The sequence below is a fragment of the Lissotriton vulgaris genome, chromosome 7 (assembly GCF_964263255.1).
Source record: "Lissotriton vulgaris chromosome 7, aLisVul1.2, whole genome shotgun sequence".
Classification (NCBI taxonomy): Eukaryota; Metazoa; Chordata; class Amphibia; order Caudata; family Salamandridae; genus Lissotriton; species Lissotriton vulgaris.
Genome location: NC_141695.1, coordinates 414,419,066 through 415,241,720, shown reverse-complemented (window position 1 = coordinate 415,241,720; position 822,655 = coordinate 414,419,066). Strand labels below are relative to the sequence as shown.

At 45.2% G+C, this 822,655-nt stretch overlaps 2 protein-coding genes across 4 annotated transcripts; one reads left to right on the top strand and one right to left on the bottom strand.

Moving 5' to 3' along the window:
* Nucleotides 1-166,427: 166,427 nt before the first annotated feature.
* On the top strand, nucleotides 166,428-747,171 carry LOC147701764 (sulfotransferase 2A1-like). Of its 3 annotated transcripts, XM_086930381.1 has the most exons (8): nucleotides 166,428-166,984; nucleotides 312,164-312,340; nucleotides 375,459-375,601; nucleotides 417,186-417,397; nucleotides 473,545-473,671; nucleotides 587,222-587,316; nucleotides 643,647-643,824; nucleotides 746,106-747,171. In XM_086930381.1, exons 3-8 carry the CDS (start codon nucleotides 375,466-375,468, stop codon nucleotides 746,222-746,224), a joined length of 867 nt encoding a protein of 288 aa, XP_086786507.1. In that variant the 5' UTR covers nucleotides 166,428-166,984; nucleotides 312,164-312,340; nucleotides 375,459-375,465; the 3' UTR covers nucleotides 746,225-747,171. The 3 variants fall into 3 exon arrangements, with proteins under 3 accessions (XP_086786507.1, XP_086786508.1, XP_086786509.1); XM_086930382.1 differs by lacking the exon at nucleotides 312,164-312,340 and having other exon boundaries at nucleotides 166,834-166,984; XM_086930383.1 differs by lacking the exons at nucleotides 166,428-166,984; nucleotides 312,164-312,340 and adding an exon at nucleotides 315,518-315,619.
* LOC147701765 (uncharacterized) lies at nucleotides 407,841-413,545 on the bottom strand. The gene is made up of 2 exons (XM_086928697.1): nucleotides 411,991-413,545; nucleotides 407,841-408,463 (listed from the first exon to the last, which is right to left on the bottom strand). Exons 1-2 carry the CDS (start codon nucleotides 413,543-413,545, stop codon nucleotides 407,841-407,843), a joined length of 2,178 nt encoding a protein of 725 aa, XP_086784823.1.
* Nucleotides 747,172-822,655: the final 75,484 nt, after the last annotated feature.

Genomic DNA, 822,655 nt, shown 5'->3' with positions numbered 1-822,655 from the left:
ACTGGGAGGGTTTAAGGTATTCCAGAATTGGACAGGCGCGCAACCAAGTAACCGCAGAGTATTGTAATGTTATGAGGTATCAGATTCCAGGCAAAAGGGCGGGCGGTAATCCCTCTTAACCGCTCAAAGGTGGATCACAAAATCCACACAAATTGCACAAAAACAACAAAACCCCTGCACTGGGAAATTAACAATAATGTCTGAGTGATTTCTAGTTATAGTGACATAAGTAAAATGTGCACATCGACAGTGTTTCAAAGTCAATAGATTGCAAGGTGCCGATAAAGGAATTTCAATGAAGTAGAATTCTTGGTATAAAACACCGGTTTATTGTTCCTCTTGTACTGGCCAACACGTGTTTCATCGCAGGGAAACAGACTGCGAATCTTCAGGGCCTCTTGAAAGAAAGAACCGGAAGTGGTGATGTGGCCAACGCCCGAGAGGGCGAAATATGGGTGATGAACTTCACTCGCGTAGTTTGATGGTTCCTTAGTGTGGTCGTAAGGAGGCCATAACCGGGAGGAGAAGAGATTAAAGCTGTAGCGCTCAAAATAGGGTAGACAGGCGGATACACCTGACTGGATTTGTTCCCCCTCCTGTGGTTCCCGGCGCCGTTTTTCAAAGTCTTAGAGCAGAAGAAGCTCAGAGCCAGCACAATGCAGTTCAGACAATGTAACAGAGTAACACAAGCTTCAAAATTGGCAAATGCTTCCAAAGTTCTAAATGGGCCCTTAAATGAATAGCTTGTGCCGCTCTTAGGCTGGGACTTTGTGGATTTTGACTTCTTTCATCATTCTCGCACCAGCGGAACAGGCATAAGGACTTTAGAGCGCCAGAGGGGCAAAGCGCTCTCAATTTATCAGCCGGGTCGGGACTGCGAGGTCCAGCGGGCCATTCGCTGACATCATTGGCCGCAGCTGGGGCCTCTTCCTGCACCCTCCCTCAATTGCATATAACGCCTCGCGGCCCCCGCTTCGCGGAGGCCACTCGTAGGTTGGGACTTTGTGGATTTTGACTTCTTTCATCATTCTCGCGCCAGCGGAACAGGCGTAAAGACTTTAGAGCGCCAGAGGGGCAAAGCTCTCTCAATTTATCAGCCAGGTCGGGACTGCGAGGTCCAGCGGGCCTTTGGCTGACATCATTGCCGCAGCTGGGGCCTCTTCCTGTGCCCCTCCTATAATCTATTTAAGGCACGCCCGGCAACGCGCTAGCGGGACGCATGCTGGACGAAGACCAGGGCAAAGCCAGGGCAAAGGGCGGGCCCTTTTTAGCTTGTTCGAGCCCCATTGAGACCAGACCGGACCACCCCCCTTGGCTTTTTGCACCGGGACATCCATTAAACTAGCTACAGGGGCAAAACTCAAAGCTCCCCTTACTTGTACAGGTACTGAAAACTTTTGGTAAAACATGGTGAGCAGAGAAACCAGGAGTAAAGCTGCAAATTCTGTTGCCCATGCAGTCGGTGCTATGGATAATTCACTCCTCACACATGAAATCGCAACTTTGGAACGCAGACTCTCACAGGGAATCGAGAATGCTAAGCGATCTTCCCTTGGCCATATAGCAAAACCCCTGACTCCAACCAGACAGCCAGTTCCTGTGGAAACATATGTGGTAATTAGTACTCCGTCAAATCTGGGAAGTACTGATGCACTACTAAGGGACCCTTTGCTGAATGGTTCTGTCATCCAGGACTCAGTTCCAATCTTGAGTATTACAGCAGTTCCATCAGTAACTGAGAATAACAGGCCACAAAATCGATCGACTCAAGGACTCAAGGAAGGAGCAATCCCCAAAAGGAAGCGTGGCCCACATGCATCAGGGGGTAAAAAGGCGAAGGTCGCTAAACACCGTAACCTTATGGAGGATAACAGGGGGAGGAAGGAAGCAGAACAAGCACCTATAGACACTAGTGTCCAACATAGTACTCAGGCAGACTATCAGCGTGCTGACTTGGTCAGCTTACTATCTGTTAGTGGTTCCCGGGGGGTGGGTGAAGCTGCAGCAGATCACAACAATCTGGCTAGTTTGTTGGAGTCTTTAATCCATCTGCTAGAAGCTAGATTTCTTAAACCTAAATAGAAGAGGCAACAGGGGCTACTATAGACTATCTCAAGTCAGCAAACTTACAACAGGGGTATACAGGTAATAACTTTGTGTCTGCTAAAAAAGCGGGGCAGAATATCACACTCCCACCCACTCAGCCCCCGCCTCCTGTTGTTTCCCCCATTAAATCTGCACCCACTCAGCCCCCTCCTGCTGTCATTCCTCCTACTAAATCTGGCACTGACATAAATAGGGCTACGGAGACAGAGGGGAGTAATGCTTGGGAGGAAAAATCCCATTACAATAAGCGAGCAATAAACCTCCCCCCTGAAGCAGCCCAGTTTTTGGTCGTCCTAAGCGGGGTTCCAGAGCTTGCTGGTTCTGTGAATGAAACTTTTCAATCTTTAAAAAACAATGTTTTAAGCTGGCTAAATAAATATAGACCCCTCCCCCCTGGTATCACTAGTGAAATCATTGTAGTCAGACGAGTACCATGGGTGGGCCCAACAAGGAAAAGTACCACTGGTGACTGTGTCCTAATAAACTTTAGGGACCCGAGGACGGTGGCCCACATTTGCAATTGGCCTTTAGCTACCCCAGATACTTCTATCCAGGCCTTGCCACTCTCCGCCTCTACCCTGATAAACCTGAGCGGTTTGGGGGAGAGGTGGATGAGGGATGGCCCTGGGTAATACCTAGAAAACCACGCAGAGAGAATTGGTCTAGGCCGCCACCTAGAGTCTATGGGAGGGGCGAACAGAATATCCCCTATCATTGTGGTCTGTACAATCAATTTTCACACCTCAATAGATTCAGCTGTTTGGATATGGTTGACTGACATCACACTAGGGCTGAGGAACATTAGTGGCGGTCTACTATTCCAGCTGTGCCTAGTAGAAGTGTACACATAAGGGCACCCACTCGTGATAACACGAGTAATGGCAAACCCCAAGAGGTTATTAGTGAATCGCTTACTCCATAGGGGTAAGTGAACGATCACTTGTCAGGTCTAAAGACGGGAGTACCCACTCACATGGTCTGAACTGTTCCAAAGCACACAAGGTTTTACAAGATTTGGAAGTGGCTAGACCAATTGCCTGTACCATGAGAGATAGGGGGGATCTGGGCTCAATTACCATTGTTTCCTGGAATTTGGCTGGGCTATCAAACAAACTTGAGTCCCCGGAGTGGGGGGCATTTATAGATATGCAAGATGTTTGCCTCTTTCCGGAAACATGGGCCAGGGAAGATTACAGGCGTACTGGATTTGCCACTTTTTCGATCCCAGCGAAATGGGCGGGGAAGGGTCGACCATCTGGTGGACTCCACATTTGGGAAGGCAGCCATTTAGGGTGTAAGGCAAGATCCCTTGTGACAAACTCTATGGACGTGCAATGTGTATTACTGGAGTGGCCAAATGCCCTCAAATTGGCACTGGTCAATGTATACTCCAGACTAGTGGGGGTAACTAATATGTCAGCTCTTATTGAGGATCTAGCTGAGTTTTTGAGTACTATCCCGCAAGGCACCTCCTACGTCGTAGGGGGTGACTTCAATTGCCAATTTGAGCCGTTACCACTGTAAGTGGAGGGTGCAACCATGGAGGAAGATGACCAATGGGCAATTCCTCCGTTGGCGGGCCCCCCAGAGAAGTCTTGGACACCACTAGCTACCCAAATTTTGTCCTTGACCCTTACTAATGCTTTAAGGGCCTGTAATGGGCGGGTTACCGGAGACATTCCTCCAAAGCCTACCTTTAATAGACTAGGGCATAAATCTTGGTTGGACTACATTTTGGTGGAAATGCGTGACTGGGCTAGAGTCATGGGCTTTGATGTAATCAGTAGAGATGGAAGCGACCATAATGCGCTGATCCTAAAATTTTTGGTGCCAGGTGCTACTGTTGATTTTCAGGGGGTTGATGACCTTCCAGACCCTAGAGTGATTTTATCTAGTGAGAGACGAAGAGTCAGGTGGTCAAATATTATAGGGAACCCCAAAGATATTCAACGACTTTATGCCAAAACAGTCCCATCCCTACAAAAAGTTGAAATTCTTATAACACAAACTCGCACGGAGGAGTATTTCACTAAATTGGGGGATATATATTTGGAACTATCTGGCGCCCAGGCGGAGGTACTTAAACCAGTAATTCAGGAAAAGAAAGGCAAAGGGTTAAGGGCCTCATGGTATAATGCCGCCTGTAGGAAGGCCAAAATAGACCTTCTTGTAGCCATGAAGCAAAAGGACAACATTGCACTGGTTAGGTCTAAGAGGAAGGAGTATAAAGTCCTAATCCAAAATGCCAAGATTGAATGGGATAATGACAACTGGACCGATATGATGGGTGCTCTAAAATTCAAAGATGTCCGTAAATTCTGGCAGATTGTTAAAACCGGTTCTGCCGACCCGACCCCAGCAGTTGAAGCTAATATCGCATCATCTGTGTGGGAGGCCCATTTTCGATCCCTGTTTGACCAAGCACCTATAGATCAGGTTGGGGAGCTAAGTATTTTAGTAGTAGACCCTCCCTCTATTCCATCTATGGAGTGGGATGAATTTACAGCGGCTGAGGTTGAGGCAGCTATCTCCAGACTCTCAGCAGAAAAAGCCCCAGGTCTGGATAGACTACCAGGGGACTTGTTTAAGCATGAACCCATGGTTTGGGCCCCATATTTTCAGGTGGTATTTAATGCAATTCTGGGAGGGATGCCGGTGCCTAGTACTTGGCTGGGAGCAGAGATTGTTCCCATCTTCAAGAAGGGCTCTCCTCTGCTCCCAGCCAACTACAGGCCTATTAGCCTTATCGATGGCCCACAAAAAATCTTTGCAAGGCTGATTCTGGATCGCCTATCAACATGGATGCTTGATCACTCCGTCCTGAGCCGATACCAAGCTGGGTTCAGGAACAGAGTCTCAACTATCGATCAACTTTTCCGCCTGGCCCTTATATTTTGGAAAACGGTTAAGATAGAGGGTGGCAGCCTCAACACCGTTTTCGTGGATTCACGAGCGGCCTTCGACCTTGCACCTTGTAAAAAACTTTGATCTGTTCTCTGAAACTAAATATAGTTATCCGCCTACACACAGATAACTTTGCACAAGTCAGATGTGGCAGGGGGGAGCCTTATCTAACAGATTCCCCGTTGGCAGGGGGGTAAGACAGGGTTGTGTGCTTGCACCGACCCTGTTTCGCCTATATGTCAACGGGGTCATAGCCCATCTGAATGGGGTGGAAAACAGCGATGCTTCTAAGCTGGCAGGCAGCAGGGTGCCGGCGATTATGTTCGTGGACGACACCCTGCTGCTGTCCAAATCGCCTATGGGAATCCAAAGAGTGCTAGACGGTTTTGAGGCGTTCTGTGGAGAACATGGCCTCGAGATTAATGCACTAAAAAAATAATTTATGGGTTTTAATCGACCATCAAAATCTCGCCCCAACCCACATATTGGTGCAAACAGGTTAGATAGGGTTAAAACCTTTGAGTACTTGGGGGTTACCCTAAATGAGAAAATTACCTGGGGGGACCATCAAATAAAATCACAACTCAAACTGGCCCAATTGGCGGGTGGAATTAACAGCCTTTTGGCGCAGGATATGGACTACACCTGAGTTAATCAATTATAGGTCTGAGCTCCAGGAAATCCTGACCCTTCCAAATGTGGTGAAAATACCCTGGTTCAATTATATAAGGAATGAACTAGGGCGACTGGGATTAGCCTCCTTATGGTCTGACCCCCTGTCCTCTTGCACCAGGGTATCATAGAAACATTTGGTTACATTGTACCGCAAAAGCAAACTTAACGCACATATACTTACCACAGATCCAGGAACCCTGACTGAATCATTTCTGAAGGCTAAGGACATGTATAAATTTGAACCAGTCCTAGACATCATATTTCCAACAGCCACCAGGAAATTGTACCTTCAATGGAGGTACGGCACTTTGCCTGTTCGAGCGTACACTAGTAAATGGTCTGAGTCCTCCATGAGTCACTGTCCCGCATGCAAATTAGAGCAAGAAACTGAGCTGCACATATTGTTTTTTTGCAATGCTTATGCACAAGCTAGGAGGTGTTGGATTGTCCCGGCCTGCAAAAACTTGGGGTTCTCTCGCTGTTTGTAGGCGTATAGGGTTTTTAAAACTGATTTATCTGACATGATTGTTTTTGCAGTCGCAAAATTTTTAGAAAGTATATGGCACAAGAGAAAACATCTATTAAATGGGGACGCTGTACAATTGTCAACACTGGTTCACATATTGATTTTATAAATGCCTTTCTGCTCTTGTTTGTTTGTTTGTAATGAATACCTTTTAAAATCTATTTCTTGGTTTTATAATATCTTGTAGACGCTTGTTCTTAATGTACTACTTACTATTTTATTGTGCTGTTTTGTATCTTTTATGACAACCTTTGTCGAAATGAAGATTGCTATGATGATGATGATGAATAGCAATGTTTCTGCTAAAACAGGTTATTTTGTAATGCATTCGTAAAGTTTTAGACCATGAAGTATCACAAACATTTAAACAGCAGAGAGCAAAACAAGCTCAATGTCAGTTCCAGTTTTATTAGCCCATACAATGGACAGTCACAGTAGCTCAGAGTTCAAGTGGACTGATATACAGACAGCAGAGATCTAATTACAGGATAGTGATAGTGCCTTTTTGCAGCCCATTCCAGGATGTTATAGAGAAGGGACTGCACAAGTATTTATAGCCCCTGCGGAGAAGCTTGTGTGGCAACTCTTGCGAAATGTTACATGCTCAAGCAAAGTATGTACTAGCACAAACCCGAAGATTCGTTTCTTCATTTGTACAGGTGAGTGACAACAGAAAGTTATAGAAATCCTTTGTAATTATCCCTGTATTGTGTTACAGAAACAGGGACAATGGGAAATAAACCATCAGAGGCCATACTTCACATTGTACCCAGGGGCGCAACAGGAGTGTGCTTTGGTGTTTTGCACGTCAGAGGCACTATCTAACTATAGGGATCACAAACCAGACCGTTCTGTAATACTGATCGCGCCATCAAATACCTAGTGCCATTCCTATCCTCACAGGGTGCTGCCTCACATGGATGGGCCGTGGACCCATGCAAATGAGGAAATCACTTTGCCCTTGTGCCCACACCATATTACTGATGCAGGCACAGAGGCAAACATGCCCTTAGGAGTTGCTCTAATAGTGCTCCAAAAAAGGTGGCACATTTTCAGTGTTTCCCTAGCAGGCAGCTCCCTCAAGGAGTGAAAGGGGTTCTCAAGGACCCGCCCAGGCAGGCAGGTGAAGTCATTCACTGAAAAGTAGGCTTACCGTGGCCTGGCCCATTCTGTCTAGGACTTCCTGGCAATGACAGGCCACCATCAGGAATGACCAGGCCATTGTGGAAGAAGGAAGCCTCTGGCAACCGGCACCTAGGACAGTTCACCGTCATAGCTTCATAGCTAGGTATATTTCACTTAGGGTAATAGTTGTAAGTAACCCTGGGCAAAGCACTACTCTACGATTGCATAGTTTGCGAAGTTTGCGCTACTTCGAACTACGCAAACTGCACGTAGCACAGTGCAAACACGCGTAGCTCATGGTTCTCAACTTTGAGTTGGTGGCCGTGAGAAAAGCAAAATTACATCCTAGCAAGACTTTTTCCTCGTTCGCCATCAGCAACATCAAGTTGCCAATCGCAAGCGTGGAAAATAAACCTCCCAGTGAGATTCTCAACGTGGGGAGGTCAGGTTTCTCATTATAGTGGTCTCCTATGCTCGTGACCGCTCGTGATGGGAAACTACCATTCCGCGTTGAGAAAGCTGCCGCTCGAGTAAAAATCTACTCGAGCGGCAGTAAAAAACAGCTCGCACTCTGCAAGACACCGTTTTCAATGATTGCACAGTGCGGACAAGCTCTGTGCAATCATCGCGAATAGGGTACTATGCAATTCGCATAGTGCTACGCTTAGCTCGTATAGTGTGAAGTGCACTTTGTGTAACTACACGTAGAGCTACTTCGCGAAATCAGCCCTGGGTTAGTCATAAGGTAAGTGCGATGCAGGAAATGGAAATATAACAATTTAAAGCAAGAGTTACGTGAGACCCCTTCCACTAGTTTACATGCCATTTGCCACTGTTTATCTGACTTGTTCACCTAACTGCTACTCCCATGCTACTCTCCCCCTCACAGGGCCTTGTTTTTTATCACAGTGCAGTCCTTGTACAAGTGGGCTAGCAGATGTTTGCTCGAGCCAAACAGCAGAATAATTCCCTGTACGATGAAGCATGCCTATTGGAAACTCGTCCACATTTCCATAGCCATCTGCAAAAGATTGGTATAGTGCAGGCAGTGTACAAACACAAGTAGACCTGACCAACTCTGAACAACTGAATATATTCTAAAGACAACTGAGGAGTTGGTAGGATTTTCCAAACTTCCTCCAAGTTGTCTTTACCAATAGCCTAGTGTCCAATTGTTCAGTTTCAAAAGAAAAATGTAAATACACCACATCTCATATGAAAGAAAGATTTTTGTGCCCGCACAAACTTTGCGAAACAATGTGGGAAAAGGAAGAGCGTACCTCACAGTAGTCACACTAAGGGGGAGCTTGCTGGTTGGAACTCACTAGCTCACCCACTTATCATCATCGGTAACTTTCTTACCCAAAAAGAAAAGAGTGTGCTGCTTCATAGAGTTCTCAGAGGTGAGGAAAGGGGAAGAAACAGTGAAAAACGTGTGTAAATGCACGGTCAGTGCTTGTGTCACTAAAGTGCCCGCTGGTCCCCGTGAGAAAAGAAATGCAATTCTCAAATTTAAAATGAGGTACCACTCACTTACTAAATGTCATTTTATTTGGTGCCGTGAGCGTCCTCATTTTAAAAAATGGTTTAATTTAAGCCATTTTCACAAGCCAAAAGCCGACATGTTTTGTTGCCACCTATTCATGCAACTTCATCAGGGCTGCCAGGGTAACCAGTATTCACCTCACTTGTGACTCACACCGCACCTGTGGTTGTATGACATTAAAAAGAAAAACGTGCCAAATGTAAAAACCACCATACTGCCACCTGCACTTCAGGATTATATCACAACTGCTCAACAATGTGCATAATTGCTGAGTGGTTGCTGTCATCCCTCGTACTTGCAACCCACTCTTCAGGGGATCACGCACCAAACGGTCACGTGTCCCGTGACAACTGCGATCATCAGTATCACCCAAAAGTACACAGAGTATCAGATATAACAAATATTACAAAGATCAAATGCACTAATTATTCGAACCCTGTATAAAGTCCTCACAAGTCTATTGCCAGAATTTTTCATTCGCTGTTTTTCACTCTTACAAAGTAACAAAAAAAACCTGTGACATGACTACTATGCCCCATTGTGAGCCTGTGTGCCTCACCCGCAACTTACAACACCCATTGTCGAGCCCAATCTTACAAGCAAATGGTTGTTTGACACTACAACGCAAGCTAATACCATGTGTGCCATTACAAGGCTGTTTTTACAACGCAAGTCGTTACGAATTTGCGCTGTAAGCGCTGGATAGTGGAATAGTTTAATTTTCTATTCCAACTCCAGCCCACGTTACAGTAGGGAAGGTGTTGGAATAGAAAGTTAAACTATTCCCTATCCAACAGCGCCCTCCAGCGCAAGTCGTTGTAACGACTTGCGTTGTAAAAGCAGCATAGTAATGGCAGCGCGTGGTAATGCTCGCGTTGTAAAGGCTGCTCACCCAAGCAAATGGACTTGTGAGCGTTTGAACAGAGAAAACTTTACTGTCCTCTTCCCTGCTCTGAAGACCCGCACCTGTTCTTAGCCCCTTATCACTACCGCATATAGCTGGCCACTTAATGCTCCATCCCGAAGATCTCCTATGGACGCAGATATTTAGAATTTAAACACCGCCCTCACCCTCAGGTCCACGTGTCCTGGAAATCACCTCACTGGTTTCCTCGTTACCATATGGGAGTGAAGTTAAGTTGCCCACTCACAATAGTGATTCCTACTTTGTTCCAAACCATTGATATCAAACCACTTATTTTTAGCCTATTTAGTTCATCTAGGGGTATAATCATGACACATTTAAAAAATAAAATGTATAACGTGCTCCTTTATTCTATTAAAAAAAAATAGTGAATATATTAAAATTATGAAATCCTTTTTAATATTTCAATATTCGTATACTAGAGTTGAATTAAAGCAAAAGAAGGGAACAGATATTAATTATACACTACATTTTATTTTGACCACTATTGATTGTTTTTCAAATATGTAATTATTTTCAGTACTTCTATTTCACATAATCATGTGCTCGTGTGGGCTTGGTACTGGGGGGGGGAACAGATGTAAATTCTACCCTACATGAAGGTATTAGAAACTCTACCGCAAACGCCTGATCACATAGGTGAATGATCCTTGTAGATAGTTATTGTTAATTTCACAAATCAAGGTTACAGACAAAAAACGGTAATTTCATTGGCTAATCTCTCCGGGGTATCTAAATCCCTCAGTGACCCAGGACATGCCCATGACTGCATCAGGGCTTTATTGTCTGCCAATTTTATTCCATTCAATGGAATCATTCAGACCTAAGCGGTCCGCTTTCTCAGAAAAAATCCACCTTGCCTCCGTTCTGGCTAGAATTCTGTCAGTGTTATGAGTTTCTCCCGTAACCCTCTCGAGCACAGTCCACTTCAGATCCCTGAAATTATGTTTCTTTTCCTGAAAATGCTGGACAAGGCGGGTTGTCAATTTCCCCATTTCTTAGCTGCATACACCTTCTCTGTGACTCCTCTGCGGTCCACTTGCATCTGATTGACCTCTATTGAGATGGATTCTATTTTTACCCCAGTGCTTTCCTGGTGCCCTGATTTGCGGCCAATAATTCCATTCTGTGGGTTCCTCTGGTGGGACCAGGGTTGGCTCTCCTGATGAGTCCCTGCATGTTGGGTGGTCCATTGAGAAGGAGTCTGTACAGTATAATGTTGTTGCAGGATGAGGACTTGGGCACATTTTCTTTGCCAATCTGAAAGTCTACGTGCATTTCTGTGCTCCTGTATTTCTTCACCCCACTCGACCATACTTCCTTGGCTGTGAGCAGAGACAAAGACGCGCCACAGTGTTCAGAGCATGCAGTCCCTCTCCCAGGAATAATGTTAGTTGCGCATCTCCGTGACCACCAGGTTTGAGCTGGTTGCTCCGACCTCACGAATCTGAAATTTGTGGAGGTCCGGCAATGTACACTCTCCAGACCTCAACTGGACAAGACCGAAGCAGAAATCCAGCCACCTTATGGGTCGGTCATCAGCTGTGGACTCTCCGGTCCTACAACAGCTCTCCAATAACAGCACTAGTGTCAATGCCGAGCTCCCACCCGCTCAGTCCCAAAACATCACAGGCCAAGGATAAGCAGGTCTTCATCTATGGCCGACAGGGAGATGGTAGGGTATCAAAGCGGAACGGGCTCAGCACAGCTGACTCCTATTCCACACTTGGCACTCTACCATGCCGCTCAACTTCACCGGATCTTCAGCCAGCCGGCTGCACAACCATGATCCCACAACCTTGTAGGTGCACAGCGGGTCCAGAGCAATCTCCTCCACTGCGCTCCCCTGAGTGCTATCCGATTAGGCTGCGCCATTCCCCAAGTAGTGTGCAGTGCAGCTGCCATACTAGGAAAACTGCCAAGTCATTGGAATACCAGTTGTCCTGGTAAGTTTCTTTTTGCCACGGGGGTCGAAGGGCCTGTTGGATGATGCAGGGTCATGGCACAGGGATTGGGATGCGGCTCAGAGGCCCTCATATCTGCCCTCTTGTTTGGGCACTCTCCCACGCCCCTCCCCATTGGTGATCTTTTGTAACTGAATGTTGCAGATTGGTTCTACCTTAGCACTGTCATTTCTGTTGTTCAAGGTGAGAACGTTCCTAGGTCTTTTGTCTGCCCCTCTTTACTTCTCTTTACAGGCTTGCCATGCTGCTCAACTGCTGTGGCCTAAGTCTCTAGTAAGGCCTGTGGTCTTGTGTCAGTGAGGCCACTACTGACAGCGCTGGCCAGAAGACCAACCAGCAGCACTGCATGACCACTGTAATGTGAGTAGCTAACAGAGTCTCACACATGAGAGATTAAACTGTATGCACAGTCTATGTTGTGCAGCAGAGACTCTGACTGTAACATAAACATTGCAAATAAAATAAGATGATGGACGGAGCGCTGAAACGTTTCAGACACTCACCCCCACTCAGAAGTAGATCTGGTTTAAATCAATCATCATCCCTCTGCTCAGTTTGCCACCCCTGTTCAGACCCAGCCATATAAAAAAAAGTTTTGACCCTGTTGCTCATGGAAACCGTCCAGCCTGAACTGCCAGGCCAGGTCTTCCCTGAACCAGAAACAAGCATCCTGGGACCAGTTTTGGGGTAACACCCCCCAGCAGCCTTGCTAGTTTGAATCCTGTGGCAAGGTTAGCAAGGGACCCATGTCTGGCCATACCCTGCCAACTTAGGGCAAACAAAGCAAACACAATAAGATGATGGGCGGAGCGCTGAAACTTTGCAGACACTCACCCCTGAGTCACTATTGATGAAGTAGTGTGGCTCACTGGTTAGAGGCGGCAGACCCGAGAGCAGAGGACGGCCCGGGACCAGGGTTCGATTCCCGGCGCGGCAGGTTTCTGGACCAGGGTGAGCGGACTCGATAATTCTCTCGCCTCGGTGCCCACTCTGATCAGCGATCACACTCGGCAACTCTGGGCATTAGCTTGCCTCATCTTCACTAATGGCCCCACCAGACCGCCGGGGATGCCTGGTCTCACCCTGGAGATACCCATTAAGGGACCATCTCTCAGGGAAGCCAGGAAGGGTTTCGCAGCGGTCGAAGCGCCTTGGGACCCTACGGGTAAGTAGTGCGCTATATAAATGCCAATACATACATACATTACATTACATACTATTAGATCTGGGTTAAATCCAACATCGTTCTTCTGCTCACCTCGACACCCCAGTTGAGCCCCGGCCATAAGCTAATCAGTCTTGACCCTGTTCCTTATGGGAACAGTCCAGCCCGAATTGTTAGCCCAGGTCTTCCCTGGACTGGAAACAAGTATCCTAGGACTGGTTTGGGGGTATGGACTGTTGAACTGTACTACAAAATATTCTGCAAAAATAAAGTCCTAGTCAAGTTCACCTATGCCTAATCAAATGCCTATCTTCGGGGTAGAAGTCCTTTTGACACTACAGCAGCTCCTAGAAATGGAACAAGCTGACATATAAGGTGAAAACAGTTACCTAGGAATTATAGTTGGAATCACAATCCCAGGAATGAGTCCCATTAGAATGTGTGGTATTACATATTTGTTCTGTGTTATTTAAGTACTTTCTTTTTACTAACAAAAGCACTGGGCTGGGCAATGCTTTATTATATCTACAGTTTGTGGAGATCTCAGCTCCTATTCCCTCCACACTTTCTCCCTGAGAAGCATATTACTGCTTGTGCTCACTACCCTATGAGTCAAGTGTGTAAATGGTGCACTTGGCCAAGATTATGCAAACATCCTCGTCCACATTTTGGGCCCAGTACTCTGGCAGCTACAAGGTTGGTGGCAATAGAATGTGACTTGCTGTTCTTAGATCAGGTGAAGAATCTGCATTTTGAGAGAGGGTGGAGGACTCCAAGTAACAAAAATAGGAGAATCCGACAAGTATTGTTAATAACCCGTTTGAGAACATAGTCGGTAGGGAAGAAACTGTGAAGAATTCTACGGGGTAGACTGTGATACGAACTCAGGGAAGAAGTGTTGTAATGTCAATCTCTTTTCACTCGTTAGCACAGGTGTTACCCAGACAAGCTGTCACCAACTGGAGAAGTAATTCCCTTTGGTGTGATAAGTCTGAATGAAAAGAAAGCTAAGGCAGAAGAGGCGAGGACGAATTTGAATCCGCTCCGTGAGAGGAAAAGAGGTAGAAGAGGTGGGTGGAATGGACTTAGATAGAACAAAGTAGAGAGATAGTTGAGAGGTAATAAGAAGGAGTGACCCAAAAAAAGCATTATTAATCTTGCAATAACAGCATGTGCTAGAGTGCACTATATTTAGATTGACAAATGATTGCCAGAAAATGCACTAATTTATGCATCAACATATGTAGTTGCATAGTTGTACTATTGGTTGCTTTGTGCCATATTAGCTTATTCCACATGCATTTTGGTGCATCAGACTGGTCTTCTACCTGGGTATGCAATTGCGCATCTGGACCAGGCTAAGTCTGGAGGGTCTGCTTTGTGTCACCAAAAAGGTGAAGGTATCTTAGTGCTAATTATTCAACCCATAGGCGTAGGTGCCAATTTTAGTTAGTTTCATTTGAACAGCAGAATCCATTTTTTAACTCCCTGAGTGATTTCGAGTCTTACAGAGGGGTTACGAGTCTTACAGAGGGGTTACGAGTCTTGCAGAGGGGTTACGAGTCTTACAGAGGGTTTATGAGCCTTACAGAGGGGTTACGAGTCTCACAGAGGGTTTACAAGCCTTACAGAGCAGTTACGAGCCTTATTGTGGGGTTACGAGTCTTACCGAGGGGTTACGAGTCCTGCAGAGGGGTTACGAGTCTTGCAGAGGGTTTACAAGCCTTACAGAGGGGGTACGAGCCGTACAGAGGGGTTACAAGCCTTACAGAGGGTTTACGAGCCTTGCAGAAGGGTTACGAGTCTTACAGAGGGGTTACAAGCCTTACAGAGGGGTTACGAGTCTTACAGAGTGTTTACGAGCCTTACAGAGGGGTTACGATTCTTACAGAGGGGTTACGAGTCTTACAGAGGAGTTACGTGTCTTACAGAGGGGTTACGAGTCTTACAGAGGAGTTACGTATCTTACAGAGGGGTTACGAGTATGCTTGTTGAGCAATAAGGTGCAATTCTATCATGATTACACATATATAATAAATATGTTAAGGAGATAAGCCTATGAATTATTTCAGCAGCACAACCCCCAAATAGATTCAATTTGCCAGTGTTATTCTGGACAATCTGTGGTAACATGTAATAGCTTGTTTTAGGATTCCCGAATATTACTCTAAGATAACACCTGGATCAGTAGGGTACTGGGCAGAGAAATGAGACACCCCACGCCAGCTGGGGATTTCAAAGGGTGGACTGACAGACACTGGTGGAGTGGACTGGACATATGGCATGATAGCTGCTGGAATGAGCCGGGTATCTGTCTAGAGCCCCACTGGAAATTTATATATCCTGGACTTTGCATGTACAAGTTATCGCTTGCCATGGAAATCACATGCGGAGCAACCATAGGTTGCCTTTAAAGACAGGTAGATCTAGAAGGGCAGCATCCCCAGGGTTGTTGTGAATGGGCCAGCATGCAGCTTTCCTCGGAGGGAGTGGGGTACCGCTGAGGTAATATAAAACTTCAGATGACCACAGGAGCCAAGAACGGTGGGTACTGTTAAAAACCTGAGGGGGAGGAATTTGAAAGGATCTCAGACGATCCAAAAGGTATGGCACAGGCAATAGAGATGTGACCTTTAGGAAAATAGATATGATGAAGGGGGAGGAGCACTAGTAAAGTGGAATAGAGCCACAGTGGGAAATGGAGCTATAATGGCATGTGAAGGCAGCCTGGTGCTGGGATCAAGTGATAAAAGCATGACAGACACTAAGACCTCAGAGATCCTCGGACATAGGGAGTGCAATACATGGCAGAAGGAGCGCTGGGGTTGACCAGGGAACACATACAGGTTTTAAGTTGGAACATCAAAATGGAATGCAGTAATCAAACCATACACAAAAAAAGATGGAATGCAGCAGGGCACCGGGAGTGTCAGATACTACACTTCATCGAGTGAATTAGACACGTCAAGTGCAGAAGAGCTATACTAAGCTTCAGCCCTAAGAGGGAAGACGGGCAACTGTTCTGTGTTAGAGATTATCCAGCTGTCACTCGGCTAAAGGGATGGGACGGATACAATGAGTGACAAGTACACTTGGTGTGTGAGAAAGTCAAGACAAAAGTGGCGCAACAGAAAGTAAGTTCAATGAGCTTGGAGGGTCATGTGGGGAAGGGACCCAGAAATGGTGCAAACAGGAAAGGGATCAAAAAGACACAGCCTAGGTGATAGGGATACCAAGAAAAGAAAAACTCCATCAGAGAGTGCCATGAAGTTCCCATTTATGCTTGAGCATAAATGGGAACAAAGGTCTGAATGTACAAATCTGGAATAACCATAGTGGGTGGTGGGAAACCACAACACAAGAGGGCAAACATGGGAGAAAGGCACAAGGTAGCTTACAGTAGCAAGACCGGGGCAGTGATGCCAATAATGTGTTAGAGCAGGTGGCGTTAAGGGAACAAGTGACATAGTAGATTTGGCGAAAGGGAAGATGAAAGGAGAAGGGAAGTGATGGAGTGAGGATGAAAACATACATTTTTGTATACCACTCGTGAAGTCTCTTTCCCATAACAGTAATATGTATTAATTGTGTGGTTTTAATATTAACCAACGTAGAATAGAAATCACACACACAAATACACGTGGGATACTAATTCGCTTGTGTCGCAAATCATAATATACTAATTGAGTGAAATAATCATACTAACATAGTACGCAAATGTCCTAATCTAATGAAAACCTGTGCATGTATGCTTCCTAAATGTATTATTGTGGCAGAAATTAGGGAGAATGGTAAGAAAACAATGCTTAATCCTTGCTTGTAAAGCTAGGTAACCACTGATAGGTGAATATAGAATGGTGGGAGGTAAACAGAAGGGCTATATTTCGAAATCTAACGTTTCATTGTGTTTGTTTCTATAATAGTTCCCGTTATGGCCCATGCGGCCTAAAATAAAATGGAGGTTTGCGAGACTCCGGGAGAGTGATTCTAAAACGCATGCGCGACTATGCTTGAGAGATGTGCAAGCAGACTGTGACTGTGCAGCGTGGTTCAAGGTCAGCGTGGCCTGAAAAGCAGAATGGTGCCAAGATTGAGACGTTCGAGTCCTGAACCTGAGAACTTTTGTTGAAGTGACAAGTAATAATAAACAATTGGAACCTTATTGAGATCGGAACTGTGACTTGGCGGAAATATGGACAATCAGGAGATGAGGTGATTCTCATCCACCCCTTGTGCGAACCGCTGGAAATCGAGTGTGGGCCCTAAAGGTTTCAAATTTTAGTCAGATAGTTAGGGAAAAAGGGTATAAAAAGAGGTTGTTTGGAAGAGAGAAGGGAGCTTGCTGTTGAATTATTTTCCGCACCACGACATGCTGTCGGACTGATAAATCTTTCCATGGTGCAAGACTTTGAAATTTTACCTGACTTTAACTTTTGATGGGGACGGAGTCTTGATGGGAGGTGAACATCTGGAAAGAATAGAGAGGCTGTATTTGGGAACTATTCTTCGCTAATGCTGAATTCCATTGCAGATAACATTGGTAATGTGGTTTTAACTTATTTTCTGAACTATTCTGCTAATAAATGTAAACTGTTTGTATTTAACTTTCTTTTTCTTTAAGTGAATTAAAATGTTTTAATAGTGAAATAGGTCATGCTAGAAGATTAAAATCTTTAAATAAAAATTAAATAAATGGAGAATTAAGCTGGCCTTGTTGTCCATTAGTTAACTTTAACTAGCTGATCTATTGACCAAATAGTGGAGTGTTTAATGTTTCTTGAGAGTAAAACCATGGTAGGACTTATTAACTGCAGATGTATATAGTGTATAAAGTTTAGATTAAATGGATGAAGTAAGAGTCCAGCGTCACCTCCTCTGGTTTTTCACTGATCCTGGGAGCAGGGTGATTTGTGTGATTGAATGACTTGTGGTGTTATGGGCCCCACCAACGAGTAAAGTGTGATAGCTCCTAGGATTTATAGTGATGGTTTGAATGTTTGGTTTGGAGCAAGGCTGGATCAGTTTTTCTTGGTAGCAGGAGTCTGGTTGCTATAGGTTAACTTGGATAGGTAATGATTAGAATTAATAGGGCAATTTATATAGAGTTTTGATGTACAGAAATTATGACTAACACTATAGGTTGAGTCTGTATTACGTTATGTATAGTCGGAATTTTGAGGCTTCTGGGAAGTAGGAAGCTGGTTACTCTGCCTAGGAAGAGGAAAGTGTGGCATGTAAGTCACACATCAGTTAGTCTGTTTCAAAGTGCTAACATCGTTGTGGTTACAAGTTAGGGACATTTTACGTGTAAATGTGGTGAATGTTTAGCAAAGGACACCTGTAAAATCTTGGTTCTAAGCATAGGAGTCAAATGCACTCTGCATAAAACGTAGCCCTAAAAGAGTAACAGAGTTATCGGAGCTTGAGAGAAGGGTAAGGTAGATGGAAGTGCTACTTTATCCGCAAAAATAAAATTTTTGTCTACTGGAAATACAGAATACTTGTGAGTTTGAGGAAACTATCACTTTGGTTTTAGCGAAACAGACAAATGTAGATGTTTTATGTGGTTACTAACTGGTTTTAGTTGTATAAAGGTGTAAATACAGTGTGTTGATTATTTTGTAAAGGAGGGGTCAGCCGAAGCAGCAGAAGCCGGAGCAGGGCCAATGTAAGAAGTGTGGCCCTGGGATTGGTCCTCTGTCAGTGACTCCAAATGCTCCGCCAATGGAGACCAGATTTACTGGTACCCCAAGACGATTTTCTGAAGTAAAAGACAGTATTGAGAGAGAGGAATTAAGATATGATTCTAATGCCCCATTATTGGAAACCCGACTTACTGGTACTCCCAGACAAAATCGTGAAATTAGAGTTAGCGTGGATACAGCAGAGAGGAGATTTGAGGAAAACCCAAGTACGTCCAAATATGTACGGTCTACTAATTAATTGACTGAAAAGATACAGGAACTTACTAAAAATATAGAAGCTGTGACTGTCCCCGTAACAATAGGTCCTATGAGTCCAGTGTTCGAAAAACAGAAAATAAAAGAACCATTGTTAACTATCCCTTCGAATCAAAGCTTGCAAAAAGTAAGAGAAAAGGTTTATCCAGATTTATCTGAAGTTAGGCGTATTAGTCAGATGACTCCTCCTTATTTGACCTTTAATCAAAGTCTCCCATATAAGTTTCCAACGGGTGTGGAATCAGGTTCTGCGACACCCAACAGAAGTATAGAGAAATTTGATTTGGCAGAACCTCTGTAAGACCAACAGAACAGGAACTAAGCGATTGGCTTAAAACACTAAATGTAAAAGATCAAGAACCTAAAGCATTAGATGTGGTCAGATTGAAAATTGATATGGAAGAATTAATAATTGGAACAGATAGGTTATAAGCATACCAAGATGATGAATTACTGTTTATGTGTAAAAGCATTACATGGAGAGCTAAAAATCTGCATGATTGACTAGAAGGGTTGGCAAATGAACACAATAAAGATTTTGCAAAAACTAAAATATTACTAAAACCTTACAGAGTAGATTTTACTGAAAACGGTATTGACAATATGAATACTGCTGGAAGATTAACCTAGATAAAAGAATTGATTATGTTGCTGAGGAAATGGGGAGATGTAGAACGGTGGAGGACTAAATGGACAAAGAAAAGGGAAGAAAGCAATGATAAAACATCATTAGCGTTTCCAGTTAGAGAAAAGGAACCTGAAGCGAATTAATTCCGTATGAGATAAATACCAGGAGGAGGGTATGTTCAAGTTCCCTGGACTAGACAGGATATATTATCATTTACAAATGATTTCCCCAGATTGCGAGAGACACCAGTGAAATGGTACCGACAGGTGGATCGATTTGTAAAAGTCTCAAAAGTATTATGGGAAGATTTAGATGGATTGTTTGACATAGTAGTACCAGCAGACCAATGGACTGAATGTAAAATTACAGTGGATTGGCCAAAAACGGAATATCCAAGAGATACTAAAACAGGTGCTCCTTGACCTGAGGTAATGTGAAAGTATGAACAGGTAATGTTATTCTTGAAGAATAAAATCCCTCCAAAAGAAACAGATTGGGTAAAGATTGACAGTACATTACAAGAACCTAAAGAATCAGTACATTAATTTTAGGAGAGATTGCTGCTAGTGTTTAAACAATACAGTGGGTATGAGGAATTGAGTGAAAAGGATAGGCGTCATTTTGTGTACCGTTTTGTCTTTGGATTGAGACCAGAGATGGGAGATATGATCAAACATAACTTGATGGGTTGGCAGTAATTTTCTGTCGACGAAGTGTTGAGGCATGCAAAATATTGCAGCGATGAAATTGAGGTTAAGCAAAGAAAACTTAAAGAGAAAGTAATGTTGGCACAGGTAAAAGTGGCTGAACATCAAGTATCCCAATGAGAGAATAAAGGTCCTGAAGGAGGTAAGGTAAAAAGGGAAATTTAAATAAAGGGAAAGGAATGGGTAATTTGGACGAGGAAAAGAAAAGGTTTCCGTGTCACAATTACGGCAGGTTAGGGCATTGGAAGAACGAGTGTAAGTTGCCACAAAGAGTTAATCCCGAAAATACATCCTTGAACCCGCAGGTGCCGAATGAGGTAATTCAGCAGTCATCGCCACAGCAACAGGTAGTTACCCTACAGAGTCAGGTGCCACAACCACCTTTTCCACACAGTGTAAATCTACAGAAATGCAGTGCAGAGACAGGATTCTTCGGAGGAGAACAGGTAACAAGATCACCTAGAGTGAATGTGAGTTCACAGTATTGGTTGAAGGAGGATGGGAGTGAGTCTGATGATAGTTACTGACGGTGCCTAGGAGAGGGAGAAGAGTGCGTACTTGGTGCAACTCTAGAGGTAGATCAATCTGGTCCTTTTGCGAATGGAAAGGTGAATGATGTAAATGTGACTTTCCTAGTGGACACAGGTGCTACCCGTTCAGTAGAAGTTCAAAACCATCCTCTCTCTTGGAGACAGCATCCAAGTAGTAGGTGTAGCAAATAGACAGATCAAACCATCCCTGACAGAACTAGTTGAAGTTGAAATTGGACATTTTAAAGATATGCATTGGTTTGTAGTGAGTGACAGTAGTCCTGTTAACCTTCTTGGAAGGGACATACTGTGTAAAATCAACTGTGCCATTTATTGTTCACCTGATGGCATTGAACTCCAAACTCCAGACTAAGGGCCCGATTAGGATCGCGGTGAATCCGCATCCTCTGTGCCAGCTGAAGACACCGCCGGCCCGGAGGATGCGGATTCACCGCTGCGGACACAGAAAAGACCCCCGCCAGATTAGGATGGCTGGGTGGGTCATGTTTCCGTCCGCCGCTTTCCGCCGCAGTCGCCTTCCGACCGCAACGGAAAAGCTCTAATATGGCGGCAGTGTCTATCAGACACCACCAGCCATATTAGGATGCCGGCGGAGACATGCTTTTCCACGGCGGGATTTCCGTCGTAGAAAAGCATGTAGTCTTTTCTGTTTGAGGGCCTGTTGCCGTCCCCCAGGGTGTCAGGGGGTGGGGGGTGCACATTGGGGGTACCTATGGTACCCCCCTGCATTTGCTTGCACATAGCAGCAGGCACCACGCGGTGCCTGCCGCTTCGTGCATGCAAATGCACTGCATGTATTTTTAGCATTGCGGCGGGTGCTGCTTCAAGCAGCACCCGCCGCAATGTTAAAAATACAGGATGTGACCGCCAGGGTGGCGGTCACATCCTAATTCGCATGGAGGGACCGCCGCTGCCCCTGCGGACAGTCTCTCCACCTCTGGGGTGGCGGACAGACGCACGTCCGTCCCCCATCATAATGACCTCCTAAGATAGATTGTATAAAATGACAATGTCACTGATAGACTCAGAATGAAATAGCATGTTCCCTGTATTTGACAAAGAAAAGATACCTAGTGAATTGAAAGAGTCAGTCAAAGAAAAAGTGTGGGATTTCACAGGAGAAGATATTGGATTGATGAAGGGTGTGGATCCTGTGAAAGTTTCTGTAAAAGAAGGAGTGAGTTACCCAAACATTCCCCAATATAAATTGACAGCAGAAATAATCAAAGGAATAACTCCAGTGATAAACAAAATGATTGAACAGGGAATATTGAGAGAAATAATAAGCAGTCAATGTAATTCACCTATAATGGGATTGAAGAAGCCTAATGGAACATTTAGGATAGTGCAGGATTTACGAAGGATTAATAAAATGTTTATCCCATGCTGTCCTGTTGTGCCAAATCCAGCAGTGATCCTGTACCAAATTCCACATGATGCAGAATGGTATACAGTCATTGATCTATGTAATGCGTTCTTCACAGTTCCATTACACCCAGATAGCCAACCAGTATTTGCTTTCTGGTTTGAAGACCGTATTTTGGCATGGTGCTGAATTCCTCGGGGTATACTGAGAGTCCCTCCATCTTTAATCAGCTGCTAAAGAAAACATTGGAGAGCTTAAACATGCCTGGAAATTCAGTACTGGTTCAATATATTGATGACGTGTTAGTGGCATCAAGAACAAAGGATGCATGTGTTTCAGATACCATTGCATTACTGAATCATTTAGCAGAAGGAGGACATAAGGTGTCACCATCAAAGTTGCAGTTTTGTCAGAAAGAGGTGTAGTATTTAGGTCACAAGATTGCCCAAGGAATCAGACAAGTTACTATAGAGAGAATCAGAATGATACAGGGAATGAGACCTCCTAAAACTCAGAAACAGGTGAGAATGTTCCTAGGAATGTTATGTTATGTTATTATGAGCTTGTAGAGCGCTGTATCACCCAGGGGTATCTAAGTGCTATCAGCGGACACACAACATCAGTAGGCACAAAGTGCCAAACCACAGAAGCCCCCACGCCTCCCCAAAAAGCACAGTCTTCAGCTTCTTTCTAAACAACAACAGGTTAGTTTCCTTCCTAAGTTCTATGGGCAGGTGATTCCATGCCAGGGGGACAGTGCTAGAAAAAGCTCTGCCACCCTTGGATGTAAGATTATACCGAGGGCAAAGCAGGTTACATGCCTCAGCAGACCGGAGGGTCCTACTAGGCATGTACCTGAAGAGCCGATCCTTGATGTATTTGGGGGCTGAGCCGTAGATTGCCTTGTGCGCGATGCAGATACTTTTAAATTTTATTCTTTGAGCAATTGGCATCCAAAGTAAGCTGCAAAGTAGAGGCGTAGCTTGGGTGTGCCTGGGTTTGTTAAAGATAAGCCTGGCCGCATCGTTCATTACAACCTGAAGTCGGGCCAGAAGGTTGTTTGGGAGGCCATGGTATAAGGAGTTACCATAGTCCAGCCGTGCCAGAATCAAGGCGGAGACCGCCAGCCTCATCGTGGAGAAGGACAGCAGTGAGGACCGCAACTGGCGTATCAAGTTCACACAAATGCCCACCACAGATTATACCTGCTGTGTCATAGATAGTAGGGCATCAATTTTGATGCAGAGGCTTTTTACTGCTGGTGCTGGTTCTGGAAGTGGCCCTAATTTAGCTGGCCAAAACTGATCACTCCATGGATTAGCAGCAGTTGTAATTGCCAGGACTTCAGTTTTGTCTGGGTTTATTTTTAGAGAGTTATCCGACATCCTGCTGATTGTAAATTTGAGTATGTTTTGCATTCTCAAGTGAGCCTGAGCTGTGTCGTCAATTTGAATCAGCATCTGTTTGTCGTCAGCGTAGTTATAGACTCTACAGTCCATCCTGTTCAATGCCGCAATCAGAGGCTGAAGATAATTATAAAAAAGCAGTGGTGACAGGGCCGAGCCTTGGGGCACACCGCAAGTCAACTTCGCTGGTCTAGACACAAGGTCTGTAAGTTGAACTCGCTGCGACCGATCTTCAAGGAAGGATGTCAACCAGGCTAGGACTGTGCCCTGAATCCCCAGGTCCTTTTTCCCTGATAAAAGTTGGCAATGATTAACAGTATCAAATGCCGCGGATAAGTCCAAGACGATCAGGGCACAGGGGTTTTTTTTATCAGCCTTGAGTCTCAGGTCATCCAGCACGGACAGCATTACCAGTTCCGTGCTGTGGTGAGCTCTGAAACCCGCCTGATTGGGCTCAAGAAGGTGATTACTTTCCAAGAAGTGGGTGAGAGATTGCAGCACATGCTGCTCTAGAATTTTTGTGAGAAAGTGAAGCTGGGAAATTGGCCTAAAATTCTTTAGGTTTTTTGGGTCGGCACCTGGTTTGTTAATTAACGGAACCACCCTTGCCTCTTTAAAATTGGAGGGCACATGTCCCGTCTCCAAGGAGTGATTTAGCAGCATGAGGACTTTATCCTCCAATCCGAGCCATCCCAACTTGAAAATCTGAGGTGGGCAGGGGCCAGCTTGGGAGCCGGATTTCACCCGGTTCAGTATGGTCGCTAAGCACTCCTTGTTTAGGGCTGGTAAAACCGATAGGTTTTGCAAGGTTGGTCTGACGGGGAATGGGAGGGGTTCAATAGAACATGGAAGGTTTGGGATCTGACTGATTTGTGTTACCAATTTCTTAATTTTATTCATAAAGAAGTCTTGAAAGTCTTGGCAGTCTTTTGAGTCAAAGGAGGGCTTTGGCTCTTTGACTGGAAATGGTATGTTATTGTCGACAATGGATTAGTGGATTTTCTCTGATAGCAAAACCATTGCAGAGACTGACAAGAGCAGATGTAAGAGACCCCATTGTGCTGAACCAAACAGAAATGGAGGCTTTTGAACGACTAAAAACCAGTTTGTGTGAAGTACCAGCATTGGGAATGCCTGATTATGAGAAAGAGTTTGAACTGTATTGCAGTGAGCGAGAGGGTTGTGCATTATCATTTCTAATTTAAAGAGGTGGAAAACTAAGAAAGCCAATTGCATATTTCTAAACTGTTCTGGATCCACTTGCTAAAGCATTGCCAAAATGCTTGAAAGCAGTAGCTGCTAAAAGTATGAGTTTAGAACAAAGTGAAGATATGGTGATGGGATATCCGTTGAGGGTATATGTACCTCATTCAGTTGAGATTCTCCTCACTAGGTCCAAAACACAGTTCGTTACCAATAACAGGATGACAAAGTCTGAAAAAGTAATTTTAGGTGCAGATAATATAACAATTGCACGATGTGTTAATGTAAATCCATCTACTTTGTTACCTGATGCCATGGATGTGGAGGTGAGAACTGAAGTTGATAATACGTTTTTGGATGTTCTTGAATATTGCACCAAACCAAGACCTGATATTAAAGATGAGCCATCACCCGAATCTGATTATGTAATGTTTGTAGATGGTTTATGCTTGGGAACAGATGAGGGTGCTTTGAGTGCTGCATATGCTGTATGTACAGTGGCAGACGGTCTGGAAGCATCTTGTCTGATAGGAATTTGTTCTGCTCAAATAGCGGAATTGATTGCTTTGATTTGAGCATGTGAACTGGGAAAAGAAATAAGGGTCACCATACTGACTGACAGTCAGTATGGTTTTGGGATTTTCCATAATTATGGTTAACTGTGGTCCCAAAGAGGGGATTTAACTTCTGCAGGATTCTCCATCAGAAATGCTGAGTTTGTGAAAATGCTGATTGATGCAATCCAATTACCAGAGAAAATTGCTGTTGTAAAATGTGCAGCTCACAAGAAAGGAGATGATTATGTCACCAGAGGCAACTGCTTTGTTGACTCTATTGCTAAGTACTGTGCTAAAAAATTTGCATCTATATATCGGGACAGAAAAGCTGAACATGTTTCAAGTCCTTTAATGCTAACCACAGTAGGCGAGACTTGGCAGGAAGTAAAACAGATGCAGGAGGAGGCAAAGGAGGAAGAGAAGGACATCTGGTTAAAATCAGGATGTAGACAAAGAGAAGAGGATGACATTTGGGTTTATAAAGATGAAAGACCAGTAATTCCTGATAACATGATTTCTAATATGGCCCAAATGTATCATGGTCAAGCCCATATTGGGAGGGATGCCATGATTAGGATGTTTTGGCAGACATGGTATAATCCCATGTTCAGAATGATCGCTGAGAGCCTTTGTCAGGGATGTCTTGTTTGTCAGCAGTTGAATCCAAGAAGAAAAACAGTTGTGAGTTTGGGAACCATAGGACGGGAGGGAGGTCCATTCAGATAAATGCAATTGGATTTTATCGAGTTGCCACCTTGTAACCGGCTTCGATATGTACTTTGCCTATTTTCCCGGTGGGTGGAGGCCTTCCCTACCAGACAGAATGATTTATTTTTTTATTTAGTGTATTTTATATAGCGCACAGCTACCTCAACGGGGTGTCCCAGCGCTCCTGCACAAATGCTGAATGTTGTCCAATGGAGTTTTGGAGAAATGAAAAGTTTTCAGCGCTTTTCGAAAAGGCAACTCCTCCTGAATCATCCTGATGGAGATGGGAAGTCTATTCCATTATGAAGAAGCACACACCTGGAAAGTTTTTCCCCCCGATCAGGCTTTTTTGAATCGAGGGGTGGTCAGCAGGCATTTCGAGTTGGATCGAAGATGTCTGGCGTTGCTGTATGGACGGAGGCAGGAGGATAGATAAGCAGATCCCTTTCCCTTGGTTGCACGATGGGCTAGGGTGAGTGCTTTAAACTCTGCTCTCTTGTGAACTGGTAACCAATGTTACCTTCGGCGATGTGGTGAAATGTGCTCTCGAAGAGAAATACCACAGACCTGCCGGACTGCCGCATTTTGGACTATCTGTTGCCTCTGACAGAGGCCAGAAGCAAGTCCAAGATAAAGACTGTTTGCGTAATCTAGATGAGATGCTATTAATGCCTGGACAATGACTTTCCTGGTGTTGCTGGGAAGAAAGTTGATACATTTTTTAATCGTCCTGATTTTAGAGAAACAGGCAGCTGAGACGGTCTGAACTTGATTATGGAAGGGGAGACTGGAATCCCATCTAACCCCCAGGTTTCTTACTGATTCTTTGGGTGAGGGGGCCGCACTCAGATCTAGTGGCCACCAGAGGTTCGAGTCCAAGGGAGAAGCTTGGTGGGAAAAAAGGACCTCAGTTTTTCCTGCATTCAATCTAAGAAAATTATTGTCCATCCAGCTGGCGATGTAACGGAGGCAGTCTTTCAGTGGGTCAAAGGTGGACTGGGTAGAGGCATCATAGGAAAACAAGAGCTGAATGCCGTCAGCATACGAGGTAACCTTAATTCCTGTCTAAGAAATTACCTCAGCCAGGGGGAAAAATAAACATTAAACAGATGGGGGCTCAATGAGGAGCCCTGGGGGACTCCCCACTTGAGCGGACGACCCTCCGAGGTGTAAGGAGGAGTAAACATAGCCTGAGTCCGATTTGATAAGAAAGAGGACAGCCAGTCTAAGACCCTACTTTGAATGCCTATGGATTGAAGACGATCCAGCAGGACGGGGTGAGAGACGGTGTCAAATGCCGCGGAAAGATCCAGCAGCACCAACACAGCTTTTGAGCCCCCGCCCAACTTCCATCGTACGGAGTCAGCCATCTCTATCAAGTCTGACTCGGTGCTGTAACCTGGTCTAAATCCATGTTGAGAGTCATGGGCTAAACCATGGGTTTCTATAAAGCCTGCTAGTTGCTGATGCACCTGCTTTTCGAGAATCTTGGATGGGGCAGGCAGTAAAGAGATGAGCCTGTAGTTGGCCGGGTCGTCAGGGTCTGCGTCAGCTTTTTTAAGAATGGGAATTAGTTGGGCATGTTTCCAGAGTCTGGGTATATGCCAGTCCTGAGGGAATCATTCCAGATGCCGTTAAGAATGGGGTTGAGAAGGGGGGCCAGCACTTTATATGTTTGGCCGGCCAAGGGTCGATTGGTGATCCTGACCTACATTTTAAAAGTTCAGCAAGGGAGCGGTCTAATGTGATCTCCTCAAATTCTGAAAAAACTGGGGCTGACGCGGGGTGATCCACTGATTTATCACTCTGATTTATCACCCGTGCCTTGACTGTTACTGCACGGAAAGGAATCATAGATGGATGCAATTTTCAAAGTAGTCAGAAAGACGAGTGCAGAGGGACTGTGACACCGGGGAATGACATTTGAGGGCCCCGGGATCCATGAAGGTTCTTACATTATTGAAAATTTCCCTGGTGGAGCCTTGAGCTCTATTGATTTTCTCCTCCAGGTAACTTCTTTTATGATCAATAATCTTTTTCCCGTATTCTTTAAGAGCTGTTTGATATTTATATTTGCTATCTGGGGAGTATGAACATCTCCAACATCACTCTAAAAATTCACAAGCAGATTTACACTTGCGGAGCTCATCGGAATACCAGGGTGAGGAAGGCGCAGAACGACAAGTTATAATAGGCCTAAGGGAAGCAATTGAATCAATGGCCGAAGAGATCCAGTTGTTAAAATTGGCAAGGCGAGAGTCAAGTTCTAACGCGTCCAGAGGGGCCGCGGAAGGAAGACGTTCGGCTAGACTATCTGGAGAGATCTTGCTCCAGTTTCGGCTGACCTCCTTGGCCGGTAACCTAGGTCTGTCTTGATGAGACAGAAGAATGGTAAACGGAATGAAGTAGTGATCAGACTAGATCACCTGGCTGGGCTTACTGATAGTAATTTCCATTAGATTGGAGCAGATAATAATGTATGCCCGGCCTTATGGGTGGGAAAGGAGGCCCGCTGGTTTAATCCACCGTCAGTCATGGTGGATACAAAGTTACAGCTGGTAAGATCGGAAGTGTCTTCCACATGGAGATTAAAGTCGCCAAGCAGGGAAAAATTTACATAGCGGGAGCTAGCCTGAAGCACAAAATCTAAAAGAGCGGGGAGGCAGGATGGACTGGACTTTGGGGGACGATAAACAAGTAGACCTGAGCAAGTAATATTTGGGGCCAGTTTTATACAAAAAGGAAGTGCTTCTATGGATTCGATTTGACCATAGGGAAAAGATGAGATGGTCCATTGTGACCTATAAATTATGGCTACGCCTCCACCATGGTTGTGACTTTGCCTATTGGCACACAAGATGTTATAATCAGGGGGAATAGCCAGACACAAAGCTGGGTTAGTATCATCTCCCAACCACGTTTCAGTGAGAAAAAGAAGGTCCCACCTATTATCCATTAAAGTCTGGGCAATGTCTAAGGAGTGGATGGAGTGACAAAACTGTTGTTGAGAGAAATCATTCCGCGTTTTGGTTTCCCAGTAACAATTGAGACTGACCGTGGAACACATTTCCACAATGAGTTAATACAAATGATTTGTGAAGCATTGGATATTTGTCAGAAATTGCATTGTGCTTACAGACCAGAGGCTTCTGGGGTAGTTGAGCAAGTAAATGGAACCATAAAGAACAGAATTGCCAAAATGTGTTTTGCCACTGGACTGAAATGGCCTCATGCTGTACCACTTGTTCTCATGACGCTCAGGAGCATACCTGATAAAAAGACAGGATTAAGTCCACATGAGATTCTGATGGGAAGAGTGATGAGACAAGCATTTGTGCCAGTTGATAAACTATTGACTATTAATGATGATATCAAAATGGATTACTGCAAAAATCTGTCTGACGTTGTAACTTCTGTGTTCCATCAGGTGGGAACTGAGGCAAACTCGAAAGAAAAGCATCCAGCTCATGATCTAGTCCCTGCAGATTGGGTTCGGATAAAGGTACACAGGAGAAGAAACTGCCAAGTTCGTCGTTGGTAGAAGCCCAGACAAGTCATTCTGGTTAGCACGACTGCAGTTAAATGTACTGGTGTGAAGAGATGGGTGCATGCCAGTCATACTATCCGTGTGCCTGAGCCTGAAAAACCACAAGACAAGGCAGAGAGCACACCTGACTCAGATTCTGAAGGTGAACCAGATGAAAATCCAGATACTGAAGCTCGACCTGTTCGTCGACATCCGGGAATATCAGATGCAAGCTCTGCATCTGAAGGAGAGAGTGAAATCAACAAAATACAAATTCTGAAGAACGGCCTGAAAGGCGAGATTTGGTAATGTCTGATACCAGTGTGAACACTGATCAAAGTAAAGAAAAAACTGGTAGTCAGATAAGTACTGAAAGACAGTCTGAAAGCAGGAACAGAAATTTTGAAACTAGTGAAAAGGAAATAACTCACGAGATTCCAAGTACCAGCTATGAAGAAGTTCTTAATAGAGTGAAAGAACTGACCAAAAAGAAAATAGATTCTGTAAAGAAAACAGACATTAAAAAGTTCACCATAATTGAAACTAAAAAAAAATCTGAAACTGAGTCTGATGACCGTGAGGAGGAAACTCAATTGAGGAGAACTCAAGAAAGAGAGCTTGGAGAGTGGAAAGTAACACTGTCGGACCTGAAACCAAGAAACCACGTAAATGACATAATTGGCCTAAGGAAAATGGTGGTCTAAGATTAAAACTGGTTAATAAAGCAAAAACTCAAGAAGATCAGGTAAATGGAATAACCAATCAAAAGGAGTTGTTGGGGGAAAGGATAGAAATTGTGCAAAGGCCAAAAAGAATAAGAAGACTAAATCAAAAATACAAATCACCTGAATGGACATACATTGTGTTGCCTCCAATAAAGGAAGTGTAGAGCAGTCAAGAAAATTTTAATTGTCAAATTGGAGAAAAAGAAAGTGAGTGAATTGAAACTCAAAAGAAAGAAAAAAAAGAGTACCTAGACTGGGAAACCAAAAGAGGGAAAGGTGAAGGAAAAAGGTTGTTGAATTTATTAGTGGTAAGGACACTATTAAGTGCAAAAGAAATTTAAAAGAGACAATATAAAGACAGAAAAGATTGTGGAAAGAGCTGTTTGAATATATATATCTGTGAGCAAGGGCGGATGCCCGAAACGCATCAGATTTTGGAAACTCTTACCTGAATAAACTGTGTGCCTAAAGAAACGTTGGACTTGCGTGGTTTTCTCTGTCGTGGAAATCGGCGTGTTGAGAGACTGCAGCTCTTGGATATATATATATATAAAACACAGGACTTCCAGTCCCAGCAGGCACTGTAACATTTGGACTGCCCATCCAGGGGCGTGCCATGGTCATATGGAGGGCTGGAACCTGCATTCCGGTGATTGTTCGCCTTTCCTCTGAAGAAGAAGGCGGGAGCCTTCGAAACGCGTCAGGATCCAAACGGCGAACCGAATTTAATTGACTTTTCCTGAGCCTCTTTGCTATTCAAGCACGCTGTGCAATAAAGGCGTTTGAAACAACCTCCCCGTGAGTTTGGTCGTGTCCTGCACGTGAGCGTACATTTTCTGAATGGATCCATCACCATTCTATCCACACCCGCCAGAAGAGTGCAGCAGCGTCCTGATGGATTTGAGCGTAGCGGTAACCCTGCATGTAACGCTGAGCACCGCCACGCAGCCTCGCGGAAGGAGCCGTCAAGGGCAAGCATCTAGCCTGCTAGCGATACGGATATTCATCCGTCCCCTACTCCACCACCGTGACATCGCCTGGCAGGCGAGGGGAGACTGTCCAAGCGCCTTCAATCACAGGAGGGGCGCCTTGAAAACACAGGACTTCCAGTCCCAGCAGGCACTGTAACATTTGGACTGCCCATCCAGGGGCGTGCCATGGTCATATGGAGGGCTGGAACCTGCATTCCGGTGATTGTTCGCCTTTCCTCTGAAGAAGAAGGCGGGAGCCTTCGAAACGCGTCAGGATCCAAACGGCGAACCGGATTTAATTGACTTTTCCTGAGCCTCTTTGCTATTCAAGCACACTGTGCAATAAAGGCGTTTGAAACAACCTCCCCGTGAGTTTGGTCGTGTCCTGCACGTGAGCGTACATTTTCTGAATGGATCCATCACCATTCTAACCACACCCGCCAGAAGAGTGCAGCAGCGTCCTGATGGATTTGAGCGTAGCGGTAACCCTGCATGTAACGCTGAGCACCGCCACGCAGCCTCACGGAAGGAGCCGTCAAGGGCAAGCATCTAGCCTGCTAGCGATACGAATATTCATCCGTCCCCTACTCCACCACCGTGACATCGCCTGGCAGGCGAGGGGAGACTGTCCAAGCGCCTTCAATCACAGGAGGGGCGCCTTGAAAACACAGGACTTCCAGTCCCAGCAGGCACTGTAACATTTGGACTGCCCATCCAGGGGCGTGCCATGGTCATATGGAGGGCTGGAACCTGCATTCCGGTGATTGTTCGCCTTTCCTCTGCAGAAGAAGGCGGGAGCCTTCGAAACGCGTCAGGATCCAAACGGCGAACCGGATTTAATTGACTTTTCCTGAGCCTCTTTGCTATTCAAGCACGCTGTGCAATAAAGGCGTTTGAAACAACCTCCCCGTGATTTTGGTCGTGTCCTGCACGTGAGCGTACATTTTCTGAATGGATCCATCACCATTCTAACCACACCCGCCAGAAGAGTGCAGCAGCGTCCTGATGGATTTGAGCGTAGCGGTAACCCTGCATGTAACGCTGAGCACCGCCACGCAGCCTCACGGAAGGAGCCGTCAAGGGCAAGCATCTAGCCTGCTAGCGATACGGATATTCATCCGTCCCCTACTCCACCACCGTGACATCGCCTGGCAGGCGAGGGGAGACTGTCCAAGCGCCTTCAATCACAGGAGGGGCGCCTTGAAAACACAGGACTTCCAGTCCCAGCAGGCACTGTAACATTTGGACTGCCCATCCAGGGGCGTGCCATGGTCATATGGAGGGCTGGAACCTGCATTCCGGTGATTGTTCGCCTTTCCTCTGAAGAAGAAGGCGGGAGCCTTCGAAACGCGTCAGGATCCAAACGGCGAACCGGATTTAATTGACTTTTCCTGAGCCTCTTTGCTATTCAAGCACGCTGTGCAATAAAGGCGTTTGAAACAACCTCCCCGTGAGTTTGGTCGTGTCCTGCACGTGAGCGTACATATATATATATATATATATATATATATATATAGCTACTAATGATGTAAAAAGATCAAAATGTACTATTTTTAGAAAATGGTGTAGAATGTGGTTAATATGTACAAGATTATTGATGTTGGTATGGGTAATATTAGCTATTATAATTCCTTTTAGACCAAATTTTGAAAAAGCAAAGGCAAATGAGAGTATGAAAGAAAAGGCCTGAGTCGAATGGTGAAATAATGCATATGTATAGACCTGAAGTACATCAAGACAATTCAATTAGTGACCATTCGAAGAATGTATTTTCAAAATTATTATATGAATATGTGAAAAATATGGACACTAGGGATTGCTACGTCTTTGTGAAATCTCCAGCATCTGTATCAGAGGGTGTGACATATCACCACCTTCCATTAACATATGGGGTTACATGTAGTATTTTAGCTAGTTTGTTATACAGAACAGGTGAATTAGAGTATTATTATTCCAATTCTGATGATGGTTTTGCAAAATTGAAAATTGTGGCTGAATTGAATCACATTAAACCTGCAAAAGTTTTTGGAGAGTATTTTTTGGAAACACAAGAATTGACCCATGATTATGCGTTCAAACTTAATTTGACTTGTAAAATGAGAAATGAGGAGAAAGCCTTTTTGGATATGGTAGAGAAAAGAAGGAACCAATACAAGAGAAAGGAAAAAGGCAAGAAATCTACATCTACAATGTGGATATTTGAGCGTGATAATATAGAAGGATATAATGTAAATATGGCTATAAATATAGATACACCATTATTAGGGAAATTATGTATTCGAAGAGACAACGCTGTGTATGATAATTATTTGGTGGGAGCAAGTCAATGTGAAGATACATGTATTATAAAAGGGGGTTGGGGATTTAAAGGAGGTGATGATCCAGTTTTCCCTGGCATATATTTTTTGTGTGGGAACAAAGCTTATTATAGATTGCCTTATCATTGGTACGGTCATGCAATATAGGTCTGGTCTTTCCTAAAATTTTCCATGTAGATAGAGGAACTAATGGAATTCATGAAATAGGTAAACCTTTAATTCGTAGGAGAATGGAAAGTGTAATAGAAATTATAGGTGATGCTTTTGGAGCATTGATACCAGCAGTGGGTATATCCTTTAATGCAAACAGGATTCGGAAATTGTCAACAATAGTAGATCGTTTGTCAACAGATACTGCAGAGGGATTTTTAATGGTAAACACAGAAATGGTGGCTATGAGAGCTATGGTGATTCAAAATCAACTTGCTCTTGATATAATTTTGGCAAAAGAGGGAGGAGTCTGTGGAATTTTGAAGGTACAGCACTGCTGTACCTACATTCCTGACAAAAGTCAGAACATTGAAAGATATATTACAAATCTTACGGAATTGCATAAAGAAATTATACCACTGGACTGGAGGTTGACGGTGTTCTTGAGAAAATTGGTAGAAGTTTTTCAGCTGTTAAGGAATGATTTTATGAAATAGGTAGATCCATAATAGGGAAAATATTAATTGCAGCAACACTAATAATAGTGATATTTTTAGTCTTAAGATTTGGCTGTAAACTTAGAGAAAGAAGAAATCTCAAAAAGTCTATAAAAAAGGAATTTGAAGAGAGACAAGAAAGAGAACGTGAAAAGGGGGGCATTAAAATGGAAGAGTTTAAGGAGAAACTTTATCAAGACAGAAAGAGTATAACTCATACTAATTAAGAGAATTTGAAACATGTTATAAAGAATGTATGACATTTTTGGGGGTTATTTGGTGATAAATCACCAAAGGGGGAGTTGATGGAGTGTGGAACATCCACGGGGTTGTTGTGAATGGACCAGCATGCAGCTTCCCTCAGACGGAGGGGGTAGCGCTGAGGTGAGGTAAAATGTCAGATGACCGCAGGAGCCAAGAACGGTGGGTACTTTTAAGAGCCTGAGGAGAGGAATTTGAAAGGATCTCAGACGATCAAAAGGGTATGGTAGAGGCAATAGACAGGTAGCCTTTAGGAAACTAGATATGATGACGTGGAAGGAGCACCAGTAAAGTGGAATAGGACCACAGTGGGAAATGGAGCTGTAAGGGCATGTGAAGGCAGCCTGGTTCTGGGATCAAGTGATAAAGAATGCAGACTCTAAGAAAGCATAGGTCCTCGGGCATAGTGAGGGATAAAATCGATTTTCTCCATTTATCTTAATCTTTTGTGTTAGAATGATGTATCTATATTCACATGTATATCATAATTTAGACTAATTAGTTATGTCAATGCAGGAACTCCTTTCCCGCTCTTGCATTATATTTCTTTGCACGCTGACTGAGAACCAAATAGACTCAATTTTGCCTGAACATGTATTAGACTCGAACGGTGGTCACGTGCCACCCTCCAGCAGCTGAGTAAGCCCGGTTAGTTGAGTTATATAGACAGCTGAATTCATACTATTCTTTCTTGTTCTGAGACCCAAGGTCGCATCTGGTTTCAGAGGTGATAAGCACATTCCGGGAGGCGCCGTACCCGTGCTCCCAGGAACCAAGACGAAAGGGAGTCACCCCTCCTGACCCTCCCCAATATTACCAGAAGCAGACTTCTGAATGAGCTTTGTGTGCCATATATGGACTTTCCTTTAAGCTACTGTGCCTACCAGTATTTTTCCATGTACGATGAGCTCATGTAACGCAATGAAAGTATACATGCCATGACTTGAGTGTGAATAGGCAGTCTTCTCCCCGCACTAGCTGGGTGGCATCGGAGAGGCTCATCTATAGAGTATTTTGCTTGTCTAATAATCGATTGACTTTTCTTCACTGCCAACTGACTGATTATTTGGTAAGAGGATAATTGGGGCTATCGGTAGGTATAGCTCCATAGATTATTTTAGTAATATCTCAGTTGGCGACTCTGGTGGGACTCCGCGTTTGTGGTCGTCCTCCTGTAAATGGGGCAAGAAGGGCAAGGAAAGGGAGGCTCTGGTCTAGGGGGTGGACTGACAAACGATTCTGGCTGAACTCCGCTCTCGCGATTAGAGAGCCCCAGCTGCTAGTGACCCCTCGCCGGAGTCCTACGGGCGTAACCCAGGTGCTGACCGTGTTGGTCTTCAGAAGTGGGCAGTGGAGAACACGCAATCATACCTGAGTGCACCAAGTAAGTGTATTGGTTTGGTGTCTTTGGATTACGCTGTTGAGCGGCATTTTGGAAACAGTTAACTGTATTTGGCTGGTGGTCGGTGTATCACTGAGAACTTTGGAGGTCTAACGGGGTAGCATAGAGGCTGCACGGGGATATGCTCTACGGACTTGTTTGGTGAATAATAGAGGATTTTGATCGGATGCCTTGGTGAGGCACGTGTGGTGCTCACCCGGCCGGACTGTTCTCGTAAAGGCCTGTGGTTGCACCTGGGTAGCTTTTAGGACACATCTGAAGCGGAGCTAAGGCAGCGGGCTCAGTCAGAATAGTCCTGAAGGTGAACCAGAGAGTCTACAGGATGGTCTGTTGGCCGGTCTGTGTTAAATTCCTATCTGATGGCCTCTTGGGAGTCTCCGGACTGCCTGTTTCTGGTATCTGTTGGTTGGAAATCTACGAGTTCTCCACGAACGGGAGTCGACGGGCTCCGTTCTTTGGTTGTTTCGTTCTAGAAAAGACATGTCAATGTAAAATATTATTTGTTTTGTGCGTCCTTTTTATGTGACAGACCCTGTTTGAGGAGAGATTGAGCATGAGTGAACATGGCCATGTTTGAGAGTTTGTCAGTGGGTGTATTGTTGATAAACAAAATTTTGTGTTTTAGTAAAATATGTTTTGGATGTTGTTGCCGCCGTAAGAGCGGACGATTGGATGAAAGTCAGCCTGCTCCGCCAGAGGGCTGCCCAAATTTTGATATGTATGTAAAACATGGCCTTACGCCTATTTTGTTTAATGATTTATGGCACAAATATACAAAGGATAATGTAGAGTTGCAATGGCCCTTAACAGGATTGTTCGTTGAGAAAAAGATACAGTATTTACAGGATCGATTGTTCGCCAAAAGAAGCCGGCAGGCAATGTTCGATTCTTTAAAGCTGTGTCAGAAAGAGGCAAAACGCCGTCGCATAAGGGAAGAAAAATTGTTCAAAGTTAAAAATGCCAGACCATAACTCAGAAGGTTGTACTATATGATAGAGAACAAACTGAGAAAATGTTGAATGTATAGACAGGCAGTTTAGGTTACAGGCGGATAAAAGTTACACAGCTCAAACAGAGCCGGAAGATGAAATTGAGGACCTATTAGATGTACGTCCTCTGCCTCCTTATTCCCCGCAACGAGTATACCCCACAATACCACTAGTAATGGCCTCCACCTCATCCGCCCCACAAGCTACGGACCCGGCTGTTACTACGGCCTCAACCCCTACGGGTCCAACTTTCACTCCTGTTTCCCAAGTACCAGCCATGGCTACATTATTGACTGGCGGCCTGTCACCTCCCTCTATATCCTCTGTAACATTAGCTTCACCGGCTTGGGCTTGGCCTTCTTTGTCGGCCACGTCGATGCCCACAATGATTGATTCAACCCCCTCCCATGCATCCGGGACTCTGGGCGCCCGACGGTTGTATACCCGCGCTACAGTAGGCTCCAGGGAGAAACAGATGGTAATAGATAAAGCATCCCAATGGGTGCGGAACGCCATCTATACAATTACAGATATATGGGGGACCATGAAGGATTACAAACCAGTTATACAGCAATATGCTTTAGAAACCATGGCCAATCGTTTAATTTCCCTATGGGAACAATTTTTCGCAGATGGGAGAGCCCCAGAGGTCCTATATGACATTGTGGACCGGGCACATAAATTTGAATTAGGAGTAGAAGATGTATATGGGAATCTGGTGACTATAATGAAGTATCTGCAAAGGCTGTTCACTAAATGCCCAAATTGGGACTCTCAGAATCCTATGCGGGAAGTTCATCCCATTTTCCATCCCGAAATCCCTGAGGTCAGGGACAATGGTAATCAAATCATTCAAGCTCTCATTGAAGCCCGGTGCCAAGAGCAATGGGTTTATACCCCTTGGAAAAGAAGTGAGGTTCTTTCCCTGAAGTCCCAGTTACATGACCCTCGGAAAAATCCCACTGCTTATTATAAGGAACTCACTGAGGCCGCTTCATCGGCCGTGATGACCTGAGCTGATATAGAATTACTTTTTGGGTTACTGGTCCCTGTCGATGTATGGCGACAGGTGCACGATCATCCTCACGTTAACGATTTAGGAGGAACTTGGGATCAAATTAACAACTGGGACAAGGATCGGAAATCCGGAGATAAACCTAAACTGGAAATTTTAGCTTTGCCGGGTCGGATCATTACATATATGCATTCATTAATCCCACCCTGTAAGGTGGATTGGGAAAAATTAACCGTCTGCAAACAGAAGAAGGATGAGAGTGTGTCTGATTTCTTTACTCGATTTGAGGGGGTATTCATTGATTTTAGTGGGCAAGATTTGTCAGTGGAAGGTGGGATAAGATTATTCGTTAATCGTTTTGTGACTAACCTGTTGCCCGAAATATAACAGAAGGAGTAGAAGTGGTCCAAGTACTTTCTGCGGCTCCAGGCAGCAGAAAGTATTTGGACCACTTCTACTCCGTCTGTTATTTTGAGTATGGTCCAATATTATGAACATAGGGAAAACGAGAGTAAAGATAAGTCTGACAAAAAGACGAAGGATATTAAGACTCGAGTGTTATTACAGCAAGTAGCCAGAGGACGGGTTAGAGACGCAGTGGGAAGAGGATTTGTTCCAAGAGGGGTGGGAATGGGACGGGGAGCAGGTCCAGCTGTTACTTTGGGAGCAAACCATTGTGCTTACTGTAAATAGGAAGGGCATTGGCGAGCTCAGTGTCCTTTCCTCTTAGTGCAAAAAGGAGCCGTAAGAGGCAGAGGAAGAGGACGAGGAGGAATTGATCGCAGTGACATGAGAAGAGAAGAGATGATACGAGGTGAGGCAGGGGAAAATTGTTTTGATAAGATGAAAGGGAGACAGTACTATAATGAAGATTATTGAACTGAAGGGCCAGATGGGTATTACTATGTGTAGGACTGCCACGGACAGAGCAGGGGCCAAGTGGCAGTACCCGTCAATCAGAGAGGGCCTTATGTTAAAGGACTATTAATGGGGATTGTTGAGGATTTTCTAGTAGACACGGGGGCAATGAATTGTTCGATTGCTTGTTCACTGGTCCCAGGGGCTGCTCTGTCCGGGAAAAATAATGTTTCAGTTGGGTTTTCTGGAATCCCGGTAGTAATCCCCATTTCTAAGCCCCTCCCACTTACCATAGGTCCAGTCACGGTAGATTCCCCATTTTTGTTGACGTCACATTGTGGGGAAAAATTATTGGGATTGGACCTGCTGAAGAAATTGCATGCAAAGATTTTTTGTTCTCCTGATGGAGTGTATTTAACTATTCAATCGCCCGATCAGCACACTCGGCAGAGTTTTGCGAAAAATGAACCCCTCCCTCCTGAGTTTGCTGTCATTCCATCTACATTGTGGGCGACTGGTGATACGGATGTTGGCCTTTTAAAAATTCTGCCAGTCTCTATCACTTTAAAATCAAATGCTTGTCTGCCCAGTATTCTGCAGTACAAGATCTTACCGGCTGGTGAGAAGGCATTATTGACAATCATACAGGATTTAATCGACAAAGGTGTAGTAGAAGAAACGGTTTCTAATACCTGTAATAGCCCTATATTACCGATTTTGAAAAAGGCCCCTACAGGGAGTGGCCCGGATTATGCTGATACTTATCGTTTTGTAATCGACCTGCGTGAAATTAATAAAGTAGTAGTACCTCAATATACCGTGGTGTCAGATTTCACAACTATTCTTACTATGATTCCCCCAACAGCTAAGTTTTTCTCCGTTATAGACCTGAAGAATGCTTTCTTTAGCATTCCAACACACCCTGATAGCCGTCATATTTTCGGCTTCTCGTTATATGGGCGCAGCTTTAGATTTTGTCGCGCTCCTCAGGGCTATCCAGAGAGTCCTAGTATTTACAGTCAAGCTTTGAAAGTACGTTTAGACAAATTGACTTTGCCCCCAGGGAACGTCCTCCTGCAATATGTGGATGATTCATTAGTTTCATCAGACACTGAGGAAGGCTGAAAGGAAGCAATGGTTAAATTATTGTCGCATTTAGCAGCCAACGGTAATAAAGTGTCTCTTTCTAAGTTTCAATATTGTCGACAGGAGGTGACCTATCTCGGTCATCTACTGTCAAAAGAGGGGAGGAAACTAACTCCTGAACGCGTGTTTACTATTTTTAACATGCCTGTTCCTTGTACTCAACGTGATGTTCGTGCATTTCTTGGCATAACCTCTTACTGTCGCCAGTGGATTCCTAACTTTTCTCTTCTTACTAAACCTCTTTTGTATCTAACCACTAAGGATGTGCATTAACCTCTACCCTAGACTGATGAATGCCCGAAGGCATTTGACTCTTTAAAAACTGCTCTTTGTTCTGCACCTGTCCTTGGAACTCCTGACTACCGAAAGCCTTTTGTGCTTTATGTACACGAGGTGGACGGTTGTTCGCTTTCTGTTTTAACACAAGGACCTGGTGGTAAGCAAAGGCCTTGTGCTTATTTTTCGGCAGTATTGGATTATGTTGGCAGAGCACTTCCTAGCTGTTTGAGGGCTACTGCTGCGGTGGCGGTGGCCATCCGACAGTCGGAAGGACTTGTTTTAAATTCTGACCTCACAGTGATGGTACCGCACGCTGTGGATACACGCTTGAATAAAACTAAGACTCAGCACCTTACGAGTGCACGTCTTACTGGATATGAATTGACTTTATTTGCCCCCCATATCACTATCAAAAGGTGTGCCCCTCTGAATCCAGCCACGTTACTACCCCTCCCTTCGGACGAGCCAAACAATGACATACATGATTGTATATTTTGGACTGAGGAAGAAACGAAGGGACGGGTGGACCTCACAGACACACCCCTATCTGACCCCCAAGTGGAGTTGTATGCGGATGGCTCCTGTTTCAAGTTACCAGATGGTACAACGACAGCTGCTTATGCAATCACCACTCTTCGCACCGTAGTTGAGGCTTCTCGAGCTCCCAATCATTCCGCGCAAGCAGCTGAGTTAATAGCACTATTGAGAGCCTGCGAGTTAAGTGAGGGATTGAGGTTGAACATTTACACTGATAACCAGTACGCCTTTGGCGTAGCTCATAGTTTCGGAAAATTGTGGGCAGAAAGGGGGTTTCTCACCTCACATGGCCAACGAATACATGGCCCTTTGATCTTAAGGTTGTTAACTGCTTTGACACTGCCCCGAAAGGTAGCATTGTGGAATGTAGTGCACACAAGGCAACTGTGGGAGAAAGGAATGCTTTTGCTGATCAAATAGCTAAGGAAACGGCTAGATCTACAGTGTCTCCCATGTATGTATGTTCGGCTAGATGGGTTGAGGAGTCTGAAATGTTTGATAACACCATGGAAAGCGTTTGAGAAATACAGAAAGAAGCTACCCCTGCTGAACTGCTTCGTTGGGAAAATGAGGTGAGGAGGTTGGATGACAATGGTTGTTGGATTGACTTAAGCGAGAAACAAAGGTGTATGCTTCCCAATGCATTTGTTAATGCAGTCGTAATTATGGCTCATAGAACAGCGCATGTTGGAGCAAAGGGCATTTGTGCTTTGTAAGACCCAGTTTGAAATACCCCTAATATTGCCAAAACTGCAACTCATTTAGTTCAGCATTGCATGGTTTCCTTACAACATAATCAGGGAGGGTGGGAAGCTGTTCTTGGTGGAAATTTTGCACCCGCGCCCTTACCTTTTGAAGTACTTCAGATGGATTATATTCAGTTTGAAAGAGTGAATAATTTGAAATACGTTTTGGTGGTGGTTTGCGCTTTCAGCAAATGGGTAGAAGCCTACCCCACCGAAGAAAACACCGCTCTAGCGACAGCCAAAGCCCTGATTAAGGAGTTTTTCCCTAGATACGGATTACCTAGAGTGATTTGGTCAGATAACGGGGGGCACTTTAATGCAGAGCTTATCAAGCATATCTGTAATGGATTACGCATAAGACAGAAATTTCATGCTGCTCTGCATCCTCAGTCTGCAGGGTTGGTTGAAAAATATAATGGAAGTTTGAAATTGAAGATGCCCAAAATTCAGGAAAGCACCGGGTTAAAGTGGCCTGACGCCTTGCCTTTAGCTTTAATGTCCCTGTGTGTTACCCCCATTCCCGATCAGGACTGTCACCATATGAGGTTATTTTTAGACAGCCAGCTAATGTGTGGGGTGTTCCACAACCAAGAAATTTTCGAGAGATTGATTACTCAATGATGACAGATTATCTGCATGCTTTGACTAAAAACCTTTGTTCTATCCATCAACAGGTGTCAGATATGCTGAAACCCCTGCCGGTGGGTCCCGGACATCGTTTGGAACCCAGCTGATGGGTGATGGTGAGAAATTATCAGCGGAAATCTAGTCTGGAGCCCATTGGACCGAACCTGTCCAAATTCTACTGGCTACTCGGACAGCAGTGAAGGTGAATGGTCGGAAACATTGGATCCATGTTTCCCATCTGAAGAAAGTACATTTCCCACTTCGTTTTGAACAAACAAATCTGAAAGGAATTTTGACCCAGGAGAGTGAGAGGGCTCCTTGTGTTGTTCCTTTTTCTGACACCCAGGAAATTGAGAAAAGGCAAGAGGAAGGAGCATCGGGCACGAGAGGGGTCTCATCATCTACAGTGAAAGTGGCCCCAGAATTTGTTGCCCCTATTGTTGCACAAGAAGTTCATATTAAGTCGGGCATCACAAATGCCACTTCATCTGTTTTGTTTGCCGACCAGGAGTTACATGGTAATGTTCGCTACAACCTGCGGCCCAGAAAACAACACGGTACCCCCGACGAACATGGCAGGAGATAGGCAGAGACTTGAGTACTAGAGTTTTGCTAGATTAGTTCGGGGGTACTGAGCGAGACATTGGACTGAACACGTTGAGAGCTGGAATATTGTATTGCTCTGTTCAGAAAGAAAGACTAAGAAGCTGAAGAGGGGCCCAGGTTGCAACTGTATATAAAATCATAGCAAGGATCTGTTTTCTTTTTGATGAACGATAGGAGCCTGCCTGTGAGACTCTAGATGGACACAGGAAAGAAGTACCCTCTGGCAGGTTGGACTGCGTCCCTTATTGTAGTTTGGACTTTTAGTTAAAATGTGTTCCTTTGGTCATTTTGTTCCTGAAGAGGAATGCCCCCTTGCTCCTTGATACATGCCTACTTATGTACCCATGTTTTCTTCTTGGACAACACGTGTGAAAGTCGCTTTTGTGATTACCATTGCAGCACTTTTTATCATAATAATGAGTGTATTTTTATATTTAGAATTTCATCATCCTATGCATACTGTGTTAGGAACGTCCACTCCACCGACTGAGCATTACCATTGCAGCAATTTTTATCATAATAATGAGTGTATTTTTCTATTTAGAATTTCATCATCCTATGCATACTGTGTTAGGAACGTCCACTCCACCGACTGAGCATTACTTTCTTACTTTGGCCCCTCATGAAGAAAGGCATTGCCAGTGAGGTTCCGTGACAATTGTAAGTGATGTTTTCGACTCGCACGAATATGGTCGAGTCTGGTATCTACGGACCGCAAATGACGAGTTTAGTGGGTGTGAGCAGTTTCGCTGTGCTAACCTAAACCGTTCGTTTGTTACGTGGGTTTTTCATCTGTACCCACGGGTTCCATCTTAGATACGGCATCCATTTTGTTTCTTGCCCTCAAGTAGCCAGCGAACGGACGTTGTCCGTTTCGCGACCCTGGGATTCCCAAGACATCCGCGGAAGACACATGTCCTTTGAAAGTGTCTTTATGACGAGGGGGATGATACTGTAAGGCAGATGGCCCCGCTCGAGGCTCATCTTGCCGTGCCGGTCTATTGTCTCAGCCGTGCATCTCATTAGGCACGTCCCTTTGATGCCTGTAGCTCGTGTTTCCCGATACCTCCCCTTTTACACCCTTTTCGATCTCCCCACTGTTTCCATCTTCCTCTGCACCTGTCCTTGTTCCTTCTTCGATCTGTTTTACTGCCGATTGGAATGTACTAATGGTGGGAAGATGGGTTTTTACAGTTGGGAACCACCAAATGTTTCCGCACTTATGCCTCGGACCTTGAATGTATCAAAGTGACCAAAGTGACCCCTCTCGGGGATAATTATGGGAACCGAGTTGTAAACCTTTGTGTACCATGTAACCCTATGGGAGAAATCTGCATAAAAGGAGCGATCCACAGTAGCAATTTGAAGCAGTCTCCTCGAACCTACACTCGTTGTACTTCCTGTGACTTCTGTGTTCCCTGCAGTAAAGAAACCTCGAATCTTTGACGCCGAAGGAAGTGTCCCGTGTCTCTGTCATTCGTACGCCGGAGCAGGTTACCCACGAAGGTTTCAGGTGTTGTCCCCTGGCACCGCTGGGTCTTAAATAACCCAGTCCTTCAGTTGGCGCCCAACGTCGGGCTGCATCAGTGGTACCGGTCCAAGCCCGACGATCGTGAGGAACTTCGTGTGAAATCTCCGAGGGAAGGTGCACTCCGCTTCATCGATCCTGTTGTCGAAATAAGTGGCCCGAAGACTTTTCCCGCGAAGATTCCCGCCTCCTGACGGCTGCGACGGATTGCTGCCCTGACTGTAGACCTGTTTTGGCGCCTGGCGTAGACCTTGGTATAGCGAGACGATTGACGGGCCTTCCTGGTGACGCCATCGATCTTTGAGTTAAGTATTTGTGGGTCGCTCCCAGAGTTCTTGGTTGTGGTTGCTTAGTTGTTGCATGGTTCCATTGCATTTGTGGTTCTTGGTACTTTGTTGTGATATTTGACGACTGCAGCCGCCAAAGACCGAGGGTTTTTGCTCTTTGCAGGGACTTGGTAAATCCCGTAACCCTTGACGTTTGTGGAACTCGGCTAGTGTGCAAGATGCCTGGTCGCAGTACTCTGTTTAGTTGTTTCAGACGTTGTGGTACGGATTCCCGACTGGAGGACTCTTGTCCGATACCTCCGGTTGGAACTCCCACTTATGAGCTCTACAGTAAGCATGGGCTAGGCCCGATTACTTTTAATGAATACTGGATTCGTTACACTAAAAAAGATGGTGCCCTTAGTTGGCCACCTCATGGTAGTTTTGAGACCCCGATCTTAGATAATCTTGAGGCTAAATTGTTTGAGAAAAAGTCAAGGCCGGCCATGTTTGATGCCTTTCGGTTGTGGCATAAAGAAGCCCGACAGAAAGAGATCAGACAGACTAAACGCAATCAGAGAGATGGTGTTGCTGCCATTGTAAAGAAAGCAGAGCAGTTTCAGCGTGATAAGGAGGATAAGCAAAAGGAAGTGTTTGATAGGCTACAGCGTATGTCCATAGATAAATGCTATCCTGCTTTGCCTACGGAGTCGGATAACAAGGAAGAATTAGTTGAGGATCCTTTAATGTCCTATCTTATGAAGTCGCCACCTCCGTATGTACAGGGTACCGCGCCTCCTGTGGTTCCCCCTGTACCTGCTCCTCAACCTGTTCCTCAACCTGTTCCTCAAACTGTACCCGTTCTTCCAGCTGTTCCCGCTCCTTTGCCTACTGCTGTTCCTACTGCTCCTCCGCTTCCACATACTCCTGCTCCCGCTACTGCTCCTACTCTACTTACTCCTGTTGCTTCTTCTGCTTCTACCTTTTCTCTTGTTAATCCCTTATGCTATACTTCTCCATCCACTCGATGTCGTACCTCTCCGGTTGCGGCTAGCTTCTTCAATTCTCTTGGCCCTGTTCTTGGGTCCGCTGGTTCGGACGGTCCTCAAAGACGCAGTCAGCTTCCCGGTAACAGGGAACGTGCTGCGTTATATAACATGGCAATGGGTTGGATGACGTACCCTCTTAGAAATCCTCCACGTGCTGTACTTGATACGTTCTGTCAATTTAATGTACCGACGCAGAGGTACGTGTTCGAAGAAATGTGCAAGGTTCTGCGCGACCAGATATCGGCCGATGCATCTGACGATGTGTTGACCGCTTTGTCTGATCTACAGCTTCAGTTCTCGAGCGGAATGATAGTGGATACCAACGTTCGACGCGCTGTTGAGCGGTTGTTATCTTTCCGTCCCTCTCCGATACCTCAAGCATTGTTTGTTGAGGACGTTGAGAGACAGTTAGATCCGTCTGGTCAGTTTCCCATGCGTGAAGTTCCACCTGTATGGATGCCAGCTAATCCTCAGGCTCAACCTCCGGTAGTGGCACACTTCCAGAGAGTGTGGATACATCTCCCATGGAAACGATCGGAAGTGTTGCAGGTGAAACAATCTTTGCCTGACCCTCGCAAAAATCCTGCAGGGTACTATAAAGAATTGTCGCAGCTCGTAGACGCTACGATAATGAATCTTGCCGATATCGATATGCTGTTCGGCAATGTCGTACCTCAACCGGTATGGGCAAAGATTCGTCAGGAAAATCATCCAAACAAACTAGGTGGTGATTGGGCTGCCCTTGTAGCGGCGGATGGGTTGCAAACTGGTGGTGCTAAACCCGAGCAGTTGATTGCTGATCTCCCTCAAAGAATAATTACACTAATGAAGACACTTATGCCAGCTATGAGGGTGAATTGGGACAAATTGTCAGCCTGTAAACAGAAGAAGGACGAGAGTGTCTCTGATTTCTTTACGAGATTTGAGGAGGCATTCATCGACCATAGTGGTCAGGATATGGCCACTGAGGGTGGTCAACGGTTGTTTGTGGATAAATTTGTCTCTAACTTATTGCCCGACTTGAGCAATAAATTAAAAAATTCTGAGAGTGCGTGGGCCGTCTCTACATCTGCTCAAATATTGGCTACGGCACAGTATTACGAAAACAGAGAAAAAGAAGAGAACGACCGCGCTGATAAAAAGACGAAAGAACTTAAAACCAAAGTGTTGTTGCAGCAGGCCTATCCTCCGCGTTCGAATCAGAATGCTCCTCAGCAAAACAGATCGCAGTCGCAATCGAATAGATCGCAACCTCGAAATGACTCCTCTTCCCAAAGATCTTCGTTAGGGTACAATCAGTGTGCCTATTGTAGACAGGAGGGTCATTTAAAATTCAACTGTCCTGTTCTAAACGATCGTAACAGTGGTAACTCATCTAGAGGAGGTCGTGGTGGTTCTCAGCAGACATCACGTGGTAGGGGTCGTGGTGTTCAAAATGATCGTTCAGATAACTCATCAAATTCCAATAACTGTTTTGACCACCGTGGATCATCGCAAGGGTGATCTGCGCAGTACAATGTAGATGATTATTACGTCGATCAGGGAACTGACGACAGTAATTACTAGGACAGCCATAGACAAGGAGAGGGAGTGTTATCAGTTCCGGTTGATCAGAGAGGGCCTTACGTCGCAGTTGCTACATCGGGCGTCGTTGAGCCTTTTCTGTTGGACACTGGTGCAGCGAAAAGTTCCATAATGCATTCGAAACTCCCTGGCGCATCTTTGTCTGGCTTAACAAATGTTTCCGTTGGATTCTCTGGCGCCCCCGTTAGCAATCCAGTTTCGCGCCCTTTGCCCCTTACAATTGGGCCTCGTGAGCTTCAAGCTCCGTTGATTTTAACTACTGGTTGTGGTGAAAATCTTTTGGGCCTGGATTTGCTAAAACGTTTGTATGCAACTTTGTATTGTTCTCCTGCGGGTGTAAAGCTTACGTTAGGTGAGAGGGTTGTCTCTCCTATGTACTTGTCTCTCGATAAGCTCCCACTGGAATTGAGTTCTCTTCCTGCATCTTTGTGGGCCACAGGTCCCAATGATGTGGGCCTGCTTGACATCTCCCCTTATGTTGTTCAGCTGAAATCTAATGTACGATTGCCACGTATTCCCCAGTATCGAATCTCTCTTGATGGTGAGCGAGCACTGTTAGCGATCATTTATGATCTGATCAAGAAAGATGTTATTGAAGAAACGCGGGGAAACGTGTGCAACAGCCCTGTACTGCCCATTCTAAAACGTACTGATCCTTCAAAACCGCCTGTTTATCGTTTTGTTATCGATTTACGGGAAGTAAATAAAATTGTGATTCCTCAGTTCCCTGTTGTGCCTGACATCACGGCGCTACTGACTCTGATTCCAGCTTCTGCATCTTGGTTTTCAGTAATCGATCTGAAGAATGCGTTCTTCAGTATTCCGATTGCTGAAGAAAGCAGAGACCTTTTCGGTTTCTCTCTTGGTGGTCGCAGCTTCCGGTTTAAACGTGCTCCTCAGGGCTACTGTGAGAGTCCATCGATTTATAGCCAAGCCTTGAAGGGTCAACTGGATGCGTTTTCGTTGCCGGCTGGTGCGGCCTTAATCCAATATGTCGATGAATTATTGGTGGCTGCAGATACTCAGGACATTTGCAAAATTGCTACGGTGTCATTGCTGCAACATCTCTGTGACTTACATCACAAGGTGTCGCCTTCTAAACTTCAATATTGTTGTCAAGAAGTAACCTATCTAGGTCACTTATTGTCAAAGGAGGGAAGGCGGCTGACCCCAGAGAGAATTGCAGCAATTGCGCGAATGACTGTGCCAAGAACCCAAAGAGATGTGCGTGCCTTTCTAGGTATCACGTCGTATTGCAGGCAATGGATTCCAAATTTTTCATTGCTAGCGAAACCATTGGTGGCTCTTACGTGCAAGGATGTTTTAACTCCTTTACCTTGGACGGAAGAATGTCAGAAGAGTTTTTCTGAATTGCGTGACGCATTGTGTTCGGCTCCTGTGTTAGGTACTCCTGACTATAGCAAGCCGTTTACACTATACGTTCATGAGAGGGAAGGTTGTGCGTTGAGTGTTTTAACACAACCTTTTGGTGGTAAGCAACGTCCATGTGCATATTTTTCCTCGACCTTGGACCCGGTAGCTTTAGCATTGCCGAGTTGCTTGAGAGCAACAGCGGCAGCTGCGGTGTCCATCCGACAATCAGCAGGATTGGTCATGGATAATATGCTTACGGTGATGGTTCCGCATGTGGTCGACACTCTTTTGAATCGTACGAAAACTCAGCACTTGACGAGTGCGAGGTTGTCTGGGTACGAGTTGACGCTGTTGGCAAGTCATATTCAGATAAAACGATGTAACGTCCTGAACCCGGCGACTTTGTTGCCAATTAGTACAGAGTCAGATGAAATAGCAGCCCATGACTGCTATTTGAGGACTGAGGAGGAAACAAAAGGTCGAGTGGACCTTAAAAACACTCCTTTGGAAAATCCAGATGGAACTTTGTATGTGGATGGTTCATGTTTTAAATTGCCGAATGGTGATGTGACTACTGCGTATGCTGTTGTAACTTTGAATACTGTTGTGGAAGCTGCGAGATTGAATCAGAACTCTGCCCAGGCTGCAGAACTGATTGCTCTCACTAGAGCGTGTGTGTTAGCGAAAGGGAAACGTGTGAATGTGTTTACCGACAGCCAATATGCATTTGGCGTCGCCCATAGCTTTGGACGGTTGTGGAGAGAGAGAGGTTTTATGACGTCGCATGGTACGAAGATTCAGCATGGACAGCTTGTGAATGATCTTTTGGATGCACTTACGTTGCCTAAGCAGGTAGCGATTGTTAAATGTAGTGCACATCGTAAGGTGACCGATGATGTTGGTCGTGGTAATGCATTTGCGGATGAGATTGCTAAGGAGACTGCCCGGAACCTTAGCACTAGAATGTATGTGACGAGTTTGGTTAGGTGGCCTACAGAGACTAGTATGTGTGAGGACACTATCGAGAGTGTGAAAGCGATTCAAGATGAGGCCACCGAGACTGAAAAGACGAAGTGGAAAGAAAGTACGGGAAAGTTGGATGCGAATGGTTGTTGGGTTGATTTGTCGGGACATAAGAGATGGATGTTGCCGGATGCATATGTGTTGGCTGTTGTGACAATGGCACACGGGTTAGCACATATTAGTGCGAAAGGTATTTGTAAGTTGTTGTCTCCTGTGTGGAAGAATGATGGTATTACGAAGTGTGCTGAGAGATTGGTGAAGAATTGTATGGTATGTATGTTGTACAATCCTGGTAAGGGAACCCCAACACCTCCTGGCCATTTTACTCCCCCTTCATGTCCTTTTGAGGTGATTCAATTAGACTTCATCCATATGGAGCGATGCAACAACCTGAAATATGTTTTAGTTGTGGTTTGCGCGTTCTCCCGATGGATTGAAGCCTACCCTCTCAAAGACAATACTGCCCTGTCGACTGCGAAAATCCTACTGAAGGAATACTTTCCTCGGTATGGAATGCCTCGGATTGTATGGTCTGATAACGGAAGTGAGTTTGTGGGGAGTGTGATGAAGAGTGTGTGTAAGGGCCTTGGAATTAATCAAAAACTCCATAGCGCCAATCATCCCCAGTCACTTGGTTTGGTTGAAGGGTATAACGGCACCCTTAAACTAAAACTAGCAAAGATTCAGGCTACGACTGGTCTTTCGTGGCCTGACGCTTTACCCTTAGCTTTACTGTCAACTAGGGCAACCGTACACTCCCGAGTAGGGCTTAGTCCCTATGAAATAGTGTTCGGTCGTCCTGCGAATGTCTGGGGGGGTCCCTAGACCGGGTGTGTTCTCTAGTCTTGAGTATCCAATGTTGATTGACTATCTTCATGATCTGACTGCTAAACTGAGGTTAATTCACCAACAGGTTTACGAAGCATTGCCGACGCAGACGGAGGGTCCAGGCCACCAGCTCCAGCCCGGAGACTGGGTGGTAACGCGCAACTTTGCCCGTAAGAAGAATTTGGAACCCCGCTTCACTGGACCCTACCAGGTCCTCCTTGCCACGAGAACTGCCGTCCGTTTAGAAGGCCGAAAAAATTGGGTGCATGCCACCAATACGAAGAAAGTTCCTATACCCTTACCGGCAGACTCGTGGGTGAGGAGGGGCATCGCTTCAGCTGAATCCGAAGGATTGCCGGCTTTTGTACCTTTTAGCGACGCACAACCTGTCGGAGAATCCTCAGTCCAGCAGAAAGACATTGTCGAACATTTGCCACCAAAAGACTCAAGACCGGAACATTCGACTGATCAGCAGGACTCTGTTCCCTCATGGGATCCTTTGTTTGATGAACATACACGTCCTGGGAAAACTCGATACTTTTTGCGATCCAGCACTAAGGACAAATAAAAAGATTTTGTTTTGTACCTTGACAATTGCATTTCCCGCTTTCCACGATCAGTCTGAACACCCGTATCATTGTAATTATTTTTGTATATATTGAGTTTCGTTCCATATGTATTTTTGCTTCCACAGCTGGGAGACATTTTGCATATACATTGTGAATAAAGGCCGTAGGGCCGCGCGTGTACTTCCTTCTGGTTAGTAGGTCTTGACGCTAGGTTAAAGACCGTCGGTTCCTGGGAACTCCTAGGGATTGACTACTGCTACACAGAACGAAGTGCGTCAAGAAACGTTGCGGACGGTCATAGGGGATGGCGTTTTCAAAGCTGATGGACTTGGAAGGAGCTCAGGCGCAAAGATTCAAACTGCAACAACTTATTCGTACCAAATGTTTTATGTTTCAAATGTTCGTATTGCTTTTGACTGTTTCTGCACTATTGGCGGGTGAGGTGTATTATATGATGTCGTACTTCTTACCTTCTGCCATACCTACTCCTACTTCTGACCCTAAACTTACCTCCACTGTATCCCCTCATTCTTTCCATATCCTACCCGAACATGAGCAGGCTAGACGTGCAGAATTCCGAAATAATTCCTTTATTCAGCTCCTTCATCAGCACCAGTTAGTGGTTAATACTACTAATTGTTGGGTGTGTGGGCTGATGCCACATACCACGGAAAAGGGAATTCCATATCTGGTCTTACCGTGTAGTTCCCAGGGTTCAGCTCGAGCATTCCAAACAATGTTTCGAAGCGCACTAGATTCTTACCCCAGTCGAGAGCCACGTTCTCCCTACTCTGGTCCTGGCTCGTATCATAAGCCTTTGTCTATAGCGATAGAAGATTTAGATGGAGATATCTATGAGCCATCGCTCATCCCAGAGGAAGAGGTACAAGCCTATAGGGTCCTGAGTAAGGTCGAGTATAGTGCGCTCACGAGTGAAAAACAGCTTAAAAGCTCGCCTCCGATATGGGTCGTACCCCACATTGGTAATTTTTGTCTAATGGGTCGTGGCCGAAGATCGAAAGCTCGACTTGGAGAGAGTGCTTGCACTGAGAATTACATTCTGCCGATGGTCTCGTCCCCTGTGTTTCTGGCTGCCAAGGGTACATACTTTGTCTGCCATGATCGTGCGTATGCATGGTTGCCCTCCGACTTTGTGGGCTCATGTTTTATCGCAAACCTGTTGCCTCCGACGTTCACTGTAGCCGCAGATTATCACAAGACTAGAGTTGTGAGAGGCGTAATTAGCGAAGAGGACACTGCCGGTCAAGAGGCAGGAGAATTTTTCAAGGGTTTCCTCCCGTTTTGGGGGCCTATGGTTAACAGTAGAAACCTGAGACAGTTGACTCGAGTGGTGGAATCGACAGCTAATATTACTGCCAGTGCCCTTGGTAATATCACCACAGAACTTCAGGCGGATAGGCTTATGACGTTGCAAAACCGTATGGTTTTAGACGTGATCTTAGCAGATCGAGGTGGGGTATGTAAGGTGATCCATTCGAGCTGCTGTATTTTCATTCCAGATAACGCTCCGACCGTTTATCAAGCCATCTCAAAGTTGCATAAAATCTCTGAATCCATACACGTGGATGTAGGGGATTGGACGCTACTTGGGTGGTTTTGGGGCCTGATGTCGACTTGGGGTTGGAAGATTCTGATGATTATCGGAGTTGTTGTGGCATTCCTGTTCACGTGTTGCCTTTGTGTACAGTGTGGTCCTGCCTTATGTGGCCTCTGTGCTACAACGTGTATAAGACAACCACCTGTTACCAAGGGGACTCGGTTGGACAGAGCTATGTTACAGCAACATCTAGAGGGTCTGATGAATATCAAGTATGATTCCGACTAGTGCTTGCCTACATGAGGGCAAAAGGAGCGTCTGAGGTTCCGTGACAATTGTAAGTGATGTTTTCGACTCGCACGAATATTGTCGAGTCTGGTATCTACGAACCGCAAATGACGAGTTTAGTGGGTGTGAGCAGTTTCGCTGTGCTAACCTAAACCGTTCGTTTGTTACGTGGGTTTTTCATCTGTACCCACGGGTTCCATCTTAGATACGGCATCCATTTTGTTTCTTGCCCTCAAGTAGCCAGCGAACGGACGTTGTCCGTTTCGCGACCCTGGGATTCCCAAGACATCCGCGGAAGACACATGTCCTTTGAAAGTGTCTTTATGACGAGGGGGATGATACTGTAAGGCAGATGGCCCCGCTCGAGGCTCATCTTGCCGTGCCGGTCTATTGTCTCAACCGTGCATCTCATTAGGCACGTCCTTTTGATGCCTGTAGCTCGTGTTTCCCGATACCTCCCCTTTTACACCCTTTTCGATCTCCCCACTGTTTTCATCTTCCTCTGCACCTGTCCTTGTTCCTTCTTCAATCTGTTTTACTGCCGATTGGAATGTACTAATGGTGGGAAGATGGGTTTTTACAGTTGGGAACCACCAAATGTTTCCGCACTTATGCCTCGGACCTTGAATGTATCAAAGTGACCAAAGTGACCCCTCTCGGGGATAATTATGGGAACCGAGTTGTAAACCTTTGTGTACCATGTAACCCTATGGGAGAAATCTGCATAAAAGGAGCGATCCACAGTAGCAATTTGAAGCAGTCTCCTCGAACCTACACTCGTTGTACTTCCTGTGACTTCTGTGTTCCCTGCAGTAAATAAACCTCGAATCTTTGACGCCGAAGGAAGTGTCCTGTGTCTCTGTCATTCGTACGCCGGAGCAGGTTACCCACGAAGGTTTCAGGTGTTGTCCCCTGGCACCGCTGGGTCTTAAATAACCCAGTCCTTCACCAGACTTATGTTAAAAATGTATTTGTAGAAATGTTGCATCAAATGCATAGTGCTACTAATACAACAAATTGTTGCGTTTGTGGTTTGTTACCCTCAGTGATGCATAGACATGATCTTTATTTCGTTGCCTTTATCTTATTTGGGAAGTTGTGAGGCCTGGTTTAAATTGCTGTCGATGATGTTACCTGCATTATACGGTATATTCCTCTCGATACTCTGAACGTGATTATGAAAAGATCCTGGCCTACATAGAGGTGCACCAGGGATTTGACCCACAGGGTAATAACTGGGAAGATCGCTTGACCCGAATGCCTGCATGGATTTATATACAGAATATGAAAATGTTACATGGTTAAAAAGAGAAATGCTTGACTTTGCAGAATTTAATTTTACTCAGTATTTTCAGCAATTTCAGGATCGAAATGTTACTGATGACAAAGCTATTTTATATAGTACCTCTGCATTCTGTGTACAGGGAACTGGGCACATTTCAGTCGGAGACAGGCGTTGTAATTATACTCATCGACTACGTACTTTTAGTAGCCCTCCGTTGTTAACACCTCCAAATGTTTATTTTGTGTGTGGCGAGAATGCCTACACATGGCTTCCCCAGGGATGGACAGGTTGTTGTTATTTGTCCTTTCTGTATCCACCTGTCTATATAGCACCCTTCAATTATCATAAAGATCATCGGTTAGATGGACAAAGTTTGCCTGTAATACGAGATAAACTGGAATTGGATACATCAGACTGATACTCCTGAACAGCACTTTATCCACATTGTCAAGGGAGTATTTCCTATTTGTGATTTGGACAAGGATCCAGAGCACACTATACGTATCTAAATGATATTCTTATATTCAAGTATTCATTCCTTTGGGATAGATCAACCAAACGTAGGTTTTCAAAAAGTTTTTATTATCAACAGTGTTCACCCTTTGGGAATCACTGTGCCTGTCACTTGAGCCTACACGTGTTTCATCACAGCATGTGGCTGTGACTCTTCAGAGCTATAAGAGACATAATAAAAATCAAAATGATATCATGAACATACAAGGTACGTGTAAAAAGAAAAAGGACACCAGTGAAGTGGAAACCAACACAGGGAGGACTGGAGTAGAACAAAACGTGACTAATAGCACCGAAATTGAAAATGAATTGTATTTGTTTTTAATAAATCCAAACTTAGTGCGATAGAGTAATGTGTCGTGACATACGGCGCATTTAAGAATAGCTTAGCCTCTAGTAAATTCATATCTTGACTCAACAGATAGGTGTGCTGTGACGTGACTTACTCATATTGACTGTTACACTTCAACAATTAACCTAAACAACATTGCATCTCGAACGGTATTTGGGGTGAAAATAACCCGGTGTACACCTTATTAGTAGTGTACTTTATGGTGGTTCATTGAAAAGCTCAAAGTAGCAAACTCGAATTATTACAAGAGCAAACAAACATGCCTCAGTTATAATTTCAACACCAATGGTTCATCGTTAATTGCAAGGTAACTAAAATTGTTAAGTACTTGGTAAGCAGTAATCCATACTTCTAAATTGACTCAGTCTCACAATACATAGACAGTAATTTTCGAAGATAAAACATAACCAACCATTGATTAGAGCGGGTTATAATTAATTGAATAACAAATTCCTGTGTTATCACACATATCATGTTTAGGTGATTACATGGGTGGCCCTCGAATAATAGTGTAACTACTGACAATAGCACCAAGTAATTGCCGTTCCAAGCCTTAACAACGTTCTCAATATCTCCCTTCGTTAGTAAGTTAAAGGAGTACCATTTTATCTGGGCATACGGTAAATATGAAACAATGAGCCGTGTCACTGAAATAAAACCATGTCGGTGACTAAGGTCTAACAGGCCCGCTAAATTCAGGTCAACTCTTAGTCTAAAAGAAAGGTAAAACAGTAAGTAGCTGCGAACGGAAAGGGAAAGGTTGGAGTCATTACCTGATCTTAATGATCGAGGCGCGTGGTCTGAAAACAGGGAAAAAGGAAAAAGAGGGAATTGTTGGTGCATTCAAGAATAACGCTACCATGCGTAAATAATAATCATGACTCACTGATTAACCAAACTCACCGGGGAACCGGTGATAATTCCAACCCGGTCCTTATCGGGTGGTTTATTTATTTGAAGGGTAACGGCACCAGTCGGTATGTCCGGTTGCCGTCAGCAAATTGCTTGTCTGCGAGGTTCACAGCGGAAAGTTTTTCATTAATCGGTATTCAGGCTGGAAGTTTAGAAATAATAATAAGGGTATCAATAATAGGGTTCCTCCAATGTGAATGTGTTCACAAGGAGAAGTGGTCTATGCTTAGAGCGAAAGGAATCTTACCCGTGTTCAGCCCGTGATACAGCCTTCTACAGCTTCGGTATCGGTCTCCAAGTGCGGGAACAACGATAGCAGTTGTTCCCGCCCCTTTTCAACGCGCAAGTCGCGAGAAAAGCTAGACTGCTCCAGGTTGAAATCCCTGGCAGAAAATGGAAGAGTTACTTTCACTAGGACCTGTAACGGAATCTTATGCATTACATGGCCTACAGGATTCGGGTTTAGCGACTCTCATCGGTATAAGAGATGAGAAAAGTTGCTGGGCTAATATCTTCGGATTATTTAATTTTTATTTTATACCGTAGTGAAGTCAGATTAGTTTATTTTAATTTTAACTTATACCGTGGCGAAGTTAGATTAGTTGAATCTCAGGGTGTATCACAGTAGGATATAATAAGAGGGATAATGTAAGGGGAATCTCTAAATCAGTAATCTGACACAATTGATGTTAATAGTGTGAGAATCAAGTGAAAAGGTTATGTGAATAATATGAATCGTTCGCAGCTGCTAACAAGTATAGTAGTTGGATGGTGCCAACTTAGATAAAACCAGTTCACTCTATGGGTCCAGTTGAGCTGTTTTAGACTCTATTCAAAGTCAATATAACACCATATATATATATCGACAGAAATTGAAAACAAAACTCCCTTGAAAAATTGGGAGGAAAAGATTATAGGCTCCTCAGATCTATGATGTTCAATTCTTTTGGAACGATAAATATGCATAATTTGTGTAGTCATGCCCTTAACAATGGTCTACGAGTGTAACCCAGACTAGCAATTGAAAATAAACATATTTTTGGAGTTAAAAACATTGATAAATATATATCATCTCTCTTCGAAGATTCAGTTGTGTACATGCTACATATGATACAGATACTTTGGATGGAATGTCTGATGGGGGATCAACCTAGCTGTCTGATCCCAAGAAGAAATGCAGCTCATCATCAGTGTTCTGGCCGGTTCTAGTCGTATCTAGACGCATGATCCATAGCGCCTCTTGTCTTCTAAGGTGTAGTTCCCTGTTTCCTCCTCTCACTGTAGCTTGTACAACGTCAATACCATAGAAGGTGAAGGATTTGATGTTACCTTGCGAAGGACATGAGGCCATATGTATAGCCATAGGGTATCTCGGGTCCTTAGTGGCATATGCTCTAGCATGCTCTCTTATGCGTTCTCTGAGTGCTCTAATCGTGCTCCCCACATATCTGCTTTTACAGGCACATTCAATAATGTACACCGTGAATTTTGTGTCACAGTTAATGTTTGTTTTGATAGGGTATAGTTTAGATCTATGATCCAAAAATGTCTTAGTTCCATGTTTTGCCCATCTGCACATTGAGAACATTCCGCATTTAAAGAAACCTTTTGATTTCTGGGTCAGCCAATCACAAGTCCTTGTGTCTTTGGGCACAGTTGGGCTTAGTCTGTTCTTTAAATTTCCTATTTGTGGGCCCATCATCACTAGTAAAGAAGTAAGGCGACTATCTAGTGTAGTTGAGAGAGTTATAAATTCCACAGCTGGTATATTAACTAATCTGACTGTAGAGCTTCACACTACGAGACTTGTTTCTCTTCAAAATCGTATGGGGCTAGACGTTATCTTAGCAGATCGAGGCGGAGCTTGCCGCGTGATCGGCAGCTCCTGATGCGTGTATATCCCTGACTCTGCCCCCTCTGTCCATTGGCTATTCAAAAACTGCATCGTTTAGCTTCAGAAATACATGCAGACACTGGTAACTGGTCCCTTTCTGGATGGTTTTGGGGTGTATTGTCTACCTGGGGTTAGAAGATTCTGATGGTATTACCTGGAATAGCAGGTGTCATCTTTGCCTGTTGTCTCTGCATACACTGTCGACCTGCTTGTTGTTCTTACTGTGCATCAAAATTAATTTCCTGTGTGACAGAGCCATTCCCAACTAAAGTCAAAGCCCGAATGGTCCAACAAGAAATACAAGAGATGATGCAGATTGACAAGGGTATTTTTGAGGACTGACTTTTTTTGATTAGCTACATCATGCTAAAAGGGTGGTTCTGAGGGATAAAATCGATTTTCTCCATTTATCTTAATCTTTTGTGTTAGCATGATGTATCTATATTCACATGTATATCATAATTTAGATTAATTAGTTATGTCAATGCAGGAACTACTTTCACGCTCTTGCATTATATTTCTTTGCACGCAAACTGAGAACCAAACAGACTCAATTTTGCCTGTACATGTATTAGACTCGAACGGTGGTCACGTGCCACCCTCCAGCAGCCGAGTAAGCCCGGTTAGTTGAGTTATATAGACAGCTGAATTCCTACTATTCTTTCTTGTTCTGAGACCCAAGGTTGCATCTGGTTTCAGAGGTGATAAGCACATTCCGGGAGGCGCCATACCCGTGCTCCCAGGCACCGAGACGAAAGGGAGTCACCCCTCCTGACCCTCCCCAATAATAGCAGAAGCAGACTTCTAAATGAGCTTTGTGTGCCATATATGGTCTTTCCTTTATTCTACTGTGCCTACCAGTATTTTTCCATGTACGGTGATCTCATGTAGCGCAATGAAATTATATATGCCATGACTTGAGTGTGAATAGGCAGTCTTCTCCACGCACTGGCTGGGCGGCGTCGGAGAGGCTCCTCTATAGAGTATTGGTTGCCTAATAAACAATTGACTTTACTTCACTGCCAACTGACTGATTATTTGGTAAGAGGATAATTGGGGCTATTGGTAGGTATAGCTCCATAGATTATTTTAGTAATACGTCAATAGGGGGTGCAATACATGGCAGAAGGAGCGCTGGGGTTGACCAGGTAGCAAATACAGGTTCTAAGTTGGAACATCAAGATGGAATGCAGTAATAAAAACATACACAAAAAAGATGGAATGCAGCATGGCACCAGGAGTGTCAGATACTATACTGCTTCGAGTGAATTAGACAAGTCAAGTGCAGAAGAGGTACACTAAGCTTCAGCCCTAAGAGGGGAGAAGGGCAACTGTTCTGTGTCAGAGATTATCCAGCTGTCACTCAGCTAAGGGATGGAAAGGATACAATGAGTGACAAGTACACTTGGTATGTGAGAAAGTCAAGACGAAAGTGACGCAACAGAAAGTGAGTTCAATGAGCTTGGAGGGTCATGTGGAGAAGGGACCCAGAAATGGTGCAAAGAGGAAAGGGATAAAAAAAGACACAGCCCAGGTGATGGGTAAACCAAGAAAAGAAAGATTCCATCAGAGAGTGCCAGGAAGCTGGGGGACAAATGACTAGAGCATAAATGGGAATAAAGGTCTGAATGTACAAATCCGGAATAACCATAGTGGGTGGTGGAAAACCACAGAGAAACACAAGAGGGAAGACATAGGAGAAAGGCACAAGGTTGCTTCCAGTAGCAAGAATGGGGCAGAAATGCCAAATAATGTGTTAGAGCAGGTGGCATCACGGGAACAAGTGACATAGTAGATTTGGCGAAAGGAAGATGACAGGATAAGGGAAGTGATGGAGCGAGGATGAAAACAAAAATGTTTGCATACCCCTCGTGGAGTCTCTTTCCCATAACAGTCATATGTATTAATTGTGTGGTTTTAAAATTAACCAACGTAGAATAGAAAGCACACACACAAATACACGTGGGATGCTAATTTCCTTGTGTCGCGAATAACATACTAATTGAGTGAAATCATCATATTAATATAGTACGCAAATGTCATAATCTAATGAAAACCTGTGCATTTATGCTTCCTAAATGTATTATTGTGGCATAAATCATGGAGAATGGTAAAAAAACAATGCTTAATCATTGCTTGTAAATCTAGGTAACGACTAATAGGGTGAATATAGAATGGTGGGAGGTAAACAGAAGGGTTATATTTCGAAATCTAACATTTAATTGTGTTTGTTTCTATATCAGTTCCCGTTATGGCCCATGCGGCCTAAAATAAAATGGAGGGTTTGCGAGACTCCGAGAGGGTGATTATAAAACGCATGCGTGACTATGCTCGAGAGATTTGTAAGCAGTCTGTGCCTGTGCAGCATGGGTCAAGGTCAGCGTGGCCTGAAAAGTAGAATGGTACCATGATTGAGATATCCGAGTCATGAGCCTGAGAACTTTTGTTGAAGTGACAAGCTAAAGGACACGAATGAAAAAATTTAATAATAAACAATTGGAACCTTTTTGAGATTGGAACTATGACTTGGCGGAAATATGGACAATGAGGAGATGACGTGATTCTCCTCCACCCCTTGTGTGAACCAATGGAAATCGAGTGTGGACCCTGAAAGTTTCAAATTTTTGTGAGATAGCTAGGGAAAAAGGGTATAAAAGAAGTCGTTTGGAAGAGAGAAGGGAGCTTGCTTTTGAATTATTTTCCGCACCACTACATGCTGTCGGACGGATTATTTTTTCCATGGTGCAAGACTTTGAAATTTTTCCTGACTTTAACTTTTGATGAGGACAGTGTCTTGATGGGAGGTGAACATCGAGAAAGAATAAAGAGGCTGTATTTGGGAACTATTCTTCGCTAATGCTGAATTCCATTGCGGATAACATTGGAAATATGGTTTTGACTTATTTTCTGAACTATTCTGCTAATAAATGTAAACTGTTTGAATGTAACTTTCTTTTTCTTTAAGTGAATTAAAATGTTTTAATGGTGTTCGAATTAAGGTTAAATGAAATAAGTCATGCTAGAATATTAATATATTTAAATACAAATTAAATAAATGGAGAATTAGGCTGGCCTTGTTGTCCATTTGTTAACTTTTACTAGCTGATCCATTGACCAAATAGTGGAGTGTTTAATGTTTCTTGAGAGTAAAACCATGGTAAGACTTAATAACTGCAGATGTATATAGTGTATAAAATTTAGATTAAATAGATGAAGTAAGACACTCTGCTGAAAGTCCAGCGTCACATCCTCTGGTTTTTCAATGATCCTGGGAGCAGGGAGATTTGTGTGATTGACTGACTCGTGGTGTTATGGGACCTACCGACGAGTAAAGTGTGATAGCTCCTAGGATTTTTAGTGATAGTTTGGAGGGTTGGTTTGGAGCAGCGCTGGATCAGAAGAAAACAGAAAGGAGCAATAAGTTACCTCACAAAGGTATTAGGATGCCACTGGCAGCACCCTTGCACAGAGCATGAAAGACAAGAGGAGGGTGATGATTCCATAGACGATTTAAAACTCTTACAACCGGAAATAAGGCACAGAGAAGGGTATAGTGGGGGCACTGGCAGCTGCCAGAATGCCACGGACGCCCATGAACACTGGAACAAGCTTTCTTTATATTTGCAATCGTTTGTTGGGACAGTTTTTTTCAGAACATGGTGTTGCAGTTGTTAAGTACACAAATTTGGTTAGAATGCACATATGAATGAGGGAATGAGCTACAGTAAGCTTCTGGCTCAGCGAGTTTCAGACAACACATTGGTGTGGTGTGAGGGTCTACACTGACGTATGACAGCAGTTTTCACGGGACTCAACCCAGAGAAGGTACATGGTTCAGCAAGATGGGCAGTTAGATGAGCATGCTGGGCTTTTATAAAAGTGCCTGCGGCATGTCACCAATTCATCAAATTCCGTAATCCCTACTCTGCTCCATAGAGGGGTTGTATAGGGGCAGATGGGGCGAGATGAAGCGGGCTACTGGGAATAGTTCAGCACTCCTGTTATACTGAGTGAAATAGAGGCGTGGTAGGCATACTACATGAATGGGGACCGCAGAAGATTGAAGAGAGGTGTCAATGGGGTTTCAATATACCATACCAACGGTCTAGGACATGGAGATATGCAAAAATGTAAAGTCAAGGAAAGAACACGTCGAGAGGCTACAGGAAAAAACACTAAGAAGTTCGGGAAGGGATAACAGAGACTACTTTGGGTTACACAGTGCAGGGAAATGATCACCCTACCTTTGGCCCACAAACAGACACAATTCAACACAACAAGACTCGTTTTAGGCTGAGCAAGCTTGAGTGGCATCAGAATCGATAAGGGACACCCTGAAGGAAGGAGGTGACAGGCTGCGCACAGGACCACCCTGAAGGAAGGAGGTGGCAGCGTTGAGCACAGGACCACCATTGATCACCATTCAGCAACCTAGCCCTACCATGGACAGAAGCACCATTAATTGAGGACTGAGCGATTTATTCAAAGACACTAAAGAGATTAACATTGTACGTTTTTTGCTGTTACACTCTACTGGTGAGGAAATATTCCACCTGCTCCAATGCCCTCACCACAAAAGGATAAGAGGGCTACAACTGAGCAGTAGAAGCATGAGAGCCTCATTTCAAAACACAACTGGATCCAAACTATTAAAGATTTAATCTTAGACAAGGTTGGAGCCAGAACATAAATCCTCCGCTTTTCTACGCTGGTTTACGTATTATCCTCCTCACAGGCTCACATGCACAGAAGAGAACGCAGGGAAGGAATCCTTCAACCAACTTATTCAAGGGTGCAATTTTGCAGTGTTGAGACACATGAAGTTACAGCAACTATGGAAGGCATCAGAGATGATATGGACGAGCTGAAAAAAGAGGCGTCAAACTGAGACCACTGAGGGAGGGGCTAGAAGGCGCACGGCTAGATGGCGCGCATTAGTGCAGCTCGGCCGGACGATCCAGCTATCCGTCCTATATCCTGTGCACAGAGTCAGACGTGTCAAATAGCCTAATCTAATGATGGGACGTGGTAGTATCAGGCACAGGGAAGACTGGTGCTGCCTGTGGCATTATAAACGATGTGGTGAGCCATCATATTAGGAGCGGAGAGGCCAAAAATAAACAGCATGGCAGCTGCGGTCCGCTGCTAAGACCCATATCTGACTCTGCTGGCCGCTGGCCCTTGCGCTGACTATCCGGAGATGGAATGCTGGGACGCCGGAGAAGCTAAGACCGGAGGGCGGAGCCATTTACTGCCTGGAGGCCTCCCGGACCCCACTGCTGCCGCAAGACTGGAGAGGCGCTGGGCCTGTATGTGAGCCCTTGATCTAACATGCGGGGCCGAGGAGAGCTGTCCAGATGCGGCAGAGCTGGCCTGCTTGAGCCGCGGAACATTTGAAGTGAGTTCTCGGCGGCGGCACAATAGAGGCTAGGCCAGGTCACCTCTACTGTGTGGTCTGGAGAGGGGTGCCCACCTGAAGGTCTGATCCCTAGGCCCTAGCACTGTAGTCGTGCTCTATCCCCTCGTTACTTCAGTCACAAGATATGCCAACTTCTGGGGCTGAAGGATCCGCTGCTATAGACTAGGCAGTGATCCCCTGGAGAACTCTCTTTGTTTTACTGGACCTGCGCGGGAGGGTCGGTGGTCGCTTGCCTGGCGCCAGTGCACTGGACATTTCTGGCTGCTTTGGAAAAATAGATTAGTGACCTTGTAAACTGCAAAGAAGAATTAGAGGCATTTGCTGAGAAACTCCCAACTGCTTCTAAGCCTGAAGATTTTTGGGTGCCTTTTACCATGTACCTGCTGGAACATCTGGACATCTCGAGTGCCTTTGAATAATCTGGCTACAAGGACTGTTTGCAAATGATCAGGCTGTTCATTCTACACTGCTCTCAATTGTATTGTAAATGTATTGTTGTACTCTGTATGGTCTGCTGTTTGTTTCCTGGGGACAGGGGTGGAGGCAGGGGCTAGATGGGGTACATAAAACACTGCACATTACTGGTCTTACTATTGTTTTGCAGCGTAGACACATTGGCACAATGCTGGTGTTAGGTTTGAAATTCCTTTTCATAAGATGCATTTATATCTATTATATAAGTTAGCATTAGGTGGCTATATAGACGCCATTTGTATTAGCATTATGAAACCCACTGAGTTCCGAGCTTCATTGGCTTGTGTGCCTCCTTGTTGCAATGTGTGACTGCTAGAAATCTGTCTAGGCGGCAGCCACACTAGGCCTCATTTGCTTTTCGCTTGCTTCAGCGGAATTGTAAATCTGTGCAATGTTATTATTCTTTCTCTGCTCCCCAAGGTTGAAGTTGTATCTGCTAATGAATAGATGTTGTTTTCGTACATTCCTTTCTGTATGTGTAGTTCTGCTCCCACGTAAGGAGACGTTGAAGCCCGACACATTTGCCTTGGAGCACTGATAATGCACCTGTCTGACAGATATTAGCTCATCTGTCTGTGCCCTCTTTGCTCATGCCCGGCCGGTATTTTTCCATAGTGGGCGTCGCTTAGGTCTCCAGAAAGCTTTATCATATGTTAGCATGCTTTGGGCAGTAAGTCCCCCTAGGTTTCATCTTAGGGTGCGGGTCTGACTGGGGCTCTCTCTGCAGAGAACTACTAATAATGTAAGTTTGTATTCTCTACTGACTGACCGACTCTTCACTTGGAAAGGCATAGAGGTGTTTGTGGAAATAACCTATGGGGCCCTTAGAGGGCCACGTCCTTCACTGGCTGTAACTTGCAGTACAATAAATAAAGTTAAAAAAAAACTGAGACCACTGAAACCATCAGAGAACTTTCCAGAGATAACTATGGCACAGACAAATATGCATATATAAGGAGTCCAAAACATTTTCGGGGTTCATTTAGATAGGAAACACTTATAACGTGGCCATTTTATTAAATACAATCTAACGGTGTTATATTATAGAGAGGAGTTTCCAACATTTAATAAAGCTGACTGTCTTTCTATAATTGACTATACGATATTGTCAGATAAACTTTCAGAACAAGTTCAAAGTTATGAGATTGTGCCAAGGATGGAGAGCGACCATAATCCGCAAGTTATTGCGATCAATTTATCCTTCGAGTATTTACCAGAGACTAAAATATTGGGAACGGCCCCGGTCGCTTTTAATTTAAAAAGGTTAATTTGGAATGAGAAAACAGAGAAAGATATCATTGACTTTCTCTCTCTTCTAATCCTTGATGCGCAGGTCAAATACTCTGACAGAACTCCAATGATTGCCCTATGGCCCACCTTATGCGGCTCCCTATTGAATACATTTCCCAATAGGGAACCATCTGGGGGTGTAATTTTGAATCCTAGGAACCCAGGCTGGTTTTCCCACCCCTTATTATATTTGAAATGGTCTCTTAACAAAACAATAAGATTAGTGTACAAAAAAGCAAAGGGATCTTCCTACTTTTTAACGTCGATTAAAATTAGAAATCTAAAGAGGGGTTATAAGAATGAAATTTGGAGAGATAAACAATTGTATTATGAAGCGACCTGGGCCAAACTCCATTTCGCATGTAAGTCTAAGAATCTAAGAATGTTTTGGAGTATAATTAATAACTTAGAAAATGGTAATTTTAGAAATACAAGCGCCAATATAGATGAATTAAGTTGGATACATTTTTTAAATAATAAATTAAATTCCTGAAGCCAAATGATAAAGGAGCTTGAATGTTCTGACACCAAGTGTGAATCGGAGCCAGGTGAAGAGTGCGACCCTCTAGGCACAAGGGTTACACCAGGCTCTAAGATTACTAAGTTATGGTCGGTAGACAAAGTTAAAAAAGTCTTATTTAAAATTAGATCAAATGGAGCACCTGGTCCTAATGGAATGCCGAACGCTATTTTTAAAGCTAAAATTGAGCATTGGCCAGAGATATTAATGGCCCTCTTTAAGGAAATTCTTAAAACTGGCTGTATCCCGGATTCATGGAGGGGAAGTATAATACAGCCGATCTACAAAAGTGTGCCCCAGGAGAACCCTGCAAATTATCGATTAATTACCCTAACAGACGTAGATGCTAAAATATTCGCAAGTTGTCTGTTAGAGGAGTTGGAGTCTTGGGCGGAAAAAGAGAAGAATTGATCCCAATCTTTCAAACAGGATTTAGGAAAGGAGAATCGACTCTTCCCAATTTGATTTTATTGTCTTTATTAGGAGAAAGAGCCATATGTAGGAAACAAAAATTGTACATCTGTTTTATTGATTTAAAAGCCACATTTGATTCTGTACCCAGAAATATTCTTTGGAAATAGCTAATGAATTGGGGTATATCAGAAACCCTAATAAAAATGATTAAATTATTGTACTCAAATACTTGGGTGCAGGTCAAATTGGCAATGGTAGACATACTACCCGCCGCCTTAAAACAAATCTGGGCTTAAAATAAGGATGTGTGCTCGCTCCTTGTCTTTTTAATTTATTTATGTCTGATCTCCCAATCCATTTTAATGATGTAAATTCACATTCCCCTTCTGTAATGGGTAAAGAAATCAAATACTTACAGTATGCAGATGATACTATTTTACTTAGCCAAACTATGATAGTACTAAAAAGATTAATACATTCTTTTAATATATATGTAACCCAAAATGGTTTAACAATTAATATTAAAAAACATAAATAATGTTAATAGGGAAAGGCAAACTTGGAGTAAAGGAATTGAATATTAATGGTTTGTCTGTGGACTGTGTAAAAACGTATAAATATTTCGGAATTACATTTGATGATCGACTATCATTTAGACAGCATTTTAATAACTTGGAGGCTAAAGGAATCTCACTTGCTTTCGCATTTCGTAAATTAAGAGATACATTAGTATGCCCCAATTATGACCACCTACTTAAAGTCATGAAAGCAAAACTTATCCCTTCCCTGGACTAGGGATACATTATTTTGAAGGGTAGAGACGTGAAAGTATTGGAGGCCATAGTTGCAAGGACATATAAATCAGTATTTAGGATTCCTAGGCAGATTTCTCGTGCCAATTTAAGATTGGAATTTGGCTTACGGCAACAGCTCTTGGTACGTAAAGCTGCATTTGTTTAAACACTATTGGCATTATCTCGAGCCGAGGAGGGCACGTTGGCCAATATGTGTTGGATCGAGATTTCAACAAGCGAATATTCTAGAAGCTGACAGGATTATTTAGCTGAGTGTCTCCTAAAATTCAAATACCCCAAACTGGGAGACGAAACAAGGAGTAAAATGGTTTATAAAAAATTTATTAATTCAACCGTTGCCTTGCTGTCAGAAGTGTTGGATAAATATGAGTTGGGGAAAAAAAAACACTTTTGGACCATTGCCAATTGCTTCGACAAAATGTTGGTCCAACCGTATTTATTTTTTTATCAAAAACCCTTAATTAAGAATACATTCATGTTATTAAGGTTTGGAATTTATCCAATCAAAGATGGAACCCCCAAATGGAAGTCCAAATGGGCATCAAATATTTGTCGGCTATGTGGGCAATACGATGAAACCTTGCTGCATATGGTAACACTATGCCCAAAAATAATGAAGGAACGGAAAACAATTTAAAAACCTATTTTTATAGAAATGGGAATTAGGACATGTAGATCGGCATTAATATTTTGCTTAAGTGGTGTCAACGTCCATATAATACACCAATTTGTAAAATTTATGCTTACAGTGGAAATGAAATTAGGTAAGGTTGACACCAAAAGTATATGTTAAATTTGTTACGGCTGTAAAATGAGGTGGTTGCTATTTCTTTAGGTTATGGTGAATTATTTCTATGGCTCTTTTTAATGTATTAATTGTTTGCTTTTAGAGTACTACTTTTAGATAATGTTCTATTTATTATGGTAATTATTTTTATTGAACGATATACGTGCACTTTATCCCTGAAAAATGCCAAGCCCTATAGTCTATTTTAAAAATGAAATAATAATTTTAAATTATCTCGATCTGGAAAAAGTTAATTGATTGTGGTCAACATTATGCATTGTATCCTGGAATATTTAATCAGGTAATGTGTCGTCTTTGTATTTATTTCTGTGCTTTGTTGTAATGGTTTTAATTAATCAACAAATAATAAAATCAATCAATTATATCGTGGCCATGTTCAACATACTGAACGGAGAAAGAGGATGAGGCTATTTTAACCTTTCCACCCATCATCTTGTGCTGTTTTAATGGGAGTGGAAAAGATCTAGATTTTCACAATTAGGCAATTCATAGCTAGTGTGCGAACCAAAACTGGGTTTGAATTTAAATTACGTGACTGTGCCACACAGGGTGTACCTGCAACGCGATTCCTAAGATGTAGTCAGAAACGCAGCTGCTTTTCTCATGAGTCCCTCATAGCACACATCTTGTTGTTCTTCTAAACTAGGCAATGTTAAGACTAGGTTCACTTATCATGAGGTCATTATTTAATATCAATTAGGACACGGTGGGTGTTCAATCTTGGGGCATTTACTCCAGGAGAGCGCAGAGATTATGAATATTGAAAAAGGCTGCTGCGAGGGGTTTGATTGCCCAGCAGTTTATTTCTAGTGTGGCCGAGGGTGATCCCAGATACTCTCATAAGGGATCAGGAGTGAAGAGGTGGGCATTCACACCAGATGAGTACAATCACAGGCTGGGGGTTGAAGAGAGGACATAAAATATGCAGGTTTTAGTGAGTAGTAAGACAGGGCACGGGAAGCTGCCAGTGTTAGCCTAAGGAAGGCCTATCAAGCCCTAAAGCAGGAAGATGTACATTATTAAGTAGGACATATAGTATTATATGGCCTGCCACTAAAAACCCTAAGCTGTTGTTTTATACTTTGGGTAACCCAGTGGCCGCATTGGCTAGTACAGAGGTATGCACTGATCCTTCATCTGTGCTAATGTCTGAATGGGACCCCCAAAATAGGAACTTCAAGATATCAAATTAATCGTGTCATTACACCTGACTTGATGCCCATGTCAAATCTAATGTCAGCTTTAAAGAAAGTCAACTTTTCGAAATTTGCTACTCTGTTGCCCAGTTATTCTGGTGGCTAACTACAATTGATGGCCGCCAGACAGCCTTTTGCCCTCTGGGAAGATGTGTACATGACTCCACAGCACTAGGACAACAGATGCCTGCCACTGATGTTGGTGTTACCTCCCCCTTGCAGGAAGCTACAGAAGATGTTGGACCAAAAGCAGGCAATTTGGTGGGCAAATGGCAACCACACTTGACAGGGGCTGCCCCTTTGTACAGGTAGGTGGGCTGTTGGCAGGAAAAGAGAGGAAACCAGTAGCCAAACCAGTGTTTCCATAGGTGTGTAGCCCAGAGTAAGCCACACCTCTAAGGTGGACCATCAAGCTCCTCTCAACCGAGGAAAGTTTCAGAAATAGTGATTGTCTAGAGAATGGTGCACTCTGGGATTGCTAGAATTCACACATAGCCAGAACTTGTCATATGCAGGAAGTGGCCTGTAGCCCTTGGCTAGTAACCCCATAACCCCCATAGGGGACTTTTTGAAAATAAATAGGGCACCCCTGGCACCATGAATCTCAGACCATTACATTAATGGAGAAAGGACTGAAGAAGGACTGCCTTGCTGATCCCTCGACATAGCAAGAGAGGATGCACCAACCACTGAACTGCACTTGCTGCTGTTCGGGGTAGCAAAGTGAGGATTGTGCCTGTACATACTGGTTCCTGGAAAAGTTACAAAAGAAACAATTGATGGACGGAAGCTGGACAATGCAAACATTCACCCCCAGCCACAAGACCTGGGTTAAATCCATCAATCTTTTGCTCACCACACCACTTCAGTTTGGACCCAGCCGTATGCAAATCAGTCTTGACCCTGTTCCTTGTGGGTACAGTCCAGCCCTAATAGCCAAGCCAGGTCCACCCTGGACCGGAAACAAGCACCCTGGGACAGGTTTCAGGGCATCACCCATCATCAGCCAGGCTAGCTTGAATCCAGTGGTGTAGTGAGCATCGGACCCAGGTCTGGGCATACCCTTTCCACTTATGGCGACATATGCAAAAGAAAATATTGATGGACGGAACGCTGGACAATGCAAATATTCACCCCCAGTCACAAGGATCTGGGTTAAATCCATCATTCTTTTGCTCACCACACCACCCCAGTATGGACCCAGCCATATGCAAATCAATCTTGACCCTGTTCCTTGTGGGAACATTCCAGCCTGAACGGCCAAGCCAGGTCCTCCCTGGACCGGAAACAAGAAACTTGGGACCGGTTTCAGGGCATCACCCTTCATCAGCCAGGTTATCTTGAATCCAGTGGTGTAGTGAGCACAGGACCCACGTCTGGGCATACCCTTCCCACTTAGGGAGACATATGCAAAAGAACCAATTGATGGAAGGAATGCTGGACAAAGCAAACATTCACCCCAAGTCCCAAGGATCGGGGTTATATCCATCATTCTTTTGCTCACCATACCACCCCAGTTTGGACCCAGCCATATTTAAATCAGTCTTGACCCTGTATCCTTGTGGGAATAGTCCAGCCATAACTGCCAGGCCAGGTCCTCCCTGGACCCGCGACAGTGGTCTATAAGGCAACATTAAAGGTTTTGAAAAAGTAGAGCTGGTGAGCAAGAAGTGGCAATTGTGGGTATCTGGTTGAGATGGACCGGATCTAAGTGCCAAGTTCAGGACGATCAAAAGGGAGTGTAGGCCAGATACAGAAGCCCTCTACGACCTGGGACCCAAATACCTCAACACGCGCCTGACCTTTTACACCCCCACCCACCAATTACGATCATCCAATCAAGCCCTCGCCGCGATTCCACGCATCCGAAGAACCACCATGGGAGGAAGATCATTCTCCTACTTAGCGGCCAAAACCTGGAACTCCCTCCCCACCCACCTCCGCCTTACACAGAACCACCTCTCCTTCAGAAAACAGAGAGTGTATACTGAATTTAAAAGTGTATGAGGATCGTCGGAGTGATTGTACAAGTACATATGTTATCTCAGCCTAACTCTGACAACGACCTTGTCTCTAATTGGCTGCCCTCCATGTGCCAAAAACTGAAACTTCAGCTTTCCTTGGCCCTGTATTGCTATAGCTGTAACACTCCACTGAATGTGCAATAAACTTTCATATCTATAAATATATCTCATGTCCACCATCTTTCTTGTGTGGAACTATGGATGAATATAGGGTCAGTAATTCCCCGTACCTTCCATGTTGGCCATATTGTGGAACTTGGCTCATAGAGTGACACTTTGGCTTTTGCAACCTGGGTGTTGGTAGCACTCCAACACGACACCAGCATCCAGTGTTGTCAGATTTTTTCATCTTTCTATAGCCCAAAGCCAACTAAAAAGTAGCCCAAACTAGCCCAATATTGCTACTTTAGGGAAGAAGGTGCAGGGACAGTGTCAAGTAGGTGGTGCATGCATTGGAAATAATGTTGCACCAGTATGCCAAGTAAATATTTGTCTAATAAAGTGCTTTAACATACTACTTTGCTGGAGCGTTGTATATATATTCATAATCTGGCAACTAGCACAAACCAACATTTTACCACACAACCGGAAAAATATAGCCCAATTGTGTGTGATCTAGCCCAATCTAGTAACACTGATGCCACAGCCACTCCCTCACGGCTGGTATACACCCACACCATAACCATCCAGCACAGGCGTCACAGGACACGTGACCCTACTAATATAAAAAACACAGGCGCACATGCTCTACGCCATTTGAAAGTTTAGAGTGCGTGACCCCACTTCTCACTGAGTTAGTAGCACCGCAACCACTGAGCGGGTGTACAACCTATGATGATGATAGGTGCACTAGAATGTCCTCTGCCATGGCAATACCAAGACTCAGTTCCAAATGTGAGACCTGTAACCTTGCAGAACGGAGCTACATGATGTGGAGGGTGCCGTGACCATGAAAAGGTGAGCAGTGAGGCCTGGGTGCATAATGATGGGCAGATACTTCTGGGTGGCAGGAGTGGATGGGGTGCAGCAGCCTGGATGCAGAAAGACAGCAGAGCGATTTAGGCACTCGCATATACTCTGCCACTGCGTTGTATTGGTAACGCGAGCACTGGTGCAATGCCCAAGGGGCCGGTGCTGAGTTCCAACTGTGGGCTACTTTTTGGAACAGTCTGAGGTGCAGATTTGGGCAGTGTCTCTGTTGTTTGGATACAGCCAGTGGGTGTCTGAATGGCCTTTCTAGAGGCAGATGGGCATCATTACCTCACGTTTAACAATAGGCTGAAGTATCACTTTCTTTCTCTCACAGGGCCACCCATTTACTAATGCATACCTAGCAGGGCAGGGGGCCATAGCAGAAGTGTCCTCACTTGTTTTTACGTCACCAGTGTAAACGAACCATGCATTTTTTTGTATCTGCCCCGACCCCCTTTTTTTAATTAAAATTTCGCCAAAGCAGTGTTTTGAGCAAACACAATATGCAAATGTGGGCCACATTTTTTTTAGTGTTCCCGGGCCGATTTTGAATCCTAATCCAATCCTGCTCTTGCATTACTAATTCTATACTATCTTTCAGATGTGGGAGCTTGAGAGTTCCACTACTTTGCGGCACATGGTTGGAGACAGAGTGGTGGTGTAAAGGTTAGCTGTGATGGTTTTGTCAACAGTGTGAGCACTCAGTGTCCTTCCTCATTTCTTCCTTTCTCTCCCTCACTCTCTTTCTATCTCCCTCTTCCTCTTACACTTTTTGTCTCTTTCTCTCTCTCTCTCTTCCTCTCTCTCTGTTTCTCTCTCTCACTCTTCCTCTCTATTACTCTTTAACTCTCTCTCTTTCTCTCTCACACTGTTTCTCTCTCTTTGCTCTCTCTCTTCATCTTTCTCACTCTTTCTCTCTCACTTTTTTCTTTTTCTATCTCTCTTTCTCTCACTCTCACTGTTTCCCTCTGTCTTCTGCTCTCTCTTCCTCTCTCCTTCGATGGACGCATGACAAGCAATCTTATCTTGCTTTTTATCTAACAGGCTGTGAATCTCAAATTGACGTTCCCCCCGCCCCCCAAACACCACCAAAGCTGCACGGGCGAAAAATCTGCGATGATGCATGGCTATCCTGAACGCATGACAAAGTTGCTTCGGCACATGGTGGACACTCTTACACACACGTCGGTGGCACAATAGGAGCAGAGACACTTGTTTCCGCAGCAGCGAGCAGTCACCTCTGGGTGTTGGGAGTGGATATTGTGAAGCAGTCTGGATGCACAAGAGTGCACAGACACCTCCGAACAGTAGGAGTGGATGGGGTACACCAGCCTCATTGAGCATTAGCGAAACAGAGATTACGTCTGTGCAGTTTTATGTACTCTGCAATTACTAATTCTATACTATCTTTCAGATCACTAAACTTGAGGGTTGCACTATCTCCCGGCACGTGGTTAGAGACACACCGGTGGCACAAAGGTAAGCTGTGAAGATTTTCTCAGGTGTCAACACTCCCTCTCCATCTCTTCCTTTCTCTCTCTCTCACGCTTTCTCTTTTTCTCTGTCTCATTCTTTCTTTCTCTCTTCCTCTCTATTACTCTTTATCTCTCTCTCTTTCTCTCTCACACTGTTTCTCTCTCTTTCTCTCTTCCGGTCTCTCACACATTTTCTCTCGTTGTCTTCCTCTCCATCTCACTCTTTCCCTCTTTGGCTGGCTTCCGCTCTCTCACTCTTTCTCTCTTCCTCTCTCACTCTTCCTCTCTCTCTCTTCCTCTCTATCACGCTTTCTCTCTGTCTTCCTCTCTCTAACTTGTTCTCCCTCTCTTCCTCTCTCTCACACTGATTCTCTCTTTCTCTCTTCCTTGTAGCTCACTCTCTCACTTCCTCTCTCTCACTCTTTCTCTCTCTGTCTTCCACTCTCTCACACTGTTTCTCTTTATTGTATCTTACTCTTTCTCTCTTTATCTCTCTCACTCTTTCTCTCTTTCTCTGTCTTCCTCTCTCTCTCACCCACTCTCTCTCTCTTCCTCTCCCTCTCTCTCAGTCTTTCTCACTTTCTCTATCTCCTTTGCTAAACGCATGACGCACCATCTTATCTTTCTTTTTGTCTTGCATGTTGTGAATCACAAATGGACCAGCGATGACACGCAACGGCTGTATACAGTTTTATTTGTTGTTGTTTTGTTTAAATAAAATGTTTTATATGTACATTTATACATGACTAAGATTCGTATTTGTCCAACGGCACAGGGACACTTCTGGGTCCAAGAAGGTTGTTGGGGGTATGCTGGTGATGTGGGAAGAGGGTGTGTTACCTGCTAATGTGAGGAGATGCAGCGTGAAAGGGGTATCTCTCAGAGAAAGGACTCCGGTATGTTTTCAGAAATGTCTCAGACAGATGCCAGCTGATGGACTGAATCACAAAATGGCTTTTTAATACTACTGTAGTGTGACTTATGAACAGTACGCACCAAGGCTCACAGAGGGACAGCTGCCGCCCGTGGGCTCGACTCACAGCGGGAGAAATACGGGCCGTCTGCTCCCAAAGGAACAGCAGCGTAGTGGCTCGCAGAGGTAGAGGCACAGCAGAGTAGTAGCTCACAAAGATAGAGGGCTGCGAGCCAACCCACTTGCTTCTAAAGGCATGGCTGCGAAGTGGTGATGTTGGGCAGAGGGAGAGTGAAAGGGTTCTCACAGAGAGAGACCTGCAGTATATTTCCAGTATTGACTTCACAGATACAACCGCAGCACCGGGAAGTTCCACCGGAACAGCTGCGAGCCCACCACTAGTTCGCAGAGGCAGACTTGCGGGCCCAATAAGGTTGTTGAGGGTATGCTGGTAATATGGGACAGGGTGCTTTACCTACCGATGTGGGGAGACAGAGCTCCGGTATGTTTTCAGAGTTGCCTCTGACAGATGCAAGCTGATGGACTCATCACAAAATGGCTTTTTAATGTTCATATAGTGTGACTTATCAACAGTTCACACCCAGTATTGCAAAGAGACACCTGTACCCCACAGCAACGTACTGGCTTGCAAACGTAGAGAGGTGGGAGCCGACGAACGGGCTTCTAAAGCCATAGCCACGACCTAGTGATATGAGGAGAGGCAGCGTGAAATGACAATTTCACATAGATGCCAATGTTGCCTCGCAGAGGTAAAACTGCGGACCCGAGGGCTTCTACATGGAGACAGTTGAGCTAACGGAGTAAATCACAAAATGGCTGGCAACACTTCCTGGTTTCACAGTTTCACAGTTCACAGCCAATAAGCTGCACGCTTGTGCTTGTAACCCCCCAGCCAATATTGATATCTTTAAAATTTGATATTTCTTAAAAACTACTGAATAGATTTACACCATTGAAACAAAAGCGTGCTTTCTGGACCATTACCCTGCCAAATATGCTGTGATTCCATTCAGTACTTTCACCTGTAGTCTTCTGTAAAGTTTCGTACCGAAATTGCATGGAGAAAACACAATTTAGGACCCCCCTTTTTTCTCAGCCCCTCCTACACAATTCACCCCCGAACCTATAAAATATAGGACCTAATCAAAAAAAGAGAAACTTTTTGGATAATTTCATAAAGATTTGTCAAACAATGCCAAAGTTATAAGCACATACAGGCCCTCCAGGACGGGGGCAGCGCAACCCCTCTCCCAACATGAGTGAAGCTGCGCAGACCTCAGCGGGCCACAGTCAGCAACCCCTGTGTGCCCCCGCTATAATTTTTTAAGAAATGCCCCCGGAATCTAGCCAACCCAAGGACCTAATTAAATTAAAACGAGTGACCCAAGTGCGAATTCCACAGATTTTTTTATTAAAAAATATACTTTTTTTGGACCCTAGGGGTCCTTCTAGGACCCCCGGAGCAGGCGAGGGGGTCAGGGTGTTTCTACCCTGTCTCCTTCCCTTGTTTTATACCTTTGTTTTTTCATTTTTTGGGTGACTCACTTCTACCGAGCCAAGTGATGGCTGCCAACACTTCCTGGTTTGGACTACTAGCAGCCAATCACAGTGAAGCTCACGCACGTGACTTAGGCTCCGCCCAAATATCGAAACTTTTATTTTTCTAATTTCTCAGCAACTACTGACTGGATTTACACCATAAAAAAAGTCGCTTTCTGACCCACGCACTACCTTTGTGCTAAATTTTGGGTAATTCCGTTCAGTAGTTTCGGCTGTAGCCTTGCACAAAGTTTCCTATGGCAAAATGATTTCTTTACTCTTATTTTATATATATTCAAGACCGAGAAAACTATGAATTATTTGTACAGTCCCCTGTTTGTTTCTTTGAACCCTTAAAAACATTGTTTATACAAGTGGGTGGTTACATTTCGTCCACCTTTTGTGTCATTGATGCTGTACATAAATTCCCTTGTGGCTTTGCGATCACATCATGTGATCAAGACAGTGGATACTGTCGAAACGCATAATGGCGGGCATGCTGAGCAAAATTGAGCTGAAATAAACACGCACTTTGTTTGGCACCATCTCTGGGTTCCTCTCTTCGTCTTTTCAAATCTGCGTGCTAATGTGGCAGTGCTGGAGTTCCTTGGACGAGTTTTACTTCTATGTGTTGCACCTGGAGGCTTCCGTTGGTGCGAGAGGAACCCCTCCCCCTTGGTTGTGGTTTGGCGGGAGGAAGCGGAGAGTTTCGTTTGCGGAGCTGCCATTGCAAAACTTCGGCTGGAAGTTAGCCGCCCAGAGCCCCCGGACACTGAAGAATCTTGCCTCGGTGTTGGAATCGCAGCCTTCGGTTTCGAGAGAGCTGACGGCATAGCAGCAATCCTACGAGGTAGGCGTAACAAGACTGTCCGGTGGGGAGTGTGCCGGGAACTGTGTTCACAAATTAGCAAGAACGTAATTTGCTTTTTGAGATCGCGGTTTTTCGTTAAGACAAAGTGCAGCTCTAAATTGAAAGTTACAGCACCAGCATGTCCGCGGATGTATTGCGGAGCAGAGAAGAGGCTGCCGGCCTCGTATTCGTACAACCCCCTGCTGGGGGATCTGACTTAACACGGCTAACAACTACTGGAAATGCAAACCCAACAATTAGGGAATTATATAGAAAGTTGGAAAAACTAAAAATCAAAGAACCATCCAAATGGTGGGAAAACAAATCGCTGAACATGTATCTGCAGGAGGGACGGGTACCTAGAGGGTTACGCATTAGCCTTGCCCCTAGTTGTGAAACACCTGATCCGGATATGCTCACCGAGTGGGCAGAGGCTAATTTGGAGTCATCAGCCAAACTTATGAAAATATTGGTCAAATATGCAGAATCTGATCGTTGTAAACTGCAAACACAAATTGAGGAATTGGAAGAGGAAATAATAGGTATGGGCACAAGTGAGGCAATAGATAAAATGCGGGCAGAAATGAATATCAGGCTAAATAAGGAGGAAAAGATAATAAAAAAACGAAAGGCCTTCAAATTCGAGCGGGATCGCTTGGACTATTTACATGGCCAAATATCCACTTATGCGAAACGCTATGAAAACATAAAAGCGAGAGCCAGAAAGACCCACGTTAATGCATCAAGCAATGCTCCTATCATCCCTTCCTCATCTGATGCGAGTTCAATAGGCAGTGAATCTGGGAACGAGGGGGCTAGAAGTATGCCGTTGGGGTTTACTGCACTCTCCAAGGCCCAGGAAATGAGTTGTATGTGTCAGGACCGTCAAGACACATTGAGGTCCAGAGGACAGACTGGCGGTCAAAACGCCAAAGGGCCATCAGGAAACGAGGCGAAAGGAGAAAGTGCAACAAAAACAAAAACAAACAACAGCCAAAAGAAAAATCGGTGGAACAAAAAAGCAACAAAAACACAGGCAGTAGCCCCTGCTCAGTAATGAACCTCACCTCAACAATATTAACAGATAAAGAGTCAAAAATCTTATGTTTGGGTCTTTCCTACTGCCCTCCATGTAACTTCAACTATGCAGATACAAGAATGGATGCTTTCCGTTTTGTGAGGAAACTCAAGCTTAAAAAATATTTCAAAATACAACCTACAAAAAAGAAAAAATTAGGAGCAACTGAAATCGACCCGCTCTCCTTGGAAGCTGGAGACCGAGCTGACTTTGATGAGATATGGGGATTACAAGAGGAAACTAATCCATCTACAATGGTTCCTTTGATGAGATCAAAAATCGATCAGGCGGCTTGTGTCACTCCATTCAAGCCAAAATCTGTGTTTCTTCCCATAATGCCTCATGATAATATTGACGTTTACCAAGACCTGATTACCAAAGATTTAAAACAACTATATATCACTACTAACAAAACACACAGAGTGATAAGTAATCTTAATCAGAGCTACAACACCCTCATAAAAAAACTTGAATCGGACAACAACATTCTGATCCGCCAAGCGGACAAGGGTGGAAATATAGTATTATGGCCTCGTCAAATGTACATACAAGAAGCGGAAAAACAATTACAAGACCACTCCTGTTACAAAAAGAGCAATTTGGGAGCAGGAAGGGTGGCATGGGAAGATCAAAATGCCAAGCTTGTTGCAAGGAAGAGCAGAAATCTGATTACAAAGGAGGAATTTGGATTTCTAAAAAAAGAATTCCCAGTTATACCTTCATTTTATTTGCTTCCTAAAGTCCATAGGAACACAGAGATTCCTCCCGGGAGACCCATAATTTCAACGATTAACAGTTCCACTGGACATATGTCAACATATATTGATTCTTTTTTGCAGGACAGTGTAAAGAATCTGGATTCTTATGTGCAGGATTCATCTGATTTTGTCAGAAAGTTGAGTGACTTTAATTGGAATGCGGACTGTATACTTATGAGTTTGGATGTTGCGTCTTTATACACGTCTATACGACATATGGACGGTATTAGAGCGGTTAACTACTTTTTGAATAGAAGGGCAATACATTTTTCTGCTCATAACTCTATGCTTACTGCCATGATTAAGATCTGTTTAGAACAGAATTATTTTCTGTTCAACAACCAAGTCTATCAACAGACCAGAGGGGTAGCTATGGGGGCCTGCTTTTCTCCCAGCCTGGCGTGCTTGCACATGGGCTGGTGGGAGGAGCAGGTCCTCATGGTGCAGCATCAGGCCATCATGAGAAGTCATGTCCCCGTCTATTTGAGATATATAGATGACCTCTTTTTTATATGGCAGGGTACCATGCAGGAAGCACATGAATTTGTTGAAAAACTGAATTGCAATGACCTTAACCTGGAATTTACATCCACCATAAGCACATCACAGCTATGCTTCCTAGACATAGAGGTATACATTGAAGCAGGGAATCTGGCTACGAGGTTATACAGAAAGCCGACTGCAGGCAACACTATCCTGCAGGCGGCTAGTCAACATCCCCACCACTTGATACAAAGCATCCCCTTTGGGGAGATGCTTCGTATCAAAAGAATATGTAGTGATGAAAAAGAGTGTGTTAAAGCCATGGAAGAAAGCAAATTGCGCTTACTGGCGCGTGGATATTCTGCGAAAACAATCGCCGGGGCAATGGAGCGCTCTAGTGTTATATCAAGAGCACAGATATTGGCACCTAAACCCAAGCCTGATACTATCCATTCTGACACTCCTTCACAATCCTCAAGGGTGGTGGTCTCATATAACCAACAACACAAGGAGATCCGGCGGATCTTCAGCCGTAATTGGAACCTGGTGACAGGGGATCCTGTCATCGGAGGTTCAGTAAGTAAAAGGCCAGAATTTTCCTTCAGAAAATCAACCTCCATGTCAAACAGGCTGGTTAAAAATCATTTGGAACAACCTATATCAAAAACTTTTATGAATTTAAGAAAAGGTTTTTTGAAGTGTTCCGTTTGTAAGGCCTGTAAGAATGGGTGTAATAAAACACGATATCATACACCATTCAAAGATGATCCTGTACTTATCACAAAACAGCTGTCCTGCAAAACGGAGTTTGCTGTATATGTGCTGCAGTGCCCCTGTGACCTCCGGTATGTAGGGAGCACCCGGCTTCCGGTTCGCAGGAGAATACTGCAGCACATAAGAGCAATCTCCAATAATGACCAATCCTATCCGGTGGCGCGCCATTTTCAAAATGTTCATGAGAGTGATCCAAAACATCTCACCTACTATGTCATTGATTGTATCCTGCCCCTCAAAAGAGGTGGTAATAGGGATGGATTACTGAGGGTCCTAGAGACTCGCTATATCTTGGAACTAAACAGTCGTACTCCTGGAGGTCTCAACGCCAGTGAGGATCTTTACACTTGTTTATGATTCTTGAATTATTATCTTTTGCTAATTCGCCCTATTAGAAATATATGACATATCTTATAACAAATGTCAGCCACTTTACATCAAGTTAAGGGATTCCAATATAATTTTGCATTACGGTTTAGAGCTGTGTATTAACATCAGTCAGTGATCTGATTTTGAAAGGGAGGGGCTCCTCCTTTTACAAATTCAGAAATAACAATTCACTTGCACTTAGCACTTTTACTATTCAATTTGCACTTTGCTATGATGGCTGCTCTTTGCCACAGAAAAGGAATTAACAGCTAGAATTGTTTATGTTTACAACATTTATTGTTTACATATAGCACTAGACACTTTAATGGAAACTCCCACTAGGGATGAATTCTCATTATGTTTTTTAAGGGTCATGAAACACTGTCTTTGAAAGATGAAATCAACACTATGTTTTTATGACTTATATATTTATATGTATATATTAATGAATTTATTTATATATATGTTTATTTATTTGCCTCTATATTGCACAATGTACATACTTCATTCATTTACCCACTGTGTATTATATTCAAGACCGGGAAAACTATGAATTATTTGTATAGTCCCCTGTTTGTTTCTTTGAACCCTTAAAAACATTGTTTATACAAGTGGGTGGTTACATTTAGTCCACCTTTTGTGCCATTGATGCTGTACATAAATTCCCTTGTGGCTTTGCGACCACATCATGTGATCAAGACAGTGGATACTGTCGAAACGCGTAATGGCGGGCATGCTGAGCAAAATTGAGCTGAAATAAACACGCACTTTGTTTGGCACTATCTCTGGGTTCCTCTCTTTGTCTTTTCAAATCTGCGTGCTATTGTGGCAGTGCTGGAGTTCCTTGGACGAGTTTTACTTATATATATATATATATATATATATATATTCACTGAAAAAAACATAGGTTTCACACCAGTTATAGTTAGCTGGAAATTTTATTGACATAAAACCATTGAAATTCCCACGTTATAGTTAGTTGGACTCACTATAACTTGCGCGCCTGCAATGCACTGCTGATGACGTCACATATTATATCACTCATGACATGGTCAGTGACATCACTCGCTTACGCTACGCGCCCCGGGGCCCTAGGCGCGTCCCGGGGCGCGTAGCGTAAGCATGTCGGGTCATGTGACCTAAAAATAACACTTTTATTGGTTCAGACAGTATTGGTTTCCAAATGATGAAAGGCCCGACCTTTTTTTTAATTCTCACTTTGTACTTTGAGTGAGGAAGACCTGTTTCCAGAGCTATTACTAATTTGTACTCAGAAATGGCTTCAGTAGCAGCAGCAGCAGGAGCATCTCAGCCACCACCACCACCACCAAGAGGACCACCACAACACCACAGTCTTGGAGATGAAGAGAAGGTGGAGGAGAGGAGGAGGTTCCTGCCAGAAGATAATACCCCATATAGGCCAAAGCAGCACATTATCTGGGAGTTTTTTTCAATCCCAAAGGACCTCAAAAAAGTAAATGCGCCAAGGGTTATTTGCCTAATCTGTGGCACTGAACTTTCAAGGGGGAACCCTAACAAAAAATACTCTTTTGGCAATGATATGAGACTACCATATAGTAATTCTTTACCGGTAGATCAACATTATCTTTTTCATTGTTGCAGTAGTGTACATTTATAGGTCCTGAAGAAAGCCTTGCCAGGCTGAAACATGTTGACCATTTATTATCTATAATTGATAGTAGTATTTTTTTGACACACTATCATCACTCTGCTTTTAAATTTGCCGTTATGCTGACCCCCCCTAACAAAGTCGTACTTTGGCATCATAACAGGCAATTTTAAATATCACACTTTTTCTCACCATTGTACACTTTCTTGAGCACTACAACTCTTTTCTCCTTCAGCCTACCAATATATCCTGCTGGCTGTATCTCTCACTGGTGGATCTAATACTAGCATTCCTCGACACAGGCCTAATGAGGTACCTAGTAGATACCAGTTTCCAATAAAAACCCAGATGATGAGACTCCGCCAATGGGTGGGCTGATGAGTATCTTTTCATATCTTTTCATTCTATATCTCATTTTTCACATTGCTGTCCTATTCTCTCCTTACAGTGGCTACTTCTTCACACTACATCCGAGTGTTTAGCATCTTGTAGTCTTTTTCCAGACCCCTAGCATCCCCTGTGTGTTGTTACTTGTCAGTTTGGGGGACAGGATGCAAGCTGGTCTTTAAAAATCTCTTTCCCCTTAGACCCTCCCTTACATTTTTGTTTTTCGTTTACTTGAATTTGATAGCCGTTGACCTAATGGTTTGAATAATATAGAAGAAATGTACCATTTTTGTAGGGGCCTAAGTTACTGGTAGATTTTTCTCAGTGATTCTTAAGTCTTCTCCACCACAGTCTACACACTCCCTTTCAGTTAGGTTCCCTATTGAAGGTTGAGTTGGTGAGTGGCAATGATGATTCCATCATGCACTTTGTCCATAATCAAGTTATTCTGTCCCTAGTGACTGTAACTGTATCTCTCTATTTATACCTGTTCAACATACATATTTATTGTGATGATTATTGAGTTATTCCTTGATGTAAATACTTGTAATAATATATTCCCGCGTAGTATGTATTTTCTGACTACCTCTTTACACTATTTATATAATATTGCATTGATATTTTGTATTGCATTGTATTTTGTATACATATTTATTACTTATTTATATTTATAGGTTGTGGGTTTTAACTTTTTGATACCGACTGTTTTAAGAGGTAAATGAAAGTCATTGGAATTATAAAATTATTATATCTCAGGGATCTGAGATGTTCTTAATATGAAAATGACATTATCTCTTGATGTCATCAGTTTTGCACTTTATTCTGCTTGCTTTGCACATATGTTTGTACAATTTAATTGAACTTTTCCATCTATTGCTGCTTTGCTGAAATTTGCACATGGAATTTATAGTTATTGACAAGTTTTTTGCATACAGCATACGTCCAGAAGACTCCTTCAATTTAGGGTCTTCAAGTGAGTCATAATTATGTATTTATAAAGTTATCAAAAATCAATTTGCCAAATGTATGAAAAAATATCTAGACATAGTTTTAACTTATTTATTTTAAAACATATGTTATCATTCATCTTTGACTGTAATTGCGATTCTTGTCACTTTGGGATTTATCCTGCGAGTTTAAATGTGTAGAAACCATGCTGCTAAAACTACAACTGGTAGTATTTCTTCACTTTTTATGTATGTATCATGTGATAGGTGATGTCACTAAGAGTGGGTGTACACATAGTTGAGCAAATATAAAATAAGCATTTCATGTGTTGTAATGTTGCAGTGTGAACAAGGGTGAGTTAGCCTGAAACGCGTAGCTGTTCTCTGTGTGGTTGCAACAATAAACCATCTATGCTGATTCCTGTGGTCCGTCTCCCTCGTTTGCCGGCATTCGCTGCTGCCTGAAATGCTGCCAAATCCGAGGAGGAGCATGTATTATATATATATACCTGGTCCTGCTGTTTTCTTGAGGTAGCGTGGCTGGATGTTGCTTCGAGTGCCTTGCTGAGAACCCGTATGGATTTCACAGCCGGTTGAGTGCTTCTCCGGCGTAACAGGACCCTCCTTCATCTGTTGGCTTGGCGGCAGGAAGCCACGACCTCCGGTGACCCGGAGGCACTGTTTTCTCTCATTGGGGAGTGACTGCTAAGCCCCGGAATACCCAGTAACGGCGCTGGTCCAGAAAGCGGGTTCCGACTCGGTGTGCCGACGGCGGTCGCATGTCCGGGTTGTTGAGCTCATTTGAGGAATCTGGCGTCGATTGGACAGTTTCCGTGAAGGAGGTATTCCAGGATTGTCGGCAGGCTGCATTTGTCTCGGGACCGACAAACCAGTGAGTGACGCGAGCGCGTAGATACAATATTCTTTCCATTTGCAACATGGCAGCTGGTGTTAGAAGAGGGAGGGAGGTGGCGGCCCTCGATGTGTTTGACGACTCCCCGGCTGGGGGTCGGCTGCGGCAGGTCCCACTGGGGAAGTTAACGACGGTGCCTTGAACTTACGTGGCCTATATAAAAAATTGGAGAAATTAATAAAACGCGAACAAGCCAAGTGGTGGGAGCACCGCTCCCTGAGCAGATACCTAGAGGTCAATCGTATACCGAGGGGGCTACGAGTACTGTTGGCTCCGAGCTACGATCAACCAGACCCGGAGATGCTCAGAGAGTGGGCAGAATGTAACTTGGAATCCTCAAGGAGACTAGTACAAATACTAGTAAGCTATGCTGAGTCGGACCGCATGAAAATTCAAACTCAAATTGATGCAATGAACCTCGAGATAGAGGAGCTGAGTACCGACAAAGCGGCGGAAAGCATGAAACTCCGAGAGGAGATGATGGTCAGGGTTCAGAAGGAGGAGGACATCATCATAAAAAGAAAGCAGTACAAGTTTCAGCGGGACAAAACAGACTACCTAGAAGGGCGCATATTCACGTTTGCGCGTAAATATGACGCCAGGAAATTGTCCCAACCACCCAAGAACCAAGCGGCCCCTAAAGAACGAGGAGCCCAACGTGCAACATCGTCAGCCAGTTCGTCAAATGCGGATCTGAGTTCAAATATAGACAGTGGTTCGGAATATGAAGGAGGTAGAACCCGTTCGGGTTTGGGGTTTACCCGGTTCACGATGGCGCAGGAGTTGGAACTAGTGAACCAGGACAACAGGGATATACTGCGCCCCAGAGTCGATCGCCAAAAGGCTTCAAAAACCCCAGCACCAAACGAAGACAGCGCCGAAAAGCCAGAGCAAGACGATGCTCCAAAACGCAAACCTTACAAGAAGAAGTGGAGCAAAAAGAAGAAGCAACCATAGAGCAATCAGGTGTGTCTAATTTTTCTATTATTAACCTAACCTCCATGCAATTCTCAGATTCCGAACTGAAAACATTATCCATGGGCTTATCTTTTTGTCCGCCTCGCAATCTGAATTATGCGCACACTCGTATTGATTTATTCAAATTCACAAGAAAATTAAAACTTAAGAAACATTTTGTGAATAGTAAGTCCCGGAGTCAGGAGGTTAGAATGGACACCAACATTTCTAATAGTCCGACACTCATTGGTCATGACTTGCCACTAGTTCAAGACTTGGAGAGTTTGAGACATGAACAATTTATGACACAACAAACTGATGAAGACATCGCTTCTCAATCTGGCAACATAACGGTCAACCTCACGAAATTCAAACCGAAATCCACGTATACCCCTCAGATGCTGCATGACAATATCGATATCTTCCAAGAGGCCACGGTTAAAGATATCAAGGCACTTTATTCACAGACATTGAGGAACAACAAATACCAAAATAATTGTAACAAAAAATACACTGATCTAGTGGCTAAGATCCAAAAGGCTGGCAATGTGATTGTCCGCCAATCGGACAAGGGGGGCAACATTGTTTTATGGTCAAGAGAGTTGTACTTAGAAGAGGCGACTGCCCAGCTAAATGATACTACCTGCTACAGACATTGTGATCTGGCGGTCATTAAAAAAGCCCAAAGTACTTTTTATTCTATGCTAATGGGTTGGAGGTCTTCAGGACTCATCAGCATGGATGAACTCAAATATCTTAAAAATGACTTTCCCATAATGCCTGTCCTCTATCTGATCCCCAAAATTCACAAGAACTCGGAGAGGCCTCCCGGCAGACCTATAATCTCTGCATGTGGGGGTCTACTAGAAAAAACTACAATCTATGTGGATTCGTTTTTGCAGGAATACGTAGTGGGATTACCCTCGTACGTCCAAGATTCAAGTGACTTTTTAAGAAAGCTAAGCACTGTTGATTGGGATCCATCGTACCTGCTGGTCACACTTGATGTTTCAGCCCTATATACCAGCATCATCCATGTGGATGGACTCAGGGCAGTGGCTCATTATTTGGGGTATCGTCTGATTGCACTGAATGAACACAACAAAATGCTGTTATCGATGATAAATTTCTGTTTAAATAACAACTATTTTATGTTTAACAAACAGTATTTCCAGCAGATCAGAGGGGTAGCCATGGGGGCCTGTTTTTCTCCCAGTTACGCCTGCCTCCACATGGGGTACTGGGAGAGACAGGTCCTCAGTGGCGAGTACTCTGTTATCTGCAGGAACCACATTGTTCGGTGGTTCAGATACATCGATGATGTTTGCATGATCTGGAAGGGAACCACCGAACAGGCTACAGATTTTATCGCTAGGTTAAATGTCAATAATTATAATTTGTTATTCACCTCAGATATCAGCAATTCACATGCCACCTTTTTGGATGTTGCCATTGACATCAACAATGGAGAAATTCAAACGTCTCTGTTCAGAAAACCCACGGCAGGCAATACTGTGCTGCATGCCCAGAGCCACCACCCTCCTCATCTAATCCGTAGCATCCCCTACGGGGAAATGCTGCGGATTAGAAGAGCTTGCAGCACTGAAGCACAAAACCAAATAGCACAGGAAGCTTGTAAACGGCGATTCCTGGCTCGGGGTTACGATGAGAAGGTAGTCTTGGCTGCCATCAGGAAAGCCAACGCCATACCCCGATCTGAAGCCTTAGCACATAGGGGGACACTTAATTCCACCAAGACCCCAACACAACAACCAGTCAGGCTTATTTGGTCCTTTAACAAACAGCATGGTGCTTTACGCAAGATTGTTAATAAGCATTGGGGCCTAGTCAAATGCGATCCTGCCATAGGCAATGATATGCCCGCGAAACCGGCAATCACATACAGAAAAGCTTTCTCATTGCAGGACGCATTAGTCAAATCGAGCCCTGAATTGTCAATCAGACAAGATTGGCTAGCTGGAAGTAGAGGCTTCAGGAAATGTGCTTCGTGCAAAGCCTGCATTCAGGGGGTAAATAAGACTGAGTACTGCATTCCCTTCTCAGATGCCCCATTTAAGATCAAGAAAAAACTCACTTGTAAAAGTGAATTCTCGGTGTATGTTTTGGAATGCCCATGTGGCCTAAGATACGTGGGCAGCTCCAAATTACAGGTGCATAAAAGGGTCCTTCAACACCTACGGGCCATAAAGACCAATGACCCAGCATACCCCGTGGCTAGGCACTTCAGGGAAAAACACAACAGCAACAGTGCGCTTCTGAAGTACTATGCCATAGACTCTGTTGCACCTTTGAGAAGGGGCGGGAATAGAGAAGCTGCACTGAGGAAGTTAGAAACACGATATATCCTCATGCTAGACAGCAAGTCCCCTAACGGGTTGAATGCATCGGAAGACTTCTATACCTGTCTGTAGATCGCTTTTCTGATCAGTCTATCTCCATGGTTTGTTCCTTCATGGCAATATATCAGGTCTATCTTTAGAGACTCCACAGTATGGTTATGTTATGTATTTCCAGCTTGGCCAGTGGTTTGTCTAGACTTAGGCGTTGCCCACATGTCTGTAAAATATACCCAGTGATCCTATCGCTTTGTCCGACAGACTTGATTATAATTAATTTAAGATCATGATCATGTTTATAATCAAGAAGCAGTGTCTGTCTGGTGTTTTTAATTATATTCACTTCGCACTTTATGCTCACAACATGGTAATCCAACCATCGTATTTTTCAGTTCGTCTTTTACAAACAAATCCAAATGTATTGTATGATTGTGTTCCTCGGGTATAGTAATGTATTAATTTTGTTTAACGGTCCAGATGGGTACTTGAGTTTATCTATTGACAATGTCATATAATATCAAGACGGATTTATCCATATACTGGCAGTAGTTTGGATACTCGGACCATCAGGTTGCACTCATGGATAGTGGAACAATTCATTGGATTGTTTCACTTACTCGGGGGAACTTTATTTCATTAACGGATTTATCCGGATATTGCTTGGATTATGCATATACATATATTGTTTTGTACATACATACACGCACAGTGGGGTTTGTTGGGGATTTATCCCAATACCGGCGAACTTATAACATCGACGAAAATGTCAAGTGCATATTACAGGTTGATAATGTTTGTACGTAGTATTTTTACTATGTTTATTGCACTATGCACTTTACGCTATTCTGGTTGGTTACCGCCTTTGCACTCGCACTTTAAAATCTGCCATTCTATTGTGTAACACCATGTGATCAAGGCCTGTGAGAGGCCGAAACGTTATGCTGTCGTTTGTTGCAGAATAAAAATCAACGACTCACGGAATACCTGGTCCTGCTGTTTTCTTGAGGTAGCGTGGCTGGATGTTGCTTCGAGTGCCTTGCTGAGAACCCGTATGGATATATATATATATATATATATATATATATATATATATATATATATATATATATATATATACACACACTGTCCCACTTCATCTATACCCATGACATGGAGGGTAATTCTGAACAATTCTCAACATCTCTGCCTCCTTCTCCCTTTCCCTTAGGTTGTTTCTTTTGTATGATTTGCTTAGCACATTCACCCTTCTTGTACACTCCCACCTTATTATTTGTACAACACATCAGGGTGAACAGTTTAAAGTGAAGACCCCGATACTTACGTTTTTGGGGTTCATTATTGCAGTAGTCGGATTTCACTGTTAGCAACAGCCATCTGAGACAGGTACCTTTTATTGAATACATAGTAATCAGGGGGTATCATAATTGTGATGTTTATCAATTTGTTACCGTTTTTTGAAATACACACTTAATTGTGGTCCATACATTGGAGCAAGGTTTTTTCTTTTTCATTTGTGATTTATATACAATATGCACTTTTCTATGCATTTGTGCAGTCTTATAATGGTTTGGCAAATAAGAGACAACGTAGTTACTTATTAACGAGACGGATGAATGTGTCTTCAATATTTGTATATATTGTTCATCTGTATATATTGTACATAAGTATATATTCACATCATACATTTTTACCATAATTCTGTTCCAATGTAGATCATTTCATTGTATGACTTATTGCGAAACGGATGTCGGACTAGGCAATTAATTTTGAGACCAGAAGTAAAGTCTTCATTTTTTCCCCCCTCCCCCTTTTTCGTGCTATCTATTAATATGGTGATTCACGAGTATCTGTTATTAATTAATTTGTTCAAGTTAATTCTGCTAAATGTTTTGTAATTAGGACCCTGTGTATGTAGGTAATGTGCATTCAGTAACACAAGTGCAGGTGACAACGGCGAGTCTTTCACTAGTAGTTTTTTACTCATATAGTATTTCTTTTGTGTTCCTCCGTATGGTAGTTTCCTAGTCACATGATTATTTCACTTATGTATTTAAACCGGATAACTGAGCGACGCTGTTATTTGAGCAATGCCACCTTGCTGGCCGAAACGTGTCATTTGATTTGATTTGATTTGATTTATCAACTTATAAAGCGCGCGATTGCCCGGAGGCGTCTTGGCGCTATGACAGACCATCGACTATGGAGACCGGTAGCTAGAGCTGTGCAGAGAACAGATAGGTTTTAACTGCCTTTCTGAAGGATCCTAAAGATGGGCTGTTTTTTATAGCAAGGGGTAGCGGATTCCAGGTTCATGCTGCATGCACCAGGAAGCTTCTTCTGCCCCAGCTGGCTCGTCTAAATTTTGGAACACTGATGAGTTTCAGTTGGCTGGATCTAAGAAGTCTGGTTGGTTCGTATTGTTTTAGATGTGACTTCAGGAATTGCGATCCTGTTCCCTGAAGTGCCTTGTAGGCCAGGATTAGTTTATGGCTGATCGGCTCAAACTTAGGTATGCCGAGTACCAGCCTGGCTGCTGCGTTCTGCAGGCATGGTAGTTTGGCTAGGATATTTGTTCTGGCTCCAGCATATAGGCCTTTCCCGTAGTCTAATCTTGACAAGGCTAAAGCTGTCACCACTGTCTTACGCGAGTCCTCTGGTAGATAAGGCAATATCTTCTTTATAATTTTTAAGATGAACCAGATTGTTGATGCCAGCTTGCTGGCTTGGGCATCAAAAGAAAGATTGGTGTCTAGAGAAATGCCCAGATTCTTCAATTTTTCTGAAGAATCTGGACATCTACCCAGAAGAATATTTGGCCACCATGCGGGGGACCAGATATTTGTGTCACGCCCAATATCATCACCTCGCTCTTGTCCCCGTTAAGCTTTAGGCAGTTGTTTTTCATCCATTTGCTGACCTGTACCATACATAGTTGAAATTTATCTGCCGTCTCCTTCACATCCTTGCTGATAGACACCACGATTTGGGTATCGTCAGCGTAGGATATTGGGGTGAAGCCACAGTTCCTTATAATTTCTGCAAGCGGGGCCACATATAAGTTAAAAAGGGTGGGGCTCAGCGAGGACCCCTGCGGGACCCCGCATGGTGAGCTAAATGGTTTAGATTTAGCGCCTCCTAATTCCACCAAGAAGGTTCTATTATCTAGGTAGGAGGCGAAGAGGGTACATGCTGAATCGTGAACTTTTGCAGCTCTCAAACGAGTTAGGAGAATCTCATGGCTGACCGTGTCGAAGGCCGCCGATAGGTCTAATAGCACCAAGGCGGCCTTTGCTCCATTGTCCAACACCTTCCTAAGTTCTTCCACTGCTGTGAGTAGAGCGGTTTCTGTTCTGTGTCCCTCACGGAAACCAAACTGAGAATGGTCCAGCCAATTACCGTCCGTCAGGTAGCGAGATAACTGTTTGTTTAAAAGTTTCTCGAGAATTTTTGTGGCGAAAGGTATCCTGGCTATTGGTCTATAATTGCCTGGTTCCTCACAATCTAGATTTGATTTTTTCAATAAAGGCATAATCAATATGGTTTTCCAGTCATCTAGAAAAGTGTTAGTTCTTAGGATTTGAGCAAATAATTTTTCTAATAACAGACTCAGCTGTTCTGGGCAGATTTGCATTACTTTGGGTGGGCACTGGTCCATAGGGCTGCCTGAATAAGTGGTGAGTATCTCTTTCTGAATTTGATCTGCTGTGGGAGGAAAGAAATGGAAAAGCATGGGTTGGGCTAATTGTTCCACTAGATTTATTGGGTGTGAGGGGACCTGGACTGCAGTATCTGTGTGGTGGCTTTTAAAAGAGTCATAAACTAAGGATACTTTGTTGACAAAGAATTCACCTAGTGTATTACAGAAATCTGACGACATTTCTTCTACACTGCTGTTTTCAATTTTTTTACAGTAGCAAAGAGAGCCTTACTAGAGTTTTTTGACTGGGTGTCATAATTGGTTCTCCACTTTTTCTCTGCTCTTCTACACATCTGTTTTTGTGCCTTCAATGCTTCTGAGAACCATGGCTGTGAGGGGGTTTTTCTTTTAAAAGTCACTCTCCTTTGTGGGACAGTGAGTTGAACTGTGGCATCTAACCACTCATTGAATTGTTTACATGCTATATTACTGTCCGCATCAAGAACTGGGTATGATCAGCGGAGTGTGTCAGTAAGAGCCTGAGGGTTGACTTTTGACCAGTCGGGATATGTAGTACTCTTAAGAGTTTCAGCGGGCCTCCCCGTATCTTCTTTAATTTCTAAATAGGAGACCAACATGTGGTCTGACCATGGGACCAGAACAGTGTCAATTTTATTTAGGCTTTGACATGAGGTAAAGATACCATCTAAGGAATGGCCGGCACATTGAGTGTCTAGGTTTACCTTTTGGTCCAAGTCAAAGTTTGCCATTGCACCCTTAAATGAAGCTACCTTGGGATCAGAAGTTTTCTCTAAGTGCAAATTAAACTCTCCTAGAATTGTGTAGTCAGGGCCTGTCACACTTGATTCTAAGAACGGACTTAGTAGCTCAACTAGAGGTGTTTTGGCACTAGGTGGGATGTAGATTTATAGGCCATTGAACGTATAGGTATTTGTGATCTTAATCTGAAAGGTCATGGTTTCACAGTCCGGGTTACTTCCTCTTTCTGAACTCTTTATCCTGAGTTCCTCTTTTGCTATAATTGCTAAACCTCCCCCGCGTTTCATTTTTCTATCGGCTCTAATAAAAGAGAAGCCCTCGGGGATGGCAAGGGGCAGTTCGGCATCGAGGCTTTGTCTGACCAGGTTTCCGTGGCAAATAGTATGTCAATATTTTGGCTTTCAATTAGTTCTGCTGTATGAAAGTTATGTTTAACCAGGGATCTGACATTGATTAAGCCAGCCTTGATAATAATGTTTCTAAAGTTTGGTATCTTGGGTTGTTTTGGGCATATTAGGGTCACTAATAGGTGAAAATGTAAAAACACACAAGCAGAATGGACATTTTTTGCTTTCCTTATGTAGCTCGATCGGGGGACATGTGGCACTGGGTCTTAGTGATAAGAGCTCCTGGCTGGAGTAATTCCGCTGTCCTCTATCAGGAAGGTTTTGGGCAAGGGGTTTGGCCCGGTCCTGGCGCGGACGGGCGCAGACGGGCTTGCCTTAGGTGCGGCCGAGTGTATGATGTCATTTTATGCTGTCCGGGAGGTGGGATCGTCCGGCCAAATGCAGCGTTGCCCAGCACCTTCCCTAAGATGGCGGCCAAACTAGTAATCAGTTTCCCCTCCCAGCGCCTGATCGGTAAGGGTACGTGGGATGTGCAAAATAAGCAAAGTGAGCAATATTATGACAACAATTTTAAAATTATTAAAAACGATCTTTGCGCTGCTCCCGGCTTCCGCCTCAGGAGACGAGCGATCTGTCGATTAAATTGCACTTTATGGATCAATAAAAGGGTACTGCAGCCGGCAATGATTTGAATCAATCCAAGAGTCCGCTTCTCTGTTTGGTGGTTCTACGCAACTGAGTGGTAATTGGATATATACATATATATATATATATACCGCTGCAAAGTTCCTAGGATATGCCTACCCAGTGAAGAACGACAGCACTCGCGGGTAGAGTCCTTAAGTAGGTTTTATTTAATACTCGGACTCTTTGACACGCAGACGCGTTTCGGCGCTAAGCCTTCATCAATGTGTGAACAGAGCGCCATTACCGCCATCATGTATTTAAATATTTCAAAGCATTTTGCTCCCCGATCATGTGATCGCAACGCAACCAATAAAAATCATGCATAACTTAAGGTTAAAGACACCGCCATCTTTGAATGTATATACATATCGATGTTTCATACCTATAAACGCTGATTATTCACCGTTGAAAGTACACACAAATGCATGTAAGTTTGTAACATAAGACAATGCCATGCAGCACCTGTAGTTAAAGATGCTAAGTGGCATTACTACTTACAATTGAAACACATCTGGCCCAAAGATGGGCTATCGACATATGAGTTTGTCATTAATCCACAATACTGCCATGGATGGGCAAAAAGCACTAATCGGGAGCAGATGTATAATGCATACAAGTTTTTCACTAGGAGTTTCGGTGAAATAAAACCAGCACAAATTCTCACAATATACATGTTAATACGATTCACTTTTCAAAAAACGGATAAACCGTTTCATTTGAATTCATCTGAACATAATTTCAAATCTCTATAGACACCTGTGATAGTCTCAGCCCAGGTGTACTGCGAGTTCCTCACTACTGTTGAGGCCTAAAGGAGTCTTACTCTGAAGGTCTATGATATACCTGGATTCAAGACGCCTTAGTCTTTAAATCCTGTCTCCTCCTCCGGGATTGCTTGGAACATGGTCAAGGCAAAAGTACAGAAGAAGATCTCTGTTCCGATTGTGTACTTTATTGAAATGCCTTGCCATGGGGTAGGCCTCATCATTGTTGGTGATCACCCTCATATGTTCCAGTATTCTCATCTTTACCGGGTTGATCGTGCTTCCAATATATCTCAAGCCGCACTGACATACCAGGCAATAAACTACATAGGGGGTAGTACATGTGAGGAACTTCCCTATCTTCCTAGGTTTATTCAATCCTGCAATGTTATAAGAGACAACGCCCTTACTGGCTTTGCAGGCTTTACGTTTACAACACAGAAAGAATCCATGTAGCTCTTTAAACATGGCTTTTTTTGGGTCAACTTCATGGTAGCTGTGTACTAAATCATCTCTCAGGGACCTGGCCTTTTTGAAAGTTACTAATGGAATAGATGTAAGATCCTCTCCAATGATGTTATCAGCCAATAAAATATGTCAATTCTTATGCATCACTCTTTTAAGCCGATTGGCATTACTTGAGAAAGCGGTGATCATCCTAAAAGAAACATTTTCCTTCTTGTTGCTCTCCTTTCTGTCAGTTGGTAGGGTTTTATGATTAATTTTTTCTACTCTTGACAGGGTCTGTGACAGGACTCTCTCACGATAACCTCTCACTTTGAAGCGCTCTATATTAGATTTCCCCTTGAATACTGGGGGTCCCTGGGGGCCAAGTAGCCCACCAAGAACCTCCAGTATGCGCCAGGGGGTTGCCTTGCAGAGAGGTGTAAAAAGGGGCGTGGCAAAGCAGAAGGTTCCTACCCCCTAGGCCTGCTCAGGGGGGCCCAGTATACGCGTATGGTACGCGCACCCTGCCGATCCCAAAAAAGCATTAAGGCACCACTCTGCAAACGCGCCCCCTGGCGCGTTTGCAGAGGGGGAAATAATTCCCCTTAATATAGGTTTGTTACATTTAGAAATATATAAATGTTTTAAAAAAAATTGATTATTGCTTGCTCTCATATACACTTTAAAGTTATTTACATATACTTTTGAGACATAAAAAAATGAGGGAATGGCGTACCTAGCGCAACACCATACGTCTATGACATAAGACAGGGGCTGGCAGTGTGCACTCATCGCATATGCATCGCGCTGCGGATGTGACCCCATACGTACATGACGTATTATTTAAAGTGTATATGAGAGCAAGTAATAATATAAAATATGTTAAACATTTATATATTTCTAACTGTAATAAACCTATATTATAGTAAAGATATTGTCTCAAAATCGCGTCGGGTGCGGTCTCCTTGTGCGCTGAGTGCGCATTTGCCATGTGACCTTTAAAATAAGCATTTAATTAGTTCATATTATTTCCCATTGTAGCAGTTGCAAAATGCCACCCATTTTAGTCATTCTCTCTACAGCATTTGATGAGACACACCTCTTCTGCTTAGTGAGCTTTTTTGAAACTTTTTGCTATGTACACATATCTTACACTACACACAACATGCAACCATCATCTTCATCAATATTTGTCATCTGTAAAGTAGTATTCCACCTATGATAGCCATACACCTAAAAGTTACATAACCAAAGTTTTCTCCACTACTAGAGGTAACATGGTTGCATACACTGTCCACAGCACAATGTAATGTGGTACGGCCCAGGGGCAGTATCAGGCAAAGATAATGAACACAATGACACAGATAGATAGTGGAAGTGGGTACGGAAATGTGCGCTCACCACCTTTTTATAACCAGGGTCACATATTCAGTGACGTCTGTGGTTGATGCGTGTGGAGTGAGTGTAAGCCAGACCTCAGGAAATGGTTGCTACTATCATCAACTACAACCGTAAACATTGGATCACACACAGACATTCAGTAATAAAATAATCAATAGTTTGTGCTGCAGTAAGGGAGGGAAAATAGATGTGAAATAATACAGAAAAATATTTTATTGTAAAAGAACCATAACTTGTGGTATACTGTGACACAATCAATAGATCTGCAATAATACTGAAATAGATTGCATCATGAAGGGTCCATCAGTTCTAGTGCACTTAAATGGCCACATCAAAGGCATTCAGCATGTGCACAGCCATCGATGATGCGTGCTGCGGACTGGACGTACTAGGAGTAATATCTGTTGCCATCAACACAGAATCATCTGCAATAGCGACTCGATTAGAATTGTGAACACTAGTGTCTGCAGTGTAGGCCAGAGAGAGTGGTCAGCAAGGGCCCACAGCTACGTAACGCTGCCCAGTTTGTCATACTGGGCAGCTAACTACTGCACCCAACAGATGCCTCACCACTGCTGGAGCAAAATCACTGAAGACCAGCTAACCACCACTCTCGCCCAGAGCATAACCTACCCCACCGACCCGGGCACCGCTGCCCGCAATCCCAGACAATGGATCAACAACTGCGCCAACTCCCTCGCCCCGATCAAGAAACCCTCCAACAGTCACACCAACAAGAAAGCCAGCTGGTTCACTAAAGACCTCCGGGCCTCCAAGCAAACCTGCCAAAAGCTGGGGAAGATCTGGCTCTGTGAACGAACACCAGACAGCCACGCAGCCCACAAGAACGCCACCCGCAGACACAATCACCTCATCAGAACCGCAAAAAGGACCTCCTTCAAAGACTGCCTAGACAACAACGCGCACAACAGCAAAGAGCTCTTCAACATCGTGAAGGAACTCTCCACCCCCAGCTCCAACACCAACGACGCCCACCCTCGAAAGACCTGGCGACTCGCTGGCCACCTTCTTCAACCGCAAGATCGCAAGACATACACAACAGCTTCAACGCCATGACCACACCGACAACCACTGAGACCTCCGCCCCCAGGACCCCCATCCCCACCTACCGCCTGCTCTCCTGGATCTCCGTCAGACCCATGCCCACACCACATCTTCAACAAAGCCAGCACAGACATCGCACCCCATCTCTGGAAAATCATCAATACCTCCTTCGAGACAGCAACCTTCCCGGAGAGCTGGAAGCACACCGAGATCAGCGCCTTATTCAAGAAACCCAAGGCGGACCCCAAGGACCTCACAAACTACCGGCCCATTTCCCTGCTCCAGTTCCCAGCAAAGGTCATCGAAAAGACCATCACCGAACAACTGACCAGCTATCTCGAGGAGAACAATATCCTGGACCCTTCCCAGTCCGGGTTCCGCAGCAACCACAGCACCGAGACTGCCCTCATCGCTGTCACCGATGACATCAAGTCCCTGCTGGACAAAGGAGAAATTGCGGCCCTCATCCTCCTGAACCTGTCAGCCGCCTTCAACACGGTTGGCGACCACACACTACGAACACGCCTCCACAATGCCGGGATCCAAGAGAAGGCCCTGGACTGGACCACCTCCTTCCTCTCCGGCAGAACACAGAGCTTCCGCCTTCCCCCCTTCTGCTCCGAAGCACGGGGATCATCTGCGGCATACCCCAGGGCTCATTCCTCAGCCCTACTCTGTTTAACATCTACATTGCACTGCTCGCCCATGCCGCCCGTCGGCACGACCTTAACATCATCTCCTACGCCGATGACACCGAGCTGATCTTCTCCCTCACCAAGGACCCCAACACCGCCAAAACCATCCATCACGAAGGAATGAAGGACGTCACTGAATGGATGAGGAACAGCTGACTGAAGCTGAACTCAGACAAGATGGAGGTCCTCATCCTCGGATCCACCCCTTCGGCCTGGGATGACTCCTGGTGGCCTACTGCATGGGAAACCGCCCCAACACCCACCGACCACACACGCAACCTAGGGGTCATCCTTGACTCCACCCTCTCCATGACTAAACAGGTCAATGCCATCTCCTCCTCCTTCTTCTATTTCTATTTCTATTTCTATGCGGAATTTATTAAGCGCACGGACACCCAGGGGTTTCATGGCGCTAGAGAAAGCAGAAGAGAGGGATCAGAAGGTGTAGAGTTCTAGCAGTACGCTTGTTTAAATAGCCAGGTCTTCAATGCACGTCTGAACTCAATCAGCTTGGAGCAGCTCCGGATGGACAAGGGCAGAGAGTTCCAGATCTTTGGGGCGAGGTGTGCGAAGCTGGATCCGCCGAGTCGTTTCTTTTTGAAGGTCGGCGCCTTGAGAAGGGATAGGTGGGCAGACCGAAGCTCACGGGGCGGGATGTGTTTGACAATGAGTTGGTTGATGAACCTAGGGCTTTTTCCGTGAAGAGCCTTGAAAATTATGCAGCCTGTCTTAAAGGTGATCCGGTGGGTGATGGGGAGCCAATGGAGGGAGGCTAACAGGGGCTTGGCTGATTTCCTGCGATTGCTTTTGAAGATTAATCTGGCTGCTTGATTTTGCACAATCTGCAGGCGTTTGGAGATGGTGAGGGGAAGGCCGAGGTAGGTCGAGTTAGAGAAATCTAATCGCGAGAGGACTAGTGCGAGTACTGCCTGGATGAGGGCAGAGTGAGACAGCAGATGAGCGATTTTTTTGATTTTTCTCAGTTGAAAGAAGCAGGAGGAGATCACTGTTCCGACCTGGGTTTTCAGAGAGAGATCGGCGCTAAGAGTGACCCCGAGGCTTTTAGCTGTCTGGGATGGTGATGGGGGTGTGCCCATGGAAGGAGGCCAGAAGTGGGGCCCCCAGCTGAGTGCGCTGTCACAGGGGAGTACTAACTCAGTCTTTCCTGGGTTTAGCTTAAGGTGGTTCCGATCCATCCAGCTCTGGATATGCAGCATGGTCTTTTGGAATTCCTCGGCGGAATCCGGGGAGTTAAGGGGGAAAATCAGCTGCAAATCGTCAGCGTAGTTAAAAATGATTACTTTTCTGTTTTCCAAGGAGTGCAGGAGGGGTTTAAGATAAAGATTAAAAAGCAGGGGAGACAGTGAGGAACCCTGTGGGACACCACAAGTGGTTGGGAGAGTGGGGGCTGTGAAGTTCTCCAGCTTTACCGCCTGATGTCTGTCCGTCAGGAAGGATTTAACCCAAGAGAGGGCCGAGCCACTGAGGCCGGCTTGTTCGACACGGTGTAGTAGGATAGTGTGGTCCACCGTGTCGAACGCGGCCGATAGGTCGAGTAGTACGAGCGCCTGATGGATTCCGTTATCGGCATTGGTCCTTAGGGTGTTCTGTACGGCGAGGATCACCGCCTCGGTGGAATGTGCCTGGCGGAATCCAGCTTGGTTAGGTTCGAGTTAGTCAGATATTTCGATGAAGTTCGATAAGTGGCTGGTTACATAGGCTTCCAGTAGTTTTGCGCAGTAGGGGAGAAGGGAGATGGGGCTATAGTTAGCGAGGTTGGAGGGATCAGCGCCAGGTTTTTTTATGAGAGGGACCAGGGTGGCGTTTTTAAAGGAGTCGGGTACTGTTCCTTCAACAGACTCCGCAAACTCCGCAGGATCTACAAGTGGATCCCAACTGAAACGAGAAGAACGGTCACCCAGGCCCTCGTCAGCAGCAGGTTGGACTATGGAAACATCCTCCACGCAGGAGCCTCGGCCAAATGCCTGAGACGGCTCCAACGCATCCAGAATGCTTCTGCACGCCTAATCCTCAACATCTCTCGGTGCAGCCACATCACACCCCACCTGAGAGACCTGCACTGGCTCCAGGTCAACAAGAGGATAACCTTCAAGCTCCTCATGCGCACACACACAAGGCACTCCACAACACCGGACCAACGTACCTCAACAAAAGACTCAGCTTCTACACCCCCACCCGCCAGCTCTGCTCCACCGACCTCACCCTCGCCACAGTCCCCAGCTTCCGAAGAGTGACCTCGGGCGGCAGTTCGATCTCCTACGGCAGACCCAAGACCTGCTGACCTTGAGAAAACTCCTCAAGACCTGGCTTTTCGAGCAGTAGCAGCATTCCCAATCTCAGCGCCTTGAGACCCTCAGGGGTGAGTAGTGCGCTTTACAAATGATATGATTTGATTGATAAACAAAGAAACAAAAACCATGTGCAGAGCCTGCGATGATGCGTATGCATGGTGCAGACAGAGCGCACTGCAGCAATGTCTTTTCCTACAGGACTACCGCACCTACAATACCAACTCGATCTGAATTGTGAACACTGCTGTCTGCAGTGCTAATTGAAGGCAGTACTCACACAGACATACATGAATACTAAATCTCTCTTCCTCTTCACAAAATACAACAACATAAATTACACGTAACTGTGCAATTAATAAATCAAAACAATTAGAATTGTGATTTCTGCTGTCCACAGAGTAGACTATTCAGTGTTCCTTTGCACTTGCAAGATAAATGTGTTCATTGTAGTAAATCTATAAGTCATCTAAAAAAACTTCTTCAAGCAAGTATACTAAAAGGATATTCTATATATTTCAATAGATGTTGTAATTACTTGAATACAGGATTCTGTAATTAAACAATCACCACTCAATCTGAATTGTGAACACTTCTGTCTGCAGTGTAGGCCAGAGAGAGTGGTCAGCAAGGGCCCACAGCTATGTAACGTGGACTTGAGATGCCCAGTTTGTCATAAGCGAAGCAAAAAAAAGCATGTGCGGAGCCTGTAATGATACGTATGCATGGTGCAGACAGTGCGCCCTGGAGCAATCTTTTTTCCTAAAGGACTGCGTCATCTACAATAGTGACTCAATCTGAATTGTGAACACTGCTGTCTCCAGCATTAATTGAAGGCAGTACTCACACAGACAACCATGAATACTTTTTCTCTCTTCCTCTTCACAAAATACAACAACATAAATTACAGAAAAGTCTGCAATAAATAAATCAAAAGAATTCAAATTGCGATTTCTGCTGTCCACAGTATAGACTATTCAGTGTTCCTTTGGACTTGCAAGATGAATTTGGTCATTGTAGTAAACATATACGTCATCTAAAAAAAAATCTTTGATCAAGTATACTAAAAGGATATTGCGTATATTTCAATAGATGTTGTAGTTACTTGACTACTGGTTTCTATAATTAAAAAATCACCACTCAATCTGAATTGTGAGCCCTGCTGACCGCAGTGTAGGCCAGAGGCAGTATTAACACCTCACAGCCACGTACCGTTGAATTCAAAAGCATGGAGTTGGTTGCACCAGATCTGAGTGGGTACACAGAAATAATCACAGACTTTAACTTTTGACATCCTCAATCATAGATTCAAGACCCCGTTACACTGTTCAGACCTGCTGTACCACGGTGTACTCCACCAACTGGTGTCAACCAAGCACAATAATCATGTGCAACAGTTAGCTACGCAAGCACAGAATCTGATGCACCTCAACGGAAGGAGTTCTATGAAAACCAAGCAGCAAGTCATATCGTCATCTTCCATTGTGGAATCAAGACACTGTTCCACTGTTGGGACCTAGAGTTGGTTGCACCTGATCGGAGGTGGTGCACAGAAATAATCAAAGACTTTAATTTCTGACATCCTCAATCATAGAATCAAGACCCCTTTTCACTGTTTGGACCTGTTGTCCTGAGGTGTACTCCACCGATTGGTGTCAACTAAGCACAATAATCATGTGCAACAGTTAGATATGATAAAAATACATATACCTGATATGTAGGCTAGAAATTGGTGCAGCTGTTGGGAGACTATGTAAATGTTGTGTGGCACTCTGTGTCATGGAGTGGAATTATGTGGAGTGGAATTATGTGGCTTGGTGTTGAATTATGTGGCATGTTGTGGAATTCTGTGGTGTGGATTGGATGTATGTAGTGTGTAGTGCAATTATGTGTCCTGGAGTAAAATAATCTGCTTTGGAATTGAATTATGTAGTGTGGAGTGGAATTGCATGAAGTTGAACTTTGTGGTGTGTAATTGTGTGTTGTTCAGTGGAATTATGTTGATTAGAAATATGTGCATAGTGTGGAGTGTTGCTATGTGAAGAGTTGCTATGCAGGGTGGAGTGGATTAATGTGGAGTTGAATTATGTGCTGTGGAGTGGTATTATGTGAAATGTAATTATGTTTAGTGGTGTGGAATTGTGAAGCCTTGTGTGGAATTATGTGGCGTAGTGTGGATTGGAATTATGTGAATTGGAATTTCTATAATCACAAAATAAAGGGGCATCAGAAATGCTCCTGTGCATCCCTCTGGCACAAAACTAGTGTATCACAAGGTGTGGCGCTTATAAGATAAACCAAAGTATCAAAAGGAAGAAAGTTTCCTAGATTTCAGGAAAGTGCTTCACATTTATACCCAGTTAAACATAGTAGAATTCTGATTAGGTGGGAAAGCCATTCTTTATGGAAGAGGATGCCACACAATTAATAGTGTGATACTTCATCATCGGCATCCTCTCCCCACCCTTGTAAGATGATACCACCAGGGAGGACTCAACCTCCTCAAAGACTTGGCGGTAGGAGGGAGTCCCTGAATAAAAATACTGGACAAAACGGGATACAGATAATCCAAAAACACCTTGGAGTCTCTTGGTTATCACCTGTATTAGTTAGGAATCTAGATGTGTCTAAAACACTATAACAGATAGGTAAGAAGAGAAAAATGACTAAAATCCATCTTATAACAGCCAAAGTTTCTGAATAGGCAGCTATGGAGTAAATGCACTTTTATACAGAGGAATGATACCACACACGGACACGGGGATCAGAAACTGTTTATAAAGAAAAAGAACTGTTTTTCAATGGTAGCTGTTAAAAAAGGATGCTTCCATGCATAAGTGGATAGAAAGCACTTCAGAAAACAATTGTGTAGAGAGAACAGTGTAGTCCTGCTTTTTCACAGGGGGACAGACAGTCTATTTGAATACAGTGGTAGATAGATAATGTTTGTAGAGACAAGATAATAGAACCTGCTTCAAGAATAGAAGTAGAGAAGTAGAGACCTTCTAGATAGCCCTTGCTTCTGTGCCCAAGCGTAGTGAGGAAAAGAGAGAAATAGGGAGAGAGAGAAGCTGCATCTAAAGAAAGCAGGAGAGAGATGGCCCAGGTTATCAGAGATTGCTTCCACTTTGGGCATATAGTTAGACATGGGACATGGAGGAGTGCTTTTAGAAACAGTAGTAAAGACAGTCCTTCTAAAGATAGGAAAGGGAGAGAATGCTTATAAAGACAGGACAAATAGAACTGGCTTCTTGAAATTGGGTAAAGAGACTGCTTCTAGAAACGGGATGGATAATCATTTGCTCCTTACCACAGCACTGCTGCAGCAAGACTGCATTGAGAAACAAGGGAGGGAGAGTGTTCTAAAGTAAGGTAGATAGGGGGCATGGCTTGGCTGTAAAGGGGAATGGCCGCACTTTAGAGCGGTTCCGCCAGCCAGGTAATGAATCCGTAATTAATCCGCTATACAGGCGATACTTCATGACCCCAGAAGTGCGGAACAGTCTACGGTGGTGCCAGGTGGCCAAAAACGACCCGTGGAAGGAAGCTGCGAACCGCGGCGCTGCAGCAGAAGATCCGGACCTACCCGGAGCCTGCGGCCTGGACCTCCGAACCGTGCTGGGGCCTCAATTTCTGGTGTCCCCCCGGGGGCCTCCTAGTGGACGCAGCGGGATTGGGGCAAGGCCGGTCGGCTGTGGCCGGACGACTCACACATGTGATAGAGGGAGCCCCGAAGTCCGTAAAAGTTAGCGGGAGCTGTCGAGAGTATACCCAGAGCCCGGTGGACGCGGAGCACACACTAGACGAAGAAGATGGATGCAGCCAGCATATGAAGAGCGGATGTACGCAAGGCCAACTATTCCTGCAGAGAAACGGGTGCTGTAGGGCGTGGAGAGAGAAAAGTGGCTACCTGTGCCGGCTGAGACAAAAGTTGATGAGCGGGGATAGAGACGTCCCGGCGTGAGGTTGGGGCCCCATTAAGGCCTTAAGAGAAGTGGAGCCGCCATTTTGGTTGCACGGCAGGCGGACTGCTTGAAGTGCATTGTGCTCATCGCACCAGTCGACTGCATTACAGCTGGACAATGGCTATGTGCTGAATTATTACAGAACTCGACTCCCACACACAGGTGCAGGATAGATGGGGGAGATGGCGCACTCACTCAGACCAGCTGTCGGAGGGAGTGGTGGAAGATATCCACAGGACGACTCCCGCAGAAAGGCGCAACTCGTGGATTGCCCTGGGCTGTGCATGCCTTACCATAACGATATGGACACGAACAAAGGCCACCACCACAAGATGAGGTTAGGCCCTGACAGAGGAGAAACTTCCCAACTACAGCGGGACATGCACCAGTGGTGTGGTGGTTTACTCAGTCATAGCACTGCATGATCAACAGCAGCGGATCGAGACGGCGCATAGCTTACACAAGAGTGGTGGAGGCACATGAGACTGCTGGGGCGCGGGCTGGGTTTAGAGTCACAGTATGGTAGGGATGTATATGTCTGGTCTGGCGAAGTGCACTGGATAATTGTCACGGGGTAATACAACACACGCGGCAAAGATTAGCCGTCGCATCGGAAGACGCGGTAGTGACACGTGCACCTTCTGCGTGCCTGATAGTGAACGTCGCTAAAGATGGGGAAGCCTGACACTAGGCAGCCACGGCTAAATTTTGACAAAAAACCAGGGTCCTGAAACGGACACTGGCTCGCAGAGCCAATCGGAAGATCCCACAACGTCTCAGCCGCCACCTGAGGATATTCGTAAAATGTTTAAAGATTTGAAATCCAGTCTACAAGCCATAGACGCCAAGATGGACACCCTGGCCATGAGAATGGACGGGATAACGCGGAGAATGGACAAGCAGGAAGACCGAGTGAGCGTCCTCGAAACCAGAGTAACTGAAACGGAGGAAGGGCAGACGGAGATGGACAAGAAGCTAAGGAGCATGGACAGGATCCTCTATGCTATACAGCAGAAGAACGAGGATTTGGAAGCTAGGTCGCGATGCAACAACATACGCATCACCGGAATTGCGGAAAATACGAACATTCCAAATATGGAGAAGTACATAGAAAAATCAAGCAACGGGGCTCGCATTTGCGAGAGTTTGAGCTATTGGCATTGTAAAGGAGAATGCCTTTTATTTATGAATTGAAAACCTGCAAGCTGTGCCTAAACAAACACTTTTTACTTATAGTCCTTGCTTATGAGAAGCAAGGCTGCCAGTCTCCTATACAGCAAGCCTTGCTTCTCGTAAGCAAGGACTATACATACGTGCGTGTTTATGCGCCGCTTGTAGGTTTTCTAAACAAATGAATAAAAGGCATTGTCATTTACGATGCCAATAGCTCCAACTCTCGCAAATGCGAGACCTATTGCATTGCAAAGGCTTGTTAAATTCAGCCATGTCTGAGACCCTGCAGGACCCGCTTCACTTAACTCCCAAGTAGTAGTCAAGGGTCCACAAGGGGCAGCAACTGGCCAGGAAACTGCTGCTTCCTGGAGATGCAAGCGAGAAAGAAGTAACCGGCCGGCTCCACTCATGACAGGTATTGCAAACAACAGAGACTCCAAGTTGCCCCATTTTAGGCGCTAGATATACAGTCATTTGCTAATGCCTGTGCTTGTCTGACTTGTCCTTTTGCACATGCAGAACTATAAAGTGCCAAAATGGCAAATTGAGCAAAAAAGGCCAAGACTGGCTTCATGTCTCGAACATGGCAATGGGCAATTTAGAGTCTCTGAAAATAAGCCAGATTACAAGATAATGAGGCAGGATGGACAGATGAAAGAATGAATAAATGGATGAATGAATAAATGAATGAATGAATGAATGAATGAATGAATGAATGAATGAATGAATGAATGAATCGTAACACTGTTAGAGTGCAGCACTACACAGGCGTGTGCGGACACTGGAGTTATAATAGCCTGCAGAGGGAGAAGGAAGGAGCCGAAGATGATTAGTGGTTGAACATCAAAGGGACAAAGAGAGAACATATAGGAATTCATGTTGATTCTGTAATCACCAGGCTTTCGAGTATGCTTTGAAATGTGCTGGTCAAAGTGTTTTTCCCAAGTGCCTCTGGATCGTGAGTCCAGGTCTAATTTTACTGCACTTGAGACATCCCTGTGAGTAGTTCCTCCAGCACAGTGGTGCCCATAGCCGTCTTGGCCCTTTGACAGGTAAAATACTCCTGTAGAGGCTATTGCATGTTTGTCACACTTCAGTAAATACCAGTGCGATGACAGGTTCTAACCACCTGGGCTGGAACAATTCTCAAAGTCGGGGGACTGATCATTGACATCACCCATCCTAAGTGTATGGCTATACCCATGGCTTTAAGTGGGATGAAAAAACTGGGGGAGGGGGGTCTCTCAAAGGGGCGTGGCCAATGTAATTGAGGGCGTGGCTTAAAAACATGCAAGCTACAAATCTGTGCTTAGCATAGTGTGCCTCCCAACTTGTATTTTGCTGTTTCTGTCACTTCTATCATATATCTGGTTGCAATAACATCATACCTACAAGTCAGGGTGGTTGGCTATGTCAATGATTGTTAGTTGCATAAGTTAAATAAGCAGCAACTATTACATGTATATAATATTGAAAAAGCGTCCACTTAAAGCCCTGGTGACACGACAATGTTGCTGCGCCTAAGTTTCAAAAAGAAAAGGGAAATCCAGAGAGAAAATTTCTCTCTTTAAAGAATTTCCCTTCCCCCTACAGAGCTCACCTGCCATGACCTCATGCGTAAATTATCCACTAATGAGAAATGAGCAGTGTGAGCACGCGCAGATCAACATCTCTGCAGTCCAGAAACAAATGGACCGCCTGTGCCGGGGCACAAAACAGAGCCCAATACTTGAGACCCGTTTTGAGGCCCCCTTTTAAAAAACTGCCGGTGCTCAGCATCAGTGAGACCCGGCCCACTTAAAGCCCTGGCTGTACCTGCCACACTGCTGGTATATTTTGAGCTAAAGCCGGCACATGTCTGTGACTGTGTAACAAAACCTCTGGGATACTCGCCGTCCCCTTTTAGCTGTACCATAGCAAGGGTGTCATCCCTTAAAACGACAAATTGTCTTAAACATGCAATCATACAAAATGTTGTAAGAGAATCAGTAACACTGAACGGGACTTCCTATCATGACACGTTTGGACTAAAATACTCAGTAAATGATTTAAGTCTAATATTAATAGAGGCCTCTTTATTCTTAATTCTGATCTAAACTCCTTAAAAGATATAAGTCAGTGTCACCCCCACTCACACCCATACCACCAGCGGTACTGACAACCTGGAGCAGGTAGACCTGAGAGCCTGCCTGTTCCCTCTCTTGTGCCAGTATGTTCTCGAGGAAATTGAGTGAATTTCTCATCTACCTTACGAGTTCTTATTCTTTCTCAAGCCCCACATGCTCGCGCCCACCCTAGGCTCTAGGGCATAATGCATGCTGCGGTGCATTGCTAATCCCATTCGGCTCCGCCTTCTCGAAGTGGCTGGTCCATTATCTCAACGCGGGCTCCTTTGTCAACACAGAGATCTAGTATCGTAAACTGACATCAGCAAAGTGTCTTGTGCCTAAGGAATGCTAATCACCGGCTCCGGCGCTGCCCCGCTCACTCGCTCAAGGCTGAAAGGATGTTATCTCCATCTTGATTCATGTCCGAGGGGAGCTTGCGCTGCCCGTTCTCTGAGCAGAAGGAATCTCTGGTTGCCTGCCTGCCTGCCCGGTCACAGTGCCTGCTCTCTTTGTGAGGGAGTTTTCAGTGTTTATACTGCGCCTTTTCGGTGTGAGGGAAGGAAGCTCGCGCTGTACGGCCTGATCTCTGGATACGGTAAGGTCATAGCGCCTGCTGTCCCGTCCCTCTGTGCTGGCATAACAATCACAATAAGTGCCTCCTTCAGACAAGGACAGAAAACAACAGTAAAATAAAACGAGCAGTGGTCATTTCCATCATCAGAACAAGCACTGGGGGAAGAGAGCAGGGGAAGTAGAAGGGAGGCATGGCCTGCGGCCGTGAATAAGTGACGGCGGGGGGTGGGGCAGCAAAGCCTTTGATGTGCCAAATGCTGCTGGCAGGGGGAAGGATCGGGCAAGCTCGTCCACGAGCTCGTGAACTGTTGGGAATCCTCCTTGTGGACAGCCAATCAGCTGCCTGAAGGGAGCCTTTTGGGAAAGAAGCAGATCAGCGACATAAGGGCTCCCCCTGTTCTATTTCTGCGAAATAGAAAAGGGACGAGCCCTAATGATGTTGGACCTTTTTGGGCAACAATTGTCAGTCATGTTCCTGGTTGAAAGAGTGCATCGCACATTGGGACCGAGGCCGCGGCCAGGAGCGCCGGCACACCCGGTACCTGCGCGTATCCTTAATTACAGAGACCGCGACACTATATTGCAACTGGCAAAGGAAAGAGGTGACATTCAGTATGATGGAAACCACTTAGCATTGTATCCGGACTTTATGCTCCAGGTCAAATCTGCACGTAGAGAATTCATTCCTGCCCCAAAAAAATGTCAGCAGATCAGCGCCAAATACTCCTTGATATACCCAGCCAAGCTGAGAGTGCAAGGACCCGGGAAACATATTTTCTTCACTGATGCAAAAGGGTCGCTCACGTACGCCAAACAAATGGCCAAAGACCACAAAAAACAGGAAGAGACTGAGAACTGGAGCGCCAACAACAATCTTAGTGACAACGACTGACCGGGGGAGCCAGATATCTGTGAGCACAAATAAGTACTGCATATTGGAATAGTGCCTTACTCGGGCTGTCACTGGGATGAAGGTTAGCTTGTGGTTGTTAAAGACTGCCGGAACTGTGTATCTAAAGATTAAGTAGTGAAGTAGACAGTAGAACATTGTTACATTTATGCAGATGTTCATTTGGGAGTCTGGATGAGGGCGCCGTAATCCTGGCCACCCTTCCACAAGCGCAGGGGTGTCTGGCCGGCTGACCCATGTTCCCCACTGGGATGCTTCCCGCAAGTTCATTACTGTGAACCTTTTGTTTACAGTTAGGAGGGGAATGGGTGGGTGCATCACAACCTGATTGGGGGGTTGGTGTGGGAGGTTGGGGAGGGGTGATATTGTTTTTCCTATTCATGATTGTTCTGCCTCATACTGCATTGATATACCTACCACTGGTGGGAATGAACATGACTGGGGGGACCACGTGTCCCCATGGCCCCGATGGATGGTCTTGTGGACATGGCGCAGCAGACTGAAACTTGGGTACTCATTCACAGCATTCTAGAATAAATTCACTCAAATGCTAGTCCTGGAATATGAGGGGTCTCAGTGACCGCAGGAAGGTGAGACTGGTCCAATCCTATCTGCTGAGATATGGGGTAGATATTTGCCTACTCCAAGAAACACATCTACCCACGACGGCGACTTGCACTCTCAAAAATAACAGATGGGGTGAGATTCTGGTGTCAGCTATTTGACATACTCTAGAGGAGTGGCCATTCTTAGAGAATACGTAGAGGGCTACAGTGGAAAACGCATCAGACGATAGTGGACCGCGAAGGTAGATTTGTTATCCTACAGGGCACGCTATACAGCACTTCTACATTGATAGCTAATGTATATGGCCCAAACACGGACAGCGCTGAATTCTTTCAGATACTTAATCAAAGGATTCTGGCATAAAGACAGATGGCAATCCTGTGGATTTTAATGTAGCTTTATCCCACACATTAGATCGAGAGGGAGTGACTCGAGATCATCACCCTAGAGCCACACAGACACTATCCGACAATATACAAGACCTTCACTTGGTAGATTCCCGGAGGGTGTTGCATCCCACAGTTAGGGAGGGCACATGCGTCACCCACCATAGGAGCTCGTGGTCAAGAATAGACTACTGGCTAGTATCGAAAGATATTCACACTTGGGTGACATATGTAACACATTATCCTCATACCTTGTCGGATCACGCACCCACTGCACTGACACTGCGCATCCCGGAGCAATATATGCAGCCCTTTGCCTGGCGGTTCCCGTCAAATGCACTGTTAGATCAGGTCTTTAGAGAAAGTTTGAGAGAAAAGATAGAAGAATACAATACACCAAATGAAGGTTCAGTAGACTCACCTGGGATGCTCTGGGAAGCTTTTAAAGTGGTTATTAAGGGATATCAGGCACACGCTAGTAAGACTGGAGAAAGATATTGGAGACCAGGAGAGAGACTTTCAGACTAGCCCTGCCCCGCCCACCACTGCGAAAATTAGGACAAATTTGTCAGAATTTCAAGAGGAGGCAGAAAGAGAAACAAACTATTTACATACATATGCGCAGGCCCGACGTAATGGAGAGGGGGATAGGGCAGGAAAGATGCTAGAGGGTCTGCTGCGTACACCTAGATGTGCTGAATACATAACGAAATTGCAGTCAGATGACGGAGAGGTGGCTAGGGCACCACTGGATATCTTGGCTACCATGTCTAGGTATCATCAGTCCTTATACACGTCCAACACATGCCCATCGGAGACAGACATAACAGACTACTTAGACATGGTGGCACTAGCGTGGTTTAACTATGGGGCCCACGTATATATAAACATGCCGATCACAGTTGAGGATGTGCGGCAGGTAATCAGCAGTATGCCGTCTGGCAAAGCCTCTGGGGCAGATGGCCTGATGGCTGCTTTTTACAAGGAATACACTGTCATATTGGCCCCTCAATTATTGCGGGTGTACTAGGAAGCAATGGACACAGGCGAGCTACCCCCTACCCTAAGAGAAGCGCTGATCATAACTCTGCTAAAACCAGACAAGGATCCTACCTCTCCTGACTCCTACATGCCCCTATCACTAATCAATCTAGACACCAAGAAATATGCAAAGTTACTGGTGAATAGGCTGCAACCAATGCTCCCACAAATAGCACTTCCGCACCAGTTTGGTTTCATACCAGGGAGGTCGACGTCACATAATCTGCGCACATTGTTTGGAGTCTTGCATTACGTAGCTCCTCATGCACAGGGGGTGGAGACGCTACTAGTTGCAACCAAAGCCTTTGATGCACTGGAATGGAAATTTCTATTCAAGTTGTTGGCTCGTATGGGTCTTAGCCCGGCTTTTATTAAGAAGATTCAAATCTTGTATTCTAACCCGGTGGCAAGGGTGCGCGTAAACAGACAGGTGTCGGACCTTTTTAATATTACCTGTGGCACGAGACAGGGATGCCCTCTTTCGCCATTGCTTTTCGCCATTGCGACTGAGCCTCTGGCGGCAAGGCTTCACCAGCACCACACGCACAGAAGCATAGGCTTTACATCAAGGGGTCTCTTAATCTCCATGTATGCATATGACATGACTATTTATATGATTAACCCCAAGGTTGACGTTATAATGAGGGAATCGATCAGATACGGGGTCTCACTGGGATCCAAATTAACTGGACAACATCTACAATACTAACACTCACAGAAGAGACAGACCCTTTCACAACAGAATATTCTATAAAATGGGTGGAATCGGAGACGCGATATCTAGGAATAATTAGAAGTAGATCCACGCAGGACTTGTGGTTGGCTAATTATGGGAGAGTTATAGACTGGATTGACACTAAGGTTCAAAGATGGAAAAAACTCCCCCTTTCACTGCTAGGACGCATACCAATCACAAAAATGGTCCTGCTTCCCAAATTGTTATATTTATTTGTTAACATACCAATGCCGCTTACTGTACAGTTTTTCCGGTGACTAAGGACGGCCGTGCTCGAGTTGGTGTGGCCAGGTAGACAGCTGCGTGTTGCCTGCCCTTTGTACAGAGGGGACTAGCTGCCCCCGATTTCGAACTCCATGCGTACAGCGCTCAGGCGCAGTTTCTACACATTTGGCAGCACCCAACAACGTTCCAACCACGTGTAGCGATAGAGATAGATAGAGCCGCACCAATCCCACTGAATGCGGCAGTGTAACAGACCTATAAGCGACCACAGCAAGAAATTGATAACGTAGAAGTGAGAAGATGGGCCTGGCGTAGCATAGCGAAATGAGCAGGAATAAAGGAACTATACGCTCCACCCATGCCATTGGGAGGAAACCCACTGTTGACTCCGCTGGTAGATAAGGCCACTACTCGGTGGGCGGAAGCGCGCGGGCTGGTGGCGGGCGGGGATCAATCAATCAATCAATCATAGCACTTGTATAGCGCACTACTCTCCCGGGAGGGTCTCAAGGCGCTTGGGGGAAGGGGTATGCTACTGCTCGAACAGCCAGGTCTTGAGTTGTCTCCTGAAGGCGAGATGATCCTGGGTCAGCCGAAGGTGGATGGGGAGGGAGTTCCATGTCTTGGCAGCCAGGTAGGAGAAGGATCTTCCTCCGGCGGTGGCTCTTCGGATGCATGGTACGGTGGCGAGGGCAAGGCTGGTGGACCGTAGCTGGCGGGTGGGCGTGTAGAAGGTCAGACGGTCGTTGAGGTACTTGGGGCCCAGGTCGTGGAGAGACTTGTGTGTGTGGGTGAGGAGCCGGAACGTGATCCTCTTGTTGACAGGGAGCCAGTGCAGGTCTTTCAGATGGCCGGAGATGTGGCTGCGTCGGGGGATGTCCAGGATGAGTCGTGCGGAGGCGTTCTGGATGCGTTGGAGTTTTTTCTGTAGCTTGGCTGTGGTTCCGGCGTGGAAGGTGTTTCCGTAGTCTAGTCGGCTGGTGACGAGTGCTTGGGTGACCGTCTTCCTGGTTTCGGTCGGGATCCATCGGAAGATCTTTCGGAGCATACGTAGGGTGTTGAAGCACGATGAGGAGACGGCGTTGACTTGAGGAGTTCAGGATGAAGCCCAGGTTGCGTGCGTGGTAGGTTGGCTTGGGTGCGGTGCCCAGGGCGGGGGGCCACCAGGAGTCATCCCAGGTGGAGAGCGATGGTCCCAGGATGAGGACTTCCGTCTTGTCTGAGTTCAGTTTCAGGCGGCTGTTCTACATCCACTCGGCGACGTCTTTCATTCCTTCGTGTAGGCAGGTTCTGGCGGTGTCGGGGTCTCTGGTGAGGGAGAGGATCAGCTGGGTGTCGTCGGCGTACGAGATGATGTTGAGGTTGTGTTGGCGTGCGATGGCTGCAAGAGGTCTCATGTAGACGTTGAAGAGGGTGGGGCTGAGTGAAGATCCTTGCGGAACGCCGCAGATGACTTCGGTAGCCTCGGATCGAAACGGGGGGAGGCGGACTCTCTGTGTTCTTCCGTCGAGGAACGAGGTGATCCACTCCAGTGCCTTCTCTTGGATGCCGATGTTGCTGAGGCGTTGAACTAGGGTGCGGTGGCAGACAGTGTCAAACGCTGCACAGAGGTCCAGGAGGATGAGTGCCGCTGTTTCCCCGTTGTCGAGCAGGGCTCGGATGTCGTCGGTGGCTGCGATGAGGGCAGTCTCGGTGCTGTGGTTGGCTCTGAAACCGGACTGCGAGGGGTCGAGGGATCCGTTCGTCTGGAGGAAGGCGGCAAGCTGTCTGTTGACGATCTTCTCGATGACTTTAGCCTGGAAAAGGGAGGAGCGAGATGGAGCGGAAGTTTATGAGGTCGGTGGGGTCCGCTGTAGGTTTCTTCAGAAGGGAGCTGAGCTCGGCGTGCTTCCAGCTCTCCGGGAAGGTGGCAGTGTTGAAGGAGGTGTTGATGATGTTCCGGAGTTGGGGTACGATGGTGGAGTCGGCCCTGTTGAAGACGTGGTGTGGGCAGGGGTCGGTCGGTGAACCGGAGTGGATGGTGTTCATCGTGCAGGCTGTGTCATCGGTGGTCACCGTGGTCCAGGTGCGGAGGGTGGTGGTGGGGGGCGTTGGTTCGGCGGTGGGGTGCGTGGGTGGTGCGCTGAAGCTGTTGTGGATGTCGGTGATCTTGCAGTGGAAGAACGAGGCGAGGGAGTCGCAGAGGTCTTGTGATGGAGTGATGTCGTTGTTGCCGGTGCTGGGGTTGGAGAACTCCTTGACGATGCTGAAGAGTTCTTTGCTGTTGTGGGCGTTGTTGTCTAGGCGTTCCTTCAGGGATTTCTTCTTGGTGGTGCAGATCAGCTGGTGGTGCTTGCGGGTGGCGTGTTTGAGGGCGGTCATGTTGTCGGTGGTCTGGTCGAGGAGCCAGGCTTTCTCGAGGGTGCAGCAGGCCTTCTTGGAGTCCTTGAGTTCGTTGGTGAACCAGGATGCCTTCTTGCTTCTGGGTTTGCTGGGGGGATTCTTCAGTGGTGCGAGGTCGTCGGCGCAGGCGGTCAGCCACTCCGTGAAGTTGCGGGCTTCTTCGTTGGGGTCCGTAGCATTGGCGGGTGGGTTCTGGCTGAGGGAGGTGGTGAGCTGGTTGGTGGTGATCTTGTTCCAGCTTCTGTGGGGAACCTGAGGCGGGTGGTGGCGGGCCGTGGTTCTTCTGAAGCTGAAGTGGACGCAGCTGTGGTCGGTCCAGTGGAGTCCGGTGGAGTGGCTGAAGGTGATGTGCTTGCTGGATGAGAAGACGGGGTCAAGCGTGTGGCTGGCGTAGTGGGTGGGGGTGTTGACCAGTTGCTTGAGTCCGAGGTTGGCGAGGTTGTCCAGCAGGGCGGCGGTATTGCAGTCCTTGTTGTTCTCCAGGTGGAAGTTGAGGTCTCCAAGGAGGATGTAGTCAGCGGAGGGGAGGGCGTGCGGGCTGATGAAGTCTGTGATGTCTTCGCTCAATTGTGTGCGGGGTCCCGGGGGTCTGTACACGAGGGTGCCTCTAAGGGTCGTCTTAGGGTCGGTGTGAATCTGGAAGTGGAGATGCTCTGCTGCGGCGAAGGTGTCGTTGGAGTCGGTCGTGATGCGGATGGTATTCCGGTGGATGATGGCGATGCCTCCTCCGGTCTGGTTGACGCAGTCCTTCCTGATGATCTTGTACCCGTCCGGGATGGCGATGGCGATTTCGGGGGCTGAGGAGACGTTCATCCAGGTTTCCGTGAGGAAGGCGACGTCTGGTGATGATGCATCGAGGAGGTTCCAGAGTTCTACGGCGTGTCTGTGGACGGAGCGGGTGTTGAGTAGGATACACTTCAGGTGGTTGCTGCTGGTGCTTGGCTTGGCGGGTGCGGTGCAGGTTCGGAGGCAGGTGAATTTGCAGGCTTTGCAGGTGAAGGGTCCGTGGATGCGTCTCGGGGTGGCTCGGCAGCAGGCGGGGTTCCGGCCGGCATTGAGTGCGTTGAGGGTGGTGGCGTCGTAGGTCCGTCGGGTAGTCTTGCGTCGGTGGGGGCCAGGGGTCCTGGCACTGAGCGCGGTCCAGGTGCGGACGGGCGCAGACGGGCTTACCTTTGGCGTGCCTTCGGCGCATAATCGGCACCCCCGCTGCGCGTCAACGCTGCGCATGCGTGGGGGCGTCATAAGAAGGGAGCCGGGAGGGAGGGTCAGCTGGGTGGCGGGAGCGTGGGATCCCATTGGCTGTCGGGGGGGGCGGGGCCGCAGGGAGGCAGCGGCGGGAAAATCGAGTGCGGGCTGGTGGCGGCTCAGCGGCGGCTGGGGCGTCTGAAGGAGATGCGGTCAGCGTGGAGAAGCGTCAACCAGGTAGCAGGGGCAAAAGGAGCGTGGGGCGCCACATTCTTGACACTTTAAGATATGTGCAAAGAGCAGACACCTACAGCATCAGACGCATTTTTATTTTATTAGATTAGGGCAGCCTGCAAGGCGCGATACGCCGACTACCCCCGGGAACAACAGACTCTCCCAGCGCTGGAGAATATCCTATCTAATCCCTCTCCCAAGAAACTGATCACTCGCATATACTATAACACGCAAAAGACATCCCCCATAGCATCATACACCTCGAGGGCAGACTGGGAAAATTACATTGAAACACCAATCATGGAGCAGCAGTGGATATATTGCTGCACTCAGCTAGAGTGCCTATCGCCGATTTACAGGCTTCGGCTAGTACATTTTAACTTTTTACATAGATTGTACCGAGAGCCTGTACAGTTGCATTGCATGGGCCTTTCGGCAGACAAGAAATTCTGGAGATGTGGATATCAGGGAGCTACATGTTTACACCTGGCATGGTCCTGTAGTCCGATAGCCCAATTTTGGGTAGAGGTGGCCAGGCACATAAGTGACATTACAGCTGCCTAGATAACGCTTACACCGCTAGTTGTACTATTGGGTTATGCCCAAGAGATCCCGAGTGAAACTCGTAAGTTGTTGTCAATGCTACCACTATTGGTCAAGCGTCAGGTGGCGGTATACTGGAAAAGAGCTAGACCGCCTGCAGTTAATGGCTGGTTGCACTCAGTCACTTATTGCAAGGATCAACTGACACGATACTGGGAACAGATGCCCACTCGTTCCCGTCCAGTGGATATTTGAGGGCCATATATAGCTTGGTTGGAGGTGGGGGGTGTGGATCATTGTCTAGCTGCAACTGACTGAACTATGTACTCTTGTGGAGGACATGCTGTGCAGGTTGTCTTAGAACTTTGCAACCACAAGACTATAAAGTATCCGTTGGATTCAGAGAGTGCAGAATGTTGTACAGGATAAATATACTTGCTATCCTTGGGACAGCACCAGATAAACAGATGTAGAACCATATGTTACACTTTGGGTAGATGAAGGCAGACGAAGGATAGGGGGGATGGTGTTTGGGAAAAAGTTGAATTATGGATAGGATGATACTAGAATGACGTATTTGATCATCTCTGTGTTTGTACCCTGCATATCATTGTTATAGTACTTTTATAAAGACCTATTGTCCAATTAAGTTTGCTGCCGGACCCCCGGGATGTCGGCAATTAAGCTGTGTGTTAGATAGCGATTGTTATCTTTTCCTCTGTCGGCCCCCGTGTTGTAGGCACATCACAGCCGCATATCATCGTACAAATGCAATAAAATCTTTTTTAAACTAAATTTTTTTTTAAAAGTAAGGTAGATAGACAGAGCTTTGCATGCATTAATAGGGTACTTCTAAAGACATCGCTGCACAGGAGTTGGTCCTAGAGACGGGAGAACAGAGAGAGAACTTTTAAACACAGTGATATGGGAACAACCTAGAGACAAAAGGGTAGGAGGAGACAGTTCTCAACCTAAGCAGAGTGGGGATAGCCCTGGATGTGTGGTAGACAGACTGTTACTAGGGGAAGTTAGTAAGAGGGCGCTTATGGGAGAATACTATCCCAGTTATTCCATGCACTCAGGCTGTTACAGAATGCTTCAACAGCAGGGAGTTTCAATTGTTTCCTTAAATATCCACAAGTAACATGGAGAAGCAGGAGACAGCGCCTCAATACTTGGAGCAAGTGAGGTGTATGTAATCAGAGTACTCTTGGTTCTGATGTTTAAACCACACAGCCAGTAATCCTTCAAAGGGAAGAGGTCACATCCGTAGGGTGAAGATACCCGATGGGTACAGGGCTCCTCCTGTGTGCAGGCGCAGAAATGTCACAGATCTTCTAGACAACTGTCTCTTCACGAAAGCAAGTGAATCAGTGACATCTCCTCATGGAATAGAGACAGGCAGCTGTTTTGGGAGAAAATAGCAAGCGAAAAGTAAATGAGTGTTGCCAGCATTGAATGAACCTATAATTAAATTTCTTTATGTTGCGCAACATTAAGTACACTGTCTACATTTAGTAAGTTAACCAGAGCAAGAAACCATAAAGAACCAAAAAATATAAAGAAATGCATCCGTGAACATTAAGAAATCATATGTAAGTACTATTGATTAACATATGTTCAATTGGCGCCAACAGCAAATTACTGACTGAAAGTTTGAAAAGACAGTGGTATATGTTTGAAGAAGATTTTGTGTTAAATCTGTATAGCACATATGCAGTAAAATGTGATAAATCTGATGAGCTAAGTGATGAAATGAAAAACTGGATCTGTAGTCATTTGTGCTCTAAAAAACGTTCTCAATGCTTGCTGAGAAGATAAAACATTAAGTGGTCTGGGAACATCAACAAAATGTTGTAAAAAAACATGCTACTCCCCCGAATATATTTCCACATTTTTTTAAATAAATAACGCTTACATTAACTCTTAAATTATTTAAAATGACTCAGTTAACCCCAAAAATCAATAAATCAGAAAGGTCTGAAAAACATTCAAAATGCATGCTCAGGGGAAAAATGTGCAGCTCTCAGTAGACACAAAATATTGTAACAAACTATGCTTCTTCCTCAAATGTATTTCATAAAATGTGTTAAAGAAATAAAGATGTATTACTTAACGCCTTAACAGCGGCGGTTTTTCCGCTGCGGTGCGGGCGTTCTATTGAGTGGACAGGGCTCCGTCGGCCTTTGGCCGACGGCAGCTTTACAGACGACGGGAGCATGGAAGGGTTTCAAACGAGTCAGCGCACCCAAACAATAATTCTTGCATCTCTGAAAAACATTGGCAATGAAAGCTGAAAAGATAAAATATGCAGTCATCAGAAAAAGTAAAACGTCGGATAAAACGTGCAGTCTTCTGAGAAAGTAAACAAAATAACATAACGAACCACGCTTCTCCCCTACTTTAAATACATGCAGTTGGCCAACAATCAAAGAAACTACTGTTAAAAAGGATGCTTTAAATGCATTTAGCCAGGGAAAGATAAAGAAAGCTAAACAATAAAAGCTATGCAACAATCGAATTAAAGATGTTTCACCCATCAAAGTGACAAGGGATGGTTGTGGATGAGTACTTGGGCCTCAGGAAACTGATAAGAGAAAAACACACATGTGACACATGAAAAGAAGGCTAAAACCAATAAAAAGAAGGAAAAGAAAAAATTACAAGCACATGGAGCAATAAGAAGGGAAAGGCAAGGCTGGATGTAAGTCTCTTTTAAGATATATTTCAGAGAATAGATTTCTCAAGCACAGTGCAAGGGCCGTGTAGACGAAACCTAAAAAGGGCCAAGTTCACCTTTTGGTGCGCCAGGGGCAACACTACATCCAATAATAAAATATACAGTACAGAGACACAGTGACAGTAAACAGGCATAGTGCATACCATAATCACTAGAACTGTCCAATATAGTAAAGAATCATCAGTGAGCAACCTCTGAAACGGGACAAATTAAGATGATGCACAATAAACAGCAGTGAAACACTGTGATGAAGGAGGAGAGGAAGATAACAGAACAAATTGATCAGATTAATGCAAATTGAAAGATATGGTTGATGACCTGGCCCACTCGATGGGAAAATTAAGGGCAAGGAAGCAGCTTCACATCAATCACGCCACATGTGTCTCTAACAGCATTACAACATATTCAACAAAATTTGAAGACCCAGTGGTGGCCGCTCCCAGATGGAAGATATGGCTGGGAAGATTAAAGAATACATCGGCGGGACAAGAGAACCAACTCATAAATTTAAGAAGTCATTGTTACTACGCTTTAAAATCTGTCAGACACAGGGATTGATGATAACTATGCAGCAGTCGTTACCATCCTAAATGCACATTTTGATCTCCAAATCCATCCTGATTAAGAATGCTATAATAAACTGACCCATGTCTGACAGTGGAAAGGCAAGCCATGGACTGTTTCTATGCACAACTGTGTGAACTGGCTAGAACATGCCCTACAGATGATCCGGGTGAGAGGAAAAGCCCAAATTATTTAGGGCAGTCAGTCATCGCTGCTGGGAAGGAAAATGCTGAGGGAGCTGGGAATGACACTTTAAAACATGCTTGTCTTTGCAGAGTCTCACAAACTTTACAAATTCCTGATAGCAGCAAAAATGGAAGCAGGGTTGGCCTTCATGGACATAAAAAAAACAGGAATAAAAGACAAAGCTATCAAAGCCATGGGACAAACTGCACTAGTTAAAAGTGATTGGAAAAAACCAGAACAATGTGGTGGGCAATTTGAGAACTGTGCACTGGTTACCCACCCCCAAAGAAGCTGCCAGTGTTTTGTAAGAATTTCGGCAAGTACAAAAAGGCCAATAACTTTGCCATGGGCCGAAAAACCCATCAGAACCATGGTTTTCCAATAAGCTAAGAGCTCAAAAACAGGGCTGAAACGCAAATGGAGAGAAATCTATGATCCCATAGAAAAAACTAAGTATACCCAATCTTTGGCAGATTATAAGAAACTGATTTTAGAAGAACAAATTAAATACTTTTCTTCAAAAATCCTTCAGGCAAGGAATTCTAACAAGGAACTCTTCTCAACAGTAAACGAAATTAGCCAAACTACCAGATACATCTAGGACAAAAAGCAGTGTAGAATTTTGCAACATTCTGAGGCAGTCATTCAAGGATAAAGTTGAGAATGTGTATAAATCCTTTAAAGACAGTGCTGACCCCTTTCCTAAGAACACTACGGCATTTACAGGTACAATTTATGCCAATTCGTCCTTCAACTTTTCTCCCCCACCATTAGTACAGATCATTCAGGTGGTAAAAACACCTAAATCTGGGTCCTCAGCAGACCCCCGTCCTCCTAAAGTTCTGCACCTGATTCCAGAAATACTAAGTGAACAATTAGGGGTAGTTTTCACTGGTATAAATCAGTCAGGCATTTCCCAAACTCCTGGAAATAAGCATCAATCCTTCCGCTCTTAAAAAAACTGAATCTTGACCCCAAGGATTCCAGTAGTTGCCGACCCATCTCCAAACTACCATTTCCGGGTAAGGTACTGGAGAAAATACTAAATACCCCGCTTACTGTATTTATTACCTCCAGCAACCTCCTAGATCCCACCAGTATGGTTTCCGGGAGGGGCATGGAATGGAGACAGCTCTGGTTATGGCTGCAGAGGAACTAAGAGCAATACTAGACAAGGGGTTAAGGCCTCCTTGATTTTGTTAGATCTACCATCGCCTTCTACACTGTGAACTATGAAATATTAGCCAGTAGGCTATCTGAGTTGGGGATCAGAGGCACCGCCCTCACACTACTGTTAATCTTTTCTTGCCAATAGGACTTTTTCATTGGAAGCTGGAGCCTGCCCTTTTCTTCTGAGCCTTTCAAACTTCCCTGTGGTGGGCCACAGGGCTCGTCATTGAGCCCAACACTTTTCAATGTGTCACTGATCTCCCTGCATTGCACTCCCTGCTCCCAGTACTTCCGGTCCTCACCTCCGGGCTAATCCCGGTCTAGTTGTTCCTTAGACAGCCGCTGCACAGCAGGGCTGATTGGTGGGTGGTAGGAGCTACGGGTTGAAAGGCAAGGCTGGAGCAAGCACGTAGCGCACGCGCGCAGCGGGCACGCCGAGGGAGCGCCGTAGGCAAGCCCGTCTGCGCCCGTCCGCGTCCGGCCGGGTCCAGGGGCCAGGAACCCTGGCTCTAGCACCCAATACTCCAGGCAAACACTCCTGTCACTAAATTGGGACACCGTGAAGCTAATTCCCTAAAACTACGGAGGCGCTACGACATGAGGGACTGTTAAAATCCCAGGGGAACACTACTAAAGGAAAGGGCACCTCAAGGGAAATTAAGAAAGCAGGGTTACTACAAAGTTGCATTCTGGCACTTCTTAACACGCGTTTGCTGCAAAAACATAACCTCAAAGACTTTTCATTACTTCAGGAGGGTAGCATGGAAATCCTGGGGGTTACGGAAACTTGGTTAGAAGAGTCCTCCATCCCTGATCTAGTTGCATCACTTCCACCCAACTTCATGGCCATTCACAAAAATAGAGGTGGAAATGTGAAGGGAGGAGGGGTAGCCTTCCTCTACAATAGTTCCTTCAAAACTTAAATCATCTGCTCAGAAAGCATGGAGGGCGCAGATGCGCTTGGGGTTAAGTTCTGTTCTGCCACTGACTGTGTGGTCATACTCCTAGTCTACCGCCCCCCACGCACCCCACCTGGTTTCATAAAAGCCCTATTGGAATTAGTCCACAAACTCCGTCCACGTTACGAAGGATTGGTGATAATGGGAGATTTTAACTTCCACTGGGAGAAAACCCCCAAGGATTGCCAGGCAAAGCAGCTAGAAGAGGCCATGATAGCACTTGAACTCAATCAAAAGGGGGTGGGTGCGACACACCAGCAAGGTCATACACTGGACCTGATTTGGTTCACACTTCCAATGCCTAGCCCAATTACGATTTCCCCCTGCTCATGGTCAGCTCATCACCTATTGCAGGGACAATTGACACTCCCAGGGCAATTGGTAAATCCACCACCTGGTTGGAAATCACTAAGAAGCTGGGACAAAATCAGAGTGGATGATTTAGTATCCACGCTAAAGCTACTCACTCACGTACTCGCCACAAAGGCGACTTAGAGCCTGTGAGTCTAAATCTATCACAAAAGCTTACAAGAGCCTTTGATGTAGTCGCACCCATACGTAGGATGAAAATAGTGGATTGGGGAAAACGGGCCCCATGGTTTAATGAGGCCATGAGATCACTAAAACGGTCTCTGCGCCAGAGCGAGAGAGCCTGGCTCAAGGAGTATGACTCCAGCACACGTGCCACATACGTAAGGGCGTTTGCTGCCTACAAACAAGCTATTATACTCAGGAATGCCGAATTCTATGAGGACCGTATTGCCACAGCCCATAACCCCGAGAAAGAAATCTTTAAGGTCCTGACGGAGCTTAGAAAAACTAAAGAACAGATCCCTTCCTTTACCCAAGAAGACTGTAACAAATTCCAATTCTTCTTCACAAACAAAATATCGGATCTCCTGATGGAAATCGATCACACTCCCAGTCTCAGTGGTCCCAGCAACTCTCCACCACTGCAACCACGGGTTGTTCATCCGTTAACAACATTAATACCGCTCACCAGGGAGTCTCTGACAGTACTGATGGGCCGAGTGAAGTCTGGATCACCAGCGGACCCCTGTCCACCTAGGATCTTCAAAGTTAGCCTTGCCAGCGATAGAGGAGGATTTACACTCCCTCCTTAATAGGTCACTTGAAATAGGACAGGTCCTGTATGATGTTAAGGAGGCCGGCTTGATCCCGCTGTTAAAGAAACCTGGGGCTGATGTCAAGGTCCTGAAAAATTTCAGGCCTACCTCACAACAGCCATTCTTGGCTAAGATAATCGAACAACATGTCCTACCCCAACTCTCGAGCCACTTCGAAAATAATCATCTCCTAGAACCCAAACAGGCCGGTTTCAGGGCCCATCACAGCACACAATTGGTCATGCTGTCTGTGCTGGATGACCTGAGACTTAGGTCAGATAAAAAAAAATCCATGTGCCCTGGTGCTGCTAGACCTCTTCACGGCATTTGACACGGTCAATCATGACTGACTATTGTCGTGGCTGAGGGGCTTTGGCATCCGGGGCACTGCCCATGCCTGGCTGGCTTCTTTTCTGAACAATCGCTCGCAGAGAGTTCAATTGATGGACTTGGTGTCCACACCAGCAGGTCTTACCTGCAGAGTACCCCAGGGCTCGGCACTCTCACCTCTCTTGTTTAATGCCTACCTGCAGCCCTTAATCGCTGCGCTTAACTCGATGGAGTGCCGGCTCTACAACTACGCTGACGATACTCAGATCGTCATACAAATTGACAACTCACCCACAGCTCATTTAAGACTTCAAAATATATTAAAATGTAGAATAAACTGGATGACAGACAATTCGCTTAAGATAAACCCGGATGAAACAGAGGTACTGGCTATTACCACAGCAGCCAGCCCCTGGAAAGATCTCTTGTGGACAATAGAACTGGGTCCTGCCCCGGAACCAGCGGTGGCGGTAAAAAGTTTGGGCATATATATTGATGCCAAACTTTCTATGTCGAAACAAGTCTCGTCAGTGGTTGGCACTTGTACGGGCCTATTAAGACAACTGCAGAAAATTTCCCCACTTTTAACCTCGGCCACACTCAGATGGACAGTTTCTGCTATGATTCTGGCGCGTCTGGACTATGGCAATTCATTATATGCTGGCCTCCCCCAACAACAGCTGGCCAGACTTCAAATAGTCATGAATGATGCAGCCAGACTCATTCTAAAACAACCAAGAAGGACGCATGCCACGCCACTACTACGGGAGCTTCATTGGCTCCCAATTAAGCAGAGAGTTAAGTTCAAAGGCCTCTGCATCACACATAAAGCTCTATATGGACAAGCCCCTATGTACATCAGCTAGCGACTGATCCCCTATGTTCCAAACAGGACACTGCGATCAGTAGAGGCCGCCCTCTTGGTATGTCCACGCTTTAAGCTATCCTAATTAGGTGGGCGAGCCTTCTCTATTGCAATACCAGCGGATTGGAACAGCTTGCCGATTAGCCTGCGCAGGGAAACGCACCTGCTGCCATTCAGGAGAATGCTAAAAACTGTGCTTTTCTCTGAGACATGGAGTATGGTCTAGTGGTCCTGCGATCGCTCTCTCCTCATTGTCAAATGTGTACCCTCTGAAAAGGGCTTAGAGACCCCTGGGTTATAAGGCCCTTTATAAATTAAATAAATAATACTAAATTATAATAATATGCCCCCTCTGTCCGCAATCATCAGGGAGTTTCGGTTCTCAGTTGGTGGTGTCAGTCTCAAGACACTTGGATGAGACAGCAGACCATTTCAACAGCTGCATAACACAGGTTAACTGAGATATTGCTACTGGGCTCTAATTCTTCGTTTTGGTCACCTAGATGATGGCCTGCCAGTCTTGGCCACCGCCCAGGCCCAGTGCTTAAGGTAAAAAATCTCGGATTTATCTTTGATGATGAACTGACATTCAATAGTCAGATCAATACACTCTCCTCAACCATTTTAATCCTAAAAGCGATCAGGAAAATTCCTCCATTCATCCCACCTTATTCCCTTAAAACTCTGGTTACAGTACTATCCTTGTCTAGGTTGGACTAAGGCAATGCCCTGTACATGGGGGTCCAATCTCAGTGTCCACAAATGTTCCAGCACCTGCAAAATGCAGCAGCCAGATTAGTATTTGATACCTCCAGTTTTGGGCCAGTCTCCCATGGTTTTAGAGCCCTACACTGGCTCCCGGTGGACAAGAGGATTACGTTTAAAACCCAATGCCTTGCCTATAAAGCACTACATGGCGCCTGGCCTCAATTCCTAAGTACTCATCTGAAATGGTATGCGCTGTCTAGAAGTCTAAGATCCGCACACAGCATACTTCTGCAAACACCCAGGTTTAAGAAAGGACGCTGGGGGGAAGAAGCTTCCAGCTAGGGACAATCAAGACATGGAACTTACTCCCAGTCATCATAAAGAGTAGCCCCATACTTATATCTTTCGGAAAGGCACTGAAAACCTTGCTCTTTTCCAATTATCAGGATCTGCACCTCATTCTGGAAACCTTACATGATCCACCTGTCTGTAGCGCCAAGACACCCCTGGGTAATCGTGCGCCTTATAAATGTACCGATCAAATCAAATCAATCAAGTCATGGTGCGCCACACTTGTGAAAGAAGGCAGAATGTATGGGAAACAACTACAGGTAAGCCCACTGTTGGGTACATCACTATGACATCAGAGGACATGCAAGACCACATGCAGGGGATAGAAGAAGATGGTGAAGAGTGTAATAAAGTTTTCACCATATTGTACACCACAGAAAAAGGGAAGCTTTATGCCCACAGCCATTCTGCCAGGTGAAAATTCTAGGGAAGATTGTGATGGTTCTCATTGACTCAGGGGCATGAGTGAATGTGATGGGCCTCAACCAAGTTACAATGCTCATGCCCACTCGAAACATACAGGTGACCAGATTCTGGATTTTTGGCTTGTGAGAGTGAGACACCAATCCCTCAAGTGGGAGCATTTAATAGAATATTTAATACATTAATTACACATAGCAGCCAGAAGAGTATGAGCAAGGTGTATGTGGCCAAGGAAGGAGCAAGGATTCTAATCAGCTGCAACTCGGCACAAGACCTAGACCTTTTATATTATACCAGACAAGCAGGAAATTGCTGGCTGGAAAACATGTTAGCGTAGTTTGAACACCTATTTCAGAAACTGGGGTGCCTAAAAGCAAAAATAATCAAGCTACACATGTATAAATAAGTAACATCTGTAGCGCTGCAGCATCCACAGAGCACCTTTTCACCTTAGGATGTTAGAAGAGAAAGAATTACAAAAATTGAAAGATATGGGCGTCACTCAGAAGGTTTTGGGGCACACGCTGTTGGCTTTTCACAATTATGGTAGCAGCAGCACTCATGCAGCCAGGGGCAGTGAGAATATTTATTGGCATGAGGGTTCCCAACTTAGTAATAGGTTAAGTAAGACACATCACACTAATATCCAATGATATAATTGCAGATCTCAATGGCTCCAAGTTGTTCACTAAGGTGGATCTCAACAGTGGGCATCCTCATCATCTCCTCAGCCCTGAAAGCCACTACATAATAACATATTCAATGCATGTTGGGCTTTTTCAGTGCAAGTGACTGAGCTTTAGAATCTCCTCTGAGGCAGATGTTTTTCAAGATGCCTTTAGGGAAGCACTATCACGATTTGAGAAAGACAAAGAAAAAATACAATCAAAGGATATGAGCTACTCTACAAAGACTCTCTGAAAAAGGTCTGATCCTGCATCAAAAGAAATGTGAATAGTTCAAAGAAAGTATACGATTTTTAGGTTTCGCCTGGCGTCCGCTGCGCAGCAGCGTTCGCGCAGGCGAAAACTTTTGTGAATAGTATGGTGCCTTTGTCACGCCTCTCACTTCCATTGGCTAGCTCCATAAATGGAGGCTTGCCACTCGAAGTGAGATCTGTCTGTCATGGTTCGAGGTGATTCGTGGGCGTTCTGGCGATGTTTTTCTCTACCTGCCCCTTTTATTACGTCAGTGCGGCGGTGGGCGGGGTTTATTTTTTTTAAATGAGCAATGCGAGCCGTCTAAAAATCGCAAAACATACAACAGCCAACCTTGAAAGAACAGAGGGTGGTTCGGAGTGTGTCCTCATTCAATCCCTGGCCTCTTTGCTGAGACTACCTGAAGGGGCTAGCCCAGTGGTATCTGGCACATTTATTTATTTATTTATGATATTTGTAGAGCGCATACAATGGCCCAAGGGCGTCTCGGCGCTAAGTGTCTGAGTGTTTACCCTGGAGAATGAATGATTTATTGACTAAAGAGCCAGGTCTTAAGTTGTTTCCGAAAGGACCATAAAGATGAACTGGCTTTAATCGTTGGTGGCAGAGTGTTCCATAGCTTGGGGGCTGAAACCAGGAATCTTCTATCGCCCCATGAGACCGTTTTTGTCCGGGGTATAACAAGATCTCCTGAGCAGGATGACCGTAGTGTTCTGAGCGGGCGATAAGGGGTCAGATTACAGACAAGATGTGCTGGTCCTTGGTTGTGCAACGCCTTGTACACAATACACAGGGTCTTGAACTTTATCCTGTTTCTGATGGATAACCAATGCAGCTCTTTGATGGTCTTAGAGGCAGAGTGATGTTTAGGGATATTTCCCAAAAGCCTCGCTGCAGATTTTTGTATGGATTGTAGTTTATTCAAGACTCCTTCCTGTGCACTGAGAAACAGAGCGTTGCAGTAGTCCAAGGTGGACAGCACAAGGGATGTGACAAGAGTTTTTCCGGCTTTATCAGGGAGAAAAGGGAGGATTTTTTTGATTAGCTTCAGCTTATAAAAAGCTGAGGAAGTAATCTGGTTGGCATGTGGATGGAACGTGAGTCGGTCATCAAAAATGACTCCCAGATTCCTTACTTTGCTAACAGGCTCAGGGGGGGGGCCTAAAGAGGAAGGCCACCAATTAGATGACCACTCTGGTGTTAATTGTCCAAAGATAACTACCTCTGTTTTATCTGAGTTTAACTTCAAACAATTGGAGGCCATCCAGTTTCCTATTGCCGTCATACCAGCCCTAAGGTCACCTGCCACTTTATGGCCATTGTTCTTAATGGCTAGAACCAGCTGGGTATCATCAGCATAGGACGTGAGGCTCATCCCATAAGCCCGAATGACATTGGCTAAGCCCGACACATAGATGTTAAAAAGTGTCGGGCTTAGGGATGAGCCTTGAGGTACTCCACATGGTAGTGACATAGTGGACGATTGAAATGGTCCCGTTGTAACCACCTGAGTTCTGTCAGCTAGAAAGGAGGCCAGAAGTTTACTGGCCATCCCTTGTACACCCAGGCCCTCGACACGGTCAATCAGGGTGGTATGATCGACCGTGTCGAAGGCTGCAGACAGATCAAGTAATATCAGAACTGCTGTACCCCCAGTGTCACGGATGAGTCTGATGTCATCAGCTGCTTTAATTAGAGCTGTCTCAGTCCCATGACATTGGCGGAACCCAAACTGAGTTTCGTCAAGTAGCTGGTGTTGTTCTAGAAACGCAGATAGTTGTTTATTCATAGCTTTTTCAGCTATTTTGGCCAGGACCGGTAGGTTGGCTATAGGTCGGTAGCTTTTGGGTTCAGCCTTGTCCAAATATGATTTCTTTAGCAGAGGTTTTATGATGGTTCTTTTTAAACTTTTGGGGTAGATACCCGTTTTAAACATGGCGTTACAAATGGAGGTTATGGCCGGAGTAATTTCCTCTAAGACTGGCATTAGAACTTTAACAGGACAGGGATCAAGTGCTGAACCTGATCTGATTGTGATAATTATGTCCCTTGCCTGAGCTTCTGAAATTTCGACAAATTGAGTGAGCATGGGACCAGCCTGTGTTTTGAGAGTGCTTTCAGAAGAGTTTTTGGTTTTGGTGGCAAATGCAACATATATGTCATTAACTTTACTAAAGAAAAACTTGGCCAGTGTGTCACAAAGGAGTTGCGATGGAGGTGGGGTCAAGTTAGGAGATTGACCGGCTAGTTGTTTTGCAGTCTCATACAAGATTTTATGTGAATTTTTTGCGGTTTCAATTTTATGACTAAAAAATGATTTCTTGGCTTCGTCAATCATTTGTTTGTATTTAGCCACCGTTATCTTATATTTGGTTTTGGCATCTTTGGCATAATCTTTCCGCCAGAGCCTTTCGTTTTGTCTACATTGTTGTTTCTGCTGTCTTAAGGCAGCTGAGTACCAGGGAGCTGAGGGAGTAGATCTGTTCCGGGATATTTGCTTAGTGGGAACCAGCGAGGATGCAGCTGTATCAACCCAATCATAAAATTGAGAGGTAGCTGTATTTGGGTCCTGTGACAGGGAAGGCATGGAGGCTACTAAAGAGGTTTTAAAGTTAAGGCTATCTATATCGTTCCATGCCTTAAAAGTTTGATCAGTGTTGATGAGTTTCGCGGGGACAGCTGATTGATACGGGTTGAGTGAAGCCATGATGACATAATGGTCTGACCAAGTGACCGGAAAGGTTTGGGTTATAGAGAGGTCATTGGAATTGGAAAATATGCCATCCAGAGTATGGCCCCTATCATGCGTGGGAGATTTAACCATAAGGGATAGACCAAACATAGTCATATCCCCAAGGAACATGGCAGTATCCTTGTCATCTGGGTTATCAAAATTAAAATTAAAATCTCCAAGGACAGTAAAGGAGCTGTCAAGAGCATATGATTCCAGAATGGATCTTAGCTCAGTAATCAATCCTGTTCTTAATCACGGAGGACGATACAAAAGGATCCCTTTAAAGTTGTCAGATGGAGTCAATTTGACAGAGAATTGCAGAGCTTCGCAGGATGGCAAGGGGATGGTGCTGGTTGCAACCGTGAAGGAGTCACGCACAACAAAAGCTATTCCCCCACCTCTCCCTCGTGGCCTATCCAATCTGTGGATAGAGAATCCCTTTGGGACCGCGATAGCAATATCTGGGTCAGATGAATTGTCCATCCATGTTTCTGTCATGAACAGCATATCTAGGTTGTTATCTTCCATTAGATCGAATATGTCCTGGCGATGTTTGCCCAGCGAACGGACATTTATGAGTGCCAATTGAAAAGGTTTGGAGGGCCGAGTCTTAGGTTTGTTAGGGTGGGGTATTTGAGGACTAAGTATCTCCATTTGGCAACATGGACAAGTTAGGGGTGAGGCCGCATCAAGATGTGTCGGATCTAGGATAATACAAGACTGCTGTATTGAAGGCCGTAGACCCTTAAGCGTACTTGGCGTGTATGGACCTGGGCGGACAGAATCATGCAGGTCCAAAGGTCCAGGGGGACAGGCCCTAGGCCCGGGCCAGGCGCGGACGGGCGCAGACGGGCCCGCCTTTGGCGCGCCTTTGGCGCGCCGCTGGCGCGCCCGCTGCGCCCGCCCGCTGCGCGGACGGTGGAGCCTCTTGTTTATATCCGCCATTTAGAATGGGAGGAGAGAGGGCGGTACCAGCGAGCAGCTAGACCGCCACCTTCCCCATTCCAAGATGGCGCCTGAAATGCGGCTGGAATCGGCGTGGCGATGTCCACAAGGCGATGGTAAAGGAGCCTTGGGCGACGCTAGTCTCGCGCCAAGGTGGGGGCCAATGTTAGGTAATTTAGCTTTTAAAAAAGCTGAAATATAAAAATATCGCTATTTTTAAAAGTAATAACGAAATGCTCGGCAAAGTGAATAAAAAGCGCGCAGGTAGCGCAGAGAACCCCCGGCTTCCGCCTCAAGGGTGAAAATACTATCAACAAACAGTGTTTTATTCTCTTACTTGATGGTTGCAGTCACACCTGAAACAGAGGTGTCACGACTCACCGATTTAATAGGGGTGAGGTTGCTAGAGGTGACTGGTTCTGCGACCCTGCGTCAATGTGAGGCGTAATCTAGCATTCAGGGACTACATTTAAATGGCAAACTATTAAGGACAGGCCGAGGAGTGAAAGATGGACAGGCACGGGCCTGCATTTATTCTTTGCCTGCACTGAGGGACCAAGATTCATAACGGTTTTGCTGTGAGTTGGAGTGACTGTACTCCTGACTTACTCCTGAATGTCAGGAGTAAGCCGGAGTTCTCCAAGAGTACAATTACAGCAAAGGCTTTGTGAATCGGGCCCTTTTGGTTTAAGGCATTAGTCTTTGGAATTTGTAGCGCTCTGTCTACAACCCGTGACCATACCCGCCCCTTCGGGTAATCCGAGCTCGCGATTTTCCCGTTCTCCTTTAACAGCCTCCGACTCCCATTGAGATCTTGGGGCAGGTAAAGATTTCAACATGCCTTCTAATCCAGATGTTTACGTTGCCATTCTAAGTGTGTGAATCTAAGTGACAAAAAACGTGGTTACTCGAATTTCCCACAGGCAGTGGACGTGTGCTAGATTGAGGGTGGAGGGGTAGTGGGAAGAGAAGGACTCTCTGAGGAAGGATTTCCTATTATGGTGGTGATTCTGAACGAGTGAGCTGACATTCTATTTCAGTGGTTTGACCCGAGGGTCACCCAAGCCCCTTTCTCTATTGCGCCTCAGATCCTAGAATGCCACTGGGAAGCGCCTCTATTAGAGACATCCATGCTTACGGCTCCTGTCTTGGATGATACCACATGGTGGACCCCAGGACAGGCCCTGTCTCCATAAGAAGCCTCAAGGGTGGATTCCTCCAGTTCTTTTCAGGACCAGGTCTCTGAAGATGCAGAGTGCAAGGGAGTGCAGAGTGCAAGGGAGTGCGAGGGAGTGCAGAGTGACTAGGGAGTGCAGAGTGACTAGTGAGTGCAGAGTGACTAGGGAGTGCAGAGTGCTAGGGAGTGCAGAGTGACTAGGGAGGGCTAGGGAGTGCAGAGTGACTAGGGAGTGCTAGGGAGTGCTAGGGAGTGCAGAGTGACTAGGGAGTGCTAGGGACTGCAGAGTGACTGCAGAGATTAAGCTAATGGCAATGTAAATGACAATGCCATTTATTTATCTGTTTTCAAAACCAACACATAAATACAAATTTTGTCATTTACAATGCCAATAGCTCTAATTTTTCCAAAGGCGAAACCATTGCATTGTAAATGCTTGTTTGAGTATGTAGTCTCAAAAGATGGTATAAATATTAATCCCAAAAAGTCTGAGGTCATTAAGAATGCACAAGCAACAACCGTAGCCAGGGATGGGAGAAGTTTCCCGGAAATGGCCAATTACTGCGGGAGGTTTATCCTAGGGTTAGCCACATTAACTCCCCCTATGATGGAACTCACAACATCACATGCACCGTGATAGTAGACTGCGACACAAGAACAGTCATTTCTGAAAGTGAAGGTTGCTCTACTGAATTAAATGACGATAAAATATTTCACACCAATAAACTCACGTTACTAATTGTGGATGCAAGTTAACTACGATTGGGAGCTGGGTTGCTACAAGAAGTGATTCAAGCAATGCCCCAACTGATACTGATTTAGAAAAGGGGGTGGTGATGAACAGAGTGTCTGAGTTAAACAGACCACTCTTACCCAGTCCAAAGATCAGGGCTTGATCCATCACCGTTATTTATCTCACTGCCCCATCCCAGCTCAGAACCTGGCTATATGCAAATCAGTCTGTCCCTGGCCCAGTGCATCATGGGAACAGGGCAGACTAAACTACCAAGCCAATTCTTCACCAGAAAGGAGACAAGCTACCGGGGACCGGTTTCTGGCATTTCAGCCTTCTTCGGCCCGGCTTGCTTGAATCCTGATGGAGCAGTGAGAAAGGGACTCATGTCTGAGTATACCCTGCCCCACCTATAGTGGCCAAAAACGATTTAGAAAAGGGGGTGGTGATGAACAGAGTGTCTGAGTTAAACAGACCACTCTTACCCAGTCCAAAGATCAGGGCTTGATCCATCACCGTTATTTATCTCACTGCCCCATCCCAGCTCAGAACCTGGCTATATGTGTCAGGATAGTCAAGCTGCGCCACCCAATATAGGAACTACATCTCCCAGAACTCTAGTGTGGAGGCGGGGCATTATATAAGCAGGGCGGCCCCTCTGCATGGTGTTCGTGATTTTGTCTTTCAACATAGTTGGGAGAGACTGAGAGGAGTGCGAGCTTGGTATCCTTGAGAAGGAGGATTTTGGTTCTGGATTAGACTTTAGCGCGTTAGCTAGGATTAGCTAAGCGCTTGTGAACTGAAGTCTATTGTTATCCCCGTAGCGCGAGGACGGCGCTTCCTGATTACTTTCCCCGCAGCGCGAGGTCAGCGCTGCATGGAGTATACAATTCCTCGCAGGAGTGACGAGGTTGCTAGTGTTTGCAGGCTAGAAAACGAGAAGCCTGGACAACGCGGAAACCGGGTTTAAGGCTGCTACAGTATCGTGAGTAATCCCCCAAATAGACGTGTGAGGTTTAACGCGTGGTTTGTCTAACTCTGAGGATTAAAAGCGCACAGGCTGCCTGGATTCAGGGCCAAGGAAAACAAGACGCCTGAATTGTTATATGAGAAAGGGAAGGATTTTGATATACTGTTTTGGTGAGAACGGAGTACTGCGGATCATTCGAATCAGCGTACTTCCGTTACGAAGAAAGTCACTAGTGATTACCTCGGCAAGTGCCAAAGCGGAAGGTAGTGGGGGGAGATCCTACACCTTACCGTATTTGGAGTGGGTACACGAAAAGAACGCTGAGTGTGATTAGAGAGCGGGAGACAGTAGTTGGAGGCTACGTCTCGCCGTGTCCTTCCGGAATCATTTTTGGAACTGTATATATTTGTGAATAGACCTATCTGGAGAAGAGTATTGTGCTGATATCACAGAGGTGTATTGGGGTCTTTTGTTGGATTTTGATTTGAACTTTTTTCACTACAAGGCAGGGTAGGTATACTCTGAATACAGTATCATATATATTAGTTCTGGTAAAAGGGCTAGTAATTAACTGTGATTGTGTTCCTTAGGGACTAGGGTGAAGTACATCAACATTTCGCACAAACACAGGGAGGAGGAGGAGCAATCTTCTTTTCATGAAGGTGAAACATCACTCTTATTTAGTGAGCCTATAATGAGTGTAGGGTTTCAAGGTGAATCCGAATAACCTGTGTGACTGTTTTCTTGTCTTCCAGCTGTCCCTTCCCTGCAGTCCCCTTCCGTCCCTTCCTTGTTTTGTTTCCTGTTTTCCCTCGCCCTATCACTCGAACACGCTGTGTTGCTCTTTCTAGCGTGTTGGTGAGATCGGGAGGTGGAGTCATATGTGCATCAAACGGATTCGGCAGCGTGGAGCCTGACAGAATCAGGAACCCACGAATTACATTCTGCCGGGTCGGTTTGGAGTACATATGGCCACCTTGGATGATGTGTTGAGGGCCTTGGTTTTGGTTCAGCAGGAACTGGCTGCATCAAAGGCAGAGGCTGTTCTGCTTAAGGATAGGGCAGAGCAATTGTCCAAGAACCCTTTTTCTACGGGTCCTGCGCAGATACAGGTTACGGTTCCCCCTCCTATCCCGTTAGCCACCCCTGAGAGGTATGGGGGGGATCCTAGCAAAACGCAGGCCTTTATGACGCAAATAATGCTCCATTTTTCTTGTAAACCTGCCTCGTTTCCCAAAACCCATTCTAGGGCAGCGTTTGCCATATCATATTTGGTGGGAGATGCTGCAAACTGGGCAGTACCAATAATAAAACGAGATGATGCCATGCTGTCCAATTGGACAGCTTTCAGAGAAGAATTTGAAAAGGTCTTTGACAGGAGGGCCACCAATTTCAGTGCGGATAAGGAGTTATTGTCCCTACGGCAGGGTAGGAGTGATTTGATAACTTACTTAACTACGTTTAATCGTTTGGTTGCCGAAACTGAATGGCCGGAGGGCAAAAGAATGACTCTGTTTTATCAGGGTTTGAGGGAGGAATTGAAGGACGCTGTGGCCCATGTAGATCCTCAACCCACGACATGTGTAGATATGGTGAATTTGGTCATGAGGTTGGATGGTAGGCTGACTGAGAGAAGCGGGGATCGAAGAAAATGGGACAGGGGATATACCCGAATGTGAGTTTTCCTACTAGAGCCTTGGGTTCAGCAGAAGCAGGAATAGAGCCCATGGAGATAGGAGCTATTCGACCCCCTTTGTCCAAAACAGAAAGAGAGAGTAGGAGGGTAAAAGGCCTCTGCATGTATTGTGGGAAGAAGAGTCACTATGTAAGAGAGTGCCCTTCCAAACCAAAAACTTCGAACACATGGAACAAGAATCAAAGAGTGGCTGTTTCAAATACTGCCAGAGAGGGCGATGAGGGTTCTGTGCCTTTGCCAACCAAAGAGGAGAACCCTGATTGGAAGCTTACGTCATTGTCCTCCTCGGGCATAGGGGAAACTGAATCCCATCTGGTACTGGTCATGACTCTGGAGTGCGAAAACAAATCACATCAAGTCATGGTCATGCTGGACTCCGGTGCTACCGGAAATTTTGTTGACAATGGGTTGGTGTCTCGTTTAATGATTCCTAGAGTACCAAGAGGCAACCCAGAGGAGGTCTTAGCTGTAGATGGTCAACCAATTAAATCAGGTTTGATAACGGAAAAAACGGCTGAGGTAGAGTTGTCTATTGAGGTGTCTGAGGGAAGGCATGTGGAAAAGGTGGAGTTGAACATCATAGAGGCTCCTCAATATGAAATAATTCTAGGGATGCCATGGTTTACATTTCACAACCCTACCATTGATTGGAAATCTCGCACGGTGCATTTTTCTTCTGGGTTTTGTAAAGAACATCTAGTACCCTATGTGTCTTCCCCGGTAGAGGTGTTGGCTTTGAAGTTTATGGTGGCTACAGCCGCTGAGAAGGAGGTGAACCTCCCGAAACAATATGAAGCGTTCCGGGACGTATTCAGTGAAAGCCGAGCTGAGGAGTTGCCACCCCATAGACCTTATGATTGCCGGATAGATCTGATTGATGGGGCAGTGATTCCTACGTGCCGTGTGTATGCCTTATCTGTTCCGGAAACGGTGCACTTAAAGGAATACATTGACCATTACGAAAGTATAGGTTTTATAAGACCGTCCCGTTCCCCTGCGGCTTCTCCACTTTTCTTTATAGCTAAAGCGAATGGTGATCTGAGGGCATGTGTGGACTACCGCGTCTTGAATAAAAATACCATACGGAACCGATACCCTCTCCCCCTCATTACTGTACTGATTGATCAAGTGAGGGAGGCAGTGATCTATACTCGCTTGGATTTGCGAGGAGCCTATCACTTGGTCAGGGTGCGTGAGGGGGATGAGTGGAAGACGGCTTTCAAGACGCGGTATGGCCTGTATGAATATCTGGTCATGCCCTTTGGGCTGTGTAATGCCCCCGCGGCATTTCAGTTTCTGATCAACGATGTCTTGAAGGAGTTCATTGACTTATTCGTTGTGGTATACATCGACGACATTCTGGTGTACTCTATGGATGAGGGTGGTCATGTAGAACATGTCAGTAAGGTACTGATGAAACTGAGAGAACATCGTCTCTTCGTTAAACCCAGTAAATGTGAGTTTGGGGTGTACACAGACCATAGGAATTTACAGTTTATGTCTTCTGCTAGGCACTTGACAGCAAGACAGATGAGATGGACGCTCTTTTTTGCAGAGTTTAATTTTGTGGTCACTTTCCGCCCGGGGTCTGAGAATAGGAAGGCAGATGCCTTATCTAGACAAACGATGCCAGTGGAGTGTGTGGACGAGAAACAGGCAATTATTCCATCAGGGAAGGTTTTGTATGTGGTGAGGGCTGAATCCTTTCTGGACGAGGTGAGGAAACATCAGTATCCGGGTGGATGGGGGTCATGGGTGCATGACAGACTGGATTGCAAATTGAGAGACGGGTTACCATTCTTTCAGGGCAAGTTGTATTTGCCCACTATTCCGTTGCAACAGAGAGCTATTGGCTGGTGTCATGAAGGGGAACTGTTAGGACACCCTGGTATACGGAAAACTCTCGATACAGTCAAAAGGCACTTCTGGTGGGCAACCCTGAGCAAGGATGTTACTGAGTGGGTGGCCCGTTGTGAGGTGTGTGCTAGAGCCAAGGGTATGACTACCAAAAAAGCAGGGAAACTGATGCCCATGCCTACACCCTGTCAACCATGGCAGCATATCAGTTTGGATTTTGTGTCAGGTCTACCAATGGATAAGGGCTCATCAGCCGTGTTGGTAGTGATAGATAGCCTCACCAAGATGGGACACTTTATCCCTTGTAAGGCCCTCCCTAATGCCAGCCAAACGGCTCAGTTGCTAGCTAGTAATGTGGTCAGGTTACACGGAATACCTAGGGTGATCGTGTCTGACAGAGGGCCACAGTTTATTGCACGTTTTTGGCGCATGTGGTGTAGGGCCCTGAAAATAGAGTCCAATTTATCTACCAGTTTCCACCCACAGACCGATGGGCAGACTGAGCGTTTGAATCAAACGTTAAAGAAATATCTGAGATGCTATTCTAAGGAAGCTCATGAGTCTTGGGTGGACCTGTTATGGATGGCGGAGCTTGCCTATAATAACGCATGGCATAGCTCAACGGGAATGTCACCTTTCAAGGCCAATTACGGTTTTGATGCTAACACATTGCCAGTTGACATCCCCTCAGATCTTAGTGACCAGCCAGCGGTGAAAGAAAGGATAATGATGCTGAGAAGGGTCCATAAGGGGGTGCAGGTACATTTGAACAAAGCGAAGGAGGTGTATAAGAAGTGGGAAGACCGTCACAGGATAGAGAGTCGCCAATATGTGGTGGGGGATAAGGTATGGCTGTCCACAAAGAACATCAGGTTTAAATTGCGCAGCGTGTTCCACCCAAGATACATAGGCCCGTACACCATAGTGCGACAGGTGAACCCCGTGACCTATAAGTTGAAGTTGCCGGGGTCGATGCGCATACACCCAGTGTTCCATGTGCAGTTGTTGAAACCTGCCCTTACTTCACGCAGAGTAGCCCCTCCGCCAGGGGCATGTGATGGTGGTATGGAGTATGAAGTGAGGAGTATCAAAGATGCCAAGTGGTGCAGGGGAGGGCTGAAATATCTGGTGTCCTGGAAGGGGTATTCTGCTGAGGATGATTCCTGGGAACTGAGCTCAGATGTGCACGCCCCTGCTGCGGTGCGTTCATTCCACAGGAGATTTCCAAATAAGCCGGGCCCTAGAAGGCGCTAGGAAGGGGGGCATTCTGTCAGGATAGTCAAGCTGCGCCACCCAATATAGGAACTACATCTCCCAGAACTCTAGTGTGGAGGCGGGGCATTATATAAGCAGGGCGGCCCCTCTGCACGGTGTTCGTGATTTTGTCTTTCAACATAGTTGGGAGAGACTGAGAGGAGTGCGAGCTTGGTATCCTTGAGAAGGAGGATTTTGGTTCTGGATTAGACTTTAGCGCGTTAGCTAGGATTAGCTAAGCGCTTGTGAACTGAAGTCTATTGTTATCCCCGTAGCGCGAGGACGGCGCTTCCTGATTACTTTCCCCGCAGCGCGAGGTCAGCGCTGCATGGAGTATACAATTCCTCGCAGGAGTGACGAGGTTGCTAGTGTTTGCAGGCGGGAAAACAAGAAGCCTGGACAACGCGGAAACCGGGTTTAAGGCTGCTACAGTATCGTGAGTAATCCCCCAAATAGACGCGTGAGGTTTAACGCGTGGTTTGTCTAACTCTGAGGATTAAAAGCGCACAGGCTGCCTGGATTCAGGGCCAAGGAAAACAAGACGCCTGAATTGTTATATGAGAAAGGGAAGGATTTTGATATACTGTTTTGGTGAGAACGGAGTACTGCGGATCATTCGAATCAGCGTACTTCCGTTACGAAGAAAGTCACTAGTGATTACCTCGGCAAGTGCCAAAGCGGAAGGTAGTGGGGGGAGATCCTACACCTTACCGTATTTGGAGTGGGTACACGAAAAGAACGCTGAGTGTGATTAGAGAGCGGGAGACAGTAGTTGGAGGCTACGTCTCGCCGTGTCCTTCCGGAATCATTTTTGGAACTGTATATATTTGTGAATAGACCTATCTGGAGAAGAGTATTGTGCTGATATCACAGAGGTGTATTGGGGTCTTTTGTTGGATTTTGATTTGAACTTTTTTCACTACAAGGCAGGGTAGGTATACTCTGAATACAGTATCATATATATTAGTTCTGGTAAAAGGGCTAGTCATTAACTGTGATTGTGTTCCTTAGGGACTAGGGTGAAGTACATCAACATTTCGCACAAACACAGGGAGGAGGAGGAGCAATCTTCTTTTCATGAAGGTGAAACATCACTCTTATTTAGTGAGCCTATAATGAGTGTAGGGTTTCAAGGTGAATCCGAATAACCTGTGTGACTGTTTTCTTGTCTTCCAGCTGTCCCTTCCCTGCAGTCCCCTTCCGTCCCTTCCTTGTTTTGTTTCCTGTTTTCCCTCGCCCTATCACTCGAACACGCTGTGTTGCTCTTTCTAGCGTGTTGGTGAGATCGGGAGGTGGAGTCATATGTGCATCAAACGGATTCGGCAGCGTGGAGCCTGACAATATGCAAATCAGTCTGTCCCTGGCCCAGTGCATCATGGGAACAGGGCAGACTAAACTACCAAGCCAATTCTTCACCAGAAAGGAGACAAGCTACCGGGGACTGGTTTCTGGCATTTCAGCCTTCTTCGGCCCGGCTTGCTTGAATCCTGATGGAGCAGTGAGAAAGGGACTCATGTCTGAGTATACCCTGCCACACCTATAGTGGCCAAAAAACTCTTTAGAAAAGGGGGTGGTGATGAACAGAGTGTCTGAGTTAAACAGACCACTCTTACCCAGTCCAAAGATCAGGGCTTGATCCATCACCGTTATTTATCTCACTGCACCATCCCAGTTCAGAACCTGGCTATATGCAAATCAGTCTGTCCCTGGCCCAGTGCATCATGGGAACAGGGCAGACTAAACTACCAAGCCAATTCTTCACCAGAAAGGAGACAAGCTACCGGGGACCGGTTTCTGGCATTTCAGCCGTCTTCGGCCCGGCTTGCTAGAATCCTGATGGTGCAGTGAGAAAGGGACTCATGTCTGAGTATACCCTGCCACACCTATAGTGGCCAAAAACGATTCAGAAAAGGGGGTGGTGATGAACAGAGTGTCTGAATTAAGCAGACCACTCTTACCCAGTCCAAAGATCAAGGCTTGATCCATCACCGTTATTTATCTCACTGCACCATCCCAGTTCAGAACCTGGCTATATGCAAATCAGTCATTTTGTATCAATCATGATACAAAATGGCGCCCTTACACAAAATGGTGTTGTGAATGCTAGCTTAAGTAAAACAATGCTAAGGCATATTTTTCAATTCTAACAGACCCTCCTTTTAGCATGAGCTAAACATGTTTGTATAATAACAGAAAGACATATAATTGAATAGATCATGAATAAACTATTTTTGGAGCTTTAGGAAGGGTAGCAGTAAGGAGGGAAGAAGTCTCAAAAAGACCCTCATCTATTTGCATGAGATCTTTTACTTCTTTCTGAATCATAATTATTGCAGTAATATTATGAATTGATATTCTCTTAGGAATGTAATTAAATATAATTAAAATAATGGAAAAAAGCTTAAAATGTAAAAATAATAAATGAAATGTAAAAAATGTTTTCATATAAATGTACCTAATAATATTTTTAAATAATTATTAATCTTAAGTAAAAAATATTTAGAACATTAATAAAAATATATTGACATAAATAAATAAACATATTATATAAATATAAACATAAATTCAATATAAATAAACACATTAAAATAAAAAAAATGGTAATTAATAATGAGTGCAACAGTAGTGAAAATGTTGGACATCGTAGGGGTAAAAATGACTATTCCCACTCCAGAGAGTGCAACAGTAGTGAAAGCGTTGGATAGCCTAGGGGTAAAAATTACTATTCCCACTCCAAAGAGTGCAACAGTAGGGAACGCATTGAATAGCGGGACGGTAAAAATCACTTCTCAAACTACAGAGATTGCAACAGTAGGGAAAACGTTGGATAGCGTAGGGGTAAATATTACTATTCCCACTCCAGAGAGTACAACAGTAGGGAAAGCGTTGGATAGCGGGAGAGTAAAAATTACTATTTCCACTCCAGTGAGTGCAACAGTAGGGAAAGCGTTGGATAGCGTAGGGGTAAAAATTACTATTCCCACTCCAGAGAGTGCCACAGTAGGGAAAGTGTTGTATAGCGTAGCGGTAAAAATTACTATTCCCACTCCAGAGAGTGCAACAGGAGGGAAAGACATGATTTAATATTAAAATAAGATTAAATTTATTATCAATACCAATAAAACATTCATAAAAATAATGACCAAGTAATAACAAATAATTACCAATGAAAAAAATTATTACCGAATAATAAATTAATTACCAACAAATAATTATCAATTAATTATCAATACATATAAATAAAAATAAATATTGACTTTATTACAATTAAATTACTTCCCACCCAATTCCCCTATAAACCCACAACCCGCTCCTAATAATAAAAAATACAATTAGCAGAATTATCCATTAATCAATTAATAAAAATTAATTCGCAATTTATAAAATTGAATTACCAATTAATATATCAATCAATTAATTATCAATACATATAAATACAAATTAATATTTAATTTAATATAATTAAATTACTTCCCACCTTATTCCCCTATAAACTCACAACCCGCTACGGAATTAAATTACGCAAATAATTAATTACATAACATTCATTACTTAAAAAAAAATAAACATACATTAGAAAAATGATACATAATTTTAACACATATACTACCATACATAACACTAAAACAAATTCGATATTTTGGGAATCTATATTATAAAATTCGATATTGTGGGAATCTATATCAGTCAATGTTCTTTTTACCCATCTAACACTGGGCTTACTATACTTACAGGGTACACCTAGGGGGAGCACCATTCCTAAAGCAACATCATCTGTACCATCATGAACCTTTGAGTAAGTGCCATTGGATAGAAAATGTAATCCTGGGTGTGCATAAAGTGGGCTTTGACAACCTACAGGAGCATATATGGTATTCATTCAGAAGGTACTCGGATCTTTCCTTTTTACTAGAGACATTGTATTCTTGAACAGTATTACTCGAGAACAATTCACTTACAAAAATTCATCAGTACTATTATTTATCGGACAACATGCGGGGATATATCCAGCTTTTCGAGTAACCGTTAAATCTGGATAATGCCAGCCCACTAAGGTAATGTTCTGCTCCCTCAAGTACAAGTTATCACAGTATGTATTATTATCACACCCCATGGCCTTCTGTAATACAAACAAGGCCAAGATACCCCATACCAAACTCACTCCTTACTTCTATGAAGTGGGCTGGGTGAGTATTAGTGTAATTGACAAGTGACAACGGGTTAGCAGACCATAAACTTGTAACAGATTTCGCGGGATAACAAGCTGTACATGCTCCAAAAATTATTTTATGTGTGTCTAGAAATACATTACTCAGGTTGCACTTTTTGTGCGGGTTTGGGAAACAATCTTTGTCAGGTTTCGCGGTCATGTGCGCCTACCTGACGATTGAAACTACAACTCCCATGACCCTTTGCTGTAGGGAGGTACTTCATGGGTATCCGCGCTGAGGCGGATGCGCGTAATTCTGAATTCCTTTTTGAGGTCTCCTGCGTTCCTGGATTGCTTTGCCTCGCTGTCTTCCTGTTTGCCTGTCGGCGGCTATTTGCGAGGAGTCCTGTTTCCAGCCCATTACCTTCGGAGTGGTGAGTTCATTTTTAGCGCGGCTGCGCTTGATGATGAACGGAACGCTGTGTGTCAGCCGACCACGCGTTACCGTTCCGAACTTTACCCCGTATATTTGTAGATGCTGTAGAGCATAGTAGTTATCTGCTACGTGTTACCATGGCGGGATTGGTTTGCTTTTGGATATCAGAGGAGCGCAGTGTGTGATCTGCCACGCGCTACAGTTTACCAGCGCGTGTCTCCTTACGTTTTAGGACGCGGAGCTAAGTGCGTCTGGTTTGCCACTAGCTACCGTGTTCTTTTCCCTGGCTCACTTCCTGTGTGTTTATACAGCGGAGTTCAGTAGTGTCGCTACAGACTACTGTGTGTATAGAAAGACATTTGACCGTTGTATGGATTTACTTACCATGACTCTAAAAGGATTATGATGATACAATACTCCTGGAGCAATCAGAGTCCTGTGATGTATAGGATGTAAAGAAGCCGTTGTTTACTCTATATACTCCTCTTGATGGTACTGGGTGTTCATACCCAGTAGAGAAAGCCTTGTTCTCCCATTCCGTGATTTGAGGCTTATGCCAGATTGTTTTATGATTCTATTCTTATGAACTGCATTTACCTATTGGCCGTTTCTGAAAGAAGGTGTGCTTCTGGTTACTTTCAGGTATTCCAACATCCTAGTGAGACCATATGAGAGTAGCAGTTTAAGTTGTATGCGGTGTATAACTGTGTTTCATACTTATGTCTTTCAGACATCCTGGCGCTTGTGCAGGAAGTGGGCGGTGGGTTCAGCAGGGCTCGCTGGGAGTTGTGGTCCGCTCCGCTCCGCTCCGCTCCGCTCCGCGGCCGTGCGATGGCGCTGCACAGCGGCGGGGGCGACCACAACGTTAGGGACCCAGTGGCGCTGTGCGGTAAGGATGGTGGAAGCGACCCCTCCTGGAGCCGTTAAGTTCTTGTTTTGTCCCCCGCTCCTCTCCGGGAGCTGTCGCCTTTTGTAGCGCCTCCTGGCGCTTGTGCAGGAAGTGGGCGGTGGGTTCAGCAGGGCTCGCTGGGAGTTGTGGTCCGCTCCGCTCCGCGGCCGTGCGATGGCGCTGCACAGCGGCGGGGGCGACCACAACGTTAGGGACTCAGTGGCGCTGCGCGGTAAGGATGGTGGAAGCGACCCCTCCTGGAGCCGGTAAGTTCTTGTTTTGTCCCCCGCTCCTCTCCGGGAGCTGTCGCCTTTAGTAGCGCCTCCTGGCGCTTGTGCAGGAAGTGGGCGGTGGGTTCAGCAGGGCTCGCTGGGAGTTCTGGTCCGCTCTGCTCCGCGGCCGTGCAATGGCGCTGCACAGCGGCGGGGGCGACCACAACGTTAGGGACCCAGTGGCGCTGCGCGGTAAGGATGGTGGAAGCGACCCCTCCTGGAGCCGGTAAGTTCTTGTTTTGTCCCCCGCTCCTCTCCGGGAGCTGTCGCCTTTTGTAGCGCCTCCTGGCGCTTGTGCAGGAAGTGGGCGGTGGGTTCAGCAGGGCTCGCTGGGAGTTGTGGTCCGCTCCGCTCCACGGCCGTGCGATGGCGCTGCACAGCGGCGGGGGCGACCACAACGTTAGGGACCCAGTGGCGCTGAGCGGTAAGGATGGTGGAAGCGACCCCTCCTGGAGCCGGTAAGTTCTTGTTTTGTCCCCCGCTCCTCTCCGGGAGCTGTCGCCTTTTGTAGCGCCTCCTGGCGCTTGTGCAGGAAGTGGGCGGTGGGTTCAGCAGGGCTCGCTGGGAGTTGTGGTCCGCTCCGCTCCGCGGCCGTGCGATGGCGCTGCACAGTGGCGGGGGCGACCACAACGTTAGGGACCCAGTGGCGCTGCGCGGTAAGGATGGTGGAAGCGACCCCTCCTGGAGCCGGTAAGTTCTTGTTTTGTCCCCCGCTCCTCTCCGGGAGCTGTCGCCTTTTGTAGCGCCTCCTGGCGCTTGTGCAGGAAGTGGGCGGTGGGTTCAGCAGGGCTCGCTGGGAGTTGTGGTCCGCTCCGCTCCGCGGCCGTGCGATGGCGCTGCACAGCGGCGGGGGCGACCACAACGTTAGGGACCCAGTGGCGCTGCGCGGTAAGGATGGTGGAAGCGACCCCTCCTGGAGCCGGTAAGTTCTTGTTTTGTCCCCTGCTCCTCTCCGGGAGCTGTCGCCTTTTGTAGCGCCTCCTGGCGCTTGTGCAGGAAGTGGGCGGTGGGTTCAGCAGGGCTCGCTGGGAGTTGTGGTCCGCTCCGCTCCGCGGCCGTGCGATGGCGCTGCACAGCGGCGGGGGCGACCACAACGTTAGGGACCCAGTGGCGCTGCGCGGTAAGGATGGTGGAAGCGACCCCTCCTGGAGCCGGTAAGTTCTTGTTTTGTCCCCCGCTCCTCTCCGGGAGCTGTCGCATTTTGTAGCGCCTCCTGGCGCTTGTGCAGGAAGTGGGCGGTGGGTTCAGCAGGGCTCGCTGGGAGTTGTTGTCCGCTCCGCTCCGCGGCCGTGCGATGGCGCTGCACAGCGGCGGGGGCGACCACAACGTTAGGGACCCAGTGGCGCTGCGCGGTAAGGATGGTGGAAGCGACCCCTCCTGGAGCCGGTAAGTTCTTGTTTTGTCCCCTGCTCCTCTCCGGGAGCTGTCGCCTTTTGTAGCGCCTCCTGGCGCTTGTGCAGGAAGTGGGCGGTGGGTTCAGCAGGGCTCACTGGGAGTTGTGGTCCGCTCCGCTCCGCGGCCGTGCGATGGCGCTGCACAGCGGCGGGGGCGACCACAACGTTAGGGACCCAGTGGCGCTGCGCGGTAAGGATGGTGGAAGCGACCCCTCCTGGAGCCGGTAAGTTCTTGTTTTGTCCCCCGCTCCTCTCCGGGAGCTGTCGCCTTTTGTAGCGCCTCCTGGCGCTTGTGCAGGAAGTGGGCGGTGGGTTCAGCAGGGCTCGCTGGGAGTTGTGGTCCGCTCCGCTCCGCGGCCGTGTGATGGCGCTGCACAGCGGCGGGGGCGACCACAACGTTAGGGACCCAGTGGCGCTGCGCGGTAAGGATGGTGGAAGCGACCCCCCCTGGAGCCGGTAAGTTCTTGTTTTGTCCCCCGCTCCTCTCCGGGAGCTGTCGCCTTTTGTAGCGCCTCCTGGCGCTTGTGCAGGAAGTGGGCGGTGGGTTCAGCAGGGCTCGCTGGGAGTTGTGGTCCGCTCCGCTCCGCGCGATGGCGCTGCACAGCGGCGGGGGCGACCACAACGTTAGGGACCCAGTGGCGCTGCGCGGTAAGGATGGTGGAAGCGACCCCTCCTGGAGCCGGTAAGTTCTTGTTTTGTCCCCCGCTCCTCTCCGGGAGCTGTCGCCTTTTGTAGCGCCTCCTGGCGCTTGTGCAGGAAGTGGGCGGTGGGTTCAGCAGGGCTCGCTGGGAGTTGTGGTCCGCTCCGCTCCGCCGCCGTGCGATGGCGCTGCACAGCGGCGGGGGCGACCACAACGTTAGGGACCCAGTGGCGCTGCGCGGTAAGGATGGTGGAAGCGACCCCTCCTGGAGCCGGTAAGTTCTTGTTTTGTCCCCCGCTCCTCTCCGGGAGCTGTCGCCTTTTGTAGCGCCTCCTGGCGCTTGTGCAGGAAGTGGGCGGTGGGTTCAGCAGGGCTCGCTGGGAGTTGTGGTCTGCTCCGCTCCGCGGCCGTGCGATGGCGCTGCACAGCGGCGGGGGCGACCACAACGTTAGGGACCCAGTGGCGCTGCGCGGTAAGGATGGTGGAAGCGACCCCCCCTGGAGCCGGTAAGTTCTTGTTTTGTCCCCCCGAGAGACTATCTAAAGTTATTAAAACTGTCATTCACCCCGACCAAAGAGGTTTTATTCCAGGACGACAATTGAACGAATTGACCTTTCAGGTCATCAGTGCAATTGACTATGCCGAAGTAAAGGGAGTGCCACTTACCATCGTGGCAATAAATGCCGCGAAGGCTTTTGATCAAGTTAACTGGGTGTTTTTGTGGGACACCCTAACAAGGTTTGGCTTTCCGCTACCCTTTATTCAGACGGTTAAAAATGTATATGGACATCCACGAGCTAAGGTGTTAATTAATGGGGCCCTGTCAGAATGGTTTGGGATATCAAGAGGGGCGAGGCAGGGTTGCCCTCTGTCTCCTCTCCTTTTTGATCTATATATTTAGCCTTTTGTGACAGTGATACGATCTGACCCAATAATTTCTCCATATAATATGGGCTGGCTGGAGTTAAAGACCGTACTGTATGCTGATGATTTGTTGCTATACACTACTAACCCTTTAGATGCTATCCCGAAGCTATTTAATTTAGCAGAGGAATTTGGAGTAGTCTCAGGTTATGGCATTAACAAAAACAAAACAACCAATAGAGCAGAGCAGGTCTGGAAATGGTGTGTAACTAAACCAGTGACTATGAAACAATAGGATGCATACGCGCATAATCTCTATGACAATTACTGTGCAAATATGACAATCCCCCATGGGGTTGAGTGACGTTCCACTACAGAGTGACTCTTGATAGTGCACACGCTCATCAGACTATTACTGACCTTATTTTGGAATATAGCCCCAGTTATATCTTGTACTCCCCTCTCCATAAGTATTTCTATGTGGATGGAAAGCCCTTTGCAGATATACATCTAGAGAAAAAATATATTTTTACTAGACTCAGAGTGGATATTTCCACGATGAGAGTGAACAGCACATTTATGTTGTAAAAAGATCACTTGTTCTATGGGTCATTGGTGGCACACCAATCCGAAAATATACACAAGATATTGCTGTTTACATAGATTTTCAATACATTACAATCCTAGTAGAGTGCTATCCGCCGGGCGCACGCCCAAGGGATCAGCGTCCCCGGTTGCGGACATGCATGCGAGTCTAGAGGTAGACACCAGATCGAATGAAAGCACTATTCTAATAGAAGGCATGCAACGCTTTACTTACATCAGTGATTAAGCATGTAAACATCTTTAACAAACGACGTATTGTGTTTAAATTATTACCGGCATGATTGCCTCTCCGTTTAACTAATTGCGCACGCGCGATGGAGTAATGTCTCCCTTCGCGTTTGTTCCGATAGTTCTGTAGAGTGAACGCCCCTTATCCACCGATCGGTGGTTACTTAAGGGTGAAGGGCGGCTTCACAATCACCTCCACTTCCGCTTGGCTCATGAACAGGGGCACCGACGGACAGGTGAGTGTCCAATTGGACTCTCCTCTTCTCAGTAGTTTCTGCAGATAAGGGAACATCAGTCAGCTTTTGCTGACAACACAAGACCAGAAGTAGCCTGGTTTGTTCGACACGGCTGTGTTGCAAAAGGGGACTTTGTTGTTCAGTATTCTTTGACATTTAACTATTCCACCCACCAATGCCCCTTTTTCGACTGGGTTGTATAGTAGCCCAGAGTTTATATAACTGAATGAAAAATGTACATAAGATTATTTAGAGGCACTCTTAAGTGTCTGCACTCTTAAGCGTCTAGACTATGTCGTGTGAGGTTAGATATAAAACATGCATTTTCTAATGTGCCATACAGGATGGTGTGTGTGGTCTTTGGCTTGGCAGATGGGTTCCTATCACACGTTCTTTGGGTTATGTGTGTAGAGCAATTGGCTTGGACATAGTAGAGTTACTCACTGTGTCCTTTTTTCTACACCGCAGAGCGGGGCCTCATACTCCCGAGCGGTTGCCGGGTGAGGTGAGGTCTTCACCCACACAAGGCTGGGTGAGTATCACCGTGAGGAAATGCCTCTGAGTGATTAAGCTATTATGCTTTTTTCTATATATGCAGAATGTCAATTATTCATGCAGGTGTGTTCTTTCTTTACGGTCTCTCTGTATTCAAATGGTTGTGTATGTGTAAATTAGTGTTGTTGTACAATTATTTTTGTTTGTTGATAGGAAGAAGACATGCTTCTCTCCCGCCAGTGGACGTTCAAGCATTGAAGTTCCTGGTAGATATGTATCTATCTATTAATAAACTTATTGTCATTTTTTCACTTAACATATCACTTATAGTTATAGTTGCAGTAGCTATTCTATATCTAAGGTCCTGAAGAAACCTGGGGTAATGCCCCGCAAGCTGAAACATGTCGACCATCCTGCACAGCGCCAAGAGGTAGTCTTACTACCGGGCGTGTTTTTAATCCTTGACACACAGATGTCTGTATATACGTTCTTTCAGTATCTGTGTAGCCAATTTTATCCATCACCACCACTTAAGCACTGCACATAATTAAGTCCACTTCATGGAAAACATCATGGCTAGATTTCTGACATCCATTTTCACACCGGCACTATATGGCTGGATGTGGTATGGATTGATCAGCAATTCCCACGTGACGTAACCTCCACCGGAAGGGTGGGCTGATGGGTTTTGTACTAGCCTTTTGTCTCCAATAACTTTCAACAGCATTGGTTCACATATGCATCCTATTGTTTCATAGTCACTGGTTTAGTTACACACCATTTCCAGACCTGCTCTGCTCTATTGGTTGTTTTGTATTCTGACAGTAGGGGAGCGAGCAGACAGGTCGTTAAATATATTCCCCCTGACCCTCCACACGTTTGTTTTTGTATTTAGAGCAACTTTTCAGTTGCGGGTCTATTTAATATGGTTGCGAACAATAATTATTTGCACCTTTATAGCTCACCCAATTTAATTGTGTGTGTCGCCCGTCTGTCTGCCTAGTCACAACCACTATCCCTCTTTTATGACACTTGATGACAATAACATCCATTGTACTTCGCATACGCGCATAATCTCTATGACAATTACTGTGCAAATATGACAATCCCCCATGAGGTTGAGTGACGTTCCACTACAGAGTGACTCTTGATAGTGCACACGCTCATCGGACTATTACTGACCTTATTTTGGAATATAGCCCCAGTTATATCTTGTACTCCCCTTTCCATAAGTATTTCTATGTGGATGGAAAGCCCTTTGCAGATATACATCTAGAGAAAAAATATATTTTTACTAGACTCAGAGTGGATATTTCCACGATGAGAGTGAACAGCACATTTATGTTGTAAAAAGATCACTTGTTCTATGGGTCATTGGTGGCACACCAATCCGAAAATATACGCAAGATATTGTTGTTTACATAGATTTTCAATACATTACAAGCCTAGTAGAGTGGTATCCGCCGGGCGCACACCCAAGGGATCAGCGTCTCCGGTTGCGGACATGCGTGCGAGTCTAGAGGTAGACACCAGATCGAATGAAAGCACTATTCTAATAGAAGGCATGCAACGCTTTACTTACATCAGCGATTAAGCATGTAAACATCTTTAACAAACGACGTATTGTGTTTAAATCATTACCGGCATGATTGCCTCTCTGTTTAACTAATTGCACACGCGCGATGGAGTAATGTCTCCCTTCGCGTTTGTTCCGATAGTTCTGTAGAGTGAACGCCCCTTATCCACCGATCGGTGGTTACTTAAGGGTGAAGGGCGGCTTCACAATCACCTCCACTTCCGCTTGGCTCATGAACAGGGGCACCGACGGACAGGTGAGTGTCCAATTGGACTCTCCTCTTCTCAGTAGTTTCTGCAGATAAGGGAACATCAGTCAGCTTTTGCTGACAACACAAGACCAGAAGTAGCCTGGTTTGTTCGACACGGCTGTGTTGCAAAAGGGGACTTTGTTGTTCAGTATTCATTGACATTTAACTATTCCACCCACCAATGCCCCTTTTTCGACTGGGTTGTATAGTAGCCCAGAGTTTATATAACTGAATGAAAAATTTACATAAGATTATTTAGAGGCACTCTTAAGTGTCTGCACTCTTAAGTGTCTAGACTATGTCGTGTGAGGTTAGATATAAAACATGCATTTTCTAATGTACCATACAGGATGGTGTGTGTGGTCTTTGGCTTGGCAGATGGGTTCCTATCACACGTTCTTTGGGTTATGTGTGTAGATCAATTGGCTTGGACATTGTAAAGTTACTCACTGTGTCCTTTTTTCTACACCGCAGAGCGGGGCCTCATACTCCCGAGCGGTTGCCGGGTGAGGTGAGGTCTTCACCCACACAAGGCTGGGTGAGTATCACCGTGAGGAAATGCCTCTGAGTGATTAAGCTATTATGCTTTTTTCTATATATGCAGAATGTCAATTATTCATGCAGGTGTGTTCTTTCTTTACGGTCTCTCTGTATTCAAATGGTTGTGTATGTGTAAATTAGTGTTGTTGTACAATTATTTTTGTTTGTTGATAGGAAGAAGACATGCTTCTCTCCCGCCAGTGGACGTTCAAGCATTGAAGTTCCTGGTAGATATGTATCTATCTATTAGTAAACTTATTGTCATTTTTTCACTTAACATATCACTTATAGTTATAGTTGCAGTAGCTATTCTATATCTAAGGTCCTGAAGAAAGCTGGGGTAATGCCCCGCAAGCTGAAACATGTCGACCATCCTGCACAGCGCCAAGAGGTAGTCTTACTACCGGGCGTGTTTTTAATCCTTGACACACAGATTTCTGTATATACGTTCTTTCAGTATCTGTGTAGCCAATTTTATCCATCACCACCACTTAAGCACTGCACATAATTAAGTCCACTTCATGGAAAACATCATGGCTAGATTTCTGACATCCATTTTCACACCGGCACTATATGGCTGGATGTGGTATGGATTGATCAGCAATTCCCACGTGACGTAAACTCCACCGGAAGGGTGGGCTGATGTGTTTTGTACTAGCCTGTTGTCTCCAATAACTTTCAACAGCATTGGTTCACATATGCATCCTATTGTTTCATAGTCACTGGTTTAGTTACACACCATTTCCAGACCTGCTCTGCTCTATTGGTTGTTTTGTATTCTGACAGTAGGGGAGCGAGCAGACAGGTCGTTAAATATATTCCCCCTGACCCTCCACACGTTTGTTTTTGTATTAACAAAAACAAAACAGACATTATGAGCTGGAATAGTCCTGTTCCCATACCAGATACAAAAACAAAGATTAGATACCTAGGTATACACATTACTCAAAAACTACAAGATACACCTAAAGTATCCTGGCAGATCGTGGTAAAAGAGATAACTAAACTCCTTCAAAGATGGTCCAATCTTCCTCTCAGTATATACGGAAGAGTTAACTTAATTAAAATGGTAGTATTACCCTAAGTGACTCTCTTATTCAATAGTATCCCATTGACATTTCATAATAAAGATATCTCAAACCTTCAGGGAAAAATTTGCTCGTTTATTTGGGCATCTAAGTCACCAAGAATTGCGTGGAAGAAGCTAAGGAGGGGGCTAAAAATAGGAGGAGTAGCTCTCCCAGATTTACTCTTCTACTGTTACGCATTCCAGTTGAAAAATGTTAGACTCCTGGCCAATAAGGTAGACTCATCGTCACATGGTCGTTTGTTTCAAGCTCTGCTATCTGACCTCCCTAAGGGTCTTGAGTTTTTTTTGTTTAAATTTGGCGCCCAAAAATTTTACAAAAAAGTCCGCCTTAAAATTTTACTAACCGCCTGAAAACTATGGCAAACAGTCTGCAAAATCTGGAATATCCCCTACTACAACCTTTTGGCACCAATTTGGGACTCCCCCGGAACACCGGAATGTTTACTAGATCGACTCTCCCTCCCCTTGAGAGAGGCCGGTTTAAAACGATGGGGAGATGTCCAGGTTAATCAAAAATTATTAGATTGGACATCTATCTCTAATTTGACAGGAGGCTCCCTCGCGAGGTTTAAATACTATCAACTATTATCATGGTGGGGAAGTCAAAATTGGTTGTCAGAAACAGAGGGCTGTGAATTCTTAGATCTAGAAGGGTGGAAGGGCGAGGTATCAGCATGGTATAACATACTAGTTGGGGCAAAGGACAGGCAGGTGTAAGAGATCTCGAAACTCTGGGGAGATACAATAGGAGTTGACCCGGAGAAACAAGCGACGGTTTGGTTAGACTCATTTGTAATATCCCAAAAAAGAGTAAAACCTACCAACCTTAGAAGAAACCATCTTTACACGGCACAAAGGGTCTATTGGACTCCCTCTAAGCTCTCAAAAATATCGGGAACACCGCACCTCTGCCCTAGATGCAAAAGTACAGAGGCAGATGATTTACATATTTTTCCAATTTGCATTTAGATTAAAAATTACTGGTTATCGGTCTGCAACCTTTTAGAGGAGGCATTGTCTAGACCAGTCACGTGTAGCACCAGACTGATCTTTATGGGTTTGCTAGAGGAATACGATATTAGAGACAGTATCACCCAGTTTATATTTTATGTGATTGTTATTGCCAGAAGGGAGATCTGCAAAGAATGGTAATCTTCAACCTCCCCTAGGTTTGCAGACTGCCTAAAAAACATCATGGCTATTAGTAAAATAGACCTTTTGTGTGGAGGAGAGGAGGCGGCAACGATTGGGCTCCGTTGATAAAATGGTCGGATAGTTAGACAACAAACGTCCAATGATTATGCCAGGGGTTTGCAGTCTGGTCCTCCCCAAGACAAGGTATAGAGACATCGATCAGAGGAGTCGGACTAGTAAAAAACCTACCTCTGGGAGATCTCACGAAAGCCACATATAAAATAAAAAATATTCCAGGGCGCACAGTTAGGCATTATGTTGGCAGAATTGAGAGTTTCCATCTAGAGTCATTACAACTGGTGGCAAATATCAGGACAAAAAAAGTAAAAAAAAAAAAAACACCTTATATAATAAGCCTCCGGTTTGCGATATGTTGCATATTGATATTTTTCTAGATATGTGTGGTTTGCCCAAGATTAATGAGTCAGTTCAAGACAAGTTAGATCTGCCAAATACATGAAAAGAAGTGCATTCAGCAATTACATTTCTAAAGGTGCTTAATCCCCCCTGTTTAGATGGTATTCCTGCTGAATGATATAAATAATTTTCTCTTCACCTTTAACCTCATTTACTCAAATTGTTTACTCAGTTGGGTAATACCGGTTTGACCTCTGGAACCTTTACAGAGGCCCTAATATTAACTCACTTTGGTAATACAAGTTTGACCTCTGGGACCTTTACAGAGGCCCTAATAATAGTTCTCCCAAAACCTAACAAGGATCCTGTCAATGTCAAAAATGTATATCCCTAATTAATCATGATTTTACACTTTATGCAAAGATGTTATCAATCAGATTGGCCTCTGTGCTTGATACTATTGTTCATATTGATCGATAAGGTTTCATGAAAAATAGACATTTGGTACACAATGTAAGGCTACTTCCCCATGCTATTGAAAATTGTCCCTTGTTAATGATGCTTTCTGGTGTTTTAGCAGTAGATGCGGAAAAGGCATTTGATAAGATTCATTGGCAATATCCTTTCTGTACCTTATCTGCTTTTAATTTTGGTATTTTTTTTATTAATAGGTGTTCTGCTCTTTACTCTGGTCCTCCCGCCAGGCTTATCATTAATGGTCATATTTCTAATACATTTTTCCTTTTCAGAGGTATGAGACAAAGTTGTCCCCTATCTCCTTTACTTTTTCTTCTTGCTGTTAAACCTTTTCTAAATGCCATTTGGAAATCTGTGGAGACTGAGGGTATCCTCATAAATAATGTTCCTATTAAAACTTCTGCATATGCAGATGGTGCACTTTTGTACATTGCAATTCCTGAATTTTCCATTCAACCACTCTTAACTCTCATTAATAAGTACACTCAAATTTCAGGATGTACTCTAAATACAAATAAAACTGGGTTTTTTTCCCTTTGAATATTTGTTGTGTCCCGGATATGCTTCCTAACAAAGAAATATTATGGCAAAATTATAAACTTAAATACTTAGCATTCTGCTCTCTCACAACATTAAACATTTGATTGCATTGAATTGTAAATATATTGTTAACCATATCAAAAAAACATTTAATAAATGGTCTGCCTTATATTTATGTTGGTGGGACCAGATTGATTCTAATGAAATGGTCATTGTCCTAAAGAAATATCTTCTTTTTATGGTACCTATTCAACTTCATCTTCTTTTTTATAGAAATATAGATCAACTTATTTCAATGTTTATATGGAATAATAAACATCCTTGTAGAAATTATAATAAATTAAAAACTTCTAAGATCAATGGGAACTTTGGGTTATTAGATTTCTTTACTTATTATAAAGCGAATATTTTAAAACAAAGTTCCATTTAGTTTCAATTTCCACAGCCTTTTAATTTGCCTTTATATTGTAAATCATGAATGTTCCATTCCACCAGTCTTAACTCTCATGAATAAGTACTCTCAAATTTCAGGATATAATCTAAATACAAATAAAACACGATTTATTTTCCTTTTAATGTTTGTTGTGTCCCAGATATGCTTCCTAACAAAGAAATAGTATTGGAAAAATTATAAACTTAAATAATTAGTAGTCTGTTTCCTCACACCATTAAACATTTGATTGCATTGAATTTTGAATATATTGTTAACCATATAAAAAAAACATTTCAAGAATGGTCTGCCTTGCATTTATTTTGGTGGCGCAAGATTGATTCTAGTAAAATGGTTATGGCCCTAAATATAATGTGTCTCCTTTCTTATGGTACCTATTCAACTTCCGCTTTATTCTTATAAAAATGTATATCAACTTATTTCTAAGATTATTTGGAATAATAAACTTTCTAGAAAAAGGTATAATAAATTAAAAATGACTAAGATCAATGGGGACTTTTGGTTACCAGATTTCCTTACTATTTATAAAGCGATTATTTTAAAACAAAGTTCCTTTTAGTTTCAATTTCCACAGCCTTTTGATTCGCATTCATGGCTTCTGGTGAAACAAAGTTTGACTTCACCGTTTCCTCTACCGGCTCCTATTACTATGGCTAATTCATCTGCCTTCTTAGAAAGAGCTGTAACATTAAAATCTACTAAACTGAAATTCCATGATTTGGATATAATTTTCCAATCTTCGATTTCACATCGTTATTGAAATGGTATAATCCTTTCATAAAGCTGGTTAAACACCCTACATTTTGTAAATCTTGGTTTAAGGCTGGTATTTTTTATTTTAAAGATATTTATCAAAATATTACGACTTTTGATGAATTATGATAAAATAATTCTTTGTTACCTTCAGATATTTCTAAATATGAGATCTTATGTAATTCAATACTTGTTTCACTTCTGAACAAATTTTCCTCTACAGGTCACTTTTGATTTGGACATTTTTATTTGCATAGTTGTTTCATCATCACATGCAGTGGCTTTACAAAAAATGATTAATACAAAATGAGAGACAATAACAACTTTTGTCATTATTTTGGAATGATGAATTAAATGTATCAATTCCTCAGGACACTTGAAAGAAAATGTGGATGTATAGTGTCTCTGGATGGTTACCTGTCTCTCTTTATCAAACTGATTCCATTATTTTAATTAATTGTCTATGTCACACTTAAGATTATTTAATGCAACACTTTTAGACTCTGCTAACTGTTGGTATGGTTATATGAATATAGGCTCTCTGCGCCATATGCTTTATGAATGCAGTAGTGTTCAAAAATTTGGGGATGAGATTTGGAGCATCATTACAAAAATATTTCCGATCACAGATAAATTATCATTTGACATAGTGATAAGTAAATCATTCTTACTTTTAATGAAGATGTATTTTATTCATAGTAAACTGTTTTAATTTTTAATGTCTGCAGCATTAAAATAATTTTTTACTAATTGGAAAATTATTGCATTATTATCTGTACATGCATGGTGGCCCTGGATAACATTTACCAGAAAAGGAGCTCAATTGACTTTGTTGGGTGTCCTTCATACTATTCCTAATTATCATTTATTTTGGGAGCCTATAGCTAATTATATAGAGTTACATTTTTGGTTGTTTTTTACTATTCAAGTATAGCACAGTTTCATATTTGCATTGAATGGTTCACTTTAGTAGCTCTATTTTGTTATAGTTGAACTGTTTTTCTAATAATTTCCCCTTTTTTCAGTTTCCCTTTTTCTTTTAATTAATTTTTCCCATTTGAGAATGTGTAGGTATAATATTGGCTTCATGTTCTCTTAAACTACATTTGATATTGTTATTAGCTTTGTTATTCTATGCTGTGTAATTCTGTGTACCTTTATTTGGTGCTCTTCTTTGTACGGCTTTGTGTTTCCTACTAAAACTCCCAAAAATATTTTGAACTGATAGAAAGAATCAACCTACTGTCTCAATTTGTACTCACGTTGGAGATGAAACGTTCTTCATAACATAAAGAGCGTGAGAAAGGGATCCAGGGGAGATAATCTTAAAGACTTGTGAGAAGGGGCTCCCCTTTCACTCTAATCACAACTAGGCCGCAAAACGGAAGTATTTTCTTGTTTGCTCTTTATAAATGTTTTCTCGCGCAAAGTGGTAGCAACTTACCGGGTCCCTGCGTTCTCCGACGAGTTGGTAGCCGGTCGCACTATCCCGCGCGAGTTTACGATTGCGAACACGTCATTCGACCTGGAGCAGGAAATAAGCATCGCAAGCAAGATGGCTGCGCCCATTAGTGACCGCATTGGCAAGTTGGAGATACATTTTCCCACGAGAATGCAAAAACACATCGCAAACAGGCGTGAAAGCAATCTCCGTCTTCGCGAAAGTTTTGCATGCTCACTCAGATTTTGAGAAATTTTGCGATACTTTGCGAGTCAATTTTGCAAATTCACCAACCCCTAATCACAACACAAAAACTACTTGGGTCTATGTGAGCATGAAACCAGTTTAGAAAGAAAGAAAGAGTAAATCAGTGTCTCACAACATAGACCCAAAAGGGAAGCAATCTCTTTCAGGACGAATGCCCTCACCGACCATAGGTGGCAATCTTCATCAAATGGCCTTCTCCTCCCAATGGGAAAACCTAGTCCCACTGAGGGCTGCAACTCCCTAAATGTGAGGTAGGAGCTCTGGGATGTTTTGTTTTTAGACTATTATATACTGTTAAGGATGCTAAAATCCCACATGTGAGTGACAGATGCCGTGAGGACGCAGCGCAAAATGTGAGTAAGATTGAAAAAGTGAGATTAAAACTACCTAGTGGGGCAAAAAACTCTTTATTCACTTGCCCGAACTGGTAGGGTTGAAAAGCAGTGATAAGCAGTGTAGATTCAAACTGCTTGGATGTAAAAGACTGTCGACATGTTTCAACCTAATTAGTCCATATTTGTATCTAGGCTTTCATCAGGATCAGAACTAGTAAACAAAGCTGCTGCTAATAGTGTGAAAGAAATAGAATAATACAAAACTAGTAATCTTATGTTAAGTTCGGTATTACTAGAGCGTATCCATAAATGTAGGATAAGTAACCCCACCTCAACCTGGTAACAACTCAGGGAAGGGGGCCCGCCCTCTCCGTCGGTACCCCGTTGTGGTACATGCTGTGTATTGAGTGCCTGTTTTTCCAGCCACAAGCTTGCCATGTAGTTGAAAACCAAACGCATCAATGCTGTGCAACAGAAGAATCGACGTGGTGCCTGCCATGCAGCCTGCAGATAGCGCAGCCTGAGTCCTGAGCACTGTGTCTCCCACGTCTGAGGCACCCGCTCTGACTCAGACACATGCCCTGCTGGGCAGCTGAAATTTTGACGCATCCCCTACATCGTGGCTGGGAAATCAACACAGTGCCTGTTTTGCCACCACCACATTGACCCAGCGCAACCAGATTTTCCACAAATCGCACCTGTGCGACAAGTCTTCATTGATGTTGTCCAGCAGTAAAGAACCAAGGCTGCATGTCTGAAACTTAACGCACCAGCTCCCCTTCGCCAAAGGGAATCAACGCATCACCTGCCCTGACAGCAAGGAAACAACGCATCACCTTCTTTGCACCACAGCAAAGAATCGACGCATCACCTACTCTGGCAGTAAGGAATTGACGTATCACCTCCCCTGAGAGTAAGGAATCAACGCATCACTTTGCTTTTGGCACCACATCTCCCCTCTGCCTGTTTTTGTCCTTGATTTTTACACCTTCCCTGGTACTTAGTGCTAAAAAGTGACACATCCATGGTTTTCCGTGTACTGAAATATTTGAACCTTTCAAAAGTGATACCTTTGCTTTTGTATGATGGGTTTTTACCATTTTGGTCTAGTCTTATTCAGATAAAGTTTAGTTATTTTCAGTGTTGGGGGGTGAGTTGGGAGGGATGAAATAAAATAAAATAAAAAATCACTTATTTGTGTGCCACCGTCTCTATGTCCACTTCGCTCACTTCCAGGACCGCAGGAAGCAGGTAGCATCCACTCTTCCAGACTCGACTAGCCAATCTCAACGCTGCTGATAGAAGCGTTGTGATTGGTCTGAGTGCCGTGGTTTAGTGCTCAGACAATGACTGGGAGCCTGGGTATGTTCTCCATCCAAAAGGGAAGCAATCCCTTTCAGGACGAATGCCCTCACCGACCATAGGTGGCAATCATCATCATATGGCCTTCTCCTCCCAATGGGAAAACCTAGTCCCACTGAGGGCTGCAACTCCCTAAATGTGAGGTAGGAGCTGTGGGATGTTTTGTTTTTAAATTATCCTATACTGTTAAGGATGCTAAAATCCCACATGTGAGTGACAGGTGACGTGAGGATGCAGCGCAAAATGTGAGTAAGACTGAAAAATGTGATATTAAATTTACCTAGTGGGGCAAACAACTCTTTTTTCACTTGCCCGAACTGGTAGAGTTGAAAAGCAGTGCAAAGCAATGTAGATTCAAACTGCTTGGATGTAAAAGACGGTTGACATGTTTCAGCCTAATTGATCCATATTAGTATCTAGGCTTTCATCAGGATCAGAACTAGAAAACAAAGCTGCTGCTAATAGTGTGAAAGAAATAGAATGTTACAAAACTAGTAATCTTATGTTAAGTACGGTATTACTGGAGCTTATCCATAAATGTAGGATAAGTAACCCCACCTTAACCTGATAACAACTCAGGGAAGGGGGCCCGCCCTCTCCGTCGGTACCCCATTGTGTTACATGCTGTGTCTTGAGTGCCTGTTTTTCCAGCCACAAGCTTGCCATGTAGTAGAAAACCAAACGCATCACTGCTGTGCAACAGAAGAATTGACGTGGTGCCTGCCATGCAGCCTGCAGATAGCGCAGCCTGAGTCCTGAGCACTGTGTCTCCCATGTCTGAGGCACCCGCTCTGACTCAGACACATGCCCTGCTGGGCAGCTGAAATTTTGACGCATCCCCTACATCGTGGCTGGGAAATCAACACAGTCCCTGTTTTGCCACCACCACATTGACCCAGCGCAACCAGATTTTCCACAAATCGCACCTGTGCGACAAGTCTTCATTGATGTTGTCCAACAGTAAAGAACCAAGGCTGCATGTCCGAAACTTAACACACCAGCTTCCCTCGCCAAGGGGAATCAAGGCATCACCTGCCCTGATAGCAAGGAAACAGCGCATCACCTTCTTTGCACCACAGCAAAGAATCGACGCATCACCTACTCTGGCAGTAAGGAATTGACGCATCACCTCCCCTGAGAGTAAGGAATCAACGCATCACTTTGCTTTTGGCACCACATCTCCCCTCTGCCTGTTTTTGTCCTTGATTTTGACACCTTCCCTGGTACTTAGTGCTAAAAAGTGACACATCCATGGTTTTCTATGAACTGAAATATTTGAACCTTTCAAAAGTGATACCTTTGCTTTTGTATGATGGATTTTTGCCATTTTGGTCTAGTCTTATTCAGATAAAGTTTAGTTATTTTCAGTAGTGGCTGTTACTTAACTGCAGTGTTGGGGGGTGAGCTGGGAGGGATGAAATAAAATAAAATAAAAAATCACTTATTTGTGTGCCACTGTCTCTATGTCCACTTCGCTCACTTCCAGTACCGCAGGAAGCAGGTAGCACCCAGTCTTCCAGACTTGACTAGCCAATCACAACGCTGCTGATAGAAGCGTTGTGATTGGTCTGAGTGCCGTGGTTCAGGGCTCAGAGAATGACTGGGAGCCTGGGCATGTTCTCCAACCGGGATGTGCAACACAGCCCAGTGGAGAACATGCTAACATGCTAAGTGCCCATGACTGTTTGGCCAGCTCAAGGCAGCAGGTCAAACTGTCATGGGCACTTACAGAGTGCCACCACGCCTCCCCCTGCTCCGCTAACACAGACCAGCCCTCCCCCACTCCTAACCAGCTGTGCAAGGACAGAAAAGAAATTATAATAACAATGCATTATTACCATTTTATTTTTCCCTTTTCAGCTCACAGAGTAGTGAGGCAATGATCCACCACATTAGCGGAGGAGCCACCCCTGGATCTAGGTCTACATTGGTGTGGTATTCAATTGTCGTGATTTCACTGTGTTACTATGCTCTTATGTACAAATGTTTTACACATTGCCTATGAGGTAAGCCTGACTGTTCATGCCTAGCTACCAAGGGGGTGAGCAGGGGTTATGTTGAGTGTTTAACTCCCTTACCCCGACTAGAATAAGAATACCTACTTGTGCAGGGTGAAAGCCACTGCCAACTAGAGACCCCCAATTTCTAACAGTTTAATTAAATGAATTGGGGGAAATGACTTTGAGATCTTATATTGCTGTGTATATTATTGGACTAACTTGGAAATCTGATATATCATCACTCATCGAGCTGACCTGTTTAATCTATGAACTAAAGTATTGACTGCAGAACAGAATTATATATGAAAGTTTCCCCAAATATATTTTTACTCGACGGGTGATGATTTGTGGAATTAGAAGGTGGTGTTTTATAGTGCTCAACAGCTGGGATACTGTGATTTTACTTTGCCAATATATCTGATGGTCTAAGGATAACTAGCAAGGAAGATGCTAGTATTTAATTAGACTAAGATGGCGGATGTGATAGACTTAACTTTTACACAGTACCTGACTGTTTTTACTTACGTTTATCATATGTATGTTTTAATGTTTCATATAATAGAATTTTCATGAAATGTGACAAAACAATTTTAAAGATGTTTTATTTCACTTAAATGGCTTACATTTGAAAGCCAAATCAATAAATCTTGACTTAACTTGACCTGAGGACATCACAGAAATGGGCATTTCTCTCCTGTTATTTGTCTTCCGTCAGTTGTTGACAAATCCAGTCAGTCAGTATCACAAACCCTTTCTAGACTGCAACCTCATTCTTGTAGCAAGCTACCTTTTGGGGCATTTAAAAACATAATAACAAACAAACGTATGGAGGGTCAAATGGGGATATAATTTAATGACCTGTCAACTTATGCCCCAATGATTAATGCAAAACACAGAAAGGAGACCAGGTCAATTGATGGTGTGCTGTCCTAGATGGAGGGCAGGAATCACCAGGACACCCGTGTGAGTAGATATGTTAGGTCACAGTGGGCTGAAAAAGTCCCATCAGACCACCCTCTTGGCGGCATATCATCATCTGGGAAAGGCAGTAATTCCATTACCCGCCTACGTGATAGTGCGGGTAATGGAATTACTGCCTATCACGTAGGCGGGTAATGGAATTACTGCCTTTCCCAGATGATGATATGGTCTGATGGGACTTTTTCAGCCCACTGTGACCTAACATATCTACTCACACGGGTGTCCTGGTGATTCCTGCCCTCCATCTAGGACAGCACACCATCAATTGACCTGGTCTCCTTTCTGTGTTTTGCATTTAAAAACATCCCAGCACTTTTGGAGATAGCTCCCAAACGAACTGTGAGGTCACACAAATCTGCTGGGACAATTGGACTAACTGGTGCATGGAGAGAAATATGAATCCTGTTTTGGCTGTTGTCATAGCAATTCCTAATGTCTCAGCACCCATGGCATCCTAGCTAATGTCATATCAATATTGCAATTGGTTGCAAGTCTGATACGTTAGCTGCCAATGAGAGGATAAATATGATACATATGTGAGAGCACCCTTTAATATGTAGGCTATTGAAGGGGGATCAAGAACTCAATTTCTCCAAAACTACATTATAATTCTCTCTGGGATGTAGATGTGGTACTCTATTTATTCCAGATTTGGAGGAATAATGAAGAGCTTTCACTGAGAAAGTCGTTTTGAAATGTAGTTATAAAAACTATGGATATTGCTGTGTTTGGTGTCATTTAAGAGCGTTTGACATCAGGTCACTGGAGTTTAACCAATGCATGTGTTAGAAATTGGAGTCTCTAATTCACTGAGGTATGCACCTTTGTCCAAGTAGGGGGCCTTGCTTCTATTCAGGGTAAGGGAGTTACACTCCCCATTGGTAGCTTGGCACAAGCAGACAGGCTTATCCCAAAGGCAATATGTAAAGTATTTGTACTAAAAACTCACAGCAACACAGTGAAAACACCATAAATGGACACCACACCAGTTTAGATAAATAAAGTTTCGTTATATAAACCAAACAATACCAAAGTGACAAAAATCCAACAAGATATCACCTTAAAAATGATTATAGCAAGAATAGAACTTGTACAAAACAAATAGATTGGCGCCGACCGCGAGGTGCACGGCATAAGGCATGGAGTCACATAGACCCCCAAACAACAGTACCTTGGAAACAAACGCCATGAACGATGCACAGCGTCGTGGAGATGAGGCGTTGGTGCCGAGGTTGAGGCCGGTTCCCTGGCTGCCACAGGAAGGCAGGGTGAGGAGTTGTGTCCACGAGGAGGTGACATATTGAGTCCAGCACAGGGGAAGTAAGGTTGCATCAGCGATGAGGTGTTGGTTCCAGTGAGGTGATGTGAAGTCAAAGAGTTTGTGGAGTCACCCTCATCTGTTATCGGCTCTGCAATAACGGGATGCAGGTGCCTGCGGTGTCAGTTCGAGCACTGACTTCAGGAAGGCCGATAACTGTTGGCATTGAAGGGCGTCACAGCTACGGTGCAGGTGGGGCGGTGCATCACCCACTTCATGAGCGGTGCCCCTGGCATTGTTGCGGGTCTTAGAGTTATCGCTGATGGGATCACAGATGGTTTTCATGCTTTGCAGCTCCAACCACACAATTCCCAGGGCCCAGGAACTGGAATTGGCAGCCTTTTGAATACAGGAATCCACAGAGGAGTCTATGTGCTGATCTGTGGGATGCAGGTGAAGTATTATTGTCTCTGAGACTTCAGAACAGGAGGCCAGCACACACAAGCCCTTGGAGATTCTTCTTCAAGCAGGTTCACAGCCATATTCCAGTCTATGTCTTCTCCTTGGCAGTAGCAGTAACTGCAGGCCAACCCAGCAAAGCACACACAGCAAAGCAGCAGAGGTTCCTCCTGAGTCCAGAAGTGATCTAATTCTCTGGGTTTAAGGTCCAATAGTTATACCCCATTTCCTCTTTGTTTCTCTTTGTTCTATTTGTGGCAAGGGTCTCTGAGCCCTGTCTAAACCAGTTCTGCCCTCTCTAGCCCAGCTTCACTACAGGAGGTAGAGACAGCATTGCGCAGAGGAGACACTGCCTATTCAGGTGTTAGTGAAAACTCCTCCCACCACTCTAAATGCAGACAAGGTCTGTTGAGCCCAGCTATGAGTCACCTAGGAAAGCCAGGACACACAACAATCCCCCCCCCCTTTGCGGCTGTCTACAGTAAATGCACATCCCCAGTCCCTGTCACTCCAAAGCCAGACAGTTAATACACAAACAGCAGAGGCACACAGAATGATTAAATAAGAAAATGCCTACTTTCTAAAAGTATTTACAACAAGGGGTGGTGAGGGACAGAGTCTCTGAATTAAACAGAATACTCTCACCCAGTCAAGAGATCAGGGCTAGATCCAACACCGTTTTTTAGCTCACTGCACCATCCCAGTTTCAGAACCTGGCTGTATGCAAATTAGTCTGTTCCTGTCCCAGTGCATGATGGGAACAGGGCAAACCAAACTACAAAAGCCAATTCTTACACTGGGAAGGAAACAAGCTACCGGGGACCGGTTTCTGGCATTTCAGCCTCTTCGGCCCGGCTTGCTTGAATCCTGATGGTGCAATGAGCAAGGGACTCACATCTGAGCATACCCTTCCACGCTTAGGGTGGACAAAAATATTTACAACAAGGGGTGGTGAGGGACAGAGTCTCTGAATTAAACAGAGATCTTTGGACTGGGTAAGAGTGGTCTGCTTAATTCAGACACTCTGTTCATCACCACCCCCTTTTCTGTATCGTTTTTGGCCACTATAGGTGTGGCAGGGTATACTCAGACATGAGTCCCTTTCTCACTGCTCCATCAGGATTCAAGCAAGCCGGGCCGAAGAGGCTGAAATGCCAGAAACCGGTCCCCGGTAGCTTGTCTCCTTTCTGGTAAAGAATTGGCTTGGTAGTTTAGTCTGCCCTGTTCCCATGATGCACTGGGCCAGGGACAGACTGATTTGCATATAGCCATGTTCTGACCTGGGATGGGGCAGTGAGATAAATAACGGTGATGGATCAAGCCCTGATCTTTGGACTGGGTAAGAGTGGTCTGCTCAATTCAGACACTCTGTTCATCACCACCCCCTTTTGTAAATCGATTTTGGCCACTATAGGTGTGGCAGGGTATACTCAGACATGAGTCCCTTTCTCACTGCTCCATCAGGATTCAAGCAAGCCGGGCCGAAGAGGCTGAAATGCCAGAAACCGGTCCCCGGTAGCTTGTCTCCTTTCTGGTAAAGAATTGGCTTGGTAGTTTAGTCTGCCCTGTTCCCATGATGCACTGGGCCAGGGACAGACTGATTTGCATATAGCCATGTTCTGAGCTGGGATGGGGCAGTGAGATAAATAACGGTGATGGATCAAGCCCTGATCTTTGGACTGGGTAAGAGTGGTCTGCTCAATTCAGACACTCTGTTCATCACCACCCCCTTTTGTAAAATTACTTTCTAAAAGTGGCATTTTCAAATACACAATTTAAAAACCATCTCCCTAAAAAGATGTGTTATTAAATTCGGAGTTCAGAGAGCCTAAATAACATTTCTCGATCTTGTTCCAACGGAAATGCATACGTGTAAGAAGATGATACTAAGCAACTCCCATGTTAGCATATGGAATAGTTAGCTTTTCAATGGTGAAACATGAAATACACAGTATTTCATTATCAGGATGTCACACACACCAGTACATGTCCTAGCTTTCACATACACTGCACCCTGCCCATGGGTGTAACTTGGGCCTACCTAAGGGGTGCCTTATATGTAAGAAAAGGGAAGGTTAGGGCATGGCAAGTTGGTGCACTTGCCAGGTCGACATGGCAGTTTAAAACTGTGTGAGCATACACTGCTGTGGCAGGTATAAGTTACCTTTGCATGGCTACTTCTGTGGGTGGCACAATCAGTGCTACAGGCCCACTAGTATCATTTGATTTACAGACCCTGAGCCTTACCAGTAAACCAAATATGCCATTCATTGATAACCAATCATAATAATTTACACAGGGAGTATATGCACTTTAGCCCTGATTAGCAGTGGTAAAGTGCCCAGAGTCCTAAAGACAACACAAACAGGTCAGGAAAAATTGGAGGAAGAAGCAAAATCTTTGGAGATGACCCTGCAAAAAGGGCCATTTCCAACAGCATGGGAGATACACTAAGATTGCATCTACTACCATAGAGTTTCCTCTTTCCCTTTGCACTCAAAAATATGTGTTGTCATGTTCATGTCACAGAGAACCCAGTAAACTACTAATTCTTTTTGCAAACCATATGCACTAGTTTTCTCCATTAGTGGGTTAGGGAGCATGTCCTTGGTTGGGGTGAATACAAGTTTATATGGGAATGACTCCAGAGGAGCTATGGCCTCCAAAGCATTTTGGGCTAGGGCTTCACTGGAAGACATTCTCGGGTTTGCTGACCACCCAAACCTACTTAATTTTAAAAAAATTATTGAAAAGTGATACAGAATGCGGCTTTGTTGTTTTACAAAATTATTTAAACATGCATAACAGAGACTGAAGTCTTGCCACAAAAATTGTAAATTCTCCTAGCTATTAGTGAATGGAAATATTATCCCAACTATTTATAACCTCTCCCCTAATTGCGACCTCAAACATATTTTCTATCTAGTGCCAGTCGTGTCTGCCCTAGAGACACCCTAGGATACCGATGATGGACACAGCTTCTAGGAAGGAATATTAGTGGCACCGAGATGAGGATGAGGATTTTCTTCTAACAAAAGATGACGAAACAAGAACTCTTGTGGTTGTTATTGGGATTTGTCTTATTCTTTATGGGGTTTTTTTCCCCTATGTAATTTGACGGCAGGCATCAATAAAAATGTCAATGGGTAAAAGTAGTCCATATTTATTGGTTATATTAGTCTACTTATTGTGTTTTCAGCTCCTGCCCAGGTGAGCAGATTATGCATGTTGTCGTTTTACTTTGGAAGCATGTGCTACTAAAACTAAAATAGCAACAAAAGAGATTGCATAATATTCGCCTCTGTCTTTAATTAAAACATCAAACATTCAAGTAGTTTGTGTACTTTATCATGTATGTATATATTCCTACATAAGCTATTAGAAGATGCTCATTAGCTCAACCACTTCTGTGAATATTAGTCTTAAATATATGTGAAGACACAGCAACATGTATGAGATCTGAAGCAAAACATGAGTGGATGAAACACTCTGCCCAGTCTACACACATCAATTACATGAACAGAACCTAAAAACACCATAGTAGTTGAACGTCTATATGCCAAGTAGATGACTTCAGCCAGGCTGTTTTTTTCAGCAAATAAAAAGAGTATGCTGGGACTTGTAGGCTAAAGTCTTAAATAGGAAAACCACAATTCCTAGCTTCCCAAGGATACATCCTGACTCCATGGTAATGTAAACGTCAAATTTACAATCCACTTTTTAATTATACAAATCATTTTAATTTAATCTACTAGTTCGATTGATGAGGACCAGGATGACACCTCACCTCGTGCGTTTGGTTGTAAAATTAAAGACCGATAAAGGAATAGGGTGTCCCGGGTAACGCTTAATGCTGTGGAGTAAAAAAAAAAAAAAACAGGACTGGATATCAGGGGCGTTACATTTACAGGGTTGGATAGGGATGGAAAAATCAAAGAAAGTGGCCCACATTTGTGTATTGTTCCTTTTCGCAAATTACTGCTTCATTTTTCAAAGTATAATAGAAAGAAGCAGGGGGAGGGTTGCCTAAAAGAGGAATGTTTACTTAACTTCACTGAGATTGAAAAAAGCAAACCTACCAGGACACCTTGTGCACGCGGGGTTATCTGAACAGTTTAGACACTGGGCTGCCAGGAAATGCGGCTCAGAGCTGGAAATCAGACCAATGCGACCCTGGGGGCTAACAAAGGGCCCCGCAACCCCCACGTTTCGGGATAGAAGCCGCCTCACGAGATGACATCAGTGCGATTCGAATGATTTTTTACAGCTGAAGTGTGACGACACGACGCACTCAGGTCTTAGACTGCTCTAAAATCAATTCGTAGTAAAAATAAAAATAACAAACTGTTGCTACTTTAACTTTGTGGATACCGCGTGACCTGCTTTCTTTCTGATGTCAATTCAACCCTTGAAAAGAAGATTCTGCGGTAGTCATTTCCTGACCACCCGTTTGCCATCGTCGACAGTAAAAGCAGGTAGGTTATTGCACAACTACTGTTTAATGCGTTTCCCCCGTACCTATGTGTGTTTAAGTCATCTCGCGCAAAATTACATTTTTGCGTCAAAAACTATACGTTTTCTGTAGGCATGGAACTCAAAATGCAGTTACAATGCAAAAGAAAAGTGAGTTTAAAAACGAACCGTTACATTGATTGTGTGCAATGTGTTTTTAAAGCTAAATGAATCTTGAGTATTCACAATGCTACAGCAACCCCAAAAAGTTATGTTTGCATTTTTTTAAATCTTGTTTTAGACAGAAACGGTTCCGAGTGAAAGGGTAAACAAAACTTGTTTTGAGTCTTTGAGGCTATTAAGAGAAATGTTCCCCACACTCACTGCGCAGTCGTTTGCTGCTCAAGTAGATTTTTAGACACGTCTTGCGGCCCAATATATCAGTCCTGGATTTTTACTGATTAACCCTGAGGTATTCTCCATTATGGTTTGCAAAGCCCACAAAAAATGCGCTTGCAGTGGATTGTCACTGGAATGGGGGAAGCTGTCACATGTGCTCCTCATCAAAGAGAACTGACAAATCAATTATACCAACACTTTGTGCGACTACGCTGGAAATAATGCAGTTACAAAACTCAGTATACAATGTGCGATATAAGTCGGCCTCCGAGCACTCGTGTTTCCCAGGACCATGGTTGAGTCGAAGTATTTTTTCTATTAAATCTGGGACTTGTGATTTAAAAATGGTATTCAGCAGAACTATTGGTCCCACAATGCAAAGGAAACAACTTGCCGGGACTACTCGGGCACAGATACGTATATAACCTGAGCATTCCAGGCCTATCAGATGTGTGCATGTTGGGTTTGGCCTTGATAGATTGTGTTTTTGAACAGTGAAGCAGTTGTTTTCTCATCAGCTTCCCTGCCGGTTGGACTTTTCAGTGCTTCAGTACGTAACGTTGCCAGTCCTGAAAAGTTCCTATTTGCATGGTCAACTATAAACTAAGCAGGCATTGGTAAACGCATTCGGTTTCTTCGCCTATGTGTTATGTGTATTAATAAGGTGTTTTGTTGTTGTTTTTTTTTCATTTTTAGCTATAGCAGTTGAGCTATATAAACTAGAACAAGTATTGGCATAGCCAATAGGTCTCGCCTTTGAGACCTTATAAGTGTTTAGCCATGCAACAGTTGATGTTGTTGCACCAAAGATATTGTGCTGATAACTAATCACTTATAAGGTTCCAAAGGCTAGACCTATTGGTTATGCCAATGCTTGTTTGTTGTTTTTAGGGAACCTTCACAAAGGTCAGTATAACACTTTTCAGCTTTGTGTACTTTGTTAACCTGCTTTGCTTCAGGATCTCCATGTACATAAATATTAGTTTTACTATAATGCAGGTCCCATGCGTCCTTGTTGAACACGTAAAAGATTTACTTTGCAGAAAACAGAAAGAATGCATGTAATTTCCAGCCTATTAAATAATTATTGCTAAAAAGCATTAAGTGTGAATCACACCGCGTGTTTGGGTCGGGTGGGCGCTGGTAGCATGAAAATGATCCACTGTTAGGAGAAAAAGCATTCAGATGGTGAAGTGAACCAGGGGAAATCTCGAAGTAAGTTAAGTGTGAAAACTAGGAGTTTTTCAAAAGTTTGTGGCCGAAATGTTCCTTTGTACATCCGTCATTATAATTCTATTTCAGGACAGGAGGCTCCGATTATGCTAGTCTCATTTCTTTATTTAGAAATGCCCAGCAGCCATGTAAAAACTACATTACCCAGAAACACTTGGGTCATAACCATAGAGTCTGTACTATAAATAAGCATGTAGACAATCCAACTTCCTCTTTCTTTGCTGCTCCGCAGCCAGATAAGTGCTTTCCTTTTATTGACATTTCTAATTGATTATAATTGTGCTATTTTGCTTAGCGCTTTGCTCGCGCTTGTTGCCGCGTTACTTTTGCGCTTGGTTCGCGCTTTGTTTCGCTTCTGCGGTTTTCGTTGCTAATTGCCGCTTGGTTTCCGGATCTTGCGGCGCTCGCGGCAGGGAGCTTGAGTTCACTTCCCGGGGTGGGCGCGTGTCGCCTGGGTCCCCGCTTCTTGTGGAGTGGAGCTAGGGGTCAGAGCAGCCTCGCGCGCATCTTGCGCAAGCTGCTCCTTGTCTGTGGGGCTTGCCGGCTGCCGCGCATGCGCGGTGCACATTTTCTTCGTTCCTCGCATTCCTCAGGGAACGGAGCCGGCTGCCAGTTCGTCTTTGAAACAAACACGCCCACGGCCTCACAGCTGTCCCCGTTTGACACCGGAGCTTCAGATAGAGCCCCGGTTGGATAATTTGCATAGGCCTTGCCGAGAGTGAGCATTTTTTGTTGTCAGCAAGCCTCCCTCCACTCTTTACAAGTTTGTTACACGCAGTTTTTCTGCATTCTCTTGCTTGCTGCGAGGTTTTTTCCCTCCCTCAGACTTTGCCACTGGCATACAGGATTTTTAAGTCACCTAGTTGGCAATTTGAATACACACTACCAGTGTGCCATGAGTGATTCCTATTATTATGAGGAGGAAGGTGACTATGAAGAAGAGGGGACGGAGTTCTTTGAACAGGACCTGGTTGAAGCCCTGGACAAAGGGGTTCAACATTCCATGAATAAGGCGCTTGTACGCGCCATTATGCCCCTTAAGCGCCATTTAACAAAATATGCGCAGCAACAAGGTTGGATGCCTTCTAAGAAGTCCTCTTCATCTCCTGGCAATCCCCATACCTCTGGCTGGCGCAGACCTTATCCTCTTCCAAGTCTAAAGCTGTTCCGGTGGAAGTTGACAGTGATGACCAACACTCTTCCTCGTCCTCCTCTGAGGTGCTTCCTCCACCGCCAAAGAAACGAAAATGTAAAGAACATTTTGTTGGTGCTCCTAGTCACCCTCCCGTTTTGACTTACGAGCCTGCAGACATAGTGCATCCTCATTCCACTGCGTGGCTCCCCTCTCCGGCTGTGGCGGAGTATGTTCAGCAACATATCCGCCAGCCATTTGATAAGGACGTGCGTGCGCGTCTCCGCTCAGAGTGTCCGCGGCCTGATTTGGCGGATAACCTAGTGGACACGCCTGAGGTCGACCCTACCATGCTGACCTACTTACGAAACTTCGCTAAGGACCCCAAGAAGGGTCTGGATCGGCCCTGGCGGGCTTGTCAGGACAAGGTCTTAGATCTCCTGGGACCTCTTACTAAGATCTTGGATCTAGGTTTCATGGCTAAGGAAGGCTCCTCCACTGTTGATCCTGATGAGTTAATTGAATGGGCGCAGCAAGCAATTTGTCAGCTGGGAAACGCCAACTGTGCGCTTTCTAGTGAGCGTCGGCAGTCCATTCTCCTCAAGTTGGACCCAAAATTGGCCGAACCTTCGGCTTCCAAGGCAGGGGCTGCGGCTCAGGGCCTCCTTTTCGGCCAACCATTTTTGAAGGAGCTCACTCACTTTGTCAGTACTTTCAGAAGCATTGACAAAGCCCAGGCATCTTTGAAGCGGGCCATGCGTCCGGTTTTCAACAGGGCCGGACGATACAGGGGACGCTCGTCCGGCCGAGGTCAGCACCCACCCAACCAGAGAGGGTATCAGTCCCATAGAGGAGGACACCAGGATTCGGGCTACGCCCAACGTTCCAATTTCTACCCTTCCAGAAAAGGACGTGGCCACTATAAGAAGGGAGGTTCCGTTGGCGTTTCCAGAGGATATCCGGATTCCGCCACTTCAAGGGAGACTTCTTCCTGCATGCAGTGTTGTTCTGGGGGCAGGATTTGCCTTTTTCTAGACAATTGGCGCTCAATCTCCAGCGATGCATGGGTGCTGGAGACGGTTCAGGGATTCAAAATCGAGTTCTATCAACCCTTGAGTCAGTCCCATCCTCCTTTTCCCCTTCATTTCTCAAAGCAAAGTCAAGAGTTCATCACAGAGGAACTCAAGTCTCTGGAATTGAAAGGGGCGATTGTGCCGACTGTGCGCCACTCTCAGGGATTTGCCAGCTCAGTCTTCCTGGTGGAGAAGAAGGGAGGGGGTTCGAGGTTAGTTCTCAATCTGAAGGAGTTCAATGCAGGGGTAGTTTACCGTCACTTCACGATGGAGGGCATCCATCTGCTGAGGGATCTCCTGCGGGAACGGGATTGGATGGTTCGTCTGGACCTCAAAGATGCTTACCTCTCTGTTCCGATCTTCCCTCCTCATTGCCGCTTTCTGCAGTTTCAGTGGATGGGGATTTGGGACCAGTATCAGGTTCTCCCCTTCGGCCTTTCGTCAGCACCTTGGTGCTTCACGAAGCTGTTACGTCCGGTTGTGGAGTCTCTCCGCAGTCGCCGGGTTCGCTTGATCATCTATTTGGACAACATCCTCCTTCTGGCGGACTGTCCTGTCAAACTGATGGCTCATCTGGAGTGGACTATCGACCTTCTTCAGTCCCTCAGGTTTTTGGTGAATGTTCCCAAGTCTGTGCTACATCCTACTCAAGTGATAGATTTTTTGGGGTTCAGGGTCAACTCTCTCACTTGTCAACTTCTGTTGCCTCATCAGAAGATTCGATACATCAAACGGGAATTGACTTCCGTTATCTTGAGTCAGACTGTGTCATTGAGATCGTTAGCACGAGTTGTCGGTCTCTTAGCGTCTTCCCTGCAGGCGATCTTCCCGGCTCCGCTGCACTACCATGCGTTGCAGCGTCTGAAGATTCAGCATCTTCAACGAGGCCTTCGTTATTCCGATCAGATTCCTCTCTCGGAGGAGGCGAAGTCGGAAATGCAGTGGTGGCTGGATCATATGGAGGCCTGGAACGGCCGGGCTCTTTTCAGATCCTCTCCGGAGATTGTGATCGAGTCGGATGCCAGTCGTTGGGAGTGGGGGGCCCGTTGCGGCCCGATCTCAACAGGGGGACGGTGGTCTCCGCAGGAACTTTCACTCCACATAAATTGTTTGGAATAGCTGGCGGGGTCGTTCGCGATCAAGTGCCTGTCACCTCTTCAGTCCCACTGCTGCATACTTCTCCGGATGGACAATGTATCAGCAGTACGATACATCAACAAACTGGGAGGGACTCGAGCGAGGTTGTTGGCAGAGATTGCCAAGGAGTTTTGGCACTATTGCCTTCAGCACAAGATCACAGTTATTACGGAGTACCTTCCTGGTTGTCGCAATCTTGTGGCGGATTGGAACTCAAGGTATCTGAAGGACTTCAGCGACTGGAGACTCCACCCTCGTGTGTTTCGCCAGCTCGTTCGGGCTTGGGGCCCTTGTCTGATCGACCTCTTTGCGTCCCGTCTCAACACCCAACTGCCCCAGTTCTTCAGTTGGAGACCGGATCCGGAGGCTCTGGCCACGGATGCTTTCCTTCAACCGTGGCCGTCATCCCTATGTTATGCGTTTCCCCCATTCCTGATGATCCCCAGGGTTCTGGCTTATGCGACACGCTTCCGGGCGGAGTTGATTCTGATTGCTCCTCTGTGGAGGGCTCAGCCGTGGTTCCCTGTTCTCCTGGAAATGGCATGCACATTGCCATTTCTTCTTCCTCAGAAGTGGAATCTCCTGTTAGATCCGCTTCAGAATCCGCATCCCTTGGTTCACTCAGGCTCTCTCCTTCTCCTGGCGTGGCGGATTTCGGGGAACGATGGGTGGTGTCAGGCCTTTCTGCGGACGCTACCAGATTTCTCAGCAACGCCTGGGCCACAGGTACTCACAAATGCTACAGAGGTTCATGGAAACGTTGGAGGGATTGGTGTGCTCAACGGCAAGTTGATCCGACATTAGCTGTTGTCTCTTTGATTGTCAATTTTTTGGCCTCTCTTCTTCCTCTGGTTTGGCGTACCGCACAGTAAACAATTTCAGTTCCGCTATTTCGGCGGGCCATCTTCCTGTGGATGAGAAACCTGTGGGAGAACATCCTCTTGTCTCTAAGGTTCTTAAAGGTATTTGTCTGGCTACTCCTCCACGTCCCAAATATGTGGGACGTTTCGGTTGTCTTACGCTTATTGGAAGCCTGGCCGGTCAATTCTTTGTTAACTCGAAAACAACTTTCGGCCAAACTTACTATGTTGTTGTGTTTGCTTTCCTGCAAACGGATATCGGATGTCCGCGCTTTGGATCTTGCTGGGCTAGCTTCACACCGGAGGGTGTTGTATTTCGCCTCTCCAGGCGCACTAAAACCAACACTGAGGTCATTTCTTACCCTTCGTTTCCTGCTCGTCCTAACCTTTGTGTTGTCCAATGCCTTAAAGATTATGAGGTGAGTACTTCTCTTCTTCGCTCTGATATGCAAGGTCAATTGTTGATTGCATTGCAGAAACCCTTTCGCTCCGTTACTCCGGCCACGTTGGCTCGCTGGGTACGGTGGCTTATGGGGGAAGCGGGCATTGATGTTTCTGTGTTTGGTGCTCATTCTGCCCGTGGGGCCATGGCCTCTAAGGCCTTCTCTTTGGGAGTCACCTTGTGGGACATTATGAAAGCTGCTGACTGGTCATCGGATTCTGTTTTGAAGACCTTTTACTTTAAGCCTATTGCTACTGTTGCTTCGGTTGTGGTGGATGAGCTTTGAACAAGCATAATCGGAGCCTCCTGTCCTGAAATAGAATTCAAAATTTGCAAACATTCGTGACAAGAATTTTCAATTCTATTAAGGACTAGGAGGCGAGGATTATCCCACCCATTGTTTGTACATTGTATTTACTGAAGAATGTTCACGACTTACTCTGTGTTCAATTGTTACTATTGACTTGTTTTCTTTCCCCACCCTTCTTTAACATGTTCCTTTATATGATGGACGTGTATTACGGCTTTATATCTCTTTTCAGGATCTGATCCCAAATGACGTGCCTGCAGAGCGGCGTGGATGTTCCTGCCTTCTTTTTTGAAGATTGTTTCCTGTTTTGCCCTTCGGCAGTGGCTGTATTGAACTTTCCTACGTTGCCCTGGACTGAGGTTTGCTTTTTGCATTGACTTTCATGTACTGTTTCTGCTCTCCTGGAATTCCTTCTCACCAAAGAAAGAGGAAGTGGGATTGTCTACATGCTTATTTATAGTACAGACTCTATGGTTATGACCCAAGTGTTTCTGGGTAATGTAGTTTTTACATGGCTGCTGGGCATTTCTAAATAAAGAAATGAGACTAGCATAATCCTCGCCTCCTAGTCCTTAATAGAATTGAAAATTCTTGTCACGAATGTTTGCAAATTTTGAATTTTGCACCACCCTTCTGAAAAGCACCAAGTAAAAAGAGAGGCGGGCCTGGCGGTCCTCTAAGTGTTAATTTTCGCTCACTGAGCTGTCTCAGTGCCCGCTCCACTGTCACCAGGGATCCGAAACTGTTGAGAGGAAACGAAAGCACTACACAAAACAAGAACAAGCAACAAAAAGCCGAGCAGCCCCGAGAGGCTCTCTGTTGTGGGGGAGGGGAAGGAGTGTTAAAGCGCAAGATGGAGAGGTGGAGCGAGGCGCGCACGTAACCGCAAGCTCTAGGCCGCCACAAGCAAAAGCTTGTGGTATTATTTTCTGATGCCCACATACTAAGTTTCACCAGAGCAGCGCATGCGTTGGCTCAGGGGAGACCTAAAAAGTGTGGGTGAGGGGGTTTATAAACACCGGATAACAGGAAGTGGGAGGGAGGAGGACAGGTGGGTTGAAAACGATGGCGGAGATGAATGAAAGAGACTGCAGGGACAGGCACTTCCTAGGAGTGCAAGGTTGAAATAACAAGTATTGAAAATGCAATAGGTCTCGCCTTTGATTAAGTTAAAGCCATTTGCTTTGCTAATGGTATTGAATAGCAAAGCAAATGGCTTTACCTTAATGAAAGGTGAGACCTATTGCATTTTTAATGCTTAGTGCCTCTGTCCACAGCTCCCTGGGGTATATTGCTGCCGGCACAAAGAGAAAGCGCGGAAAAGACACAGGAAGAGAGAAAACAAGGCAGGAACAGAGAGAGAGATAGGAATAGAGGAGAGCGAAAGACATGAACATAGAGAGAAAGACAGGAACATAGAGAGAAAGACAGGAACATAGAGAGAAAGACAGGAACATAGAGAGAAAGACGGGAACAGAGAGAGAGACAGGAACAGAGTGAAAAATGCAGGACTAGAGAGAAAAATGCAGGACTAGAGAGAAAAATGCAGGACTAGAGAGAAAAATGCAGGACTAGAGAGAGAAAAATACAGGAACAGAGAGAACAAGCATTGGCATAGCCAATAATTCTAGCCTTTGGGACCTTATAAGTGTTTAGTCACAGCTATTGACTTTGCCAGTGTCTTTAAGCTACGCTGTAGAGAAGTGTGGCTACTGGCTGCTGTGTAGCATGCTGAATAGTTATAATAAAACAAGTGTCAAAAGCATTTTGTTAGCTTGTGTATGACCAAGGAAGGGTCTTGACCTGAGTATTTTTAAGCAGCAAAAAATTAATATTCATACCTAAATATGAATATAACCACTGGTATTTATTTCATGTAATCCCTCTTTTGATTGTAGCTGGAAATGTCTGTAAATGAAAAGATTCTGCCGTCTTCGGATCAGACAGAAAGAGCATTAGGGGGCCTCCCTGTGGCAGGTTGCTGCTGACACACTACTCTGGGCCTGACACTGGTGCATTGTGGATGAAAGCTAGGGTAGGGTTGTCTTTATCTATTTACTCCCTAGTTGTTTTTTTTAGGGAATCTGCCTGATTTCCTTGAGTAAAACAGGTGAGTTCCTGTATATCTGCTTGGCTAAATCCACGGAGTTTCCTTTTTCCAGACATCCTGACAAACTAATGAAGAGCGCAGTTAAAATATTCTTTTTGATTCACTTTAAAAATACATTCTCACAAATCTGTATCCTCATCATTCAATCTATTAGATCATAAAAGAGTACAGCAATTTAAAACAATTTAAAACAGTATCAAATATACGAAGATGTAAAAGCAATGCAATTAGTCTGTTTTAAAATCAATTACAGTACAATACATTTAGAAGTCATGAAAACAATTCATTTATCTGTAACTAACTTGATGCAGCGGTTACGGGTATTCCACATTGCTGTTAAAAAGGTTGCCACTGCAAACACAATTGGGAGGGATAATTCTGTCTTTAATATACTATAAACTGGGAGGTAATGCCTAAAACCAAGGTTTTTGAGGAGTGGGACAAGCCAGTACTTTCTTGGTCTTTGGTAGGCTTTGCCGAAAAATATAATATGCAGGTCATTTTCTCGGGGACATGGGCTTGCTGGGCACTGTGTTGAGGGCTGGGACCGTGAAAGCCCTGAGAGGAAGAGTGCCATATCGCCACTGCATAAATAATTTCCTGGTAATAACGGGACTGATGCCATCAAGGACAAGTTCTAGTATGAGTCTTTAGATTTGGTAAACAGATTTGTTAAAGACCCCTCGCATGTGCTCTCGATTGAGACAAGTAACTTGTGCTCGTAGAAACCCCTCGAAAGATGTTTGCGTTGGATCCTACAGCATGCATTTCCTGGATCAAGCCATAGTTCAGGTCTTCCAAATGTCTCACAAGTTTGTTTGATATATCTCCACCATGGGATATGTGCAGCATATGCAGGCGTAGAATCTCTTCGAGTTCGGCCCTATAATTCGATAATTCTGGCGTGCTCCAGATTTTACGCCAAAAAGTTATAGGTTTTAGACCCAGCTCTTCTGTAATGGGTCTGAGACCCAAATCTAATCTCAGCGGGAGCAGAGGGGTACTAGGTGGAAGGGCTGCCAGCTGTCTAATGAAGTTGTTCTCACTAATCTGCAAGTTCTGGGCAGTTGTGTGACCCCATAGTTCTCCACCATAGCTGACTGCCCCTCTTGCCTGCATTTTGTAGATTTGGAGGAGGGGACCAAAAGGCTTGTAAGTCGACCTGCCTGCCATCCTACAGATACCACCCGTTAGCTGAACCAGTTTCATATTGGCCTTGGTTCGATGTGAGTCCCATGTCATATTCTGGTTGATGGTTACCCCCAGATATTCGAAAGTGAGGACCCTCTCTAGTCTTAAGACTAGAGAGGGTCCTCAAGACTATGGTGGGATTCGGGCGAGGTGAGGAAGGCGGGTTGAAGATCATGTATTTGGTTTTCAGGGCATTGATCTCCAACCCACGCTCCACACAAAAAGTCGAGAACCTGTCCAGAACCCGTTGTATACCCATGGGGGACTTTGACAGCAGCAGGGTGTCGTCCGCAAATATAATAGCGGGCCCCCTGCTGCCGTTGAGCTTAGGAGCGTCAATGTCGCTCAACCTATTCAGATGGTCGATTACCCCATTGACAAAGAGGCAGAATAGGGTCGGTGCAAGCACACAGCTCTGTCTTACCCCTTTGTCAACGGGGAATTTACCCGGGAGTGCCCCATCTCTGCCACACCTGACCCGGGCGAAGTTCCCATGGTGTAATCTTATCAGAATTGACAAAATATCAGCCAGAATCCCTAACTCCGCTAAGACGGTCCATAGTTTGTCTCTTGGCACTAAATGGAAGGCTGCTCGCAAGTCCACGAATACCGTGTACAATCTGCCGCCCTCGATTGTCGCAGTCTTCCAGAACAAAGGGTTCAGATGGAAGATCTGGTCCAGAGTTGAGACCCCCCTTCTAAACCCCGCCTGGTAGAGACTCAAGATGGCGAATTCCTCAATCCAACTTTGGAGGCGATCGAGTATTAGCCTACCAAATATTTTCTGAGAAACATTGATGAGACTGATGGGCCTGTAGTTGTCTGGGAGCAGAGGCGAACCCTTCTTGTAAATAGGAACTATCTCTGCGCCCAGCCAAGTACCGGGCACCTCCATACCCCTCAGGACTGCGTTAAATATAGTCACTAGGTAGGCTGCCCAAACATCAGGCTCCTGTCGAAATAAGTCGCCCGGTAAACCATCCAAAGCAGGCGCCTTGCCTGGTGTCAGCCCTGCAATGGCTACTCATACCTCCGTTTCAGTGAAGGGATCCCCTTCTGGTAGGACGCTGGCGGTCATTGAGGAGTTAATTGGAGCCCCATCGTCAACCCTATACAGGGACTGGAAGTGATCTTGCCATGCCTTGGCTGAGATGTTAGATTCTATTGCCGAGGCTAGCTCCTCGGACCCTGTATTGACAATACGCCAGAATTTGCAAGAGTCCCTACAAGCTAGAGAAATAGTGAGGTTTTCCCATTTCTCCTGTTCCCATTCACTCTTGGCGTGGGCAATCATGCCCTTGTAAACCCTTCTCCTGGCCCTAATCACAACTCTGTCTTTACCTTTCTTGATCAAAGTCAACAGGTCGGATTTAGCCTTACGGCAGGCAGCGTTATACCAGGAGGGGCAGATGTGACGAGCACTACCACTCTTTCCTGTCGAGAAGAGAATTTCGGACACAGACTTAATTAGGTCCTTGTGCAGCAACCACAGCTGTTTGTTTGTGCCCTGAGTACTGGGTTGCTCCGTTATTGCACAAACCTTTTCGAGTATGGGGATAACCCGGGCGTATAGCCCGGAGACCTTCTCTGGATTGGAGGCTAGCTTCTCCCACCTTATTCTCCGTCTATTGTTTGTGAATGCAAGCCCTTGGGTGGGCGCGTCTGCCACCGCCCACCTATCGACTAGGCCAGGATGGGCATATTCCAATTCCAGTGCGTTGTGGTCGCTGCCCTCCCTAGGTGTCACCCGGAAGTCGCTGATATGTGACAACAGGCAAGTGGTACCAGAAGATAGTCAAGTCTTGACTTCCTACCCACTCTGTTGTATGTACATTTGGGAGGGATGTCAGAATTTGTGCGTCCGTTACAGGCCCGCACGCCATGTTTCAGGGTTATGGATGTGATTTGGACCACCAGGGGAGTCCAGGCTCTAGGAGCGGGTGCTTCCGATGGAAGTACGGCCCATACTGCGTCCTCCTCCTGAGATAGTCCATCCAGCAAACCTGAAAGTGGCTCATAGTGACAATTCAGGTCGCCTCCTATCAGGAAGGGAGTGCCCTCGGGAATATCGCTTAAAGCAACTGAGAGTTCCTCAATGATGCGTGATTCTTGTGTAATGCCTGCTGGTCTGGAGTAAACATTTACCACCACGAGTCTACTCAAGTTTGGCCACTCCAACAAAACACCAAGAATGTCCTCTGTGGCTATGGGGAGTACGGTGGCCAAGCATCCCAGGTCGGCTGCCACCCAGGTTGCAAGACCTCCTGAGGGACGCCCCCTGCCCCCCCACTTTGCGGGAATGGAAAATGCTGCAAAACCTGTACGAGAGAGATCCTCTCTCACCCAAGTTTCTTGAAACAGGCAAATATCTTTACCATCGATGAATGAACTCCAATCCGGGCAGTTCAGTTTGTTCCCCAAACCTGCCACATTCCAAGATAGTATCTTTAGGAATGGAGGTCTGGAACTTGGGATTGGAGGGGAAGAAGGGCCCGTGTTGAGTTGAATCATCAGTGGTGTGTTGCTGGGAGAACTTTCCCCTTGTACAACTGTGGCCTCGTTCATGCTGAGTGGGGACCCGACAGTAGTTTTGTTTGCCACTGTGGCCTCGTTCAAGCTGAGTGGGGACCCGACAGTAGTTTTGTTTGCCTCTCTGGTGATGTGTTGCTCCTCGCAGAGCACCTTCCCCCTTAAATTAGCAGTACAGTGTGTAGGTGGAGGAACTTTTCTTTTCTTGGAGCCCCTATATCGACTTGCGGCCTCCCCCCTCCTACTCCCACTCTGTCAGCCTACCATGTCCAAGGTGCTAAACCTATTATAGGTTGGAAAGTAGGCAGACTGCTGAGATCTAGGATGGAAGGAGACTCCTCTCTCTCTGTCGCCCCAGCTTCCCTTCCTCCTGTGGACTGTTTCCCATCCCTCCTCTTCTCGCGCGTGTGTCATTAATGGGTAGAAAAGGGATAGAGGTAAGGGCTGGATAGAAGTCCCCTGATCAGGATATGACCATCTGCATATGTGTGAGACGTTCATGGGATCCCTAAAATTAATTAGGACACAATCCACTTTGATTGATTTCCTGGTGTTGCCTAACCATGGGACTCTCCTCACCATGAGGACCTCGCTCGATATTCCTTGGGGAAGGAGCCTATTAATGAAAAGCCAATTGACCACCTTGTTTTTCAGAGCAGCAACTGGTTCGTTGGAGAATGATTTTAGCTCTGGGACACCCGCTAGAATAACTGTATATGGGCTCGCCTCCGGCGGCAAGTTGACTGGCCTATGTTTTTTAGTGTTGCCCTATGTACCCTGTGGTGCTACTGCTGACCTCTCAGGAAGGCTTGAAGTTGCCGCACAATCAGTCACCTGGGGGTTTGGAGTGTGAGGTGTGGGCTGTTGGTTTTGTATTTTCTTGGGGGCAGGACTCGCTTCCTTTGATGGTAGTACTGATGTGGCCTTCTTGTGCCTAAACTCCGCCCCTCCTCTAGCAGCATTGTTATCTTTTTTAAGAGTGTCTGCTAGATGCACAGTTGCTTTTTCAATGATCACTAAACTGGCTTCGATCTTAGATAGGCGTGCTTCGAGAGGCTTTAGCATTGTCCTCTGTTCTAGTGTCTGTGAAGGGGGATTCACAGAGGGTAGTGCTGTATTTGTTTTTGGAGGAGTTGGTCCCTTGGTACTTGATCCCTATTTGTTACCCTCCACCGTGGGGTTGTGCTTGGCAACCTTAGCCTTTCGCCCCCCAGGATTTTGTGCCCCTCTTTTCCTTTTTGGGATAGCTTCTTCCATTTCCCCCTGAGTTGGATGGCTAGCTCTATCAGTATTATCTACTGTGTTAGCCAAAATTAGAGTAACAGTGGGTGGTGGAGGAGGGGGCTGGGGTAGGGGTAATAGGCTTAACTCTTCGGGGGCACTGATATCGATGTCATTATTATGGAAAGTAGAATTGGTTAGGTCAGGCAAATCTGGCGTACCACTGGCCCTCTTAGCCCCATTATCTAACATTATACAATCCGATCTCTTTTCTGGGGTAATTGCATGCGCTATGGGACCCATAGAGGATCTCTTTACCCATTCTATTTCTTGGGATATACGCCTTTCAAGGATGGGGATTTCATCTATGAGAAGTGATCCCGCTTTGGCAAAGTAAGTGTCCAAAGTACCTTTTGCTGTCCCGGCAGCTAGCGTGCTCTTACTCCTTGTCTCTCTTGTGGCCATCGTTCAAAAGTTTGAGGAGATGACAGGAAAATTATAAATAGAGTCAGAGAATCAAGGGGGATAGTCCGGCTCCCGTCTCTGCCGTTCTCGAACGGCTAAAAACGGCCCACCCTTTGTCCGGGCTTCGCCCTGCGCACGTCCCACTGCACGTTGTAATCAGTCACGATTGTTATAGTGGTGAGGGAGGGCGGGAAGAGGACCAGCTGCGGCTGATTGGCGCCGCATAGCACGCTAGTCCACGCAGTCCCGCTTCAGACTGTGGGGATGTTGTCAGCAATCCGGCTCCTCAAGTCTCCCCGTGGCAATGTGGCAACGTCTGCACTCCCTTTCTAATCAGGGTGCGAGCGGCTCCCGCGAAGCAGGGGCCGCGAGATGTGGCGTGTGGTCCGGTAAAAGAAAAGAAAGGCGCCGCCTCTGAAGCAGCAACAGTAGTCCCTCCAGTAGTTGCTGTGATATGTATCAGAAGTGAGACCTGGAGGCAAACTGTGATGACTGGTAGGCTAGGAGCATTTCTGAAAGGTCAGTGTCCCTGAAAAGCCAGTACTCTGGGGCGGAGTCAGTCATATGCAGACACCCCCTGTCTAGGGCAGATGGAGAGGGTGGGGTGAGTTACGCAGGGAGGGCCCTCTGACAGGGCACAAGGGCTGGCGCACGTACTGGCAGGGGCACGGCTGACACAAGGGTCACAGTAGTCAAATGCCAGGTGTACCCATGAAAGGTCAGTATGTCTACAGACCCCTCAGCCATGCGTCCGGCATGTCTATGAAAGGCCACTAAAGCTCTTAGAAAGTTAGTAATGCCATTGGAAGGTTAGTAGGGCTGGGATGGAGTAACGCACAGCGTTAGTAGGCAACAGGAAGAGGCACTCACCACTAAGTCGGTCCTAAGAGAGGTTGAAAGGGTACGGAGAAAGTCAGTCAAATTTCATTTGCAGCATATTCTGGCCATAGAACTGTGGCAATTTTATGTGAGGGAGCTCAGAAAGATAATCAGGTTTTTGCAGAATCTTTTACGCGTGAGGCACATCTTTGAAAGATCAGAAGGGCCAGGGCATAACCAGTCACATGCCAGGCGCCCCTGTCTGAAACAGAAGGATGGGGTCGATTTTGTGAGTCACACATGGGAGGGCCCGCTGATCGGGCAGTGGGGCTGGGGCACAGTTAGTAGCACGCCAGTGGTATATCTTACAGGCCTGTGGGCCTTTATATAATGTATTTTTTTTTAAAATGTTTTTTATTATACAAATGTTCACACACATTATACATTCCACAATTTGTTTACTCCACAAACAGAACTTCATTATATTAATACAGCACACGCAATTTACAGAAAGAAAAAGGGATATGAAAACAGAAAATTATAACCACACCATTATACTTTTCATTATTTGTAAATCTCAAAATGTTTAAACCGAAATCAGAATTTAAACAAAGTCTTAATCATATTCCTATTACCCTATCCCTTCCCGCCAGCGAGCTAAAGGCTCCCAAATTCTTACTCCTCGGGCTCTCCCTATCTTACCCTTCCTAGCATAAATAGGTTTCTCCAAATTATATGCAGCTATTACATTAGCCAACCAAATTTGCGGGGGGATCCTGTCAAGCCAAGCCCTTGCTAACGTTAATCTATAGACTGCCATAACTTAGAACAAAAAGTCAGCCTGTGCATAATTACTTCCTTCTGATCCAATTCCCAGCAGGATCCAATTGGGGGTTAAGGTTATCTGTAACCCTAATGACCTGTCCAAAAACCGCTCTATGTCTTTAATTAGAGTATGAAGTTGTGGACAGGTAGCGAACATATGAACAATATCTGCATCAGAGGAATTATACCTGGGGCAAGTCATCCCCTCAGAGCCCCCCCATTTAGCAATCCTAGCTGGCGTATAGTAAAGTAAATATAAGGTCTTATAATGCTGGGATTGCAGGGGTGCTGAACACAGGATAGTACGGCCCAGATCCAATGACTCCTTAAAGGCTTCAGGCTCGGCCCCTATTTTCTCTATCCACTTACTGCTGTATTTAACCATATTATCCGGCTTGCCACTTAATAAAAACGCAGACGCTGACCTAATCATGGACTCGCCACCACTCATTATATTGTCCAGAAAATCGTTACAATTATACCCTGCCGGACCCCCCTGTTTATTGCTCAAAAAACTCCTAACCTGTAGATACTTAAAAAAATCTCTTCTATCTACACCATACTTACTTACAAGGTCCCCAAACTGCATTATTCCCTCATGGTTCCTTAATTCGCCTATCTGTCTAATTCCTTTAACCTCCCAAGTAGCCATTACTGAATCAGAAAAAATTTCTGGAGGAAAGGATTTATTATTATATAATTTAATATACCTGTTGTGTCTCCCCAGACCCAACTTTTTTCAGAGAGGCGTTCCATATTTTAAGGGCAGCACTAATAGTCTTCGATTGATTCCTTCTAAAGTAACCTAACTCAGTATAATATAAGAAACAATTTTCTGCCTCTTGTCCTAGCACTACTGCATACATTTCTGTGGACATACTTGTAATCTTCTGTAGTTGACAACCCCCTCCAATCAATCCCTGCATATATTGCAGTGCAGCCGCTAGATAATACAGCCTAAAGTCCGGCGCGCCCCAGCCCCCTCTTTCTCTTGGTAGAGACATAAAACTATATGCCCTCCGAGTTCTTCCGTGAGCCTATAAAAACCTATTCAAGGTGCCTTCAAGGATATTAAACCATTTGGCCTCAAAAAAAGGGGAATTGTTCTGAATAAATAAAGAAACCTAGGTAAAATCATCATTTTCAAAACATTAGTACACCCCACCAAAGACAGATGCAAATTATTCATCCTTACTAAATCTTTTTTAACTTTAGCCAGTAACGGAGCCATATTGATCTCAACCACAGTATCCAAGTTTGCAGAGATTAAAATCCCCAGATATGTTGCTGAACTAACCACCCTGTTGTCAAAACTCCTAGTGAAATGGTTCCTGACAATTTGTGTCTTGGATTTATTTAAGCTATAACCTGAGACTTGACCAAACAGATGGGCTTCTATTTCCACCCCCCTGATAGCTGTGTCTGGGACCGGAGTTAGTATAGCCACATCGTCAGCGTAAGCTAAAGATTTGACTGTGTAGCCATTCAGTTTGATTGGTGGAATACCTTCATTTCTTTCTAGTCTTCTTTGCGGTTGGATCATTATACAGGGCTTGAATAGCTGTTATAAAACCTTCACCAATACTACTCCACCTCAGAACTGCCCAGAGGAATTCCCAGGCGACCCTATCAAAGGCCTTTTCGGCGTCTAAAAAGAGTGCCGCAATAGGGTCGCCCAAGCCCCCTGCAGCATCGAACATAGTGACAACCATTCTAACATGCTGGGTCATGCCCTTCCCAGGTATGAAGCCGTGTTGTACTGAGCTTACCAGCTGTTCAATACTCCATGCGAGCCTTTTTGCCATCATTTTGGAATATATTTTGACGTCTGAGTTCATCAGAGTAATAGGTCTGTATGAACCAGGAAGTGTTGCAGGTTTTCCTTTTTTTGCGATGACAATAATATCCGCACCGCCCCAGGTCTCTGGAGGTAACCCACCCCGTTCTGTATGTAACATAATATCAAACATGTCAACCAATAAAGCATTTTGAAACACTTTATAAAATTCAACCGGGATTTGGTCAGGGCCAGCTGCTTTCCCTGAGGGGAAGCTTCCCAGAGCTTCAGTAAGCTCCTCCAAACGCAGTGGGGATATAATATCTCCTTCTCCTCAGAAGACAAAGAAGGGGCAGGATTATCGCTAATATATCTATCTATCTCGTTCTGACTCGTTACGTCACCCAAAGAGTATAAATCATCATAAAATTTCCTAAAAACTTCCCTTATCGAATCTGGGTCTGTGGCAGAAACCCCCTGTGAATCTAGAATCTCCTTTATATCGGTTGCAGCTGTGCGCTGCCTGGTTCGCACCGCCAGGATGTGACCAACTCTCTCACTCAGTTCGTACGCATCCTGCTTTTTAACCAAATAATTCTCAGCTGCTTTCCTACTGAAACCTTCTATAGCGTCCCCTTTGAGGGCTATAATTTTAAGCAAGAAAGGCTCCAATGAGATATTCTGTCTTATAGCTGTGGCTAGATTTTCTTCCTCTACAGTTAGCCTTTGTCGAATTTCTTAAATTTTATTTCTTTCCCTTTTTCGCCTTGCCCACACATAACTCATCATCTCCCCTCTTATACCAGCTTTAAAGCAGTCCCAAACCGCCCTTGGAGATGCTGAGCCTCTATTTATATCCCAGAAAAGCTTTATCCAAGCTTCCATATGTCTCTGATAAGCCCCATGTTTTAATAGAACACGTTCAAAAGTCCACTGTGTGTTTCTACTCTGAACCCTAGGCATATTGAATGTTAATACCAGGGGGCTATGATCTGAGATGATCCTAGGTTGTTTTTCCACTTGCACACCCGGAATTAAAGAATTAGAAACTAAAAAATTATCCAATCTAACCAAGATTTTATGCGGGCGGAAAAAAAAGTACTACCATCCAGAAAAGGATGTTGCTTCACCCAAGGGTCAGCTAAAGAGTTGTTCTGGGCCATATTGGCTAATGCACTGTATGTCTTTTTCTTTATCCCTACATATCTCCCGCCCGGTTGTGTTAAAGTGTAAAAGAGCTATCTGGATCATGAATATTGAAATCCCCATAGCATACAATGGGATCTGGCGACTGGGCAAGTTCTGTATCCATAAACTGCCAAACATCAGGATCGTCATCGGTGGAACCATATATTTTGACTAAAGTAAACCTCACCCCCTTAAAGCATATTTCCACTATAACCCACCTACCCCATTGATCCTCCTTCTTCCTATGGACCACAGCATCTCTATGCCTCCCCAAAATTGCCAACCCTCTAGTCCTAGTTCCTTGTTTGCTAGCTGCTAGTACCGCAAACCCCCACTGTTACAAAAGATATACCTGTGCTGCCTCAATATGAGTCTCCTGGAGACATACCAGATCTAAATGGAGAGCTCTCAACAATCCCGCAACTTTCAATCTCTTATTAGAATCATTAAGACCACATATATTAATTAAAGCATTCTTACAAGACATTAAGAAATTTCAAACATGTCTCTGCTCATAAACCTTCGTACAACAGAAAAAATATAGAACATATGAAAACAACAATCTGCATTCTTTATGCGTTGCTTGTGCTGCATATAGTATAACCGACACTCAGTGAAGATGTGTGTTCTTACACAAAAAAAACACCAATTTTAAAACCCCTACCCCCCTCCCTTGCCTTGCCCTCCCCTTCTGTGCCCCCCCGCTACAGGCAAATAGGTCAGAGATGACCTATATGTGACTGTTTCTGGGTTGCGTCAGTCGCCCCCTCCCCCATCATCACTTGCCATCTAATAGCCTCCCTAAAAAAAAGACAGAAAGAGAAAAAAAAACAATAAAGGAGAGAGAAATAAAATAAAGGGGAAATTTCCCCTTCCTCAACCGTTGACCCTACAAGGCCCCAAAGTGTCTTAATGCTGCTACTTCACTACCCCATCAGCAATCCTCCTATTTTTTCAAATCTTCCAAATATTGTTGTGCTATAACCTCTGATAAGAACATTCTGGCTCTCCCTTTCATAACTACTTTGAGTTTGGCAGGAAACAGTAGATAGGCCTCTGATCCCAGAGCCTGAAACTGCGAAATCATCTGCCTCAACCTCCACCTTCTCTCAACTGTCACATGGCAAAAATCTGGCCTGGCAAAGAATGTGGTACCCTCGAAAGATCTCTTCCTATCAGGTCTTGCCTTGTCAATAATTTCTTGTCGTAACAAAAAGTTTCCTACATATACTAGAATAGCTCTAGGAAAGGATGCCTGGCCCACTCCTGCGCCGTGCACTTTCTTCTGCGTAAAAGGGAACCTATGTGCCCTCTGAATCTCCCTATCCCACTGCCACTGGGACTCCGGGAACGCACCCTCAAGTAGGTTTATCACAAAACGCCTGATGTCTTGCCCTTCCAGCCCCTCTGCCACACTCAAAAGTCTGACATTATTTTGCCTTTGACGATTTTCAAAATCCTCCATCTTCCACTGCAGATCTTTCGACATCTTTTCCTGCGTCGTTTTTGCCAGTTCCCACGATCATCTTCAAGCCTGCTCGTTCTCTCTTCCACCTCTGTGACTCTCTCCACGAGGTCATCATAAAGCTTATTCGTTTTCTTCAGAGTCAATTGAATTTTTTTAGATTCTTGTCTTGCTTTCCGACGGACTGATCTGGCCTCCGCCTGCATTTGCTTCAACATGTTAAACAGGAGATCAAAGGGGGTGCTGTGCTTTGAAGAACCAGCTGAGTCCTCTTCCTGGTATGTCTGGGAGGTTGCTAAATAATCCCACAAGAACCGCTTCTCTGTGCCCCCCGGGGAGCCTGCCAACCGTCTACTCGGTTTAACATGTCTTTTCTTTTGGGTAGTATCATTACCCATATCAGTGCCTGAAGAGCTAGAACCCGATAATAGATCCTCATCAGCGTCATCTTCTTCCTCAGAGGTCTCTTCACTAGGCTGCACTGAGTCGGAATCTTCATTTAATGAGTAAAAGTGCTCCCCTTCCACTGAGCCAACATCACCTTTTCTCACTATTTCCTGAACTCTCAACAGTTCTCTGTTTGCGAGACTGACTGAACTCCCCCATGTAGCCTTGGTGTTTTTTGAAGCACGCAGCTCCTCCTCAAGCGACATACTAGCACTTATCATATCCAAACTCCCAATCTCACCTCTGAATACACTCCCCTCCAGCGCCGGCATCACGTCCCCTGAAACCACAACAGAAGCTAACACCGTCTGTTTCTGGGTCCGTTCTGCATCTTGGGACACTGAATCGTCGATTTCTCTCCTCGCTGCGCTCTGACTGGGCTGTTGCTTAGCAACCACCGGGGAAGCGTTCAGTGCGTCTGCAGCGTCCACGAGGACGCCTCCTCCATCAGCCAGAGCTCCAGGATTGCTGCCGCCGAGCTGACTTGGAGTCCCGTCGCTTTTCCCAGCTGAGAGAGCGGTAAACACCTCCGTCAAGGTAGGCTGTCTGATGGTGTGTCTTTCGATTTCTTTCCTTCCGTCTTATCGGAAGATTTTCCTGGCAACACGGAGTTCGTTTCGGCAGGGCTATTCAAATCAGCGCTGGAGGTCGCGCTGGGTTTCCCCCGCTGCTCAATCTTCTTTTTCTGTTGTGGGGCCACTGTCTTCCTAATCGCCTCTGGGTTCTTAGCAGGAAGGGTGGCCTCCTCATCCGGGACATTCTTTCCTGCGTCCGGTTGTTCTTTTGCCTTATCCTTCCCTTTGTCTACCTTAGCGGGACGTAAAGGCATTTTAGTCGGCTGCTGGTGCAAGGTTCTTCTAGAGCCAAGGGAGCTAATCAGATCACTCAGTTTTCCCTTCAGCCAGGAATACTCCGCTAGGAATCGAAATTTTAATGCTGCACCAAAGGAAGATATGACTCAAGGTTGCCACCACCATTCAGGAGCCATCGGGGGTCATTATTCAGCTCTTCTAACGGTTAACATCGGAGATGATGGGAGAGAGGTCTTGGTGCGACCTTTCAGCACAACCCGTCCGCGGCCATCTTGCCTCCCTCTATATAATTTATTGCCGTCGTACTGAGAAGTGCTGTTCCGTTTACATTCAGAGGAGTGTTGCCAAAATGAACAAGCATTGGCAAAGACAATAGGTTTTGACATATTGACCTGTTAATTTCACCATTGCTTTTTGCCAATGTTGTAGAGTATCAGCAAGAGGAAAAGTTGAAAAAAAAGATGTGATGACACAACCGGGGCAAGAGCTAATATGCGTCTTGTGGAAGCGTCATTCACTTGAAAATGCTCCCTTTGAGGCAGTGTGAGTAAGATGTCGGATCCAATAATTACAGAACAGCCCCTGTGCCCAGGTAATAACCGAGAGGGGCCATGGTGCGCAGTTAGCCCCTGTGAGGCAGGGACACTGGATTCATTGCTACTGCAAAGGACTGTTTTCCTTTACCGGGATGGAGTACCTGCTTAACACGTGATTCAGAAATATGAGCGGCTCCAGAGCAACAGACATCAACATAATAGACGTTTGTGCGTGTAACGTCAATATATTGTTATTCACATATAATCCCTTGTATTCTTGTATTAATTACACATGGCAAACACTGTTCATCCAAAAGGTTGTGATTCAAAGAAATTAACAATCCTTTACTCCACAGGCTCTTTCTCAAGTCTTGTGCAGGGAATTTGCTAACTGTTGTGTGTTTGTACAACACAGCTCTTTCCTATTACAGAAACTGTCCTTTATAAGGGCATGCAAAAAAGAATTGTTCTTAATTTATCCTGGGTGTAAAGGAAGAAAGGGCATGTTTTCAATGATCCCACAAAATGGGACTTTGAAAATTATGATTGATACACGGTCCGTGCACCACAATTTTAAATTGCTCATGCATACATTGCAGTTTCCAGTGTGCAGTTCTGACCGGTCCGTTTCATACGGTGCTGCTCTTTGTGTCGTTCGAACTCCAAAAGCAGGTGGCTCTGTTGTTCATGTAACACGAAACCAGGTCGAGCCAAGAATGTGCTTGGAAGGTTGGCTTTATAACCTGGCAGTTTTGTTTCTGAAAGACAGCAGCCGATGATCAATACCGTCATGAGAGCTCAAGCCTCACTTCACAAGGGTTCTTTGATGCATTTTCAATACAGCGTCAATGCAGAAATTAGGTTTTAAAACATAGAGCGCCATCAGGGCAATGCGCACTGCCTGTTGGAATGTTTTGTTTTATAATGCGGTTCACACTGAAAACCACGGGAACATCATCAACGTTTTAATGGGCGTTCCCCAGCGTTATTTTTTTCTTCCAAAATAATGATAGGAGCCGAAGCAAATAAAAAATAGTTCTAAGGCGGCCGTGAAAGCGATCGTGGGGACGCGGTCTGTGGTGTGGAGGAATGGAGTGAAGCGCAAGCCAGATGGCAGCTGTGCATGTCTCGCACGCGATTGTGCTTGTAATAGCAAGCTGGTGGCCGGTCTGGGTAGCACTTTTAAATCAGCTACTAAATTTCTTGCCAGACAGCTCATGCGCTGGCTCTAGCGAGACCTAAAAAGGCAGGACAGGAACAGAGACGACCGGTGCCTCTGTCCACAGCTCACCGGGGCTTTTGCAAGCCGGCAAAAAAAGAAAGCACGCAAAAAAAAAAGCGACAAGAGAAAAAGACAGGAAGAGAGAGAAAGACAGGAACAGAGGGAGAAAAAGACAGGAATAGAAAAAAGACAGGAATAGAAAGAGAGAAAGGCAGGAACAGAGAGAGAAAGGCAGGAACAGAGAGAGAAAGGCAGGAACAGAGAGAGAAATGCAGGAACAGAGAGAGAAATGCAGGAACAGAGAGAGAAATGCAGGAACAGAGAGAGAAATGCAGGAACAGAGAGAGAAATGCAGGAACAGAGAGAGAAAGCCAGGAACAGAGAGAGAAAGCCAGGAACACAGAGAGAGGGGCAGGAACAGAGAGAGAGAGGCAGGAACAGAGAGAGAGAGGCAGGACAGGAACAGAGACGACCGGTGCCTCTGTCCACAGCTCATTGGGTATATGGCAGCCGGCAAAAAGCGAACAAGCGGAAAAGACACAGGAAGAGCAAAAAAGAGACAGGAATAGAGTGAGAAAGATGGTAATAGAGTGAGAAAGATGGTAATAGAGTGAGAAAGATGGTAATAGAGTGAGAAAGATGGTAATAGAGTGAGAAAGACGGGAATAGAGTGAGAAAACAGGAATAGATTGAGAGACAGGAATAAAGAGAAAGGCAGGAACAGAGGGAGAAAGGTAGGACACGAACAGAGAGAAAGGTAGGACAGAAACATAGAGAGAAAGGCAGGACAGGAACAGAGAGAGAAAGACAAATGGAAGTTTGTGCTTGCATTGGGAACATCGCATACAAAGTCATAGGGAATCCTATCCCAGTCTATGCCTGGCAGCCCCAGCTGAGAGCACTTCACCGTCCAGAGTGAAACATTGCACACTATCCATAATATCACCCTAGTGGTATATGGGAATATTCATACAGTTAAAGATCAAACCTTGACAGGGCCAAACCAATCTCCCATCCTTCCGAGGTTGGTAAATTGGAGAAAGATAAAACCTTTATTTACTAGAGCCTAGACACGTAGAAGTGCACTATGAAATTCTACATAAAAACAAATTATTTCCAATAATACAGAAAAGGCTGTACTGTCACGCTATAATGCTATATTCCATGGAAGAAAGCATGCCTTTACTTGATCTTGTATATGCCTGGAACGCTGTACTTGTCACAGCTAAGACGTAAGCACTGTGAAATAGGTTTCAAGTAACTTCTTTACAGATTTAGTCTATTTATACCCTTCCTCCCTAAAGTGCACTAAAGCAGCAATCTGTGATGAGGAACACACTGCCTTGATATTGTCGTGAGTGTGCTGAGAATGTTAATTTGCGCATTTTGTTGCAGCTTCTGTAAATGTTCTGTCATCACAGTACATACTACGAAGAGAACACTGATGTTGTGTTGTAGAAATCTCCTCTTTACTTTGTCCCCTCCTGGTTCCCTTCCCCCCCTCGCACGTCCCCTGCCCTCGCGATCACCCTGGGACATCAACTGGCATTCTAGAATGCCAGCTGATAGCGTATTTGACAGTTGACGGTTGACTTGTGAGAACCCAGACCGGCAGCTGGGTATTCCGCTCTGGCCGGTGTGTTGTACTTGGTACTTAATAAAGAAAGTATGAAAACATACCCCGCATACGATCTTCATTACAATGGTGACGAGGTGAAGCAGCAGCACACTGCCGGGCCCCGGGGGAAGCACAGTCGCAGACAAGTCTTCCCTCTGGGTCATTCGCGCAGGATCGGCCAGGTAGGGGAAGGGGAGGAGTTAGGGGGTGGGTATATAGGCGCAGGGGAAGAAGGGAACTTCCTCTTCCTGCGCCTGGCACCATCGGGAGGGTTCAAGAAAGGGATAGTGTGTTAAGGTCAGGGTCAGTGCAGAGTAGGCTGAGGGTGAATTTCGGGAGTTGCACATTGTCGCGTGGCTGTCCAACGGCAGCAGGTTTAGCTCTTCTCACGCCGTTCACGTGAGGAAGCAGGATGTCAGGAGGTTCGGCGGAACAGGTAAGGGAGGCCCTGTTGTTGCTTGCGCGGGCCGGGCGGATCTCATCCAGCCGGGAGTGTTGGAGCAGGAGTGGGTGGGGGCCACCAGGGGCACACGCGCTGCCTCGGCGGGGGTGAAGGCTGCGGTCGTGGCCTGTCAGGAGGACGAACCTGACGCGCGAGGGCCTGGTGGCAAGCGGAGCGCCCAAGGACCCGGGGAGGGGCAGGAAGCGCAGGAGCCTGCCCCCGCCTTCCCTCCGCTCGAGTTTTTGCCTGGGGCCTTGGGGGGCTGCTGTGGGGGCCGCGCCTCCCGCGCCTCAGCTCCTAGGGCCTGAGCATGTGCCGGCCGGTGCTGTGCAGGGTGAGGAGCAGGCAGACAGCCTCACAGGGCATGCTCTGGGATCGGAGGGGGCCTCAGGTGGACCTGTGATCCCGGATTTAGATGGGCAGGCTGACCCCTCCTCCCTTGGGATTGACTTGACGGGGGACACTTGGAGGGAGGATGTGGGGCAGAATGTTGAGGCCCCCATCGACCTGTCCACCAGCTCCAGGGCAGGCACCCCTGCCCCGGCAAGACAGGTGGCAGTGGGGGACCTGGGGTGCCGGGGCGAGATGGTGAGAAGGTGGTCGGTAAGTCAGTGACTTTGGGGGTGCAGACGGACAAAAGTGAAGGGAAGGAGGAGAAGAGAGTGAAGGTGCCTAAAAAACTGCCATATATGGGGCTGGCTATGCCATTGGGTATCGGAGAAACTCAAGGACCGGATCTGGAAGCATGAATTTGTGGATGTTTTTAAGTTGCTACACAGAGAAGTGCAGGCGAAGGAGGGGTCCAAGGAGGAGGAAAGGGAGCTGACGAGGCGCCCCAGGGTGCCGGTGACTATGGAGAACTGGACGTCAGCGTTCCTTATTTATGCTAGTGTTTACTGCCAGAAGTATTTGGACAGGGCGATAGCGCTTCTCAAATACATGGACATCATTTGTAAGGCCCAGATGCAGTTCGGGGGTTTTGCCTGGCTGAGCTATGATGAGGAGTTTAGAGCCAGGGTCAGCGCGAATCCAGAAAAGTGTTGGGGGGAATTTGATCAGGAACTGTGGGTTCAGTAGATGGCGTCTACGCACTCCACTGCGTCCACGCACACGGCCAGTGGGCTGCCGGTTGTGTATCGTTCTTTTCCGCCACGTCCCGCCCAAAGCGGGACGGGGGTGGAACAGTGCCCAACTCCATCGTCTCGGGGCAGCAGTCCAAGCCAGGGGGATATGCCACAGGGGCCTGTTGGAGCTACAACAAGGGGTATTGTTCCCGGTATCCCTGTAAGTTCAAGCACGAGTGCTCGAAATGCGGCGGAAAGCATGCCCTTACTCAGTGCCTCACCCTCACCACGCCCTCGGAGCAGTGGAGGAATGCTAGAGGGCGGGGCAACCCTGGACCGAAGGGTGCCTACACCGGTTAGGGTGGAGGCGATGGCCCCGTGGCTCTCGTGCTACCCGGACCAAGAGGCGGCGGCGCGTCTTTTTTGGGGTTTCACGGAGGGCTTTCGAGTGGGCCATCAAGGTCCCAGGGAGCGCCGTTGGGCCGACAACTTGAGATCTGCTAAGGATTTGCCGAGTGTAGTGTCTGCTAAGTTGAAAAAGGAGGTTGAGGAAGGAAGGGTGGCTGGCCCGTTTACTGACTGGCCTTTGGAGGATTTGATCGTCTCTCCGTTGTGGGTGGTGCCGAAGAAGGAGGAAGGGGAGTTCAGGATGATACACCATCTATCATGGCCGGAGGGCCAGTCGGTAAACAACTTTATTGCAGAAGAAGATTCTAGAGTGCTCTATGCGTCGGTGGACGATGCAATCCGTCTGGTGAGGGTGTGTGGGACGGGGGCTGAATTGGCGAAATGCGACATCAAGTCAGCTTTCCGTTTACTGCCTATCCACCCGGCGGATTTCTCGCTCTTGGGCATGCAGTTTGGGGGGGCCATCTACGTGGACAAGGTTTTGCCCATGGGGTGCGCCATCTCCTGTGCTCTTTTCGAACTCTTCAGCACTTTCCTGCAGTGGGTCATGGTGTGAGTCAGTGGGTGTCGTGAGGTTACTCACTACTTGGATGATTTCCTCTTCCTGGGGAGGGCTGGTTCCGGGGATTGCGGCAGGGCCCTGTCGCGATTCCAGGAGATGGCCCTCCAGTTTGGGGTGCCTCTGGCGCAGGAGAAAATGGCTGGCCCCAGCTGTTGCCTCACGTTCCTGGGGATCGAACTGGACTCGGTGCAGTGGCTGGCACGTCTTCCTGTGGCCAAAGTGGTGGAGATACTGGCTTGTCTGGACTGGGCAGTTGGGGAGAAACGGATTCCTTTGTGCGCGGTTCAGAAACTTCTAGGTTTCCTTAACTTTGCATGTAGGGTAGTGCGCGCAGGGCGGACGTTCTGCAGGCGACTCGGCATGGCCATGTCGGGGGCAGTGCTTCCACATCACAGGGTCAGGATTTCCATGGGAGTGAGGGCAGACTTGAGGACATGGATTACATTCTTGCAAGACTTTAACGGTGTGTCACTGGACTTTGATGAAGAGAGGGCAGTCTGGCAATGCCAAATTTACTCTGATGCAGCTGGATCAGCGGGGTTTGGTGTTTTCTGGGACGGAAGGTGGTGTGCGGAGAGCTGGCCGGCTCCGTGGCTCAAGCAAGGGAGGAGCATTGCTTTCCTGGAATTCTTCCCTTTACTGGTGGCTCTGGAGGTGTGGGCGGAGGAATTTCGAAACAGGTCGGTGCTCTTCCATGTGGACAACATGACGGTGGTGGAGCTGGTGAATCATCAGAGGGCAAGGGACCTGAGAGTGCTGCGGCTGTTGCGGAGGTTCATGTTGGCTTGTTTGCGGTTGAATGTGGTGTTTCGGGCGAAGCATGTCCCTGGAGCGAATAATGACATTGCGCATGCTTTGTCTCGTTCGCAGTGGCAGCGTTTCCGGCACCTGGCACCGGGAGCGCACACATGCAAGACCGAGCTGCCGGCCGGCATCTGGGCCTTGGGAGAGTGAGGATGATTGGACTGGTGGAAGGTTCACTTGCAGAGACCACAAGGAGGATATATCGTTTGGCATGGTCTGAATTTAGTGCTTTCATGGGCTGGAATCTGGATAGTGTAGTGGGTGCTGAGTCTGATGTGGGACAAGGGCTGAGAGGTTTTGTGTTGGTTTGTATTGACAAGGGTTTGACTGCGGCTACAATTTCTGGTAAATTGGCAGGGATATCCTTTTACTGTGTCCTGTTTCTGGGGTTTGATCCGACCAAAGATGTGATCGTGAGCAGGATGTTGCGGGGTTGGGGCAGGGAGCAAGGGAGTGGGGGGGGGGGCAGGCTGCGGGAGGCAGTGACTTTTGAGCTCTTGGTCCGGCTAGTTGGGGTGTTGCCGGAATGTTGTTACGACCTGGTTGAGGTTGGCCTTTTCCGTTTGTGTATGGTGTGGATGTTTTTCGGGGCGATCCGGGTGTCTGAGTTGTTGGGTACAAGGAGACTGGCTGGCAGGTTGTTTGAAGAGATTCGGATGGATGGAGGTCGCCTGGGTATTTGGTTGCGGTGCTCGAAGACTGATCAGTTAGGTAGGGGTAAGTGGGTATGGCTGAATGAGACGGAGGGCGGTGCTGTATGCCCGGTGGTTGAATGGCAAACTTTCCTGGGGACTGTGAGTGTGGCGCGTGGGGAGATTTTTTGTCATGCATCTGGCACGAGAATGACGGCAGGACAGCTATTGGCGGTGTTGCGCAAGGCTTTGCGAAGATTGGGCCTGGATGCATCTGGTTTCGGGACTCACTCTTTCAGAATTGGGGCTGCGACAGCTGCGGCCAGGTTGGGGTGGTCCTGGGACAGGATTAGGAGGATTGGGCGGTGGAAGTCACGCTGTTGCGAGAGGTATGTGAGGAAGTGAGGTGGTCCCAGGCAGGGTGTTGGTTGATTCTGGTTGTTGTTCCCGTTTTCTAACATCTTTTTCTTCGTAGGTTGCGTGGGTGGACCGGGCAGTAAGACAGTGACATGGATTGTTGGGCACTCCTTCGTGCATTGGGCATCCAAATATGCGGAGCAACAGGTTTGCGGCCGTAAACTGGGACTGAAAGGACACTTGCACGAGGTACAATGGTGGGGCAAAGGTGGCATGCAGTGGGGGGCACTACTGCCCTGGCTCGCGAAGATGATCCCACAGAGGGGATGCCCTGATTTGTTGATAATACATCTGGGGGAAAATGACCTGGTGCAGCTGTCCGGATTGGCACTTTTGCAACTCATGCAAATGGGACCTGGATGTGTTGAAAGGCAGGCTTGCAGGGACCTGCATTGCCTGGACAGAGTTGGTCCCCAGAAAAGTGTGGAGAGGGGCAATGAAGCATGGGGCGATCGAAAAGGCACGAAGGAAGCTCAACAGGGCTATGAGACTTTACTGTGGTGACAAGGACATTAAAGTGATTGCATATGGAGGGATTCGACTTGAGGAACCGTTAGTTTTTAGAGACGACGGGGTGCACTTATCCCAGCTGGACAATGCCTATTACATGATGGAGATGAGAGATGTGGTGAGCAAGCTGTGGAATGAGGCTATCTGGTGTCGCAGGGAATGAATGCTGGCATGTGTGGTGTGGACTGGAGGCCCTTTGAGGGGGGGGTGGGGGCAGTGAACCGCCCTACAGGGGGTTCACTGGTTGGCGGTACTTGAAGGGACAGGGGGGTCAAGAGCGGGCACACCCATCCCTTGGGGGGGGGAGTTCGTATGGTGGATAGAAGCATGAATGGCAGGACCCAAGGATTGGGCTGGATGACAAGTGATTGAGGGGCAGGAAGAAAGCATGGTATGGAGCTTCTAGGGCTTTGTGATGAGGTGGAACGAGTGAAACGAGTGAGAGGGGAGTGTGAGTGGGCGTTTGATGTTATTACCTGTTATGTTTACTGTTATGTACAGATTAAGCAGTTCTGGTCTAATAAAATGGCCTTTTACGCTGACACTGCGTGGTCTGTTTATTGCGCGATGCCGGGCCCCGGGGGAAGCACAGTCGCAGACAAGTCTTCCCCCGGGGTCATTCGCGCAGGATAGGCCAGGTAGGGGAAGGGGAAGGGGAAGAGTTAGGGGGTGGGTATATAGGCGCAGGGGAGGAAGGGAACTTCCTCTTCCTGCGCCTGGCACCATCGGGAGGGTTCAAGAAAGGCCACCCACCCGGCAGTTAGAGGTGTGGTTTTGGGTCGGTCTGTAGCGTTGCCAGTTTAGGCCAGAGCTGCTTTAGGCGGTACTTGAAGGGACAGGGGGGTCAAGAGCGGGCACACCCATCCCTTGGGGGGGGGGGAGTTCGTATGGTGGATAGAAGCATGAATGGCAGGACCCAAGGAGTGGGCTGGATGACAAGTGATTGAGGGGCAGGAAGAAAGCATGGTATGGAGCTACTAGGGCTTTGTGATGAGGTGGAACGAGTGAAACAAGTGAGAGGGGAGTGTGAGTGGGGGTTTGATGTTATTACCTGTTATGTTTACTGTTATGTACAGATTACGCAGTTCTGGTCTAATAAAATGGCCTTTTACGCTGACACTGCGTGGTCTGTCTATTGCGCGACTGAACACCCACGCGTGAGCAAAAAATGAATGGAATCTGAAAACTGCGAAGAAAAAAAAGGAATAACAGTTGGGCGGAAGGGAAGTTGATTGATGACAGCGGGAATTATAGTAAGTGTGTGCTGAGTGAAAGCAAGGGAAGAGGACTGAGCAACTGAATGCTTAAATGCAATGTATATGCAAATGTGACTGGGACGAGCATTGGCACTCATTGTGAAGGTGGCAAGATCAGATGACTGGCTTAAATTGCGCAATGCGGGGAAAGAGCATTGAGCAGACCCTCCAGCATTTTGCGATTTCGCGATTTGCAAAATAATCGCGAAATCAGCTGAAGAGTGCGATGGCCGCGATATTTAACATTTTTGCCGCGAAAATGTACTCCGGCTGGCAGCAAAAAAAATAGTGACACCTTATTGGCTGTACGCGCACACGTCACTACGTGGCGCTGTACAGCTGCAATAGGCTCAGAGAAAGCCGTGTTTGAATTTCGGCTTGAGAAAGTGCTCTTTCCATTTATATAAATAAAGCCACATTTCGGAATGATTAGGGAGAGCGCAGGGCTTGTTAAGTGTAGATTTACAACTCTTCCGCCCCCAGGAAGCTGAGTACTTTAAAGTTGTGCGAAGGGGGCTTCTACCCACCCACCACCCAGCTCCCTCAGACACTTTGCTCTCCCCTCGTCCAAGCTTGCTGAAGTAAAACCGTGACTTCAGCAAGCAGTTCTTGCCTTCCCTTAACTTTAATTCATTCGTTCCCACATTTATGAATGAAAAATAGGAAAGGAACATTTTTTGGGGAAGGGCATCTGTCTCGGGCATTTTCTGTTCCGTCGGCAGGTTCAGGAAGGAGGAGGGGAGGGGGGGGGGGGGGGGAGGTTTGTTGGTCAGTGGTGCGTGGAGCCCTATGTCCTCCCCCATCCAAGCTTGCTGAAGGAAAATCGTGACTTCAGCAAGCGGTTCTTACCTCTCCTTCATTCGTTGCCTTGTGAAATGGATCCAAAAAAGAAAGAAACATTTTGTTGAAATGCTGTCTTTCTCTGCAATATTCTATTCGAGCTGCAGCCTCGGGACGGCAGGGGTAAATAAATACAATACAAAGAATGGAAAATAACTGCATGCAACTAGACATAGTGTTTGCAAAGTGACCAGTGTTTTCTGTCACATGCAAAGACAATTAGCGCCACTTTACAGAGTGGGCCAGTTAATAGCGCTCTCATTTTAAACTCTTTCCTGTAACAGCATAGTTGTCGGAAGAGAGGGTGAGGACATAATGTCTCCATGGTCCGGGGTGTCCCTGACGTCTTCATGGTCAGTGGGGTCTCTGACGTCTCCATGGTCAGGGGCGTCTCTGGGGTCTTCCTGTGCTTGACTGAGCCTATGCTCCTGGAATGTTACCGCAAAGGAGAATATAGCAAATAAACTCTAATACAGTTAGTAATGCCTATCGCATAGTTAAATGCTCTGCTAAATCAGTTTGCATAGATTTAAGGCTGAAAAGGAATGATTAAAAGTAAAATAGTGCCGCAATAATGCCGCAAAATTTTCATTTTGTGCCGCTAAATTTCCATTTGTGTGCCGCTAAATTTGCAAATCTATGCCGCTATATCCTGGGGGGTCTGATTGAGTAAATGATGGATCTGCTAAATGTCGATGTAAGCGCTAATTGAGAAACAGGACTTGGAGTAACTCAGCGCTATCGGCTCTGTGTCAGTGCTGTCAAGAAACTATAAAAAAAAACTGGCCATAAATTTAGAACAGCAAGGAAATATCCTGAGGAGAACCTTGAGCCTCTGTGTGGAAAATATGGACAGCGCGATGTGCTGACGTGAGAGACAATTTAAACTTCAATTGCAGAAAGTATATGTGGCTAAGGAAGAAACTGTCCCTAATGGTTTAGACGAGGATTTAGAACTATCAATCAATCATTCAATCAATCAATCAATCAAAGGAATTTGTATAGCGCACTACTCACCCGTGAGGGTCTCAAGGCGCTGAGGGGGTGTCGCTACTGCTCGAACAGCCAGGTCTTGAGTGGTTTCCTGAAGTAGAGATGATCCAGGGTCAGTCGTAGGTGAGTGGGGAGGGAGTTCCATGTCTTAGCTGCCAGGTAGGAGAAGGACCTTCCTCCGACGGTGGATTTCCGAAATCGTGGGACGGAGGCGAGGGCGAGGCTGGTGGATCGGAGCTGGCGGGTGGGTGTGTAGAATGTGAGGCGGCTGTTGAGGTACTTCGGGCCCATGTTGTGGAGAGCCTTGTGTGTGCGTGGGTGAGGAGTCTGAACGTGATCCTCTTGTTGACAGGGAGCCAGTGCAGGTTTTACAGGTGGGCAGAGATGTGGCTGCGGCAAGGGATGTCCAGGATGAGTCTTGCTGAGGCGTTCTGAATGCGCTGGAGTCTTTTCTGGAGTTTGGCTGTGGTTCAAGCGTAGAGGGTGTTCCCGTAGTGCAGTTGGCTGGTGACGAGGGCCTGGGTGACCGTCTTCCTGGTTTCGGTGGGGATCCATTGGAAGATCTTTCGGAGCATGCGCAGGGTGTTGAAGCAGGATGATGAGACAGCGTTCACTTGCTTGGTCATCGCGAGGGAGGAGTCAAGGATGAAGCCCAGGTTGCATGCGTGGTCCGTTGGTTTGGGTGCGATGCCCAGGGTGGGGGGCCTCCAGGAGTCGTCCCAGGCGGAGGGAGATGGTCCGAGGATGAGGACTTACGTCTTGTCTGTTCGGTTTCAGACGGCTGATCTTCATCCATTCTGCGACATCTCTCATTCCTTCCTGGAGGTTGGAGGTTGGCTTTGGCTGTGGTGGGGTCGTTGGTGAGGGCCAACAGCTGGAGGGCCGTGCGGCCTGGGGTGTCCTGGGGTCAGGACACTATAAGAAATACTTGGCAGACCATCTTATGATCAAAATTCCATTGTGAACAATGTGGTCCCGACGGCGCCTCCCCAGTTACCTCAGGTAGCTCAAATGTATCCTCCATTGCCTGCTGCCTTTGCTGCAACTTCTGTACTTGATAGGATTGTAGTTTGTACACCTGAGACTCCTAGATGACGTCATAGATCTATCATTTCGGAAGATGACAAAGTGGTGTTATTAGTTAGGCCTGTGAATGGGTCAGAGATGACGATATACAATTAGACGAGGTTCTCAGGACTTTGACCCAATGCCCACAAATGACTAGGCAATATGTTGTAGGGGAGATGGCTAATGCACTAAAAGAGGACTGGAGGACTAATATGAATTAGGAGGCCCCTTGTGAATTGATTAGGATATGTAAAAGGGCAATGAAGGAGCGCTGACTTCTACTCCCTTAAAATTAGCGGTAGAAGATATATTCACTCAAAAAAGAAAACTTAGAGGCTCATGTCCGCCTCGACTAAAGTTTTCCCTATGCGGGAAGTTACCCCCATGTTTCAAGCAGCAGTAGGCGACGGTCAGGGTGTTAAAACGACTGGGTTCCGGTTCCAGTGGATTTATTCCCCTTGGAAGCGATCGGACGTATTGGCCCTTAAAAATTCTTTGCCTGACCCTAGGAAAACCTCAAGTGCATTTTATGATGAACTGAACGCTGCCGTAATGTCTTGTTATGACTTTGGTAGATATTGATATGTTTTTTGGATTGATATTACCCCCTGACTTTTGGCATATGGTCCTTAAAGAGGACCATGTGGCTTTTGGCGGGACGTGGGCGCAATAACAAGGGGCGTATATTGATAGGAAAGCAGGGGAGAAACCAACACAGCTTATATTAGATTTACCGGGTCACATCATTACTTATTTGAAAGAAATAGTGCCACCAAAGAAAATATCATGGGCATAATTGGTAGCTTGCAAACAAAGTAACAATGAGTCGGTCCCTGACTTTTTCACAAGGTTTGAAATGACATTTCATGATTACAGTGGTCAAGACAGAACTTCTGATACAGGTCAACCTTTATTTTGTGGACATGTTCGCAGCTAACTTGTAACCTGAGATTTCACAAAAAATACGAGTAGCTGAAAGAAACGCCAAAGATTTTGGACAAGGCTAAGTATTATGCGAATCAAGTAAATGATGGGAGAGGTAAGAAAGAGGGCACAAATAAGGAATTAATAACTAAGATGTTGCAACAGCTGTATGGGCCAGAGAGAGGTAGAGGTTGAGGAATATTTAGCGCTGACATCCGAGGAATAATCAAGACTCTCGGATGTTCAGTTCGTCGGGGCGAAACCAATGTGCGTTTTGTAAACTAGACGGACATTGGCGACCCGAATGCCCATTACTCCACGAACAAGGTAGAGATTTGGGACGGAGAATGAGAAGGGACCCGCAACAGCTTCCTGGTTTAGGTAATAGACAGAATCATTTTCACAATCCAGCCCCGACGAAAGCCTATTATGCAGACGACTTCAGTGCATCCCATGCCACGGGCATGCAGTTTAACTAGGACAGCGTAGCATGAGAGGAGGGATCGGTCTCCATACCGATAGATCAGGCAGAGCCATATGTTACTGTTGAAATATTAGGGACTTTCCAGAAATTTCTGGTGGATACTGGGGCTACACGTAGTGCACTTTCTCAAAAACTGATCCCTGGGACTCCCTCGTCTGGCCATATTAACCCAAAAAAGTGTCTAGGTTATCTGCGCGGACCTGTAGTTTGACTTCTGAGAGCAGAAGTTTATTATGAGAGTGCAAATATTCATGAACTAATGCAGTGTGCTCAAGGGCAAGCTGGTATTAGTGTTCCCTGACAGGGAATAACCCTACATCAAAACATAAATAAGTGTGAGATAACCATATATTAAGGGCACACTGAAGTCAATATTGCTGTAAGTACAGCGGGGGTGCTCTAGAAGCCAGTGCCGCTCACTACCAAGAAGTGGTAATAGCAGATCGAGACGAACTGCTGTTGCAAATATCCAAAAGAGAAGGTCAGCAAAGTACACCCCAATTACAATTGTGTGAAGTCTTGGCAATCTCAAGAATGTGAAATCAAAATAAACCTATGTTACACATATACAAAATATAGTCAATGACCTAAACTGATCCCAAATTTCATTTGGACAAGATGACGAAATCACGATGTTTAGATGTGTAATTGTCTTTATTCCTTGCTCATATTCAGACATGAAATGCAGCCAACACGTGTTTCGTCTGTACACAATTAGTACTCAGACTTTCTCAAGGCTATAGACACAGACAATATAAACCTAAATCAAACAAATAATGACATTTAATCAACAATAAGAGCTTGCTGATCAAAAAACACAATCAAGTACCAAGTTAAGATAGGAACAGAGAAATCGTACTGAAGAAGATTTAATGTAATAAAAAGGCTCCAAAAAGGGGAGAAATGGTAGTTGTGCCTTTTGAAAAGATGATATCTACCAGACAAAGAATAGTCACCATCCACCAAGAATCTCGTAAAAGTATCCACAGAGGTCACACGTATCTCCTAGGATAATATGTTGAGCATAAAGAAAAAGTGGTACCACGAAACGTATAGGCCAACTTAAAACCCGCAATCACCTGCACACTGACAGGATATATCAAATAATAAGTGAAAATAGGGAGACATGCTACAAAAGTGAAGCATGTGCGGCATGCAGCTAGTGAATATTTAACTCAATAAAACCCACGAAAAAAGGCGGTCATGAATAGCGTCAACCGGTCACATCGCAGTTAAATCTTGAAGATAAATTTATTCGGAACCAAATTATACGGAAGTTAATCTAGAGCTGGAACACACAGGCCCTAAGATTTAAAATCCGGTATGAGAACAAGTGTAACAAGGGTATATTAAGATACAAACAATAACCTACTGTGATGGATAATACCTAACACTATTAAGAAATAAAGGAACATCCAAACCAGTATTAGCTGTCTGCATTGTAGCACATATAGCTTGATGCATGCTTGGGTGAACACCATAGAAGAGGCATAGTGTAACCAAATAAGTAAATTACTACTGGACCTCTAATAAGTGGGGTTCTGTAGAATTAGGTAAAGATTGTCCCACAGAACATGTTGTATACTGTTTAGAAAAAAAGGTCCCCAAATTTATAGTGCAGCGAATATAGTACATAAGTAGGCATCTGTATAGTCATGGTGAGCATAAAGCTTCTGGTTTCAGTCAACAATCTATTAAAAGCATAAATAGGCATCAACAAACGTTGAACAATCATTAATGTAACCTCTAAGACGCTAAAACAAAAAAAATATATATAGCGTCAAATTAGTATTAAATAGGTCACCACATAATCCCTGAGGCTGAAGGAAGTAGAAACGTCACCCCAAATATATCATACTGTATATGTGATGCCCACCACAAGTAGATGCAGGAAGGGGATATAAGCTCCTCTGATATGTGGAGCCTCCTCTAGTGTGATAGTCCCCTCTGGGCTCGAAGTGCAGATGCTCCTAGGTGAACCTGAAGATATGTAATGGACAGGGTAATGTACCCATAAAAAATAAATAAATAAGCATGTACTAAATGTAGCAATGAGTAAGGCAAGAGCTCATCTTTATATAACCTAGCACGTGGTCATGCACAATCCGTTGTTGTATGGCCCCAAAGAGAAACAAACTAATGTGTAACTCGAGTAAAGAATAAAGAGAATAAAGGTGGCAGTTATTCAGCTACCAACACTGGTATGAAGTTCTCCTAGCCACTTAGCTATATAGCACCGAAATTGACTCATCTGGGTATTGAAAATAAATGCATTCAGGTGAGATTACGACCCTCAATCCGTCGTATTCTAAAAAATATATATAAGTGAATATTAGCGTCCCAAATGCACTCGCTGGATGTGTGATCATGTTAAAAAGAATCCATAATCATAGTGGCCCTGATATCAGCTCACCTCGAAGTACGGGTCCCACATGCTTGATAACGCGGCTCGCGTAGTTCGAGGCTGGCGGCCATCTTAAAATAGGCATCACGCACCGTACCGGGTCACGTGGTGAGTTAGGCCACATGTCCCCCAACCAAAAGTGAGAAAGGCCAACAGGCAATATGTGAATTACGGTCGCCATATTGGACCGGTGTATCAACACTTCCTCGAGGAAATTGAAAAAGAAGCAGCTCAGGAAAAGATGGCGGGCAAACTACCATACCGAAGATGTAATTAAAAAGACGAAATAAGAAATTCTTGTTTAGTCATGAGATACCCACAAAGTGGTCAATCTACAATAAATCATATGCTAAAAACGATCAGAAATAACACAAGAGGGACATTAGTTATAAAACCTTGTAGCCAGCGTGAAAGGTAGCATGTTCTTAATAGACAAAAAAAGAACAGGATAGTAAAGTAATAGACAATATAAAGGATCAGAGCAAAGCCAAACATCACCATTTAGAACACTATCCAAAGCATAATATGATCATTTCGTAATCAACATTCCAATAATAATTGGGAACATTAGTTGAGAATTCATTACTAGATACATTACAGTTAGAACCTAGTCCATATTTCATAGCATCAGTAAAATAGCCAAACGAACTGGACCAATATGAAAAAATAACAGAACAGTTTTACTACATAAGAGCATCCCAAGCATTAGAATTTGCAGCATATTATTCAAAGTCATGCCTATGTATATACAGACATAGCCTAGATTAATACAATGGTCAAACGACCTGAACAAATGTAGGAAAGTGACAGTACACTGTTTATTGCATAGGGGCCTGCTAAGCATTAGTATTGACAGCACATCAATCAGTCATGTCTATGCATACTGGGACAATGAGGTAGATATAACAGTCTACATGAGCTCTTTGGAAATTGGGTTTAGTCTCATAGGAAGACATGCATTTCTCTGTCTGTATTCAGTCCTTGATCCACTGATCGCAATTTGATGAGTCACTGTGCATCTAGTTTCTTAATGTAATGTAAAAAATTCTTGTAGAGCGCTTTTACACCCAGCGGTTTCATGGCGCTATAAGCAGTGAAGAGGCAGAGAGAAACAGGTGAGGGCAGAAGATAGAGGAATTAATTGTGCGCCTTACGGAACAGATGTGTTTTCAAGAGGGACCTAAAATGAGGGTAAGAGGTGGTGAACGTAAACTCCAAGGGGAGTGCGTTCCAAAGGAAGGGGCAAGAGACGAGAATTTGAGCCCTCCATGTCTCTTGCCTTTGAAGGTGGAAGTTTTGAGTAGCACAAGATGGGAGGACCTGAGATTCCGGGGGGGGGGAATATGGTGTTGTAAAAGGGAAGAGATGAAGGCTGGGCCAAGGCCAGCCAGTGCTTTAAAAATCGTGCATCCCAATTTAAAATTGCACCTTTCAGCAACAGGGAGCCAATGAAGAGTCTTCAATAGTGGACTAACGTGCTGATGCCTAGGCTGATTGAAAATTAATTGTGCCGCCTGATTCTGAACCAGCTGTAATCGGTTTAGTTGGTAGGCAGGGATGCCAACATAGAGAGAGTTGGCATAATCAAGCCTGGAGATAACCAGGGCAAGTAAGGCCAGGGTGAGGGCCTCTGTGGTTAGGAATGGGGATATCTTACAGATTTTACGTAAGGGAAAGAAGCCAGAAGAGACCACCGCGTTAATTTGGGGTTTCATCGATAGGTCCTTACAGATGACCACCCCTAGGCTTTTGACAGAGTCAGCAGGGCGAGGGGGAAGGCCTAGGTCAGTAGGCCAGAAGTTGGAATTCCATGGATTGGATGTACCCCCGATAAGAACCAGTTTGGTCTTATCGGGGTTAAGTTTAAGGTGGTTTGCTCCCATCCAGTCACTAATGTGACACAGAGTGGACTGGAAATTGTGGATAGATTGATCCGAGGAATCGATGTCGAGGATCAGTTGAATGTCATCTGCATTAGTAAATGCAGTGACATTTCTGCCTCGTAAAGAGCGAATGAGAGGGGCAAGGTACAAATTAAAAAGAAGGGGGGAAAGAGAGGAGCCCTGCAGGACACCACATGTTAACTTAACCTTGTCAGCGGAGAACTGGGATAGACGGACAGCCTGATGACGATCGCTCACAAACCAGCGAACCCAGTCAAGGGCTGAACCCCTGATGCCGGCCTCCTCGACACAGCCGACCAGAATATCATGGTCGACCGTCTCGAAGGCGGCAGACAAATCGAGGAGTACCAAGGCCTGGCTGGTGTTGCCGTCCGCCCCTCTCCGCAGCTCCTCCATCACTGCGAGAATGACTAACTCAGTTGAGTGGGCAGGACAAAACCCGGCCTGTTGGGAGTCAAGGAACTGTGAGTGTTCAATTATTGAACTCAAACAGTGAGTAACATGGGCCTCGAGGACTTTGCTGCGGTAAGGGAGTAGGGAGATGGGGCGAAAATTATTCATAAGGGAGGGGTCAGCATTGGGTTTCTTGAGGATAGGCACCACAACCACGGTTTTAAAGGAACTAGGGACTGAGCCTGTCTTGAGTGAGTTATTGAGGAGAGTCAGGGGGGGATAGGGCAGGCCGAGAAAGCATCAAGCAAAACGTGGGGGGGGCAGCAGTCAATAGGGGAGCCGGAGCTCACCTTATTTAACAGAGTTCGAAACTCTTGCCTTAAGGCAATGGTCTTGTCGCCCTCCCCCCGTGGATCCTCTTTTAATACAGCAATGCCATGAAAATTCAAGCATAATACTTCAGACAACTTGTGTTCAGTGTTATAATGAGCAGCTAGCAGATAGTTCACATTATTGTTGCTTATAGCTCTAACATGCTCTTGAATGCCCTCTTTGAGAGGTCTTATTGTGCTACCAACATAACTGCATTTGCATTGACACACTATACAATAAACTGCATATTTGGTATTGCAGTTTATGAACTGTTGTATGTGATGTACCTGATTGGTGTTGTAGCAGAAGCTAGTTGTTTTATTCAATGCAAACTGGCACACATTGCACATTGCAGACTTGAAAAAACCTTTCAGTTTTGCAGGTAGCCCAATTTGTGATGATCCCATCACAGGGGCATTGAGTGTAGTGGAGCTGAGGATGTTCCTTAAAGTGCGTCCCCTCCTGCATGTAAACTGTGGTTTGTCCCTGATGTATGGATCCAAATCAGGATCCAACTTGAGTAAATGCCAGTGTTTGTGTAGGGTACGGTGGACCTAATTGCTATGTGAATGGTATTAAATTATCACAGCTATATGATTGTTAGTTTGTCTACTCTTTTTCCTGTCAATTGTTTTAGGAGATCAGTATATTTGATTGTCTTTATTCTAGTGTGTGCTTTTGTCAACTTCTCTGCTTTATAACTCCGCACTGTAAAGCGTTAAGTAAGACTGGCAATCTCAAAATTGAAGTCTTGTTCAGTGCTACAATTTCTCCTTACATGGGTCAACTCGCCAAAGGGGATTAGCCGGATCTGTGTAACAGGGTGTGCACTGGTATTATGCAGCACTGTATTACAGGCTGTACTTTTGCGAAAGAGTTTGGTTTCTATCACTCCATTGTGAACAAACAAAGTGACATCCAAGAAGTCATTCTTAAGTTTGTCAAAATTGTAGGTAAGACTGAGATTGTATTCATTATTGTCCAGGTGACAGATTAAATCCACTAGTGATGTGTTATCACCACTCCATATGAGCAGGATGTAGTCTATAAAACCACCCTTATACATGATATGATTGGTTAACTCTGGAGGACAGGCTTTCCAGATATGCTGTTGCTCATAGAAGCCCATATATATGTTAGCAAAGGATGGAGAAAACTTTGCACCCATTGCCACTATTGAGTGTTGTCTATACCAGGTCTTAAGATGTTGGAAGTAGTTGTTTTCCAAAGTTAGTTTAGTTAGTTCAATTATCGTTCTGGTATTATCATATAAAGTCGCGTCACGTTTGGACGAAAATAATGTCAATGCTTCCATTCCTTTGTCCAATAGAATGCTGGTGTATAGTGCATTCACATCAAGAGCCACGAATGTAAAGTCATTAGTCCAAACAAAGTATTCAAGTTTGTTTAAAAGATCTTTCGTATCCTCTATGAATGCTGGTAACTGTCTTACAATTGGTTTCAGAAAAATGTCAATATATTCCGATATGCGTTCCGTTGGTCCCCCTATACCGGAAATAATAGGCCTCCCTGGAGGTGTTACTGCATTTTTATGGATTTTGGGAAGTATGTATATATATGCCGCCCTCGGTCTGGGGTTGAACAAGTACTTGAACTAGACATCAGACAGGAGCCCTGCATTAAGCCAAAACCTAAGGGTCTTCTCAAGTAAGGTTTTGTTTGCTTGAGTTGGATTGCGGGAGATCCTAGTGTATGCAGTACTGTCAGATAACTGTCTCCCTATTTCTCCAAAATAGAAGCCATAGTCTATCAGGACAATGTTGCCTCCCTTGTCCGCCTCTTTGATCGTCTTCCTATTTTCACCTATTATTTGATATCCTGTCAGTGTGCAGGTGATTGCGGGCTTTAAGTTGGCCTATACGTTTTGTCGTACCACTTTTTCTTTATGCTCAACATTTAATCCTAGGAGATACGTGTGACCATCGTGGATACTTTTGCGAGATTCTTGGTGGATGGTGACTATTCTTTCTTCTAGATATCATCTTTTCCATATGCACTACTACCATCTCTCCCCATTTTGGAGCCTTTTTATCGCATTAAATCTTCTTCTTCAGCACGATTTCTCGGTGTTCCTATTTTAACTTGGTACTTGATTGTTTTTTTTTAATCAGCAAGCTCTTATTGTTGGTTAACTGTCATTATTTGTTTTACTTAGGTTTATATTGTCTGTGTCTACAGCCTTGAGAAATTCTGAGAACCTATTGTGTGCAGACGAAACACATGTTGGCTGTATTTCACGTCTGAATATGAACAAGGGATAAAGAACATTACACATCCAAACATCGTGATTTGGTCATCTTGTCCTGATGAAATTTGGGATACGTTTGTCATTGACTATATTTTGTATATGTGTAACATAGGTTTATTTTGATTTCACATTTTTGAGATTGCCAAGACTTTACACAATTGTAATTGGGGTGTGCTTCGCTGACCTTCTCTTTTGGATAATGCAGTGTGCTGGCAGCATGTAATTTAGGGCATACTAAGTTCTATTGCAAAGCAGCTTTACTCGTGAAATGTCATCCAACACTGATGTTCTCTTAACTTTACCGCAGAAAATGTTGACAGTTTGTTTGCCGGATATGGCCTACAGTGTTATTATTAATGAATCTTGTTCAAGTCCAGAACAACTGTGATTGGTATGATTCAGCATTTTGTTTGTTCTATATTGTTGTACAGAACATACAAAGCTGACAGGAGGACCTAGTGTTCCTAAATCAGGCACAATGCACTGTTCAGGAGTTCAGGAGTTTGAATACCTGGCTATATATAAGCAAGCATTGGTAAAGCATTTAGATATTGCTATTTTAGAAATGGAATGCCTTCAGTGATTTCAAGTTGATATGTTCTTTGTGTGGATGTGTGTGAGGGCGAATATGAAAACATGCAACCAACTGAACAGATAAATATGTGCCTGGATGGATGAAATCTCTTGTGACTGAATGGGTGAATTGTTGAGTATATGGATGAATAGGTGAATTAATGGATGAACAAGTTGGTACATACAGAGAGATTACACTATTAATATTACAGGCAGGCACCTCAGTTAATGTTAGTTAACAAAAAGACAAGAATGTCTAATAATATGCAGGAGAAACAATGAAACATGCCTGGGAACTATCATGCCAAGAGGCCTACAATATGTCAAGTATTTCAGGCATTATGCCAGTGAAAGTAAGTAGGTACCATTGTGTGAGAGTGCTCACAATATGTTAAGTACTGCGATTATGCATTCTGCTAGACTTTAAATATTTCTCAGTAGTGTTGAAGGCTTGTTCAGATTTACACCATTACTACTTTATTTTGAGGGTATTTTCTCATTTATGCTCATAAATAGTGAGTCCCGACTCAGGTTGTCACCTTCAATTAGAAGTCCAAATTTATTATTCACCATTACTCAGCACTCGTAATGTGGGTTCCGATCAGAACCATCACTCTGTAATAATCAGTCAGTTATATTTTCACAAACACGTATTGAACCAGTGTCTAGATTTGCACCATCATTCTAGAGGAGATCAGCATTGGATTGGTTCTGAAAAGCACTGCAGTTACACACGGACACGCACAAGACCAGCAGGGCTGCAGTCACTGAGTATGCTCAGAAATGTTGCAGCCTCGAGGCTAGGAGGTAGGGGATTTTACAGAGTAAGCTGCAGCATTCACAGAAAATTCTACTGTACAGAGACGATGAATGGCCAAGGAAGCAAGTCTTTTGAGAAGGAATAAGTGACTTTGAGTGAGCTTTTTTGTGTTACTGGTCTCTGATAATCACCGATTCAAGCTGTTTTTCTAGGACCCTTGCATTACAGGACTTGACAGCATTTAAAAACATCAGGTCTATCAAGTGGCCTCTGGCGTTGAGACAAGGGGAAAATGACCGGAAAGCAGGGCTAATCTGGTGGTTGGAGACTCTAGATGCTTGGAATGAGCATTTTTTGAGTCGATGACCGATTTTGTGGTAGTCAGATACAAGCAGTTGAGTGGGGTGCTATATGTTTAGACCAAGAAACTGGAGAGAGATAGATAGAATTTGGAAGAGAAGGAGGAGAATATTAATTCATTGAAGTGACAGCAGATCTATTTACATTTTTCAGTTTCAAGAGTCTTTTACAATAGAGATCAATATTACTGAGAATGGACAATAATATAGAAGTGATTTATGTAAACAGATTAGGTAGGTTAAATCACATTTCAAAAGAGTTAGGGGAGTTTTGTCTAGAGAACAGGATACTTCACAGCTCAGCCTTTACCAGGGAAGGAGAATATAGTGGCAGGTTATAGTCCATGCAAGTTGAAAGATTGCAGTGAGTTTAAATTGAGAAGGGACTTTTTTCAGAAGATAGAGTGGACTATGGGTCCAATAGAAGGGGATTTGTTGCTTCTGGTTTGACTTTTTAAAAGGACAAGTCTTTCAGTTGGCGTCCATATCAGGAGCAATAGGAGTTGATGCGTTCACTCAGCGTTTTGCTGGGTCTGAAAGTTTATGCTTTCCTTCCTTTTGCAATACTTCCGAGAATATTGGTCCAGGTGAGGGGACTGAGGTAAAAAATAGTTTTAGTGACATATTTTAAGTAACTCAGATTTGGTTTCCATATGTGATGGAATTGGTTGTGGAAATACCTTTTTAAGTCCAGTCTTGCAAAGGGGAGTTGATATGTGTAGAAGGAGATGAGCGTCCTCTGGTATAGTCGAGTACGTTCAGACTTCAGGTTTGGAAGATTTCAGGAAGAATTGTTGGTTTTTCAGTGGAGGATATAGAGTTTCTCAATGAATCCTGGGCACCAGGAACTATGGATGCATACCCTGGCGACCCTTGACCCCACCAGGTAGGTCGCTCCCCCTCCGCACAGCACCACATGTGCCTCCCTGCCACAGCTGCCGCTGCTGAGGACGTTTGAGTCCCTCCACCACCCGCAGGCAGCCACCTGCGCCTCATCCCTGGTGCCCAGTGGTAGGCCGTAGGTAGGTTTGTTCATCCTCCGCTTTATTGCTTTTATTGTATTGCCTGTATTTTCATTGTTGTGTCTGTGACTGCTGTAGTCTGTCTTCCCCCGCTGCCTGTACATGGTCTGTGCCCCTTTGTCTTCCCTCTGTTCCTCTCGCTGTCCCCGTGCGCTCTCTGCCCGGTCTTTCCTTCTGTACCCCTCGCTGCCCCTGTATGTCAGCCTGCTTTTCTCTTCTGTTCCCCTTGCTGCCCTGTGCCTCTCTGCCCATTCTGCTCTCTGTTTCACTCGTTTTTACCTCGTTTTTTGGGCCTCTCTGCCCTCTGTTCCACTTCTTTTCCCACATTTTTGGTGCCTTTCTGCCCTCTGTGCCACTCGTTTTCCCTCGTTTCTGTGCCCCTTTTGCCTTCTGTTCCACTGTTTTTTTGTGCCCTTTTGCCTTCTGTGCCACTCGTTTTATCCTCAAATTTGTGCCCCTTTTTCCTTCTGTTACCTTTGTTGTCCCTCACCGCCCGGTTTTCCCTTCTGTTCCCCTCGCTGCCCCATGCCTTTCTGCCCTCTGTTCCACTCATTTTTCCCTAGTTTTTGTGTCCTTGTGCCTTCTGTTATACTCATTTTTTGGTGACCTTTTGCCCTCTCTGCCACTCCTTTTCCCCTCGTTTGTTTGTGCCTTTCTGCCCTCTGTTCCACTCGTTTTTCCCTCGTTTTTTGTGCCTTTCCGCCCTCTGTTCCACTCATTTTTCCCTCGTTTTTTGTACCTTTCTGCCCTCTGTTCCACTAGTTTTCCTCTTGTGTTTTGTGCTCTTCTGCCCTCTGTGCCACTCGTTTTCCCTTGTTTCTGTGCCCCTTTTGCCATCTGTTCCACTCGTTTTTTGTGCCCTTTTGCCTTTTGTGCCCTTGTTTTACCCTCGATTTTGTGCCCCTTTTTCCTCCTGTTACCTTCGTTGTCCCTCACCGCCCTCGCCGCTGCGTCCCCTGCAGCCCGCCCCCCTGACTGCTCACTGCCCATTTGCTCCTCCCACCTCCCAGCTGCTCCTCCCTCCCACCTCCCCATATATGCCAGCCGCTGCGCGGCCGTGCGGCTGGCGAGCCTAAGGCGAGCCCGTCTGTGCCCGTCCGCGCCTGGACCGCAACCAGCACCAGAACCACTGGCCCCTGCCATGACGACCGCCGCCACTACGATGCCAGCACTCTGCACGCTCTGATCCTGTGTCCAGTGTCATCACTACACGGAGCCACACCTGCTTCAAGGCCACCCCGAAAAGCACACACGGCCCCTTCACCTGATGAAACAGCAGCTACACCATCCTCAGAGCTGACGAACCACCCACCAGGAAAGAACCCAACCACCTCTGATGCATACTACTGAACACCTGTTCTGCACGCAAGCATGCTGTCGAGCTCTGGGACCTACTCGACACAGCATCCCCGGACGTTGCCTTCCTGACAGAGACCTGGTTTAATGACTCCCCCGCACCCGACATCGCCATTGCCATCCCAGACTGCTTCAAGATCACCCACAGAGACCGCAACAGCGGAGTCAGAGAAGGAATCGCCATCCTCCACAAGAACAGTATCAGGGTCTCGACTAGCACAATGCATTCAATTACAACGCAGTCTATAAAATGACATCGCTGTTACAACGCAAACCATTACATTGCAATTCATTTAAACAACTTGTTGTATTTGGCCCCCTGGATTTAGGAATAGTATAAATGACTATTCTTACTCCAGTTCGTGCAACAGCAGGGAAGGTGTTGGATTCTAAATCCAACACCAGTGCGCCCACTAAGGCAAGGCGTTGACATGACCGCATTGTAATGGAATGCGTTGTAGTACATTCAATGTAAAGAATCTCTCCTGTGCTGTTGATCCGGAGATGGCAAAAGTATTCTTATGATTTGATGTGAGAAGTCTAATGGGGTTGTTTGGGCGATGATTGAACGCCACTCAGATCCACTCCAAAGCACTAATCACACACTGGCAGTGCATTACACTGCCCCATATTTACAAGGACCGGAAAAGCCACCCAGCCTGGCTTTCCCTGTAAATACAGCCTCTTTACACTCAGCATTTGGTGTGAAAGGGGCGCTCCATGGGTGTTGCTGTGGGTGTTCCCACCCAACATCCATGGAGCCAGACACATTTCCAGGTTTATGAGGATTCATAAACCTGGAAATGCGTTCGAATGCTATGCCACCCTAGGGTTGGCATAGCGGGGCGCAACAAGGAGAAATGTTTTCGTTTTGCCTCCGTTTTTTCCTCTTTCAATGCATGCTGCATTCTACAGCATGCATTGAAAAAGGGAAAATGCCTGTAGTGATGGTTTTTGTGCAGGAAGGGGCCCCTTTCTGCACAAAAACAATCTCACCATGACACAGGCATCCTTGCACCATGGTACAAGAGTGCCTGCGCCAGCGCATGGAAGCTGTTTGTGCTCCAGCACAGGGGAGAGACCAGGAATGCAACATATCATTGTAAATATGTTGCATTCCTCTGCTCTGGAAGTGACGCAGCATGGTGCAGCCAAAGGGCTTGCGGTGCCAACCTGTGGCACCTTCTTGTAAATCTGCCCCTCTAATTTCATCTACTAAATACGACAAACACTGCAAGACAGGGGAACTCTGCTGTATTTTCAGACCAGATCCGTAAAGAAGAAATATATACATCTCAACAACTATCTTACCCAGTAAGCTATATTTGAATTAAAACTTAGTTGTCAATAAACTTGTAGAACAGCAAATATTTAACAAAGCACTTTCCAATTTCTATCTCTTTATATGTACTTCCTAAAAAAACACTACAACTTCGAAAGTGATAAGCTGCCAGAAAAAATCAACTTTTACAAACCAGCAAAAAGATATAACAAGTATATATGAATTATTAAAAAATATAAGCTCTTCCCAATAGCGAGTACGAATAAACCTTACTATCGCAATCTCTACCAATACAATAAAAAACATTTAAAGTGAAATTGAAAGTTTTATTTCTTCTACCAAAAAAGAAAGCACATGCTCCAAGTTGAAACAGTCCAGATGGGAAGATGCAAAACAATGTGAAACATCTAAAAGGAGCATCCAGGTAAGTATTCAAAATAAAAATAACTGTATAATTTTAAATGTAAATAACAAATATATGAACTTTAACATGGTGTACATATTTAAACTATTGCACTCCTTACAATGACTGAGAGAGCTAAATATATAACATCCCAGAAAGAAAAGCAGATAATATGTCACATGGGCTACACCTACAACCAAGAAAGTGCATTGACGAAAATTTTAAATTAGAAATGTACCAAATATTATTCTAACATACGATATAAGAAGGCCACTACAAATGAAGATGTAATTCATGCAGGAGAATACAACAACCACCCCAATTGTGCTAGAAATAGAAGGGAGGTATTACAGGATATAAGAAAGGCAAGTATTTGTTCCCAGGAACCCACAAGCAAAATGCTGTAAGTTCCGGGACACATCACAAATCAACTACCACCAATTGCCACTTTAAAATGTTTAATTGCCAAAATTACAAACCTATATATTCATATTTAAACATTTGCTTGTAAAAGCCTATTTTGATCAATATTAATATATTTTAAAAAAAGTACTATCACTCCTAAACTTTGAACCATAAAATAAACTCTCAATCCAAAAATTAACCATCATAAAATAAAAAAAGTGTAAAACAAAATGTTTAAATAAAGAATGAAAAACATATTAAAATACATTTTATGTACTTTAATTGTTTTCATAAATTAAATATTGTATTAAATATTTAAAATAAGTATTTTTTTATTTCATATAAGTATGTATTTTATTTAAATACACATTATTTATAAGAATTAATATTGCGACCAAAATAAATTTTAAAGTTGTACAATAATAATTTGGGTATTACTCAGTTCATTGACATTACATTTACTATCCACTTTTAAAAATCCCCTCACCCTTCTACCTTAAAAGCCCAGTATCCCACTGTTCAACAAAAATAAGAAATCCATTATTTTTTATACACTAATACAAATAATGTAAATTTCAACTATTTCATAATTAATACATTGTTCCTAAAAAACAAATAATAGATAATAAATATAGAATCAAACACGCTGTAATAATTACATACTAATCAACACGTAAAACAATATTGCATACAGCAATATTTTCTAAGTCTGTATTTTTTACAATATTAAATACACTTTAAACAATACTTTGACCCTTGAAATTCCTGTTAAAACTTTTGACATCCCGATACTTTTGACACAATATTTCATATCGCAATATTTGTTTCTCTATATATTGTCCTAACACTGCTTATGGTTCACTGTATTATTTTGAATTCCTTTCACATCCCGTGTACCCTCTGCTTCCCCGAGTTCCCTTGGCCATCCATGCTTTCTCCATATTCCCTTTCTCTCTTCCATTTTACCTCATGACAATTTGTTTTATTTGAGTATTTTTGCTTTTGGTATGTGAGGCATAGGAATCCTATTTAGTTTGTTGGTTACTATCAGCATGCCATTGTTCGTCTTGGCTTTGTAACACTAAATACAATTATTTAAACATAACTTGTGTGAAATCATGAATAATCGAACACAAAAAGTTAGTTTTGTATTGTTACTTAATGAGTCCACAAACCACTGGTGTGCCCTGAAAGTCTAGCAGAGGTGTGTACTTGTAGAGTAACTTATGTGGAAAGTGATGATTGTGTGTAAGGCAAGAAGTGTTGCTCTCATCATCTTGATAAAGACTTGATTTTGCACTATGGCATGCTATTGATTCTGAAGGGCTCTGGCATGACAGTTCCGTAAAGACACAAAACAGTCTCTCTAATCATATCATGAGCACGCCAACTGCTCAAACTGGAATCAATTTAGTCCTTATTCAGACTTTGGTGGTCCAGGAAAGGACAGTCTATTTCATAATCTCAAATTGATAGTAGTAAGAAATAGTGACATATTCCGATAGGAATGAAGCACATAGCTCAATATTTTAAGGAGTTTATATAAAGATTTAATTGAAATGCATGAAATATATCATAAGCATGGTTAGCAGTAAAGGAGACGCTTGTCTGGGCCAGTGTAGGCCTCTATTTACTTACTGCTGCTTGGCTCATATCGCTGCTCCCTGCATCATTCTCGCTAGGGTGGGGCTCTGTCCCCCAGCACAACGCCGACTCCGGAAAGTGGTGAGGCCAAGCATCTGAAGCACCATCAATCAATCACTCAATCAATCAGGTGAATTGTAAGTGCGCTACTCACCCGTGGGCGTCTCAAGGCGCTGGGGGCATGGGGGTCAGCAGCTCTCTTCAGTTGAAGAGCCATGTCTTGAGTGCCTTCCTCAGAATGTTCAGGGAGGGGGCACGTCTAATGTCGATAGGGAGCTTGTTCAAGGTCTTGATCTAGCTTTGCGGATTTGTGGGGTTTCGGTGAGGTCAACAAATCAGAGGTTTCTCTTAGGTACATGGAAGGAGATTCTCTTGTTGAGGTATTGGGATCCGGTGTTGTGATGGCCTTTGTAGGAGTGGGTGAGTATCTTGAAAGTGACTCTTCTCGACGGGAAGTCTGGAGTTTGTGGAGCAGTGACTAGTTGATTCCGGAATAGAGGGTATTTCCGTAGTTGGAGGGGGTGGGTGTCCATTTGAAGGTCTTTTCAGGATGTGGAGAGTGTTGAAACAGCTAGAGGCAACAGTGTTGACCTGTCGGGTCATGGAGAGGGAGGAGTCTAGCATGATGCTGAGGTCTCAGGTGTGGTCAGTCGGGGTTTGCTGAGGGCCATGGGCCACCAGGTGTTCTCCCATGCGGCAGGAGAGGGTCTGAGGACGAGTACCTCAGTCTTCTCTGAGTTGAGCCTCAGGCAGCTGCTGCTCATCCAGGATGCGACATCCTTCAATCCTTCCTGGAAGTTGAGTCTGGTGGTGATGAGGTCCTTGGAGGGAGAGGATGAGCTGGGTGTCCTCTGCATAGGGTATTATTCTGAGTCTGTGGTGTCTGACAATGTCGGTGAGGGGGGCCATGTAGATGTTGAAGAGCGTGGGGCTGAGAGACGATCCTTGGGGTACTCTGCGGTTGGTTTCCGAGGATTCGGAAAGGAAGGGTGGCAGTCTGATTCTTTGGCTACTACCGGTGAGGAAGTATGGGACCCAGTTGAGACGGGTCCCTGAATGTCAGCGTTGTGGCGGTGAGTGTGCGGTGGAAGACCATGTTAAATGCTACAGAGAGGTCGAGCAGGATCAGGGCTGAGGTGTGTCCTTGATCGAGTAGGGTGCGGATGTCGTCTGTGGCGGTGAGTAGGGCGCTCTCAGTGCTGTGGTTGCAGTGGAAACCGGATTGGGAGGGGTGGAGGATGGAGTTTTCTCCGATGAATTTTGTTAGCTGGGCATTGACGATCTCGGTGACTTTGCCCATGAAGGGGAGGAGGGAGATGGGTCGGTAGTTCCTGTGGTCCGTGGGTTCTGCTGTGGGCTTCTTTAGCAGGGGTCTGACTTCTGCACATTTCCAGTCATTGGAGGAGGTACCCGTCCTGAAGGTAGTGTTGATGGAACATCTCAGTTCTGGGGCAATGGTGGTGGTGGCTCTGTGTTAGATGTGCAGTAGGCAGGGGTCTTTGGGGGCCCGAGTGGATGCCTTTCATGATTGCAGTGGTGTCTTCGGTGGTGATTGGGGTCCAGGAGAAGATGGTGGGCTGGCTGGCTTTGCTGAGGAGGATGATGGTTCTGGTGCCTGGTGTCTGGTTGTTGAAGTGGTCATAGAGGTCCTTGGTTTTCAGGTGGAAATAGGATACAAGCTTGGCGCAGAGGTCCTGGGAGGGGGTAATGTCCGTGGTTTTGCTGGAGAGCTCAGAGAATTCCTTGATCATATTGAAGAGTTCTTTGGAGTTGGCTAAGATCTTGTTTTGGATCAAGGTCCTTTTGGTGGATCTGATGTATTGGTGGTATTCCGTCATGGCGTTCTTGTAGGTGCTGCGGTCACCTTGTGTTTTGCTGTTTTCTCTAGTTCTTCTCAAGGCATCTGCAGGTGTTTCTGGATTCTTGTAGGTCGGTAGTAAACCAGGTGGCTTTCCTGGGGGACTGTCTGTCAGAGTTGCGTAGGGGTGCGAGTTTGTCTGCGCAGTTGGAGATTCATCTGTGGAGTTCTTCGGCTGCGCTGTTTGGTCAGTCAAGATGGTCGGGGTGTGGTGGAGGGTGGAGTTGAGCTGCTCCTCCGTGATTTTGCTCCAGTTCTTTCGTGGGGTTTGCTGTGCTGGTTTGGGAGTGGTGGTTTGTCGACATTGAAGTGTACACAGTGGTGAGGGGTTGCATGGTGTGGCTGAAGTGGATGCTGTTGCCTCCTGTGAAGATGGGGTCAAGGGTGTGTCCTGCCTTGTGGGTGGGCGTGGGGACCATGAAGGTGCCGGAACTTTCCCGCAGTGCGGGATGCTTGTCTAGGCCAGTGGAGGCCCCTACTTACTCACTGCTGCGTTGCTCACATCGCTGCTGCCTGCATCATTCTCGCTGGGGTGGGACTCTGTCCTCCAGCACAACGCCGACTCCAGAAGGTGGCGAGGCAAAGCATTGGCGCGCCATGAAGGTGACGGAACTCTCATGCTGTGTGGGTGCGCCGAGCTGTCTGTGCCAGTGAGAGCCTGGAGGAGGCTATCTGGGCCAACCCCCAAACATCATGTTCCCTTGGAATATAAGGTTACTAATATTGTTAAATTTCCAATCTGTGTATATGTTACCTAGTTGGAAGTGTATAAAAGCAGGGAAGGCACAATAACTCCAAGATTCAGTAACTGTCACTGTGGTAGTGTGACAAGGTTAGGTCACTATCATTTGCAATAGCTCTATTTACTGCTCCTTTAGTTCAATGGCCAAAAGGAAGGTGACAGAGGATGGAGCGGACCAAGTGCAGTGAAACCGAAGAAAGCGAAGAAATTAGCTAAACATGCTGGAAGCATTTGCGTTCTTGACCGCATTGATACCCTACAAGTTGAGTATGGGGATATTTTAGATACAAATGGGGTGGGAGAGGCAGATCCAATTGATTGGTATGACTCCTTTAATACCGCTAATCATGGCACAAATCAAACTATACCTAAGATGTTTTCAATGTCTAAGAATAAAAAAGGACCTTGTACTCGTTACCAAACCATTAAATATACATGTAGAGGCAGCAGCCTTAACTTCCTGTGGGAAGCATTCTGAAATAAATTTAATAGTAGAGCAGTTCTGCCAATTGTATGCAGTAATCGCTTTGCACCCTTACTGAGTGCTATTGTAAACCGGAATATCTACACCGAGACGTTTAGCTTATTTTTTATTTTTCTATTTATTTATATTTTAACAGAGTTTTAGATAGCGCAAACTTGACCCAAAGGTATCTGGTATCAGAGTGCTTTACACCAGCACCAGTTGCGTTACACAATGACATATTCATTTTTGTTAGGCACAGGAAGATTAAGTGATTTGCCCAAAATCACAGGATGTTGCACGTCCTTGCCAAAACTCAAACCAGGTTTCTGAGATTTGATGCCGACTGCCCTTGTCATTAGGCCAACTCCTCTCCCCAACTCAATATCATTCCATACATCCTACACATAAACCCCAGCGCTCATGATATTGTTAGTGATCTAAAAACTGAGATTATCCATGATAGGTGACCTTATGGGGTTGTTGAGAGAAATATTGGCTTCCAACAAATTCGTACCTCCATGTCATGGGGTACAAGCTAACTGATGTGTTGCTAGGGAAATTCATCCAGCACAAGTTTGTAATGGGCAGTCTATCTCGCACTCTGTGCCAGTTCAAGTTGCCGTACTAGTGGAACCTGGCACACCATGCAGGTCAGGGACAGAGACCTGTACGTATAATACAACCAATTTGGGGGGACAGGTTACAGGACCAGAATACTCTTAGACACTCTCCTAGATCTCTGAAGGCTGGGGCACCTAGTAGTGGATGTATGGAGTCAAGACACCTTTCCCATTGGTGCCCAACTACCAATAACTCTTGCAAAGTATTTATGACTAATGTACAGAAGCTTGTCCCACAGACAGCCTTTGAGAATGAAGATTCCCTGAGAAATAAAGTAACACGCTGAAAAGTGTCAAGACATATTGCAAGAGACCCCGACACTATTATTTGCCACCTTGGAAATTGTAGTGCCCTTAGGTGCAGCTAGATGTCCTGTGGGCTTAATAACTAGGGAGGCACCCTTGGATCTACCAAGAATCACTCTAGAGACCTCACACCTAAACAAACTAGTTAGCGGTCCGACCCTGTAGGCCGTATAAATCATAACTGTGTGATGATTATCCTAAGTACATAAACAAGTGAAGAAGCACTCTTACTGTTTTTGATGGTCTCATGGAATGTGGCGGGTATGAAGAATAAGCTGTTGCTCCCACATTAGACTGACTTCATGGATAACTTTGATGTATACCTATTCCAAGAGACCTAGAGCATTGCCTCTGTATGAAAGTTAGGATATACTAGCTCCTTGGTACCAGCAATCAGGAATAAAATGGGCAATCCTGCAGTGGGTCTTTTAGTGTGGGTAAGGCTGGGCATTTGTAGGAACATTTCACAGCTATCTGTGAATAACTCCAATATCATAGGAATTCGCCTTCAGGGATCTACAAACACCACCATTGACATCTTTAATGTTTATGTGAGCGGCACCAGAGGGAGTAGACTCTAGTTCATTATCACAACACTGGATGATTACCAGAGTCTGAGAAGTCCCCTCACCCCCCCAAATAGCATGGGATTTTATAATAACTCTTGAATGTCTAGACCGGAACGAGATGCAGGAAGCATTGGAAGAAGAAAAGAAGTGACGGGTCACATCAGTGAAATTGAAGCCTGTCAAAAAGTGCAGCCAAATAGTTTTGCAAGTGAAAGCTATGACTTTGGGCAGCTAATGGCAGGACCAAATCAGATAGGCTTGGGGCCAACCTTTTACAGACTAAAGAGAAAATGCTGTATTGATTACATCCTGCTGGATTTGAGGTTGTGGCACTTGGTAGATGATATAGTGGTTGGTGATACAATTGACAGACATAGCCCCCTTTGCCTTAAAATGCAACCCTTTTGAGGCACTCCAGTAGTCCTACCAAAGTTCCAGGAGCTGGTTACAAAAGAAGCTTGCCCTACTGATTATAGGCGCCGCCTTAAGTGGCATAGTTTAGTTACTGATCGGGACAATCTAGTGATTGCCACAGTCATGGCTGCGGCATTAGAGGCAACAGAGGAAGAGAGGCTTGTAGCCAAGAGGCTTCACAGCCGCTTTTTCACCCAGTGACCCTCTATTTTACAGCTAACAACCACACCAAACAGATGCGGTCTAACAAGAACAGATTACAGACTAGATACAAGGCTTGTAGGTACTCTAGATCATTATTATTATTATTATTGTAGCTTGTAGTGCGCATGGGTACCTCCAACGCAGGTGTCCCGTCGCTAGCAGCGTATGACCGGAAGAAAGGCATGTCATCTAGTGCTAAGGGAGGCCAAAAAGCCAGGTCTTCATATTCTTCTTAAATTCAATTTCTGACTTGATTTTTCCGAATGTGCTCGGGCATGGAGTTCCAGAGAGAAGTAGTTCTGACAGAGAACTAGCGGCCACCAAGCCTAGCTTTTGCAAAGCGTGGGGTAACTAAGAATTTCAATTATTTGACCTTAAAACCCTCGTCTGATGGTATTTTTGGAGTCTCTTCCTGAGATATAGAGGGCCAGTGTCCCTAACTGCTCTATAGGTGAGAGTCAGTGCCTTAAATTCTATCCTCCTTTTGACAGACAGCCAGTGCAGGCTGCAGAGGTGGGGGGAAATGTGGTGGTGGAATGGCACATTTCTGATGAGCCTGGCTGCCGCACTCAGAATAGTTTGTAATTTTCTTATCAGGTAGGCTGGGAGACCCAAATACAGGCTGTTAGCATAGTCCAGCTGGGACGTGATCAATGCATGAACCACCGTCTTCCTGCAGTCCATATGTAGGAAATTAAGGAATCTTCACAGGGACTTCATTTTCCATAAACAAGATGGAGAGACTTGACTTATCTGGGCCTTTCATGAGACGGTAGAGTCAAATTTGAATTCAAGATTCCTAGCCAAGGAAACTGGAAGTGCAGGAAGATTGAGTTCAGTTGGCCACCAGAGTTCGGCTTGAGGGTGGGATGGCTGATTAAAAACATGACCTCCATTTTATCCGTGTTCAGCCTCAGGCAATTGTCAGTCATCCATGAAGAAATGTCAACCAGACATTGTTTAAAGTTGGTCAATTCTGTCTCGGAGTGATCCCCAAAAGCTGAGCATCATTGGAATATGAAACGGCACTTACCCCATACTGCTCAACTCGTGGGGCAAGGGGAGAGAGGTAAACATTAAAAAGAGCCGGGCTCAGGGCCGTGCCCTGTGGAACTTCACAAACGAGAGGGCAGGGGGAGGAGGTATGGGGTGGGGAAGTATTTTCTGGGACCGGCCTTAAAGAAAGGAACGGGACCAGGCTAATGTGGTTCCCGTCACTCACAGATAGGTGAGCCTTTCTGAAAGGATCTGATGTGATACTTTGTCAAATGCTGCGGATAAATCCAGCAGCACTAGCATTTCACAGCTGCCCTTATCCAGGTTGTCCCTTATCGTTTCGGATACTTCAAGCAGAGCTGTCTCGGTGCCGTAGCCTGGCCTAAAACCAGACTGAGAGTCATATAGCAGTTTGTTAGACTCTAGGAACTCTGTTACTTGTTTCTGCACTTCCTTGCCAAGAGTTTTGGCCGGTGCTGGCAGGAGGGGGATTGGCCTAAAGTGTTTCTGTTCTGTATGGTCTGCGTCCTCTTTCTTGAGGATTGGCTGGACCAGTGCTGTTTTCCATATTGAAGGGTTGGTGCCTGATACCAGAGATGAGTTCCACAGCAAGTTTAGAGGGGGATTGAGTAGTGGGGCCAGCAGTTTAAAAAACCTAGCCGGGCAGGGGTCAATTTGGTTTTAATCAGTTCAATAAGGAACGATTCAGGACTGAATGGTCAGAATTCAGACCATACACCTGGATGGCGGGGGTAGAGGCGGATAGCCCAGTTGAGGGAAATGAAGAGTAGCGTTCTTCACATAAGGTAGGAGAAGGAGCTATGGTGATTTTCAAAGTTCAAGTTCAAGCCCTGATCAATCCTAAAAACTTCTTTAGTTGAGTTGTCAGAGGATTTAATTTGGTTAGCAACATAATCCATGATGGTGTCACGCTTTAGCCTATGGAATTTTTTCAGTGCTACTCTGTATGCACTCTTGGGCTCTGTGTTATATGATTTCCGCCAAACCTACTCAAGCTTCTTGCAGAGGCTTTTCTCCAAATGGAGGTCCATAGTGAGCCAGGGGGCAGAGGGTTTGTTTCTAGACAGATTTATGGATTTGATAGGGGCTAATCTGTCAAGAGCAGACGTAACCCATTGTTTAAAATTGATAGCGTCACAAGTAGGTTCTCCAGTGAGCTGCAAAGTGGGGTTTAATTGTGCTGGGCCCAAAGATTCCAGGGATATTGTCCTCCAATTTCTGCTGTCTTCTTATTTTGGTCTCACAGAACTCTTACAAGTGGTAGTGATCAAGTTAAAAGGAATAAGGCTGTGATCCAACCATGTAAATGGGACAGGGTCATCAGTTTTTAGGGTATGAATATTGGTAAAAATGAGATCTAACATATGACCGGCCACATGGGTAGGCATAGAAACTATTTGATTGAGGTTTAACTCCTTCGGGGTGTCGGCCAGCTGGGAGGCCAGGGGGCAGCGTTAGTTGTCCATAAGGACATTGAAGTCGCCCAGGACTATAAGGTTAGCATGCCTCAGTGAGAGATCTGTGATCAAATTGCACAACACTAGCAGCTCAGTAGATATTGAGTCAGGGGGTCTATATACCAGTATCCCAGCAATAGAGCAGGTGGGGGAGATTTTAATTTTGAAGGACATGGCTTCAATCCTTCCAGAATGTTCAGTCCTTTTATGTGATATCTGCCAGCTGTTTCTCATAATCACAGCAAGCCCACCCCATGTCTGTTGTCAGCCTGTTTCACCGTGATTATTTTATAGCCCTCTGGAATGGCCAGCATTATGTTGGGATTCGGGCTAACTCTTAACCACGTTTCAGTAAGACATATGAGATCCCAAGAGTTTGATGCCAGTGTAAGCCAGACATCATCTGGGCCTTCTTCTCTATGGAAGACATTTTGTCAATTAGCATTTTAGTTCCATCCAAACCTCCAGGTCCGGATGGTATACCGGGGGATCTTTTCCTTTGGGAAACCCTCAATTAGACATAATACATGTACATATTATTTAAGGCCATTGCTGAAGGCGTGCCCATCCCAGGCTCTTGGAAAGTCGCTGAAGTTGTACCACCATTCAATAAAAGCAATATGTAATCTCCCAGTAATTACAGGTCAATCAGCCTTATTGTCGCAATGCAGAAGGTCTTTAGTAAAGTGCTCTTGAATAAAATCCAGCTTTGGGCAAATGATAAGAACATCTTGTCCCCATACCAAGCAGGGTTTATAGAGAAAACCGGGACTGTAGACCAAGTGTTCCGAATTCTCCTTCTCTGCTGGAAAAACAGTGTTAATAGAGAAAGAGAGTCTATATGTTGCATTCATAGATCTTAAGACTGCGTTTGATCTCGTGCCAAGGCAGGGCCTGTGGAAAACCCTCAGAGACCTAGGTTTGTTGGAGGAAATTATAGTCTTACTCATCTGTCTGCGTGAAGGAAATTCTTCCGGGGTGTGATGGGTCTTGGAAGGTCAACTCACAGACTCACTCTCTGTTACTAAGGGCATCCACCAAGGCTGAATGTTGGCCCTAACAGTTTGCTCATTGTTCATAAACAGTGTGGTACAATTTCTGACCACAAAACCAGCACCTGCTCCTATGCTAGGAAGGGGAAACGGTAGTCCCTCTTATTTTTGCAGATGATACCCTGCTGTTATCCCAAACACCTGGAGGGCTTCAACAGTTGCTAGATATGTTCCAGGAAATCTGTGATACTAAAGGCTTAATAATCAATACAGCACAAAACTAATTTATGGCCCTCAACCCTCCCATATCTTACTGGGGCTTTCTGAGGCTTGGAGGCATTCAGCTCGAAAGAGTTAGTGCTTTCAACTACTTGGGTTTAAAGATTGCAATCGTACATTAGTAAGAGGATTCTGAAGCACAAACGGCTATCGGCGGTTTTAGGGAGTGAGCATTATTTGTCTCTTCGCAAATCTCATTGGCACTGCAGTCCAAGTACATGATGCTCAAGTGGTCAGCTCTGTGACATACTGTGAAGAACTACGGGACCTGGATGGTGTAGAGAAGCCAAGTAGCCTTGTTTTTAATTAATTAAGAGGCTTGGGGATGCTACCCCAGAACACCCACCTCCTTCCCCTTATGCTAGACTTGGGCAGCCATTCTTTGGCCTCCAAAGTAAGATTACACCCCCTGTTATTTTGGTTTAAGATCTAGACAAACCCAGACTTATTGCCAGATGCTCGTGCCTTAGAGGATGTAAAATGTAGGGATAAAGCCAACAAAAATAGCTGGCTGAGAGGGGTCAAGAATCTGCTTATAGCTGTTGGGATGGGGGAGGCATGGGAAATCAACGACCCCACCTTGCTGCCCAGAAAATGTGACGCGAAGAGCGCATCCTGGGAGTAGGTGTTACAGGATGAATTAAACAAGGGGAAGCTTACCTTGGACATATGGCCCACAAGTTATATCATTCCCTGGAGAGTTATGTTGATTTTATAGAACACCCGTGGATAGGAAACTCTATACTCCGTTCAGGTTTGGTACACTGCCCCTGAATGTCTTTACTAGAAACTGGAACTGTAGGAATGAAGCTACCCTTAGCTGCCTGGGTTGTTAAATATATCTAGAAACCCTACCCCACTTAATGTTCACTTGTCCATTGTACACAATGCCTAGGAAAATTTGGCTTAACCCAATTTGTAAGATAATAGGAGCAGATAACTATTGGATTGAATTGAGAATCCTGAAGTAAGATGCTAAGCCACTATTTGCTTGTGCAGTGGCACAATTCTTGGGTCTAATGTGGGGCACTGTGGGTAGGGCCCAGAGGACAATGAACAAGTGTTTTTTTTTTGTATTTTGCACAGTGTTATTTTGATGTTACTACTATGGATCCGTTATTGCTGTATTGTATCTGGTTAGTTTTATATTCTTATATACATTTTTTACTATGGCCATGTTTTTAAAGTCTTTATTAGGTCAGTTTTTACATAGTTCACTATTGATCGTCATTGGAACAAAGGACTTGATGTGAATATTTATTGTTTGTGTAATAACATTACCAACTACATCCAACTGTAATTACTCTATTTTATGATATGTATTTGTAGTAATGATATTAACTTAATATTGCTGCTATCCATATTCCCATGTGCTACAAGGTTGATGTATAAAAAAGTTTTTGGCCTGTATGACTGCTAGGAGATAATCCACCAATGACCGCACCACTTCATCAATGGTGCACGTGTACGTCCTAACTAGGCCTGATTTAAGATCTGCACCTTATTGTACCAGTGTAATACCATTTCTGTACTGTAAGCATACTTTTATGACTTGAAGTCGAAATAAAGTATATACATTGAAGTAAAGAATACAGCTCAAATTACAAAGACCCCAGTAAAGTTTTAAGAGCATAGATTTTCCTTACAAAGTGGTAATGAGGATCCTGGTTATAGAGAAACACTTGTTCCTTTTATAGAACTTTAGACTAAGGACTTCATACATTACTAAGCAAGTACTTGGTTCTCAGGATATATAATAAGGCGCAACCAAGAAGAAACAGTTTACTACAGAATATATTTGAGGATTCTCTCATAATGCTATTGACTTGAATTCAGTTGTTCTCACAATTTATTCAAGCAAAACAATTGTCAAATTGTATAAATGATGGTTTAGGAGAGTTGGGATGCACTTGCTAAGGAAGTGTGGTGAGATCCCTCTGGGATCACTCACTGTCTTTTAGTGCAATGCTTACAATTTTTTTATTTACCTGTGAAATAACAGCAATAATCATGTAATATGCTGCAACATCAGTTCAAGATGGTGGAAAACATAAGCTTGGTTCATGTTAACACAAGTCCAGTTTCTAGCACATTTAAACACTCTGCCTCCCTTCGCTACAAGTAAATCTAATTGAAGGCTCCTCTGCATAATGATAGCTCTCATAGCAAGCAATCCTTAGTAATTACTGTTAATGCTCCTGCTTGATTAATAGTCCTTCTATTACGGTTTATGGCTTTCTTATCTCGACATAATTTTAATGCAACTCCTATAAAAGGTATGTGTCGCAAAAATATCACTAAGGATCAGCTCAAAGCTATGCCTACTTCATTTAATATAGCAATCAAGGGGTTAATCTAGCTCATTAGTATAATAGATTCTGGGGAAGAATAAAGCTGCACAACGACTACCTACTTAGTTATGTGGTAACTCGAAATAAGCAGATTTGCAGCATGCATACTGGACGCTTTGGATACTTACCTCTAATTCTGCAAAAGCTCTGCCTTTGACCAAATAACTATTGTCACATTCACTACATCCTAATAACTCAACAGATTTGTTTGCCTCCTGCTCCTTTACCATACATACCGTTTCCCTCCTAGCGATATCAATGCTCATTCTTGGGAGTGGTTACTTGAAAATCTCTATTTTCTTCTCAAATGCACAATTCTTGAGGTGGTGAAACAACGCCGAGACATGGATCCCAATAAACAGAGATTACAAGCAGAGTTTTTTTGGATAAAGAAACTTCATTCCCTCCAACCGGTGGGGATGAATGACAGGATTGAATACACTTGCTTCTTATAATGATTGATCGTATATGACATTGGCTTACGGACTGTTCTTCACCTTGGATCCTTTTTGCACACACATCACTAAAACATTGATCCTTTATGGAATCCAATTGTTCGAAAAATGTGTAATGTATCTGCAGATATTTTTGTCCTTAATTACTAGCAATTGTGATGAAATTTTTTTTATTTCCGAAAACTGTTTCCAATTAACTTTCCGTTTTGCTGATGCAGCGCTTATCATATTAACATCATAACCATGACACAGTTATTATAGAATGCAATCATTCGGGTGCTTGTAGTCAAGAGAATCGTATTCCCGTATAACTTCCTGTTTTGAAGCTGATACCCTCGTATCACGTGACCAGCGTCACATGATGAGGCCTTGGTTTACGATTGGTTAAAAGTTCATAGGAGCCTTTGAACATGGCTCCTCAGTCGTTCACGGAGACGCTTTGTTCCCGGTCTTTAAGTAAGTGAGAGAAGGAATGTTAACGGTCAAATGTTTTGTTAACGCATTTGGTTTCGAATGGGAGAGGCGCGCGTGTGATTAACCTGTGACGTATTCTATCAAGAAATTGTTGACTCCACGATAATCTTTTAGTCCTGTTTTCTGCTAGCCCGCCATCAGTTTTAGTGTCAGTTTCTTGAGTCCATGTACGAGGGATGAAATGAGTTTGGCTTTTCCAGCATTAAATGTGTCACACTAAGAATTCTATACTAATGTGTCCGTTTAGATTTTCGTCACCTTTTTTTTCACTGTGATTTATTACGAAGTATAACATATGTGGGTAATTAACTTGGTCCTGTATGTTTCCTTTACAGACCCCTGAAGAAGGGTCCTTTAATTTTGACCCAAAATGTATTGGGTTTATGAAAGATTGGGAAAAAGAATAAATGATGAAAAAATCATAAAATCATAAGATGAACATTATGAACATGTGAATAATGAAAATAAACACTTGAATCATCGGAAAAGTGGAGTATCAGTTTGTTGATTACTATTAATATTGAAGGAACAAGAGGTTCCTCATGCTACAGAGCGCACATTTTTGTGAGGAGTGGTCCTTCTCACTCTACGTTGATGCAATCAAAGTCCACACAGTATTACCAAGTTCAAAAATGATGAAATAATGAAGTAATACTATCACAAAATGTGCCACATTATGCCACAAAATTTGGCCCTCTCCTGTCGCATAATTCCAGTGGCCCTGATTATATCCCTACTCACTTTTTCATAGCTTCTCATAATAAATGGTTTAGGCCTATTGATTACAGTCAAACTGATTTGAATCATTTTAAATAGCTAGCAGGCAAGCTAAAGTCTTTTGAAAAAATTACAGCCTATGTGCCTCAGCCTATCACTTTCCTGAGACTTGCCTGGGACTGCGGCGGGCTGGACAGCGCTCAAAGTCCGCGAATCAACTGACTGTAGTGACTGAGTAATTATGGTAATTTATTATCAGGCATCTGAGATTATCAGCGCTGGGGCCTCTCACATCCTGTTGGGACAGTTGGGGCCCACAGTGCTCTTCTGTTTGTGGTGCTTTGCAGCAGTTTTAAGATCCTCTTAGAGTTTCTTGTTGCTCAAAAGGATGTTATTTCTGATATTTATATGTTTCCCACGTCTTCATTGCTTGATTTTGCTCGCGAGAAAGTGTCACTCATAGCCTTTGAATGTCACTCATAATTACACTAATATTATGAAAATGTCACACATAAGAAATCTGAAACCTTGGCAGCTATGCACTTACACACAAGGAAACTGTTTATGAATCCCTTTATGAGTGCAAAAATGACTTGAATAGGAAACATATTTTTACACTTGTAAAAAAGCTATTTACATTAAATGTATGCAAAAAGGGTTGGGGAATCAAACTCTGTATCGGTGTACAGAGCATTTTTCCACATATTGCTTCTCAATCACATTATATAGACTTCCCTGTGTTTTGGACTGCTAACGTGATGTTTTGTCATCTGTTGTAGTAGAATGTATTTTTACCTTTTTGCACATATTTTGAAATGGGGATGCAAGTATAGGCTCTTCTGAATCTTGAATCTTTATATCATGTTTTTTATTTGATTCATCTTTAGCCAGATGACCTAATTAAGAACTGGAGTGGTATGAGCAAATTTAGAGCTCCTAGTGGTATTCAGAATGATTTGGATACAATTTTTTTGGCAAGCCATGTAAAGACTGTTTTCATGATTTATCATTTGCCAAATTATTACCCTCAGAAGTTTGGCTTCCGCTATCTTTATTCTAAAGCTTGCAGTTTCCAGTGGAGATGGTTTATGGTTGTGTTGGGTACACTGTTGTATTATGCTTCCTCTTGTTTGGCTTCTTTTTGGTAAGGACTTTGAGAGTTCCCATGGCGTATCGGGACCACAATTGGTGCTGCTGTGTAAGGTTATGTGGGACTACACTTTTGTGAGTTTTGTAAGGGTGGTCTGGTAACTATGTTAGTCACCACTGAGGCTATACCAATCGGCACCTATTAAATGTTTGGGGATCAAAAAATCACCATTAAGAGTGTCTGATTCTTTTGTCGGGTCTCCTATTATTTAGAGAGTGAGATGTGCATTGTCAGTATAAGTGTGGAACCCAATATTGTGATTTAAAAGTAGATTCAATTGAGGCTCTGTGTATATTTTAAATTATATTTTTGGGGGTGCTGACCCCTTGGGTGGTTTAGGTTGTTATTGTCTTGCTTGTGCTGAACTCACCCATGAACATGTATTCAGTTCAGACATCCATTGAAGGGGAGAACTAAAGGAAAACGTTCATATATTGCCAACAGGCACAAACCAAACTTCTCTTATTCTGACAAAGGTCAAGCCAGACATATTTAGGCAAACTGTTGATTCCGATAAATGGAGTAACCTATTTCCAGACATTCGCACTCGACACAAATAGACTGACCAGGCAGAAAGGAAACACTATCTAAGATGTAAGGACTACCATGACTTATTGCTGGTCAGATTCACAATATCCAGTGCTCCAAATCCTGACAAATTCCTTTTACCCTTTTTGGTTGGAGACAATGCAGAAACCTATCAACATATATATGTGGCCGGGCCTGAGCTCGAGTCGGCTCTGTGCACGGGCAGCAGGTCCCTGGTTTGAGAGCTCCTGACTGGGTCTGGACCGTGGAGGGCCCCCTATATATATTCTGCAGGGGGGCCCCCTCAAGTTTCGTTATGCCACTGCTACACATCCCTGCATGCTCAGTTCTATTGGCTGAAAGAACAAGCATTTGCAATGGATCAGGTCTCACATTTGCACGAGTTTGAGCTATTGGCATTGTAAATGACAATGCCTTTTATGTATTGGTATTTGAAACCTAAATAAAACGCTTTGTCATTTACAATGCCAATAGCTGAAACTCGGCAGACCTATTTAATTGCAAATGCTTATTCTTTGTTAATCCTACAGGTTACATCATGCATGCCTTGATTAGTGGTGCTCATGCTAGTTACAGAAAAAATAGTTTCACAGTTTTACTAGCCAGGTGATGCGTGCCAGATAGAAAGAGATCACCCATAGTTATGTCTGTTATTGAGGTTATCAGGGCCTTTAACTCAAGTGCCTCCACTTTGAGATCCCCCTACGGACTTAATCAAGGAGTGGGCCAATCTTATCAGGAAGTCAACATGGTTTTCTTTCAGGCTTAAATCTGTCATGACAGGCAGCTTGGTGGCATCAACTGGTCCCAAACTTGTCAGGGGGTCATATCAATTGCTGCATATAATGTTAGGACTGACAGTGAAATCTAGCAAAGAAGGATCTAGGACCAGGATTCTTTTGGGGCCACAGGGTATAGTCGCAGTCGGAGAAGTTGTACAATTAGCAACAGAAAAAGGATTGAGGGGTTAGAGGTGCAACAATATTTCAACTTCCTCAATTAAATGGTCTGTCGCTGCTATGGTGTTGTGACTCTCAAAGAGGACATTTTCTTAGATGTTGATACCCTAATTGAAGTCTCTAAAAGTTTCCCTATCCCCATAAAAGTTAAGCAGCAATGACTAGGGGTAGGATTAAGCCCACGGTATCACAGAAGATTACCACCTCTCATCTCAATTCTAATGTGTTAGAGATATTGTACCTGTAGGAGTTCTGATGTTAGAGGTGTGGCCAGCCTAGCTTCCTCCGGGCTATGACCGGTGCAGATGGACCTGCTACTGGCCTGTGTAAGGCCCTGTGTATCCTGCACTGCGGGATAGCTTAGAGCGCTTTTAGCATGTCAATGAGGGTGGCTGCTACTGCAGATGCAGTGTCTCTGGGTGGTGGGTATTGGGGGATGAGTCCCCCAGAGAATGTGGCAAATAATCTATGCGGGGTTACAGACCCTCCTTCTTGCCTCAATGAGCGGAAAGAAATTCATGATATACTCACACTAATCTCTTGATTTGAAAGCTTTGGTGTAACAGTAAACATGTTTAGTAGCCTACAAATACATATTTTCATCTGCCACAATTGGTACATTTTCTAAAGGCTAGTCATGAGCAGAATATAAAAAATTTAATTTCCCTTTGGAAATGCTATAGAATTATACAGCCACAGATATTCAACACAATCACCCACACTCTACCACACTGTATTTGGTTAATACTCCACCCGGAATCCTTAAGGCACTTATAAATGTATTTAATGGATAATCATACAAAGAACCAATAAAAACATACAGAATAGAAACTTTGTTTTAAAACATTACATATCGGGAATCTAAAATGTCATAAAATTTTCCACTTCTTGGAAAAGAATACCATCAGACAGGTACATTTGTCTTGCAGTTGTTAAGTTGAATTCATAGACAGCACCCTGCAGGGGAATCAATTTCCTATCTTTGTCTTATTACTGTCTTTAACAAATTTAACACAACCTTCAGCATATAACTTCAACTTCACCTTCTTCAAGATTTTTTTTTAATCCTCTCCTTTCCGTTATCCTAATCCACAATTATTTTTGATTATAAGTAAGGGTTGGCGGTCAGCTACGCACCGTGCACAGAGTGCCCGTAGTGCGGTCTCCTACGCATTTTGCGCGCTCCGCAGACGGTGCGTAGCCGGCCGCCACCCGCCTCCCTCCCGCCCTCCCTAAATACTTAAATAAAAGGATAGAAAGCTTTTAAAAACACTTACCTTGTCCGCCGCATCCCCGGGGCTCCCTCTCGCCATCTCTGGATTCGCGCCGCCATTTCGGATACTAATGCGCATGCGCGGGCGCCCCCGCATACGCATTAGTATCTGAATCGGTGGCCGCGCGAATCGTGGGACGGCGAGAGGGAGCCCCGGGGACGCACGGACAAGGTAAGTCTTTTTAAAAGCTTTCTATCCTTTTATTTAAGTATTTAGGGAGGCGGGCGGCGCGTAGTGGGGCTACGCGGAGTGCGCGGGTAGGCGTAGTTTTGTGCCCACTTCGCGTGGCTCGGCGTAGCCCCACTCCGCACACTACGCCCAGGGTTAATTATAAGCACCTACTATAAAAGAAATTATATATATATATATATATATATATATATATATATATATATATATAGAGCAAAATTCTGTTTCCAGTTTTGACCACAGAAGAGATGGACCACCACACGATTCAGCAGAGTGTCACAGCGAACTTTTATTATCCATTTTCAACAGCAGTTCAGGTAGGCATGACGCGTTTCGGGCAGGCAGGTATGTATATTACCTACTGCCAGTAGCTAGTTATAGTTAGGACCAAGTTTCCATAGGAAGATCATTTTTTGTTTTGCTTATTACTTTGGCGTTGTTTGATCAATCTTAATTAAATTTTCCAAACTAATTCTTTGTTCGTATGAGCTCCTATGGTGAAAGATTGGGGGTGATTCAACAAGGGGGCTGAGGAAAAAAGGGGGATCCCAAAACGTGTTTTCTCCATGTTAATTTTAATAGGAAACTTGAGACAAGGCTACAGGTCAAACGGGTGAACGGAATTACCCTAAATTTGGCAAGGAGAAGGATCTTGATCTAGAAAGCACGCTTTTGTTTAGTGTAAATCCGTTCAGTAGTTTTGGAAAAATGTCAAAATTTACAGATGTAGATATTTGGGAATTCTGCTATCTGATTGGCTGAGGCGTTACAAGCCCGGAGCTTCCTGCTTATTGGCTGCGAGCTGTTGCAACTAGGAAGTGTTGGCAGCCATTTTTTGATTCCTTTGAAACAAGTAAGGGGAAAAAAGGAGGAAAAGAGTAGGAAACAGGAGGATAGGAGCACTGTGACCTCTGTGGGGGAGTGCGAAGCAATGTAGTCACTCCTACCGGTCTGAAAGTGCGGTGTTGCTCAGAGTGACATGATGCTGAGATGAGATGTTGCTACACTCTGGTATGAAATCGAGAACCTAAACCGTGAGCTCATTGCTGTAAAGTGATGTGTTCTGGTCTTTGTAGCATACGTGTGCAGGTAGTGTTAGTAGGCGTCTATACCATACAGGGAGTGGGAAGCGAATTACTGACCCATACTATGCGTTTGTACTAAGTATGGGCAAATTTTGCGAATTCGCGGTTCGCGAATTCACGCGAATTTGCAAAACAATCTGCGGATTTCCCTGCGAAATCGCAGATTTTTGGGCAATTGCACTATACTCAACTGGAGTACTTTCTACTGGCTAATCAGTAAGTGCTACCTCGTTGGGTAAATGTATCGTGCTTTTACTACACTACAGCTGCGTAAAGGCCCAGAAGAGTTGTCTCCTGTGGCCCCCTGTGTCTGCAACTTTGCTACCGCGCCCATAGGCGCCACGGTCCCTCGAGTGAGTTGTCCATCACTATGGGGAAAGGGCGGGAAGAAGTTGCATAGCCTAGTGTGTGTGGGGCCGGGCTTCTGTGCGAGTTCACATGCCTCTTGTTTATAAAGGTCAGAGAATGATCAGAGCAGCAGATGAGGAGAAAGCAGTAAGTGCTACCTCGTTGGGTAAATGTATCGTGCTTTTCCTACACTACAGCTGCGTAAAGGCCCAGAAGAGTTGTCTCCAGTGACCCCGTGTGTCTGTAACTTTGCCACCGCGCCCATAGGCGCCAAGGTCCCTCGAGTGAGCTATCCATCACAGTGGCGGGAAGAGGTTGCATACACTGTGCTGGAGAAGACGGTTGACTTGCTGTCTGCGCCTGTTGGTGGTTGTTTAAGCTGTCTTGCTTTCCTGCAATACATCTACTTATTGGATCCACTGCTGTCTGCCTCTTCACTACATAAATTTGTCGACGTGGGGCCGGGCTTCTGTGTGAGTTCACATGCCTCTTGTTCATAAAGGTCAGAAACCGATCAGCGCAGCAGATGAGGAGAAAGCAGCCTCCTGGTCACTGGAAGTACAGTCGGATTGCGCTCGAGAAACTCGTGGATGCCTAGACCTCCATCACGGGTTATAGCTATTTGTAGACGGTTGATTTGGGGAGAAAGCACACCTGCCTAGCATCGACCGTGCTCACTAGATTCTTTGGCTTATTGATAATGCGATACTGAATTTGAGCTTCAACTCGGGCACCTGCTTTATTTATATCTGTAAGTGCTTCCTGCTGAGGTTTAATTTTTGTGACAGGAGCCTCGTTGCCTAATAGTAACTATTCTCTGACCCTGCTTCAAGGGTCAGAGCAGGGTCAGAGAATAGTTGCAAGTAGGCAAGGAGGCGCCGCTCAGGAAGCACTTACAAGGTTACAGCAGGTGCCCAAGTTGGAGTTAATTTCTTTGTAACCCTTTTGTAAATGGTTACAAAGAAATTAGCTTCAACTTGGGCACCTGCTGTAACCCTGTAAGTGGTTCCTGAACAAAATTCGTCCCGCTCGCAGATTCGCAGACTTTGCCGCGATTTCGCAAGATTCGCAGATTGCGAAATTGCGGAAAATCTGCAAATTCCGGAAGCGGAACAAATTTTCGGCCCATACTTAGTTTGTACTATACCAGAAGTGGGAAGCGAAGTGCTCACTCCTACCGGTGTGAAGACTCTGGGATGAAACCAAGCTGATTCCTGTAAAGCGAAAGGGCTCTGGGCGGTGTAGCATACGGGCTGTTGTAGTATAACTGAGTAAGTATTGTTAGTATGTGTTTATACTATAGAGGGAGTGGGAAGCAAACTACTTACCCCTACTGGTCAGAAGACTCAATGATTAAACCGTGAGCCTAAACCGTGAGCTCATTGCTGTAAATTGATGTGCTCTGGGCGCTGTAGCATACCTGTGGAAGTAGTGTTAGTTTGTGTTTATACAATACAGGGAGTGGGAAGCGAATAAGCATGGGCGGAAAATCCGTTCTGCTCGCAGATTTTGCGGATTTTCGGTAAATTCGCAATCCGCGAACTCTTGCAAATTTATCGAAAATTCGCACGCAGCAGATTTTTTTGCTTGGTGATACAATATTGCGGCGTGCGGTGTTCACTTACCGTCATTCAGCGTTTGCGAGTTGTTTTTCTCGATATTTTGCGAGTGCTGCGCCATTTTGGATCTTGCTGCGGTATCCCGCGGGAGTTTGGTGTCGCATCGCGACAGTTCGCAATTGCACTCGAAAAATTACAAAATTTGCAATTCTGCACAGGAAATCCACCAGCAAGCAGCATAAACCTTCTGAAAATGATGATTTTTATCAGAATAACTCCTCAGGTTGACATTTGCCTGCACTTTTCTTTGCAAGGAGTCCATTTTGGGGGTAGGGAGGAAGGAACTGCCCCACAGAAAAACAAGTTTTGCAAAACTGAAAGCACTCGGCAGGTGCAAAAGTTCAAACTCATCATTAGTAACCATTCCCTGTAGTGCTTCCTGAGGGGCCCCTCCAGAGTTCAGTTGCCTACTTGCAACTATTCTATGACTCTGCTCTGACCCTCACAGCAGGCTCATAGAATAGCTACAAGTAGGCCACAAAGGTCCTGGGAAAAAAAATTGCACTGCAACAGAAAGCAAACTGCAGATAAGGAAGCAGGTGCCAGACAGGAAGTTTAAATTCAGTGACACATTAATCAACCCCAAATTAATTCATGTCAGTTGAAGCAGGGCAGGTGTGCTTGCTTTTCCCCCCCATAATCTACAGTGATGAACCAGAAATTAATTCATGACAGTTGAAGCAGGGCAGGTGTGCTTGCTTTCCCCCCCCATAATCTACAGTGAAGAACCAGAAATTAATTCATGACAGTTGAAGCAGGGCAGGTGTGCTTTCTTTTCCCCCCCATAATCTACAGTGATGAATCAGAGGGTGGCAGTGATGTACCAGAAGGTGGCATAGGTGAACCAGAGGATGGCAGTGGTGAAACAGAGGGTGCTGTGAACCTGTGATGATGAACGAGACGTAGAAACAACAAAGTCGCGACCGTTGCGAGCCGACAAGTAAGTTCGCAATTGCGAACTGGTACAAAACCCTCGCGAACTGGCAGAAACCCTTGCGAACACACAAAAAAAAATCCGCAAATTCGTGAGAGTTCGCAGATTTTGCGGATTGCGAATTCGCAAATACGCAAATTCGCGAATGCCAGATTCGCAAAATTCGCCCATGCTTAGAAGCGAACTGCTCACCCCTAATGGTCTCAAGACTCATGGATGAAACCATGAGCTCATTGCTGTAAAGTCATGTTCTCTGTGTAGTATTCCAATGTAAGTCACAATAGAATGTTAGTATGTAATGCTACTAGAATGTAAGTATGTAATGTTAGAATGTAGGGCTGTCATTAGCGGAACCTTGGGGTGTTAGTACACGGTGCTGGAGAAGACGGTTGACTTGCTGTCTGCGCCTGTTTGTGCCTGTTTTAGCTGACTTGCTTTCCTGCAATAAATCTACTTATCGGATCCACTGCTGTCTGCCTCTTCACTAAATAAATTTATCGACGAGAGGGAGAAGGTAAAAAGAAGGCAGCACTCACCAATATTTTTAGCTTCCTTGCTTTCTGCTGAAGACTAGTTTTCTTCGTGAAGCTGTTTCTACTAATCCCAGGGTCGTCGGCTCATCAAACTATGTCATCCGACCTCTGGTAGGATTTATATTTTGGCATTTTGGGCTTCCTCTGTCTCTTCACTACACTCTGGTCACTGTACTACACGTGTGCAAGAAGTGTTAGCATGCGTTTATACTAATTCTGTAGTTATGCTGTAACCAATGCATCAGGGCCCTATGGAGCACCACCACCCACGCGCAGCTTATACAATGTCCCGGGGTGTGCATCCGCGGGACATTTATGTTTGCTATTACAGGGGGGGAGCATGGCTTCCACCCTGTGATAGCAAATACTTGTTTGACTCGTTGAAGCAAGAGGAGGAAAACCTCATATCGATTCAACAAAGCAGATCCGGATGGTAAAAATGGAAGAAAAAAATGAAGCAGGGTCTCACCCGTTATTTTAAAATTCGCCCCGTGGTGGGTAATGTTCCGGGGCCAATCCACTTGTTATATTGCGGGGTCTCTGCAGCACTCGGGACCTTAATCTCACATGTAAATTAGGCGTAGGAGAGCACAGAGACGTTTCACAGCCTAGGGGATCTCCGCGCCCTCTGGTATTGTTTACTAATTGTTCATGGGGCTTCGAGGCCAACTCAAGTCCGGGAATCACCACCCTCCGGGGCTTTATTTAAATATGCATGATGGGCCTCGCCAGTCTCTGAAGCCTAGGTGGCCCTAGGCAGTGCCTTATTGGTTCTGTACTCACACGGGCAGTACTCATGGTGTTATAAAGCGATACACTCATGGAACCCTTGCATTTGTAGAATTACCCAGGCTTCATTTATGTGATAGTCTGTTGGTTTATATTTGGTATGTGCATGGCAAAATTGCAAATGTTTTCCCTCATAACCTTCTATCAACCGCCGATTTTCACAATAAACTACAGACAAGTGTTGTCAGACAAAGAAGACCCATACACTCACTTATTTATTGGTAAAAAAAAAGAATCTTTAATAAAAAAACACAAATGAATGGAAACACAACTTTATTCGAACAAACAGTCTAACATGAAATAAGTGGGTGGGACTCCTCCAGAAGCAGCGCACAAAACCTGCAAGATAAAAAAGAAACATAAGTATTTGTGCCATGTACAAGAGAAAAAGAAAGGTAGTCAGAATGAAAGGAAGAATGTGGGAATGGGACAGAGAGCAACGATCATCTTGATCAATATTCATGGTCTGTACAGTAGCCTTCCACTTGTGATGGCCATGCATCTGAAACGTTACATTAAAAACAAGTGCCCCTAGTGTTTGTGTGTGCGCGCACATTATTGTGCTGCCTTTCGGCCTGGCTATTGGTGGCTCGAAGGGGTATCATCAGCCACGGGCAGAGTGCACATCCTAGATCACATGTGACAAACAGTAAAGAGTAATGTGTAGATTTCTGTTGCAGTATGCTCTGTTGTCAGGCTTTACTAGTATAGTAGTGTGTCATATGTAAGAATTTCAGACTCACATTTGACATGCTTTGCTTGACTGTAATGAGCGTCATCACTGTGTATGACGTAGCCTCACTCCTGATCCAACCTCCATCCGAGCACATTCACATGTGTGCGCTTCGTGATAGCTAAATTTTCAATAATACCGGAAACGATTGACATGCATGTCTGCGCATATCCACAAGCTTGACGACATGTGATATTGGCCATTCAATGTTTTCGTACAGCATCTCATTAGCGATAGTTGCCACCCTCCTGGTACATGCTACATTAAATGTAAATTGCGGATTGTGCAAGGTCAAAACTGCAACAGGGACACACACTTAAGTACACTTACTGGCCAGGCAGGAACTGAAAAACGCCCAGGTCCCCGGAATAATTATTCACACCCCTGCTCTGGCCTGGCGTATGCAAGCCCAGCACACTTTGTGTACGCATAAATAGGATAACTACGACGCCAAATGTCCTAGATTTTCCACACTGCCTCAGGTGATATGGCCACATCCACCTCGCATATCACAATGCGGAATAAAAAAAAGTATCCATGAGGTGTACACCGTCCTAGCAATCAAAACTCTATTCTGCTGGCCGTCGTGTTTGGACACACAACAATGACAGAAGGTGAACAGTGGGGCCTGGGTGCACAGAGGCTACAATTGAGCGTGGTGCAGCAGGAGGGGTGGGGTTGATCAGCCTGGGTGCGCAGGAGCGAACAAGCGATGTTGCCGTGCGTAATGATGTGACCTCTGACCTCATTCAGTCACATCTCTCGCTCATTTTAAGGACCTGCTGGACCGTACTGTAGGCCTGAACAAGCGGGCACCGTTGCCCTACAGACATGTGGCATTGGCTTTTGGGGCACTGTAGTGAGCTGATTTCTAAGTGTACATGCACACAGGCTTGCACCACTGCATTACACAAGCACATTATGCTTCTAGGATGAGCTCTGTTCCTCTGTATGTGAACGTTGGCATAACATATTATTATTTAACCTGGTGTATTCTCGTGCAATCCAACTCCTTTGGATTCATGTCAGTTGAAGCAGGGCAGGTGTGCTTGCTTTTCCCCCCCATAATCTACAGTGATGAACCAGAAATTAATTCATGACAGTTGAAGCAGGGCAGGTGTGCTTGCTTCCCCCCCCCCATAATCTACAGTGAAGAACCAGAAATTAATTCATGACAGTTGAAGCAGGGCAGGTGTGCTTGCTTTTCCCCCCCATAATCTACAGTGATGAATCAGAGGGTGGCAGTGATGTACCAGAAGGTGGCATGGGTGAACCGGAGGATGGCAGTGGTGAAACAGAGGGTGCTGTGAACCTGTGATGATGAACGAGACGTAGAAACAACAAAGTCGCGACCGTTGCGAGCCGACAAGTAAGTTCGCAATTGCGAACAGGTACAAAACCCTCGCAAACTGGCAGAAACCCTTGCGAACACACAAAAAAAAAATCCGCAAAATCGCGAGAGTTCGCGGATTTTGTGGATTGCGATTTCGCAAATACGCAAATTTGCGAATGCCAGATTCGCAAAATTCGCCCATGCTTAGAAGCGAACTGCTCACCCCTAATGGTCTCAAGACTCGTGGATGAAACCATGAGCTCATTGCTGTAAAGTCATGTTCTCTGTGTAGTATTCCAATGTAAGTCACAATAGAATGTTAGTATGTAATGCTACTAGAATGTAAGTATGTAATGTTAGAATGTAGGGCTGTCATGAGCGGAATCTTGGGGTGTTAGTACACAGTGCTGGAGAAGACGGTTGACTTGCTGTCTGCGCCTGTTTGTGGCTGTTTTAGCTGACTTGCTTTCCTGCAATAAATCTACTTATCGGATCCACTGCTGTCTGCCTCTTCACTAAATAAATTTGTCGACGAGAGGGAGAAGGTAAAAAGAAGGCAGCACTCACCAATATTTTTAGCTTCCTTGCTTTCTGCTGAAGACTAGTTTTCTTCGTGAAGCTGTTTCTACTTATCCCAGGGTCGTCGGCTCATCAAACTATGTCATCCGACCTCTGGTAGGATTTATATTTTGGGATTTTGGGCTTCCTCTGTCTCTTCACTACACTCTGGTCGCTGTACTACACGTGTGCAAGTAGTGTTAGCATGCGTTTATACTAATTCTGTAGTTATGCTGTAACCAATGCATCATGGCCCTATGGAGCACCACCACCCACGCGCAGCTTATACAATGTCCCGGGGTGTGCATCCGCGGGACATTTATGTTTGCTATTACAGGGGGGGGAGCATGGCTTCCACCCTGTGATAGCAAATACTTGTTTGACTCGTTGAAGCAAGAGGAGGAAAACCTCATATCGATTCAACAAAGTGGATCCGGATGATAAAAATAGAAGAAAAAAATGAAGCAGGGTCTCACCCGTTATTTTAAAATGAGCCCCCTGGTAGTTAATGTTCCGGGGCCAATCCTCTTGTTATATTGCGGGGTCTCTGCAGCACTCGGGACCTTAATCTCACATGTAAATTAGGCGTAGGAGAGCACAGAGACGTTTCACAGCCTAGGGGATCTCTGCGTCCTCTGGTATTGTTTACTAATTGTTCATGGGGCTTCGAGGCCAACTCAAGTCAGGGAATCACCACCCTCCGGGCCTTTATTTAAATATGCATGATGCGCCTCGCCAGTCTCTGAAGCCTAGGTGGCCCTAGGCAGTGCCTTATTGGTTCTGTAATCACACGGGCAGTACTCATGGTGTTATAAAGCGATACACTCATGGAACCCTTGCATTTGTAGAATTACCCAGGCTTCATTTATGTGATAGTCTGTTGGTTTATATTTGGTATGTGCATGGCAAAATTGCAAATGTTTTCCCTCATAACCTTCTATCAACCGCCGATTTTCACAATAAACTACAGACAAGTGTTGTCAGACAAAGAAGACCCATACACTCACTTATTTATTGGTAAAAAAAAGAATCTTTAATAAAAAAACACAAATGAATGGAAACACAACTTTATTCGAACAAACAACAGTCTAACATGAAATAAGTGGGTGGGACTCCTCCAGAAGCAGCGCACAAAACCTGCAAGATAAAAAAGAAACATAAGTATGTGTGCCATGTACAAGAGAAAAAGAAAGGTAGTCAGAATGAAAGGAAGAATGTGGGAATGGGACAGAGAGCGAGTGGATGGAAGGGAGAAGGGGAGGTAGAGTCAAAAGAACAGAGGGAGGAGGAGACAGAGCATCGGCCTACTGCACCCAGCCCTCACTGTTCACCTCCCGTCACCCGTGTGTCAGGAACGCTGGGATCCGCGAGAAAGAGTGCGGTCCAGAAAGTCCTTAAAATGACACAGAGATATGAATGAGGCTGGAGATTACATTTTTATCTTTGGCATCATCACTTGCCTGCACCTGTGCACCCCAGCCCTTACCCCCGCACTGTGCTCAATTGCAGCTCCTGCCACTGAGGCTTCACTGCTCTCCTGCCACCACTGGTGTGTCTAACGACGTAAGGGTGCGAGCTTCGACTCCGGGTTGCCTCTCTCAGGGTGGCACAGCAGATCTCCGGTTGGGGATGGTGCCTTGCTACCACGATGGAAGGTGTCAGAATGACCAGGGCATAATCACAGGCTGAGCACCCGTTCCGCCCATTTTCGCGCAAACAACTCCGTGTCTGAAAAGGGAGAAATAATATAATGCTGGAAACGTCTTGAAGTAAATGAAGGTTTATTTCAAGCTTAATAGAGAACACTAGTTGAGTGCATCCTTCCTTCTTGAAGTACAATCTACCAACTGTTGGTGGCAATCGTGGTTCAAAGAGGAGTTGGATTGCACGAGAATACACCAGGTTAAATAATAATATGTTATGCCAACGTTCACATACAGAGGAACAGAGCTCATCCTAGAAGCATAATGTGCTTGTGTAATGCAGTGGTGCAAGCCTGTGTGCATGTACACTTAGAAATCAGCTCACTACAGTGCCCCAAAAGCCAATGCCACATGTCTGTAGGGCAACGCTGCCCGCTTGTTCAGGCCTACAGTACGGTCCAGCAGGTCCTTAAAATGAGCGAGAGATGTGACTGAATGAGGTCAGAGGTCACATCATTATGCACGGCAACATCGCTTGTTCGCTCCTGCGCACCCAGGCTGATCAACCCCACCCCTCCTGCTGCACCACGCTCAATTGTAGCCTCTGTGCACCCAGGCCCCACTGTTCACCTTCTGTCGTTGTGTGTCCAAACATGACGGCCAGCAGAATAGAGTTTTGATTGCTAGGACGGTGTACACCTCATGGATACTTTTTTTTATTCCGCATTGTGATATGCGTGGTGGATGTGGCCATATCACCTGAGGCAGTGTGGAAAATCTAGGACATTTGGCGTCGTAGTTATCCTATTTATTCGTACACAAAGTGTGCTGGGCTTGCATACGCAAGGCCAGAGCAGGGGTGTGAATAATTATTCCGGGGACCTGGGCGTTGTTCAGTTCCTGTCTGGCCAGGAAGTGTACTTAAGTGTGTGTCCCTGTTGCAGTTTTGACATTGCACAATCCGCAATTTACATTTAATGTAGCATGTACCAGGAGGGTGGCAACTATCGCTAATGAGATGCTGTACGAAAACATTGAATGGCCAATATCACATGTCGTCAAGCTTGTGGATATGCGCAGACATGCATGTCAATCGTTTCCGGTATTATTGAAAGTTTAGCTATCACGAAGCACACACATGTGAATGTGCTGGGATGGAGGTTGGATCAGGAGTGAGGCTACGTCATACACAGTGATGAAGCTCATTACAGTCAAGCAAAGCATGTCAAATGTGAGTCTGAAATTCTTACATATGACACACTACTATACTAGTAAAGCCTGACAACAGAGCATACTGCAACAGAAATCTACACATTACTCTTTACTGTTTGTCACATGTGATCTAGGATGTGCACTCTGCCCGTGGCTGATGATACCCCTTCGAGCCACCAATAGCCAGGCCGAAAGGCAGCACAATAATGCGCGCGCACACACAAACACTAGGGGCACTTGTTTTTGATGTAACGTTTCAGATGCATGGCCATCACAAGTGGAAGGCTACTGTACAGACCATGAATATTGATCAAGATGATCGTTGCATGTTGTGTGTAGTATAAGATATGTGTACACACATTAAAAAACTTTTCAAAAAAGCTCTCTAAGCACAAGAGGTGTCTCTCATCAAACGCTGTAGGGAGAATGACTAAAATGGGAGGGGACCTCCAACTGTTAAAATAGGAAATGTTATGAACCAATGGAATGCTTTTTTTTAAGGTCACTTGGCAATCGTGCACCGAGCGCGCAAGGAGCCCGCACCCGACACGATTTTGAGAAAATATATCTACCATAATATAAGTTTATTACAGTTAGAAATATATAAATGTTTACAATATTTTAGATTATCGCTTGCTCTCAGATACACTTTAAACCTATTTAGGTATAGTTTTGAGACATAAAAAACCAAGCATTAAAAATGCAATAGGTCTCTCCTTTTATTAAGTTAAAGCCATTTGCTTTGCTATACAATACCCTGTACCACTCTACTCTGCTCCACTGCACTTTATGCCACTGCTCTCTATGCCACTGCCCTCTACACCACTACCATCAGTGCTGCACCACTCTAGTTTGCACCACTCTACCCTATACCACTGTGCTCTACTTTGCACCACTCCACTCGGAAACCATTTACTCTGAACCACTGCACTGTACCCCAATGCACTTTACACCACTTTACTCAAAACCAGTGCACCCAATGCCACTGCATCCACACCAACTACTTTGCACCACTGCACTTTAAGCCACTGTACTCTACAACATTCTACTCTGTGCCTCTGCGGCACTGCATGCTATGTCACTCTACATGATTGCACATTGGCATTGCACTTTACTCCACTCCACTCCATTCTACTCTACACCACTCTGCAACCCTGCACTCTGACACTCTACTCTGCATAACTGCCCATCCATGCCACTGCATTCTACTCTGCACAACTCTACGACGCTGGACTCTACCCTGTACTACTCCACTCTATGCTACTTCATTCTGCACCTCTATGCTCTGCAACACTCCACTTTACGTCATTCCACTCTGTGCCACTGCAATCCACTCTGCACTGCTCTACTCTATGCCATTGTACTGTATGCCAATCTACGTCACTGCACTCTACACCACTTTACTCACAACTACTGCACTCTACGCCATTGCATTCTACGTCAATCTACTCTGCACCATGTACATTATGCTACTTCATTCTAGGTCACTCTACTCATATTTACTCCACTCCACGATACTCTACTCCATATAACTCTGCTCCACTGACACTCTACTCCATTCTATGCTACTACTCCACTCTACGACTTTTATGTAACTTCTTCAATGCCACTCCATTGTTATTATTATTAATATTAAACATTTATAGAGCGCATGGCTACCCTCTGGCATCCCAGCGCTAAACAACTGAGTAGAAAAACAGATATGTTTAAACAGCTATTTGTTGGAATAGCCATGTTTTTAAAAGCTTCCGGAATGGTAATTGTGCATTTAAGGTGCAATGGAAGCATGTTCCACAGTTTTGCCACATTATAGGTAAAGGATCTTCCTCCGCTTCTTGTCCGCCTGATTTTGGGAACAACTACGCGATTAAAGTTAAGCGATCGCAGATTCCTCTTAGGGCTTCATGCCACTTAACTCCACTCTGACAATCTACTCCGCTCTATGCCACTCTACTCCACGCAACACCCTCTCCTCCACTCTACACCACTCCACAACACTCTACTCAACTCTGGCACTTTACTCCATTCAACACTACTTAAGTCTACGTACTTCCACTCTACGACAGTCCACGCCAATCTACAGTACGCCACTTCATAACACTCCCTTCTACTTCACTCTACGACACTCCACGCCACGCCACTCCCACTCACCCCACTAACATCAGCCACTTCAGTGTCTTGATGCAGTCTGGGCTAATGCGCTCTAGAAATGCTGCAATTAAAACATTGGCAAAGCCAATAGCTCTTGCATAGGCGGAAACTATTGCCTTTGTCAATGTTTGTTTCAAACATTCCTTAAGTGATTTTTCTAATGCATATATCAAAGGAGGCTCCACAGTAGGCTTCATGTAAGTGTGTATTATTGTTACTTGATGAAACTACTATCCTCAACGGAGGCACCATCGTGGTACTGGTATTTTGCCCAAAATTATTGATTATTTACAGAACGTAATGCCTAGAGGTCATAGGGGTCATCAGAGCACAAGTAACGAACTTCTGGTTTATAGTGCTTAATGGCTGCATCTCTTATTTGGGTCCACGTTCGCTGCGTTTTGAGGTGAACATAATATTATGTTTTTGTAAAATAATAATTGGCTGTCTCAATGTTGAAATAACCAGAAAGGTGTTGAATGATTTAGGGGTACTAATTTTGACAACATCCGAAGGATGAAAGGCCTTTACCCTTAATCTGCAGCAACGTTTCCCGAAATACAGTTTATGTTGCTGCTTCGTGGTGTTTGAGGGCAGCTGTGATGTCATGGTAGGTGAAGTGAATTGGCGACTTCGCCCCCACATTACCTCCTGACACATTAAAAAATACCATTATCAAAGCCAAGCAGGTTATTGCATTTCAGAAGCGCCGGCCTGCAACAGGAAATTAATTTTAAAGAGTTTATTAGTCTAATGGCCCATACATACCTCCGCACTGTAGTGCGTGCGTGCCTTCAGCCGCATTGCGAGGAGCTGATTAGACCTGAGTGGGAAGTTGTAGCGTCGGCTGTCAGGGAATTAATATTTCATGCCGCCTGAGTATTAAGCCCGGCCACAGGTGAGGGGGGCAGTCAGAGAGGAGAGGTGTTGATGGGGGTGATGGGTGATGTCTGGGGGCACTGCGGGCTCTAGGACCTTGAGTGAGCCCTCCCCCGCCTTCCGAAGTTCACTTCTTTTCAGAAAGGACAATGTGTAAGAAAATGTTAAATAATTGTATGTACGCATGCCATGGCAGCGAAAGTAGAAATATCCCCTAAACACTTTATTTAGACACCTCCTGCTAGGAAAGTGCGCGTACGCTTTGATAACTACAGAGCAATGTTATTGCCACAATACGGTGAACGGCATGGTTCACTGCCTCATATATTACATATCGTAGTGACTTTACATAGTCGTGTCGACCAGAGTTGCTGACTTTGAAACTGGGAAACCAGGTGGGAGTCTCAGCGTCTTTTCGACATCCTGTGATTCTGGGCAAATCACCCCACCTCCTCGTGCCTTTCAAAAAAGGAACGTGCCCTTGTGTAATGTAACTAGAGCTCACGTAAATCGCCCCAATACTGTTGCGTCGAGCTCGCGCTATATAAAAGTCCAAAACAACTATCAGTCGGTCCTCTTCAATTTGATTTTTTTACTTAAACACATTCTCAGCAGTGCAATAAACTACCGGCACTTATGATTAAAAAAATGACTACTTTCTCCAAGCGTCTCATTTAAAGCCAGCATACGAAACAAAGTTGTCCTTTTGGCCGTTAATTGTTTTTTACGAAATGCTTACTTTTTTCTGCCAACTTATTTAGAACAATGGGGCTTTTCAATGTACATGTATTCACTAGTACAGCGCAAAGGTGAAATTTCAGGTTGTTACAAGAGTCCCGCCTAATTAATGTGAGAAAACAATGCTTACTGCCTTATGCAGGTTGAAGTGATCGAACAGAGAACAAGTTCTCGCCAGACAGCCACGGTTCACCTTTGCATCTCGCTGTGAAAGTGAGATGCAAAAATAAACACCCGGTGAAGCTTGTCTTTATGGGGCCATGTGTTTGAAACACATGGCCCCATAAAGATAATAAACCTTTTGCGATGGGAGTAAGTCAGACGAGCCCATCCAAGTGGGCCGTCTGACAAACAGAAAAGTGTACATCACACTAACCTCTTTCCCAATGGCTGGCTACTGTTTAGCATAAACATTGACTCCGGCTGCTGAAAAAGCAGTGCGTAAAAAGAAAAAGTAGTAAGTGTGTGAATAAAGTGAGGATTTTACTGCTTTGAATAAAAAAAAGTGAGTAAAAATGTTTTTACTTTACGTGATATTCAAGTAACCAGGACGTCCCTTGATAGGTACTGGTCGTCCTTCATACTAAAGAGAGGTGTAAAATCAGACACAGACATCACTTTTTTTGATTCAAAGTAGTAGCGAGATGTGGTCCTAAAGAAAGCAGCAGGACACCTGGTTGGGTCCATAGACTGCAGAAACATGTCGACCGTTAAGATCTAAATAGTAGTTATTTGTTCTAATCTACTATGTTCCCGCACTGATTTTTAAACATTGTAAACATAGGAGGTACCTAATAAACTCTTTTCCTCCTAGTTCTCCAATTTTATATTCCTCACTTTATTCACACACTTACTACTTTTTCTTTTAACGCATTGCTTTTTCAGTTATCATTTCACGGTTACCTGCCGTACACCTTCAACACACTGGGGCATCCACTTTACAACTTTCAAGTGGTTGCAAGAATGGTCTCCTTGGTGTGAGGAGGCCCAGATGGCGTACCCGGCGAGACACCATACTTCTATGACGTAACACAGGGCCTGGCAGCGTGCACTTGTCGCATACGCAACACGCGCAAACCCATACATACAGGATGTAACGCACGGCTTGGTACTGCGTACCAGTCGCATACCAAAGTAGCAGCTGGTGCTACCTTATACGTATATATTATTATGTGGGACGCGGTACCACGAACCCGTCGGATACAAAATGCACATCCTTTACGAGTTTAACAATATGGCGGATAGGATTTGCGTGCTGATGGAGCTTGGTACACTACCAGGAAGGGACTCCAGTTTTCTAACAAAAAAAAAATAAAAAAAATACATATATTTATTAGAAGATATAAAACCTTACATCATTTTTAAAGTTAAAAAAAAGGATAATAGAGTTCCAAAATGTTGTAGAAAAAATAGAAAATATATAGGTTTTATAAATATTAAAATATGAAATTACAATTTAAAAAACTTTCGAAATTCACTGAAAAAACCTTAGGTTTTACAGACATTATAGTTGGGAATTAGCATTTAAAAAACCTTTGAAATTCACTAAAAAACCATAGGTTTCAGTAACGTTATAGTTATTTAGACATTTCACTCATATAAAACCAGAGAAATTCGCACGTTCTAGTTAGTTGAGCTAACTATAACTCGCACGCCCGCATTGCACTGCTGATGATGTCACATATTACATCTCTCATGACATGGTCAGTGACATCACTGATGACATTTCAAATGACATCACTGATGACATCATCCACATGATAATCTGATGCACATCCTGATGCCCTAATGTAAACTTTGATACACCCACTCTAAAATACAAATTACTATTTTTGAAACCATAGACACAAGAATGCCAGATACTACATACCACCCACTATTTCCTCAGGCTACACACACATCCAGTCACGTATACATGCAGTTACTCATCAATACAGCACTATAATATGCACTCACACACCAATACATACAGTCACACTCCGCCACTCATCCATAGAGTTACTCACACACCTAGTCACCTACTCACAAAAACCCAGTTTGGATCCCATGATACCGGAAAACTATAGACCTATTTCTCTCCTCCCCTGGGCAGCAAAGGTCGCGGAGCCCATGTTAATACCACACTCACCAACTACTTGCATTCTAATAACATTCTAGACACAACGCAACATGGCTTCCGCGCAGGCCACAGCACTGAGACTGCTCTTCTGGCCATGACGGAATACCTCAGAACGACTCTTGACCATGGGCAAACGGCGGTACTGATCCTGTTGGATCTCAGTGCCGCCTTTGACACTGTCTCTCATTAGATTCTGCTTCACCGGCTTGAGGAGGTAGGGATCAGGGGCGTTGCTCTTAAGTGGTTCAGATCCTTCTTGACAGAAAGGACCTTTCGCATCTCTACGCCTCCGTTTACATCCAAGGCGCACACGATTGAGCAAAGGGTCCCCCAGGGCTCAGCACTGAGCCCCACCTTGTTCAACCTTTATGTTCTGCCACTGGCTGCGGTCGCCAGCAATGGGACCTCACTATAGTCTCATATGCGGATGACACGGAGCTAGTGGTGGCACTAAAGGAGGGAGCAACTCCAAGTGTCTCCAGGTTTGAAAGCGGCCTTACAGCCTTGGCCGACTGGATGACATCTAACTGTTTGCAATTAAACGCAAACAAAACTGAAATACTGTTGGTCGGCAAGAAGACTAACCTTTGGGGAATTCACTGGTGGCCCGAGGCCCTGGGTAAAGCCCCGGAGCCTAAGAGTGAAGTCAAGAACCTAGGGGTCTGGTTGGACTCCTCTCTTAGCTTCTGTCTCCACACAAAAAAAGTAGCAGCCACATGTTTTGGTATCCTTCGGGGTCTTAAACCTATCTTGAAGTTCTTTGATGCACCCACTAGACTGCTAATAGTCCAGTCCACTGTTTTGTCAAGACTGGACTATGCTAGCTCTTTGCTTCTGGGTGCCAATCAAGCCGAGATCATGCGGATGCAGCGCATTCAAAATGCGGCTGCGAGAGCCTTGGTTGGCCTTCCACGGTTCCGTTCCGCCACTGACACCATCCGCAGGCTGCATTGGCTCCTGATGGCCCAGCGAATTAAATTCAAAGGACTATGTCTTTCTTTTAAGATTCTAAAACTTTCAACTCCCAAACTACTCTGTAACCTTTTGACCCCATATGTTCCTACCCGTGCATTACGCTCATCGGAACAAGACTTGGTCAGTATACCTCGGATCAAACGCTGCCGAGCGGGAGGACGTTCCTTCCGCTTTATGGCAGCAAAACTGTGGAACTCACTACCTCCACACATACGAGAATTGGAAGATCTGCTGGCCTATAGGAAAGCAATCAAGACCCATCTCTTTCTCCTACACTAAGCCTTTCGGATGTTGTCTTGCGGAGCTCCATCATTGTCAGTTGTTCATGTGCTGCCAGAAGTGCCGGGACGCCTCTTTGCTGGGGCAGCTGAGCGCTATATAAGTCAATATAACATAACATAACATAGTCAGTCATGCAAAGAATCAATCACATACCCATTTACTCATGTATACAGTTATACACACCAACTCAGTTATGTATATACACACCACATCACTTATTTATGCAGATACTAACACATAATTCCGGTCGTATACAATCACTGATAAAAGCAGACCCTCCTTTATACACCCACTCTTCAAATAACTTACTCTCACGTGTAGACATTTATATACTCCAACGCTCACATGTACTGCCTTAAAACGAATGTAGTTAGTCACACATATACCACTGAGACATTGTCATTCACCAACACACCCATACACACTTTAACTCACCCATACAGCCCTTACCAGATACACTATTGAATCCATACAACCAGTGAATCCCCCACTCAGACATCTATTTACAGAGTCAAAATACGCAGACACTCAGGCACCCATACTTATACTCAGACAACAAATCAATAACCCATATAGACACTCATGTAGCTACTCACCAACCCATGCAGCCGGTTACACACCAAATAAGAGACTAATACAGACTTTCACACAGTTTAGTCACTAACCCATGCATTCAGTAAGGCATGTTCAATCACTCACTTATACAGTCAGTCATGCACCTACTAAATAAGCCCTTCAGGCACTTGTAAACCCACTCATTCTTCAATACACCTTGGCATAGATATATATGAAAAATATTTAAACTTTACCGAAACAAGCATTCATTGGATGATGTCATCATTGATGTCACTGACCATGTTATGAGTGATTTAATATGACATCATCAGCCGTGCATTGCGGACGCGAGTTCTAGTTAGCTCAACTAACTATAACGGGTGAATTTCTCTGGTTTTATATGAGTCAAATGTCCAACTCACTATAACGTCCCTGAAACCTATGGTTTTTAGTGAATTTCGAAGGTTTTTTAAATGCTAATTCCTAACTATAACATCTGTAAAGCCTATGTTTTTTTCAGTGAATATATACATGTATCATTACGTCCCTCTATAACATATCTTTCTTAACCATTTATTTTGCTTCAATCATTTCACAGTTGCCAATATTAAAAAACATGGGCGGGTTTCCTATTCTTTTCCTCACACCCCAACAGGTTATCAATAAGTGCACCAAACCTCCCCACTGGAGTATATCACATAGCTTATTAAACTATCACTCAAATTCATCCTATCTTTCACTATGCACCATTTATATTCCCCAATGCACTTCATTCAACTAACATGCCCACATGCATAATTTATAGAGGCAACTTACCGGTGCTGCAGCACTTGGTAAAAAATTAGTTCATCAATGTTGATGAATCATGAACTGGTTTCTTTGTTATCTAAAGATAAAGAACCAACATGTTCTCATCATTTTTCATTATAAGGCCTCAGGTTAAGGTGTACTATTATTTTCTAAGTCTATCATTCATTTACATATATAAAAAAAGAGAAAACTCTGCAAAAGACAGGATTGTATTTGTGAGTCAATTCTCAAATGTAGTCAATAAGATTAAAAATATTGTTCAATCAAAGTGGAACATTCTTAATGAAAACAAAGAGGTTAAACTATCCAAACCATTAATTGTGTTCAAACGCAATGACAATATACGTAAACATTTGGTTCATACCTACTGAGACGCTCGACCCATGGTACTGGACACACTCCAAAAAGAGAAAACCCTTGATAATAACAAATGGGGTAATTGCTCAATATGTGACCACTGTTTAGTTACCAAAACATTGGTACATAATGCATACACTTGATCATCCAAAAGTTTAACACCTTAGCTGCGTCGAACGTTCAGCACCCAGTGCTGAACGTTCGAATAACAAGCGCTGGCCCATCGGCCAATGGTCGTTCGCAGCACTGTGGAGGTAGCGTTGCCGTCGGCCGTTGGCCGAAGGCAGCGCTTAAGGGGTTAAACAACTGTAGGAGTTCAAATGTGGTTTACCTATTATGCTGCCCATGTGGGTTGCCCTATGTAGGAGAAACAGGGAGAGAGTTGACACTAAGACTGTTAGAATACCGATCAGCCCTTAAAACAAGTAATCCGAATGCACCATTCGTTGACAACTATAATTCTTTTAACCACAAACATACTGAGTTTGGGTGGTTTATTATTGAAAAGATTACTGGCATTAAAAGGGGTGGCAATCTAAAGACAAAAAGAAAAAATAGGGAACAATGGTACATTTCCATATTAAACACCATACAAAAAGGACTTAACACAAGGGAGGACTGTATGAAACTAATAACATAACACCGATAAGGCGTAAATAATGTTGTATACAATGAATAAGGTTTGCATATAGCTGGGTCTGAACTGGGGTGGCAAAGTGAGCTAAAGAACGATGATGATTCAACTCAGATCTGTGACCAGGGATGAGTGTTTGAAAAGTTTCAGCTCTCTGTCCATCATCTCCTTGTGTTTGCTTTGTTTGCCCTAAGTTGGCAGGGTATACCCAGACATGGGTCCCTTTATCACTTTACCACTGGATTCAAGCTAGCCTGGCTGATGAGGGGTATTACCCCGAAACCTGTCCCAGGATGCTTGTGTCTGGTCCAGGGAAGACCTGGCTTGGCAGATCGGACTGGACTGTTCCCATGAGGCACAGGGTCAAGATTGATTTGCATACAGCTAGGTATGAACTAGGGTCGTGAAGTGAGCTAAAGAACTATTCAACTCAGATCAATGACTGGGGGTGAGTGTTTGAAAGGTTTCTGCGCTCCTGCCATCATCTCCTTGTGTTTGCTCCATAGGTGGCAGTTTGTGCTGATTTTATTGACAAGCAGAAAATGTTTTATAAAAATGTCAATCCTGCCCAAGTTATTATCTCTTCGAGTATTTGCCTATACCTATAACCTAAACCTTCTTATGTGACTGCAAAAAAGCATTTCTCAAATTATTCAGTGAAGGAATACCTTTTTGAATCTCTTCTAAAATGATGAGCTGGCCCACTGCTGAAGGCGGTTTGGCCCTACCGGATCTTGAACTGTACAGACACGCAGTGACGGTGAGGGTTATCTCAGAATAGCGCTTGCAAGAGTCTGAGAAGCTATGGCTCCATATTCATACGGCAGTGGTGGGCCCATTGTTATGGTACGTTATGTGGAAATCAACAAAAGAGCACCCAGAGAATGTCTCTTTAAGATCTTCCCAGCTAGAACAATCTCAGCTTGGGATTTGGTCACTGGTAAGCTGCTGATGATTTTGTTTCAGTCTCCACATACCCCCATACATTTGAATCCTACATTTACCCCAGCATTATCCCCAGGGCCTTTCTTGGAAGGTGACAGGGTGAATGTCTGATGATTATCACTCTATTTAGCAAAGGGGAGATTAAAACCTTTGATGACTGTAAGAAGGAATTCGAAGTGTCAGTCTGAGAGATTTCAAAACATTCATTTGCAATATTGGTTAGGCACCCTGAGATGAGCAAGTTATCTATAGAGATTCGACCCCTTCAAAGAGTTTGTGAAATGGGCCATGGGCTAAAGGCCCATAATCTCACTGATCTATAGTCTTATGGAAGCACGTTTGGATGGAGATGGTCTCTGGCTGGAGTGATGTGAGGGCATAGCAGGGGTCACTTCAACTAACAAACAGTGCATACAGGTCTGGACTGACCTTCACCAAAATGTGTTTAGCATCTTCGTGAAAGGGAAGCTCATTATGCCTCTAAGAGGATTGGTATTGCTACCCTGTTCAAATACACACACAAGTTACTCTTAAATGTTAGATAATTTCACTGCCATTGGAGGCATGAAACACATGTGCTGGGACTGCCAGCAAATCACTCAGATTTGGAAAGACCGTTCAGATTTGCAGCTGCAAGGCAATCCATTTTCTCTAGTTATCCTCACTATCTTGCTGGGGGTAAGGCCATCAATACTGCACCATCAGTCTACAGCAGATAGGATAATCCTATAGAACTTCTTAGGTGCTGCAAAAACTACAGTAGCTTCCTGTTGAAAGAAAGGAACCCCCCCTCCATTTGCAATGTGGTGCACATTCTCATGAAACCTTATCAGTGTGGAGAAATTGTTATTTAGCAGGGGAAATGGGGAATTCTGCTGCTTTTTGGGTCCAGTTGACTACCTTTTTGTCAAGGGATTTTTTGCTGCTGCTCTCTCGCGGAGGCTAAGATATGTGAATTTAACTGCATGATACCATGCATGTAGATATGTGAGACGAGTGTGTGATGGCCTTATAAAGCTGTTTGGTGATGGTGATGGCTTAAATTACTAATCCCTTGGCCTATAGTGGGTGTTATGGTGGATTCCTTATGAATCCTCAAAAGCCCCCAAAAGAACAGGAAGGGTGCTTTCCAACCAGTTCCTGTAAAGCACTGGGGCACACAGAGCAAGGAGGCAGGCAGAATGCCAGCACAAAAGGCAGGGTGCAAGGTGGCAGTCCCTCCTGACGCCCTGCAGTTAGCAGGCCCACACACCAAAGCGGAGAGTCCCAGTGGTGGTTCCTACTGACAGCACGGCAGTCCTCTGGCAATGTGTAGCATGCAGAGCCAACATAGCCTGGTTACAAGTCCACTCAGTGTCTAGAAATATGGGGTCAGAGCCCCTGTACTTGTACTCAAAAAATGACTTTAATCAAGGGGTGACATCAAAGGAGCGCTTGAAGTGGGCAACAATCCCTTTAAATTCATCCCTAGCTCCAGGTGTCATTAGGAGTTAAATTAACCCTTTACAAATGAAAAGTGTGAATAACCTCTCCCAGCCCAGGAAGACTATCAGTATGCAGAATAATGCAGATGTATCTCCTGTCACACTGAGCCCTTCCTGCTAACATAACACTGTAGTGCTAGAGGCACTCCTATGTTTTGAAACAGTGTTATGACCTTCGACTACCATTGTTTTAATTGACTTTTGGTGTTTTACTTTATCCTAGCTTGCATGTACAACATCTGTCCTCTGGCAATGTGTAGCATGGAGAGCCAGCATGGTCTGGTTATAAGTCCATTCAGTGTCTAGAAAAATGAGGTCAGAGCCCCTGTACTTATACTCAAAAATTACTTTGATCAAGGGGTGACTTCAAAGGAGCGCTTGAATTGTGCAGCAATCCCTTCCCTGGCTCCCGGTGTCATTAGTGGGTAAATTAACCCTTTGTGTGAGGGCAGGACACCACCTTCACAAATGTAAATTGTGAACGACCTCTCCCAGCCCAGGAAGACTATCAGTATGCAGATGAATGCAGATGTGTCTCCTGTCACACTCAGCCCTTCCGGCTTACATAGCATTCTAGTGCTAGAGACACTCTTATGTTTTGAAACCACGGTATGACCTTTGACTACCATTGTTTTATTTGACTTTTGGTGTTTTACTTTATCCTAGCTTGCATGTATGACATCATTTTTCCTGCATGTACCTTTATCTTTGAAGGTGCATTTTCTGTAATCAGGTAGTTTTTAAAGTGGGAGAGCTTTCACAGAGTAGAACAGCCTTGCCAGGAACAGACCATGTGGGATGTGCATTTGAAAGCATGATAAGTGTACATATTATACATTTATGCCTATGGTTCAGAACTCCGGACTCAATTTCCAAATTGGCTTGGATTGCAAGTGTAAGAGGATCAACACAATGTCTCTTTCTCTCGCCTCCTATTTCTGTAGAACAAAGTCTTTGAGAAGTTTCTTGAGGTCTTGAAAAACTTTTGGTCAGTCTCTGGCACAGCATTTACACAGCCTGAAAGACTTCCCTATCCCTCTTTCTTCTTAATAATAATAATAATAATAATACCAAGTTTATAAAGCGCCTGGCTACACTAAAAAAAGTGTGTCCCCGCGCTGTGTAGACTAGAGGGTCAGGCACAGACCCAAACAGTTCCGGTAGTGCCAAGAGTTGCGGGAAACTCCAGCCTAAGTCGGAAAAAGATGCATTTTTAGTTTCAGCCTGAATCTCAACTCAGACGGTTCCATCCGGAGTTCTAATGGAAGCGCATTCCAGTGCTTACTGGCCAGGTACCTGAAAGAGCGGCCACCCATCCTAGCTCGATGGATAGGGGGCACCTGGAAAAGCATACTTCCCAAGGATCTTAACTGTCGATTGGGCCAGTACAGGGATAGTAAGCTTTGAAGATGAACCGGACCCTTACCCTGAGCAATGCGGTGGGCCAGACACAATGTCTTGAACTTAAAGCGCTCACGGACCGGAAGCCAGTGCAGTTTAGTCAGCGCGCGGCTCCCTGAAGACTTTCTTGAGAGATTCAATGCCAGACTGGCAGCCGCATTCGGCACACATTGCAGTTGGTGAACTCCTTTTTTACTTAGGCCCACATACAATGAGTTGCCGTAGTCAAGGTGAGGCGTGACCAGAGTGTGAATCAGGATTTTCCTACTGGTTGCGGGGAGTTGATCCAGAGTCTTGAGCATGCATTTTAAAATGCCGTAGCATTTGCCTGCTACCCCTCTGGTGTGATGTTCGAAGGACAGATTAGTATCTAATCTGAACCCCAAGTTCTTCACCTGTTCCAAGGGGCAAGGGGAAGGCCCTGATTCGGGAGGCCACCATGCAGAGGACCAAATGGAGGGAGCTTTCCCTACAACGAGGAGCTCCGTTTTACTTGCTTCAGGCGTAAGCAATTGTTGTTCATCCATTCCGCTAATCTTCCCAAACACATCGGAAAATTCACGCCCGCCTCTTTGGGGGGCTATGACAGTGTCACCACTAGTTGTGTGTCATCAGCGTAGGACACTATCTCCACCCCAAAAGCTTCCACTAGCTTTGCCAAGGGTTCCATGTGCAAATTGAATAGGGTAGGGCTCAAAATAGAGCCCTGAGGAACCCCTTGTCTTAGTGCCCGTACCTCCGATTTATAGGGGGGGGGCACCAGACCTGACATTTTCTGTCAGTGAGGAACGCCTTCACCCTTTCATAGGCTGAACCCTCAATCCCTGCTTCCCTGAATCGGGCGAGCAGCATCGGGTGCGAGACGGTGTTGAATGCCGCGCTAAGATCTAATAGCAGCAGCGTGGCCATCCGCCCCTCATCCACTCTCCCGCGCAACAGTTCGGTCGAGTAAAGCAAAGCTGATTCAGTTGAGTGTTTGGCTCTGATGCCCGATTGAGAGGGGTGCATTAGTTGGCACTCTTCCATGTGTTTCACCAATTGTGCATTTACGATTTTCTCCACTACTTTCGCACAGAAGGGGAGAAGAGAAATGGGGCGAAAATTGTCCAAGTGGGCTATGCCAAGATTAGCTTTTTTTTGTAATGGGGATGACCTGCGCTGTTTTCCAATCTTGTTGCACAAAGCAGGCCTTAAAAGACAGCTCTGCCATATGACTAATATGGTTTATGAGAAGTTTAGCCTGATTCCTAAAAATCTTTGGTTGAGCCGCATCTTTCGGAGAGCCAGACTTAATACTCTGGACTATCTTCAACAGCTCTTCTATGGAAAAGTCCTTATTTTTGTTCTTCTTTCACTCAGGCCTAGGTTATCTTCTTTAAGCTAGGGTTTTTATGTATAGTTCAATGTTCAGTTTATATCCCTTATGAGGTCAGAGCCAATTTCGTATATGAGATGTTTTAACAGTTCAATTCAGAATGCTGCAATCTCCTGATTGGCTGAAACTCGGGAATACGAGGTCTTCCACGATCGAACTCCGTAGAGTCCATAACAAAACATCATTAGATTCTAACTCTCAACTCGATCTCAATTATCAGTGTGGATGTCTCAGACCTCACTCTCCCCGGCATTTGTAGATAGGAAAGTCTGGGTAGGGCAAGAGTGTCATGCCAGAGATATGCATCTTCTGAGTGATCTCCTCATGCTCCCCTGAGATTGTTCTGGCTCACTTTAATCAGATTCAGATGATTCAGTGATTGGAGCAAGATCCTTCCCAAATGAAACACTCATGTTTTGCCTTCTCTGGCTCACTGGTCATGATTCATTTGCAACCTCTCTCCTCCTTTGCAGCACACAACTACTTTACTCACCAGTTTCCTCTGCTGAGTCAGACTCTACACCACTCACACCTTACCATCTCCCTCGGAGTCTATACCTGGGTCTTGTGTAGCTTGACCCCCCTATATTCAATTTGGTGGGTATCCAGCCCCTTAAGGAACCCCTACAGCTTGGCTTGTCCTCTCTGGTGATCTACTTGTAACCACAGCTGGAGTTCTATCTGGGAGAGGAGCTGTTTCTACCTAGGGTCTTGAGACTCGATGGGTGTGAGAATCATGAATCTAGTTTAGCAGACCTCCACACTTCACTGCAATGTTTGTCACTAAGATCACCTGGTATGGACCACGCCACTGTGACTCAAAACAGTTCTTCCTTGCATGCTTTCATACCAGGGCCCAATTTCACAGGCCTAGGTCGTACCAGAGGTCTTTGGAGGCTGGTGCAGTTGCAGTTTCAACCTGGTGGGACACAGAATGAACCACATCAGCCAATCTTTTGCAGTATTCAAGGGCCATTCATTGGTGATGTTAATTCATGCTGTGGATGGCACTGCAGGTAAGATCACCACTCTCCCCATGTGGAGATAAACCAGTCCTACTCTAGAGACCATTTCAAGGATGTCGAGGCTCTCTACTTTGCTATGGTTGCCTTTAAAGTTCCATTAATCTGTTGCACCATTCCTGATGCTTATGGCCTGTAACTACAATACAGTTTCTGAGCAACGTTTAAAGTGGTAAACAGCAGCTTTATGATCTCACTTTGGAAGTGAGTTCCTCTATCCAACTCCAATGTAGTTGGACACCCGAAGCTCCCTCAACAATAACCTTTCTACTGTGAGGCTATCAAACCTTCTAGTCTCATAAACTTCCACCCATCGGTAGAAAATGCACACAACATCCAAGATGTATCTTAATCCATTACACACAGTCATTTCAACAAAGTTCAATGTCATTCGGTTAAGAGGACCTTCTGATGTGACTCAAGGCAACCACAGTTTTCTTTGCATCATTCATTTGTTGGTGCAGGACGCACCAATGACATACTGCATCAGCAATCACACAAAATATAGGGTTGAACCAAGTTTGCCTAAACAATCTTACCATTACATTACTCCCTATGTGAGCTGCTACATGAATCTGTCTCACAATTGGATTCAACAAGCAATCCAGTAACACTGCTCTACTATCAGTAGAAATCCAAATATCACCTTCCCCTTTTTCACATCCTGCTCTGAACCAACAAGCTTTTTCCTGATCTGTCACTTCCCCGTTGTAGACGCCGGACCTCATCCCACATATAATAATAATGATAATAATAATAATAATAATAATAATAATAATAATGCCATTAAAAAGCACCAGGCTACACAGGCTCGTCTCTCCCCGCGCTATAGAAGCAGTTACATGCGAGAGTCAAACAGGGAGACAAGGCTTATGAATGGTAGAGCCAGGTTTTTAGGCATCTACGAAACCAGATAGCCAAATGAGCGTGCTCCGATCCTTGCCCTTTTGATTTTTGGTACTTTGCATCTGCAATAGCTAGCATCCTGCTGAGTTTGGTCTTCTCTCTGCTCTCACCTGCGTATACCCAATTAAGGATGCATGCATGCGTGGCACAAAAGCGGGCGACTTTGCAGAACGGTTACCCCCTGTCACAAAATCCTCCTCCTTACCATGAGTGGCACATTTCACAACAGGCACTTCTTTTGGTAATTGCAATGATTCCCACAGTTGTCTCACATATTCCCTGTTTCTGATAGGAGATTCTGATCACGGTAGGAAACCTCTCTGTGACCATAGCTGTCCAAAGTCATGAACTACGCTGAAACCATTCTGGCTATTGGTATAAATGGTGACTCTTATGTGCTCCGAGACCAGGCATGCACAGGTCAAGGCAATGATATTGGCTGCTTGTGCAGAATATACTCCTTGTAGACAAGCAGCTTCCTCAACTCCAGAAATGGTGCAGACAGCAAATGCAGCTTTCAGATAACCTTCATTGTACTTTAGACATTAACCATCAATAAAAAGGACTTGGTCAGGATCAGACAATGGTTCATCGTCGGGTCTTGGAATGGTACAAAGTTCAGTACCATCCAGACAATCATGGTCCTCACAATGTTCCCCATCAGCATTTGGGACAGGTAAAAATGTAGCAGGATTTAACACACTACATTGATTGTAGGGAACATTCTCTGCTGCCAACAAAATTTGTTTGTGCCTTGTCAACCAGTTTTTTGTCCAATGCTGTGTTTTCGTTCACACCATTAGAAGCTCAACTGAGTGTGGAATGTATACAGTTAGTGGATGACCCATCTCGATGCTTCCACACATTTCAATGCTGACACCTGTTGCAGCAACATATTTGAGATACCCGGGCAATGCTGAAGCTACAGGATGTAATGTCGCTTAGAAATAGGCCACTGGTCTACGGACTGGTCTGGGTCAGTACAGATAGAGCACACCCCTTCCGTTCGCATCAAAACAGTGAAAAAGCTTTGTTGTAATCGAGCATACCTAAAGCTGAAGTGCAGCAAAGGCACTCTCTCGGGCTCAAGAAGGCAATCAAACAATCGTTATCTCATGGTACCGGATAACTCATATCCTTTTGAGTCAGCATATTTAAGGGTTTCGCCTTCAAGGAGTAATTTGGGATCCATTGTCAGCAGTAGCCAACTATTCCCAAAAGCACCCTTACTTCCTTTTGTGTGGTAAGTGGATTCGTTTTCATGATTACCTCTATTTGTTCCGGTGACGCTTTCCTCTTGCCTTTCTCAATGCGATGACCCAAGTACTGAACTTTAGTTAGGCAGTACGACAGTTTGTTCAGCGATGCCTTGTGTCAATTTTCAGCCAAATCCTTCAGTAATGCAATGGTATCGTCCCTGCAAGTCTTTCATGTCTCCGATATAATTTGGAGATCATCAATATACTTGACAAGCACTGAGTTCTGAGGCAAAATCAAGCTCTCAAGGTACTTTTTCAAAACATGATTAAAGATAGATGAACTTTCAGTATAACTTTGAGGGATATGACACCACGTTAAGACACGGTTCTCCTGATGAAAAGCAAATGAAAATCGGCTTTCCTCATGCAATGGGATGGAGAAGACTGCTTGGCACAAATCAATCATGGTAAACCAAACAGCTTTGCAAGGGAAATGAAATAAGATCACAGATGGATTTGGTAGAATGGGACATATACTGACTCTTTGGGCTCCTGTGTTCAGTCTACTTTAACACAATCGATGTCTTGTTCCGTTATTTCGGACTGCAGCTATGTAATCACTTGTTAGTACTTTTTCATGACCAAGGGATGAGGACCATGTGTTACAGGATCCCTCTCTGTCGACAGGCCTAGCAATTTTGCAAGCAGACCATAAATCTCTAGGACTGACTTGCTTGTATAATTCGTTAGGCTACTGCCTCAATCTAGAAAAATCATTTGTGACTGAAGCTAAATCACCCCATCTCTATGGAACATCACATACCAGCCACTAGGAACCTCTCGCAATAGATAAGCCTCAACTCCCAATGTTCCCCCTCCTGGAGGTTGGACTTCTCCCATAACCTTTATAACACTCTTCTTCCTAAACCACATTTCCTCCCATTTGTAAAGCCTACTCCAAACACGTATCCCTATGATCCACTCTTAAATGTGTGTTTTCAGCCATGGTACTCCCTTCTATTCTAATTCCGGGTCATTGTAGTTCAACCTATGGTTTCCCTGAAACATCTTCATTCTAGACCGGTCTACGTCATATTTCTGAGCCAATTCCAACAATTTCTTGCCCGCTCGTCTCGCCTTGCTGGTGACATAGTTTGCTACAACTATAACTCGCCTGGCTAATAAGTGTTTATTCTCTCCAAAGGCAAGTTCCCACTAATTACTTTTTCCACCTTAGCCTTTAACCTTACCACATCCATCAGCTTTGCCTTGACAGCAGCCATGATCATGCCCTGCCTCGAGGTGCAGTTTTGTCCTTCCCTATTGTTATTATGGTCCCGCCGCCAACATTCTAAATCTCTAGTATTTAGGACATCCTGTTGGTTTCAGGCGGTTCCCTGACATGCACTTGCTTCTAATGTCACACCCGTTGGTCCCCTCACTGGAGCGTCCCACATCCTCAAATCTGAGTTCCAATTTAAAAAGGGATCGGATCATAGGGTACTAGAACCAAAAAGTATTCTCAAAGGATCCACAGTCCACGGCAAAGGGGTACTAGACACTGAGGACGGACTGTTTCCGTTGATGGTCCTGCTCCTCCTAAACTGATTCTCTCCTCCAACCCTGACTGTTGCTGACTAGGGCTTCCCACTGATTTCCGGTTGTACACAGACACAACAGCTCCAATTTTGACTGATACCGTAAGGGCTTCCAGAACAGTGAAGCAGTGTTTACTCCACTTGATTCTGAAACTCCCAAAATGATATTTCTGTCCCTCATGCTCCTGTTGAAATCCTTCCCACTATACCTGCACTAGAGCCTATCCGAGATGTTCGCCCTCTTTCCATGTTCCCTCTGTACACCAGTTCTCACCTTCCCTCCTCCAAATGTGAGTTGTAAGGTGAAGGACGCTCCAATAATCTATCCAGTGAGCTGGTGTCTGTAACGCTACCATCATTTAAATTTTCTCCTCCATTTCTTTCCTTAGAATTTCCCCTCTCTCGCCAGCATTGGATACAACTTCTCTCCCTCAATGTTATCTACCCTCCATTTTGTAAGTTGTGCGTCCCATCCTGCCTCCTGATAGGCCCCTATTGCCATCTTCATCTTTCCTTGGAATCACTCCCTATTCTTCGCATGTGCAACTCCTATCCATGCTTCTAATGCCTCAAACTATGCTGGTCTAGGAACATGCCACATCGCATACTTCACCCCTCTCAGCTGATACTTCACCTCCAATCGAAATTAACCATATCATGGAAATTCCAAATCCCCTTTTCAGTGATCTTATGTCAATTTTAAAGTCAAATAATAGTATGGAGTCCTACTTTTGTCGCCATATAATGTGCTCGAGTATCCTTGGATGGTGCTTCTCCACCTGCTTGAGTAACAATTCCCTGATCTCCACTGAACATATTTTGGAACACCTTAAAACACTGCATGATTAAATCAAAGTTTTCCCTTGACGGACAAGATTTTCCTTAATCACAATTTCCTGATGACTACCAGCCAATCGCAGCCCAGCGTTACACTAACCAAACTATTGCAGCGCGGCATGTTCTGTTTACTCCTTGCAGAGGATTACACTCCTTCACAATTTCTCTGTCTATGTTCACTCACACAATCACAACTCCATAATAGTCGTCCTTCTACAAGATTGATAGAATTCAATCATCCAAGAACATTCTCACACGGCTACCCTCGATCTGCGCTGGTCACCCAAATCGAAGTAGTCCACCACTGTCCACAGGTTTACCATATGATTCCCATACATCCCATTCATGCAAAGTTGCCTGTCTTAGGCGGAACTGCTGATGTCTCACCACAACTCCTCAAATCTGCAGTCAAAAAATCACAATAACTCTGTGTCTTCTACAACATTTAATGTATCACAGGATCATAGGCCACTTTGGGACCTGAAACATAAATCTCAGTCCTTGGACCACGTTTGGCCTGAAACCACATTCACTCAACTCCCACACAACTCCGCCAGACATTACACAATCACATCACTCCCACAATCTACCCCACAACACATCCCTATTGATACTCACTCCTCTGTTCACTGGTGTTCTCGCCGCACGCTTCTCGCCCGCACAGTCAAAGTCCATTGGTCTCTGCCAAAGTCTGTTGCTCTCTGCTGTTGATCATTGGACTCTATTTCGGGGCTCTAGGGTTCTAGGTCCCTTTTCAAGATTGCTAATACATGGCAGATGGCGGAACCTTCATAGAAATGCACCTGATCAAAAATTACCACTATTATAATTTTCCCCTCTTATTTAGACAGGGATTATGTGCACACCGATAAGGCACCCGCCATCACAATGACAATACTAACCAGAACTTTAACATGTAATGAAAAAAAGCACAGGTGCACCATATTTTAAAAGTGTGCAAAAACAACACAATTATCGCAAAAACACAAATAGTGTTGTCCAGAGGTCTGGTTTGTTTGATTGATTTATTTGTCAACAGAAGAAAAACGAACAGCCGATGCGCTTCGACCAGGATGGGACTTCTTTTCAAGATTGACAGGATTCTCCCCCCACTTTGTGAGAACCATCCTACTCTGCTACCAACTGATGGAGTCGGATAGGATAGTAAGTTGAAACAGTCTCCCCTGTGCACATTCTGGCAGAAGGCTCCTCATAGAGAAGATGGACCCACCACAGCCATCCCTCTCCCAACTACATCCTACCCCTAACCGCCCACAAAAAGTCCCAATGGAGGGTGTCAAATGCTTTTTTGAAGTCAATTGCCACCACCACTGCATCCGGATAGTCGCATGGGTCCCAGTGAAACATGACGTGGTACAACAGCCTGAGGTTATTGGACATGGAGCAGGAGGGAATAAAACCATTTTGGTCAGCATGGACCAGGCAACGCATATGTGGGAGAAGTCTCAGGGCCAATACCTTGCTCAGTATTTTAAAATCCATGTTCAACATCGAGAGAGGACGAAACTCAGTCAACGGAGCGTGCTCAGTCTTCGTCTTGGGCAAGGGGATAACGAGCGCCTCACGTAGCGTGGGTGGTAATTGCTTAGCCTGGAAGGCAGAGGCATAAACGTGTTCAAGATGCGGAGTCAGTATGTCAATATAGGTACTATAGAATTAACCTGATAAGCCATCAGGCCCAGGTGTATTACCGCTGGCCATATCCCGGACTGCTGCTTGAATCTCGCCTGCACGAATTGGGAGGGCTAGCAGGTCACTAGCGGCCTTATCCAGTCAAGCCACGGATTGAGCAGTGAGATATAAATGCAAGGCTTCCTCCTGGGGGGCCCCAGGGAGTCATAGAGCCGTTCATAATACTCTTTAAATGCGTAGTTGATCGCCCTCAGGGAGGAGAGCGTGTGACCATGAAGATCTGTAACGCTCAGGATTAGCACACCTCGACTTTTGGATTTAATTAACCAAGCCAAGAGCCTCCCAGCCCTGCCTCTCTCTACGTGCTGAGGGGCCCGATACGGATTGAAATCTACTAACTGTAACCTATCCCAGGTGGCACTATACAGGCTCTTAACTTCAGCTAGCTGCCCATGGACTAAGCATGGGTGGAAAATCCGTTCCGCTCGCGGATTTTGCGGATTTCCGGTAAATTCGCGATCCGCGAACGCTTGAGAATTTACCGAAAATCCGCAAATTCGCACGCAGCGGATTTTTTTTTCTTGGTGATACAATTTTGCGGCGTGCGGCGTAAGTTCGCAATTGCGAACATGTAGGTGCGGCGGGCAGCAACAATCTCGCACTCGCGAAATTACAAAATTTGCAATTCTGCACAAGAAATCCACTAGCAAGCAGCATAGACCTTCTGAAAATGATGATTTTTATCAGAATTACTCCTCAGGTTGACATTTGCCTGCCCTTTTTTGGAATTGAGGCCTTTTGACTTTCTTTGGATCACTTTTGGATTAGAAATCAACTTTCACAAGTAAGTTTGTTTGGGGCATGACATTTGCTGTTCTGCAGAAAAACGAGTTTTGCTAAACTGAAAGCACTCAGCAGGTGCAAAAGTTCAAATTCATCATTAGTAACCTTTCCCTGTAGTGCTTGATGACTGGGGCCCCTCCAGAGTTCAGTTGCTAGTTGCAACAATTGTATGACCCTGCTCTGACCCTCACAGCCCATAGAATAGCTACAAGTAGGCCACAAAGGTCCTGGAAAAAAAATTGCACTGCAACAGAAAGCAAATGACAGATAAGGAAGCAGGTGCCAGACTGGAATTTTAAAACAGTGACACATTAATAAATCAACCCCAAATTAATTCATGTCAGTTGAAGCAGGGCAGGTGTGCTTGCTTTTCCCCCCCATAATCTACAGTGATGATGATGAACCAGAGGGTGGCATTGATGTACCAGAGGGTGGCATGGGTGAAACAGAGGGTGGCAGTGTTGAAACAGAGGGTGCTGTGAACCTTTGATGATGAACCAGACATAGAAATAACATAGTCGCGACCGTTGCGTGCCGACAAGTAAGTTCGCAATTGCGAACTGGTACAAAATCCTCGCGAACTGGCAGAAACCCTTGCGAACACTATAAAAACAAAAAAATCTGCAAATTCGCGAGAATTCGCCAATTTTGCGGATTGCGAGTTCGCAAATACGCAAATTTGCGAATGCCAGATTCGCAAAATTCGCCCATGCTTACCGTGGACCCAAACCCCCCGGCAAGCTCCCTCTCCAGGGCCAGAATTCAGGATTCCAACTCCTCCATCTCTTGGGTTACCAAACAGGTGCCCACAGTCTGACCCATACAGAGTCCCCTAGTGACCACCTTAAACGCCTCCCACTCCACTAGCGGAGAACTAGTGGTGCCCTGGTTAGTCAGAAAATAGTCACCAACCGCCCCTGAAAGCACCTGACGGAACCCATCATCCTCCAACAAAGAAGTGTTCAGTCTCCACCGCGGTATCTGGGTTCTTTCAGGGAGCGGGGTAAAAGCAACGAGTAGAGGGCTGTGGTCAGAAAGAGCCCTGCCAAGATATTCAGCTCCAGAAAAAGAGGGGGACAAAGTGGGGGAACAGAACATGTCAAGACGTGTGTAGGTCGTATAGAGAAGAATAATAAGAATATTCCCTTCCGGCAGCATGTTGGAAGCGCCAGATATCATGGATATCCCAACCAAAGTCCCAGCCGCGGAGTCCCCTAGCTATGAAGGCAGCTGCAGCACCTTGTAGCAGAGGTGTAGATCTATCCCACTACACATTATACACACACACAATTAAAGTCGCCTCCTAAAATCTAATTCTCATGGGGAAAGCTCGCCAGGACACCGGAGAGCTGATTCAAAAAGGATAACTGGTCTCTTTTCGGGGCATAAACCCTACCTATGGTGACCTCCCTCACCTTCAAAACACCATTAACCACATGACTGCTAAGCTGATTCCTCTCCTGGAATTTGTTATATTCCATGGTTCATGATGAGCTCAGCTCGTCATGAGCACATGACCAGTGTACTGCACGACGAGCTGAGCTCATCATGAGCAGCGAAGGGGTTAATGAGCATATACCGCCCCTCCCTATCAATCAACTTCCTGGTGAGCTGGAAGGATACCCCAGATCTGACCCACACCAAGGCCCCCCGAGAGTAGGCCGAGTACTGGGTTGCATATAAGTGACCGATAAATCTGCGCCTCAAGCGAGCAACCTCCACCACAGTAAGGGGTGTTTCTTGCAGCAGAACCACATGTGCCCCTCGGTGTCTGTACGCACAAGCCCCTCACAACATGAAACTCAAGCAACAGCATCCTCCACAGCGCAGCCCAGAGGAGGTAAGATAATGGAGCATAATAACAATGAGGGTAGAGGAGAGGGAGGAGAAGAAAAGCGGGTCCAAGGTCCCCCCCAGAAGAACTTTTAGTCCACAATGTCATCTGCGGTCTATGGGGTCACCTGAGGCAGTCAGTCAACTTCCTCTTCCCCATACTTGGCTCCTGAGTCCTTCTCCGAAGAGGAACCCCTGCCCCGCAGCATGTGTGCCACAGCTGCCAACGCATCCGCCCTCTCCATCTCTGTCTGAGACAGACTCAGCCGTTTGGACGCCCTCGAGCCCTCCGGCGTCTCGGTCTTTTCTCCGAGCTGGCCGATCTGGACATATTTCACTCAGAAATCGACTTGGGGGCACCTTCTGATCTGTAGGACTCAATCCAGTCCCAGGCGTGCTGCGGGTCCTCACAAATGAACGTTTTACCGTCTAACATGATCTTAAGCCAGGCTGGAAACAGCAAAGAATACTGGATGCCTTCCTCGCGCAGGGTCCTCTTAACTTCCAAATATGAAGAGCAACGACGCTGCACTTCCTGCGTATAGTCAGGAAAGAGGGAGACTTTATTGTTCTCCATGGCAAAGGGAACATTGGAGCGAGCTTTCCTTAACAAGTCGTCTCGGCTCGAAAATGAAGCAGCCTCGCCACCACAGCACCGGGCGACCAAGCGCCAGAGGGCGGGCAGGCACTTGGTGGGCCCTCTCCGAGGTGTAAAATGGAGAGGCCCTGAGGCGCCACATCATCTCTCAGCCAGGACTCCAGGTAGGTGACCATATCCTGCCCCTCCACGCCCTCCACTGATTACGCCCTTCCGCGTCTTTGGCTCTCTTTTCCAGGGTGGAAATCTTAACCGCTAGCTCACTAACTTGGCCCAATAGCTTGTGGTTCGTGGGGGCCAACACCGCCAGGCCCACCTTCGACTACTTCACCCTGTCTGCCAGCTTGGTATGCTCCGCGCACATCAGGCCCAGGCCCTCCGCCACAGTGCTAATGTCCTGGTGCAGCGTCACCTTGGTTTCTGCAATGGCCTCCAGGATTTTGGCCAGTTGCTGCTAGACCAGGACCTCTACAGGATTGTCCCCCATCTCTCTCTCAGCCATCGCCGGTGGAAGAGACTCCGAGCCCTGATGGGGTCCGGCCTGCCTCCCCTTAGGCTTACCCATGACTAGGGGCCCAGAGTCCGCTGCCCTTGACCGAGTTCTCCTCTCTCTGGGGGGGGGGGGGAGCTCGACGCGGCTGCGATCGTTGCCGTCGCCCACCACTCCAGGGTCCGACAGGCCTCCACTGGCTCGGCAGAATCTCCACAGAAGCACCCCAACACCAATCAAACCCAGCGCACACTCAGGAGTGCTCGGCCGCGGATGGTATCCAAGGCCGCTCTCATGGGCTGCTCACCATCACTCCTTAGTGCCAGGGGAGAACCGGAATGCTCTGGACCCCTCTCCTCGGCCCCCAGGCGTTATGGCGCTATGCACCCAGTCCTCATGGGAGGCACCCGTCTCAGGACCCAGTCGGCCAACCGGATCACCAGGCAGCGTGATGGGCGAGCTCCAGTACCCGCAACCACTGTGTATTCCACCGCCCACCAGGCGCTGCAGCCGCTCCTTGGCAAGGTCGCACTCAAGCTGCCCTCCGAACCGCCATACAGGTGGACCACCGTCACTACACAGCAGGCTCCACCAGCACAAGTCGGTAACACTCATCCAGTACTCACTCCCGCTGGGGCCAGCGCAGTTTCCGCTCAGCTAACAGAACCCCACCGACTGTTAGGCACTGCAACCGCCACTCGACCATGGCTCACTCGGGCTGCCTCCCTTACCATTTTGTGAGCAGGCCGCCAATATGCCCAAGCAGCCGGCTCCGACAGCCCAATCCGGCAGTTCCCATCGAGCACTTCTTCACACTTGCCACAGCGCCGTCTCTGCTCTGGTCGGGAATTGGTTGCATGGCCGCCCGCCAAGGAGCAGCCGCCGCAACTCCTAGGCCACCAATGTCTCCACATGGTAGGCCATGACAGCACGATACGACGGCGCCCATCCAGCGTTTTCCTTCACTTGTCTCTGCACCGTCTCTGCTCCGGCTGGGAATGGGCCGCAGAGCCGCCCGCCGAAGAGCAGCTGCTGCATCCCCGCGGGCACCACCACAGAGTAACGCTCCCAATCCGGCTGCCATCTTGAGACCGGCACGCCCAGTCTGCCAAAGCCTCTGATCCGGCAAGCGTGCAAGGCGAGATGGGGGGGGGGGACTGAGCCCCCAGCGTGCACAAGGGCCAGCCCCTCACAGTGGCACCAGGGTTTAGGCCGGATCTCCGGTGTACAGGCGGAGAAATAGCGAGGCTGGCGCGTAGCTCCGGGCTCACGCCTCCAACATCGGTGGCTCCCAAGCCACGCCCCCCCCAGCATGACATCCCTAGTTAAGCGTATTGTGTGGCAGGATCAGTTGAGATGTCAGCATGTAGAGTCTCCTCAGAAGTCTCCCCACATTAGTTGGATCAAGCAGCATAAAACTACTAAGACAGAGCTCGTTCTAAGACTCTCTCTTGGGGCCTCTTTCCCTTGATATAATACAGCAATATTACAAGTGACTTCCCAAGATCCTGTTCAGGTCACTCCATCTGGTCAGGCCTTGTCTTCGTAGGTAGTTTTCCACTGGACATCGATGCTCCAAAGTGGTGGCGAAATGACATTGATTCCCAGGCTCTCTCCAGGGTTTTAGGAGTTAGGCAAGGAGAAAAAGGGATACATTGAACGTTGATACGGATATGGGGAGCTGTTGAACTTTCACAAAGACATTATTCTAGCTAACAAGAATGCTGGTTCCATTAGCAACATAAGCGTGAAAAAGAATAAAACCCAACGTGCATATGAAATTAAATTGTTTATTCTAATGCGAGAACTCTCAGTGAAAATGCATTTCAGCACTACAAAATTCAGCTAACATAAGAAATGGAACATGAACCGTACAAAGTTATATAGACATTAAGTCATATACAGTTAATAATTTCACATACATATAAAATGACATGATTAGTCGGCACATTTAAAAGTGAAATGATTGTTGTGCAACACAAGCGTTTTAGTTGAAATGTTCTGCTAGTTACATTCATTTTCCACGTTACTTCTTCATGTTGTCTATATTTTGGCCTAGACACATCACGTTCATGTTATCAGGTTACCCGATCCTAACACTTCGGTTAACACAACAAAAGATTATATGTGAATGCAGTCTACACATGTGATTATAATGCACCTCTACAATGAAAAATTGATTTTGCGCTACATAACACTTTAAACTAAGTATACTCAGCTTAGTCGTAGTATCTAGACCACTATGAATGCTCGGCTGGATCGGTCTGGAGTATCTCTATCAGATGGAGACATATTGCAACCTGAGACAGTGCTGCGCCGAGACAAGCAAAATGCAAAAAGAACAATTGATGGACAGAATGCAGAACAATGTCATATTTCACTCCAGTACAGAGACCTGGGCCTAAATCCATCATTTTTTGCTCACCATGCCATTCCAATATGGACTCAACCATATGCAAATCAGTCTTGACCCTGTGCCCAATGGGAACAGTCTAGCGGAACTGCAAGACCAGGTCCTCCCTGGACTGGAAACAAGCATCCTAGGACCGGTTTCGGGGTTTCATCCCTCATGAGCCAGGATAGCTGGACTCCAGTGGAATGGAAGGCACGGGACCCACGTCTGGGCATACCTGTCCCACTCTGGGTGACAAATGCAAAAAGAACAATTGATGGACTGAATGCAGAACAATGTCATAATTCACCCCAGTACAGATATCGGGCCTGTTAAGAGCAGGCAGTATTAGACGTATAGCTATATTATAAACTCAAAGAAACCTGCTGCACAGGAAACATTAAAATTCCAGCCCCGCAACTGATATTTCACATTGTAGACCGCATCCTCATAATATCCCCTTCCAAAAAACTAGCTTCAACTATACACAATGAAATGCAAGTTAGAGCCCCAGCCATCCTACCTGTATCCAAAAGGAAATGGGAAGTCAAAACTACAGGCACTGGCTACGGAAGCCCGAAAGCACATACTGCTTAGACAGAAGAACTGTCTCTTAACTAGAAGTACCATCTAATTCATCATACATTTTTACACAGGTTATATTATTCACCCCAGAAATCACCCAAAATAGACCAACGGCCAGCTATGAGAAATACAGGGAGCCCACAACAAGCTTCCTGCCTAATGCCTGGCAATGCCCTACGATACATTCCTACTAGAGCGAGAACTGGACACGATGTTAGATATCAGAATGGCACAACCTAAACTGACTCCGTTCTTGCCGCTCCTTGCACTGCTGGGATGCCAGCTTGCCACTTAGGACATCACTGCTTCTGGTGGTAGCCAATGAACTATAAGATGGGGTACCAAAAGCCGTGGAATGGCTACAGTATATTTCAGTGAACAATTTGAGATGTACCAGGAGTTAACACTCCGGAAAGCAGACCTAAAGATATATTGGCTCCAGTGCACTAATACCTATAAGGCGAGGAACAAATACCAGTGACACAACTATTGTATATTTGTAAATTTGATTGTAAATCTGTACAGCTTGCAGGTTTTCTGTAATTATTAGTACACGCATACCAGCAAAATATTTTAGAATGTACTATCGAGGGTGAACTGTTTGTATGTTGTTCGAAAACCAATCCAAATGGGTATATTTAAAGTTTGCACTCAGTGTGATGGGGTGCTGACGTTAAGACATAAGTCAAGGCCAGTTTGTTCACAATATCTCTGGGATCTGTGGCTAAGTGCAGAACTTCGACTCCGCTCAACCACAAGGCCACTGTTAATGCAGAATCCTTTTTTGAAAGAAGAGCTGGAGGGAGTACTAAAAGATCTTCCATTGGGGAAAGCCTGTGGCCCCGATGGCTTTCCGGCTGAATTTTTTAAGGTCTTTTTTAGGTTTTTTGCAGATTTATTTCTGCTTCTGTTAAATTCTCTACTTGAGGGTGGACAAGTACCCTCATCTTTTCATGAGGGCTCGTGGTTAGTTTTCCAAAGAAGGGCAAGGACCCCAAAGACCCGAATTTATATAGGCCGATTACATTACTCAATACAGATTATAATATGGTCACAAAATTATTATCATTTCGCTTTAATAATATAGTATCTGGCTTGATTCATCCGGATCAAAATTGGTTTGTATTGGGTCGTCAACTATTTACTAACACTTATTTTCTTACGGAGGCCCTTGATTATTTTGATTCTCGTTTAATTCCTGCGTTGGTATTATTATTTGATGCGGAAAAGGCCTTTGATTTAGTTGTTTGGGATACTTTATTTTTTATTTTAAAACACTTCGGCATTCAACGAGCAATTATACAGTTGATTCAGAACTTATATATAGGGGCAGTGGCGAACATAATTATTAATAAAACTGTGGCTGGTTCAATTATAGTTCAACAGGGAACTAGGCAGGGGTGCCCCCTGTCCCCTATATTATTTGCTTTTTTTATGAAGCCTCTAGCAATAGCCATCCGAAATAGTGCCCAGATTTCTCCGCCACTTGACGCAATGTCTAAAATTAAACTATATGCAGATGATATTTTAGTACTTATCAAACCGGATAGACTCTCACAATTACTTCTGTTCTCGATTTTTGAGGAATTTGAAGTTCTTGGGGGCTATCGGATTAATAAAAGGAAGACAGAGATTCTGGTGTGTGACGGGTCAAATCCTGTATGGCTGAGATACCCGCCACCCCCTCTCAACACTATCCCCAAGGATGGGAAACCGGAAACAGTTCTGAAGTCTTTGGAAGACGGGAGGGAGTAACCCCCCCGGCCGTATTTATTAAAATATGAAACAAAATTAAAACATTAAAATAAACAGTTTCATATTATGTACAATTTCATTACCACATTGCGATGTTTGGCTAACCTTAACAGATTCTCTAATACAAAGGTTCTCCTAGCCGAACTAACATCCTGCAAAACATTTACTTGAAATTTAGAAATTGTACATCCTAACGTTTAAGGGCCAACGGCAAGGTCGTAACCGGTGTCAAGATCCCTAACCCAGAAATATCGCCCTCACTTGTGAGGGGCGGCCCAGAGGCGTACCTCAAGTGCAATTACCAATTTCCCTTGACTTGACGGGGGAACCAATAAAACTCGACGCCACTTAGAGGTCGTACGAGGACTCGTGTGAGGTATCTAGAAGGTCGCGTAGACCCCCCCCCAAACCCCACACAACTTACCATATCTGCCGTCGCAGACATCCTGGCCCCGGGAAATTCCCCAGGAGGGGGCTGTAACCCCTCCTACCCAGGAAGGGGCCTTGACCGCCTTTCCTCTGCTTTCGGCGACCCATCCTTAGAAGGGACCGCCTCCCCGTTGAGGGGCCAATGGCCACCTCCCCCAAGCGCTCCCATCCGTGCTGGGTGACGCCCACTCATAGGGATCTTCCAATTAGTGCTCACCGATCATGACCTTACCGCCACAGGCCGGATAGTTGACCGGCTATCCGGACCCCCCACACACTCCTACCTAAAGGTCATGGTGTAACGTTTTTAGCCATGCTAAGAAGTCTCCTATGAGTAACTCATTCCCCACTCGAGACAAATGCACTCCATCCCCCAAATACATACTGTCATCATTAATACACCCATGTGAAATAGCATGCAGTGTCTTGGAACGGAACAACCTACTCACTTTGTTATTAAGCTTCCTAACAGAATGATTTAAAGCAGGAACCGAAATAGCCCCCCGCCACACTTTTCGTGGGATCATATGGGACCACGCAATTGTGCACCCTGGAACTCTCCTCGCTAACCAACTTACAGTGGAAAGCATCGCCTCAAGAAGAAGTCGTCTACCAGTGGTGACCAAATCATTACCCCCAAGATGTACTATCACTACAGACGGCGGTGACCTCGTCCGCCCTAGCAAACCCTCAAAAAATGATTGAAACTGGTCAATACAGAGACCGCCCCTTCCGTAGAAGGACACACTGTACCCGTATTCCCCAGCTACGTGAATCATATCACCTGCCTTGAATACGTCTGCGGCACGTCTCACGTATGAGTGGCCCACAACCCACACCTCCTTTTTCACAGCCGGTGATGTCTGACCGCTGGCCTGGTGTAGGGTCGACTGCAAAGTCCGGCCCGCCTCGTAGGCTTGCGCAACTGAAAACCAAACAAAAACAAGAAGCGTGAGTACATTGCTACAGCTTCACAACATGTGCAACCGCACATACCTTTTATAACAATTGGAGGACCAACGCCCCACCCGTTTAACTTGTTCAACATCCAGACCCCTGGCTGTAGCTTCTGTAGCAGCCCCTATCCGAAAGGAATGGGTCCCAAACTCGCCCGGGTTCAAGCCCGCAGCGGCAATCGACATCGCAAGCACCCGCTGAAACTGAAACTTTGTCAGTGGGGTGGCGTCAGCGTGTCTCAACAAGGTCCCCCCCCATGATGCCACCCTTCGTGCTAAATAATCTTCTAGACACCTTACCGGGCACATGGAGGACCCAGGAATCCTGCGTATGATTACGCAGTCACCCATCCCACTTTGATCGGTCTTGGACCTGACAAATGAGACCGTTATCGTCTCCCCTCTGATCTGGACGTGCTCCTGGCACAATCCTCCAGTCACATCCTGCTTGTTCCTTGCCACTAACTCGCTTACCCGCATAGCCCCATGGAATGCCAGCGTAAAAGCGGCTCGGAATAACACTGTCTCAAACTGAGATGAACACGTAGCAGGGAGTCTGGATAATAACTGGGCCAGCCTATCCAAACCTATCGGGCGCCTCTCATCTACTCTGCGACCCTCAAGGCGTTGCCACCCCCGTAGCGCTTTCTGTACAACGAAAGACGCTGTCGGGTCATGGATCCCGTGAGCCCTAGCAACAAAGGAAGTGGCAGCCCGATGCCTCTGAGCCGTGGCCACCGATTTCCCGACCCGATGTAAGGACATCAGAAAATACACCACCCACTCTTCCTGGACCCAAAGCTCCTCCCTATCAGTCCCCAAAAAGGCCAAATAGGACCGGAACGCCCCTTCATATGCCTTCCTCGTCCTGGGTGCTAAACTCTCTCCCACGAGGTTACGAAGTTCGGGGCACCGAGAGACCAGAGAGCTTCGGGAAAGGGTGCCGGCTCCGGGTCCGCTGTGGGAAGGAAACCCCAGAAAGCCTGCATACGAAAACGAGACAGTGCATCAGCCGCCTGGTTCATTACCCCTGGGACATGTCTTGCTCTGAATAGCACATTCAATTGCATACAAAGTAAAACAATTTCCTTGAGCAGTCTCAAAATCCATTTGCATCGTGCTGCCTGACTATTGATACACTCGACCACGGTCATATTGTCAGACCAAAATACCACAGAGTGATCTTTGAACCCTTCGGGCCAAGTTCTCAGGGCCACTAAAATGGGGAAAAGTTCCAGGAAAGCAATGTTACTTGTCAGTCCGCTATCATGCCACCATGTCGGCCACTTTTGTGCAGACCATCTCGTGCCGAATATGGCACCGAAACCTATGCTCCCTGCCGAATCTGTCCACAGCCCCAGCTCCTCAGAGGACACGGCTGGTTTGTTCCAGACGACTCGACCATTGAAATCCGCCAGAAATGCCAACCATATGCGCATGTCCTGGCGGACTTCTGCCGAGAGCCTTGTGCGATGATGGCACTCCTTCAGGCCGACCATGGCTTGAGCGATCGAACGGGAAAAGGGGCGGGCCATTGGTATGACCCTCAGGGCAAAATTCAACTGGCCAACTAACTGCTGTAATTGATGCAGCTTAACCTTAGGTCCCCTTATACACATCTGCAGGGATGTCCTGAACTTTGACACTTTGTCAGCTGGTAAACGAAAACAACCTTCTGCGGAGTCTAACTCAATCCCCAAAAACTCGAGGCAAGTGGAAGGCCCCACAGTCTTACCTGGTGCCAATGGCACGCCAAATTGATTCATCAAGACACAAAACTGTGCCAAAGCCTGCCCACATTCCGGGTCCCCGGCTGCCCCCAGGAACAAAAAATCATCAAGGTAATGCATCACATTTTGGAAACCCGTCTTCCTTGTGAAGACCCATTGTAGAAAACTACTGAATTTTTCGAAATAGGCACAAGATATAGAGCACCCCATCGGCATACACCTATCCATGTAATAATGACCCTGAAACATGAAACCTAAGAGACGCTGATCGTCTGGATGTACCGGGAGCAACCGGAACGCTGACTCGATATCAGATTTTGCCATCAGCGCCCCGGGCCCCAGGCGATTCAAAATGGCTACGGCCTCATCGAAGGATGCGTACCGCACCGAACACACTTCCGGGTCAATCGCTCCGTTTACGGAAAGACCACGTGGGGCTGATAAATTATGTATCAACCGAAACTCACCCGGGTCCTTCTTTGGGACCACACCTAAAGGGGAACAAACAAAATTATGAACCGGTGGTACATTAAACGGACCCGCGACTCGACCTCGAGTAACCTCCTTCCTGATCTTATCCTGTACCACCGTCGTATGCTGAAAGACCGATAGCTGATTTTTACATTTCGTTGCACCTTGAAAGTCCCCCACTGGGATGCGGAAACCATAAGAAAACCCGTTCCGCAACACCCCAGCAGAAGCACGATCCGGGTATTCACTGAGCCAAGGAATCATAGCCAAGGTATCAATCGGGGTAGGTAAAGGCGCCCCTCGGACTATGTTAGACCTGTTTGGCGCCTCCTCTACCCCCGTTATCACCTGTTTTGGCTCTGCACGTGGACTCAGGATGGGATGATTGCCCACACCCACTACATTCGTGTCTAAATTTGCACGATCCCTGGGGCCTAGTACATTTACCCCTGTTGAAGTTCCAACAAACCCCCCTTTTTCCTGTGTTACCGGCAGGCTTCGAGTAATTGTCTGTACCCGCACCTGACCGAAAGGGCGTCCCCGCATACTGGCGGGAAGATTCGCCAACGATACTCCCTACTAATGGCAATTTTAACATACCAGTCTCCTTCATTTTGGACCATGACACAGAATCATAACAATCCCATGTTAAGTTTTTATCATGTTCTTTAGCTTTTCTAAACAGGTTATCATAGCAGAACCAATGATTACCCTCGTGTGATACCGAGTACCCCATGATTCGTGACTGATAAATCGGCAATTCGGGTAACAGATCGGGCCTTCGCTCCCTCAAGATCGATGTAAAAACCCCCCACGCTTGGCCCCAATTGCCAATGTTTTCATTTACCTTAAAGGCGGCCATTTTTGCGCGCCAAACACTCGGATGCATGAGCTCCTTCTGGCCCTTGACATGCTCCATCTCATAGTGATCAGTAAGCAACGAGAATATGTTTACGTATTCCCCTGCCCATATCTTTTCCTTAATAGCCAAAGGAACATGCTGACCCAATTTTTCCCTACGAGAGGGTGCCGACTCATCCCTCGCAATCGGCAATGGCCGCTTACCTGCACCGGACGTTGTCTCTGCTACTGAACCCGTCCCCTGTGGCTTCTCTACTGCTGCAGCCGGCGTGGACACCTTCGCTGCTTCCCGTGACTCACGCAGTTGCTTCATTAGCTCCTGCGCGTCGACAGCCGTGGCGCCCTCGCTACCTTTTCCCAACCACGCTGCCAATTGTGCTGCCAGCTCGGGCGGCATATCTTCCTCGGACACGGGGGTGACCACAACGGGAATCGGATTCCCTTCCTTCGGCACGGGAGTTGGTGCCTCGAGCGGGGCACTGGGGCCCGGGATGTCTTCTCCCGCTGCTCCCCTCCTGGGCCTCTTGTTTTTCCCTCCCGGGGCTGATCCCGCCAAAGGACGTTTCGGTCCCCCTTCCTCGTTCTTATCCATTCGCCTCTTTAGTTCGGTCATCTCCTTCATGAGAACGCGCAGCATCTGTTCAGTAGTCATGCGCTTTCCCGCCTTCTTCGGCATTCTCCAACAGAGTATCTGCAAAAACAAACAAGAACGATTACAACGCTCAAAATTGGCTCTTCGTTCCGTCTCGAGCTCACGTGCAGCGAGGAGGTGCAGCTTCAGAGCACAGGAACAAGAGGATGCCTTCGGATCTTGCTTCTCCTTTTATCCGTCTTCAGGGCGGGCGTAAACCCGCTCCTGCCTGCCCCTAGGGCGTGGCCAGCCGCGTCAGTGTCTAGGCCAACCCACTCTAGGGCGGGAAAAGGCGCGCCCCGGCTACGCCGCTTCGGGCATACCAGCCGAGACTCGCCTCCCGCCCAAGATGGCTTCCCGGGGGGATCGTGGTACTCTGCCATACGTTCGGGGGGACCGAGTGGTCGCCCCTTTCCATTCTTCATCCGGATCTAGTTGGCTGTATCAATTTTAAAGCAAAACGGTACTTAGGGTTTTTTTTTCCCCTAAAGTACAGGATCTATATGATCTGAACTATCTTCCGTTGATTAAAAAAGTACAGGCTATGTTCGCCAGGTGGGATCCACTGCCACTATCTATTTGGGCCGGGTGGCGTTGATCAAAATGTCGATACTTCCCCTATTTAATTTTTTATTCTCCACTATTCCAATTTTTTTATCAGGTACCTTTTTCTTAAAAATTGAGTCGATGTTTTCCGCCTTTGTTTGGGCGAAGAAAACCCCTAGAATATCCATTTCTACGTTGTATGTTGACAAAGAGTTAGGTGGCCTAGCATTACCTAATATTAAAGACTACTTTAACGCTTACTTTGCTCAATATTTGGATAGATTTAAAGTTATGCCCAGAGACAATGGTTTATTTTTAAATGTCTTTTTTAATTTATTTTGTTTAGAATTCCAGATTCCCTCTCCTCTTTTCTTTCCAAAATCCCCTAAATTTGTTAGATATAAGATTTTGAATTGGTTTTTTAGGCGTCGCGATGCAATGAATAAAAGATACTGTCTTCCGATTCTTGATGCAACCACCCCCCTTGTGGGCGTTTTTACTTGTTTAGGGCTTACAATTGAGTATGTTACGGTGAGAAACTGGGGACGGGCAGGATTTAAATGCTTGGCAAATTTTATGAGGGGTGGGGTGTGGGTTTCAGGTCAGGATATGAGTCGGTTAATACCAGGTAACTTTCTTTTACTAGGCACTTATAAAAAGATTTACGACTCACTGATTCAAGTCAATATACCTCCTCCCTACCACTCTATGAGGCTTTATTTGTAAATTCCGCCACCAGAAAACCAGGAGAATGCAAACGTTTGTTGGTTCAAAGAAGGGATGAGGATCTGTTTACTAAAGTTAGTCGTAGATGGTCTGTAAATGAGAATCTCGTGTTAACTAATACTATTTGGAAAACCATCAATTACTTTAATTTTAACTCGCTTCGTGGGGCCGACTGGTGAAGGATGACGATTTTTAGTAAGTGGCTGTTATACCGCACACCTTCAGTAATTGCTAAAATGTATTCGAATGTATCCGCCACCTGCTTTAGATGTTTACAATATGACCCCGCTAATTGGTCCCATATTATTGCGCATTGTCAGAAAGTTAATGTATATAGGGCTGATATTTTTGAGTTTCTTAAAAACTATTGTGTTGCTATAATGGTTTTCATTTCAATGACTGTGGCCAGATCTTTACTGTTACAGAACTGGCACTCTACATGTATTCCTGTGTTTCAAGAGTGGTTTGATAAGATGCGGAGGGTCAGGAAATCGGAAGAAATGTATGCAAAACGGAGTGGGGGCACAAAAAAGTTTGTCAAAATATGGGGATTATATTTTGATTAATTCTGGTATATAGGCCATCTATGTATAAACATTTATTATTTGATATATGTATAGTTTTTGCATTATGCTGCAATTAAACCTCAATAAAAAAAAATTTAAAAAAAAACTAAAAAACGCATACCAGCAAAATGTTTTAGAATGTACTATCGAGGGTGAACTGTTTGTATGTTGTTCGAAAACCAATTGAATTTTGGGCATATTTAAAGTTTGCACGCCGTGTGTTGTGTGTGATGGGGTGCTGACGTTAAGACATAAGTCAAAGGCCTTATGGCTCTTCACAATATCTCTGGGATCTGTGGCTAAGTGCAGAACTTAGACTCCACTCAACCACAAGGCCAAAATGTGCTGCACATTGCAAAATGTTTAGCCAAGTGACCAGAGGAGATGGTGATGAGCAGGCCATGTGGCTAGAGCTCAAAGTCAAATCCCACAACACTGCTCATAATTTACAAATGCAAGGACCATCTCATGGCAGCTGTTATGGTGTATGGTGGGACTTCATTGAAAGTCCCATCAATTAAAAGCTTTACTGAAGTTAACAAGGGTAAGGTTCACATATGTCTTTATTTTATAATTCATAATTGTACCAATAAACTATATTTGCCTACTGTAATCCAATCACCTTCACACAAAATGTATTGCAAATCACTTAATAATTAGAATTTTATTTATTTGAGTTTTTTATAGCGCTATCAAGACCTGAGGGCATCAGTTTGCTGAGAAGCCCACACACTCCGTTTACACAGAATCAAAGTAAAGTGAGGACAGTTGATTTGAGTTCAATCAAGGCATTGGCTCAGCACGGAAGGAAAGGTGAAGCTATGGCAAAGTATAAAGAGAGCAGTGGGTAAAGAGCCTGTCCACTTTGGGTAATTGCTGACCCCCTAATTGAGATGCCTGTTGAGAAGGAAATCCTTTAGCTGTCTCTTAAAGTTCAAGAATGAGGGGTTTGTCCTGATGTTTGTTTTATGTCACTTTGAACATAGTTTGCCTTGCCTGAGCAGTATTTGGAGAGGTCTCCATCCAGGCTGTGCTATATGAGTGCTGAGATGTGAAATGGAGAGGAAGTTGTTTTGGAAGTATTTTTTCAATTGAATGGGAAGAAAACCATCACAGTGACGGTCAGGGCTGCACTACTTGCCCCAGTAAAATGCTGTGCTTTTTTTATTTCTGACATCTACATCCCACCAGAATTTGAGGAAATCTTTGAATTTTTTGAACACCTTCCGCTATAGGACCATGTGCAACCTGCAAAGCCTCTCTGTAAAATATGACAATTTCTGGTAGCTGTGCTACTTTGAACAAAATTGCTTATTTCATCAGGACCGGCTCCTCAGACTTCAGTCCATATTTTACAGTTACAAGGTCCAAATTAAATGTCTAGTTACAATGGTCCACTGGAATTCTTTAAGGGATGGAAATGCTTCTTCTAACTCAGGATTTTCTGCAGCTTCTAACTCAAGAGGGTGGTAAGAGCTATATCAGGACCCCTTGCACCGTATATATAACCACACGGAACACCAACTACAGCATCAGGTGAAGCCCACTCATGATCATCAATCCCCAGAAAGTTTTTAAGTCTCAAGGTAAAAGCCTTTTTTAGGGCCAGAGGCCAACTACTAAACAACAGCTTTGACTTGCGTTTTAGCCACAAAGGGTGCTATTCTGAGAGTGTTTCCAAAAGCTTTCCCATTGGGTAGGTATTTTTATGTAACTTATTCCCACATCCAGTTTTCTTAATTTGTGTCACTTTTCTTCAATGAAAATATGTATCTTTCGAACAAACTTGGTTTGAGCCTTTTAAATTATTTATTTTGGAATGCATTATTGCATGGTTAGCTGTTACACATACACATCATGCAAGGAATGCCTTGCTACTTGAGACAAATAGCCAGGAGGATATTGGGGTAAAACACAGAAACCAGTTTCACTTTCTCAGTAAAATTGCTAGGGTTTTATCAGAGCCCAAGCCGTTATTGTATTGTACTGAAATTCCCTTCACAATTTAAATTATTAATCAATCTTGCTTTAAATAGATAATATTCTCCTTCGTCACCATTTTATCATTCTGAGCTACAGAACTATGTTTCTAGTGAGATTTGTTTTGGTTTAAAAAATAGCCTTCTTTTTTTAACCCCATTAGTTTGTTATTTGTTTGCTTTTTGATTTTTAAAGGAGATATGCTAATACTTTATGGTTTAGTGTCACAAAATAGTTTATCCCTAAATTGTGATATTTCTTTCTAGTATAAAGCTAGAAGTCTCGTGAATGAAGGCTTTGCATCTTAATGTGAAGCAGATCAGATTAAAGATATGCTATTTTAAAACATTTTCTAGTGGTAGGAATAGTTAAATTTCCCTGTGGTCTCAATACAATTGCAATAGGTGTTTCTTGTATAATATTGTATCTGACGTGTTCCCAAACAATATAACCTAGTTAGATGTCATCCCTCTGAAATTTGGTATTATAGGATATTTAGAAATAGCTTATGACTATGCGGGTCTAGTTTAAGTACACCCTTATTCAAATCCACTAAAATTATAAGTGTAATACAGATCTTATTGAGTTTTGTTATTGCATCTGCTAAGGTATAACTGAAAGAAGTATATCATGTGGGACACTGTGTAAACCACAGAGGTTATCTGTTTGTTATGTTGCTGGCTTACATATCTGATTTAAGTATTCAGTTTCCTTTTCTCAGTCTACGTTTCTTTAAGAGGGCTATTTCCTTTCAGTCCCAGTAATCACACATCATCCACTTGTTTTTACAGATTGCCAAAGTGCATTTGATGCATTCTGAGGCCATTTAATTTGGGAAACATCCGTTACTGGGTGGACATTTCTTCGCATACCGTTACTACGCAAGCGTTAGTACGCATGCGATGTAACAACGCATCACCTTTAGTACGCATGTTGTTACATGCGTACTTACAATGCATGCGTAGTGGACGGACGCTGTTTTTGGAGGTCGTTGCGGCGGCCATTTGCTCCCTACGTCTGCTGCGGAGGAGGAGGACGTAGGAAGCCGGAGGAAGCAGGAAGGGGGAGAAGATTGGAACCACATGTGGAAAGAGGTAAATGGGGCTGTGTAGGGTCGTGTAGGGGCTATGTAGGGGAGTGCAGAGTTGTGTACTTGTGTAGGGTTGTACTGTTTTAGGGTGGTGTCGTGCAGGGTAGTGTTTGGGAGTAAGAACTGTTGTGTAGGTGTAGTGTAGAGCAGTGTATTTGGGTGTAGGGTAGTGTAGAAGGTAGTGTTTAGGTAGTGTAAGGTTCGTGTTTAGGGTAGTGTTATAGGGTTTAAGGTAGTGTTGTAGGGTTAGTGTAGTGCAGGGTAGTGTATTTGGGTGTAGTGTATTGTAGAGGGTAGTGATTAGGTAGTGTAAGGTTAGGGTTTAGGGTAGTGTTGTGGGGTTAGTGTAGTGTAGGGTAGTGTAATTGGGTGTAGGGTAGTGTTGAGAAGAGATGTTACTCACCCACTATTCTTCAAAAGGCCAAGAATAGAATTAAAAAAGTCAAAAGAACAGATACACTTAAAACTAAATCTACATCTAATGACAAGAGAGAGACAACTCGTGTAGTCGCTGACTTTAATGAACTCAGTAATGTTCTGAAGAAAAGTCTCAAAAAACATTGGGGGATCCTGACAGCTGATAAAACACTCACCCCACACATCACTAGTCACCCTCATATCACTTTCAGGAGATGGAGGACCCTGCGGAATAGACTGAGCCCCAGGGTACCAAGAATTAAGGGAACTGAATCTTGGTTGAGTTCCCCACACAAAGGTTTTTTTAAATGTGGATTTTGTGGAGTGTGCCGTTGGGCTAAGCATAAGACCAAGAATTTCAAGGGATGCGACAATAAAAATTACGAGATTCGAACTAACATCAACTGTGTAACTAAATTCGTAATCTACATTATTGAATGTAAATGTGGACTTCAGTACATAGGCAGTACGATCAGAAGTTTGAAAGACAGAATTGGAGAACATATCAGAGCCCTTTTACAACAGGACACCAGATATCCTTTAGCTATTCATGCTAGCTTATGTCAGGCTCAAGGACCCAAGAAAGAGTATGTTTTCTTTGGGATAGAACATATGCCTTTAAACATCAGAGGTGGCAATAGGGAATTACGCTTGAGACGAGCTGAGGCGCTCTGGATCATGAGGTTACATACATTTGGGCGGGGGCTCAACTGTGATTCAGAGATGCAGGTCTTTTTAGGCGATTAGGATCATGAACTATAACCTGGTCTTGCTTTTTTGAGACTATTTATCATCACGTTCAGATGCATGATGCATTGGATTGAAATGCTTATTGTAAATTTCTGCATGAATAAACTAACTCAGTGAACCCAGGCATGTACAAAGATACTGTAACAATCAATGGCAACTATGAGAGTAAATGTTGTGAACTCTCATGTGTAATTTAACTTGGGGAACTGTTGTTATAACATATAAGTTCTCTTGTATACATGGCAACAGTCAATTATTATTATCAGGCTACTGCACTTATATACATTTTGCAGTCCTTTTTTAACTTGAATATAACTTTTCTGTCCTTCATTAACCTTTTTCTCACAGGCTTCTTGGCCTTTTGAGATCTCGCCCTTTTTTCTGTCCTGAAATATTTAATTGGTGTCCACTCAAGTGTGGGTCCTTTATGGTATTGGAACCCATAAATTCTTATTCACGGTCTAGCTTTGAGCTGATGGCAACACATTGAAAAGTGGTCCACTTAAGTATGGGTCCTTTATGACATTGCAACTTAAGAAACCTTTGACTTCTCATGTATACTGTTTGGTATATTCGATTACCGTTAAATTGGTTCAACACAAGTGTGCAATAAGCAGCACTAAGCATTTAGTTTACCTGGCTATTGGGCATGACAAACTGTACACGTTAATATTTCGGACTAATCATCCGTATCCATAGACAACCTCACTTGCCGGATTTATTATGCCGTTTACGCCTCTTCTTAGGAGAAGGTTCTGTCAGGGGAGCAATAACAGTTCCATAATTCTGAGCACATCTTCTATAGTACCCAGTCAAACCATGGAATGCCCTGACGTGTCGGTGTAGTAGGAGCTGTCTAATCCAAAATGGTTTCAATTTCGGTCTGAAAAGGTTGTATATGGCATCCACCTACCAGGGGACCCAGGTACACCCCAGACCTCTACCTTATGTGGCACTTTCTGGCTTTAATAGTCAGACCTGAACGCCTTTCAGATGGCTTATGCAGACCTGCTTGCTGCATGACCTGAAATACCTCGCTCAGGTGGTTTTGGTGATCTTCCCAGGAACTGTACACAGCTATTGCAAGATAAGCTACACTGAACTTCTCCAGGTGCATTCTTTAAACCAAACCAGAGGGAATTACTTTCAACTGGTAATATCCCTCTGATGTGGAGAAAGCTGACCACTTTATTGCTCTTTTTGTGAGTCCAATCTGCCAGTAGCCTGAAGTCAAATCAAATGTACCTAGATACTTGGCAGCCCTTAACCTATCAATGAGTTTGTTAGAAATGTCATTTCTGGTTGGCTAAGGCTTGCGCCAAAGCCAGGCAGAGACCACTCTAGTCAGGGCTTGGGAGTTACACGCCAAAGATAACCCCTGCTCAACCCCTTGGTAGCTTGGCACGAGCAGTCAGGTTTATCCCGGAGGCCATGTGTAAAGCATTTGCGCACGCACACAACAGCAACAACATCCCAGGCACACTCCACACAAGGTTATATCAAAAATAGCCTTTGTATTCTCAAAATACATTAGAATAGTAAATACATACCATACACTGTGCCAACTGGCACGGGCAATATTCACATGGGTTTATATACACATGACAGGGCCACATGGACCACTGTCAAAACCATCACAAAGCAATCTTAGTAAAAGTAACACAGATCATAAACGCACAACTAGTAAACACTGGTAATCACTGTACCGAGCATCAGTCTGTGACATAAACTACATTATGCACAGTATCACACAAGTCTAAATACATTAGACCAAACCTCCTAAGTATAACTCACATTAGGGGCATAAATCACTGAGTGAAAACATAAACCATGATATGCAGAACAACCTCATAATCAATTCAATTCAATAATCCTTTATTCGATATTTAAAAAATACCATAAAAGTACATTTTACATAGTTAAAATCGATTAAATACAGTTCATTACAAGTGATTGGAGACAGTTAACCGAAAAGTTAATTCAACACCACCCTCTTGAATTCCTTAGCCTTAATGCAACCTTAATGAAATTCATGATACAAAACAGTGTATGAGGATCATTAGCCGACTGAACCCTTCACTCATAAAGGCTATTATGTATATGAAATCCCTGCAATACCTACCAAACGAGGTCACACTAAAGGTGGTCTGGCTATATTACTGAGGGAAGAATATTCGTGGGAGCAGGAAATAGTAGATACTAAATTAGAAAATTTACAGTGCATCAAAATCTCCGTAAAAATACACAGCACAGCTCCCCTAAAGGCAATCCTCCTCTTCAACGTATATGCCCCACCAGGCAAAAAACTGGATACTATATTCTTAGATATCATGGAAAATATCAGGAAGATAACAGAAGACCATCTTTATTTGTCCTTTTTAATTGTGGGAGATTTTAATAGCAAAATCTCCAACACTGAAATCAATAAATGGGCAAAACTATTCTTAGAAGAATCCATGGAAACTACAATTCCACACTTTCCTGAGGGTATACTATCTGACAAAAGAGGTAAATTGCTAATACCAGCGTTGACGAATCTAAATGGGGTAATATTGAACGGCAATACGGAAGGGGATATCCCGACAAATGACACTAGGTGGGGCAACGGGTCCCTATCCATTATAGACTACATCATTAGCAGTATGGATCTGCTGGATACAATTACACATTTGCTCACCCAGTTTAGTCAAGAGAGTGATCATGCATTAATGCATTTAACCACAGATTGGATACCCAAATCCTCTCCAGCCTGTCACATCATATATCATAAAAGCACTATTATGATAAAAAGTGAACAGAGACGCATCTTCTGGAACTCTTCGACTCTGGATAAAATCTCAACATTGATTGATCATTCACAATTTTTAGCAAAAACATACTCGGAAAATCCTATAGAAAATTTTGAATCTATTATCAAGGATATTAAAAACTTCATTTTAAATATGGTAATAGAGGGTACAGTAGGTAATAGCAAGAAGAAAGACAAAAACAAGCGCACTTTCAAGAACTCTGAATTAAAGAAAAAGTTAAATAAACTTATACGTGCCCAATATATGAATTCCTCGCCCTCCACGAAGAAGGAAATAAATAAACTAAAAAATCAATTGAGACGCGAGAAACAAAGTAATATTAAAGCCTTACAAGATCGCAACTGGGTCGACATTCAGATAGCAGCGAAAAAATATAATCAGCGCAAATATTGGTTTCTAATCGCAAAAATAACTGGAGCAAAAAAGAAACTGCAAACTATACCGGTCCCCCCGAACGACTGGGAAATTTATTTGACAGATCTCTACAAAGCAAATTATTAAAACCATATGAAAATAGCGAGGTTAATATCATAGAAAAAGATAAACGTTCAATACCTAAAACCACAGCTATATCTGTTGAACTGAATATTCGTAAAGCAATAAGCACTGGCGCCTCTGGCCCGGACCAGATCCCGATCAAGGTGTTGCAAGCCGACCCAAAGGAATGGAGCCAGTTGTTATACTCCCTCTTTAATTACATTTTTGATACTGGACAAGTACCTAAATCGTGGCAGGGGAGCATTATCATCCCCATTCACAAAAAGGGAAGCAGAATTCAAGCAGGGAACTACCGCCAAATAGCACTCATGGACGCCGTAGGAAAAGTATTTGCAGCAGAAGTACTAGATCGCCTAAAAGAATGGGCTTTCTCGTTAGGTCTGATACCCATGTTCCAAGCAGGTTTTAGACCTGAACACTCCATAACAGACAATATCGCAGTTATTTAGGTCATTCTAGATAAATATGTAACCCGAAAAACCCAGGTAGTCTACGCAGCATTCATAGACTATTCCACGGCGTTCGATCGGGTAGATCGACCAACATTATGGAGAAAATTAAGGAGGCTTGGAATTCATGAACAACTGCTACAAACCATAGTAAACTTACATACCAATACTTGGTGTCAAGTCCGAATGGGGGGAGAAAAAGGAATAACAAAAAGAATCAAAACTGAGAATGGACTAAAACAAGGGTGCCTTCTAGCCCCGATTCTATTCTCCCTTTATTTAAGTGACTTGCCATATCACCTGCAACTAGGCTCCAGTTTACCTCCTAAAATCGCTAAGCAAAACATACATGCATTGCTCTACGCTGATGACATTGTGTTGTTAGACCTTACTCCTTTCTGATAACAAAGCTCATTGGATATTTTGCATAATTATTCCAAAGAAAACTACTTAGTACCAAACATAAAGAAAACAAAAGTGGTAGCCTTCTCGGGGAGGAAACAAAGCGCCAAATACAGCTGGAGGATAGGAGGAGAAAAGATTGAAGAGGTTAACGAATATCCCTACCTCGGCAGGATCCTTTCGAAGAATTTAACAAACATAACACAGATAAAAAATCTACAAAGGAAATCCGAAATGCACGCCGCAGCACTCCAGAGACTCTACAGTGCCACAGGGAATAGGCATTTTTCCTCAATGATAAAAATTTACAGAGTAAAAATACCACCTGTATTATCCTATGCGACGGAGTACATCCCCATAAAGCAATGGGCCTTTATGGATCGCAGAGAAGGAAAAATCCTAAGAAGGATTATGAAAGTCTCAGACGCCGTACCTGTTCAAGCACTGAGATTAGAACTATCAATCACAAGCTCTTATGCTACAGCAATTGCCAACGTAATTAGGTGGGCCTATAATCTACTACATGCAAAAGAGAATACCTTAAGATCGTTGCTGAATAAAGAGACTTTTGGGTCGGACGACAAAAAGCAAACCTTTCTAGAGAACATGACTGTTGCATTTCGTATGGCAAGTATAAGCCCAGACATATTGCTCATTTGGTCATCAGCGCAAGTAAAACTGTTCTTAAAATGTTTCACCCCAAAATTGAGCTATGTGCTGGACTCCCAACATTGTAACAAACTAGCTATTTACAAACCCTTCGTTGACTTACTGGAATACAAACAAAGCCAGTCTTATATCGGGTTCACCTTGACGCACGGCGCAAGGAGGGCCATCACCATGCTTCGATTGGGCATCCTACCTGTATCAGCATATACTTCAAAATGGCTCCCGGGAGGATCTCCAATATGTACATTGTGTGAAGGGGGTGTTCAGAATCTTGAGCATGTACTATTCGTATGTCCAAATCATAAAGTAACTACAGCTCGTGAAAGATACCTGGACCCTATTTACCGGTCTTGTAGAATCACAATGGTGAGAGAACTTATATTTTTGTGTAAGCAACCTCCGAACGAATTCGTTTGTTATAATCTTTACAAATTTTTAAAATCCTTTCTACCCTTATTTTAAAAAATTGAATTTCTTTTAATGTGTGTAAAATGTATAATTTTGTGGTCCTCTGTCGAGTACCAACACAAAATAAAACTTTTTGACTTTTGACTTTTTGAGGATCATTAGCCCTTTTGCAAGAATAATAAGGCAACCTTGGCATGTTTAAACTTTGCCTGTTTTAAAATTCCTTCTAAAAATCTACGCCTGGGTAGAGCATATAAAGGGCATAACAATACAAAATGAAGGGTATACTGCGGGGACCTATTGTCGCAGCCGCAGGAACCCTTCTGCTCAACTGTTGAAGTAAAACCTGGTGGATTAGCCAGTAAATGATGTAAAAGGTTGAGCCTAAAACAGGTAGTTAAAAATCTATCCTGGGCATTATACATAAGAGCAAGGTAAGATTCCATTCCTTTCACAGTTTTCACCATTCTATGAGCACAGACTGAGGTTTTACTTTCTTCCTAAGCCGCTCTATGTGAGGCTACCAGATCCAGAAAGATTTTTTAACTCTCTGAATGTCCTGGGCAATAGTTTCTGATGGATTGGTAAAAAGATCTTTACAACCAATTCCCTCAAGTGTGGTCTTAACATATTTTAGCCACGGGATACTCATTCCTTTGTCCCTTTCTGTACAGTCTCTGATGATCTGTCTGCTCAGATTTGCCTCTGTATTTTACCAGATCTTTGGCCAGGCCATTAGGGGTCTGACCTTTATCAGGTCCTCAATATATACTTTTCCTAGTTCTTCATGGATGATTTAAGCGGGAGTACTTTGAGGAGTTTTTAGAATTTTTCTCAGGTATTTATTCTCCTCTGTCTGTGTTTGCTTGGTGCTGACGAAGCCCCAAACTTCGGACCCATATACCACTTTAGAGCAACAGATTGAGCTGTACAAATACATGTCTTGTTCTGGCGACCACCGACCCAGCCTGCGTCCATAGTTCATGATATCGCCAGTCGAGGCTACTAATTTGGAACACCGCTCTTCAATTAACCCCTTGCATGCTGGTGACGGCTCCCGTCTGTCATGGCACACAGTGCTCCTGTGCTGTTGACGGCCGGGAGCCATCATGACCACGCCTGCGATTGGAATGTGCCGCACAGGAGCGGAATTCCGACCGCAGGCAAGGGGTTAAAAGTTTAAAATTTACAAACCCATCAAATAACAAGCCAAGGTAAGGGAAGGTCTGTACCTGCCATGGCGAAAATGGGTGTGGACCTAGAACCGCCAATGGACTTCAAACTCTACTAGATTCCTTCTTTACTTTTATGAAATCCACAGATTTAAGCATTAATAATTCTAAATCCTACATAATGAAGGTTGGCCAGGGAAACAAAAAGCTAAATCGCTCAAATGTAAACGGAGTACAAATCCCTGGAACAAATACATTCTCTTACCTTGGGGTCCTATTCGACAGTCAACTAAATTGGGGACCCGTGATTCAAAAAAAGAAGGGAGAGATAATCAGGGCAAATGCGGCTATATTAGACTTTTCCAGAAAAATGGGATATAGTCCAGTTGCTGCATTACTCCAACGTTACCAGGCCAAGAGTGTTACTACGGCATGCTATGGTAGTGAGATATGGGGATATGTCCCTCTGGGAGCCCTAGAGATAGTTGAAAATAATTTTTTAAATCAGTTACTAAGGGTTCCCAGGGGTACGGCAAATTTCTCTGTGCACGAGGAATTGGGGGTTCCTTTCTTATGTGACAAAATGGCAGTAAATCCCCTATTATGCTGGCTGAACTGCTGGTTAAATGATAATATACCACTTACCCAGCTTATACTGAGAGAAGCACTTACATGGGATAATAGGATGAAGGTTCCTTGGATAAAGTACTTGTATATGTGTTTTACTGATTTAGGTCGACCTGAACTTTTCTTATTTCCTGATTCCATTACTAAACTGGATGTTATTGCGGTTAAGAAGGCTTTTATTTCTTCTAGATATCAAGACAGGGAGTCATGTGAATTAAGAAAAGACATTGTACGAAACCATGTACTAATAAAAAGTACACTGCTCTTGGAACCGTACCTAACATGGCAAATCTCTAGTTATGACCGTTTTTTATTGACAAGGTTCAGGTTTAACCTATTTCATTTACTGTTGGCTGTACCCAAGGGATCTCACCGTGGACAAGTGTTGCCGACTTGCGGCTGCGACGACAAGTCTCCGCAAGGCCTGGCACACTTTTTGGTTTTTTGTCCCTATTATGTTATACCGAGGAAGTTATATTTAAAACCCTGCCTGAAAAAACTGAACTTTTCTCAATATAAACCAGCACTTCATTTCCTTCAGCTGCTAAGAAGTGAATATACCTTGTACATATGTAGTTTTTTAAAACTGGCTATGAAATTCAGAAATAGTATGGAAGGATAATAGTATTGATAAATGAAATGCTACTTTTTTTTAGGTCTCTATTTATTAACCAGAATTTCTAATGTATATTTTTGTCTTGTCCATGTTACTATTTTTAATTGGTTCCTTTTTTTTAATGAAAACATGTGTTAATATATGTAAAATGTAAATGCTTTTATGGTTGTCAATAAGAACAACCGAATAAAGTTTCTTGACTTGACTTGACTTGACTTGTACCTGTCCTAAGTTGTATGTGCCTATTTTGTATAAGAACTTCTTACAAGGTTTAGTTCCCGCTAGCATAAATGTAAATGTATGTAAATGTATTGTGACTTATATAGCACACGTATCAACCGAAGGCATCAAGGCGCTTGCCTTGGGAACCAGTCCTGGCTTTTCCCTGTGAGATAACCCCTACTGGGCATCCCCAAGGTGAAAGCCAGGCATCCGGCAGCGGGTGGGCCGCCGTAGTTGAGATTAAGCAAGCTATTGCCCAGAGTTGCAGCGTGGGACCCCATGATTAGAGTAGGCACTGAGGCGAGAATTATCGAGTCCGTGGACATTTTTGGGCTAAGGACCCTGCCGCGTCGGGAATTGAACCCTGGTCTCGGGCCAGACCTCTGCATCAGGGTCTGCCGCTCTAATCAGTGAGCCACACTCCCCCCCCATAACATAGGACTTAGGTTTGCCGACAGGTCGAAGGTATCCATAAAACTAACAAACCCATCAATCAGGCACTGCAGTCCCTTGGGGGTGCGGGCTAAGAGAACCGCATCATCTGCATACAACACAGGGACCGGGAGGGAACCTATTCGGGGGGGGGGGGGGGGGGGGGGGAGTCTGCTTTTAATTTGCCTAATGCCTGGTCTAAAATATTATTATATAAAAAAAACAAGAACGGGGCCAGAATACATCCCTGTCTGACCCCACTGTTGCATGCAAAAGGTGCCGTAGTGCCCCCTTCCAGATTAAAACGCACTTTGGCAGTAGTATTGCAATGCAATGATCTCAAGATGTTAACCAGGCCCTGGTCAACCCCCAACCTAAACATCAAGGCCCACAGCTTTTCTCTATTGACGTGGTCAAAAGCTGCAGTGAGGACAATAAACCCAAGGTATACCGCCTCATTGTTAGCTATAGTGTATTTTGCGACCAATAGGTAGAGGTTCAGGCTTTGGTCCGTTGTTGATCTCCCCACCCTGAACCCGTACTGAGTGTCTGTGATAATTTGGTGTTCATCAGCCCAATTCATAAGACGGTTGAGTACCACTCGACCCAATACTTTGGCCGTCATATCAATCGAAGATTTGGGGCTGTAGCACTGGGGGTTATCCCTGTTCCCTTTTTTAAAGATGGGAACTATTATTGCAGATGACCATGAGAGCCGGAGGCCAGTTGCGACTGTTGCGTTTAACACTCTAGTGAGGATTGGAGCCCACAGATCCACATTACTCAAGTAGAGGTCTGGTGGGATACCGTCTGGCCCTGGCGCTTTATTTTTCGATAAGCCCTGGATGCCCACTACCACTTCCCCTAAAGAAAATTCAATTGTGGTGGCCCACCGGGGTCCCTTCCCGTCATCCTTACTGACCTCCACTGTATGATTTTACAAACTTTTAAAGTGATCATACCATTGTTCTGGCAGGATGGTAGTGCCAATTTCTGGGGCGTTGGAATCCTGAAAGCATGGGTTTTTAATTATTTTCCAAAACGCAGTCAGGTCCCTTCTGTCTGCGGCGGCCCTTAAATCTTTCCAGGCTTGAGATTGAAGGGAGTGTTTCCTGCACTTGATAGCCTTGTTGGATATGATCCTACACTGCGCAATATGCGACTTATCCCGAGGCACAGCTTTCAGGCTGGATTTTAGCTCTTTCTGTGCCCTGGAGCAGTCGCTGTTGAACCATCTGGGGGTGGTGTTTACTCTCCCTTGCTTGGTGGTCTTTAAGAGACCATCTATTACATGCGCCACTTCCCCAAATGCTTTGACAACGGCGTATCCCTCTGCCGAAAAGATCAAGGCACACCCCAATCATTTCATTCCCTATCTCCATTAGAGATTTGTTAAAAACATCCCCATCTACTTTTGTCCATCTGAGTCACCTCCCCTGGTCAATTACTCTCTCCATACAGGTTGCCCCTACACCTCTCCTAACCCTTCTGGGGGACAGATCTTCTATCACCAGCACTAGGGGGTTGTGATCTCTGAATATACTCCATTCGATCTCTGCCCCTCTAATCCGGCGCTTAAATATCCTGGACACCACCAAGTAATCTAGAAAGGAGCGACACCCTCTGCCCTTGAAAGTTGGGTTGACCTCCCCTCCACTTCATATTGCCACAAGGTCAATAGTGTGTGCTAGGGTATGACTTTTCAGAATCTTGTCCAATTCTATCCCCTCACTGGAGTGTTGGAAATGCGTGCCATGCTCCAGCCTGCAACGGGACCAGTCCTCGGTAACAGGAATCAGGTTTGAGCACAGGTGGCAATTAAAGTCACCCGCTAAGACCACCACTGGTGCCACCGCTCCCTTCCTCGAGGATGTCTCCACACTTAATCGATTATCTAATTCACTTATTGTGGATCCCCTTCCCTTGACTACCCTTGCATTATACAAACTGGTCAAAATCATGTTTAACCCATTTGTGTGAAACCCAAGGGCCTGCATATTATTTGTGGGCCAAATTAGGTTGGTCCAAACTCCTTCCAACTGCAGGTCTACATATATAGAAAGTCCTCCCATAGCTCGTCCCGAAGTTGACTTCTGTGCAGGCACAGAGAAACACTAATACCCCACTAGATGAAAGGGGTTCCAATCTATCGCCCAGGTTTCCTGTAAACAAATCACCTGAAACCTTGTGATATACTTCCTCCATTCCTGGTTGTCAAACTTTGCTGATAACCCAGCTATATTCCAGGATACTAATCTTATCCCCTCCTGCATTTGTGACTGTATTGGGTCTGATGTAGCAACATTATTATCCACTCTCCTTTCACCGATAGTATCCTCATTAAGCTCGGGCAAGTTAAAAGTATTCCCTGCTCTCTGAGGGTGCGGGGAGAAATACTCCATCCCTGATACTTCCTCACTCCCTGCTGATCTAGCCAATAGTCCAAGCGCGTTTCCTGAAGTAGAAGACTGCATAACACCGTCCATAAGAGTCCCACCCGGGGAGTCCACCACATAGCTGGTGAATACACACAATGCAGGGTAGTGCGGTAACAATGCAGTCTGGGAGATATTGGGGAAGCAACCCTTTTCACAGTCTATTCCCAATGAGGGTTCTATTGCTCTCCAGTCAATCCTGTTGATTCAAAGACATAAGGAGGGTCGAATCTATTCCTAAGGCTAAGAAATCTCTGGTTTCTATGGGGGGCATATGTCATTGGATGGCAGAAACTCTTCCCACCCGAGAGACTATCACTTCTACTTCGCCATCCATGGACTAGACCAGAACACAGGGTTCCCCTTCGATTAAAAAAAGCTCAGGGGCAAGAATCTGATGGTGCTTAATTGACTGTCCGGTCCCCAGCTTAGTATTTGATCGACTACGCGGTGGTTCCTAAAGTTAACCACCACGCAGTCGCCAATGGCATTCTTAGGCCTATGGTGAAAACAGCAAGGCTTCCTGTTAGCGCGTCCCGTGCTGCGTGGGGATCAAAGGTTTTTTATGCACCTCCTGGCGCACATCTGTGACTCGTTGCGCCGCTGGGGATTCTCGGTGTTGTTGTTCCCCACCGCAGCGATACCGGCGTTGAAGGTGCTGGCGTGGCAAAATGCAGCGAGGCGCCCCGTGCAACAGGCGACAGAGGCCGTGTGCAGATTCAAAGCAGGACCCACAGGTAATATGGTGACAACAGCAAGGCTTCCTGTTAGTGCGTCACCTCATAATCATAAACCACAGTTTAGTGGTATCAAACAGGGTGCGTAAAACATACTACACACATTACATTTCCTAGCACCACATCACATCAGGGCCTGGCGCCCTACAATCTAACCATCCCCCTGGCCAACTGGCAATCTCAAAAAGGGGCTCAAATGCCCTATGTCCCAAAAGTCAGGGTGTGCTGCCAAAGCAGCGAAAGTCAAGGGTGCGCAATCTGCGCAGGCCTAAACGTTGCAGCTGCCCACTACTTGCTGGGCAGCTGTGAAACTTAAATGTGGGCATGGGCACTCACTGCCCTCTGGATGGATCCCCACTGGGACTCTCTAAGAGAAATCTGCGCAGAACGTTGCAGCTGCCTGGGCTCTCGCAGGCAGCTGGGATCAGCACAATAACACGGGCACCACTGTGCCTCTGGACCCCCCAGGGGCCCTGAAAATAAGTTATGCCCAACGTTACAGCTGCAGGTCTCTGCTGCGCAGCTGTGGATACAACAAACTGCTCTGGCATGACTTCGCCCTCTGGGCCCCACTGGGCCCTCCTCTAAATCAACTGGCCCCCATCAGTGCAGCAGCCCTCTGTCAGACGGGCAAGCTGCAGATATTCTGTCAACTGGAAGGGGCATGGGCATTACTGTCCCTCGGGACCCCCACTGGGGCCCTGACACAACTGTGCCCTCTGTAACAAAGCATGCCCAACTTTGGAGCGGCCCTCTCTCCTGCTGGACTGCTCAGGAAAGCATGGGCACTGGCACCAACTGTTGTATGCTCTGAGGGATCGGGTGGTGCATCTCACCCCGTCCTGCGTCCGTAACTCCAAGCCCCACTCACCAGGCTCTTCTCCCACCAAGAATGACTGGGTAGGCAGTCCCCACTCACCAGGGTTTGCTGGGCGGGCACTCCTCTCCGTACTGGTTCTCCGACTTCACACAGTCTCCTCTCTGGCTGCAGCAACTTGCGGGACTGGCACCACTTCTCCCGGTCTCCTCTGTGGCTGCAGCTGCTGGCGGGGGATTGCTCAGCTCACGGGGGCCCCGCCTGCTTCCAACACACACCTCACTTCACCCGGGTTCCTCTGTGGGCGCGGGGACGGGCTTCCCTTGCCGAGACGGAAGTCCCACTCTGCATCAGGCACCACATTGCCTGACTTCCGGATCCGACTTGGCCGGTGGCGGTGATCTCCTCCTTGAAGCAGGGTGGGCACCCGCTAATAAAATAACTCCAGAATGGGGCAATGCTGCGGCGTAGGCACCCACTAAAGCACAAACACAAACAGCGGGGTGGGCTCCCGCTCCTTTTTGGCAATGTGGGGAATCCCTCATCATTAAAAATATGACAGCAGGGTGGGCTCCTGCTAATTCATAAGCAAAAGGTGGGGTGGGCACCCGCTCAGCAAAACACGGGGGAATCCCTATGATGGGGATTCCCTAATGCACTATGCAGCGGCGCGCTGCAGAGTTCCAGTGCTCCTTCAGGGGCCCCATTTCAGCGCTCCCAGGGCGCAAGAATGCTGCACAAGGTCCTGCAGTTCCTGGATTGCAAAAAGAGGAGGGAAAGGGTCCCACCAAGTCTTTTAGGGATCAAGGGGCAAGACAGGGCCCAGGGAGGCAAGCCCTCATGGCAGCCCCCCCTGGGCCCCAGCAGCAGCCCGCCCCGCAGGAATACCACACACCAAGAACTGCACAAATTCATGGGGGTCACAGCCCGTCCTTTTATACACCATTTTCCTTTGTTTAAAGGTGCAGGCAATGTGAGAACCAGATGCAACTGGTTCAGGGGAGCTGTTGAGCACTTTGTTTTGCCCAGCTCCTCTCTCCCTTTCACAGGACAGGTCAGGGACATCAGATGCACCACAGGAGGTGGAGCCAGCATTGAGGATGGAAGGCTCAGCCCTATTCAGGTCCCAGGTGCAACTCCTCCCTCCCATCTACATGCAGATCTCCCTATCCACCACCGGGCAGACCCATCCTGGCTCCTGGAGCCACCCACACCATCCACCACCTGTCACTCACAAGCAAGACAGGCAATTCACATCACACAGCACACAGAAATGCCAACTTCTAAAAGTGGCACTTCTCCACCAGTCACAATAAATCTGCGCACACCATTGCGCAGCATTTATTCTCACGAGTTCGCACATACCAACTCGCCCCTGGACTCCTCTCATATCCGTAATTACCATGGACACACATCTTCCCCTTGCATTCCTATGGGAGGGCAGGCCAGCCTCACCACACATACACAGAGAGCACGCACTTTACACTGGACCACATAATTAAAGTGCGCAGGGGCCTAAAATCGCCAACACTAGGTTAAAGAAAAAGGCTAGGAGAATGCAAATTTTTTTTGAGGTGACCCTGCCAAAAGGGCCAAGTCCAACAGAGTTCATCAGCTCTAGGTATAGGGTGATCAACTACCTTAATGGCTGCACCAGTCCTCTGTAGTCCACACAGAACTTTAACTCCCACTTTACCCCTGGGGATTAGAGTAGAGCACCAACATCACTGGGCTAAGTTACCCCCATTTCCAGCGTCTTAGCTACCTGAGCCCTGATGTTGTTTCTGACATGGTCAGACAACCTGTACAGTTTATATTTGACTGCTGGGCTGTCACCAGTGTCATGTGGCCCACACACCAATCAATGACACTTGGCGTTAACATGAACAGACCTGCAAACTGCCCCAGCACCTGCCTGCAGTCTCTGTGCTACTGAACTGTCACTTTGGGGAAGAGCACAGCTCCCTTTACTGACTTATCTTGCACCTTGTTGGAGAGGTGGCCGGGCACTATCTTGGTCTCCTCCTCTACCCCCTCATCTGTGATCAACAACATGGTCATGTCTTCCCTGTCAAAGTAGGATTTCAATCTGTTGAAAGGCAGTACTATTTGAGGGTTCCTGTGGGAGTTGAGGATACCAGGTAGGTAACCGGACTCACTTAGCTGATGAGGGCATTCGCTACTATAGTAAATTATTTTAGGTGATCACCTTTGTCATTTCATTATGACTAGAGGCATTATGACTAGCCTGCAATAAGGAAATTATACAGAGATAGCAGACTAAAATGAATTATAAGATCCTACATTTTGCTGCAAGGACCCTTTATTATCTTTGTTCAGATACACTTCATCCATTCATTATCACCACCAAAGTAGTTGCGTTTCTTAGCATTGAATTCCCACTTCCCTCAAACTACCTCTCTGAAATCCAGAGTAGATACATTGTGCCTTATAACTTACTCTCAGAATAAAAACATCCAGTCAGTCACACCCAAACCTCCCTATGCAGCACTGGCATTTCTATTGAGTTTTTGATTCCACTATCCTGGAGCTTTCTTCCTTCTGAAGTACTCTCTAGCATGTCACTCACATCAACAGTTTCTTAAGAAATGGCTCTTCTTACAGGAATCATTGTAATGAAACTAATTTCAGATTATATCTGCCGATATATATATATTTTTTCCTGGCCCTCCACCGCAGCCTCTGCAAGTCATGGTATGACTTGAAACAGCAAACTTGTCCCAAAAGCGGAGACGCTTTCATCAAGAACGGCACCTTGAGAGACTGTTTGATAAAGAACTGAGGTTGGTGGACGAAAGTATGGGGCATGAAGATTTCTTTAATTAATTACTTCGACTATCCCACCCCACTGCACGGAATCATTACTTCGCGGCATTATGGGACTGGTAGTCCCCTGCTATTCGTGAGGAATGACCAGGAGCAGTGAGCCAACCACCACTAGGCAAGGCGGAGCTAACATGTGATTTAAGTGGGAGAAGTGATGTCGGGACTGAAAAGCATTTGAAAAAGGCGTTCAGCCGCCGAAACCGTTCAAGCGAACCCGTTTTAATAAATTGTTGAAAAACGAAGCCCCGCTGTGTCCTGCTTCATTGAATCCGATGGAGGAGATGTCTGACCGGATATATATATATATATATATATATATATATATATATATATATATATATATATATATATATATATACCGCGATGTTCACTCGTCCTTCAACCATCCCACCTACCTGATTGGGCACGAGACGACATTGATCTCTACTCCTCCACACCGGCTACCCAACATTGCCAGAACTGTTGCATGTTGGGATTTGGAGTCCGCGACAATCAAAACGGACTGTGATTGGCTGTGCAGACTGCATGGGGGAGGGAACACAGTGCCTTTGAACATTTATCAGGAGGAGACCGGGAAGGAAGTTGTTTAGGGGTAAGGCGCTGAAGAAGGCACGATTGCCGAAATGCATCCGCCGTTCCAGGACCCTTGAAATAAACGGCTGTTTTTTCTGTGTTCCCCGCGTGGCCTCTCATCTTTTCAGTGGGAAAGGATTTTCGGACATATATATATATATATATCACTTTCACTTCCTCCATATAGACCGGGACTCTAAGCCGGCGGTGCGAGTCGGGTTTGGAGGATCCCGAAATTATGCCAGTCTCATGTACAGAAGGTACCACGCACTCCACACAGGCAAATTAGGACAAATGTTCCGTCTGTTTGGTCAAATCCTGGGTTTATTCATAAGAACCACAAGCCATAAACAAACCCTAAGCGTTTCGGCGGACAACCGCCTTGCTCACGGGTAAAGTGTTGTTGTTCAACCATTGGTTAAATAAAGTGCATGTGACACATCTAAGCAAACAACATCAAAAGGGGACAAACAAACTTATTGGAGTCGGCCATCTTCCAATGGGTTAACTATAATGCGTGAAACATCATTGCATGTACATTTGAGCCAGAGATTAATCACTGTGCAAACATAAATAAAAGCAATAACATGTTAACAGCACATTAATACCGAATTAATACATCCGATTTCATAGTCCGAATTGTATTAAATAAAAATCATTTAAATGAAACATGCGTTGCGCCACCATGGTAACCGGGAGATTTTAAGAATATTAAATCTTACGTGTGGTACACAGGGGGGCTGATTACTTTTGTGAGCACAAGACATTTACTCAACATATCTCTATGCCTGAATAATCATAACACCAGGTTAAAGGGACGTGATCATGATACTCCCACGTGTGTTGAGCTGGGGAAAAGTAGGACGAACCTTCACAACAGGATAAATGCCAAGTGGCATCTAACATACTAGGAAGATTGATATATACAAATAGATGATCAAAGTGGAGTTATACTTGTCACACCCACATGTACCCGGAATGGTCAGAAAATGGTAACAAGATTACCCCAATCATCAGACCCCAAAGAAGGTTTACTAATGTTCTTGCCAAGTGGCATGTCCAAATGCGAGGGGGTAAACATACATATGTAAGTAAGACCTGGTACATATTCCAATCCCAGTGGATCTTTTACTCTACCCAATATAAACACTATAAACAAAAATCAAACCCAAGTGGGTTAAATCATAATATAATACTACCAATTTTCTTGTTTCTCAACCCAGGCAATTAATTATATAATACGTTATTAATATTTTCATTCTTCCATTTTCATATTTGTGAAGGTAGGCTCCTTGATCAATAAGTGTCCAATCCATATGATAACTGGAGTCCCAATCTGCAAAAGAAACGCCCCTGGCTAATTAGACATGCAGAACAGTTTCATCTACAACCCAAAGTATGGACATTGCTCCTATTCTTAGTTACATTAAAAACAAGTGAAAGTTAGTGAATGTTAAAAACAAAGCGGAAGACACTTGACTCAGTATATATACAACAGCATAACAGAGCGATTGTGAACAGGTCAGATAGGTTGGTCATTCGAGCATATCCCTACAGTGGTACCCACACCTAGAGAACATGAACTGGAATAGTTTCTGAGTCAAGTGTCTTCCGCTTTGTTTTTAACATTCACTAACTTTCACTTGTTTTTAATGTAACTAAGAATAGGAGCAGTGTGGTTTTTTCAGTGAATTTAATTGTTTTTTTAAATGCTGATTCCTAACTATAACTGGTGTGAAACCTCTGTTTTTTCAGTGAATTTTATAGGTTTTTTAAATGCTAATTCCTAACTATATATAGGGCCTCAAACATATGAAATTTAATATTTTTTATAATGAATCCTATATTGTACATTTATATAATACTTTTTTTCTTTTTTTCTTTTTTTGCCCTGGTGCGCTCCCGGTGCTCGCCCCGGTGTGCGCACCGAAAAGCGCACTTTTCCGGCGCGCCCCGGGGCGCGCACCGGTGAGCGTCCCGTTAGCGCTATTGCCGCGAACGAAAACATCATCGTGACGTAGTGCGTAGCCGTGTCCGCGTGATACGCACGGCGTAAGGGCACCCGGAAGCACTCGAGCGAATACAATCGCGCAATGTAAGCATCCGACGCGCTTACGTGATGCGCCCCTGGGCGCGTTGCATAAGCGCGTCGGGTCATGTGACCTAAAAATAACACTTTTTATTGGTACAGGGCAGTTTTGGTTTCCAAATGATGAAAGCCCTTGTCATGTGACCTTAAAATAACTCTTTTCATTGGTTATCAGTTTTTTTTTACAACTAATGAAAACCCCACCCATTTCCTTCATTTCTTCTTTCACTTTGGAGAAAGCAAGACCTGTTTTTTTCTGTCCTACCATTTTGTGGAAAGAATGGCAGCTAGACCATCCAGCAGTAGTGAGGACTCAGATGGCTTCATTCAGGAAGAGCCTCCTCAGCCCAAGATCAAGGAGCATTTTATTTGGAAATTTTTTTCAATACCTGAAGGATTAAAAAAGGTGAATGCTCCCAAAGTAGAATGCAAAATCTGCCAAATGTTCTTTCCCGAGGAGACCCAAAAAGGAAGTACAGTTTTGGCAATTCAACAATGATTCACCACGTCCAACGCAGGCACCCCCCGAACTATGCCCGGGAGAGTGTCCGAGACCTGGCACGTAATCCCCCAAGGGATGGTGCCTCTGCATCTACAGGAGGAGCCACAACATCAGGGAGAGGACGTGCAGCGGAATTGGAGATGATTCCGAACATTCAACCTGTTTTTAGTGACATTACTATTAAGTGCAAGCAATGCGATGAACTGCTTTGCCATGGTGAGCAGAGCATCAAGCTCATTGCACGCAAGAGGCAAGAACACCGCTGCCTTCCCCAGCCCTAAGTTGTCCCCTTTTTTTTGCTCCTGTTGAGCAGTTTTGCATTCCCTGTTTTTGTTTTTGTTCTGAAAATGAAAAAAACATAAAAAAAGAAGAAAAAAACAGTTCTTTTTAGAACTACCTCCAGTTCTCAAAAAAGAGCTATGTTCTTATCAAATTCAAAATGAGTAACTGAAGTGGAGTGCAGTGAGAGATGAGAGGAAATGAAAATGAGTGAGAAAGCAAAGAAAGGGACGAGAAGGGAAGGAAAGTGAAGTAGGGGGACTGAAAGAAGGTAAGTGTGGGGAACGAGAGTGAGGAGAAGTAGAGTGAACATGGGGAATGTGGAGAAGTGAAGAAAATGTAGTAAAAGAATGGTGGTGTGGAAGGGTAAGAAAAGACTGAAGCAAGCCCTTTCACATTATACCTGCGCCAGGTGTAATGTATGCAAAGGGGGCGTATTGACGCAAGAAAGGGTCGTAGAAGTGACGCAGTGAAATCTATCAGATTTCACTGCGTCACTTTTAGGACACCATTGCCTCAAAATCTTGCGCCTGCCTCACAGCAGGCGTAGGACTGACGCAGGCCCTTTCACATGGGGCTGGCCCCATGTGAAAGGATGCATTGCTGGAGTTACATCACTTTTGTGACACACTCCAGCAATGCATCACTTCCTCTAAGCACTTTAAATTATTATTTTACTGTTTCACTGGGTTTTTAACATGGTACGCTCCCCGGTCCGCTCCCCGGTGCGCGTACCGGGCGCTCCCCCCGCACAAATAGAAAAAAAAATTATTTGTTTTGCCCCGCGGGGCCCTTTTATGGCCCCCACATCAAACCTAGGGGATCAGGGAGGGGGTCCTCTCTGCCCCCTTATGGTCATTTCCCCCTTTGTTTTTGCCTCCTCTTGTGTCTCGATCTTACCCAGACACAAGATGGCGGCCGCTCCGGACTGTTTCGAATGTTTACCGACAACTGAGAGCCAATCAGCTTTCCGCGCGCAAGTCGCGAGCGCGCCCGGAGTGCTCCTCGGTGCACGTACCGGGGCGCGGCCTTAGATATATATATTTTTTTTTAACCTAAATTACTCAAAATCCACTGGAGCACTTATCTTGAGACATAGCAAAGGCACATCGGGCTACCAGTCCCTACAATTTTGCCAAGTTTGGTGGAAATCCATTCAGCCGTTCGGGCTAAAAGTGAGGTTGACCGCCCTATGGAAATTAACATGGGGAAAACACGTTTTGGGACCCCCCTTTTATCTTGGCCCCCGCATGACGAATCCCCCCCCAAACTTTCAGGGAAGGACCGAAGCTATTCCCAATAGAATGTTGAGATTTTGCATGCAAAAAAATCCTAACTATAACTACCTACTGGCGACCGCCAGTAGTTAATATATATATGCTACATCTTCATAATATCATGTTATTGCTTTACAGCCATTCTCTTTGGATCCACACAAAACTGCTAATATCATGTGTTGCTATGTACCTCTTTCCATGCTAAGCTTTCTATCTATGAATACAAATAAATCAACAATGTGTCTGTTGACAGAAAATATTTGGAAATGTCTACCTTCAATTTTATTATCGGGAAAACGTAAGTAGGCTTCAACTAAATGTAAATTACACTGGCACAATTTGCGTAATTTCTGGAATATCGCATTACACTTGTTATGTGAAAATCTCAAACTTGCGCTATAGTGCCATCTACTTTAATTAATTGCCGTTGGCTGTAAAGATTCTTTGTCAATTTGTAGGGTGTATTTCTTGCTAAATAGAGTTCTAAATGATGGATTTGTATTTTGCATAATTATAATTTCATGCAAATTTGCTTACATTTTGTGCAATTTCCCAAACGCAAACTGCGCTAATTCGCACAGCCCTAGACTTAATATACTTATATCTATCATTGCCCGATAAAAGAAACATTATTGTTGTAAAAAGGATTTATAGATGCAATACTACATTCCTGAAGCTTTGATTGAGTCATCCAAAATAATGTGAAGCAACATGTTCCACTATTCACATCATAGCCCATATTACGATTCCCTCCATTTGGCCTTGGCATATGCAAATACCGCTCTGTTGTAAACATTTCGCCAAATTTAAAAAACAACCAAAACTAGGGAGAGCAATGTTCTGACCACCAGGTGAGGGGCCTCACACTTTTTGGCACTTGGTATCCCCACTGGAATCTGAGAATTAATTTCAAACAAGCATTGTCAATGCAAATAAGTCCGGCTTTAAAGCAATATTGTATAGTAATGTGAAGCATTACAAGAAGATAGCATGGGAATGGTTCTGTATTTGTGTGGAAGCTAAGAACTGTAGCATAATATTGGTGTAGGATAAATGGTCAGGGTACAGGTGCACTGTCAAGTCACCCCTGCAAATATATGTAGGTTAATGACCAAGTTACTTGAAAGCACTCACTGTTTCACATCTTTCAGGAACAGCACTCCCGGGCTGGTAGCACTGGAACCTTCAACCAGTCGTAGAGTAATAATTTCTAAGGGCAATACAGTGGAGCATTGAGCACACCAAATGATCACAAGATACTCTACCAGTGGAGCCACCGAAGAGAAAGAACAGGCCTATGGGCTCCGTAGCTCTGTGTACTAATGTTTGACCCAGGAGGGAGGGCGTGTGTGCCGCAAACATATTCTGCTCCATTAGTTTTCTACCCTCCTTGTTGTTGATCCTGTACTACTGCTATCCCTACTAACCGCTGACATGATTCGAACTGCTAAACATTTCTTTATTAGGTGGAGCAGATTTTCAAATATGCCGGAGTAGTTGGAGTGATTTCGGAAATTCTGTGTTACTTTTTGACGTGGAATTACCGATAACGTAATTAAGGGAACATTTGAGGGAAAATACTACCGCAAGAGGACATTTAGCAAGTGGCAGCTTGCTATTTGTGTTCTGCTGCATTTAGAGTTATTCCTTTGTGCAAAACGCATCATCTGGTCCAATTTGGATGCAATTGTGCATTTTGCACTAAGTGGTGGGAGTAACTAGGGGAACTCCTACCACAAGAGCATATCCAGCTAGAGCAAGCGGCTACTTGCACTTTTTGTTCTGATGCTTTTAGCACATTTCTGCGCTGCACTTACTCCCCTTCTTCACCACTCGGCCCTGCAGGAGATTAAAGTCCTGCCGGGACTCACAGTTGGCCGTCATCTTGGGGGAGGAGGCTCACTAGGCGAGCGGTCTAGCGCTCTGAGCCTCACACCATCTGCCCTATAAAATGGCGCCCCCTTACAGGGAGCGCAGCGGACGGGCGCAGCGGGCACGCCGTCAGCGCGCCAAAGTCACGCCAAAGTCCAGCCCGCCTGCGCCCGTCCGCGGCCAGATGGGCCCAGGGCCCCGGGGCGCTGCCCTTCCTATTACTTACTCTTCCATCACACTCCGGGGCCTGCAGCATTCCCCTTGCGCCCTCCAGTCTACAATCTGGGACCGCCTTGTTACTCTGGGTATCTCGGCGGATATACCTACCCCCAGACTTATCTATAAACCCCTGGTGGTCTCTACTCCGCCTGAAACCTCTATTCGTATACTCTATCTTAATACTCGCTCACTTCCCCAACACCACGCTGATATTTTTCTCCTGTTGACAACTGAAAATCCTGATGTTTTACTGCTCACTGAGACCTGTCTTTCTGACTTTTCCCTTCCTGATATCTTGGCCGCTCTGCCCCCTAACTACTATATGCCGAATGCCAACCAGCCTGCAGCCCGCCGCGGCGGGGGGGTAGCGGCAATTATACGGAAGGACTTGACATTCATCGCGTCTTCTTCTCTGTCTTTCTGAGGTTGACAACTTAGTCATCAGCTTGGCAACGGAAGCGGGCGCTCTGACTCTCATTGTCCTATATCGTCCTCCTACCTCCATGCCCCTGTTCCCTGCTGTCCTCAGTGAACAGCTCGCCGCCTTGATGACCTCCTCTGCTCGTCTCGCCATGTTTGGCGATTTTAATTATTGGTTTAACCATGTTGATGCAGGCCCCCACGCTACTGAATTGTTCGAGGCACTCTCCAGCTTAAACTTGATCCAGCATGTCGCCACCCCCACCCACACTGGCGGCCACATCCTCGACCACATCTGGACGCAGGGGGTATCGCTCACCGGGCTGAATACTTCATGATCGACTCGTCCATCTCTGTAGAGGGTCTGGTCAAGCCACCACTGCGGGAGGGCAGGATGGCTCGGAAGTGGAATGCACTTGATTCCTCTGCTTTTTTCTCCTTTCTTGCAGAAACTCAGCCCCCTCCTAGCAATAATTCAGGCGTCAATGCTTTGGACGCCAACATTGCCCATTGGCCTACCACCGCTAGTGACAAGTTCGCTCCCCTATCCTGCTTCCCCCGCTCACGCCACAGTATATCTCACAAATGGTTTAACCCAATGCTAAACTCACAACACCTTGAGCTGCGCCAATTGGAGCGTAGATGGAGGCGTAATTATCTCAGCTCTGACAGGGAAGTGTATGTGCTCGCACAGAGGGCATACAAAAAAGCCATTATTACAACCAAGGCTGCCTATTTTTCAGACAGAATATCTACAGCTCCCAACCAATCCAAAGAGATATTCAAGGTCCTTAGCGAACTAACATCGGACACCAGGACACTTTCGACCCTGCCCCCTTCTGCTGAGTCTTGTAGTGCCTTAAACACCTTCTTCATTGATAAGATCCTGGCAATTAAAAACTCCATTCCTCACTCCTCTCCTTCAGTAGTAGCTGCAGTCCCGTCCATCAACACCTCCACTTTGGCCTGTTTTCCTATCCTTGACCCCGTCTCCTTAGCTAAGCTAGCCACTCGGGTGAAATCGGGTTCCCCCAAGGACTGCTGCCCCCCCTCTGTGTTTCGCGACGTCTGTCACACTCTCCCGCATTGCATCTTACCTTTACTTAACACTTCCCTTATCTCCGGCACAGTTCCTAAATCCTTTAAGGAGGCTGTACTGGTGCCTCTGTTAAAAAAACCTGGCGCAGACCCAGCTGTCCTCGCTAACTATCGGCCCATCTCTCTCCTGCCCTACCTATCTAAAATCTTGGAGGCACACGTGACCACCTGCCTCTCGCAATTCATCGAGGACTCTAACTTCTTAGAACCGAACCAAGCCGGCTTTAGACCAGCCCATTCCACCGAGGCTGTGCTCCTTGCCGTGCTGGACAACCTCAGATGTAATGCTGACAGTGGCCACCCCCAGGCACTGGTCCTACTGGATTTGTCAGCGGCATTCGACACGGTGGACCATAACATCTTACTCCACCGTGTCGAGTCCGCCGGAGTCCGTGGGCCTGCTTTTTCCTGGGTTAAATACTTTCTGGAGGGCAGATCCCAAGCAGTCAGTCTGGGCCCCTTTAGCGCCACCAGTGCACCTTCTCCTTGTGGGGTTCCTCAGGGTTCTTCCCTTTCCCCTCTCCTTTTTAATTTGTACCTTCAGCCTCTTATCCACTCCCTTGGTAGCTGGGATGTCACCGTATTTAATTATGCGGATGATTTACAAATTATTTTTCCCCTTTCTTCTCCTGACGCCATCACCAACTTTAAGGCGGTCATGTTACACATCCAGCAGTGGATGAACCAAAATCAGCTAAAGCTCAACCCTGGGAAAACTGAGATCCTCCTTCCTGGGAGAAGCGCTCCCCATTGGGGCCCGCAATTTTGGCCATCTGAGCTTGGTTCATCCCCTTCCCCTGGCAGCTGTGTATCTCGCGTCATAATTGACTCTGAGCTCACTCTCAAGGCTCAAGTGAGCGCCGTAACATCTTCCTGCATGTTCCAACTGCACAGGATTCGGAAAGCCGCCCACCTACTGACCCCTGTAGCCCTACTACAAGTTTTAATAGCATTGGTGCTGTCCCGTCTGGATTTTTCTAATTCTTTGTACCTCGGTCTCTCTAAATCCCTGCTGTCTAGGCTACAGATTATTCAAAACCAGGCTGCCAGACTGGCGTTTAAAATCCCCAGATGGCAGTCGGCCAAACCTTTACTGCATCAATTACACTGGCTCCCAGTCAACGAAAGAATTGCCTTTAAGGTTGGCTGCCTGGTCTTCAAAGCCTTGACTGGTCCTTCTCCCGCTTTCTTGAAGTCCCTGGTTACTCCCTACTGCCCTTCCCGAACTCTGAGGTCTACTCATCTACAGCTCTTAGTCACTCCCCGGTTCAAACTCACTAAATTGGGAGGCCGTAGCTTTTCCCATCTGGCCCCCAAATTATGGAATTCCCTTCCGCTCTCACTCAAATCCTCACATTCTCTTATATCATTTAGGAAGCCCCTAAAAACTCTGTTGTTTTCACCCCCCCATTAAAATCCCTCTGTTCAGTTTCAGTGTTCCTACCAGCGCCAGGAAACTCATGGTGACAGTGCGCTTTTACAAATACTCATTAACATAACATAACATTTCTTAGGACAAAATTAATTTGTGCACTAATAAATAGCTCTAAACATAGAATTACTCTTCTTGCGTAATTATGCGTATTCTCAAGAAACTGTTTGGTAATTCCACTACACTGAATTGCGCAAATTACACCCGCCCCTACACTTGATCTGTCATACCCACCAACCAGTTAATGCACCATGACCTACCTTTTATGCTATTGTAAAGTTATCCTCGGAAATCCTCGAGCACTGAAGTAGCTAATTTAATGCACCTTTATCAACATTTGTCCTGAATTCCTCTGTAAATCCCCAACTTGCCACGTTTCTTTTTCTCCTTGTACCTCCGTCCTGTTGCCCGCTGCATTTGAGTGCCATTGAAGGGGCAAACGGCAATGTTCAGCTTTGTTTGTAGAACTTGACAAACATGTATAGCAGGCACATTCTCAGAAATACCTTGGTGTTTTATTTTCGTTTGTCTGACCTGCTAGTGGGAGGTGCTGCGCTGCAGATGGGCGTGTTCAATGGTTCAGATTCCTGGAAGTCCACAGACGCTCAGGGGTGTCTCCGAAGCATCAGTGCAGGGCAGTCCGTACCTTCAGAGGAACACTGACTGAGCACGACTCCAGAAACTGAGGTTTCGAATCACAGCTTGAAGAGTGAAACTGGTTGGTACTCAATGTACTATTTAACGCGATTACCTAAAAATGCATGTGTTACTCATGTAATCTTTTTTCTCTCCCCGCTCCCCATCCGATTTCAAGGTGTTATTTGTGGGAGCGAAGAACAGAGCTAGTTAATTGTTAAAGATAAGTTGAGCATAACTTGAAAAGCTGAGAGCATTTAAGTGCTTTTATTCTGGGAAGTCTTTAATAGGATTGTTAGAAGTGGGAGCATGGTAAGTTTTTTATTGTGCAAATGTAATATCATTGAATTTGGAATACAAACTTTGAAAACATGTCTTTCAGATACATTGCATGGACCTGATTGCTTAGCGTAAAACGATTGTCAGGGCTTGTAGGGAGATGCAGACTAGCAGGGGAATGAAAGTGGAGATAGAAATCGGTGGCCGTCAATCGATGGGCATGTGTGGGTCGACTTCTCTGGTTGCAGCTTGTTCGAAGAGCCTCCTTCGGTACATATGGACACCAGGAGCCAGGTGGCTGGAATACTGAACGCTTGATAGAAATTGCGGTTCGAACAGTTTTTTGTGCACAAATCCTGCCAAAGCTATCATGAATGCTGGGTGGTTGGTGGTGGTGGGCCTGGACCTGGACCTGGGATCAGGGAGCGGAGGCAGGTGGCTGGAATGCTGAACGCTTGATAGAAATTGCGGTTCGAACAGTTTTTTGTACACAAATCCAGCCAAAGCTATCATGAATGCTGGGTGGTTGGTGGTGGTGGGCCTGGACCTGGGATCAGGGAGCGGAGGCAGGTGGCTGGAATGCTGAACGCTTGATAGAAATTGCGGTTCGAACAGTTTTTTGTACACAAATCCAGCCAAAGCTATCATGAATGCTGGGTGGGTGGTTGGTGGTGGTGGGCCTGGACCTGGGATCAGGGAGCGGAGGCAGGTGGCTGATGCTGGAAGCCCATAGCATAGCATGTATGCATCAAGTGTCTTTCTTGAGACTGCCTATGACACGTCTTGAGCTTCTTCAGTTTCTACGTATGTTGGGTGGATTGAAAGAAGAGTGTCACTGCAGAGTTGAATTTTCAGTGAGAAGGGTGGGAGTGCTGGGTGTATGTGACACAGATGAAACACAGCAACAGGTTTTGTCACTACAATCTATTTGGACCACATGCAGCAGGAAACCGGATATGCACTAGAGAAAGTCATTAAAATAGTTCAAAGCGCTCCTCAACACCTCTATGACGCAAGAAGGATTTCTAACTGAGGGGCATTTCACATTAGTTCAGTGCCTATGTTCTCAATAAAGATGATCCAGAATTTTTTTGGCAATGTGATCTTAGTTTGCGTGAGTAATGACCCTCCCGTCATATTTTGGAGAGGCAATTTTAATATCAAGGTGGTAACATGACAAGGCCATGGATGGGTCGACCCAGACACTGAGGCACACCTGGGAGCTACTCGTGTCCTGAATTCCAATATTTATCAAAATGCTCTGTTGAACATATGGCAGCATTGACACTCTGGATACAAAGAGGCTGCATTTTACTCATAAGTCTAGGGCACAGTGACAGGCTTAGACTATTGGCTCCTTAATGGAGACATGGATTACAAAGGATAGATATATTGACTTGTCCACTCTGATCATTCCCCAGTGCTTTTGACAGTGACCCTGCCTGGGATGGGCAGTGACTGGGGGAGTTGAGTTGCGATTTCTGTTCATGAAACTTTTAGATCAGGTGTTTAAGGTGAACGTACGCTAGGCTATAGTGGAGTTCTTTCAATTGAATGGGGCTTCAGTGCCAAGCCCTGGTACTCTGTGAGAGGCTATAATTGGAGTAAGAAATCATTGAAATGAAATGACAAGAGTTGCTGTGGGGTATACATGAGAAATTGTTGGAATTCGGGCATACAGCATGAATAAGTATACTACGCCAGGCAGTACGAGAGGGCGATAGACCAGATAGGATGTTGGTATATCTGTTTTGTGTCACCTACAGTGGTCTCTGGTGATGTCATCGATACTGAAGACAGGGAAGGAGGTATTCAGAGGGTCTCCATAAATGACATTGGGTTGTATTGGAGGTATTATGTGGATTTATGTGTGTCCCAGGGAAGTGCCAATTGAGATGAAGCTATTCAAAAGAATCAGGCTGGCTTGGCTGGTGGAGGCGGAGAGGGAGTGCCTGATGCAACCTAATACAACCAACTAAATTCTAGAGAAAATCAAACCCATATCCCACTGGATGGCCCTGGGCTTTCATTAGTATGTTATAAGAAGTATGGGGCATGGTTAGCGCCCCGCCTACTGGTTGTTCTATGAGATGTGGGAAATAGCACCCTACCATTGTCTTTACTTCAAGCCTGTCCTTATCACTGCCTTCAAAACCTGCATGCCGGCCACAAAATACATCTCTGATAGCCAGATATCATTAAAACAGATACTAAGACACGTGTGAAAGTAATTGTGGCCAGACTCCTTTAGTTGGTGTCAGTATTATTCTTCCGAGGCCAGTTTTGTGCCGGATCAATCAATGGCTCATACCTTATGTACTGTTTGTCCTACTGCACCAGATGCAACCAAATCTCAGTGCATTTGCTGTGTTTTTCAATTCTCAAAAAGCATTCCCTGAAATTCTTTTGTTGGTGCTCAGTAGGCATAGGGTTTCCGAGGGCATTATGAGATGGATTCACAGCTGTGTTCTGATCCCAGGGCTAGCTGAGGGTGACTGGCAAACTCTCATAGCAGTTTACAGCTAGTTTTCGGGACAAATGGCTTCATGTTGCCATTACTATTTGTGATTGCGATTGAGGCGTTGCCCCGTGTCCTAGGAAACAGTTCTCTACATAATCAATGTCAGGCAGGGTTGCACTCTTTGCAATGTTTTCCTAAAATTACTTTATCTTATCTCTGCACCTTTATGCAAGTTATTTTTGGCAAGCAGTTGGCCTACACACTGTTGACCCGGCTGTTGTGGGTGGGAAACAGTTAAGTTTATGTTGGGAAGTGTTGACACTGCCTACAAGCTAGCTAGCACCATTCACAGATATTGATTACTCTGCTGTCCAAGCAGTTTTCTTATTACTGGTTTTATCCTGTGGCGCTTTGTCGCACTTTGGAATTGAAAAGAATATAGAGGTTTCATGCCCCTTGGCTATTGTATTGGCAAAGCTATCCCAAGGCCTACACCGCCCCCCCACCCCCATCTCTTGCATTAGGGATCTCTAGTTCTCGCCATATCCTACCTAGAGAAGTTGGAGGATGAGGCAGAAAGCTCAGAGACTGAGGACTCAGGATTGGGTAGTACACAGTTTGGTAAGTACATGTATTTTCTGGTATGAGTAGTCGGCATTGTAGAATTGTTGTTGGTTTAAAGGTCGTTCTTGGCTCAAGGTTCCCACACAAATAGCACAGTAGTACCACTGAATATTACATGTAGACGTATTGGACTATCTTGCCGTGTTAAGCACTGAAATATCACGCATTGTCGCTGGATCTTTATGCATACTAATATATATCTCAACATTGCTAACTAATTGAAATGAAAAAGTGAAAAAATCAAATTCGATAATATTTTACTATAGAATGAGACCTCAACAATGACCCCATTTTGCACACATGTAGCCACGGAAAGTAAAATGTTTAGATATAGAGCATTTGAAAGGGCAGAATTGTTTTGTTAAATGTGCTACTTTTTGGATTTACAATAATAGTGTTGACAGGAACGGAAAGTTAATATGAAGCAGGGGGAGTCCATAGTAAACCTCAATTTTTGAAACCGCTGTACAAATAGCAAGTCCCTCCAGTTTCACCTTACTATAAGTATGTATAAAAATACAACATATGTTGCCATATACAAATATGTGAACTGCAATCAAAGTAAGCTGCAATTTCGTTCATTTTGAAATGTTGGTTTAATAGTATGGACACGGCATTCTGCTATTAACGTAGCAAATGTTTGGGTCATCTTATGTGTATTGGTGCATACCTAAAGTTCACTAGTTTTTTTTTTAGTGTATATAGCGTGAAAGGGCCCATCTTGGAAATAACCTGAAAGTTGGTCCTACTAGCAGAAGTTTTGCTCTTAAAATGTTTCTAGATTTGAAGATGCAAACTTTGACTGAGACAAACACCCAACACAATTCTCAATGCTTCAACTTGGGACTGGCCTTGCTTGTAGCCAAATTCCTGACTGAACCTTTATGACGAAAACTTAGGGAATATTCAGTTTTCAACAGTAAGATGCTTTACCTAGTAACACGTGCAGTAACCAAACGCCTTTCATTATGTAAATTGTAAGTAATACTGCACTGCTGTATTCAGAATGTGGCATTACTGCACAACAATATGAGGCAATCATGTCCTTGTGCCACTGCCAAAAATGTGCCAGTAACTCAATGCCCGTTAAAGTCAACTTAACTTTAGAATTCATTCTTTCCACATGTTAATCATTTCAGCTGGGTAATTTTTCTTTTGTTGGGAAATTTTAACCCACAAATACATATTCTTTGTATGATATTTTTCTCATTAAATTTGCCCTACCATTAAATGTAGATTGAACATTTATGTTCTATAATGGAATTATTATATTTTTAGCTTGTTAAACACAACACCACACCCTTTTCTCTGGCAGTTAATTTGTTGCTACCGACGTGTGAGGATTTGGGTATCTATTATAGTATGGTTGTGTGACATTACCGTGTAATAAACTTGCAAAACCTGTACTGGGTCCAGTCAGGCTCATTTGCAAAACCCGTAGCTCAACCGTGGGTGGCTGTGGCTATCGAGTAAGCCTTAAAGGAGGAACTAGTGTAAAGCATTTAGAAATAAATTCAACACCAGTTTATAAAAATTGATTAATTTTTTTATGAATTTTTAGAGACCAAGATGACCAAAATCTGAAGTGTTTCGTAGATATCGTTTTTTAAACAAACCATCATCTCAGTTCAACTGCAAAAAAAATTGGTAACCATAAAATGTGTAAACTTTTAAAAAGTATGAGAGTTGTGTTTGAATAATCTAACCTAACAGGGGTGGAAATCTGACATAAAGATGGTCAGGGGGCCGCTAAAGCGCATCAGAGCAGTTACCTGATCACCGAGGTGTTCTCCATTACAGTTCTGAACTGTACATCACAGCGGCCCTAGATTTCAATGGAGCATTCTTGATGCGCTTGCTGCTGTGTGGTCGACAGGGATGTCCTTGCAGTTACTCCTCGGACCACTAGTCAGGTGGGGCAACTTTGGCCATTGAGGTCTGGGTCCCTTGAAGTCCTCTTTGAGCCAGTAGAAACCCAGCTGCTGCTGGACTACTGGTCTCTGTCCACACCTGTCCCAGTCGTACCCTTTGGTTGAGGCTGGTATACCGTTTAGGCAATTCAATTGCACTCGGTTTACACTCCCAGTCTGGCAGGCTATTGGCTGTTGGGATCTTTTTTGGGGGTGCCTGGTAGCAGTCAGTAGTTATTCCTCAGGAATGGCTACTGACCGTTGAGTAGGATTACTTCATCTTTGATGGTCCTGGTGCTGGTTTCAGGAGGTCAACCGACTGACCCTTGGAGTCACTATTTTGATCTGAGGCTTGGGAAAGACTTTTCCTCGAGCCAGTAGCCACAGGCACAGTCCTCTTGTCGCTAGCCCAAGGTGCAGCAGGTGCAGTCCAGCAGACATCGCAGTCTCTTTGCCAACTCCAGGGGTCAGCTGGGCAGTCCTCCTTTGGCCCTAAAAGTGTAGTGGGGGGATGATGCAGTCACTAGCCAATAGTTTACCAGGGTCCCTCTCGCCCTGTGAGGACTTACAGATGTGTGTGGCATCTAGCAAAGCTGAATGCACTACTCTGCCCACTCTCAAAATGTCTGAACCCTTCTTCGGATGTTTGGTGCATAATAGACCACACTGGAGGTGTGTTTATCTGTTAGATACATGTCAATGGGAAAACCATAATGGACACTGTTCTTTCCTCTGTTCCCACTATTAGCCTATCTACCTGATCAATGTGAAAATCCTTCGGAAGTGTGATGAACATTTGCCAACCAAAGGTGGCTTCACCTTTAATGGTTGCCTTTTGGACCAACTCCCTGAGTGATTTCCTGCAAGGGAGACGTACTACCTCTCTCTGTAGCAGGCTGCTATTGTTCCTGAGCCTTGGAGTCAATTCACACTATTCCCCAGGAGGGCATAAATACATCTGGTGGCCAGAGACCATGTGAAGCCTGAGAGCTGGAAACACGCCGAACTCAGCGCTCTACTCAAGAAACCAACAGCGGACCCCACCGATCTCAAGAATTACCGCCCCATCTCGCTCCTCCCGTTTCCAGCCAAAGTCATCGAGAAGACCGTCAACAAGCAGATGGCCGCTTTCCTCGAGACGAACGGATCCCTCGACCCCTCACAGTCCGGCTTCCGAGCCAACCACAGCACCGAGACCGCCCTCATCGCCGCCACCGATGACATCCGAGCCCTGATGGACAACGGAGAAACAGCGGCCCTCATCCTCCTAGACCTCTCCGCGGCATTCGACACGGTCTGCCACCGCACCCTAGTACGGCGCCTCAGCAGCGTCGGAATCCAGGACAAGGCGCTGGAATGGATCATCTCCTTCCTCGACGGAAGAACACAGAGAGTCCGCCTACCACCGTACAAGTCAGAGGCCACCGAAGTCATCTGCGGCGTCCCCCAAGGATCATCTCTGAGCCCCACCCTCTTCAACGTCTACATGAGCCCCCTCGCGGCCATCGTACGCAAACACAACCTCAGCATAATCTCCTACGCCGACGACACCCAGCTGATCCTCTCCCTTACCAACGACCCCGCCGCCGCCAGAGCCAACCTGCACGAAGGGATGAAAGAGGTAGCCGAGTGGATGTCAACCAGCCGCCTGAAACTGAACTCGGACAAGACGGAAGTCCTCATCCTGGGCTCCTCTCCCTCCGCCTGGGACGACTCCTGGTGGCCTCCCGCCCTGGGCACCGCACCCAAACCGACAGACCATGCACGCAACCTGGGCTTCATCCTGGACTCCTCCCTCTCCATGACCAGGCAAGTCAACAACGTCTCCTCGGCATGCTTCAACATCCTACGCATGCTACGGAAGATCTTCTGGTGGATCCCCACCGAGACCAGGAAGACCGTCACCCAGGCCCTCGTCACCAGCCGACTGGACTACGGCAACGCCCTCTACGCCGGTACCACCGCCAAGCTCCAGAAGAGACTCCAGCGGATCCAGAACGCCTCAGCCAGACTCATCCTCGACATCCCACGAACCAGCCACATCTCCGGACATCTGAGAGACCTTCACTGGCTCCCCGTCAACAAAAGAATCACCTTCCGCCTCCTCACCCACGCACACAAAGCCCTACACGACCAAGGCCCGAGCTACCTCAACAGCCGAGTCAACTTCTACGCTCCCAAACGCCACCTCCGATCAGGCAACCACGCCCTCGCCGCCGTCCCCCGCATCCGAAGAGCGACTACAGGAGGAAGGTCCTTCTCCTACCTGGCCGCCAAGACCTGGAACTCCCTCCCGACCGACCTGCGCCTGACCCAAGACCACCTCTCCTTCAGGAAGAAGCTGAAGACCTGGCTGTTCGAGCAGTAGCGGCTCCCCCCCTCCCCCCCCCCCCCCAGCGCCTTGAGACCCTACGGGTATGTAGCGCGCTTTATAAGTGTCACTGATTGATTGATTGATTGATTGAAGCCACTGGACAAACCGGGTGCCATAGTGGCAACTTTCTAACAGTTGTGTTTCAATAAAAGGGACATCAAATTTGACTTGGGCAACTAGTTGGGTTTAATGCCACAATTAATTTGATACCTTGAAGTAACTATTTTAGTTGCCCCGTACAGAAGTTAGCAGTACTCAGCGGTCAGCCGGTAACTCTGTGTTAGCCAAGGATGCAACTAACTCTTCCACAGCAAACATGACAATTGGGAAGCCTTGCTGTTGGGACATGTTAGAAATTGGGTTTCTGGTTGACCGAAATATGCATTTTGTCCAAGCAGGAACAACAATCTTAGTCAGGATAACTGTAATACACACTAGAGGTTTACCTGTGCTTACCCTCTGGTATCTTGGCACAGAGCAATAGGCCTAAAGTAAGGAGGCAGTGTGTAATGTATTTGTGCATGCACACACCCAGTAACACAGTGAAAACACCACAGAAGCACTCCACATCAGGTTAGAAAAATAGTGAATATTTATCTTAGTAAAAAAAAGAGACCAAAACAAGAAATATCCAACATACACAAGTCAAAATATGAATTTTGCAAGATTAAATCTAAATGCAGTACTTAGAAAGCATTAGCTCCAATTGGGTCTACCTAGTCGCGCTTGACAGGGGCAAATTCAACAGTTCAGTCTGACCACGATGGAGCGCGGTCTGGATCCAGGAATCATGCAGACCTGTTGCCAGTACATTGGATGCGTCAAGGCTCCGGGACGATGCTTTGAAATACGGAGGTGATGCGTCGCAGGCGATTCCGAAGTCGGGGAAAGCCATTGATGCATTGATACCAAAAGCACTCTGTCAGTTCCGGGGTGTCAATATCAAACCGTCTGGGACGGAGAATAGTAGAAGTCAGCGTTGTGTTTTCCGAGACTCGTGCAATAGCGGTGATGCAGAGGCACTGCTTCTGCAAAGTCAGGGTTGCATTGTAAATCGAGGTGGTTGCATCAAGCAGTAGGAGAATGGCATCCACAGCTTTGATTGAGGGAGCGGCAAAGCAGCAATTCTGCAGGGAATGCTCTGTTTCCAAATGACGCTTTGGTGTCCATGCATTGTTTTCTTGGGTAGCAGCATCAAACACTCACTTTAAAGAGCCAAGGGCTGGATTTGGCACCGTTTGGCAGGTCAGGACTCACAGTAGAGGACCCCAGGTGCTGGTAATAAGATGCAAGAGAAGTATTTGATATTCTGAGACTTCAGTAACAGGAGGCAAGCCCTTGGAGAACTCTTAGAGTGTAGGATGTAGAAAGTAAAGTCCAGTTTTCTCACTCCCAGGCATGAAGCAGCAGACAAGGCAAGCTGCAAAGTGTCAGACCCTCTTGATCTTCCTAGCAGAATGTCCCCAGTCCGGAAATTTCTAAAGTCACAGGGCCAGAATCCCTGAACTTGTACTCAAAATTGCCTGATGAAGGGATTACTTCAAAAGAGCCTTTAGAAGTGTGCAACAATCCCTTTCCACCCAACCCTGGCTCCAGATGATAGCCTAGGAAGACTGTCAGTATGCAGATGAATGTAGATGTACCCATGTCACACCCATCCCTTCCTGTTTTGTGGCTTCCCAGAAAGTATTCACAAAGTGTATCTGTAACCCAGCCGTAGATGTTTATTGGAGTTAGGCTGCAAAGAACACAGTCTTAAGTACAGAGAAATGCCCACTTTCTAGAAGTGGTATTTCTAAAATAGTAATGAAAAAATCAACTACGCCAGTAAGAAGGATGTATCACCACTATTCTAAACATTCCAAGCATGGCACCGCCACTCCTTTCTGATACAGAATGACCATTTAAACATACATAAGGGTATTCCCAATGCTAGCCTATGAGAGTAGTAGACTTCACAGCATTGAGAAACAAAATAGGCTGTTTGTCACTACCAGGGCATGCCACACATAAAGGCACATGCCCTACCTTTTACTCACACAGCACCCTTAGAGGTGACCTGTGTGTCATTAAAGGGCAGTATAAGGCTTGGCAAGAGGTTTTAATTGCCAAGTGGAAGCACCAATAAACTGCTTGCACTGGCTCTGCGGTGTTAGGCTGAGGCATGTTTGAAAGGCTATTTCTGTGGGAGGATGGGTAGCACAAGCAGTGCTGCAGTCCCAATAGTTGCATTTAAGCATTTAATGTACAGGCCCTGAATATATGGTATACCACTTTACAAAGGACTTACAAGTAAATTAAATATGCCAAACCGGTGTAAACCAATCATACCATGTTTAAAGAGGAGAGCACATGCCCTTTAGCACTAGATAACAGTAGTAAAATTCCCATAGTCCTAAAGTAAAAAAAAAGAGGGTCAGACAAATAGGCAGAGTAAGGCATGATGTTTTGGGATAACCCTGCAGAATATGCCAGGTCCAACAAAACGCCCTTCCAGCTTCTAGCCAGGGTAGACTAATGAATACCTTGATGGGCTTCCCTGCTTAGGATGATAGAACATGGACCCTGGCCTGCTACTGCAAGAGCTCATTCCAGTTCTACGCCTCTCTGAACCCAGTTGAATCTCTGTCTGTACTCTCAGGGCCCACTAAGCTAACCCATTGGGAATCCTTCTCCTCATCTGTGGACCCCATCTGTGAATTGCCTAACTTTAAGTTGATGCATTCCAGTATGCAGACAGTACCACCATGTCTAACAAAGTGATGTGGCCCATTCCACCATTTGGGTCTAACTTCTGTCCCCAACCCAAAGAAAACTCTCTCCACAGGGACATCAACCTACAGATGTCACTGACAGCTCCAGGCCTTCTAGTGGTCTCTGTCCTCTGTGGTTTCTCAGAGTGAGAGTCAGTACACCCCGTGCATTGTATTTTTTCTCCACTCCACCGTCGACCAGTTCAATGGTGGTATTCTAAGACTGGTCCTCCAGCCCAGGGTCTATACCCTTAGGCTGGACAGGAGTCAGGGGCTAGTCCTTCCTCCCCTGCCCCACCTTTTGAGTTCTGTACACTCCTTTAGGGGGTGGTACTCTCAGAATCCAGAACTGTCACGGTGCTTGTGGCAGCCGTCCTGCACAATTCCTCCCCTAGTTCAGGATTTCTATCCTGCAATTGGTCTTCCAACCCAGGGTCTATAGCCTTAGGCTGAACTGGGCTCAGGGGTGAGTCCTTCCTCCGCCTACCTGCCATCTAGGAGTGCTAGCCTCACAAACACAACTGTAGGGATACTTGCTGCAGACACGCCTCGCCCCAGGTCAGGGGTGATACCCTGAACTTGGTTCTCCAAACCAGGGTCTGTAACCTTTGGCTGAACAAGAGTTATGGGAAAATCCTTCCTCCACCTCACACTGCGTTATTTTGGCCTCTGCATCCTCCTCTGTGGAGTGGTACTATCGGACATCAAAACTGGTTGGACTCTGGTATCAGTCACCTCACCAAGTTCTCCCGACACTATGGGTTCCCCCTCAGTGGATGGTCTCCCGGTACAGACTAGATTCCCCTCCTGTACACCCTTGGGGAACTTTCCTAGAGCTGGAACTAAACATAGGGCCCCCTGTGACTTTGCCCACCCCTACCTCTCCTCCTACTCTGAGATGGAACATGGGACTTTTTATCCACCTAACTAAATTAGAAACTCACTGGGCTACTATGAAACTCCCCTGCTCTCGGCTGGGGGGAACCTGAGCCACTCCCTTCAGGATTACACCTCAATATGTTTTCAGACCCTCTGGTACTCGCTAACCCTGGGGCAAACTAGCAGAGTTTTACTCCGCGGAACTCCGCAAAGTGCCAGAAAAACTCCTCAGCGAATTCCGCTAGTGCAGCTTGTAATCATTTTTAGTGCAGGGAGTCTGCCAGGCGCTGTAAAATCAGACATTCTACTACAGCGGCAGCTTCCCCAACGTGATTAGCTGATTTCTAAACGCAAGGCATCGCAACCTGCTGCAACAGCCCACACCGGGAGGAGGTTTAAGGTGTCATTTTTTTTCCCCCGAGCGCTCACCACTGACCGTTCAAAAAAACTCTGCTACCCATCTCTTCACTGAGTTTTTTATAACTCTGCATTCTGCGCGGAGTGGGCAAAACTCAGCAAAGTCCTCCAGTGGAGTAGAATTCTTTTCCCGCCCCTTGTACTCACCCAGAAGTTTGCCTCCTTTGCAAGTTCTCTGGGATTAGAGAACTTAGACTCCAACAGGAATTGACGTAGAACTGGAAAGCAACAGAACGTGTGCTCTGGAACAATCAGATTCTAAAGCCCTTCAAAATTGTTTACAGTGCTACCCTTCACCCATCCATTCAGTGCTTTGCAAATTTCCTCCACAAATGAGTCCCAAGAATGATGGGACAGCTTCCTGTTGCTGCTGAACATGACCCTACACTCTTCATGGGTGAATCCAGACGTTCTTATCAGGCTTTCTTTCCTAGGGGTGTACTTCTGCCTGTCACTCCCTTCTAGAGCCAGTAGGGCCTCCCATCCTCGGGAATATAACTTTCTAGGTCAGGTCCTCAATCCTCCTCAGGGATATTTTGTGCTGCCAGAGCTTTCTCATTCTCCTGCAACCACTGATGTCAGTCACCCCTCTCCTTGAAGCTAGGCACCAAATATTGGGTTTTGTGAATAGCAACATTTACTCTAGACTATTTCTGCTTGCACTAGACTGAATCTGCAGCACTGGTACGTCCAGAACTCATGAACTATGCTCATGGGTTAATTTCCTTTACTCAAGAGCACTTTTTCTCTGGCAAAGGCCCTTTCAGCCGCCACTATCCTCCCCTCATCTAAGGCTCTTTAAGCCGCTGCCATTCTCTCTTCCAGAGCTAGCTGTATCCTTAGGTCCCTCACAGCCTTTCTATCTTTGAGTGCATCAGGGGACAGGGTGTGGGAGGTGACACTGCTTGTGGCACTAGCCCCAGTAAGGGACTCCCTTTTTATGAAGTCCTCTCTCTCTCTCTATTGGCATCCCTGCCCAATCATTCTCTTTACTCCCCAAACTCTTCAGGGCCACTGCCATAAAGGGGTGCGGGCCAAGAACCTTTGCACTCAGTCCTTCTAATTTTGGGGTCCTTCTCAGGGTCTTTCCTAAAACCACTACCCTCCTAGTTCTCCATTGGTGTTTTTTCACTGTCCCTTTCAAAATTGTACAGGGATTTCTGAAGGTTCCTCTCAGTGGGTACCCCACTCACAGGTATTACCTCCTATCTGCAGTAAACCTTTAACTCTGCCACATTGTAATACAACAGGTCATCTATGTCAAAGATTAACTCTAATTTTGGCAAGGTTAAAAATTACTAGAACAACAACAAGATTCCCAGGGGTAAGAGATGAAGTAGGAGTAAGCGATAAAAATGACCAAAGAGCGAGAACTGGAGAAAAAGCATATAATGGTCTAAGTGTAGAGTTGTAGTGCAACAGTGAGTTACTCTGGCATCACGCAAATGCAAATCCTATTCTCACCTCTCATCACCAATGATAGAAATTAGGTTGCTTGTTGGCAGAGGTATGCACTCTGTCCAAGCAGCAACCACATATCTAGTCAGGGTAAGTGTAATACACACTAAAGGTTTACCTGTGCTCAAACTTTAATAGCCTGGCAAAGAGCAGTCAGGTTGAGGTAATGCTTGAAGTATTTGTGTGCACACACACACACACACACACACACCCAGTAACGCATTGAAAACCACAAAAGTACTCCACATGAGTTTAGAAAAATAGCCAATATTTTAGTATAAAAAGACAAAAATTATAAAAATCCAATACACATTATCAAGAAATGAATGTTGCAAGATTAAATAAAAATGCAGTGCTTAGAAATCAATAGTTCCAACTGGGGCTATATGGTCGCGCTTGACCCGGGCAAATCCAAAAGTTCTGTCCGACCGCAATGGAGCACAGGTTGGACACAGGAGCAATGCAGACATGCTGAGAGTACCTTTGATGCATCGAGGTTCGGGACATTGGGTTGAAATATGAAGGTGATCTGTTGCTTTCACAGATGATGCATCATTCCAAAGTTGGGTGTAGTTATTGATGCATTGATGTCAAGAACGCTGTGCATTGGTCCCTTGGCATTGATTTCAAACCACTGGAATGAATGTAATGCGTTGCTTAGAAGCCACAGCAGGCCGAGAATGCATCTGAGTCTAGAACGGAGCATTGCAGATATTGGTGATGCATTGTCTGAGACTTCAGCAGCAGCGGTGATTCGGAAGATGCACCATCACCAAAGTCAGGCTGCGTTGAAAGTCAAGGTTATTGCAGTGCGCACTCAGCAAGTGGTGTCCACAGCTTTGGTGCACGCATTCAAAATGCCTCAATTTTGCAGGGAATACACCTGTTCCAAATGGCACTTCAGTGTTGATGTGTTCATTTCTTAGGTTACAGCAATGAACACTTACTTCCAAAGGCCCAGGATTGGATTTGTCACCACTTGGCAGAACAGGACTCACAGCAGGGGCGTCCAGGTCCTGGTGGCAGGATGCAGATTAAGTCTTTGATATCCCTGGGTCTTAAGTACTAGGAGGCAGGCCCAAACAATCCCCTGGAGAACCTTTAGAGATACAGGCTGTAGAGAGTAAATTCCAGTACTCATACTCCTTGGCATGAAGCAGCAGGCCAACACACCAAAGCAAGCAGCAAAGTGGCAATACCTCCTGTCAGCACAACAGCTCTTCTTCCCGGTAGGATGTCTTCAGTCAAGAAGTGTTCTAAAATCATGGGGTCATAAGCCCTGCATTTATATTCAAATTGTCTTTGATGATGGGGTGACTCAAAAAGGACCTTTAAAAGTGTCTTTCCACCCACCAACCTAGTAGGTGGCATGCTTCATCATCTGAACCACCTGGTGACACAGAGTGCTTCTCTGGTGTGCTGCAACGCTTGTGTTACAGCGGAGCTGGTATACTTGCTGAGTATGCAGTGTAGGTGACGTGAGATTAAAAGCTGTCCAGTGGTCCTATTTACCCAGAATGGATTAACTTTCATCTTTGGGCATCTGGCAGCAGTAAAAACAAGGCAGCAGATGTAGGTGGAGAGGTGATTAGAGAACTCCTGCATCCAGTGGGTGGTCTACATGTTTCAGCCAGTCCTCTAATATAAACTGGCTTTCTTCAGGACCTAGAAACTTGAAAAAGTGCGATTATACTTTGTATTGTATTTGGATCGTGGTATGTGTGGCACACGGTAAGGTGCCCTATGTGTGAGAAGCGGTATAAAAGGGGGTGGTAATGGACGGAGCATCTGAACCAATCAAACACTCGCACCCAGTCAACAGATCTGGGTTTAATTCATCCCCCTTCTTTAGCCCACTCTGCCACCCCAGTTCAGACATGGCCATATGCAAATCATTCTGACCCTATGCCTCATGGGAACAGTCCAGCCCGAACTGCCAAACCATGCCTTTCCTGGACCGGAAACAAGCTTCCTATAAGGGAAAAAGTTCTTACCCTGTTCGTGGAGGGAGAGCTGTGCCTCGTCGTCCACTTACTACTTGAATGTCCAGGACCTGTGGGAAGAACTATGTTGCTGCTTCGGATCTCCTTGGATTCTGGACCTGCGAGATCTCGCTGTTGAAGTACACACAAGACTGCTCAGCTGTGTCTCATCATCGGTTCCATGTGAGTAGCGTCTATGGGAAGAGAAGACAGAGAACAAACTGTGTGTGCTGGGTGACGTGCATGTGGTCAGTTGTCATGGAGACCGAGACGCCTGGAGTGAATGTTCCCTCATGATAACAGAGATGTGGAGGATGATGAGTGAAGCAGAGTATGCATATAAGGATTAAAGTTATTAATACGAGTAAGTGTGGGGAGAGAAAAGCCTTGTGCTCCATGTGGGGAGTGGGCTGTATTGTGTTTGTGATCCCCAATGATGTTATCTGAATCGGAGTGTGTGAGAGGCTAAAGCGGTCCACCCTGGGATAAAAAGTAACAAAAGGCAACAGGGTGGGTGTGACTCAGCGCATGGTGACGCGGGGGTTCAAAGAGGTCAAAAGGAGGGTCCCTATAAGAAAACGGGCACTAGGTTGTGTAAGTGTTTTACGCCAGATGATGCGGGGCTCTAACTCCACAGAGTACTGTGTTCAAGTGACTGATTTTACCGTCTTTACCAAGATCACCAAGGTAATCTGTGATGTGAATTAACCAATGTGCCTATAACGTATCTGTGTGTTTGTCTTTTTTATGTTTGTGTGTACAGGAATGCTTTTGGAAGGAACTACCTTCTCACGCATAGGGCCCCTTAGCATGTGCCAAACATACCACGATCCATACACAATACAGAGTATAATCGCACTTTTTCACGTTTCTAGGTCCTGAAGAAAGCCAGTTTATACGAAAAGGCCTGGCTGAAACATGTAGACCACCCACTGGATGCAGGAGTTCTCTAATCACCACTCCACCTACATCCGCTGCCTTGTATTTACTGATGCCATGGGTCCAAAGATTAAAGTTAATCCCTTCTGGGTAATTGGGACCACTGGACAGCTTTTAATCTCACTCACATCCCCTACACTGCATACTCAGCAAGTATACCAGCTCCGCTGTAACACAGGCATTGTAGCACACCAGGGACACACACTGTGTCACCAGGTGGGCCCAATGATGAAGCATGCCACCAACTAGGTTGATGGGTGAGGTCTTCATAAGAAAGAAGAACTTTCTTTCCTTTTTCGGCAAACAACACACCACCTAAAGTTTCTTATCACATCTTGACAGACTAGTTCTTATTGATTCAATATATAACCCAGGGGATATGTACTAGTTCTCATAATCCTGGCTCTCCCATTGATACCCTTATGTCAAAGGCCTTTTGACATTGGTCAGTCCAGATGACCTTCCTGGGCTGCTTTTTGCAGGTTAGCTCTGTCAAAGATGCCACTATGGTACTTTATATTTTGACAAATCTTGGGTTTGTGTCTAAGGAGCTTACCAGGCCAGAATTGTTTGGGTTTGGAGCAGAAGAGATTACATAAGGTCCCCACCTATTTGGTGGCCCAAGTACAGAACAGACACTTACCCTATCTGGCACTTGCTTGCCTTGTTAGCCCTGCCTGTTGAAGTTCTTGAAATACTTCCCTAAAGAGGACCAGGTGACCTCCATGGTAGAGTTAAACACAGCAATATCATCCAGATATGCCGCGCAAAAGTCTTCAAAACCTGAGAATACAGTATTCACCAAACTCTGGAAAGTGACAGGTGCATTTTTCACCCCAAAGAAAAAGCCAACTTCTCCTTGGCTCCTGGTGTGAGTGCTATCTGCCATTAACCTTAAGTTAGGTCAAAAGTGCTCGGATATTTTGCATCCCCCAAATTATCAATGACCTTATGTGCTTTTGGATTGAAGTGGGCATCAGTCTTGTTGCCTGCATTCGAGCCTCTGTAGTACACACAGAGCCTCATTTATGGGTTTCCTTTCTTGGAGCTTGGCCTAGGCACCAGAACCACTGGGCTAGCTCATGGACCACTAGAGAGCTCAACCATCCCCATCTCTAGAATCTTTGTAACTTCAGTTTTGATGCTAGCTTTTCTTTGGTCTGACAATCTGTATATCTTCCTTTTGACAGGCAAGTTCTCACCGATGTCCATGTTATGGGTATACCATGTTGCAAGCCTTGGGCCAATGAAAGAAGATCGGCAAACTGACTCTGCAGTAGGCATGGGCGGAAAATCCGTTCCGCTCGCGGATTTTGCGGATTTTCGGGAAATCCGCAATCCGCGAGATTTGCGAATTTCCTGCAAAATCCGCAAATCCGCGAGCAGCGGATTTTGCTCGCACTGCTCGCACTGTTCGCGTGAGTTCGCGCCCCGCGAATAAGTGCGAAATTGCAGAAATACGTTCTAAGCAAAACTGAAAGTAACTACTTACCAGGTTCAAAAGTTCAGGCACATCATTAGTAGCCATTTCCTGTAGTGCTTCCTGAGGGGCCCCTCCAGAGTTCAGTTGCCAGTTGAAACTATTATGTGACCCTGCTCTGAACCTCAGAATAGTTACACATATGCCACAAAGGTCATGAATTACAGCTAAGGGAGACAAGCAGGAGCCAGGCTGGAAGTTAAAATCCATTAATCAGCCCCTAATTCATTATTGTCAGTTGGGGCAGGGCAGGTGTTGTAACTAATTTTGCAACAATGAAAGCACTTAGCAAGTGCAAAAGATCACTAATCAGGGCGCACTAAGGAAGCAGGTGCCAGCTAAAAAAATATTCTGTGACACATTAATCAGCCCCAAATTAATTCAGGTCACTTGAGGCAGGGAAGGTGTGCTTTGCTTTGCCGAAAATAATGTACACTGGACAACCAGAGGGTGTGGTGATGAAACAGAGGGTGGCATGGGTGGGCCAGAGGGTGGCATGAGTAGTCAGAGAGTGGCAGTGGTGACAGAGAGTGGCAGTGATGAAGAAGAGTGTCCCAAACAGGTTGGACACGTAGAAACAACAAGTTCGCAAAACTTGCGACCCGACAGGTAAGTTCGCAAATTGCGAAATTGTAAAAACCCTCGCGAACTGGCAGAAACACGGGCGAACACAAAAAAAAAAAAATCCGCAAATTCGCGGGAATTCGCGGATTTTGCGGATTGCGAGTTCGCAAATCCGCAAATTCGCGGATTGCCAATCCGCAAAATCCGCTCATGCCTACTCTGCAGGTGGTAACTGCCATTTTGACAGAACACCATAGAAAATGTCTAAGAGGACTACTCCTTACATTGATCCATCCTAAACCTTGGTAGACAGTAGATCAGGGAGAGGTTCACTCTCTTCCTCTTCATCCCGATCTGTCGCCATGAGCAATGTGATATTTGCTCTGTTATGATGGAGCTTGAGCCTATTCACATGTTTCACCCTATGTGGGTGGTTGGGGGTCCCCTAGTCCACAACATATGTGACTTCACCCTTCTTTTCTAAGATAGGGTAAGGCCCAGTCTGCTTGTCCTGAGGGCCACTGGCTCTAGGACCCACACCAGTTGTCCAGGCTGGTATTCAACCAGGAAGGACTTGTTCATACAAGTGCTTGACAACCACCTGTCTGGTCTCCAGGTTTCTGTTTGCTTTCTTTGTGTACTCACCCATTCTGGAGTGAAGGCTAAACACATAGTTCTGTCTTGTTTGATTTGCTTGAGAGGCCTCTCTCAACCTTCTCTCACCAAACTCAAAAACCTCTTTCAATGTGTCCAAAGACTAATTCAAATGGACTAAAGCCCAATCCTTTCTGAGGGACTTTGCCTCTATGTAAACAGCAGGCATGGTAGGAGAACATCTCATCTCCTTCGTAGTTTTTCAGGCAAACCCATAATCATGCCTCTCAGAGTTCTATTGAACCTCTCCAAAAGACCATTCCCTTGAGAAGGGGAATGGAAACGTATAATTCATTCCTATATGTATTTCATATAGGCAGAAATTAAATGTGTCCCTCTATCTGAAATGATCTCCTTAGGTCTGTTGAAGATGCTAAGAAGTGCACTATCTACTGCAGCAGCAGCAAGCCTCCTAAAGGGAATGGCTCCAGGGTATCTGGTGGCATGGCCCAATACCACCAAGATAACCTATTGCCACAGGATGTTGGGGCAGTCTACGGTACCAACTATATCAATTCCCACCCTCTCAAAGGGGGGTGCAGCCACAACTAAAGGTATGAGGGAAGACTTTGGCTTGGCACCTGCTTTGCCACTAGCTTTACAGATGACACAGGAGCTATAAAACTCCTTCACATTTTCTGAAATTTGTGGCCAGTAGAAATAATTGACCATCCTTTTTAAGTTGTAGATCTCCCCTAGATATCCAGCATAGGCCATGTCTTGGGCAAGGTTAAGGAGGAACTCTCTGTATTATTGGGGGACCACCATGCACCTGTTTTCCCCTGGTTTGGGGTCTATCTCTCTTTCCAGTAAACCTTATAGGTTCCAGCTGTCTCAGGCATTCAAGAGTGGGGCATGTGTTTTGCCCCTGACTCAAGTCTCCTCTAGAGGGTCCACCTGATCCTTGGAGTTCTGCCAGGTCAGGCAAATCTCTCAAGGAAGTTTCCCCCTGTTCAGACAGCAAGCCTTTCCACTCTGAGGTTAGGCTCCTTCTGAGTCTGTGGACTTTGGTAAGTGGCCTTGCCAGACGTCCTACCCTTCCTCTTTGTACTAGGGTCTTGGGCCATTTTTCTAGGCTCTTAAGTCCCTTGACTTTCCCTTAAGGCTTTTTGTGCTCTAGTGGAGAGATGCACCCTCTCAGGGAGAACCAGCATTGCTGCACACCTCTTTCCAGGCAGACGTTTCCAGGTTGTTGCCCAGCAGACACTCCACTGGAATAGCAGGGGAACAGCTAGGGCCAGTAGCCTATCCACATTCAAAGTCTAACACAGGTATGGTATGCGACTTAGTAACATTGTCAGAGTTTACTATCTGGGGCACCTCAGCAGGTATGATCTACCCTGGGGAAACTAGCTTTGCCATAGCCCTGGTGATGCTGGCACCAGTATCCCTCAAGCCTGGCCTTCAGGCCCATTGATAATTACCACTGCATGTAATTTACTATGCTGGCATGCCAGTGAGCTAGGGGTTCAACTTCATCCCTACCCATGGAGACTACAATGGCTTAAGTGTATCCCTTGCAATTTCCAGGGCTAACTTCTACTCTCAATCCTGTACTGGCAATGCCCTTGGGATGGTCACCAGTGGGTGGCTTGGCGCATGCAGGATCTCCACTCTACCATAGTATGTATTGCTCCACATGGTGCATGTGGGAAGGTTGGGTGTGGAAATTGGAGCTCAATGCTGTATGTGGAAACAAAGGAACAATGGGAGGACCTAACAGTGCGCTTAGACAGATAGTTGGTGGCAGCTTCTTGACAATTCATAAAGTGTTTTGTAAGAAGCCTTCTACCAAAGTCACAGTACACCAGAGAATGGGCTACAGGGGATCTGTTTCATTGGTGGGTAGGATTTTAGGTATTTCACCTTACTGTTTTTTTGCTTGTCTTTGGTATCGCGCTACATTTATTTCACTGTTGTGTGTTTAGAAAAACAGATTTAGTCGCATGAGTCTTGAAAGGTTGATTTCGGAAAATCAGATCCCTCCGTGACTGAGGTGAGAAAGCAGCCCTGATCCTCCGCAATTTCTCAGCTGCCTTCAACACTGTATCCCACCACACCCTCATTACAAGACTCCACCACATCAGTATCTGGGAAAAGCCCTCTAGTGGATCACCTCCTTCTTCATAGGACTCGTGCAGAGAATCTGCCTACCGCCCTTCACCTCCTAGCCCAAGAGCATTATCTGCAGCATTCCCCAAGTCTCCTCACTGAGCCCCAACCTTTTCAACACCTGTATGACTCCGCTGTCTGACATTGTCTGCCCCCCACGGACTCAAAATCATCTCATATGCCGATGACACACAACTCGTGCTCTCCCTCACTGAATGTCATTAGCTCATGGTTGTTTGTTCACACACTTCGTGTTTGTGCAATCATGCACAGTTGGCTGCAATCATGCACAGTTGGCTGCATAAATATTGCAAGTTTTAACTCTGAAGACATTCATAAACAGGTATAATTATCAAGAACTGCCATGTTTATTTATATGAGGATGCACATGGGTTAGAAAAGCAGTTAGTCACAAAGACTGCCATGTGTATTTAAATGAAGATTTAACCATTAAACACACACTCCCTCCAGCATAGGTATTCTAATTGGGTACCTCCTTATCAAGTGATTGCAGCCATCAAGCACCGGCTGGTGTTTAAGCAAATGAGTCTCCAGCATATGTCCCTCAACCTATTTAAGCTCAAGCAAAGAACCGAACATTGCTTTGCTTTCTTTCCAAAAGAAGTTTAAACTTACCTTAAGTCTCCGGCCCTGCGATGCAGAAACATCTTGCTTCCTGCTCTGATTTCTGACTTCAGAGGCGTTTCCCTTGGCCTTCGGCTCTCAGCGATATCTCAGACTCACCGCATCTCTTTCCAGAGGCGTTTCTTCTTCTCAGCCGCTGTCACTGGCCAGACACCTGCAGAAAAGAAAAAGAGGACAATGTTTACGGCAAAGGCAATAAATAAACAAAAATAATCCACTAAGGAAGGGTTTCCCTACTCAGGTTGGGAGCACCCTGTGTTGTAAAATACCCCTCACACACCAAAAGGACCCTTGGTGTTGTGCTTCATCATTGGGGTCTTCGCACCCCTCTACGGGATGCGGCGTGCTTCAAACAACGACTACGCGGGAGCACTTTCAGCTGGTGACTATGTGTGGTGTGTGTGAAGGTATTTTATGTGCCTGAGTGGTGAAGTTATACGTCGAGTGATGTTTAAAAAGAGCCTGGCTCGTGGGGTAAAAAAACAATTTTAATCTGCCCCCGGGCTGGCGCTATTAAAAACGAGCAGAGTATGAAGGTGTATTATGCCAGACTATGTGCATTACCTCCCATGTGTCTGTGTCAACATGTTTCAGCGACTTTGCTCCTTCTTCAGGACAGGGTACACAAATCCCCACCTTACTCACGTTTCTCTAGTTAAAAGATGTAGTTTTTAACAAAAGTGAAATCTAGTGCAGGTCGTGATATGTACCTACAAGATAAGTCAATAGTCGCAGATTGTCGACTGTTATGAATCAATTCCAATGCCTCATGAGCCTCTGGAATGTTGGGGTATACGTGCAGATTCGCTACGAAAGTCTAGGAGACACTGCTACCTGACTGCCCCATACACGGCTCCGCTGAGAGTGGCAGTGTATTTTGATGAGGCAATATTTAGCTGAACCAAGCTGCCGACAAACTATTACTGTGTGAGAACTGTTTGGAAACTTAAAGTTACTGAGACAAAGCGCTTTAAAAAATTTGAAAAGCGACAAAGCGCTTGGAAATATTTGAAAACTTACATTTTTAGACAATTCTGTGACATTCAGTGAACCATTCTGAGATCAAGAAAATAGAGTAAGAGACGCTGCAGAGATAAATCGTTTTGGAAATATTTGATAACTTCCTTCAGTGGTTTAACGTCATTCTATTATTGAATGGTATATTATTTCTTTCCTTTATTAAAATAGTGTAAAAGTTACAAGTGAAAGGACATCACATCTAATTAATATTTATTCACTCACCGATCTCTTGTTAATTGAACATTGTTCACAGATTTCTACCCAGCTAATTGCAGCAAAACTCATGTATACCTATGTTGATTCCTGGATGTTGAGGTAATTGTTAGACTCTCAGTTGCATGCATGTATTTTATACAACAGCACACAATAGTTGAGGCTCATGGTTTTTAATGAGGTTTATTTTATTCAGCAAAGCTGAGCAAAAGGTACTATAAAATATTTGGTGACACTTCAGAAGTTAGTAGTTGAATAATCATGAACCCCACTAACAGCCAGTTTGAGTTTCCAGAAGATTCCAGCTACTATCCTGAAACAGCTGGCAGCCTTGTTTTATTTCTCTTGTTTTGTTTCTTCATACATATCCCCCTTCACCCTCGGAGATCGGAACAGTGTGATGCATAATGAAATCATCATTCTTTGCATACTTTCAGAGGGATTTGGGAACAGTCTTTGCCCAAGTGGATCTGCCTGAATTTCAGGTGAGTGGCTATCTTGACACTGAAGACCCAGTCACCACCATACCCAATTTCCGGAAAACCATCGACATCATCACAGATTGGAAGAGGTCTACCTTCTTGAAGCTGAGCACAGACAAGACGTGAGTGCTCATATTCGGGTAGAACACCTCACCATGGAATGATATGTATTGGTCCACCGCACTCAGACCCCCACCAGTATACTCCTCTTGCTTCCACACCCTAATCCATGCTTTGAAAGATCTTCAATCGATCCCCGCCAACATCAGGAAAACAGTCACTCAAGTTCTTGTCAGTAGCTGACTTGACTACGGAAATTCACTCTACACCGGAACCACCACCCAACTCCTCAAACAACTACAGACTATATAGAACATTACAGCCAGACTACTACTTAACCTCCCCAAATGGATAAGCATCACCCCACCACCAAGAAATCTCCACTGGCTCACCCATCCAGAAGAGATGCCAGTTCAAGATTCTAACCCATGCCTACAAAGCCCTCCACAACATCAGAACCACCTACGTCAGCCACTGCTTGACTTTCCGCCAACCACCAGACAACTCCACTCTGACTCTCTCTTCCTCACACACGTCCCCCGCATCTGCCGGAGCCACAGTGGAAGTTGTTCCTTCTCCTATCTATTTGGCAAGTTCTGGAACAACCTCTACATTTGAACCTTAACTCACTGACTTCAGGAAGGTCCTTGACCTGGCTCTTCAACTAAGGCCCGCGGGACCTCAGAGCCTGGATCCCTTCAGGGGTGATAGTCCATGTTATTTAAGTACGGTTTTATTAATTTCTAGCTGAGCTGTGGGAGAAAGGGGTTTGAATATTGATGTGAGGTGAAGCAGACCTCTGACAAAGCCAAAACAATGCAAATGCTATGTAGATTACCGATTTCTATGAGTATGCCCTCAAATGAGAAATTCTCAAATAAGTTTAGTTAAATAGAATGAAGCGTTGAACTGATGCCAAATTGATGATTATATGTACGGATCAGAGGATGCTATGAAAAACAACATATATTCCTAGGAGGTCATTGGAACTTGAAAAACAATGAAAGTCAATGAAGTGTGTTTGGCATGGTCACCACCTGGGCCAACAAGCAGCCAAACTCATTCAGATACAAGTACTTGGTTAACCCTTATTCAAATTTAAAAGAAAATCACAAATCAAGATTTTCTTTTTGAAAATATAAAGAGCAATGGCCGCCTTGCCATGATGGGAGCATCCTTCAATGGTGTGGGGTCATTTAAAAGTTTTCACTGCTCCTTAATGACAAGTCGTTAATGGCAGCAGCAGGTAGTGAAAACTGGCCATTTGTCAACCCAATCTGAATAAGTCAGTCAGACACATGGCCAAAGCTCTGACTACCCTTACTCCTTCTGGCCGTTGGTGTGTATAGGCGGTGGAGGCAGAGTAGTCTCCATTTTCTATACACTAAAGGTCCACCTGACTCTAACTGAGGTGGATGGATCTTCAGGTTGACAGAAAGGGTACTCCATCACCATTGCAATGGAGAGCTCTTCCATCAACAAATAAATCAGACCCTAAATGCCCAGTCGCAACTGGTTTGCCAGTACTCTTTCAAACAGTTATCCGCTTACTCAGTCTCCAGGTCTTACCTCTCCCACTTGAGGAGAGAAGTAGAAACAGCCAAACAGTCTCCTCTGGACAGAGCGACACAATGTGGATCCTGTTGTGTTTACAGAACAATTCTTCTCCAAAGTTCTTTGTCAGGCTGATGGGAACTATTCTAGAAATCGGTCCTACTCAGAGAAGACTTAGAGCAGTTTTTAAAAGGTGAACTCCAATGTGATTGGTGGCTATTCCTAATTGTACTTAATTTCTTGTGGTTTCCCTACCCACATTTCACCACAGTGCATTTCGGTTTCTCTTTTAAGAAAGGTGTATCCATTTAAAATCTATCCAAGAGATCTATGTTCAAGAGGAAATATAGAAAGCAACCCTATGATTAGCAAAAATTGGTATCCACATTTACAAATACCCCATCTATGACCAGTCAACTGCTGCCTCTGCAATTAATGAATGGACAGTCAATTTCTTTGTGAGCTCTGATGTCGGAAGTGTAGGCAGGTTAACAAAATCTGAGGACCTAAAGTACAATTGTCTCTGCATTAAATAAAGCAAGGCTGAATTCCATGCTCTCCGTCGTGTAGATCGAAAGCTGAATTCAAGTTGTGAACCCTGCTGTCCGCAGTGTAGATCGAAGTCAGTAGTCTGCACAGACATCGGGAAATGATTTTTGTCACATCCTTTAACATAATCTGAGGACATAGATTACAATTGTCTCTGCATTAAGTAAAGCCAGGCCAAATTCAATGTTGTCCGTAGTGTAGATCCAAATCTGAATTCAAGTTGTGAACCTAGCTGTCCACAGTTTACATCCAAGGTAGTAGTCGTATAAACACATAAGTCTGTGGTGCTGTACGGTGGGTTCGCAGGGGACCTGTTTCGAGGAGACCTGTGGTCATGGCGGCAGATACGTGGCAGGGTGAAGACCATCGCTCTGGCAGACTCTTTTGTCTTCGCACAAGTGAACCACGCCCAGGGCGTTGCCTATGTATTTACACTCTTACGCTGGAGTTGCGTACGTTGGACCAGCCTACTCCGCTTCTGCTTCAAGGGGGGGGGACAACACAGCTACATCACCGAGATATTCCCCAGTGTCCGAGATAATATGGTTGTGTCCACTGTGCAGTACACTACACGCATCAATACTATATCTCCACATGGAAAGGTTTGTTGTTTGTATATTGAGTAGTGTACAGCAAATCACCGGTACATTTGGGATTGTGTAAAATATTGTTGTGTGAGTTCCCTCTCTCATACATAGTTGGTTGCCACTTCACTGAACATTCAGCTATTTTGCAGTTGATGGGATATGGTATTTTGGGAAGTTCTTTTGTTCTATTTTGCGCTGCCTCTGAGGTAGTATGGGGGGAGTGGTCTGAAGGGGGATTGTTGTGGTGGCGCTGGTTGTTGTGATTATGTTGGGTGTCGGAGCTGCATGATTAGTACCTCTATCACATATTCATTTTTAGATATGGGTGTGAGTTGGGTATAATTCACACAGTGAATAGTCGACCTCCTTACACCGGTTAAATGTTGACGTTAAGTTGTTGCTAGTAAGTGGGGCTATTTTCAGTTTTTAGGTAGCATTGCAGATTTGGCTGGTTGTTGAAAATATTGTGAAGTGGTGTTTTCGTGTTTTTTTTCAACGGGAACGGCTAGTTTGTATGTCAGCGTTAATTGTGGTTCTGGTTTGTGGCAATTATGTTGGTGAAGGGAATCAATGGAAGAGTGGTGATATTTGCAGTTTTTACTAGGTTGAGAATGGGATGATAATTAAAAAAGACAGAAAAAACAGATATGCTTAATGAACATTATCATTAGAAATAGCATTTAAAAAAACCTTTGAAATTCACTAAAAAAACATAGGTTTCAGGGGTGTTATAGTTAGCTGGACATTTCACTCGTACAAAACCATTGAAATTCCTCCGTTATAGTTAGTTGTACTAAATATATCTCGTGCACCCGCAATCCACTGCTGATGATGTCACATATTACATCATTCATGACATGGAAAGCAGTGATTTAGAACCAGAAGTATTTGAAAATTAAGTAGGTATGCCATTCACAAACATTTTTGTGCTTTGAAAAATTTCAAAATGTTGTGTTCCATTTTAGAAACCTACTGATACATGTGCACACTCAGTAGCAAAGCAATGTATGTTTCTAGAGGGCTATGTGTTCAATTATGTATCAAATGTGATACCTAGATTTTACTTAAATATAGCTCAGAAGAAATGCATGTATACTGTAAAACAGGTAGTTTGATACTGACAGAAGGAGATAACCACTGCTTCAGAGCTATAGTGACAATTGTTATGTATCCAACAGGAATGAAGGCACTTTCTCAGCCAGTCAGGCAGTATTCAGGCTCTCATGGAATCACCCAGCCATTACTCAGGCAGTCTTCAAATCATTGATTCATGATCCATGGAGTTATTCTATTATACCGAAACTATACATTTACTCTTGCAATCAGGCTGGCAGAAGTTATGTAGTTATTGAAGTATGCAGGCACTACATATACATTAATCGAATCACCCCGGTACTAAGCATGGGCGGAAAATCCGTTTCGCTCGCGGATTTTGCGGATTTTCGGTAAATTCGCAATCCGCGAGATCCGCGAATCTCCCGCAAAATCCGCAAATCCGCGAGCAGCAGATTTTATGGCTTGCTCGCACTGTTCGCGTGAGTTCGCGGCTTGCCAGTACAACTTCGCACCCCGCGAGTAAGTGCTAAATTGCAGAAATACGATCTTAGCAAAACTGAAACTACTTACCAGGTTCAAAAGTTCAGGCTCATCATTAGTAGCCATTTCCTGTAGTGCTTCCTGAGGGGCCCCTCCAGAGTTCAGTTGCCAGTTGCAACTATTATGTGACCCTGCTCTGAACCTCAGAATAGTTACACATATGCCACAAAGGTCCTGAATTACAGCTAAGGGAGACAAGCAGGAGCCAGGCTGGAAGTTAAAATCCATTAATCAGCCCCTAATTCATTATTGTCAGTTGGGGCAGGGCAGGTGTTGTAACTAATTTTGCAACAATGAAAGCACTTAGCAAGTGCAAAAGATCACTAATCAGGAAGCACTAAGGAAGCAGGTGCCAGCTAAAAAAATATTCTGTGACACATTAATCAGCCCCAAATTAATTCAGGTCACTTGAGGCAGGGAAGGTGTGCTTTGCTTTGCCGAAAATAATGTACACTGGACAACCAGAGGGTGTGGTGATGAAACAGAGGGTGGCATGGGTGGGCCAGAGGGTGGCATGAGTAGTCAGAGAGTGGCAGTGGTGACAGAGAGTGGCAGTGATGAAGAAGAGTGTCCCAAACAGGCTGGACACGTAGAAACAACAAGTTCGCAAAACTTGCGACCCGACAGGTAAGTTCGCAAATTGCGAAATTGTAAAAACCCTCGCGAACTGGCAGAAACACGCGCGAACACAAAACAAAAAAAAATCCGCAAATTCGCGGGAATTCGCGGATTTTGCGGATTGCGAGTTCGCAAATCCTCAAAATTCGCGAACGCGAGATTCGCAAAATTCGCCCATGCTTACCCGGTACTATATATTGACATGCAATTAGCAAGGCTGTAACTCTGCAAGCTTTATAACATTTGTGCAAAACCTATACAGCCATCTAAACACCCACCTACAACCCATTCAGTCATTGAAATAGTGAGGCACATGCATGCACTGATAAAACACTAAAGCTCTACTCATTCACTCATGTATTTACGTAGAGGATACCATTGTAGTAACCCTATCACCAATATAGTCTAAAGACTACATATTAGTCAGTAAAACTTGTAAATACATGGGATTGTTTCATTACTGCATGCCTGTACCTCAGTATTTCAATTACTGCGAGGGGGTTTATTTTGTTGCATAGTTACTGCACAAATGGTTTAATGATTGCATAGTTGCATCCTTGTAAATTAACTGTTAAATTTAGAAGAGTAAAGGAGAGATGCAGTGAAACAGAAAGAACAAGCTGAGATAGTGATTGATAAGGCCTTTGCACACATCACGTCAGGCCCCGTCCCTTCCCTTCACCACTGTGTAAACGCGCCCTGTCACCGTTTTAAGTTGAGAGATTAAGGCCCCTTCAATCCTAAGAATCCCTAGGGTCAAACTAGCCCACTAGGTACCTTCAGTAAGCACCACAGAGCTGTATTGTAGAGAGGTGTAAAAAGGGGCGTGGCCTCTGAACACCTGTCTGCAACACAGCTCCCTGGCGCATACTAGAGATACCAGTTGGGCTATTTGGCCCTCCGGGACCCTCAGTATTGAAAGAGATTTAATTCTCCAACTTAAAACACACCACGGGCGCGTTTGCACACTGATGAAGGAAGGGGGCGTGGCCTGAGGTGACATGTCTACAAACACGCCCGTCGGCGTGTTTTAAGTTAGAGAATTAATTCCTCCTCAATCCTGTGTGTCCCTGGGGGCCAACTAGCCCACCAGATACCTCCAATATGCCCCAGGGGGCTGCGTTGCAGAGAGGTGTTCAAAGGCCACGCCCCTTCTTACAACACTCTGGAATGCAGCTCCGTGGCGGTTACTGAAGGTACCTGGTGGGCTAATTGGCCCCCAGGGACCCTCAGGATTGACAAGGAAATAATTCCTCAACTTAAACCGCGCCACAGGGCGTGTTTGCACACAGCTGAACTCAGGCCCCACCCCCTTCCTTCACCAATATGCAAATGCGCTCTGTGGCGTGTTTTAAGTTTGGGGATTAACTCCCCTTGAATCCTGAGGGTGCCTGAGGCGCAACTAGCCCACCAGCTACCTCTAGTAAGCGCCACAGAACTGTATTGCAGAGGTGTAAAAAGGGGCATGGCCTCACAACACCACTCTGTAACGCAGCCCCCTGGCGCATACTGAAGGTTGCTGGTGGGCTAGTTGGCCCCCAGGGACCCCCAGTATTCAAGAGGAATTCGTTCCCCCTCTGCAAACGCTGAGTGCTGATGAAGGGGGCGTGGCCTCCGGCGCGATGCAGGTGTTTTTCTTTTTCTATATTTTTTTGCCTTGGGGACCCCATCCTCCAGGGCTTTCCCCCTAATTTGTATTCTTCATGGAAAGTAGCACTTCCGGGGGAAACGCTCAAACACTGCGTTTCCCGCCAGGTCAGTGCTTCGGATTCCTTTCCGGAACCCGTTTAAAGTCCCGAGACGCTGCGGGCTGCTTGCCTGCCTTCGCACTCCGCCTACCAGAAGTGCTGCTTTGATCTTTATCTTTTGTGCGCGAACCGCGCAGGAGTGCTGATTACCTAGAAACCATCCTTGTGGTATAAACGCTTGCATTTTGCTTTGACTTTTGTTCGAACCGTGCAGGAGCGCTGTGTTTCCTTTGGCTGCTTGTGGTCTCCACACAGGAGATCTGTTCCTGACCGTAGCCGGCAGCCTTGGAGAGCCTGCCTAGTACGTTTCCATAACTGGCCATTTTGCACAGGAGTGCTTCATTTCTGTTTTGGGCTTCGCCATTATGAGTTGCGCAGGAGCGCTGTTTGTTTGACTGTTCATCATAGCGCAGGAGCGCTTGGTTCTTGGTGGTTATTCTTTGGTTGTAACATACCGCAGGAGCGTGGTGTTTTTTGACTGTTCAACATAGCACAGGAGCGCTTTCCCATGGTTGTTTCCACAGCGCATGGGCACTTGTAGTGGTCCTTTCATTGGTTCCAGAGCACGCATATGTCCTGGTGAGTGCAGTGGAATACGAAGCTCCATATTACATGTGTTTGGTGGTCTGCCCTGAAGTGGGAATAGAGGTCTGTACTAATTGGGGCTTTGTTGTTTCTCCTGTCTCTCCAGGGTCCTACCCTACTCCACGACACAACCCTACCCTACCTACACCAAGACCTCTTCATTTATTCTTGGCTCCCATCCCTGGTCCCATCTCATCCCTGCTGGTGTCACTCTCCACACGGGTCAGGTGGGTACAGGGGCGGTGGCCCTTGTTGTCTCTGCGGAATAGCTTCACAAGCAAAGTTGAGTCTTGTGGGGCATCCGACACTGCCTCCTATTTTTCTTTTTTAATCTAAATTTTCTTTTTATTTTTGGGAAGGGGGCCGCATGGCCAGAAAAAAGCAGGTTTCCTTCTATCTCTTCCACAAACCAAAGCAGCTTGCTATGTTAGGGCGGGACCCGCGAGGCTCCCGCCCTACCATAGCACACTACAGTGTCCCGGGGGTAGACACCCCGGGACACTGCAGGAGCCGGCCCTGGGGGTGGCGGTCCCCAGGCTCACCACAAGGCTCCAGGAGGGGGGGCGTGGGGCCCCCTCCCAACATTTAAAAGCCCGAGGGTGGTGGTCCCAAGGGCTGAGGGGCCGATCTCAGACCCCCCCAATTTAAAAATGTAGTGTCCTTCGGTGACGTGGTAGTCCCCGGGGCGTGTGGGGGGGCTTGAGCCCCCACCCAGGCTTTTTTTCTTCTCATTTATGAAAAAAAAGAAGCCCGGGGGGTGGCGGTCCCAGGGGCTGCGTGGGCCCCCCGCAATTTCTATTTAGCAGAGCCCCAGGGGGGTGGCGGTCCCCAGATTATACGTTTAATCCCCGATGGTGGCGGTCCCCAGGGCTGCGGGGGGTGGTGTGCCCCCGCTATAACACATACTTTGCCCTGGGGTGGTGGTCCCTGGGGCAGTGTGGGGGGGGATTGGGCCCCCCACACTTTATTTTTACATTGGCCCCGGGGGTTAATTAGCTTTAAAGCAGGCTTCAGTTTTTCTTTTCTTTTTTTTCACAGGATACGTATCGTATGCGCATCTCGCCCCCCTGAGCAAGCCTAGGGGGTCAGGGTGTTTCTACAATGCCCCCTTTGCATCTTTTGCGCACTTCTTTTTCAGTTTTCTTGTGCCTCGGTTCTACCAAGACACAAGATGGCTGCCAATAAAAACTGGTTTGGAGTGTTGACAGACAGTTGACAGCCAAATAGCATGCAGCTCGTGCTCGTAAGGGTACGCGTATGATCCTCGGAGGATACGCGTACCCTACTTCGTCCATAGATATATCTTTGAGATATATATATATATATTAGAGCTGGGGACAGAAGATCAATAAACCACCTTTAATTTGAGAAAATAAGCGCAGTTTTGTGGTCTGTACCTACGTCTGTGGAGTCGGTGTCCATTGCCGATTAGTAGGAGTTGGAACGGATATATATATATATATATATATATATATATATATATATATATATATATATATATATATATATATATATATATATATATGAACCAAACAATCCACCTCCCACGGCAACACCACGAAGGAAGCACGGACACAAGTTGTTAAGGATTCGGCATCACTTTATTTAGTTGTTGTCGCCCTCAATCCCGAGCACCAGGAGAGACGCGCTTCAGCCTTCAAGAGGCCTTTGTCAATCTAATTTAGCATGCTCTAATGCTTCTTTTATAAAGCCCTTCCCACCTGGCGAATGCATGAACATAAACAACATACTATAGTGTATGTGATTCACTAACAGCCTAAATGCGTCATGTAAATGCTGTCCACAGCCGAAATCGGCACTAATACAGGTAAGGCATAACAATGAAACTAAATATTGCACACAATGCTTGCATGTTAGTTTGCTCAAAATGCTGAAGAATGCAGACAGCATGAATTAATTAGTCATGAGAATCGCCTAGAACATTCGCCACGATGGGATTAATGCGGGCATTTAAAGTACATTACCAAACTCATAATCCTGTGTTGTCATTTAGAATATGATAAAAGAGTAATTGTAAAATAAAGGAAAACTGTTCAGCTGTCACGATTCGTGTCTCCTAATCACTGCCGATGCCATGTAAAGTTCACCAAAGTAGTTGACCTCTATATATATATATATATTACCTACCTACTGGCGGTCGCCAGTAGGTAGTTATAGTTAGGACCTAGTTTCCATAGGAAATCCACAGCATTCTATTTGGGATAACTTTGGCGCCGGTGGACGAATCTTCGTGAATTTCTCCAAGAAAATGGCCTGCTCGGTTGAGCTCCTTCCCTGATAGTTTGGGGGTGATTCATCAAGCGGGGGCCGAGAAAAAAGGGAAGTCCCAAAACATGTATTCCCCATGCAATTTTCCCTAGCGACCTTTAGCCAGGGCTACAGCCCAAACGGCTGAAGGAAATTACACAAAATTTGTTAGAGAGGTAGAGTTCTGTTCGCAGACTGTGCTTTTTGTGGAATGGCGTAAATCCGTTCCGTAGTTTCTGAGAAAATTGCAAGTAAAATCATAACGATATCTAGAGACTGAGTTCAGCACACTTACTGAAATCTGTTCAATTACGAGCTCGAGCTGCATGCTGATTGGCTGTGAACTGTCTGTCAACACTCGAAACCAGGAAGTGTTGGCGGACATCTTGTGCCTTGCTAGAACTGAGTCACAAGAAAACAGCAAAACAAAGTTGTGAAATAAGGGAAGGGGGTAGGCTAGAGACATTCCGATAGGCTTGCTCAGGGGGTCATACATGGATGTTTACTCTCTATTTTTTAATTTTATTATTGAAAGAAAAATCGCGGCGTACGTGTATGGAAATACGTACAATTACGAGCAGGAGCTGCATGCTGATTGGCTGTAAATACTCCAAACCACGAAGTGTTGGCTGCCATGTTGTTTGCATGGAGACTAGAGTCACAAGACAACAGTAAAACAAAGTTGAGAAATAAGGAAACGGGGCAGGGTGGAAAGATTCCGAGGCTATAGTCTTGGTCAGGGGGTGGTACATGGATCTTTAGGCTCAATTTTTATTTAAAAAAAAATAAAAAATGGCGGGGTACTCGCAGTGCTTAATTTGTAATAAAAGAAGTGCAGGTGCTGAAAATGTTGCCAAGGAGGCCACCGCTCACGTCTTCCTCCGGTGAGCCCCACTTTCAACACTCTCACTGACGCAGTCTCTATCTTCTAACATTGATCTGTTGTCTGTCCCCTAAGTCTTTGCTCTAAGAGTCTATCCTCTCACCGATCTAATTGTTTTCTATCAGCTTTGTCACATCCTGTATTTCTGATTTGCACTCTATTCATTTTAGCCCTGCCCTTTTCTCGTTTTTACTTTTATCCATGCTCTGCTCGCTCTCCCCTCGATCTTGGCTCTTTACTATCACTCTCTAGCAGTGATAAGCTGTGTCTCCATTTTTTTTCTATTTGTCTGCTTTCTTTCCTCTGTCCTGACCTCCACATTCTTTCACTCTATCTCCTCTCTTCTTAATGCTCTCTTCTTCACATCATGGCTGCTTTCTCTTTGTATCTGATTTGCTCTCCTCCTTTTCTTCTACTTTGCTCTGTTTTATCTCTCTCCTCTGTACTCTTGCTGTCTCTCATCTCTAACACTGATGCTGCCTGCGACCCCTGTCGTCAGCCTGTACATGTGCCTGCAATTTTTAAATCTGTGTTTTCTTGTTGCCATTCCTAAAGAAGCGGAAGATGACGTGTTTTACTTTCTTACCTACACTGAGTGCAAAAACAAAATGTACACCAAATGAAAATGCTTTTTTGCATATATTAATCAGTGTGGTATGAATAGGTTTATTGCGGAACAGGCGGCTGCCTGAGCACAGCAGGTCATGTCACTCCTAGTGCTGCTTGTAATTAGTAGGTCCAGGGATGGCGACGGCATCGACATCCACTGATCCTGCCTGCTGTAGCACAGGCATTGACCCCAGCAGTAATGCTGCAAATGCCGGTAAGTATGGCTGTGGTGCCTACTGGACTCACTCACGCTCAGCAATTACCATGCTGGGGTGCAGCGCACAGATTCTACTGGTGACGCCATGGTGCACAAAAGTGGTGTTGGGCCACAGCCGTATCAAGCACATTGAGGATAGCAGCAATGCAGGACTGCCGGATATGATACTTTGGATATGCAACAAGTGGAAAGTCCACACTTACTTTCATTTATTCTTCCTCAAGAGCCCTCACTCCCAAGTTCCAAATGCTTTCTTGCAGATTCCTTGCCTCAACTCTGTCATGAGCCAGCCCCCAGCTACAATTATCCAATGGGAGTTTAAGGCTCAGGCAGTGGCAGGGTGCAGCAGACTAGGGGAATAGAATGCAGCCATAGTTTGTCGATGACTTCTTGGATTTGTGATCAGCATGATGGCATAATTACTAACGTTGTGATATACAATCATGCCTGCCTGGACAGGCATATGCCGGCCTGCCTATGAACATTTACCAGCCAGTCACCATGCAATGTATGTTATTTTTATTTTGAATTGAACAATTAATATTGAGACTACCACCTGCAGGTTCAGAAATTGCACCCCTGGCCCTGTGAAAGAAGTGCAGGTGCTGAGCACCTGAAAGCACCTGCTCAAATTAAGCACTGGGTACTCGTGCAGTACTTGTACGCGGCTGGAACAGGGTGAAAAAAAAGTAGAAGTCAGTTTTATTCATTAGGTCCCGGGGTGGCAAATTACGGGGGCAATTTTCTGCATAATGGGGTCATGTAAGGTGCCCCGAGCACTGGGGAACGGCACTCTTCTGGTTTTATTTTGAAGTATGCGCGGGGAGGTTACGGTCCTACTCCCCGCAGTCTCCGTGAGCGGTACCCCTCGGGTCTTTTTTTATGAAAAATATGTTTTGAGCTCTCTCTTTCTCTCTCCCTGTACACATCGCGGGGAACGCCCCATTTCTGGGGCAGTGATATGTAAAATGACCTTCCAGCTCCGGGTACCTGCATTGTCTGAAGTTTTTTATTAATGTTGGGAGGGTGGGCTTGATAATACGTCCTTGTAAATTTCCATAGAAGCCTATGTTCTGGTGTTAACATGGGCTTCTATGGGAAATCACAAGGCCGTATTATGAAGCTCATTATCGCCGTTTTATCGGCAGTTTCCTGCCAATAAAATGGCGATAATTTTAACATTGGTCCTTGATAATATGCACCTAAGTTTACTGGTCATAAAAAAGAGCAATGGGCCATATTGTCAACAAAAGGCGATACATTATCGTCGCTTTTATTGGCAGGAAACTGCAGATAAAGCTGCCATAATGGGCTTGATAATATGCCCTTGTGAATAACCATAGCAGCCTAGGTTAACATCAGAACTTGGGCTGCTATGGGAATTTACAAGGGCCTATGGTTTTATATTAATGTTGGGATGGTGGGCTTGATATTACGTCCCTATTAATTGCCATAGAAGCCTATGTTCTGGTGTTAACATGGGCTTCTATGGGAAATAACAAGGCTGTATTATCATGGTCAATATACCCGTTTTATCGGCCGTTTCTTGCCAATAAAACGGCGATAATTGTAACACCGGTCTTATTGAACTCTCTCTCTCTCTCTCTCTCTCCCCGTACACGTCGTGGGGAACGCCACATTTCTGGGGCAGTGATATGTAAAATGACCTTCCAGCTCCGCGTACCTGCATTGTCTAAAGTTTTTTATTAATGTTGGGAGGGTGGGCTTGATAATACGTCCTTGTAAATTCCCATAGAAGCCTATATTCTGGTGTTAACATGGGCTTCTATGGTAAATACGAAGGCCGTATTTTGATGCTCATTATCGCCGTTTTATCTGCAGTTTCCTGCCAATAAAACAGCGATAATTTTAACACCGGTCCTTGATAATATGCACATAAGTTTACTGGTAAAAAAAAGAGCAATTGGCCATATTATCAACAAAAGGCGATACATTATTGACGTTTTTATCGGCAGGAAACTGCAGATAAAGCGGCGATAATGGGCTTGATAATATGCCCATGTGAATAACCATAGAAGCCCAGGTTAACATCAGAACATGGGCTGCTATGGGAATTTAGAAGGGCCAATGGTTTTTTATTAATGCTGTGAGGGTGGGCTTGATATTACGTCCTTGTTAATTGCCATAGAAGCCTATGTTCTGGTGTTAACATGGGCTTCTATGGGAAATAAGGCCGTATTATGATGGTAATTATCACCGTTTTATCAGCAGTTTCTTGCCAATAAAACAGTGATAATTGTAACACCGGTCTTTGATAATATGCACCTTAAGTTTACTGGTCAAAAAAAGAGCAATGAGTCATATTATCCACAAAAGGCGATACATTATCTTCGTTTTTATCAGCAGTAAACTGCCGATAAAGCTGCGATAATGGGCTCCATAATATGCCCTTGTGAATAACCATAGGAGCCCAGGTTAATACCAGAACCTGGCCTGCTATGGGAAGTTACAAGGGCCTATTATCAAGCCTATTATCGCCGCTTTATCAGCAGTTTCCTGTCGATAAAAGCGGCGATAATGTATCGCCTTTTGTTGATGATATGCTCCTTCATTTCTATGATAGTATGCAAAGCTTTCCTTTTTTTTTGGTGTAGCAGTTGTACTCTCTTCGCATGCTCAGCGTCGTTTCGAAGCTCACGGTTTCTTTTTCTTCAAGTTCAACAAGCAAATCTTTCTTTGTATCAGTTAGTAAATCTGTCGCTTTCTTTTCCCGGTTCGTGTGTCATCCGCTGCTGTACTTTTGTACAGTATTAATAGTCATATTTTTCATATATTTATTTGAAAGGTAGTGCCGAGGCGCCAAATGTTGATTACATACTCCATCCATCGCCATTTTCGCAGTTTCTCACTGTCTGTTAGTTAGAACTCAGTAGTTTTCAATCCTAGTCTTGAATATCTTACTATAGTATTTCAACATTATTTTTATTGTGGGCCGTCATACCCCTCCCCCACAAAATAAAAGAAGTATGTAGTTTTTTAAAATTAACTTTTATCAAACAATAAATATAACGCACATAGCAGGGCACACCCTGGATCTCCTCTTCACGAACATCGAGTCGACCACCCTCAAGGAAATCCTCCCCCTGTCATGGTCCGACCATTTCATGCTCTCATTCTCACTCGAACTTCCCGGCAAACCCGTTAAGACCAGATCCACCCCCCTCACCTCCAATAGAGCCTGGAGACTAATCAAAGACTCCAATTTCCAAACCATTTTCACGAAATAGACGTCTCCCTACCAGACGATGTATCTATCGGTAACAATGTCATCCGGCTAGAAACCGGAATCCACCAAACATTGGACAAAATAGCACCCTTACGAGAAGTCAGGAAAAAAACAACCACTAACGAAAAATGGTACACCCCCACCCTCGAAAGCCTTAAAAGGGAATGCCAAAAAACAGAACACCAATGGAGACAAGCGAAAGACCCTGAAACCAGAGCCAACTATACTGCCAAAAGGAAACAATACATCCTTGCCATTCGAGAGGCAAAAAAGGCATTTTTTATGCAACGAATTCACGAAAATCACAACTCCGCAAAAGAGTTGTTCAAAATCGTGAAAGAGCTCAGCAACCCATCCAGCACTTCGCAAACCCTCACCCCTTCAACAGAAGCATGCGAACGGATTAGCACTTTCTTCTCCGAAAAAATTAACAAAATTTATTCAACCTTCACCCCCTCCCATCCCACCACCCCTCATGACAACTCTGACGTATGTCCATCTACATCTGACAACGACAACGATCACCTAGACGTAGGCAACTCCCCACGTCTATCCAACTTCCAACCACTCTCCGAAGAAGAAGTGTTAACAGTTCTTAGAGCAATAAAATCCGGCTCTCCTGCAGACCCCTGCCCGCACTTTGTGTTCTCTGAAATTGCACCGACTCTGTGCCCACTCATTACCAAACTTTTCAACCAGTCCCTCGCCTCCGTGTCCTTTCCAGACTGCTGGAAACACGCATCTGTAACCCCCCTCCTGAAGAAAGCTGGTTCCGATATCCTCAACCCTGAGAACTATAGACCAATCTCACAGCTCCCCTACCTCTCCAAGGCATTGGAGAAAATGGTCAACTTACAATTATCCAAATACTTGGAGGACAACTCGCTTCTGGACCCCACCCAAACCGGATTCAGATACAACAACAGCACCGAGGCTACGTTGCTGGCAGTGTCGGACAGTGTCAGATGCATCACTGACCAAGGGGGTTCGGTGGCTCTGATACTGTTAGACCTGTCGGCAGCGTTCGATACGGTGTCGCACGAATGCCTATTAAACATCCTCCGGAGCAAAGGAATACAAGACACAGCGTTACAATGGATTGAATCCTTCTTGAGCAACCGCACCCAAGCAGTGTACATGGGCCAATTCCATTCAAAACCCCGTCCCATTGGCTGTGGAGTCCCACAAGGGGCTTCTCTAAGCCCCACTCTCTTTAATGTCTACGTATCATCTCTGGCCGACATTGGAAGAAAGTGGGGCATCGGCATTTGTTCATATGCCGACGATACATAGCTGATGGTGACCATGGACGAAAGATCAGAAAGATCAGAAACAACCAAAAACAAACTCCACAGCTGCCTCTTCGAAATGGTGGATTGGATGCGCAACCACTGCCTTAAGCTCAATGCCGGAAAATCCGAAATAGTATTGTTCGGAGGAGCCAAACTATCGTGGAACGATACATGGTGGCCACCGTCACTGGGAACAGCCCCCACCCCGAAACAATACGCCAGAAACCTTGGCATTATGATGGATGACGTACTATCCATGAAAGATCATGTACGCATACTTTGGGGTAAAGGATTTGCAATCCTGAAACTCCTCGCCAAAATCTTCACCTGGATCCCACTCGACTGTCGACGTACGATTACCCAGGCCCTCTTAGTCAGCCGCCTGGATTATGGCAATGCTCTGTTCGAAGGAATGAACGAGCAACTGTTCTCCCGCCTACAGGTTCTGCAAAACCAGGCAGCCAAACTGGTATGCAACAAAGGCAAACGAGATTCGGCATCAGCATGCCTAAAACAACTCCATTGGCTGCCAATGCGCCAACGTTCCACATTCAAACTACTTTGTCACACGCACAAAGCCCTCCACAAAACAGGCCCTACAATCCTGCAAGGGAAAATTGAGTTCTATATTCCAAACAGGAACTTAAGATCCACTAACTCAGCCCTAGCAAAACCTAAGCGTATCTACAAAACAAGGACAGGTGGACGAGCCTTTTCTCACCTGGCGGCCAAACGATGGAATGAATTACCTGTGGATCTGAGACATACTGCAAACCTTCTCCAATTCCGGCAAAAACTCAAAACCCACCTTTTCCCCAAAAACTAACCCCTCCCGCCTAATCTCAGCAGTCCCTATTTCTTCTAGCGCCTTGATATCCCTTGGGATGAATGTCGCGCTCTACAAATACCAGAAATAAATAAATAAATAAATAAATAAAACGAAACTCAATTATAACTATATTAGACCTGGAAAATAACTTAAACAATGCAATAAACAAATTGTGAAATGGATTCCAAAAGGTGTCCGATTGGTAATCTGCAAAAGAAAAATGAAAATTAGAGTTTAGAATTATGTAGATGTGAGTAAACGGGCTGAAGCATTACGGGGCATATTATCAAGAAGGTCGATAACATTATCGCCATTTCAGCGGCAGGAAACTGCCGCTAAAGCGGCGATTATGGGCTTGATAATATGCTGTTGTGAATTCCCACAGCAGTCCAGGTTCAGTCCTTGGACATCTCCTGTAAACAGTTGAGTAAAAGCGTTTGATACAGTAGTGATTTTTAAGGAATATTATTGTATTTTAAAAGTTGACACTTAGAAACTTTTTCACATAGATTCAACAATGTTATCCTATGGTAGGAAATTCACTAAGTTGGTAAGTAGTGTTAACGTTACTTTTTCTTACTCAGTGGTGGTTACTGGATCCAGCACGGGTGCATCTCCTGTAAACTGTTGAAAGAATGTGTTTATGTCATACAGGCGATTTTTAGGTAATATTTTTAGTTTGTGAAAATAGACACTTGGAAACTTTTCTTGTGAAAACCAGACAATGGATTCTTTTGGAAGGAAATACAAGTTACTGGAAAGTACAGTTAGAATTACTTTTCAGGATCAGTACTGGGCTCAAAGAAGCAGCACTGAGGTCACTCCTGATACAGGTGAGTAAATCGGAATTCGTAGTTCTGCTGATTTTATAGGAATTTTATAAAGTTCAAAAACTCCACACTTAGACGAATTTCCAAGTGAAACCAGTCAATGATAGCCTATGGAAGGAAATTCAAGTTACTGGTAAGTATGGTTAGAATTACTTTTCAGGGTCAGTGCTAGGCTCAGAAATGCAGCACTGAGGTCTCTCCCGATAACAGATGAGTAAATCGGAATTCGTTGTTCGGCTGATTTTAGTTAATATTTTAAATTTCTAAAACTCCACACTTAGAAGAATTTGCAAGTGAAACCACTCAATGTTACCCTACGGAAGGAAATTCACTTAGCAGGTAATTAGTGTTATCGGTACTTTTTCTTACTCAGTGGTGTATCCTGGACCCATCACTGGTGCATCTCCTGTAAACAGTTGAAATAATGTGCTTAAGTCATACAGGCGATTTTTTAGGAATATTTGTAGTTTATGAAAATAGACACTTAGACACTTTTCTGGTGAAAATCAGACAGTGGATTCCTAAGGAAGGAAATACAAGTTACTGTAAGTACGCTTAGAATTACGTTTCAGGGTCAGTGCTGGGCTAAAAGATGCCGCACTGGATTCTCTCCTGATAACAGGTGAGTAAATCGGAATTCGTAGTTCGGCTGATTTTAGAGGAATATTTGTACAATGGTGAAGGAAGGTGGCGGGGCCTGCATGACATGTGTGCAAACACGCCCTGTGGCGCATTTTAAGTTGTGGGTGTAAGTGCCCTTGAATCCTGAGGTCCCCTGGGGGCAAACTAGCCCACCAGGTACCTGAAGTATGCACCACGCCCCTTTTTACAACACTCTGCAATGCAGCCCCATGGCAATTACTGGAGGTAGATGGTGGGCTAGTTGGCCCCCAGGGACCCTGGGGGATTTCCTAATGTGGAACTGTGCAATGCATTGTTATATGCAATCTCTGCTATCCACAACCAATCCACCCGAGCTTCCGTGTTAGTGTCAACATAACATCGTAGGAATTGCTTGAGGGTTTGGTTCAACCGTTACATCTGGACATCCATCTGCGGATGAAAACTGGTGGACAGAGCGGAAGATATGTTCAACCTAGCACACCAAACCTTCCAGAATTGTGCTGTTAACTGAGATCCCTTGTACGACACTATGGTACGGGGAAGCCCATGTAGCCTAACTACATGGACAAATAAAAGACTTGCTAACTGTCCTGCAGTAGGAAGTTGTTTGGAGGCAATAAAATGTCCCATTTTCGTCAGATAGTCCACTACCACAAGTATGACCGTATGCCCCTGATCTTTAGGTAACACAAAAATGAAGTCAACTGACCACTGCTCCCAAGGGTTGTCTGGAGTGGACATAGGTTGCAACAGGCCTAGAGTTTTCCTATTATCTATCTTCATTTGAGCACAAACATTACACCCCTGTACCCAAAGAAGGATATCCCCACAAAGAGATGGCCACCAGAACTGCCTGAGAGTGTTTTCTATGGTTTTTTGGACCCCAACATGACCCGCACAGGGAAGTGTATGACACATATAAAAGGCTTGTTGTCTATCCTCTTTGGTAGGTAACAGTATTTTCTTTCCTTTCATAGGCACACCAAGGACCATCTTCCATTCAGGAGGATATTTGAGCCAGACTCTCCAATAGAAGGTATGGATCCCCCTCCTAACTTTGTGAAGAAAATCGTTGATTTGTGTTACACAAACCACTTGATCTGGTGAAATGATTGCTCAAGCTGGATTTGAGATTTCTTCCATCTGGGTGTCTTGTCTGGTTTAGGCGTCTGCTTTCCTGTTGTCTCTTCCTGGCCTGAAGGTGATGACGAAATTATATTTGGAGAAAAACATCATCCATCTGAGTTGCCGAGGAGTAAGTTGCCTAGTTGATTTCATGAATTGCAGGTTGCGGTGATCGGTGAACACTGTTACAAGGTTTTTTGTCCCTTGAATCCAATGTCTCCATTCAGCAAAAGCAATCTTGTTTGCAACAGCTCCTTTTCTGTGATTGTGTAGATCTTCTCAGCACTATTGAATTTTCAAGACTTAAAAGCTGCAGGGTGCATCTGTCCGGTAGTGTGATGTCTTTGTGATAATACCGCTCTTACTGCTCCATCCGATGTGTCAGCTTCTGTAATGAAGGGCAATTCAGGATCTGCATGAGCCAAAACTGGTGCGAAAGAGAACGCTGTTTTCAACGCATCAAAGGCAACCTGGGGTTCTTCATCCCACTTGAAAGTAAAAAATGTTTGCAGTAGACGTGTGATTGGTGCCACCAAAGCCAAAAAATGATATATAAATAGCCGGTAAACATTGGTGAATCCCAAAAAGCATTGTATGTCCTGCACTGTTTTGGGACTGGGCCAATCCGAAATGGCGGTGACTTTACGTTCTGCCATAATCTGGCCAGCTGGAGTAAGTATTACCCCCAAAAATTCCACGGTGGTAACGTGGAATTCGCTTTTGCTTATTTTGCAAAAAAGGTGGTTCATCTGCAAGGCTCGTAGCACAATCCGTACATGATCCTGACGTTCTTTCGTGTTTGCAGAAAAGACAAGGATGTCGTCTATATACACGACCAGAAAGCGATCTAAGTACTCTTGGAGAACATTGTTAAAGAACAACTGGAAGGCAGCAGGGGCGTTGCAAAGGCCGAAAGGCATCACAAGGTATTCATAAAGCCCAATCTGGTCTTGAAGGCGGTCTTCCACTCATCTCCTTCACGCATGCGAACTAAGTGATAGGCCCCACGAAGATCGAGCTTTGTATATATCGCGGCCCCTCTTACTTGTTCCTGTAAAACCGAGACAAGGGGAAGAGGGTATTGGTTCTTCACCGTGATGGCATTCAGAGCTCTAAAGTCAATACAGGTTCAAAGTTCCCCATTAGCCTTTGGGATAAAGAAAAGAGGGGAAGCCGCGGGTGAACTGGAGGGACGGATGAACCCTAAAGAAAGATTTTTATCGAGATACTGCCTCAAATGTTGATTCTCAGGTTCTGTTAAGGCATAAACCCTGCTGCAAGGAACTACAGCCTGTGGTATAAGATCGATCTGGCAGTCGTACATCCTATGAGGGGGTAATTCTTCCGCCATGCAATTACTGAACATAGGAGCATGTTCTCAATAAAACTCTGGTAAGGTCACGTCTTTCTCTGGGGCTTTGGCGATGTGATGACGCCAGGATAAAGCCTTGAATGGTACAATGGGGGGATAGGTGCAGTGGGTGGAACAATATTCTGAATCCCTCTTCATAGTCAATGTAAGTAAGTAAGTAAGTAAGTGAAAAAAGTTTATTGTTTCTGATTAATTAAAAGCATTACAAAAATAAATACATTTGGATGCACATCTCATCAATAAAAAAAATTTAAAGAAGGAAAAAAAATCTTAATTGTTAAAACTGCAGTATTTATAAAAAAATTGAAATTTGAGCAATGTCCGTAATTCCTTATTTGTCTAAACCGCCAACATCTTTGTTGGCTTGTTTGAGCACCACTGATTTAAATTTTTTTACAAACATTTATATATATATTTAAGTTGGATTTAATTTTATTTATTGTATTCATAACATTTCATGTGTTGGGTAAACACACACTTTTAAGTACTGGGACATTAACCATGCTGTCCAGTTTTAACAGTGATTGTAAAGACATGTTATTGCATTTTTTGGGATATTTGTAACGATTTTAATTATTCATACAATACAAAATTTAGATTTTTTGATTGATATTTTGTCTGAATACTAGCCATCCTATCAGCGCAAGTGAAGGCATAGCTGATACTTGAGATGTGGTTAATCCAACCAAATTGAACTTTATAATTAGGTTTATTGATTGATAGTTCCATATGGAAGAGAGAGATGGATGGGCCAAAAACACAGTGGCTAAAAACAGTCATTGAGGTCTGTCATTGTTATAGGAGCAGCAAAATATCCAAGGGTTTGGAGATGAATTAGCTGTATACTGCATGATGCAGACTTGCTAATTGAAATTTGGTTTTCTCAAAAGCTCGATAAATATAGAATTGCAAAAAACAACAACTCTTCAGCCTTCCATTTTTATTGATGTTGGAAAGTAGTGGTAGATCCTGTAACTTCTGTGAGTGAACAGAATTGTGTAACAAGACTGAGGTCATGATAGGATAGTGTAGTGGGACTGAGCCTTGCATTCATACAGTGTTAAGTTAGCATGAGCTTATTAGAGGTTTCAATGCCATTTTACGTTTTGCTTTCTTTTGCACACGGCACACACATTAGATATTGTTTCACATTAGTCTGAGTGTTTTGCTTCACATGAGAATAACTTGTTTTTCTACATTGCTAGACTTGCTTCGTAAGCTTAGTCTGAACAGTGAGTGCAGAGGCCTTCAAGGTTATATTAACACTGTTGCTCGAACTGAGCAGCGCACGTTCTAGACATAACGTATATGCAGCTGTGGACAGTTCAGATAATGATGCCTTTAATTATACACTGTGTAGGCATGATTGAACTCGCTTGGAGAGCATTCGTATGCTGAGACCTTGTGTTGAACTCAATGTGATTCACTCCTGCTAATCTCTGAGGTATGGGGTTGCCTATGCAAGCCTAAGAGACCTTCTTTAGTTATAAAATAACCTACTAGCAAGGGAGGGTGAAATACAGGTATATATTTACCCTGTTTCCATTAGGCATTATAACATGCTTTCTCCCTTTGTATTTTATGGAATAGTACCTATGCTGACAATCTTATTTCTTTTCATATGTCTGCTTGTATTAGCTAAGATGCTGCACCTGCGATCACGGCGTTAAAATAAACATTTTAAACTTGCTCGTGTCTCCCTTTACTCCTTGTTCTGGACTGGTATGAGAGTATAACGAAAGAGTGCTCATGTTTCCCACCTTACCGGAGGTATCCTTAGTCGCATGTTCTTTGTTGTGTAATCATTGGTTACTTTGCTATAGGACGAAGAGATAATGAGACACTGATGCTAGTCTGGTAGGGGATTTTGGGTACTAAGGTGAGTTTTTGGTACTTGTAGTAATCTTGCAGCAAATACATATTGTAGAGATGAAAAAGTATAGTTGCAGTATTCTTTTGAAATAAAAAGAAGCAGGAACGAAGGAAACATGCAGCTCAAGTGGGGCTCACTAAAGAATGAATCATAACATTCTTAAACAGCCTACAGAGTTACAATGATTACATGTGCAAGATTCTACACATACTAAGTTCTATACTTACATAGACAGTATTCTTACTCCACATTCCATAAAGGAATATGCCATTACTACACATCCCCCTTCTTAATGCATTAAATTGAACTAAATATATAAAAAAAAACAAAAAGAGAATGAAACAAACATAACCTTAGAAACTGACAAAATCCTCAAATTTCTTTGGAGTGACTACTCGTTTTCCACCCCTAGTGGACCTGTTCAGAACACCACCTTCTGGAACAACCATACTATCCCTCGATGTAGACTCTTCTCCTGGTAGCTGACCATAAGATTAAACAAGATGAAATTCACTCCTACTATGGTTGTCACCCCCTTTATCACTAGAGGAAGAATCCACAGAACCATCACACAGTAAAGAATGAGGAGCTACTGGACCCTCCAAAGAAACTAGATCTTGCCTTTGGAGCTCAACTGAAACTCCAGACTCATCCCCTTTCTCCAAATTTGGTAAAACTTCCAACCACCAGTATTTTTTTTCCTTAACAGGAGCACTTTTCTTTGCAAGACCAGAATCACCAGCTAAAGCAATACAACTCATGTGATGGATAGTGCCATCATCTAATTCAACCGTATTCCTCATAACTTTTGTAACAACTCTGGGATCAGAAAACTTAGACTGTAATTTTTCAGACTTCCTACTAGACTCAACCCTAACACGCTGTCCTGATTTGACATTCACCTCTTTGGTACCATGCTTAGTGTCATAATACAATTTATTCTTACATTGAGACTTAATGATGGACTGTTTCACTTGATCAGAATCCCATTCATACTTTTTACTTCTTCCAATCCATCCTGAATTTAACTTACAGTGAGGAAATCTTCCCCTCATCAAACCAAACAGGCTTTCTCCAACTGTATCATGTAACCTTTTCTGACCACGTTTGTCTGCTGCCTGCTTTGCAGTTTTTCTGAGCCACAAACCCTCTGCTGCCTAATAGAATCTAATAGAATCTACTGCGGACCCGCCCGCCTGTCTCCCGCCACCCGACTGCTCACCTGTCATCTGGAGCGGGGGCCACCGAGAGGAGACGGGCGAGGGGCGGACTTCAACATCCAGCAGCCCTTGCGGTGCTCCGCGTCACCGGGAAGCGCCAGGCAGCGCCTAAATTCGGCATCAGACCCATCGAGTGGGGGAACCTTTTCTGACCACGTTTGTCTGCTGCCTGCTTTGCAGTTTTTCTGAGCCACAAACCCTCTGCTGCCTGATAGAATCTACTGAGGACCCGCCCGCCTGTCTCCCGCCGCCCGACTGCTCACCTGTCATCTGGAGCGGGGGCCGCCGAGAGGAGACGGGCGAGGGCGGACTTCAACATCCAGAAGCCCTTGCGATGCTCCGCGTCACCGGGAAGCGGCGCTTAAATTCGGCATCAGACCCGTCTCGCGGGACGCCGGGCGAAGCCCGGGCCAAGGGCGGGCCCATTTAATCCCGTTCAAGACCGGGCAAGACTGGACTGGGCCCCCCATCTAACAACTTGCTCCCGTGACCCATCTAATTCTACCACTTAAACGCTAAACTGTGCTCTTACATCTTCAAACATGAGCACAAGGTCATAGATCAATTCATCACCAGGGCAAATGAAGCGATCGATCAGGGGATTATTCTACTAGAAAGAAGAGTTTCACAGGATCTGGCCATAGCCCGAAGGTCGTCAATGGGCCTATTGGCCTTAGCTACAACTCCTATACAGCCAGGAGCCAGTGCCCCACTATTGGGTGAAGTCCCCGTCGACATTCATACTATCCCAAGCAATGTCGATCTCTCCACTTCACAACTGTCCCTGGAGGCAGATACTATGGAAGAACTTGAGAAAACCCCGATTCTGCTCATAAGTCCCACCCAAATTGTGCCCCCAACCTCAGTAGAACCTTTGAATATGCATGAAAAGGGGAAGAGGGAGGGAGCCATCCCCAAACAAAATGGCGCTAGGACTAAAAAGAATTATAAACGTCAATATGTCAAAAATTCTAAAAAGACTAGTAAAGCTAGACAAGTCCCTCCCAGTACCAATGCTGTAAACTCATCATCTGCACATATAGACGATCTCTCTTTAACAGCTTTAGTTTTAGATGATACAGAAAGGGGGGAGGGTGCGAGTATATACACCAATTTAGAATTAAATAAACAACTGTTGGCTACCATCGGGGAACTAATCAAGACGCATCTACTCCCAATTGAACGAACACTAACGAGCATTGAGAAACAAATAGCTAAGCTCACCAATCATATAAATAATTCAACCAGACAAAACACACTAGCTGTTCCTAAGGCGAGTGGCATTAAGGATAACATTACACAGAAACCCCCAGGCCCACCTATACCATCTAAAAATCCTATAATTGCACCTAATTTGCAAGTAAAAGAAAAGGAGACCAAGGGTCCGACACAGTTAACTCAGGATAAGCCTGGAGCATCTACGGAAATAGATAAAACAAAGCCATCACTACCTAAGACCCCAGCTACACAATATGAAGTAGATAATAACAAAAAGGGAGGAAAATTTAAGAGGCCGATTCATCTCCCCCCAGAGGCAAGCCCTTTTACAGTGGTTCTCACGGGGGTTCCAGAACTACCAGAAAACTGAAGAGAATCCACCTGGTCCCTAACAAATAAAGTACAGCAATGGCTTATCCTAAACAGACCCCTCCCCCCTAATTGTAACAGTAGATTCTCTATGGTACGCAGGGTCTCCTGGATTGGGGAAACAAGGAAGAAAACACAGGGGGACTGTGTTATTATAAATTTTGACGATCCGGGCACGGTTAGGTATATATGCTCGTGGTCTGCACTGGAGAAGAAGGGAAGTATTGACGCTAATCGTCTGTCCTTCTTTTATCCTCCAATGCATAACTATGACCAAGAAGGTCTCTTTAATTGGAACCAACGCCCTGATTGGCATTGATCTCAATTGGATACACGAAATAGGAGAAGGGACTGGGAGCCATGGACCCTATATGGAAGGATGGAGGGGGATACCAACCAGTAACCGTTACTCTGCCTTAGAAATGGTAGATTGACCACCATCTACCCATAGATCTTTGGAGTATGAACTGACACATCCCTCTCCATCCATAGCTCTTAGGGAACCCCAACCCCAAATAAAAGACACAACTTATCAATGGGTCAAACAAAATATAGGGGAAATTAAGGAAACTTTGTATAATCAAGAAATACCCCTTAGTTTGTATTCAACAATAGATGACTCCCACGAAGGCACCAATTACAAACCCAGCACCAGGGTAGTTGACTAACCTATTTTGAAAGGTATTCAAGATAAGTTCATAGACCAGTGTGCCAGCGAAGTAAGAGAAGTGAACCCAATAATACCCCGAAAATTAGTGCCAGAAACAACTAAGGCAAATCGATGCAACATTGGACAAAATGTGTCTATTGTTACATGGAATATTGCCGGACTTTCTAAAAAAGTGACAGACCCAACTTTCTTGAATCTGATTAACAAATATGATATAATTTCCCTACAAGAATGCTGGGATCTTGAACCAACTAATATAGACGGATTCAGCACTAACTTCACCCCAGCTATCAAGAATGGTAAGGGCAGATGCTCAGGCGGGCTCTGTCTATATGCCTCAAACAGGGCCAATATAGTACTAGAGAGAATAGATCTACCTCAAGATAGTTCTAAGAACATAAACATTGGACATTCTCTGCAGGCATTCCTAGTGAAGGGCACAGAGGCAGCCAGTTTCCTTATAATTAATTTATGTAACAACATAGTCAGGGACGAGCAACCAGAATTCATAGAGCAACTGCTAAAACTTCTGAGGAGGAGAACGGGAGGGGACAAACTAGAAAGACGCATTATAATAATGGGAGACTTCAATTGTCATTTATGCCCATACAGTGGAACACGTGTTTGTGATATAAGAAGTCTTAAAGGCGACTTTACCACCCACTTTGAGCATACACCTACTGGAAACTTAATGAATAAATTGTTACACGAATGGGACTTGGGGTTTTTTAATGAATTAACTGAACCAATGACCGACTTCCAACCAACATTTCATGGAAGGGGTTTATTCTCGACAATAGATTTTATATTGATGTCAAATAGCCATCATTGTGATGCTCTGGAATTTAAAAGAGAAGACATAGTGATGAGCGATCACTTTCCGATTAGTGCTAAATTCTGTATTGCCCCTAGTATCAATCAGTCTGTGGGTATAACGGAAAGTCTTTACTGTTATTCCATATCCTTGGCACGTATAAATGGCTACGCTATAAAATGGTCCAAAGTAAACACAGAAACTTTTTTTAAAAATGTGATCATGAATGACCCTGGACTTTTTGCGATATGTCTTGAATATCCTCCAAATCCATCAGCAATAAAAATTGCCTTTGAAAATATAGCAATCACAATTAGGAAAAACCTAACTAGAAAACAAAAAGAAAGCTCCAGGACCAAGACATCTGGCTGGTTCAATTCAGAATGCTCAAAAGTGCATAATAAACATAAAGACATACTAAAAGCATCACCAAAAAATCAAATAGAAATGAGAACTGCTCGACTAGCCTATAAACAGTCAATCAAGAAAAGAAAAAGGGAACTCAAAGATGCAGCCTGGGAGGCACTAATAAAAGCGAGTACCCTAAGGGATAACACGGCTTTCTGGAGGGAAGTGAACGCACCTTTCTTTAGGGACAGGACGTCCGACCTCATAGAAATTGCCATTACGGAGGATGTGTGGATTGACTATTTTACAGAGCTATATAAATTAGATGAGCTGATTGAACCATATAACCCCGAAGTAAAGAGCCCACAGGAGAATGAGAATGATCTCCAAAAAACTCATACAGGGTCATTTCCACTTCATACTCATTTTACTCATTTAGAAATAGAACAGGCTGTCTTGGAAAGCGCAAACTCAAAATCCCCAGGACCAGACAGAATTCCAATTGACATATTCAAAGACAATATACATCTATGGGCCCCCATTCTTACCAATGTCCTAAATTCTTATGCGTCGGAGGGTTTCCCTACAACATGGCAAGAAGCCATAATAATACCAATTTTTAAAAAGGGAGACAGAATGGATCCGAAATGCTACAGACCAATTTCTCTGCTGGACTCCATGATGAAGGTAGCCGGAAGAGTACTACTAAATCAACTACAAACCTGGGCCGTGGAAAATGATGTCCTCTCCAAATTTCAATATGGATTTGTCTCTGGCCTTGGCACGGTGGAACAATGCCTCAACTTAGCCCTGATCACAGATAAATATTTAATGGCTAAGAAAAGCAACTTATATATGACCTTTGTTGATTTAAGTTCAGCATTTGACTGCCTTAATCATAGTATACTTTGGTCCACCCTTATAGATCTAGGAGTTGACATAAACATACTTGCTTTTATCAAGGAACTATACCGAGGAGCAGGGGCTAAGGTCCGCTATGAAAAGAATGGAAACTGCACTAAAAAGTTCCCCATGAAAAAAGGCATTAGGCAGGGATGTATTCTTGCCCCGTTCTTGTTTAACCTTTATATAAATAGTGTTGTAAACAACCTGGCTAAGTTAGACGTGGATTATCCTCAAATTAATGGCATGGCAGTCCCAATCTTACTATATGCGGACGACGCTGTCATCATGTCCAGGACACAGTTAGGTCTCCAGAAAGCACTATCAGGTTTTTCCGTATTTATGGGTATGAGAGGACTCAAGATAAATGTGGGTAAAACCTTTACTATGTGCTCTAGTACAAAAAAGAACATAGCCTGCAACACTTTCTTAAATTCAACAAAGATAAGCTCAACAAAAACTTTTAGTTATTTGGGCGTTCTTTTTAACAATAAGGGAACGTGGAATACAGCCATTAACACATGCAATATGGCTTTTACTAGACAAATTGGTGCCCTAAAAAAGTTTGCTTAAAAATTAGGTGGAAAGCCGGTTCAGATACTACTCAACATTTATGCAGCAAAATGCGTCTCCACAGCGACGTATGGCGCAGGAATCTGGGGTATCGCGGACTGCCATGAGATACAAACCAGTGAGAACGCCTTCCTCAGATACCTGCTAGCAGTACCGGGATCCATCTCTACCACTATCTGTCATAATGAGCTCGCCTGGGCCCATATTTCTGACATAATTAAGACAAGTCCAATTTTGCTGTGGCATAAAATATGGACTTCGAATAAAACAGTCTTCAGCAAAGATGGGATCACAGACTGCATGACCCTAGCTGCTTCACGGAAAATACCCTGGATTTCATACGTCAAAAAACTTTTAAACTCCTTGGGGCTTTCTGACTTGTATGAAAATCCAACTTCATGATCTTCAATTTCGAAAAAGGCACTCAAGGCATGTTGCCTAGGTCTCCTTTAAGACAGATGCTCTTACTTAGAGGGCAATAAACCAACAATTGTGTATCATCATCTTTTGTTGTATGGTACAGGTATTCCGTTCTATCTGTCCCCCACATACTCTGTCTACATAAGATTTCTGCTAACCAGGATGAGGACTGACTGTCTTTTCCGTTTGTTGACATTTCCTAACATAAATGACTGGTCTGCCAACCTGATGAATTGTCCCTGTGATAACATCTCCAAACAATCTAACATTCATGTTATATTATTTTGTAAATATTATGAATGGGGAAGAAAGAGACACCTACTCCCACTGTTAAAATTATGGGGTTTGAGACAATGCAGACCAGCCTTACTGAAACTATACATGCTACAGGATGAAATTACAGTGACTGCTGTAGCTAGGTTCTTGAAATATGCAGTTAACTGTAGAGCGTCCATGAATTGACTGATGATACAAGTCTAATGTAAATATTACTGTAATAGTTTCCCTTTTTTAAACAATCAAAACTGTGCTTTTTATCTTTCTTAATATTATGTGTAATGAAATGTGCTTTTATGGTTTTTTACTGTCAAAAATCGAATAAAGCTATCTTTGAATTGAATTGAATATCATGTAACGTGACTCTATATGACCAAATCAATTTGTTGAGTTCATCATCCCAATTCTTGTTCCCTCTCTTTGCCAATTGCAAAACACCTTTCAAAACTCTGTTCATTCTCTCCACCACCGAATTTCCTCTAGGGTGATATAGAGCTGTAAATCTTTGTTCAATGCCAGTATTACCTATAAATTTCTTCATTAAGTCAGACTTAAACTGCACACCATTATCGGTTAAAATGGAAGCTGGAAAGCCTTCCCTCAGAAAACATTTATCCAAAAAATGTATCACAACCAGTGTATCCACACTTGTGACCACTTCTACCTCAATCCACCTTGAAAACAAATCAACAAGAACTAAAATGTACTTAGAAATGCCATCTCGCCAAATTACTGGACCCATTATATCCAAAGCAATGTGTTCCCATGGTAAACTTGTACAACCCAATGATGACATCGGTGGATTAAGAGTTTTTTGTGACTTGTCTCCACTCTCACAATGGATACAATCACGGACATGTCTCTCAATATACAGGTCCTCCCTAGGCCACCAATATAACATTTTAATATTTCTCTTGGTGCGAGAAACACCCGGGTGTCCTTCATGACCTAAAGTCACAATATTACCTCTCATGCCAAATGGAGGTATCATTTTCCCAGCTCTACATACAAACTCACCATCAACACTTAACTCATCCCGAACCTCCCAAAAAGGCCTCAATTTTGGATCCAGTTTAGAATCTTTATTCTAGCCCTGAATGATCCTGTCTCACAATCTGCAACACCTCATCCTTTTTGTGCTCCTCACCCCAAATATCCTTAGACAAACCTTGGGTGTCAGTAAACACTGCAGCAACGCAAACATCATTCCAAGGATCAGGTTCAACCTCTTAAAGGGGCAAAGGAAGTCTACTGAGGAAATCTCTGAGGACATTCTTAGCCCCAGGAACATATTGCACCTCATAAACAAAATCTTGAATCCGCATTGACATCCTTGCAATTCTCGCAGAAGCTCTGGACAGACCCTCTGTAGTGAGTAATTATGGTTTATGGTCAGACCTCAATAAAAATTTCTTTCCCCATATGAATTTTCTAAAGTGTTCCATAGCCCATACACACGCTAAGGTCTCTCGCTCTATAACTGAATACTTCACTCAATAGGCGAAAGTGAGCCGGATGCAAAAGCAATGACCACTTCATTACCTTTTTCTGTGATCTGAGACAACACACCACCTAAACCTGTACCACTGGCGTCAGTTGTAACAATATTATCAAATCCTTGCATAGCAGGTGCATTAGCAATGGCTTCCTTAATACAATCAAATGACTTCTGACAACCATCACTCCACACAAAAGGAACTTTGTTCTTCATTAATAAACGCATCTCATATGTCTTTTGTGAAAAATTATAGGCAAATTTTGCATAGAATTCTGCCAAACCCAAGAACGAACGCAATTCCTCCTTTGACTTGGGAAGGGAACTCTTGGGTTTAATACCACTGCCTCCAATTTCATGGCCTAAATACGTGACCGACCTTTCAGAAAATGTTCATTTGGTACTTTCAGCTACCAAACCATTGTTCTTGAGAATGGACAAAACTTCTCTTAATAGAGCATCATGTTGGGCATTGTCCTTCCCCATTATCAAAATATCATCTTTGAAAAATGCGACCTCCTTAATATGGCCAAATAGGTTTGACATGAGCCTCTGAAGCATGGCAGCGGCCGATGCCAATCCAAAAGGCATACGTTGGAACCTGTAACACCCAAAGGGTGTACAAAGCAAAGTAAATTGCCTGCTATTTTTGTCCAAAACCACCTGATGATAAGCTGCTGAAAGGTCCAGAGTGGAGAACCATTTTGCACCACGTGTCTAGGCAAGCAATTTATCAATCCTGGGAAGAGGAAACTGGATGACCAGGATGTTGTTGTTAAGATACCTAAGGTCCACACATAAACGGGCCTTGATATTGGACTTCAGGGCAACGACCAAGCGGGAAACCCATTCAGCCGCTTCTATTGGCTCAATTACTTTGTTAGCAAGCATTTTGTCTAACTCTCCTTTGACTTCCTCCCTGATAATGAACGGAATATTCCTTGCCTTATGAACTTTAGGACATGCTCCCTCCTTCAAGCGAATCTGATGTGTGAAGCCTTTTAATTTCCCCATGCGATTCTCAAATACTTCTCGAAATTCTTGTAACACCCACTTCTTAGTGTCTACACTTTCGCAAGAGACCAACACTTGCTCTTTGCTATTCGGGTTGAGGATTATGTCTAACATCTTCTGGTCCTTCCATCCCAAAACTGATGGCCCTTCCTCAGCTATATACAGTTTACCTGTACATTGCCTTTCCTTAAAGCGGAAAATCAAGGTTCTAAATCCTAACATGTCTATACTTTGGCCATTGTAACTTTCAGCAGCAATGCCACTTGGTTCTAACCATTCTCCTATGTTGTTGACAAATTTACTTTTCCAAACATCTTGTGAAACAATAGTAAAAGGCGAACCCGAATCAGCCGCCAATTGAATTGTAACTCCCCCCAACGAAATATGACACAAAGGTTTAGAGGAAGAGTCACCCGTGATATTAAGTACTACTTTCTTCTTTTGTACCAAGTTTACTTGAGTATCAGTGTCACTTGAGGACGAAGAGGATGTGTCCTGGAAATAAGCAATGTTCCCTTTTAAGCTTTTCTTGCTCTTGCGATTACACACTCTAGAAAAATGACCTACCAAACCACATTCCATGCATTTTTCAGACTTAGCAGGGTACCTTTCATACGTAGCAGAATGTGAATAGCTGCCACACCTGTAACATATTACAGTGCTAAACTTTTTCTGTGCTTCATTACCCTCACTTTTTTTTCCATTCTGGAAAACTTGTTTTCTTTTTATCAAATTTAGCATTCTTGTGGTTTTTATACCCAACTTTCTTTTCAACAACTTTCCCAACAATTTCTTCTGTACCTTTTTTGTCTTGGGAAAGGGTGACCTTAGCGCACCTCTCAGAAAGTTCAGCTTTCATTACCATGGCAATTATGTCCTTAGGACATTTATCACCCTCCACCCATAACTTGGCCTGTAAACTCTTATTTCTATTATACATGACTACTTGGTCCTGAATAAGTTCGTCCTGCAATTGAACGAACCTACACTTGGTGGCCAACTTCTTCAATGCAGACACATACTCTTCAACGGATTCTTGTTTCTCTTGTTTTCTATGAAAGAAAGAATGCCTAGTGACTCCTATACATACCGAGGGAGAAAAATGATCATCAAGGTTTAACAAGGCTACCTTAAAAACATCTAAATCCCCTCCAGACCTTTCTTGTGTATGTAAATCATTAAAAATGCGTAAACCTTCAGGACCAAAGGAATACAAAAGCATTCTTTTCTTTCTTTCTGGAGTAAATGTACCATTAACATCCTCTAAGTTCGCTATGTAATTTAGAAAATATTCTTTCCAGTCTAACCATGCAACTATTGTTCGCCTGGAACAGATAAAAACTCATTTGGTGAGTTAATTTGAAGCTTTGGTACACTACTGTCCCCCGAAATATTTGATCTTGACGAACTAGCCTCCATCGTCCTGTTTCTGTATTATATATATATGTGTCCCACTGTCTAGTTGTAAGATGAATGTGTAGACAAAGTTAGCCAAAAGTGACCAAGTTCCCACCAGAATGAAGATTCAAGAAAGCTTTTCCACTTCGAGAAGAAAAGAGAGAAAAAAACACAACCTCAAGAAACTGATGCTGCATGCATATCCTTCGTAACAATGTCAGAAAATACCTTTTCAATCAAAAGCATCTGTGTGCAAAGCTGACCAACTCCGCGTTATCAGCTTAATACGCCTCACAGTGCTTACACGATAAAACTTCTTCGTAGTTATGAAAACACGAAGCTCCCAAAATGGCCGCCGTGCGTGACCTTTGAACACGGTGATGTTTCGTGCGCTCTGACGTATATCCTGCTGAGTGACCTCCGTGCGCGGTGAGCGCTGGTGAACGCTGAAAGCTGGTGCAACGTCAGATACAAACTCCTACTTGAGCTCACGCCACATGCTTTCGAGCACCAGATTCAAAGGTAAGCAAATCCAACGTTCGCTCACCAACCGCAGTGCCAATTGTCACAAAACAACCCTTAAAGTGTAACTTTGGCGTAAAGCAAAATCCAACGATGCGATCTTCAGTGCTCCGACACAGTCAGCTCTTAAATTGTTTTTCTATTACACTTGTACTTCAGTAATAGCGTGCCACGATCTCACATCCGATGTAATACACAGTCTTTCGGTGAAAAACACTTGGAATTCACGCGTTACATACTGCACTAAAGTACTCACAAAGTCGATGTTAAAGGAATTAAAGTTCATATCGAAACAACTTCCGTAGTTTCTGTTGTTGTTAGTTCCAACTTCAAGAAATCTCTTGTGGGTATCCTCATTGCCAAAAATTGTAGTAATCTTACAGCGAATAAATATTGTAGAGATGAATAGGTATAGTTGCAGTGTTCTTTTTATTGAAATAAAAAGAAGCAGGAACGAAGGAAACATGCAGCTCAAGGGGAGCTCACTGAAGAATGAATCATAACATTCTTAAACAGCCTAGAGAGTTACAATGATTACATGTACAATATTCTACACATACTAAGTTCTATACTTACATAGACAGTATTCCTACCCCACATTCCATAAAGGAATATGCCATTACTACAGTACACCCTAATTCACTGAGGTCCTGAGTGTCTGTGCACAGTTCTGCGACTGAGCAGAATTCCTGCAACATTAAGATCCATTTTTTTAAAGCGCTCTAAGGCTGAGGCGTCTTGGCGCTGAGAGGTGAGATAGAGGGACTGACCACCTATATTAGACCTTAGACCGCAGGTAACAGCCAAGCTTTTAACAATTTCCTTTAAAAGCTGCCTATTCGGTAGTAGTCTCATGGTGATAGGCAGCTGGTTCCACAGCTTGGCTGCACAGTGTGATAGACTCCTGCCTCTCCATCTGAATCTGCGAATTTTGGAGATACAGATGAGACCTATGTTTGTGAATCTAAGGTTTCTCTTGGGAGTATACCAAGAGAATAATTTCTGGAAATCAGCTGTCCTTCCACAATATAATGCCTTATGGACCAAGCATAAGGCTTTGAATTCTATACATTGCTGAATCGGGAGCCAGTGTAGTGACCTGATGGCAGCAGAGGTAGCATGTCCTTTAGGAATGTTTAATAATAAACAAGCAGCAGCATTTTGTATTGATTGTAATTTTGCCCTCTGCGCTTTATCAATGCCTATAAAAAGTGCACTGCAATAATCTAACCTCGAAAGAATAAGGGCCACTACCACCGTTTTCCTTAGTTCCTGAGGAATGAAGGGGAAAATCTTCTGAAGAAGCTTCAATAAAAAGAAGCAGTAAGAGGTTACACGGTTGATCTGATCTGCAAAATTAAGACTGTCATTGAAGATGACCCCCAGATTCTTGGCTTTGTCGGATAGAGCAGGACATTCAACAACCTCTGTCGGCCACCAGGTTTGATTCCACAGGGATAGGCCATTGCCGAACTACATCACCTCCGTTTTATCTGTATTAATTTTAAGATAATTATGACTCATCCAGCTTATGATGTGAGTCAGATAAGCATGGAATCTAGTGGCAGTAGACTGTTTAGATACAGAGATGACAATCTGTGAGTCGTCCACGTATGAGACCAGAGAGAAGCCATCTCTCTGATGCTTCTGGCAAGTGGAGTGACAAATATATTAAACAGAGTTGGCAACATTGCAGATCCCTGTGGCACTCCACACGGGAGAAGAAATGTTTCGGATTGCAGATTTTCCCAGTGTATGGTCTGTTTCCCGGAAGCCAGGAACGAGTAGAGAAGGGACAGAGCTGTGTCCCCAATTCCCCACTACCTTCAGCTGCCCAACTAACACAGTATGAATCACGATGTCAAATGCTGCTGATGCTGCTGATAGATCTAAGAGGATAAGGATGGCTCCCCCCCCAGTCTGCGAACCTCCTCAGTTGCCTTGATCAGCGCAGTCTTAGTTGAATGACAAAACCGGAAGCCATGATGACTTGAGTCAAGCAGATTATTGGAGTCTAAAAATTGAGTTAGCTCCTCGTTTACCAACCTTTCGAGGATTTTAGCTGTAATTGGCAGACACAAAATAGGTCGGTAATTCTTGACCTCCATAGGATCTAGAGTTGTTTTTTTCAAAATTGGTCTGATGCAAGCTTTTTTCCAGACCGACGGGTAGGTCCCAGACTCAACTACTTGATTTAAGAGGGGGTTAGATGTAAACTAATCATCCCGGAAACCTGGTGCATGATGGTCGGTGGACATGGATACTTAGGGGATCTAGCGTAAGAGAACTGAAGCTAGTTAGTTGGCAATGCTATGTCTTCTCCTCCAATGCTGAGTCATGACCGTTCTCAACAATCTGCAAATTATTAAGGAGGTCGTCATAAATTAGTTGAACAGTCTGAAAGGAATTTGTCATCTTATTGCAGAAGGTTTGATCTGGCCTAAATAGACTGATCTGTTGCGGTTTGGATAAAACTTCAATGGATTTAAAGAGCTCCTTAGAGGAGTTTTAGCCGCCTCAATTTTTGAAGTAAGGTAGGTGATTTTTGCTTTTATAATAGTCTCTTTGTATTGAGTGCTATATTGTATGCAGACTTATGCTCCCTCGTATAATCAGATCTCCGTATGCGCTTGACTGTCCTACAAGTGGCTTTCAACTTTTAAGCTCAGGCCCATACCATGGCGATGTCGCCTGGGACTTCTTACTCTAATTATTTTTTCCGGCACCACCTGGTGAACTGTGGTAGCTATTCATTTCTCAAACTGGATAGCTGCATCATTGTTATCCAAGGCCCATAAGGGAGAACAAATGTTTAGGGCCTGCTCTAATTCTGTCCCTTGTACTTTGTTCCATCGTCTAATTTTTAAAGTGGCAGATTTGTTTGCGACAGGAACATTTGGTTGAGTGATCTTAATATTGAAATATATTGCCTTATGGTCAGTCCAAGGAAGAGGAGAAGTTTTAATCAACATGACGTCAGTATTATTAGTAACTATGCCGTGAAGTTTATGACCGGCAGAATGGGTAGGTCCCAATACTATTTGAAGTAGGCCATAGCCTGCTAAATTATCAATTAGCCTACTGGTGTCAGAGTTCCAGCTGATAATTAAAATCACCAAAGATGATGAGTGATTTGGATTCTAAACATTATTCAAGTAAAGTCTGTAGGGCTTGAGGGATGGAGGCTCTTGGACCATACTGTGTGGTCTACTTGGAACTTTCCTATTGGCAGGAAATCTGGGTTAATGGTTATTTATCTGGACTCTGGAGTAGATATGACCACTGTGACCTCAATAGGAACTTTGGCCTGCTGTGCAATGATAACCTGGTTATAGATGTCCTCTCTGCCCTTTTAAAATAAGGCAATCTGGATATTTGCCCATTTCTGGTGGGTGTCTGTCATTTAAATAACCCCTTCAGTCAATGAGTATGCTGTGGCCTTTTTGAACCTTTTTCTTGTTACAAGAAACCTGACCTAGGCAAGCAATGATTGGCTACTATCACAGTGTAGCATTAAGTGATGTCACCTCCCTGCAAGCAATGGTTTATGTTGTAATTGAGGAGCATGGGTCCACTCAAATGCATGGTGTACACTTGGTATATGATGAACAGCTGAACAAATGTAAAAGCTGCCCACTGTCCCAAGCAACCTTTAAAACAGTGCATCTGTATTGCAGTGCATGGTCACTTGACCATACGTGCTCTGCATTGGAGGTACTCTCTATGTAGACTAACACATTTAAGCCAGGAGTTTGATGCTGAGAATAAACTTTCTTTCTGCTATGATCCAAACTATGATTGACACTTTATTCATGCACTGGTTGAATGACTGACCAAAGCACAGCAATATTTTATGGGGGCCCAACCAAAGCCGCACTTTGTGTATGATTTTTTCACTTTGTTGACCTGAGCTAAGGCAACACCTGAAGCTCTCTGTAGCCATCACCACAAATTAGACTGCTTTTGTTTTGACTACCAGTGCTGTGTACTCAGAAAATTTTAACTCTGATGCCCTTCTCTTTAGCAGAGAGTATAGATGTTATGTTATGTTATATTTTATTTCTATAGTGCATGGCTACTCAGTAAGAGTGTCCCGGCGCTTTATTTAGGCAGCTGAGTGTGAAAAACATAACACCATAAAACAGAGACAGACAGGGGAAAGAAAGACATCCTAAAGGTTAAAAAGCCAGGTCTTGAGGCTCTTCCTAAACAGGAGCAGATTAGGTGTGCGCCGCAAGGCCAGAGGCAAGGTGTTCCACAACTTAGGGGCCCTTAAACCAAAGGAGCGACCCCCGGTACTGGCCTTCCTCACTCGGGGGACCAAGACCAAAAACAGAGATTCCGACCACAGAGATCGATCTGGGCGATAAAAGACGAGCCTGCGCTGTAAGTACCTTGCTCCCGAGCCAAAAAGCGCTTTGTGAGCCAGGGTCAACGCTTTAAACATAATCCGCTTCCGGATGGGCAGCCAGTGAAGCGACTGCACCAACCCGGATGCTCTCGCTCGCCTATGGAGGCCGAAGATGGCGCGAGCCGCAGAGTTCTGCACAACCTGCAGCCGCTGAACAAGATAGTCCGGAAGACCTAAATATAGGACGTTGGCATAGTCCAGTCTGGAGCCAATTAAGGCTTGCACAGTAATCTATCTATGCTCTTCTGTAAGCAAAGGTAAGAACTTCCGGAGCATCTTCAGAATGCCAAAGCAAGTGCCCGTCAAACCAAGAATATGTGATCTCAGCATCAGATTATTATCAATCTTAACTCCCAGATTTTTTGCCACCTGGGATGCCTGAGCAGGGGGACACATATCCGTTGGCCACCAGGCCCGCCAGTCAGGGTCCGAGGAACAGCCTAAGAACAGTACCTCCGATTTGTTGGAATTAGCTTTGAGGCTGTTCCGCTGAAACCAGTTGAAGACCATCCCTAAGCAGCCCCGAATGCTCTCTCCATCAAAAGCCTGATCTTTCCTACACGTGAAGAGCAGTTGAGTGTCATCAGCGTAGGACACGATCTGGGCCCCAAAGGACTCCACCAGTGCCGCCAGAGGGGTCATAAAGTTGTTAAAAAGAGTTGGGCTCAACACAGAACGCTGCGAAACTCCGACTCCCAAAGGCGGCATCTCAGCGGAGCTCGGGGAGGCCCAGACCATTTGTCGGCGGCTCTCAAGAAAAGATGTAAACTATTTGAACACCGTCCCCCTCAGACCGATGTCATAGAGTCTGGCGAGAAGCGCCTCATGGGGAGCGGTGTCAAAGGCCGCCGACAGATCAAGCATGACAAGCATGGCCTTGCCTCCTGACTCCAGTGTCTCCCTAATAACCTCTGACACCTCCAGGAGTGCCGTCTCCGTACTTAAATTAGGACGGAAACCGGATTGCGAAGGGTGCAGTAGGTCATTCAATTCTAGGAAACTAGAAATTTTTTTGCATGGGGCGGAGTTCCTTCGATGATTAGCAGACCATCCTCCCCGAAGAAAGGGAGCCCTGTGAAGCCAGGCCCTCCCGCCGCTCCACCGCCTCCGGGACGCTGACGGGCGCAGACGGGCTGGACCCCGGCGGTGATCCGGCGTTCCTGCTGCGCGTTACTGCTGTGCGTAGGCATGACTTCCTTTAAGAGGAGGTCGATTGCCAGAAACGCTAGAGCGTGCACCCCAGTGCCTGAAACCTACCCTCACCCAAAATGGCGGCTGCAAAAACGGAGCTGCCGGTAACACCCACCCACAGGAGCCGGGACCCGCCAAGCGCGGTGCAGCAACAATTATAGTGCAGGTAGGTGGAAAGTGCCCATTAAAAACAGGGGAAAGAAAATAAAATACAAAACGAGGAAGTTAAGAACAGCGCTATGAATTCACAGCCAAGCGCCATAGCTGAGCGCTAAGCAGTGAGGCGCCCAGCGAGGTCTCGTGTCCGCTAGTCTGCAGGACAACAGGTGGCAAGCTACAAAAAGATCTGCTACAAAACGTTGTTGGCTACCTAATCTTTTGACTTTGTGTGAAATAAAAGATGTACTAATGGCCAAGAATAGTCTACCATTTGGAGAAATTACCAGTTGCCTCTCCTTTTTACCGTTCCATCAAAATCTATTGATTTTGTATGATTTTGGTATTATTTCGTAATTATTCTGTGCTTTGTGCAAACGCATGCCATGTATTTGCATACTAGAATATATACTGCCAATGTGCTACAATAATTATCCATTAAAACGATAATAATTTTCCTTGCGTACTCTTGTTTTCTTAATTTGTGTAGCTACATCATGTCTGATGATTATATTTCCTACAAAGGCATCTTGTTTCACCCCTTGGCAAGCTCAGCAACACATCTCAGCTTCATAGAAAATGAGTTCCAGGTATTGGATGATGATATCTTCAATATAACATACCCTAAAACAGGTAAGGAGGTAGTAGAGTTATACCCTTTTGAAATGCCTTTTCTGCTTATGTCACTTTTCAATTTGTGGTATTTGTGTTGGCCATGAAAAAAACTGAACAAACTACTCTGCATGATCTCTAAATACAAGCAATTTCATTGAGACAGTAGGTTCTAGACAAGAGGTACAGATGCCACTTTTCTTGAGTCATAGTATGAAAGATTTCTAGAAGAATTATCTTAAGAGTGAAGATTTAAGAAGAGTTTGTTCCAAGTGCATCTTTGGCTAATTCACATAGGAGGACGGTTTGTTTAACTGGCTTTTACTGATTCAAATGCATGTGGTCACCATTTATGTTCTGATGGGACTTTCCTAGGTAGATGGTGGTGAACTATGCTTCATTTCATAAATAGCGAAGAGCACAGCATTCCAAGTCGATTTCCAGAAAAAAAGTACCAGGATCTCATCATTCTAATACTGTAAAGGCAATTAGAACATACATAAGAAGCAATTTTTTAAACCCAGAAGCTTGCCTGTTAATTAAATTGCTTTCCTGAAACAACTGCTAACTATCCCTGCTTTGTAAAACATAAAAAAATCACCTCTCGCTGCTTTAAGTCAACCCTCTCTAAAAACCGAGACAGGCGCTAAATTTCCTGAAATCTCACGGGACAGCTGGTGAAAATCCGGGAACGTCCGAGCAAATCCAGGACACCTGGTCATCCTAGTCAATGGGTTTATTCAAGAAAAAGGTTGTAAATATAGATGACAGCAGAATTGGGCAAGTGTTTGGGTAGTAGAAAGTGGCTGGCTAAGCAGAGAGAATTAGAGAAGTGCACAGACACTAATATTTCAATGTATCCCCAGTATGCACAACCATCTCTCTCCTACACTGTGGAAGTTGGGTAACCTATGTCACCCTGAGGGACAGAGATGAACTGATCAAGCAGTCCCTTTACTCTGCAATTGGAAGCCAAATCACAACAGAGATCCTCAGAATAGTATCTGGAAGAGGATGATTACGCTAAATTTAGTCCTTGCTTTCCCTTCCAAATTTAGCACTCATGGTCTTTTTTTTGCCTGCTGAAAGTGATTGAGGGGAGTAAACACTTCATGATTATACTTACAATGTAGTTATGTTTAAAAGACCACAAACTCTGGATTCCAGTTTATCGATTTTATTATAAGGCCAAAAATAATTGGATGTAAACACATCTAAGGATTAGGGAATATAGGTACATAAAAATCAATACAGAGCCGAACCTACGCATAAAATTAATCTGGCATAGAAGGCACAATGTGATAAACTCCAGAATCAAAATACAACCCAAGATGGAGGCGGAATCTAATTCCTTTTTCATTAGGTAGGCAAACATAAACTATCTTTCTCTACACTACTCTCATTGATGTTCCTGGCTGTTTCCCCTATCTCATTTCCCAAAGGTGTCAGCACGTGTAGACTTCCTAAGAAGTACTCACGTCATTTGGGTCAAAATAGCTTAAGGCTAGGAGCTCGCTCTTGAGATGCTCCTTCTCCTCCGAAAATGTAGAAGTCTGATCTTCTGTCCCTGCGCATAATACAAAAATACAAAACTCAGCCCCCCAAATGTATCACATAACTAATTATTTCACTCACAAAGTTACCTAGTTGTTTTCCGTTACTTCTTTAATTAACTTCTTCTTGTCTTCCAGTGACCTTGAGGTTCAGATAGGCCAGACACAGTAGGTATCCTCCCTTCCTACTTTTCAGACTCTTCAAAGACATTCCGGTTATCTCCATTAACCAATAATAACGAAGTTGGATTCTTGTACCTGCAGTGGGATGAGAGCATACTGTTCTGACACACACAAGAAATTCATTTAATTATTTCTTTAGCAACCACGGATTTTCAAACTGTCAACAACTTGCAGCTCTGGGCCCACCATTCAGGCAACTTAAACAACACACAGTTACATTGATTGATATGAATATAATGTCATCCTGCACGTTATGCATACAGGAATGATAGTGTCTCTGATACATGTAAATCCTACTTAAAGGTTCACATCACAATTCTATGCTTGAGATGTTGAATACATGCATTTGATCAACATAATACACTACAAACAATACCAATATAGGTGAGTGTGTTTGAACCATGAGCAAAATGCACCCATACAATTTAGAGTGCTGTAAGCGCTCTATCTATGTGGAGGTTTCCAAACATGTACCGTCTAACCATTTCAGATGTCGTTAGCCCACGTTGAAAACAATTGTGTTAAATCAGCATTAAACTGACATCCTTTTAGAGAGCAGTTGTTGCCTTATTCTTTCTGGTCCTTTTTTTCAGGTTTGGTTGGCGGTCACCACTCTGTCGAGAGCTTCAATTCATGGGGATAGGTGGAGGGAAAAAGATTTTCTGAAATGAGCAACTGTGAATTTCACTAGGACTCTTTGACATATGATTTTTAAGATGTTATGGACTTAGATCACAGGCATTTTTTAACACTGCGCCATTAAAGCATGCCCTTTACCCCTGTACCTTGGTGACACATTGCAAACACCAGTTAGCACATTTGCGTTTTTGATAAATCCATGGTAAACACTGTGCAAAGCGTGCAGGAGTTTCATGAATCTGAAATGTCCAATGCTGGATACTGTCGTGTAGTGTGTTGCACGAACAGCAAGAACCACACAGGACGCCAGATAGCCTATGGAGGTACTTCTTTATTTTGTTGTCTTGTTCGTCCGTCGGGTCACGTCCGTCCTCGTCCTCGTCCTGCTACCTAATCCCCCTTCCTGTCCGTCCACAGGAAGTAGTGTCCGGTGACCTGGTCACCGCCCTGTGACCCACAGGGTCCTAGTGTCCTGCGTCCGTCGTGGTCATCACATCTCCCCCCTGTCGCAACAAAGTCTTTTCCACATGCACAAAATCTTGGTATACTGTCCACACTGTGAAGAAATTATGGATGACGTAGTGATAGAGAGAGAGAGAGAGAGAGAGAGAGAGAGAGAGAGAGAGAGAGAGAGAGAGTCTCTCTACATTTCTTCTATCAGTCTCTTTGTCTTTTTGCACTCTCTTCTTGGTCTTTGTTCTCCGCTCTGTTCTTGTCCTCCGCCTTCTTTTTTTTGTGTTGTCATTTCTCTGCTTGTTCCTTGCTCTCTTTCTTCCACTTCTGGTGTTGTTGTCGCTCTTTCTCCTTCTTCCATCTTGAACTCCTTGAAATGTGAGCTGTTTCTTGTTATTTTCCGATGTTCTGAGACTGCAGTCACCATTGACCTTTTCACTCCAGTCACTACCAGCAGATCTTTTGAAAATGGGCTGTCAGATTTCCTTTGCTGTGATTGTTTCACTATTACTAGATCTCCTTCGTTTAGCTGGTGTTCAGCTGCATTTCTCCTTTTGTCAGCATATTCTTTCATTTTCTTTTTTGCTTGGTTGTCTCTTTCTGCAATCTCTCTTCTGTTGATGTCTGCTGTGGCCTCTGTTTGTGGTAGCCTTGTCTCTCAATTGCTCTTCCTAACACCAGTTCCGCTGGACACCTGCCAGTGGTGCTGTGAGGGGTGTTCCTATAGTCTCGTAGCACTTGACAAAGTGCTTGTCCAATTGAGATCTGTGTCAATTTTGCTCGCTGGATGGCTCTCTTGATGGTCCCCATGAATCGTTCTGCCATTCCGTTTGCTTGTGGCCACAGAGGAGTTATTTTCCTGTGCTTGATCCCCAGGTATTCCATGAACCTGCGGAATTCTTCTCCCGAGAATGGAGGGCCATTGTCGGTTTTCAGTGTTTGTGGTGAGCCCCAGGCGGCAAATATGTCGTCTAACACCGGTAAGGTAGCGCTAGCCGATGTCGATGACACTTCTCTCACTATTGGAAATCTCGAAAATTCGTCGATCACTACTAGCAAGTACTTTCCAGTCTCCAGTGGCCCATAGAAGTCTGCTGCTAGTTCGGTCCATACTGCCAATGGCAGTTCCGACATCTTCAATGGTGTGGGCTTACTAGATGATCCTGTTACCTGACAGGTGTGACATTGTGACACTTCTTCCTCCACCATGCTGTCCAGTCCTGGGAACCACACTCTTTCTCTCAACATCTTCTTTGTCGCTTCGATTCCTCTGTAACTCATGAGCTAGCTTAACTGTTCTCTTCCTTAGTCGATGTGGTATTACAATCCTTGAGCCTCTCATCAGGACTCCGTTCTCTGTCTCAGACAGCTCTTCGCCTACCTTTTTGAATGCCAGCAGTTCTTCTTTGTTAACCCCTTCTTCTGTGACGGTGTTGCTATTGATATGTCTCCAACTCTGTAGCCTCACTATCGTTCCTATTGCCTTCATTGTCTGGTCTCTTTTTGTCTCTCGCTCCAGTTCTTCACTTGGTATCGATGCTGGAGTGTTTTGTCTCACGATGAAGTTCAGATATTCTTCTGCCATCGTGGTACCACCTTTCCGATGTGGGAGCGGGTGTCGCGACATGTAGTCGGCTGGGTTTTGGTCTTTGCCTGGTTTGTGTACTATTTTGAAATTATAGTCCATCAGCCTGATCCCCCACCTTTCAATTCTTGGTGGTATTTTAGCATTTGGGTTTCCATAGATAGTCACTAGTGCTTGGTGATCCGTCACTATTGTGAACGGTTTTCCATATATGAACATGTGATAGTGCTGGCATGCCCATACTACTGCCAAACTCTCCTTTTCCGGTTGAGAGTATGCTCTCTCAACATCCGACAGACTCTTGCTTCCGTATGCTACTATCTGTCGAGGTGAATCTTTTCCAGGTTTGTGTTGTGCTAGTATTGCGCCAAGACCTACCGGGCTGGCGTCTACTGTTAGTTCAGTGCATAAGTTCGGGTCGAAGTACGCTAGGTGGTCTACTGCCGTCACTGACGCTCTTATTTCTTCAAACGCCTTTTGACACTCTGTGGTCCATTCGAATGTGTGGCCCTGTTTTGTTAGTTCTCTCAATGGCGTGCTCACTGTCGTGAAGTCTTTTATGTATCTCGCGCAGTAGCTGGCAAGGCCAAGAAAGGAGCGCACGTCAGCGACGTCTTTTGGTTCAATTGTTTTTTCAAGCGTGTCTATCTTGCTCCGGTCTGGCCTCATTCCTTTCCGTGAAAATATGTGTCCGAAGAACACTAGTTCTTCTCTTCCCAGTTCACATTTCTTCTCATTTACTGTCAGGCCCACCTATACTAACCGTGAGCACACATCTCTCAGTGCCTTGTCGTGTTCTCCATCTGACTTCCCAAAGACCAGAATATCATCGCTGTAGTTTAGACTGTTCTTTATTGGTCTTATTATCTGCCTAATCGTTTCTTGAAATATTTCTGCTGCTGACGATATTCCAAAACTCAGTCTTTTGTAGCGAAATAATCCTAGGTGCGTTGAGAATGTCGTTATGTATCTGGACTGCTCGTCCAGCTCCAATTGATGGTATCCCTTGCACAGGTCGAGTTTGGAAAATTTTCTCATTCCTGTCAGGCAGCTTATCATGTCATCCAGATGTGGCCCTGGATGTCATTCTCTTTCGATGGCTGTGTTTGGTATTCTCATGTCCACACAGATTCTTATCTGTGTGGTGTCCTTTTTTGGTACAGCCACTATTGGGGACACCCATGGTGTTGGCCCTTCTGCTGGCTCAATGATGTCCTGTGCTAGTAGGGCCTTTATTTCTTCCTCCACTTGAGGTTGTAGATGTATTGGTACCCTTCGGTGATGTTGGGCGACTGGTCTGACAGCTTCATTTATGTGCAGCGTTATTTGTCTTCCTTTCAGCTTTCCTAGTCCTTCCGTTAGTTTTGGGAATTCCTGTAGTATGCTCTCCTTTTCCGACATGTGGTACGTCATTTTGAGTAGGCCCGTTATTTTTTCTGTTACATTACTTAGTAGACACGGTGCGGGGATGTCTCCTCGTAACACATGTATTTCTTCTGTGACAGTCTTGCCCTTGTGCGTCATGGTGTCTGTGAACTTTCCCATGTTCGTTACAGGATTTTGTGCACCCCACGTAAATACTCTAACGTTTGATGGTTGTAGCGGTGGCTTCTTCTCCATCTTATCATATTCCGTAGCGCACATGATGTTGCACGTGGCTCCGCTGTCCAGTACAAATTCTGTTTGATGGGGCCCTACTTCAATGGTCACCCAGTCCGTCTTCTTTATTGACTTCCTGTCTATTAGCCTGATGTGCTCCTCTTCATGCCCTTCGTCTGTGGTCATGAGGTATAGGCGTTCTACTTTTCTTGTTGTTTCTTCCTCTTCCTCTTCTCCTCCTGATTCCCCAGACGAGCTCCTCTCAGTCGCTTCCATGTGCCGTACATGTCTTGTTGTTGCTGTTCTTGGCCTCCCGGGCCTGCCTCGTTCATTTTTGAATTGCCCACCTTGGCACATGGTGGCAAAATGGTTGCTTCTGTTGCATTTCCTGCATGTTTGACCGAATGCTGGGCATGGTCCTCTGTGAGGGAATTCCAGACCGCACCTGTAGCATTGGGAGCCTTGTTTTTTCGCCGCTTGTTCCTTGTGTCCTCCCTTCCAGTTTCCTTTCTTGCCTGCGTCTGACATTCTGTGTATTTGCTCTCCCTTTCGGTCCATCTGTCTCGCTTGTATCATTGCTCTTGCTTCTGCCCTCGCTAGGTCTAGAATCTTTTCTAGGGTGATAGGTTCTTTTAGTAGTCTTGTGCGAAATTCTGTGTCTCGGCAGCCTTCTATCAGTTTTAGGCGAAGGGCCTGTTTATTGTCGTATTTTTCAAATTCGCAGTGTGCTACTAGCTTTCTCAGCTTTCTCAGCCTTGTTGCAAAGTCATCCATTGATTCCTCTGGCTGCTGATATGCCATGCCATGCCATGTTAAAAGAATATCTCTCAAAGTCGACGTTTCTTTGGGGGTCGAACTTGGCCGTTAGACATTTTATCAATTTCTCGTAAGTTTCTGTTTCACTCTGTGGCAGTGTTATGAGGAGGTCATCCACCTCGTCCCCCACTAGGTTTAGGAATAGCCCTAGTTTTTTGTCGTCCACCACGTCGGTCGCCTTCATGTATCGTTCAAACTTTATGATCCATTTTTCCCACCGGATGCCCACTTGTGGCTCCGATACATTGAAAGGCACCGGTCTGCGGTATTGTGCACTTTGCTTTGTTTCTGGCATTTCTCTCTTTTTTTTTTTTTCTCTTTGCACCTTTGTCTACTTTTTCTCAAGCTCTTTTATTCTTCTTCTTGTTTGTATTTTCTATTTCTTATGAGCTCTTTTATTCTTCTGCTTGTTTGTATTTTCTATTTCTTATGTCTTTCCTCTTTATTTCTCTTTTGATACTTCTGTCCTATGGTGACAGTGTTACTCCTTTTTCTGTCTCTGTTGTGCTTTCCTTCGTGTTTTGCCTGCCCTTCTAATGGCTGCCCTTTGTTTCTAATGCACTTTTTCACTTTGTCTTCTATAAAATGTCCGCCTTTTTACTCGCGAGATTTCGCGATTGAAATCTCGCTTTCGCCTGACCTTAAAATGGCCAACTCGCTGTGACCGTGTTTCTATTGGCCCCCTCTGCCTGTTCTCAACATGGCCGCCGAGATGTGCCTGCTCTCGCGATACTACGCGCTTTATTTTCGAGCGCGATCTTCCTTTCACAGGCGCTGCCGCTCTGCTCCCGGGGGCTCCTCTTACCGCACGTTGCTTCTTTCGTGGGACGCTTATCGGGGTGGGCTCCCGTGTAGCTCCTTGCGTCTTCTTTGCTGATCCGATCCCGTGCACTTCGTCGAACGCGGTGGTATCACTTTTTCCAACCACCTTCGTCGCCAGATGTCGTGTAGTGTGTTACACGAACAGCAAGAACCACACAGGACGCCAGATAGCCTATGGAGGTACTTCTTTATTTTGTTGTCTTGTCCGTCCGTCGGGGCACGTCCGTCCTCGTCCTCGTCCTGCTAACTAATCCCCCTTCCTGTTCGTCCACAGGAAGTAGTGTCCGGTGACCTGGTCACCGCCCTGTGACCCACAGGGTCCTAGTGTCCTGCGTCCGTCGTGGTCATCACAGATACAGTGTGACTTTACCCCACTGTGGTAAATAAATTTACTGTACTATTTCTCCATATAATTATCAATACAAGACAGCTCATTCAAATGAGAGGCAGAGTCCGTGGTATCTGAGTCATACGGGCTTTAATGGACAATGATCCTCGAGGATGGATATCATGTTCCGTCACCACTAAGGTTCGGGAAGGGACATTCAACGTTTTATTAGCATTACACATTATATATAGTAAAGTAGCACAATTGAATCCAATACAGTAGGCGTAACAGGTGAAAAGAGAGAGATAAGAACACATGTGCGTAATAGGAGGCGTGTAAAAAGGCGTACACATGGGCGTGCACTGTACATGTCAGAGAAACGTAACAAGAAACGTCACACGTGGGTGGATGCATAGAGGAAGTTGCAGGATCAGCAGAAACCTCTGACCTGTATGCGCGCGCAACTAGCATGACGTGTAACTGGGGGCTTTTGACTTTAGCACTAGTGGAGGAGACTGGTGTCTGGAGTGTCAGGGCAACCTGTACCTATAGCATATCTGGTATCTCATGTTTGGAGGATATAGTGTCTGAAGTAAAAGGTCTCTCGGGCAGAGGCCGTACAATACTGAATACTGGTGCGTGCATACGTGTCTTGGTGCAACGTGCGGAGCCAAGGGCCTACCATGGTAACGGATTCAGTAAATCACTTGCAAGGAGGACAGGAAGGCCGGGCCCTTTGCTCTGCAGCCGGGAATATGTTTACCTATTTCACTAGACTGGAATGTGTTTTCGAGGAGGCTGAGCAGATAACTGTAGGCAAAACATGAATTTGGCAGGTAGTCCAGGCCGAGCCGGGCACCGCTGCGCTGGCAGGAAGTAAGGCAGGGGTCAGGGATGCGTACAGCTTTCAGAGACAGGAGAGATGAGGCAAAGAGGCCTCGTGTAAGGGCCTAGCTCGACTGGGCCAGGAAACATGGAGAAAACGTGTGCGGAATTCAGAAGTGCACCATGTAAAGACGTTGGCACCGTATGCCTAGAAGTCTAATTAACAGGATTTCTTTGCATGACTGGATAGTTAACATGGGTGCATGGATAGGGTGCGAGTGGGGGACACATTAGCTACCTGAAAATTTCTATTACCTCACCACCCATGTGTGATATTTTTCTCCCTTGGCAGATAGGCTGACAAGCACACCTGTGGCACTGATGGCAAAATTGAAGTGTTATCATATCAGGCTAAAAACCGTTAATTGAGATTTTAAGCCTTCTCTACCATTCAGTAAGACATGCATAGCGTGACTTACTGCCCCCCAGGCCCAGCAGACAGTGTTCAGAAGTGAACATACAAGCGATTCAAAAAATGCATATATTTGTTTTTATATATTCAAGATGCACAACATATACCAAGCAAGTAAGTTTAGTTCCTGGGTGCAGTAAGGCCCGATTATGTCTGGGGAAACCGAAAGTGTTAGAATGGATTAAGATGTTTTTTTCTAAATGAATGAGCTGAAAAAAACAAAGGTTTACATCCTAAAAGCCAAGGGAGATCCAAGTTCGGCAAGAAATGCAATTTTCAAGGAATATGACAGTGTACATAGAATGAGGAGGTCATAGGGATCCAGAACAATGTTATTCTTTAATTATGTTTTCAACTTAGATTAGAAGATCTTGAGGAATAAGGCATATATGAAAAACAGGAGGGAGAAAGTTCCATTGTTCACTGCCCAATTTGGAGAATTGTTGCCTTCTGTGGCTGTTCCTTCTCTGTTTGGCGGTGGAGAAACTAAAGTATTGCAGGTTTATGTTCAGTCAGTCAGTCAAATACACTTTATTCGAACTGTTAAAAATCATAAAAGGCATAAAACATTTATATACAGAAGTGAAAAGACACATATTTCATAGATTTACAAACTCCATGCAAGGGCAGTTAAGCAAAAAGCGATACAAAGAGCCAGTTTATATACAGTGTGGATGTTTATGTTCGCTTTTCTTTTTTTATTTGGGGGTTAAAGGGTCCTTGATATATTTGGGGGCGCTCAGATGTGTAACTTTTTAAATAATGCAAATGTAATTTAGTTTGATTTGTTCACCAATTGAAAGGCATTTGATTTGTTTTGGCAGGGTCAAATATGTTTGTTTTTTCCAGGCCAAAATGTTTTTTCTTGCATTTGCCAAGATATTCATTGGAGTCAGGATCTTTGGTGGGGTGTTGAGGAAGAGGAATGGGCTTTGGAGTAATCGGATAAAAAAAGTTTTTCTGTCATAAGGATAGCTTGTGGTAATCCTAGCATGGAGCAGATTTTGTACATGTTGTAAAGAAGAAAATATATGCATTTCTAATAATTTCTTGGACATCGAGGAAAATGAGGCCAGAGTGTAATACAACCCCCCAAATTATGTTCTGTTTTTGCTAAGACCATGAGGAGGTGTCTGGTCTGATGGCCAATTGAAAGGAAAGTCCACCGGATCTTTCATCCAAAATGTTAGTATTGCAGCTCTTTGTTTAGCCAGATGAGTTTATTCATTCAGTGTTTAGTTGCCAAATGCCTGAGGGATTCACCAAGGGTTTAGTGGCCAAAAGCTCAGGAATTCCTCCAGTGTTGAGCAGGGGTGAATGTGGATGGGATCTAAACTGTTGTGATTAAGGAGGTCAACCTGATTCTGGGTCTCTTTGGCATACATTTGGATACTGTTAGATCTGGGGGTCTCTAGATGGCAATGGTATTCACCTTTGTCTAATAGGGACCCTTACTTCTAAGTCAGGATAAGGGGATTACACTCCTTAATAACCACTGCTCACCCCCTTGGTAGCTTGGCACGGGCAGACAGGCTTATCTCATAGGCAGTGTGTTAAGCATTTGTGAATATACACAGTAATACAGATGTACACAACACAGGTTTTATAAAAATAAGTATTCTTTATATAGACTTAAACACAAGACCACAAATGACAAAAATCCACAATACTACACTTAAGATTGCTTAAAGATGATGAAACGTTGCTTAGTTTAAGTTGATGGTAAATGCAACATAGTTCTCAGCAAAGTACCTGGATACGTAACGCAAAGTAAACAAAAGGCTCGCAAAAGAGGAGATACGTCGGTTCCGTGATCCGGGGGAAGATGATGCGTCGTGCCTCAATGCTTGCGCAGAGTAGGGGATGCGTCGTGATCCTTACCGGTGCCGAGGTGATGTGTAGATTCTCCGCCTGCGGGCCCGTTGCGGTGCGCAAGATGGCGCCTTGATGCGATGCGATGATCCGGTTGTGATGCGAGAAGATGGCGCCCTTGATGCGGCGATGCCATGACGATGCAATGATGCCCTGGCAGCCTTGCGACGACTCTGTAGTTTGGAGCCCGACAGGCCCTGTGACAGGCTTCTCCGGTGATGCGATGGTGACTCTCACGATGGCGTCACGCTTCTCCGGTGATGCGACAGCAGGCCGCTTCGATGAATACACGCTTCCAGGGAGATGCGGTGAAGGCTCGCTTCTCCGGCGATGCGACAATTTCAGCTGCGGAGGCAACACGCTTCCACTCGATGCGTCGCGCTTCCAGCTCCCAGCGGCATGCACGTTTCTGGAGTCAGAATTCCCAGCAAGGAAATTTAGTGGGGAGCAGTAGGTGAAGTCTTTCGTCCCTGAGACTTCAGCAGGAGGCAAGCAGAGTTCAAGCCCTTGGAGAATATTCTGTAGATGAGTCCTTACAAAGTTTCTTCTCCTTTCCCTTGGCAATGAAGCAGCCACTGCAGGCCAACCCAGCAAACAGCACACTGGCAGAGGGGCAGTACAACTCCTGCAGCTTTCTTAGTTCTTTGGCAGAAAGGTTTCTTGTCCAGAAGTGATCTAATTTCTTAGGATCAGGGTCCCAATATTTATACCCCCAAATCCTTTGTTCTCTGAATGCATAGAGTCCTCTGCCTAGTCCAAACCAGTTCCTAAGCACTTTGTTTACATGAATCTCTTCTTCCTTTCACTGTGCAGGGCAGAGTCATCAGCCGCCCTACAGGAGGTGGAGGCAGCACAGGGGAGAGAAGATACAGCTCTGGAGAACTTTGTTGACATGGTTCCTCCTCTCCTTTCACAGTGCAGGTCAGAGACGTCAGACAAGCCACAGGAGGTGGAGCCAGCATTGTAGAGGGAAGGCCCAGCCCTATTCAGGTCCCAGGTACAACTCCTCCGTCCCATCTAGAAGCAGATCTCTCTATTCACCACCAGGATGTCTCACCCTGTCTCCTAGAATCCCCCAGCCCTGTCACTCGCAAACCCAGACAAGGAATACACAACCCAGCAGAGGCAGGCCTGGACAGTTAGGAAAGAAAAGACCTACTTTCCAAAAGTGGTATTTTCAAACACAGAATATTAAAACCAACTTAACTAAAATATGTATCTTAATATTCGGAGTTCAGGCATACTAAATTCGAATTCCTACCATGGTCCCTGAGTCAGTTATAATTATACGTATGTAATATTCTAACTGCCCATTCTGGCCTATGGCAAACAGGTAGCCTTCAATAGTGAAAAACTAAAATGGCTGTAATTCACTATTAGGACATGCTACACACACCAGAGCAGGTCCTACCTTATACTTACAATGCACCCTGCCCTTAGGCCTTCCATAGGGGTGTCTATCATGAAGCAATGGGAAGGTTTAGGGACTGGCAAGTGGGTGCACTTTGCCAAGTCGACATGGTAGTGCTAGACTGCACACATGCCTTGCAATGGCAGGCCTGAGACACACTTTACAAGCTGCTTTTATGGGTCGCAAAACCAGTGCTGCAAGGCCCAGCAGCATTTGATTTGCAAGCCCTGGGCACACATGGTGCACTGTACAAGGGGCTAACGGATAAATCAAATAACCCAATCATGGAATAACTAATGAGTACATCAACTTAACATAGGGAGCACTTGCATGGTGGCACTGATTAGCAGTGGCACAGTGCCCAAAGCATAACACAAGCAAAAACATATCAAAACAGAGGAGGCAATCCGTCAAAAATGGAAGGGAGACTCACGCCAATGATGCCAGGTCTAACGGATACTTAGAAAGTGAATATTACACCTGCTGGAAGCCTTGTGTACGTGTTGAATAGTATAGATGAAAGGGGCAAGACTTGTGCGATTCATGTTAGATTAAAGTGTTTTTGGAAGTTAGTTGATCTAGTTTGAATCATTGTTCCTTGTTCAGTAGAAAGGATCGTATCCAAGCTTGGACTTTTTCATGAATGCCAACATCCGTGTCCAGACATGCTAATGGTATTTCATGATCAGCTATCTAAAAAAAGGTTGCAAAAACGTCCAGAAAATGAAGCTCCGGTAATGTGTCATTAGTAAAAGACTTACCGCAGAGAATGATGGTAGCTTTCTGTTGCCAAAACTGCCACATTTTTCTACTACTCTTAATCCTTTGGAGAGGGAGAGAGAGAGAGAGATTAGATATCTTGTAACGACTCAGATATGACTTCTGAAAAGTTGCCCATTTATGTGGCATCCGTGAATTTACAGGCCAGTTAAAAAGCTTGCAAACCTTCCGCAGTGCATTTAGTTAGCCTTCTGCCGAACACAGGCCTCTTGATTTGAGTCATTGCCATAAAAATGGGCTGTGCTGAAAGGAGAACAGTTCTGTTGGGAGAGAAGGAGAAGAGGGCAGTGGGCATCCATCACCCAAAGACTTGTAGGCCTGACTTGGCACCCCTTTTACATTCCAAAAAGCAGAGCCAGTGACATAGGCCTTTTCCTAGGTACCTCAGTGCCCAGGTAGGTGCAGTGAAGTGGGGACGAAGGCAATTGATATTAAAGGACTGGTCAAAAGGAAGACTTTGTACACCTTGAGAGTTAGGAACACTGAAGTTCCCCTGAAACATGTTTAGGTCTTGCCTTCACAGCGCGCATGCGCTGCAAAGGTAAATGATCTTTTGCCGTCTCTTTGGCTTTTCAGCCAAGCACGTGCACACGTTCCATTGCCTTCAATGGCAACGCGTACACGTCAGGAGATTCACTTGTGGGAGCACGCAGCCAATCTGGCTGCAATTATCACTCTAGCGAGTGACTTGCGCCCGCACCCCCTCCTCTCCCCCCTCACCACGCGAGCCGCTCATGTTTGTTGATTGTTTTATATGCGCGCATTGCATCATGGCCAGCACCAGTGCTAGAGCTCAGTGGGGGTGAACTAGACCGTCACCCCGCACTGAGAACATACACACCCCTCCAGTCCCGGCCTCGTCTCCTTGTGGTGACGTATGCTCCTCAAAGACAGATGGGTGAAGGCCAGGCATTGTAATGAATGCTGCACTGCGCCCAGCACTTCCCATCACCTGCACCAAGCTTTCTTTTCAAGCAGTGCCTCTACCGCCCTCCAAGCCCCCCCTTTTAGTCATAGATCCCCCCTTCTCCATAGTCATCTCCCCCCTCCAGTCCTGCCTGTACCTCCTGATCCCTTCTTGACGGCCTCAGTTGCCCACTCACCCCTGGGCTTCTTCAAAGGAAACATTCACGCCGCATGGGGATGCGACTCACATGGGTGTTGAGTGCAGATGAAATGCACCTCCGGAGCCGAAGGGGTTTACCCTCGCAGCGGGAGGGACTCTCGCGCACATGCATGTGTGTAGGCATGTTAAAATAGGACTTTCTCTCAGCCCTAACCCCCCGCCAGGACGCGCCTCTCCCTGAGCCCCTACCCCTGCACTGACCTATCATTCACTCTCTCCATCTATAGTGGGCCCACCCTCACCCCCAAACACTCTCAGCCTGTCGATCTTCCACATGCAGCGCCCTCTCGCTCTCCATTCCCATTAAAGCTATAGTGCTTTCCCCGTCTATCTGCACCCTCTCTAGTGGGCTTACCCTCAACCCCCATAAGCAAACTCACCATGTCTCTATTTCACATATTATAGCGCCCTCTCACTCTGCATTTCCATAAAAGCTATAGCGCTTTACTCAATTACACTATCTCTCTAGTGAGCCTCCCCTCACTCCTCAATACCCGCTCATAGGTGTCTCACCCCCTCACACTGCACTGTCAGCCCTCCTCTGTCTCATTCCTGCCCTCTGCCTCCTGCTCCCCCGTGCCCTCTCCACGCCGCTGCGCTCCGGTCTCTTCCCTGCCATTGGCACTGCCCCCCCTGTGCCCCCTCCTCCCGTCTGCCCCTTCTTTATCCAGACCCATATGGCTTCTGCAGGCTGCGCATCAGCTGGCGAGACACTGATACCCCCTTGGAGGGTGGCCTCTGCCCTGCCTGGCATGTGCCCTCCTGCGGGAACCAACAGCGCCTACTGCTGCCTCCCTTGGCAGAGATCAGAGACCGCTGAACAGGGAGCAGTCCATGCGGAACTGTGCCAGCCTGCCCCGAGGGATGCGCCACCTCCCCCACCACCGAAAAGAGAAACTAGGCGCTTTAACAATGCTTATATAGTGCTATCACGAATAGTTGATATTATAGCACTGTGCAGCACGAAACTAACGATGACAATAGAATCAGACAAGAAGCACTGCAGGATACAAGATTGTTTAGTTCTATATGATGTGGGTTATATCCGATGCTTCTGTTATGCTACCTTTGCTATATGCTTTTGTTGTGTTGTGCTGCTTATGTTATATGCTTTTGTAAGGCTTTCCTGTTCTGTACTTCTGTTCTGTCACCGCTAGAAACACCACTGTGACTGGTGAACCTCACAGTGCACCTGTGAACACACTTACATACAAATACATCTGCTCAGACATGGTTAAGTCCTAGACAACCACACACCAGTCAAGTCCTGGACCACCACAAGTATAAATACAAACACACACACAAATGAACACAAACAAATAGGCATACATTCAAACACGAAGACATACATGCACATGCATAATAAAGACAAAGTACATACACACAGTAATGACTAAGATTCAAATATTCAACATATGCGCCACCCGTATTATAAAATAGTGTTTCAGACAATGCTGTCACGTGGCATGCCATACCATAGCAAAGCACAACGTAGTATACCACGGGCTGCTATTACTTGTCATGCCATACCCTAACATATTAGAACAAGCCATAAGGTAACTTAGTATATAATACTAACTACATAGTGTTATAGCGCACATTCTAATGTAATTTTTTGCATCACTTCTGATACCAATAAAACATTGACTTCATTATTTGAGTCATTTTGATGCTTTGTTTTTAACTAAATTGGAGTGATAATTGTAGAATTCTAATATTCCATATTTAAGCTTATAGTTGCTGTTGCTGTTCGTTGCCTAGGTATGTTATTCTGAGGGAAGCCAAATACTTAGGGCATATTTACTAGGGGCAAAACCTGCTTTTGCTTTTTTATGTTTTACTGTTCAGGTAATGGGTTGAGAATCCAGATTCTTACAGTTAATCACTGCGTCTGTGACACTTAATGGGTGAACTGACAGGAAATAGTCCCAGTCACCAAAATAAAAGTAGCCCCCGTTAGTAAGTCGGGTAGATAAAAAGAGGGCCACATTTACATATTGGGCTCTGTTTAGCTTGTAAAGACACTCTGTATAGATGTTCTACAAAATAGACTGCATGCATGTGTGCTTGCTTCACACAATGTTTGTGGTAGTAATGGGGAAATGAACAATTAAAAGCGGTCCACCAGACCATAAAACAGTCCCATAAGTAGACCAAAATACGCTCCCACAGACTGATCAGTCTGACTAGCCCATCGACTAGCTATCTGATTGCCCTATAAGCCAGTCCGGCCCAGAGAGTAAGGCCCAATCACAACACTCTCATCCTCATTTAAGGATGGCCACTGTACTGCACATCTAAGAAACATTACATACATGTAGTGATCACTATTCCACAGGAGGTGGGAATGTGTGACAGCAATAACCAGTTTTATTGTGGTTCCTACAAAAAAATCCTAAAGATGGACTTCTATGATGAGCGCTGGAGACAGAAGGCATGTCCTGTCACACATGGACATCATTTAGGGATAGCTAAGGGTTGCAGTAGCGACCCCTGGCACTGTATTTGAGACCCCTGGCCTCCAAAGTGAAAAAACCCTTTTCAGGAACACAGGAGCAACTCCATATCAGCGGCGGTTGGTTGGCCATTTTGCTTGGTTTCTGACAATTTGTTTATAACACTAACACTAATAGTAAATAATACTTTAGTAAATAATGTATTATTCACTTTTAGTATAATAAAAATGAAAGGGGCTTATGAGCCCTTGCGTCACTGTCACTCTGCCAGTGCTTCACTTTTGCACCGGTGGCATAAAAATTGCACCTTATTGCGCCCTATTTACAGAATGACACATCTAAGTAGATGCGTCACTTTGCAAACCCCTTCGTCACATTAAACCTGCACCAGGTATAATGTATTCACGGTGTGCGTTCCACCATAACAAAGCCTTGTAGAAGTGGCGCAGTGAAATCTATCAGATTTCACTGCGCCACTTCTAAGACGCTACTATGTCAATATCTTACGCCTGCCTCACAGCAGGTGTAAGACTAACGCAGGCCCCAGGTCAAAGGGCACATTGCTGGCGTTGCATCTGTTTTCAGACACACCCCGGCAATGCGTCACTTTTGCGACGACAGATACGTCATCTGTAATTCCTTGCAACATAATGCCTCATAAAGTAAATATGATTCATCCATCGTGTCGCAAGGAGGGCGCACTGAGAAGTGTTGCATCGCTGTTTTCATTCAGCAAGGTAACACACCACATTAATAAGGCCCTTAGTGCTCTTATCTGACCCTTTCTGGCAGTTGAGATTCGAAAAATGCTTTTAAATGTATGTTGTGTGCATGCTGCTGGGTTAGAGTGTGTTTGTTAGCGACAGTGTATGTATATTTGATTGTGTGGGTGTATATTAAGGGTGTGAGTGAGGTGTGTAATGTCACTTCCAAGACCTTTGCAATGTTGGTCCATTGACGTTCATGCTGTAAAATCTCTTGCTTTCCAACCTGCTGCACACAAGGGAAAAATTTAATCTTCACTTCCCTTTCTTTGCTTGTCCCACCATTATGAAAACTCCCTTTTTTGTGAGAGGTCGAAATTTTTTAGGAAACGAAAGAACATATCATTTGGAGGATTATCAATAACAACTTTCACCTCCAAATTACAAATTGAAAGTTTACGTGATTGAAATCTAGGTATGGAAACTGCAACGGGCTAATGAAGGCTCTTGGTGCATCATCCTGAAAGGCAATATTTGTTTTTTTCCTTCCACTGTGCATTGTTGTTCGTGCTCCCCTCTGCTGACTGTGGCCCTCTAGTGCCCGCTCCTTGTATCTCAGACCCATCTGATAGCTTCCCTTCCTCTGGCAGCCTGAGCTGTGCTGCTGCACTGCACATGAACAAACAACCTTGGAGGTCTCTTTTCCTTTGAAGTAGTACATTGACCATTATTTTAGAGGTCGTACACAATTATCACTCACAATCTATCTTTAAATAATGCTGTCAGGTATGTCATTTGCAGTCAGATATGTCTTAAATACTATATCACAGTCCTATTCAAACTAGCTAACTTTGAGGCTTAGAAATATGGCCCGACTGTTACTATACAAACCATAGCATGCCCAGACAGAAAACAGTTTTTTTAGGTCGAGCCTAGGCAGTGCGCATGTCTTCTGAAATGTTGTATCTCCTCTCTGGGCTTTGGCACGCCCTACAATTTCTATTCATTATTTTCTGTGCCATTCTGAAATGCGGACATTTCATTGGTTGTATTTGTCCCACTTTTGTGTGCTTGGTTTCCTCCCATGCCGACTGGTCCTGGTACATGTACTGTGAATTCTTGTTGATTTATGCTTGTTGCAGCATTATTTTTATTTCACCTCTCACTGTCTTGTAAAAAGGTGGTGGTTTGGCAAGTAAAACTAGGGAACTAGGTGAGCATAGACATTTAAGTGATTTTGTAGCCCAAACAGCCTTTGTTGCATCTGCATGTGCAATTCAAGTTTATTACGATCAGCATTTTTTTTTGTGGAGAATTGAAGCTGAGACTGGAACCCAGTTCCCTAGTTCAAAAGTCAACAACTCTGTATGTTACGTCACATTAATGAAGCCTGTTAATTCTGCTCCCTCCATGTCCCATATATGCATATTCATCATCATAATACAAATGATGAAAATAACCTAAACCAATTCTAATGTAGACAGAAGAGATAAACACACCTGTCAACATTGCCCTTGTCAACTTTTTTTTTTTTAGAGTACAGCCAATGCCGAGATTTGAACTCGCTTCACCGGTACCAAAGTTGGCTGCTACATTACTGAATTAGTCTATTGTTCTCCCTTTGTCCCAAAATACTAGGCATACACGTCATAATAATGAAAATAAACTAAACCAATTCTAATGTAGATGGAAGAAATAAAGACTTCTGTCAATACCTCCTTTAGTGTCATAATAACGTTGTTTTTGGGATGGGCGTGTTTTGGGTTTCTTTTCCTGGGCTGGCTTATTGTGGACTTGGTTTTACAAACTCTAGTGCTTGTTCTGTCTTCCACTTTGTGGAGCAACAGAATTCCGCTACGCTTTCCCTTCCTTCACTGCCCATCACTCTGTTTTGGAACGTTCTCGCAGTCCCTACTGCTAATTCCTGTTTGACTGATGCTTCTGGTAGATCATCAATTAGCAGGCCCACTATTCATAGTCGTATGCACAGAGCGCCTGTACTAATGAACAAAGGCTACTGTTTGAGTTCAGAGCTTTACAGGACTAGAAGCTTTGATATGAATAGCAGCTACCAGTGTTGCAACATTTGAGATCCGCTATCATGTTGACGATGGTTCATTTAAGGTCTAGTATAGTTCTGATTGCAGTTCAAATTGTTAATATTGTGAGGATGTACGAAGGTGACCAAAGTATCTAAATTAGGTGATTTGAGTTATTTCTATTGTGGTTGATGTATGCAATCTCCAGTTGGGAGCACTAGGTTTCCTGCTGGTGTCTCTAAAATGACCTGTTATAAGAGTTTGGAGTTCACCACAAGACAAACATGGTTGTTCTTTTAACAGTATTTGAAGTAAGATTCTTTGCTCCTTTCATGTACCCATAGATCAGCTTGTGCCAGTGTATAATGGCATTGCGACCTGCTTTTAGTTAAAACTCTTGTCTTGCCCACTATCTTTACTTTGATCCCCAATGCTCGAGATGGGATGCAGTCCTGTGTAGTTTACAACAAGGGGTGGTGAGGGACAGAGTCTCTGAATCAAGCAGAAAGCTCTCACCCAGTCAAGAGATCAGGGCTGGATCCAACACCGTTTTTTAGCTCACTGCACCATCCCAGTTTCAGAACCTGGCTGAATGCAAATTAGTCTGTTCCTGTCCCAGTGCATGATGGGAACAGGGCAAACCAAACTACAAAAGCCAATTCTTACACTTAGAAGGAAACAAGCTCCCGGGGACCGGTTTCTGGCATTACAGCCGTCTTCGGCCCGGTTTGCTTGAATCCTGATGGTGCAATGAGCAAGGGTCTCACATCTGAGAATACCCTTCCACGCCTAGGGTGGACAAAAATATTTACAACAAGGGGTGGTGAGGGACAGAGTCTCTGAATCAAGCAGAAAGCTCTCACCCAGTCAAGAGATCAGGGCTGGATCCAACACCGTTTTTTAGCTCACTGCACCATCCCAGTTTCAGAACCTGGCTGAATGCAAATTAGTCTGTTCCTGTCCCAGTGCATGATGGGAACACTATAGGTGTGGCAGGGTATACTCAGACATGAGTCCCTTTCTCACTGCTCCATCAGGATTCAAGCAAGCCGGGCCGAAGACGGCTGAAATGCCAGAAACCGGTCCCCGGTAGCTTTTCTCCTTTCTGGTGAAGAATTGGCTTGGTAGTTTAGTCTGCCCTGTTCCCATGATGCACTGGGCCAGGGACAGACTGATTTGCATATAGCCAGGTTCTGAGCTGGGATGGGGCAGTGAGATAAATAACGGTGATGGATCAAGCCCTGATCTTTGGACTGGGTAAGAGTGGTCTGCTTAATTCAGACACTCTGTTCATCACCACCCCCTTTTCTAAATCGTTTTTGGCCACTATAGGTGTGGCAGGGTATACTCAGACATGAGTCCCTTTCTCACTGCTCCATCAGGATTCAAGCAAGCCGGGCCGAAGACGGCTGAAATGCCAGAAACCGGTCCCCGGTAGCTTTTCTCCTTTCTGGTGAAGAATTGGCTTGGTAGTTTAGTCTGCCCTGTTCCCATGATGCACTGGGCCAGGGACAGACTGATTTGCATATAGCCAGGTTCTGAGCTGGGATGGGGCAGTGAGATAAATAACGGTGATGGATCAAGCCCTGATCTTTGGACTGGGTAAGAGTGGTCTGCTTAATTCAGACACTCTGTTCATCACCACCCCCTTTTCTAAATCGTTTTTGGCCACTATAGGTGTGGCAGGGTATACTCAGACATGAGTCCCTTTCTCACTGCTCCATCAGGATTCAAGCAAGCCGGGCCGAAGACGGCTGAAATGCCAGAAACCGGTCCCCGGTAGCTTTTCTCCTTTCTGGTGAAGAATTGGCTTGGTAGTTTAGTCTGCCCTGTTCCCATGATGCACTGGGCCAGGGACAGACTGATTTGCATATAGCCAGGTTCTGAGCTGGGATGGGGCAGTGAGATAAATAACGGTGATGGATCAAGCCCTGATCTTTGGACTGGGTAAGAGTGGTCTGCTTAATTCAGACACTCTGTTCATCACCACCCCCTTTTCTAAATCGTTTTTGGCCACTATAGGTGTGGCAGGGTATACTCAGACATGAGTCCCTTTCTCACTGCTCCATCAGGATTCAAGCAAGCCGGGCCGAAGACGGCTGAAATGCCAGAAACCGGTCCCCGGTAGCTTTTCTCCTTTCTGGTGAAGAATTGGCTTGGTAGTTTAGTCTGCCCTGTTCCCATGATGCACTGGGCCAGGGACAGACTGATTTGCATATAGCCAGGTTCTGAGCTGGGATGGGGCAGTGAGATAAATAACGGTGATGGATCAAGCCCTGATCTTTGGACTGGGTAAGAGTGGTCTGCTTAATTCAGACACTCTGTTCATCACCACCCCCTTTTCTAAATCGTTTTTGGCCACTATAGGTGTGGCAGGGTATACTCAGACATGAGTCCCTTTCTCACTGCTCCATCAGGATTCAAGCAAGCCGGGCCGAAGACGGCTGAAATGCCAGAAACCGGTCCCCGGTAGCTTTTCTCCTTTCTGGTGAAGAATTGGCTTGGTAGTTTAGTCTGCCCTGTTCCCATGATGCACTGGGCCAGGGACAGACTGATTTGCATATAGCCAGGTTCTGAGCTGGGATGGGGCAGTGAGATAAATAACGGTGATGGATCAAGCCCTGATCTTTGGACTGGGTAAGAGTGGTCTGCTTAATTCAGACACTCTGTTCATCACCACCCCCTTTTCTAAATCGTTTTTGGCCACTATAGGTGTGGCAGGTTATACTCAGACATGAGCCCCTTTCTCACTGCTCCATCAGGATTCAAGCAAGCCGGGCCAAAGACGGCTGAAATGCCAGAAACCGGTCCCCGGTAGCTTTTCTCCTTTCTGGTGAAGAATTGGCTTGGTAGTTTAGTCTGCCCTGTTCCCATGATGCACTGGGCCAGGGACACACTGATTTGCATATAGCCAGGTTCTGAGCTGGGATGGGGCAGTGAGATAAATAACGGTGATGGATCAAGCCCTGATCTTTGGACTGGGTAAGAGTGGTCTGCTTAATTCAGACACTCTGTTCATCACCACCCCCTTTTCTAAATCGTTTTTGGCCACTATAGGTGTGGCAGGGTATACTCAGACATGAGTCCCTTTCTCACTGCTCCATCAGGATTCAAGCAAGCCGGGCCGAAGACGGCTGAAATGCCAGAAACCGGTCCCCGGTAGCTTTTCTCCTTTCTGGTGAAGAATTGGCTTGGTAGTTTAGTCTGCCCTGTTCCCATGATGCACTGGGCCAGGGACAGACTGATTTGCATATAGCCAGGTTCTGAGCTGGGATGGGGCAGTGAGATAAATAACGGTGATGGATCAAGCCCTGATCTTTGGACTGGGTAAGAGTGGTCTGCTTAATTCAGACACTCTGTTCATCACCACCCCCTTTTCTAAATCGTTTTTGGCCACTATAGGTGTGGCAGGGTATACTCAGACATGAGTCCCTTTCTCACTGCTCCATCAGGATTCAAGCAAGCCGGGCCGAAGACGGCTGAAATGCCAGAAACCGGTCCCCGGTAGCTTTTCTCCTTTCTGGTGAAGAATTGGCTTGGTAGTTTAGTCTGCCCTGTTCCCATGATGCACTGGGCCAGGGACAGACTGATTTGCATATAGCCAGGTTCTGAGCTGGGATGGGGCAGTGAGATAAATAACGGTGATGGATCAAGCCCTGATCTTTGGACTGGGTAAGAGTGGTCTGCTTAATTCAGACACTCTGTTCATCACCACCCCCTTTTCTAAACTGTGTAGTTTAGTTCGAAATTGAAAACGTTTTTTTGCCATAGTTTGGGATTGATTTATGCAACCTAGAGTGCTATTTTAGGTAAAAAAGCTTATTCTGTGGTTCATAGTCAACTGCTCACATTACTAATAAGGGACCAATTTTGATGACAGTCGGAAAGGCTCCGAACAGCATTCGGTTTGTCCGAATCGGATTCAGAACCTGCTTTTCCAACCGACTCAGAAACCCATCCGACCGACTGATTACGATAGTCTGAAACCATTTGGTCGTTCCTACTCGGGTTCCCATCGCCATTCGGAGAAACCGAGTCGGTTGTAGCCAAATCGTACAGCTCAATTACTTGAATTTTTGGTGAAATGTTTTACCAAAGTTGGTGCAGGTTAGTGCTGGTAATCTCGAGACACATGTGTTTCTGCATATTTAGCTTTATCAGTAGAGATAAAAACGAAATTCATCTGGGGTTGCTGAGAAAGCTGCCACAATCCTCTCAGGTCTCTGTAACTCTCCCTGGCGCACAGTGTGCATCTCTAAGAGTTTGTCAGCTCAGAGGCCAAGGGAGCCTTTTTAAACAAAGGGGGTTGGAAGCACACAGCTTCACCTCCAAGCACATTTCGACCCTCTGCATCCTGGTAAATGCAGTTCAGTTTACATGCTTACTTGAATTTTTGTTGAAGTGTTTCACCAAAGTTGGTGCAGGTTATTGTTGTGAATCTCTAGACATGTGTTCTGGATGTTATCCTTCATCGGTGGAGATAAAAACGAAATTCAGCTGGCGTTGCTGAGAAAGCTGCCATAATCCTTTCAGGTCTCTGTACCTCTCCCTGGTGCACAGGTGCATCTCCAAGAGCTTGTCAATCCAGAGTCCAAATAATGAATTCTGAAACATTTTGAATATAATAAATGTTTTCTTCTTGCAACATTAACGGAGAGTGCCAGTAAAATATGTTTTGGTTACGAATTTCTTTCCTTCTCAAATGACAACAGTGGTCTACGGGAGCTGTCCAGGTGTTTTTTCATCCACATTCGTTACCATGTTACATTAGCAACTGTTGTCCAGTTTTAGCCACTCCTTTCACATAAATACTATTAAGATTTGCTGAAATGGCACAGTGATTTGACATCCCCTACAAAAGTCTAGAAACTTGCTTATCTTCCTGAAAGAAAAAAACAAGATATTTTTAATAACGGGTGAGAAAATAATATATAATTTATCTGATTATAATGTATGATAGTTCGGATTACTTGGTTCAGAGTTAGAGAACCTCTCACAGAAATGCAGAGTTTGGCATGCAGTATTATGAAATCTCCTTGGTCTGTATCAATCAACCAGCAATCATTTGTGGAGTGCACTACTCACTCGTGAGGGTCTCAAGGTGCTAAGGGGGCGGGGGGTGCTGCTACTGCTTGAACAGCCAGTTCTTGAGAAGTCTTCTGAAGATCAACAAGTCCTGGGTCTTTCGCAGGTGGATAGGAAGGGTGTTCCATGTCTTGGCAGCGATGTGGGAGAAAGATCTGCCGCCGGTGGTCGTTCGGTGGATGCATGGAACGGTGGTGAGGGCGAGGTCAGCTGAGCGGAGTTGTCGGTTCGGGGTGTACTAGGTGGCACGTTTGTTGAGGTATGCTGGTCCGACGTTGTGGAGTGCTTTGTGAGCATGGGTGAGGAGTTTGAAGGTCATCTTCTTGTTGATGGGAGCCAGTGCAGGTCTCTCAGTGGGCAGTGATGTGGCTGTGGCAGGGTATGTCGAGGATGAGGCGTGCGGAGGCGTTCTGTACGCGTTGAAGTCTTTTCTGGAGTTTGGTCACGGTTCCCGTGTAGATGGCATTGCCGTAGTCCACCCTGCTGTTGATTTGGCCTTGGGTCACCGCCCTTCTTGTTGTGGTGGGGATCCATCTGTAGATCTTGCGGAGCATGCAGAGGGTGTTGAAGCAGGAGGAGGAGACGGCGTTGACTTGCAAGGTCATTGAGAGTGAAGAGTTCAGGATGACCCCTACGTTGCGTGCGTGGCTGGTACGGGTTAAGTCAAGACAGCACCTTACTGGGATATGTCTCAGATCTGCATCTGCTCCCTTATAATCCACCTGGAAATACCTTTTTCACATACAGAAACTGCTACATAAAATTACTCCTGCATGTTTTCACTCGAAACCACAAACATTATTTTGTAAAACTTGCATAGAATTGTTAACTGTCTGTCACAAGCCTCGCTCAGGTTTGTCAAGGTTGACCGCTTTTGTAGCTGAACCTGCAGACTGGGAAATGCCCAACAAAGTGCTTTTATACAACTGAAACACTGTCAGTCGTACAATAAATCAATTTCAACTTTAGAATTACTGCGAAATAACAGGTTGATCATTGCCTTCCAATTTCTTCTTGGAAAAACTCTGTTGGCCTAATTTGTGAGTTTCATACAGCAAAGGGAACATTATACAGTTTAAGAAAACCAGCAGATCTGAGTGTTAAACTCATATTTCATTTGGAGCTGGGGCTCACAACATCCTAAACCGCAAAATAAATTGGTAAATTAACTCAGTGGTCTGAGTTCTTGCTGTGGGATCAGGGTGACTGCGACTTTGGAAAGAAATGCATTCAACAATGAAGCACCTAGAGGCAGCACGGTTTGTGATCTCATGTACATAAAACTGTATCTATAATCCAAAAGGCGTGTTTTCATAAAAACTGACCTTATCCTCCTCACTGGTATATTTCCGCCTTTCACCATTAATGATTAGGAGTCTCTGTGCAACCTCCAGTAAATGAACTACAATCTCTGAGGATTTGGCGAAAACCTGTTCACATTTTGTTCCTCATTCAGTTTTCACTTTATCCCCTTCACTCCTTTTCTTTTTCTGCCTGGTTTCCATGTGTTTTGCTCTCATTTCCCCTTTCCTGTATATTAATTTCTCTCCTTTTCGCACCTCCTCTGTCACCTTTTCTCTTCTTCCTCTTTCTCTCCTCTGTTTATCTCTTGCTAATCTTCCTCCCACCATTTCCCTCTCCTCTTTTTCTTTCCTCTCTGCTGCTCTTTTTTCTCTCTGTCTCCTGCCTTCTCTCTTTGTGTCTCTGACCATCATCGAGGCACTTGTCTGTTTCTTTTAATCTCTTCTGTGGTCACTTTCATTCTGACACTATCTGTTTCTCCTCTCTCATTTTCACTAATTCTCTCTGTGTCTCTTTCTCTTTCTCTCTCTCTCTCTCTGACACACACTCACTCACACTCTCTTTCTTGCTCTTTCTCTCGCTCCTGTTTCTTTCTCTATCTATCACCCTTTGTCTTTCCTGTGTTTATCATTCTTTCTGATCTATGGTGCTCCTCCTATACTAATTCAGTCTGACTTTCTCACATGTTTATTTCTTCCTCCTACACATACCATCTACCTCAATGTGTCATTCCCTATCTCTGGCCTCAATGCTTCTATATATATTATACTGATTTCAGACTTTGTCTGCAGTATTTCTAATGTGCCCCATTGTAGAAGTGCAGTCGCAGAATCTGGCATCCATTGATTCTCCCCTAGTGTATATCTGCTGCTCGTTTTATAATGAAGGCACGTTTTTGACATGTGGACTCGACCCAAAGGTTAAATGAGCCCTAATCGGGAGGCGCGTGCTCTTTCCCATTATTAATGCATGGCTGGCTGGATATTTGGCATGGACCACCTTTGCGAGCCCCCGCCACTTTATTTATGCACATCAACAGAAAGGCATTCCCCGGCATCACATACCGCTTATCGAATTTCCTTTTGTTCTCTCTGACATTCTCGTTAAGGACAGGTGAATGACTCTATCCGTTCGCCATTGTAGATGTGTTTAAGGGGCTGTGAATTACACATACTTGTTCCCTCCTCCACCTCCCATACCCCACACTGCTTCTTTCGTTTGCCCATCTTAGAGGCATCCAGATCAACACCTACTCCGCACACAAACACGCCGTTGAACTCTGGACCCTACTCAACACCGCATCACCGGATGTCGCCTTCCTGACCGAGACCTGGATGAACTAATCCTCCTCACCAGACATCGCCATAGCCATCCCCGACGGGTACAAGATCACCCGCAGAGACCGCACCAACAGGGCTGGAGGAGGAATCGCCATCGTCCACAAAAACACCATCAGGGTCTCAACAAATACCAACGACACCCTCAGCACCCCTGAACACATGCACTTCCAGATCCACATGGACCAGAAGACCACCCTAAGAGGCACCCTCGTCTACAGATCGCCAGGACCCCGGCCTCAATCTGCAACTCCATCGCCAACCTCATCAGCACGCATGCGCTGACCTCCACCGACTATATCCTCCTCGGAGACCTGAACTATCATCTTGAGAACAACAACGACAACAACTCCTCCACCCTGATCGACAACCTCGCCAACCTCGTACTGAAACAACTCATCACAACACCGACCCACATCGCCGGTCACACGCTTGATGCCATCTTCTCCTCAAGCCCCCACGTCACCTTCAGCCATGCCTCCGAACTCACCTGGACAGACCACCACTGCATCCACTTCTCCTTTTGAAAACCCCTCACACACTACTGCACCCTTCAGACACCCCGCCGCTGCTGGGGCAAAGTCACTGAAGAACAACTACAGACAAGCCTCGCACTCAACCCCCCAACCAACCCCACCAACCCCGATGATGGTGCACTCACCCTCGAACGCTGGATGAACGACTCTGCCAACACCATAGCACCGCTGAAAAAACCCACCAACAGAGACACCAGCAAAAGAGTCAGCTTGTTCACCCCGGAACTCCTTGACTCAAAGTGCACCTGCCGGAAATTGGAGAACATATGGCGCAACGACAAGACGCCGGACAGCTGCGCCGCCCACAAAGACGCCCTCCGCAGCCACCACCACCTCATCAGGGCTGCCAAAAAGGACCTCCTTCACAGCCTGCCTCGACAACAACGCACAAAACAGCAAGGAACTCTTCACCATCGTGAAGGAACTCTCCAACCCCAGCTCCAGCGCCAACGATATCCCACCATCGCAAACCCTGTGTCACTCCCTCGCCACCTTCTTTCACTGGAAAATCACCCACATCCATGACAGCTTCAAACCCCGGACGACCCCTGCAGACCTCGCCGCAACGGACCCACCACACCCTACCGCCCACGACACCCTGACAACCTGGGCAAACGTGAGCATAAAGGACACAATTACGACCATGGGCACAATCCACTCCGGATCCCCGTCCGACCCTCTCCCACACCACATCTTTAACAAAGCTGGCAGGTCCATCGCACCCCACCTGCGCAACATAATCAACCTCTCCTTCCAGACTGCTACCTTCCCTGAGAACTGGAAGCACGCTGAGATCAACGCCCTACTGAAGAAACCCAAGGCAGATCCGAGTGACCTCCACAACTTCCGACCCATCTCCCTTCTCCCGTTCCCAGCAAAGGTCATTGAGAAGATAGTTAACACCCAGCTCACCCGTCACCTCGAAGACAACAACATCCTAGATCCCTCCCAATCAGGATTCCGCAGCAACCACAGCACCGAGACCGCCCTCATCGCCGCCACAGACGACATCAGGATCCTTCTTGACAATGGCGAGACAGCGGCCCTCATCCTCCTGGATCTCTCCGCCACCTTCGACACCGTCTGCCACCGCACACTACGCACGTGACTCCAATACGCACAATACGCAGGGATCCGGGAGAAGGCCCTGGACTGGACCACCTCCTTCCTCTCCGGCTGAACTCAGAGAGTCCGCCTCCGGCCGCTCCGGCCCAAGGCCTCCGAGATCATCTGCGGCGTCCCGCAAGGATCTTCCCTCAGCCCGACGCTGTTCAACGTCTACATGGCACCTCCAGCACGCATCGTCCGACAACACGACCTCAACATAATCTCCTACGCTGACGACACTCAGCCTCTCACCGCCAAATCCAACCTCCACCAGGGAATTAAGGCAGTCTCCATCTGCTACAACACCCTCCGCATGCTCCCCAAGATCTAAAGATGGATCCCGACAAACACAAAGAAAACAGTCACCCAGGCCCTAGTCAGCAGCAGACTCGACTACAGGAACGCCCTCTACGCTGGAGCATCATCCAAGCTCATCAACAGACTGCAAAGAATCCAGATCGCCTCTGCACGCCTGATCCTCAATGTCCTGCGCCGCGACCACATCAACCCCCCACCTGAGGAACCTGCACTGGCTCCTGATACACGCACACAAAGCACTCCACAAGACCGGACCAGCCTATCTCAACAGTCGACTCTCCTTCTACGTACCCAACAGGAAACTGCTCTGCTGACAACTCCCTGGCCACGGTCGCGCGCATCCGTAGAACCACTTCCGGAGGCAGGCCCTTCTCCCACCCCGTCGCCAAGACCTGGAACACCCCCCCCCCCTCTACCTACGACAAACCGAAGACCTGCTGACCTTCAGGAGACAACTCAAGACCTGGCTCTTCAACCAGTAGCAGCAGCACCCCTCCACCCCAGTGCCTTGAAACCCTCAAGGGAAAGTAGTGCGCTTTACAAATTTAATGGTTGATTGACTGTTTTTTCTTGGCATTTCTGGTTAATGCTGCCTATTTTGCATGTCGGATACAGAATCACTTGGAAGCTGTTGTGATTGTGCGCAGCCTACACCAGATTGAGATATCTTTGCTGTTCTAGAACTTCCCATCTCCTCCTCTCTTCTTTGTAAGCTGCTGTCACTTGTTTTGTTTTTTGGTAGGATCGCTTTTGATAATTTAATTATAAAGTGTGCCTTTTTGTCACAGCATACTTTGTAAGCAATGCACATGGTGATCATGCCTCTGTGAGGTGGAGTGTTTCATCTAAAGTAGGGTTTCAACACTGCATGTCTGTTTTAAAAGAAGGAATGGGCTCGTTCTTTTGAACATTTAATTAATTATCCACTTAACTGTGCTTTTATTTCTTTATATAATTTTACATTAAAGTTGTGTTATCTCCTGTTTAAGAAATAGCCTTGTTATGGGACCAGATAACGTTTTCCAGTGGGAGCGAGGATTGGACGAACTGCATTATCGCCACCTTTATTGACCATACCTATGGTGCACTTTACTCTGCTATTGAGTATTACAGAAATCATTCCTGTCGAACAGTTAGTGCTTTGTTTTAAAAGATGTGCAGTTAATAACTTCACCCCAACACATTTCGCTGTCCCATTTTTATTGCGTCAAAGTAGAACACCATTTATGCATACTGTCATGCGTTTACAAGCTCAAGGTGTGACAAAGACTAGTCTGAGGTTTTCGACTTCTCCTCTTAGTGTTTAGCAGACAGCCTGCGGATGAGCAGCCTGGTGGACTTCACAATGTATTGTACAAGATAGACTTATAGTTTATTTTTTCTTTAAAAATGATGTCCCCCTACCAATGTACCTCAGAGTGTTAAAAGTACACACTTTCCCTGTAGATACTTCTAACTCTAGATTCCTCATCTTGCGATTCTGCCCTGGCACCAGTCTTAATCTGGAATTTGTAGCAGTAGTTCTTTCATGTTGGCAGGTGGTGCCATTCGCCTCTTTCATAAACCTGACTTACCTCTAACAAGCATATGCAATAGGTCTCGCAATTGTGAGATTTTGAACTATTGGCTTTGCAAATGACAATGCAATTTATTTGCCTGTTTGAAAAACACCTGCAATAATAAAAGGCATAGTTGTTAACAATACCTTGCCATACTCTTCTGCTATCTCCATACACATAAATATTGTCACCCCACATATCACCTCGAACATTTATAACACTCTATTACGGTGCTTCTCCATTCACATAACCCCTTTGGAAATATGAGGTCTGTTTTAACAGTTGCTTACAATAAGGATGATTCACCACTCAAAGATGGCTCCACACATACGCACCATAATGAAGGAACTTGCCCATGAATTCAGACCACTCGCTTTGTTATAGCAGAAAAGGCCACTTTATTCAGGATATAAATAATCATAAATTTCCCAACAGATCATCAATCATGTAACTTTGGCATTTGAACGCAAACCATTTATCTATTTATTTATTTATCTCATTTCATTCAAAATTTGGACTTTATACCGAAACCATCAACTAATCATCAATAACTTCCCCAACATTTTCCTTCCATTTTTCCCCTCCATTGTTGTGTCTAATTCCCCCTATCTAACTAATAACTAGAGGAGCCCGCTCTAGGCTTCTCTTCCCTGGGGATTTTATGCCGCAGCCATCTGTTTGGGAAACGCATCCTGAAGTGGCAACTAAGATTAGAAATCTTAACTCATGAATGTACCAGCCTTCCAACAAGTACATCATGCGTTTTTTTTTTTTTTTTTGTTTTTTTTTAAAGGGTGGGTGGGTGGGATTCTAATTTTACTGACAAACGCCCTCTCTATCTACCTACGCCTGCTCTCCTCACTAAAAAACGCCGTCTAATCTGCCCTAAACGCTCTCCCTGCCTCGCGCTCCTGGACCCTACCATCTGTGCAAAAATCCGCAGGGGGAGACGTCTCGCGCCGCTCCCCCTGCGGAGCCATTGCCCATGAATTCAGACCACTCGCTTTGTTATAGCAGAAAAGGCCACTTTATTCAGGATATAAATAATCATAAATTTCCCAACAGATCATCAATCATGTAACTTTGGCATTTGAACGCAAACCATTTATCTATTTATTTATTTATCTCATTTCATTCAAAATTTGGACTTTATACCGAAACCATCAACTAATCATCAATAACTTCCCCAACATTTTCCTTCCATTTTTCCCCTCCATTGTTGTGTCTAATTCCCCCTATCTAACTAATAACTAGAGGAGCCCGCTCTAGGCTTCTCTTCCCTGGGGATTTTATGCCACCCAGGAAAACCAACGAGATTTCCTGTCCCCACCTAAAATAGCACAAACATCTTGTTCATAACTTGGAATTGCACCAAACGTTGACCTGTAGTTCTTGTGCAAGCATGTCTCTTATTTCCACTAAATAGTAGGCCATGCCTATCTGGGACAGATGGACCCCGTCATCCCGGAAAAGGTGGCTCTCGCTACCCGAGATGCTCTCATGTCGCAAAACCCCAATCCTCATAACCTTACAAAAAACTTTCATGGCTTTATTTAGTTTTCTCCTGGCCTTTTCGACTGCTCCATGGGACCTGGCCTGCCGCCACGATTGTCTGTAAACGAACTCAGTCCAAAACACACGAGTGGTCGGCCAATTTATCCTTAAAACTGTTAAGTCAAGTTGCATTTGCTTGATGAGCGTGAGTCCTGACATTTTAACCAAGTCATTCTCACCCAGATGTATTACCAGTTGATCCGGGCATCCTCGTACGTGGAACATTTGCGATAGAGTAGGAAACAAATCAACCCACTTCATTCCTCCTTTACCCTTCCATACTACCTCGTGCGTCGCGCTAGGGATACCCAATGACCGTCCGTAAATCTGCTTCTCCGCAAACAGGGCTGCCCACTTTATAAACGAATGTCCCACCATCCAGGTCTGTTTCTTAAACTTCGAATTTGCCCCCCGCACTGTACCTGGAATGAAATGAAAATTAGACCCACACAACCTATCAGTTTTATAAAACAACAGCAAAATCATTTTCTAACATAACGTTTGTAGCTGCTAGATTTCCATCTGCCTATGCGTTTTAGCACATCCACACCTAAACCCAACCTGCCAGCCTCTGTAGCCGCCCCTATCCGAAAAGAGTGTGTGGCAAAAAACTGCGGGTTTTCCCCCATACAGGTCAACGCTTTTCTTAACACTGCTAAGAATTGAGAACTTGTAATCTTCCTCCCAGATTCATGTATGAAAATTGGTCCCTTCTGAAACTTGTCCCCAGAAGCAAAATGAACCCATTCTTGCACCGGGCAACAGTCTGCTACCCCACTCTTGTTCAGAAAGACCCACGTCCCTCTGCCTAGCTGATCTGTTTTCGACCTCCTCACCCAAATTCCTAATCTGTGTTCTCTTACCGAAATCTCAGCACTGGATAAACCTGTGTCCTCTCCCACCCCCAAAACTTCCGACACCCTGAAAGCCCCAAAGAACATCCAAATCATAGCCAACCTAAAACGCCCCACCTCCCAAAGATCATAACAAATTAAACCCAACTGATCTAACAACTTCTGCAATAAGTCAAAAGTGATGGGAGCTCGCGGCTGCTGAACAACACTTGACCCCCTCTGTACACCTTTCAACATTCTTCTAACTAATTGATCCTCAACCGGGTCAAAACCCCAGAACAACTGACCGTAAAATGATAAACCTGACAGTTTTCCTGCTATGGTTGTATGTGACAAACCTTTATCTATGAGAGTCAAAACAAAATCACAGATACTACCTTTGACCTTCCCCACTGACTCAGATCTGCCCAAACTCTGTGAGTACTGTACAAACTCTTGCCACGCCTGCACATAGCTTCTTCTAGTCGAAGGGGCAATGGACTGTTCGACTATCTGACGTATCCTCACTCCCCTAGGGCCCATATGTTGTGTGGCACTGTCGTTTTGTGGAAATCTGCCCCAGGCGCCAGCTCGCGGAACTTCTGCCACTGAAATCGGGAAAGAGCATCAGCGATGGAGTTATTAACCCCTGGGACGTGTTTAGCCTTAAACATCATGTTGAAACTCAGACTTAAAAGCATAAACATCCTCAGTAGTTGCAACACTCTAACATCCTTAGCCTTTTGGTTATTTATCAAGTTCACCACTGCCATGTTGTCAACATGAAATAACACTGACCTGTTCTGAAATTCTTTGCCCCACACTAGCAATGCTACAATCAGTGGAAAAAGCTCCAAAAAGGCTATGCTCCTGCCTTGACTCTTCCAATGTACTGGCCAACCCTCTGCACACCACCTGCCTTCCCAGAAGATACCGAAACCAATGGATCCCGCTGCATCTGAGTATATTTGAACTTGCCAAATGAAGTTGTCATCCACAAACTGTAAAGGTACACCATTAAAATTGTCCAGGAAGCACAGCCACACTCGCAAATCTTCCTTGATATGTTTCGTCACTCGCACTCTGTGGTGTGGGAGATACGCTCCCGATAAAGCCATGCCTAGACGTCGACAAAACGTCCTCCCTGCCCTCACCACCCGGCAAGCAAAGTTCAGATAACCCAACAAACGCTGCACTTGCCTCACTTCAATCTTAGAGGTATCCATAATCATGAGGAGAAAAGCCTTAATTTCACAGATTTTACTCCGTGGGAGGCGCGCATACATCTGTTTGGTATCCAACTCTATGCCCAAAAAGGTTATGACTGTATCCGGTCCCTCGGTCTTGTCTGGTGCTAACGGGACCCCCAAAACTTCAGCCCATCTCTGAAAATGCGTCAATGCCTGTTTACATTGCCCAGTGTTTGCTTTTCCTATGAACAGAAAGTCATCTAAGTAGTGACAACTGACACTTTCAGGACACGTCTGGGAAAAAATCCATTGTATGAATGTGCTGAACATTTCAAAAATCGCACAAGAGGCCGCACAGCCCATTGGCAATACCTTGTCGACAAAATAATGTCCTTCAAAGAACATTCCTAATAGTTCAAAGTCAGTAGGGTGAATTGGCATTAAACGAAAAGCAGATTGAACATCACATTTGGCCATTTCAGCTCCCTTGCCCATTTTCGTCACAAGCTCCATTGCCTGATCGACTGTTGTGTAGGATACTGATGTGTCGACTTCTGATATAAAATCATTGACAGATCCCCCCTCTGGCCAGGATAAATGCTGTATCATCCTATATTCTCCAGCAGCTTTCTTGGGAATAACTCCAAGAGGGGAGACCATCAGATTCGGCAAAGGGCAATGCCGGAAGGGGCCCGCTATTCTACCAACTTCGATTTCCGTTGCAAGCTTCTTACGGACCACCTCCGGCAGTTCCTTCGCCGAACGTAAATTGTCCGCCCACCTCTGGTGCCTGGGTCCCTGGTATCCCAGTTTAAAACCTTCTTGAAACCCCCAGAACAATCGAGCTGCTGAATCAGTATCAGGATATCTATTCAACCAGGGCACTAAGTTTGTCAATTTAATTGGAGTAGGCGCCTTTCGGAAAAGTATGGAAAGGGGCACCTCTGCCTCTTGTTGCCCAGCCCCCTTGCTCTGGGAACCGCTGCTGGTCACCGCCTCTGTACCCACCGAAATTCCCTGCCGGTGCATTACATTGTGTAAGCGGATGCCGTCCCCCACAATGGGAACAGTCGTGTTTGAAACGGCATAATGGCCTGTTGCACATGCCCCTGTTGTAATTCCAGCAGGCTCCTGTACCTGAAGAGAAACCTCTTCCCCCTGTACCCGCTCCAAATTGAGCGGGACGCCATAGAAAGGGCCGGTATGGGACTGGCAAGCCACTCGCTGTATGCGTCGTAGCTGACGGATGAGACGTGGACATCCATTGAAGCCACAACTCTGAATCCACATCACCCCAAGGCTTTTCTACACAGATGCTAATACGAGCTCTAAATTCCTCGTCATAATTCAGCCAAGAGTATCCACCAAAATGTGAATGTGCCTTCCTGACTATGTCCATATATTTGTACAAGGCCACAGATCTTTCAGGATACCTTTCACAGTAGATGCTCGCATAAATCAAGAAAGCTGAGGTCCAGTTCTCAATCGTGCGAGGCACCCTGGGACGTCGCGCCAACTCCCATTCTTCCTCTTTTGACCCCTCTTTGGCCTGTAGATCTCGGTGAAGCAACCTGAATATATCTACAAACTCGTGATTCCAAATTCGCTGTTTAGTTTTTTCTGATAAGTGGGAACCCAAAGGCATTGCCAGACCCATATAGGGAAGCTTCTGCCTAACATTAACAGTTACTCTTTGATCGGACGCCGCCTCCTTTGTATTCCCTCCCACCACGACCGGTAACTCCTGGGGTAAATCTAACGTGCCTGTTGCTGTACTGGACGGCAGCTTACCTGGAACTGCCACGGCACGTGGTACCACAATCTTTCTGCCCTCTCCTCCCCCCACAAACTCCACCACAGGTAGTTCCCTGACATTCACTCTGTCGCTCCTTCCCTCATCCCACACTGCCCACCATTGATGCTTACCGCATGGTAGCTGTCCTGCCCGCCGCTGTAATTCATTCGGAGCCATCCGCTCTTGATAGTCCCGTGGTGTCACATTTTGAACCGAAGAGTCCGCACTTGACCTCTGGAACAACAAAGAAGAATTCGTTGCCCCCCCCCCAATCCTGACCTCTTTCCCCACATTGCCCCCAACACTTTGTTTTGAATTTACACTCTTTTTGCTTTTCTTGAAATTCCCAGCCTGACTCCTGGATGCCTGACTAAACTCACCACTCCCTTGAAAACCAGCACTAGTCCCTGGGCAAGCCCCGTCTCCCACCCCCCCATCAAACTGTGACCAAATCAGACTTGAACTCCGCTCTTGAGGCCTATCTGATCGCACAAAATCCGCTCTGGATTCGCTAGAGTAAACTTGATCAAGCTCCCCAGTATACCTTGACACTATAGGGGCAGCCGCATTAACAAATGGCCCATTCAAAGAATTCACCATTTGCGCTTCAACCATGTCGCGCTGTGCTCTCGAGTTAGCCACCTCTCTGGAAACATGGCGCACATTTTGTTTGTCAGTGAACATTGGGCGCTCCACCCAAAGCAACTGACCGTCTCCGCTCTCGCCCTGCGCGCTCTTCCTGTGTGGAATATCATATGGTGAAGGGCGTGCACATGGAAAAACATATTGAGTGTCCCATTGCCCGGCGTCTTGATCCCTAGACACAAGTCCATGTCCTTGGTCCTGCTCGCACTCTACTTCTGAGTCAGTCTCTTCATAATATTCTTCTTCTACCTCAGAATCACTCACATCCTGATTCCCCTGACCTGAGCCCTCTCGCTGACCTGTCTGATGCCCCACCGCCGAAACCAATGGGGGCTTCCTCGCTCCAGTCTCCACCACTCTTGTCAGCCTGGCACTATTCTGAGGTATAGGGATAGGAATCAGCTGAATGAGTGGGGCACTGGTGGGTTGCGTGTCATAAACTATTTCTTCTTCTTCGCTGTCGCTTGAATATGCCACTAAAGAACCCGACCCCCCTCTCATGATGAAGTTCTGACTGGCGGAACTCTGCATATAGTCCTTGCCCGTCGCATCCCGCACGGGAAGACAGCTAAAGGTGTGGGAAGGTAATGCCAACCCCTGTTCACCTATTCTGTCTTGCGTAAGGGCCACCTTCTTAATCGCTTTTTCTTTCCCTTTTCTCTTCAGGGCTACCTGTGTACCCTTCTTAGCCGCTCCTGAAGGTACCCCCGCCACCTGCACATTTACCTCAGCTCCAAAATCACTTGCTGCCTTCTGCCGTGTGAGGGAAGACGCTCTACGCTCCTCTGTACCCCTTTCCATCTCCACAGGTCTTAAAGCTGCTTCCGCACCTGCGCTCAAGGAACGAGCTCTCACCTTCTTCTTCTTGACAGAAGCCGGTTGACAGGCTTCAATGGCAATTTGAACCCCTTTTGCCGCTTGTCTCCGTGGTGGGCGCTTCGGGGGGAGCATTTGCTCAAGTGCTGCTTGTGTCAGCATGTCCTCCCTACCTTCCTGCTGTATTACCCTTAAGGCAGCTATTAAAGTTTCACTCATATCCATTTCTCCCCTTCCACAAAACCCTCCTTTTCTCTCACTAAATATACTATTTTCTACTGTAATATCGATATAAACACTATCTACGCTCACTATTCTAATTTTACTGACAAACGCCCTCTCTATCTACCTACGCCTGCTCTCCTCACTAAAAAACGCCGTCTAATCTGCCCTAAACGCTCTCCCTGCCTCGCGCTCCTGGACCCTACCATCTGTGCAAAAATCCGCAGGGGGAGACGTCTCGCGCCGCTCCCCCTGCGGAGCCAATGTCCACCGGAAGGCAGACAACCGGAGTTCAGGCAACCCGCTATTTCATGGAGTCTGCTACACACGCAAACCAATATGCAGGCATGCGTGTAAGGATAGGTGTTGGAGCACAGTGTACCCGACGACAACTGTGAGTATAATATCTCTGGTCTTCTTTTGACCGCTATCGAGTGTGTCATTACGGCCATTACAACAACAGCCTCCTGCTTAGCCATGCCTATACCATCTGTCTTTTCTCTCCCTACTGATAACCACAGCCTGTAACGGTGCAGACGAACATCCAATAGAGTATTGAGCGTTCACTAATTTATAAATAGGTAAGATTGCATGAAATATCTGTTTTGACCGTACTATAATCTACTGCTATTGGGGTAATTGTCTTTTGCCTGATGTTTACTAATGCGAGTTCTAAACATGCACTATATGCATGTACATTGATGCCCCTATTCCACAGCCTACATAGGTGCCAATAGTACCTTTCTCCTTTCTTGGTATGAGAGAAAAAAAATTGGGTTCTGATGCCATCACTCATGACAATGTAAATAAATGTGAACTCCGCTCTTGAGTCCTAAATGAACGCTATATGTATGTTATTGGTGCCTCCTTTTCATACCCTACCAAGGTACCTAAAGAACCTCTCTCCTGCCTGGCAAGACAGCACATAACTGGGTTGAGATGCCATCAATCATCTTACCACTAAGAGCCATATAATAATTTTGTCTCCATGTTTGCTTGTGTATCGTCTGTGATTTATTTATTTCCCTATCTAGGTCGCAACAAGAGCAGTCACCATTTAAGCCCACGCCACCTGGTAGTTTTCACAAGGTGGACCGCTCATCTTTCTACATTCGGGTTCTTCACTTAATCACATTCACACTTTTTTACAATCAATTTTATTGGTCCCGAGAAAGGACCAGGGATCGTTATATCCACTGAAGGGTGCAAAACATGTCAACCGAAGAGTTACTGATGCACATTATTGCCTAACCAGTAAAAAACAACCTACGGGGTTTTTAACCTGTCAGGGGAACCCACATATTAAAAACAAAAAACGTTTTCAGTATCCCCTAGCAAGTTTGTCATGTATTTACTCACTCACTCTCTCTCACAAACCCTCTTTCTCACTGAAAATCTCACACCCTCACTCATCATACGGCGTTACTAAAAGATCTCCGCCAAAGGAACCCTTCGGTAACTCGTAGGGCATTGTAGCTCCGGCCAGTAGGAGCAACGCCCTATGATGAAGCATGACATCCCTTGTGATGAGTGAGGGCAACAAGAGACAAGAACTGCGAGTGTCTCTATCTTGTGAGGTTTGGACCTAGTCTCTTCCCTCTCTCTTTCTGTGGACAACAAAAGTGTCTTATAGGAATAGTGACCCACCAGTTTGGTTCTATATCACTACATGGAGCACAGGTACAGGCCCCCCAACTAGCTCCTAGTCTCCCCCTCTATTTTGATTTATATATGGAAGACTTTAAGCACCTTCAGATTACCATAAATCATATGAAGAAGGGCTCTGTGGACAAACATGCTGTTAAATTCTTTCAGCTGATAGCAAATTGAAGCACAGACAGAATGTGGTCATTTGTAATTCCGATAAAGGAGGGAGCATTATCCATCCAGTAACAGTGGTATACCCTCTCTGCGTGCATCCAGTGCTGGCTTTAGAGTGGTGCGACTGGTGCTGTCACACCGAGCGCTAGGGATGACAGACTGAACTGAGATAAGTACAGCATGCAGAGATCTTTGTGTGTTGGATTTTTGTGGGGATATTCCAACATCCGGATAACTCTGGCAGTTAGTGCACAGAAAAGATCTGTTATTTGTCTAGTCAGTTTTGACTCATGGTAGAGTGGCATAGTGGTTGGGTAAATGTTCCTACTGCAAAGCACATCCGGTTAACATGCAGATCACAGATACATATTTTAAGTTAATAGATCAATGGCTTATTGCGTTTGTAATTTGTTCATGCAACAATCCTTCTAATATAGCACTTTGAACTATGAACTGGCATCAAGTGCTGCATGCAGATTGAAAGGCATGGGTCTAGAAGTTTGTTTATCTCCTCAATATTTTGTTAGTCTAAGGTTGCTAAAAATGGTTCTTTTTGGTAACAATACAATGGTATTAGTATGAAACCTCAATCATTGTGTTACATTTTTTAGACAGATTTGCTAATCTCTTTTAGACTGATTCGGATCACAACAGTGATGCAAACCTGGTGCAAAGTTTTGTATTAAAGCTTAATTTCCAGCACAGATCCTGAATTGCTCGGGACAGTAGCCCTAAAGTAACACAAAATAGCACTATGCACTACTTTATTTCAAGGAGGCATTCCATAGGTGGTATATGGATATTCCCATGCACTCAACCATGGATTTTGATTATGCTAATCCTTAGCTACTGACTTTAGATTGGCATGCCTCCTCGAGGCAGGTGTAAAGTTGCAGAAAAGATTTATTTTCTCCAATCTTTCCAACTGTGTATGTAGCATCGTTCAGCAACACATACAAAGTAGTAAGGTGGTAAACTTTGTCAAAACATAGACTTTTCTGCTAGAAGGGGGGAAAACATAAGTTTGACTTCACATAAATACCCTTGCACTATTGTGAAGGTATGTGTGCATTGGCATAGGACAGCCTAAGGTGTGCCAGCAGTAGATGAGAGAGAAACAGTACCATATTTAAGTAGGCATGGTGGCATTGTGCTCTCTACACTTCATGCAAACCAGCACAGGAACTTTGATAATTCTGAACCTCCTTTCTCCAGACCTACATGGTCTTTTAACTAGCCGTGTTCTTCCATTGGTCTGTTATTGTGTCAATCACATATTATTTCTAAACCCACTACAGCATATATTTTGGGCAGTCTGTCAGCCGGCTTCATCCACTGGCTTACTTCACTGTGAATGACTGCCCTTTCAAAATGGTCACATCCAGACACAATGGTATTCCCTTAAGTGCGATGATCTACGCTGAAAATCTGTATTTCGAGAATAAACAAATATTTTTACATGTATCTGTTTTGTGACAGCTTCCCCAACAATACTGTTTTGCAAAAGCTATAACAAAACAAACATGGATATAGCAAAAAAAAGTTGGTGGCAATAGCCAGACCTATTGGCTTAATCAATGCTTTCTAAAATTGGTTATCCAAACGCCTACCAAATCACAAGAAGTCTTCTACACAACGCCCTTTCTGCCATCCTTATTTCCTTGTCCATACTGTTGCAACACTGGTTTTAAAACGAGACTGCTTGGCACACAAGACCTTTGTTTAAGGTTTTTTAAGGTATTTAGCATTTCAGTCGCAGACAAGGTGATGTTTTTGCACATCTGGATTGCGAATAATTTTGCATTTCTTTTTTCTTTAAAAGGAACAACGTGGATGATAGAGCTTTTAAGTCTCATCCGTTCTAAAGGGGACCCAACCTGGATACAGACTGTTCCAAATTGGGATCGGGCCCCATGGTTAGAGAGCGATCACACGCCAGAGAGGCTCGTTTCCATGTCCCTAAAACCTCGGCACATCACCAGTCATTTGGCCAAGAAGATCTTCTGTCAATCCTTCTTCACCTCAAAAGCAAAGGTAGTAATGTAACTTGGACACAAAGTTTAGTGATCCATATAATAAACTGATGTGGAATGAGGGCATGTTCTGTCTTCTTTCCTTCTCTAAACATCTAAAATGTCTTGTTCATTCACAACGTTCTACTTTGCTTTCTTCACATTGTTGTCATATTTTTACAATCTATGTTGGCACGGATCTTTCTACAAGGACAGCCGCTTCTCTATCACTAACCATCTCAACACTTCCCACTCTATCAGAACAATTCTTTGTAACCGATTTGCTGCATCGACACACTGGAACTAGTTATATTCCTTTGAGCACTCTTCCCTTTCATGGGATGTTTTCCTTTTTAATAAACTGATTTTTTTTCAATTCATACTGTTGGTTTTTGAAGAGTCAAAAAGCACATTAAAGAAGCAAAGCGTATTATTTGGAGCAGTGTGTTATTTTGCATGAGTTAGTTACGAAAGTGTTCTGGTTTGTGAGCTTAAAGACAAAGTTAAAAAAGAGCGATTAATAGAAGGGTCAAACAGTTTGCACAAAATTATATTCAGCAAATTCAAACATAAACTAAATAGTAAAGAAGCATTGAAATAGTGTCAGCCTCAGTGTAGTCTTCCCTCAAAATGTTTTCCTGCTTACCTCTTCTGTTTGTTGAATCATTTTGCTTGTCTTAGGACTCTAAGCACTTTACCACTGCTGAGCAGTGCTAAAATGCATGCGCTTCTCCCCTAAACCATGAGTTTATAGACAATTGAGATATTTCCTTTTCTTGTAAGTACTTTTAAAGTGGTATACTATATACCAAGGGCCTGTAAAAGAAATGCATTAGTGGTCCTGCAGCACTGATTATGCCACCTAAAATAGACTAGAATTGAATAACGTCTTGTGAAGAATAAGGCATGTGGCAGAATCACTTACGTGATGTTTGCTTTTTTGAAGATATGGGTCCAACTTGTTCCCGAGTGATCTATCATTTGACCAGTTTTAGATGTTTTCTGTGCTTCATGTTGACAACCTCTTGGTAGACATTCATTCAGACAGAATAGTGTTTATGCTCATTGTCCGAGTGGTTGAAATGGAGTAAATTTACTTGCGCTGAAGATAGTAAATGGCTATCATCAAAAATACCCTGTGTGTCTGTAACAATATGATTATCATATTTTTTTTCTAAACGAGCTTGTTTTCTGTCTAACAACATCTCATCCTCTTTTTCCTTCTTCCGTTATGTCCACCAGCACCCAGTCCTGCATCAATGACTCTTTCTCTAGTTATACATAACTTTATCCGAAAAGCTATGTCTTCCTTTGACCTAGCCTATCACGTCCACAGAGGACCCAAAAATGAATATTTATACTTTGACATCTTAATCCCAATTTGCCTTCACTACCTCTACCCGCACCCCAAGTACAAAACACACGATTTATCTTTTTTACTACTGCAATCTACCACTCTTTTCTGCTTTATGTAACTTAAGTCTTCTTTCTCAATTCTGCTACAAACAGATTTTTGCACGTGAATCAACATTGAAGGAGAGCACGAATTAATGCAAGAAAAAACATATATATTCGCAGATCCACTATATTGAGTGGGGAAAACCTGCCGGTTTTGGAAAAAAACCTTTCTACTCTTCCCGCACCATATGCAACATCCTGCAATTTAATTTTAAAGTTTGGCTCATCAAATGCCATCAGATTATTTACTTGTCGCACCATCCCAGCCTTCCAGGTTCTGCCACCCTCCCCAAATGTTCCAAGCTTTGATCGTTGCTTCTTTTGCTCGATATTTCAGGGTTGCTCCACCACAGAGGATGTTCTGGTTCTCTGATTGCTCATCACCCGCTGAGTTTGCCATAACTCCTGCCCCGTACCCGTTTCACAGTCATCTGTATGTCAGCCCACTAATTTGTGCAACATGTAGGCCCAGCATCACACCTCTTCTGCCAGCCCCTATTCCAGGATGTTGTGTTTCCATTGTCAATCGTGGGGCCATGTACTGTCTACCAATGTATTGTAATCTGGCAGTTGGCCAGCAGCAGGCTGAGTGCAGCAAATCTGAGCTGCATTTTACCATTCATGGCTGTTGATAGTAAGTCCAAGAGGCACTGTTGTGGTGTTGGGTTAGTCTTCAGCTTCACGTCACCACTTCCATTCATTGCAATGCCATCATTTGTCATTTGTTAAGTGCACTACATACCCACGAGGGTCTCAAGGCACTGGGGGAGGGAGGTGGGGGCCGCTACTGATCGAACAGCAAGGTCTTTAGTGTCCTCCTGAAGGTCAGCAGGTCTTGGGTCTGTCGTAGGCTCAGTGGGAGGGTGTTCCATGTCTTGGCGGGCGAGGTGGGAGAAGGATCTCCCGCCGGGGGTTGTTCTTCGGATGCCCGGGACGGTGGCGAGTGAGAGGTTGGCAGAGCGTAGCTGGCGGTTGGGGGTGTAGAAGGAGAGCCGTCTGTTGAGGTAGGCTGGGCCGGTCTTGTGGAGTGCCTTGTGTTCATGGATGAGGAGCTTGAAGGTAATCCTCTTGTTGGCGGGGAGTCAGGGCAGGTTTCTCAGGTGGGGGGTGATGTGACTGTGTCGTTGTACATCAAGGATCAGTCGTGCCGAGGCGTTTTGGATGCGTTGTAGTCGATTGATGACCTTGGTAGGGACTCCCGCGTAGAGGGCGTTTCCGTAGTCGAGTCTGCTGCTGACGAGGGCCTAGGTCACTGTCTTTCTTGTATCTGTCAGGATCCATCTGTAGATCTTGCGGAGCATGCTAAAGCAGGAGGAGGAGACGGCGTTGACTTGCTTGGTCATTGAGACTGTTGAGTCGAGGATGATTCCCAGGTTGCGTGCGTGGTCGGTGGGGGCCGGGGCTGCCCCCAGTGCCGTTGGCTACCAGGAGTCGTCCCAGGCTGACAGGTTTGGGCTGAGGATGAGGACGTCCGTCTTGTCCGAGTTCAGCTTCAGACGGCTGATCTTCATCCAGTCGGCGACGGCCTTCTTTCCTTCATGGAGGTTGGCTTTGGTGGTGATGGGGTCCTTGGTGAGGGTCGGATCAGTTGAGTGTCGTCAGCGTAGGAGATTATGTTGCGGTCGTGCTGTCGGGCGACGTGTGCAATGTAAATGTTAAACCGTGTCGGGCTGAGAGAGGATCCTTGGGGTATGCCGCAGATGAGCTAGGAGGCTTCGGAATGGAATAGGGGGAGGCGGACGCTCTGGGTTCTGCCGGAGAGGAAGGAGGTGGTCCATTCCAGAGCCTTGTCTGGGATCCCTGCCGCATGGAGGCGTGCGCGTAGTGTGCGCTGGCAGACAGTGTCGAAGGCGGCGGAGAGGTCTAGGAGGATGAGTGCCGCAGTCTCCTCGTTGTCTAGCAGGGTCCTGATGTCGTCGGTGGCAGCAATGAGGGTGGTCTCTGTGCTGTGGTTGCTGCGAAACCCTGACTGGGAAGGGTCCACGATTCTATTCTCTTTGAGGTATCGGGTTAGCTGTCTGTTAACGATTTTCTCAATGACCTTGGCCAGGAAGGGGAGCAGAGAGATGGGTCGGATGTTCTTGAGGTCTCTAATAATAATAATAATAATAAAGGGGCTTGTAAAGCGCATGGTGACGCCATCCCGGCGTGTCCCCGCGCTGTGGAGAAAGGTCAGGGCCAGGAGAGGAAATTATAGGGAAAACAGATGGGTTTTCAAACGTTTTCTGAACATGGTCTCTGTATCCGCTAGTCTGATGCTCATGGGGAGAGAGTTCCATTCTTTGGCAGCCATTACACAAAAAGAGCAACCACCCATTCTGGCTTTCTTGATGCGGGGAATTTTAAGCAATCCAGTTCCCCCAGAGCAGAGAGTTCTGTTAGGCTCGTAGGGGATAGCCAGATCGGTCATGTAGGGGGGAGCTTTGTGTGAGACGATCCTGTAGCACATGAGAAGTGCTTTAAATAGGACTCTCTTTTTTATGGGAAGCCAATGCAGAGTGGCTAGGGCAGGTTTAGAGGCTGCTCTTTTTGGGAGTCTAAGGACTAGGCGTGCTGCCGTATTTTGGAGTACTTGGAGTCTCCTGATGTTTTTTTGCGTTGTTCCGAGGAGAAGCACATTGCCATAGTCTATCCTCGAGGTCACTAGAGCTTGGGTCATAGTGCGCCTGGCTTCAAGAGGGAGGAGATCTAGGGTACGGTTCAGGGTCTTCATAACCCCGAAGCATTTCTCTACCACTTTGTGCACATGGCTGTCATAAGAGAGTCTGGGATCAACCCAGATCCCCAGGTTCTTGGCTGCTTTGCAGGGAGTGGGTAACGGCCCCAGACATGATGGCCACCACTCCTTGGTCCAGCTCGTATCCCTGCCTCCAATTACCAGAACCTCCGTTTTTGAACCATTTAGCTTCAGGCAGTGTTGGGTCATCCATCCTGCAAGAGCCTGCATGCAGGTTTTAAAGTTGTCCGCAGCAATGGAGGGGGCTTGGGACAGGGAGATGAGAAGTTGGGTATCGTCGGCATATGAAACTAATTCAATGCCGAACGATTGAACCACTTCAGCCAGGGGGGCCATGTAAAGATTGAACAGGGTGGGGCTCAGGGCAGAGCCCTGAGGTACCCCCTGTTCTAAGGCTATGCTATCAGAGAGGTACATGCCTCTCTGAACCTGGAAGCAGCGGTTGGTAAGGAAAGCTTTCAACCAGCCCAGTGCTTCCTGGGTGACCCCGGCTTTGTCCAGACACTGCAGCAAGATGGAATGTGCCACAGTGTCGAACGCGGCACTAAGGTCAAGCATAATCAATGCCATAGTCTGGCCCTCATCAGCGCCTGCCCGTAAGGTTTCGGTCGCTCTCAGAAGGGCGGTCTCAGTGGAGTATCCTGACCTAAACCCTGATTGAGAACTGTGGAAGGCATTATTTGACTCAAGATGGGCCATGAGTTGGCTGTTAGCTATTTTTTCAGCCACCTTCGCCAGATAAGGCAGCAACGAGATGGGCCGCAGGTTTTCTAGGATGTCCTGACTTATGTTCGGTTTTTTCTTTATCGGAAGTACAATGGCTTTCTTCCACTCCGCAGGGAGGGTGGCCGTAGAAAAGGAGAGTTGGAGAATGTGTCTAAAGTATGGTACTAAGACTTTAAGGCTAGCTGCTAGTATCTTGGGAGGGGCAGGATCCCGAGGGTCTGCCTTGGGTTTTTGGAGTAGTGCGTTGATCTGGGTGTGTTTTCAGCTCTCTGGGAAGGTCGCGGTCTCAAGAGAGAGAGATTGATGGCGTTGCGTAGGTGGGGTGCGATGGAGCTGCTTGCTTTGTTGAAGACGTGGTGCGGGAATGGGTCTGACGGAGAGCCGGAGTGGATTGTGCTCATGGTCTTGATGGTGTCATCAACACTCACGCTGGTCCAGGCTAGCAAGGGGACGTGTTCGATGGTGTGTGGAGGGTCTGTTGTGTTGCTGTCTGTTGGGGCTGTATGAGTGTTGCCGCTGTTGTGGATGTATGCTATCTTGCGGTGGAAGACGGTGGTGAGGGAGTCGCACAGGGGTTGCGACGGCGGGATGTCGCTGGTGTTGGAGCTGGGGTTGGAGAGTTCCTTCTTGATGTTGAAGAGGTCCTTGCTGTTTTGTGCATTGTTGTCGAGGCGGTCTTTAAAGGAGGTCTTCTTGGCAGCCCTGATGAGATGGTGGTGGTTGCGGACGGGGTCCTTCTGTGCTTCGTGGCTCTCCGGAGTTTGTTCACTGTGTCATTTCTTCTCTGGTTTCCGGCAGGCTTGCTTGGAATTTAGGAGTTCTGTGGTGAACCAGCTGGCCCTCTTGCAGGTGTCTTTGTGGGGGGGTTTCTTCAGTAGGGCGAGGGTGTTGGCGCAGTCCTCGATCCAGCGTCTGAGGTTGTGGGCAGCGACGTCGGTGTTGGAGGGTTTGGTGGGTGGTCTGAAAGTAAGGGTTGTGTGTAGTTGGTCTTCAGTGATTTTGCTCCAGCGGTGGCGGGGGATCTGTTGGGTGCCGTGGTGTGTGGTGGGTTTCTGGAAGGTGAAGTGGAAGCAGTGGTGGTCAGTCCAGAGGAGTTCGGTGGTGTGGCTGACGGAGACGTGCGTGCTTGAGGAAAAGACTGGGTCGAGCGTGTGGCCGGCGGAGTGGGTGGGCGTTGTGACGAGTTGTCTCAGTCCGAGGTTGTCGAGGGTATCAATCAGGGTTGTGGAGTTGTCGTCTTAGTTGTACTCAAGGTGAAAGTTCAGGTCTCCGAGCAGGATGTAGTCGGTGGAGGTCAAGGCGTGCGTGTTGATGAAGTCGGCGATGGAGTCGCTGAACTGGAGACAGGGTCCGGGGGGTCGGTAGACGGGGGTGCCTCTCAGGGTGGAGTTGGGGTCTGTGTGGATCTGGAAATGCATGTGTTTGGCGGTGCTCAGCGCGTCATCGGTGCTAGTCGAGACCCTGATGCTGTTCTTGTTGACGATGGGGATTCCTCCTCCGACTCCGTTGGTGCGGTCTCTGCAGGTGATCTTGTAGCCGTTTGGGATGGCTATGGCAATGTCGGTGCGGGTGTTCAGTAGTGTGCATCGGAGGTGGTTGAGGTCTTTCTTGGCGGGTGGTTCGTCGGCGCTGTGGCTGGTGTAGTTGCAGTTCCGGCAGGTGAAGGGACAGTGTGTGCATTTCGGGGCGGCCTTGAAGCAGTTGTCGGTCCGTCCGGGGTTGAGAGCGTGCTGGCGTCGTAATGGCAGCGGTCATCATGGAGGGTGCGGGGGCCAGGGGTTCTGGCGTGGGCGCGGACGGGCTTGCCAGGGGCGCAGTAGCCAGCATGTATGGGGAGGTGGGAGTGAGGAGCAGCTGGGAGGCGGGAGGCGGGGGCAGCGAATAGGCAGTCAGGGGGGCGGAGCCGCAGGGGACGCAGCAGCGGGGGCGGTGAGGGGCGATGAAGGACACAGAAGGCAAAAGGGACCAACAATTGAGGGGGAAATGAGTGGCACAGAGGGCACAGAGGGCAAAAAGGTCACAACAAAAGGGCAGAAAGGTCACAAAAAACGGGGGGAGACGAGTGGCACAGAAGGCAGAAAGGTCACAGAAATGCAGGGGCAGCTAAGCAACAGAAGGCAAAAACGGGCAGAGAGGCACAGTGGCCGAGGGGGAGCAGAATAAAAAATCGGGCAGAGATACACAGGGGCAGCGAGAGCAGAAGGGAAACCGGGCAGAGAGACACGGGGCAGCGTGGGGAACAGAGGGAGAGAACGGGCACAGACCACGTACAGAAGGCGGGGGAGACAGACAACAGCAGTCACAGACACAACAATGAAAAAGCCGTCACTACAATGGGAGCAGTAAAAGAAAATACAGACAATACAATGGAGGATGAGCAAACCTACGGCCTACCACTGGCCACCAGGGGTGAGGCGCAGGTGGTAGCCTGCGGGTGGAGAAAGGCCTCGAACTTCCTCAGCAGCGGCAGCTGAGGCAGGGACACACAGGCGGTGCTGTGCGGAGGGGGAGCGACCTACCTGGAAGGGTCAAGGGTCGCTCTCCTCACCTCGCAGCGGCCGGCCTATATGGGGGGGTGGGGGGGAGGAGCAGCTGGGAGGCGGGAGGTGGGGGCAGCGAATGGGCAGTCCTGTGATGTGTTTTCTTTTAAATTTAGACGCCAGGTGCGCGTGCTGCCACTGCTTGTCATGCTGTGTTTCATCCAAGGTGACGCTCGACAACTCTTCCTGAAATATCGGCATGTTTATCGATTTAAATAAATGTGTCTTTATTCATATCCTCCTTTCCACACATCACAGGAACCTGCCGCAGCAGGGGCCCCAAGACTGTAACTGCGTCTCGCTGGCAGTGAGTAGCTTAAGAAACCCTTAAGGACTTGTCTGCTCTTGTTGTTACTGTGCAGGGACACTTGTGGTAGTCCTCTTAAAGAACGGCGCGTGAGCGACACGTTTATGGAAAGAGTGGAAAAGAGCGAGCCTTGGTAATGAGAGCGGAGGCTGCTCTTTTCAGTCCCATGACAGATTTCTATGCAGCCCTTGTTATTAATGTTAGTGTATTTTTCAGCACCCTGAAGCTTTCCATAAGTCTCTGAAGACTTAGTGTGCAAGATGTAACTGATATTATTCTCGTGATGCAGTAATGCACTACGGACCAGAATGAAAGTTGGTGAAATGCTCTCGAGCCTGTTGCCCTGTTCTACAAACCTCTATCAGACCTCCCAAGAAACGCCAGCTACATCTCCATACACAACTGTTGTACTGGGCAGGAGGTATCTATATGTATTCAGACTCACACACAGAATTTCAGGGCTTGTTTTTATTTTTCTTACTTTGAGGCGCGCGTGCAGCCAATGCTTGTTGTCTGTATGCAGGTTGTTTTACAACACCGCATAATCCCCATAAATACACAAAACAATTACGAGTACAGATCCACACAGTTGTCACCTGATGTTTACAGAGCGGTGCTTGGGTTTAGGAGGAACAAACACACATGCACTCTCTCATACACAAACTCTAACACTATCCCCCATACACACTCTCTCCCACGGGCTTGGCAGCTGCTGACAATTGCACCACCTGTTTCACTTCACATAGCTACAATAAAATGGCCTAGGTGATGGTGGCGCTCTATAGTGAGTGTAATAACAAGAGAGAGTGACCCTTTTTTTTTTTTTTTTGGTAGACCTTTATTGCACATAATACATATACACAGCAGTGTGCCTACAACCCACTGGTAGGGCCGGCCGCAACCAGTATATCAGCTAATGTTACTGAACCCATAAGCAATAATCTTCAGCAAGAGTATATAACATGGAGAAGTCTACGAAGTCATTAAGAGTCAGCGTTCTGGGTTCATTGTAATACTGCAGCCGTAACACCCTTATGGAATCTCGGTCTTATTTCGGATTTTATTTACAAATTCAAATAACATTAACCCCCAACTCCCACCCGGTCTTTCCTGGTTCCTGGTCACAGTGAGTACACAGTGTCTTTAAGGTAGAATGGTAAAGATATACTCAACCCTTTGAGTTGCAAGAAAGCGAGTAAACCGGCCATACAGTCCTTGCTATCCATTCCCATCATCTTTCAAGAAACATCAGCTTTACAAATGGAATGTCTACTGTGAAAAATATTCAAGGCCCATGAGACCTTCCATATCCAGACGTAAGGGCCGCTCATACCAAGCATTTCACATGACAGTTACTTTTGTGTTAAGCAATCACTCAGATCCTCCCCCTCCTTCCAATGATCTTCCACTCCCATTCCCAGTGCTGTCGTCATCAGCTAGGGAAAGCATATACTTCGTATATGGGGCCCATATATCTCGTGGTCTGGCCTTCGCCGGCAGTCCCTCATAGTAACAATTCAGTTGGTCTCTGCAATAAGCCATATCAGTCAGCCACAGTTGGACATCAGGTGCTCTCCTTCCCCCCCACACCATAGCAACTCTCCGTTTAGCTAATTGTAACGCCAACACAATTAAACGTCTCATTTTCGCTGGTATTCCAGAGGCTATTCCCAGGAGGCACAGGCGTACATCCAACACAACCTCAGTCGACGTCATGGCAGTTAGTGCCTCAGATACAGCCGTCCAGAAGGCATACACATGTGGACATCCCCAGGCCAGGTGTACAAAGTCAGCATCGTCCTCACCACACCGGACACACTGGGCATTCGCACGGAACCCATACCGAACCAGCTGAACCGGTGTGTAGTACCACTGATGCACAAACTTATAATGAAGAAGATGAAAATTGCCGTTGGCCACATATCCCCCAGTCATAGAGCAGCATTCGGTCCATTCATCATCACTTAGTGGTTCTGGAAGACACCTGTCCCATCTAGCCCTGGCTAGTACCGCGCCTCCCCCCTCATCCTCTTGTGCAGCTCGGTATAGTTTAGAAAGCAGCTTAGCCCTGTCCGTAGTAGTATAAAGCAATTGCAAGGCGCCGAGTGCTAACGGCTCCTCCGGATACGTAGGGTATAGGACATGAATGGCAGCCCGAAGTCTGGCATATATAAATGTAGACATAACTGTATTAGCAGAGCGGTCCGTCATAGTCTGTAAGGAGAGGAACGAGGCCCCGGGAAACAGATCCCCCATAGTATGTAGCCCAGCCCCTTGTAGGACCTGCAAGCCTCCAATTTCGCCCGACACCGAGATTTCCGAGTGATAGAGAAGCGGCTTAGCAGGTGCATACAATGGCAACCTGGCTGCTCGCCTGCCCAGTTCCCGCCAGGCGTTCGCTGTGGATTGCACCGTGTCCACCTCCCCCTTGTCAAACACTGAATGGTCGTTGACTATCATGGCCCTCAGCGGATTCGGCAGAACAACACTGGCCTCAAGCGCCACATGCAGGGTATATGGAGGAGCAGAGAGCCAGTAGGCTGCAAAATGTGCTTGTGCACACAAATAATATAGTTTTATATCTGGTATAGCAAAACCCCCCAACTCGTATGGCTTAGTCAACACTTCCCAGGTCACACGCGACTTCTTACCAGCCCAGGTTAAAGTAATCAGCAGGGATCGTAGCCTGGCAAAAAAGTGTGACTTCAGCGGGAGAGGAATGTTGACAAAGAGATAGAGGAATTTCGGCAATACTACCATTTTAATTAGAGACACTCGATTTGCCAAAGTAAGAGGGAGTTGAGTCCAACGTGCCACCTGATCCTCTAACTTAGAGATAGCCACTCCATAATTAGCCTTTATAATTTCTTGGCTGTCTCGATGCATCCAGATGCCCAGATACAGAACTGAATCCGTCACCCATTCCAACAGAAATTCCAAGGGAAATGGATGAGTAGCATCCGTGAGGGGTAGCATAATAGATTTGTCCCAGTTGATGGTCAGACCGGAGTGACGACCAAATCTGATAAACTCTCGGAGTATAGCCTCAAGATATAGAGCAGGTTCACGTACATAGAGGACCATGTCATCAGCATACATGGACACCGCCAATGACCTGAGAGGGAACTTCAAAGCCGCCTCCGCATACCTCTGCCTCAAGATACAGGCCAGTGGTTCCATCACAATAGCAAATAGCAAAGGCGAGAGAGGGCAGCCCTGTCTCGTTCCCCTCTGAACCGGAAATGGGCTTGAGACATGACCATTGACCCTTACTCTCGCTATGGGATTGGTATACAGAAGAGTTATCAGGGATGTAAAAAAGAAAGGCACCCCCATCCGGTGCAGTATGGCTATCATATACCGCCACGCCATCGAGTCAAAGGCCTTAGCAGCGTCAAGCATGACAGCTACCGCAGCCAACTCCGGCTTAAGTAGATGTAATACCGCAAATAGAGCCCGCAGATTGTGGGTGGTAGACCGGAGAGGAATGAATCCTGATTGGTCTGGCAACACCATGACTGGGAGGAGTAACCGCAGTCTAGTAGCCAAAACCTTAGCTATTATTTTGACATCAGTATTCATGAGGGAGAGAGGGCGGTATGATTCACATTTATTTGGCGGCTTACCCGGCTTAGGCAACGCCACTAGTAGTGCCTCCCTCATTATAGTCGGTAACTGACCTCGGTCCACCGCTTCCTCCAGGACCATCGCCAAGTGTGGAAGCAACAGATCAGTATATTCTTTATAAAATTCAGAGGGCAAACCGTCTGTGCCAGCTGCTTTGCCATTTGGGAGAGCAGCTATTGCATCTCTAAACTCCTCCTCCGTGATATGATGCATAAGGAATTCCTGTTGCCCCCTCGATAGCCATACCAAAGCTATGTCCTCGAAGTACCGAGCTATTTCCTCCTCATCTGCTGTTTCTCTGTGCTCATACATCTGTGTGTAGTATTTTGTAAAGCAAGTCAGAATACCAGTCGTGCTAGTCACGACGTCCTCCCCGTCTTCTATTTCCTGCACAGTGCAGTGTCGTGCCCAGGGGTCCCTTACACGGTCCGCCAGTCCTTTCCCTGGCCTGCCCCCTTCACCATAATACCGTGCTCTAGTGTGTTTGGACAGGAACTTCACCTCTTGATCCGCCAGCTCGTTATATTCGGTAACTTTCGATCTAATTTCTACCAATAACGTTTCCTCCGAACATTCTTCCAACTGTCGTTCCAGCACTAACAATTCTCTCTCCAACCTGGACATGGAATCTCTCAATGACGTAAGCACTCCCGATTGGAGGCCAATACATGCCCCTCGTATAGTCACCTTAAATGCCTCCCACACTGTGCTCATATTGTCAACAGATCCCACATTTTTTTCAAAGAACTCCACAATGATCTGTCGCAGTCGCTCACGCAGTACCTGATCAGACAACGTGCCCGGCGATAGTCGCCAAGTGAAAGGAGCTGGCGCATGTGGCGGCAGTTGTACCACCAGGCGAACCGGCGCATGATCAGAGATCGTGCGAGGCAGATGTTCTACATCCAGTACCCATCCACTCACATCACGAGTCACCAGCCAATAATCTAATCTCGACCACGTGTCATTTGCCGACGTGTAGCATGTTCCCTCCCGCCCACCAGGGTGTCTCAATCGCCAAGCATTCACCAACCCTAGTCCATGCATACCCTCACAAACCGCGTCAGCAGCTCTCTTTCGCACACAAGGCCTATCTTGTTTTTTGTCCAACTCTATATCCAGTGTGACATTCAAATCTCCCCCACAGAGTACAGCTGATGGGGGGAGCATGTAAATTTTGTTCCAAAGTTTAACATAGAAGTCGGGGTCATCCACATAATTTACCATGTACAATGATATACCGACCATCCTGGTCGATCTCTTCATGGAGCACTTCAAAAGGTACATTTCTTTTAATTAAGATCATAACTCCACGTGCATAAGAGGAATAGGCCATCGCCAGCCTGACACTCGCCCACTGCTTACCCACAATTTCCGCCGCCCTCCCCCGAAGGTGCGTTTCCTGAAGGAAAACCACTTGTGCCCCATGCCTATTCAGGAACGCCAACATCTGTCTAGTCTTCTGCGGTCGATTCAATCCCCTAACATTCCAAGTAATGCAAGAAAGTTTACCCCCCCTATCCATACTTCCAGGTATACAATATACCCCACAGCCAGCAGTCACATCCCAAACACCTCCCAATGACCTGGTACCCACCAAACAGCAATCGAATATCGCCAAAAACTGCCTTGCAAGTCAAGCAGTACATTAACCAACAATGATCCAAATGCCCTTCAGACCACCCGAACCCCCCACTGCAGACCAGGAAACACAGCAACCCCGTCCCAAAAGTCAAAGAATCCACAACCATCCCGCCACCCACTTCAGCAACCCCAACCTGCCAAAGCCGTCCCCTTCCCCCCTCCCCTACAAAACCCAACATTGCATACAAATGTGTGTGGGGATCTCCCATATGAGGGGGCGCAGCGGCGCACAACTCCCGTCAGTGAACTCACGAGAGTGCAGACCATGCTCACCATTGAACAATCCCATCCCACCCACCCCAGCTACATGGCCATAGGAAAATTAGCCAGCAATCAATTATCGATATACTGCCATAGGGGCTCCAATCCACCCATTTGTGCTTCAGCAGAGCTGCCATTATGTTTAGACCATGTCACAGTCAGGCAATGCAGTATGCGAACATATCCCCCTTCGCCCGCAACAACCATGTAAGGCCTCAAGAATTCCTGTAGCACATGAGGCCCACTCAATAGTACCCGCTGCTGTTAAACGTCATTGGCGTGGGCCATAAAATATAGTAGGTGTCAACATTTCCAGGCACGTCTATCCTCAATCTCGGGGTTGTCTTGCCTAAGGTATGGGTAGCATTAACAAGTAGCAAGTTTAAACAACGTGTGATAAGTCAGGAAACCATGTCTGTGTTGTAGGATCAGCGGCGATTCTGCAACATCCTAAGCCACCTCTTCCTGCCTGTCTTCCTCCCCATCTTGTTGTCCATTCGAGTCCCTTTTACATTTTTTCTGTTTTTTTGCATAGTCCATGGCCGCCTTAGGAGAGGCGAAGATTTTGTTGTCTGACGGGGGCCCTATCCTAAGACGTGCAGGATACAACATGGCGTACGGGATGTTTTCGGCGCGCAATAGCTGCTTCACTGTGGCAAATTCTTTGCAAGCCGTTTGCACCGCCACGGTGAAATCAGGATAGAATTCCAGTTTGCTACCCTGGTACTGAATAGTGCCCTTTTCCCTTGCAAGGCGTAGTATGACATCCCGGTCTCTGTAGTTCAGGATGCGAGCTATAATAGGACGTGGCTGTGCTCCAGGCACTGGGTGTTGCGCCAGAGAGCGGTGGGCACGCTCCACGATGAAGACACAAGACAACTGGTCCGCGCCAAAAATATCCACTAGCATGAGCTCCATGAAGTCCTCCATCCGGCCAACATTCGTGGATTCTGGCAGGCCCGTAACGCGTATATTATTCCTTCTGGACCTCCCTTCTAACTCCTCATTCTTCGCCTGTATTACCGCCAGCACCCTCTCCATATTAAACACCTTAGTCGTGACCGTGGCAAGCCCATCCTCCGTGGCAGACACTCTCTGTTCCATTTCTCCCATCCGCTCATTTTGCCGGTCAAATTGAGTCGCCATGTGGTCGAGGCGATGATTGACCGCCTCCATGGTGCCTTTTATGGACTGCAGTGTTTTTTGAATTGCCACCAATGTAGCCTCTAGATTCGGGGTGCCCCCAACTGCCCCCACATTCTCTGTGTCATGTGGCGTCTGCGAAGAAGATAGCGCCATTTTCTTGGTTTCAAATGTTATCTTTGGTTGATTCCGTTCCGGCCTGCCCATGGCGCCTATCCGAGCAGTGCCCTCCCCCAGTCGCAGTAGTTTTGTAGGAGTAGCAGAGTCAAAAATGCCCCCAGTATGTCTTAGGAAACTGAGAAATGTCCATGCACCAAGGTATTTCCCGGTGGCTCCGCAGCTAGTCCCAGCCAGGGGCAGAGTCAGCAATGGCGCCTGGCAGAGATATCGCGCCAAAATATCACTTCACTTAACTGCCAAGTGCACTTTAAGGATTTACACCCCGCGGTCTCGCCGCTGTTGGCGCCACCTCAGCTTCACCACTCCACCGTGGTTTAGGTCCCCCGTGTCCCCACCGGCCCCAGCTCGCGCGGCCCAGAGCGGCCCAGCGCCACCTCCGCAGCCCCGGGCTCGCCTAGTTCCCCGCCCCACTCACCGCAACCAGCAGAGCCGGTCCAGGCCGTTCGACGCTCGGACGCTGCACGGCTTGTCTCGGCCGGTCGCCGCCGTCCTCAGCGTGGGGCACCGCTCTCTCTGGTCTCTCCCCGCAGGCAGGGGAGGAGGCCTCCCGTCGTTGGAGCCACGGGGCAGGCGCAGGGTGCAGGGCCGGTTCTCTCCAGGTGCGGTCACAGCGCAGGACGGCGCGTCTCCGGAGGCGGCTCTTTCAGCTTTCCGGCAAGTAAAAAGCTCCACACTGGATGCCCAGGCACTTCGGACGCTGTTTGCCACACAGCTGGGGTTCAGGCTGGGCGGGATATGCAGGATAAATGAGCAAATATTGGATGGTCTCGGCAGAGCCTCACATACGTGCGGCCATCTTGCTCGGCGCCCTCTAGCGCCTCCCCAGAGAGTGACCCTTTAACCAAAAAAAAGAACTTTGTAAGTCACAATATTTAAACACAAAGTGTTCCCCTGGTAAGTATCTAATTATTTGAAATAATTATCTGTTTTGCTACTATCACTCATTCATTCCAAAGTCTCTTATTCAGACGTCAAACCAACCATACTTAAACCCTTTAAGAATAAGTAGAACCACAAATGCACTCTTGCCCCCTTTAAAAGAGTCAGCCTAACAATTGACAATTAGTACATTATCTTCAGTTTTTATTAAAACATTTAAAAACACCTATCTTTAATAATCAATGTATACATATATTCCCTAACTAATAATAGTTTGACAGATCTCTGTATTCATAGAACACATTTGCTCAACTAATCACAGTTTACAATACACAATCATCATATTCAACATTTCATTAAAAACATATACATGAATACATTTTAATAAAACCACAAAGGTTATTGTCAGCGCGTTTCGGTGGATCTTGCTTTCGCACCACCTTCCTCAGGTCAGTTAAAAACACAATAATCCGTGAAGAAATTATTTAAAATCAAATGTCACTAATGTTCATTGGCAAACGTGCTAAAGCATAATATGATACATTATTTGCATAAATATTTTCTTTAGCAAAACCTAATAATTCATTGTTACAGAGGCCTAATTCTTTCAACATCTCAAAATGTGTTATTTGTAATCTCACTTAGACTAAAGAGCGAAACACATCAGACAAATATCCCTTTTATTACATATTATACTGAGTCCTTCAAAACCCTTGTTGGGTTTCACATCCCAACTAGACTTATTCCATCCATAATTCTTGCCACCTAGATCTCATATATTAAACACTTGTATGCATACCTTTATACACTGCTCCAGGTTCCCTGATTTTCCATTCAAGGGAACTGCAGACAACTTTACCTGTAAAGTTTTTAATGGGAACTGCGGAAACAGATATTTATATATATTGTTTTCTTCTCTTTAAACATCCTGACTCAATATATATGTTTTCCTGATTCAGGTCAACTATGAGGTATTGGGTTTTTAATCATATATCATTCCCCAGTCTTCTTTTCCTTCTAATCACATAGCTTACTGCATGAGCTATTTTACACAAGTAATTCACCGAATGTAAAATCAATATTTAGAAGGGCCAATTTCGAATTCAATGCTCTAATAGCTAAATTAAGAACATATATTCAACATATTTTACTAAAAAGCTCACCCGTTAATTCGTGGTGTTTCCCTCCACTGTCTGAGTTAATGTTTAAAATTCAACACAAGCTTGAGGCACGCCTCTCTTTTTTGTATGGTGGGATTATTCAATTATCCCTGGGTTGCACTCTACAATGGAAAACTCAGCGTTAATTAATGTATTCCCTATTACGTATTTTACACTAACTGTTTAGTCTCTCACCCTATAACCAGCTCATAGTTCTATCGTTCTGCCTTGCTGTCGCTATGGACATATGTTAAAATGTGTCCCTTCTTATGGGCTTATTCCCAGTTTCATTCTTAAAAATATCCAGCTTATATACCTCACTTTTTTTATTTAACAGGTGAGTGTTCAACGGTGTTATCTCAGTCATTACTCAATACATTGGTGACCTACAAAACACACTAATCGTACAGGTAATAATATATGATTTAACCCCGTCATTCTGGCGTTTAGTATTATGGCCTTCATTACTTATTTATAGCATAGCGATACTTGCGTTATATCATAACGTACTTGTACGGGTAATAATATGCAATTTAACCCCGTAACTGTGGCGTTTGTTAATATGGCCTTCATTACTTATTTATAACATGGCGATATGTGCATTATATCATGACTTACTCTCCATTCACAGCTACCCCTCTATTTATTCAGGGTCCTAACGGTACAAACCTAAGTTTCATCTAATTTCTTACAAAACGCATTTTAGTCTAACATTTTAGATATTACACCAGCTACTCACCATTCTTTACTCGTGGCAGCACTTCCGCTTCAACCTGGATTCACGTGGTAAACGAACAAGCCGCCACCGGGCTGGCATTTACATTTCTTTTCCTAATCACGTGGTATCGGGTTCCGGTTTACTCGTTGCCCGCTCACCCCGACTAATAGTGAAAAAATGGACGCCATCTTGGCCTGGTTTGTTTTAAAAGAGTAGTTACTACAAGTTTTTTTCACAATGAGAATACTTTTGTGGGTTACCATCCCCGAAATTATAATATTTCTATTTTATCTTTTATAAATATTAGCCCTGTGTTGCAGGTCTAGTTGTTTACGGTTTACCCTTAGGCTATTGGCCACATGGCTCGCGCAGCTGTGCGCTGTCACATTGTATATAAGTGACGTCAGCGCCACAGCCGGCACTGACAGCTGTATCCTTCTTCCCTGTCGGTCACCTGTTCCCTCCCCGCAAGCTCTGTTCGTAAAATAAACACTTCATGTTTAACGGCAGTTCGCGTGTGTACTTGTGTTCATCACTACAATTTGGCGACGAGGTACGGGACGATTGTCGGAGCTTGCAGAGGAGAAGTTGCGGAGGACGTTCTTTTCACTCGAGGCAAGTTATTGATACTCTTTATTTCACAAGAGTTATCATAATTCTTAATACATTTTCCATTATTCCTGAGATTGATGTTGAGAAGCCCGTGAAGACTTCAGTCAGCTGAGCAGAAGGTTCGGGACGCGAAGCGAAGCAACGGGAGTAGAGCAACTTAGAAGCAGCCGACTGGAGCAAGCTTTCAGGCAAGTTCGGATGTTTGCGTGAGGCTGTGGAAACGTACGGAATGTAATACAGAATTTCCTGTATTTCAGTGGGGATAAATGTCGATTATCCGCCTGTGAGGAAACGGTCGACAGAACCAACTGTCAACTGTCATCGGCAAGCTGACGTCAGCGCGTCACTCGCAGCTGTGTTGTTAACTGCATCGGCTGAGAGCGGTGAAGCAGCGTGAGCGCGTCATCGTGCACAATCGAGTGCGTGCCGCCATTTTGTCGAAGTTTTGTTTTCCTCTCAAGGTTGTTCGGCGCTTCCTCATCACTGAAGAGTAACTGAAACGAAAACAGAGAAGTAGTGAATTACAGGTACTCTAAAATTTATGTTTTTTGTAGCGAGTTGTAGGAAACGTGAATTCTTCTAGTCAAAGTATATTTCTTCACCAGAATAGCGTGGTTTATTAAAAAAGAGACCTTTGAGGAGGATAAAGTTCAAATGGCTAATGAAAGCAATTTTTGTGCTCCAGTACATTTTCTTGAGACACCAGGCAAACCTGTCATGACATGGAAAAATTGGTACAGTGCATTTGACAATTATCTGGTACCTATAAATGGCATAAGATTTGAACCAGAACGGAAAAAAGCTATTCTTTATGGGTTATTGGGTGTTGCTGGTCAAGAAATGTTTTATAGTTTACCAGAATATGAACCCGCACCTGGACAATTTATTCCTCTCGACGAATTCCAAGAAGCTATTAAGAGACTGGAAAGACAGTTTGATGGGGAGGAAATAATGGTGGGCAGACATCGATTTGCTATGAGAAAGCAATCGGAGTCCGAGAATATAGAGGAATATTTAGGTAGTCTAAGTGTTTTGGCTGCCAAATGTGGGTTTGGTGACAGGGTAGATGAATATTTACGTGATCAATTTGTGTTCCATTGCCATAAAGTCAAGATTCAAGAGCTTTTGTTAGCATGTAAGAATCCCTCCTTATCGGAAGTTATAGATATTGCAAAGGGAATTGAACGTTCATTGGAGGGCAGAAGAGAGTTAGCCAGGTCAAGTGTCTCAACCAGTAAGGAGGAGTTACGTTTGCAGCTGGAAAAACTGGTAAAAGAAAAAGTTATTGAGCCTGCAGATTCAGCAGAGTGGATTTTGGGGATAGTTTTGATAAAGAAGAAAACTGTGAGTATCGCCTGTGTGCCGATTTAAGATCATTGAACAAGAACATATTAGTAGATTGTTTCCCATTACACAGGATTCAAAAGATTTTAGCCAACACCTCTGGATCCAAATATTTTTCCTTAATAGATCTTAAATAGGCATACCACCAGGTTAAGCTGGATGAAAAATCAAAGACGTTAACCACCTTCATCACTCCCTTGGGAGCGTTCAGATATGTTCATCTACCTTTTGGGTTGGCATCTTCTGCCAGTGTTTTTCAGAAGCTAATGGAGAACATGTTCGGCGGGATTGAGGGAGTGCAGAAGTTCCAGGATGACATACTGGTTCACGCAGATTCAGAAAGCAAGCACAACGAGATCTTGGATACAGTATTAAACAAACTACAAGAGAAAGGTATGACAGCCTCGAGAGATAAATGTACATTTTTTAAAACTGAGATTGAGTATTTAGGTCATGTACTCAGTGCGGATGGCATCAAACCAAAGCTTAATCTCGTGCAAGCAATAACAGATGCACCCAATCCTGATGGTAAGGACGCACTCAGGTCGTTCCTAGGCCTTAGCAAGTACTACTCCAGGTTCATCGAGGGTTATGCTAGGATGCTGGAACCATTAAGGGCACTGTTGCGCGAAGGGCAAAGTTTTAATTGGGAGGAGCAGCATGATGTGGCATTCAAAGAGGTAAAAGAAGCAATTGTTAAAGCACCCACATTGAAACCTTTTGATTCACATGGTTATAATGTCATTAGAGTTGACTCAAGTTCAGTGGGCATTTGTGCAGTATTCTCCCAAAAAGTAGGGAAGCATACCCACACAGTTGCTTTCATTTCTCGAAGATTAAATGATACCGAGAAGAATTACAGTACCATAGAAAGAGAGGCGCTAGCCTGTGTTTGGGCCGTTGAGAAGCTAAAGATGTACATTTGGGGCAAGGAATTTGAGTTAATCGCAGATGACAAACCCCTCATATATCTGTTCGATGGGTACGGTAGGGGTAACGGAAGAGCATCCTCTAGGTTGGTGAGATTGTTGGCCAGACTACAGGAATATAATTTTTCTATTAAACATATTTCAGGCAGGTGCAACATCAGAGCGGACTTTCTTTCCCGTTTGCCTACAGAATGTCAAGATAATCAAATAATTGAGGAAACAGAGTGTGTGGTGTCTAATGTAGATGTTGTACAGCAATGCAATATGACCATTTCGAACGAAGAGTGGGCTGAGGCCATGGTTAAGGATTTAGTTATGTCTAAGGTCAAGAAATATATGTCTACTTCATGGCCTCCCATACGTAATCTTTCATCTGACCTTAGAACATTTGTGCAAGTGGCCAATGAATTGAGTATAGTGAAAGGGTTTATCAGAAGAGGGGATTTGCTTGTTCCCCCCACCAGTGTTAGGAACAGGATAATAGACATGGCGCACAAAACGCATTTGGGAGCCACCATGACTAAAAGACGCCTCAAAGAACATTACTGGTGGCCCGGCATGGACCTTGATGTGAACTTATTTGTGGAAAAGTGTGCTGCCTGCACAAAATCGGACAAACATTGGAAATTAAGAACTAATGAGATGCAATTAGTTTCCATCCAGAATTCAGCGTGGTTTAAGATTGCTATTGACATGGCAGGAACGTTCCAACGGCTTGGACAGGACGCTAAATTCATAATTGCAGCCAGTGACTACTACTCGAAGTGGATATACCACAAATTTGTTAGCACTATAGATTCTGACACAGTCATTGATTTTCTACGCATGTGCTTTGACATAGAAGGTAGTCCACGTATTATTGTTTCAGACAATGGCAAACAACTTACGTCAAGCAAAATTACAGATTTTTTCAAATCACATGGGATTACCCAGGAGAAAACTCCCTTGTATTCTCCAAAATCTAATGGACAAATTGAACGAGTCAAATGGTTCCTCAAGGAAGGTATTCAACTTGCCCTGGCATCAAACCTACCAGTGAAAGACTTTATAAGAGAAAGGGTGTTTACTTATAATATAAATAAGGGCTGCACTCTCAACACTGAGAGATGTCCTCTAGGATCCAGAAATGTCCTTGAATCAAGGTTTCACAAAGAGATTATGACTCTACTCCAAGAGTTGTAGTCTGAATATTTTATTCACATATGTTCATGGCTTGTTATGTTCACAAGCGTTTGTTATTGTTCCTGTTCCATTAACATTTTGCACTCATACCATCCCAATGCATTTCGGCATTTCCATTATGCCTTCATCTGGGGATATATTTCGCGAAAGTACAAATGCGCGTCTGTGACGGTAAAGGCTGTAGCTGGGTTCCTTTACCGTCACAGACGCGCATTTGTACTTTCGCGAAATATATCCCCAGATGAAGGCATAATGGAAATGCCGAAATGCATTGGGATGGTATGAGTGCAAAATGTTAATGGAACAGGAACAATAACAAACGCTTGTGAACATAACAAGCCATGAACATATGTGAATAAAATATTCAGACTACAACTCTTGGAGTAGAGTCATAATCTCTTTGTGAAACCTTGATTCAAGGACATTTCTGGATCCTAGAGGACATCTCTCAGTGTTGAGAGTGCAGCCCTTATTTTCAGTACACTACGCCTCCAGGCAGAAGGCGATACTCTGGAGATCCATACAAACTTAAAAACTTATTTTTAAAAAAACGCTGTGCGCCCGGCAAAAAATCCTTCTTTACTTATAATATAACACACAACTCTGTCACAGGTTTTCACCGTTCTTTTTGTTGAGGGGAAGGAGATGTGACCACGACATCACTCCCAAGTTTCTGTTGTCAGGGAATGAATTGCCTCCCTCCATCATTATAGATGATGATCAATTGCATGTTAAGATAAGAATAACTGAGTGTCAATTGAAAAGTAAACAATATCATGACAAGGTGCATAGGGCTATTAACAAGGAATTCCTTAAAGGAGATTGGGCGTTAGCCACCAAGCCAGGTCATCAGGTCAAGGGCGAGTCCAGGTACTTTGCCCCTGAAGAAGTGGCGGAAGTCTCGGAAAGTGCTGTTCGCCTTAAATATTCAGGGTGGCGCAATAGAAGTGATGTAATCAGAATTAACAAACAGCAGGCTGATGTGTGGCATAGTAATCAGGTTGGTGAAAGAGGCTACAATGAGGAGTACTCATGGTTAAATAAGTTAAATGGTAATGAAGAATGTATACCTATCACCCATGCAGTCAGTTCTAGTTCTAAGGGGGACTGTCAGGGTGGTGGTGAAAGCAGAACGGGGTACAGTTACAATGATATGTGTGATGTTAATAATGAACCAGTGAGTGAAGAAGAAGACATTGACCAAGTTGATGCCAGTGACAATGTATGCAGTTATGTTCCTTCCTCTAGGACCGCAGTATCTTCTGATGAAGGCTGCATACACGGAGGGTGGCAGCGAACATGTACCAGGTCGGGCAGGATTGCAAAGTTGCCCAGTATGTACAAAGAGTATGATGTGAGTTAATGCTTCCTTTAGAAAGGGAGATGTTGTAGGTCTAGTTGTTTACGGTTTGCCCTTAGGCTATTGGCCAGATGGCTCGTGCAGCTGTGCGCTGTCACATTGTATATAAGTGACGTCAGCGCCAAAGCCGGCACTGACAGCTGTATCCTTCTTCCCTGTCGGTCATCTGTTCCCTCCCCGCAAGCTCCGTTTGTATAATAAACACTTCATGTTTAACGGCAGTTTGCGTGTCTACTTATGTTCATCACTACACCCTGTTATAATCTGCACTCTTTCTCTTACTTTATCAACATTTATAAAACCGGGCAAGATTTTCTTATCAAGGGCCATCTTTAATCGAGAAATTCCTCAGGTGATTAATGGGGCATTATTTTGCACTTCTATATATATTCTACTCTCTTTCCTTAAAATCAAGAAACCCACCCCTCTAATTATATGGGTTGCCTTCGCTGTTTCGTAGCCATTTTAAAGTATCCATCACCACATATTTTGTGGTGTGGGCACTTAGAGGTCTACACTATAAGGGTGTTAATAACGGACTGACCACCTTCAAAAATTGTAATATTTACATTAATTTATTCTTAATCTTCGCACTGTTGTAGTACGCACTCTTCCTATTTTTTCTCATGATTTGTAAACCAGAGCGAGTTTAACTTCCAACCTAATTTTTAATCAAGAAATTCACTGCGTGATTCTTAGGGAAATTATACGCCCTATGTATATGCTCATCTGTCTCGCCTGAGCTCATAGAACCTCATTATTATGGTTTCGGAGGCCTTAGCTATTTCACAGCCATTTTGGAGTCTTCCATTATTACTTATTACAATCACAGATGCTCAACTCAACATAATATTGTAAATGGATAATCTGTTTAATTTTTTTTTATACATAGTGATACCTATGGACTCTCCTGAAAATTCAATGTTAGGGGGGGGGGAATATTACTGCATCATTATCTATATAGCCTTTCCCACTCTTCGTGGCTATTAAGGCCATGTGTAAACGTTTTAAATTTACACATACAAAACTGTTCCCTCAACTTTCATTTTCTGTCTACATTTCCTCCTCTCTTTGATGTTTCCGTTCTCTCCAGAACACACCAGCGTAGTTCTTCCACTTTGTTTCCGCTGGCTCCAGTGTGCAGTGAGTGGGGCATTAGACTTATTTGTTCTAATAGCATATCTGTGTTCATTCAGGCGAACACGAATTTCTCTCATCGTCTTGCCTACGTATCGCTTTCCACAGGGACACATAATTAAATAGATTACGTTCTTTGATCTGCAATTGAACATCTCTTTGAATGTATACTCTATATCATTCAACACAATGTTCTGCCCTGTTATCACTGATTTACAGTTGGATCATGAGTCACAAGGAAAAGTACCAATTATTTTGCTATTTGTATCAATACTTCTCTGTTGTGCTCTACTTTTCTCTCTGTAGGTTTTCAGTAGTGTATTCCTAATGGTTCTGTTCCTCCTATAGGAGAACATAGGTTTTTCAATTTGCACTAAATTCCTGTCCTGTAAGAGACTCCAGTTTCTGTTAATTATACTTTTTAATTTTATTGTTGATTGTGGAGAAATTGGTACAAAGGTTATTTTATTCTTTGATTTTTCTCTCCTAATATCCTCAAACAACGAATCGCGATTATAATATTTTGCTCTTTTATAAGCCTGTTTAATGATTCTATTAGGGTAGCCTCTCAATGATACTTTCTTTTTAAGGTTCTCTGCATGTTTTTCAAATGCTTATCAGAATAGTTTCTGCGTAAACGCAGAAACTGGCCAAAAGGAATATTATCCTTTTGAGACTTTGGAATGAATGACGAGTGATATTAGCCAAACAGATCATTATTTCGAATACTTAGATACTTACCAAGGAAACACTTTGTGTTTAAATAATGCTCTATAGTAAGTAACATAACTCGTGACTTGATTCCTCACTATACTTATCTCCTGTGCCTTAATGTTCATAAAACAGGCAGTGGCAAGAAAATGTTCAGTTCGTGGTTGGCCCTTTAATCTCAAAAATATGGGTGATTTCTTGTAGAAAATAAGCTTGACGGCAAACACCTTTCTCCTTACAAACCAGCTACAAATACGCGCCCTGGTCCTTTCCCATTGTGGAATTCATGCACGTTTGCAGGAAGAGTCACTTCACATTCTTTTGCCTTTCTACGACCCCTGCCCCCACCCTTCCCTAAGGGACATCTTACAGGATTATGGGAGCCCAATGTAAGCGTATTTTCGGGGCCCCTGTTCAGGGGAGTTTTGAATTTATGATCCAATTTCAGCCCTTTCATGCCTACTTTGGCCAGGTCAATTTTGGTGCGCAATGCAGTAGGTCTCACATTTGCAACAATTTGAGCTCTTGGCATTGTAAATGACAATGCCTTTTATTTATGTGTTGGTTTTTAAAACATAAAGAAAAGGCATTATTATTTACAATGCCAATAGCTTAAACTCTCACAAATGCAAGACATATTGCATTGCAAATGCTTGTTTGAGTTTGGGCTGCCGGGGGAGAACTTTTTCTTTTGTTTGTTAAGGGAAATAAGGATCAGTGTGCATGTCGTGCTGATGTTCTTTCACTGAAAGTGAAATGAGCAGATCGGCTCATTTTATGTTGACTGGCTCAGTGCTCAGTCTTGCATGGACGAGGTATAATTGAAAAGTGGAGGATCAATCTAGGGCCAAGGGGAGTCCTCACAATGGACTCCCATTAACCCTGGTTTGATCTATCCTGTCATGGACGCTTGGCCCAGCCTCACAAGTGGGTTAGCACTTTTATTGGTGGAGTACTGGGTGTTAGGAATTTTGTGGAGCCCTACAGATTTCCAAAGTTTGTTTTTCAGAAATTCAAGGAACATGTTTGATTTTGGGCAAAGTTTAAGGTTCGCTGGCATTTTGGGTAAGAAACAATTGTGGGATTTGTATGAGGTACACCGCCCTGTATTCCCTCGGTACCTAGTTTACAGAAAGGGTTGGGTTTAATAGGCTTCCCTGGGTGGCTGCTAATCCTAGGCCCAAACATTACAGCTAACAGCTATCATGACCAAATTGTGTCATTTCCTGACATGAAATATTGATGTTTCCAAACTGAAATTTGGGCTCTTTCTTGTCGCAAGTGGTAGGCCTACCCACACAAGTGAGGTACAATTTTTATTGGGAGACTTGTGGGAATGCTGGATGGCAGGGAATATGTAGCCCACTGCAGATTCTGGAACTTTCCGCCCCAGAAGTGTGAGTAAATGTGTATTTGTAAACAAAGTATAATGTTTGCAAGCACTTCTGAGTAAAAGAACCTGGTCAGAGTGCCACTACTCATGCTACCCTGGATTCCCCCATGTATCTAGATGTCAGAAATGTACAGGTTAGCAGACTTCCCTGGGTGCCAGCTGAGCTAGGCCCCAAATTCCACAGCCGCAAACATTGCATAAAAGGTTAGTTTCCGATAGGAAAATATGATCTGTTTATGTTACGTTTTGAGCTTTTCCTTTTGCTGACACAATGCCCAACCACAGAAGTGAGGTACCATTTGTATTTGAAGTCTCAGAGGAACACTGAGTGATAGTAAATTTGTGGATCTCCACAGATTTCAGACCTCACAGACATATGAGGTGTGTGTTTTTAGGCACTGTTCAAGGTTTATCAGGGCTCTGAGTAAAATACCTCACTAGACCCACACATCAGACCACCCTGGATACACTCTTGTTTTTAGAAATGTCTTGGTATGGTGGTTTTCCTGGGTGGCAGCTGAGCTAGGGGACAAAATCCACAGCTACCTGCATTGTAAAGAAGCATGGATTTTTCTGGGTACCACATGATGTCTCCAGGTCGAGTTGTGGGGTGTAGTATGTCGCAGGTGCTAGGCCTAGAGACACAAAGGGGATAAAAATTGTATTGAGAGATATATCGAAACTCAAAATAGTAAAACATTTGTTGTTACCAATTTGATTTCCCTGCATTTGTGCCTCTCAAATGTAAGCCAGTGTGATAGAAAGTCATTTTGCACAATGCTCTCTGAATTGCATGTTAGTATGAGTACCCATAAATTCGGAGATGCAGAAAGAACCACTGCTCCTAAACTCAGTATCTGGTCTGTCATTCAGAAGTACATAGGTTTCCTACATCCCCATATTTCCCTCTTTATTTTACCATGTGAATTGCTCTATACTCGGTACACTTATGCTTCTCCTTACTTGAAAACCGGCTAGACTTTGCCGGCTCCCAGGTTCATCCTGAACTCTTTGCACAACCTTTAAGACCGATCCCCAGTACCTTACATTAAACTTCATTCTCATCCTATGCTACACTTCTCCTTTGCACTCTATCATATATCTTAAAGCCTACTACTGCTGTGTCTTATTCCACACCTATAGTTGATCCTCACGCCTCCGAGTGGCTACTAAGCCATGATCTGCCTTTGATCTCCCGAGAGCAGGAGTTCTTAAATGTGCTACTTCTCCCAAGTAAGACGTCCAGTCTGAGAACCCGATCCCACTCCTTTTTATTCTCCTACACTTGACCCACCCACCACCTCGGCTACTTCCTTTGTCTCATATGGATCCACAAAGTTCTACCAAAATCACTTTCTGTAAACAGCTAAAAACGTTTCTTTTCTCCACTTAAATGTTTCTCAAAGCAATGACCTCATAAGGCACTATCCTCTCTTCTCAGCGCCTGCACGCCTTAGGGCAGCAGCTGCGCTTTACAAAACCCCTTTTCATTTCATTTAATTTCAACCTTTGGGTCAATTTGCTCATTAATTCATTTACCCCCGGAATCTAACAAAAAATCTTCCAACACCCTAAAACACTGACTCCTCAAATCCCACCCTTAAACACTGGTATCTGACCCCTATTATTTGCCACCAGAGGAACGATAATCAGTGATCTCATTTTCTTTAGAAATAGGTGCAAGCAATAAAGGAAAGCCCTGCTGTCAATACTCTTGATCTCTGCAACTAGGAAAATCCAGCATGGACTCAAACTATCGGTAGCCCATTCCTCGGAGTGCAAAGCAGCTGTCACCATAACCATCTACAACAACAGCGTAATGCTCATCAAGGCTCAGATGGCCACCGTAAACTTTTTGAAGAATTATTTTCATTCATTAAGAACACCTTCAACACTAATCCCACCATAGATCTGGTAACTACTGCCCACCACTCTTGCTCACTGACTCTTTCTACACAGAGAGTAACCACTTTGGATCAACATAATGAAAGATTCTTCTCCAGCTCTACCTCTCTTCCTCCCTCCCTCAATATCTCTGCTACATACTAACCTCAATCTCTCCACAAATGCTGCTCCTCCTATACCTCGATCTCCCCTGAATTCTGCTTCTCCTACAACACCAAATGACACTCCAGTAGCTTGCCCCAGCACCCATCCTGCAAGCACTCTTTGACCTATTTCTAACTGTAACACAACCTACCCTTTCTCGTGCCCTCTCCCACAACGCATCTTCAGCCCAGCCCCACAGTAATTCCCTCTTATCCATTACCTCAAGACCCGTCAACCAGCCCCCAATCCTCAATGGCTTCCAAACTGGACGAGATTACAAAAACCCTACAAGATCTCAAAGCGAACCTACACAAGCTCATCCACTTCACAACAATGACAACAGCTATCTGGAGCCTAATAAGAGCCTCACGATACATACCCCCACACAGGACCTAACACCCTTTCTTAACCTGAACGCATCACCCCACCAACCAGACCTCTCCCTCCACTTGGCCCCCGCTTTGATCTCTGAGAAAAAAACCCTATCCCAACGTACCTTCATGACCAACTAGATGTAAAGCTCCCTTATCACACAGTGATCTCTAAACCCTACTATTAACGTACAATTTTTTTCACCCTCAGAACTCCTATAGTCAGTTAACTATCCAGGTCATCACACTAGCCATCCAAGCTCCTAGACTCAACCACAGAGCTGTTAACAAACATAACCTCAGAAAAATTAACCTCACACACTCTAACCCAGATCCCCACAAAACCCAACTGAAATCCAAGCTAATCAACTGCAGATCTGCCTCAAAACAAGCAGGAGATATTTCTGACCTGCTATCTGCACACAAACTTGACCTCCTTATCCTAATCAAAAGCTGGCTAAATGACATCACTGCACCTGTCAGGGACATTCTAGTCCCCCCTAACCATGGTATTACCAGACTAGATCAACCCCACTGACGAGGTGGCTGCATCACCGGCATACACAGCCTCAACCTATCAGTCATACAGGCACAATCTCCTATCTTACGCACCTGTGAGTACCTTTGCCTTAATACCTCAAGCAACAACTGATCCTTTTGCAAGATACACATGATATACCACCCTACAGGTGACAACCTAGGGGCTCATTTATGAGTCCCTGCGTCACTTTTGTTCCTACCAGAACGTCACTTTTTGTGACGCACCAGTGGTGTAAAACATTCGTCATATTGCACAATATTTACGAAGTGACACGTCTAGGAAGATGCGTCACTTCGTAAATCCCTGCGATACATTATATCTGCGCCAGGTATAATGTATGAAGGGTGAGCGTACCCCCGCAATAAAGGGTCGTAGGAGTGGTGCAGCGAAATCTATGAGATTTTGCTGCTCCACTTCTAGGACGCTAATGCGTCAAAATCTTACACCTTCCTCAAGGCAGGCATAAGGGTGACACATGCCCTTGGGGCTTTCCCCATGTGAAAGGAACATTGCTGGAGTTGCATCAGGCTTCTGACACAACTCCAGCAATGCGCCACTTTTTGCACTGACAGAGACGTCAGTTATACTGACGTATCTGTCCTTCCTTGCGACAAGATGTGTCATATTGTAAATATGATGCATCATTGATGTCGCAAGGAGGGTGCACTGAAAAGTGGCGCATCGCTGTTTTCACGCAGCGATGCACCACTTCTCGTAAATGAGGCCCCTAGATTGTATTGAACAAATCATAGAAACCATTGGAACAAATGCAGGTCAACATTGCCCTCAAATATTCATCAAAAATTTCAATCTACATTGGAGTTACCTGAATGATCCAGCAATGAGTTGAATTGGCAGTAGTAACTGGTGCTTGGAATTGGCACCAGCGACATGTTCTAGGAAAACTAGCACCCCTGTGAGGCATAACACGTGGAAAAGTGGGCAGAGTCTAGTAGGGGTTTGACTGGTAACTTGTTCAAGTATACAAGCGGACGCTGTGTGTTAACTTGCCTGTTGCCCATGAGGAACCAGAAGGGTCAGTGTGTCCTCACACACTCAAGAAGTGTGTTGTTATTCCCTGCAAAGACTTTGCCACCCTGCTGTTTGAAAGACATTTCCTGTGTATTCGTTTTTTCCCACTGATTTAGGGTGAACCCTCTTCACTCGGTGTGGAGAATTGGCTGCTCCCAATTGATGTTATCTGGTAGCGAGTGTGTCTCTGGAGGAGAAAAATAGATATGCAGGCGTAATCATTTCTGGTAAAGACCGACACTCCTGGGAGCCGTTATGCTGATTTTAAGAGGCAGATAATGCCTCTAAACCTGCTGCCTACTAAAGCTGGAGGTGCTCTGGGATTCGGGTGTTGGGTGACTTCGAGCGGATTTTGTGTGCCACCATTGGGCAGGTACTGTGTTTTAGATCTTGACTTTTGGCGTTTATCACATATTCTTTTACCCGCGCTACAGTGGACAGTTCAACTGACATGTTGTTTTTAAAAGAGTGTGCGAGCCAGGTAATGCGCTCAATGCTTACCTGATTACCTGATTGCTTCGATGGTCGCGAGGGGTATGTCCATGGCCATTCTGACATATGAAGGAGCTTAGCTGCTGCTACTGCGCTCACTGCACTACCATGCTGAGAGCCACCCGATGCAGCGTATGCTGCATGCCACCATTTTAGGATTGGTGTTCTACTTGCATATATTTCACTTGCGTTGCGGATGCTGAAGTCCCCATCTCCAGTATTCGGCCAGTAAGAGACCGACTCACCAGCCAACGGAAGTTGGAGAGCAGTGCTTCTGTGGTAGAGTCCAATGAAGCTCATCAGACGTTTGCAAGTGCCATAGCCATTTCTTCTCTTTTAAGTAAGACAAGGGAACCCAAGGCGCAGTAAACTAAGGACCATGGGTAGAGACTTATTTTCAAAAGACAGGGGTCCTTAGAAAGAAGTAGAATTGCAACAATAAATATAGACTCAATGGACCTATATTTGTTAGAAATGTCCAGCCGGACAATTTAATTTCTTAATAAATTTGGTATCAAACGGAGGGATAATGCACACAGTGCGGTGGAAGTGGGACACCAGCCGATGTCCAACCAGCACACTCGCGGAACAGACACACAAGGGGGATATTCAGGCAACAACAGGTTATCAAAAAATGGAATTTACAGAAATGATAATCCACATTGTACACATATGCATGCTCAAATGATTTTTAACTCTGCACTTAGTGTACTGATTGTCGACGACGTTTCGAACCACACATATTAACGGTTCATCCTCAGGACAAGAAATAATTGCCTAAAGTGTTAGTAATTCAACTTGAGACCCTGAACATACATAAATTGTTATACAGTAAAACAAAACATATATATTACAGATTGAAGAAAACGAAGGGGGAGACAAAAAGGTTAGAACATGTCAGTACGTAGTTCTCTTGTCAGCAATGCATAATTTACTGCCACACTAACTACATGCCAGAGTGTTCACGGCAAGACGGTGCGATGCATGCCAATGGCTCATAGTGACTTTTCGAAGTGATCAAGAATTGCTTATGTTATAATTAGCGGTAGTGAAGTCCGGTGTACGCGGAGTAATTGGGGTGCGTCAGATCACGGTCTGCACATATCAATAGTGACACATTTGTGACAAGGCCGAGGGTCATAATAGTGAACATACCATGCGTCAATTCAAGGTCTTCACATATCAATAGTGACACATTTGTGACATGGCCGAGGGTCATAGTAGTGAGCACACCATGCAGCCTGGTGAGAAAGGAGAGACAGCTATGAGTGAGCAGCTTACCAAACAGGTTATACTGTGGGTTGCTATTATAAGGACGGTTAATTTTCCTCGTGGCTCTCTGAAAGGGGGGGAGTGGGGGGAAAAAAAGGATTATTATTAAGGTTGGCTCGGTTCATAGGCGTGCGTGACCATGCTGTCGCCCGTTGCATTGTGTACACTTACCTAGGGAAATAGGTATTAAGGAGTCAAAGGGGAACGATGCCCTGGTCCAAGAATCTGTGGGGTAGAGAAGGATAATTACGTGCCATTAATTTCGGCGCTCACGGTTGCCGACCTAGTTTTAAACCGGGGGCCAGCTTCCCTAGTCATAAATGGTTAATAGAGCCGTTTGGATTCAGGCTGCTGCTCAAGATCTATTGCCATGCTGGTGCCCTGGGGCGCCAACAATGTGGGGCTCTTACCTGGGTACCGGAGGCTGCAGGTCCTCAATGGGGGTCCTTGCAGAGCGAGCGAGTGCGTTCACAGCCGGTCCGCGTTCCCACCCGGTAATGTGGTCACGAGTGCGGTCACGTGAGGTAGGTAGCCAATCGACGCGCGACTCGGGGTGGCGGCCATTTTGGGAAGGGCAGCCACTGGTGTGGGTGAGCAAAGAGGAAGGACTAGATGCAGGTCCTTCGGTTGCCAGGGTTACGAACCGACACAATCAGAAGCTAGGGATTGACAAGGAATTATTGCCGAATATTTTACCGGCTCTTGGAGGGGGTATTGAAGGGAGATGGGAGGGGTGACTGAAGAATTGGTGAGTGTAGTTTAGATAACAAATCACACATTTCAGTTTAGTTTAGTAGTGAATGAAAATGGATAACCATTGCAATCACACCATGCAGTCTTTTATCTTGACTCACAGGTCCAATGGCAGATTAGCATCCAAGTCAGCTTCCTGTCTTAAAGAGGTCAGAGTTATACCCAACATACAACCCAAACTGTAGTTTATATGCACTTAGGTTAAGGAAGTCCAATCTTCCGGGCGGTTAAGCCCAGTGTGTAGGCTTCGGGTCTTCAGAATCCAACGAAGTTCTTGCTTGTTGAGTAGCTGCTGTAAGTTGCCTCCTCGGTTCGGGAGTTTAATCACATCAATGATAGTCCATTTAAAATCCATTTCAGAATGTGCCAGTTCCGTGAAATGGTCAACCAGGGGTGCATTCATAGTTTTGCAACGTATTCTACTCCTGTGTTGACAGAGTCTTGTCCGCACCTTCTGTGTTGTTTGCCCTATATAAATCATGGAGCATGGGCACACAATAGCATAAATTACATTAGTGCTGTTACAGTTTGTAAAATCTCTACGTGTGTGCTTAATGTCATTGTGTGTAAACTCTTTACCTTCCACAGTACTATCACACATGGAACAGTTTCCACATTTAGCATGCCCTGTTAGCCGTGGGAGGCCCCAGAGATTGTCAATGGTTGTTGCTGGTGGAGGGGATGGTAGTTCAGCACGCACCAAGTGGTCTTTTAGGTTTTTAGATTTTTTAAAAGCAAACATTGGTTTGTCCAGTTGAAGCAGACCAGCATTAACCACTGGCCAGTGTTTTTTAATACTTTTGGTCAGTGCATTAGATGCTGGAGAAAAAGTTGTAACACAGACCAGCCGGTCCTGTGTTTTTTTACCTTTTGGTTCTAGCAGTACTTCTCTGGGGCAATACCAGGCTCTTTTTAAAGAGGATTTTATAAGTTTGTGTGGGTAGCCCCTGGCACTCAGTTTAGTGCTAAGTACAGTGGCTTCTTTGAAATAATCGTCTTTGAGGAAGCAATTTCTTCTTAGCCTCAAAAATTGTGAGTAGGGCAGGGAATCACGGAGTGCTCTTGGATGATTGCTCGTGTAGCTCAACAAAGTATTTCGCTCAGTTGGCTTCCTGTATAGGCTAGTGATCAGGACTCCCTCTCTGTCCTGTATCATGAGGTCAAGGAAGGGAATGCTGCAATGGCTGGTGGTTAAGGTGTAAGTGAGACCACTGCAATTACAGTTGAGCCAGTGTAAGAATTGGGGTAATGATTCTTCAGATTCACTCCAGATCATGAAGATGTCGTCAATATACCGCTTCCATAGGGCAATGCCACTATGGAAGGGGTTTGACGTGTTCAAAATGCGTCCAGACTCAAGGCTATCCATATACAATACTGCTAAATTGGGGGCAAAAACAGCCCCCATAGAAGTACCTTTGATCTGGCCATAGTACTGGCCATCAAACAGGAAATAATTCTTGGATAGACAGATCTCTAGAAGTTGTAAGATGAATGTCGTGGGCATGCGGTGTGGTCTAGGGCGTGTGTTCAGGATGTCTTGAATAACCAGCATAGAATCGTTCTGTGGTATGTTGGTATACAGTGACTCGACGTCCAGAGTGCAAAGCACACTGGACGTGGAGTCAAAGGGGCGTTCCTCTATTAGATTGATCATATGCATGCTATCCCGTATATAGCATTGGGTAGTGGGTACAAATTCCCTGATAAAATAGTCCACAAACCGACCTAGAGGTTCCAAGACTGAACCGCAGCCGGACACAATGGGTCGGCCTGGGGGATGTTCTGAGTTCTTATGCACCTTGGGGAGTGTGTATATCACTGGGGTGCGTGGTGATTGTGCATTCAGGAAAAGATATTCTTTTTTATTGATGAACCCAAGGTCAAGCCCTTCCTTGGTGACTAGTTGTATCAAGTTTTTTATCTCACTGATAGGGTTTCTAGGGAGTTTCACATAGTGAGCAGGATTGTTTAATTGTCGGAGGATTTCTGTTTTATATGTATCAAGATTTTGTAGGACAATACCTCCGCCTTTGTCTGCGGCCTTAATAACAAGTGCAGAATTGGATTTCAGATTATTGATTGCTCTTTTTTCCTCCAATGAAATATTGTAGGGGATAAACGAGTGGCGCTTCTCAATGATCGAGAGATCGTTCAGAACCAGTTTCTCAAAAGTAGAGATTTCTGGAGGTACCATACTAATGGTAGGTGAAAAAATGGAGGGTGGTCTGAAAGGAGTATTGGTTATAGGTGCAGGTTTTGGGTGGAGTAGGAAGAAGGCATGTAGTCTCAGTTTTCTAAAAAATCGTAGTAGTTCTGTTTGCGTGTCCAAATAGTTTGGACGTACAGTTGGCACAAATGAAAGACCTTTACTGAGTAATGACAATTCACTGCTGGAAAGAGAGTATTGTGTTAGATTGAAGATAGGCAAAGAATGAGAAACTGTTAGGTCACTGGTAATGGACATTTCAGTCTCTATTGAGGGAAACTGAGAATTTACCACTTGGAGCTGTGCGTCTACCATTGGTAGTGCTGGCGCCTGGTACTTCGTTCGCCCGTTGGATACGGCCAACGCTGTGTTGGTCTGGTTTTCCCTCTCTTTGGGGGGTCGGCCTGGCCTCGCGGTAAAAAAGGCGGTCTATTAGATGGGCCAGGTGCTTCTCCTTGGTCAGAGTTATCGGAAGACTCGGCCGAAGTATCAGAGAAATTGACCAATGTCTGTCGATTATTATATCGACCCCACGGTCTTTGATTGTAGTTTTGGGGGCCACTATAAGCTCTGTTAGTATAGAAATCTTTGACCAAGTAGGGATATGCTCTCTCTGGCGAAAAGTTTTTTATATCCTTTTTTACTTTATTTGTTTTTTTATTCAACTCTATTCTGTGAAACTCACCTACAGTTTTGGCTACCTCATCCAATAGTTTCTGGCAGTCTGATACAGTGCACTTGTCTTTGATTTGTTTTTCAATATCCAAAATTTCAAGTTCCAATTTCTTAAGTTCTTCAGTGGCGATGTCAATGCCTAATGCCATCCACTGTCTAGAGCAGTTAGTGCTGATATAACTAAACCCTGTGGTGTATTTTGGGTTATCTGTAAATACCCCCGGTATATTGCGGACTTGTAACCCCAGTGGAATAATTTTAGCCTTGAGATATTGGGTGAGAAGAAGAATCATCAGTTCCAATCTTACTACTTTTTTCTTAGTTTTTTCTAGTTGGTCACCAAGGGGGACATTGAGTGTACTAGGACTGTCGGGGGTATCTGTGAGTAGGGACGGACCTTCTAGGAGTTTCTTGAAATGCTCCTCGTCATATAGAGGCGTGTGGTCTGACATGCCAGCAAGGTTACAAAGAAGGGCAGAGAAGTTAGGGGGGGGGGTTCACAAGGGTGTGAGTGAGAGGATAAACAAGGGAGGGTAACCCACTTCAAGAGAGGGGGTCAGGGTGCGAACCCTTGCAACCAAGAGGTTGCGCTACATACTCTTTTAAGTAAGACAAGGGAACCCAAGGCGCAGTAAACTAAGGACCATGGGTAGAGACTTATTTTCAAAAGACAGTGGTCCTTAGAAAGAAGTAGAATTGCAGCAATAAATATAGACTCAATGGACCTATATTTGTTAGAAATGTCCAGCCGGACAATTTAATTTCTTAATAAATTTGGTATCAAACGGAGGGATAATGCACACAGTGCGGTGGAAGTGGGACACCAGCCGATGTCCAACCAGCACACTCGCGGAACAGACACACAAGGGGGATATTCAGGCAACAACAGGTTATCAAAAAATGGAATTTACAGAAATGATAATCCACATTGTACACATATGCATGCTCAAATGATTTTTAACTCTGCACTTAGTGTACTGATTGTCGACGACGTTTCGAACCACACATATTAACGGTTCATCCTCAGGACAAGAAATAATTGCCTAAAGTGTTAGTAATTCAACTTGAGACCCTGAACATACATAAATTGTTATACAGTAAAACAAAACATATATATTACAGATTGAAGAAAACGAAGGGGGAGACAAAAAGGTTAGAACATGTCAGTACGTAGTTCTCTTGTCAGCAATGCATAATTTACTGCCACACTAACTACATGCCAGAGTGTTCACGGCAAGACGGTGCGATGCATGCCAATGGCTCATAGTGACTTTGTATGTTGGGTATAACTCTGACCTCTTTAAGACAGGAAGCTGACTTGGATGCTAATCTGCCATTGGACCTGTGAGTCAAGATAAAACACTGCATGGTGTGATTGCAATGGTTATCCATTTTCATTCACTACTAAACTAAACTGAAATGTGTGATTTGTTATCTAAACTACACTCACCAATTCTTCAGTCACCCCTCCCATCTCCCTTCAATACCCCCTCCAAGAGCCGGTAAAATATTCGGCAATAATTCCTTGTCAATCCCTAGCTTCTGATTGTGTCGGTTCGTAACCCTGGCAACCGAAGGACCTGCATCTAGTCCTTCCTCTTTGCTCACCCACACCAGTGGCTGCCCTTCCCAAAATGGCCGCCACCCCGAGTCGCGCGACGATTGGCTACCTGCCTCACGTGACCGCACTCGTGACCACATTACCGGGTGGGAACGCGGACCGGCTGTGAACGCACTCGCTCGCTCTGCAAGGACCCCCATTGAGGACCTGCAGCCTCCGGTACCCAGGTAAGAGCCCCACATTGTTGGCGCCCCAGGGCACCAGCATGGCAATAGATCTTGAGCAGCAGCCTGAATCCAAACGGCTCTATTAACCATTTATGACTAGGGAAGCTGGCCCCCGGTTTAAAACTAGGTCGGCAACCGTGAGCGCCGAAATTAATGGCACGTAATTATCCTTCTCTACCCCACAGATTCTTGGACCAGGGCATCGTTCCCCTTTGACTCCTTAATACCTATTTCCCTAGGTAAGTGTACACAATGCAACGGGCGACAGCATGGTCACACACGCCTATGAACCGAGCCAACCTTAATAATAATCCTTTTTTTCCCCCCACTCCCCCCCTTTCAGAGAGCCACGAGGAAAATTAACCGTCCTTATAATAGCAACCCACAGTATAACCTGTTTGGTAAGCTGCTCACTCATAGCTGTCTCTCCTTTCTCACCAGGCTGCATGGTGTGCTCACTACTATGACCCTCGGCCATGTCACAAATGTGTCACTATTGATATGTGAAGACCTTGAATTGACGCATGGTATGTTCACTATTATGACCCTCGGCCTTGTCACAAATGTGTCACTATTGATATGTGCAGACCGTGATCTGACGCACCCCAATTACTCCGCGTACACCGGACTTCACTACCGCTAATTATAACATAAGCAATTCTTGATCACTTCGAAAAGTCACTATGAGCCATTGGCATGCATCGCACCGTCTTGCCGTGAACACTCTGGCATGTAGTTAGTGTGGCAGTAAATTATGCATTGCTGACAAGAGAACTACGTACTGACATGTTCTAACCTTTTTGTCTCCCCCTTCGTTTTCTTCAATCTGTAATATATATGTTTTGTTTTACTGTATAACAATTTATGTATGTTCAGGGTCTCAAGTTGAATTACTAACACTTTAGGCAATTATTTCTTGTCCTGAGGATGAACCGTTAATATGTGTGGTTCGAAATGTCGTCGACAATCAGTACACTAAGTGCAGAGTTAAAAATCATTTGAGCATGCATATGTGTACAATGTGGATTATCATTTCTGTAAATTCCATTTTTTGATAACCTGTTGTTGCCTGAATATCCCCCTTGTGTGTCTGTTCCGCGAGTGTGCTGGTTGGACATCGGCTGGTGTCCCACTTCCACCGCACTGTGTGCATTATCCCTCCGTTTGATACCAAATTTATTAAGAAATTAAATTGTCCGGCTGGACATTTCTAACAAATATAGGTCCATTGAGTCTATATTTATTGTTGCAATTCTACTTCTTTCTAAGGACCCCTGTCTTTTGAAAATAAGTCTCTACCCATGGTCCTTAGTTTACTGCGCCTTGGGTTCCCTTGTCTTACTTAAAAGAGTATGTAGCGCAACCTCTTGGTTGCAAGGGTTCGCACCCTGACCCCCTCTCTTGAAGTGGGTTACCCTCCCTTGTTTATCCTCTCACTCACACCCTTGTGAACCCCCCCCCTAACTTCTCTGCCCTTCTTTGTAACCTTGCTGGCATGTCAGACCACACGCCTCTATATGACGAGGAGCATTTCAAGAAACTCCTAGAAGGTCCGTCCCTACTCACAGATACCCCCGACAGTCCTAGTACACTCAATGTCCCCCTTGGTGACCAACTAGAAAAAACTAAGAAAAAAGTAGTAAGATTGGAACTGATGATTCTTCTTCTCACCCAATATCTCAAGGCTAAAATTATTCCACTGGGGTTACAAGTCCGCAATATACCGGGGGTATTTACAGATAACCCAAAATACACCACAGGGTTTAGTTATATCAGCACTAACTGCTCTAGACAGTGGATGGCATTAGGCATTGACATCGCCACTGAAGAACTTAAGAAATTGGAACTTGAAATTTTGGATATTGAAAAACAAATCAAAGACAAGTGCACTGTATCAGACTGCCAGAAACTATTGGATGAGGTAGCCAAAACTGTAGGTGAGTTTCACAGAATAGAGTTGAATAAAAAAACAAATAAAGTAAAAAAGGATATAAAAAACTTTTCGCCAGAGAGAGCATATCCCTACTTGGTCAAAGATTTCTATACTAACAGAGCTTATAGTGGCCCCCAAAACTACAATCAAAGACCGTGGGGTCGATATAATAATCGACAGACATTGGTCAATTTCTCTGATACTTCGGCCGAGTCTTCCGATAACTCTGACCAAGGAGAAGCACCTGGCCCATCTAATAGACCGCCTTTTTTACCGCGAGGCCAGGCCGACCCCCCAAAGAGAGGGAAAACCAGACCAACACAGCGTTGGCCGTATCCACCGGGCGAACGAAGTACCAGGCGCCAGCACTACCAATGGTAGACGCACAGCTCCAAGTGGTAAATTCTCAGTTTCCCTCAATAGAGACTGAAATGTCCATTACCAGTGACCTAACAGTTTCTCATTCTTTGCCTATCTTCAATCTAACACAATACTCTCTTTCCAGCAGTGAATTGTCATTACTCAGTAAAGGTCTTTCATTTGTGCCAACTGTACGTCCAAACTATTTGGACACGCAAACAGAACTACTACGATTTTTTAGAAAACTGAGACTACATGCCTTCTTCCTACTCCACCCAAAACCTGCACCTATAACCAATACTCCTTTCAGACCACCCTCCATTTTTTCACCTACCATTAGTATGGTACCTCCAGAAATCTCTACTTTTGAGAAACTGGTTCTGAACGATCTCTCGATCATTGAGAAGCGCCACTCGTTTATCCCCTACAATATTTCATTGGAGGAAAAAAGAGCAATCAATAATCTGAAATCCAATTCTGCACTTGTTATTAAGGCCGCAGACAAAGGCGGAGGTATTGTCCTACAAAATCTTGATACATATAAAACAGAAATCCTCCGACAATTAAACAATCCTGCTCACTATGTGAAACTCCCTAGAAACCCTATCAGTGAGATAAAAAACTTGATACAACTAGTCACCAAGGAAGGGCTTGACCTTGGGTTCATCAATAAAAAAGAATATCTTTTCCTGAATGCACAATCACCACGCACCCCAGTGATATACACACTCCCCAAGGTGCATAAGAACTCAGAACATCCCCCAGGCCGACCCATTGTGTCCGGCTGCGGTTCAGTCTTGGAACCTCTAGGTCGGTTTGTGGACTATTTTATCAGGGAATTTGTACCCACTACCCAATGCTATATACGGGATAGCATGCATATGATCAATCTAATAGAGGAACGCCCCTTTGACTCCACGTCCAGTGTGCTTTGCACTCTGGACGTCGAGTCACTGTATACCAACATACCACAGAACGATTCTATGCTGGTTATTCAAGACATCCTGAACACACGCCCTAGACCACACCGCATGCCCACGACATTCATCTTACAACTTCTAGAGATCTGTCTATCCAAGAATTATTTCCTGTTTGATGGCCAGTACTATGGCCAGATCAAAGGTACTTCTATGGGGGCTGTTTTTGCCCCCAATTTAGCAGTATTGTATATGGATAGCCTTGAGTCTGGACGCATTTTGAACACGTCAAACCCCTTCCATAGTGGCATTGCCCTATGGAAGCGGTATATTGACGACATCTTCATGATCTGGAGTGAATCTGAAGAATCATTACCCCAATTCTTACACTGGCTCAACTGTAATTGCAGTGGTCTCACTTACACCTTAACCACCAGCCATTGCAGCATTCCCTTCCTTGACCTCATGATACAGGACAGAGAGGGAGTCCTGATCACTAGCCTATACAGGAAGCCAACTGAGCGAAATACTTTGTTGAGCTACACGAGCAATCATCCAAGAGCACTCCGTGATTCCCTGCCCTACTCACAATTTTTGAGGCTAAGAAGAAATTGCTTCCTCAAAGACGATTATTTCAAAGAAGCCACTGTACTTAGCACTAAACTGAGTGCCAGGGGCTACCCACACAAACTTATAAAATCCTCTTTAAAAAGAGCCTGGTATTGCCCCAGAGAAGTACTGCTAGAACCAAAAGGTAAAAAAACACAGGACCGGCTGGTCTGTGTTACAACTTTTTCTCCAGCATCTAATGCACTGACCAAAAGTATTAAAAAACACTGGCCAGTGGTTAATGCTGGTCTGCTTCAACTGGACAAACCAATGTTTGCTTTTAAAAAATCTAAAAACCTAAAAGACCACTTGGTGCGTGCTGAACTACCATCCCCTCCACCAGCAACAACCATTGACAATCTCTGGGGCCTCCCACGGCTAACAGGGCATGCTAAATGTGGAAACTGTTCCATGTGTGATAGTACTGTGGAAGGTAAAGAGTTTACACACAATGACATTAAGCACACACGTAGAGATTTTACAAACTGTAACAGCACTAATGTAATTTATGCTATTGTGTGCCCATGCTCCATGATTTATATAGGGCAAACAACACAGAAGGTGCGGACAAGACTCTGTCAACACAGGAGTAGAATACGTTGCAAAACTATGAATGCACCCCTGGTTGACCATTTCACGGAACTGGCACATTCTGAAATGGATTTTAAATGGACTATCATTGATGTGATTAAACTCCCGAACCGAGGAGGCAACTTACAGCAGCTACTCAACAAGCAAGAACTTCGTTGGATTCTGAAGACCCGAAGCCTACACACTGGGCTTAACCGCCCGGAAGATTGGACTTCCTTAACCTAAGTGCATATAAACTACAGTTTGGGTTGTATGTTGGGTATAACTCTGACCTCTTTAAGACAGGAAGCTGACTTGGATGCTAATCTGCCATTGGACCTGTGAGTCAAGATAAAAGACTGCATGGTGTGATTGCAATGGTTATCCATTTTCATTCACTACTAAACTAAACTGAAATGTGTGATTTGTTATCTAAACTACACTCACCAATTCTTCAGTCACCCCTCCCATCTCCCTTCAATACCCCCTCCAAGAGCCGGTAAAATATTCGGCAATAATTCCTTGTCAATCCCTAGCTTCTGATTGTGTCGGTTCGTAACCCTGGCAACCGAAGGACCTGCATCTAGTCCTTCCTCTTTGCTCACCCACACCAGTGGCTGCCCTTCCCAAAATGGCCGCCACCCCGAGTCGCGCGTCGATTGGCTACCTACCTCACGTGACCGCACTCGTGACCACATTACCGGGTGGGAACGCGGACCGGCTGTGAACGCACTCGCTCGCTCTGCAAGGACCCCCATTGAGGACCTGCAGCCTCCGGTACCCAGGTAAGAGCCCCACATTGTTGGCGCCCCAGGGCACCAGCATGGCAATAGATCTTGAGCAGCAGCCTGAATCCAAACGGCTCTATTAACCATTTATGACTAGGGAAGCTGGCCCCCGGTTTAAAACTAGGTCGGCAACCGTGAGCGCCGAAATTAATGGCACGTAATTATCCTTCTCTACCCCACAGATTCTTGGACCAGGGCATCGTTCCCCTTTGACTCCTTAATACCTATTTCCCTAGGTAAGTGTACACAATGCAACGGGCGACAGCATGGTCACGCACGCCTATGAACCGAGCCAACCTTAATAATAATCCTTTTTTTCCCCCCACTCCCCCCCTTTCAGAGAGCCACGAGGAAAATTAACCGTCCTTATAATAGCAACCCACAGTATAACCTGTTTGGTAAGCTGCTCACTCATAGCTGTCTCTCCTTTCTCACCAGGCTGCATGGTGTGCTCACTACTATGACCCTCGGCCATGTCACAAATGTGTCACTATTGATATGTGAAGACCTTGAATTGACGCATGGTATGTTCACTATTATGACCCTCGGCCTTGTCACAAATGTGTCACTATTGATATGTGCAGACCGTGATCTGACGCACCCCAATTACTCCGCGTACACCGGACTTCACTACCGCTAATTATAACATAAGCAATTCTTGATCACTTCGAAAAGTCACTATGAGCCATTGGCATGCATCGCACCGTCTTGCCGTGAACACTCTGGCATGTAGTTAGTGTGGCAGTAAATTATGCATTGCTGACAAGAGAACTACGTACTGACATGTTCTAACCTTTTTGTCTCCCCCTTCGTTTTCTTCAATCTGTAATATATATGTTTTGTTTTACTGTATAACAATTTATGTATGTTCAGGGTCTCAAGTTGAATTACTAACACTTTAGGCAATTATTTCTTGTCCTGAGGATGAACCGTTAATATGTGTGGTTCGAAACGTCGTCGACAATCAGTACACTAAGTGCAGAGTTAAAAATCATTTGAGCATGCATATGTGTACAATGTGGATTATCATTTCTGTAAATTCCATTTTTTGATAACCTGTTGTTGCCTGAATATCCCCCTTGTGTGTCTGTTCCGCGAGTGTGCTGGTTGGACATCGGCTGGTGTCCCACTTCCACCGCACTGTGTGCATTATCCCTCCGTTTGATACCAAATTTATTAAGAAATTAAATTGTCCGGCTGGACATTTCTAACAAATATAGGTCCATTGAGTCTATATTTATTGTTGCAATTCTACTTCTTTCTAAGGACCCCTGTCTTTTGAAAATATAGCCATTTCTTCAGCCATGTTCTTTGGACGGGAGTCTGATGCTGAGTATGAAACAAAGTCACGCTTTCAGCACCTGTCTGGTGATCCCTTGGCAGGCATGTGTTTCCTGCTCTGTAACACGTGGAAGACACTGGACTTTGGACACTTTTCCACTTTGTGTCCGCATTTCGGGTGAGAGATCTCTCACCGCAGTAAGAGACTTTCTTTGTGTTCATTTTTTTTTACTGTTATACTGTTTTGTGGGGATGGTTGCAGCATGGTGCGTTTTGTTGTTAGGGAGGTGTGTCCCTATTGGTGCCCATTTTAGTTCTTGGGGTGGTGTGTAAAGTTGTTGGAGCTAAGTGCCCAGTTATGGCTTCATTGAAAGGTGTGTTCTCTTTTGTGGGGAGGTTGTGGAGCGGTGTAACTGAGTGCCCCCGTTGTGTTCCCCCAGTTTATTTTTGGGGTGGTGTGTGCATCTGTTCAAGGGTGTTGTATACACTTTTAAGGTGAGGTTGGGGCACGGGTTGTGTTCCTATTCTGTTCTCGTGCTTGGTAAGTACCCATTACTTTTGTGAGGTTGTGTAGCTGTGTGCCACAGTTCAATTGTGAGAGGTTTTGGGAGCTAGGTGCCCCAGTTATGGATCATAGGGTGGTGCGTGTTTCCCTGTTGAGTGGACATTGTGGGAGCAAGGTGCCCCAGTACTGGATCGTAGGGTGATGTAGTCCCATGATGTGGAGGTTGTGGGAGCAGTGCGCCCCAATTCAATTTTAAGAGGTTTTGGAACCTAAGTGTTCCAGTGCTGGATCATAGGGACATGTGTTTCCTTTTACATGGAGGTTGTCGGAGCAGAGTGCCCCATTTCTGGATGGTTACCAGATTTTTAAGTTTTTAATTTAATTTTCCCCAAGGGAGGGGGTGGGGATAATTTCAATGTCTTTATATTTGAGAATGTAATGTAAATACTTTCCTTTGCCATGTAACTGTGTTTCTTTCAGAATGCATTGTATATATTGATGTTTATGTTTCCTTCCTTAACTTCTACTTTGTTGTTTTCCTAAGGAAGGGGGATATGTTATAATTGACGTGTGGCTTTCCTTGCTCTGGCTGTGTCTTCCCTATTGCTCAGCTTGTATGAGTGTTAGAATGCCTAATGATGATATGATATATTGCTTATTAAGTGCCCGAATGCCGAGGCGTCTTGACGCTGGTGTGTGTATACAAGGTACTGAGAAACGCTGAACTACTTCGGTATAAACAGCCGCGTTTTGAAGGCTTTCCTGAAAAGCAACAAATTAGATTGCATTCTCAGGGCCACGGGCAGTTTATTACACAGTTTTGCTGCACAATATGACAAAGACCTACCACCCCATCTGGCTCTTCGAAACTTAGGAATACAAGCCAAGATTAGTGGATCGTAGGTTTTGCACAGGGGTTTAGAGCCTAAATATTTCCTGGCTGTCATCTGAGCCGCCTCCATAACGTGCCTTATGCACCAAACAGAGCGCCTTGAATTCTATTCTCTGCTGAATAGGAAGCCAGTGTAATTTTTTTATTCCCTGAGAGTAGTCGTGCCACAGCATTCTGTAGAGATTGCAGTTTTTTTATCTGGGTTTTATCCACACCCAAGAATAACGCATTACAATATTCCAGTTTGGACAAAAAAAGGGCCGCCATTACTGTCTTCTGTAAATTAAGAGGGATAAAGGTAAAGATTTTACAAAGAGTCTTTAACGGAAAAAAACTGGACGACGTTAGACTATTAACCTGCACTGACATATTAAGCTTGTCGTCAAAAATGACTCCAAGATTCCTGACCTTCCCGACGGGGCAGGGACACTCACCCGCCTCAGGCTGCCACTAGGAATTGTTCCACAGAGACATTCCCTTACCAAACTCAATCACCTCCATCTTTTCTGTGTTTATTTTCAAAAAGCTTAAGCTCAATCCAGTTCATAATGTCCTTTAGAAAGCCATGAAAACTGGCCGCTGTGCTCTCCAGGTTGTCTGATAGGGATATCATCAATTGTGAATCATCTGCATAAGACACAAATGTGAAGCCATGCTTCTTGACGAGTCTGGCCAGTGGTGTCACATAGACATTAAACAATGGTACAAAAAGAACAAACGACAGACCAGGGTCCAGCTCAACCAATCAACATGTACAGTCTGTAATGAGATGGTGCAACACACTTCCTACACCCGTCGTTCAAAAGTGTAAATCACAGAGTCAATGTTCAAGGAAAATGGAAGGTGCACTCGTAGAAAGTAGACATGCAAGCAGTGATTCCAAAAAGTACTTCTTTTTATTCTGTTAATCTTTAAAAACTGGCACACAGCCAATGTGTTCCGTTCCCAGTTGTGCCAAAAGGGAACTTCGCCAGGGCTCTTAGGTAATTCGTCAATAGGTGTAGTGAATTAGTATGGTAAGACAAATGGTGTCTAGAGGGATACAATGCTCATGGACCACTGTTGATGAAGATCTCTTTATATCTTAACCAATCGGCATTGAAAATTGATGTTAAAAAACAAACGGCGTCCTGGAATACAGACTGCGCCTGGACCCAGGCCGCAGGGTAAATCCCAGATGCCTGAACCTGGTTGATCAGGGGGGTAGTATCTCACTGATCTTCCCAGAGGCTAGGTGCATAATAGCGGGGGGCAGGGGTCATTGGGTGAGCCTGATTTTATTGACTGCATAAGATTGGTTACTTCCTCTGCCAGAAGTGGTTTAAACCCTGTTAGCCTAGATTGCACCGTCTACATCCCTGAGGAAGATGGGTTATTATCTGCCATGAGGTTTGACGAATTGGCCAGATCATTGTATTTCACCTGCACCGTATTCTGAAAAAAGGTGGCAAGTTGAATACATAAATCCTGGTCAGGTTTCAACGTATTTACCTGCTGTTGTTGGGCTAGTAAAGTAACAGATTTAAAAAGTTCTCTGGTCGAATTTCCTGATTCTTGGATCTTTTCCATAAAATAGGCCAGTTTTACATCAAGAATGGCCCCCTTATACAGTGTCAAGGCCCGTTGGATGCCTGTTTGCTCAGGTTGCTATAATCTATTCTCCAAAGGCGCTCAAACATTCTACACTCCATTTTTAGTCCTTTAAGTTTAGGGCCATACCAGGGCGTTGCCAGCGGGTGCCTTTTGGCCATTCCTGCTTGTTCTGGTGCAACACAGTCGGCTACTCTCTGAATCCACTCATTAAACTGTGAGGTTGCTACCTTATTATCACTGTCTAGAGTTGGAGGGGAGTGATTAAGAGTGTCTTCTAGATCCCTGCCCTTTACCTTGTTCCAACGTCAGAACCTGACCCTAGTTGTTTTGACCGGGGGCGGTGTTTAGGAAACCTCACCATGGCTTAAAAATAATCTGCCTTGTGATCAGTCCAAGGGAGTGACTCCACCCTGGCCCGTATGAGGTCAGGGTTGTTAGAAAAAAGCCCATCTAAAGTGTGTCCCGCCTGAAGAGTGGGCTCTCACACTATCTTGCTAAGGCCATATGCTGCCATATTGTCTACGAGTTTGGCTGTCTCAGAGTTTGTGCTGAGCTCCAGATGATAAATAAAATCTCCAAGTATTGAAAAAAATTCAGTGTCAATGCATGATTCCATATAGGATAAAAGGGCCTGTGACAAGGCAGCTCTGGGGCCTGGCGGCCTGTACACCTGTAGACCATGAAACTTGATAAAGTCATTAAGCCTAATGCAGAAACGTGTGGCTGCAGCCTGAAGGCCCACTGCAACTTTACCCAGGACCTTCAAATAGTCTTTGTACAAGATTGCTATGCCCCCTCCTTGTTCTCTTGCCTGTCATGGTTAAAAATAATGCATAGCCAGGTGGCAGCACAATGTTCCAATTAGGACTGAAGTTTCATCAGTCCTAATTTCTCTGTCAAGAAGGCTATGTCCGGATTGTGGGCCTGCAATAGCATTTCTAGTTCGTTTTTTTTACGACAGAGCATGTATAAAGAGGTATGCAGTGGAGACTATGATCCTCTGCAACCACAGAGCTTCTCAATGACTCTTTGTTCCTGGTATTGGGTGATGTTTGATCCCCAAACTGAGATACCAGCCCCCTAACTCCCCCTTTTGTCCAGCTACCCCTTGCCTCTGCAGAATTCTCTTGTCGATTTCCTCATTTAGGCGGTAGGAGCAGTTCGTGCAGAGGGGCTTTCCTCTGCTCCCTCCTAGCGTAAAAAAAATCAGTTATCGTGTCTAACTACTCTTTCAGTAGGAATTCTCTGGAATAGGCTAGGGTTCCCAAACGGCCAGGGGTCCTGGCACTGCGCCCGCACTGGGCACCAACGTACCTTCGGCACGCCATCAGTGCGCCCTCTGTGTATTCGTGCCGGTGTGACTTTTATAGAGAAATATGCGGAATGATAGAACGCTGACCCAGAACAGGTGAGCCCACTTTTACAGGCGGAGCACCGCAGGGCCAAAGTGAGGTGGCACTAATAATGTGAAATAAGTAGTGCAATAAACAAATTTTAAAACAGTAGTCTAAAATCCCAACAATACAGTTTTTAAAAACGCTTGTCAGTGTACTAGCAGCAAAGGAGACCCAGGTAATTCAAATGTTCACCGGCCCCTCCTAACACACGATGCGCGTTCGCGCCAGCGTAACTTTTATAGAAAAATATGCGGAAGACTAGAACGATAACCCAGAACAGGCGGGCCCGCTCTTACAGGCAGAGCACCGCAGGGTCAGTGTGAGGTGGCACTAATAATGTGAAATACGCAGTGCAATAAACACATTTTAAAACAGCAGTCTAAAATCACAATAAAATTTAAAAAAACGCTTGTCAGTGTACTAGCAGCAAAGGAGACCCAGTTAATTCAAACGTTCACCCGCCCCTCCTCATGGAATGTTTGGGTGCCTGGCTTGAGTGTAGAGTGTCAGTTGATGGCAGGCAGGCTGAGCGGCAGGGAGGCTGCTCCTGGTGGGGTTGCATTTCTATCTACCTATCTTCTTCTAATGAACTTAACCTGTAACTAAGCTTTAATAAATCCAACCTATTTTATATACCTGGCTCCAAGGACTTTGAAATACCACAGAACTCATACACGCAATTCTCCTAATCTCGACCAGCACTGTTAATGCCTCCCTCCTTTAAGGCTCCATCCCTGACTGCATAAAGTCCAGTCAAGTTACCCCCATTCTGAAAAAAACAAAAGTAGATTAAACTGGCCTTAACAACTACCAACCTATTTCTTATATTGCTACCCTGGTGAAACTCCTGGTTCACATTCAACTCTGCAACCACGTTGATCATTTCCATCTATTGGACCAATTTTAGTCTGGCTTCCGTGCTGGTCACAGCACCTAAATTGCTATGACACACATGGTAGATGATTCTCTAAAAATGGTGGACCAGAATCAAGCCTGTCTTTTAGTCCTCCTTGACCTATCATCAGCATTTGATACGGTTAAACACCAAATATCCTAGACCTTCTGGCACACCGTATGGGCCTTACATGTCTAATCCTTAAATGGTTCTCCTATTACTTCCTTAACAGATCTCAAAGAGTCAAGCTTAATCTCTCTCTATCTCAGTCCACGCCGATCACATTTGGGATCCGACAGGGATCATCTCTTTTGCCCACTCTCTTCAACCTATTCATGGAGCCCCAAACAGAAATTCTGAGCTCATCTAACATCCGATACCACATATACGCTGTCTCCTCCCCAGATGACATCAGTTTCCTCAATACAACACTAATAGGAACTCAAAATTGCCTAAGAGCTAATCACCTCAAACTAAATACTCAAAAACTGAACTCCTTCTAACGGTCATCAAAGAATGACAGAAACAGCTTATAGCCATTAACTGCACTCCACAAATCATTGACTCCACAGTCACTGGGCTTTACGCTTGACAAGAATCTCAAAATGCAGTAACACATCAGTGCCTCCACCAAAGCAGAAAATCACCAAATGAGTATTTTAAGAAAATTAAAACTTCCCCCCACTCAATGATTTCAAACATGCTATACAAGCCTTAGTGATTCCCAGGATGGATTATGGTAGTACAGCCCTATCTGGATTGCCCAGATCTAGACTTACTTCTCTTAGAGTTCGCTCAACTCTTCCGCTAGATTCATCACTGGCTCAAAAAGATACAAACAGGTCACCCCGGATCTCAAATCCCTCAATATTTGCTTAATTCATCTTTTTTTTCTTGTGAAACTGATTGGTTTTCTTAAAGCTGTTTATTAATTGAATAAATGCACAGTCAGATTTTCAATAAATAATGTTTAACACAAGGGAACAGTGCCCATCATTTGAGTCTGAAACTCTGGGGTTTCACTATTGGCAATGCTGAGACCTGCTAAATTCCTTCACTAGCATGTGTTAGGCGAAGTGAGAAAGGGCTTGAGGTCGACATTACAACAGCATGGAGGGGCCAAATTTGGATACTGGGAAAAGTGAAGAAAAGGGAGGAATGCCTTTAGTTGAAGAATGCAGCTCTGTAAGGCACAGTGTTTCACAGGAAGAGTGAAGATATCAGGAAAGGAGGTAGCTAACACTTGAGGGATGGTAGGTCATTTAATTGCAATTTGAGGGAACGGTGAATAATAGTGAAAAAAGAAAATAGCATTGATAAAAGCTCTGAAGCAGGATAAGTTGTAGAAGGAGCTTTATTGGTACAACCATCAACAAGAGATCACAGCAACTGACTCTTCAGGAGAAAACATAACATTCTCATAATGATGTCAAGAAGGCAGAGCTGGTAAAGTTCCATTAAAGGGACAGTAACCACAACACATCCCCTTTCCAATTAATAAAAACAGAAAAGAAAATGCAAAACACTTCATAAGATCAAAAACAGGACAAAGATAAAGCTTAAGACATTACATAATCATTGAATTTCCGAGGAAGGTCTGAAGTCCTCCCAGAAACAGTTCTTTATTAACAAGGAGAAGGAGTAGCACTAGGATTGCAGGAGGAATTGGAACTGCTATTGGAATAGAACTTAACAGCATCGCACTTGGCCAATTTAGACATATTCCAAGTGCAACCATTGTCTAAAGTGACAACATTTTTCCTGATGGAAACAATGGTGAAAGGACCAGTGAAGTTTGAAACACCTTTATGACCACACTTGGATTTTTTCACCAGAACACCATCACCCACATTCCACTTCCTAAGTTTGACATGCATCTTAGCATCATAACGTTGTTTATATTTCTGCTGATAATTTGTCAACGCTTCCCTCCTTCTCACCTCTCTTCAACACAGTCATCACGACCCTTCTCAGGATGCCAGGTAGGATTGAGTTTAGAACAAGCTAACCTACCCCTCAAGGCCTCAAAAGGAGATCTCTGCATGACAGCATTGGGAGTCGTGCGATGTGCCCACCACGTCTCCCTCAAGACACTGCTAAAAGAAACTTTGGATTCCAAAGCCCTTTGTGCACAACTCTTCACAACTCTATTCATCCTTTCCGTGAGACCATTAGCTTGTGGAGAGTAAAGAGCTGTTTTCTGATGAATAATGCCAAGGTTTTTCAAGAAATCATCCATCTCTCTGGAGGTGAATTGCACCCCATTGTCAGTGAGCAGAAATTTAGGAACACCCTCTGACACAAATACCTCCTTCAAAAACTCAATCACAGTTCTAGAATTAACAACACTCATACATTTGGAAACAACCCATTTAGAAGTAAAATCAACTAACAATACAACAAATCTTTCATGCGCAGGCATAAGCTCAAACGGACCTGCAATGTCCAGACCCAATTTAGTCCACACAGCAACAGGAACTTCAACCGGTGACAAAGGAGATTGACTAGTGGTGCGTGATTTGTCATTGACAGCACACAAATGACAATCCTTGACAACAGTCTCCACCATGCTATCCATACCGGGCCACCAGTACCTCTCTCTAATACGAGCCTTCGTGAGATTCCTACCTAAATGCCCTTCATGAGCTAGGTTAATGACTCTCTCCCTCAAATCGCCTGGAGGTACAACTCTGTCACCTCTCATCAAATTGTCCTGAATGAAAGTTAAATCATCCCTTACTGTCCAAAAAGGCTTCAAGACACCCTCAAGAGCATCATAGTTAGGCCAACCATCTCTAATTACACCTTTAAGCAGTTGAAAACTAACGTCATCAGCAACACTCCGTGACCATTCCTCCTTGGAAATGCTAGACTCCAAAACCCAATTTACACAAACACCTTCTGTGACACAATCCCTTACAATAGGAAGGCGAGAAAGACAATCAGCAGGTTTATTGTTCGACCCAGGAATGTACTGTACTTTAAAGTTGAATTCTTGCTGCCCTTCACTCCATCTTTTCAACCTAGGCGTCATATGATCACTTTGATGACATGAAAAGATTTGTACCAGGGGACGATGATCAGATTTTACAACAAAGGGAATCCCCCACAAATAAAATTTAAAGTGAAGCACTGACCAAAATACTGCCAACGCTTCTCTCTCAATACAAGAATAATTAATTTCAGCTTCTCTTAAGGCCCTAGAAGCAAAAGCAACAACAACCTCTTCACCATTCACAACTTGAGAAAGTACAGCACCTAAACCCTTAAGGCTGGCGTCAGTTGTGAGAATAGTTTTGAGTTTCGAGTCAAAATGACCCAGAGTAGGCATTTTACCAATCTCCTTTTTTAGCAACTCAAAAGCCCTTTCACAGTCAACAGACCAAGAAAAATGTACACCCTTCTTTAAGAGAGACCTAATGGGTTCGACAAGACTGGCAAAAACTTTGACAAACCTGGAATAAAATTCCGCCATGCCTAAAAATGACTTGACCTGATACTTATCCACAGGAGTCGGTGCTCCTACAATGCTCTCAGCTAACTCCAATTTGGGCTGAATTCCATTCCCAGAAATAACATGTCCCAAATATGTAACCAATTTTAAACCAATGCGACACTTTTCTTCCTTTACAGTAAGTCCACTCTCATCTAACTTGCTCAAAACAGATCTTAGTACCTTGTCATGTTCACCCTCATCCACTCCATATATCAAAATATCGTCCTGAAAGAACATGACATTTGAAAGACAACCCAAGACCATCTTCATTACTCTTTGAAAACACGCAGCAGCCGAAGCTAAGCCAAATGGCATTCGTAAAAATTGATAAGCACCCAATGGCGTGACAAAAGATGTTAAATGTCTGCAATCTTTATGTAATACAATTTGATGGTAAGCTGAAGAGAGATCGAGTACACTAAACACCTTCGCACCTTTCAAGGTACTAATGCTCTCAGCTATGTTTGACAATGGCTGTCGATCTACCCAGATCCATTCATTTAATCCGCGCAAGTCCACACACATCCTAATTGATTTTCCACCATCCTTGGGTGCTAGAACTACTGGACTCAACCATTCAGATGATTCGATCTCTTCAATCACCCCTAAATTCAGCTATCTTTCAATTTCACACTTAAGTGGCTCAAGCATCATGTTAGGTACCTTTCTCACCTTGTGCACACATGGTTTGGCAGATTTCTTGAGGCTAATTCTGTGCTCAAAACCCTTTAGACACCCCAAGGTATCTGCGAAAACTTTTGGGTAATCCGCAAAATATTTCTCAGAACCAGACACAAAATCTACTTGAGAAGAAGTAGAAACAGGAAAGACGCAGCAAGAAAATCTTCCTTTAACATAACTTGGTCTTTTGGGTCTTCAGCTCCTGGATTAAGGATAATCCCCAAGTCATGCTGATGTCGCCATCCAAGAAGATTGTCACCACTGACAGCAACATAAACCGTACCAGAAATACATCTACCTCTGAAAGAAATGTTAGCTACAGTATAACCTAGTATCTCTATCTTTGATTTGGTATAACTCAAAGGAGAGATATCAGAAGGTAGGAGTTTAACATTCTCTAAACCAACCACCTCATCTCATATTTTGTTCCCAATTAAGGTAAAAGGAGATCCAGAGTCAGCCATAAGTTTGAATACAAACTTGTCAATCCCAATATCACAAAATGGCATGAAAATGTGTTCTACGTCAACTATACCTTCACTAACACTGGAAACAACAACTGTACGTATAATATCAGAAACAGGTTCATTGGTTTCTCTCTTTTTACCAGACCTGCACACACGTGCATAATGCCCTTTGATACCACAATTATTACAAATGCTGTCCTTAGCAAAACATTGAGGAAAATTGGACGAATGAAAAACTCCCACATCTAAAACAACGCATTTTTTGATTGGTGAAAGAACGTTGTTGACGTGAATCACGTTCTTTGGAAATAGTGGATTCTCTGGAGGAAGAAGGACGAGTTTCAAAAGAACTTTTTTGGAAAGATGGATTCTTTTGAGAAGGTTTACCCTTAGGTCCAACACTAACTTTAGCCACTTCCTCATGACATTCAGTGAATTCATCTTCTTCTAGCATATGTACAGAGTCAGGAGTTTTCTTTTTATTATCGCTAACAGTTTGACTCTCATCTTCTTTATTCTTTCTTATTTCTTTGACCCATGTAGAGGTGTTCTCCATACCCTCTACAATGGCTAATGCCTCTTTCAACGAAGGATTTTTTGACAGTAATTTTTCTTGCACCCTAGAACTGTTCGTGCATCGAACAAGTTGATCTCTAACAAGAGATTCAGAAAGATCATCAAAATCACATGTGCGTGAGAGAGTTTTCAAAGTAGCGAAATATGTTCCAACACGTTCACGAGAGCCTTGAACACGAGTAAAAAATCTATGTCGTTCTAAAACAACATTTATCCTTGGACCAAAATACTGTTCTAACATAGTCATAGACATTTTAGAAAATATCTGCAGGTTCACCATCAGCTCCACCCACAGGTATAGTGTCCATACTATCCTACGTATGTCTGCCTTCCACACCCAAATTGTGTAATAAAATAGCTTGTTTTCTGACTGCTGAAAATTTCTCTCCCCCAATAGCAACCAAATACGAATCAAACAAGTTCCTCCATCTCTTCCAAGGAAGAATGGGTTCACCCTCCTCTGAAAGAAAAGGAGGTGGCTGTGACATGCTAGAAGTAGTAGCCATTATGAAAATAGACCAAAATACAGGAAGTCTTTGTAAAATAACAGTGAAAAGTATTATGGCTTAGATGAGGAAAGAAAAAGAAAAATAATATGATGAAATATGTAAGAACAAATATTTAAGTTATGAAAAGTGAATACAATACCTAAGTGCAGAATGATGAGTAGTTCAAACTTAACACTTCACAGCTGCTAACTGCATAATAATGCAAAGAATGTGCTGTTGTGCACATCAATAATGAAAATAGGCAAAAACGAAGTTTTACTACGGTGTATCAGGCTGCTGTGCGCATCAGCGTGGTAATTTGATGATTAATAGTTAAAATGCGCTGCCGTGCGCATCGGCGTAGTCAAATCCGTTATGAATGTAAACATTATGCGCTGCCGTGCGCATCGGCGTGGTTGCCAAGGAACTCCAAAATGGCCGCTGCGTGATGACGTCACGCGTAGGACGTCAGTCGTCAGACGTCAGGAAGTCAAGGTCCAAACGAAGCTGCCGGAGCGTAGAAGAGAGGCGGCACTCGCGCAATGGCACACGCTTACTTCAAGGTGCCGGAGCGAGGAAGAGAACGAGGCACACGCTCACATGAGGCTGCTGGAGCGGGGAAGAGAACGAGGCACTCGCGCAATGACAGACGCGAAGCTGGCACACGCGATGACACACGCGATGGCAATTCAAACAACAACAGGTAACGGTAAGCCTCAAGAAAAAGGCATTACTAGTGACAGTACCTGTTTTGAGAAATTCAGTACGTTTTCCGTTGACCAAAATCAGCAAGAAGGCACTGCAAAGCCTGTCAATGTAGAATAAAGGCAGTATGGTTTCAAGTGTAGTCCAAAAAAAAGGAAGAGATAGATAGTCAAGCAGTTCAGTGTACAGGGTCTCTGAAAATGGAAAATCCAATCCAAGAAAGGCAATAAAGTCTGTAGATTAATGATCCAGATGATAGAAACCAAGTCCAAAACAAGTATATTGTGTCCAATGTAATCCAAGAGGCAGAAAAACGAAAATTTGGAAAAATCCAAGTTCAAAACGAAATTCCAAAGGTAGGGGAGTTGATGGTTGTAGGTGCTTCTCCCCAATCAAGCCTTGACCCTCGTCGCCAGTGATAAAAGCTCTGAAGCAGGATAAGTTGTAGAAGGAGCTTTATTGGTACAACCATCAACAAGAGATCACAGCAACTGACTCTTCAGGAGAAAACATAACATTCTCATAATGATGTCAAGAAGACAGAGCTGGTAAAGTTCCATTAAAGGGACAGTAACCACAACAAGCATTCTTCACGCTGTGGGATGTTGGAGCCCAGGGCGTGTCACTGCAAAGAAAAGAACTACTGTTAAACCATATTTCATAACATGCAAAAGTGTAATGTACTGTACTTCTAATGGGAAAGTGTGACATGTAAATTTCTATACGTTGATTTTAGTGGTGTTCCTCCTTTCCTCATATACTCTCTTATTGTGTCTTTTTTTTTAGATTATTTACACAGTGCGGGACCCAAAAGATGTCCTTGTCTCTCTTTACTACTTTGCCAAAATGACCATCTTCTACAAAGACCCTGGGACCTTTGAGCAGTTCTTTGAGCTATTTCTCAAAGGGGATGGTAAGCATCTGATGCATGTTTATAAGCAGCCTTTATTTTCAGGCTTGCTTTTTGCAGCTGTTTCAGAGAAAATGCACAGTACAACATCCTGACACCTAAGATGGTGCCTGCAGGGAGGATAGAGGTTACCTGTATGTAGCAAACATCCCAACATGCTGGGCAAGGGAAGGAGGTGGTAGAGGTTTGCCTTTCCTAAATTGGCCACACACTAAAGTATTCAAAATAGTGATGGATGGAATGCTAGAATTAATCTCACGTGAGTCCCTTGAACACTGTGTCACTAGAACCAAGATATTATTTGGCTGGTGAACGCTAATTAGGGCGAGAGTGGTAGTGGTTGCTTGTGTTCGGGTGCAGGTGGAATCGGTCCTGGCAGTTTGGTCTGCACTGTTCCCAATAGAGCTGGGTCAAAACTGATTTGCACATGGCAGGGTCCCAGCTGAGGTGGCATGGGATGCAAAATAACAATGGACTGGGATGCAGTAATTATCAGTGGCTGAGATTAATTCAGGCTACCCATCCATTACTTTTTTGTATACGTTAGTGTTACCTAAATTGGCAGCAAAATTATCTCAACCAGATCCCTCCGCATTAGAATTGCTGATTATTTTTCTGTTCAGTACGGTATATTTTCATTGAGACTCCACTTTCTAAAGGGTCTTTTAACCCTCTGCATGCTGCGGACAGCCCCCGGACGTCCGACGTCATGGTGGGCTTGTGCCGAGGACGTCCGAGGCCGTCCGAACCCCGCCCACTCTTTATTTCGTCTGCAAAGCACGAAATTTCATGCAGCGCGCAAGGGGATAAAGTTTATTTTAGTTAAAGATTATTGTATTCATCACAAATGATTACAATAAATACACATAAGATAACAATTACTCAAAGACAACAAACTAAAGATTGTATAAAGGTACCAGTTTAGACTTGGAAAGAGCCAGACAGGCCTAGGTTTAAAGGACTAAAAATCAAGTTTAACATCTCAATAATACGATTGTAAGTGGAGAGATCTGATTAGTGAAAGAAAATTCAACTGCTTTAGTAGTCCTAATGCTTCATTCATCAAAAATAATTCGAAGATACTGTCCACACATTTTCAGTTTAGGACACAAAATATGATCTATAGATTTAAATTTGCAACCACACAGACGAGAAGAACTGTTGTTCCTGAGATTAGGATTCCGAGATTTCTCAAACTGAGCCAAAGGGATGTAAAGTTGCTTCAATGCCTCGAATTTTCTTTTCGTTGCAGCTTCAAAGATGGAATCAGGATAGGGTTGCTTGAAGCTGAAGAAGCACTTATACTACGTTTCTGTGCTTGTAGCTCAGTGAGCACGTCAGGTCCTTGGTACGGTAATTCAACTTCAAGGGTTTTTTCGACCAGGCTCTGCAGTTCTATTCAGGGCATGGGTGACAGCATTTACTTTCCAAATCCATAACATTATGATTTTTAATTACTTTGAATTACTTTACTAACGTCATCCAAATTGAGGACAAATTTTTATATCTGACTAGCAGCCTGTCCTGACGTTGTCCGGGTATGAATTGCTGCCGGCCAGTAGTATATTGTTTTGTAGGATTTCGTTTTGATAGCGTTTCTTATCTGTGACAGGCCTGTGAAACGCTCCGATTCACAGTGCACTGCTGATGCACTTAAGAGTGCACGTTCAGTAGTGTGTGAATTTGAGTTTCCCTACTTTATTTTTCCTTGCAATATTATATAGCGCGAACTCGACAACATGGCATGAGCAAAATTTACATTACAGAAGAACACATTCATTTGTGGTAGGCACGGGGAGACAAAGCGATTTTCCAGGAATCACAGGATGTTGAGCTGATGCAGAGATTTGAACGTAGCTCCCCAGCTCTAAAGTTCGCAATTCTAGAACTTGTGGCGGGGGTGTGTCTAAAAGTGTATGTCGGTGCTGGCCATCAATGAGAGAGACCTGTGCATTTTTCAAATGGGTGGTGAAAAAATATGAGTATGTTGCTGGAGATGTGGACCGCCGTGCCACCAATGTACTTACCGGGGAAGGGTAAACACCCATTATTCCGCAACTTTCTTTCCGCATACCATCACTCCGCATACTTTCATTACGAAAGTACCATGACTCCGCAATGCCATGATAACGCATGGCATTACATTTTATATGCTTTTACCACACATACATTTACAACGAAATTCGTTGTAAATGCATGAATGGTAAAAGCATGTTTTTGTTTAATGTTTGGATAAGGTAAGTATGGGTATAGGGGTATATGTTTTGGGGTACTGAGGTATATATTTTGGGGTGTTTGGGTATTTTAAGGTTTCGGATATAGTTTTGGGTTATGGGGTACAGAGGTAGTTTTAGGGTTCAGGTCTAGGTTTGGGGTATAGGGGTATTTTTAGGGTTCAGGGGTAGGTTTGGGTTTTGGGGTACAGGGGTATTTTAGGGTTCAGGGGTAGGTTTGGGGGTACAGGGTTATTTTTAGGGTTCAGGGGTAGGTTTGGGGGTACAGGGTTATTTTAGGGTTCAGGGGTAGGTTTGGGTTTTGGGGTACAGGGATATTTTAGGGTTCAGGGGTAGGTTTGGGTTTTGGGGTACAGGGGTATTTTAGGGTTCAGGGGTAGGTTTGGGTTTTGGGGTACAGGGGTATTTTTAGGGTTCAGGGGTAGGTTTGGGTTTTGGGGTATAGGGGTATTTTTAGGGTTCAGTGGTAGGTTTGGGTTTTGAGGTACAGGGGTTTTTATAGGCTTCAGGGCTAGGTTTGGGTTTTGGGGTACAGTGTATATTTATAGGGTTAAGATCGGTTAGTGTTTAAGGGTGTTGGGGTAATTTAAGGAGTAAGGGTGGGTTATGATTATGGGGTGCAGGGGTATTAAAGGAAGCAGTGTGGGATTAGTTTTTAGGGTGTAAAGGGTAATACAATGAAGTAATAAATACAAATAATATAAATAATGCAATTTAAAAGAACAAATGTTTTAATGAAATAAAAAAAAATTGTATATATATATGGCTGGCGAAACACTTGCGCAATAAATCACTGAAGAATCAGCACAAATCCTGGGCTTACTCGCGTTATTCTTCTGGAAGGATGATGGTTATGAATAACGGTTTCGTTATATAAATGTACCAAGGAGCGTTTGTGGTACGAGTAAGAAGCCCCTCTCCGACCTTTGGGCTTGGTGCAGCAGGAAGCTGGGATACCGTAAACCGGAATCGGAAACTGTACTCCGGTAGGAGGAAGCTGCCAGAGCCCCTGTGAGGTGAACACACGTACCTATCGGGACGAAAGGAGTCCGAGCCGACCCAACATTTGCGGGAAAGCTGCCGACAGCCGAGTTCAGGTAGGACAGTGAATGCAAGTCACAGAGGAGAGAGTGCCTAGCAGCGAGCGCCGTGCAATTCAAAAGTGCGCAAACTGCTTGTTTCTTCGGTGCGTGCTGAAAATTATTGCCATTGAGAGCCAATATGTCCGCTGACGTGCTGAAGCACAGAGAGGGAGTTGCGGACCACATGTTTGTGGAAAATCCGTAGGGGGCGAGTCTTGTACCCGTCTCGGAGCATGATGCGGGAGGCGCTAGTAGCCCCAACGTGAGGGAAATATTTTGTAAGCTAGAAAAGCTTATGAAACGCGAACAGTCAAAGTGGTGGGAACATAAATCCCTGACTCAGTATTTAATGGTCAAATGCGTCCCACGAGGTCTCAGGAGTACACTTGCTCCGAGCTATGAGAACCCGGACCCAGCTATGTTGGCAGAATAGGCCGAGACAAATTTGGAGTATTCTGCACGTTTAATGGCCATCCTAGCAAAATATGCTGATAGTGACAGGGTGAAACTGCAGATCGAAATTGAAGCTGTGGAAGCAGAGTTGGCTACAATAGGCATCACAGACCAAACAACTAAAATGAGAGACAAAATGATGGCAAGACTTGCAAAGGAGGAAGACCTAATTAAAAAGAGAAAAGCTTTTAAGTTTGAGCGGGACAGACTCGATTACCTTCACGGCCAAATATTCACTTTTGCGCGCCGTTATGACAACATCAAGGCGCAGGTAGGCAAAGGCGGTCAAAGAATAAGGCAAGGCACTACTGCATCTGCTTCTTCTACGGATCTGAGTTCAGCAGCAGAAAGCCACTCAGACAACGACCAAAGGAGAAAAAACTTGCAGGAGGGGTTTACCAAACTGTCTCTGGCGCAAGAGGTAAATTGCCTCTGCGAAAGCCGTCGAGACACATTGAGATCAAAATCGAAAGTAGACCCCAAACAAAACGGCAAAGGGCCAATAACAAGCGCCTCCAACGCCGCAAGTGCCACCAGAGGAAATATGGCTGGAGGGAAGAGGGGCAATCGAGGAAACAGAGGCAAATGGAACAGATTTCAAAATCCAGTCAAGCCCAAGCTTCAACCTCAACCCAACAGCAATCATAAATCTGACCGATGTTGTTTTGACTACAAAGGAGAAACAGATTTTGGGTCTGGAGTTGTCATACTGTCCCCCGAGCAACATGAATTATGCGAATCTAAGAATGGACGCTTTCAGATTTATCAGGAAACTTAAATTAAGTAAGTACCATCATTTGCATTCATACAGGAAACAAAGGAATTTGGATGCATCGAGTCCCACGCTGCTCGCAACTGGAGCAGACGTAACCCTAAATGAAATATGGGACTTGCAACAGGAGGGTCTTCAATATTATCTAATTGACACGGTACTACCATTAAAACGGGGAGGAGATTGAGAGGGCAGGTTATGCCTCTTGGAGACTAGGTATATCTTAGAAATGAATAGCAAGAGTCCGGCGGAACTCAATGACCGGGAAGACTTATACACTTGTCTAAAGGAACTATGAAGTTCACTCAAAATAATGTGTTTACTTGCCAGCACAATCAATATCAGATTAGCTAATATACATTTTTTATTAATTTGTTTCCCCCCGTTGTGTGTAGGCAGTTGCCCTTGATCATGTTCTGATTATGGATGCCAAGCATACCCCTGCTGACGCTTTAAAATCCTCTTAGCACAGCTATTAAATAACTGTATGAATCTTCAATGCTCTGGTGTAGTGTAGTTCCTATTTTCCCAATAGGCCCTGCGCATTGGAATAACATAAACAGTAGTATCGACGTAGAAGTGCGGATCTTCCAGGCCTCCACTGACTATGCTAAACTTAATTGGGTATGTTACCAACTAGCTCAGAGGTCACTGGAAACTTTCTTCTCTGAATAGGAAGTGATCAGCTTCCCTGGTACAGACAAGAAGGGATTCAGTTTTCCAACAACCGTTCAACATGACAACTTTGCTCCTCAGATAAGAGTCAATCTCTAGGGTCGTGTGAAACAATAGACAGGTATTTTACTCAGTCAGTGGTTGTGCAGTTTACTTTCACAATATGTAGAGAATCGATAGACGGGCGTTTTCAATAAAGGGTAACATTTATTGAACAGTCTTTCTTCTCGTACAAGAGAAATGAATTGCCACAATTGCAAGACTTGTTATTATAAAAAGTACGTACAGTAAGATGAGTATTATGAAATAATACTGTAAAAGCATTGATATGGTTTCTTAGCCATACAATGGTTTAAAATGAATAAAACATGTATACATTCATATATACATTAGGCTAAAATACTCAACTGGTGCTTCTAACTACGCCTACCCCAGTGTACCTGACCTAAGCCTAATACTTGGGAGGGGAGTATGTAGGTAGTTTTAAGTTAAGTTGGTTTTGCCAAGGTTTGCTTCAAGAATTCTCTCTAAGGGTTTAGTCAACACCATACCTCTGGAATAGAATGATGGAGGTCTGGTATCTCCTTCAGGGGGTCGATATCCCAGTCACCCGCAAGGGTAGGCCGGAAACGCCGGAGCTAGATTTCTCTGCAGGAGAAAAGACAGCGTCTCTCTCAGCGCGTCGAGGAGGAGGAGGAGGGGCAGCGTCCGCGGGCAGCTTGCATCTGCTGGGCTCTTGCAGGGGACGGCTGTTCAGCTCCTAAGTTCACCACACCATCGTTCGCTAGTTAGCAGCGATAGCAGTAGCGATAGCAGCTATGGTATTATCAGCATAACAGCAGCTTCGTCAGCAGCGATGGCATTGAGGCAGCTAGCAGCAACGAGACAGCGTTTGCTTAAGGCAACGTTGGTAATATTTATACCTGAAAGGTGCCTTCTTTGACGTAAGTTTTTGGACAAAAGACGTCAATAAAGATGTCACTAGGAAGTGATCGTCTATCAGTGCTCATTAGAGTTCTCTTACTAATCAAAACATAGCAAGCGGGGATTTCCAGGTTGCTGAGTTTTTATCTTGTTGAAGAACTCGGAGAGTTAATCTAGGAATCTTAGATAGTAACTTCTGCTATGTCATTGCACTAATTGGTTGCAAAGGAAGTGGCAGAGAAAGCGATTCTGAAATGTGGCTCTGTTCGTGTGAGGCCAGAGACGAGATTCTGAATATTGCACTTGAACGGTTATGCCAATATAGGGAATAAATGAATTTATAGCCCAATAGGGGCATAAGGTCACAGTATCGATCAGGGTCCTATATTAGAACGCTACACCCACTCCATGAATTCATGTCCATCAAATTACTAAAACTAGAGCAATAAGATGCATGTGTAACATTGCCCACCCCAAAATACATATATGCATTTGAAATAGGCGTATTTGTAATACGTGAAAATTTAGGTACTGTACGTTTTTGAAGCATAGAAATCATTCAAAAATTATAGCATATGAAATCAATGAACGATTATGCAAAAAAAGAATTACACATGAAATATCTCTGAATACAGAAGAAGGGTGAGATAATTTCATTACATATAAATGCATTGCAGTAAAATGTGCTAGAGGCTGGTGTAAAGTTGCTATGTCTCTAGATGTATTTATAAATAGAAGTATAAGCTTCTGTTCTCTATGAATAGTTCTACCTTAAGCAAAGAATTTTTTGTGCCAAAAAGGTTGAATATTAAAAAAGTGTTCAATTCAAAAGAATTCTTGCTGAACGGGGAAAATAGAGTTCCAACGCTTTTAGCAGTTTTTGTTGTTCAAAACTGAAGGCCGAATTCAGAGTTCATGGGAACGCTATGTGTCGGAATGCTTCTCTAAAGTTATTGTTTCTGTTCGGGTGAGAACATCATATCAGACAGGCTCTCAAAGAATTAGTCTACAAAATCAGGTGACAGTTCGACCAAATTCGATAGTGCTGTAACTTGGCAGGTGTGAGAATGATTGCTGTCATCAAAGGCTGGATCAGCAATGCTCACAGAAGGTCGTACCTGGGTGATGTTGCTTTTGTTACTCGCTCCTCTGTTACCACCTAGTCGTAGCACAGGAGTCTCAACGAATGCTGTCATCAGGATTGGTAGCCGCTGGGGACAACACAATGCGTGAGCCGTTATCGGACTGAGCAAATTATCGATATCCATTGGTACTGCTGATGGAAGTGCAAGACAGGTGTCCAACACGCATTCATCTCCACATAGCATACATCGAAGTACAGGTAAGATGCAGTTTTGCCAAATCGGTCTGAATGAAAGGAACCAGGTCATGTTTAGATCTCTCAGCCTGGCCAATCTAAGGACTCTAGTTATTCTATCCCGGTAGCGCACTGCTAGGATTGTTTCTTCCATTCCCATAGGAGTCATGTCTGAGCTGTGGCTTGCCATAACGAAGCAGGAGGGTCAAAAATAAAATCCCTGCTACAAGTCCCAAAAAAAGGGGTATGCCGCCAAAAACAGAGTGGACAAAATTTGGAACGATTCCCAGAATTGCTTGAAATGGTGTTAGCAGTCCCGTAAAAATCGTCTTAAATATGCCTGGGATGCCTGTGGCACTAGACATGTTAAGGAGTTGGCTCAACATTTCTAAGAAATGCACGGGGCAATTTGTTGATAAAAGGTCATGAACCTCCGTAGCTGTCCTTGCAACTAGGAGATCATACGTCTCTTTTGATGACATTATGGGCACTGTTGTCTGCAAAAGCACAGACTTCATTTTGCTTAAAGTATCAATTCGTATAGAAGAGAAATGCAGACGAGGCCAGATGGGAGTCTCTATGTCTCCAGGCCCGCTCGGGAACAATGCTTGCTTACAGCATTTGACCATGGAAGTTACGCTTACAAGATAGGCTTTTCCTGGCACAAGGCCACAACATCTGTGATCCGTTCTTAGAAGAAGGGCTCTATCTGCGTTGCAGGTGTGACAAGCTGGTGGCATGAAAGGTTGTTAGAATTACCTTCACAGGCTCCATGTAAATTAATACCCTGGCACAAAAGTATACCGCTTAGTGAACGTTTACAGTTTTCACCACTAAGAAATACATTTTTGTCGCTGTCACTATAGCATGAATGTGTGTATGGTAATTTCCATGCTGACTTAACATATCCTTTACCTAATCATTCATACTGGCCAGTAGGTATGTATTCAAGGCACTTTTTAAATCGGAAAGTTGTTATCGGAATAGTGATAATTCCGTGTATTATCCATTCAATGACAGGACTTTCTGACATTGTCAATGGCAATCTCTCGATTTTCGATGCTCAGGATTGTATAGTCTGCTCCTTTCTGTGCCAAGCTGATTTGTTTATCAGTAAGGTTAAAAATGGAAAAAAATGACGTTGTGTTGATTAAACGCCAAGGCACATAGCCTGAACAAAGATTTTGCAGCGTCCAGCCTAATTGTACAATAGAACGTAATTGTGACTGGCCATGCTGTAACATTAGCAAGTCTCTGTCTATTATATCAAAGGCAGAGGATACAATATTGTCCAACGAATATATTCTGGAGGACAGAGTCATTAACCCATTGTCCACTACAGAAAGTGATTTTTCCAAATTAATACGATCAATTTCTCGTATTTTTTCTGCTGTTTCAATTTGTGTGACTTTCCAAGCCTCGTTGTACGCAGCAGCATAGATGCTGGCCGCTATGAAACGCTGTTTGCGTGGTCCAAGAATGAAATCGCACAAATCAGCACCCTCTTTAAGTAAAGACAAGTGTTGCTTAATTTCAGCCAGTGTGGATGATCCTAGCCATTCGAGGCAGAGTTTCCCTACACTGTATGTTGTTACTATCCCTGGATGTTGTCTCTGGGAGTATCTGGGTCTTGTCTGGTCATTTTTAACCCCTGTGTTTTATTCAGGAATCTATCTTGACAGTTGTTTGTGTCAGTAGGCCAGATTAACCACTTTTTCCAATCAGGATGTGTTCTGTTAAAATGTAAAATTTCAGTTACGTCTATCTCAATATCTGTTGTTGCATTTTCAGGAATTGGCTTTGGAATAGACAGTTTGTTTAGGTCTTTGATCTTAGCAAGGCCAAGACAGGATGTTTGGTGAATTGTGTCATTTAAAAACATCATTTGTTCTGGTATCATGCAGGTTCTGAATAGTGCTTCTAGGCCTTGTACCTGCCAATCTTTCGTACCCCAAATTGTTTTGGTTTCAATGTTATTTTTCCAATAATCAAAACCAAAGGTCATCATTTTTTCATAAAATGCTTTTGAATATATTAATTTAGTGTTTGTCAGCATTGTTTTCATTCCTGTTTTATCTAACAGTTTGTAATAAAACGTTTCTGCATCACTGGTGTTAAACCCTGAGAAGTACTTGAATTTCTCAAAGAATGTTTTAGAACTGCTTTTAGGTGGTGTAGCACAATGTTCCCATTGGTTATACTTAAAAACATTTCTAGGCTGTGCAGATTTATGCAAATAATGATCGCCATAATGTGTATAACAGAACAACTGTTCATAACTAGACGAACCTTGTAAATAATCATGTTCTGTGAATCTAGCTGACATTACTAAATCAGACATCATGTCATTAATACTGTTAAAGTCCCAATCATCAGAGAATGTACTAGGTTTTACAAAGTCACTTAAGGAAACCTTCAGTTGATGAGGATACTCAGGATCTCGACTGGACCATAGATCTCATAGTCAGTTTTCTCCCATACTACCCTACCGGGTATTGGAATGGCTGTGACATTTACTGTTGATAGTTCTCTTTTCTTCACGTGGGATGATCTGTGTGGTTTGAGGACTAGGTTGATGTTCTGACTTGCTGTGTCCATTGTACTATATTTTACCTCAATGAATTTTCCCAAACAAAGTACCATGATGAGCCAAAGCAGGAGGAAAAATACACCTAGACCGAACCAGAACTCTAACCATGGGGAAATAAGGTAGATTTCCTTTAGTTGATGAAAGAGTTCAGTTGCTTTTTCTTTAAAAGTCATTTTTGTTTCTGGCATCACTTCGGGGTTGCTTTGATCCTCGGAAAAGTTGTCGAAGTCGATGAAATAACCAGAGGCAGTTATAATTGTTGGGATTGTTCTTTCAATCTGTCTTTCGGTAGCACTTTCTGATGCCACATTATTGTAGACTGGTGTTTCTTGATGAACCGTCTCAATCTGTGTCTCAAGAGGCACGAGTTCCATGGCATTATTGCATAGTCCTTCTCTGTGCACTGCAGGCTGATCGAATGTGATTAGTCTTTCAGTTTGGACCTCTTGGATTGTTGCAAGTTTGGGTATTCTGTTGTTTCTCGGGAGTCCACTGGGCCTACTGTTGATTATAGGCCACATGCTTGTGGTTTTACCAGGTCGAGAGATACAACTCTGTTCTCCTTTTTACCAGCAAGGGGCGGTAGTACTACTGATCTTGTTCCGGTGACTGCCACGACAGGCACTGCTTTTCTGTAAGAAGGCCCAAATTCCTTCTTCACCGCTATTTTTTCTCTGACTAGATCCCCAATCTTTGGAATCCAGACAGGCCTTGCTGGGGCTTTTGCTTGTGGTGCCTCGTCAGTGGTATCTGGCTGTTGCTTTAACTTTATGTTGCTTAAGGATTTTCTTGTTTCATTCAAGTCCTGTAAAACAGCCAAACGATCTTTGATGTCAAAGTCTGTTTCTTATCTTGTACCACTGATACTTGACTACCTAAATCCTGAATTCTCATTCTAATTCCGAACAATAGTTTGTATGGGCTGAAACCTTTTAGAGAATTTCTTGGCAAGGTATTAAGACTGGTTTGGACACTTATTAAATGTTTGAGCCACCCAGCGCCTGAACCTAATACCTTCGCTGTTATGGATCGCTTTATGTCCCAGTTTTTTTCTCTACCACACTATTCCCTTCGGGGTGTGACGGACAAGAATACCGCAACCCAATTCCCATGCTGGCCATGGCCTCCTTATAAGCTCGAGAGCTAAAAGCAGGACCCTGGTCAGAATGGAACATGGCAATTGCGTATGTGCCGATAAAGACTCGCAGATCTTTTATAACCGTTCTAGCGTCAGCCGAGCGCTGGAGGCCACATTTTTTTTAAGTGTGTTTAGCCTTAAGGATTAATAGGACGCAGGATGGGATTTAGACAGCGTTACGCTGTTTCTGATTGGTAGCCGGTAGCGTAGTTCACTACTACGGTCCCTGTTACAGTTTTCACAGTTGTTTGCATATATTTGGTGTTGTACACTCATTCCCGGCCACCAGTATACCAATTGTAATTCAGTCAGGGATTCCTTGATCATTCTGTGCCTAGGACCCAAACCCATGTGTGCGTCTGCTATTAAAAATATTCTCCTGTTCATGTTTGGAATTACCCTATCCCCCACTCCAGGGATTCCAGCAAAAGGAACGGAGTTTGCATCGATTACGTATGCATAATTGAGTGGATAGTTCACGGGTAGTGCTGCACAGTCACCTTTTACGGTCGTTTTTACCTCCAGCATGGTTTCCCCGTCTATGTATTTTTCTGTACTCTTTTTTGTGGCTACGGAAGCCGGTTTAGTTGCTTCCGCTATGGCTGTATTAGCCAATGAATTCCCTGCAACGTGAACGCCATCACGTTGAAGACTCTGTGCGTGTATCACGTGAGTCTTTTGTAGTTCTTTCTGTAAAAGAGCTACCTGTTTCCAGAGCAATTTATGCTTTATTGTGGCACCTGTGTCATCTTTGTAATCGTTTTCAATCCAGCTCTGCAGTTTATTATTGTAAGAGTTGACGCATAAATGAGAATCGGACACGATAAGTGTCGGGAATTCACGTTCTGCATTTTCAAGCGCCATCTTTAAAGATCTGATTTCAGCTCTCTGAGCCGAACAGTACTTTACTGATTCAGTTTTTGTTACTTTCGGTCTGAATTTACCGCTCAGCCAGCGAACTTTAACAATCGGATAGGCTGCATCGTAGGATTTGCTCTCTACGTTGAAATGCTGTACAAATTTATCTGTATAGATTATACAGGCGTACTGTGGGAGAGGCAGAAGTTCGATTGGCAGAGGATATTCTTCTTCATATTCTAAATCATTCAGTTCTTCGAATTGCGGGGCGAAATAGTATTTCACTTCTTCCGCTCCTAGAGAATCTACGTACTGTATCCATTTCGGATCCAGTGACACTGTAGGCAGGTTTACTGGGCTGAATAGCGCCTCGAAGGCGGATTCCGCCGTGAGGATATTAATCCGTTTACCATGTGCTAATTCTCGTTCATTTGCTAATGCAATTTGCACTGCTTTCACAGTTCTTTCTGTGGGACTGAATGTTTTTTCTACTTGTGTGTACAAGTGAGATTTAATTGAAATTGGTACCTTTTCTCCCTCATTAGAGGTCAGGTACGTGAATCCGCATCTTCCTGGGATGACTCGGATTACAAGATCGCGTGTGTTGTCACGTGTATCTAATTTTGTTTTTGCTAACATGTCTGTTTGCAGTGATCTCAAAATTTCTGTGTGTTTTTGAGTCCAGGTGATTTGTTTAAAATCAGGTTTTATTAGTTCGTAGAGAGGTTTAACCCTCTCTGCGTAATTTAGGATGTAAGTTCTTCCGAAATTCAGAAAACCTAGTATGGATTGTAAATTCTTCAGCGTTTTTGGAGCTTGGAGTACAGCGCACTTCTCTAAGAAGTTGTCCGCTAGGCTTTTTCCTTCACTTGATAATTCGTATCCTAAGAATAGTACTGTCAGATGGGCAATTCGAGACTTTTTAAAGTTGAATTTGTAACCCTCTGCTGCGAACCCCAGTATAATGGTGTTCACTCTTTTAAAGTGAGTATCCAAGTCGTCGTCTGTGAGATAGATATCATCTACGTAAGATAATGCCTCATCATCATATATTCGTAGTAACTCTGTTACTCTAGCTGAGAATATTCCTGGGCTGTTCTTGAACCCCTGTGGGAGCCTACAGAAATTTTTCTGAGACCCCATTACGAAGAAAGCGGTCAAATACCTGCTTTCTGGTGCAATGTTTTGACAAAAGAAACCATTCGATATGTCTAATGTCGTTTTATATTTTTTCCTAACTATGTTGTTCATTAGTGCAGCACTATGCGAGTTTTGTACTGCAAAAGTTTTGCAACATGCATTAAGGTGTCTGTAGTCCAAAACTAGACTATATGAATTGTCTGGCTTGGAGACAGGAAACAAAGGATTGTTCATTTGAGAGGTGCATGTTTCAATCACCCCCTGGTATTCAAGTTGATCTAAGATCTCCCTGACTTGTTTTTTAGCTTCTTGCTTAATGGGATACTGCCGTTGGGCAGTTGGTTCACTTTTTAACTAGGTTTTGTGAGGAGGTGAGTCCTCATCCCATCCTACATGATTTTTATATAATGCCGGTGCCTGGGCTACTGCCCATTTCCTTGCATAAGTATATTTTTTGTGAATCGGAATGTGATTCGAGAAGGCAGGCATAATCATTTCTTCGCCACGAGGGCACTCCCTGACAAACTCTGGGGGCCAATCTTTTTCAGCTAACAGAATATCATAGCCTTTTGAGAGTTTATCCCAAAATAGACCCTTTATTTTCTTAGTCTTATCACCCTCTATACGCAATGTTATTTCATATATCTTATGGGGCTCGCTAAGTCTGGTGTCGGCAGTTTCAACCTGAATGTATTCATTCGTGTCCACTGTCTCCAGATGACTCATCAAGATCTTGCGGGCTATACTGATTTCTGCTGCACTGTCTAACATTGTCTGTGCCCACTCCCCGTTTTTCAACTGTGTCCTCAGTATTCTCGGCATGGTTGATTACTCTAATACTGGCTACCTTCTTTTTCGGAAATTTAGATTTTTTACTCTGAGCAGGTTCCTTGTCTTTGGACTTGGTGTGCTCTCCTGGGTCTGACCGTCCTCTTCTTTCCGATTTCTGCAAAAAAGATCGAGAGGGATGTGTATCAATACTTTGATATCTATCAGGTTTTTTCAAATTATCACTATTTCTAAGGTTATATCTTTTCTCAGAGGGCTCCCTCTGGGGAGACTGGTGTTCTCGAGTCGGAGTTCTTTCCCTCCGTCGAGGAGACCTTCCTCTGGACTGGAAAACTTTTTCCTTGGAAGTGGATTGTTTATTTCCATCCCAGCTCTTTTTAGGAGTGTTTGAATTATTTTTAATAAATAATTTTTCAGGATTTTCGAGAAGTTGGGGCTTTACTGGTTTCCCACCCAAGCTGTCTCTACCTAATTTTTCATAGCATTTTTCTATGATTCTGGCAAGCTCAACTGGCTGATCTGTTATATCTGTTTCCTTCAACTTCTGGCGAATCGCCACAGATGCTGCTTCTCCTTTTATGTTGGCTAATAATATAGCCGAGACCTGCTTGAAGTCTTTCAGTAATTTCATACCAAGAGTTAAAGCAGGTTCTGGAACGTATTCATTTTGAATCTGTTTTAGTACATCTGGTATTACCCCCATAGACGGAACACCATGTGTTTTTGTGTAAATGGAAGCAAAGACTGTACCCCAAGTGTCGCAGTCCTCTATGTGTGGTGCGACCCCCATAGGAAGGCAGATGGTCAAGATTCTGTGTTTCTCTATAGGGGTAGTATCCGGAAATACTGCCTCTATTTGAGTGATTTTCTGCGCTAACCAGAAAGGAATTTGTTCCCGTTTTATGGGTGTTTTACCAAGACATGATTGTATGTTCTGTGGTGTGATTTTATTAGTGTTCCCCTGATGAGGGGTCAGCTGTGGTACATTAACAGCTGGTTGGATTGTTGCAGTCCGCATTACATTTTGCACTAATTGCCTATGTATTTTAATAAGTGTTTTTAGCTGTACTAACAGCTCTTCCTTTGACATTTTTTCAATGTCCGGATGTGGGGTGTAGCTGGCTAGAACCGGCCACGTTGCTCCTGGTCTACCTAGTGGACCGAGCCTGGTAATATGATCATTATGTTTTAGGGCGCCATTAAACCAGAGCAGGTGCTCTTGGTATTTTAGTGGGATTTCAGTCTCCTCGAAAGGAGCGTACTCATCCGGTGGTTTCTCTATTTTGTAATAGTGAAACTCTTTTGTTCTAGCGTTTGCCGCTGGAAAGTTTATCCATGAATAGAATACCTCTGTCTGCCGATATTCGTGTGCCTCTATCACGAAGACTACTGTACCACCTTGTGGTGTCAGTCCATTTTCTATAAGTTTTAAAGTTATAGACTTTCTTAAATGTACCGGGATGATTATTGCATCCGGTTCAGTCTGTAGGAGACTCGTGTCTTCCTCTATTAGTAGGGTTGCCAGTCTAGCTGCTTCCCTTTCTTCTTCACTGTCTGACATTTTATAAATGCAGGTTTTGCAGAGTAGGTCTCCAAGGAGACCAAGATTAGGTGCACAATATTTTGGAACACTGTATCCTTCAACGTTGAATAATCCAGAGCTGTACACAGGAATCTCTTCCTACTGAGTTCGGGCGGATTTTAACCTTTCACCCACTCCAGACGTCTATTGGAGTATTTACGGGAGAAAGGGGTCTGTGTGAAATATGCACGACTGAGTTACTCTAACGTCTTGCGGCGCCATGTAGTGTAGTTCCTATTTTCCAATAGGCCCTGCGCATTGGAATAACATAAACAGTAGTATCGACGTAGAAGTGCGGATCTTCCAGGCCTCCACTGACTATGCTAAACTTAATTGGGTATGTTACCAACTAGCTCAGAGGTCACTGGAAACTTTCTTTTCTGAATAGGAAGTGATCAGCTTCCCTGGTACAGACAAGAAGAGATTCAGTTTTCCAACAACCGTTCAACATGACAACTTTGCTCCTCAGATAAGAGTCAATCTCTAGGGTCGTGTGAAACAATAGACAGTTATTTTACTCAGTCAGTGGTTGTGCAGTTTACTTTCACAATATGTAGAGAATAGATAGACGGGCGTTTTCAATAAAGGGTAACATTTATTGAACAGTCTTTCTTCTCGTACAAGAGAAATGAATTGCCACAATTGCAAGACTTGTTATTATAAAAAGTACGTACAGTAAGATGAGTATTACGAAATAATACTGTAAAAGCATTGATATGGTTTCTTAGCCATACAATGGTTTAAAATGAATAAAACATATATACATTCATATATACATTAGGCTAAAATACTCAACTGGTGCTTCTAACTACGCCTACCCCAGTGTACCTGACCTAAGCCTAATACTTGGGAGGGGAGTATGTAAGTAGTTTTAAGTTAAGTTGGTTTTGCCAAGGTTTGCTTCAAGAATTCTCTCTAAGGGTTTAGTCAACACCATACCTCTGGAATAGAATGATGGAGGTCTGGTATCTCCTTCAGGGGGTCGATATCCCAGTCACCCGCAAGGGTAGGCCGGAAACGCCGGAGCTGGATTTCTCTGCAGGAGAAAAGACAGTGTCTCTCTCAGCGCGTCGAAGAGGAGGAGGAGGGGCAGCGTCTGCGGGCAGCTTGCATCTGCTGGGTTCTTGCAGTGGACGGCTGTTTAGCTCCTAAGTTCACCACACCATCGTTCGCTAGTTAGCAGCGATAGCAGTAGCGATAGCAGCTATGGTATCATCAGCATAACAGCAGCTTCGTCAGCAGCGATGGCATTGAGGCAGCTAGCAGCAACGAGACAGCGTTTGCTTAAGGCAACGTTGGTAATATTTATACCTGAAAGGTCTCTTGTTTGACGTAAGTTTTTGGACATAAGACGTCAATAAAGATGTTACTAGGAAGTGATCGTCTATCAGTGCTCATTAGAGTTCTCTTACTAATCAAAACATAGCAAGCGGGGATTTCCAGGTTGCTGAGTTGTTATCTTGTTGAAGAACTCGGAGTGTTAATCTAGGAATCTTAAATATTAACTTCTGCTATGTCATTGCACTAATTGGTTGCAAAGGAAGTGGCAGAGAAAGCGATTCTGAAATGTGGCTCTGTTCGTGTGAGGCCAGAGACGAGATTCTGAATATTGCACTTGAACGGTTATGCCAATATAGGGAATAAATGGATTTATAGCCGAATAGGGGCATAAGGTCGCAGTATCGATCAGGGTCCTAGATTAGAACGCTACACTGGTATCCACAACTTCCATCTTTTCTGTGAAATGATTTTAAAATGATATTGTTATTATTGGAAATTTTCTATTTTATTTGTGGCACGGGCACTTTACTTTAAACACTTTAGGTATATTTCACAGCTGCTTTTGTGGGGTTTTGTATTAAATAATATAAGGTAGGCGAGGGCGGCATATCTGTGGCTTGGATAAGTTACTTATTTGTGCTTATCCAATAATTATTCTACACAAGCATAGATTAATATGTGCAGACTTATCAATTTGAACGATTTGATATTTTTCTCCCACAGGATATGTATACATGACTAATTTTTAATGTGTATACATTTATATGATATTTTTTTATATATATAGATCAACATATTTTTGATATTTATATATATATATTTATGTGTTTTTTATAATAGATTGTATATAGATATATTTTTGATAACTTTGACATTTTAGTTATCTATATTCAAGTATAATCAATTGTGTACATAGAATGAGGATGAATTGAAATTCTATGTATTTGATTTTGCATGTTAAATTTATGTGGGATTGAAGTCATTGGGCACTATGCCCTCAATTTGATTTCAGATTGACAAAAGTTTGAAAAAAGAAAAATGCACATGCACTGGTCACTTTTCATGTAGTCCAATATGCCACGCCCCCATTTGGGATTATTTAAACCCCTTGTTTGTTTCATTGCACGTCATGTGATCAAGCCTCGTTTGGGAGGTGAAACGCGTCATGGTGGATGGCTGGCGAAACACTTGCACAATAAATCACTGAAGAATCAGCACAAATCCAGGGTTTACTCGCATTATTCTTCTGAAAGGATGATGGTTCTGAATAACGGTTTAGTTATATGTATATATATATATCAGCACGCTTCACCCGCGTCCTCCTTCTGCCGGTTTCGGAAAGAACGACACAGGAGCCGTGGCCTCAATCAATAGTGCAGTTTATTGCTGATACACCGTCCGACGCGTTTCGGAGTAAGCCTACTCCTTCATCACGGGCAAACTTTGTGTATTACAATGTTAATAATAAAGTAAAAAAACATGTCACGTGATAAAAAACATAAACAAAATACTTTGCCTTTGTACAATTTTCAAATGGTGTTTGTACTGTTATTTCAATGACTGTAAATTGCATTAAGTATACTCGGCTGTTTACCCATTTCTAAAAATATATAGATGCACCTTGTCAAAATTTAAACGCATGATTTCGCGTTCATCCACGGCCTCGTGTAAAAGTTAAACCACGAGTCTAAGACACTGATAAACGTGAATGCTGGTAAAGCAAATCAGTTTAGAACCATGTAGCGCATATTAGTTCAATACATAAAGTAATGTAACCCAATGTCAAAATATTATCAACATAAACATAATACATGCACAACCTTTGGTGCGGGTAGAATCGAACCCATGCCATTACATCGGGAGAAAAATAATAAGCAGTTGCTCAAACCCTTAGGCTACGCGGGTAACCACCTACCGAGGCTGATTTTAGGTGCTATCAGAACACTGCTAGTAGAGCTGGTGAAGCAAAGCTATAACCGCGTGTTGCCTTAGTGGGCTACCAAATAAGTGTCAACAGGACAAACCAAGATAAAGCCCAAGTGAGCTAGATCCAAATTAATTATAGATCATGCCTGACATACAATCAAGATAGGTGTCGGATCTGAAGATCAATCAAATGAAAAAAAGTCTCTGTTTGAAGCCCCAGTGGGCTGGTGAACTGTAGGATGCCAAGGTTGAATTCTCATCAGTCAATGTTGAATGAGTACTTGCAACACCTAAGACAATGATAAAGGCAAAGTCCAATTAAAATCCTCATAATGAAGGAAACTTCACTTTTTTTAGAAAACACACAAAATTTCTTAAACATCAAGCAGAAGTTATTAAGGCAGAAAAACAGCATGATAAATAGTTCAACATTAATGTAGGTGTACTGACAATTCCTCGTCCATGTTCAACCCTTGGGGTACCATGGTGTTGAAACGTATTATAAACTTGGACTCTAGCTTTCTAAGTTCCAGAAGCCTATTACCTCCTCTTTGGTTTTGGGGGACACAATCAATAACGACAAATTTCAAGAGATTGGCATTACTTTTGTGATGCTCTTGGAAATGCCGCGCTACAGGATAGGTTTTATCATTTTTTCCAATTGCTCTTAAGTGTTCCAGTACTCGCTTTTTGCTCTTATGGATGGTACTGCCAATGTAGTACTTAAGACATGGACATTTCAAAGCATAGACGGCATATTCAGTGTTGCAGTTCAAATGTTTTTGTATGACCCATGGATTGTTGTTACTGTTAAATTTGATGACCTTTGTGCTACTGCTGAATTTACAGGCCTTACACTGATTACATGTGAAAAAACCTCTGACAGCATTGTCTTTTTTGGAGGTGGGTAACATGTTGCTACACAAATGATCTCGCAGTGCCCTTGGTTTGCGAAATGTAAGGGATGGGTGCTCTCCTATGTAGTCTTTAAGGTCATTGTCAGTTTTGAGAACTTCCCAAAATTTACCCAAACTTCTCTTGACTTCCCACGCATGAGTACTATATGTGGTGATGAATCTCACTGTCTGTTCAAGTTTGGGTTCAACAGGTTTGGGAAACAACAGGTCTTGTCAATTGAGTGTTTCCACTCTGGTGATGGCTTTATCGACAACCTTGAGGCTGTAGCCTCGTGACAAAAATCTTTCTTTCATGATAGTTTTTTCTTTTTCAAAACTATCTGTTGTACTACAATTTCTACGGGCTCTGAGTAGCTCACTAAACGGTATGCTGTCAATGAGGTTGCGAGGATAGCAACTGCCAGCATGCAGCAAGCTGTTGCCAGCCGTGGTTTTCCTAAACAGCGAGCTCACGATGGCACTGCCGTTTACATCCAATTTAAGATCCAAAAACTCCATGGTCACTTTACTGATCTGATGTGTGAATTGGAGATTCAATTGGTTATTATTGAGACTTTGCACAAATTCAGTTGCTTGTGCTTCAGTGCCACTCCACACACAAAAGAGGTCGTCGATGTAACGTAACCAGAGGACGGCGTGGTCTTTAAAGAGCCCGATGTTCTGGACTACCTGCTCCTCCCACCAGCCCAGGTAAATACCTGCAAAGCTGGGGGCGAAGCAGGTCCCCATCGCCGTCCCCTGTGTCTGCCTAAAGATGGTGTTGTCAAAGAGGAAGAAATTGTTACTCAAGCACATCTCAATCATCTTGAGTAACATCTCAGTATGTTGGAGAAAACATAATTGCTTGTTGTTGAAGGACTGTCTACAAGCATCTAGACCAAGATGTTGCGGAATGCTAGTGTACAGACTGCACACATCTAGGCCTAGCATAAGATAGTTAGGGGACCATTCAATGTCATTGATTTGTCTTAGGAAATCGCTTGTGTCACGAACAAATGATGGGAGTGCTTGTACCAAAGGTTGTAGAAAATAATCTACGTATTTCGACGTATTTTCTAACGCACTTCCACAGGATGACACTATAGGCCTTCCTGGAGGCTTTTCTGCATTTTTGTGAAGCTTTGGCAACAAGTACATTACAGGGAGTTTGGGATATTTACACGCCAAGTATGAAAATTCGTCAAGACTTAATATGCCACAATCCCTCCATTCAGTAATTTGGTTAGCTACACAGTGCATTGCTTGTTCGTATTCGCTTCTGGTGGTTTTACAATATCTGTTAGTATCAGATAGCTGTGAGTGTCCTTCTAATTTGTACATTTCTATCGGCCAAATAACAACATTACCCCCTTTGTCGCTTTGTTTGATAACAAATTCATGATTAGATTCTAATGCCATGAGTGCTTTACGTTGTTGACTAGTTAAATTGTTTCTGATCAATTTCTTCTTTGATTTAAGTCTTTTAAGCTCATTGATCATGCCTTTTTCAAAACAATTTATTGCTTCACAGTTCACTTGGGGTAGAAAAACCGATTTGGGTTTAAATGGGGTAGGAACCATCAAATCAGTGTTGACCAAATTGTCAATTGGGTCCTCATCCGGCCCACACACTTCAGCTAGTTCAAAAACCGTGTGTAGTGTCTCAATGTCGCCTATTTGAAGGCCTACATGTTCACTGACTTGTTCACCAATTGTTTTATCCCTTTTATGAGAGAACCACTTTTTGAGTTTCAACTTTCGTATATAGTGGAACAAGTCAATTCTTGATTCAGTGTAGTTAAAATAGGAAGTCGGGCAAAAGGATAGTCCTAGCATTAATACTTCCAATTCATTTTCATTAAGAATATAATTAGAGAGATTTACCACTGTTTTGGTCCTCATGTTTTCTTGGCGAATTTGCCCCTTGTTCTCGTTCCCACTGGGCTGTCTATTGGCATGGAGTAGTTTGGCTTTCTTCCTCCTCTTCCTCCTCTTCCACGCCCTCTTGCCGGGCTGGCGCTGGTGGCTGCTGTAATTGACCTCTCTTTTGTCAGCAGCTCGTACTCCCTTAAAAAACGTGCTTTTAGTACATCCGGCTCGTTTGCATCAGCTTGCTGTACAGCATCGTTATCGCATTGTAATATTTGTTCAGTCAAAGAAGATATTCCAGTTGTAGAGGGTGCAGATTCATCAACCTCTATGTTGCTTGCTGGCGTTCCTTCATTGGACCTCATTTGAGTAGTTTGTTCCATTCGCAATTTTTCGAATTTCTTGCCGAAAGTTAGAATTTGGCCATTTCTATAATCTTTTTCATCTCTTTCAAATTTGGTTAATTTTTTCATTTTAATTTCTTCTTCCAGTTTCTCCAAGCGTTTGTTCATTTTCTCCATTTCTGTGTTAAAGTCTTCCTCACCCAATAATTCTTTCAATTGCGCCATCAGTTCCTCGCTTTCTTTTGTAAGTTTGGAACTTTCTTTTCCGGCAGCCTTTATTAATAGTTTAAGCATGTTTAATGAACAGATGTGGTTGTTCTCCATCCATTCTGATATTAGTTCTGGGTCAGGTTGTTGAAGCGTGGGGGTTATAAAAATGCGTAAAACCCGCGGTATTCTATTGCATTCAACGTACTGCTGGAGCGCGGTGGCTTCCCACCATTTGGACTGTTCTTTTTTTAATAATCTCCATAGCGTGTCCCAAAGTTTTTTCTTATCTTTTACACTGTCGCCGGCGGTTTTGGTAATGCTCCCGCCTACCTCACTTCGAACTGTTTTATCAAACAATTTTGATGCCGCTTCTTTCCGCCTGGTGTTTCTTGTATCAGCCATGTTAACTCGTACGATCCCTGTGCAAATCGTACTTCCCTGAACAATACAGGGCTGCATATGTGTACAGCGTTATTGATTGTCACAGTCTACAACGCTGTAAATCTGATTTCCACGATCCAGCTCACCATAAGCATGAAACTCCCGTAGCGTTGCAGTCCGTGTTCGCCGGCAAGCACTAAAAGGATGAATGCAGCTCCCTGCTCCTCCTCCTCTCGACTTCAACCGGCGTCCTGGATCCACGCTGTTCCTTTCGTTGCTTGAATGGCGTCTTCGTGTGGGCGAGGGTTTTTGGAACAAATAGGCACAAAATTGTGGCTGAACCCTTGCCTCGGTTTCGGCGGGCTCACGGCAGGGGTAGCCACCCCCTTCAAATCCGCACGCTTCACCCGCGTCCTCCTTCTGCCGGTTTCGGAAAGAACGACACAGGAGCCGTGGCCTCAATCAATAGTGGAGTTTATTGCTGATACACCGTCCGACGCGTTTCGGAGTAAGCCTACTCCTTCATCACGGGCAAACTTTGTGTATTACAATGTTAATAATAAAGTAAAAAAACATGTCACGTGATAAAAAACATAAACAAAATACTTTGCCTTTGTACAATTTTCAAATGGTGTTTGTACTGTTATTTCAATGACTGTAAATTGCATTAAGTATACTTGGCTGTTTACCCATTTCTAAAAATATATAGATGCACCTTGTCAAAATTTAAACGCATGATTTTGCGTTCATCCACGGCCTCGTGTAAAAGTTAAACCACGAGTCTAAGACACTGATAAACGTGAATGCTGGTAAAGCAAATCAGTTTAGAACCATGTAGCGCATATTAGTTCAATACATAAAGTAATGTAACCCAATGTCAAAATATTATCAACATAAACATAATACATGCACAACCTTTGGTGCGGGTAGAATCGAACCCATGCCATTACATCGGGAGAAAAATAATAAGCAGTTGCTCAAACCCTCAGGCTACGCGGGTAACCACCTACCGAGGCTGATTTTAGGTGCTATCAGAACACTGCTAGTAGAGCTGGTGAAGCAAAGCTATAACCGCGTGTTGCCTTAGTGTTGCCTTAGTGGGCTACCAAATAAGTATCTTGGTTTGTCCTGTTGACACTTATTTGGTAGCCCACTAAGGCAACACGCGGTTATAGCTTTGCTTCACCAGCTCTACTAGCAGTGTTCTGATAGCACCTAAAATCAGCCTCGGTAGGTGGTTACCCGCGTAACCTGAGGGTTTGAGCAACTGCTTATTATTTTTCTCCCGATGTAATGGCATGGGTTCGATTCTACCCGCACCAAAGGTTGTGCATGTATTATGTTTATGTTGATAATATTTTGACATTGGGTTACATTACTTTATGTATTGAACTAATATGCGCTACATGGTTCTAAACTGATTTGCTTTACCAGCATTCACGTTTATCAGTGTCTTAGACTCGTGGTTTAACTTTTACACGAGGCCATGGATGAACGCGAAATCATGCGTTTAAATTTTGACAAGGTGCATCTATATATTTTTAGAAATGGGTAAACAGCCGAGTATACTTAATGCAATTTACAGTCATTGAAATAACAGTACAAACACCATTTGAAAATTGTACAAAGGCAAAGTATTTTGTTTATGTTTTTTATCACGTGACATGTTTTTTTACTTTATTATTAACATTGTAATACACAAAGTTTGCCCGTGATGAAGGAGTAGGCTTACTCCGAAACGCGTCGGACGGTGTATCAGCAATAAACTGCACTATTGATTGAGGCCACGGCTCCTGTGTCGTTCTTTCCGAAACCGGCAGAAGGAGGACGCGGGTGAAGCGTGCTGATTTGAAGGGGGTGGCTACCCCTGCCGTGAGCCCGCCGAAACCGAGGCAAGGGTTCAGCCACAATTTTGTGCCTATATATACATATATATATATATATATATGTATGTTCACTTAAAAAACAATCGGTTTCAGGCCTTCTATAGTTAGGAATTAGCATTTAAAAAACCTTGCAAATTCACTTAAAAAACCATAGGTTTCTGGCCTTTATATAGTTAGGAATTAGCATTTAAAAAACCATTCAAATTGCTCCTATATAGTTAGTTGTACTAACTATATTTTGCGCACCCGCAATCCACTGTTGATGATGTCACATATTACATCATTCATGAAATGGTCAGTGACATCACAGATGACATCACTGATGACATCACTGATGACATCTCAAATGACATCTCAAATGACATCACTGATGACATCTCATTTGACATCACTGATCACATCACTGATGATATATTTCATGTGATAATACGATGCACCTCCTCACACTCTAATATAACCTTTGATACACCCAGTGTTAAATACAGACTACCATTCTTGAAACCATTGACACACCAATACCAGTTACTACATATGCACATCTCTCTTAATCCTGGGTACTGTCACCAGGAGAGAGAATGACGATCTAAGCTGTCTGGTCGGGTTGTAGGGAGTGATCAACGAGTGGTTGATGACAGCACCAGTTTTCCAATATGCTCGATGAGTAATGCAAAGGGTCTTAAATTCAATTCTTTCTCTGACAGGGAGCCAATAAAGGCTCTTCAAACCTGATTTCACAGAGAGTTGGCGGGGAATTTGAAGTAGTGTTTGTGCCGCACAATTTTGTATGATCTGGAGCTTGTTCAGAGTGGTTTGGGGGGCCCCCCAAATACAAGGCATTCCCAAAATCCAACCGGGATAGAACAGGCCCTTGAACCATAATCTGCCTGGCTTGAAAAGGCAGTAGGGGAAGAATCTTCTGCAAAAGCCTAAGTTAGCCAAAGCAGGTAGCTGACAATTTGGCTGCTTGGGAATTGAAGTTGAGAGATTTATCCAGCCACATTCCCAGGCTCTTGATACTGTCCTTTGGTATGGGGGAAGTGCAATTACAGGTGGGCCACAGTGGCTTGATCGTGAGCGAAGGTGAATTACCTAGGAGCATACGCTCAGTTTTTTCGCCGTTGAGTTTGAGGCATGACAGAGTTATCCATTTGGTGACCTCCTCCAGGCAGTCCCTAAGACCGTTGAGCGCCATGTCTGACTGATTGAGAGCCACCACTAGCTGGGTGTCGTTAGCGGTGGTAATGATTTGTATTCCAAACGGATGCACTATCTCAGCTAGGGTGCTCTTATATAGATATTAAACAACATAGGGCACAAAAAAGAGCCCTGCAGCACACCACAGTCGAGAGGCGTACTTGGAGAAGTGATGTCGCCCTCAAACACTTGAAAAGAGCGATCAGAGAGAAAGGATCCACACCAAGCAATGGCTTTACCTGAAACTCCTAAGCTGGAGAGCCGCTGAAGTAGAATATTGTCATTTACAGTGTCGAAGGCGGCACTAAGATCAAGGAGGATTATAGCGGCTGATCCTCCCTGGTCTAAGATCTTCCTTGCCTCCTCCGTCACTGCCACCAACGCAGTTTCGGTCCCATGCGTGGAACTTAATCCTGTCTGAGACAGGTCAAGCAGGTGGTTAGTCTCAAGCAGCTCTACTAATACCATGTAAGGATATTTTTCTAAGACCTTGCTCAACCAGGGGAGATGGGAAATTGGGCGATAATTGCTGGGATTTCCCTGATCTAGATTAGGTTTTTTGAGGAGGGCCTTACCATTTCGTGCTTCCAGGGGGGCGGGACAGAGCTTGTAGAAAGCGAAGCATTAAGAAAGTTGAGTCTAATTGGAAGGACATTATGGGTAGCTGAAAGCAGAGTACGCAGAGGGGCTGGATCATTAGGGGAGCCTGATTTCACCTGGCGCAAGATAGGTTCTAATGTAGTAGGGTTGAGAGCAGGAATTTACTCGAGGATAGCCCGAGATTGTATATCTAATACAGAGGGTACAGTCAGCAGAGAATCAGTTGGAATGGGGGGGAAAGCGGTGTAGATATTTTGAATCTTTTGAAAAAAGAACTAGGCCAGATTGTTACAGCGGGCCTGTATATTAGTGGGGTCAGATGGCTTTTCTGGAAGCTTGAAGAGGGTTCTCACAATGCGATAAATCTCTTTTGGTTTAGAAGCTGCTGCGTTGATTTTTCCCTTTAAAAAAAAAAGTTGATTGTGGCAGTTTAATTTCGTTTTTATACGTTCTGAGCATTTCTCTATAGGCAATTGTCCTGGAGGGGGAGTAATCCAATCTCCATCTCCTTTCTAATCCTTTACATTTACGTTTCAATTCTCGTAATCCAGAGGAGTACCACGGGGCAGTCTTTGCGCTGCGCTTAGATTCAATACATTTCATGGGGAGTACTGAGTCTAAAGAATTTGAAATCCAACTGTTATACTCCTCGTTAGCTGAGATGGGGTCTGGATTATTAGGCGGTCTAGATGTATCTAAGGCTGTTAGCCAGTCATCAAAGGGGAGTTTCGCCCAGTTTCTTTGCTTGAGTTTTGTAAGATTACGGAGGGGTTGCCAGTCAGAAGTGACCCAAAGGAGGGGGATCAAAAAATGGTTCCCACTGTAGAATCTGTACAATTACTGAAAACAGGGTCAAGTAGATGGCATTTAATGTGTCGGGCCAAGTACTAGTTGGGTCATTTGCAGGGCGGAAAGCCTTGTTATCATATCTAGGGCAGTGTGGTCAGAGATGTTGTCAAAGTGAATGTTGAGGTCTCCTAACAGTGTAAAATTCGCTGGAGAGCAAGCTAGGCTGGCTATAATGGAAGGGACGAAGTTAGGAAATTGTCCTAAGGTTCCAGGGGGAAGGTATATGAGTATCCCTGAAAAGGTATTGGTGGGAGAGAAGTCTATAGCGAAAGAGAGACTTTCACACTCCGGTATCAGATTGGAAGATTGGAAGAGCAGCGGCACTTATAGCAGTCTATGATAAATGCTCGCTATACCACCCCCTTTCCCCACTTTACGATCCTGGCATAGTATTTGATACCCTTGGGAGGTAGCCTTAACCAGATCCGGTTCTGACTCTGCATTTAGCCAGGTCTCTGTTAGATATAAGACATCTGAGTAAAGTTCCTCTAAAAGTAGGTTTATTTCAAAGGAGTGTTTCGGGAGTAACCTACAATTTAAAAGAGACTTATTTTGCAGATTTGTAATGTTTTTTATTGGGGTTGCACAGTTGAACTGAAAGCCACAATGTAGACAGGCTGTGTGTGTGTCTGCTAGGTTCCAGGAATGAAAGAAAGGTGCTGGAGTTATTCCTTCTTGTTCATGAAGTGTATTCAGGCTATAGCACCTTGAAGCAGAAAAAAAAGGAGCAGGGATTGTGGCCCCTGGCCCCGGTCGGCCGCAGACAGGCGCAGACTGACTTGCCTTTGGCGCGCTCCTTGCACTCGTGCACTACGCGCTACGCTCTGCATATTCTCAAATGAGGATGGAGCATAAAGAGCCAATCCCCATACTAACCGGAAACAGCTTCCCTCCACGCAATCGGTATAAGGACCCGCGGTGGACCGGGGAAGTAGCCGGGAGTATGCCTTGAGCGGAATCCTTGTCAGTCAGGTCTTCCTTTCAGTTTTTAAAACAAGTCTTTCGTTATAGAACGGTGTTTCCTATTGTTATTTAAAAAAGGTTCAGTGCACAATGGTAAAGGGTGACAGTTAAGAGAGATTCTAAAAATTAGCAGCCAGGCAGCATCAAGCGTCAACAGGTAGTACAGGGTAGAATAATGAGTAAACAATGCCCCCACCTCACAGGCATCCGTTGTGCGCTCCGCTCTGCATGCTCTTATATTCTCAAATGAAGTTGGAGCCTAGAGCGCCAATCCCCAGATTACCCGGAAATAGCTTCCCTCCACGCAATCGGGATAAGGACCCGCGGTGGACCGGGGAAGTAGCTGGGAGTATGCCTTGAGCGGAATCCTTGTCAGTCAAGTATTCCTTTCAGTTTTTGAAACAAGTCTTTCGTTATAGAACGGTGTTTCCTATTGTTATTTAAAAAAGGTTCAGTGCACAATGGTGAAGGGTGACAGTTAAGAGAGATTCTAAAAATTGCAGCAAGGCATCATCAAGCGTCAACCGCTAGCGCAGGGTAGAATGAGGAGTAAACAATGCCCCCACCTCACACGCGTCCGTAACAGATCTGGGGGAAGATTATTCAAGTGGCATTCTGGGCCCTAAGCAAGTACGGCCATCTTGGGTATCGGCAAGCCACGCCCCCCAAGAATAGTAGTTTCAATGCTATGCCCAGACCTGAACCTTGCTACACTAAGTTAAAACTCCACAAGACTCATTGGTCAACAACTAGGGGAGGCTAACATCTCCTAATGATAACTTTCTCTAAGCAGTCTTTGTCTAAAATTATATAACTCCCTAGAAAGTAAGAAGAAAACTACAATGACACATTTTGTAACTACATAGCAATAGTTTCATTCTAAATGGTCATCTAGACAGGAAAGAGCCATACTATTCTTTGATCTTTCAGGATGTGAATGTAATTCTTTACAAGAACATCAGGAAACGACATGAAGAGAAAGAAAGGAGCACGGATGCACATCCTCTAACCAATACATTTGCTTAGGCCTGCATGTTTTAGTAAGGAAAAACAGCGAGAACACAGATCATTTTACATTTCTAGGGCTGCACTACTTTCACAAAGAACAAAATAGCTTTTTAATGTTTGTGCTTGAATATTCCTGCAGTTCAGGAAACATAAGAACATTATTATTAGACACACACATTTATAATTTCTTCTCATTCTATTATTATATATAATCCTATAAAGAAATCTTCCACTCTACATGTGTTATTCTTTCTCTTAAAAATACGTACAGCTTCATAGTCTTCGTTTTAGTAATTCAGGTTTTTACACACGTTAGTAATTTATTAAAACACAAACATGGGTGGATTTTCCAAAGCAGATTTTATTAGCAAATATCATGCTCCATCACCAGCCTATTAGTAGGTTAGGTAAGTGTTTAGCAAGCAGTTTCCCCTTCACAATCTACAAGGCTATTAGACAATAACATTGTTGATCAGACTTCTGTCCTTTTAAATAAAAATGGCTTGAGTAATAGAACCTTGCCAAGAGCTGAGAGTAGTCCCACCAGCAAGCACTTGACATAATAAATTGAATAACATAGACTCCAAAAGATGGGATGCATTCCTTTCATCCATTGATAGTCCATTTGGGCATGCAGCTCTGTAGTGATCTGACTTTAGAATCACTTGATCCCCCACTCTGAGTAAATAGATTGGTTTGCGCACTTAACTAGTAGGAGAATGTTGGTGGAAAGCCTTTCGGCAAGTGGGTAACATCGCATGCAGCGTTGACAGCCACCATAATGTCTCAATCTAGCCTCGTACTCGAACGAATAATTGCAGCAGTTTGTATTGTTGCTTTTGCGGCTTCGTCAGCAACGTGTATTCCTACACACTCGCGACTCAAGGTGTGCATCACATGAGTCTGTAGCCAGCATTCTTTCAGTTTAGCCACTTATCACCAAAACAACTTGTGCTTTATTATGTACCCTTTGAAATCTGTCAATCCATTTTGATGCCAATAGTGTAAGTACTCATTAAAAGACTTGGCACAATAATGAGAATCGCACACTGAATATGGGGAATCCAGGATCCGTATTCTCAGTGCAAGAATTAGAGCCCTCAGTTCTGCCAGCTGCGCTGTGCAATCACTTAGTGATTAGGTCTATTTTTTCACGGTGCTCAATATTGGTGCTTTGTTGCCAAGGTAGGCTGGACAAAACCATCAGTAAAGATAGTGTAAACATACAGATCAAGAGGCATAACTTCATTAGGCAGAAGATATTCATTTTTGTATTGCAGGTATGCCTATATTTCTAGTGTAGAGTCAAATCTCTAGTCTACAAATGTTGCAGTGAGAGTTAGCTCACTGTACCTATCATGAATGCTTGCCTTCATGACTGCCTCAAAAGCTGGAACCAACTTCATCACAATAATGTTTTTCCCTGAGCCAATGATCTTTCCTTCACTACAACAATTTGTACCGCTGTCAGAATCTTTTCTGTTGGTACAAAATGCATCTCTTCATTGGTGTATAACTGCAATTTATATGTAATTGGTACAGTGTCCCCTTCTTTGAATGTAACATAGATATATCCTGATGCACAGACAATAATACAGATTGTGCTGTTTACACATGTGTATGTAGGGGTTTTGAAGTTAGCATTTCAGAACTTAGGAGCTGTGAGTGTTCAGTTGTTCAATTTGTGCTTCAAAAGTCTGGATGAATTAAGTCATAGAATGGTTGAACCCTTCTGGATAATCTGAATATAAATTATGTGAAAATTTCAGAATCCCAAAATAGACTGTAGTTTGGCAATGAAATGAAATAGGGTATTTGGATTAGATGCCCAGCTACTCAAGCTAGTGCGTCCTGGCGCTGTGTTCCGCAGGAGGATGAAGACAAAAAGCCCCCAGCCTAATGATTGAACAACCAAGTTTAACATTTTTCGTGAAGGAGAGTAGGTCGGAGTTAAGCCTCAATGACGCCGGAAGGCTATTCCAGTTTTACGCCTAGGAAGCTGATGGATCTTTCCCCTGTGCGGGTCAGACGCATCCTGGGCATGCTGGCCAGGATGGTCTTGGATGAACGAAGCAGCCTCAAATTTGAGTATTTATTGACCTTCTTCTTTAAAGACCTCTGGCAGATCGAGCAATATCAGAACGGCCTTTCCTTCCTGGTCAAGTGTACCCCTGATGAAGTCTGTCACCTCCAATAGGGCGGAATCCGTGCTGAAATTAGCCCTGAATCCAGATTGGGATTCATGGGGAATACCCCCTCTTCGATATGGCTTTGCAAGGCTTTGTTTACTTGCTTTTTCAATGAGAAAGCTGGAAGCAGAGTGATTGGCCTATAATTTGCTGGATCTGTTACGTTCTATCAACAAAAGGGAAACCCACTTTTCCCCAAGGGACTGAGTATAATCAATAACATAGAAAATTAAGCTTGAGGAATTATTCCAAACAATACTTATTATTTACCAATAATAATAATAATCCACATTTGTAAAGCGCACACTCACCCGTAAGGGTCTCTAGGCGCTGGGGGCCGTCGGGAAGATTAAGCAAGCTATTGCCCAGAGTCACATAGTGCTGGGCTAATCTGCCGCCGGTGCCGGGGATCGAACCGTGATCCCCAGATTCCGGAGTCAGTCGCCCTAATTGACACAAACGTGAACACATACATTATCTGGACGCAAAACAGTTATTGTTTATCAAAATATTTCATTCTTTTATATATATCTTATCATAAGTCCAGTTCAGTATATTCACATCAAATTAATTTCTGAAAAACATATACATCAATAAGGCAACACAAAATACTACTGTTAGAGTTCTTTCAGTTTTACAGTAGTGTCTTACACCCTTTGTTGAAGAGAATGGACAATAAATTTAATTAGCCATACAACAATAGTTCATAATCTTCTGAATAATTCTGTTTCCTATAGTGACATCATGAAAACACAAATGGTGTAGCTGTGTCGACGTTTCGGTCTCTTCTAGTTATTTCACCGAGACCATCCTCAGGACGATTGTTGTTGCACCCACAATCTAACATCAAAACATACAATAACAATAATGTTATCCATATTCCTTCTAAAACGTGTTCGCGTAACAAGATCATCTGCTCACATTGCAACCAAAAAGAATTATCTAAAACACAATCTAACAACCTAGGAAAACACCCAGTGTACCACAATTCCCTCAAATTTCAACCAAAGTCACCAAATTGTGAACAATCCCTATTCATACTCACTTAGAGCACTATGTACATCTATGTTGCTTCCAATCCTATAAAAAATGACAAACAACATCATTAAAAATAAAGATTACAAAAACACCAAATCTGTAATTCCTTATATCCCATACTCTACTCAGCGGTCTTACCTCAGACACTTCAAAACAGACTCCACGTTTTACTCGTAACACTCTTCAGCGTATCTCGTCTATTCTAAGGAATCAAAACGATGTAAGCTATTAGGAACTAATCAACTATATACAGTACCTGTTCTCCCGGTGCAAGAAAAGTTGCCGTTAACCAAGGAAACTTACTTGAATACGGCAGAACTCGACTCAATCTCTACTCCGAATCACACGATTCCGGCGTCTGCAAAACCATTCCCGTGTTGTGTGACCTTTAACCTTATGCCCATGCGCAAACAAGACCTAATCGGTATCCAAGAAACATGTCGGCCATATTATAATGGTACAGAATGTTATGGTATATTGGTATTTATAGCGCGCACAACTACTCTCGAGTATCCTGGCCGGACAGGTATAGAAATCTGGAAAAAATGGCACTAGCTTGTCAATTTATATCACAAAGGACTTCATTATATATCCAATACCATGCGTAATTGAGTCTCTCAAAAATAGAAAATGATTATTTTTTTTAAAATAATTTTATTAAAAGTTTATTTTTTCCTCCAGCATTTAACTTAAATCATTAGCACAGCTTGATATAAACAACCAAGAAAAAATGTAAATTCACATACAATAATAAATTATATACAATACAATACAATACAGTGGGCTAATTACTTTATATTATAAGGAAGAGTCGGAGGAGGAAAAAAAAATGGCAAGTAAACAAACATTATTGTTATTGCCCAAGCCCTCTTTCCATCTCTGTACAGGGTCCAAAATTCTCAGCCCTAACTGCCTCGTACTCCTACCCTTCCGTGCATAGATTCCTTTTACTAGGTTATAAGCAGCCAGAAGACTTGCCACCCATTGTTGTAATGACGGTGGTATTTTCTCCAGCCAAGACCTAGCTATAGCAAGTCTATAAACTGCCATAGCAACATAGATAAACTCTCCGTGAATGATATTGGGGTCTGGACTTACCCCCAATAGTATCAGGGACAGTCTAAGTACAACTTGAATTCCTATCGACCTGGCTAAAAATAACTATATTTCTGATAAGCGTGTAGAGTTGGGGACAGGTTGCGAAAATATGTACCATGTCTGCTTCCGGTACGTTACAACGCAGGCAATTAATACCTGAGGTACCTCCCCATTGTGCTATTCTGGCAGGGGTGAAATAGAGGGAATATATCGTTTTGTAGTGCTGTGCCTGGAGGGGGGCTGAGCAGATGACCGTGCAACCTAAATCTAGTGATTCCTGGAACCAGTTTGTCTCGATGTTCAGTTTCTCAGCGCATTTTGTACCGTATTTGCATAAATCATCTAATTTCCCTGCTGCCAAGCATATGTAAAAACTGAGAATCGTACAGTCACCTCCTTTCTCTATTTTGTCCAATATTTCATTATTGCCGAAGCCTGCAGCCCCACCCTGCTTATTATTCAGGAAACTTCTGACTTGTAGATATTTAAAAAAAGTTTGGGTATCGATACATATTTAGTCATTAATGCCCACATGCATCAAAGTCAATTGCATTCGCAAACGATGCGAATCGCAATTTTCGGGCGTTTGCAATTGACTAATTTGGAATTCATCATGCATTTCGCAATTTTAGGAATCGCAACCATGTTGCGATTTCTAAAATTGCGATTGCATTTAAGAAATCGCAATTTCAGATTTCTTAAATGCAATGCATGATTATTTTTAAATTGCGAATTCGCAATTTGGAAGGGGTAAATTAGCATGAAGTTGAACTTCATGCTAATTTACCGAAAACTTTCAAACATGCACTAGTTGCATATTTGAAAGTTTTAATTTACACACACACATGTCCTTGGTTCATGTGTGTGTGTAAATTGCACTTAAAGTTAAATTTCAGGGGTGCAGGAAGGGGTTCTTTGGACACCCCCCTGCACCCTTGAAATTGCATTCATATTTTGCGATTCGCAAAATGAAATTCGCAAAATGTGAATGCCTTCCCATTCATTCCTATGGGCCTTTTGGCCCATAGGAATCAATGAGAAGGGTTTTCCTTAATTGCGATTTGCAAATTGTGAATCGCAATTAAGGAAAAATACCGAATCGCCAAAATAAATGCGAAATTTTCATGCATTGCCGTTTGCGATTTCTAAATTGCGATTCCTTAATTTTCGCAATTTAGGAATCGCAAGCGGCAACAATGATGCATGTGGCCGTTAAACCATAAACTGTACAATACCTCCTGCTTCCATAGTGTCCCCAATCTTGAGAATCCCCTTATGAGCCCAGTCTGACATTGCTGAGTCCGCAAAAATCGTCCCTGGAAAGTATCTATTTTTATACAGCCGAGTATACCTATTAAATCTGCCCATTCCAGATTTTTTCAAGAAGGCAGTCCAGATCTTGGCGGCTGCACTCACTGTCTTGAACATGGTCCTTTTATAATATGCAAAATTAGTGCATTTTAAAATACAATTCTCTGCCTCTGTACCCAAAACTACTGCATATACATCAGTGGACATTGTAGTAATTCTTGGATCCCCTCGACTACCTCCGATCATCCCCTGCATGTATTGTAGGACCGCCAACCAATAATATAACCTAAAATCCGGTGCTGCCCATCCTCCCCTATCTCTTGGTAAAGTAATAAACCTATAAGCCCTCCTTGTTTTACCATGTGCCCAAGTAAACCTATTCAAAATTAACTCGAGTGCCTGAAACCATCTGGCCTCAAAGTATAACGGGATCGCTCTAAAAAAGTAAAGAAATTTGGGCAAAAGTAACATATTAATAATATTAGTGCAACCAACTAAAGATAAATGAAGATTTTTCAATCTCCCTAGATCTGTTCTCACTCTCCTCATTAAAGGGGCCATATTCTGCTCTGCCACCTTATCTAAATCTGCAGAGATCTCAACCCCTAAATATATTGCTGAGCTAAAGACCCGACTATCATTACAGAGTGTATATGGGTTTTTTACTATCTGGGTCTTAGCCCGATTAAGCCTATAGCCTGAGACCTGGCCAAATTGACGGGCTACCGATTCCACTTCGCTAATAGCTTAAGTAGGGTTGGATGTTAAAATCGCCACGTCATCGGCATATGCCAATGTTTTGAATTCCTTATCGATCACAATCAATGGGTGTATATTAGTGTTAGCCTCCAGACTACGCAACAAAGGGTCCATGTATAGTGCGAACAACAGTGTGGAGGAAGGGCAGCCTTGCCTTGTCCCTCTATTAATTTTAACTAAAGCAGAATATCCTCTGTTAACTCTGATACTGGCTGTTGGTTTTCTATAGAGAGACTGAATAGCTTTAATATAGCCCTCCCCTATTCCATACCTCCTCATTACTCTCCACAAGTAGTCCCAGGAGACCCTATTGAACGCCTTTTCTGCGTCTAAAAATAAGGCTGCCATAGGGTCTCCCGTGACTGCCATTGCATCGAACAATGTGACTATATATCTGATATGCTGGGTGGTACCTTTACCTGGGGTAAAACCGTGTTGCGAGGGGCTTACCCAGGTCTCAATGATTCTAGCTAGTCTTTAAACCAGTATTTTGGAAAAAATCTTGGCATCGGAATTCATTAGGGTAATTGGTCTATATGACCCAGGTACCAGCGGGGATTCCCCTTTCTTCAAGATTATTATGATGTCTGCCCCACCCCATGACATAGCGATTGACTCTCCTTGTTGTGCCTGTATCAGAGTATTAAAAATATCAGGAATCAGTATATCTTGAAATACCTTGTAGAATTCTACAGGGATCTGATCCAGCCCCGCGGCTTTTCCAGAGGGGAGGCTACCCATGGCTGCCGTAACTTCCTCCAGTTGAATTGGCAAATCTAGAGCTAGTTTCTCTTCCTCCGGGAGGATTGGGGATGGGATGTTCCTCAGATACCCTGAGATATCTGCAGGTTTGTTTCCCTCGTCTAAACCATAAAGAACCGTATAGAACTGCTTAAAGACTTCCCTGACACCTGCGGGTTCCGATACACTATAGCCCAGCTCATCAATAAATTCCTTAATATCGGACGCTGCTAGTTTGTCTAGTACGAATAGCTAATATATGTCCCACTCTCTCACTCAACTCGTATATATTCTCTTTCTTAAATAATTGACTGCAGCCTTGCTGGCGATATGTTCTACAGTTTCTGCCCTGATCGCGATTATTTTAAGTAACTACCGCTCGAGTGAAACCTGCTGTAAAATGCCTAATTTGAACTCTTCCTCTGCCTTGAGCAGGTTGTTAACTAGTTCGTCCACCCTCACCCTCTCCCCTTCTGCTTATGAAATGTATAGCTCAGCGTCCCACCCCTGATTCTAGTTTTGAAAGCGTCCCACACTATCCCTGTGGCCGCAGTCCCCCTATTTACTTCCCAAAAATTCCTAACCCAGGTGTTCATATGCTTTATATAGACCTCGTCTTTAAGCAATGCTCTCTCAAAAGTCCACTGCTTCTCATATATGTGTGCCTGACCTATTTTAACAGTTAAAATCAATGGATTATGATCTGAAATAATTTGGGGATGTTTTTCAATCTGGGAACCCTCACTAATGGAGCTGGATATCAAAAAATAATCCAGTCTCACCAAAACCCTATGTGGAGCAGAATAAAATGTGCTACCATCTTTTTGTGGGTGTGTCTTGCCCCAAGAATCTATTAGAGAATTATGCTGTACCATAGCACCCAGCGCTTTGTAGGTTTTCTTTTTCTTTCCTTTATTACACCCCCCTGTTTGTGTGAACGACCCAGATGGATCGTGGATGTTAAAATCTCCCCAACAGATAATGGGTTCGGGCCACTGAGCTAACTCTGCATCTAGAAATTGGAAAATGTCAGGATCAACCTCAGTAGGTCCATATATTGTGACCAATGTAAACTTTCTCTCCCCTGTAGATTATTTCCAATAACACCCATCTGCTCCATTGGTCTTCTTTCTTTCTGTTAACAATCGGATGTCTACATTTGTCAAGTACAGCAACCCCTCTGGTCTTTGACCCTTGCTTAGTATTTGCTAACAGTGAAAACCCCAGCTGCTCCAGTAGATACTCCTTTGCTCCTTCTACATGCGTTTCTTGCAAGCAAACCAAATCAAGATGCATCGTTTTCAACAATGCGGCTAATCTCAATATTTTATTGGAATCATTAAGCTCACAAATATTTATCGATGCTATTCCACAAGTCATTAAAATACCACAAAAGTATGCCCTGCAATTGCCAACGACTGTTCAAGCGAGTTAAAAAAAAGGAAAAATTCTGCTATACTGTATGTGCTGTAAGTGCTGTGCACCCAGTGTGTGCTCCCTCACCCTCTCCTTCCCACCACCCCTCTCCTGCCCCCTCCCCCCTCCTACCCCTCCCAACACCGCTACCCCCCTATGGGCAAATAGGTCACTCATAACCTATGTGTGGCAGCTGTTGAGTGCAGTAGTCGCAGCCCACCCTCCTCCAGTACAACTTCATTCTCCTGACCTCACTAAAAAGAATATAGCGGCATAGATACTATACATCTGAACCACACACTGGTGAACTACCCCTCTTCTTGCTCAGCTCATTAATGTAATGTTGTGCCGCCAACTCGGAGGTAAACATCCTGACATGCCCCTTCACAATGGTTTTGAGCCTTGCTGGATAGAGTAAATCTTTGTAAGGGTGAAATCAGCTGTCTAAGCCTCCACCCCCTCTCCACTGTGGCATGACAAAAATCTGGACGCCCAAAGAAGGTAACCCCTTCAAATGTACGTCTTGCCTCTGGTCTTGCCTTGTCCATGATGCCCTGCCTAGCCAAAAAGTTGCCAATATATACAAGGATTGCTCAGGTTTTGAGTCTCGCGCTGCCCTAAATTTCTGCCTCTGAACCAGCAGAAAACAGTGTGCCCCGCTCTCCCAGATCCAAGTTGTAACGTCCGGAAATGACCCCTTCAGTAATTTAATTACAAATGCCCTCATGTCCTGATCTTCCAGTCCCTTCGCCACCCCCTAGAGCCTTATATTGTTTCGCCGCTGGCGATTTCCAAAATCTTCAAGTTTCCATTGTATATCAGCGGACATCTTCTCTTGCGCTTCTTTAAATTCCTGCCACCGGGTAACATCTTCTTCTAGCCTACCAGTCCAATCTTCCACATGGGAAACCCTGTCTGCCATCTCTTTGTATAGCTTGTTCATTTTTCTCATGGAGCTCTACATTTTTTTAGCAGTCAGTTTAGCTCGACGACTCTCTGATCGAGCCTCAGATTGCATCTGCTTCAGGGTCATGTATACAAGGTCCAGTGAGGTGGTTTGAGGCGGGCTCCCTCCTTTCTTATTCTCGGTTTGCGGGCCCCCGTCGGCTTCCTCGTGATATAGAAGAGAGGTTGCCGAATAGTCCCAGCATAATTTAGTTTTTGAGGTTTGTATTGAGGGGTTATTTGAGGGGTTTGATTTAGGTTTAGACTTTTTGGGGGGTTTTGGAAGTTCTTATGACTTGGTGGGGCTTTCTGGACAGATGACTTTGCTGCAGATTCAGAGTCCGTACTTATAGACAGGCTCTCATCTCTCTCCTCACTTGAGAGATAAGAGTCAGAGTCTTCATTTAGTGAAAAAAAGCAGTCACAGTCAGGGGTTCCTGGCACCCCCCTTCTGTCATAAGCTGGGACATTTCTGCCATCCCCCTCTTCCAAAGCCGTCTCGCCAGTCGCCCCTTTTTTCGACTGGTCACTACCCTCTGATGAGTGTGGTTCTTTTAAGGGATCTCCATTTACCCCCTCAGAGTGGGTCGGCTTACTTGCATTTTGCTGATCGAAGCCATGAGGGTTTTCAGCCACCACTGTCTCGCACTTTTCCTCCATCGGAGCCTCGGATGTTTGAGCTGGCGTCCCGACAGTGTGCTTGTTCTGCCCCTGCTCCTGCTGAGGCTGTTGCCTGGCAACCGCTTTCCCGGCGTCTCCAGCCGGAGATGCCTCGCGTCCTGACAGAGCCTCAGGGGGTTTCAAAGAGAAAGACTCTTTCAGGATTGGTTGGTGCAGTACTAGATCTCTCGGGTCCTTGGATATACTTGTCGTCTATTTTGTTGAGGCACTAGCGTTAGAGCTGTCCTTACCGGAATCCCCGATCTTTTCTTTCGTGGTACACTGCTCGCCAGCGCTGCCTCCACCGCCATTGCCACGAGACTCCGGTTGCCTTCCAAGATTTTTCCGCTGCTGGGCAGAAGTCCACGAGGCTACGGCTGCTGAAACATCCTTGTCTCCGCTCGCTGGTGGTGGGCGCTTCGGAGGATCTGCATCTTTATGCTGCCTAACGCCCTTCGGTGCCATCGGACTGCTGCCCCTGGGTTGACGGAGCCTCCAAAGAAAAGGATGCTGAAACCGTTTCCTGACTGCTACGTTGATTTTGCGCAGCCAGTGAAGTGGACCTGACTCATGGACGAGGTAAGAGAGCACAATTACCCCAATCATTCCGGTATTACAGCATCTCAGAGGACAGGTTTCTCTTTTGGGAGGAGAGTGAGCTTGGTGCGACTATCCGCTGCAATCAGTCAGCGGCCATCTTGCCCCAAAAAAATAGAAAATTATTAGCGACATGTAAACATTTGTTAGTGTAGGGTACGTAATATAGTCTCACAGCCAGAACTACTGCATCACGGAGGGACCAGAAGTGGAGTACACTATCCAGATTCCATAGGACGGTAATCAATATATATACACGCATTAGGAGTCAATAATAAATGTGTATAAATAGTATCATCTGATAAGAACCAAGGTACTGAGACACCTATAATTCAATCCGTCTCACTATAGACACTCATTCACTCTACATTCAAGAAATTTGAAAAAGCTACTCAAGGAATTTATTATAAATTAGGTAAAGTTTGCCATTCCACATACAAATTTAATCCTTTTCCCACTGTTTTGGCTGACCAAATCCACTTATTTTCTTTAAATGTGAGCAGACGATCCACATTCTGTGTATGTCTTGAGCTTTTCACAACCTGTAGAACAAACCATTTCATGTCTTTGGGACCATGTGATTTTTCTAGATGGTGTTCTACAAGAGGTGCAGTTGAAATTCTACAAACGATATGCGACTGATGCTGCATAATCCATTTCTTCACTTCCTAGGTTGTTTTTCCTATATAATACAGGGAACACGGACACTGTATACAGTAGATAACATTTTGAGTCAGACAATTCGAGTGATGCTGAAAAACCCATTCTCTTTCATTTGAAATACATGATTTCATCATTGAAGTGGTTCCACACGCTGCACATTGTCTGAAAGGATAGTGGCCTAACACAGGTGACAAACCCCATAGATTTTGTAACGTAGTGGGTACCGGTTCATTGTATGCTCTCACAAGGTAGTCCCTCAAATGTCTAGCTCTTTTAAAAGCAAAACGTGGAGATTTTAGCTGCGGTTCTACTTTCTGTATCAAATGCCAATTTTTTTCTATGATCTTTTTTATCAGATTGGACTCAGTACCAAACGTGGTTACAAAGGTAATTGAGTCAGTATCACTATTCTTATGTTCTTTTGTCTCTAACAATGTCACTCAGTCATTGTACCAGGCTCGTTTTAACGCCCACTTAACCATTCTGTATGGGTAATTTCTTAACACTAATTTAGATTGTAAAATCTTGGCCTCTCTGAAATAATCCTCCCTTTTGGTACAATTATGTTTGATACACAAAAATTGACCAAATGGGAGGTTATCACGTAAAGTGCATGGATGGTGACTGGTGTGTTTTAAGCGGGTTTTTCAAGCTGTCAGCTTGGTATATAGACTTCCTGCCAATACCCCTTCATCATTCCAAATAGTCAGATCCAAAAAACGAATGGAATGGTTTCATGTTCCATTGTGAACTGGAGATTACTGTCTTTTTCATTAAGCCATCGATGGAACTCAAGTAGTGTAGTGGTAGAACCTTCCCATTCTAGACAGACATCCTCTAAGTACAGTAGGTATTTCTTTATGTAGAACTCAAATGGATTGTTGTTAAAAATAACTTTGTTTTCAAATGCTGCAACAAAAAGGTTGGCTATATCTGGAGCAAAAATTGCCCCCTTGGCTACCCCTTTTATTTGGCCTTGAAAGTCACCATTAAAAATGAAATAATTCTGTTCAAGCGCAATTTTAGCACAATTGACAATGAAGTTACTTGGGACCCAATGAGGGAAGGGTCATTGTTCTAGGACCTCTTCAATGGTTGAGAGAGCTTCAGTTTGAGGTATGCTTGTAAATAAGCTCTCTATATCCATTGTAACAAGGATGTTATTTTGTGCATCAAATGGTTCTCCCTCCAAGGTTCTAATAACACTGGTACTGTCCTACGTGTATGATTTAGTTAAAGGAACAAAAGGTTTAATAAAGAAATAGACATATTCAGCCAATGATTGTAAAACTTACTAAATTCGAACTAAAGCCTCAATTTTGGATGAAAGCCAAGAGTCAATTAAGGAGGCATCCACAGCTGGGATGTTTGACAACTCAGGTCTGGAGCGGTTAAGGGCACCAACCAGCTTAGGGATAAGAATTTTATGAAAGGCTTTATAGCAGGGGGCTTTTGGCCCTGCACTCCCCCGAGAAATAGAGACTGTGTGAGGAATCTTAAACTTGAGAAGAAAGTGGTCAGACAAAGTGTTAGGCAGAGGAGGCATGACTGATAAGGCAATGTTATGAAAGATTTGGTCAAGGATGTGATCTTTCTTATGGGTGGCTGAAACGATAGATGTGGACATCTTAAAGATCTACATCGATTCCAGCAAAGAAGTGAGCTGGGGTCATTCCTATTTGTGTAATTTGAAATCTCCCAGAATAAGACAGTCGTTATATTTTAGGGTGAGAAAGGACATAGTAGAGGTTAAAGATGTATTTAATTTTTAATAGGACCCTGAGGCCTGTAAATTACTGCACCTGCAATGCTTTTTTGAGGTATTAAAATTCAACGGGAGGCCAGGTGTTCTGTGTTCTCAATGATTTCAGGCAGGATGAGGGGCCAGACTAGGGTATGCTTATAGATTATAGCAACCCCATGACCTTCTACTGGCACGGTCCTTTCTAAGGATATGGTAGCCCGTGGGAATAGCCTCGGCAATTGTGGGGTTTGAGGCATCCGATAGCCCTGCTTCAGTAAGAAATAGAAGATCGGGCTGTTCATCCAGTAGTAGATCCTGGATGAAAGGGACATGCTTCTTCATAGAATGGCAATTGACAAGAATGGCCTTAATGTCTTGAGTCTTCTTCCTATCATAACCCTGATTTTCACCATTGGGGGTCCTGGGAGCTGAACCCTCTGCCGAAGTAACCTGCACAATGCAGTTATTGCATCGGATTTCAGTCTCAGCGCTTAGGTCAGCTATATTACATGAATGTCGGCGAGGGAGCCTGAGAAGCAGCAAGTCCTCTTGCTAAAACATATTGGAAGAGGCTCACCGTCCGCACCATGGGCATCGAGGCCAGCACCGGATGCCCCACGGGATGCTGACGGGCGCAGACGGGCTTGCCTTTGGCCCGCCCGCTGCATCTATTTATATAGTCCGGGCTGACTAAGCTGCGAGCGTTTAGGAGTGTGGTAAATAAAATTACCGAACTATTTTTCCATACATTAAATATCAATAAGGATAGCTCAATCAAATGAGAGGCAGAGTCCGTGGTATCTGAGTCATACGGGCTTTAATTATGCTCCTCGAGGAACAGGACATCATGTTCCATCACCACTAAGGTTCAGGAAGGGATATTCAACATTTTATTAACATCACACATTATATATAGTAAAACAGTATAATTGAAATGAATGCAGTAGGCGTAACAGGTGAAAAGAGAGAGATAAGAACATATGTGCGTAACAGGAGGCGTGTAAGAAGGCTTACACGTGGGCGTGCACTTAACATGTCAGAGAAACGTCACAAGAAACGTCACAAGAAACGTCACAAATGGTGGATGCATAGAGAAAGTTTGCAGGATCAGCAGAAACTTTTGGCCTAGATGCGCACGCAACTGAGCATGGCGCGTAACTGGGGAGAACTGGGGGCTTTGACTTTAGCACTAGTAGAGGAGACTGGTGTCTGGGATGTCAGAACGACCTGTACCTATAGCATATCTGGTATCTCATGTTTGGAGGATGTAGTGTCTGAAGTAAAAGGTTTCTCGGACAGAGGCCGTTCAATACTGAATGCTAGTGCGTGCATACGTGTCTTGGTGTAATGCGCGGGGCCATGGGCCTACCATGGTAACGGGTTCTGTAAATCACTTGCAAGGAGGACAGCAAGGCCGGGCCCTTTGCTCTGCAGCCGGGAATATGTTTACCTATTTCACTAGACTGGAATGTGTTTTCGAGGAGGCTGAGCTGATAACTATAGGAAAAATTCGATCTTGGCAGGCAGGCCAGGTTGAGCCGGGCACCGCTTCGATGGGCAGGAAAAAAGGCAGAGGTCAGGGATGCATACAGCTTTCGGAGACAGAAGAGACTCGGAGCCTCAATTAAGGGCCTAGCTCGACGGAGCCAGGAAACATGGAGAAAACGTATGCGAGATTCAAAAGTGTACCATGTAAAGACGGCACCATAGGCCTAGAAGCCTAATTAACGTGATTTTCTTGGAGAACTATATGACTGACATGTTAACGTTGGACGCAAATGCATATGCGTCTCTCTAGCATGTACGGGAAGGAAGTTACATGACATACAAGGAACATGGGTGCATAGATGGGGTGCGAGTGGGGGACACATTGGCTACCTGAAAATTTCTAATACCTCATTCCCTCCTTGGCCCCTACTACACCCTTTAGGATATATCTATGTTCATGAGACCATCTATCTGTTCATATAGCATCATTTGTTCTTCTTTCTTTATTCGGGAACGGGAACGTGTACTTGGACGGGGAATACAAGCTGTGGCGCACAAGCCGCAAATCGCTGGCCCACATTGCAGACAGAGACAACAACTGAATACTATGAGCAGTATTATTCCTAGGAATGATAACAATTTCCATCCCAGGCGGATATCACACTCCAGAGCCAACCGGACCAAGTCCAGGTGTCTGGATTCTGGTGCATCTGATGAGCTATGTTATGGAGCCTGGCTATTGCCTTATACACGGATGGTGCGTTATTAGGAATAAACACGCAACAACTGGATCCGATGACTCTACAAGCCCCGCCCCTATCGGCCAGGATGACGTCAAGGACAAGGCGATTTTGAAGGACAACAAGTCTCATAACAGACTGCTCCTCGGTCAGGTTACCTAAAGCAAAAGTAGTCTCGTTCACTACTGCTTCCAGAGTGGTGGTCAATCTTCGTATTATCTTACTATTTTGGACAGGACCTATGAACCAGAAGTACCCTTTGATATAATCCTTATACTGATCCCATGCTGTTTCAGTCTGGTCGACAATCGGGGTCTTGATCTCCCTTCTATGTCTTACATGCACAAGATGTGGATTTCGATGATAATCAGGCGGGGCTAGGAAAACAGGTGGCAATAGGAACGCAATATAACACGTTCCATCCCAATCTAATGGCAGACGTACATAAGCTGTCTGACCACATATAAAATAAGAATGGCGGGAGGCTTTGAAAGTAGACTTTCCTTTATCACTGAATTCGACCACAGTATTACAATCACTGTGTCCTAGATGTACTGAACCATTCTTTCTGATGCATAATTCGCCTTTCACTGGCAAAACTGTAATAAACGGCAAGTCCGAATTAGTCTCAGACTGCACATTCAGAATCATGAGGTTAAGTGTAAAATTTTCTAATCCATACACTTCATTTTCTAGATCGGTCCCTGTCCGTTGGGGAAGACCTTCCTTGTCTGGGAAACATATTTTATTCATAACTGTATTCAGGTTCCCCCATATCCAATCGCCTTGGGAAACTGTGGACTTACTATCTAAGGAGGACATTAAAGTAAACCATGCACCACACGAACCATTATGTGTAAACGGATAAGGAAAAAAGGGCAGAGGTCCCTTGTATTTCTGATAGGGAGGGAGTCGGCCACATACCCAGCAATTGGTGGCATTGCTGGTCTGGTGAGAATGGTGTAACATACGGATGAATGTATTGTTGCGCATTGCTAATCGATAGGACAGTTCGTGGGGGGGCAGGTCGCTGAAAGTGTGCTCTACAGTGTCATTAAAGGAAGTATGTACATGAGAATCAAGAGGAAAGAAAACATGTAGCATTAAACTTATGCATATCATCGTAAGACTCAGAAGAAACATGAAAATTAATGTGATAACGCAACGACTGTGCAGATTTTTGCAATATTTCTCTCTCTTTTCGATTCGCCTATCTCTGACTACTTGGGTCTATCTTATACATATCAGAAACCTGTCTAACCGCTTCACCCGAGGGGGACTTAAACAATTAAACGCTGTCTGACTTACTAGACCTCAAATTGGCTCGGTACTCCTGCTGAGGAGTTTTCTCTAACAGGGGGAGTTTAGAGTCAGTGTCCGAAAGGGGGCAGTCCTTTATTATAGTCTCTGGACACAATCCATGAAATCGCTTGATATCACTGGAGTGCAACCACCCCTTCCGGCCTTCTATCTTCACTGCGGTCCTCGTCGTCAACAACACCAATTTGGGCTCCTTCCACCTGGGCTCTAGAGGGCTCGATCGGTTGAAATTTCTGACCAAAACCAGGTCTCCTGGAACGATTTCATGCGGTTTCACCTGGGTATTGTCCGGAAAGGCAGCCGCGACCTGTGAACGACAAGATAGTAGTGCAGACATCAAGGAAGCTAGGTAATCTGTCAGCATAGTACTGTCAACATCAGTTATTTTTCGGGGCATAGGCGTACCCCACATGTTTGGGGGACGTCCAAAAACTATCTCATACGGGGACAATCCAGTTCTAGAATGGGCTACCATTCGCATGTAAAAGAGGGCAACTTGCAGGGCTACTATCCAGTCTATACCTTTTTCTGCACAGACCTTCGCTAACCGTGTTTTCAGGGTTTGATTATGTCTCTCAACGAGACCAGCGGCTTCGGGGTGTCGTACGCAGTGGAATTTCCACTGGTAACCTAACAGGAGTGATACCTGTTTCATGAGCTCGGACGAGAATGGCTGACCATTATCAGAGTACACGACACGGGGCAAGCCGTATCGCGGGAAAAATTCACAGACCAGTTGTTTGGCAGTTGTTACAGCAGTGTAATCGGGGACTGGATATGCTTCTGTCCATCGGGAAAGGGCACATACGACTACAAGGACATACTTGAATCCTCGGCATCTGTCCATCTGGATATAATCCATCTGGAGGACTTCAAAAGGATGGTCAGGAGGATGAAATCCACCTTGTTCCACGGGGATACCTTTGCCTGGATTGAACTGACAACAGATCATGCAGGTACGCACTTTCTGTTTCGCTGCTGCACGTAAATGCTTGTTGAACCAAAGATTCTGTATGCTTTCTAACATGGCTTTCTCTCCTAAGTGTGCTGGACTATGTGCTGTGTTTATGATAACTTGAACCATAGAGTCGGGGAGGAACCATGTGGCTCTTCCCTTCGTCATCCATCCCTGATCTGTCTGGATCCCTCCTTGTTCAGTCCATTTCTTGATTTCATCTGGGGTCGCATGTGTCTGTATGTCGAGTACATCTAGTGTGGGATCCTTAACTGTCATGCAATGTGTCAGTGAAGTTACTTCAGTCTTTGTCGGATCAGTCGGAATGTCTGTCTGAGTCTGAGCTGTGAGTTTGGCTGTTCGATCTGCCAGGTCGTTGCCCTGGGAAATAGTGTCGGTGACTTTAGTATGTGCTTTGCACTTCATGATGGCTATGGCTGTAGGCAAATGTATTGCTTCCAATAGGGCTTGAATGAGGGGACCGTGTTGTATCTTGGCACCGTGAGAAGTTAAAAAACCTCTTTCTTCCCAGAGAACACCGAAGTCGTGGACGACTCCGAATGCATACTGTGAATCTGTGTATATGTTTACTTTCTTGTTCTTGGCTAGTATACAGGCTTGGGTCAGAGCGATGAGCTCTGCTGCTTGGGCAGATAATGTGTCAATACGATGTGTTTCTATGACTTCAGTTTCAGTGGTCACTGCATATGCGGCTACTAACTCTCCTGTGCTTGTTCTCATACATGAACCGTCCACATAAAGTGTCAGGTCTGGGTCGGGCAATGCAATGTCTGTCAAGTCTTGTCGGGGTTTTGTCACTGTATTAATGACTTCTACGCAGTCATGTGGTGCCGGATCATCTGTAATGGAGGGTAACAATGTGGCAGGGTTGAGTATGTTGCAACGTCTGATTTCTATGTGTGGTTGAAACCGTGTCAATTCATATCCTGTCAGTCGTGCTATGGTCAAGTGTTGAGTCTGGGTTCGGTTCAGGAGAACTTCCACGGAATGTGGAACTTGTACTGTCAAGGGATGTCCTAACACTATTGAGTCGCTTTGTCTGATTGCTAGAGCTGTTGCTGCAACTGATTTTAAGCACGCAGGCAAAGCCTGGGCCACTGGATCCAATGTACTAGAAAAATAAGCACAAGGCTTGTGGTGTCCTGCTTGATCTTGTGTGAGAACAGATAATGCTGTGCCATCGCGTTCTGTGACAAAAAGTGTAAAAGGTTTGCAGTAACATGGTGTCGCTAAAACAGGTGCTTGACATAAAGCTTTCTTCAAGTCATTAAAAGCTTGTGTATGTTCCCGAGTCCAAGGGAGGACAGTCGAAGTCGCTGCCTCCTGTGTTGTCAACTGTATGAGTGGCTTGGCTAGATATGCATACTGGGGAATCCATTGTCTGCAGTAAGAAGTGAGGCCAATAAAGGCCCGTACTTCCTTTTGTGTCTTGGGTTGTGGCAGATGTGCAATTAACTGGATACGATCTGGTGTCAACTGTCTACCCCTCTTGGACAGCAAGTGTCCAAGGTATACCACTTGCTGGGCACAGAATTGTAGCTTCGAAGGGGACACTTTATGCCCCTTTTCGGCCAGAAAATACAAGACAGTTAGTGATGCGCGTTCGCAATCACGTTCGGTCCGTGCTGTAATTAACAAGTCATCAACATATTGCAGCAGTGCAGTGTCAGTAGGCATGTGAATACTGTCTAGTTGTCGTTTCAGTGCTTGGCTGTAAATACTAGGACTTTCTGTGAACCCTTGAGGTGCACGTGCAAATTTGAAGCTTCGGCCATTTAAACAAAAACCGAAAAGGTACTGGCTTTCCGGATGAATGGGGACACTAAAGAAGGCGTTTTTTAGATCTATTACGGTGAAAAACGCAGCTTCGGAATCAATGGCAGTCAATAGTGAAGTGATATCTGGGACTACTGGGTACTGTGGTATTATGCATTTATTAAGTTCGCGAAGGTCGATCACCAGTCTGTAGACTGGAGGTGCATTTGGGTCAGTTCGTTTAAGAATCGGAATGATTGGAGAATTACACACATTAGAGTCAGTTTCTACAACTACTCCTTGGGAAATGAGCTCGTCAATAATTTTCAGTAAGGCTGTTACAGCCTCAGGTGGCAATTTGTATTGTCGGATTCGGGGCAGTACAACAACTTGCTTAAGTGTGACACGATAGGGAGTAATGTGCATGCAACCTACATCAGTTGGACCTTGCGCCCATAAATGCTGTGGTACATTTTGCAATCTTGGATCAAAATCTCTCAACACATCATGACCTTTGACGTCACGTAAAAACAATCTCACTCCTTCCGGAGAACAACATATCACTGCTCCTAGTGCTTTCAACGTCTTAATACCAAGCAAGTTTTCAGGACATGATTTCGTAAGTAACAAATCTGTAGTACGAGACAATGGACCAACTGCAAGGGGAACTGGCTTTGACACTTCGTTAACAATAGGCTTTCCTGAAAATCCAAGGGAAACATTCTGTGAGCCTGAGAGGGGTGCCCCTGGAACCTCGTCATGACTAATGGTAGTTCTGCTCGCCCCTGTGTCAATCAAAAATTTTCTGTCTTTCCCTAATACCTGACTATGTACATAGGGACCCTCTTGATCTACAGGAACCTCGATAAGGGGCAAGCCAACCTCCCTCTCTAGGCTGTTTCATGTGTACTGCTGATAATCGGGGTAATCTGACTGTGCATACTAGTACATTTGCTGTGTGACATGTTGCGTGGCAGCAATGGGTTGGGGCTGGGGTACAGCTACTGTCTGTTGTTGTGCATTCTGTGGAGGTTGCGTGTTCTGTGGAATATTCTGTGGAACGTGTTCTGGTCTAGGTGGACGCGGTCTTTCTTTCGTCCTGCCTGTAGCAATATTGTGTTTCAGAACCAGACATTCGTTTATATAGTGACCTGGCTGTTTACAGTAGTTGAGATTCCCTTTAACAGGAGCTGCAGGGTTACTAGTCTGTGTCGTACCCCTCTTCTGACCATCTGCTGGGACGGACTGGGCAACTAGTACTTTAATTTTTGTATCTTTCATACGTCTCTGTTCATGTTCGTGTTCTTCTCTAATTCTGTTCTGGTGGTACTGTAACATTTGTAACATTTGGGAAGGGGTATTAGCTTGCCAGGTACTCTCGACTTTCAATACTCTGTTTTTAACCTGTGGTAAGGAATTCTCGACTAATTTGGTCACAAAAAGATGTGGATATGATTCACTACTCGTTTTCAGGCCGCTATTAATAATATAACATTTCTCGAATCTGGAATAAAAATCACTAGTATCTTCGTCTTGTTTCTGTTTGCAGGCTGAGATTGCATCCCAGTCTTCCTTTTTAATTGTCAATAACCTAGGCAAAACTTGTACTAATAATCCTGGTAATGCTTTGGCTTTGTCCCCAAGACCTATACCTGGGACTCGCCCATTTTCTTCGTCTTCTAATTCCGTCCAAACAATCTTTTTATCCCCCACCTCCCATTCTTTTTCTTTAAGTTTTTCGTAAATGCCGGCAGGCAACAATACCTTTAGCATTTTAAGAATGCCGGGATACGTATAATCCCCCATGAGTAACATGTCTTTTAATTCACGGTGGAATCCTGCTGGATCTTTATCAAGACAGGGCACTAATTTCTTCATTTCCAATAATTCCATTTTAGTCAGGGGGGTGTATACGAATACTCGCTGGAGCGCACCCCCTGTGGTCTGGACGGGATGAACTTCTCGTAAGGGATTCTGTCTGTCTATGTAAAATGGTTGTCTTACTGGGGGTGGAACAGGAACGAAATGTGGAGTCAGGAAAGTTCTGTATTTTTGGCGTTGTTCTAGAATGATATTAATTAAATCGGTACCTAGGCCTCTCCATCTTTTTAGGAGTAATTCTTCCAGTACATTATATAGGGGACCTGGATCAGAATGCTGACTTTCATATAGTGTAATGAGATGTTGGATCATGTACATACCAACTAATCGCTGTTCGTCTGGGGTAAGACTCAAAAATGTTTGCGCTACTGAATCATCTTTATATAAACTAGTATTTCCAGCCCATTGTACTGCTGACCGTGCTAATTCCTGATCACGCATTGTACTAAGTTCACTGTAACCTATTCTTTCTTTCAGTATTTTATCGGTGGCTTGGAATACATGTTCAAGAGAACATTGTTCTGGTATGGGAGAAAGAAAACGTTGCTTGTTTTCTAGACGAATGGGTCTGTCAAAAGGATTCTGTTTAGGAAGTCTCGCTCTTCCTATGTACGCTATTCTGCCTCGTGTTCCGTCTTGTGTTCCTGTGTCTATATCTTCATTCTCTGAAACGTCACTGTCTGCTTTCTCATCTTCTCTCGCTGCTTTGTCCCTTTCGTGTATGTCTAGAATTTCTTTACGAATCTTTCTGTACATGGCTTCTATACAACTTTGTTTATCATGTCTACCATCAGCTATATTGTTACTCCTATTTATCAGGGCATTCATCTCTTCTTTGCTTGTACTTGGCCGATCTTGTTCCCTTATCAAACAATTTATCAAAAACTGTAAGATCATTTTTTGTGTCTCAACCTTGTGATGTGCCATGGCCTCGTGAATACATTCTGGTTTTTCCCCTGTTCTAATAAAATGATATATGTTGTCTAAATGGTCAATCATTTCTGGTAAAAGAACCAAATAGTTTGTAACACGTCGTAAACGTAATGAATATATCATCATCTCGTCTACGCCTGGTACTGGATCATATCTACAATCTGTAATGTACTGTCTAAGGGATGCGAATGTCGCAGCTCTGGGTGTACGTTGTAATGCTACTTCTCCAAGCGTCATTCGTTTTACTTGAGGCGGGGTGACAGGATGACCTCCTACGGCGCCTCCTGTAGCGGAAGCGTAACCATCAACTAGCTGTGACGTTGCTGCTGGTGTCATAACTTGAAAAGTAGGTGCAGGTAATGTAGGCAGACTCTGGGTTGTCGGTGTAGCGAAAGGATTGTAAGGACCGACAGTAGGAGGGACAGTAGTAGTAGTGACAGGAATAGTTGTGACAGGGACAGTTATGACAGGATGGGAAATTACAACGGATGGGGTGTCAGTGGCGCCGCCTCAGGAGTCCAGGTTTCTTCCGTCTTGTAGTTGACTAGTCCCAATACCTCCAAGGACCAGCAAATGTGACAAGGATTGCAACACTTGGCACAATCTGCTGACCCCTAGAGGGACAGGGAAGTGGGGGGCGGGAAGGGTCGTGGATGGAGGAGAGGAAAGTGAAAGAGAGAAACAAACAACACTGGATCTCTTCTTTGAGATGACAGTCTCTCTCTTTGATCGAAACACTCTGGACTTTCTCTTGCAGTCGTTATTCTTAGATTGCAGTACTGCGTTAAAAAAGTTTACACCAATCACTGCTGATTCCTTATTGCTCTGCTGCTTTCTACAATATGTACCGTAAGGAGTATTTGTACATACCAACTTTTAGAAAGCCCAGTCCTGTGCTTCTTATGCTAGTACATGAACATCATCAAGCCAATTCCAAACTGCTTTAGAAATCATAGTACTTTCAAAACATAAATACAGCGAGTAAACAAATGCTTGCTTAACTACTTTTCAAACAACTCAGTGAACTGGTTAGTTGAACCGTAAACCTCACTCAACATGCAACCTTGTCTTACCTTACACTGTAGCATGTGCATCAGTAATTGGGGTTCTGTGGAAAAGAAATGAAGAAAGAAAAGAAATACAAGCCCCCTAATAACTATTGTAGTGAACCATTGCTTTGGTTACCAGCTTACAATCAGTTTTTAAACAGTTAAGTCACTGTTGTACCACAAGGTGAATATACAGTTCTGTCACCATTAAAAGTTATCCAAAAGTCGCTCTAGCAATAGGCAAATAAACAATTACAATGTTCATCAAGGGAAAAAGTCTACATTTGCATTAGCCAAGGTTCATTCAACTTTGCTTTGCATTAGCCAAGGTTCGCTTTTTAATGCATTAGCCAAGGTTTGTTTTATCAGGCTCTAACACGGAATAGTCTTACTTCTGTGTTTGGCCGGAAGTTAGAAGCCTGCGTCCGGAAGGGTTGAGCGGGTCCTGCTTGAAACGAGCTCCGACTCGAGAAACCGGAAGTATCCTGGTCGGCGTCCTACGGAGCTTGAAAGATAGCCAGGTCGCTCCGAGGGTCGGGAACTCCTTCAGGGTTGCTCCTGTTCTGAAGGAAGCAGGCGAGTCAGGCGAGTCGCGCTGCGATCTGGAGAGAGGGCGGGGCCGGGTGCTGGGAGACGGGTCCTGGAGGTTCCTGTGCGGCGCTTGAGCTGAGAAGCGAAGCGTTTTGCCTAGGAACCGACGAGTCTTTTATAGTCTTTCCAACACGGGGGGAAAAGCGCCGGTTGAGCGCACCTGCTTAACGTGCTTGCCTCATGAATATGCATAAGCACCTAATCTGATGGAAAAAACATTGCGCTGTACCAATACAATGTCCCAGGAAAAATAACAAACAAGCATTGCTACCTCTAAGCGAAGGTCTGCTGCATAAACATGATTAACTCTGCTGTATTACAATGTCCTTTCCTGAAAACCATGATTCATGCTTAAGTTTTCCTGACAGTTCCCCCCCCCAAAGGCCTCCTCAGAGGTCGCGGTTTGCTGGGGTTTAATGCGTGAAAAGAGCGGATCAAACGGGGGGCGTGAACATTACTCTCAGGTTCCCAGGATCTTTCTGCATAATCGTAGCCCTTCCAGTCGACTAAGTAGTACAAACGCCCCCTAATTCTTTTTGAACCTAATATTTTCCTGACCTCATACTCAACGTGATCTCCTACAATAAGAGGAGGGGGAGGAGCATCGGGACGGGTGTTAGGCTGTACGGGTTTAATCAGGGACACATGGAATACTGGATGAATCTTATAGTCCTGAGGAAGGATCAATTTTACAGAAACTGGATTTATTATCTTGTCTATGGGAAATGGACCAATGAATCTTGGTTTTAATTTTTTAGGCCCCTCAATCTGTATATTCTTGGTCGACAACCAAACCTGATCCCCAGGATGATAAATGGGGGCAGGTGTTCTATGTTGGTCAGCATATTGTTTCATCCTTTCTTTTTGTTTAGTTTAAGTTAGTTTTACACTCTCCTGAAACTTACGTAAACTATCTAGTCTCTCTGTAACCGCTGGCATACTGTTTGGTTTTTTAGGGAAAATAACAGGCAAGGTTCTAGGATGTTGACCAGTAAGAAAATAAAACGGGGAACAACCCAAGGCTGAGTGCATAGTGTTATTATAAGTGAACTCAGCTAAAGGTAGAGCATCTACCCATTCTGTGGTCAAAGTGGTGGTTAGACAACGTAAACTCTGTTCCAAATATTGATTCACTTTCTCAGTTTGCCCATCAGTCTGAGGGTGGAAAGCTGATGACAAAGCTAAGTCAATCCCTAGATGACTGCTCAATTGTTTCCAAAAGTTGGACAGGAATTGTGGCCCTCTGTCAGAAATAACTTTTTGTGGAAGGCCATGTAATTTCACAATGTTAGCTATAAACACCTCACTGAATTCAACTGAAGAGGGAAGTTTAGGTAGTGGAATAAAATGACCCATTTTAGATAGCAAATCCACTACTACTAAAATAGTAGTCATCCCTGAAGATTTTGGTAAATCCGTTACAAAATCTAAGCTAATAGTATGCCAGGGTGTTGGTGGTATCTCCATTGGTTGCAACAAGCCAACCGGAAATGAGTGTGAAGGTTTTTGTCGGGCACACACCGGACAAGTCTGGACATACTGCTGAATATCTGATTTCATACCTTTCCACCAAAAGTGTCTTTGGCACAATCCCGTAGTCTTGTTAATTCCAGGATGAGCGGCCATTGCCAAGTCATGGTCCCACTTAATCACTTGTTTTCTTAAATCGTCTTTTGGAAGGAATATTTTATTTTTAAGATAGAATATACCTTCTGATACTGAAGTCTGCTTTAGTTCAAGCCAATCTTTTGGATTCAAATCTTTAAGTTGATCCCTGAGTAAAGACAGGAAGTCTAGTTGTGTGATTTCTGCACAAATCTTTTCTACTGGTATTATACTCTGCTCTCCTACTTTAGTTTTCTTGTCTTTTTCGCAAACCAAACGTGAAAGAGTATCTGATAACAATTGTTTGGTCCCAGGCCTATAAGTGATTATGAAATCGAATTCACTAAAGAATTGCAACCATCTCATCTGACGTGGTGTGAATGCTTTCACAGTTGAGTAAAACTGTAAATTCTTGTGATCAGAGAATATGGTTATAGTGTGCTTGGCCCCTAGAAGGTGATGTCTCCATTCCTGGAAAACAGCCTTGATCGCCAAAAGCTCCCGTTCAGCGATCGTGTAATTCTGCTCTGCTGGCAACAACTTTCTGGAATAAAAAGCTATAGGAAGGAAGCTTCCTGAATCAGTATCTTTCTGAAGCAGAACCCCCCCAATTGCTGTTGAAGAAGCATCTGCTTCAACAAAGAAAGGTCTGTCCAGATCTGGGTGTGTTAGGATTGGGGCAGACGTGAAGGCCTTTTTCAAGAGATCAAAGGCTTGTTCAGCTTTGTCATTCCACTGGAATTTCTTTCCTTTCTGTAGAAGGCTGGTTATTGGTACCACGATTTCCGAAAACTTCGAGATAAATCTCCTATAGAAATTTGCAAACCCCAGAATTCTTTGTACCTCTTTTACAGAAGTAGGAGTTGGCCAATCCAAAATTGCTTTTACCTTTTTGGGGTCCATGACTATACCTTCAGGGGACAACCAGTAACCTAGGAATTCCACTTTTGTTGTGTTAAAAACACATTTCTCAAGCTTGACAAACAATGAGTTATCTCGTAGTTTTTGTAAAACCGATTTAACATGTAAAACATGCTCCTCTGGAGTTTTGGAAAAGATTAGAATATCGTCGATATATACAATGACGCAAACGTCCAACAGTTCATGCAGCACCATATTAATGAAATACTGGAAGGCTGCCGGAGCGTTGCAGAGACCAAAAGGCATCACTGTATATTCGAACAGGCCAAATTTAGTACGGAAGGCAGTCTTCCATTCATCGCCTTCTTTCACTCTGATTAAATGGTATGCCCCACGAAGATCCAATTTGGTGTAGATTGTTGACCCTTTCACCTGATTTAACAATACTGGAATCAACGGGAGTGGATATCGGTTTTTTATAGTGGCTTTATTGATTGCACGATAGTCGATGCAAGCCCTCAAATCACCTGTGTTTTTAGCAACGAAAAATAGAGGAGACGAGACTGGCGAGGTTGAGTGTCGAATAAAGCCTAATTCCAACAACTCATCTAGGTAGGGACGTAGATATTGGTTTTCCGGTTCAGTGAGGGCATAGACTCGACTACAGGGTAGCACTGCTCCTGGGATCTAATCGATTCTGCAGTCATAAACCCTGTGAGGGGGCAACTTAGTTGCTTTTACAGGATCAAATACATCCGAAAAGTCTTGAAATTCGATTGGTAATGCCACCGAGTCTGGTTGCGTAGCAGCACAGACAAGAGGTAGGTTGGGGTCTCTATTCTCCTGATAACAATGTGTTTTACAATGCATGGAGTCCAAAGTTACAGTACGCTTCACCCAATCAATTTTTGGGTTGTGAAGCTCCAACCATGGGATGCCTAAGATAACTCCAAAAGCGGGAGTGTCAATCAGGTCAAAAACTGTCACTTCTGTATGCCCATTGTCTGATAGAAGAAGTAATGGAGGAGTGTGAAATCTAATCAAACCTGACGAAAGGGCTGAACCATCAACTGGCCTCACGGGTTCTGGTTCCTTTTTTGGGATTTTGGTTAGATTTAACTTTTTAGCGAATCCTAAATCAAAAAAGTTTCCTGTGGCACCAGAATCAATCAAGACAGGAATACTATGTCTCTGTTGATTCGCCAAAACCAAAACCACCCTTATTGTGAAATGACGGGGAATGTGATGGGCTATGCTAGTAATATATCTTGAGACCTCCAAAGTCTTATTTCCCGAGGGATCGGTCTCTCCTTCCCTCGAGAAAACTAGTTTTCCGATTCCGAAAGGGGATCCTGAATGGTAGCCAGGAGCTTCTTTTTAGTTGGGCGAACCGGACACTCTTTAGCGAAATGACCAGACTTCCCACAACAAAGGCATAGGTTTCCCTTCCTTCTCCTATCTTTCTCCTCTTGTGATAAAGGTCCTTTAATTCCCCCTATCTGCATTGGTTCAACCTGAGCATTCTTATCTTCCGCATTCTTTCTTTCAGGCTTAAAGTGTAAGGCTCTAAAATCTGACTTAGGTCTTTCTGTTCTCCTCTCACCCAGTCTGTGATCTAACTTAACTACAAGATCTTGGAATTCTGTGAAGTCATCAGGGAGGTCTACAATATGAGCCAAAGAGTCTTTCAATTCCTCCCTAAGACCTCGATAAAACAAGGATATTCTTTTATCTTCTGGCCACTGGGTTTCTGCTAGCAAACGATTAAAAGTGGTCACATAAGAAATCAGGTCTCGGGAGCCCTGACGTAGATTCAATAACTCATTGTCAGAAGCTTGTAGAAAGACATGTTTTGCAAATAACCTAGACATGGCTGTTCTGAAATGCGTTAGATTATGTAATAAAGGGTCATTCTTGTCCACTAAAGGCATGGCCCAGTTTGCCGCTACACCTCCTAAATAAGAAATAATAAAAGCTACCTTGGAGGTGTCTGAAGTGAACACTTGAGGTTTGCATAAAAAATGCAACTGACACTGACTCATAAAAGTTGTAAAGTGAGAACTATCGCCAGAAAAGCGCTCAGGATTAGCTAAAGGAACAGGCTGTGGAGAGACTACTGTGATTTGCGCAGGTTGACCTTGACCTATTCCTGTGCTAAGTGTAGGATTCTGGAAAGGGACCCCGAATTTAGGAGGTGATAAAACTGGTTTTTTAGACTCCCCTTTCTCTCTCCAAGAAGTGAAACCTTCTCTAGTGTGATCTAATTCTTGTCTAAGGGATTGATTCTCTAACCTTAAGTCCTGTATCTCGTCATTCATTTTTCGAACTAAATCTACCAGTTGGGTAACATCCATGTCTTCCATGAGAATAGTCAATTACAAGAAGGAATATGGACAGTTGTGGCTTCACTTTCTGTCAGTGGCGCCGCCTCAGGAGTCCAGGTTTCTTCCGTCTTGTAGTTGACTAGTCCCAATACCTCCAAGGACCAGCAAATGTGACAAGGATTGCAACACTTGGCACAATCTGCTGACCCCTAGAGGGACAGGGAAGTGGGGGACGGGAAGGGTCGTGGATGGGGGAGAGGAAAGTGAAAGAGAGAAACAAAGAACACTGGATCTCTTCTTTGAGATGACAGTCTCTCTCTTTGATCAAAACACTCTGGACTTTCTCTTGCAGTCGTGATTCTTAGATTGCAGTACTGCGTTAAAAAAGTTTACACCAATCACTGCTGATTCCTTATTGCTCTGCTGCTTTCTACAATATATACCGTAAGGAGTATTTGTACATACCAACTTTTAGAAAGCCCAGTCCTGTGCTTCTTATGCTAGTACATGAACATCATCAAGCCAATTCCAAACTGCTTTAGAAATCATAGTACCTTCAAAACATAAATACAGCGAGTAAACAAATGCTTGCTTAACTACTTTTCAAACAACTCAGTGAACTGGTTAGTTGAACCGTAAACCTCACTCAACATGCAACCTTGTCTTACCTTACACTGTAGCATGTGCATCAGTAATTGGGGTTCTGTGGAAAAGAAATGAAGAAAGAAAAGAAATACAAGCCCCCTAATAACTATTGTAGTGAACCATTGCTTTGGTTACCAGCTTACAATCAGTTTTTAAACAGTTAAGTCACTGTTGTACCACAAGGTGAATATACAGTTCTGTCACCATTAAAAGTTATCCAAAAGTCGCTCTAGCAATAGGCAAATAAACAATTACAATGTTCATCAAGGGAAAAAGTCTACATTTGCATTAGCCAAGGTTCATTCAACTTTGCTTTGCATTAGCCAAGGTTCGCTTTTTAATGCATTAGCCAAGGTTTGTTTTATCAGGCTCTAACACGGAATAGTCTTACTTCTGTGTTTGGCCGGAAGTTAGAAGCCTGCGTCCGGAAGGGTTGAGCGGGTCCTGCTTGAAACGAGCTCCGACTCGAGAAACCGGAAGTATCCTGGTCGGCGTCCTACGGAGCTTGACAGATAGCCAGGTCGCTCCGAGGGTCGGGAAATCCTTCAGGGTTGCTCCTGTTCTGAAGGAAGCAGGCGAGTCAGGCGAGTCGCGCTGCGATCTGGAGAGCGGGCGGGGCCGGGTGCTGGGAGACGGGTCCTGGAGGTTCCTGTGCGGCGCTTGAGCTGAGAAGCGAAGCGTTTTGCCTAGGAACCGACGAGTCTTTTATAGTCTTTCCAACACGTGGGGAAAAGAGCCGGTTGAGCGCACCTGCTTAACGTGCTTGCCTCATGAATATGCATAAGCACCTAATCTGATGGAAAAAACATTGCGCTGTACCAATACAATGTCCCAGGAAAAATAACAAACAAGCATTGCTACCTCTAAGCGAAAGTCTGCTGCATAAACATGATTAACTCTGCTGTATTACAATGTCCTTTCCTGAAAACCATGATTCATGCTTAAGTTTTCCTGACATGGGGAAGTCGAATCTTGAGGGAGTATTGGTAACGCGTCTTGAATAGACTGAGTAGGCTGCTGTATGTTTTGAACAGGCTGAATAGGCTGTTGTACATTATTAGCAGGTGGTACGCGTACATTGGTATATGCTGGAGCTACATCATCTAAATAGGAAGAAAGGAAAATGTCTGCTGCGGTCTGTTTGTGACGAAGTTTAGTCGGGACCAATGGTGGTGGCAAGTTACGGGGTACTTCCGGGGTCGCCTTGGGCAGGCCTTCGGCAAGAACAGGATACATGCCTGTAATAAGGGCATTTCTTTGTCGGTCTAATTGTTCTATTCTGACTCATTCTCCTTCTTCTAGTAACTCTCTTTCTCTGGCTTTTTCAGATTCTTCTCTACTTTTCTCTGCTTTCCTGATTTCTTTCTCTGTTCTTCTATGCGCTTCTTTACGCCACAATTCTATGGCATCTTTCTGTGATTGTCTGGCTTTCTTCTTCCATAATGCTTCTTCTACTCTCATGATGCAATCAGCATCCCATGTCCCTGAGACAGGCCATCTATACTTTTCTTCCAGATCTTTAGTATATTCCACCCACAAATCTAGGTACAATATGGCATCTAAGCCGTGCTTGTGGTACATAAAATGTCCAGGAGTGTCCCTAGGCGGGACGGGAACTGCTTCTTCGAGTATCCCTTTCGTAGTTCCTATCTGACGTAATTTTGAGAACAGTGGCATTTTTGGACTGACTTGAACGTGAGCACAGTAAACACAGTAATGACTAGCAAACAATCATTCATACCACGACATCAAAACACATTGAAACATGTCAGCCTGATATTACCTGGTACATAGAAAACACGAATCCTGAAAATCTCGAGAAACAATACTAAAATACTGGATTACTAGATGCACTGCTAAAACAGTACAGACAATACCGGTCCCATAAAGAGACACGTCATACCGCGTTCACCTAAGTGAACACGTCTGGACCAGGTCTCTGTACCCAGACCTGTCTTGACCGGGCACAAATTAATGAACCCGTCTAGATGCGTTCCCAACAACGGTACTCACCGGGAAGCAGAAACTGAAGGCCTCGGAAACTGGACTGGACTGGACTGCTACGTCGTCTGGCTGCTACTACGCTACCACGCATGCGCTTCGGAACAGGTGGGCCTCGGGATACCTTGGACCTTGCTCTCTCGACTCGGGGCTCTGGTCGGGATCCTCCGCATTCCTCACCGCCTCGTCTGGATGCCGGACCGCAGTCTCCGTCTCCTCCATGGGCCTGAGGGAGATAGCAGGAAAACCCGCAGGTGTGCACTGGTTCCCTCACGGCTGTAGAAGGGGTCAAGGCCTGCGTAACATCGCCGGCGAGTGGGGAAGGGGGGGTCCCTGTTCGGGCACCAGAATTATGTGGTAAATAAAATTACCGAACTATTTTTCCATACATTAAATATCAATAAGGATAGCTCAATCAAATGAGAGGCAGAGTCCGTGGTATCTGAGTCATACAGGCTTTAATTATGCTCCTCGAGGAACAGGACATCATGTTCCATCACCACTAAGGTTCAGGAAGGGATATTCAACATTTTATTAACATCACACATTATATATAGTAAAACAGTATAATTGAAATGAATGCATTAGGTGTAACAGGTGAAAAGAGAGAGATAAGAACATATGTGCGTAACAGGAGGCGTGTAAGAAGGCGTACACGTGGGCGTGCACTTAACATGTCAGAGAAACGTCACAAGAAACGTCACAAGAAACGTCACAAATGGGTGGATGCATAGAGAAAGTTTGCAGGATCAGCAGAAACTTTTGGCCTAGATGCGCGCGCAACTGAGCATGGCGCGTAACTGGGGAGAACTGGGGGCTTTGACTTTAGCACTAGTAGAGGAGACTGGTGTCTGGGATGTCAGAACAACCTGTACCTATAGCATATCTGGTATCTCATGTTTGGAGGATGTAGTGTCTGAAGTAAAAGGTTTCTCGGACAGAGGCCGTTCAATACTGAATGCTAGTGCGTGCATACGTGTCTTGGTGTAATGCGCGGGGCCATGGGCCTACCATGGTAACGGGTTCTGTAAATCACTTGCAAGGAGGACAGGAAGGCCGGGCCCTTTGCTCTGCAGCCGGGAATATGTTTACCTATTTCACTAGACTGGAATGTGTTTTCGAGGAGGCTGAGCTGATAACTATAGGAAAAATACGATCTTGGCAGGCAGGCCAGGCTGAGCCGGGCACCGCTTCGCTGGGCAGGAAATAAGGCAGAGGTCAGGGATGCATACAGCTTTCGGAGACAGAAGAGACTCGGAGCCTCAATTAAGGGCCTAGCTCGACGGAGCCAGGAAACATGGAGAAAACGTATGCGAGATTCAAAAGTGTACCATGTAAAGACGTTGGCACCATAGGCCTAGAAGCCTAATTAACGTGATTTTCTTGGAGAACTATATGACTGACATGTTAACGTTGGACGCAAATGCATATGCGTCTCTCTAGCATGTACGGGAAGGAAGTTACATGACATACAAGGAACATGGGTGCATAGATGGGGTGCGAGTGGGGGACACATTGGCTACCTGAAAATTTCTATTCCCTCAGGAGGAAGCAGAAACCCAGTAGGGAGGAAAGAAGATGCCTGATAGCGAAAAGGCAAGCCCTCTGCACAATCAGCAATCCACCGCGGCAGACTGGGCCGGTGAGGAGAATACAGAAAGGTAGAGAGGCAGCAATCCAGTGAAGAATAAAGTGCAAATGCAGGTACGGCGTCAAATGGACACAATTAGCTATTTCAAAAACCTGTGACCGAGGTCGATCAAAACATACAATAAAACAACTTATTTAAAATTCGCTAGGAAAGTTATTTACTCCATCCTACCACTAACGCTGCGTGCTTCGGTTAGCTTCTGTTTACATAGGCTAGGTGGACTAAACTACACATGATGAGGAGCAAGAAGAAACCCAGCAGGCCGGAAAGAAGATGCCTGATAGCGACGAGGCCAGCCATCTGCACTATCGGCAATCAGCCGCGGCAGACTGGGGCCAGTGAGGAGAATACAGAACAGTAGAGAGGCAGCGACCCAGTAAAGAATAAAGTGCAAATGTAGGTACGGCGTCAAATGGACACAACTAGCTGTGGTAGCGCTCTAGTTGTTCCGCAGCCGGAACAGGAAGGGGAGCGGGAGGAAGCGGAAGGCGGCCATGTTAATTAGAGGCGCCGACCGCTAGGAGAGGTCGCTATTCCCGGCGCTCCGGCACTAAAGGAGTTTACCAAATTTACACGAAGTCTTGGTGCAATTATTTCAATTCTACAATGGCGACGAGGTGTTGTTGATGAACCCCGCGCTTCACCTACTTCATAGGGCAGCGCCACCATCAGGGGAAACGCCGGAGCGTGGCAGAGGTCCCGACCTGACCCAGCAAAAGGGCGCGAATCGGCGCCAGCCCTCCAGAAGGTGCCACGAGGCCTGCAAGTAAGCGGAACCGGGCTCTGCATCCAAAGGAAGGTCTGGGGGGTGCAAAATACGTTGTTGGTGCACAGAAACGCAGGACACACCACTGAGCCCTGAGAACTGGTGCAACTCAACCGGGCATACAGCAACTGCATTGAGGCTGCTGGCTTAGGCGGGGGCAGCATAGAGGAGCACGACAGGAACACCTGACCCTATCTGTTGGAGAGCACCACCCCAGGCCACGTAGTGCTACACCCGGCAAGCTGGCGGAGCAGCGGTCAGGCACGGAAGCACCTGGCACTTCAGACCCAGACGGGAGGAGTGGCGTACAGGCTTCACCTGGCCCCACAGAAAGGGAGAGAGAGGCAGATAGCGATGGCGATCGCAGCGAGGGGGACGCAGCTGAGCAATCTACGCCAGGAAGTCCACCCAGTCGGGCGATCCCTGTTACTGCAGTCCAGAGAGGTGCTCCCAAAATGGCGGTCCAGTCCTCCTCCCTCACCCAACTGGTGCCTTTCCTAACGAACATCGGGGAGCCAGAACGACAATGGGAAAACTGGAAGAGGTATTTTTTGAACTACCTGGATGCCCTCGAAGAGGAAGGCGGTGCCCAGTTTTGCAAGCAAGAGGAGGAAGAAAATTCTGTTACACAACTTGGGCCCGGAAGGTATCAGAGTATACGACACCATAGTAAAAGAAGTGAGGGACGCCAACGACACGGACATATTCAGCCACGCCATTGCTGACCTCGACGCACATTACCGGCCGGTGGTGTGTGTCGCCATTGACAGACAAAACTTCTTTCAAAGGAAGCAAAAGAGCGGTGAGTCAGTGGACGAGTATGTGGTAGCCCTCCAGAAGTTGGCCCTATCGTGTAAATTTGGCACCCTACATGACGAACTAATCAGAGACCAAATCCTCATGCACACTTCAAGCACTCACGTCCAAGAGAAACTGTGGGTAAATGGGGATGCACCCCTCAAAGAAATCTGGGCGATGGTGAAGAAGGCCGAATTATCCAAACAATGTGCACAAGCAGCCAAGAAAGAAACTGGAGGATCGCCAACCGTGTGCAAGATAATGACACCGGGGAAGAGCGAGCGGCCGAAGCCGAGAGACCAACAGAAAAATCAAGAGGGGCGACGCCCGGACCCAACCAATCAAGCGGACCAGAGGACGAATAAAGGAGGGCAATTGAGCTGCTACAGGTGTGGGAGCACTGCACATTTAGGGAACGACAAAACATGTCCGGCGTTCAGAACTAGATGCTCTTTCTGCAACGTGTTCGGACACTACGAGAAAGTGTGCCGCTGGAAGCCCAAGGGAGCCATGGTCAGGTACGTCGACAAAGAGCAACAGGAGAATGTAGACATCCAAGACGAGGAGGAGGACCTAGAAGAGGTTCTCTACATTGACGTGCAGGTGTTGGAAATGGATGGCTCGGAGTCAGACAAACCCCGGCTGGACATGCACATAGATGGGATTCCCATAGAAATGATTGCAGACAGCGGAGCCCCCATCTCCATCATACAGAGGCGTGTGTGGGAAGAAAAATTTGTCTCCCACATTGAGGAAGATTTGCGCCCGATGGACCTGAGGCCGGTCACCTACATGGGACAGAAGATCCCCATGTTGGGATACTGCCCCCTCATGTTCGAATTCAGGGGTCGTCACGCCCAGTGCAAGCTATACATCGCAGAGAAGGGACCCTCAGTATTGAGCTGGAAGGACCAGGGAGCTTTAGGGATACAGCTCAACCCAGGAGGCATCGAGAAAATCCTGCTAATGGATTGGGAAGAGAAAGATGATGCGGAATCATGGCACAGAGCATACCCCAAGGTCTTCAATGGACAAATCGGAGAACTATCGAAGTACAAACACCTAATAAAACTCAAGGAAGGGGCCAAACCCATAGTTCACAAGGTGAGAAACATCCCGTTCCGTTGTAGGGAAGCGGTACAGATGGAACTGGACAGGCTAGAAAAGGAAGGAGTTATCAGAGCCATAGAGAGCGCAGAATGGCTTTCACCACTGGTGGTAGCCCAAAAACCCAACGGTAAAGTGCGGCTGTGTGTCGACCTCAGGGAGTTGAACAAGAACATTGTAATCGACAAATTCCCTCTGCCCCGCATAAATGAGATGTTGGCAAAGACAAATAACATCAAGTGGTTTTCCACAGTGGATTTATTGTCGGCCTACCACCAAGTGAAACTGCACGCTTCATGTTGTCATCTCACGTCCTTCATCACGCCTTTCGGCTGCTACGAGTTTGTGAGAATGCCCTTTGGCCTAGTCTCAGCAGCGGCTGTATTTCAGAAGATGATGCACAGAATCCTAAGGAACGTTGAAGATGTACAGTTTTTTCAAGACGACATCTTAGTCATGGGTAGAACGAAACAGGACCACAATGAGAAGCTTCACAAAGTGCTGCGCACGTTACAAGACAATGGACTGACTGCGGAATGGACCAAATGCAAGTTCGGAGTGAAATCTGTCACCTACCTGGGCCACGAGGTGAGCGAAAGGGGGGTTGAACCAAAGAAAGCCAACATGGACGCAATCCTACACGCGCCCACCCCGAGCAAGAAAGAAGACGTTCGGTCATTCCTGGGAATGGCCGAATACTACAGCAAGTTCATTCCGCACTTTGCAACGAAAACTCATCTCCTGCGGCAATTACTGAAGGAAAAGAACAAGTTTGTATGGAGTCGGGAAGAGCAGACCGAATTTGACACCCTCAAAAGAGAAATGGGAGCCGCCATTCCACTCAAAGGTTTTGACCCAACTGCAGCGTCTATCCTCACGACAGACGCCAGTGACCGAGGTTTGGGAGCGGTGCTGATGCAGAAATTCGACACCGGAGACATGTCCACAGTCAGCTTTGCCTCAAGATCACTTGCGCCCAACGAAGAAAAGTTTAGCGTGGTGGAAAAGGAAATGCTGGCCGTTGTTTGGGCCATGGAAAGATTCAGACAGTACTTGTGGGGCGCAAAATTCCTGGTAAAAACAGATCATAAACCCTTGGTCAAGGTGCTGACCTCCAGTGGCCATGCCCATGCGACGTCTAGAATTGCGAAAATGACACTCAGACTTTTGGACTATGTGTATGACGTAGAGCACATCCCAGGGCCCCAAAACAAGGTGGCAGATTTCCTTAGTAGAGCAGCGGCCATGGAAGAGGCGAAAGACCTGTAGCAACATAAGTGGGAAGGATTTGTGGTGGCCACCATACAAGAGGCAGAGAACGTAATCAGCGCTCAGAAATGGGAAGAAGCCTACAAAGAGGACGACGACTTGGAAGCCATCAAAGGATATGTAATCCATGGGTGGCCGGAAAAAAGGCACCTCAGGGAGGATCTCCGGAAATTCTGGGAAGTGAGGGAAGAACTGTCGTTGGCAGATAACCCGATATTCCTATTGCGAGGCGACAAAGTGGTTCCACCCCGAGGCATTCTTAATCATCTGATGGCCTTAATGCATGAAGGACACCAGGGAATCACAAAGACTAAAGCCCTTGCTAGACAAGCATACTGGTGGCCGGCCATCGATGCTCAACTGGAACGATATGTGCGACAGTGCGAATCTTGTGCCAAGGCGGACAAATCACAGAGCATGCTGCGACCACCCTTGGGAAAGTTCCCAGTCCCTGATGGTCCTTTGGAAATGTTGTCGGTGGACATTATGGGCCCCATCCTCGATAGTGCAGGTACACAGAAGTATGTCATAGTCCTCATTGATAGATTTTCCAAGTGGCCAGAGGTGGAGGTGACGGAGAACGTGGACACGGAAGCAGTAGTGAATTTCTTGCGCTCCACGTTTGTCAGGGAAGGAATTCCGAAGGTAATCACGAGCGACAATGGACCGCAATTCACCTCAGCCAAATGGGAAGCCTGTACCACCAGGAATGGGATTGAGGTCAAACGCACACCCATCTACCACCCGGCCGGTAATGGCCAAGTAGAGCGGTTCAATCGGGTGATCATGGGCACCATTCAAGCGGCGATCAATGATGGATGGGACTGGGAGAAGGAACTGGAGAAAATGGGCTGGGCCTATCGAATCACCCCAGGGAGCACGGGCTACAGCCCGTTTAAAGTTCTAAGAGGAAGAGAAGCAATCACTAGAGACAACGTAGCATGGAGGAAACTAGTGGTGCAGAGCAAATGGTCACCTGCAGTGGTCAGAAGAAATTTGGAGAAGGCTCAAGAAACGTACACTACACACTTCAACAAGAGGCGCAACGTACAGAGTGCAGTGTTGGAGAAGGGCGATTGGGTACGGGTAAAACTAGCCGTTCTCAAGAAGAAGGGAGAGAGCAAATTCTCACCGCCCTTGCAGGTACTGGAACCCTACGGATGTTCGGCCTTGCTCAGTGACGGGAAAGTGTGGTCACAGGACAGAATGGCAAGGTGCAGCAAGATCATCAAATGGAATGACGAAGAAGGAGAAGGCGCAGAGTATGTAGGAGAAGAGGATGAAGAAGGATGTGACAGAAGGCGAAAGGAGGAAGTCGAAGAAGGAATGATGCAAGTGAAAGATAGAGAAGGTGAAGGAGGAACGAGAGAGGGAACGAGGAGCTGGTGCAAGGTAGAAAGCAGCGAGGAAGTAAACAAAAGAGAAGGAGAAAGTGATGGAGGAAGTCCGAACAGGAAGGAACCGGGAGAAGGTGGTATTGAAGGGGTGAGAACCAGAGCGGGAAGGACTGTAAAGGTACCGGAGAAGTTCAAGGACTTTGATATGAACTGGAAGTAAGGACTTCACGTTACATGGTTTGTGTTGGTTAAAAGGGGGGAGATATGTGGTAGCGCTCTAGTTGTTCCGCAGCCGGAACAGGAAGGGGAGCGGGAGGAAGCGGAAGGCGGCCATGTTAATTAGAGGCGTCGACCGCTAGGAGAGGTCGCTATTCCCGGCGCTCCGGCATTAAAGGAGTTTACCAAATTTACACGAAGTCTTGGTGCAATTATTTCAATTCTACACTAGCTATTTTAAAAACCTGTGACCAAGGTCAATAAAAACATACAGTAAAACAACTTATTTAAAATGCGCTAGGAAATGTATTCACTCAGTCATACCACTAGTGGTTTTAAGAGCACACATTTCTTCAGGAAATGTGTTGCAAGGCTTTTTTCTTCACTTGATGGCTCATATACCAAAAGCAGGACATTTAGGTGGGCAATGTTGGATATTTTTCTTTTTTTTTTAATTAAATTTGTTTCTGATGTGAGCAAATCCCAGAACTATGAGATATATTCTTGTCAAGTGTGTAGAAAGGTCACCATCCATCAAATAAATGTCATCCACATAGAACAGTGCCTGTTCAACAACATTTTGTAGACATTTGGTAGCCTGTGCTGAAAACAGCCCGGGGCTATTCTTATACTCTTGAGGTAAAAGAGAGAACTGAGCGTGCTAACATCCAGTCCAATACCTGCTTTCAGGTGCTGTATTTTGGCAGAAAAATCCATTCAAGATGTCTAGCATTGTTTTGTATTTCATTTACACTATGTTATTCATACGTGCTGTGCTGTGTGCGTTTTGTACTGCACATTTACGTGTGGCAGTGTTCAATTGTCTGTAGTCAAAAACTAGACAATATGAATGGTTTGGCGTCATTGTAAGAAACAAGGTATTGTTCATAGGGTTAGTACAACTTTCTATTGCACCCTGGTGTTCACGTTGTGTGAGAATTTCTCGAACTTCTTTTTCAACCTCATTTTCAAGGGGGTTTTGTCTTTGAGGTTGTGGGGTCGACCTCAATGGTATAACGTGCTAAGGGGCACCATCATCCCACCCCACATGGCAGCAGTATAACGTAGCAGGTAGCGCTAAAGCCCACTCCTTCACGTAAGAAGGCTTCACTGTCCCTTTAGTTAGGTCAGAAAAAGCAGGTAAAATTACCATTTCTCCCTCTGGGCAATCCATCACAAATTCAGTTGGCCAAACTTTTTCGGCCAAGAGTATATCATAGCTGAATGACAAATTCTACCAAAAGAGAACATTACTGTATGTTGTTATGTCCCCCTCAAATTGGAGTTGCATCTCATATAATTGATGCGGTATATCATCTGTCATTTCTGGTGTTTCCACCTGGACATAGTTACTCTATGCTACTGCCTCCAGACAATCCATCAGGTTCTGCCTAACTATCATGACTTCTGCTGCGCTGTCCAGCATGATCAGAGCCCCTCCACACTCAGAAGCAGTGTCCACAATATCTGTTATATGATTAACTCCTATGCCGGCCACTTTCTTCTTTTTGAATTACGGTTTAGACTGTTCAGGTTTATCTTCCTTGTTTTATTATTTAGCCAGAAGAGCACTGCAAGTTCTTCTTTGTTTTCGCGTATTCTTCTGATCTACTCTCTGAGCGTCCTCCTTACTCTGAGCATTTTTCGGATCACTCCTGGAAGGGACATGATGAACGTGTAACAGTATCCTGATACCTGTCAGGCGTTTTAAAATTATCACTGTTATACAAATTATAGCACTTTTTGGTGCCCTCCTGTTTGAGGATGTCCGCCTCATGATTTAGTCATTCTTTATGTTTCTTATTATCACATTTCTTCTAAGAAGATTCGGGCACTTCCAATGAGTTACGCGTTTCAGAATTACTCGGAGGTTTGCTAGGTCTCGCTCACAAATTATCTCGACCTATTGTTGCATTGGTTTCATCAATAATTTTAGGTAACTTGTGCTCCTGTTCTTTCTAAGTCAAGTTAGTGAGTCGATGGTGTACAGCCAATGCTGCTGCTTCCCCCATAATGTTACTCATCATTATAGCGGATACTGCAGAAAAGTTGCCCATCAATTTCATCTCCAAATCCAGGGCAGGGGTTGCCCCATACTCGCAATAATTAAGCACCTCTGGCAAAACAGCTAGGAGGGTTTACCATCTGTTCTAGTATATACTGTAGCAAAGACTGTACCCCAAGTGGTGCAGTCTTCTATCGTGCGAGCCATCCCCATTTGAAAGCATATTGTAAGGATCCAGGATTTCTCTGGAGGTCCTGTATGGGGAAATACTGCTTCAAGCTGGTTTATTTTTTGTGCAATCCAGAATAGAATCTCCTCCCTTCTGATGTGTATTTTACCAACAACTGCACTGATCGTGGACTAATTCCAGGAGTAGCCAATTGTGGTGGTGCAGCTTGAGCAGCAGCCCTTGCAATATTCATCGTTATTGTTCCCATGACTATCTGTGCCAAACATCTATATATTCTGACTAGGCCGGCCTACAGTGACATTAATTGTGGTGCTGTCAGATGTGCTGTGTTTGGATGTGGTGTGTAACAGCTTAAGAATGGCCATGGTGCTCCCTCATTGCTAACGGGACCTAGTCTGACTTTGTGGTGCATCGATTCTGCTCCGGAACAGAACTATGCTTGGGATCATAGAACTTCAGTATGGAGGGGACTAAGTCACTATACCACATCAGCATCTGAGCCCTAGTCTGACTAGCTATAGTCCCTCACATGCCCTCCTAAAATTTCCAGAGAGACAAGTGATTTGGCACCCCAGAACACCATACTCTTGATCCTCTCAGAGATCTTGGTAACAGGGCACATGCTTATGCTCTCTCACTCTCCCATATCCACAATAACAAGAGAGACACAAAGGAAGTTTACTTTGCTTATTTAAACAATTGTGCTCTAAGATGCAATAATTGTGCTTCAATTAGAAAGCAAAAATATTAATAATTTCAGCAGAGTTAATAAACCATTTTCCAATCTTTATTTCGGCCATTTGGCCATAAAAGAAAAACAATACACATATACAATCACAAATAAGTCAATACATTAAAACATTGGAAGTGCATGTGTTAAAAATGCTATACAAACTATGCATCTAAAATTTTAAGAGGGACCCAACACCTTTAAAATACGGTTGCGCATATGCCAGACATTGGTAAGAAATTTTGATGATGCGAGGACAGTTGCGCCAGAGAGATCAGATTTTAAAATCCTATACATTGGGGCATATTCCCTGCAGCCCATATTCCTAATCAATGGGAGGAGCCAGTATTTCCTTGCTGCCCTGTAGGCTGGACAGAAGAAGGCCACATGTAAATCGGTTTCCTCCATAGCATCACAGGCCGGACACTGCTTCGTGGTGGGAGGCGATGACCAGGTACTTGTAAAGGACCGAAAGGGCAATGAGCCGTATCTCCATTGGAGAAACAGCTTTCTAGCAAGTACGGGAAAAATAGGATCCAATATCCTCTCAAACCTATAAAGGTCCTTGCTTTGCAAAAACACAGAGGATAGAGACCCTTCTGCCTGGGCAGCTTGGGCCCTAGCTAATTTGTGTTCATGGTATACATTATTCAGGGACCTTTTAGAGATGTTCAGTGCGGCATTCACAGGGTCAGTCCATAAATCAGGGAGCCCTAATTCCATACAGGTGGATTGGATGTTTTTAACCCAAGGGATACGGAGCGCTTTTGGGTGGTTCAATAGTTCAACCAGTTCCGCCCTGTATGCTGCAAGATCATTACTGCTCCACAGCCTACGCCAGAAGGCTATGGGTCTCAGGCTTATTTCGTCAGATAATGGTCGTAGACCCAGGTCCAGCCTCAAGGGGAGGAGCGGGGTGCTGGGCGGAAGCGCGGCTATCTGTCTTATAAACTTGTTTTCCGTTAGTGACAGGCTCCGGCAAGGTGTGTGTCCCCACAATTCCGCCCCGTACATAATCGCTTCCCTGGCCTGGGCCTTGTATATCTGGATTAGGGCCCCCAACGGGCGATATGGGATCCCCAAGACATGGTTTCGTTAAGAGTCACACCTAGGTATTCGAAGGTGGCAACCCTCTCGAGCCGTACTACTCCCAATTGCGGATTCGGCCGCAATTTTTGGCTCGGATTCAAGACCATGAACTTAGTTTTGGCTGCATTGATTTCTAGCCCCCTGTCGGTACAGAAGGCTACAAATGAATCTAGGATCCTCTGTATCCCCATAGGGGTTTTAGATAGCAGCAGGGTGTCATCCGCAAACATGATTGCGGGCACCCTGCTGCCATTTAATTTGGGGGCGTCAGTATAATCGGTGGCATTCAGGTGGGCGATTACCCCGTTGACGAAGAGGCAAAACAGGGTCGGTGCCAACACACAACCCTGCCTTACCCCTCGGTCAACGGGGAATCTATCGGTCAGTTCCCTCGACCTCCCACACCTCACTCGGGCATAATTATTATGGTGGAGCCTCTGTAAGATTGATAGGATGTCCGGGGGGACGCCCATCTCTGCCAAGACGCTCCAGAGTTTCCCCCTGGGCACCAGGTCAAAGTCGGCCCGTAAGTCCACAAAGATTGTGTACAGACTACCGCCCTCGAATATTGCTGCCCTCCAGTAAATAAGGTTCAACCTGAAAACCTGGTCCACTGTAGATACCCCCTTCCTAAATCCCGCCTGATAGGGACTAAGGGCGCCCACCTCTTCCATCCAATCCTGGAGGCGATTCAGCAAAACCCTGCCAAACAGCTTCTGTGCTACATCAATTAAGCTGATGGGTCTGTAGTTGGCCGGGAGGAGAGGCGAGCCCTTTTTGAAGATAGGGACCACCTCTGCCCCCAGCCAAGTACTAGGGATTTCCATGCTGCTAAGAACTCCATTGAAAAGGGCTGTAAGGTAGGGGGCCCATACAATGGGCTCCTGTTTAAACATATCCCCAGGTAAGCCATCCAGTCCTGGCGCCTTTCCAGAAGCAAGACCTGAGATGGCAGCGGTGACCTCACCCAGCGTTATCAGCTCCCCTTCATAGCCTGGCCAACCAACCTCGGTGACAGTAGGAGGTTCTCCCGGCTCAGAACTGTAAAGAGACTGGAAATGAGCCTGCCACACCCTTGGGGCAATGTTGGGCTCTATTGCCGATTGAAGATTCCCCGACCCCCCACTCACTATCCTCCAAAACAGACGATGGTTTTGGATCGCTAGGGCCTTGCTAAGTTCTTCCCACTGATTTTCCTCCCACTCGGCCTTAGCGTGGGCAACGAGTTTCTTGTAAGCCCACCTGCTTTGTCTTAGGCTATCCCCCCAGACCCTCCTTAATAAGTCTGAGGAGTTCTGCTTTTGCCCTTCTGCATGCCGGATTGTACCATGTTGTTTTGCCTTGCCGCCCCTCTCTAGGTTTTCGTGAGCTACTAGAGAGATGAGGGGCCGCAGCTTTTATAAGGTCCTCATGAGCCTTGTACAATTTAGCCTGGGAATCATTATTGCTTGCCTCATTGTCCAAACTCCCCACAGTTTCCAAGAAGGGAGTTATCCCATCATAGAGCATGGGGAGTTTGTTCTTGCTTGTAACCAAGTGCTCCCACCTGATTCTTCTCCTACTATTTTCCAGGAGAAGCGCTGGTTTGTTCCCTTCTACATTGGTCACAGGAGCTTGAGGACCAGGATGGACAAGGTCAAGCTCGAGTGCATTATGGTCGCTATCGGTAAGCATGGGCGGAAAATCCGTTTCGCTCGCGGATTTTGCGGATTTTCGGTAAATTCGCAATCCGCGAGATTCGCGAATCTCCCGCAAAATCCGCAAATCCGCGAGCAGCGGATTTTGCTTGCACTGCTCGCACTGTTCGCGTGAGTTCGCGGCTTCCCAGTACAACTTCGCGCCCCGCGAATAAGTGCAAAATTGCAGAAATACGATCTTAGCAAAACTGAAACTACTTACCAGGTTCAAAAGTTCAGGCTCATCATTAGTAGCCATTTCCTGTAGTGCTTCCTGAGGGGCCCCTCCAGAGTTCAGTTGCCAGTTGCAACTATTATGTGACCCTGCTCTGAACCTCAGAATAGTTACACATATGCCACAAAGGTCCTGAATTACAGCTAAGGGAGACAAGCAGGAGCCAGGCTGGAAGTTCAAATCCATTAATCAGCCCCTAATTCATTATTGTCAGTTGGGGCAGGGCAGGTGTTGTAACTAATTTTGCAACAATGAAAGCACTTAGCAAGTGCAAAAGATCACTAATCAGGAAGCACTAAGGAAGCAGGTGCCAGCTAAAAAAATATTCTGTGACACATTAATCAGCCCCAAATTAATTCAGGTCACTTGAGGCAGGGAAGGTGTGCTTGCGTTGCCACAATAATGTACACTGACTGGACAACCAGAGGGTGCTGTGATGAAACAGAGGGTGGCATGGGTGGGCCAGAGGGTGGCATGAGTAGTCAGAGAGTGGCAGTGGTGACAGAGAGTGGCAGTGATGAAGAAGAGTGTCCCAAACAGGCTGGACACGTAGAAACAACAAGTTCGCGAAACTTGCGACCCGACAGGTAAGTTCGCAATTTGCGAAATTGTACAAAACCCTCGCGAACTGGCAGAAACCCGCGCAAACACAAAAAAAAAAAAATCCGAAAATTCGCGAGAATTCGCGGATTTTGCGGATTGCGAGTTCGCAAATCCGCAAAATTCGCGAACGCGAGATTCGCAAAATTCGCCCGAAAATCCTGGATTGTCGGCCACTTCACTATTTGGGCCAGGACATAATACAGGCGAGACTCTCTTCCCAGTCTGTTATAGGTGGTTTTACTGGGTATGTCTGATTTCATTCGCCCATTACAGGCTCTGATTCCGAACTTTAGGGTTAGAGCTGTGATTTGTAGTGCTAGTGGGGTCCAAGCCTTCGGGGGGGGAGCTTCCACTGGGGGCACTGCCCATCTGGCCTCTTCTTCCGATGAGAACCCCTCCAAAAGACCAGGGAGTGGCTCAAAATGAGAATTAAAATCCCCTCCCACCACATAGAATGAATCACTCGGTAGTTCAGATATATAATTCGTGAGTTCATCTATGGTCGGTTATTCCTTTGCAATTCCCACTGGCCTAGAATAGATATTAATTAACACAAGTTTAGCTTGGTTAGGCCAGGATAATGAAACCACAAGAATGTCTTCTGAGTTAGCCGGCAACCGTGTTGCCACGCAGCCTAGATGAGATGCAACCCAGGTCGTGAGCCCCCCTGGCGGGCGGCCCTTGCCTTCCCACCTAGCTGGGTTGAAAAAGGACATGTAGCCTTGATGACCATAATCCTCTCTAGCCCAGGTTTCCTGGAACATACAAACATCTCCAGTCTCGATGTAATTTGCCCAGTCCGGGTCACCCAATTTGTTGGCCAGTCCAGCAACATTCCAGCAAATTAGCCTTAAGTGTTCAGGAGTGTCAGTTGCCGTGCCAGAAGGGTTGGAGGGGATGGTTACAGGTACTGCTTCATTCGGTAGTTCTGGCACATTGCCAACGGTGGAGGCAGATGGCTCAGGGAGTCTACAGCAGCCATTATCCAGGAACACTGGCTCATTTAATAGTTCAGGGGCATTGCCAACACTGCGGGCGAGTGGATCAGGGAGTCTGCAGGAGCCATTATCCAGAGTCACCGTGTCATTCAATAGTCCAGGAATTTTACCAGCAGTCGGGGAAGATGGCTCAAGAAATCCGCCGGAGCCATTATCCAGGATCACTGGGCTGTGAGCGGAAAGTCAGTCAACCCCATCCAAGCCGTTCAAGCAATTAAAACGGTTGAAGTGGGAATAGGGTGTGTCAGGCAACTGGAAGTTTGGGCGCTGTGCATAAACCTTGTGTCTGCGTCTACGTTCCACCCTTATCCATTCATCATGCGGGGGAGCATAGTGCATGCGAATAGGAGGGAAGAAGAAGGATACTGGGAGGGTCTGAATAGTGGAATCCAGTGAGCGATTTACTCCTTCACAGATATGCAAAACGGTGCCCGGATCTTTAAAAGTTACCAGAATACAGTCCCCTATTATTGTTTTTCTGGTCTTCCCTAACCATGGGACCCTTCTAACCATAATAATCTCGTTATTAAAATGTGATGGTAGGGGTCGGTTCCAATTTAGCCACTTGATTACCTTTTTCTTTAGAGATTGGTAATCTTCATTTTCGCCTGTTCTTAGTTGGTGGGCACCTGCTAACACCACCGTTAGACTATTAGCTTCTGGCGGCAGATCTGGTCTCCGTGGTCTTGGGACTGGCCGTCCCGAAGCGAGAAGGAGAGTGCTGCCAGCTTCGGGGAGGCCATCATTAGTCCCTGTCTGAGAGCTTTGGGGGGCAGAGTCTGTTGGTTGTGAAGGCCTATAGGTTGGATTATTACGCGGTGCCTGGACTGGAATAGCCATTAGTGGCTGCAGGGGGGGAGCAGTAGGAACGCCCTGGGGGGGGACTATATTGGCACCCTGTGAGGCTCCTGTTTTAGGGGGGTTTCCTACAGGGGGATGAGGTCCCACATTCTTGAATTGCTTACTAACTAAGGTGTTCAAGGTAGTAAGAGATGTCTCTAGTATAGTCAGCCTGATCTCAACTTTTTTCAGGCTATCACTAATGGGCTGCAAAAGGGAACGAAATAAGAATTCTATACTCCCTATAGATGTGAGAGGGGGGTTTGTATTAGATGTGTTGGCCACTGGATCGCTGTTAATAACAGCTATGCTGGGACTTGGATCTTTGGAGGGGGCAGCGATAGGCGCAGTCTCATTATCCTTCCCAGATTGGAGTGCCTTTTTATATTTTTTGCCAAAATCTAGATGGGATAGTTTGGTTTTCCCCCGCCCCCCCATTGACTTCCTACTGCGTTTGCTAGGTGGAGGCCTGTGCAACTCCACCACAACACTTTGCTTTGGCTTGCTCTTCTTATTTATATTCAAGGGGGAGATTGGGTAACCAGGTTAACTGGGGTATCAGATGACAAGGATGGAGTTGTGTCTGTAATCTTTTCAGGCAACATACCAGGGGTGCTTGGGATTTCCCGAAGTAAGAGGGGAAAGTCCTCAAGAGTCGGCGGATTTAAGCTATTGGGGGGAGTACCCTCCTCTTGAGAAATAGGATACGGGATAATTTCTGTCAGGGGTCTACTCTTCTTTGATTCAATGGAGCGCCGACGGTCCGCCCTACGTCTCTCCATGGAGTTTCCTTTGCCCCCATCTCCTTTGGCAGATTTGAAGTAATTGTCCAGCGTCCCTGTATTGCTACCCCCCTCCCTTGATGGAGTTTCACGTGGTGCCGGTGAGGGCATCACCTTATGCAGGATCAAAGTTCAACCAAAGTTTGGGTGAAAAGGGTAAGGGGTATGGCCCAGCCCGGCCTCCTTTGGCCCCTGACGGCCACAGACGGTCCCGCCCTTGTCCCGGGCTTCTCCCGGCGAGCTCCCGCGCGCTCCCGCGCAGCGGTACTCACGCGTTGATTTATGGCTGTGGTGGTGATGGGCGGGTTGTTGGGGGCGGGGCGGGGAGGGAGAGCAGCCCAGGTGGAGCGGGCGCGGGTTCCTGGGACTCCTGGGAAATGGAGTCCCAGCCCTCTTGCTCGCAGCCCTCGGCCCCTGTTTTACCCCAGCAGCAGCTTCAGCCCGGGAAGGAAAGCGCCCCTCTGCGAAGCGGGGCCCGCACAGCGGGTACCGCGAGGCGTGGAGAAAGTGCGCAGAGTGTCCTCAGGAAATCCAAGACGGCAATGGCAGGTTTGCTAGGAGGTCCCACGGAGTGCAGGGCAAGCCGGTATTTGTTCACCCGGTCGTTCGTTGTGGGCGGGGCGGGGAGGGAGAGCAGCCCAGGTGGAGCGGGTGCTGGTTCCTGGGACTCCGGGGAAATGGAGTCCCAGCCCTCTTGCTCGCAGCCCTCGGCCCCTGTTTTACCCCAGCAGCAGCTTCAGCCCGGGAAGGAAAGCGCCCCTCTGCGAAGCGGGACCTGCGCAGCGAGTACCGCGAGGCGTGGAGAAAGTGCGCAGAGTGTCCTCAGGAAATCCAAGACGGCAATGGCAGGTTTGCTAGGAGGTCCCCATATATCATGAAAAGCCCTGTCATATCACCAGACAAACTTGCCTTTCCCCTCCCGTACTACTGAAGCAAATTGGTTATATACTATAGATAGTGGCAGACCCAGTAACTTAGCATGCATTTGTGGATGTTTTAAGTCCCAGCTAATTTTGGAAAAGGTGATGGACAGAGTTTCTGAATGATGCAGAATACTCCTACCCAGTCAAGAGATCAGGGCTTGATCCATCACCGTTTTTTAGCTCACTGCACCATCCCAGCTTCAGAACCTGGCTATATGCAAATTAGTCTGTTCCTGTCCCAGTGCATGATGGGAACAGGGCAAACCAAACTACCAAGCCAATTCTTATACTGGGAAGGAGACAAGCTACCGGGGACCGGTTTCTGGCATTTTATCCCAGTATAAGAATTGGCTTGGTAGTTTGGTTTGCCCTGTTCCCATCATGCACTGGGACAGGAACAGACTAATTTGCATATAGCCAGGTTCTGAAGCTGGGATAGTGCAGTGAGCTAAAAAACGGTATGGATCTAGCCCTGATCTCTTGACTGGGTAGGAGTATTCTGCATCATTCAGAAACTCTGTCCATCACCTTTTCCAAAATTAAGTCCCAGCTAATGCTGCACTCTCGTTTCAGGACTTTCACTCTGAGTGTGTTTTCCAGAACTCCTATTCTCAGATCTATGACAAGATATGTGTATTCAAAAACAGCAGCTGCATTCCTTGATTGTTCAGGTGCTGGTGTCTGACCAGAGAGAATAACAAGGGATAATGTTGTTTGCCCTTGCCTGGGCTGCTCAGACTAAATCCCAAGAAAATAATAAAATACAAAAACATTTGCTGTTTCCATGTGAAAATATAATGTGGCACAAAGGCAAACATGAAATGTAGTAATGTGTGCAAAACCAAAGAGGCTTACAATGCGCATAGTTAGGCTAATATAGGGAAAATTACAATGGGCACAACACTGAGGTTTTAGGATCTGTAAGTAACAATATCCCACCACACTCGCAGCACACTTTAGGGTGTGTGCTGATATTCACACCAAAGTGACCCCTTTTCTTTGGTCACACACTTTCAGCTGGTCCTGGCGAAAGCCTCATGAACACATCCGATTAATTCTTAAAGGGATACAGAGGTTCATTTTAAAACCTCATGTGTATCCCGACAATGTTTTTTATCCATGTCCTGGGACCCTTCCTTTGAAACTTTTAAAAGGGTACTCTCTAGAGATATTTTTTTTAGCACATAATTTCACTTCACATAGTACTTTGCAATTTTCACACGACAACCCGCTCCGCTGTAGTTCAAGCGATGAAGCACAGCTGGATTACACTCGGTAATCCAGATGGGCCCCGATGATGAAGCATGCCAACTACAAGGTAGGTGGGTGAGGGGTTTCCTTAAACAATGATCTGTTGTTTGCGCTCCTTTTTTGAAGGTACAGGCCAAGAACTACGACCTTAATACCTACTAACGACTTTTCCACTTTATTTAAATACTACCCCGGGAAAAGGACAAGAAGCCTTTCTATTTTTCCTTACTCTCTAGTTCTTCTGATGTACTGGCTACAATAACCACTAGTTAGGACCTGAAAGTGTGGAATTGAATGTACCATTCTGCTCCATGCCATTGAGTTGTTCTGTAGTGTAGTTTGTCAAACTTTGCCAATTATCAATGCGGTCCATGGAAGGAATTGATGGAGCATTCATTGCTTTAATTTGTGCCAAGCCTAAACATGTAATCTGATGGACTGTGTAAATAAAAATAAAAAAAATGTGTGAGAACTAAGCATACTCAAAATAGGGTTTCCGTTCCCTGAACCTGCTATGCTTTTGTTCCCAAAATTGATTTTAAATCAATTGCATTTTTACAGGAATCATAACCTTTAAGAGCTAACCGGTAAGAAATGAAGTTGTTTATTTGAGCTTGGTCTGAGTAAGCATACATTTTTTTGGGTAGGGTAGGGACTAATTTAAAATAATGACTTGGGGTCTCAGGTGGCATATCCTGTGAAATACATGAATTTGTCTTTATGCGTTTTAGAACTCCCTTGTTGGGGTGTCAGACAGTGTTCCCATTTTGAATAATTAAAATGTGGATATTGACTATTGACTACTGGCTCAGTGTAGGAAGTGATGCCCTTAATGGTGATAAAAGATCAGCATAGTTAGCAGAATTAATATTAAAAAAATAGTATAATATTCCAATTCTGTAAGCTTAGAAATGTCAGTTTCAACCTCCCAATCACCTGACTGAAACCTAGGTACTAATATATAACACATAGAAACTTTTAACACATATGGTATCTGCAGGATCTCCGTAGGGCTGAATATATTGAAAGGAACTTTATCCCAAACAACCCCATCAGTCACACGACAACCCGCTCCGCTGTAGTTCAAGCGATGAAGCACAGCTGGATTACACTCGGTAATCCAGATGGGCCCCGATGATGAAGCATGCCAACTACAAGGTAGGTGGGTGAGGGGTTTCCTTAAACAATGATCTGTTGTTTGCGCTCCTTTTTTGAAGGTACAGGCCAAGAACTACGACCTTAATACCTACTAACGACTTTTCCACTTTATTTAAATACTACCCCGGGAAAAGGACAAGAAGCCTTTCTATTTTTCCTTACTCTCTAGTTCTTCTGATGTACTGGCTACAATAACCACTAGTTAGGACCTGGAAGTGTGGAATTGAATGTACCATTCTGCTCCATGCCATTGAGTTGTTCTGCAGTGTAGTTTGTCAAACTTTGCCAATTATCAATGCGGTCCATGGAAGGAATTGATGGAGCATTCATTGCTTTAATTTGTGCCAAGCCTAAACATGTAATCTGATGGACTGTGTAAATAAAAATAAAAAAAATGTGTGAGAACTAAGCATACTCAAAATAGGGTTTCCGTTCCCTGAACCTGCCATGCTTTTGTTCCCCAAATTGATTTTAAATCAATTGCATTTTTACAGGAATCATAACCTTTAAGAGCTAACCGGTAAGAAATGAAGTTGTTTATTTGAGCTTGGTCTGAGTAAGCATACATTTTTTTGGGTAGGGTAGGGACTAATTTAAAATAATGACTTGGGGTCTCAGGTGGCATATCCTGTGAAATACATGAATTTGTCTTTATGCGTTTTAGAACTCCCTTGTTGGGGTGTCAGACAGTGTTCCCATTTTGAATAATTAAAATGTGGATATTGACTATTGACTACTGGCTCAGTGTAGGAAGTGATGCCCTTAATGGTGATAAAAGATCAGCATAGTTAGCAGAATTAATATTAAAAAAATAGTATAATATTCCAATTCTGTAAGCTTAGAAATGTCAGTTTCAACCTCCCAATCACCTGACTGAAACCTAGGTACTAATATATAACACATAGAAACTTTTAACACATATGGTATCTGCAGGATCTCCGTAGGGCTGAATATATTGAAAGGAACTTTATCCCAAACAACCCCATCAGTCACTGAAAAATAGCTAAAATGTTGATGAGGAATAAGTCTCTTTTCAGTTTATGTGAAGAAGGATGAGGGGCTAACACCCCATTTACCAGTTCTGTAGCAGAACTTTCATGGAGGTAGTGGCCATTGATTAGCCGGAAAAACACTCACATATCCAATTCACATGAACAGGAAAACCAAGGAGAGTATGATCCAGACATATATCCATGGCAGGATTAGATAAATGGGTTTCAACCATGAAATAAAAACATAAATGCATGCTGGAGGAGGATGCGAAACAGAGGAACTGTCTGAAGAAAAATCTTCTTGATTCATGTAATACGCAGAGGTACTTAGTTGAAAAACCGGAGGCCCGGGTTGATTAGTAGGACTCAAATAATCTAACACAGGTGGATCCACCAACTGTGGATCAGTAATAATGTCATCATATGTAGAATACATGGTAGTAGAAACAATCTTCTTTTCAGTTGCGTTGTCAGTTGAGGAGTCAGTCTCCCCCACAACCCAGGAGTATCAGCATCGGTGGTGCTCATGGGCTGCAAAGGAATGTATTGTGTAGCAGCACAAACACCCTGTGGCTTACTATTTAGAATCAGTCACATGGTGTACTTTAGCATGTTCAATGGAGACAAATGTGTTTATCTCTAGAACCTTGAAGATGCAGCAAGATCACAGTTCTTGTACCCTGGACTCCAAGGACTGGCACCGGGGCACGGTAGGATCTGCTGAAATCTTTTTTTAATTGCCACCTTCTCTTGAACAAGACTCAAATTTTTGGGATCCAGCCATAAACGTCAAGCTTTGCATCTGCAGCTTGTGAAAGAGAAGCGTGCAAATGTTTGCTTGCTTGAGCGTCACAAAAATGTTAAGTCCTGTAAGATATCACAATGGTTATCTACGTCAAAGATTGCGACACCCACACAATGTTCTGAACCATCAAGGTCTGAAACATATATCGTGATGCCAAAATGTACTTCATACGGGTTCTGCCCAAAAATAGATCTTTTAGGGAGGTTATTAAGAACTTGTTGGACGCCAGATAGGTGGTTGAACCAACCACACCCAAAACCTAATACTCTAGCTGTTAAGGACTACTTTAATTCACCGTTTATTCTTATCACAAAAGAATTGCCCTCAAGCCTATATGGAGAAGAAGAGTGCACCTGTAAACCTAGTGACATCATTGAATCTTGCAACACTTTAGAAGCGAAAGCCGAACTCTGGTCTGAATGGAATGCACAGCACACATAAGGACAGATAAAGACTGCAAGTCTTTGTTAACAATGCAAGCATCAGCCAAGAGCTGTGGCCAAACCCAAAGGAATCTAGAGCAAGAATCAACTGCAACCAACATAAATTTGAACACGGTATCTGAAATCAGTGGACCACAATGATCCAAGTAAATACGGCTAAAAGGCTTGTTAGAAATCAAGAGGTGTCCGCGGTGATTGAGCCATGATGGAGCTTTCAATTTGTTGACAAATGTCACAACACAGGACATATTTTTTGGCCTACTGGTATAAGCCTTGCCACCAATAACGTTGCTCTTGCAGAAAAATTGTGGCGGTCACTACTTCATGCATGGAAGGATCACCTTCATGTAACGCTACAACCAAAGCATGTCTGCGATGTTGGTTGGTTGGTAATCAAGCGCCAACCCCAGGAATAGTTTCAAAAGAAACAATCTGGTCATTAAAGTAATAACAGTACTTAGAAGGAAAACCCTTGGATAAAGGGGTGCTCCTTTTAAGTGCATTCGTGGCAGCTAAGATATTATCTATACGAGTTTTAGAGAGTGTAACTGCTGCTGTTGTAGCTGCAGCGACTGCAGATTTGGCTGCTTTGTTAGCCAGAGAATTCCCTACAGCATGTTTTCCCACATGTTGATGATTCGGTGTATGTGTTACACAAGTTTGTGACAACCTATCCTTTAAGTATAATGGGAAAAATAGGGGACCCCCTGTAACTAGTAGTAGTTCCTAGGACAGGGAAAATGCAAATGGCAAAAATGAATCACTAGGCGACATACAGGTCTAACAAATCTGATAACAGACCTTCAAATAGACATTGTTAAAGGAAAACAACTCGATTTTCCAAGAGAATTCCCCCAAAATATTTAACTTTAATTACAAAATCATTTAAAAGGTGGCTTAACATTTAGCAGTTCAGGCTGGACTGTTCCCATGAAATGTGGAGAAGTGTGGCACAATGATTAGAGCGGCAGACCCTGATGCAGAGGTCTAGCCCGGGACCAGGGTTCAATTCCCCTCCTCGGCAGGTCTTGGGCTCAAAATTCCACGGACCTGATAATTCTCGCCTCTGTGCCTATTCCAATCATGGAGTCCCACTCTGCAACTCTGGGCAATAGCTTGCTTAATCTCCACAACAGCCCCCATGTCTAAGGATGCCTGGCCTCCACCTTGGGGGTGCCCAGGAGTGGATGCCTCACAGGAAAAGCCAGGATGAGTTCCACAGCAGTATTCGTACAAGCGCCTTGAGACCCTTGCGGGTGAGTAGTGCACTATACAATTATCAATTTACATTTACATTTACAATTTACATGAGGCACAGGGTCAACACTGATTTGCATATGGCCATGTCTGACCTGAGGCGGCTTAGTGAGCAAAATAACGATGAATTGAACCCAGATCTGTGACTGGGAGTGAATGTTTTGCCATTGTGCAGCATTCCGTCCATTATCTTGTGTGTTTTGCTGTTCACCCTATGTGGGAAGGGTATGCCCAGACATGGGTCCCGTGCTCACTAAGCCACTGGAGTCCTGCTATCCTGGATGAAGACGGCTGATAGCCAGAAACCAGTCCTAGGATGCTTGTTTCCAGTCCAGGGAAGACATGGCTTGGCAGTTCAGGATGGACTGTTTCCATGAGGCACAGAGTCAAGACTGATTTGCATATGGCCATGTCTGAACTGGGGTGGCTTGGTGAACAAAATAATGATGGATTAAACCCAGATCTGTGACTGGGGGTGAATGTTTTGCCATTGTGCAACATTGCGTCCATCATCTTGTGTGTTTTGCTGTTCACCCTATGTGGGAAGGGTATGCCCGGACGTGGGTCCTGTGCTCACTAAGCCACTGGAGTCCTGCTATCCTGGCTGAAGACGGCTGATAGCCAGAAACCGGCCCTAGGATGCTCGGTTCCGGTCAAGGGAAGACATGGCTTGGCAGTTTTTGCTGGACTGTTCCCATGAGGCACAGGGTCAAGACTGATTTGCATATGGCCATGTCTGAACTCGGGTGGCTTGGTGAACAAAATAATGATGGATTAAACCCAGATCTGTGACTGGGGGTGAATGTTTTGCCATTGCGCAACATTCCGTCCATCATCTTGTGAGTTTTGCTGTTCACCCTATGTGGGAAGGGTATGCCCAGACGTAGGTCCCATGCTCACTAAGCCACTGGAGTCAAGCTATCCTGGCTGAAGACGGCTAATAGCCAGAAACCAGTCATAGGATGCTTGATTCCGGTCCAGGGAAGACGTGGCTTGGCAGTTCGGGCTAGACTAATCCCATGAGGCACAGGGACAAGACTGATTTGCATGTAGCCATGTATAAACTGTGGTGGCTTGGTGAGCAAAATAACGATGGATTAAACCCAGATCTGGGACTAGGGGTGAATGTTTTGTCATTGTGCAACATTCCGTCCATCATCTTGTGTGTTAAACATTACAAGAAACATTACATAGAAATGGATAACTTGTTGATAACTTCATTTTTCTATGCACAGTTTAACTTGCAGCTCGGGCATTTCGTCTACTCTCTGATTTGATGATATTACTGAATAATTATTGTGCAGATCATTGTTGATGTAAACACAAGACGTGGAATACATAGACAAAATCCAATACAGTTATTAAGACAAAGACGTAGCCACTCTAATATCAAAGGACACACAACACATTGAATAAGTCAAAATGTGGTGCTAAAACTTCAAAATATCTCCGAGCGTTTCGGCAGTAGTTCCGCCTTCATCAGGAAACCAAATGGAAAGCCATCATCTACAAATACATATTGAAGGTACATGAAGTCAAAGCACATCTCCTTATGTTAGAAACTAAAATAAAGTGAAAGAAATTCACTTGTGCTCTCAAATCATGTGCTAATATGATGATTAGAAAACATACGATAGAGGATCATGTGAAAATCAATAAACATGCAAGGATAACGAAAAAAAGTGCTCCTTAAAGATATAAAAAATCAGTCAAATATGTATAAAATTGCACCAAAACCAAGGAGGGCCTTAAGAAAGATATAGTATAGTTCAGAATAGAGATGAAAAGTAATAAAAAGCTCACCATGTCCAAATTAATAAAAGGACCTGTAACAACTCACAAGTGCCTTGATGGGTAAATGAGGTCCCAAATGATACTGAAACTAGATAACAAAAGCTGAACAACATTGTACAGATAAATAGAGACTATAATGTTATATTTGACAAAGCACATAGCCAAATCTCAAAATTTAATAAAGGGAAATACTTAATAGATCGGTCAATAGGTAGGCAAACTTGGTATAGTTCTTAAGTTCCTGAAGGTCAAATTACTAGATGATATATTTCTTCAGTTCTTGAAAGATTAATTACAAAGATAATGGATAGTGACCTCATACAGTTGCCCGGATGTTAAGAAATCAATTTTTTGAGACAATAATTTGAGGTCTCTCTGAAATGTGAATAAACCTTAAAAAGAAATATGAAATGTATGTTATACGAAAGGTCCAGACAGAAATTAGATTTTTTGAGGGATGCCTGGAGTTAATGGATAGCCAATCCTACATCCTCACATGTAGGAAATAGAGGTCGGATGTGAAAACTGAATACACCGATCCAGATATCTGCAATAATAAAAACAAAAGCTGACTGAGACGGAATGACCAACATTGAATTAATCAATAACAAATATGTATTGTTCAGTGAATATAAGGAACCGTCCAATATACTAAGAGCCTTGCAATTTCCTGCTCTATATATTACTAACAAGCTTGCCAAGATTACAGAAATAGAACATTGCCAATTATCTAGCAAATGGGAGTCAGGGGCGTAACAAATGCCCCCTCAGACCCCGCGGTGCGGGGGGCCCCACTCTCTTCATTAAATAAAGGGGGCCTCGTCCCCCCCTCAGCTCTTCAGTGAGAGAGGCTTGTGATTAAGCAAGCCTCTCTTCCTCTAAAGCAGGTGCAGGCTGGCTGCAGCCTGCTCTGAGCCCCTTGCCCCCTCCCTCTGACTGAAGAGAAACAAAGTATCAACATACATTGTTTCTCTTCAGTCAGAGGTGCCAGGCCCGGAAAGAGGATGGGGCCCCAGAGAGAGAGGAGCCAGCACAGAGCACTGCTCAGGACCCTGACAAGGACGGGGTGGGGGACCGAGAGAGAGCAGGAGGCAGCACAGAGCACTGCTTGGGACCCTGACAAGGGTGGGAGTGGGGCCCCTCCCGGAGGGAGCATTCTCCAGGGCATATGAGAAGGGATGAGGCAGCAAAATGGTGCCCTCAGGTAAGCAATCTTGTTAGAAGCACCGTGTGGGCATCTGCAGGGAGGGTAAAGGGGGGCTGAGAAGGGTGTAAGGCATAGGGGAGAAAGCTGCAAGATTGAGAGAAGAAGGGTGCAAGGCAGAGAGGAGATGGGTGCAAGGTAGAGAGGAGATGGGTGCAAGGCAGAGGGGAGAAAGGGGCAAGGCAGAGGGGAGAAGGGTGCAAGGCAGAGGGGAGAAGGGTGCAAGCTAGAGGGGAGAAGGGTGCAAGGTAGAGGGGAGAAGGGTGTAAGGTAGAGAGAAGGGTGCAAGGTAGAGAGGAAAAGGGTGCAAGTTAAAGAGGAGAAGGGTTCAAGGTGGAGAGGAGATAGGTGCAAGGCGGAGAGGAGATGGGTGCAAGGTGGAGGGGAGAAGGGTGCAAAGTAGAGAGGAGAAGGGTGCAAGGCAGAGGGGAGAAGGGTGCAAGGCAGAGGGGAGAAGGGTGCAAGGCAGAGGGGAGAATGGTGCAAGGTAGAAAAGGGTGCAAGGCAGAGGGGGAGAAAGGTGCAAGGGGGAGGGGGAGAAAGGTGCAAGGGGGAGGGGGAGAAGGGTGCAAGGGAGAGGGCCAGAAGGGTGCAAGGCGGAGGGTAGAAGAGTGCAAGAGGGATGGTGCCGAAGTAAAAAATTTGCCCCCGGAAACATTTATGCGGCCGCCCATGGCAACACATACTAATTTGTGAGAGAGAGAGTGGAGTGAGAGCGAGAGAGTGGAGTGAGAGCGAGAGAGTGGAGTGAGAGCGAGAGAGTGGAGTGAGAGAGGGAGTGGAGTGAGAGAGTGGAGTGAGAGAGTGGAGTGAGAGAGTGGAGTGAGAGAGTGGAGTGAGAGAGAGAGTGGAGTGAGAGAGAGAGAGAGTGGAGTGGAGTGAGAGAGAGAGAGAGTGGAGTGAGAGAGAGAGTGGAGTGAGAGAGAGAGTGGAGTGAGAGAGAGAGTGGAGTGAGAGAGAGAGTGGAGTGAGAGAGAGAGTGGAGTGAGTGAGAGAGTGGAGGGAGTGAGAGAGTGGAGGGAGTGAGAGAGTGGAGGGAGTGAGAGAGCGGAGGGAGGGAGTGAGAGAGTGGAGGGAGTGAGAGAGTGGAGGGAGTGAGGGAGTGGAGAGATAGAGAGAGAGTAGAGAGAGAGTAGAGAGAGAGAGAGAGAGTGGAGAGAGAGAGAGAGTGGAGAGAGAGAGAGAGTGAAGCAAGAGAGAGAGTGGAGCAAGAGAGAGAGTGGAGCAAGAGAGAGAGTGGAGAGAGAGAGGGTGGAGAGAGAGGGGGTGGAGAGAGAGGGGGTGGAGAAACAGGGTGGAGAAACAGGGTGGAGAAAGAGAGTGGAAAGAGAGTGGAGAGAAAGAGTGGAGAGAAAGAGGAGAGAGAGAGTAGAGCGAGAGTAGAGCGAGAGATGGGAGAGGAGAGAGAGAGTAGCGAGAGAGAGTAGAGAGGGAGAGTAGAGAGAGAGATGGGAGAGTAGAGCGAGAGAAGGGAGAAGAGAGTATGGAGAGAGAGTAGAGAGAGTGAGATACAGTGGGGAGAGAGACAGTGGAGACAGAGTGGAGAGAGAGAGTGGAGAGAGAGAGTGGAGAGAGAGAGTGGAGAGAGAGAGAGTGGAGAGAGAGAGTGGAGAGAGAGAGTAGAGAGAGAGAGTGGAGAGAGAGAGAGAGAGTAGAGAGTGGAGAGTGTAGAGAGAGAGTAGAGCGAGTGGAGAGTGAGAGAATACAGAGAGAGATGGGAGAGTAGAGAGAGAGATGGGAGAGTAGAGAGAGAGAGAGAGTGGAGAGAGAGTAGAGAGAGTGGAGAGAGAGTAGAGAGAGAGTGGAGAGAGTAGAGAGAGAGTGGAGAGAGGAGAGAGAGAAAGTGGAGAGAGAGAATGAGAGTAGAGAGAGTGGAGAGTGAGAGAGTAGATAGAGTAGAGAGTGGAGAGAGAGTAGAGAGAGAGATGGGAGAGTAGAAAGAGAGAAGGGAGAGAGTGGACAGAGTAGAGAGAGTGAGAGACAGTGGAGAGAGAGACAGTGGAGAGAGAGACAGTGGAGAGAGAGACAGTGGAGAGAGAGACAGTGGAGAGAGACAGTGGAGAGAGAGACAGTGGATAGAGAGACAGTGGAGAGAGAGTCAGTGGAGGCAGAGACAGTGGAGGGAGAGACAGTGAAGAGAGCGAGACAGTGGAGAGAGAGAGACAGTGGAGAGAGAGACAGTGGAAATAGAGTGGACAGAGTTGAGAGAGAGAATGGAGAGAGAGTAGAGACTGACTGACTGAGAGTCTGAATACTGACTGACGGAGAGACTGACTGGCTGAGAAACTGACAGAGAGAGAGAGAGAGAGAGAGACTGTGATGGAATTGGCGTCACAGTGTGTATGAAGCTATGCAATGCCTCCTCAGATTGCTATTGTCTACTAATAAAAATGTAGTATGAAAATGTGCTCTTTGTAGGTACATCTGCTTTTGAAATACTAGATTGTCGCTTTGTCTAATGTTTTAAAATGGAAACGAGAAGGAGCAGTGGATGCACTTTTGTCAAAACTGAAGGATGAGTGGGCCCGGTGTTGTGTATCATGACAGGAGTCTGCATCAGGAAACCCACCTAAAATTGGGCAAACTTCCCTGGCCTACTGATGGCAGGGACCCTGTAATGAATGGACCACCACATATGATAACCTGCTGGCAGACTAAGCCCAACCTTTGACTCCACCATCCAGTGTTACCTACCGGCTGTATTGGTGCCAGTGGCGTAACAATCGCCCTGCATCCCCTGCAGTACAGCAGGACCCTGGCCTGAGAGCTCTAGACTGGCATGGAGGATGGGAGGGGGGGCCCCCTCCGAGTTGTTTGCAGGGGGGCCCCCTCAAGTTTCGTTACGCCACTGATGTGGACCAAGCCAGGGGCGTAATAGACAACCATGCAGTGGGGGGCCTAGTCTTCAGTAGGTGAAGGGGGCCCCCTCAGCTCATCGCTCCAGATCTGTGAGAGGCTCTGTAGCAGCAGCTGCAGTGTCTGCAGCCTGCTCTTAGCCCCTCCCTCTGACCCAGGACTGAAGAGAAACAATGTAATAAGTTTACATTGTTTCTCTTCAGTCAGAGCCACAGCCCGGAAAGAGGATGGGGTGGCGCCCCAGAGACAGCAGGAGGCAGCACAGAGGAGAGCTCACAGGAGAAAGGATGGGGGTGGGGGCCCCAGAGGAGACATCAGGAGGCAGCACAGAGGAGAGCTCACAGGAGAAGGATGGGGTGGGGGCCCCAGAGACCGCATTCTCCACAGGGACCTGCTCCTTTGAGGCAGCACAGAGCTGACTTCGGCCAGAAAGTTAGCAGCTCCAGAAACAGGATCTGCTGGGATGCATTGGAAGGTGAGAGTTAGAGCTATTGATGTTGTTATGGACAATATATTTTACCTATGCGTGTTCTGTTTGGAGTGGAGGGAATGTGTGTGGTGTCAAGTGGACATATATGGTTTGGATTTAAATTGCTAGTTGTGGAATTGTGTTGCATGGATTGGATATGTGTAGTGAAATAATGTGGCATGGTGTGCAGTGTAATTATGTGGTATTGAGTGGAGTGGGATTGTGTGTCTTGGAGTGGTATTATCTGGAATGGTATTTTATGTTGTGGAGTGGTATGTATTAGAGTTTACGTATGTGGTGTGCTGTTAAATATTGTAGCATGTTGTGGAATTTTGTGGTGTAGATTGGATGTATTTGGTGTGTTGTGCATTTGTGGTGTTAGTCTGAATTATGTAGTGTGTTGTGAACTATGTGGTGTAGAATGGATATGTGTAGAGTTGAATTGTGTGACGTGGAAGTTGTGGTGTTGAGTGAAATTATGTTGAGTGGTATTATGAGGCATGGTGTGAAGTGTAGCTATGTTGAGTGTTGCTATGTGGCATAGACTGGATTTATGTGGAGTGTATGTATGCAGTATGGAGTAGCAAAAACCACAGTTGATGCACAGAATGCAGAACAATGTCATACATTCACCCAAGTACAGAGATCTGGGCCTGAATCCATCGTTTTTTTGCACTCCACACCACCCCAGTTCAGACATGGCGATATGCAAATCAGTCTGACCCTGTGCCTCATGGGAACAGTCCAGCCCGAACTGCCAAGCCATGCCTTCCCTGGACCGAAAACAAGCTTCCGAGGACCGGTTTCTGGCATTCCAGCCGTCTTCAGCCCGGCTTGCTTGAATCCAGTGGTGTGAAGAGCATGGGACTCACGTCTGAGCATACCCATCCCACTCGGGGTGACAAATGCAAAAACCACAGTTGATGGACAGAGTGCAAAACAATGTCATACATTCACCCCAGTACAGAGATCTGGGCCTAAATCCATTGTTTCCGAACTACCAAGCCATGCCTTCCCTGGACCAGAAACAAGCTTCCGAGGACCGGTTTCTGGCATTCCAGCCGTCTTCAGCCCGACTTGCTTGAATCCAGTGGTGTGGAGAGCCTGGGACTCACGTCTGAGCATATCCATCCCACTCAGGGTGACAAATGCAAAAACCACAGTTGATGGACAGAATGCAGAACAATGTCATACATTCACCCCAGTACAGAGATCTCGGCCTAAATCCATCGTTTTTTTGCACTCCACACCACCCTAGTTCAGACATGGCCCAGATCTCTGTACTGGGGTGAATGTATGACATTGTTCTGCATTCTGTCCATCACCTGTGGTTTTTGCATTTGTCACCCCGAGTGGGATGGGTATGCTCAGACGTGAGTCCCATGCTCTCCACACCACTGGATTCAAGCAAGCCGGGCTGAAGACGGCTGGAATGCCAGAAACCGGTCCTCGGAAGCTTGTTTCCGGTCCAGGGAAGGCATGGCTTGGCAGTTCAGGCTGGACTGTTCCCATGAGGCACAGGGTCAGACTGGTTTGCATGTGGCCATGTCTGAACTGGGGTGGTGTGGAGTGCAAAAAAAACGATGGATTTAGGCCCAGATCTCTGTACTGGGGTGAGTGTATGACATTGGTCTGCATTCTGTCCATCAACTGTGGTTTATGCAGTATGGAGTAGAGCATAATTATGTGGAGGTTAAATATGTGGAGTTAAGTGGTATTATATGGAGCGTTATTATGCTGTGTGATAAATTGAGTGGGGATAAATTGTGGAATTGTGTGACGTGTGGAATTATGTGGCATGGTGTGATGTATAATTATGCGGAGTGGAATTATACAACATGTTGCAGAGTTGTATTTTGTGGAGGGTAATTATGTGTTTTAGAGTTGAGTATAAATATGTTGTGTGAAGTGTAATTATATAGGTTGAAGTTGAATTGTGTAGTTGTTGTGTGGAGTGAAATTATGTGGTTGTGAGTACTATTAATTTGTGTGGAATGTTATTCTGTGATGTGGAATTATGTGGTATGGAGTGAAGTGGAAATATGTGTATTTTTAGGATTGTAATTATGTGGTATGGAATGTTGTAGGGTTAAATTATTTATAGTTGAATTGTGTGGCGTGGAATTATAAGCAGGGGCGTAACACAGGCCCCAGAGGTGTAACACAGGCCCCCCCAGTTCCTGTGTTGCGGAGGGGGTTCCTGCGCTCCAGGGGCCCCCTCAGCGTTCCCAGTAAGCACTACACATCTGTGACCGTCAGGGATAGGTAATTTATTAATATATGTAGGTTATATAACTTACGCTCGCCTTAGACTTTTCTTAATAAATGAAATGGTAAAATGTCAAAAAAATGGTAATGGTGGACACTGAGCAGCGTGCAGATGTCTCCGCATCCGCGTCTGCACGGTCTTACTCTTCACCCTTAGGGTGGGACTGGTGACCAACTGTCATGCGCATTGCTCACTAGTGAGGCGAGGAGTCATCCAGGAGGCCATAGTGGAGATAATTGAGAGGTAACGTGCGCGGGCGTCCGCCGACCATAATTTAATTACTGCTCTGGCTAGCCTTGTTTGCCCTGTCTTCTGCGGCCCACGCAGGTGAGTCTGTCTGTTTCCCCAGTCTATGCCACCCCCCGCAGACAAGTGCACCGCACCCAAAATGAATTGCGACAACCACTTGTGTGCGTAAGGTCTCCAGTTTAGAGTGAAGTCATTTAGTAAAAGAAAGGCGCCTTGGTATTTTAAGGTTGTTTGGAAAAGAGTGGGGGCTATGTTAAGCATTAAAAATTAAAAGTGCGTGTCATCAGTTTCACCTGCGATTTATGTTGATTTGTGGATTATAAAGAAAACACAAACAATGTCATTGAAGTTTGTGGGTGCAAGAAAATGTACCCTTCACCTATGAATTTACACCGTTGTCTGTGACTTTGGGGGAAGTGTTCCGGTTTCGCCTGACTTTGTCAAGGCAAAGTGGTACCCACTTCCCCCCAAAACTGACCCAATTTCTTGTCGCTGATTTCTAGTTGGAGAGTGATGTCAGTTCTGAAGGGGCAGGTCCAGCTGAACTGGACATCAGGGAGTGAGTGGGTGGAGTGGGGGAGAGGGACGGGGCAGAGAGGGTGAGGATTGGGGCTGTGGTGGCAGTGGTGCTACATAAATTGTAGCTTACAGAAAAAATGTTTTCTAGCTAAAACAGATACAAATTACTAAAATGCAGCAATATGCTCTTCAGGCAGAGAACCTGCCAGCCCCACAGACCTCCCCAATCACAGAATCCTGCCAGGACCACAGATCTCCCCAGGCTGAGAAACCTGCCAGTCCCACAGACCTCCCCAGGCTGAGAAACCTGCCAGTCCAACAGACCTCCCCAGGCACAGAAACCTGCCAGTCCCACAGACCTCCCCAAGCACAGAAACCTACCAGTTCCATTGACCTCCCCGGGCACAGAAACCTGCCAGCCCCACAGACGTCTAGGGTACAGAAACCTGCCAGTCCCACAGACCTCCCCAGGCACAGAAAAGTGCCAGTCCCACAGACCTCCCCGGGCAGAGAAACCTGCCATTACCACAGGCCTCCCCAAGCATAGAAACCTGCCAGTCCCACAGACCTCCACAGGCACAGAATCTGCCATTTCCACAGACCTCTCCAGGCTGAGAAACCTGCCAGCCCCACAGACCTCCCCAAGCACAGAATCTTGCCAGCTCCACAGACCTCCCCAGGCAGAGAGACCTGCCAGCCCCAAATACCTCCCCGGGCACAGATGTCTGCAAGCCCTCCAGACCTCCCCAAGCTCAGAAACCTGCCAGCCCCATAGATCTCCCCCAGCACAGAAACCTGCCAGTCCCACAGACCTACACAGGCTCAGAATCTGCCATCCCCACAGACCTCTCCAAGAAGAGAAACCTGCCAATGCCACAGACCTCCCCAAGCACAGAATCCTGCCAGCCCCACAGACCCCTCTGGGCACAGAAACCTGCCAGCCTAACAGACATCCCCAGGCAGAGAAGCTAGCCAGCCCCACAGACCTCCCCAAGCACAGAAACCTGCCAGTCCCACAGACCTCCCCGGGCACAGAAACCTGCCAATCCCACAGACCTCCACAAGCACAGAAATCTGCCAGTCCCACAGACCTCCCCGGGCTTCAAAACCTGCCAGTCCCACAGATCTCCTCGGGCATAGAAACCTGCCAGCCCCACAGACCTCCCCAAGCACAGAACCTGCCAGTCACAAAGACCTCCACAGGCACAGAATATGCCATCCCCACAGACCACTTCAGGCAGAGAAACCTGCCAGCCCCACAGACCTCCACAATCACAGAATCCTGCCAGGCCCACAGACCTCCCCAGGCAGAGAAACCTGCCAGTCCCACAGACCTGTCTATGCAGAGAAACCTGCTAGCCCCACAGACCTCCCCAGGCACAGAAACCTGCCAGCTCCACATACCTCTAGGGTACAGAAACCGTCCAGTCCCACAGACCTCCCCAGGCACAGAAACTTGCCAGTCTAACAGACATTCCAGGACACAGAAACCTGCCAGTCCAACACACATCCCAGGGCACAGAAACCTGCCAGTCCCACAGACCTCCCCAAGCACAGAAACCTGCCAGACCCACAGACCTCCCTAAGCACAGAAACCTGCCAGCCCCACATATCTCCCCAAGCACAGAATCTTGCCAGCCTCACAGACCTCCCCAGGCAGAGAAACCTGCCAGTCCCACAGACCTCTACAGGCAGAGAAACCTGCCAGCCACACAGACATTCCCAGGCACAGAATCCTGCCAGTCCCACAGATCTCCCCCAGGCTGAGAAACCTGCCAGCCCCACAGACCTCCCTGGGCACAGACGTCTGCCAGCCCTACTGACCTCCCCAAGCACAGAAACCTGCCAGTCACACAGACCTACACAGGCACAGAATCTGCCATCCCCACAGGCCTCTCCAAGAAGAGAAACCTGCCAACGCCACAGATCTCCCCAGGCACAGAATCCTGCCAGCCCCACAGACCTCCCCAGGTAGAGAAACCTGTCAATCCCACAGACCTCATCAGGCAGAGAAACCAGCCAGCCCCACAGACCTCCCTGGGCACAAAAACCTGCCAGTCCCACAGACCTCACCACCGGGGCACATGAGAAAGTTTTTCTTTTTTTTTGCTGTGGCCAAAATAGAATAAGCTTAGTATGGGCTAATTATTGTTGCTATGTCAGTGCAAAATGAATTTGTTCTGTTTTTTACCTGGTGTTAAAGTGGATTTCTTATGGCCCGAAGTTGTAGGTCTGTTGTTTTTCTAATGAGATAGCTCCATAACTGAAATAAGAGGCATTTCTAGCATCTTCACAGTGGCATAAGATAAGCCCCGCAGCCCCCTCGGTGCAGGGTGGACCCTCAAGCTCCAAGGGGCCTCCTCTGCAAAAGTGGTTGGTGGTGGCCCGGGGAAGGGGCCCCCTCCATGTACTTTGCAGGGGGGACCCCTCAACTTTCGTTACACCACTGATGGGAGTCGTTGTGTTTTTTAAACAGAGACAGAAATACGATTATTCTTCAAAGAGACACAGGGTTCAATTACTCCCTGGTAATCCAATTAGAAGAGAAGAGAATTTCTTTAACAGGTGCTTTAGTGTCCCATTTTATAGGATATTGTGGCTGCACCTGTGAGGTGGACAGTATAGCTATAATATGATAAGGGTAATCCTTATCCTAGCCCATATGGTTATGATAAAGTGCAGGGGCCAATGTAAGGGTGCATTCGGCTGCCTAAGCGTGTTTGACCTTGTCAGGGACAAGGGCAGAAAAAGAAGGAAGAATCACCTTCTCTCCTTGGGGTGATGGGATTATAATGGGTGAGGAAAATCAACCTCAGCCAGGAGGCTGTCATAGGTCAAAGTTATGTTTTCCTAAAAGATTGCTTTAATGGTGCATTTAACATTGCCTTCAGTTGGAATATCTAAGTGACATAATCTGTTGTGTATATCTTTAGTTTTAACTGTAACAAAGGAATTCTTTGCTTTCTCTACCAGAAACTCTGGAGATTCCAACGAACTTTGGTGACGAGAAGAGTCACTGCTCATCTCCTGTTAAAGAGTAGGGCTCTCAGTGTCTGAGGCATTCATTTCAGACAAGCATTGTGTTTCCCTTTTTGGTTTCACATACTCTTCCTGTCTGCGTTCAGCTCACCCTCCTCTCTTGTACTGCTGTTCAGACGATTCCTGAAAGGTACAAGGATATAACATGTATCCGAAACCTGATACCTGTCTGGAGTCTTGATTTTAGTGCGATCACGAAAATCGTATCTCCTCTCAGAGGACCTAGGGTGGAGAACCTCTGGAAGGTTTACCTTTCTATTGCGGTTTTAGATTCATCCCATGTTTTTTTAGCACACTTACAAGCTGGTCGGGCATGGCTGTCAGTATTAAACTTACCAAGTGGTGGAGCTGAAGGTCTGGTTCCCAAATTATTGTGTCCTAAAGAGGTATAAACATTAGCAATAATTATAAGTAGACTTTCCTGTTTACAGTTTCTATTTTTGGTAAATTCTGGTGGTGTTTTTTCATTGTTTTCCAGTGAATATCAGTAGCTTAAAAAAACAGTGGTTATCAGTATTTACACATTTTTGCGCCATTAAAAACAACAGGAACAGTGTTTTTCCGGTGTTTATGGAACTTTTTGCTTTTATTATTGATTGCTTTCTGCACTGATTGTGCATGGTATATAGACAGTTTACGTACAATGTATATGAGGTCGTAGTGTATTTTTACAAATCAAACTTATCGTAGTACATCATACAATACTTCTTCTATGAGTCTTTGGGCATGCGGGCTCGCTCTTTCCTTCTCATGTAAACTTTCATCGGTGAAAAGGCCCTCCTCAACATTGGCACTTGAGACAGGCAACGCCAAAATAGCCAGTACACAATTTGCTAACTCTGGCCACTGGCATAGCTTTCCATGCCAATACTGATGCACTTGAAGATTGTGATTCTCTGTGACAGGTTCTAAAACATATGCGTTGAACGGGGTGCACATGCCCCCAGAGTTATTGAAGCGGTCATAAATGAGCCAGCACTTTTGAAACTCAGGAGAACATTTTCCTTTGCGGAAGGGATCTATAACTTGTGCAGAGTACCACAGTGAGGCTTCATTGACTTCAAATGCCATGGTTGGTGAAGGGCTATTTCTCATACATTGTAAAATAAAAGTTACTGAATTGCTCCTCAACATTTCTTTGCTTACCAAGTGGCAAGCACTCTAACATGGAACAAGTAGCAGTGCCAAAGTCACTAAAAGTGTCACTTAGCTTACTGTCAAGGATATGTTTCAGATCTACACGAATTATGCTGAACACTTAGCAGACAAAGGTGTTTTCAGACTTTTTTATCATGTCCACTACAGCAGTCATGCTTTCTTGTAAAAATCTAAGAATGCAGTAGAGTGTACTTTTTTTCAAATCACCATCAATATGGATCCAAAGACCCTCACATTTCTTGCTGTTTGCATCATCACTCAGCAAAAGTTCTGTAAATGGTTGCCTCATAGATAATGTAGCATTTATGGCCTCTAGGACTGAAAACTACCAGCTAAGTGACACAGTTGGGATGGCTCTTTCTTTGATGCCACAAAAGGCACAAAATGAGAAATATTTGTATTTTAGTTTCCACGCATAACAAAACAGTGCACCAGAAAGGACTAAAAAGTAAATAGCATTCGTCATTAACTCTGAAGATTGTAAAAATGCTTTCAGATTGCCATATAACATGTGGCAAGGATCTCTTACAGGGAAGCACTTCAGCTCAGGTATCGATTTTGACAGGTCATCACACACATTTTTCATTTTCATATACATAGTTGAATCCCTGTAAATACAAGCAATGCCACTCTAATCTTTGTAGAAGTTGGTAAGAACTTTTTGCAGCAGCCTTCCAAGTGACACTGTATTCCAAAAGTATGGTGGCATGTTTTCACCAGTATCCCAGATGCTTTGTGACTGTACTCTTTTCACATATGCCTGTCACTATATCTTGCATTGAATGTTTAAAGCCTGGGGTATTTGGCGATTCACCTATTATCAATACTGACGCACTAGAAAAGGAGGCTGATGTATCAAGGGTTTTTAACCATTCTCTGTGAGTAACTGTGAGGGTACATATTGGGAAAGATTTTTATGAAACCTACATTTTTCCTATCGGTAAAAGACTCAAAGGTAGCCAAAAAATAAAATATGATTTAGATATTTCCTGATTCTCTACATATAAAATAAATAAACAACACCTAAAACATACTTCTAAACCTTGTATCTTCAAACCAAAGACCACAAAACTGGAAAAAGGATGAAGAAACAATATTTTAGTGACATCCCTAAACAATAAAATTCAAGCAGAATAATGTTAGCCCAATCTTTCTTACTGCTACCTTATATTACATAGTTACATTGTATTGACCCCTTCAGGAAAAAATAAAAATCACTCTTTCACTCTCCTTTTCCTTTCACTGAATGGCATTCAGTTTGTGGCTGTGCAAGGGTTTTTTCAGTGTTTATATGTTTACACTGGTGATGGCTATTTCCCTTTCGGTGGGGTTTTATCAGTTATAAAAGGTTTAAACCTAAAACCGAACAGCCTAATTATAAGCAACTCACGTTTACTGTCTGCTACTGCCTCCAATGTAAGTCGCTGGCATATAGCTAGAGATTCTGCTTCAACTTTAACTTCGGAAAGAATAATTTCAGAGAATTGAGGACAATTATCCATTAGTTTCTTCCCCAAAAGTAAGACAGGACCTGCCCAATGTTCCTACTGTATTTGTTTGAGAACATTTGGTAAAACAGCCATCAAAGGAGTGCCATGACAGCTAGCATCAACTGTGGCAAAGACTGTCCCCCAGGAGTTAGTCTTCAAGAGTGGAAACCATCCCAGTGGGTAAGCACATAGTTAAAATTCCGTACCTTTCTTGTGGTTCTGTAAAGGTAAACAACTTCATGTGTGATCGTTTTTTTGGTTGGAAATAAACTGAGTTATGTGCCTGTATAGGACATAAAGAACATTGTACAAACCACAGGTTTGCATGAGGGCAATGGTTTATATCCTGCTAATACTGGCCAAAAAGCCCCCTCATTACTTGAAAGGGCCCATTTGATTTCGTCCAGTCGCCTGGTGAAGGGCGCTTTTAAACCAAGTCTGGTGTACAGAGACTGTAAGAGTAATTTCAACAAGAGCAAAAGAGCTATATGCAGCAGGTGTCTGTAGGACAGTGTGTTCATGAACAGTGTTTGTGTTCTCAACAGCCGGAAATACAAGCCAAGAATAAGACACATCAAAGCGGCATGCAGCATCCACTTTTGCTGCAAAGATCACAGGAGCACCCGCATTAGGAAATCCATATTGTGTTAAATGTGCATATACGGTCGGTCGGCAGCTGCCCACAATAGCTATAGGTTGTGCCATAGAGAAATGAAAATGGATTCAAAGTACAACACAAACTGGGTTTAAAGACTTTTAATATTCAAGCTTGGGAATACATCAGAATCAGGCTATCCCTAAATACTGATAGGAATCAGCGGAGCTTGAATTCCAGCGTGGACCAACCATGCAGTGTCAGCGAAATACTCCTCTGACTAAACAATGGCTTGATGTAATATATATTAACATCCTCCATTTTACCATTCTGAAGCTCCAGTCAATCCACTATTGTTTATGCTATTTTAAAAAAGCTCTGTTGCCAAGTGGCCAAAAATAAATAACAACCTGCATGATGAACTTATTCCTTGTACAGACTGTTTTTGATTTCATAAGATTTTTATTAAGTTTCAAAAACAGAAAAGAACAACAAAGCAAAAAGCGATGGTGATACAATAGCATATCAAGATACATAGTAAATGGAGCACATTTGCAAGATCCAATGATGATCTGTAGATACTACAAAAACAAAAAGTAACTCTCATCAGTATGAAAGCAATATTCAGAATGCAGCAATAGCAAACAATATAAGGAAAAAGTAGGATAATCAAAAAAAGTAAGGAGTGGTTCAGTGAGGGACCCCTAGACAACTAATAACTTGGTGTTAATATAGAGGGCAAGTATATGGGTATTTGTGGCAGAGAATAACACATTTTCCAGTGATTATAATGCAGGGTTACCTAATTGGCCCATATTCGTACACATTTAGAATGGAAGCATGGCACGTAGAATCTGGAAGTATAATGTTAGGTGGATGACCTACTGTTCAAGACCCGGAGATGGCTCCCTCCCAGAATCCGGATAAAGAGGTAGTCTACAATCTTTGGGTGATCATGGAGGTTTTGTCATGGCAAAATAAGTGTCCAGTGACTCCCAAGGGGAATTTTGGAGGTTGATAGTATCTGCTCCTCTTAGGAAGGTGATCCAGTTCAACCAGTCACTAATGGTAGAAGCAGCTGTTTTCTTCCAGTTGGCCAATATGGATTTACATGCCAAAGTCAGTATTATATCCTATAGAAGTCTATCATTCTGTGAGTATATTTCGGGGATCTAAAAAACCCTAAATTAATGTAAGAAAGTATTTTTTTGGGACAGATCCCACAGAGAGTGTGGATAAAGTCAAAGACGCTGTCCCATAAATAGGAGACCTCACAGCGGATTTTGGTTTTAAGAGGTGATAAAGCTTAGAGGATTTGTAGCCCGACTTGTTAAAAGAAAGTATTATCTTGATGATGGAGTGATCTTGTCTGGGCAGTTTAACTCATACAGGCTGGCCTTGAGTTTAAGAAAGTCAATAAAATCTATGTCTGAAAGGTTATACTGTTGTTTAAATTTTGTGAAGGAGAGAGGGACATCCAAAGACCCCAATTGTTTTAAGAAGTGGATGCCTTTCAATGCCCAGGATTTCCAGAAAATAGTTTTCTCTTGGATTTTGATCTTTTAGTCATTCCAGATCTTCATTATATAAGAATGGGTGAAGGGTATCTCTAGGAGTTTATCAATTTTCGCCAGGGCTCTTTTTGTTTTGGAAAACATTTACTTACCAGAGGTAAAGGGTAATGTATCACAGGATAGAAGCGAGTTAAGGTGAAGGGCACTTGAGATTTCTTTTTCAACTAACAGCCAGGTGGGAGTATAATCAGGGGGCAGGGAAAGCCAGAAAGAGCCTTGTCTGGCTAGGTAGGCAGGTACTTTTTGAAATCAGCCAAGTTAACACCACCTAAATGCACTGGTAAGCGTAGTTTATTAAGAGAGATTCTCACCCTTTTGTTTTGCCAAATTAAATTTCTTACATTTTTATCCAGTGTGCAGTGGAATTCCTTTGTTAGAACAAGGGGTAACCTACTGATCAGATAATTGACAAACAGAGTGATCAACATTTTGATGGTCTCGATGCCACCCCACCAAGGGGAAAATTTGGGATTCCAACCCTCCAACAGCATTAAACATTTTTTTCTTCATTTTTTGATATGGCGGAGTGATTCTAGTACATCCGCATTAAATTCTAGGCCAAGGTATTTGATGTAATGGGGTTGCTTGGCTACACCAGTGGATTTGAAAAGAACACTCGAGTAGTTGTTGTTCAGACCCAAAATTCCGGACTTGTTTTATTAAGTTCATAACCGGACACTCAAGCATAATCATCTATTGACTCTAGCAAGGAGGGGATTGAGTGCGATGTGTCTTCATATCAGCATATGCTCCACATTTACTTCAGTATTGTTCAAGGAAACCCCACATATATCTGGGTTTGCTCTGATACTGGGAAGTAAAGGTTCTAGGTTCAAAATAAAAAGTGATGGGGAGAGGGGGCAACCTTGTTGGGTGCCACTCTCCAAATTGAAGGCTAAAGGTAAGAGACCATCAAAGTGTACTATAGCAGAAGGGGCACTATGCAGGACCATGATCATTCTTGTGAAAGTCTCACTGATGTTATATGAAATAGGATCTTTCAGAGAAAAGACCAAGAGACCCGATTGAATGTTATCTCAGCATCAAGTGTGATAGCCACCGTGGCTGAGCTTCATAGTTATGCTTTCTCAATGGTCTGACGAAGGCAGGTGTTATCCAGGATAGTCTATTTCTCATGAATTCGACCTGGGAGTTCTCAACTAGGGATGATAATAATGGCTCAAGTCTTTTACAGAGTATTTTGACATAGATTTTTACATCTCATTTGTTAGACCTGGCATCATTTGCGTGGGTCTCCCTTCCCCTTTTACTCTTCCTGCCTTGTATGTTGGCAGGATGTAGATGTTCTGAACGCCGTGCCTCTACTAATCAGTGCCACAGTGCGAATGCTCCCTGTATATAAATGACTGTGTAATAAGGATAACTCTAATGCAAACCTCTGTGAAGCCTGTTTGTTAAGGATTACTTTCTATCAAACTATCTGTTACTAGGAACCCGATAGGAACTTCGAGTTTGATATGTTTATGCTCAGGCCAGTGTTGGCCACCTTTTAGTAAGGACCATTTAGGTCTCACATGTTGTGAAATGCCTTTCCTGAAAACGCTGTAGTTTCTTGCTTAAAGCTTTACTGCAGGCTACTGCGAGTATGCGTATTGGCTGTCTGGTTTTGTAAGCAGCAGGGCCAGCTGAGTCATACATGGCTGGAGAGAGAGATCGGTATTCCAAGCGTGTGGATGGGTGACACTTTGATCTGAGCAGGGCCATGCCTGGCAAGGTGAATGTTGGCTGCACCTCCCACTGGGTGTCTGATAGCAGGATGTCGCCTCATAAACAAAGTGCTCCCCGACCCCACCAAACTGGTTCTGACTGGAGTCAGTGATTTGCAACCTTCGAGAACAAAGACTTTTTAGGTATAAAATGCTGTGCTGGAACTTTGGCCAAGTGTGTTCCTTCTGGATGTCAAGACGAAACTCTGTCCGAGTGAACAGAGGAAAGAACTTTGTAACTTTCATCTAGCTTGCTGAAGAAACTACCCGAGGGCCTAAATCAAGAGCTCCTCCTGCAGAAGTCTCACGGACATTAGACTTCACCCTGTCAGCCGTTGGAATTCCTGTGCGAGGAGTTCTGCTTGCAGGTGAGACCCCCGTTGAGTAATCCGGAGCCTCTAGTTCTACTGTGAGGACTGCGGACTGGGCACTTCTGAACTTTTGCTAAACCTGTGCAGGCCGCGGCAGTTAAGCGAGAGCTGTTGTCGCTGAGCGCCCGCCTGAATCAGAATTGAGACTTTCTAAGCGTTTGCTGAACCTGTGCAGGCCTCTGCAGTTAAGAGAGAGCTGCCGTTGCTGAGCGCGCGCCTGATGCTGAACCTTTGAACCGTGTTGCTAAACCTGTGTCGGCCGCTGCAGCTAAGAGAGCTGCCGCAGCTGTGAGCCCTCCAGAATCTGCACCTTCGGACCTACCGCTGAATCTGCATGGGCCCCTGCAGTTGAGAGAGAGCTGTGGCCGCTGAGCTTCCAGCTTGGTGCCCGCTGAGCGTGCGTGGTGGTGCCCGCCTGGTCGAGACCATCCTTTGTCATGCGGGCAGCCGCAGCTGTGAGAGCTGCTTCCACTGAGTGCCCGCACCCTTTGCCACTTTGCTTCATCCTTGGTCGTGCTGTCTGTCGCAGCTGAGAGAGAGCTGCTGCCGCTGAGTGCCAGCACCCTTTGCCACTTTGCTTCATTCTTGGTCGTGCGGGCCGCCGCAGCTGAGAGAGAGTTGCTCCCACGCCCTTTGCCACTTTGCCTCATCGTGATTCTGCTGCGTGGGCTGCCACAGTCAAGAGAGAGTGGTAGCCGCTGAGTGCCCACACTCTTTGCTACTGTGAATCATTGTTATTTGTCCCGTGGACCGCTGCAGCCAAGAGAGAGCTGTAGCCGCTGAGTGCCCACACCCTTGGCTATGGTGCATCATCGTTAATTGTCCCATGGGCCGCTGCAGTCCAGAGAGAGCTGTACCCACTGAGTGCCCACACCCTGTGCTACTTTGCATCCTCGTAAATTGCCCCACGGGCCGCCGCAGCTAAGAGGGAGCTTTGGCCACTGAGCGCCCGCACCATTGACAACTTTGCATCCTTGGAATTTTTTCTGTGGGCCGCCCCAACTAAGAGAGAGCTGCTGCCACTGTGAGCCCACCACAGAGCAGCACGGCGAGAGTCAACGCCACCACCAGCCCGGGTCGCCGCAACTATGCGCTACTGCCACTGAGCGCCCGCCTGTCCCTGAGTGCCGGAATCACTGTGAGCGCACGCTGAAGATCTCAACCTCTAAGACTTGTGGTCGCTGGGAGTCCACCTGTCACCCTCTCCGCTTCTTCACGAAGCTGCATGCTGTATCCCCTTCCAACAACAGGTATCTGGTGTGCAACGGGTCGCGTAGGCCCCGGCCTTGAACTCAGTCAGTGTTACGCTTTGGATTAATACATTGTTGTCTCTTTGAGTCCCTACATGTTGACGTGAATTGTAGTTGTTGAAACGCTTTGAGAGTTTTGAGTTAAACTGTTAGATAAAGATATTATTTTTCTATATCTAACTGAGTTGTGTCCTTCGGTGGTTTTATAAATGCCTTATTGTACGTGGCCATAAACTCTTCACACACTGCCTCTGAGATAGGCCTAACTGCTTGTGCTATGTTACCACAGGGTTGAGCAGTGGTTGTCAAAGGGGGTGACCTACTTGCCCTGATTTAGGAAGAAGGGTCTCTATTTGGACGGTGGCGCCAGCCAGTGCCAACTAGAGACCCACATGTCTAACATCAGTTAATTATTGAGATTGGCCTATAGTTTACAAGCAGTGTGTCCTTACCTTCTTTTTGGATAACCACTATGGTGGCCTCACTGGTTGTGCCAGTGATAGAGCCTGAGTCTGAGAAGTGTCGGGAAAAGGCTGGTAGAGTGGGGTTAAGTATGGGTGCAAATATTTTATTAGCCGTCAATGCCTCGAGCCTTGTTAGGTTAGAAGGAGTTGACCGCAGTAGCCTCTTCCTTCATCGTTATTGGTGCACTTAGCAATAGTTTCTCCTGGTCCGAGATATATGGAAGGGCGGTCTCCTTAAAATTAGTCTTACAATTTTCTATCATGTAGATAGTCTTCTTTGTGAAGAGATACATAGAAATCTTTCAGGATCTCTATAATTTTATAGGGGTTGGAATGGGGTGTATTATATTTGTCTTTGAGTGAGTTAATACCCTAATGATTATGTTTGTGTTTCAAGTGTGATTTTTCCTGCCCTATTGGCTTTGCACAGTTTTAGGTACTTGTAAATCTTGATCCAGATCCCCACTCAATAATCTATTGTATTTGTATTGTTTGCTGAGAGGGTTGCGCAACTGGGTAAGAGGTGTGTGAGGCTTCTAGGGCTTAAATCTCTCTCTCTAGGGTATTTAGATCTCTACTATAGGCTTTATTTAGTGTAGCCTGAATTTTGATTAAGGAGCCCTAATCATGGCATTGACCACATCCCAGTGTGTAGCTGGGGCAGTCTCAGACAGCAAGTTTTCCTTCATGTAGTTCTTTATCACTGCCTCAATAATGGATCTAGATGCTGCATCGTTAATTAATTCATCTTTGAATCTTCAATTTTTTTTAGAAGATCTTGCATTGGTGCCTGAGAGAGACAAGGTGCCAGCTGAATGGTCTGAGATCAGCATGGGTAAGATGTCTGTCTGATCTATTAGGTGTGTGTGGGACTTGGAGATCAATAGGTTGTCGATACTGGAGTAAGAGTAATGGGGATTGGAATAGAAAGTATACTCCATAGTGTCTGGGTGTTGTTTACTCCAATGGGTCAAAGAAGGTTAAAACTGGCACAAAATTCGAGAAAAGATTTATGTGATCTGGAGGGAGGAGTGAATTAGTGACCTGGGTTGTTGCTCAATAGTTAAGTCCATGGGGATAATAAGGTCACCACCTACAATTATGAGAACATTAGAGGGGATTTGGTCAAGCGGCTGGGCTACAGAATTTCAGAAATCTGGGTCATCATTGTTTGATCTGAACACATTTGAGGATATGAAAACCGTTATTATTTTTGGATAGTTTTGTAAGAATCCATCTCCCTTTATCATCTGTGATATTAGAGTCAATTTTAAGGCCAGAGTATTTTGAGGTGAGTGTAATTACTCCCCCTTTCTTATTGCGGGCTGGGGAGCAAAGGACATCAGAAAGCCAGCTACTCTCAAACGAGGACACTTCCTTGTGGGATACTTTCATCTCTTGCAGGAGGAACACAACTGCTTTAAGTTCGTACAGATAGTTTTTGAATTTTTTCCATTTAACCCCGGATGATTGAGGCCTTTCAGGTGCGTATCAACGTGGGGGGGGGGGGGGGTCATCTAGTGAGGGTATCTACCTATGTATATATATTATCGGAGTAAATAACCATGTGTTTGAATAGAATAGAATAGAAAGAGGATCCACAGGGAGACAGCATGGTTGTGTGACGTTGCAACGCATTCCGTTGCAATGCATGCCTTTACCACGCAGGCATTACAACGCGAATGCTATTACCAGGCATAACCTTTACCATGAATATTCCTTTACCACTCATACTTTTACAACAATTTTAGTTGTAAATTCATGCATGGTAAGGGCATACTCTTGGTAAAGGTTATTCCCCCACCTTTAAACCCTTCTTATGAATACCCCTCCCCTGAACCCTAAAATCGGACCCCTGCTTTTTTTTAATCTAAAATTCCCCTTACCTCTCCACATAGTCTCTTCTTCATGATCTTCCATGTTGATGTTGCACCTTGTAAAGAGGAAACGGAAGTGTCTTTCCGTTTCCTCTAACAACGCAGATTGCCTCCATATTGCTTTTTAAACAGGTGCGGTTTATTTGGGAGGGCAACCCCCCAAGCCCCCTTTTTTGCACGCTTTTTTTTGTGGGGGAACCCCCCCCCCCAAGCTCCCTTTTTTATTTTTAGCCTCTACCACACATGCCTTCACTACGTATCTCGTAGTAAAGGCATGCGTGGTAAAGACTAGTTGTGTAGTGGCCGTATCCCAAAAGTATGGGACAAAAGTCATCGCGCATCCCAGAACTTGCGTAATGAGAACAGTAAGTCAACCTAGAGAGTCTATGGTATAGATTTGTTGTTTGGCTTAAACAACTGATGCGAACCCGAGGTGAACATAAGAGGTAAAAGTATAATGTCATAAAAAGCAAACAGAAACAAAAGGAAATGAAAAGATAACCCAGCCCCTCTTCCACCCTCCCCATCCCTTCCTCCCACCCTATCCACCTCAAACACTGGATGTGAGAATGGAGACAGAGATGCAGAGCTTGCTCCGTGGGGTACAGCTGAGCTATCATCTAAGTCAGTGGTTCCCAAACTTTTTAGACCTGTGGCTCCCTTGACCTAATTGGCAGTTGGCCGTGGCTCCCCACCATTTTTTTTACCGGTGGGGGGATGTAAGCCCAACCTTGGGAGTATTTCCAGTTGTCTTCCTGAAATTAATTGGGATGCGATGAATATATTATTATAATCATATTTGTAACAAAATAAAAAACAGTTGTTCAATAAGAACTCGTTAAGTGAGAAATGATGCAATCACCTGTTGACTTTATTTAATTTTTCAAATTGTTGTTGAATATGTACTTTCTTAAATTGGAAACAGGGTAAAATCGGTAATGGAATCATCATTTTTTTCAAGGGAAGACTAGGAAATAAAGAGCCCTAATTTATTCGTTTAGCTCACAACTCTGAATATGTCTGTGAGTACTCTTTTTGATTTTCCAATTGATGACAAGCAGAGGAAGTCTTGTTTTGGAGCATTTTGTGATCGTTAAAGGTTCCCCGGCTGGCCAAAACAGGTCAGGTCAAGTTACCACAAAGATGGGTTTATGCTAGTATGCCAGGTGATGCAGTGACAGTTGCATGCCATGTCACTATGCATGGGCAGAGTTAGTCGCCTAGTAAAGGTAGTACAGTAGGGATGGGGCAGTCAGTTGGATGGCAGACTGGGAGGGCTGGTGAACAGCAAGTAATATACTTCCAGTGGGGCCAGGTCAGCGAGCATTGGTAGAGCTAGTAGGCACATTGCAGGACACAGGGGCTGAGGCAGAGCAGGACACTAAGGTTGGGGGCAGAACGAGATAAATGACAGAAGACAGGGCTGCGTAAGATCCAGCCAGCTCAGTGGGGCTGGAGTAGAGCCAGTCTCATGGCAGGAAGAATGGAAGGGCAAGAGGCAGTTTTGTAGCATGCTGGTATGAATAAGGTAGTCAGTTGCACAAGGTGGAGGCGGTAGACCCAGTTACATCCCAGGTCAGTGGTGGTCAGGTTAAGATATGCATGGCATGCCAGTTGGACTGAGACTGAGACCAATTGTATGACAAGCAAGAAGGACTTGGCCAAAGTCAGTTGGAAGGCGAATGAGGGGGACCAAGCTAATTCTGTTTGCAGGGCAGACAAGTAGGTCTGTGATAGAGCAAGGCACAAAGCAAGTTCATGTGGTGAGCCTTTCACATGCCAAGTCTGCTGGATGGTGGGAGAGAAAGTCACTTTGCACACCCTCCAGTCCATCTTAACCGAGCAAGCCACATGGCAAGGCAGCAGGGCAGCAGAAGAACAAGTGGCATGAGAGGCTAGTATAGTAGTAGTAGATGCAGGTCTGGGCTTCTGCCAGTTGCTTCCGGAAGTAGTACCAGCCTAATTGTGCATTATATCCTGCAATACAAGAGCCCTAATTAAAAAATATTCATTAAACTCCACATCCACATCTCTGGATTGCTCTGTATACATGTGCATTGGGTATGGAGGTCACTGATATATCCCTGTCTTTTTAATAAGAGAGGGTGTGTCCTTCAATTCTGGGTTACAGGCTGCTCCGGTACGTACAAGACACAATGCATGCCTGTTAACAGTGAGGAAACAATCCTTTCACCCTCATTGAGTGGGGAGAATGACCACAAATTTCAGCGCTGCAATATGTCATCCGAGGTTGAAGCGAGTCAAGTGTAAGAAATAGGGACGGGTAGTACCAGTCCCAGAAAAAGTTTTGAAACATGGAAAAATGTATGGAAGGTTAGACTGGGGTCAGGAGTAGGGCCGTGAAATTAGTCCTGGCTTCAATGTGGCCTATTTTCACAGCCACGAGTTTGCCCACTGGAGTTTCAGATTTTTGAAATCAGGCCGGTGTAGAAGGGAAGGAACCTGAAGGAAGAGCTGCCATTACTGAAAATGCTATTATCCATGACTATGGAAGTGCCTTCCCAGTGTGTTCGTGTGGTTGGAGTGTTTGCCATTTATTGCAGTATTATCCTTCTACCTGTGTTTGGTACTCTTTTGTAACATGCACACGCCACTTTTCTCTTGTAACACACTGTTTGCTACCTCTCACATTTTGTTTGCTTTTGATACTTGCACAAGTGCCACCATTGCCTACGTAATGTTTGTTCTTGTGCCTGAGTGTCTGCGATAGATTGCAGTAGTATACCTCTAATTGCACTTTGTTTTCTCTTGTAACCTGCACACTTGTCACCTTTTCCTCCTGTATTGCACCGTTTGCTACCTCATGTATTTTGTTTGCTCACAATTGTCACTTTTACCTCATGTAACTAAACGTCTGCTTTTGTTTATGTTTGCCTCATGGATAGTACTTGTGAGCCTGCAGACTCCCCATCCTACAAAATCCAATATCATGGTTAATGCGAACAGGCAACTTTAATGATTTTTTGTTTTGTTTAAGGATTTGACTTGTTTTTAACTTCTCTACTAGATTACATTTTTAACGCAAGGGGAAACGTGCTAAGTAAAAGTTCCATTTACTGCTGCTTCTTATGCATACTCTCAATTACACCTTGCAACATTTTACTGATAAGATTATTTGTTCTGAAGAATTTTTTCAGGATTTGTTTCTTGAAGGTACATATATATACCTATCTCATATTGCTGTATTTGCTTTTCAAGTACCCTTGCTTCTTTACATGTTCTGCCTTTACATGGTTAATGCTTGATGACTTTTGTGATTCCTTCTACTTAATGATCTTTGTTTCAATACCTCACTGGCAGCCGTCCGCTTCTGCCATGGAATTTCGGTGACACTTCACCCCATACCTTTACTGGGATACCTGTTCTCTAAAGCACCCAGTTTGGAGGAGTAGTGGAAATTGCAGTCTGGGTCCCACATTGCCTAAATAAACCCATTTTTCCCACCATCACATTTATCTCTTGGCACAGAAAAGACACAATCACATCATACGAGTATTACACTAGGAGCATGATTCACATGAACCTCCGTACTCATGGCCCATGCCCCGAAGTCTAGGGAGAGTCTCTGCATTCTGGCAGAATCCCCTCAATGAGGATTTCTTATTGTGGAGATTCCCTGACAAGTGCTTGGACTCCCTCAATACTGTGCAGGGGCAGCCTCTCCATTATGGTGGAGGATCATTGCCCCACTGCTGGAACCGGCATGAAAACTTGTAAAATTAAATGATGATAATGCAATTAATAAAACTGCTTTATTATCATTTTATTTTACATGTAGGAGAGAGCTGCAGCTCAGTCTTGAGTGTGGGGCCCTTGGCTGCAGGAGGAGTGGTAGGTACAGGGCACCAAGTATGCTTGATAGTTTGGCTGGCCATCTTAGGATGTCCAAACAGTCATGCGCAGTTGGATATCCCCAGGCTGTTTCTTGGAGATTTCAGCAGGGCTCAAGAGCACAGGCTCCCAGCCCCTGCTGCAGCATGAAACCAGCCAATCTTCCCGATTCTGGCGTTTCTCTCATGCTGGGTAATAACAGTATGAGAGCAGCATCTGGTTTGGCTCAGGGGACTCAGGGAGCCTGCTTGTGCATCTCCTGTGCATCGGGAGCTGAAGACTGCGGCGAGGCAGCAGGCAAGTTTTATTTATTTTTTGTCCCCCTGCACTTGCCCACCAATTTTGCATGCTAGCAGCTGCTACTGAGACTGTGGAGCATCCACCACGAGTGCAGAGTTACCACCACTGATCCCTTCCAGCTGATCAAACATTCTTCACATGGTCCACTCCCACTGAAAGAAAAAGCAACAGTCAGTCTTGCTCAATAAAGTCATCTTGAATAAGTCATTGTTGGTCTTTAAATCTCTCCTACCTCATTTATGCTCATTTCAGACTACAATCCCTCAACAGCTTTAATTCATTCCCTCTCTACCATTCCTCCTCCTTCGGCAAATTCATATACACAAACCTTTCCCAGATGCCCTACCTGCAGTTTCTCCCTGCATTGTCATTGACAAAGTAATCTCAATGGCAGATGTTGAATTCACATTACTTTATTTTCTTATCTGGCTCACTATATCCCTGGCTAAAAGTCCCTTTATCCTAATACCAATACCTCACCCATCTGTCCATTGACAGCCTCAGGCCATTCACTTACCACTCCTACCTTAATGTACACTTTTCATTTATGTGATCCAGAAACTGACCCAAAGTCCTTTTTGTCTGTTCCCACCACATAATACCAAAACAGCCTAAAACACATCACATTAATTTAATTCTCATATCCTTGCCTGCATAAAGGATATGCTAAAGTGAACATGGAGGATGGCCTGGACACTTTTAACCAACAAATTGTTTAATATGTCTGCCTGTGACTTGGAAGACCTTAATGTCTTGGACCCATAATCATATGTTACCCTCTTCACTCTCACTAAATGCTTGATACCCACTAATTGTTATGTTCCTATGTGACACCTACTGATCCTTTTGTAAATTGTTCTATGGTCAACCCTTATGATGGAGAACTTCTTGAATGAAATAAATCAAAAATAGGTACAAATGGAACAGCCTCTAGCACTACTTTATAGTAGGTAAACTAATATGTATCTAAGAAATACATGAATGAGTCTCTTTGGCTGGCAAAACAGCATATTCATGTATTAATAGTCTGACTGGCAGTCTGCGAGACACATGGTTAGACTAATGGAGCTTCTTAAATATACTTTTGAAGAGAAACAGCCATCATCTCCAACTATTCACATAATATCTAGACACTAAGTACAAGGGGCCTAATTTACAAGAAAGTGCTGAAGGGCGGCACCGCAAGCCCTTTAACTGCGCCACACTGTGGCACTTTCAAAGCACAGGGATGCATCATATCTACAAGGATATGACGGATCCCGTTGCACTCCCCTGTTCTGGTGCACAATTAGCTGCCATACGCAGATGCAAGCACCCTTGCACCATGGTGCAACGATGCCTGTATCATGGGGAATATTGTTTAATTGCAGGAAGGTGCCCCTCCCTGCACACAAACAATCTGAAATGGCGTTTTTGAACTTGTATGTGTTCTTCATTAGCACACATAGAACTTGTAAAACGCCATTTTTTTTAATGATTGTTTATGTGCAGAAAGGTTTCCCGTCCTGCACATAAACAATCATAAGAGGTGTTGTCCTTGTTCTGTATGTGCTGTAGAATGCAGCATGCATAGAAAGAGGGAGAAAACAAGGAGAAATTAATACATTCCTCTTCATTGCGCCTCCGCCTCCCTATGCCTGTCCTGGGGAGGCGTAGCATTCAGACGCATTTCCAGGTTTGCGATTTCTCGTAAATCTGGGAATGTGACAGGGTCCATGGGTGTTACGTGAGAACACCCTCAGCAAAAAACTCTGGAACACCCCTTTCATGACAAGTGCTGTCTGTAAAGGGCCTGTAATTGCAAGGAAAGGAAAAGCCACACAGAGTGGCTTTTCCTGTCCTTGAAAGTATGGGACAGCAAACCGGCAGCGCAAGGGGCTTGTGAATAAGCCCCCAAATGCAAGTGATTGGCATACACTAATAAAAATACATTATAACGTCTCTATTGAAAAAGTTATCTGCTGATCTAATGGCATGGCCAAACATCTTTTTCTCTCTAACTTGGGTTATATTTTTTCATATGTTTATGTATATCAATAGTAATAAGAATGTTTGCATCCAAAATATAAGTACTTCAACTACTACTTTTTTTCCGTAACATACCATTCCCTTACAGCAGGTCATTTGATTACAAGGTATCTTGCAATTTACATGTAGCGAATGTAATAGGGAAGCATGTCAGTTTTACCTTGAGATGGAAAAAGTCTTGGCATACCAATGAGTTACAATTTATAAGTTCATTAACAAGGTGCAACAAGACTGAGTGTACTGCAAAATCATCACCATAGAGGCAAAATGAGGTTGGGGCATATATAGGAACATTGCTAAATGAAACCACGCAAGACCACACTAGAGAACCAGACACACTGGTGAGACTGCACACAATTGCAAATGAACCCCACCTAGGCCGATCAAGTGTATAAATGACGTTGTGAAACACTGATAAGGTGTGATTGTGTTGTGCCCACACTAGGAAATCTAGAATAGGAAAAAGGAGAACATGAAAGTGAAAAGAGAGGTTATAGATGGGGAGGTTTCATGGACAATAGATGAAGAAGACAGACTAAAGCAAAGGAAAGAGGGAAAGGTGAAGCAATAGAAGGAAAGGGAGTAGAACTAAAATTGAAGTACATCAAGGTCAATGCGTCCTTCGCAGCACCATCTTAACGATGACATTACCAAATATATGAGTAGCAATTGTGAGAAATGATCTTTACAGTGGCGGAGGAGATGTGGCCTGCCACCAATGTAATATGGCGCTCACATAAAGTACTCTAATGGTCTTGGGCCAAGTTCGTACTATAAATCCGCACAAAAAAAACACAAATAGACAGCAAAACATGTTGACTTGTGCAGCATCTTTGTGATCATGTTCTAGAACCTGGTGATCTGCTGCTCCCAGGTTTACTCTTAGAAACAATTAAATAAGATGAAATGTGAACACCTCATCCCTTATATCGTGTCTGCCTAAATAAGAAAAAGAGCCCCTCCCAGAGCAGCCATTTTTTCCAATGACAACAACTGTAGGCCAATGTTCAATAAACAGCAGTAACATTTTAACATGTTTTTCTTTTTTCGTTTAGTTCCTTTTGGTTCCTGGTTTGATCATGTCAATGGATGGATGAAACTACGTGGCCAAAGCAACTTCCTTTTACTTACATACGATGATCTCAAGCAGGTAAGGTTCATCTGGAAACTGACATAATTCAACAGTTGATTAGGAAAATATGTTTTAACAGTTTTGCATCAGGCAAACGGACACTGATTCTTTAAATATAGAAGTATATGCGTTGAACACTCTACTTTTTTGCATTTACAAAATACTCAGTACTTTTTCCATTTATCTATGGATGTAAACAAGATTTCCAATTGTAGTAATTTAGTGTAGCTTATGTCACGCAGAGTGCAATTGACAAAAGAGTTAAAGGCTTTTGTACCTTTTGATGCAGGGTATATGTGATTTACTTATGTGGGTCACATATTAATACGTGATTTAATTATGCCTATTATAATCATTAGAGGAGCTAGAAAACGGTAAGAAATAGGTTTCCTTGGTTGTTGAGAAGCATTTCAATCACACTTCTGATATTTGGTATGTTCTTCTTATGTGAGTGTAATGGCCCGATTTTTGCCAGTAATCGGGTCATATAGTCACGTTCCCCCTCTGAACCCACAAATACAACACCATACTATAATCTACAATACTTACCCAAGGTATAAATACCATGTATACCTTATCTCTTGCTGAGAGGATTTTCTACAACAACAATCCTCCTAGTGACAGGTGCTGTGCATGAGGCAATTAGCCGATCCTCTCTGCTACAGAATACGCACCTAGGAAGAACATCATGCAACAAACACAATACCCCTCACCACAAGAGAAAGGAACCAGTCAGTATATTCTGGAGGTGAAATACTTAGAATTTGCACATCACTTGCCAGGAGTAGAACAACTTCCTATAACACAATTACCTGCTAGAAGGGAATTTACCCATCCTTCTACAACATAAGCATTTGGCCAAGAAGAGTCCACAATTCCCGCTACAAGGAAAAAGGCAAACTGGTATTACGTGGTATATATATATATATCTATATCTATATCTATATCTATATATATATAGATATAGATATAGATATAGATATATATATAGATATATATATATATAGATATATATAGATATATGTTTATTAGTACATGTTACACGTAGGCCAATTTGGACCATTTGCCAACAACCAACTAACAATTAGGCAATTGCTAAACGCAATCAGGAAAACATATGTAGAATTATATATGCACAAAAATGTATGGAACCTGAAAACGGAAGAAGATAGTTAGGCAAGAAAAGTCAGAAGATTAGAGATTAGTGGCACACCTCACTCACTGTCTGTTCATTCTGTTTCCACTTCGCCAGAGGGGAGCGCGTTTCTCCGGCCGAATCAGGAGACAGCGTGACACTATACGCTCCACTGCCACAGCTGCACGTCTCCCTGTGCTGGACTTCCGCCGAACTGAACCCAGACACCTCCTTTAGTACCAGTGGAAACATAAGACAAAGTTCCTAGTGAGCCTCGCCCCCTTTTCCCATCAGAGTCTGTACCACTCCGCACCAAGGCCACAGCTTCAGCTGGCCAGGCGTCGTCTGTTATGGCTTCAGAGCAGAGCAAGCACATTCCTCCAACAAGAACCAGTTTCTACCAGTCTACAAAGTGCAAAAAACAAGTAAAAATTAAAACATGCCTTCTCACCTAGTAAGGCTTCAGAAGATGGCAACAGCTTAGAAAATAGAGTCGCTCAAGCATAGGCCTCTATTGACGAAAAAGAGCATAATTAGTATGCAAGATGGCATAAGATCATGCCAAAAGCAATAGTAAGCACTGCTGTTAAGCAAGGTAGAGTCGTAAACAGAAAAGGGGCATAATCAAGCCTTACTTTGTAGCTTATTCTTACTAAGCAGGCCTACACATCACTATATTATGTTATAATATGCTAAATAGGACTAAGATGGTGATGGGCAACGGTCATCATCAAGCTATTTGTTCACAAAAATAGCACATTCATTACAGTGAGTGACACCCCTTGCATGTTATGCAAAGGGTTTACATGTTTAATGCAAGACATGTGCACAAATGCTTCATTGTGCAGAAAAGTTGCCACTCTTTTGCGGGGGTAATTGAAATATAATGTATCTGTGTCTCATGCAGCTGTAGTCCAGTTTCATGTGATGGATATTTGTTATGACTTTTGTAAGCATTTGGATACCATCATTGGTATTTGGTACCATAATTCAAAGATTAATATTACAATCGAACTGGTCAACACTGGTCCTTGCCATTGCCAGGCACACCTCCAGACCTTTCTTTCCTTTTTAACAAAGCTGAGCAGTCAAAAAAACACATACCTGCCCTTTGTGTTGGTGTTATACCAGTTTTGATGATATCGCATTCACATTGTGTACTTATGTCCAATCAGCCCAAAATGCAAAAGCCTTGTATGTAAACCACATAGTGAAATCCAACCGCTTTTTCCTACAACAACATAATATATACCGGTCCTGTGTGACATTTTGTAATTTTTGTGTGTCTTTTTTGTTCTTTTTTATGTAAATAATTAATTTCTATGCTTATAGATCTCACAATTTAATGAACTATAAAATGAAAAAAATATTTGAGAATTAATCATGTCTGACTCTAAAATATGAAATAAAATGTTTATATCAAAGTATTTTGTGTTGCAATATGTAAAATAGCAGTAGTTAGGTCGATTTTCGTTTTATGTAGTATACATGTTTTTTGCTTTGAGAGATATGGCACTTATTAATTGAATGTTTGCTATGCTTACACTTTGCCTACACTGTAAACCACATTGCTCCATACCAGCCAAAGTTGTTAAAATAGTAACTCATTTTTTACAGGTATGAAACATTAGATTAGGATGTGTGGTTTCTAAGCACAACAGTTTGGTTTGTTCCCAATCTACCAGTTTGTATCAAAAGCAGACTGTAATGTCTATATAGTGCACTGGTGTATGTAAAATGACTACTGGTAGGCAGAAGTAACGCAATGGTGTGCATACACAATATACATTGTTTTGTAGACTTGCTCTATTGGTTTGCTCTCTTGATACAATTAAGCGCAATCTCGCAACTCATATGCATTTCCTACTCTATGCGTGCATAACAGACTGTTGGCCATGTGTGACATTGGTTTATGTGCATTATATATCGGTTTGCCCAAATATTCTGATTGTACAGCAGTAGACCTCTACATACTAGTGCAGTGCATTAGCAGCTTTTGTTGTGCATAATGGATATACTCTGGGTCATGCACATAATATATTGGTTCACTCACAATTTACTGTCTTGTCCCTAAAATATATTGATTTAAGTAAACAACCCGACGATTTATCGAATCGGTTAGCAAAGTATCCAGATTTGCCCAAAGCGATGAATAGTAATGGCTTTTACACTATATTCTTGAGTCAGGGTTTCTCTCCATGACGATTTGCAGAGCCATCAGAAATGAACATCAACATAGAAGGTAAAATATTCTTACTGGGTCTGGGGTTTTGCTCTGAAGCAATATGTGATTACCTATGTAATGTTACCATCCCAGTCTAGGGGTTACCTTGATTTTCCCGGGTAGACCAGGAGAGAGCTAAGCACTTCAGTGTTCTCCTTGAAGGCTGGAGCCAAGATGTCATCCACCACATCTGGGGCTTTGTTAAAGTCATGTTAATTCTCTCACATTCATCCAGTATACGTTATCCTGTGCAACACTTTTAATCACTGGAGACAGCCAAATATTATTACACTTTTTAAACATCAGTATCATTCTCTGCAAACAGACATTGCAGTCAGCCCAAGTCAATTTTATTCAAGATAAATTCATATTATAATTTTCTATGTGAAAGCAATGTCATGACGAAGGCCTTTGCCTATACTTTGGTAAATCAGGACATTTGGTCGGAAACTGACCCCAGTTGCAGGAGAAAGCTATCCTGCCTTGACTTGCATCCTATCCCATTTTGCTGGGAACATCATGTTTCCAAATCCATAATTTAACAATGAAATGGAAGACTCATATCATTGAATTGTCTCCTCAACACTCTAAGGGTGATTGTTTCGGAAGAACAGCATTGCATGAATATCCAAACCACACATCTGTCATTGAGACATATATTGTCATTGCTGTCTGCCATTCCCAAGGAGTACTAAGTCTTTGTTGATGTTTTCAATAAAGCTACAGATGACTCCCTGCTGCCCGATAGGAAGTGTGGTTGCCTCATCGATTTGGTTTAAGGGTAGTGATTCCTCATGGCAGGATTTATCTTTTGATCGCCAAGGGAGACCAAGTATTTCAGGAATACCTGGAAAAAAAGCTTAGGAAAGGATTCAACTGGCACTTGAATTCTCTGGGTATGGCTTTCCTCTTTTTCATTTCAGAATTTGATGGACTTAAAGACGATGTTCAGATTATTGTGAACTCAACAACATCAATGTTCTTAATTGATGTCTTCTCACTTTGGTCTTGATGGTTGAAATCAAGTCGGCCGAGAACAATTAAGTCACTTTCCTAGGCATTGCTATATAGGAAGAAGGCAATCAGATGGATTGCTGTAAAGTTAAAGCAGTTTTGGACAAGGTTACACCCAGTAGTGTGAATGAAGTATAAAGGTTCATGGGCTTAACAAGCTTCTCAATATAATTCATCCCTATTTTCTCAAAGATTGTATTCCCAATCACTTACTTCACAGAAGCAGGTGTCAAGTTTCAGTGGCAGTGTGAAGGAAAAGAAGCATTTTAGCAAAGAAACTGTTTAAAACTGCATTCTGATAAGGATCAGGATGTCATAGTAAAGACTGATGCTTCAGCCTATGCTAGTTGGGCCCATCTGTCCCAGAGATTCATTAGTAGTACAGAAAGAATAGTAATTTAACTTCTGCAGTAGGTTAGTAAATATCTTTAAATCTCAGAAATGTTTATGATATGCTTACACTCACAGGACAATGCCATCACTGATGTCACTGATCACGTCATGAGTGATGTTATATTTGAGGTCATAAGTAGTGTATTGCAGTGCATTGCAGAGCACAAGTTATAGTTAGCTTAGGTAACTATAACTGCTGAATTTCTATGGTTTTCTACAGTGAAATCTGAACATCCCTGTAACCCTTGGTTTCTGCGGTGAATTCATGAGGTGTTTTAATTTCCCAACTGTAACGTCTCTGTAACCTTTGTTTTTCTTTAATGAATTTCACAATTTTTTCCATTCTGTTTCCTCCAAGTCCAACACAGTCCCTGTAACCTTTGTTTTTTGTGAATTTCAAAGGTTTCTTTTAATTTTATTTTCTAACTGCAACTTGTTAACTTTGTGAGTGTGTGTGTGTAATTAAGTGAATGAATCCATGAGTAGGTGTGTGAGTGGTTATATGGGTGTGTGAGTGGCTCTATGGGTATGTGAGTGGCTGTGTGGGTCTATGAGTAGATGTCTTAGTGACTATAGGTGTGTGATTGGCTGTGGGGGTCTGCAAGTGTATGTGAGAGGAGCTGAATGGTTGTGTCAGTGGGTGTGTGTGTGTCACTGTAGGTGTGTCAGTAGCTCTGTGAGTGGCTGGGCCAGTACAAAACCTCGCATGCCCACTTATTGAACAAGAGTCACAGTTTTTCAGAAAAAGTCTACCCAACATGAGTACTTCCTACTGGTTAATTAGTATATGCTACCTCATTGGGTAAAACCTAGTGTATATTCTACACTACAGCTGTGTAAGGGATCAGTAGAAAATGTCTCCAGTGACTGTGTGTGTGTTTCAGTATTGTGAGTGTTCCTCATGTGTCTCCATCCTGAAATCTGTGATAACATGAATACTCCTATAGAGAAGACAACAAGACTACAAAAAGGTGAATATCCACAAATCAAGGGTCCTCTTAACCATATGAAGCAAGTGCCTCGTTGTTCGGTGGAGATGTCCTCATATTCCTCAGCATCAAGAACCGATCACCAAAATCGGCGGGTAACGAACTGGAGGTCCTGTTGTTAAGCTGTCCGTCTTTTTGGAAAAAGATGGGGAGAATACTGCATAGTGTTAAGGTAAATGGGGCAGAGCCAAATGGGCTGAGCTTCAGAAGATTTTTCACATTTGAATACTTATAGTAATTTAAAGGGAGAACCATGCACTCTGCTCTCCCCAGGTAAGGACAAGACAGCACACACTCCTCACATTCACTACAGTTTGTGCTCCAATAGATCAGCGATGCATTCACCTCCACAAAGCATTTCAGATTCTTTCAATGTGGACTTGTCAAGAAAACACACTTGCTTTGCCTTTGTCAAGCTCAGTATGTTAGGATCACTTGTTCTCTACAGAAGTGAGGTACCTGCTATGTTTCTATCTGTTGAGGTTTACTTTCTGTGAAATGAGCATGCGGCCCAGAATGGCCCTTGCAAAACTTAAGGGGGGGAGGGAGGGCTGCGCGTCCCCTCACCGGGCTAATTTCAGAACCCGGTAACTCCACTGTCAGGGAGCATATCACCTCTATCTGGGTGCCCTTGCCTCATCCAGGCACCGAGTGTGCTTTGATGGGGACCACAAGGGTAGCCTCTATGCCCCATGGTCCCAGCCAGCCTCATGCCATTGGCAGGAGCTAGGATTGCTCCCATAAGCAGAGAGCAGCAAAATATGCAGGTGTTTACTTTTCCTGTCAAAGGCAAAGAATGTCTTTTTCATACTAGGATGGGACTGGCTGGCCCACGCCTTATAGGGTAATACATATAGACAATAAAATATGTTTTGAGTTATCACCCCTGTTAACAAGTCCTTCTCGTGTAGTGAGTTGCATGAGTTTTTGAGTGACAAGGTTTTTTTTAGGGTTTAAGGTGGGTGTGGGTTTAGGAGTTTATGGGTTAATTAGTCAAGCAATATACATATTTACGTGTGTGTGTGTGTGTGTATATATATATATTCACTGAAAAAACCATAGGTTATAGACCATATATAGTTAGGAATTGGCATTTACAAAACCTTGAAAATTCACTGAAAAAATCATAGGTTATAGACCATACATAGTTAGGGATTAGCATTTTCAAAACCTTATTTTACTCACACAAAACCATTGAAATTCGCATATATAGTTAGTTGCACTAACTATATATCGCGCACCCGCAATCCACTGCTTATGATGTCACATATTACATCATTCATGACATGGTCAGTGACATCACTGATGACATCACTGATGACATCTCAAATGACATCACTGATGACATCACTGATGACACATATTACAAAAAAGGAGAACTATGTTATGCACTTTAAATTAAATAAGGAAAACGTTTTCAGATAGTTACATACTGTCCCTCTATAAGAGTTAGTCATTGAGAAAGACTTAATTATTTAAATTATTGATTGAGTTAGGCTTCTGTGGTATAATTATGAATTTACTTAGGCTTCATCACAGGCACTTTTTAATAGTTTTACTTCCTGCCTGAAACCATGCACTGCCCAAAGATTACTTCACTGTTAAAAACTCACAAGCACCTGTCTGAACTTAAACCCAACAGTGCCCTGTCTCCACTGATATATTTTTTTTAATGCAATTTACAGCAAGAAAATGGAAGCACAGCCAAAAGAAAATACAATTTCATTTGAAATTAAGATTGAAAGCAATCCAAACTAGACTTTATGGATGAATCAGTAGACCAAGAATTATTAAAATGTGCTGAAGAATGTGAATGTGATTCTTGGAATGAAAAGGAGGACATTCCTGATGATTTAATGCTACAAATTCTCTTAGATTATGAAAAATCTGAACAATAAATTGAAATTTTAAAAGTTAAAATTGTTTGAGACATTATTCTTTTTAATATCAAAATTATGAAATAGTACCCAAAAAGATAAAATATAAACTGAGACTTAAAATATACTGTGCAACTTTTTTTGTGTTACATAGTAAGTTTGCTAATAGTTACTTCCTTTCTCCCACTATATTATCTCCAATGTGTATTTAACATCTCTTTATCATCTCCTGCCTCGATGTTCTTTCTGCTTTCCTCACAGACTATGCTATGAATTCCATATACCACAATAACTTCTGAAACAACATGCAAGATATCTACAAAGAAAACGGTGTATATTTATTTTTAGACTCTGCATTGGTACCTACATGTTGGTACTTAAATAAAAAATAAAAAAAAATACAACAAAAAGAACAATCAATAAACATACAATATTTGAACATTCTTTCATTCTTTTTTCCGCATTTTACGCTCCCCGGACCGCTTCCCGGTGCGCGTACCGGGCGCTCCCCCCGCAAAAAAAACGATAATAATTTTTTTTTTTTTGCCCAGCGGGGCCCTTTTAAAGCCCCCTCATCAAACCTAGGGGGTCAGGGAGGATGTACTCTGCCCCCTTATGCTCATTTCCCACTTTGTTTTTTTCCCCTCTTGTGTCTCGATCCTACCGAGACACAAGATGGCGGCAGCTCCGCACTGTTTAGAATGTTGACAGACACCGGAGAGCCAATCAGCTTCGCTTCGCGAAGTTCCGTTACGCGTCAGGTACGCGAACCGGGGCGCTAACCGGAGCGCTGTCACAGATATATCTGTTTTTTAAAACGTTAATTTCTCAAAATCCACTGGAGCACATATATTGAGACATAGCAAAGGCACGTCGGGAAAACCATATCTACAATTTTGCCAAGTTTCGTGTAAATCCATTCAGCCGTTCGAGCTAAAAGTGATTCCAACCGCCCCATGGAAAAATGCATGGGAAAAACGCGTTTTGGGAACCCCCTTTTTTCTCGGTCCCCCTTGACAAAACCCCCTCAAATTTTTAGGGGCTGCTCAGAAACAAAATGTGCTATTTTCCTGAAAATTTCAGCCAATTCTGTCCACAAACGCCAAAGTTATTCGACATAGAATTTTCGGAAATCCCATAGGAAAAAAATCCTAACTATATATACCTACTGGCGACCGCCAGTAGCTAATGTATATGTGTGTGTGTGTATATATATATATATGTGTGTGTATATATATATATATATATATATATATTACCTACTGGTGGTCGCCAGTAGGTAGTTATAGTTAGGATTTTTTTCAATGCAAAATCTCAACATTCTATTGGGAATAACTTTGGCGCCAGTTGAGAAAATTAACTTTGAAAAAATATATATTGGGCTATATATATGTTAGAGCCCAAATGTAGCCCAATGTAGCCCAAAGATGGCCACCAGAGACAAAAAAAAACAAATGTAGCCCAAATATCAACCAGATGTAGCCCAACTATAGCCCAATGACAGAATGTCCCAGAGTGTTCTAAAGAACAACTAGAGCGCTAACAGTCTTACTTATGACAAAAGTATGGCACACCTGAAGTCATCTTGATTGGAATAAAGTGTTAACACTTAAAACATTTAATTTGCAAAGGAACAAAATGAGGGGGTTCATTTTGCCATTGAATTTATGATTAGTGCTGAAGAAAGAAAAATTAGGGCGCATTTTGAGTGACTTCTCAAATCCTCTTATATTTCATTAAAAAAATTCTGATATGCAGTCTCCAAAGATGGCCAACCGCTGAATGGAATTACACCAAACTTTGCAAAATTGTAGGGACTGGTACACAGAAGTGCTTTTTCTAGATTTGGTGAAAATTGCTCCAGTGGTTTTTACGAAAATTAACTTTAAAAAAAATGTATATATCTATATGCGCGCTATGAGCGCTCAGGGTACGCGTACCGGTAAGCGCACCCGGCGCGCCACGGAAGTGCGCAAGCGGAAAGCTGATTGGCTCTCGGATGTCTGTCAACATTCCAAACAGTCCGGAGAGTCCGCCATCTTGTGTCTCGGTAGAATCGAGACTCAAGAGGTGAAATAAAAAGGGGGAAATTATTAAAAGGGGGCAGGGTAGACACCCCCTGACCCCCTAAGTTTTCTGAGGGGGGCCTAGAAGGACCCTGAAGAGCAAAAAAACAAATTTTTTTGAAAAAAAATTCGCGGGGTAGGCGCTGGGTGCGTTTCCATGTACGCTTCCAGGTACCCGTACCCTGAGCGTACCACATAGAAAAACAGTGAAAGAAAATAGTGCAAAATAAGAATTTGGAGTGCTTAGAGGTAGGGTAGCTCTAAAAAGAGCTGTTGTGTTATGTGAGTGATTAAAGTACCTACAAGTAGGTACCGATGTGCGTACCCCGCGATTTAAAAAAAAAAAATTGGAGGGCCTGGGGGGTCCTTGTGGGACCCCCTGAACAGGCCTAGGGGGTCAGGGTGCTTCTACCCTGCTCCCTTTGCGTGTTTTGCACCTTTGTTTCACTGCTTTCTTGTGCCTTGGTTCTACCGAGGCACATTATGGCTGCCAACACTTCCTGGTTTGGAGTGTTGACAGACAGTGGCAGCCAATCAGCATGCCTTCCCGAGAAAGCTGCATGCTCATTGGCTGTCAACACTTCTAACCAGGAAGTGTTTGCATCCATCTTGTGCTTGATAGACAAAGGCAAAAGAAAGCAAAAAAACAAACGTGAAGAACACAAAAAGGGAGAAAATTACAAAAAACTATTTGATGGACAGAATGTAGATCAATGTCTTACATTCACCCCAGTACAAGGATCTGGGCCTAAATCCATCGTTTTTTTGCACTCCACACCACCCTGGGTCAGATAATGGCTTTATGCAAATCAGCTCTGACCCTGTGCCCCATGGGAACAGTCCAGTCCGAACTACAACAGCCATATCTTGGGTCCCAGGCACTCCACACCACTGGAGTCAAGCTAGCCGGGCTGATGAGAGGTGTTACCTCGAAACCGGTCCGGTCCTCGGATGCTTGATTCCGTTCTGGGAAGGACATGGCTTTTGTAGTTCGGACTGGACTGTTCCCATGGGGCACAGGGTCAGAGCTGATTTGCATATCGCCATTGTCTAACCCAGGGTGGTGTGGAGTGCAAAAAAACGATGGATTTGGGCCCAGATCTTTTGACTGGGATGAATGTGTGACATTGATCCACATTCGGTCCATCACCTGTTTTGTTTGGAACACAAAAAGGGGGCAGGGTAGATACACCCTGACACCCTAGGCCTGCCCAGGTGGTCCCACAAGGACAAAAAAGGACCACTTTTTTTTTTTAAACCTGGTCTGTTTTTTAAAGAATTACCCCCCGGGGGGACCAAATCGCGGGGCATAGTGATAAAGAAGTGTGGGGGGTCCACAATGCCCCCCACACTTCCCCGGGGACTGCCGCCCCCGGGGCAAAGCAACGCAGCCCCTAGGCGCATACTGGAGGCTCCTGGTGGGCTAGTTGGCCCCCAGGACCCCAGTATGCAAGGGGAATTAGTTACTACTCTGCAAACACCCCAGGGGTTGCGCTGTAGAGAGGTGTAAAAAGGGTGTGGCCTCATTACACCTCTCTGCAATGCAGCCCCCTGGCGCATACTGCAGGTTCCAGGTGAGCTAGTTGGCCCCCAGGGACCCCAGTATGCAAGGGGAATTAGTTCCCCCTCTGCAAACACGCCCGGGGCTGCGTTGCAGAGAGGTGTAAAAAAGGGTGTGGCCTCATTACACCTCTCTGCAATGCAGCCCCCTGGCTTATAATGGAGGCTCCTGGTGGGCTAGTTGCCCCCCAGGGACCCCCAGTATGCAAGGGGAATTAGTTCCTCCTCTGCAAACGGGCCAGGGGTTGCACTGCAGAGTGTTGTAAAAAGGGGGCATGCCCTCTGAACACCTGCCTGCAAAAATGTAGTAAATCCGTATAAAAAAAATGTAATACATTTAAAAATTGTCATTTAATAAACCGTCGAAATTCAATGAAAAAAAACATAGGTTTCAGGCCTTATATAGTTAGGAATTAGCATTCAAAAAACCTTGCAAATTCAACTAAAAAACCATAGGTTTTAGGGCTTATATAGTTAGGAATTTGCATTTAAAAAATCTTGCAAATTCACTGAAAAAGCCATAAGTTTCAGGCCTTATGTAGTTAGGAATTAGCATTTAAAAAACCTTGGAAATTCACTTAAAAAACCATAGGTTTCAGGCCTTATATAGTTAGGAATTAGCATTTAAAAAACCATTGAAATTGCTCATCATCAGCAGTGTATCGCGGGTGCGCGAAATATAGTTAGTACAACTAACTATATAGGAGCAATTTCAATGGTTTTGTATGAGTGAAATGTCCAGCTAACTATAACACCCCTAAAACTTATAGTTTTTTGAGTGAATTTCAAAGGTTTTTTAAAAGCTAATTCCTAACTATATAAGGCCTGAAACCTATGTTTTTTTCAGTGAATATATATATATATATATATATAAATATATATATATATATATATATATATATATATATATATATATATATGCACTCCAACTTGCCTCCAAATGCGCGTGCAGCGCAGACAGGTATATATATATATATATATATATATATATATATATATATATATATATATATATATACATATATATATTCATACACAAAAAGGCTCCTACTGCAACCCTTCGCCTTCGTGGGTGTGGCTCGAGCCGGCGGAGCAGCCGGAAATCAATATTCCAATGTAACGGCGTTCCTCACGAGCACTCGGGTAAAGGACAACACAACAATCCACAAGGTATCCAAGACAATAGATTTATTCCTTCATAAATCTCGTGACGCGTTTCGAACTCCAGAGAGTGCTTGATCACACAACTTGCACCAAGTTATACACATTATTTATGTTGGTTACACATCACTAAACATCAACAATGGACTAGTAGTGTCAGTGGGTCCTACAGACATGATTAGTTTGGTTGCCATGTTGGAATGGTAAAAACCTCATATGTCATTGTAATAATACAGTGCTGGTTTTGCTATTCTCAAACCCCTAGTGAGTCACTCTTGTTAATAATCACAACAGTGCTTCTATACGATTTATGTTGCAATATTCCTATGTTCAAACTTATGTATTGAACAATTTATTTTAGAGGCTTGAGGAATAATTACCTACTGAAAGGGTAATGGCAACGGGTAAGGTTCTAGTTTGGCGTGTATCTGGTGAAACGGAATGACGGCATAGAGACCACCGAATTAGGTTGTATACCGAGACTCCTCCCAGCTGCGCGTCATACCTAGACTGTAGTCATGGCTACGCAATGCTATTCTTGATCTGCCCGTACCGAGTGCCGAGATTATTTGCACTCAGGTACCGGTTAGAGAAAGTACTGGTAGATTATATCTCTGGTTAGTGAGATAAGGAGATTAGGAAACCTCTTGTATGATACACAACTGTGTCTATAGAACGCTGCATATACATCTGGTGGTTATTTCTGGTTAATGGAACGGAACTAGAACCTGAAGGGAAACTGACAAGGATCAATGCTACCGACCCAACCTGACACAGTATACTAATGTCGGGTGTTCAAGTAGACTTTCGAGTTTTACAACATACAACATGTAAAATCGATGACACTGGTGCAGAAAATTGTTAAAATTATACTTTCGTATTGGGATGAGGAGGAGAGAGGAGGACCACAGTAAAGGTTTAGGGTAATCATGTCATTCCGTTCTGACATCTCCCTCCCTAGGGCATCTGTAGATGGGTGGAAGAGAGAAAAAAATAGGGAAGAGGAAGACACTGTTGTAAGAGGTGATTATCAGTGGATAAAATTACACATTATAGTTCACAAATACAGTATAATCATTACTGGATCACATCGACACTAAGCATTTCATTCTTGTAAGTGTACATTATATTCCTCATCAATATTATGCCCTTTGAGGTAACGGGTGCATAAGCTAATGATGTATTTAGATTCTTTTTGCCTTAATTTTAACAATCGGTTACCTCCTCTTGGGCCAATATTAACCTGCTCCAGCACAAAATAGGTGAGTTTTTTGGGGTCAGAAAAATGGTGACTTTCAAAATGGCGCGCTATCGGGTATTGTTGGTCCAAATTACTGATAGCTCTAGTATGTTCCAATACTCGTTTTTTCGCCATATGTGTCGTACTCCCTATGTACATTAATTCACATGGGCAGGTTAGTGCATAAATTACAAATGGAGTGGTACATGTGAGGAATTGTTGAATTTGTTGCATCTTATTTCTGCTGGGATTCCAGAATTCCTTCTTCATGTGGCTATTTGCACAGGCTTTGCAATGGCCACATGGGTAGAAGCCCTGAAGATCAATGCCTCTGGGAACAGTGGTATTGCTTAAATCATTGTGAACCAACAGGTCTCTAAGAGTTTGTCCTCTTTTATAGGTTATGCTGGGGCGTTTAGGTAAACTGTCTCCTATTATGGGATCAGACGTTAGAAGGTTCCAATTTTTTACTATACTTTTCTGTATTTGTTTGGAGTTCCCATTATATGTGAGAATTACTCTAGTGATATTGGCATTTTCTTCCCCTTCATTGATTTTAGTCATGAGTAAGTCTTTTCTCTCAATCTCAGATACCTTTTTGATAGCTTTCTTAATCACCCACAGGGGATATCCTCGATGGAGGAATCTCTGTGTCATTGTTTTTTCTTCTGCCACATAGTCTGTGTTATTACTGCAATTTCTTTTTGCTCTTAGGAGTTCCCCGTAGGGGATGCTCCATTTCAGATTATCAGGGTGGTTGCTGTCTGCATGTAGCAGAGAGTTGCCTGCCGTGCTTTTTCTAAATAATACAGTTTTGATGGTATTGCCTGTGATCTGAACTTTGGTGTCAAGATATTCAACCTCTATGTCACTGATGTTACTCATGAGTTTGATGTTTCGGTTGTTATCGTTCAGTTTATTGATGAAGTCATTGGCCTCCGATTTACTTCCTAACCAGATGACAAAAATGTCATCTATAAATCGAAGCCATAACCGGACTTTCTGGAAGTCTCTTTTCAATTCTGTGTCATTATTAATGTCTGCCTCCCATGCTCCCATGAAGAGGTTCGCCAGGCTCGGCGCAAAAGAAGTACCCATCGCGGTGCCGTGGGTTTGCAGAAAGATCTCATCATTAAAACAGAAGAAGTTGTTTTCTAGACAATGTTTTATCATATCTAATATCATGGTAGTGTGCCCCAGGAATCTTATGTCCCTCTTTTTTAGAAATCTAGCACATGCTTCCAACCCCTGACTGTGTTCAATTATGGTGTAAAGAGCATTTACATCCATGGTCATTAGTAAGCACTCTTTGTCAATCTCTACCTGGTTGATTTTGTCAAGGAAATCCTTGGTGTCTCTCACATATGTAGGGAGATCCATGACAAAATCCCTCAGAAATTGGTCGATATAGCGTGAGACATTTTCAAGAACACATCCCCTGGAAGAAATGATGGGTCTTCCAGGAGGATTGTCTACACATTTGTGCACCTTTGGGAGGAGGTATAAAATGGGTAAAATAGGATAATCCTTTTTGAGGTAACAGAATTCCTCCCATTCTAGCCAACCTCTATCCTTCCATTCACTCAATTTTTCCCACATATTTTTAATGCTGTTACTATACTCAGTCCGATTAGAAGTTTTGTAAGTTTGTCCATCATGCAGTTGTCTTTCTGCTTCTGCAACATACATCTCCCTGGGCATTATCACAATGTTCCCCCCTTTATCTGCAGGTCGGATAAGGATACTGGGGTCATTGGTGAGGTCTTGTATAGCTTTTTTCTGAGCAACCGTTATATTGAATTTAACTTTTTTCTTGCTGTTAGTCCGGTTGCGCCTGCTAAGTTCCAATAGTTCATTGCCTATCTGGTCTTGAAAGGAGTCTATATTGTCGTGGTTCATTTTGGGGGTGAATGTGGATTTCGGTTTAAAGTTAGTATCTGCTGCCTGGTTATGTTGGATTTCTAGGACGTCCAGGATTCTCCTGGCTTCAGTACTTAGATTCAATTCATCTTCAACATTGGTTAATTCATCAATGGCCACTAGATTATCTATATCGCCTATGATCATATGTTCATTGTCTGCATCCTGATCATTTATATGTTGTCTTTTGCTTCTTTTGGGTTTCAATTTGTGCCATTTCTTAAGTTTCAATTTTCTGCAGAATTTGAAAATGTCAATCTTGTCTTCAACATAATCCATTGTTACAGTGGGACAAAATGATAAACCTAGACATAATGTTCTTTTGTCTCTCAGGCTTATTTGTCTATCAGATAAGTTGATTATAGTTTTCTTTACCTGTATGTCGTCCATCATTATTTCCTCTTCTGTTGTGCCCTTCTTGTTCCCACTGGCATTTGATTTCCTGTGTTGTTTGTTCCTCTGTTTCCATTTCTTCCTCCTCTTTGTCTGGTATTTCTTGCTCTTCCTCTTGTGTTCTGGACTTGTGCTTGGTTCTTTTCTTGTAGTATCGTTGATGATCTTGTTGCTTCCCGGCTCTGTTTCATGAGCCGGTATTGTAATAAAAAATTGCTCTTTTTTGGTCTCGTTTCATCTGTTGATTTGATGCTTTCTGAGCTCACGGTTAGATCTGACATATCCGTCAGTGAATCTGCATTTTCTTCCTCCTCTGTTGCAGTTTCATCCGGGGTGAGTGTGGTCTGGTCAGTTTGTGTTTGGTTATCATAGAGATGGTCGTACTTCTTACTGTGTGTGAGTATCCTCCCGGACTCATAGTCACCACAATCTCTATGTAATTTATATTGTTTTCTCTTTTTAATATCATCTTCCAGAGTTTTTAAACGTTTTTTCATTTCTTCTAGAAATTTGATAATGATCTCTTGTTCCTCATGTTTATTCAGTTCCTCCGCTATTTCTTCAATTTCTTTCTTGATTTTTGTTCTGTCAGACCATGCATATTTTATTAAGATTTGCATCATCACCCTAGAGCTGTTTGTGGCATTTTCAGACCAATCTTCGAGCATTTGTGGGTCTAAGGAGTCATATGATGGGATCAGATAAATTCTCAACCCTCTGGGTATCATGTTACCCGAGTGCTCGTGAGGAACGCCGTTACATTGGAATATATATATATATATATATATATATATATGAGGTCCGATATCGTTTAATGCCACAGCATCACTCCTCCATTCCGCAGGAAAACGAACAAGTCGGACCCAAAGCTTCGTGCAAAAGTTAAGTGTTCTTTATTTTCAAAATGTAAAACCCAAGCAGTCCTGCATGACGCGTTTCGCCTCTAGCCAGAGACTTGATCACATGATACGCTAGTAGAGCTAAAAAGAGGGTATTTAAGGCATTTGTAAACCAATAAAAAGCGGAGTTCTGTACATAGAAAAAACCGCCCAAATTAACTCCTTGTGGTATCGCTTCCTATACATATATACATAGCGGTATTGTGCTTAAAGTTGTTATAAAAGGCATAGTGCCCCAATTATTCACGCTCTTAGTGGACTCCAAATTTCTATTGGAACTATCATAAAAAAGTATATCTCATATTCACACACTTAAGGAATTACATATATTTAAGAAAAATATATATATACAATTTCATAAATAATTAAAATTCATAATATATACATATTATTTACAATAAAAGACATAGTGTCCACAGTTCAAATCCTATATGTAATTCATTTTTGTAGAAATATCAAAGTGTGCAAATTCTAACAGGTAAAGTGCAACATGCTGTATGCATTTTTGCCTATGATATCACATTTATCGTGTATTTTCTAAGAGCATAAACATACAATTTATATATGCGTCTAAGGGAATGAGACCCCTATTGACTTTGGAAAGCAACTCCACAAGACCACATTTATACAATGGTTTCAACAACATTATTGGTTATATATTATATAGCTTGAATTATAGCATGAAAGGTGGGCACCATTTTAAGATGGACTTCGCCCCCAGAAAGCTACGCACAGATTCATTTTGAGCAGCCAATCAGTGGCGTGCGATCTCTCTAAGTTGAGAAAGCGGGGCCAGATGGTGCTCTATGGACTGTAATGCCGTCGAAGAAGGGAGACACCCGAAACGTTTCCGGACAAACAGCCCGATGCTGAATGGTACTGGCGAGAGCAAGTGTCCTAAATAAAGCTGTTGGGGAAGAGCTCTTTTGTGCCCGAGTGCTTCTATATTTGGTGGACAAACCCCACAAGCATGAATGTTAGAGCGGCCGTTCTGCCGCTGGGGAGCACCACTTCAGAAGCAGGAGGCCACAAAGTCACGGAGTAAGTGGCTTCACATGTGGGACACAAAAGGAGGCTTTCCCCGTTGCTTTCCCCGGGGCTCATGTGGAGCTTGAATTATAGCATGAAATGTGGGCACCATTTTAAGACAGACTTTGCCCCCCAGAAAGCAACGCACAGATTAATTTTGAGCAGCCAATCAGTGGCATGCGATCTCGCTAAGTTTGGAAGGCAGGGCCAGATGGTGCATCATGGACTGTAATGCTGTCGAAGAAGGGAGACACCCGAAACGCATCCTGACAAACAACCCGATGATGAATGGTACTAGCGAGAGCAAGTGTTTGACCTAAATAAAGCTGTTGGGGAAGAGCTCTTTTGTGCCAGAGTGCTTCTCTATTTGTTGGGCAAACCCCACGAGCATGAATATATATATATATGTATGTTTATATATGTATGTTTATATATGTATGTATATATATATATTCACAGAAAAAACCATAGGTTATAGTGGATATATAGTTAGGAATTTGCATTTACAAAACCTTGAAAATTCAATGAAAAAACCATTGGTTTTAGGCCATATATAGTTAGGGATTTGCATTTACAAAACCTTATTTTACTCGCATAAAACCATTGAAATTCCATATATAGTTATAAGCGCTAACTATATATCGCGCACCCGCAATCCACTGCTGATGATGTCACATATTACATCATTCATGACATGGTTAGTGACATCACTGATGACATCACTGATGACATCTCAAATGACATCACTGATGACATCACTGACATCTCATTTGACATTACTGATTACACCACTGATGATATCATTTATGTGATAATACATCTTCAGACTCTAATATAACCTTAGATACACTCAGTGTAAACAGGCACTCACAGACTGTCACACATCCATGGAGTTACTCACACACCTAGTCAGTCATGCAAAGAATCAATCACAACTCCATTTCCTCAACTATATAGTTATACACACTTTACTTATTCAAACATATAGTAACACATATTTACTCTCTTATACAATCCCTGATACAAGCTCACAGTGATTCATACAGCCACTCACACATTCACTGGCTCTTATCCACAGTTATTTATATATGTCAACTCTCACATGTATTGTGTTTTACATACATACTTACTTGCACATGTAGCACTGAGATATCCATTCACTCACCAACACACCCATGCACAGTCAACCGCCCATATAGCTGTTTCCACATGCACTCTTGAACTCATACACCTAGTGAATCAACTGCTTACACATCTATGCACAGAGTCACACACCTCCCAGCCACCCACACACACACTCAGCCTCCCATTCAAATACTTGGGCAACCAATCAATAACCCATATAGCCACTCTTATAGCTACTGATCAACACATGCAGCAGCTTACACAACAACAGACATACTGATGCACAAATTAAGACAGTTTAGTCACTAACCCATGCACTCAGTGAGACACATTTAATCACTCACTCATACAGTCAGTCATGCACCTACTAAATCCTTCATCCAGACACTTATACATCCACTCATTCTTCAATATGTAAGACATATTTTAACTTTACAGAAACATACAGTCACTGGATGTTGTCATCAGTGATGTCATTTGAGATGTCATCAGTGATGTCATTTGAGATGTCATCAGTGATGTCATCAGTGATGTCACTAACCATGTCATGAATGATGTAATATGTGACATCATCAGCAGTGGATTGCGGGTGCGCGATATATAGTTAGCGCTTATAACTATATATGGAATTTCAATGGTTTTATGCGAGTAAAATAAGGTTTTGTAAATGCAAATCCCTAACTATATATGGCCTAAAACCAATGGTTTTTTCATTGAATTTTCAAGGTTTTGTAAATGCAAATTCCTAACTATATATCCACTATAACCTATGTTTTTTTCTGTGAATTTCATTGGTTTTTTAATAGCAAATATGAAAAGCTTTAAAATGTCAAGTACGTGATAGATAAAAACATTTTCGTATTTATGCACGCTGATGTGCTTTGAACGCTGCACCCCTCCCCTCCCCCCCTCCCCTCTTTTGTCTTAGTAGTACTCTCTCTTTGCAGATAGTGAACGGTAGTTAACGCAAGCCTTTGCCCCCGTTGTAATCCGTCATGCCTGCTTGTCTCTCCATTTGATTGATTGTTGTCCAAGCATTTACTGTTTTAGAATTGGTTCTCTTTGGATCATTCTCTATTTACAAGCAGGCACAAAGTCGCAATACTCTGTTTAGTCTTTGCAGATAGTGAAAAATCGTGTAAAAAAATAAAAGTAATCGAGCAAAATCAGTAGGCCACTAATTGGATCTCTTTTTGACCTCGCTAAAATAGAAATATTAGGAACAACCCTTCATGAGAAATACGAAAATAGTGAGATGAACTGAGCTCCACACCATGAGGGCTGCAAGACAGCTCGGCTCCATCACCCATCCCGCACAAAATAACGACAAACCCTATGCAAATATTAAAAATATAGACAACACACCAGCAAAGAAACAGGGTAAAACATTTTATTAAAAAACTATTTACATAACGTTGGTTTATAAGATGATGTCAGTAGTGGACCGATGTGTGAATAGGTCGAAAGCAGCACAAGGCTCCAAGATCCGGATGGCAAGCTCCTGGATGTTGGGTGCCATAGTTCAGAGTTCTGAGTTTGAGCCTTTTTCAATGCCTGTGCTTTGTTGAATCAAAATGGCGGCTTGACACAAAGCTGACTCAAGCGTTGCTACTGATGCTATGCAGACCAAAACTGGTTTTCAGTTTGTACATTTTTCTAGATTTTTCAATCCAAGTTTGGTTGACTTTGTAGAACGATGGCTTCAAATTTTCAACATACGGTGTGGTGGCCGTGACTGGGAGGGGGCGCTTCGCTCCTGCCCCCTCCCCAAGTAAGATTTTCATACGTGAAAGTACGTTAATGGTTTTGGTCCCTGAGTTGCTTCGATGTCACTGCCATTCTCAAGTGGCATAAGTTCTGGATGTTGGGTGCCATAGTTAAGAGTTCTGAGCAGTGCTTGTAACACTGTCTGAAGCTTATTTCCACCTACTGCAGCTTCACTATTCTCAAAGTAAGTGAGTGTCGTTTGTGGACCTGACTGCATTAGAAAACAATGTGATATGTTACCTTCCTAAACAGCTTGACGGAGGCCCCTGAGGGGCGGTGCGATGGCCATGGACTCGGAGAAGAGGCTTGGCTCCGACACCCTCCCCAAGTCTTATAGCACTGGTGTAGCCTGAGATCGCCCCCGACATAGGCGGCCGGCTCCCGGGGTCCGGCGGAACTTTTTGCCTTTTGATGACTCTTCAATTCTGAACCTTGTCCCACAATCCGTTTGACCTGAAGACACGCTGTAGTGGGGCGCCCCTTTACCGTTTCAGTTGCCATTCCGCCCGCTTTTGCTACACTGTGCCTCTTCCACCATTCAGCTGTTTACCGCCCGCTCTTGCGACTACAGCGTCTCGCTCATCATGTAGTTGAGTTGCTCCCGCTCTTGCGGTGCAGCGATAGGCGGCTGCCACAGGACTCTGAAAATGGCGGCCGGCTCTTCGGTTTTGGGCCTGGTCCACTAAAATGGCCCTGGGACACCTTTGAACTCGGACGCTTCCCTGATAGGGCTTGGGTCCCATTCTCGAAAAGCGTCCCCTCAGCCGTGAAGATTCTACAAAAGTCTTGGGGGCCTCCGACTCCCGCAGGCTTCTGGTGGGGAGCGGCTGCCATGATTGCTCGTGGAATGGCCACGACGGAGCTACGAGATGGTAGTGGTCTCATGCTGACGCCAGCTTTAGTCTGAAACATCCAGAAACACTGTAGACTACCAATTCGATCAGTTCCGGTAGCGCCCCAACATGACCCGGAAGAGAAGAACTTGCCCTCCCCTCTTTGACTGATGGTTCTTGTTGCCTGTCCCCTCTATTGTCATTTAACAGAACTTTTTGGACTGCTGAAAGGGGTTGTGTTCCGAACGCTGGTTGGTGGAGACATTTTGACTATATTCTTGACCTTCATTGTCGCGTAATGCGTTATATGACACGCCGCGTTAGCGCACCCGGAAGTGATCCGAGGCGCGGCGCGCAGCGCGTAACGTAAGCATAACAGGTCATGTGACTTGTTAATAAAACTTTTCATTGGTTCATTTTACTTTTGTTAATTTAATGATGAAAAGCTTGGTCATATGACCTAAAAAATACGCTTTTTATTGTTTTCGAACAATATTTTTTTTTCAAACATATGTTATAATATTCCAGGCTAATGTACTTTCCCGGAAAATTTACAACTGTCTTGCAAGTAAAATATATTCCTTTTTCGAGAAAAAGGGCGTTTCTTCCTTCCATGACGGAGCCGTTGAGTAAAAGAGATTCCGCCTGCTGTCTTAGTCGCCGATACGCCTGATTATCAGATTCTTATCGATCACTTTATGTTGCAGACATGAAAAACACAACTGCCCTTGACCATTTATCTTTACTGCGTTCCTACATATTATACCTTTTATCCGTCATGTAATTGGACTGCTTTATTTCACTTGCCTTTTACTGATTCGAAAACAGTGACTAAAAGTAAAAACTTTACCAATATAAATACTACTACCGTGTTTTGTTTTAAAAACCTTTATTGTGAAAATGTCAGTATACAAATACGGGCCTATAACCACGTGGGCCGGCCACGGAGCAAACTGAAATCGTATATGATGAGGAGACATTTACACTGTAGAAGAACGTAACGAGCGGGCCATTAGGTTGCAAGAACAAAGGTGTCTAACAGTTGCGGAATCGGTGGACGTACATTTTGTAATTAAAATAAGACAGGGCCACTTACAATAACATTTTCTAGATATACATTTGCGGGCAAGGAGTTACGAGTCCCATTTATACCGGCGCCATTTTGGGCGAGGCCGGGCAGGTCCAATATATAGTCAAAATGTCTCCACCAACCATCAGCCAGACCAGAACCCCTTTCGGCCCTTTATGCTACAAGATGGTGTCTTCCATTCAGAAAATATTGTTGGCAGCATTTTGAAAGGAAACAGAAACAGCCGTTCTCCTAGTGAGTTTCACATTGTTACATTTAGGAAGAATGTTGAAGAGTAGTATGTGGAAAATCTGAAGCCATTTTTCTACAAACTCTCAATCAGACTTGGATGGAAAAAAAAAACCTGAAGAATGTACAAACTGAAAACCAATTTTTGTCTGTATAGCATCAACAGTAACGCTTGAGTCAGCTTTGTGTCAAGCCGCCATTTTCATTCAATCAATAGCGTCCCCCTGCACACATTCAGGGACCTGGTCGTGTCTTCAGATGAAACGGATTGTAGGAAAAGAAGCAGAAAGGAAAAGGAAAAAAGTTCTGCCGGACCTCGGGAGCCGACCGCCTATGTCATGTGCGACCTTTGGCCACACCAGGGCAATAGTGAAGCTGCAGCAGGTGCAAATAAGCTTCAGACAGTCTTACAAGCACTGCTCAGAACTCTCAACTGAGGCACTCAACATCCAGGACTTGCCATTCGGATCTTGGCGCCTTGTGCTGGTTCCGACCTATTCACACATCGGTCCACTACTGACATCACCTCATAAGCCAACGGGGCACCCCACGCCGACTTTCGGCGCAGCATTGTAGGATGGCCACACCAGTGCGGCAACTTGCTGGACACAACATCGGGGTCATCCAGATCTCGGCGCGTTCGACTCACTGTACCGCAAGAGTGACCGCAACTCAGCTGGACACGCCGTCTTTCGGCGCAGCATTGTAGGATGGCCACACCAGTGCGGCAATTTGCTGGACACCACCTCGGTGCCATCCGGATCTCGGCGCGTTCGAGTCACTGTACCGCAACAGTGACCGCAACTCAGCTGGACACGCCGTCTTTCGGCGCAGCATTGTAGGATGGCCACACCAGTGCGGCAATTTGCTGGACACCACCTCGGTGCCATCCGGATCTCGGCACGTTCGAGTCACTGTACCGCAACAGTGACCGCAACTCAGCTGGACACGCCGTCTTTCGGCGCAGCATTGTAGGATGGCCACACCAGTGCGGCAATTTGCTGGACACCACCTCGGTGCCATCCGGATCTCGGCGCGTTGTGCTGCCTTCGGCCTATTCGCACATCGGTCCGCTACTGACGCCGCCTCACGTGCCAACGGATTTTCTACGCTTTTTGTAGCCCTATGCCGCATAACAGGTCATGTGACTTGTTTATAAAACTTTTCATTGGTTCATTTTACTTTTGGTTTCCTAAAGATGGAAGGCTTGGTCATATGACCTAAAAATAACACTTTTCATTGGTTTAGAACATTTTTTTTTCCCAAACGATGAAAGCCCCACCTTGTTTCTGGATCATTCAGACTGAAGCTGGCGTCAGCATGAGAGCACCACCATCTCGTGGCTCCGTCGTGGTCATTCCGCGAGCAATCATGGCAGCCGCTCCCCACCGGAAGCCTGCGGGAGTCGGGGGCCCCCAAGACTTTTGTAGAATCTTCACGGCTGAGGGGACGCTTTTCGAGAATGGAGCCCAAGCCCTAGCAGGCAAGCGTCCGAGTTCCAAGGTGTCCCAGGGCCATTTCAGTGGACCAGGCCCAAAACCGAGGAGCCGTCCGCCATTTTAAGAGTCATGTGGCAGCCGCCTATCGCTGCACTGCAAGAGTGGGAGCAACTCAACAACATGGTGAGCGAGACGCTGTAGCCGCAAGAGCGGGCGCAACTCAGCTGGATGGCCGCCACCTGGGGAGGCCCGTTCACGCCGCCTCCCCCACGTACCCCCCCCCCCCCCGGGCCGCCGCACGCCAATTTTCGGAGCAGCATTGTAGGTTACCAAAACCAGTGCGGCAGTTTACTGGACATCACCTGGGTGCCTGTCGTACATGTTGTGTCAGCCATGGGACACTGGACACAGTGCCATCAACATCTCAACGCGTTCTGCTGCCTTGGGATTATTCGCACAACAGACCGCTACTGACGAGGCCTCCCCCCGCACCACCCGGGACGCCCCACGCTGTTTTTCTGTGCTGCATTGTAGGATCCCAAAACCAGTGCGGCACCCAGGCGACATCACCTGGGTGCCGTCCAGAACTCTGCACGTTGTGCTGCCTTGAGACTATTCGCACAAAAGACAGCTTCTAACCATTGTTGCTTTTTGGGTTGAAAAATGTTTAAATGTTTTTAGTTTTTGTTCCGTTCATTATAGTTAAAAGTTAATAAAGTTTTATAATCTTACTTTGTTGGAGTGTTATCTATTTTTGTAAAAACGGGTGAATGGGGCCTTGAATCGGTTTATTGTCATGTGTGGGCTTTGGAAGTGTGCTGCTGCAGGATCGGAGATTTCAAACTCAAATGCACGTTCTTTTTCTTACCTTTCCGAAGCATGGAGCGCAATAGCAGGCAGAGAAAGGGTGATGCACGTGTTGAACACTACCTGACCTGGCAAGTTGCTGGCAGTGCCCCCCCGCCCGCTCCTGAAAGAGAGCACACACACACCGCCGCCCCGAGTACTTCACAAATCTTTAAAAGACCATGCGCTTGTTCATGAGGCTTAAATGGTTTATCACCTCTTCTAGAACCCCTGCATCGACCCTCTGACGTTTCCTGGAAAAATTACCATGTGACACAATACCAAGCCCTGTCAGCTGAAACCCCCAAGGAATCGCGGGGCATATTATCAAGGGGGTTTATCTCCGCTTTTTTGGCTTTAAAAGCCATGAAAGCGGAGATAAAATTATCTCCCTATTACCAAGCTGTCGCTAACACCAGTTAGTGACAGCTAAAAGGAGATAGCGACCATCTTGGGCCCCGCTTTGCATGTCAGTGATACTTATCACTAATGACATGCAAAGTGGCGTGCCAAGATGTTAGCGACTGGAAACAGTCCCTAACATCGCTATCTCCTATTACCAACTTTTGGAGATATTCGCGCTAAGCGCGAATATCTCCAAAATCTAACACCTGCCCTGAGCAGTTCTTAGCCATGTTATCCAATGGGAGGTGGATAACATGGCTAAGAGCATTTTCTCGATAATACATGAATATCGCTGACTTTTCTGCGATAATAGCAAGGTTTATCTGCGATAAAAATCGCCGATGTGCGGCGATAATTTTTGTCTCTAAACAAGTTAGAGACAAAAATTATCGCTAGTTGTTCGTAATATGCCCCCGGGTTTTTGCTTGCAGAAATCGGGAGGCGGGAGACTAGCAGTGAAATCAGTAGTCTCACGCCTGAATCGGGAGGGTTGGCATGTCTGAATTCTCTACAGCTGGGGCCATAAACTACATCCGCAGGGGTAGGTGATAGCCTGGGACCAGCCTGGCATCTAAAATGGCTGCCGTGCACGACAAAATTGTGGCATTGGAAAAAAGGCAAGATGGCGCAGCCGCTGGAAGAGATGTATCAACATATATCAGCCTCCTCAGCCACCCTCAGGAAACATAGGGGATTAGGATACGTCTCCCGCACCCCCTTATACCTAGTAATTTAATTAACGAAGCACAAAATGGCGAATTCCCGTTTCGCTACCAGTTTGTGGCCCAGTTCGCGGCCCGTGAAGCGCTTCTACCGTGAAAAATCATTTTTTTTTTCTTTTCCCCACGGGACCCTTTAATAACCCCAACAACATTCCTAGGGGGTCAAGAAGGGGATACCTTGCCCCCTTTCATTAAATTCCCCCTTCGTTTTTCACCTCTTCTTCTCTCTCGATCCTACCGAGAGACAAGATGGCGGCCGCTCCGGACTGTCACGCAGCAAAAAAAAAAAAAGCTCACGCAAAGCCGCTGGAAGAGATGTATCAACATATATCAGCCTCCTCAGCCACCCTCAGGAAACATAGGGGATTAGGATACGTCTCCCGCACCCCCTTATACCTAGTAATTTAATTAACGAAGCACAAAATGGCGAATTCCCGTTTCGCTACCAGTTTGCGGCCCAGTTCGCGGCCCGTGAAGCGCTTCTACCGTGAAAAATCATTTTTTTTTTTCTTTTCCCCACGGGACCCTTTAATAACCCCAACAACATTCCTAGGGGGTCAAGAGGGGGATACCTTGCCCCCTTTCATTAAATTCCCCCTTCGTTTTTCACCTCTTCTTCTCTCTCGATCCTACCGAGAGACAAGATGGCGGCCGCTCCGGACTGTTTAGAATGTTGACAGACACCGGAGAGCCAATCAGCTTTCTGCGCGCAAAGTTCCGAAACGCGAAAAGTAAGCGGACCGGATCGCTGCCCGGAGCGCTGTTACAGATATATATCTTGATTTAAACGTTAATTTCTCAAAATCCACTGAAGCACATATATTGAGACCTAGCAAAGGCACATCGGGCTAACAGTCCCTACAATTTTGCCAAGTTTCGTGCAAATCCATTCAGCCGTTCGAGCTAAAAGTGAGTCCAACCGCCCTATGGAAAACTCAATGTTAAAAACGCGTTTTGGGACCCCCCTTTTTTCTCAGCCCCCCCTTGACGAAACCCCACTAAATTTTCAGGGGCTGCTCAGAAACAAAATGTGCCATTTTCCTGAAAATTTCAGCCGATTCCGTCCACAAACGCCAAAGTTATTAGACATAGAATTTTCAAAAATCCCATAGGGAAAAAATCCTAACTATATATACCTACTGGCGATAGCCAGTAGGTAATATGTATGTATATATTTGTATGTATATATATATATATATATATGTATGTATATATATAAGTATGTGTCAGATGGCGAAGAAGGAGACCAGGGATAGGACACCGAAGTAGGTATAAGTTATCCAAACTTTTATTTGTGGGCTTTTGAGATAAGAAAAAAAACAATTCCAGTCCTCTTTATGGAGTCTTTCACTCTCTTGCTCCATAGAATGGGCTTCTTGGTGAAGAGACTTCTTTCCTGGAAATGGGGTCTCCCCGAGTGGTGCTGTTATCAATTAATAGAAAAAAGAACACAAACAAAGGATTTGGTGAGGAAGGTGTTTCTATTGACTTAACAACAAATTTGGGAAGGGAGTGAGGGAGCAAACACCTGAACCGCCACCGTGATATTCTTGTGTCCTATATACAATAATTAGCTAGATGGGGCCTCCCTCTCCCTGACCGCCTCCTCTGCCCCATACGACACCCAAACTGCCCCGTACCTTCTGAAGAAACGACCCGCCAGGGCCGAGGCTGGATTGCAGGTGTTGCCGGAGAGGGTCTGGCTCCCTCTTTTCTTCACTCTTCACAGGGTCTTCGCTCTATGCAGTTGTTTTATCAACCGGGCGGGCGCTGACATCACAAGCGGCAGTTGTCCCAAATCCTGGCGTCACAACAAAGGTTTCTGCTCCTGACTTCGCTCTCCAGGCTGTCGACTCCTCCACTTTTCGGATCCGCGCAGAGATGCCGTCGTCCTTCCTGTTGGCGTCTTTGAAGGGGTCAGGATTAGCTGACTAGGTCACGTGATCGGCGTAAGGCGGAATCGCCGTCTTAAAGGGCCATCGTTCTTCTGGGATTGCGAGAGTCTGGAAATACAGAAGGGGACATGGTGACAGGTAAGGGGGCATGGGGTCGGACAAGAAGGGGTCCGCTGGTCGCTCCTCGTCACACCCCCCCCCACCCTAGTCTGTTCACTATCGGGGAACAGTGCGAGTCTGGACATGAAGTCTGCAGTACCATTAGCAGAGCCCTTGCGGTGATGGACCTCAAAAGAATAGGGTTGTAGGGCCAGGAACCAACGGAGGACTCTCTGGTTATTCCCTTTATTCTGGCTCATCCAAAGGAGAGGGGCGTGATCAGTGTATAGGAAGAAATTGGACGCTTACAGGTAGTATTTTAATTTGTCTATGGCCCATTTGTTGGCAAGGCACTCCTTTATTATCGGATAATCCCGCTCCCTTGGGTATAACTTTCTGCTCAGGAGAAGAATGGGGTGTTCCATACCTTCAGGGGATGACTGGGAAAGGACGGCCCCCAACCCATTTTCAGAAGCGTCTGTTTGCAATAAAAGGGCTTGGAGAAGTCAGGGGATCAGAGAATGGGACCTGATGTGATGGCTTCTTTAAGAGTGGGAGGGGGAGAAAAAATGTCTCGGGGCTTTACATTTTTTTTAAAAGATCAGTGAGAGGGGAGGATAGTTCTGAGTATTGGGGTATAAAACAGCAATAATACCCTAAGAGACCTAAGAAGGCCCTGACTTCCTTCTTAGAGGTGCTGAAGGGTACCTGGGATATTGATTTCAGCTTTTTTTTCCTGAGGTTCTATATAGCCATTTCCCAGGAGATATCCTAAATATTTCACCTTTTGAAACCCTGCTCTCGATTTCTTGGCATTGATATGTAGCCCTGCTTCCTGAAGAGCCCGGGGCACTAACTGACAATGCCGAAGATGTGATTCCCAATTAGGGCTATAGATGACGATGTCATCTAAGTATGCTGATGAATAGGCTTGATGATCGGATAAGACTTTATTCATCAGGCTTTGGAAAGTGGCAGGTGTCCCATGGAGTCCAAATGGTAAAACAGTAAACTCAAATAGACCAGATGGTGTAGCAAAAGCTGTTTTCTCTTGAACTTCGTATCTTAGGGGCACCTGCCAATATCCCTTTGTGAGATCAAAAGTTGTAATATATTGCGCATCTCCAGTTGTTCAATTAATTCATCCACTCGTGGAAGGGGATATGCATCACATTTAGATATAGCATTGACAGCCCGAAATGCTATGCAAAATCTGACCGATCCATCTCGTTTCAGGACCAAAATGATCAGTGAGGACCAGTCACTATGAGCTGGCCGGATCACCCCAAAGGCAAGGATGTTTTTAACCTCTCTTTCTATGGCTTCTCTCCTAGCAGCTGGGATAAGATAGGGCTTCTGTTTGACTATTTTCCCTGGTTGGGTAGAAATTGTATGTTCGGCCATCATTGTCCGAACAGGGAGGCAAATTGAGATAAAGTTTGTTGTAAAGAGGTTTTCTGTGTTTCTGTTAGTTCATGATTGACAATGAGGTGGGGTAGGGTGCTTTCATGTATGGTATCAATCATGTGAGTGTCTTTGGGAATGGGGCCTAACCATTTTTTTAGCAGGTTAATGTGGTATAAGTGAGTATGCTTAGGTGTCACCTGAACCTGATAGGATGTAAGACCAAACCTCCGCACTATCTGGAAAGGACCTTACCATCCCGACTTGATCTTCGTGATACTGGACGGTGTTAAAACCAGCACCCAGTCTCCCACATCCAAGTGTCGCCACTTTTTCCCCTTGTTATAGAATACTTGTTGTTTAGATTGGGCTTTTTCTAGGTTTTTGTCAGCGAATTCCCTCAGTTTCTGTAGATGTGTTCGTAATGCTAGAGTATAGTCTTGGAAGGATTTAGTTTCCTCCCCTTTTTCTTGTTCCCAAAACTCATTCTTAATCTCCAGTAGGCTTCTGGCTTCCCTGCCATAAAGGAGCTGGAAAGGGGAGCAGCCTAGACTTGATTGGGTCTGACTATGGATTACATATAGGGCTAAAGGGAGTAACTTATCCCAGTCTTTCCCTTCCACACTCAATAGTTTGTTTAGGGTCAATTTCAGAGTTTCATTATAGCTTTCACACAAATCATTGGTCTGAGGATGGTATACAGAAGTCTTAATACGGGATATATCAAGGGACTTACACACTTCTTTCATTATTTTGGAGACAAAAGGGGTCCCCTGATCCGTGAGAATTTCCCGCGGAAAACCAACGTATTTGTTGGGCAAACCCCACGAGCATGAATATACATATGTATGTATATATATATGTATGTATATATATATATATGTATGTATATATATCAGTATGTGTCAGATGGCGAAGAAGGAGACCAGGGATAGGACACCGAAGTAGGTATAAGTTTTCCAAACTTTTATTTGTATACTTTTGAGATAAAAAAAAAAACAATTCCAGTCCTCTTTATGGAGTCTTTCACTCTCTTGCTCCAGAGAATGGGCTTCTTGGTGAAGAGACTTCTTTCCTGGAAATGGGGTCTCTCCGAGTGGTGCTGTTATCAATTAAAAGAAAAAAGAAAAAAAGAACACAAACAAAGGTTCTGGTGAGGAAGGTGTTTCTATTGACTTAACCACAAATTAGGGAAGGGAGTGAGGGAGCAAACACCCGAACCGCCACAGTGATATTCTTGTGTCCTATATACAAGAATTAGCTAGATGGGGCCTTCCTCTCCCTGACCGCCCCCTCTGTCCCATACGGCACCCAAACTGCCCCGTACCTTCTGAAGCCACGACCCGCCAGGGCCGTGGCTGGATTGCAGGTATTGCCGGAGAGGGTCCGGCTCCCTCTTTTCTTCACTCTTCACAGGCTCTTCGCTGTCGTTTTATCAACCGGGCTGGCGCTGACATCACAAGCGGCAGTCGTCCCGAATTCTGGCATCACCACAAAGGTTTCCGCTGCTGACTTCGCTCTCCAGGCTGTCGATTCCTCCACTTTTCGGATTCACGCAGAGACGCTGTCGTCCTTCCTGTTGGCGTCTTTGAAGTGGTCAGGATTAGCTGACCAGGTCATGTGATCGGCGTAAGGCGGAATCGCCGTCTTAAAGGGCCAGCGTTCTTCTGGGATTGGGGGAGGCTGGAAATACAGAAGGGGACATGGTGACAGGTAAGGGGGCATGGGGTCGGACAAGAAGGGGTCCGCTGGTCGCTCCTCATCACACACCCCCACCCTAGTCTGTTCACTATCGGGGAACAGTGCGAGTCTGGACAGGACGTCTGCATTACCATTAGCAGAGCCCTTGCTGTGATGGACCTCAAAAGAATAGGGTTGTACGGCCAGCAACCAACGGAGGACTCTCTGGTTATTCCCTTTATTCTGGCTCATCCAAAGGAGAGGGGCATGATCAGTGTATAGGATGTAATGGGACCCTTACAGGTAGTATTTTAATTTGTCTATGGCCCATTTGATGGCAAGGCACTCCTTTTCTATTATCGGATAAGCCCGCTCCCTTGGGTATACATTTCTGCTCAGGAAAAGAATGGGGTATTCCATACCTTCAGGGGATAACTGGGAAAGGACGGCCCCCCAACCCATTTTCAGAAGCGTCTGTTTGCAAAGACAAGATTTGTATTTCCGCCGCATTCAGTTCAATTGTAGATAAATTGATTACAGAGTTATTGCTAGTTCCACCATCTACTGGGGCATCGCTTTGCGTTTCCAATTGTAACTTTTGTTGTTCCTTTTGGCCCTTCCTCGCCCTATTGCATTTCCTCCGCTGGTGGCGTTTGAATTTTTTTGCACGCCTGGTTTCCACTGCCTGCCTATATATATATATATTCACTGAAAAAACCACAGGTTTCAGGGACGTTTCAGTTAGTTGGACATTTCACTCGTACGAAACCTGAGAAATTCTGCCATTATTGTCAGTTGAGCTAACTATAACTTGCGCCCCAGCAATGCACTGCTGATGATGTCACATATTACATCATTCATGACATGGTCAGTGACAACACTGATGACATCCCAAATGACATCATCCACTGACTGTGTGTTTCTGTAAAGTTTAAATATGTTTTATATATAAATATGCCAAGGTGTATTGAAGAATGAGTAGGTGTATATGTGTCTGAATGGATGATTTAGTATGTGTGTGACTGACCATATAAGTGAGTAATTAAACATCTCTTACTGAATGCATGGGTTAGTGGCTAAACTGTGTGAATGTCTTTCAGTTGATATGTAAGAGTCTGCATGGGTTGGTGAATATCTTCATGAGTGTCTAAATTAGAGGTGGGCGGAATTTGCGTAATCGCGTTACTCAAATCGCCTCGAAACGGTAAAAAATCTCCGCGAGCACGCAGAAATTCTGTGAACACGCGGAATTGCTTGTTCGCGATGCTTCTTTACTGTTCGCAATGGCTGTTTGCGTGCTCGGGGGGAAATATCTCGCGAACGCGCATTTTGTGAACGCTAAGAAGCAAAACATTTCGGGAAGTCGCGGAATGCAGAATTTTGGGCAATTTTGCGTTCTCCGAGGAACGCAAAATTACCCAATTTCCGCAAATTCCATGAACGGAACGGAATTTACCGCCCAGGCCTAGTCTAAATGGGTTATTTATTGGTTGTCTTTGTATCAGTATGGGTGCCTGAGTGTCTGCGTGGCTGTGTGGGGGGGGATGTGATTCTGTGCATTAATGTGTGAGTAGTTGATTGACTAGGTGTATGGGTTCAAGATTGCGTATTTGAGGGGCTGTATGAGTGGGTGAGTGTGTGTATGGCTGTGTTGGTGAGTGAATGGCTGTCTCAGTGGTACATGTGTGAGTAACTACATATGTGAAAGGCAGAATATGCGAGTGTCGGAATATATGAATGATTATATGTGAGAGTGAGTGATTGTGAGAGTGGCTGTGTGAATGAGTGTGTGCTTGTGTTAGTGCTTGTAGAATAGATTAAGTATGTGTTAGTATCTGTATGAATAAGTGAGGTGGTTGTATAACTGTATAGGTGAGTAAATGGGAGTGTGATTGAATTTTTGCATGACTGACTAGGTGTGTGAGTAACTCTATGGATGAGTGGTGGTGTGTGAGTGTCTGTATAGGTGCTGTATTGATGAGTGACTGCATGTAGGCGTGTCTATGGTTTTTGAAAATAGTAGTCTGTATTTTAGAGTGTGTGTATCACAGGGTATATTAGGGTGTGAGGAGGTGCATCAGATTATCACGTGGATGATGCCATCAGTGATGTCATTTGAGATGTCATCAGTGATGTCATTGTCCATGTCATGAATGATGTAATATCTGATGTCATCAGCAGTGCATTGTGGGCCCGCATGTTATAGTTTGCTCAACTAACTATAACAACCGTATTTCTCTGGTTTTTTACGAGTAAAATGTCCATCTAACTGTAACGTCCCTGAAACCTATGGTTTTTTTTAGTGAATTTCTAAGATTTTTATTTTAAATGCCAATTTTCCTTGTTGGGAAGTGATCCTGTGCCCTAGGGACCCCCCAACTTTTTGCTGACTGGTACTGGTGGTAACTCACTCTGACTGACCCTGGGCTCTGCTTAGCCACTGCTGAAAGACTCTTAGAATACAGTGAGAACACCTATATACACTAAGGTACATTATGGTTGTGGTGTTCCTGTGATTGGCAGGACCTCCCCTGTAAGGCCCTAGTACATAATAGGGCAGGGTGATTAAAACTACCTCTAAGTACCTAGCATATAATAGGGCATGGCAGTTTAGAGGCCAGCAGCCCTTTTCTGCACTTGCATCTGTGCTAAGCATGGGCGAAATTTGCAAATTCGCGTTCCACGGATTTCCCCGCGAAATCGCAAAAAAATCCGCAAATTCGTGAATTTTCCCGCGAAATCGCAGATTTTTCCTGGAGTACTTTCTACTGGCTAATCCAGTAAGTGCTCCCTCATTGGGTAAATGTATAGTGCTTTTACTACACTGCAGCTGTGTAAAGGGCCAGAAGATGTGTCTCCAGTGACCATGTGTGCCTGTAACACAGGCACAGGCACACATGATCACTGGAGACACATCTTCTGGCCCTTTACACAGCTACAGTGTAGAAAAAGCACTATGGGGCAGATTTACAAGCCGCTTGCGCCTCTTTTGCGCCGCAGTTGCGTCACTTTTGTGGCGCAGTGGCAGCAGAAAAGATGCGTCATGGTGCTGGGTAATAACAACGTGATGCATCTGAGAGATGCGTAATGTTGTAAAGCCCTGCGCCATCAGGAGGCGTTCAATCAATCAATCAATCAAAGCATTTATATAGCGCACTACTCACCCAGGGGGTCTCAAGGCGCTAGGGGGGGGTCCGCTACTGCTCGAACAGCCAGGTCTTGAGTTGCTTCCTGAAGGCGAGGTGGTCCTGCGTCAGGCGGAGGTGGGTCGGGAGGGAGTTCCAAGTTTTGGCGGCGAGGTAGGAGAAGGACCGTCCCCCTGTGGTGGCTCTTCGGATGTGGGGGACGGCGGCGAGGGCGTGGCCTGTCGATCGAAGCTGGCGTTTGGGAGCGTAGAAGTTGAGGCGACTGTTGAGGTATCCTGGGCCTTGGTTGTGTAGGGCTTTGTGTGCGTGGGTGAGGAGACGGAAGGTGATTCTCTTGTTGACCGGGAGCCAGTGCAGGTCTCTCAGGTGTCCGGAGATGTGGCTGGGACGGGGTATGTCCAGGATGAGTCGTGCTGAGGCGTTCTGGATCCGCTGGAGTCTCTTCTGGAGTTTGGCGGTGGTTCCGGCGTAGAGGGAGTTGCTGTAGTCCAGACGGCTGGTGACGAGGGCCTGGGTGACCGTCTTCCTGGTCTCGGTGGGGATCCGCCGGAAGATCTTACGTAGCATGCGCAGGATGTTGAAGCACGACGAGGAGACGGCGTTGACTTGTCTGGTCATGGAGAGGGAGGAGTCCAGGATGAAGCCCAGGTTGCGTGCGTGGTCTGTTGGTTTGGGTGCGCTGCCTAGGGCGGGGGGCCACCAGGAGTCGTCCCAGGCGGAGGGTGAAGATCCCAGGATGAGGACTTCCGTCTTGTCCGGGTTCAGTTTCAGGCGGCTGTTCTTCATCCATTCGGCTACCTCTTTTATCCCTACGTGAAGGTTGGCTCTGGCGGTGGCGGGGTCGTTGGTGCGGGAGAGGATCAGCTGGGTGTCGTCGGCGTAGGAGATGATGTTGAGGTTGTGCTGGCGTGCGATGTCTGCGAGGGGGCTCATGTAGACGTTGAAGAGGGTTGGACTAAGCGAGGAGCCTTGAGGAATGCCGCAGATGACTTCGGTGGCTTCTGATCTGAACTGGGGGAGGCGGACTCTCTGTGTCCTTCCGGCGAGGAAGGAGATGATCGACTCCAGTGCCTTCTCCTGGATTCCGATGTTGCTGAGGCGCTGCACTAGTGTACGGTGGCAGACAGTGTCGAAGGCCGCGGAGAGGTCTAGGAGGATGAGGGCTGCTGTTTCTCCGTTGTCGAGCAGGGCTCGGATCGGATGTCATCGGTGGCTGCGATCAGGGCGGTCTCGGTGCTGTGGTTGGCCCGGAAGCCAGACTGCGAGAGGTCGAGAGACCCGTTTGTCTCGAGGAAGGCAGCCAGCTGCTTGTTGACGGTCTTCTCGATGACTTTTGCAGGGAGCGGGAGCAGCAAGATGGGGCGGTAGTTCTTGAGGTCGGTGGGGTCGGCTGATGGCTTCTTTAGTAGAGCGCGGAGTTCGGCGTGCTTCCAGCTCTCCGGGAAGGTGGTGGTGTCCAAGGAGGTGTTGATGATGTCCCGCAGGTGGGGTGCGATGACAGTGTCAGCCTTGTTGAAGACGTGGTGAGGGCAGGGATCGGTCGGAGATCCGGAGTGGATGGAGTTCATCGTGCGGACGGTGTCCTCAGTGCTGATCGGGGTCCAGGCGCGGAGGGTGGTGGTGGGGGGCGGTGGTTTGGTCGTGGCGTGCGTCGGTTGAGTGCTGAAGCTGTTGTGTATGTCCGCGATCTTGTTGTGGAAGAAGGAGGGGAGGGAGTTGCAGAGGTCTTGCGAAGGGGTGATGTCGTTGTTTCCGGCGTTGGGGTTGGAGAGCTCTTTAACGATGTTGAAGAGTTCCTTGCTGTTGTGTGCGTTGTTGTCCAGTCGTTCCTTGAATGCTGTTTTTAGTGGCGTGGATCAGTTGGTGGTGTTTTCGGGTGGCGAGTTTGAGGGCAGTCATGTTGTCCGGTGTTGGGTCTCTGCACCAGGCTCTCTCGAGGGCTCGGTAGTTCTTCTTGGAGCTCTTGAGTTCATCGGTGAACCATGGGGCTTTCTTGCTGCCGGGTCTGCTAGGTGGGGTCCTCAGGGGGGCGAGGTCGTCTGCGCAGTCGCTGATCCACTTCGTGAGGTTGGTGGCCGCTTGGCTGGGGTGCGTTGTGCTGGTGGGTGGGTTCTTGCTCAGGGAAGTCACGAGCTGGTCGGCTGTGATCTTGTTCCAGCTTCTGCGTGCAGCCTGTTGCTGGTGGTGGTGGATCGTGGTCCTTTTGAAGCTGAAGTGGACGCAGCTGTGGTCCGTCCAGTGGAGTCCGGTGGCGTGGCTGAAGGCGATGTCCTTGCTGGATGAGAAGATGGGATCGAGTGTATGTCCGGCGTAGTGGGTGGGGGTGGTCACCAGCTGCTTGAGTCCGAGGTTTGTGAGGTTGTCCAGCAGGGTGGTGGTGTTGCGGTTGTTGTTGTTCTACAGGTTGAAGTTGAGGTCCCCGAGGAGGATGTAGTCAGCGGAGGGGAGGGCGTGCGGGTTGACGAAGTCGGCAATGTCCTCGCTGAATTGTGTGCGTGGTCCCGGGGGTCTGTAGATGAGGGTGCCTCTGAGGGTGGTCTTGGGGTTGATGTGGACCTGGAAGTGCAGGTGCTCGGCGGGTGCGAGGGTGTCGTCGGTGTTGGTCGTGATGCGGATGGTGTTCTTGTGGATGATGGCGATGCCTCCTCCAGTCTGGTTGATGCGGTCCCTCCGGATGATCTTGTAGCCGTCTGGGATGGCGATGGCGATGTCGGGCGCTGAGGAGGCGTTCATCCAGGTTTCCGTGAGGAAGGCGACGTCTGGGGCTGTGGTGTCGAGCAGGTTCCAGAGCTCGACGGCGTGTCTGTGGTTGGAGCGGGTGTTGAGCAGGATGCATTTCAGGTGGCTGCTGCTGTTGCTCGTCTTGGTCGGTGCTGGAGAAGTGCAGGTCCAGATGCAGGTGAACTTGCAGGAGTGGCAGCAGAAGGGTCCGTGGGTGCGTCTCAGGGTGGCTCGGTAGCAGCTCGGGTTTCGGCCGGCGTTGAGTTCAGTGGCGTCGTAGGTCCAGCGGGTGGGCTGGTGTCTGCGGTAGCCAGGGGTCCTGGCACTGGGCGCGGACGGGCGTAGACGGGCATACCTTTGGCGCACCTTCGGCGCTCAATCGCTGCTCCCGCTGCGTGCGTCCGCTGCACGGTCGCTCTGGGGGCGTCATAAGAAGGGAGCCGGGAGGGAGGGTCCACTGGGAGGCGGGAGCGTGGTAGCCAATCGGCTGGCGTGGGGGCGGGGCCGCAGACAGGCAGCGGTGGGAAAACGGGTGCAGGCTAGGCGGGCGGCCCTGCGGCGGCTGGGGCGCTGAAATCGGCGTCGGCGCAGAGCGGCATTGAGCACAGGCAGCAGGAGGCTCGGGAAGCAGGAGAGGTGAGGAGCGTGGGGCCGACCAGGCCGAAGGCGCAGTGGTCGCTCCCGAGTGGCAGACTAGGTCCCCTTAAGAAGGGAGCCGGGAGGGAGGGTCCGCTGGGAGGCGGGAGCGTGGTAGCCAATCGGCTGGCGTCGGGGCGGGGCCGCAGGCAGGCAGCGGCGGGAAAACAGGTGCAGGCTAGGCGGGCGGCCCTGCGGCGGCTGGGGCGCTGAAATCGGCGTCGGCGCAGAGCGGCGTTGAGCACAGGCAGCAGGAGGCTCGGGAAGCAGGAGAGGTGAGGAGCGTGGGGCCGACCAGGCCGAAGGCGCAGTGGTCGCTCCCGAGTGGCAGACTAGGTCCCCTTAAGAAGGGAGCGGGGAGGGAGGGTCCGCTGGGAGGCGGGAGCGTGGTAGCCAATCGGCTGGCGTCGGGGCGGGGCCGCAGGCAGGCAGCGGCGGGAAAACAGGTGCAGGCTAGGCGGGCGGCCCTGCGGCGGCTGGGGCGCTGAAATCGGCGTCGGCGCAGAGCGGCGTTGAGCACAGGCAGTAGGAGGCTCGGGAAGCAGGAGAGGTGAGGAGCGTGTGGGCAACCAGGCCAAAGGCGCAGTGGTCGTTCCAGCGCAGGGGAGGGCGTTCCTGCGCAGGAACGCCTCCTAAAAGTGGCTGAGTGAAATCTAAGAGATTTTACTCAGTCATTTTTAGGCCAATGCTGCGTCAAAACCCTGCGCCTGCTTGAAGCAGGCGCAAGGCTTGACGCAGAGCCTGGACGCTGGAGCTGCGTCGCGCTTGCGACGCAGCTCCAGCAATGCGCTGATTTTACAGCACAGATGCGTGACGCTTCTGTGCCGTATTTGCCACATGGTGCGCCACATTGTAAATAGGTGGAGGAGCTGCAGCGCACAATAACTGGCGCATTCCTGGGGATGCGCCAGTTATTGTAAATCTGCCCCTATACATTTAGCCAACGAGGGAGCACTTACTGATTAGACAGTAGAAAGTACTCCAGTTGAGTAGAGGTACTGCACAAAAAGGTGGCATCTTCGTGGACAAACACGCAGGGCGGGATTCATTCTGCCCCCTGTTAGACTCGTTTTATGTGCCCTTCTGCCCTCTGTTAGACTCATTTTTCCCTTGTTTTTCTGCCCTTCTGCCCTCTGTTCGACTCGTTTTTTGTGCCCTTCTACCCTCTGTTAGTCCTTTGTTTTTGTGCCCTTCTGCCTTCTGTTAGACAAGTTTTTTGTGCCCTTCTGCCCTCTGTTAGACTCGTTTTTTGTGCCGTTCTGCCCCCTGTTAGACTCGTTTTTTGTGCCCTGCTGCCCTCTGTTAGACTCGTTTTTCCCTTGTTTTTCTGCCCTTCTGTCCTCTGTTAGACTGTTTTTTGTGCCCTTCTGCCCTCTGTTAGACTGGTTTTTCCCTTGTTTATCTGCCCTACTGCCCTTTGTTAGACTGCTTCTTGTGCCTTTCTGCCCTCTGCATCACCACATCATCACTCAGCGCTAGCCTAGCATCACTCAGCGCCCCCACATTATCACTCAGCACCACGAGAGCACCACTCAGAACCACCACAGCATCACTCAGCACCACCACAGCATCACTCAGCACCACCACAGCATTACTCAGCACCACCACATTATCACTCAGTACCACCACAGCACCACTCAGCATCACCACAGCACCACTCAGCACCACCGCAGCATCACTCAGCACCACCCCAGCATCACTCAGCACCACCACAGCCCACTCAGCACAACCACAGCATCACTCAGTGCCACCACAGCATCACTCAGCGCCACCACATTATCACTCAGCACCACCACAGCATCACTCAGCACCACCACAGCATCACTCAGCACCACCACAGCATCAATCAGCACCACCACAGCACCAATCAGCACCACCACAGCACCACTCAGTGCCACCACAGAATCACTCACACCACCACAGCATCCCTCAGCACCACCACATTATCACTCAGCACCACCACAGCACCACGCAGCACCACCACAGCACCACTCAGCACGACCCCAGCATCACTCAGCACCATCCCCGTATCAATCTGCGCAACCATTCAACAACAACTGGTTCAAATATGTTTCAAGCTTTATTACAAATGTCACAAAAAAGATGTTTATATTTCACTTCTGTTCTTGGATTTTCGTCACAATAAAATACACCAAACATAATCTTCACAAAATTTTAAGCTATTGCCATTATAAATTAAAATCACTTTTATTAAGTAAAAGCCATTGTAATTTGTGAGATCAATACCTCTAAGTCACATAAATACAAAACATGTTGCATTACAAATGCTATAGGTGTCACATTTGCAAAAGTTATAACTATTGGCATTGTAAATGACAAAGCTATTAATTTAGCTATTTTCAAAACCAACACATAAATAAAAAAAATTGTCATTTACAAGACCAATAGCTCAAACTTTCCTAATGCGAGACCTATTACATTGCAAATGCTTGTTTTTATATCTGTCAGTGCTTCCTGTTGAGGTTTAATTTTCGTGAAAGGCGCCTCATTACCTACTTGTAACTATTCTCTGACCCTGCTTCAAGGGTCAGAGCAGGGTCAGAGAATAGTTGCAAGTAGGCAACGAGGCGCCAGGAAGCACTTACACGCTTACAGCAGCAAGTGCCCAAGTTGAAGTTAATTTCTTTGTAACCCTTTTGTAAAAGGTTACAAAAAATTAGCTTCAACTTTGCACCTGCTGCTGTAACCCTGTAAGTGCTTGGCTGGAAATTCGTCCCCGCTGATTTGCGGATTTTACCGGGATTTCGCTAGGTTCGCGGATCGCGGAAAATACGCAAATTCCGCGAGTGGAACGAATTTTCAGCCCATGCTTAATCTGTGCACTGCTGAGTTTGAGGTTAGTTTAAAAGTAGCCTTGTGTGTGCAGAAAGAGGCTAGAGAGGTGCAGAAAGAGGGAAGAGGAGTACAGAAAGAGGCAAGAGAGGAGCAGAAAGAGGCAAGAGCGATGCACACAGATGCTCGTGGGGTACAGAAATTTGCAAGAGGTACACAAAGAAGCAAGAGAAGGGCAGAAAGAAGCAAAAGAGGTACAGACAGACACAAGAGGTGTAGAAAAAAGCTAGAGAAGTGCAGAAAGAGGCAAGAGAATTGTTGAAAGAAACGACAGAGGTGTAAAAAAGGCAAGTGAGGTACAGAAATAGGCAAGAGAGGTGTATAATATGGCAAGAGAACTGCATAAAGAGGCACGAGGGATGCAAAAAAGGGAAGAAGGCTGCAGAAAGAAACAAGAGAGGTGCAGAAAGAGGGAAGACGAGTGAGAAAGAGACAACAGGGGTGCAGAAAGAAGCAAAATCAGTGCAGAAAGAAGCAACAGAGGTGCGGAAGGAGGCAAGAGATCTGCAGAAAGAGGGAAGAACATTGCAGAAACAGGCAAAAGAGGTGTAGAAAGAGAGAACTGAGAGGGAACAGATATGCATAAAGAAGCAAGAGAGGTGGAGAAACAGGGAAGAGGGGTGCAGAAAGAGGCATGAGAAATGGAGGCATTTACAGAAGAGGTGCAGAAAGAAGCAAGAGCATTGCAGAAAGAACCAACAGAGGTGCAAAAACAGGCAAGAGAGGTGCAGGAAGAGGTAGGAGAGGTGCAGAAGGAGGCAAGTGAACTGTACAAAGAGGCAAGAGAGTTGCAGAAACAGACAAAAGAGGTGCAGAAAGAGGGAACATTGGTGCAGACCGAGGCAAGAGAATTGCAGAAAGAGGGAAGAGGGGTGCAGAAAGATGCAAGAGAAATGCAGAAAGAAGCAAGAGCCGTGCAAAAAGAAGCAACAGATGTGCAGAAAGAGGCAAGAGTGTTACAGAAAGAGCAAGAAAAGTACAGAAAGAATCAAAAGAGGTGCCAAAATAGGCAAGAGAACTGCAGGAAAAGGAAAGAGAGGTACAGAAAGAGGCAGGAGAGGGGCACAAAGAAGCAACAAGGGTGCAGAAAGAGGCAAGAGAGGTATAGAAACAAGCAAGAAAGGTGCAGAGAGGGGGAACCGGGGTGCAGAAAGAGGTATGCAGGATATATAAATTTGCAAGAACAGTGCAGAAAAAAGCAAGATAAGTGCAGAAAGAAGCAAGAGAGAAAGAAAATAGGGAAGGGGATGCAGAAAGAAGCAAGAGGGATACCGAAATTTGCAAAAGAGATGCAGAAAGAACCAATAGAGGTACAAAAAGAGGCAAGAGGGGTGCAAAAAGAGGAAGGAGAGGTGCACAAAGAGGCAAGAGGGGTACAGAAAGAGAAAGGAAAGGTGCAGAACAAAGGAAGAGAAATGCAGAAAGAAGCAACAGAGGTGATGAAAGAGGCGCGAAGGATGATGAAAGAGGCAAGAGAAGTTCAGAAAGAAGTAACAGAGGTACAGAAATAGGCAAGAGAGGTGCAGAAACAGGCAGGAAAGGTGCTTACATAGGAAACAGGGGTTCAGAAAGAGGTAAGATGTGCATAAAGATGAAAGAGGGGTGCAGAAATAGGCGAGGGGTGCAGAAAGAAGCAAGTGAGGTACAGAAAGAGGCAGCAGAGGAGCAGAAACAAGCTAGAGAAGTACGGAAAGAGGCAAGAGAATTGCTGAAAGAAGCAACAGATGTGTAGAAAGAAGCAAGAGAAGTGTAGAAAGAGGCAAGTGAGGTGCAGAAAGAGTCAAGAGAACTGCAGAAAGAGAAAAGAGGGATGCAAAAAAGGGAAGAAGGGTGCAGAAAGAGGCAAGAAATCCCCCGGGGCATGGCCAGACATATATATATATTTATTTAAGAGTTTTATATAGCGCTAGCCAGACCCAGAGGTATCAGAACACTTTACAACATATATCATGATGTAATTAGTTATACAGTATTACAATAAACAGCATTGTCTTGAGTAGAATAATGTTCCGAGTCAAACAAAAAGGAACAGGCAATAGAAAGTCTTCTTATTGAGGAGTCTAGGTTCTGCTCTTGGCAGGATTCCTTTGGCGAAGGGTCTTTGTCACATTATGAGGCATCTCTCCCTACAGGTGAAATCAGTTGAGGAAGAGGTCTATGAGCTGGCTTTGGTATTTTACGAAGGAGGGGTTAGTCCTGATGTGGACTGGTATGGAGTTCCAGATTTTGGGAGCATTTCCCGAGAAGGAGCGAGACAGGGTTTTTTTTTTTGCGGGCTTTCGGTGGAATTAGAAGAAGGGTATTGGTGCCTTGTTTGTCCTGTCATTTTGAGTTTGGAAGCCAGGTAGGCTGGTTTTCCGAGTGAGTTCTCTTAGAGAGGGAGAAACGTGGTTGTATTTCTTTGCTCCCGTGATCATCCTGGCAGCTGCATTTAGGGTTACTCGGAGGGAGCTAAGTGAGATTTTGCCATGCCCGTGAGAGTTGCATTTCTGTAGTCCAATCTAGACAGCACCAAGGATTGTGTGGCCAGTTTAAGGTCGTTAGGGGGGATGAAGGGTTTTATATTGTTGAGTAATTTTAGGTTCAAGAATGCACTCTTTGCTGAGTTCTTGATATGTTTGTCCATGTTTAGGCTTGGGTCCGGGGTGATACCCAGGGATTTTACAGAGTCTGCCAGGGTAATCTTGCAATTAAGAGCGTCTATGGATTTTATATATATTTTAATTATTCTTAAGCAGGGGAGTTGTGCAACCCCCCCTCCTGAGGATATTATTGGCCCTGGGGAGCCCATGCCCCGGGGCTTTGCCTCATTCTTTAAAAATATATATATATATTTAGGGAGGAGGGCCATGTGGCCCCCTTCCCTTGGCCACTATTGGCCTTGGAGACCCCATCCCCCGGGTCTTGGCCACACATTTGGGACCACGGTGAGCCCCAATATCTCCTGCAGTCCCTGCCAGCTCCCACCCCCCTGCAGGAGCCAGCATTTCTTTTGGACAAGGGGAGCTTCTTATATGCAGCTCCCCTTGTCCAAAAACAATTCTGCTTCACTTCTTGGAAGCGAGAGCAGGTTTTCTGCTACCCCTTTCAAGAAGCAAAACAGTGTTTGCTAAGGTAGGGCAGAAGCCATGCTCCCTCCCTGCCATAACAAATGCAATGTCCTGTGGTGGGCACTTCAGGACATTGCAGGAGCCGGCCCTGGGGTATGGTGGTCCCCAGGGCCATCTAGGACTCTAGGAGGGGGGCTGCACACCCCCCCTCCCAACTGATTTATGCCCCGGGGAGGTAGTGGTCCCCAGGGCAGTGTGAGGAGGGGCAGATGCCCCCCCTACTTCTTTTATATAATTGGATCCCTGGGGAGGTGGCATTCCCTGGGGCAGTGTGCCCCCACATGCATTTCTTTAAAAAGCCCCTGGGAGGTGGCAGTGCCCGGGGCTGCGTGGGCCATGTGCCCCCACATACGATTTTCTAAGCCCTGGGGACGTGGCAGTTCCGTGGCTGCAGAGGTCCCTGCGGGCCCCCGCTACCTATTTAGGTATTGCCCCCGGGACCTCGGCTGATTTTTTTAAAAACAAGTTATATTTTTGGCCCTGGAGGTCCTTGTGGGACCCCCAGAGCAGGGGGTCAAGGTGTTTCTACCTGCCCCCTTTTCTTGTTTTTTCATCTTTTTTCTTCTGTTTTCCTGTGACTCTGTTACTGAGTCACAAGATGGGTGCCAACACATTCTGGTTTGGAGTGTTGGCAGCCAATCAGAATGAAGCTTATGCTTTGGAGGGTTTGCAAATCCTCCTCTGTGCTCAGATATTGATCTTTTTATTTTTTGATTTTTTCAGGAACTAGTAAATAGATTTTCACCATTAAAAAAAAAAGTTGCTTTCTTTACCAAGACATACCTTTTTGCCACATTTGGTGTAATTCCGTTCAGCAGTTCTGGCTGTAACTGTGTCTTAAGTTCCTATGGAAATGAACATGAAGAAAACGCGTTTTGGGGCCCCTGTTTGTTCTCGGCCCCCACTTGATGAATCACCCCAAACCTTTCAAGACAGGAGTCGACCTGAGTGAACCCTTAATTTGGAAAATTTCACGAAGATTTGTCAAACGGCGCCAAAGATACTGACAAAAGAAAAAACGTTTTTTGAATAGAAACAAGGTTCTAACTATAATTACCTGCTGGCGACCGCTAGTAGGTAATATATAGGTACATATGTTGTTTTGACTTATACTTGGTGCTCCATTGTGTCTGGACAAAGCTAAAACTCTCTGAAGAGCTGTAATGACAGAGAAACACATGTCAGGGATTGCTTTTATTCATTTCAGGGTGGCGTGGATGGTATTTTACCAATCCAAAGCTGTAATACTGTGCCTGGAGTGGTAAATGGCTTTTGTCATTTTACATCTGGGCATGGATAGCATTGTGCCAATCCTAAGCTTAAAGACTTTGCTGTAGAAATGGCAAAATAATTTGTCCCTTTCTATCTGTGTGGATAGCACTGTGCTTATCCTATGCTTAAAAACTTTGATAGTTGAGCAGGCATTTGAGGTGAACAAATTTAGAGTGTTGCTGGTGTTGAGGGTGCTCTGTACAGAATCTGCCTTCCACCTAAACTTGGGAACTACCCAGAGTTCTCTGCTTCTTTTGCGGCACATAGGCTATTCCCAGCAAAAGAACCATTAAGTAAGACACTGACAAGTGGAGTTAATCAGATAATAAACAGCTATTATATAGTAGATACTTTGTTGACTCTAGATACCTGTGGTGTTGCACTCAGCCAAACACTGTAGATTCATTGTCACTTTTAGTCGCAACAATCACCAAAATGAGGTCAAGCAAATATAGATGAGAATCCATGATACCCCAACGTAAACAGAAGGTCTCTTTTTCACCATGTGCAAACAAGTTTGCACCTTAGCCTAGGCTATCCAAAATGTCATCAAAACTTTCTTATATGCAAGATGGAGGGGTAGCTTTACATCCAAATGCAGTGGAAGCTGATGGACCGCTGCCTGCCCTTCCGGATCCTTTAACCTCTCTTCCAGTGCCACAAATCATGGGTCACTCTGTAGGCTCAGATCAGTTGATTAACACAGCAGCCAACCAAACTACTACAAATATAAACATCACAAACCTGAATTCTCTTTCAAATCTGAAAACAGACTTAACCATGCAGCCCATACCTAAAAAAGAATTAAGCAATCAGCGCAACTCCGTGTTATCTTCTATCTTCATTGTTGTTAATTCCATCAAATCTGAACTTATTGGATCCTTCAATCAACAATACAAAGAACGCTGAACCAGATAAAGACTCTTTAATGCAGCAACAAGCACTGCCAAGTGCACAACAATCACTGTTAAACATTTCTACTTACCTAATATGTGAGATAGGAAGTAGCAAAGGAATGGGAAGGGGTAATCTATTCACCCCCCACCACTATCAAATAAATGGAAGTAACCCAGGAATACGGGAACAAACGCTCAGTTTTGATTTTCATACTGCTGCATCCCATTTGTGATTCAGTTGCAGGCCCTCCCTTGGACATCAGACATTAGCATTATAATGCTACAGCCTAAGCGTTATAATACCAGTCCAACAAATATGACATCCAAATCTCCCCATCATATAAACTCCACCATCAGCAACCTGTTGGCAAATGTTCATAAACCATCTGTTCCAGCAGCATCTAACATGCAAGACTGTGTGGGTGCTGTACTTATTGGCAAGCTAATTGCCTTGCCGTCCATAGTCGGCGATCTATTAAAGGAGGTGAAAGACGTCACCATAGTGTAATTTTCTGTTATTAACCCACAAGTGGCCTCGCCTTTTGCAGCACCTCTGCTCAACGCCAGCCCAGAAAAACTTAGCCCATCCATCCAGTCGATTTAAAAAAGTAGTTAATATCACAAAATGCTATTACTTTCCAAGTGGTAATCCATTATCCTCTTGAATTTACTAACAGCAGTAAGAGTGGCCTATCTCGCAGCACTCCTTACTATAGTAAACACATCTAAAAACCCGAAAATGAACCAGCTTTAATCAACAATACTTTGTACAATCAATTGTCCAGGCATAAAAGGTGGTGATTAAGAAAACAAACAAAAAACAGGACAAGCTCTTGAGAGCTGCAAGACAGGCCAGTATTTCTGATGTTTGGAAAAGCCTCTCCAGAGGTAATGTATACGGTACTTAGCATGGAACAGCCATCTATGGTATCCAGCTATTCAGCACAAAGTACAAGTGTCTCTTCCATCATCCCACAGATCGTAATCAAGGACCCAGCCAGGTAAACCATAGGCCCTGCAAATCCAAAGGAACTTATTAATTCCCAGTTTGTTACAATGGGAATACATCTGCAGATAGAACCTATGTGACCACCCTTGGAAAAAGTAACAGAAGTGAAGTTTCAGGCATTAGGATCAACATCAAGACAGCCTCTCATAGGCGAAACCACATCATATCAACATCTGAACCATATGGCACCTTAAACTCATGAAAACACAAAAGTTGTGTGCAGAACACATTTACACATACATGCTTGGAACACCAGGCTCTCTAACACAACCTACTGCAGAGTCATCAAATAATTATACAATCCAAGACACTTCAGCTTTGATTACTGTCTGGTATCCTGAACATACATCTAAAGGCAGCAGGGATGTACTGAATCATGGTAAAATGTTTAAACGTATTGCTTCCCACCCAAATCTTTGTAATATAAATGCCAGTAACATTGTCTCTATATAATTCACAACCTCAAGCATATTTTTTCACAAGGAAGCACTGTCTTATCATGGACATCTCATTCTGCAGCTAACTTTATTCATGAAAATCAGGGAATCCAGGAAGACTTGAGAATATTGGTCACGCTCCCTATCCAGCAGTCTTCTTAAAGAAGGAGCTAAACTCAGATTCAACCCAGGCTCTCCAAGGCTTAGGTAATATATTTGTTGGTCCCAGTATCCACAAAAAAATGCAATAAGCCTGCTTAAATCAACCATTCCTCTCAAGGCTCAGACCTTAACCATCTCTTCTCGCAACCAGGCTGGAAGGCAGTACAAGTTCCTACTTCCGCCACTTCAAAGAGCCAGGAGGATTGGGGATGGCTTGCCACAACCTTGGCCAGGCCTCAACCAAATTGACATGCTCCCAATAACAATTCCATACAAAGTCCAAATATCAAGGAAAACACATAATCATTTTCCCTTGTTTCCTGCAATGTGGCTGGGTTAAACAAAACTTTATGTAGACAATGGTGCTGTGTCGGTTTTAGTCTCCCATGATATTCTATGTATCCAGGAATCCTGGTGAGACTGCAAAACCCCGTGAAGGATATTACAAGTTTTTCCAGCCATTGGATCCCACCTAAAAGGGCATAATAAAGGAGGTCTCTCCATGTACTTATCCACTGATTGGGATTTTGCAGCTATTGAGTATTCCACCAGACACAGAGTTTCTTTGTATTAAGATCAAAACGCAACTTGTTTAGGTGTCAGCTATGTTTCCTAAATGTGTACGTACACCCAGCGACATCAGGGAAGAGCCAAAAACAAATGATTTAGTGCAAATTATCTTAGATATCAAGCTCAAACACTCTATGCTAATTTTGTTCTGACTGGAAACTTCAACTTAAACCTACACAAAATCCTTTTTACAATATTGCAGAAAAATAGCAGATTAGCAATGGCTGATCCCATTTCAAGTTACCAGACCTCAAAGATCAGACTCCATAGGCTGAACCCTCATGGCTGATCTGGAAGGCATGTCTATGTGGGCCCTGAATGGTGGCTTTCCTTGTGATCAACCGGTGCTTCCTATGCATACTTCAGAGAAAAGACTGGCTGTTTTTTATTATACCTTAAGTTCGAGTCTGTTTTTTAGTGCTGTAATCGCCTTCAGGCCCGGACTGGCCGTTGAGGGCACCGGGCAATTCCCCGGTGGCCTGCATGGTTGGGGGCCGGTTTTGGGCCCCTGGGGCCGTTTTTGTTACAGGGCCGTTATGCTGCAAAAACGGCCCTGTAACAAAAACTGCCGAAAACCGGCCCTGTCACAGAGCGCGGTCGCACCTCTCCCCCCTCCCCTCTCCTCCCGGAGGGGGGGAGGGGGGCCGGCCGAGCACTTTGCCAGGGCCGGTTCTGGTTCCCAGTCTGGCCCTGATCGCCTTTTCTATTATTCCTCGCTGTGAAAGTGACCACATGCCACAGAGGCTGTTTATAAAGAGTCCCATCAGACAGTACCTACCTTCAAAGTCCATCGGATCGAATAAAACCAAAAACAGGTGCAAACGTGTCAAATGGAGCACGGATATAGCCACAAGCTATGTTGTCTTGGAAGCAAAGTTACCAGATTAGTGTAGCGCTCCATGTTACACAATCAGTAACTTGAAACTCTTTGTTCAGCAGCTACTGTATTATTTGGGCAGTAGTTCACGGTTCATCTCTTCATCTAGAGCACTCATTCCTACTTTCAAGCCCCACAGGTTCAACAATGAATTTATGGCTCAGAAAAGATTTTTTCATAACAAAGCAAGATTACTCAACTCCTCAGCTGTGAATTAATCCTTGTTGTTGGAAACAAATGCCTTGAGTTCCTAGAAAAAAAACTGAATTGGCAGTCGAAACAAAAGCATGAGGAAATGTTGCAAATCCTAGTCTTTCTTACTTTCTAAAATAGAGGCTCAAAAGAGTTATGGATCATCATCAACTCGCCTGCACAAAAGCTCTGAGACTGCAAATGTAAATGTGAATAACGTTGCCCCTCCAGACTGGATCCCCCACATTAGCTCCATCTATGGTGATTTATTGAAAATCTAAATTACCACTCAGTAACAGCAGGTAAAACAGTGGTTCCCAAACTTTTTCGACCCGCCGCTCCCCTGACCCATTGGCCATTGCCTGTGGCCCCCCGCTGTTATTTTTTTGGGCGAGTGGGTGGGATGAAAGCCCGGCCTCGGGAGTGCTTGCATTTTTCTCCCTGAAAATAATTGGGGTGTTTCATATTACTAAGGTGGCGCCTCTAATAAAATATTCCTAGTTACACTTCTTTGCCAATGCCATTTTTATAGTACCTCCTCAAACTTTTTTATCCCACTTACACTGCTAGATAGCACTCCTATGCATGTAGGCCCCATTGCCAAAGTGTTTCTGCGCTTGAAGAATATTTGCATGCACTTCCATTTCTACCCATATCATACGTGCAATAGACCTCTCTCAGCAGGGCGATTCATGATTTTGTAAACCACATACAGCTTTATTTTTGCTGTCTTCTCCCTAAAAATCCCTCCAAATCAATGCAAGTAAAATACATTCTTTAGATGTTTTTTTTTTAAATTTCCCTCTTCCTTGCTTCAAAATTTTGGCATCATGCCGTATATGGTGTTTTACTACCCTGTGCTCAAGGAGAGCGCCAGCATGTCTAGAAATGTGTGTGTACTGAAAGAAATGTGAACTGGAAGTACCTTTGATTCAAGTACAAATGTCACTACTTAATAATAATTAGTATGTTTAATGGACAGGACAACTGTACTTTTCTGATAAATTGCAATGGTGTAAAATGCATTTGGAAAAAAGAAAACTATTAACGAGTCTAAGAAATAAAATCAGGCATCTTCTGCCTACTTTGTGAGTGTTGGAATGTGGGGATCCAGTGAAATATGGAGCTCATCTCCCTCAACATGCCATCAATTAAGCACTACGTTTACAGTTGTAGGCATGTCACTTACAAATCTTCATCATCATGTGTTTAAGTCTAATTAGTTCAACTGAAGCCAACAGACCCTTCAACATTGAATGCATTAAAGTTTTGGTGCCTGGCTCCCCTGGCTAGGTTTCGTGGCTCCCCAGGGAGCCACAGCTCACAGTTTGGGAACCACTGAGGTAAAACAACCAGGTCACGAGCTTTGTGGTCAACCTTGATCAAATTAATCTTTTTGGCTTACCCTTCATACCCACAAGTATCCGCAAACAAATTCAGAAAAGTAGAGCAGATGGGGATTCTGGCCACAATGGCATCCTGGTGTCAGTCTGTAAAGCGCATCTTGAGTTTTTTTATCTAAATTATTAGAAAACCTTTTTCAGAACATGTGTGGCTATGGATTCGATTCTGTCATCTTGGCAATGTTTTGGTCTACACCCAATTTACAAGAATGTTCCAGTGGTAACCGTTAAAGCCCCTGGCATCGACCTGCTGGAAGATCTCGACACTTGGGCTAACTCCAGGAATCTAATCCTATTCCATCAAACCAGGTTCAGCGCTTTCTCCTGCACCAACAACAATCTGGTAGCCATGATGATGCTTGTAGGTAGCAAAATAAATAAGCAAAGGCGAGTTACTCTACTGCTGTTTTATAGATTACTGCAAAACCTTTGACCACTTAGACTGCCAGCTGCTCTGGTCAAAACGTGCTGCCTGGCAAATTTCAACACCACGATTGAGTGGCATTCAATTGCTTTATTCCAAGATCTGGGACAGAGTAAAATTGGGAACCAATAGTACTATTACCAGCACAATCAAGACACAACATGGTGTTTAACAAGGGTGCATGCTGGTTCATTCACTTTTTATTCAGTATATCTGTGATCTACTGCTCAAAATTGGTTTCCGTTTTCAACCATGCTCCTAAACTCCTATACCTGAGATGTTCTACGCCAAGGAAGTAATCCTTCTCAGTCAAACATCAATTGGGGTACAAAGATTGATTAAGGTATTGTTTAAACACAGCAGCTCAAATGCAAGGAAAATAAATTTAGAGAAACTAAAATAGAATTGTAGTGTTTGGTAGATTAGGCATAATCAGCAGCACAATCACAGTATGCAATAAATCACATTAGGCATAGGTATCACATAGCACACAGAAATACCAACTTCTAAAAGTCGTAATTCCCAAATAGTCATAATAAATCTGCGCACACCATTGCACAGCATTTATTATTACAGTTCCATACATACTAAACTCAACCACGCTGCTCTTCCCATATCAGGAATTACCACTGACACACTGATCAGGGAATCCCCAAAGCTTTCCAATGGGAGGGCAGGCCAATGCCACCAACTGTAGCATAGATAGCACACTCACTTTACACTGGACAGTAGTGCTAAAGTACCCAGAGGCCTTAAACCACCAACACCATGTCTGAAATAAGGCGGGAGAAAGGCAAAAAGTTTAGGGATGACCCCGCAAAAAGGGCCTAGTCCAGCACACACATTTTCAAATTTTCTAGGGCAGCCTGACTACGATAAATCACCTGTTCCGCATGTTGGAATCAGTCCAAGTCATCCTACCAATCCTGGACGCTTGGAGGTCAACATGCCCTCACTATATTTCTTTTAGCCACCCCAACTGACAATTGTTACCAAATTTTGGAATACCTGGGCCAAGTATCTTCTCTCTGTATCCATAGCAGCCACCTGGCTTCCAGCGGGACTATAAGGCTTGTGTCCCTGGCCATGACTTGTACCACTCCCTCTCAATATTGCTGTATTATGGGACAGTCCCAGAGTATGGGGAAAAGTAAGACCACGATGTAACATCCCCTAGCACAAAGGGCTGTATCTCACCAGCCCTGAGGGTGTAGCAAGGATCTAGAATAATAGGATCTGGGCAGTATTCATAGTTGTATCATATGAAAGCAAGCTCTTATGGCTACTTCTCAATTGCTTCGAGAAGTCATCATCCTCAATGAGCCCTATGTCTCCTTCCAATGCATCTTGCAAGGAACACAATGGGTCTGGGGAGTTATTCATGATTTTTTTTATATATCAAGGAAATCACCTTTGTTGGCAGTGGGTCCTGCAGTAATCGGTCCTCTAAAGGAGTGGACTCTGTCAGTTGCTCTCCCTCCGGTACGTAGCATTACATGCCTCAACTGCAGGTAATTAAAGAGTTCTGTTTCCCCCACTTCGTACTCTTTTTGTAGCTCTGCAAAGGCCAGCAGCTTGCCTATTGTTGTTTAGTTAGATATCAAAATTGAGTTTCCAATTTTTGTGCCATAGCTTGTAATGTATGGATGCCCGTCTCCGCCACAGTTGCTTTCTCTGACATTTTCTTGAAGTCTGCCTGAAGAAGGTTAACATCTACTGTAGCTGCCTCAATTTTTGGCTCTAGATTAATTTTCAGATTTTGTATGGCTGCCATTATGTTCTAGAGTAAAGTTTCCGCCATTTCGAGCGTCAGGGAAGTCACCTTACTCCCATTCAGGAGGAAACTTAAGACCATTCTGTTCACTCAGGCATTTGGCTAAGTCTCTCTAGTTTTACCGGCAGACATGTTAGGTCCAGGTTAGGGTCTTGCTCCAGCGCTTAGAGACCTGTTGGTGATTTTGCGCTATGCAAATAGAAATTAACATATCATAACATAACATAACTGGACCTGGCCCCAGTGACTGTTTGGGCACTGCGTATTCGTCCATCTTGTAAGTTTACATCTGTTGCTGTCACTTCAGATTCACCATTTCCTGTTTGATAGAGTTGCAAAGTCAAAGACAGAAGAGGAGGGCGAGGGGAGAGAAAAAGTTTGTACCTCACTGGCGTAGCTGTAAAGATTCGGTGGCATGCTTTTATTATTATAGAATCCTGCCTACAGCAGTTGCTGCGAGCCTGTATCACCGCAAGTCTCACCTTCAGACCATAACTGCGAGCCTCTCGCGCTGGTCCTTTACCGATGCGTGCCGTGCTACAGTGGTGATTGCGGGGCCCGCGATGCCTGATCACCCAATGCACACCTCCTCCACACCAGAGTACGTTGGGTACCTCCGATAGAGTTTCCAGGATATTAAGGACACCTCTCATGCTTTGAGATCTGACCTCTCTCTCTCTCTTCTGTCCATGCCCAGTCCAGTGTCAGCAGGTGAATCCCCTGTAGAGGTAATAGATAGGAGTGGCGAAAGGCCTCCAGAAATCATGTGCAGGTTCACACACCTGCTTATGGCCCTGGATCCTCACCAGTTCTGTCGCCTTCTCTCAATCCGGCCTGTTGGCTAGGGCCAGAGAGCGAAGCATCCATATGAATCACGTGTTGAGGTCGGGTTCGGTGACTGTTGACTTCCTTTTGAAAGGAGCATACCTGCAAATAATAGTAAGCCTCATAAGATTCCTCAAAACAGCAGAAAAAGCATTTAGGAACGCAGCTTTGCCACCTCCATCTGTAGGAACTCAATCCATCCTAGATCAGATCACCTTCACTGAATAAAGGTGTATATGCGGTCATAGCAGTCAGGCAGCCAGCGGATGGTTGTCATCTTGTTTTACCTTAAAAACTATTTCTTTGGTGACAGGTAAGTTGAAGACCCTAACTATCCTGCCATCACAAATAACGCAATGCGCAGCTGGCTGTGTATGGCTTCATGAGCGAGTGCTGTCCTTTGAGTCTGCATGTTGTTAGTGCAGCAAGGTTTTAAAATCCTTGGTGTCTGCACAAGTCTTTTTTTTACATCACTCGATTGCATAGCTCTGCTTTGACCAAGTACAGTTTAAAGCACATGGCACTTTGTAATTTTATACACGCTCATACGATAATGTCAGTGTTGGACAAGACATAGACTTTGATGTGGGGCCATTTTTATGTAATTTTTAACCTTTTAGCCTCCATTTAGTTAGAGCAGTGAACCGGCTTGTGAAATGTTTGTGTCTTTGATTTGCACCACGCTTAGCACTTTTATTTTACAGGGCATAGCCCTTTACAAATTAATGCAGGACTGTCCATAACAGTGTCACTTCATGCTGCCTTGCAGGCGTCGATAGATGTAATTAATTTAATCAACCAACCATAGAAACTCTGGGCCAACATTGTGGATCTGCTGAAATTTCTTTGTTAAATTCTTTTATGATTATCATGTTACTGCAACTACGCATTCATACTTCATACTGGTAGTTGCATCAGTCTTTTTAGCACATCGTCAAAGACAATCATGTGTTTGATTTGCATACTTCTTTTAAAAACTTGATGTGCTCAGAAATATAAGATTGTTCATTTTTTTAATCCTTGTTCTAAAAAGAGGATTTATAGAAGTACAAATTGACAGAGAATTGAAATGTTGTATTATATTTGCAGACTATTTACATACAAATACATTTTGATCTATGGTTCATCATTCTTTTCACTAGATTAGATATGTTTTAGAATTGGAAAATACATATATGGAATGCATAAACAAAATACCTGTTTTGACATGTGTATTGGGGACAGAACTGGACTTACTACCTAGGATAAATTTAAAAACTGATGGTTCTAGAACATTGCACTGATAAAGCCTTTCATATAATTGCAAGTTACAGGTTCTAGTATGGGTATGGGTGGCGCCTTCTTAGGGTCAGAAAATTCCCCTGATAGTAATGGAAAACAAAACGGTGATTTAACAGTAAGGAGGCCCTGAGCATTGCAGCATGTAAAATCTTTGATATACAGTTATGGAGTACTCTTTTGGCCATAACGTATTGCATCTCTTCTCATTCTGGAAAGTGATTCTTAGAGTTTAGAAGTTATCCCAGAAAATAGCATGTGGTTTTCTTTTTTTTTGCACTAATGTGTTAAGCGTTTTTTCAGCCTAAGCTTTGAAGGTCACAAAGGTGACCTTGAGAAAGATTATTTCACCACCATGAGCGGTTCGATACATAGGCAGCTCAGATACATATTCATGTGAGGGACAATGTTATCCTAATTGTGACCACCTATAGGATTGTTTCAGCAACCCACTAAAAAGTATAGATAGCAATTACCTCAACTACTGAACATCTGTCATATTTTTGGATCATATGAAAGATTTTTTATTCACCTATATCTCTGAAGCAATATGGTTTAGATAGTGTGTCTAGCCGAAGGGCTTCAGGGGGAAATCTTTATCTAGCATTGCATCAAGGTATTTAAATCATCGACTACATTTTCAGAACATTCCCTAAAAAGTGAAGTGTTCCACTGTGTGCAAACATTTATTTGCTGTATTATATAGTGCCAACTCAACCCAATGGCATTGGAGCGCTTTCCTTGAGCACCAGTCACATTGCACAAGGTCAAATTCACTTTGGAATGTAGAGATTACGTAATTTGCCAAGAATCACAGAATTTTGAGCTGATCCCGGAACTCAAACCTGGTTCCCTAGTTCTACGTTTGCATCTCTGGACATAACCTCACAATCCCCAAGAGACAACATGATTTGACGTGTAATATCTAGGTTTGCTTCATCCAGGAAAAGTATGTATCATACTGAGTAGTCTGGCCAATGATTCTAATATACAGCTGGTGTTACCTGCAGACCTTTAGTCCTAATGCTGTATTGCCATTTAAATTTATCAAAAGACATGTACCATATTAAAAAGTGCACGTGATAATGTACAGAAATACCCAACTGGTAATTAGGTGAAGAAATACCTACTTTTAGAAGTAAATGTTATGGTCGGTTCTATCTTATAAATGTTAGTGTTAAAAGCAGAAATACAGAAATACAAGTTTACCTTTCGTAAACTGCATCCTTAGTCAAACTGTGTGCACAAGGATCCATCTTTTCAACTAAAAAGTGCCCTGGAGTCACTTATGCCCTTTAGTGTTAATGAGATTTTATGTTTGTTTTTCCAGGATCTGAGAGCAGCCGTGGTGAAGATCTGTAAATTCCTGGGAGAAGAGTTGGATGACCAGGCCATTGATCTGGTGGTAAAACATGCAACCTTCGAAAGAATGAAGGACAACAAAATGGCCAACTTTTCACTTCTAGGTGATGCATTCGATCAGACCAAGAGCTCTTTCATGCGTAAAGGTATGGGAATTCTGTTCACTTTTCTCATTGCACAAATACATCTTATTCTGCAGCCAAACAAGGGTTTAATGCCACAATATTGTGGTTACTACTATCGAACAACTCAAATTTGGTATCCACAGTAAGGGCTGAGAATATTTTGTCACGGTAAGTATATCTAGGAGGTATAGTTTTCTTTCTAATTCCACATCTACTTACCTTGACAATAGAGTTTTAGCCCTTATCGTTGATTCGATATTTACATAGTTCAGTATTTCATCCGAAATTTTGTGAATCCTCCCACCCAAGAATGTATATTCTCAGAGAACAAATTTAATAATGCTGTCTGAACCACAGTCAATAGTTGAGATGCTAGTTAGATTTTTGGCTATTCTGTCTTTGGGTTTGTCCTCAAACATATTAATCAACAGGGTATTCTATTTTTAAGTCTTCATCAGGACAAGATGCATTTTATCGATGCTAAAAACTGAAGTGGTTCACCTCCTTGAGCAGGCATCTTATTGGACAATATGGCTAAAGACTTATAAATGGTTTATTAACTTTAATTCTTTAATTTTCTGCGTTACTTAACACATTTTAGAGTTTCAAAAAGTGTAACTTTTTTCAGGTGCTGCGTTTTTAGGTCTAGCATTAGCCTGGGTCTCTTGTCTTAAAGAAATAAAAAAAAATAGTATACTCATTCACATACACAAATGCACGAATATTCAGTCACTCTTCTCACCCGTTGGTCTGCATGGATGTCAATTCTCCAAAGTGCCTGGGGTAGCGGTAGTGACATAATGTGCCCTTTGACCTTTAACAGGAAGTGAAATCACATAACTGCACCCTGGTGGTGTTGCAGGAAGTGATATCATGTGACCTTCGACCCTTATGACCTCAGAGGAAGCAACATTATCAGATGGGGAGAAAGTATATGTGCAAAATGATTCAGTATGTATAGGAGCTACAAGCCTTTTTTCAAAATTATTACACCTATAGCAAGGCTGCTGCCATGTCAAGAATGAAATCATCACATACCCATGGGCAACTGCCATTTACCAAATGACCATGTTATGCGGCCCAGTTACAATCAACTATGTCCACTTACAGCTCATAATGCCATCCCCACATGATGAGACACAAATGTGATTGAAGGCTCACCAAGGCACATAGATCAGGACAGCATCAGCTGATCTGATACAGCTTGTCGTGGATTATTGCACCAGCTTATCAGTTTCCACATGCTAATGTTGGAGTGATCCAACTTAGAAACACATTTTAATTCAGTTTTACAAAACCCCAGTGAAGCACACATTTCCATTCCAACCAGTTTGCATGTGGGATAATGCAAGGAGTCATGGACGATAGTTCCCTTTTGCCAATTTATCGAGTGTGCAGATGACCAGACGTGAGAGGCGAAAGACTGGCACTTTTCAGTAGTCTAGATCGGACATGCTAAGCAGCTTCTAGGTATTTTGAGATTGACATCTCCACAAAGGGAGTAGTTTCAGATGTGCAGATTCTCAAGTCTACCTGATACTGCCTTACACCCAATAGGTGGCAAAGTGGTACAAATCCATGGAGTCCTTTGGCTCGTAGAGACAGGACAAAAAAATAGATGACCCTAGTTTTCCCATGCCTGGTGGAAGATAAGACACTGTTTACAAACAGCGCACATTATCTGTCTGTTTCTAAAAGGAGCTAGAGGAGATATGCCTGGCTTCAATTGCATATACAGACTTTTTGTTGAATTGTGGGAAATGTAATCAAAGAATTCTTCAAGTTTGGTTGACATTTCGTTAACAAAAGGTCTCTTGTCAGGCTTCCCATCTGAGTAATCAAATGGGATTCCTCCCATTCACAGAATATTTCTTTAGATAATTTAGAAAAGAGAGAGTGATGGAGGATCGGTTATACCAATAAACATTTTAACCTAATGCAGATAGAGTGCTCCTAGTGTATCCCAGTCACAGAATCGTATGTGCAGCAGGACTTTCTAAAATGTCACACAAACCTCTCTTATAGGGTTTGAGTTCCGCAGTGGACCATTTACGAAAACATTGACTTATAGATCTCATTTTTATGTGTCCAAATGTTATTTTTAAAGTTAAATCAAATCTCAATGGTGTTAGCGTGGAGCTTCTCGCTAGTTTAAAGACTGTATAAAGTAATTTTTTGGGGGGCAACCCCAAGGTGTCAACATTTTAGACCCATACAAGGCAGAGCTAACTGCTTGAGCTCTAAAAAATTGCTAGGGCGGTGGGAACTGGGTGAAAAAAAGACCGTCTGGTAAACCTCATGATAGCTCCGGCCTGTGTTTTAGCCGGCGGGTGCTGTTTATAATTTGAGAGGATCAGGACTTAAAACCTGCGAGCCTGACACCTAAGTAGTCTAATATGGATTCTCTTTTCAGTATTGTTTTACCTAGTATCAACTTACCATTAAAGAACTTGTACAGATTTGTAGCCCTAAATATTTAAGTCCATTATTCTCTAGGCCATTTATGGTGCAATAGGAGACAAATCTCTCTAGGAGACTGAGGCCCTCTGGACGTTTTTGATACTAGAAGTGTGCCATCCGCAAACAATATTGCAGGGGTTTTAAAAATCTGCTAGAGTTGGAGAATCATTTTCACATTTTCTCAGGTATAAATAAAAAAAAGGGTCAAGACACATCTCTGTCACACAGCTTTACTGACTGGAATGGTCTCGGTTAGTTCTCCTTTTGGACCCAAAAGCTTCTAGTCAAAGTTATTTGTATCCATGCATATTTTTACCTCCAATAGTGCCAATGGGCCACCCAACTCTTTCGAAATCTCTCAGAGCTTCCCCCTTGGGACCTTTGGTCAACATAGGCTGCCCTAATTTAATATCCACAGTCTCCCCCTGAGCATAAGAAAGAGGGATATGTGGTCCACTGTGCTAGTCTTTGGTCGGACACCTGCCTAGCAATGGCTAAGAATATAATTTTCTAACATCTAGGTTGATAATTTATCCAGGACTTGTCAACAGGAGATCAATGGTTGTCTATTAAATTGGTTTGAATGGTAGTTACCAGGTATACTATGGCAACCGTTTTATGAACTGGAACAATCTCTGCACCTTTCCATGTAAGTGGAACAGGAGTTCCTGGAACAATAGCATTGGAGAGGGTGTTGATACAGGGTACTCAAGGAGAGTTGCCTTTAAATCTCGCTGGGCGGACACAGCCAGATAAGTATCAGACATAGAAAATGTGTGAGGGGCATATATCTAGGCATGAGGAAGCCATTTGAAATTGGGATAGTTCAATATAAAGGGGTTGGGAGGTAGTTTTTGGAAGGATCATCAACATTGGCAATGGAAGTCTCAAACTTGTTTTCCTCTATAGGAGATGAAAATAGTCCTTTAAAATTTGGAACCTACTTGTGGGGCAAGACATGGATCTCTAGTTTCATTGATGTTTTCAATTTACCATAAGCTAGAATGTGCCAGAATATTTAACTATCCCTGAAAACGTCGTTTCATCCAATTGCTCCCAAAGTTTTGTTCACATGGTACTTTAGTCGGATCTTTGGTCCTTTTATATTTGATCATAGCCTCTTTCACACTGGTTTTACCCCCCTCTTAAAAAGCATTAATGAATGTATTCTTGGCAGTTTGACACTCATTTTTGAACCGGGCGTGGGTTCTTTTTGTGTTATTAGGGTTGTATTTCGATTTTTTAGAAAAACCTCTTTTAGCTCTGCAAAGAATGTAGCATGAGCTGCCAGAGGTTTTGCTGCATTCTCCATATTTTGGCTAATATACAATAAAACGCGGCTAAGACTCTTTTTCATAGCTGCAAAAACAGATGGCCATTTTGATACCTGGTCCCACTTTACTATCCTTCTACTATTGGTAATGGACTTATCAATTGTACTTTTTTGAGAGAGGTCACATGACCTATTGAATAGGGAGTCAATAAGGTAAACAATCAAGGGGCCATGATCACTCTCTCGGGACCACAGCCATGTCAATCATTTCAACCCACAATCTCTATCAAGGAAAACATAGCAAATATTACTTCCATATAATACGCTATCAACACACAGGGGTCTGTGGGTGACCGACCATTGCAGGCACGTAGGCCATCAGAAAGTATGATATTGACTAATTGGCAGGAAGTCCTGTTATGCTGAGAAGTCTTAGCAGGAATGTTTAGTTCTTGAAAGCCTCAGTATACGTCCTCCTCCCTGAGTAGGAAGAATAGTTCGAAGGAAGTAATAAAATAACCCCTTATGATAGCCTGAAAATCTCTGCCAAATATGTTTAAAAAATCAGATAATGCCGGGAGTGTTTGGCAGACTTGCTAGTATTTCTACTGAATACATTGATCAGGAGACATTTCTGCTCTTCAGACAGTTCCATGTTGAATTGGTACTGATCTGCCTAATTTGACAATTCAGGTTAGTTTTAACCCATGTACAAAAGCCACCAGAAGCTCAGCCCCTATGTTAATTTCGCCCTGAAATGTAGTAGGTTTTATAACCATCTCTGAAGAGGTGTGGGGGTCTATTGCACAGATCTCCTCTATTAGGCAAAAGTCAGTTGTCTATAAATTCCAGCAATCCCAGTCATTGACCTTAGACTTTTTGCCAGAGATGTTCCAACTCAACAGAGACATTTTTCTGGAATGGTCTAAGTTTGCTGTCTCTTCTATGGCCATGCAGGATTCCGTAGGCAGTATTGGGGTGCTTGGGTCAATAATTTGGTTCTAAAGTAATTATCTCTAATACCTTCATTTGTGCACCTAGTAGGATTTCCTGTGGCAATGGCCAGTCAATCAACTCCTGCTAGGATTGATTTCAATTGCCAACCCTATACCAAAAAATGTTTGTGTGAGTTCCTTGCACAATAAGAATTGTATTTAAATTTAATTGAATCGTTTTGATGGGGCAACGAGCAAGTGCCAAAGTTCACTATCCCATGAGCCAACTTTTCAGTTTTTAAGACAAGTTTTATGTGGTTATAGGCCTTAGTCAGGAAGGCTTAATGGATGGCTTTTCAGATGTCTGAACAAATAACATCATATGATTTCATATCAAGATTTCAGAGCCCCTCTTACCCAGTCAATTACTTTATTTACCAATGAGTCCTCGTTATCTCTTGTGCCACTAAGGGATTTTGGGATATTGATCACTTAAACCATTCCTGGGGACAATTCTTTATGGGCTCTGGTGAGGTCTTCGTAGGAAAGATGACCCTTTCCATATTGTGGAAGGCGACCGCTGTGAGGCATTTTTGGGTAGAGGGGCTAGCAATGGGTATGAATGGTTCCTGTATTGGGAGGTGAACAAGCAATCAGGGCTGGAACCTTTTTCAGTGGGTTCCACTCATAAATCTGCCTCAGCTCTCTATTAGTAGAGTTGAACTTGACCAATGTTGGGTTCTCACTCGGTCCTTGAAGCTGATTTTACTTGCCAGCTCCCTATATGTTTCCAGTGAGATTGTCCTCTATAGGTTACTTGTAAAATGTATCCATTAATAACGTGACCAAGTCTTTTAACTCTACAATTATAGATTTAAGATCTTGTATGATGTCAAGTAGTGCCTTACTAGCTAAAGATGTGTTTTTTACCAGATTGCTCATCAGTCCCACAGCTTCATTTTTGTCACCTGTAGACAGTGTTAAGGGGTCAGGGTTGGCTAAAGCAGCAAATCTATTATTGCAAATAATTGTTAACTCCAAGGTTATGACCGGGGGACTAAGCTCGTAAAGGTGTCTACATGTGAAACCCTGGTTATCCAACTCCTAACACCAGGTTGCCCTTCAATGGATGTCAGGACTTACCACCCTTTGCTCATGCTCAATGTAGACAATAAAATTCTTTGTAAAGTTCTAGTGACCCGACTCCTGCCCCATATGCCCTCCTTGATTCACATAGATCAAGCAGGATTTATTCCTCGGTGCAACACAGCGCTCAATATCCCCAGATTCCTTTCACTCATGAATGATGATTTCTTAGATAAACGGACTGGAGCAGTTATGACAATAGATATTGAGAAGGCCTTTGACAGCTTGAGTTGGTACTTCTTATATCCAGTTTTGGTTTGAATGGGTTTGGGTCTTGGGTTTATACACTAGATCAAACTTCTCAATATGGGTCCCATGGCACGGGTTTGCACAAGCAGAGCTATATCTGATCCTTATGATGTGGGGCGTAGGACTAGGCAGGGGTGTCTGCTGTCCTCCTTTATTTGCCGTTAAAATTGATTCACTGGCCAGTAGTGCTCGTCGAGGGAGATTTTACCGTGGGTTGGAGGTTCGAGGGCAATCCCATTATGCAACATTATATATCAATAATATGCTATTGTTTCTCCGAAACCTCACACTGGACTCACCCAGTGCAATAGACTTATTGGAGCTCTTTGGCACAGTTTCAGGCCTGCAAATTAATTGGCAGAAATCCCACATGCTTTCTCATCTGTAAGGATACCGCCCAACCTCAGAATTTGAACAGACTCACCTAGGACCCAGACCTGTCTGAAATATTTAGGAGTTAAAATATACCATAACCACCAAGAACTATTAGAGGTAATATTGGGACAGCTTTTGGAGTACTTCAAATTAGTGTAACGTTTTGGACGTCATTCCCATTACATATGGCTAGTAGAATAGCTGTGGCTAAAATCGTGGCAGTACAGAGACTGCTTTATTTTTTCTCCATGCTGCCACTGATGGTGCCTCGCCGGCTGTTCCGGGACATGGAATCCCTGCTATTGGAACTGATCTGGTGGACAGGTAGATGAAGGGTGGCGCTATCTAAATTGCAGCACCCTGTAGCGGAAGGTAGGCTGGCGGCACCAAACCTAAAATCGTATTACTTGGCAGCACAGCTGCAATGGTTCAACCAGTAGATTTATTGCAGAATGAACCCTTAGGAGGGTGTCATCGACTCACCTCCTGTCTTGCAGGACTTGGCACAGGTCCTCTTAGTTCACCGACAGTGACTACTTGCTGCCTTCGAGGAGTTCCTGGTGATATAGTAGAGCTGGCAATGTTGCCGACAGCGCACCTGCATCCCAACGCCTGCTGCTGAAGAGGTTGAAGATAGTGGCCTACAAAGGAGTGTTGGGAGGAATAGCACGATGGGCTTCTTATGGGTTAAACCATACAGGACACATTTATCAGGATGGAGAATTGCTCATATTTGAGGACTTGGCGGAAGAATTCTGTATTTCCGGTGTCCCAAATCTTGTTGCACCTGACAGTGGTAGGAACAAATAGGAATCATTAGGGAAATGGAGAGACTGAACCCACAACACCCCAAGTCCGTCAGCTGCTCTGTATAACGACGGGTCACATTAAAGCTGTCACGTGTCTATATCAAACCATATGTGCTAATACTCTTATTTTTTTCTGATAAACAGACTTTATTGAATTTTTGCACAGGAGGTACAATATGACCCACAATTATTACAGTAGAAAGTGTTATAGCAGTTAACCACAGTACAGGACATAAGGGTTGTATATTATCATGGATCAGAGGCAACACATCCAAACTAGGCCTGGGCGGAGCTGATCTCTGCAAAGTGAGATAAAAAACTCTGCCACACTATGTGGAGTCCCGCAAGCAGTGGAGTGCGTTGAGGTTATGCCGTTCAGGGTGATTTTGAGCCCCTGGTGTTTGTGCAGCGCAGTAAAATCATCACAAATGGCACCATGCGCATCGCTCGCAAGAGGCTGCAGCTTCCTTTCTTCTGCTAAAGTAAATTTTATACTTGAGCAGCTGCTTTCCTAAATCAAATGGAAGGATTCTCATTCACATTGAGAAGTCTGACTACCCGTGTTGAGAAATCTCACCAGGAGGTTGATTTTCCTCACTCCTGCCTGGCAACTAGAATTTGACGAATGCGAGCAAGGGAAATCTAGCCTGTAGGTGGATTTTACTCGCTCGCCACCTTGATGAGCGTGATCAAGGAAAGATGCTTGGCTCTGCGGAGCAGAGTTTTTCAGAACTCCGGATGATCTGCAGAGTGTGGAAAGCTCCCAAATGGAGTGGAGTTCATCACCCAGCGTTAATCAAAACACGTATCAAAATGTGAAGTCCCAGGCAAATTGTCCCAACCACTTCCCCCACACTCAGCCATTCTTCAGGGGACATCCCTGGGCCTCGTAGACAGGACCATCTTGTTGTGCACACAAGTCCACCACCAACCTCCATTGCAAGAGGGTGTAGGGGCAGAGTCCTTCCACCAAGTAGCAATGTCCGCTTGGCCACCATGAGGGCTATACACAGGTATGATTGATCTGCCCTCAAGCCCCTGGAGCACTCAAATACCTTCAGTAGGCGCACTAAGTGTGAAAGAATGACTTCCCACCCCAGGAGGAATTCAGTCTGTTACCCCACCGTGATCCAAAACGCCTGAATCCTGGGGCACGACTACACCATATGATAAGTCAGCAGGATCACCACAGCATTGGGGGCAGGTGGGTTCAGAAAAGAGGCCTGCTTGGTGCAACCTAGCTGGGGTAAGGTGATATTGATGGTCCTAGGTGCCATCATTACGTCCTACCAATCGTCATCTTCAGGGAGACCTGGCCAGCCCTCCCATCTAGACCAGGTGATCCAGGGTACGAGGGACATTGATTATCAATGTACAGTAGATTTTAGGGACCCCCACCCACACCCTTGCGGAGTGCACAGATAAAAAGCTTCGCCCCACTGGACTAAACTCAGGGAGTAGGTCAGTCTGAGATACATGAATAATGAGTGTGTGTTAGTTACAATTGGAGACATTTGTAGAATTGTGTAGAGGTGAGTGTGTATCCTTTAGTTATTCAAAAGACCGTATGTGTGACCCTTACCATATGTCACCCAGCTGCAAGGTGCCAATGAGGTCCCAAAACCTTATAGTGCTGCCACTTATTGCAGCCAGGTGCCGTGCCACAGGGGCATTTGCTGTGTATGTGTTGTATGCTAATGAGTGTGGTGAAGTTCAGCCCTCCAGGCGAGAAAATCCACTCTGGCACCGGGCGGGCGGCACAGGGATTAGGGATCCGTAAAGCATAGCCACAATTTGAGTGAACCAAAAAGCAATCATTAGGGTCGGTAAGCAGGGTCCGACCAACCCCCGTTAAACCAGACCTGTATCACCAGGAGTTGGGAGGCAAGGTAATAAAGATATGCATTGGCCCATGCCTAAGCCTCCACCATAAGGAGAATGTTACCAATCACGCATTAAGGTGCCACCCACATAGGACGTGAGCCATCCATGGTGGAGCCGAGGTGAACAAAAAATGGAGCATGGTCCTATATAACCTGTGGAGGATCTGGGCATGCGATATGGCATGAAAATCTAGGTCTATGCAAGAATGAGTATGGTGTGCTGCAGAGGTATGTGTGAATTAATGTTGTCGGTGGTCCAATATCCTCCAAACGTCACAGAGACCAAGAGTGGTCACCCAGTCTGAGAGTTGACAGGCCGTACGTAGGGATGCCGAGGGGTGACCCGTAACGTCAATATCTGGGACAGGAACGGCATTGAAGTCACCACCTATTAGTGTCATTCCCTGCGGGAGATAGAGAAGGATGTTTGACATGTCATGGAGAGAAGTGTCTAGAGTCGCTCCGGTGCATATATGTATACTATTTTAACAGTAACCTAAAAAAAAATAAAGCTGTGCTAAGTCAGTGTCTGCTGGCAGTCCGGCAGGAGGCGGGGAAATCCTAGCCGGAATGTCCTCAAGGTTCATCTGGTGTCCAGCCACATCAGAGCCCTGGTGGGGGTGAGTCAATGATAGAGACAGGCCTTGCGTCTGGGCGGACGCCAAAGATTTGGATCGTTTTGTGTTACTCCTCCTTCGTGAACAGTGCGGTAGCACCACAGTTTAGGCACTGTCCAAGCTAGTTTGGTGGGTCAGATTCTCCAGGAGGAGGCCCCACAAGAACTGTGAAGTGAGCGTTCCTCTGTGAGCCATGTCCAAGCAGATTCTGGAGTGTCCCTGTTTGCATTGATCACTCGAAGCATAGCTGGGAATAGGAGGTGATACTGAAGGCTGAGCACCTGGAGCTTCTCCTTTACCACTACGTAAGAATGGGGTTGCTGCTCAACCTCTTTGGTATAGTCTGAAAAGAGGAGAACTTTGGCATCCCCACAATGGAGGTCAAAGAGAGAGTGGGCCACTCTCAAGATTGAATCCTTGTCCCTGATTTAAGGATTCGGGTGATCAGTGGCCTGGGGTATGCTCTCTGGGTGGTTTATGAGTCAATGGTCTTTGTGTCCAGTATATTGCAAACCAGGGGTATGGTCAGTCTATGGGCATCCAGAATTTGATCTACGTTTCAAGTTATTTGGTAACTTGCAGTTCATTGCCCACTGGAACACCAACTACATGCACATTATTGTGCTTAGATCTGTCCTTAGTGCACTCAGTGCAACTATACAGCAACGCTATAAGAGTGAGAAAGCTGGTGACTTGGGATAGTAATGTAATCTTCCACTGTGGATAAGGGGTATTTAGCCTGCATGATCCTGGCCGTAGTGTTACGCAGATCCTGAGTACGAAGGGCAACGTCCACCCCCAACCCCACCTCACTGGCATTGGTTGCTACAGTGGTCCGGGAGTATTAAATGGCTTGAAGGATCGTGGTGAGATCACTCTTCAATGGGGATGCCTTTTCAGCACTGGTGACCCCATTATAGCTAGGCCTGGTGTTAAACTGGTCCATGTGGGTCTGGGAGGTTGGCGGATGGGTTTATTTTTGCCCATGGCTGTGGCTCACGATACTCACTCAGCAGGGGACCCGGCCTGCTTGTCACATTATGCTCAGAGACCAGTTTTTTGCTCGCCCGGTTTGCGACTTAATCAACACGTCGCTATCATCAGGCCAGGTGCCTTTGAAATGGAAGCATGCGGTAGTAATGCCCATTTTGAAAAAACCATCTTTCGACCCTACAAAATCGGAGAACTACCGCCCGATTTCGCTTCTCCCATGGCCAGCCAAACTCGCGGAGGCGCATGTTAACACCGCCCTCACTGGTCATCTGTCGCGTGCCAACATTCTGGACGACACCCAGAATGGTTTTCGGGCTGGCCACAGTACGGAGACAGCACTGCTATCTATGGTCGAGCACCTGCGGGTAGTTCTGGATGCAGGTCAAGCGGCGGCGCTTGTTTTGTTAGACCTAAGCGCCGCCTTTGACACGGTCTCCCATGATATTCTCCTGCAACGTCTTGAGGAGATAGGGGTGATCGGCACTGCACACCAGTGGTTCCGTTCGTTTCTCAGGGATCGTTCCTTCTGTGTGGCGTCCCCGCCCTACCAGTCCAAATGTCATCCTCTGTCTCTTGGGGTCCCACAGGGTTCCTCACTGAGCCCCACGTTGTTTAACATCTACGTGAGGCCGCTGGCTGAGGTTGTGAAGCTCTGTGGTATGACCATGGTGTCGTACGCAGATGACACCCAGCTAGCGATCACGATCAGCTGTGACTCTGGGGTGGATGCCCCAAGATTCAGAGAAGGACTCAGGGCGGTGGCTGGTTGGATGACGTCCAACTGTCTCCAACTAAACGCCAAAAAAACGGAGGTGATGATCTTTGGGAAGCGGACGGACCTATGGGGAGATACTTGGTGGCCCTCTGAGCTGGGGCCGACTCCCACTCCGGTTGCGGAGATCAAAAATCTTGGTGTTTGGCTGGACCCTTCCCTCAACTTCGTTGGCCACACCAAAAGGACGGCGGCGTGCTGCTTCGGCATCTTGCGCAATCTGCGCCCTGCCCTTAAATACTTTGATGCCGCAACTCGTCAATTGGTGGTGCAAGCAACGGTTTTGGCTCGGTTGGACTATGCCAGCTCCCTTTTTATAGGATTAAACCAGGCCGAGTTAACCCGACTTCAAAGAGTGCAGAACGCTGCGCCCAGAGCAATCGTAGGTCTTCCTAGGTTTTGCTCGGCCGGTCCATCTTTGCGAGCCTTGCATTGGTTACCCGTTAGACAGCGGATTCACTTTAAAGTTTTGTGCCTTTCCTTCAAGATTCTGAAGGGCCTATCGCCTCCCTTACTGCGCCAACTTTTGCGCCCTTATATCCCGGGCTGCATTCTGCGCTCGCTGGACTAAGAATTAGCGGTAGCCCCTCGGTTCAAACTCAGCCGGGTGGGGGGTCGCTCTTTTAAGGTGCGGGCAGCCGCACTCTGGAATGCTCTCCCTTTGAAACTCCGGACCCTTGGTGACCTGCTTTCCTTCCGCAAGGCAGTTAAAACCCACTTATTTTCTGAGCTTTGTTAAATCCTTTACTCCCCAATTTTTAATAATAATTTCTGTCCCCCTGTTGTGTTGTGTTCGCCACCTTGTTGGTGTGCCGGGACGCTCCTTCGCTGGAGCAGCCGTGCGCAATACAAATAGCACTAACATAACATAACATAACATTACCACGGCAGAATGAACAGCCAAGCCCTAGGTAACAGTGCACCTCCTGCAGGCCAAAGGGATTAGGACAACTAGTGTGCCATGGCACCAGCAATTTCTGAGGGAGGCGAGGTGGAGGAGTCCTGCAGGTCCTCCGCCGGGATGATGGAGGACCAGGGGGAACACACAAGCTGGCCCAAGTGATATCAGTGTGAACAATACCCCCATCCAGGAGGGTTGTGTGGACATGGTAGTTTTGACAAACACTGGAGGGGTGTAGTCAAAAAGGAGAGGCCAGTAGAAGAAATGGTGGGTTAGGCCACACTTTGCCAGGCCCCACTAGCGCCCCCTCTCAAGCGCACGTGCTTTGGAGCTCCAGCAGACTGCAGGATTCAAGAGTGTGGGACCAGGCTAGGCAGTTCAAGGGTGCTGGCACAAAATAAAGCATGTCTTAGATTGCCCAACAGTCGGTAGGACCGAGCTCATAAAACAGACGGGACCACACTGTGGCCCAAGAAGATAGAGAGGTCAACAAATATTCCGAGCATCAGAGTTCAATCTCACCAGGCGTATTCTTGGTCCCTTCAACAAGGATCTAACTGGCGGTGCGACCATAGGGGTAAGCGGCGGTGAGCAGCCATCGAAGACCTTCGTTATGGTGAGAGCCTCAACAGGGCCCTGTCACTGAGGTAAATAACGATTATAGAAATTGGGGGCCCGCTGCACCACCAGGTGAGTCTTCATCTCTGGGGGGGCATCAACCCCAAGCTGCAGACAATGAGAAGGGGAGCAGCACTAAGTCTCCCTGACCGCCATAGGGACGAGGCTGCCAGGAGCAGGCGCTGAGGACAAGCGACCCATAGGCAGGACACAGACAAGGCCGCAGGTCCCATAGACAGGAGCCAGGCATGATCCAAAGGGCCCATGGGCCATGAGGAACAGGTCGGGCTCCCACTGCTCACCTGAGAATGCTGTGGTGCCACCAATTGGGCCAGGCCCACTGAGCAGTCCAGCGGTCAAGCCACCGGTACCCAGACACTGCTGAGTGCCGCACAGATTGCAGCCACCCAGGTAACCGCTGCTCAGAACGGGAGCTCATGGAGGAACAGGAGGCGCAGCAGGATTCAGCAGGGAGAGGCCCCCAAAATGCATCGGCTCAGTCACAGCTCTCCGCTGTGGTGTGGATAGGAATCTGCAAGTTGTGGCCCCCCCAGCTCATTCCACGTTGCTCACCCCAGGGAAACAATCATGCTAGTTAAAATATTTTATAGAAGAAGCAGGGCAGAATGGAGGGCTTAAGGAGCACTAGGGATAGAGGAGTGTGTGGATTGTGAAAGATTTGTTTTAAGACCTTTGAAACCAAGACAAGGCAGTGTGTGTGTTTTTGTCTGCTTGTATGTTAAACTCCCAAATGAAATCGGACAAACACCTCACCATACCCAACTTAAAGCACCTATGCCCAAATATTTACTCCAGAATATATTTATTATGGGCGTGTAACACCCCAAAACACCCCCCTTTAAGTTACACCCCTGGGCCTTGCAATTGTAGGAAATGACTTTAGGAGTTTTGCACTACCAGAAACGTGCCCTGCCGTGTGTGTCTTTATGGCCTACCTTAGGGATCACTCACATGTATTAAAAAGAAGGGTTAGACCTGGCAAAAGATGTATTTTTCCAGTTTAAAATGGCACTTTAAAACTGCCGGCTGCAGTGGCAGTCTTGCGACATGTTTTAAAAGGGTTCTTGGGCAGGTGGCACAATGACTGTTAGAGGTCCCCTAGTAGCTTTGAATTTACAAGCCCAGGGTACATGTAGTACTACTTTACTAGGTAAGTAAATTAGTCGTGCCAATTGGGTCTAAGCCAAATTAACCATGTTTATAGGAGAAAGCACACACTTTAGCACTGGTTAGCAGTGCTAAAGTGCACAGAGTCCTAAAGTCAATGACAACGAATTCAACAAAGCAGGAGGGGAGAATGCAAAAGCAGGGGCAGCTCCTCAACGTGGGCGTCGGAGCGTTGCCCCACTGCTTTCTCGCAGTGCGAGAAGCAGAAAGGAAAAATAGTATGAATACTATTTTACCATTCTGCTTCTCACACTGCGAGAAAGCAGAAAGGTATGCCTGTTTGTGGGCAGGCGGATGGGTGAGTTGCGGAGGAGTGGCTAGACCAATGTTATGGGTGCTGACTGTTTGGCCTCCCCATCGACCCCTGTACTGACGGCATCCCTTCCAATCACAACGCTGCCATTATAGCATTGTGATTGGCTTAGGGGAAGAGAGGGAGGCTGCCTGCTTTAACTTCTTGTGAGCAGAGAGAGAGCAGGAGACGTGACGCGGGAGTCCGGTACCAGAGGTGAAGGTAACTTTAAAACAAATTAATTTAATACCCCCCTCTACGCATTGCCCATTATTTCCCGCCTCCATTCAAGAGTCATGCCAGCCGCAACAGGGCAAAACGATCTTGGGATGACCCTGAACAGAGGGCCAGGTCCAATATGAACAAAGGACACATGCATTGGAAAAGCACCCTATAGGTTTTGCAAATGCTTGTTAGAATTCAATTATTATAAACAGATGTACCATTTTGATCTGTCTCAACCAGGTGGCCTTTTTCTCTTTTAAATCTCTTATATTTGTGCAAATATGCCAGCATTTTAAATGTGCATTTGAATTCTTATATGTGTGGTGCCTCAAACACAGTTTTAAGCAGTAAGTGGTGTAGCTTTCTTAAGTATCACCTCGGGAGGGTAATACTAATGCAAATTGTTTTTGTAATGTAGCGCAGTAGAAAGGTAAACATTGTTGTATGAAGTAGTATTAAACTATGCCTTCTAAAAATCGCATTCTAATTCATCTCTACAAAATTCAATTTACATTTGTTTGAACCATCATTTCTAATTGTAAAGCTTGACAGAGGAATCTTCTCATGCTAATTCGAACAGACATCATTCTGTGGAGTCTCCAGCTCTGAGCAGCCTATTGAATTTCACAACTGAGGTTGTCAAGTGATAGCGAGATAAGCCCCGATTTTGCTTTCTGACGAAGCTTTCTTGCACACAGCCTTAGAAACACCCTAGAAGGACCATGGACAATCGTTTCAACCAAAGTATACCTCACAACTTTACAGTGCAGCAATTCAGACATTTCTGAGAGTTTTCTTCACTAAAATACAGAGCAAGTGGGTTTCTCTTATGTTGTTGCTTAAATATTATAGCTTCAAGAATAAACATTTATGAGATTTATTCAGTAAGCACTAATAAAGCCAGTCAGTCTTGCTTGTGATACATATTGGTCTAGCTAATTAATTCTTTCCCCAGATGGTAGCCCATACAGAAGATGAAAATAATATAGTAAATAAAATATAAAGCATGAGGGATGTGAAGGTGAGGAGCACAAGGAAAGTGATACACTCACATGTGAGTACTGAAAGTTAAATAACAAATAGTCACTTCATGTCAGCAGTGGGAGGATAAAAGTCAACCACTCAGAAAATTAGTAACGCAGAAATGCCCAGGGGGAAGGAGAAACAAAAGAATCGGAAGGGAGGCCACACGGTAAGAGTAGGGAATTGAGCTAGACAAGAAAGCCATCCAATCGTATCCAAACACTTCTCCAAAGCCCAGTCTATGTACATTGTATTTTAAACAATAGACACTTGACAACAGGTAGTAAAAGCGATCTTTAACTCGAGACCTAAAACCATGGATATTGCACTAGGCCTCCCTAATTACACACCTACATGTAAATCCTAAGTCCCCTGTGAGACTGCGTTGAGTACTTCTCGAAGGGATTTATTTCTTTGTATTATGATTTTTGAATGAAGAGACTCTGGAAGTACCATATATTTGTTTGTTGTGGAATTCGCATAACATTGCTCACAGCTTAGGGGTCGATTCCGATTTCGACTGGAAATCGGCCTGACCGCCTCAGAACAGGAACGGAGTCCGACTGACACCTACAGGCACCGTACGACCCGCGCAGTATGATGTAAAGCTCGTGATCTACAACCGACCCATCCGGAAAAGAAGCCGTACAACCGAGCTGTACAGAAACCAGCAGTCCGGCCGCAAACTGGAAACGAGCGGCACCGACCGACACGAACCTGAAATGAACCCAACCGAAACGTACCTGCGACATCCGACATGCCCAGTACGATGCAATGCGTTTGAAACCAGACCGACTCGCACAAGCCACATGACCGACACGCACAGAAATCAGGTATCTGAAGCGAGTGAGACCCCTGCGACCGACTCGCATGCAACACAGAACAAAGCCAGCGTGAAAGACACGGACCAGCCCACAAAAGCCAACATGAGCGTCCGACTCGGTCCGAAGAACGTCTCCTACATGGCCACAAATCATCAAGGAAAACCCCCCAAAAAAGGGCCAATCAAGCATTGACAAAGTCAATAAATAGCACAAAAATAAGTGCAACAAAGACACATCCACAACTCCACCTATAAAAAGTCAAAAACTCAGAACCATGATCCTTTGCAAATACAACAGACCAGCAAGCACATAAAAACTTCAGACAGCAAACACACACACAACTCACCCATCAAACAACCTTCACACCATCAACACCCCTCCAAAGGCACTCCCACATACACCTAGCAAAACAGACACCCAACCACCCACCCACCCTCACTTGCACCCACACCCACAGGTCACACCCCACCACCACCCATCACCATGCCCCCTAAGAAGAACCCACAGTTCACAGACAGTGAGTTAGAAGTATTGGTAGATGAAATCCTCAGAGTGGATCCACATTTATTTGGTACATTGGTACAAAGGACCCCCATGTCGCAGAACAAAAAGATGTGGGAGAGGATTGTGGATAAGGTGAATACACAGGCACCAATGTTGCACACAAAGACCGACATCCAGAACAGGTGGTATGATGTGTGCAGGAGGGTCAAGAACCTCATCCGCAAGGACTACGAGATGGCCCTTCGCAGCGGCAGTGGCCCTCCTGCAAAACCAGTATACTTCAGGTCCTGGGAGGAGAAGGTGCTGGACATGCTACCACCAGAGAGCGTCCATGGCCTACCAGACATACCAGAGCCTGGTGAGTACATAACCCATATACTCAATATTGTGTTGGCAATAAACAGGGGGAAGTGAAAACATGCACCAATAGCAAAGGCAAAGTAAACAATAGCCAATCAGCCTAAGAAGTGCATACTAGTCATAAAAACACAATACCGGCCACCTCATAGTGATATCTAACTGTGCCATGACATGTACAAACCTACCAACAAGTAAAGCAAGCCAGTGGAACCAATCCAAATAAACAGTGTCAGTTATTTCTGCCAACACAACCACTACCTCACAGTGAAGCTGACGGACAGGCAGGAATAGTGGGTATGCTGGTGTAGTGAGTATATCCAAAACCATAATGGGGTTGTTGACACAGATAATGCTCCCCTTCCTAATTGGACCATCAACACCTCCCTGAACCATGCTCATCTCACGGGAGGGGGGAATGTACAGGCAAGAACTCTGAGACTGGGCTCTGTTGTGGGGAGCACAAGGCCCTGCTGGGAACTGTGCACCAATAGACAACAGGACAACACTGTCAGCCATCTTGCCATTGCTGCCACACTCCCTCACAGGGAAGCAGAGTCAAAAGGTGGGAAGTGAGGGAATGCTGGGAAGGGGTGTTTGTCACAGAGCATGGTGGAAGTTGCTGTCACTCACAATCCTCAGCAACCTACATGGCCCAGCAAGCTCACACTGATCCATGCTCACCTCACAGGGGTTGTTAATGTACAGGCAAGAACTCTGGGACTGGGCTCTGTTGTTGCGAGCACAAGGTCATGCAGGGAATAGGCCACCAACAAACACCAGGACTGCACTGTCAGCCATCTTGGCAGCAAAGGCACACCCCCTCACAGGGAAGCGGAGTCAAATGTGAACAGGGATGACCCTCCTGTGTCAGCCACCTGATGGCCCTTGAGTACCAATGACCATGTACATCGAAATCCATACATGAGCTGGGCATGCACACACTTCAACATGCACATTGAAAGGCTTCATGTTGGCTGGACAATGTACAACAACATCAATCTCTGTCTGTGACAACTAAAGACAATGCAGTGTACAAGCATGCATCCTGATGTCCCGGTGCAAATGTCATGTAGATGAACCATTGTTGAAAAATGAAGGAGAACGGGATGGTTCACTCATCCTGTGCAACCTGGGTCATTACGTATTGTGTTGCCTCCATTGAAAACCTCACTTATGACACATGCGTTGTACGGAATATCTTGGCTTTCCACCTCAGTGTACTGTAGCAGCATTTTCATTGGGTGAACATTTTTGAAAATATGCTGTGCCTCCACCTGGAGGTAAACTGGCTGCTTTCCCAGTAGTGTCCAGAGAAGAAAATTTAGAGTGCGTGTCTGTGCTCAAGTGCTGCAAGTTAAAATCACTCACATCACCCAAAGGCAAAGTTAAAATGGTGAACATTGTTATGTACAAAGTTTCAAACAAAGCTGTTGCGTGTGTGGATCCAGCCACTGATCCACCGCAAGAGGGTTGTGCACTGTTGAACAACACACATGTGATCCCAGAGCCTTTTTCTGCTCTGGACACTACTGGGAAAGCAGCCAGTCTACTTCCAGGTTGAGGTACAACATATTTTCAAAAATGGTGACCCAATGAAAGTGCTGCTACAGTACACTGAGGCAGTGAACCAAGATGTACCGCTCCATTCCTGTGTACGTATATGAGATTATTTAGTAAAGAATGAAAATACGTAAATACCCTGGTTGTACAGGATGAGAGATCCCTTCCCCCTCCTTCATTGTTAGTACTACTCATTGCAAGCTGAATGGATCTGTATCTCTTGCTCCCTCCCTGTTGCAAAATACATATGTGAACCATTAATGACTATAGTAACATAACTGACAATGTCTTTCTCTTCCAAACACAGGTGGTCCTGGAGACACAGCAGCAAGTGAAGAGGAGTCCCTGGCCCCGACTTTGGTGGAGGATGAGCTCTCTGGTGTGGATCTGGCTCTGTCCTCTTCGGATGACGACCAACAACCTGGCACCTCCAGTGTGAGTTGTCATGCAGCCCCAGCAGCAGAAACATCTGCACGCCCTGCACCCATGCCAACATCTGCAAACAGACCGAGCAACCCCTCCAAACTGCACAGGGCCACTGGCCGCCCAGTGAGCTACGGACAGTAACACCAGTAGCAACACCCAAGGTGTCCCAGGGTCACCTGTGTGTGGCACCGCAGGTCCTGCCTGTGTGGCTAGGGGTGGTGGGAGGTGTGTTAGGCAAAGGGCACAGCCTGCAGAGGAGCCTTGACTGCATGATGACCCCTAACTGCTACGCATCATAAATGCGTACCAGGATAGCACCGGAGGATTCGGCCTGGTAGTGAGGATCCTCAAGGACATGCACAGGAGCAGGCTGGCCACCATGCATGCATGGAGGCCAAGTGGGACAAACTTACTGCGGTACATAGCGACAAGTTGGCTTGTCTCCGCCAGATCAGCAATAATATGTCCACACCTCCCTGTGTGTCCACAACATCTGTTGCTGTAACATCTGCAAATGCCACGGGAAAGGAGGATGAATCTGGTGGAGATTCGGATGCACCGCCAATGTCTGCACGTGAGGATCCCCCCCAGAAGAAGAAGAGGGGTCGTCCGAAGAAGGACAAGTGAGCCACAGATGTCCATGCACATCCCCCAGGAACCCAGAACCTGTTTTGGATATTGTCCTTTGTGTGCAAAGCGTTCACCTTGATGCACATGACACACCTCCCCAACATGACATGGAGGGTTCATGTTGTTCCAATGTAGAAGATGAATGTGGAATTCACTCATTTCATCTACCAAGACTTTGAACTCATCTGTGAACTTTGGATTCAAAACCTTATGTACAGCACCGACAATCCTCCACACATGTATGTAAATAAACTCACTATTACACTATACTTGCCTATGTTGTCATTCCAACTTGGTATGTTTCTCATGGAGCTGATGATATGCCAAAGAACACAGTGCATGCCAACTACTATAGCAATGTCATTACCGTCATTTGACTTATGTTGATGTGACACATATGAGTGAGACACACCAATAGGGCCCCACAACACATACTCACCATGGACCTATGACACATTGCCTACAAAGATGTTTGCCAGCAATACAGTGGAATGCACAGACACCACACCTATCCACGGTCAGTGCTAACAAGCCCACGGGTGAGGTATCCAAATGTCAGTCAGATGTGTGAAGACTGACAACACACATAACTAAGTGAAGCACAGGTTCATCACACATCAGCAACAATTTTATTATACAACAGTAGCAAGGTAATTCCACCTGACAGTAGGCACACAGTCAACAAGTGTTGTCAAATTGAGCTTCAGGGGTGTGTGGTACATCACATGATGGGATACTAGAAGTTCCACCCTGGGATTGGATTCTGGTTGTTGGGTGTCCGAGTTGACCAAGCAACAGGCAAAATACCTTGGGAAGGACAGACATAAGACACAGTCAGAAGCACAGCAGAACAGGATGCAAATGTAATTAACATGCACAAAACATGTCACAAGAAACCTACACAGTAACAAGTTAGCATGTCAACACTATTATGCACTACAGACCATCTGACAGGACACATCACTGCACGCATCCAGTCAAGTACCACACGGACAAACTCAAACAGCAACTGAGCAGCACCCACACATCTCAGGCTAACACAAGACATAACAACCCTGGGAGCTCACATTCAGCTGAAGAGGTTGTTGATGAGCTGTGTATGGACGTCCCCCTCATCATCATCATCACTGGCCTTGTGGCCTAGGCCAGGATCCTCCACAGGTGGGAGAAGTTGGTCCTCATCATCCTGTATAATAGGCACCTTCTTCTGCACTGCCATGTTGTGTAGCATGCAGCATACTATGATGATCTTGCACACCTTTGTAGGCTCATATGGGAGGGCCCCTCCGGTCTTGTCCAGGCAGCGGAAGCTGCTTTTCAGGAGACCAAAGGTCCGCTCAATCACTCTCCTGGTTCGATAATGTGCCTCATTGTAGCGCATCTCGGCTGCTGTCACAGGGCTCCTGAAGGGTGTCAGCAACCACGGCATGTTGGGGTATCCAGAGTCACCTACATACAAAGAATAGCACATTAGTTGAGTCTTGTAAGAGGGTGTGATAAGAAATTGCCAAACACACACAATGGTAAAAAGTACACACCAACAAGCCAGGCACGCTGGTTTGGCATCTGTGACATCAACGCTATGCGAGTCCTCCTCATGATATAGGCATTGTGCGCAGAGCCAGGGAAATGTACACACACATGTGTGCTACACAAGTCCGCCAGACATACCACCAGAGCATTAATGGAGTGGAAATGTTTCCTGTTCTGGTAGGTCTGCTCATGTGCCTGTGGTGGTGTCAGTGCCACATGTGTACCATCAATTGATCCAATGACGTTCAGAATCCTCCCCAGTCTATAAAAAGCATCCTTTATGTCAGTGAGTTTACCACTGCTAGGAAACCTGATGTACAAGTCAAGGAAATGCAACATCCCCTCCAAGACATCACGAAGCACACGGCTGAACATAGTTTGCGACATCTCACCAGCGGTAGCCAGAGTGTACTGGAAGGTACCGGTGGCAAAGAAGTGCAGGGCTGTCATCACCTTCACCTTTGGGGTCAGTGCTGTAGGGTATGTCCGGCCAGGTTGCAGATGTGGCACCAACTGCTCCGCCAACTCCTCAATCAGTGGCCTTGTAAAGCGGTACCGTCGGATGGAGGCGCGTTCCAACATGCTTTTAATGTCTGGGAACGGACTATGGACATTTGGTGCCCTGCAGAACAGAGATGGGCAAAGTGAGATTTTAAATTCCTCCACCCATGTGACACCAACCTTGGATAAAATCACATGATACATCATAGCAATACACAATGAACTGAGGTGTGTACAGTATGGACACATATTTCACCTTCATGCACATCATCTCACATATCAATGAGACGTGTGCAGAAGTACCATGGACTGCTTGCACGTACAAAACACACAACACAGTGACAAGTGAGGACTGATGTTTCACAGGCATCACATCTCCATGTCAGGGTGATAGCCATGGTCCCTGACTTGCCATGGGTGCACTTGAATGCCATGGCATATCATGTACATCCCACAACTAATCATGAGTCCCACAGGTAGTGGCCCCTGTGGTCCCTGGAGGCCATACATGGACGTCACTGAGAAACACACACACCCAATACATTTTGATGCACAAAGCACATGGCGGAGAATGTCTCCCATTAGGCACATGGACCCACAGACATCAGAGACACAACATGCACACAGACTGTGGGTGTACATCATGATTGTGTCCATGCGTCTCGCTGTGGCGTGCATACCATGCCAGGATGTATGCGACAGGTCATACACATCTCCAAACTTCTACTGTGTCCATGACTCATGCCCGTAAGCAAAAGTTTGCACATTACATTGGTGAAGTGCACAACACTAAAAGGATTCTGTCCCCATGAACCCGTGGCCAGGCTGGGAGTTGCTGCTTCAAAATGCCACACAAGAAAACGCATGTTGCTGCCCGATACACACTGCTGATGCAGCATTACATGCGATGGGATGTAGTGTGTGACATGCTGTGGTGTTGAAGCTGTGCCCCTGGCAATGAAATCTGTGTGGAATCCGTCTCCAAATCACACCAATGTGAACCTACACGGGTGACTTGTATGCAGACGCAACGTACATGCATGTACCTAGTAGTGCGCATTACAGTCACCTGCGTCGGTTCACATTGAAGGCAATGGACTATGCGTGCGCACGGCATGGTTTATGCATGTACGACGCGCATGCAATGTGACCCGACGTGGGTGACTTCTACAGAGACGCGTTGTGCAGTTCTGGACCGGGCCGTGCGCACGGCTTGGTCATTGACTGCAATCTGAACCAACGCAGGTGACTTGTAAGCAGATGCATCGTACAGGAATGGACTGAGACGTGCGCACGCATAGCCCATAGAATCTTATTGGGACGGAGGCGTCTGCTTTTAAAAAATACGCATCGTATAGTCCGTTTGCCGAGCCGTGTGCACCCATTGGCAATGGGCTGTCATGGGGTTGGACGCAAATTCAAAATTCGTACGAGTCTTGCGCTGGGAATTCAGTTGGATGCCTACAACAATTATGCAATCCTAGGGTGTCATGGAGGTGAAATTTTGAACGATGCGGAAGACGTTTATGAGTCCTACATTTCCATGGATTGGACAGATTCATAGAATGCAGCCATGTCAGACTTATCAGTAAGGAGTAATGTCTCAGATACTGCCTCTGCGGCACTGATTTAAGGCTGGCAGGCCTCCAGGGAACTCACTTGCCTGGACTACATGCTACAGGACCACATCTCTGATACCACTGCTGCTGTCTATGCATCCTCTGGATCCTGCAATGGCACGTACTCTGGAGAGGGCCCCAACATTCAGAGAGGAGAACCAGGCCCCGCTGGACGAGTTCCTCCCACAGTACTGCAAGCTGTACGGGAATCCAAGGGAGCAGGTGAGTGTGCAGTCCACTGCCTACCAATTGTGCAAATTGTCTGACTAGCAGAAAAAGAAGTGTGGACAGGAGTGGTAAGCATATGCACTGAGTACTTTCAGCACCCAAATTATGTGGGTACATGTGATGAACAGGTGTCCTACTGCAAAGGTGCGGTAGTGATAGCCTTTAATTCCCAGGCAATGTTACCATGTCAGTCCAGCAGCACAAATGCACATTTCTATGGGTGCACTACCTGTGTACCTCTCTTAGCTTTGTGATGACTACATGTATTTTCAACTATATACAGCACAAGTAGGTGGCATGTGTGGTAATGTCCTCTTCACGTTGTCATCCTCACAGGTTGATGCCCACCAGAAACAGGAGATCTGGCTGACGATTGCCCGGGCAGTAAAGTCAGTGGGGGTCTACAAGTGCCGGATCCGCAACTGCCAGAAGAGGTGGCAGGACCTACGTGCCTGGACCCGGAGGATCGCAAGGGTTCAGCTGAAGCTGTTGCCTCCTCACCGTAGGGGCGGACACCGGACCCTGACCCCCACATACTCCAGATTCTGGTGGTGGTCTTCCTGGACCTGGATGGGCAATTGAAGGCCAGACCGCAGCAAGGAGTGGGTAAGTCCATGCTGAATCTGTCACCTATGTCTGACATGCTATTTGCAGTCTTTTGGCCATGGTCATGCTTCCACATTACGTTGGTCTTGTAGTCCTGGACTCATGTCCCTCAATTGTGTACGTCACACTCCTCATCTGATTCACAGTTGTGGCCCCTACAGTCTGTGACTTTCTTCACTTGGGCACAGTGTCCCTGCAGTCAGCCATGCTTAAGGTCCTGTACAGCATATGTTACTGGGACTCAGATATGTGTACTTCGTGGGTGGGTCTATTGTATGCACATTGCCTGGTGTCGGACATGTGTTCTGTGTGTACCTTTCGTATGTGTTCCAATTGCTGGTCTGGGTCACCACATGTGTAGGGGATTTTCAAAACACACCCATGCAGCCGGTGAGTCTATGTAGTGGCCTCAGGAGTATGTATTTCAAGTGTGTCACAATTGCCCAGACACCTGCCTACTGTCCAGGCCTATACACTGTTTCAAGTTTACCTGGGCAGTCATGCCCACTCCACAGCATTGGGAGACTCTGTACTCACATTCCTGTGTATCAACCTACTGATTGTGCTTAGAGAAATGTGCCATCAGGTGTCTGACTCGTTGTATTTGTAGTGTTGCTTCCTTTTTGTGACAACTGGTGTGTCGATGATTGTAGTGCAACATATAGGGGTGTGATCACTTGACTGTGCACAATACTGTATGCAGCAGTGATTTTCATGCAGCTGTTTTTCATTCGCAGCAGACTGTGAGGTGCTCATTTTCAGGTAGTTGTGTTTCCAGTCACTCAGATGTCAGATTTTAGTGATGTGGGATCATAGTCCAAGAAACAGTTTGTTGCAGGGGACGGACAGGTGCACTTGTCAGCTGCAGGGTTTGCTATGGGCATGAACTATGATGGTGACACAGTGCAGACTAATGTTGTCCGGATACCCTGCCCGTATGACATGTGGCAGTGAAGAATGACTTACCGTGCATGCCTGTGCCAGGGCATTGACTTGCTAAGAGGGATTCTGCATTGGTGTCTAAGGTGCTCCATGCACCCCATTGTGTCGTTGACAATCAGGACGTGAGGACATCATTGCGTGTGGTGCTGCTAGGCATCACAAGATTGCGAAATGTGACTCTGGCCATCCATTCATCCTGACACCTGTACTGAGTGAGTTGCATGTGATGTGATGTGTGTGTATAGTAACAAACTTCTACATGGTCAGTTGCATGTCCAACAACTGTGTAGGTGGTGCATGTGTGCACTTCGGGGTATTATCAGCCAAGATGCAACAGACATATGGATACAGGTCCAGGAGGGATATGGGTGCCATGTCTGATGCTCAGACAGGCTATTGTCTTATGTATACCAGTGTGGGCAATGTGAGCAATTATCAGCTGACGATGCCAGTGCATGCCCTGTAATGTGCTGTAATCACTGTCTTGTGTGCAGTCAGTGCGGGCGACTAATGCGGGTCTTGTTTTCCAACTCATATGCAGATACATCCACGGGCACAGAAGGAGACAGCGCCAAGGAACTGGAGGAGCTGCGGAGCCTGCCTGGGGCTGCATCCGAGGAGTCGGAGGGACCCAGTGGCACAGAGGGTGAGGGCAGCCACACCGAGCAGTCCTCAGCACCATCCACCTCAGCTGAGGACCACAGCAGCTCAGAGGATGATTCCCTTGTGGGGGCGGATGTCAGCAGCCAGCAAACCACAGGTAGTGAGGCTGTTCCCCCCCCCACCACCCTCCCCTCGGCTCCCATCCCAGAGGTCCTTGGCAGCTCCCGTGTTCCGGAGCATGTCTCCATCATGCCAGGCACCGCACCCACTTCCCCTGTGTCCCCAGTTGTCCTGAGTTTGGAGTCTGTGGACTTGCTTATACAGAGCCATTTAGGGCAGACATCAATGCTGAGTGTCCTCCATGCACACACCAGTCTGTTGACACTACTGGTGTGTCGTTCATGGGGGCATCTCATCTGGCATGTCTGCCCTACAGAGGACCAATCAGTCCATGGCCTCCCCCCTGATGGCAGCAGTATCCCTCCTCCAACAGTCCCTCACCCTTTCTGCCTCTGCCCCATCAACAAGTCCTAGCACCCTACCTGTCCCCAGCGAACACACACCGGCACAGTCACCCAAACACACACACAAAGACAGCACACAATCACCCAAACCAAAGTCAAGACGTGCACGCAAGCAAAGTCAGTTGACTGATACCACACTCCCAGGGGATGGTTTGCAAACACACACACAGTCATCCACGACCACTCCGCAGTCCTCTGATCCCTCTCCCTCCATGAGCCCTTCCCTTGCCACACCTGCAACCCCTTCTAAAAAGAAGCTCTTCCTGTGTGACCTTGGCCTCTTCCCCACCGATCCAGCAGATCCAGGGTACTAGGGGAAGAAGAAGTCCCCGCACACAGAGGGTAGTGCCCCTCACACCCAGGCACCCTCCCCCAGGCGCAGGCAGACTGATGCCCTCACCCGCAAGTCACCCCGTATCTGGAAGAGCAAACCCCCCCCACCCCACAGTCTCCTTCCACCATCCCCAGGTCAGCACTCATCAGGTTCCCCTGCCACACCCTGCTCCAGGTTCCCCCACCCACAGATTCACCATCCCCAAAGTGCTCAGGCCCTCCCCCACCTACCACTTGCTCTTCCACTGACACCACCCCCGGTCAGCCTGTCTGTGCAACTGTTGTGGGGAGCGTGCCCCCCCCCCCCCCCCCCCGTCCTGCAAACCTCCCCTGGACCCCATTCTGCTCCCATGGAGATAGGCACTGAAGTGCAGTCCACAACCACCCAGTCTGACATGGGAACTGCAGTGGGGACCATGTCTACTACACCTGACCTGCCCACTGCAGTGGTTCCTGCACCCACCCCATCAGACTTGTGCCCCACAGCTGTGACGGCACACACTATGTCAGACACCTCCACTGCAGTTGCCACTGACTCTCCTGCACCCACCACCCCTTCACAGGCTTCTTCTGATGAGCCCTGATCCTGTCCCTGTGGTATCTGGCCTGCCCCCATGTATGCACCTCAGAGTGGATTTCCCCAGTCCTTAGCAGTGCAGGCAAGCAACTGGTGACAGGTGTCACTCACACCCTATTTGGACTTTTGATTTTGAAAGGACATTGGCCTGTCTTTATTGAATTTGCTGAATAAAGCATTTTTTGTTATCCTTGTGCATTTGATTTAGCTGTACATTATGTTGATGATGTTTACCATGACCTTGCTATGATGATGCAGTATTTTCAATGTCGGTACTGAGGTGTTGATGTGATGTACTCCATGTGGTCCATGAGATATGTATTCTGTTCAGGCTGGTATCCATGTCTGCCTTTGCAGCTAACTGGGTGTGTCATGATTAACTTATTTAGCACAGCGATGTTAACATTTCATTTGCATGGCCACATCTATGGCTGGCACCCATGCTCATATTATGAGCTTCCCATTGTCCAATTTGTATCTTTCACTGACTGTGGGCCCATCTCCATTGGACATGCAGGTGTGGGCATCATTGTTGTAGGAGGCAACTGTGTTCTCTGTGCAACTTGCTAGACATATGTATTGTGACTGTGCAGATGACTTAAGGGACACTACCGTACCAAGGCAATGTGACCAGTGCCTACATTGGGTGGTACATGATGGGTGACTGTATCAGTGTTGTGCTGACATGACTGTGACCTGCTGGAACTGTGTTTGGCACAGATGTGCTTCCACAGAAGTTAAGTCCCATATAGTTAGTGTGTTGTTCAGTGACATTGCCTGTGCCCATGGTGAGTGTTGTGTGGGCATGTCTGTGTGTGTTCCCATCCCTTTTATTATGTTAATTATGTTAATTATGTCTTTTATAGCACTCGGCTAATCAATCAATCAATCAATGACACTTGTAAAGCGCGCTACATACCCGTAGGGTCTCAAGGCGCTGGGGGGGGGGGGGGGAGGGCCGCAACTGCTCGAACAGCCAGGTCTTCAGCTTCTTCCTGAAGGAGAGGTGGTCTTGGGTCAGGCGCAGGTCGGTCGGAAGGGAGTTCCAGGTCTTGGTGGCCAGGTAGGAGAAGGACCTTCCTCCTGTAGTCGCTCTTCGGATGCGGGGGACGGCGGCGAGGGCGTGGTTGGCTGATCGGAGGTGGCGTTTGGGAGCGTAGAAGTTGACTCGGCTGTTGAGGTAGCTCGGGCCTTGGTCGTGTAGGGCTTTGTGTGCGTGGGTGAGGAGGCGGAAGGTGATTCTTTTGTTGACGGGGAGCCAGTGAAGGTCTCTCAGATGTCCGGAGATGTGGCTGGTTCGTGGGATGTCGAGGATGAGTCTGGCTGAGGCGTTCTGGATCCGCTGGAGTCTCTTCTGGAGCTTGGCGGTGGTACCGGCGTAGAGGGTGTTGCCGTAGTCCAGTCGGCTGGTGACGAGGGCCTGGGTGACGGTCTTCCTGGTCTCGGTGGGGATCCACCAGAAGATCTTCCGTAGCATGCGTAGGGTGTTGAAGCACGCCGAGGAGACGTTGTTGACTTGCCTGGTCATGGAGAGGGAGGAGTCCAGGATGAAGCCCAGGTTGCGTGCATGGTCTGTCGGTTTGGGTGCGGTGCCCAGGGCGGGAGGCCACCAGGAGTCGTCCCAGGCGGAGGGTGAGGGGCCCAGGATGAGGACCTCCGTCTTGTCCGAGTTCAGTTTCAGGCGGCTGGTCGTCATCCACTCGGCTACCTCTTTCATCCCTTCGTGCAGGTTGGCTCTGGCGGCGGTGGGGTCGTTGGTCAGGGAGAGGATCAGCTGGGTGTCGTCGGCGTAGGAGATTATGCTGAGGTTGTGTTTGCGTACGATGGCCGCGAGGGGGCTCACGTAGACGTTGAAGAGGGTGGGGCTCAGAGATGATCCTTGAGGGACGCCGCAGATGACTTCGGAGGCCTCTGACTTGTACGGTGGTAGGCGGACTCTCTGAGTTCTTCCGTCGAGGAAGGAGATGATCCATTCCAGCGCCTTGTCCTGGATTCCGATGTTGCTGAGGCGCCGTACTAGGGTGCGGTGGCAGGCCGTGTCGAATGCCGCGGAGAGGTCTAGGAGGATGAGGGCCGCTGTTTCTCCATTGTCCATCAGGGCTCGGATGTCATCGGTGGCGGCGATGAGGGCGGTCTCGGTGCTGTGATTGGCTCGGAAGCCGGACTGTGAGGGGTCGAGGGATCCGTTCGTCTCGAGGAAGGCGGCCATCTGCTTGTTGACGGTCTTCTCGATGACTTTGGCTGGAAACGGGAGGAGCGAGATGGGGCGGTAGTTCTTGAGGTCGGTGGGGTCCGCTGTTGGTTTCTTGAGTAGAGCGCTGAGTTCGGCGTGTTTCCAGCTCTCAGGGAAGATGGTGGTGTCGAAGGATGTGTTGATGATGTCTCGCAGGTGGGGTGCGATGACAGCGTCGGCCTTGTTGATCCGTGATCCGGAGTGGATGGAGTTCATCGTGCGGATGGTGTCTTCGGTGCTGATCGGGGTCCAGGCGTGGAGGGTGGTGGTGGGGTGTGGTTGTTCGGTCATGGTGTGCGTTGGTTGGTTGTAGAAGCTGTTGTGTATGTCCGCGATCTTGTTGTGGAAGTATGAAGCGAGGGAGTTGCAGAGGTCTTGCGATGGGGTGATGTCGTTGTTTCCTGCGCTGGGGTTGGAAAGCTCTTTCACGATGTTGAAGAGTTCCTTGCAGTTGTGTGCGTTGTTGTCCAACCGGTCCTTGAATGCTGTTTTCTTGGTGGCGCGGATCAGCTGGTGGTGTTTCCGGGTCGCAAGTTTGAAGGAGGTCCTGTTGTCCGGTGTCGGTTCCTTTCTCCAGACTTTCTCGAGGGCTCGGCAGTTCTTCTTGGAGCTCTTGAGTTCGTCGGTGAACCATGGAGCCTTCTTGCTGCCGGGTCTGCTAGGCGGGGTCCTCAGTGGGGCGAGTTCGTCCGCGCAGTTGCTGATCCACTTCGTGAGGTTGTCGGCGGCCTGGCTGGGGTTCGCTGAGCTGGCAGGAGGGTGCTGGCTCAGGGAGGTGGCGAGCTGGTCTGCTGTGATCTTGTTCCAGCTTCTGTGGGCGGCCTGTTGCTGGTGTTGGTGGGTCGTTGTTCTCTTGAAGGTGAAGTGGACGCAGCTGTGGTCCGTCCAATGAAGCTCTGTGGCGTGGCTGAAGTCGATGTCTGTGCTGGAAGAGAAGACTGCGTCGAGTGTGTGTCCGGCGAGGTGGGTGGGGGTGGACACCAGTTGCTTGAGTCCCAGGTTGGCGAGGTTGTCGAGCAGGGTGCTGGTGTTGCGGTCGTTGTTGTTCTCTAGATGGAAGTTGAGGTCTCCCAGGAGGATGTAGTCATCGGAGGGGAGGGCATGCGGGCTGACGAAGTCGGTGATGTCCTCGCTGAATTGTGTGCGTGGTCCAGGGGGTCGGTAGATCAGGGTGCCTCTGAGGGTGGTGTTCGGGTTGGTGTGGATCTGGAAATGCAGGTGTTCGGCGCTGGTCAGGGTGTTGTCGGTGCTGGTCGTGAGACGGATGGTGTTCCTGTGGATGATGGCGATGCCTCCTCCCATCTGGTTGGCGTTTCGGTCCCTCCGGACGATCTTGTAGCCCTCTGGGATAGCGATGGCGATGTCGGGAGCTGAGGAGGCGTTCATCCAGGTCTCCGTGAGGAAGGCAACGTCAGGGGCTGTGGCGTCTAGAAGGTTCCAGAGTTCGATGGCGTGTCTGTGGACGGAGCGGGTGTTGAGCAGAATGCACTTGAGGTGGGTGCTGCTGGTGTTCGACTTGGCGGGTGCTGGTGCGAGGCTGGCCCGGATGCAGGAGAACTTGCAGGCGTGGCAGCTGAAAGGTCCGTGGGTACGTCGTGGAGTGGCTTGATGGCATTCTGGGAGTCGGCCGGTGTTGAGTGCGGTGAGGGTGGCGGCGGAGTACGTCAGGCGGGTCGGTCGGGGTCTTCGGGGTCCAGGGGTCCTGGCGCTGGACGCGATCCGGTCGCGGACGGGCGCAGACGGGCTTACCTTTGGCGCGCCTTCGGCGCACAATCGGCGCGCCCGCTGCGCGTGACCTCTGCGCGTTCGCACGGTCGCCATTTAAAGGCCAAGTGCGCGGGTGGGCGGAGTAGCTGGGAGGCGGGAGCGGGGAGGGAACAGAAGAGAAAGGGGCGGGGCTAGTGGCGGTGGCGGGAAGCGGGGAGGGAGAGCGGAGGGCGGCGAGGTAGGCGGGCAAACAGGAAGGAGACAAGCACAAATGCCCAAATGGAGGGCTACACGAAGAAGAAACGGTACAAAAATAAACAGGCAACAATGCAGGTCAAAAACGGAGGCAAAACAGTTAACAAACTCTCATACGGCATACAAAGAAAAACAAGCACAAATTACGGTCAAAACGGAGGCAAAACAGTTAACAAACTATCATACGGCATACAAGGAAAAACAGGCACAAATTACGGTAAAAAACCGGCGAAAACCAAGGGGAGCGCTCCAGGCGGCAGCGAGGCCGGCGCTGAGGCAGAAGGCAGGCACTGGGGCACACGCAGCAGCTGGTGGCCGTGCGGCGCGGGGGTGTCCCACAAGTGGGTCACACTCACCTGCGTCGCACGGTCGCCATTTAAAGGCCAAGTGCGCGGGTGGGCGGAGTAGCTGGGAGGCGGGAGCGGGGAGGGAACAGAAGAGAAAGGGGCGGGGCTAGTGGCGGTGGCGGGAAGCGGGAGTGGGGAGGGAGAGCGGAGGGCGGCGAGGTAGGCGGGCAAACAGGAAGGAGACAAGCACAAATGCCCAAATGGAGGGCTACACGAAGAAGAAACGGTACAAAAATAAACAGGCAACAATGCAGGTCAAAAACGGAGGCAAAACAGTTAACAAACTCTCATACGGCATACAAAGAAAAACAAGCAGAAAATTACGGTCAAAACGGAGGCAAAACAGTTAACAAACTATCATACGGCATACAAGGAAAAACAGGCACAAATTACGGTAAAAAACCGACGAAAACCAAGGGGAGCGCTCCAGGCGGCAGCGAGGCCGGCGCTGAGGCAAAAGGCAGGCACTGGGGCACACGCAGCAGCTGGTGGCCGTGCGGCGCGGGGGTGTCCCACAAGTGGGTCACACTCACCTGCGTCGCACGGTCGCCATTTAAAGGCCAAGTGCGCGGGTGGGCGGAGTAGCTGGGAGGCGGGAGCGGGGAGGGAACAGAAGAGAAAGGGGTGGGGCTAGTGGCGGTGGCGGGAAGCGGGAGCGGGGAGGGAGAGCGGAGGGCGGCGAGGTAGGCGGGCAAACAGGAAGGAGACAAGCACAAATGCCCAAATGGAGGGCTACACGAAGAAGAAACGGCACAAAAATAAACAGGCAACAATGCAGGTCAAAAACGGAGGCAAAACAGTTAACAAACTCTCATACGGCATACAAAGAAAAACAAGCACAAATTACGGTCAAAACGGAGGCAAAACAGTTAACAAACTATCATACGGCATACAAGGAAAAACAGGCACAAATTATGGTTAAAAAACGGCGAAAACCAAGGGGAGCGCTCCAGGTGGCAGCGAGGCCGGCGCTGAGGCAGAAGGCAGGCACTGGGGCACACGCAGCAGCTGGTGGCCGTGCGGCGCGGGGGTGTCCCACAAGTGGGTCACACTCACCTGCGTCGCACGGTCGCCATTTAAAGGCCAAGTGCGCGGGTGGGCGGAGTAGCTGGGAGGCGGGAGCGGGGAGGGAACAGAAGAGAAAGGGGTGGGGCTAGTGGCGGTGGCGGGAAGCGGGAGCGGGGAGGGAGAGCGGAGGGCGGCGAGGTAGGCGGGCAAACAGGAAGGAGACAAGCACAAATGCCCAAATGGAGGGCTACACGAAGAAGAAACGGTACAAAAATAAACAGGCAACAATGCAGGTCAAAAACGGAGGCAAAACAGTTAACAAACTCTCATACGGCATACAAAGAAAAACAAGCACAAATTACGGTCAAAACGGAGGCAAAACAGTTAACAAACTATCATACGGCATACAAGGAAAAACAGGCACAAATTACGGTAAAAAACCGGCGAAAACCAAGGGGAGCGCTCCAGGCGGCAGCGAGGCCGGCGCTGAGGCAGAAGGCAGGCACTGGGGCACACGCAGCAGCTGGTGGCCGTGCGGCGCGGGGGTGTCCCACAAGTGGGTCACACTCACCTGCGTCGCACGGTCGCCATTTAAAGGCCAAGTGCGCGGGTGGGCGGAGTAGCTGGGAGGCGGGAGCGGGGAGGGAACAGAAGAGAAAGGGGCGGGGCTAGTGGCGGTGGCGGGAAGCGGGAGCGGGGAGGGAGAGCGGAGGGGGGCGAGGTAGGCGGGCAAACAGGAAGGAGACAAGCACAAATGCCCAAATGGAGGGCTACACGAAGAAGAAACGGTACAAAAATAAACAGGCAACAATGCAGGTCAAAAACGGAGGCAAAACAGTTAACAAACTCTCATACGGCATACAAAGAAAAACAAGCACAAATTACGGTCAAAACGGAGGCAAAACAGTTAACAAACTATCATACAGCATACAAGGAAAAACAGGCACAAATTACAGTAAAAAACCGGCGAAAACGAAGGGGAGCGCTCCAGGCGCTCCCCTTGGCTACTCAAAAAGAGTGTCCCGGCGCTTTATTGACAACCTGAATAAAAAGACAAGCACAACACAAAGATAGAGAAGACGGAATCAGCAAAAGAGGGGAACTAAAGAGCAAAAAGCCACGTCTTAAGGCCCTTCCTGAAGGCCAAAAACGATTAAAAAAAGGGGGTGGTGATGAACAGAGTGTCTGAATTAAGCAGACCACTCTTACCCAGTCAAGAGATCAGGGCTTGATCCATCACCGTTATTTAGCTCACTGCATTACCCCAGTTCAGAACCTGGCTATATGCAAATTAGTCAGACCCAGTGCCTCATGGGAACAGGGCAGACCAAACTACCAAGCCAATTCTTCACCGGAAAGGAGACAAGCTTCCGGGGACCGGTTTCTGGCATTTCAGCCGTCGTCGGCCCGGCTTGCTTGAATCCTGGTGGTGCAGTGAGCAAGGGACTCATGTCTGAGTATACCCTGCCACACTTGTGGTGGCCAAAAACGATTCAAAAAAGGGGGTGGTGATGAACAGAGTGTCTGAATTAAGCAGACCACTCTTACCCAGTCAAGAGATCAGGGCTTGATCCATCACCGTTATTTAGCTCACTGCATCACCCCAGTTCAGAACCTGGCTATATGCAAATTAGTCAGACCTAGTGCCTCATGGGAACAGGGCAGACCAATCTACCAAGCCAATTCTTCATCGGAAAGGAGACAAGCTTCCGGGGACCGGTTTACGCATTGCAGCCGTCGTCGGCCCGGCTTGCTTGAATCCTGGTGGTGCAGTGAGCAAGGGACTCATGTCTGAGTATACCCTGCCAAACTTGTGGTGGGCAAAAACGATTCAAAAAAAGGGGGGTGGTGATGAACAGAGTGTCTGAATTAAGCAGACCACACTTACCCAGTCTAGAGATCAGGGCTTGATCCATCACAGTTATTTAGCTCACTGCATCACCCCAGTTCAGAACCTGGCTATATGCAAATTAGTCTGACCCAGTGCCTCATGGGAACAGGGCAGACCAAACTACCAAGCCAATTCTTCACCGGAAAGGAGACAAGCTTCCGGGGACCGGTTTCTGGCATTTCAGCCGTCGTCGGCCCGGCTTGCTTGAATCCTAGTGGTGCAGTGAGCAAGGGACTCATGTCTGAGTATACCCTGCCACACTTGTGGTGGCCAAAAACGATTCAAAAAAGGGGGTGGTGATGAACAGAGTGTCTGAATTAAGCAGACCACTCTTACCCAGTCAAGAGATCAGGGCTTGATCCATCACCGTTACTTAGCTCGCTGCATCACCCCAGTTCAGAACCTGGCTATATGCAAATTAGTCTGACCCAGTGCCTCATGGGAACAGGGCGGACCAAACTACCGAGCCAATTCTTCACCGTAAAGGAGACAAGCTTCCGGAGACAGGTTTCTGGCATTTCAGCCGTTGTCGGCCCGGCTTGCTTGAATCCTAGTGGTGCAGTGAGCAAGGGACTCATGTTTGAGTATACCCTGCCACACTTGTGGTGGCCAAAAACGATTCAAAAAAGGGGGTGGTGATGAACAGAGTGTCTGAATTAAGCAGACCACTCTTACCCAGTCAAGAGATCAGGGCTTGATCCATCACCGTTATTTAGCTCACTGCATCACCCCAGTTCAGAACCTGGCTATATGCAAATTAGTCTGACCCAGTGCCTCATGGGAACAGGGCAGACCAAACTACCAAGCCAATTCTTCACTGAAAGGAGACAAGCTTCCGGGGACCGGTTTCTGGCATTTCAGCCGTCGTCGGCCCGGCTTGCTTGAATCCTGGTGGTGCAGTGAGCAAGGGACTCATGTCTGAGTATACCCTGCCACACTTGTGGTGGCCAAAAACGATTCAAAAAAGGGGGTGGTGATGAACAGAGTGTCTGAATTAAGCAGACCACTCTTACCCAGTCAAGAGATCAGGGCTTGATCCATCACCGTTATTTAGCTCACTGCATCACCCCAGTTCAGAACCTGGCTATATGCAAATTAGTCTGACCCAGTGCCTCATGGGAACAGGGCAGACCAAACTACCAAGCCAATTCTTCACCGGAAAGGAGACAAGCTTCCGGGGACCAGTTTCTGGCATTTCAGCCGTCGTCGGCCCGGCTTGCTTGAATCCTGGTGGTGCAGTGAGCAAGGGACTCATGTCTGAGTATACCCTGCCACACTTGTGGTGGCCAAGAACGATTCAAAAAAGGGGGTGGTGATGAACAGAGTGTCTGAATTAAGCAGACCACTCTTACCCAGTCAAGAGATCAGGGCTTGATCCATCACTGTTATTTAGCTCACTGCATCACCCCAGTTCAGAACCTGGCTATATGCAAATTAAGCACCATCAGGATTCAAGCAAGCCGGGCCGAAGACGGCTGAAATGCCAGAAACCGGTCCCCGGAAGCTTGTTTCCTTCCTAGTATAAGAATTGGCTTGGTAGTTTGGTCTGCCCTGTTCCCATGATGCACTGGGCCAGGGACAGACTAATTTGCATATAGCCAAGTTCTGAGCTGGGATGGTGCAGTGAGCTAAAAAACGGTGATGGATCAAGCCCTGATCTTTGGACTTGGTAAGAGTGGTCTGCTTAATTCAGACACTCTGTGTGAGAAGTTGGCCTGGTATATAATGCTCACTAATTCTTTCAAATGATAATCTCAAAGATTGTAATGGTAAAACAACAGCAAGCTCAGATCCCACCGCTGCCACCAATGTGAGAAGTTGGCCTAGTATATAATGCTCACTAATTCTTAGTGATCACTTTGTACCAGGCCAAGCAACCCTTATGATGATGGTTGTAATTCAACCTTGTAGACCAGTTATCCTAGTGATAACGTGGACAAAGCAGTCTTAGGCTAAATTCTGAAAGGCATGTGAAGCCAGCTGTTATACCATACACAACCCCCTTGAATACCAAATGAAAGGGACACCACACAGATATATATTGAAAATATATATTGATTTATTAACTATAAAATCCCCTGGACTCTTTATGAGCACAGAAGCACAAGCGTTAAATCACAAGACAGTTTAAAATACACAAAAGTTGCACAATATGGATGAGCCCTAGGGGCCACCTAAACCATATACTAAGAAAGTGGTATAAGAGATACCAATAGGAAAGGGAACAGGCCTAGGGCCTTGGGAATCGCTGGAGCTATTCGAGACTAGCAATGATTAAGTCGGGAAAGGCCCACGGGACTCGGGTGCAGTGTTCAAAGTGCACGCACTTTCCAATACAAAGTCTATGGTGCGTAAAAAGTACAAAGTTAGAAAGTTAGGAACCTTCCGAGTGACCTACGGAGCTGAAACTTAAGACACAGGCCCTTGAGATGTGTACCAGTGCAGGAGCACCAGCGGAGCTGAGTTACCTCACCCACAGGAAGCGGGTGCACAGGGTCGAAGTAGTGTCGGGTTTCGTCACGCTGGTCGATGGTGCTTGGAGCTGAAGATGCTGCAGGCGGCTCGATGTGAAGAGTTCCAGTGGATCCAAGGGTGGATCTGAAGATGTGAAGACCTGAAAGCAGAGGGGACAGTGTTCAAAGTCACTAGCCAGTGACTACCGTGGAACCAGATTGGAACTAGGCGATGTCGGGTGCAAACAGGCGTTGTCAGGCAGCTTCTTTCTGCAGCCACGTGGATACCCGGGGTCGAGGACGTCCAGGAGTCGGTCACGAGCTGTCCCACGTAGGCTTCTCGCTGTTGGCAGTGTCGGCAACCTGATCAGAGCAAACAGGCCTTGGCAAATGCAAGCCACGCAGAAGTTGAAAGATGCTTATCACTCGGACCAGCAAGGTCAGAGCGGGTGCTCCTTTTTACAGGAGCTGGGTTAGGTCTGGAGCAACCAGACCTGCTGTGTAAATCGTCGGTTTTGTCACCAAGATGGCCGCTGACCACGTGGCTAGTGACCGGGATGGCGCGTCGAGCGGCACAATGCAAAAGGGCCCCACGCAGATCGTGGAGATGCTGGAGGGCTGATCTTCGGTGCAAGGGCTGCTCGGTGGTGGGGGTTCTCAGTCCCCAAAGCACAACGTCGAGGATGCCTCAGAAGCTGCGCAGTCAGCTTTTCAAGTGTCTTCCAAGAGGTCCGGTCCCACGTCACTCGGTGCCTCCACGGGTCCCTTCTTTGCAGGGACTGTGGATCGGGCTCTGAGAGGTCTGGGAGTCTGGTTCTTGTCGGGCTCTGGGCTCGGGCTGCGGCGGGAGGCGGCGGCAAAGCAGACGTCGAGTTGCTGGTTGGTACCTGTGTTCACAGGGTGGCCACTCCTAGGCCACAAGGGAGATTCTCTTCAGTCTTCTGTGCAGCAGAATGTCGAAGTCCAGTCTTCTTCTTCGTGTAAAGTTGATTCAGGATGATCTGCTGTGCAATGGCACTGCTCCCACTCTTATTCCCAATCTGAGGGGTGGATCACCTACTAGGTCCCTCCTCTGGGAGGAACCAGGAAGGGGGGCGGTTACACCCCCTTTCCTTTGTCCAGTTCCTCGCCAAGCCTGGGTCTGGAAAGTCTCAGGACCGGTTTGGACTGGCCTATGCACGGGGACACCTTGTGTGCCCCGGGCATGTCTGATTCTATTCAGCCCTGTCCTACCCAATACACAAAACCCTGTCTGGGGTGGTGCTCGCACCTCCCAAGGCAGGAAACCCTTTGTCCAGGCCACCATCTGCCGAGTTTCGGTCAGCAGCAGGAGGCCAGACTTGTGTCTGTGGTGGCAGCATCCATTTTGTGATGCTGAGGCTCTGTTTAACTTTAACCGGGGTTAAGGCTACACACATGTCGTGTCCCTCTAGAAGGGTCGAATGCTATCCCCGTCGCCAGAATTGGCGAGGGGATAGTATTCCAATTCGTATGACACCTTACTCGACATGTTTTGATAAAGCCAAACCAAAGATAGCAAATAACCGCGAGGATTATAATGCACTTAAGAGTATATGGTATGGCAATATCCCGGAACAGCTTAGGGAGTGGTTCCCGACAGCTGCAGACAGGCTCAGCTCATGCTAGAGCACCATCTCACATATTTCCAAGCACTCTGCCTCCAGGATTGATGAGGCCTTCCATAGGAGTGGCTGATAGGAACATATGTGTCCAGTTTAGGGTTAGATATAGGGATACTATATCTAAGCAAGAGGTGATTACACCAACTTACCCCAGCTGAGTGATCAGCCAGTTGTGTCAAATATGGAGGCCAGGCCAGCGGTGGCACAATACATGCTGCAGCCCCTGGTAGGCCTTGGCTACACCTATGCCCTGGGTACCTATGGTACACTGTTACAGGGGCCTATAAGGTGAACCAATTCCAATTGTGTTATGCACCTAAGGTACATGGAGTCCATTTTAAGGAGAGAGCAATCAGCCTGGGGCCCTGAATAGCAGGATCCCAGGCCAACTAAGTCAAAAACCAGCTAAACACCAGGCAAAAAGTTTGAGGGTAACCATAGTCAGATATCCACCTTCCTACATCACCCCCCCCCCCAAACGAAAGGAGATAAGGCTATCCTTGACCAGGTAAGCCTATATTGCCTAAGTGGCCATATAAGGAAGTACCAGCTCTGGCTTGGTAACCCCCTGTCTCATGGTCCACTAAGCAATCCCTCACCCTAAGGGCATCTGAGGGTCTCCACCATAGGGAATCTCTACCTGTGGTGTGTCTTTGCAAAGTTAAAGGCTGGTGTTGGGATGGAGTACTGAAGTGAGATTCCTCTGTAGGACTCAGCTTCCTCCAATCACTCTCCACCATGTGTGTCTTTCTTTCTTTGACTGAGTTGCACTGTGCTCTCAGGGTCAACCTCTGGCTACCTAAAGCTGGAGGCTGAGTCCCTCTGTTTGGCTTACTGGAGGGACAGTTCAGGTTTGGGCCCTTAGGGTCCCAGGTTTGGCTGTGCCCAACAATATCCATCTGGGGGAGGTCCCTAACTACTTTTAAGGGGGATCCCTCAGGAGTTTTTAAAGCTTGCACCTCACTAGGGCTACTAGTTTCGGTGCCCCTAATCTGCTGATGGGGGTGCTTTATTTGACAGGGGGCCCTTTGGGTCTCACTGTCCTTCTTGTTCTCTGCAGCCCTGGGCTGAGTAAGGCAAGGTAGAGAGGGGCAGGCTACCTGCTCCAGACTGGGTCTCACCTGAGAAGGGTCCACTGCCATCAGAGGCTCTGTCAGGCCAGGCCTAACAACCTCTGGGACAGTTCCTTCATCAGGGGTAAGATCAGTTCCCTGAGGAGGCTGATCCTTTCCTAAAGTCTGGTGAGGGGGAGATTTCTCTTCCTCCTCCATGCTCTCAGTTTGGGTGGAGTGATCCATCATTTCAGGCTTCACTACCCATGTATCTCTTTGAGTTTGGGCTGTGGCCATCACAGCCCCACCAACCTTTTCAGGAGGAGACTCAGTTTGGGTATGGGCTGTTACTAGTACAGCCCTGCTACTCTTTTCAGGAGGGAGGTTATCTAAAGATGGGGCTGAGGTTTGCTCAGCCCTCCCAACCTTTTCAGGAAGGACATCTTGGATTGGGGCTGTAGCCATCACAGCCCCACTAACCTTTCCATGGAGATTTACCATTCTAGAATGGGTTTGCTGTTCAACCTCAGCCCAGGCTGAGATTTCCAAATCATTACCCAGTAGGCAATCTACAGGCAAGTTTGCTGACACTGCCACTCTCTTTGGGCCAGTGACACCTCCCCAGCTAAGATTGACTACTGCCATGGGATGATTGGTTTCTATGCCATCAATGTTTGTCACCTGATATCTGGCATCAGGTAAAAGTTGCCTTGAGGGGACTAGACATTCAGCCACCATGGTGATGCTAGCCCCTGTGTCTCTGAAGGCCTTAACTTTCAAGCCATTGATGAGGGGCTCCTGTCTATACTTGCTCAAAGTGTTTGGGCAAGCAGTGAAATTGGCAAACCCCATGCCAGTCTCATAGACAAGAGTATTTGTGTTAGGGGACCTGGATAGGCCAGAGTCCACCTGTCCTTCAAAAGTAAACCCACCCAAATTCTTGGGGGTGCTCCCACCACCTGGGGGACCACTGCTAACAGTGACAAGAGGTGTTGGAGCCTTACCTGGAGGTATATTCTCTTTATTGCCGTTCTTGGGACAACAGCTATCTGTTTTGTAATGCCCCACCTGTTTACAGGTATGACAATAAGGCTTTTTCTGGGTTGTAGAAGTGTCTTGGGACCCACCCCCATTCTTGGAGTTTTGGGGCCCTGGGGAAGTCTTTTCCTTACTTTTATCCCCACCCTTCTCTTGAGGCTTGGTAGTCTCTTTCTTTTGGTCACCACCCTGGTTCTTAGGCCTGATCCTGGTTCTGACCCATTTGTCTGCCCTCCTACCCAATTCTTGTGGGGAGGTCAGATCAGAGTCAACCAGGTGCTGATGTAGAAGCTGATTTTGACAATTACTTAAGATTTGCTCTCTCATAATTAAATTATACAATCCTGTATAGTCAGTAACCTTACTTCCCAGCAACCAGCCCTCCAGAGCCTTAGTGGCACATTCAACAAATTCAGACCAGTCCTGAGTCTGTGTGTTCTGGGTATCTCTGAACATTAACCTGTACTGTTCAGTGGTTAAGCCTAACCCATCAATCAGAGCACTCTTCAGGACCATGTAGTTTCTAGAATCCCCATCACTAACTGTGAGGAGTCTGTCTCTGCCTCTACCTTCAAAGGAGAGCCACAAGATTGCTGCCCACTGCTCCTGAGGGATCTGCTGTACCATGCAGGCTCTCTCAAGTGCAGTCATCCATTTGTGGATATCATCCCCAGCTTTGTAGGGGGGCACAATCTTACTCAGGTTTCTTGTATCAAAGGACCTGTCTTTATCCTTCTGGATAGTGCTGCCACCAGTGGATCCTAATCCACTCTCTCTAGGCTGTCTTGCTCTAGCAAGTCTCTCTTGGACCAGGGCAACCTCTAATTCTCGCTTCTGGATCCTAGGCTCAGCCTCTCTCATTTTGGCCTCATGTTCCCTTCTCTGAGGGCTAGTCATCTCCCTTCTGGAGTGACCATGAGAGCCTCTAGAAGCATGGGAGTTGTCAGAGTCACCTGAGTGAGTCCTTCTCCTCCTAGGCTTCTGGTTAAGTCCACCTGGGGGTCTGAATGGGTTGTTACCAGATTCATTCCCAAGTTGGCTTAAGTTAGCCTGGTTCAGTCTGCTGACCAGCACCTGACTATTTCTGTCATCATCTGACTCACTGCTTTCCACCTCCTCTTCTTCTTCTTCTTCCTCTTCCTCTTCCTCCTCATCTACTTGAGGAGCTCCAGTGGTGGAGGCTTCCTCATCTACCAAGATGATAGGACCAGGGGTGTCTACAGTGTCATCCTCTGAAGGATGGCCTCCTTCAGCATCCCCTGTGGGGTTTGCTTTAGAGGGCTTTAGAGCCTCAGACTGGTCTAAGAGCTCTCTTAGGTGGTCTGTAGTAGGGGAAGGCCCTGTCTTCAGACCCCTTAAGACACAAAGCTGTCTTAATTCCTTAAAGGAAAAAATAGCAAATTTGGATGGTGCCTTTGGAGGGTCACTCTCAACAGGAGTAAGTCCACTGGACCCCTCTGCTCCAGACATTGCTCTAGTGTGGGTGGATGTGTTGCAATCTACCTACACTGGTGTTTACCTACTAAACCTATCTAGTAGTTGTAGCTAGGGTGTGCTACTCCCTTTGCTCTACAACAACTAAGTTCAGTAGAACTTAAGTATACTAGTCTTGTTTTATATGTACCTAGCAGGTACCTGTATGATCTTTCAAATGATAATCTCAAAGATTGTAATGGTAAAACAACAGCAAGCTCAGATCCCACCGCTGCCACCAATGTGAGAAGTTGGCCTAGTATATAATGCTCACTAATTCTTAGTGATCACTTTGTACCATGCCAAGCAACCCTTATGATGATGGTTGTAATTCAACCTTGTAGACCAGTTATCCTAGTGGTAACGTGGACAAAGCAGTCTTAGGATAAACTCTGAAAGGCATGTGAAGCCAGCTGTTATACCATACACAACCCCCTTGAATACCAAATGAAAGGGACACTACACAGATATATATTGAAAATATATATTGATTTATTAACTATAAAATCCCCTGGACTCTTTATGAGCACAGAAGCACAAGCGTTAAATCACAAGACAGTTTAAAATACACAAAAGTTGCACAATATGGATGAGCCCTAGGGGCCACCTAAACCATATACTAAGAAAGTGGTATAAGAGATACCAATAGGAAAGGGAACAGGCCTAGGGCCTTGGGAATCGCTGGAGCTATTCGAGACTAGCAATGATTAAGTCGGGAAAGGCCCACGGGACTCGGGTGCAGTGTTCAAAGTGCAGGCACTTTCCAATACAAAGTCTATGGTGCGTAAAAAGTACAAAGTTAGAAAGTTAGGAACCTTCCGAGTGACCTACGGAGCTGAAACTTAAGACACAGGCCCTTGAGATGTGTACCACTGCAGGAGCACCGGCGGAGCTGAGTTACCTCACCCACAGGAAGCGGGTGCACAGGGTCGAAGTAGTGTCGGGTTTCATCACACTGGTCAATGGTGCTTGGAGCTGAAGATGCTGCAGGCGGCTCGATGTGAAGAGTTCCGGTGGATCCAAGGGTGGATCTGAAAATGTGAAGACCTGAAAGCTGAGGTGACAGTGTTCAAAGTCACTAGCCAGTGACTACCGTGGAACCAGATTGGAACCAGGCGACGTCGGGTGCAAACAGGCGTTGTCAGGTAGCTTCTTTCTGCAGCCACGTGGATACCCGGGTTCGAGGACGTCCAGGACTCGGTCACGAGCTGTCCCATATAGGCTTCTCGCTGTTGGCGGTGTTGGCGACCTGATCAGAGCAAACAGGCCTTGGCAAATGCAAGCCACGCAGAAGTTGAAAGATGCTTATCACTCGGACCAGCAAGGTCAGAGCGGGTGCTCCTTTTTACAGGAGCTGGGTTAGTTCTGGAGCAACCAGACCTGCTGTGTAAATTGTCGGTTTCATTGCCAAGATGGCCGCTGACCACGTGGCTAGTGGCCGGGATGGCGCGTCGAGCGGCACAATGCAAAAGGGCTCCACGCAGATCGTGGAGATGCTGGAGGGCTGATCTTCGGTGCAAGGGCTGCTCGGTGGTGGAGGTTCTCGGGCCCCAAAGCACAACGTCGAGGATTCCTCAGAAGCTGCGCAGTCAGCTTTTTGAGTGTCTTCCAAGAGGTCCGGTCCCACGTCACTCGGTGCCTCCACGGGTCCCTTCTTTGCAGGGACTGTGGATCGGGCTCTGAGAGGTCTGGGATTCTGGTTCTTGTCGGGCTCTGGGCTCGGGCTCCGGCGGGAGGCGGCGGCAAAGCAGACGTCGAGTTGCTGGTTGGTACCTGTGTTCACAGGGTGGCCACTCCTAGGCCACAAGGGAGATTCTCTTCAGTCTTCTGTGCAGCAGAATGTCGAAGTCCAGTCTTCTTCTTCGTGTAAAGTTGATTCAGGATGATCTGCTGTGCAATGGCAGTGCTCCCACTCTTATTCCCAATCTGAGGGGTGGATCACCTACTAGGTCCCTCCTCTGGGAGGAACCAGGAAGGGGGGCGGTTACACCCCCTTTCCTTTGTCCAGTTCCGCGCCAAGCCTGGGTCTGGAAAGTCCCAGGACCGGTTTGGACTGGCCTATGCACAGGGACACCTTGTGTGCCCCGGGCATGTCTGATTCTATTCAGCCCTGTCCTACCCAATACACAAAACCCTGTCTGGGGTGGTGCTCGCACCTCCCAAGGCAGGAAACCCTTTGTCCAGGCCACCATCTGCCGAGTTTCGGTCAGCAGCAGGAGGCCAGACTCGTGTCTGTGGTGGCAGCATCCATTTTGTGATGCTGAGGCTCTGTTTAACTTTAACCGGGGTTAAGGCTACACACATGTCGTGTCCCTCTAGAAGGGTGGAATGCTATCCCCGTCGCTAGAATTGGCGAGGGGATAGTATTCCAATTCGTATGACACCTTACTCGACATGTTTTGATAAAGCCAAACCAAAGATAGCAAATATCCGCGAGGATTATAATGCACTTAAGAGTATATGGTATGGCAATATCCCGGAACAGCTTAGGGAGTGGTTCCCGACAGCTGCAGACAGGCTCAGCTCATGCTAGAGCACCATCTCACATATTTCCAAGCACTCTGCCTCCAGGATTGATGAGGCCTTCCATAGGAGTGGCTGATAGGAACATATGTGTCCAGTTTAGGGTTAGATATAGGGATACTATATCTAAGCAAGAGGTGATTACACCAACTTACCCCAGCTGAGTGATCAGCCAGTTGTGTCAAATATGGAGGCCAGGCCAGGGGTGGCACAATACATGCTGCAGCCCCTGGTAGGCCTTGGCTACACCTATGCCCTGGGTACCTATGGTACACTGTTACAAGGGCCTATAAGGTGAACCAATTCCAATTGTGTTATGCACCTAAGGTACATGGAGTCCATTTTAAGGAGAGAGCAATCAGCCTGGGGCCCTGAATAGCAGGATCCCAGGCCAACTAAGTCAAAAACCAGCTAAACACCAGGCAAAAAGTTTGGGGGTAACCATAGTCAGATATCCACCTTCCTACACTCTGTTCATCACCACCCCCTTTTCTGAATCGTTTTTGTCCACCATAAGCGTGGAAGGGTATACTCAGATGTGAGTCCCTTGCTCATTGCACCATCAGGATTCAAGCAAGCCGGGCCGAAGATGGCTGAAATGCCAGAAACCGGTCCCCGGAAGCTTGTTTCCTTCCCAGTATAAGAATTGGATTGGTAGTTTGGTCTGCCCTATTCCCATGATGCACTGGGCCAGGGACAGACTAATTTTCATATAGCCAGGTTCTGAGCTGGGATGGTGCAGTGAGCTAAAAAACGGTGATGGATCAAGCCCTGATCTTTGGACTGGGTAAGAGTGGTCTGCTTAATTCAGACACTCTGTTCATCACCACCCCCTTTTCTGAATCCTTCCTGAAGGCCAGCAAGTTCGAAGTACTGCACAGTGTCAGGGGCAAAGTGTTCCAGAGCTGTGAAGCCCGCAACCTAAAGGAGCGACCTCCGATACGGGCCTTCTTCACACGAGGGACAGTGGCAAGAAACATTGACTCTGATCTCAGAGATCGTGCCGGACGATAAAAGGCAAGCCTCCTTTGAAGGTATTTAGCCCCAGAGGCATAAAGAGCCTTGTGTGCAAGGATCAGGGCCTTAAAAATGATCCTCTTCCGGATAGGCAGCCAATGGAGAGACTGCAGCAGGCCAGAGACTCTGGCTCGCCTGTGCAGGCCAAAAATGGCTCGCGCTGCCGCATTCTGGACCACCTGCAGCCGTTGTAGGAGATACTCCGGCAGGCCAAGGTATAGGACGTTGGAGTAGTCCAATCTCAAACCAATTAAGGCCTGTACCGTAGTCCTCCTATGATCCTCAGAAAGCAGAGGAAAGAACTTCCGGAGCATCCTAAGGAGGCCAAAGCAGGTGCCAGTAAGGGCAAGAATCTGAGATCTTAAAGTAAGGCCATTGTCAATCTTAATCCCCAGGTTCTTAGCCAACTGAGACGAACGCGCCTTTTTCTGTACAGGCTATGTTCCCTTCATAAGTTGGTGCTGGTGATGCTTGCTGAGTTGTCCTGTGTTCATCACACATCTTTGTCTGGGCCTCCCAGATATGTGGGTGCACGATACACTACTGTTCATGTGTGTGTCATCATTAGGATTTGTCAGTTCTGGGTGGTGATGTTATGGTCAGACGCAGATGTTACACAGTCAGGGCTCCCCAGAGCACTTGTTTGTTCGCAATATCATGTAGATGTCCATAGGTGGTACCTTTCAGTGATTCTGACGTGTGTGTGTGTATGGGTCTGCTCCCACCCGTCAGGTTCAGAGGTACAATGTTGGCAGGTTCCTGCATGTCTGCTTTGTGGTTCTCTTTGGCTTCTGCATTGTTCTGGGGCTGTGGCAGGGATTCCTAAGGTTAATGGAGGTCTGAAGTCATGGCCATGTACTACATACTATGCAGTGTGTCTGTCATTCACCGTGTTTGTAGACTGTCCTTGTGTGATCAGTCTGTGCACCTTAGATCCTCACAACATTACAGTGTTTATCACGGGTGCCAGTGCAATGTTACCGGTCCATGTGGGCTTCAGTGATGCACATCAGTGCAGATCAGGGTGTGCGGTTGTTAGAATTGGGGGTCTCTGGTTGGCGCAAGTATTCACTTGTGACAAGCAGGGACCCTCTCCTCTAAGTCAGGCCGAAGGATGACCCCTTAGAATTACCCTTTCTCACCCTCTAGGTGCGTGGCGTGAGCAGCCAAGGCTATTCTTCAGGCGTTATTGGGTTAAGCATTTGTAATCACACACACAGTAAATGTACCAATCCCCTCACAAATGGAAACCAGGCTGTGGATATGTAAAAATACATCTTCTTTATATAAAAATATATCTATGCAAGTAAGATTTTATCACAAGACCAATATACCGTTGTTCGCTAAGCCACAGGGTTGGAATATAATGGCAAGTTCTCTTTTGGTTGGTATGCTGCTTCTTTCTAGTTCCTTTCACTTAGAAATAGTTCTTTTAGTTCTTGGAGCACATTTCCCAGCACTGCGACTCAGGTCAGGCTTTCTGTGTGTCTCGTAGCCGCTTTCCTGCGCGTTGTACGGGCCGAGAAGCGGAGTCCTGCTGACTCCCACGCTTCTCGCGGTGCGCCGTGTATGGTGCGGCTGATCCCCCAGGCCGGGTACGAGTCGTACGGCTCTGGTGTGACTCGCACTTGGATCCAAAGGAGGAGACGTCCGGGCCGGTTACACGCCATAGGCAATCAGCGGGGCGGCTGGCAGCGGGGAGCGTACTGGGCACGGCTTAGGCACACAGAATTAACGGGGAAATAAAACGTTGCGGGCCCCGAGCCCGTGGCGTACTGGTTCGTTCTAGGGCGCAGCGTCCACGCTTGACTCGGTCTACCAGGCAGGCAGACGGGTTGGTGCGCTTCGGTCACGGGGCGTACCTTGGGGTCTGTTAAGGTAGCAGGCGAGCTCACAAAGGCGGACACGGCACGGGGGACCTCTGGTACGGTCCGTATGGCGGAGGATTCCCTCGGTGTGCAGCACGGCCTCTCCGCAGGTCAGAGGGCACAGCGGGGCGGCCGGGTGCGATCACAACGCACGGGCGGCCGTCCACGCTTGGAAGTGCGCTCGTAAGACCAGGATTTCCTGCGGGAGGCGGGAAAACAAGCAATCCAGTCACTCCAGTAACGAGAAGGGGCAGAGGAGCAGGCGGCCTGACCCGAGGGGCAGAGAGCGGCCCTTTGGCAGAGCGAGGCTCTCAACGGGTAGAAGGGCGGGCCGCTCCCGTGTGCCTAGAGTTCTAGGAGGGGGCGAGGGGGGTGCAGTCTTACCTCCGGCTGGAGGAACTCACGGCTCTGTTGCAGATAAGCCAAGGCACAAAGAACCCACTAGTCCTGGGGTTCAGATCAGGGGGCAAGCTCAATCAAACCCTTGGAGAAAGTTTCAAGCACAAGTCAGCAAAGTCTTTTCAATAAGTCTTCTCCTCTCCTTCCTCAGCAAGGCAGACAGCAGGCCAGTCCTTCCAGCTTCTTCATCTCCTTCTAGTTGGGCGGAGGTTCGTTGTGGGAAACAGGATCTGGTTTCTTGGGAGCAGGTCTCCTTCTTTTATACAGTAATTCTTTTGTTCTTTCAGGCCAGGGGGGCCTTTGCATAGCCTAATTCAGTTTGAAGCACTCTGTTGTGCTGTTCCTGGCTTTTCCTTTCAGTGTGAGGGGCAGGCACATCAGACCCTTCGCAGGAGGTGGAGCCAGTATTCAGATGACAAGTACAGCCCAGAGTACCTTGTTGACAGTCTTTCCTCTTCCTGGGCCAGGTGTCGGGCAGAGTCATCAGTCGCTCCCCAGGGTGCGGAGCCAGCATTGTGGTGGCAGAGCACAGCCCTGTTCAGAGTCCAGGGGCACTCCCACCTCCCACTAAGGTGTAATCCTTGCATTCACCACCTGTCATCCCCCAGCCCTGTCACTCACGCAACCCAGACAGCAGATACACATCCTAGCAGAGGTGGGCTGAAATGGTGAGGCAAGCAAATGCTAACTTTCTAAAAGTAGCATTTGCAAACACAGGATATTAAAATAAACTTTACTAAAAGAAGTATTTTATTATTCTGAGTTCAGGCATACTAAACTTGACTTTCTACCATGTTCCCTGAGCCTGCTGGGATTATAGGGTGTAATAATTCCAGCAGCTCATCTTGGCCTAAGAGAACAGGTAGCCTTACAATAGTGAAAAACGAATTTGGCTGTAATTCATTATTAGGACATGCCACACACATCAGGGCTTGTCCTACCTTACACTTACAATGCACCCTGCCCTAGGGCCTACCATAGGGGTGACTAATATGCAGCAAAGGGAAGGTTTTGAGGCTGGCAAGTGTGTGCACTTACCCAGCCAGCATGACAGTACCAGACTGCACACAGGTTCTGCAATGGCAGACCCTAGACACATTTTAAAAGGCTGCTTCTGTGGATGGCGCAACCAGCGCTGTAGGCTTACTAGCAGTATTGGCATTTACAAGCCCTGGCACTCCTGGTGCACTTTACTGGGGACTGAGAGTAAATCCCATGAGACAATCATGGAAAACAATCATATATACACTTTACATTGGGAGCACTTGTAGTGCAGCACGGATTGGCCGTGGCGCAGTGCCCTGAGCGATGGCTACCAGCAAAAACATCTGAGGCACATCAGCAAAAAGTGGAAGGAAACTCATGCCTAGGTGCCAGGTCTAACAGTGGTGTTGAGGGTGGACAGATCTGAATTGTTGCATGTCTGGGCCCCTACCTCCCTTTTGTCCCTGGTTGACGTGCCATGCTGAGTGATTGGTGTTTGTGTAGGTGTAATGTACGTTTGTGTCACAGGACACCGGTCTGTGTTTCCCAATTTGCACGACATCTCCCTTTGACATCACAGTGGACCTTTCATGCAGGCTTATGTCAACCCAATTTATGGTTCCTGGGGGTAGTGGTGTTTTGGATCTATCTCATGCTGTTTCAGTTCTTCATTCCACCTTGTGTCACATGTGTATGTTGGTATCCCTATTATATCACGATGCCTGATTGCCCATTAAAGGGTTCACAATTGATGGCTTACTTTTGTGTGGTACTGTGTTCATATCTGTGTCATTGTGGTTCAGCCACCCTCATGTATTGTGTAGTTGCCTAGGGATACTGAGACACATACGCACACATGCTGTGTGAGATGTGCAGTGTGAGGTTGCTTGCCTGTTGGCGTTTGTGCATCTGCACCAGTGCACTGGAATTGCTGTTGAGGGCAATTGTCTGGATGTTGTTTCGTTTATTTTCCCTGCTCTCCCTATGAGTCATATCTCATCATTCCGCACATTGTTTCTGGTTGTCCTGTCCCATTGCTGCCATGGAATTATTTTTTGTGGACTGACAACTACAGTGTACACAGGATGTATTACTTTGTGTGTCTAGTTCCGAGATGTTTGTATGCATTATGATGGTCACTTTTGCTTTTGTGTCATTGTTCACTGTGTGCATTGTCAGGCCCCATGGGTGATGCTTCTCTGCACATGGCCAAGTGTATGTTGTGTTTTCACTGCACTGTTTGCCTCACCACAACTCTGTGGGTAAGTGACACAACCATTACTTTGCCACAAAATTGTGTCATGTTCTGCGACCAGAACTCATACATGTGTTTGGCATTTGAAGCTATTTCCACAATGACACTTACCTTTAGGTTACTGTGATAATGGGGGATTTACACCCTTTGCCACAATGACAACTTTTCCTGCAGTTTGTGCCCACACATTTTACATAGGATCTACACAGTGATGGGGATTTTGAGCACATTGGCACAGTGCTATTCTGAAGCTTGACTTGTGTAGCCCACACTCTGATGTTGTTCATACATGTGATGGTAGTTACATTGTGTGTTCTGACTCATATTTACTGTTGGGGGTATTTGTCAAACACTACACGCTGTTGTCATGATGTTATGGGGAATGTATTTGGCTGCATATCTCAGGTTGATGTATGATGGATGTGTGGCACATCACCCATCCTATGGGTGGGGGTGTCAATGTTAGACACAAAGACCCCTATGGCAGTAGTGATAGGCATCATGACCCACATGGGTAGGGGTGGCTGTAGTGATAGTCAACATGCCCCTATGGGTGGGGGTAACAGTGGTGGTGGGCAACATGCCCCTATGGGTGGGGGTGGCAGTGGTGGTGGCAACATGCCCCTATGGGTGGGGGTGGCAGTAGTGATAGACAACATGACACATATAGGTAAGGGTGGCAGTAGTGATAGGCAACACAACAGATATGGGTTGGGGTGGCGGTAGTGATAGGCAACATTCCCCTATGGGTGGACGTGGCAGTGGTGGTAGGCAACATGCCCCTATGTGTGGGGGTGGTAGTAGTGATAGGCAACATGACACATATGGGTAGAGCTGGCTGTAGTGATAGGCAACATACCCCTATGAGTGGTGGTGGCAGTAGTGATAGGCAGCATGACACATATGGGTAGGGTGGTGGTAGTGATAGGCAACATGCCCCTATGGGGGAGGTGGCAGTGATGGGGGCAACATGCCCCTATGGGTGGGGGTGGCAGTAGTGATGGCAACATGCCCCTATGGGTGGGGGTGGCAGTGGTGGTGGGCAACATGCCCCTATGGGTGGGGGTGGCAGTACTGATCGGCAATATGACACATATGGGCACAGGTGGCTGTAGTGATAGGGAACATGACCCTATGGTTGGGGGTATCAGTGGTGGTGGACAACCTGCCCCTATGGGTGGGGGTGCCAGTGGTGGTGGGCAACATAACCCTATTGGTGGGCAGTAGTGATAGGCAACATGACACACATGGGTAGGGTGGCAGTAGTGATAGGCAACATGCCCCTATGGGTGGGGGTGGCGTTGGTGATAGAAAACATGCCCCTATGACATATATTGGTAGGGGTGCTGTAGTGATAGGCAACATGCCCCTATGGGTGGGGGCAGTGGTGGTGGGCAATATGCCCCTATGGGTGGAGGTGGAAGTGGTGGTGGGCTACATGCCCCCATGGGTGGGGGTGGCAGTAGTGATAGGCAACATGACACATATGGGTAGGGGTGGCTGTAGTGATAGGTAACATGCCCCTATGGGTGGGGGTGGCAGTCGTGGTGGGCAACATACCTCTATGGGTGGGGTGGCAGTGGTGGTGGGCAACATGCCCCTATGGGTGGGGGTGGCAGTAGTGATAGGCAACATGAAACACATGGGTAGGGGTGGCAGTAGTGATAGGGAACATGACACATATGGGTAGGGGTGGCTGTAGTGATGGGCAACATACCCCTGTGGGTGGGGGTGGCAGTGGTGGTGGGGAACATAACCCTATGAGTGGGGGTGGCAGTCAGGACCGGACTGGCCGTAGCGGGCACCTGGCAATCCCCCGTTGCACCGCACAGGTGGGGGCCGTTTGCATAGCTGCAAAATCGGCCCTGCAACAAAATCAACCAAAAACCGGCCCTGACAAAGAGCTGGGGAGGGGGGCGACATGGGTGGGGGATGAGCCCCTATGGGTGGGGGTGGCAGTGGTGGTGGGTACCATGCTCCTATGGGTGCGGGTGGCAGTTGTGGTAGCCATGGGATCCCTATGGAAGCCTGTTGCTAGTGAACAGGGTCTGACCCCCTGGGTGTGTGTGAGATTTGGTGGGTACGTGTTGTTTGTATGGTGTGTGTCCGACTTACCGTCCGAGTCTATTCCTGATCCAGTCATACATGTACAGGACTAGTATGACCTGCGCAATGGGATTCATGATGCGTTTGTGACGTACCCGTTGCCGGCTGGTCCGTCTCGAAGTCGTGGATTGTGTCTCGGCATGATTCATACCGGATATGCAGCTCTACCAGATGCTGTGACGTGCTGTTCCTGGCGACCCGTCCAGCGCGTAGGAAGTATGCATCGTACTTGTCCTGCTGGAATTTGCAGTGTTTATGGTGGCGTGCGATGCGAATTGTCTATTTACGGGTCAGGCTTGCACGGAAAAGGTGGATGGATTGGGAGCGTGGATCGATTGGGAGCGTACGTATCAGTCTCGAACTTGGCACTTTTCCACATCGTACTTCCTCTCAAGGACGGTCCCGCTCCTGGTACGATTCGGCCGTAAGGTAAGGCTACGAACAGCTCTTGGGGAGCTGTCCGATCCAGATCAGAATCGACCCCTTAGTCCCCTGGCAATCCTCTATCCACTGCTTCCATGACAAATCATACAGATCTGTGCGAATTGGAACTTGCAACCGTTAGTACACCAGAGAACTCTACAAGGGGGGCATATATTGGATTTAGTATTTGCCAAGGAGGCTGGAACATTAATACAAGACATTTTACCCCAAACATGGACTGATCATTATCTGGTCCTTTTTACCATCAGTGTAGGGGCTCAATAGGAAGGAGGTAGGGCTGCGAATACATACAGACTAGATAGGAAGTGGGCCAGACTGGACAGTAATATGGCGCAAGCTCTGGTCGAGGAGCATGACCGTTCAACCCCCACAGGTTCAGTTGGGGGAGAGCTATCAAAAGTACTGTAGCACCATAGTTAGGAACTTGGATCGTCTACTCCCAAAGGGTAAAATCAAAAATAAGGCAAAAAAATTCAGCTCCCTGGTTTAATGCAGATCTAAAAGCACTCCGTCTTCTTCGTAGAAGGGCAGAAAGGCGTTGGAGGAGACTGTACGAGGATGCAGATAAAAATCTTTTTAAGTTAGCCTAACTGGGCATGGCTTAGGCACACAGAATTAACGGGGAAATAAAACGTTGCGGGCCCGAGCCCGTGGTGTGCTGGTTCGTTCTAGGGCGCAGCGTCCACGCTCGACTCGGTCTACCAGGCAGGCTGACGGGTTGGTGCGCTTCGGTCACGGGGCGTACCTTGGGGTCTGTTAAGGTAGCAGGCGAGCTCACAAAGGCGGACGCGGCACGGGGGACCTCTGGTACGGTTCGTACGGGGGAGGATTCCCTCGGTGTGCAGCACGGCCTCTCCGCAGGTCAGAGGGCACAGCGGAGCGGCCGGGTGCGATCACAACGCACGGGCGGCCGTCCAGGCTTGGAAGTGCGCTCGTAAGACCAGGATTTCCTGCGGGAGGGGGGAAGACAAGCAATCCAGTCACTCCAGTAACGAGAAGAGGCAGAGGAGCAGGCGGCCTGACCCGAGGGGCAGAGAGCGGCTCTTGGGCAGAGCGAGGCTTTCAACGGGTAGAAGGGCGGGCCCCTTCCGAGTGCCACAACTCTAGGAGGGGGCGAGGGGGGTGCAGTCTTACCTCCGGCGGGAGGAACTCACGGCTCTGTTGCAGATGAGCCAAGGCACAAAGACCCCACTAGTCCTGGGGTTCAGATCAGGGGGAAAGCTCAATCAAACCCTTGGAGAAAGTTTCAAGCACAAGTCAGCAAAGTCTTTTCAATAAGTCTTCTCCTCTCCTTCCTCAGCAAGGCAGACAGCAGGCCAGTCCTTCCAGCTTCTTCATCTCCTTCTAGTTGGGCAGAGGTTCGTTGTGGGAAACAGGATCTGGTTTCTTGGGGTAGGGCTCCTTCTTTTATACAGTAATTCTTTTGTTCTTTCAGGCCAGGGGGGCCTTTGCATAGCCTAATTCAGTTTGAAGCACTCTGTTGTGCTGTTCCTGGCTTTTCCTTTCAGTGTGAGGGGCAGGCACATCAGACCCTCCGCAGGAGGTGGAGCCAGTATTGAGATGACAAGTACAGCCCGGAGTACCTTGTTGACAGTCTTTCCTCTTTCTGGGCCAGGTGTCGGGCAGAGTCATCAGTCGCTCCCCAGGGGGTGGAGCCAGCATTGTGGTGGCAGAGCACAGCCCTGTTCAGAGTCCAGGGGCACTCCCATCTCCCACTAAGGGGCGTACCTTGGGGTCTGTTAAGGTAGCAGGCGAGCTCACAAAGGCGGACGCGGCACGGGGGACCTCTGGTACGGTTCGTACGGGGGAGGATTCCCTCGGTGTGCAGCACGGCCTCTCCGCAGGTCAGAGGGCACAGCGGAGCGGCCGGGTGCGATCACAACGCACGGGCGGCCGTCCAGGCTTGGAAGTGCGCTCGTAAGACCAGGATTTCCTGCGGGAGGGGGGAAGACAAGCAATCCAGTCACTCCAGTAACGAGAAGAGGCAGAGGAGCAGGCGGCCTGACCCGAGGGGCAGAGAGCGGCTCTTGGGCAGAGCGAGGCTTTCAACGGGTAGAAGGGCGGGCCCCTTCCGAGTGCCACAACTCTAGGAGGGGGCGAGGGGGGTGCAGTCTTACCTCCGGCGGGAGGAACTCACGGCTCTGTTGCAGATGAGCCAAGGCACAAAGACCCCACTAGTCCTGGGGTTCAGATCAGGGGGAAAGCTCAATCAAACCCTTGGAGAAAGTTTCAAGCACAAGTCAGCAAAGTCTTTTCAATAAGTCTTCTCCTCTCCTTCCTCAGCAAGGCAGACAGCAGGCCAGTCCTTCCAGCTTCTTCATCTCCTTCTAGTTGGGCAGAGGTTCGTTGTGGGAAACAGGATCTGGTTTCTTGGGGTAGGGCTCCTTCTTTTATACAGTAATTCTTTTGTTCTTTCAGGCCAGGGGGGCCTTTGCATAGCCTAATTCAGTTTGAAGCACTCTGTTGTGCTGTTCCTGGCTTTTCCTTTCAGTGTGAGGGGCAGGCACATCAGACCCTCCGCAGGAGGTGGAGCCAGTATTGAGATGACAAGTACAGCCCGGAGTACCTTGTTGACAGTCTTTCCTCTTTCTGGGCCAGGTGTCGGGCAGAGTCATCAGTCGCTCCCCAGGGGGTGGAGCCAGCATTGTGGTGGCAGAGCACAGCCCTGTTCAGAGTCCAGGGGCACTCCCATCTCCCACTAAGGTGTAATCCTTGCATTCACCACCTGTCATCCCCCAGCCCTGTCACTCACACAACCCAGACAGCAGATACACATCCTAGCAGAGGTGGGCTGAAATGGTTAGGCAAGCAAATGCTAACTTTCTAAAAGTAGCATTTGCAAACACAGGATATTAAAATAAACTTTACTAAAAGAAGTATTTTATTATTCTGAGTTCAGGCATACTAAACTTGACTTTCTACCATGTTCCCTGAGCCTGCTGGGATTATAGGGTGTAATAATTCCAGCAGCTCATCTTGGCCTAAGAGAACAGGTAGCCTTACATTAGTGAAAAACGAATTTGGCTGTAATTCACTATTAGGACATGCCACACACATGTCCTACCTTACACTTACAATGCACCCTGCCCTAGGGCCTACCATAGGGGTGACTAATATGCAGCAAAGGGAAGGTTTTGAGGCTGGCAAGTGTGTGCACTTACCCAGCCAGCATGACAGTACCAGAATGAATGAAATGAAATGAAAGCAAATTTATAACGCGCCGAACTCAGCCCATAGGGCATCAAGGCGCCTAACCCAAATTATTTTCATGTCCAAAGAGTTAGATTACTGATAGGCTTTCTTGAAACACCATGTTTTAAGGGCCTTTTTAAAAAGGGGCAAAGAGGATAGGGACTTAAGTTCCAATGGAAGTGCATTCCAGAGACGTGGGGCAACTATGGAGAAGGCTCTTCCTCCCCATCTGGACTTCTTAGTCCGGGGGATTACCAGAAGATTGTGTTGTGATGAACGTAGACATCTGCTAGGGACATAGCCAGAAAGAAGAGATCCCAGTCCATCCGATGTTCAAGCTTTCAGTGGCCTGTTTACCAGACAGATGATCTTAAAGGAGATTCGGTGCTCTATGGGAAGCCAATGAAGGCTCTTTCTGGCTAGTGTCGCAAAGGAGGAGCGGGGGATGTCTAATACAAATCTTGCAGCCGCGTTCTGTACCATTTGGAGGCGCTGGATCAGTCCCTTGTTGATCTCTGCATAAAGTGAGTTGCAGTAATCCAGTCTTGAACCGACCAGTGCAACTACTGTCTGTTTCCTAGCTTGGGGAGAAAGGTAGTGAACAATTCGTCAGAGAATATTGATAATTCCCCAACAAGTAGCCACGGTTCTGTTGACCTGAAGGGTCATTGCCAGTGAGGTATCAAAGATCACCCCTAGAATCCTGGCGGAAAGGAAAGGGACCGGGCATGTTTCCAGGGATGGCGGCCACCATTCTTTCGACCATACATCCTGGTCCCTTCCGAAGATAAGCACCTCGGTCTTATCGCCGTTCAGCCTCAGGGAGTTGAGTATCATCCAGTCAGAGACTGATTGCATACAACTGCTGAAGCTGAATGCGGTGGTGCTGACCGGTTGGGCCAGTGACACCATGATCTGAGTGTCGTCTGCGTATGACGTTACTTCCATGCCCTGCGCTTTTACTAGTCTCGCTAGTGGGGCCACATAAATGTTAAATATAGTCGGGCTTAAAGCCGACCCCTGTGGTACCCCACATTGCAATGAAATAGCAGGGGAGAGGTATTCTCCAAGTTTGACCCTCTGTTCTCTACGATCTAAAAAAGAGGACAGAAGGCTTAGAGCGGGCCCCTCCACTCCTATCTCCCTCAAACGAGATGTTAGAATTTAGGGAGATAGGGTGTCAAATGCTGCGGTCAGATCGAGTAGAACCAGCAGCTTTGTCTGTCCTTGATCCACTTTCATTCTGATGTTATTTGTCACCATGGTGAGTGCAGACTCCGTGCTATGTAGTTTCCTGAACCCATGCTGGGTCTGATCTAAGAACCCAGTTGAGTCAAGAAAAGCAGACAAGTGGGAATTCAGGTGGATCTCCAGCATTTTGGCGGGGGCAGAAAGTAGGGATATGGGTCGAAAGTTTTTTAAGATGGTGGGGTCAAGTGAGGGTTTTTTTAGTAATGGCTTGACAATCGCTTTCTTCCAGGCTGAGGGAAAAACCCAGTGCAACAAGGCACTATTCATTACCTCTAACAGAGGAGGAAGAAGTGTGTCCCTACACTCCTTCATCACTCTAAGAGGACAGGGGTCCAAAGGGGAAGAAGATTTGGTCCTATTTAGCAGTGAGTTAAGATTGTCAAGTGTGATAGGCGGAAAGTTAGATAAAGTCTTGGTGAGATCTTTAGACCAGACTTCTAAGTTGGTAAGAGCCTGTATAGTGTGATTCCCTAAAGATTGCTTCTGTGTTTCCAAGTGAGAAGCAATCTCATAGATTTTAATGTGGAAAAAGGTTGAAATCCTGTCACAGAGCTCCTGAGATCCCAACACTGGGTCTGGAACCTGTAATGAGCAGAGGGAGTCCACTACTTTGAACAGTTCCTTCGATGAGGTGAGAGAGGTAGTAAGGTCGGAGAAGTATTGTTGTTTTGTCTTAATGACCATGGACTTATATTCACCTAGCAGTCGTTTGTGAATCTCTCTGTCCAAAGTGTCCCATGATTTCCTCCACTTTCTTTCTTGTCTCCTGCACCCCTGTCTCATCAACCTAAGAGGCTCAGTGAACCAGGGTGCAGAGGGCCTACGCCTAGCTGAATATCGGCGTGTAACTGGAGCTAGAATATCTATAGCCCCAGCGATGGAGTTTGCGAGATTTTGTGCTGCCTCCTCTGGGTCTGACGGCATGGGGACAGAACTGATGAGAGGGGTCAGAGAATCATTGGTGATGTTTTTATAGCTCCTTTTGCCCTCTCCCTGAGTCTGGCCTTTCATGGAAGGATCTGAATGGCGGAGGGTCAGTGCTATGGGTACTGCCAGATGGTCTGTCCAGACCAGCGGTTCTGGTGTGCCTGTCTTAACCCTGGGATCGTTGGAGAAGACTCCATCAAGCGTGTGGCCTGCCCGGTGAGTTGGGCCTTTTACCAATTGGGAAAAGCCACAGGCTTCGAGGGGGTCAACCAAGGAGGAGGTCTCTTTAGAGGTGAGGTCATCTAGGTGGGAATTTAAGTCACCTAGAATAGTGAAATGAGGTTTGCCAACATGTGGCTCCAGGATTCTAAACAGGTCACTGCTAAATTTGGATCTAGGGCCTGGAGGCCTATACACGAGAAGGCCAACCAAGGATGCTGAAGGAAATGAAGAGATAAAGAAATGTAGAACCTGGAAGGGGTCGGAAGGTACCGACAGAGCATTGATGCGGCAACTAAGATGCGACTGGTAGACTGCATGCAGGTTCTGCAATGGCAGACCCTAGACACATTTTAAAAGGCTGCTTCTGTGGATGGCGCAACCAGCGCTGCAGGCTTACTAGCAGTATTGGCATTCACAAGCCCTGGCACCCCTGGTGCACTTTACTGGGGACTGACAGTAAATCCAATGAGCCAATCATGCAAAACAATCATATATACACTTTACAATGGGAGCACTTGTAGTGCGGCACGGATTGGCCGTGGCGCAGTGCCCTGAGCGGCGGACACAAGCAAAAACATCTGAGGCACATCAGCAAAAAGTGGAAGGAAACTCATGCCTAGGTGCCAGGTCTAACAGTGGTGTTGAGGGTGGACAGATCTGAATTGTTGCATGTCTGGGCCCCTACCTCCCTTTTGTTCCTGGTTGACGTGCCATGCTGAGTGATTGGTGTTTGTGTAGGTGTAATGTACGTTTGTGTCACAGGAAACCCGTCTGTGTTTCCCAGTTTGCACGACATCTCCCTTTGACATCACAGTGGACCTTTCATGCAGGCTTGTGTCACCCCAATTTATGGTTCCTGGGGGTAGTGGTGTTGTGGATCTATCTCATGCTGCTTCAGTTCTTCATACCACCTTGTGTCACATGTGTCTGTTGGTATCCCTATTATATCACAATGCCTGATTGCCCACTAAGGGGTGCAAAATTGATGGCTTACTTTTGTGTGGTACTGTGTTCATATCTGTGTCACTGTGGTTCAGCCACCCTCATGTGTTGTGTAGTTGCCTGGGGATACTGAGACACATACGCACACATGCTGTGTGAGATGTGCAGTGTGAGGTTGCCTGTTGGTGTTTGTGCATCTGCACCAGTGCACTGGAATTGCTGTTGAGGGCAATTGTCTGGATGTTGTTTCGTTTATTTTCCCTGCTCTCCCTATGAGTCATATCTCGTCATTCCGCACATTGTTTATGGTTGTCCTGTCCCATTGCTGCCATGGAATTATTTTTTGTGGACTGACAACTACAGTGTACACAGGATGTATTGCTTTGTGTGTCTAGTTCCGAGATGTTTGTATGCATTATGATGGTCACTTTTGCTTTTGTGTCTTTGTACACTGTGTGCATTTTCAGGCCCCATGGGTGTTGCTTCTCTGCACATGGCCAAGTGTATGTTGTGTTTTCACTGCACTGTTTGCCTCACCACAACTCTGTGGGTATGTGACACAACCATTACTTTGCCACAAAATTGTGTCATGTTCTGCGACCAGGACTCATACATGTGTTTGGCATTTGAAGCTATTTCCACGATGACACTTACCTTTAGGTCACTGTGATAATGGGGGATTTACACCCTTTGCCACAATGCCAACTTTTCCTGCAGATTGTGCCCACACATTTTACATAGGATCTACACAGTGATGGGGATTTTGAGCACATTGGCACAGTGCTATTCTGAAGCTTGACTTGTGTAGCCCACACTCTGATGTTGTTCACACATGTGATGGTAGTTACATTGTGTGTTCTGACTCATATTTACTGTTGGGGGTATTTGTCAAACACTACACACTGTTGTCATGTTGTTATGGGGAATGTATTTGGCTGCATATCTCAGGTTGATGTATGATGGATGTGTGGTGCATCACCCATCCTATGGGTGGGGGTGTCAATGTTAGACACAAAGACCCCTATGGCAGTAGTGATAGGCAACATGACCCATATGGGTAGGGGTGGCTGTAGTGATAGTCAACATGCCCCTATGGGTGGAGGTGACAGTGGTGGTGGGCAACATGCCCCTATGGGAGGAGGTGGCAGTGGTGGTGGCAACATGCCCCTATGGGTGGGGGTGGCGGTAGTGATAGACAACATGATACATATAGGTAGGGGTGGAAGTAGTGATAGGCAACACAACAGATATGGGTAGGGGTGGCTGTAGTGATGGGCAACATGCCCCTATGGGTGGACGTCAAGAAACTGAACGGGTCTGGCGAAAAGCACAGTAAGGCTGCGCCACTTAGGAATAAACAAAACTAATTGCCAGTACTGTGCAATAATTTTCAAGACAATAAAAGAAAAAGCTCCTAGTCGCTAATTCCAAAATGACCACTCTTTCAGTCAAAGTTTATGGTAGAAAACTTGATAATCTTTTATTTTTATTTTTATTTTTACGAGTTTAGTTATGAGTAAACTCGTAAAAATAAAAATAAAAATAAAAGATTATCAAGTTTTCTACCATAAACTTTGACTGAAAGAGTGGTCATTTTGGAATTAGCGACTAGGAGCTTTTTCTTTTATTGTCTTGAAAATTATTGCACAGTACTGGCAATTAGTTTTGCTTATTCCTATGGGTGGACGTGGCAGTGGTGGTGGGCAACATGCCTCTATGTGTGGGGGTGGCAGTAGTGATAGGCAGCATGACACATATGGGTAGGGTGGCTGTAGTGATAGGCAACATGCCCCTATTGGTGGGGGTGGCAGTGGTGGTGGGGAACATTACCCTATGAGTGGGGGTGGCAGTCAGGACCGGACTGGCCGTAGCGGGCACCGGGCAATCCCCCGTTGCACTGCACAGGTGGGGGCCATTTGCATAGCTGCAAAATCGGCCCTGCAACAAAATCGGCCGAAAACCGGCCCTGACAAAGAGCTGGGGAGGGGGGAGACGAGGTTGGGGGACGAGCCCCTATGGGTGGGGGTGGCAGTGGTGGTGGGTAACATGCTCCTATGGGTGCGGGTGGCAGTTGTGGTAGCCATGGGATCCCTATGAAAGCCTGTTGCTAGTGAACAGGGTCTGGACCCCTTGGGTGTGTGTAAGATTTGGTGGGTACGTGTTGTTTGTATGGTGTGTGTCCGACTTACCGTCCGCGTCTGTTCCTGATCCAGTCATAAATGTACAGGACTAATATGACCTGCGCAATGGGATTCATGATGCGTTCATGACGTACCCGTTGCTGGCTGGTCCGTCTCGAAGCCGTGGATTGTGTCTCGGCGTGATTCATACCTGAAATGCAGCTCTACCGGATGCTGTCACGTGCTGTTCGTGGCGACCCGTCTGGCGCGTAGGAAGTATGCATCGTACTTGTCTGGCTGGAATTTGCAGTGTTTATGGTGCCGTGCGATGCGAATTGTCTATTTACGGGTCAGGCTTGCACTGAAAAGGTGGATGGATTGGGAGCGTGGATGGATTGGGAGCGTACGTATCAGTCTCGAATTTGGCACTTTTCCACATCGTACTTCCTGTCAAGGACGGTCCCGCACCTGGTACGATTCGGCCGTAAGGTAAGGCTACGAACAGCTCTCGGGGAGCTGTCCGATCCAGATCGGAATCAACCCCTTAGTCCCCTGGCAATCCTCTATCCACTGCTTCCATGACAAATCATACAGATCTGTGCGAATTTGAACTTGCAACAGTTAGTACACCAGAGCACTCTACAAGGGGGGCATATATTGGATTTAGTATTTGCTAAGGAGGCTGGAACATTAATACAAGACATTTTACCCCAAACATGGACTGATCATTATCTGGTCCTTTTTACCATCAGTGTAAGGGCTCAATAGGAAGGAGGTAGGGCTGCGAATACATACAGACTAGATAGGAAGTGGGCCAGACTGGACAGTAATATGGCGCAAGCTCTGGTCGAGGAGCATGACCGTTCAACCCCCACAGGTTCAGTTGGGGGAGAGCTATCAAAAGTACTGTAGCACCATGGTTCGGAACTTGGATCGTCTACTCCCAAAGGGTAAAATCAAAAATAAGGAAAAAAATTCAGCTCCCTGGTTTAATGCAGATCTAAAAGCACTCCGTCTTCTTCGTAGAAGGGCAGAAAGGCGTTGGAGGAGACAGGACGAGGGTGCAGATAAAAATCTTTTTAAGTTAGCCCAACTCAATTATAAAACAGCGGTTGCAAAAGCTAACTTCTATGCCACTAAAATTTTGAACTCCACGAATAGCACCAACACTCTGTTTAAGATTTTTAAGGATATCACCCTGCCCCCTAGCCAATGCAACAAGACAACGGCTTCTCAACAGCTCTGTGATGATATTGCAGGCTTTTTTCAGGAGAAGATTAACACCATTGTTGGAAATTTAGGCCTGTATAATATCCAGCCTGCAGATACCGAACTCGATGAGCCAAGATTCAAGCTAAATGACAACTCTTTGCTAACTTCGTTTCAACTATTTCGGAGGACTCTTTTGCCAACATGGCTCATAGTGTCACATCTGGTTCCCCGGCTGACCCTATCCCCCACAGAATATGGAAACAATTTGGTAACATTTTGTTCCCACGGCTTTATAAAATATGTAATCAGTCTCTGGAAGAAGGTGTTGTCCCAGATGCATGGAAGCAAGCGATGGTATTTCCATTGATGAAAAAGCCATCGCTGGATTCCACTTTACCAACCAGCTTTAGACCAATCTCCCTCCTCCCTTTTCCTATACAGATCTTGGAAAAGACAGTCAGCAGAACCCTATCTAAACATCTGGTGGATAACCAGTTGCTGGACGCATTCCAGTTTGGTTTTCGACCAGCACACGGTACCGAAACGGCATTGACCACAGTGATGGATAATCTTCGATTGCGAGCCGACAGAGGGGACGCGTCGATTCTTGTCCTTTTAGATATGTCGGCGGCTTTCGATACTGTGAGTCATGCTGTGCTGCTACAAAGACTGTGGAATAATGGAGTGAGAGGAAAAGCCTTTGAGTGGTTACAGTCTTACCTCCTGGATCGCCAACAGACGGTTACTTTAGGCCAGTTTCATCAGAAGACTCCCCCGTCCATCATGGAGTCCCACAGGGGTCATCAGTCAGTCCCATCTTATTTAATGTGTACCTGAAAACCCTTGTGTCCATCATTAAATCTTTTGGTATCAGCGTTATAAATTGCGCGGATGATACTCAACTGATTGTCTCCCTGGAGGGCGAGCAGGAGACCTCACTAAAGGCCTTCCAGGAGTGTATGCGGAAAACATCAGGCTTGCTCAGGGCCAACTCGCTTCAACTGAATGGGGGGAAAATGGAGGTGATGTACTGTTCAGTGTCAAAAATCTCAAAGTACCCTATGCCAGACTTCAGGCTCACTCCGGAGGAAGATTCTCTGAGTCGGACTAACACCGTACGAAATCTCGGAGTGCAAATGGACGCTAATCTTCAAATGGTGTCGCAGGCCAACAAAACCATCCAAGTTGGCTTTGCATTACTCTGCATGCTGAGAAAGATCCTCCCGTTACTACCGGATGACTCTCGAACTCTGGTGGTGAGGAGCTTGGTGCTAAGCAGGCTGGATTACTGCAACGCTCTGTATTTGGGGGCCCCTCAGTACATCATTCAAGGGCTCCAACGGGTGCAGTCGGCAGCAGCTAAGGTGGCTCTGAATAGACCATGGAGCTCCTCCACAACTTTGGCGCTGAGGGATATCCATTGGCTGCCAATAAAAGAACAGATCAGTTTTAAGTCATTATGCATCGTCTTTAAGGAGGTCCATGGAAATGGACCATAACCACTAGAGGATAAATTTAACTGGTATGAGCCCCCTAGACACCTTCGGTCTGCGAACACTGGCCTAATCGAGGTTCCTAGATTTAAACGGTCTAGAATGGGCGGTAGGGCGTTCAGTCTGGCAGCCGGACAACTATGGAATGGACTGCCACAAAACCTTAGGGCAGCCAACTGCCTGTCAGAATTCAGAAAGGGCTTGATGACTCTACTGTTTCCTAGAAGCTAATCCATCTGTTATCGATCTCGAACTGCAGGTACAACTGCCACATTTTGTCTGAGCGCCAGGATGCCCGTAGGGTGATGGATTAAACCCAGATATTTTGACTGGGTGTGAGTGTCTGATTGATTCAGATGCTCCATCCATCACCATCCCCTTTTGTACCGCTTTTGGCCGCCATAAGTGTGGCAGGGTATTGTCAGACGTGAGTCCCTTGCTCACTTTGCCACTGGATTCAAGCAAGCCGGGCTGAAGACGGCTGGAATGCCAGAAACCGGTCCTCGGAAGCTTGTTTCCGGTCCAGTGAAGACATGGCTTGGCAGTTCGGGCTGGACTGTTCCCATGAGGCACAGGGTCAGACTGATTTGCATATAGCCATGTCTGAACTGGGGTGGCAGGGTGGGCTAACGAACGGTGATGGATTAAACCCAGATCTTTTGACTGGGTGTGAGTGTTTGATTGATTCAGATGCTCCGTCCATCACCATCCCCTTTTGTACCACTTTTGGCTGCCATAAGTGTGGCAGGGTATGCTCAGACGTGAGTCCCTTGCTCACTTTGCCACTGGATTCAAGCAAGCCGGGCTGAAGATGGCTGGAATGACAGAAACCGGTCCTCGGAAACTTGTTTCCGGTCCAGGGAAGACATGGCTTGGCAGTTCGGGCTGGACTGTTCCCATGAGGCACATGGTCCGACTGGTTTGCATATAGCCATGTCTGAACTGGGGTGGCAGAGTGGGCTAAAGAACGGTGATGGATTAAAACCAGATCTTTTGACTGGGTGTGAGTGTTTGATTGATTCAGATGCTCCATCCATCACCATCCCCTTTTGTACCACTTTTGGCGGCCATAAGTGTGGCAGGGTATGCTCAGACGTGAGTCCCTTGCTCACTTTGCCACTGGATTCAAGCAAGCCGGGCTCAAGACGGCTGGAATGCCGGAAACCGGTCCTCGGAAGCTTGTTTCCGGTCCAGGGAAGACATGGCTTGGCAGTTCGGGCTGGACTGTTCCCATGAGGCACAGGGTCAAACTGATTTGCATATAGCCATGTCTGCACTGGGGTGGCAGAGTGGGCTACAGAACGGTGATGGATTAAACCCAGATCGTTTGACTGGGTGTGAGTGTTTGATTGATTCAGATGCTCCGCCCATCACCATCCCCTTTTGTACCGTAGGGTGATAGTAGCGCTATACAAATACACAATACAATACAATACAATACAATACATGTCAAAAAATTGAGGAACGCAATCTCACCGGGGAAAGCACCCAACACCTGTGAGATTCCAAGCAAAAGCATAGTATGGCATTGTCAGGCTCTTTTGAGGGGACCACATGGCAGATAAGGGGTTACTGGGGCTCATTGGAAGTGTAAAGTTGTATTTGGGACACAATTCTTAAATACACCTTTATTTTTCACAATGTTTTATACTGTCTGACCAAATCCCAGCCCTGAGGTGAGCCCGAAAGCAAATAAGGGCTCCGAAACATGTCGACCTGACCCGGTTAGTTGGAACTGATATTGAACTGCATAAATCAAGCATGTTCTGCAAACAGGGCAATAACCCCAAATAGTTTGTACTGGCAGCCGTTAGATTTTGACCACTATAAAATGTTTTGGCTCCATGTTGCTTATTTCAAATGAAGGACTGGTCATTTCTTGTATTGTCATCCAATTTTGGTATATCGCACTCCTAAGCTGCACTAACAGACCTGGTGACCATCTAAGAGCATGGGTAACTCCTGGATCACTCTTGTGGGTCATTACCTTCCTCTGGGCTTCTGATCCCAAAATCTTTCTGGCCTTCTCCTCTTTGACAGTTGCTCCTCCTGCATGACCAGGCACAGTCCCTCCTTCTCCTAGCAGGCAGGTTTCGAGGCAGGCTTTGAGGCTTCGAGATTGCTTGACACTGGTATTCACCCTCCTGCAGCTTTGCAAATTGGGCCATGCACAATCATTTCTGGACTTACTTCTCAGGGTAGCAAGGGGGAGCATTTACGTTCCCCCCAGCAAAGTCTTCAAACTCAACAATCAAGCATCAGACACAATGATCTAATATCGTTTTTGGAAAAAGAATAAAAAAAGTAAATATTACACATTTCAATAGGCAAGTTATTCATGGCATCCTAACGCTGAAGCAGTACAATCCATCCTTCTCAAAACTCCTCCTTTGCCTAGGGCCAAGTTTATTTTTCCTTTAAGGCCACATTCTTTGCCTTTCATAACCCATGGCGGGATCAGGCAAGATTAGGCTCAGGTGTGCAAATGGCCTGGAAAGTTCTCAAAAGATGCAACACGGTTTAAAATATTATATTATATTTTAATTTGAATAATTGCATCAGACAATTGGAAAATTTGGAAATGACACTTACATTTGGAAATCTACCTGATGGCTGGAAGTAGCATGTTCCTGCCCTATGCCTGTAAAGCAAGTTAAAAATCTTGGGGTCAAAATAGATGACTTGCTCTATCTGACCAAGTAAACAATAATACCTCCGCATACTTTTACACTTTGAAGGTTCTTCGCAAGATTTTACCTTTCATTCCCATGGCCCTCAGAAAGACAGTCATTGCTGCATTAGTACTTTCCAAGATTGATTATTTTAATGCCATCTGTTTGGGAGCAAAAAAGGAATGTAATACGTAAATTGCAGATATTACAAAATGCGGCGGCACCCATAATCCTCAAAATTCCAAATGTCATCCCCATAAGCCAAGATATCCAAGACCTGCACCTCCGGGCAGGTCACCCCCCGAGCACACTGCCCGTGAGTGAGCCCGTCCTCTGGTGCCGCCTCTGCCCTGAGCTGTGCCCTCTGCCAGATCCGCTTCCACAGATCTCCTGGGCCCCCTGCCACCTGCTTGCCTCGCCGCCGTTGTGGTTTTTTTCTTTCCCCGACGTATTTTTCCCTAGCCCCCAGTGCTCCCCCCTCCTCGCCCAGCCCCGGCTGCGTTTCCCGCCACCTCCTCGCCGCTGCCCCCCTGCGGCCCGCCCCCTTCCCTCGCTCGCCATCCCCATTCGCCACCCCGCTCCCCCTCCCAGCGACCCCTCCCTCGCTCAGCCCCCCACTCTCCTCACATGGCAGAGTGGCCAACGCGCAGCGTGCACGCGCAGCGGGCGCGCCCTAAGCGCGCCGAAGGTACGCCAAAGGTAAGCCCGTCTGCGCCCGTCCGTGCCTGGCCCGCCCCCAGCGCTCGAACCCCTGCCCCCCGAGGACCCCAGCCCACCCGCCGGACGTACACCGCCACCACCCTCAACGCGCTCAACACCGGCCGAGTCCCGGGATGCTACCGAGCCACCCCGAGACGCACCCACGGACCCTTCAGCTGCCACGCCTGCAAGTTCACCTGCATCCGGACCTGCCTCGCACCAGCACCCGCCAAGCCGGACACCAGCAGCAACCACCTCAAGTGCATCCTGCTCAACACCCGCTCCATCCACAGACACGCCATCGAACTCTGGAACCTCCTCGACACCACAGCTCCTGACGTTGCCTTCCTCACGGAAACCTGGATGAACGACTCCTCAGCGCCCAACATCGCCATCGCCATCCCAGAGGGATACAAGATCACCCGGAGAGATCGCGACATCCAGACTGGAGGAGGCATCGCCATCATCCACAGGGACACCATCCACATCATGACCAACACCGACGACACCCTGACTACCGCCGAACACCTACACTTCCAGATCCGCACCGACCCGAAGACCACCCTCAGAGGCACCCTGATCTACCGACCCCCGGGACCACGCACACAATTCAGCGAGGACATCGCCGACTTCGTCCGCCCGCATGCCCTCCCCTCCGCTGACTACATCCTCCTGGGGGACATCAACTTCCACCTGGAGAACAACAACGACCGCAACACCATCACCCTGCTTGACAACCTCGCCAACCTCGGACTCAAGCAGCTGGTGTCCACCCCCACCCACCTCGCCGGACACACACTCGACGCCGTCTTCTCATCCAGCAAAGACATCGCCTTCAGCCACGCCACTGGACTCCACTTGACGGACCACAGCTGCGTTCACTTCACCTTCAGAAGAACGACGATCCACCACCACCAGCAACAGGTTGCTCGAAGAAGCTGGAACAAGATCACAGCCGACCAGCTTGCCGCTTCCCTGAGCCAGCACCCTCCCGCCAGCTCAGCGAACCCCAGCCAGGCCGCCGACAACCTCACGAAGTGGATCAGCAACTGCGCGGACGAACTTGCCCCACTGAGGACCCCGCCCAGCAGACCCGGCAGCAAGAAGGCCAACTGTGCAGACGAACTCAAGAGCTCCAAGAAGAACTGCCGAGCCCTCGAGAAAGCCTGGAGAAGGGAACCAACACCGGACAACATGACCACCCTCAAGCTTGCCACCCGGAAGCACCACCAACTGATCCGCGCCACCAAGAAAACTGCATTCAAGGACCGGCTGGACAACAACGCACACAACTGCAAGGAACTCTTCAACATCGTGAAAGAGCTCTCCAACCCCAACGCCGGAAACAACGACATCACCCCATCGCAAGACCTCTGCAACTCCCTCGCCTCCTACTTCCACAACAAGATCGCGGACATACACAACAGCTTCAGCACTCAACCGACGCACGCCACGACCGAACCACCGCCCCCCACCACCACCCTCTGCGCCTGGACTCCGATCAGCACCGAAGACACGGTCTGCATGATGAACTCCATCCACTCCGGATCTCCGACCGACCCCTGCCCACACCACGTCTTCAACAAGGCCGACGCTGTCATCGCACCCCACCTGCGGGACATCATCAACACCTCCTTCAACACCGCCACCTTCCCGGAGAGCTGGAAGCACGCCGAACTCAGCGCTCTACTAAAGAAACCAACAGCGGACCCCACCGAACTCAAGAATTACCGCCCCATCTCGCTCCTCCCGTTTCCAGCCAAAGTCATCGAGAAGACCGTCAACAAACAGCTGGCCGCCTTCCTCGAGACGAATGGATCCCTCGACCCCTCACAGTCTGGCTTCCGAGCCAACCACAGCACCGAGACCGCCCTCATCGCTGCCACCGATGACATCCGAGCCCTGATGGACAACGGAGAAACAGCGGCCCTCATCCTCCTAGACCTCTCCGTGGCATTCGACACTGTCTGCCACCGCACCCTAGTGCAGCGCCTCAGCAACGTCGGAATCCAGGAGAAGGCACTGGAATGGATCATCTCCTTCCTCGACGGAAGAACACAGAGAGTCCGTCTACCACCGTACAAGTCAGAGGCCACCGAAGTCATCTGCGGCGTCCCTCAAGGATCCTCGCTGAGCCCCACCCTCTTCAACGTCTACATGAGCCCCCTCGCGGCCATCGCACGCCAACACAACCTCAACATCATCTCCTACGCTGACGACACCCAGCTGATCCTCTCCCTGACCAACGACCCCGCCGCCGCCAGAGCCAACCTTCACGAAGGGATGAAAGACGTAGCCGAGTGGATGACGACCAGCCGCCTGAAACTGAACTCAGACAAGATGGAAGTCCTCATCCTGGGCTCCTTGCCCTCCACCTGGGATGACTCCTGGTGGCCCCCCGCCCTGGGCACCGCACCCAAACCGACAGACCACGCACGCAACCTGGGCTTCATCCTGGACTCCTCCCTCTCCATGACCAGACAAGTCAACGCCGTCTCCTCGTCGTGCTTCAACATCCTGCGCATGCTACGGAAGATCTTCCGGTGGATCCCCACCGAGACCAGGAAGACGGTCACCCAGGCCCTCGTCACCAGCCGACTGGACTACGGCAACGCCTTCTACGCCGGAACCACCGCCAAGCTCCAGAAGAGACTCCAGCGGATCCAGAACACCTCAGCCAGACTCATCCTCGACATCCCACGACACAGCCACATCTCCGGACATCTGAGAGACCTGCATTGGCTCCCCGTCAACAAAAGAATCACCTTTCGTCTCCTCACCCACGCACACAAAGCCCTACACGATCAAGGCCCGAGCTACCTCAACAACCGCATCAACTTCTACGCTCCCAAACGCCATCTCCGATCAGCCAGTCACGCCCTCGCCGCCGTCCCCCGCATCCGAAGAACGACAACAGGAGGAAGGTCCTTCTCCTACCTGGCCGCCAAGACCTGGAACTCCCTCCCGACCGACCTGCGCCTGACCCAAGACCACCTCTCCTTCAGGAAGAAGCTCAAGACCTGGCTGTTCGAGCAGTAGCAGCACCCCCCCCCCCCCCCCAAGCGCCTTGAGACCCTCCGTGTAAGTAGTGCGCTCTATAAATGTCTTTGATTGATTGATTGATTGATTGCACTGGCTACCAGTCCAGGCAAGGATTAATTTGAAATCCCTGTGCATCTTGCCGAAGTCCATGCACGGGACTGGGTCAACCTACCTTAATTATCACATCAGCGAGAGCTTAGATCAGCATCGCCCTCTCTTCGGTGATCCCAAGGATTAGGACGTTAAAGTGGGGTGGCAGAACTTTCCTGCACCAGGCACCTAAACTATGGAATATGATGCCCACCAGTCTCAGATAGCAAAGTAATTTGCTGCTGTTCAGAAAGGTGCAGAGTAGAAATATCGCCGCAAAAATATCCTGGAGAAGAAATATCGACAACAAAAATATAGCTGACAAGAATATCGATTGACCGGTAAGTAATATCGATTACATAAATATCTTTGTAATAAATATCGTTTACAAAAATATAGTTTACAAAAATATCAATGTGTTAATAATTTTATGTATTTTAGTGTTTTTAATGAGAATTGTTTATTTTATTTTATATTTTAGAGTTTTACTAGTTATTAATTTATTTTAAGTTTAATTCTGCATTTTTAGTTCCGTAGTAAGGTGGTGGGTTTATTAGGGAATAGGGTGGGAAGTCATTTAATTTTATAAAATGTATTGAAAAATTAATGTATTAATTGATTAATTAATAATAGTTTAATAATTAGTTAATTTCAATTAGTCAATTAATAAATAATTGGGTTAATTGCTTAATTAATTTTAGGTGTGTGCTGGGGTGTTTATATGTGTAAATTGTGTGAAGGGTGGTAAGTAATTATTTTTTTTATTAATTAATTATTAAAAACTATTCATTTAATTACCATCAATTAATTAGTAATTATTTATTGTAATTGTGTAAATAATTTTAGGTGTGTGTTTTGGTGTTGTGTAAATCATGTGAAAGGTAGTAAGTAATTAATTTTAATTAATTAATTAGTAAATATTAAATGTAATAGTTTAATTAATTGTAGGTGTGCTGTGGATTTTATAGTGTTGAATGATGGGTAATTTTTTTTATTAAAAACCACAACAAAATGAGATGGGCCTATATTTAAAATTCAAAAAATGCGACGACGTATGAAAAATAGTTCTCCAATATCGAGTTTCTATCTATTCCATGTGCCAGTCCGAACTATACATAGTAAATGTAAATACCAACCTGTTGAGACCGAACACTTTACATACTACTACGCGCAAATCGCTGGACAAGCACATGCTTAACAGGACTACACCTATATTAGTTTGGAGGAATAGCCAGTTGACTAATAGGACTGTGAGGCTACTTAACCTTTTAAACCAAGGCTCATCCATATCTCATCTTTGCGGAAGCTGTACAGGATGCATCAGATTTTGGTAATAATCAAAAGCCTTGAGGGAGTTACTTTTCAGTAACGAAACACGTGTCGGATGCCTGTTTCAGTTCTCTGGGATATATGTACAGAAGAACCCTTGTCAACAAGTTTTGTAATATGTATCATTAATATGACCAGATATATATAATTGTGCAAAAAAAGATATTAAAATAGAAAAGATATTTGATGTCTTCGATGTTCTCTACAAACAGCTATAAATTGGATTGTATATTTTGATCACTGACAGCTGTGATTCCTTAATAGGGTCAGGACAGGGAAGTTTCTCCCTTAGAAGCACTGGCTTCTATGTATAACAAATATTTCAGTGCCGAGGTAAAACTGTTCAGCTAGTTAATAAAATGTATTTAAGTAAATATATTATTCAAACCCTCTCACCTGAGAAAGGATTGAGTCGCACTCCTTGAGGTGACTACTTTTTTAATTTTAAAACACTGGCAGTTCCTAATGCATTTCGGTCACGCAGTGATCTTCTTCAGAGGATCGCCACAGCATCAACAGACTCATTACACTGACCAGCAGTTGCATTTATTTCCGGTGTTCGCCCCCTGGTGGGCGCCTCAATAGGCTAACATCAAAGCATGTTGGTATTTATAGTGCAATGCTAGTCCATAAATATTTCCCTCCAGTGGGTGATGCTGTCAATGTTTGTTCTGGTTTATTTTGTTTTGTCACTATCGCTCCTTCGCACACCCATTCTGCGTGAAAGTAAATATATGTATATGTAAAAAAAAAAATTATATTAAATAAATGACGTTTATTTGTTATAATTAGTTTAAATATATAATAAATGTAATTTATTTTGTTAATTATATTAATACTTTATTAATTTATTTTAATTTGTTATTTTTTAAAGTCGATATTTCTTATGTCGATATTTTTTACATGATATTTTTGAGTTATTATTGTACTTAACTGTTTAAGTATAGGAATTCGATATTTATGTAATGGATATTTTCACATCAATATTTATTTCAACTATATTTTTGTAATTGATATTTTAACATGGAACCTTCAGAAAGGCCTTGAAAATATGGCTATTAGTTTTATACACCTTAGCCGATTGCGACGGTCCTTTTTTTTTTTTTAAATGTTTTTATTGAGCATGTGCAAATCGAGAAAGCTACAGTTACACCATGAAATCAAGTAAATTGTGCAAAAAGCACAAGTAGATATTACAATGCTTTCTGACGATAGAGAATAAAAGTAAAAAGGAGGATGCAATTTTCTTTTTTTTGTTTAACAGTTCCAATAACAACATTGGTGTACGTCAGTGCGACCATTAATAAAACATTTCTAGCAGCATGCGTATAGAATAACACATAAATACAGTAGTACTCCACTGCAGGTTCGGAATAGCAAGCAGACAGTGCCTTCAACAATGATGACAATTGGAGCGGAGGCGCTAACCCAATTTGCAAAGCAATCACCGGAGGCCAGGCGGTTTATAACAGAATATCTAGCGGCCTTCACCATTTCACAGTTCATGAATATGACAGGCAGACTAATTAGAACAGGTATAACAGCCACCCAACAGGCTATGTGGGTATATCCGGGTTACCAGAAGCCGTCCCTGGTGGAGACAGTCTATTACGGGACCATTGCAGGAAGGGCTCCCATATGTCTCTCGGGCGCGCAGCAGCCGGCATCAACTCCCAATAGGAACCCAGCTGACCATGTCCGTATGTCACATCAGACAACCAGTCTCCCAATCTCGGTTTGGACTTTCGCCCCCATGTGATATCCACCCGCCTCTTAGCATATAGCAGAAGGAGCGCATGGAGCTTTCGGGTTGTGGGCGCAGTATCCGCAACCCAGCCAAGGATTCCCAGCAGTGGCGATGGGGCATCATTCCTCCCAAGTATTAGGTTGATTGCTCCAAATATTGCAATCCAGTACTCAGAAAGCGCTGGACAGTGCCAGGCCACATGTAAAAAGTAAGCCCCCTCCTCCCCACATTTCCAGCATCTGTCGTCTTCCCTGAGGTGAAGGGAAGTCGGAGTGCAGTAGTATCTGTGTAGGAATTTGAAGTGCACAAGCCTGAGTTTGTAGTTTGGGGATAGTGCCAACAGCTGCCCACAGCAGAATGCCCACTGCTCATCCGTCAGCGGCGCCTCCAGTTCATCTCCCCACAATTGCTGCGACCTGGGCACCACCAGGGGGGATTGTTCCTGCATTGAGTTGTATAGCCTGGTCACAAGTTTTTTGCGGGATGCTCTGGCCAGTATGTTCTGCAATGCAGTTACCTGCGGTGGCTCTTCTGGGAAACAATCCCCCAACACCCTGCACGCGGCCTTGAGTTTGTGGTATGTGAACTTGTCAGTAAATGTCGCCGGGCGCTCCGGTGTCTCTGGGGGCAGCTCCAGGAACCTGCCATCCAGGTATATGTCTGCAAATGTGCGCAGGGTGGTGCCACCGAGGGATATATCACCACTGTTGGACTCCAAGCATGGGAACATGGGATTCCGCTTGAGGGGCATCGCGGGCGCATACAACAGGGGAACAGAAGATCGCTTCAACAACTCTCTCCAGGACCAGCGAAGCATATCCGCCGTGTTTATGTCCTTTGTGGGCGGCGGTGCTTTGTGATAGAGAGCCACATTGAGTGGGAGCGGAGAGACCATGTCGGTTTCCACCGCTACGTGTGGTTGGTAAGGTGTGGGATAGATCCAAAAGTGCAGGTATTGGGCTTGTGCGCAAAGTGCGTATAAATGCATGTCCGGTGCACCCAGTCCACCCTGACGCAGTGGAAGTGTCCGCAGTGCCCATGAAACTCTGGCTTGACCCCCCGCCCAAGCAAGTGTCAGTAGATTGGAGCGCAGGCGTGTAAAAAAGTGTTGTGTCAAGGGGATCGGCACATTGGCAAATAGATAGAGGAATTTAGGCAGTACAACCATTTTTGCTAGTGCAATCCTGCCTGCCAGGGAGAGAGGAAGCTTGGACCAAATCGCCACCCTGCCCTGAAGCCATGTGATCGCTCTGCCAAAATTCAGGTTCCAGATCTCTTGTATGTTCCTGCTGACCCAAATCCCCAAGTATTTCACTTCCTCCGCTTCCCATCGGAGGGGATAATCCGAGTGTACCTCTGCGGTGTTATCAGTGAGCGGGAATATGACTGATTTAGACCAGTTGATGGAGATGCCGGAGAGGCCGCCAAACTTGACGAACTCCCGGAGCAGCGGGTTTAGGTTGTCGTTTGGGTTGTTGATTGCGACGGTCCTTGAACAGATTTACGACAGCTAGTGCTAAGTTGCACTGCAAACACACGCTCTACAAAAACCCTCATTTCATATTGTTTCTTCGCAACATAGTCTCAGGCTGGTGTGTTGTTTTCCCCACATACCTCAGTCTATTGTCCCACTGTGCAGGTTAAGACTGTGGTTTTCCTGGATTTTGTTTATGGTGATCAGTGTGCACTTCAGAACACGGCTTGCATATCATCTTCCAGTAGGTGGCATGTACAGCAGCACCTGAATTTTGCATCAATACTCCTGGGTTGCTGCAGTCAGATGCTCGACAGTGACAGTTGCAGACTTTAGGCTGATCAGAATTGTCTGCTTTGGTGCTAGTTTTATGAACTTCTCTTTCTTGATGGTGGCAGCTATATTCTAGCCCACTGCAGACTGCTGGGCTATACATTCTAACGCAATCTTGGTATATCTCACTCCTTAACTGTGCAGAAAGACCAGTCATCCATCTTATCAGCTCGCGTCACTCCTGGATCACTATCTTGGGTCATTAGCTTCCTCTGGGCCCCTGATCCAGAATGTTAGATGATCTTCTCTGCCCTGACAGCCTTTCGTTCTGCACGGCCAGGCACAGTCCTTCCCTCTCTTAGCAGGCAGACAGGCAGGCTTTGAGGCACTTCAGACAACCCTTCAGCTCCTTCAGCACAAAGGTTTGATATCCGGTGATGTCTCCTCATAGCTGGGAGTATGGCTGTAAGGCAGACACAAGCCCTGATTGCAGTGTGAGTCTTTTAGTACTCTGTGAAGTTCTCCCTTTGTTCGATGAGAAGAACTTGGAAGTGGAATCAAGTGTGGTGGTCTGGATCCTGCCTTTATAAACATTTTCCAGCATGGGGATGTGGATCTATTGTCTCATTCTGCAGAACCCATTGGTGTTGGAAACATGGCAAATGTAATTTGTAGGCTGCTCCCCAGACATAGCCTTAATATAAGTGATGATTCTCACAGCAGGTAGCAATGGAGATGGCTCCCAGCAGGAGACGACAAAAAGCGGGCACAATGAAGTGGTAGTTCTCCTCAACTGGCAATCATCAGCCTCCATGAATTAGTATCTAGAAACAGAAAAAAAGAAGACTGTATCTAGAAACTTTCTAATTTTGACTCGAAACATCGGGATCAACCTCACCACTACCATCCACAACATGGCATTATTTTTGGAAGAACTAAACAACAGCACTTTACAATTAAGTTCTTAATGAATTTTCAAAAGGAAGCCCAGTCTTCAGCTTTTTCACTTGAGTCTCTGGTTCACCACCTTCAGACATCGGAATGTGGACAATTTCACTCTGTCAGAGAACTGCTTCTTTACCTGTGCAGCTCTGCCTGTTAGCTGCTGTCCCTTGCAGCTCACTGTCCCTTGTTGGTTGGTGGTTCAAGGCCCTTGTAGGAAAGTGGGTTTCTGTTGCAGTAACCACCCCACTTTTTTCCCAGACTACTGATGCACTTTGACTTGATGTGCCCTGGGTCCCTGCCAATCGGATTCCCAGGGCCTGTGTTCTTTCCCCAAAACTGACCCAATTGGCATCTCTAGCCACAGGTCAGCCCCTGGTAAATGGTACCACATGTACCCAGGGTACTGTGACCAGGGAAGACCTCTAATGGCTGCAGCACTTATAGTGCCACCCTTAGAGGCCCTGTACCTTTACACACACACTACCTTTGCAAGCTGCGTGTTTTGGTGCAAAACAAAGTGAAGAGTCGACATGGCACACATCCCTGTGTGCCATGCCTGAAACCTAATGACCTGGCATAGATAAAAAAAACTCTAGCTGGGTGCCCTATACCACTGGTGAGCGGACATGTGCATGAGCCCTGTACCCCTACTGTGTCTAAGTCCATTCTTAAACAATGTAAGTGCAGTGCTGCTATTAAGAGTATATGGGACTGAGAGTTTGTCATTTCAAACTCCACAGCACCATAATGGCTACAATGAAAACTGGGAAGTTTGGTATCAAACTTCTCAGCACATTAATCCCACACTGATGCCAGTGTGAGATATAATGAAAAATGCACACAGAGGGCATCTTAGAGATGCCCCCTGAAAAACGACCAACCTGTGGTGGATTCCCTGACTGGTACACACCAGCCTGCCACCATCAGACATGTTTCTCGACCCCTAGGGCGGGAGCCTTCGCTCCCTGAGGCCAGAAACAAAGCCTTTCCTGGGTGGAGGTGTGCACACCTCCCTCAGGCCAGGAAGAGCCATCTGTAGCAGTGGAGTTTCAAAGGTCTGGCAGCCTTTGTAATGTGACCCCCTGCCTCTCCTGCTATCAGGAGCAGGCCCCCTTCCTGTCTCCCCTACTTTTCATCGGGAAGACAGGCGGGAAAAATTAGCCAGCCCAGAATGTGTTCCCACCTCTACAAACTCCACCCTTCAGGTGGGGGAGGCGAGGTAAAGCTCTCTCTTCAGTGCCCACCATCTTGCAGTTGGCAGGCACTCTCCAATCAGCATTAGGGATTTTTCTCACTCCCCAATGTGGGGTTAGCACACCCAGGGTGTAGTCACCCTAAGGTCAGTAGCCCAGTGGTTACTGACCTTGAGACCCCTAAAACGCCCCCTAAATACAGTATTTAGGGGACAGCCCTGAACCAAGAAGGCAGATTCCCACAACCTAAGAGGAAAAAGGACAAATGAAGATGCTCAGCAGAGTAGACTGCAGAGAACAACTGACTTGGCACCAGCCCTACCAGCCCGTCTGCAGTTTACAGAGATCCTGCACCAAAATTCGTTTTGTCCTGCAGCCAACAACCTCCAGAACCCCTTGGGGGACTGACTGCCTTCAACAAAGACCGGATCTCCTGTGAACAGCAGCTCTGTTCAGAAGAAACACCAAAGAAAGACTCCGAGCCTGCTGAGGAAAAAGAAACCAGACGCCTGGAAACACCACAGCACCCATCCCCTACGGCTTGAGTTTGAGGGGCCCACGGGTCCCAGCTAGGTCACCCAGTGCTCCAGAGTCCAAGTCCACTGAGGGTTGATGTAGTGATTGGCATGTCCCTTTAAGTATCATTGTAAAATTATATGGATGTAATGAGAATGTTGAATAGTTGTTATAATCTAAGAATGATATCACTACAGTTGACCCCTCCAGGACTCCCCAATGTCACCTGCAGCCTCTGCATGGAGACCCCCCCCCCCCAACCACGAGTGGCACAGTAAGGTGAAATCCGACCTCAAAAGACACCACTGCATCCAGCCGCCCTGTTTCCTGGAGAAGAGAACCCGAGGTGCACCTACGTCCCGAGCCCTCCAACTTACCTGACCAGCTGTTGGTTCCACCTGGAAGTCTTTCTGGACTGAGCCTGCAGCTGAAAAGCAAAACCAAAATTCCCAATTGAAAACAATAGGGCACCCAATGCCAAACCAGCACCCTGCACCGAGCCGCCCCTGCGCCACTGCGAGTATACTTTTTGTGCTAAACAGGATCCCCTTTTGCCCTAAGTCTAACACCAAGATGTTGGCTCCCACAACCTTGTGGCCTGCTCGCGAGCAGCCACCAACCGGAGGCCCACTATCCCCAATTGGATCACAATGGGCCTCAACACTCTGCACCCGGCCGCCCTAGTGTTGCTGAGGGTGTAACAAGATTGCATCCTTGATCCTGGGAGGACCCCGAGTCTCACCCCAGAACACCAACTCCTACAACCAAGTACTTACCTTAAAACCGATAACACTCTTTTCCTCCATAGGATAACATTAATAGTTTTTCTGTGAAAAGTTTTTAAGTGTGGAGTTGAAAAACCTAAAGAAATTCTTTAAAATGTTACTATTTAACAAAAACGATTTTACTTACCTGTTAACAGGAAATGCCCCAGAGTAGTATCCAGCTATACTACTCTGTGTAATGGAAGTAATTTTAAAATAACTTAGCTGTATTCTTACTAAAAATCCTATACAAAGTATATGCACTGTATTTGCAGAGCATTGCATTTCTCAAACAATATTGTAAGTCAAAACAAAATGCAATTACAATAGCAATCCAAACTGTGTTACAAACTGTATATTTACTGCAAAGTACTTATCACTTACATGTGCCAGGCTTGCTTGGTCTTGTAAATAAAATAACTAAAATAATATTTTTATACAAAAACAATTGGTCTGAAGTTTAGTCTTTGAGTGTGTAAATTTATTTGCTGAATAAGTGTGTGCAACAAATGCTTAACACTGTCTTCTGTTATTGACTTACTGCTCGACCACACTACCCCAAATAGACTGAGGTGCTACCTAACTTTACCTCTGCCTACCTTTGGGGTTCCACTTTACCTCACTTTGGTATAGTATATAGAGTGAAACAAACTTTTTTTTAAAACCTTTATTGAACCATTGTACGATACATCAGTGCAGTATAAAAGCAGCGAATCAGGAAATGCATTACATTGCAAATATATGGCACCTTTCCGTGATAATCTGTTCTCAACAATAACTTCCCACCCCACCCACCCCCCCTAGTACCCTCACTGCCAACGGAAAAGTCTTTCAGCACAGTCCAGATCTTGACCAGTAGAGTTTGGTTTTGCATGGTGCAGATAACCAACTACTATACAATATAAGTGGGTTTAAGCAATACAGTGTGCATGAACACATCCGCAATCGAACATTTCCCTCTCCCATCCCACGTATACATGTAAAGCCGACCCATCGCCCCAACTGGTATCTATAGCTAACTGACCTTAAGATGCACGCCATTCTCACATATCCATTCTCTCCTGAGAGGTCGGGGACCTCTAGGTCCGGCAACAGCCTCTATCTCCATAGCATTTTCAGCCACCTCACCATCTGTATTCGTGTCCTGCAGTAGCAGATAAGTGGTGATTGGGCCCCAAATATCCCTTGGTCGTGATTTAATGGGCAATATTTCTGCATAGTAGCCCAAAATATTTTGCCATGTGGACATGGTGTGAAACCAGCATTTGAATTTGTGAGCACGCCCCAGTCCCCAGCGGCATGCTACTTGATGCTTCGCTAGAAGTAACCCCATAGCTAGGAATTTCTTGTGTGGTGTGTTAATGTCCTGGGACAGCCCCAAGTGAGCCACCTGTGGGCATGGGTCTAGTTTGATCCCCAGCATGCCTGAGAGCCCCTCAAATGTGTGTGTCTAAAAGGTTACCACATGAGGGCAATGCCATGCCAAATGCATGAAGTCTTCCCCTCTCTACTGCATCTAATGCACCTGTCATTGACTCTGAGATGGAATCTATGTAGCCTAGTTGGGGTGTGTTATAATCGGTGCAAAAATTTGAAGTGTATTAGCCGTAATCTGCTGTTTCTAGTAATAGCTTCTGTGTGCATACAACTACGTTCCAATTGCTCATCAGATAGTGGTACCTCCAAATCCTTATCCCATTCTTGTCGGGCTCTGACCATGTGAGGTGTATCACCATCTGTGTATGTTTGTATAGGAGAGGCAAAGCTTCTCTAGGGGTTCAGCCTGTAGGAGAGCATGCAGGGTATCTATTGTGGCTGGCTCCTTGGGAAATGCCGAGGTGGGTGCTTTCACGCTATGACGAAGTCGAGCATAGAGAAAAGTGTCCATTATTGTTGTTGTGTGCTTGTTGAAAAACTGTTCCTTATTACGGAACTGCTCTCCTATGTAAAGATCCCCCCAAGTGGTGTTTTTTAGGCCTTCGAGCATCCTGCGGCAGAACCTTCGTACGTGACTTTTAGTAAAGGATTCCGGATCAGAGTCATGTTAGGGGAGTATAGCATCGGGGATTCCAATTTATGGGCTATTCGCTGCCATGCTATAACAGTGCAGTCCACAGTAGAAGGGTCTTGGCCATGTCTCTCTACCGGCGCAAACAGATAGGCTGCCAGAGGCGTCGGAGCCATCTAGCCGTCCTCCATCGCTAAGTGAGGCATAAAGGGGGTGGGTGGAACCAATACACTGCGAAGTGAGCCTGTGCACAATAGTAATAGAATTCGAAGTTAGGCACATCATACCCTCCTTGATTATAGGGCAGCATTATAGTGCGCAAATTGAGTCGCGCCTGCTTCCCCCCCCCATATGAGCCTCGTGAGGTGTGTCCTGCGTGTACTGAAGAAGAAGTTCCCCGGGTTGTATGGTATATTAATAAACAGGTACAGTAGCTTTGGCAGTAGTACCATCTTGATCAGCGAAATCCGTCCCGCCATGGACAGGGGCAAACGCAGCCATTTAGTGATAGTCCGTAATCTTGTCCATGGCAGTCCCATAGTTCGCTCTCATTAGTGCAGCTCTATCTATATCACTAGTAATGTGAATGCCTAGGTACTTGAGTTCCTCCGATTCCCAGACCAGTGGGCAGTCTAGTTGATGCTGCCAGGTGTTATCTGTTGGGGAGAAAATTGCGGACTTAGACCAATTTATTTGTATACCTTATATAACACCAAATTTAGTGATCTCTCTCAGTATGGGGTTTAGATTGTCCTGAGGTTTGCGAACATATAATGTCATGTCATCGGCATAGAGCGAAATAAGCAGTTGTCTAGCAGGGTAGATTAGCGCTTTGTCATTGTGGTGTTGGTGCAATTTAGCAGCAAGAGGTTCTATAGCCAGGGCAAATAAGATGGGGGACAGAGAGCAACCTTGGCACGTTCCTCTAGAAATGGGGAAAGGGGAGGATCTTGCACCATTGAGAAGTACCAACGCTACCGGTCGACAGTAAAGCAGCTATATCCATTGGAGGAAGGAGGTGGGCATCCCCATACGCCCCAATACGTCCAGCAGGTAATCCCACTCCAGGGAATCAACCGCTTTGGTAGGGTCAAGAAAGACCGCTACTGCAGTGCAATTGGCATCTATATCCTGCAAGACCGCGGCCAGGGTTCTGAGGTTGTGTGCCGTGGCCCGGCCCGGGATGAATCTCGCCTGCTCAGGTAGTACGAGCCGCTGCATCAGCAAGTTAAGTCTGGTCGCCAGGACTTTAGGATGTATTTTCATGTCACAGTTCAGTAAAGATAGGGGTCGATGGGAGTCACAGTACGTTGGGGGCTTCCCTGGTTTAAGTAAAGAGGTAAGCAGGGCCTCGAGCATGGTCTCTGGCAGGCATCCCTCCTCCCTCGCTGCATAAAAGACTTCTCAGAGAATAGGAGCTAATATAGGGGCATATACTTTATAGAATTCTATCTGTAGTCCGTCAGACCCCGGGGCACGTCACGACCTCATTTGCATGATAGCGTCTGTAATTTCGTCCAATTCCAGGTCAAGGTCCAGAAATTTCTTCTGAGTGTCCCCTAACCATGCCAATGCTGTATACTCTAGATATTCCGTCAGGTCTAGTGGGCACCCCTTTGGGAAGAGTATAGATTGCTATAGAAGTCTCAAAATGTACTACTTTGGCCAGGAAGGTTCCTGTGTGTGTTACCCTGCGAATCCTGTATGGCTGGAACATAAGTGGAAAACCTGGGGGGCTTAATCGTGGCCGCCAGAGCCTTCACTGGCCGGTCTCCTTTACCATACACCCTTGCCATATGTGGTTTGGCCCGAAATTTGCTTTCCCTATCAGCCAGCTCCTCATATTCCGTCAGCGTATCGCGCATAGTGGCGCTAAGTACGTGTCCGTCAGGGTCATGGTTGATATCAGTTTCCAGTCGTTTGAGTGTTTTTTCTAATTTGTCAAGGTCATTCCGCAATGCCTTGAGAACGCCACCTCACTTGGTAATGCCCCACCCCTGGTCCGTAACCTTAAATGCTTCCCACACAGTAGTGACACTAGAGACAGATCCCATATTTCTCTCAAAGAAGTCCTGTATTTCCTGCTCTATTTCTGCCCTGAATACTGTGTCCTGAAGGTATAGAGGGTTGAGGCTCCAGCTTCTGTAGGGGGAGTGCTGTAGTGGGGCCTGTATCTCCACTAAAACGGGTGAGGGGTCGGAGTACGTGCGGGCTAGATGTAGCGTGGTCCTCAGCCAATGCGCCATTCCAGTGGACATGAAGACATAATCAAGCCTAGCCCAGGATGCCTGAATCGGCGAGTAATGTGTCCCTTCCCGCCCAGTGGGGTGTATATGTCTCCAAGAATCTACAAGACAGTTGTCAGCTATGAGTTCCTGTAGCAGCCTGTGCGAGTTAGTGTAATGTGCTGGGGATGCTTTGGACCTATCCAGTCTGGCTGCACTGTAGTATTGAAATCCCCCCCAGATCACATAGCTGGTGCCTATCTCCTGAATCTTAGTCCATAGTCGAAGGAGAGCTTGGGGCTCATCAGTATTGGGGCTGTAGTAGTTGGCAAAGGTCACATCGTAGGAGTGTAACCTCCCCCATAGAAGACAAAAACTTCCATCCGCGTCTACCTCTGTCCCACCTGATACAAATGACGTTCCTTTCTTAACCAAGATTGTAACACCTCAAATGTAAGTGGAATAAGATGCAAAGCAACGATGTGAAGCCCATCTCGAGGCAAACAAGGGTGTATCCTTGGGGTATAAGTGTGTTTCCTGTAGCATTGCAATCGTAATGTGGTGCCGATCTAGATAACCTAACACTTGCCTTTTCTTCCTCGGGTTGTTCAGACCCCGCACATTCCATGACAATATCTTAATGTTGTATATGTCACGTGCGTCGTTCCCCATTACCATAGGGTTGATATCCTATACTCTTCCGTGCCATCGCTACTATTCGTGGGCAAATGAAACACCATTTGGTACTCAACCTATCCTCTCCCACCTCCCACACCGGCTCCCCCAACTTGCCGGGTAGACATTTCCCTCCCACCAAAAAAACCTGCATAACGCAACTCTTATAGTCCTTCTTAAACAAGTCGATATGGGGGTACGCCCTCATGAGGTATACACTAGGGGTACACGACCCGCCCACTGCCTTTCATACTTTCACCCACCATTTATGCCGTCTTACAGCAGACAGTCATGGTGGGACGGAGGCAGATTGCCGGGCAGGTTATGGAAAAGATACAGTAAACAATTGTATACATCACCGTAGTGGATCAGTCCTTCGGAAGCAAAGTGTCTGGAAGAATCGCAGAAGGGTCAAAGCTAGTAGAATTATCAACCTGAGTACGACAGTGGCGAGTGAGATCTGGAGCAATCTTGTGCCTCAGATCCCGCTGATGTAGCCTTGCTGTGCCGCTTGAGATATTCCTCGACCTGTTGCGGGTTCTGGAAGAAATGCTGCTTCCCATGGTGAGTAATCTTCAGCTTTGCCAGATAAAGCATGGCGTAGGGGATTTCCTGCGTTTGGAGCGTCCTGTACTGCTTGCTTGAAGTCTGTGAAGAACGCCAACGTTGTGTTCTCATAATGCACTTGCTTCCTCTCGCGGGCCATACGTAGTACCACATCTCTATCATGATAGTTCAGAAATCGGCTATCACCGGTCGCGGCTCCGCCCCTGGAGAACGGCGAGCCGCTAGGGTTCTGTGTGCTCTCTCCACAATGAGGTGTGCTGAGAAAGAGTCTCTGCTGAATAAATCCACCACCAGTTTTTCCTCCATACGTCCCACGTTGGTGGATTCTGCAAGGCCTAGGATGTGCATGTTCCGTCTAGAACGCGCTTCCAAATCCTCCTTTTTCTCAGCTATAACTCGGAGCAGCTTCTCCATGTGTGTTTTGCCCTTTACTGGTCATGGCCCCATCTCCCAGGTCCGACACTCTGGTTTCAACTTCTTTAATGCGTTCCTCATGTTGCTCCAGTTTGTTAACCACTGCCTCCATACGCAAGTTCATTGTGTCCATTTTTCTCGTCTATAGAGGTAAGACTTTGCTTCATTCCGAGTAGGAGTGCCCTCCAATCCTCCTCCGGCTCCCCCATGGCACCAGTATCAATGCGCTCCACCAATTGCGATCTGGGCCCTTTGCGTGCCTCAAATTGGATTTTAGACTGGTTGGCTTCTGTGCGCCCCATTTTGCGGCTCACTGAGCGTGTCGCAGTAGAGAAGAGGACCCTATGGGGGAAGGGGGTGGTGGGTTTCAACAGAGTTCAAGTGACATTTAATCGCAAAAAAATGAGGCAGGGTATTAGCAGAGATTGTGGAGCAAACTATACTAGTAGAGGTGCCTTTCAGCAAGGGTCCCGTTGTTGTGATTGGAATACGCACTGGGGCGTCTCCACAGTGACCAGGAGCGTGCGTTAACACCCAGCACCACGCAGAAGCCCAGAGCATGGACTAGCCTGTGTATGCCCGCGTGGCAATGATTAGGTGTGTAGGCACCCCAAGGAATGCCAGGAGTCTATGTAGCATAGGTGCAGGGCGCCGTTGTGATAAGTAGCATATAGTGTGTACCTTGTCATCCCCCAGACACTGCACTACTATCTGCAGGCAGTGTTCCTCCCCTTCAAAATGGCCGCAGGGTCTCTGGAATATAGCTGGTAAGACCAAACACGCGGTTGTTGAGGTCCCGTGTGTCGTTCCACCACAGCGCTGTACAGATGAAGGGTAAGCAGGGCATACAGCACTAGTGATCCGTCGCAAGGTCGGCATGCATCCGCTTTGGCTGCAGGTGTTTTGGCAGTGTAAATGGTGGCCGCTCACCACAGGAACCGCCGCAGGATCAAGCAAGGAGCTCAAGGCTGGAGGCTAGCTCACTAAGCACTATCAGCTCCGGCGCGGCACATATCCTCTGAGCGGACTCGATTCAGGGTCTGCCAGCATCCGTTATGGCCCCGCCCCCTGCCGCCACAGCGGCCCCTGTTGGCAGGCTGGCCCGGGCCTCCACGTTTCTCCGGGCCGCCGCCGCTGTCCCCAGACGGTCCTAATACCGGGGGTGAGGAAGGGGCGCCGGCCCTGGGTCGCTAGAGCAACGGAGAACATCCACCGTCGGCCCTTGCACCAAACTCCGCCTTCTTCTGCCTTTGCAACCTCGGTCTCTCCAAGCTGTTGCGCCCACCTCCAAGTCTCCGTACACGATACTCACTGTCGCCCAGGACTCAGCAGGTAGGCAGCTTAAGCATATAAAAAGGGTATCACCAGAATCAGCAAGGTCTTATGCATCCAACGGTGTGATCAGATCGTCTCCTATGCAAGTCAGGATGGGGTTGAAGGATATATTACTGCCCGGGCTGGAGCCTCAGAGGTGTGCGGCCGTCTTGGTTGTGCGCCACCTAGCGCCCTCACAATGAAACAAACTTATATGAGGTTTTAAGTGCAGTACACCATGGAAAAAATGAATAAATACTTATACTTGGTGAATCCCGTTCACCTAGCTAAACTTATAACATGTGCTACTTGATAAAATGATAACTCAAGCAAAAAATTACCTAGAGAAACTGGGTGCACAACTGCATTAATCTTTCAACAATTTTTCAACAATTCTTAACCAACTGCGTCACAAAATCAATGTCATCACAAAAGAACCACATAGTCAAACATATATCTCCATAAACATTTTCATTGTTTCACAAAACAAAAGTATCACATTGGTACAAATGTTTGTAGTGAATACAATTATAATCATCCATGTATACAGTTGAGTCCATGTGTGATCGAAAATGGAAGATTAATGCAGTTGCAACAAACTCAGTCAAATAACTTTTTAAGTTACTTTCTTAGATGGAAGCAGGTTCCAGCTGCTGCTAGGGATTGATGGTGAAAGGATAGTGCTGAGTCAGTCAGTCAGTCAAAAACTTTATTCGATTAATTAAAATCATAAAAGTACACAAAAACACACAATACAAAACACTACGTTACATAAAAAGAATGATTTTTTAAAACGATGCAGTTTGTGAGTGAGAGAATTTCATATAGTGATAAAAACAGCGAGAATACAGACAACAACTAATCATTAGGATATGTAAAATCAGGAACATTAATCAGTAAGGAAAATCTCCTGCGTTTATGGCGTACAGCAGCGACTAAAAACCTAGAAATGTAGAAAATATCCCTAGCGGAGTTAAGCATTTGCAAATACAAAAGGGCTGGTTTAACTTGTAAAAAACCCTTGTCCCTCAGCAATGGAATTAAAAATGTCTTTCGAATATCAGGGTAGAAATCACAAAACATAATAAAATGCAAAGTGTCTTGTGATGAAAAGTTATCACATTGGAAGGGACCTAGATTCACAGGATTGCCCCACCCTGGGGAGGTTCCCAATGTATGATGGATTAAATTAAAACGAAATCTAGTTAAAAGCCATCGATGGAGGGGCTTAGTCACCAATCACAAGTAGGGCTCCATAGAGGGTGAGGTTAATGTTGAAAAATGGGCCATAACTAATGATTTCTTTAACTCCTGTTCTTCCCGTTCCATCATTAAAAAAATTTAAAAAATTGGATTTTATACCTTTTACATCTTCTCGCTTAACCTCTTCGACGCTCATGACTGAGCGGTTCCGTCATGAGCGCCGGTTGGGTTGTGCTTATGACGGAACCGTTCCGTCACGGCCACGCCCACTTTTTAGAACCCTCAGCACAGCGCAAAAATTTGCACCGCGCTGAAGGGGTTAATACATTCTGGGGAGTTGAAGAGATCAATGCGCCCAATTTTCTAAATATAGATTTGACATAAGCCAGCCACGGCACGCATATCCAAAAGAAACAATTTATGAATGGAATGCTTGTCAATGCAAACATACACCCCCAGTCACAAGGATCTGGGTTTAATCCATCATTCTTTTGCTCACCTCACCACACCAGTTTGGACCCAGCCATATGCAAATCAGTCTTGACCCTGTACCTCATGGAAACAGTCCAGTCCGAACTGCTTAACCAGGTCGTCCCTGGACTGGAAACAAGCAATCTGGGACCGGTTTCAGGGCATCACACTTCATCAGACAGGCTAGCTTGAATGCAGTGGTGTAGTGAGCACGAGACCCACATCTAAAAGTATTATGTATTTAACCCAGATCCTGGAGTCTGGGGCTGAAAGCTTGCATTGTCCAGCATTCCATCCATCAATTGTTTCTTTTGCATATAAAATGAGGCAAGCATTTTTTTCTCTTTATTTACCAATATGAGATGGATAGGTAAATAAAAAATAGAGCTAAAAATATAAAAATGCTTTTTATTAAAAAAAAAAAAAAACTGCTCACAAGCGCTGTAAAAGACCAACACCGAAAGGGGAATAAGTTTATGTGGAGCAAGTGGAGACAAAGCAACACAGAAATAGGGCAGCCAGAGGCAGGACATTAATGAGAAAGAACCTAGAGTGCAGCTGAGAAAAACACAATAGTGAGAAAATATTATCAGGGAATGAGTAAGTGGGGCAAAACCACAATGGGCACAGATGATGGGATAAAGCAAACGGCAATGGAGGGCGGTACGAAGGGAAAAGCCAAGGGCAACAGAGGGCAGCCAGGGGGTTATGCAGAACACAGGACAGAAAACAACTTGGAGCAATGGGGGTCGCCACGAAAGCACACACAACTAGAAAAACATGCACCCTCATTGAGTGTTTTACAAAAAAAGAAAGAAAAAATACATTTACTAAAGAGGGAGCACTCCAAGAAGAATAGGAGCCGGCTGTCGGAGAAGTGACAAACAGGCTATTCTCCACTAGTGAGGCAAAGACCAGATGGATAGACTAAAACAAATAGAGCCAGTGAAGACAATGTTAACAAATGTGAGTCACAAAACTCAATGCCACTGGTAAGCAATATGTGGAATGTATTTCTTATGCAAGCTTCTAGCATATCCCCAATATAACTTTGCAACTTGACATCTGTGCTGTATGGTAGGCTTCAACCCAAACAGGAGCATCCCATCAAACTTTTTTGACTCTAATAATCTGCCTGTCTTCTCATATTTTACAATGTTGTTAGATGCTTGTTTGATCAGACAAACCTATTATGCTTTTCTGCTTATTCTGTCCTAAAACTATAGACTTCTTTTCTATTTAAACAGACTTCCAATCAAACCAGATGTACGAGTTTTTACCCAGAAGGAACGCGCCCGCCTTCAGCCTTTTAATTCTCTTCAAATACTTCCCCTATGTACATGTTTAAATTCAGAGACCTCAAATTTGCTCAGTGGTTAGTCACCGAAGACCTCCTAAATAGTTGTCCCCTTAATAGTCATATTTTTTCTTTTCCTGTAAATCTTGACCCTACCAATAGAATCATTCGAATGAGACAATTTTAGATGGCAGAGATTCCCCTAACCACGATGACAGCGATAGGGATTTGGGTTCTCAATTGCCATCCCTCACATATATTGAGTGGTGATGTATACAAATTATTCATAACTATATTGCGTGAGACTGTTAGTAGTAATTAATTAATATTTACCTCTGCTGCTTGTTTATCAATATTTGGATACTTTTTTGTTTCATTTTTGGGGGGACAGAGATGACTTTATTCAGTGCTGGGATTAGGTTATATGCAATATGGATCTTAGAAGAGAAAGCCCTAACCATGCTCGGATGTGAGCAAAATCCATCCATGTCAGCGGCATTGAAGGCAGAAGGATCAACACAAGTTATTTCTTTATTTGGACTTGTATATGTTCCAAACAAGGCCTGGTGGATATCAGAGCACTTTTCATAAGAACCTTTAGAAAAGGATGCACTTAGATGTCGGAGCGGTTTACATGTGCACGGGTACTACAGGGATGCACTTCGTTTCGGTGCAGCACATGTGCAATTTCAAGTACCATGTTTCACTTAGGCAAAGTATTTGCTTTACGTCGTTTTCAGGTGAATAGTGCAGAATTAAAATTATAAGTATGTGAGGGGACAGGCATATAGTCCAAGGACTGCAATGTCTGCTCTCATAGTTCCTCTGTCAGTTCAAACAAGGCTTCTTAGCCTGGGAAGGAGACCACCTGAGTCACGTCTTCTATATCAGAGGTTCATGACCATCTCCAACAGAAACAAAACTTGCTATTTATTTGTTTTTGATTATTAATTCTTGTAAAGACCAGGTGGAAGAGTGGGATTAGTATCAGTATCACAAAGCTTTATTCGATTTTGAGAATTAAAATCATAAAAGCATACAGACAGATACCACAATACATTCTAAAAACATTTAAAATAAATCTCATATTAGCTTTAGATTTGCACAGTTAACATATTAAACGTTCTTTACACTATCTTTAGGCAACGTTATAGGTCTCAATAATCCAAAAGATTTAGTAGTCCAAGAGGTTTAGTAATTATGATACAGAGGACTGTAAAAAGATGGTTTGGGACAGTTAGTAGGCAGTGAAAAACTATTGCCATTGCTTAAATGGGTTCCTCTGCCCACTGGGATGTTATCAAAGCCCCGTGTACTAGTTGAGAGATTATAGGGTATGTAAGATAAAAGTCATATAGATCCCAAATAGAAATAAGACCATCTTCATTTTGAGGTAGCCATGCCTGCAGGTATGGCACAATGTGTCTGCTCCTAAATCGGATCAGGATCAGATCCCCCAAAATGTCTTTTTTGAGGGGTCCAAGCCATCCCACCCTCCGGACACTTATTATGCGGCCATCAAGATGGTAAGGCAGAGGTCTGTTTTTTGATAACCAGAACTTGACCTTGTTCATAAGTTCAGTGTAACTCTCAGTTTTGCCTTTTGTTAGTTCAGGGACTCCCGATAGAACTATTACAAAAGGCGCTGCTTCTGGTGGTAAATGTATATGGGTGGTTCGCACATGTTTAGGTGGAATATGGCGTGGTGTTGTCACTTTCAGGGGGCCTTTGGGTTTGGTGGGCAACATGGAAGTGGTGGTTGAGAGTTGAATAGGCGCCGCATCCTGAGGAGTAATCGGGTTAGATAGGTTTGTAAGGGTGGTTGTCGGCAAGGAGTCAGTTGTAGCAACATGGGCTGATGGTTTCAAGAAGGATCCAATGGAACTCTCCAGCCCCGTGAGCTTATACTCTAGTGTATTGATTTTATCCATCAAGGGGTGTATTAGAGATTTCAGCATTTGCTCGATCATGGACAGAAGAGCCTGCTGGGGAGATGGTAGCAGATCGTCCAGATGAGCAACAGGCGGCACAGTAGGAGAAGAATTATTTGGAGGTGGAATTGGACTTACAGAAAGTTTATCAGGAGTTTGGCATTTCGTAAGACTCCCGTTATCTTTGACCCCCTTGATCTTCCTTTTGGCAGGGGTGGCCCTGAAAGGTATAGATTTCGGCTCCCTTGTAGATGATAGTGAGCTACTATGTTTTCGCGTGTGGGAGAGTACTGCTGGGACATATTTGGCCTTGCACAGACTATTTAGGTCCTCCAGCCATTGGAAGTTAGATGGTGAGTGTGCAAAAATGTCATCTGGGATTGTATTGGGCATTTCCCCTGCAACGGACTTGGGCATGTGGTAATGAAATACAAGTTGGTAAATTACCTCAACAAACAGCCAAGAGGTGTAGCCCGTCCCCGTCCTCCTATGTCCGATGAGGGCCGTAGAGGGCCCGCCCTTTGCCCGGGCTTAGCCCGGCGCTCCCGCGCGCTCCCGCGCGCTCCCGCGACGCGGGACTGTTGGGGATTTTGTAGCGCCTCCTGGCGCGTAATTCGTTTCCCGCGGCTTCCTGCCGCAAGGCAGGCTGGGGATTGTAGTCTCCCCCGCTCGGCTGCCGCAGCGCGATGTCAGGAGCTGCGGCGGCGGGGGGAGACAGCTGGCAGGGTCCCACTCGGTCAGGTAGGTGCTGCTGCCGCACCGGGCTCCTCAGGTCCGATTAATTCAATGGCCGCCAAGTGGGATTAAATAAATAACTGTTAAAGCCATGACAACGCGGGCTTTACCCCGAGCTGCCTTAACGACGCTGCTATTACAACGCAAGTCGTTAGAACGACTTGCGTTGGAGGGCGCTGTTGGTAAAGGAATAGTTTAATTTTATATTCCAACACCTTCCCTACTATAACGTGGGCTGGAGTTGGAATAGAAAATTAAGCTATTCCACAATCCAGCGCCTACAGCGCAATTCGTTGTAACGACTTGCGTTGTAAAGGATGCGTCGTAATGGCAGCGCAGGGTAAAGCCCGCATTGCCATGACATACATCCGTAACAGCAGTAGCAGTTTTTGGCCCCAACATGATTGCTACCAAGAAATAACTATGCTGTTCATTAGGGGCTGGTTGTTGATAGGTTGACCAGATAAAACATGGCGGCATCCAAGTGAGCCAAGATCCGCATGATGTGGTGGAAGCAAGATGCCAGTGATTCCCTCACTTCATTGGGTAACCGTCTGCTCCACGCATCTTTCCCTCATACTTGGCTGGTCTCCTACTCCTCAGAGACGTTTCGAGAGCCACGTCGGCCTCTCTCCACCTATATACGAGGTCTGTCATTGGAGCGTCTAGTCCTGACACTGCTGCAGCCGTCCCGCAGGTGCACTGTGACTTGGTGCGAATCTCACATGCAGAGGTGCACGTCAGAGCACATTCCAGGGTGCACAGAGGGAAGAGTATATGACTGTTTGTCTGAGGAATGTCTGACGTTGCTCTCTTCTCCTGGGGTTTATGGACACACCTTATATATTACTGTTCCAACTTATTTTGGGAAATTGTAACCCGTGATATGTGACGATAGGAGAGAACAGAAGTTTGCAAATAGCCCCTGGAAATGTACTCCAAACCACTATGCTTTTATTTAAGTGTCACACTTCATGAATATATAACATATGAGCAAAGAATCCATTATCAAAGGATAATCGAGCATTAATATACTATAAATGTGTATAAATGGAAGGGCACATAAGTTATAAATATGGCATGTATATGAGGTCATAGGCAACGACGAGCCTAGCGAGCAAATATACAAAATAAGGGGACATAGGCAGTAATAAGGTGGCTTTGCTCTAGGAAACATACACTCATGTATTCTTACTTTTGTGTTTCTAGGAGATCTTACAGGTTACTTGTTTATTTTCTTCAAGGGTTGGCTCCCTGCCTTCGTAAATACACCGCCTGTTATAGCAATGCAACAAGATTGGGCCGTATCCATGTTAGTGGGAAACCAAAAACCCCCTGCCTTTTGCAAGCTAGTAGCAAAAGGTCGCACATCAGATGCCTCAAACCTGTATGCAAGTAGGATGTTGTGGGAGATTGTTTTTTTAATTTTTGTAAAACAACTTCGTTTTTAATTGAAAAGTAAATTATTCTAAAGAGCAAAAAACAGGTTTCTGCAAATCAGATTAATATACCTATATATTTAGGTTAAGTAGTTTCCTGTCCTTCACACCCTACGTAAATGAAGGAAACCTTTTATATCCAATATTTTTACTGTTTCTCCTCAATTGACCTCCCTAGAAAGCGATCCGGGGCGGGCACTCTAATGCTAAACTGAAGTACACCATTCATTTATTTATTGAACCATTTTTCACAGTGCTCCCTATTCCCACATGGTTACTTCTATGGGTAGAGTAGCCTAGTATTGAAACTGAAAGATTCCCTGCCGAAAGAAATGTCCTTACTATTATTTACAAGTTGATCCCCCGTTGAAGATAATTATGGAAAATCTACACAGCAGGACTATATGCTTATAAATTATAATTAGGTCAAATCATTCTTGTCAGAACTTACTTCTGTATATCTTTGTCTGGCATTCAATCCTGTGTTTTGTACAGTGGTCAAATTGTGCTAGTGGTCACTGTTTGGGTCTCACTTGCACTTAATTCTGGGTATCAGGACTACTTTTGCCCCACTGGCAACTGTAACAGTAAAAATCCCTGGATATTAGCTCCTTAAACTAGCATTACAATGCAACGGTCTCGCCTTTGGAAAAGTTCGAGCTATTGGCATTGTAAATGACAACATTTTCATTTATGTGTTGGTTTTGAAAACCGAAAAAAAAAATGGTATTGTCATTTACAATGCCAATAGCTTAATCTCTCGCAAATGCCACCCACAAACACACAGACCCACACCCACACAGAGCTCCACACACACACACAGAGCCCCCACACACACACAGAGCCCCCCACACAGAGCCACACACACAGAGACCCCCCACACACACACAGCCACACACACACACACGTACACCTTATAGGCAGGTTCCCGAGGTTAGAGAACAACGTAATAGGAGCTGGGCACCATTTTGTGAATCTGCGAGGGTGCTGGCACTCTGTGGGCACAAAAGAGGAATGGAGTGATGCAGGATGAGCTCCCAATAGCATGGGACGTGGGTGAACACAGTGGATTAACAGAGAAGCGCTCCTTACACTCTGCAGACAGTTAAAACGCTGGGTGACTATGCACAAATGTCTCTATTACAAGTGTGTCTATTATGGCCGCCATCTTAGGGTCAGGCCAAATATAAAAGAAGCTCAATGTGATGGTAAAATAAGCTATAAAGTGGTGGTACCTCAAACGGAGACGGAGGCAGCTTAAATTCCTGTGAAGCGGCCGTTCTGATGGGTGATCCGGCTTGTAATTGATCTACATCACAGCAGGTCCTGCCGTCTCGTAAGTCTCCCAACCGGACGTCAATATCCCAGCCAGCTCGTCCATCCAAAGCCAGCGCCATAGGGGTTCCGTCAAGCTCGGGCGGTGGTCTGCGTGGAAAGGCTCCTCACGGCGGCAGGCAAACAGAGGTGCTTGCCCCTAGTAGCCCCGTAAGAGGTGAAGCGTGTTGAAAGGGCTCGCTTATGCAGGAGTTTAGAGAGCGAGGACAAGCACCAGCAGCCCCGCCCGTGGGGGCAATAAGGGAGAACCTCACTCCAGTGCCCATTAGTGCCCTCGAAAAACGGCAATAAGGGGGAGCATGTCCCAGTCCGAGGGAGAGCTCGACCAGCGATGGGGTGGCGTGACTGACGCAGGGAGCACCTCGTCTCCGAGCCTCTGGTGGTGAAGGAGTCGCTTCCGGAGCGAAGTGGCAGGAGTGTCTGGTCGCGTGAGGACGGCTCGATGGGGGCCCGGTCCTGGTGCGGAGCTGCGAGGCAAGCGCGGCGAAGGAGTGTCGGTCATCAGGGGTGAAAAACGGCAATGAGAGGGAGCATGTCCCAGCCTGAGGGAGAGTTCGACCAGCGATGGGGTGGCGTGACTGACGCTGGGAGCCCCTCGTCTCCGAGCCTCTGGTGGTGAATGAGTTGCTTCCGGAGTGAAGAGGCAGGAGTGTCCGGTCACCTTAGAATGGCTCGGAGGGGCCTGGTCCTGGTGCGGAGTGGCAAGGCCAACGCGGCAAAGGAGTGTCAGGTCGTCAGGGGTTGTCTCCGAAGGTAAAAAACTTCAATAGTAGTCTTATGTTGGTGGAGTTAGGTTGTTTGTAAAATTAGGGGTGGATGGCCGGGTATGCAGCAAGATTATTACTTATATTAGTAATCCCTGACCCGGGCCTACACGGACACTGGTCGGACCACGCCATGAACACCACCGTGTTTCTACGAGGTCAAGCACAAAAGAGACTGAGAAACGCCCAGTCATTTTCAGACTGGGGGGGTTTGTTTTTCTTTCTCCCCTCTTCTCCATTGGCTGGAATGTAAACAACGGGCGTGTTTTTGACTTGTTGTTTACCATTTCAGCCAATGGAGAAGAGGGTAGAACAAACCTAAAAAACATGCCCCTCAATCCGAAAAAGACCGGGCTTAGAGCGAGAAAATGACGACACTGAGACCTCTTCTCCAATGGCTGGCCTCCGTTTGGGAGGCCAGCCAATGGAGAAGAGGGGCGGAGTTTACCCTCGCTACTCAGTCATTCATTCTCACCGGCGAGACTGCGCATATGCGCAGCCTACACCAGTCTCGACGTAAAAAGGTCATTAATGGTGCCCCAATCAAGCTTACACTGTAGAAACATAGGTGGCAGGTCCCTTCTAAGCAGGCCACTGCAGCTTTGTCCACCCATTGTCCCTGCCAGTGCTGCCAATGCCATACTTACACAACTACTAACCATCACACTCCTATAAGGGTGACAATTCACTTTATTCCAAGTCACCCCAAGGTGGAATGCAGGGATATTTTTATTTTTGATGTATATTAGTATCCTGGTATCCCGCACTTTAGCCGACCCCGTTTCGCCACGGCTGCTGTGCCGATTGCGCAGAGGGCGGAAACTCCACTACCCCTTTCTCCTCACTTCCACCTAATCAACACTTCCGGTTAGGGCGCGGTCTAGTCGTCCACCAGAATCATTCATAAAATGGCCAGATGGTGCGGACCGGTGGAGCGCCTGGACCGGGCCCAAGGCCAAAACCCAATGTCTTTTAAATACTCATGCACTCAGCTATACCACAAGGGATCTTCTCCTCCTCAATAACCCCAGAGACAATTGTTGCCTGTCTATTCCTGGCGAAGGAAACGCAAACTGTCAATGCGGTTTCACACTCCCGCAATCACAAAGGACTAGTGCCTACCAGCCTCCAAAAAGCTCTGAGTCATGACTCTAATCCTATAGAGAGCGCTGAAATACACTGTGCCTTACACATGTTAGATCACTGGCAAAGCACAAATATGAAATTTCACATATGATCTTAAACTATGATTTAGACATACTTTTTCTAACAGAAACTTGGGCCGCGCTACTTCCGACCCTGACTTTTTCACAGCAAACCCGGACGGATTTCGGGCTATAAGGGTTGATAGGCCAATAAAACGAGGTGGTAGAGTAGCAATCATCTTTAGGGAACATCTCCCAGTAACCTTCCACTCTATCTCCACAACTTTGTATCTTTGCTCTCGAACTCAGCCCAAAGCAGACTTTCAGGGGCATCTTGTTGTACTGGCCCCCAGGCACCAGAAGTACCTTCACTTCAAATCTAGATAGCCTTCTAGAACCTACTCTTTTAAACAATGACTTCAACATCCTCTGAAATTTTTATTTTTACCTTAAAGACAAGAACAACAGGGAGACAGGGGTACTGCTAGACACATTGGAAGCTGTAGGCCTAACCCAACTAGTACAGACCCCCACTCATGAGGCAGGGCACACACTAGATGGTATCTTTACGTCGTGCCATGGTCTCACATTGAAAGAAACCCTTCCTCTGACATAGCTAGACCATTCGTTAATTAGGTTCAATTTTCCAGTCACTTCTTGTGGGCCCAGAGGGACCCACAATCCCCCTGCCTCCAGCCATATAGAGTGGAGAAAAATGGACAAAACGATCCTCCGCACACATTTGGAGAGGTCACGACCATAATTAAACGGTCAACCAGCTTTAACTGTCACCAAATATACTGAATTGCTCAATGAAGCAGTCAAGGCCTCAGTACCTATAAAAAAGACCTCAGGGAATAGGAGCACCCCTTCTTCCCCCTGGTTTTCTGATGCACTACGGAAAGAAAAGCAAAACTGTTGTTGACTAGAAAGGTGTTGGCAAGCAAACTATCACTCACCTGAGAAGAAAGTGTATAGAACGGCCATAACATAATATAAAAATTTACTGAAATCAGAAAAAAGGGATTATTTTACCAAAGAGATTGAGGAAGCAAAAATAATCCTCTAAAGCACTATTTACAGTTGTAAATAAACTCACCATACCCAAGAATACAGGGATCAAGGGCAATCAAAAGTTTTGTGACAACATTGCAGCTGCTTTTAAAACTAAAGTCCCTGACATTTTTAAGAACTTCGAGGATACATCAGCTCACCTCCCCACCACTTCACCGACAAGCCTTGACTCTGAAAAGAACACCTGCTTAGCTTCTCCCTCACTTAATCTGAAACAGTGAAAAAATATATTAACGAAGCAGTCAGGTTCCCCCTCCTACCCTTGCCCACCAGCATTTCTAAAAGAAATAGCGGACCTGATGAGTCCTGTGCTATCAGAAATTTTTAACTTAATGTTTGATTCTGGCAATTTTCCTTCCATGTGGAAGGATACCTCCATCTTTCCGCTGCAAAAAAAACCCAACCTGGACGCGACTAACCCTAACAACTACTGTCCAATAGCCCGGCTGCTGCTGCCAGCTAAGTTAATTGACAAAATCATGAATATTCAATTAACCCAATTTACTTGCGTAAATAACTTGCTTGATCACTCCCAGTTTGGTTTCAACCAAGATCATAGTACGGAAACGTCACTCATCAAAGCCACAGAGGCGATCAGAGCGGTGATGGATGGAGGAGGCAAAGCTGACCTTGTACTCCTTGATATGTCAGCCACTTTTGATACTGTTGATCACTCCCTCTTGCAACAGCGGCTAGAGAGTCTGGGCGTCAGGGGCACGGCTCTTGCCCTTCTGTCCCCCTTTCTCATGGACAGGAGATTAACAGTATTGGTTGATGGGTATTACTCAGAGCCGTATATCCTCCCATGCAGACTATCGCAGGGCTCTTCTTTGAGCCCTTCTCTTTAACGTCAATATGTCCGAACTTGTTCCTCTGATCCAGGACTTTGGGTTCAGTCTGATGTTTTACGCCAATGATACCCAGATAGTTGTGGCTGCATATAAAAATCAGGCTCCTCCTATTCACGAATTTCAGAACTGTATGTGTACCATAAACAGATAGATGAGTACACACTCTTAAATTCAATTCTGAAAAAACAGAGGTCCTGATCTTTGGTAATATGCAGCCAAACTAGGGCAATCTGTGGTGGCCGGCAGAGATGGGAGAATCACCAAAAACAGTGGTCAAGGCTAAGAACCTGGGAGTATGGTTTGACAATAAACTATCGCTCTCTCAGCATACAAATCCAACTGTCTCTGCCTCCCACTCCCTTATTAAGAAAATAAGGAAGATTCTTCCTTATATTCCTGTGTACACCAGAAAAACTGTGGTAACATCGTTAATTCAGTCTAAACTGAATTACTGCAACAGGCTTGATCTGAACATACTGACTCAGTGCTTAAAAAAGCTTCATACTGTTCGAAATACAGTAGCACGGTTACTGTTCAACATCCTTAGGTGCAAATCTGTAACTAAAGAGATTCACAGCCTGCACTGGATTCCTGTAGCACAACGCATCAAATTCAAGGCTCTGTCTGGCTTACAAAGCACTGAACCACACAGGTCCTGTCTTCCTGCAGATCCTTTTTGCCTGGTAAGAACCATCCAGACATCTCTGTTCTACAGGGGCCAAAGTCCTGCCAGTGCCCAGAATTCAAACGACACACTGGGGGGCCGCAGCTTTCTCTATGGCTCCTCGAAACTCTGGAACACTCTTTCGAGTGAGCTCAGAAGGGCGAGCTCCCTCTCTACCTTCAGAAAAGGACTAAAAACCTGGTTGTTCCAGAACTAGACGCTAGAGCGGGCTTACTGTGTTCTCAGCACTAAGACACCCCCGGGTATTCGTGCGCTTTATAAATCCTGTTAACATTAACATTGTATTAAAAAAATTAAATAAACAAGAGAGCATAACACTCTGTTGTGCTCTCCTCAAAATTAAACAAACAATGCCATTATTTGGTGGACTATAAAAGGTGTAGGCATTGAAAATTAAGCCCTGGTGCCAAATTCCAGTTCAAATTTCGCACCTACTCACACGTGATGATGTGAACTTAAAATCATCATCTAACGCTGATGATAGACACTTGAAATTCCAGGTTTTGAATTGTAAACTGGCAGTGTTGGCCATGTGCACACATTTTAACTTGTTTGATTGCCTACCCTGGTCCCAGGCAATGTTGCAAACTGCCTATCTCTGTTTGAAGCATTTCTGTTGCCTGGCTGATAGCCCCACTGACTCTGCAGTGGCAGTCTGGTACTGATGCAAGGTTACCAGACTTGGTGGAACTGAGCTGGAGGGGCATTACCAAAGATAGCCTTAACCATACTCTATAGACCCCACATTCTAACCCTTGCAGCTGACCTAGAACACTGGTGACTGCCTACCGGCCCCCATAGAGGAGTTCAGAGGACAGTGGACTGAATTGGGTGTGTTGCAGTCTGTAAGGTACATGCTTGAAGGAGAGTAGTTAGTTTGGTTAATTATTGTTTCATTGTTCTCAGATAGTGGGGTAGTAATGATGCTACTGGTGGGGGTATATGTGCTGGTTGATGAGCAAAGTATATTGCAGACTCAAATCCCCTATTTCTGACTCAATTCATAGAGTATCTGTTTCCAATTAATCATAAAGTGCCTGCCACCCCCTCCTCGGTCTGCATATCTATAAAGCAAACTCATAGATTCCTGCTAATTTTCAAATGCCTCATTACCTCTTTCCCAATTAAGAGTGCCTGCTGTCCTTATAAGAAGCACATATCTGACCTAATTGAGGGAGTCCATTATGCTCTGTCACAGCGTTACCGACATTTGCTCCCACTATCTGTCCTAGTTCAGAGTGTCAATGCAACCCATGTAGAGTCCATGATAGCCAACCTACAGTCCTGCCCAGTACCCTGCTAGGGTCAATGGTAAAAGTGTGACACCCCAAAGGTGTGAGAGGACCATGGTCTCCTAAGACAAGGGCCACCAGAAACAAATTAATCACTCATTCTGGATATGTAGACATGTAAGACTGAAATGAAGCATAGGAAATATAGAGTCCCTTACATCATTAGGTATTTTATTTGTTCAAATAAACATTTGAACAGTACAGTTTTGAAGAGTTTCTTAACTTTTAGGTATTTAGTTCTGTCCTTATGCAGTGGTCCAGTCTGGACTGAAACGAAGCCTGGGCGAAATTATTACACCTTAGTGATCAGCCTTTTCAGAAATGATGCATTACTACTGTAATGCGAAAGTTCTGAAATTACGTGATTACACCATTTTGAGTAATTAAAAATATATTTGGGGAGAAAATCCTGCCACCGGAGCACAGCAACAGCCAACTAAACGAGAGCAAGTGGCTGCTGCTTTTGTGTCATTTAGCATTTGGTGCTATTTTCTTATTCCAAAATGCATCTTTGGGTCCATTTTTGATGCAGGGCATTTTGCATTAAGAAAATAGCTTTAATTGATGGATTACTCTTCTTTTGTGGTAATTATGAGTAATTACACTAGAGAGAAATACAGCAGTTACTTTCACTCCTATCTGAAACCTCCATTGTATGGCAGCTGTGTTTCTGCACTTTCAAGGGCTGTGGAGGAATCAATTGAAGGAAGGTTCGATTCACTACCTTAAAATAGTCACTTGTAATGAAATCTCAACTAGTCTGTAACATTGTGAACAAAACTTAGGGCCTCATTAAGATGTCGGTCGGAAACTAAACCGCGACTCCTTGTCAGATTAGATTCCGACCGACTCGTGGTTGCGGTTCAGCTCGACCGATTAGGATGCTTCTGAACACCGTTCAGAAGAAATCCTATTGACTTCAATGGGAGTCTGTGTTCTGACTGACAACATAGGCTCCCTATAGGAAAATCTGGTATCTGCGGAAAACCTTGCACCCTGTTGTGGGCACTCCATGGTGCATGGTATTACAGGGTGTTCCCATGGTTACCCCCGTGTGCCAAAACTAGAGGACTCAGGATGAAGGGGGCCTTCTAGGGGCCCCCAAAGTCAGTTTCCTACAGCTTTTTTGTGTTGGACTGACTAAGTCTGAAAGGCAGTTGGAATCTGACATTGTAATCAGTTGATCAGAAACACTGTCCATTAAACTGTACATATCGGCTCGGACCGACTTGGATTCTCTTAATGCCGGTGCAAACTGATTTGGAATGACCAAACGGTTTCCCTTCCGACCGCGAGTAGTGTAATCAGTCAGTCCAAATTGTTTCCGAACGAGTCGGGCAGATGGGTTTCAACACGGTCTAGGGGAATCCGACTGTTGTTTGGAGGCTTTCTGATCAACATCAACATCTTGGTTTTTTCTAGCTTGTGGATTTAAATTGCACTTATTGCCATATCTATTCATGCTTGTCAGTTTATCCAGGCTGTGTATGGCTTGTATTTTATTATATTTTAGCGATTTGAAGAGTCTTTTTTGCTTTTTATCCTGCAGGAATCTCAGGGGACTGGAAGAACCATTTTACCATGGCGCAGCGTGAACATTTTGACCGTGTCTACCAAGAAAAAATGAATGGATTGACCGGGTGTTTCCCATGGGATAAGACGGATTGAGCTATGCCCAAATCTACAACATAAATGTGCCCAAATCCAATTAGAAGTTGTTTTACATTATTATTATTGGTTTTTATGGCTATTCTCCTGACATATGAGCGACTGTCCGGCCTCCATGGACATTCAGAGACCGAGACCCTTTTTCCTATATGTAGTCAGCAAAACTAGAAAATGTATTGCACTGGTACGTAAAACATTCCCATTCTTCCTTTTTAAATAAATAAACTACTTTGCTTTATTTAAAAAAAACTGGACTACTCAAATCCTCTTCACATTGGCCGGCCTCATAAACAGCGAATATAATTTCAACTAAAGTAGAATAGACCCATTTACTGTGAGATTGAGTTGGAGTGTGGGATCCACCACGAAAACTCTGCAAACCCTGCACCATGAGTACAGCTTATGATAATCAGAATTCTCTGCATGGTATATATTCGAGGACTGGCCAGTGCCTGGTCTGGAAGCTACATCAAAACCTTTAGTGCTGCTCTACAGTTGGTTTGAGACTGCATTACCTAAATTGGATGTTTGCAAAAATCAGACACTGCCCTTGCAATTAGTAGAAACAGGGTCACAAAGGAGGTTGCAAGAGTACTGATTATGTTTCTAGTTTCCCCTGGTAACTCTTCATATGGCCCATAAACGTGTCATCATAGTAGACTCTATAATTTCATCACAGTTTACATGTAGTGCAATGCTAATTCACTACTTGCATTATTTTGATCAGTAGACATATATATCTACAGTCCTCCCTACAGGGCTATAATCACTACTGTACACCTAGAATCTGCAGTACGTTCAAATAGTTGGTAGAGGTAGTCCTATATTTTATAGAGGATAAAAAAAAAACAGAAAACAATTCACCACTAAAGATGCAAGGGCAAATTCAGAACCAGAAATTGAATTCACATATATAACACCGGTATTAAATGTGATTGTTAATCAAAGCATTAATTGGTCTCAATTTATTAACTTTCCAAACAAAGGTAGCATTAAGGCTGTTCACAGTGTTCTTATAGTGTAGGGAAAAGGGGTAATGAATTGGTGGGTTGAGGGACACAGTAAAGGTGTTTGTGACAAAAAATACAATACACAATATATACAGATTGCCCTTTCCAGCCTATTGAAGGTCAGTTAGTCCCTGTGTACACATTGTTCATGAGTATTCTCACAAATAATTCATTTTGTTCTATGAGCATGTAGGTGTTTCGATAGGACGGTCTATGTTTCGACCCCAGCAGAATGGAGGGTGAGTAATGTCCTCACGATGGGGTCCTCATCAGGACAGATGAGCACCTAAGAGTAATTAATATTGATTCAGTACAATGATAAATTTGGAAGTGGTGAACATGTCAGGTAGGTAATGTAAATTACACCTACTTGGGTAAGGAGGGACAGACAACGTGCGATCCTTAATGGGCTCTTGGTATTCTAAAGAAAAGACATGCTGATTGAGTGTACCTGTCAAGATATATGGTTTCCCGGTCAATAGGCAGAAGGGTGGCATACTCACTTCTAGCATGGGATGGTGAATCAATCTGCTGGTGAAGGTGTAATCAATCCAAAAATCTGAAGGAAGAAGGGAGTGGTCAGGATAAATCATTGCGTGGAAGAATCACTGAAGCGCTGGGCAAGATAAAATCTACTGCCAACATAAAACTGCAGTGCTGTCAGCGGTGTGTCTAGTAGTTAGTCAGAAAAAACAAATTTGGCATTTTGAGATACCAACTCATTGATACTGGAGGTGGTAATGAAAGAGAAAGGAACAGTCAGGTTTGTAAGTTCCCTTTGACAGGAGGCTGTGGTGCTGGTGTCAGCTTAGGGAAGGATTCCCTCCTAGTTAAAGACTCATGCGGTGGAAGTCGGGTGAGCGGGGTCAGGTGGGCATTATGTACGCTTACGAGAAGCAGCACATTGTGATGTTACTATTAAACAGAGAAAAAACATGGCTCAATGTTGGAATGTATGCTTAATTGCGGCGATTGCAGGTAACTCCTGGTGAGCTGGTGGCGAATGTACCAAATACCCAGTCTAGGATGCGTGCCCAATCGTGACTGGCAATTACTTTTAAAAAACTATGGCAATAGCGTGAAAAGCACGGTCTAAGATAAAAACTGACTTGACTAGTAAACTATGCTGAAAGACTGTAACGACAATGTGAGTGTATCTATAGACATCTAGGAGCGCGCTGGGCGTTTAGTTAAAACAAGTGCTAAGTGCCTGGCAGCTCAAAGCTTACCTCCTTGGTGTGGCTTGTTCGCTTGATCAAGGAGTGTGCCCTGTCTTCTCACACTAGATGTAGAGAAGAGACCACGGCGTGTGAGCACCGCGAGGTGCAGCCGCTCGATGGTTCTGGGGGCTCGCCTCACCACTGCCAATGTCCAATGGCTGAAGGACGGGCGTGTCTCACATTCTAGTCACAGTGCAGTTGATCAGGAGAAGATCAAACGTGCGAATGTATGCCAGCGGCTGCAGAATGTGTATATATATATCACTCGAATATGCATAGAGTAAGAAAGCACAATGGGTGCTTTTACATATAACATGCGGATGTCGGGCCTTAATATATTTGGATGCCACTTAGTTACGAGTCTTATTGTGCAAAGGACAGGACTTCAGACTGTGAAAGTCAATGATTGAAACATAATCCAAAAGCATTTAGTATACAGATACTACATGATATTTTACCACAAATATATGTACAACCCTGTAGTTCATTAACTGTTGCTTGAAACATTGTCAGACGAGTGTATTCTACAAAAAGGGGAACATTTTTCTAAAGCTGCTAGTATTTCTGACAAACCCGAATTTTAGATACAATTACAACATAGAGACAGCAACATATGCAACGAGGAGACAGTAGATGTGGTTAGACATATCATGCACATTAGGGAGACAAAAAGATGTTGATGAACATGTCATATATCTTTAAAGAAAAACTGGTCATTAGAGGATCATGATCTTAAGGTGGGGTAGTTTTGAGTTGCTTTATATGGGAGCGGCATATATGTGCTGGTGTTTAACCTGTGTGTTTTAGATCAGGAAGTCCAGAGTTGTTAGCTGTATTCTGTATGTAGACCTGCCATTTGGGCATAGGTGGCATCTTGTTCGTTCAGGCCATTCATCACAGTGTCCAGTCAGTACATCACCTCACATTCCCTGATGTTAAGGATTGGGCATAGGCCCCCTCCTCTTTGGCCAAGGGATACCTTCTCTAGTAGTATCCATTTGATGGATTCAGGTGTGTGCATGTTGGTAGAGAAATGTTCTGCAAGTGGTGCTCCAGCCGTCTTGCACTGAATCCTACTACAGTGCTGTAGGATTCTTGTCTTTACCTTTTGCAGGGTTTGGCCCACGTACAGTTCGTTGCAGGGGCACAGAATGGTATAGATTACGTTTGCGGTGTTACAATTGGTATGTGCCTGTAAATTGATGGTATGGTCTCTGTATTGAAAAGTCTTGGTTGCTATGCACATAGAGCATGCTTTACATTGTGTGCACTTGTATTGGCCTACTAATTCTGGTAGGTTCATCATTGTTAGGATGGTTGAGTTGGGTGGAGCACCTATTAGTGAACGTACAACTTGATCCTTAATGTTTTTTGCTTAGTTAAAAGCATGTATCAGAGGTTCCTGTATCTCTAGGGTGTCAAAAATAAATCCCCAATGTCCATTGTTATCCTTTGATCTTGTTGCTTCTGGTACAGTAAGTTGTGACACATATCATTCTTTCAAGAGAAGTAGGACGTAGCTTGGGGGTTAGTAGGGATTCTCTGTCCCTGTACCACGCTCTCTTACTAGCTCTCTTGACCAGTCTCTTTGGGTATCCTCCTTCCATGAGACGGTTGATCAAATCATCTGATTCTCTGAAAAAATCTTCCTTGAGTGAGCAGTTTCTCCTGATTCTGAGAAACTGGCCAAATGGGAGGTTATCTCTGAGTCCTCTGGTGTGGTGGCTCATGTATCGCAGTAGCGTGTTCCGTTCAGCTGGTTTCCTGTACAGAGTGGTGTAAAGGTGGTTGTTGTTCGCCTTTAGGCCTATATACAGGAAATCAATAGTGCGTTTGTCATACTGCATGGTGAACAAAAGACCTAGAGTTCAACCAAAGAAAGAAGTTGGTTAGTTCATCTCCCGTCCAGATCAGGAGGACAACATGTATATATATTCTCTATTTGGTGATGTTGTTCCTGAATGGGTTATCAGATAATAGTTTATTAAATTCTTCAAAATCGTCCATATAGAGGATCGCTAGATCTGGAGCGAAAGCAGCCCCCATCGCCACACCTTTGCTCTGTAAGAAAATTTTATTTTAGAAGACAAACAAGTGGTGGGTGTGCGGGGTTGGTTTACATTTAAAAACTCATACTCCTTCTGTGACAGGAAGCCCAGTTCTTTGCCTTTTTCGGTGATACTTCTGATAGTCATCCGAATTTCTTTAGTAGGGTCCCTGTTGATGTGCGGGTAAACAGACAAAATATAGACTTCAAAATATCGAATGGACAAAATATCGACTTCAAAATATAGAATGGAAAAAATATTAAATGGACAGAACATAGTCATCAAAAATATCGTTTTTAAGGTAAGATGTAATATCGAATTATATATATATATAGAAAGTCAAAATATCAAAGTATATAATATAGGTTATTAAAATTATCACATTTTTTGTCATGCGGACCATTTCCCAGACCCTTGACACCTCCCTAACACCAGAACCATGCATGTGCCTGTTGAATATTTGGGAAGGGACTGATTTGAATCTCAGGCAACAGCAATGGGTCACTATTGGGACAATGGTAGCCAAACGCGACACGGCACAGAGGTGGGGGGTGCCAGAAATACCTACTCTAGCATTGTAGTGCAGGACGATGGACAAACTGATGTTAACTGAACGCCCAGTGTATAAACTGAGAGCTAACCCCAAAAAATGGAACAAGGTGTGGGAGGCATGGAATAAGTACAGGGGAGATATATGTGAACCACTGCCAGAGGACGAGGACGACAGCTCGGAAGATGAGGAGGAGATGGATGAATGAGTCAGGAGGGAGAACACAGGGATGGATGGAGGGGTAGTACTTATCTGACAGGGATTCCAATTTGTTCGGTGCTCGGAGAGGGAAGGGTACCTACCTGGGAACCTGGAATCGGCAATTACCACTGAACCTGTCTGATACATTGTGACTATACATCAAAGATGAGTCAACTATTTTTTGTTCTGTTAACTTATTACAAAAATAACATAAAAGTAAGATTTTACATATTCAGTCATTATATCCTTGCTGCATTTCGCATCATGTCAAGTATTTGCTGCCGGACCGGAAGGTTGTCGGCTGAATAGCTGTGTAACAGTACGAACCGTTGATTTATTATGTAACATTTTAAAATGGCAAGATGTACTGCTGATGTATTGATGGCAATTTTCAATAAAAATCTTACACCAAAAAAAAAAAAAAAAAAATCAAATTTTTAATAATATCGAATTTTTTATAGTGTTTTGTATGTTAGTATATGTGTGAAAAGTGTATATTTATGTTATAATTCAGTTTAAGTAATGAATTTTATGTTATTTAATTTTTGCGTAATTTAATTCTGTAGCGGGTTGTAGGTTTATATGGGAATAGGGTGGGAAGTAATTTAATTATCTAATAAATATCTAAATGTGTTTATTGGTATTTATTTTGAATTAATGGTTAATTCGTTTTTATTAGGTAATTAATTAAATTTTAATTGGCAATTAATTTTACTTAATTGATTAATTGATAATTATGTTAATTGTATTCATTTTCCGTAGCTGGTTGTGGGTTTATAGGGGAATAGGGTGGGAAGTAATTTAATTATAATTAATCAAATATGTAAATGTTTTTTTTTGTATTTATTTTGAATTCATTGTTAATTTTTATTTGGTAATTAATTAAATTGTAATTGGCAATTAATTTTACCTAATTGATTAATTGATGATTATTTTAATTATACCAACTTATTTTCTGTAGTGGGATGTGATTTTATAGGGGAATAGGGTGGGAAGTAATTTAATTATAATTAATGAACTAATTTAATTTATTTATTGGTATTTTTTTAATTAATTGTTAATTATTTTAATTGCTAATTAATTAATTGTTAATGTGCCATTAATTTGTATTAATAGGTAATTCATTCTAATAACTAATTTTTATTTGTGTTTTTATTTGATTATTTATTATTTTATATAAAATTGGTAATTACTTTTAATTATTTTTTATAGATATTAAAATATATATTTTTTAAATAATATATGAAGTATTTACTTTCCCTACTGTTGCACTCACTGCAGTGGGAATAGTAATGTTTACCCCTACGCTATACAACGCTTTCCCTCCTGTTGCACTCTCTGGAGTGGGAATAGTAATTTTTACCCCTACGCTATCCAACGCCTTCCCTACTCTTGCACTCTCCGGAGTGGGAATAGTAATTATTATATCTATGCTATCCAACGCCTTCCCCACTGTTGCACTCTCTGGAGTGGGAATAGTAATTATTACCTCTACGCTATCCAACGCTTTCCCTACTGTTTCACTCACTGGAGTGGGAATAGTAATTTTTACCCCTACGCTATCCAACACCTTCCCTACTGTTGCACTCTCTGGAGTGGGAATTGTAATTTTTACCCCTACGCTGTCCAACGCCTTCCCTACTGTTGCACTCTCTGGAGTGGGAACAGTAATTATTACCCCTATGCTATCCAACGTTTCCTCTACTGTTGCACTCATTGGAGTGGAAATAGTATTTTTTACCCCTACGCTATCCAACGCTTTCGCTACTGTTGCACTCTCTGAAGTGGGAGTAGTAATTTTTACCCCTACGCTATCCAACCCTTTCCCTACTGTTGCACTCACTGGAGTTGGAATAGTAATTTTTACCCCTAAGCTATTCAACATTTCCCATACTGTTGCACTCATTAGAGTGGGAATAGTAATTTTTACCCCTACGCTATCCAACGCTTTCCCTACTGTTGCACTCTCTGGAGTGGGAATAGTATTTTTTACCCCTGCGCTATCCAACGCTTTCACTACTGTTGCAGTCACTGGGGTGGGAATAGTAATTTTGACCCCTACGCTATCCAACGTTTTCCCTACTGTTGCACTCATTGGAGTGGGAATAGTAATTTTTACCCCTACGCTATCCAACGCCTTCCCTACTGTTGCACTCATTGGAGTGGGAATAGTAATTTTTACCCCTACGCTATCCAGCGCCTTCTCTACTGTTGCACTCTCTGGAGTGGGAATAGTAATTTTTACCCCTACGCTATCCAACGCCTTCCCTACTGTTGCACTCTCTGGAGTGGGAATAGTAATTGTTACCTCTACGCTAACCAACACTTTCCCTACTGTTTCCCTCACTGGAGTGGGAATAGTAATTTTTACCCCTACGCTATCCAACGCCTTCCCTACTGTTGCACTCTTTGGAGTGCGAATAGTAAGTTTTTACCCCTACGCTATCCAACGCTTTCCCTACTGTTGCACTCACTGGAGTGGTAATAGTAATTTTTACCCCTACGCTATCCAACGTTTTCTCTACTGTTGCACTCATTGGAGTGGGAATTGTATTTTTTACCCCTACGCTAACCAACACTTTCCCTACTGTTGCATTCTCTGGAGTGGGAATAGTAATTTTTACCCCTACGCTATCCAACTCTTTCCCTACTGTTGCACTCATTGGAGTGGGAATAGTAATTTTTACCTCTACACTATCCAACGCTTTTCCTACTGTTGCACTATCTGGAGTGGGAATAGTATTTTTTACCCCTATGCTATCCAACGCATTCCCTACTGTTGCACTCTCTGTAGTGGGTACAGTCATTTTTACCCCTACGCTATCCAACGCTTTCCCTGCTGTTGCACTCTCTGGAGTGTGAATAGTAATTTTTACTCTCCCCCTATCCTACGGTAATAATATTGTAAATTTTTTATTAGTATTATGTTAAATATATATATGTTTTAACAAATAAAATTGTATTATTTTTTTATAACTTAAATTAATTATTTTATGTTAAGGGTATTTAAGTATTTTGAAGTATATTTTAGTTATTTATTTTTAATATTTTTTTAATTGTACATTATTTTTAAGAAATTCGATATTTTTACAAAGTACATATTTTTAAACGATATTTTGGAGTCGATATTTTTGTACTTACCTGTTTGTAGATAGGAATTCAATATTTTGTCTTTCGATATTTTGGCATTGATATTTTTAGTAGTCTATATTTTGTTCCTCGATATTATGTCAGTGATCCGATGTGTGTATAGCTGATCTCTTCTCTTAGTTGCGAGTAGAGTTTTTAAATGTAAACAAACCCCGCACACCCACCATTTATACTTTACCCAAAGTACAGAAGGACCCACTCAAACCACCGAGACGACCAATTATTTCCGGCTGTGGATTACTATTAGAACCGGTCTGTAAGTATGTGGATTTCGTCTTAAAACCACTGGCAGAATCAACCGAAACATGCTTACGAGATACAATGTAAGTAATCAATCTAGTGGGCGACATGGAGTTTGATGAGAATACACAACTACTGGTAATCATAGGCATTATCTCCCTTTACACCAGTATCCCACAAGCGCTGGCTTTGGAATCAATGACAAAGGCTCTTGAGAGAAAATCTACACCCACCAGCTTCCCCACCGAATTTATAGTCGACCCATTGGAAGTGGCAAAGACCAAAAACTTTTTTGTCTACCAAAACCAAAATGAAATGAAATGAATTTTTTCCTACAGAGCAAAGGTGTGGCGATGGGGGCTGCTTTCGCTCCAGATCTAGCAATCCTCTATATGAACAATTTTGAAGAAACTAATATACTATCATCTGATAACCCATTCAGGAACAACATCACCGAATGGAGAAGATATATAGATGACGTCCTACTGATCTGGACTGGAGAAGAGAATGAACTAACCAACTTCTTTATTTGGTTGAACTCTCGGTCTGATGATATCAAGTTCACCATGCCCATTACAAAGTGCACCAAATGTAAAGTGTGTTCTATGTGCATAGAAACCAAGACTTTGAATACAGAGACTATACCATTTGAATACAGAGACTATACCATCAAATGACAGGCACATACCAATAGTAACACTGCACCATTCTGTGCCCCTGCAAACAACTGTACGTGGGCCAAACCCGGCAAAAGGTAAAGACAAGAATCCTTCAGCACTGTTGTAGGATTCAGTGCAAGACAGCTATAGCACCACTTGTAGAACATTTCTCTACCAAAATGCACACATCTGAATCCATTAAATGGATAGTACTAGAGAAGGTATCCCTTGGCCAATGAGGAGGGGACCTATGCCCAATCCTTAACATCAGGGAATGTAAGTGGATGTACCGACTGGAGACTGTGATGAATGGCCTGAACGAACAAAATGCCACCTATGCCCAAATGGCTGGTCTACATACGAAATAAAGCAAATAACTCTGGACTTCCAGATCTAAAACACACAGGATAAATACCAGCGCATATATGGCGCTCCCATATAAAGCAACTCAACACTACCCTCACTCTAGATCATGATCCTCTAATGACCAGTATTTCTTTTAAAAATATATGACATGTTCAACAACTTCTTTTTGTCTCCCTAACGTGGACAATATGTCTAACCACATCTTCTGACTCCTCATTACATATGTTGCTGTCTCTATGTTGTATTTGTATCTAAAATTTGGGGTTTTCAGAAATAATAGCAGTTTTAGAAAAATGTTCCACTTTTTGTAGAATACACTTGTCTAACAATGTTTTAACCCCTTGCATGCTCATGACGAGCTCAGCTCGTCATGAGCTACAGTGCTCCGGTGCTCATGACGAGCTGAGCTCGTCATGGCCATTAGAATGCTCGCACGCTGGGCAAATTCCCCTGCTGTGCTGAGTGTTCTAAAGAAACGGGTGGGGCCGTGACGAGCTCAGCTCATCATGAGCAAAGGAGCTGAGCTCATCACGGCCCCACCCGTTTCTGTGACCACCACGAGCTCTGCAACCTGTGCTTATCGCCAGAACACAATGAATCCAGCTGTGCAGCCTGCGTGTCCTTTCGATCCAAGAAAACCATCAGAGATCGGAGAGCCCGTCGACACGACATGCAGAGATCAGTTCCGGAACCCATGGATATATTCGACGAGGAGGTTCCGCTCGTTCCCGAAGAAGATTCAGATGATCTCCAGATCGTATCAAAGGCAGACAACTCAGATGACTCCATACCATCGGGTCAGCGTGTGAGTACTACTGGCCCTGCACCACAAACAGCACCCAGATCGAAGGCAATGGTCAACACTCCCCCTTCGGGGCCCAGTCGCGACCGAAAAACTACTTCGACAGCTCCGCCATCGAGCCTGGATCCGAAGAAGATAACTAAGCCTTCCAGTACCTCGGTACCAAGCAAGCCGCATGTGCCGATCCCACCAGCTCCCTCGGCACCGAAACCGAAAGAAGTCTCGGCTCGAAACCGTCGTCTTCTAAAGACAAGGGTACGAAGCCAGCGTCCGATGCCGCGAGGCCGACGAGACCAGCTTCCATTCCAAAGACATCGTCTTCAGTGCCGAAACCAACAACGCCTGATTCCAATGTGCCTAAGCCCTCGAAACAGCATACGACACCAAAAATAACACCTTCGGTGCCGAAAACTACGCCAAAGGAAATTGTAACACCTCCTAAGGCTAAAGACAGACAGCAACCTCGTCCAGCACCAAAAAAATCAGTGCCGACAAAGGTTCCTCAAACAGAATAACTTTTCCAGCCAGATCCTCTGCAAAAGAAGATCTGCATTGACCCTAAGACAGGTCAGGTGCCACCATACCACATAAGAAGAGGAAGGCAGATGAACCATCCACTCCTGTGATTCCTGCCAAAAAGAAGTACTCTGCCACATCCCCTATGCACCCTTCTTCACCTACACTCCCTTCTTCACCTACACTCCCTTCTCCTTCATCTCCTGCTCCTCTTAACAATTCACCACATATTTCTCCTTCACATTCTCCTCTTATCACCACACTCACCTCAAAATGATGATGAGTATAGTTTAGGAGGAGGGATAGACCCAGATGAGCTTTTCCCATACCCTACAGGTGACACAGTCCGGGAGTACCCAAACCTACAGGATATACCAGACATTCATGCCCCACAGTTATACCCATCAAAGCCTTCTCCCCCCGAAGATAACATTAGATTTGGGCACCTATTAAACAGAGCTGCCATTTACCACGGGGTCACCATGCACTCTGACGAGGCAGAGGAAGATTTCCTATTAGAAACATTTGAACAATCACAGAGATCTGTTCAAATTCTCCCTATGATTAAAGGGGTCATAAAACACGCTCCAGAAATTTTTAAAGACCCTGTACATACTAGGATTTTAAACCCTAGGATTGAAAAACAAATATAGTACTGCACCTGTAGATCCAACCTACATTAAAGGGCAACTACCATTGGATTCCCTAGTCGTCTTCAATGCTAGAAAAAGGGCAAACTCACAAACTGCAGGTGAGGTACCTCCACCTGATAAAGAATCCAAGGTCATAGATGCCTCAGGCAAAAGAATAGCCACACAAGCTACCAACATATGGCGTATAGCTAATACTCAAGCCCTTCTTTCCATGATAGGGCTCATTATGACCAGCTGGAAAAACTGCTAGACCATCTACCTGACTAATATAAGGCACAAGCAAATGATCTTATACAAGAAGAAAAACTCATTTCTAATGCCTCTATCAAGTGCGCACTAGACGTTGCAGATACTGCATCTAGAGCTGTAAATACTCGTATAGTACTTAGAAGACATGCGTGGCTACACATTTCAGGATTTAAACAAGAAGTCCAAACTACTGTTTTAAATCAACCATTCAATCAAAACCAATTGTTTGGACCAGAGGTAGACACAGCTCAGGACAAAATGAAGAAGGATACAGACACTGCTAAATCTATGGGAGCTTTACAGTCCACACAAAGTAGAGGTTCCTTTCCTAGCTCCTTCTACAGAGGGGGCTCCAAACAAACTGGTGCAGACAACACAACATCCTTCAAATCCAACACACAAAATCCTCTAACCAGGGATATTTTAGAGGAGGATATAGAGGCAATAACAACAAGGGAAGAGGTCAAGGTTACAACAGTTATCAAACCTCTTCCGCTACAAAACAGTGACTTCCCTCTGCTCCTCAACAGCATTCCACTCCTGTGGGGGGCAGATTAATACAATTCCTGCCTGTCTGGAACTCCATCACAACAGACAAGTGGGTACGACAGATTATCCAGTGTGGCTACTGCCTGGAACTTACAGCAACCTCTCCACACATACCACCCAAGCAGCGTCCAATGTCTACAGATCACCTTACTCTGCTCAAACAAGAAGTTCTGTCACTTCTACAAAAGGACGCAATAGAAATAGTTCCTTTACAAGAACAAGGAACAGGGGTTTACTCGCTGTATTTTCTCATTCCCAAGAAGGACGGGACACTAAGACTAATTCTCAACCTCAGACCCCTCAATTATTACATACAATCAGATCATTTTCATATGATCACTTTACAACAAGTGCTCCCACTGCCTCAACAAGGCAATTTCCTTACAACACTAGATCTAAAGGGCGCCTACTTCCACATTCCTATACCTCCTGCTCACAGAAAGTATTTAAGGTTTATACTGGAAGGACAACATTATCAGTTCAAAGTACTTCGATTCGGAGTAACAACTGGACCACGAGTATTCACAAAGTGCCTAGCAGTGGTAGCAGCCCACCTCAGGAGACAACAAATAAATGTCTTCCCTTATTTAGATGACTGGCTCATAAAAGCCAAGTCATTCAATCAGTGTTTCCAACACACACATCAGACAATTCAGACATTGCACAACTTAGGGTTCACAATAAACGACACCAAGTCGCACCTCCAACCCTCTCACATACATCAGTATCTAGGGGCTACAATAAATACCTCTACAGCTCTAGCGTATCCCAGTACAGCAAGGATACAGAGCATTCAAGCCTTAGTCATAATCTTTTAACAGCAACAATCTCTGCAAGCAAGAATGTTCATGAGACTAATAGCATGATGGCATTTTGCATCTTCATAGTACCATATGCAACACTTCAGATGCGCCCATTACAAGAATGTCTAGGACAGCAATGGAACCAGGCACAAGGGCAACTAACAGACCTGGTGTTGGTAGACAGCAGCACACATCGCTCTCTGCAGTGGTGGAACACCAAAAGCTTGACAAAGGGGCAGCCGTTCCTCAAGCCTGTTCCACAGCTAGTGCTTACAGCAGACGCATCCCTTACAGGATGGGGAGCTCATCTCCTACACCATACAACTCAAGGACAATGGAACAGTCAACAACGATTGTTCCATATCAATCATCTAGAGCTGCTAGCAATATTCTTAGCACTCAAAACAGTCCACGTACAAGTACAGAACAAAGCTGTCCTAATCCGGACGGACAACATGGCAGCCATGTATTACATACAAAAAAAAGGGGGGGGGGGACACACTCTCTACAACTGTCCCAACTCGCACAGAGCATTTGGAGATGGGCCATTCCACAAAACATATATCTGTTAGCACAGCACCTTCCAGGAGTTCACAATCAGATAGCAGATCTGTTGAGTCGGCAGACACAACAAATTCACGAATGGAAACTACATCCGCAGGTTCTTCAACCATTCTTTCACCAGTTGGGTCATGCAGACATAGATCTGTTCACCACACAAGAAAATGCCCAACCTTCGCCACCAGGTTTCCACACCCACTGTCCAAGGGCAATGCGATATGGATGAACTGGTCAGGCAGATTTGCGTACACTTTTCCACCCATACCACTAATACCATTGGTAGTACGCAAGCTCAGACAACAGTCTCTAAAACTGATCCAGGAAGCTCCCACATGGGAATGGCAACCGTGGTTCACCACACTGCTAGAACTATCTCTAGTCCCACACCAAAAGCTATGACTGACTCCATCCCTACTCACGCAGAACCATAGAGACATCAGACACCCAGACCCAAATCAACTAAATTTGACAATCTGGCTCCTCAAGTCTTAGAGTTTGGTTATCTTAACCTACCACCAGACTGTATGCACATAATTAAAGAGGCCAGGAGACCTGCTACCAGAGCTTGTTATGCTGACATTTACTGCAATAATAATCAAATTGATCCCCTGGAAACCCGAAACCGGTCCTTGGATGCTTGTTTCCAGTCCAGGGAGGACCTGGCTTGGCAGTTCGGGCTGGACTGTTCCCATGGGGCACAGGGGTCAAGACTGATTTGCATATGGCAGGGTTTAAACTGGAATGTCATGGTGAGCAAAAAAAAGATGGATTTAGGCCCAAATCTCTGTACTGGGGTGAATGTATGGTATTGTTCTGCATTCTGTCCATCAACTGTTGTTTTTGCATACTTACAGAACAGACAACATCTGTCTCTTTTTAGAGTACCAGCAATTAAAGCATTAATGGAAGGATTAAAGAGAATCATTCCACATAGGTTACCACCTTCTCCAGTGTGGAACCCTAGCGTGGTTCTTACAAGTCTCATGGGACCCCCTTTTGAACCTCTACACAAATGTGAACTGCAATTCCTCACATGGAAAACAGCTTTCCTTATTGCTATCACCTCTCTTAGAAGAGTAAGTGAGATACAAGCGTTCACTATACAAGAACCTTTCTTACAACTACATCGTAACAAAGTTGTTCTAAGAACTAATCCTAAATTCCTTCCAAAAGTGATTACAAGTTTTCATTTAAACCAATCTGTAGAGTTACCAGTGTTTTTCCAAAATCCGGCGTCTGTAGCAGAAAGAGCTCGACATACCCTAGACGTTAAAAGAGCTCTTCTCTACTATATAGATAGGACTAAATCTTTTCGGAAGACAAATCAATTATTTGTATCTTTCTCTTCACCTCATATAGGAAACCCTATCTCTAAGGGTGGAATTGCAAGGTGGATTGTAAAATGTATACAAGTCTGCTATCAAAAAGCAAAACGTATATTAACAGTTCCTCCTAGACTGCACTCCACACGCAAGCTAGGAGCCTCTATGGCTTTCTTAGGGAACATCCCCATAGAAGACATATGCAAGGCAGCAAAATGGTCTACAACACACACCTTCACTAAATACCACTGTGTTGATGTGCAAGCCAAGCAGCAAGCTGCAGTAGGACAAGCTGTTCTTAAAACTCTCTTTGAAACTACTACAACAGATACAGGTTACACCGCTAGGGGAGAAACTGCTGCACAGTCAATGCATAGTGTAGTATCTGCAGCTCACATGCCTCGACGGAAAATGCTACTTACCAGTATGCATCTGTTCTTGGCATGTAGAGCTGCAGATCACTACACGCCCTCCCGCCTCCCCGGGACTTGTATCTGTTCCAGTTGCTATCTCACTTAGATGCACATGCATAGACATCTTTTCTTTACTTCTACTAACTCCATAATTTCCTATCATGGCGAAAAACAATCTAAGGATGGAGCCGATGCCCATGCGTACTATCGTCCAAGGGAGGAGTCACCTATCTCGTGACTACAAAAGACTTCTTCCAAGACGACAACAACATGCAAATATCCAAGGCCAACACCAGGTGGCGATCTAATGCATAGTGTAATGATCTGCAGCTCTACATGCCAAGAACAGATGCATACTGGTAAGTAGCATTTTCCTTTTGTCACAAACACCTTTACCCTGTCCCTCACCCGCCAATTCACTACCACTTCCCTTTTTTTCCTTTTTTCCTTACACTATAGGAGCATTGTGAACAGCCTTAATGCTACCATTGTTTGGAAAGGAAATTGAGACCCATTAATACTTTGATTAACAATCGCATTTAATGGCGGTGTTATATATGTGAATTAAATTTCTGGTTCCGAATTTGCCCTTCCATCTTTGGTGGTGAATTGTTTTCTGTTTTGTTTTTTTGATCCTTTATAAAATATATGACTACCTCGACCAACTGTTTGAACGTACTGAATTAATGACCCAGGCTGGGTGGTTTTTACTTGGGCATAACCTCGTAGAAACTCAACACCTAGAATCTGCAGCTTCATTACACCTCAAAGAAACCTCAGATATAATAGATACTTATTAAACCTTTCACTACACTTTTGCCTGAGAACTATTCTATTGATCAACCGGAACTTCATGTGCCTTTACCAGCCCTATCTTGCTCCTATATTTGAACAAAGCAACCCAAGACTGAGATTCATGCTGCATGTTTAAGATTGTTGTGAGCAGCTACATGGCGGTGGAACAAACCTGCTGCACCTAGCAGTGGGTACCATTCAATGGATTAGGCCAGGTTGATGTGTTCAAGGCTATAGTTGTCTCTTGTCCTAGAATGCTTTCTGTGTATTCTGGGTGGCTTTCAAATGAGATGCTCACCCAAGGGGTGCTGTGAGATAAACTGACAAGTTGGCACTTAGTGAATGTGCTGCAATCATCATCAAATCATTGGTTTTAACAATTGACCCTACAGAGTGTTATACTTATTGGAGCCTATTTGTCATTTTTAGCCTGGCACAAACAAGCCTCATCATGTACGATGGAATACTATTCCTTCAGTCTCATAATGGAGATAACAAGAATTCTAAATATCTCACTATAAGGAATGGTTTTCATAGTGGCTTAGCAAAACATTAATGGCCCCCCCTGCGAGAAATGGTGAGGGAGCCCCTCACAAAATCTAAACTATTAAGTTGCCGACCACATTTTTACATTACTTCACCTCTGCCTCCTGCATCCACATGGCATCAGCAAGAGTTTCCGTAATATTTTTAGAGTAAAAAAGAAACCAGTTAGCCATGTCAGATCAGCATACTCGTAATCATGTTTTTTTCATATTCATAATAATTATCATTTACATAATTACAATTTTGGAGCTCCTGTACTGCTAGATGGGATGTTCCCACTCCCATTTAGGGCCTCATTCTGCATGCACTATTATATAACATTGTAGCTCTGCTGCCAGAAGTTACTGATGCTGTAACTCTGGACGACTGAGCCAATGGATATTGCCATTGGGACCTTTGTCCACCGGCCTATTTGTTCTGTCTCAGGACCCTGTCCCTAATTTTACCACTACACTTCCCCTTTTTACCTACGTCAACACCTCTGTTTCCCCCTTTCTTTCTTTATACCTTACTGTTAACATTCACCTCTCTCCAACCTTCTCTCATGACCATACCTCTTCGTATCCCTCTATAATGATACCTTTATATCTCTGCCACTCTATAAGCTGTGTAACGCTGAGCTCTCTCTCTTCCTTACCCCTCTCTAAGCACCTCACTGAATGGTTTCCATCTCACCACCCTGTAATATCATCTGCCCATATATCTCACTACACACTTAACCTCATCTCTCTTTACCTCCCCTCCATCTTTATATAACACAAATCTCTCTATCTCTCTTTCAGCACTCTATCTACCTCACTGCTACTTTCCATCTCACACTACTCACAGTGCCGTAGACACAGGAGGCTGAGCAGGGATCGACCAACATATACTTTTCATCTGTCCCCTCCCCAAAAAACAAACAGATTAGTAGACGTGTTTACTTAAGGCTGAATATAGAGATCGCTGAAAAAATGGGGGACTTAACTGAGCAGCTAATCCTGCTGTGGATACAAAGTCTCGGTTTTCCACCCATTTGTGTCTGGTTCTGATCTCAGGGTTAGAGGTATTTGGCTCCTTAGATGACTCATCCATGCAGAGAGCAGTATGTAGTATCCTGCTAGACACATTCAAATTTTTGTTTCAAAGCTACTCCCAGCCACTCCTTGAGGGCTGCCATTTACACCCATCCAACAGTGATGTCCCTGGTCAGGTGACCCTACTAATTAAAGGGTCCGGGTGTACATGCTCAGGGCCAGTTCTAGTAACCATACACACCATTGGAGCTTAGACGCTCGGAGCGCCTTTGGCGCCGTAGCTACTACCCCGACCTCAAGGCCAAATACAAATCTCTTCTTAAGGAGTACAAGAAGGCCATTCTGGCCACAAAGACCAAGTATTTCTCAGAACAAGTGGCTCTTTCGGCTAACAAATCTAAAGAAATCTTCTCCTTGGTCAACAATTTGGCCACCTCTGATCGTGCTTGCCCTCACTTCACTCCCTCCCAGGCTCTTTGCTCTTCACTAAACAACTTCTTTATCGAGAAGATTGTTAAATCCAACATCTCGGTCACTCCTTTTACCCCACTTCACTCTGTCCCCTCTGCGCCTAAATCTTCCTTTTCTTCTTTCCCCCCCCTCTCCTTGGACTCTTTCCTAGCTCTGCTCACTAAAACCAAGTCTGGCTCCCCCACTGATTGTGCCCCTGCCCGCATTCTTAAAACTCTTTTTTCTTCCTGTCCTGCTACCCCTCTCTCCCTCCTTAATGCCTCTCTTTCCACCGGATTGGTCCCTTCTTCATTTAAATCTGCTATTGTCTCCCCTATTCTTAAAAAACCTGGTCTTGATTCTTCTCTCCCTTCTAACTTTAGACCTATCTCTCTTCTTCCCTATCTTGCTAAAATTCTGGAATCTTACGTCACCTCCTGTCTCTCTGCTTATGTTGAACAGAACCAACTCCTTGCTTCTCACCAAGCAGGTTTCCGCTCGGGTCATTCGACCGAAACCGTGGTGCTAGCCGTCCTTGACGAGCTCAAAGCCAAGGCCGACGTCAACTCTCCCCAAGCTTTGATTCTCCTCGATCTGTCCGCTGCGTTTGACACGTCGACCATAACATTCTTTTGGACCGTGTCAGCGCAGCGGGCATACGAGGCCCTGCCCTTTCCTGGATCACGTCCTTTTTGACAGGACGTTCTCAAGCTGTTCACCTCCCCGGCTTTTCCGCTCCCCCCCCCTCCCTTTCTCTCCTTCTTTTCAATCTTTACATCCATCCACTTATCTCTTCCCTCCTTGAGCTGGGGGTCTCTGTGTATAACTATGCAGATGACCTCCAGCTCGTCTTTGATCTTTCCTCTCCTTCTCACTCCCTATCTTTCTTCCACTCCACCATGGTCTTTATTTCTGGGTGGATGAGCGCCAACCACCTCAAGCTCAATCCAGATAAGACTGAGCTTGTCCTGACTGGCGGCTCATCCCGCCCTTGGTCCCCTGCCTTCTGGCCCCCCATCCTTGGCCCCCCTCCCACCCCTGTTCCCTCCGTCAAAACACTGGGCATCAAGGTCAGTCAGGACCTGTCCATGCACGGCCAGGTCAGTGCCGTGGTGTCCTCCTGTTTCCTCTCCCTCCGGATGATCCGGAAAATCTCCCGCTTCTTTTCTCTTGACTCCCTCAAAATCATTATTTCCGCCCTCATCACCTCCCGCCTTGATTATGGCAATAGCTTGTTCGCAGGCATTCCTGCCTACGAAACCCGCCGCCTTCAAGCTATCCAGAATCAGGCTGCCCGTCTCATCTTTCACTTGCCCAAAACCCATCACATCACTCCCGTCCTCAATTCCCTCCACTGGTTACCCATCCTGCAGAGATCTTTGTTCAAACTAGGGTGCCTTGTTTATCGGGCCCTTGATCACTCTGCACCGGCTTTCATCAATTCTCTGATTTCCCTTCACACCCCTGCCCGCACTCTCCGTTCATCTTCTTCTGCCCTCCTCACTGTTCCCCGTTTCCACAAATCTCGCACTGGTGGAACCCGATTTTCTGTTCTTGCACCCCGGTTCTGGAACTCCCTTCCTCTTTCTATGCGTTCGATCCCTATTTTTTCACACTTCCGTAAAGCGCTCAAAACTTTCCTGTTTGCCCTGGCCTACCCCCGCTAAACCTCCTGGCCCCGTCTGTTCAGTTCTTTAGAGCTCTCAGCGCCAGGAAGCCGTTTTGGCCATCGTGCGCTCTACAAATAATTTCATTCATTCATTCATTCATTCATTCATTCACCATGTCAGGGTGCTTTATTCATCATGTGGGCCTAGAGCTCATGACAAAACCTTGGTGACAAGGGGTGTGACCGAGGAGGCTACATAGTGAATGACGCTGCTACCTGCCCAGGGGATTGTCCACATTGCCCCTTGAAGAGGGTGAGAACTTGCCCATTTGGGACGGAGGATACTGAGGCCCTCCAGCACCTCACCACACTTGCTGCCATCCGCCTGCTGAGGGATTGAGTGAGGTGGGCAGCAGGGAGAAGTGAAAGTGGCCACACCCACTGTCCAAGGGCAATGCGATATGGATAAACTGGTCAGGCAGATTTGCGTACACTTTTCCACCCATACCACTAATACCATTGGTAGTACGCAAGCTCAGACAACAGTCTCTAAAACTGATCCAGGAAGCTCCCACATGGGCATGGCAACCGTGGTTCACCACACTGCTAGAACTATCTCTAGTCCCACACCAAAAGCTATGACTGACTCCATCCCTACTCACGCAGAACCATAGAGACATCAGACACCCAGACCCAAATCAACTAAATTTGACAATCTGGCTCCTCAAGTCTTAGAGTTTGGTTATCTTAACCTACCACCAGACTGTATGCACATAATTAAAGAGGCCAGGAGACCTGCTACCAGAGCTTGTTATGCTGACATTTACTGCAATAATAATCAAATTGATCCCCTGGAAACCCGAAACCGGTCCTTGGATGCTTGTTTCCAGTCCAGGGAGGACCTGACTTGGCAGTTCGGGCTGGACTGTTCCCATGGGGCACAGGGTCAAGACTGATTTGCATATGGCTGGGTTCAAACTGGAATGTCATGGTGAGCAAAAAAAAGATGGATTTAGGCCCAAATCTCTGTACTGGGGTGAATGTATGGCATTGTTCTGCATTCTGTCCATCAACTGTTGTTTTTGCATACTTACAGAACAGACAACACCTGTCTCTTTTTAGAGTACCAGCAATTAAAGCATTTATGGAAGGATTAAAGAGAATCATTCCACCCAGGTTACCACCTTCTCCAGTGTGGAACCCTAGCGTGGTTCTTACAAGGCTCATGGGACCCCCTTTTGAACCTCTACACAAATGTGAACTGCAATTCCTCACATGGAAAACAGCTTTCCTTATTGCTATCACCTCTCTTAGAAGAGTAAGTGAGATACAAGCGTTCACTATACAAGAACCTTTCTTACAACTACATCGTAACAATGTTGTTCTAAGAACTAATCCTGAATTCCTTCCAAAAGTGATTACAAGTTTTCATTTAAACCAATCTGTAGAGTTACCAGTGTTTTTCCAAAATCCGGACTCTGTAGCAGAAAGAGCTCTACATACCCTAGACGTTAAAAGAGCTCTTCTCTACTATATAGATAGGACTAAATCTTTTCGGAAGACAAATCAATTATTTGTATCTTTCTCTTCACCTCATATAGACAACCCTATCTCTAAGGGTGGAATTGCAAGGTGGATTGTAAAATGTATACAAGTCTGCTATCAAAAAGCAAAACGTATATTAACAGTTCCTCCTAGACCGCACTCCACACGCAAGCTAGGAGCCTCTATGGCTTTCTTAGGGAACATCCCCTTAGAAGACATATGCAAGGCAGCAAAATGGTCTACAACACACACCTTCACTAAATACCACTGTGTTGATGTGCAAGTCAAGCAGCAAGCTGCAGTAGGACACGCTGTTCTTAAAACTCTCTTTCAAACAACTACAACAGATACAGGTTACACCGCTAGGGGAGAAACTGCTGCACAGTCGATGCATAGTGTAGTATCTGCAGCTTACATGCCTCGAACGGAAAATGCTACTTACCAGTATGCATCTGTTCTTGGCATGTAGAGCTGCAGATCACTACACGCCCTCCTGCCTCCCCGGGACTTGTATCTGTTCCAGTTGCTATCTCACTTAGATGCACATGCATGGACATCTTTTCTTTACTTCTACTAACTCCATAATTTCCTATCATGGCGAAAAACAATCTAAGGATGGAGCCGATGCCCATGCGCACTATCGTCCAAGGGAGGAGTCACCTATCTCGTGACTACAAAAGACTTCTTCCAAGACGACAACAACATGCAAATATCCAAGGCCAACACCAGGTGGCGATCTAATGCATAGTGTAATGATCTGCAGCTCTACATGCCAAGAACAGATGCATACTGGTAAGTAGCATTTTCCTTTTGTCACAAACACCTTTACCCTGTCCCTCACCCTCCAATTCACTACCACTTCCCTATTTTTCCTTTTTTCCTTACACTATAGGAGCATTGTGAACAGCCTTAACCCTTTTGCTGCGGCGGCTATTCCGCCGCAGCGCCAAAGGGGCGGGGCGGCCGCGCGGCCGCCGCATGCTGGTGACAGAACCGCTCCGTCACCAGCTACAGTTGAGCTGTGCTGGTGACGGAGCGGTTCCGTCATGACCCGCCCCGCTCATTAAACCTGCCGCGCAGGCGCGAAATCAGCGCCGCGCAGGCGCGGCGGCCGGGCCATGACGGAACCGCTCCGTCATCAGCACAGCTCAACTGTAGCTGATGACGGAGCGGTTCCGTCATCAGCAGGGGAGGGGTTAATGCTACCATTGTTTGGAAAGGAAATTGAGACCCATTAATACTTTAACAATCGCATTTAATGGCGGTGTTATATATGTGAATTAAATTTCTGGTTCCGAATTTGCCCTTCCATCTTTGGTGGTGAATTGTTTTCTGTTTTGTTTTTTTGATCCTTTATAAAATATATGACTACCTCGACCAACTGTTTGAACGTACTGAATTAATGACCCAGGCCGGGTGGTTTTTACTTTGGCATAACCTCGTTGAAACTCAACACCTAGAATCTGCAGCTTCATTACACCTCAAAGAAACCTCAGATATAATAGATACTTATTAAACCTTTCACTACACTTTTGCCTGAGTACTATCCTATTGATCACCTGCACTTCATGTGCCTTTACCAGCCCTATCTTGCTCCTATATTTGAACAAAGCAACCCGAGACTGAGATTCATGCTGCATGTTTAAGATTGTTGTGAGCAGCTACATGGCAGTGGAACAAACCTGCTGCACCTAGCAGTGGGTACCATTCAATGGATTAGGCCAGGTTGATGTGTTCAAGGCTATAGTTGTATTTTGTCCTAGAATGCTTTCTGTGTATTCTGGGTGGCTTTCAAATGAGATGCTCACCCAAGGGGTGCTGTGAGATAAACTGACAAGTTGGCACTTAGTGAATGTGCTGCAATCATCATCAAATCATTGGTTTTAACAATTGACCCTACAGAGTGTTATACTTATTGGAGCCTATTTGTCCTTTTTAGCCTGGCACAAACAAGCCTCATCATGTACGATGGAATACTATTCCTTCAGTCTCAGAATGGAGATAACAAGAATTCTAAATATCTCACTATAAGGAATGGTTTTCATAGTGGCTTAGCAAAACATTAAGGGGCCCCCCTGCGAGAAATGGTGAGGGAGCCCCTCACAAAATCTAAACTATTAAGTTGCCGACCACATTTTTACATTACTTCACCTCTGCCTCCTGCATCCACATGGCATCAGCAAGAGTTTCCGTAATATTTTTAGAGTAAAAAAGAAACCAGTTAGCCATGTCAGATCAGCATACTCGTAATCATGTTTTTTCATATTTATAGTAATTATCATTTACATAATTACAATTTTGGAGCTCCTGTACTGCTAGATGGGATGTTCCCACTCCCATTTAGGGCCTCATTCTGCATGCACTATTATATAACATTGTAGTTCTGCTTCCAGAAGTTACTGATGCTGTAACTCTGGACGACTGAGCCAATGGATATTGCCAGTGGGCCCTTTGTCCACCGGCCTATTTGTTCTGTCTCAGGACCCTGTCCCTAATTTTACCACTACACTTCCCCTTTTTACCTACGTCAACACCTCTGTTTCCCCCTTTCTTTCTTTATACCTTACTGTTAACATTCACCTCTCTCCAACCTTCTCTCATGACCATACCTCTTCGTATCCCTCTATAGTGATACCTTTATTTCTGATAGATACATCTGCCGTGTGAATTCCTCACCTTGTGAATATCCCCCTTGCTCCAGCAACATTCGGAAATTCTTTTTTGTAGCCTCGCGCCGACGTGGATTGGACGTCACAGAGACACGGCTCCGCTCGCGAATCCGCTGACGTCACCGACGCCTACAATAGGCCCACGCCGGCGTGATGACATCAGTTCCCTTTTTTCCGCGTCGTCGACGCTAACGGTTATCGGGAATCTCTGTAGCCTACTGGTACTTTGTTGCCGTTTTGTTACTTAATTCTGCTTCTCTGTATCCTGTCTCTTCGAGGATGTCATCCAAGAAGACTGGCTTCAAGCCCTGCAGGGAGTGCGGTAAAATGATGTCCATTACCGACCCCCATGAAGACTGCATCTGGTGTTTAAGTTCCGACCATGATGTGGAGGATTGTTCTTTGTGTCAGAAGATGAATCCGAAGGCCCTGAGGGAGAGAGAAACCAAACTTCTGGTTGCGAAGGTGAAAGCTGGAAAGGTCGTCGAGGTCTCGTTCTCGAAGGGTGAGGTCGAAGTCCAGGGCGAGGTCGAGATCTGCTTCTCGAGAGAGGTCGTCTTCGAAGTCGGCGTCGGATCATGTTTCGAAGTCGAAGAAGAAGCACAAGAAGAGGAGACATGAGTCTCGACGTCGCTCTGGTAAGGAGTCAGGCTCGAGGTCGAGGTCACCGAAGAAGGTACGTTCGAAGGTGGTTACCCTCGAAGTCTCCGAGCATGAAGGTGAGGCCTCTCCTTCTGAGTCGCGTGGGCGGTCTCCATCTCCGGCTCCGAATGCTTCACCGGTTCCGAATCCGTCTCCGGCGCCGTCCCCGGCCCGAGAAGAGGAAGAGGCCCAGGAGGATGTGGATTCTGCGCCTGTCGATGAGCCGAATTCGATCCCTCCTCAGGACCGGCCTGATGGTTTTCAGCCGCCCTTTCCTGCTCCAGGCCAGGACCCTTCAGCGTTTCTTAACGCAATGTATGGTGTCTTCTCAAGGGCGTGGTACCCCTCTGGTGCACCTTCGGGTCCCATGGGTCCTTTGGCTTTCAGCCTGGGAGTTCCTCACTCCTATCCTCCGGCTCCGTTTATGCCTTACATGCCGGCTCCGACGCCGCATTGGCAATTCCCGGCTCCGCCGAAGTCGTCGACGCCGATTCCGCCGTCGCCTGCTCCTGATCATCCTCGAGGGCATTCTTCTGTGCCGTCGGATTCGATACCGGCGCCGGCCCCGAATCCGTCGAAGCCGCTGGTGGATCCGGCTGCAAGGCGTGTAAAGGAGAGGTCAAGAAGAGAAGCACAACGCCTTTTGGAGGAGCAGAGTTATATGGGCTCACAGTCTGATGTTGAAGAAGGTGAACTAGAGGAGAGCTGTTTTGAGGAATTGGTGGATTCTGGGACCCTTGATTTCTCTCCAGAGTGGGAGTTGCCCTCAGGCTCAGGAGCTCCCTCTAAGGATATCCAGGATTACCATCTGGTTATGAGAAAGGCTGCTGAGCTTCTTCAATTGACTCTGCCTACAGTGGAGTTCAAGTCTAATCTCCTCACAGAAGTCTTGCATTCACCAAATTCTGTGGTTGAGCCTTTACTTCCATTCAATGATGCCTTGACTGATCCTATTATGGAAGTTTGGAAGAAACCTTTGTCGGCTCCTGCGGTATCAAAGAGTGTTGCAAGGAGGTACAGGGCCGCTCCTGAGGACCCGGCTTTTCTGTCTTCACATCCTTCGCTGGAGAGCCTGGTCATTCAGGCTGCCTGTTCAAAGAAGAGTCTTAGTGCCTTTCCGCAGGTTCCTTGTGAGAAGGAAGCAAAGAAACAGGACCAGGTGGCAAAAAAGACCTTTTCATCGGCTAGTATGGCCTTAAAGTCAACTAATGCCACATGCCTAATGGGGAGGTATGTGCATGCCCTGATGGACTCCTTGCGTATCCTGGCTCCTAAAATTCCTGACGCAAACCGAAAGGATTTTGAGGAGGTGATTAATGACACTCAGGCGGCAGCCCGCCAGGTAATTCAAAGTGGTCTGGACACTGCTGACTCTGTGGCTCGTATTATGGGCACCGCTGTTGCCACTAGGAGATCAGCCTGGTTGAAGTCATCGGACTTTTCGGCTGATGTTCAGGCGACTCTGCTTGATCTTCCTTTTGATGGCTCAGGTCTCTTTGGGGAAAAAGGCGGATGCGGCTCTTGAGCGATTCAAGGATTGCAGAGCAACAGCAAAGTTTTTGGGCCTCCAGATCAGGGGCACTTCTTCCGGCAGAAGGTTCAGGGGCTTTGGTCGCTCCTTTCGGAATTTCCGGCAAGGCCAACAGCAGCAGCAGCAGCAGCAACAGCAGCAGCAGCAAAATTCAATGTACAGATCGTACAGGGGAAAGCAAAGAGCGCGTCCTCGTGGACGTCAGCCCTCCTCTTCCTCCACCTCTTCCAACCCCCCTGCCGCAGAAAAGCAGCCCTAGATCCGCTATTCAGGATCATGTGGGTCCGGTTGGGGGTCGGGTTACCCATTTTCTACAGGATTGGGAATCGGTTACGACAGATCTTTGGGTTCTCAATCTTGTAGAAAATGGGTATGCCCTTCCCTTTCGGGAATTCCCCCTTGTTTACCCTCCTTGTCAAGGTTTTTGCACCCAGGAACATCTGTCTCTTCTGCAGGAGGAGGTTCTAACTCTGTTACGAAAGGGTGCGATAGAGGTGGTCCCAGAGCAGGAAAGGGGTCAGGGATGCTACTCCCGGTATTTCCTGATCCCCAAAAAGGATGGCAGGCTTCGTCCTATCCTGGACCTCAGGATCTTGAATCTCTATCTGAAGCAGGAGAAATTCAAGATGCTCACCCTTGTTCAGGTTCTTCAAGCGTTGATGGAAGGAGACTGGATGGTGTCGCTCGACTTGCAGGATGCGTATTTCCATATTCCCATCCTGAAGTCGCACAGGAAGTATCTCCGTTTCACGGTTGGGTCGCAGCACTACCAGTTTGCGGTCCTTCCGTTTGGTCTTACTACTGCACCTCGAGTCTTCACCAAGGTGATGGCGGTGGTGGCAGCTCATCTCAGCAGATCGGGGATACCTGTGTTCCCGTATTTGGACGACTGGCTGATCAAAGCGGAGTCGTCAGAGAAGGTGCTCCATCATCTGCAGGAGACAACTCAGTTGTTGTTCAGGTTGGGTTTTTCGATAAATGTACCCAAGTCCCACCTGGTGCCCTCCCAGCACAACCTGTTCATAGGTGCCGTACTGGACACTACTGTTTGTCGTGCATTCCCTCCACCTCAAAGCATTCGCGACATACAGGAAATGATTCCTTTGTTTTACCCTGGAGCGGTCGTTCCAGTCCTGAAGGTCCTTCGCCTGCTCGGTCTGATGGCTTCTTGCATTCTCCTGGTCAACCATGCATGCTGGCACATGAGGGCACTCCAGTGGTGCCTCCGCAGGCAGTGGTATCAGCACAACGGAGATCTCGGGGAGTCGGTGAAGATCTCCAGAGAAACTGCAGCGGATCTGTCTTGGTGGAGCGTGGAAGGCAACCTGTCGCAAGGGAAGCCTATCCATCTACCTCCATCGGTGGCCACGGTGATAACGGATGCATCCACTCTAGGGTGGGGTGCTCATCTGGGGGATCTGGAGGTCAAGGGTCTTTGGTCTCCATAGGAAAGGTTGCTTCACATCAACCTTCTAGAGTTGCGGGCGATACGTTTGGCGCTCAAGGCCTTCCTCCCTTCCCTTCGCGTCAGTCGATCCAAGTCCTGACGGACAATACGACCGCGATGTGGTACATCAACAAGCAGGGAGGAGTGGGGTCGCAGTGTCTCTGCAGAGAGGCTCTGCGTCTCTGGTCCTGGGTTCAGGTCCACCAGATTTGTCTGATGGCAAATCATCTGGCCGGGGTTCTGAACGTGCGTGCAGACAGTCTCAGTCGGCAGTTCTCTGCCGACCAAGAGTGGAGGCTTCATCCGGAGGTGGTTCGTCACGTCTTTCGGACGTGGGGGACTCCTCGGGTGGACCTGTTTGCCACTCGCGAGAATGCTCACTGCCCGTTATTTTGCAGTCTCCAGTATCCGATGCAAGGAGCCTTGGGGGACGCGTTTCAGTTGAGTTGGGGAAATCAACTCCTTTATGCGTTTCCTCCCATACCCTTGATTCCTCGGGTTCTGAGGAAAATTCGCCAAGACCGGGCCCAAGTTATATTGGTCGCCCCGGATTGGCCAAGAAGGGTGTGGTATACAGTTCTACTCCACCTCTCCTCTCACCCGCCGCTCCGTCTCCCTCTCAGGGCAGACCTCCTCTCTCAGATGGAGGGGCAGGTTCTACACCCCCACCTCCAGACATTGCACCTTCATGCCTGGAGATTGAACGGGGCAACCTGATTTCCTATTCTCTCGCACCTGATGTGGTGGATGTCATTTTGTCTGCCAGACGTGACTCCACTAAGACTGTCTATTCTTATAGATGGTCTAGGTTTGTTATATGGTGTGGTGAGAATGATATTGATCCGTTGAGAGCCCATTTGTCAGATGTGCTCCGGTTTGCTCTTTCTTTGGCGCAACAGGGGCTGGCAGTTGCCACAGTTAAGGGCTATCTTTCAGCACTGTCGGCTTTTATTTGTTTGCCTGATCAGCCCTCTCTTTTTAAGTCACCTGTTGTCTTGAAGTTTTTGAAGGGTCTTGTAAACAAGTTTCCTCCTACCCCTTTTGTTGTACCTCAGTGGGACTTGAATCTTGTTCTGACTTTTCTGATGGGCTCTCCCTTTGAGCCTCTTAATAAATGTCCTATGAGGCTTTTAACCTTTAAGGCAGTTTTCCTAGTTGCAATTACCTCGGCAAGGAGGGTGAGTGAGCTTCAAGCTCTAAGTTCAAAGCCCCCGATCCTGACCATACATGCTGATCGGATGGTTCTAAGGACCAGGGCTGCTTTTCTTCCTAAGGTGGTGACTCCTTTCCACCTTGGTCAATCCATTACCCTCCCTACCTTTTATCCTCCCCCACACCCTTCCAAGGAGGAGGAGAGGTTGCACCGTCTGGACCCTAAGAGGGCGGTGTCTTTTTATTTGGACAGAACTAAAGACTGTCGCTTGGACAATCAACTCTTCATTGGCTTTGCTGGCTGCAAGAAGGGAAGAGCGGTCCAGAAAAGAACTTTATCAAGATGGATCGTTCTGTGTATAAAGATCTGCTACTCTTTGGCCGGTAAGGAACCCCCAGAGGGTATTAGGGCTCATTCCACTAGAGCTAAGTCAACTACCTCTGCTTTGGCTAGAGGTGTTCCTGTGGAGGACATTTGTAGGGCGGCAACCTGTTCTTCCCTCCATACTTTCGCGAAGCATTACTGCTTGGATACCGAAGTCAGGAGGGACGGCCACTTTGCGCGCTCTGTCCTTCAGGATTTCCTGGTTTAGAAGAGTGGACACCCTCCTCCGGGAGTGGGGCCTGCTGTGGGACTCTATTCACAAGGTGAGGAATCCACACGGCAGATGTATCTATCAGAAGAACAAGTTACTTACCTTCGGTAACGCTTTTTCTGGTAGATACTATATCTGCCTGTGAATTCCTCACTGACCCACCCGCCTCCCCGTTGTCCACTCTTCTATGCCAGAGTTATTGTACTGTAATGTATATTTATTTTGATGTCAAGGAAATGTTTCATTTACTTTCCTGCATTTGCTTTACACTGTGTGTTTTGCCTTGACTATTGTATACTGTGTATACTTCGTATATATCTACTGTCATTGGTCCGTCCGTGTGCCTCGATGGCACGGAAAAAAGGCGGAACTGATGTCATCACGCCGGCGTGGGCCTATTGTAGGCGTCGGTGACGTCAGCAGAGTCGTGAGCGGAGCCGTGTCTCTGTGACGTCCAATCCACGTCGGCGCGAGGCTACGAAAAAGAATTTCCGAATGTTGCTGGCGCAAGAGGGATATTCACAAGGTGAGGAATCCACAGGCAGATATAGTATCTACCAGAAAAAGCGTTACCGAAGGTAAGTAACTTGTTCATCTCTGCCACTCTATAAGCTCTGTAACGCTGAGCTCTCTCTCTTCCTTACCCCTCTCTATGCACCTCACTGAATGTTTTCCATTTCACCACCCTGTAATATCATCTGCCCATATATCTCACTACACACTTAACCTCATCTCTCTTTACCTCCCCTCCATCTTTATATAATACAAATCTCTCTATCTCTCTTTCAGCACTCTATCTACCTCACTGCTACTTTCCATCTCACACTACTCACAGTGCAGTAGACACAGGAGGCTGAGCAGGGATCGACCAACATATACTTTTCATCTGTCCCCTCCCCAAAAAACAAACAGATTAGTAGACGTGTTTACTTAAGGCTGAATATAGAGATCGCTGAAAAAATGGGGGACTTAACTGAGCAGCTAATCCTGCTGGGGATAAAAAGTCTCGGTTTTCCACCCATTTGTGTCTGGTTCTGATCTCAGGGTTAGAGGTATTTGGCTCCTTAGATGACTCATCCATGCAGAGAGCAGTATGTAGTATCCTGCTAGACACATTCAAATTTTTGTTTCAAAGCTACTCCCAGCCACTCCTTGAGGGCGGCCATTTACACCCATCCAACAGTGATGTCCCTGGTCAGGTGACCCTACTAATTAAAGGGTCTGGGTGTACATGCTCAGAGCCAGTTCTAGTAACCATACACACCATGTCAGGGTGCTTTATTCATCATGTGGGCCTAGGGCTCATGACAAAACCTTGGTGACAAGGGGTGTGACCGAGGAGGCTACATAGTGAATGACGCTGCTACCTGCCCAGGGGATTGTCCACATTGCCCCTTGAAGAGGGTGAGAACTTTCCCATTTGGGACGGAGGATACTGAGGCCCTCCAGCACCTCACCACACTTGCTGCCATCCGCCTGCTGAGGGATTGAGTGAGGTGGGCAGCAGGGAGAAGTGAAAGTGGCCACACCCACTGTCCAAGGGCAATGCGATATGGATGAACTGGTCAGGCAGATTTGCGTACACTTTTCCACCCATACCACTAATACCATTGGTAGTACGCAAGCTCAGACAACAGTCTCTAAAACTGATCCAGGAAGCTCCCACATGGGCATGGCAACCGTGGTTCACCACACTGCTAGAACTATCTCTAGTCCCAGACCAAAAGCTATGACTGACTCCATCCCTACTCACGCAGAACCATAGAGACATCAGACACCCATACCCAAATCAACTAAATTTGACAATCTGGCTCCTCAAGTCTTAGAGTTTGGTTATCTTAACCTACCACCAGACTGTATGCACATAATTAAAGAGGCCAGGAGACCTGCTACCAGAGCTTGTTATGCTGACATTTACTGCAATAATAATCAAATTGATCCCCTGGAAACCCAAAACCGGTCCTTGGATGCTTGTTTCCAGTCCAGGGAGGACCTGGCTTGGCAGTTCGGGCTGGACTGTTCCCATGGGGCACAGGGTCAAGACTGATTTGCATATGGCTGGGTTCAAACTGGAATGTCATGGTGAGCAAAAAAAAGATGGATTTAGGCCCAAATCTCTGTACTGGGGTGAATGTATGGCATCGTTCTGCATTCTGTCCATCAACTGTTGTTTTTGCATACTTACAGAACAGACAACATCTGTCTCTTTTTAGAGTACCAGCAATTAAAGCATTTATGGAAGGATTAAAGAGAATCATTCCACCCAGGTTACCACCTTCTCCAGTGTGGAACCCTAGCGTGGTTCTTACAAGGCTCATGGGACCCCCTTTTGAACTCTACACAAATGTGAACTGCAATTCCTCACATGGAAAACAGCTTTCCTTATTGCTATCACCTCTCTTAGAAGAGTAAGTGAGATACAAGCAATTAACTATACAAGAACCTTTCTTACAACTACATCGTAACAATGTTGTTCTAAGAACTAATCCTAAATTCCTTCCAAAAGTGATTACAAGTTTTCATTTAAACCAATCTGTAGAGTTACCAGTGTTTTTCCAAAATCCGGACTCTGTAGCAGAAAGAGCTCTACATACCCTAGACGTTAAAAGAGCTCTTCTCTACTATATAGATAGGACTAAATCTTTTCGGAGACAAATCAATTATTTGTATCTTTCTCTTCACCTCATATAGGCAACCCTATCTCTAAGGGTGGAATTGCAAGGTGGATTGTAAAATGTATACAAGTCTGCTATCAAAAAGCAAAACGTATATTAACAGTTCCTCCTAGACCGCACTCCACACGCAAGCTAGGAGCCTCTATGGCTTTCTTAGGGAACATCCCCTTAGAAGACATATGCAAGGCAGCAAAATGGTCTACAACACACACCTTCACTAAATACCACTGTGTTGATGTGCAAGCCAAGCAGCAAGCTGCAGTAGGACAAGCTGTTCTTAAAACTCTCTTTCAAACAACTACAACAGATACAGGTTACACCGCTAGGGGAGAAACTGCTGCACAGTCGATGCATAGTGTAGTATCTGCAGCTCACATGCCTCGAACGGAAAATGCTACTTACCAGTATGCATCTGTTCTTGGCATGTCTCCCCGGGACTTGTATCTGTTCCAGTTGCTATCTCACTTAGATGCACATGCATGGACATCTTTTCTTTACTTCTACTAACTCCATAATTTCCTATCATGGCGAAAAACAATCTAAGGATGGAGCCGATGCCCATGCGCACTATCGTCCAAGGGAGGAGTCACCTATCTCGTGACTACAAAAGACTTCTTCCAAGACGACAACAACATGCAAATATCCAAGGCCAACACCAGGTGGCGAACTAATGCATAGTGTAATGATCTGCAGCTCTATATGCCAAGAACAGATGCATACTGGTAAGTAGCATTTTCCTTTTGTCACAAACACCTTTACCCTGTCCCTCACCCGCCAATTCACTACCACTTCCCTATTTTTCCTTTTTTCCTTACACTATAGGAGCATTGTGAACAGCCTTAATGCTACCATTGTTTGGAAAGGAAATTGAGACCCATTAATACTTTAATTAACAATCGCATTTAATGGCGGTGTTATATATGTGAATTAAATTTCTGGTTCCGAATTTGACCTTCCATCTTTGGTGGTGAATTGTTTTCTGTTTTTTTTTTGGATCCTTTATAAAATATATGACTACCTCGACCAACTGGTATTGGTATTGGTATACGGTATTTGTAGAGCGCAACAATCGCTTCGGAAGGAGCATCCTGGCGCTGACTGGAAGGTATGCATAAAGTTGAAGGTATGCATAAAGTTGAGGTTATAGAGGCAGAATTAGATGGCATCCAACACATACTCATCTGATAGACTGAAGATCCATGTTTTTAGTTGTTTCCTAAAATGAGCTTCCTTGGTCAGGGACCTCAGATGGTGGGGCATGGAGTTCCATGCTCTGGAGGATAGATGGGTCAGGGTTTTACCCCCTTTGGTTTTTAAGTTGAATTTAGCTAGTTTTAGCAGGTTGTTGTTGGAGGATCTCAGGGTCCTCTGGGGGTTGTCGTGTGGGTAGCGTTTAATTAGGTATTTGGGGCAAGTGTGGTTAAATGCCCGGAAGGCAATGATTAGGATCTTAAAGAGAATCCTTTTATGCAAAGGCAGCCAGTGGGGGTTCTCAGAGCAGTTGATGCTGAGGACCTCCTGGGGAGTTTGAGCACCAATCTGGCAGCGGAATGCTGGACACTCTGTAGTTTTTTGAGTGTGGCTTTTTTCACACCTGCCATAAGACCGTTGCAGTAATCCAGGCGCAAGAGGATTAGCGCGACCGCTACCGCCTTTCTAGCATCCGTTGGTAGGAAATCAAAGAAAGGTGGTTTGTTTCCATCCACAGAAAGACGTCCTTCAAGCAGTTTTTTAGATTTAGTTCGGCAGTCGTTGAGTTCTCATCTAGCGGGACTATAAGTTGTGTGTCGTCAGCGTATGATGTAACGGTAATGCCGAATGATTCGATCAGGGAAATGAGGGGAATAAGGTAAACATTAAAAAGCAGGGGGCTTAAAATGGAGCCTTGTGGGACTCCAGATCGAATCTTTTTCTCTGCAGAGCTGAAATGTCCTAGTGTGATGGATTGTGATCTTTCTGTTAAAAAGGATGTTATCCAGTCCAATGTCAGGTCGGAAATACCAATGTCCTTAAGTCTGTCCAGGAGTATAGAGTGAGAGATTGTGTTGAACGCTGCTGTGAGGTCTAATAAAATCAGCACAGCGTTCTTTCTTTGGTCCTGTAATAGTTTTATGGAATCAGTCAATTCGATCAAAGCTGTTTCCGTCGAGTGCTGGGGGCGAAATCCTGATTGTTGGGGGTGGAGGATATTGTTAGTTTCTAGATGGTTTTTGAGTTCCCTGTAGACTATGTGTTCTGTAATTTTTCCCAGAACTGGGAGAAGTGAGATTGGGCGGAGGTTGGTGAGATCGGAGGGGGATTTGTTCGTTTTTTTCATTAAGGGCTTTACAATGCCTTGTTTCCATGCCCTGGGGACAATGCCTGTGCTAAGGGAGGTATTAACTATTTTGTTTATGATGGGATTAACAACTTTAATCAGTTGGTGAAGGATTCTAGGAGGGCAAGGGTCGGAGGGGGCACCTGACTTGCACGCTAGAATTACTTCCCTGGTTTGGGCTAGACTGACCTGTGAAAATGTCTTTAGATTTCCAGTTGTTTTTCCGGCTTGTAGCGGGAGGATGGGGGACTGGGAGCTTTGGTATGTGGATAAGTCTTTCTGGATGAGGTTGATTTTCTCTTCAAAGAAGTCTGCTATTTGATCGCAGAAATCTTGGGAGGGGGGTATTTCGGGCTGTAAGGCTTTGGGATGTGTGAAGGTTTTGACTATTGCAAACAGGGTTTTTTGTTTTTGCTTAGCCTCATTGATGGCTTTGGTGTAGAACTCTTTTTTGGCGCTTTTTATAGCGGAGTGGTAGCTATTCCTTAGTTGGACATAGAAGTTTCTGTCCGTACTGTCGTATGTTTTACGCCATTTGCGTTCCCCTTTTTTACAGAGAAGATGGGCCTTGGCTAATTCTGGCGTGAACCAGGGGGCGTTTATTTTGCCTTTATTATCAGTTTTCCTGGTGCGTTTAGGTGGAGCACGTACTCTGATTTCATGTAGTATCCAGTTGTGGAAGAGTTTGGAGTCCTGTTCCACATTACCCGTCAGGCTAGGGGTCTGAGTCTCGAAGGTAGGCTTGAGTTTGAAAGTGTCTTCTACCGTTTTCCAGTTGATGTGGTTTTCTGGATGTGAACGGGGTTTGATTGAATTTTTAGGGTGCATGGTTCTGATGGAGAACGGGATCAGGTTATGATCTGACCAGATTTGCGGGACAGGGGTATGGGTTTCTAGAGGGGGGAAGTTAGTACAGACCCCGTCTAGAGTGTGTCCAGCTAGATGAGTGGGTTCCTTGACCCTTTGTTGGAGGTTGAAAATTTCCAAAGTTTGGTGGAAATTTAATGTCTGAGCATCCTCTGTGGAGTCGAGGTGCAGATTAAAGTCACCCAGAAGGGTGACATGTGGATATCGGGTTAGGAGTAGACCAAGGGTGTCACTGAGAGTTTCTAGAAATCTAGTGGCAGTACCTGGGAGGCGGTAGATAAGACCTCCGGAGAAGGAGGCAGACTCATTAAGTTTACTAGAAAATCCAAGGGATTCTGCTCCTTTTAGTAAGTCAAGGGTGAAGGTATGACATTTGAAGGAGTTGCGTAGCAGCAAGGCTACTCCTCCGCCTCTCCCCTTCAGTCTGTCTTGCCTGAAAATGGTATAACCTTGTGGGAGGGCGGTGGCTAGGTCAGGATTACTATTGTCCGTGAGCCAGGTCTCGGTTATGAGAAGACAATCAAGGTCTAATTCCTGGATGAGGTCTTTTATGTCTTGATTATGGCAGCCCATAGAGCGTGCATTAATCAACCCTCCTTTAAAAGGTGGACTGTTGACCCTAGGGTTTATTTGAGGGACTGTGGTCTTGACCGGTGAGGAGGTCCATCTGCATAGCCTGCAGCTGAATGGCCCCTTGATGGTATTCAAGTCAACTTTACAAGCACAATTTTTACCTGTATGTAGGTTTAAAAGAGAGTTGGCCTGGTAGCTTACAATGGGGAGCCCGGGTCCAGAGTCTCCTGCCCCTGTCGCGGTCTTGGCGCGGACGGGCGCAGACGGGCTTCCCTTAGGCGTGCCTTCGGCGCGCAAACGGCGCTCCCGCTGCGCTCGTCCGCTGCGCTTGCGTGGGAGGCACATTTAGTTGGAGGGGGTGTGGGCGTGGCCTGTCAGGTGGGCGTGGCCTCGCGTCTGCAGCGATGGCGGCCGTGAGTAAACTGTAGTGTAGTTCCTAGTTTCCCACTAGGCCCTGCGCATTGGAATAACATAAACAGTAGTATCGACGTGGAACTGCTTATATTCCAGGCCTCCACTGACTATGCTAAACTTAATTGGGTTGTGTTACCAACTAGCTCAGAGGTCACTGGAAACTTTCTTCTCTGCATAGGAAGTGATCAGCTTCCTTGGCACAGACAAGAAGGGATTCAGTTTTCCAACAACCGTGCAACATGACAACTTTTGCTCCTCAGATCAAGGGTCGATCTCTAGGGTCGTGTGAAACAATAGACATAGATTTCACTCAGTCAGTCTAGTGCAGTTTACTTTCACAGATGTAGAGAATAGAGAGACGGGCGTGTATCAATAAAGGTTAACATTTATTGAACAGTCTTTCTTCTCGTACAAGAGAAATGTATTGCCACAATTGCAATAACTGTTATTATAAAAGTACGTACAGTAAGATAAGTATTGCGAAATAGAACTGTAAAAGCATTGATATGGTTTCTTAGCCATACAATGGTTTAAGAGTAATAAAACATATATACAGTCATATATACATTAGGCTAACATACTCAACTGGTGCTTCTAACTAAGCCTACCCCAGTGTGCCTGACCTAAGCCTAACACGTGAAAGGGGAGTAAGTAAGTAGCTTTAAGTTAAGTTGGTTTTGCCAAGGTTTGTTTCAAGAATTCTCATCTAAGGGTTTAGTCAACACCATACCTCTGAATAGAATGATGGAGGATTGGTATCTCCTTCAGGGGTCTCTCTCGATATCCCAGTCACCCGCGAGGGTAAACCAGAAGCGCCGTGGCTGGATTTCTCTGCACGAGAAAGGCAGCGGCTCTCTTCAGCGCGTCGAGGAAGGAGGGGTGACAGCGTCCGCGGGCAGCTGGAATCTGCTGGATGTCTTCGCAGAGGACGGCTGTTCAGCTCCTTAAGCGTACTGCACCATAGTTCGCGCTTTAGCGGCGATAATGGTAATCAGCAGCTTCACCACCACAGGATAGCAGGCTGCAGCGACAGAGTGCTAGTTTTTACCAACACAGGGTCATGCAGGCAGCTGGCATCAGCAACAGGCAACGAACTCACATTGCTTAAGGCAACGTTGGTAATATTTATACCTGACAGGTGCCGGGTTTGACGCAAGTTTGCTGGACATAAGACGTCAATTAAAGATGTCACTAGGAAGTGACAGTTATCAGTTGCTCATTAGAGTTCCATTACTAATCAAAACCTAGCAAGCGGGGATTTCCAGGTTTGCTAAGTTTTTATCTTGTTGAAGAACTCGGAGTGTTATCTAGGAATATCAGATAGTGACTGCTGCACTGTCATTGCACTAATTGGTCGCAAAGGAAGTAGCAGAGAGTCATGCTGGAATGTGGCTCTGTTCGTGTGAGGCCAGAGATGACTTTTCAGAAAATCGCACTTGAACGGTTATGCCAATATAGGGAATAAATGGATTTATAGCCGAATAGGGGCATAAGGTCACAGTACCGATCAGGAACCTAGATAAGCACGCAACACCCACTCCACGTTTTCATGTCCATCAAAATCACTAAAACTAAGCAATCAGATGCATGTGTAACATTGCCCACCCCAAAATACATAAATGCATTCGAAATAGGCGTACTTGTAATACATGGAATTTAGGTACTGTACGTTTTTTAAAGCATAGTAATCATTCAAAAAATTATTGCATATGAAATCAATGAACGATTATGCATAAAGAATTACACATGAAGGATCTCTGACAGAAGAAATGCGAGATAAATCATCACATAAAAATGCATTGTAATAACATGTGTGCTAGAGGCTGGTGTAATGTTGTTATGTCTCTAGATGTGTTTAGAAATAGAAGTGCGAAGCTTCTGTTCTCTAAGAATAGTTTTTACGTTAAGCAAAGAATTATTCGTGCCAAAAAAGGTGAATTATTAAAAATGTCCAATTCAAAAAAAAAATGTTAATGCTTGAACGGGGAAACATAGAGTTCCAGAGCTTATTGCAGTCTTTGTTGATCAAAACTGAAGGCCGAATTCAGAGTTCATGGGAACACTGTGTGTCGGAAAAGCTTCTTAAAAGTTATTGTTTCTCTATGGGTGAGAACATAGTATCAGACAGGCTCTCAAAGAATTGGTCTACAAAATCAGGTGATAGTTCAACCAAATTAGATAGCGCTGTAACTTGGCAGGTGTGAGAATGATTGCTGTCATCGAAGGCAGGACCAGCAACGCTCACAGAACGTTGTACCTGGATGATGTTGCTTTTGTCACTCGCTCCACTGTTACCACTTGGCTGTAGTACAGGAGTCTCCACGAATGCCGTCATCAGGATTGGTAGCCGCTGGGGACAACACAATGCGTGAGCCGTTATTGGACTGAGCAAAGTATCGACGTCCATTGGTACTGCTGATGGAAGTGAAAGACAGATGTCCAACACGCATTCATCGCCGCAAAGCATACACCGTAGCACAGGTAAAATGCAATTTTGCCATATCGGTCTGAATGAAAGGAACCAGGTCATGTTTAGATCTCTCAGCCTGGCCAATCCGAGGACGTTAGTTATCCTGTCCCGGTAGCGCATTGCTAGGATTGTCTCTTCCATTCCCATGGGAGCTATGTCTGAGCCGAGGCTTGCCATAACGTAGCAGGAGGGTCAAAAATAGAATCCCTGCAACGAGTCCCAAAAATAGTGGTATGCCGCCAAAAATGGAGTGCACAAAATTGCCTGGAAGGGTGTTAGCAGTCCCGTAAAGACTGTCTTAAATATGCCTGGGATGCTTGTAGCACTAGACATGTTAAGGAGTTGGCTGAACATTTCTACGAAATGCACGGGGCAATTTGTTGATAAAAGGTCATGGACTTCAGTAGCCGTCCTTGCGACTAGAAGATCATACGTCTCTTTAGATGACGTTATAGGCACTGTTGTCTGTAAAAGCACAGATTTCATTTTGCTTAATGTATCAATTCGTATAGAATAGAGATTCAGACGAGGCCAGAGAGGAGTCACTATGTCTGGAGGCCCGCTCGGGAACAATGCTTGCATACAACATTTGACCATGGACGTTACTTGTACTAGATAACTTTTCCCTGGCGTGAGGCCACAACACCTGTGATCCGTTCTAAGAATGTAACTCCCGTTCGCGAGTTGCATAAAGAAGGGCTCTATCTGAGTTGCAGGTGTGACTAGCTGGTGGCATGAAAGGTTGTTTGAATTTCCATCACATGCTCCGTGTAAATTAATACCCTGACACAAAAGTATACCGCTTAGTGAGCGTTTACAGTTGTCACCACTAAGAAATACATTTTTGTCGCTGTCACTATAGCAAGAATGAGTGTATGGTAATTTCCATTCAGATTTTACATATCCTTTACCCAATTGTTCATATTGGCCAGCAGGTATGTATTCAAGGCATTTTTTAAATCGGAAAGTTGTTATCGGAATTGTGATAATTCCGTGTATTATCCATTCAATGACAGGACTCTCTGACATTGTCAATGGTAATCTCTCGAGTTTTTCGATGCTCAGGATTGTATAGTCTGCTCCTTTCTGTGCCAAACTGATCTGTTTATCAGTAAGGTTAAAACTGGAAAATAATGACGTTGTGTTGATTAAACGCCAAGGCACATAGCCTGAACGAAGATTTTGCAGCGTCCAGCCTAATTCTATAATAGAGCGTAATTGAGATTGGCCATGTTGTAACATTAGCAAATCTCTGTCTATCACATCAAAGGCAGAGGATACAATATTGTCCAACGAATATATTCTGGAAGACAGAGTCATTAACCCATTGTCTACCACAGAAAGTGATTTCTCCAAATTAATACGATCAATTTCTCGTATTTTTTCAGCAGTTTCAATTTGCTTTACTTTCCAAGCCTCGTTGTAAGCTGCATAGATACTGGTCGCTATGAAACGCTTTTGACGCTGTTTGCGTGGTCCAAGAATGAAATCGCGCAAATCAGCACCATCTTTTAATAAAGACAAGTGTTGCTTAATTTCAGCCAGTGTGGATGTAGTTAGCCATTCTAGGCAGAGTTTCCCTACACTGTATGTTGTTATAATCCCTGGATGTTGTCTCTGGGAGTATCTAGGGTCTAATCTGGTCATTTTTAACCCCTGTGTTTTATTCAGGAACCTATCTTGACAGCTATTTGTGTCTGTAGGCCAGATTAACCACTTTTTCCAATCAGGATGTGTTCTGTTGAAATGTAAAATTTGTGACACGTCTAACTCAATATCAGCTGTTGCATTTTCAGGTATTGGCTTCGGTATAGACGGTGTTTTAAGGTCTTTGTTCTTAGCTAGGCCAAGACAAGATGTTTGGTGTACAGTGTCATTTAAAAATAACATTTGTTCTGGTATCATGCAGGTTCTAAATAGTGCTTCAATGCCTTGCACCTGCCAATCTTTTGTACCCCAAATCGTTTTCGTTTCAATATTATTTTTCCAATAATCAAAACCAAATGTCATCATTTTGTCATAAAATGCTTCTGAATATATCAATTTAGAATTTGTCAGCATTGTTTTCATTCCTGTTTTGTCTAACAGTTTATAATAAAACGTTTCTGCATCACTGGTGTTAAACCCTGAGAAGTATTTGAATTTCTCAAAAAATGCTTTAGAACTGCTTTTAGGTGGTGTAGAACAATGTTCCCATTGATTATACATAAAAACATTTCTAGGCTGTGCAGATTTATGCAAGTAGTGATCCCCATAATGGGTGTAACAGAATAACTGCTCATAACTAGATGAACCTTGTAAATAATCATGATCTGTGAATCTAGCTGACATTACTAAATCAGACATCATGTCATTAATACTGTTAAAGTCCCAATCATCAGAGAATGTACTAGGTGTTACAAAGTCACTTAAGGAAACCTTTAGTTGATGAGGATACTTCAGGATTTCGACCGGACCATATATCTCATAGCCTGTTTTCTCCCATACTACCCCACCAGGTATTGGAATTGCTGTGACATTTACTGTTGACAGTTCTCTTTTCTTCACGTGGGATGATCTGTGTGTTTTCAGGACTAGGTTGATGTTCTGACTTGCTGTGTCCATTGTAATATATTTTCCTTCAATGAATTTTCCCAAACACAGTACCATGATGAGCCAAAGCAGGAGGAAAAATACACCTAGACCGAACCAGAACTCTAGCCAAGGGGAAATAAGGTAGATTTCTTTCAGTTGATGAAAGAGTTCCGTTGCTTTTTTTTTAAAAGACTTTTTTGTTTCTGGCATCACTTCGGGGTCGTTTAAATCTTCAGAGAAGTTGTCGAAGTTGATGAAATAACCAGAGGCAGTTCTGTCAATTGATGGGATTGTTCTTTCAATCTGCTTCTCGGTAGCACTTTCTGATGCCACATCATTGTAGACTGGTGTTGTTTCTTGATGAACTGTTTCAATCTGTGTTTCAAGAGGCACGAGTTCCATGGCATTATTGCATAGTCCTTCATTGTGCACTGCAGGCTGATCGAATGTGATTAGTCTTTCAGTTTGAACCTCTTGGATTGTTGCAAGTTTGGGTATTCTGTTGTTTCTTGGGAGTCCACTGGGCCTACTGTTGATTATAGGCCACATGCTTGTGGTTTTACCAGATCGATAGACACGACTCTGTTCTCCTTTTTACCAGCAAGGGGCGGTAGCACAACTGATCTTGTTCCGGTGACTGCCAAGACAGGTACTGCTTTTCTGTAAGAAGGCCCAAATTCCTTCTTAACCGCGATCTTTTCTCTGACTGGATCCCCAATCTTTGGAATCCAGACAGGCCTTGCTGGGGCTGTTGCGGGTGGTGCCTCGTCAGTGGTACTTGGCTGTTGCTTTAACTTTATGTTGCTTAATGATTTTCTTGTTTCATTCAGTTCCTGTAAAACAGCCAAACGGTCTTTTACATCAAACTGCGTTTTTTCTTCTTGTACCACTGACATCTGACTATCGAGGTCCTGAACGCTCATTCTAATTCCGAACAATAGTTCGTATGGGCTGAAACCTTTTAGAGAATTTCTTGGCATGTTGTTAAGACTAGTCTGGACACTTATTAAATGTTTGACCCACCCAGCGCCTGAACCTAATACCTTCGCTGTTATAGATTGCTTTATGTCCCGGTTTTTTCTTTCTACCACACTATTCCCTTCGGGGTGCGACGGACAAGAATACCGCAACCCAATTCCCATGCTGGCCATGGCCTCCTTATAGGCTTGAGAGCTGAAAGCAGGACCCTGGTCAGAATGGAACGTGGTAATTGCGTATGTGCCGATAAAGACTCGCAAATCTTTTATAACCGTTCTAGCGTCAGCCGAGCGCTGGGGACCTCATTTTTTAAGTGCTTTTCATCTTAACTATTAATAGGACGTAGGATGGGGTGTAGGCAGTGTTACGCTCTTTCTGACTGGTAGCCGGTAGCAAGGTTCGCTACTGCGATCCCTATTACAGTTTTCACAGTTGTTTGCATATATTTGGTGTTCTACACTCATTCCCGGCCACCAGAATACTGATTGTAATTCAGTCAGTGATTCCTTGATCTCTCTGTGCCGTAGACCCAAACCCATGTGTGCGTCTGCTATTAAAAATATTCTCCTGTTCATGTTTGGAATTACTCTATCCCCCACTCCAGGGATTCGAGCAAAAGGAACGGAGTTTGCATGGATTATGTATGCATAATTGAGTGGATAGTTTACGGGTAGTGCTGCACAGTCGCCTTTTACGGTCGTTTTTACTGCCAGCATGGTTTCCCCGTCTATGTACTTATGTGTACGTTTTTTTGTGGCTACGGAAGCCGGGTTAGTTGCTTCCGCTTTGGCTGTATTAGCCAATGAATTCCCTGCAACGTGAACGCCATCACGTTGAAGACTCTGTGCGTGAATCACGTGAGTCTTTTGTAGTTCTTTGTGTAAAAGAGCTACCTCGTTCCAGAGCAATTTATTCTTTATTGTGGCACCTGTGTCATCTTTGTAGTCGTTTTCGATCCAACTCTGCAGTTTATTGTTGTAAGAGTTGACGCAAAAATGAGAATCGCACACTATAAGTGTGGGGAATTCGCGTTCTGCATTTTCGAGCGCCATCTTTAAAGATCTGATTTCAGTACTTTGAGCCGAACAGTACTTTACTGATTCGGTTTTTGTTATTTTCGGTCTGAATTTACCGCACAGCCAACGACCTTTAATGATCGCACACGCTGCATTGTAGGATTTTCTCTCTACGTTGAAATGCTGTACAAAGCTATCTGTATAGATTATACAGGCGTATTGTGGGAGAGGCAGGATTTCGATTGGCAGAGGATATTCTTCTTCATATTCTAAATCATTCAGTTCTTCAAATTGCGGGGCAAAATAGTATTTCACGTCTTCCGCTCCTAGAGAATCTATGCACTGTATCCATTTCGGATCCAGTGACACTGTAGGCAGGTTTACCGGGCTGAATAGCGCCTCGAAGGCGGATTCCGATGTAAGGATATTAATCTGTTTGCCGTGTGCTAGTTCTCATTCATTTGCTAATGCGATTTGCACTGCGTTCACAGTTCTTTCTGTGCGACTGAATGCTTTTTCTGCTTGTGTGTACAAGTGAGATTTAATTGAAATTGGTACCTTTTCTCCCTCATTAGAGGTTAGGTACGTGAATCCGCATCTTCCTGGGATGACTCGGATTACAAGATCGATCGTGTTGTCACGTGTATCTATTTTAGTTTTTGCTAACATGTCTGTTTGCAGTGATCTCAAAATTTCTGTGTGTTTTTGAGTCCAATTGATTTGTTTTAAATCAGGTTTTATTAGTTCGTAGAGAGGTTTAACCCTCTCTGCGTAATTTAGGATGTAAGTTCTTCCGAAATTCAGAAAACCTAGTATTGATTGTAAATTCTTCAGCGTTTTTGGAGCTTGGAGTACAGCGCACTTCTCTAAGAAGTTGTCCGCTAGGCTTTTCCCTTCACTTGATAATTCGTACCCTAAAAATAGTACTGTCAGATGGGCAATTCGGGACTTTTTAAAGTTGAATTTGTAACCCTCTGCTGCGAACCCAAGTATAATGGTGTTCACTCTTTTCAAGTGAGTATCCAAGTCGTCGTCTGTGAGATAAATATCATCTACGTAAGATAATGCTTCATCATCATACATTTGTAGTAACTCTGTTACCCTAGCTGAGAATAGTCCTGGGCTGTTCTTGAACCCCTGTGGGAGTCGACAGAATTTTTTCTGTGACCCAAATGCAGAGAAAGCGGTCAAATATCTGCTTTCCGGTGCAATGTTTTGACAAAAGAAACCATTAGAAATGTCTAATGTCGTTTTATATTTTTTCCTAACTATATTATTCACTAGGGCTGCACTATGCGAGTTTTGTACTGCAAAAGTTTTGCAACATGTATTAAGATGTCTGTAGTCCAAAACTAGACGATATGAACTGTCTGGCTTGGAGACAGGAAACAAAGGATTGTTCATTTGAGAGGTGCATGTTTCAATCACCCCCTGGTACTCAAGTTGATCTAAGATCTCCCTGACTTGTTTTTTAGCTTCTTGCTTTATGGGATACTGCCGTTGGGCAGTTGGTTCACTTTTTAATTGGATTTTGTGAGGCGGTGAATCCTCATCCCATCCTACATGATTTTTATATAATGCAGGTGCCTGGGCCACTGCCCATTTCCTTGCATATGTATATTTTTTGTGAATCGGAATGTGATTCGAGAAGGCAGGCATAATCACTTCTTCGCCACGAGGGCACTCCCTGACAAACTCTGGGGGCCAATCTTTTTCAGCTAACAGAATATCATAGCCTTTTGAGAGCTTATCCCAAAATAGACCCTTAATTTTCCTAGTCTTATCACCCTCCATACGCAATGTTATTTCGTATATTTTATGGGGCTCGCTAAGTCTGGCGTCGGCAGTTTCAACCTGAATGTATTCATTCGTGTCCACTGTCTCCAGATGACTCATCAAGATCTTGCGCGCTATACTGATTTCTGCTGCACTGTCCAACATTGTCAATGCCCACTCCCCGTTTTTCAACTGTGTCCTCAGTATTCTCGGCATGGTTGATTACTCTAATACTGGCTACCTTCTTTTTCTGAAATTGAGATTTCTTATTTTGAGCAGGTTCCTTGTCTTTGGACTTGGTGTGCTCTCCTGGGTCTGACCGTCCTCTTCTTTCCGAATTCTGTGGAGAAGATCGAGAGGGACGTGTATCAATACTTTGATATCTATCAGTTTTTTTATATTATCCCTATTTCTAAGGTTATATCTTTTCTCAGAGGGCTCCCGCTGGGGAGACTGGCGTTCTCGAGTCGGAGTTCTTTCCCTCCGCCGAGGAGACCTTCCTCTGGACTAGAAAACTTTTTCCTTGGGAGTGGATTGTTTATTTCCATCCCAGCTCTTTTTAGGAGTGTTTAAATTATTTTTAATAAATAATTTTTCAGGATTTTCGAGCAGTTGGGGCTTAACTGGTTTCCCACCCAAGCTGTCTCTACCTAATTCTTCATAGCATTTTTCTATGATTTTTGCAAGCTCAACAGGATCTTTTATATCTGTTTCCCTCAACTTCTGGCGAATCGCCACAGATGCTGCTTCTCCCTTTATGTTGGCTAATAATATAGCCGTGACCTGCTTGAAGTCTTTCAGTAATTTCATACCTAGATTTAAAGCGGGCTCTGGACCGAATTCATTTTGAATCTGTTTTAGCACTTCTGGTATTACCGCCATAGACGGAACACCGTGTGTTTTTGTGTAAATGGAAGCAAAGACTGTACCCCAAGTGTCACAGTCCTCCACGTGTGGTGCGATTCCCATAGGAAGGCAGATGGTCAAGATTCTGTGTTTCTCTATAGGGGTAGTATCAGGAAATACTGCCTCTATTTGAGTGATTTTCTGTGCTAACCAGAAAGGAATTTGTTCCCGTTTTACGGGTGTTTTACCAAGACATGACTGTATGTTCTGTGGTGTAATTTTATTTGTGTTCCCCTGAAGAGGGGTCAGCTGGTGTGAATTAACAGCTGGCTGGACTGTTGCAGTCCGCATTACATATTGGACTAATTGCCTATGTATTTTAATTAGTGTTTTGAGCTGTGCTAACAGCTCTTCCTTAGACATTTTTGCAATGTCAGGATGTGGTGTGTAGCTGGCAAGAACCGGCCACGTGGCTCCTGGTCTACCTAGTGGATCGAGCCTAGTTATGTGATCATTATGTTTTAGGGCGCCATTAAACCAGAGCAGGTGCTCTTGAAATTTAAGAGGAATTTCAATCTCCTCGAAAGGAGCGTACTCTTCCGGAGGTTTCTCTATTTTGTAATAGTGAAACTCTTGTGTTATAGCGTTTACCGCTGGAAAGTTTATCCATGAATAGAATACCTCTGTCTGCCGATATTCGTGAGCCTCTATCACAAAAATTACTGTACCACCTTGAGGTGTCAGTCCGTTTTCTATAAGTTTTAAAGTTATAGATCTTCTTAACTGGACCGGGATGATAATAGCATCCGGGTCTGTGTCTAGGAGACTCGTGTCTTCCTCTATTAGTTGGGCTGCCAGTCTAACTGCTTCCCTTTCTTCTTCACTGTCTGTCATTTTAAAAATGCAGGTTTTGCAGAGTAGGTCTCCAAGGAGACAAAGATTAGATGCACAATATTTTGGAACACTGTATCCTTCAACGTTGAATAAACCAGAGCTTTACATAGGAATCTCTTCCTACTAAGGTCGGGCGGATTTTAACCTTTCACCCACTCCAGACGTCTATTGGAGTATTTACGGGAGAAAGGGGTGTGAAATATGCACGACTGAGTTACTCTACAAGTCTTGCGTTAGTTTATCGCCTTACCAAACGTTAGGGCGCCATGTAGTGTAGTTCCTAGTTTCCCACTAGGCCCTGCGCATTGGAATAACATAAACAGTAGTATCGACGTGGAACTGCTTACATTCCAGGCCTCCACTGACTATGCTAAACTTAATTGGGTTGTGTTACCAACTAGCTCAGAGGTCACTGGAAACTTTCTTCTCTGCATAGGAAGTGATCAGCTTCCTTGGCACAGACAAGAAGGGATTCAGTTTTCCAACAACCGTGCAACATGACAACTTTTGCTCCTCAGATCAAGAGTCGATCTCTAGGGTCGTGTGAAACAATAGACATAGATTTCACTCAGTCAGTCTAGTGCAGTTTACTTTCACAGATGTAGAGAATAGAGAGACAGGCGTGTATCAATAAAGGTTAACATTTATTGAACAGTCTTTCTTCTCGTACAAGAGAAATGTATTGCCACAATTGCAATAACTGTTATTATAAAAGTACGTACAGTAAGATAAGTATTGCGAAATAGAACTGTAAAAGCATTGATATGGTTTCTTAGCCATACAATGGTTTAAGAGTAATAAAACATATATACAGTCATATATACATTAGGCTAACATACTCAACTGGTGCTTCTAACTAAGCCTACCCCAGTGTGCCTGACCTAAGCCTAACACGTGAAAGGGGAGTAAGTAAGTAGCTTTAAGTTAAGTTGGTTTTGCCAAGGTTTGTTTCAAGAATTCTCATCTAAGGGTTTAGTCAACACCATACCTCTGAATAGAATGATGGAGGATTGGTATCTCCTTCAGGGGTCTCTCTCGATATCCCAGTCACCCGCGAGGGTAAACCGGAAGCGCCGTGGCTGGATTTCTCTGCACGAGAAAGGCAGCGGCTCTCTTCAGCGCGTCGAGGAAGGAGGGGTGACAGCGTCCGCGGGCAGCTGGAATCTGCTGGATGTCTTCGCAGAGGACGGCTGTTCAGCTCCTTAAGCGTACTGCACCATAGTTCGCGCTTTAGCGGCGATAATGGTAATCAGCAGCTTCACCACCACAGGATAGCAGGCTGCAGCGACAGAGTGCTAGTTTTTACCAACACAGGGTCATGCAGGCAGCTGGCATCAGCAACAGGCAACGAACTCACATTGCTTAAGGCAACGTTGGTAATATTTATACCTGACAGGTGCCGGGTTTGACGCAAGTTTGCTGGACATAAGACGTCAATTAAAGATGTCACTAGGAAGTGACAGTTATCAGTTGCTCATTAGAGTTCCATTACTAATCAAAACATAGCAAGCGGGGATTTCCAGGTTTGCTAAGTTTTTATCTTGTTGAAGAACTCGGAGTGTTATCTAGGAATATCAGATAGTGACTGCTGCACTGTCATTGCACTAATTGGTCGCAAAGGAAGTAGCAGAGAGTCATGCTGGAATGTGGCTCTGTTCGTGTGAGGCCAGAGATGACTTTTCAGAAAATCGCACTTGAACGGTTATGCCAATATAGGGAATAAATGGATTTATAGCCGAATAGGGGCATAAGGTCACAGTATCGATCAGGAACCTAGATAAGCACGCAACAAAACAATGTGGCAAAACAGCGCTAGTTCCGCTGAAATGTGTTAAGCCTGCTTGGCGATATTGCCCAGAATAGAGCTCTGGTAAGGATAGTAAGTTTTAAAATATGCAATAACAAAAAATCAACAATTTTTAAAATAGACGAGTAGCTCCTCCGGCTTCCGCCTCAGAGGTTAGGTTCCAGTGCACGCGCTAGAGATCAGCGCTGTATTTAAAGGCGGGGGGTGTGGGCATGGCCTGTCAGGTGGGCGTGGCCTCGCGTCTGCAGCGATGGCGGCCGTGAGTAAACAATGTGGCAAAACAGCGCTAGTTCCGCTGAAATGTGTTAAGCCTGCTTGGCGATATTGCCCAGAATAGAGCTCTGGTAAGGATAGTAAGTTTTAAAATATGCAATAACAAAAAATCAACAATTTTTAAAATAGACGAGTAGCTCCTCCGGCTTCCGCCTCAGAGGTTAGGTTCCAGTGCACGCGCTAGAGATCAGCGCTGTATTTAAAGGCGGGGGGTGTGGGCGTGGCCTGCCAGGTGGGCGTGGCCTCGCGTCTGCAGTGATGGCGGCCGTGAGTAAACAATGTGGCAAAACAGCGCTAGTTCCGCTGAAATGTGGTAAGCCTGCTTGGCGATATTGCCCAGAATAGAGCTCTGGTAAGGATAGTAAGTTTTAAAATATGCAATAACAAAGAATCAACAATTTTTAAAATAGACAAGTAGCTCCTCCGGCTTCCGCCTCAGAGGTTAGGTTCCAGTGCACGCGCTAGAGATCAGCGCTGTATTTAAAGGTGGGGGGTGTGGGCGTGGCCTGTCAGGTGGGCGTGGCCTCGCATCTGCAGCGATGGCGGCCGTGAGTAAACAATGTGGCAAAACAGCGCTAGTTCCGCTGAAATGTGTTAAGCCTGCTTGGCGATATTGCCCAGAATAGAGCTCTAGTAAGGATAGTAAGTTTTAAAATATGCAATAACAAAAAATCAACAATTTTTAAAATAGACGAGTAGCTCCTCCGGCTTCCGCCTCAGAGGTTAGGTTCCAACTGTTTGAACGTACTGAATTAATGACCCAGGCCGGGTGGTTTTTACTTGGGCATAACCTCGTAAAAACTCAACACCTAGAATCCGCAGCTTCATTACACCTCAAAGAAACCTCAGATATAATAGATACTTATTAAACCTTTCACTACACTTTTGCCTGAGTACTATTCTATTGATCACCTGCACTTCATGTGCCTTTACCAGCCCTATCTTGCTCCTATATTTGAACAAAGCAACCCAAGACTGAGATTCATGCTGCATGTTTAAGATTGTTGTGAGCAGCTACATGGCGGTGGAACAAACCTGCTGCACCTAGCAGTGGGTACCATTCAATGGATTAGGCCAGGTTGATGTGTTCAAGGCTATAGTTGTATCTATCTAGAATGCTTTCTGCGTATTCTGGGTGGCTTTCAAATGAGACGCTCACCCAAGGGGTGCTGTGAGATAAACTGGCAAGTTGGCACTTAGTGAATGTGCTGCAATCATCATCAAATCATTGGTTTTAACAATTGACCCTACAGAGTATTAGACTTATTGGAGCCTATTTGTCCTTTTTAGCCTGGCACAAACAAGCCTCATCATGTACGATGGAATACTATTCCTTCAGTCTCAGAATGGAGATAACAAGAATTCTAAATATCTCACTATAAGGAATGGTTTTCATAGTGGCTTAGCAAAACATTAATGGCCCCCCCTGCGAGAAATGGTGAGGGAGCCCCTCACAAAATCTAAACTATTAAGTTGCCGACCACATTTTAACATTACTTCACCTCTGCCTCCTGCATCCACATGGCATCAGCAAGAGTTTCCGTAATATTTTTAGAGTAAAAAGAAACCGGTTAGCCATGTCAGATCAGCATACTCGTAATCATGTTTTTTCATATTTATAATAATTATCATTTACATAATTACAATTTTGGAGCTCCTGTACTGCTAGATGGGATGTTCCCACTCCCATTTAGGGCCTCATTCTGCATGCACCTCTGTTTCCCCCTTTCTTTCTTTATACCTTACTGTTAACATTCACCTCTCTCCAACCTTGTCTCATGACCATACCTCTTGCTACTCCTCTATAGTCATACCTTTATATCTCTGCCACTCTATAAGCTCTGTAACGCTGAGCTCTCTCTCTTCCTTACCCCTCTCTATGCACCTCACTGAAAGGTTTCCATCTCACCACCCTGTAATATCATCTGCCCATATATCTCACTACACACTTAACCTCATCTCTCTTTACCTCCCCTCCATCTTTATATAATACAAATCTTTCTATCTCTCTTTCAGCACTCTATGTACCTCACTGCTACTTTCCATCTCACACTACTCACAGTGCCGTAGACACAGGAGGCTGAGCAGGAATCGACCGACATATACTTTTCATCTGTCCCCTCCCCAAAAAACAAACAGATTAGTAGACGTGTTTACTTAAGGCTGAATATAGAGATCGCTGAAAAAATGGGGGACTTAACTGAGCAGCTAATCCTGCTGGGTATAAAAATTCTCGGTTTGCCACCCATTTGTGTCTGGTTCTGATCTCAGGGTTATAAGTATTTGGCTCCTTAGATGACTCATCCATGCAGAGAGCAGTATGTAGTATCCTGCTAGACACATTCTAATTTTTGTTTCAAAGCTACTCCCAGCCACTCCTCGAGGGCTGCCATTTACACCCATCCAACAGTGACGTCCCTGGTCAGGTGACCCTACTAATGAAAGGGTCCGGGTGTACATGCTCAGGGCCAGTTCTAGTAACCATACACACCATGTCAGCGTGCTTTATTCATCATGTGGGCCTAGGGCTCATGACAAAACCTTGGTGACAAGGGGTGTGACCGAGGAGGCTACATAGTTAATGACGCTGCTGCCTGCCCAGGGGATTGTCCACATTGCCCCTTGAAGAGGGTGAGAACTTTCCCATTTGAGAGCGAGGATACTGAGGCCCTCCAGCACCTCACCATACTTGCTGCCATCCGCCTGCTGAGGGATTGAGTGAGGTGGGCAGCAGGGAGAAGTGAAAGTGGCGAGAAGCAGTGTTTTCTTAGGAGGAAGAATGCACTTTGCCCCTCCAGGTATGACTGGGCCCATGCCCAGCCTGGTGAGTCGCTAGTAACCTGCGCGAGCCTTGCACTCCCAACAAAGTGGGTGCCCCAGATGTAAAATCACAGCAAAGTCTCTACATAAGGCCTCCCCGCCGAGTGGCAGCCACGAGCAATACGAAGAGCGCGGCACAAGTGCCGCACCAAGAACCACGCGGCAGAAGGTGTGCCCAACAATGTGTGACAAAGATCACCAAGACTGGCCTAGGGAGAACGCTTTACCACCCCCCCCCCCACAGACCCAGATACCTACAGAGCTAAAGATAGTGTCACAGCAGAGAACGTTGTATGCCACCAGTGGTGAATAGCCACCACAGCAAAAGAAAAAGCACACAAGGTACCAGCAGAGGCCACCCATGAAGAGATTATCTTCCAGGGGCGACTCCTCCAGTAGGGTGGAGGAGCGTCGCCCCACTGTTTTCTGGCAGTGCGAGAAGCAGAACTACAAAATGTTAATAACTTCCAGTGATTACCATTTTATGTTTGTTTGTGGGTAGGAGGGTGGACAGATGTGCTGCTCTGCAACCAAGGCAGGGGTGGAGTGTGTGCCTGCCGACTTCTGAGTGCGTAAAAACTGTTTGATCGGCCCCCTGGGGCCACCCAAACCAGTCATGCACACTCTGTCCTTCTCCATGTTGGCTGCATTACAGCCTGCATGGAGAAGATTGCCTCCCCATAAGCCCCTGGCTGTGCGGCGTCCCGACCATTCACAACACTGCTTTGCCAATATCCTAAGGGAGGGAGCCTGGCTGCCTGCTTCCTTTTCCTGCCGGAAAGGAGGAGAGCAGGAGCAGTTAAGAAACTGGACCCGGCCGGCAGAAAAGAACGTTTAAATATAAAATAACCCCCGTACACACCACCACAAGACAAGTATGGAGCTACCTGCCATCTGCCCCACCACACACATGCCCAGGATTACTAGTGATCCCTGGAAACAAGAAGGGAGGAAAGGCCTAGTGTGGCCTGAATGCAGGGAGGACAGGCATGTGCATCCTAACTGCACAAGCACTGCCCCACAATGAGCCAGAGTCTGTTCAGGGAGTGTTTTTTTCCCCACACTGCATTAAGACTGAGTTGCTCACTGACCTATTACAGGTGCCAGAAAAGTCGCACATTTCCCAGGGGAAAGCTGACACCGCTACAAATGAAAGGAGACCCTCATCTCCCACAGCGATCCTAAGTTGCACCTGGAAATCCTTGTTCAGAAGAAGAAAAGTATGGAAGAGGCTACAGATCCATCAAAGCAAAATTACCTCCTCTGCTGTTCACCACTTGGCTGACTCACCAGTGAGAAGATGCCCAGTCCTACTGACAGAACTTGCAAGTGGTTCAATATGTTAAAAGATGCACAGTCTTCTGGACAGAATGGAGCTCGCAGGCAATTCCACTGATGACATGTGGCTTGACGCCGCCTCAAAGAGCTGACCAAGTACACTCCGTGGCAGGATTTCGCACTGCAAGCAAGAGGTATCAAAGAGAGAAAAGGGTGTGACTAGACCTGTCACACTGAACAAGCAGACAACCACAGATATGCAAGAGCACAAGATCAAAGGGTGAAGAGACTTAGGACTCGTGCCACTACCTGAGCGTACACTTACAGACACAAGCCAGCCACTGAGGAAAAGCGATGTCCCTGGCGACAGCTTAGTGTTAGAACCAAATGTAAGCTGCCAGAAAGTGCGAAGTGCGTCTTTACCCCACACTTCCCATTGTCAGTTCCCAAGCATCGGCTGCATGAGACAGATGGCACCCCTGCTTGCAACCGCACATGCCACAGGAGAAGAACAGCACCAGCAAATACACTGAGCTACTTAGCTGAAAAGTCCTTCCAGTCACCCTCACTCTACACAAGTCATCACCACCTGTTGTACAGGTCATCAAATGGCAACCACACTGTCATTGCCATTTGCATTACCCTATCCAACGGAGGAGCATCTCATCACCAGGGTGGTGCATTATGCCTGCAAACAAAATCTGACTGAGAGGCATCTGAAGTTGTGGCCTGCTGTTTGGAAAGCTTTCCAAACAGCAGGCCACAACTTCCAGATGCCCCTTTGTTGGATTCAGCACTCAGGATGGGCAGAGCTCTCTCAGCAGAGTTCAAGGAAAGCTGAGGGTGAAGTCCTTTTGTTGCTTGGACTTCTTATCAGGAGGACAGCTCACAATAGGCCCTTAGAGATCTTTTCAAGCAAAGGGACAAAGCAACAACAAAGTCCTTCCCCTCTCCTTGGCAGCAAAGCAACTGCAGGTCAGTCCAGCAAAGCAATAGCAGGACAGTCTTCCTTCTTCAGTCTTCCAGCTTTCTCCTTGGCAGAGGTTACTTCTTGATTCCAGGATGATCTAATTTTCTGCAGTCAGGGGTCCTGGACTTATACCCCTCTCAACATTGGCACTTAAGTCGGGCAACGCCAAAACGGCCAGAACACAATTTGTTAACTCTGGCCACTGACATAGCTTTCCATGCCAATACTGGTGTACTTGAAGACTGCGATTCACAGGGCAGGTTCTGCAATATTTGCATTGAGCTGGGAGCTTATGCCCTCAGAGTTATTGAAGCGGTCAAAAATGAAGCAGCACTTTTAAAACTACGAAGGAAATTCCCCTTTAGTGAAGAGATCTGGGGGCATATTATCAAATGAGATTATCGCCGCTTCAGCGGATGTTTTCGGACGTAAAGCTGTGATAATTTTATCGCCCTATTAGCAGGCTGTCTCTAACAGCATTTAGCGACAGCTTGTAGGCGATAGCGAGCGGTTTGGGGCCCGCTTTGCATGTTAGCGATATTTATCGTGAATGACATGCAAAGTGAGCGTACCAAACCTGTTAGCGACTGAAAGCAGTCGCTAACTTCGCTATCGATCTGCTGAGAGGGTTTAGGGTATTCCAGATTAAAGAAGGCGCACAGCCGAGTAGCCGTAGGGTATTGTGGTGTAGTAGGGTATGAGTTTCCAGGCAATGGGGCGGGCGGTAATCCCTCGTAACCGCTCAAGGGTGGATCAGAAATCCACACATAATGCACAAGAACAACAGAAGCCCCTGCTCTAGGATAAAGGTAATTAGAACTCAATGGTTTCTGTTTAGTGTGTCAATATTGACTAAAGCACATAAACCATGTTACAGAGTCAGTACAATGTGCCCAGAAAGAAATTTCGCAATGGAGTAGAATTCTTCTCAATGAAAACACTTTATTGTTCCTCTTGTTGTGGCCAACACGTGTTTCATCGCAGGGAAACAGACTGCGAATCTTCAGGGCCCTTCTTGCGAGAAAAGACAGGATTTAAGTTTTGCGGCCAAGCGCCCTGGAGGGCGAGAGTATGGGGAAAGCGCTATAGGCGCGTGGTTTAGTTCATACCTTATTGGACTCATAAGGGGGCCATAACCGGGAGGAGACTTGAATTACAGCTGTTACGCTCGGAAGCGGGATACAGGCGGGTGCACCTGGTTAGGCTTGTTCTCCCTCTTGTGGTTCCCGGCGCCGTTTGTCGTAGACGGTCTACGACAAACGGCGCCGGGAACCACAAGAGGGAGTGGCCGCAAAACTTAAATCCTGTCTTTTCTCGCAAGAAGGGCCCTGAAGATTCGCAGTCTGTTTCCCTGCGATGAAACACGTGTTAGCCACAACAAGAGGAACAATAAAGTGTTTTCATTGAGAAGAATTCTACTCCATTGCGAAATTTCTTTCTGGGCACATTGTACTGACTCTGTAACATGGTTTATGTGCTTTAGTCAATATTGACACACTAAACAGAAACCATTGAGTTCTAATTACCTTTATCCTAGAGCAGGGGCTTCTGTTGTTCTTGCTAACTTCGCTATCGCCTATTATCAACGTAGGCGTAGCGATGAAAAAATGTGCGCTAAGCACGAATATCCCTAAAACCTAACGTCTGCTCAGACCACTTCTTAGCCTGTACATCCAATGGGAGGTGGATATTCAGGTTAAGTCCCTATTAGCGATAATGCGTGAATATCGCTGTATTTCCAGCGATATTCACGCATTTCGCTGCTATCGCCAGATATGTTATCGCATTGGAGATGAACGTTGCTAATGCCATGTTATCTCTTCGATAAAATCCGGCGATGCGCAGCGATAAAAAAAAATGTTGCTAAGCTCATTTAGCGATAAATATCGCTAGTTGTTGATAATATGCCCCCTGGACCTTGTACAGAGTACCACAGTGAGGTTTCATGGACTTCAAATGCCATCGGTGGTGAAGGGACATTTCTATGCATCATTGAAAGCCATTTCTCATACATTGTAAAATAAATGTTTCTGAATTGCTCTTCAACCTTGCTTTGCTTACCAAGTAGCAAGCACTCTAACATGGAACATGTTGCAGTGCCAAAGTCAATAAAGGTGTCACCCAGTCTACTCTCAAGGAGATGTTTCACATGCACACCAATCATGCTGAGCACTTGGCAGAAAATAGTTTTTTCAGGCTCTAGTTTTTTTATTATGTCCACTACAGCAGTTATGTTTTCTGTATACGTCCAATAATGCAGTAGAGTATACTTTTTTCACATCACTATCAATATGCGACAAAGGTTCCTCACATTTCTTGCCTTTGGCATCATCACTCAGCAAACATTCTGTAATGGTTGTGACATGGATAATATAGCATTCATAGCCCTTTGGACTGAGAACCATCAGCTAAGGGACACTTTCTTTGATGCCACACAAAGCACAAATTATAAATATTTGTGTTTTAGTTCCTGTGTATAAGAAAACAGTGCACCAGAATGGACTATATAGTCAATAGCATCCCTCATTAACTCTGAAGTTTTTAAAGATGCTTTCAGCATACCATCTAACAAGTGGCAAGGATCTCCTACAGGGAATCAATTCAGCCTGGGTATCAATTTTGACAGGTCATCACACAACTTTTTCATATATGCAGCTGAATCACAGCAAATACAAACAATATCACTCTAATCTTTGTTGAACTTGGAAAGAACATTTTTTGCAGAGCATTCCAAGTGACAATGCGTTCCATGTTGTCAAAAAGTCAGGTGTCATTTTTTTACCACTATCCCAGATGCTTGAGGATAGCGCTCTTTATACATATACTTTGCATTGAATGTTTAAAGCATGAGGTGTTGGCAATTTACCTACTATCACTACTGACCCGCTAGAAACTGTGGGCGATGTATTGAGAGTTTTTACCCGTTCTCTGTGGGTAAATGTGATGACACATATTAATAAAGATTCTTATAAAACCAGCCATTTTACCTATCAGTGAAAGAATCAAACACAACCAAAAATATCAAATATGATTTTGGTATTTCCTAATTCTCTATCCATACTAATATAATAAAGAGCGAGCCCAAACCTTTGAGGCGGGTAATCTCAGGAACCACAGCACCAATCACAACACCCAATACAGAGTTGGAAAGGGCAGTTGCTGCAGAAGGACATAGGCTATGCAGACGCCCACCATATACATTTAAAAGGAAAAAGAATCGTCCCAGCAAAGTAGTCCCTTGTGGGCGTGTCTGCGTTGTGCTGTGGACGTGTGCTGGGGCGTGACAAACGCTGGGGGCGTGTGGTACGGTCCACCCTTCATGCCATGTCTCATATCGTGTGCTAATCCCACCCTGCTCCCTTTAAATACCCCTGCACCCCTTAATCATAACCCACCCTTACTCCTTAAAATACCCCAACACCCTTAAACATTAACCCATCTTAACCCTATAAATATACCCTGTACCCCAAAACCCAAACCGATCCCTAAACCCTATAAATACCCCTGTACCTCCAAACCCAAACCTACCCCTGAATCCTAAAAATACCCCTGTAACCCAAACCTAGCCCTGAACCCTAAAAATACCACTGTACCCCAAAACCCAAAACCCAAACCTACCCCAGATCCCTAAAATACCCATGTGCCCCAAAACCCAAACCTAGCCCATAACCCTAAAATACCCATGTACCCCAAAACCCAAACCTACCCCTGAACCCTAAAAATACCCCTGTATCCCAAAACCCAAACCTAGCCCTGAACCTTAAAAAAACCCTGTACCCCAAAAACAAAACCTACCCGAACCCTAAAATAACCCTGTTCCCCAAAACCCAAACCTAGCCCTGAACCCTAAAAATACCCCTGTACCCCAAAACCCAAACCTAGCCCTGAACCCTTAAAATACCCCTGTACCCCAAAACCCAAACCTACCTCTGAATCCTAAAAATACCCCTATACCCCAAAACCCAAACCTAGCCCTGAACCCTAAAAATACCCCTGTACCCCAAAACCCATACCTATCCCTAAACCCTAAAACTACCCCTGTACCCCATAACCCAAAACTATATCTGAAGTCTTAAAATGCCCAAACACCCCAAAACATATACCTCAGTACCCCAAAACATATACCCCTATACCCATACTTACCCTATCCAAAAAAAACCTGCTTATACCATCCATGCATTTACAACGAATTTCGTTGTAAATATATGCGTGGTAAAAGCATATAAAATCTAATGCCATGCGTTATAATGGCATTGCGGAGTCATGGTACTTTGGTAATGAAAGTATGCGGAGTGATGGTATGCGGATTGAAAGTTGCGAAATAATGGGTGTTTACCCTCCCCCGGTAAGTACATTGGTGCCGCGGTGGCCCAAATCTCCAGCAACATACTCATATTTTTTCACCACCCATTTGAAAAATGCACATGTCTCTCTCATTGATGGCCAGCACTGACATACACTTTTAGACACACCTCCCGCCAAAAATTCTAGAATTGTGAACTTTAGAGCTGGGGAGCTACGTTCGAATCTCGGCATCAGCTCAACATCCTGTGATTCCAGGCAAATCGCTTTGTCTCCCCGTGCCTACCACAAATGAATGTCTCCTTCTCTACTGTAAATCGTGCTCATGCCATGTTGTTGAGTTTGCGCTATATAATATTGTAAGGAAACAAAGTAGGGAAACTTGAGTTCATACACTACTGAACGCGCACTCTTAAGTGCATTAGCAGTGCACTGTGAATCGGAGCGTTTCACAGGCCTGTCAGAGATAAGAAATGCTATCAAAACGAAATCCTACAAAACAATATACTACCGGCCGGCAGCAATTCATACCCGGACAACGTCGGGACGGGCTGCTAGTAGTTTATAAAATAATTAAACAAGTCCTAAAACATGCTTCTAAACCCTGCATATTTAAACCAAAGACCACAAAACTGAAAAAAGCATAAGGAAGAAGAAACAATATTTAAGTGACATCCCTAAACAACAAAACTCAAGCAGAATAATGTTAGCCCAGTCTTTCTTACTGCTAACTTGTATAACAAAGTTACATTGTATTGGCTCCTTCAGGAAGAAAAAAAGTCCTCTTTCACTCTCTTTTTCCTTTCTTTGAATGGCATTTAGTTTGTGGTTGTGCAGGTTTTTATTTCAGTGCTTAAATGTTTTCACTGGTGAGGGATATTTTTCTTTCAGTGGGGTTTTATCAGTTATTATAGGTTTAAACCTAAAACCCCACAGCCTAGGTATATAGTTACTGGCAATGTTTACACAACAATGTGGTAATTACTAGAAAGGTATTTTTAAATCTTATAATGCCTTGACCAGTGTGTCTTAAAATGCACAAAATGACTTAATTCATCTGTACCTATCACCCTGATGGATTTGAGGAGGTTTTCTGATGTGGGGAGGTGGGTAATACATGGGGGCATATGTATCAATGAGTTGCATTGAACTTGCACCACGCAAGTGGAAGTATGGGCTACACAACTACTAAGTTACATTTTTCAAGTCTTGCAAGGCCACCTCGCATGGCCCTGAATGGATTGACAAATCTAGAGTAACGCAAAGCAGTGTAAGTCATTGCTTTGCATTACTCTGTCCCAGGAAATCATTCCATAAGTGAAACTTGGGTGTTCCCATGCATCTACATATGGATTTTGGGGCATTCCCACATTTACCACTACTGGTGGACCTGGGAATGTATAGAAATGATACACCTTCCCAGGGGAGGCATAACAGGGAGAAATATCTTTATTTCTCCTTGAGTTTTCCGCTGTTGATGTATGTTGCATTCTGCAGCATACACAGAACGAGGAAAGTGCCTCAGAGGATTGTTTTGGGCAGGAAAGTGCTAAATCATGCTAAATACTGTGCATTCCTGCCCTTTATCTTTCACACAGTGCGGCAAGGTGGTTTGTTGTGCTACGTGAAATATTAGTAAGTATGCCCCATGCTATTTGAGGGCTTTAACTGAATCTCAGAATCCTTCAACATATCATCTAGAGAAACACATTATGCAATGTCAGACCACTGCTGTCAATACACTAGATACACTAGGTTGCAGGTTGCAAAAAAGAGACTACTGTGGGAACAGCTCCTTTATCTCCAAAAGATGCACTCCCTTGTCAGTGTAAGAATATGTGTTGGATCCAGCTATTTTCTGCTGTGTAGTCTTTTTCTAACAATACACCACTTTATTTAGTTTCTCCTACTTACAATAAAGCACCACTATGTTGAAACTTTCAATGTTTTTCCATTGTTCCTGCGACTTCAATTATGACATTTTACATCATTGACATATAGGTGCTTGTGAAAGCCTTTTAGGCCTGGAGGCAGTAAGGGTTAAAATAATAGATGATCCTAGTCTGTGAGCAAAGTCATCTGTGGTCATTAAAGAATTGTTATATTCAAATTATTTGTATAGGTAAATACCTATCTTTAAGCATACCTGTGTGTATATGCCTCTGTGACGTGTTGTCTGGTGAGCATGCCCCTGTGTGTTATATGACATAAAAACTGTATTTCTTTGTTCACGTTTTCTTTATATTGATCACTAATGATGCAGGTGCTGTTGTGAGACTGAAAGAGGTTTAGACCAGGTATGCCGGATCATGCTACAGTAACATTACCTCTTCCCTGCAGACATATTAATGAGAATGACTGTCATTACTTCAAGCAGAGAGGGCCAGTAGAGCAGATCAATCAGACGGGTCCCTGAAAGTGGCAAGAAGGCTTTCAATGAATGTTTGTGAGCACTGGCCATTGTAGGAGGGGACAGACTGAACACACAAAAAATTGTTTCAACCTAGGTACAAATATTAAACAGGAGAACACAATTGTTTGTGGAAATGTTCACAATATGTCACATATTTTTCTATGGCTAACAAAAAGTATGTATAGCACAGCAAAATAGGATCCGAATGGGGGCTTAGTTGAGTCTTAAGCAGTCAGTGAAATGCAAAACCAGGCATGCACCACATATTTTAGAAATCTCAGACTGGCAATCACAGATTATCGTATCATGCTCCCTCATTGGTGACCTAACCACACCACCATGAGTAAATGCTAGATTGCTGGACTCAACCACTAGACAAGAGTTCTTAATATGTATCATTTAGATATAAGCAGGGCTCCTGTTTAACAAAAAAATATTTTAGGGTGTACCCAATCAGTAAATATGAATAAAAGATATTTCTCCTAAGTGGATTTCTGATGAAGCACAAGTCATCCACAAGCCCAATATGGGTCAACAGCCTTCTTCAGGGCTATTTTAATCCCTGCCTACTCTAAATCTTAGAAAAAGACACACAAGTGATGGATGGAATGCAGAACAAAACAAAACATTAACACCCAGTCAAGAGATCTGGGTTACATCCATCATTCTTTTGCTCACCATTCCACCCCAGTTTAGACCTGGCCATATGCAAATCTGTCTTGTCTCTGTGCCTCATGGGATTAGTCCAGCCCAAAGTGACAAGCCATGTCCTCCCTGGACCAGAAACGAGCATCCTAGGATCTGTTTCCGGGTTTTACCCCTCACCAGCCATGATAGCTTGAATCCAGTGGCACAGTGAGCCCAGGACATACGTCTGGGCATACTCGTTGCACTTAGGGCGAGAAAGCAAAAGCAAAAGACACACAAGTGATAGACAAAATGCAGAACATATCAAAACATTCACCCCCTTTCAAGAGACCTGGGTTAAATCCATCATTCTTTTGTTCCTAATGCCACCCAGTTTATATCAGCCAAAGAAATATTTAAGCCTCACTGACATGCTATTGGCTGTTTTTTTGTATCATTTCATTTCTTTAAAAGTGCTTTAAGAGGAGGGGTCTTCAAACTGTGGGGCCGTGGAGCGATGCAAAGGGGGTCGCTCTCCCAGTCACACTTCTGCTCAGGCCCAAGGGCTTCAGCCCCCCTCTTCCCCTGTGCCTCAACCCGGGCTGCTGCAGTGTAACTCGAGCTGCTGGGGACTCAGCTGGGCAGTGTCTGGAGTCTTATCTCCAGCACGTCCCTCAGAGTTTTTCACAGGTCTTTAAAGACCATTTACATATTTACATGCCTTTGTAAACTGGTTACAGAGGCTTAGTGTTTTTTTCCTGATTCCAGTACCCCCTGGGTCCCACTTTGCCTATTCCTTACATTTGTATTTTACATTTACCGATGTAGTGTGAGAATGCATTTCATGAAAAGGAATATAAAGTAGGGTTGCCAAAAGTAAAGTGCCTGTGTGTGTTGTTTAAAGAGCCTGCAGAGACCTCCTCTTGACACTAAATAGATTTTTAAATAAAAAGCATTCATTATGTGACTTTTCTGTGTTTGTTCTTTTTAATTATCAGTCATGGATCATTGAGGCAGTCCTAGAACACAATAAAAGTGCTTTCTATTTATATCTGCTGTTTGAAGTATGCCCATATAAGTGCTTAAAATACAGCTGTAGGTGACTGCTTATTTTTGTACCAACTGCGCCATCAAAATAATCTACTGGCAACCGTATCCATAAGTCTGTAAGTTTGTTGCAGGATCAGCACATTATTTATTTCCTCCACCCTGCCATAATAGCAATAGTTTAACTTAGATTTTAAACCCTACGCCGCCGTCAATAACATGCTGGGTTACTTCAAGTGTCTGGGAATGGACCCTGCATTCAGACAACTCACTCCTCCTTCACACCCTTCACTTTCATGCTCACCCTGTCCTCATAGCGATCACAATGCACTCACACTGATCACCATGCACTCACACCTTTCACCTGCTCACCCTGCACTCACAATGACTACTCTGCACTCACAATGCACTTGCGCTGTTCACTCTATACCTCACCCTGCAGTCACACAAGCACACTACTCATCCAACACTCATTTGACACTTCACTCACCTGTCCCCCTCACTGCTGAATATACAACTTAGTCAAACAATCCCAGCAGTAATTATTTATTAATTAATCCCATTCTGAACTTGCATCCGCACCCAAATTCGAATGGCCACCTCACTCACCCTGCAGTCACTCCTCTCACCCTACTCTCACACTTTTGCATCACTCACCGTGCACTCACATGGGCACTCCTGCCACCTACACAGCGCAGAGGGTTAATGTGCCTGCTACAAAGAATAGGTACCATCCAGATCACAGAAATGAGTGTGAGTAAACTATGAGTAGCGCTATAAAAAATTGAATGTTTGTCAGAAAGGTGTTATAGAGAGATGAGGTGCATTGTTGGTGAGTGGTAGTGAGGGAATTCATGGAGAAGGAGGAAATGGGGGTGGGGCACAAAAAAGACTGTTGCACTGGGTGCAACCAGTGTTAGGGCCAGCCCTGGCTGGGAGTATTAGTGCCTCCCCCCCAGAAGTTCTGGTCTAGTGGCTCCCCTGCTTATGCAGATTATTATTATTTACATTTGTACTGCACTACTGTTACCAAAAGAAGCCCTGGGGATAATAACCATCTGCTGCCTGAAGGCAAATGAGAAACACACAGAAGGAGATGGATAACCAGCCAAATGGGGTAACCTACAGAGCATAGAGAAAGGTTTTTATATCTTCCTAAAGGATACTCGATTCTTGGTGGAGTGAAACAAAGGGGGGTGCAAGTCTCATAACTGCGCAGCCTGCACCAAAACAGCGAGATAGACAACTCATGCCTTCTTGAATTGGGGAACAATAAGCAATGTGCCACAGGCTGAGAGGAGCATACAGGTCTGACCCGTATGCTTGGTGAAGAGAGATGAGAGGATGAGAGAGGACAGCAAGGTATTGAGAGAATTTGATTGAAGAGGTCAGGGATGAGGAGAAATGTAAATTGCAGAAGAGTAGTGTGGACACACTAGAAGTGAGTGTGAGCCAAAGGTGAGGGCTTCTGTTAGAACAACTGGAACAAAATTACCACCGACCAGTTCCTCACATCGCTTCACCAAAACCCTCCTGCCAAATCATCGGACCCAAACCAAGCAGCCACCAACCTCACACAATGGATCACCCACAGCGCTGACGAATTAGCACCCTTGAACAACCATCAAATCAAGCAAGGTAGCAAAAAAGCCCCCTGGTTCAATGATAACCTTAAGAAATCCAAGAAGATCTGTCGCACCCTCGAGAAAACCTGGCGAAAAAACCCAACCACTGACAACCTGGCCACCTTCAAGAACGCCACCCGCAAACACCACCAACTGATCCGATCCACCAAGAAATCAGCTTTCAAGGATTGACTCGACAACAACGCCCACAATAGCAAGGAACTATTCAACATCGTCAAAGAGTTTACTAACCCCACCGCCGGCACCAACGACATCACTCCCTCCCAAGACCTCTGCAACTCTCTAGCCTCGTTCTTCCACAACAAAATCGCTGACATACATAACAGCTTTGGAGACCAGTCCACCCCACCTACCTCCGAACTAAAACCCCCCTCCAACAACCTCTGCGCCTGGAACCCAATCACCACTGAAGACACCATCCGCCTGATGAACTCCATCCACTCAGGATCACCAACCGACCCATGTCCCCACCACATTTTCAACAAAGCAGACTCCATCATCGCACCCCACCTCCGCGATGTCATCAACTGTTCCTTTAACTCCGCTACCTTCCTGGAAAACTGGAAACATGCCGAACTCAGCGCCCTTCTGAAAAAACCCACAGCAGACCGCACCGAACTTAAGAACTACCGCCCCATCTCGCTCCTCCAATTCCCCGCCAAAGTCATTGAGAAAGCCATCAATAGTCAGCTCGCCACCTTCCTTGAATCCAACAAATCCCTCGACCCTTCACAGTCCGGCTTCCGAGCCAAACACAGCACCGAAACCGCCCTCATCGCAGCAACAGACGACATCCGAACACTACTGGACAACGGAGAAACAGTTGCCCTCATCCTACTTGACCCCTCCGCAGCCTTCGACACAGTCTGTCATAGCACCCTCATACAACGCCTCAGCAATGTTGGAATACAAGGAAAAGCATTGGACTGGATCATCTCGTTCCTCGCCGGAAGAACCCAGAGAGTCCGCCTCGCCCCTTTTAAATCAGAGGCCACCGAAGTCATCTGCGGCGTACCACAAGGATCATCACTCAGTCCCACCCTCTTCAACGTATACATGAGTTCCCTCACATCCATCACGCGCCAACACAACCTCAACATCATCTCTTACGCAGATGACACCCAGCTGATCCTCTCCCTCACCAAAGACCCAAACACCGCCAAAACCAATTTACACGAAGGAATGAAAGAAGTAGCCGAGTGGATGAAGAACAGCCGTCTAAAACTAAACTCGGACAAAACGGAAGTCCTCATCTTAGGGTCATCCCCCTCTGCCTGGGACGACTCATGGTGGCCACCGGCCCTGGGAACCGCACCCATACCTACGGACCATGCACGTAACCTGGGCTTCATCCTTGACTCCTCCCTCTCGATGACCAGACAAGTCAACGCCGTCTCATCATCATGCTTCAACATCCTACGCATGCTCAAAAAAATCTTCTGTTGGATCCCCACCGAAACAAGAAAGTTGTCACCCACGCACTGGTCACAAGCCGACTGGATTACGGAAACACCCTTTACGCCGGAACCACAACCAAACTGCAGAAAAAACTCCAACACATCCAAAACGCCTCAGCCAGACTCATTTTGGACATCCCTCCGCAAGCTCACATTTCTGACCACCTGAAAGACCTCCATTGGCTCCCTGTCAACAAGAGAATAACGTTCCGTCTCCTCACCCACGCACACAAAGCCCTCTACGACCCGAATGCCTCAACACGCGACTTTCCTTCTACACACCCTCCCGCCAACTACGATCGTCCAATCAAGCCCTCGCCGCAATTCCGTGCATCCACAGATCCACCATGGGGGGAAGATCCTTCTCCAACTTAGCGGCCAAAACCTGGAATTCCCTTCCCACCCACCTCCGCCTTACACAGATCCACCTCTCCTTCAGAAAGCAACTAAAAACTTGGATATTCGATAAGTAAAGTACCTCCCTCCCTCAAGCGCCTTGAGACCCTCTGGGTGAGTAGTGCGCTATACAAATTTTGGAACTTGAAGTGGAACTTTTTATTTTTTAAAACGATCGTCACATGTTACGCCAAATTAGAGTTGTCTGCAGACAAGCCCTAAAAATGTAGGGCAGCTATTTGTACGTTACACTTATAATACGAATCAGAGAGCCTTGTACTCCCTAGATGATTATACACAGTTGTCAGTGCCATGATTAGAATTTGAAGTGTTCATTACTGGTACAAACATTGAGTATAAAGTTCATCCGTGTATAATTTGTTCCCTGCGTTTGCATTTAATGTTACACATTTTTCTACATTTTAGAGTTTGGTGACATTTCAGAAGCATCTGATTCGAACTCCAATGCTGTGCCATATTAGTTCATACTAGTGCAAAACCGCTCGGCCATAAATTGGTTTGTGTGCAGGTGTGTGTACATTCACTGCGTATTTCACAAGACTAGCATATATTGCCTATTTAGAGTTGTTCCATATGGCCTCATTCACGTAAAAAAAACACCTTTATTATAGCTCTTATCTCCTTCACGTCAGCAAATGCAGCCTGTGTATCCATATTGGGAATTTGTATTTATCCTGTCTGTTAATAGCTATCATGTCATATAAGGGCATTTTCTGATTTCACCTAAACCCGCACTGAATTAGTTCCAATCCACACTGATAAATCTGCTAAGATTCTACTACCTCTTTAAAATAAAAAACACTAAGTAGTCCTGGATATGGGATGAAGTGTGGCAAAGTTGTCACTAGAGGCCAGATGTACGACCCTTGTAAATTGTTTACCTGCAAGGGAACGGGACGCGGTACGCGGCGCCATTTGGATTGCAGTTTTATTTATTTATTTATTTTGTGTACTTGTAGAGCGCAGACCTGTCACCCAGAGGGCATCCTGGTGCTTTGAACTTCGGGACGGGTGCAACTTCTCACTGCTCAGGCAATTTTCGGAAAGAGATGCGTTTTCAACGCTTTCCTAAACGGCAGGTAGTCCTTCTGGCTTCTCAGAGACAGAGGCAGGGAGTTCCAGAGTTTGGCCGCTGAAACACTAAATGAGCGGCCACCCATCCTAACTCTCTGAAACCTCGGGACCACCAGCAGTTGTGCCGAAGTGGAACGAAGGGTCCGCGAGGCAGAGTACCAGGCAAACATATTACGCAATGGTACTGGGCCCTGTTGGTGTACTGCCTTGAACACCAGGCACGCGGCTTTATACAACACAGTTGGGGGTCAACGTGATGCAATACATACGCCCCTCATGACCTTTTTACTTCAGATGTTGCTGTTCTGACTCATGATACTAAAGCTTCCACTATCCGTGCTACAATTGAGTTATTGTAATTCTTGAATGAAAACTTTACAACTTTGGACCTTATCGGGTACACCGACTCGGATTCCATTGGGGAACTGGGTGAAGTGTGCTCGTCCTGGAATTTTTGCTGTTGCTCATGCCTGGCGAATAATTTGAGCCTGAGGTGCAGAACTAGAAAACTACTTCTCAAGTGGTCGTTGACATAATCAAGAAAGGATCCAGTTGTTGACTCACCTTGATTCATCTAGGATTGGCTTGTCGATGGCTGCCGGATCGCCTTTGATTTGTTATTGAAACAAGTATTACTAAGACAGCTTTAAAATGTTTTAAATTCGGACAGACCGACTGTTACTATTTTGCCCTGAAGAAGCTCTCAGCTAGAGAGCGAAACGCGTTGGCTGATATAGTTTCGTACATTTTTTTTAAGGACAGAACAATTGTTTTCAAATAAAGAAGTGACTTTTCAATACTATTGCGAATCTTCGGATCTTGTAAAACGTGCACCCCCAACATTATTCATTAGACCCTTGTAAATTGCACCTCACAACTTGCGCTCGATTGCAAGTTGCAAATCGCGAGGCACAATTTACAATGTACTACAGTGTCAGAGACACTGATTGTTATTCCCTATGTGGTAGCAAAATGCGAGGCTCAAGAATATTAATGAGCCACTCGCAATTTGCAGCCCCATTGTCAATGGCTGGCCCTCCCAGGGATGGCGGCCTGCTGGGCTCAGCAGACCACCTTGTCTGGGACTGCTTTTCAATAAAGAAGTTTTTTTTCATCTTAAACGCAGCCCGTTTTCCTTAAAGGAAAACGGGATGTATTTTTAAAAAAAGAAACTTTTTTGTTGCATTTTTTTAGGGCAGGCAGTGGTCCCTGGGACCACTGCCTACTCCTAAAAAATATTTCCCCCTGCATTTCTGCATTTGCAAACCCCTTCCTTTTTGCAAGTGCATTACCACCCCCTTGAGGAGGGTTGTAATTTGCGAGTGTTTTGCGACATGGCTCTCGGGTTGCTATTAGGCAGGGAACGCCCCTTCCTAATAGAGACATCGAATTCTAAATAGCGAGTCACAAATAAATTGCAACTCGCTGTTAAGGAATTGTACATGGCCTTGTGACATTTTGCATGCGCAAACATGTTGCGCATGCAAAATAGGGTCATGCATCTGGCCCTAAATTTCCATATCTGCTTCAGACCCTATATCTAAATCATTTTGCTAATGTATTATTCACAATTGTGGGGCATCAAACACCACAGATTTACCTTATCTTTCAAACCCATCAGTACCCGTATCACTTATGCCTTAAGACTGTTTGGTAGTATTTCTGTCATTTTTCTAACTTTAATTTCAAGCCTTTACTCAGGATTTACTGGTGTTTTGCTGATAGCGTGTGTTATTCTACAGGTGCTCTAGGCACAAAAATAAGTGCTTCATCGTCTGCACTGCTGAACTGGCAGCTTGTGTCGGAAAGTCTTCAGAGACACTTTCGGCCATGATAAGCTTACACACAGCAAAATACAGGCAGATATTTATATGAGACCTATTTTTCTCCTCTGTGGCTCAAATCACACATCAGCCCTGCCTGCCCTGTGTCATCTTCTGGTGATTCCTGAGACCTTTGTAATGATCTGGACAATAAGGTGTGGAGAGTTAGACAGGTTCCTCATTGAATGGAAGGGCTTGTCCCATCCTGCCTTTTTGTTACCTGGCAGTTCTACTCCCCACAGGCAAGTAGGAAGTTAAATGGACAGTCTTTCCCTCCTTTGTGCTCTTGCTTTGGGTTTCAAGTAAACTCCCAGCTCTGTCCCAACTTCTTGCTAACACTTTATGACTTGCAATGTGAGCGCCCTATAAATTCTGGTGGTACTGATTAAAGCATTGTCTGGCACGTCTGGAATTATGAGAGCTGAATGAAGACTGCAGACCTCATTCCTTTCAGACAAGATTTTGGATGCAAAAACAGCTAAAATCTCTATTTGAAAGTCAGGGGAAACCGAGGGATTACCAGGGAATTCAAGCGAGAAACTACAAATACGCCCAATAATTCCGCATTCCTTGGTATGTCCTCGAGGTACAGCTCATAATTGGCTGTATTTACCTCACCCCTGATATGAGTAACTTCAGGCATGGAGGAAAAAAGGCCTGCTTTCTAGGCCGCTAATGAAGATAACTTATGGTTAGACCAGTCTGTAAGGAATATGCAAAATGGCAAGAACTCCAGGGCACTATTCATAATGCTGGGCCTTCGGAATACACAAAGTTCTGTCTGTAACTTTATAAAAGTGAGAGAGCGCAATTTGAATATATAGTATATAGTAACCATATCTAGATGTATATGTTATAAACGTAGGAATGAAACGCATATCGTAATGTAAAGTTGACAACTATAACGTAAAGGCCAACGAAGAGTGATAACATAATATAGGAAATGTAAGTGTATTCATATGTTAAACATGCATTAGATTTAGAAGGCCCGTATACCTGATGGGTAGATGTAGAAATGTGTATGAAATGTAGAACATGCACAGTAGAATTCGTGTATGTGTGTAACCTTAAATGTGTAACTTTACATTGGGAGAAGCGGCGAGAAATAACGTGGAAAGGTGTAAACGGGGAGAAACGTGGATAAATGTATAAGAGAACTTACATAAAGATGTAACCAAGGAAAATGTATAGGTTATACTCTATACAGTCGTATTCTATGTAGTATATATTTGATGTAGAATGTTTAAGTATAACTAAGACTTTTTGCTAAAGTACGAATATATAAATGTATGCCAAAGGTTATACTGTGTAGAGGGCTTTTGTAGAAATGCTGGAAGAGTTTAGGTCATTTGTGTTTATAACCTAACTGGTCAAGAGTTCGAAGGAGCATAGTCACATGAATGTAATTTAGTGGTCTTGTGAAGGTCGTAAATAGCTTGATGTGGACATGAGAGCCGAGAAGTCTAGCACTTGTAAGAGTTAAGGTGACAATGCCGGACGGAGCTTATTGCTTGAACGTGAGGAGAGACACTTTGAATGTAGACTATGTTTTGACAAGACCATTCACAGGACCTAGCAGGGTCAAGTTAAGAGACATAGAGTTAAGGCCTTGCCTAAATTCACATGTTACACGATCTGAAAGAATCGATAAATGTCGACGATGAAATGATGAAGATGACATCCAAAGGAGAAGGGTCAACTTAACGGACGACGCAAGGAGTGGACCAATGGAAGAAGCAGGAAGTTGACATCATCGGGGAAAGTCCGTGGTGGGCGTCAAGGGGCGTTCCACCCACATGGTGATTGTGTATTTTAGGGACAGCACCCCGGGGATAAGATAGCGAACAGCCCAGTAGGGAGCTCAGAGAGAGAAAGGCAAGGGTAGATGCCTTGAGCAGATGCGCTGAGAGATCAGAGCGCAAGGGAGCAGTAGGCCGAGGACCCTTAAAGAGCGGATGGGTAGGCAGATAGGGTACTGCTTCTGAAACTTAAGATTTCCTTTAGAGGCTAAAGAGAGTTTGAACTTCTTTGGAAGTCAAACTGCTGACACCTTTTCAGGGAAGAAACTTGCGAAGTAGGATTGTCACATAGCATAGAGTAGGGACAGATTAACTTGATGATATTTTTTATCTTACTGCAGATAACGCAGAAGGAACCACTTCACACCGAAGCTTAAGCAGCTGATATTTTAATTGATTTTGTAATTTGTATATTTTGAGATTTTATCCTGAGTGGATTGTATCGTATTCAAATTAATCTTTATATAAACTTTTGAAACTTCATCAGTTGTAAGTGGTTCTTCAGAGTGGCGTCAGTTAATGGGGTTTGTCTAACCAATGCGGGGGTGGTCCTTTCCTCAATGACAGATATAAGCGGTCCAAACAAGATGAATGAGATTCTTTATTAAATTTATCATAATCACAAATTGATATCAAAATCTCGTTCCCCGCAGTTGGTAGCAGAGTATGATGGTTATCTTCTTGAGGAAGACGACCTAGGCCAGGTTAGTTTACCCCAAGGTCCCTAGTCATCGTCGACCAGAAGAAGAATTGCAGCCGAAGACGGTGCTGATGGTGCGTCGAGAGAAAAACAGCAGAGTCGGTCGAGAGTGAGTATAAGGGTCATGCGTTGTAAGATTGCGGTGTTTTATGTTGTTCCTGTGTTGTAATGTCAAGCGGAGTTGAATGCCTGTAGTGTGATTGAGGGAAAGTTGTGAGCGCGCGCAACTGGATGAAATCTTATGTCCAGAGGACTTAAGTGGTTCAGGTGTATCGAACACCTAGAGTAATTTGTCTACCATTGAAAGGGGGTCATGAGGTACCATTGATTTCCCGATGATAGGGGGAGCGTATGTATGAGAGAATGAGTAGCGGACGCTGGTCGTACGTTTACTGTGTGTAAGTAACCTATCAGTTGAGGCAAGTGTCCGACCGTAAGAGGAAAGACGCTGTGCCAGTTGAGGTAGCAATTACAGTTAGACTGTGGCCGTACAGTCAGAGAAAAGTGATCGCTTGGACGGAAGTAGTCATTTTTCAAATGTATGAATGAAAACGCATGTGAGATCATGAGACGAGTTGAGAAACGAGGGAAGCTGCTGAAGAAGGGAGAAGTGACGTCAGCGTAGAGCCGCGCTGAGATTGGTCAGTCAGCATAGAACCGTGCTGGGATAGGCTGATTAGCGAGAGACGTACAGGGATTGGTGGTTGTTATCAAGACGTAAATAAGTAAGAAATATCGTACGTTATCAAAATGAAGTGTTTTAAGGGTTTAGGAAAAATCTTTAAAAAGAAAAGGAGAAATTTATATGCCGGAGAAGAAGCTCCACCAGAAGGCACACCTGCATATCATATGGCAGTCAATGTAGGCTTACACTCGATATTATGGATTTCCGAGTGGCATAGGCTAACAGAAGGGCAAAAAGAACTAGCGTTTCCAAGATTTGGAACGTTTAAATTAGAAGTGTTGAACCAACTGAAGGCGACAATGCTTTCAATGAGACCTCTACCGAGGCCAACACAATTTGAAGCTCTTGGTGTGTGGTTTAGAACAGCACACGAAAGGGGCGTAAAGAGGCGACAAGAAAGAGTGAGAAGATCGGTAAAAGCAGTGCAGGATGCTAAATGGGACGACGAAGCTAAGAAATGGAGGGTACAAAAGATAGAAGCGGACAAACTGTTCACCATGATAGAGGCTACGGGAGAAAGGAAACCTCTAGAACAGGAAGATGAGGAAAGTGAGTCGGAGGAGGATCTAATAGACAGGTTGTTAACAGACAGACCACCTCCATATAGCGGTGAACTTGCGAGTCCCATATTACCGCAAGTAGACGGAACTAGGTGGGGAGAGTATAAGTCGATCCCGGTATCAGAGTGGGACGCTACTAAGACCGTAGAAATACCCCAAGCTAGTCCTGAACAGAGAGTGGTGGGAAGATTTGTGGTCCAGAAGGTGCCGGAGACGCAATGCGCTAGGTCATACCAAATGCCGGATGCTTTGCAGGTCCCGGTTACCATAGGCCCTATTGTGTCAATCTATAACCCAGAAGGGGTCCAGCAGGAGGAACAGGCACGATGGGACCATGAAAGAGCAGAAGGGGAGAATAGGAATGCCACGATGAATTCCCACAGGCAGATACGAGCACCAATAAGTCGGAGTACCCCATTTGATTCCGCAGCAGGTCCCAGGGTAGAACAGGGAGGTCGAAGAGGACCAATGGACTTAAGGGGACCAAAACCGAAAACCCATAAGGAATTAAGGGAATACCTGAGAGAATGGGATGCTGCCGAAGAGGCTCGGAATAAAAGTTTAGAAACAGGATCCGAGTGGAGAGAGCAGGATAACAGGATTCTCTCTCATTGTGGAGCTGGCGAAAGCAGCCCCGAGTGGGAGGGAGGAAGCCAAGAGAGCAGAAGAGATACATATCCTACTGAGAACAGCAATAGGCTAATGTGCGAAGACAGAAGTGCAGGGTGTGGCGAAGTGCCTCGTGTCACCTTTAGTGAAGGGGAACATAGGACACAGGAGTACCGGAATACCTTCAGGTGCACACACCATGCCCCAGGTGAGAATGCGAGACATTGGAGTCACGGAAATATGGAGAGCCGCGAAGCGTCTCGACATACATCCGGGGACAGTGGAAGGAGTCATGGGAATTTGGAGAGTCGCGAAACATCTCGCCATGCATCCGGTGATCACGAAAGAGATCACGGGAACACGGAAGACCGGCGAGGGCCTTTCATTTTGTTAAGTGATACCAGACAACAAGCAAGTTATAATGGATTAGAACTGAACGGTGGATCCTATCTCACATCTGGAGAAACCGAGTCGAAAAATCGGAACGTAGGGTTGGGGGACGGAGCCTTATTCCACCATACCCCACGTGGAGATGGAAAGGCTTGGGATCTAGAGGGGTGGGAACGAAGAGATGGAAGGAAGACTCCTCATAACTCACCTGTGCTCAGGCGTAGGGCGCATAGTGGAGGTGAGAGGGATATGAGGGAGGAACATAGAACTGAAATGCTGAAAGCCGAAATAAAAGCGAAACGGCTTGATGTGATGAGTTTGAAGGCAGATCTGGATGAATTGATTGATGGTACAGTGTCATTAGAGAGATTAGCCTCGTATACACCAGATGAGATACTGTTCCTATCCAAAGATATTACTCGAAGAGCGAGGTCAGTTCATGAGAACTTATCTAATTTAGCAAACAGGTACATGGTAGACCTGTCACGAACTAAGGCTTTACAGAGTAACCACAGGCTAACTTGCACAGATCAGGATTTGGATGACCGCAGAACGATCGCGCTGAAAGTACACATAAGGGAATTGATCGTAAGTATCAGAATATGGAGAGATCTAGATAGATGGGAGGAAAGATGGTCCAGAAAGGGCTCCGTTAGACGGAGTGTACTTGAGGGTTCCCAGGACACAGGCTTGATGCGAATGGAAGCTTTCCCTTTGCGAGAAATCGCGAACGGAAGTTACGTTCATGTGCCTTGGACTAGGGGGGATTTGGCGGCATTCACCAATTCCTTCCCAAAGCTTAGAGATAATCCTGTCGAGTGGTATAAGCAGGTAGAAAGATTCGTGAAGATTTCAAAGGTACTGTGGGTCGATTTGAACACACTGTTCGATATCGTAGTACCCGGAGACCTATGGACGGCGTGCAAGCTTAGTGTTGAATGGCCCACTCGAGAGCCATCAAGGGATACCCGGACGAATGGTCCATCTGATAGGGTCATGGAAAAGTACGAGAGAGTAATAACATGGCTAAAAGAAAAAGTGCCGGTACAAGACATAGACTGGGTAAAGATAGATCGGACTACCCAAGAGCCGAAAGAGACAGTGCATGAATTTTACGAAAGATTGCTGAAAGCATTCAAGCAATACAGCGGGTTAGATGTGATGGATCCCAAGGACATAGGACAGTTTGTTTCAAAGTTTGTCCTCGGATTAAGACCAGAAATATGCCTAATGATCCAACAGCATCTGATCTGTTGGCAGAACAAACCTTTAGATGAAATTCTGAGGTATGCAAGGTACTGTAGTGACGAGATAGACTCTAAGGCAAAGAAGCTTAAAGAAAAGTTAATGCTAGTGCAAATGCAAGCTGCTGGAAAGGATAAACCACGGCAGCAGGGAACAGGAACGCAGGCCAAGAAACAGAATAATCAGAGCAGAGACGAGGAAGAAAGACCGAGACCGAGAATGGATATCGAGACACTGAAAAAGACGACGAGATGCCATCAGTGTAATGAGGTGGGACACTGGCGACGCGAGTGTCCTTACAATGTTGAGTCAGGGGAATTAGAGCAGGAGGAGGAAGAGGTCCAGAACAACGTGGTTAAGGGAGCCGTAGTCCCGAAGGGCAGGCTTGTCAAAGGGGGGACTCAGACTCCTCGAGCCCCGTTTCCTCAACCACCTCGCATCACGAACGGAGGGAAAACCTACAGACAGATGCCATTGTTTGTAGGAGGAGAGGAATGTTACTACGTTGATCCTCTTACAGGGCAGTGGGCGAGTAGGGACGAAGACTGTACTCTAGGAGCCGCCTTGGAAGTAGATCAGAGAGGACCATACGTAGAGGCTGAAATAGCGGGATGTCCTACAACCTTTTTGGTGGATACAGGGGCCACTCGATCTACGTTGAGATCTGTGGTAGTCCCGGGTCTGCCAATGTCAGGAGAAACGGTACAGGTGGTAGGAGTTGCGAACAAAAGGATGACAAATCCCTTGACCGAACCAGTGTCAGTAAGAATAGGGAATTACAGTGACGAACATCAGTTTGTGATCTGCGACTCTAGTCCTGTGTGCTTATTAGGGAGAGATTTGCTGTGCAAACTGAATTGCACGATACATTGCACACCTGAGGGAGTAGAAGTGCAGACCAATGATGAGGACGCAGATTTCAAAGTTGTAAACTCAAGGGAATGTGTGGAACTTTATCCTACCTTAACAGTGGAGGAACTTCCGCAAGACCTAAGAGAGAAAGTCTCAGCTGAGGTATGGGATTTTACTGGGGAAGAAATTGGATTGATCAAAGGAGTAGACCCGGTAAAAATCTTGGTAAGACCCCATGCTGAGTACCCAAGAACCCCACAGTATAAGCTAACGCCAGAGACGATTGCGGGGATCAAACCTGTGATCGAATCTATGATTAAGCAGGGAATACTGAAGGAGATCGTGGGCAGTCCGTGTAACTCCCCGATCATGGGTTTGCAGAAACCTAGTGGAAAATACAGAATAGTGCAAGATCTTCGGAAGATTAATAACATTGTTGTCTCATGTTGTCCAGTGGTACCGAATCCATCAGTCATATTGTTTCAGATACCGTTCCAAGCTGAATGGTTCACGGTGATAGATTTGTGTCAGGCTTTCTTTTCGATACCATTAGATGAAGAGAGCCAATATCTTTTCGCTTTCAAGCTGGAAGATCGCGTCCTAACATGGTGTCGTATCCCTCAGGGGTATACAGAGAGCCCATCGATCTTTAACCAGTTATTGAAACGGAATCTTGAGAGTCTAGTACTGCCCAAGAATTCAGTTCTGGTCCAGTACATAGACGACCTCCTAGTTGCGTCAGAAACTGAGGAGGCTTGCAGAGAAGACACCATCACCTTGTTAAATCACTTGGCCGAGAACGGACACAAGGTGTCTCCAAGTAAGTTGCAATATTGTAAGACTGAGGTGCAATACTTGGGCCATAGGATTGAAAAGGGAAAGCGGAAGGTGTCTCCAGACAGAATAGAGGCGATTATGAAAATGAAC

What these genes read in the sequence shown, in the direction of transcription:
- LOC147701764 (XM_086930381.1), top strand. Translation starts at nt 375,466, where the DNA reads ATGTCTGATGATTATATTTCCTACAAAGGCATCTTGTTTCACCCCTTG. An exon ending in TATAACATACCCTAAAACAG is followed by an intron (nt 375,602 to 417,185) that starts GTAAGGAGGTAG and finishes TTTCTTTAAAAG; the next exon opens with GAACAACGTGGATGATAGAG. An exon ending in CATACGATGATCTCAAGCAG is followed by an intron (nt 587,317 to 643,646) that starts GTAAGGTTCATC and finishes TTGTTTTTCCAG; the next exon opens with GATCTGAGAGCAGCCGTGGT.
- LOC147701765 (XM_086928697.1), bottom strand. Translation starts at nt 413,545, where the DNA reads ATGGATATGAGTGAAACTTTAATAGCTGCCTTAAGGGTAATACAGCAG. An exon ending in GGCAGGACAGCTACCATGCG is followed by an intron (nt 408,464 to 411,990) that starts GTAAGCATCAAT and finishes ATTTCATTCCAG; the next exon opens with GTACAGTGCGGGGGGCAAAT.